Raw genomic sequence first — 1,121,260 nt, forward strand, 5'->3', positions numbered from 1 at the left:
ATTTGGGTGGGGACACAGCCAAACCATATAATTCCACCCCTGGCTCCTTCCAAATCTTATGTCCTCACATTTTAAAACACAATTGTGCCCTTCCAATAGTCCCCCAAATTCTTAACTAATTCCAGCATTAACTCAAAAGTCCAAGTCCAATGTCTCATCTGAGACAATGCAAATCCCTTCTGCCTATGAGCCTGCAAAATCAAAAGCAAGTTAATTACTTCTTAGATACAATGGGGGTGCTTTGGGTAAATACACGCATTCCAATGGGAGAAATCAGCCAAAACAAAGGTCCCATGAAAGCCTGAAATCCAATAGGGCAGTCATTAAACCTTAATGTTCCAAAATGATCTCCATGTCTCACATCCAGGTCACGCTGATGCAAGAGGTGGGCTACCATGGCCTTGGGTAGCTCCATCCCTGCGGCTCTGCAGGGTACAGTCCCTCTTCTGGCTGCTTTCACAGGCTAGAGTTGAGTGTCTGCAGCTTTTCTGAGAGAAGAGAGAAAGAGACCCCCCCCATATTGTTCTATATTGATTTCTACTCAGTACCTGTTTTAAGAAGAAACAAGGAAGCGGAACCAAAGGCAGGCAGCCCGGTGCCAGGCACCAGACCCAAAACCAGACTTGGGCCTGCCTGACCTTAACTAAATTAGTTAAAATTCAACCCATGACCTAGCAACTGATGTTATGCATACATTCCAGGCATTGTATGGGAGGACGTTGTGAAACTTCTCGTTCTGTTCTGTTTCACTCTGACTACCAGTGCATGAAGCCCCTGTCACATACCCCCTAGATTGCTCAATCAATTACGGCCCTTTCATGTAAAATCTTTAGTGTCGTGAGCCCTTGAAAGGGGCAGAAATTGTGCACTTGAGAAGCTCAGATTTTAAGATGCTAGTCTGCCGATGCTTCCAGCTGATTAAAGTTACTTCCTTCACTATCTTGGTGTCTGTGGGGTTTTGTCCATGGCTTGTCCTGCTACATTTCTTGGTTCCTTGACTGGGAAGTGAGGTGACTGATGGACAGTCAAGGGACCCCTTGGGCAACCTGGACCTGCCCTGTGGAGCATCCATGTGGGGGACTCCGGCCCGCCTGAGCAATGTGATCTAAAGAGTGCTCCCGGGTAGGCAATTGCCCCGGTGGAATGCCTCACCAGAACACAGTGTGGCAGGCCTCTGTGGAGGATCAATGCAGTGGCTGAACACTGGGAAGGAACTGGCACTTGGAGTCCACACATCTGAAACTTGGTAAGACTAGTCTTTGAAACTTGCCCACTCCATTTGAGTGGAAGTGTGGCCTGATCACCCACAGTGTGCCTGTATTGGCACTTTTGTTCTGGTTTTGACTTGACTTGAATTGCTTGATACTTTGGTTTTGGTTTTGACTTGTCTTGAATTTCTTGGTACTCTGATTTTGGTTTGGTATCAACGATAAAGATGTGTGTGTGCCCTCTTTACTCGTTCTTTGTTTTGTAATGAGTGTGTGGTGTGAGCGTGATATTTTGTCTTGAGAAAACATGGGCCAGGTGCAAAGTAAGCCCACCACATTGGGAATTATGTTAAAGAATTTCAAGAAAGGATTCAAAGGAGACTATGGAGTCACTATGACTCCAGGAAAACCAAGAAATTTGTGTGAAATAGATTGGCCAGAATTAGAGGTAGATTGGTCATTAGAAGGAAGCCTGGACAGGTCTCTTGTTTCAAAGGTATGGCACAAAGTAACTGGCAAGCCAGGACACCCAGATCAGTTCCCATATATAGATTCCTGGTTACAGCTAGTTTTAGGTCCCCCACAGTGGTTAAGGGGACAGGCAGCAGCAGTACTAGTAGCAAAGGGACAGTTGGTTAAGGAAGAATCTCACTCCACCCGCCAAGGGAAGCCAGCCTCTAAAGTTCTGTCAACCTCGAGCCCACAGACTCATGGCAGGAGATGGCATCAACAGTGCCTCCCCTTTACCAAGCAGAGAGGCCCTCTACTCCTGAGCCCACAGCCCCTAGACCACACAGAGTAGACAAGAAAGGAAGTGAAGCTGCAGGAGAAAGTCCTCCCTTGGCAGCCATTTTATGGCCCAAGACTGGCCTTGGGGAAAATTACCCAGACAATCTCAATTTGGGTAAATGAGAGGTGCCCAGTCAGCTTATTCTCCCCAGTTCACCATTTTTCTCCAGGTGACCGTGTGTAGATCACGGACTGGAACGCAGCTCCTTTGTGGCCGCAGTGGAAAGGACCCCAGACCATTATCCTGACCACTCCCACAGCTGTAAAGGTGGAAGGAATACCGGCCTGGGTTCACCACTGCTGCGTAAAGCCCGCAGCCACTGAAACTTGGGAGGCCAAACCGAACCACAATCCCTGCAAAGTAACCCTGAGGAGGACGACAAGCCCTGCTCCAGTCACACCCAGAAGCTGACTGGTCTATGCACAGCCGAAGCATGAGGAAAATCGTCATGAGACTTATTTTCCTTATAACATGACTTGTGTGGTAAAAGCTTCCACTGCTTCTTCCCACACAGAGGACTGCTTTCAGTGCATTCATCAGGTCACTGAGGTAGGACAAGTTAAGACAAACTTTTTGTTCTATAGTTACTATGAATGCCTAGGAATTCCAAAAGGAACAATGTTTGTATAATAACACTCAGTACAAAGTCTGTAATCCAGGAAGTGACCAGCCCGATGTGTGCTATGACCCCTCTGAACCTCCCGTTTCCACAGTTTTTGAAATAAGTTTAAGGACTGAAGACTGGTGGGGACTCATAAATAATACAAGTAAAGTATTAGTCAGAACAGAAGAAAAAGGGGTGCCCAAACGCATAATCTTAAAATTTGATGCTTGTGCTGTCATTAATAGCAACAAGTTAGGAGCAGGATGTGGCTCTTTTAATTGGGAATAAAGCTACATGACCGAAAATAAGTACATCTGTCATGAATTAAGATTGTGTAGAAAAGAATGTGGCCAGGAGTTTGAGACTGGCCTGGTCAACATGAGAAAGCACCATATCTACTAAAAATACCAAAGTGAGCCGAGTGTGGTGGTGCGTGCTTGCAGTCTCAGCTGCTCGGGAGGCTGAGGCATGAGAATTGCTTGAAATCAGGAGACGGAGGTTGTAGTGAACTGAGATGATGCCACCGCATTCCAGCCTTGGCAACAGAGCAAGACTGTTTCAAAAAAGAAAAAAAACAAAAGTCTAAGATAGGCCTGCACAGCATATTGAAACCCTGTCCTTACAAAAAAAAAAAAAAAAAAAAAAAAAAAAAATCAAATTGCCCTATTTACATTGCATGTAGAATTACTTCTGAGTAAATTAAATAAATATTACTAGGAGCATGTAATTCAAGATTATTCACCTTTTAAGGAGAATAAATCACATTTTTGTTTTTGTTTTTGTTTTGATATTAAGTTTTGCTCTGTCACCCTGGCTGGAGGGCAGTTTCATGATCTCAGCTCACTCCAACCTCTACCTCCTGTCTTCAAGTGATTCTTTTTCCTCAGCCTCTAGAGTAGCTGGGACTGCAGGCACATGCCACCATGCCTGGCTAATTTTTTTATTTTTAGTTGAAACAGAGTTTCACTATCTTGGCAAGGCTGGTCTGAAACTCTGGATCTTAAGTGATCCACTCGCCTCATCTTCCCAAAGTGTTGGGATTACAAGCATGAGCCACCGCGCCCAGCCAACCTCAAGATTTTTAATGAAAATCATTTATTAATAGATTCAGTAAGAAAAAATGTTGCTCCAAAGACAATGGTGAAGTCAATCCATGTATTAGGCTCTTTTTATTTTAGTGGTTAAATGTAAGGCACTTAAACATAGACCAACTTATAGTGAAGCATACACACAATCAGGAGAAGCAAAATCTGGGAAGGAGAAGGGTCAGAGGAACCTGGACTCCTGGATTGGTCAGTGGTAAATGAGAAGATGGTCTGTGGATTTGTGACTGTTAGACCTCACCTGGGATGTGATAGATCCAGAACCACGGTCCAGTGGGAAGAAGGAGGCCAGTGGAACTGGATGGAGCTGGCTGGGAGCAGAGTTGCAGGCCTGGGCCCTGATCTAGTGTAATTAGGTCCAAGTTTGAGGAAAGGAACTGTAGACCAATGTCAGTGGCCAAAACAGACAAATGCAGGCTTCGGAGTCAAAGAGACCTGGGACGAAACCTAGCACTGCAGTTATACAACCAAATTATTTTTTCTTATTTTCAAAACAATAACAACGATCTTTACCTAAGTTCTTATCTCATAAACTTACTATATGATCAAAAGGGATTTGTGCAAAGCAGGTGGCATAGTGCTGGTATGTAGCATGCACTTCATGCATGGCACTTATTAGGTTGATGCAAAAGTAATTGCGGTTTTGCCATTACTTGCAAAAACCGCAATTACTTTTGCACCAACCTAATACTACCACTATTCCTCTGGTGGCCATGGAGATCAGGGAGACCCAGCCTGGCAAAAGTTTCAGGTAGCTGGCCATATCTGGGCAGGTGGCACTATTGTGACCTCAGAGTAATTTAAAGATGGTTAGGGGTTCAGAAAAGAGCTTGGGTCCCAACAGAACTGAAGTGCTGACCAGATATTCATGCAGAAAATAATTGGTATGAAATGGATGTGCACAGAAATTGCTAGGAAAGACTAAGCCCCAGGATTCCTGGGTTCACACAAGGCATAGGTGCTACTGGATGTATTTTGACAAAGCCAGTTTATTTTAGACCTCTGTCTGCTTGAGGGCAGGCTGGGTCTCCTAAAGTCCACATTTCATAATGGCTTCATTACTCAAAATTCAGTTCAACTGAATTTATAAGTAATGGCTCTTATCTGTACATTCGAATGATTGATAAAGTTTTGAAAAATATGTTTATATCTGGAACCCACTCTCTGGGATTTTTATTCAATTAATCTAATGCATAAGAGGGATTGAAGACCCCTGAAGTAAATTCATTAATATCTACAACTAAATGAAGTTAAAATCTTAGGGATGCAAATGAATTCCTCAGTCACATAAAGATGCTACCAACCACATGCTCCTGACTCCAGTTCTAGAAATGATGACTCAATATCAAGTTCTAATTTCACTTAGACACTATGAATGCTTTCCACAGTTTAAAGGCTATGTGATAGCTCTTTAAGTTAGGTAATTCCCTGTAAGACATTCTCTGGATAAAATCTTAAACAAATAGAAAACACCTGTACAAAGCTACTGGGAGAGTCTAGTGTCATGTGAACATGTGAACATGATGTTAAGATCACAGCTATATTTGTCAAGTACTTAAACACGCTTTATGTGTATTTGCATTAAAATAATCCTCTTTCGCAATGGCTTGTCTGTACAAGGCTCTCCAAGAGAAGTCAAGACTGTTCAAGCCTGTTCATGCGTATTCTTGCCTTAGCTCTCAACAAGGACAGATTTTCCCTACTGATGGCACTCCTGGGGCGAATGTTTCTGACATCAGCATATCTCTGTTTGTAGATTTCTTATTATTCCACCCTAACATACATACACTTCTTGACTGATGGATTAATTAATTAATTTACTTACTCATTTAATCCATTTGACTTTCCAGCAAAGACTTAAGACAAGAAGGCTTCTGACCCATAGCCATGACCCCGCTCCCCACACCCTCTTTTGCAGAGTGTGTTCCAGGGCTGCAGTCTAGGTGTGGTGGCTGGGCTGATGAGTGGCATGTTGGTTTGCCTGTTTAAACACCCGGAGTCAGTGTGATGTGGTTGCTTTCTGTTCGTTTACTCACTGCTCCATATGGCCCATTGACAGCCGATAGCAACTTTGCTCATCTTTACAGTTGGGTGTTTGACTGATGACAGATGTCAGTTGGAGATGGCTCTCTTACACATGGCCAACCAATCACCAGGCAATCCCCAAAGGTGGGGACGAGATCCCAGCCAACAGATGGCTTGGCCTGTCTCAAATAAGCAGTAATTAAACATTTTGGCTAGAAATCTCCCTTTTTAGGTTTCCATTAAGAAGTTGTCACTCAATCCCATATGCACTGATTTTTTCCAACTCCAAACATTCTTTCACTGTCATTCAGGCACTTGACAGAAGTTCACATGAGTGCATTTTCAGAGATTCTGATCAAACAAATCCTAGAAAACCAAAAGATGAAGCTACCAGTGTTCAATGCGTGGCAGAGAAATAACTGAATTATAGACAGCAGCTTTGTAAAAGGCAGAGGTGGTTTCAGTAGAAGACGTTGCTTCTGTTTACAAAAAGACGTTCTAAAGGGCAGTTTATTTTTCTTACAGCTCTCTTCATATTATTGCTAACGTTTATGTTTCAAGAATATTTTTCTGTTTCCCAATGGGGGATCTTCATCTGATTATTTGTGTAAAAAAAGTCCTGTGTAGTTTGGACAAAAGCATGACTTTTCAGATTGGGATCTATAAGCTCATTGCAGAATACAGGCCTGGAATTGAAAGTCACGACTTCATTCATGAAGAAAGGAGGCAGCTTTCTCTGGAAAATTCTTCATCTCAACACTTCTTTGATGCTCACTTCTAGGGATTCTCTGCTTTATGCTTTTTTGTTTGTTTGTTTTTTGTTTTTGTTTTTCATTTCACAGCATTTTTCTTGTGGCAGATTTCTCTGTTTCACAAATATAAAAAATATTTTTAAAATCCTACATGTGTACCTAGTGAAGGAACACAATGAATAATTTAGAAGGCTATAAAATGTTTTGATGTAAAAATATGAAAGGTGCTACTAAAGTCATGTTTCTTTTGTTCTTGCCTCTTAGTAAAAGAACTAACTTTCCCCGACACAAACGGTAATACCTCTAAAAAATCATGTTGAGGTTTTCCTAAAGGAAAGGAAAATACCTCTTCAAAAATCTGAGCCCCTTTGTCTTAGCAAGTGTTCTAGAGAAAAAAGTATGTATAATGCAAATAAATTCACATCCGTGATTTGTTGAAGAAAAAAGCTACATAATAAATTATGATTATCAATGTGCTTGCTTTCATCAAACCCTATGTGTTACAGAATTTTCTAAGTATTTTCTTCTTAAACTATTTTTTCTTAAAGAAAAATTAAGCACAAAACACCACAGTCAATAAAAACACAGGTGTGGAATTGAATTGCACTGTATATCTGCAACCTCTTCCTGGTATTGCCACTAGTGACCACACTGCTCACGTATGCAGCTATCCACACTTCATCTATCACTGACTTGTTGGAGCTTCAAACTGAACACAAGTCGTTACCATGTGTGGCAAAGGCATACACTGACGATCTCTCAATCCATGATTCACAGACAGGACAAGGTCACATACAGCTCCAAACATCCACAACACACTAAGCCAGAGCACACTAGTGGGGCCTGTCAATGTGTCATGTGTTATTGGGACCGTTGCTTATCCTGTTCCCTTTGGAGTCACCCTCAAACATAATATTTAAATTTACTCAAGAGTTCTCACCTTTGGGCTAGTATTAGAAGCCTTTTGGAATTTATGCAGCTCACTTTAGTAATGTTTTGTGTAATCCACATATTTGCCATCCACATACTGGAAAACTAAGTCATTAGAGATCATATTGAAGAATAATGTATAATATAATTTATGCTCTGTTTAACTTAATCTTCAAATGTTTTTACTTTACAAGATTCTCACTGGTAAGAGTTCATAGAATTACTTAGCAAAAATGAAGCTAAATATAAATAATTTCTAGATACTGATTCTTCATAGATGCTGTTATCCCTCCCATCCGTGGCCATTGGTTCTTACGCTGTAACTAAGGCCAGGAAACGCAGATCAGAGCTGAGCTTGGTGACCTTTAGGTTGTCCAGCTGGCCTGAGCATGCAAGTGTGCATCCTCTCACCAGCAGTTTCTGAGGCAGGGTTTCCAGTGCAAGATATTTATTAGTTAATTCTCTCAGGAGTCAGGAAGGCAAGACAGAGAAGGGAAAGCTTAGCAAGGATGAGACTGCAGATGGAGTCCCAGGCTCCACCAGTCTCTACGGGGGGCTCTAGAGCCTTGTCCAGCCTCAGAGCATAGTACTGGGTGTACTAGCACTGGCGGTGGTGGTGCTCAGGGTGATATGAACTCCCAGGCCCCCTGGTCCTCTTTACTAGTTGAGCAGCCAACTCATTGCCCAAAAGTAATATCTGAAACTGGCTAGTGTGAGCCATCAGCGAGCAGTTAACAGAAGCTGAGGGCTGGATGCATGGATGCACAGAACTGATAAAAAGCAGAGATTCCATGTTCATTGCAGATGGGGAAGGAGTGGTGGGCACAGATCCTGCCTGCTACCACACCCTTGGGGAAATTACACTCTCAGAAGACCAGGCTTCTTACCTGTAAGTAAAAAGGTCAGGGGCGAGGGGCAGGTAAAACACTTTGCTTTTTGGATGCTGGGAGATTAGACGACATAATACTGCAAGTGCCTGGCGCAGAACCTGAAACATGTTATTCAATTAGCAATTGTTAATCTCTCTCCATTCTTGTGAGTATCCATCCTGTTCCTGCTTAGCAATGTTCACTGTTCCTTGTTTCCTACAGAAAGCATCTCGTTTTGTCATGTACCATTGTGAATGCAAAATTTTTACCAACTGCTCCACAGATCAAAACTATGTAACCTGAAGGTGTTGGAGTCTGGGAAGTCAATAAACCCTCTGAACTTGTATAGGAAACCCAGAAAGCATGTTTTCATGGAAAAAGACCCGATTGCTTGGAGAGGCAGGATTGTGTCTGAGCCCAAATTCCAGCTAACCCATTTCTTGCTGAGTGACCTTGGGCTGGTCTTATTTAAACCATGTGCACTTAACTTTTGTCATCTCTTAAAGGGAGATGGTGACTATACGACCTCATCGACCTCATAGTCTATTAGGATGATTAAATTAATTAATATATGAAAAGCACTTATGTAAAAACACTGCATATCACATTGAAATTGTTTGTGTTACTATTTATATTACTACTATTACTGCTGTTGTTATTATTATTATCATCGCATTCTATGCAGAAAGGGTGTATGACTGAAAGCTGTTTGGGAATTACTGCCCGTGAGGCATTTGCTGCTCTAACAAAGTTGATTCAACTTGCTGTCCTCTAAACATAACCCTGTATCTATGTCTTTGCTCTGCATGAATTTCCCCCTGAAGTTTCCTCTTCTCATAAGCCACTTGTAGCCACCTTTAAGGGCCACGTCTTCCTCCAACTTCTCACAGTCTCTGGCCTCCAGAAACCTGGCTCTCCCTCTGAATCTCCATCTCATTGCCAGTTTATTCAGCCAGTCAACTGTAATCCCACATTGTTAGGGCTACTACCAAAGCTCCCAATTGTGTTTCTTCCCTCTTAAAATAACAGTAAGCAATATGGGAGGCAAGGCCTTGCCTCTATGACTTGATGTTCTACTCACCAACAGTCTTACAGAATAAGCAAATCCTAAGCACACAGAGTAGACACTCATTCAAATGCAGCTCATCCCTGTTGCCAAAGTAACTACCAAACAAGGAGTGAGTCAGTCACATCGTAGGTGCTTAATAAATATAGACAGTGAATAAATAAATCAGTGGTGAAGCTTTACTTAAGTTACTGTGTTTGGAGTTGGCACCAATATTGATGAATTTTAAGGTTAATGTTAAAGTTTTAAAGCAGAACTGCAAGTAAAAGAATAGACTTTTTCGGCTGGGCGTGGTGGCTCAAGCCTGTAATCCCAGCACTCTGGGAGGCCAAGACGGGTGGATCACGAGGTCAGGAGATCGAGACCATCCTGGCTAACACGGTGAAACCCCGTCTCTACTAAAAAATACAAAAAACTAGCCGGGCGAGGTGGTGGGCGCCTGTAGTCCCAGCTACTTGGGAGGCTGAGGCCGGAGAATGGTGTAAACCCGGGAGGCGGAGCTTGCAGTGAGCTGAGATCCGGCCACTGCACTCCAGCCTGGGCGACAGAGCGAGACTCCGTCTCAAAAAAAAAAAAAAAAGAATAGACTTTTTCAAGCACGACCATTTTTGAAGTAGCACAGTGTATCACTAACTACAGCAAGCTATTGCCAGGCACTAAAATAACTGTTGCTCTGGGGCTGGTTAATGATACCTCGTTAGTGACAGAAGATAATGAGATGATAAGGGCAAGATTCATTGACCTTTCAAAGCCTTTTGATTTACTAAATGACACTGTTGGATAAGCTAATTAAATTTGGCTTTTCTCCTGCAGTGATAGCTGGGTTCTGATCTCATTTGATTAGTAAGAAAAATCAGAAGCTGTTTTAAAGCTATCAACCTGATTTATTACTATTCCTATCTGATGGTGCCTTGGGGCTCAATAACCAATTGGTTTTATTTTATTTATTTTAAAATTATCTTTCTGATGCTAGAGATGATCCAGGAATTCACTTATAGAGCAATGATAATGCCACTTCAAATAATGTTTCTCTTAGAGTCCCAGAACTTAATATGCTTTCCTTCTGAGTCACTACATTTGCCAACAAGGAAGATTCTGAAAGATAAGCTTACTGATGATGAAAACATCATTTGGTGGCCAACCTCCTCGTTACACATAAAGACAAACAAATCTGAATCTAAGAAAAACAGAAAAGCAAACAGTTTGGGTACAGTGCCGTTAGTGAGCAAGTTACCTAATTGTCAGTTTCCAGGGAATTTGTTGCCCGTCCACGCACTTCTGTTTCAATGGTAAAAACGTGGCATTTTCCTCCATAAATACTGGTTTGGCTCTGCTAAACCAAGTCCTATGTTGAACTACAGACTTCTCAGTAATGGGAAAAAATTAGCTATATTTACTTTTTAGACAGGCATAGATTTAAAATGTTTCACACCTATAAAAAGTTTTAAATTCTATTTTTGCCAGATTATGAATTTTACTTCTATTCTTCATTGACTAAATGTAGAATGTAAAGAATGTTAAATGTAAACAATATGAAACAATACTCTTTTGAAACTGAAATGGGTTTATCTTTTAGAACTTGAAAGTGTAGATTTATTTCCCCTAGATTTTCCAAGACACACCTGTAAATAGTCATTCAAAAAGTTGAGTTCAACTCTAATAATGAAACAAATCGTAATTCACAGCTAGAATTTGTGAGAATGATAAATTGAGCTTCTGACCTCTCTATTATATAACAGAAAACCACACAGAGTTAAAAGCCCACATTAACAACATACATCTATCATATGACCCCATAGCCATTCCACTTCTAGGCATTTGCCCAAGAGAAATTAAAAGCATGGGTCCATAGAAAAACTTGTACATAAATGTTCAGGGCAAATTTATTTGTAATAGTCCCTAACTGGAAAAAACTTAAATGCTTACCAACAGATGAATAGATTTTTTAAAAACTGTGGTATTGGCCCGGTGTGGTGGCTCACCCCTGTCATCCCAGCACTTTGAGAGGCAGAGGCAGGAAGATCACTTGAGCCCAGGAGTTTGAGAGCCACCTGGGCAACATAGTGAGGCACTATCTCTACAAAAAATAATAATAAAATAGCCAGGCATGGTGGCATATATCTGTGGTCACAACTACTCAGGAGGTGGAGGCAGGAGGGTCGCTTGAGTTTGGGAAGTTGAGGCTGCAGTGAGCTTTGATCGAGCCACTGCACTTCAGCCTGGGTGATAGAACAAAACCTGGTCTCAAAATAAATAAATAAGAAAAAATTGTGATATAAACATACTATGCTACATGATTCATCAGTTAAAAAAAGAATTATTGATACATGCAAAAGCATTCATGAATTTCAACGTTACTGCACTGAATGTAAGAAGCCAGCAAATTAAAAAAACGTGAAATACATACTGCATTATTCCATATGTATAAAGCTCTTAAAGATGCAAAGTCATCATTTGTGACAGAAAGCAGATCAGTTGTTGCCTGGGGAACAGGTGTGGGGAGAGAGCAGGGACAGGGATGGAGAGACAGGGAGTGTATTGGTCAGGGTTTTCCAGGGAAACAGAACCAACAGGGTGTGTGCTTGTGTATATGTGTGTGCGCACGTATGTATACACACAGGAAAGTGTGAATTTATTTTATGGAACTGGCTCATGCGATTGTGGAGGGGCAAGTCCAAAATCCACAGGGTAAGGCCAGCTGACTAGTGGCCCAGGGAGGCATTGCATTCTGAGTCCCAAGGCAGTCTGCTGGCAGAACTTCTTGCTTGGGGAAAGTCAATCTTTGTTCTGTTAAGGCCTTAAACTACTTGCATGATGCCCACTCAAGCTATGGAGGGCAATTTGCTTGACTCAAAGTCTACCAATTTAAATGCTCATCTCATCCAGAAGACACCTTCACAGAAACAACCAGAATAATATTTGACCAAATATATGAGCACAGTGGTCTAGCCAAGTTAACACAGAATTAACCAACACAAAGAGGGACAGGACTAAAGGGTTAAGAAGGGCTATGAGGAAATTTGGGGGGTTCTACATATGCTGATTTTCTTAATTGCAATCGTTTCACAAGTGTATACATGTTAGTTCATCAACCTGTGCAGTTTACATAAGCAGAGTTTATTTTATGTCAACCATATTTCAATAAAGTTGTTTTAAAAATTGCTGAGATAATTGATTTTTAATGTTTTTATCACAAAAAATGAAAATTTGGTGATATGATGAATATGTTAATTAGCTTGATTGAATCTCTCTGCCATGTATACATAGATCCAAACATCATAGTGTGCCCCGTAAATATACACAATTAGTATTTGTCAATTATAATACATTTTAAAAAACACTTATACAAAAAGAAAGCAATGTAAATCTTACCCAAAAGATAATAGCTGAGCCACTGCAGTCAGAGGAGTGGAGAGAAAGACTACCGTGGCCTGACCTATGTGTCTTAAATGACTTCTAAATAAAGATCATTGGCAGAGAAATAAAAACTTTACATATAAAAATAATGTATTGAAACTGCCCACAAGTTCTGCTTTTTGAAAATTGCCTGCTGAAAAAATATGTATGGCATGCATACTTTTGAGTCTTCTGGGCATGATTGAAGACTACATCTTTAATATTTACAACTTTCTTTAAGTTATACTGTTTCGTTAAAGGGTCTGTTCTTTGAGTGTGTGGCTATCTGGTCGTGAGAAATGGACAAGTGTCCTGATGCAGTACATGGCTTCCTGCTGGCAGGGCTTGTGTGCTGATGGAGGTCAGAAACAGAAGAGAAATGGACAAGTGTCCTGATGCAGTACACGGCTTCCTGCTGGCAGGGCTCGTGTGCTGATGGAGGTCGCAAATAGAACACCCTTGTTGGTTTATCCTTTCTCCTCGAGCCCACTCCTGCATCCTCCACTAGCAATTGGTAGATAATGATTTTAGTAGCAAAACAAAACCTTCCAATTATGCACTCTTATGTGAAAAAAAAAATGACTTAAATGTATTTCACAGTTGTCAATGCTAATGAGAACCGGAGATATGTGTTAAATGTAAGTCCAGATGGGAAGTTAATGTCATTTGGGCCCAGTAGGCTCAAGGCTTTCTAAAAGAGTGATGAGTCATTCATGACACTGAGGGGAATCTTTAAAATAATAACTATGTTGAATTTTCTAAAAATCTTGTTTGTAAGAGTTTTCAAATTGTACATGTGGGATTGAAAGCTGACATGACCATCCATGGGGGCAATGAAATATTTCTCTATGGCTGCTTCTCTCATTGATCTTCACCTCCTATAACTGATTCCCTGAGTCGACCCAGGTGAAAATGTCCCCCAGAATTTGCCTGTATCAGCAAAGAGGAGGATCCTGCCAGAGACCATGAGGACTCAGAACCCTACTCCACGCTGAATTCCAGGAGGCTACTACCAACCAATTGTGGGGAACAAGATTTATTCTCATCATGCCAAATGGCACAGTAAACCTACAAAGACCAACTCTGAAGACATTTGGTAGTACCACAGATCTAAACTATAAACAGACCCAAATGCTTCTTTAACCTGCATCTTACAAGCATACCCCTTTCTTAGCCTCCATTTGTATAGAAAGATTCTACTTTAACCATGTCTAGAAAGCTGAGGCTAGAGGAGGGAAGACTGTGTCTGGGAGAAGTTTCTCCTTTTTCTGGGCAGAGAAAAGTAGCACAAGATTATTCAGTCTGTACTTAACGTTCACGGTGTCTGATTCCAGGAAAAACTGTAGTAGGCTGTGATTCCTTATTTGTATTCTCTACGGGATAGTGCAGTCACTCTTATTAATAACCCAAAAGGAATATTCACTTGTGAATCTTAAACACCTTTGTGGTTACTGAATAATTTCTTTTTTTTTTTTTCATAACACTCCTGTAAAGAAGTTACAGAGTGGTCAACACTATTACTTCTACTTTACTTGCCAGGAGGCAGAGCCAGAAGGAAGTTAAATAATTTGGTTAGGTGCAGACTAGTTCAGGCAGAGGGAGAAAAATGCATCGCCATTTATTGTTGCAAATTAGTTTATGTCTCCCCTTACACTCTCCCATCCACCACTCTCTAGTTTCTTAAAATTAGCTAGTGCTTCTCCCATAAATGTGTGTGTTTCCTCTTATAACCCTGTAACTAGGACTTAGTCACTTACTTATTTTTTTCTTGAGGCAGTCCATTTCTTGACTGTTGTTTCCCCAGCAACACTAATAACCACAGAAAGGCTTGGACTATCTTTTAAATACAGGCATAAGTATTCTATGTGTTCTGAGCAATCGGGAGGGGAGGCATTTGCTGGCTGTTCATTTATTGTGCATCACTACAGGGTAAAGGGATACTTTCCAAAATACTTGTCTGATGTCCCCAAATTAAATCCTGTGTCTCTGAGCAGGCTTTTCCACTCTTGCCCTGCCTGTGTCTCCTGTGATCACTTCATACTCAGACAGGAGAAAACGACTTCAGTAATTGCCTGCTTAATTGGTAAGCATGGATCTCCAGACTGCACTGGCCTGTCTCGTCACGTCAGGCTGCTCCACTACTCTCAGTTGTTCCAGCATCATGTTATTCCCCAGATGGGCACGTGACGACTTCCATTTTCAATCACGGTACTAAATCCCACACTTCGTTCCCACTGGTTTCAACTAGCAAGGACAGGGGAGAGAGGAACACACCTGCAGCCGCTTTGGCATGTCACAGGGAGGCTCCCTTGTGCGTGTGTGCATGTCTGTTTGAAAACCCCATCCCTGAAATCAACCCTCTGGTGGTTCTCTGCTAGCGGAGAGGGAGGTGCCCCTCGGGGTGTGCACAGTACACGGGCCCCACAGGGTTGTGGCAGGAGAACACAGGCTGTGAATTTCTCAGCAGGCTGAAGATGAAATTGCTTATTGAAACTGGAAATGAAAATAATGAAACCATAAGATCACACAAATCCAAGGATTTTAGAGTTGAAAGCAACCATAGAGAACATCTAGCTTAATTCCCTCGTCTATGATAAAATGTGAGTCTGAGTCCCAGTGAGGTTAAAAGATTTTAGGAAGGATAATCTCATGTTTTTCTTTGCTTTCTTTCTAAAGGGCTAACAATATTTTTTGTTTATTTTGGTCTGTACCATGCCTTCTTTTAGAACTCTTAATTACACTTGTTATTGGGGTGGGAAAGGCAGATAAAAGGAAAATCACTTCTATCTTTATTTCTGGACTTTACACATGAATGTATGATGTCAGAAAGTTACAGCATTTTTGTGTTAAAGAACAAAGTTATAGCACTACAACCATTCTAATGTCATAATGTAAATTTACTGGAAGAGGTCCAAATTTCTTGTTTTAACTTCTGTTCATATTTAAGTCCTATCTTCTTTCTTCCTATTTTTCTTCATCCCAATTTAGAATATGTCAGATTAAGCCAGGAGGGATCAGAGTCAATTGTTTCTGTGATCTCTCAGAAACAACTATATATTTATGCTAATCTATAAATTAGATGTTTTTACATTGTTACCAAGGCAGGCCACATCTGTCAACACAGCATATAAAAATATCATATATAAGTTCTTTCTCACATTGCTATAAAGAACTACCTAAGACTGGCTAATTTACAAAGAAAAAAGGTTTAGTTGGCTCAAGGTTCCATGGGCTGTATAGGAAACATGACTGGGGAGGCCACAGGAAACTTTCAATCTTGGTGGAAGGCAAAAAGGAAGGGGAAGTGGGCGTGTCTTAATGGTCAGAGCAGGAGGAAGAGAGAGAAGGGGGAGGTGCTACATGCTTTTAAACAGCCCGATCTCATGAGCACTCACTCACCATCATGAGAACAGCAAGGGGGACATCCACACCCACAATCCAATCACGTCCTACTAGGCCTCTTCTCCAACACTGGGAATTACAATTCACCATGAGATTTGGGCAAGGACACAAATCCAAACCATATTGTATCAGTAGAAATTTCAAAAATCTCAGAGCTTTCCTTGCTTCTTTTCCTGGTTCAGTACCTATTTCTAGAATTTTCATTCTTCTTTTGGGGTCAGGAAATTTTTTGAGGATTTGTTAAAGACGCCGTGTACAACTAGAAAAATAACGTATCCACAAACTCAAAATTCTGATTACAGTGTCTAAGGAATATAACAATCCAGGGTCAAGAACCTTGATTATGGCTTTTATAAGTCAGGGTTTTCCAGAGGGACAGAACTAATAGGGTAGATGTACGTATGAAAGGGAGCTTTTTTTTTTTTTTTTTTTTTTAAATTTATTTATTATTATTATACTTTAAGTTGTAGGGTACATGTGCATAACGTGCAGGTTTGTTACATATGTATACTTGTGCCATGTTGGTGTGCTGCACCCATCAACTCGTCATTTACATCAGGTATAACTCCCAATGCAATCCCTCCCGAAAGGGAGCTTTTTAAGGAGAATTGATTCACATGATCACAGGGTGAAGTCCCATTACAGGTCATCTGCAAGCTGGGGAAAGAAGAAGCCAGTAGTGGCTTAGTCCCAGTCAGAAACCCACAAAAAGGAGAGAAGCCAACAGTGCAACTTTCAGCCTTCAGTGCAGTCAAAGGCCTGAAAGCTTTGGCAAACCACTGGTATAAAGTCCCAGAGTCCAAAGGCCGAAGAACCTGAAGTCTGATGTCCAAGAGCAGGAGGAGCAGGAAGAAGCATCCAGCACAGAAAAGGAAGGAAGCCAGAAGACCCAGCAAGCAACCTTGTCCCACCTTCCTTTGCCTGCTTTGTTCTGGCCCCACTAGCAGCCAATTGAATGGCGCTGACCACATTGAAGGTGAGTCTTCCTCTCCTAGTCCACCGACTCAAATGCCCATCTCCTTTGCCAACACCCTCATAGACACACCCAAAACTACTACTTCACCAGCCATCTAGGCGTCATTCAATCTAATCAAGTTGACACCTAGTATTAACCATCACATGATTTATCTATAAGAAACAAATTCTAGGCCAGGCTCGGTGGCTCAGGCCTGTAATCTCAGCACTTTTGGAGGCCAAGGTGGTTGGACCACAAGGTCAGGAGGTCGAGACCAGCTTGACCAACATGGTGAAACCTCGTCTGTACAAAAAATACAAAAATTAGTGGGGCACGGCAGCATGTGCCTGTAATCCCAGCTACTCAGGAAGCTGAGCCAGGAGAATCACTTGAACCCAGGAGGTGGAGGTTGCAGTGAGCTGAGATTGTACCACTGCACTCCAGCCTGGGTGACAGAGCCAAACTCTGTCTCAAAAAAAAAAAAAAAAAAGAAAAAAGGAAAAAATTCTATTGTTTTACAAATGATCTAAGAGCTGTTAAGTTTAGTGTCAAGCTAAACTTAACAGACCAGTCAATACTAAGAACTAAAAGAGATACTGTAGGACTTATACATGGAACTGAGACTGAGCTCAGTGAAGACGCCATTAACCAGACCAAAGACATTTGAAATAACGGAAACTTCTTGCAAATTGACATAATGGAGCATCATCAATAAAGAATTGTGAAACCCTTAATGGGAAATATGCAAAATATACAAACGAGATTAAAAGGTGTTAATAAAATGTTTCAGTAAATTTTTTCAATAGAACCCAAAGTGTGGGGTGCATGTGTGGTTAAAATATAAAAGAAGTTTCTAAAACAACCCTCCCATCAAAGGTGAGCCAAATGTCAAAATAATGTAATCCATGTAGAATGTGTGTATTTCAAGAAAAGCAGAATTATGCGATGAAGTTGCAATGCATAGAGAGTTAAAGAAAATAAATGTAGTGCACTGGACCTTGAAAATTCCTGAGTTTACTCTTTGATGAAATACCAGAAACACTTTAGAGGTGGGATGTTGATGAGGATAATTCATTAGCCAAGATTCAGGAATTCTAGAAAATGGAGCACGTGCATGTTTCATTGAAAGATACACAAGTTTTGGTAATTGCACAGCCTAAGGACAAAGGGCAAGTTATGAATTTAAAGAGTCATAATTTAATGCAATTATTTATTGAATAATAACAATCATTTTTTTTGCCATGAGGCTAGATATCATAGGGAGGGAGGGGAGTGGCCTGAGGTGACTATTAAAATCAATATTTCTACACAGAAGAAAATACCGAGAAGAAATAATGTACATAAAGCTGCTATAAATAATATGAGGCAGCATTCAAGTATTGGTATTAGGAACAATTTTTAAAATAAATAAGAAACATGAAGGAAGAGATCTATGAAGACATATTTGGAGGAAATTTTTCTGGAGGAGGTAAAATTACTTTGGATTTTTATTGTGAAGAAGATTTGGAGAAGGGGACAATGTAGGGATGGAAAACCTGTTGTTCTTAGTCTTACCTAGTGCTGTGTTAAAATAGTTTCTTGCACTTTGAGTTGTAGGCTGCAGGAGGTATTCTAGTTAGTTTACCAGTTACTTTAGCTGGAGACCAGGCTTGCCACACCACCTCCTTCACAGCAGTTTGTGATGCCCCTGCCATTTTGTAAAAGGTACAACCAATTGATTCAGCAAATAGATTAACCAACAGGGTTGTTTAGTGTCATGTAGACAGAGCAACAGGGTGGAGTGCCTAAATCTGTTATTTTTATCAAGCTGTTCTTTGGAAGACAGGCAATCAGATGGTTTCACTTTGTACTGTAGTCTTTGAGGGTATCCAGCTTAATGATAAGGAGTAAGATGTTCTGAGAATGGAGGAAAAAGATATTTTCCTTGACAGGAAAGAATTGTCTTCTGAGTGGAAATTCTTATATGGTCGTTTCCAAGGAAGACATGAAGAAAAGAAAAAATGTATTATTTATTTGGGGGAAAAGAGATGATATGCTTTGGTCTGTGTCTCCACCCAAATCTCATTTCCGACTGTGATCACCATGTGTCAGGGGAGGGACCTGGTGGGAGGTGATTGGATCATGGAGGCAGTTTCCCCCATGCTGTTCTCATGATGGTGAGGGAGTTCTCACAAGATCTGATGGTTTTAAAGTTTGTGGCAATTCCTCCTCTCTCTCACCTGCCACCTTGTGAAGAAGGTGCTTCTTTCCCCTTTCCCCTTTCCCCTTCCACCATGATTGTAAGTTTCCTGAGGCCTCCACAGCCACGTGGAACTGTGAGTCAATTAAACTTCTTTTCTTTATAAATTACCCAGTCTCAGGTAGTATCTTTATAGCAGTGTGAGAGTGGACTTACGCAGGGGTTTTGCAAACAGAGCGGCGTACATCCCAGGTTACACTCTAGATTTACTCAAACAATGTCGAACAAATACATGCCTTTGGTAACTGTGATGATTTATCTGAATTATTTCAAATGTAAAAGTACTTGGTTTTTTGTATGCTTTAGCCTGTAGAAACTGTGCCGTCTTGGTGTGGATTCTCCAAGTGCAGTCAGGTCCCTGTTACCATAGACACCAGACAGGATTTTATGTTTGTTTTTACTTTGAAAAAACTACCATTACTACTACTCTGGTAAACAGAAAATTCTTCTTTAGTGTCCTTTGAAATGTACACATTGAAAATTGCAAAACAAAGAAATTATAATATTGAGTGTGCCTTTCAACTACTCACTCCTTGGAGATTTGGAAATGTCAGACTGGTGAATTTGACTCTCCATACACACCCCCTTTTTAGTATTCCGTAAAGAAAGTGAGAGAGATTTTAGTGTCTACAAAATTGGGAACTTATTTTTCTTCCTTGCCTTTTGTGCCCTTGCTCTTCATTTTCAGATGGGTCTTTGTAAGTTCAAAAATACCACTTTGATACAGCAGTAAGCAAATGAGAAAGGGGAAACTCAACACAAATAGGCAATCACATACTCAAGGAATACATCAACAGTTGAAACCAAGAATTTGGGAAATATGGGTGTTTCCATGGGAGGGAGTCTAAGTTCTGTATGTCATGTGACTCAGACACATCCACATAAGTCTGAAGGGCCAGAACCTACACAGATCTATTTGCATATTGTATGGAAAACCACTCACCAAAGTGGAGAGGGGGTTGATGAGACTCCCTGCACACAACAGCTATGCGTCGTGGTTAGAGTGAAAGAAACAAGTAGAGAGGTGATTTTGAGAAACTCGCTATCATTCAGGTCAATTTTCAGCCCAAGGCTGATGAAGCCACACTAGGCTCCTAGGATGAGAAAAGCTTGGTAGAGAGTGAGTAAAGAGAGAAGAGGTGTATAGATAAAATCTCTCAAATATTCCATAGCATGGAAAAGCAATGCCTGGTGCCCCGTGGACAGAATGAAGCAGAACTGAAGGACAGTATCTCCCCTCCTCTAATCCTCCCATGAGGGGCCAGCAGTGTAGGAGAACAGGAATGGGGGCACTGTGGACAGTGCAGTCAATGCCAGCAGCAGAAAGCTGACCCTGCCTACTTCTGGGGTGCAGTTACAGGAAAGGGACAGCTGCCAGAGAGCCACATGGTTTTCAGGGGAAGTGAAACCTCACCATGGTGCCCCGGATGGCCCTTCATATAACCCTATAGTAAATCCACATCTCAGTCCAACCTGGGAGGGACTTCAGGGATTTGAGAAAATCTCTCAATGCTCCAGCTGGAGCCTGAGCCAGGGATCCTGTTATTGTTACCCCAGGAAAACACGGGACACTCCTATTCTTAGTCTAGTCCAAGATTCTTGGAAAAAAAAAACAAAAAACAAAACTAAAGAGCATTTCTCATGTCTTCAATTTTCACTGAATAATAAACCATTCTGGTTTTGTTCAGTTCTGCCAGGAGTGAGACTCCCCAGGGTTTGAATTCCAGCTCCTGCTGTTCACTAACCATCTGGCTTTGGTCAAGTATTTAATCTCCTGAATGTTAGTTTTATTCATCTGTAAAACCTGGATAAAGTAACTACCTCATCAAATTATTTGCAGATTAAATGAGATGCATGTGAAATGCTTCCACTGTGCAGTTGGTGGGGCTGGAGGCTCCCTTTCTGCCGGGTCCTGTGGCGCTTCTCCAGCTACACCTGCACCCCTGGTTTTTCCTTAGGCCTCTTGGGCTGACTTGCATCTTTATGCTGACAACCACTCTCTGTTCTACACTCATATACCCAACTGTCTCCAAGGCCTTCCGAAGGGTGTCAGCATAACAGAGGGGTTAGAGGTGCCAAAATTACTTGCTATGACTCAGTGTCCTCATTTTTAATTGACACAATAATATTTATCTCTTTTGTGTTAGGAAGATTAAATAAGTTAATACACGTAATACATTTAAAACATGCTTGGTCCATAGTAAGTACTGTGTATTTTAGAGCTTATCATTGCCACTGAATTCCTAAAAGTCATCCGAGATTTAACACATCTAAACACAACTCGAACTTCTGCCATCTCCAATCTCATTCAGTCATTTAACAAACATTTGCAGAGCAACTATTCAATGCTGGACTGGGTTTCTGCCTTCCTAGAGCTAACGTTCCCAGGGCATACTGTCGAAGTGTGAATACAGAGTGCAGTTTTGGTCTTCCCCATGTGCGCCAAGAGCCCCACCAGCTGTGTTTCCAAGCCCTGTGGTCTGGCACGTGGCTGACTCTCCCACCTCATCTCATGCACAACCTTGTCCCCTGAAGCTGCTGCAGCTACACTGGCCTTCTTTCTGGTCCAGAGGATGCTGGGCTGTTTCTAGACTTTCAACTTACTGCTCTCTCTGCCTGGAATGCCCTTTTCCAAGATCTCTTCATGGATGGCCCCATCTTGCCATCCAGAGTTCTGTCCCTATACCTCCATTTCAAGGAGACTGCCCGGCCTATTCAGTGTGCCCAGAACCCACCCTCTGTCCTCTTTGGTTCCTCATCCTGTTTACTCTCTTTATAGGTTTGCCCTGTCTGAAATCACTTATGTTTTGCTTCTCTATCGTCTGTCTGACACCAGAATGAAAGCTCCATGAGGGCAGAGATCTTGTGTGCCTTGTGTATCGCTGTTCCCCTTCAGCTGCAACAGCGCGTAACCTTGGAAAATGCTCCACAGGACTTAAACGTCAATCACTAAATGATTGCCAGGGCTGCAACCATTCCTCCCAAATGAGGCCTCATTATAATTTACTTGGTCCACGTCTCATTGTAAAAGAAGCCTTCAAATTTAGACTTTAAATGAGGTAATACATGCATTAATTGCATGTGTGTTAAAATATCGTTAATGAGTTATAAGAAAGCTTTGACATGTGAAAAGTTGATTAATCCTGTTTAGGCATTTCCTCATTTTTAAATGTAAGTAGCTGCAGGCCTTGCTTAGCATCTCAGATCCTGCCATGGCATCAAATACCAAGTAATCTTCTCAAGTACTTATGAAACCTGACCCTTCTCTTGTTCCTGCAAAGCTTTGCTCTGCTGCCTGCTCTTGAGGAGGTAGAGATGTGCCTCTTGTTTATGGTTACTCCTGAACCCTATGTCCATACAATTATACAACCCAGATAGCACTCAGATAGAAATAGTGAGGTTAGTTACGCACACATGTCTTTAAATTTTTATCATCATACATATTGTCATATAGAAATTACAGATATATACGCAATATTTTGTTATTTTAGTTGTCCAATCATTTATCAAATATTTCCAAAGTTTTTGCTCTGTGATAGGTATCATGCTAATAGTTAGAGATGCAGAGGAAAATGTGAAATGATCTCGGGGAGCTTAAAATTAAATGGGAGAGATAGGTGTGAGAAATACATTAGGGTATAGCATGGTCTTTTCATATGGGTAAATATGTACAGTGCTATTGAAAGCAGAGAGTAACCAAATACTTCTGCCATCAGGTCAGGGAAGGCTCCATGAGGGAGGTAAAATTTGTACTGAGTCTTCATAGGTGTTTCCCCAGTGAGGAAGGGTACGAGAAGGGCAAGAAGGGTCATCTGAATTGCTACAAGCGTTCGTCAGTTGTAAGAGAAGCTGACACGCTAGGGGATGTAGTAGAAATGAGGTTGGACAAAGGTGCCAGAAGGAACTGTAGAAAGGAGCTGAGTTAAAGGTCTTTGTTGCACAGAATTATTTGCATTTTATATTTTGGACAGTCAACAGAATAGAATAGGCATGGGAGTTTCTTGATCAATTATTTTTTAAGGATTTTTTTTTTTGAGATATTTTAGCAAATGTTTTATTCTCAAATCATACTTTAGATTTTGAGTAACACAAACACTAGTACAACTCCAAGAGAAATTCACATTACATTATGTTTCCACTTTTCAGTTTTAACTTATTCAGTATAAATAAGTAGATGCCCCTCTTTATAGAATGGGAGAGAAAAGAGCTTATTCTTCTAGTTAACCTTATCAGTACTTTCAAGTTTCCAAGGATGAAGGTGAAATCACCGAGTATTTGATTCTTTTTTTTTTTAATTTATTTATTATTATTATACTTTAAGTTGTAGGGTACATGTGCATAACGTGCAGGTTTGTTACATATGTATACTTGTGCCATGTTGGTGTGCTGCACCCATCAACTCGTCATTTACATCAGGTATAACTCCCAATGCAATCCCTCCCCCCTCCCCCCTCCCCATGACAGGCCCCTGTGTGTGATGTTCCCCTTCCTGAGTCCAAGTGATCTCATTGTTCAGTTCCCACCTATGAGTGAGAACATGCGGTGTTTGGTTTTCTGTTCTTGTGATAGATTGCTAAGAATGATGGTTTCCAGCTGCATCCATGTCCCTACAAAGGACACAAACTCATCCTTTTTTATGGCTGCATAGTATTCCATGGTGTATATGTGCCACATTTTCTTAATCCAATCTGTCACTGATGGACATTTGGGTTGATTCCAAGTCTTTGCTATTGTGAATAGTGCTGCAATAAACATACGAGTGCATGTGTCTTTATAGCAGCATGATTTATAATCCTTTGGGTATATACCCAGTAATGGGATGGCTGGGTCATATGGTACATCTAGTTCTAGATCCTTGAGGAATCGCCATACTGTTTTCCATAATGGTTGAACTAGTTTACAATCCCACCAACAGTGTAAAAGTGTTCCTATTTCTCCACATCCTCTCCAGCACCTGTTGTTTCCTGACTTTTTAATGATCGCCATTCTAACTGGTGTGAGATGGTATCTCATTGTGGTTTTGATTTGCATTTCTCTGATGGTCAGTGATGATGAGCATTTTTTCATGTGTCTGTTGGCTGTATGAATGTCTTCTTTTGAGAAATGTCTGTTCATATCCTTTGCCCACTTTTTGATGGGGTTGTTTGTTTTTTTCTTGTAAATTTGTTTGAGTTCTTTGTAGGTTCTGGAACAATGATATTGAATAAAAGAGTTGAGTTATGCATGATTGGAAGTCAGGACAAAGTTACTGTCAGAAAAACTTGAAGGAGACTGTTTTAGTAGTTCATGGGAAAAATAACAGGGTCACATCAATATTAAAATAAGTGGGATGGAGTGCTACAATTTGAAAACCCACTGGAGAATCGAGGAAATTTAGTTGTTATAGAAGGTTGCAAATCTTCTAGTTTGGAAGGTTAGATGACAATGAGGTTATCAATTAAGGTCTAGAATATAGAAGGCAGAACATGATTTAAGATGAAAAAAAGTTAATTCTACTCTGATCCTACAAGACTGTAACTGGCTGTATGTGTTGTAGTCAGTGAGACATAATGATCTAGAAAGTGGGACAAGTGATTTGTTATTCATATATATGGCGTTTGGAGCCTGTGCATGGATAATATCCTTTACAAAGTAGAAGTAAAGGCCAATATAGATACAGTAGAGTAGAGTAGAGTAGAGTAGAGTAGAGTAGAGTAGAGTAGAGTAGATAGAGTAGACTCTCCTTCCATGTTATCCAGCAGCTGTCCTGGTAAGTCCAAAAGCTGTCATAAGGCCAAAATCTAAAGAAGTGAAAACCATAAAGGAAGGATAAAGAAACATACAGACACAGTGAAAACACTATGTAACCAGCGGCAGATGAAGTAGAAATGAGCATATCTGAAAAAGTGAATGCAGAGAATAACAGAATCATATTCACAGTGGAGAAACATAATGAAAATCCAAGAATACTTACAAACTTTTGATTTCAACGTTGTGATTGCTGAGAACAGTTTCTTGATGGCCCCATAATTTCTGTTCTGTAACAGTTTGGTTTTCTCCAGGCTCCTGACATAATTTGGGTCTGCGTACCCACCCAAATCTCATGTCAAACTGTAATCCCCAATGTTGAAGGTGGGACCTGGTGGGAGGTGATTGGATCATGGGGGTGGATTTCCCCACTGATGCTGTTCTCATGATAGTGAGTCAGTTCTCACAAGATCTGGTTGTTTAAAAGTGTGTAGCACCTCCCCACCTCTTCCTCTCGCTCTGGCCATGTGAAGTGCTGGCTCTCCCTTCATCTTCTGCTATTATGGTACATTTCCCGAGGCCTCCTCAGCTATGCCTCCTGTACAGCCTGTGTAACTGTGAGTCAATTAAACATTTTTCTTTTTGAAATTACCCAGTCTCAAGTCTTCTTTCCTTCCTTCCTTCCTTCCTTCCTTCCTTCCTTCCTTCCTTCCTTCCTTCCTTCCTTCTTCCCCCACCCCTCCCTCCCTCCTTCTTTCTTTCCTTCTTTCCTTTCTTCCTTCCTTTCTTCCTTCCTTCTCTCTCTCTCTTTCTTCTTCCTTTCCTTTCCTTTCCTTTCCTTTCCTTTCCTTTCCTTTCCTTTCCTTTCCTTTCCTTTCCTTTCCTTTCCTTTCCTTTCCTTTCCTTTCCTTTCCTTTCCCTTTCTTTCTTTCTTTCTTTCTTTCTTTCTTTCTTTCTTTCTTTCTTTCTTTCTTTCTTTCTTTCTTTCTTTCTTTCTTTCTTTCCTTTTGAGATGGAGTCTTGCTCTGTCACACAGGCTTGAGTGCAGTGGCACGATCTCAGCTCACTGCAACCTCTGCCTCCTGGGTTCAAGCGATTCTCCTGACTCAGCCTTCCGAGTAGCTGGAACTATAGGTGTACACCACCATGCTCAGCTAATTTTTGTATTTTTAGTGAAGATGAGGTTTTGCCATGTTGGTCAGGCTAGTTTCAAATGCTTCACCTCACGTAATCTGCCTGCCTTGGCCTCCCAAAGTGCTGGGATTACAGTTGTGAGCCACCATGCCCAGCCTCAAGCATTTCTGTATAGCAATCCAGGAACAACCTAATACAACTCCCTTCCAAATGTGTCTTTATAATACCCTCACTCCATTCCTAGTTCTTAAGACACTTGAATGCGCAACTGTCCCTTTCAATTAAAAGAGGCTAACTTTTCAACTGCTTATGAGAGAATAAATTTCTAAAATTTATTTACATGAATATTTAGCCATATATGTTAGTATATTACAACTTTGTGTACCTATGTACCCACAATGTCTAAAGGAAATAATGTGATGTATTAGATTTGCATACAAAGATAGAAATTCACTAGAGTGTTGATTTCATTAGCACAAATCTGAAAACCACCTAAATAGATAATATCCTCCCAAAATTCATGTCCACCTGGAACCTCAGAATGTGACCTCACTTAGAACTGAGATCTCTGCAGATGTCATTAGTTAAGATGACGTCATATTGGATTAGGTTGGACCCTAAGTTCAATGACTGTGTCCTTATTAGAAAGGAGAGGACACCAGACACACACACACACACACACACACACACACACACACACACACACACACACAGAGGGAAGATACCATGTTAACACAAAGGTAGAAATTGGAGTGGTTCAGCTGTAAGCCAAGGAACACAAAAAGCGATCTCTAATTAAAACAATCTCGTGCTAACAATCAGAAGTTAGCATGAGTCAAGGAAGGGGTTTCCCTAGAAATTTCAGAGACCTCATGCTTTGCAGACACCTTGATTTCAGATATCCGGTCTCCAGAACTGTGAGAAAATGATTTTCTCTTATGTGAAGCCACTATTTTAAGGTGTCTGTGGGGTTGGTTTTTTCTGAAGGCAGTGAGGAAGAATCTGTTCCAGGCCTTTTCCCTAGCTTCTCTGGTGGCTCACTGAGCATCTCTGGCATTTTTTTTGTCTTGCAGAGGCATCACCCCAGTCTCTACCTTTGTCTTTGTATGGCATTCTCCTTGTGTTTGCGTGTCTTTCTCAGTCTCCAAATTTCCCCTTGTTAAATAAGAATACCAGTCATATTGGACGAAGGCCTACCCCAGTGACCCCATTTTAACTTAGTTACTTCAGTAAAAATTCTACTCTAAATAAGGCCACATTCTCATGTATTGGGTTTAAGATTTCAACCTTTCTTTCCTGGGGGACATGATTCAATTTGTACTCAAGTCCTGTAGGTTGCCTCAAGTGTTTCCAAGTTACTCCCAGACTTTCATGAACAGGTTCTAAGAATCAAGGAGACCCTATGACATCCCAGGAAGTAAACCTGGAACCATCCCCTGCTCTGTCTCTAATCAGAGGATTCAGTCACCTGACTCTCATAGTTGGTCATATGAAGCCTTCCCTGACAACACTACTATGTTTGCCCCAGATGAAGTGTCAGTGCAAGGTTTTTCAGATCACCAAAGAAGGAAGAGCTGGGACTTCACAACTCACATAACAGGTTGTTTGTGCAACTTATTTGCCCTCAAATTTGCAAGTGTGACAGAATTTTGCTGAGATCAATTATCCTCATAACTAGGGTGACAATATAATCAAATATGCTCTACATAGTCATGGCTTATTCCTGCTGTCTAAGTGTAATTATGAACAGGTCTCCACTTCCAGTCTCAAACAGGACCTGGTTTGGTAGCAAGGTTGGAAAGAAGTGTCTTACCCCATTTATTTCTAAACCATTGACAGAAGATGATACTTGTGCATCATCAAATTGTCTTAGGTGAGGTCAAAGAAAGGTACCACATGAGTTCCGGTGGACAGGACCCCAAAACAAGTCATATTGGAGCTGAAGGTGAACAATCTCACATCCACATTTGCTATGGAGAGAAAGGATTTGTCTGTAAGTCTTGAAAGGAGACACATGCTTGAGCTATGAGTGACTGGATTTACAATGCCGTCTTGGAGGTCAGAGGTTCTTCTCCAAGTTTCTGAATTCAGCAAGTTCAAACTTCACCTATGGGTTCCTTGTAATGACAGACAGTGGTCAATATCACATGTTAAAGATTCAAGCCAGATCAAATTTAATGGATCTGTTGAATCATCAACATTGGACAATTCTTGTTCCCATATTTGGGGTGCTCTTTTATGTTCATTATGGTAGTTTAGAAGAACATAATTATTTAAACCATCCTAAATAGATGATGTACAGCCATGTAGAATCAAAATGGAAAGACTCAGTTATCTTTCGCCTCCTTTCAGGTTGCCCAAAACAAATAACAGTGTAACCCAATGTAGACTCACTGACTTATGAGACAAGGAAGGTGAAAATGTTCCTACCTACATTGCTTCTCAAGATTTATTTTGACTAAGTTTATACTAAATTAACTATAACAAATAGTTACATTGTTTTTAATACCCCATGGAACCCATGACTATTCCATTTCTTTTTTGGCTACTGAAATTCCAACATTATTTAGTTCACTGATTGACAAGCAGTTGGCATCAAATATTTGCCGTATTGAATTTAAGCCTGAGTTTCTGTTGATTAATGTTTAGGTTAAAATCTTGGCATCGGTTAGTCTATTAACTAATTAACATCTAGTATGGATTGAACATTGGGCTAATACAGATTTCCGTCTGCAAAATCACCTACTATTATGCAGGTTAAAAGCTACTTGATCTATTTCCGATGAACTGTCTCTTTGTATTCATACATAACCTCTGAAATGTTCAGAAGTCTCATATAATAGATATCTACTTCTGCACAACAAATTTTCACAAACTTAGCACTCAAAACAACACACATTTATTTTTCTCACAATTTCCATGGGTCTGAAGTATAGACCAGGATGGTTAGATTCCTTCTCAACTTCTCATCGGGGTGAGAATCGGGGTGTTGGGTTGGCCTGTGCTCTCATCAGTGGCTTGGAGTCCTCCCTGGTTGCTGGCAGGATCCAGGTTGTTGTGGTTGTATGACTGCAGTCCCCAGCTCCTAAAGGCTGCCTGCCATTCCCTACCATGTAGCCTTCTCCACACCAAGGCAGTTTGCTTCTTCAAGGCCAATAGGAGAATGTTTGCTGCTGCTTTGAGTCTCTCTGATACCTTCAGACTCTGATCTCTAGACTTTTGCAGATTAATCTCCCTTTCGTTAGCTTAAATTTGACTAATTAGAAATCTTGATAACATTTGCAAATCCCTTCTCCATTGTCAGATAATACACACTAATAATAAGAATATTTCACTATATTTATGGGACCTGCCCATCCTCAAAGGGAACAGGTTGAATGGGAAATGTATATGAGTGGGGAAGAATCTTGGGTGCCATCTTAAAATATGAAGAACATCTCTTGTTCCATTGAAAAGAGGCAAAACTATTGTACTCATCTGTAAAATGGGCATAATAATGCTTTAACTCATATGAGTGTGGTGAGGATTAAGTGACATAAAGCATGCATTTACCAAAGCACTCAGCAACATGATCATGCTCAGTGTAACTGATTAAAAAGAACACTATTCAACACACCAAGAGACTTAGTGTTGCTTCATATTTCTGCCAGACCAGGATTTAACATACTTCATGGCCATGATTCTATCCTGCCTTTCACCCTTCTTCCCAGGACTGCCCGGTGCACAAAAAATAAAAAGATGCCATGGAACACTTGCAGTCAACAACTGTCATTTGAAACTATCATCAGTTAAACGTAGGCATTTAAAATTTGGCAGTAGGTAAGATGGAAAGGAGCACCAGAACTCATATTACAAATACTTAACAACTAGTAAACTACAGGAAAGTTCCCATAAAAAGAGAGGCCAGACTGATATTTGGAGCTGGACCTAAAGATCACTTGTGGGGCCAGACACTCACTCCAGTTGCTTGTTAGTGGTGAGGTTCCATGATCCTAAGTCGGGGACTTAGTGGCTACAAGCAGCTGCTGTGTACCAAGAAGTATGGAGAAGTTCGGATATTTTTTCAGTTGGTGTGTAACACGTGCACACTGGCTGTCTATTGGCCCTGTTTGTAGTTTAAGAATATTTACTTCTAAAAAATGTTTCCAGGGGAAATAATGTGTTAAGTCCTTGTGAGGGAATGCTGGAGATTAAACCACCAGATCACAGGGAAAAGGCTGTTTTACACAGAGGCATTGATACGGTCCAGGACTTTATGGTGAGGAAGGGAGAAAAGACATTCAGAGAATTAAAGGGGGTTGTTCCCGAGTTCAGCCAGCTCGCCTCCCCTGTGTCTTGTTCTATTTCCATGAATACCTCTAACATCTATTACCTGCATTGGTTACATTGCTACAGAGCCCTGCTATCACTCTTGCATACACAAAGCCATCAAAAGCTGGCTTTATTAATTAGAGTGCTCGCCCAATGGAACTGTTTGCTTCCATTCATAATTCATTGACATCCTTGCTAAATAAATACTGGGGTATTCATTCATCCCAAGCAATTATCTAAAAGAAGCTACATCTATCACAAGGGTTCATAAACGGGGAGACTCAAGGATAAAAAGTTCTAATTAAAAGAATTCTACTTTTAATAGCAAATATCCCCATTGTCATTCATATGTGTTAAGTACTCACCAGTATTGGAAATGAGATGCCAGCTGAGATGATCCGTTAAAATCCAGCAGCAGGCCTCTCTCCTTGTGTATGAACATTACATCAAGCATTCAAAAAGTGTTCTTCACCCATTTGCCAAAGGAATGGCAGAAACTCTGGGCCTCCACAGTGGCACAGCTTTGTTCCCCTGTGTGCATCAGGATCGGAGCAGAATAAACTCAGGGTCTGGCAAGAGTACCTGCGGAACTCAGCCTTCTTTCCTGTGTTCTAGCTGGACTCCAGGATGGCATGACCCGCTCACACCACTTGGACGCCCAGAGCCTTGAGACCTGATTTCTGATGTTTAAAGGAATCAGGGCCAGCATGTGTTTCAGGCATGAATGAGGAGAGATTCTCTGCAGGAGATCTCTGTCTCGCTTCCAGCTTTCAGAGCCTTGAAGGAAATCTTAGCACCAGCACTTGCCTCTCACATCTTTCTGGTTTTGAACAGCACATCATTAGGGCTTCCTCTAGGGCCTGTGCCAGCCTCTAAGTTAAATCAATTATGCATGGAAACAAGCAGTTTCTTGCCATGGTTACCTTCTTTACATGACTGCAGCAGGCTTCTCATGTGAGGCAGGTGCCGTTCTGGGTATTGTAACAAAATTCCCCTGTTGACTTGAATCAGAGGCTTGGGCATTTTTTCAAATGAGTTCTTTCTTTTGTCAAAATTCTTTCCTTTGTTTTATTCCTATAGAAAATTGTCCTCTGTATCATTATCCTCAAACATGTTATTGACATTTGTATTGGATTACATGCAAATATTTACATCACAAAGTCCTAGAAATTATTTTAAAACACTTAACTTCCTACTCAATTGTTGTCACCTCTGGCTTCACATTTATTCATTGATTGATACAACAGGCGTAATTAAGTCCTGATGTTTCAACAGAACCTACCTACAACCTCATGTTTCACCAAACATTAATGGTTATGTGGAAATGCCAAATCAAATGGCCTATTTTCGTAAAGACAGAAGCCAAGTGCCATGGCTCTTACCTGTAATACCAGTGCTTTGGGAGTAGAGGTGGGAGGATCATTCGAGGCCAGGAGTTTAAGACCAGCCTGGGCCACACAGCAAGACTGTTTCTACAAAAAAGATTTAAAAAGTTAGCCGGGTGTGGTGGTGCACCTGCAGTCCTAGCTACTCAGCAGGCTGAGGCAGGAGGATCACTTGAGGCCAGGAGTGTGGGGTTTCAGTGAGTTATGATTAAGCCGCTTGCACTGTAGCCTGGGGGACAGAGCGAGACTCTGGCTCTAAAAAAATAAACAATAGAATAAAATATCAATACAGGATTTTATTTTTAAGTTTTCACAGAATCATATAAAACTAAAAGCATATCAGTTTATGTTTCCGAGACTTAATCCAAAAGCTTTTCGGGCTACTTTGAGCCAAAATCTTTGAGATGCATGAGAAAATGACAACAACTTTAGAAGTTTGTGAAAATAAATATTAATAATAATGATTTTAAAAGGTAGAGCCATTCTAATGAAATTGTGTAATAGATTTTCAAAATAGAGGATGACATGTGAATCCCAAGTGACTATCACTGCTAGTCTAGAACGGACTCCATATCTGCAGGTGCCTTTGTTTCTGTTTCCTCATCTGGAACAGTAAAATAACATTGTCTGCCAGCCATCTGTTACAAAGATTAATAAAAAAATTTCTTGCTTGGCATTTGGAATTTCTTGCATAAGACTCAACCTAGGAGTTAAGCACTTTTACATATTTTATTTGTTTAAAAGAATGTAGAAAGCAAACATTACTTCTTGGAATTTCTTAAATAGTTTCTTCTCTCAGTGCATTGTCAGTCACAATTAATATTAGTTTAGAAATGATTATTGAATGCATTGCTTTGTGTAGACTAGCAGTGTTGCACTTCTAGATGACAAAACTGCAATTCTGTGTTGTGAACATGAAGTATTAATACAATTACTTTGTCCTGAGAGCAGCTGTCTTATTCTCAGAAAACTCTTTCTACAGATAATAGCAAATCAAGCCCATGTAAAGGTCTCTGTGAATTATCAGAATTTCAAATAGCATCTTCCAAAGAAAGAAATAAAATATTCATATTATGGATATTTTTTCAGAAATATGTATTTTTGAGAAAACGTGTCTTTTCGATTTCAAAAGATAGTTTCCTACTTTGTCATGAGTCATTGCAAAGTATCAGTTGTGTGCCTAGCATGATTCAAAGCAATGTAAGCAAAATAAAACAATTATAATGATAGCATTTTGAACTTTTATAACATTTCTTCTGAAGACTACCTACAGACTGTCATGTAATCTTATTTCATTGTAAAATCTTTGAATGGATGTGGTATTCTGAAAGACAGAAGCACAAAGATATACTTATGTAATTCAAAAGTTAGCAATGAGTTGAAGGTAGATTCACACTTCCCATCTCCTATGAAACTATTTTCCATCAATAATTGTCTATAAATTTTTTAAAAAGTGACTCATTTCTATGAGACTGCCTTGTTTAATTCTCATCTTTATTACTTTCATCTTTCTTTGCCTTCTATAAACATTCATTTTATTAATTTGTTCACCTACCCATTTACTCATTAAACAAACATTTTAAGCACCTGCTGCATGTCATACATTGAATGAGGTGCTAGGAAAATAGCAGTAAATCAAAGAGAAGTCCTACAATCATTGATCTGGTATTCCAGTGGGTGTATTTATGGAATAAACTGTCTCTCTCTCATTCTCTCTTCTCTCCTTTCTCTTTTTTTCTCATTCTTCATTTCTTTCTACATACACACATGCACACGTGCACACACATATGGATCATATGTATATATATGTGTGTGTATTTGATATATAGTTATCGTATATTAGATATTAACTACTATTTAAAAAATAAGCAAGACAGGGGAAAGGAAGGGCTAGAGGTAAAAGTAATGAATAATATTGTAACTTTAGAATAGGGTATTTCACTAAAGAACTTATTCATGTAACCAAACACCACCTGTTCTCCAAAACCTTATTAAAATAAAAAATAAATTAAAAAAAAAAACCAGGGTATTCATGGGGGGAAGTGACTAAGACAACATAGCCAGGCACTGGTCTGGGTGCAGGGATAGGGATGAGAAGCTAGGCAGCTCTTCATTGTGCAGGAGGTCACAGTGCAGTGAGGAAGTAGTGCAGCAGAGGATGCTAACAGATGCCTGTGACAGGCACCACAGATTTGCTCTCCAAAAGCCATTTCAACCCTTTTCCCTTTCCTCTTCCTTACTGTAATGACTGGAAAGGAAAAATCCTTAATATTCCAGCTTTCCTCATGGCTTGGGGTAGTCATATGGCCAAGTTCTGGCCAGCAGGGTTCAAGCAGAGGTTCTCAGAGCAACATTCCCTTTCCAAGTAAGAAGGCACATCTTACCGGAGAACGACCATACCTTTCCCCTCCTGTCCCCTGGAAAGTCAACCTGAGATCCCGAATGTAGAAAACTGAGGCACTCAAAGAGAAAAGGAGCTGGGCCATTGATGATATCATTTGCAGCTGCCCAACCCCAGATTCTGTACCCCGTTTATCGTAGAAAAATCGACCTCTATTTGTTTAGACCATTATTAATGAAACTTTCTACTCCTTGAAAGTAATAGCAGGCTGCATAAAGCTCATCATCACTGATCATTAGAGAAATGCAAATCAAAACCACAATGAGAAACCATTTCACACCAGTTAGAATGGCGATTATTAAAAAGTCAGGAAACAACAGATGCTGGCGAGGCTGTGGAGAAATAGGAACGCTTTTACACGGTTGGTGGAAGTGTAAATTAGTTCAACCACTGTGGAAGACAGTGTGGCAATTCCTCAAGGATCTAGAACCAGAAATACTATTTGATTCAGCAATCCCATTGCTGGGTATATACCCAAAGGATTATAAATTGTGCTGCTATAAAGACACACGCACACGTATGTTTACTGCAGCACTATCGACAATAGCAAAGACTTGGAACCAATCCAAATGCCCATCAATGACAGACTGTATAAAGAAACTGTGGCATATATACACCATGGAATACTATGCAGCCATAAAAAAGGATGAGTTCATGTCCTTTACAGGGACATGGATGAAGCTGGAAATCATCATTCTCAGCAAAGTAATACAGGAACAGAGAACCAAACACCACATGTTCTCACTCATAAATGGGAGTTGAACAATGAGAACACATGGACACAGGGAGGGGAACAACACACACTGGGGCCTGTTGGGGATTGGAGGGCAAGGGGAGGGAGAGCATTAGGGCAAATACCTAATGCAAGTGGGGCTTAAAACCTAGATGATGGGTTGATAGATGCAGCAAACCACCATGGTAGATGTATACCTATGTAACAAACCTGCATGTTCTGCAGATATATCACAGACCTTAAAGTAACATTAAAAAAATAATAATAAGAGCATTCTTTACTAATAAAAGGTAAGAACCTAATGCAGAGAAGTCCCAAGAAGGATCAGGGCAACTTGCCTTGGGGAGTTTAAAAGGGAGTCTTCCCAGAGAAGGTGAATGTGTGTCTGGGTTTCCAAAATAGTGCGGGACTCTTCCAGGTGGGAAACAGAGGCTGAGGGTAGGGTGCAGGAAATACCTCCATCCTGTCACTGACAGCCACCGGGATAACTCTGATGGGAGAGCACGTTTAGAAAGATGGTAAAATTTACTGAAGAGCCAGAGAATTCTTGTGTACATGGGTTATAACTATGAATATCTATAATACTAGACTTCAAAATGGAGGAACTGTGAATATATTTATTATATCTCTTAGAAATAATAATAATAACACATTACATATTAACATAAACCACATATATGGATAAAAATTACTTTTCCAACACACACACACACAAAGTGAGAAGCATGACATTGTTCTACACTTTGCAAATCTCCTTAAATGTCTGGCTTCATGGAAGACAGCTGGATTCTTGTATCTGCTTTTGCATTCAATTTATTGTGAAACGTTGTTTTGGCTTATGGAGAGGGGGAAAAAAATCTGGCCACATGCAGATATCAGGTTTACAAAGAGAGGAATACACTAGCCTTATCGGATAATTGTACAGGTTCTTCTTTGATACTTCAGCAAAACCCAAAAAGTGGTTGTTTTTGAAAGGTCAAGTGAAATGTGGAACCTGAAGTCATATCCTGAAACTTTCCATTTACTGTTACATTAAAAGCCATTGGTTTAGCTGGCACTTTGGACATTTTACCTATGCATAACTTGCTAAATTTTGCAGTTGACATGCATCCATGTATGTTTTTTTTAAAAACCACATTTGTCATTATCATCGCTGATCTAATTAGGAAACTCTTTAAGTGCTGGAAGACTATCAGGCTCACAGCAGCAAATATCATGTGTCCAAAATTCTAATTTTTGCTTGAAACTCCACATTTGGCAATGCATACTGTCAATCGTTTTTTTTGCAATGACAGCCTAGCTTTACTTATTTTGAGAAAATGTATGCCAAATGCCCAATTCTGGATAACCATGCACTGTCTGTTAGTTGTCCTTTCAAGTAAAAATATTGTCCCATGAAAAAAACCTACTAGCTCAGCTTGCAGCTCCAACAAAATCATCAGTACCTTTCATTCAGACCATTATCTTACTTTGGTTGGCAACAAAAGCACTTCATGGATATTTCTCATTTTATCACACAAAATAATAGAAAGTACACACTCAAAAGTCAAGTTTCAATAAAATCAATTTTTTTCTGTATAATCAACGACTTACTTAAGTGAAACTGGCATTTCAAAAAGATTTCATGCCAGTGCTAGTGAAAAATATGTTGACTACTAATATAGTTTGGTGCCACTGCCCTTTATCCATGTTAAGGCATCAGCAGTGCCATTCACCCTTGCTTTTATTCCCAGAAGGAACATGCTATTTGCCATATCAAAGGCAAATAGCATCTTAGTATTATTATAAAAGTAGTTGAACCTCATCGTGGAAAGATCTCAGGAATCCCTAGGGGCCTGCAGCCAGACCTTGAGAACTGCTGCAATAGAGCTGTGGCTATCAAACTTCAGTGTGCCTCAAAATCACCCACTCATTAAAATGCAGATTGCTGGATCCATCACCAGAGTTTCTGCCTCAGCAGGTCTGAGGTGGAGACCAAGCACGTGCCATCTAACAGTTCCCAGGTGATGCTTGATGCTGTTGGTCAGAAGGCCATAATTTGAGAGCCACTTCCACAGAAAGTAAATTTAGTTCTTTAATATACAAGCTACCTCTTATTTGTAAGTTACAATCTATATTTGCACAATTGTAAACATGGCCTATATCTTGCTACCATTTAGAATTGCATTTTGCACGAACTTGGCATGAAGTCAATAATTTGGTAATCAAAAAACTGGAGTAGTATTGTTGCCACAGACTGATAACTTGAAAGAAAATAGGATATTATAAATATACTGTGAACATCTTATTAGGTGTGCTGGTTGATTTTACATACCAGAATCATGGGATGCCCAGATATTGGGTTAAACATTAGTTCTGGGTGTATCTGTGAAGACGCTTCTGGATGGAATTAATCTGGATAAATCAGTTGGCGGCAGTTTAACTTACATCATTGCCTCTATGGTTCTCCAGCTTGCAGACCTTGGACTTCTCAGCCTTCATAATTGTGTGGGTCATATATATATATATATATATATATATATATATATATATATACACACACACACACACACACACACATACATACATACACACACACATATACATATACATACAGTCATCCCTTGGTATCCTGAGGGGATTGGTTCTAGGATCTCCCATGGATACAACACCCTGTGGATGTTCAAGTCCCTTATGTAAAATGGTGTAGTATCTGCATAGGATGTACAACATCTTCCCAAATACTTTAAATCATCTCTAGATTACTTATAACACCTAATACAATATAAATGCTTTGTAAATAGTTGCTATGCTGTACTGTTTAAGGAATAATGATAAGGAAAAAAGTCTGTACATGTTTAGTACAGACGCAACCGTCCGTCTTTTTTTTCTGAATATTTTCAATCTGTAGTTGGTATAATCCATGTGTAGAACCCAGGGATACAAAAGGCTGACTTTATATTCATATTGTATTGGTTCCACTTCTTTGGAGAACCCAGAATAATACACAGGGTCCTTGGTATACCACTTTTAATCAAGGCTGTCCGTGAATTATCAGTAAGATCATGTATATTGTTTCAAGAATGATATAGCGTTGTGCTGTTTTTTTGAAACATTTCTGGAATGAAGAATTCTGCAATGGAGAAAATTATTGGTTATATCTAAGCCATCCTCAGAAGCATTGCATTTGCAGAAAGGCTGTTTGTAGTGAAGAGCCCAGATCTCTCTCCATGTCTTCAATATCCAGTTAAAACGAGCAAGCCCATGATCTTACTTTACCTGTTAGGAAAATCTTGCTGAAATAAAGAAAGGCAACCTATCAAAGTTTTCAAATTGGCCTTCAAGGTTACTATGTCTGAGTAACTTTAAGGTCATTTCAAGTTAGAAAAAGAAGTTTGATGGATGAGGAGTGGGAAGGTAGACAAGCTCGCATTTCAAATATCAAAATAACTCAAAATGTCCACACTTTAATTACTTTTGTCAAACCACATATTTTAGATTCATTGAGTTCAGGAAAGGATGGTTAAACGTCATGAAAAATTGAAAATGTACTTTTATTTCTGCAATGATGAAGTGACATTGCAGTTCTCAGGACTCTGGCTGTTAGCTGGTTTTTCAAAATTTATTGGCATGATATCCCAGTCAGCCCCAGTGTCAATCAACTTTATTAAATATTTATTTTTTTGCTAAGAAAAAAACAACATGAAAGGGAGCTATATTAATAATCAAGGGCACAAATGAATATCAAAAGAAGTAATTTTTAAGTGTCTAGTATCAGACGTGTCAATTTTCATTTCACTTATGAACAATATTTCAAGATCTTTAACACATTTTCTTTTCTTATAGATACAATTTATATTAGAATAGTACAAATACATTTTTATTTCTTATGGTTAGGTTTTAAGACATTCATTATACACGTTGAATTACAGAAGGATTTGAGCATAAAACTTAATAGTATGCCGTCAAAAAAGGAGAAGAGAGATGAGATCCTGTACGAGAAGATGCTAAATCACACATTTTAGCTGTAGTGGGTGAATAATTCTTAGGAAAGAATAATGTCCAAGTTCTTAGGACCAATGAAGGTTTTATTTATCTAAAATTATCACCACCAGCATTGACTTTCAGAAAGTCACAGAACTGAAATAGGTCATTCTATGCTACTTTTAAATTTTCAAACAAAAGGATGGATACACTTTAGTTAATACTAACTCATTTTACTGTTACAGCTAATGCACAACTCTCCAACTGGGGCAGTTAACACAATTCATTTGCATTCTGCAGATTTTTGGTTTGTGTTACCTTCCAAATAAAGGTTTGTGATAAACTATAAGCACTCACTCAGTTGTCTTCAGTAGCATGACTGTACCATTTACAAGTAGGTAAAATTCTGGTTTTCTCTGAAGTGTGTCTTTTATATGCAGAGGGTTATCTGAGTATATTGACCTTTCAGTCTCATTTTGACCTGGCTTCCCCATAAGGATCTAGCCTGTTGCTCCTGGGATTTCTACACAGTCTTTGCTCATCTGAAAGGCACGTTATTTAGAGACACATTAGAGTTTTAGTGAAGTTGAAACAATATATTGAAATAATAAATAATTGCTTAATGGCAGCAGCTGTTAACTTGAACAGAATGAATGAAGCTAGATGTGTCTCCTTTCCAGTCTCCCCGTTCTTCATCTCTTCTTTTTCCCTCTAAGATTTGAAGACCTTTGGCAGGAGGCTGAATGCAGCGGGCAATGGATAATTGCTTGGTGGTGGTTGTTTCTTTGGATTAGCTTTGACTGCTCTACCTTTGAAAGATGATTTTCAAAGTGGTTCTGGTGTGCAGCCTTTAGACAAGTCAACCCTAAGGCTCTTTGCTGTCGCCTGCCTAATGGAGGTTGCAGTGAGAGGTAGCCCTGAACTTCCTGGGTCCTGCAGATCCACAGAGTCAGTGGCTGAATGTGTGGCTTCCACTACAAAGGCAGGAAGAGCAGTGGCAGGAAGCCACTGTTTACCACCCACCCACTGGGTGCTCCCGGCATTCCTCTTGGAGTTAACACTGAGTGAGAAAGGGAGTATGTCAGCTTTGTAACCTCACTGCTCAGAGATCATGGAGTTAGGACATGGAAGAACTGCTATGGACTTCAGAGATTATTGTAGGGAATGACAAGTTTCAACACCCAGGCCATTTCCAAATGACCGGTAGTACCCACTAACACTCCAGCTGATGCTCTGCATTAAGAAAAATCTGAAGCTCTGTCTAGACTCTGGTAAGAGTGCCCTGTTGATTAGTCATGCACGTCATGTGTGTAAAAAGAGGCTTCTTGAAATACTTCTCAAAAGGCAGCCATTCCTTATATTGTTCAAGCCCATTCACTTTAACATTTGGAAAATTGAGATTTAAAGGAATGAACTACCTGTATGCTAGTTTACCTCTCCACAGTGAATCATCCTGGGAGGAGAAAAGAGTAACTGATTTTCTAATCTTGGGGATAACGGATCTTTCATTATCCTCTTCACTATGAGGAATAAAACATTCCCCCTTATTGGGAATTATGTTGGATCTGCAAGTCCGATGTCTCGGTTTAGATATGGTGTAGTTATAAAGACCTTCAGCCACAGCTTGGACCTGAGTCTTTATGAATGTTTAGGAGAAGAAAGGCTTTGTGTCTAATACATTGCTATAATGTTTAATTCAAGTCCTATATAGAATTAAAATTGGTAAGGGATAATGTGTAATGAGGAAACCAGAGACAAGTTTGGAGGAACTTTGATGGTACGTGGAAGATGAGCATTTAATGAAGAACTTTGAATGCCGTGGAGGATTCTGGGATCAGTCATGTAGGCCAGGATTTTTCAACCTTGGCACTACTGACTTTGAGTCGGATACTTCTTTACAGTGGGAGGGACTCTTTGGACATTAAAGGGCATTTTGTAGCATCCCTGTCTTCTACTCAATAAATGCAGGGAACACTCCTTAGCCAAGCTGTAAACACCAAAAATGCCACCTTTCCCTTGGGGGACAAAAATCACTGCAGTTGAGAACCACTGATACAACTACATCAGTAGCTAGAAATCTCTTGCGATTATTTTTAAAAAGAATTCTATGATAAAGGCTTTAAGTAAGATTAATTTGTCATCCTCGTTAGTGTGGGTTATTTATTTAAACTTTATAACCTATTTATTTAAACTCCATAACCTATTTTTATGATAATTTAGAGCATTTTAAATGGATGATTTAAAAGGAAGATGGCAGAAGAAGAAATGTCTTTTAGGAAGCCATAATTTGACAAGTTATGTTAATTACTACTGGCAGCTGGCTCCTAACAAATTCTATACTTCCTAAGCAGGGTCATATCTGCCCTAAAAGGGGATTAAAAGAAATTATCTTTTTCCCCCTCTGTGAAGGCATCCCCTATGTGCACTGAGATATGTACATATCATCCCTGGAGAAGACAAATAACAGACTCCATTCTCTGAAATGTCTGTCGTTCTGGGGAGTACTTTAAGGATGGTGGAATTGATATTCTGTTCCTACCTTAGGCGGATAATCTTCATCACCTTCATTCTTGTTAAAACGTAGAGGTTTCTGATAGCTCTCTTAAATCATTCGCTATTCCAAATACGTTATAACTGACTTGCAGTTCTCCAAAAGGTTAATTTTGTAATATTTTGGTTATGAGAACATTCTTTTAAATGATTGCAGCTAAGAGTACCTCAAACTGTCAAGATAATAATAACACTTTGTGCTTATCAAGAGCTTTTCCTCACCAGGGATCACAGCACTTCCCCACGTGCTCTCTGATACCCTCAGAACCTCCCTGCTGTACTAGAATTTTAGCTGGTATGTCTGAAAATGAATCCTTTACTCATTATCAGACCGCATTTTGCTTCTTCACATTCTTAATTTGAAAGCCAAATATTTCTGTTAAATCTATCTTGGCAGTTTTTCCATGTGAATATTAAAATCCAGTGCTTTTGGAAATGGAAAGGTTGCTTTGTAAATATCCAATCACATGTTCTGCTTTTGAGATTCAGTAATCGAAATATTTTCCCTTGCATCTTTGATTATCGTGTTCTCCCAAGTATGATGTGAATTTCCTAAAATGCACTTACTTTAGGTGGATCTTATAAAAATGCTTCATCAGCGTGCTGTAAAACAATGAGATTTTCAATGGTGAAAAAGGCATTGAGAGAACAAAGTCCTTTTCCAGCTCTTTGCTTCATTAAACAGCCTGAAGGGCCCATCTATAGGGCAAGGCCTTGAATGGCGAGGTTATCACAACGAAAACCCCAGCCTTGAGGAGCCTACTTCAGCAAAGAGACCCCTTGGTGTCTGTGTGTAGATGATAAAAAAGAACAAAAGCTCTGGCGCATTCACGGAGGATGCGTTCACCATGCCAGGCTTCACTGGGAAAGCAGAGTTTAGAATGAGCTTAAAACACAAGAGAACCAAGGAACTCATTCACTCCAGTGTTGCTACAAACCTGGAAAAATAATCACCTCCAATTGGAGGGAATGGTTTTGAGAGGAGATGCATGATGGTAATTAGTCAGTGCATATATTACTCACGAAGAGGAGCTGCTTGATCCCGACTACAGATGAAGTACGAATTCAGATGAAGATATGGATCTGGTGCCTTTGAATAAGCAGCCTGTGTTTTATTCCTGGCTGTGCCCTTGTGACTAATAAAATAAATTGTACGATGACTAAATGACAGCATAATGTTCATTAATAATACATCCTCCTCAGCAAACTCATCTTGATAAATATTATGAGCTTTTGGAATTCTACTGTTGTTCCAAGCATGCAGCAAAAGAAAGATAAGAATAAATTATTGTTGTTCACCTTTACAGGTAGACATTTGACTAGTTCTTTTCCAAGGTGACATAAATCACAGTATCTTTTGATCTTCCATCAGAAAGAAAGAAAGTGGATTACAAATATTTATGTAGAGTCTAGTGTCTCAGGCAGAATGGCTGTGAAATATTGAGACCTACATAATAAGTAGCAAAACGTTAGGGATGTTGAGAGACTTGATACCCGTCTCCGCTTTTCCAGTTTCTCCAGCAAACAAAATTGAAGCAGGAAAAGCAATGTAGATGTATAAAAAGTGATTTTCTTACTCATGGGGAAATCATCCCATTCTTGGTTTTTATCATCAACTTAATAATTACAAATTTAAATAATCATTTATAATGATTTCTTTTGTTTATATAATGATGAGAGTAAGGTTGTATGTGTTTCTTTATTAATGGGTCCTTCTAACTATTGTGTAATAAAGGTATACGCAGAGACCAGCCCATCGCTAGGAACCAAATCTTCTCTCAATGACACATGCTCTCCAGGTGCAGAATACTTCATTCGAGGGGGTGGTGGGAGTTGTTTCTGAGTCCTACTGTCATATATAAATGTAAATAAATAAACATATATTATATATAATATTTGTGGTGGGGAAAGGTGTTAGATAATAAGTAATACTCATTGAAATACAAGAGGATATGATATTGTTATTTGTTTGCTTGCTGTTTTTTTTAAAACACAGCAAAACCATCCTACTAGTGCTAAAAACTTCGGTACACCCACCCGAGCACAGCCAATTCTTTTATTTTTAAAGCTCTCCTCATTTCTTTATATTGTTCTCACTTCAGATACTCTATATAGCCGAGAGCAAATTGAACCGAAATGGAATTCTTCGTAGGCATAATTTTCTCCACCTTTCTAAAGAAGAATTCTAGGCCAGAATCTGATGAGCTGATCTCACTGTTCCTGCAATGGTTAGATAAGCTTAGAACTGATTCCTCCATTGCTAGAATAGACAGAGCTCAAGAAAAATCAAGCCTTAGCCTGTATTAAATGCACTTATCCCCTATTTACATATATTTCTGTATTCTTTAAGTCAAAATCCAATTTATTTAAAACACGGTCTTCAGCCTTACATATTTTACTAATTACTAGGAAGTCCTGGCTGCAACATTTGCTTAAAGCCCTGTCATAGGCCCAGCTGTCTGCCACCGGCTTTTTTTGCTCACTTTCCGCTGCATTTATGTGTTTTTACTGAGTCAGAGGACTGAGCCATGCTCATGTGGGTAAGGACACGTCTTCTGGAGTCATCCACTTTGATCACTCACCCACGCAGAGACTGCTTGCATTGACATCCTGGTGTTCTGATGTAGTACACATTCCCGGTGAGCTCAGAAATCCAGCTGGGCTGGGGCTCTGCCAGGTCATATTTCTTTCTCCTGGGATCTATCATGTTGGTCACCTTCCTAATACAGGTCAATTAAAGATTGGGTTAGATTGGATAGAATGGGCTGTGGAAAGGTGGGAATGATGCTAAATGCCTGAGCACAAATCTAATGACCTCACCAGGAGGCTCTTTACCAGCTCAGAGCCTGGCACAGGATTGGAAACAAATAAACACTTGCTTGTTGAATGTTGTTGGCGGTCTGCTACTGTTGTGGAGTTTCAGCTAGCCTGCAATTTGGTTAAATTTCATAGGGCAGGGCTGTACTATTCGACCTGTTTTTTTCTTCTCTGTGTTGTCATGGGATCAATTATAATGTATTTGCTTTGGCTTACTATACCCAGTAAAAAAATCAATCAATCAATCCTGGCTCATAGGAATAGATGACTTATCCCAACACAGATTCCAAGGAAAACTACATTTGAAGTGAGGAAAGGTAGGGTATATCTATTACATTTCTTTTATGGGCTTTTGATCCTTTTCTTTCTTTCTTTCTTTTTTTTTAAATTGGGCTCAGTACCTGATGATCATTAATTCCACCCAGTTTTCTTTGAGGCCCAAGGCATGTGGACTACTCTTTATTTCACAGTTTCATCGCAATACATTTACTTTTTATATTTCATTAACAAAATGGCAATAAAAATGACACCTAATTTATGCAGCCAGGCTGAGTCTATGTCTGAGGTGTTTGATAGCTTTGTGTCAGCCGAATGAAATATGATGTTTGACAAAATCCTCCTTATGATATACAACACTTAGATTTGCTACTGCACATTTTATCATCACTGAAACATGATTTATATTGTATTCTTCATCAGGAAATAAAACCCTGAACAAATCCCTCTCTCTACACATCTAGATCTTTCACCTTATTAATGATCATTCATGACTGAGAGGAGTGACTGCTAATAGCCACTCTATGCAGATTATAATAAGGTAATAAATAATTATCTTTTAAGGTTATGTACATGCTGGTTTCCTCCCCAGTTGAAATTATGTGAGGATTATTATGAGAAATTATTATTATTAGGATTATTATGAGGATTATTATGAGAAATTATGAGAAATTATGTGAGGATTATTATGAGAAATTATGTGAGGATTATTATTATGAGTTGAAATTATTATGAGAATACACAGAGACGGGATTTCCAGGACTTACACATAGACAATCAGAAGAAGCCATCAAATGACACATGCTATTTAAGTACTGTGCAGGCTGCACACCCTCTCACTGCCCACCGGAGACTACCTGTGAGTGTCATACACCCATCTTTCTTCCCCTCCTCCATGTGGCCATATTACATGCTATTTCCAGAATGCTTGCTTTTATCCGTGCTGCTCCTGTGCCTGGGAGGGCTTCCTTGTATTCATCATTGCTTAACGAACTTTTACTCCATTTCAATAAAACATTTCGTCTTCTTGGAAGCCTTTCTTAGCTTGGAAACCTTGAGTACTCCTTCTTGTGGTCTCCTATATAGAGGATGTTTGATGAATGTATGAATGAAGTGGATTGTCATTATTGTAAAAATATTAAAGGAAGCAGTCAATAGTATGGGAATAAATTGTTAGGATTGTTGCTGGGTTTTAACTCCCTTAAATGTGCTGGTTGTTTGCTGAGGGCCAGCTAACGTAGCTGGAGTTGTGAACCGGGGGAGTGCTCTTGTTGTTTCTTGCTTGTTTCCTGTCTTCCCCACTGCATGTTTCTGTTTATTTGCCCATTATGGACATTCTATGTAAGTGGAATCATACAATATGTTGTCTTTTGTAACTGTTTTTTTTTCCCTTAGCACAATATTTTCAAGCTTTCTTGATGTTATATCACATAGTACTTCATTCTTTTATATTGCTGAATAATATTTCGTTCTGTGAGTCTATCACAGCTTTTATTAATCCTTTCATCAGTTGACGGGTATATTGTTTTACTATTTGGCTATTATGTATAATGCTGCTGTAAACATCTGTGTGCAAGTTTTTATGCATGTAAGTTTTTATCAATAAAATTTCAATAGGTGTATCTTTAACATTTTGAGGAACCACCAGGCTGTTTTCCAAAGCAGCTGCACCATTTGGCATCCCCACCAGCAATATGGAGGATTCCATTTCTTCCACATCCTCACCAACCCTTGTTAGCGTATGTTTAACTTGTCTATTTATTTATTTATTTTACTTTTTAAGTTGCCAGATAAAATTGCATATATTTATCAGGTACAACATAATGTTATGAAATACACATACACATAGTGGAATGGCTAAATGTAGTTAGTTAACATATGCATTACCTCACATCATTATCATTTTGTGGTGAGAATGCTTAAAATCTACTCTCTTAGTGTTTTTCAAGAATACAATATAGTCCTACACCACATAACAACCTTTGGGTCGGTGATGGATCACATATACAACAGTGGTCCCATAAAGTTCTAATGAAGCTGAAATATTCCTATCACCTAGCGACCATGTAGCCATTGTAATACTGCAGTGCAACACATCACTCAACAAATTCGTGATTGAGATGGAAAACAATTTTAACTTGGGTGTAAATGAGGATGACATTGAGGAGCTCCTGAGGTCGTTCCTGAGGAATTGATTAATGAGGAATTCTTGAAATCAAACAGGAATGCATAGCTGAAGAAGTATTCAAAAGAAAAGGAAACTACAGAAGAAAACTCCCAAAGAAAATTCAGTGAAGTGTTCAGCAAAAGTTTTTGCAGACCTCAAGCTCTTTACAAAGTTTGAAAACATGGAGCCCAACATGGAAAGATTTTCATTGTAAAGAGAAATGTTCATGGTTCATTACCTGCTTACAAGCAAATCTCTGTTTAAAACAAACAAACAAACAAGCAAACCACCAAGGTCATATTTCTGAAAAGAGTGACACCTCCTCAAGAACTTCAAAAGGCATCAAGGCACTGTTAGCATATGAGAGGGCAGCTCCATGTGTGCTATTACCCCTGAAGACCTTCCAGTAGGATAGGATGTGGAAGGGGAAGTCAGTGATATTAGTCATTAGCCCAGTCAGGCCTAGGCTAATGTGTGTGTGTGTGTCTTCGTTTTTAACAAAAAAGTTTAAAAAGTGAAAAAATTGTAAAAGTTTTAAAAGTAGAAAAAGTATATGGCATACAGATATCAAATAAGAAAATAGTTTCATAGACCTGTACAATGTGTTTGTGTTTTAAGCTAATTATTATAAAAGAGTCAAAAAGTTAAAAATATTTTAAAACTTACAAAATTAAAAAGTTAGAATAAGCTAGGGTTAATTTTTTATTGAAGAAAGAAAATATTTTCATAAATTTAGTGTAGCCTTGGTGTAGTGTTTAAAGTCTGCTGTAGTGGATAGTAATGCCCTAAGTCTTCACATTCGTCCTCCACTCATTCACTCACTTACTCATCCAGAGCAACTTCCAGACCTGCAAACTGCATTCATTGTGAGTGCCTTTTACAGGTGTACCATTTAAAAAGTTTTTATACCATATTTTCACTGTAGCTTTTCTACATTATATTTAGATATACAAATACCATTGTGTTGTAATTGCCTACAGTATCTAATACAGTAACATGTTGTACATGTTTGTAGCCTAGGATCAAAAGATAGTGCCATATAACTTAGATGTGTAGGAGGCTATACCATCTAGGTTTGTGTAAGTAAACTCTATGATGTTCACACGATGATGAAATCACCTAACAATGCATTTCTCAGGATGTATCTTTGTCATTACATGACTTATGACCATTGTTATTAACTATAGTCTTCATCATGTTGTACAGTAAATCCCTTGAACATACTCCTTATATCTAACTGAAATGTTTTACCCTTTCATGAATATCTCCCTGACCATTTCTGCTGCAGATGCACCACTCCAGACCCTAATAGCAACCATTATTCTCGTTACTTCTGTAAGTCCAACTATGTATCTATACTACATTTTCTTTATCCATTCTTCCATTGACTCCATAGGTTGTTTGCATATCTTGGCTGTTGTTAATAATGCTGCAATGAGCATGAAAGTGCAGGAATCTTTTTAACATGCTGATTTCATTTCCTTTGGATATATACACAGTAGTGGAATTACTGGATAATATGGTAGTTCTATTTTTGATCTGAGGGGGAAACCTCTATACTGTTTTACATAATGACTGTACTAACAGTGTACAAAAGATTTCCTTTTCTCTGCATTCTCACCAACACCTGCTCTCTTTTGTCTTTTTGATAATAGCCATTCCTTTATTTATTTATTTGAGACAGGGTCTCATTTTGTTGCCCAGGCTAGAGTGCAGCTGCACAATTCACAGCTTGCTGCAAGCTCAACCTCCCCACTCCCAGGCCCAATTGATCCTCCCACCTCAGCCTCCCGAATAGCTGGGACCACAGGCATGTGCCACTATCCCTGGTTAATTTCCTTTTTAAATTGTTTTTTGTAGAGATAGGGTTCTCTATGTTGCCAAGGCTGGTCTCAAACTCCTGAGCTCAAGTGATCCTCCTGCATCAGTCCCCCAAAGTGCTGGGATTACAGGTGTGAGCCACTATGCCTGGCTGACAAAAGCCATTCTAACTGGGATGAGGTGATATATCATTGTACCTTTGAATTGCACTTGCCCGATAATTAGTGATGTTCGGGATTTTATTATATACCTGTTGGCCACTTGTGTGTCCTCTTTTGATAAACACCTTTTCAGATACTTTGTCCATTTTTAAATTGGATTATTTGGGGTTTGTTTTTGTTGTTGAGTTGTTTGAGTTTCTTATATATTCTGAACATTAGCTACTTGGCAAATGTATAGTTTACTAATATTTTCTCCCATTCTGTATGTTTTCTCTTCCGCCCTGTTGACTGTTTCCTTTGCTGTGCAGAAGCTTCTTAGTTTGATGTAATCCCACTTCTCTACTTTTGTTTTTGTTGCCTGTGCTTTTGAGGTCTGATCCAAAAAAACTTTGCCCACAAGAATGTCATGAAACATTTTTCCCATGTTTTCTTATAGAAGTTTCATAGCTTCAGGTCTTACATTGAAGTATTTAAGTAATTTTGAGTTGCTTTTTGTATGTGGTGAGAGAGGTCTAGTTTCATTCTTCAGCATACGGTATCCAATTTTCTCAGCACCATTTATTGAAAAGACTGTCCTTTTCCCAATGTGTGTTTTTGGCCACTTCGTAAAAAATCAATTGGCTGTAGATACATGGATTTATTTCTGATTTCTCTATTCTGTTCCTTTGGTCTATGTGTTCGTTTTTATGTCAGTGCTATGCTACTGTAGTTACTATAGCTTTGTAGCACATTTTGAAGTTAGGTAGTGTGATGCCTCCAGCTTTGTTCTTTTTGCTCAAGATTGCTTTGGCTACTCAGGGTCTTTTGTAGTTCTATACAAATTTTAGGACTTTTATTTCTAGTTCTGTGAAATATAGAATTTTGATTTTATGCCTACTTCTATGAAGTATAGTATTTTGATAGAGATTACATTGAATCTATAGGTCATTTTGGTTAATATGAACATTTTAACAATTTTAATTATTTCAATCCATTAACACAAGATATAATCAATTTATTTGTGCCCTCTTCAATTTTTTTCATCAGTGTTTTGTAGTTTTCAGTGTAGAGATTTTTCAGCTACCTGGAAAAACTTATCCTAGGTATTTTATCTTTTTGTAACTATTGTAAATGAGATGGTTTTCTCGATTTCTTGTTTAGATAGTATGCTATTAGCATAGCATAAAAATGCTACTCATTTTTGTATTTTGATTTCTGTATGCTGTAGCTTTACTAAATTTATTTATTAGTTTTAACAGTTTTTTGATGGAGTCTTCAGTGTTTGTTATATATAAAACCCTGTCATGTGCAAACAGAGACAGTTCTTTCTTTTCTATTTGTTTATCTTTTATTTCTTTCTCTTGTCTAATTGCTCCTATTAGGATTTCAAGTATTATACGGAATAGAAATGAAGAAAGTAGGCGTCTTTGTCTTATTCCATATCTCAGAGAAAATGGCTCAACTTTTTTCTGTTCATATGGTGTCAGCTGTGAGTTTGCCAAATGCAACTTTTATAGTGTTAAGGTGCATAGCTTCTATGCCTAATTGGTGAAGAGTTTCTTTTTTTTTTTTTTATCATGAAGTGATGTTAAATTTTGTCAAGTGCTTTTTCTGCATCTATTGAAATAATTATATGTTTTTTTCCCTTTATTTTGTTAATGCAGACAGTCACATTTTTTTGATTTGCGTATGTTGAACTGTCTTTGCATCCCTAGGATGAATCCATTTGAGCATGGTGAATGACTTTTTTTAAGGTGCTGCTGAATTGGGTTTGCTAGTATTTTATTGAGGGTTTTTGCATCTGTGTTCATCAGGGTTATTGTCCTGTAGTTTTCTTTTTCAGTTGTGTTAATGTCTGCCTTTGGTATGAGGGTAACGCTAGCCTTGTAGAATGAATTTGGAAGAAATCCCTCCTCCTCAATTTTCTGGAATAGTTTGAGGAGAATAGTTATCAATTTTTCTTTCAATGTTTGGTAGAATTCAGCAATATATCTGACAGGTCCTTGGTTTTTTTTTGATGGGAGACTTTTTATTACTGATTAAATTTCATTATTCATTATTGGTATGTTCAGTTTTAAATTTTTTTAATTATTTAATCATGGTAAGTTGTACTCATCCAGAAATTTATGATTTTATTCTAGGTTTTCCAATTTGTTTTCTAACAATTATTCAGAATAGTCTCATATGATCGTTAGTATTTCTATGGTATTAGTGTAATGTCTCTTTTTTGAATCTCTGGTTTTATTTATTTGAATCTTCTCTTTTTAGTTTAATTAAAAGTTTGTTGTTTCTGCTTATCTTTTCAAAAAGCCAACTTTTAATTTGGTTGAATATTTTGTATATTTTTAGTCTTTATCTCATTTGTTTCTGCTCTGATGTTTATTATTGCTTTTCTTCTACAAATTTTGTTCCTAGCTTGTTCTAATTTTTCTAGTTCCTGGAGGTACAATGTTAGGCTGTTTATTTGAGGTATTTCTAATTTTTTGGCATAGGTGTTTATTGCTATAAAATTCCCTCTGAATACTGCTTTTACTGTATGCCATAGATTTATATATGTTTTGTTTCCATTTTCACTTGTCCCTAGAAATTGATATCACTTTTAATTTCTTTTTATCTTATTGGTTGTTCAGGAGCATGTTGTTTAATTTTCACGTATTAGTATAACTTCTGAAAATTCCTCTTGTTATTTGTTGTTGTTTGTTTTTATTACTTTTAATTTTTTTTTAAATTGACATATAATCGTGCATATTTATTACTGGGAATATAGTGAGGTTTCCATACATATAAGGTACAGTGATAAGATCAGGGTAATTAACCTATTCGTCATCTCAAACATTTATTATTTCTTTGTGTTGGGAAAATTCAATATCCATTTTATAGCTATTTGAAACCATATATTATTGTTAATTAGAGTTATCCTACAGTGGTACAGAGCAATAGAATCAGGGCTGGGCTCTGTGGCACACGCCTGCCATCCCAGCACTTTGGGTGGCCAAGAAGGGAAGAACGCTTGAGGCCAGGAGTTTGAGACCAGCCTAAGTAACATAGTGAGACCTTTGTCTCTAAGACATATTTCTCTCATCTAGCTACAATTTTATATCCTTTATCGAATCTCTCCCTATCTCCCTCTCTTTCCCCTACCCTTCCCAGTCTCTAGTATCCTCTGGTCTACTTTTTATTTCTATGAGATCAACTCTTCTTTAGCATCCATCCATGAGTGAGAACATATGGTATTTAACTTTCTGTTCTTGGCTTATTTAACTTAATATAATGTCTTCCAGTTCCATCCATGTTGCTGTGAATGGCAGGATTTCATTCTTTTTAATGTCTGAATAGTATTCCATTATGTGCAATGTATATCACATTTTCTTTATCCATTTATCTGTTGTTGGACACCTAGGTGATTCCATATCTTGGCAATTGTGAATACTGCTGTAATAAATGTGGGGGTGCAGCTGTCTCTTTGACATAGTGATTTTCTTTTCTTTGGATAAATGCCTGGTAATGGGATTGCTAGATCGTATGATAGTTCTATTTGTAGTTTTTTGAGGAACCTCTCTACTGTTTTCTATAGTGGCTGTACTAGTTGACATTCTCACCAACAGCACCTAAGAGTACCCTTTTGTCCACATCCTTACCAGTGTGCGTTATTTCTTTATTTTTATAATTGCCATCCTAAATGGGGTGAGATGATACCTTATTGTGATTTTGATCCTTCTGTTATTGATTTCCAATGTCACCACTGCAATCAGAAACAATACAGACAGACTTTAGAGATACTGCAGGTTTGGTTCCAGACCAACACAATAAATTGAATATCACAATAAAGTAAGTAACATACATTTTTTTAGTTTCCCAGTACATATGTTCTTAGTATCATCTAGAATGGTGAATCCTTTCCATAAGGTTTTCAAATTACTATGCAAAAATCCATCAGAGGAATGGCAAAAATCCATCAGAGCTATGGCAGCTATAGCCTTAAAAATGTATTTCTTACACAATAAGATTTGAAAGCCAAAATTCTTCCTTGATCCCTGGATTGCTGAATAGATGCTGTGTTAGCAAGCATGAAAAACCCGTAAATCTCTTTTTATATCTCCGTCAGAGGTTTTGTGTTACTAGGTATATTGTCAATGAGCAGGTAATATTTTGAAAGGAATCTTTTTTTTTTTTCCTCTGAGCAGTAGGTCTCAACAATGGACTTAAAATATTCAGTAAACTATATAGTAAATAGATCTGTTATCATCCAGGCATTGTAGTTTCATTTACAGAGTAGATTTAGCATAATTTCTTAAGGGTCCTAGAACTTTCAGCATGGTAAATGAACATTGGCTTCAACTTAAGGTCACCAGCTGTGTTAGCCTCTATAGCATAATTCTTAAGGGTCCTAGAACTTTCAGCATGGTAAATGTACATTGGCTTCAACTTAAGGTCACCAGCTGTGTTAGCCTCTAACAAGGAAGCCAGCCTGTCCTTTGAAGCAAGGCATTGACTTCTCCTTTCTAGCTGTTAAAGTCCTAGATGACATTTTCTTCCAATAAGGCTGTTTCATCTACATTGTGTATCTGTTGTTTAGTGTAGTCATCTTCATTAATTATCTTAGGATAATCTGGATCTTCTGGATAACTTGCTACAGGTTTACATCAGCACTTGTTGCTTCACCTTACACTTTTAGGTTATAGAGACAGCTTTTTTCCTTAAACCTCATGAACCAACATCTGCTAGCATCCAACTTTTCTTCTGCACCTTCCTTACCTCTCTCAACTTTCAGAGAATTGAAGAGAGTAGAACTTTGCTCTTAATTAGGCTTTGGCTTCAGGGAATGTTGTGGTTGGTTTGATCTATGCGGATCACTAAAAATTTCTCCATATCATTGATAAGGCATTTCTACTTTTTTGTTTTTTTATCAGATGTGTGATCACTGGAGTAGCACTTTTAATTTCTTCCAGAACTTTTTCTTTGCCTTCACAACTTAGATAACTGTCATAAGAGGCTTAGCTTTCAGCTGATTTTAGATTTCAATAGGCCTTCCTCATTAAACCCAATCATTTATAGCTTTTGATTAAAAATGAGAGATGTGTGACTCATCCTTCCACTTAAACACTTTGAGGCCACTGTAAGGTTATTAATTGGCCTAATTTCAGTATTGTGTCTCAGGGAATAGAGAGGCCTGAGGAAAGGGAGATAAATGAAATAAAGGCTGGTTAGTGGAACTATCAGGACACACATAATATTTATCTATGAAGTTTACTGTTTTATATGGGCACAGTGTGTGGCACCCCAAACTGTTACAATAGTAATATCAAGGATCACTGATCACAGATCCCTGTAACAAATATAATAATAATAAAGCTTAAAATACTGTGTGAGTTACTAAAATGTGATGCAGAGACACAAACTGAACACATGCTGTTGGAAAAATGGTTTCAATAGACTTGCTCAACTCAGGGTTGCCATAAACCTTAGGCTTGTAAAAAATGCACTGTGTATGAAGCTCAGTAAAAGGAAGCACAATAAAAAAAGGTGTACTTGTACTTGATAAAATTTTATTCTTAAAAATTTGTTAAGACTTGTTTTGTGGCTTGCCAACTGTTCTATCCTGAAGATTGTTCCATGTGCACTGGAGAAGAACATGTATTTTGTTGCCTTTGAATGCAAAGTTCTTTATATATCTGTTAGGTTTATTTTGTCTAAAGTGCAGCTCAGCCTCAGTATTTCCTTATTAACTTTCTATCTGGGTGATCTGGCCCTTGTTAAAAGTGGAGTATTGAAGTCCCTTACTATTATGTATTTCTCCCTTCATCCTCATTAACATTTGTTCTATATATTTAGGTGCTGCAATGTTGCATGTATATATATTTATAATGTTTCTGTCTTATTGATGGATTGTGCCCTTTATCATTAGACAATGTCACTCTTTGTCCCTTGTGACTATTTTTGACATGAAGTCTATTTTATCTGATATAAGTGTAGCCATCTCTGCTCTTTTTGGTTATCATTGGCGTGGATTACCTCCTTCTATCTCATTACTTTCAGCCTATGGGTGTCCTTAAGGCTAAAGTGAGTCTTTTATTGGTTTTTTTAATTGGATAATTTAATCCATTTATATTCAAAGTAATTATTTATAGGTAAGACCTTAACACTGCCATTTGGTTGGTTGTTTTCTCATTGTTTTGTAGATATTTTGAATTTTTCTCCTCCCTTGTTGTTTGTCTTGATTTAGAGGTTTTCTTTAACACTGTTTTAACTTCCTACTCTATTACTCATTCATTGGCTATAGTTTCTTGCTTTGTGGCTTACACATAGACTGTTTTACACTGATAAAAACTTCACTTGCATACAAAAACTCTAGACTTCTACAATGTATATTTTTGATGTCACAATTTACATCCGTTTATATTATGTATTGCTTAACAACCTATTGTAGCTATCATTTTTTTTTTACTGTATTGAATTTTGATCATCCTACTAGAGATATGTATCATTTAAAGAGTACCATAAGGGTGTTAAGGTATTCAGAATTTAGTTATATATTTACCTCTACCTCTACATTTTAACTTTTATATTTCCAGGTTACTACTTAGCAAACTGTTGTTTCTACTTGAAGAACTGCTTAAACATTTCTTACAGGGCAGGTCTAGTAGTCATGAATTCTGTCAACTTCTGTTTGACTGGGAAAGACATTATTTCTTCCTCATTTGTGAAGGACAGCTTTGTTGAGTATAGTACTTTTGGTTGATACATTTTTTCTTTCAGTATACTGAATATATTATTCCCTTCTCGCCTGACCTTCAGGTTTCTGCTGAGAACTCCACTGATAGTCTAATGGAATTTCCTTATATGACTTGACACTTTTCTCTTGCTGCTTTTAATTTTTATCTTTGTCTTTGGACAGTTTAATTATAGAGTTCCTCAGTAAGAACTTCCTTTGATTGAATCTGTTGGGGCAACTTTTAGCTTCATGTATCTGGATGTCCATATCTCTTCCAAGACTTGAGAAGTTTTCAGTAATTGTTTCACTAAACTTTCTATCCCTATTTTTGTCTCTTTTCCTGTAACCCCATAATTTGATAGTTTATTTGTTTAATAGTATCCTATAGATCCTATAGGACGTCTTGACTTCTTTTTATTCCTATTTGTTTTTATTGCCTCTGACTGGGTCATTTCAAATAACCTGTACTCAAGTTCAAAGATTATTTCTTTTTGCTTGATCTAGTTTGGTATTGAAACTCTCTGTTGTATTTTTTTTTTCTTGAGATGGAGTCTCGCTGTGTCGCCCAGGTTGGAGTGCAGTGGCACAATCTTAGCTCACTGCAAGCTCCACCTCCCGGGTTCACGCCATTCTCCTGCCTCGGCATTTCAAGTAGCTGGGACTACAGGTGCCCGCCACCACAACCGGCTATTTGTGTGTGTGTGTGTGTACATTTTTAGTAGAGACGGGGTTTCACCATGTTAGCCAGGATGGTCTCGATCTCCTGACCTCGTCATCTGCCCCCTCGGCCTCCCAAAGCACTGGGATTACAGGCATAAGCCACCACACACAGCCTCTGTTGTATTTTTTTTTTTTTATATATATATCAGTCGTTGAATTCCTTAGATGTGAGATTTCCATTTGGTTATTTTTCATGATAACTCTTCATTAAATTTCTTCTTAATATCATGAATTGTTTGCCTGATTTTATTGAATTGTCCATCTGTATTCTCCTGTATTTCATGGAGTTTCTTTAAGATCATTATACTGAATCTCTTTTCCAGCAATTTTTAGATCTCTTTTTATTTAGGATCTATTACTAGAGAGGTATTATATTCCTTTGGCAGTGTCATATTTTCTTGCCTTTTCATCAATGTGTCCCTGTGTTTATGTCTACATATTTGGTAGAACAATCACTTCTAAATATTACAGCATGGCTTTTGTCGGCAAGATTTTCACTTGTAGAAGGGACTTAGTGTGCCATTTGGAAAGAACATTGTGACTCTGGTTGTGAGTAGGATGGAGTAGCATACTCTCCTTGCAACTGCTTCAGTGGCATTAAATGTCAGTAATAACTGTGGGTGCCTCAGTGGCCTAGGCTATCTGTGGCAGTGGCAGTGTGGGTGGTTAGTGTCCTCAGTAGCAATGGCTTTTGGGATTCTCCTATTCTCGTTTTCCCTACAACGAGAAGACTTGGCTGAAAGGATCCCTCTTGGCAACAGGTCTAATATGGCCCACAAGCAGCTACTGCAGTACTGGATTTCATAGTGCAAGTGCCCAGAGTGGCTGTAGGGGCAGAATCCTAGACTCAGGGTTTCACAAACCTATAATGACACCCGAGGCCTGGGGTGGACGTTCACTCTCTATGCCAGTGTTGGGTATAAATTACCCACAAATCCATGGTCTATGACTCTGAAGCCTAGCAGCCTGGGCCAGGAGCCGGGTTGTAGTGCAGCATTGACCCAAGTCTAGGGAAGAAAAGTGCTCTGGAGGATTGGGCTCAGAGAGCAGGATACAGTTGCAATTGGGAACCATAGCCAATAGTGCTCAGTGACAACTCAGGTTCCAGGGGATGATGAAATGTGTAGTGGTGACTCTGGACTCTGGGACAGTGGGATTCAGCAATATCCCAAACTCTCTGAATCCAGACGCAGTGGCAGCAAGAACCTAAAGCTGGTAGACTGAAGCTGTTGCTTGGACCTGGGAGTAACACAGCAATAATTCCTTTCCCTGGAGGAGGAAATGTCTTGGCAGCCCAGACTCTGGGGGCTAGTCCAGCTCCAGGGAAGCATGAGACTAGAGTTGTTTGGCCTGTAGGGAGGGGTTTCTCAGCCCAACCCCTTCTTTGTTTCCCTGGGATGTGGGGTGCAACATCAACTGGCTCTGGTCTATTTAGTCACTCGGCTCGGCCAAGATACCAGTTCCCTAGAAGGCAATGTGTTACTGCAGCTCAGGCCTGGCATGAAAGGGCATGACTGTTCTGGTCATGGCACCTCTTTCCTGGGATGTAGGGTGATCGTTTGGCTTAGGTATAGTGTGAGGAAATAGTGCCTGGGAGGCAGGCACTGATCAACATAGGCACTGGGGAGGCATGACTGCTCTGGGAGTCCAAGGTACAGTTGCTCCATAGCATTTGTGGGAGACCGGTTCCAGGACACCCACGGATACCAAAATCCACAGGTGCACCAGTGTCTTATATAAAATAGTGTAGTATTTGCATACAGCCAAGGCAGATGCTCCTATATGCTCCAAATCATTCCTAGATTACTCATAATACCTAATACAATCTAAATGCTATGCAAATACTTGTTATACTGTATTGTTTAGGAAACAATGACAAAAATAGTCTGTAAATGGTTACTACAGAAGCAACTATCCTTTTTAAAAATATATTTTTGATTTGAAGTTGATTGAATCCATGGATGGAGGACCAATGGACACAGGAGGCGACTCCTGTTTTCCCAGGAGGCTAGGCACTGCTTTGGCTCTGGCACAGGCAGCAGGGTGCAGCAGCATCAGTTGGGAAGGGTAGACAGAGCAGCTACACCAAGGCATCATTCCTCTGGAAGGGAATGTGCTGCTTCTGTGTGGGTCCCTAGGGGCAGGGCCAGCAGTGACTGGGAAGGACGATGGAGTGGCTTTGCCAAGGCACTCTTTCCCCAGGAGAGAGTAGGCAACGTCAGCTCGGGCACCAAGGGTGCAGGGTGTAGCTGCAACTGGCAAGGGTAGGTGGCATGGCTCTGCAGTGACTCAGCTCCACGGGGTAGGGTGTTAGAGGAGCTCACAGTTTGACTCAAAGGAGCAGGCGAAGGTGATTTGGTAGTGGCTAGGTAAGCCTCAAGGATGGAAGGTTGCCATGGCCACTTGCCCCTGTAGCAGGACACACTCCAAAAGTAGTTCCAGTTCCAGCCATAATGGTGTAGCACAGTAGTTGCAAGGGCCACAGAGGGCAGGACAGTATAGCTCTTTCTGCAGGGAGAGCACAGCTGCATGGACCCCAGGCAGCTACCTCAGCTGAGCCTAGTGCCTGTAGGACAGCAGGAGTCCCCAGGAGTGAGGTCTCTAGGTGTCCAAGGTATTGGTGGGGGCTGCTGTGGTCCCTTTGCTCACCTTTGAGCCAGGTGACTCCTTCATTCTCTATGTGGCTATCTTGAGTTTCTGTGCTCTATAGGATTTGTGCTATAAATATATAATATATATAATATAAAATATAGAAAATTAAAGAAAGAAACAATTCATAAGTTTTAAATTGTGCACCATCCTGAATAGTGTGATGAAATCTCATGCTGTCCAATCTGAGATGTGAATTCTCCCTTTGTCCAGAGCATCCACACTGAAGATACTCCCTGCTGTGAGTCACATAGTCGCCTTGGTTATCAAATCAACTGTCCTGGTATCACAGTGCTGATGTTCAAATAATCCTTATTTTACCCAACAGTGACCCTAAAGTACCAAAGTAGTGATGCTGGCATATTGTTAAAATTTTTCTATTTTATTATTAGATATTATTGTTCATCTCTTACTGTGCCTAATTAAACTTCATCACAATTAAACTTTATTGTTTAATTAAACTTTATCGTCGTACTAATTAATTAAACTGCACTAATTAAACTTTATCATCGGTACGTTTGTATAGGGAAAACCAGTATATATGTAGGGTTCGTCCTATCTGTGGCTTCAGGCATCCACTGGGGGTCTTGGAATGTATCCTCTGAGAATAAAGGGGGACTACTGTGGAATGAAGCTACAGTTCTTGCTGGTACATTTCCTTATTTGAGAAAATACACCACTTCGTGGATTCAACTGGACCCTTTAACTTCAGCCTGTCACACTCCAAATGTTTAGGACTTTTCACAGGAACCAGGACATGCGGTTGGTTTAGACCAAGATACCACAGAGTGCTGACCACCACAGTTTTTAACACTGGAATCTACAATCAAGAGGCCTGCGAGGTCAGGGGAGAAGGGAGTGGGTGCGAGTGGCCGACAGGTGCAGCCAGCGTGCTACGATGCGCATGAACCAGTTTTGCTTCTCTTTTCATCACAATTCCGATGATAGATATTAACGTCTTCCTTTTGTAAAAGACAAAACTGAATCTTGAATATATTACATCACTTTAGCAAGATGACCGACATAGCTAGGAAGTTTGACGTCGAGAAGTGAACCAGGCCTGTCTGCTGCCACGCCCCACATTCTGTCTGCAGTATTGTGCACTGTGGTTTCTTCTCCTGTATCCTTTTCTAAAATACAAAATATTATCTTTAAATCTTTGCAACTGCGGCTTATCTTGTCACTGAACCAGCCCTCTCCAAGGTTATCAATGTCCCTCAAACTCCAGACCAATTGGTCTCACCATAGTCTTTGTTCCCTGTGTTTGCCAAGCAGCAGGGTGCCCGATTGATCTCACTGCCACTTTTTCACACTCTTTTGTTTTCAGCGCTTAAGAAAACATTTCCCCCTTTATTAGGCTCTTGCTTCTTGGGTCACTCCTACTGTGGCTTCCAGATTATTCTATTTCCTAAAGCGGGCGTATTCTAGGACTCAGTGCTGAAATTCATGCTTTTCCCCTTTACTCTCTTATTTGACAATTCAGTGTCACACATTTGTATGCATAATTCCATAATGTCCATTTGTAATCTATTCACTTCCAGATACCTCCACCTGAGTGTCCTCTTCTTGTGTCTGCCGCTTGTTTTGATCAGCTGATACAACTTTATCTTAATATTTTGAAGTTAAATCTCATTACGTGCGTCACACACTCTTCATTTTGTCACGGCCTCCACCACTCTCTACTACTTGTGTTAAATTGATTTACATATTTGTGCCCCTGGTAGACACTGCAGGCATTTAAGTTTGTGATCTCTCAAAAATCAACCTTTGCAAATATCAACACATCTTAATGATTCGTCTAGCTCAAGGGTCAGCAAACTGCTATTCATTGGCCAAATTTGTTCTGCTTCTTGTTTTTATAAATAAAGCTTTATGGGAACACGTGACCATTTGTGTGCATATTGTCTACAGCTAATTTGTATTATAACAGCAGAATTAAATAATGCTAACAGAGACAATATGGCCACAAAAACATTTACTATGTGGCTTTTTACAGAAAAGGTTTGCCACCCCAGGTCTAGATCCTATTCCAAAGTTCTTTATTTTGAAGGATGACACTATCGTTCCTGCAACCACTCAGGTTAGAAACCATATAAGTCATCTTGAGCCTTTTTTATTTACTCTTCTGTTTTCCTAATCACAAGAACATTCTGTAAATTTCTTGCTTTTTTAAAGCCTGTCACATTCCATTCTTCCACATTCTAATACTTACCACACTATTATACAAGTCCTTCAACTAATTTCCCTATTTTTTTACTTTTGCCTTCTTACTCATTGTGCAGTGCATTCCTTATTAACTTTCCTAATTCCACAAAATCATCTTTCCTTCCAAAGTCTTAAGGAGTCATTCATTAGAATAAGCAACAGACTAATCTTATTATATAATTTTATTACATAATATGCATTCTCTAAAAGGTTTAGTGATCTCCAGGCGAACCATAAATGGGCCAGTCTAAATTACTTGTGTAAAAGGGATACATAATTTGTCTAAAATCATATTTCTGGCCATGGCAAAGCTGAAATTATCATCCAAATCTCTAGGCTGTCTGTACAGGACTCTTTTTATTATTTAGCCCTTCATACACATCCTTTCCCTGTCTGACCTCAGTCAAATCTCTAAAGATTTTTCTATTACCACCTAAATGAACTTTATAGTTCTGCAAAACATTTCCACCTCTCACCTCTGCATTTTAATCTTAGTCTTCATTCTGCATACTATCCCTTTTCTTTACCAACTTTTCCTTTATAGGCCGCCTCAAAACCTCTTCCTCTACAAATCTTTTACTACTTTTTCACTTTCCTGTGTTCTCTGCTTCCCTTTTTGTAAGATTTAATGGCTTATAGCAATACTGTTAACATAACTGGCTCATGTTGTAGTTACGTAAGTCTTTCTAGCTATATGATAAGCCTACCCTTTTCTGGGGTGGGAGCTCTGCTGTTCTGATTGCAGTGGGATGTGTTTTAGGGCAGTCTGGGACCTAGGAAGCTACAGCCAGTGGCAGGGTGGGCAGAAGAGAGTGGGGCCTAAAAGAACAGGATGGGAAGAGTGAGCCCAACAGGTAGGGCTTGCCACTGTGGAAGTTGACCAGAGTCTGCTCAAGTTTCCCTCAGTAAGTGTTTCTATGCACATAGTTCCCAACTTGGATGAACATCCTGCTTGTGTTGAATGCTTAGTGTCAGGTGGGACACAGTAGGGTGTTCAGCCCCTCACTTCAGGGTTCAATGCCATTCATAGAAGGTGGAGTGGGTAAGACATAGGTCTGGGTGGAGGGCACCAGCTCGGGAGACTTGGAGTCATGTTAAAACATTCATCCCAACAAGGAAAAAAGAAAGCTGAACTGAAACACAGTGCCAGAAGTCTAGTTATAAAGACAGTGAGTGTGATGAGGGTGAGGAAAATGCTGTGATTTTTGAGAGCAAATGTGTTTCTAGACTCACTGGATCCTCCCGGCCCTGACCTGGTGGGTCTGAGCAGACCGACACACAGGTGGCCTCAGGCAGGTTGGCTCACCAGTCAGTCAGGCAGGACCTCTGGCTGACTTTGAGGATGTCCACAGATCAGAGGGTCTGGGGAAGACACAGACTGACATCCTGACATCCTTCCCTGATGCCTTCTGCCACCCTGAGCACTTATCACCACGCTTGACGCCCCTCAGGCTCTCAACACATTTGTCGCTGCTACTGAAGAGGATCGCAAGTCATCTTGTGTTTACTTAACACACTTACAGAAGAGCGGCTGGGAGGGCAGGGGAGGCGGGCGCAGAGCAGGGAGGCAGCACAGATGGAGGTGAAATGTTGACCTGGAAAGCTGCTTCCTTGAGAGTGAGCAGGGCATGGCAGAGATGCAGCCCCCCATTATTCTGCCATACACAGCAGACACTATTAGCAGGGAAAATACAAGAAAGGAAGCAAGGAAAGGCCCCAAGAAGAGGAATGAATGATTCCCAAGGTCAGAAGCTGTGACTCAGCCCTATCTCCCAGGACAGGTCTGGCCCATGGTGGATGCCTGAGAATGTGGTCATTGAGGGAGGGAAAGAGAAAACAGCTTTTAGAGAGGGAAATGGGATAGTCAGAAGGAAGTGCTGACATATAAACTGGCCATCCGTCTTCTGGATTTGAAGAAATATGCTGAAGAAATGGTTTCTCAATGTGTCTGCCCCGTCAAATTCACAACCAGTTCAAGACAAAACGAGGATACTGTAGGTAGAAAAGGTGCCTAATACCTCTTCCGTGGATGACTCCAGTTTAGGTAAGGAAACGGCTTCACCAAGAGGCTGGAAACCCTGATGGCAGCTGCCCAATGAGCCCGAAGTGGATTCAAGAACATTTCATCTTCTTTTGTCTCCCTGCCTCCTTCCTTAACAACCTTCCTTAGGAGAGAAGCAAATGGGTCATAGGTCAGATGAGAAAGCAGTGTCCTTCAGTTCAAGAAATGGGCAGTTTTCATGGTGGTTTCTGCTTATCTTATAATGGATTAACATTTAAGGTGAAGGAGGAAAAGTCCCGCTTGGTTTAGAATCATATTTTAAGGTAATTTTAAGCACTGCTAGTATTAAAATTTCACTTTTTTTTTTTTTTTTTGCCAAATGGAACCCAAATTTAGCCCCTGTGGAGTCTCCTGCTAGCCCTCCCAGTCTAAAACCCCATTCCAAATAAAACTCACAAGAGTGTTTATTTAAACTATTTTTTTTATAACAAACTGGGATTTATTCTTAGAGCTGCTGATGGAACACTTTAATTTACAAACGGGTTTCCCAAAGCTTCATAAAGCCACCAGATGCAAAGAGAAGAGGCTGCATCACCGTGCTCAGCCTGTTTAATGCAGGCAATATTGTAAACAGCACTCTAGGGGAAGGTTTCAGAAGTACATTTAATTGCATTTTCCACTTCTTGTAACAGCAAGGGATTAAGCTGAGATGGAACGTAATGGAACCTGCTCCATCCTATCACCTTAAAGTAAGAGAGGAAAGGAATGCACAATGGTAGGCTTATCAGGAAAAAAAATGCCATCATCTTTATTTGAGTAAGTTTGTGAATGATCAAGAGCAACCATACTAATTTGTATTTTGTTTTCTGGTGGTCAGTGCGTGCCTAAAAAGATTGCTCATATTTATTAAAAGTAATTTTTATCTCTCTGCATGGAAACTTGATTTCAGAAATAAATAAGTTCTAATCAGTATTTCATAGGCAGCTCAATTTAAATAGCTTATAGCCTAATGATCCATACAATATATAATAAGGAATATCTGGACTGGAGAAGTGGGCAAGTACTAATTACTGAACTTTCAGCTTATTTGGGCTGTTGCAATGTCACAAGGCATGAGAAGAAACAAAGATGAGCTAGGCATTTGTTTCCAACACTCCCATTGAGGTTATTCCCATTGAGATCGTTCCCGTTAGTCATTAGATTCGGCAATAAATGCCAAGTGCCCAGTATAGTGGATGGAAAGTAATAGGAGCTGAATGTGGGTGAATCCCTTGCCTCTCTTAACACTTAGTAAATAATAGTATTTCAAAATTAATCATACTATAGGTTGTTTCATTTTTGTGTCTATATATTGTCTTCTAACTTTTTTCTCTATGGCAGAACATTTGCTGATTTTTACATTTCTAGAGCCTTAGCAAAATCTTCAGTAAAAGTACAGAGATGCAGACTCTGAGCTAAGTATCTACAATCTGCCACTTACTAGCTAAGGTTTAATATATCTTTACTTCAATTCTCAAACCTTTAAACTGAAGAAAATAATTATCCTCACTTTATGAGATTAAGAATTAGAAACACAAATGCTTAGCAGAGTGTCAAATAATAGATAATATATGTTAGTTCCCATAAGTCTTACCTCTGTTATACAGTGGGTGAAAGTTTGATAAAGGAATATGTGAGACAGAAAAGGCTGAAAAACACCAGGGTGGCTCCGTGCAGTCATTCTGTCCACAAAAGTCTCCATTAAATTACATTAAACAAATAATTAGAAAATTTAGAAGTGGGCAGAGGGATATCCCCACATGATATTTTAAATTTTATTGCAAGGTCATGTATGTTCCTAGTAAAACCATACATATTCCCAATTTTTTTAGTGAAAAGATTTGACATAATTTTCTCATATTGCAAAATTTAACTCCCATTTAGGAATCAACAAATCTGAGATCTTTTGTGGTGAAATGAGAGCAGGAATGGTGAAGAGGTTTTCAAAATATTTATAATGAGTCAGCGGTAGACAAAACACATCTAATAAGTTCTCTGGGAAACCATAGTTTTAATTTGCCATTTGGCTGGCTATGTTTGCATTCAAGAACTCAGAAAAAAATATGTAGCACAGTTTTCAACAGATGAATGCACTTCAGTATTAGTAATTATTAATACTTCAAAGTGTATTTGAATTTGCTTAAGTTTAGTTAATAAGAAAACTTTCTTCCTTTTTGCTTTTTAGAAAATTAAACATTAACCAGGCATTTTTCTTAACCATCTGCCGTTATGAGCCATACTATGGACTTTCGTCTTAATACAGGCAACTGTAGCATATCTGTACATGAACAGCCCTGACATAGAGGAAGAATAAGCCAATTGTGCAACTTAATGAAATGTTTTGGAGTTTAGGTTTCGATAACACCTGCTTGCTTCCTCATGTCCCCCAAGTATGACCACAATGGTGAAGAGAAAATGTTAACTTATGCCAGTTAAGAAATTATTGTATTAATTTTAGATTATGAAGAGATCTCAGATAGATGATATTTTAAAAATGTAATGCAGAAAATTCTTCCCTTAAAAAAATCAATGCCTTGGGCCCAGGGAGCTCCTATGTCCTTGCTCTGAAGGAGATAAGAGACTCCCAGGATACAAAGTCCCAAGAAAATGAGAAAAGGGTACCATTTGCCATATCTCCTAAGAATGGGAAAATTGGTCAGATCTAAAATTGTTAGGTCATAAGTCTCAGTTTCTAGTCTTTTGGAAACCAGAATTGCATGGCGGTGGATTGGGCAGAGAAAGATCACAAAGTTTCCTCTCGGCCGAGGAGAAGAAAACAGAAAAGAGAAGGTCTAGTCTAAGAAATAGCACTAGATGAGCTGTCATCAGCTTGCAAGGACAAAAATTATTTCACTTGCCACAGACTGGTAGTCTCATGAGGCTACTGAATTTCCAAGCTGTATCAGTTGGAGATCTATTAGGTTGGTGCAAAAGTAATTGTGGTTTGTGTCTTTAAAAGTAGTGGCAAAAACCGCAACTACTTTTGCACCAACCTAATAGATCTTTCTCTTTCTCATTTTCTGGGTTTCAAACTTGCGCCTGCTTTGGAAACAATGTCTCACGTTAAACACATACACAATAGTGTCCTAGCTTAGTGTCTTCTCCTTTCTGTGTGGCCTACTGGGTAATATTCAGTTGGATTTTGAGGATGGCTCAGCTATCCTGTTGGTCCAAGGATGGCTCAGACCAGTGGGTTGTTCTTGGGCTTGAATTTCACCAAGGTGCCAAATGTCTGCCTCCAAGGTAAAATCATGTTAGAGAATGCTATAGTGTAAATAGATACACATTACATTTTTTTCAGATTAATTCATATCAGCCACCATTTAAATTATTAACCAATCTTGTAAATGAATTGTATACTTTATTTTAAAACAAACCTACAGAGGACCAAGTATAACAGCCCAGAGCTGGAGAATGGGATTCAGCGAGTCAGAAAAACATTGTTTTGAGTCCCGGGGTTGTTACTTAGAGAGCTTTGTGAGTTTCCCTTGGAAAAGTCACATCAATGCCGGAGACTTGATTTTCTGATTTGTAACAGCTCACACAGTAAGTGATTATAAGATAGTCCTGAAAGTATTTAAAAAGAATGACTATTTTATCCTAAATTATTATTTTTCCACACTATAGAGATGATATAATAGTTGTAGCTAATAATTATTTACCTTTTACTATATTTCAAGGGCTTTTCTAAGTATTTTATAAGCATTTTCTCACTTAATCCTCACAATAACCCTGAGATCAGTATTAACATTATCTTCATTTTCACATGAAGAAAGCGTGGTAGAAGGAGGTTGAGTAACTTAGCTCAGGCCGCACACTCGGTGGGAGCACTGCTCTATCCAACAGCTATTTCCTGAGTATATGTTATGTGCCAGGCACTGTTGTAGGCCAAAAGATACCACAGTGAATGAAGAGACACAAATGTCTGTCCTCAGAAATGACATCCCGGTGATCATGTTAATCTTACCAGCAACTGACACTTACTAAACATTTACCAGGAGCTACAATAATCTCATGTATTTTGTAAACTATTTCTATGAGGTAGGTAATTGTTTTTATTCCGCTTTATATATGAGAAAAGTGTTGTTTCTCAGCTGTGTTTTGTGTAACTACAAATTGTTAATAGTAATATTAGCTCTGCTTTGTTGAACCAATCGGGGGGACTGAAATTAATCGAAATACCGATTTGGATCAGTTTTCATTCTGATCATTTTTTATGACTCCTTCAATAGTGCAAGTAAATTAAACAAATTAAGCCTAGACTTATTTACTAGCTACTAAAAATTTTGGTTGATAAACACATTCATGTTTGTTTTTTATTTGTAGTCAACCAAATTGGTGTGGGATGTGGCAGGCTCAGTCCCCAGATCCGTTTTATTGGTTAGCGTTCCTGATATTTGTCACTAATTAATTTTTGTGCATAACTTTTGAGACTTGTGCAGAATATTAAATAACTTATTTAAGGCCTGACCTGGATGCCTGGCTCACGTCAAGTGCTCAGCATGTAAAGCCAATTGCAGATTCACTCTGGGGATATCCCGGACTGCAGGCCGCTTGGAAAGGACTCCAGGACATCTGGCCTGCACCCTGAAGCAATGGACACAGGCACTGAAGGCGAACTGAAGGCCCTCTGTGGCCACGGGGCTGTGTGCAGGAAGACCAGAGATAGGCACTGACAAAGGGAAGTAATTTTGGAAAACAAACCCCGTACAAGGACCAGAAGCAATGAGATGAAGGGAGACTCAATACCTGTGCCTCAAAAAGAGTCATTATGGATAATGAGGGGCTTATGGATAATGAGGATGCAAAATTTCACATTTCAGGGAAAGGGGAACCACACGGGAATACACCAAATATTTGAAAATAGGTTGGCAGTTTAGATGGGGCAGACACTAATTTGTTTTTTACTCCCCTCCTGCTGCCATGGACCCAGTGTGAGTCACCTGAGAAAGCGAAATAAGGATTAATTCATTCTACAATTTTCTTTGTTATCACTTGTACCTATTTATGAAATTCAGAAACCAGAAGGGTTCAGAAATATGAGTCAATTCCAATTTGGAAGACAAAGGAAAACTTGTTGCTTATTTCTTCAAACATAAGCTCTGGGATGGGACCAAATTAGAATTTGGGGCATGATGAAGTTACCAGAGGTCCACAGAGACAGTGCCTTATATCTAGCAGAGGCTCAACAAGTATGTGTTGACTTTACAACTTTCTGGATTTGCAAAATGACTTAAAGACCACCCTAATGACCACTTCATCAGATACCTCAGTCTTTAATCACTGATTGTCCACGCCCTGTCTGAAGTTTAGGTCAGCTTCATTTCCCAGGGAAACTTGCATTCCAGTTATTCTAATTGTTTCAAAGCTCTTGTCTGAGTTGATCTGAAATCTGCCATAATTCCAACCACCCTATGTGGTTCTGCTAAATTGGATTTGAATTGGGGTGTCGGTATACAAATGGATCAGAGGACCCCAAATGCATTGCTTACTTGAGAATTTTGTCTTGGGCTCTGTGCACCTCAGAGTGACAACAGTGTTATTTCTTCCACATCAATACACTTCTCCTCCAAATACATCTTACATTCGAACGAACCGTGCTCCACTTTTAGCATTCTAAGAGAGGCATGATTCAAACACAAGCAAATTCCCCCCCCTCAGCTGAGTGAGTACCTAGGCAGAATGGACAATTTTTAGTTCTTTCTGACATTTTAAACTGTAAAAAAAAAAAAAAAACAAACTGATTTCCAAAACAGCGAATATTGCTTTTTAAAGTCTTATTTCATTCAAGTAAATTTAGATGTCTTCAGTGGAAAATGCAAAAGGTACAAAACACAGTAATTTAATTTGAAGTGATTTTAAATTATGGGAACAATAAATCAGATATTCAAGTTAAACTATGATACAATCCATAGAATTTAATCCATGAAGGATATAGTATCACCTACAATCTTATTCAATTCAGAGATGAAGAGTAAAACCAAAAAGAAATAGGTACTGCCAGAGCATACAATACTAATTTTACATGTAATTAAAACTAACAATTTCTTTTCATTTATAGAACATACTCTGATGACCTTTGAGGTGGGTGGCAGGATAGGACATTAACTTATAATTATGCTTTGATTTGCAATGAAAAATTGAAATGACTATTCCTTTCCTGTTTGAATTAAAGCATGAAACATTACTGCCCTCTCCTGATATATTTTGGTAGAACACCTCCTAGAAGGAATTTTGACCTGAGACCAAATTTTAAAAATCATTTTACCCACTAGAAATGAACGTTTTCCTTTATGAATTTATATCAATTTAATTTTAAAAATAATTATTTCACATGTCTTTTTAAAATTAAAAATGGTGCATTAATCTTTTGAAATCCAGATATAAATTAATGAGCCAGAAAATTTTGGAAAAATAATGATGGCTGTTAATATCATGCATTTATATGACATGTTCAAAGAGTACTTAATTGCATCTTTTTTCATTTAGTCTCACACCAACCCCAGGAGGAAGTAAATCATTATATTTTATTTGTTCAACTTGTTAGGTCTGTTGTTGCAGTTCATAATTGATTTTTCAAGTGCAAGTTATAGGCCTTTAATTTGGATGCTTTCGTGACTCAGTTATGTTTCTTCATTCTGCAATACCAGCATAAGACAGTGCCTAAGTATATGTAAACAGATGATGAAGTCTCCTGCAATGTTACTGATCTCCATCAAGAACCGAAGGGACAACTACACATTTTCCAATGAAACATAATTCATTCAGGGATTTTTACCATTTCATCTTGTCTGTAAAATGAAAAACCAAGATCAAAAGGTGAGATAAGGCACTGTTTGTATTTAATTATGATTTATGATCCACTTAAGCGTTGACACCTGCTCCAAATCAGAGTATACTTTTTTATATTTTTGTATCTAGAAAAGAAAATTGCATTTATTCTTTGCTTAAGGACTTGAGGGATTACAGAATGATTGCTTTTACTCTGGTTTATATCCATGGTTGCACAAAGGGAAATCCAGATGGGGAATATTTGCTTTGAATTGGTGTAAAAAATTTCCAGGGTTATGTTTATGTTTATTTTTTATTCCATCTTCTGAAAATGTTACATTTTGTAGGGTCTGCAATCATCCTTGCAGAAGGATGTTTCCGACTGTACATCTGGGTTATTTCATTTATAAGGATCACCTGGGTGGTGTAGTGACCAACTCTTAAAACCTTGTCCTAATCATACTGCTAAATAAAAACTGATTGGATTTTACATGTCTTTTTTTTTTTTTATAAAGCCCTAGAATCTTCTCATGTTAAGGTATCTTATAGCAAATTTGGTTAATAACCAAATAGCAAGTTTATGCTTAATAACCAAAGTCTAGAGCAAAAATCAGTTGACTGTCATTTACCTCACTGTACCCTACAGCTACGAACACTCTGTTATTAAAACACAGGGACCTCCCCAGAGGAGGTTCTTCGTTTACTTATTCTGTAAACCCATGAATATGCAATGACCCAGTCACTCCATTGGCAGAGTGTATAATGGAGTGAACCAAAGAGATATGGCTTTGCCTTCAAAGACCCCTGTCAAAGAGATAGCTGTGAAACAAATTTATAATGGAGAGAAGCCCCTTGGAGGAGAAATGAAGAGAATTCCTGATGAGAGAGAATCACAGGGAGTTCCTGCTTTGGATTGGCCATCCAGGAAAGCCTGTGTGAGTCTGCGCTCAGGTCTCATTGGCACTGACTATAAGATACCTAGATGACACTGATGAGATACATTCCTCTCAGAAAACAAAGAAACATAGTGCTTTTCTTCAGGTAGAATCTTTCCTTATACTCATTAGAAGAGCTTATTCTAGGCATATTTATATACAGTTTTTAAAAAATCATGTATCACCTGTAGGTGAATGTAAAAAAATGTAAACAAAATAAGTTGATTAAGTAATTCAAAAGCTTTCACATGCTTAGAGTTCAGTGAGGGAGGATGTGGAACAAGAAGCAGCTGAAAGTCCTGGTAGAGGAAAGAATTGAGAAGCCAAGCTTTGGGGAGAGTGGGGAAACAGTGTAGTAGTTGTAGGGACGTGCAAATAGGAATGCTGGGAAGGAATATCAGGAACGTTACTAGAAATCAGCTGGCAGAACACAAAGGCAAAGGAGGCCAGCGTGGCGGTCACTGGAGGGATCCCATCGCTGAGAAGGTGAGTGACTATGCGGCCGTGGTTGGTGTGCAAGAGAAGGGATACTCCCTTCTCTGAAAGGACAAGAGGAAGAAGTGGGAGCTAACTCAATTAGATTTTTGATGGAAGATGAGAAAATCCCAGACTTTCAGTATGAAGTCTTCTAAACTCTCAAACTGAGTAAGAGGCAAAGCCTTCAGCTGAAAATGAGGATGTGTGGGCAGGAGGTTAGAGGAACTTTAGGAATTTAGAAAACTTATTAAATAATCTTTTCAAAAAACAGGACTGTTAGCTGACTGGAGAGGCTGTACTTGTTCTGGACAGTGGTACAGAACCGCTAAAGCTTGGGGCTTATGCAACCAGCCTACTGTGTGCTGTATGGGATAGGCCAGAGACATATATGTTTGTTTTTATGTTTATTTTTTTTTCTGAAGGTTTACCCAGTGAAGAGCGTAGGAGAAACACCAAGAGAGTCAGAGTAATTGCAAGGCAGTTAATGTAATAAAATGTTGGGCAACACTACCGAGCTCTTACGACATGCCCATCCCAGTTTTAAATTCATTGTATAAATTTACCCATTTGGTCCTTAAAATTGTACTGTGAGGTAGGAACAATTTTACTGGCATTCCTATTTTGTGGGTGAAGAAACTAAGGCACAAACAGGTTGAATAACTTATCCAAGGTCATAACCAATAAGTGTTAGAACCTGGGATCAAAACCTGGCAGTCAGGATGCAGAGGCTGTGGTGAAAACACTTGTGTGACAATTCTTCTGACTTTAACGTTTCACCCTGTGGTTTCAATTAAATGTGATGATAAATTTTAAAAAATAGGGGCTGATGGATGGAAAGAAAATGGTAAGATCAACGAATTAGAGGATTTGATAAGGTTCTTATTAACCACATTAGGATTTAGATTGTGAACAATGTATGACCAAAAATATAAAAATAATTTTATGAAAGTGGATAGGATAATCTAATTTGTGTCTGTTTAAAAATCCATACTGCCTATGTGGATAAGAGATCAAGGATGAACAAGACTGGAGCACAAGGACCCATGGATTCACTAGGAAAGCCAGTATCATATTAGGAATTTGACTGTGGCAGTGAAAAGCTATGAACGTGTAGGAGGGCAATTAAAGAGGAAGAATCAGCAGCACTAACTTAGGTTTGATTGAGAGGAAACGGAGGCAGGGAACATTCTCAGCTTTCTGGATAGTTTAACTGACATTGGAAGTGTCATCAAGATAGAAACAGAAGTTTGAGAACCATGAGTGAGAATGTTTCCATATTTATTTGGGGCATTTTGATTTTAAGCAAAAGGCTATAGAGATGGAGAGGTTTAGTTGGTATTAGGTTATGTAAATATTAAGCCCAACAGAGCAATGTGGGCTACACTTCAGTAAGAAGGAAAGTTATCAGCTTCTGGGCTGCAGTAGAAGCCATGGAAGGGAATGGGATCAGCAAGGGCACAGGGAGCTGAGGGAAGGGCAGAAGACAGAGAGCTGAAATGGGCTGAGGAGAGGCAAGAGGCAGGGAAGAAGGAAGAGGAGGGCCAGGATGCAAGGGCAGGACGGACGCAGAGATTAAGTCATGGGAACAGTGAGTGGGAAACATTTCAAGAATCAGGGAGTGACCAAGAGCATCTGAGAGGTCACAAAAGACAGAGTTGTAAAAGTGTCCACTGGATTTATTGATGAGTATGTTAGTCCATTCTCACACAGCTGTAAGGAAACACCCAAGACTGGGTAATTTTGAAAGGAGCGAGGTTTAATTGATTCACAGTTCCACATGGTTGGGGAGGCCTCAGGAAACTTACAGTCATGGCCACAGGCAAAAGAGAAGCAAAGGCACATCTTACATGGCAGCAGGAGAGAGTGAATGTGTGTCACTGCAGAAAAAAACTACCATTTATAAAACCACCAGATCTCGTGAGAATTCACTTACTATCATGAGAACAGCATGGTGGAAACCACCCCCATGATTCAAGCACTTCCCACCAGGTCCGTCTGTAGACACCTGGGGATTAAAATTCAAGGGGAGATTTGAGTGGGGACACAGAACGTAATCATATAAATGAGGAAATCATGAGTGACCTCAACGAAAGACACTATTAAAGCAAAGGGTGGATTGCAGGGGCTGGAGCAGCCACAAGAAGGAGAGGAGGTGGAGAAGGCAAGAAAAGACAACCCTTTGAAAAGGCTTGGTTAAGGTAGTGGAGAGAGAGGGAGCTGTAGCCAGTAGGGTCAAGTGTTTAAGGTGGGAATGTGAAGAATGTTTAAGCTGTGCTTAGAAAAATCCAGTAGAGAAGAAAAAGCAAAAGATACGAGGAAAAACTAACAAGAGAGGTAATATAGTTTTGATATGTTTCCTACTTAAATCTCATGTTAAATTGTATTCCCCAATATTGGCAGTGATGCCTGGTGGGAGGTGATTGGATCATGGGGGTAGAGTTCTTATGAATGGTTTAGCACCATCTCCTTTTCCTCAAGATAGTGAGTGACTTCTCACGAGATCTGGCTGTTTAAGAGTGTGTGACACCTCTCTTTCTCCCTCTTGCTCCTGCTTTTGTGTAACCGACTGTTCCCTCTTTGCCTTCCATCGTGATTGGAAGCTTCCTGAGGCTTCACCAAAAGCTGAGCAGACATTGTCACCATACTTCCTGTAAAGCCTGCAGAACCATGAGCCAATTAAACTTCATATCTTTATAAATACCCAGTCTCAGGTATTCCTTTATAGCAATGCAAGGAGGACCTAATTTGAGAGGAAAGTCCCTGAAAATAGCAGGAGTGGACAGTGTCCTGAGCACAGATGGAGATCATCCTAGGCAGGAACAGACACTTCTTTCCTTGCAACAAGGGGAAGACACTGTGTGTGAGCTTCGGCACAAGAGGGTGGTCATTGCTGGGGACAGAAAGCAAAGATGGTCCCCTGTGATGACGTTCCTCATCTCTGAGAAGAAAGAAGTGAGGTCATTTGCTGAAAAGAAGTGGATGATAGGAAAGTCAATGGTCTGAGAATAGAAAAGAGACTTTTCTGTTTGACTGGCACCATTCTATGAATTTCTATTCTCCTTAATAACATGTAAGGCATCATTACTGTGACAGTGGTGCCATGACTTTGAAGAAGAAAGACTTATGTGACAAGATTATTCTGAAAATAGTACTTAATGGAATCAGTGGATTAACTTAATTTTAGTGTTTCTTGAATATTTGTTAGGAAAGTACCATGTAAATTCTGTTGAGATTGTCTCTTGGAAGGCTTAATTAACTCTGGCTCCAATTTAGGTATCTTGGTAGGTAAAATTGCTTTTCTATGTCCTTAGTGTTTTATTCTTAATGATAATGATGATGATGATAACAAAAACAACTAATTTTGATTGAGCCTTTAAATATACCAAGTCTTTTTATAAATACTTCAATCCCATTTCACTGTCACAAGCACTCATGAAGTAGGTAGTATTATATCACCTACTTTGCAAGCACTCATGAAGTAGGTAGTATTATATCACCTACTTTGCAGATAAAGAAATCAAGGAACATAAGGATTTAGTTATAACTTGCCTTGGGGCACATAACTAAGAAATGCTGCATTCAGGATTCTAACTCAGTAATGTGGTTCTGATGAGGGTGCTTGTAATCTCTAAACAGTATTTTCTCATGAACTATGGTGAATCTTGTCTAATTGATGCCCCTACTTTGTAAGTAAAACCAGCCTGATTATTTTAAACATGTCAAACTTTCTGTAACCCCCAGAACCATAACTCATCCCACTGTCCTCAGGCAGAGAATGTACTCACATTCTGAGAAGCGAGGGAAGAGGATTATTGTCCCCCACTTCACTCAAGTTTATTGTCTTATCGTTCATGGGTTCTCTGTTTTCAGCTACACAGCTACTGACTTTTCTTGCTCCTCTCTATCTCATTGTCTTCTGGTATTTGAAATCCTGCTCCTTTCCCAGGCATCTCCATCTCCATTTATCCAGTTTCAGAAAGCTTAAGCTTAGACTCATCCGTGTTTCTTCTCCTCTCACCTACATGTTCTATAATTAGCCAGGTCTGCTGGCTTGACTTTAGAAACATATCTTCAAGCCATTTTTTTCTCATTCTGTCCTTGACCACGAGCCAAAGTCCTCATCGGCACTCACCTTTTTGGTTTCTGTTGGCACATTAGTTTGCTAGGACTGCCACAATAAAGTAGCACAGCTGGGGTGGCTTACACAACAGAAAGTTATTTTCTCATTTGTGGAGTCTTGAAGTCCAAAATCAAGATTTTAGCAGGGTTGATTCCTCTGAAGTCTTTCTCTTTGGCTTGTAGGAGGCCGTCCTCTCCCCATCTCTGTCTCTGCTCATGGTCTTCCCTGTGTGTGCAACCTAATCTCTTCTCCTTACAGGAACACCAGTCATATTGATTTTAGGCCTACTGTAATGATTTCATTTAAACGTCCTCTTCGAAGGCCCAACTCCAAATACAGTCACATTCTGAAATACAGGGAGTTAGGACTTTAACATATGAATTTGAGGCAGGGGACACAATTGAGCTTGTAACAACTGGCTTTCACTTGTGCCACATTAGTCTTTTCTCAACACTGTAATTCACATCGTCTTATCTCAATGGTTTTGCCTTATGCTTGGAATAAAATCTAGGCTCATTGCTATGGTTTTCATAGCCAAATACACTGCCTTATTTCAGGTGTGAGAAGGCTATGGTGACCAGTTAAGCACTCAGTCTCTGGAGTTTCATTGCCTGGGCTCAGATTCTAACTCCACTTTAGTGACATGACCTTGGGGAAAATTACTTAATTTACTTAAACCTCAGTTTCATCATCTATAAATAAGGATAGTTTGATAGTAGAATGTTTAGGGTTCTGGATAAAATGTGGTAGTCCAGATACAGATTTCATGGAATCCTTGGTCCTTATGAAGATCCTATAAATGTTGGCAATTCATGATTTTCTTATATTCATTCACCTCTTTCCTGAGATTGTGAAAGAACTCCTAGACCACGAGTGTCCAAACTCTTACCATTTTAAACTTTCTTACCCTCTTGCCACACTGTGTTCCTAGATGTATCTTTCTATAACCTGATCTTATCTCACCAAAAACTCCAAAAGAGGTGCAATCTGTTTGAAATAAATGTTATGTCCCTATCCCAAGAATTAAAGAGGTGAAAATTTGCCCAAAAACTACGCATCCATCTTTTTCTCCCAATAACTCTATCAACCTTAGAATCCTTCACTTCCGCTGATGATATTGCCAGTCATGGCACAAACCCTGCACCTTCCAAATGCACAGATTGTCTTAGTCTTTGCTTATGAACCTATCCTTTCTTCAAAACTTTACCTTTCTAGTCATCCTCCATCCAGAGTCTCTCTTCCCTATATTCCTTGAGCACTTTATGCGATCTTCTCCTGATAGTGCTTACCGTCAGTATGCTTCATTTTGTAACAGTGAATGTCAAATGGTCTTAGACCATCTCGGAGGTGATAGGAGTCTTCACTTTCAGCAGTACACCTCAGTAATATTTTGAGTTCTCAGGAATTAAAGTCAACTCAGAATTAGTGTCTAGTAATCTCTCCATCTCTCATTTTTCTCTCTCCAGTATACAGCCATTCTGACAAAAAATAAGTATGATGAAGATTTGTAAAATATAATATTTATTGTGGCTGTGTCAAAGGAAACATTCTCTAGGCTATTGAACCTCACTTTCAACCAAGAAGATCTGCCTCTGTGAACAGACTTAACTCTGTCTGCTAGTTGGGAGGACGTAAAATATTATTGTAGGTATTCATGCCATAATTTAAGAGATTTTGTGGTTAAATAAATCCATGAACATTTTAATATGCCACTGTCTATTTAATTCCTTGGGGCAGCATGACCAATGAATTACCTTTACCGGTGCCTTTGGATCAAAACACTCTGACACTAGGCTCCTGCTGCCATTTCCATAATTGTACCCTCTTCCTTCTTGCATTTAAGCATTGCCAAATGGCCCGTATCACTCAGGTTTTATCATTTCTACTAAAATTAGAGCCCATTTCAATGACTGTATCTCCCATTATTATCCCCAGCTATAAAACAGTTAAGGAACAGTTTCCAAAGAGCTTTCTAAAGATACTAATGCTGTTCTCACCTATACACTTTCTAATATCTTAGTAAACCAAGTGTCTTCTGAACCCTGTCAGGTGACAGAGTAAAAGGAATAGGTGAAAAATGCATTTATAATAATCTACCCCAACATTACCATCCCTCTAAAATGTTACATTCCTTTCTCCACGTTATGTCAGTTCTGGAATTTCAGACACATTAAATTCAGTACACCATTGACTCCATGGTTCAACCACTGAAGCAAACAAACTTTTCATCTACTTCCTACTGCTTGATGTAATGCGTTAATTTCAGATTCTCAGGAAAGTATGCCCAAAACAATACATTTGGTCTGATTCAACATTATATTGGGCTTCCTTGTCTGGCAATCTTAGAATTCATTTCCACACATGTTTTCTAGTTTTCTGCCAATATAAATTGGCCTGATTTAGCAAAGATTTGTGTGTACAAGTTGTCTCTTCTAAGAAAAAACTTTGTAATCCCTCCACATGAAGTATACTGAAGATGATTTATTTATAACTCTGGAGGAAGGATAGTTAGTTAGCGATGACTCCATGCAACAGAACTGCTTCTGGTGATATCTCAAGTGACTTTTAAGCAAGGGGATACCAGTTTCCTCAGGCAAGGGAAGAAAAGGTAACTATGATGGCAAAAGAAGACTCAACAGAGTTTGGTTTTAAGATTCTCATTTTCATCCTGGTCCAAAATCTTAAGGTTCTGCTCATTTCTGATCCCTTTTCTAGACCCACTTAAAGAATTTGACAAGGCTGTGAATTCAATGTGCTTAATACAATATTTGCATGGAATGTGTCATATGCCAAACAGTGTAAATAAGTAATAAGACATTTTTAAAGCCACTGAAAAAATTTTATTCTCTAACTGTAAGTTAAATTGGGGGTGCAAAGCCCTGACCTTATCTTTTTTTTAAAGATCTACATTGCAATCAGCAATAGAAATCCCAAGCCACAGTACTTGTAGCCATCATAAATAAATATATACTATGATAGTCAGATGCAGTACTTACTTTGTATCTCAACGTCTTTCTTTCAATCAGCACTTCCTCTCTTGGTATATTCCGTGTGTTAATATACACTAAGATGCTATGACTAAAATTTGACTAAATAAATTTATAAATAAACACACAAATACACATTAAAGTGCTTTGGATAAATAATAATTTTTCAAATAGTTTGGGCATTAACTTAAATGTTAAGCAGATTTTTTAATACAAAAGTTCTCAGAATGTTCACATACTAAAAGTACAGTGTATATGAAGAACATACATGTTCCCTGAAGTCTGTTCTTCAGGACATATTTAGGAAATGCTACTTTAAGTCTTAGTGTCTCATCTAGGCCCTCACAATGTGCCCAAATTAAATGCTTAGGATTTCTTCCTGTATTAGTTTTCAGCTGCTGTGTAGCAAATTACCACAAACTCAACAGCTTAGAAAACGTCCACATAACCACCGATCCTGTGTTAGAAGCCAGACATAGCTTAGCTGTGCTCACTGCTTAGAGTCTTGCAAGGCTCCCATCAAGTGTTGGCTGGAGCTGCCCTACTGAGCATCAACTGGGAAAAGGTCTACTTTTGTTGGTAGAATTCAGGTCTTGGGAGGACAGAATTGAGGGCTTCTGTTTGGTACTGACTGTTGCTCAGAGGTCACTCTCCCCTCCTAGAGGCTGCCTTGAGTTCTTTACCTATGGGCCTCCCAACACGGGCAACCCACAACAGGCAGCTTGCATTTTCAAAACCAGCATGGGGGTGAGGAACTCAAACAAGATGTTTACCGTCATCATATAGGATGTAACAGTGTAACCACATGTAGGTGAGCACATCTATCCATCCCCCTTTTCCTTATTGTGTATTTAGAAGGACAGCACAAAACTCCTGCCCCCACACATACACACATTCCAGGAAGGGGATTACACAAAATGGTGACTGCCAGGAAGCAGGGATCACAGGTGGCCACCTTAAGAGTCTGTCTGCCACATTTCCCTTTTGTGAACGGCCTTTTTTTCTATCTGGTCTCACCCTATTAACTGCCTCACTTGGGAAAGGGATGATATTTTTCTGTATTACATGGGCTGGATTATTAGGTGTCTCCTTCCTGCTACCTGGTTCCTTCAGAGGAGAGTACAACTAGATGTTACTCCATAATGACCAAGTCAACAGACTACATTTTCTTTCTTTAATTAATTAATTTTTTTTGGATATGTCCTATTACCTATTATCTACTGCCAAAAATGTTCCTGCATCTGCCCTACATGCATAGAGGTACTGGGGAGGAATGAGAATCAGGACATCAGTTTGGAACTGGGACATGGAGATTTCACAGGGAAATTTAGGCTGCAGGAATTTCCGCAGCCTTCAGCAAAAGACACTCGCCAGTGACTCCAGACGGTGTTCTCATGTGGCCTAGCTGGTGCCCTCTGCATGTGGCCAATAGGAGTAGCTATCAATATTCCACTTTTCCCCCAATATTCCAGGCATTGCCCACTCTGACATATGACAGCACACTTTCAATTCAAGGACAGCTTCTCTCAAGCTGTTCTGTTTCTAAGTGACTTTGCCCTGCCATCATTTCTTAGTGCCCAGAAAATATAATCTTTATTATTAAGCTAATATAATTGTTTAGGTGAATGAGATGCCAAAAATACACAAGAGTGCATATCAAAGTCAACGTGCCTGGCTTGGGGTTATTCATGCTTTTGCAATATCTGTACTTCTTTTCTCTCCCACTAGAATAGATAATTAACAGTTGATTGAAATTTCAAAGCAGCATCTGTGTAAAAAACCATCCAACTCATAATATTCAATAGTTGCTGCTTTGAAAATACCCTCTTAACTAATTTGCTTTATTATCTTTCCAAGATGTGTCCCTTCCGATTTGAGTAACCTGGAACAAAGTGGCCCATTTGGCTCAGTCTACTATTTCTTTTGGCTCACAACCTCATAACATAACAGTGCAATTGACTCCACATTCAGAGTAGAAAAATTGCTCTGCCAGCATTTGCTAATAACACTATCTCTCTGTACCACTGGGCAGCTGAGTATTCTCTTGGTAAAACCAGGAAAGGAAAGAGACGTTAGTTACCTTTTATAAACATTTCCTTAACCTAAAACTTTTTTATTTTTTATAAAGGGAATTCTTGAACTTTCAGAAAGAAAACTAGTTTTATAATCCAAAAGTTGATATTGAAGTTGTTTGTTTAGAGTATTTAATGCATTTTTCCATAGATGCAATGCTTCAAGTAGTGGTTAGCCTTCTAGCACAGTAATACTGATCTGCCTCCTGCCTACCTCATCAGTCTTATTGTTCTACTCTGCCCCAAATTTCTGTTTCGTTTATTCTAGGTCTGGCAAGCTTTTTCTGTAAAGTCTCATGAAGTATGTACTTTAGGTTTTGCAGGCCATGTGGTCTCTGCCACAACCACCTAAAGCTGCCATTACAAAGCAGAAACAATCATAGACAATATATAAATGAATGGGGCTGTATTTCATAAAAAATTATTTATAGACACCGAAATTTGAACTTCACATAATTTTCATCTGTCACCAAATATTATTTATTTTTTAACAACTATTTAAAACTGGAAATTATTCTCAGCTTGCCACTTGTCCAACAACAGATAGCAGCAGAATTTGTCAGGCTGTCATTCGTGCATCTAAATCAGCTCTCTTCCAGTTCTTGGATGCTGCCAAACTCTCACATTCAGTCCTATGTCCATATCCTTCCTTCTACCTGGTAGGCTCCATATTTTTCCACTCTCCCTTTCTTTTCCTTCTCTTTTACCAAAGTAATTTATGTTCAGCCCTATCAACTTCAGAACATACCTCTATTGCTATGTTTTCAAGGAAGCCTCCCAAGAACCTAAAAACAGGTCTGACTTTAGCCCCTACCACAGTCTGCTTTCACGGTGCATCCTGTGCTTCTTTAGAAAAGTTTATTGTAATATAATCAATAATCAACTAAAAGTATAGTCACATAATATCTGTTATGCATTACTGTTTATGTCTACAGTCTCCTTGAGAACAGGGATTATATTTGTTTGGTTACAAACATATGCCCCATGCATAACACAGTGCTTTCCATATAGTACAGGATGAATAAATGTTTTTGTATAGCAATCACATAACGCTTAATACAATTCTAAAATGTAAGTATCCCCCCTTTATAGATGAATGAACGCAGGCTTCAATAAGATAAATAAATATCCTACTTGAGGACACAAGGCTAATAAGGTCATTTCTGCCTGCTCCAAAGGTTTTGATATTTCTACTATTGTATTAACAGACATATTAACTTCTTACCACACTGTATTAGTTGGTATTAAAATGTTAGGCATTTTCATTAAAATGGTGAAATCTATCTGTTGCATCTAAAATAGTAGAAAGGATCATGCAAAACATAAAAATGACAATACACAAACTCATTTTTTTCTACCTATGCATACATTGATAAGAATTTTTGTTTATTTTCGCAGTTTGGAGACTTTGAACCTAATCAACACTTAGATGTTTGTCTTTTCTCCTCAATCTTGTCTGGAACTCAGTCATTCCTTTCAATCTTCCAACTCAATCTTTTTTTCTCTAGGGGATTTTTTTTCTTCTGTTATTTGCTTAATTGTCTATCATCTATTCATTAATTTTTCATTAAGTAATAAACCTTGTTATTCATTAAGTCTTGCAGATCTATTCTTAAAGTCTTCTAGCTTTGCCATCATGATTTCTGTCTCTTTACATGACTTGGAATAACTCTCCTATTTGATCTTTTAGGCCACAAATTCATGCCTTCATAACAGTCAATGGAGCACATGCCTTTTTAGTTCAAAAAATCAGATTTAAAAACAAAATTCAAAAAATATGCCTTGTATGTGCTTTAACATCCTTGAGTGCTCATATATATATATATATATATAAAATTATCATTGTTCTGTTTCATCAGTTATAATTCATTAAAGAACAGTTTTGTTTATTTTTCTCTCTCTCTCTGACCCTTAAATCAGCTGTTGTCTGTGCTTGAGGTGGTGGAGTTTCAGTTCCCTCAGCATCCTCCTGGGCAGCCTCTTCAATGTGAAAGAAATAGCATTTTTTGCCCCTGGGCCTCTAGTGCAGCAGAATTGGAATGAAGTTTCCCACTGAGACTCAAGAAAAATGCTTCCTCTGTTCACACCTATCTTTGCTCTTTTCTTGCTCAAATGTTGGCTTCTCCTCATTTTTGGGGGTTCAGGTTGGCAGACATATTCACATAGTCTATGTCCCCCTATTTTTTCCCTGGGGAAATGAAGGATTACTGGAGTCCAAGATGATCCATGGATCCCTCTACCTCCTCACCCTATCCCTCTTACACATGCTGGGATAGGTTCTTCATTTGCTCCCTAGGGGAGAAAATTACCTTCCTCATATGGATGTATTTTCATGAGATTTAGAGGAAGCTTCTTTTTAAAAACTCTTCCTCAAAAGTAGTGCTGTTGGAATCCAGTTCACTAGTGAGTCCTTTATATTATTTGTATGTAATGCATTTTTATCTGATGTTGTAAATTTATCTTGTTATGAAGCTGAATGTCAGATTAAAAATTTTAAAATATATTTTAGTGAACTTTAAAAGAACCAAACTGTTTATTCTTGTATTATTTTTAAAGCAGAACTTTGACCTCAGGCCAGCAGCATAGCCCTGGTTAAAAGGTCCTCGTATGGAGATTGATGGGACAGGACCTGCACACTACCCTTATTAAAACAATTCCAAGCATAATTTCTATCACAGTGCACTGGGAAAAATCATCATATCATCTTTGTATGGAGAGTGGATTCATTATATAAAAGCACATTTTCAAAATTCTCAATACTGTTACTATTTAAAATTACCCTTTAGAAAATATTAATTTTTATTAAAGAAACTAAAAATTAGTTTCTAGCATTTGTGATTTTTTAGGTTAGGTAAAATATTGTTCATATCATGAGGACAATACACTTAATAGCTTGAGTAGATTGCTCACTTCTCAGCTAATAATTTTGTTGTCGTTTTGACCTAGCTTCAGAGTCACAAATAAATTTTTATGATCTGATAATATTCTTGCAGTTATTTTTCTATTCTATTTCCCTGAAATTCTTTTGTGAGTTGCAAATTGCTGTGGTAATGCTTCCATTTTGTATTGTTTTCTGTTTGTTATTTGAAACTGCTGCTAGCACTGCCTCCAGATGCCTGCTAGAACAAAAACTTAATTTTTAAAATAATGCTTTACTATGGAACTTAACTATTTGGTCTGAACTATACCTAAGTATAGTATTATAAGTTAATTGCAACCAAATATGTTTGAAGATGAATATTGATGAAGATAAATATAAATTTTAGAGTATAGTTCTTGAAAATGGACCATGATATTAGGTAAGATTCTAATATCAAGATTAGGTTTGAGATGACAGGATTGATTATTTATGTGTGAAATACTCACCCCATGGCCCAGGATGATCTTATTTTGCTAAAAATGTGAACAGCAATTCCATTGTGCAGCACACCAGTCTTGAAAATTGTTAACAAAACAATAAGTTATTGAATCAACACAACTAGATCAGTTATTTTATTTCTTCCAAATTATTTTCCTCTGCTAAAGGAAAATAAAACAAATAAAAGCAAAGCAAAGCAAAACAATTTTCAGAACATTTCAAAAGCCATCTTTCTGCCTAAAGTTCATCATCATCCCTTTTCTTGCCTATCTAACCTGTCGCTATTGAACAAATGATTTAAATTAGGATACAAATATGGCGTTTTAGACTATATTCCTATCTCTGGCTCCACATGTGAGAGAATGAAGAGTTCAGATTTTAATCACAAAACACTTCCAAACAAAACTCCTTCAAAATGAATCCAAATAAAATGTTTCTCAATAGATAATGCAATTCTGTCAATATCAATATTATTCTATCAATATCAATAAATAATGCCAACATATATATATATGTATATAAAACCTTTCCTGTAAAAATAAACTTTAAAAAAGTCGTTAGGAGTTGTAATATTGTTTCCAACATGTGTGACATTTCTCTGCACGTAAGAGCTGAATGAGTTTCCTTGAATAAGATTATAACCCAGTCAAGAGCGGTAGCCCTCAACCAGAGAGGATTTTACCTTCCAGGAGATATTTGGCAAAGTCTGCATGAATATCAAGAAAGACAATCTTATTTCAAGAGTCAACTTGAGCTGGGAGGAAAGATTTGGGGCCCAAATAATCTTTCTCAGAAAGCCAATGTTTACATGATGGTCTGAACAAGGAATTAAGATTCCAGAGTGAGCTCTTGTTATGTGAAATCCAGTTGGGTAGTTGCTACAATCACTTTGGTTTAATTAACAAGAGTGTCTAAAGCATTTATTATTATTTATTGGAAACAAATCTTACTGATATTGAATATTTGAAAAATTAACTTGTCAAATCAGTACTAAATTACATTGCTAACGAGAGCTAGTTTGTAGATATTGTTTTTATATATGAAAAAAATGGAACTTTTGCATTGTCTGGATTTGAATCCAACAAAGCTATAGATTAGATCTATAGATTAGTGCTTTGAAACCAGACAATACATAAATTTGCACAAGAAAATGACAGGAAAAATAGTGCAAATTCAAACTTTTTAATTAGAAAATTCACACAAAATGTTTGACATACTTATTCATAGTGACCAGTGTTTTTGATACTGCAGGCAAAATACCATTATTTTTATGGGTTGAGTTGTGTCCCCTCAGAAAGATATGTCGAAGTCTTAACTCCTGATACTGTGAATATGACCTTATTTGAAAATCAGGTCTTTGTAGATGTCATCAAGTTAAAATGAGGTCATTAGAGTGGGCCCTCATCCACGGATTGGTATCCCTATAATAAGAGGTGGGAGATCTGAAGAGAACACTGTGTGAAGACATAGAGGAGGATGTCCCCGTAAAGTCAGAGGTCGAGACTGGAGTGACACTACCACAGCTAGGAAAGCCTGTGGCTGCCAGAGCTGGAAGAGGCAAGGAGGGATTCTCCCCAAGAGGCTCAGAAGGAACATGGTCTGGCCAACACCTTGACTTTGCAATTCTAGCCTCTTGAACTCTGGGAGAATAAATGTCTATTGTTCAAAATCATCCGGTTTGTGGTACTTTGTTTTGGCAGCTCTAGGACAAAAGTACAAATTTACCTATGGGAGAAATTATTTGTGTGGGATTGGGGATGGGGATGTTTTTTCTTCCTGAAAAATCAGAATAATCAACATTGTGAAATTAAATCTCCCTTGAAGTATGATTTAAGAACACTCTTTTGGGATCATACAGCACCATCTTCTGGGCAGCTGTCTCAATTACCTAACTTACTGAAAATAATACTTTTCTTCTTGCAATAATAATTTTTAAAAACTTCTTGAGCACCTACTATGTTCAAGGCATTGTTTAGCTTTCTTGGGAAGCGTCTGTGTATCAAAAAAAACTAAAAGACCAGAAAAGGAGGCTTAGATATGCCACACTCTAAGATAAAAAGGAGAGGAACAATTACACTTCTCATTTAAAAATTAGAAATTAATGTAGTGCTTATTATTTCATTTTAAAAAGTAAAATATCAAAGTAAATTAAAATGTCAACGCTCTTATTCAGCAGTCAATAAAGTGTTTAATTCAAAGAGTATTTCACTCAAAGAGTTCTAGGTTAATTTGCATGTCTAGGCACATATTCTAGAAAATGTAGCTAGATCAATAAATTTCTACACACATATTATATATATTTATAAAGAGAGAATGTGAAATATTGGGTCTAAAATTAGTACCACTATATGCTAAAAAAACAACATAAATTAGTGTTTACAACTAAATAGCTTATCTTACTATCTTACGAAATTGCACAGAAAATGAAAAGCAATACATATAAATATTTAAATGGTCCCTACTCATTCTATATACATATAATCAATCTACTTATTGAACATAAAAAGTGTATGTATATCTCTATATTTAATACACATGTATTAATGACTATTCCAAATAATTCTTTTCCATTTGGTCTTTTTTGAGATGCCCATATGAGGAAATATTAACTAATATTGTCCTATTCAGCCATTATTCATCTAAATAAAAAATAATGTTGGAAAGATTGCCCTTTATGTTTAGTGTGTTTGTAGCTTTTTGAGTGAATTTTGTATTCATTAACACTGCATAGTGAAAAGAGCGTTATAATTTTTATTTCATGTAATGCTGTTCCAAACACACAAAATCCTATGGGAATGTAACTAAATTTACAAATTATACACTCATGCATTTACTATGTCAATAGGACTTCAACTTTTAATGAAAAATCAATTCAAACAAATAAAAAAGATCAAACTCCCTCAAATTTGTTGGTGTCCACTTTACAAAGGGAAAAAGCTAGAAACCATATACTGAGCTACTATAGTTTCAACTATTCTGACTGACAGGGCACAGGGAGACCCTCCTAAAAATTGTATTTGGGGCGAGCATAATCTCTCTCGTACACAGTGTTATTTCTCCGCCAGTCGTAAAATATGGCGCCTCTTTGACCTTTTTCTCTTTCGCCCTTCTGTTGCCTGAAATGAGAATAGAATGTCTAGAGTTGTAAAATCCAAGATGAGATGAATGGGGAAAGGAGAGCAGGAGCTGGAGCAGAAGGACAGAGGATCTGCAGCTTCTGGGGACTTCACAGATCTGTCCTACCCGGCACAGGATGGACAATGTACTTCATTTATATATTTAAAAAAAAAATGTTCAAGTCACAAGAATTAAGCACATTTTAATTGCAGCCAACTCAATCCTAATTAACAGTTTATTTTGAGGACATATTTTCACAGAGAGCTGAAATAATTTGTTGATGGACTTGAGTAGGGGAGAGAGGCGGGATCTGTCAAAAATAACAGGTAGAACAAATAGGGAATGGTGGCACCATCTCCAGAATCAGAAATTATGTGAGAAGATTTGAGTTAGGAGGTGGGGGATTAGTATATATTTTTGTTTTTATTTTTTGACTTGTTATGATAGAGATAACTATTGTGATGTTTAATACTGAGTATCAACTTGATTGAAAAACGCAAAGTATTGCTCCCCGCTTGTCTGTGAGGGTGTCGCCAAAGGAGGTTAACATTTGAGTCAGTGGACTGGGAAAGACAGACCCACTCTCAGTCTGGGTGGGCACCATCTAATCAGCTGCCAGCGCAGCCAGAATAAAAGCAGGCAGAAAAAAAATCTGAAAAGTCTAGACTGGCTTAGTTTCCCAGTCTACACCTTTTGTGCTGGATGCTTCCTGAGAAGTTTGATCAACTGAAGCCTTCTTCTCTCAACTCGTCAAAGTCATTCTATACCCAGCTTTGATCCATTGCTGGCGGTGAGCTGCGTTCCTTTGGAGGGGGAGATGCACTCTTATTTTTTGAATTTCCAGCTTTTCTGCCCTGCTTTCCCCCCATCTTTGTGGTTTTATCTGCCTTTGGTCTTTGATGCTGGTGACTTACTGATGGGGTTTTGGTGTGGGTGTCCTTTCTGTTTGTTAGTTTTCCTTCTAACAGTCAGGACCCTCAGCTGTAGGTCTGTTGCAGATTGCTTGAGGTCCACTCCAGACCCTGTTTGCCTGGGTATCAGCAGCAGAGGCTGCAGAAGATAGAATATTGCTGAACAGCGAGTGTACCTGTCTGATTCTTGCTCTGGAAGCTTCATCTCAGGGCTGTACCCCGCCGTGTGAGGTGTGGGGTGTCGGTCTGCACCTAGTGGGGGATGTCTCCCAGTTAGGCTACTCAGGGGTCAGGGACCCACTTGAGCAGGCAGTCTGTCCGTTCTCAGATCTCAACCTCCGTGCTGGGAGATTCACTGCTCTCTTCAAAGCTGTCAGAGAGAGTCATTAACAGAGACAGGCAGGCCTCTTTGAGCTGCGGTGGGCTCTACCCACTTCGAGCTTCCCAGCGGCTTTGTTTAGCCACTTAAGCCTCAGCAATGGCGGTTGCCCCTCCCCCAGTCTCGCTGCCGCTTTGTAGTTAGATCTCAGACTGCTGTGCTAGCAATGAGGGAGGCTCCGTGGGTGTGGTACCCTCCTGGCCAGGTGTGGGATATAATCTCCTGGTGTGCCCTTTGCTAAGACTCTTGGTAAACTGCAGTATTAGGGTGGGAGTTATCCGATTTTCCAGGTGTTGTGTATCTCAGTTTCCCTTGGCTAGGAAAAGGGATTCCCTTCCCCCTTGCGCTTCCCAGGTGAGGTGATTCCTCGCCCTGCTTCAGCTGTCGCTGTTTGGGCTGAAACAGCTGACCAGCACCGATTGTCCGGCACTCCCCAGTGAGATGAACCCGGTACCTCAGTTGAAAATGCAGAAATCACCCATCTTCTGTGTCGCTGGGGCTGGGAGCTGGAAGCTGGAGCTGTTCCTATTTGGCCATCTAGCTCCGAGGCCACCTGGATGCTTCCTATCCTTGAAAATCAGGCTCCAAGTTCTTCAGCTTTGGGACTTGGACTGCCTTTCTTGTTCCTCAGCTTGCAGATGGCCTATTGTGGGACCTCACCTTGTGGTCGTGTGAGTTAATACTCCTTAATAAACTTTCCTTTATGTATACATCTATCCTATTAGTTCTGTCCCTTTAGAGAGCGCTGACTAATACAACTGTTAACTCTCCATAACAGATAGTTGGGTATTAGAGGAGGGCCATGATTACAGGTATAAATTTGCAAACTGTAAGCACAGAGATAATGTTTGAAATCATGGAACAGGATAAAGTCACCTAAGGATCATGTGTGGAAAAAGGAGAGATTCCCAAGGGAACTTAGCCTCACTAACATTTAGAAACAGGAGTAAAAGGAGGAACCAGGAAAGAAGAACCTATCAGAAAGATGGGAGGGAAACCCAGTGTCCTATAAGCTAACAATTTGAATGCTAGAAGAAGAAGGGCTGATCAGCTATAGAACCGCTGCTCAGAGCTCAAGTAAGATGAAGGTTGAGAACAGGACACTGCTGGTGCAAGATGGTGACCTTTTACAGAATATTTTAAAGAAATTGGGAAGTAAGGTCAAATTAATGGCTTGAGGAGGATAATAAAATGGTTGCAGAGAACATAGAAAGGGAATCTCGCTGTGTCACCCAGGCTGGAGTGCAGTGACACCATCTTGGCTCACTGCAAGCTCCGCCTCCCAGGTTCATGGCATTCTCCTGCCTCAGCCTCCTGAGTAGCTGGGACTACATGCGCCCGCCACCTCGCCTGACTAATTTTTCTGTATTTTTAGTAGAGGCGGGATTTCACCGTGTTAGCCACGATGGTCTCAATCTCCTCACCTCGTGATCGGCCCATCTAGGCCTCCCAAAGTGCTGGGATTACAGGCGTGAGCCACCGTGCCCAACCCCATAGAAATATTCTTTTAAGGAGCTTTACAAAGGGGAGATATGCCATATTTTAATTGGTTTTATATTTGAACTATTTCCTAGATTTCAAAAACTTTTTTTTTTTTTTGTAAAATAGCACAATCTTTAATTAGTCTAATCTGTGGTCATAGTAGCTATTGCATGGAATCTACTTTCTTAGAGATAGTGTTTATACCATTTCCTTCCACCTGGAACATTAACACTCAAGGCACACTGAACATCTGATGCTTTGAACATGTAACTTTCTAAAATATTTGATGCTTACACTTTATCAATGTTTTGTCAGATTTTTAAACATTCTTAAAATTTTGAAAGCATTGATAGATTGTCTTCTAACATATTTTGCATGCTGATGTGAATTCTCATGCCAGAGTAATTCTCCTTTTTTACTTTTACAGTCTGTGTATATTTAGGTTCTTCTTATTTCAGTTGTTCTGAAATATCATCAAGAAGTATTTAGCTATACGTCATTTTCATTAAGTTCTTTTCTATTTGATGATCCATATGTTTCTTAAACTTCGAATATTTGCTTTTTTGTTCTCATTTTCTGTAACTCCTTGTGCAAATTTTTATTAACATTTTGATACTCCCCCCCACCCGCCCCAAAGGAATCACATCTGTGTATATTCTTGCATTTGTATCATCTCTCCCACAATGCCCTGATATTTTGGCCATGTGATTTGCTTTGGCCAATGAAACCTTAGCAGGTACAGTGCAAGCAGGGACTTGCTCAACACTTACTGGTGCTTGACCTCTTGGAAGACTTGAGGACCTTCCAAACTTCAAGAGCCTTGGACCACCATGTAGGGAAGTCTAGCTACTCTGCTGAAGGATGACATGAAGAGAAAGAGAAAGTGGGGAAAGAGAGAGGAATAAGAGGAAGAAAAGAAGGGGAAGGAGAGAGAAAGGAGGAGAAAAGGGGAAGGGAAAGGGAAAAAGAGGAAGAAAAGAGAGAAATGCCCACTCAGCCTCCCTCTATTCCAGCCTCATTCCAGCGGAGATAGCAGACGTGCAAGTGGGGACACCATCTCAGGCACTTCAGCCTCCGCAGATACCCCTTAAAACCCGAAAGCTACCCACCTGAGTCAATTCATTCATAGACTAGTGAGAAATCATCAAACATTGTTCTAAACTACTAAGACTTGTGGATTTTTAAACGCAGTAATAAATGACGTATTTTTATTAAATATTAGATTTCCTGAATTCTAATGAATTGCATCTTTTGATTATTATGAATGCATTTTTTGTTTTTTGTTTTTTGTCTGAGTTGTGTCTCACCTCTTTTTTTAACTATATTTTGGGAGATTTTCTCAAGCCCATCTGTGTGTTTTTTTTTCTTCAAAAGAATATATTATTTAATATGAATATTAGTATTCAATGAGTATGAAGGAAAAGTAATTTTAAAATAAAACCTTTCTTTATTAAATGATTAAATATTTTAAATAACAGAACCAGAGAAAAATTAATGCATTACAAATTCTTCAGAGGAATTTTTTTAAGGAGTAGAAAGCAAATTAGAAAAAAAAAAAGATAGTCTTCTACAGTGTTAGAACTAAAACTTTAGTTTTATAACAAATCACAAACCAAGGCTGCTACTAATTCATTTATATCAAAGCAAGATTTTGCCATTCTATTTGGTTTATCATTCCTATGCAAACTGATTTCAAGTAGCAACTGAAAGTCTATAACACTTTTGAAGATTTTCCTGGACTAGTCTTATTATATATTCTATTACAGGGGCAGCAAAGTAGCTTGAATGAAAGCCCTAAGGTAGAAATACCAAGAAACAGCAGGAACTGGCAACAGGAAGCCATTGGTGTTCCATAGATATCACACTGAGCTCGAGTCAGAGGTGTCCAGAGGAAGGTAGGATGGGGCACCAGTTGTCTGTCACATCTCTTGAGACATCTCTGTCCCCCCCCCCCAGATTATATATACCTCTGTGGCACACACTATGCCTTCACATTTTTGGAACATTTGACTCTCCACTCCTAGTCCTAGTCAACTATTGATCACTTTTTTGTCATTATAAATTTTATTTTTTATCAATAGAGCAATAGAGTATATAATCTTTTGTATCTGGTTCACTTTGAGAATAATCATTTTGAGACTTATTCATGTGGTTTTGAGTATGAGTAGTTTTTTGTTTTTAATTGATGAATAGTATTCCATTGTATAGATAAACCACATTTTGTTTACCTCTTCCCCTGTTGATAGATATTTGATTGTTACCAGTTTGTGGCTATTTCAAAAAAATTATTAAAGGTGCTATGTGTATTCATTTCTCTTGGGTGAAAACATAGGATTGGAGTGGCTTGGTTGTATAGTAGTTGTATACTTTTTAAGAAACTGACAATCTGTTTTCAAAATTGATTACACCATTTTACATTTATTCCAGATGTTCATGAGTATTTCAGTTGCTTCACGTTCTCACCAGCATTGGGCATTGTCAGTGTTTTTTTCTTTTTAATGTTAGCCATTCTAAATGGGTAAGTAGTGTATCTCATTGTGGTTTTAATTTGCATTTCCGTGATCTATTAGTTAGTTCTTGCACTGCTATAAAGAAATACCTGAGACTGGGTAGTTTACAAAAAGAAGTGGTTGAATTATGTTATGATTCCACAGGCTGTACAGAAAGCATGATGCTGACCATCTGCTTGGCTTCTGGGGAGGCCTCAGGAAACTTACAATCGTGATGGAAGGAGAAGGGGGAGTCAGCATTTCACATGGTGGGAGCAGGAAGAAGAGAGAGAGGGGAGAGGTGCTACATGCTTTTAAACAACCAGATCTCATGAAAACTCTATCAGAACAGCACTAGAGGGACGGTGTTAAATCATTAAAAACTGCCCCCATGATTCAATCACCTCCCAGGAGGCCCCACCTCCAGCATTGGGGATTACAATTCAACATACAATTTTGGTAGGGGCACAGATCCAAACCGTATCAGCTCATGATTACTGTTTTTGGTCATCTTTTCATGTGCTTCTTGGCCATTTTTATATCATCTTTGGAGAAATGTCTACTTAAGTCCCTTGCCCATTTTTAAAGTGGTTTTTGTTGTTGTTGAGTTAAAAGAGTTCTTTATATATTCTAGATACTAACTCCTTATCAGATACACGGTTTGCAAATACTTTCTCTCATTCCCTAGGTTGCATTTTCATTCTGTTGATTGTTTCCATTGATGTGCAGAAGCTTTTAAGATTATTGCATTTGTTCATTTTTGTTTTCTTTGCCTGTGCTTCTGGTGTTATATTGAAGAAATCATTTCCCACTTGAATGTCATAAAGCTTTTCTCCTAGAAGTTTTATAGTTTTATAATACATTTAGGTTTTATTCCATTTTGAGTTAAGTTTTGTACATGGTATAAAAAAGGGTCTCACTTCATTTTTTCTTTTGTTTTGGCATGTGGATATCCAGTTTTCCCAGCGCCATTTGTGAAAAAGGCTATCCTTTTAAGACTGTATAGTCTTGACGCCCTTGTCAAATGTTATTTGAGGGTTTATTTCTAGGTTCTTTATTCTGTTATGTTGATTTATATGTCTTTCTTTATGCCAGTACCATACTGTATTGACTACTATAGCTTTAAAATATGTTTTGAAATGAGGATACATGAAGCCTCAAGCTTTTTCTCATAGTTGTTTTTACTATTCAGAGAACTTTGAGAGCCCATATAAACTTTAGTTTTTTTCTATTTCTGTAAAAGAATGCCATTGAGGTTTTGATAGAAATACATTGAATTTGTGGATCACTTTGGGCATTATGAACATTTTAACAATATTAAACCTTCCAATCCGTAAACCTGGATGCCTTTTCATTTATCACTGACTTCTTTACTTTTAACAGTGTTTTGTAGATTTCAGTATATGTATTTTTACCTCCTTATGTTTACACTAACATATTTTGTTGTTTTTGATGCTATTGTAAATGGGACTGTCTTCTTAATTTCCTATTTAGACTATTCATTGTTAGTGTATAGAAACAGGACTGATTTTTGTGTATTGATTATTATATTATCTTGCAACTTTGATGAATTTATTAGTTCTAACAGTGTGCGTGTGTGAGTGTGTGCACTGTTTAGGGTTTTCTGCATATAAGATCATGTCATCTGCAGAGATAATTTACCTTCTTTCCAATTTGGATGCTGTTTCTTTCTTTTTCTTGCCTAATTTATGTTGTTAGCACTTCCAGTAGTATGTTGAATAGAAATGTAGAGAATGGGCATCCTTGTCTTGTCTTCGTGATCTTAGAGGAAAAGCTTTTAGCTTTACACCATTGAGTATGATGTTAGCTGTGGGATTCTCATATATGACCTTTATTATGTCAAGATAATTCTTTTTCTATTCTAGTTAGCTTTTATCAGGAAACATGTATTTATCATGAAAGGACATTGAATTGTGTCAAATGTTTCCTCTGCATCAATTGAGGTGATCATATGGTTTCTCTTTCATTCTGTTAATGTGGTGTATTACATTGATTTATTTTCATATATTGAAACACCCTTGCATTCCAGGAATAAATCCCTCTTGGTCCTGATGGCTAATCTTTTTAATATGCTGTTGAATTTGCTTTGCTAGTATTTTCCTGAGGATTTTTGCATTAGTATTCATCAGGGTTATTGATCTATGTTTTCTACTCTTATATTGTCTTTATCAGATTGTACTATCAGGGTAATGCTGGCCTCATAAAATGAGCTTAAAAATAGAGTTTGAGAACCATTGGTGTTATTTCTTTAAATCTGTGGTGAAATTCTTCAGGGACACCATCAGGTCCTGGGATTTATGTTGTTGGAAGCTTTTTGGTGACGAATTCAATCATCTTACTAGTTATAGGTCTCTTCAAGTTTTTAATGTCTTCATGATTCAGTATTGATGGGTGGTATGTTTCTACAAATTAATCCATTTTTTCTAAGTTACCCAATTTGTTGGCATGTAGTTGTCTATGATCATTTTTATTTCTGTGGCATAATCTGTAATGTCTCTTCTTCCACTTCTGATTTTAATTGAGTCTTCTATTTTTTTTCTCTTAGTATAGCTAAAGATTTGACAATTTGTTGATCTTTTCCAAGTACTAAGTGTGAATTTCACTGATTTTTAAATTATTTTTCTATTTTCTGTTTCATTTATTTTTGCTCAAATCTTTATTATTTTCCTTTCCTTCTGCTTACTTTAGATTTAGTTTGTTCTTTCTCTAGATCTTTGAAATGTAAAGTTAGGTTGTTGATTTGTAATCTTTCTTCTTTTCAATGTATGCATTTAACTTCTTTCTTATTACTGCATTTGCTGTATCCTATATGTTTTGGTATGCTACATGTTCATTTTCATTTGCCTCAAAATATTTTCTAATTTCCGTTGTAATTTCCTCTTTGACCCTTTGGTTGTTCAAGAGTGTGTTTAGTTTCAGTATATTTGTGAATTTTTCTTTTATTCTACTGTTGTTGATGTTTAGTTTTATTACATTGTGATCAGAGAAGATACTTGGTGTATTTCAATCTTAAATTTGATAAGATCTGTTTTGTGGCCTAACATGTGATCTGGAAGAATGTACCATGTGTGCCTGAAAAATGTGTATTCTGCTATTGTTGGTGGGCTGTTAAGTTCAATTTGTCTATAGTGTTGTTCTAGTTGTTTGTTTCCTTAGTGATCTTTTGTCTGGTTGTTCTATTTCTTGTTGGAAGCAACATATTGTAATTTCCTACTGCTATTTATATTATTGCCAATTTCTCCCTTCAGTTCTGTCAATGTTTGCTTCATATATTTTTGTGCTCTGATGTTAGGAGTATATGTATTTATAATTATTGTATCTGCCTAGTGAATTCATCCTTTTATTACTACATAATGTTCTTCTGTGTCTCTTATGACATCTTTTGACTTAAAGTCTATTTCGTCTGATACAAGTCTGACCATTTCTGCTCTCTTTTTTGGTAACCATTTACATGGAGTATCTTTTCACTTTCTTTCACTTTCAGCCTATATGTGTCCTTAAATTTAAACTGAATCTCTTGTAGGCAGCAGACAATTGGAACTTTCGGGTTTTTGTTGTTATTAAGTCAGTTTAGCCATTTTATGTCATTTGATCAGGGATCTTAATTCATTTACATTAACTTACTAATTTACATTTAGTTATTAATATTGAGGGACTTACTCTTGCTGTTTTATATTTTGTAATCATAACATAGTTTTATAGTTATAATTATATTTTATGTTTTATCTTTTAAATTCCATGCCAAAATTAAAAGTGATTTATGAAACATCAGTACGGTATTATGAGATTCTGTAATTTTTAATAGATTTATCTTTATCTTTGTATTTTTATAAGCTTTCACTTTCTTTGCATTTTTATATGCTGTCACTCATTTTACTCTTGAGCATCCTTTCGTTTAAACTTCCAAGACTTTAATTACGTTTTTCAAAACAGGTGTAGTAGTGATGAACTCTCAGATTTTCTTTATCTGGGTAGCTTTTGTTTATCCAGGAAAATCTCTATTTCTTCTTTGAGGATCAGTTTTGCTGAACATAGTATTATTGATTTGTTTTAGAAATCTCCCAAAACAGCGTTATACTTTTTGTTTTCAACAGTAGTATTTATTTGAAATAAATTAAGAAAAAATATATTTTACCTATTCCAATGCTCCTCACTAATTTCTGAAGATTCCATTTCCCTCTGGTACCATTTTTCTTCAGTCTAAAAAACTTCCTTTCACATATTTTTGTTGTTGTGCAGGTCTGAATTGTGTAAATTCTCTAGACTTCCACTGAAAATGTTTTTGTTTCACTTTAATTCTTGAATTATATTTTTACTGGTTATAGAATTTTTGAGGGACACTGTTTTTTTAATCAGAATTTTGAAGGTGTTGTTTTAGTGCCCATAGTTTTCAACAAGCTGTTCTCTGTTCTTTGCATGATTGTCCTCAGTATATAATGTGTTGTTTTGCTCTCATCTCTGGCTGTTCTCAAGGCTATTTTCTTCATTTGGTTTTATTTTGGTTTTTCTGTGTGTGTGTGTGTGTGTGTGTGTGTGTGATATCCCCAGGCATGAGGCTACTACTTCATTCATGCAATTAAAGTGAAGGTCGTCATTACTGGGACAGGGTGAAATAATGCTTTACATGATAGGGTAAGCTTTTCTGATATTTTAGCAAAGAGGTATAACCTTAAGCTAATAATATGGAAATATCAGACAAAGCCAAATCAGGAGGCTTTCTAAAATGTAACTGGCCTGTAACCATCCAAAGTTTCAAGGTTATTAAAGTAAAATACACACTGAGGAACTGTTTCAGACCAAAGGAGACAAAAGAGACAAGGCAACTCAATGCAACATGTAATTATAAATTAGGTTCTTTTGCTCTCAAGGTTATTTTTGGGCTAATGAGTGAAAGTTGGATAGGATCTGAGGACTAGATGGTAGTAATATCAATATTAACTTTCTGGTTTTTAATATTGTATCATAGGTATAAAGGATAATGCTTTTATTTTATGAAATGTATACTTAAGATATTTTGAATAATGAGGCTTCAAGTTGACAGTTTATTATAATATGGTTTGGGAATATAGGAAAAAGTCTATTATACTGTTCTTGAAGCTATTCTGTAAGTTAACAATTATTTTGAAATAACATAAAAAATAAAAAGCTTTCCATTATCAATAAATAAATTTCATTAAAATGACTACTACTCTAAATAAAAATGATTTTAATTGGCTAATACTTCTCTCTATATTATTATAGTTAGAAGTATCACACTATATATTTGGGTGAATCCTGATAATTTTGACTAGTAAACAAGTGACCTGATTTTCTCTCCTTTCCATTTTATGACAAATAAGAATTTTAATTCATTTGTTCTGTAGATAACACAGATATACAATTTTCTATTGTTATCTAAAATTAAGCAATGTTTTACTTTCCATAAAAAATGTATTATATATTTACATTATTTTATAGCATATTTTTTACACAGTTTTATTTAGCTGTGGTGCCAGTGTAATTTTTGGATACCTTCTGGGCAGGTACGTGGTAACTGTAAACAATTTTTGCTCATGCTGTTGCATGACTGCCGTGGTAGGTAGCAGTTAGCTACTGATATGGTAGGTAGGTAAGATTGCTTTAAATAATTAATTCTCTAATGCTAAGTGATACTGAAATTCATTTTTATTAATTTCAAAAATGTAAACCTCACTATATAAATTTAAATTACCATCAGCAAAATCCCTGGTCTCTTAAGTGTACATAGAAATAGAGACATTTTATTAAGTGGGAATAGATTAATATTAATCTGGAAATTGAGTTTGACCTTATACAGATAATTCTAGACAATCTAAATACAAGTTTACTAGTTTAACAGTTTCTTACTTTTTTTTTTTTTTTTTTTTTTTTTTTTTTTTTTTTTTGAGACCGAGTCTCCCTCTGTCGCCCAGGCTGGAGTGCAGTGGCGCCATCTCTGCTCACTGCAAGCTCCGCCTCCCGGGTTCACACCATTCTCCTGCCTCAGCCTCCTCAGTAGCTGGGACTACAGGCGCCCGCCACCATGCCCGGCTAATTTTTTTTATTTTTAGTAGATATAGGGTTTCACTGTGTTAGCCAGGATGGTCTCGATCTCCTGATCTCGTGATCCATTCATCTCGGCCTCCCAAAGTGCTGGGATTATAGTGGTGAGCCACCACGCCTAGCGTTGTATTTCAAACTTATTGTCCTCTGAATATTTATATTGAATAACTTCCCTATAATAACAACAATATGTAGATCCTTTAATTTCTAGTGAGTTCTTGCCTGGTATATTAGCTCACACATAAGCTTGGGATCTTCATAGTCTTTCTTTCTTTTCTCTTTCTTTCTTTTCTTTCTCTTTCTTTTCTTTCGTTTCTTTCGTTTCTTTCTTTTCTTTTCTTTTCTTTCTTTCTTTCTTACTTTTCTTTTCTTTTCTTTTTCTTTCTTTCTTCTTTTTTTCTCTTCTTTCCCTCCCTCCCTTCCTTCCTTCCTTCCTTCTTTCTTTCTCCTCCCTCCCTCCCTCCCTCCCTCCCTTCCTCCCTTCCTTCCTTCCTTTTTTGAGGTAGAGTCTCTGTCACCCAGGCTGGAATACAATGACACGATCTCAGCTCACTGCAACCTCCACCTCCCAGATTCAAGCAATTCTCCAGCCTCAGCCTCCCAAGTAGCTGGAACTACAGGTGCCTGCTACCGCATCTGGCTAATTTTTTTTATTTTTTATTTTTAGTAGAGACGGGGTTTTCTGTGTTGGCCAGGCTAGTCTCAAACTCCTGACCTTATGTGATTCACCCGCCTTGGCCTCCCAAAGTGCTGGGATTGCAGGCATGAGCCACTGTGCCCGGCCTCTCCTTACTATAATTCATAATAAAAATTATTTAGAATTTCTGCACACAAAACCTAGCAGACCTTACAAAGATACCTATTTTTGGCTTATTCCCAGGAAGCAGGCCAAGAGCCAGGATAACCCATCATATCCAGAATCCTCTGTATGCTCGCAGGATGCAGTGTTACTCCTTACGGCCATCTGACAGAAAGTGAACACAATGCCTAAAGCCAGCTGGTCATGGCGAGGCCAACTAGCCAGTGTGCCTAAGTTTAAAACAGTTCAAACCAGAATATTATTATTCAAACTACATCTCTTGCTGTATTTGTTTCTAAAAATCAAGTAAAAAACAGACTTTTAAAAAAAGGTTCCTTAAAATAATTAATGTTTTCTTGAGAAATGAGTGTTTATGACATTGTAGGAATTTTCTCCAGCAGGGGTCAAGTCCATGGAGAATCTCTAACCTCCTCTACAAATTACCATTGTTGACACTGAGCTGGATATAATATTATGTTTATAATGAGGCATTCCTTACATTTATAAGTTCTTATTACATCACTGATATTCTCTCTCTTGAAATGTTTTTTTCTGGAGAACAGTAATTTTCTTTATCAAGTTTAAGAGAATGATTTCCCATCACCAAATCATTGGACACAAAGGTAATTTGTTATTTGCCAACCACAGAATGAGAACATGGGATAAAAAAGTGTGTTTGTCAATTGTCTTTAAGCCATGTGCCTGTAGCCTTAACTAATGTATAAACTTGTCAAAATAGGAGCTAGTGTCTATCATTCATCTTCACCATTGTCCTGAACACCCCTTTGCAGTTAACATTGACTAATTTTGTTAGCAATTTAATATAAATGCGATATGATCATCCTTAACCTAACCCTTTATTCTGAGACCAAAGGTTTAAGGAATATAAACCTAAATGATTTTATTGCATTTCTTCCACATTTCTGACAATTAAATGTGAGATTTCTTTTTACTAATTAAGGCTAATCTTGAATTTTAATGATTTTATAGATCCTCGCCTCTTTCCTGATTAGGAGAGCAGGATTGTATCAAGTGTGTTGTTATTGGAAGAACATGGTCCTGGCACCAGAAAAATAGGGGTTTGAGACCAAGAACAGATGTTCCCGACTTGTGTGATTTTGACTCATTTTCATACTCTCTCAGAGATTTGTATCTCCTCCAAAAATTTAGGATTAAAAAACCTTTTATGCAGGTTTGTTGTGAGAGCCAGAAATAATTTATCCAAAGTTCTTGTCTGACAGATGCCTGAAAAATAAGTTGTCTGTCTTTCACCTTCTTTTCCTTCTCAGTAATATATCCCAATATTATTCATTTCTCCCCAGAGATTTTATTTTGTAAAGCTTTAATCATTGTCATGTTCTCATAGCTCATATCTTTTAAAATATGAAGTGTAAAATTGAACGTAAATCTTCAATAATCTGATGTCATTACTGGATTAATGGGAAGCTTATGGTTACTACCATTTTAATGTTTCCACTAAAATGTTAACATAATTGAGGAACTAGTTTTCAACCTTTGGATGATATTTAGATGATATTTGGAGTAGGCAGAAAATGACCTAATTTCTAGGGGTCTACACTATGCAAAATGAAATATATGTTCATATATTGTTAAATATGTGTGGCTACTATGTTGATTCACATTTAAATTCATTTTATACAATTGACATATTATATGATACATAAATATGTAATGTAATATGTCATATTACAGATTAGAGACAGTCCTCGACTATAATGGTTTGATAGATGATGTTTGACTTAATGATTTTAAACTTCTTAATGGTTTAAAAATTACATACACTCAGTAGAAAATCAATAAATTAAATGAGATACTCAATACTTCATTATAAAATAGGTTTTGTCTGACCATCATGGTGAAACCCCGTCTCTACTAAAAATACAAAATTAGCCGGGTTTGATGGTGCATGCCTGTAATCCCAGCTACTTGGGAGGCTGAGGCAGGGGAACCACTTGAACTCAGGAGGCAGAGGTTGCAGTGAGCTGCGATCGCGCCACTTCACTGTAACCTGGGCAGCAAGAGTGAAACTTCATCTCAAAAACAAAAAATAGGGCCGGGTGCGGTGGCTCACGCCGTAATCCCAGCACTTTGGGAGGCCGAGGCGGGCAGATCACGAGGTCAGGAGATCTAGACCATCCTGGCTAACACGGTGAAACCCTGTCTCTACTAAAAAATACAAAAAACAAGCCGGGCATGGTGGCGGGCGCCTGTAGTCCCAGCTACTCGGGAGGCTGAGGCAGGAGAATGGCGTGAACCTGGGAGGCAGAGCTTGCAGTGAGCCGAGATCGAGCCACTGCACTCCAGCCTGGCGACAGAGCGAGACTCTGCCTCAAAATAAAGGTTTTGTGTGAGACGATTTTGCTCAATTGCAGGCTAATGTAAGTGTTCTGAGCACGTTTAAGGGAGGCAGGACTAACCATGATGTTCAGTAGGTTAGGTATACTTGTCCCAAATGCACATTTGACTTGGAATATTTTCAATTTATTATGGGTTTTTCAGAATGGAACCTCATTGTAAGTCGAAGAGCATCTGTATATATATATTTCTTGATCAATAGAAACGAATGCTAACTGGTGTCCTAAGGTGTGAACAAGGCCTTTGGATATTTTAAATCAAGAAGAGATTCTCACAGAAAAGATGACTAAGATCATTCAAGTTGACCACGGGTTTTTTGATTGCTGATAAAGTTATATTAAACTTAAAATATCAGATAATTTAGAAATTACCTGATATTTAAAAAAACAAAACACTTGAAAATGACTGTCCCCTTCCAGTTTAGCTCTATTTGCCAATTCTGTGGTTTGGAGACCTGAAGTTGCCTATTCTTGTTTGTCATCTCTTTCTTCAAGAACCCACTCCCAAATAAAACCAAGAACATATCTACCCACATTTTTACTCTTCTGACATGAAATCCACAGTTCAGAGGAACTGAGCAAAAGGCATGTGTTCATGGTAGAAAGAACTTTCTATGAAAATGCAGCAGGCATGCATGTGTACAGCTGGATTGCTCTGTGCATTTTGTGGAAATGTTGGTAGGGAAAATTGGAAATACATACCAAAAACAATTGAAGCTCTATTAACCCATAAACTTTCCTTAGAAAAATGTATCTCAAGAGGCCCTCAGAAATGCTTATCTGAGAATGGTTATTGCAGCATTAAATACAAAACAAATCATGGAGATCTCTAAATACCTCATGATTGGAGACTGTTGAAAAGCCTGGTCTGCTGACCACAGAATCCTGGGATAAGGATGACGAGGATTCTCAGGTAAATACTGAGTAAATCTTATTTCTCTCTTACTTTGACGTCAGTGGGTTATTAATACAAATACATACATGTCTGGTGAACTCACATACACACGAGTACAAATACCTATATACGTCTATAAAAATGAACTTTTTTTCAAATATCTTCTGCCCATCTCTGCTGAAAGGCAAAATAGAAAGCCTTGAGGCATTCCCCATTGTTACTCCCTCCACTCCTCAATAGATCCTATACCGACATTTCTCCCTCTGTTCAATAGGGGTCATGGCTTTCTTTCAATCTAAATGTAATTGTTTGTTTTATAAAGTGACTTTCCCCCCAACTTTCTATTTCGATGTTACCCATCTTTGCACATGGTAAAGTTTCTATGTTTTTTGCTGGCTGAATTTAGGTCTGATTATTAAATTTAAAATGCCACTATCTTTGTGCATCTAATTTCTGTCAATAGGAGTTAAATTATTCCAGACTACTCTAACTTTGCCATAGTTTTTACAAAACATGCATTGTAATCGTATGCCCTTTTGCCACACTGGTCTAAAATCTCCCGGAAGTCCAAAAATATGTCTTTTGTATCTATTTCTCCAATGCCTAGCCCAGTCCCAGGAATATAGAGGCTGCTCAGTAAGTTTATTCAGATAGATGAATGAAAGCCATGAATGCAGGTAATTTATGTGTCTATTTTATACAAACTAAAACATAGTTGTGCAAGATGTACATACTGTTCTCAAGATGAAAAGCATTAGGTATTAATTTTAAAGCTTCAGGATTTTCCTCCTCCCTGAAACTTTCAATAAGACGAAGAGGAAAAGCTATATAATGCGACTTCAAATAACAAAATACACGTAATTACTATCCCAAAATTTTGTTGGTGTTTATGATATGATTTTAGAAAGAAACATCATTCTGCTTTTCTGCCTCTTGTTCCAATTCAGACCCGGTTCCCAGGACTCTCAATAGAACAGCTTCCCTGATGAAGAAAGGTGCTCATTGGCCAAGATGAGGTGTGCTGGGCACCAGGTGATGAATGACCAGCTCACCTGCATCTTTGTAACTTGGAGACAAATAACGTCGTGCCCAAGCTTCATCAATTTCTCTCTAGTGTCACAAAAATAAGTTTTCCCTTCATACCCACCTTTGAGAAAAGCTTGAGGGAAAAATAGAAGATTAATTAGCCAAGTTCACAGGTAAAAGAAGGGAGAAAACTAGTCTTTTATTTCTATAAATGAAATCACATGCTGATTTGATACATTAAATATTTTGCAGGATTTTAGTTATTTGTAATTAATTGCACAGGGATACACATTCTGAATAGACTATTCTTAAACTTAAAAAAAAACCGCTTAATATGTTTTTGTTAGCCTTAGATCATTTAAACTATATCTGCACATTTATAGGAGAAGTGCTACAATTGTATGCACAGATAGTCCTTGAAAAATCTGGGAGTTAGGGGCTCTGACCTCTGAACAGTTGAAAATTCATGTATAATTTTGACTCCCCCAAAACTTAACCACTAATAACCTACTGTTGACTAGATGCCTTACTAATAACAGAAATAATCAATGAACACATACGGTCCCCCAGGCTGGAGTGCAGTGATGCCATCACTGCAATCTTAGACTCCTGGGCTCAAGGAATCTTCTCACCTCAGCCTCTCAGTTAGCTGGGACCACAGGTGCCCGCTCTTCGGCCAGGCTAATTTAAAAAAAATTTTTATTTTTAGAGATGGGATCTTGCTATACTGCCTTTTAGATGTTTATATATTGTGTTCTCACAATAAAGTAAGCTAGAGAAGAGAAAATATTATGAAAAAAATCATGAGGAAGGAAAAGTAGATTTACTATTTGCGAAAATCATATAAAATCATCATGAAGGTCTTCGTCTTCATCATCTTCACATGTTGAGTAGGCTTTGAAGGAGGAAGATGAGGAGGGGTCGGTTTTACTATCTCAGGGATGGGAGAGGCAAAGAAAATCTGCATAGAAGAGAACTCACGCAGTTCAAACCCATGATATTCAAGGATAAACTGTCTCTTGCAAAGTATTTGGGTAAACACAAACTCAGTGGCATTGTGGGGGATGTTGTGAGTCTTGGAAAAGGAGCTAGACTTGTATTAAGGTGTTAGTTCTCCATAGAAATAGAAAGGTAACAATTTCTTAAGAATTATTTTAAACAATATATGCAACAAAATGGACTTTTGCAGATATTAAATATCCATTTCAGTTGAAACACGATTTTTTTAAAGCCAAATTTTGAAAGTAAATTTTCTATATTTTGTTAAAATACGTGTAAATCCAAACTGCTAATCCTGAAGAACTCAAAGTCATTGTTTGCAACTTTACATTTATTCTTAGGAAAATGTTACATTAGCATTTTCCCACAAACTCTGATAGCTTCCCTAAGTCATTTTGAAAAGAATATTTCTTTTTGGGTTATTGTAATGAATTAGTGCATCAGTTCTTAGTTGAAATTAAAGGGTCTTTGTTGCACAACTAAACTTTTTCTAACAATATATTTAATATATTTCATGTATTTTAAGATATTTTTCTAACATAAGCATTTAAGCTTCTTTTCAATTCTAAGCATCATGAGATGGTTTACATGGTTAAACAACCACACTGGCACCAGTGCAACTCATTTCAAATGAGATCCATTCCTGCAAGCTGAGTTGAAAGGAAAAGAGATCAGAGAGAAAGTGAGAGAACAGAGTGAGAGAGAGGGAGAGAGGGAGAGAGAGAGAGACCCAAATAAATAAAGGGAGATAATCAAATCTACATGTAACAACATGAGGTTTTTTTGGATACATGTTGGGACTAACAAAAGGAATGGGTAGACTTTTAATTGCATGTCTTCCTTAACCTAAATATGACTCTGCATAGTTTCATGTGAAATTTGATGAGATCCAGAAAGCTATAGAAAAACCATATGAACTAAATAAAAAACTATGTTTTCTGAACGGGAAAGGAAAAATGCACACACAAAAAATCTAACAAATATTAGACTCTAAATATGGTGAAAATATGAGAACATTTTACATATATTTTACTTACATAAGTATAATAATCATCCTGATGTGTGTTTTTACATATTCAAAACCTGATTTTACTGTATTGCATTTCAGAAGAAAGATAATTGAATTAAATAAGAATGCTTTAGATCAACTTGACCTTTGCATAGAATTGTAAGAACACTAAGATTTGCATCAAGAATAAATCATGTTTAAAAATTTTGAAAATGATTTTGTTCCTGATAGCTTTTATTTACTGACAGCCTCTGAATGCCTTGTAGATTAAAGAAAGAAAAGAAAAATAATAGATAAAAATGTTAATTCTGCTTTTTCTAAATAATGAAATTCTTGGCAAGTGCTTCAGCAAATGATAATATCATGAACTGATCCTGTGGCATTGTGGAGTTGATGTTCAACTTTCAAGCTAAGATTCCGGCAAGACTAAGCCGTGTCATTTCAGTTGCCTTCAGTTCCCACTGGTCTTTTTGAAAACCTGTTGAATCATCAAGTCAGCAGAAATTATTAGCTTAACTTTCTGCCCTGTAACTTCAAATTGTATAGAGATACAGTCAAGAGCAAGAAATAAAAATGACACAAGAGAAAAAGAAATTCAGTAAAGCAATGAAAAGTGAAACTCAGTGAGCAAAATAATCAGCCCTAATATAAATATGTGCATAGAGCAGTTTAGCCAATTCTGTTTTGGATGAATCAGTTGGGTTAACATAACCACGGTGACAGAAAAAGCACATACACCTACAACGAATAATCTAGGCAACCGAAGAAATAAGGCATAAACAAACTTTAGCAGTGGCCTCTGCATCTTTTTCATATTTGTATTTTAATAATTTTAGAATTTGAAATTTAAGATCTAAGGCATTTGTCTAGCTACTAATACACTCCAGAATGTTCCTTTCCACATCCTTAGTCTCTCATAATTAACTGGTTTTAGTACTTTTTTTCCGTGTTCATATTCACATTAAAAAAGTACTTGAGTATATTCAGAAAAACAATTTAAAGATAATACATGTGTTTATATATTCCTTCCTACTTTTAACATGCCACACATCATCAACAAATCTAAGAAAAATAAAAATAAGGAAAATTAAGTGCAAACATGAGAATGCTTATCATGATATGAAAATAAATGCCATATGGAGAAAAAGGAAGAAAAAATAAGAATCTGAATAAAATTCAGACTTTTAACAACCATATAGAGCTTTAACTTTTGCTGTAGTTTTTAGTTCCTATTGTTTTATCCATTTTGCAGTGAAATGATCAGTAGAAAATGGCCATAAGTTGAAATTTGCGTTTTGGTAAAAATGACCTCATACTTGGCTAGCACTTTGGTAACTGGAATCTTGAAGCAGCAGTGCTGCGGTGAGCTGGGAGTTTTACGAGAAACAGTCACTGAAGAAAGTCTATTCATAGATCAATGCTCATTACCTGGTCTTCAACGGAAGTTGTAAGTTCATTTCACTGATTGTTCTCTCCACTGATTCTATTCACCTCTCACCTAAATAGATACAAGTCAATGAAATAATTTACTCAAGAGCCCTGCTTAATCTATTTCCAAATACTTTATCAAAAAGTGAACAGCTTTTCTAACTTTTTTTCACTGTAATTTCATTCTATAATAATGATAAATTCAATTAAATTGAATATTCAATTTAATTAATTTTCATAATAAATGTTTCAATTTAAACATTTTCTTTCTTTTTTTAATTATTATACTTTAAGTACTAGGGTACATGTGCATAATGTGCAGGTTTGTTACATATGTACACCTGTGCCATGTTGGTGTGCTGCACCCATCAACTCGTCAGCACCCATCAACTCATCATTTACATCAAGTATAACTCCCAATGTAATCCCTCCCCACTCCGCCCTCCCCGTGATAGGCCCAGGTGTGTGATGTTCCCCTTCCCGAGTCCAAGTGATCTCATTATTCAGTTCCCACCTATGAGTGAGAACATGCGGTGTTTGGTTTTGTGTTCTTGCGATAGTTTACTGAGAATGATGGTTTCCAGCTGCATCCATGTCCCTAAAAAGGACACAAACTCATCCTTTTTGATGGCTGCATAGTATTCCATGGTGTATATGTGCCACATTTTCTTAATCCAGTCTGTCACTGATGGACATTTGGGTTGATTCCAAGTCTTTGCTATTGTGAATAGTGCCGCAATAAACATACGTGTGCAAGTGTCTTGATAGCAGCATGATTTATAATCCTTTGGGTATATACCCAGTATTGGGATGGCTGGGTCATATGGTACTTCTAGTTCTAGATCCTTGAGGAATCGCCATACTGTTTTCCATAATAGTTGAACTAGTTTACAATCACACCAACAGTGTAAAAGTGTTCCTATTTCTCCACATCCTCTCCAGCACCTGTTGTTTCCTGACTTTTTAATGATCGCCATTCTAACTGGTGTGAGATGGTATCTCATTGTGGTTTTGATTTGCATTTCTCTGATGGCCAGTGATGATGAGCATTTTTTCATGTGTCTATTGGCTGTACGAATGTCTTCTTTTGAGAAATGTCTGTTCATATCCTTTGCCCACTTTTTGATGGGGTGGTTTTTTTCTTGTAAATTTGTTTGAGTTCTTTGTAGGTTCTGGATATTAGCCCTTTGTCAGATGAGTAGATTGCAAAAATGTTCTCCCATTCTGTAGGTTGCCGGTTCACTCTGATGGTAGTTTCTTTTGCTGTGCAGAAGCTCTTTAGTTTAACTAGATCCCATTTGTCAATTTTGGCTTTTGTTGCCATTGCTTTTGGTGTTTTAGACATGAAGTCCTTGCCCATGCCTATGTCCTGAATGGTATTACCTAGGTTTTCTTCTAGGGTTTTTATTGTATTAGGTCTAACATTTAAGTGTCTAATCCATCTTGAATTAATTTTCGTATAAGGAGTAAGGAAAGGATCCAGTTTCAGCTTGCGACTTATGGCTAGCCAATTTTCCCAGCACCATTTATTAAATAGGGAATCCTTTCCTCATTTCTTGTTTTTGTCAGGTTTGTCAAAGATCAGATGGCTGTAGATGTGTGGTATTATTTCTGAGGACTCTGTTCTGTTCCATTGGTCTATATCTCTGTTTTGGTACCAGTACCATGCTGTTTTGGTTACTGTAGCCTTGTAGTATAGTTTGAAGTCAGGTAGCATGATGCCTCCAGATTTGTTCTTTTGACTTAGGATTGTCTTGGCAATGCGGGCTCTTTTTTGGTTCCATATGCTTTAAAGCAGTTTTTTCCAATTCTGTGAAGAAACTCATTGGTAGCTTGATGGGGATGGCATTGAATGTATAAATTACCTTGGGCAGTATGGCCATTTTCACGATATTGATTCTTCCTATCCATGAGCATGGTATGTTCTTCCATTTGTTTGTGTCCTCTTTTATTTCACTGAGCAGTGATTTGTAATTCTCCTTGAAGAGGTCCTTTACATCCCTTGTAAGTTGGATTCCTAGGTATTTTATTCTCTTTGAAGCAATTGTGAATGGAAATTCATTCATGATTTGGCTCTCTGTTTTTCTGTTACTGGTGTATAAGAATGCTTGTGATTTTTGCACATTAATTTTGTATCCTGAGACTTTGCTGAAGTTGCTTATCAGCTTAAGGAGATTTTGGGCTGAGACAATGGGGTTTTCTAAATATACAATCATGTCATCTGCAAACAGGGACAATTTGACTTCTTCTTTTCCTAACTGAATACCCTTTATTTCTTTCTCTTGCCTGATTGCCCTAGCCAGAACTTCCAACACTATGTTGAATAGGAATGGTGAGAGAGGGCATCCCTGTCTTGTGCCAGTTTTCAAAGGGAATTTTTCCAGTTTTTGCCCATTCAGTATGATATTGGTTGTGGGTTTGTCATAAATAGCTCTTATTATTTTGAGATACGTTCCATCAATGCTGAATTTATTGAGCATCTTTAGCATGAAGGGCTGTTGAATTTTGTCAAAGGACTTTTCTGCATCTATTGAGATAATCATGTGGTTTTTGTCTTTGGTTCTGTTTATATGCTGGATTATGTTTATTGATTTGCGTATGTTGAACCAGCCTTGCATCCCAGGGATGAAGCCCACTTGATCATGGTGGATAAGCTTTTTGATGTGCTGCTGAATCTGGTTTGCCAGTATTTTATTGAGGATTTTTGCATCAATGCTCATCAGGGATATTGGTCTAAAATTCTCTTTTTTTGTTGTGTCTCTGCCAGGCTTTGGTATCAGGATGATGTTGGCCTCATAAATTGAGTTAGGGAGGATTCTCTCTTTTTCTATTGATTGGAATAGTTTCAGAAGGAATGGTACCAGCTCCTTCTTGTACCTCTGGTAGAATTCAGCTGTGAATCCATCTGGTCCTGGACTTTTTTTGGTTGGTAGGCTATTAATTATTGCCTCAATTTCAGAGCCTGCTATTGGTCTATTCAGGGATTCAGCTTCTTCCTAGTTTAGTCTTGGGAGAGTGTAAGTGTCCAGGAAATTATCCATTTCTTCTAGATTTTCTAGTTTATTTGTGTAGAGGTGTTTATAGTATTCTCTGCTGGTAGTTTGTATTTCTGTGGGGTCGGTGGTGATCTCCCCTTTATCATTTTTTATTGCGTCTATTTGATTCTTCTCTCTTTTCTTCTTTATTAGTCTTGCTAGCAGTCTATCAATTTTGTTGATCTTTTCAAAAAACCAACTCCTGGATTCATTGATTTTTTGGAGGGTTTTTTGTGTCTCTATCTCCTTCAGTTCTGCTCTGATCTTAGTTATTTCTTGTCTTCTGCTAGCTTTTGAATGTGTTTGCTCTTGCTTCTCTAGTTCTTTTAATTGTGATGTTAGAGTGTCAATTTTAGATCTTTCCAGCTTTCTCTTGTGGATATTTAGTGCTATAAATTTCCCTCTACACACTGCTTTAAATGTGTCCCAGAGATTTTCTGGTATGTTGTATCTTTGTTCTCATTGGTTTCAAAGAACATCTTGATGTCTGCCTTCATTTCGTTATGTACCCAGTAGTCATTCAGGAGCAGGTTATTCAGTTTCCATGTAGTTGAGCGGTTTTGATTGAGTTTCTTAGTCCTGAGTTCTAGTTTGATTGCACTGTGGTCTGAGAGACAGTTTGTTATAATTTCTGTTCTTGTACATTTGCTGAGGAGTGCTTTACTTCCAATTCTGTCGTCAATTTTGGAATAAGTGTGATGTGGTGCTGAGAAGAATGTATATTCTGTTGATTTGGGGTGGAGAGTTCTGTAGATGTCTATTAGGTCTTCTTGCTGCAGAGATGAGTTCAATTCCTGGATATCCTTGTTAACTTTCTGTCTCATTGATCTGTCTAATGTCGACAGTGGGGTGTCAAAGTCTCCCATTATTATTGTATGGGAGTCTAAGTCTCTTTGTAAGTCTCTAAGGACTTGCTTTATGAATCTGGGTGCTCCTGTATTGGGTGCATATATATTTAGGATCGTTAGCTCTTCCTGTTGAATTGATCCCTTTACCATTATGTAATGGCCTTCTTTGTGTCCTTTGATCTTTGATGATTTAAAGTCTGTTTTATCAGAGACTAGTATTGCAACCCCTGCTTTTTTTGTTCTCCATTTGCTTGGTAGATCTTCCTCCATCCCTTTATTTTGAGCCTATGTATGTCTCTGCATGTGAGATGGGACTCCTGAATACAGCAGACTGATGGGTCTTGACTCTTTATCCAGTTTGCCAGTTTGTGTCTTTTAATTGGAGCATTTAGTCCATTTACATTTAAGGTTAATGTTGTTATGTGTGAACTTGATCCTGCCATTATGATATTAACTGGTTATTTTGCTCGTTAGTTGATGCAGTTTCTTCCTAGCCTCGATGGTCTTTACATTTTGGCATGTTTTTGCAATGGCTGGTACCGGTTTTTCCTTTCCATGTTTAGTGCTTCCTTCAGGGTCTCTTGTAAGGCAGGCCTGGTGGTGACACAATCTCTAAGCATTTGCTTATCTGTAAAGGATTTTATTTCTCCTTCACTTATGAAACTTAGTTTGGCTGGATATGAAATTCTGAGTTGAAAATTCTTTTCTTTAAGAATGTTGAATATTGGCCCCAACTCTCTTCTGACTTGGAGAGTTTCTGCCGAGAGATGTGCTGTTAGTCTGATGGGCTTCCCTTTGTGGGTAACCCGACCTTTCTCTCTGGCTGCCCTTAAGATGTTTTCCTTCATTTCAACTTTGGTGAATCTGGCAATTATGTGTCTTGGAGTTGCTCTTCTCGAGGAGTATCTTTGTGGCATTCTCTGTATTTCCTGAATTTGAATGTTGGCCTGCCATACTAGGTTGGGGAAGTTCTCCTGGATGATATCCTGAAGAGTGTTTTCCAAGTTGGTTCCATTTTCCCCCTCACTTTCAGGCACCCCAATCAGACGTAGATTTGGTCTTGTTACATAATCCCATACTTCGTGCAGGCTTTGTTCATTTCTTTTTCTTCTTTTTTCTTTAGATTTCTCTTCTCGCTTCATTTCATTCATTTGATCCTCAATTGCTGATACTCTTTCTTCCAATTGATCGAGTCGGTTACTGAAGCTTGTGCATTTGTCACATATTTCTCGTGTCATGGTTTTCATCTCTGTCAGTTCGTTTATGGCCTTCTCTGCATTAATTATTCTAGTTATCAATTCTTCCACTCTTTTTTCAAGATTTTTAGTTTCTTTGTGCTGGGTACGTAATTCCTCCTTTAGCTCTGAGAAGTTGGATGGACTGAAGCCTTCTTCTCTCATCTCGTCAAAGTCATTCTCCATCCAGCTTTGATCCGTTGCTGGCAATGAGCTGCGTTCCTTTGCAAGGGGAGATGCACTCTGATTTTTTGAATTTCCAGCTTTTCTGCCCGGCTTTTTCCCCATCTTTGTGATTTTATCTGCCTCTGGTCTTTGATGATGGTGAGGTACTGATGGGATTTTGGTGTGAATGTCCTTCCTGTTTGTTAGTTTTCCTTCTGACAGTCAGGACCCTCAGCTGTAGGTCTGTTGGAGATTGCTTGAGGCCCACTCCAGACCCTGTTTGCGTGGGTATCAGCAGCAGAGGCTGCAGAAGATAGAATATTGCTGAACAGCGAGTGTACCTGTCTGATTCTTGCTTTGGAAGCTTCCTCTCAGGGGCGTACTCCACCGTGTGAGGTGTGGGGTGTCGGTCTGCCCCTAGTGGGGGATGTCTCCCAGTTAGGCTACTCAGGGGTCAGGGTCCCACTTGAGCAGGCAGTCTGTCCGTTCTCAGATCTCAACCTCCATGTTGGGAGATCCACTGCTCTCTTCAAACTGTCAGACAGAGTCGTTTGCGTCTGCAGAGGTTTCTGCTGCTTTTTGTTGTTGTTGTTGTTGTTTAGCTATGCCCTGTCCTCAGAGGTGGAGTCTACAGAGACAGGCAGGCCTCCTTGAGCTGCTGTGAGCTCCACCCCATTTGAGCTTCCCAGCGAGTTTGTTTACCTACTTAAGCCTCAGCAATGGCGGGCGCCCCTCCCCTAGTCTCGCTGCTGCCTTGCTGTTAGATCGCAGACTGCTGTGCTAGCAATGAGGAAGGCTCCGTGGGCGTGGGACCCGCCTGGCCAGGTGTGGGATATAATCTCCTGGTGTGCCCGTTTGCTAAGAACCTTGGTAAAGTGCAGTATTGGGGTGAGAGTTACCCGATTTTCCAGGTGCTGTGTGTCTCAGTTCCCCTGGCTAGGAAAAGGGATTCCCTTCCCCCTTGCGCTTTCCAGGTGAGGAGATGCCTCACCCTGCTTCAGCTCTTGCTGGTCGGGCTGCAGTCCCTGACCATCACTGATTATCCGGCATTCCCTAGTGAGATGAACCCGGTACCTCAGTTGATAATGCAGAAATCACCTGTCTTCTGTGTCGCTTGCACTGGCAGCTGGAGACTGGAGCTGTTCCTATTCGGCCATCTTGCTCCGTCCCCAATTTAAACATTTTCATAAGTTTAAAATTACTATAGTGTTTTTTAAGGAATTCAGAGGCATCAAACATTTATATATATTTTTTGATCTATGAGTGGCTTAACAACCACTTTGAAGTTGCATCAGTAGTTCTAGTACCACTGTAGATCAATTTACACTTTATATAGAACCACCTCTATTTGTGTAGATGCCTCTAACGTTTGCTTGTCAGTAGTAGCCTTTTGGGAGAGGACATCAAAAGAGGCCAATGCTGTTTATATTAAAAGTCATCAGAGCTCACTTTAGTTCTGTAATATATGTTAACACTTTCAAACTGTGTTGAAAAATCCATTGACGGTCAGTCTGCTAGATTAAGGATGTGAGGTGTTGTTAAAAAATACGTAATTAAGAGATAAGCCAAATTCAGAAACTCTGAACAACTTCCAGGAGCAGTCCCTATGAGCAAGCCAATCCAGTTTCACTTTGTGAATGAATAGTCACGATAACTAACTACTACTGAGCACCTGTTGTGTCCAGGCACATTTATATTATTTATCTCTCTTAAGCCTCCAATGTTGCTACGAAGTACACTTCTCGCATGGTGTCATGTACAAATACATCATTGACCTCCCTGTGTCACCTGGAGCCAAAGCTCATACCCAAACCATGGCTTTGCCCTAAGAACCTGTGCCTTTTCTCCACATTAAAAATAAAAATTAAAAATCTATATTTTATTGAAATATTCCCATAGACCCTCTTCTCCTTTACCTCCAAAATATTGAACAACACAGCAAAGTCATGGAACAAAATGTAACATGACAAACAAACTCTGAGACATTCGCTAGATCTTCCTGACGGTTTTGATTTTTTCATTTAAGATTGAGTGATTTTACAAATATCTTGGAGTATGGAGAAAATCCATTCAACTCTTCAAGTGTGTCTGAGACCTATGGATCCCACCTTGCCTCCGAGCCAGCTTGAGTAATTTGTAATCAGAAGATGCTTGAGTTCCATCATTTGCATTACTTACCTGTGTGGCCCGGGACAAAATAACCAAGTGATTTTCTTCTGAGTTTAATCTGAATGTCTTGTGTGCAGTAAACATAACCCTGAAGTACAGTATCTCAAGAATGAAAACCATAGTTCATACTTTGTTTCATGCCTTAACTTTTATTCCAAGGCTAAGAAGATTATCTGTACATTTTCTAATTATTTGGAGAATTTCTAGAATTTGTAGCAGAGTTTCATAGTTTTTATAAATGTCATGAAGACATTGCTTGAAAACTATATTTAGTTTTTTTCCTTCTCCCCACTGAAAGTCTTTTTATTCATCATCACCCAATACCTACCTGCTATATTAGGTTTTTTATAAACATGGCTAAAGCTTGGAAGATGGAGATTCTGGGTGTTTCAAAATTGTGATTTCCTCATTAATGGAGACATTTTGAGAGTCTGTTTCCCATGTCAAAGTAGGTATGGTTTTTAAATGATCATGCTGCTCTAACTTTGACAAACAAGTAGGATCATTCATCATTATGGTATACATGTGTTGTTACGGACTACATAATGTTTTAGTTGAAGTTTTATTTGCAAGCAATGTGTGTATGTGTGTGTGTGTGTGTGTATATATACATACATATATATATATACATACATATATATACACACACACCATGGTATATAACCCTATCTCCTCATATATGCATATGTATACTTATGAAATTAAATACCTGGCTGGGTGCGGTGGCTCACGCCTGTAATCCCAGCACTTTGAAAGGCCTAATTGGCGGATCACCTGAGGTTAGGAGTTCAAGACCAGCCTGGCCAACATGGCAACACCCCGTCTCTACTAAAAATACACAAATTAGCCAGGCATGGTGACACAAGCCTGTAGTCCCAGCTACTCGGAAGGCTTGAGGCAGGAGAATTGCTTGAACCCAGGAAGCGGAGGTTGCAGTGAGCAGAGATCTTGCCACTGCACTCCAGCCTGAGCAACAGAGCAAGTTCCCATCTAAAAAAAAAAAAAAAAAAGAAAAAGAAAAAACAAACAGAAAAGAAATGAAATACCTGACTGCAGTTCTAAATAAGACAAAATGCAGCTTTCAGTTCTCTGTTGATTTAATGCTTTGAGTAGCAAGAACATTGTAAATTTCATTGTTAGTGAGAAATAATGTAAATCATGCTTCAGATTGATTAACGTTTTTGACATTGTTCAGATATCAAATGCCATATGCCAGTTCAGGTATTTGGCACATGGGTCTGGCATCCAATTGCTTATTTCATTTACTTTTTTTCCCCCGGAAAAATTATGTACTTATTCATTCATATAAAACCTCCTTTCCCCCTCATTCCCTGCCTCTATCCCTCCCTTCTTCCCTCCCTCCCTCACTCCTTTCTTTCCTTCCTTCCTTTCCTGTCATTCTTTTGTTTCTGCTATCTGCCTATTTTCTTTTGTTTTAACTACTACAGGTTCTAGTACTTAAGGTACCAAGTTATTAGTAAGAAACCAAATTACTTTTTGTAATGATGCCATTCAAAAGAACAACTTTCACTTACTGTCTTGTGAGAGAGGGGAAAAGTACTATCCTTTTAATGCGAGAAAAGTTCAGTATAATGTATCACCAAATGTAAATGCAATAAAGAATGACATTGAACTCTATGTTATTTGCCATTTAGCTTAGCAGTACCAACATATTCCAGAAACTGAAATTTCTCGATTGCAGATAAAAAGAATAAACACAGGGAAATCTATGCCACACATTTATGAAACAAATATTGTTTTCTTGGTTTTCAATTTGCTTGCAGAAATAATTATTTTAATATTGTAGTTCACTATCCAGTATACGGTAGACATCCTCTACAGGAAAAACTAAACAAGATGATTACAAAGGAGCAGGGGCTGAACTTATTCAAAATGAACATGTGCACAACCTTAAGCATGCTCAAGTGTGTGCCAGGAAAACTACTACGAAGAATGAATGGATGTGGTGAAATCTGCATCATCAGTGATTGTTTCTGAGCTTGGGAAAGGAGTTGTTGCCTATTTGGATCCTCTGGCTGACCCCAGAAGAAGCTGCTCTGCTTCAACATGTCCAATGGAAATATTGTGAGAAAGTGGTTACACACTTACAATAATAGATACTACGCACTGAAATCATTCTCCTGTAATAGAACAGATGAACATGACAAGAAAAAGATTCCGCCAGCATCAGAGACTGTTCCAACGCTGGGTGACTTGATACGGAGAAAGGATTCATTCCCCTTCTCTCCTTACTGTTCCTTCCTCACCTAAATTATCACTTTATATTTACGATGAAGCCTGCAGTGTTTCTCCCAACTTTCAAAACTGTTTTGGGGGGCGTACCTCTTATGGAAAGTAATGGTGGTTTTCGTTTTCCAGCTTTTGGTTGGCACTATCTCCAAACAAACGCTAAAACACGGGTAAGTGGAACCTTCTGATCCTCTTGTATTTGTAAAGAACTTTAGTCAGTTCAAAATATATTGAGAAAATGAAAACCTATCTTTCAAGGAATACTGTTTTTCATCATTTTGCTAAGTGTTTAGAAAGAATACTTTATTGTCATGCCAATAAAAGTGAGTGAATTCGCATTTGCTTTGTCATCTTCCGGCAAGATTGGAAACGCCTGCGGCACAGGGAGAAGCAGCATGAGGAACGCTGAAGACATGGTGAGACGGCATGTGGAGTGGCCTTAGCACAGCAGAGGTAGATAAAGGTCAGAACAGACTCTTTCCTGGCCATTCACCTAGAGGTCATCTGAATAAAATCACCCTGTGAGCTCTTCCTCAGGAATCTCTTGCAGCCTCAATCCCTCTGCTTCTTGTCCGCCCAGCACCACTGGAATCTGCATTCCGCCACTGGTTAGGGATACCAAAGTGCTCATTTCTACAAGTGTTTCATAGTCAACGATTCCATGCAATTAATGTGTCTCCCCCGAGCCATTCACTTCCTCGGCTTGTGTCCCCAGAAAAGCACGATGTTTCCATAAATTAAAATATGCCTATGTGTATGTGTCTGTCCACATGTAATGTTTTTGCATTTGCAGAAAAAAAAAATTTTAAAAGAACAAAAACGGGGAGAATGTTGCATTTTTGGTGTTTTTTTTTTTTTTTGTATTTGCGCAGACCATTTTAGGATTTTCAGTCTCAACAAAACACTATTAAAACAAAGAATCTAGTAAAATATTGTGCATGTACTGCTAAACAATTCTAGCAATTTTATTAAGCAATACCTTTATTATTTTTGAATATTCTTAACAGACTGGAACAAAACATTTTTTTTCAAAACAAAATATGCATACTGTACGCATGTTGCAGGGTTAAGTATGATGCAGAGGTTAAAGTCTGTTTGAACAAAAACAAATGCCCAGGGAAATTTCATAGCTATAAAGTTAATAACTAAATTTTGTTCGCTAAGAGGACCTTTTCTATGGATTTCCTTCATCTCTCAGTCACACTGCAAACTTATCTGAAGTGCACTTCCCAAGTGTAGTTAGAGAATAGGAAGGAATGTAAAATGTTTTTTTTTAATTATTTGTTTTGTTTGTTTGTTTTTTAAAAACAGCCCTTATTAACTCTTCCTTCCACTGATTCTACTGTAAACTCATAAAAGCCTTTTATAGAAAGCAAATTCATATACACTCAGCAGGTGAAATGTTCCCACAAAGAAAAAAAAAATACAGAGTGATCAGACCTCTTTTCCTCAACTACCTAGAGCATGTTAGAGTGATAAAGTTTTTGCACATTAATAAAAATGGCTGAACTATTTATTTTTTTAAAAAGAAGTTGTTCCTCTGTGATAATGCAGAATTGCATACACTGTATACCTGGAATAATTTTAAACCATATGTTAGGGAAATACTGGAATAAAATTGTATATATTCTGTATATTGCAGGTGTTTGAGCATTTCTAGTGTCTCTTCCACAACAATAAGGGAGGAAAAGAAGTCCAGATATGTGTCCGCAATCCCTTTGTTCCCTGTAATTACAATGGCCAAAATGTGCTCGTATATTACTGCAACAGAACTGAAATCACAATGAAAGCCCACCTCCATTGTCAAAGGAAAAAACTTCCTCACTCCCTGCATCCTGATTCTAGATAGCTGCTCCTGTCCAACTGGACCAGCAAGAAAGGGCTGGGCCACTTGGGGATGGGAACTGGAGCAATACAGTTCATGATAGTGTTTTTTTTTAATTTTTTTCCTTTTATTTAGTTTTCAACATAAAAATGTGTTAACTGTCTGATTCCACCTATTATGGAGAGCACTTGTTTGTTCAGCTAAAAAGGAACTCCTGCCAGGCCCCCTTGGCTCCGCTCTGGTTTGGGTTTGTGCAACAGGGGCTCAGAGGCCCACCAAGTGTGCACACCCGTTCACTGTGGTTACACAGACAGAAGCAAGCGGATGTTGTTTGCTTAGGGGACGAGAAGAGGGCGAGGGAAAGGAAAGGCCGGGAAGGGTATTGGTTCTGTGGGTAGAAGGGAGACTTAGGGATTTTTTTTATTTTTATTTTTTGTTGTTTTCTTTTTTTTGTCTTTTTTATTTTTTATTCTTTTTTTGTTGTTGTTTTTTGCTATACCATGAGGTCATAGCAATCATTCCTCTAATAGAAACTGACAGGACATAAAGACAGAACTATCTGATGAACACACACAATGACTAGAAATATAGAGAGATAGAGACAGTGAAAAGACTTAGTTTACCTCTGAGAAACCATCCCCCAAAATAAATCCTGCATTAACAAGTGCAAAAAATAAACAAACAAATAAACCCAAACCAAAACGAAAGCAAATAAAACCTCCAAACATTAAAACACAGTGTATAAAATGGTGTGAGAAATTTAAAGTCACTTTCCAGCCTTTTAGTCAATAAAAAGCTGTGGTTGTGTCCTTGTTTGGATTCAGGCCCATCTGTTTAAATTTTACCCTAAAGGCCTTGCAATAAGTAATTCGAGGGTAAAAGCACCCAGTTTCTGTTACATGAGACAGCAGTTGCCATTTTTCATGGCGGGCCAGCTGCTGCTGTGGTGACACTCGTCCTTCCGTTACTCCTCATTAGTTGAGTTTTCTTCCAGCGTGTTGATGCCTCCAAAGCTCAGTCCGGCTGTATTCTGTGCTGCCGAGGCTGTGAGCACTGTGTGTAAGAGAATCAGTACAAGAACACACAGCTTGAGTCTGCTGTTGCACAGTCTTGTTGCTGATGACACTGTGAGCGATGTCCTGTGACAGGAGTCACTTTTCTCTACGGTCCCTTTGGATGGGTTATTTGATTTTTCTTCTCTCCTGACGTCACAGCATTCTGGTTCATCATTGGTTAGAAAGGTTTCATAAAGCCCTGTAGGAAGAAGGAAGCAGAGTGTCAGCAGGAAGGAAATATATTTGCGACATAGTAGAGTGAAGCTGTTGCTTTAACATTCTAACCCACACAACCTTACAGGCAATTAGACTTTTTTTAAAGGAAAATCAAGTCAATACAATTGGATAAAGAGTCACCCATGTTCTCAAACCAGTATTGTTAGATTCCTCAAGTTGTTCTTTTATATTCCTGCCAGTCATACCATGAAAGTTCTGGGTTGTTGGGAATACAGAATAGAAGATTTCATTAAGTCAAAGTCAGAACTTGAGGTTCTGGATCAACCTGGAGATCAAGTACATGCAACCATCCTTTCTTCTTTAACAGGAATGTGACCAATTTATGCAATGCATAAACTGACATTAGCTAGTTATGCTGAGTGAAATAAGCAACAGATCATCATGTCATAGCTCTAGGAACCATGTTATCATCGTTTCCTCTCAGAAGCCTCATCAAGTCTTCTCTCTCCCTGTCTGGGAGAATGGGCAAAACCATCTATGTGTCCAATGGTGATCGGGTCATTTTGATTTATTTTCTAAACATTTCTCTTATTTTTCTCCATCTTCTCCATTTGCTTTCTATAGAAGTCTGCCTGAATTGAGGCTTCCTTATCTTTTGCTTGGACCATCACGAAGGAGTCTCTCTGCTGTTCGTCTTCTCATTTGATCTGTCCTCCAATTGTGCCTATCAGGAATTGTCTGTCTCTGCTTCTCTTGTTCTCTCTTCACTTTATTCCTCCTTGCTGAAACTCTTCCTTCCCTTTTTCTCTTCTTCCTCTGATAACACACATTGTTATTTTAAAATTGACAGATGCACATTTTAAAACTTTGGAAGTAGTGAAAAGAATAAAACCACGGTGTATCTACAATCTTTCCAATCCTTTACCTTGCTGTATTACATAGAATATTTTTATGCAAGCTGTATAAATCATTGTGTATTTTTTTTTTCTACTTGACTGAACCATTTATTCGTGGGTGTTAGAATGAACTTTCTAGACAAATTTTGTCATATTAATGTCATGCTTGAAAAACAAAAATGGGGATAATAGTAGAGTAGTTGTAAGGATTACATGAGATTTTTCATGTAATATGCTTGGTTCAGTGGCTAGCACATAGAAATAACATGAAAATTTGGGCTACTGTGAATAACAATAGTTATCAATGGTATCTCATTGCTTCAACCTAAACAATAAAATCTAAAGGTCTCTCCTCTCTCTCCAGGCTCACTGCTCAATGTTCCCACATTCCTGAAGCACTGGCTCGTCCCAGAGCACCCAAGCCTGTATCACTAGCCAAGTCACTGTTTTTTTCTAAAATGTCCTCCATCAATTCCTCTACATACTTCTCATTTATCTTCCAAATGTAGTTCAAGTGAAACTCCCTGTATGAAGCTTGTACTCATACCCCTGGGCTATTAGCATTTTGCTTAACCCTTAATTATAGCAATTATTGTTATTTTTCTTTTAATCACAATTGCTCATTTTAATTTCAATTTTCTTATCTGTCAATTTAAAAGCATAAACTATACATTCTTAGTTTTGCATTCTCATGTAGCAGAACGCCTGAACAAAATACTTAATGAGCATTTATTACATGAATAAACTCAGTATACCTATTTATTTAATTAAAAAGAATCTCAAATAATATACATTCAATCTTCGGTTTCTTTTAAAGAAATGAACAAGATATCCTTATAATGATGCTTACAATATTCATTTCTTCTTAGGCATTCAAAGGTAAACTTCACCTTCGCCTAGGTAGAATATAAAAAAAAAAAACTGAATTAATGAGGTCTTCAGCTCTGACATTTTTATTGTATGATATTTTCTTTTTTCATATAAGATATCTCAGTGGTAGACTAATCATTTATTGAAATATACGTTTCCAATACTACATACTATAACAAAAGGAGTTTACAATAAGATTATAAAAATAGAAATCTAGAAGTCCTTTAGATCAACATTTTAGAATGCTAATAATCAGAATATATTTAACAACGTTATGTAAATAAGAAGCTCTTCCAAAGTTGCTCAGAAACTGGTTTGCTGATTTACAACTAAAGTCATCGCAGAAAAAAAATAGAAGCACTTCATTCAGGCCAATAAATGAACCCTTCTTTTTGTCTGGCACAATTAATATTCTTTCTTTTTTCTCTCCTGTCCATCTTTTTAACAAGTTTTTACTCAAACTTATGAATAACACATCTATATTAAGATAAAATAATTCCAGAGTATTTTATAAAATAACAAAAAATCCTCCACCTCCCACATCTCAAATTCTTCTTTCTCAAAGGCAAATATTTCCATATCTTTCAGCTGCTTTGTATTTAGCTCCTTTTCTGAGAATAACATGTTTTATGCTCTTCTTGATTTTTCATTTTTTAGCATTATCTGTAGATTCCCCTCAGGAAATGTGGAGATAAAACATTTATTCTCCTCCTCCTTCCAGCAAATATGCTTCCCACCAAACCCTCACCCATTCCTCCATAAATAGTAACTTTGATACCTGCTGTTGCCTTTACAGTATTAGGATGACATAAATGTAATTCTTAGTTCAACCATGTAGTAAAGTCCAATTTTCTATCCCTGTACCGCTTCATTTTTTTTCTACAGATAATACTTGTCTTGTTATGTTCCCTTTTCTAACTAATTCAACCCAAATGCATTGCCAGTTTTTTCATTTGCATCAGGTGTTCTATCAGTTCTTTTCTGAAGAAATATCTCTTGGAGCCTCCCACCGTCTGGACTGGTTGCCATCATGCCTGATGAGTTTCTACCGCTCTGTGCATTGCAGTGCTGGATCCCCTGTTCCCTGTATCCTGTGCCTCATCCCCTTCTTTCTCCTTTTGGGGGTTTACAACCTCTAATGCCTTCAGTAGGAAAAGCTCATGAGGTGAATTTCCAAGATGCCATATGCCTTAAAATGTGTTTATTCTACCTCACATTTAATTGATTATTTGGCTGGGTATGGAATTCTAATTTAGAAATGATCATTCTTCAGATTTATTCAATCACTGGTCCTACGTTTGGCTGTTGGACCTTCAGAACTTGTCCTTTAATTTTCTTACCTCTGCTGTTAATATTTCATATTACTTCATCCCTTAACTCTAGTTTCAGGAGAATTTGGTGAGTTTTCACGGGACATAATTTCACTGAATTTTGCTTTTTTCCCTGGGACTAAGTTCCAAGAGTTCCTTCGTGTTATCTGAATGTTGCTTTTTGAAGCAACTGTTCTTATTTTGTGGTGACCATGTTGATGTTTTTTTCACTCTGAGATATCTGAGATATTTGGGGTACCCTTATTTGTTGTGTTTCATTCCATCTCTGAATAAATTCCCTCCATTTTCTCTGTGTTGCCACCTTTTGTGTTTGTTTGTCTCTTGTTCTTCTCATGGAAACACCATGCATTTCTAGTTGTCTGCACAAAATGAAAAGGACAGGAAGTCTGGGCACCTAAGGAGGACTGTGGCCGGTGAGCCGCACTGTGAGATGACATGCCTGAACGGTTAGGATGGAGAAACTTTTTTATTTTATTTTATTTTATTTTTTGAGATGGAGTCTCTCTCTGTCGCCACGCTAGAATGCAGTGGCGCCATCTTGGCTCACTGCAACTTCCGCCTCCCGGGTTCAAGTGATTCTCCTGCCTCAGCATCCGGAGTAGGTGGGACCACAGGCTCCCACCAATATGCCTGGCTAATTTTTTTGTATTTTTAGTAGAGATAGGGTTTCACCATGTTGGCCAGGATGGTCTAGATCTCTTGACCTGGTGATCTACCGCCTTGGCCTCCCAAAGTGCTGGGATTACAGGCGGGTGCCACCGTGCCTGGCCAGCATGGAGAAACTTTTAAAATTCTGTCTTTAGGTTGATCAGACTCCCCAGAAAAGTCTATCCAATATCCATCCAGGAAGCAGAAGGCCAGGGAGCAGGAGGGAGCAGCAAGATGGGGCTGGGGGAGTCTCAGCTTCAGGGTGGGGGTGTGCATTGGATCCTGGTGGTCAGGGTGGTCCCCTGCCCTGAACTCCTCCTACTGTTGCTCATACCAACAACCTTTTCTATGTCACCTCAAAAAGAAAAAGTTTCCTCCAGAAAGAAATATGCCCCCAGTCTCTGGGATGGGAATACGGAATGGGATTTGGGGACCTGACTGCCTCTTAAAACTGACTTCCACTCAGTCTTCCTTATTTTGCCTTTTCTTCCATTGTATCTCGTGTTGTCAATCCCTGAGTCTGGATGTAAATCGGACTGACTCTGTTTCCTCTCTGTTGCTTCATATTACTTTTCCTAAGTTTCAGCAAATCTGTTAGTATGCATCGACTTTCTAATTTCTAAGAGGTTTTAATTATTATCTCCTTACCTATTCTTCGATTCTTTTGGATTTAAGCCATAAAACAATCTTTTTGGTTGGGACTGCCTAGAAAATTTTCCAGCTCTTTTTTCTACATCATTCTTCTCTGCCTTGAATTCTGACAGATGCCTTTTTCTCTGTCAAATGCATTTCTGAGTACGCAAGGACATGCAGCCTTCTAAGGCCATTATTTCTTTGACTTACATAGAGTCACTGGGTCACTTAAGCAGATCAATGACCTCCTTGGGACCTGGGGGCACAGACTCCTCCTGTTCGGAGTGCTATCTACAGAGGGTTTCACCCTGCATGCCTCCCAGACACTGCCGTTGGTTGAAGTCAGCAGCCTTGACCTATTTCTCAGGCCCTGGGCAGCCTCCAAACAAGGGAGGGGTCCCAAGGCTGTGCCCACTTGACTGAAGTCAAGACATCTCTCAAGGGCCATCCCAGCTTCAGATTTTTTCCCTCTACCAAATTTCTCCTTCTTCACCCCATCATAGGTAGCATGCCTGAGAGTTCTCCTCCAAAAACCACCTGCACACAGATAACCTGCTGGGGCAAATCTCCTAGGAAATTTTCCACCTACCTACAGAAACGACTTTTTCCTCAGCATTGAAGAAACTATAAAAACATATTTCCAAGTAAAAATAATTTCTCAAACAAGAACCTCCTTGCACAAACAAGTACAATTGCACAAATTAGCATTAGGAAAAAACAAAAGCAAATTTTCTGGGTGGTGAAATGTTCTGATACATTTTGCTTATAAGCTGTTCTATTTGAAATCTCTAGTGAATCAGTTTGACATTACAGTACCAACCTCACAGAGATTTTTTCTTTTTGAGAATTAAATAATACACATAAATTGTTTAGAACAGTGCATGGCAGGTAAGAAAATCTCACATAATATTAATGACTCATGTTGTAAGTAGAGATAAATAGTAAAATCAGAATTTATTATCAGGGGAATTCCTACCTAGAGGAATCAGACAAGAGAAAGAAGGGCATCCAGTTTGACTTATTGGAAAAGAATAAGTCAAATTATTCTTTGTTGCAGATGATATGATTTTGTTTTTAAATTTATTTAAATTTATTTTTATTTTTCTTATATTAATTATCATCCAGCCCCAAATGTCACAATTTTATATATGGGAAAAACTAAAAACTCCACCAAAAAACTGCTAGAACTAATAAACAAATTCAGTAAAGTTACAGGATACAAAATTGACATACAAAATTCAGTAACATTTCTATATGTCATCAGTGAACAATCTGAAAAAGAAATCAAGAAAGCAATGCCATGTATGATAGCTACAAATAAAATACCTACGAATTAACCAAAAAAGTGAAAGATCTCTACAGTAAAAACTATGCAACACTGATGAAAGAAATTAAAGAGGACACAAAAAAATGGAAAGATATTCCATGTTCATGGATTGGAAGAATCAGTATTGTTAAAATGTCCATGCTACCCAAAGCAAGCTACAGATTCAATGCAATCCCTGTAAAAAATATTAGGTTGGTGCAACAGTAATTGCAGTAATACCAATAATGTTCTTCACAGAAATAAAACAAATAATTCTAATATTTATATGGAAACACAAAAGGCCCAGAATAGCCAAAGTTATCTTTAGCAAAAGGAACAAAACTAGAGGAATAACATTATCTGACTTCAAATTGTACTGCAGAGGTACAGTAACCAAAATAGCATGATATTAACATAAAAACAGACACATAGACCAATGGAACAGAATAGAGAACCCAGAAACAAATCCATACATCTACAGTGTAGTCATTTTTGACAAAGGTGGCAAGTACATAAGTTGGGGGAAAGGACAGTCTCTTAAATAAATGGTGCCAGGAAAACTAGATATCCATATGCAGAAGAATGAAACTAGACTCCTATTTCTTGCCATATACGAAAATGAAATCAAAGTGATTTAAAGACTTAAGGGGCCAGGTGCTGTGGCTCACACCTGTAACCCTAGCACTTTGGGAGTCACAGGCAGATGGATCACTTGAGGCCAGGAGTGTCAGACCACCCTGGCCAACATGGTGAAACCTCATCTCTACTAAAAATGCAAAAATTAGCTGGGCATGGTGGCACAAGCTTGTAATCCCAGCTACTGGGGAGGCTGAGGCAGGAGAACCGCTTGAACCCAGGAGGCAGAGGTTGTAGTGAGTCGAGATTGTGCCACTGCACTCCAGCCTGGGCAACAGAGCAAGACTGTCTCAAAAAAAAAAAAAAAAAAATGACTTAAAGACTTAAATCTAAGATCTCAAACTATGAAATTACTAAAAGAAAACACTGGGGAAAGTCTCCAGGATGTTGCTCTAGTCAGCAATTTCTTGAGTAATACCCTGCAAGCACAGGCAACCAAAGCAAAAATGGACAAATGGGATCATACCAAGTTAAAACGTTTCTGCATGGCAAAGAAAATAATCAACAAAATGAAGAGACAGCCCGCAGAATGGAAGAACAGATTTGAAAAATACTCATTTGGAAAGGGCTTAATAAGCAGAATATATAAGGGGCTGAGACAATTCCATAGGAAAAAATCTAATAATTCAATTTAAAAATTGGCAAAAGATCTGAATAGACATTTCTCAAAAGTAGACATACAAAAGGCAAAGAGGTATATAAAAAAGTGCTCAACACAGTTGATCATCAGAGGAATGCAAATCAAAGCTGCAGTGAAATATCATCTCACCACAGTTAAAATGGCTTTTACCCAAAAGACAGGCAATAACAAATGCTGGTGAGGTTGTGGGGAAAAGGGAACACTGTTCATGGGAATGAAAAGTAGTACAGTCCCTATGGAGAAAAGTATGGAGGTTCCTCAGAAAACTAAAAATAGGCCAGGCACTGTGGCTAACGCCTGTAATCCCAGCAGTTTAGGAGGTCAAGGTGGGTGGATCACGAGGTCAGGAGATTGAGACCACCCTGGTTAACACAGAAAAACCCCTTCTCTACTAAAAATACAAAAAAAAAAAAAAAAAAAAAAAAAAGCCGGACGTACTGGCGGGCACCTGTAGTCCCAGCTACTCGGGAGGCTGAGGCAGGAGAATGGCGTGAACCCGGAGCTTGCAGTGAGCCGAGATCGCGCCACAGCACTCCAGCCTGGGCGACAGAGCGAGACTCCGTCTCAAAAAAAAAAAAAAAAGGGAGATCCTGGTCATTTACAACACAGATGGAACTGGAGGTCATTATGTTAAGTGAAATTAGCCAAGCACAGAAAGACAAACTTTGTATGTTCTTGCCTATTTGTGAGAGCTAAAAAATTAAAACGAACTCATGGAGATAAAAAATAGAATAATGGTTACTATAGGCTGGGAAGGGTAGTGGGGGGTTGGTAGTGGGATGGCTAATGGGTGCAAAAATATAGTTAGATAGAATGAATAAGATCTAGTATTTGTTAGTACAACAGGGTAATTACAGTCAACAATGATGTATTGTACAGTTTAATCTGACTAAAAGAGTATAATTGGATTGTTTGTAACATAAAGAATCAATGCTTCAGGGGGCGGGTACCCCATTTACCCTGATGTGATTACACATCGCATGCCTGTATCAAGATATATCAATAATGTTACAACTATTATGTACCCACAAAAATTAAAAATGTTTTGAAAATTAAAAAAATATCACAGCAGAAAAGTATTTTCTAAGTTCCGGAGGCTGGAAGTCTGAGATCCAGGTGTGGGCAGGGCTATGCTCCCTCTGGGGCTCAAGGGGAGGATCCTTCCTGGGCCCTTCCCAGTCACTGTTAGCTGCCAGCCGTCCCTAGAGCTTCTTGGCTGTCAGGCATCACTCTAACTGCTGCTTCTGTCCCCACGTGGCCTTTCCTGTGTGTCTCGGTGTCTTTGCAGTTCTTATAAGACACCAGCATATTGGATCCCAGGCCCACTGCAATCTAGTATGGTCTCATTTCAACTTAATAAATTACATTTACAAAGACCCTATTTTCAAATAAGCTCATATTTTAAGGATACCCCATTTAGCCTGATGAGATTATTATCCATTGTATGCCTGTATCAAAATATCTCCTGTACCCCATAGATATATACACCTACTATGTATACACCAAACTTAAAAATTAAAAATAAAATAAAATATAGAAAAGAATTTATTAGGAGGGGCTTTAAAGATCCTCTATTTTATTATTTTTATTTTCCAACTAGTCAAAGCCACTTACCAAAAAGTCCTTATTTTTCACAGCTCAAAACAATTACTCAAGTATAGTCATTACGAATACTAATTAAGCACAAGAAAGTCAATAAAGTTCCTTTATTCTAAGGAGATCTTAAGGAATCTAAGGAATAAATATTTTCCTTATATCTAAGGAATAAATATTTTCTAAGGAAATCCTTAGAATAAAACATGGCATTATTTAAGTACGATCTTTATCACAGTAATTTACATTTTGACATAGAGTCCAAGAATAATATGAGACAAATTTTTCAAATGTTTAAACTAGTAATGAACTTTAAAAAAAAATATCTGACTGCTGAAGCTTAGAAAACAGTAACATAGTCTTTTTCATCTGAAAGAAGAAACTACTGCAATTTGTTTTCTCAATGTTTTTTATTAATGTGAACATGCAGATATACACACACACACACAACCTGCATGTAATTTGTGAATCTCATATATAAAAATATATTGAAAGTGAAATTGTAGCTACGTTGCTGTACTTTGACTTTCCAGTATTTATTTTACATCTGGCATGTTTATCATCAAGTGAGATTATATAAAAATATATGTAGTTATAGTTTTAGAAAGAGGAATTTTTAAGTATTTTAACCCTCTAAGATAGTTTATATGGTGTGAAATTTATAAAGCATTGTGGATAATGTTTCCTAAAGGTAATTTTCATACCTTTTCAATTTCTTTCATGTTTATTAATCTGTCATGGTTACTTTGCATCAATTTTGATAGTTCATATTTCTCTAAAAATAGCTTGTATATAGGATTAGATTATTATAGACTTGTGTATAATATTGTCTCATTTTATTTATTTTTTAATTTTCTAAAATTTTGTTATTATTATACTTTAAGTTCTAGGGTACATGTGCATAATGTGCAGGTGTGTTACATATGTATACTTGTGCCATGTTGGTGTGCTGCACCCATCAACTCGTCAGCACCCATCAACTCATCATTTACATCAGGTATAACTCCCAATGCAATCCCTCCCCCCTCCCCCCTCCCCATGATAGGCCCTGGTGTGTGATGTTCCCCTTCCCGAGTCCAAGTGATCTCATTGTTCAGTTCCCACCTATGAGTGAGAATATGCAGTGTTTGGTTTTCTGTTCTTGTGATAGTTTGCAGAGAATGATGGTTTCCAGCTGCATCCATGTCCCTACAAAGGACACAAACTCATCCTTTTTTATGGCTGCGTAGTATTCCATGGTGTATATGTGCCACATTTTCTTAATCCAGTCTGTCACTGATGGACATTTGGGTTGATTCCAAGTCTTTGCTATTGTGAATAGTGCTGCAATAAACATATGTGTGCATGTGTCTTGATAGCAGCATGATTTATAATCCTTTGGGTATATCCCCAGTAATGGGATGGCTGGGTCAAATGGCATTTCTAGTTCTAGATCCTTGAGGAATCGCCACACTGTCTTCCACAATGATTGGACTAGTTTACAGTCCCACCAACAGTGTAAAAGTGTTCCTATTTCTCCACATCCTCTCCAGCACCTGTTGTTTCCTGACTTTTTAATGATCACCATTCTAACTGGTGTGAGATGGTGTCTCATTGTGGTTTTGATTTGCATTTCTCTGATGGCCAGTGATGATGAGCATTTTTTCATGTGTCTGTTGGCTGTATGAATGTCTTCTTTTGAGAAATGTCTGTTCATATCCTTTGCCCACTTTTTGATGGGGTGGTTTTTTTCTTGTAAATTTGTTTGAGTTCTTTGTAGGTTCTGGATATTAGCCCTTTGTCAGATGAGTAGATTGCAAAAATGTTCTCCCATTCTGTAGGTTGCCTGTTCACTCTGATGGTAGTTTCTTTTGCTGTGCAGAAGCTCTTCACTTTAATTAGATCCATTTGTCAATTTTGGCTTTTGTTGCCATTGCTTTTGGTGTTTTAGACATGAAGTCCTTACCCATGCCTATGTCCTGAATGGTATTCCCTAGGTTTTCTTCTAGGGTTTTTATGGCATTAGGTCTAACATTTAAGTCTCTAATCCATCTTGAATTAATTTTCGTATAAGGAGTAAGGAAAGGATCCAGTTTCAGCTTTCTACTTATGGCTAGCCAATTTTCCAAGCACCATTTATTAAATAGGGAATCCTTTCCCCATTTCTTGTTTTTGTCAGGTTTGTCAAAGATCAGATGGCTGTAGATGTGTGGTATTATTTCTGAGGACTCTGTTCTGTTCCATTGGTCTATATCTCTGTTTTGGTACCAGTACCATGCTGTTTTGGTTACTGTAGCCTTGTAGTATAGTTTGAAGTCAGGTAGCGTGATGCCTCCAGCTTTGTTCTTTTGACTTAGGATTGTCTTGGCAATGCGGGCTCTTTTTTGGTTCCATATGAACTTTAAAGCAGTTTTTTCCAATTCTGTGAAGAAACTCATTGGTAGCTTGATGGGGATGGCATTGAATGTATAAATTACCTTGGGCATATGGCCATTTTCACGATATTGATTCTTCCTATCCATGAGCATGGTATGTCCTTCCATTTGTTTGTGTCCTCTTTTATTTCACTGAGCAGTGATTTGTAGTTCTCCTTGAAGAGGTCCTTTACATCCCTTGTAAGTTGGATTCCTAGGTATTTTATTCTCTTTGAAGCAATTGTGAATGGAAGTTCATTCATGATTTGGCTCTCTGTTTGTCTGTTACTGGTGTATAAGAATGCTTGTGATTTTTGCACGTTAATTTTGTATCCTGAGACTTTGCTGAAGTTTCTTATCAGCTTAAGGAGATTTTGGGCTGAGACAATGGGGTTTTCTAAATATACAATCATGTCATCTGCAAACAGGGACAATTTGACTTCTTCTTTTCCTAATTGGATACGCTTTATTTCTTTCTCTTGTCTGATTGCCCTAGCCAGAACTTCCAACACTATGTTGAATAGGAATGGTGAGAGAGGGCATCCCTGTCTTGCACCAGTTTTCAAAGGGAATTTTTCCAGTTTTTGCACATTCAGTATGATATTGGCTGTGGGTTTGTCATAAATAGCTCTTATTATTTTGAGATACGTTCCATCAATACTGAATTTATTGAGCGTCTTTAGCATGAAGGGCTGTTGAATTTTGTCACAGGCCTTTTCTGCATCTATTGAGATAATCATGTGGTTTTTGTCTTTGGTTCTGTTTATATGCTGGATTACATTGATTGATTTGCATATGTTGAACCAGCCTTGCATCCCAGGGATGAAGCCCACTTGATCATGGTGGATAAGCTTTTTGATGTGCTGCTGGATCCAGTTTGCCAGTATTTTACTGAGGATTTTTGCATCGATGTTCATCAGGGATATTGGTCTAAAATTCTCTTTTTTTGTTGTGTCTCTGCCAGGCTTTGGTATCAGGATGATGTTGGCCTCATAAAATGAGTTAGGGAGGATTCCCTCTTTTTCTATTGATTGGAATAGTTTCAGAGGGAACGGTACCAGCTCCTCCTTGTACCTCTGGTAGAATTCAGCTGTGAATCCATCTGGTCCTGGACTTTTTTTGGTTGGTAGGCTATTAATTATAGCCTCAATTTCAGAGCCTGCTGTTGGTCTATACAGGGATTCAGCTTCTTCCTGCTTTAGTCTTGGGAGAGTGTAAGTGTCCAGGAAATTATCCATTTCTTCTAGATTTTCTAGTTTATTTGCGTAGAGGTGTTTATAGTATTCTCTGCTGATAGTTTGTTTTTCTGTGGGGTCGGTGGTGATCTCCCCTTTATCATTATTTATTACGTTTATTTGATTCTTCTCTCTTTTCTTCTTCATTAGTCTTGCTAGCGGTCTATCAATTCTGTTGATCTTTTCAAAAAACCAACTCCTGGATTCATTGATTTTTTGGAGGGTTTTTTGTGTCTCTATCTCCTTCAGTTCTGCTCTGATCTTAATTATTTCTTGCCTTCTGCTAGCTTTTGAGTGTGTTTGCTCTTGCTTCTCTAGTTCTTTTAATTGTGATGTTAGAGTGTCAATTTTAGATCTTTCCAGCTTTCTCTTGTGGGCATTTAGTGCTATAAATTTCCCTCTACACACTGCTTTAAATGTGTCCCAGAGATTCTCGTATGTTGTATCTTTGTTCTCATTGGTTTCAAAGAACATCTTGATGTCTGCCTTCATTTCGTTATGTACCCAGTAGTCATTCAGGAGCAGGTTATTCAGTTTCCATGTAGCTGAGCGGTTTTGATTGAGTTTCTTAGTCCTGAGTTCTAGTTTGATTGCACTGTGGTCTGAGAGACAGTTTGTTATAATTTCTGTTCTTGTTCTGTTCTTGTACATTTGCTGAGGAGTGCTTTACTTCCAATTCTGTGGTCAGTTTTGGACTAAGTGTGATGTGGTGCTGAGAAGAATGTATATTCTGTTGATTTGGGGTGGAGAGTTCTGTAGATGTCTATTAGGTCTTCTTGCTGCAGAGATGAGTTCAATTCCTGGATATCCTTGTTAACTTTCTGTCTCATTGATCTGTCTAATGTTGACAGTGGGGTGTTGAAGTCTCCCATTATTATTGTATGGGAGTCTAAGTCTCTTTGTAAGTCTCTAAGGACTTGCTTTATGAATCTGGGTGCTCCTGTATTGGGTGCATATATATTTAGGATCATTAGCTCTTCCTGTTGAATTGATCCCTTTACCATTATGTAATGGCCTTCTTTGTCTCTTTTGATCTTTGATGGTTTAAAGTCTGTTTTATCAGAGACTAGTATTGCAACCCCTGCTTTTTTTTGTTCTCCATTTGTTTGGTAGATCTTCCTCCATCCCTTTATTTTGAGCCTATGTATGTCTCTGCATGTGAGATGGGTCTCCTGAATACAGCAAACTGATGGGTCTTGACTCTTTATCCAGTTTGCCAGTCTGTGTCTTTTAATTGGACCATTTAGTCCATTTACATTTAAGGGTAGTATTGTTATGTGTGAACTTGATCCTGCCATTATGATATTAACTGGTTATTTTGCTCATTAGTTGATGCAGTTTCTTCCTAGCCTCGATGGTCTTTACATTTTGGCATGTTTTTGCAATGGCTGGTACCGGTTTTTCCTTTCCATGTTTAGTGCTTCCTTCAGGGTCTCTTGTAAGGCAGGCCTGGTGGTGAAAAAATCTCTAAGCATTTGCTTATCTGTAAAGGATTTTATTTCTCCTTCACTTATGAAACTTAGTTTGGCTGGATATGAAATTCTGAGTTGAAAATTCTTTTCTTTAAGAATGTTGAATATTGGCCCCCACTCTCTTCTGGCTTGGAGAGTTTCTGCCGAGACATCTGCTGTTAGTCTGATGGGCTTCCCTTTTTGGGTATCCGGACGTTTCTCTCTGGCTGCCCTTAAGATGTTTTCCTTCATTTCAACTTTGGTGAATCTGGCAATTATGTGTCTTGGAGTTGCTCTTCTCGAGGAGTATCTTTGTGGCATTCTCTGTATTTCCTGAATTTGAATGTTGGCCTGCCATACTAGATTGGGGAAAGTTCTCCTGGATGATATCCTGAAGAGTGTTTTCCAACTTGGTTCCATATTCCCCCTCACTTTCAGGCACCCCAATCAGACGTAGATTTGGTCTTTTTACATAATCCCATACTTCTTGCAGGCTTTGTTCATTTCTTTTTCTTCTTTTTTCTTTAGATTTCTCTTCTCACTTCATTTTATTCATTTGATCCTCAATCGCTGATACTCTTTCTTCCAGTTGATCGAGTCTGTTACCGAAGCTTGTGCATTTGTCACGTATTTCTCGTGTCATGGTTTTCATCTCTGTCAGTTCGTTTATGGCCTTCTCTGCATTATATATTCTAGTTATCAATTCTTCCTTTTTTTTTTTTTTTTGAGATGGAGTCTCGCTCTATCGTCCAGGCTGGAGTTCAGTTGCGTGATCTCGGCTCACTGCAAGCTCCTCCTCCTGGGTTCACGCCATTCTCCTGCCTCACCCTCCTGAGCAGCTGGGACTACAGGCGCCCGCCACCTCTCCCGGCTAGTTTTTTGTATTTTTTTTTAGTAAAGATGGGGTTTCACTGTGTTAGCCAGGATGGTCTCGATCTCCTGACCTCCTGACGCCCGTCTCGGCCTCCCAAAGTGCTGGGATTACAGGCTTGAGCCACCGCGCCCGGCCTCTTCCACTCTTTTTTCAAGATTTTTAGTTTCTTTGCGCTGGGTACGTAATTTCTCCTTTAGCTCTGAGAAGTTTGATGGACTGAAGCCTTCTTCTCTCATCTCATCAAAGTCTTTCTCTGTCCAGCTTTGATCCGTTGCTGGTGATGAGCTGTGTTCCTTTGGGAGGGGAGATGCGTGCTTATTTTTTGAATTTCCAGCTTTTCTGCCCTGCTTTTTCCCCATCTCTGTGTTTTTATCTGCCTCTGGTCTTTGATGATGGTGATGTACTGATGGGGTTTTGGTGTAGGTGTCCTTCCTGTTTCTTAGTTTTCCTTCTAACAGTCAGGACCCTCAGCTGTAGGTCTGTTGCAGATTGCTTGAGGTCCACTCCAGACCCTGTTTGCCTGGGTATCAGCAGCAGAGGCTGCAGAAGATAGAATATTGCTGAACAGCAAGTGTACCTGTCTGATTCTTGCTTTGGAAGCTTCCTCTCAGGGGTGTACTCCACCATGTGAGGTGTGGGGTGTCGGTCTGCCCCTAGTGGGGGATGTCTCCCAGTTAGGCTACTCAGGGGTCAGTGACCCACTTGAGCAGGCAGTCTGTCCGTTCTCAGATCTCAGCCTCCATGTTGGGAGATCCACTGCTCTCTTCAAAGCTGTCATACAGAGTCGTTTGCATCTGCAGAGGTTTCTGCTGCTTTTTGTTGTTGTTGAGCTGTGCCCTGTCCCCAGAGGTGGAGTCTACAGAGACAGGCCTCCTTGAGCTGCTGTGAGCTCCACCCAGGTCGAGCTTCCCAGTGGCTTTGTTTACCTACTTAAGCCTCAGCAGTGGTGGGCACCCTTCCCCCAGCCTGGCTGCTGCCTTGCTGTTAGATCTCAGACTGCTGTGCTAGCAATGAGGGAGGCTCCGTGGGCATGGGACCCTCCTGGCCAGGTGTGGGCTATAATCTGCTGGTGTGCCCATTTGCTAAGACCCTTGGTAAAGCACAGTATTGGGGTGGGAGTTACCCGATTTTCCAGGTGTTGTGTGTCTCAGTTCCCCTGGCTAGGAAAATGGATTCTCTTCCCCCTTGCACTTCCCATGTGAGGTGATGCCTCGCCCTGCTTCAGCTCTTGCTGGTCGGGCTGCAGCAGCTGACCAGCACTGATTGTCCGGCACTCCCTAGTGAGATGAACCCAGTACCTCAGTTGAAAATGCAGAAATCACCTGTCTTCTGTGTCGCTCACGCTGGGAGCTAGAGACTGGAGCTGTTCCTATTCGGCCATCTTGCTCTGCTCCTCCGCAAGTCTGTTGTTTCATTTTAAAACCCTTAATTTGTCTAGATTTTCTTCTTCATTGTTAACATTTTGTTTCTATTTTATCTCTATTTTCATCCTTGATTAGACTGGAAAGGTTTCTTAGTTTTATGTGTATTATCAAAGATCCAGCTCTTGAATACATCAGTACTTATTCTGTTTGTTAGTGCATTGGTATATTTATGTTAATTCTTCATATTTTGTTTAATTTGTTTTTACTCTTATCTTTGTAACAATATTGAATTGAATGTCACTTTACTCAGTTAAATTGAGTAAAATATTCTTTAAAATAAAACACTTACTGCTCTAAATTTATTCTTAAAAATAAAACACTGCTCGAAATTCTTAAAAATAAAACACTGCTCTAAATTTCCATATGATAATAACTTTAGTCAATTCTCTTATGTACATATTTTGTAATTGTACTTTATATTATCTTTTGTACTTAAATTACTTGAGTGCTTTTTTGCTGTGTTTTGTTTTAGTTTTATTTGTTTGATACATTTTATAGAGTACTTTTATAACTTATTTTTCATTATATTAAGTTCAACAATGTGACCTTTAGAAAGTTTTTTCAATTGTTTTCCTTGTGTCTTACTATATAGACTTTTTTTTGCAAATGTTAGCATTAATTGCTATTTTAATGTGTTTTCCCTATTTAAAAGTCATCAAATGAGACATATATCTTTTACAAATGTTTCTAATTATTTTGCTTTAAATATTTTGTTATTATGTCTATAGGCACAGAAAGTTCATAAACACATTTCACTAGACATTCATCACTAAACTAAGAAAAATATGACATTCTTTGTCGGTATAAAGTGCAACTTTCTGGTTTATATTTGTTGAGGTTTTTGTTGTTTTATTGTGATTTTGAGTGTATTTTGTTTGACTTTCAAGTAATCTCTATACATATTAGCACGCTTGTCTGATATATCTTTGTCCATTATTTTAATTTTCTTACTTTTTTCCATAATTTTTCTTTATACTTTTCTCTGTATTGCATTCTTCATCTAAGAGTTTCACAGTGATTGAAAAGGAGAACTTAATTCGCTTGCTGTTACTGTCAGCACTGTAGTGCTTGGCCCTGCTTTCATCATCATCTAATAACATTTTTAAATATCTGAAAATGCTTCTTTACCATTCCTTTTGTTTTCTGTCATTTGCAATATGATCACATTTATTTATTTATTTATTTATGCTATGTGCGTTTGTGTGTGTGTGTGTGTGTTGGTTTGTTTTGAGACAGGGTCTGGCTCTGTCACCCAGGCTGGAGTGCAGTGGCATGATCTTGGCTCACACTGGAGCCTTTAGCTTCCAGACTCAAGTGATCCTCCTGCCTCATTCTCTCTCAAGTAGCTGGGCCTACAGCTGAATGCCACCATGCCTGGCTAATTTTGTACTTTTTGTAGAAGTGGGGTCTGTGTTGCCCAGGCTGGTCTCAAACTCCTGGGCACAAGTGATCTGCCCACCTTGGCCTCACAAAGTGCTGGGATTACAGGTATGCGTCACCACACTTGGCCTTATGTGACCGTATTTAAATGCATATTTTTTCATAATTTGTGAAATTCATGCTGTTATTAATTATAACTTATCCTTTAAAACATCATACACACTTGAAACCTATATTTGTCTAATTAATGAAGCTCATTAATGAGAAAATTGACAAAGTTTTACTTTCTTCAACAAATTCCTCACCATTTTTTGGCTACAATCAGATGTTTCAAACCTATTTATTTTCAAATTACTAACATTTCATATATTCCCTCCATCCCATTTTGTTTTATTTCTGTCTTATTTGGAGGTGATTTGGTTGTATTGAACAGAAATTCACTGGAGCTAATTTAGGCAAACAAAATAAAAACAGGTGATGGCAGGAATATTAGAAACATTCAAGTCTATTTTATGAAATCCAAGGGCAGAGTTATTTTTGCTCCAACATGAAGAGCAAAATTAAGGTATTGTATGGCCAGGAGAAGGGAGTGCTCCACCTGGGTGGAGAGGCATGATTCATCCCTGCTTCCTGCCCTTTGCCTCCCTCGCCATCTCCCGCTTGGCAGGCAAGGCCTTGCTGCTTTCCGTCCATATGCGCCATACATCAGGAATGACTGGAATTGCTGGGTCCTGGCGACACACCCCTGGGGAAACAAATCCAGTTGGCTTGTTTCTCTTGTTCATGCCAGTCCAACCTTCCATGCCAGGGAGGGATTCTCACAGCTGGCAGTGCACACGTTGGTCTACTCTCTTTGAAAGAGAAATCTGAACATTAAAAAGTTAGGAAACAACAGATGCTGGAGAGGATGTGGAGAAAGAGAACACTTTTACACTGTTGGTGGGAATGTAAATTAGTTCAACCATTCTGAAAGATAGTGCGGCTATTCCTTAAGGAACTAGAACTAGAAATACCACTGGACTCAGCAATCCCATTACTGGGTGTATACCCAAAGGATCATAAATCATTCTACTATAAAGACACATGCACATGTATGTTTATTGCGGCACTGTTCACAATAGCAAAGATGTGGAACCAACCCAAATGCCCATCAGTGATAGCCTGGATAAAGAAAGGTGGCACATGTACACCATGGAATACTATGCAGCCATAAAGAAGGATGAGCTCATGTCCTTTGCAGGGACATGGATGAAGCTGGAAACCATCATTCTCAGTAAACTAACACAGGAACAGAAAACCAAACACTGCATGTTCTCACTCATAAGTGGAAGTTGAACAATGAGAACACATGGACACAGGGAGGGGAGCATCACACACCAGGGCCTGTCAGGGCGAGGGGGGCTGGAGGAGGGATAGCATTAGGAGAAATACCTAATGTAGTTGATGGGTGCAGCAAGCCATCATGGCTCGTGTATATCTATGTAACAAACCTGCACGTTCTGCACACATACCCCAGAACTTAAAAGTGTAATTAAAAAAAAAAAAGAAATCTGACATCCGCATTTTTCTTCTCAAAGATATTTTTCCCTGTTGTAGCTGGTAGGATATTTTACTTATTTGCAAAATTCAAGAATGTTAGAAGTTGATCTAATTTCCTTTATTTTGCCTGAATGGAGAGAACCATTTTAATGTGCTGATGGAAAGTTTTGTTGCCTATTGTTTTGTTTTCTCCTTCAGTTTTGTTTTGTGTGTTTCAGTTTATTACATTCCCTCCGATCACTTTTATATTCTCAGTCTCTGCCTTGGACTTAGTCTCTGTTTTCTGGAGAGCTCTTTAAGATTGTCCTCCATGTTGCTTTTCTAGGTCTCTATGGTTGAAACTGTATGTGTATAACATATTTGCATGTTTTCCTTTTGCATTTTTTTCCCATTGCATTGCAATATTTTCTTTTTCTATCTAAATTCTTTTTCATGTTTTCCTGAATCCTAGGTAAGTTCCATTTCACTCTTATTCCCTGGTTTAAAGGGCCTATTTGTCCTCAAATTGTATTGAGAGCAGATGCTATCTAAAATTACTCCTGTAGTAATTTGTCTCAAATATATGCTATTATTTTGTTTCTCAATTCCTGTTTTCCTTTTTTATGTCAAGTATATTTTATTAGCATCCATATTTCATTTTCTGGGTTTTATAGGTTACGTTGAATCTCCAAAAAAAGGTATGTTAAAGTCTCAACCCTGAATACCTCAGAATGGGACCTTATTTGGAAATAGGGTCTTTACAGAGATAACCAAGTAAGAATGAGGTCATTTTTGGAAATAGGGTCTTTACAGAGATAACCAAGTAAGAATGAGGTCATTAGGGGTTCCTTAATCCAGTAAGACATATGTCCTAATAAAAAGAAGATGTGGACACAACGACAGGGATACACAGAGGGAAGATGATGTCAAAGCCATAAAGAGAAGGCTGAGTGACAGCAGAGGATTAGAGCAATGCAACTACAGGCCAAGGAGTGCCAAAGATTGCGGACCACCTCCAGAGGCTGAGAGGCCTCCAGAGCAGATGCCCCTCACAGCCTCAGGGGAACCCATCCTGCTGACATCTTGACCTCAGGCTTCTAGACCTCCAGAACTATAAGAAAATACATGTCTACTTGGTTAATCTATCTGGTTTGTGGTACTTTGTTACAGTGGTGCTGGCAAATGAATATACTGCATATTCATCTTAGAACAGAGATGTTTATCTGTTTGCCTCCAGAACACTGTGCATTATTTCCCACTCCCTCCCGCCTCCCTGCATGCCTCTCTCTTTCTATTTTTGACACCTCACTTCCCCAGTGGATACTATTCCGAGTGGTAAGAGATCTAGTGTTCTGGGTTATCCTACTCCACTTAGTTCTCTTCCTCTGACTTTCTGTCTGCGTTACATTTGATATTAGAAATGATGGGGTATTATTTGTGCTACATGACCAATATTGAGGCCCTAGGTTGTCCTCTTTCTCCAATAACGCTTTTTTTTGACTAGCATAAAACTTTAAATACTTTTTCAAATGGGATATATGAAACATAAACTTTCCACCATGTATATATTTAATTTTTTTAAAAAATTAGCTTCTAAAAAATTTAGTTTTCTATTCAAAAGATATTTTGCCTGGATATAGGATTCCAGATTCACAATCTCCTTTTGCATTTCGCTATAAGCAGCAAGAATCAATCAGGTTATACCTTCAACACTTTGCTGAGCAGTCTCCTCAGCTAAGTAGCCAAGTTTATCACTTCCAATCTCTACTTCTTTCTGGAGTTTCATTTACCTGTGGCCAACCACAGTCCAAAAATGTCAGATGAAAAATTCCAGAAATAATCCATAAGTTCTAAATTGCATGCTGTTCTGAGTAGTGTGAAAAAAATCTCATGCCATCCTGCTCCATTTTGGCCAGGAAGTGAATCATTCATTTGTCCAGCATGTCCACACTGTATATGCCACCCTCCTGTTAGTCACTTAGTAGCTGTTTTGGTTATCAGAGTGAAAAAATATTGTATACATAGGGCTTGGTACTAACTATACATAGCGTTTGATGGGGTTTAGTATCCACTGGGGGATACTGTTCAAGGCAATCTGGACTTTTTCTACATGCTCCACCAAATTTTTCCAACTTCACCACTGTCTGGTTTCAACACCACTTGCATATTTTCTACTTTTTATTTTTTATTTTGTTTTTGAGACAGAGTCTCGCTCTGCCGCCAGGCTGGAGTGCAGTGGCATGATAACGACTCATGGCAACCTCTGCCTCCCGGGTTCAGGCAATTCTCTTGCCTCAGCCTCCTGAGTAGCTGGGACTATAGGTGCGTGCCAGCACGCTCAGCTAATTTTTGCATTTTTAGTAGAGATGGGGTTTCACCATGTTGACGAGGATGGTCTCAATCTCCTGACCTTGTGATCTGCCCATCTTGGCCTCCCAAAGTGCTGGGATTACAGGCGTGAGCCACCGCGCCCGGCCCACTTGCATATTTTCTAGCTATTTGTTACATCAGCACTCTGCTTTTAGCATCACAGTCTGTATTCATTTTCCCTTGCTGTTACAAAAAATTGTTACAGACATAGTAGCTTTAAATGATCCATTTGTTATCTCATAGTTCTCTAAGTCAGAAGTCTAGGTTGATTTAACTGGTTTATCTACTCTGGGTTTCATGAGACTGAAAGCAAGGTATGGCATTTGATTTTCCAAGCCCATTCAGGAACGCGGCAGGATTTAATTCTATGTGGTTGCTGTACTGATGTCCCCATTTTCTTGTTGGCCGTTGGTTGGAAATTCTCAGCTTCTAGAGGTCACCTGCATTTTCTGGCTCGTGTCTTCTTCCTCCATCTTAAAATCGAGCAACCTGTGGGCTGAGTCCTTCTTATGCTTCCCATCTCTCTGATCTCTCCTTCTGTCTCATCTGTTTGATTCTTCTGCCCTCTTTCATGATTACATTGGGACCACCCGAATAATCCTGGGTAATCTCTTCATTTTAAAGTCATCTGACAAGCAATCTTACTTCCATGTGCAATGTCCTTTCTGCCACGTAATGTAGCATATTTAGAGGCATATACCAGGGAGAAGGTCACTGGGGTCAAATTCCTTCCACCACTTCAGGCCTTCCACCACTTCCACCTTTGTGTTCTTTCTGTTGTGTCTCATTTTCTTAAAAATGCTTACATAGGATGGATTCTGGCCCTTCTACATAATACTCTTCTCTCATCACCTTTAATTGTCAAGTCTCTCCAACAGGCAGAATTATCTGCAGGGTGAGGGAATGGGAAACAAGTATAGACCCATTGCAGCATCCTTCCCAGTACTACCAAAAGGAAGTAAGATGAAGACTGAACCTGAGGCTCCTGACTTCCATCCCATGCACTCATTCAATGTCTGTTGAAAGAAAAACCCTGGTTTTATGGAGTGAACAGCACCATGCCTGGTGGGAATCGTGATAACCGGGCAGCTCAGATGTCTGTTTATCATTTTAATCTATTAGGTAATTCCTGGCCGTTTTTGTTCTCTTTCTCTCAGTAATTCCCCCAAACAAATCCTGATCACCCATGGGTCCTATTGGAAGAATGGTTCCCATTTCCTCTGCTCTTTTTAGAGCTTGCTCTGAAGATTCTCAATGCTGGCATCTGTCTTTTCTCTTCTATACTTTTTAATTTTTATTTTTTAAAGTATCAGTTCAGTTCTATTAGCTTGGTGCAAAAGTAATTGTGGTTTCTGCCATTAAAAGTTATAATAGTGTCCTGCTTTCCAGGTTTTATGGCTTCTGTGAATATATCTCATTTTATAGTTTTTCCTTCAATCGTAGTAAGATTTACAGAGAGATGGGAGGTAAAATTTTGGCTTCAGAGTGTCAGCTTGAACCAGAATCTGCCACATCCATAACTTAAATGCAATGATTTACTCATCACCAAGACAATTTATTTTTTGCCATCATGTAAATCCAAATTTAGTGTTGTAGAAAATGATCTTTGAAATTAGTATGTTGACTTTAATATCTCTTCATTTTGTATTTGCTATGATAGTGATTTCACATGAATGTTATCTATAATTTATTTAAAAATAACTTACAAAAAATTAAAAATATCAGGATCCAAATTGTGTCTATTAGTTTTCTCAAAGGTAAAAAATTATAAAATAATCTCTAGAGAATTTGTTAATTTCCTAGGGTTATTTTATAATTTGGCAGGTAAAACAATATGAGAGGCCAATCTCAGAAACCTAGAAAGAAAAAGTTCAAATTCTAGTGACCATCTGCAGAAAGAATTCTGCAAATTTTGGATATCTATACATGTATAATTTTTATCATATCTTTTTAAAGTCAGGGCAAATTTTAAGTAATTAAGGAATACATTTATAAACAAGTAGTTTTTGGGAGTAGTGGGGACAGATGTATCAGATGTGTAATGATGAATAAAGGCTAGCATCATTATGTCTAATATTAATAGAATTATATTAGTCTTTTTCTAGTTGACATTAGTGAGAGTAAGGATGACTCCTCCACTCTCTCCTATTCTCAGTACCCAGCCGTATGTGGACAAGAAGCTCTATGAGTGAACCATACATATTTGTTTAATGAGAGAAGGAAGTAAGGAATAATGAATACACTAATACACTGAGTTATTAAAGGATGCTGCAAAGAATTGAATATACTAGATCAAAAAGCACCTAGAGGTAGCCGAAGAGTAAAATGTAATACGAGTACACATAACAGGAAGGGAAGTGATACAAACTCTTAAGAAAAGGCCATACTGACCTGATTATGCAAAAGCCATTCAGAGCCGAAAGCTAACTGCACATTAGATGGAATATGGATTGCTCTAAAAACTGAAAAATGATACTAAATGAAACTAAAATCAAAGGCCAACATTAAAATGGCAGAGAAGTTAAACAGAGAATTTACTCATTGATTAAGATCATAAGCTAAGTTGAGGAATAAATTGGGCATTTGAAATGTCTTGAAGCTAAGCAGACAATTTCCTCAAGCAATGTTCCTAAAATTTTCCAGTATTTCACCAGGAGAACAAAGATTGTCTGCAGCCAGAGAGAATATAGTCTAAACAGAAACCTAACACACACTGCAAAATATCACATTTCACATTGTTATTTTCCCCAAAATGGTTGCACAGTATTTTTTTTAATTATGAAAAATGTATTCTAAGAAAATAGAGAAAAAATGGACAAAGAAAATGTACACTCACCAAATATATCATTTAATTTTCCTCCCCATCTAATGAACCCTTAGAGGATTGTCTTAATGATCGTTGGACTTTACAGGATGGGGTACAGGAAAGCCACATGGATTCCTGGAGAAAAGGTCGGTGCTCTGTAGCTCAGTTGTTTGCATCTGCACCAACCATCCAAGCAAAGCAGGATTCAAAGCAGTGGGCCTTGTCAGGATGGAATGACCTGTGTCTTTCCTTCCTACTCTGATAAGTTACCAAGTACCAGGGACTCCAAGTGGAGACAGGCAGTCACCTGGGAAAGGAATAAAAATTGCAGCTCCTTTCTCTTTTATCACTATGAATCAACCAGTGTTGCAAAATGCTGTTACTTTTCAGGTTAGATTACTCTCATAAATGGGAAGGGTGCCTAAGGAGTTTCATGAAGCGCTCATTTAGGAATTTGAAATAATGTAAGTGTCCCACGTGAATTTACGTTATAGGAGGATGTAAACACGTTGAATCTCTCGTAGATGTGTGTATGTCTTCGTGTTGAGTGCTAGCTAGCTCAGCATTGGTTTTATTCACATCATTGCCCAAGAAGCCACATGAGGGGATTTGTATGTTCCTTGTCGAGAACATTACCTATTATGTTCTCCTTCTATTTATTTTTGTTATTTTCCTCTGTGAAATGGCACTGAGGAGCCCACATTTTGTAAATCAGTGTTACTGTTTATTATATAGCCTACAGTCATTTTTAAATTGGGAATTCTTAGTAACTACAACTCTGCAAAGGAAATATTCTAGAAAACAGGAAACTATAGAAATAATTCTGTGGCTGCAGTATCTCAACCCATAGGTTGTAATTGAAGAGACAGTATTGCTAATGCTTTGATCCATCAATGTATTTAGAGTACAAAGACCATTTCCTGCTTTTCTTTGTAAAAGGAAAACCAGACTTTCTGTGTGATGACAGAATGCATACAAAACTACCCCAGTGTCTGTGTACACTCACGCATACACAGAACAAGCTAATGGCTTCAAGGCACGTAAACACCTCATAAATAGACTTGACTTCAAAAATATGCCTTATTTTCAATACTTAGGGGAAAACTATTTTCCCCAATTTGATCTGCCAGTTTTAAAAATGTTAAACATTAAAATTAAAAGTTGTGATTTTAATCAAAATGTTTTTACTCAAAACAAATGCTAAAACTTAAATTAGTAATCCTCTGGCTCTGAAGAAACACAATGATATTTTAAAGCAAATGTATTAGAAAATGTTATAGAACAGATAAGAAAATTGTTCTCAATATTATAAAGTCAATATTAAAATTTGCAGAAAGAATATTAGAATAATCTGTTACCTTTATTTTTCAGACTTGAATGGACTTCCAGTAGTTTTAATATTTCCAGTAGAAAATCAAATGTAAATAAAGTACTATAGCATTTTTCAAAAAGAAATTACAAAAACTTTGGAAAGTGACGTCTCTGAGAGCAGAAGGGTAGGGTTTGGGGGATGTGGTATAGCTTCATTTGAAAAGGGTACCATTCATTAGAATTGCAGCATTCCATTGAAAAGAAAGCTGTAGTTATGCATATTTTTCACTGATTGATAGAAAATCATTATTTAGTTCAGATTCTGGCATGTCAGTTGCCAAAGAGAATAATGTCTCAGGTAGTATATTGTTTATTCCCTTAGTTACAGGGCCAGGTAGAGTGGCGTTATTATGATTTACTTCATCTGACGGCTCCTTGGATTATTTCTCTGTTTTGATTTCTAATTGTTGACCTCGGAGGTCACTGGTTTCCACCTATTTTTGAAGACACAAGAACCTATAAAGCTTCAACATAATGCAAAGTACTCTGATAATGCTCACTAAAGAGTAAAAAAAATGGGTTTGAAATGATAAAGATACAATAAAATTATTGATTTTTTTTTGAAAAATAACAGAATTTAACACTCAGTTGCAACTCTTACTTGAAAGACCTACAAAATATAATAACAAAAGTAGTCATTCTTGTAATAGTTTAGATATTTCCTGTCTTGATGCAGATTACATTTCATTTCAAAAAATAGATCTGAAAGTCTTGGAAGACCTATTAAACTGAGCAAACTAAAAAAAGAGTAAAAATTAGTTTTTGAAGTACATGTTTCCTAGAGGCGATGATAGAAGCTGATATGTTAGAAGCTGGGGTCCTAGGAGCTTCTCTGTGACTTTCACGGTGTCAGCTGCATCAGTTACTCTACACCATGTGAGTAGAAAATTCTTAATTTTGTTTTTTTTTTTTTGAGATGGCATCTCACTCTGTTGCCCAGGCTGGAGTGTGGTGGTGTGCTCTTGGCTCACTGCTACCTCTGCTTCCCGGATTCAGGCGATTTTCCTGCCTCAGCTTCCAGAGTAGCTGGGATTATAGGCTTGTGCCACTATGCCTGAATTTTTTTTTTTTTTGTATTTTTAGTAGAGACGGGGTTTCACCACATTGGCCAGGCTGGTCTCGAACTCTTGACCTCAGGTGTTCTGCCCACCTTGGCTTCCCAAAGTGCTGAGATTACAGGCATAAACCACTGTGCCCAGTCAATTCTGTGTTCTTATAAGAAATACAGATGCAGGAAAAGGAGAATGTGCATGACCGATGATGAGAAAGGATTATATATTGAATGAACAATTAGACATTAAGAAGCAACATAAAAGAGAAATAAAAAGAACCATGTAAAAAGTTTAAACACAAATATTAAAAGAATTGACAAAATGATGATGTGAAACATTTTACTTATAAAAAGAAAATATTAATTATAATAACCTGTGGTAGCGCTCCTCACACAGGCACCAGCTGTGGGAGTCTGACCCACAGACCCTGACCCAAACGATAGATGAATAACATGCACTGACACACAGATATTCTGCTTTGCCAGTCCAGCTGAGTGTGTCTGGGCCGCTTACAGACTCCCTAGAGAGTACTGTAAACAGTTGGGACCGAGGCCCTGACCAGCTAGTGAGACTCACATTAATTTGGTAAAGATTAATTGACAAAGGCTTGAGTCAACACCACTAGAGGGTAATTGACATTGTGGACTTCCTGAGAAGAAAGCACTTACGCACCAGCGGTACATCAAAGGTTAGTCTTAGGACCACATGAGTAAACAAGCTAGCTAGATACTTCCTCACATTCCTTTGTTACTACTCAAATTTATTTAACTAAAGGTAAAGATCAGGTTGCCTTCAACCATATCTCTTACTGAAGTTATGCAAACTCTCAGGCCTTCCAAGAGGGTTTGTGGCTATCATAACTAATATTTTTCCCACCAGCCTGAATGAACCCCAACAATAACCTATGACCACAAAGTAGTAAGAAAATGAGCCATATAATTCTGGTGAGAATCCATGTAGTTATAAACTTTTTGGAATTTTTGGCAATAAATATCAAAAGGCTTAAGCTTTTGCATACCCTCTGACCTTTACACTCCAATTCAAGTTTGTTTTAAGGAAATAAATAGTAAGTACATGGAAATAAGTATGTTTATATATGTTCTTAGTAACATTTTTTATGTAGCAAAAAATAAAAAAAAGAAAAAATCCTATAATTAGTAAAACATTTGTGCAATTTACATTATGCTCATATGCTGTACTATTAGTCATTAAATTAGGCTGTGAAAGCATATTTAATGGTTTGAAACACTATTTATGGTATAAGATGACATTTTCCTCTTGGTGGTAACTGAAGGTTTTCCTTCTTTTTGCTTATCTGCACTTACTAAATATTTTTAAATGATTAAGCATAGATTTTTTAGTATAAATAATATGACTTTGCAGAAAGAATGCTGTGGCTTTTTAGGATATTTGAACAAAACAGAATTTTCAAAGAGACCATTTTCTACTGTCTAGAATAGGCAGCACACGAATAGTAAGCAGGGTGTTAAAAAATGTGGATGGTTTGCAATGCATCATGATTATTAACAACAACAACAAAGCAAGGATGGTTTGGCTTTACTTAGCCACTTACCAGAGGAGACCTGTAAGAAGATTCATGTAGGCATTGTTGACCTCATTAATGGCAACACATGTAGGGTAGTGGGCAGCTTTTGTTTTACTACCCCTTCTGGGAAAAGCACCCAGATGTGGTTTTGGGGAGCAGTCCTCTCCAGTTCAATGGATGCAGTTCAGGTTGGGCTGATCTAACCCCTCCCACATGCAGGAGGGGCCGATGACTAACCTGACTGACCAGAGAATTCCATTCCTAGGTTACATGATGGCCCAAGTGTGGGCATGCAGCTCAAGATAAGACATGAAACTCCAGCGCTGTGTGTCTATGAAAATTAATGGAAATGAGGTGATAGCTTCCTGCTGCAATTTCTAAACAGAGAAGTTAAGTCCTGTATTCCCTACTGAAATAATCTAACAAACAGAAAAGTAGAGCTCAGAGATAGGGAGAAAGAGAGCTAAAGCTAGAGTTGGAGCTGGCACGAAAGAGAGAGAGAGAGTTGTATTTATAAATCCATATTTTATATCAAATCTCTCCATGTACATCTACCAATACATCTTTCTATATCTTAACTTATATACCTGTCTATCTTATTCTATCTATCTACCTACCTATCATCTATCTATTTAATGAATAATATGCCTTGATGCTTATCTCTGGATGTTTCAGTTCTACAAACCAGTGGAGTCTCTTTTTGTCAAACTCGGTTTTTGTTTGATTTTTGCCACTTGCAAGAGTCCTGACCCACATGCATACTTTCCTCACATAGACATTGTGAAGATATGAGATTCATCTTGAGCACTTGGCTGATTGTCTTGCGCGTAAAAAGCATTCAAAACTGGAGGCATCACATTACCCAACTTCAAATTATACTACAAGGTTATAGTTACCAAAACAGCATGGTATGCATAGAAATAGGCATGGAGATCAGTGAACAGAACAGAGAACCCAGAAATAAAGCCAAATACTTACAGCCAACTGATCTTTGACAAAGCATATGAAAATATAAATTGGGGAAAGGACATCCTATTCAATAATTGGTGGTGAGAAAACTGATGGGCCACATATAGAAGAATGAAACTGGAGCCCCATCTCTCACCTTATACAAAAATCAACTCAAGATGGATCAAAGACTTATATCTAAAGCCTGAAACCACAAAAATTCTAAAAGATAACATCAGAGAAACTCTTCTAGACATTGGCTTAGGCAAAGAATTCATTACTAAGACCGAAAAAGCAAAAAAAAAGCAAATGCAACAAAGATAAATAGACTTAATTAAACTAAAAATCTTCTGCACAGCAAAAGAAACAATCAGCAGAGTTAACAGACAACTCACAGAGTGGGAGAAAATCTTCACAATCTATACATCTGACAAAGGACTAATATTCAGAATCTACAAAGAACTCAAACACATCAGCAAGAAAAAATAAAAAATCCCATTATAAAGTGGGCTAAGGACATGAATAGACAGTTGTCAAAAGAAGATATACAAATGGCCAACAAACATATGAAAACATGCTCAACATCACTAATCATCAGAGAAATGCAAATTAGAACCACATGAGTTAGCATCTTACTCCTGCAAGAATGGCCATATTCAAAAAGTCAAAAAACCAATAGATGTTGGCATAGATGTGTCAAACAGCAAACACTTTTACACACTGTTGGGATGTAAATTAGTACAACCACTATGTAAAAGAGTGTGCAGGTTCCTTAAAGAACTAAAAGTAGAACTCCATTGACGGGTGCAGTAAAATCTCAGGACTCACCACTAAAGAACTTATCCATGTAACCAAAACCCACTTGTACCCTAAAACTATTATGATTAAAATTTAGAAAACTGTCTTTCCAGGACTCTGCTTTCTCTCAAAGAGACAAAAATTAGTGGCTAGTAATAATGCTAGTTACAGTTGTAATAGCAGTGATCAGAACATACACAAGGGAGCCCAGAAGCTTTCATTCTTCCTTTGAAAAATAAGCTGTTTAAACTCAAGGAAATTTCATTTCTCTGTATCGCCTTTTCACATCTGTAAGTTTGTGATAACAACACTCTCTATACTTACTTCCAAAGTTGCTCCCTGCCTCCTCTATACTTTCTTAATACTTATGTATAAAGCCTGCAGGTTAGCATCTGTTTAATTTGCCTACTTCTGCAGATGAATATGCATTTCTTAGCTTATGAACCAAATGAGTTTGTGGCAATTTGTTAAGGCAGTAATAGAAAACTAATACAATCGGTTCTTAGCAAATGTTTGTTGAATGAGTAAATTTCAAGAGAAAATCCTCAGAAGAAAGCAGAATATATTTCTTAGTAGGAAAAATAATATAAAAGAGAAAGAATATAGACTTACACAAATTCACCACATTTATTCTTACAATGTCTCCCTAGAACAGCAAGTCTAGCAAAATATTTTATAATAAAAGCAGGAAATCATCAATGGTGGACTAGATGAAGAAAATGTGGTACATATACACTATGGAATAGTATGCAGCCATAAAAAAGAACAAGATTATATCCTTTGCAGAGGAATCGATGGAGCTGGAGGCCATTATCTTTAGTAAACTAATACAGGAACAGAAAACCACATACTGCGTGTTCACACTTATGAGAACACATGGACACAGAGGGGAACAACACACACTGGTGTCTTGTGGAGGGTGGAGGGTAGAAGAAGGGAGAGGATCAGGAAAAACAACTAATGGGACTAGGCTTAATGCCTGGGTGATGAAATAATCTGTACAACAAACCCCCATGACATAAATGTGCCTATATAACAAACCCACACATGTACCCCTGAACTTAAAATGAAAGTTAAAAAAAAGCAGGGTAATCCTGTACCTGGAATCAAGCTAGTAATGAGAAAGCTACTCCAATTACAAAATAAAGTTCAGGTGAAAAGAAAAAGCATTCTCAACACCCAAAATGTAGAAGCAAAGTGTTCATCAATGGACAAATGGAAAAATAAACTGATATATATGCATAGAACATAGAATATTTTTCAGCCTTAACAAAGATAGAGATCCTGCCACTTGCCACAATGTGGATGAACCTAGAGGACATTATGTTAAGTGAAATAAGCCAGACACAGAAAGAAAAATATTATATGATCGTACTTATATGTGGAATCTAAAAAACCAAAAAAGCTCAAATAGAGATAATAAAACAGTGGTGTCCATGGTGGGGGAGATGGGGAGACGTAGGTCAAAGGATGCAAAGTAGCAAATATACAGGATGAATAGGTTGAAGGATCTAATGTAGAACATGAGGACTAATAATAGCATATTGTATTCAGGATTTTTGCTAAATGAGTAAATTAGAGCTGCTCTTGCCACAGGGGTTGGGGAAGGGTAACCAAGTGAGAGGACAGACATGATAAATATGTTCCACTATTAACCATTTTCCTATATATATGTTTGCTATGGTTTGAATGTGTCCCCCGAATCTCAAGTGTTGGAAACTTAATCCTCAAATTTATATGTTGATCGGAGGTGGGGCCTTTGGAAGGGACTTAGGATCACATAAGGTCATCAGAGTGGGGCCTGATGGTAGAACCTGTAGCTTTATAAGAAGAGAAAGAGATGCCTGAGCCGGCGGGCATGCTCTTGTGCTTTTGCCAAATGATGCCCTCCACCGCACTACAACACAGCTGGAAGGTCCTCATTAGAGCTGTCACTCAACCTTGGACTTCCCAGCCTCCAAAACAGTCAGAAATAAATCTTTTCTTTATACATTACCTAGTCTTGGGTATTCTGTCATAGCAACATAAAATGGACCAAGACAGTGTATCTTATAACATCATATTATATATCTTAAATGTTATTTTGCATATTTAAGGTATATTATTTATTTTTTTAAAAGAGCATAAAAAAGTAATGGACCAAGCTAAGTAGGAAGTCAGATGTGCCGGCTTTTCCTGTGAACTTGGGCAAGCTACTCTATTTCTCTATTCTTCAAATTTATTTACTAAATTTAATTGTTGAGCTACCATATTAGACAAATATGACCAAGAAAGTCCCTGCCTGCTTCTGCACACGTGTCTGATGTTCCTAGCTGTTCACTGCATCCACTCTCGTTTCTGCGTTCTCCCTTCAGGCTGAGGTCAGCAGTCCACAGTAAATAACAGGGCACTCACCTGCTGGAGTGGGACAGCAGCTTGGCCCCTCCCAGCTCTACAGCTCTGTGATTTTACGTGTGGAATTTCTTTAATCGTTTGTCCACACTTGCTTTTGTGTGTGTGCAAATTGATGGAGCTCATGATTTTTTAATAAATTTGAAGTTTCCTCATGGAAATTTTTCTGTCCTTTAAAATGTTATTCATCCCTTTGTGGAAATAATGATGGAAATGAAGGGAGATAGAAACCAATTTTTCTGGTAAGGATTAAGGCTGAGAATTTGAAAGCTGTCCAGAAATTAAACAAAACAGTTATATAAAAGTATTAGTCTATATTTCCTCTCAAAACCTTAAATATGAACCCATAAAATCAGGCTGGGAATGACAGAACAAAATACTTTCAAACGGAAGAAAACTTTTCTAGAGATAGAAAGTTTATCCCGCTAGTGTTGAGATTTTTCTCTTTTTTTTTTTCTTTTTAAATAGGTTTCATTTTTTAGTGCAGTGTTGGATTTTCAGCAATATTGAGCAGAAACTACAGAGAGTGGCTTGATTTTTTCACAGGAAAAATTTCCTAACTGCAGTTTCCTGAGATGATGGGTTTTCAGATTTAGGTCTAAAGTCTTCCAATTATTAAACCATGATTAATGGGACATAGCACACACAGCAGCATTGCAAATTGACTGTGCTTCTGAATGCCTTCAAAAGGAGATTCATAAAATTTACAAAAATAATTTTACTTTACAATTAAAGACTATCTGCAATGTTAATACCCTTTCTTCATTACTACTCCCTCTGCATAATTATCATCCTCTAAATCCTGCTGGCTGAGCTCCCTCGATGCCTTTATAATTCCTTTTTATTGCTTCCTGTCCTCTAATCCTCCAGAACTTCTGAAGCATGCAGAATTTGTCTTCACATAAGAGTTAGAATTTGTTCTTTGCTTGAACAAATAACGTTGAATATATCTGTTTTATTCCAAAACTTCAAGGCATTGCTCAGTGTATTCCTCTGCTCGGGGTGTCATCACAAAGTCCCACATACTACGGGGCTTAAACAACACATTTCAGCTTCTCTCATTTCTGGGGCTACATGTCCAAAATCAATGTGTTGGCAGGTTTGGCTGTGTCTGGGGGTTTTCAGGAACGCTCTGGTATGGGCCTTTCTTCTTGGCTTGTAGATGATCATCATCTTCCTACGTCTATTCCCACTGTTTTCTCTCTCTGTGTCTGTATCCGAATTTCCCCTTTTTATAAGTATGCTGTTACGGGAAGAACTGCATACTCCAGAAATGTACCTGTTGAGCCCCTAACTCCCAGTTCTCTGACGTGTGAATGTATTTCAAGATAGGGCCTTCATAGGGGTGCCATGAGGCTTTTAGGGTGGGTCCTAATTCAGTAGGACAGATGTCTTTATTGGACACAGGAAGTTTGGACACGCAGAGACCTCAAAGATGTGCTGGCATGGAGGTAAGACCGTGTGAAGACACAGCAAGAAGGCAGTGTCTACAGGCCAAGGAGAGAGGCCTCAGAAGAAACAAAACCTTGATCTCAGACTTCGAGTCTTCAGAAGGCCGAGAAAATTCATTTCTGTTGCTGAAGCCCTGTAGCATGTGGTCTTTTGTCAGGGCAGCCCTAGTGGCCTAACACATACACTAATCACATTGGACTAGAGCTTATCCTAATGACCCATTTTAACTTGATGAGCTCCATAACCAAGTTATTTCCATATGTGGTCACATTCTGGGGTGCCGGGGGTTAGGATGTCAATATCTGAATTTGGAGAGCAGGGGACACAATTGAACACATGACACCGAATTTGGGGTAACCATACAAAATGTAGGGCAGAGCAAGATGGCCGAATAAGAACAGCTCCAGTCTCCAGCTCCCAGCGCGAGCGACACAGAAGACAGGTGATTTCTGCATTTTCAACTGAGGTACTGGGATCATCTCACTAGGGAGTGCCGGACAATCAGTGCTGGTCACCTGCTGCAGCCCGACCAGCAAGAGCTGAAGCAGGGTGAGGCATTGCCTCACCTGGGAAGCACAAGGGGGAAGGGAATCCCTTTTCCTAGCCAGGGGAACTGAGATACACAACACGTGGAAAATCGGGTAATCCCACCCTAATACTGTGCTTTACCAAGGGTCTTAGCAAAGGGCACACCAGGAGGTTATATCGTACACCTGGCCAGGAGGGTCCCATGCCCACGGAGCCTCCCTCATTGCTAGCACAGCAGTCTGCAATCTAACGGCAAGGCAGCAGCGAGACTGGGGGAGGGGCGCCTGCCATTGCTGAGGCTTAAGTAGGTAAAGCTGATGGGAAGCTCGAACTGGGTGGAGCTCACAGCAGCTCAAGGAGGCCTGCCTGTCTCTGTAGACTCCACCTCTGGGGACAGGGCACAGCTCAACAACAACAACAAGCAGCAGAAACCTCGGTAGACGCAAACAACTCTGTCTGACAGCTTTGAAGAGAGCAGTGGATCTCCCAACATGGAGGTTGAGATAAGAGAACGGACAGACTGCCTGCTCAAGTGGGTCCCTGATCCCTGAGTAGCCTAACTGGGAGACATCCCCCACTAGGGGCAGACCGACACCCCACACCTCACATGGTGGAGTACACCCCTGAGAGGAAGCTTCCAAAGCAAGAATCAGACAGGTACACTTGCTGTTCAGCAATATTCTATCTTCTGCAGCCTCTGCTGCTGATACCCAGGCAAAAGGGTCTGGAGTGGACCTCAAGCAATCTCCAACAGACCTACAGCTGAGGGTCCTGACTGTTAGAAGGAAAGCTAACAAACAGGAATGACACCCACACCAAAACCCCATCAGTACGTCACCATCATCAAAGACCAGAGGCAGATAAAACCACAAAGATGGGGAAAAAGCAGGGCAGAAAAGCTGGAAATTCAAAAAATCAGAGCGCATCTCCCCCTACAAAGGAACGCAGCTCATTGCCAGCAATGGATCAAAGCTGGACGGAGAATGTCTTTGACGAGATGAGAGAAGAAGGCTTCAGTCCATCAAACTTCTCAGAGCTAAAGGAGGAATTCCATACCCAGCGAAAAGAAACTAAAAATCTTGAAAAAAGAGTGGAAGAATTGATAACTAGAATAATTAATGCAGAGAAGGCCATAAATGAACTGACAGAGATGAAAACCATGACACGAGAAATACGTGACAAATGCACAAGCTTCAGTAACCGACTCGATCAACTGGAAGAAAGAGTAGCAGCGATTGAGGATCAAATGAATGAAGTGAAGTGAGAAGAGAAATCTAAAGAAAAAAGAAGAAAAAGAAATGAACAAAGCCTGCAAGAAGTATGGGATTATGTAACAAGACCAAATCTACGTCTGATTGGGGTGCCTGAAAGTGAGGGGGAAAATGGAACCAAGTTGGAAAACACTCTTCAGGATATCATCCAGGAGAACTTCCCCTACCTAGTAGGGCAGGCCAAAATTCAAATTCAGGAAATACAGACAACGCCACAAAGATACTCCTCGAGAAGAGCAACTCCAAGACACATAATTGCCAGATTCACCAAAGTTGAAATGAAGGAAAACATCTTAAGGGCAGCCACAGAGAAAGGTCGGGTTACCCACAAAGGGAAGCCCATCAGACTAACAGCACATCTCTCGGCAGAAACTCTCCAAGCCAGAAGAGAGTGGGGGCCAATATTCAACATTCTTAAAGAAAAGAATTTTCAACCCAGAATTTCATATCCAGCCAAACTAAGTTTCATAAGTGAAGGAGAAATAAAATCCTTTACAGATAAGCAAATGCTGAGAGATTTTGTCACCACTAGGCCTGCCTTACAAGAGACCCTGAAGGAAGCACTAAACATGGAAAGGAAAACCAGTACCAGCCATTGCAAAAACATGTCAAAATGTAAAGACCATCGAGGCTAGGAAGAAACTGCATCAACTAACGAGCAAAATAACCAGTTAATATCATAATGGCAGGATCAAGTTCACATATAACAATATTAACCTTAAATGTAAATGGACTAAATGGTCCAATTTAAAGACACAGACTGGCAAACTGGATAAAGAGTCAAGACCCATCAGTCTGTTGTATTCAGGAGACCCATATCACATGCAGAGACATACATAGGCTCAAAATAAAGGGATGGAGGAAGATCTACCAAGCAAATGGAGAACAAAAAAAAGCAGGGGTTGCAATACTAGTCTCTGATAAAACAGACTTTCAACCATCAAAGATCAAAAGAGACAAAGAAGGCCATTACATAATGGTAAAGGGATCAATTCAACAGGAAGAGCTAACGATCCTAAATATATATGCACCCAATACAGGAGCACCCAGATTCATAAAGCAAGTCCTTAGAGACTTACAAAGAGACTTAGACTCCCATACAATAATAATGGGAGACTTCAACACCCCACTGTCAACATTAGACAGATCAGTGAGACAGAAAGTTAACAAGGATATCCAGGAATTGAACTCATCTCTGCAGCAAACAGACCTAATAGACATCTACAGAACTCTCCACCCCAAATCAACAGAATATACATTCTTCTCAGCACCACATCACACTTAGTCCAAAATTGACCACAGAATTGGAAGTAAAGCACTCCTCAGCAAATGTATAAGAACAGAAATTATAACAAACTGTCTCTCAGACCACAGTGCAATCAAACTAGAACTCAGGACTAAGAAAATCAATCAAAACTGCTCAACTACATGGAAACTGAATACCTTGCTCCTGAATGACTGCTGGGTACATAACGAAATGAAGGCAGACATAAAGATGTTCTTTGAAACCAATGAGAACAAAGATACAACATACCAGAATCTCTGGGACACATTTAAAGCAGTGTATAGAGGGAAATTTATAGCACTAAATATCCACAAGAGAAAGCTGGAAAGATCTAAAATTGACACCCGAACATCACAATTAAAAGAACTAGAGAAGCAAGAGCAAACACATTCAAAAGCTAGCAGAAGGCAAGAAATAACTAAGATCAGAACAGACCTGAAGGAGATAGAGACACAAAAATCCCTCCAAAAAATCAATGAATCCAGGAGTTGGTTTTTTGAAAAGATCAACAAAATTGACAGACCGCTAGCAAGACTAATAAAGAAGAAAAGAGAGAAGAATCAAATAGACGCAATAAAAAATGATAAAGGGGATATCACCACTGACCCCACAGAAATACAGACTACCAGCAGAGATAGTATAAACACCTCTACGCAAATAAACTAGAAAATCTAGAAGAAATGGATAATTTCCTGGACACTTACACTCTCCCAAGAATAAACCAGGAAGAAGCTGAATCCTTGAATAGACCAATAGCAGGCTCTGAAATTGAGGCAATAATTAATAGCCTACCAACCAAAAAAAGTCCAGGACCAGATGGATTCACAGCTGAATTCTACCAGAGGTACAAGCAGGAGTTGGTGCCATTCCTTCTGAAACTATTCCAATCAATAGAAAAAGAGGGAATCCTCCCTAACTCATTTTATGAGGCCAACATCACCCTGATACCAAAGCCTGGCAGAGACACAACAAAAAAAGAGAATTTTAGACCAATATCCCTGATGAACATCGATGCAAAAATCCACAATAAAACACTGACAAACTGGATCCAGCAGCACATCAAAAAGCTTATCCACCATGATCAAGTGGGCTTCATCCCTGGGATGCAAGGCTGGTTCAACATACACAAATCAATCAATGTAATCCAGCATATAAACAGAACCAAAGACAAAAACCACATGATTATCTCAATAGATGCAGAAAAGGCCTTTGACAAAATTCAATAGCCCTTCATGCTAAAAACGCTCAATAAATTTGGTATTGATGGAACGTATCTCAAAATAATAAGAGCTATTTATGACAAACCCACAGCCAATATCATACTGAATGTGCAAAAACTGGAAAAATTCCCTTTGAAACCTGGCACAAGACAGGGATGCCCTCTCTCACCACTCCTATTCAACATAGTGTTGGAAGTTCTGGCTAGGGCAATCAGACAAGAGAAAGAAATAAAGGGTATTCAGTTAGGAAAAGAAGAAGTCAAATTGTCCCTGGTTGCAGATGACATGATTCGATATTTAGAAAACCCCATTGTCTCAGCCCAAAATCTCCTTAAGCTGATTAGAAACTTCAGCAAAGTCTCAGGATACAAAATTAATGTGCAAAAATCACAAGCATTCTTATACACCAGTAACAGACAAACAGAGAGCCAAATCATGAATGAACTTCCATTCACAATTGCTTCAAAGAGAATAAAATACCTAGGAATCCAACTTACAAGGGATGTAAAGGACCTCTTCAAGGAGAACTACAAACCACTGCTCAGTGAAATAAAAGAGGACACAAACAAATGGAAGAACATACCATGCTCATGGATAGGAAGAATCAATATCGTGAAAATGGCCATACTGCCCAAGGTAATTGATAGATTCAATGCCATCCCCATCAAGCTACCAATGAGTTTCTTCACAGAATTGGAAAAAACTGCTTTAAAGTTCATATGGAACCAAAAAAGAGCCCGCATCTCCAAGACAATCCTAAGTCAAAAGAACAAAGCTGGAGGCATCACACTACCTGACTTCAAACTATACTACAAGGCTATAGTAACCAAAACAGCATGGTACTGGTACCAAAACAGAGATATAGACCAATGGAACAGAACAGAGTCCTCAGAAATAATACCACACATCTACAGCCATCTGATCTTTGACAAACCTGACAAAAACAAGATAATGGAGAAAGGATTCCCTATTTAATAAATGGTGCTGGGAAAATTGGCTAGCCATAAGTAGAAAGCTGAAACTGGATCCTTTCCTTACTCCTTATACGAAAATTAATTCAAGATGGATTAGACACTTAAATGTTAGACCTAATACCATAAAAACCCTAGAAGAAAACCTAGGTAATACCATTCAGGACATAGGCATGGGCAAAGACTTCATGTCTAAAACACCAAAAGCAATGGCAACAAAAGCCAAAATTGACAAATGGGATCTAGTTAAACTAAAGAGCTTCTGCACAGCAAAAGAAACTACCATCAGAGTAAACAGGCAACCTACAGAATGGGAGAACATTTTTGCAATCTACTCATCTGACAAAGGGCTAATATCCAGAACCTACAAAGAACTCAAACAAATTTACAAGAAAAAAACAAACAACCCCATCAAAAAGTGGGCAAAGGATATGAACAGACATTTCCCAAAAGAAGACATTCCTCAGAAGAAGACATTCATACAGCCAACAGACACATGAAAAAATGCTCATCATCACTGGCCATCAGAGAAATGCAAATCAAAACCACAATGAGACACCATCTCACACCAGTTAGAATGGCAATCATTAAAAAGTCAGGAAACAATGGGTGCCGGAGAGGATGTGGAGAAATAGGAACACTTTTACACTGTTGGTGGGATTGTAAACTAGTTCAACCATTATGGAAAACAGTATGGCGATTCCTCAAGGATCTAGAACTAGAAGTACCATATGACCCAGCCATCCCATTACTGGGTATATACCCAAAGGATTGTAAATCATGCTGCTAGCAAGACACATGCACACGTATGTTTATTGCGGCACTATTCACAATAGCAAAGACTTGGAATAAACCCAAATGTCCATCAGTGACAGACTGGATTAAGAAAACGTGGCACATATACACCATGGAATACTACGCAGCCATAAAAAAGGATGAGTTTGTGTCCTTTGTAGGGACATGGATGCAGCTGGAAACCATCATTCTCAGCAAACTATCACAAGAACAGAAAACCAAACACTGCATATTCTCACTCATAGGTGGGAACTGAACAATGAGATGACTTGGACTCGGGAAGGGGAACATCACACACCGGGCCTATCACGGGGAGGGGGGAGGGAGGAGGGATTGCATTGGGAGGTATACCTGATGTAAATGACGAGTTGATGGGTGCTGACAAGTTGATGGGTGCAGCACACCAACATGGCACAAGTATACATATGTAACAAACCTGCACATTATGCACATGTACCCTAGAACTTAAAGTATAAAAAAAAAAAAAAACCATTCAAAATGTAAATTCCATAAGCTTAGACACCACATCACTTTTCAGCCTTTAAGTTCCAGTGTTCCAGGTAATGGAGTTGTGTGGCGGCAGTGTGAACTCCATTCAGCCGGAGCCTCTATACTGCGTTGACAGGAGGGTGGGACACAAGGACAAAAGGCAGCTTTGACATGAAATACTGAGGTGCTTCTGACTCCCAACGGAGGACACTTTGTTACAGTGCATCCAACCATCAGCTCCCTTGCTCTTTCACACACTGCCACAGGTGCCCGTGGGCAGGAGCATTGCAGGCTGTGCAGAGCATGGCTGCCCCTCGCTGCTTGTCCTGAGTGACACCTCTCACCACAGAGGTTCTTCTTGCTCAAAGGACGGAGTTGCCACTCATTAATGAACTCATCCAATGTTTGCTTACTGAACACAAACAATGTGTCTGGCACTTTTTTGGTGTCCTGTGGACACACCAGAGGACATAAGTTCTTACCTTAACCCAACTCACCGAAACGAGGAGTTGGGTTAAGGTAAGTGGCCTGTGACTAAAATGCAGCCCAGTGAGCACCACAGCAGCAGAAGCACAGGGTGCTCTGGGCACACTTACTCCAAACTCCCCCTTGAGGGTCAGCGAGAGCCTCCTCCTGGGAGCCACAGTGGCTTCAGGATTAGTCAGAGGAAGCTTTGACGCATGGGCATCCCAGGCAGTGGGGCTTCACATGCTGGGTGGCTGTATTTGGGGTGTTAGGTCCCAAAGAGGAAGTGATGATGAATGAGGTTGGGCGGCAGTGGGAAACAGGTCAAATCAAGTCAGGTTAAGGAGCTTGGAGACTCCCCTAAGGGAATTAGGACATCGAGTGAGGGACACGATCTGTGCCAATAACAGGTTGCATGGCAAGCATCTCCGACACGATGAATGCGCAGACTCTTTCATCCATCTCTACTTCTTGGTATACAGTTATTTTACAGTAAAATTCACAGGCTGTGGTAAATGATACAGCAACAAAAATATGCCTTGTAGAACTGCATTTAATAACAGATGGCTAGGAATAACCCACATGGCCATTAGTCAGGAACTGAGTAAATAAACGACAATAAATCTGTAACCCACGACATCAGTCACCAGTTGGCTGCGGGAGGTGACTTGATCTTGCCTGTTTTGTGTCTTTTGGATGTCGTGTCATGAGCAGCACTTATCAATTCAAACATAAGTAAACACACCTTATTTAAATATTTCAAAAGTATGTAATATCAACTGCTGTAGTCCCAGTGACTTCAGTGTGACCGCAGGACCTGTTCCTACTCATTGGTGGCATCAGACGTAACTCTGAAGTTGAACCTTAAGGGCCTGGGAGCTGTGAAAATGAACGTTCATCCAGTGAAATTGCCTATTTACACCGGCAGACATGGCACTGCAATGAAGAGACGGCGATCGAGAACTATTTTGGCTTTTATCTCCAGTTCTCGAAAACTGGCCTTTCCACATGATCTCTTCCAAGGTCTATGATATGTGCATATATGTTGATTATCTATCTATCTATCTATCTATCTATCTATCTATCTATCTATCTATCTATAAGTTGATAAGTTGATAGATATCTCTCAACGTATATGCACATATCATAGGCCTTGGAAGAGATTAGAAGGAAGTTTCTCTGGCTCTTCACAGTTCACAGTGGAATGCTACATCTTAAAATTACCTCTGGGGAGGTCGAGGTGGGTGGGTTATGAGGTCAGGAGATCGAGACCAGCCTGGCTAACACGGTGAAACCCTGTCTCTATGAAAAATACCAAAAACCAGCTGGACGTGGTGGCACGCATTTGCAGTCCCAACTACTTGGGAGGCTGAGGCAGGAGAATTGCTTGAACCCGGGAGGCGGAGGTTGCAGTGAGCCGAGACTGCACCACTGCCACTGCACTCCAGCCTGGGAGACAGAGCGAGATGCTGTCTCAAAAAAATAAATAAATAAATAACATAAATAAAAAAATTACCTCTGCAAGAAGAATTTACTCTGCAGTGAGAAACAGATCCTATCTTGGGACAATTATTTCCCTTGTGATTGAAATTATTTTCATTTCCCTTGCAATGTTTGTTCCTGCGTATTTGAAGGTGGACTTCCTTGGGTTTTCTCAGCCCACTTACACACACAAAAAGACTAAAACACAGCAAATGTCCCTAACACAAGCCCAAAAAAGCATCTCCCCGACTTCCTCAGGCAATGACGTATTCCATAAAGGAGGAGATTGTAGTGAAGGTTACCACGAGCCTTACTTTCTGGCAGGAGTGGATTTTGGTGTTGAGGTCGGCATTTTCAGACTCTCTATGCCTGGGTTTGTCACTCTTTTGATCCCATAAATTGGTCAATAAAGGTACAACATACCATATTTAGGACTGATCCAGTAGTGTCAAACAATAACATAATAACCGGAGAACCACCATCTTAAAATAGCATTCTAGAGGTTTTATTCCTAAATGAACTTTTTATTTTCAAGTTTTCTTCTTGGAGAATTTACACATTTACTCCATCAGTGCTGCTATGCCTAAATTAAATTCACTGTCTCTTTTTTGTTTTATTTGGAATTAACTTTAAAGCTAATTTTAAAGTTCTCCTTACAAATCGGTCTTCAATTTTTAAACCTAAGGTATTTTTTATTTTAATTACCTACATTACCTGGAAATTTGGCTATTTTAATTGTATCTATATATAAATTGGATATTTGAATTACGTATAAATTATATAAATATATGTTGATGTGGTATAGATATATTGTAAAATATCTATAACACAAGGATAAGGTGATTTGCATTCATAATATTCACACAGACATTTTAGAAACTTTAGTTCTCTGTTCTTACCCTTTACACTAATTTATTTGTGTGTGTATATGCATCCTAAGAATCTCACTCACCAGTCTGACAAAATGAGCCATCTTAGCAGAAAATTTCCCTGAGAATAATGACCCAGTCTTCTTTTCTTTATTTAACCAGAAGAATGTCTATGTTCCAAAATGCTTGTAATATCCATTTTTAATGTGATGTGTGATGTTGAGAAATCAGGACATGTTTGAACAATGAGATTTGCATTGCAAAGACAGCAGGCTGTGGGCGCGACCACCTTCCTTAACCTACTGACTGACTTTTTCCAGCTGTGCATAGCAAGGAAACAATTGCTTACACAAGAATTTCAGGATGGGCTGGCAGGTCGTTTCCTGTTCCACTACAAATGCTGGACTAAAAGCCAGGAAATGTGGAGCTATTCTTGTTTCTGCAATTGCTTGTTTTGAGGGAGTGGTTAATCCTCAAGGCATCAGACTAGATGACTTCAGTAATTCTGGTTTGTCTAAGATTGACTCAATCTATAATCACGTAGGATAATGTCATTGTTCAAAGTGGTCCAGTATCCAGAACAGCTGCCAAGTGGGCATAAATTCTTCACAAAGATGACTGACTTGTAGACAGAATGGGTAAACACTCTCATTGAATAAGATTTCACCTGTTCTGGGAAATCTCACTTGGCCATATTCTTCCTATACTGACATTCCAGAATTCAGACTTTCCTTTAGCTTCCAGCTTTGACAGCCACTGTGTGGTCAGTAGTTCTAAGTTCACTCACTCACGCTGAATGCAGGGAAAGCTTTGTCACGGGTGTGTGTTATCACCTCCTTGCTGTAGAGGAGATCACTACATGTTTTGATTCAGCTTCCATCTAAGAAGAGACTCAGCTGCTCAGCAGTGCGGGCACTGGCACTGCCTCTCTGAGGGCAGCGCGCATAGTCTGGCTTGAGCAAAGGGTGACTTTCCTTCCAGAGGGTGCAGAGGGCCTGAACGTATTTGCCAGACACAGCATCACTTCCGCGCAAGGTTAACGAGTGAGTATGGGCAGAAGTCACTAAATCTTCCTTGATGGCATCAAAAAGGACAGCCGTCAGGCACTGTGGTCTGTCCCCCACGGTACCCCCTGACGTAGTGATGGGCCCTGACATGGCTCAGCTAGGCCCTCAGTGGTTCCCTGGGGCAGCTGGCTCAGGACCCACCACTGAAGCACAGATGCTTCTCAGGGCTGATTGAACTCCTGTTCCTGCAAGTGCTCCTGGTTTGGTTTTCTCCACTCTCCCTGGTCTGATGCATTTCATGTCTGCTCTTAGACCAGGCAAGGTATAGTGATGAGAAGCAGAAGGATAACTTGAACTACGTTAGAATTTCCCCAAAGGCTGTCGAGGTGAGCAAGCGCATGCAGGGCCTGCCCAGTTGTCAGCATGCCTGGAGGCAGAGGGGGCCACCCACGAGTTCTCCCTGCTCTCTTACAAGCGTCACCCAGGTGAACTGGAGGCAGAGGGGGGTGCCCACAAGTTCTCCCTGCTCTCCAACAAGCGTCACCCAGGTGAACTGGAGTCAGAGGAGGCCGCCCACAAGTTCTCCCTGCTCTCTTACAAGCGTCACCTAGGTGAGCTGGAGTCAGAGGGGGGCGCCCACAAGCTCTCCCTGCTCTTCAACAAGCGTCACGAAGGTGAGCTGGAGGCAGGTGTCTTCCTCTCCCCACACAGACAAGAATAAAACCTCATTCTCCTCTGCAGCTGCACCTGCCACTCCGCAAGCACCACCAGGCTGGACTACAGGGGGTCCCATCTAGCTCGGGACTCTGCTTTCGGCAGCCCTGGGCACTGAGTGTTCTGGCACTGGGCTCAGTACTGTTAGCCACTTGTGGAGGTGAGGCAATGGGACCTTAGAGTGGGGGCAATTTTCCAAAATTCAGAGCTACTGGCAGAATTCATCAGACATCCCAATTTCTCCTCAATTCCCTACATACATTCTCTTGCCAAAGACAAACTTGACCTGCTGGGATCTTTATGAATATAGAATTCAGAAAAAGCAATCTTAAGTAGGAATGATCTGAACTCAAACCTAAAGATATTAACTGAAATAAACCTGAAATAGTACAATGTTTTAATGGAAGAAGATGTCATGAACATATGAAGTTATTACATGTTACTTGGTTTTATAATCTACTCTCATATTTTTAAATTTTTATTCTGGGCATACCATCTCCTGTCACGTTTTTGCCTTAAACTTTGATATATTGATTAAAATATTTCGTATGATATTAAATGATGCTATACTACAGTGGTCTTTTTATTATTCTGTTTTCAAAGAAAAAAACCCCTGATTTTAAAAAATTAAATGAACATATGTATACATAGGGGAAAATAAATAAATTGAAATGGCATAAATGTTCAAATTAAAATCTACAGAAGTAGATTTTTCTTCCTACTGAAATTTTCCTCTCATGAGAACATCTTTTTGTCTTTTAAAAATCTTTCTCAACTCACTGGTCATGTGAGGACTGGATTTTTGCAAATGTTTTTTCTTTCACAGTTGTGAACTCACTCACAAGTAAACCGTGAGATGCCAAACATTAAAAAAAATTCCTTCGAATGTGATCCATATGCAGATCAACGCATTTCCTCCCCTCGGGTCGTTCCCTTCCATTCCCTGCAGGCAGTGAACGTCCTCTCAGACACTCTGCAGGCGCGCAGAGTCGCCACCAGGGGGCGCCCACCTCCCATTGCAGCCTCAACCGCCTGTCAAGTAAGGAAAAACAGCAGCCCACAGTATTTTCCCCAGAGACAGAAACATAACCTTATTCCTGTCACAGCTCAAAAAGAAAGAAAAAGAAAAAAAATGGAATGCAGAATTTACATAGAAGTCTTAAAATATGTTTTATCTCCATTGTCAGTAACCCCCAGCAGACCAACTTTTACTTTCATTCCTTCAGTAATTTCCCTGTGCAAGGGAGCAGCAAATCATGGCTGGTCTATTTTATCTGTCAATCAAATGGTAATTTTCTTAATGTTTGTTACCATAGCACCCTCAGCCTGTGCTCCTCCGCTGCCTCTGTTTTCCGCAGCTTGGTTCACTGTTACAGGTAAGCAATCAAGGATTTCTCCAGGGGACTCTGGAATGAGGCGAGGGAGTGTGGAGAGGGAAGCCCACGTAATTACCACAATGACGGGCTGACATCGTAGAATCCAAAAACGACTTCCACCCCCTCACTTTAAAGATGAAGCAACTGAGTTTCTAAAACAGCAGTGCATTATGCGAACTGAGCTTGCAAACCCAACAGAACCCACCTTGACAAATTTTAGCTCAATAATGCCTAACATTAAATGACATGTTTCACCCGACAGCACCTCAGAATTTTTCCAATTAATTTTTAAAACATTTCTTTAGTCACGTGTCAGTTTTATTCTTTAACAGAAAAAAAAAAAATCAAGAGCAAGCTCAGGCAAAGTGTCTTTCCTTTTATCTCCTAAGACAGAATTGGAATTAAACACATGCACGGGGATGCGCTTGTCATCAAGATCCGTGGTTAGAACATTTGGTCATGACCTTCCGTAACATCCTCAATCAAAAGCATTCTATAGTAATGGACATGCATTCTCAGATATTTCATTTTTTAAAGGAAGTTCCTGGGTTACTGAAGGATCATAGGTACACAAAGTAGCAGATGATCAAAAAAATATACATTTAAAACTTTCTAATTTGGTACATGGTGATGTGAACACCATGAAGAAATGATGCACGAGATACTAAATTTAATACGTGTGACCAAAATGGTAAAAAACCTCCTGATCATTTACAGAAATTGTTCACCATTCCAAGGGCTGATATTCCCTTTTTTGTGAATAATAGGAATCCTAGGTATCAGTATATAGCCAATAAGACAATGACAGGAAGAACTCGAGGTCCTCTAAGATTCTGGGTGCAGAGGACTCCAAGAAAAGGAATCACCACGCCACTGGTTTGCCACTAAGGAGAAGCACCTAGAAAAAAACTGATGCTCACATGGATAGTGTCTGTCATCAGACCATATGCAGTTATGTGCTTACAGAATACTTTTTTTGAGGTCAATAAGAAAATTAAGTGAAGAATCCTCAACATCCTAGAGGGAATTCTCTATCCTTCTGGAAGCTGTGAATTGGATGCAGTTCAAATAGGAAAACCATTATAATTAAATTTGTTGAATTTGAAGGAAACTCCACCTATTCCTTTAATTCTTAGTGAGAAATGATTGCACTTTTAACATCTAGAGTGGAAATCAAATGCTTTATGATTTTTTTCAAAAAGAAAAGTTGCTGGAGGCAAGATGAAGGTCAAGTTACTTGGTGAATTCTTTTTGACGGAACTGTGTTTAGCGATCATCACTGTGCCTAACTCAATGAGGAGGACATCCAACAGAACTACCTGTGAACATGTGAAGTTGCTATGAGCTCACCATCCAACCTAAGGCCATCCAGGTGGCCTTAGGTTATCAGCAGCCAACTGGGAAACTAGAAAAAAGACTCCCAGTTCTCTTCTGTGTTTACTCTGGTCCTTCCTGGGTACAGAAGACATTTCATGCAAAATGCATAAAGGTACCTGAGATGGCTCACATTTAATTGCAAACTTATTTATAATGTAAACTATTTAAAAATCCATGTACATTTGTAGAAGATGGACATCCAAAAATGTGCAACTTAAAATCTGGGAACAAATTATATGCATGCATGTATTACTAGGCTCCTTAGAAGCATGACAAGCCACTCCACAGTTTAGCCAGTGGTCCTCTGAGAGCTGTCCTCTATTCTAACATCATCCAAGATAAAAACCATTCTGGGGCCCATGTCTGGGACTCTTATAAGCAATGGGCAGCCAGCTGTGATGGACAGGAGTAGAAATCTCCTTGCTTAGGTCCAGGAGTGTACTTTTTCATTTCTTTTTCCTTTTGAGGTAGGGTCTCGCTATGTTGCCCAGGCTGGAGCACAGTGGCAGGATCACAGCTCACTGCAACCTCCAGCACCTGAGCTCAAGCAATCCTGTATCTGCCTTCCAAATAGCTGGGACTACAAGTGCACACAACTGTGTCTGGGGACTTTTAATTTTTTGTAGAGGAAAAGTCTTGCTATATTGTCCAATCTGGCCTCAAACTCCTGGCTACAAGCAATCCTCCCACCTCAGCCTCCCCAAATTGTGGGGATTACAGGCATGAGCCGCTGCATCTGGCCTCAGCAGTGCACTCTTAAGGGACACCTGTAACGGATGGTGAGAAATGATGGCTGCTAGTTATCAACATGGATGAGAATTCTTCAAAGAGGCATAGGTCACACCTTAGAAAAGACGATCAATATGAAAATTACTGTCTTTTTCTGTCAGATTGTTTTACAGAACTTCAGGGCAAAATGACTTCAGAATTTATCCTGTATATTTTCAAGCAATTTAAACATAAAATGAACATTAACCCAACTGAAAGTGACATAAGAACCACTGTTCTTAGGTTTCCAAATGTTCAGTGATGAGATTATCCTAGGGGGCCTCTAACAGAGATGCCATTTTTCTCTGGATCTGATGAAAAATCTCTTTTTTCCTGCCACTTTTCCGTAATGATGTAGTTATGGCTATGAAGAAGCTGTCTTTACCAAACTCGAAAACAATTAAAACTGCAGACTGGATTCTCTGCCTGTGTTGTGAAGTGAGGGATTTCATTCTACCCTGGCATTCTGAATGTGTATGGAGGAAGGGGGTGAACATTCAAACATGTATTTCAGATTCACAAATACAGGTATGTGTAGGAAAAAGATATAAGATAAACACAAACACCTCACTCTTCATTTGGTTTTTTTCTCTACTTTGAGAACTTGGTTCGAAAACTATTGTTCTTCTCTAGGACAAAAGCCAATGTGAGTGTAACTGCATAAATACAACCTGTACATAAAAATCCAATAGCTTCTCTGAAGTCCTAATGTCACAGACACCTCACTGTCCCACAATAAAACAAGGCCTTATCTTCATGGTTATTTGTGGAATGTTCTATGCAAAATTCAATATGAATTAATAGCCTGTGTCTGGTGAATTCTGTCTCAAACTCAAAGCAAGAAAATATTGATTTCCTCCTTCCCTCCTTCCCTGATTCCTTCCTTCCCTCTTCCCTCCTTTCTACCCCTCCTCCCCCTCCAGCAAAGAGGAGCTACATAAAAAATGACTTGAGCATCAATTCAGTAGAATAACATGTAGGCCTGTGAAATCATTCTACATTTCACTTTCCTGTGTGCAATGGCTATGGCTGGTTAAAGACATAACTTGCCCTTCTCCCTTATCTGTAATCCTTGCAGCAAATCCACACGGGGGCGGGTTTGACCACTGCACTTTCTAATTTACTCATGAAGGGGTGGTATCTCCAAGAGAATGTACAATAGAAACAGGATGAAGGCCAAGGCGCCTGACCTTCAGTCACGTGTTCTTCCCACAAGCTTGGGCAGCATAAGAAATACTAAAATGACGAGTTAATGGGTGCAGCACACCAACATGGCACATGTATACATATGTAACAAACCTGCACGTTGTGCACATGTACCCTAGAACTTAAAGTGCAATTAAAAAAAAAAGAAAGAAAGAAATACTAATCCAGGCCGGGCATGGTGGCTCGCACCTATAATTCCAACACTTTTGGGAGGCCAAAGTGGGCGGATCATTTGAGGTCAGGAGTTGGAGACCAGCCTGGCCAACATGGTGAAACCCCGTCTCTACTAAAAATACAAAAATTAGCCAGGTGTGGTGGTGCATGCCTGTAACCTCAGCTATTCAGGAGGCTGAGGCACAAGAATCGCTTGGACCCAGGAGGCGGAGGTTAAAGTGAGCCAAGATCACACCATTGCACTCCAGCCTGGGTGACAGAGCAAGACTCCATCTCAAAAAAAGAAAAAGAAAAAGAAATACTCATCCAGTTCAGTTCTTATGGGGAGCTTTGGTGGACGATCTCTCGATAGCTTATCACTTAGAACAGTGTGGCTAATGAATACATATGTAAATAAGTGATGCACAAATAATTTGATAAATTCTCATTCGAGCATCTTATATGTTACTCTGTTTTAGAGGAGTTTGGTAAGTCTAATGTCAGAAGAGAATTTTCATGTACGCATACGATAGTGTTTTATCCTTGCACTTGAAAACGAAACATGCTACAACTCGAGCCACATAGTGCCAGGGACATCGTATAGCATTATCATTTCAAAAAGAGAATGCAGAGCTACAACTCGGATTATCACACCACCCTGGCAAAGGATCTTGTTCTCGCCATCTAATTATCATTTTATTAAAAAAAAAAGGCTCTTGCTCTTTATATCTTATTCTGTCTAAATTATGTAATGCTTATAAGTGTCCAGAAAAGGATGCTGATATTGGTGTTTTGTCCAGTCTGACTCATTTGCTGAAAGAAGTAAATATTGTTTAATGGATAGGCTTGTTGTGTGGCTCTAATAGACACACACACACGTACAATTTAGGCAGATATTTTTAAAGCTCTTAATACTTTTTACAGATAAAATCACATAAAAATTCTCAGAAAATTAAAAAAAAAAAGAAAATAGGTAAGAGAACATCAACTTCTGACTAATTTGAAAAGCATAATTTCACTGGTCTTAGCACGTCTTCTGTTCTTACGGAATTCAAAGGCAATGCAGGCAGAATCTAACCTACGCTAGGTCACATGTAAGTATATCTAATGATTGCTAATATTTTGCCATCAGATTTCTTCTTTTACACAGTGAATAACTGTGGTCTCCCTTACAGACAGACCACGTGGCACAGAAGCTGAATCATTTCCAGAGCAGTTGAGGGGAGCGTTGGCTACTTCTATTAGTGAAAGTGCGGAAAACTACCATGTTCAAGGTTATATCAGTGAAAGGAAACGGCAAAGCAAACAAACATGACACAAGAAAGCAAACCCACGGGAGGCTGGTGCACAGACTCCCACCCGGCACCTACCTGTACAGATGAAACTGGAGAGGCCTCCGTAGATGACTTCATCATTGTCGGGCAATATAAATGGACACCTCGTCTGAACCTCCAAACAGTATTGCTTGCAAGGAATTGTCTTTCTGCAGTTAAACTGTGTGACTTCAAAGTACTGGGAACAGAGCCAGGCTTTGTAGACAATCTGAAAAAAAGAGAAGAATGAAAAATATAGAGGCGTGACAACAGAATGACAGAGGCACTGTGAGACGCGTGCAAGCGTGCTGTGGTTTCAAGTGGATCCTAGGAAAGCCCTCATTGCGAGAAAGCGTATTTACACAACGACAGCTGCAAGTGATAAAAACACAGCAACGAAAGTCTCCGCAATAAAAGCAAAACAGCACTTGATTGAGTCCCTAATTGAATGTAAAAGGTATTTTGGCCTTTAATTTTATGCGGCTTATTTGAAAATCAGTGGATTTAAACAAGAAGTTAAATTTTCAAAATCCAGGGATATCTAAAGTAAAATAAATAATTGACCCTGTTGCTTGTGCTGTGGTTACTTGCTGCAGTGTGGCTGGTCAGCCAGTTCCCTCCGCATGAGTCCCACGTCTATGCCTCCATCGGACACTAGATGGCGCGAAGCACTTTACAAAGAGGGCCCAGCAGGGGTTGGGAAACTGCTGTTTAGATCTTGGACTTTCAGAGGCACAGAACAGGCAGAAATGGACATTTACATGCATGACTCACGCCAAATGCATTAAAAATCTCACTGTCTGAAAGCCCGGAAACACCCAACATAGATCAGACATCATATGCTGTGGTGTGGTTGGGAGTAGGAGGGAAGCCTCATCAGAGCCACAGCTTCAACCTTCTAGATGAGGTGCCAGCCTCATGAATGTTTGCTACGTATTTACATACTTTCATCAAATGTGAAAGGACTGGGACTTCATTCATCTCTTTGTTTTGGTGGCTATTTGGGAAAACAAACATTGAAAAAATTGCCTTTTTCTGACACGTAGGAATAAGCTGATCTTAAATTCAAACAAAACAATGGCAGATGTACCCATTTGCAGTACAGGTCACTGAAATTCAGTTATTCTCCAGGTCCTTGGCACTAATGGCTTTTATTTATCTATTTCTAGGGTTAATATTATCCAAGTAACATTTTGCTGGTTATATTTTACCTAGAAGAATGGAGGTGCTGCACTTAAGAGATTATAAATACTTAATAGTAACAAGAATAATAGTATTTACTTTAGATATCACTGGATTTTGAAAACTTAACTTCCTGATTAAATCTACTGATTTTCAACTAAGAGATTATAAATACTTAACAATAACAAGAATAATACCTACTATTTATCAACTTTATACTCTTTTCTAAGTAAGTTGTAAACTTTTTTTTTTCCATTTAATTCTCAGCATGCAGTTTTGAACATAACTATTAGTCACATTTTGCACAGGAATAATATTAAGCAATAATAATATTAGGTAATGGAAGTGGAAAATCCAGACTTTAAATTCATGTTCTGTAAGACTCCAAAGACTGTGTTCCTAATAGTTATCCTATATTTAATCTGAAAACTACTTTTAAAGCACTTATGAAATCACAAGGGAGTTTGCAGATGAACCTAAAATCAGCATGGCCTTCCATGCCCCTGGTCAATATCCATTTGGTAGAAGGAGGATTGTATTTTCTTATTCGTGACTTTTTATTAGGTTGATCAAGATGATGCTTTATTCTGTGATCAAGGTGCCTGGGTAGAGGTAAAATGAGATAAATATCAAAGTGAGATACACTTTTAAATGGCCAAAAGTAAGTTTTCTTTGCCAGTCATCAATGGTTCACAATTACCATGTAACTTGTTAGTAAAACATACAAATAATTAGAATTCTTATAGGTCTTTTGAATGAGTCTTCTCGTAACAGTGTACACTGAAAAATTGCACTAGAAGAAAATGTTACGATAGCTGAAGAAACCTCTAAGAATTCTTATGCCAACTGGAAAACGGAGGTGGGCTGTGGCTGTGTGCCTCAGAGGGACAGCAAGAGGTTGCCTCAGGGGGACAGGTGAAGGTGGGGGTGGTGCTGGCAGCAAGAGGCTGGAAGCACCAGCTTCAGAAGAAAAAATGAAATGCTTTCTTAACCAAACCATGGGGAAGTTGAAAATGTTTGTCAAAATGCCATGGACATTGACGTTTGTGTAATATGACATGATATGTAATACGACATGACATTTTGTAAACTAAGCTGTAACATAAGAATGAGCCACGTATACTCTGATTCCTGGGCTTAACAACCTTTCTCAGGTACTAGAGGAAGCAGGAGAGGCTTATACCTGCAGTTCAAACAATAACATTCCATTATGAGGACAGCTTGCTTTCCGCACACTTCTGGGATTACCTGTTTTTCTTTAATGAATGCCCTATGTAATTCCAGAAAGTGGCTCATGTTTTCGTTGGCCAAATTCTGGTCCCCATGCCCACCGCTCCCCTACAGCTTGCCTTTCCACAGTTATTCCAGTTAAAATGGGTTCTGAATAGGGAATGGTGTCCTGTAGCCATAAACTTAAGAAACAATGTCTCATCTCTCGCAGACGGTGGGGCATCCAGTATTGGAGTCTCTTCAGACCTACACATCCTCTTTGCAACCACTTTCCTCAGCACTGCCCAATGGGAACAGATCCATTTTTTTTTTTCTGGTTCCTTAAATTCTATTTCCACTATATTTCCTTTGCAGATTTTTTTAAAACTCCAAAATAAAGAAAGAAAAGAAAAAGAAGAAAGAAACTAGTAAGAGATCACAGCATTTTTTTTTTTTAAGTATCAGGTAGTAGTAGTTATGAAGAAAAGTGATCGATCGTCATTTGCAAAGCCACCGGCAGAATCCCAGACCTTATACTCTGAGCTTTAACGACCTCTCCAGCCAGGCTCCATTGTGGCATCCATTATGAGCTACCTCCTGGGCTTTGAGTGTGCAATGAAGATTCCTCATTTGAGTATTAAATATTTTCTAAAATTTTAGCTCTAGGGATAAGATACATTAGAAAACAAGTCGGGGAAACCATGTGAGCTGAGTCGAAATCCGAAGGATGGAGGAGAAATATTTTATTGCTACTTAAGAGATTAAGGCTGAGAAGCAGATGCTATATAACCAAAGGATTTATCTTCTCCGTGTAGATGTGTTTACGATAAAAGAGGCAAAGCATACAGCACATTTGCTAAAATATTTCAGAATACACTGGAAAAAGCGTGCATGGGAAGCAAAAAAAAAAAAAAATTCTTCTAGAATGTTGAAAAGTGACATAGCATGTTAGTAAAAACCTGAAAACTGTGTTATGTGAAGAACAGAGAATACCTGAGAATTTACTGTGGCTAAGAGCAAATGAGGGGTGAGGATCTTACAGTTATCTCCAGTGTCTGAGAACCGGCTATGTGCTGATGATAATGGCTTTAAACAGTAAATTGTGGAATCAGAAGATAAAAACAAGAGGAAAAACAAACAGGTAGCTATCAGCATGATATAAAGATGAGTTTTCCTGCCAAAAGAGATGCACAGAAATAAAACGAGCTATCCTCAAAGGCGCCGAGTTCTCTAGAACTAGAAAAATTCCAGTAGACTTTCAATAACTCTTGTCAAAACATGGTGAGGAGGATTCCTATGTTAGGAAGGTGAGCGAAGGCCATGGCTCCAAGACAACTCCCAATGTCTTTCTAGAAGGTTTTGCAGGAAGGGGTTGAAAAGGATGTTTTGTGGTGGCACTGGGCTAAAATAACAAATTGACTAAATCTTAAAAGTAATAAAGAACTTTCAAACGAAAGCACATCGTGAAAAATGAGTATACTTGTCTTATTTCATAAGAACTATGGAGTATAAAGAAGGTTAGAAATCTTTTTTATAATGGCTTGGCCTTCTCCTATAGAGAGAAATATTAGGTAAATTGCTTTTCTATGTGTCACTGCAGAGTATAAATAATTATATGAAATGAAAGAATAATTGTGGGAAGGAATAAAAATGTGTGCGAGGTCTCTGGTGACAGAGTAATGGCTCACCAACGTCCACCCCCTCCCCCCCCTTGATGACCGGTGCCTCCTTCTATCCAAGAAGCAGCTTGATTTGTCAGGAAATTATGCTTTGAAAGGGTATTTCAAATGGCCCACAGCCCCCACCCTCCTCCACCCTGTCCTCTGGAAATGACTATTGACCGTCACAATCTTTGCTGGACAGCTGCCCACCATACAGTGTTCTCAAGGTGCCGCCTGGAAGAGGAGCAGACTACGCTAGAAAAATAGCCCAAATGACAGCATCATTTTCACTTAATACTTGAATCGATTTTTCTCTTTTTCCCCTGAAGCATTTTCTCTCTTGCTATCTTTCCTCATAAAACCCTTGAGACTTGTTTGGGAAATGTTTTACAAATAAGGAAACGTATACAGGGAAATCAGGCAGCAAATAAGTGCAATTCAACTGTCTCCACAGCCCAGTCCATAGTTTTTTTCAGCGGAAATTCTTGTAACAGGAACTCTTCTGAGAGGACAGAAAGCGAAGGGAGCCTTGGATACGTCGGGGTCTCTGGAGTCACTAAGGTGAGACGTTCCGGGGTGGAAAGCCTCAGAGACCACCTAGCTGAGCCTCTGTTAATGCTGGAAGTGGGGCCCAGAAAGATGCAGATGGCAGCTGAGCAAGGTGAGGCCTGGACGCCAGATGCCCAGGGCCCCAGGGCACTGTGGAAATTGCACTCTGTGTTATTCGGAAGGCATCACCTGAGTATTATTCATTCTGAACATATCCTTTTTTCTTTTTCCCAAGTCACTTCATTTTGAAACTCACTTGCAGTTCTGCAGAGCGGGCTGTATGAGCCCCCACCTCTCCCTCCAGACTGATGTCCACGTCTTCCCTGCATTCGCTTCAGCTGAGAATCCCTCGGTCACCCAGGCCTGTTTGAAGAGGTGATCGGGCAGCCTTTGCTGAAGAGGCCAAGGAGAACCCAAGAGAGCTCATCTAGAAAACTCATTTTCACACTCTTAATGAAGTTTTTTTTTTTTTTTTTAATTTTAAAGCTTTGATTATAACAGCATAGCCTCGGGAGACAGACCGAGCAGAAGTACTTTGCTTCCCGATTACAGGGAGTGATGTGAAGCCACGAACTCTAGAAAGAAATGCTTTACATGCAAGTCAGGATGATCCTGAAGTAGCGCATGCATTTGTGAATAGAAATCCTACACGGGCCCAGGATCAGCATGGTTAACAATGGTGGCATATAGACGGCTGGCAGGTGTGCCTGTGTGAGTGTCCTCATGTCCTCTCTTGGTTCTGGGCATCCCAGTTGAAGATAGCTAATCTGTGCAGAACCTTTCAAAAAATGCCTGCGATTAATATTTTTCCAGCGGAAGGTCAGGTTCTCGTTGCTTTTTAAACATATATTATCCCCATCTCCAAAATCCATCTCTATATTTTAGAGCAAGGTAGAAGATTTATAATGTAAATATATGTTAGCCTGCTGAAAAAATATCTGTTGGCTATGTATTTTATCACAAAGAAAAATGTCAGATATTAAAAATGGTTGTCAGCTTCAAATCAAGAGGCTAAGCAGCTGCCCTCCCTTTTCCCCCACTTATTAGTAAGGACTAACTTCCCTTTCACATTTGTAGCATTTGTTGATAACATTTTATTAGATCCATTTCTGCCAGCTCTAACCCCGCTAGCGGCCTGAGTTTTGGGTATGTGTGGGTGAAATAATTGGTTATGTAAGCATTAGTCTGCGATAGCAACCGCCTCAGGCTAATGCACTTTGATGCATAACGCATGTTGCTACAGTTTTAAGTGGGGGTGAAACTCAAAATAAATGTTCACGTTCCTATGTCTGAATGTCTGCTTTCTGCTACGTCTGTATCAGTGTCTGGTGAAAGCACATTACACCCAGAAATTGGAAATCGTGATATATTCTGAAAGGGAAACAAGAAAGGCCCCACTGCCTGAGGCTGAGTTGAGTCTGTGGAGTAAGCTAAGGATGGGCGGTGAGCAGGGGTCTGAGCTTCTTGATCCCTTGTGGGGGGTCTTGTGACATCAGCACCCCTTGCCTTCCAGGGTTTTGTCTTGGCTCCATTTCCTGAAATAAAATGCAAATGTCTTCCTCTTTTCTGGTGGTGACCCAGTTTTTGGATCCTATCATCACACTTAAGTCTATTCCCTTGTATTTCAGGGCCTCTTGAGCTTGTGGGCTCTGTCCCACATTTCGCAGTCCACCCAAACCATTCTCAACACCAAAATGAGGCTCCTGCAGTGCCCATCCACGCCAGCATCCCCGACTCCATTTATACAGCAGAGGGAATCAGTCTGAAAATCACAGGGCCAACCCAAGCCCAGGTGGCCCATCAGGGTATGGCATCATGGAGGGGCCCAGACATATGATTGTACGGAAGGTGAAAAGCAGATCAACTCGGCTGCGCTTTCGCAAATAGAGAATGTGCCCATCCAGAGATCATCTGCACAGGGCTTAGGAAAAAAGGGAAAGCTAAGAAGCATTTGTCAGTGTGTCTCCAGCACTATGCGAGGGACACGTGCCCTATGATACAGAGGCAACTTTCTCTTTTTCTCTCTTCGTCATTAATAAACGTCTCACGTAACACTCCATATCTTCCTTGTTTTATCTTTCACTTCATCTCACTGTGATTGGGCCTCAGCTCGAACCACTCCACTGAGACTGTTCTTTCCAAGCTCCTTGGCCCCTCTGCTGACAAATCCAGCTGGAAAATCAGTTGTTGTCTTGTTTGACCTCTTGCCAGCCCTCATCATGGTTGATTGAACACCTTCCGGAAATGCCACCAGGACTTGTTTTATCCTGGTGTCCCTCTTAGTCCTCTGCCCCTCCTTCTCCATCTTCATTTGTTTGCTGTTGCTGTTGTTTGTTTGTTTTCCCTGCCATTCCCCAAAATGTTAGTATCCCTCAGGCTTCTGTTCCAAGCTTGTTTCTACACATTCTTTCTGGGCAACCGTCCATCCTCGTGATTCAATTGTAGTCTTTAAAATAGTGAAGCCTAAATCTTCATTACCAATGCTGATCTCCTCTCTCCCTCTCCCTCTCCCTCTCCCTCTCTCTCTCTCTCTCTCTCGCACTCTGTTTCAATACCTCAAGCACTACAAACTCTAAAGTGGCATCTGGCCTCTTCTTTTCAGAGGGAAGCAGGTGAGAAACCTGAGAGTCATCCGGGTACCTCTTCCACACTCCACAGTTCTTTAATCACCACGCCCTGGGAGCCTGCTTCCTCAATAGCTCTATGTCTGCCCAAATCTCTTGATTGCTACTGACACCAGTGCTGCTCGCGCCATCGCCGTCTCTCACTTAGATTTCTGCCTTGGACATACCCCGGGGAGCCTACCCTTGTGCCTTCGGTTGTGAACTCCTGCTTCATGCTGCAGTTAGAGCCATCCATAGAAAATTAATAAAATTAATTTGATTATTCCACTACTTCATTTTTCATAATTCAGTGCCCCACCCCACCCCACAGCAACACCCAGGAGAAAGTTCAAAGCCCTTAACAGACTCACGGCTCTGTGACCTTGCCCTGCTGAGCACTCAAGCCTCATCTCTGCCCACTCCCACCCGGCACTCTGCTCTCTGGCTGCAGGAGTGACAAGCAGGTCACTCAATGTGCAGCGTGCCCTTGGTGGCCCTGCACCAGGCTCTTCCTTCCACCTCCCTCATGAGTCACTCCGCCTGTTAATTCTTGTCCATCCTGTGTGACCTCACCTGGAAGCCTTCTCTGCATTCCCTCTAGACCCTGCAATGAGCTCTTCCTCGGCAGTTCAGTAAATGCGATGCTGTCTTCTCATCTGCCTCCTTCCCAGACCCTATGCTCTTGGAACGAAGGCCAAGCCTTGTGCCTTCTTGTATGCCCAGTGCCCTGGATGTATCTGGCAGAAATTTGCCGTCCGTGGAAAGCCCATTGCAAATTAGTAACGTGGCCTTTGGGCTTGCATAGTGATGCCCCACGGTTGGTTAGTGCGAGAGCCAGTCCACCTGGTCTGAGATCCTGCCCAGAGCAGAGACTCAAACCAGGAAACTTGATGAACCCCCAACATATTAAATCCTAGGAATCCCTTTTCATATGACCACCCAGTGGCCTTTATTGAAGGCCAAAAACAAAAACAAACAAACAAAAAACTAAAGAAATACATTTTTAAAAGTCCACTTCATGAAGTGAACCTCTCCTTCCGAAAAGACCTCGTGGTTCAGGTCCTAAAGCACAATATGGAGGTGTGTTGCAAGCTGAGGAAGATTGTCATACAAAGATGATGAATGGTGTGGTTTATTGTTTTGAGTTCATGGAAGACCCACAGAGCTTCAGAGGGCAAAGTATATTTTATAGCTGTTATTTAAATGGACACACTACTTTGGCTGGGATTGTGGCAAAAAATGTTCAGCAGACAAGTTATACTAATTCATACCTTTCCAGAATGGTTCTATAATATATCCAGAAATGAATATTAATGATGATAATAACCAGTCAATTAACTTCACAGTAAATAAAGAAGCATTTCCTTTGGTGTGAAGGAAGATCTCTTTTAACAAGCTACCTTCACCAGATTGCCACGTTAGTGACAAAAATGGCGGGAGCTCTGCTGTGGTCATCAAAAAAAGAAAGTCACTCCATAAGACTACTTCTGAGTGTTGGCCATGGATGGATATAACTCAGTAGCCTTATCTAGAGTCGGAATGGGACGTTCGTAAATGAAAGCACTTTTGTAGACTCTCAGCCAAGCAACACCTTAGAAATGCAGCAGTATTATGTGCCTATGGTTGTCTAAATACACCACTTAACTGGCCTGTATTGACTCTCACAAAAGTGCCAGTGATCCTATTAAAATTGATATCTGTAAAAAAGGCAGCAAGTGAACACTTCAATATAAATTCAGTTTTGGGCTCCACATCTTGAGTGAGTTGAGAATGTTGAAAAGGGTTTAAAAAGTGGGAAATCAGTCTTCTAAAGGGAAATGGAATTGAGTCTTAAATAAGAAATCTGAAACTAGTCTAAGGATATAAAGGGATAATATATTCACCAAGGATAGAAGAGTGAATGTGTTAGGCTTTCCTTAGTTTCCAGAACTCCTCTAGGAACTCATGGAACACGTGATGATTAATAAATGAATGTTATCTTCCATAATCTACAATCTATTTAGAAAATAATACCAGTGCATTGAGTAGAGCTATAATAAGTAATCAGTAAATTCACTATAAAATGCAGATGTATTCATTTCTTCATAAAACCAAAGAGAATGGAACTTATTATACCAGCCTCACTTAGTAGAAATGGGAAAAAAAAAGAGTCTAAAGAAAGTTAATGCACAACTCTGTCATATAATCCAAAGTAAAGGATGGAAAATGCGACATAATAACCTATAGTTAGTTATCTAAGAATCTGATACTTTTACATAGCTGTGCACATTATAGAACTAGAATATATTAATGCTTTCGGTATATATCTAACAGTTCTACTTATTGGCCATATTGTCAGATCATTTCTGTACCAAGAGTGCATGATTGCCACCCTACTTTACCAGTGTCAGATTCACAAAAATTACTAATTGAAACAAGAAGAATCTGCCTTTGCTCAAAGAAAATCTGCTGTTCAGTGAAGCAGGCTCTTTGCATTCTTTGTTTATCCCACAGATGCCAGCATTTCTGATTTTGTCATCAAATTTGCTCCTCAAGAAACAGCAGCTAACATCACACTATCTTTGTTGTTTTCTGCATTTTCTTAATGTGTCCTGCTAGTGAGAAGCTGGGAAAGGTATGAATGCAAACCCCCTTTGGAAACCAAGAGCCAACCAGCACCCTGGGAATGGAGTAGGATTGCGTCACGTGGCTCTTTAAACATGTTGCCTATTTAAACCTGGTCTGCATTACTTCAGAAAAACGCCAGTGATTCTATTAGAATTTACATATTTAAAAAGTCAGAGTGAACACTTCAGTATTCTAATTGAAATGCAGACTTGAAATTGAAATACCATGAAACAGAGGACTGGCTGCCTAGCTACCAATCCAATCTGTCTGTTGATCCCACATTTTTCACTGAGAGCCAGCTTTGGGGTCTGACAGTAGACAGGTGCCTTGGGGAGCAGAGGTGGAGGGCAGGTTAAAAATTTCATCGTAAGACATTTTCCCTGGCATCAGAAATGGTACTGTAAAATTCAAGGAGCCCGGGTAAGATGAACCTGGCTGTGAGTGTTCCCATCAGTGCACCTCAGTGTGGAGGGAGCAGAAGTCAGTGGGGACTGAGGGTTTCTGGATGAGAGAAGGGGACACCACGTGAGGGAGCGAGATGGGCATGTCAGAGAGAGGAGTGGGGTGGAGGTTAGCATGCTTCTGATATGAGAAACAAAGGGAGTAAGGGCAGAGCACGGGAGGAAGATGGCAAGGGAAGGAAGGAGATAATGAATTATCAACACTATAGAATACTACTCAGCCACACAAAAAAAAGAACAAAATTTCTTTTGCAGCAAGTTTGCAATGAAGTAACTCAGGAATGAAAATACAAAACAAACAAAAAAGAAAAACCAAATACCGCCTATTCTCGTTTATAAGTGGGAGCTAACCTATGGGGTATGCAAGGGTACACAGTTTGATATAACAGACAGTGGAAACTCAGAATGGGGGAGTTTGTGAAGGGGGTGAGAAACAGAAAACTACCTGTAGGGTACAATGTACACTACTCAGGTGACTGCTGCACTAAAATCACAGACTTCACCATTATACAACTCATCCATGTGATCAAAAACCACCTGTACCACTAAAGCTACTGAAATTTCAAAAATTCAAGTCCAGGCGTGGTGGCTCATGCCTGTAATCCCGGCACTTTGGGAGGCCAAGGTGGGCGGATCACCTGAGGTCTGGAGTTCAAGACCAGCCTGGCCAACCTGGCAAAACTCTGTCTCTACTAAAAAATTACAAAAATTAGCTAGGTGTGGCGGCGCATGCCTGTAATCCCAGCTACTCAGGAGGCTGAGGCAGGAGAATCGCTTGAACTCAGGAGGCAGAGACTGCAGGGAGCCAAGATTGCACCACTGCACTCTAGCATGGGTGAGAGAGTGAGACTCTGTCTCAAAAAATAAGAAACAGAAAAATAAAAAAGAACTATTTTCTATCAGTTATTTTGCCAGGTGTTTTCAATGCACGGTGGCTGTGATGTGAGTGATATTATTCTAATTTATGAATATGAAAACCAAGACTCAGAGAATGTAAGCAATTTGGACAAAGTCCCATAGCAAAATGTAAGAGAGCCCCGGTGGGCTTTTAAGTCATTTTACCCTACATCCCGACACCCCACATCAAAATGGGTTTTATTCTACACCAGTGATGCAGAGGTAAATATTAACTCACGATACTTTAAGTGTAGAGTTGTTTGTAGCTTGCAAGAAACATCTTTTCTGGGGTTAAGCTTTGGAGATTCAAACATGTTCTATGCTGCACTCCACAGCTCAAAGAAAATGCGGCTGTTTTCCAAGAAGCTCAAAGAAGGCACTTTGGTAACGGGTATGTACATTTTGCTTTAGAGTGAAAGATTTTAAAGATGGCAAAGGCTCACAATGTTTGTGATCTTATTAACACAAGCTTGAAACCCTGCAAATTGGTGACATGAGTAATACTAATGTTAATTAGGAAGGAGCCAGAATTATATCTGGAAAAAACAATCGCCTATCACTAGAAGTAACCGCCGCCTCCAATTAAGAAGCCAATTTTTCTGGTCCCGGTCTTAAGTCCTCCTTTCTCTCTGTGGCTTACTATTCCCCACAGAAACACTTATTTAACTATTAAATTATACAGAAGTGACACTAACTTGTGTATGTTTTAAATGTACTTGCTAACATTTTTAGTAGTTACTCCACCCATTTAAGATTTTTAGCATATTTCCCTTACATAAATATTCATTTATATACACATGAACTGTTATATAATGTGTACATTATACAACACACACAGAGCACAAGTGATTGCAAAGGTTAGGATAAAACTGTAACTGCAAGTAGAATTTAATATTTTCTTGTCATACTTGAACAGATTATCTTGTGTATGTCCTGTGTGTGTTTGCCCCACTAAGGAGAAGCCCGACTTAAGTTAAATAGCAATTGTCAACTTCTTTAGCCCTGAAATAAATTATGTAAATTGTCAAATTGTGTGGCACAGACATTTAAACCTGAGCACTTGCTTGAATTATATAAGCAAATTTTAATGAACTTTATATAACTGACTAGGCAAAACCCAAATATTAACATGAGGGCAAGAACCTTGTCTGTCTTTAGGTAGCAATGAACTCTCCACAGGAGGGGCCTAGCCTCTGGCATTACTCAGCCATTAGTGCCTGAATGAATGAATGAATGAATGCCTTTAGACACAAGCTCAGGGTGAATCCAAATGGCCATGGTCTTAGCAAATCATTCCTGTTCTATTTAGTGGGATTTGTTTACTTGATCAAGGTTTTGCCATTATTATTATTACTTTAATCTACAAACTAAACTAATGGCATCCATTTTCTCTGATACATTTTTTTAAGGCAAGCAATAGAAATTGGGCTAATAAGTACAATTTTGCATAAGCCGTAATGATGCTGAATTTTATTAGCAGTGACAGTAGTGAAGCTACTGTTCTTTGTTCTGGTTGGCATAGCATCAGTTTCTAGAGCCAAAGTGAGATTTAGATATGTAAATGCTCATACTAAATTTATTGGCATCTTGTGAAAGTGCTGTTACATATAAATATTTATAGTTGTTAAATATATATATATGTATACATACACACACATATGTAAGAAAATCAGAGCATCTGTTGAATTCAATGAAGACAGTGTTAATAACTCATTTTTTTGCAGTCATAAATATTCCACTGACTTTTGTGGACAGCAGAAAAAGGAAACATTTTTCTTCCTGACTTTTGCCATGTTTCTGTATTTCCTCAGTAAATACTGAGATTCAGCAGAACGTATTATTTTGACATTTTAGATCACGTTATTGTCTAAAAAATGGGAAAACGTGTCTTTGAATGAGAAGATTCAGAACATAAAAGTAGATTTCACTCATGAACAACGGTTCCAAATTCAAAAGAAGAGACACAGGTTGAGAGGCAAGACTTTAGAATTCCTCCCTAAAACACTTTCAAGGACAGTTTCTAGTTGGGTGCTCCCTGTGTTCCATTGACTTGCTGCAGTCTAATCCCTGTGAACTTAGTATAACATAATGCGTTTTCTGTTCTCTACGTGTGTGGCGTGTATCTTAGAGAAAAATGAGCATCCTCCTATTTATAGAGTTATGAATATAAGTACACACTCTACCGGTCTTTGAACCCATCGCTGCAAATGTGCTTGCGGCACAAAACTCCAGGAAAGAAGGCTTTTCTCTGCTACTTCTGCAGAAACAGAGGGCCTGTCTCTCTTAGCCCGTGTCTTCTTTATCCTGAGCTAAACATACCATCAGAAATATATTCTTAGTGTAAAATAATGGGTTATGAATAATCATAATATTATTCATTACTATTGAAAGCTATAATTAATGGAATTAATAATCCTTAATAATAAAATTGGTGATAACATGGGAAGATGCAGCTTTGGAGCAGAGAGTTGATCATTATATATTTGGAATTAAATGGTAGTACGCAGTTTTATGCTCAGAGTAAAGCTTGGCAAAAAATGTAGAATAATACTGAAATATGCAAAAATCAAATTAAGAAAGCATGTATATCATTATGCAAAACATATGATACTATCTGGACATTTAATTTTAATAATTTTCTGTCTTGAGACTGCATATTTATATTCATCAATAAGATATGTCATTGCATATACAAATGATACCTCCATTTTTGAATGATATAGATAATATAAATATGATACAAATTATATACATTCATATTTGCAGCCCAAAACAATGTTAATTGGTTAAAAAGCTGATAAATTTTATGTCCATAGCAATGTCTTAAAATTTAAAACTAACCATTTACTTTCCCAGCATGTGTTTTTCTGTGCTGACTGCCATGGGTCCTGAAATAAGCACTTTAACAAATTATTTTCATTCAATTGCAAATATATCATGGTTCAAAGATAATTTTAAATCAATAGCAATGATAAAGATTTATGGCTTAGTATTGATTGTCATACAAATTGCACTTTTTAATACACAAATCTCATATTGAACTTTGGTTTAAAAATTAGACAAGAAATTAGTTATTAGATTATTCTTATGTAAATGAGAGCATCCATAGCTAATAATTTGATATTTTTAATGATTCCTCACTGAAAAACAATAATAACAACAGAAAGAACAAATTGAAAGAAAACAAAGTAAGCACATCAATTTCATACCTAAATGGGAGTATTCAGGTAACAATTATTTTTATTGTATTGTATTGTATTGTACTTTTTTATTTTATTTTATTTTATTTTATTTTATTTTATTTTATTATTTGAGATGGAGTCTCGCTCTTGTCACCCAGGATGGAGTGCAGTGGCGCAATCTCGGCTCACTCAACCTCTGCCTCCAGGCTCAAGCGATTCTCCTGCCTCAGCACCATGCCTGGCTAATTTTTGTATTTTTACTAGAGACCAGGTTTCACCACATTGGCCAGGATGGTCTTGAACTTCTGACCTCAGGTGATCTACTAGCTTCGGCCTCCAAAAGTGCTGGGATTACAGGCATGAGCCACTGCACCTGGCCTTATTTTTTATTTTTTCTGTTTTTGTTATTGTTTTTATTTTTGAAACAAGGTCTCACTCTGTCACCCAGGTGTGAACAGAACTAATTGTAGCCTCAGCCTCCCTGGCTCAAGATCTTCCTGCCTCAGCCTCCTGAGTAACTGGGACAACAGGTGCATGCCACCATGCCCAGCTAATTTTTAAATTTTTAATAGATAGGATCTTACTATGTTGCCCAGGATGGTCTTGAATTCCTGGCCTCAGGCAGTCCTCCTGCATCAGCCTCCCAAAGTACCGGCATTACAGGCACGAACCACAGAACCTGGCCTCAGGTAACATTTAAACTTAAATTTCAACCAATGAAATTGTGGGGGGTGAGGACGGGGTGGGACCCGGACAATCACCAGTGTGTATGTGATAGATCTTTCAATATTCATTCTGAAAGCTCAAATAACAAAGTAAACTTAGCGATCAACCTGCTCTTTCCTTGTGCTCTTTCCTTGGAGATACTGAAAACACACATCAAAGGACCATCACTTCCCCTGAATTCTGATTGCCATACTCTCACCATATGCACACACACTCAGGGACACACATGCACATACACACACGCATGCACACACACACACACTTTCTATACATTAGGTCAGATGTCGTTAGCTTATCAAGGAACGAAATGCCTTCTGTTTGCTTCCCTTACATTGGAACTGGACCTGAACTATTCCTTACACATGAAAACAAACAAAAACTTTCTACTTGCCACATACATGGGCATTTCTAACTTTTTTAGAACTATGGCTTCAAGAGTCTTTACAGAATTTAGTCCCCTTGCATAAAGGTTGTTTTCTTAAAAGTCAGTGAGCTGGAACGAAAACTATTGCCCTTAGTAAGTTCCTGGGGTTTAAACACACACCACTACCCAAGTGGCAGAGCCTCCAGAGAGCAGGTTGCATTGGATGAAGACCCTGGGTAAGGCAGACAGAAAGGGAAGCCAATTGTATGTTACGGAAGGAGGCGGTCAGAAAACCCTGGCAAAAATAGTTTTATTTTATTCCTTAGAATTTAAGATACTCACTATTATTGAAAATCAGGTCAAGCCAGAAAGTATCTTTTACATTTTTCTGCTGTAAGCACAAAATAACATTAACTATACATTTATTAGAAAGTGTAAATGCTTAGATGGAAATTGTTTCTTTTACAATGAAAAATTATACAATACTATGTTTCTTTCACATGGTATAAATGCAAAAGTTCATTTGAAACAGATTCTTATTCACTGTGGAATAAAATGAGTGCACAACAAAACATAAAATCCTGTTGCTCGAATTTCATAGACTATAATGTAAAACACATTTAGCATCGGGGTTCTGTCTTTTTATAACCACTATCAACGTGAAACAATATAAATGATCATAGCGAATTTGAAATGGTGATTTCAAATCTCACAAATGCAACATGTTTAGCAAAAGCAGAAGAGAACTACTGATGCTGGCATAGCACTCACTGCATGCCAGAAACTAGATAAAGGTTTTACATAAAGCAACTCATTTAATTCTTATACAAACCTCTGAGGTAGATAGTCATAGTTTTCCTTTATTCCCTGGGTATGAAAATATGAGGCCAAGAAAGTTTAAGTCCCTGACTGAAGTGAAGCCAGAGTTCATATCCCAGAACTGATATGCCCAGACACTGGACCACATGACTTCTATAATGACTGCTAGATATTCGTATTAACAAAAGTACGCACTTCATTTGTCACTATACATATTCTATCCAGACATTCTTGTACTATCTTATTTCAAGAATTTCTTTTGACAAAATAGAAGAAAAGTATAAAGTGAGCAATTCAACACACCAATCAGAATAGCACAGAAAATTCTCCTAGAATCCTCAGCCTAATGCAAGCATTACCCGATGCCTCTAAAACCTGTCGTTCTGTTTGTGCATCACGCAGCATTTCATGATACCTGCATTTTGGCTGCCTTGATTTCTCTTTTGAAACTGATAGAGTTAAGGCTGTTTTTTACCTACAAGATTCTTCCTTAGAACAACCCTCAATACTTCCAGAGAGCCCTCTGTGTCTAGCATTGAGTGTGCCTTGATCTACACTAGCAGTGAGTAAGTTTGATGACTGCAAGCTGCCAAAAATGTTTAAGACACAAAGTGTGCACAACTCCTTCTTAAAAAAATGTGTGGTAAACACCAGGTCTATAGAAGGGCTTGTGAAGCATCCAGATAGTGATTAAGAACGAATTTGAACTTTCTGATCAAATATTCTTGATAACTGCATAAGGTTAAGTTTAGCAAACTGCTTTTCTGAAACATCTTTGTTGCACAAGTCAAGACCGTGTAGTGCTGGTGATTTTCATGGCTTGATAGACAAGAAAGTAGTTGTGGTTAAGCAGTCAACATCCCTCCCCAGTACATGCCAGTTTTACATGGTGAGATTGACAGTTAAGTGGAAAAGAACATATCCTGAAGAGGTAAGAGTCCTTCAAGTGAGAAAGACTTGAGCATTTATTATTTGTGATGTGTTGGAGAAGAGAATGTATTTGCACTTAGCTTATTTATTTGAGCTTCAGTTAGTAACCGAATCTCATAGGATTTTAGGAAGGATGAAGTAACTGTGTACATATCAGAAAAAGTAAAATATAATCAAGTCTAACAAGACTTTGCTAATAACATAGTTGGCAAAGAGCAACATTTCAAAATATGAGCTCTTCGTATGTAACATAAAGAACTAAAGAAATTGCTTTTTAATTAACTTATTCATTCCACCAACACTTACTAAATATATGTTATGTAAAGAGCATACACCAGATATATTGCAAGGAGTGGTGCCATTATTGATCATTTACATTCATTGGTTAATGTAGATCAACCGTTGTATCAATGGAGGTTAATCTCAAAGAAGGTTAATGGCAGCTACTATCTCTTATAACCTATTTGGAAAAACATACAATGAAAGGTAATGAAACAGCATGGAATTATGACCATAGTTCCTGTCATTCTACTGACATAGTCATCTTATCGCCAAATTGACAGTCTCATTCAGTGAAATCAAGCCATCAAACATCTTTTTTAATAATGTTAGACAATCCTGCATATCAAAGAAGTACAGGGTGGAAAGAACTCAGTTCTAGGAAAGTAGTGAAATTTGAAAAACCAGGCAAGCAAAGGTAATCCCGTTATCAAAGAGAAAACGTGCCTAGAAGTTCAATGTAAACCTCTGCTTGCAGGGTAGGGAGGGGTGAATCGATGACATCAACCATTCAACACTCTCCGTTGTCACATTTATCTCAAACATACGCCAAAAAATAATTCAGTCCCTTTGCATTATTGATATTACTATTCAAAACAACATTAAACCCATAGATAAGTCTAGGGGTGCTGGTAAATGTTTTTTGTGTTTTTTTGGACATAGAGTCTCACTCTGTCCCCCTGGGTGGATGGGAGTACAAAGGTGTGATCTCGGCTTACTGCGACTTCCAACTCCTAGGCTCAAGCGATTCTCCTGCCTCAGCCTCCTGAGTAGCTGGGATTAACAGGCATGCGCAACCACGCCTGGCTAATTTTTGTATTTTTAGTAAAGACGGGATTTCTCCATGTTGGCCAGCCTGGTCTTGAACCCCTGACCTCAGGTAATCCACCTGCCTCGGCTTCCCAAAGTGCTGGGATTACAGGCTTGAGCCACCGCGTCCGCCCAGGTGCTGTTAACTATTGATTGATGCTGCTTCTGCTTGTCTGGATGAAAAACCCTCCATTTCAGTCATTAGGGTTCTCTTCCTAAAATGGATCATCCTCTGTCGTTTAAGCCAACCAGCTTCTTAGAAGCTATGTCGTCTGAATGTTTTATAGTATTTACTAATATTGTTGTGCTTATAGCTTCTAGCATAATAATACTTGAACTAGAGGTATCTCAGATAAAATATAAACCACATTTTAGACACACAAATATTTTGAAGTAATAATACATTTAGATGAGCATATTCATTCTGGATTTCATTTAAAAATTTTTAATGAGGGAATCTATTATGAGAAATACATGTTCATCCATAATCAGTACCAATCATGACAGTGGGGCTACATGGGGCTGGAGAAAGGCACTCTTAGGCAGGCATTCGTTCTCTGAGCATAAGGAAATTTCATTATGTCAGTCTTGTGATAAAGAGAGTGTCGGGATCCTTTCTCATGCTGGGGGAAGCGCAACACCTGCAGCATAATTAGGTACTCAAAATCTGTTTGTATTTTAAAAGTGCTTTATATAACTGTTATTATGCATCAGGGGACGCCTTCGGCTCAGCTGCTAACCTTTTCATAGCAGAGTTCAAGAGAGCAGGGTAAGGAGTCCACAGGAGATGCAAAGTGGGTGAGGAATTTGGAGGAAGGCTGGTTTAGCGACAGAAAGCAGCACCTCACATCCATGAACATTTATATTTTTACCCCTGGTGTTAAATCAATTCCCCTCTCTCCACCCTGACTCAGGGAGCAGAGATCATTAAGAACACATTTAAGTGCTTAATTGGGTTTTGAAGGAGGTTTCTCCATTAACATTAATTAAAGTCTCCCTGGGCTCACGAAAGCTCATTTGCCAGGTAGGGGTATTCCAGGTTCACTCTTCTTTCCATTGCTGCCTCAGCAGAACTATTTTTCTTCCTGGATTCCATGGGAAGCTTCCAGTGCAAGAAGTAAGAAAAAGAGGGTAAAGTGAAGGGACACCATTGTATTCTACGATGGAAGATTGGGCAAAGTAGAGAGAAGTCCTGTTGCATACGATTTTTCCCTTGAGGGGAAAGATAATTAGTATTATGGTGAAATCACGTGTCAGTCACTGCCAGGTGACTATGGGAAAGGCACCTGGAGATGCATCATGGCGATGCGGCCTCCTCTCTCTATGGATAGAAACACTTTTGAATGAAAATTAATATTATGTCATGAGTACATTAACTTTATTAAGTTGAACCATATGAAATTTCTGATATGCAACCATTTTTGGTCTATAAAAATCACAGTTTCATACTGTCTCATCTAGTAAACTCTAGAAATTCTAGATTTTAAACAGGAAGAAAAAAATGTATTTACTCATAAAATGTAAGGCATCTTTATTTTTCTCTCCCTCATCTCTATACTCCCTTAAATTTCAAAAGTAACTCTACATCTATGCATAGGAGCTAGAAGCATAGAATAAGGTCAACATTATCTGTGGTTGCCTGTTGAAGTGACAAAGCCTATATTGAGTGTGAATACATTTACGTTGTTGTATTTATCTCCATCCATCCTCATTCTTTTTTTTTTTTTTTTTTTTGCCTTTCAAGATGTAAGAAATAGAATTATGGGGGAAAATTACAAACTTTAAGATAATAAATAAAGATAATAAAGATTTATTTCTTGCCTAGTAGGTATTGTGAGGAATACAAAGAAGATGTGCCAAGACAAAACAGAAGCACAGAAAGCACTAGAGAAAGAGGAAAAGAGAGAAGAGAAGATAGCTGGGCCAGGAAGAGATAATATGAATGACTGGGGACGCTTCGATAGACATTGAAAAAAGCAGTGTTAAGCCAGGGTTAGTGGCTCATGCCTGTCATCCCAGCACATTGGGAGGCCAAGGTGGGAGGGTCACTTGAGGCCAGGAATTCAAGACCAGCTTGGGCAATATAGTGAGACCCTATCTCCACAAAGAATTCAAAAATCAGCCAGACATTGGGATGTATGCCTATAATCCCAGCTACTCAGGAGGTTGAGGTGGGAGTATTGCTTGAGCTTGGGAGGTTGAGGTTTCAGTGAGCCCATGGTTGTGCCTCTGCACTCCAGTCTGAGCAACAGAGCAAGACCCTGTCAAAAAAAAAAAAAAAAAAAAAGAGAATAAAGAACAAACGAAAAAAAGAAAGGAAAGGAAAGGAAAGAAAAGGAAGGAAGGAAGGAAGCAGGCAGGCAGCTATAGGGTTCTAGATATAAGTGCTTACAATTTAACAAAGGAAAGTTAAGTAGAATTTGCTTTTAAATGAAAAATTGACAAATATAGGTTTCATAAAAATATTTACCCCACTGGAGTAAAGATGGGAATAGAAGAAAGATGTTCATGTGAGACAAAAACTTTTAAATAAAAAAACTACTTCATATTTCCTCAGTTATTTGCATATTTTTGCCTGTTTTATCTCAAATATCTTTTACAATATTAATGATTTTAAACTACATAGGTATAATTTGTTGGAAGTGGAGCCTTCAGATTATGGTTCTCTTCATGGTTTATAATATTGGTATATTTTCGCCAACCCGTGCTGTGAATAATTGTAACTATTTGAAGTTGCATTACCTTCAGACTAGGAAAAAAATGGCTTTACATGGAAGAGTTCCACACAACAAATCTATGTCCCATATTTTTCACCTCTTGCATTTCAGCATCTCTATGAACCAACTACATTTTGGTTTTACTAGCAGCTCTTCTTCAAGGTCTTCTGACTGTAATATGCAAAAAAGCTATTTTTGAGCTACGCAAAAATGTATCTTTTTCCTTGATGAACTATTAATTGTTTTGTGATTTGGAATACCAAAACTGATTTGTGCGTTTGAAATTAGCAACCCTGGCAGGGTCACAGAACATGGCATGAAGTTAAGGGGGAAGGAGAACTGAAAATGCTAGTTGCCCTTCAGAAACCTTTTCAATCTTCTGCTGGTCGGACGACTGCAGACAGCTTCCCTAGGAGCAGAAAAGTTTTGATGTTTCATCTCAAATGAAAGTAGTCCAGCATTTTTAAGCACTTCTAATCTATTTCTTTTTATTTTCTAAAAATAGAGTTGAAAATGGCTGAGTGTCAAAGAAATGGAATTACTATGAAAGTTAGGGCACTTATAATAAGCAAGCCTTGATCAAGCACTTGGATCTAAATTTAAACATTCACAAATCAGGTCTGGGAAGAATGGAGAGACGATATGTACGTCAATCCTGCAAATCACAGCAATTTCCTCCTTTGCAGTCACCATTACGTAAGCACTTTGAAACAAAGCCAAGGTAATTAGGTAGGTAAGGGCATGCCCTGTTATTCCTCCCCTGGATGCCTGGCATCTACATTAGAGGATGTACAAATGGGAAGTTCAAAATCAGGGGAACAACAGAGCGAATTGGTAAGACTGTCTGATAAAGGGGAGTCTCTTCCAGGATGGAGAGGGTCGCGGTCACTAGAAATCATCTTGGAGGTTATAGAAAACACTAGAGATTTCCAATATGAGAGCACTGAGAAAAGATGATGCAGTATTAACAGATTCCTTCTATCTCTAAGATCCTATGTTGATTCTCCTTAAACAGCCAACTGACTTAGAAATCAATTAAATACATTATCCTAATCACAAATCATCTTAGCCAATCCTTCGAGAACTGTCACAAAGGAGCTCTTCTTCACAATAGCTACCAAGAAGCCCAATGCTAAATATGTACCTAGAATTTCAGATATCACATTATTTTCATAATGTTTCTTGCTTCATCAGTGATCTAGGCTGAAATGATGAGGCACTTGCTTGGGCTGGATGCAGAAGACTCGGAGACAGGGAGCTAAAGTTCCATGCTAAGAGATTCTGTGCACAGTTCCTGGAAAATTAATCAAGCAAATGATAAAAAGAGCCTGCAATTATTTTGAGCACTCACTCTTTTTCAGTGATTGTTCCAGAAGCTTCATATGTTTTGCTCCTACCACACTCCAAATAATTTCATGCAGTAGGCAGTGTTGCTTTCCCCATCTTTATGGATAGAGGAACTGAGACTCAGAGAAGTCAAAACACTTGCCTACGGTTTCACAGGTAGCTAGCGTCAGTTGCTAGTTGCAAGATTGGGTCCAAACGGACCACCTTCAGTCCCCAGATTCTTCTCTGACAGGCTGTACTGTTTCTCTTTCTGGAAAGTGTTTTAGGTTGAAGGGGAAGCTTTTAATTCTATGCATTTAAGAAACTGACATAAAACAACTAAAACAGTTCAGTTGAAAAGGCATCTGCTTTAATTATGAATTTTAAGAAAGTACAAAAATAAACACAGAGATATCTCCCCAAGTCATAATTTGAACACTCGTATCAGAAAAATTCCATATACCGGCAAGAAATTTGGAAATACATGTATAGGAGAAGGTGAGACACATGATAAGACAACCAAAGGACCGTAGCAAGAGAGTTTTCTCAGTCATCTGTTGGTAGTGGTATCATCTGTTTCTCATGAGAAAAGATTACAAGTTAAAACAAGAAGCGTTTATACCGCACTGTGTATGAAAACATAAACTAGCCATTTAGTAGACGGTATGAAGGTATCACGCTCCATAGTGTGGACCCACTAATTATCCATCTTAATCTTCAAAAAATCTTGAGTTAAAGGACCTCTTTGGGTATTGAAGTAAACATTTAAGTGGAAAACACCCCAACAGGCAATTTCGGCCAAGATTTTGGGGGGAAAAGGAAAAAAAATATATGTAAGTGATTTCCTTACTGAGTTGCAAAGGCTGCTTTCTATCTGACTCTGCTACATGTTACATAAGCAGATCCCAGGCAGGAAGAGCAGAGCAACAATCAATACTGGACTAGCTAAACTGAATTCAGTGCCTGAAGAACTGCATTTACCACACGATGCTACAGCGAGAGTGCCAGGGAAAGAGAGAGGAAAAACTTAAAATACATACATACAGAGTGCTTTTCAGTTCCATCACTGATCAAATAATGAAGTCAGCAGTTATAGATGATATGAGATGATTATCTATTACACCATGTGAGCTTATTCTATTACTGCATTGTTTTTATGACATTGTTATTTGAATTATTACATTACTGTACAATTTATAGGAGAAACAGAACAGCAATAGAACTACAGAAGTATCTTGCTGAAAAACCTCGGCTTTTCCAGTAGTTCATATTAACTGTGGTTTCCATATTCAGAGTTTCGAATGAGAAATTAAATATTAGGGCCAGTGTTATATTCTAAACTCCAGCACAATTAAATAGATGTTTCTGTATGCTCTGTTTTTAAAGAGTGATGAATTGGCATGCCCTTTCAAACGTTCTCTATCTTTCCTTTCTGTATTTTTAAATAAGGCAAAGGTGCACCTTGTTGGAATCGAGTGGAAAGGACAACTTTCCCTGGGGCTTAGGTGAGCCCCTCTTTCACCAGGGAGACGCTCGGTGACTTTGCCTGCGTTCCCCAGGTACAAGACAACAACCTGCACAGCAGATTCTGTGACAAACAGTGACCCGATTATCCTTTCACGAAGGGATACGTGTCCTTGAGGTGGCAGGATTTTGTGTTCTCTGCTTTAATGAGGATGCCAATTTTATAAACATCAAAGACAGGTGGGACAGCTAGCTCTGGCAGGGCTGTGAGGGTCCGCCCAGCACTGCCTGTCAGCCGGCCCTGAGCTCAGCAGTTACTGGGTCATGTGGAAAAGAAACAGAAGAAGCTCCGAGATCATCTGCTCTCCCTCACCAAAGGTGATCTGGCTTTGCTAAGCCAGGGATGGCAAGTGATGTCCCCCAAGTCCTCGCTACTGTATCCAGCATGAGCGTAGAAAAAAAACAAAACAAACAAAACAAAAAACCAAGAGCATTTTCAGCTCTTCTCCTTTGCTTTAAGAATTTTAAATGCCTTCCAATATGGTTATGCTGAAGAACTGGCCTATGACATCTCTATTTTTGGTAATGACAGTTTGACTGATTGACACAGAATCCCTTCCTTACATTTCAGGCAGACTTGATGACACGAAAATCCTCATGTTCTGCTTTCTGGAATGCTAACGAGCTGCAGTACAGCTCCCATGCCCCCCTGCCTCTCCATTTCCTTTATCTTAATGATTCTCATATCAAATTCATCCCCATTTAGCCTTCCTTTGGATAGGGAAGCCTGAAAATATCCATCATGCCCACTTTTTAGCTTTTACATTCTTTTTCTGTATAATTCTGTTTTTAACTACTTCATTGACAAATGCATCACAATACCATTCATCATTGTATAACTTATTAGAAATCTTAGTGGAAATCCATAAAACAAGTAATATTCATGAGAATGCACTGTCTTCCTATTATTCAAGTTATCCCTGAAAGGAAATAGTTAATTATTATATATGTGCTAATAATTGCCTCTGTTGAACATTTTTGCTGGCCAAACAGCAACATAAAAATCATCCAAGTTTGTCAACACCTACTTTTCTTTTTTTGAAGAAAAGCCATTGCATCCAATGCAATGTACAGTTATCCCTCGATATACACAGGGGATCAGTTTCAGGACACTGTAAGGATACCAAAATCCATGAATACTCAATTCCTTTCCATGAAATTGGGGTAGTATTTGCATATAACCCATGCACATCCTTCCATAGACTTTAAATCACCTCTGAGTTACTCATAATACTAAATACAAAGTAAGTTCTATGCAAATAGTTTACTGTGTTGTTTAGAGAAGAATGACAAGAAAAAACTCTGTATATGTTCAGTATGAATGCAGTCATCCATTTTAAAAAATATTTTCAATCTGTAGTCCATTGAATCCACAGATTTGGAACCCATTGATACAGAGGGCTGTCTGTAATTTGTTTGCCTGTGTGATTCAAAGAAACACCATTTTCAGGAACACTTTCCATCAAGCATTTTCTAAAGAATTATGACAAAATTACATGAAATCACAAATGGTGGTGATTGATATGATTCTATTCGTTCCATTAGTGTTAAGTATGGGTTTATTAGATGAAAGGCATTGTGTCTCTACTATCGCCTCCCATGTTTGGGGGACATGATAAGGCATTTTCTTCACTTGTAAACACTATTGTAGAACGTGAAGTCATTTTACAAAGACAAAATACTCCAAAAGAATTGCACAAATGTCATAGATGAGTTCAGTCCCTCACTGTCTCCTAACAGTGCCTAGGAGCCATCTGCAGCAGGTATGCACCCACTTCCGACTTCTGTCCCAGTTCCACCTGCTTGAGAAAGCAGGAGAGGCTGGCGTAGGCAGACGGCGGTCCCTATGGCCTGCTATTGTTGGTTGCTCTCTAGTTTGTGCTGGAGCTTGTAGGTCACAACATTCTGTCTCAGACATGCTGTCTGCAAAAAGGACACAGAGGATGCTTACTGGATGGGGATAAAGGACCAGTGAAGTACCAAAATTTCTCAGGGTTTCAAAGCAGGGAGCCTCAACTTTCTCTATAGAATAGGAGTAACTTTCAAATGTTCCAGGGTAGCTGCATTCGGCTGGAAATCTCTCTCTTTGGACACTGTGCAAGGCTCCTTTTGGAATAAAAAATAGGAGCATGGTTTCTTTCCCTGGAACAGTCCAGAGACGGCAGATCTCTAAACTCCCAAATTATAAGAGTCCCCAGAGCGCATAATAATTCCAATTTGAAAACTAGAAAACAAATGTAAAGAGATGTGTTTCTTAATGCTAGACATCAAATTAGTATCAAAGCCGTGGAATAGAAACTGTAAATCTCATCTCCCTGTTTCGTAGCCTAATTATGGCACTATCTATCTATCTATCTATCTATCTATCTATCTATCTGTCTGTCTGTCTGTCTGTCTATCAATCATCTATCTACAGTCATCCCTCATATTGGTGAATTCTGCATCCATGGATTCAACCAACCTTGATTTAAAAATATTTGGAAAAAAAAGATGTTTTTGTCTGTAATGAACATGTAGACTTTTTTCCTTGTCATTATTCCCTAAACAGCACAACATAATAACTATTTTACATAGCACTTACATCATATTAACTATTATAAGTAACCTGGAGGTGATTTAAAGTATACAGGAGGATGTGTGTAGGTTATATGGAAATATCACACCATTTATATAAGGGAACTGAGCATCTTTGGATTTTGGTATCCTTGAGGGGTCCTGAATCAATCCCACACAGTTACCAAGGGACAACTGTATGCATCTTTTTTTCTGTTTTTGATTATCTTCATATGGCATTATTATAAACACAGATAAAATATGTAATTTATATATCATAAATAATTTACACTAGCAACTTAATTATTTTGAAATTACTGAACTAGAAATATATAATGAGAAAGGCTGGAGAAAGTATGAAGAAAGTTAAACTATGTCAATAGTTCTAAAACATATTTAGAATATAGTAATGTAGAAAATTAAAGAACTAAGTATGAAGAAAATTTAAAAAATCAGAAGTATGCAGTTTTACCTCCTAATTTTATTGTAATTATCTCACTTATAACCCAAAAACATATATAGTTGTCCCTTGGTATCCCCAAGGGATTGATTCCAGGCCATCCCTTGGAAACCCAGATCCACAGATGCTCAAGCCTCTCATATAAAATGGGGTAATATTTGCATATGACCTAAGTACATCTTTCTGTATACATTAAATCATTTCTAGATTATTTATAATTCCTAACCAATGTAAATGCTATGTCAATAGATGTTACACTGTATTGTTTAAGGAATAATGACAAGAAAAATGTCTGTACATGTTCAGTACAAACGCAACCATCATACGCCTGACTACGTAGTACACGTCAGCAACAATATTTTCCATCCACAGTTGAATTCAACAATGTGGAGCCTGTGGATACAGAGGGCCAACTGTGTATCATTCATAGATAATAACTCGCAGTATTAATATTATATGCATATATGTATATTGGGTGAAAAGGCCAGTGGGTCAATTGGACACATTAGTTTATTAAACACCAATCTCTCTCACTCAGGAGAGATATGTTATCTATCTCAGCAGAGAGATTGGTGTTTAATATACACATTCTGGAGCCATTAACACAGACACTAGAAGATAGAGTGCATGTGTATACCTGTGTGCACGTAAAATCTCCCGTAAGAGACATAAACCATGATGATGAACACATTTGTTATCTCGAATCCAAAGGTCTATAAAATGGACAGGCTAACAGTTTAAAATAAGGCTCAGTTTTTAGAATGGAGCTAAACTACCTACAAGAAAGGCTCTGCCTGTTAAGCAGAAATTATTTGTTGCAGGGGTCAAAACCCTGTAACACAGAGCCAGCACGGTGCAGCACAACCTGTGCAGGATATGAAATCACTGCTCACCCACCATGCGGTCTTAGACAAATCATTGAAATTCTGAGGCCTCATCTTCCTCTCAGAATTAGAGGAAGGGCACTTTGAACAGCATCCAATCAGTAAATGCCATCTGCAAGGTGAGAAGGACATGAGTAGCACAGCTTTTTGTTAAGATGGGTGGATGGAGTATTTGTCAGGCAAGGAGTCAGGTCAGGTAAATGCAGCTCTGCCGGGCCCTCTGCTGACTGGGGATGGCTCCTGCCATCAAGGAGCTCTCAGTCCACTGGGGGAGTGTGACAAAGACAGTAACCATTTAATCTAAGGCAAAAATCTGTGGGAGCACATGTGGCCAGGACAGGGTAAGTTCAGGATGCCTCATGAAAAGGACATCTGAGCTGAATCAAGGATAATGAGTAGGTGTTAGCCTAGGAAATTAAGAAGAAAAGGGCTTTCCAGACAGATAGTACAAGAGCAACAAGGAAGAGTCACAGGAAAATGTGCTTTTGGGTAGGTTGATAATATCAAATAACTAACTGTTCTTGTAAATTGCAGGGCAGGCAGCAGGTTCGACGAAACCCAACAGCGAGGTCATGGAAAAAGGGCCTTTGAAGTCATTCCAAGAAACTTGGACTTAACTTGACTTTGAAGAGGAGTCACAGAAGAATACAGGATTTTTAAAAAGGGGGACTGTTATTCAGAGATATTTTTGTTAGATCATTTTAACAGCTGTATGGGGGATGGATTTTAATGGTGCAAGATTATAGAAAGAGAAATAACATGGCAGTATTCAAAAAGAGAAATATGAAAGCTCAAACTAGGGCAGAAACTTTAAGGATGAAAAGGAGAAGACAGGTGGAACAATTTACAGAAGGTCAAATTAACACAGGACAAAGTGATTGATCGAATGTGAAAGATGAAAAAAAAAAAAGGAAATTTTAGATTGAATAATGTATCAGTTTCTGAGGGCTGCTGTACTCCAACCGAGTGACTTAAACCGACAGGAATTTATTCTCTCACAGTTATGGATGCTAGAAGCCCAAAACTGAGGTGCTGACAAGGCCATGCTCTCTCCAAGGCTCCTGGAGAAGCGAATGTTCTGCACTGCTCTCCTGCCTGTGGTGTCGCCGGTCACCCTCAATGCTCCCTGGTTTGCAGCTGCCTCACTCCAGTCTCTGCCTCTCTGGTCACATGGCCTTCTCCTATATGTTTGTGTCCTCACATGGCACTTCCCTTTTCTATAAGGACAACAGTCGTATTGGATTAGGGCCCATCCTAAAGACATCCTTTTAACTTGATTACATCTACAAAGATCCTATTTCCAAACACGGTCACATTCACAGGGACCAAGGGTTAAGACTTCTACCTCTCTTTTCGGGAGAAGACAATTCAACCTCCAACAAGTATCAGAATTTTAATTTGGATCAGTTAGTGTCATTTATTGTAAGAAAGTATTAAAACATGGTTTCAAGAGGAAGCCAGTTAATGTAGTGGTCTTATTGGGTGAAAATAGCTTATTGGGTGAAAAGACACGGTGGTTTAGAGCTCAGAAGAGAGAGAGGGGACTAAGATAAAAATAGAAACACCACCAACACATCCCAAAATACGTATTTTCCCAGTAGGTATGAAGGGAAGGAAGAACAGCAGCACAGCCTTTGGGAAACAAGCACCGATGAAGCAGGAAGTAAAGCCACCTGCTGGCCAGGGACCATGAGAAGGAATCCACCGCAAAGGCATCATGGTGGTCAAAGACACCTGGAGATTTCTAAATTTCTGAATTTTAAAGCTGCATTAAAACAAATCTGGTAAGAAAGTTAATTTCTGTTGGTAGGAATGCCACTTAGAAGTCACTCTAAGTCAAAATGAGGGGTGAATGTAATAATTGTGTCATGGGCTTGATTGTATGCCTACAAAATTGATATGCTGAAGCCTTAACCCCCAGTAACTCAGAATGTGCCTGTGTTTGGAGATGGGATTTTTAAAGAGGTAGTTAAGTTAAAATTCTGCCATATGAGGACACAGAGAGAAGATGGCTATTTATGGACCAGTCCAAGGCCTCATCAGACACCAAATCTATCCATTCTTTGAATGAGGACTTCCCAGCCTCCAAAACTCTGAGAAATAAGTTTCTGTTGATTATAAGCAACCCAGTTTCTGGTAGATTTTTATAGTAGTCCAAACACACTAAAACAGAAAGTTCACTTCGTCTCTATCTCAGTTTCCTAACCTTTAAAATGAGTATAACAATAACAATGGGACTTTTGTTAGATTTAAAGAAGTTCATGGCTTTGAAATATGTATTTAGTAAGTGCTTACCTGTTATCATTTGTATAATAACTGAGAAAACTGAGATGTAGAAAGATAAGGGCACTTTACTCAGACTACACCTTGGCTCTTAACTATAAAATATGTGCTTTAGAAAATACACATGGAGAACCAACCTGATCTAAGGTGAAACTCTGCAGTACATTGTATCAGGACACATATTTAAGAATTCCATTACAATATAAATTAGATTTTTGGTCAGTATGTTTGAGTGTGGTTTCAAATTTTTAAGTGTTTACATTATTATTCAAAGAGGAAACGGTCAAACTAAAGCTATTTCACCTTTTTTTAAAGACTGAATTCTAGTGGAATGGGAGAGTGTGCAAGTAAAGGTATTTAAGTATAAGAACAATGTCTTAGAATGGTGTGTTAGTTCGTTTTTTGCCGCTATAACAGAATACCTGAGACTGGGAAATTTAAAAAGAATTGATATTTCACTTTGGGAGGCCGAAGTGGGCAGATCACCTGAGGTTAGGAGTTCAAGACCAGGCTGGCCAACATGGTGAAACCCCATCTCTACTAGCAAATAATAATAATAATAATAAACAATAGCCCAACTACTTGGGAGGCTGAGGCAGGAGAATTGCTTCAACTTGGAGACAGAGGTTGCAGTGAGCCGAGACTGCACCACTGCACTTCAACTTGGGCAACAGAGTAAGACTTTGTCTCAAAAAAAAAAAAAAAATATATACACACACACACACACACACACACACACACACACACACACACACTTCCAGCATAGCCAAAAGTCTCATTATCATCTCAGTCTTTCTCATATCAGATATGAAGACCAGCTGAACTGAAAAGGGCCGTGGATGTCCGTGCCAAGCACCACACAGTGACGTGATCTCTAACATCGGAGTGGGGTCATAGAGGAAGCTGCGATAATAACAGCAGGAAGCTGCTAATAATTCTCTGCAATTTTAATAAAGTTAATGGCGCCTACTCAATGAGAGCATGAATTCCCTTCAGCTCCTGGCTCGGTAGCTCATTAGCTGTGTAACCACGAGCACGTCCTTAAACCCACTGTGCCTCAGCTTCTGCCCATGGGTAAAAACAGGCTCATCATGACACTTAGCACTTTAGTTGCTGTGAGGATTTAAGGATCAATACAGGCAAAGCCCTTACAGCAGTGTCTGGTGTACACTGCGTGCCTGTACTGTAGTTGCTTACAAAGCATGGCACAGATGTTTGCAGTTTCTTACTATCTGTAGGATCTTGTTACCGTCATTTATTCTAACACTGGGTTCCTTTACCTGCAAAGTGGGAATGCCTGTATCCCAGGCTTATTGAAATTGGTTTTATGAAACTCATGAATGTGAAGTGCTGTGCAGAGCAGTTAGCAGAGGGTTGGTGGAGATAGCAGTTCCCTTCCTCCTGGAAGACATACCCCACGGAATGGCTCCCCAGGCCCTGGCAGCAAAGCATCTCATAAAAAAGTGCCTTGGCTGGGACCCTTGGGAGGGCCTGCTGACTCTAGAAGGTATTGGGAAACATTATTTTCCTATTGGCACTGCTTCTGCTATTGAAAATAAAAACAAATTCTTTAGCTCTCAGATGCACAGAACATTTATTCACTGCCCCCTACTTTTTAAATTGGTTTAAATTGGTCTGGATAACCTGTTTCCTATCCAGCACTCCCAGCTCAGAAGTCTGTAAATATATCTTCAAAGAGGGTCTTCTACAATCCTTGATCAAAGACCTTGTGGTTCTAAGCACAGAGTTGGCCTTCCTCCTCCTCTCCTATTTCCACCCTCTCCTGCAAGCAGCCGAGTGTCCTCACAGTGGGGGCCATAGAAGCTAGGTGGGAGGAGGAGGCCCCATGCTGGGAAGGCCCTTCCCTTCTCCTCCTCAATGTCCTGCTCCAGGTGAGTGCCCAGCAGGCGCTGTCAGGCTGTGACCTCCAGGAGGAATTAAAGGGAAAGGTGGAAGAACAGCTAGACACGTCTGGGACAAGGGGGTTTCTTTGGCTTATTTTACAGAATTAAGTAGCATGTTGGTTTTTTCCACTGGTAAATTACAGTCTTTACATAATATTTGAATAAGTTATGAATGATATGTTTTGAATTAATTTACATTTATTTTTAATTAATTGATTAACATTAATTAACACAGAATTCATAAATAATTCAAAGTGATAGCTGTCTGCTCATTACTTATGCTTTTTTGTTTATCTAAATGATCCATTTTGCAGTATGCCATTGTGGAAACAAGGCTCAGTTTATAGTCTCCGTCTCTCTTTAGGTGAGAGACAAGTAGGTTATATAAGTTCTCTGGGTTTTCTAAGTGAACTCAATTTGTTGGACAGGTAATCTCTCAACTACCTTCCAACTTGTACTCTATTATGAAACAGACTAATATTCTTCCCTGTCAACCATACCCTCCAAAGAACATTTAGGAAATCTCCAACGTGTCTCTTTCCTTTACCACCATGACGGTTTTAGGCCAAGCTACCCTTCCTCTCAGTCACCCACTTTTATTCTGGCCCCAATGCCATTCATCTCCACAGAGCAGGAAACCAGGATGACCCAAATGCCATCGTTCCTTCTTTCAAGCCCTCCCTGTCCACTCATTGCACTTGGAATTGCACCCAGATGTCTCCCCTGTCAGGCCTCGTCCTGACCTGACCGCTGCCTGGGGCTCCACCATTTTCTAGGATCTCTCTCCCTAAAGTCTGCTGCTGCGTCTATTTCCTTTCTTTGAACAGGCTGAGCTCTTTATGCATCTTACATATTTTATGTGTTGAAATGCCACCTCCCTTGTCCTCTACCCCTTCCTTCTTCTTCTTAAGATCTCAACTTAAATGTCATCTCCTCAGAGTGAGCCCCTGCCCTGGGCCATGCAGGTGATTTCAGTGCATCCCCAGCCCTGACTCCCATTGTTCCCTGGCACAGCTGCCACCAGTTCTTCCAGGGCACGTATCACAATGCATGCCATTGATGTATTTGTCTACTTGATTCCTCCCTGTCCCCATCCAAACCCTATCTCTAAATGACCTAGGACTAAGTCAAGACCGTATCTGTCTTTGTTGATACAGAATTCTTGCAACATGGTAGGCACTCCGTAAATATTTTTGGAAGCAATGAATGGATAAATAAATGAGTTGTGCATCTGTATGTAGAGGAAGAACCAGAGACATTTAATGCTACCTCCTCTTCCAGTCTCCTTATTTGTTTTAAAGCTTTACTGTTTGTTTATTTTATCTATCATGTTAGATGAGCAGGTCATGTTGCACATGTGAGCAGGGCTGATGGGGATCATAAACAGAAGCGTAGCCTCTGCTGTGGCTACAGGAGGCGGCGGCAAGCAGGATACAGAGAAGTGATATCCACATTGGATTCCATGCTGTGAGTTCTGTGATTCACCCAATTTAGCCATAGAAATGTAGGGCTTCCTCCTCCTACCCTAATTAATTGGCTGGACAAAGCAATACCAAAAGCTTCTGAAGTCACAAGAATCAGGTTAGCCTCCTGGACTCCTAAGTTTGCCTTTTGTAGTGAACTCATCAATTAAAGGGCATATCACGGACTTCATAACAATCTGTGCCATTATTTTGTATCAAAATTAGCTATATAATTTTCCCTCCACTGGAAGTCATTTCACATTCCGCAATAAATTATTCCACTGTTCATATTGACTCTGTGCAATGACAGTGCAAAAAACGGGGAGAGAGCAAAGTTTGGAGTTTTATAAATAAATAGGAACAGCTATAGCAATTTTTCAGGGAAAAGATGTTTCTTGTCATTTTCTGATGGTCTTATATTCAATTCAAAGAGGCACACCATTGATAGAGTATGTGCTGTCACTTTCAAGAGTTGGGCATTAATGCCGAATCCCCTATTTATTTCTTATGTAAAAGCTATATGAGCTTTATCATAGTGACCAAGCATGTTATGAGTTGATTCATTTGTTTTTGTCTGAAAGACAAGATGAATATGACCTTTAGTCTTAAGATGACTAATGAGTTTTCTCCCTGGGTAGATGGGTCTATTTTTCTGACATGAATCCTCCATGTCAACGGTCAAATACAGCTAGTTTTTTTTTGGAGCTTCTGTGATCTGCTTTTTGTACATCTTTTGAAGCTTATCTCTCATTTCCCCCTTTCCTTTAGTCTGAGTAGTCCCATTTCTGTAGCTGACGCAAACAAATTCCTCATCGATGAAAATAGTATCTCTCTACCTTTCACACCATGTTTTTGAAAAGAAAACAAAGAAAGGCAGTGTATGCTTGGTATATGAGAAACCATTTTACACATTGTAAAACTATTTCCAAGTATAAGTTATAAAGTTAAAAGAAAGACATGTTGAATATTTGCCTACTAATTTTTTTAGCTTCAGTATCCACTGAGTTACCTCTGATCCTAATATATCATCAGTAATTAGTGGAGATAAATATGTGTTGCCTATTATTTATTTAACTAAGACCCAATGAACTCACTAAGAGCCATTCATACTGTATAATATATTGGCTGAGCAAGAATATTGTCATTTTTCAATTTAACATTAACTTTAATTTATAGAGTAGCTATTACAGTAGCTGGAGATAGCAATTTAGTTTTGAGGTACCAGAATCAGAAAGATGCATCCACGGTCCAGTGTGGGAAAATCATTATGGCTTTGTAATATTAAGTCTGTTTCTAAAACTGGCAATGTATTTACAATGCAACTAAGTGAACAATAACTACTTTTTTGCTTTATATAATGATAATATAATGATACCTACTTTTATATAATGAAAAGCATGGTTTTCATGTGGATCAGTGGCAAGTCAAAAAATTGTCAAAATTTTAAAATTTACTTTTCACTATGTCTCTAGTATAGAGTGAAGTGTGTTTTTTTTTTATTATGTTTCATAATTACATGCAAGAAATGCCTGTTCCCTGGATCATAAATTTTTGTCTACATTTACGCCTCCAACATATCTGGCTCGGCCTCTTATCTCACCAAGGAATAACTCTGATTTCCAAGTCAATTCATTTTCAAAATAGTTTCATCTAATGATAAATCCTTACTGTAAAATAAGTCCTAAGAAGACCATTTTATGCACTGATAGCTCACATATTCTTTTTGCTGTTTTTCTCCTTTGTGTCTTTCTTCCCAGAAACGTTTGCCGTTAAGAGGCTGAAAAACATCATATCAATTAAAAGAGCCTATCACCCAGGCAGGAAGAAGTCATATTGTTCAATTTTTTTTTTCCAAAATAACTTTTTTCAAAAATATTAAAACAAGGGATTTTTTTTTAATATATTCAGCCCAAATTAAGCATCCAGTCACTATTGAAAGAGATTTGTCACTTCACTGTAGATGACTCCCAAATTCCCACATCTGTTTCTAATACTGTGATTCTACTGGGATCTGGCCCCACATCCTGAATGGAGTGTGCACGGTTCCTCCTGAATGAGCACCCCACCCCTACCCCCAACTTACACTCAGCACCTCTAAGATAAGAGTGACCACCTTTCTCCCCAAACCAACTCATCTTGTCATCTCCGCTGCCTTCGCAGGTACCCAAGCTGTCCTCCTCTCTCTCCACCTACCCTCCTCTATCTCATTCTGCACAATGAGGTTCCTGAAACCCAGAGCATTTTGCATATTCTTCATCTGTGTACTTTTGATTTAATTCTAAGACAAGCATCAGGGGATATAAAATATTTTCTTACAAATTTTCAGGGGTAAGTTTTCCTTACAACAACAAGAACAACAAATCATTTTCTTCACCCTTCAAGGTTCAGCTCCTTTCTGTCTTATCTTCAGTTCACATCATACAGCCATTTTTAAACTTTATCTCAATAGTTATTAAGTTGTGATTTTATTATATTTAACAATTCTTTCTCATGAAGAGAACAAAACAGGTAGACTTAGACTCCTGCTAGAATATTATAAGCTAAAGCTTGAAACCCTGTTAAGGAACGTAGAGTAATTTTATTATTTCATCCTCTTCACTCCCTCTTCTAAGAAGATCGATTTTTTTTTTTTTTTTTTTTTTTTGAGACGGAGTCTCGCTCTGTCACCCAGGCTGGAGTGCAGTGGCCGGATCTCAGCTCACTGCAAGCTCCGCCTCCCGGGTTCCCGCCATTCTCCTGCCTCAGCCTCCCGAGTAGCTGGGACTACAGGCGCCCGCCACCGCGCCCGGCTAGTTTTTTGTATTTTTTAGTAGAGACGGGGTTTCACCGTGTTAGCCAGGATGGTCTCGATCTCCTGGCCTCGTGATCCGCCCGTCTCGGCCTCCCAAAGTGCTGGGATTACAGGCTTGAGCCACCGCGCCCGGCCCGATTTTTTTAAAAATCTTTTTTTTGTTGTTGTTTTTCAAGCAGAGTGAGAGGCTACATAGCATTCTCATTATATATCCTCAAATATGCAGTTCAATCCTCTTTAAATACTTTGATTAGTATTAGCTGAAGATTATGATTATTTGTTCAAAAACATTTTTCTATTCAGAATGATTTTGCCAGAGTTTTTTGCCACTGAAAATATGAAAACTGAACAAGACTATTTAAACAAAAGAAAATTATAGTTTATATTCGCTCTCAAATAAATATGCCACACTGAGGATTGTTTTTTATGATAAATTGCCAAACATCATGCTTATGTTTGGACATAGAAAAGAGGAAAGGGGAGAATTTCATCTTTCAATGATACTTTTCAAAATTATAATAAACAACTAATTAAGTGGTAATTTTCTGGATTAAAAATGCATCTCTATCACAGTTGGGTCACACATTAACAATGGTTTCCATTGGAGTACTTTTATTTGAGAAATGCTAGTGTTTCCATTATAAGACCTATTTGTAAGGATTTATTTCTCATCCGTAAAAATTTACTCAGTGTTGCAACTGAACATTTACTAGCCAGGGAATAAATTCTTCTCACCCAATTTATATTTTAATTAGCTTGGCCTTTTTAACACTTTGGATTAACATAAAGGAGAAAAAAATAGTTGGAAATGCAACAGTGAAAAATAATCTATTTGTTGACATACATATTGGCAAAATATTACATGAGTTACCCTACGCATGGATTGCTTTATCTTCCTTAACATTGACAAGGGCAAATTTTAAGAGTCAAGAGTAAGAATCTATTTATTTTAAAAATGTATCTAGTATCATCTATTAGAACAAAATGCCTGGAAAGATGACAGACAAAATCTGTGTGCTTGCATTATCTTGACAGATATGAATAATCAATGTTTTTGATGATATACCCCAAATGGGTTTGATTTGTATATGTGACCAAAGCACATGAGAAAGAACAATACAATTTATTCTGTAGAAATTCTAACATAAAGGCAACTTCTAAAAATCCTTAGCAAAAAGATGTTTAGTGGGAAAAAATAAGCACTTTTTCAAATAGGAGGGAAAAATATTATACACTAAGGTTACAAGTTAAATGTACAGTTGAATCACACATACTTGAAAGAACTTTCTACATCTCTTAAGGGACACATGGGGATATCTGTTATTTGGACTGAAAGGAAATTTAATTAATTCAATGTAGAAAACAGAAAGTAATGATGATAAAATGAGATTAGGATAGTAGAAAGGAAAGCATGGATATTAAAAAATGACTTTGGGATTTTGAATTCACAGAAGCAGAAACAAATAACAACAACAAAACCCCTCTATTGGTTCAATCTGTCTGACTTCCATAACAGAGAAACGAGCTGAATATAAATCAGTTTTCATTATGCAGTGTCTGGAGAGGTCACATCTGGGGCATTTTGCTCAAGTTTAGTGCATTATGGCGGCTTAGCAAAGAAGCGAAAAGCAAAGCCAAGAGCACCAACAATGATCAAGCGTCCTGGAAGATACTCACATTGGCAGGAAAGTTGTATGCACCTCGGAAAGAAAGGTGTCCTACCCCAGGTGCATGATCATTATCACAATGCTATCACCACTTTGCTGTAGCAGCAATGAATGGGTGAGAAACATTATTTAGAAAGGCAAAGAAAAAAGAGGACAAGAAGACAGTAGAATGTGAGTTCTTTAGAGGGAACAGCAAAGGAGATCATCACAGGGCCCCCCCCAAAAAAAAAAAAAAAAGAGAAAAGGCCCAGGTAATCACTGAAATTTGGAAGGAAATTTTATGCAAAACTTTCACTGTGCAACATCCAGGTGTTCTCTGTAGCAAAAATTCCAGGCACAGAATTCAGGTTACAACCTATCATTCCTGCTGAAGTCTTGCTGGTTTAGTTATCCAACTGATTATGGCTTACTGTTGGTATTGCAGACAACACCTGAAAGTAATCCATTCATAAACCTAAATTCTTGCAAAAAGGTACCAAGTCAAAACTTCCAAAATTTCCTGTGGCCTAAAGAAAGGTTAAGAGTAAAGCTTAAGTTAATAGCCATTTTTTTCTTGGAACTGTATTATCTGGTATGGTAGCCACTAGCCACATGTGGGTTTTAAAATTTAAATTCAGATTAATTAAAATGTAAAATTCAGTTCCTCAGTTGTACCAGCCACATTTCAAGTTTTTGATAGCCACATGTGTTAATATTGGACAGCACAGACACAGAACATTTTTATCCCCACAGAAACTTCTAATGGATAGTATTTTCTAGAATTTAATGGAACATTCTGAAAATATAGGAATTTTGAGTATATGGATTAAGGTACAGCCTTTTATTCTCACAATATAGAGTTCAGAAATAGGCAATTTCTAAGTGAATAATGATGGATATGAATAAACAGTGCAATATAGACAATTCAAAAAAATTTCTGGAGAGTTAAGATAACAAATATATATATATATACACGTTGTTTAGACTCTAAAACATGTACAAAAAAACAGCAATGACATGGGGCAAGTTGAAATGTCAGAACATTTCCTGATTCCAGAATCTGCATTCTTCCCCTTTATCTCCAGCCTACTCAGAAGAAGATTTCTACTATATTTAAAAGCATTTGGAAAAATGGCAGAAAATTATTCAGATTGCTATGAAAACAAAATTTATCCTTCGAGATTTTAATACTGTTAATAACGAAGATATAATAGGGAGATAATTTTGCATTCAGTCAGTTTTATACTTAGATTATTGTGATGATTCATAGCAAGGAAATCTACATTAAGTAGTTTCTTGAAAATCTTATTTTCTCATTGTTGAATGGATCTAGAAGAATACAAAAACAGCATTATCTCAAAAACTTACATCCCAAATGGTCTCCAAAGTTGAGACAAATAAAATTGCACAAGAAAATGCCAGGAAATTGTCTACACTAACTCATGTTTTTATTCTAATGAAAATGCCAACTTTATGAATCCAAAAATATTTAGTGAGTGGCCGTAGGTTGGGTATCTTTATATAAAATGAACTCAGGTAATCAAGATCCACCGTGAAGCGTGGCAAACTCTTATTAATTTTGAACGTAGATGTAGAGAGATGGCCAAAACTATCATTTTCACTATGACATAGATAATTGAACTTTTATTTTGTACCCTCCCTCCCTCCCTCCCTCCTTTCCTTCCTTCCTTCTTTCCTTCCTTCCAGCATCTCCCTTTCATAAAACACATCATTAGTAAATCAAAATGTCCTGTAGGCGTTGTTGAAATATTTTTGTTCTATAAGATTTTCTTTTGGAATGGTGTTTGCTAATTAACCTAACAGTTTGGATTTTTATATTGACTATCAATTAATCACTTTGTAAAAACATGTACCAGGCTTTAAGGGACACTCAGTCAATTAGTATACAATTAGTATAAATCACTCATTCTCAACTATGGTTCTCAACCTTCCTTAGTATCACTTGATGAGTTTTAAAATAAAATAATGCATTGTCTCCTAATCAGGGCAATTAAAACAGATTCTCTAGGGGTTGAGCCGCTGGTGTTTTTTTTTTTTTTTCTTTTCCAAGTTCCCTAGTTAATATTAATATGCAGCTAGGGTTCAGAAGTACAGACAACATAAGTTCTTCACTACTACTGGGATTCCAAATTAGAATTACATGCAATGCTAGTTATACACCAGAAACAACGTTATCTGTTTATTTGAGAGAAATTTTCACTGAAAGAAAAATACCATAGGAAAAATATACCTACATAATTGAAATTAGCTAGAAACCATTTTCTGTTATTAACCAAAAGGTTACTTACTATGCTTGTATTCAGAAAAGAAGTATTCAAAATATTGCCCTCAGCTATAGCAACATGAATTATTAAAGAACATTTTCTTTAAAAAACAAAGGAATTAGAGAAGAGCCTGCCAAAAGAAAGTTGACGACCATTATCTTATTTCTCACACAGGACTTCAATGGTGGTTTGAATTGCAGTAACACTGGATGGTAGAGATATGTGATAGAAATATTCTGCATATATTTTATTTTCATTAACTTCTTTGCTGTAATTTTCAGAGAGGATAGGAAAATGCAAAATATATTCTTCATCAGTTAGGGCGCATTGGTAGAGCTGAGTCTTCTCTAATAAATAGTATGGCATTAAACTAGCTCTAACTATAACCTACTGATGTGGTTTGGATTTGTGTCCCTGCCCAAATCTCATGTCCATTTGTAATTTCCAGTGTTGGAGGAGAGGCCTAGTGGGACGTGATTGGATCATGGGGTCAGACTTCCTCCTTGCTATTCTTGGGACAGGGAGTAAATTCTCACTGGTTGTTTGAAAATGTGTAGTACCCCCACTTTCACTCTCTTCCTCCTGCTCCCAGCCATGTAGTGTGTACCTGCTTCTCCTTCATCTTCTGTCACGATTGTAAATTTCCAGAGGCCTCCACAGCCATAGCTACTATACACTCTGCAGAACCGTGAGCCAATTAAACCTCTTTTCTTTATGAACTACCCAGTCTCAGGTCGTTCTTTATAGCAGTGTGAGAACAGACTAATATACCTGCATATGTTAATATAGGCATGCCTACGTTTTTACTGCTTTGTAGATTGTGTAGTGTGACCATTCAAAAACAAAACAGAAACTGCTGTGTATTTAGCTACGTTAAGCAGAAAAAAATAAAACAGGCAAGATTTTCCTCCCAAAGTCAGTTAAGAGCAGTTGTTAAGACCAAACGCCTCTATTTCCCCATCATTAGATGGCTTGAATTCTGAAAGCACAAACCCAGAAAGTCCACAAAAGTCACATTTCTGGCAGATTAGAAAAGAAGCCACAGACTTAGCAGAATTTTACAAGATGAAAATTTTCATTTTGGTCTCAGTTTTAAAAGACACGAATTTGGTAAAAGGTGAAGAGAAGATTGTGTTTTTTTTTTTTTTTTTTTTTTTTTTTTTTTTTTTTTTTTTTACAGTTGCTGTGGACGTGCTGCCTTCACCAGTGATGATTCAGTGTCTCATTAAAGAGAGAAGCCCCTGCCTACAGCTACATTCCACAGGCTGAAGCCTCGGAGTTGGGTGGAAGGAGAGGTTATAAACTTTGATGTAACTTCAAAGAGAACTCTTAGCTGAAGTTAGGGGAGTGCAGAATTCTACTATGGAAAAGTCAAAGAAGATGGAGTAATGGACACCGTGCAGGTTAAGCTATGTCAGGAGGATAAATGGATTGATTTGTATTCTGCTACCAAGAGGGCCTTTTCCTAGCCATGTTTAAGTGGGTACTACACAGTTGGATTTTGAAAGAAAAGTGAGGTCGTATATGCCTATTAAAGAATGGTGCTTGGAATGTGGAGACTTATTTCTTAGTAGTATCTTTATTTATTATTTTAGAGTCTGATTTTTCAAAACTCATATTTAAAGTGGTAATGATACATGCTACGGAGAAAAGCAGAGAAAGATGTCTGGGTCTGCCTAGAGAGTGTCCCCTGACCCCAAGCCCTCCTTCCTAAAATCAAAAAGCCCTGGGTCTGCCTAGAGAGTGTCCCCTGACCCCAAGCCCTCCTTCCTAAAATCAAAAAGCCCTGGAGAAAGCCCAGCATGCAGAGGTGGACTCTGGCAGTGGGAGAGGGCAGGAGGCCCTGGTGGAAGTGGAGCCTCTGTCACCCCCACTGGGCATGGGAGGCCTGGCGAGGTAGTGGGAGGTGGGCTTGCTGTCACTCCTGGAGAAACACCCAGCTCCAAGCCCAGTCACGTGGTGTGATTGCTGGAAGGTGTCAGTTTGTCAGTTTACCGGATGATGAGGCTTCAATTCCTAGAAGCTGCTGGCAGAGTCATGGTTCCCGGCCACAGCACACCGGCCTCTTCATGGAGAGGCTCACAACATGGAGGGTTGGTTCTCCTGGCACAGTTGTTGGGAAAGAGGAGGTGGAGAGAAAAAAAGGAGAGAGAGGGAAAGAGAAAGATAGAGAGGGGAGAAAAAAGAGAGGAGAGAGGAAAGGAGAAAGAGAGGGACAGACACAGAGAGGAGAAAGAGAGAGAGACAGGAGAAGGAGGGAGCGGGGGAGGAGAAAGGACAGAGAAGGAAGGAGAGAGTGAGCCCACTCTGGAAGCTGCTTGCATAGCCTCACCTCCACAGGTGGATGCCATCACTTCTACTGTATTCTAATTCCTTGCAAGTGAATCATTAAGGCCAGTCCACACTCGGGGTGGGGGAAGGAGATTAGACAAGGGCAGGAATGCCAGGTGGGACCATGGTTAGGTTTGTTGTTACTGTTACTATTTTCATCCCATTTTAAACAATATAAACAACATTCTTTTCTAAATATATCTCAAATTTACTGCAGACATCTGTTCTTAAAGCCCAAAAGGCATGTGTATAGGCAGTTAAAAACATAAAGACAGTGAGCATAAGGGAAGGTATAGTAGAAAATGCTATCTTTGAGCATTATACATATTTTAATATCATTTAAAATAATATTATAATGTACAATTTCATACTTTGTTGTCCTTATCAAACTCAATAGATTACCTCAAAATAACACATTTTCTTTTTACATTTCTATTTGTTAATGATATAATTATGAAAAGAAGTATTCTGTAAAATATTAAGTATGAAATGTAAATTTAAATAATATTCAACCTTTTATTTTACAAAAAGCAAATTTGAATCAATTCATATTTGTGAAGCTCTTTGAAATACCGGGTCTTCTTTTTTTTTTTTTTTTTTTTTGCAATAATCCCTTCTTTCCTTGCTCCTTCTTATATAATTTCAGAACTATTTCTTATTTCCATTCATCAAGTGGTAACTCTGTTTTTGGAGCACCAAAGCACATCTACAAAGCAACAAGCTAGACGACCAGGAGGTCTTTTCTAACTGCATTGCCCACAAACTCAGAAACACTCAGTGATTGATTCCCTGTCCTCTTGGCAGCAGGCAACACTGGGACTGCTTTTCAGATGCTCTCGTCTCCTGGGGAGACCTCTCACCCCCAGCAGAAGCCACCTCGCTCCCTCTAGTGAGTACCTATGTGCCACATTGAGGTGGGGAAAGTCCTCTCGTGTCCTCAGCATCTCTAACACTTGTTTACATGATGGAATTCAGGTCACATCCTTCTGAAAGATTAATTCTATAGCAAGGCCTATAACAAGCTGTGCTTATTCAGCACCAACTCCTCAGCACAACTCCCACCTATTTATCTAACTTAACCTCCCATTCCTCTTGACCTTGTCTTTGTCTCTCCAGCCACACGGGTCTTCTTGCATCTCTGTGAATACCCTAAGCTTATTCCTGACTCAGTATCTTTGTGCATGCAACCCTTCACCTCATCTCTTCCTCTCCCGGATCCTCGTGTCATTAACTTCTGCTCAAACGGCACCTCTTCAGAGGGCCTGTCCTCTCAACGCCCCACAATGTCACTCTGCACCCTTCATAGCTTAGAGCATTACCAGTTGTTGCATGATGTCGTCATGCGCTTACTTGTGTGTTGTATCTGTCCCATTAGAATATGAGCTTTATGATGGCAAACACTTTGGTCGCTGTGACACCCCCAGTGCCAAGGTAGTTCCCTTTTATAACAGATGTTTAAGGGAGCAAGTACTAAATGTATTCATATTAACTTATAAGCACACAGGAGCGTTCCATGAATAAAATGAGCTAACAATCATTGCATGCCAATTACACACAGGCAAGGCAATGGACTTTTTATGTGCTCCAACTCATTGAATCTTCACAGTTGTCCTATGAGCAAGAAGTTGCTGTCATCTTCACTTTACAGAACAGAGATCAACAGCATTAACTTGCCAAGGTAACAGCTAGGAGTTAATAGTCAGAATTTCAACTCTGGTTGTTGGGTGGAAAGCACGTATATTCAGCCTTATGCCATACTGAACAGCGTTGTGTGAGAAATGAGACTTAAATTGGGCATTGGACATTACCTGGAGATGGCACAGCCTGTAGGGCTGGAGGAGCTTTGTCCATGTTCCACAGTGGGGAACAGCAGAAAGAAGGCAGTGGCAAAGGGGTAGTGAATGTTTCTGATACCATAGTCCACAAAGCACTATTGGAGTGGGGAATGGTGATTTCTATAGCCCCTGCCACAGCTGTCCAGGCTCACTGATGCTTTTTAGAGAGGTGTCCTCAGAATCACCAAACACTTGGTATCTCCCTACTTGTAAGCCTTGCCCTGAGTAAATAAACCACCTAAAATATGTGGTATGACATAACCTGCACAACAAGACTTTTCCTTCAGACGCTTGTCATCACTGACAGAACCTCTTTTTCCTTACTACTGATGTCAACATCCCCAGTACAACTAGAATTTGGGGAAATCATATTTGTCTTGAATAATTCAGTCAGGCAAATGCTATAACTACAGCTATTGTTATTAGCCTATTGACTTACAGCCCTAAAACACCCAGCTTAATTATACTAACTCAAGGAAAACATACAGTAGTAGTAAGTAAATATCACTGAACCTATGGAAGGCCACATTTACTTCATCTTTCCTTTAAAAGATGTTTATTTTTAAAACAATGTAAGATTGTTAAACTCAGGATGTATTCAAAATATCTTAATTTTCTCATTTGCAAGGACTTCACAAATACCCCTTACAAGTTCCTACCCCATAGAAAAAAAGGATCATCAGTGGTACGTGGGAAACTTCTGTCCATTTCACTTACAGAACTGCCATTCCCATTTTAAATAGGACAGATAGCTCTCTCACGGATTGCATATCCTCGGCCTGAGTGGCGGTGTGCTGGCAGAAAACACAGTCGACTGCTTCCTCCTTTGCTACCTCTTTGCTCCTTTATTGGCTGAAGGTTTTTGTCTTTCTTCATTTTCCATGAGAAAGTTCCTTTGTGTTTTTCTTTCTATTCATCTCTTTATGTTTTAGTATCTTCTAGTACTGAAATAACCCCTTTTAGAGTGTGGATTTGTATTTAATGTCTCTGTGGTTGCTGAGCATTTGACATTAAATAAGTTCCAAATTCATGGCTGGACCCTGCCCTCTCCAAGTTACAGAGTAATATTCACAACCTTATTGAGTCCTTGGCTGACATCCTTACCGGGTTTGGAAGCAGCAAGGATAATCAATCTGTTTTATAGATAAAGAAAGTCCATTTTGATATAAACGGAGAGGACTAATCCAAAGTGTACAATAATGAACATTTATCACGTTCTCAACATAGGCCAAGCATATATATTATATACAGCATCTAGTGCTCATGAATGCTCATAACAGCCTTTAATGTTGTTATTATAATTTAATAATTTGAGGCAACTTGAGCACTTTTTAAAGTTCTGTGTGTCTCATAAGTGACACAGCCAAAAATCTGAACTCAGTTTTGTCTGTTCTGAAGCCAACCCTTTAATTGCATTTCTTTATTGTCTCTAAATAAAGGAAGGTAGAATCTTATCAATGGATGAACACATTTATTGGTTATCTAACATAGGAAGGTATTATTAACATGTTAAGAACTTGGAGAAACTGGATGTTAGCAAAGGCAATGATAATGAACATTATTTGATAATATATGTTCAGTATCAAAATATGCTTACTCTCAACAGGGATATTCAGAGTTTACTCATCCTGGCTCAGAAAGCCCATTTTAAATTTTAATGAATTTTTCAAACTAGTTGTTGAAAACAGACATTATTAAAAGCTAAATTATATAAATTTAAATTATATTAAAAACAAAGATAAGTATGTAAAACACATTGCTTCTTAATTATTGTACTTTGTTGTACTGTTATCTGTGCTCTTGAGATGATTCCACTAAGCATTGCTGTATGGTGAAAGTATTACATAATAGTATGCTGCTGTGCCTCTCTTCCTAACCCTGTGTTCTGTGATGCCACATAAGGAGCTTGAAGTCAGCCATAATGGGAGTATTTACATCACAGAAACTGGCAAAAAATATAGATCAGGGCTTGACTTATGATTTTGTTGATTGTCTAATCTTTAAGTGATGGAGAAAATGTTAATAAATCACATTAAATTAAAAAGTTCTTCGTATATGTGGTTGTTACAATTTGAGTAGCATGATAAATGAGGAAATCTTCCTCCAGTATTCAAAAGCCATCATCCAATTTGGGAAAGAATTTGCTGATATCACTGACTTGACAAATGAGTAAAGTTTTAATATATATCTTCAATGCTTCATTTTCTTCTTACTTGTTAATGTAACTGAAAATAACAACCAATAAAAGTTGGGACTACCCTTGTTTGTCAGTTGCAACTATGGTTTGACTACAGACAAAGGAGTCTGCAAAAATCAGCATCCATGAAAATCAATTGACTATGTGGAATTAACCATTGAGATTATTGTATATTTCTATTTTTGTAAAGTGCATATTACACATCCTTTATATCAGTAAAGTGTATACTAAGCTTACGGATGCATCTAAGTCTGTTGTTGTGTTAGTCTGTTTTCACGCTGTTACAAAAAACTTCCCTGAGACTAGGGAATTTATCAAGGAAAGAGGTTTAATTGACTCACAGTTCTACATGGCTGGGAAGGCCTCAGAAAACTTAAAATTATGGCAGAAGGGGAGACAGTCGCCTTCTTCACAAGGCCACAAGAGAGACAGAGAGACAGAAGGGGGAAGAACCCCTTATAAAACCATCAGATTTCATGAGAACTTACTCCCTGTCATAAGAACAGCATGGGGGGGAACCACCTCCATGAGCCAGTCACCTCCCTCCCTTGACATGTGAGGATTACAATTTGAGAAGAGATTTGGGTGGGGACACAGAGCCGAACCATATTAGTTGTTAACTATTTATGTATTTAAATCCACAGGATTTGGTAGGAATAAGACCGTTGTGACTACTGCGATCTCTCCTCCCACGGAGCATAAAGTCATTTAACTAATAACAGGGAATTTAGAATACTTGATCCATCTAACATATTCTTAATATTTGGAGAAAATATGAGTGTGTAAAAGAGCTATCCTGAGCACTAATGAGATTTGAAAATTGTTTCTTCTGGTTTTTTTTTTTTTTTTTCTGCTTTGAATTTGATATCATCTAGGCTCTAGAAAAAACCTCTGGGATAGTTTTAAGGGCCCTCAGAGAATCATTGAAATGCGTTTCTCTCCTTGATCTTGAGAAACTGTGGTAGGGAAGTCTCCTATCTGTGAAGAGGTCAGCGACCCATTTCCCAGCACTGGAGGCCCTGAGGTGGCCAGGCATGTGCAGGTGTTTCTGCAGAGCAAACCATTCCCTGTGAGTCATGTGACCACAGAAAGGCTGGCTCTGGGGGACTGTGGGGACTGTGATGGTGGTGGGAGGTAGGGGATGGGGGTGGTGACGCAGCACTCTGGAGAGCTTCAGAGCTTTCCTGTGGCCTCTGCAAGTCTTTCTCCTACCGGGACTAGAATACAAGGGAGAATTCAGCTCTCAGCAACTCATGCTTGGCTAGAAGCATTTAGCAAGTTGCAGAGCTCCTTTACATAGTGAAATAGGCTTCTGTTGCAATTAATAAATAGAGAAAGGTCACACTTTATACAAACAGTAAACAAATATATAAGTGAGTCCAGTCTAGTTCATATTGAATGGGAGTAGTTTTGGGAAAAGATAATTTGCTTCACATAGAATATACTTTTGAGAAACAACGTACCCTCTCATTTGGTAATGGCAAAAGACCTCAAAGAAAATTTGATTTGGACCTTATTGGTTATCTCCATACATTGCCATGTATCTGATTATAGGTAAAATCAACAGAAATTAGATAAATTTTAATAACTTCTAATGAAATAAATATGGGCATTATTTTTATATTTTATTTTTAATTTTAGATTGCTAAATCAGTATTTCAAGCAAAATGAACATCGTTTTGTTTTTACAATGAAGGATCTCACTCCTATTGCCTCCAAACACGTTTGAAATCTAAGATAAAACACAATGTTTACATTGCCCTATCTCATTCCTGCAGCTAGAGAGAGGTAATGGCCTCTGAGTCAAAAGTTCATAATTAGCTGGTAAGATTGGTCAAATCTCCAATCACAAAGTTTAATTAGGCTAAGCAAAAAGTCCCTTCCCAGCCCACAACCTATCTGTGTAAATACATGAAACGTTATTTATTTACCCACAGCTAACCAGATAAGCTTGAGAGAATCCATCAGGGTGATGCAGAAGCCAATATGCTGCAGTGATCTTGGCACTAATGACACTGCATGAAGAGTACTGAGTTCCATTCTTATCCTATATTGACAAAATGAAAAGCTTCCAGAAGCAAGAAGACTAGAATGATGAGTGGCCTACAAAAGGAAACATGTTTATGAAAGGCTTAAGGGATTGAAGATGTTTAGGTGGCACAGACACAGAAAGAACTCTAAGCTGCCTTTCAATACTTGAAGTATGCTCATGATGAAACAGGATATGTGGCTCCATATGACAGGAGTGGGCCACTGGGCCCTGCCCAGGTATTTCTTTATAGCAATGTGAGAACGGACTCATATACCATGTATATGACCCTGTGATTGTCACATGTTTAAGGAAATCTTTCCTTCATTACATTTCCTCGATTACATCTACCCTGAACTTCCATAACCCCAAGATTTCCTTTCTGCATCAGGGGAAAGTGTGCCGTATGCTTCTGTGCTGCTCCTGGCCACGTGTGCCCTTTCCCCTTTTCCTCCACGTGCTGATAAACTTTTTGATGTAAAGTCTTTTGCTTTATTCATCTTTGCCAAGCAGAGTGTCTTACAAGTAATGGGTCTTCGATAACTATTTTCTATAACTTTACCTGATATCAGGAGTCCCAGGGATCTATCACTGAATTCATTGAATTTCTGCTCTGGATCCTCTGGCTTTTGTAGGTCAGAGATCAGGAAAAACGGCAAATGTTGTGTACAATGTACTCAAGATCTGTCACTGAGCCTCTGGGGTCTTGCAGACTTGTCTGTTCCCTGAGTCTGCTATCATGCTCACAGGACACTGAGAGGCATGAGGACATTGCTGGAGTGAGTGAGTACATGAGTTTCTTTTGTCTGACATTAGTCTAGCCCTAGACTTGTCACAGACAAAGGAATGAACAAATCAGTAGAAGAGTCAAAAATGACAAGTCAATTCACAATAGTTACTACCAGAAGTAAAATTAGTTGCAGAGTTACCTGCTTTCAAATGGTTTCCAATGTTTTTATTAAGGTAGACGAGGCATATATAGTTATCTGAACATATATACTTATCTGAACCAATTGACCAGTTTCTCACTTAGCACCTATGAGTAGTAGAGAGTCCACGCAGACAATATAGCAGCTACTTGAAAGCTAACAATATTCCTCATCTTCAAGATGTTTCAAAGTATCGTTTACATATAAAATCACATATTTAAGAATAAAATCCACAGCTCTAAACTCCATGAGAGCAAGCACTACATCTATTTCACTCACTGCTTTACTGTCATTACTTGGTACTTGATAACAACTCAATAAAGATTTTCTTCACAAATGAATTAGTGGTATTTGAAAAGAGGCATAGCTCTGAAACATGGAAGAGACATGGAAAGTTTCATTAAGAAGATAGAACTTAATTGGGTCTTTGAATTGCATCATATACGTAAGCTAAGACGGAGTAGAAGTTAAAATGAGGTTGGGTTGTCATGTTTATGACTAAACCTAGATCTAACTGTCCCACAATCTCCAGTTAAGGTAGGCATAATTAGGTAAGATAACATGGATGAAGTCGTCGTTAAAATTATTGCATGTAGCCAATAACTAGTTCTGTGAAACAGTCTGCTGCAAACGGTTGCAAATGCATTCCAGAAGACTGAGGTTTAAAAATGGTTGTCTTCTCTTGATGAGCTGCCATCATTTGTGACACAGATCCTGCATGTTGGAAAAAGAGTACTGTAACACTTTGAAAGTCAGGTAAGATTATTTGATATGGGTAACGTTCTGGTAAAACATGAACTTTTTCAACTTCAGTGCAACTTGCTTGCAGAGTTTTGGTTTTCAGAGCACTCATCAATTTACATTATAATAAAAATCCCCCACTCTGATTTTCCAGCTCTGTTTCTTCCATTCCTTAATTTAAACATAGAAGCAGTGATGGTTTGTAAACAGACTGATGTATTGGCTTATTTCAGGATAACTTAGCAGGTCATGAAAATGTTCCTCCTCTCCTCATTGTCCTTACATTTTAAAAATCTTGATTCTGAAGTCAGATGACCTGGACAACCATGATTTTCTGAAATTACACATGATAGCTATCTGTGGCTGACAGCAGTGTGTAGCTAGCTCTGTTTTCTCCTTTCTTCCTGGGTTCTAATTTAACCACATTACCCAGGGTTAGGGAGTTAAGGAGTTCTAAACAAGCCTGGGTTCTAGCCAATGGAATGCAAATGACATTAACATTCTTCTCTTCCAAGTCTGGGCTGTAAAATTCTCCCATGCAGGATCCTCTCTTCTTTTCTTTTCTGTCACATTTCAAAGATGGTTATCTCCATGGGCTTATTGGAGCCTGGGTTCCTGAATCACTTCTTAGGAGAAGGTCACCTGCTCTGTACTGAATGGAAGAGTTTAATTTGTGAAACCACTAAAATTTTGGACTTGTTTGTTAGAGTAGTTAACGTATCTGAGCTAATTGGTGGGTAAAACTAAAAAGTAAATAAATACAAATGTTTTAAACATACAGTCCTGTTGTCTGGGGTTCCCAGAGGAAGGAGGCAGGTGACATCAGGGTGGAATTAGATAGAAATCTCTCTCTCATTTTACCTTCCCTCTGCTCTGACTCCACACCTTGTACTTTCCCTCCACCACGTCTCCACACCCATGCACCTTCCAACCTCCAGGCCCATCCCTGGATGCTGCCATGTCACATGTGACCTCAGTTCCCTTGATGAATGCTGTTGGCTGCATGGCCATTCTTCTCCTCCCCATCCCATCAGCAATGATTTTAATTTTGCTGTACACTCTGACTCATATACTTTGGGAGAAGCTGCCGCCATCCTCAAATCCTGACAACAGTCAAGTTCAAGGGTACTCATAGGACCAAAATGGTACAATCAGGTAAATCTCAGAACTACTGCTGGGGAGTCTGGAACAGTGGGTTTCTCTCTGTATTTTTCTGGACATCATGATGTGTAGGACCTGCTGTGAGTGTTTTACCACCTGGGGGTAGGCAGCCTGTGAATGAAACTAACACATATTGAGGTCACACTAAGAAAATGGCAGAAGATACAGAGAACAGGGGCGGTAGCCACTGATTAAGGTCACCCTAGAGATGAACTTGCCTCTGGATTTCCAGTTACTTGAGCAAATAAATCACTAATTTCTTTATCAAACTAATAAAATAAATACATTAGAAGGAATCTTTACTATTGCAGTTTCAATTTGAAAATTTCAAGGCACAGGTTTATAGGCCTAAGGACTTGTCTCTGCCCGCCTCTCCTGTGCCCTCCATTTCAACAGAGTATCCAGGTATGGAAATAGATCAGGGGCAGCAAATCACATTAATTATTTGCTATTTCTGTAGTTGTGTACAAGCTTAGGATCCAAATAAATAAATAAACAAATAAAATTGAGCACACTTCTACATATTATAACAAGTAAAACAAGCTACCATGAACAGCATATGGAAGGCCAGGCATGGTGGCTCACGCCTGTAATCCCAGCACTTTGGGACGTCGAGGTGGGTGGATCACCTGAAGTCAAGAGTTGTAAACCAGCCTGGCCAACATGACGAAACCCCATCTTTACCAAAAATACAAATATTAGCCAGGTGTGGTGGCATGTGCCTGTTGTCCCAGCTACTCAGGAGGCTGAGGCAGGAGGATCACTTGAACCCAGGAGGCGGAGGTTTCAGTGAGCTGAGATCGCACCCCTGCACTCCAGCCTGGGTGACAGAGTAAAACTCTGTCTCAAAAAAAAAAAAGAAAGAAAGAAAAGAAAAGCATATGGAAGCTGCAGCATTTCTTCTGGACAATGCTTATACTATACATCAAACCAAAACAGTAGTCACCTCCATGTATCTGTTTCTCTGGACGAGTTAATTCACTTCCAAAATGTATGTGTTATAGGCACAAAAAACAATCATTTCCCTCAGAAAACATGATTTCTTCACACATATGCAGAAATGCACCTTATGACAAGAATAAGCACTGTTTATTCAAGTACATCAATTAGGCTACCTGATGGGGTAGATGCTCCATTTTTCCCAACAGTATCAGGGCGAAAGATAGCCCATGGAACCATATTAAGTTGCAGAGCCCACAGGCTCTCTCTTTCTCTCTCATTCTTGAGCAAGATCACTTCATTGTACATGGGGACCAAAATAGATCATGGAAATCAAGGTAACAAGTCACTTTACAATGTTTGCCATCATTGTGATGTATGCACATGGTTCCCAATGTGTGAGTATCTGATTAATAAAGAGAATCACAGACTTGTTGCTTGTAAAGGGATGATGCAGGGCTCTACCTTTAAATGTTTAATAGTAGGAGCAAGGCCCTTCAATGGGGAGCAAAGGTGAGGAAAGGTTGAGGGGTTGAGGGGTTGAGGGGTTGGGGTGACCATCCGTCCTGGCTTGCCAGGGACTTCCCAGAGACTTCGGGAAAGTCCAGCATCCCTTGAAACCCTTCAGTCTGTTCCTGACCAAGATCATTGGTCACCCTAGGGGAACTCCTTTTTAACCCAGCGGAAGGGCTCAATTCTTTGTGTATAAATGTGTAGGCTCCCAACACCCCACAAAATGCTAACAGACACACACACACATGCATGCACACACACACACATCTCAGTGGACTCACAGCTGATGTGTCTATGAAATGAATCTTTGCTTGATTATTACAGAAACCGTTTTGATTCATTTAAGTTTCTGAGCATGCAAGTGACCACATATCTTTATGGCCACTGTAACCAACTTATTTGTTAATGCTTGATATGGTTTGGCTGTGTCCCCACCGAAATCTCATCTTGAATTGTAGCTCCCATAATTCCCACGCGTTGTGGAAGAGACCCAGTGGGAAATAACTGAATCATGGGGGCAGTTTCTCCATACTTTTCTCATGGTAGTGAGTAAGTCTCATGAGGGCTGATGGTTTTATAAGGGGAAACCCCTTTCGTTTGGTTCTCATTCTCTCTTTGCCTGCCACCATGTCAAACGTGCCTTTTACCTTCTGCCATGATTGTGATGCCTCCCCAGCCATGTGGAACTGTGAGTCCATTATATCTCTTTTCCTTTATAAATTACCCAGTCTCAGCTATGTCTTCATCAGCAGACATGGACTGATCAGCAGAAAATGGACTAATACAATGGTCCATACAACCCATCCAATTATATCTCTTTCCTAGGAAAATTATGGTAGGCCCTTTTCCTAGATTAAAAACATGTTGGGTAAACTAAAATTTTCCCTCTGCCTCATTGATACACACAGGTACCTCACAGTAATAGCTGATGCCCATCTTTTAGTTACGTTAGGAACATGGTTCACCAGGCCTTATGGAATTGTGGCCAACTTTAATTTGATTAATGCAAAGAGTACATTTGGTAGATTCAGATATAAATATTTTAAAAAGAAGAATGAGTCTTTAAATCTTTTTCTGTATTCATGATATTCAAATTCCCCAATGTGAGAATGATGCCATTATTTTTGTGTTATAATCTTTATTTTCCATAATGACTTAATAGAATCTTTTCAATTGTGGCAAATTAAATTTTTTAATCAATTATATTGCCAACTTAATAATTATTGTGGCCATTTTATGTAAGCAATTAATTAAAAAACTGGTTTACAATCATTGGTTTATATACATAAATGATTTGTTTCTCATCATGTTTGTTTTAAAGATGAAATTAACTAACTTCTATCAGAAAGTCATTGGGAAAAGCATACGAGGTGGGGAAATACGGGTTATTTTGTTTTGCTCTCCTTCGTAGCTAGTGCTAGCGTAAACTTTATACAATTTACCATTAAGGGAGGCATGGGTCTTTCTTTTATTTGTTAATTACACAAAGAGTACATAATTTCATCTTCACTAAAAATTGTTTGCTCAGAAATATAGAGGTATATGTGAGAAAAAAAAGAACAAAGTGCCCTTTGTAGCAACCTCCACCCCAACCCAGCATCAGTTTCTACCCCTTGCCCTGGAAGGAACAACTATTGATAGTTCGATGTTTATCTTTCCAGGTGCTTTTCTGTGCATTTCTGTTTATATGCATCTGTGCAGCTATTTATGTTTTTGCATTTGTCATGTCTAATGTATGCATTGAATCACATTAGTGTTATTCTATTAATTTGCTTTCTGGATTGATGATGTTTTAGACATTGATGGGATTATATGTTGCTCATTTTAAATAGCTGCATGCATGCTTCATAACCTAATTAACCATTCCATGATCACTGGATATTCAGGGAGTTCCTAATTTTTCACTCTTTCACTGTTGCACTAAATAGGCTTGCATAAGAGTTTTTGTGAGCTTACAGAAATATTACTGTAGGAGAAATTTTCTAAACATTGTCCATCATGTGAGAAGGCTATTGCCTTTTGAAAAACGTAGTTAAACACACCTTTATGAAAGCTAGATGTTATCCATCTTTTTTATTTTGCCAATCACTTGATTACAAAAGTGTTTTGATTCTGGCTATTTATCTGATTACGAGATTAAGTAACTTTTTAATAAATTTTTCACCAATTACTCTTCTTCCATGAATTGCCCATGCATAACTTTTTCTAACTTTCTATTGAGTTGCTTGTCTTTTTTGCATTGATTTGTTAAATTTCTCTATTATTCTTTAGCCACATTACAGAATTTGGTTATTATTAATATTAACATAGCACTTAATTACCTTTGTTCACTGTACTTTTTTAAAACATTAATTTAACTGCCAACTTTCATTTTAAGAAACAATTTTAAGGCACGCTGTATACTTTATTTTTTATTTATTTATTTTTTTAAGACAGAGTTTCACTTTTGTCACCCAGGCTGGAGTGCAGTGGCTCAATCTTGGCTCACTGTAACCTCATCCTCCCAGGTTCAGGCAATTTTCCTGCCTCAGCCTCCCTACAGGCAAGCGTCACCACACTTGGCTAATTTTGTATTTTTAGTAGAGACAGGATTTCACTATGTTGGCCAGGCTGGTCACAAACTCCTGACCTCAGATGATCCACCCGCCTTGGCCTCCCAAAGTGCTGGGATCCCAGGCATGAGCCGCCATGCCTGGCCTACTTTTTTTTTTTTTTAATGGAAACATATTTAAAGACATTTTTACATTACTTTGTTCTATGAATATGAGGTAATTTTACTCATGTAATTAATATATTGAAACTTTGTTGTCATCTTTTCCATAAGTAAATTATATAAACATAGACTAAATAAAAACTACCTCTTAAAGATATCAGTATCATAGTATCTGTGTGGCAAAGTCTAGAACTATAGAAAGGATATGATTTGTGTTTTCTCTAGGTGCTGGGAAGTAGTTATTTCAGATAACCATTAGAGAAGAAACTATTGTTTCTTCTCTCAAGCTTCCTGAAAATAGTATAAAGTGTTCTAATCTCTATTCCTAAGATCAGAAAAGAAGACATAAAGGTTAAATGCTCTCGCAAAGCAATCTAACAAAAGGCAAGGTTCAGCAACCAGGGCGATGTAACATACAAATTGCATAAGCGAGCTGAAAAGGTGGTGAGAATCTCCTTTCCATTCAAAGAGCTTCCTTCTATCACACTGACGGTTGTACTTACCTGGCTAGTCCCAGGTTTACTTTGGCACAGGTAAGACATACATGTGTTTTGTGGGTTTGTTTACATAAAAACCCATCCCTATTAGGTTATCCTTTAAAATTAATTAAATTACATTTTTATTCTACAAAAGGATATAAGGTTGTTCATCACAGGTTAACAGAGTGCTCTGTGTACACCCATCCTGGAAAATAGATGGCTGCCTGTAGTGCTGACAAGGTTTCACACTGTCACACAAACATTCATTTTCTTTTTGGCATCATTTCTTCTTATTTAGGTTATTTTCCCATTACTCTAAGTTTCCCACCCTCTCGTTTTTGGACTTCATTCTGTAGAAGAATCAGATTCCTATAACTACGTGTGTGTATGTAGATAAATAAATATACACATACATGGATACACGTATTTGGACCTAACAATATTTATTGACTGCCTGCTGGATTTGGAGAGAAAACAAAATGCACAAAGCATGGTGGAGGGGAGTCTTGGCCAAGAGCCAAGTGCTTATGGGGAAACCTGAATTCTAGGCCTAGCCCTACAGTGGAACACTGTGACTTGTGGACCTCAGTTAACCCAGGTGTAAAATGAAACAGATGAGAAAATGAAGTAACACATGCTTAGTAAACATCCTGGTGTAGAAAGTTGGGTGGGTTGAGTTCTAGAGACACTGAAAGCCAGGCTCCACTGTGCATCCCATATCAGAAATGAAGACATTGCCAGACAGCCCAGCCCATGCTACAGTCATGCATATCTCTGGGAAATATTTAGACCAGAACAACTAAGATTGTCCTTTTCCCCCCACTATATTGTATTCTACACAGGTAATGACAGCAAGTCACTCAAAAATGTAAAGGCAAGAGTATCGTTGGTCTATGTCAGGCAGTAATTCCAAGAGAAAAGAGACCTCCACAGAGGGAGGAGATGTGGAGAACACTTGTGATGTTACCAGCAATTCTATTTTATTACATAAGGAAGAAATGTGTTTCTTATAACATCACTTTCAATTGTGAATGATGTCGGATTATTTGAAACTGACCGCCTATATGAGGCCATCAAACTGTAAAAGTTTCTGTTCCAGGAATAATCAAGCCTTTTTCAGAATATTGACAATTTAATTTCTTTCTATGTCAAACTTTTGATCATTCCTTCAACTGAATCATTAATGGTTTCCAAGAACAAATCCCAAAGACCAATTTTACTGCAATTTCATTTCTCAAGGCAACACATGCAGTACATACTATGTTAATTTTTAAGTGGGGCTCAAAATAGGAAAAACTATAAATTTTAATACATAAAACTATTGCATATATTTTGGTAAATGTACCATCTGTACTTAGTAAAGTGCTAATATGAAGTTAATAAAAATTATGTATTTAGCAGAAGAGTGAACGAAGGATTAAGTTAAAGTTATTTCAAGATGTTATGTGTGATTTTCAGTATAGAAATTCATATTTAAGTATAACTTTAAATATAAAATTAAATTATTTTGATTCCATGAATTTTCTGTGAGGTTTCAGTCAAGGATAAAAATAAGGAAAACTGGAAACTTTGTTGATAGTTATATTTTTAAAGAACTGTTAAAGGCAGTATCAGCTGTGCCAAATTTAAGTAGTATGTTCTTAGGTACGTTGTGAAGCATCTGTCTCAGATTTCTTATGTATGAAATAATAATATTCTTCTTCATTTGGTAGTGTGTATTAGACAGAATTCTAAGATATCTCCAAGACCTCTACCACTGATGTTACCCTCAAGGTTATGTAACATTACATGACAAAAGAGATTGTGTAGCTGTAGTTAAAGTTACTAACCATTTGACCTTAATATAGAGACGTTATCTGGGTGGGCGTAACTTAATCGCACTAGAGTTTCAACTGGCTGGCAGTAGAAGAGGAAGTTAGAAAGAGTTGAACCCTGCAGGGGTGGTATTTGATGTATAAGAAGTTCTGGCCTTTGAAGATGGACGAGTCAAAGGCAGGAAATGTGGGAGGCCTCTGCAAACTGAGGGCAGCCCTCCACTGGCAGCCTGTGGGACACAGCCAGGGACAATGGAATTGGTCCAATAGCCTGAATGAGGCTAGATGACTTGGGCTGCAGAGGAGGACACAGCCTGGCTGAGACCCTGAGCTGAGAAGCCAGCCAGGCTGTGCTCAGGCCCTAATCTACATTGCAAGACAGCAAGTAGGAGTCATTTTAAGCAGCTAAGTTTGTAATAATTTGTTAGTCAGCAGCTGAAAATGAATATATAGCTTTCAAGATGGTCTGATACAAATAAAGTAAACCCTCAGAGCCCTGTGTCTGTATAAGTGTGTGTTTAATAAATGTAGTTCCTTCTTTTCCGCTACTGGACTCTATATATATACACACACACACATATATATATGTATATGTATTCATATATATATATATATATGAATATCTCACACTCTAATTTCAAACCTAAGCTTTCATGGCAAGCTATGCTTTGTTGATGAACTTTCTGACAAATGAATTACTATGAGCACATAACTCTATACATTATAAGTAAAAATAATCATGAGACCTCAGAACTCACATTCAGGCAGGTCTCCAACTTCCTAACCCAGTGCTTGGGTTTTAGAGAGAAAGTGTACTTCATTTGAAGGCTAATAAAATAAGCATAAAGTACATGCAAAGACATGAATGTCTCAATATCATATTTATGCATATATATACCATATGCACATAAATGTATACACACAGGTACATATATAAACTTAACATGTTTGTTAACAAAATAAGCAGACCTTGGACTTTTTTTTAAAAGGGAAATTCATTGTCAGTATTTTTTGGAGCTATCTCTTCTCTTACATTTATATGATTCCTTAAAAAATTCTGTTCATTTCACAACTGTAATGAAGTGAGTTTGCTTAATAGTTCCTGTTTTGTGTGATACAGTTCATGCAATGACTTTGTAGGATCATCAAGAAAGTATAAATTAGTATTAAAATATATTCTCAGCCATCCAAAGGTTGTATTCATTTCATAGACTATCAAAATCAAATCAAAAGCCTTGAGGAAAGTTTCAGGCAAGAAAACAAATGGTGTAAATCATGAGTCGCTTCAAAATGTCAACACATCTGTTAAAACTAAGGAAAGCTGGAGTCATATATACGTATACGTGTATAAGCTACAATATAAAAATGAGAATAAAAAAGGCATTTGCATGTTTTCATCAGTGAGAAAGTATATCGCATTGGCATGCCTTTGATGGGGTTCAGGACATGCTACCCAAAATATGACATCTTGGCATTTGAGAAAACAGCAGAAGCAGAAAGGTCACTCACATCTTCCCCCTGTCTCTTTCCTTTGAGGCTGGTTATAAAACCTAGGAAGAATGTTCAGAGCTTACCCCGAAGCAGGTCATAATATTCTTATGCACTCCCCCATACCCAGAAGAAAGGAGCAAAAGACACAGGGAATCCAAGAAGAACCTGAACAAACAGACCTTGTTATGTTTCCCCAAGTCCATACCAATAGGTCATACTGTTTTGTCCTCCTATTTCTTCACATTGTGTACTCTTAACATTAAACCTGACATAAAAATACTCAGGTTTACCTGCTCTTTTGGGGGGATGCCTTCATTTTTGTGTGAAGGCTCCAGTGTCACATAAAACTTATATTAAATAGATTTGCATGCTTTTACTCTTGTCATTTGTTATAGGCGCCTCAGCCATGAACCTAGTATAGAGGAGGAAAAATATATTCCATCTACATTATAGACATTTTATTAATAACGTTCTCAAATTTACTTCCTTTTAAACAGTGGCCCAGGATTATTGGAAACTGCATCAAGAATTAAACTATCACAAAAGCCTGTCCTAGAAGAGCTGCTAAGAACAGGATGTTTTTGTTCCTAATGATTGAATAGTCATTTTTAAGAGACTCTTCTATAGCACATATATCAGGAGAAGAAGAATGATGAAAGGCACATTATGTGCTAGACACTACACATAATGTTTGACTATTTCTGGTGAAATAAGGCTCTTTTTGCTGGGATCCATAGAACAGAACAGGGTTGGCCTTTCTGAGAGAGAAGAGGGCACTTCTTAGAGCGGTGGTGCTGAGCATGGCATCTTCCAACCTCCCAGGGTCCCAGGGCAGGCATGGATACCCTCAACCATTTGCCAGTTTTGGTGGGTAGTTCCCTGCAGTTTGCTGGGGGGAGAGGAATTGTCATGCTCATGAGCTTCTGTAATACCAAAAAAGTTAATAGTCACCACCCTGGAGACATCTGAGAAGAACCTACATTCACTGAGGTCCAGTGATCTGTTTTGATTTTTTTTCTAAATTTTGATAGTCCATACTTCCCTTTCCTACATAATTTTGTACTGGTGAAATTGCAGTCTTTAAACAGAACCCCACCAGTGAAGATGCAAATGGGAGACAATGTGTGCATTTCACACACCTGTGTAACAACAGAGTCATTTTCTTTTCGGAACTATAGCACCAAATGCACCAGTGAATGACTTTGGTGATGCAACGGTATAACAGGATAAGACAATCTTGCAAAGCAAGATGGTGGCTTACACCAGTAATGTCATTGCTTTGGGAGGCAGAGGCAGGAGGCTCACTTGAGGCTAGGAGTTTAAGATCAATCTGGGAAATGAAATGAGACCCCATCTCTACCAAAAAAAATAATTTTTAATTACTTGGGCATGGTAGTGCCAACTCCATGGGAGGCTGAGGCAGGGGGATTGCTTGAGCCCAGGAGTTCAAGGCTGCAGTGAGCTATGTTCATACCACTGCACTCCAGCCTGGGTGAAAAGACGAGACCTTGTCTCTAAAATAAATTAATTAATTAATTTAAAAAATAGTAGGCAAAGCAAAAGAAACAAAAGGTTAAAGCCATATGATCAGTAGTTATTGCTTACAGGCCAATTATTTTTCTGCCCTTTCTTTGGGTTATGGAAAGCAACAAAAGCTTTTAGAGTTGGGAGTGGTATGATAATTATACTATTTTAGAAAGATGGATCCTTTGGTATTATATTGGCACACTGGGAATGTAAGAGAATATTGACAGGGAGATCAGTAAGTAGACCGTGGTCATGGAGCAGGCAGAATTTGTAGAGGTCTTATCTGCTTGGAAGCCAAAAAAATAAGAAGAGAAACAGAGAAAAGAATGGAGAGAAAAGAGAAGACTGAAAGATGCTGCTCCTCTGCTGAACCTGGATAACTGATGGATTAGTGTAAGGTGCCTTACATGCAGTATAAAATCTTTGATTTCAACAACAGCTGATATGTATAAGACATGCATACGATTACAAAAGTTATACAAAGTTACTATTTTTGTCTTCAAAACAGCCAGTGTTGACCTTCTTTAAGTGTTACTCTATTAACTTTTATGATCTCCTTTTTTAAAGTAAATTATTTTAAAAATTAAAATTTCAAAAGAATCTATATTTTTTCACCAAACATCTCTCTAATGGGGCAATGAATGTATCAATTAAGAGTGTTTAAATGCAAATTATGTATCTCATCTCCAAGGTAATAAACTGTCATCTATCCTGGTGAGACAGGCAAAGTAACAGTATAATCATTGGTTCTGCACTTGAGAGACCAATTAAAACACAGTCAATCAATTTTGTCAAACTTGAGAGCCTGTGTGGACCCTCACACAATTATTAGGTAATATATTAGTTGTCTATTATTGCACAACAAATTACTCTAAAACTTCACAGCTTGAACAGTGGTTTTTTTTCTTTATCTCACAATTTCTGTGGGTCAGGAATCTGAGTGTGACTTAGCTTTGCCTCCAGCTCAAAGCATCTGATCTCCAGGTCTTCCAGGTAAAACATAGACTAAATTCGAATGTCAGATACACAGCAAATAATTTCTTGATCTAAGTGTGTTTACAACATTGCATGAGACATACTCAAACTTTTAAAAATTATATTTATCTGAAATTCAAAGTTGTCAGGGTGTTCTGCATTTTTATTCACTAACCTTGTCCACCTTACTTATGATGTTGCATGAAAATGCTGGCTGAGCCTGCAGTGTTTAGACCTGACTGGGGCTGAAGGAGCCTCTTCAAGCTCACGCATGTGGCTGTTAGTGGGCTTCTCATAGGACATTGAGGTAAGGTCCTCAGGTCCCTGAGAGCTGCTCAACTGTGTCTCGGTTCTTTGTTTTACCACTTTGGCCTTTCCATAGGGCTGATCCCAACTCCCCAGCATGACGGATCCAAGAGAAAGTCCAACTGGGAGCCACTACCTGTTACTATCCTAAGCTCACCAGTGGCATCCCACCCCTTCTGCCATATTCTATTCTCTAGAAATGAGTCAGTAAGCCCAGCCCACACTCAGTGGGAAGAGATTACATAAGGAGATCAATACCACAAGGCAGAAATCGTGAGGGAACATCTCCAGGCAACCTACCACAGGCGTATTCCCAATCAATTACATTTTCTGATGTCCAGAATAGCTATTAAACACATAACCTCATCTCTTTAATCAGAAAATTAAATTTTCTGATGTCCAGAATAGCATTAAACATATAACCTCATCTCTTCCTGGGGTTGTTCCTCCCTTCCCACAGAACATGTCCCAACAGGAAATAACAGACTACATAAGTAGATGCCAATGTATCTAGCATACACTCAGCTATTTGTATTTTTAGAATTGAACAATTAAAAAAAAACGTGGTTTCACATTGAAATACATAAACATAAATTCAGGGTCTAATTTATTTAAAGCCTACCTTTCACGTAGGCTTAGTTCAAAAGAAGAAGATATTTATATGCCTGCTGTTTTGATGATTATAAGAAAAACTTCAACATATTGCATCTCATCTTTGTATAAAATATAACAGGAAATTAAACTCTTTAGAGGAAATATTTGCAGACTTCCCATCTGACAAGGGATTAATAATCAAATTGTATCAAGAGATAAACACATCATTTATAAAAAAAGAAAAGTAAAAAAATTGTGCATTTATATTTAAAATTTAAAAACATTCTATAGTCGGAAAGCCATATTTTTAACTTAGCTAATATAAGAATTTTAACTATTAGTTATTTTTTTACTGAAGAGGTCTGATTTGTTGACCCTAACAAGTCTATTTTCATTAAAAACAAAAAAAGAGAAATACATTGTTTCAATCCTCCCCCAAAATTTCCAAATTAACAAAAATTACCTTTCTTCTAAATATTATGTAAGATACAGAAGATTGTATTCACATTCTAGTTTTTCCCTGGGTTCCAGGAAATTATTTGAGCTTTCTGGTAATTTGAAATAATTGTTTTCTTCAACTGTGACTCACAAATAAGGAATACTGAGTATCTGCCCGGAAACTGCCAATTTAATACTTAAAAATTACAAAGTCACTTTTTTTCCTTCATAGCTGAGAATTATTTCGAGCACTATACTTTAAAATATCTTAATTACTGTGTCTCCTTGTCTATATAAATAATTATCCTAATTATTAATGCAGCTATAATGTTAGTAAACAGTATACAACTTTAAGAGTTAGAGAATAGGCTATTATTCTCAATGTTGCCTCAATTTTCTTCTCTCAGGAAAGAAAGCATGACATACTGAATTTCTACTTTAGGCAATTTCCTCTAAAAACTCAACTACCCAGAAGGAAAGCTTTCTATCCTTTTCCTTGGTCAAAATTTAGCTGTTTTAGGATATCTACAGGCCATGAAGAGCTATTATCAGTATCTAAATTTGGATCTTGACTGTCAGTTTCTCATTGGCATTGCTTCGGAAAATGGTTAAGTGAAGTCACTCATTCTACTAATGAAAGTGTTTTCTAAGGCCAGTGACTAGAAGATGAACCATGTAAACTATTTCGGCTTCTCTCCTCCATGTTCCCTGCTTCTATCTGGTCCCCACCCACCTACCATCAACCAATTTCTAGCTTTTTAATTACTCATCTGTTATTTTACAAAGTATCAGTGAGAGAGTTTATGGAAATGATTCTAACCTATAAGCATCAAATCAACATGACTTTAAAATAATAAGCAAGCTGTAGGAGTTTAGCGGATGTGCTAGGCACTGGGTAAGTGCTTCACTTGTTCTGTCCTGTGTTCTCCCACAAATCCTTTTAGGTGAACGTTCATCCCACGTGTTATTATCTCTGTGCCTCTGACCTTGCTGCTTTAATAACTGAGAGAGAAAAAAACTGGTCAGAAGCCACCATGTGTTTCTGTCTTATACCATGATTTATGAATAAGAGCAGTAGTTTCTACAGGATGTTCAGACATGGATCTAAAGTATCCATTGCCTTGCTAATCATAATCACATTGATGATCAGGTCACCAGTCAGGCATATTTGTGGTTTTAAGGATATTTCACAGAAGGTAGAGCCTACCATTGGCTGGATTGTTTTATAGTTTTCTAGCTCCATTCGTACTCAAAATAGGTCTTGATCGAATGTCAATTTTTGCCATTCCTAAACATGTGATCTAATGCTCTTCCATTTATCATCTGCCAAATTAGACTTTTTAAAAAATTGGAATCACTCTCGACAAGCCCGTATTATTTGCTTTTTGTTTACGGAGTGTATATGTAAAGAAGATAATGTAAGGCATCAGACTGTAAGCTCCCTGGAATTAAGGATTATATGGGGTTTTGTTTTTCCTCCTTTTGCTCTCTGACTGTAATAGCACCACCCATGTGATGGATGAAGAAATGAGTGAATGAATGAATCTACCATATTTTTTCATAATCTAGGAGCCTAGAGCAAAAATGAATGCCATATTTTCTGAATATATTAGTTAATTTTAGATGCCCAATAAAGTAGCTTGTTTATATAAAATGAAACTGCTTACCAGCTAATTAAGAGACATGCATTTTCAAAAAAAAATCTGATGACAGTATTTTTGCCTGATCCTATTAAGCTACAAACATGTAAAATGACTACCTATGAAGCATAAAAGCTTAAAGAATATGCTAGAAGAAGACCATTAGCTTTTAAAAATATTTTAAATATTTTTAACAATACATTGGAATTTATCTTTTTAAAATATTCTACCAAACTTCCCCTTTTGCTCTACAAAATTATCCTTTCCATATTGCAGTGAGGTTACTAAAGAAAGTCAGAAATAATGATGATTGGCTTCAAAGAAAATGAATGCCATCTGTCCTTAACTGGTTACCTGCCTGTTCATTTATTCAGGCCTTTTCTTTTCTTTTCTTGTTTTTTTCATGAATTATCTGCAGTACCTCAAACTCTCAATTTCTACATCAGTTTCTAACTAAACTGAGATTAAGGCCATCTTAATTTGAGCTCTAATTTTCTTCTCCTTTCCTCAAAACATTCATCTACTCTGTACTTCCCCTGGACATGGAGGAGGAAATGGCTGCTTCATGCCTCAACCATTTCTCTGTTTTTTTTTTTTTTTTTGAGACGGAGTTTCACTCTTGTTGCCCGGGCTGCAGGGCAATGGTGCCATATTGGCTTACTGTGACCTCTGCCTCCCGGGTTCAAGCAATTCTTCTGTCTCAGCCTCCTGAGTAGCTGGAATTACAGGTGCATGCCACCATGCCTGGCTAATTTTTATATTTTTAGTAGAGACAGGGTTTCATTATATTGGTCAGGCTGGTCTCAAACTCCTAACCTCAGATGATCTGCTCGCCTTGGCCTCCCAAAGTTCTGGGATTACAGGCGTGAGCCACCGCACCTGGCGATGCCTCAACCATTTCTAAAGTAAAATTCTCCAGAGATATTCTTGATCCTTCTTCTCGTCATACTTACATCAATCATGTCCTATCTGTCTGTCTTTAATCCCTCTATCTCTAGGCACTCAACTTTGCCTACAAATGCTTCCTAGTCTTAAACACATGCTGCCCTCAATCTTGCTTTTTTGCAACATGCAGTTTTATCTCTTTCTCCTTTTCTATCATCAAACCCTATAATCTCCCTTTGCTACCTTCATTTCCTTTCCACCTGCTAAATAATATCTTGGAATCTACTCCCACAATTTAATAGAAATTACTCTTCCCAACATCTTCAGTTACCTTATAAATGCGAATTAGAATTGCGTTTGCTCAAGTCTTATTCTGCTGCCTTCTATAGCACCTAACCTACTTTGTTTTCTTTTATAGAGATGGGGTCTTGCTATGTTTCCCAGGCTGGTCTCGAACTCGTGAGCTCCAGTGATCCTCCTGCCTTGGCCTCCCAGAGTGCTGGGATTACAGGTGTGAGCCATCATGGGTGGACACCTAAGCTAGTTTATTCTTCTATATATTCTCCATCCTGCAGATAGACTGAACTATCACATGATCAATACTGTACTTTTTGTGTCTGAACATTAGAATTCTTTCATGTGCAGTCTCCAACTGTTAAACTTCCCTCTTGACTTCATAGGGTCCAACTCAAATGCTTTCTTTCCATGAAAATAATTTCTGACTACTCTGAAATTTCAAGGCTTGTAGTTTTTTATCTTTTTAAAAACTCGAATTATGCTATTAGTTACTGGCACAAATGTTATATCTTACTTAGTTATATACTAAACCACATGAGGTTTGTTAAACTTTAGATATCATTTTTATCTTTTCACCAATACTGTGATAATCAGGTTTTCATCAAACGCTCAAGAGTGCCCCATGTTTAACCATTATGTAGTTCCTGACTGACTGAATGATACATGCAAACATTTTTTTATTAACTTCCAAAACATAATCACAGAAGGTCCCACCACAGTATAATCTAGAGGCTTAATGCCTTTATGTTTGATGGCAAACTATTCTTAGCATAAAATTTTTTCCAACTAGCTCATTTACCTTTATTTTTATGAAACCTCAAGAAACTTAAGGGTCTTTCTATTCCGAATTACCACCTTTAGGCAAACTGTGACCAGTCAGCTCTAATTAAAGGGCAAATCGTCTCAAAAAAGTAGTTTGTATCCCTTTATTTGTACTCTTTCCCTGTGAACACTATGCGGGTATACACTTTTGTGTCAAACCTGAAAGTCCCACAACTCAAAATTGCATCCCTAATTTTTCTAATGGGCTAAAGGAAGGCACATGATCAAAAAGAGAATGTTGTATCCCTTTGTACTACAGTTTGGCATAATGGAGCATTATCTTTGTTTAATTAATTTAATATTTTCTATGAAATAAACTATGATGCATGTCCGTCTTTTTATATGTCTACAGCACATGCAAATATAAATATCTATATCTATTCAGAGACTGCATTCCTATAAATATTCATTGGTGAATATTTAAATTTATTCCAAAAATATCTATTGAGTGCTTGACACATGCAAGGTACTGCTAAGTGCTTTGGGGGACATAAAAATGAATTAGACAAAAACCATGCTCTTACGGGACTCACAATATATTAGGGAATATAAGAAATACACACAAATAACTCTAGTACATGGATGACGATGATAAGTCCCATAAGAGCATTACTGATGAAATACCATGGGGATTCTTGAAATAATGAGGTACTTTGCACAGCAGGAAGGAGCAGAAAAACTATTACAGAAAATGTGGAACTTGAGCTGATCCTTTAGCAATTGGCATAATTTGAGCATGAGGGAAAAATATTTCAAGGAGAGGAATTGAAATGAGAAAAGTCAGAGAGGACATTCCAGAGTGTGACGGTCCTGCTATAGGCCTCATAATGCCGAAAGAAATAGAACCCTGGGGCACAGAAAGGGCTGCCCAAAGTGACAGTAATTAGACTCTTGAGAAGGGATGAGTTATGTCTCCAGGCCTAAGTATATGAAGGTGGTGCATCCATTGTCCTGACTTCTTCGAACCTGACTGTATTTGTCCATTTTCACAATGCTATAAAGAACTGTCTGAGACTGGGTAATTTATAAAGGAAAGAGATTTAATTGACTCACAGTTCAGAACGGCTGTGGAGGCCTCAGGAAACTTACAATCATGGTGGAAGGGGAAGGGGAAGCAAGGCACCTTCTTTACAAGCTGGCGGGAAGGACAATGAATGCAGGAGGAACTACCAAACACTTATAAAACCATCAGATCTCATGAGAATTCCCTCACTGTCACGAAACAGCATGGGGGAACCACCCCCATAATTCACTTACGTCCACCTGTTCTCTCCCTTAAAACATGGGGATTATGGAGATCATAATTCAAGATGAGATTTTGGATGGGGACACAGCCAAACCATATCCTTGACTCAGAAAGCTTTTCGTTCTGCGTTGATGGTGTTTACCACTGAGCTGGTGTGTCTGCATGAGCAACAAGGGGAAGAAGCAGAGAAGGACGTACGCTTTCTGGGTTGTAAACTTACGTGGTATAATGCGTACCTAACTCTGCTGATTTGAGCAACCTCGTCCAAAGTCCAAGTTGTCATATGTACACCAATACTCCATCCCGGACTTTGAAGTCAGGTCTAACACATATGACAAATAATAGAGTGAATAATAGCAGCGATAAGTGAATACTTGTTATGAATGTTATCCGGAGAGCAAGGTCCTATAAATAAAACATGAAATTTTACTTAAGTAGTACCTGAATTAGGGTCATAACAAAGAGGATGGACTTTGGAGGAAGCAATGAATAGGAGAGGGAGAGTTGGTGAACCTGTTGACTAAGAGGATATTGGCATCGTAGCCAGCTCCCAAGCTTGCTGCTAGTGAATCTGGCTTCATCATATCCCTATGTGGTTCCCTTCCACACTAGCAGGGTTAGACTGTTTAACCAGTGGAGTAGTTCAGTAATGACAGAGTGTGACTTCTTAGGTCAGGTCATCCTGTCCTCTTTGGGATCACTCACTCTGAGGGAAGCCAGCTGTAAGGACACTCAGGCCAACTTTTGGGGAGGCCCATGTGATGAGGTCCTGCGGCCTCTTGCCAACAGCCAGCACCAACTTGCCAGTCATGTGAGTGATCGATCTCAGAAGTGAATCCTTTGGCCCCTGCCAGATCTTGAGATGATTGAACCTCATGAGAGACCCTGTCCCTGTAGAAGCCATCTAATCTACTTCCCAAGTCCTCTTATGGAAGTTGGGTAAGATAACAGATATTTATTCTTATTTATGCCACTAAGTTTTGGGGGTAATTTTTAATGCAAAATAGCTAGATAATTCTTCCATTAAAGGGAAATAATTAAAAGTTATACTCGTCAGATTACACATTGTAGAAAAACTTGAGTATTAATCGGAAACATACTTCCAATTTTAGACAGAAACTGTCAGTACAGAGGAACTGACAGGTGCCCTAAGGAGTTGACTAGGAGTCCCTCAGTGGTGGGAGAACCTTGTTAGAACCACATTTGACACATTGAGATTATGATCATGCCCTAAAAGTGAGTTGTCTGGCTGGCTGTATTGACTAACTAATATAATTATGCTGTATTCCTTGGGAATAGGGAGAGGGTTGTAAACCACTGGTGACATATTTATAAACAAGATCACCTTACATATGTGCCAACAAACATATACACAAGTGACATCAGCACAATGGTGGAGAACAGCAGCTCCAGATTCCTGTCTCTCCTCAGAGGCATCAAAAACAAGGAGAAACTGCCAGAGCAAACTTTATCATAACTCTTGAAAATAGGCCAAAGTTGATAGCAACCCAACGAATGCTGAATTTACAAAAAATTGGCAACACAAATGGGTTAAAAAAAATGTTAGTGGCACTTCAGGTTGCCCTTGCCTCAGCAGCTCCCTGGCTTGGGGGCAGTTTTGAAGACGGCATCCCGTGTTCCCAGTTTGCAACTCTGGTGTCTGGTTCTGGAGGAAGAAGAGCAGATCTTCTTTACAAATGATGATGTTCTAACCTGTCTAGGAGTTCCCTAAAAGACTGAAGGAAGACACTCATCTTTGTCTTGCCTGACAGATAAATCGCTCAAGATGAAAAAGTGGTGGGCATTGCTCAAAAACATTATAAGACAAATGAAAAACCTACAGCTATGCAGGGCAAAGGATTATGGTTGATAGACAATCACAGCCTAATGTCTGGGAGAAAAACGGGGAAGCATTTCTTTGGGAAATCAGGCATTTGAAAACATTCAGATATACAGGGTGAATTTAGAAAGCTGCACATATGCCCAGGGAAGGGCATCTGCTTACAAAGACCCTGGAGAAGGGGGAGAATAGGATTTCCAGTTAGTACATTTAATACTTAAATGTCCAGTTTTCAACCAAAAAACATCACAAAGTATACGAGTAAGCAGGAAAGCATGATTCATTCAAAGGAAAACAAAACAAATTGACAGAAACCATCCATGAGGAAGAAAGGAACTTACTAGCCAAAGACTTTAATTAACGGGCTTAAATATGCTCAAAGAGCTAAAGGAAGCCAGGAACAAAGAACTAAAAGGAACCAGGAAACAATGTATGAACAAAACTAAAATATCAGTAAGAGATGGAAACCATACAACGTAACTGCTATGGACTGAACTGTGTCCCACTCTCCCCCTCAAATTCATACATTGAAGTCCTAATTCCAATGTGATGGCATTCGGTGTGTCCCGCCCTTCTCCTCAAATTCAAATGTTGAAGCCCTCACTCCAATGTGATGGCATTTGGAGATGGGGCTTGGGAGGTAATTAGGTTTAGATGCAGTCATAAAGGTGGGCCTCCATGACAAGATTAGTGTCATAAAGAGTCACCAGAGAGCTTACTTCCTCTCTGCTCCAACACAGAGAAGACGTCGTGTGGGCACGAAGCATGACGGCAGCTGCCTACAGGCCAGGGGAAGGGGCCACAGAATGAAACCTGCCATGCTGGAGCCTTCATCTTGGACCTCCTAGCTTCCAGAACTGCGAGAAATTAATTTCTATTGTTTAAGCCACCCATCCTATTTTTAAAAAAATGATAGATTGACTTGACTAATACAATAACCAAATAGAAATTCTGGAGATGAAAAGTGTAATAACTAAAAAATTCACTAGGAAAGTTCAACAACAGATTTGAGCAGAGAGAAAAAATAATCAGCAAATTTGAAGATTGAACATTTGAAAGTGTCCAACCTGAATAACAGAAAAAAAAATAAAGATAAGTGCGCAGAGCCTAAGGGATGGATGGAATACATTCAAATGGACCAATATATACATTTTGGGAGTCCAAAATGGAGAAGAGAGGGAGTAAAGGGCATGAAGAATATTTGAAGAAATACTGGACAAAAACTTCCCAAATTTGTTGAAATAAATAAATCTACACATCCAAGAAACTGTATGAATCCAAGTAGGAGAAACACAAAGAAGTCCACGCAGATATTTTATAGTCAAACTGTTGAAAGTCAAAGAGAAAAAGAAAATCTTGTTGGTGGGAATATAAAATTGTTGGTGGGAATATAAAATGGTTCAGCTGCTGTAAAGAAGTTTGACAATTCCTGGAAAGTTACATAAAGAATTACCACATGACCCTGTAATTCCACTCTTATGTATATACTCCTCCAAAATTGGGAACAGATACTCAAACAAATACAGGTACACACGTGTTCACAAAAGCATTATTCACAATAGAAAATGGTGGAAATAGACCTGGTACAGAGACTCGTGCCTGTAGTCTCGGCACTTTGGGAGACTGAGGGGAGCAGATCCTTTATGCTGGGGAGTTTGAGACCAGTCTGGGCAACACAACGAAACCCCATCTCTATAAAAAAAAAAAAGTACAAAAATTATCCAGGTGTGGGTGGCATGCACTTGTGGTCCCAGCTACTCAGGAGTCTGAGGTGGGAGGATGGCTTGAGCCTGGGTGACAGAGTAAGACCCTATCTCAGAAAAGAAAGAGAAAGAAAGAGAAAGAAAGAAAGGCAGGGGGAGGGAGGGAGAGAGAGAGAGAGAGAGAGAGAGAGAGAGAGAGAGAGAGAGAGAGGAAAAGAAAAGAAAAGAAAAGAAAAGAAAAAAAGAAAAGAAACAAAAAAGCTAGAAATAGCCCAAGTATCCATAAATTGATATACAAATTGTGATATATACATACAATGGGATACTACTCAGTCTGGAAAATGAATGACATATTGATACATGGATGAAACTCTGATGAACATGATTGAACCTTGAAAACATTATTCTAAGTAAAAGAAGACAGATACAAATATCCCACGTTGAATTAGTCTGTTTATATAAAACATCTGGAAAGATAAATCCATAGCGATAGAGAATGCAGATTGGTGATTGCTGAAAGGAGGAGAGTGAATAGGGAAAAACAAATCAATGTGTAAGGGGTGTAATTTTAAAGAGATGTTTGGACTAAACAGAGCTTGTGGTTGCACAGCAGTATGAATGTTCTCAATGCCACTGACATAACTGCTCACTGTAAAGTGGTTAACTTTATGGTAGGAGAATTTCACCTAAATAATTTTAAAAATCGACATGCACACATAAACCATATTCCGAGGAAGGTGTGCAATAATTTCCTTGCTGCAGAATTGAAAGTGCTGTTAGTGACTAAAAACATATGGTAACCAGAGCCTTCACACCATCTCCCCAACCACCCATCAGCATTAACAGTTCGGAAAACTGATGAGGTACAAACATATCTAGACTTTGTAATTATCCGTGGAACATCACAAGCATATACAACGCCACACAGTAATCAATCTGGCCCCCTCTGTTTACGAGTGTGCTTTACAAATACTTTCTAGTTCAGGTATTTGGCATTCAGCAGTGACACACACAAGTGCACATCACAAGCTGGTGCTCTCCTGTACCTCTTCATTACCCTCTCAGGAGCCTGGGTGCTTTTATTTTCTTAGGGCTTCTCTAATACTTTGAAAACGTCAAATAAGAAGTAAGTGACTCAAATTTCTGCCACAATTTTCACAGCATTTCTGAAGACAGGTTTATTACCCTATATGGAATTCTGATTACCTGATAAGAAATGTATCACCATGCCTAGATGATCCAAAATTTGTTTAAATTGTACAAGATCATGACAAGTATATTTAAAATCCTGTATGTTTTTCTTTTCTTTTTTTCTTTTTTTTTTTTGAGACAGTCTTGCTTTGTCGCCCAGGCTGGAGTGCAGTGGCACAATCTCAGCTCCCCGCAACCTCCGCCTTCCAGGTTCAAACGTTTCTCCTGCCTCAGCCTCCCGAGTAGCTGGAATTACAAGCGTCTGCCTGCTAATTTTTTGTATTTTTAGTACAGATGGAGTTTCATCATCTTGGCCAGTCCAGTATTGAACTCCTGACATCAAGGTGATCCACCCGCCTTGGCCTCCCAAAGTGCTGTGATTACAGGCATGAGCCATCCCACCTGGCCGTGTTTCTGATTCTGTGTCTTCACTGTGATATACAGATAATTCAAAAGACTTCATTCTTCCCATATAGGTCCTTATTTTAGTTATTAAAAATTTCCTGCTATATTAAAATTCATGGCTATTTAAAATATTTGAAGTCACATCTCAACTGACGAAATTATATTTAATAGAAGATTAGTTTTATCTCTCATTAAGAAATATACATGATCTGAAAACTTTTTTTTTTTGAGACAGAGTCTTGCTCTGTCACCCAGACTGGAGTGCAGTGGTGCGATCTCGGCTCACTGCAAGCTCCACCTCCCGGGTTCAATCGATTCTCCTGCCTCAGCCTCCCGAGTAGCTGAGATTACAGGCACCCGCCACCACACCCAGCTAATTTTTGTATTTTTAGGAGACACGGGGTTTCACCATGTTGGTCAGGGTGGTCTTGCACTCCTGACCTCAGGTGATTCACCCGCCTCGGCCTCCCAAAGTGTTGGGATTACAGGCGTGAGCCACCGTCCCCGGCCCGAAAACTTGTTTTGGTTTTTGAGATGGTGTCTCGCTCTCGTTGCCCAGGCTGGAGTGCAATGGCGCCATCTCTGCTCACTGCAACCTCCGCCTCCTGGGTTCAAGCGATTCTCCTGCTTCAGCGTCCCAAATAGCTGGAATCACAGGCGCCCGCCACCACGCCCGGCTAATTTTTTCTAGTTGTAGTAGAGACGGGGTTTCGCCATGTTGGTCAGGCTGGTCTTGAAGTCCTGACCTCAGGTGATCCACTCGCCTTGGCCTCCCAAAGTGCTGGGATTACAGGCGTGAGCCACAGCGCCCAGCCTGGAAAACATTTTTTATGTGTGGATAGAAGCAAGCAATGGTGCAGCTAACACTCTCTCTTATTCCTGGGACATGTTCTTTATGTTCTTTATTTGCTACATTTTGAAGTTAAAACAGTAAGTCCATCAGATAAGACAAGCAGACACATAAAAAACCTGTCAAAGTATGAAAATAACTATGTGAAATATAGACAGCTACCCATTCTCCTTAACAGTGTTTCATTAGCTGTTCATAAATACATTATTTGTTTCATCTTTATCCAATCCACCACGGTCATAGGATATTGCATTTTTTATTTCTTTTGCTTCAGATCATTTTCTCCATTCTCCGCCCTTATCAAGGTCTTCACTCCAGCGTCCCCGACACCCTATGTAAAATCATAACCCTTCAGTTCCCATCACATGAACACATTCTTCCCTTTCCTCATAATACTTATCACTGATACTATGTCATATATTTACACATCCTTGTCTATTTAGCCACTAAAATATGCGCTCTCTGAAGCATCAGAGTTTGTCCTGAACACTGTTCAATCCCCACGACTTAGAACAGTACCTGGCACAAAATAGGTACTCAATAAATACTCATTGAAAGAGTTAATAAATGACTTCTCCTAAATATTCTGGATTTTTTTTGGCATTTTTTGTTTTATAATGTAAGTAATATAGAGGTATGCCATGTCTGTTAGGGTATGATATACATTATACATGTCTACACACACATACATACAGTACATATATTGAGAAGTGTTCACTATTTACTGATGGTTTAGAAACCAATGAATGAGAGGATAATCAGATTCAAATGTGTTGATCTTTTCAGGGAGTAGGCATTCGAGTGTACACATGAAATCCGTGAGTCTCCATCTGCAGTCATCCAGCTGAGAGCCATTTGGGGATAAAACAAGCTATTTCCTGGATGAATTCATCACCAACACTCCACCAGAATAGCTTGGAATATAGATGTTTCAATGACTAAAAGAACATTAAAGAAATATGGTCATTCCTCTGAGTCACACAGAATAAATGAATGGATATGGAGGAATAAATGGATGTAAAAGACAAGCTATTTTCTAGGAGCAGCAACCCCAGTAGTGAACCTGTTCAACTGTGAGAATGTGTTGAGTCTCATCAAGGAACTTTCAGGAGAACAAGGGTGGCAGGTAACAGGATGTTTCCACTTTTGGTTCTGATAGGATAATGGCAAAATCATACTGTATTCAGTGGGTGCTTGGACTTAGTAGACTTTATTGGTAGATTCTCTTTGTTAAGCTTTTGAATTTGCTAAATATCCCCCTCATAGTACCCTCTGCCCATGACCCCTACTTCCCCACAAACCAGCAAAAAAGAAAAAAAAACAGAAATACATTTTGCCACAAATTATGTTCAATGAGTTGAATGATTTAATATCATGAAATTCATGACAGTGATTTTAGTAACCTGTATAATTCCCTCTTCCCTTCTAAAATAGGAATACAGAGTGGGGAAAAAAGATGTTGATATGGTTTGGCTGCATCCCCACCCAAATCTCATCTTGATTTGTAGTTGCCATAATTACCACGTGTTGTGGGAGGGACCTGGTGGAAGATAATTGAATCATGGGGGCAGTTTCCCCCATACTGTTTTCATGGTAGTCTCACAAGATCTGATGATTTTATAAGGGGTTCCCCGTTTCCTTGGCTCTCATTTCTCTCTTGCCTGCCACCACATAGGACGCGCCTTTCACTTTCTGCCATAATCGTGAGGCCTCCCCAGCCACGTAGAACTCTGAGTCATTAAACCCCTTTTTCTTTATAAATTACCCAGTCTCTGGATTGTCTTTATCAGCAGCATGAAAACAGACTAATGTATGAAAACGGACTAATACGGATGTATTTCTTGTATCAATATTTTATTTTGAAATAAACCTATTGAATTAAACTTGTTGCATAAAGTGCCTTTATGTGCTACTTATACACATTAGTGGACATACTGTCTATAGTTTTTTATAGAGAGGAATACATTTCTGGGTTTATCTTCAATTTGCATGTCATTGAATAAAAGGAAAAATAGTGCCATCCTTAACTGACAGATTTGGAAAACAGTGATTAATTGAAGATTTAGAGTATCCTGAAGTCCTCACTTGAGACTGTGAGGCAAATTCAGAAAACAAAGGCTTTTGATTGCTCTTAGTTGGCTAAAGCCTACTCTTAATTAACAACATTGTACCTCTATCATTTCTTTCTCCTTAGGCAGATTATCTAGTTTGCTATATTTCGTAGTTTGATTATACTTAATACCTAGTTCAAATATGCAATCAAATATGTAAAATCCTCTTCCCAAATGTATTTCTTTATTCTGGAATAAAGAATAAATGAGCAGGATATTTCATTCTTTTCCCATTAACTATATTGATATGAAAAATAATTGACAAATTATGCTGATTTAGTGTTTTCTGGTTCATGTGTTTAGGTGCTAAGCACGACATAGGTTGAACATCCCTAATCCAAAAATCTGAAATCTGAAAAGCTCCAAAATCCTAAACTTTTTGAGCACCAACATGACACAAGCGGAAAATGCCGCACCTGACCTCACGTGGTGGGTCACAGTAAAAACGTAGGTGCACAAGACAAACAGTTTATTCAGCATCCCCAAGGGAAAAGCAAAATTACTTTCAAGCTATGTGTAAGGTGTATATAAAATTTAAATGAATTTCATGTTTAGACTTGGGTCCCATCCCTGAACTATATCTCATTATATATATGCAAATATTTGAAAATCTGAAAAAAAAGTTAATTGGAAGCATTTCTTGTTCCAAATGCTTTGGATAAGGGATATTCAACCTTGAATAATAAATACTCCCCTCGGATATGGTTTATATTGATGAAAGATAACCTAAAGCTGCCTATAAAATCAAAGACTTAACATTACTTATGTCTTGAATAAAAATTAAGAAAAACATTTTTACGCTTTGAATAAAAAGGAAAACCTTTTTAAAACGAAATGTTTCGTTTATCTCAACTAAATATTATAGATATTTTACTCTAACTGTACATATTCCAAGTGGATTTAATTTCCAAATAGAAGAGAGTCATAAAACATTTTAGCTTCTTACATAATTCAGTAAGAACACTGAAATGTATAAGTGACACAAAATATCCTGCTCCTATTGATACACAGTCATGCATTGCCTAACAATGGGGATACGTCCTGAAAAGCACATCCCTGGGAATTTTGTCACTGTGCAAACATCATCCCTGCTACATTCCCAGGTGATATGGTACACAGCCCATTGCTCTTGGGCTACAAACCTGTACAGCATGCCACTGTACTGAATACTATAGGCAAATGCAAAACAACATTAAGTATTTGTGCATGTAAACATAGAAAGGTAGTGTAAAAATCAGTATAAAAGATAGGAAAAAACCTGGTACACCTGTATAGGGCACATACCGCGAATGGAGCTTGCAGAACTGAAAGTTTCTCTGGGTGCGTCAGTGAGTGAGAAGTCAATGTAAAAGCCTAGGATGTTACTGTGCACTAATTTTTTTTTTTAACTTTTTTCTCTTTTGTAATAGCACTTGGCTGAAAACACAAACACATTGCACAGCTGTACAAAATGTTTTCTGTCTTTATATCCTTATTTATAGCTTTTATCTGTATTCCATTTTTAATTTTGAAACTTTTTGTTAAAAGCTAAAGACGTGTGTGTATTTATATGCACTAACCTAGGCCTACACAAGGTCTGGATATCAACATCACTCTCTTCCACCTCCACATCTGGTCCCACTGGAAGGTCTTCAGGGTCAATAACAGGCACGGAGCTGTCCTCTCCTGTAACAATGCCAAGGCCTTCTTCTATATAATACCTATTGATGAACCTGCCTGAGGCTGCTTTACAGTTAACACGTTTTTAAATAAGTAGAAAAAGTATACTCTAAAATGATGAAAAAATGTAGCAAATACATAAACCAGTAACAATTATAACCATTATCAAAGACTACATACTGTATATAATTAGAGGCACTAGACTTTTATATGACAGACAGTGCAGTAGGTTTGTTTACCCCAGCATCACCATAAACACAAGAGTGATGCCTTGTGCTATGACATTACAATGGCTAAGACGTCACTAGGCAATAGGCATATTTCATGTCCGTTACAGTTTTTTTTTTGTTTTTTTTTTTTTTTTTTTTTTTTGAGCTCTGTCACCCAGGCTGGAGTGCAGTGGTGCAATCTCAGCCCACTGCAAGCTCTGCCTCCTGGATTCATGCTATTCTCCTAACTCAGCCTCCTGAGCAGCTGGGTCTACAGGTGCCCACCACCACGCCTGGCTAATTTTTTGTATTTTTAGTAGAGATGGGGTTTCACCTTGTTAGTCAGGATGCTCTCGATCTCCTGACCTCGTGATCCACCCGCCTCAGCCTCCCTAGGTGCTGGGATCACAGGCGCGAGCCACTGAGCCCGGCCAGCTCCATTACACTTTTATGGAGCCACCATCGTACATGTGGTCCATTGCTGACTGAAATGTTGTTAGGCAGAGCGTGACTGTATGAATCCCAAAGTAAGCATTCATTTTATTTTTTAGACCTTTTCCTGGAAATAGAAAATGTTATGCTATTATACCATAAACCAAGGGCTATGGAAAACCTTCCTGGGAATCTCTAGGCCTCACTTCCCTACTCCTTTCTCACTAGGATTTGCCTGATCTCCATCATAGCCACTAACAAAAGGCTTCCCAGAAGAAACAACTCCACTTTATGTGTCTAGTGATAATTAATACCGAGTCATCCTCATTGTCATGGTCACTTGGACTGGTCATTTAGGCAAGCTTTAGGCAGTGGCTCTAAAACATTAGTATTCTCTTACATCCTTGTGAAAAATGGGGAATTTTCTGGGAACCAACCCCCGGAACGTCAGGAATGGAGCCCAGGAATGTGCATTTGCAAGAAGTACCTTTCGTTGTTTTGAGCAACAAGGCTCCGGGGGAAATGAAAACCAAAACCAAACCAGAAATATAAGTCCTTCAAGAAAGACAGTTTTATTTAAAGACTTGGAGAAAACAATCTCGTTGTTTTATATTAAAATCAGCACAGGTATTTTATGGCATAGAAGGCAAGAGTAGCACATGATTGGAAGATAAAACAAGGGAGCATTTAAGCTTGTCTTAGACCCTGTTAGCTACGTCTCTAGATGGGGAGAGCACTTGTTTTGCTTTCCTTAACTGTGAGATAAACTTAGCGTTGGAGAAGGACTCTGCCTGCAGATGGCTACTGCTTGTATGTGCTGTCTAGCTATCTCGAAGAACTACTGCCAATCTCACCCCCATCGGGCACCAGTCCAGTCAAGGAACACAGGGAAGGGAGGGACAAAGGAGAAGGAGAAGGATGCTGCTTCAGATGCTGCAGATATCCAGAACGAGTTGAATCCCAGGCACTGTTTTTTTTTGCTTTCAACCTTTGTAATTTTCTCTAATCCTTAAAATAAAGGTTATAAGGATTGGTAGTGTTTTCTCTCCATTTATTATAGCCAAACTGAATCTTAGGTTAGACAACTCGTCCATGGTTGCATATTTACTAAACGTCAGATTCAAAATTCCAATCCAGATCTTTATCACATATGAGGTGTAGGACTTTGAAGAAGCTACCTAACGATAACTATAACAACACTGCCAAAAACAAGAGCTAAAGTGTATTGAAAAAGTCATTCATTTCACAAATAATTATTTAGCGTCCTAATATGTGCAAGATTCTCTTCTAAGCACTTTCCAGATTTTCAATCATATAATGCTTAACAATGCTAAGGAGTTCATACTCATATCGTCCCCATATTCATGTGGAAACGGAGGCAAAGAGAGCTCAAAAAACTTGTCTAAGCTCAGAAAGTGACCTAGTTGAGAATGCAAACCTCAGACTATCTATTAATATCTCTCTGTGCTGCCCAAGCTTCTCATTGTTTCTTTAGACTGTATCTCAGTAAACCTAACTTCCTTAAGGATATGAGTGCGGCACACCAACATGGCACATGTATACATATGTAACAAATCTGCACATTGTGCATAGGTACCTAGAACATAAAGTACAATAAAAAAATAAATAAGAACACTAAAAAAAGAGACATATCTACCTCAGATGGTTATTGTAAGAATGAAAATGAGACCATGTACAATGTTCAATAACGTTTCACTGAAGAAAGAGTATTGGAAACAAGACTTCTGAGCTTCTGATGGATTGGAATCTCGATTGTTGCTACCCATGTACTAAATGTCTTTGTTCTTCTTTTAACTTTTGTTTTAGATTCAGGGTGTGCGTGTGCAAGTGTGTTACAAAGGTAGATTGTGTGATGCTGAAGTCTGGAGTGTGACTGAACCCATCACCCAGGTAGTGAGCATAGAACCCAGTAGGTAGTTTCTCAACCCTTGCCCCCTTCCCCACTCTTGTAGTCCCTGGTGTGTGTTGGGCCCATCTTTGTGTCCAGGTGTACTCAATGTTTAGAGAACATGTAGTATTTGCTTTTCTGTTCCTGCATTAATTCACTTAAGAAAATGGCCTACAGCTGCATCCATGTTGCTGCAAAGGACATGATTCCATTCTTTTTTATGGCTGTGTAGTATTCCATGGTATATATGTAATACATTTGCTTTATCTAACCCACCACTGGCGGGCACCCAGGTTGATTCCATGTCTTTGCTATTGTGTATAGCATGCATTGCATTTCTTTCAGTGACATCTTCTCAGATTCTCCACCTCTTGGTGGTATCTCTCAGGCGCCTCCCCCTGCTCAGTGTCTTCCTTCCCAATAACATCCACTGCCTTCTTCACACTCAGTGAAATGACAAGCTCCTTCCCAGTGCTGGCATGGCTCTCATGCTCTCTGTTGCTTAAGGCTTCCCCCAAACATTAAAATGGAAGGAGTGGGAGGAGGGTGGAGGAGGTGGGAGAGAAGCAGGAGGAAGCAAACAAGAGATGCTTGGTTTCAAAATGGAAGCATTGGATGACTTGGGTTTTTGAACTAAAGTAATGATATTTTTAAAGTCAAATGTTATTTTATTTTAAATCAAAACCCTATGGGCATAAAATTCATGCTCATCTGTCAAAATCTGATTATTTTTTTAAAAACACTACTTTAACAGTTTCTCAAAGCTACCCACAGAACCTACTGGTTATTTCAGCTCTTTTGCAAGTTGGTATTGTGAACTGTCAGTGTAAATTCTGAAACAAGCTTTGACTGAATTCCTGTAAAATGCAAGAACTTAAATAATTGAAGAAAAATGCTGGCCAGAATACATTGTGAAAATTGTTCAGCAAGATGTGGGCAACATTGAAAACACTTTTAAAAGCAAATCATTGCCAAGTTGGCACTACTTCCAACTTCACACAAATTTCCCTAAGTTAATAATACATAAATTAATGAAAAATATAGAAAAATTACACAATATCATCACACTAATAGCAGTTCCCCAAACTGTATTTTCTCTGCCAAACATACATTGCCAAGAGTATCTGTAATACATCCAACTACATTTTCAGATTAAATCCGTGATAGTGTTTATTTTTAAAACTTTTTTTTCAAATGGATCAGAATTATAACTAGAAGAAGATACAGTAGCCTAGTGGTATTTAAAATAGTTATAGTCAAATTTGTTCACAGCTTATTTTTGTGGGACTAAATTTTTAAGGGATATCTGCTGAATATTCCTCAGTAAAATTAACAATCTAGGAAGGTGTAATATGCTACCTGAAAGATGACTGGGGTGAGGGCAGAGAGCAAAGATGCAGGAGGCTTTAGCTGTCAACTTCAAAACTAGCATTGTCCTAGAAAAAATTATTTTATTCAAGCTCTTATTTCAAATTGTTGGTTTCAGCTACACTGAAGAAAATTTCAAGATAAAGTACTTCCCTTTAAATTGATGAACAATGAGCATCAACTGACACATAGATTTCACTCTCTCAACATTTATTAAGGAAAGACTCAGCAGGAAATATTCCTAGTTGCAATGCACAAAGGTGATGGTCTCAGTAGCGGGAGAGAGAAAATTAACAGGTAAAAAAGAAAAAAATATATATATTTTTCAGAGTGGCAATAGCTGATAAAAACAGGATGGTATGATTGAAAGTGTTTGCAAATTAAATTCAAAGGTAGGTAGGAGTGAATTTCAAGGCAGAATCAACCACACAGTGACTGGCAGCAGTTGTCATCTTAAGTTACACTCGGGCACAAGGTATTCAGAAAAAAGTTTGAAAATTAATGTATCATTATGAGTTGCCACCCAGACCTACATAGTTTTTTTTTTTTTTCATATTCTACTGGAGCTGTGGTAGAAAAGGCAGATGATTTATATTCACGTTGAGTACCCCTGAGCCTCTCAGTCTATGTAATGGGCTTCTCCTCCATAATTTTTATTACAATATTCTTCTGGGCTCCATTATAACTTGATTATCTCCTTCTCTCACTAAATGGTAGGCTCTGTGGGAAAAGGATAGTGTCTTTTTCATTGTTTTTTTACCTCCAGTGTTGAGGACGTAGTAAGCACAAAATGAATGTTTGCTAGAATGCTTTAATGACTAATTTAATAATGAAAAGAAACAGTATTTTTCTCAATTTGCCAGTAAAATCATTGAGATCTTGCACAATTAATTTATGTCTGAGTCTCAGTTTTCACTCTCTAAAATGAGCTAGAAGACTAAAGTTACTTCTATTTCTACAAATTAAAGGGAAGGATATCTGATCTCAGAATATTAAAAGGAGGGGGCCAAACTTTAGCTTTCATTTTAACCATGAAGGCAGCCAGTTCCCCAAAGGCTAGATTTCAGAAAATGTAATTAAAACAAAGAAATAAAACAAAATCAAGGTTCCAAGAATTTTTGGAGAAAGACAATGACTGTCAGAGTGACTGATCAGAAATTTGAAAGGAGGCCCAGCCCGACAGATATAATTCAAACTGAAGTTAAACCCACTTACTGCTTAATTTTCTACCTTAATAATCAGGCTTATTTTTATATTTTAATAATGACTTCTTAAGTTATTTAACAGAAGGCAATATGGAGCAGACTAAATGAATTACTGTTGAATAGATTATAGCCATGTGGATGTTGACTGTACATACTTTAGGAGTAAAATGAGCAACAAGATATATTTATAAATATTTTCATAGATTCACACAGGTCAAATACTGTTACCTAATTCTGTGAAGAGCTCCTGAACCATCAAAGGGAGCACATCTTACAGTAATAGTCATCTGTTGTCCACCCAAATATCTCCCATAGTGTATTCAAAACCACTTCTATATTTTTGCGTTGAAGTTTGGGCAAATTTAATAGATCAGGCTTTTATTGTAATGAGTCAAGAAATACACACACACTTGGGAGGCTGAGATGGGTGGATCACGAGGTCAGGCGATCGAGACCATCCTGGCTAACATGGTAAAATCCCATCTTTACTAAAAAATACAAAAAATTAGCCAGGCATGGTGGCGGGCGCCTGTAGTCCCAGCTACTAGGGAGGCTGAGGCAGTAGAATGGCGTGAACCTGGGAGGCAGAGCTTGCAGTGAGCAGAGATCAGGCCACTGCACTCCAGCCTGGGCGACAGAGAGACACTCCATCTCAAAAAAAAAAAAAAAAATATATATATATATATATATATATATATATATATATATATATATATATATATATATATATATATATATAACAAAGACACACACACACACACACGCAGACATATACATGTTTTTTATTTATTTATTTATTTATTTATTTATTTATTATTGAGACAGAGTCTTACTCTGTTGCCCAGGCTGAAGTCCAGTGATGCAATCTTGGCTCACTGTAACTTCCACCTCCCGTGTTCAAGCAATTCTCCCACCTCAGCCTCCTTAGTAGCTGGGATTACAGGCACACACCAACTCACCTGGCTAGTTTTTGTATTTTTAGTAGAGATGGGGTTTCACCATCATGGTGAGGCTGGTCTCGAACTCCTGACCTCGAGATCCACCTGCCTCGGCCTCCTAAAGTGTTGGGATTACAGGCATGAGCCACTGCACCTGGCCACACATATGTTTCTTTATTTCACTGTTTCTTTTGAAATAATTTTAGATTTATAGAAATTTACAAAAATAGTCCAGAATTTTTTAATATACTGTTTGCCCAGCTTTCCCTAATGATAACAACTTACATAACTACAGTGCAATTCTCAAAAATGAGTAATTAAAATTTGTGTAACACTCTTAAATATGAGAGTCTATCCAAATTTTACCTTATTTCCCCCCCTAATGTTCTTTTTCTGCTCTGGGATCCAACCTAGGATCCTATACTCTATTTAGTTTTTATGTATGTCTTATTCTCAATCAGCAGCAATTTTCATTCTTTCTTTATCTTTCATGATCTTGACACTTTTGATGAGCACTGGTCAGTTACTTTGTAGAATAGCTCTCATTTGGGTTTTGACTGATACTTTTTCATGCTTTGACTGACATTTGGCAAGACTCCCATAGCAGTGACAGGTTGTCATTCTCAGCATATCGGATTGGAAGGTCATGAGGTGATGTTTTATTATTGGTGATATTAACTTTGATCATGTGGTTAATGGGTGCACGCTGGGATCCTCCACAGTAAAGTTATTATTTTTTATAATCACCAGGCCCGGTGGCTCATGCCTGTAATCCCAGCACTTTAGGAGGCCAAGGCGGGTGGATCACGAGGTCAGGAGTTCACGACCAGCCTGGCCAACATGGCGAAACCCCATCTCTACTAAAAATACAAAAATTAGCTGGGCATGGTGGGGCATGCCTGTAATCCCAGCTATTTGGGAGGCTGAGGCAGGAGAATTGCTTGAACCAACCCAGGAGGCGGAGGTAGCAGTGAGTGAGATCGTGCCACTGCACTCCAGCCTGGGTGACAGAGCAAGACTCTGTCTCAAAAACATAATAAATAATTAAATAAATAAGAAGGATATACTTTGAGGCTACACTAACATCCTATTTTTCCTTAAACTTTCACTGACCGATTTTTCAATTCATAAGTGGATCTTTCCTGCAACAATTATTACTGTCACATTGACAAAGAGCAATTTTAAATTTCACCTATTTCTTCTACACATATTAGTTGAACCCATAGGTAAGGAAGAACTGTTCCTTATTTATTGGTTTATTTATTCAATTATGTATTTGAATAACATTGTTGTCTTGGATTTTTCTTGTTGTTCCATGAATTATAATCCAATTCTGTCATTGTTCGATTGCTTAATTGTCCTACTTTGTCCCTGGGAACTTCTCCGGTTCATCTGGCTTTCTTTGAACACACCCCTTCCTGTTTGAACACCTCGTTTTCTGCAACCACAAGAAACTTCAGGCTTACCCTGCATTTTCCTTGCCCCACCCTGAGCATCAGTCATTTCTATAAAGTGTCCTTGTTCCTGTTCTCGGAGACTGATATTTACGGAAAGAAGGTATTGTTTCCTAGTCCACAGAAGATACTCCCTGGGAATTCCCTTAAGATATGCAGGGGACTGAAGGTCCCCTTGGGACAGTATGTGGTCATAAGTTCCCAAAATTTGGACATAAATACCAACTGAATCCATTCTTAACCACTGTCTGGCAAGGTTTCAGGAACTTGAGGTTATAGGATTAAAGGCTATGGTGCTAAAAAATTAAAAATACAATATCCAAAGTTCCTGTTCTGATCATTATTCCAGCTACAGTCCTGTTCTCTCATCTCTACTCAGTGAGAGAGCCAGGTTTTAAACTGATCTAGAAAATTTCCAAACCAGGATAAACACATGATACGAATATATTCCCTGCATTTGCAGCCTCAGGGCCAAGATTTAATTAGATGTGCTAGTTTCATTAAACAAGGTGAGTTATCATTCACAGTGTTGCTTTAATTAAGTTCATTTGGATAATTAGAATGATTCATGTTAATATTTGCATTATTTATAAACGACAGAAAATGAGCATACGTTACAAGTATACTTGTGTATGTACTGCCATTTCCAAAGTATCCACACTTGGTTGTAATAAAAACTAGAAAAATAATATTTTCATCTTAAATTTTAACTGTAAGCTAAAATTTCACTCTATTTGAACATTTTAGAAATTGCCATTTCCTTATTGATGGGTCATGGAATGAAATATAAAAGTACTGCATCTAAATGACACTGAAAAACAGTGCAATTGACTTAATAAATAGCTTGTTGAAATGTCTAATATTCATGAAGGTTTACCTACCTCTGGCAGGTTTAAAATGTATTAGCTGAACGAGAGGAACAGATTAACTGTTCAAATGCTAATTTATTTTAATAAATCCCTCAAAGCTGGAAGAATAAATATTTAGAACAATCAAAATTCAGGTGCTGTTAAATACATTCAGTTCACATTACGTAACAAATGTTTCTTAAGCATTCTTAAATCTATCAGGTTACAACAGAAAATGGAATGCTGGAATTCAGAGTTTGCAAAATACCCAACCAATCTTGCAATATTTCCTTGTTTCTCTATATTCCTCTTTTTTATTATGTATGTTGTACTGTAAATTATGTTTTTCATTTTATGTACAAATTATCCCTAAAATATTTAACCAAGGCTACTGAAGTCTAGTTCCCCACCATAAATCCTCAATTTACTTTTGTGGTTACTCACTGTGCCGCTGTATTCCAGATACAGCCTGTTCAACATCCATCCAGGGATTTAGTCATTTGTGTATTCATTAATTCATAAACCAAAACAAAGGGCCACTCAGCAATCTGATATTAAGAATTAAAAAGTGAAAAAGAGAAAGCAATGGCTTTCAATGTAGTACAAAATATAGGCAGCTGTTAAAATTATTGAAATATAATCAGTAACACAAAGTAGTACCCTCCAAAACGTGGACAACAAAAGTGCTATAAAGAGAAACCAAAAAATAACAAAAGCAAAACCTGTTTTGGATTTTCCTCTGAGATTACTTACTATGCAAACCTGAAAGGGATTATCGTCTCATCTGCATTTTTCCTCATCTGAAAATGAGAATATTTTGTGGGATTATATGTCCTGAACTAATTTTATTACCTACTTCTACATAATTATTTATTAGAATGTACTTATTTCCTTTATTTTATAGCATTTTTTTCTATAGTTCCTTCTTGAATTAACATGTTTTGACCACTGTTATAATGGTCTATATTTGATATGCGTTATTCTCACATATTTTGGACAGTAAAAATAAGCAAACAAACAAAAACAGTAAGAAAAACCCTGGTATTTCACATCCTAACAGCTGTGGTGGATTGGCCTTTAAGAGATCAACCCTACAGCCAAGAACAACTAGAAAAGCTGAAAAAACAACCTACTTACACAATCCGAGGGTGCTATGGTTTGAATGTTTGTCCCTTTCAAACTCACGTTGAAACTCAATCCTTAATGAGGCAGTATTAGAGGTGGGGCCTTCAAGAGGTGACTGGGTCATGAGAGCTCTTCTCTCATAAATGGATTAATCTATTCATGAACTAATGGACTGACAGGTTAATGGATTAATGCATTATCACGGGAGTGGGACTGGTGGCTTTATAAGAAGAGAGACTTGAGCTGGCAAGCTCAGCCCCTGCACCATGTGATGCCCTGTGTCCCTGGGGACTCTGCAGAGTCCACACCAGAAGGAGACTTCCCACCAGACGCTGTCCCTGAACCCTGGACTTCCCAGCCTCCATAACTCTAAGAAATCAATTCCTTTTCTTTATAAGTTACCCAGTTTCAAGTCTTCTGTTACGAGCGACAGAAAACAGACTAAGACAGAGGGCTACTAAGGAAGTGAGGATTTGAAGGCCCCAAATCTTAAAGAGAGTCAAGGCCTAGCAGTGAGCCCTTCATTTCAAAGTGTTTTTGTCTTTTTTTCCTTCCATGTTTGCCTGAAGAATTTGCTGAATTATACGCTGTGATGTAGTGGTGGATAAAATGAGCAATAACTGGTATCCAAGAGGGTGATAAATGACAACACTGGGGGCTCCAATGGAAATGGGAGGGGAAAATATCAGTTTAGGATCTAGCAAAGAGAATGACATCTGGTGAAGACCTCAAAGCTAACCCAAAATAGATCCAATTAAAAATAAAATAAACCTACAAACCTATGTTCAAAATAATTGAATCTTCATTGGATCAAGGTGATCCTCCCCCAACTAATGTGCCTGCCAGGGCAAAACTAAGTACCAAATAGTAAATCTTTTAGGGACTGCAGGCCACATAAGATTTCTTGCCACATATGATTGCTCTCTCTTTCTCTCTCTGTCACACACACACACATACCTTTTTTTTTTTTTTTTTGAGATGGAGTCTTGCTCTGTCGCCCAGGCTGGAGTGCAGTGGCCGGATCTCGGCTCACTGCAAGCTCCACCTCCCGGGTTCCCGCCAGTCTCCTGACTCAGCCTCCTGAGTAGCTGGGACTACAGGAGCCCGCCACCACGCCCGGGTAATTTTTTGTATTTTTAGTAGGGACGGGATTTCACCGTGCTAGCCAGGATGGTCTCGATCTCCTGACCTCGTGATTCACCCGCCTCGGCCTCCCAAAGTGCTGGGATTACAGGCTTCAGCCACCGCACCTGACTACACATTTTAAACATGTAAAAAACATTCTTAGCTTGAAGACTGTGCAAAAACCAAGTTGTGCGCTAGATTTCGTTTTCAGGCTGTAGTTTGCCAACTTGTGACCTAGGCCTTGAGTTGAACTTGCATGACGTGCTCCATGTCCTCATCCATGCTGGTCACCATCTATTTTATTTTGTTGTTGTTGTTTGATTTTGTTATAGCTATACTGGTGGGTATGAAGTGGTGCCTCACTGTCATTTTTATTTGACTTCCTTAATGCCTGATGGTTTTAAGCTTTTTTTTCATGTGTTTGTTGGCCATTTGTGTATCTTCTTTGGAGAAATGTCTATGTAAGTTCTTTGCCCATCTTTGGTATTTTTTTGTTGTTGAGCTGTAGGATTTCTTTATATATTGTGGATATTAAATCCACATCACAAAAGTATAAAATAAAATAATTTACAAGATCAAATGATGGAAGAGCAAGAGAAAAAACACATCAAGCTATATACAATGTATGTTTTATTCACTTTTCTATAGGTATATTATACTTCAGCGTAAATTGTATAAGTTAATCAATAAAAACATCAGAATATTTGTGCCATATATAGTGTTATTTTAATTTCCTCTTCATGTTTTAGATGTTTGTTATTATAGCTAAAAAGTAAAACAAATCTGAAATGTTTCAATCAGATTTTTCAAGTTCCTAAAAGCTGTAAGACTCGTGAACTCAACACCATCCCATTTTCATTATTGCAAACTCCAAAACCAATGTAGATTTTTTTTTTCCACAGTCCCATTCCTGTGACACAATTACATAGCCTATGGCCACATTAAGGGACAAAACTCATGAAGGATTAAGTATTCTCTTTAAGAATTTTTTTTATTTGTTTTTTTAACGTCCTGAACAATTTAATTTAGAAAAAGGCCACTCAAAAATATAGCAGATACTATCTTTTAGCAGACTGAGTTTTTTTTTTTCTAGGAGATATTCAAATAGTTGAGCAGTCTAAATACTACTGTATTTTTAGTAACTATGTCTGAAAGTATTTCCTTAATTTATTATTCAATGTCAGAGTACTTTTGCAAAATCAATCCAAATATAATCTCTTTCTCTGTGTTCAGTTTCTCATTCATGATGTAGAAATAATTAGAGACCGAATTATAATTTCTTCTCAGCATATCATTTGAACCATATCATTTAGCCTATATGATTCAGGAGTGATACAAGTGGATAACTGTGAGTTTAAAAATCCAATTTGGTTTCATTAATATTCTTAATATTGTAGATCTACATTCAGGGAGTATCACTCTTCTTAAATTAGGCAGCTTCTGTTTCCATCTGACCACCTTCATGTGCTCTGACTGTCACAACTGGTTGTTTGGTATTGAATTTGAGGTAATAATGAATATAGACATGTAAGTTCTGAAAGTAAAGATTGGAATTTGGGCCAAAAGTTTTAAAATATTTAGTTTTGAATTTAGGAGTCATCAACAAATAAATGAGAGATGGAATTGTAAAAGTAGACAAATTCACTGAATTCAGCATAGTAAGTGCAGTGTCTCGAGCTTGCATTTTACTTTAAAGAACTTGCATGTGTTATCTCAACTGATAACGACAGCAATCTGTGGAATTAACAAAGAAAATATGAACATGCTCATTGTATAACTGCAGAAACAGCTTGAGAGGTTTAATGACATCCACCATAAATGTTTAAAATGTGGATCCAAGACCTGAAATTTTATTTTCTCATTCCTAGTCTACTGCTTCTTAAAATATGTGGATAATAATTACACTTAAGAGCAGGAGAAAAAAAATCCAATTAAAGGAGACAGTTAAGTGAGAAAGTACATCCACAAGATCTTGGTCAGCCAAAGGAGCAGTGTCAATGAGACGGCAACGATAAGAATGTCAATTGCTAGACAGAGTTCAGGGCCTCGCCACCTTGGTAGCTCTATGCAAATGTTACGTATTATTTACCACTGTTGTTATTATTCTGTGAACACACTAAAGACCATTAAGTAATTATGAACACAGGCTAACTCCTGGAAAATAAATGCAAAAGTCTTAGGAGGTCTTGTTGGAGTCTTTTTTCTAATATAAAATGACAATAACCAAATGAAGTTTTTCAGTATGTGTGGTGATAATAAGCTCTTAAAATGAATGTGACCAATAGTTTTCAGAATAACAGTTGCTTGAACAAAATCAACATTTCCATTCAAACTTCTGCTTACTCCTTATAGTCATAGCCTCACACTCCCCAATTAGCTGGTGTAAGTTAGTAAATAACAACTCCTTGCAGAGTGAGAGACACTCACAACATCTGTACAATGTGTCCAGCACTTTGCTTTAGAGACCCCAAAAAAGCATATTTTTTTCTTCACTCTCTTTAGGCTGATTGCATTAAAGAAAACAACATAATAAGTCATAAAATCTCATATTTATCAGTTCCTTCTTGAGAAACTTCAGAGTAAAGGTTGTTTTGGTAATTAAAATGCTGAAGTTAAAAATGCTGATTGCTTATGCAATAATGGCATTTCTAAAACAAATGGCATCATTATATCCACAACCTTTTTTTTATTTATTCAAGTGCTAATTGTATTTACTCATATGAAGTTAAAAATCTCAAAGTCTTTAAACTCATCTGCTTATGCTTTAGATGTTGTCATGAGAGGATAATGCTTGTACTCCATGAAATTCTAACTCTGACACAGTGAGGGTGGCAGAAAAGAGCCTGAGTCCTGTACAATGTCATGGCACTGCCAGACTAACCCACATGGTCTCACTGAATACTGTACAGCCATAAAAAGGAATGAAGTAGTGACACTTAAAACAACATGAATGAATCTTACAGACTTTACACTGAGCAAAAGTCCGACACACAAATATATATATACTGCATATTTCTTTACATCTAAAATTCTAGAAAAGGAGAAATAATCCAAGGTAGAAACCTAAGAAAGGTAGAAAACTGACTCTGGAGTTTGAGGACTGAGTGGGAAGTAATAAGAGGGAGACCCTTTGGAAGATAAAGTGCTTTATGTTGTGGAAATGTGTAGGTTACACCAGAACATCCATTTGTCAAAATGGTAAGATGTACGCATTTTGATGGATGTAATTTTTACCTTAAACACTGTAAAATAATAAGAAATCAACTAGGGGTGAGGGGAGTGGGTGGAGGTACAAACTAAATAAGAATGGCAGAATGTTGATAACTACTGAAGATTGGTGATATGTGAATAAAAACGCATTAGTTCCATTCTTACTTCTTTATATGTGTTTGAAAATTTCTAGAATTATAAATTTAAAATTATCCCATAATTATTTATTATAACTCAAAGAGTTCTTTCTTCTTCGAAACCAAAGAAAAGCCACAAGGCAGACAAAAGTGACAACCACAAAAACAACATGATATGACTTCTGACAATGACATGATTGCTATTGGACCGTGGTAATGGAACCAAATCACAAAGATGTTCCCACCTCCCATCTGCGGCTGATGTAACAGACTTGAGGATTGTATAGCAACAGTCAAAGCCCACCGTCGGGTTCCACTGTAATTTTTATGTCTGAATTCTGGCAATGATTTTGTTATTATTTGGTATCAGTGATTTGGTATTAATAATGAAATCTGATAGTTCAGTGATTTGCAAACACTTAGGGTTGAATAAACTGTCATTTACCATTTTGAGGATCAAAGGAAGTGGCTCCGATCATGTTCTGTTAACAGCAACTGTGGCCACAATAAAAAAGAATGATATTTTATTTTCAATAAAAAACTGGTAGAAAAAAAATGTTACCTGATATTTTTACCATAAGAATTTAGAGTAACTTGTTTGCCAAAGTACCATGTTAGCCAGGCAAGATGGCTCACGCCTGTAATCTCAGCACTTTGGAGGCTGAGGGGAGCGGACTGCTTGAGCCCAGAAGTTTGAAACCCATCTGGGCAATGTGGTGAGACCCTGTCTCTACAAAAAATAAACGAAATTAGCTGAGTATGATGGTGCCTGCCTGTAGTCTCAGTTACTTTGGAGGCTGAGGTGGCAGAATGGCTTGAGCCCGGGAGGTTGGGTTTGCAGTAGCGCACCACTGCCCTTCAGCCGCAGTGACAAAGTGAGAGCTTTTCTCAAAAAAACAAAACAAAACAACAACAACAACAAAAATTCAAAACACGTTTTTGCTACAGGAAGTCTCAACTGAAATGCCTGACTCTACATGTTTCTTTTAATAAAATAACATGTTTTCATATTTCTAAGTCCATTTACTTCTAAGGCAGATGTGCCCATTCTTCTAATCAAAGCCATGCTATTTCCGGGACTCTTAATCATTTTAATGGAAAGCGTGCCCACAGGTGAATGAAGCGTAAAACCTTAGACCAGTTATTCACAACCTTTACTGCCATTAGACTCACCTAGGGAGGATGGAAATCCCAGTGTCCACACTGCATACCCTTAAACAAGAACCAGTTAAATAAGAAGCCTGTGGGGGTGGTACCAGCATCCACAATTTTTAAGCTCAATATGCAGCCACACTGGAGAACCAGTGGCCCTGGGCTTCTGTTGTGCGTAGTGATCCCCCTTTCCCCTTACTAATGAGGAAGAATGTTTTGTTTTCTGTTCAGTTTGCCATGACAACAGTATTATCTACATTATAGATCCCAAGATGTCTATTACTTGGCACAGATATGAGAGAATAGAGAGGGAAAGAAGAAAGTTATAGTTTAATTGACTACCAGGCACTATCATCAGGATGGCATCCCTGAATTAGGCAGGAAAAACTAACTTAAAGTGAGGATCATATTTTCTGATTCATTTGTTCATTTAATTGATTCATTTGGATGATTCCCTTTTTATTTATTTATTTATTTATTTATTTATTTATTTATTTATTTATTTTTTGAGACTGAGCCTCGCTCTGTCACCCAGGCTGGAGTGCAGTGGTGTGGTGTGATCTCGGCTCACTGCAATCTCCGCCTCCCGGGTTCAAGCGATTCTCCTGCCTCAGCTTCCTGAGTAGCTGGATGATTCCTTTTTTATTTAAAAAAAAAAAAGTTGTTAGTGCTATAATGGCATTGAAATGGATAACAGAAAATTGAACAAGGAAATGGAATCAGTCTTAAGCCTTTACTGTTCTTTATCATTCTTTGTGGCACTAAGGACAATTCACCCTTTAACAATTAAGAGGATTAAGTCATCTTTAACACAAATAAAATGGTTTTGTGACTAACTGCTAAAGAGTACTTACAATACACTTAAAGAAAATCTGTGTTCACTTAATACAAATATTGTAAGTGGATATATAATCTTGCTATGATTCATGATCATGGGCAGTTAATTACCTCAAAGTGATATATTAGACCGTAACTTGTGATGTAATTTACAACTAGCATTAATGCTGTCATGATTATCTTCCATAGAGCCATTAATATTATAAAATACGTCATGTGACACCCTTAGTATAATACCAGTGTATTGGGTGTGTGTGTGGGGGAATAAATACAAGTACTAATGGCATTGCATTCCTCCATTATTTTGTACCCAGGAAATCACTGGAAATCTCATTAAATTTCTGTATCACTTTTTTGTATTTTGTATCTATGCTTTTCTACACTTTAGTTCTTGAATGTCCGTAGCAATCATAGCCAAAATTTTAAAAAGACATTGAGAAATATTGGTAACCCTATGCAAAATTACCAGTAGTTTTCAATGAATTATAAATATACTGTCTATGTTTGTAAAAATTAGTGGATAAAGGGCACGAAACAATAATTTGGCACAAAAGAAATACAAGTGCTCAAATAGTGATTGAAAATATATTCAACCTCAATTGCAATGAAATCAAGCCAATGTCTCTCCTGAAAAATCAATCCTGAATATGAAAACTATTAACCACAGATGAATTGCAACATGACTGACATTAGCAAAAGGATGGCCTGCTAGAGCAGAGATAACCTATAGGTTGTTTTTCTCAAGACAATGCCTGCAAATGGGCAGCCAGACATTCCTTTTTCCTGCCTTAGGAGGCTCTTCAGGCTTCAACTCTGTCTTATCTGCTCATTATTTTAATTCCTGAAAAACATTATTTGAGGTGTTCAGTTTCTTTGATTTCTAATTCAATGGAAGGCATTTGAGCTGTAGATCAAATAAGTTTTGTCTGCTTGTGTATCTGTCTTCCACAACGGCACTATTACAATATAAATATACATGTCTATTTATCTATTTAACTCTTCTTTTAACGAAGCAGGCAGCTCATTAATGGTGAGTACATCATCTTACTCGTTTTTCTGTCTGTTTGAAACCTGGTAGTCCCTCAAAAAATGATGAATGAATAAGCAATACAACAATGAGCAAAAGGAACACTTGTCTTTGGTGACATACTTTCTCTGTACACAGAAGAGGTTAGAAACAGAAGACTTGGACAAAGTGGATTTCAGTGTGATGTCATTCATCTCTTCTGATTTCTCTGTCACATTCACTGGCATACAGAGTTCTTGACCACTTGAGTTATGACCAAAACTATTCCTACTTCTGAATGCCCGAGTGTGACTACTACCATTTTACTTCTCTTAAAATTCTGAGAAAAGTCCTGAGGCAAATAAGAATCATACACAGGCAAGAAAAGTCAGAGTTCCCATACACATTGGGAAAATGTGAGCTCACATTTAATGAACTAGCATTATCCTCGTAAGAGGTCTACATGAAGGTTCACGGGAGGAACAGGTGCAAGGAAGGTTGAGCTGAAGAACACATTCAAATACGAGGCAGTGCGGCTTAAACTTAATGTAGAGACTGGTGGTTAGCAGATAGAATCAGCCCCATTTTGTGTGATTATTCTCAATTCTGAGTCTCAATTAACATTTTGCTCACCAGAGAACAGACTATAATATAGTTGGAACACATGGTAAATTCTCTAAAAGCACATTGCTTATTTAATGGATTTGGTTAGTATGTAGCTTAAATTTCAACTTCATGTTGGTGGTAGTACAGAGTATTTTCTTTTAAATAATTTTAAAATTCTAATATTTGTCCTCAAAGTTTTACAGTAGCGAAAATTCCTTTCAAGCAGTTCTTTATAGCTATTTTATTTCTTCATTTTAAAAGCAGAATACTCTGATGTATTAGCTCAAACACCCCAGATGCCAGTTCCACATGGTGCTACCAATAAGGTGGTATGCAAATGTTGTGTTAGGTTTTGTTTTGTGTGTGTGTGTGTGTGTGTGTGTGTGTGTGTGTGTGTGTTTAGTTTTTAATGTCTGGATACTTGAGGTAATAAGATGTAACTTCTGGGCTGGATGCGGTGGCTCATGTCTGTAATTTCAGCAATTTGGGAGGCCGAGGCAGGTGGATCACTTTAGGTCAGGAGTTCAAGACCAGCCTCGCCAACATGGTGAAACCCCGTCTCTACTAAAAATGCAAAAATTAGCCAGGCATGGTGGTGGGCACCTAGCTACTTGGGAGGCTGAGGCAGGAGAATCGCTTGAACTCGGTAGGAGGAGGTTGCAGTGAGCCAAGATCATGCCAGTATACTCCAGCCAGGGAGATGGAGCGAGATGCCATCAAAAAAAAAAAAAAAAAAAAAAAAGTGATTTCTCCTAAAACATTGAAAAAAATAAGTAGTTTTCTTTACACCAATAATGTCTTTACATCAAAGTATCACCAAAGTATTACCATAAATTTCATTACATGAAATATAAAGTAGAAAGGTGATACTCTTGACATGAAAATAATGCTAAAAATAACTAGAAGAGGAACAACAATAAAATCTTGGTTTTCTTTGTATATTGAGTTATGGACACATATCAACCACTTTATCACAAAACATAATAAAATCATTTATTATTATTATTATTATTTTAGATGGAGTCTCAGTCTGTTGCCCAGGCTGGAGTGCAACAGCGTGATCTTGGCTCACTGCAACGTCTTCCTCCTGCATTCAAGTGACTCTCCTGTCTCAGCCTCCCAAGTAACTGGGACTACAGGTGCCCGCCACCATGCCTGGCTAATTTTTGTATTTTTAGTAGAGACGGAGTTTCACCATGTTGGTCAGGCTGGTCTCAACCTCCTGACATCAGATGATCCACCCGCCTTGGCCTCCCAAAGTGCTGGGATTATAGACGGGAGTCATAGTGCCAAGCCATCTGGGTTATTTAAGACCACACATGAGTGAAAAGACTAGTGAGACATTAGAAAATATGGCTAGGAAAAAAAGGTATCAACTTGTTAAGAAAAGAAACTCAGAGCTGGCCAAATATCCTGAATGACGTTATAACACATTTTTTTTTCCCAAGAAATGAGATAGCTCCTCAGCTGTTCCCGTCTCCACTATCAGTACTGTTTGTAATTTTTTTTTTTTTTTTGCTTGAAGGTACTTCATCTACAGTCTACATTATAAAAGGAACAGTAAAGGATGTCTTGTACAGAAAGATAATTCCTGTTTCATCCCAGCATGCTTCTTTTAAAGATAAACATGTTTACCATCAAGTTTAACTACCATTAAAACTGTATGTCAGTTCTAGGGCTATCTAAAAATTAAAAGGATTGATATTGTTTCTTCAATTTGAAAACTGTCAGCTCTTAAAACACCTAGTATCTCAGAACTTTTAAACTTTCTAATTAATAAAGTATTCATTTTTGTACACAGAGTTTTACTGGCTTAGATGTAAAGACTGTAGTCCATTAGACAAAAGGATTTTCTTAACACTAAACTGTATTTAATCATGTATTAAATTACATTATATTTCATGATATGATAAAAATAATTAATGAGCTAAATCATCACAATAGAGTCTCCCAAAAAGCGTTCAATAAAAGCCTAAAAATTATTGAACAGCAGACATTTGGTTTAAGACTGCAAAATTAGACATTTCCAAAACTGTTTTCTGTACTTAGAAATCATAGTAATAACGTCAAGGAAAATTAGAGTAGAACCCTACATCTTTTGTGAAATTAAGAGAGATCTAAAACCTGGAATCACAACACATGAAGAAATAAAAGGAAATGGAGAAGGGGTAACTGACCTAGCAGAGTAAGAAAGCTTAACTCAAGTTAGTAGCCACTCTGGGGAATTTGCACAGAGAACTCTGGAAAGATGTGAAAATTCTCATCTACCAATATAAAATTATCCAATCCGCTATTTAAGTGCCTTACTCTTAACTAAGTAATAATAAGTATCACAAGATATTTGAGGAAAGCTCCCTACATAAAGAGACTGAAAGCAAAATAAACCAAGAAAGGAAATCTTGGAGAAATTGTCAACATAACATAAACACTAAGTATTGTGAATAAACTAGAGAAGAAGATCTCTTGGAAATTTAAAATGTAATTGTTGGAATTTTTAAAAAATAGAATACTTGGAAGATAAAATGGAGAAATCTCTAGAAGGCAACAAAGAAAAAAAAAAAAGCAAAAGAAATGACCAAGAACAGGATCAAGAATAGGAGATAACCAACTCATGAAACTCCCAAAAATACAGAACACAGGGAAAAAGAAAGAGGATTTTTTTTTTTTAAACAACAATGTATTTTCCAGGACTCAAGGCATGAGTTTTCAGATTGAAAAGACACTAATCATAATGTGATAGGAAAATAAATTTCTGGACCTCAAAATCACTACACCAAAGGGAAATGTCAAGCAGGGAACTATGTCAGGCAAACCCACCTCCAATTTATTCCTCAATAAGATAGCTACAAAGATTAAAAACAAACAGACAACAACAATGAAAAATAACCACATACCTCCCTCACAATTTGTCCACAAGAAAATTCCTTGTGGACCTCAAGATCTTTACCCTAAAACAATTCTGTTGGATTTCACCCTGGCAATGTAAACTGGTAGCCTGTCTTCACAGATGCAGGACAAAGGACAGAACTCAAAGTCATCCCTCTGCTCACCTGAGACAAATGTATATCTGATTGTTTTCTCTACCCTATTGCTTATGTAGAAATGTAGATTCACTGAGCCTGTCTAAGGCAAAAGTGAGTATTCCTCTAGCCTCCTCTCACATGTAAATTGTGTATTTAGTGAAAGGCTGACCAATGATTCAAAAGAATGCAACCTTTTGTCTATTATCTACCTATGACCTGCAGGCCTCCACTTCAAGCTGTCTGCCTTTCCAGACTAAACCAATGTACATCTTACACATATTGATGGATGTTTCATGTCTCCCTAAAATGTATAAAACCAAGCTATGTCTCCCAAACCTTGGACACATGTTGTCAGGATATCCTGAGGATGTGTCAGGGGTGCGTCCTTAATTTTGGCAAGATAAACATTGTAAATTGGTGGAGACCTGTCTCAGATACTTTTGGTTCACAGTAACTACAACTTAAAATAACTTTAAAGCAAAATTAGAACAAGGAAACAAACAAGTACAACAGCAAGTCACTGACTGTGATTTACCACCTGACCATTTTCTAAACATCTCTCAAGTCTACTCCGTTTCTCTCCAGCCCCACGATCTCTACCCCTGCAAAGGCCATAGGCATCTCGTCCTAGAACTCTAGGATCACTTTCTAATGAGGCTTTAGGCTCCCAGCTGGCCTTCTGGAATGCGCTTTCCACCTAATGGTCTGAATAATCTGCTACAAATGCGAGTTCTTCCATTTTTTTCCTTGCCTTAGGATAATGTGCTAATTTCTTAATGAGACTCTGGGAGTGCCCCTACTTAGACCTTCTTAGTTTTATTTTGCACCACTGTCTATACTCCTTGTTCTCTTCTCCCTAGTTCCATCCTCATCTTGATTCTTCAGAAAGATTCACTTTCCTTTAGATCCTACATTGAACAATTTTACCCCATCTGTCTCCTACTCCCTCATACATGACCCTCCCTTGAGTAGAATATACTCTTGACTCTTCCTCTGCAAGAGTCCTATTCCAATTATCTCAGCATTAACATAATTTTCTCTTGAAAACTTCCTCCTGCCCTAGTCTTGTTTAGGTGGACACTTTGTTGGCCACTGAGCTCATCCCACAGGGTTTCATTGTCTTTCATCCATTTATGTTTCCCATTAGACTCTCTGCCCTGGAAGGAATCCTGTTTATTAACTGCTAGCATCTTCAATGCATAGCACAATGCAAAACACTTAATAGGCACTTGAGAAGATTAGCTGAATTGAGAAATGAATCGATGAATGAAAGCTCACACAGTTCAAATAGTGGAATCAAAGCCATAAAGTTGTCATCTGGTGGTGGTGGAATAAGGTAATGAATCTGAAAGCATTTTCACTGTGCTCCTTCATTTTTCTATGGATATACCAACCCGAATACTCCTAAAGGGGTTGTTACCCTGTGGATTCTCACAACATGCTCCAACAGTTAACTACTCTAAGAATTCTCAGTTCTCACTTTAAATTCGACTTGAACAAAATTCAAAATATGACCTTTTCTTTCATATTGGCTACTTTCTGAATGCCCTTTCTTTGTATCAAAATTTAAAAAGTGAAAGAATTAAAGAATTCCACTACTCTTCATTTGTATACAGTAATGCATTCTTTATGTTTTCTTATAAATATAAATTTCCTATAAAAATATAAAGATGTACTCAGCTTTACCCTTATCCCTCTGAGCTGGACTCTCTGCACTAAATATTACCTTCTAATACTCATCCCATACCCATGTGATGGATGCAGCCAAACTCACTTTGTTAAAACACTGCTTTTCACTGGATATTTAAACAATAATATTTTCTTGTTGCATGTGTAGCTTTCTCTTACTGACTTGGAAAGTCTTTTATAATCTACCTTCAGTGCTTTCTCTTGGATACTTACTTTGTCATAAAATGTAAAATACATAAAAACTACAGGCAATTTCATATTGGCACTGAGCAAATGCAATTTCCAAGGTACCTTTTTGAGTTTTCCTTTTCTTTTCCTTTTCTTTTTAGATTTTCTTTTGAATAAGTGTTTTCTATATGAGAAATTGAAACGTAATCCTTTTAGGTCTTTCACCCTTACCAAGAGTGAGCCACGAACATTTTTGCAGTTCTTTTCTATGCTCAGCTTGCCTCTCTATTTTTACTGAGCAGGGTTTTTTTAAGTGTTTAGCATCTCTCTTTGCTTAAAATTATTTTTGTTTTTGGCTTCTTTCTTCCAAAGTAGTAAAAATGAGCATATCTCTTTCCAATAAAAATGATAAATGAATTGAAGCCCAAAATATCTTAAGTCTTAGGACTTAAAGCTGTAGTTTTCTGTTTTTAAGAATCCACTTCTTCTGCTTATTGCTGACTTACTTGCAACCGGCTGTCTAATTTTACATATACTCTGGTCAAAGAATAACACCTAAATCTTCAATTAAGTCATCATTGCAATGATCACAATAAGCAATACATGGGAACTACTGAAAACCAAACACTTAAACATATTTTTAGAAATGTAAATGAAAGATCTTTTCTAGGAAATGAGAAAAACTATTGATTGCTATTTAGTAGATATACAACTTGCCTAACACTATTGTGGAAACATTAGTAACCAAGACTGTAATTCTGATTTTGCAAGAACTCAAATAATACTTAGTTTTACACTTACTCTTTTATCATCTGTGACAAAACTTAGCAAAATGAAAGATTATCTAGAAGCAGAATCAAGATTGTAAAAAACTATTTTCAAGAGTTAGACAACCCAAGCATAAAATCATTTATTGAGACACGCATATGTGTCTAACAATACATTTTCATACATCTTTAATAAACTATCACTAAAGCACATCTGTACTGGGGTGCCAATCACCGATTTTTAATAAAACCATTCTATGATCCCATTGAGAGAGGTATTGACTTTTATCCATTTTGTCTATAACAACTTTACATATGGGAGGTTTAAACAAATTAGAGGTTTAAAGACATGTAAAATTCCTGGGAATAATCTTTAGATGCAAGTTTTAAAACCAATCTATCCCCAAATTCTGATTCTAAAACACAATGTTCAATCTTAATTTGGAAGGAGTAAGAAATGTGCAGAACAGATTACATTTCTAGTTTGATTTAGACCTTTAATTCTTAACTTAATATTAAGAGCATATACTAGACTATTATAAGAAATAGTAGCATGTAACATATGAATGTTTATAATATGTAAACAATAACTTATTAAAAATAATTAAATTATAATATCCACACCATAAAGACATCTGGGAATTATCTAGAAAAACTGAGATAAAACAATGAGATAAAATTGAGATAAAATAAAGCATTAAAACATAAGATATAGAATTTTCTGAAAAATAAAACGTCAGCAAATTTCCAAGGTAATTAAAGAAAAGAAACAAAACCAACTAACAAACAAGTTGAGTAGAGCATTAAAATGTTAAATTTTTGGAATAAAAATGCTTAGAAAGCAAGCATTCAAAATCCAATAGCATCAGTGAAGATTCTCATGCTTTTCTATCACTGCTTTCCATAAGAGGCATGCAAGTATGATAATAAGATACGACTGAGCATAAGAACTCTGTCAGAAAAAAGCAAAGGAAGCAAATAATCTTTTTTCTATTAATTTTGTTTCATTTTATTAAAAAAGCTCTAAGGAATTATTTACAAATGAAAGTTTTCTGAAAAAATATGTGAATATCATTCAAAAAAATATGTCAATATCATTCAAAACATAACAAAGCTTTCTGAAAATTTTCACCTGTTATCAATTGTACAATTTCTGCTTTAAATAAAATGGTAAGCTAGAATTTGTATTCATATCTTTTTGCACGCAATGTATCACTGCCTTAACATGGCTCTGTAAGTTACTGAGTTATTAAATGCTTGCAAATTGCAAAAACCTGTAATTCATTCTATGGTGAGCCATGTTATGAGTACCGCTTTTTTCAAACCTTAAAAATATATTAGGAGAGAGACAGCATTCATAAAGTATGACTTTCAGAAGGGAATTTAGATTTCTACACATTAAATTAAAAAGCCTATATACTTTATACTTTGAGCAGAAGGAGAGGAATAATGGAAACTTTCATGTATTGTGACAGGACTAGAAACTGGGGCCGCCTCTTGATAGTGCAACTTGGAAATACTCATCAACATTTTGAACATTTACACCCTTTGCCACAATGATTCTACTTTTACTATTTTTCCCACAAATGTTCTTGCACATGTAGGCAGGACTATGCATAAGAATGTTCATGGTGACATTGATCATACAGCAAAAATATAGGGCCAAACTAAAGGTTCATTAACAGAGAATGGTTTAAGTAAAATCCATAAAACAACAATAAAGATTCAATCGACATGGTCCACCTATGGCATAAAGCAAGCACAATGCATACAGTATAATTGTTGCCCTTTGTATGTCAATTTTTAAGTAAGTGAATTTATTTTTCCAAGACTCATCTTACATACATGTTTCTACATAGACTTATGATTGTCCGGAAAATTTTGGTTAAGCAGCAGAGTTCAGGGAATTCAGTTTGCTAAGTCACTGTCCTAATATTTTAAAAAGGTGCTCAAAGATGGAGACAGGTGTCTCTCAGCATTGTTTGATTGAAAGATGTGAGGGAGAATGTGCCAAGAGTTAGAGCTGGGCCAACTGGTCCTCTGGCCATCATAAACATCCCATCAAAACCATCAGGGTTGGGGTGGAGGGCGTTAGTGATAAAATCATGAGTCACAAAAGAATGTTGAACTGGTGAATGTGGGGCAGAAGAATGCTGTGATTAGATGTATATTAATATATTGGAAGATCACTCAGCTAGGAGCATAAAGGATGTATTCAGGGAAGGACCAAAAGTGCATAAAATGACAATTGCAATATTTGATGGAGATATGACAAGAGCCTGAATTCAAGCACTGACAGCCAGGAACACCACTGAATAAACAGGATGGAACAGATAAAGACTCAATATAAGGAGTATATTTGTTAAAAACTGGTGATTAATTAGATATGAGAAGAAAGTGCGTATGCTCTTTTCTGCCTTGTTCTTAGAGGTTCATAAATATAAAAAGAAACACATGTAAATATTTAAGATAGTCATTAATTCATTAAATATGCATAACTATATAAGGTAGGTTCTAATATTATCAGCTTATACAGATGAATAAATAGGAATATTGTAAGGTTTAAATTACTTGTCCAAGTTCATGCAGTCAGTAAATGGTGAGCTCAGAGGCAGTTGAACACCACTGCCTGTACATTTAGCCACTACATTCTACCTCCCCTCAGACTCCCCTGATCCCTTTCAGACTTTCTATGATGCTTGGATTCCAACTTAGGTGAATGGGTGAAAAGAGCCATTACTAATCCAATGAGGAGAAGCTGGAGTTAATGGAATGACCACAAGGTCAATTTAAAGGGCTGAAATTTGAAGTATTTGAGACACACCAAAGTTGAGGTATTTAGCAGGAGCTTAAAGAACAGAACAAGGCACCAGATATAAACTTCATTCCTCTTAGTAAAACCATGGTATACTGAGGTATAGACATGGAAGGGATGTTCTAGGAAAGGTAACCTCCAGTCTTTTGACTTGCTAATTATATGCTATATATACACTTCTCTAGGGGGTCTTTTAAATATGTTCATATAAAATAAACAGACATTGACTGGTGGTAAGAAAATATGGCCATTTTAATCCTTTAAAATAAATCTGAAAACTATACAATTCAGGAGAAAAACACCCCATCAAAATACTTTCCTTTGGAATTATTTCCTTAGTTTCTCCCACCCCAACACACAAAAAACCAAAACCAACCAAACAAACAAAAAAAAACGTAACCAACAAAATAATCTTCTTTTGACCCATTCCACTGTTAATCAGGAAAACCCTCAACTTCAAATGGACTTCTTCCAAATCTTTGACTCATTTTCTTACTTCCTTGCATCAACTCCTTAGTTTCAGAGAATGAGGTCAAGGGACCTAAATGATCTTAAATAGTTAATCACGATGAACCTAGAATGGGTAATAAAAAGCAAATCTTGAGATAATCAGGAGTGATTCCTATAATCCCTCCATCATTACTGTTGAAAGAACAGGGCTCCTTTGAGTAGAGAATGTCAGTTTATGGACATTCACCAAGTACGCTATCCCAGGCCCTGTGAAAACAATCTACGACAGGACAAACTCACTCATTGCATTGTTATCGATTGCAGGATTTCCTCAGATAACAAAAGCATAAGATGACCTTAATAACCTTATGATCTCCCATGCTCCTTTTGGCTGTGAATATCTCTGAATTTATATTAATAAGATTTTCTCAACAAATAGGAGCTATTATATCTTTTAAAAATTATTTTTATTTTTCAAGCTCACAGCTCAGAAAACATCTTTCACGCATATTGATCAGAAAGGGGCAGTATTCATCTCATCACTAGTGATATCATTAAGAATGGTATTTCCTATCAACATTTATAAAAAAGAATTTATGTGAATAGAAATAAGCTAAGGAAGTCCAAAATGTGGAGAAAGTGAAAATATTATTGCACACTGAATTTTAAGATATGTAGAAAAAGTTAAAGTGGGCGAAGCAAATCTAGAAGACCTTTATCAAAAAAGGATAGCAAATGTTTTTATTTTTGTGGGTAAAGTAGTCATTTTACTTTTTCCCATCAATATTCACCATCCTAATGAGGGGCCTTTAAATTTGAAAAGTGGAGTTTCCAAGATAAATTAATGAGTTGAAGAGAACAGCCTGGCTAAAGGAACAGAACAGAAGCAATTTTATTTTTCTGAATATTGAGAAAAAATATGAGAACATTGCAAGAGATTGATATTGAGTATTAATCATTTCCTTGTAGTTTGTGCAATTTTCCCTGCTAGAAGAACATCCTGATCTCCACTGGAAACATTAAATTTGCTTTGTGAGTTGAAGGAAAAGCTAAGCTTAGCAAGTTTGTTCTAGGTATTTAAAACAGATTTCAGGAATAATTAGTGAGATGGCTTTCTGAGGATTGAGATGTTTTGCCATTTTTATTTCTATAAAAAAGCAGCCATTTTCAGATCTCTACATGGTTAACAAGTTGCACTCAACTTGAACTGAACTTTGGTTTCCACTAATTGCCATGGGTTGTTCCTGGCCCCATGTCTAGAACTACACAGATTCTGCCTGTAATGTCTTTTGTAACGCATCCTCTCAAGTGTCTAAAAAGCTCTGGGTCCTCCTAAATGGCATCTTATCAAAAATAATCATTTCAAATGTGGTATCATTTTGAGACACTGGACCTGTTAATGCTGTTTCCATCACAGTTCTATCCATATCCATGTTTAAAATAAGAATTCCCAAACTAAAAAAAGGTATATGTTTCATTTCTGTCGCATTACAGCAACTAAGGCAGAGTGAGATTATTCCTCTCTTCTCTATTAATGGAGCCTTACCCCCTAGTTTCTTTGTTTTTTATAGCCATACCACCTACCCTAATAGCTTATCATGGATATAGAGTGTTTGCTAAACTAGGACTCCTTGTCTTGTATTTGTGAAGATTTTACTTAAACCTGGGTGAGATCTCTGTATTTTTCCAGGGATAACAGTTATTTCCATTGGCTGGTCACGCGAATCCAACCTTCTTTTGTATATGCTCTGCAATTCCTTATCCCTTCAAGTTGGTATTTTTCCTTTTCAACATTTTCTAGGATAAACTTTAAACAGCTCTATGCTCACCTACATGTAACATGGGTAAATCTACATACATATCTATCTCTTATCCAAAAGACTGGATAATACACCTTGTCGGATGCCTCATTACAAACCATAAAGAAGTCTTAGAACATAAATAATCCATGGCATCAGACCGCAAACACTAATTTTGGATTCTTGTGATGACTTATTATTAAGTAAACACAAAGCAATCATCCAGTGCTAGAAATTAACTACGGGTCATCATTATGCTATCTGTTCTCTAACTCCTTTTGTTTTCCTTTTTGAATTAAAAAAAAAAATACCCCATTTGTGATTTTTCTGGCACCTCCACCCTAATCCCTGGTTTGTGAATGAACACCAAGCATGACTGAAGACCAGACTAAGAAGAGATTTCTTCCAGCAGCCTCCTGGATGTGCTCCTCTGGTCCTAGGAACATCAGATTTTGATGGGCTCAGTATACACTTTCTCTCCTCACACAATTTATGCTTCAAATTTCATAACCATTCTTTGTCCACTCTTTCAAGTCCACAACTCTCCTGTAAGGAAGGAGACAGGCAAAGTGGAGGCTGAGTTGCTTTACCATTCATAAACTACCTCTTTTCAGAATGATCCCCAATACGATGTCATTTCTGCTCCAACAGTAACATTTGCTCCACCAGATTCCATAGAGTCAAGGGTATTCCTGTCCCCTTGGAAGTCTGCACATCTTTGAATGCCACAGGCCACACTTGGATATACCAAGAGCTGTTATTTTTTGAGATCCACCACAGACTTCACTTTCTCTCTTGAACTAATATAAAGCTTAGCTGTTTGTTTGCAGAACGCTTATCTTTTCATGAATGAAGTTTTCTGATTTTATTAATAGACCATTGGAGTATTGACAAGCAAGGACCTGTTAAGAGACCACTACTGGACTGTGACCTTCCAGATTTTCGGCAGCAGGATTCAAGTCTCTATCTCCACAAAATAGCAAATGCTTCTGTGCTATAGAACTTCTGATTAGTGTGAACATAGTTCCATTAAAGAACATCGTATCCATAATTCCTCAGCGTCTGTTGAATAGCTGTAACAGCTCCACTCAGATTTTAAGACACTTCGCCAACCTTTCTTCATTTTAGGTTTGCATCTTCAAATCACTATTTTAAAAGTATTGAGAAAATTCAACTGCACTGCTCAGTTTCAGTCTTATATGACTGTTGTTTATTTTTGGAGATTCAGGGATGATTATTTGATCTGCCTCTGAGTTTATTTCTGATGTTGCCACCTCCAATTATTTTCTCTATCTTTTTCTCATATAGCGCTTTTTAAAACACAAATCTGATCAACTTCCTGTGCTTAAAGTCTTCCAGTGACTCCTAATTACTCACTTACCCCCAATCAGATTGTGAGAGATGAAATGAAAGCTTGCCTGTTTTCACAGCCCAGAACAGACTCTATTACCTGTACTACAGTCGACCTGCAATAAACATTTCTCAAACAGAAGGAATGTGCAACAACTAAATTATGAAAACATTCCATTGTGCTTGTCCCTGGTCTTATGTTTATCCTTCCTTTTGTGCCTAATTTTTTGTTTTAAATTGTAACTTATCCAAGAGACTGTTTAAATATACCTGCCTTTATTTTCTCTAGGAATCCGGGACTTTGGGAGGCTGAGGCAGGAGGATTGCTTGACCCCAGGTGTTGACCAGCCTGGGCAACATAGCAAGACCCTATCTCTATGAATAACTGAAAAATTAGCTGGCTTGGTGATGTGTGCCTGTAGTCCCAGCTATTTAGGAGGCTGAGGCAGGAAGATCCCTTGAGTCCAAGAATTCGAGGTTACAGTAGGCTATGATTGTGCCACTGCACTCCAGCCCAGGCGACAGGCAAACAAAAACAAAAAATATTTTCTCTAGAAATTTTTTCACCAGTAGGAAATAAAAAAGTGGCTTTAGAGTGTTTTCATTTGTACTATTGTCCCAGCACTTTGACAGTATTTTTCAGTCCTTCCTATTATTTTTCTGAATCATGGTATCTCATACTTCTAATCAAAGACATGTTTCAAAAGGTCTATCATTTTAAAATATTTTGCTTTTTACCCATGAAAATCCTTTAAGAACTTATTGTAATGTTTCTTTCCTCTGGATTGAATATGCTTACCTAAACTCACCAGAGACAACCTCAATTTGCATTTCTGAGGTCTCTTTTAAGATACTTGACCTTGTACTTAACTTTCTGGTTAGCAGATTAAAGTACTACATTTCTGGGAGTGGAGGGAAGAAAATCTGTTTAAAACAGTATCTAGGGCACTTGTGCACATTCACAGGCAAAATTCTAGAAGAAAATCCCTAAATTCCAAGAAAATATCCACCTGCTAGATAATATCATTGCATAGAGGAGTTACTGTGGGTTAATCAAAACATTCTATTTCTTCACCATGCATCGACTCACAGAATGTTGTGCATCAGTTGTGTTTGTGTGCATAAACATGTAATCTCATGAAACAGTGGCCAAACTTTCCTGAAATATTTCTAACTTTTCAATAGTTTTTATTACTTCTACAGAAATTATAATTCATTACAAAAGAGCTGAAGTTAAATTGATTGATATGTGACAGTTATGTCAAAGTATCTACTGTCCAATAACTCAAGGTATATTATTCAATGCCATGTAGATCATTTCTATACTATGATATTAACAAAACCTGGATGAGTCAATTTGTTCACTTTAGCCATCTGAAATGATTTATGTCTATTGCCACAAATTTGATTTGCTGAAGAAATTGAATCAATTGTAAAGATGACTATTTCAATCCACTCCCTCCTGCCAAAGGCAGTCTCTTCAATCAAGAGCTATCTTGAAATCATCAGTGGCTTCTCTAAAAATATGGAAGTACTCAGTTAACATATGATTTATTTTTCATGTTCTAAATATTATTAGGACACAACCATTGACTGTATTTTTGAGAAGCATAGTGTGCATATAAGACAAAATGGCATAATCCAGTATCATATGCATAAAAAATACAAAGAAAATAATACAAATAATATAAAATTGTATAATGGCCTGAAATCAGAATGCATGATGATGAGCTAATTTTTCCAAGTATTTATTTTTTTCTAAGTTCTTTCACATCTATTTTAAAGGTAAAACTCAAGGCAATCTTATCAGACATTTTATAACCCCTTTCTGACTAAAGGCATATAATTCATGGAATATGATGGTTTGCCCAAAATTAGTATGTTTCAGAGCTGAGGAAAAGCAAATGGAAGACTTGATTTTTTTCCTTGACTTCCAACATTTTATTATACAGTCACTTATCTTTTAAAGAATATAATCCGGCTGGGCACAGTGGCTCATGCCTGTAATCCCAGCACGTTGGGAGGCTGAGGCAGGTAGATCACCTAAGATCAGGAGTTCAAGACCAGCCTGGCCAACATGGAAAAACCTTATCTCTACTAAAAATGTAAAAATGAGCTCGGCATGGTGGCACGTGCCTGTAATCCCAGCTACTGGGGGCGCTGAAGTAGGAGGATTGCTTGAGCCTAGTAGGCGGAAATTGTAGTGAAGCAAGAGTGTGCCCCTGCACTCCAGCCTGGGCAATGAAAGAGAAACCCTGTCTACACACACGCATATGTGTGTGTATATATAAATGTATATGTATATGTGTCTCTGTGTGTGTAATCCTATTTTTTCATTAAATCGTTTCACTAGCCTTGAGTCATCCAAAAAGGAAAATATACAAATTTTCAAACAATTGTTTTAAAAAATCTGTGGTAGTGAAAACAATTTTGAAGTAAGAAATGCTAGGAGGCAGGAATCAAGAGGCTGGGATTTGAGTCCCACCTACATGATATAAAATCTGGAAAAATTAGCATCAGTCACATCTTAGTGCACCTGAAGCAAAGTTCAATGGAGATGAGACCTGCTTACACTTTCTTCTATTCTCCTTCTGATACATGAGAATGTTGAAGCATAGCTGGTCTGAACAGAGCTTCTCGGGCCTTCCTGGTGCATGAAAATCTGGCCAATCTGGCCAATCACAGGTGTTAGAGCAATGTCATGTAAATTACCAACTTTATTAATGATTAACCTTTCCTACATGCAAGACATTGTAATAAGTGATTATATGCATCATTTTAATTAATTCTTAGAACAATTCTCATTTCCCCCATTTTATAGCAATGAAAACTGAGACGAGGTTAAGGAACTGGCCTATTCATAGCCAGAAGATTGGTCCAGATTCGGACTCAGGGTCGTTATGGAAGATAACACTGAGAGGACTGAGAAACCTAATGGGTGTTGTATTAATTTTCCAATTAAAATGAGTGTTGAAGGTTTGCGAATTGTCTACAGAATACTTTAAGCTGGCTTTAGACCCTGCAGGGACAGAATATAAGAAACGAGCAAGCAAAGAATGCGGCTCTTCAGCATGGTGCCCAGGGATAGTGTCTCCACTGGGCCCTGAAGGTGATCTCAATTAGAGGATTCCTTCACTTGATCCAGCCAGGGTAGCCAGATCCTGTCACAAGAACACCTACCCCTCAAATCACACATTGAAGGTTTTTTTTTTATCATCAACAAAGGTCGGAACAGAGAACTGGGACTTTCACTAAATTTTTAGATGTTATGACTTTCTTTATGTCCAGTTGCTAATTTTAAAAAGTTGTAGTTCTTGTCCGCAACTTTGCTATCAGGCAAGGAGAATTATAGCTTTTACCTGTCTCTAAATACTAGCAGCCACCAAGACCTACAGAAAGGCTAGCCTGGCCTCTTGTCCTCACTCAGATGGGGCTTGGCTTGCTGACTTGCAAGAGGGAAAGTGTTGGGTGCTGCAGTCTTCCACCTTGAAGCTCTGTTGAACTACATTCATTTCAAGAGAGATCATTTTATAAAACCAATTCAGTATGAATGAGGTCCCTGTGGCTGAACCATTCTATAATGGGTAATATCCTAATAGACAGTCATTCACATTATTTTAATACATTCTTTTCTATTATCAGGCTTTTGGTATAATTACCACTTAATCAAATGTCACTGAGTGTCCTAGATATGGTAATTTATCTGACTTGTGAATAATTTCAGGTTGATGAAACATGATAGCAATACTTTTAAAACTTTTTACTGACTTGAGCTACTGGACCTCAAGTACATCTTACTGAGTGATCATTTCCGTTTTTCTTCTTTTTACCTATTTGTGGTTGCAATACCAGCATTCAAATGGCTAATGGTTTGCTCTTCTGTACTTGGTAATTAGCCTGAACAGCCATCAGATATTAAAAGTATCCTGGTGACTGTTTATGGGTGACTCTGTAAGCCTCTGTCCTTGCCATCCCTCTTTATAGAGTGGCACTCCAGCTGCCAAAATCCTAGTCATCCTTCAGATCTCAGTTTAAAAGTGCTTTCCTTTTTCCTTTTTTTTTTTTTTTTTTAAGACAGGATCTCACTGTGCCACCCAGGCTGGAGTTCAGTGGCACGATCACGACTCACCACAGCCTCAACCTCCAAGGCTCAGGTGATCCTCCCACCTCTGCCTGCTGAGTAGCTGGGGCTACAAGCATGTGCCACCATGCCAGACTAATTTTCATAAAGATGGGTCTCACTACATTGCCCAGTGCCCAGGCTGATCTTGAGCTCCTGAGCTCAAGGGATCTGCCCACCTCGACCTCCCAAAGTGCTGGGATTACAGCTGTGAGCCACAGTGCCTGTCCGCTTTTCCTAAACACCCTTTGATTTCTTCCAACTTTTCATCTGCAAAACACACACACACACACACACACTTTTGTTTAACTGTCACTATTATTTTCTGTAATTTCCCTTTCCAAATTCATCACACTCATATTCTCTGTGCGTAGTGTATTGTAGGTGCTTACAACAAACTTTTCTAGTGGTTTGTTCAAAATATTTTTAAAAATAATTTCTAATTTATCACACGTTAAACTCCAAAGTGCAACTGGTATGAGAAGTTCTCCCATAAAGCATTTTCCTTCTGTTACATAAAGACACTTTAAGAAATGGCCTTGACAAACCTTTGGTTTCTCTGCTCTCCTCTCTCTCTTCTATTGAGATACAGTGTTTTGAAGAAACAGAATGCATTTCTAAATGAATAGTACAATGCCTCGATCAATCCTTTTATCCATGTCCTGGCAAAACAATTTTCTAATCTCAGTTTTTAAAGTAAGAAATAGAGGAATAATCTTGCAATCCATAGTCTAAGCCTCTAGGTTTACAGCAGAAAATTAGGGTGACAGCACTTACGGTTTCCAGGCTCAACCATAGAGTGGTGGCCAACACTATCAAAAATTTACCCCTTTTGCAGAATCTTGAGCCATCACATCTCCAATGCAAACGAAAAGGGGTTTCAGGAAAGAGACTAACCCAATAGGTCTACCAAAAATGTTGTAGCTAGGCTTTAAATTAGAGGTACAGTGTTTCACCAGTGTGACACTGCAACATCTTAGATAATATCATAAGAGCATCCCAACGAGTTATCAAAATGAGGTACAGTGTTTCCCCAGTGTGACACTGTAACATCTTAGATAATGTCATGAGGAAGAGCATCTCAATGGGTTATCAAAATCAAGACATGTGCAACATTCCAGAACAAACGTGTACCAGAAATATAAAATAAGTATAATTCCTTAACACATGGCTTTAAACATAAAATTTGTTAGGAACTGAAAATACGTCTTCTGGAATTTAGAAGAGCACAGTTTAAGAACGAAGGCTTAATGAGCAGTAGAGTTTGATTTAATAAAAAAGATTAAAATCTCAATGTAAAAATTTTCTAGAAATTCATATAGCAATTTAATAACAAATGGTGTGAAAGGAGCACTCTACCTAAGTCATGGCAATCTGATCTCAACTATCCAGGGACCACCAGGTTCTGACACAGATAAGGGTTTTCCAACAAGCCTCATTTTCACCGTCCAGCAGCTTCGCTCCTGGGAATACCTGGCGTGACTCTTTAATTTACTTTTCGAGAGAAAGAAATTGTCCTTACAGATTTTATTGCCTAACTTTACCTTTTAAAACTTTAGACGGTTTCTGTCCTCCCTGCTTCATTTCAGATCATAGGATTTGGGGAAGTAAGGTTTGGGAATGAAACATTTGATTTTTGCTTCAGAGTCTCCTTTGGTTCTGGAGAACTCAGGAGGGATTACTCAGGGAAAATCACTTAGATCTCCCTGCCCAGAACGGACCCTAGGCTCAGGCCTCCTAGAGAAGACTGCATTGAAGAGCTACACAAGGCACTTCAAGGCTGTAGCCTTTGTTAAAACCACAGTCTGACTGGAAGGCTTGTGGTATAAATTGAGGCTGGTTGCTGCCCCCAGAAATGAGAGGAGCCAATGTGTTTATTTTGGTTGTAATGATGAGGAATTTGAAACGTCATCTACTTGATGTCCAAAGAGAAAAGATGTTGAGAAATATATGAACACATTATCTCCATCATATTTAATATTCAATATTCATAAATATCATAACTGAATATTTAAATTTCTATCTATATATCTGGTCTTATGAAATCGATGAAATTGTGGGGAGTCACACTCTGAATCAAACTAATTCTCATTTGGTTCTCAATTTGGGTAAAAAACACAACAAGATAGCTATTAGTTTATATTTATAACCCAATATTAGTACACACAACATAAGGGACACTGGATATTTTGGGGTTTCACCCTCTTCCTAAAATGATGTTTCAAATACGGAATTATCACATAAGGTCTTTTTTCACAGACTCTAGTCCTGTATGTTTTTGCAAGCTGTGGGGCTGTGTCACCATAGTTACAGAGGGATACTGGAATAAATGTGCTTCCAGGAATAATTGTTTCATATTTGTGTACAAACAGCTGAACTGCATATTTCCATTTCAAGTGCGATCAGTCCAAATTCAAACCCTGTCATGAGGAACACCATAGAATGCTCAAACAAGAATAAAAATGAAGATTTATGCTAACAAAATTCTTTCGAATACATGAAAATGTTTCTATTATCTTATCTTCTTGTGCCATAGTCTTTTTCTGTGTCTGCATTTATCTTTTCTCTATTTTTGAATGACTTTTTAAAATAGTTGACTATAACCTGTTTCATGAATTATAGGAATGCAAGATGGCCCAGAACATTTACAAAATAGGTAATAATTGCAGTGAATATAGATTAGGATGGTAAAAGAGGATTAAAAACTACTAATAGTAACAGTTTTAAATATTTACTTTTTCTAAAATTGTTTATGGAAAGATAGTAAATACATATTTGGAAACTTCAACTTTATAATATTGAATGAAAATGACTGTTTCAAAAAACATTTTTTAGCAGTTAAATTTCAAATTTAACATTTTTTTTCTGGTATTGTATCACTCTTAGTAATGTAATATTTTGAAGACTGTAGTACAATCGTTCAATTGCTTGTCAAGACTGAGAATCAATTTGTTAATAAATAATAGAAATATTTTAAGAGATAAAGGCAATGTTCTCATAGCACTGTAATGTTTACCATGTTCTTATGATCCTATGCTTCCTCAGAGGACATGAACCATAGAGGAAACCCAGTCTCACCACAGTGTTTCACAACTGGAGAAACAGAGGCCCACAAAAATTAAGTATTAGGTGGATGTAAAAGGAATTGTGGTTTTTGCCATAAAAGGGATGGCAAAAACCGCAATTACTTTTGCACCAATCTAATACATTGTAGACGTTTACATGGTTAACTAGTAGCTGAGCCAGTGTTAGAATTTTGTTCTCCTGACAGTCATTCTAATCTGTTTTCTCTATTCTTTATCATGAAATAACAATAGGATTTAGATAATTGTTCATTAGAACATGAAGCAATTTTTACATAATAGATATAATTTTCTTTCAAATAAATTAGAGAAAAATGTTATGCATATTTGTAAAGACTCAGAAGGGATCAGACATTTAGAAAAGAGAATAAAAATGTTTATAAATGTTTTTGTAAGACACTATAATTTTATATACCCTAAAATATTAACTCTTAGATCCTGAAGAGCACATATTTCAAAGGACATCAAAATAGTCTATGAAAAACCAAGAGCGAAATTCACTCAACATCCTATGTATACTGTTTACTTTTGAAAATAGAATTATTCATAAAATATTTTCTTTAAAAATAATTGCCAGTAAATTTAAATTACATTTCAGTGAAAGAACAATTCCTGGATATGAACATTAAGGCGTAGTGTCTGATATTAGGTCTTTGCAAACAAACCCATTTTGTTTATAAAACAACTAGCTTTTGAAAGCATAGATTATGTTAAAGTAGCAATCAAGACCCCACTTTCAAAAACATTCATTTATGAGTTCCATAACAACATTGGAATGACCCTTCTCTCCCCACTCAAATCACCCAGCTTGCAGAAGGGGGCAGAAACACATTCAGTGGTGTGCCACCTGCCATACAAATAGAGAATTTAAGCATAAAAGGGAATTACATCAACACTGCTTAGACAGTGAGAAAAAAAAATCTGCAAAGGAGCAGCAGGAGTAGAAAAATACAACTAGAGGGTGTCCTTTTTACTTAACTGTGATAGCTGACAGAGCTACAGCCGGAGCAAAGCCCTTTCCAGTGCTGGAGGCGGACCTGGGTCAGTGGAATACAGACCCAGTCTCTACTCACAGCCCTTTAGGAGCAGCTGTGGGGCCAACATATTTCTACAGAAACAACTGCTTAGATTGAATTCCAATTTGCTTTCCAAAATGATTTAAAAACAATATTAATGGGATTCTATTTCTGATCAACAATTTAAATAAAAAAGTAAATTTAAGAAGGTACTGCCTCTTTCTCATGGTAGTTATGCTCTACAAAGTTACTGTGAACACCTAGTAGTGGATACAGAGCCATTGCTCCTAGTAAATTACATGGATAAGGTCCCACGAACCTTTGTTCACATCTAACTCAACCCATCAGCCATCAGTACATCCTTTTTTTTTTTTTTTTTTTTTTTTTTTTTTTTTTTTTTGAGACAGTCTTGCTCTATGGCCCAGGCTGGAGTTTAATGGCATGATCTCGGCTCACTGCAACCTCCACCCCACGGGTTCAAGCGATACTCCTGCCTCAGCCTCCAGAGTAGCTGGGATTACAGGTGCGTGCCACCCACACCAGCTAATTTTTGTATTTTTAGTAGAGATGGGGTTTCACTATGTTGGCCAGGCTGGTCTCAAACTCTTGACCTCAAGTGATCTGCCTGCCTCAGCCTCCCAAAGTGCTGGGATTACAGGCATAAGCCACTGCACCTGGCCTACATCCTTGTTTTATGACTGTTTCTGATTAAAGACACCTGATTCAACATATAATGTTGATTCACGAACACTGAACGCACGGCCAACGAACTATAACCCATGCCTAAATGAAGCTTCTCTAACACACACTCTGTAAGCCACATCACAGAATTCTTGGGCTTAGGAACACCAGACAGTGGTTCAGCACTCCACTTGGGAGTCATTTAGACTATAAAATCACCAACAAAAAGCACAAGAAATTAGAAAAACATGGCACTCATAGGCTTCAAAAAGGATGCATGCTTACAATATGAGAGCTGGACCCAGCCAGCAGGGAGGGTATGGTTCTGTGCAACCTCAGATGGAGACAGACCTGTGGAGGGACCCACCTTTTTTCACTGCTCTGGGCATGTCCATGAATGACAGTGGAAGTTCCGTGAGTATTGATGTGGGGGGCAGGTACAAGTAAATTTTAGCAAGTCGGTGAATTCACAACTACAAAATCAGCGAATAATGAGAATTGGCTGGATCTGGTAAAAGACCAAATACTCATATACTTGAGCTATTTTAAGGAGGTTGATCCATAAAAAACACATACTAATGTATAGTGTCTTCAATCCCAAAGCAAGTGAAAGTCAAAGTGAAAGCAATCAGCTGTTACTTTCTCCTTTTACCTGAGGGGATAGAGAATGTTTTCAATTTGTAGACGGGATCATTTCTGTTCATTGACATGGGTGGTATTTTCCTTGCTATTCACAAACTGTGATTTGCAAGTTTCAGAATTTCTCACTGATGAATAATTCAGAGAAAAGGATGTATCTTTATTTTTGTATATTTTCCTTCCAGTTTCCCTTAAATAAAGGGAATGTATTATGTTCATTCATGCCACTGTTTCATTCATGAAGTTATGTTTAGAAGTAAAAAAAAAAAGTCTCAGAAAATTTAGAAACACACATTTTAAAGGAAACTAAACATAAATTAACTATTCTTATTATATTTCAATTGCTGTGATGGCAGATCAAATTCAAGGAATTCAGACATTTTGACAAAACTTTATTAAGTATGGTAATAATAGTCTAAGATTTGCATAGAGGGACATCATTTTCACGTGGCGCGCTCTTCCTAAACAGAAACCCCAGAATAGGAGTATTACAAAAAATGCTTTATTGGTGAATCTGATCACCTGATTTGCTCTTTCAGTTGAGAATATCCTGCCCAAAGGACCAAGGCTGAGGCCCAGCTTAGCTCCTCAGCTCAACCCTCCCTTTTGTATTCTGAGCCTTTTCCAACCCCTCCTTTCCAAGCACTCTGCCCAATGAGCTCTGGCTCTCTAGAAGGTTCCTTCTCATCTCTTTGATATGCACATTCTTCCAGATCTTTCACCCTCTTAATGAGAGAGAACCTTTAGGAGTTCACCAGTAGTAAGGTTATTTTTTCCACAATGAAAAGTGAAAGGTGGGGGTAAAGGTTGTATTTAGAATGTACACACAGTTTTTTCTTAGTAGAAGTGGAGTCCCTATTTACATTGACAGCAAAGATTTTTTTTTTTAAACTTTTTAACTGGCTCTTCACACTAATTAGCAGCAGTTACTCTCGTATATGGGGGGAAATGTAGTGACTCCTTCAACACACGACTGAGGAACACAGTGTAGGATTGCTCTCTAAGTTCTTGTCGAGCCTGTCAACTTGATGGGTGCTTTGTCTTGCTGGGTGAAATGAAAAGCAATATTCTCAGGCTCAGGAAGAATTTGGGATAGAGGCTCACGTTACTGCTTGTTATTGGTAGTGGTGGTTTTTTTTGTGGTTTTGGCTTTGAGATTTTGAGAGTTGCCATCAAACATGAAGAGAAGATGAGAACACCTAAAGACTTCTGAAGTCTTTGTGATCTCCTCAGTACCATGGTCAGGATGAAGTGCAGAGGATGGATTTGGAGAGAATGCTATTCCCTCCTCATCTGCCCCACACCCAGCATCAATATGCTTGCACACAAGCTCTAGACGAAGTCCTCTGCTAAAGGAAGGGAGGATAAGAAGGAACTAGGCACCACTTTCCATGGTCTCATCTTAAATCTGCTGGAAGTTAAAATTAGTGGTTTTGGCTCTATGAGAACATCAGATTCCTCAGGCCTTTGTATTAAGTGGTACTTGACACTTCTATTGGGCACTGCCATTAAAACAGCAACTCCTGAATCCCTCATATTATCTGTACTGCAAATAAAACTGATCAAGTGTTTTGAAGCTATAACTAAGCTTCACCAGTCTTCACAGGTGCCAGAGAAAGCACGTATAAGACTTCCTCTTAAAATCCACAGAGAAATGACCTTTTCCATTCTTACATCTAAAATTGAACATTTTCTTTTAATTTTTCACCACTTTAAAAGTAACTTGAAAATCCCAATTGTGAGGCATGTTTGTGACTTTTTCTTGGCTGTCTCAAAAACTGTAGCCATTTAGAAATATAATTGATTGTACTTCTTTTAACCTCAAGCAAGGCACACTCATTTTTCCCCTTTCTGGTAAGTGATAATGTACTGTTTCTATTCATGGGTAAAATCACGATGGGCAGCTGGAAAAGGAAAGGCAGATGGCCTTGGCCTCATTTGCCTCTACCTACCTTTTCAGTCGATTCTATCCCATGATACAACTCTAGAATACGCTTTACCCTAAGTGGGATATTGGGATACATTCACTTCACTCAGAAATGTAACTTCTAAATCTTATCTGGATCCTTTTATTAGTTTTATAAATTTCATCTTTCCAAATTCTAACTAATTTTTTTTTCAGTTTTAGGAAATGCATTTTTTTTAAGTAAATCATCAAGCTAGTACGTCAGGGAACTGTGAAGTGATGGTGAATTTCTTGTACTTTTTCTCTCTTGCAAAATTAATCTCTTACTAGTATTTCAAATCTAATATCAGCCAGTCATGGTGGCTCACACCTGCAATAACAGCACTTTGGGAGGCTGAGGCAGGCAGATCACTTGAGGCTAGGAATTCAAGACCAGCCTGGCCAACATGATGAAATCCTGTCCTCAAAAATACAAAATTTAGCCAGACATGGTGGTGCATACCTGTAATCCCAGTTACTCTGGAGGCTGAGGCATGAGAATCACTTGAACCCGGGAGGTGGAGGTTGCAGTGAGCTGAGATCGTGCCACTGCACTCCAGCCTGGGTGATAGAGCAAGACTGTCTCGATGATGATGATGATAATAATAATAAAATCTAATATCTTCACGAGTAGAAAAATCAGGAGATTCACAGTACACATTTTAAAATAACTGAATTCTTATCTATATTTATTTGTTGATTGCTAGCAATGCAATAGCCACTGGAGTTCTAAAGGAATATGCTTCCATTCTACAGAGGAGAGAACAATCTTTGTTTCTAACATTATCAAGAAGACAAGTTGGGCAAACTCACACACTCTCAACCAACCCCATCTTCCATTTCCTCTGTGGTATTAATGGGATCTGAATGTTAATTTCACGTGGTATAAAATTGTGAGTAAAGCCCATTTTCAGTAGTAGTTTCTTTTTCTTATTAGGAAATGATCCTGAAAATAATCTACAGTCTAATTATAAATTTATGTTTATAAATGAATCGATTTGAAGTGTCCCCAAGTCATTTTATTTCCTTCTTACTGTATTATACAGTTACAGCAGGATCAAGGCAGAAAATGAGAAACATCTTTTGAAGTGGCTGTTTCTAATAAATATTAATCCATTCATGAATAATGATCAATTGAATGAAAAGAAATTCCCCCCAAAAAGACAGAAATCTCTTAGAAACCAGCATTGTCCTTCTTTTATCCCAAATAATAGGTTTTCCTAAAAATAAAAAAGATATATATTCTTTCATTCACCAAAAAAGAAAAAAAAGAAGAAAAGAGACTCTTTTGGCCACATGATGGCATGGCTTGTACCCTGGAAAATGTAAGTATCTGGGTGGTCAGATATTTGTTCTGTTGGATCAGAAAGCCTCTAACTGGTTTTTTAGAATGTCTGCTATGGATTTCCAGTGCTCAGACCCAAGTGCAATATGAAAATGCATAATTCTGTTATGTCTTTAAATACAAAGTTTGATTACTTTGCAAGAGGATAAAATTTACTGTGTAAATTCTTAAAACCCAGTGTTATATCTGTATTGCTTTCAAATATAACCTTTTTAAACATATATGTTTAAATTCTCTTCTTTCTTTTAAATGTATCGTCTATCTTTGCAATTCTTTAGGGAGTTGAGATGTATTTTGGGGCTTATTGATTGCTGAGGCTTGTTGAAATGTAATGTGTCTCCTAAGTGCCATTAATGCTGATAAATAAGAACAGATGAATACTTTGCCTTCACATCATGCCTGATATTTCACCACTCAACACTCATGTCCCTTCGTGCCCTTAATCCTATGAAAGCTATTTGAGGCCATTATTGTATAATTTCCTCTGTGAAAAAGTCAAGAGCTGGGAACTGACCAACTTGCACACAGAAAAGAGTTAAGGAAAGTATTGAGGGATTAGGGATCATGGGTGTATCATAGCACATGTCAAGATTTTGGGGTCAGACAGATATGAACATCAGTCTTGACTCTACCACTTACTAGGTTGGTTGTTGCTTAACGTCTCTAAGCCTCTATTGTCTTATCTATGCAATGTAATAATAATCTTTGCAGATTGCTAAGAAAAGTAAAAATAAATATACATCCGTACCACTCTGTCATGCAAATAATAGCAATATAAAAAATTGTAGTGTCTGTGGTTATGCTGGGAAAATCTGGCATTCATCACTGACTAAAAAGCTGTTACATAGAAAGTGTCATATTTCATCCACTATATGATGTGTGCATTTGCATATTTTAACGTCTCCAAAATTAGGATGTTTCTTAGTGATGACATCTTGTTAAATTTAATGAAATGCAGTATAATCCTTGTCTACTTCACTTGAAATAATAATGAAAAACCTTTGCTAAATTTGAGCTCTTACTATGTGCTAAGCACTGAGCATTTTACATAGATTGTTTGAACTAATTCTTAAAATCCACATGGGGTAGAACCCCTTTATGTAAGAGGTTAAGTACCTTTTACATGGTTGGTGCCTGGGTATAGGGAGCTGGAGTAGGGGACTGAGTACAAGTATGGGAAATGTGGTATAACTGGGTTGCCTCTTAACAACAATGTGATTTTAGGAAAGCATTTATCCTTTCACCCTTCTCAACAATAAAATAGTGTAAATATATTTACAATAAAGTCACTGGACTTAGTGACTAAGACATGTTCTCTAGAGCTAGGCTGCCTGCCTTTGAATAGTTAATTGCCACATATATGACCTTGACCATTGATTGACATAACCCCTCCAAGTAATTGTTTTCCCATCTGTAAAATAAAGACAATAATTGACCAACCTCATGGGTATGCTGTGAAGATTAGACACATTAGTATTTGCAAGCTCTTAGGAAAGTCCTTGTTACCTATTAAGAGCCATTCGAGATTAACTTCTATTATTATTACATAATAGAGTTGTGAGGTGTAAGAGGAATTGTTTGGAAAGTATCTGATGCTATGTAATGTTGGACCTGTTTGCCCCACGTGTTTCCTGAAGATGTGGGTACAAAACAATTGTAAAAATGTTACAGCTTGAACTCAAGACATCTAGTAACTGCAATGAAATAACCTGAAATTTATTTTATATTTTAAAAATCTTTATCTTATTCTCATTTTATTGTTGTTGTTGTTGTTGTTAGCTTTGAGACTTATGTGTTGGGTTTATTTTTAAATGTGGTTAACTTTCCCTAGGCACTGAGGGAGAAAGCAAAGGTGCTGGGTTGGTCAGACCCTACTCATCTCTTTGGCAATGTTTCTCATGTTTTAATGCACGTGTGAGTCATCTAGTAGGTTTGTGAAAATATAGCTCCTCCCACCCACCACCTCTGATTTTGTTGGTCTGAGATAGGGGCCTGCAAATTTGCATTTGAACAAGGCACAAGGGATAGTGATGCTGCTGGTCCATAGACCACTCTCAGAGGAGTCCAGGACTCCCCAGAGCTGTCATACAAAAACCATACCCCAAAAGGAGCAGAGGAGTATGTGATTTCTAGGAGCACTGGCACAGCGTCCCACATGTACATTTTGGAGAACTAAGGTTACCGGCAGTGGATAATTGCATCACTTATTTTCTCAAAGTGAAATTCCACATTTTACTTCCCAGTAATGACAGGTCATTTCTCCATTAAGGCAAACACCAATTTTCAAAAATAAGCCATTTACTTTCTCCTTTAACTCTAAATAGATTTGTACTGTTCTCAGAAAATATTGTGCTTCTGACCTTTACAAGTTGTGCGATCAATAGAAATGTTATTCTATAGATCACAAACATACACACAAATATACATATATTTCCTAATTGCGTTCCACTATAAATTTTATTAATTAAAAAATTCCTTTTTCAATTCTTTCATTATATGTCCTATTCCCAAGTAATTGTTTGTCATTTGAGGCTAGACAACATGAAAACAGACTTGCCATGTAAAAACTGCTAAAATAAAGGTGCTGCTGACCTGCCTATTTCAAAGATGTGGGACTTATCTGTGTCTCATTCCCGATCTGTTACTCCTCCTCTGTTTGCCTCTGGTTATATACATTCCATTAAATGTGTCACTTACATTCGTTTCTTTCCTTTTTTTTTTTTTTGAGACAGTGGCACAATCTCAGCTCACTGCAACCTCTGCCTCCCAGGTTCAAGTGATCAACCTCTGCCTCCCAGGTTCAAGTGATTCTCCTGCCTCAGCCTCCCAAGTAGCTTGAGATCACAGGTGCCCACCAGCATGCCCGGCTAATTTTTGTATTTTTAGTAGAGACACATTAGGCTTGCTGGTCACCAACTCCTGACCTCAAGTGATCCATTCGCCTTGGCCTCCCAAAGTGCTGGAATTACAGACATGAGCCACAGCGCCTGGGCTTTCTTTCCTTTAAAAAAAAAATATATATATATATATACACACACACATATACATACACATACATACATACATACATACATATAAAGCTAGAAAATAAAATGTGAAAGGAAGAAAAGATTTACAGGAAGAGAGGAACAATTGTGTATATCTGTGGCAGTCATTATGTTTGTGGGTGTTCAGGACCATGAGACTGCATTCAACTCCACTGTCTCCTTTTCATTTCCACTGTGGCCATCCGAAGTCTTCATTTTGTCCATTTTCAGTTTCAGTGTTTTAATATTTTCTTTACATTCCTGATCTATTTTTCCTCATAAATTCAATTTTAATAAACAACGTTATCTTAAATAAGCTACTCTACTTTATCACAGACTGCAATGGGACAGCCTTTCAACAACCACCTCTGTGAAGCTTGTACAAGTCATATGATCACAGCTCTGTAGCCCAGAGAAGAAATTTAGGTGAGATATTTGGATCTGCAGAATGCCAGCCAATTTGTAGAATCAAAGGTAGTCAGAAAGATTCAAGAAAAGTATTGTTACTGCCCAATTTTTTCGTCTCCTAATATCAGCCCCCGACCCTAGAACACTTGCATATATCTTTCTTTGATCAACATGCTGGATAATGGCAGCGATTTCTAACAGACATTTGGTGCTAAGGACAGAAGGCCTAGACTCTATCAATTGACAAACACAGGAGATGTCTTTTGACTGGATGAAGATAATACTTCCCATCAGCCTACTTTGATATAAGTAAGACAGTGAGGGGACTGTCTAGGTGGTGGAGTGGTCTTTCATTTTTGGTATGCTTGAAAACATAGGATGCAATGGAGAGGCACAATAAGCACAGTTAGCTTATGCAAAGCAACCGAAACACCCTGTGTGTGTGTGCATATGATCAAGCCAGCCTCTTCAGTGTCTTGCATTGCTGTTAAGAGGGGAGGTTCCAGGGTAAGACTTTCTGAGTTTGGATTCCTACTATGCTACATGACCTTGGGCAACTTATTTAACTTCTCTGCCTTGTTTTACTTATCTGCAAAATGGCAAAAATAATATTACTCGTGGAGGTGGTATTAAAATTATATGTATATCTAAATTGTGCAGTATATAATACCTATATATATATACACACACACTTGGGTACATATATATGATTTGTTGTATATATGGGATATACATATATATATCATACATTATCTATAGTATATACAGATAGAGTATATATTACTTACACATTATATATTATCCATCTATAATGTGTGTGTGTGTATATATATATATTTATAGGCTTTTTAATCTTCACCACTACCCAGGGTAGTATTATTTCATATATATACATACACATACAGAGATAAACTATATGTGCAGATATAAACTACACACACACACATACATACACTCACACATATATACAGTTTAGAATGTTTCTCACAGAGAGTAAATGCTCACTAAGTGTTTGATAGCTGGGAAATATCAAGGGTTCGATACGTAGCTAATGATATAACTCTATTACCAAAACAACTAGACATTGCCATCGCCAGCCAAGCAACACAATTAGCTTATCAAATACTATAGATTGTGCCATAATTGGTCCACATGCCAATATCTGCCAAAGTAGTTCATTCATTAGCCATAAGCAATCCAAACCAAGAGAATAAAGACTAATGGAACAAACAAATCATTTGTATTTTCTATAAGCTTTTTTAAAAGTGGTAATGGCAAGAGCTAATGGAGACAATTCAAATATAATATAGTTTATTAAAAAAGTAATTCTACACAGTTGAGTGAAATTATTTTTGGCAAAAACAAATTGACAAAGGGACCAGATAGTAATAACCATGTTCTTAAGTATATTTTCATTGAAATAATTTTGTATTAAAATGTTACGAAACATGAAAAATGCCTCAGGATGTCAATAAGACACTGGAAGAGTAAGTCCCAGTCCTTATTTCCACAACAATATACAGCCAAAAAACTTTTATGAGAACTCCAGAAAGCAGAGAAGCAGCAGCAGAACCCTGGATGAGTATGACGGTGAACAGCCTTATTGAAACAAATATACAGCATATGCAGATGCCATTTGTGACATCAATAACATAAAACAAGGGTGGAGAGATACAAAAGAGTAGAGTTTTTGTGTACAATTGAAGTTAAGTTGATAATGGCTTAAAATCAATTATTATAACCATAAAATGTTTTATGTTAACCCCCTGGTAACTATAAATAAAATACCTATAGAAGAGATATAAAAGGAAATGTAAAAGGAGTCAGAGCATGTCCATACAAAAACAACAACAAAACCAATGATTCAAAAAGGAAAGCAATAAAAGTGGGGGAAATACATGTATCTAACATCAAAGCTCTCAAATGTATGAAGGACAGAAGTGAAGGGAGAATTCAGCATTAACACAGTAACAGGAGGAGATCTTAACACCTCACTTTCAACAATGGATAGAACAATCAGACAGATGGTAAGTAAGGAAACAGAGACTATAACGACATTATAACGAATTGAACTTAACAGACATGGATAAAACACTCTACCCTACAAAAGCAAAATACACGTTTTTCTTAAGTTCACAGAGAACGTCTTCCAGGATAGATCACACATTAGCCCACAAAACAAATCTTAACACATTTAAGAAGACTGAAATCATACCAATTATCTTTCTGATCACAATGAAATAAGAAATCGATAGCAGTGGGAAAAATGGAAATTTCACAACAATGTTAAAATTAAACAGCACACACTTGAACAATGGAGTTAATAAAGAAATTGAAAGGGAAATTGATGTGGTTTGACTTGGTCCCCACCAAATCTCATCTTGAATTTTCACATGTTGTGGGAGGGACCCGGTGGGAGGTGATTGAATCATGGCAGCAGGTCTTTTCCATGCAGTTCTCATGATAGTGAATAAGTCTCGCAAGATCTGACGGTTTTAAAAAGAGGAGTTCCCCTGCACAAATTCTCTCTCTTTTCTTGCTGCCATCTATGTAAGACGTGACTTGCTCCTCCTTGCCTTCTGCCATGATTGTGAGGCTTCTCCAGCCAAGCGGAACTTTAAGTCCATAAACCTCTTTCTTTTGTAAATTGCCCAGCCTCAGGTATGTCTTTTTCAGCAGCATGAAAATGGAGTAATAAAGAAATTTAAAAGTATCTTGGGACAAATGAAGAGGAAAACAACCTAACGAAGCTTATGGGATGCAGCCAAAAGCAGCACCAAGAGCAAAGTTTATAGTGGTAAAAACCTGCATTCAAAGGAAAGATCTCAAATGAATAAACTTTATACTTCAAGGAATTAGAAAAAGAACAAAGTAATCACATAGTTAACAGAAGAAAGGAATAAACATTAGAGCATAAATCAACAAAAGAGAATAGAAAATCAAGAAGAAAAAAATTAAAAACAGAGTTGTTTTTTTGAAAAGATTAACAAAATTGACAAACCCTTATCTAGACTAAGAAAACAAAGGAAGACTTGAGTAACTAAAATCAGAAATGAAAGATGAGACATCACAATTGATGCCAAAAAAAATGAGATAATCAGAGACTACAGGAACAACTATATGCCAGCAAATTGAATAGCCTAAAAAAAATGGATATGTTTCCAGAAATATAAAGTCTACCAAGACTGAACTATGAAGAATTAGAAAATCTCAACAGATCTATAACTGTTAAGAAAATTGAATCAGTAATCAGAAATCTCCCAACAAATAAAAGCCCAGGACCAGATGGCTTCACTGGAGAATTTTATGAAACATTTAAAGAATAATTGCCAATCCTTCTCAAACTCTTCCAAAAAACTGAAGAGGAGGGAAGACTTCCAAATTCATTTTATGAGTCCATCATTACTCTGATACAAAAACCAGACAACGATACTAACAGAAAAGAAAATTACAGGACAATATCACTGATGCATATTGATGCAAAAATCCTTAACAAAATACTAGCAAATCGATTTCAAAAGTACATTAAAAAGATTAGACACTGTGACTAAGTTGGATTTATTTCTTATATACATGATGGCTCATATACAAGAATCAATCAATGTAATACACCACATTAACCAAACAAAGCACAAAAATCACACACTCCTCTCTATTGATGCAGAAAAAGCATTTGACAAAATTCAACATGCTTTCATGATAAAAACAATCAACTAACTAGGTGTAGAAGAAAATTACTGTAACATAATAAAGGTCATATATGAAAAGGCCACAGATATCATTATACTCAATGGTTAAAAACCAAAAGCTTTTCCTCTAATATCAGGAGCAAGACAAGAATGCCCACTTTTACCACTTCTATTCAAAATGGCATTGGAAGGCCTACCAAGATAAAATAGTAGAAAAATATATAAATAAAATCATCCAAGTTGGAAAGGAAGAAGTAAAATTATCTCTTTTCACAGATGAGATAAACTTACACATAAAAATCCCTAAAGATTCTACCAAAAAATTGTTAGAACTAATAAAAACAAATTCGGCAAAGTTGAAGAATACAAAATCAACTCTCAGAAATCAGTTGTCTCTCTATATGCTAACAATGAACAACCTAAAACTAAAGAACAATCTCAGTTACAATAGCATCTACATACACACACGCACAAGACTTGTACACTGACAACTTCAAAAACATTGCTGAAAGAAGTTAAAGACATCAGTAAATGAAAACCCTTTGTTCATGCATTGGAAGACTTATATATTAAAATGTTTATACTCTTCAAAGCAATCTATAGATTCAATGCAATTTCTATCAAAATCTCAACTGCATTTTTTACAGAAACAGAAAACAATTATAAAACTCATATGGAATCTGAAAGGACCCTGAATGGCCAGAACAATCTTGACAAAGAAGAGCAAAGCTGGAGGCCTCAGATTTTCTGATTTTGAAACACATTGCAAATTAAGAGTAATTAACAGAGTATGGTATTGGCATGAAGACAAAGACATAGACCAGAAGAACACAACCAAGAGCCCAGAAATAAACTCTTGTATATATGGCCAAGTGATCTTTGACAAGCATGCAAAGCCTATACAATATGGAAAGAAGAGTCTCTTCAAAAAATTGTACTAGGAAAACTGGATGATCATGAACCCTTATCTTACACCAGATACAAAACTAAGTCAAAGTGGATTAAATACCTACATTTAATACCTGAAACTATAAAACTCTTAGAAGAAAACGTAGTAAAAGAGCCTCATGATATTAGACTGGACAATGACTTATTAGCTGTAACTCTGAAAGCACAGACAGCAAAATATAAAAATAGACAATGGGACTACACCAATCTTAAAACTTAAACCTATGATTGAGAAAAAATAGTTCCCAAATCTTTATTGGATGGAGGGTTAATATCTAGAACTTACAAAAAAAATCTTGCAACTCAACGACACAAACAGTAACAATAAAAATCAACCCAAGGAGCATATAAATTAAGAATCTGAATAGACATTTCTCCAGAGAATACAAACAGATGGCCAACACGCATATGAAAAGATGCTCAACATCACTAATCACCATGGAAATGCAAGTCAAAACCACAATGAGCTATCACCCCATACCTACCAGGATGGGCAGCGTAACACAAAACAGAACAGAAAATAACGCACGTTGATGCAGATGAGGAGAAACGGGAAACACATTGCGTACTTTGTTGGGGGCGGGGGGGGGGTAGATTGCAAATTGGCACAGCTATTATGGAAAGCAGCAAGAAAGGCCCTCAAAAATTCAAAATAGAATGCCCATATGATCCAGCAATCCCACTTCTGGGTATATATCCAAAAGAATTAAAAAAAGGATCTCGAAGAGATATGTGCATACCTATGTTCACTACGGCATTATACGCAATCTCCAAGAGGTGGAAGCCACCTAAATGTACATCCACAGACAAATGGATAAAGAAAATATGGTGCATATGCACGCAATGCAACATATTCTGCCTTTAAAAAAGGAAGTCCTGTCATGTTCTACAACATGGATAAACCTTGAGGAGATCATGCTAAGTGAAATAAACCAATTAGAAAAATATTGCATGAATCCACTTATATATGACAGATGGTTATGAAGTAATCAAACTTATAGAAAGTAGAGTGATGATTGCCAGGGTCTGGGGGAGGGTCAAATAAGGAGTTGCTCTTTAATAGAGGTAGCATGTAGTCATGAAAGATGAAAAATTCCTAAAGACATTTTGCTCAATGATATGCATATAATTAATACTGTACTGTACTATTAAAAACTGCTAAAACAGTAAATTTATGATATTTGTTTTTTACCACAGTTTAAAAAATCCTTATTTGATGGATCTGTTACCCACAGTCATATGAGAACAATCTAAATTATTATCTTATAGTTAAACCATAAACAGATGATTTTTAATATTAGAGTATGTAATCTGAGACAATTGCATATTTTTTCTTCATTCTGGAAAATTGGGAAGAAGGCTCATGATTTTACCAATGGCCTTTAAAGGAATATTTATATTCAGAATTAGGTTTGTAAATTCTGATTTAAATTTAAATTTTCTTATTTTTTTTAAATTAGGGGTCCACTTTTTAAAATTAGAGCAATGGTAGATTATATTTACCTTCATGTCAATGAAGTTATAAAATAAAAGTGTTCATATTTTTTAATGGAGAAAGGTACCCACAGGAGCCATAATGAGGCCCTGGGACTGGGCACATTTCTTTACTTTTGTCAGACTCTTTTCCAAAGATCCTCAAGTTGATGGCTTTCTGAGGCATTCTGCCCCATCTGCCCTGGGGTCCTGTCATCACTCTGTGCTAGACATCAGGTGTTCCTCACTTGCCCAGGACACCGCCAATCATGTAGCACTCTTGCCTTTTTATTCTTCCTCAGCCCTGCTGAAACAAGCACCCTGGGGCATCTTACTCAGAAATTTCAAGGTCTAAACTCTCTGCTTTCCTAGCACAGCAAACACAACCAGCCATGCTTTGAGTTTTGAAAAAAGGTATGCAGAATAGTCCATGTAATCATCACAAGCCTCAGACAGGCTCTCTTTATTCAACTACAGTACAGTCTATTTTAAAATTCCATCATCTTCTCTTTCACGGGCAGTCTATCCAGCCATGTCAAGTAACAATGAGCAAGAAATGCCCAACTGTGAATCAATGATCCTATCCGCATTTCTGCGATCAAAATAATACATTATGCAAAAGAAAAAGTCTGTGTTAGGTCAAATGAAAAGAAAAACACACTTTCTAATTACCAACCATACCTCTGTGAGGGCCTGCAAATATTGTACTTGTGCTAATAACAAGTGTAAACTCAGGCTTCAACAATGTCCACTGAGCATGTGATGACGATAAGAGTTCATTATTGGTTGTCCGTGAAATGTTCCAAGCTTTTAAGATGCGTGGGTATTATGACGCAAATGCTGCCACAAGAACGGTCCTGACCCAGCAGCGATTCTATGCTAGCCTGGTCTTGGGTCCCGCTCGTCACACCTCTCCGCAGAAAGCAGAAAAACATAACCATCCCTTTGGATTCTAAGGGTCAGAGCCATGGACGTTTTCCCCAAGACATCTATTTCAGAATATTCTGGTTAGTTTTTTAGTTGCCCTTAGTTATCTAAAAACATTTCTCAATTGTTTTGAGATTGCTTGAAACTAGTTTTAAATGTTATTTTATTTTAGTTCTGTGGAAAATACAAAAGAGCTTCTGAATGTTTGATACGTAATCAGAGGCATTTTCAGAAGAAAATTAATAATATAGTTACTGTGTACTTTACGGATCAAATAATTTAATTTAGCTCTTTTCTAAATTATTGGATTTTTTTAAAGAAACTTCATTTGCCTTGAAAGTGTTACATTCACTCAAAAGCAAATGTAACACTTTAACAAATAGCAATAATTGTGTCAAATTATTTGGAAAATTTAAAATGCATATAATAAAAATCTTAATTTTTTTAAATTTTACTTTAACTTCTGGGATACACGTGCAGAGCATGCAGGTTTGTTATATAGGTATACATGCACCATGGTGGCTTGCTGTACCTATCAACCCATCGTCTAGGTTTTAAGTCCCATATGCATTAGGTTTTCGTCTGAATGCTCTCCCTCCCTTTACCCCCTACCCCCTGGCAGGCCCCTGGGTGTGACGTTCCCTTCCCTGTGACCGTGTGTTCTCATTGTTCAACTCCCACTTATGAGTCAGAACATCTTAACCATTAATAGAGTGTTTATCTCATTTAGTGACAAGTCATATATTTTCAGACAAAGCAGGCATTTAATATTTTAATGGTTTTTGTAAATATGTAGTATATTTTTATATCATTTAAAAATATAAGAATAAGAATCATTGAAAGCTGCCACAATTCAACCGTAACATCTTGCTCATTACCGTTTGCTTCATGTTAAACCTCTCTTCCATTTCAGATGCCAGCAGCTCCTCCTTTGTAAGATGCAAAGATGCCAATAGTGGATCCTGCTCATTCTTCAAGAGCATGTTTTTACTATCCTTTGGCAAATGAGAAATCAAGCTGAGTGTTATAAATGACACAGTCGCTCCAGTACCGCACACTGTGTGTGGTGGACACCAGTCATATACAGAACATTTGGCATTCAGAGACATCTGTGAATCACAATTGTGAAATAGGATTTCCTGGGGACATTCTTATTAGCTTGATTCTATCTTACATTTTGTAGCCTGTGCATTTTCAGATATTTCAAAAGAGAAAAATCGCTTCTTTCTTCATTCCCCTCCTTCCCCACCTAGTGTCCTCTGAATGCCCAACTCACGGCTCCTGGCCTTGTGGCTTATCTCTGTGGCTCTTAAATAAAAGTGACATCTGCCCCTTGTTGACATCAAAGGGTCCTCAGTTCCTAGTGTGTCCCCTTGGAGAGTAAAGGTTTTGTGGAAGGCACAATTACTTGTGCCTTGAGACGAGATAAGAAACTGAGGGCCGGGTGCAGTGGCTCACTCCTGTAATCCCAGCACTTTGGGAGGGTGAGGCAGGTGGATCACGAGGTCAGGAGATTGAGACCATCCTGGCCAACATGGTGAAACCCTGTCTCTACTAAAATACAAAAAATTATCGGTGCACAGCTGTAGTCCCAGCTACTCGGAAGGCTGAGGCAGAGGAATTGCTTGAACCTGGGAGGCGGAGATTTCAGTGAGCTGAGATGGGGCCACTGCCCTCCAGCCTGGTGACAGAGCGAGATTCCATCAAAAAAAAAAAAAAAAAAGAAGAAGAAGAAGAAAAGAAAGGAAGAAAAAGAAACTGAGGTAGCTGGTTTATCTCCTCTCTGGAAGAGAGCCATAAGTAGACCCTCCGACCTATTCAAGATTTAGGTGTTATGTGTATCCCTTGTTTATGTTCTCTATTGTGGCGGTCCCCAACCTGTTTGGCACCAGGAACTGACTTCGTGGAAGACAATTTTTCATGGACCAGAGGGGATGATTGTTTTGGGATGAAACTGTTTCACCTCAGATCATCAGGCATTAGAATCTCATAAGGACCCCACAACCTAGATCCCTCATATGTGCAGTTCGCAATGGGGTTCATGCTCCTGTGATAATCCAATGTCGGCACGGATCTGACAGGAGGCCGAGCTCAGGCGGTAATGCTCCACAGCCTGCTGCTCACCTCCTGCTATGCAGCCCAGTTCCTAACATGCCATGGACCAGTACTGGTCCTTGGAACTGAGGGTTGGGGACCCCTGCTCTATTGTATGATAAAACAGTTCTGTGCAATCAAGACAAATTCAGTTACTAAGATTCAAATGTATTTTCATAAACTTAAATGTGCAATAATATTTCAACTGAGTTCCTGTAAAAAAATTAAAAAGCTTTACTACTGAGCCTCATGGGAGCACCCATAGCAGGTGTATTTTAAGTGCTTCACATAAAAGCAATATTCTTTTTAAGAGTTTAAAAAAATAGCTCCTCACACAGCAATAAACCTGTTGCTAGTCCTCTTTTCAATTGCAAAAGAGAGACTTAAAACAATCAGTGAAGCTGAGGGGACAGCTAGTAATATTAGCTTTGAAATCTCATGCTAATCCTACTACAAGATAGAGAAAAACAAATAGATGTTTATTTGATTATGCATTATTGCATATGTTAGATGATTTGTCTTATATATGTCTTCATTGAGGCAGAATGATTCTAATATGTGTCTATTTTTCCCTTTTCCTGAGTGTTTCCTTACTAGAGGTATTATTTTGATTGGGGATTTTTAGGCTATTACAGTGGTTCTCAAAATGCATCAGAATCACTCAGAGGGCTTGACGATGCATAGATTGCCAGCCCCAACTCCAGATTTGCTGAATGTGTGGGTCTTGGGTAGAGACTCCAGAAACTGCATTTCTAACAAGACCAAGTGACATCAGGTGACACTGATTCTGTAGTTTGACAATCACACTAGGAGACTACTGTGATATGACAACTACCGAAGAGTAACTGACTTCAGCTCAATTCTGCACATCTGGAGTCCGTTAAGTGATCCCATGCTAAATGGAGACATCGTTGAACTCTAAATTATCAGTAACTATCAAGCTTTCCTTTGTTGCTGAAGCAGCTATCAGTGGCCGGTAAACCTTCCTATATGCTGATTTAGCTTGCATAACAAAGTCTGGTGATAAATGCAAGATAAATAAGTCCTAGAGATCTCTTATGCAATACGTGTCTCTGGTTAACAATACTGTGCTGTATACTTAAAAACTTGTTCAGAGGGTAGATCTCACGTTAAGTGTTCTTATTGCAATAGAAATAAATTGTGAAGGAGATTGTAGTGATGGTGTGAGAGTTGCAGATACCAAGATGAAATCACTCTTTTCAAACCCAAATAAAATAGGGCCAGAAATGCGTGAAGGAGAGGAGGTTCACGCTTACATGTCTGAGATAAGACCGGTTTCCCAGGACTTTCTCCCCTTTCTCATCCTTCACGCATCTCCTGCTTTGATAAGGCTTATCACAGACATTCTTTAGGACTGCAGTAATGCAGATAAGATGCTCCCGGAAGAACACTTGCCCAGTAACAGCATCTCCACCAATGAACCGACAACAACTCTGGCTTTGAGCCTCTGGAACCAATGAACTCTGTTTCTAAGCAGCTTATGCAAATCTCTCCCTTTCTGCTAATAAAAGCTTCCCTCTATCCTTTCCTCACCGGATGCACTGGTGGCATGCCATTCTATCCATTTCAGATTATAATCCTTATTTCTTATTCCCGAATACACTCAACATATTTAGAGACAATTTTCTCTAGTGTCTTTTTTTAGGTTGACATTGTCAACTGAGGAATTGCAAGGTTCATACATTGGGAGAGGAGAGCTTCATTTCTTAGAAAGGGTTGCAGCCTGCAGGCTGGCCATCCTGACAGACTGGGAAGCCACAGGCAGAAACCAGAAGCAGGCACTTCAAAGGAGGGAAGAGTAAGATAAGCATTGATGCTAAACAGATTGGCTAAGTACGCGTATTCAACAGGTTATTAGAAGGGCTATGAATATTTACGGAGGGGGTCTGCACCTCATAGTGAGCAAACATGCTTGTTACATATGTCCTATATTCACTTTAGGGTGAAGGCCTTACATTTACATGTATAAAAATTCGGCTGTGTATGTCAGAAGCTGAAATGGATGACACAGAGAAACCCTGTGTGCAGCCTCTGCAAACCAGCTAGCATCACTCCAGAGTCAGGAATGCTCGTAAGTTGTGTTTCATGGGAAGGAAAGTCTAATGGTAGTTAGCGAGGGAAGGAGTATAATGAGGTGTGTCTGACCTGCTGTTCCATCATGGTCGGGAACTATGTTTTTCAGGTTTCTCTGGGGTCCCCTTGGCCAGGAGGGGTTCATGTAGTCAATTGGGAAGCTTAGGATTTTATTGTTATTTCTAAACAGTGTCGTAGTCAGTTTGGGCTGTTGTAACAAATTATCATAGGCTCAGTGGCTTAAACCACAAACATCATTTCTCACGGTTCTGGAGGTTGAAGTCCAAGATCATGCTGCCAACGTGGCTGAGGGCTGGTGAGGGCTCTCTTCCAGGTTGCAGGGTGCCAACTTCTCCTTGTGTCCTCACAAGGAGGAAAGACGGCAAGGGAGCTCTCAAGTCTCTTACTGAAAGGAACTAATCCCATTCACAAGAGCTTTACCCTCATGACATAATCATGTCTCAAAGCCCCACCTTCTAAAGCCATTATTAGGGCTCAGAAAGCAGTAACTCGAAGACTGGCACTTTGAAATAATAACACTAAGACTGACGGGCCTTAGCTTCCTCACAATGAAGGTTCCTCTAATTTTTGTCTTGTCCCAGCCACCCCAAATACAAGAAGAGACCCTTTCTTTGAGATTTCCTTATTTGACCAAGAAAGCCTCTTTCCCAAAGGCATGAAATTGTCTTAAGACTTCTTCCCTAGGAATCTCATCAAATAACCAGGAAAGATTAATCTCCAGAGAAAAGACTGGGTCACAGTGCTTAGATTTTTTTAATCTATTTTCTGAGAGCAACCACAAGAGATTTCCTGGGGAACTTACCCGCATAATGAGACAACCTTTGTACCCATGCAGCTTCTCCCCTCACCTTCCTTCTGCCTCCTGACCGTTCCCTCTCCCTCCTGATTTACCACTTCTCAGAAGAATTGTCTGCAGTCCTCATCCCCCCACTTTCCTATGGGAAAGGATACATAAGCTTCTCTAACACACTGGATGACTAGGTAGTCACTCTGTCACCTTCCCTCCTGCACACTAATAAAATTGTATTAATAAATTTGTATCCCTTTCCTTCTATGCATCTGCCTTATGTCAGTTTTTCAGTGAACCTTCAGAGAGCAAAGGGGAAAGTTTTCCTTCAACCCTAAACCATTGCATTGGGGGTTTTCTAAATATAAATTTGGGGGAAAACAAGCATTTTAGTCCACTGCAGATGGAAATTTTCTTCTGAGACTTGATGCACCATGATAAGCCATATTGCCACCTGGCAAAGTTCTCTAATCAATAGCTGTCTGTTTGTCTTGTGAAAAGAATCACCAACAATCTCTTTTTAGAAGTACATGTGCTTCATAATAATGTGGACGTTCATAAGAAGTTCATAATTGAGAATTCAGAAGTTCATACTAATGTGGAAAGGGTCAGAAGAAAAACAAGATCTGCCTGCTACAAGACCCAGCCAGTGAGGACTTGTGACTGACAGAACTGTGAGATCATAAATTTGTGTTGTTTTAAGTCACAAACTTTGTGGTATTTTGGCAGCAACAGAGAATCAGTCCAAGTGTTGAGTGCTCCTGTACACAAACCAGCAACTATGCTAGATTTAACCAGGGTGGCCTAATCTCTAACACAGGAATAATCCATTAATTTGTTAATAAATGCACAGATATTTATTCCTATACTTAAAAAGAGGAAGACTGGAAATAGCATTGATTGAGCACCTAGTACATGCCAGGAATAATTCTAAATGCTGAACATTTATTGGTAGTTTTACTTCTCATAACAACCTCAAACTAGATGAGACAGCCAAGGTTCTGAAAATATAAATAACTGCTCCAATTCACACAAAAATCAGAAGCTGATTCATCTCAATATCAAATCCCTAATTCTTCAACTACAACTTAAATTAAAAGAAGAGCTTCAAACTATAAAATAACAGAAACAGCATTTTATTTGGTATACTTACTGCCCTAGCTGTGTGTCACTGTAACTTGTGGACAGGGCAGTGCTGAAGGAAAGGCATTATGAGCCAGCTGGACTTTAGCAGGGGTGGAGGTGAGAACCAGAGACAGTAGATTCGCACTGCACGACATGTGAGAAGTGGTACTGGGGACCCTGGGCCATGCAGGAGGAAAGCGTAAAGAATCAAAAAGGTGTGGTGGAGAGAGAGGAGAAAAAAACTCAGAAACCTGGGGAACTGTGTGATGGTCAGCGAGACAGGCGTCTACTCTTGGAGATGAGGTGGCTCACGAGAATTTTGGAGGCTCCCAGTTTGGACTTCAGTTGCTGTAGTACCTTCCTAAGACCTTTGGTTCCTCAGTAAAATCCCTTATATTTATAAGCTATTGTGGGAGAGGGTTTTGTTTGTGTAAAAGCCCCTGATAAGTTTGGGCTTCCCACCTGCAATGGCATGAGGTCCAACAGCAACTGCTAGAGAAAGAAGATTCCAGAAAGTAGAAGACATGAGAACGAGAACATGATCACCCACCCCAGCTGAGGTCCCCAACCCCAGGACGTCACTGAAGGTTTGGAGAGGACTAAGGATTTCAGCAGGGCATGAATTTGAGACCTTCAAGTCTGGGAGGGAGGCTGCAGGGGGCATCTGGGCACTGCCAATCTTTGTTCTCAGTGATCTTTGCTTGTGGGCAGCCTAGTCTTTGGGCCGGTTGCCCTCATCCATCTGGGGGAGGCAAGTTACAGCAAAGTGACAGGTCTTACAGCAAAGTGACAGGTCTCACAGCAAATAGTCTCTGCACAATGAGGTTTGCAAACCCCAGTGTTACAATTTGTCATCTTAGGGGACAAAATGTAGCCACACACAGTAATAGAGTTTTTAAAGCAAAAGGGAAAAAAAGGAGGAGGGCAATGAATTAAGTTACAAGGTATTCTGTGGAACATTATGCATGAGACTGGGTCTCTAACTCTAGTTTGATAAATCTTGGTCTTGTAATCCATTAATTGTGGCAAAATGATGACAGGTTCTACAAAGTATTTATTCTTGAAATTTCCAAAGAAGATGCCTATTGATAAGGTTTGGCTCTGTGCTGCCACCTGAATCTCATGCAGAATTGTAATTCCTATTGTTCAGGGAGGGACCTGGTTGGGGGTGATTGGATCAGATTTCCCCCTTGCTGCCCTCATGAGTGTGAGTTCTCATGAGATCTAGTTGTTTAAAAGCATGTGGCACTTCCCCCTTCTCTTTTTCTCCTGCTGCCATGTGAAGACTTGCTTGCTTTCCTTTCACCCTTCTACCATGACTGTAAGTTTCTTAAGGCCTCCCCAGTCATGCTTTCTGTACTGTCCGTGGAACTATGACCAAATTAAACCTTTTCTTCATAAATTACCCAGTCTCAGGTAGTTTTTCATAACAGTGTGAGAATGCACTAATACATCTGTGCAGAAAATGTTGACTGGAAATTGAGGAAAAAGAGAAGATGAAAGATTTTAATATGGTAGGACATCTGTTCTTAAGCAGGGTATGTTAGTGCATTTAATCATTGTTAGAGTTTCTGGCCCCTAAAAAAATCAAAAGAAATCTAGGATTGTTGGCTGCCTAACTTCTGTCTGAAAGCTGTCTTTACTATGTCAAGTTATTGCTTTTCTTAAAGCTTGTGAGTTGGGGCCCTGGGTACCCAACCCACTCCTTAACAAACACAGGGGCTGATGTCATGCTGCTAATACAGGTACAGTCAGCAGAGTTTAAAACCTCAGAAACGTCATAGATTTTCTGTGAAGCTCTATAGGTGTGACCGCTGCTCTGAAAGTAACTGTATTTCAACACTGATTCATATTTATAATTTAGTTCTTAAAGATGATTTTCACTAGATATTTCAGGATATCTGAATCTATATCAGATTTAACAAAAATATAAATCTACAACAGCACAAGGATAATCAATAAACTAATATTTAAATATATTAAGTGTATACAACAAAAGAGAAACTTAAATCTCGAATGAACTCAGTAACAAAGTGATTTACTAAAGCTTAGATGCTTTTTGAGTACCGTATAACACCCAAGAAAACGTAAATTGCTTAGAAAGCAAAATGACACTTTGGGTAATCTTAACTACAAATTAAGACATTCTATCTATATGATTTTTCTAGTACTTGTTCCATAGTCTGCTGTTTTCCTCAATTCATCCCCTATCCCTCACTTAGAACTCATTCTTAAGAAAGGTGATATTAAGTACACCGACCATGCAGTTCCCCTTCACCAGAGCAAAGTTTTAGACATTAAGGGACTTCAAATAGTAACTGGCGTTAGTAGTTTTTTGAAGTTTATGATTCAACAGAAAACAAAAGTAGCTAAAACTCAAATGAATAATTCTCTTGTTAACAAGCATGAATAGGGAAATGTTCTGTTGTGGAATCAACCAGGGCCAACACATTTCAATACAATTGCCTAACTCACTATGAGAAATGTAGTTGGCCTTTGAACAACAATTTGGAAAACAAATGTCAACCATACACAACTTACTGTTTCTGCTTTATCTGGGCCTTTACAGTGTTACCATTCTACTGTTTCAACAAACATTTAGGGAATAATATGATAGTGGCCTGGTCATAGTACACATCATGAGGGAAAGGAGGATAAATCAAACACAAAGGGTCCTGAAATCCAATGGAGAACACAGGAGATATAATACAACTGCATTAGTCCATTTTCACAGTGCTACAAACAAATACCCGGGACTGGGTAATTTACAAAGGAAAGAGGTTTAATTGAGTCACAGTTCCACACGGCTGGGGAGGCCTCAGGAAACTCAAAATCACGGCAGAAGGCAAAGGGGAAGCAAGCATGAACCTTCTCACATGGCAGTAGGAGAGAGAAGAGAGCAAAGGGGGAAGAGCCCTTTCTATAATCATCGGGTTTAGTGAGAACTCATTCAGTGTCATGAGCACAGCGTGAGGGAAACCGCCCCCAGGATCCACTCACCCCCACTTGGTCCCTCCCCGACATATGGGGTTTATGAGGAATACAATTCAAGATGAGATTTGGGTGGGGACACAGAGACATACCATGTCAACCATGTAGACAGCAATAGCTGCCTTAGGAGATACGTGTGTTAACAACAGCAGCAACAACAAACAGACCTTACAGCAGGTCCTCAGAGAGAGAGAAGTTACTTCTGGTTGAGGGACCAGGGCATGCCTTATAAACAGAGTAGCTTTGAAGCATTTGAACAGATAAATGAAGAGGAAGGGCATGTCAAGAGAAGGATCCCTTTTCTTTTTTCCAGCACTTCATTCACTCTTATAAAAAAAAAAATGTTGCTACTAAAGAGCTGACACATAATCTGGAGATAATAATGGCAAATATTTCCATAAATTCCCTGCAGAAAGCAATGCAATATCATATGGACATAAATTAGAGACGTTAGTTTAATGAATCATTTCTTGAGGGGTTTTCAAACAAACAGCACAGCAGGGCTCACTGATACTTCAGGGGTCACTGTGAGGCTCTCCAGGGCTCATCTTGTATCAAGTTTAGATTGATAATGATTTCAGCATCCCATTTGGGCCATGCATAAAATATGCATTTGCAATAAATAAATGACTATATATAATGAATATATGCACACACGTGCATATACATATTTATATACACATACATATATGTGTGCATATAGACATGTGTCTGTGGATATATGTGTATGTAAAGACATATACACATGCATGTTTCTACCTATTTTATATACATAACATATATACATATATATTTATGTGTGCGTGTGTTTAAAATAAAGCCAACTGTTGTTACAAGTGCAAACTCTGGAAAAGACAACTTGGACTGATTCTTGGCTTTATCACTTTCTTGCTGTGTTACCTTTAGAAAATTACCAACCTCTCTGAGCCTTAGGCTTTGCAGTTGCCAAGAGAAGAGTAACATGATAACTGCTACAAAAAGTACTTGAGCTTCAGTGAGATCCAGGTGAAAAACACCTTGCAGTGCATAATACTTAGTAAGTGCTCAGAAATAGACCCCATCAAAATATATTGTTAACCTCATTTATTGGCTATGTAGTCATGTCTACCATATTATAAGAGATATGGAAGAGATTTGGGAAGCAAATTGAACTGTTTGGAACACTTGGCCTCATTGTATAAGAAGGTTTGAAGAAGAATCCCCGAGAAGCATATTTTTTAAAGACATCCAATAAAACACAGTGTTGGAAATTAAAAATGCAATACCTTCTGCCATCATCAGAAGAGTAAACCCTATGGATGAACCCTGAATCACTGAACTCAATATATTCTGCAAGTGGATCTTATCAACATTCTCCATGTGACATCTTGACATCCATCACAATATGCATGAGTGAAATGTTGATTTTGGTAAGTCCCATGTATTTTTCCTATTTACACACAGGTTTCTTTGGGATTGGGTGCCAAGCAATGGGGGAACGTTTCCTGTTGGCAGTTACTCTTTATGAACATTTCAACCACAAAAGCGTACTCTGAAAATGCCACTGTTTTTTGTTAGTTTTCAGTTTAAAAGCAGCTAAAACTTCTGGACATTTTTGGAGATCCTGAACTATTTTTCCAAGTCTTCCTTTAATCTTATATTCACTACTCTCATGGAAGCCTTCACTCCAGGTCGGCTGGTCCAGAAACTCCTCAAAACATGCTTTGAACATTCCCCTCCCTGAAATTCTGTTCATTCCTCTGTCACTCTTATAACTGATTCTTCTCTTTTTCCCAGATCAAATCATTCTCATCCTTTTTTCTCAGTTCTGTTTCTCTTGCTGCAATTTCTCTTTGGACACTCAAACCTACAGTGAATATCTCTCATGTCAACATTCATATATGGTACCACAGATTTGCTGTGTATTGTTAACTGATTTATTTTTTGTCGGTCATGTCTCTTTTATCAGACTCTTGAGGTCTGAGATACTATGGTCTTTGCCTTCCCTTCCCTCAATGTCTAAAATAGAAAGATGCATTATCTAGCTATATTTATAAGTGGTGTTACTGAATATGCCTTTAAAAGTGGCCAGTTAATAGATATTAAAGAAATATTAATATTCTGTCATATTCATTACAAAAATTAGAGTTTTGCTCTCTAAAAGTTTTGTTTCACTTTCCGCCTTCCTTCATTTCCTCCCTCCCTCCCTCTCTCCCTCTCTTCCTTCCTTCCTTTTGATTTCTCAGTGTCATTTTCTCTCTAGTTGAGGAACCAAATAAAAAATGTTGCTGCCTCTAGGGGGTGGCATTTTAATAACTTTTTAAGTGGGGTCTAAATCAAAGAGCCCTTAAGGGCTTCAAAGATTCTGTCTTTGTTAGTCTGCCTTCAGAACAGAGTGTGTGTTCCCAGACAACAGTGGCAGAAGGAAACTATGCAACCACCTTCAATTGTAATTTGTTCATTTGCACCTTAATGAATGAATTAGTGTGCCACATCAGTTCTGCTCCACTGTCATGATAAGACTTGCATTTATATAACCTGTAGTCATTTTTACTATGGGCACAAGGGAGAAATTGATTTCTGAAGTTGATGAAAATAAATAAGTTATGCTATTGCATAGAGATGAGAATTTGCAAATGACTTGTGGCAACATGCAAGAGACAAGTTGCAATTAAATACATGCCAATAGAAATAATTGCTTTGATGATGGCTGCTATGGCACTAATAAAGAGACAATAAATGTAGGCACTTGTATGCTTTTACAAGTAGATAAATTGCAGTGGAAATAAAATGAATCAGAGTCAAAGGAAGTGTGTATAGTCGCTAGTCATTTCTGACTCAATAGCAAATTAGAGCCTAAAATTCATTTAAACTGCAGCACAATTTCCCCTAAACCACAACACTCAGATCCCCAAAGAATTCAGACCCCAACTTGTATTACTCTTCACTTCAAGATCAAAAACCCATTGGAATCATCAAATTCATTTGAGGAAAAACTACTAATGAAACATCTCACCCTGTCGCATCATGAAAATTGGTGGTCTTAGTTATTTGCCAAGTTCAGCCAATATTTTTTTAATTACGAAAAAATTCAAACATATAAAAAGAAAGTAGAATAACAAATGAACCCTCACTTATCATCACTCAACTTCAACTCATACCAAATCCTATTTAATCTATATTCCTACCGCTTTTTCACACTCTGGATTAATTTGAAGTAAATAACAGACATTAATACACTTCATTTGGAAATCATATTTTAAGCATAATTCTCACCTGAGTATCACTGTCACAAACATAAATTAAATACTTTAATGTAATCAAATTGCCCTGATCACATCATAATTTTAAATAGCTTGTTCAAACTAGAATGCAACAATTGTAATAGGCTGATTTTTAAGTCTTTTCTAATCTATAGCTGCCTATCTCTTTCTTTCCTTCTCTTTCTCTTATTCTCTTTTTCTCTGTATCTTTTTCTCTTGCCATATTTTTGACTAATAAAGCCTACTATTTTTCTTGCAGAGTTTCCTAGAATCTTAATGCACTGCTTGCGTATCAGTGATGTTTAATATGTCCTTTCTCCCATATTTCCGGTAGGTTTGTAGTTAAATGTAAAGGTTTGATCAGTTTCAGGTTCCATTTTTCTCAGGCAAGTGTTACACATATAAAGATATTATTTTGTAGATCACCAATGGATCAGCAACCCAGAGCTTGCATTCTTCACTTCCCAATTCATTGTCCAGCAGTCTATTACCATAAATACATGCTTAGACAGATAAACAGAAAGCTACTAACTGCTTAAGTATCTAAAGCTACTAACATGCCTAAGTATACAAGTAGGCTGGAGGAATTGAGGGAATGACTATGGAAGGAAGTGATCTTTCCAAGTCTTGAAGCCTATTGGTGGAGGCTGCTGCAGGAAGTTCACTGAATGAACAAGACACTTGACTGGCTCAGGAAATAGTAACAGGTAATTGGAAATTTGACTCTGTTGCTGGTGGGTAGTGAAGGAACAGAAGCATCTACATATATGTAGACAGTACATGTGGTAAAATACGCGGAGAAGACATTCAAGGCAAAAGCACGGTAGGGGAACAAAAAGATCTTAGAAAGAATCCAGATTTATGGATCTGGAAAAGAAAAATGAGCCATGGAAAAAAAGTAAGGGAGTAAAAGAACCAGAAAAGCTAGAGAAGAAATAGTGCTGGAGGAAAAATTTCCCATCAGAAGATGATGTAGCACAGCTGGTTTTGCAAAGATGTAAGAATAAGGTGAAAAGGGAAGGAATTAATATTTGTTGTGAGTCTACAACTTTTTATTTAAATCACACAGTAACCAAATATATATTAAGATCTCCATTTATAAGTAAGAAATCTAATTAAGGCTTTATCAAATACAGTCAGCTTGGCTCGTGATCCCCAACATGGTCAGCTGTTCTCTGGTCTGGGCACTTTCTCATCTCGTTGAAGTTAGGCAAGGCCAGATGATTCACTTTAGGCAATGGATGGTGAGTAAAAGAGCAGGCTCAAAGCATTTAGAACCCAGTGTATGATTTTCTATGCCTTCTTCTCCTGTCTATGAAAAGAAGAATCCTTGTTTTGAGATGTTCTGAGGTGGCACCATCATAAACTGTGTCCCTGAGAGACTAATAAACAGAAGTCGCACTGCCAGCCTGCACTGCACATGTAGAGATGGGGGGATTCAACTCTTATTTTCTTAAGCTACTGAAATTTGGGAGCTGGTTGTTACTTGAGCGTAATCTACCTCATATTGACTGATTCTCCAAATGATAAGGTTACCTGATGGAAGGGAAAAACGGGGTCAGGTGGCAGCTCTGATAATGATATTCATGTAAACAGGAAGGAATAGTTGCATTCATTTTCTAGGGTCTGCTGTAATAAACTATGACCAACTGAGTAGCTGAAAACAAGAGAAATGTATTGTCCAACAGTGCTGGAGGCTAACAGTCTGAAATCAAGGTGCTGTCAGGACTACGCTTCCTCTGAAACCTGTAGAGTAGCATCTTCGCTTGCCTCTTCCTGACTTTGGAGGTATCAGGCAATCGGTGGCATCTCTTTAGTCGCAGCTGCATGACTCCAATCTCTGCCACTGTTGTCACTTGGCATTCTCCTGTGTGTCCTCTTCATGGGGCATTTTCCTCTCCTTATATCAGACACCAGTCTAATCAGACTGGATTAGAGCCCACCTTAATGACCTCATCTTAACTCGATCATCTGCAAAGACCTTATTTCCAAATAAGGTCACATTAACAGATTCTGGGGGTTAGGACCTCAACATATTTTGTCAGGGGGACACAATTCAACCACAAACAAGAGTCTGGAGGGATGTGGAGTTCCTATGATCCAGCAAAGTGCCGTGTCCCCTTTGAAAACTTCCCCATAGGTGAGTATGTACCTGTCTGAGTGGGCACACACATGGAGCAACCATGTTGAATGTGAGTTTTTGGCATGTCTATAGTAGGTGGAGGGATTGGGTTATCTATACATACCTTTAGGCACATTATAAAGGTAGAAACTCTATCTTATATCCCTTTTCATAGAACTATGATGTCTCCAAGACTCAAAATATTACCATATAATAATTGGGATTATAAAGTGAAAAAACAGATCTTAACCAGGAAACAATAGAACCCATAAACAATGCCTGAAATTCTACTAGAATAATTAAGTCGTCCAATACTAGGCATGTTTGAAATTGCATATAACCTTATTCAGAACACTGTGTTGATTCTGGATGAGGTTGCTAAACTTGGTTTATCTGATTTGTTCAGAATAATACATGGTTTTGGCTGGGTGTGATGGTTCATTCCTATAATCAAAGTGCTTTGGGAGGCTGAGGTAGAAGGATCACTTGAGCCTAGGAGTTTGAGATCAGCCTGGACAAGAGAGTGAGACCACGTTTCTACAAAAATAAAAGTAAAAAAAGATTATTGGGGCATGGTGGCACACGCCTATAGTCCCAGTTACTCCAGAGGCTGAAGTGGGAGGATTGCTTGAACCCAAGAGGTTGAGGCTGAAGTGAGTTGTGAACATACTACTGCAGTCCAGCCTGGGTGATGAAACAGTGAATGGACTGTTTAAATCAAAGCAGTGAATTAATTTAATATTAATTTTTAAAAGAAGAATATATGATTTTGTTTTTGGCTTGCTTATGTTTAAGGTCCACAATACATGAGAAAATTTTTTGTCAATTGAAAAACCGGCTTCAAAATTTGTACTAAAGATTTCTTGGATCAGAATTTCCTCAATGGTCTTGATAAATAAAAGCATAAAACGTTCTGTTTTGTTTCAGAGGGAGGCTGCAGTAAAATCCAGTTCATGTTGTGTTTTCTAAGCTTCTCAAGAGATGGCGAGAGGTAACTTTGGGTTCTGAGTGATTGACAGGTAGCTGCTTTTACTGAGAATGTGTAGTTGAGTAAGAGTAGGAATAGGCATAAATAAAAATGAAGTAGCATGGTTTTTTGCTCACTGCATTTTCTGAACATTCTCATCAGTCTGTGCGTAATAAGAAGCTAGAAAATTACTTATGTTTTTAGTACCATTCATAAGATCATATTTGGAATATTTTTCTTTTTACTGAGAAACAAAAGCTGTTCAGTATTGTTTTAAAGTATCTTCTTTTTATTAAACAATTGATAGAGCTTCCAATGCTTAAAACATTTGCATAGCATGTCCATTCATGCATTCAAAAGAATTTTGATAAAGGGATCTAATTTTGATCTAATCATCTTATATATGAGCATTTATTGATCTTGAACAACAAGATGAAAATTAATTAATTTTTTCGATGATTATAAAAGCAGGGAAGACACAGTGCCATAGCTGTGTGGATGTGAAATGCAAGGCATGGAGTGTACATTCAGGCTAAGCCCATCTACATGTGTAACATATTAAAGGGGTGAAAACACTGGTAGTGACATCGTCAGCATTGCTGAAACACGTTTCCTGCCAACTGCCCCATCTTCACTTTGGTGTTCAAGGCTGTCCAGACATGGAGGAGTGGGGTCTGCTCCTACGCTCTTTGAGAACAGAAAAGCCAGGCTGCTGTGTTCTCAGCACCCAGCGCAGTGACTGCCAGAGAGTGCAGACCCAATACACCGTATGTTATAGAACAAATAAATAAGTGATTTAACAGTAAAATGTGGTTTTTAAGTAAAGGAGTTAACATTTCCCTTCGGCTTCATCTTAAAGGTAAAGGATCTTCACTGTAACACAGAAATGGGGTCAGACACAAGCATCTGCCCCAAGCTCATAAGAGCCTGACAACCTGAGCTAGGATAAGGTGATTTTGACATTGAGGGGAAAAAAAGGCACATTTCACCAATATCTGATTCTGTGAACAACTTCTTTTTCTTCCTTCTTTCTTCTCCTCTCCCTCTCTCCCTCTCACCCTCCTTCTCCCCCTCCCCCTCCTCCTCTCCCTCCCACTCCCTCTCCTCCTCCCCCTCCTCCTTCTCTCTCTCCCTCTTCCTCTTCCTTTTATTCTTCCTCTTCTTATTCCTCCTCTTCCTCCTTCCCTCCTCCTTCTTCCTCATCTTTGCCTCAAACAATTACTAATTGCAAGATCACTTGAAAATATTTACCAACGTATATGATGATTAACATAATTTTATTGTGAAGCTGGTCAGGCCACATTTGAAAAGGCACAGAAAAAGCCACAACAGCAGAATACTGCTTTATAACCTACTAATAATTTATCAGCTGTTAGGGAAAATGTGAATGGGTGGTCTCCTGCTTAATTAATTTGGAGAGGAACCTGAATTTCTCTCCAAAGTTCAGTCCTGAGCTCTCTCCTATACACTTTTCCTCTGACAGTCCTACCGAGAAACTTCAAGCGACAAATACACATCTCTCAGTTCAGTGTCCTTCCTTCACTTTAGGGCTTTGTCTCTAAACTTTCCAACCCAAAGAAACATGGAAAAACTTGGAGAAGCAGAAAAGAACAACACATGTATGGATGTCGCAGTTGTGGTCTTTTGTTGTTTTGATGGTCCTTATCAAAACTTACATTTCAACAGTCCCAGGGAATGGTTACTGGGGAATGGTTGACCTATTGCACAGACATTTTGACTACTAAAGAGATTGTAGTATCCCTGCAGTCTCATTCCATTCCTGGGCTGAGTCAGACGGTGAATGGACTGTTTACATCAAAGCAGAGAGATCCTCTTTTAGAAATATCACTAATTAAATATATCCTCTGAGCTACAACATCATCGGCTTAGCAAATACCCTCAAACTGCACTAAAATATATTTTGCCTACTCCTGTTCACTATGCAGCATTACTAGCTCCCACAGACTGCTTGCCTACATGTCAAGCACCTTGCTATTTTAGGTTAGAATCTGATGAAATTGAAAGTTCAATTAGCAAGCAACAGTTAGATGACAAAGCCTCTTGTGGGCTCTGTTTAGAATTTCCCTGTGTGCTAAAAGCAACAAATTAAGTTATGCCACCAACATAGAAATCATCCTAATGCACACAAAGACTCACACAGAGTGATGATAAATCAGAATTTACTTTGATAGAAACAATAAAGTCATTCTTAGTATATGCAGAGACTCAATGCCAGTGAGAGACAGTGTAGCACCCTTATTCATGAAGTGTTTCTCTGGGACTGATGGTTTCTGTGAAATCTAGATTTAAATATACAGAAACTGTGTACTGTGCCATAATCTTAATACAAAAAAATAGGTTATGCTTTCAGATTCATCTATCCTTGTGATGATGAACATTTTTAAATATCTAACGTTGAAGAGGGCATTATAATAACTTTGGCTTCATTCTACATTTTGCTTTCCCTTTTTAGTCTCTGCTGTCTATGAAATTCTCCAGTGCAAAGCCTGCTGTAAAACTGCAATCAAATAAAAGGCCTGCCTATGTGGATGAGTAAGTTCATGATGCATTTACCAACAAAAGGGCTCAGCCCAATTTTGGAGGCAAGAGATTCTCATGATAGCCATCATTTTCCATTTATTTTATTCCTTCCATGACACACTGTTTATCAATACGACTAATTTGGACCACACTTTCAACTCTGCCGACTGATTTTTGCTTTGGAAAACAATTTTTGCTTTGGAAAATAAATTAAATTGTGGTTTACAGAAAATCCAAAATGACAGTGGCTAAGCAATATAGAAGTTTCAATAGTTCTCATTTAGTCGTAAGCAATTTAGGGTTGGTCCAACACCCCATATTGTGAGGGACCTCCACTCTTTCTCTAACATTGTTGATCTGTTGCCTTCAATATACAGTTTCCACATTATTTTCCAAGGCAGTTGTTCACATTCATGCTCACAAAGGGGAAGGAATGGCAGAAACACGTACATACTTTTAAGATACGAACTGGGTATCCTACAAGGCCTTCTAGTCATATGCCATCGGCCAGAACTTTCTGATGTGGGAAATGAAGCCTTCACTCTGAATGCCTCTGGGTACAGCTAAACTCCAGGGGTTATTTTAGAGGGAAAAGAGAAGAAGGACTATTGGGGAGAACTAGTCCCTTGCTCAAGCATGAAAGCAAAAGGGTAAAAGCAGAAAAGCGAAAAGTAAGGCAAGGAAAGAAATACTGCAGGTAAGCTGTATGTGCTTACACTTGGAAAATTAATTAAACAAATACAAACTGAAGGATAACTCTTCTTACCACATACTTCACCTCCTTCATAAAAACACAATTCAAGCATTAATTATCATGATAAAAGACTGGGTTGTAAAGCAAACCTCTTAGAGAGAGAAACTGATCACTCTCATACAACCTAGGCCTGGGAACCACCAGCAGACAATTACTGAGTATGGCAGGTTCTGGGGCCTCAGTTAGACTGACCTGAATGTGGTCATTCTCATGATTTCTTGTTTCCAGCTGAAGAGGTGGAGGACAAAGTCTTGTCCTCATTTCCTGCTTGGAAGTATGAATCAATCATGAGTTTCCCATTTGATTCCCGTCTCTCCCGGCTGAGAGAGAACTTGGAGAGGAATTAATTACAGAAGTGGCCTGAGTATTGCTCCACGTGGAAGCAGGACACACACAAGGCCTGTGGCTTCACCGGGAGCCCCATGGGCCTCTAAGGCAGGCTGTCCAGCAGATTTCCCTGACACTGTATCATGCTTGGAGGGCTACATGGGCAGGAGCAGACTGACAGCAAGACCCATTCTCACATTCAGTTTCACGCCCCTTGGGCAAAATAATACAACATTTCATTTTGATATCATGGCTATCGTGAGAGGCAAAAAAGATAAAGATCATTATCCGTTGACCATCTACTAGGCAAACATTCAGACAAGCTAAAAATTGCTCACATCTGGATGGAGTCTAGGGAACTCAGGCAGACTAGTTTACTGTACTAAAAAGAACCATGCATTTATGTAAAGCATTCTTCTTGTAAAAGGGACATCTTTCATGAAGATGCTATCTTTTATTTCAGTGCAAACATACTGAGCATTGTGGTTCTTTATGATAATAAAAGGTGGATGATGAGAATACTTTCATGTGAATAATTTGAGCATTTTAATCCTATGTATATAAAATATGTGGTTCTGTGTACTTATTTTTAGGTACATTCATAAGCAGGATAATTTGGCTCTTTATACCTTATTATAATTCTCAGAAAAATTCACGAGTCTTTGCATCTAAGGGTTATGGCCCCATACTAAAAGTTATAACAACAATATGGTTGCATGACTCTAAACTGAAGTCCATAGAAAGCTCTCCACTATGTGGCATATAATGGCCTTGGTATTCGTTTTCTGGTCTGCTGTAATTAGCACAAACTTGCAAAGATAAACAACAGAAATACTTTTTTTTTTTTTTGAGATGGAGTCTTACTCTGTTGCCCAGGCTGGAGTGCAATGGCCCTAATCTCGGCTCACTACAACCTCCTGCCTCAGCCTCCTGAGTAGCTGGGATTACAGATGTGCACCACCATGCCTGGCTAATTTTCTTACAGCTCTGGGGGTAAAAAGCTCAAAGTACCATCAGCAGGGCCATGCTCGCTCCAGAGACTTTGGGGGCAATTCCACTCTTTGTCTCTTTTGGTATCTGGTGGTTGCAGGCACTTCTTGGCATTCCTCAGCTTGCAGCCCCTTCACTGGAATCTCTGCCTGTCTTCACAAGGCCCTCCTCTCTGTGTCTTCTCTTCCATCTGTGTCTGAGGACATTTGTGATTACATTCAGGGCTCACCCTGACCATCCAGAATCATCTACTCATGTCAAAATCCTTAACTTCACCACACTCCAAAGACCCCTTTTCCAAACAGGCAACATTAGCAGGTTCTCGGAATTGGCATGTGGACATATCTTTTGGGGGTCACTATTCACGTCTCTGCTCCCTTTATGGTATGGATCTCCGTGTACATTTTAACTTCACCTCCTGCAATGCTCACCCCCTCAGTGCGTCATATTCTACCTATTAACTCACCGTTATCAAATAGGTCAGGTTGTCAGTTTTGTGCATTTGCACTTTCTATTCCCTTTACATGAAATGCAGTTCCCTTCCCGCCTAACTTGCCAGCTTCTGCTCATTGTGCGTAAAAAATTCCCAATTATTGCCTTCATGTCCCTTTCTTCCAAGCAAGTAGAGCACTCTTCTTCTGAATTTCCATAGCCCCTTACGTTCTGCTCTATCCAAGTACGTAGCAGATGAACTCCAGTATGCATCACACATGTCCTCATCCGATTGTGCTTCCCCTCCCACAGAAGCTCATGATCCAGCTCTACATTTATGTTTCAATATATGAAGTATAATAGTTTTTAGTATGTGTACTATAAAAAATCTCAATACCTTTTCTTATTACAAGGAAATTTAGGTGATTTAAATATGCATAAATGAAAAAATCAAATTGCCTATGTCAAGTGGTAAAAACAGGACATGTTTAACCAGTGTATATCTTTCCAATATTTATATATTTTTCATTATGTATACATCTGTGTATATATAAAAGTCACTAAAATCAAAATTATCTGTACATTCTTTGTTCTCCTGAAACCTAGTATATGCTTAATAAAAGTTTAATAAATTAATGAAATAATGAATTAAAGATTTAAAACCTACCACCTAAACAGAGCTAATATGATCACAGAATAAATGATGCTATTACTTTGGCATAAATATGGGTCTCTGCTTGGATTTCTAAGCAGTTATTCCTAAGATTCTATCAAAAAGGGCTTTATTACTATCCAAATTTTATATACAGTTTTTAAGAACAGAAATAGAAGAATCCCTCTGGACAGTGATATTATGAAATAATTTATTCTTGAAATCATATAATATAATGATAGTTCGTATTTTTTCTTCACATTCTTAACTTCAATGTCTTTCCAAAGATGGCCTTGAGGCAAATGTAAGATGAGAGTAATTGGGGCTTTGTTGTAAATGTCTAATTCGTTCATTTCCTAAACCAAAGGAGAAATAGAAAATATAAGAACTATAATGAATTTTTATTTCTTATGAATTCAGATTAACAAAGATCGCCCTGCAGGAGAAAAACTCGTCATGGAAACTTGTAGCTAGAATGCAATTCTTCTGAATCATGCAAATGTTACTTCGGGAAAGCTAAATGCCTATTAACCTGAGGCACAGAAAGTGCAAATCTGTGAACTTGGTTTAAGGAAAAAAATACCTCTACTTTCATTTTCTGCATTCCAAATTGTAGCTTGGGGGAAGTTAGCTTTCCTGCAAACACTTGTCTGGAAGGAATCAGAGGGCTTCCCATCCGGTGAACAGCACAGGCAATGGATGAATCAGCCCTAGCTGTGAGGCATACATCCTTCTCACCCCAAAACAGGCTGCTTTCTTCACTTGGAAAGATACTCGAGTTTCCAGAGTTTGCTTGGAGAGTGCAAACAGGCTCTTGCAAAGTTCTATCATCCTGTGTTCTAAAACTGAGGAGTCTCGAAACTTACAAAGCCTAAATCAGTAAATCCTGGACCACCCCAGAGACAAAATCTGTCCTGAGTGGTGACAGTGAACTGAAATCAACATAGCCTACAGTTAATGAGGCTTCAACTCTTCTGCAGGTAGATCCAAAAGTAACTTAATAGTTTTAAAACTTTTAATTTATCATCTATTAAATGACTGACATCCTCCCACCACCCCATGCTGAGCTTCTTCTTTAAACAAAAGAGTCAGAGGGTATATTGGAAAGCAAAACAGTTGTATTAGTCTGTTCTCATGCTGCTAATAAAGACATACCTGAGACTGGATAATTTATTTTATAAAGAGAGGTTTCACTGACTCCCAGTTCCGTCATGGCTGGGGAGGCCTAATCATGGTGAAAGGGGATGCAAACAAGTCCTTCTTCACATGTCGGCAGCAACAAGAAGTGCAGAGTGAAGTGGGCAGGGAAAACCCCTTATAAAATGATCAGATCTCCTGAGAACTTGTTCATTCTCAAGAGGACACCACAGAGGTAACTGCTCCCATGGTTTAATTACCTCCCACCGCATCCCTCCCACAACACGTGAGGATTATGGGAACTACAATTCAAGATGAGATTTGAGTGGGGACATAGCCAAACCATATCAATAGTTAACTTGGAATTCAGAGATACGCATTTCAGTCTTATTATCTGGGTCAGAATTTCAACTGTCAACCTAGGAGGAAGTTCTGAAATCAGAGTTTTGAGATATTGACCAGGCACAGTGGCTCATGCTTATAATCCCAGCACTTTGGAAAGTCAAGGAGAGAGAATCACTTGAGCCCAAGAGTTTGAGACCAATCTGGGCCACACAGGGAAACCCTGTCTCTACAGAAAACTGAAAAATTAGCCAGGCATGATGGTGCATGCCTGTAGTCCCAGCTACTTGGGAGACGGGGGTAGAAGGATTGCCTGAGCCCAGGAGGTGGAGGTTGCAGTGACTGTGGCTGAGACACTGCACTTCAGCCTGGGCGAGAGAGTGAGATCCTGTCTAAAAAAATAAAATAAAATAAAACAAATAGCTTCAAGATACCATCACAGTAAAAATCCCAAATATAAAACAGCAAAAGTGGTACTTCATGAGACTAAACAGTTTTTTTAGAAGAGTATTCTTCAACCTTTTATTATGATAAAGTCAACCAATCACAACAAAGAGACTCTTTTGACAAAGATGTCTTTTTAAAAATTAGTCAATTAGTAGTTATTATTGAGGGTTGCTATTTTACATAGGTCTTAACATCTAGCTTATTTTCTGGTGGCCATGCAGACCTTGAGAAGTCCAGATCAAAAGGATTAGTAATTAACCCTCCAAAATCAGGTATTATTTATTCAGGTAGAAATGGCAAAAGTTAAACTTGCAGCATCGGTCAAGGGAAAAGTCATAACTGATGTGTTAACATTTCATTACAGTTTTAGAAATGTATCTTCTGAAATAAAAATTTAATCAAGCTTTTCCAGACTTCCTCGTCCCAGAATCCTACACACATTGGCAATAAGATAATAAGAAGGCTGCTCAGATCTCTCCCACCCCGAAGAGGCCATGATTCTGTGTGTTTGTTTTTTTGAGCTGAATAGGGTACTGTTTTGTGAACTCCTGCCTTGGAGCGCAGCAAAATGCAGAAAGGTCTCCTTATTGCCTGCACAGCCACAGAACAGGCAAGGTGTTGAAGGAAAAAAATAATTACAAGAGGAACTAAAGTCCCTGTTTCTTTCATCTTTCAGACTCACACAATCTCTTCCAATATTAATATTTAAACCATGTACATGGAATTAAAAAAACATTAAAATCTCTTTTGGATCAAGTCCTTCTGAAAATACTGTGATGTCTGTGATTTCTATTTTACATAACCTTCAAGGTTAGACATGCCATGCCTCTATTGCAACAATTAAAACTTCTATGGGACAAACGACACATCAACCATGAATATTGCAGGCACACGGAAATATAAATTATAATTTGCACGTAACCACATCATTTTACTCTCATAGTCCACAATTATTTACAGTATGCCTATTCATTGAAAGGCACTATACTCATTTTCAAATTAAGTTCTGCCCTGTAGGCATTTGAAATATAGCAGAGAATATTTAATGAAATTTCAACAACAAAATAAATAGTATGATATCATAAAAGATAGTCATACAAACTTGATTTCAAACAATAGCTCTTAGAGATGGAGTAAATCAATGAAGATCTTCAATTAGATAAGATATTAGAAAACAACATTTGGTGATAGAGCAATGCTTTAAAAATGTGTTCTACAGAATACCAATCTGTTATCAAACATGCTTGAAAAGTTGCAATAATGTATCATCATGAAGGTTTAGTTATCAAAGGTCCCAAGAAACTCTTAAGAAAATCTTTAAACACTCATTTAGCTCAGCATTTCTCAAATACATGTAACTATTAATCTAACTCTCTCTGTCCTAGTAATGTCAATTACTAGGATAGCAAATATAACTGAATTGGACCCTCACTTCCACTGCCAGCATCTGTTAACTTAATGAAGTCATTTAATCTCTCTGAACCTTTCTTTCTCTGTCTGTAAACTGGGGATGATAATAATACATGCTCTGATCCCTTTGGGATTAGTTCATATAATTATGTCAGTTACATAATCATGACATGAGTACTTATGCATATAAGGACAGAGCATCTAACAGAGAACGAGGTTCTTCCTAGCACCTCACTAAATGTTGGATCCCCGTTCTCTCTTCCTTTCATTCTTCGTTAAGGAAGAATGACACTTAACAGGAACATCATATTTTAAAAATCACAAACAAAAAAGTAGATGTGAGACTAGCACCCGGATCTCTTGAAAACCAGCTCAAAATTCTCAGGAGATCGAAGATTGTGAATACCAGATGTTGAGACCTGGAGAAGGAGAGTAGAGCCAAGACAGGAGGAGGACCTAACATGGAATGGATCGGAGTAAATGAACTGAGAGAGCTTCCAATGTTTTAGCATCTCAGCGACTTACTCAACATTACACTGAGAGCTGGGATTCCGATCCCAAGCCCTGGAATCACTTTGCCTTGCTCTGTCCCTCCTACAGCAGATGCAAGGTGGAGCCCGAAAGGGGTCACAGCCAACTGGTCCAGCTGCATTCCTAAACAGACTGAATAAAAGGTGTTCTACACATTTCCAGGGCTGCTCCATCTGATTGCAAAGGATACTCAGCACTCACGCCTTTCTAAGCATCAACCTGGTCTCTGAAATAGCCACAAGAGGGCAACAGTATCATCTCTTTCTTTTTTTTTTTTTTTCTTTCCTTTTTGTTTTTGTTTTTTGGGACCATGAGATTTAGTCTCACCACACAAAGAGCACATGGTTTCAATGGATAAAGGCCAAATAAATCTGGCTGAGCATGGAAGAAGGTCAAGATTATCCATCAAAAGAATCTACCTTCTTTAGAGCAAGTCACATTAATTGAAAAAATTATGAAAGACCACACGTGGTGATCAACAGGTTTAACATACTTAATATCCCTTAAAATGGAACATAGCTTTTCCTATTGCCAAAGCAAAAATAAAAACGTTTGGGATGTTTTCTTTTTAATGAAAATTACTGATTAAAATACTCACTTTTCTGAATTTTCCAATGTTTCCTTCATTAGTATGTTTTCCATGTTATTTTATAACTATAAAGGATGCATACTGTAACATCCATCAATGTCGTTCTCTGTCTGCTTTCCTGTGCAAGTACTTCGCTGCTGTAGTCAACCTGGACCAGTCACCATCCCACAAACACATCATCCTCCCCAGCATAGCTTGCTTACATCATCCCTCTAAGGTATGTGAGGAAATTCTATGTAAAACGATTCACCATCTGGAGCAGGGAACTATTTTCGGAGAAAAATTTATCTGCTCTCATTCAGTACATGACCTCAGTGGACCGTTTTTATTGAGTTAGCTTCCCATCCAATAGGAGATCAATAAGTAGATCCTCTATCAAATTCTAAAATATAATTTATTTCTTGTTTATTTCTTAATGTTAATCTTAATTTATTTCTTAATGTTTCAGATTTCATATTACAAGCTAAGCTGTGATGGATGTTACAGTATGCATCCTTTAACGATAAAATAACATGGAAAACATGCTAATGAAGGAAACATTGGAAAATTCAGAAAAGTGAATATTTTAATAAATCAATAATTTTCATTAAAAAGAAAACATCCCAGATGTTTTTCTTTTTGCTTTGGCAATATGAAAAACTATGTTCCATCTTAAGGGATATTAAGTACGTTAAAACTGATTAGGGCATAAAAATGATAACTTATTATTGATATGAAGCAGCTTTCCCTTGAAAAGACTCATTTTACAATCATGGTATTCCTCACAGAAGTTCTGAATGAGACGCTAAGACTTACCCCTGTCTTTTGGACCTAGAGGCTGAGACTCTGCCCTTGTTTCACTAGCAATACCACGATGATTATAATCCCCAGAGCAACAGTGTTGGGAGGTGGGGTGTAATGGCAGGTGTTTAGCTCTGCCCTCATGAATGGATTAGTGGCATTACCATGGAAGCGGGTTTGTTAAGAAGGTGAGTTTGGGCCCCTCTTGAGCTTTCTCACTGTCTCTCCCATGTTATGATTTCCACCATGTTAAGATGCAGCAAGAAGGCTCTCACCAGATGTGGGTTTCTCCATCGTGGACTTCCTAGCCTCCAGGACTGTGAGTCAAATAAATTTCTGCTCGTTATAAATTACCCAGTCTGTGCTATTCTCTTAGAGCAGCACAAAACAGACAAAGAGAATATCCTCTACTGGTTTGAAAATTCACCTTAATATAGCTTCTAACTGCATAAATGGCTCAATTATATTTTCCTTAGTTTTACAGAAAAATAAGTATTACGTAAATTCAGTTGCATTAATTTGAATAGGATAGCAACCATTATCCAAAGAATAAAAATAAGTAAAAGCAAATAAATGTCTTAGGCTGTGATACCATGTGTGTAAGTGCATATATATCATGTGTTTAGCTTTCAAGTATGTAGTTTCAAAACCAACAATCCTTTCCTGCCTAATCATATTCAATAAACATATGAAAGCTTCATTTGACATTTTCTATTTGAACACTAATGAAGACAAATTGAAAGCTATTTTAATATTTTTTCATATTCTCGAAGAGACTCTGGAAAATACTTGGTCGCATTCTACATAAATATTTTTATTAAAAAATGTATATTAAACAAGCAAAATCATTCCAGAAAATATCTGTCATGTAAATAATTATGAAATGTCTCATTTTTGTGCTTTGCTCAATTTCAGTTACTATTAACTGCTGCTCCATGTAATAATATGTTGCATATTTGCCATCATCAATTGAAAAAAAAGGAATAATAGGTATATAAGGAAATTGATTTAAGCTTTGATTTTGAATTATCTGTTTAATATTTAATAATATGAGAATGCTATAAAGAAAAGAGCCAATAGAACGGAAAAGTAACTCTAAGTTTGAAGAAAGTATCAACACAGGATATTATCCTCTCATCCTGATAAACGATCACAGTAAAAAGAAAAGAATGTTCTAGAGAGGATTCAGAGAGAATTTACCCAACTTGGGTAGGGAGGAGTATTGGGAAACAAGGAAACAACTGTGAAAGCCAGCCTCCAAAGTGACCTGATGCCCCCTCCTGACAGTCATGCTTTTATAAAGCAACCCGCTACACACACACACACACACACACACACACACACAAAATGATGAATGAGTCCACCAATGGGATACTACAGAATGGTGTTTTGAGACTCTGAGGCTAGATCATGAAGAATTTTGTGGCTTTATTCTTGCTCTCTCTGAATTGCTCATTTGGAAGCCAGACCTCATCATTTGGACAATCAAGCAACCCTTGGAGAGGCCCAGATGGGAAGGAAATAAGACCTCCTGCCAACAACATCAGAACTTTGCGTGTCCTGTCCTGCGATCCAACCCCACAGCTCCAATCAATCATTCGAGTGACTGCAGTCCAACATCTTGCCCTAATCAGGCCCCTGACCAGAATCATCTAGTTAAACTGTTTTTTTAAGGTACTAAGTTTGGGGGCAATTTATTGTGAGGCGATAGATAGGTAGGTATGTGTGATTAAGAAGAACTTTCACTTTTCCTCCTTCACAGTCTTCAACTGTATTTTAGGCAATTAGCATGTATTCATGGGCAGCAAACTTGCCTATGTTGCTTCCCTCTGGACTTCCATCCTTGGAGCAAGCTCTGGTACATAATTGGCTCTCAACAAATGCTGAATAAACTCAATGAGTAACTGCTTTCAATTAAAATTATGCCACAGGCCACCTAGGAAAATGGCCAGAAGACTCTCTGCAAATGTAATCCGCCACCATCTCTCCCCAAGGAGCTGCTGAAGACTGTAATGTAACAGAGTCCACGAATTATGTCCAGTATTTCCAAAGTACCTTAGCTCTGATTTGCAATGAACTGAGCTATAAATTCATCAGGTGTTTCAACAACCTAAAAAAGAGTTCATTTACTAATGATAAGGCTGTAACCCACACATATACTAGTGAAAAGAAGGATAAACATTTAGCTCTTTTGTCATATATGTTTTAGACAAAAATGGAGAGAATTGCACAGCCCAGAAGACTGACCACACTGCAAATTTGTGCACTGACATCAGCCAGGCCCAGTAAACTGTCCAACAATTGTTCTGTGATTCCTTGTCAACTTGCTCCTGTTCAGCACAATGATGGCTATAAAACTGCCTTCATTCTCTGGCCGCATTTAATGCCAACCAATTTCTCTGTCCCTTCCCTCCCAGCAGATTATGTTACCTTGCCTCCTATTGTGTAGAGAAGACAAAAACCACCAGAAAGCAGCTCAAACCTCCTGCAGCTAAGTCTACACGTCATCTGCTCCCACCCCACCCCCCAGTGAAGAAGCAGTCATTGTCTGGTGCCATGTCCACTCACCACCCTTCTCCTTAGGACCCGGTGCTGATCAGAAACAAGGGTTTGTGTGTTCATCTGCTCTAAAGTGTGTTCTTTCTTTTGAGGAAAGGGGTGGGACTGGGAAGGTGGGGACTTGCAGAGAGCTAGAGAGGAAGAATCTGGAGGCAGCTCTGTGTCTGGCACTTGGTTGAGGCTCAGCAGATGGGTTTCCTGCTGTTTCTACACTAGTTACTCAAGCAAGGACCTGTGTCAAAGCAGGAGGATCATGGAGAATCTAAAATAATATGTTTTGCATTCTGCATCTTCCCTTGGCAAGGGCCTTATCAGGAGGTCATAGAAATAAAGTATCTTGGCAGGCACGGTGGCTCACACCTGTAATCCTAGCACTCTGGAAGGATCACTTGAGCCCAAGAGTTCGAAATCAGCCTGGGCAACATAAGGAAATACTGTCTCTATGAAAAAATAAAAATAAAAAATAATAATAGTAATGAAAGGAATCTAAGATGTTCACAGAGATAAGAAAGGAAGAGGTCAAAGGGACTGGAGAATGCCAGGGCCTTCTCCCTGATTCATGTTCCTGGATCCTGCCCTGATTCTCAAGTTTTTCTTTTCAAAGTTTCATGGAAATGCACAGAATAGAGATAGGCATCTATTTATTTTCAAAATGATCTAGCAGTTTGTACTACCTTTCTTAATAATAAAGGTTTGGATGAGCTCTAAATTATTTCTGACTTTAAATATGAATGAGAAATGAAACTAGCCATTGTTCACAAAGTATGTATGTTATTATAATATTCCTTTCTCAAAACATCCTTTGTTTTCCTCCTAGTTTTCTCCCTTTGAGCTCTTATCAGATATGATTTCTTTGCTAAAATGCCATCTCTCCTCCTACTTTCTGATTTTCTTTTGTGGCCCCCTCAGATTTTAAACAAAGTTAGAACTTACAGTGTAACAGGAAATAGATCCTGGACTTGCTGTGAGCCCGAGTTGCCTGAAATCTCAGAGTTACAATAGTCTTTATTTTACATTCTGTATGATGCTAGAAGGAATGATGAAATCTTTATCCCCAAAACAATCCAAGAGGTTCTTACAAATATGAATAGTATATTTCCCTGAAGTTCAGTTCTTCAAGAAATATCACTAATGCCAAGGGGTATTGGCTTGTTATACTTGAGTTATATATGAATAGTGAATAATGGTTATTACAATGTAATTGATTTTTAGTAGGTAAATAATTTGGAGAGATATATATATGTATGCATGTCTATATATAAATGATATTGGAAATACAGTCAATTTTGATGAAAAACTACACATTCAGATTAAACATACATGTACATACTTTACCAAGAGCTTTTGGGTATTCTGAAATAAAAGTCAACTTCTAAACTTACTCTGAGAGTGAGCTTTCTGAGGATTGTTTCTCTTTTTATAGCCATAAATACTACAAGATTTTGTCACAAATTCTGGTTTCAAGTGACAAAACATTTAGCTGAGTATTTAAAAATCTGAAATATTGAACATTTGAAATACTTTGAAATATTGAATATGAAATATTGTCAAATGTATTTCTGTTGAACAATATAGGTTAGAAAGGAAATGAAAATATACAGTTAGCACTGCAAGAAACAGTGGGTATTACAGCATACTTTTTCCAAATTTTAAAATATTATTGTTGAAAAATAAGACATAGAGGCATTTACTGTTTTTTAATGAGGTTTTACGAACAGAAAAACAAATAATATACTGATTATCCTGAAACACAGAACAATCAGGGTTTGATATTTTCAATAAAACATATAATTAAGATCTCATTAATCTGGATGCTTTTATTCTTCGCAGCATTTTGAACAAAGTAATGATCCCCACTGTGGGTTGATAAATCACTAACACTATTTGTTGTGTTTTGAAGAAATAATGGCTTTGCTGGTAACTTACAGGGCCCCTTTAAAAGGAATCATTTTATCTTTATAGACCACCTTGCAAGTTACAGATGCTTCTAAATAGGGCTGGCAGATTCCATTTCTTATGTAGCTTAAAAAAATCACTTTATGTTCTGTTGAGTGATAATCCAGAAATAACCATAGTTGTAGGCTGTTAATTAATTATAGCTTGTGTTATCACCAAGGAAACGGCCGGAAACCAGTAACAATGACTTTAAATGTCCTAATCCCAAACCAAGCCTGGGACAATTTTGTTATTGCTATAGTAACTCTCCATTAGTTTCTCAAAATGCTTGGGAACTTCTATGTTTCTACAAAGCCAAAATGCTAATTGACTAATAGGATGTTTCCGACTCTTTACATTTTTCTGAGAGTTCACAGCAAGCTCTAGGAAATTTAGGTCTGAAACGCAAGTTGGGACAATCCCAAAGGAATACAACGCAGAGGGAGTCCAACTCTATACCTGCACCATGTTTATCAGGAAACCTGCGCCCTTCTCAGGGAATGTTGCTAATGACAGCACAGCCTCTGTGCTCAAGACTCCAGTAATCCTGCTGCTCAGCTGTAAGACACCTAGGGAATTCTCTTTCTCGTCTGCTTCACTCCTCATCCAAAAATTTTGTTTGATTAACTCTACTCCAGCCTGATCACTTCTTATTCCACACCTGCTCAGAACTAATTAAACTTCAGAAAAATGGCACGTCTTAAGACAACTTATCACAGAATACACTTCCATTCAGAGGGAAATGATGGAGTGGGCAGATCACATGGGATTTACACTTAAGGTTGAGATTGAAAAGTCTCACTGTTAAATCTCTATGACATGGAGACACCAGACATGTCGAGACACAGTGAGTAAATGCTCTCTTCCACAGGCACAGACTTAACTGGTAATTTATTAACTCTTACTGAGTTTGAAGGAAAGAAAGTTCTACACACGCCAAGAAGTTTTCCTTAATGGGCTGATACGGCTCTTTTTGTTTTTGTTTTTTTTTTTTTTTTTGCCTATGATACTGGAAAAGTAATAGCATTAGTATTAATTTGTTATTTCATTATTTGTGGCATTTCTGAGTCCTTACCTAAATATACGTACTAAAACAACAATGTTTAAAAAGCACTGGTATTTTTAATGTTCGTAGTTCAGAAATAATGTTCTTAATTTTTGCAGACTTGAAATAGTGTTTCCTTTATATTGCATATTTTTCAAGATCTTATTGTTTATGTCATAGTGATTACAAGAACAAGAAATCATAAGGCTTTATATGCAAATTGTCTTGAGAAAAGCTTGTATGAGGACAGAGAAAGAAGTATGACTTGAACGCTTTAACCAATGAAATATAAACACGGGTCTATATTTGTGTGGCAGAGAGTCACGCAAGTACTAAGGTAAGGCAGTTCTGAGACATCAGAGTGATCTCCTTCCCTGAAATTCTCCCTGGCCCCCACACTCTTTTCAGTACAAAGGACATGGGGTTGTTTCTTTCCTGAGAGGGTATATTCCAGAAATAAACAACAACAAAAAATATTCCATTTTGAAGGAAAAGATAAAAGATTTTGTTAAAAGATGGGGATTTAAGAATACATACATTTTAGTAGAACTGGTTTATTTTCATTTCACATATATGTAAAATAAAAAATATGTGTTCATATATACATGACATAAAATATATATTCATGTATATGAAATAAAATATATATTCATATATATATGTATTTAAAAGTTAGAATAGAGGGGAAGAGGATTTAAAGAAAAAATAGATTTTTTTTTTCAGACAAATTATTGCTCTGTTGCCCAGGCTGGAGTGCAGTGGCATGGTCATAGCTCACTGCAGCCTCAACCTCCTGGGCTCAAGCGATTCTGCAGCCTCAACCTCCCAAGTAGCTCGGACCACTGGCATGCACCACTACACCCAACTATTTTATTTTTCTGTAGAGATGGGGGTCTCACTCCGTTGCCCAGGGTGGTCTTGAACTCCTGGGCTCAAACAATCCTCTCACCTTAGTCCCCCAAAGTGGAAATTATAGACGTGAGCCACCACACCTGGTAGAAAACAGATTTCTAAAAAGGGTATTATAGCCCTTTCTGCCACCTGCCTCCCTACGGACCCCACCACCCCCGGCTCCCACTCTTCCTAAAGAGACCAAGTTCCTAATAAAAGGGCTGGGAATGACAGATGTTGGGGACTCCTGAATAATTGATGGAATATCTGAGAGTAAGGGAGTTTCATAGACGGTGTCAAGTCAAATTCCTCTGATGATGCCTGGGGGCACCAGGAGAAAGGTGACTCTCTTCTTCCCTGTGCTTAGCACTTTTTAGTAGCTGTGCTCAATACTGTGGGGATGAGTGCTGCTTAGCTCTCCATCCTGACTTCTTCCTCTATCTCCCACTGCCTCTCTTGAAGATGCATTCCCAGCTTTACTTCCACCCGCCACTACTGGCTGCTCCTCCCCCCAAGCATTTTTCTCTGGGGAGAGAGTACGACCACTCACCCTATTGCTCAGGCAGAAATAACAGGAATCATTTGCACATTCTCTTTTTCTTCTACCTCTCACCTGACCCATCAATATCAACTTTCTGCTTTTCACAATGGTACTGCTATGCCACTATCATCTCTTGCGGGGCTTCTGAAAGTGCCCCCTCATTCCATTTCCTGTGTTCATTCTATTCTATTTTCTTCAAATTTATAACATCTGCTGCACACAAGTGTGAATCCACTGTAACACCATGACTCAGTTGCTATATAAATGATATGTACATGATACATACATGGTACATGTATGACAGCATATATTGGCATATAAACTACGGTTTAAAAGCAAAAATCGTGTTTGAATAGTTATATAAACAACTCAATGCAAAAGAGGGATTTGGCTAAATATTCTCATTAACATTCTGTAATCATACAGATACAATCCTATCACCTTTAATGAGTTTTACTTAATTTTTTCTACTTTATATATTGAAATATATTTAGACTTACAGAGGAGTTGCAAAAATTGTACCCCTTTACTCAGCTTCTCCTAATGTTAACATTTTACATAATCACAGTTTATTAGAACTAAGAGAAATAAATACTATTATAATGCTGTTAACTGCAATCCTTACTTTTCCCCTTAATGCCTCTGTGATGTCAGGAACTGATCTGAGATCCCACACATTTTTCCTTGTCCTGCCTTAGTCTCCTCCAATCTGGGACAGTCCCTCTGTCCTTCCTTGTCCTCAGAACCTTGCCATATTTAGAGTGCTGATTGGTCGTATAGTAATATGTCCCCCACTTTATCAATGGACACTAGGAGTGGTGTTGTCTGATGTTGAGTTCAATCTTTTTTCCCCCTGAACGCTTCTGCCCTTGTGTGATCCATCACCTTTTGGCTAAGTGGCTGGTGTTAGCTCTGCTTTAGGGAATAAACAAGGGTGTGAAACAGACAACAGAAAGCTACAACAGCATGAAGAATTGATTGCAAGATATCCAAAGACAGCAGCTCTGGAGCTCCAAGCTGCAACCACCAGTGAGAACTGAAAGACAAACCCCAGATCGAAACCTGGGACATACAAGCCCTTCTCGGATTTCCTAGGGGTTTAAATACTGCAAGTTAGTAGTTGGGTACAGTTTGAATATTTTGTGACCTTATTAAATTCTAAGAATTCTTTTTAGCACATGCTTGCAAGATGCCTGCAGCTTCATAAAAGTGAATTTACCTCAGTTATAATCAACAATAGCTGAGGGTATTATGTGATTGATTACTGTTATCTAATACACAACTTTCAGAATAAAATGGCAAGATAATTTTGTGACAATTTTCTTCCAAAATATAGTCATGACTTTTATAACCTGAAAATAAGCTAGTCAAATTTAGCTTATTTATAGTATCTATTATGTTATTTCACCTCATTTGCAAGCTACAACTTTGGTGGTGTTCTACTGACCTGATTAGAATTTAACACAGTTATTCAATTCACATATCTATCTGTCAACTGTGTATATGGACTCTGTACACCTAAGGTGCAAGATTAATTCACTTCTGATCTTTTCACATTACTTTTCCTGAAACTATCAACCACTGAAGTTTGTTATGCTTACAAGGTCTACATGCTTAAAAAAAAAAAAAAAAAGTGATCTGTTTTTTTCTTGGGAAGTAATTGATACCTTTGTCACGCTTAAAAATATTTTGGGAAACAACTAAAAGATTTTGGGAATAATATTCCCATTCCTTGCACCAGAAGAGCAATTTGCCTGAAAAAATTCGCACTTTTTTCCTTTATCAAGAACAAACTCATGGCATGTAATTATAGCCCAGTATAAGAAGAAAAAGCCTTTGAAAAATTAGTAACAAAATTAGGAAGCAATTCTAAAAAAACAAAGAGATTATTTACCTAAAAGATAAATTGGCTAGTCCATTTTTAATGCACATTCTTAATGCAAGTATGTATTACTTGCCTTACAAATTCAAGTTAAATGCAATTTAAAATTGGATGGATTAAGCCAGGTTTAGTGGTTCACACCTGTAACCCCAGCACTTTGGGAGGCTGAGGTGGGAGCATCACTTGAGCTCAGGAGTTCAAGGCCAGCCTGGACAACAATGCAAGGCCCCATCTCTATAAAAATTTAAGGAATTAGCCAGGCATGGTGGCTCACGCCTGTGGTCCCAGCTATGTGGGAGGTTGACGTGGGAGGATCACTTGCGCTCAGGAGGTTGAGGCTGCAGTGAGCTGTCACTGTACCACTGGACTCCAGAATGGGCGACTGAGTGAGATCCTGTCTCAAAACAAAATAAAACAAAAACAAAAACAAACAAAAGAACCCTGCATGCTCTGTATTAAAACAAATGCATCTAAACCTGTAGTGTCCACGTACCTTTACAGAAATCTAGATTTGGCCTTTAGTTTTGCTTTTCATACAGTCTGCAAATTTAGCACCAAAGCTATTAAATAACTACTAAATTTCAAAAAAGCAAATTACTCCTTCAAAATTTTATCTGGAGTGTGAAAATTTGTTTTTGTTTTTTAATTTTTTTTTGCTTTTATCCTTATAATTTATATCCCTTTATCGTGACTAAAATAAAATCATATTTCTTATTGAATCAGAAGTGAATAAATTATGATTTAAGTAAAACCAGGCAAGGCATCTTTTTCTTCTAATCAGACACAACATATGAACCTTTGTGTGTCTTATATTGATTTTTAAATTAACTTTCCTCACTTTGAATGTAAGTACATTTAAAACAAGAGAAGCTAAACCACAGTGGTGAACGAAAAGCTGAAGAAAGATCTGTCTCTATCCATCTGATACAAAAAGAAAACTAAACCAAACACATGTATTAAAGACTTTGCTTTCTCAGGCAGGGCGTAACAGGGAGTGTGGTTCCCACCGGCTATGCCATTAGGACTGGGAGTCAGGCTGCCTGAGTTGAAAGCTCAGTTCCACTGCTTAGCTCTGGGACTTCAAGCAAGCAAATTTTTCCCTGTAAATCTGTTTCTCCATCTACAGAAAGTGGGTGATAATATCCATACCCACTTTATGTGGTTGTAAAACTGAATTATATACTCAACATACGGTGGTGACCAATGGCTTTGGCACATATTAAGGAGTAATCAATGTCAGCTATTATTCCTATCATTATGATTTCAAAAATCTCTAAAGCTGACAATAACAATATCTCATTTTATAGAGTTCAGTTAAACAATAAGTATTTCCTCCTCCTTTGGTTCTTTTTATCTTTCCTTGCTAAATAAAAATGTCTTCAATTGTCTTAAAAGCGTATCTGGCAGGGGGCAGTGGCTCACGCCTGTAATCCCAGCACTTTGGGAGGCCGAGGAGGGCAGATCACTTGAGGTCAGGAGTTTGAGACCAGCCAGGCCAACATGGCGAAACTATGCCTCTACTAAATTAGCTGGATATGGTGACACGTGCCTGTAATCCCAGGTGCTTAGAAGGCTGGGGCAGGAGAATCTCTTGAAGCCAGAAGGCGGAAGTTGCAGTAAGCCAAAATCCCACCACTGCACTCCAGCCTGGGTGCCAGAGTGAGACTCCATCTCAAAAAAAAAAAAAAAAAAAAAAAGAAAAGAAAGAAAGAAAAGAAAAAATGCATATCTATGACAAGGAAAGGAGGTAAAGGCAATTTGAGTTTTTAGAAACTAATTACACTGAAAGTTTCTTAAAATAACAAGTTATCAGGCTATTTGAAGAACAAGATTCTGTTTTGTTCAATAGCTTGCAATCTGTATATGCCAATTCTTTAAAAATAGTATTCAAAGGAACAAATTTGATGTTTCTACATTTTTGTCCCATTTATAGAAAGTGCTATTTCATAGCATATTTTAAAACATTTTTTCTCACTCAGTAATAATACTGAAAGTTAACAGAATGGCCCTTGCTTTGTTAAATCCAAACAATGAATTAGAAAAAAATAATACCTCTTGGAAGATAAGCAGTCTGTTACTTCACATCTGCAAAATTAAAAGTGATGTGTTCGACAAGAAATCTTGAAATGGGTGAGGATACCTAAAGGTCTATAAAAATCGGATACTTTCCAATTTTAGTTTTAAAATAGAGCTTCCACCTTTAAATGACTTAAATTTTTTTTGAATGCTATAGAATACAAGATTATCATTCCTTTACATGTTTTGTTTTTTTAGCGAGAACTTGTTTAGTAAACTTGGCATTCAGGCTGACAGAAAAATCACAATTCAAAGATAGATATCTTCATTCAACATGTCTTTTCCTAGAAGTTACATTAACATAATTTCTAGATTATTCACAAAATAAAGTGTCTAAAGGCAACCCCGCCCCCTTTTGGTTGACTATAAGTCAAATTGCTTAGTATCTTCTTCAGTTGTAAGAAATGATTGTGGAAATTACATTTCATCTTAAGTGAACATGCAATTTAATGTCTCTGGAAACTGGGCTTTTACACAACTGTTTCCAGGACTTGGAAAGTCCTTCCATAGCTCTTCTCCTAACTATTCATTCTCTAGAATGCCACTGAGCTGCCACCTGCTCTGGGAAGAGTCGTTGAAATCCCTAAGCCTGATAAATTCTTGCTTTTGTGATAAGCACTCCAGTGCTTGCCGTGGTTTTGCAGTAGCTAACTGTGTGACCCTTGACAATCAACTGCCTCTGCCAAACCAGGGAGATGGCCTGGTGACCTCAAAGCTTTAATATTCTGATGCTGATGCAGTTCTGATGATGCTGTCACAAATATGGCCACATAGCTTTCACTGGCCATTTCCTTAAGTTTTCTGAGCTATTTCATTCTAGCATGTCTACCTGTACCTCGAAAAACACTTACGTTTCCATGCCAAGAGCTTAGAGGCCAAAGGAAAGTTATATAAGATGATGGATATTCCAGGAAAAGGATGAGAACAAAGTTGTCTTTTAAGAAAAAGTGACGTGTTGGAAAGAAACTACAAGCAGCTCTCATCTAGCAGTTGGCATGCCAGACTAAAGAACGATATATTTTCTGAGACTGGAAAGATTGCAGTGCATGTATTAGCTATGCACAAAAAAAGGAAAAGCAACAACATCAACAAATAAAACCACAAACCTTTACCAAAAGCTTCAGTAGCTGCTTCAAATAAAGAGGACTATGATGGATAGATGCATCCCTGAGTAGAGAAAAGGAAAATGCCCAGTAAAAGGCATTTCAGCCATTTTAAATGTCTTAGAGATTTTAACAGTCCTGATAGAAATTGAATTATTTTTTGGACGGTATCCAACTGTGAACCTTTGAAAACTCAGAGATGTTTCGCAAATCTATATTACTCCTTGTATGAATTGATTTCTCTAGTTCCATGACCACAGGTGGGATAACATCTGACACAGAGCTTCTGTCCCAAGTTCAACCCCCATTACACAGCACCAAGCAGCAGGTTCCTTCATTCCTTCACAAAGCCGAAGCCTCCCGAATAAGACATGACTTACCTTCATGCGTTTAATAAGCTACTGTCAACCCCCACTGATTAGGGTTTGTGGCTGCCGGTCTACTGCTGTCTTGTTCAATTGAAAGCATGCTGCTAGATTAAAAAGGAGTTTTCTAGGATGGTACAGAGGATCTGTTCAGTGTCACAAAAATGAACCCCCCACCTCCCAAAAACGACACCATTTCAATGATCACTTCTGATTCAAGACAAGATTTATATAACCACAATGTCCTAAAAGGCCAAGCCTTCTCAAAAGCTTACAGCAGAATTAGAGAGTCAGACTGCACGCAAGAGAAAAGTGCTGACTGCGCAAGCCCAGAAACATACCAATTAGTGCAGCAACTGCCCTCATTCTGCATAAAACTGCTGAAATTCATAGGTACTTGTACTTTTTAAAAAAGCTAAGTCATTCTTCAATATGATTAAAATGCTAGCCTTGAGTAATTCACAGCGGTGGTATTTTCAATGACTTTCTTAGCATAGCCGGTCTCCCTTTTGCTTTTCTTTCTTGTCTCTTCATTCTCATGCATTAAAGTGCACCAGTTGCCTGTCTATTGTACACCCTTGCTGTATACCTGTCTAGCTGAACCCTCCCTGAGTGAATGCTTGTAGAATGTCAGTAGCACCAGCCTCTGTCCATTGCCTTTTTCCCCTTGCAAAGTGGCTTTTAGCAATAAACAGGTTGCTAATCTCTGGTCTAGTTATTAAAAGATCAGAGGCATAACAGAATGTTCCCAGAATTTCCCTTATAGCACTTAATCATTTATAATGTACATCATTTGAAATACACTCAAAGAGATTTTTTCCAACTCTGATCTCATGCAAGAGAAAAGCTATCATGTATTTATTACACAGAATACTTTATGTCTATTGACCAGGGTACTAGACCAAAATATAAAAGCTGAGATATCTCTCTTTTTCAAAAGCCCTATGCTAAAAGCTCCATTCTCAATTACTTTGGAAATTGTAAAACTAGTGTGCCCTGGGGAGCTATGCTGGTGCATAAATCTGTGTTAGATTCTTATCTATATATTTGTCCCAACACTGCCTCTTTTCGAATGCTTAAAAAATTAGGAAAATGCCACCATATATTTGAGAAAGCACACATTTCATGGGAAACAAGACCTCAGTGCCATACAAGACACATCAGGTGTTGTTTAACACAAGAGTTTACAACCTAAAGAAAAAAAAAATTTCCCTAGATAGAGACACTGCAGGTTTTCCAATGAATGTTCTTTAAGCAAGTAAGTGTACTCCATCAAGAAAAAGTAAAATGTGTTTAAAGGGAATTGAGCCTGCATAGCCACAGCTTCATCGTGGTATGTAGAATTTGGGAGAGCCTGGAAAGGGCATCATTCCAGGAAACAACTGTTCTCTAACCTGCCCTCTATGGCAGAGATAGCAACATCTTTCCAGTCAATTAAAAAAAAAATCTCAATAATTGTTGTAGAGCAAAAACAGATGTAAGGATATACTGATATTACGTTACACATTCATGTAAACTATTTCTAAACCTGCTATAACTTGTAAATATCTTTAAAATGACACCTCCCATGATAGAAGGAAGTGTCAGGAGAATGCAATTCTCAGGCTTCAGGGGATGCAATAGTCGCTGCACTGAGACAGCCACCAGTCCATCTTCTGGTGGTACCTGTGCTTTTCCTGATACCTGACATTCAGAGACAGGCCAGAGCGACCAGGAGGAGTGAGAATGCCACATTATTTACTAGGTTAGGCTGCTTCAGCAGTAGCCACTGGCTCACTTCTACACTCCGGGAACCTGTCAAAAGTACTTATCACATTGCAACACACTGTTATGAGTTGAACTGTGTCCCACAAAAAGATATGTTGGTGTCCTAACCCCCAGTACCTCACAATGTGACCTCACTTAGAGACAGGGTCTTTACCGAGGGAATCAAGATGAGGGCATTAGAGTGGACCCTAATCCAATACAGTTGGTGTCTTTATAAAAAAGAGGAAATGTGGACACATGTGTAGAAGAAAGATGACATAGATACAGGGAGAAAACAGACATCCATAAGCCAAGGAGAGGGGCCGGGAAGCTCTCAGGAATCGATTCTGCCAATACTTTCACTCATTTTGTTGATTAAGTTATCAAGGTTGTGATACTTTACTATGGCAGCTGTAGCAAACTCGCACAAATGCCACCTAATTTACTTAGCTATTTATTACTTCATGGTTTGTTGTATGTCTACCCACACAAACACACATACACACTGGCATGAGAGCTCATGAAGGCAAGATCATGTCTGTTTTGTTCGCTGAGGATCCATTCTAACTGCATAGAAGAGTGCCTGGCATTTAGCACTGTTCAATGAACACTTATTGAAAGAATAAATTGTTTCAAGGAAGTAAATTTATAATATATATGTAATGTGATATGACAGTTACTGCAAAAAGTTAAATCAAAGAACTTAGATTTAATAGCCCAGTTATTTCTTAATTACTGCCTGTAAAACACGCCTGGTCAGATGTTTAAACATAAGAGTAAAACTTCCAGGTTTGATTTCTCTTTCTCAATATATCTCTATCTACCTCACAATTTCTAGGGGAAGTTAATGGTTGGCCCATTTGGTAGTAAAATATATTCACTAGTACAAGATTATTGGCCGGGCAACATGGCTCACACCTGTAATCTCAACACCTTGGGAGGCCGACAGGGGCAGATCGCTTGAGGCCAACCTGGTAAAATCCCATCTCTACTAAAAATATAAAAATTAGCCCGGCATAGTGGCACATGCTACTCAGGAGGCTGAGACATGAAGATTGCTTGAGCCTGGGAGGTGGAGGTTATAGTGGGCCAAGATCACACCACTGCACTCCAGCCTGGGTGACAGAGTGAGACTCTGTCTCAAAAGAGAAAAAAAAAAGGAAAAATTATTGAAAGGTTGTTAACAATACTTTTCCTTTTTGACCAGAAACATAAATTGACATAAGGAAGCTTATAATCTTTTGAATTCTTGAATCAATAAAGTATCTTAAAATATAAATAAGAGGCAAAAGCCAAAAACATTAGAACAGTAACAGATAAGCAACGATATGTAAAAACTAGTGGTATTAGAATTTACTTGAGGGAAGGTTGATTAGTAGACATGATTAGTTACTATCCAGGGCCAACCTTGGATAATGCTGTCATTTTGCAGATAAGAGACGGATGGCACAGAGAGAGAGAGTAAATTGTCAGATTTCACATAAAAAGGGCAGCCAGAAGTTGCATGAAGCTTCAGATACAATAGGGTATTTGTAAAACAATCCTTTTTGTACACTACACGACCAGAAGCCAAGACCTGCAGCCAGAAGATTAATAATAATTAATAATAGAGGCTCTTTTAGAGAATGAAATGAAAGACAGACACTGATCACTACATTCAGCGTTTCTTTTTAAAAGTTACTGAGCATCAACCGTGTGCCAGGCATCACAACGAACTCTGGGAATAAAGTGTGGAGGAAGGAGCATGCGTACAGATGTCACTACTACCCAGGACATAGGATATTTGGGGATGTCATTGGAAAGCAATCCTTTTTCTTCACTTCCTTATTTAAATCTCTTCCGTGTAAGGAGGTTTTCCCAGCTCTGGGGATAAAGTCCAGGATGGGTCCCTGGAAGCACCTCCTCCTTCTCAGATGATAGAAACTGCTGAGGACTAAGCTCTGATTTTTTATCTTGCCCAAATTCCTACCTAAGAGTTCTAGGGAGTAATGCCCTGCAAACCACAAATTCTCTTCAGATGAGTTTTATTTGACCCTATATATCGTGACTTACTTTTCAATCTGACTCTGGCATAACGTTACGAGAAAAGGAAAAAATATTTAACCCCCAAATATGTTTCCTTGCCATACCTTGAAATTGTCCTGCAGTCTATTGTCGGAAAAATCCACATTCTATAGAGAATCCTGTTGCCTCTTTGTTTTCCTTCCTTTCTTTCCAGATCCAGAAGATAATCAACTAAGAGCCAGGCACCCTTTTAGGTTTGATAAGAAACATTTACAACCTGCTCTCTCTCTGAAGTCGGCTATCTGAGAGATTCCTCTGCACAATAAAACTTGGTGTCCATAATCCTAACCTGAACATTCCTTCTCACTGATCTTGTCTTCAGATAAATTTAACAAATTGTCAACCAGAAAATGTTTAAATTTACCTATAGCCTGGAAGCACCCTCACTGCCCCCGCTTTCAGTTGTCCACCTTTCTGAATCAAACCAATGTCTGTCTGTCCTTGTTTTTTTTTTTGGTTTTTTGTTTTTTGTTTTTTGTTTTTGTTTTTTTGACAGTTTCCCTCTTGTTGCCCAGGCTGGAGTGCAATGGCGCAATCTCGGCTTACTGCAACCTCCACCTCCCAAGTTGCCTCAGCCTCCTGAGTAGCTGGGATTATAGGCATGTGCCACCATGCCTGGCTTATTTTATATTTTTAGTAGACACAGGGTTTCTCCTGGGTCAGGCTGGTCTCGAACTCCTGACCTCAGCTGATCCACCTGTCTCGGCTTCACAAACTGCTGGGATTACAGGTGGGAGCCACTGCGCCCGGCCAAACCAATGTATTTCTTAAATATATTTGATTGATGTCTCATGCCTCCTAAAAATACATAAAACCAAGCTGTACCCCGACCACCTTGGGCACATGTTCTCAGGACCTCCTGAGGGCTGCATCACAGGCCATGGTCACTCATATTTGGCTCAGAATAAATCTCTTAAAATATCTTACAGTTTGACTCCTTTTGTCAACACCGTTGTAGCTCCTTTGTGGCTCAAAATCATGGTTGCAGTTTAGGAATTAAAATCTCTAGTCCACAAAATTATAAAGTGGTCGAACTTGATTTGAAACCGTGACTGCTCCCTGCCTTTTATCCTCAAATTGTCTTCCCTTGTTTCTGCTTGTCTCCCTTTGTTGCCAACCTCTAGCATTGGACCCTTAAGAAGGACAAGTGAGCTGGGAGGGGATCTTTCTTTCATGGGGTGCTTTTGTGAAAACTTCAGAGATTCTTTCCCTCCTAGTCCCTGAAGATCCACCCTTGCAGGGGCTCTCACCCTGGAAAGTGCATCACCAGCACAACTGCTTGGTTCTGAGTCCTTGCTCAGTCCCAGGAAACAGGAAGCTCCTCCAGCTCTTTACCCAGCACCCTCAATCTCTTCAGCTGCTCCAGTTCACAGGATCTGCTAAACACTCATGCATCCTTTTTCCTAACACACTCTGATAGCAGAGATAGCCCTCTCATGCAGCAGCTTTTCTTGGTTCTGTTTTCAAAAGTGGCCAGACAGGTTCTCCCTCTAAACATTTCCAAGGGCAAGGGAGACACCAAGGTCTCTATCTGTCTTTATGTTATCTGGCTGAAGTGTCCTTTTCCAAGATTTGTGGTGATGGGCAGGGGTTTTTAGGGGTGAGGGTGAGACTTAAAGTATGTCAAAGATTCTGTCTCCAAGCGTGCGTGTGTGTGTGTGCACGCGCGCACATGCATGTGTGTGTAATCTCAAGTAATACATTGGTCTTTCCACCCTCTTATATAGACTGGAGGTGATTGGTCAACTAGCATCATGAAAACTGTTTGGTGCTGTCCCCTTGCAAATTCTCTCAGTGTGACCTACAATCTTAGTTTGGAAAGTACCATCTACCATCTTGGATGCTTGGCAGATTTCCTGGTGGAACAGCTCCATTTTAACAACCTGTTATTCTGAGATTGCAAGAAGGGTCTCACCACAGTGGACATGGAGGAGTCAGTGGTCTCAGGTGGGGCATGGGGTATGGACAATGTTAAGGGGACAAATAATGTCTCATTTTAGGAACTAAAGGAACACCAGTGCGCAGCACAGCATCAAGTCTAGAGGAGGAAAGAAAGCGAGAAATGGAGGTGGAGGAGGAAAAATAAGCACATACTAAAATTCTGTTATCCACACTAACTAAATAATCTATTAACCAGATTTTAGGTTTGCTTTGATATTTTAGTTACTATAAAGAGTTACAGGAGAAAGAAGAAGGTTCCTTAACTTCAATTTATAGCTTATTCAGCTTTCCAAAATTTTAGATTTAAAATCTGAAATCTAAATGTGAGTATTTTTGTTAAGGAGAAGGAGGAGAAAGCTAACTTCTCACTATTCTAGGTCATCCAGTTTAGTCATTTGGCTTCATGGAAATTTATCCAGATTCTATACAATGTTTTCAAACTTATCAATATTTGGTGCAAGCAGTGGGGAAATAAAGGTCTTTGCTCTGAGACACGAACAAATTAACTTGCTATTTAACCTGAAGCAAAATGTCTAGCCTCTCTAGGAGTCCATTTCCTCATGGGGAAGGAGATGTTATTTAATTTTCAAACACTTCATGGCTCAGTGGGCCCATAGGTTTCTCCCTTCAATAGAAATGAAAAGACAGAGACAATTAAAAAGAAATAGCTCAATTAAAAGAAAAGGGTAGGGATTATGTTAGTGTTTATGTCTGCCAGCAATCATTATTGATAATTAAATCAACCACAATAAAGAATATGACTCTTTGAGAGTTATCTAAAATAAATTAACAATGGGATTCAGTCAAGGTGACTTGGGAGGACTTATTTTCACTATAAAACTGTATCTCTATATAACTCTAGGCAGTTTACATCAAGATTGATAAAAATGAAAAAATAACATATATTTCTGCATTTAGAATGTTGAGTATCACAAATGAGAAAGAAATGAAGAGGTACTTTCTAAGACATTTAGCTAAAACAATAAAAAGTAAATTGCTATATAATACCTGTAGACATCAGTAGCTGAGGAAGTAGTGTTAAAATGGATAGGAAATAAGGAATCAACTGGAGGGTTCTTGTGAGAATGTAACACACGCATGATGTCAACACCAAATCCACTTTTGGATTTATATGCAGCACTTTAGCATATTGTATCATCCTTTTCCTTATTAGCATTCAATCTAATAAGTTACTATTTTAGTGGAGGCTCAAGGGAAGGCATTAATTAAAAACTGTAATCTCCATTTCACTAGAAGTCACTAGTTCAGTAACTTATTAAAATGATACTGGGAAATATTTCCACAGGTTTCAGACGAACTGTGGCGGTATATAGCTAATGCACTTGAGAAAATCTCAACAGCTTAAAATAAATAAGGTCTGCAAATAATAGGGTTATTTTTGGTGTCAAAACTCTCTTCTAAATGTATAGAGTATATGTGCTGTGACCATATAATTTATCCTTCAGACTGGGACACTTTTGAGAGTGAAAGAAGGAACTGTTACTAGGTAAGCTAAGACAAAGTTGTAAACTGGGGCCATCACAGGCCTGTGTATAGACATATGTCATTATTTTTACGAAAAAAAGTCTAATAATGGAATTTACCCCAAATTTCAATAATATTAAGAATATATTATATCTCGGTACCTTTTTATTTGAAAACCAGATTTTTAAAGAAATGTTTTTGTGATGAAATTGGACTATGCAGTATCATCAACCTTACTATCCTACTCATTGGACTCTGGAATGGCAACTTCTGGAATAGTCCTTGTAGCTTCCCTGCTGGGATGGCTGGCTCAGTGCTCAGTGCAGTAGCAAGGCTGGCGATACTGCATAGTCCAATTTCATCACAGAAACGTTTCTTTAAAAATCTGGTTTTCAAATAAAAACGTACCAAGATATAATATATTCTTAACATTATTGAAATTTGGGGTAAATTCCATTATTACAATTTTTCTCATAAAAAATGCTTACACTAAGGCAAACTTTTCATAGGAGAAAAATACAATGAGAAAATTATGGACAATCAGGCATTGTCAACAAATACATGGATCGTGTTGAGTGGATGCTAGCAGCCAAAAGATGGCCTGGAAGGAACAATAAGAGAAAAAACAAACGCAAGGAACAGGGAAGGAAGAAGAAGAACAAAACAGTCTCTGCCAATATTTTGCTTATGGCTACCAGAAACGGCAGGAGATGTGACCAGTGGCACCCTCCAATGATATCTTGCTTCATTAAATCAAACATCATCATTTTGACTTTGCATTATGTGCTAGATGCTAGGAGAGAGATGCCAACATAAGGCTTAGTCCCCTTCTTAAAGAAATTAAGGGTCTTTTGAGGCGCTACATGAGAAATGAGAATGTTAATATTCTCAGAGAAGTCCAGTTTATAAATGACAATAACAACTCATCTAAATAGTAAATGTTGGTTGCCATTTCATGACCGCAGTCTGTTGACAGCTGATTTTTTAAAAACAAGATCATCTTATTGATCACACTAAACGAATTGATTCCATTCATTACACTTACACCTTCTGTGGTGGCTGCTGAATTGATTACGTTCACTTGGTCATCCCTGGAGGTGGTTCTAGGAAAAGCCAAGATCTTCCCAACACTAAAGGCAGTAATAGCCTCATTTCAAGGCCATAGACATGGGAAAAAGACAAATGGCAAGCCTCCTAGTACCTCTTCAGAGCTTGCCAGGAAGACACAGTGAAATCAGCACCTTCTTAGATTCACCTTTAAGGTTCCTCGGACTATACAGCTGGGTCTCCGGGAAGTATCACCATGGACTTCACAGGTGTGTCTGCTGGGGGTTTATCTCCCTATGTCATTAGGACTTTGGTTGGACAGCAAGTTTGCAATTCTCTCTGAAGCTGCATTAGCTTGCTAGGGCTGCCATAACAAAGGACGACAGACTGAGTGACTTCAAAAATGGAATTAACTTTCTCACAGTTCTTGCGGCTGGAAATCAGAGATCAAGTGTCAGCAGAGCTGGTTTCTTCTTGGGCTTCTCTCATTGACTTGTAGACGGCCATCTTCTCTCCATGTTTTCACATAATTTTCCCTCTGTACGTGTCTGCACCCCAACCTCCTTTTTGTAAATAAGGATGCCGATCATATTGGATTAGAGACCACCCTAATGATCTCGTTTTATCTTAATAACCTCTTTAGAGACTCTGTCTTCACATATAGTTACATTCTGAGGGGCTGAGGTTTAGGACTTTGTCTTAGCTCAGGCTACCATAAAAAATCTCTTAGACTAAGTAGCTGAAACAACCAATATTTATTTTCTCACAGTTCTGAAGACTGGAAGTCCAGGTTCAAGGTGCCAGCAAGGTCCATGTCCGGTAGAGCTTTTTCCTTGGGTTGCAGAGAGGCACTTTCTCACTGTGTCCTCCCGTGGCAGAAAGAGACATTTTGTTTCTTTTTCTCCTTGTAAGGGCTGTAGTCCAATCAGATTAGGTGGCCTATGTCCTCATCTAACCTCCTCACAGTCTCTATTTCCAAATATAGTCAGATTGGAGGTAAGGCCATCAACATAAAAATGTGGGAGAACACAGTACAGCTCTTAACGGAAGCATTCTGTGTTAGCAAAAGATCTCTCCTAAGGCCGGCGTCACATCCAGTTCTTCAGAAGTGCGAGAGAGAACATTCAGGGAAGTGCCCCTGTATTCGTGCTCTAATAGGCACAGCTGTGCTACCAAGAACATGTACAGTGAAAGCTCTTTACAATCAGGAAAGCATCTCAACGTCCCGTTCTGATGTTTAAAGCACTCCAGGGGACTGAGCTGCTACTGACTGATCATCAGGACAGCCATGACAGCAAATGATCATTCTGCCCGAGTAGACTATACCTTGTCATGGAAACAAGCCTTTGAGGCAAGGCCAAGTAAGAGTTAAGTAATAATAACACACAGTACTCATGGAAAATATTCTGAAAAAGCACATTATTAGCACTTACAGAAAGAACTGTAGGGCTGTAGTGCTAGTCTCATTAAGTTGTAGCTTATCAGGAGAATAAGCACGGTCTTCTCTCACCCCGCAGTAGAGAAGGAGTTCTCAGCAGTCTATGCTGCTCAAACTCTCACATCAGGAGCTCTGTGGACTTTGTGACTTCTGAATGAAGATTACAAAGTTGAAGAGCATCAATATTACTTGACTGATTAATATTAATCAGACTATATGTGTATGTTTTTGTGTTTATATGTTTGCATGTATAATACACATTTAAATATGTACAAAATTACGTAAGACCATGGCAGAGGCCAAAGGAAGCAAGGTGGCCTGGAGGCATATTTGGAGGATACAGCACTACCCTTGGTGGAAGGTCTAACACCTGGGACTAGGGATCCAAGGTCTGGTTGGAACTCTGGCATGCACATCAGATGACTGGCACTGAGCACTGAGCCAGTCATCCCAGCAGGGAAGCTGCAAGGACTATTCCAGAAGTTGCCATTCCAGAGTCCAAGAGAGCCTACTTCTCTCGCTTATCCTCTGCAGCAATGGGAGCTGATTGATTGCCTTCTTCCTGCCCATTATCTTTCCCTTCTTTCCAGGTCTGAGAAATGATGAGAGGAGGAAAAATAATTACTTAGAGATGCTCCAGGACTCAACCTTTGTTCTGTGTGTTCCTGATGTTAAGGTAAAACTGCATGCACAAAATGCCAAAGAATCTTGACAAGGACCTTGAAACGCTTTTCAAACTCATTGCACCCACATGGCGCTGCTAAGTTAGGCTGACATGTCCATGAATTACATGTACTATCAACCGACAAAAATGGTTCGCGGGCACATCTTGTCCTGAGCAGCAATCACTTAGGATTCTAATCTTATTGTGTCTACTGTGCTCCACAGTCTGCCCTGGTTTCTGTCCATATTTGAAAATTACTCAGTGTTAAAATGTGACTTCCTATATTTTGGTTTCTTTTTTTTTGTCTTCCAAGAGACACAGCCTTGAGTTCATCTCTTTGTTCCACATTTGTCAAGTAGAATAACCTATTACAGTTTCCAGTGTTATGCCCTAGGTATCTAAGCCCTGGTGCTAGCCTCGTTAACCAGTGGTCATAAAAAGGAGGGGAATAAAAAAATTACTTTAAAGTTGAATATTAATCTATCTTCCTATATATAGAAAATTCTTACATCCTAAAAATAACCTGGGGATTGGCATATAAACTCATGATATAAATGATGGCCATTGTGAAAACTGGTTAAAATTGGAGTAGTTAATATGCTGTTACATAATTAATCATGGTACAGATGAACTTATCTGATATTTATTCATTCTCCCTCCACCAGCCTGACAAGGTTCCAGAAGCAGACTAATAATAAGCATTTCATACTTCATCCTCATTGTCCTTTTCGAAAAACAGAATTGGGCATTTTTTCCTCCACATTTCATTATAAAGGGCACAATCTCCACCTTTAAAAACCCATTTTGAAGGAATAAGTTTAGAATCTTACTCCTTGCAAAACGATCATTGCTTACATATTTTCTTACTATTTTAGCTATCTGGATCAGCAACCACAAAAGCTTAACATTGGTAAAGTTCATGTTTCTCCCAGTTTTACAATGGATTAAGAGAAAAAGATCTTCCCTTAACCAAATAAAGGCGATATAGAATTTTAGATGCTGGCAGCTGTGACTATTTCACCTGTAAACAAACATTAAAAAAAAAAAACCAGTATAGACTAACTGAACAATGTGAACTTTAATGGTCAAGGATATATACGTGCTGTCTCATGGATACTTCTGGAAACTGAATGAAAACATGTTAAAATGATGGTTCTTGTTATTATTCTCAGAGAGAATGAGCAAATAAATACTACAGTAGGTTTTGCTAGGTTGGAAATTGATTTTTTTTCATGTGTGGTTGTTCCCAATGCAAATTATGTCCATATGTTACTGTTAATAAGCAAACTTGATCTTAATTCAGAGTAACTAATTTTATAACCTCACGTGCTTTGATCATTGATGTGTCTCTCAACACACAGCACAATTACTGGTAGATAGCTGATACTGAACAGATATTTGTCATATGAATGAAAGAATGGATTGATGGTTAGGAAAACACAAGCAATACATTTATCCAACTGTATGAGATGGGAATATCAAAGTCATTATCTTCAAATAGTTTACCAATTAGAAACCAGTTTCTTCACTGATGGCCAGGAACATTTCTACATACGAGGAAGGCTGAATTCAAAGGATTATAAGGAGCTTCTATGTTTGGAGCAGAAAGCTATGCTGGTACTTAAAAATGCCTGATGACCATCTTCACGAAGTGACATGGTCATAGGTTAGAGCAAGCACAGCTTTCTCAATTATCCTGGTAAAACCAATGCTGTTATAGACTGCATGCACCATATTTACTGTAGAAGCTGCAGACTCAGTGAGATGGCAGACAACGAAAGAGCAGAATAAAAATTTCAGAGACTACTCTCTTACCTTTGAACTCTCTTACCTAGTGAACAAAAGTTCACTAGGAAACAAATGGAGGTAGGGGGTTGTATACAAATTATATAACCTTAGAATGTATTATGCTCTGGAAAGGATATGTTGTTGAACGTTTTACATAAACATAGATAATTGTGTGTGTGTGTGTGTTTCATAAAAATGAACAGCTTGTTACAAAAAACAGAATACTCATAATACAGTAAAATGATCAACATTCATAACACATCTAACCTATACTGTACTTTCCTAAAATAAATATCTGAAATAAAGTACACACAGCCTAGAGGGAAGAAATCAATCCAGTTAACGAAAGAGAAAGGTCCCCATTCTGCCAGCTCTGCCCCTGTCCTCCTCAAAGCTCTGTGACTCCTGCCATGTCACTGTCATGAAACATTCATCCTACTCCTTTTACCTACAAAACCTTTGTTGGTTCAAATTTCTTGGTTTCCCATTTCCTAAATAGTGCAGCAATTCATACCCCACCAACACCCTCAGAATTTAAAGTAATGGTATGCATTACCAAGAGGAAAATGAGTAGCCCAACACTCTAATTCCTAGCATGGATTTCTGTTAAAATATCTGTTTAACAGTTCTGGTTCTTCCTTTACAAACATGTGACATAAAAGCCCAAACTAAAATGAAAGCAGAAAAGAATAATGAGGTACACATAATTATAGCATTCTGTGTACCATATTGTTGCAAAAACGAATTTTTTACATAAAATTATCTATCAAATAAAATCATTTCATAATAATGCTCTTTTAAAAGACCATGTTTCATTACAAATAATCTGGCAAGATCATGGTGTATAATAAAAAATGACAATAGAATTACAATTTTTCTAATTGTCTTCCATGACATTAACTTAATACTATGTTCACTGTATAACTCAACCTCAGAATTGTACAATATGTCTCATGCAGATAATTGTTAACTAAAGGATTCACCAATCATCTGATTTTTAGCATTTAGAGTGCAATCAGGCATATTAACATATATGAATTTGGTCTATTATCAATTATTTATGCACATTTAGGTATGGATTATTAAATAATCACTTTTTAAAATAGTAGGTGATTAACTTGGTGGTATTTTCTATGAAATTATGCTTATCTTAGGCAAATTTTAAGAATAATTTGAATTAGAGAATAAATATCAACAAAGAGGAGATGGCCTTTAACCTTGCTTTTTGGTAGTGGTTCTCAAACCTGAGCATCAGAAGCATGTTGTAAGGCCAGTCACGATGGCTCACACCTGTAATCCCAGCACTTTTGGGAGGCCGAGGCGGGTAGATCACAAGGTCAGGAGATCAAGACCATCCTGGCCAACATGGTGAACCCCATCTCTACTAAAAATACAAAAATTAGCTGGGAGTTGTGGCATGTGTCTGTAATCCCACCTATTCAGGAGGCTGAGGCAGGAGAATCGCTTGAACCAGGGAGTCAGAGGTTGCAGTGAGCTGAGATCGTGCCACTGCACTCCAGCCTGGGTGACAGAGTGAGACTCTGTCTCAAAAAATAAATAAATAAAATACAATAATAAAAAAATGCAGACAAATTAAAATTTACCTCATGTTTAACCCGAATAAACAGTTAGAAAACTTCACTTGTGAATCTTGAAGAATATCCTAAAGTCTTTTGTAATGACAGTTTATGCAACAAACCTTCGTATATCACTGGGCTCAAAAGCAATTCACTGGGCCACTTTAGATGAGATCCCACATACAAAGTTTTCCCCAGTGAAATTATTTAGATACCTGATTAACTCAATGCCACAGAGATGGGCTCCAATAACTTTGAAGCATAAATGCAATCTCAATTATGTGGATACAGTAGTGACCCCTTATCCATAGTTTGGCTTTTTGTGTTCCAGTGACCTACTGACAACCATGCTCTTAAAATATTAAATAAAAAGTTCTAGAAATAAACAATTCTAAAAGCTTAAGTGTTACTGCATTCTGAGTGGCATGATGAAATCCTGTGCCATCCCACTCAGTTTCATCTGGTAGGTAAGTCCTCCCTTTGTCTAACGTGTTCTCACTGTACATGCTACCTGCCCATCAGTCACTTAGTAGCTGCATCAGTGATCTGACTGAAAAATGCTAATATATCTAGGGTTTGCTACTATCCCTGGTTTCAGGCATCCCTAGTAGCCTTGGAGTATATCCTCCCCTCAAAAGGGGGCACTACCATATTCTGATTTGGCCAACATGGAAATCTTTGTGGAACATGGAGAAACTAAGCTCAGACTTGGGATACTGAAAGGATTTAATTTTCTTGCCCACTAGTAATGATGCTGTCTCTTTAAAAATCAAATCTGAAGTGTCTTTATCACAACAAATACTGGAGATAAATTAAAACAAATTATTATTTTGTCAAATGGTTTTTGTATGACAGGATTTTCTGTGGAGTTGTTCATTTCCATGTCAAAGAAAAAACAATATTGTGCATTTCTAAAATAAACAAACCCATTTATAAATTATTCTCACCCAACAGAAATAGTTGTTACTTTGAAAAAAAAAATGTTGAATTTCTTTTCCTGCTGTAATAATTGCCAGTTAGCTGAAATGGCATGTGGCTGCAGATATGTGATTACATAATACATTTAGGATAGCAACAAAGTCACAATCAAACTCCTGTTGGATGACTTGCAGTTAAGAAAGACTTTTTATACAATTTGATTTTTTAATTGTTTGCTAATTATTTAATTATTTATTTTAGCATCATGCTGAACAGTCATTACAGTCATATCATTTCTTTTTTTTTTTTTTTTTTTTGAGACAGAGTCTCGCTCTGTTGCCCAGGCTGGGGGGCAGTGGCGCGATCTCGGCTCACTGCAAGCTCCGCCTCCCAAGTTCACGCCATTCTCCCGCCTCAGCCTCCTGAGTAGCTGGGACTACAGGCGCCCGCCGCCACGCCCGGCTAATTTTTTGTATTTTTAGTAGAGACGGGGTTTCACTGTGTTAGCCAGGATGGTCTCGATCTCCTGACCTCGTGATCCGCCCGCCTCGGCCTCCCAAAGTGCTGGGATTACAGGTGTGAGCCACCACGCCCAGCCAAAAACTCTTTTAAGCCAATTTTTGGTTGCCTGGTATGCAGCTCTCCTGCGGAATGAATGTGCTTGCTCTGACAGAGCAAATATTCAGTGGGTAAGAATCCCACCAATTCTGGAGCTGTTCTGCACACTGATCATGCCCGAGAAAAAAAGTAGCATGCCTGAAGTGATTAGATTTTCAGACTATTCCATTACTCTGTTTATTTGGTCTTTAAAATACATAATTCAACATTTCAGATTTGCTCTGAAAATGAAAAAGTATGCATTTTTCATAGCTTACATGACATGTTCAATATGATACTTAAGCAAGTTGTTAAATCAATTCTGCAAAGCAGCAGTAAAAAGTGGTCCACAGTTTTAATAAATGCTAACCACTGAAGGCAAGTTCTTCCACAAGGAAATACAAGGCCTTCTTTTGCCACAAAATTTAAAAAAAAAGACTCATCTTTTTTAGAAACATTATATTTATGAATGAAATTATATACCATTTTAGCTTTAGTTTTTTACCTGAATGAACAGAAACTTCTTCTTTCTTCACATAACCATAATCTCACAGTATTGAAAAAGTGGTCACAGGATTGTTTTTGTCCATGGAAAGGAAGAAAAGGGAGGAGTTACTATTATGTTTTCATCTCTTGAATTCTATGACATAAAACAAAGTCTGATAATTCATCAGTGTTAACAGATATTTTTAACCTGTATTTTCATGCATCAGGGTGCAATTAGTAAACAATTAAAAATAAAGATTTAAAGATATTTCTATAAGGCACAGATATGAAAGTATAAACATTGTCATGAGAAAGGTAAGCTTAAAAAGTGACTTCACTCTAATTGTCACCTTTTGAAAGAGATGTGGGATCAAAATAGTCACTTTACCCAAGGGTAGGTTTTCTTCTTGACTAAAATTTATTCTTAAAGATGATTTCAATCATTTCATCGTTGTGTAACCACAACTTAGAGGCCAAAAGGCCTGCTGAAACCTGCATTAACCATTTCAAATGGGGATAATTATAAAGTAAATGGTCACTCTAGTGCTCTCAGTGACACCGTGAGAACTTCCCAGAATTAATGATAGCTTCAAAGATTTGTACCATAAGAGAATATGGTTTATATTTGAAAAAAAGAGAAAAATATCTTGACAATTATAGTAATGGTCACACAAACCACTGAAAACATTTTAAAATTAAAATTGACCTACAGAAAGGAAATTCAAAAGATCAAAATAAAAATTCAGTTCCTAAGAAGGTAATTATTTTAAAAGCATGCAATAAATGCTCATGAAAAGTACAGGGAACAAATTTGGTACTGAATAATATACAGAGATGTCAGAGATGATGTTAGAAGGTCAAAAAATATTCCATTATTATCTATCATGCATATTTCAGTACGAACTATAAGTTTGCTACAAAATGAGTTTTATGAGTCCTATTATTTATTTATTATGCATTTTCCAGAACTACATTCAGGACCTTTTCTCATTTTTCAACACTATTGGGTGAACAGTCCAGTTACATGGCTAGTAAAACAGTCTTTCACAAAGAGAGTATAATTATGTAGACTGCAGCAAGGAATGTAACCTGTGACCTCAGTGTCTACTGTGTGACAGTCACTCAATAGAGTTTCATCTATGTGTGCCTATGACAGCATAACTGCAATAACTATTTTAAAATAAAGCACCCTGTGTATGCAGGGTAACTTCTTTTGGATCTGGGCATATTCTATGTAGTTTTCGCAATGATCCTTTCAAACCTGAAAAACATATAGGATCTATGCACTTCATAATATGTTAATATCCATCGTTGATTCCATTTGTTTATATTTTGCTAATATGTATAAAATCAGGTCTGCTATATGGCAGCCATTCAATTTCCCCTCCCCCAAAATTGAGGCACCATGTCTGAGCTCTCAGAGCATCTTATAATGAAAGTAGAAACATAAATGAAAATATCCAGGTTTCATTAAATACCTTCCGAAAGGTCCTCTTAGCTTTGTTAAATATCATGTATAGATTTCTGCAAACCCATGCAGAATATGAAAAAGGTCAAAAAATGATCTAATATCTATCCATCGCACTATACCCATTATTGGCTGATGGATGCCTTCTTGCCACATGTCTCTAGTGCCACCCCAAATCTAGTGCCTTGAAGTGGCCTTTTTGTTGATTTACCCACATGTAGCTGCAGCACCAGACTTCAAGATTACTCATTTCTCCTCCTTTCAAGTTGGCCAAAATTCCCTTTTCTTTTGAGCAGTTAATCTTGGGCAGTCAGGAGTTCAGTGTCTAATGAACAATTGTGATTTACATTAGAACTCCAGAACCCTTGGGAAGTGCTATTTGTATTTTAAAAGATCATCTTACAAATAAAATTCTTCCTCATAGGTCATACTGTGACCACATTGATGGGAGAGGGAGGAATGAGGTCCACAAACACCTCAACTATGCCATTGAGAGGATCGTAAAGCACTAGTCTTACATTAAAAAAAACTCCAGAATGGAGGTTTCTGTGCTGGCAAAGATAGTTATTTAGAATAGAGAAAAGACTACACCAGTAGATTAAAGCCAGGGACCACACAGTAAATCAGGAGACCTGTGGTTCATGTTAGAGTGGCACTTAGCAAATTCAGCCAATATAATTACCTCAATACTTGTCCCATTTCACACATAAAATGTGTACATCTCTCTGGAGATGTACAGAATGAGTTAATTCCAAAGCAAACTTTTCCATGGTGACTATCTCTCAGAGGATCACCACTACTACTTAGAATCACTTCTTGTGTTCTAACTGACATGGCTATCCAGCCAACAAATTTATCATTTAGGATAGAACAAACACATCTAGGAAAGAACAGCACACACTTCCTTTGTGAAGTCACTTGATTATTTAAAAAAACAAACATTTTTATGGCTATCTTTAAAATTATGTTGCCTTAGGAATAAGTTCTTACTTAACAATAATAACATTTAATGTAAATAGATTAAACTTTCCAATCAAAAGATATCAAGTGGATAAATGGATAAAAAAAGACCCAATGATCTGTTCCCACATAGAAATGGTAGTGATTTGCCATATAGAAACACTGATAGTGAGCAACCTGAAAACAAAATCAAGAAAGTTATCCTATTTAAAATAGTTACACACGAAGTTAAATACCTGGGAATTAACCAAAGAAGTGACTCTACAATGAAAACTATAAAACATTGATGCAATAAATTAAAGACGACATACAAAAAAATGAAAGGATATTCCATGTTCATGGATTAGAAGAATCAACATTGTCAAAATGTCTATACTACCCAAAGCAATCTACAAATTTAAGACAATCTCTCTCTCTATTTTGGTAGAGATTAATAGACTGCTATTCTTTACAGACATAGAAAAAACAATCCTAAAATTTATATGGAACTATCTCTACTCATTTCTATTTTGATAGAGATTAATAGAATGCCATTTCTCACTGATATAGAAAAAAAATCCAAAAATTTATATGAAATCACAAAAGACCCAGAATAAACAAAGCTATCCTAAGCAAAAAGAACAGAATGGGAGAGATTGTACTACCTCACTTCAAATTATACCACAGAGCTATAGTAACCAAAACAGCAGGGGACTGGTACGAAAACAGACATATATATCAGTGAAATAGAATAGTGAACACAGAGATAAATCCACGCACCTATAGTGAACTTATTTTTGACAAAGATGTCAAGAACATACAATCTGGAAAAGACAGTCTTTTCAATAAACAGTGGTAGGAAAACTGGATAGCCATATACAGAAGAACGAAACTCAGACCTCCAGTGCTCACCATATAAAAAAATATAAAAATGGATTAAAGACTTAAATCTAAGACCTCAAACTATGAAATTTCTAAACAAGAACATTGAGAAAACTCTTCAAGATACTGAGCAAAGATATCTTGTGTCATACTCCACAAGTGCAAGCAACAAAAGCAAAAATGAACAAATGGGATCACATCAAGTTAAAAAGCTGCACAGCAAAGGAAATAATAAACATAGTGAAGAGACAATACACAGAATGGAAGGAAATATTTGCAAACTACCCATCTGACAAGAAATTAATCACCAGAATATATAAGGAGCTGAAACAACTCTATAGGGAAAAAAATCTAATAATCGGATTTTAAAATGGGCAAAAGATCTGAATAGACATTACTCAAAAGAAGACATACAAATGGCAAACAGTTATATGAAAAGGTGCTCAACTTCAATGATCATCAGAGAAATGCCAAATCAAAACTACTGAGATACTATCTTACCCCAGTTAAAGTGACTTATATCCAAAAGACAGGCAATAACAGATGCTGGCGAGGATGTGGAGAAAAGGGAACCCTCATAAACTGTTGGTGTAAATGTAACCTATCTGGAGAATAGTTTGGAAGTTCTTCAAAAAACTAAAACTAAAGAGCTACCATATGATCCAGCAATCCCACTCCTAGGTATATATACACAAAAGAAATAAACTTAGTATGTTGAGGAGATATCTGCAAGTCCATGTTTATTGCAGCACTATTCACAATAGCTAAGATTTGGAAGCAACCTAAGTGTCCATCAACAGACAAAAGGATAAAGAAAATGTGATACTCAGTATACTCAATGGAGTACTATTACTCAATAGTACAACATACTCAATGGAGTACTATTCCTCCATTAAAAAAAGAATGAGATCCTGTCATTTGCAACAACATGCATGGGAACTGGATGACATTGTTAAGCGAAATAAGCCAGACACTAAAAGACAAATTTCACGTTTTCTCACTTATTTTGGGGAGCTAAAAATTAAAATGAAATAATTGAACTCATGGAGATAGACAGTAGAAAGATGGTTACCAGGGGCTGGGAATGATAGTGTGGGAGTGCATAGGTGACAAGTAGGAATGGTAAATGAGTACAAAAAATAGTTAGAAATAATGAATAAGAACCAGTATTTGCTAGCATAACAGGGTGATTATAGTGAAAAATAATTTAATTGTAGATTTTAAAATAGATTTTAAAATAATTAAAAGTATATAATTGGATTATTTGTAACCCAAAGGACAAATGCTTATGGTTATGTATACCCCATTTACCCTGATGTGATTATTACACATTGCATGCTTGCATCAAAGTATCTCATGTAACCCATAAATATATACACCTACTATGTACCCACAATTTCTTAAAATTATTCTGCCTTTAGCTCTTGGGTTATCCATGTGTTTTGCCATTAGAAGATATTTAAGAACTTCACTGTTAGGCTACAGTTGATTATTATCGCTGCTAGAGAAGCAGGGCACACAGAACAGTGGACAATTCTGAGAGCTAGTTCTGTATGGACACAATGGGTAACAGAATTGCAACAAGTGACATTCTTTATGCCTCCTGGGTTCCATTCCGTGACAGATGACAATCATCAGCTTAATGGAAAGTCATGATCAGATTGGCTTCCCAATCCATGATCCTTCTATGTGCATTCACAAAGCCTTATTCTACTGAGAGAGAAAGGTATATGGTAAAATACTACACAGTGAATAAATGATATAGGGGGAGATTTTTATGGAGAGGTTTTGCTTAATCACATGAAAATAAAATACAGAAGAAAACTGGGATGTCAGTCATGATGTAAAATATAAAAATCGGAACAAACCTTAAATATCTTTTTTTACTAGTTTTTCTCAATCCTATTCATATTAAAATGTACCAACTATTTATAGAAAACCAAGAAAATTCTGTTTTCCTGAAACAAATCGCAAAATAAATTTGAACAGTGTTATAAAGAGGAGCTTAAAAGATAAACATACAAAGCCCAATATGAATAGACTATCAGTTTTATGCTGAAAGACGTTCTCACAGACAGGAGGCATGGCTACTGACTAGGCCCCAAGTGGTAGAGGTCAGATCTCTCAGCTCAGTTTAATGGGTTCTCAAGAAAGATCATCTACCCAACCACCACTGCAGTAAAATAATGAAAAATCAATTAAACATCATTTATTTATTTATTTATTCAACAAATAGAGATGTAAGAATACCAAGTTCTATGCTAGATGTTGGAGATACAATGATGAACCAAACAGAACTGAACCCTCATTGAGTTTGTGCTCTTGAGAAGAAATTAATCAGATCACCACAATCAATAATGCAGAATTGCAAACTGTGAGAAGTGAAGGAAAGATAGAGGGAAATATGGGAAAGAATAATGAAAAGATCTGGTCTGTCAGAGAGAATTCTTGGAGGACTGATGCTTGAGCCAAACTATGGGAGATGACTGGGTGTGAATCAGTGAGGAATATTGGGGCTCAAAAATCAGTGTGGGACAAGATCTCAGAGTGAGAGACAATGTGGGTACATTCAAAGAAGTAAAAGGACATCAGTCGTGGTAAATCGGATTTGGGAACTGAACCTACACTAGAGCTTTGTGCATGTTATTTCATTTAACAATCACAAGAACCAATCAAATTGGTGTTAATATGATTTTCATTATGCATATATAGGCACCAACACTTACAGAAAGTGTAAGCAACTTATCCACAGCTACCCAGAAAGTAAATTATAGATCTGGATCTGATAATCTCGATTCATCTGAAATACATAAAGACACCATACAGCTAGAGTAGGGAACTTCTACCCTTGCCCTCATCTCTTGAATACTACTGCCTCTTTTAGTGCCCCAGCCTATAGCTGCATAGTTCAGAGCAAACTCAATCATTGCCAGCAAAGCATTTTTTCCTATCTGCTGATTAAGCATATGCGGTAATGCAAGACACCCATTGATTTTTATAAATTCCCAAATGCTATAACAGGATGATGAACCATCAGCTCTCAAGGATGGAGTTTTATGAAATTTTATGAAAATATTATCTTTCTATATTCGTAAGCAACAATGCTTGGTGCTTGTCCAAGAAGTGGTAAATATTTAAAATAGAAGTGGGCTCAGGAAAGATTTTTTTCTTTTAAGTTAGGTTGATGCAGTCATAAATGCTCATTGTTCAACTTATTTAAATTCTCTGTGGCAGCTGATTTCTCTTCATTCCACACCTTTTCCCCTGGGCTTTCAGAAGGCCACCCCCCCTGCTGGTTTTTCCTTGTTCCTCAGGCTTCCTATGTGTCTCCTCCTCTTCCCTGTTGGTGTGTCCCATGTCTCTGAACATTGACACACCCATGTTCTACCAAGGATTGGCCTATCAAACAAAAAATCCGTAGCTTCCACTGTAAAGACACTGGCAATATCCAACATCTCTATGTGGTTATTTAAGTAGGCATAAATGGTTATTTAGGACTTGGAACAATTATACAGACCCTTGAAAAGAATCAAGCAAGTAAAAATACACACACGTGTGCATGCACACACATACACACATACGACAATGCTGCTAAAACACTTGACAATTTTCCCAGAAAAACTAGGGAGAAACTTTAAATGTATCAGGAAGAACAATAAACCAGATTCTGTGAGGTAGTTAGGTGCAGACAATCTGGATTTTGTCAACAAGTGTCAGAAGACTTACCTCAGCTGTATACCCTATATCTCTTATTTAAAATTATAAACCTTGGGGGCCATAAAAGACAAGGGCAATAATGATTAATATTTCACAAACTCTGCAAAATACTTACACAGAGCTACGACCTCTGTTTGAATTTTATTTCTAAATTAGAATTAAAGACTTTTGGTATGAAAGAAATTTTAAAATGCCCAGTCCACGGGAGTTCCACAGTCCTCAGATTTTCAATAATAGTAAGATTGGGGATTGGAGATGGCACAATACATTCAGAGTCAACGAAATAGCAATGGAAATGCTTGCAACTGGTCCTCCAATTTGTTAAGGCTGCATATTTAGAATGTGGAAATAATATGTTTCCTTTAGCAGCAAGGTCACATGTCAGCTTTCAAGACCTTAGCGGTGGTTTGAGCTGTCTTATAAGCCAAGGACTGTTGGAAAAGAATGCAAATTCAAGAACATGTAAGGATATTTAAGAAAGGTTGTAAATTTTTCTTCGTTGCAGTGCTCAGAACACATTTCTTCTCCTGGGAATGCCTTGTTGTAATCCTGCCCACAGGCTGAAGGTGAAATGTAGAATCTTGTTTTTTTTTCTTTTTTTTCTTTTTAATCGAGACAGGGTCTTGCGTCTTGCTCTGTTGCCCAGGCAGGAGTGCAGTGGGGAGATCATGGCTCACTGCACCCTTGACCCCCTATGCTCAAGTGATACTCCCACCTTGACCCCACAAAGTATTGGGATTACAGGCATGAGCTTCCATGCCCAGCTGAAATGTGCAGTCTTCAACTGACTTGAAATCATGGGTTTATTCCTCATTCAGTCGTTCAGCTCTCACTGAGCCAGGTGTAGGGCTGGGCACTACAGATAAAGCACTGAGAAGTCATCATTGGCCTACTCTTCGCCACGCTTCACTATATCAAGCAAGGCAGATATTGACAAATGACTGCCAGTCTGATGTGTGTCACTAAGAATGGCAGGACATTGGAAAGAAAGAACTGTTATGCCAACCCACTCCCCCACAACGGTCTCACTACTGAACTGGATTAAGTGGGGTCTGGACAGACCTCCCTGAAGAAGTTACATTTGAAAGGGTGAGACCAGGATCCGGTAAATGGAAGTGGAAAAGAGGGGGCTATTCCAGGCAGAGAGGACAGCTTGGATGGATGTCGAAGCAGAACACACCGAAGGCTGGCTAGGAGTTCGAGGATGGGAGGTGGTGTCAAGGGGTGGCAGTGGGGAGGCTAACGTGGAGGCCACAATGTTGACCTCTCTTTTTCTGTTAGACGAGGACAAATGAAACCCGCTGGCAGGGTCCGATTTACACTTTAAAAACTGCACAATCCTCAGCTTATGAGTGTATGTTAAACTCACAACCTCACAGTGAAATGAGCTGTGACTTCAAGTGACAGAGACACCAAATTTCCACACACTTAAAAAATAGTTTCCCACATGAACCTCAGTTTTCTCCGAAAAAGCAATAATCATAGCTGACACTTACTGAAAATTTTCTTATACCAAGCACCAGTCTAAGCATGTCACAAAAATTGTGTCATTTAATCTGTGAGTTAGATACTATTATCACTTTCATTTAGTGAATAAAAAAGGTAATAATAGTATTATTTAAAAAAAAAATTTTGCCCAAATTGAAAAACAACGGAAGTAGTCCTCCTGTTTTGGTGTCCACTAAAACCTTCAGGGCTCCAGGGCAGTGATTTCATAGATAATTTCACATCACTGACTTGTTGCTGTCACCGCAGTATTCACGCTGAACTCATAGACTGCTGGATATACTATCTTCACCAGTACCATATGTTTTCACAAAGAATGATAGTAGTAAATTGCTTGCTCTATTTGTGCCCCTGCAGCAAGTCACAATTGCTGAGTTCATATTGCATTTAATATGTTCTGCATGTGACTGTCACATTACATTATGGCTGTAACACAGCATAAGATAATTTGTTAGTCAGTTGTTGCAAGAATATTTACAATACTATCATATCATATCAAATGCATATCTACCCATTCACACATTAACCAATATTGTGAGGGCACTGGTTTCAGCCCTATTCCAAGAGAGACACTTGGCATAATAAAGTTGTCTTAAAAGGGAAGTAATGAATTTTAGGCTACTTGAACTTACACAATCTTCCTTTTAAATAGCAAAATAAATGTGATTTTGTGGAGGTAGAGTATCACCTTGTTTATAGCAAAAGTACCATTTTTTATTAGGAAAGTATGATAAGAAGAATTTCACATTGAGGATGATCTATGAAAACCACATGAAAAATTTTAAAATGTAACCTGAATTGTTGACTATGTTCATATTAGTCTTCTTGCCAAAAGCAGGAACATCTTTTCCAGAACTGGGTAGAAGGGAACACAGTGTAATCAAGTAATAATCCAATGTCTATCTTCTGACAAATTGAAAAGTTGCCTTTGATTTTTCCATGAAATAGTTAGCATTCATTATTGCACAATATGTTTATGTACTACAATATTTCAGAAAATGGTTCTGAATAAATAACCTGTACAGAATAATAACCACACAATTCTAAGTGCATGGTATTTGCTATAATAAAAATGTTCACTGCTACATCTTAAGTTAAACTTGGAGTAAAGAAAAAACATCGTACATTAAAACCTCATCTATTAACAAGACCTATGTGCACATTATAAGAAAATCATAAAAATGCTGAAAACTCATCAATCTTAAATAATATCTAAAAATGTTTAGATCATATATGTTTAACAAATGGGAGTGACACAATTGAATTGTGGATGCTGGTTAATTAAGTAAAATTACATGATGTGTAACAGGTGACTATCTGGTTTTTGGTCACTTATTTTTCTTCTTTTGTAAATTAATCCTTCATGTATTTTAATAATGTTTCCATTTGAGCCTTTTTTTCTCCACTACATGGATCACATACCGAGACTACACATTAGGAATACAAAGACTACTGTACAGGTTGCTAAAACATCTTTCAATCTTTCATTCAACTTTCAATCATTTCAATGAAACAGTATTATATGGAAATGTTCTTAATATTTTATTTTTTGAGATGGAATCTCTCTCTGTTGCCCAGTCGGGAGTGCAGTGTTGTAATCTCAGCTCACTGTAACCTTTTCCTCCTGAATTCAGTCGATTCTCCTGCCTCAGACAACTGAGTAGCTGGGATCACAGGCATGCATCACCACACCCAGGTAATTTTTATATTTTTAGTAGAGTCAGGGTTTCACCATGTTGGCCAGGCTGGACTGGAACTCCTGATCTCAGGTGCTCAGCTCACCTTGGCCTCTGGCCTCCCAAAGTGTTGGGATTAGAGGCATGAGCTACCACACCAGGCCAATATTTTATTTTTAAAATGCCATGTAATCAAATGAGCTATTAAAAATAATTATTATAAGCATATAATCATTAAACTTCCTTTATTGAAAATTATTTGAAAAAAATATATATAGAACTTTTACGAGGCTAATTTTTAATAAATATTGGCTCCACCTGGAATTAATTTGGTAAAATGTCTGAAGTAGTAATCTAGTTTTCTTTCTTTTCCTTCTTTCCCTAACTCTCTCTCTTCCTCCCTTCCTCCCTCCTCTTTGTACATTTTTCAAATGTATATCTAGGTATTTTATGAGGAATTCTTACTGTTTTTAAATGGAATTTGTAGGCTATTTTCTCTTCTATGATATTCAGTAACTAATTACCACATATACATAGGGAATTTATTAATTTCATTAAATACAATTAAAGTATAATTAAATATGTTAATTATATAGGCAGCCTCATCATTGCTTACTCTATTATTTTCCCGATTAGATTTTCATTAAATTACCTTGAGTTTTCTGGGGATAAAATTACATCATCTCTAAATAATAGTATTTTCCATCTTCCTAATTAAAAGGAATAGTGCTAACTTCATTAAATGCATTTCTCCCATGATCTAAGTTGTCATTTATTTTTTACCATACAGATTATTTCCATAAAATTTACTTCTAAATCTTGATCAGGAGGTTTCTGTAAAATTACAGTTGTGTGTAAGTGAGTGTGTGTGTGTGTGTGTGTGTATGTGTATTTAATCAATTCTTAAAAGTGGGAATCATAAATATTCAGGCTATAATATTTTAAAATAGTCTAATTCTTAATTAGTATTTGTAAATGTGTTTACCCTTGCACAATGTTCTAGAAGCAAGTGTTTCAAAACTTCAGCATATATAAAGATAAAGTCAAAATTGTCATTGCCTGATAAAAAATCTAAAGATAAATTATAATGTTTACCTTTAAAATCAACATAAGGAAAATAATAGCCTAGCAATATTGGCATTGTCAAAATAAACTGTAGGACATTTTACTAAGTATAACTTGACATAATTTTTAAAGTTAGTTTTAAAACTCATATTTTAAATACACACCGATGAAATTCTCTGCCTAACATACATCCTATCTTCATAAACAACTGCTTTAATTTCTTTTATTATGATGTTGAGGAACTAAAAGACTAATGTAGTTAATCAAAGAATATATACACTTTCAGTTTGTGAAGGAGATACTGGATTTTATGTCCACTTCAAAATGCCTAACATCTTAAGGACAAACCGAGGGCCATAAGGAAAGAGTTTTTTTTTCTTTTTCTGTGTGAAACAGACTTCTCTGCTTGAAAGCAACAGTACATACTGTACTACCTAGACTGAAACAGATTTAGGATTAGTAGTGGGCGAAAACTGGCAAGTTTTCCTTCATATAAATCTTGCTAACAACATAACAGATTTCATTATACTGAAAAAAAAATCTTAAAACTTTCTAAAGCAAAACCAAAACAAACTATGTGTGACTTTTTGCCCAAAATAATTACTGCTGCCACAACAGTCACTTCACTCTGAATATGTGGAGAATTGTATAATCTCATCAGGTGGCCTCATAGTTTATCTGTCCTCTAGTTGTAAATAAATAAGAAATTAAGATAACCAATTTCGAATTTTACTTTCCATCTAAAGTTATCTATAACGTTCTTGGAAAGAGGTACCCAAATCAGGTGATCCAATGTGATCTGGTACTTTAATAGGTTTTCCATTTCCTAACTACAACATTGAGAAATTTTACTTGGACACATCAACTCTGAGTTTATATCTGACATGTAAGACCTCCTGCTCGATGTTGACGATCTACTTCCCAGTGTTTTCCACAACTGTATTTGTCCCTTGAACAACACAGGTTTGAACTACAGACCACCTATATGCAGATTTCTTTTTGGGGAGACAGAATCTCGCTCTGTTGCCCAGGCTGGAGTGCAGCAGTGCGATCTGGGCTCCCTGCAAGCTCCACCTCCCAGGTTCAAGTCATTCTCCTGCCTCAGCCTCCCGAGTAGCTGGGACTACAGGTGCCCACCACCGCACAAGGCTAATTTTTCTATATTTTGTATTTTTAGTACAAAGGGTATCTCAGGCCTTCATAAAAGTAAATGTCTATTATCTTCATCTAACAACCCCAAATTTGTCTAGTGTAAAAATGATCAAGTGTGGCTTAATATTTCATTATATCAAAATTCCTCCGATATTTGTTTGTGGAATACATTCTTAACATTTAATTGCCTCAGTATGCTGAACTTTGTGTCTTCCTGGCCTAGATGTAGACTGTAACATCTACTGGGTGTGTAAGGTGCTTATTTCTCTATAAAGCAATGGGATCCATGTATGGCAGTAACAACTCCACTCCAGTCCTCGTCTTCCTTCCTGCCTCCTGTTTAGTAATATCAGCAACATATTAAATGGCAGGATTTTCAGGAATTCGAATATGGCCTTCTGGCTCTTTTCCTTCTTTATTATATTCAAAAATACATGGGCTAGCCAGGCGCAGTCTCTCACACCTGTAATCCCAGCACTTTGGGAGGCTGAGGCCAGCAGATCTCCTGAGGTCAGAAGTTCAAGAACAGCCTGGCCAATACGATGAAACCCTGTCTCTACTAAACACACAAGAAATAGCCAGGTAGGGTGGCACATGCCTGTAATTCCATCTACTCGGGAGGCTAAGGCAGGAGAATCGCTTGAACCAGGGAGGTGGAGGTTGCAGTAAGCCGAGATCACATCATTGCACTCAGGCTGGGTGGACAGAGTAACACTCTGTCTCAAAATAAATAAATAAATTAATTAAATACATGGACTTAAATAAATAGAAGAAAGTTTTCCATTCATAGTGGTACTATTTGTTCTGAGTTTGGCCCAGTAAAGGTAAATTACTGTCTCTAGTCATGTCACTGTGGTGTCCTCTTTGGAGACGATCCCTATGCAGGAAGTCTCTACAAGGCTTCCCAGCAGTTCCTGCCTCCAGTTTCCTTGCCCTAGTGTAATCCCCTCCCCTCTAGTGTGAGCAGGAATCACTTACTGCCTTATCTGTAATGAAAAGGTTTGGCAGAAATGACAGGATGCAACTCCCAATATTAGGTTGTAAAAAGATTGCACTTGTAGCTTGGAGATTGGGTTCACTCTTTTTGTCTCTGTCTTCCTGGATTCTTAACACACAGAAACTATGAGATAATAAAGATTTGTTTCTCTCAGCAGTTGCTAAGTTTTGAGATTATTTGTATGCAACAGTAGATAATACAGTCATTTCTTTTTTTCCCCCCAACTTTTATTTTAGGCTCTGGGGTACATGTGCAGGTGTGTTATATGGGTAAATTGCATGTCAGTGAGGATTGGGGTACAAATGATCTCATTGCCCAGGTAATTAACTTAGTACCTGCTAGGAAGTTTTTCAGCCCTCACCTCTCTCTCACCCTCCCCACTCTAACAGTCCCCAGTGTCTATTGTTTCCGTCTTTGTGTCCATGTGTACTCAGTGTTTAGTTCCCATGTATAATTACAATTCATTTCATACACACATACATGTAATACCACTGAAACACAAATGACTTATACATACCCAAAATCTAAAATAAGTAATCCCACTTAAAAATTCTTAACTGTATTCCAAAAAAATTGTTGACTAACATTGAATTTTACCTTTTATTACCTGAGACGGAGAAGAAAAGTAGATGGCAAGAATATCATTTTAAATAAAGCTGAGTATATAAAATTATAATTCTACCCAATGCAAATATAAATAAATATAAATAAATAATATGATAGCATTAGTGAAGTTTCTTGTGCTTCAGAGGTTAACCGGCCTCACAAAGTGCAGATTCACTAAACTGCATATGTGTTGACTAGATTTATTTTCGTCACGGGAGTTTATAGTTCTTTCTTAGTTTGGAGATTTGTATAATTTCGTTAAAAGTAATTTCTCAATTAAAATTTGATCAGATTAAAACAAAGGTCGATTATCCTCCAAATCTATAGAAGTGTAAAGATCTTGTAAAGCTATATTTGTTAAGAAAGATAATATTTATTGTTGGGTGTACCATATGTGCCTATCTCTAAACTCAGGCAGTTTTCTGCATATAGACCATGATTCATGCAATATCACTATAAAGCTAATCCTGTCATGAACAGAAAATGAGATATAAGTTTTGTACAGGAAAGTTTTGTACAAGGTAGCTATGCTGTTTTTTATAATGATGTCTCCTTACCTTGACAGTTATCACAACCTAAACATAGAAAATCAGAAAGATAAACGAGAGGGTAGTTGCGCTCTGATTTTATAATGATGCCTCCTTACCATGACAGCGATCACAAATGCAGCAAGGTGAGGTCAGTGATGTCCCCTTGGTAGACTTGGTGATGGCTGGGAAACTGTGTCAGCAAGTGTCACAGAAAGCTTGCCCTGTCAACTTTTGACCTTTCTTCTTTTTCTGTAGTCATTGAAAACATGCTCCAGGATGACATAAAAGGTCAGTATGTTGCTGGTTTTCAGCCCAATCTTCAGCAAAGTGCTAGTACATAATTTTGGAACAGGTAAAATGACAACACTGGGGATTGAGAAGCAGAGCACCATGAATTGTGTTTTCTGAAGGTGACAGTCAATAAGGCTTCAAATCCTCTTTTGGCACTCTATTCCTTGTGAAGTAACAGTTCTCTTCATGTCACCAGTCAACCCTCACCATAAGATGTATTCCAGGTACTTTATAGACAGCTCCTTGGGGTGGAACCACTGTTCTCATTCATCATGGGAACAATGACTCTTATGAAAAGCATTCATCAAATTCCTCTTTAAACATGACTGTGCTGGGCATCGTAGCAAAAATTGAAACTTGTATTATTCTCCCTGTTAGGCGTCTACTATTTACTGCTGCTAAGATTGATATAGAAATACTCTTTATTGTTTATAAGCCTTAAAAACTCAACTGCTTTCCTGCTGTTACCTCAGTACATGGATATGATGAAGAAAAGCTTAAATCAACAACTGACTACTGACCATACTTTATTTTAAACTAGCCAGAGAGAAATTCCATGACACATTAGTCTCACAAAATAGAGTTTAAAAACTACTGCATGAATAATAATAATCATAACAGTCGTCATCATCATCATCATCAGTAGCAGCAGCAGCAGCAGCATCACATTCAGGACATTGATGGGCCCAAGTAGGGTTGGTTGTTTTTACATCTTCAACTTCCTGCTTCATGTTGTCTTTTCTGCATAATGATGGCAAGTTGAGCATAGCAGGTAGAGTAATGGCTCCCCGCAAAAGCCACTTCCTTATCTCTAGAAGCTGTGAAATGATATCTTACATGGCAAATGGGACTTCGCAGATGTGACTCAGTTAGGATTTTGAGATGGCGAAATTATCCTGTATGATCTTGGTGGGTTTAATGTAATTACAAGGTTCCTTAGAAGGGAAAAGGAGAAGTCAGGGTGTTGGAGGAGAAGACGTGACTAACAAACCGAGGTCTGAGACACAGACTGTTGCTGGCTGGGACCACAAGCCAAGGAACACAGGTGGTTTCTAGAAGCTGGGAAGGCAAGGAAATGAAAGCTTTCCTAGAGTCTCCAACAGGATTGCAATCCTGCTGACAACTACATTTTAGTTTAGGGAAACCTATTGTGACCTTCTGGCCTCTAGAACTGTAAGATAATAAAGTTGCGGTGTTTCTCACCCCTACATTTGTGTTCATTTGTTATGGCAGCCATGAGAACCTAATGCAGTGATGTTGTACTGACTCTGAAATACATCAGTTTTGTTCACATTGGGGATATGAAAACATTAATCCCTGTGGTGGGAGGCTACAGCGTGCTAATGCATTTCTTTCTACTATTGACTTAATGAAGGAAACTCAATTGAAAACGAGCGACAGTTATCAGAGAGCACAGTCTGACGAGCAGAGGTCAGGAATGCTGGGAAAAATAAGAAGGAAAGATAATGTGGAGCAAAAGGTCCTAAATTCAGGAAGTCTAAGACACAGTGCGCAGAATGATGAGCAAGAGACAGGAAAGAAAGCTCTCGTCGGTGGAGGTGTCCATCTTGCCCTGTCCTGCAGCCCAGGCTACTGTCACTGGCAGTATTTTATAGAATTTTCCATCTTCTCTGGTGGGGAAATCTAGTGCTCCCAAAAGAAGCCTCCCTTACAAACAGCAAATATTATTTCAAAAAGAGGAAAAATAATCGAATTTCTGAAAACAGAATTTTCTTTATTTTCTTCTCAAATGATAGGAGAGAAAAATGAGGAGAGAGAGAAAATGTGTGAACAAACCCTGCCTTAAGCTTTACTGGTATACCTCATTATAGTTTCTTCTGATGAGAATACAATATTGTCATATTGAATATTTTCAGCTTATATGAAAAATAAAATCAATCTTAGAGCCCTAAAAGCATTTTGAGTTTTGGAACTGCCCTGGAAAGGCAATAAATTATGAGTTTACATAAGGCATATGTATGATCATGTATATCTTCCAAAAGCTTTATAATAATTTGCCATGCTGATTATTAACCTTCAAATTATGTACTTGCAAGATGTATTTTGCTGCAAAGTAAGATTGTATTATGTGCTTGGGATGATTTGTTTCAGTAGTCCTCTACTGTAGGCTACTAGATTTAGCATCCATTGATGGGAATGGTCTGAAGCAATTACTACTGGGATGTTTGCTAAGTGTGACTTTCTGTTTCAATAATTTCTCCTGTACTTAATAACTGTAATTCTGCTGTAATGAGGAAGATACAGCTATTAATTTTATTTATTTATTTATTTGAGACAGGGTCTGGCTCTGTTGCCCAGGCCAAAGTGCAGTGGCACGATCTCAGCTCACTGCAATCTGTACCTCCCAGGCTTAAGCCTTCCTTCCACCTCAGCCTCCCAAGTAGCTGAGACTACAGGTGCAAACCACCATGCCTGGCTAATGTGTCTATTTTTTCTAGAGATGGAGTTTTGCCACATTGACCAGGCTAGTTTTGAACTCCTGAGTACAAGCAATCCACCCCACTCAGCCTACCAAAGGGTTGAGATTAACAGGCAGGAGCCAGCGTCCCTGGTGTCAATATTCCTTATAATCAATGTAAAGGTAATGGAGGAGGTGACAGGGATACTGGCATTTCCATTTCCAAACATAGTAGCCAGCTGCATACCTACCTTTGCTGCTACAAATCATGACAATCATGTACTTGAGAATAAAATATGAAGAGTTACGAAGCAAAAGGAAAGAAAGGGAAGGAGAAGAAAAAGAGAAGGCAGAAGAACAATGACATTCACTTGTAAAATGGACACATTCTGATTTACTAATGGAGAATACTGGCTAGCTTCAAACCAAAAGCATGGGAGAGATATTTGATATTTATCATCTACTACTCATTTAAATGTAGCATTGTTGGTTCTATTTATCTACCTTCTTTCAAACAATCTATCCATCTCCTTCCTTGCAACCTCTTATGATTCCTATGTAACAGTCATTTACATGCAACTTTGGTATTCTAGGTAAATAAATAAACCTTTGCTTGGTATACTTGTCTCTGTTCCTTAGTATTTCCATATAAATGGAACACATCAAATATATCGTCCTTTCACTTGTCAGTCACAAAGCTCCTCAATCTTCCTCATTCAGTGAGAAAGAAGTATTTCCTTTTAGATTGTTGCTCTCTGTTAGGCAAGCCACTTCTTCTCTAGCAAATGAAAGTTGTATTTTGCTCCTAATTTTTCCTACTTACAACATTGAGAAAGAAAGTTGATTTGAACAAAGTCTAAGCTGCTAGTAAACTTTGAGGAAAGAATCCTTTCTCGCCAAAGGTGAAGTTTGGAGCTATGGGTTGAAGCAATATGCACAACCACAACTCAGTTGTGGGTGAAAATTTAGATATGCTCTTCCTGTTAGTAATTCATCGTAACCTAAGTGCGTTTCTAAAGAGAAAAGCCTCGCCAGTGAATCTAGCCTAAAATACTATAAAAGTGTTTTCCTAAATAGCATAAAGAGAGCACATATTTAATATAAATGTATGAAAGGAGAAGAAAAGCAAAAGCCCAACTTAGAAATAAGTTATTCAGAAAATATTGACTCATTTATTATTTCTTAAAGAACATATTAAGTATCAATGTACTATGATGTTGACTAGGTACTATATTTAATATCTGTGTACAAATGATGATGTTGAATATTTACGTACTATGATATTAGATATCCATGTACTATGGTATCGGATATCTCTATACTATGATGTTGGATATCTGTATATTATGATATTGAATATATATGTACTAGGTATCGGATATCTCTCTGCTATGATTTGGAAATCTATATACTATGATATTGAATATCTATTTACTATAATATTGAATATCTGGGTACTATGATATTGAATGTCTATGTACTAAAATATTGGATACCTCTGTAGTATGGTGTTGAGTATGTACTATGATATTGGATATCTATGTACTAAGATATTAGATATCTCTGTATTGTGATACTGGATATCTCTGTACTATGATGTTGGATGTCTATATACTATGATATTGAATATCTGTGTACTATGATATTAAATGTCTCCATACTATGATATTAGATATCTCTGCACTATAGTATTGAATACCTCCTTTCTGTGAAACTATGTTAGACATCTTTTTCCTCAGGACCTTACTTGCTGCTGTGCACTTTGTGGCTTCCTCTTGCTTCTGGAAGATTGCAGGCTCACCCCTCCACCAGGGCGAGGTGCTTTCTCTCTCCTCTGCAGAAATGCTCCCTGACAGTTTGTATCCATCCCTTACCTCTAACTTTACTTCTATTTGCTCCTCAGATTTCAAAATTACTTCCTCATGAAGGCCTTCTTTGACTTTTGAATCAAGATCAAGTTTTTGTTAGGTGAGGTTGTAGAACGAGGTTTTTTCCCTGTGTGTTCCTTCCTGTATTTACTTGATTAATATCTGCCACCTGTGCTTGAAAGCGCCAAGAGAACAGGAATTGTTGAACAAATGAATAAATATGGTGTAATAAAGTTTAGAAAGTTTAAGAAACTGATAGACAGGACAAATATTTGAATCTTCACATGACTGTTGTTAGAGGCCATGAGATTTTCCCCATATCTGAATGCCCAGGCCCCTCCACCATCTTTGAAATTTAGAAGTGTGTTTGGGTTAATTATTTTTTACCATATTTTCATAAGCAATGAACCATAAAAAAAGAAAAGAGCTTGTGAAGGGTCAAATCACATGTGCTTTTGAGATGAACTAAAGAGTGTGGCCTCCATAAATGCTTGTGTATAACTAGGTCCTAGTCTAGAAATGTAATGTAGCTTCAACATTTCTCAATTTTTTTCAACAAAATAAGCACTATCTTAAAATACACAAATCAAAGGGTTTAATTAGACTGCTTCTAGATTTTTTTCCCTAATCTTTCTTTTTTTTATTCATAGTAGCGTACTGCTTGGAAAAACTCAATTGACGGTATCATGTTATCTTGAGTCATAAAATAATTTAAATTTCAGACTCTTGATAAAACAGAATAAAATATAATACAGTTACTAAAATGAATAATTGTAAACATCAAAAAACTAAAATAATATTGGTCATCTTATATTAAGTGAAACAAGTACCTAGAACATTATATAACCAAAACAATGAAACAATCTTAGCCAATTACCCCAATTATTATTATATATTTTAACTTTGCATGTAGAAGAAATTAATACACAAAACTAAAATTGTATGATGATATCAACATGATGTGTTAATGTTCTTATAATTAAAAAAATAAGCATATTGACATTTCAGGTAGATAAATACACAGAAATTAAGTAGTTGAAATTTTCATTAAGTAATTTTTAAATTCCATCTCACATACATAATTACAGTATATTTCCATTGTTTCTTAGAATAATCTTGGCTCTAAAATACTGTGCATTTTGTATACTTTATACTCTTATTGTATTTCTTCAAAAATGCTTTTTAGCTCTAGAGTGTAATAACAGAACTTCAATTTTTTAAAAAGTAGTCCAACAAAATATGGCAATGATCTATTACAGTCATTTTGACTCTTTGGAAGAATTTTATTTTATTTTCCAAGAGACAAACTTTCTAAATAACAAAAATGTACATTTCTTTGAATTTCACTTCTTAAAAGAAGAACTTCTTAAGAAACAGAATATTTACGAAACTAGAACATGGGTGTCAGATTTAGATAAAAAATTATTTGATCATTTTTCAAGTGAGTTAACTTTTGATGAGAAGGAAAAAAGAAATTAAGGTAGCAAAAAGAAAAGAAATACAAAAATGTGAACAAAAGTTTGTGATGATACATTTGCTTTTTAAAATTTGAAACCGAAAGCTTGCCTGTGCTTTCTCTTCAAGTTTGTTCAGGGCTACGGCTATTTGGCACAGAGAATTGGATTTCCTTTTCAGACCCAATGTCCAAGCTTCCTCTCTTGAGGAGCTGAACAAGAGTTGTTCATCAGCTGGCTGAGCGCTTCCTTCAAGAAATATGAAGCCTCCGTCTAAATACTACTGAGGATGGAAAAAAGATAAAAGCTCTCTCTAAAGTTCAATATCCTAAAGAACAATGCAATTCAATTCCACAAGCATGTATTTAACTTGAAATATTCTCCGGGGCCTATTGGACAAACAACCTTACTTAGGGAGAAAGACATCTAGTTATTTAAAGCAGAATGAAGTAATTGGCAAGACAGAATTTTGGGGGAAGCAGCAACTAAAATTGGTTTGAAAGATCTTTTCGAAAACAGGGAGCATGAGCTCATCCTTGGAGGAGTGTAGTGGAGCAATGTTAATAAAACAGAGCTGCCTCTGGCTAATAAGTGGTGTTTCCCATGAGCAGGGCCCTAGTTCAAGCCTTTCATGCCTATTAACCCAAGTGAAGCCCTGCAACAGCTCTATGAGGTCAGGGATATTATTGTCCCATTTTGGAGATAATAAAACTGAGATTTAGAAGTGATAAGCCTCATGCCTGAGGTTGCACTGCTGCTATAAAAAACTTAACCAGGACTGGAAGACTGGCAATCTAGATCCAGCATTTGGGAGCTTTGACATGATCTATGCTGCCTTCTGTATGGGAAATCAGGAAATGTGGATTTATTAACATACATGTAAAAAGTTGTTCTCTGGATTTCAGTTTTATCTATAATTTGAGCAGTGTATGTGACCGTATTATTTTTAGGTTCTCCTCTAACCCTAAAATCCTGAGGACAGGGCCTCCCAGAATCAGGAAACAGTCCTAGAAAAGGCGCCAAGCAACAGAACAATAGGAAATGTTAGGATGGAGAGACGGTGGTGTACTGTTAAATTCTGGATTCTCAGATCTCTAAGCAATTATTTTGAAAACAAAACTAAACTAAAAAACAGCTTTACCTCTAGCTCCTCTAACTTCACTGCTTTTGTCTATGGTGGCTTCTTGGTCTTTTAACGAACTATGTATGTTTTGCTTCAAATTAATACAATTTCAGCTAGTAACAATCCTCTATCTTTTTACACTATTTGAAGAACCCTCCATATAATGGCTTAAGTGAATCATCAGACAGTCAAAGGTCAATTCTTCAGTCTTGTTATTAGGTGCTTAATATGAACACATTATTTTTGTGTCCTAATAATACAACCATATTTTTTGAAAAGCTTGCAGTCTGGATTATTCAGATCTTTAAAAGAAAAGAGATTAGGCCAGGTGCGGTGGCTCACACCTGTAATCCCAGAACTTTGGGAGGCTGAGGTGGGTGGATTACCTGAGGTCAGGAGTTTGAGATCAGCTTGGTCAACAAGGTGAAACTCCCTCTCTACTGAAATACAAAATTAGCTGGGCGTGGTGCTACTCAGGAGGCTGAGGCAGGAGAATCACTTGAACCCAGGAGATGGAAGTTGCAGTGAGCCACGATTGTGCCACTGCACTCCAGGCTGGGCAACAAGAGTGAAACTCAATATTTAAAGAAAAGAAAAAAGATTATAAAGCAGTCAAAATATTTCCAAGTGTGTATTATGCTGACCTGACAAATATAAGTTAATATTATTTGTAGGTAAAGCACCAATCGCTAAAATAATGGAGGGAGAATGGAAAGGACACCTATCCCTGCTGTCTAAGATACTGTTTAGATAAGGCAATAAAATTGGAGCATGGTGACAGCACTGTTGAGCCGACATGTTACTCACTGGAGAACCAGTCTCACTAGTGTTTGATAAACTAAATAATATTAAAGGAGACAAGAGACTCTAGTGGTGGGCACTGAACTCTTGCCTTCACTCCCTCTTACTCAACAGTGTTATCAATGACTTAAGACTACGTACAGTGCTTTGAAACTAGTAAGAAACAAGATGATAAAGACAGAATCAAAATCCAAAGTAATCAAATGTAGGAGAAACACAGAACTAAAGTACATGAGATTAATTTAACAAGGATAAATGCAAAGATCTGAAATTCAATCTATAAATACACATGTACAGTTTTTGAGACAGTATTGTTTCACAAAGACCTGGAGTTTTTCTATGCCTTAGCTTATTAAGAGCAAAATTCAATAAAGCTGTTATACAAACACATAACCTGTGAGACCGCTTAACTTCCCTATACAAGGGTTGATAAATCATACTTGAATTTGGGTGTTGAGTTCTGAGCCCTGATTTTAAGAGAGATATCAATTTCTGCAGAATATATTCACAGCAGGGAAAATCAACTGAAGAAAAATTCTAGAGCTTATGTATTCATTCATGTATCCAAACATCCGAATATATTTATTGAAAAGCTATTTCATAGCAAGCAGTTGGAATATCATAGTGAATAAGGCAGAAAATTCAGATAACCAGCACTGACCACAACGAAGCTGCAGAGCTGAGAGATACCGAGCTTTCTATCAAACGCAGTTCTGTCCGACTCCAGAGCACATACTCTAGTTACTCTACTGCTTTGCTTTTCATAATTTGGTGCTCTTCATGTTGTCCTAGTAAATTATCTTATTAAAAAAACAGTGTCCTTCCTAATGACACACCTCCCTGTATGGCACTAAGATGAGTGGACCTCTTCGTTTGCTTGAGGAGGTCTCACTTGATGATTGATGTTTCAGCGTAGCTATTGATGGTCTCTCCTAAACACACACACACAATGTCAGTTTGGACAACAAATAACTTGCTCTCCTTGCCTAATGCCATGATGCCATTTCATTTCAATGCATAGCATAACTTGAATTGAATGGCTATTCACTGCTAAAAGAAAGAAGTGTTAAGTAAAAGTGCCATCACCACTTAGCTATGTTCTTCCTGAGCACAGGAGTGAGGGATGCTAGCCCGTCACGGTCTGGGCACCCAGGACTTTGCACTATTTCAGGACTAAGTAATGTCTCCCAAATATCAGTCATTCTGTACTTGCTGTTTGTACTCTCTGTAATGCCCCTCTTCTGTCTACCAGACTTTCTTAACAGGGGTTCTGTGAGGAAAATTAAATCCTAACGCTCTAAAAAGGCCACTGTATGCAGTGAATTAACTTCTCTGAACTACATCTAGAATCGCAGTGATTATATCAATCCTTGGAGAAACCAAAAAAAGTTGCTAAAATTAGTTTTGATGTCCTGCGGTGAACATGAGGGAGCATTTCGTTGCATCTTTTCATCAATGTATTTTCTGTCTGTGTTAGACACTTTTCTGCATTGCTATAAAGGAGTACCTGAAACTGGGCCATTTACAAAGAAAAGAGGCTTATTAGGCTCACAGTTCTGCAGGCTGTCCAGGAAGCGTGGAGGCGGCATCTGCTTCTGGGGAAGCCTCAGAAAGCTTTCAAACATGGCGGAAGGTGAAGGGGGAGCAGGCGTCTCACTTGGCAGGAGCAGAAGCAACAGCATGAGGAGGCGCCAGGCTTTTAAGCAACCAGGTCTCCGGAGAACTCACTCATCTCCAAACTCACTCATCACCAAACCATTCAGGAGGGATCTGCCCTGTGATCCAAACACCTCCCACCAGGCCCCACCTCCAACACTGGGGATGACATCTGAGATGTGGAGGGAACAAACATTCAAGCTATATTACTGGCATCAAAACTTCTTGGCAAAATAAGCTCTAGGTCAGTGCTTTTCAACCTTGGCTATGTGCTACAATTATGTGGAAGCTTTAAAATAGTAATGATGTTCAGGTTCTATCTAAAAAAACTGTCAGAGTCTCCAGGGCAGGACCTAAGCATTAGAAAGTGTCAGCTGCTTCCCCAGGTGATTGAAATACGCATTCAAGAAGGAGAATGTCTGCTACGAATGAGTGACTGTGAGAAAGCCAGGTGTCCACTACACCCCAGCCTTCAACCTCTGGATGTGGGCGAGGGGTGGCTCCAAAATTTTACGCCAATGTAAATTTAAAGCCCTCAACAAGATACGTCAATTTCCCTGGGGGTCTCATGTTCTCATGGTCATGTCTAGCCCCAGCCTGTTACTTATACTATCTTCATTTTTCTTTGGAATTTCAATAATTTGCCCATTCATAACTTCAGATTATGATTGGTTTCATTTATAATTTTGTGGCAATGGTTAAGGTAAAAAATAAACTTACATTCATGGTGGCAAATAACTTATGGTAAATTAGACATTCATCTCCTAAAGTCTTCTTAATCTACTCCCTGCACATCAGCCCAGGGAGTCCCTCAAATCCACACCTTCTGATTCTTTTTCCTCAACCCTCTCATTTACCCCTTGACCTTTTCTTTCTTTCTCATCTCAAGATAAACTTTAATGTTTGACCGTATCCAGAAATTTGACTATTATCTTGTTGTTTTTGCCACAACTAGACTACCTTTACTTTTAAGGAAGTTATAGAGGCATCTTATCAAAAACAGCCTGACCTTAGGTAGAATTCTGGAACCAGTAGTTAATATAACCAAAGGTCCATTTTGGTAATTCTGTGAAGTAAACATTGATTAAATTAATTTTTATTGCACATTATAATAACTTTATGCTGGAAGAGAGACTAGTTGCTATACATCAATGACTAATAACTGATAACTGTCTATGGTTAGAATAAATGTGTCTTCTAAAATAAATCATTTAAAATTGTATAAGCTGCATCTTAACTAGTCACACATTTGGTTTCTAGGGTGATTGCCCATTGTATATCAAATTAATCTAGAGTTACAGATTATGGAAAGGAGATTAAAGAGATAATTAGTTATTTTTTACCTGGAAATACACTTCCCATTTCTTCAATTTAAAACTTCTAATTTTGTGTCATGATAGAAGCACCATCATCACAGATTATATACTATCAGAAATTCTCAGAGAAACAATAGATTTCCCTAGAGATCATTTTTCACCTAGCTTTCAAGGTTAAATGAACTCCCAGATGCTCTGCTGGAACACAGACCCATCTCAAGAAACATACAAGCAGCAAATTTGCTGGTGATATTGAGATGAACACTTAGGAGCTGGTTAGACTGCTGTGTGTTTGAAGAGCACACAGGATCTCACAGACAAGCAAGGCTTGTCCACTTGTGACTATATTACTAGAAAATGTGAATGAATCAATTTTCCATTGAACTAGGAGGATGTAATAGAAGATCAAAGAAAGTCAAGTGAGAACCGAGAAGTTGCATATTTCTGCTCCACTAAAAGATGAAGTAAATTGACTAAGTGCATAGCCAATTTGAGAATTCTACAACTGTCATATTCTGAATAAGAGGTCTAGTTTCAGTGGTGTAAAATCTCTCTCATTTTATATTGAGTTGAACATTATTGTGTTAAAATGCAAAGGAATCTTAGTGGACTCTCATTTTTCAATTTCTGTATTTGTGAAAGTAGGAATTTTATACCAGTTGACTGTAGCCTGATTATCATTGACACATAAGAAGTTAATGCTCACTTTTACTTATTTCTCAGTGAGTGAAGTGGTATCTTTTCTCTATCTAACCATAAAGATGGTGAATAGGTGTAGTTTACACTAACCAGAAATTTATGTTAACTGGCATTGTAGAAGGAGACCATACGATTTGGATGAGGTTATTTGTTGAGATTTTACACTCAGTTTATTTTGCCAGCCTACATCTCCTGAATCACTAAGTGACTTCCCCTTTTCCAAAATAAACAGCAATAAATGTTCACAGATAGAGTACAACTTGCATCACTGGACCTAAGTCATGGGAGTAGAGCTATGCAGAGGCAGTATCATAGCGGAAGAAAACATGGAGTTGAAAATCAGCAAATCTTTCTTTAAATTCTAGCTCTGCCACTTACTAGCAAGGCCCTTAAAGACTGAAATATCCTCTCAATAATATATTTGCCCCATTTTGCAAATGCAGAGAATATTTTATCTCAAAGAATCCCAGTTAAGATTTCAATATGGCATTGAATCTAAAGAGCTTAGCTGAAGGCCCAAAATGTAAACAGTGCTCAGTAAACATAGTTATCGTTATCTTCACATGAGAGTGGGATACGCACACCCTGAGGTGGCATATTGAATCACCTGGCCATATTCTTTCTTCTGTGACATCGATCTTCCCAGCTTCATTGGCCTCAAAATGGTCATATTCACCAAATAACAGGTGGATTTCTGGAGGCAACATGTATGTTTAAAAGATGCTTTTTGCCATAAGTGCCCTGCTTTGGTTTTATGATGGGCTTAGTAAGATTTGGTGGTGGGGGTAGGGTGGGGCATAGCCTTAGCAATTTAGCACCATTTATAATTTGGCCTCTATAAGAAATATACAGACAAAAAGCCCAAAGTGTCAAAAAGAGTCCCATCTCTTTAGGAACAAAATAGGCATGTTCCTATAGTTCTGGCCCTAAAACAAATCATTGAGATGTTCCATAGGTTCTAAAAATCTTTTCCAGCTGTGGAGCTGAGAAGATAGTAAAATAATAGCACTTAGAGGTTGATGAGAAAAAACCTCAAAAGTCTAGTTAGCCCCAAATGATGTCAGCAGACCCGCTTGAGGTGTTTTCCTTCATTAAATTAATACACACAGACAGCTGTTTTGGCTGTTTCGTTTCTCTCAGCGGTGAATCTGTTTCTTAAACGGCTACTCCATGATTATTTTGGGACGTAAAAGTTTATCTTCCACTTGTGAAATAATTACATTTTGTTCTAACTTGCTCACAAACCTATCCATTTCAATGCAGTTATTCACCCAGCCAATTCCTACCTGAAGAAAATTATTACAATAGTACTTGAGCTTTTTTACTTCATTCAAACAGGCTGATGGTTCAGTGTTCTTAAAGATGACTTGCAATAAGTAACAATTTGATGCCTGAGATGTGGGAACCTTTGATAAGTATTTACATCTTTCATAACAAAAGAGTGTAACAAAGAATTAAGGGGGAAGGAAAGCAGGGGTCAGGGGGATGATACTGTGTAAACAGAACAACCATCTGACAAGAGAACAGCCACTTCTCCATGTTCATAGGAAGCCCTTTTTGCAACCTACTTAACCTGGGGCTGAGTTTCCTTATTGCTACGAACACCATGGTGGCAGTTCCACAGAGCTACAAAGCTGCAGCCCAACACTGTTGTAAAACTGAGCTATCTGTCACATACAAAGCTGGGTAAGGACTTCACCCCATTAGGGGAGCCATCTTTCTAAAATCACTAGGTCAAAACTTCTGCTCCGAGGGCAAGACACACCAATGGCAACAGTAAGCTATTAGCCAATGAATTTTGTGCATGGATTAATATATTTTTTCTGTAAGTCATTTCTTCCTAAAACATTTTAAAATAACTGTCTAAACCTGTTCTCAGAAATAAGATTTGCAGTTACAATTAATAGCTCAGAAAATTTTCCAAAGAGAAAATTCACTTTGCCGAGAAAGTAAAGGAAGTAAACAATTTACAAAACATCTCCTTGAATCTAGATATTTTTAAAGGTAGAATCCATTGATGTATTAAAAGGGTAACCATTATGATTAAGTGGGGATCATCCCAGACAACGTGACTGGTTTAATATTTGAAAACAAATCTGTCATTCACAGTATTAGCACAAAAACGAGAAAATAAAGCATAACAATTTTTTAAACCTATGATCATTTTAGTCAATGCAGTAAAAGCATTGACAAAATTCAATATCCATTCATGACGTAAAAGCATTTGACAAAATTCAATATCCATTCATGACAATAACTGTCAAAGCAAACGAGTAAAAATAAATTTCCTCTATTTTATAATAAGCATCTACCAAAAAATTAACAACTAGCATCATAGTTAACAGTGAAATATTGAACATTTTCACCCTACAATTAAGAATGAGATAAGGATGTCTGCTTTCATCACTTTTATTTATCATTCTACTCGAGTTTCTAAATAGTACTCTAAGGCAAGAAAATTTCAAAAAAGCATAAAGTTTAGAAAGAAGAAGTAAAACTGTATTTGCTGATGACATGATTGTTTATACAGAAAATCTAATTAATCTATAAAACAATTACTAGAATTAATGCAGAATACAAGTCCAGTAAGCAAAAATCAATTTTGTTTTTACCTACTAACAATATATTTTTGTTTATCAAGAGACTATATTAAGAATATAAATAGCCAAGACATGACTTGTCAAAATATTTTAAAGACATATAACTGAAAAATAAGTGGTATTCAGGACATACAAAGGACTTCTACAACCCAGTTATATAAACATAAGCAACCCAATTAAACAAATAGGCCTAAGATTCAACCAGACACTTCACCAATGAAGAGATGTATAAGAAAGCACATGAAAAAATGTTCAGCATCATTACTCATTAAAGAAATGCCAATTAAAAGCACAATGAAACACCATCACCCACTCAACAAAAGGGCAATATTTAAAAAACAAAAATGAATACCACTAAAACCTGCGCCACATGCAGGGGTACACTGACTACCCTGTATTGTTGGTACTGGTAAAATAGTCCAATCACTTTGAAAAATGACCTAGCGACTTCTTATAAAACTAAACATATGCATGTCCTGTGACTCAGTTTCTCCATACTTAAGTATTTCCTTTAAAATAAAAAAAGGACCACAGAAAAACTTGTAACAGAATGCTTATTGCAGATTATTCATATGGTTCATAATTGTCAAACACTAGAAATCATCTAGGTGTGCCTCAAGAGGACACTGTCTGAACAAATCAGGGTAAAGGTATACAAAAAGATGTCTTGACATAAAAAGGAAGAAGCTACAGACATACACCATGGGAATATCTCAAAAATGTGACTGGAAGAGACTTTACAGAAGAATGCATCCTCTATAATTCAACTTAGAAAAGGTGTCAGAACAGCCAAAGTGAACACATGGCAGACTATGTGAGAGAAGGAATGGCTATTGCTAAAAAGGGGCATGAGAACATTCTTGGGAGCAATGGTAATATCCTAAAAATTGATGTTTGTATTATACTGGTTTACACATTTGTCAAAATACAGTGCACCACTTCATTTAATGTACATTCTACCTCAAAAGGAAAAGGGAGAGAGAGCAAAACAAAAGCAAATATTGACCTTTGAAGCATTTATTGGTGAAGTGTACTGATGTCAGTTTGAAATACATCAAAAGTGATAGAAGAACAAATTAATGTATGTATATAAAACAAATATAGTAAAATGTTAATTATATAATATAGATGATGGGTATGTGGACATCCAATGTATTTTTCAGTTTTTCTACATGTTTGTAAATTATTCTGAGTGATCTGAATATATTTTAAAAATTAAAAAACTTGAAATGTACCTTATATTGCATGGTTTAATTATAGACAGAGGATTCTAGAAATTCTCACCAAGGTTAGTGCAAGTCAAATGTTTCTTAAGAAAGAAAATTCATCTTTGAGAAAGAACGAAATCCCAATATTTTTTTCGGATGTCCTAGATATTGTAGTTTGAATAGGAAAATGTATAATATTTATTTTGGACAAGAACATTTACAAGTTTATCTGATCTGCTTAAAGTTGAGAATTGCTGGTTTTGTAAAGTGATAAAGGGATTAGAAACATTATTGAAAAATAACTTTTATAATGCTTGCCAAGATTGCTCTAGAAACAGAAAACTATGTTTTAAGTTGCAATCTGACATGGGTTGTTTCAAATTTGCAGAGCTGAAGTTAATAATAATATAGGCCGGGTGCAGTGGCTCACGCCTGTAATCCCAACACTTTGGCAGGTTGAGGAGGGAGGATCACGAGGTCAGGAGATTGAGACCATTCTGGCTAACACAATGAAACCCCATCTCTACTAAAAATATGAACAAACAAACAAATAAACACTAGCTGGGCGTGGTGACAGGCACCTCTAGTCGCAGCTGCTTAGGAGGCTGAGGCAGGAGAATGGTGTGAACCCTGGAGACGGAGCTTGCAGTGAGCCGAGATCGCACCACGGCACTCCAGCCCGGGCGACAGAGTGAGACTCCGTGTCAAAAAAAAAGAAAAAAAGGAAAAAGAATAATATAAAGAGTGTTGATGTTTGATTTGAAAAAAGACTACTTGACAAGGTATGCCAGCAATAAAATCTTAGATATGTCACAATCATTCATTTTAAGGTATATTTTTTATGTTTTTGGTATTTTTGTTTGAATTCAGAGATGTCATGTATTAGAAATAAAAGTTGAGAGAAAGAAACTTCACACAACCCATTAGCTAAAACATACGCATATTTTAAAGAATTCACAAATAGTTATACTTTTATATTTGTATATTTAATGCTTAGCAGTCACAGTTCTGGGTAATTGGTTATCTCATTATAATCGACCTATGTGTTAATTTAGTATCCAGAACCTAAAAACAGAGAAAATATTTTTACCATACTCTGAGAACCTCAATCCTCATACTTAGTGCGAGATCACATCCACCTGGCTGATGCTGGCGTTATAACATCTAAAGAAAAAGACAAATCAACTTCCTGGAAGGAAAATGGTGAGAACATTCCCTACCAACAGGACCAGCACTAACAAACCTTTCTCTGTCTTCTCCTTTAAACCTGATTTTGCACCAATATTCAGTTCTTGCCACTGCTCTGGTTCTGCTGTTGTGGACACTGATATGTGGGACTAGGTCTTCACAGTGATGAATGACATTTCCCAGCTATCTTAAAAATACTTCACTTGCCCTTGGGCTGTGGTTTTAAGAAAAAAAGCCTTATCTACAGGAAGAAGGGCTCCTCTCCAAATGCAGTGTTGTCCTATCCGCTTTCCACATTCTTTCTCTCATGAATTATCTTTCTCTAATTAGATAGATCTCATTGATCTCAAAAACTCTCAAATGTATTGTTAGGTAACTTTTCTTTCGTGGAGATAAACCAGAGTCACTCCACTTTCAGAGTAGTGTCATGATTTCAGCACTTCTTTGTCTTCTGACAATAAACCACCTTCACAGTGACACCGGGCTTTTGTTGCCAAAGTAAAAAAATTTACCTGGAATATTGTGAGCTGTTTCTGAGTAGAGGAAAGAAAGGGTCAGAGCAGAAAGCAAAGTATCTCACCCTTGGCTGTATTATTCTTTAACTGTTGGCAAAATCACAAAGCGAATTAAAGATCATTGACCATTTAAGAGAACAAAAGCCCACCTGCTTTAATTTTATGCATGTTTCAATATTTGGACTTAAGAATATTCTCACTTAATATTTTGGAATATCTGATTTTGTCCATTATAACTGCAGTTTGGTTTATGTAGAAATAGAGAATAATAGAAACAAGACATCCAAGGGATTTTCTAGTTCAACACCCTTAGGTTATTAATGAGGGGCTTGTGGTATATACTTTGAAACTTTGAAATATTGACTCATTTCTCTATGTATTTTTGTAATAAAATTAAACACTTTGTCGACAAGAGTGGAGTACTGTACTTATCTGAGTTGAGGAAAGGGTTTTAGGGAAAACATGGTGGGGGTTGGAGTAGTTGTGGAAGATGAGAGAAACCTATTAACTGATGCATAGAAATATCAATTCAATACATTCCCTTTGACTGAGATGTGTTAAAGTTTCATACAGGTGGCATGACTAAGCCAGCTTGCAAGAATATGCCACGTTCCTTCATTTATTCAACAAATAGTTATTTAGCATCACTCCGTGTACCGTTCCAAGTATCAGAGCAGCAGCAGAAGACATTTTTTAAAGCTAGTCCTAATGTTTGGACTGAGTCTTGAGAGAAAGAGAAGAGGACGCCGTGTTCTCTGACTGAGTAGTAGGCCGATTGTTGAAGCCTAAGGTGTGAAGGAGGAGTAATTGAATACTAGAAAACTGAGAACTTGATGATTCTGCACGTGTTTTTGTAGTTTATTCGTATTTGTGAGGATCGTAATACAGAATCTTGCTTGAAATTGGATTTTTGTGAACTCACCGAATTCTCCAAGTTAAAATCTAGGTGTTTTCGTCAATTTCTGTCATCAGGCTGAACCTGTCTCACAGTTCCTACGCTGTGTTGTTGTCCAAGGAGCTCCTTCAGAGATGGTCTTAATCTAAGTTTACGGCAAGTTTTTCAGTTATAATTTTTAGCAACTTTGGTATAAATAAGACTGCCCCTCTCTTTAACCAAGGCAAGCTGGTCACCAGATTGCAGTATGTCATCTAGCCACAGGTAGATGCTACCTAAAAGATCTCTCTCCAACCTCCAAATTAATGTTTTCAAAAATTACGTTGCAGGGTCTGTTAGGATTCCCTTCAAGTATCCACTTTTGTATAATTTGCCATATTGGCCAAATCCTAGAAAATTCAGTGTATTAAAAAATATCAGACTGACTGTATCTCTTGCCCCCAACACCATCTCTGTCAGAGACAGAAAACTGTGACAATATTTGATACCTGACAAGATTGATATATTTCACTGTTGGTCCAACCAACAGAAGATGAGAGCAAGTCAGACCAGACATGACTCACCTGAAGTATGTAAGTCAATAATTATGAAGTTCTTTATTTCTATGACTAGACTGGATCTATTGAGGAATTTAACTTGAGGTAAATTAAGGCAACTTGAGGATCATTACAGTATAAAATGAGCAAATGGCCTATTCTAGGCTTTTGGATCAGGTGATGGAGAAGCAGAGTCTGCTGTGAGTAATACTGAAGAAGTGTGAATAATGGGACTTAGTCATGAAAGGAAAATGAAGCAAAGGAAAGAAGTCAAAGATTCACTCTTTGTGTGGGTGAATGGAACATGATACTGCTAAATACGGAAGTGGAAGGCTAGAAATTCCAGGGAAAGGGAGGAGAAGAAATGTTATGAATTTAGAATTTATTGAATGTGAGACGTCAACAGGGCACTCAGGAGGGAATGGTTAACAGGAAGTTACACATTTGGGACTAGAGAATTGTAGAGGGCCACGGAAGGGGGTGATTTCAGCTGGTGCCCTTGGGAGGCAGAGACAGGTGCAAGGAGACCAGTTACTTCTTAGTGGGCAATCTGCCCCTCCAGGGGTATCAATATGCAATGGCTCCTTTTGGTGGAGCACCAAATCAGTAGGTTTGATCATATAAGTGAATGTGCAATAGGAAATACTCAAAAGAATAAAAGCATGTTAGGAGGAGGCTGAGAGAGAAAAGAGTATAAATAAAATGAAAAAAAATAGCAATGTCAAATACAGTAAGAACTCAAAGTTAAAGTATTAGAGACCAACTTTTTTTTTTTTTTTATAAAGAGAGCCAAAATAGGATGGATTGCCCCTAAGAGTGCTATTTGGGGAATATTTCTGGAGTGTGAGATTTGAAATACAGCTTTAACTGCCTGGTGAGCATGGCAGGCCGACTATAGGCAGGAATAATAAAGCGTTACCTGAAAACCTAGTTAGGAGAAAGAGGGAGAGAGAGGGAGAGCAAGAGTCTATGAGCCTTGCTCTCTTGGGGGCCCGGAGACCCTAGCAAGATTTAGGTCTGGGTAAGAACAATTTAGAATTCAGACAGGAATTTTGTCCATTTTGTTCACTGCTATAGAAAAGCACCTAAATACAGAGTTGTTCCAGAGATTATTTTTTACGTAAATAAACTATGAAAAGCAAAGCAAGAGAAAGACCAGCTTTGCCAATTCACTTGACTCTCTTATTGTCTGTGTACCCCTGGTTTACAAGTCTGCTGGCCTGGGAATATCTTTGAATTTTTCACATAATAAAAATAGGCTTTTGTTCACTGCACAGTTAACGGCGTTTAATGAAGTCGATGCTTGAGAGGAATGGAAGAATTTTTAAGGACAAAGATACCTGTCATTGGATGTGATCAGGGTCAAACTAATGATGTCTCTTGGTATTTACCCGCAATTATCCTCATGCAAACCTTTTGAATTATCATTTTCTTAACTTTTTAAAGGAGAGATATTAAGAAAATCAACATTTTACTCACTTCAAATAAAACTTTGGTTAATATTTAAAAGGTTTTAAGTCACAATTTTAAAAATGCTGGTGTAAAAAAGTGAATCAATGTGACAAGTCAAAAGAAAATGGCAAATTGGTATTGATACAATGGTTAAAGTTTTAACTGAAAAACCAAGTGAAGAATGTAGACTCATATAACACAAGAGAATATTTTAAAATGGTGTCTAAAAATAGGCATAAAAGTAGTTGATTGGAGTAGTCCATAAATAACATAAACAAAATAGTCAAATAAAAAAGTCTTAAAAGTTACTGGGTGTATTATAATAATTCATATTAAAAAGGCAGCATTTGTGGTGGGTTCAAGTGTTCAAATTTACCTCAGAAAAGAAAAATTCATTGCAATAGTATCAGAAACATTACAATATAAATTCATTATCTATCAATCTATCTATTTATCAATATATAATTTTGAGATGGAGTCTTGATCTGTCACCCAGGCCAGAGTGCAGTAGTGCAATCTGGGCTCACTGCAACCTCTGACTCCCGGGTTCAAGTGATTCTCCTGCCTCAGCCTCCCTAGTAGTAGGGATTACAGGTGTCCGCCACCACACTCAGCTAATTTTTTGTATTTTTAGTAGACACAGTTTTTTTGCCATGTTGGCCAGGCTGGTCTCAAACTCCTGACGTCAAATGATCTGCCCACCTCAGCCTCCCAAAGTGCTGGGATTACAGGCGTGAGCCACTGTGCCCAGCCTACAATATCTATTTAAATGTTAATGTTTATTTGTGAGAAAAGTTCCCACTTAAAAATAAGTCCAAATATACAGAAAACTTTCTCTTTAAACTAATTTTTATTGATTTGCAATTATGCTTAGCTATTGGTAAAAGTTTTGGAGTCATCTATTTGCAAATGGGTGTGTTTAGAAAAGGTAATCCCAGTCTAGTTGTGATTAAACGATGACAGAACATAATAGATACTGAGTGACCATGATTTAAATAAATACTTGCTAGGTTGGTGTTATTAAATTTATGAGACGGGATCCTAGAGAAATATTTAAACAATAATATTTAATTCATTTGCAAATGTGCATATTTTAATGTGCTTAGCATAATTCAAGCAGTCCTTCTGGTAATATATTTAAATTAGCAGCTTCCAATTTTATTAGCAACGTGAGGCATTTCATTTTCAGTATTCATATTAGTCATACAAAATGATTTTCTTTTTAGTTTTGGTTCTCCTGTAATTATCTTTTCCCAGTTTTTCTTGCATATACCTGAGTACTTTGATATGTCTAAGATAAAAATTGATTACAAAATTAGGATTATTTTACTGACAGAATAACCACAAAAATCTGACTGATTATATAATGAAAACTTTCAGCTTATTATGCTAAGATAAAGAAAAAGACATTTATACTTGGCACATTACTTTAACTGGGCATTTTTGCCTAGTAATAATTACTTTATGAAATGCAAACATAAATTTTCACAATTTTTCTTATTATCTAGAAAGAAGAAAAGCTATGTAGAGCAGTCTTTGACTTGGTCTCTTCACCCTGTAGCAGATTTACGTTGATTGATGGGTTTGAGCTTGTAATTTAATGTGGCAAATTTTTGTTGCCTACAAATATCAGGAGATTGTATGAGCTTTTCTACAGGGAAGAGGAGTGGCAACTATGAACCCAGCAAACCGGAGTGAAACTTAATTTTCCCATATCTTAATATACTTATTCTATAAATAAGAGAGTTGGAGTAATGCAAAAAATCTGTTGATAACAAAATAAAACATAATTTGGGGCCTAGAATAAACCTTGAATGGACCACATGATCCCACAATCTCTTACTTGTTTGGGCGGGCTGTAATAGAGCTATGTCCTGATTGCAGAGTATTTTTATATAGCTTTTTCCCACTTCTCACAAGAAGTTGTTATTTCCTTAATTATTCTCTAAAACAAGGAGAACACCATATTTATACAAGTTGTATGCAAAACAAATAATTTTAGAAATTTTATTTTGAGTACTTTACCTTTTTAGTGCTTTATTTTGGATTTCCACATATGTATAATAGTATAATTATCCTGCAGCTCCTTTTAGGTAGTTTCAACAATATCAGTATTTTCCCAATCTTACTTCATCTATTCTTGCAAACACAGTTGCAGAATTTTTTTTTATTTTGAAATAATTATAGATTTACTGGAAGTTGAAAAAAAATAAATATACAAGGAGATTCCATAAGGCTTTCTTTCAGCTCCCTGCAATGTGGTGCTATATTGCATATTTATAGTAAGCTATCCAAATCAAAAATTTGACACTGGTGCAATCCACAGCATTTTCAGATTTCCACCAGTTTCACAAGCACTTGTGTGTGTGTGCGTGCTTGTATGTGTGTGTATGTTCCATGCAATTCCGTCAGTTGTGTAGCTTCAAGGAGCCACCACCACAATGAAGGTACAGAATGACTCTGTTGTTCCTTGTAGTAGCTCTTTACAGTCACCCTCTGTCTCCTCTCCGAAGTCCATAACCTAATCTAGTCTTCATTTCTCTAATTTTATTGTTTAATGAATTTTACACAAATGGCATCATGTCATATGTAAACTTTTGAGACTAGTTATTTTCCATTCAGTATAATTCCCCTGACCTCAATCCATTTGTATCAATAATTTGTTGCTTTCTATTGCCTAGTCCTATTTCATGGTATGGATGCATCACAGCTTGTTGAACCATTCATTCATTGAAGGACATTTGGGTTGTTCCAGTTTCGGGCTACTACAAATAGAGTTGTTGAAACCATGAGTGGACAGGTATTTGTGTAAATACAAATTTATCTCTTTGAGACAAACGCCCAAGATTGCAATTACTGGTTCACATGGTAAGTATGTGTTTAGTTTTAAAAGAAACTTCCAAAGTATTTTGCAGAATGTCAGTGACATTCTGCATTCCTACCAGCAATATGTGAGTGATCATTTCTCTGCATTCTCATTAGCATTTAGTATTATTTTTTTCACTGTAGCCATTTTGATAGGTGCGTAGTGATGTATCATTGGGTGTTATCTGTCTCTCCACAGTTTGCATTCCCAAATGGCTATTGGTGATGAGCAGAAAAAAATTAGTTTTAATTGGTATAATGCCACCAATTCACCTGTGATTTATTTTTGTAATTGAACTCTTTATTATAACGCTTTAAACATACTGGTCATATTTATAATTGAGACAGATTTTTTTTTTTGATGGAGTCTCGCTTTGTCTGGAGCTTTGTCTTTGACAGGCTGGAGTGCAGTGTCACAATCTCAGCACACTGCAACCTCTGCTTCCCGGGCTCAAGCTATTCTCCTGCCTCAGTCTCCCAAGTAGTTGGGACCACAGGCGCATGCCACCATGGCCAGCTAATTTTTGTGTTTTTAGTAGAGACGAGGGTTCACCATGTTGGCCAGGATGGTCTCGATCTCTTGACCTTGTGATCTGCACGCCTCAGGCTCCCAAGGTGCTGGGATTATAGGAGTGAACCACCGCACCTGGCGCAGATTGCTTTTTATAGTTAAAATAAAGTTCTGATAATTCTTTTGTCTAATTCTGTTCATCTTTTATGTTCTATTTCCTAAACATTTTTTGTGTTTACACAACAAGGAAGAGAAGTAGCAACAAAAACACATCTGAAATCTCTACTAGTAACTTAAGTAATGCCATACTTAAATTCACGCACACACACACGCATTTTTACTAAAGTGGAATTACACCCTTTATGATACTGTACTCAATGCTTTCTAGAATTTAATATACTATGTATCATCTTTTTATCCACCATTATTATTCTACATTATTAAATTTCATGGCAGTATAGATTATTTTTGTGATATTGCTTGTTTATTTTTAAGGTTAATTTTCTGAAAATGGTATTGTTTTCTCAAAATTTACATAGTATTTATAGTGATGACTCCTCACACTTTCTGCTTCTTAGTTTTTGCTCATTCGCCCTTTGATATAAAGAAATCTCTGAGAGGATACACAGGATCGATGTCAAAATTCTCATCTTCCACATTGTTCTACAATCTTATTATTTATGTCCTATATAAGAAAAAAATAGAGCACTGCTAAATAAGTGCAGAGTAAATCATTTGTGCTGAAGCATCAATGCATTAAAAACTCTGGCATGTCTGAAACAATCACATGAATATTAAGCCAATAGAGATATGTTTGACTCCTTGAGAATAAAAACAGTGGTCTTTCTCTCACCATCCTATGCTTAGCACCTAGCAGAGTACTTGACAAATTGTAGATGTCAAGTAAATATTTGTCTGATGAACAAATGAAGTGCTGTATTGGGATTTTCATTTGAAAGTGTGTGTTCAGCACTCGCTGGGAGCAAGAATGCTGTCTATTCCCTCTTCCTAGTTTGCTAAGCTGGTTAAAGCCAGAGGGACCAGCAGCTCCTTACTCCTTCCTCTTCTCCTTAGCCTCCTCCTCCTCCTCCTCCTCCTCCTCCTTCTCTTGTTCTTTTCCCTTCTCCCTTCTTCTTTCTTCTCCTCCTTCTTCTTTTTCTTTATTTGTATTTATCTCAGCAAGATTGCTTAATAATCTGGCTGATTTTATCCTGCCTTGGCCCTTCCCGTGCAGGGCTCACCTGAAAGTCCAGACCACCTACAGGTGTTGTCACACTCTTAATTCCATCTCCCCTTTCTTCAGCAAAACCTATCACTCTGAGTCCAGTCACCACAAGATGCTCATTTCTTTTACTGGGTGATAGAATCTGCTGGATACCCGCAGGTTTCTGCATAACATATGGGAATCCTGGGAGCTAGCTTCGACTGAGCTTTACCAGTATGCTAGGCACCATTCTGAGCTCTTTACATTTTAGCTTCTTTATTCCTTTTTTACAGCTCTTTCAGGGGACTGTCATTATTATTCCCATTTCAGAGTGAGGAAGCAGACGCAGAAAGTAGAAGGAAGTGGCAATGGATCACTGATCCAAGGAACAGGATCTACACTGTATCTTCTGTCCGGCTCAATTCCGTGGCAGCAGCTGCAGTCAATTCTACTCTCCTGCACCTGACACCAGACATCCAGCATCAAAGCTCAGAGTCATTGCATTCTTCCAAGCAGCCACGGAGCCTGCATCATCAGAACCTGCCAATGATTTACCAGTGGGGAAATCACTGTGGGCTCTCTGCATTTGGCTTTGGCTGGTCTATATCTTTGGAGGTACTTGTAGAGTCCTGCTGATGTCAGAAACATTTAAAAGTCTTCTTCTCTAGTTCTTGGTTCTGAGGAATTGATGCCTGCTCTTTCAAATCCAGGGTAACTTTGACCTCTCTGCCTTGTGCCTACATTCTGACCGTTTCTGTAGACTTAAATCTGCTCCTTCCCTCTCTTATATAGTGTGTTCATTAGCCTGAATCCCTGCCTCTCAGTCAGGCTTTCTGCTCTTTCTTGAGTTCTACATTCAGCATGTGTCTTGGCCCCATGTTCCACATCACTGGCTCATACCTTTGATTCCTGGCTGAGGGTCTGTATCAGGCCACGTTTCTGTCCACCTGTGCCCATCCACTGTGTGACAACTGGAGCTAATTTAACCAGAAAAATAAATCATGCAGATATATTAAAGATATAATTTGAATTTTTAGCAATGGCCATCTGTTTCCAATACCTTAACCTAAGGAGAAATCCCAGTATTAGGAATTTTAGTCTCATAGAAGTAGGAGACATGACTTTTGACATGCTGGCACCTTGGACCACATCACTGTACTTTAGCATAGAGTTGGTCTTGTCTCTGCAAGTGAAGAAGTAGAATATTTATATAATATGTACACGGAAGTTTTGGGAAGAATAACATCCAGGAGGGGTCATGTCCAGATTCATGTCACAAACATTCACATTTTCGTCATGTATTTTTATGCATTACTGATCATTCACTCACTTAAGAAACATACAATGAGCAACTACTGTCTCCAAGGAGCTGTTTTAGGTGACAAGCCATTTAGTGCTACACCATGGACCCATATTTGTATATAGAAGTAGCCTTGGAATTGCCTTTGAAAGCGTCTGAAAGTGGCACAATAGGATGTACAAATTCGAGTCCCAAGGGCACAGAATATTATCATATCCTTCCTTACGGTTCATGTAGGTACCACTTTTCTCAAGCTAATGTGAGAGGAGCTGATGGGACTTTTGCTGGCAGTTCTCCCTCTGCCAAATGCCACACAACTCTCCAGCAGAGCAGAGCTGTGCTGTCAGAACATCACACGACTGCCAGGTGCAGTGGCTCACTCCTGTAATCCTAGCGCTTCGGGGGCCGAGGCAGGTGGATCACGAGGTCAGGAGTTTGAGACCAGCCTGGCCAACCTGGTGAAACCCCGTCTCAACTAAAAATACAAAAATCAGCCAGGCATGCTGGCAGGCACCTGTAATCCCAGCTACACAGGAGGATGAGGCAGGATCATTTGAACCTGAGAGGCAGAGGTTGCAGTGAGCCGAGATCACACTATTGCGCTCCAGCCTGGGCAACAGGATGAGACTCTGTCTCAAAAAATAATAAATTAAAAATAAAAAAAGAACATCACGCAGGTGCAATGCACAAGACCCAGGGGATGTCTCGGGTGGAGTGTGAAACTGGAACAAGAAGAACTGGTTGAGAGACTTCCTGAAAATCAAAAGTAGGAAGGATGACTGACCTAGATTATTGACAATGGAAACATAAAGAAAGAAATGGATGAAAAAGGAAGAGGTAGAATTGCAAAGGGTGTATTTGGAGGACAAAAGAGATTAAAAAGAATAAAAGCGAGGAGTTTCAAGCAGGAAGTCTGGTAAAATATAACAATGCCTTTATAAAAAGAAGTCTAGGAAGATAATGCACAAGCAGATTTGTAGAAGTCGGTAAAGAGAAATTTTATTTTGAATCTATTGTGAAGATCTTGGGGAACCTGGAGGTCAAGACATAAATCTGGCCTTGGAGTTCAGAAGAGAAATTGGTCTAGAAATGTAGGCTAGGCAGCAAAGTTGCATTTAATAATAATAGCCAATTTTCACATGGCACTTATTATGCGTTGGAGGCTATTCTCGGTCCTTTAAATATAGTACATAATTTGATTGGCACAATAACCTGAAGTAGATCTTATCAACATTCCAAATTTACAGTTAAGGAAACAGAGTCACACAGAGCTGTGTACTATAACTAGAATTCCACAGCTAGCAACTAGGCAGAGGCGGCTGTCTCCATGAACACACTCTCATTTGCTAGGGTACTCTGGCCAGTGTTGGCATCAGCAATTTTCTTCAAAGAATTTGTACAGGAAGATGTGGGGGTGGATACACGGGTGATATATATATAAGGCCAAGAGATTAAATGATGACATAAATCATGGCAGGCCTTCTATCATCTGTCCCCTCTGGAAGCCAAGCTCGGTGACTCCTTCCAGTTAGTGCTTTGTGTAGAAGACAGGGCTAAGGGCTGGCCTAAGAGACAGATGAAAACACAGGCGAAGAGTGGCTGGAAGCTAGACTAAGAACACCCATATTTGAAGGACTAGGGAAAACAAAAGGGAGGAATTGAGAAAGATAGAAAAGGAGTCATCAAGCAGAATGTGGGAAAACAATAACGTGCCCATCACAGAGCTATGGGGACTGGGGGCCTGGAGGAGAAGGTGGCTCTTGTGGCCAGCATGGGAGGGAGTGGTCATGACTGAAAAGACAAGGCATTTCAAGCCTTTGGACGATCTGGTGAATGTGAAGGCTGAGATGTGAATAGAGCTGTTTTTGCAATGGGATTCAAGAAAACCAACTGCAGGAGGATGAAGCGCAGGAGTAAAATGTGAAAAGGCAAGCATTAGGTTTAGGCTGCTTCCTGGAGTACTTCCGAGTGTGGCAACGCTTAGGAGACAGAAGAGTTTTTGATGCAGGGAGAGGGGAAGAGAGGGCGAGAAAGGCTGCAATGTGCAAGGCTTCTTGGGGATGCCATGGGTGAATCCCCAGCGTCTGTGGTCGGAACTGGTTTAAAATGGAGAAATGAAGTGGGGCTGGGCGTTGGAGAGGAGCCCTAATTATTGCCAACCTCATTAGACAACACTAATAGTTATAAACAGATAATTTGCAAGAAGACGAAAGAATCCAAATTCATGTTGCCAATACTAAATATTTAACTAATGGAAAATATAGGCTTTGAATTGGCTGTGAAAACCTCAAATGACGAGTTAAATTTTAAATACTTTGTGCCCTGGAGATGATGTTTCCATCTCTGATTTTGCCAGATGGGGTGTGAGTCACAGCACAGGAAATAACACTGGATTTCACATTATTTTGCTTATACAAAGGATGTGAACCTTCTGAAACCAGCCGCCCTGCAGATGAAATAAAAACCCAAAGGGAGGCAATTAGGATGACTGTGCTCCACTGAGCCGACCTCACGTGTCCAGCAAAAGCCGGGTCAGAGCTCTGTGGCAGGAAACCAGGGATGGTGAGATTCTGCCAGCGTGGCCACAAGCGGAAATGTTTGCTTCTCCCCACGCCAGGAGGCAGATGCCAGAAAGACCCGCCAGTAAGATTCGTAACTGTGGAGACTTCAGCGTGGTGAGAGGATCATCTGGCATGGCTGTGAAGCAGTCAGATTTTCCTGATTCCCCCTCCTACTTATTTCATCTTCTTTTGAAGCACGTGTGCTAAATTAGACGGATTTAAACCCTTATAATAAAACATTGTGTCCTGGTCATTTGTGGGTTACAGTTCTCAGAACAAACAGCCATTATAGACTCATGAGTGTGTGGATAAAGAGTGTTAGCTATACAAGCTTATGAAATAACAGGGACAGTGCAATGTTAAAGATAGCTGGGATGAGCAGCACATCTGAATACATGCTCCAGGTATTTCAGCCCCTTTCTTTCCCATCAGCATTTTTATTCTCTTTCCTCTTCACTGGTTCTCTCACTTCTGCTGTACACTCGAACAGATTTCCCTTTCCCAGAAAAACATTATGCTTCTGTTCACTTTTCAGCTCAGTTTCTTTAACTCTCAAACTTCTTAACACATTGCCATCACTCTATCCAATTTTGCACCCTTTTTGTCTATCCCTCCTCTCTAAATGACATCTATGATACCTCTGCTCTACTAAGACCAGACCATCTAAGGTCAATAGTAATGTTACTGGCCAAACCTAGTGGATTCTCTTCTTTCTTATTGTGGAGACGCAAATCCCAGAAATAGAGTATGTGTTTCCCAAAGGAATTTACCCCATCTGCAGTACCTCCCTTACTGGTGTCCCTGGTTTCATACTGATTTTTTTTCTCTCCCTCTCTTATCCATCTATCCATATCCAGCTCTCTGTCCTTCCTATCATGTGCCTATTCATACAGTGTATTTCTTTGACCTCACTGATGCTTCTTCCTCCTCTGCTCCCTCCTTCCACTTTTATTGGTGGGTGTTCCCTGGCTCAGCTCTTTGTGCTTAGCCCAGGATGCCTCAGCAATCTCTTCCTCCTGCCCATATCTTAGTCTAAAAGGTAAAACCCTGGTGATCCATAGGCACATGGTCTTACATGTGTTATTAGTCCATTTTCGTATGCTATAAAGAATGCCCAAGACTAGGTAACTTATAAAGGAAGAGGTTTAATTAACTCACAGTTTGGCATGACTGGGGAAGCCTCAGGAAACTTACAATCATGGTGGAAGGTGAAAAGAAAGCAAGGCACCTTCTTCACAAGGTGGCAGGAAGGAGAAGGGCCAAGTGAATGGCAAAATCACCTTATAAAACCATCAGATCTCATGAGAACTCACTATCATGAGAACAGCATGAAGGTAACCACTTCCATGATTAAATTACTTCCACCTAGTCTCTACCTAGACATGTGGGGATTATGGGGATTACAATTCAAGATGAGACTTGGGCACAGACACAAAGTCTAACCATATAATTACACCCCTGGCCCCTCCCAAATCCCCTCCCACCTTTCACATTTCAAAACCAATCATGCCTTCCCAACTGTCCTCCAAAGTCTTAATTCATTCTAGCATTAATCCAAAAGTTCAACTTTAAAGTCTCATCTGAGACCATGAGCCTTCTGCCTATGAGCCTGTAAAATTAAAAGCAAGTTAGTTACTTCCTAGATACAGTGGGGGTACAGGCCTTAGATAAATACACCCATTCCAAATGAGAGACATTGGCCAAAGCAAAGAAGCTACAGACCCCATGCAAGTCTGAAATCCAATAGGGCAGTAATTAAATCTTAAAGCTCCAAAATAATCTCCTTTGACTCCAGGTCTCATATCCAGGTCATGCTGATGCAAGAGGTGGGCTGCCACAATCTTGGGCAGCTCCACCCCTTTGGCTTTGAATGGTACAACCCCCTCCTGGCCGCTTTCATGGCTAGCATTGAGGGTCTGTGGCTTTTCCAGGCACACAGTCCAAGCTGTCAGTAAATCTACCATTCTAGGGTCTGCAGCATGGTGGCCCTCTTCTCACAGTTCTACTAGGTCCCCAGCGGGGACTCTGTGTGGGAACTACAACCCCCCATATCCCTTCTTTACTTCCATAACAGAGCTTCTCCATGAGAGCTCTGCCCCTTCAATACATCTCTGCCTGGACATCCAAGCATTTCCCTATATCCTCAGAAATCTAGGCAGATGTTCCCAAACCTCAATTATTGTCTTCTGCACATCCACAAGACTAACACCACATGGAAGCCATCAAGGTATGAAGTTTACAACCTCTGAAGCCATGGCCTGAGTTGTATCTTGGTCCCTTTTAGCCACAGCTGGATCACCTAGGACACAGGGCATCAAGTCCCTGGGATGCACATAGCATGGGGCCCCTAGGCCTGGCCCACAGAACCATTTTTTCTTCCTAGACCTCCAGGCCTATGATGGAAGAGGCTACCATGAAGACTTCTGACATGCCCTGGAGACATTTTCCCCTTTGTCTTGGTGATTAACATTTGGCTCTCTGTTACTTATGCAAATTTCTGCAGCCAGCTTGAATTTCTCCTCAGGAAATAAGTTTTTCTTTTCTGCCACACCATCAGGCTGCAAATTTACCAAAATTTCGTGTTCTGCTTCCCTGTTAAACATAAGTTGACACTCCAAACCCTCTCTTTGTGAATGCATAAAACTTAATGCTTTTAAGAGCACCCAAGTCAACTCTTGAATGCTTTGCTGCTTACGAATTTCTTTTACAAGATATCCTAAATAATGTTTCTCAAGTTCAAATTTCCTCAGATCTCTAGAGGAGGGACAAAACACCACCAGTTTCCTTGCTATAGCATAGCAAGAGTCACCTTTATTCCAGTTCCTAACAAGTTCCTTACCTCCATCTGAGACCACCTCAGCCTGAAATTCATTGTCCATTTTGCTGTCAGCTTTTTGGTTGAAGCCATTCAACAAGTCTCTAGAAAGTTCCAAACTTCCCCACATTTTCCTGTTTTCTTCTGAGCTCTCCAACTATTCCAGGGCCTGCCTTTTACAGTTCCACATTTTCAGGTATCTTTATAGTAGCACCCCACTCCTGGTACCTATTTACCAAATTAGTCCATTTTCATATTACTATAAAGAACTGCCCCAAATTGGGTAATTTATAAAAGAAAGAGGTTTAATTGACTCACAGTTCAGCATGTCTGGGGAGGCCTCAGGAAAATTACAATTATGGCAGAAGACAAAGGGAAAGCAAGGCACCTTCTTCACTAGGTGGCAAGAAGGAGACTTGCCCCATCAAAGTGGGGTAGAGTCCCTTATAAAACCACCAGATCTGGTTTGAACTCACTATCATGAGAACAGCATGGGGGAAACCATCCCCATGATTCAGTTATCTCCACTTGCTCTCTCCCTTGACACGTGGGGATTATAGGGATTACAATGCAAGATGATATTTGGGTGGAGACACAAAGTCTAACCATATCACAGATGTATATGTTTTGGCCTGTAGGGTTTTTCTTAACAGTGAGACACGGTTTTAAAATTGAGAGGTTTTCACGCTTCTCTTGGAAACTTTGTAAACCCAGAAATATTGAGCATCTTTTTTGTTTCTACCTGAAACCAGCTGCATAGCACCCTTCTGGATAGAACATGGTCTCTATGACTCATCCTAGAGTTCTCTGCTAGGATTGTCAGCCATTTAGGCTATTTAACTGGGCTCTATAGACTCTTTTCATTACTACTGTTGTTGCTGTTACTATTGTTTGCTAAGAGTTAAATCTTTAAGTATGAAAATGATAATGTTTCTGAAGAGTTGATATGGTTTGACTTTGTGTCCCCACCCACACTTCATCTCAACCATTAATCCCCATGTGTCAAGAGAGTGGAGTGACTGTATCATGGGGGCAATTTCCTCCATGCTATTTTCATGATAGTGAGTGAGTTCTTACGAGACCTGATGATTTGATAAGAAGCTCTTCACCCTTTACTCACATATACTCTCTCACCTGCTGCCATATAAGATGGTACCTGCTTCCCTATCCACTATGATTGCAAGTTTTCTGAGGCCTCCCAAGCCATGCAGAACTGGGGGTGAATTAAACCTGTTTTCTTTATAAATTACTGAGCCTCTGGTGGTTTTCTTTATAGCAGTGAGAAAACAGACCAACACAATAATCATAACTAATATCAGACATCTCAACAATTCTATGTTTAAGAAAAACTTTCACCTTTTTTAAAAAAAATATTTTTACAGCAAGTTTAGGTTCACAGCAACATTCAGTAGAAAGTATAGAGTTCCCATATATCCTGTGACCACACCCACGTACAACCACCCTGCCTCTATCTGCTATGAACATCCCACACCAGAGCGATCTGTTGGTTACAACTGATGAACCTGCATTGAGACATCACCATTACCCAGAGTTCATAGTTTACATTATTGTTCACTCTTGATGGTGTACATTATATGGGTTTTGACAAATATTTAATGACATGAACCCACCATTATAGCATCATACAGAGTAGTTTCACTGCCATAAATATCCCCTGTTCTCCACCTGTTTATCCTCCTCTCCCCACTAATCTCTGGCGAGCACTGATCCCTTTGTCTCCATAGATTTGCCTTTCCCAGAATATCATATAGTTGGAATCAGACATAGCTTTCAGATTGTCTTCTTTAACTTTGCAATATGCACTCAAGCTTCCCCTGTGTCTTTTCATAGCTTGATAACTTTTTTTTTTAGTGCTGAATAAGAGTTCATTGCTAGGATGTGCCACAGTTTACTCATTGAAAGGTATTTGGCTTGTTTAATGGCTTGGGTAATTATGAATAAAGTTGCTATAAACATTTGTTTACAGGTTTTCTTGTGGGCAAAAGTTTTCAACCCATTTGTGTACATACCCAGAAGAATAACTGCAAGATTGTATGAAATTTTTTTTTATTGCTCTCTTTTTGACTGAAGCCTTATTGAAAGGTAGGATACTGGGATAGAGGAGATTTTTTCACTAGAAAGTTCATCTCAGACGGTAGAAGGCAGCCTGAGTGGGAATTTGACAAATTCAGCCTTTCTCTCACCTGACACTAGAGTGTCTGTTTAATTCAGAGCTAGAACACAACTTATTTTTCTTTCTGTGAAATTACAAGGCGTGAAACTAAAAGCAATGGCAAACTTTCAGAGCACAATGCTACCCAGATTTATGTGACCCATGACATTTATCATTAATTTTTCAAAATTTATTTCTTATTTGAATCACTGCCTGTGTGACAACTTAAGAAGTCATTGCTAGGGACCAGTAGGAATCAGCTAAATAAATTATATCATATCTCAATGAAACTCTCCAGTTGGCCAATGTTAGCTTAATGAAATACTTATGTATTCTAAGCTGTGTTTACTGGCTTTGTGTCAGGTTATACTACTTAGTATACTAATGGGGAAAACTTCCCCACTCTTTGTGGTTTCACACCAGTTTCATTTTCAGGGATGGTATCTAATGTGTTGCCAACACTTTGACCTCCCGTTATAGCTTGAAATTTCTTATCAGTTTTATTTTAGAAAAATAAATTGCAGAGAACACTTCCTAGACTTCAATGCTAGGAAACATGCTGGCACATGGTAAGCTTATTCTGATATTTACATTTTTAAAAACATATTTGAAATTACCATAAACTCTACAAAACGGTAGTGTCTCCTTAAGAGGTGAGAATTGATAGAGGTGAATCTTCACCCACAGTTCCCATAAAAAGAGGGATTAGACAAGTTATCTACCACCTTCAAGAAGTTGTATAAATTACCTTGTTTTTATTTAGCTCATGAACTTTAAATGATGACATTCATATGGCATCTGTTGATGTGAGAATATAAGGCCACAGTTAGAACACTGGTAACATGGAGAAAAAATTCTGAGGTTTAGATAAAATCATTGGAAAGAGTGTTTCTTACTTAGCTTTTCCATTCAAGATGAATAAATGCTGCCTTAACACTGAAGAACTTTATTTTCGAAAAGTTTATGGTATAATTGAAAGTAAAACTTTAAATCACAAATGGTAACACCATTGTCAGGAGACAACGACACATTAGATATATCCAGAGACTAGTATTGGGAGGGAATTTTGAGGCATTTGATCTAAGTACCTCTGTTTACTGGTGAGAAATCCGAAGCCCACAATGGTGAGATGACTTATTTATGATTACCCTTTAACCATGGATGATCCAGAGCGGTACCAAATTGTCACTGGTCCTGGTTGCAAAAATCAGGCAACTATGAAAGAACATTACTTAATATTTGCCGACATTCATAGGTAATATTGGCCTCAATCCGATTCATGAGATAATTGGTTAAGTGAATGTGTATCTACAAACAGTGCAGAAACCCAAGAAAGGGTAGCAAGCACAGAAGAAGCAGGAAGGCATTCTATTCCCTGACTTAGGACATTTACTACAATACAACCTTATCATTCAGAGTTTTCAGGTGATGCTTAAGGTGTCATTTGCTAAACTGGTAGCTATATCTTCACAGGCTAAGATAAATCAAAGAATATATATGTTTTGTGAACCCACTGCTATTTATTGATGAAGGCTAAATGGCCAATTGAAGACAACACATGGAAATTAAAATCTCAGATAATTTTGAAAACCAATGTTGAGACATTTGTTTTGGTGACTCAAGCCCAATAAACAAACACTTTCCAAGGAAGCTTCCCTGTTCCATTTATTTATTTTTGGCAATTTCTGTTCACGTTTATTTTTCCACTTGTGCAACTACACAAAAGTTGGTCTTAAAAGACATTTCCCAGTGCAAACAGAGCTGTTGCTTCCACCTTTTGTATTAATTTCTATGTTGCTAATTCTTTTTTTAAAGTGGTTTAGACCACATTGATTAACTGACAAACACTCCACAGCCTGATCTTAATCTCTCATACTCTATCCCCTTGTTCTCCCACTGCCCTCAAAACCCAAAGCAGTGAGAAGGAAACAATACACAGGAAAACATTCTTCATTTATTCATTTGTTCTCTCTTCCAAAAAACATCTCCTTAATGCTAATTTCCTGCTGCATGCAGTATTTGAAAATAAAGGAACGGTATATTCTATGTCAGAAAAAAACAGCATTGAAGAAAAAAAAAATAGACACCTAAGTGACCAGCCCTCATATGTGGCATAAGAAGCATTTTAGAACCGCTTTGACAGGAGACCTAAAGGACATTTTATTCAGAGAGGGAACTAGGAAAGCTCTGGCAGAGATAATGGGTTACCTCTTACCAAGAGTGCTAAAAATAGCAATGAGAACAGGGACCCCACACAGGAGGAACAGTGTGTGCCAAGGCGCAGAGACAGGGGCTGCCTGACAGCACAACCACTGTCGTTGGCAACACAGGGATGCCCAGTAATGGCCATGGGAAGGAGGCAAGTATTCCTCACGTGCAGGAAGTGCACACCTGGGTACATCCAAGTGCAGCGGGTCCTCAGGGAGTGATGGGAAACCAGAAAGAAGAAGGCAGGCACAAGGTGAAGTTAAACAGGAAGACACACAACATTTAACAAGCCCTTGGACTTCAACACCACTGGGAAAATCACCAAGAAGAGCTGCTTTGATTTACTCACTCTTAAACATTTCTAAAGAGTATACCAACAATGCAGAAACATATATATGGAGACAATAGCAAGTCTGGGAGTAATTTTGGGCGTATGACAAAAGCGGTATTTTAATGTAAAGAGATATTATTTGTTTTGTTGGCTCAGTAAATTATTTTTATTAATACTGTTTTTTGGATCAGTGCTTGGTTTTCAGAAAACTGAGCAGAAAGTGCAGTGTTTCTATACACACCTTCGTGCCCCATTCCCATTAGTAATATCTTGCCTTAGTGTGGTCCATGTGTTATAATTAATGACCTTGAGTTTGGTGATGGCTTTTTACATACTCCAAAAACACAATTCAGGAATTTTTTTTTTAAAGGTAAGCTGCACATCATTAAAATTAAAACCTTCTGCTCTGTGAAGACCATTAAAAGAACAAGAAGACAAGCCACAGACGAAAAGAAACTGTTTGAAAATATATCTTTCTTATAAAGGGCTGGTATCCAGATCCAAAATATACAAAGAACTCATAAAACCCAGGAAAAGAAAACAAAGAACCCAATAAAAATGGGGTTTTTAAAGATCAGGACACCTCACCAAAGAAGATATGCAAAAGGAAATTAAGTGTGTTATTTTTAAAAGAGGTGTCTTCACTTTGCCCCCTAGAGCCAGCAAATTGTAAACTGATAAAAGCTTTTAAGGTGAAACATATAAATATATACACAAAAGGCCTGTTTTGTTAGCATACAATAAAGCCTTTCTCAGCCTTAGAAGACACAATAGAGCCAAAGACTGCTAAGTCTTACTGCATAAAAACATGAGAAAAATATTTTTTCATCAGAGACCACAATAATATTGTCCTGCAGTATTTTTATAGTACATTGCACATATTTTCTCTGACAGAGTTCAAGAAATATTTGCATTCCAAGACTTCAAGACAGAAAAGCCACATGGGCCCTAAAGCAGAGCTTATGTCTCCTGGAGCAAAAGCGAATAAAAGTCCTCTGTAAGAAAATCCTATCTAAGCCATTCTTGTCATGTTTCATATTTTTTATTTTTTAGAGTCAGGGTCTTGCTCTGTCTCCCAGGCTGGAGTGCAGTGGTGTGATCTCCACTCACTGCAGCCTCTACCTCCCAGGCTCAAGCGATCCTCCCACCTCAGCTTCCCGAGTAGCTGGGACCATCTGCGCGTGCCACCACACCCAGTTAATTTTTGTATTCTTTGTAGAGACGGGGTTTTATTATGTTGCCCAGACTGGTCACAAACTCCTGGGTTCAAGGGATCCGCCATCCTCGGCCTTCCAAAGTGCTGGGATTACAGGCATGAGCCACCTCGCCTGGCCCTTCTTGCCGTATTTCTGACATTCTTTCTGTGCGTGTGAACTGAAGTCTTGTATTTTGGAACCAAACCTAATGTTCAATTAAAAAGTGCAATGAGTATTTCTTTATATCTCACTTCTTTCATCTCAACCCCAAAGAGGCGGGAGTAGGAGGGTGACAAGATGATAAATTAAAAAGCAAGAAGCCCAGACACCTCAAGAGATTCACAGCCTCCACATCTGTCCCCAAGCAGTACAGCTGTGTGATCCTCAAACAAGACGACCCACGGAGGTCCTGCAGAGGGGAGCTCGGCAACCAGGATTATCGACTCTTTACATGACATCCAATTATTTTTCTAATTTAACACATATCTCAAAAATTCTGAGACTTGGCACCTTCCTCCAACATTATGAACTAACAACTGACATTCCAAGTATTATTCTGTGCTAGGAGTAGGTGTGCTCAGTCCCAATGTGCTGACTTCTTTCTAAGCCTTTTGTTCTATAAAAGATGTTTCTGGGCATCAAATTCAATTTTGCAAAAGGTACACAGGATTCTGTGGTTAAGCGAAGCATAGATATGTTTTGCACCCAGCAAATCTCAACATAGATTTTGACCTAGTGCTGTCTTCCACAAGGTGGTGCATATTATAGGTCTAGAAATTTACAGATATTGTAATTGTATATAGTATGATGTACACTAAATTGTCTATATTGATAATACAAGGTCACTATATATTTTTAATGATTTTGCTTTTCTCTCAATTCATATTTATCAAAACAAAATTATTCTTAAAATATATTTCTTCTAAGAATTATTGCAGACTATATCAAATTTTGCCTTTAAATGTAAGAACATCTCTGACTAACGGCAATGTAATCTAATGATGGGTATTAGAGGTGAATAAAGGACATTAAGATTGTCTTTAACATCATATTTTTGGAAAATAAATCCATTTGTACACGAGGAGACACCTTTTAATACTTCACTGTGGGACCTAAAGCCACCTTTAAAATATAGAGTAAAAATCAGAGTATTCATCCTTGATTTTAATTGTCCTTCTAAAAGACCAAAATTTAGAGAATTATTTTGTTAAAAGAACCCACAAAACAAAATCCTGAAGAATAAAGACCCAAGCTATGGATTAAACCCAAGGCCTCAAATTTATCATTAACAATTATAAAAGGATAAATAATTTGTATCTCTTCTTTTAAAATGAGATCTTGTCCATTTTTTTTTTACTATTGTCTTTTCCTTGGTAGAAAAAAAATAATTAAATATGATTTAGAAATATCCTTGTATTAATCAAAACTACTTATTAACATGAATTAAATGAGTGAAATCGTGCTGATTTGCATAAATATTCACATCCAATGTCATTTATGAACTAAACAATTGAGAAGAATATTAGACACATTTTCCATTTGCAGAAAATGAGTGTTAAGAAAATGCTATGAGAAACATTCCTTTTCCTCTGTATCAAACTTCCAAAACTCTACTCTATATCTAAATTCTTGAAACTCTCCCTACTACCATGATGTAGAATGAAAAATCATATTCTTTTCTTACATGCATATTTTGTTTTCAATTAGGTCAAAAATATTTTCAAGTTTTCAAAACATTTTTTTGAATTATGCTAGCAAATCTCAACACAGATTTTCAAATAGTGCTGTCTTCTGCAAGGTGGCACATATTGTAGGTCTAGAAGTTTACAGATATTGTAATTGTATATGGTATAGTATACACTAAATTGTGCATATTAGTAATACAAAGTCACTGTGGATTTTTTAGTGTGATTTTCCTTTTCTCTCAACTCATATTTCTCCAGGCAAAAAGAGCCAATGGAATGCTAAATTGAACTGAGAAAACAGACACTGGCGTTTGTCCCAGGTTTTGCCCTGGTCTCAGCTCCCAGCCTTTCTCAATCATCTCAAAGACTGAGTTAAAAAGGCAGTCCCTTATTTACCCATTACATATTTTCCTTGGCTTTTCAAACATTGGTTTTGACCCTCATCTTCCAAGTATTTCCTGGAGGGCTGAACCCTACTAAGGAAAGTTTTCTCTATTTACCCATAAATGTGTGAATTCTGCCATTTTGTGTACTCCAAGTTAAAGATCAATTTTTTGTGTGTCCTACAGTAACTATATATCACCAGCAACCTTCAAAAAACTCTCTGATATTCCAAAGAAATGCAAATACAAAATCTGAAGTTCGAGCAAATACAAAATTCATATTTTGCTTGGTTCTCTAAAACGAAAGAAAAAAAAAAACTTGTCTCTGAATTAATGAAATAACCTAATTATCAACTAATATATAATGCATATTACATATATTTGAAGAAATGTTAGATTATATCACAAGTTTCAGAAATGCATTTATTTATACAACCATTCAACAAAGATAGATTGAATATGAAATAAGTAGTGAGGAAGATCAAAGAAATGGGTATGTGAAATGGATGTAATTACACATGGCAGGTGGTGAAGGGTCAACTCAGCAGGCCCAGGCTGCCCAAGCCCTGCACATTCAAAAGAAAGGTCTGTTCCATGAGGATTGGCCCCTGCCTGGCTCCTGGGACATGCCCTCTCAGTCACTGGAATACTCTGCCCTATGAGAAGAGCACTATGCCTACTCAAGTGGTTCCCAGTGAAATCCTAGACACGAAGGCTTGGGTGAGCTTCCTTGGCAGCTAAACTCTGTGGGTGTTATCTCACTGCACTGCTGAGAGAATCAGATGCTGTCTATAGAATTTCACTGCAAGATGGTAACTGGAAGCTTGCACCTGGTTTCTCCTGGGCTTGCCCCAAGCACCTTTTCCCTTTGCTGATTTTAATCTGGATGTTTTAACTGTTGTAAACCGTAATCATCAGCATATAGCTTTTCCAAGTCCTGTGAGTCCTTCTAGGAAATCATGGAGCCCAAGGGTGGTCTTGGGCTATCCGGACACACATGGATGTGCACAGGATGGGCAGAGACACAAAAGCAGAGATGGTTCTGGTGGATTGAGGGAAGATGTCCAAAGATGTATGGTCTTAGTAGTACTTTAGTAGTACTTTACGTTTTGAAGCAAAGGCTTCTCAGATCATGGTTAGGGTTAATCTAACAAGAATCACACATAGATTGAAGAAATGGATTCAAGGTTCCAAGCTATGTCTGTTAGACTCCAAGGTTTCTGTTTCTTCACAATTCTATGGGCCCAGGGGGCATTATTCTATGTAATCTGTTGAGGAAATTGCAAATATCTGGGAGAGGGTACAGAATAGAGAGGAAGGAAAGGATGTTGCTGGACCAAAAAAAAAAAGCATGCATATCAAATTTTGAAATTTACTACGTAGGCGATATAGGTATACTGAGTAAGAGAAAGTCTTGTTGCTGTTTCATTTAGTTTTTGCCTCTAAGAAGCCTCTAAACTGAGAAGCATGAGAGTGAAAGATAAAACAGATGTACAGGTATTATAATATTATGTATTTGAGGATAAGATACTTATGATATATGGCAAAAGCAATGTTACAGAGGTTCAAAAATGAGGACAGGTGTTGTGGAAAGCAGACAGTTTCCATAGATTAAAGAGTATTCAGTAGAGAACAGAAGATGTATGAATCAGATTTCCACTAGCAAGTAAAAAGAAGAGGAAAAGGCATTCCAAAAAAGCAGACACAGTTGTTAATGCCTTACATCAAACCAGAAACTGTGCTTATTGCTTGATATGATGATATGGAAGGCTCAGTTTCTTGCCCTTGGGAAGTTCGTAATCTAGTTTTGAAAAAATGATGTGTAAACAAATCGTTTCAGTAATAGATCATTGTAAGAAAAGAGCTATAAGTGAAGGGCTATACATTTTGGAACAGAAAATGTACAATTAGTTGTAGAAGAATAAGAATGTCTTTCCACGTTCCAATCCACCGGCCTGACCCCAAAACTCATGCTCACAACCAGGCAGGTGGGTGAGATTTCCAGCTCTACCATTTCCCAAGCTATGTTACCGTAGGCAACTTATCGAAGTTCTGTGAAATGTCTATTTTTCTCATATGTAAAACAGAAATGCTTTTATTTGCCAACTTACATTTAAAAAAACTGTCATAGTACAGTCAGTGATATGCAACAAATACTCAATAGAAGTTTGCTGTTACTATTAATACACATGAAGATGAAGGAAATTTAAATGAGAAATATTTAAGTGTGGAATAGATGGTATGGATTGCAGAAGGGGGCAGCACCAAAGTCGAACTGAAGTGTTAAAACTAGGGAGCTGGAAGAATGTATTAGATTGTGAACTCTCAATTATTGTATGACTTTTATTTGGAATTTTTGTGTTTTCAGAAATCATGCCATTGTTTAAATAAATGCAACACAATTTTGTTTTTCTTTTTTTTTTTCTCTCTCTTTTTTTTTGAGATGGAGTTTCGCTCTTGTTGCCCAGGCTGGAGTGCAATGGCATGATCTCGACTCACTGCAACCTCGGCCTCCTCGGTTCAAGTGATTCTCCTGCCTCAGCCTCCCAAGTAGCTGGGATTACAGGCTTGCACTGTCATGCCCATCTAATTTTGTATTTTTAGTAGAGATGGGTTTTCTCCATGTTGGTCAGGATGGTCTCGAACTCCTGCACCTCAGGTGATCTGCCCGCCTCGGCCTCCCAAAGTGCTGGAATTACAGGCGTGAGCCACCCACACCCAGACGCAATACGGATTTTTAGACCATTTTGTTGAGGTATGCTCAACATACAAAAAGCAGTATATATTTAATGTATACAACTTGAAGAAATTTCAAGTAAATAAAATAATACAAGTATTATCTAATCTGATCTCTCTTCTGTAGTCATTATTAGATAGGCTTTATTTATTCATTTTTTTTTCACTATTGATTGATCCTACAGGTCACACTTTGTATTTTTTATTAACTTTACATTTTGGTATATAAACTTTACTTTTAACATTTATATGTTTAATTATGGCATAAAAAATCAACAAGTCTGCTTCATGATTTTTTAATTATTTCTAGCTTCTATTAAAATTATGTGAAACTTTGGTACGGTCACACAAGCTTTCTATTTAGATTTTTTTAATATAACAGGAAATGCCATGTGGCCCCTTGGTTTATTAAATATCTCACTTTTTGGTTTATTAAATATTTTCATGTTTTTAATATATACTATGAATCAAATTGCATAATTTTATATATATGTCTCTGTTATTTTTTTTTGCCTAGGCTTCTTTATAAATCTTAAAGTTTATACATTTTTTTAACTCTTTCTTTACCCTCCTAATTTAAGCACTTGTTTTACATATCTTAGCACCTGCCTGGGTCTCTGTGCTCTGGGAAAACCTCTATCACACAAGATTCTGATGAGCAAAGTAGTTCGGAGGAGATCTATCAGACTGCTGTCTTCACTGGTATATCCAATGAGCTAATGCATTCCTTATGTAATGAGCCTCATTTTCACCAACCAGAACTTGGAATGGAATCCTATTCCACATTGGCAATGATGCTATGACAGTTGATGAGACGGAGCACTGGGGAGTGTCTTTGTCTGGTGAGGCTGTCATAACAGAATACCTAACACTAGGTCATTTATAAACAACAGAAATGTCTTGCTCACAATTCTGAAATCTGGGAAGTCAAAAATTAAGGTTCCAGCAGATTTTGTATCTGGTGAGAGCCTGTTCCTCATAGATGGCATCTTTTAGTTGTGTCCTCAAATGGTGAAATGGGTAAGCAAGTTTCCTGAAGCCTGTTTTAATAGGGGCACAGTTCCCATTCATAAGGGCTGCACCTTCATGACTGTATTAGTCTGTTTTCACACTGCTGATAAAGACATAAGTGAGACTGGGAAATTTACAAAAGAAGGTAGTTTATCGGACTTATAGTTCCATGTGGCTGGGGAGGTCTCACAATCATGGCAGAAGGTGAAAGGCATGTCTCACATGGCAGCAGACAAGAGAAGAGCTTGTGCAGGGAAATTTCCCTTTTAAAACCATCAGATCTCATGAGACTCATTCACTATCATGAGAACAGTGCAGGAAAAGGGCTGCCCCCATAATTCAATCGCCTCCCACCAGGTCCCTCCCACGACATGTGGAGATTGTGGGCGTTACAATTCAAGATGAGATTTGGGTGGGACACCACCAAACCATATCAATGACCCAGTCACCTCTCAAAAGTCCTCACCACTTAATACTATTGCATATCAGTGATTGGATTTCAAGATAGGAATTTTGGAGGGCCACATACATGCAAAGTCTATTGCAGGGAGCAAGTTCAATAATGACCTGGATAAGGTAATAAGGGCAAGAATGGTTGAGGTGGAAATCAGGGTTATGGGAAATGGAAGATCCACTCAAATGCAGGTCTCAGGAGTGACTAATCTGGGGAGAATGTCTGCCAAGCATCTCAGAAAGACTCTGGAGCAAATGAGTCAAGGCTCTGCCTGCTTCCAGGTAGGCCAACAAATGCCTCATCCCTGTGGCCTAGAGCATATGGAAATCTTATAAAATCTTCAGATTTTTAGTTGTTTCATCCATTCAACTTCAGGCAGAAGCAGAGATTGAGAGAGTTTATTTGATTATTTGATTATATGAGAGTTTATTGAGAGAGTTTATTTGATTGAGAGAGCACATTTCTTGAAATAAGAAAAAGAAATTAGGCTAATCTGGAAAGGAGATCTGACCTGTAGAAAATGTCTTTGTATTATAAGATCCTGGAGAATTTCTTGTAAAGTGCTGTTTCTGGTTTTGTTTTCTTTCAGGGTGTTGTCTCGGTTTTCCTCCCTATTTTGGGACATGGTCAATGTGCAACTGGGGTATGGGTGTGGAAATCTGCTTCTTGCTTCTTTCAAATTTCTCTATCAACTTTATTCCGGCTTTTTCATTGATGTATGTCCATTTTACACTGCACTTAACTGACAATGATGCATAGTAATTTCTTAGAGATTTTACTTCCCCACCAACTTAACTTGAAATATTTGACCACTTTTTCTAAGGATTTTTTTTCATCTGTTAATTCAATATATTCTTTAAATGCATATATGAATTCTTGATAGATATTTTAATGTATGTTGGTAGCCTTTGAATTTTCAGAGCAGATTACATAATTTCATTGAAATAGAAGTAACTGAATCCTGATGACATTTCTATTACAAATAGAAATGATAAATATCAAATTAAAATCTGTCCAATTTTGGCACCTAAAATAGATATATACGTTCATTACTAAGAGACTAACGTTAAAAACATTTTACCTTAATTTGAATTAACCTTAATTTCATGGTTAAAAAAACTGTTCCCCAGAATAACTTCTACTAGTCCACATTCTTCCATTTCTGTAATATATTAAAATTTTCATAGTCTTCCCCCAAAGGGATAGCAGCATATTCAATCCCACTTGCTCTTCTTGAGTGTTGCTGTAAAATCAAGCTACTTAAATCCATAATAAAAATTTCATTACCTTCTCCTAATGTTTTATGATTAATAAAAATAAAGTAGCAATTAAGAAATTTATTTTGTTAATATTGCATTTAGTAGGGGAAATAGCCATATGATAGGCAAATAAAAACATTGAAAAGTCAAATACTTTAAACCATCAGTAAAATTCTTATATGATTTAGCAATCAATATTCAAGAAGTATTAAAATCAACTGTCTGGTAGAAACAGTCAGAGGCCGGTTCTGTGCCTCTGTTTTTCTGCCAGGGAAAGGTACTTGTTTATCACAAATAACAAACAAATTTCTGATGTATTTTACAATTCACAGAAAAAAACTGTAGCAGTTATTGGTTTGATTTAATTCAACCCTAACTCATTAAAATTTACATGTCATTACCTAAGGGAAAATGGAGGCCACTATGCCAAAAAGTTTGATTCCATTAAGCAAACATTAACAGATAAAAAGATGTATACATGACCATTTTTCCACTCTCATAGACCTTGAAAGCTGGAGGAAAAAGAGACAGCAACGCTCACCTGTGTACGTGGAAGAATGAAAGGAAGGCTGACCACGCACTGCTGTCAATCTTTATAGCCACAACTGGTTAAGAGGGGTTGATCCACTTCAATTGTGTGCATGTTCCCCCTTTTTAAAACTAGCCATTATAAAAAGTATGAGACTACAAAAAAAAAAAGTAAATCGATTTCTATTTTCAACAGTATAGCTGACCAGACATATTTTTAAAGCTCCAGATACAATATACATAGTTTCTGATTAAAATTATTATGTAACAAACACCATCAAATGTTTTAATGAATAACTGAACTTCTGGAAGAGTAAGAGGGGAATCGAATATGCAAACAAATAGTCATAATGATGGGTAATTTTAAGATTGGGAGTATGGAAAAAAAACACTTTGTCAACAAAGAGAGAAAATCCTAGTATTTAAAGAAGATAATTATTTTATAGGTGTGTTTGCATGGTATGGAGTCAAAGTACACACAGTAACACAGGCACAATTACCTATTAAAATGAATATATTTTATGATTATCTAATAAAGATACAACAGCATGACTATAGTTGGTGTGTCTTGCTGAATTTTGAGAAAACTTTCTCAATAAATTTTTTGCCATAAAATAGGAACCTTAATATCTTCCAAGGTCCCTGAGGTTTTACTTTTACAGATAATACTCAGTTTTCTAAAATGAGCTTTATAATTCTACTCTCTATTTTTATACTCAGTTTTAAAATTCTACTCTATATTTAAAAATCACAGTCATAAAAAAGGTGTCATAAATTTCTCCTATTCAACAAGGTATTCTGTTTTAGAGCACATTTATTATTTTTCAACCTAAGCTACATATAAAGTCTTTAAATATGACCTTTGAGAGAGAGATCAAAGATGTTATCATTTCCAGATGATCCTTCTCATACATGATTCTTCTTATAGATGATGCCTTGTCTTATTTATTTTAACAGTTATAGATGAGATGATTTTTATATGCCCAATTATGACAGCAGAAAAAAAAAAATGGAAGTATCCACTATGTGGTTGTAAAGTACACTTGGCCCTATGTGTCCATAGGGGTTGATTCCAGAGCCTCCCTTGGTACCAACATCTGTGGATCCTCAACTACCTTACATAAAATAGTGTTGTATTTGCACACAATCTAGGCACATCCTCCTGTACACTTTAAATCATCTCTGGATTACTTTTAATACCAAATACAATGCAAATATTATGTAAATAGCTGACACACTGTATGTTTTTAAGTTTTTATGTTTTAATATTTTCCATCTGTAGTTGGCTGAATCTGTGGATGCAGAACCTGTAAATATGACAAGTCAACTGTGTATCTTTTTAATCAAGAGAAGTTTATGACAACCTCTTAGGGAATAAATCAATATTGATAATTGAATCTCACAGTAATTGTCAAAAAATAATTTTAAAAATGCTAGAATAATAAAATCTTGTCTGGAAAGGTCTAACGATCCCTAACTTTCTTTATTTGCATATGATTGTTCTTAAACTATTCATTTTAAATTTACTTCCTTATTTGACACCTTAGTTAGGTAACATAGAAAGGTTCCAAACATTCAATGCTTTAGGAGACCTATCCTCAAAAGTTCATGGTTGAACATTCTTTTATCTTTCAGGCAGAACATACGTCTCATTTATGCTTGCAGATAGTAGAGCAAAAGTCTACTTGGCTACGGACAGTCAGACACATTTGTTCATATGATACGCTGTAAATCCAGGGACGTCAGGAGGTTTTCTTTGCATTGCTCACTTTTGATCCACTATGAATAAAGTCAAAGGTTAACTGAGGTCAACGTTTCACTTCTAGAAAGCTGTCCTTCAGAAACATTCACACAAATGCACATATGTACATGTACACAAATGTTTGTTGGAACATTATTTGTAAAACTGACGGAGCTGGAAAAACCAATGTGCCCCTTAATGGCCAATGTTTAAATGAATTGTTTTATATGCATCCCATGATATATGATGAAGACATGAAAAACTATTAACATAATTAAAAAATATTAACATAATTCTGTTTGAACTGATATGGGGGGGTACCCATGAAATGTTTTGAAGTCAGAAAATGATTATATATAATCATATTATTATAATACACATATACATGTATACTTATGTATACACACAAAAGTATAATAAAGATTGTTAATAACTACTATTGTTAATAATTTAATGGGTGACCTTCACAAATTTTACATGCTTTCATATTGTGTAAGTTTTGGCTGGCAATCAATCTAGTTTGCTTTTACAGGTTGAAAATGAAGGCAAAAGCTGGTTTATGATTAAGAAAAAATCATTCCCACAGCTGGAAAATGTTCTTCAAGAACTATTTGCAGCATGGTATATTATGATATTTTGATATGAAGTCACTCTTATCCAAACACATTGATAACGCTGGCCATTCTACTGGAGAGGCTGAAAGAGAAATCCATGCATCTCTAGACTGTATAACTTATGGCATGTGTGTGTGCATGACACCATTTATTGCTATAACCAAATTACCATGTGGGACACAAGTTTCATTGTGATCATCAAATTGGCAATTTTTAAAAATGTGGATTATATTCCTTCTAAAATGCTAATTTATCTACCATATTTCATTAAAAAATAAGACACACACATATAACAAAGAGCATTTTGGTCATGTAATTTTAGAACTGTCTAGGGCAGAAGCAGGTGCAAAAGACGGGAGGGATGGGGTTTGCAGTCGGTCAGGGGATGGTGAAATGAGGTGAAGGGCAGGCAGGGGCAGCTGGTCAGGAGGCAATTACAGCACAGTTTCAGCTGTACATACTCTAATATTGGGGGCTTATTTAGAAAGTGCCAGAGCATGGATATTATGCAAGTTTCCAGTATGACTTTTAATTACTAAGGAAATTATTTATAATTTATGTTGGCTTCTTTGATGTCTTATTTTGATTTTTTGTATCCACTATAGAAACCTCAAAAATAAGGTATCTAATCAATGTGCCATTTGGGAAGAAATGTTTCTGTTTTGCTATCTGAAGAATTAGATATCTTCATCCATAGAGGAGTAGGGGATAAAATGAAAATATAACACAAGCACCCTTCTTTAAAAATGGGGTATCCCTGTGGCACTTAGAATTATTTAAGTCATTTATGCATTTATGACAGCTCATCCCAACGTATTAGTTTCTTTGAAAATGGCAGAGAAGAAAAAAGAGGAATCCGTTTTTGTCTCTCCAATTATTAAGATAGTAGTCAAGAAAAAAATGTATTAATCTATTCTGTATATCGCTGTGAACTTACCAACGGTACTTGTTTTGTGATCCATCTAGTGCTAAAATACAGGCTCGAAAGTAATCATAAATACTTCAGATAGAGCCGGGCATTGGCTCACACCTGTAATCTCAGCACTTTGGGAGGCTGAGGCCGGTGGATCACTGGTCAGGAGTTCGAGACCAGCCTGACTAACATGTGAAAGCCCGTCTCTACTAAAAATACAAAAATCAGCCGGGAGTAGTGGTGGGCGCCTGTAATCCCAGTAGGTTGAGGCAGGAGAATCGCTTGAACTTGGGAGGTGGAGATTGTAGTGAGCCGAGATCGTGCCATTGCACTCCAGCATGGGCCACAGAGCAAGACTCCCTCTCAAAACAAACTTCAGATAACACTGGGGCTGTGATGGTTAATACTGAGTATCAACTTGATTGGATTGAAGGATGTGAAGTATTGTTCCTGGGTGTGTCACCAAAGAAGATTAACATTTATGTCCGAGGACTGGGAGAGGCCGACCCACCCTCAACCTGGGTTGAGGGTGGGTACCATCTAATCAGCTGCCAGTGTGGCTAGGATAAAAGCAGGCAGAGGAACACGGAAAGACTAGACTGGCTAAGTGTTCTGGCCTCCATCCTTCTCCCATGCTGGATGCTTCCTGCCCTTGAACATTGGCCTTCAAGTTACTCAGCTATTGGACTCTTGGACCTACACCTGTGGTTTGCCAGGGGCTCTCGCGCCATTGACCACAGTCTCAAGGCTACACTACTTCCTGACTTTTGAGGTTTTGGGACTCGAACTGGCTTCCTGGCTCCTCAGCTTGCACAGGCCTATTGTGGGATTTCACCTTGTGATCATGTGGGTCAATACTCCTTAATAAACTCCCTTTGGTATATACATCTATCCTATTAGTCCTGTCCCTCTAGAGAACCCTGACTAACACTGGGGGGAAACAGAAGCATGCTCCTCTTTTGCTGCTTTTTTCCTTTGCAACCTGAAATTTGTCTTTTCTATTCCCAAACACTGCTCACTTTCCCACTTCTCCTGAAACGCCTTCATCCGTTCTCTCCTCTTGAATGAGCATACTTTCCTCAAGGATCAGTTCACACACAGCATCCTCTATGAAGCTTTCTTTTGTTTTCACTTTCACCTTGTATAGATTCTCCCTCTGGAATACCAGAGTATTCATTATTTGCTTCCCTCGTGTACCACAGGCTTTTCTGTTTTTACACTAACTGACATTTTTCATAAGCGTAGGTCTAGTTTCTTCAGCGCCAGGCTCCTGGAAGGTAAGAACCATTTATTTATTTATTTATTTATTTAGAGACGGAGTCTCGCTCTGTCCCCCAGGCTGGAAGTGCAGTGGCCTGATCTCGGCTCACTGCAAGCTCCGCCTCCCGGGTTCACGCCATTCTCCTGCCTCAGCCTCCCGAGTAGCTGGGACTACAGGCACCTGCCACAACACCGGGCTAATTTTTTGTATTTTTAGTACAGATGGGGGTTTCACCATGTTAGCCAGGATGGTCTCGATCTCCTGACCTCGTGATCCGCCCGCCTCGGCCTCCCAAAGTGCTGCTCACGCCACCGCGGCCGGCGGGTAAGAACCATTTTACTCATCATCTCTAACATTGGGGTTTTGGACACACCTGGAACTTGATAACAAATTCATGTGTTTGCTTTGTTGACTTAGAATACAGGAATGTTAATTCCAGTAAGCTCCTGAGAAGTCTCACACTGACTGTATTTCATGTATGACAAGAGTTCTCCGCATTCTCCACCAAAATTAAAATAAAACACAAGGTCAGCATTTTAATTACTCTCTAAGTCACCCAAGATCCATTTATATTGTAATATAATTTCAACAAATGGTGGTTGTTTCTCAGAAACAACCAAGAAACAACAAGAAAACAGGATATATGTCTCATACAATACCATGGCACTGCCTAAGAGAAGGTAGAGGGAAGGACCACTGAAACAACAATTTGGTTACGGAAAAGAGAGTCCAAAAGAAAGTAGCAGAATCACAGAAGTAGACCATCTCAGATTTAGATTCTCATAGTCTTCATTTTAACTCCATTCAGCAGACACCCTTCTGCACTGCTCCCTCCCCCAATGGTTTGTACTGAATTACATACCAAATTCTACCCAAATAGTTCTTCTCACTCTCCCCATATCCAAGGGGAAAAAAAAGTGTGACTTCTCCCAGCCATCTGGTTTCATTGGCTGTTGGCTCCAGTGATGACAGCAGGGCCCTACACTGTCCCTGCACCTGCTTCCTGTGCCTTGTATGTGTTTTTCCCTGTATATGAACAAGGAGTGTTAGGAATAAGGGATAAAGACATGGTCTCCCCACACTAGTCCACTGGGACCATTGCAGCTCCATCCCTACCCTTTATGAGAGACAATTTCTACCCCCTTCTTCTCTCAAGTGTTGCTCCTTTGGGCACACTCTATTGACTACTTTTCTCAATACGAACATTCAGAACTGAACAAAATATTTTTTTCTGAAATTAAGGGACAGTACAGGATAACAACAGGCATATATAAGTTATTATACTAATTCAAATCCCTAACATTGTCAATGGAACAAGGACTAAATTTCCCTTTTCAAGGGTGCAACTGGAATGTTACATAAAAATACTAAACAAAATACTTCTGGTGTGGTCCAAACACAAGACAGAAAGTTAACTATATTTCACACTATCATCCAGAAACTGTACTTTTAATTGTGTTAGATTTTAGCGCCTGCCCCACATTACTCTTGGAATCAACTGGATTTCTATGTCATTTGTCCACAAATTGCTGCCAAGTTCTGATCTTTCTCATATTGATACTTGTACTGTTTACTAGAACTAATACTTAACAAAAATATGCTAGATTATTTGAGAAATGTAATGTCTTCAACATACTTTAAAATGGATTAGAAAAAATATACATACATACAGAGAGAGAGAAAATGTAGCAGAATGTTAAATGTAGGTGTTTATTGTGTTATTCAGTCAATGCATCTGTAGCCTTGAGATTTTTCATAGCACACAGTCGGGAACAGAGATTTAATAGGGATGGGAGGCACTATGTAAGTATGTATATGGGTAGAGACAGATCCTACCATGGAAGATTTTCGGTAACAGAAGGTAGAAGTTTTTGAAATGAAGTGTATAATGTCTGTGCCTGTGTTCTTTTGTATACTCACAAGTATAAGACATATTCTCTAAGAAGTTATTAGGCAAATATTGATCATATGCTTTCCTTCTTTCAGGGTCTCTAATTTCATACCACTTTGAAAGCTTTCTGGTTTATTTAATGAGGTTGTCACATTTTCCTGAAACACAAATCAGAGCACATCATCTGCTAAGTGTCAAGTGGCCAGCAGGGTACAATATCTAAACTTGCTAGCTACCACCCAGGAAAATAGAACAAGAGGTTCTCATTAGAGAACCAAGAGGGGTACTCACATTTGAGAAAAGAGGCCGGAAGAGCTGAAATGTGAAAGGGAAACAACACTACAGGCCCCATCATTTGAAGGTTTGTCATCTGAACATTATATTTGAACTCAGCCATCATTCATTGAACACGTGTTGAAAGCACTCTTCAATTCTGCATATGGCATTTTGTATTCATACAGCCAGGTACTGAACAAAACACTTTTGATAGGGTCCAAATACAAGACAGAACATTACTCTATTTTATACTATCATACAGAAACTGTACTTTGAAGGCTTATGTTAGTTTCTAGTGCCTGCCCTACTACTCTTGAAATCAGCTGAACTTAGACGTCCTTTGTCCAGAAATTGCTGCCAAGTCTGAGCTTACTCAGATTGATACTTGTTTTGCTTACTACAACTAATGATGAACAAAAATGTACTGGATTATTTGAGGGAGAAATGTATTAAATGAATTAAATGAGGGAGGATGTTAATTACTATAAAGTGATGAAGTACCCAGTGTTTTCAAGTTCTTAACCAAGTTGGAGATTTCTTGGGGTAATAAGAATTTACATTTCAAATCAATGATTTAAAGATACTCAAAGAGCCAAGGAATGAACTAAAAAAACTAAGCATAATTACAGCCTAATTTTATGGTAGAAGCTACTAAAGAAATTCTCAGGGAATTCTTGTCTCTTTTAGTCAATAAGATGAACACAATTAAATCAATAAAGATTATTTCCTCATATAAACTATTTATTGAGAGTTGTTCAACCAATACTACGTAGGAAACCAAAGACAGAAACACACATACCTAAAGCCTTCATCCACTGCTGCTCAACTACCATTTCCCTCTTTTTTTCTTCTATTGACCCAGGAGAGTTATAAACAGTAAAAAAAAAGAATGTGAAAAAAGCAATCCCAAATCCTATAAATCACTGGACATAATGCTTCTGAAGATAGTTTCACTGATGTTGGGAACGGGCCCCCCAAAATCTGGCCATAAACTGGCCCCAAAACTGGCCATAAAGAAAATCTCTGCAGCACTGTGACATGTACGTGATGGCCATGGCTCCCAGGCTGGAATGTTGTGGGTTTACCAGAATGAGGGCAAGAACACCTGGCCCACCCAGGGTGGGAAAACCGCTTAGAGGTGTTCTTAAACCACAAACAATAGCATGAGGGATCTGTGCCTTAAGTACATGCAAACCCATCCCTTTATTTTGGCCCATCCCTTTGTTTCCCATAAGGAATACTTTTAGTTAATCTATAATCTATATAATCTATAATCTATAGAAACAATGTTTATTACTGGCTTGCTGTTAATAAATACAGGGGTAAAGCTCTGTTCGAGCCTCTCAGCTCTGAAGGCTGTGAGACCCCTGATTTCCCGTAACTCCACACCTCTATATTTCTGTGTGTGTGTCTTTAATTCCTCTAGCACTGCTGGGTTAGGGTCTCCCCAACTGAGTTGGTCTGGGCACATTGAGAAGAAGAGATTTAAGGTATGTAGACATCTATATTCTTTTGAAAAATGTATCAGTACTTGGGTGACAGATTTAGATCTTGAAAAAATAGACATTTGAAAAGTATAGTATTTTAGAATTCATGCAGTTCCTTTTGAGGACAGCACCTTTGGATTACAAAGAGTGTCCTGCCCTTGCAGGCAGCCGACTTCTTAAGTCTAATTTGATGTCTCATGCACACAAATAACCTGTCTCATCAAATCCACTCATCAAAGGCGGTGATTATAAAATAAAATATTCCAAACTAGCATGCAATGTGCTATAAAGAGTTATGATACAAAGGTTTAGAATTTCTGATTTCCCTTACCAAATGTCTGACTATATCCTTAACCATCTGAGCATATTTTTTTTCTCATGTGTAATGTAAAATAAAATTAAATTACATTAAGAGCTATGTTGGCTGCAAATGTATATAATCCTGCCTTTAAAACAGTTGTATTATTAATCTAATTATTTTAATATATTGTAAGCAAGTTTTTCATTCTAAGAGTAAGAACTCTATTATTTCGATATCTGAACAGTATCAAACCATCCAAAACAGCATAATCTTTCTTAGAGGAGTGAATAAAGTTCAGATACTTTTTGACAATTTTAATAGTTCTGTTTATAAATACCCCTCACTTGCAACATGTGGAGCTGCGAATTTTTGCATTCAGTATCATTAGGTGGTGATTATAGATTTATATGGGAATCCTTAATGGACTCACCTAGTAGAAATTCTCTGGCAGCAGAGACAACCACAGAGACCCTCTGCTGGGTCAATTAATACAAGTGTTCTTCTAATGAGCCAAGAGGTATTTAGAAGCTCAGGGATCAATTAATTTGTAAGTCAATAAACAATTCAGGAAAGTAAAGAATTAAAATGGACAATAATTTTTTTAGAATACTAGTCATATTAATATGACCTTAAAAAATATTTTCATGCAATGCTTGAAACTCACTAATGGCATTTGCAGTCAGGGAAACTGAGTTGATAAGAAGTCTAGTGAAATAAAAGCCATATTTGTCTTCTATTTCAATTTCTGAAAAACAAAAATATGTACACTTGAACTTTCAATAACATACTGTAAACTAAGACCTCAAGGAGTCCCATAGTTTAATTCCCAGGACCAAGAATTAGGGTCTTCTGCATCAACCTGACTTTACTACCTGTTTCACAAATATTTGCTCAGGAAGATAAAGCTGTAAGCCAGTAAATAACTTCATGGTTGGCTGCAGGAGCTTTCCCCAAACCAACAGACTGCTCAGACAGCACTCCTCTCAGCAAATTGCTCTTTTATAGAACAAATGTTTATTTATCAATATTTGCTTCAAGACCCTCACCTCTACGAGTCCGCTAATCCTAAATCACAAAATCAGGAACTTGGGCCAATCCTACTAAGGTCCCTATAGGGAAAGATTTATCTTAAATAACTTGAGTCCAGACCTCAGAAAGCCCACAAATACCCATTCCTAGGCTCTCCTTTCTGAAATTTACTGACAGTCATCTTCTTGTGATCTTCCTTACTGGAAGCAATAAACTGAACTTTGCTTGATCAATAGGTTACTCTTGGTAGTTGCTCAAGATGACCTTCATATCTCCTCCATGTGATGAAACTTTAGACAAGTTTCTTGATTCCTGGACTCTTTTCTGTTTTAAAAATAATTTTTAAGAGCATTTATTTTAGGATTGATGTAGGGCAGGAAGCTTTAGAAAACTTGTAACTTTTTTTCCTGCCCCTTGAAGGTGTATGTCTTCTTCCAACCTGCTGCCAGGTTTTCAACTCAGGAATGTCTTTCTCAAGGACCTACAAGCCATTCGTTCGAAAGGTAATTGTCAAAGAAAATAGAACTTCTATCTTCCAGTCCTTATAGGAGGGTAGAAGCCTAACTTCAGCAGGCACCTTGCTTCAAAGTATAAATGCCTCCTGTCACAGAAAGTGTATGTTTCCTCTGGAGAAGGTCAGTTAGCACACTCAGACAACCTACCATCCTGCTCCCTGCTTTCTGTGCTTAAAACTCTGTGGCTCTTTGTCTTAGCAGAGTTGAGCTCCTGTTGGGTTTAGTCTCTCTCTCTCTTATTGCAGTAGCCTTAAATGAAGCCATTCTTGCTGCATAACTTTTCTGGTGCAATTTTTGCTTCATCATGATCCTTCAGGGAGTTGGCAGTCAACACTCATTTTCTCACATAAGAAATGTGCATTTTTGATGTGCACAGAGTATTTGCAAAACTCAAAATACTTGTTGAAATGAATGTTGAGATTCCTAAATGTAATTTTTATTTCTGGTTGGACCTTATCTTTTTCTTAGAGAATTCAGCAAAATCTAATTATGCAATTTGGTAGTTAACATTTTAAAATGATTCAAAACAAAAATACCAAAAAAATAAAATTTATAAATAAAATATATCAAACAAGAAAAAAAAAAAAAACAGTGTGAGACTATAGGTAATAATGTTTGATATTAGGTGTTGAATATTTTTAAATAACATTGTTCTTTGTATTAATTTACTATTCACAAAAACACTATGAGGTTGGTGAAATAACTATTTTCATAGTACAGATATTTCTGAAAGTCAAAATAAAAACAAAGGGGACATAGAACTTACCCAGTGTCACCTAAAAGAGTTCAACAAAGCAAGTCTGGTTTTCCATTCTGTGTTTAAACCACTATGCTGTACTTACTCTCTGTTATGGATAAATGCTTATATTTGTTTTTATTTTTTTTGTATAATTAGGAAAATTAAAGAAACTCAGCCTTTTTTGATTTTCACTAAAACCTCAGATTTGTGCCATTTCAACATAAAAAGTCACCATTATATAATGTATTATAGAGTTGTATTGTGTTAAAAATACATATTTGAGAAATATGTGGAATGTTTAGAAAGAAATGTGCTTGTTCCAGATCCTAAAATAAAATAATTTCTGACTTTCCATGAAAGTAACAGTTCAAAAGTATCTTCAGGGTTTCATCATGCAGAGCACCTGGCAAACCAGGAGAATTAAAAATTCTTCATATCAAAGTTGCTTTTTAATTCAAATGAATGCAGAGTGCCAAAGGAATGACTTACACTGTCAGTACCAACCTTCCTTAGAAGATGCCCTTAAAGTCAGTCCATTAAACCAGATGAGAGGCAGCTGCTGCATGTTCTGATCCCGCTGTCCTCTCTCCCTGCCCAGACACTCCAGTTTTTCAAAGATTTTCCTGAATATTGGAAACATCTGCATTGGCAGTGCAAAGCCCTCAAGAGAGCTCTCAGGCTCTGACTTCTGGGAATTTTGAAACTCCTGGCATCATAACTATTACCCTCTTATGATCATTTTGCTCCACAGTATCTCTTTGTTTTACTTTTACAATCATGTTAAAAATGCCAATATTATATTCATCTCCTATATTTTAAAATATTTTTATTTCTTTTACATATCTGTCAAAGAAGACTGATTGTCATTCTCCTCTAACTCCTCCACAATAACTTTTTAAATAGATATACTTGTTGCTGGCACATAACTGATACGTATCCACCTTCGTAACTGTGACTTTTGTCCTTTGGCAATTAGAATGGTTAAACAGTTAATTTCTAAACAATTAAAGTACTAGATGAATTTTTAAGTGAGATTTGCTCTTGGAAAAAACATGTAGGGAGGAGGAGCTAATGTCTTTTGTCTAATTACATGCACCTCTAATTAATATCCAGACTTTCAAGGAAGATAATATGCTCCTATAGTTTTAGCCTATTGTATAACAATATTTGAGACCCATGTAATGTATGACAGACATATATTAAAAACTTGCCTGTAACTTTTTAAAAATTGAAGTAGATTGTGTTTCAAGAACTCAAGAGGAAATTAATGTAGAAGAAATGGCTTTTTTTTTTTTTGAAAGTCACACCCAGTTATTTCCATTCAGTTTCTCTCTCTGCAATTTTTACCTTCATGAAAAGTGGTTGCAATACCAAGAATGAGATTGACACTAGGAAGACGGGTCATTTAAGTAATTTCTGGCTTGATGAAGGAAACGGAAAAATATGTTTCAAAGGATCCAATTTCAAAACACAACCTAAAACACTCATCAGTAGAGGGAATCACTCACTCATGATTTGGAGACAAAAGCTTTAAAGCCAAATTTAATGATTAAAACCGAACATTTTGAAGCACCATTTCTGCTAATATTAAACTCGTTTTATAGTTGAGGCCCAGTGAGGTCAAGTAAATGCACCAAGAGCACACAGCTAAGGAGCAGAGGAGCTGAATTTTGAAACTTGGCACAGTGACTTCAGAGACCCCTTTTAATAGCAAAACAAGTAGTGCCTTTCAGGTGGTGAAAGTTACCCATTAGCTTACTCACTGCCTTATTCATTTATTAAGTCATTCATTATCTCAGTAATTCTAGCATATCTGCCTTGCAATATTTTGACTCAAATTGATGCTTCAGTAAAATTCCAAATTGCTACATACATGTCTTGGATGTTTCAAGTCTCTAACAGGGGTGTCCAATCTTCCCTGAGCCACAGTAAAAAAAGAAGAATTGTCTTGGGCCACACATAAAAGACACTAACACTAACGACAGCTGATGACTTAAAAACAAAATAACACACAAAAATCTCATAATGTTTTAGAAAGTTTACAAATTTGTGTTGGGCCTCATTCAAATCTGTCCTGGGATACATACAGCCCACGGGCCGTGGGTTGGACAAGCTTACTATAGAACATTTAAATCTGTTTATACTAAAGATCTGTTTTATTTTTTATTCTAGTCTAAAATGAAACATTATAGAACAGGGAGAGAGATTGTATGAGATAAAGTCTAAAGCTCCAATGAAGCCATAATATTTGCTAAAAATAGCATTTCTACTGAATCTCTAATTTATACAAAATATACCGATGAAGGCTTTCTCATATCGTTTGGATAATACTTCTATGAAACCCACTATAATCTTTAAAAATATTCCAAAGTAAAACAAACCGGGTTGAAAGAAAAAACTTTGATCGTTTGATACTGAAATAACCAGGGACTTTATTGAACAAGATAAAGATTTGAATATGTTAGTCCTTTTGACCATCTGAAGAGGTTTTGAGGCAGCCCTGGCTTTTTAAGGCTGAAGATTTTCTCTCTTATTAATTACTTTTAAACTGCTTAGGCAAACATATTACCACTGGATTGATTGCTAAGAGCTTAATCAATGCAAGAGTAGTTCTATCATAATGTCATTGAGATCAAGATGATGATGCTGAAAGATTCCATATCATGAAGTATCTCCCTGAGACTGAAAACTGCCCATCCCTTAAATGCCTAATAAATGACATACTACCTTGAAACAGTTTGCTAACAATACATCTTGTCACAATAGTATATCTCAAGTGACTTAATAGTCTAAAATTCTTTCCTATAGCCCTTTCAAACTCAAATGAAAAAAAAGTTATTTTCTTTACTACTAAAAATAAGTTATTATTATAAAAGCACTTAAACTAAAATCAATTTTTTACCACCCTCTGAGGCATGTAAACAGGTACTGAACTTGACTTCTTATAGCTGAGTTTGTAAGTTAGTTTAAAGCTATCTATTAAGCACCTACCAGATGAAAGGTACTGCTCTCAGAGGACAAAGGATGAAAAGACATGGTGCCTTCTGCCCAGGAATCTCCCGGTGAGGCAGGATAAGTGAAAATCCAAGGGGGGGGAGTGTGTGAAGTGTTATGAGGGCTTCAAGGGTGAACTGGGTGCATCTAATTAACAGCATAAGCAACACTTCTTGGAAAAGGTGATATTTGAAGGGCCCCTAGAGGATAGGAAGTTTTTGAGAGAAGTCCTCTGCTCCAATATACTGTGGTCTTTAAGTGTTTTTACATGGTCAAGGCATAGAAATATCATAAGCTTTAGCAGAAGTAGAAGAAGTTGACTTAACTCATGAGGAAAATACACTTTGATCCTTAATTCTGCCATTTGCATGACACTGATTATCTTAGTGTGATGGTTAAGTTTATGTGTCAGCTTGGCTAAGCCGTGGTACCCAGATGGTTAGTCAAACACCTATCTAGATGTCACTGTGAAAGTATTTTTTCATGAGATTAACATTTAAATCATGGACCTTGGGTAAAGCAGATCACTCTCCATAATACGAATGGGCCTCATCCATTCAGACAAAAGCCTTAAGAGAAAAGACTTTTCTCTCCCGAGAAGAAGGAGCTCTGCCTCCAGATGCCCTTTGGATTTGAGCTGCAGCATCACCTCTTCCCTGGGTCTCCTGCCTCTGCCTCCCCTGCAGATCGAGGACTTGCCAGCCCTCACAGTGGCATGAGCCAATTCTTTACAACAAGTCTGTCTCTCTCTGTCTATGCACACACACACACGTCCTATTGGTTATGTTTCTCTAGAGAACCTCGACTAATACACTAGGGGCCTCGTGGAGGATGTTACTCCTCAATGAAAAGCAATTTATAATATGCTTCCATATCGACAGCATAGGAGAAAACTCAGATATCATTTGGTGAGCACTGGAATTAAAAACAAGGGAAGAAAGGGAGAAACTAATAACTGCTATTTTAAGAAATGTAGAAAGGCACATTCTGCAGAACATATGAGAAATAAACAGAGCTTTTAGCAATATAATAAAAATAGCCCATAAAATTAATTTTCAGCAATAGCATGGGAAGTGGCCTGGAATAGTTGTCCTGGGTAAACAGAAATATATTTTGGCCTGGCTCAGGATGAGAAATGGATCGAGGTCAAACACAGAAGGGAAACTGTGAGGCTTTGACAGTCAAGGAGAAGAATATGAGAAAATGCAGTCCCAAAGCAGGTCCCAAGCCATACTGGCAACGTGCACTATGAATAATAAATTTTAATATGTAAATCACAAGCCACTTCTTCCCCTTCTCAATTAACACTCTGTCATCCTCCTGGCCTCAGCCCCATGTAACTCTCCCAGAGAGGCCTTCCCCAACTCCATGCCAAATGTAAGCTGTCTAAATGCCCTCCCAGAAGGGTGTTGCAGTTTTACGTTTATTGGTGGGATTATCTGATTGACGTCTACCTCCCAAATAGCATGTGAGCTCCCATATGTAAACATAATGCACTGATTATGTCTGTTTTATTCATCTAGCATTATGCCTGCACACAGGAATCACTATCCATAAGTTAAATGAACAGATGAATTAATATTGTATGACCAGCAAAATGAATGCTTTAAGCTAAGTTAGGTAAAATGCATATAAATCTCATTCAAAGTCCCAAATTTCCGTGATTCAAAGACAACTTTATTCCTCATGTCTTATATCTGAAATCTAGATATATAACAAAGTCAATGGCTTGTCACATTTTAATTGTGTTTTTCTCTTTTGTAGTCTTAAAATTGATAGCACATTCGATTTGGTAAAATGAAATGTATATTTGGTTTTCATATAATCAGATGTCCATCTATAATAAATCTGGTTTTAATAAATCTGATTTCTATATGTCATAGAAATCTATAAAGAGGCCGGGCGCAGTGGCTCAAGCCTGTAATCCCAGCACTTTGGGAGGCCGAGACGGGCGGATCACGAGGTCAGGAGATCGAGACCATCCTGGCTAACACAATGAAACCCCGTCTCCACTAAAAATACAAAAAAATTAGCCGGCCATGGTGGCGGCGCCTGTAGTCCCAGCTACTCGGGAGGCTGAGGCAGGAGAATGGCGGGAACCCGGGAGGCGGAGCTTGCAGTGAGCCGAGATCGCGCCACTGCACTCCAGCCTGGGCGACAGAGCGAGACTCCGCCTCAAAAAAAAAAAAAAAAAAAAAAAAAAAAAAAAAAAGAAATCTATAGAGAGTATTTTTTATTTTTTAACCTGCATACAAAACTGTAGGCCTTTTGAGGAAGAAATCACTGGACAGAATAGACTTCAGATAATCTTAGAATAGGAATAATTTCTTAAGCTGTACAATTTTGGTTCTAAGAGTTTTGAACCACTGACTTTTATTAGATGTGAATAAGATTTACATAGAAAGGAATCAGTTTCAAGTTGGAATTTCATATTTAATCTCTTACACTTGTGACATTACTATATCATTAAAACTAGTATGCAAAAGGTCAGCAATCTTCATTAAATACAAATTAATATATTAAATTTTAAATTAATAGCATTAAATATAAATGCTACATAAATATAATAGTTAAAAAAGCTTTAGAGATAAAAATACTATTTTAAAGCAAAAATATAAATTCTTGTAAGATTCACATAAAAATTCTAAGGAATAGGTACTATTGGTATTATCATAATTTTCACAATTTTGAAGATTAAATGTTTTATTTACCATTAAACAGCAAGTAAATGGAAAACTCAGCATTAAATGTAAATTTTCTAAATGTAAAGTCTTGTTCTTTATCCACCAGATCACTATAGCACAGTATAGAAGGCCAGAAAAGAATGAGAAAGTCATCATTCACTATAGCTTGTTAACCGTAGGATAGTAACTGAAATTTAAAAAGTGTGCCCAATATTCTAATATATTGCAGTAATTCTAAAAAAAGTGAATTGTCTATTTTTCCCGCATATTCTGTATTCAATATGGAATTGAACTAGTTTTGTGTCCATTTGTGACTCTTTTGCTTTATAAACACTTTCTGGCAAATTACTTTGGGGAATGGTCATATTTTCAATCATGAGAACATATTAGATATCTGAAACTGAAATTATTCTTTCATATTATGAAATCCCCATGAGGCCTTGACAAGGAGAACTAGTTTGGCAGGGGAAGAGTATATGCTCTGAAGTGAGAGGGACTTTCTTCTGTTTTTTCTTCTCCCTCCTCCAGCTTAAGTAAAGAACAAACAAGACCTTAACAGGGCTTTTTACCACCCATTTTTGGATTTCCAGTGCCATCCAACACATATTGTTGGATGAATGACCGTATGAATACATGTCCCCAATTCCTTGGTAGCTCTCATTCTGAGTGCAATATAGGACACTTGGTATTATGCAAAGCAGAGAGAGATAAGCAGGAATAAAATCCAGAAGATATTCTGATATTTGTACAGAGTTCTACATGGTAGCATAAGGGTACAATGAATTTCCTGAGAACATCTCCTTTATGGACAACAGCAGGCAATATTTATTGTTTGAATCAGAACTCCAAGAACATATAAAACATAAGCAGGGAAAGTCAGCAGAGAAACTCTACTTCATAGACACAGTAATCTATTTTTAGTTGGAAAGCCTCTCAGAGAAATCATTTTTGCAGAGTATTTGTCTTTAGGGTATTTCCAGTGATCAAAGTACTTGACCAGTGGAACACAATGGGATATCAAATTCTGCTTATGTTTATAACTTCACGGGACATGATAGCCTCATAAATGCTAGGTAACTCACATAAGGCTTGAAAAGACCTGAGTTTTCAGCAAACTTCCTAAATGTACAGCTATGATCTAAGTGTTATGAAGTAGGGCTGCATGTGTAACTCCTATCTTCTCCATGATGAAGGCTCCAGAGCTGCTGTGCATGTCTGTGATCATTTTGGAGATGAAGATAGTGCCTTTCACGGTTGCCTCTCTTAGTGATTGCCAATTAGATTCTTCAGTGTCACTCACTTTAATGATTGCTAATTAGTCACTTTACTGGCACTTCTTCTAGAGCCTCAGTAACCTCAATACTTGGATCCCATCAGTTCCTTTCCTGTTTCCCAGCATTCTAAAGTTTCAGACTTATGCAACGACATCAGTCCTCATGTTTTGTGAGGTGCTAAGCAATTTTGCAGGGCAAACAACTCAACAGACAGCAACATATTTTAAACAAGGACTTTACCTTCCACCACATTAATTATATCCATTCCCCACATCTCATTTACCATCAGATATTCAACAATATAATTGTAAGTAGGTTGGGAACTGAACTGCTTGGGAACAGGCAGAGGTCATGCATCATTTATTTCTATATTTCTTGTACTCAGTAGAGAATGAAGTTTGCAGAACATTTTCAATAACTATTCATTGAAGGCAAAAATGAACATCTGTACACAACTTCTTTAAGCAATTTTGCACTAATATTGCTACCTAAAATTTAACCAAAATCAAAAACCTTTTATGTACACTTAGGGTCTTTGTTTAGGTGGCTTTTCTCCGTTCCCTCAACTCTTTTGCAGGATGTAGTGGATGGCTTTGCACATGCAAATGATCTCGGGCTTCCTGTCCATCACTTCTGTTTTTTTTTTTTTTTATTAGACTTTATGCTCTAGGGTACATGTGCACAACGTGCAGGTTTGTTACATATGTATACATGTGCCATGCTGGTGTGCTGCACCCATTAACTCATCATTTACATTAGGTATATCTCCTAATGCTATCCCTCCTCCCTCCCCCCTTCCCCCACCCCATAACAGGCCCTGGTGTGTGATGTTCCCCTTCCTGTGTCCAACTGTTCTCATTGTTCATTTCCCACCTATGAGTGAGAACATGCGGTGTTTGGTTTCTGTTCTTATGATAGTTTGCTGAGAATGATGGTTTCCAGCTGCATCCATGTCCCTACAAAGGACGTGAACTCATCATTTTTTATGGCTGCATAGTATTCCATGGTGTATATGTGCCACATTTTCTTAATCCAGTCTGTCATTGATGGACATTTCGGTTGGTTCCAAGTCTTTGCTATTGTGAATAGTGCCACAATCAACATATGTGTGCATATGTCTTTATAGCAGCATGATTTATAATCCTTTGGGTATATACCCAGTAATGGGATGGCTGGGTCAAATGGCATTTCTAGTTCTAGATCCTTGAGGAATCGCCACACTGTCTTCCACAATGGTTGGACTAGTTTACAGTCCCACCGACAGTGTAAAAGCGTTCCTATTTCTCCACATCCTCTCCAGCACCTGTTGTTTCCTGACTTTTTAATGATCGCCATTCTAACTGGTGTGAGATGGTATCTCATTGTGATTTTGATTTGCCTTTCTCTGATGGCCAGTGATGATGAGCATTTTTTCATGTGTCTGTTGGCTGTATGAATGTCTTCTTTTGAGAAGTGTCTGTTCATATCCTTTGCCCACTTTTTGATGGGGTTGATTTTTTCTTATAAATTTGTTTGAGTTCTTTGTAGGTTTTGGATATCAGCCCTCTGTCAGATGAGTACATTGCAAAAAATTTCTCCCATTCTATAGGTTGTCTGTTCACTCTGATGGTAGTTTCTTTTGCTGTGCAGAAGTTCTTTAGTTTAATTAGATCCCATTTGTCAATTTTGGCTTTTGTTGCCGTTGCTTTTGGTGTTTTAGACATGAAGTCCTTGCCCATGCCTATGTTCTCAATGGTATTGCCTAGGTTTTCTTCTAGGGTCTTTATGGCTTTAGGTCTAACATTTAAGTCTCTAATCCATCTCGAATTAATTTTTGTATAAGGAGTAAGGAAGGGATCCAGTTTCAGCTTTCTACTTAGGGCTAGCCAGTTTTTCCAGCACCATTTATTAAATAGGGAATCCTTTCCCCATTTCTTGTTTTTGTCAGGTTTGTCAAAGATCAGATGGTTGTAGATGTGTGGTATTATTTCTGAGGACTCTGTTCTGTTCCATTGGTCTATATCTCTGTTTTGGTACCAGTACTATGCTGTTTTCATTACTGTAGCCTTGTGGTTCAACATACGCAAACCAATAAATGTAATCCAGCATATTAACAGAACCAAAGACAAAAACCACATGATTATCTCAATAGATGCAGAAAAGGCCTTTGACAAAATTCAACAGCCCTTCCTACTAAAAACTCTCAATAAATTTGGTATTGATGGAATGTATCTCAAAATAATAAGAGCTATTTATGACAAACCCACAGCCAATACCATACTGAACGGGCAAAAACTGGAAGCATTCCCCTTGAAAAATTGGCACAAGACAGGGATGCCCTCTCTCACCACTCTGATTCAATACAGTGTTGGAAGTTCTGGCTAGGGCAATTAGGCAAGACAAAGAAATAAAGGGTATTCAATTAGGAAAAGAGGAAGTCAAATTATCCCTGTTTGCGGATGACATGATTGTCTATTTGGAAAACTCCATCGTCTCAGCTCAAAATCTCCTTAAGCTGATAAGCAACTTCAACAAAGTCTCAGGATACAAAATCAATGTGCAAAAATCACAAGCATTCTTATACACCAATAACAAAGAGAGCCAAATAATGAATGAACTCCCATTTACAACTGCTTCAAAGAGAATAAAATACCTAGGAATTCAACTTACAAGGGATCCAAAGGACCTCTTCAAGGAGAATTACAAACCATTGCTCAATGAAATAAAAGAGGATACAAACAAATGGAAGAACATTCCGTGCTCATGGATAGGAAGAATCAATATTGTGAAAACGGCCATACTGCCCAAGGTAATTTATAGATTCAATGCCATCCCCATTAAGCTACCAATGACTTTCTCCAGAGAATTGGAAAAAAACTACTTTAAAGTTCATATGGAACCAAAAAAGGGTCCGCATTGCCAAGACAATCCTAAGCCAAAAGAACAGAGCTGGAGGCATCATGCTACCTGACTTCAAACTATACCTCCCCATCACTTCTTATTGTTAATTCTAAGATAATTACATCCTTGAGGAAACTTGTCCAGATCTCTAGATGACGACAAGTTTTTCTGTTATATGTGCTCATGGCACTTAAAAGTCGTATTTTTCCATACATTTGTGAAATTGTTTTATGTATATCTTCCTCCACCTCCCACCCTTCTAAATCCTACAAGCCTACACATTTTTACAACCCATTTTATCTCTAGAATCTAGTTCGGTTACAGGCATAAAATTGAGTGCTCAAAATATTTATCAAGTTAACAAGGGTTGGTTTCCTCTATGGCCAAGATTGCAAACACCCAGGATACTCATCTGTCCTCATGGATCAGAACAGAGCTAAACTGATTGGACCCAGTGGGCTTTTTCTCCAGGACCTGGGTTGATATGTACCAGACTCATCTCATAATTACTAACTGGTGAAGAAAAAAGACCTCACTTTTTAGCTGAAAGGAATTCTTAGGGGAAAGATCATAGAAAGAGTTGTCAGTAAGCGAACAGGGAAAGCAAGATCCAAAAAATCTAGGAAGAAACAGCTTTTGTATTAAACCGTGGCCCAAATCTCCCCTTTTCTGGATGCCCACATCTCTGAGGCTACAGAGCAGGTCTGGATCTCAGGCAATAGAGATGCCAGACGCCCTCTTACATTGGTGATGTGTCCCGGGCTGCAATCAGTGAACCTTGCTGCTCTCACATGGGATGTGGAAAGAGCCAGCCAAAGCCTGGCGGAAAATAGAGGCACACAAGGTGACATAAGGAGGTTTTAGTTTTAATTTCTCACATCTTCTTTCAAATCTGATTTTTCCTGAGAAAAAAGCACAAAAATGAGTGTGGCCTTTCTTTGCTTCTCCTCATTCTCTTCTTTTCATGTAGTATTTCAACTCCCTGCTTTTGGATATTCAAAGGAGTTCATTTTTTATCATGTTTCATGGAGGTAAACTTTTTTTGAGAAAAAGTACAATTATTTTCTTAGTGAAGTCTTTGTGTAATATATTCCATACAAAGACTTCACTAAGAGTCTACGAAGAGTTATCTGTCCATGAAGACTCTGAAACCTAATTTTAGTGAAGCCTCTAGCAACTTGTAAACAGAGAGACCTCATTATACATAAAGTAGAACATGATCTACTTATAAACATGAATTCCTCAGTGCAGCTTCTGTGTGTCCCCAGATGATTGCCATTATCTGATGAGTTCCAGACCACCCGTGGGTGAGGAGCATCATCTACCGCCTACTCTCACACACATCAGGACATGTTTGCCACAACATATAAAATGTCTTATTTTTAAGCACATGAACATTCATTTCTAGATGGATAATAATATTTGAAAATTATCTGGAGTAACTAAGAATGGGCAAAGTACTGGTAATTTTCACTCGCAATCCTACACGGAAATCACTTGGCAAACAACTTTCCAGGTGTCAGGGCATTTCTTATTCTTCTGGATGATGAATATATTGTTGATAAGGCACTTACAAATAAATGGAAGACTTCTGTTTTAAAAAATGGGGATTTATAACCAACAGTATGAAAACTTTGATTACTTAAAATATGTTAGGGTAAGCACCACACAGTTATGCCATGCACAAGACCTATGGGGTGGACATGTGTATCCACTGGGTGATAAACACCGTGCGAGATTTTGTTATTTACCTACAAGCAACAAATTTTTAAAAGAGTGTTGAACCAACCTTGGATTCTGCAGATGAAGCCTACTTGATGATGATGCATAAGCTTTTGGATATGCTGCTGGATTCAGTTTGCTAGTATTTTTTTGAGGATTTTTGCATTAATGTTCATCAGGGATATTGGCCTGAAGTTTTCTTTTTTTGTTGTGCCCCTGCCAGGTTTTGGTATCAGGATGATGTTGGCCTTATAGAATGGGTTAGGGTGGACTCCCCTTTTTTTTTCTCCCATTTTTTGGAATAGTTTCAGCAGAAATTGTACTGGCTCTTTGTACATCTGGCAGAATTCAGCTGTGAATTTGTCTGGTCCTGGGCTTTTCTTAGTGGTAGGCTATTACTGCCTCCATTTCAGAACTCGTTATTGGTCTGTTCAGGATTCTAATTTCTTTGTGGTCCAGTCTTGAGAGTGTATATACCTAAGAATCTATCAAATTCTTATATATTTTCTAGTTTATGGATATAGAGATGTTTATAATATTCTCTGATGGTTGTTTGTATTTCTGTGGGATAAGTTGTAATATCCCCCTTATCATTTCTGATGGTGTTTATTTTAATCTTCTTTCTTTTCTTCTTTATTAGTCTAGCTACTGGTCTATTTATTTTATTAATTTTTTCAAAACAAACACCTCTTGAATGCATTGATCTTTTGAATGTTTTTTTTTTCCTGTCTCTATCTCCTTCAGTTCAGCTCTGATTTTGGTTATTTCTTATCTTCTGCTAGCTATGGGATTTGTCTGCTCTTGGTTCTCTAGTTCTTTTAGTTGTGATGTTAGGTTATCAACTTGAGATCTTCCTTTTTTTTTTTTTCTTTTGAGACGAACTCTCACTCTGTCGCCCCGGCTGGAGTGCAGTGGCCGGATCTCGGCTCACTGCAAGCTCCGCCTCCCGGATTCAGCCATTCTCCTGACTCAGCCTCCCCAGTAGCTGGGACTACAGGCGGCCGCCACTTCGCCCGGCTAACTTTTTGTATTTTTAGTAGAGACGGGGTTTCACTGTGTTAGCCAGGATGGTCTGGATCTCCTGACCTCGTGATCCGCCTGCCTTGGCCTCCCAAAGTGCTGGGATTACAAGCATGAACCACCGCGCCTGGCCGAGATCTTCCTAATTTTTTGATGTGGGCATTTAGTGTTATACATTTCCCCCTTAATACTGTCTTAGCTGTGTCCTAGGGATTCTGGTATGTATACACAAATCAATAAATGTGATTCCTTCCATAAACAGAAATGAAGACAGAAAAAAAAAAAAACCACATGATTATCTCAATAGATGCTGAAAAGTCTTTCCAATAATATTCAACATTCCTTTATGTTAAAAACTCTCAGTAAGCTACATATTGAAGGAACATATCTCAAAATAATAAGAGCCATACGTGACAAACCTACAGAAAATATTGTACTAAATGGACAAAAACTGGAATCATTCCTCTTGAAAACTTGCACAAGAGAAGAATCCCCTCTCTCAACACTCTTATTCAACATATTACTGGAAGTTCTGGCCAGGGCAAATAGACAAAATAAAGAAATAAGGAGCATTCAAAATAGAAAGAGAGGAAGTCAAATTATCCCTGTTTGCAGATGACAGAATTCTATATCCAGAAAACCCCATTGTCTCAGCCCAAAAATCTTCTTAAGCTGAAAAACAATTTTAGCAGTCTCCGGATACAAAATTAATGTGCAAAAATTGCTAGCATTCCTATAAACCAGTAACAGTCAAGCTGAGAGTCAAATCATGAATGGATTCCCGTTTACAGTTGCAACAAAAATAATAAAATACATAGGAATACAGTTAACTAGGAAGGTGAAAGATCTCTCCAAGGAGAACTACAAACAACTGTTCAAAGTAATCTGAGATGACACAAGCAAATGGGAAAAAACATTCCATTCTCATGTATAGAAGAATCAATATCATTAAAATAGTCATACTGCCTAAAGCAATTTATAAATTCAATGCTATTCCCATTAAACTACCATTGACATTCTTCACAGAACTAGAGAAAACTGTTTTAAAATTTATATGGAATCAAAAGAGTCCCTGAATAGTCAAGGCAATCCTAAACAAGAATAAAGCCGGAGGTATCAAACTACCCAACTTCAAACTACACTAAAGAGCTACAGTAATCAAAACAGCATAGTACTGGTACAAAAACAGACACCCGGACCAATGGAACAGAATAGAGAACCCAGAAATAAGACCTCACACTTAAAACTATCTGGTCTTTGACAAACTTGACAAAAAGAAGCAATAGGGAAAAGATCCCGTATTCAATAAATGGTGCTGGAATAACTGACTAGTCATATGCAGAAAACTGAAACCAGACCACTTCCTTACACCATATATGAAAATTAAGTCAAGATGGATTAAAAGTTTACATGTAAAACACAAAGCTGTAAGACCCTGGAAGAAGATAACCTAGGCAATACCATTCAGAACACAGGCATGGGTAAAGATTTAATGATGAAGGTGCCAGATGGGATCTAATTAAACTAAAGAGCTTCTGCATAGCAAAAGAAACCATCAATAGAGTAAACACAACCTATGGAATGGGAGAAAATGTTTGCAAACTATGCATCTGACAAAGGTCTAACATCCAGCATCTATAAGGAGCTTAAACAAATTTACAAGAAATAAACAGACAACTCCATAAAATAAGCCGGCAAAGAACATGAACATTTCTCAAAAGAAGACATACATACAGCTAACAATCATCTGAAAGAAATCTCAACATCACTGATCATTAGAGAAATGCAAATCAAAACCACAATCAGAAACCATCTCACACCAGTCAGAATGGCTATTATTAAAAAATAACAAATTCTGGCAAGGTTGTGGAGAAAAAGGAATGCTTACACACAGTTGATGGGAGTGTAAAATAGGTCAACCATTGTGGAAGATAGTGTGGTGCTTCCTCAACTAAAGACAGAAACTATCATTCAATCCAGCAATTCAATTACTGAATATATACCCAAACAAATGTAAGTCATTCTACTACAAAGACACACACACACTTGTGCTCATTGCAGTACTGTTCACAATAGCAAAAACACAGAATCAACCTAAATGCCCATCAGTAATAGATGGGATAAAGAAAATATACCATGGAATACTATGCAGCCATAAAAAGAGTAAGATGATGTTTTTTGCAGGGATATGGATGGAACTGCAGGCCATTATCCTAGCAAACTAATGCAGGAACAGAAAATGAAATACCGCATGTACTCACTTACAAATCAGAACTCAATGATGAGATCACATGGACACATAGAGGGGAATAACACACACTGAGGCCTATCAGAGGGTGATGGGTGGGAAAAGGGAGAGGATCAGGAAAAATAACTAATGGGTACTAGGCTTAATACCTGGGTGATAAAATAATTTGTAAAACAAACCTCCATGACACATGTTTACCTATGTAACAAACCTACACATGTACCCCTGAACTTAAGGTTTTTTTTTTTTAAAGGTTAATATCTATATAGTCGTCACACACTTGGGGTTTACTCTTCAAGTTTATTATGTAGAAACACAATGTAATATAAGAAATAATGAATAACAACATAATGTACTTGAGAGGCTAATAGAAATATTTAAGCAATTTCACTCAACTCCTACATATTCTGTAAAGACAAGACACTAAAGCTTCCAGCAACAAGGACACCTGTGCCCTTAACCCAGCTTGCTGTATTATCTCAGCAAAATCAAGCCATGTATCTTCCACACTCAACTCAAAAAGCTACAGAGTTCTCGATGTTAAAGGTATCTGATGAACTCCTTATGAGTCTAACAAGCCAGTGGATTATAGCTGGAGGCGTTTGTTTCAAGAAGACAGAAAACATGAAATTGTGGCAGACAAAACATCCTAAGTTGATTCCTGGAACAATGGAACACCTAGTTGAGATGGAACCAACTGAGAGGATGGTTGTACAGGTGTGGTGGCAGACTAGGTTCAGAACATTTATAAAGGCGTACAGAGTTTGTCTATTTTCCCCTCTAGGGTCACATAGAAATGACTGTCAGTTACAAGGAGTGACAGACATTGAAAGAAATCCCTCCAGGTGATTGACTACAGGTTTGAGAACGAAAAGGAAAAAGTGAATGATATCTGTGGAGATGACACGGTTTTCAGAAGCAGATAGGATGCTGACTTTTTAATTGCATGGTGTTTGGAGAGTTCAGGCCTCACTCAGGGAGCTGAAGTCCAGTGACTCAGAGACTGAGCCTACTAGAAGAGCATCTCTGATCCAGTTCCCCAGAGGTACTCTGTGAGTGAGGGCAGCCCTCTCATTCTATACCTGCAAAGATTAACGATACAACTACGGAAGCAGAAGTAATAATTGGAATGTGAATGTCATCAGACCAACCACATCACAAACTACTGCTAAGAAATCTCATCTGTCTCTACCTTCCCCCATATTTAATGTCTTGTTTGTGCCACATTCTCAGTACCTTTGCGCTCCACCAACACACTCTGTCTTTGCAACATGCCATAAGTCGTCAGTAAATATAAGATGGTATAAATTATAATGTACATTTAATTCTTAGAAGGTTATTGTAAAACTTAAAAGAAATAATTTGAAGACAGACAATAGGAGTAAAAGAGAAGAAATAATAGGATCAATAATTTTAAATGTTAATGATAATATCATTTAAATTACAATAATATTATGATTATCCTGCTGATAGACATCTGGGCACCTGCATCTTTTAAGGCACTCTGATAGGCTCCAAATATACGCGTGTTTTGTTTTTACAAACTTGTCTGTTTGTTGTTGTTGTTGTTGTTTGAGACAGAGTCTAACTCTATCATCCAGGCTGGAGTACATTGGCACAATCTTGGCTCACTGCAACCTCCACCTCCCAGGTTCAAGCAATTATCCTGCCTCAGCCTTTCGAGCAGCTGGGATTACAGTTAATTTTTGTATTTTTAGTAGAGATGGGTTTCACCATGTTGGCCAGGCTGGTCTCGAACTCCTGACCTCAAGTGATCTGCCCACCTCGGCCTCCCAAAGTGCTGGGGTTACAGGCATGAACCACTGTGCCCAGCCACAAGCCTGTGTTAAACTTACCCTGACATGAAGAATTAATGGCTCCAGAAATGGTACCAAATTGATGGTCTACAAACCCTACAGTAATGTCCTCTTGTTGCCACACATATTCTTCCCTGCACCGCGGCTTCCTTACGTTCCTTACATTTCTCATTCTATATCCTCACTCAGTTCATCTGTCACCTCCTTAAAGAAGCCTTCCTCGCCTTGCTCAGCAGCCTGGTATGATATCTTATCCATACTCTGGAATTGCAATTCTACAATATTTTTCTAATTGGCTATTTAATTTTCTCTCTTCCTACTTTTCTATCCGTTTTGTGCTGTCTGTTAATAGGATGTTTTTTTAAATACCAAAAGGAATAAACTATGATAAAAAAGATTAACTTATAAGACTATGATAATGGCTGTACATTATGGATAGGCAAGAATATATATTTCTGTAGTTCTTTGGATATAAAACTGGTTCAATCAGAACTCCAAGGGAAAAAAAGTCCACAATTTTGTTTTCTTTGAAAATAAAACATCTGTGACCAAAAAGAGACAGCTGTTGTAATGACTTCACAGTGATATTAATATGTAGAATAATTATGAAAAACGGAGCAATCTGTTATTAAGAACAAGTGTGGTTGAATTAGAATTTGTCACTAGAATTTTGCGCAACAGTGGGTCATCCACTGTTTTATCATCTTTAGAATTGTTGGAAGTGCTTTCATAACCAATATTATAGTTTGATGGCTTTATCTTCCCATGATAGCCCTGATATGCCCAAAAAGATATTACAATTTCCATTTTATGTGTGAGGAAAATAAAAATCACTCTGGTCAAGAGATTTTTCAAAGCTGAGGCTCCATGCTGCTGGATAAAGCAGAAATGGCAATGAATGAAATGGCAAAGCAGTTGTCTGGAAATCTTTGTACAACAAGAAATAACTCCAGAAAAAAAAATAATGGAAAGTTAAATTTACTTTGAGCCTTTTCTTGTACATTGTGGGGACTCCTGGAAGCAGGTAGACCAGGCTCTCTTGGGTGTGCTGCAGTGTGGTGGCATTTGACTTGGAGTCTTATTGGATGAAAGTACATGAGGTTAACTCTATCACCTTCTGTCTACAGAAGGAAATGCTATGTTTATTCCACCTGTAAAAATATTGACTGCAGTAAAATTAGCAGTTAGGAATGTATAGAAATAAAGAAGTTTACAGTTCTGAGGGGGTTGGAACAAATTGCTGGTAAAAATAAAACAAAAATATTATGGCCAGGTGCAATGTGTCGCACCTGCAATCCCAGTAATTTGGGAGACTAAGGCAGGAGGGTCACTTCAGTCCAGCAGTTCCAGACCAGCCTGGGCAACATGGTGAAACCCTGTATGTAAAATAAATAAAAGCAAGCAAACAAAACGTAGCGATGCGTGGTGGTGCATGCCTGTAGTTCCAGCTACACAGGAGGCCAAGGTGAGAGGATGGCTTGAGCCCCAAGTATTCGAACTATGATTGCATCACTGGACTCCAGGCTGGGAGAAAGAGTGGGACTCCGTCTCTCAAAGTTATATATATATATATATACACACACACATACACATGCACACACACAGGCACGCTATTGAAAACTATTGTCTGTGCAGAAGACATATTGTTTTCATTATTTAACAATGGGGTTGTCTAACATAGGTCTAATGATTTGATTTCAATACACTAAAATTTATTTCTACTTTATAAATGTGGTTCTGAAAATTGATATGATTTGAGACTCAATTGTTAGAACTACTGATACAAACAGGTGATTGTGACATATAATAAAAATATTCATACAGGACCAACACTTGTCTTCTTGCCATGCTTAAACTGGTAGATGAAAATTACCAAAATAATCACTTTTCGATAGTCATAAGAGGACAAATTAATTCAATACTTTGGGTAGCGAACACCAAAAGGCAGGTAGACAGAAGGGTTAGTTGTATAATTATTCACATTAATAGCTCCAAATAGAGATGGCTTGGAGGGAACCAGGCACTTGCCGACTTTGTTGATAAAGAGAAAAAAGCAACAGAACAAATGGGCAAAACCCAAATGGAAGATGAAAAGACGAGACCTGAAATCAACACTGCTTTTCATTTCAAGTGGATATGGCATAGAATGGTCTACTTTCCATGGTTACCTTTGCTGTTTGTCCCCCAGGCCCTGATGTTCACGACCATGATTTGTGGTCCAAAGTGATGGATCATTCATTGCTGCATAACTGAGCAATAAGATTCAAGTGCATTGTAACCATGCATCTTGCAGTCTATTTGCTTTACTTACAGGTTAACTACTGTGCTTTGCATCAAGGTGTTATTAGTTTAATTTCTGACATTATAAATAGTATGGCAGTGTTTCCTAAAAGTTCAAATAGTGCAAATGAGAATGACCCAGATATCTCTGTACAAGGCTAAACGACCGTGTGATTTTGACAGATAGAAGAACACATACAACCAATTGGATCGGAGGACAAGTAACCAAAACAGAGCATACTGAACAATATATGGAAATAATTGGGGTTTCGGCATCGTGAAGAACAGAATGTAAAAACACATATGGAAACTAAGTCTCACAAGTAGAGCATAAGACAATCAAGTGCTTCTAACCCAAGCAAAATAGTTTGTCTTCCAAAAAGACACCAAACCCAGACGGACATAGAGGCGTTACTGTTTGAGCACACCACACAAATGGATACATCATATCATTCTCTTGATTGCTCAATGAAACTGAGTCGTCACATTTCCTGCATCAGAAGTTGCAAGTAAGATGTTTCTAGTTTGAACAAAAGGGAAAATTTTGACAACAGATGTGTTGGCCTATATAGTGTAGAGCTGATTTTGCCAGATACCACAAACAATTGTGCTTTTTGTGGTATATAAAGAGATGCACCAAATTACAGCAACAACAATGTCAACAAAAATGTGAAAAATGTTCTTCTTAGCTCTTAGGTACTTTGATTTAGAAATGGAGTTTTAAGTCATCATCTTGATTTCTATGAAGATTTTAATGAAACCACAGAAAGCATAAAATGAAAATTGTTGATTCTTGATATGTTGTCCAATGCCAAATAGACTCTGCTAGTTTATCTGCATGCTTGACAGAAAGCACACATATGAATGTTCACAAATTCCATACAGACTATAAATTCTATACGCCAAACCCCTCCCCAGAAAAATCTTCTAAGTGTCCTGTATACCCTGTAGAAAATATTACTTTATTTATTTATTTATTTTTATTTTTATTTTTTGAGACGGAGTCTCGCTGTGTCACCCAGGCTGGAGTGCAGTGGCCCGATCTCAGCTCACTGCAAGCTCCGCCTCCCGGGTTTACGCCATTCTCCTGCCTTAGCCTCCTGAGTAGCTGAGACTACAGGCGCCCACCACCGCGCCCGGCTAGTTTTTTGTATTTTTTAGTAGAGACGGGGTTTCACCGGGTTAGCCAGGATGGTCTCGATCTCCTGACCTTGTGATCCACCCGTCTCGGCCTCCCAAAGTGCTGGGATTACAGGCTTGAGCCACCGCGCCCGGCAGAAAATACTACTAAAACAGGGTGTGATTTGATTTTCTGTGGTGTTGAGGTTTTCATAATTAAAGTTGTGGCCACTGTTCAGTTTCCTCGAAACATAAAGCATCATTTTTTTTGAAATCACAGGTAGGAAGAAGATAGTCTTTGTAGACAAGATGGTTATCGTTGTTGCCAGCCATAGAAAATGTGTTAAAATGCTGATCTGCCATAAAATCATACTTTCAGAGTTTGAGACAAGAAGCATGTCCCTCACTAATCTGATGTTCATTGAGGATGAGAATAAAGAAAACACTAGATTAAAAACCAGAAACCTACATGCTGCTTCTCCAAAAGTGTTTGATGACCTTTGAAGAGGTGAGGAGACTTGAGAAGAATGAATTGTCTACCCCTTTGTTCAATGTTATGTGTAGGTTATGAAAAAAACTCCTAAAATCACATGTATTTTTGAAACATGACTGCTTTAGAATGGAAATATATGTATATTTTAATTTGGGTAATATATCCTACTAGAAATGGGCCAACAAGCTAAATTGTTCTTTCTCAATTTCTTTACTAGAATTGTAAACTACCTTTGATTTAACAAGTTCAAATTATCTTTGGGTTTTAAAAGTATTTTCCCTGAGAAAGAGCAATTTAAGTTGAGATACCATCCAATGTGTTTTGAAATGTTAAAAATATCAGACATTGTAGGCACAAATAGTAAGATCAGTTTATAGATGCAAAGGACCTGACTAACAGCTGGTCTACCAAAACAACCCTGTAGATACAAAGTAAATGGAAATTTTTGGAGAGCAGACAACTGATTCCTACAGGTCTAAAACTTGCTGTTGCTAGTAAATGAAATCATCAGGATCCCAGGCTCCAATGCTATTGCTGAGAGGGTGTTTAGCTTGATGTCATCACACTGGACTGACACCTGGAAGCAGTGCCATGAGTGTCTGGTAGGAGTAGAGCTGCCGGTCAGAGTGAAATTTCTGTTTAATCATGTTCAGTTTTACCACAACATGTAAAATGATGTGCTAAAGGCTACAGAAGCATTATTGGAAAAGGAAATGTATTAGTCCATTTTCATGCTGCTGAAAAAGGCATATGTGAGACTGGGCAATTTATAAAAGAAAGAGATTTATTGGACTTACAGTTCCACATGGCTGGGGAAGCCTCAAAATCATGGTAGAAGGCAAGGAGGAGCAAGTCACATCTTACATGGATGGCAGCAGGCAAAAAAGAAAGAGCTTGTGCAGGGAAACACCATGTTATAAAGTCATTAGATCTTGTGAGACTTACTCACTATCATGAGAACAGCATGGGAAAAACCTGCCTCCAGGATTCAATTACCTCCTACCAGTCCCTTCTTCCACAACATGTAGGAATTCAAGATGAGATTTGGGTGGGGACACAGAGACAAACCATATTAGGAAATAAAGATTTAAAATATTCTACTGGAGCGTGGACAGAATGCAATATATAAGTTTTTAAAATACAAGCACTATCTACTTAAGCAGTCCTATTTTTAAATTTTCCTTTTAAAATTCTTAGATTTATCAATATTATCATTCCATAATATATACAGTCTAATAAATGTAAACATCCAATAAAAGGTTTAACAAGAAGTTAAAATAAATTGCTATATCTCAGAACACGAATAAGTATAAAAATACTCTTTTATTTTTGACATATATAATTTTAGTTATACTCATAATTACTATTAATCAACACTGATATGAGTTTTACTGTTTTATCTAAACATAATTTATGTAACAGAAAAGTCATATAGAACAATATATAATTTCAAATAATGACCTAAATTTATATTTTTATTAAAGCTATAACACCTAAGTATATAATTATTCATTATATAATATTGCTGTGTTTTCATTTATCTTACATGGCTATATGGTCATCTCTACAAATGTGGTCCTGCTGATCACCAGGTTTATCTGCCATGCTCAGGAACGTTACTCCATTCCTCTGATGTACACTTTCTTCAAGTACATCCTTCAGGATCATTTAAGATCCACATCCAATGCTATTCTATCAATAAAGCCTTTTTAAATAAGAGCAAACAAAATTAATAATCCCGAGTGTCCCTATAGCACTTTGGATACAGCTATCTTATAATTGGATTGACATTATAGATATTTGTGTGTATACAGGTTTTTCTCATCTATTACAGACAGTCCAAGGTCAGAAGCCCTGCCTTGTGTAACTTCATATGCTTATAGCTCCTCTGGTAGACGGAGGCATTTAATTAATAACTAAATATGTTTTTCCTGCATCTGATAATTAAATACAAAACAACTAAATCACAAATTAGCAAATCTGCCATATGCGTGGAGATAAAGTCAATAACTGTAAGCTTTATTGTTTCCAGATGATCAGAATTTTTGCCCTTGTTAGAATATGAAACACGACAATATTGTTTAAGTGCCTTACAAGTACTGGTTTTCATGCCAAAAAATCAGATGAAGCTGATAACATGTGATATTTTATTTTATTAGTTTGATGTTAGACTAGATGAAATATTGATTATCTAATTTAAGAGCTATCACAGAAAGCAAATCATGTACACATAATCTATGTGTAAACAAGAAAAAATAATGCCTAAAGCTACATCTGGTGATGAATGTATCCCATATCAAAGTGAGGCAACCGGGAAAATATTAATCACATGGCAAAAAAAATTCAGGCAGATATGTCAAACTGTAGAAAGTTCAGACATAAAGTCTTCCCACTGATGGATCCATGACAGGCTAACTACCGGTAAAGAATTGAAGAGCTTGGGAGAGGACTGTGGCAGATTAAGAACAATTTATGTTGGGGAAAATAAGAAAGCCCTGGAGATGCCTACTTTCCTGTCATTGTTAAAAAATGGCTTTGGATTCCTAAGTCAATTGAATTTTAGTGTGATTTTGGAGGTTAAGCAAGTTTTGGGCAGAAAGAGATATGGAAATATGATGATTAATGATCGAAGGGAAAGATATCTGTTGCTGCAATTTGAAAAGAGAAAATGGTGGAAAGAACACAGGAGGAGAACAATGTGGAATCAAGAAGTAATTTAAGAACTTAGGAATTCCTGGAAAATGAGACAATCTCAATCAGGAAGGGAAGTAAAATGAAAGAATATACTTATGAAAGTATTAAGTAGGAGTTTGAAAAAAAAGATCTTTGAGAGAACAGTTAGAAGTGCAGTTTTCATTCAGAACCATTAAAAAATGCATACATGTAGGAAGAGTAATAGATTAGCAGTGATAAAATTTTAAATGTCATTAGGGCTTCATCAAATGTGTATTCACATTCTCAAAGATTATTTAGGATTAACCTGAAAAAATCCCTTTCAGCCTCTAACTTGATGGCCGCTGTCAGAATTACTGTTTCCATTTCCCTTGTCAAAGAACATTTAACTCATTGTCAAAACAATAAAAGTAACAAGGATAAAATTCTTTTATTCAAACTCCTACATATATAAGTATATATGTCTGTATGGGTGTTCAGTACATATCTAACACACACACATAACCATGACACAGCTTAATGACAATGATACTTCAACAATGAAAAAAACCATCAACACACTCAGACACAAAACTGAGATGTCTGATTTTTAAGTGCTTTAATTATTTTTGTAAATGAATTAACTCCAGAAGTTAAAAAACACATATATATGGTCACCTTATAAAATGTATTAATATAGGGCCTAAAGGACAATTAAAAAATACTGGAAGTATTTATTTTCTCAAACATTTTGAGAATTATAGAGCCCTGGAGTTGATAAACTATTAGAGCTAAATCCCTGTCTTCTGTTTAACAGTTATATATACAATAAATATTTTTTTCCTTTTCTGAGAAAGGGTCTCACTCTGTCACCCAGACTGGAGTGCAGTTGTGCAATCATAGCTCAATGCAGCTGCGAACTCCTGGGCTGGGGGATCCTCGTGCTTGACCTCCCAAACTGCTGGGATTGCAGGTGTGAGCCACCGAGCCAGGCCATATTGAAGTCTTTTGAAGATACTTTGTCTCAGAATAGCAGAAATTCAACTTTTTGGTTCAAAATCCTAGGTTATATACCACATGCATGATCTTAAATCACTATTATACTATTTCAATAATGTATAATTTTCACAGTATCATTCTGAAAATTAAGGACACTGTAAAGAAGGCAAAATTTGAAGACCCAAGGGAAAAAAATTATCAGTTATTTCCTTATGGCTTGCTTTGTTTCTTGTTATTCTTAATTTAACATATTCCTGTCTAATTATTCTAAATTTCTTTTATGAGTATGTATTGTCTCTTTTCCTTCAGTTTATAGGTAACTTTGAGATTTGTCCTTACCTTATGTCTATTATCTAGTACAATTTTTATTTGTTATTTTAAAATAATATGCGGATAGATAACTCTATTGTTTCTCTGAGGGAACTCATTCTATTTAAAACTCATTCTAATATTCCATTTAAAAGGTCGGATATCAAAGTAGCAACAAAATTATCATTCCCATCAAAATAGATCACACACAGTTCACAGGTCAACTGAATCAATTATTATGTCTAAGACTAGAAGTTTACAATTGGGCTTGTCAGCAGAAGCACACTGGAAGGCTTGACAATCTTACATATATTAATTGTAAAGTGGACAGGGATGCAAAAATTACTCCACTATTTTATTTTTGTTGTAAAAAATAATGTCCTAACACATCATTTTATATCTTAGTCCATTTTGTGCTGCTATAATGGAATACTTGAGACTGGGTAACAAATAAAGAACAGAAATTTATTTTTTTATACTTCTGGAGGTCACAAAGGCCAAGATCAAGGTGCTGGCAGGTTAGAGTTTGGTCTCTGCTTTTAAGATAGTGCCTTGGACACTGTATCTTCTGGAGGAAGAGAAAGGTCACGTCCTCACATGGCAGAATAGCAAAAGAAGGAGAACTCACTCCAGTAGTGCCTTTAATCGGGGCATTAATCTATTCCTGAGGCTCCACCCTCATGACCCAAACACCCCCTGAAAGTCCCCACCTCCAACACCACAGGCAGGGATATTTCCAACACAGGCATTTGGCAAATGCATTCAGAATATAGCAATGCTTAACATTACTTTGCTGCAACTCTCATTTCTTTTCACTTTGTTTAATTTTTTTTTTGTTTCCATTATGTCACATCATGAAGATGTCTGCTGAGAACTAAGCTGCTGGAGCAGCAAATATTTTGAACAATGACTCAATAAACAGAAGGATTTAAGGAGAAGCTCTGCTTTCACAGTGTCAAACATATCAGGTAAATGGGATTTTATGCATTTACCAAGTCAATGTCCTCATACAATTTTAAGCATGGAGTATGCATTATTTAAGGTGTCACTGATGGGATCAGAATTTTACTTTCTGTTGAATGTGTATGGTTTAAGGAGGATAAATAAAATGGTGATTTATTAGAAAATAAGAGAGATGAAATGCTGGGGGTTTTGCATTCTTCTATTCTGTAAAATATATGATTTCAGGCACTTATTTTAATGTGAATATGTCTTTTTAGTGTATTATAGCAACAACTAGCAATTTATTTATCCAACTGAAAGGATGGAACTCCTGAAGCTCATTTCATTGTTTTTCAAGTAAACACATGAAAAAGATTTTTGTCTGGGGCTCTGTTTTAGTGAAGGCAGAAAAAATATCCTGTCGTTTAAAAGGACTGAATAAACCTTTTGTCATTTGCAGGCAATATTTGAGAACAACAATGCAGATTGGTTTTAGACCCCAACTTTTAGCAGAACAATCTATATTTACTGCTAAGCACCTGCTTCATTAAGGTCAAGAACACAAAGAATGTATTATCCCGAATGAAAAAAGAGATTATATCCTTTGTCTTAATCATTTGGAAATTTTCATGAAAATGCAAATATGAGAAAAAAACACTTTGATAAGTCTTCCTATTAGTAGTGTAAAATTTAGAAAAATACAGTTCATATTGTGTTTTTTTTCTAAAAGGGACTTTTAAGAGATGTTTGAGATTTCCGGGCCCCCTTCCATCCCTCAAGCACCGCACCTTGCAGCAAATGTAGACAGTCTTTCTCCTGTAATCCTCTGAGTTCAATTTCTGGTAGACTTTTATTATGTAAAGAGATCATTATCATTTAGCTGAATTGTGATTAATTTAGATAGGTAAGCTACATTGAAGGATTTCAACGACGTTCATAAAACAAATGAGAGCTATGATGGCCTTGTTGAGAATATGCCTCCATGGAAACCACCTGTTCCATGTGGTTACCATCATCTCAGGTTACCTGGAACGTTCCAAACTCCTTCACCCATCCACTTGGGGCTTTGGACGCATTCCTACCTTTGAAAACTTCTGTCAGATATTATGCTTCTTCTAACCATTTAAACAACACATTCTAGATGTTACAGATTCTTTCAGACCATGAGAGAAAAGTGAAAACAGGCACTTGATTAACTCTAGATGTTTCCCCCAATAGTTGTGTTTTTCTGTAAAATTTAACCTCCTAAAAGTTTTCAGGAAATATAGCTGAATTAATTTTGGTACTGTTAAGTAATGAGTATTTATTTTTTCTTTTCAAAAAAATTCAAATGGAAGTGCAGATTGTCCATTTCTGTATTTATGCAAATGGCCATCAAAGAGCAACAGTTGTCCAGAAGGCAGCCCCACATCCCACAGTGTATCCGGCCCAAGAGGCAGTCCAGTGAGTTCACTTGAGCTTTGAGAGCACTCTTGCGGGCTCAGAGCCCACAGGCTCAATGCTACCAGCAGACGGGTTATGTTTACCACCAAGCTCAAAAAATAAAATTGAATGTGAATGGGGTTTGGCGGGGCAAGCCATCTCCAGGCTTACTTTCACAGGAACTTCAGCCAGGCCAGCTCATTCATTCAGTTTTCCTGCCCAGTGCATTCTTTAAGGCATTTGAAACTGTAGCCTTTGCAGAAGACAGAAATGGTAAGACAAAATAGACCAACACTTTAACAGACCCTTCAGTAACTAGTACTGCTTAATGTAAGTTTTCAAAAAAAAAAAATCCAAAAAGTAACAAATGATTTTTAAATTCCAACAGGTAGATGAAAAGGCACTCAACTTCACTAATCATGAGGGAAATGCAAATTGAAACCACTATGAGACATCCCCTCACACTTGGAAACATGGCTCTTATAAAAAATATAGGAGATAACAGATGTTTGCACTGTGTGGCAGAAAGGGAGCCTTAATACACTATTGGGAACGTCAACTGGTACAGTGAGTATTAAAAAGAATATGGAGGTTCCTAAAGAAATAAAACTAGGGCTACCATATCACCCCGTAATCCCTCTTCTGGGCATATACCTAAAGGAGATGAAATTACCACCTTGTAAAGATATCTTCATTCCTATGTTCATTGCAGCATTATTTACAAAAGCCGAGATATGGAAACAACCTAAATGTCCATCCGTGGGCAAATGAATAAAGAAAATGTGTGTCTGGGTGTGTGTGTGTGTGTGTGTGTGTGTGTGTGTGTGTGTAATGAAGTATTATTCAACCTTAAAAAAGAAGACCCTGCCATTTGCCACAACATCAGTACACCTAGAGGACATTTTCCTAAGTGAAAAAAGCCAGACACAGAAAGAAAAATATTGCATCATCTCACTTACATGTGAAATATTAAAAAAAAAAAAAAAACAGCTCAAACACACAGAGATCAAGAATCAAGGCAGGGCACAGTGGCTCTTGCCTGTAATCCCAGCACTTTGGGAGGCTGAGGCGGGTGGATCACTTGAGGCCAGGAGTTTAAACTAGCTGGCCAACACAGTCAAACCCTGTCTCTACTAAAAATACAAAAATTAGCTGGGGGTAGTGGCATGAGCCTGTAGTCCCAGCTACTTGGGAGGCTAAGGCTGGAGGATCCTTAAGCCTGGGAGGCAGAGGTTTCAGTGAGCTGAAATTGCACCACTGCACTCCAGCCTGGACTACAGAGTGGTGCCCTATCTCAAAAAGAAAAAAAAAAAAACACTGTTACCCATGGACAGGGAGTAGGGGAGGAAATGGGAAGATGTAGGTCCAAGGATGCAAAACAGCAGATTTGTGGGAGGAACAAGTCTAGAGCTCTGACGTACAGTGAGGATTAAAGCTCATAAAAGTTTATTGTGTAGGGATTTTTGTTAAGTAAATAGATTTAAACTTTTCTTGTCACAAAAAAATACGTAGCTATGTGAGATGACAGATATGTTAATCTGATTCACTACAGTATCCATTTTACTATCTACATATCCCATAACTTCACGTGATAAACCACATATGTACACAATAAAATTTATTAAAAACTCAATTTCTTCATTCGTTTCCATGTTGTTTGTAACATAAAGTTCAAAGTTCTTAATACTGATGTTGAAGGTTCCCCTAAATATGACGTCAACTTTTCAATTTTATTCTACGCACTAACCTTACCCCCAAAACTCCTATTTCTATTGAATATAACATATCCTTTCACTCAGATCTTTCTCCCTATTCTGTCTCCAGTTGCCATCATGGCATCTGGTGCCATTCTAACTTATTCCATTCATTCTAGGTGAAAAAGATCATCCTTTCGAAAAAGATCACCCATCCATGGGTGAAGCTGCTATGAGCCCTTATGTCTCCTTAATTTCTCCAGACACATCTGTCTACTCAACAAACATTTAGTGAAAACCTGCTGTATACCAAGCCCTGTTTCAGGTCTGGGAGACCCAGAGTCAAACAACACCAAGGGCCTTGACTTCAGGGAGGTTTTGTTCTAGCAGGGGAAACAGACAGTGCGTAGATAGAACAATATGTATTTGCTGTAATTGCAAGAAGCAGTAAAGGCTATGGAGAAAATTCCAGGGGCAGGGATTAGAGATGACTTTGAGGACTTCAAGGATGACTTTGAGTAGGTAACAGTGGAGGAGAGGAGAACTGGCTGGGGTGAGGGCAGCATCATGGAAATATATGGAAGGACATAACTAGCAGACAGTACAGAAAGTTGGAAATTATTGCAGAGAGCACAGCATTGGAGAGGAATGCTGACGACCTGAGAGAGGTAAAGTGCAGGGACAAGAGGAGGGAGCAGCAGGTGCAGGCCTGGAGGGTGTGGCAAAGAAGAGTGGGTTTTATTCCAAGTGTCAAGGGCAGCTGTCAGAGGGTTTGAATCAGAGAATGGCACATAGTCTATTTAGTGGTCATGAAGGGTCCTTCCAGCTGCTGTGTCAGAAGCTCACAGACAACACTGCAGTGGTCCTGGTGAGAGCCACTAGAGGCTGATTTATGTGGAAGGAAGGATGGCAGGATCTGCTGGTAGACTAGATTGGAGGTGGGGAGTGAAAGAAAAAGTCATGGATGACTACAATCTGTGGCCTGACAACCGGGAATGAGGAAGAATTAAGTACCACGGAGAGAAGAGCAAGTGTGGTGGGCAATGGAGATTAGAAGTCCCATCAGGCGTGTGTAAAGCTTGAAGTGCCTCTTAGGCAAATAAACAGAGATGGTCAAGAGAGCTTCATAATAGGTCACTCACTGGATGCTGGTCTTGAATTTCCAGAGCGGAGCATAACTTTGGAAGTTACAAGTTTTGATTATTTCCATATTACTGTGAGAATTATTTTAGTCTTACTATCTCAATTGTATGTGGACAAATCTGTTTTTCTACCATATTGAAAACTCAGTGGAGAGAGAACATCATCAGTAGAGTGGTTTGCCTAGTGACAGATAAATGCAAGTAGATAGTATATAATGAAGGCTCAAGAAATACTGATTGAACTTATGATAATAAATTTTCTTTATAGGTAATTTACTTGATATAATACTTTTTGTTATAAAAATGGTTTTAAAGACTTTTAAACATGTTTAATGTTGCTCCACTGGCATTATTTATTAAGAATTATGATGTAAAATATCTCATCACTCAAAATGTCACACTTCAAGAATATTTTTGTTGCTATCATTGTTAATTTATGACATGAGAATGCTGTATATGAGAAATTAAAGATTTGACTTAGTCCAGAAAGGCCTTTAAGTAGTATTAATTTAAGAAAATCTTGTAATATTTATCTTTCCGTGAAGTAAAGCTACCTGTACGTATATTTTCTATTCCTTCACTAACAAGATTTTTAAAAATATACTAGATTTCAAAACAAAACAGTATATTTTAAAATAAATAGCATAATTGAGATATAACTTACATATAACACAGTTCACCTGTTTAAAGTGTACAATCAAAGGTTTTTAGTGCAATCACAGAGCTGTACAACCATACCACATTCTAATTTTAGAACATTCTTGTCATCCTTAAAATAAAACATGTACTTATTAGCAGTCACCCACCCCAGCTCAAGGCAACCACTGTTCTGCATTTTTCTCTATTTCAGAAACTTCATATGAATAAAATGACAAATTATGGGTCTCTAGTGAATTACTTCTTTCATTTTGCATCATATTTTCAAGTTCATCCATACTGTAACAGGTATCAGAATTCATTCATTTTTTTCTCTGAATAATATTCATATACATATTTTTGTTTATCCATTTATCTTTATTTATCCACTTATCACTTGCTGGACATGTGGACCATCTCTACTTTTTGGTAATTGTAAGTAAATCTGCCATGGACATTCATTTAGACATTTTTTGAATTGACTTTTTTTTTTTAAATTTCTCCTGGCTATATACATAGGAGTGGAATTGTTGACTAATAGTAACTTTTTAAAGAAAAATCTATTTTAAAAACTATTATGTAATTCAGAACATATTTTTAATTATCAGGAAAAATCATCTTTTACTGATAAAATATAAAAGATAAAGACTGCTGAATTTCTTGTGTATGGCCAACTTTTAATTGAATAGTTGATTCTTTCATGGAACATGTAAAAAATACAGGTACTCTTCATTCAACATAAATGGAGATACTAAGTTGTTTCCCAGGGAGAAAATAATTATTCAGATCTGTAATAGAATTTCATGTTAAGCTGACCTAGGTTAGGCATTTTATTAGGGATTTTCTAGTTAGCAGGTTTTAGGTAACTATAGGTTTGTAGGTAACTGCAGGTTTTTAACTATAAAGAATGGCAGTGGTATCTAGCAGGAAGATAGGAATTCTTCAAATTTCCTTTCCTTCATTTACTTAGAATAGAGGACATTTGTTTCTAACTAGCCCAGAGGAGAATCATGTATTTTATATGGTAGCTTTTTTTTTTTTTTTTTTTTTTTTAACGGAATGAAAGTTAAATGAGAAGCAATCGAGGAAAATTAGGGTTAGGAAACCTGTTGATGTATGTTTAAAAGCCCATAGCACATCCTTTTTTTCTGCTTTTTAAACATCTCCCATTATGTCCTAGATGCCTAGATGTTTATTCTTCATTTAAAAAAAAAAAAAAAAAAAGGGGGGGCAAACACACCCAAGACAGTAGGGAATTGCAGAGCCACTTTTTCTAGAGTGCCCAAATCAGGACTTTTGGTTCTTACATTGTCTCAGCCTCTTAATATTGAAATTCCTTCAAACCATAGCCTGCTCTATTTATTGAAATCCTAGGAAATAACTAGACCTGATCGTCAAATTGATAATTGAAGAGCCAAGTGGAAAAATGAGTTTAAAAATGGCTAACTGCATTAGCCAGAAGACTAAATGTTGCTCAAAGTAACCGAATGCTTCTCCAGTGGAACGCAGTGTGGCTCCACCCTATGTCTGCATCATCTCCCAAGCCACACACTCTTGCTAGCCCTTTCCGCTCTGAAATCCCACTTTCTGCATAAAAATGAATTAGCCTCAGCAATTAGAAAAAAAAATAGTAATAAGCTATTCTGTTCTGTCCTATATAAACACACAACATGACTTTTGACAACTGGAAATATTCACAGGAATATTTGGCCATTAATAAAAGCATGAAATATATTATGTATTATTATTGTTTTATGACACTTGAGATGGTAAACATTAGAGGATATTGTGCTTTTTAAAGAAACTTTTAAAAGCAATGTTTCAGCTCCTTACCTTATCTTGTATAAGAACAGTATTTGGATATCTGAGACTAGTCATAAGTGCTCTCAAGTAATGCATAATCTAAGAAACTTATTAATATTTGATATACTCATGTATATTAATGTACTTATATATCATATAGTGGTATATTAATGGCATTAGTATAATGTATTACTATATATTATATATAACAATATATAATCATTGTAAGCACTGATGAATACTACTAACAATAAAAGGAAGTTTAATAATTAAAAACAAGCTGAATTGCTTGCCTGGTAGAAGCCAAGTCACTAACCAGGTGTGAATCTTGAGCAAGTCATTTAATCTCTCTTAAACTTTTCATTTTCATCCAGGAAATTAACTTTCACACATTGACAATAAAATGCAGTTCTAGTATTCTGACTTCAGCATAACCTTTCAAATTCACATTGTTTTTTCTTGAGCAGTTTGCTAAAAAAGCAGCATCACAGATGAGGGAAAGACAAGTACAGCTGTGCACGATTACAGGCTTGCAACTACACACAGACCCCCAATCTCACAACTGATGCAAAATCAGAAAGAAAACACCAACCAAACCAGCCTCATCACCTGAGAGCAGAGCCAAACCAATCTTTCACTTATTAAAAAACAAACCAACAAAAGCTGGAAAATGCTACGCTTTCCCTGCTAAATTTAAAACTTGGATTTAGGAAGCTCATTTGCCTTTTGTTAGAGAACACTGTGATTATTCATTGTGAAAATAAGCCCAACATCAAAATAAATGTTTATTTGTGAATTGTATTTTAACAAATTATATTTAACAGCTAGTAAATTCAATTATAAATTTGAGATGTATATATGTCTGTTTAAAAAACGATTTTCTATTTCAAACAGAAATTGGCTCAAATATACAAATTCAGCCTGCTGTTTATGCAAAAGTGATCTATTGAGATTCTACTGTTAGCTTATATATTATCTTTTTCTAGGATATTTACATATTACATATTGTTTTATAATATTATATACAAACACATACATATGTACTCAAACACACCAGTCTCGGAAATCTTATTCCATATTCATCAAATTGAATTGATTGCTCTATTTCTCACTATTTTAAGGCTTTAACTCCAGGAAATTTAAATATTAATTCTAAAGCATATTAATAACTATGAAACTGTTGTCTAGGTTTCCTGGAGCCAAACTCTCACAACAGTGATTTCTGTAGCAAAAGATTTACAAGAAATAGATTTAAAATAGAAATCCAGGTGTTAGAAAAATGGATTTAAAATAGAAGTCCAGGTGACTTGAACATTCAGTTTTCAAAGACCAAACACTTGTCAGTCTGTCCTTGAGCTGTAGGCACTTCACATGTCTCTTTTACAATGTTATTTCCAGTTTTCTTTTCAAAATTTCAGCATATCTTATTATACTCAGATTCAGCTCCTCACTTTAGCCACCATAAATGGAGAAAGGATTAATACAATCAGAAGTAAGTCCGCAACAAGTTATTACTAGCCATTTCAAAAGATTTCCTTATAACTGTCAGATTATAAGGCTTTCAAATAGACTCTCCTTTGAAATTCCTGAAAGAACAACTGGTTTCAATTGGTTTAACTACAATTAATCTTTTTTTCTTTTTTTTTTTTTTTTTTTTTGAGTTAGGGTTTCAGTCTTTCACCCAGGCTTGAGTGCAGTGGTGCAATCTCAGCTCACTGCATCCTCCACTTCCCAGGCTCAAAAGATCCTCCCACATCAGCTTCCCAAATTAGCTGGGACCACAGGTGTGCGCCACCATGCCCAGCTAATTTTTTATAAACTTTGTAGAGATGGATCGGTTGCTATGCTGCCCAGGTTTGTCTTGAACTTCTGAGCTCAAGTGATCTGCCCACTTGGGCCTCCAAAAGGGCTGGGATTACAGGTGTGAGCCACAGCATTTGGCCTGCAATTAATCTTATATTTTCCTTTAATAAAATCCATATCCCAGTAGAACACCTAATTAAAGCTCAAATATGTTTGTGATGATCACGTTGCTGAGTGATAACATTCATTTTCACTGATGTTTTCACACCCAATTCCTCCTCTTCCCCTCTGTAACTTTGGGTAAAACCAACAATTAAGCTCAGTTCATGTCATGATTCTGAAGAACTGCTGCCCAAACACACTGTAAGGAGAACAGAAGAGGAATGCTATCTCATTTGAGCCTACAACAGAGGGTCTGATTTCATTACTTTTAAATGGAAAAATCAAGGAAAATCAGGGCCAGAATCACAACAGAGGTCGAAAGAATTTTATATTCTACAGATTTCTAAGGCAGCACCAAAATACAACTAAGTTTAAGTACTGAATATTTTTCAGATACCACATTACATACTTTAAAACCTGTCTAATGTAGTCCTTACTATAATCCTGCAACATTATACTTTATGCCCAGTGTATTGATATCAAAATAGTTGAGAAAGTAAAAAGCTGCCTCTGCCACCATCGAGTTTGCCTTGTGAGGCCTTGATACTGTGCGGCTGAACGCGATTTCACAGAACAGCAACACCAGACAAGGACATTCTGTGACCATGATGGACCAGGAGCTCTGCATTCACGCCTGAGCACAGACAAAAACACAAACATTGTTCACACCACAGAAATGCTCAAAATTCTCTCCATCCTGGCCCATGGGAAAGACCGTTGCTTCCCCATAACAGCTTTAGTTTCACTCAAGTCCTCCCTCCTTCTAAATAAGATTTATTAAGATTCTCCAATTATAGAAATTCCCACGCTCATCCTATGTTCTGCTTCCTGACAGCATCTAGCCCAAAGCAAAGCACCACTCTTAAGCCCTATCCAAATCACCTGACCTGCTCTAAACCGTCTAAGTCCTCCTAATACCTTCTTCCTGAGATGTCCCATGCTTTCCCACGCTGGAGGGCATCCACAGTAAAACTCAAGAAGTTTGAAGTGACTTCTTCACGTGACAGATATTTTAATGAGCAGAAGCAAGTCTCAAATCCGACTCTTCTGTTGTCTGTACATAGTGTGACGAGATCGTATTGTCGCCCAGTGCTTATTCTATATGGCCTTAAAATCTATGACATGTGATTGGGGTCACTAGAAACTCAAACATTGGATTTCCAGGCATTCAGAGGAGAGAGAAATTACAGAAGTTTGGTGGAAGGGGTTGGCAAGCGAAATCTATACAGGAGGAGAAAACATATGCAAATGTGTAGAAGAGAAAAATAATAAACAATGTTACAATACTTCATAAATTCCCAAATACCAGCCAATATCAACAAGATGATAATAATTAACAAGTCTGTTACAGTAAACTCAGTCCTAAGTGCCTTACATAAATTAACACACTTTCTCATAACAACATTATGAGTCAGATAACTATTTCTATTAATACATTACAAATGGAGACATTGAGGCAGGCAGCCTTTATCTTTGCTAAGGTCTGATGTAGCTGCTAAATGGCCATGCCAGGAGTCAATCTTTTATAATAGAAATAGTAACTGCATGTCTACTCAGAATATTGATATTTCATTTCATATGTTAAAATTAGCTACAATCATATTGTGATTTTACAAGTATGGCTGTTTCAACACTTTACGAAAACAAAGTTATTCCTCTCTTCACCTGCATCTAATGCCTTTATTGTTGAAAAACATTTTGAATACCTGAAAGTAGTTACCCCATGCACATCACCTTCACTTCCCAGTCGTCTGAGTAGCAATGTTTCTGGCTGTCTTTGATGGCTTTGCTGAAAGTCACATGCCAAATATGTGTAATGTTAGTACATTTGGTTGTTTCTTTCAGTTCTCTCTAGAGTTTATCTGAAGCACACATTGCATTGACAAAGTGATCTTTAAAAAACCTGGTTTACTTTGGCCAGGCGTCGGGGCTCACGCTTGTAATCCCAGCACTTTGGAAAGCTGAGGCGGGTGGATCACATGGTCAGGAGACAGAGACCATCTTGGCTAACACAGTGAAACTCTGTCTCTACTAAAAATACAAAAATTAGCCAGGCGTGGTAGCACACACCTGTAGTCCCAGTTACTCGGGAGGCTGAGGCAGGAGAATCGCTTTAACCTGGGAGGCAGAGGTTGCAGTGAGCTGAGATCACACCACTGCATTCCAGCCTGGCCACAAAGCGAGACTCCATCTTAAAAAAAAGAAAGAAAAGAAAAAGAAAAAGAAAAACCTGGTTTAGTTCAATATCTAGACCTTGACGTTGGAAAGTCACACTGAGGCAGGACAGGTGAGCCCCAGCTTGAGACTCAGCTCATGAGGGTTCTTGGCTTTGCCCAGGAAAGAATTCAAGGGCCAGTAATGGAGTAGAAGAAAACAGCTGTACTGAAGCAGCTGTGGTACAGCTCCGTGACTGTCCTACAGAGCAGGGCTACCCCACAGGCAGGGAGGGGCAGCCCAGAGCAATTCTGCAGTCATAGTTAGTTCTGCGGATTGAGGGGCAGTTTATGCCGAGATTTCTAGGGAAAGGGGCAGTCATCAAGGGTCCTTCTGGTTCATCAGGTCATTGTCATGGAAAGGGGTGGTAACTAACTCCAGGGTGTTGCCATGGCAATGGGAAACTGACATAGGACACTGGTGGGCGTTTCTTATGGAGAGCTGCTTCCACCCCCTCCCTTTTTTAGCTAGTCCTCAATGTGATCCAGTATCCAAGCCCTGCCTTCAGAGTCAGGCCCCTCTTCCTACCTCAATACCCCAAAAGACTAAATATTATAATGCATCTGTATTATATTGTGTTGATTTAAACATTCTTTTGGCCACCTATTATAATAAACATCAAAACAGCGCCTCTTGAATTCACTTCAAGCCAGTATGTCTTCCAAAATAATATTTTCAAAATAAATATTCAAAAGAACATATCCTAGTATGAAGGACTGCATAAGGACTCAAAAATAAGACAACACTATTTTTTGAGGGGTATTTTTGGAAAATAAACCTATCTTTGATATTGGGGTCTATATTTGGGGAATTATTAATTACTACAAGCTTACCATTCATCACTGTCCTAGATGATGCTTTCTGGCAAAATAATTTCTCAAACTGTGAATCTGAAGTTATTTTTTCAACTTTTTCTCCTGCACAAAGATTCAAAACTATAGAGAAGTTGCCTGAGTGATCTATTTTTGTGTTGTTCTTATGCTACACATTCTTCTCCCTCTCCCATCTCAAGCACTCAGCAACGCTTCTGTATTTCCTTGCCTCAGAGGAGGTTTGTACTGTGGGAAACAAGCCATTGTTTAAGACTGAAGCATCCTGTCTTTTTTTTTCCTGGTATCTGAGCTAACTAAGGTTTATTACTATTGCAATAGAGGAAGGAAGTGTCTTTGAAGGATGACGGTAAACGTAATAATAGAAAGCACAAATATTGCCTCAAGCCTAGATCAATGGTGGGGTGCCATGAATAGAAGAGATCACAGATTCTCTTTTTCACATTGTCCCAGCACTAGCCCTGGCAGGTCTTCCAGAAGAATGGCTGAAAGCACATGAAGGGATGCAAAACCAGAAAGAGGCTTGGGCCTGCAGGAGAACAGGATATGCCACCCCAAAATAGAAAGAATTTTGAGCTGAAGACAATTAAGGAGAAATGGATGCAAGAAAGGCCTCTGCCCGCTATTTACCTAAAAGCAGGGCATAGTTTTATAAAGACAAAAGGTATCCATCCCTCCTCCTTACCAGGGATAACGAAGATTAACTACTGAAGACAACTTTAGACCTTTATTTTCTGGAGAGGGCACCAGAGGAATGTACATGGACAAGCTTTGCTAAGGAGCCTTTATCTACCATTGTCTCTCTTCCCACAAGCACCTGCTCCTAGAGACTCAGAGTCCTTTTCCTTTGTCTTATCATTGTCGTAAGAATTTACTATTCTCTTTTGCAAATGATATGTAAGCTGGAATTCAAAGACACCGTTTTGAAAACATTCATTTCTGATTGTTTCCCATGTATAGGTGAAATGTACATGTTAATAAACCTTTATTTTCCTCTCCTTAATCTGTCTTTTGTTACAGGGGTCCATTCCAACTAAGAACCTGTGGAAGCTGAGGAAAAAATTACAATTACTTTCCTACAGGTCCAAGGCAGTATGGTAGATTAGGGACATTAGACTTAAGGGATACATGTTAATGAACAAATGGGTGTTTGGGTGGTTATCAGGTCTATGATTAGAGAAGCTTCTCCTCTATCTATCTATCTGTCTGTCTATCTATCTTATCTATCTATCTAAATTTTTTTGCTTCATCACAAGAAGCTTCAGATCTTTGAATGAGCCCAGCTTTGAAGGCCAGCTGAGCCATAGATAAAACTGAATACAAAATACATGGCTCAAACATGATTAAAATAAATGTAAGGTAAATTTTCCTGAACATCTGAATTGTTTGAAGAAGAATTATACCTTTCACATGGAAGTATAGAATAAATTCATATATGTTACTTTGATTAACTGAATCCTGCCTTTCTTTGCTCAGAGATGTCAAAAAATGTGCTCAAGGTCACTCAGCAAGTAAATGGTTGAGCCTGGTCTGTACGATTTAAAGCCTATACTCTCCCCCACTTATCTGCTGACTGTAGCCTGAATCATTGCATTGATGACAGGATATTATGGCAAAACAGCAGTCAAGCTAGTAAAGTATAGTTTGTTGGTAGGCAATGGAGAATAGAGCAGATCTGACCTTTGTTTACTTAACAAGTATTTATCCTACAATTCCTATGCACAGAGGAGACATAGACTCTAACCTCAAAGAGGTCCAGAAAGATGAAGCTGGTTATGTGACCTGCTAGCTGTGTGGCCATATGCAGGTTATTTAACTTCTCTGAGCAACATTTTATTCACTTATAAAATACAAGAAATAGGTGTACCTCTCTAAATGGAAGCTTTGAGGGTCAAATGCAGTCCTTTTGCAAAAGTGCAGTGTAATCACTATAGAAACTACTGAGACTAAGAAAGTACTACCCTCACAAAAAACTGGGTGGCATCTATTTGAATGATGACAGTGATGACAGTAAGATTGGAAAGGTTAGGTGTGGGAAATGGTTTGAGAGTAAAAGAAAACAATTAAGACCACCAGAAATTTTATCTTTGGAAAACCAGACTGATAGTATATTGGGTATTAAATATCAGTATACTGAATGCTTACTATGTGTTAGATACAATGAAAAGTTCTTTAACGCATTTACTCCTTATAACAACCTGTTATAAGGTTGTATAGCTATGATCCATACATAACAGGAAAGGAAACAGACTTAGCTAACCAGAGACCTTCTCCAGACTAGATAGCTTCATGAGAAACAAACACTGGGTTTGAAACCAACTCCATACAGCTGCAAAGCTCATATTCTTATCTGTTCTCCTTACTAATAATAACCAGGTATTCTTACGCATGCGTTCTGTAACACAACCATCTGAACTGTGAGTTTGAGGAATTTACTCCATGCTCTCCTTGTCAGCATCTTCACAACCCTGTACGTTCCATGTTTCTCATACCCCAGGAGCTGAGACAGCTCCTCTGTCGGTCTCATTTGTGGATTGGTTAGAGTAGAAATTGCCCTGTTATACTGACTGTTTTAGCACAGATTTCAGGAAGAAGGAATAATTTCAGGTCTTGCAGGATGGAAGCGTAGGTAGCTTCATTGTTTTAGAAGAAAGTTGTATGTCAGGCATTGACTATGGCACGAAAGGAACTGAAAAAAATCTCACAAAGAGGACAATGAGTTGACGATTCTGGGCTAAGTAAAATATAGACTGAAAGTAGCATGTGATAACAGAGTGAAGCATTTCCAGGATGGACTAACTCAGTGGTTCTGATAACAAAAGGAACATATTCATTGGGGGGTTTGAATATTTGGGGTTTCAATATTAATTGGAAAGGCTGAAGCTATTAGGTATGAACTGCAGGGTTTTAAGGAGAAAATGGCTGACATGTCATCCACATGCAATAAAGAGTTTCCATCCAGCTTGCTAAAGAAAACAAAGATGACGATGAGCAGAGTCAGGGTCTGAGAACTCAGATGTGGAGAAAGAAAAAGCAGAATCCAGAATAAAGTCCACATAAACTAACTCATCAGTGGGGCAGAAAGCACTGTTTGAAGGCAAAGAGCACATGGTATTTACTTGCTGTTCTGTGCCCATTAAGTGTGCCATATTAACAACCAACCAACATTCCACCGTGTGAGGAGGTTGTCTTTAAATATAAGCACCTACCATGAAATGAGCAAAGGAATTTCATTTAATTTGACGATTAAATTTAAAATGTTTTTCAGCTTTATTAATGTATACTGCTTTCACGACATATTGCCAGTCTTCACATTGTTTTATTGAAATAATAAACAAAACAATTTAAGCAATCTTGTAGCAGTTAGCAAATGCATTAAAGAAAAAAAAAATCCAGAGTGGTGACTACTCTTTTGAGATCTCTGCTATAAACAGACAAATTGAATACAGCATGCAGGGAGTCTGAGTGCAATCACGTTCCAGCTTTCTAAATTGAGCACTACAGGGAAACTCTGAAGCCCCGCCCACCATGATTTCTGAATGTCTCATGACGGATTTACTAATATGGAGGCATTCACTGATATTTTCCCAAATAAACATTAAAGTTTGTGGTTTGTCAATTTGCAAAAGTGGACATGAATTCTTTAATAAACACCAGACTTCAAAGCTTCTAAATATCAACATGTTGGAAAATCTCATGTTGGATAAACAGGTTTATCCATTTACTAGGCTGACATTGATGAAGAGGTAGGATGACTGACATGGATGAAGAGGTAGGATGGTGCCAGGCTATAGTTGGAAATGCATTCATTTATGGGAGCTAGGAAGATGGTCCTTACTATTTGTATATTCCTTCCTCATTATTTATTTTATTTTTAAGTAAAGTTGCATATGTATATGTGTATATCTGGGCTTCAATTCTGACTGATATTTTATGATATTTAGCAAAAGATTCTATCTTATTTAGCACAAAACCTATTGAAAATAGAGTTGAAAATATCAGAACATTTTATAAAATAGAGAAAATAGACTTGAAAAACTAAAAAAAAAAGGTAAAAATGAAGTAAAATATTGGCAAACAACATCCGTGCTTAATTTACCCCCTCATGTTACTGGGAATTTTTAAAAATTAAAACTTAAGGCCAGGCACAGTGGCTCACGCCTATAATCCCAGCACTTCGGGAGGCCGAGGAGGGTGGATCACAAGGTCAAGAGAGAGAGACCATCCTGGCTAACATGGTGAAAACCCGTCTCTGCTAAAAATACAAAAAATTAGCTGGGCATGGTGGTGGATGCCTGTAGTCCCAGCTACTCAGGAGGCTGAGGCAGGAGAATTTCTTGAACCCAGGAGGCGGAGGTTGCAGTGAGCTGAGATCACGCCACTGCACTCCAGCCTGGGCGACAGAGTGAATCTGTTTCAAACAACAAACAAACAAACAAACAAACAGATAAAAAACACTTAAGGCCAGGCGCAGTGGCTCACGTCTGTAATCCCAGCACTCTGGGAGTCTGAGGCAGGTGGATTATCTGAGGTCAGGTGTTTGAGACCAGCCTGACCGATGTGGCAAAACCCCATCTCTACTAAAAATACAAGAGTTAGCCAGGCCTGGTGATGCATGATTGTAATCCCAGCTACTCAGGGCTGAGGTAGGAGAATCTTTTCAACCCGGGAGGTGGAGGTTGCAGTGAGCTGATGTTGTGCCATGTTGCACTCCAGCCTGGACGACACAGCGAGACACCATCTCAAAAACAAACAAATGAAAACTTAACGTAAGCTCAAAAATGTAGTTTGGAGTACAGCAGAACATAACCTAGGCAAAAAGAACCCAGGAGTCCTGCAGAGAATAGAGAATGAAAGAGACAAAATTGAGAAGACTCGATGCATTGAAATAAGTGAGAGATAAAATGACATCATCAAATACGGGAAGATGGTAGTTTAATTTCTTTTTCCTGTGAAAATACATTAATTTTCATTGTCTGCTTTCAAGTTAAAGAATTCAAGACTGGCATAGAAAGAGGAGGAAAGAAGACAGAATAGATAAGATGAAACGTTGTATTCAAATGGCTAAGGAAGACCATTCCTTGGGGAGCTACACACGGCTCTGGTTTCTTGACTGTTCACATTTACTCTACTAAACAGACTCAACTGTTGGAATTTTGGGGCATCTAGGAGTTTGAGGCGTGAGAGGAGCTTTTTTGAAATGAGTGAAATGAAATTTGACTAATACATGTACTTAAAAAGGAAGGAGCTCTCCAAGGTACTTGGAAATATTTTTTTCATGTGTGCATTTGTCCACCTACTCGACTGTTATTTCTTGGTTGTGTTGTGTGTCAGTCAATTTTCTAAGTGCTTGGGATACTTCAAGCTACAAACCAAAGGCCCCTGTTCTCCTTGAGCTCCCATTCTAGGGTGAGGGACAGTAGATACACATAAACATGATGGATGAGTAAATGTAGAGTATTTTAGAGAATGATCATTGCTTTAGAAGAACAAATAAAAAAGCCGACTTAGCCAGAAATTGCCCATTTACTTATTTGGGCATTCAGGAAGCATGCTGATTTTCAGATGGAACATTCTAAACAAATTTGAGAACATCATGGTCATATATTTGGAAAAGTGAATTTGAAGTAGAACTGTACAAGATAACAAGGCCAGAGTGATTCACAGGGGAAATGAAAGTGGGATTGAAATGCCAAGTGAACCATGAGGCCACAGTGATCCTGTGGGAAAGCAAATTGGAATAAGGTTGAAGTAAACCAGCAAAGCAAATGCATAGGGAAGTGGCCCCACACTCAGAGGATGTGCATCCGAGTCGGCCTTCAGGTGGGAATGTGCATAAGGGCATAATTTAGCGTTTGCCTTCAGGAGAGCTCTGCTAATAGCTGGTAAAAATCACTAAGTAATGGCTTGTGATGTATGTTTACAATTAGTTACAATTTACAGAATTAAACATATATGTGTGTGTGTATGTGTGTGTGTGTATACATATATATATTATTTACAGGGGTCTCCAACCAGAACCACAATTTTTGAAATTCTCAAAGAAAAAAAAAATTCTCTGGGCACTCAATTCCCATTCATTTGATTGCAGGTTATTAACAATAAAGGTGCATTATACAAAGGATACTGAATGAAGAAGAGAATTCTCATGTGATACTGTATCAGAGGATCCGGGAGGAAGAAAAAAAAAAACTTTTCAAAGAAAACTCATTACAGGATATAACCACTGAAGCAGTAAAACTGCTAAGTAATGGTTTACAAAGAACCTAAAGTTATAAGAATGGTGTTGGTGTCCTGATGGTTGTCCCAGGGGACTGTTTCAGGAGGACACCACTCAGTGCATGGTTTATCCAGGGGTTTCCATCTGCCCATTATTATGAAGGCAATAGAAGCTGTTAAACAATAGCTGCTTTGGGCTGGGAGAAGAGTTGCTGAGGAACCCCATTAACTCCTTCCCAGCCAGACACAGGTTTCAACATATAATATATAATATCAAAACATTAAATGAAATTAAATCTACCTGACCTAAAATAATGAACACATTTTCTGGCCAAAGAAATGGTTTTCTCCTATTATAGCCAACTCTCTTGATATTACCAAGATTAGTGAGTAGAGAGAAAAGAAGTAGCTTGAGAAACAGTTTTCGGGTATTATTCAGTCAGAATTAACTATCAGTTAATTCTTTTTAAATTAATTAATTTATTATTATTATTATACTTTAAGTTCTAGGGTACACGTGCATAACATGCAGGTTTGTTACATATGTATACTTGTGCCATGTTTCTGTGCTGCACCCATCAACTCATCAGCACCCCTCAACTCGTCATTTACATCAGGTATAACTCCCAATGCAATCCCTCCCCCCTCCCCATGATAGGCCCCGGTGTGTGATGTTCCCCTTCCTGAGTCCAAGTGATCTCATTGTTCAGTTCCCACCTATGAGTGAGAACATGCGGTGTTTGGTTTTCTGTTCTTGTGATAGTTTGCTAAGAATGATGGTTTCCAGCTGCATCCATGTCCCTACAAAGGACACAAACTCATCCTTTTTTATGGCTGCATAGTATTCCATGGTGTATATGTACCACACTTTCTTAATCCAACTATCAGTTAATTCTAGAGATAGTAACTATCTCAAACTATAGAGAATGGACATTTTAACAAGTGTAGTACTCTGGTTAAAGTTGCCAGTAATATCCTGCATTAACTTACATGAAATATGCTTTAAAAATCAGAATGGCAGAAGTAAAATGAATACTGTAAGGATTAGACTTTTTTATGCTTTATGATGTTCTTCAGTGTCTTCTGTCAACATTATAAATATTAATTGTAATTTTTACATGAGAAAATTATAGCACATAGAAGTTCATTTGTACTAGCTTAAGTTATACTTTCAATATTGGTTTTGGGGAGTTCAGAGAAATATAATTGTTTTCTATATGTGTAAGAAAAAATGTACATGAGAGCAAAAATGAGCAGTTGCTAAAGGGGTCAGCCACAATGGTTCTCACTTAGATGAAGATTTTCTGTTCTAAGGGTTTGTATTGTATTTCATAATTGAAACAGTACAAACGAATTTCAGACCTCCCTATGCAACTTACATTCCTTCATTCAGTGTATCTTCACAGTAAATGCCTAGAAATCAATTGTTAAAGAAGAGCCATGAATATTACAACAGAAAGGAAGGAGGAGATTGAAGCTATACCCGAAGAAATGAGCGCAGAGATTATGAGATGTCTTCTGACGTAAATCAGAAAGCAGGGAAACATCTCATAAGGTAGGATTAATTGTGACCACAGTAGTTAATGCTTACTAAAGAGTCACACAGTGCCTGACACCCAGGTAAGTTTTCTTTTCAATTCGTCATGCATGCAGTTTATTCACCCAATCATTAATTTCTCCAGCCCTTATGATATCAGTGTGGGCTCTATGAACAGTGATTCTCAACAGGGTTGCTTCTGTCATGTGGTGGACAAACGCTTCCCTGTGTACGACTGCCTGCCCATGCATTATAGAATGTCTGCATCACCACCCACTAAATGCTGGCAGGGTGCCCCAGTCTTCCTGAATGCCTCCCCACATATTTTCCAACACACGAGGTAAGGCGATGCCAAGCCCAGGGGAGATCCCTGCCTGTTAGAGCTGAAAGAATATGACCTCTGACCTTGAGAGTCCACATAGCACCGGGATCCTCTCCAAATCTCCATGGCATAAGGCTAAGAAAGACATACCCAGTGATCTATGCTTTACATTGTATATTTTAAGATACATTTATGTACTTTCTCTAAGGTGTGAGGTCATACCATCTAAACATTAAAAAATAGGAATACATAAAGTAAGCTTTATAAGGAGTGATTTTGCATTAGCACAGCATGACTGGAAGGCCCCAAACTCACTTGATAAAATGTCTGCATCCTTAAATTGCAATGTGATACTGACTCTAATATAAAGCAACACATCCATGAGGACAAAATATGTGCCATTTCAAGTAATCACAATTTATGCAATTGGAATTTCATTTGCAACAGAAAACTCATCTAGAGAAAATCTGACTTATAGTTCATCCTACTACATTAAAACAAGTAATAAATCCCAATAACTTTATACAGATTCAAAGAAAAAACACTATTTACTATTTTACAATTTATTTCTTAGTATAATAGAAAACCTATATAACTTTTCCCATGATCTCTACTTAAACTTATTAACATAAAATAAAACTAACTTTCCAAGTCCTGAAAAAAATGTTTTCTTTCATTATAGTTTCATACAAAATGGTATATTAAGTTGAATATTATATCCCCCCTTATAAAGCACTAGTTAGAATAACAAATTCAAAGGTATTATTATATCTTATATGTTTTGGTTTTAGTAGCTTCACTATTAATAATTAAATTATGCTTTGTTTTTGTCTTTTAGTAGGGCTATATACAGGTATACGGTGTGTGCTTCAAGAGGAGTTGCTCTCAACAGCTGGTTAGTAGATGGTTAGCTCAGTGTCCAACAGTTTAAAGTAGCCCATTGCCAAAATAAACTATATATACCTAGGAGTACAAGAAAGACTTTTGAAAAATACATAGGCATAGACTACTTTCAATTCTGTACTCTCCTGAAATTGGTCTGTCCAGGATCTTGGTGGAGATAGAAGAACTGGTTCTCCTTTTCTACCTCCACTTTCACAAGCACCTTTTTTCTTCAACTTACACACACACACACACACACACACACACACACACAGCATCTCTCTCACATGTCATGAATCTTACTAGGTCCCTATCTCAAGGGATACAGTTTTCCAGGTTGCATATAAAAAGAGGAGACAATTAGAGATACTGGTATAGGTAATAAATAAATCCTCTTTTCCTTGCATCAAAAATGCTTTTGCAATTGAAGGAGAAAATAATGGATTTATCTGTTGTCCACAAAGAAAACTTCATTTCCCAGAGCTGGCCCTTATTTTCCTTCTTACTGCAATTGGACATTTTTCTCCTATTATGCATCTTCTCCCCTACACCACTGAAACAAACACAAATACTTATTTTTCCTGTAATTTCTTGGACTCTTTCTCAACTTCTCAATATAGACACCTTATCCTATACCACTTCTTACAGTGTTTCTCTCCAATATAGTTTTAGGTCTCTAATCTTTTTGTGCATCCTTTAAAGAATTTCATCCATCCCTAAAGTTTCACTGATAAATATTTGTTTTCTATCTTTTCCAGAATTTATCTGTATATATGTGATTTCTTCTCTACAGGCAACCTACTGGATTTAGTTTAAGATAAACTTTCTTTCAGTTCACATTTTTCTGGTGAATGATATTAAATAATTTTCATTTCCCTAGGAGATTTGAAATATCCAGATTTTTTTTTTTTTTTTGAGACAGAGTCTTGTTCTGTAGCCCAGGCTGTAGGGCAGTGGTACAATCTCGGCTCACTTGCAACCTCTACCTCCTGAGTTCAAGAGATTCTCCTGCCTTAGCCTCCGGAGTAGCTGAGATTACAGGTGTGTGCCACCATGCTCTGCTAATTTTTGGGTTTTTTTTTTTTGTATTTTTAGTAGAGACAGGGTTTCTCCATCTTCAACAGGCTGGTCTCCAACTCCTGACCTCAGGTAATCCATCTGCCTCGGCCTCCCCAAGTTCTGGGATTACACGTGTGAGCCACTGTGCCTGGCCCCTCCAGATTCTTTAAAAGGAAATTCTGCAAAAATGACATGTTGAAGAAATTTAGGAGTGTGACCTCCTAAGCTCAGTATGTCTAACTGGATCCATCATTGGTTTCTCATCTGAAACTATCATTTGGTAATTGTTACTATGTAAGAGTGGATAAACCAGTTGGTAGTTACAAAGGGAGACGGATGTCAGAGGATTAAGGAGAAGAACTAATGAGGTCATTCTGAAAATTATCCAGGAAATAGTACTGGATATCCTAAGGAGGGAGGAATTCAGAGCCATTGTTCTCCACATTTGCTATTGCCCTTGGTCATTCAAAGATGGCAAAACATTGCCATCAAACATTGCCTTCAATATGCACTGTCATTCTCCAGATGGCATAATTTAATGTTCACAGATATTTTAAAATCTCAGTAGCAAAAGTGCCCTTGTACACCACTGCACAATAAGATTTTTATATGTATATCCAACTCCAACCTTTCTTGGGAATCACTGATACAGAGTTCTAGGTGTCAAATCTAGCCAATGAGGTGAAGGCTGGAGCAGGAGAGGTTGCCTTCTCAAGGGTAGCTGCTCTTAGCTTTCAAGTATTGGTGTCTGGAAGGTTGGCAGTACCTATCTATGGGAATAAGGCAAATCAGAATGATGGGTACATTTAAGATAAAAACAACAATTTATTTCGGTTCAAATTTTATCCCTAAAATAAGTAAGGATCGATTTCTTTTCTGATTATGAAAATACGTGATGAAGCCAAAGACAACCAATACTAAAAAAGAAGTAATTACATGTTATATTATAACCTCTTATTTTCATTTTAAGATATAATAAGGATGTATTTTATGTCAATAAATGTAAATCTATAATGGCTGTATAAAATTTCATTATATGGAGTTATCTTTAGTTTGTGTAGACAATTCCCCACTGCTGAATATGGAAGAGTTTTCAATGCTTTGGCTCTAAAATAATGATGAACCTTGATTATACCTCTCTATACATATTTTTAAAAATTCTAAACAGTGCTATTATGGGGTCAAAGGGCAGGCCATAGAAACTTTGTGTACTTCTTAACTTGCACTCAAAAATTTCTTCCAGTTTAAACTTCCACAAATAATGCATGAAAATTTCTATTCCAACATTCAGAAGTAATATGATTTTTTCAAATGCAAAAAGTTGAAGATGTCAGAAGTCAAGTGGAAATGAGCCAGTTGATTGAAAATGACTGTCTGCAGATCAATAAAGAGGCCAGAGCAGAAAGTAGAGGTTTGAGAGCTACTTCTTTGAGTATTTGAGAAGTCATCACAATTAATGTAATTTTCCAAATAAAAAAGTATGTGAAGGAAGATGACATTTCTAGGTTTCTATGTTAACACAGTGTCAACATTTAAAGGATGGTATGAAAGGGGGATCCACAGAACAAGAGCAGGATGATCAACCAAGTAGCAGGAAGAGGATAAGGGGAAGTATAACAGAAAGCAAGGTAGATGGGATGATTTTTAAAGCAGAATTAGAATACCACATAATAATAGTAATTAGCACTTGAAACATTTTGTCTCCCAAAACCTCAAAGCACTTTGCAGCCTAATCATTTCTACCCTTGGTACAGAGATAGTAATTCAATAGGAAAAGTTAGAGAAAATGAATAAGATGGATGGCTCAAAAGTTTACTCGACCTTGGCAATTTCAGGAACTCAAAACCTCGGGTTAAGAAAGGAGATGTTGACTCTCAGCTAAATTACTGTATATATAATATTTACGCATTCTCAGTTTCAGATGATTTCTAGAGCCATAGTTCAGCAGCTGCAGCTTAAAAGCTGTGAATTTAAACATCTCAGTATAACAGCTGAGAAACTTGTTCTCAGAGAGAGAGAGAAAAAAAAAATAATATCCCAGGAAACACAGAGAGCTTCCAAGCTTCCAAGTTTAGCCCACCAGTTCTGTCTTTGTTTTCCACATGGGTTTTGGCAAGATTAACCTGTAGAAAAACGGTCAAATTTCAAACATTTCAAGAAACTATATGAACCCTATTTTTTTATTGCATTTTAAATTAACATACAGTAAATTTGACTTTCTTCGTGTGTATAGTTTTATGAATTTTAACACATGGAGATTTCTGTAATCACCACCACTATCAGGATAAAGAAGAGTCCCGCCACCCCAAAAACTCCCTCATACAATCCACTGTCACACAATCTCCTCACCCCTGAACTTGATGGCCAATAATCTGTTCTCATCTTCATAGTTTTGTCTTCTCTCAAATGTAACAGAAGTGGAGTCATGCAGTTTGTAACCTTTTGAGAATGACTTCTTTCACTCAGGACACTCCTTCGAGATTCATCTATGTTGCTGCTGCACGTATCAATATTTCATTTCTTTTTATTGTTGAGTAGAATTTCATAGCACAGTTGCACCATAGTTTGTTCATCCTTTCACCCCATGGAAGATGTTTGGGTTGGTCTCAGTTGGGGGCATTATGAGTATAACTTCTAAAAACATCTATGTACAAACTTTGGTATAAACATATAGTTTTATGTTTGTCTGGGTAAATACTTGAGAGTGGGATTTCTTAGATGATAAATATTGAATTTTATAAGAAATTGACAAATTGTTTTCCCAATGTGGCTCTACTATTCTGTGCTGTTTACTATTTTGCTTTAACAATGCAGGAGGGATCCAATGCTCTGCACATTTACCAGCACTTGGTATTGTCTATATTTAAGTGTCTGTATTATAAACCCTTAATTTTAAAGCATTCTAATGAGTGGTGGTATTCTATAGTGATTTTAAATTGCATTTTTGTAATGGCTAATGATGTTACATCTTATGGTTATTTACTATCCCTATATCCTATTTCATAAAGTGTTTGTACATGCTTTCTTCTCATTTTTTAATTGGGTTGTTTTTGTTTTCTAAAGCAGTGAGTTTTAAGTGATTTAATAATATTATACACACACATACGTATTCTGGATACAAGTTATTTGTCAGATATATACTTTGCAAATAATCCCTGTATATATAATATTTACACATTCTCAGTTTCAGATGATTTCTAGAGCCATAGTTCAGCAGCTGCAGCTTCAAAGCTGTGAATTTAAACATCTCAGTATAACAGCTGAGAAACTTGTTCTCAGAGAAAGAGAGAGAAAAAAATAATATCCCAGGAAACAGAAATATCCCCCTAAGTTCATGGTTTGTCACTTTTAACTGTCTTTTTTTATCATCTCAATTTTCATGTTTTTTTTTAATTGTAATAGCTGCTTATTCTCCATCTCTATTTTCTTTTCATGAGCATCTATGTGTTCAGATAAACTGGAGTATGATAAGTTGAATTTTAAGATACACCTACCATGGTGCCTCTGAACTCACCTCTTCTGTGAGGATTCATCTACTGAAAGCTTTTCCTGGCAGCAATATATGTACCTCTTTCTGGTGCCTTTATCTCTTAATTCTGTTTCAATTGATTGTTTTATGTTATCTGTGTATCCCTAGCAGAGAAACTGAGGAGTCCTTGTACAGGGTAGTTATTTGTGTAGATAATTTAATATGTATTATTCATCTCATGCATTATTTTCCAAGGGAATACAGCAAGCCTGACAATCTTTGAGGATTGAGTTGCATTCTAATGACAAATAAGATTACCATAGAAGGAGGAACACTGGCAAATTATTGTTTAGCAAGGGGATCCTAACAGAGTATTAGGAATTGCTGTGTTATCCATATAACTGATATGATTTAAAGATCAAAACAACAGAAGATAAGCTGAAACTACAGGCAGGAATTAACCATGGATAGAGATATAGCTCATGCACGCGGTTAGAGAGCATTAAACTTAAGATACTCAAAATCAATGAAAATCTATCCAACTTTTGAAGATCCTTTATGATTAAGCAACAGCACCTGCTGTTCAGAAAAGAAATGAGTCCAGAAAAACACTTTCAGACATGAGACAGCTTGGAAAGTGTTTGTCTACTAAATGACAGGATGAAATTAAATTGAGAGCAAGCATAGTCTAACCTAGTTTTGACACAATTGATCTTAGGGTGAAGAACCACTAAGATTCTTGAATAAGAGCACTAAGAAATTAGGACAAGCATGATTCATACAAGCCCCAACGTTTGCAATGTCTCTTTCTGAGTTTTCTAATTAACCCCAGTGAAATTTCAAACACCATTTTTTCTATTGCCTTAAGTGGTAAGGAAAAAAATAAATGTCAGATAGGACTATGATGTGCTCGTTTTTACTTGGGGAATTACAGCTGCTGACCTGCTGTCATTAGATCACTTTGATGTGTGGAAGCATCAGTGGATTTCTGCTGATCTCTCTCTAGGCTTACCTTGGCTCCTTTGTGATAAATTAACATCAGCAAAAGTGTTCAGGGGACATCTTTGGGAACATGAACAGAGAAACTCTGATAGGCCAGAATAAGACAAAAAGCTCTGAGAGTGGCATAGATATGTTCGATTTTGGAAGTTTAAATCTTTAGTTTTCAAACAGTTAATTAAAATAGTGAAACTTTTTAACTACACATATGCATGGGTGCATGCAGCATGTATGCACACACAAACACACAAACATACACATGTGTTCCATGGCTGATAATTAAATACAGGTTTCTTTGCCTCAATTTAAAATGCTCTGGGCACTTACAGTCTGATATGGTTCGGCTGTGCCCCACCCAAAGCACATATCGAATTGTAGCTCCCACAATTCCGTGTTGTTGGAGCCACCCAGTGGGAGATAACTGAATCATAGGGGTGGTTTCTCCATACTGTTCTCCTGGGAGTGAATAAGTCTCATGAGATCTGACGACTTCATAAGGAGAAGCCTCTTTCGCTTGGGTGTCATTCTGTCTTGTCTGCTGCCATGTAAGACGTACCTTTCTGTTTCTGCCATGATTGTGAGGCCTCCCCAGCCATGTGGAACTGTGAGTCCCTTAAACCTCTTTTTCCTTTGAAATTAGCCAGTCTCAGGTATGCCTTTATCAGCAGTGTGAAAACAAACTAACAGAAGGTCTAACTGAATTTTCTTATTTAAAAAATAAGAATTCTTGCCTTTCAAAAGAAGCTAGTTTACTACAAAGAAAAATAAACGTATCTGATAAAATGAATTGTCATTACAAATATAACTGAAAGAACATCCACTGCTATAAAAATGTAAGTACATATAAACATAAACATGCTTAAATAGTTATTTGGTAAAGATAACTCAAAATGGTCCCTGCAATTAATCTAGACAGTAATACCATAATCTGCATGTTGGTAATAGCAATTTTTAAAATTAACATGTTAGACCTATTAGAAAAAATATAGTTTCACAATGGGGCCAATAGGTTCATGTAAATAATAGACACTTTGTCATAATAAGCTTTAAGTCATAATAAATAAGTTAAAACTATATACTTTAGTTAAAACAAAAGCCTATATATGTAAATATAGTCTAACAAGTAACTGTGTGACCTATCAGTTACTTATAACCTTTAATGGACACACATGCTTTTTTAGATTAAAACATGTCCCTTTAAAGAGGAATTCACTCACTGATTCACACAAACTTGTGTTTCTTTTTTACATTATGAAATTATTCGAATTATCCCTGGCTCCAAAACCCTCTCTCCAAAACAAGCCTCGAGGGGAATTGCCTAGTTTCAAAGGTGTCAAGCATCCTGCAGGCATTCAAGGGATAAAGTCCTGTTCTCCAGGTGTGCAAGCCAGAATTGAGAATAAATTTGGGTCAACATGTATAACATAGCAGGTCCTGAGGAATTACCTCATCAGAGAAGGACAGCAGATGAGGCAGCCTCCTGACACAAGGTGGTGTCCTCCTGACACAGGAGTCTCTGATGTAGGTAGAAGAGTCATTTATAACACTGCTTATCATCACGATGATTCATTAGTGTGTGCTGTAAAGGACCCAGTACAACCAGTTAAATAACCAAAGAAACAAAAGCACAAGGAACTATTTTAATAAACAGAAAAGGACACAATTCTTTGTATCATGAACTGTTAGGTACATGGCCTCTGCCCACAAAAACATGCTCCTCTTCCTGGCTAACCCTGCTTATTTTCCAATAAAAGTATGAATTCTATGACCTTTTCTACGGTGTTACTCAGCCTCACCTCTGTTTTCCCCACGGCACCTGATCAGAGCTTTATCCATTCATTTATGTTCTATTTCATTTGCTTAACAAGATCTTCCCACCAGAGAGAGAGAAGTCTAATGTTGGAGACTTTGTCTTAACCATGTTAGTTCTCTCAGTGCTTAGCATGTGGCTGGCAGACTCTCAGCAAGTGAAGAAATGGGTGAATACCTGCATAGCGAATAAATATTCAAGAGCAGAGAAATGAGACCATAGTTCTGGTATTAACAAGTTGTGTAACTTTGGGAATCACATAACCGATCCAGGCCTTCAGATAAAAAGACGAGTAGTAATTGGGTAGGCAGTCAGGAAAGAGAATGCTCCAGATGGCAGAAAGGGAATTTGAAAACTGGGAGATTTAAGTGAGCAAAGTACATTCATGAAACAGGAAATTATTTGGTAATTTTAGGTGTTCCTCAAACTTTCTGCTTTTTACTTTTCATACAACTCTCAACATTCACACTACATGTCCTAGATGTGTGCGATTCAGTGGTCTAATCTGGACTTCCAGATAAAAGACCAGCAAGGCTGACTTCCAGCTCTTCCAAGACGGCCCCGCAGGACAGTAGCCAACCATTCACCAGCTTGGCTCACACTGCAATGTGTGTGCGATGATTGGAAGATGTGATGAATTAATTACATCTTATTCCTTTTTTTAGATCTTCAATCAAGCTCTGATTGCCATGTGAGAGAGGAACGGGCATCACCTGAAGGAAAGGATGATGTCTCAGTACTTTTTTTTTTTTTTTTTTTTGAGACGGAGTCTCGCTCTGTCGCCCAGGCTGGAGTGCAGTGGCGCGATCTCGGCTCACTGCAAGCTCCGCCTCCCGGGTTCACGCCATTCTCCTGCCTCAGCCTCCCGAGTAGCTGGGACTACAGGCGCCCGCCACCGCGCCCGGCTAATTTTTTGTATTTTTAGTAGAGACGGGGTTTCACCGTGGTCTCGATCTCCTAACCTTGTGATCCGCCCGCCTCGGCCTCCCAAAGCGCTGGGATTACAGGCGTGAGCCACCGCGCCCGGCCGTCTCAGTACTTTCTAAGAGCAACAGAATGTTGGAAACTATCCATGGTGGGGGTGCAGTTGGCTAGTTACAATGCTTGACATCCCTTCGTCTAGTGGCCACGGGACTCCAAGGTATCTTTCCATAAAGAACGAAAGCCAAATTCACAATTTGCCTAAACTGCTATTCTCAGCTTTCAAGAGGAATATGACTGTTAATACCCAAGAGTAGGAATAAGAAGCAAGGGTTCTATAGCTAACTCATGCCTTCTTCCCACAGCTCACTCTTACTCAGCCATATGGGCTCCCTTAGCTCCAACCCTTGAATCCCCACCTGGGCACCTTCACCTTGTTCTTTCTCCACCCTGGGCCACTCTCTCCTGCCTATTTACGAGGCAGGCTCAATCTTATGCTTTAGAGCTCAGTCATCCACTTAAGGAGGTCTAAAAACTCTGTCCAAAGACAAAACCTCCATCCTAGCAAGATTGTCTGCCTTTGTTTACTTCATAGCATATATCCCGATCCATAATTATTTTTATATTTGTTTCTTATTTACTATTTTTATCCCTCACTAGCATGGATACATTTAAGCTACTTGATCATCTACTATATCCCCAGAGCCATGAAAATATCATACATAGTAAGTACTCAGCAAATTACTTGCTAAATGAAGTATATCCATATAGAGTAAAGTAAAATCCAAGACATTCCTCTAAATTTAATATTTGCAACTTTTTTTAAATGACAAGATTTTTATGTACGACCTGTGATCATTTTAGTATATTCATAACACATGCATGTATGCAGAAGATAGACTCATTCCACACAAAAATGCCATGGTACAAATATTACCTGTTGAGGCAGCCCAGCAGCTACTACATGATAAACAGGAGGCAAAAATAATATTGCAAATCACCACAGCTACAGAGAAAACATAATATCACTTACATCATATTGATGTAAGCTGAAATCTGTCAGTAACTGAGGCTAATCATTTATGAAAAGCAGCTGACAATATAGAAAGAAAAGCAAGCTTCTAAGTCACATATGAACTATTTTCACCATTCTTCTTATAAAGTTTTAAAAATATGAAAACCAGCATGATTGCCTGAAATGTGAAAGGAACACTGACAATTTTTATTGTGATTTTTAGTGGAAAATTTTTAGTTATATAAAAATGGTTAAAGAGAGAGTCTTTGTACTGTAATATATATTAAAAAAACTCTGCTGAACATTGTAATTCATATATACATACATATATCTACATCTGAGATATTTTATTAGGATGCATTCCTATAATAGGAATTACAGAACTAAAGAGGATGGACTTTTAATATATATCTTAACATAGCTCTCCAGAAATAAAAAGTTCTTGATCACTGATGGAGTTTGGATATTTGTCCTCATCCAAATCTCATGTTAAAATGTAATACCCCAATGCTGGAGGTGGGGATCACATTTCAACAGGAGATTTGGGAGGCATTAGAATCACGGAGGCAGATTCCTCATGAATGGCTTGGGCCATCCTCTTGGTGATAAGTGAGCTCTTCCTCTGGGTGTATGGCACCATACCCCCAACTCTCTCTTTTGTTCTGGCTCCGGTCATGTGACAGACCTGTTCCTTCTTCACCTTTCACCATGATTGTAAGCTCCTGAGGACTCCCCAGAAGCAGATGCCAGAACCATGGTTCCTGTAAAGCCTGAAGAACCATGAGCCAATTAAAGCTCTTTTTTCTATAAATTATGCAATTACAGGTATTCCTTTATAGTAATGCAAGAATGGCCTAATATAATCAGTAACACTCATCACCAACATTCTCTTATTAATTTTCCTGGTTTATTCAATTCAACATCAAAACCAGTAAATTTTAGTTAACTCATATTAAATATTTGTATTTTTTTCATTTTATGAGTTGTCTGTCCATATTTTTTTCCACTTTTATCTCAGTATGCTTATCTTCTTTTGCTGCTGTTTGACTGGAATATGTGTTATAAGTAATTTTTCCAGCTTCTCATTTGCATCTTAATTTTATGATGGTGTTAGATATGCCAAAGTTTTGCATCATGAAGTCTTATCTACTGACACTCCCTTTAGAATTTTTAAAAATTAACTTTATGCTTATGAACTTCTCTGCCATTTTGCAATCTGATATTTATGTATTTGTTTTCTAGATGACTAACATGTCTTTTTCACAGTCAAGTTCATAATACAGCTGAATTCGTATACTGACCTAACTTGAAAATTTTCTCTCAAACAGTGAGTTATCCAAGAAGCATTTATTGGAAAATGCTTTATTTCTTAATGGACTTACAAGCTACCCTTTTGTATACTAAATCCTTTGAAGTGCTAGGTTCTGCTCCAAGTTTCTTATAGTCAGCCAAGAACAAAATGAAAGAGAAAGAAAGTGAACAAAAGTAGAGTTTTAAAATCTATGGCCTTTCAAGGTCAACATTTTTAAAGTAAAACAGCATCATTTTCTTTGAAATCTTATGGATTCCCACAATGTAAACCATGCTTCTATTTAATAATCGGTATTAAAGAATCTATTAGGAAATTTCAATGATTTTTGCTTCCCGTGGCCGAGCTCTCATTATGGACTGTTTTGCTGCTTCCTTTCTCTATGAAGAAAAATCATTCGCTGCTAGTGTTTTCTCAGTGTCACAATGTTCCAATAAGTGTTCGTTTTAGTGGTATGTGCTTCCTTGTCAACAAACATGAAATTTATCTTCTTAAATATCAAGAGTTCAGGTTATTACAAAACCTAAGGCTTACAGTGTGCTATAGTCCAAAATCATGCTCCATAAACTACTGGAAAATTAATCAAATTATATTACATGAAGTTTTTATATACTCATATCTTTTGATTTGAGATATTCCAAATATTTGATAATCTCTTATAGACCTCATTTCAACTTTAATTTTTCTGTCTTGTGTGTTTGGTCCATTTATTTGACTTGCTTGGGATATTAATGAAATTCTCAAGAACGTTCATTTTCAGAAAATATAAATCCCTGAAAAGTTAGCAATTTAGAAATTATTTAGGAATATAATATAGTTTTGTGCTAGTTTCTAACATAATATTGCAATAATATTAACTGAAGACAAAATGTTGCTGCCTAGACTTCAATAAAACATATTAAAGGTAATTGCAGAACTTTTAAGAAAACCACCTAAAAACAGTAGCCATTAACATATTAAAAATGATATGAAAATTAAGAATAAATGCTAAGCTGACAAGTTAAAATATCATTTAGAAGCCAGATGCTTTGACTGGAGCCAGCTGTTGCCTCTCTTTTTGATTTAAACTTTCATTTTAATGGATGATTTAAATTCATCTTCCATTTAACTCATTCTGCTAAAATTCATATCCCCACTAAAAGAGACAGTTATAACCATAACTTTTAATGAGGTTCAGTTTTGCCCCTTTCTTTTTTCTCTGTTTTACATATTTTGTTTGTAAAGTGACTGTTAGAAACACTTATAGAAATTTACACATTTGAAATGCATAGTGCTATAATTACATGAGTGTAGGTTCTTTGCTGTGGTTTGAATGTCAGATCCTCCAAAATTCATGTTAAAACCAAATCACCACAGTGATAGCATTGAAAGATAGGGCCCCTGAAAGGTGATTAGGTCATGAGGCTCCTTCCTCATAAATGGATAAGGCCCTTCTGAAAAGGGCTTTCAGGTCTCTGCCATGTGAGGACCCAGCCTTCCTCCCCTACAGAGGAGGCAGCCCTCCTCCAACAACCAAACACGCCTGCACTTGATCTTGGACTTCCTTGCATTTTGAATGGTAAGAAAATAAATTTCTGTTCCTTTTAATTACACAGTGTATGGTATTTTGCTAGAGCAGCACCAACAAACGAAGATATTTTTTAATAACTATTCAAATTAGAGATTCTGTGAATCACATAATTACCAGGAAAGGACTTGAGGAAGTATTCAAAAGGCCGTCTTTCAGAAAACAAACCAAAACAAACTCTCCAACAAAGCAACATCCCTAAATCTGTCTTCTGTTGAGGGTCTGCGATGCCTAACATGACACCATCCAGGATCATGTCTTCGGTTAAGGTCTCAGGAACAGTTCAATACTTCTAAGGGAGTGTCTTTGTCATTGAACATAGGTAAAATCAGTTCTACAAATTGTTTGAAAAGATAAGAGTTAACATTAATGGGCAATGGGGAGAGGGCGAGACAAAAAGATCTATTATGACTTGGGGAGAACCAGGGGACCAAATGTCCTGCAAAGAGGAAAATTATCTGCAAAATGGAGAGGGAGACTGAAGAGAGCAGAGAGAAACGGAACGTAAGGGGAAAATCCAGGGTAATGGTATAAAAATGTGGTCATTGGCCCAGTGGCATCAGCATCACTTGGAAATGTGTGTGAGATACATAGGTTCTGGGCCCTCCCCAGACCTATGAAATCAGAAATTCTGCCGTGGTGCCCAGACGAGTATTTTCACAAGCCCTTCAGATGACTCTGGAAAGCGCGATCTTTTTAGAGCCACAAACGTGTTTACTTACAAATTTTTGCCTCATCTTCCAATTAAAAACAATATTAAAATTGCTAAAATATGTTTATATTTATTTTTATGCATATTAACATTTTCCTCTAAGAAAAACTATTTGTAATTCAGTTGAAAAAAAGAAAAAAAAGAGAGCGGGAGATGGGGAAAAGAGGAGCAATAAGGACAAAAGTTAATATGAAATGCTAATGTTCTTTCTTGTTTTCTTCCACCTTTTATTAAGTTCAGGTGTACATATGCAGAATGTGCAGGTTTGTTACATAGGTATATGTGTGGCATGGTGGTTTGCTGCACAGATCGACATATTACTTAGGCATTAAGCCTAGAATGCTAATTTTATAATATACAAATAAGCCAGTATTTCCCACATTTTAGCTGAGGAATTTGTTAAAACATGCAGACCTCAGGCATTTCTCTCAGGGATCTGGGTTAAGCAGGTACAGCACTGATGCTGACTGTATTTCAGACAAAACACTAACAGTGGCTCTGAAGCAGGAGACCCCTGAACTACTCCATGACAACCACTGACCTGAAGCTTCTCCTCTGGATGGAAAGATAATTATTCTTTTGATTGTATGGTAAAGTACAGAGTATCCAGTGTGAAGTATTTTTTTCTTCTGACTCAAACACATCCACATACTAAGATTTCTGCAGGTTGTTGGTGTATAATTATTTGCCTCATAGCTTTTAAGCAGCCAGGTCAGCCATTTTTAAAGGAGTGTTTCATACGTACTTTCTTAGCCCAATTTGGAAACTAACTTAAACATGTATTCCCCTTATACATGCCACTAGTTTTATAACTGAGATCTAACATTTGAGTAATATTTAGCTTCACTAATATAACTTTTTGTTTAGTGAATGGAATCAATTTTTCATGCCACTTATGGATCTGAAAGGAACTGAGATTCGTCGAACATTTGATTTCTACAGTAACAGAAGATTGTTTTTCACTTTGTCATTCCCGCAGGATTTTTACAGATTCATGCTAAAAATGATATAGTTGTCATCTTATATCGGAATGTGAAACTCAAAAGCCTTCAGGGACCATCCAGGCAATAAGAATGAGAAGCAAACTAGGAACACACAGAGACCCTGAGGACATAGTCCAGCCTCCAGGCAGTGGCACAGAGTGTGGCAGTGCACAGCATACAGTAAGTGGGGCCAAATTCTTCAAACTTCCAGCTGGGCATGGTGGCTCATGTCTGTAATCCCAGCACTTCGGGAGGCTGAGGCAGGCGGATCTCTTGAGGTCAGGAGTTCAAGACCAGCCTGGCCAAAAATGGTGAAATCTTGTCTCTACTAAAAATACAAAAATTAGCTGGGCATGGTTGCAGATGCCTGTAACCCCAGCTACTCGAGAGGCTGAGGCAGGAGAACTGCTTTAACTGGCAGGTGGAAGCTGCAGTGAGCCGAGATGGAGTCACTGCACTCCAGCCTGGGCAGCAGAGTGACACCTCATCTCAAACAACAATAACAACAAATTCTTCAAACTTTCCAGAGCAACAGTAATCTTAATTACTGCAGTAAAATTGTCTGATTTTTAAAGACCTTCCAGATCCAATAAAATATGATTGAAGACGGCAACTGACTTCTAATTCTTCTGTTTTCTACATCTGACCAACGTGTGCCATATATTCCAATCAAGCCATGTAATAAATGCATTTCTTTCTATTTGTACAATCTATATCCTTTATTTGGAAAACTTCTTTCCATTCTTCATGCTATCTTCTCTGTAAGTCTTTCATGGATCAGTAATCCTTGAATCATTTTCCTTTGAATCCTCATAGGTGTACCCACTAAGTATATTTTATAAAACATTTCCATATGCAAAGATTTAATCAGCATAATCCTACAACATAGAAAACATTACTTTTCTTATGTTATAGGTAAAGCCATTGGAGCTCAGGTTAAATTACCTTCCAACGAACCAAGTAAATGAAGGATCTACATGGAGTTCTAATCATATCATCTCATAGATCTTGTTTCTCATTGGACAACATATCTCAAGAATCACACCTCAGTTCAAACACTGATTCTTACCTGAAAACTTGAAAAAAATGGCTTAATTTCTCTAAGCTACAGTTTACTTCTCACCAACATGGGGATCCTATCTGTTCCACAAGATTGTTGTAAGAATTATAATAAATATTTATAAAGGGTCCAGCATAGCACTTTGAATATAGTTAATGGTCAATATAGCTTAGCTTTCATAAAAATAACTTAGAAATTACTTAATAGTACCCATTTTTATTATAATTGTGATCATTCATTCATTCATCCATTCATTCATTTTGCTCTCAAATATGTATTTAGTATGTATCTCACTCAATAAATTTTGTGAAACCCTTGGTATGTATACATTAGCAAACAACACACATGTGAACTTCTTTTTAATACATCACTGGAATTTGGGTACTAGGCTGTGGTAAGCTATCTTCTTAGACCATTTTCCATTGCTATAACAATGGAATATCACAGACTGGGCAATTTATAAAGAAAATAAGCTTATTCATCTTATGATTCTGGAGACTGGGAAGTCCAAAATCATGGCATCAGCCTCTGGTGAGGGTCATCCCATGACAGAAGGATGGAAGGGAGAAGCAAATGTGCAAGACAGAGCCAGAAGGAGAAGCATACTCACTTTTACAACAACCCATTCTCACAACAGCAAACCAACTCCCACGATAGTGAAACATGAATCCATTGAAGAGGGCTCTGCCCCTGTGAGTCCATCACCTCTTATTAGCCCCGCTTCCCAACACTGTTGCATTTGAGATTAGATTTCCAACACACGAATTTGGGGAACACATTCAAACACCTTCAGCATAGGGTTGACAAACAAAGAACGTTTGCTCAATTCAACTTAATTTTCTTAAACTTATTTTTCATCTATAAAACAGGGAGAAATAAGAGATGTTTTATGAGATGACTATTAAAAAACAATACATTAGTATTCTGAAATAGTATAAAATACACAAAATATTGTATATAGAGTTAATTGAATAACAGGGTTAACATTATTTGGATATTTACTGGCTTACAATGGCTCTCTGAAATGTTATAAATCATCTGACTTATATGTTTATACCTGTTATAACTTCGTGTCTAAATTGTAATTGGTAAAGCTAAGACTCAAACTCAGTTCTATGACTCCAATTCACATATTCTTGGCTAGTATGAAGTACTGGTTTTACTATACATTACTGAGATGTATAAGCTTACGGTCTTATTTCTAAAGTTCCTAAAGATAACATAATTGTAATAGTTGATGAATAGCTCTAATTAATAATTTCTGAAAATATCATTAAAAAACAAAACAAGAGGAAAACAACAATAGATATCCATCAGCTTTTGTTAGCCCAGTGATCTTGTATATAAAGTTCTGTGATATACATATATATTTCTATCTGGAGTTCTAATCACATGATCTAAGATATATATATATATATGTATATGTGTGTATATATGTATATATATGTATATATAAGTATGTGTATGTATATACATATATAAGTATGTATATGTATATACATATATATGTATGTATATGTATATATGTATGTGTATATGTATGTATGTATATGTATGCAGATATATATATATGTATGTATATATGTATGTACACACACACATTAGACAATTTATAAAGCATTATGATTCTGCAGGCAATTCCCAGCAGAATAACACAGCTAAGTCATTGCTTGTTATGATTCAAGGAATGCTCTTTATACCTTTGACGGTTGTGAATGGCATTCTCTAAGTATAGTAGGAATAGGATTTTACATGGAATGTTTGTCAAGCTCTAGTCCACTGAGAGGAAATGGAATTCCAGGTTCTTCAACCTCTGCTAAAGCTGAAATATCTAACATATAAAAAATAGTTTAATAAACTTGAATAAACTGCCTCAGGGTTTGATTTCAGCAGCTTTTAAATATACTTATACTACATAAACAACATTTACATTTCTAACTTCTCTATCATGACAAAAAGGTTGTATCACATATCCTAAAGTTGCATTCTTGACTTCCTAAAGTAAATATTTTATATGTATGTATACATGCTCACTGGAGGCAGAAAATACAGACCTTTTAGAAAAGGGAACAATTTGCTTTTGAAATGCTGGATTAATTGAAAACTCTGGTGTTAATTTCCACAGTGACTGCTGGTACTGGTGTTGCCTGAATTTTAAAATGTTTCATTAGGGGTAAAAATCATTTCATCTTCTCCTGCACTCTAAACATTTTATACAAACTAAAGTCATCCAATTTCCAAACTCCTGCCAACAAAGCAAGCATTAAAGTCTGGGATCTATATGTACGTGGTGATGTATACACTGGCCAAAAAAAGTTTTTGGATATTCCTAAACAAGAAACCTTTAAAAACATACAAACTTGAATATATAAACTTATTTAGAAAATAGTAGATTCTAAGAATCCATGAAAGACTATGGCACCCTTTTTAAAAAGACAATTCCAATAACATCTCATTAGGACATACCCCTGTTAAATTAAATTTACAGACTTCTAATGGATTTCTTAATTAGACTTGTTATTAACAAGAATATTAAATGAATTAAAAACAGCTCTGACAGCCTCTTGTAATAAACAAAAACTGAAAAGCAAGATTTATGCTCTTTACTTTTCCCTACTCAATCCAAAGCTTTTAATAACCTTACAAATGTACTGCAATTAATTATTCAACTGTCAAAAAATAAAAAGCTTGGATCGTTATATGTCTGTTTGAAAAGGCATTTTTGTTATTTCAAAGATGAGGCTGGTTACTGGAGCTGCTCTTCTAGTCTTGCTCTTGAAGAGGCTGTTCTAGCTAGGATTGTACACTGTCCTAAACACTATTGTTGTTTAAGGACATTAATTCAGTATGTCTCTATCTGCAGAAGTACCCCTTCTTTTCCTTCATTTGATATATAAAAGGAAGGGCATTTAATCAAAAGAGAAGAATCGTTGAGTTCATAACTCAGAACTATTGAATGACCAATCTCTTTTGAGTTTAAAAAGAGACAGAGAAGGAGGGAGGAAGAAAGGGAGGGATGGAAAGACAGAGAGGGCACAAGATTTTCCCTGTGGACCACACCAAAGACCTTATGATCTGATGCTGACTTTCAATGTATATAGCTTTATATATGCACTGTGCCCTTCAGTTTTATTTTTATTTTGGTGATGTGTGTGTGCGTGCAGGTGTGTGCACATGCCTTTACTGGTAATGACATGATAGTCTTCTAATATAAACGGGGGACAACAGATATACAAAAGAAAAAATACTGTTTCCTCAGAATAAAGAAGAGCAGCAGATTCTACTATACTCATAGACTGAACCTCTATTCCTCAATGATGATGGCTTTGTTCCAGTAAGATTTTAAGTATAGCTCCAAGAACTAAGGGTGGCCACCCTGCAGAGTTCTGTACACTTTGCCAAAAAGTCCAAAGGATTCCTTGATAACTATGAATAGAGAAGTTTCAGAAAACAAGCCCTGTTGAGCTGACCACACCCTCAAGGTCTCTATGGAGCCCTGGCTTGCTTCTCTCATTCTTATTGCCCAGATGGTCCCTGAAGTCTTTTGAGTTTCATATCCCAATGTAGGAAGTGAAAACCATGCAAATGCCTGTCAAAGGATGACTGGAAAACCAAAATGTAGTTTATCAATACAATGGAATATTATTCAGTCATAAAAAAGAATGAAGTACTAATACATGCTACCACTTGGATGAACTTGGGAAACATTATGCTAAGTGAAAGAAACAAGACACAATAAACCACCTATTATATGATTCCATTTATATGAAATATTCCAAATAGGCAAATCTATAGGACAGAAAGTAGATGAGTGGTTGCTTCAGACTGGTGGGGGAGGGGGCAATTACATTGTAGAAAGGTAGTAAAGGAAACAGTTTCTCTTTGTAATGAGAAAATGTTCAGAAACTGACTGTGGTGATAGTTTGACACATCTGTGAATATATTAAAACCCACTGAATTGTATACTTCAAATGTGTGAATTGTATGGTATGTCAGTTATAAGTCAATAATGTTGTTTTTAAAAAATTAGTTGAATCAGATATGATCCAAATGTACTTTTTCACTTAAAAGAACCAGATATCAATATCTCCACTCAATCAAGCATATTTGACATGTGATTAGTATAAAGTCTGAGCCCATAAGTTTCCACTAATAAACCATATTAATTAAATGTAAAATTAAAACAATACACTAGTAGTTCTATATGTATTGCTGTTGGAATATATGCTGATAATTCCATATGGCTACTCAGCAAGTAAAGTTGAATTCTTAGCTTCAAATTTTTCTTAGAATATCTCTTAACATATTGTAAGTTTAGTCAACTAAAAAGACACTATCATTTACCATTTTAAGTCATGTTTCCAAAACATTAGAAACCATGGCAAAAATAGTTTATATTTCTTGATATTTATATAAATGTTCTTTAGTCCATTTGTCACAACTTCTCACAATTTATAATAATCACTGTTCTATCACCTTGGCAAACATTATTGTCATGTTTCTTATATCTTTTTACTAAAGAGCCTTAATTCATTCAGATATATTAGTTGAAATCACTCTACTTGCATTCTGAACAAAAGCTACTTAACAGACTACCTGAATATTAACTTAAGAGCCAAATGATTATCTTTTGAAAAAGTGAATTTCACAGTATTTACATTTAAAAGGGCTATCACTAAAACTAAACTTAAATGTAAATTAAGGTATAAGGAAAAAATATAAATTAGGGTATGTTTAGCATGGAAACTTAAAACTAATGCTACATAATATGTTATGATTTCATTTAGCCCACTTTATATAAAATTATAAAAATCATAAAACAAAACAAAACAAAATAAACACATGTCATGAATTCAATTGTAATTAACTTTAGATACTATTCAGACTCACTCACACAGAAAAGGATCCATGTCTGTCCCGTTCTTCTTATATAAAGAGGCAGTTATAATTCAGCCATAATAGGTATTTACTTATTAGATATCTTCCTAGAAAAAAATCTGCCATATATACACATATGCTCCTTGACTTATGGTAGAGTTGCATCCCAATAAACCCATCGAAAGTAAGAAGTATTCTGTCAATAAAGCATTCAATACTTTGATAAACTCATCGTGCAGTTGAAACAGTGTAAGTTGAACCGTACATTGAGAACGGTCTGCATATATAAATATATATGGCGAATTTTAGAGTTCTCAAACTAAAGAGCAATTCAGAGGTGCAGAGAAAACTAGAAAAGAAACGGTGGAAATATAGTGGCAATTTAGTGTTAAAGTATCTATGGTTAATAAAGTATTTTTTATCATCAATTCTATATAACCAATTTTTTAAAAATCTAACTGTAGGGTAGGGGTGATGTTTACAGTCGGAACAACAATCTAAAAGTCAAAACATAATATATTTTGATACTCAAACATATCAGAATGCACTCTTCTGCTAGAATTAGATAATTGAAGTGTACAAACATGATAATAGCATGCCATATGCAGAGCAATCTAAATTATGAAATTCATTCTAAATAAGCGATCTCTTTCACTCACATCAAGAGGTGGGCTGACACATGCTTTTAGTTAAGTGGCCTCAAATACAGACACTCTCTGGGATACCCAAAGAAAATACCATTTTGACTTTGCAATATCATTGAGTTAGGAAAGCTTGGCATTTGTAATATTTTAATATGGCATATATTCCCAGTTCAGAGACTACTTTATTTCAAATGACTCAAACCATAATCGAAAATAGATGTGTTAACTATTAAAAATAAAGAAAAACTGCAATTTTGCCCAAATCTTTCACTAGAATAAACAAAATTATATCTCAGAGACAAAATAGAAGCATGAGCAATTTCTGAAGTCAGAATTCTGGTTCCTTCTAAACCATGTTTGCTGCTAAACTTAGACAAGTTTAGAACCTCACAGTCCATATCCTGATTTAACTGGTCAAAATGCCACCATGGGCACTCGGTCGCCATGACCCTTCAACAGGACCCTTGGTTCTATCGTCATCTCAGTGTAGCAGCTTTTTAAATTTCTTTTCAGATCCAGGGAGGAGCCTATTATTGACATCAACCAATGCATTGTGGCAGGACTTTTATCCCTGCCTTGAAGGAGGAAAAAAAGCGGGGAGCATTCAGCACATGACTAGAGAAACAGAAAACAGATTCATTCATAAAATATTTGGCACATCAGTTGTGTGTCAATCACCATGTGAGGAGCTGGAGCAAGAGGTGAATGGAACGGAGATCACTACCCTCTGCAGAACACAGGCTCATGACTGTGTGACAACACGGTCACAAACACAAACGTACAGTGGCACACTATGCTGAATTCCCTAAGGAACACGCACCGTTCGTTCTGTGTTATGGGTTAAGTTGCCCCCTCAAAAGACATGCCGATGTCCTAACCCCTAGTATCTATAAAGGTGATCTTATTTGGCAATACGTGTCTGTAAGATGCAGTCAAGTTAAAATGCAGTTCCTAGGGTGGATCCTAATCCCATATAAATAGCATCCATATAAGACGAAGAAACATTGAGACAGACACACGCAGAGGGAGACGATGTGAAGAGACACAAGGGGAGTGCTGTGTGCTAACAGAGGCGGGGATTGCAGCAATGCACCCACAAGCCAAGGATAGCCTGCCATCTGGAAGCTGATAGGGGGGCAGGAAACAAATTCTCCTCTGGAGCCTTCAAAGGGAACGCAGACCCTCCAACACCATGATTGCAGAATTCCAGCCTCCAGAAGCAGGAAATAATACATGTCTGTTGTTTTCAGCCACCTGAATTCAGGTGTTTCATGATGGTAGCTCAAGGAAGCCAACAGACTACAGCAGAGCACACCAGAGATGCCTGTGTTTATCTCAGGAAGGACGGACTAGGTCAGGCAAGAACTCCCTGAAGGACCGTTGGAGCCTGAGATCTGAAGGATGCATGGGGTCAGAGCAGATATGGAGCTGGAGGTCAAGTGCCATTTCCAGGCAGGAACCAGCATGGTCTGAAAAGCTGAGGAAGCAAAATGTATGATGCATCCTAATGGGAAGAGGTGGCTGTGAACGATGCTCGGAGAATGTGGGCAGTGTGGGGCGGAAACAGGCAAGAGAGGCAGCACGAGATGGTATGGACTGAAAAAGAAAGCCATTGGGTGGATTCCATCTCTGACTCTCTTTCTGTACCTCCTAACACCCTGGAATAGCATGAGTAAATGCTAACCTCCCTAATAACTAATATCCCTGCTAACTAGTTTGCCTCTGTACTGGCTTCTTCCTCATAGCAAATATCTTAAATGATGTTGCGTTTTTCCAGGCTTGTCTTTGTTAGATAAAAACAGGAGATTTCTTTATATTGGAGTGTTCAGAGCTCTGGGTCAAGCACTGGAGAACATTTTTCAGCTTTCCCCAGGGTCCTCCGCAGATCACCTGAAACCGCTGGGCCTTCATTCTTGCCGGCAGTCATAGCCAACAACCCGATAACACCTGCCAACACCCACTTGGCCTCTTGCACCCTGGGGCCACTGTGCCAACAAAGCCCATTGCGATTTATTCCATCCTGCTGCTCTGCAGACAGGCCTCATATAAAGAGGGAAAAGCTGCCACTTGAACTTAGTGCTCTTATAATAACACACACCTACTGCGTTTGTCCTCAAGGCAGGAGGAATCAATAGTAAGCACAAACACGCCCTGCTAAGGATTTCCAGGCTAGGCTTCCCCAGCACAGGTTTACCCAGAAAACCTCTCACATGTTTCCTCTTAATTGACCTCATGGGTGATGTGTCCAGAATATAATGGCCTGAGTTATTTCATTTTAAACTAGGATCAGCTCTCCTAAATACTGCATTCATTTGTAGATTCAAGTTCTACATTGGCCTTTTTATTTGCACTTCCAGGGGGCAAAAGAGCTCGAGCTAAAACCTGAACCACTGCTAATACAAATCAATATTTCTCTATAAGGCAAGTTTAATTATTTTGTGGTTTTTCTCTCTCTCTCCCTCTGTCTCAGCTAGCTTTCCATCTATGCTTAAATTTAAAAAGTAAACAAATTCCATTGATGTCGTATATTAGTAAAATTACCTTTTAGTAAAGAACACAAATAGTGATATACGGCTCCGAAGCTGCATGTGTGTATTGCATTATGCATCTAAGTAGCACTTCCTGCAGCACTCAGTATACTTGAGTGCCTAATATAATAAATGCCATTTTATGGTATTGGAGGAAATACGGGAGAATAATTTACAGACAAACATTGGCAGGCCTAGTTTTCTAAACCCAACTCAAATATTATCTGTGTGACCATCATGGAGTCACCTGACTTCTCTTATCTTAGGCTGCTCATTTGCAAGTGGAGATAATACCTGTATCATAGTTTTGTTATGAAAATTAAATAACGTATTTGTAAATGTCTCTGTTCAATGCCTGACACTTCGAGAGTGTCCAATAAATGATGAGCATTGATAATCATCACAATATATAAACAAAGTACAAATAACATTCATTCTTTGACTTCAACCACATCAGAACAGTGTCTCATATGTATAATAACATGATTTCTAATATTTCTGTGACGGAGGGTGAAAAAGTTGTTTCGGTATTTTTCTGAAAGAAACGGTTCTATTGAAACCGAAATCCAGAAAAGTTGAATTTTATTATAAAGTCCCAGATTGTTTAACAATACTTACGAGAATAATGTTAAATTTCAATTACTTTGGAACTTAAGAGCCTATAATAAATATCATCTGTTGGTTACCAAATTTTTAAACAATTGTTGAATAAAAACATGCTTAATAATTATTGGATGTTTCTCATTGGCTGAGGACTATGTAAAGTACTTTTCATGGATTGGTTTAATTCATCCTCACTATAGCTCTATGAGGTGGCAACTGTCATTCTCCCCATTTTACAGAGGAGGTTACCAAGGCACAATTTGCCGTTACGATACACACCGCACATGGTGAAGCCATTTTAGAATACAGGCCTATGCTCCTGACTCACATACTCTGTCCCTGCATCTATAACCTCCTCAGCACTTGGGGCCACATTAGAGCAACTTCACCCAGAGCAACACAGCATTTAACAGAGTAGTAAAGACACACTTCTCTTAAGTTGAAATGTATTGATATAGTCAGTAATCTCTGATGAGATTATTGGTGGAACAAAACAGTGTTTAAAAAAATTAAAGAGAAGGTTTGTGACTGCAAGACCAGCAGTAGTAGCCCAAGTAATTAAGGAATAGTGAAAACTCTATTAGGGAAAAATAAATAGGAGATGATCCATACTTGTCTAGAAAGCCCTTCCCTATTTTTTTTAATTTTGGGTTCTGGGGTACATGTGCAGGTTTGTTATATGGGTGAACTCGTGTCACAGGGGTTTATTGTACAGATTATTACCCAGGTATGAAGCCCAGTATCCAATTGTTATTTTTTCTGCTCCTCTCCCTCCTCCCACCCTCCATCCTCGAGTAGCCCCCAGTGTCTGTTGTTTCCTTGTGTTCATGAGTTCTCATCATTTAGCTCTCACTTATAAGTGAGAATATGTGGTATTTGGTTTTGTCTTCCTGTGTCAGTTTGCTAAGGACAATCCACACTCCCACAAAAGGCAGAATCTCATGCTTTTTTATGGCTGCACAGTATTCCATGGTGTACATGCACCACATTTTCTTTATCCAATCTGTCATTGATGGGCATTGACAATGATTCCATGTCTCTGTTATTGTGAATAGTGCTGAAAAAACATCTGCATGCATGTGTCTTTATGGTAGAATGATTTATATTCCTCTGGGTATATACCCAGTAATGGGATTGCTGGGTTGAATAGTTCTGTTTTTAGCACTTTGAGGAATCACCACACTAATTTCCACAATAACTGAACGAATTTACACTCTCCCACCCACAATGCATGAGTGTCGTTCCTCCCCTTCCACAATCTATCAAGTGCCACACTCTGCTGGAGACGCTTCCTTAAGCTTTCCAGTCTGTTCTGGGCCCTGACCTGCGCCCCTCTTAGTTCCATAGCAACCCACAGGTAGCACTAAGCTCGTTCTGTTGGACCCATTGATGTCCTTCTTGACTATCGACTTGTAGTCTATGAACTTGTAGAGGAATATCTAGACACACACACACACACACACGTGTGTGGTCTGTATTATACATAGAAATTAAACAATCTTATTATAAAGACAGCTTTTGGGTGAGAAATGTAATGTGAAACGTGCATCTTGGTCAAGAAATACCATAATTGCGCATCAGCCAAGTAATTTATTAACATATTGACTATAGATGTCTAATATGAGCTTTTACCTCCAGAATCCAGGATCAAAGATGATTTGTACATTCTATGACCTCAGATAATAAAAGTTACCTTACAAACATGTTCTTTTGTCAATAACATTGATGTGGAATTACTAAATGCAAAGAAGCTTAATTACCTTTGAGCAAAATCAGAAGTTAATATCCCTGTTGCACTAATCAAGTATCAATTGAGGGTGACGGTGGGACTGGCAGTGATTATGGTAAAGAGAATATGAAGGATTTATATACTTTTAAGTGGAGAATATAGAGTTACTTGCTGTATTCGTATTTGTATATTGAATACTACTGAATTTTTTAAGAGATTGACGTTAACAGTCTCTAAGAACATAAACTAAACATTAGGTTTCACAGCAGGTGAGAATAATCAATACGAAGGCATCACATTCAGCTCTGAAGAACTACATACAAATTTCAGTCTTTAACTTTGAAAAGATACATCTTCCAGAAAAGTTGCAGAAATAGTACAAAGAAATGTAATATATCTTTCCACTCGATTCCCCAAATGTTAACATGTTAGTGCATTTACTTTATTATTCAGTGTGTATATATGGTTGTGTATACTATACATATTTTTTGTAAACGAATTGAGAGCAAGTTCCAGATATAATGCCTCTTTACCACTACATACTTAAATGTTTATCTAAACAAGAGCCATCTGCTCATAACCACACTACAATGATCAAAATCAGGAAATTAATATTGTTAAATTTTATTATCTAACCCATGGAGCTTATGGAATTTTCCCTAATTGTCCTGCTAATATTCTTTATGCAACTTTTCTTTTTTTTTTTTCTGATACAGGATCCAGCGCAGCTTCCAATAGGAATTGTATTTCCTGTCAACTATTCTGTTCATTTGGTCTGGAACAGTTACTGTGTCTTTCTTTGCTATCCATGACCTTGGCATTTTTTAAAGAAGGATAGACCATTACTTTTTAGAAACTATCTTTTTGCATTTGTCTGATGTTTCTTCATCAGACGAATGATGATCCATTAGCATTTAAGTAAAATGACCACTTTAGGGAGCATTGAAACCATCACATCCTCAAAGCCATTGCAGATATTGCTACATTTGAGAGACTTTATTGTACATTTTTACAACATTCTTAGATAATGATTCCTCTCTTTGTCTTCAATGTTCTTCCTTCTGTGTTGTCCTGGTTAATTTCCACTTCATTTAAATTCAGCTTCAGAGCTCACCCTCCCGCCCCGCCCCAAGCCTCACTGTCTCTGAATCTGTACCTTGGGCTAAGGACTTCTCTGTGCTACTAATAAAGCTCCGATTGTTTCCTTCATTATGAATTCATCCATCCTTATTGTTAAAATAAATATAAATGAAGCACTGAGTGAAGCTTTGAGTTTTCTTTTTAATACATAGAATAATTTATCATTTTGTTAACACTTTAACACACTGAGATAACATCTGATCCTGTGCCCCTTTCACAATTATAGTCTAGGTCACCAGAATATCACAACCTTGTCTGCCAGCATCTCTCTCATTGATCTTTTCCTCATTATTCAAAATTTACTACCTCAGTTCAGACCCTTCATTGTAGCACTTCTTGAATACTAAAAGGGGTTTCTGAATTTTCAGTTATTCTTGTTTCAGACAATTTTGTAAATAAGTCATTAGTCTTCCTTAGACATTTCTTTAAGAATGTGAAGAGCTGAAAAGGAAAGAAGGGTGGGTTTTGCTATACCAGAGAGGATAACTAGACCAATGAACTGTAATGTTAGTTTAGGTCCTGGCTCAAGTGGCCTGAGATGAAATTCAAATATTCTGATCTGGAATTGAAGTTTTTCTATAACTTTGAGGTTATTTCAGTATCTATTGACATTCAGAAAGAAAAACAAAAACTGCTATTGTTTGTGCTGTTGTTTTCCCCTTTAGTCTCTCTTTTTATCCTTGTATGTTCTTCTTCCTGTATAGAGTACACATACCTGTGGATAGTAGCACATATACCTGTGGATATTAATATGCCCTGCATCTTACTGGCCCTGTACATGGTACCTGTAACTTGATTTTTTCCTGGAATCACTGTTATGTCCTTTATCACTTCTACCTTTCTGCTTTCACTGTCACCAGAACCTTACTGTATTCTTATCTCTAGTCGCATTGCATCTGAAGTACATGTGCAGAATCAAGTTTATGTACTTCTTGTGATGTCTCCTCTATGAATAAAGAGATCTCAGTTACCTGAATCTCATATTTAAGTAACATTCTATTTCTTAGTCATTTGAATCCTGTATTTATATACCATTCCATTTATGTCTTATATTTATGCAAATTCCCATTTATTTGCGTTTTAGCATCTCAGCTGTGTGTACTTTCTGAAGTCAATAATCATATCTTTATCATCATTATGTGAATCCACAGTAATTTTAAAACAATAACGACAACACAACAAAACCTACCTCTCCACCCCTCCCTAACATTGAGCTAGGGACAGAAATGAATGAGATACGATATCTGTAATTCATAAATGTGAAGACAATTATACAAATATGTAAAACTTCATTTTATCTTATTAAATAGAATATTACATTGAGTCAAGTTGTTTCTTATGCCCCTACAATTATTTTCTCAACTGTCAGGATTGGGGGTTGTGAAGCTGCCATCTTTATAAACGTAATCTGAGGACTGATTCATATAATTTCTGGATTTGCAAAATCATGAAATGTATAACTCTTGTCCTTGATGTTGAAATTAACAGTAATCTCTTTCCTTAAACCTCTCTCCATAATCCTTGCAGTATTTCTTCTGTTCTACTAACTTCTGTTAAAGTATGAGTATGTTTCTAACAAGGTTATTTATTACACTAATCAGGTCTACTCTGTACCTCTTAGAGTTATTCTTCAGTCATTACATTTTCTTTCCAGAGAGCAAGTAGCTAATAAAATGATCAGGATCTATTTGTTTTGTTTTAAATATAAGAAAATAGCCTCTAATTATGCTGTTAAAGGTTAATAAACATCTTCTTCAAAGTGTTAAGAAGTAAAAATTATGAAAGTAAACAGACATTTCCCAACAAGAATATGTCCCCTCCAGAGGTATACTAAAAGAAAATGCGTGGGAAATCTAAGATAAATAGACCAATATCTTCAAGCTGCATTATATGAGTTAGAAATTAAATTCTGAGATAGACATATTCCCTTATTACATTTTATGCAGAATGTAAATTTTTGGAAAGTGAGACTCTATCTATTCTTTTTAGTATATTCTCAGCACCCAGGCCATTGCCTGCTACAGTCAACAAATGTTTCCTGAACAAATAAATAGAAATGAAATATGTGTCAATAAATATAACCCATGGTTATTATTCAGTTTCAAAATAGGATATCGTTATTTAACTAGATTAATGCATTGGGCAAATTATGCATTAGCAAATTAGATAATATTAGAAAAATGCACAGCTCATTTAATAGAATTCCCTTCTTTACAGGGGAGAATTCGGTGATTTTAAATGTTACTCTAAAAGGTAACAAAATCATGAGTCCATCAGTCTATAAACACACACTGGACTCATTTATGTGTATTACGTTCTCATAAGCTGAGTATCCAGGAATATCACTCACAGGCACCCCGGAGTCCCCACCTCAATCTTTCTAAAGGTCAGCCCCATTTCACTGTTGGACATTTCAAGGGACTATAACACATGTATTCATAATGATTCTGCCTTTATTATAAAAGGAAAAAGCATGAATAATTATATTCTAGTTTTGCATAGAGTGGTGCAAGTTTTTTATTGTTCTTTAATCTTATGGTACTTAGAATATGGTTGACAGAATTACATCACATTTTTAGGAAGGAAAAGATGTGTGTTTTACCAGTGATTTACTTTTGTTTATATAATATTAAAATATTGTGCACAATATTAAATAGAGCTTACATGTATAAACCCATTAATTTTCTCTTACTCTGAATTGTTATCTACTAAATCAGCAGTTAAAATTAAATAACTAAAATTTAAAATGAAAGGCTTTCCTTCAGTTTATAAGATTTACAGGCTCAGTTCTCATAAATACAAATAGATGAATCTTTATCAATATACAGTAAATGAAAAGCAACACAGGCAAGATAAAAAAGCTGAAATGGTTTGCAGAGGAAATTCTACCTAAAGTTTAAAGACAAGTGGTGTTTCCTGGCTTATAAAATTTAGAAATGCATTACTAAATCTTTTTATAAAACTAGTTTATAACATGTAAGAAATCCCCTTGTAATGAATGTACTTCACATTTCAAAAAAATCACATTTTTGTTACGTCTTGAGCAACCATCAATAATCCACCCCATGACAGAGTTTAGTAGACTTACATACATGTTACCCGCCTCTTTTGGTATTAGACTCATTAGAATTGCACTGTGCTAAGAATATAGCTCCATTTTTAGGTGAATGTTTATATAGTATATAATATGTTCCAGGAATTGTAAGAGTATTCATATTTGTAATTTTATCTTTGGAAAAAAACCCTTTCAACTGCTTCTGAAGTTAGCATTATGATTTACTATAGATTATTATGATCTAAAGTGTGTTTATAAATTAATGTAATTTGCTTCTCTTAATGTCCTAGTTGAATTCTCATATGAATAAAATCTCACCAATCAAATATTCATTTGGCATTTAAATTAATGTAAGTTAATTAAGCTTCATTAATTTATAGATACCTTATGGATATATTACAGCAAATAATTAGTTAAGTCACTAAAGTTATGCCAAACAGAGGCTCTTCTATGTCTGCTTCAACTTTAAGAATCCAAGACACGAGTATCTGAGAATTCCGAGGAGCAATCACGCTTCCTCCATCCCTGCTTTGCCTCTCAGGGTTCATGTTAGTACTAATCCTATCACCAATTCTACTTTAGTTAAGTAAGTGCCTGGCAAAGTCCACGTCTTCTTTAAAAGAGCATATCCATGCACTGACACAGCCAGAGAGTCATCAATCAGATTCTCATTGTCCCCGCTTACTTCATGGCTACATGCCATGGAGCTATCCAGCCCTGAGAGCCTTAGTTTCCTCACCTGCAAATGCAGATAAACCTGTGAGCTCAGGCAGCGGTATGGGTAAGTGGGTGACATGACAGCAAGCTCCTGACACTACGTAGGGTTCCTGATGTATGGCAGACACACTCTGAACTGAGCCCGGAGCCGAACTCGAGGCTGTGCCACAAGAGGCATCTGATGGAGCCCCAGGCTTCTCTTTGCAGGAAGCTCCATTTTCAGATTTCTGTAGAGAAATTGAGAGTATAGAACTATGTCTTTCCTTCTGTCCCGTTCCACAGTCAAAGTCCAGGGGGAAAAGCTAGAAGGAAAATACTCCTTTAGTGAGAGAGTTTGTGAGGCCTGAGTCAGAGGATCTGCCACTTCAAAAAGAGGGTGAAGAAGGTTAATGCAGAGTTGGTCAGTTCTACACAAAACACAGGGTGCCGCTGGCCAAGGAAAGACCCAGGCCAGGCAGTGCAAGCACTCCTCAAGAACCTGTGCAGCTGGGGGACCCAGGGAGCCTTCCCTTTATCAAAGGCCCAGAGAGGCTGAGAGAGAATGGAAGCCCAGACCCAAGAACTGGCAGGGAGTTGCCCTGGCCCCCATCAGATTGGATATATTATTTACAAACAGGTTTTAATGCCAGAGTTTGCAACGTAATCCCTCTTTGTAATTGCTTCTGACGGTGGCTCACCATTCACATTTGCTACCCGCAGTTTTATGTTGTGTCTGTGCAAGTTTCTTGACCTCTCCAGCCACCACTGAAGCATGATAAATATTGCCCTCCCTCCCGTGGAGGGAAGGTTTTGGTCTCTGCAGAATACACAAGCAGGCTGGCTTGCAGGGTAGAACTCCAGAGTGCGAAAGGAGGAGTATGGAGAATGCCTAAGTAGAAGAGGAACTAACGCGTCCAGGCAGGAGAATGCCGAGCACCTCCAGCCTCTGCAGTGAGCATGACAAGTACCAGGCACAGATGACTGCACAGAATAGCTTTGAGCCTAAAGTGTCCAGGGAGGCCTCTGCTGAATAACATTTTTCTCTCTTCTAAATATCACAGGTAAAAAAGGCAAGGTTGCTCCGTAAAGCAATCACTTTAATTGGAGTGATCACTGCAACTCTCTAATTACTTAAATTGGCAGCAAACAAAATAATCCAATTGATCATTAAGCAGGCTGCTTAATTATATTGTAATTCACCACCCCAACCATGAGAATAGGGCTCCAAACAGGATATTACACATTTCTTCGTGCAAATCATCACTCAAAACTTGCGTTGTGAGGGTAGAAGATGTTTGATTTTATTATATTATTATTATTATTATTATATTTTATTTAGTTTTGAGACAAAGTTTCATTTTTGTTGTCCAGGCTGGAACACAATGGCACGGTCTCAGCTCACTGTAACCTCCGCTTCCTGGGTTCGAGCAATTCTCCTGCCTCAGCCTCCCAAGTAGCTGGGATTACAGGTGCCTGCCACCACGTCCGGCTAATTTTTTTTGTATTTTTAGTAGAGACTGGGTTTCACCATGATGGCCAGGCTGGTCTCGAACTCCTGACCTCAGGTGATCTGCCTGTCTTGGCCTCCCAAAGTGATGGGATTACAGGCATGAGCTACCACACCGGCCAGATGTTTGATTTCAGTAACAAATTTAAAAAACAAATTTGGAAAACTCTTTAGGAACCCTAATTCACTTTGGGTAACAATCATTAACTTTTTCGGCTTATTCAAATTTCTTTATTGTTAATCAGCGCATCATTTATCAGGTGTCATCATCTCTATGTATAATGAAAAAAATGTCACTATATTGGGGAAAGCCTCTTTCAAGTAAAAAACAAAATACGCTTATTGGAAAATTTTAGAAGAAACTCTACTACCTGCAAGCTTATATGGTTATATAAAAATCAATACCTAGCGGGGCGTGGTGGCTCATGCCTGTAATTCCAGTACTTTGAGAGGCCAAGGCGGGTGGATCACGAGGTCAGGAGATCGAGACCATCCTGGCTAACACAGTGAAACCCCGTGTCTACTAAAAATACAAAAAATTAGCTGGGCGTGGTGGCCAGCGCCTGTAGTCCCAGCTACTCAGGAGGCTGAGGCAGGAGAATGGCGTGAACCCCGGAGGCAGAGCTTGCAGTGAGCCAAGACCACGCCACTGCACTCCAGCCTGGGCGACAGAACGAGACTCCATCTCAAAAAAAAAAAAAAAAAAAAAAAAAAAAAAAAAAAAAAAATCAATACCTAGCAAAAAAAGGTTGTTTTTAGAATATTGTTGAAATCAAACTAAGTGCCTTAATCTTAACTAAGTAAAATAACTTCCTTGATAGTTTAAATGTTAGTATCAAATTATTTTTGGATATTCTCATATTCTAAATCAATAAATTTTATTTAAGTCTATGAATGTATTCTCTCTTCAAAAAGGAGATATATTCTTCACTTGAAAGTTATTCTGGTTTTATATTTAAGCTAAACTTGTTTCAACTGAAGAAAACTTGATCAACCAGTTTTATATGTATAAGATCTCTTATGAAAGAGGGGCATGGAAAGATGGGGTATTGGGCACAGATGTGGGACTGGCAGTCATTCCTTTTGCTTATCTTCAAAGATGTGCCTCTCTCTCTCTAAACATACACATATATGTGTGTGTATATATATATAGTCTTAGAAAATGATATTTGGATCAGAACTTTTTTACTAGTTTCCTTTAACATTAAAACTCAAGAACTTGATGCTTTACAGAGCTGCACTGAATTCATTATTTGTTTACTCTATTTTTATTTATTTTTTTATTTTGAGATGGAGTTTCACTCTTGTTGTCCAGGCTGGAGTGCAATGGTGCGATCTCTGCTCACTGCTACATCTGCCTCCCGGGTACAAGTGATTCTCCTGTCTCAGCCTCCCAAGTAGCTCGGATCACAGGCATGTGTTGCCATGCTCGGCTTTTTTGTCTTTATCAGAGACGGGGTTTCACCACGTTTGTCAGGCGGGTGGCAAACTCCTGACCTCAGGTGATCCGCCCGACTCAGCCTCCCAAAGTGCTGGGATTACATCATTACCTGTTTTATTGTTCAATAGTTTCTTCGGAATAGGCTCTGCTTATCTGTCAGTGTTTGGTGGAAGATGAAGAAGACAAAGAGGAGGGAGAGAAAGAGGAGAAGAGGGAGAACTAGGAGGACTAGGAGGAAGAAGAGGAGATGAGAAAGAGAAAAACTAACCTCCTAAGAGATGAAAGAGAAGCAAGTGTGCTCAATACTACACAAATTGTATAATGTGATTTTTCCACCTCTGAAATATCACGTGTTGGGTTATGATTTAGTGTACAACAGTACACCTTCCCCAAAATAGTGGAGCAGTTTAATCAGATTTTCACATACTTCAAAAAGGTAATATCTGTTCTTTAGTCATTTTTGAATGGCCAGAGCCTAGTTTCTTAAAAAAAAAAAAAAAATATATATATATATATATATATATATATATATATATTGTTAGGTTTTTGTTTGAAGAACATTCATTCACCGAAATTTAGGGCTTACTAAGCATTGTAACCCTTGTAAGCACAGAAGCTACAGCAGCAAACACAAATAAACAAGCACAGTCCATGTTGAATTCTTAAACGTGACTCTTGTAGAGGCAATTTGGATGGGATAAAGCTAGTTTCACATAGTCCCCCCCTCACATTTGGGGAAAAGATGGAAACTTTGGAAAGGGAATGGGGTGACGGTTTGCATACAGCTGGGTGGGGAAGGCAGAACCTGCTCTTTGCTGGTTATACACCTCATCTTAATCTTCTCTCTGGGATGTGCAATTAAAAGCCCCTAGTTCACACATCCCCATTTTAGGACGGGGAATATTTTATTTTTCTTTAGTCTTGTGACCTTTAATATTAGTTGTTAGTGTTTGTGTTACCAATTATTTTATTTGACATATTTTCATTACTTCTAATAGTACATTATTATTTGTTCATTTTTATCAGTCTTTTTAAAAGTAAGCTATTCTTTGTTCTTTTCAATAGCACAAAAATTGTCATTGAAATTGGGCTAGTCTGACAGCTCCTGTTTTCACTCAGAAGTGAGCCTGAATGCCTTTCCTCCCAGTGGGTAAATCCTCAAAGATCATCCTGGTGTGCTGAATCCAAGCTCCTGTCCTCGTTCAAAATGGTTCCTTTGGTCTAAACATGAACCAGCTCGTAGATATTAACAACTAACAACTAAAATCAATAGAACTGAAAAATTGGAGGTTTTGCCAAGGGACAGACCACTAAATTGAGATTAATTCCAAGAGACTAGATTATCCCTATAATCAATGGGTACTTTAAATCCTGTCTCTCTTAATAAAAGTAAAGGGGCTTTAACTGTTTGTTTGGGATTATTGCCAATAGAGTCAATAGGAATAGGAGTACTTCAGACTCCATAATATATGGCCTTTATGATTCTCCTAACCCCAGACAGCACTGTGACCATGATGCTGATCATATCATCTTCATCATGCACTAATTTATAAGCCATCGATTTCACTAGATTCAAATTCCTGTATCATCTGAATTATAGGAAATAATGTGTATAAAGTCTCAATACAGATCTTAAGATTGAGTGCTTAATAAGCTTAATAAGCACTCAAAGATATTTTTATGAGTGGTAGCAATGTTAGTGTTATTATCTGCAAACCCTAGGATGTGCCACAGCTTCAAACATTAAATGCCCAGTGCATCCCTGGTCTAATTTTCTTCTAAATTTCCGTAGATTGTTGACCACAAAAACTATCAGGTAGAGTTCTGTCTTTCAGGGAATGGAAATAGATTTTGGCTGATTATACCAGAAAATAAATATCTTGAAATTGCCCAAAGACCTGGAGAACTAGACTTGGGACATGGATATAATATGACCTAAATCAGTGCCAAACCTGCTAAGAACACTGCTACGAGCAGAAGGGACACTGGAAGCCCCCTCTGTACTGGCACCAGACCACTGGACCGCTCCTGGCTCTGTCTCTGCTGCTCTGGACAACTAATAATGGTCATTTCTCTTTGGATTATTTTGGTTTCTCAGAAGCACACCCTTTTTGATATGGAAGAAAACACATTTCGTGGAACGGAACACTCAGACCCAGAAAGATTCAGTGGTTTACCTAAGACACAAAATCCAAGGGTCCCAAATCCCATCTCCATATGCATTCTTAATGCCACACTGTTTTAAAAATACAAGTGAAAAAGCCAGCCCGGACACCCATGCAGCTGAGGAACTGAGAAGAGGCTCTACGGCGACTCTAATTTTTCTTTATTCTGAAAATAATATATTTCAAATTGTATCAAAAATGTCTACTCTGGGTACTGTGTCTGTGCACTAACGTTGTGCGTTGGTATTCTTGTGGGATGTGTCACCATTGTGGTGACTGTTCATACTGGAAAGGTGGCGGCATTCAGAGAGACTGAGCACTGAAAGTACAACCCAACCAACCCAAGCTGTGTCCCTGTTGACTACACGTAGGTCACTGGCCTAAAGATTCTGAGATTTTTCCCTGAGAATCTTCCAAGAAAACCAAAAAAAACATTCAAATGTTGATGAAGATAAGTTCAGAAGGGAGAAATTAATTGCTCCAAAATATCACAGAAAATTAGTGGTAAATCTGTGAATATTCCTAGAGTCCCTTTTTCACTAGTATATAGTATTCCAATTTGCTAAAATTTATCCCTAAATATGGTATTCCACATTTCTTAAAAGAAAATACTAATGATCACACAACAAATAAAATACTAAGAGCAACTGTGGTAGCCTATGCTTGTTTTCACAGAGTATAACAAAACCACCCCTGACTCTTGCCTTTAGTTTAAGGTATGGCTTGAACTGGAATTTGGTTCGAAGAGGTAGAGGTGGTGGAAGACATCTGGTGGGAGTAAATTTTATGTGTCCATTTGACTGAGCTAATGCCCAGATCATGGGTAAACCATGATTTCTGGGGTGTTTCAGGGCATTTCGCAGAGAGATCAGCATTTGACTCTGTAGACTGAGTAAAGATGACCTGCCCCACCCCTGTCTGTGGGCATCAACCTATCTGTGGAGATCCTGGATTGAACACAGGCAGAGGAAGAGCGAGCTTTCTTTCCTCTTGAGCTGGGACATCCATCTTCTCCTGTCCTCAGATATCACTGCTCCCAGTTCTTGGACTTCTGGACTCAGACTGGGACCACACCCTTGGCTCAGTGCTGTGGGGTCAGTGGGCCTGGGCTGGAAGGAAACTGTGGGCTTTCCTGGGCCCCCAATCTGCAGAGACCAGATCACGGGACTTCTCCGCCTCCATGATGGCAGGAGCTGCACCTGCATAACAAATCTCTTTCTGTACACGTATGTACCCTACTGGCTCTCTTCTTCTGTAGAGCTCTGACTAATACACACCCCATGTGGAGGAGACAGCAGCAGAGAGGAGAGGCCATGCTAAAACCTCAGCCAGTGTTATTAAAGAAGGGGCAGTAGAGAAAACTCTCCCAAAGTTTGCATGGTGTAAAAGACACAGAAAACAGCCCGGATAAGAAATGAATCTTTCATTGCTCACTTACGTATTTTGCCTCATGACAACAACAACAACAAAACAAAACAACTTAAGGCAGCTAGCAAAAATAAAAAGAGTAGACTACAATGTGAGAATAAAGGAAGAAATAATCAGAAAAGGAATACATGCAAGAGAAATAAGATTAAATCAAGAGAAAAGTAAAAAACCAAGAATATGTCATTTGTTTCTACTATCTGAGCTTCCTAGATTCAAAGGAAGGAAGGAAACCAGCTCAGGTTGAGGAGGCATGCGGTCTGCAGAGGTTGTATACGGTGTCCCTGTGCAACCTTAGGTGTTTTGGGGAGGAATAACTACTTATCACGATAGACATTTCTCCTCTGTGTCCTTATAAGGGCTGTCAAGGCCATATAATGAACTATCTATTCAGCATCAGCATCAAACCTTTGCAACAACAGCAAAAGCTTTAGGGTTGCTATTTGAATGTACACTCACACACACTCACTCCCAGTCCAAGTCCAAAAGTCCATTATTCTTTGATGATCATTAATGGTAAACACAAATTAAAAACTAAAATTAACATAGAATTTTTATTCTAGGAAAAAGATAACAATGTGAAATATATCGCTATTGGTGAGAGGTAAAGGAGAGACATGATAGAGATGGAACCAGCTTGGACTAAGAGGGGATCCACCAGCCAAGGAAGGCAGGCAGCCCAAGGAAGGAGGCGGAGATCTTCCCAAGGCTTCCCTCCATAAAACTGAAGGAAGGAGAAATCATTAAGCAAGAGAAGGGCCATTTAACCAGGAAAATCACCAAGTTTTTTGGGATTAGGGCTAAGACGACAGTCAGGGAAGACAAGTTGGTTTGGAAACATTGACTTTGAAAAGCCAGTAGAATTTTGAAACAGAGATAATCAAATTCACAGGTTTCCAGGGATGTGCATTTGGAATTGGCAAAGGAATCTGCTGAAGGAGCTAAAGTCAACAGTGGATTCCAGAGAAAGAGGAAAATGAGGAGGGGTCTTCTGCAGTGTAGACTGGGTGCGACTAGGGGGGAGTGTTTGGGATCCAGAGAAAAATGAGAAACCGTTGAATTGAGTAAACTACCCAAGGACTTGTCTGGTGATTTCTTCCAAGAATTCTACAAATAAAAAAGCAAACTAGATACTGAAATTATGTACTTAGAAATGCCTTTCTGACTCCAAAGTAAATATATTTTATGGTTTCTTTCAGTACTTTAAAATTTTATTTTTCACACTTTTTTAAACATTCTGAATTGTATGTTTAATATAGTATGAAGTACTATATTGTCATTTTAAATAGAGAGCAGTTCACCAAAACTATGTCTTTATTAGTATTATTTCTGCTCATGTCTTCATCATGTAAATTCACATACAAGCACACATGTACACTTGCACACACTCACACAGAGGTATGTGTAATCTATACTCCCCCACTGGTCTACTGGTGTTCTGCCAAGGCCATTTATTTTTACATTTTAACATATTTATATTTGTTAAGGCACAGAAAACAACCTTCTTAAAAAAGACTGGTTGAAACTCTTTACTGTCAACTTTGTGTGTACAGGATAATCTCTTCACCACGGTTGCAAAGAATATGCTAAAATTCTTTTCAACATTCCTTTTTCTAGCTTTGTTTCCTAATACCACCACCATTAACCCCATATTTTCCAAAAAGCAATTTTTAAAAATATTCTGTCAGTTCAGTATTTTGTGCCATTATACACGTGTTCTAAGTGTTAAATGTTGAATGCCCTTGTATTTGTTTCTCTGAAGTATTTATGCCTTAATATCCACTTAAGGTCTTATTTCCCAAGAACAAGGATATTCGCCTACAACAATGCAGTTATCAAAGTCAGCAGATGTAACATTCACATGATATTTTCATCTAAGAAACATTTCATATTGCAATTTTGACAAATATCCCAATGATTTCCCCTGTTCTGATGGAGAATCGAGTCCAGGCTCACATGTTGTACTTAGGTGCCATGTCACCTTTGTCTCATTTTAGTCTGAAATGGCTCCTCAACTTTACTTGGTTTTTCATGACACTGACATTTTGAAGGCCAAAAGTAAGTTATTTTATAGAACATCCTTCACTTTGGGTTTTTATGTTACCTTGTGATTAAATGCAAGTGTTATGTTCCCCACCAGAATAACAGGTAACTATTATTTGTCAGACTATCATAGTGGAAGGACTTAATGTCTGTCTCCTCCCATCAGCAATGGTAATTCTGAATTACTCAGCCAAGGTGTCGTGTGAGATTTCCACTACAGTCACTACTTCGCCCTTTAACTAATAAGGAATCTTTGAGGAAAAACTTTGAGAACACGCAGATTGCCTGTTCCCTGCCAATCTTTTTAGTTTGTAGATTCCTACCTATTACTTTTTAAGATTACCATCTCCTCTGTATGAAAGCTTCACCAGTCACAGATAATGATTATTTCACCTTCCCACTTCCCGTGAAGCCTGTCCATGTCCCTGTCGTAGGACTCATGCTAAACCTGTGTTTGCAATAACTGTCTTCTCATATCAACTTTTCAAAGGCAGAAACAACATATTGCTAGCTGTTAATGTGGTCAGTGTTAAGAACTACTTGCATTATTAATGGACTTAGATTTTATCAAAAGAAACCTTCCTAGGTTTGTCATTTTAGATTAGCAAGATAATATGCAAAATGGAGCCTGCTTTGTCATCCCTTTAATTTAAGAATATTTAGTAAAACTGTATTCCTAACATATAACAATGGTTGCCTAATAGTCTATCTGAACTTCTTTCTAAATACGATTTTGCTGTTTTGACCTGGACTTGACATCCTGGAAATGCAAATATTATATTTTACTTCAGGATCCACCGCTCTGTAGGGACACATTTTCTCCCATCTCATTTCAAAGGTATACAACTCATGAAATTCATGCATGCTGGCATGGATGTGATCTTCATTGTCATTCTGTAACACATGCCATTTTGAATGAGTCTTATGCTAGCATCTGTGAAGTTTTATTTCTAAGAGAAATGATAGTCAAAGGCGTGCTTGTAATTTGTATATTGTATCCTTATCTGCCACTCATGTCTGGTCGTGGGACTGTTCTGGAAGATAGGTGATTGTAAGCTCTGCAGTCCCTGGACTCCTGCTGGCTCCAACCCTGCTGTGCCTCCTCTCCTGCTTTGTATGCCTCCCATAGTAGTTGCAGCACAGGGGTTTGTGAAGATACCTGATATCAATACAAAAGTTTCCATTTTACTTTGCTCTGAAAAAATCAGTTGATAAATGCTGTGGATGGATGTGTATCTTTAAGCCATCATCCCCTTCTGTAAAATCTCCAGGTGTCAGCCTACAAATGTGAACTTCAAAATGACAAACAGAATGCCATTTGTTTCCAAGACCATATGAACTTATTCTTTGGACATCTTTTAACTATGCCCTGTGCTCCTGGCTAAAGGAGCGACAAGAATAAATTAAATGTGGTTCTTGCCGTGAAGGAGTACCATGCAATAATCTGATGAAACGGGAGTGAGTGCTAGGAGTCCTCTTTTTCATTTCACAGAAAAAATTCCCTCCCAGGCATTTCCCGGTTCCCATGACGAGTTTCCTCTCTGTTCCACTTGCTAACTGCCAAAGTCGACTTTTGAAATGTTGGAGCCGAGTCCTTCTTGGAACTTACATGGGTAGGTGTTTTGAACTCAGAGGTTGGAAGGTTTCTTCAGATGAACGGGTTAATATAAGTAAACTAGGTTTAATGAGTTTTAACAATTGTTTACTCACATTAGATTAATAACAACAACAACAAACCATTTACTGAGCACAAAGTTTAAGCACATTCCTTGCTATTTGAGGAGTGGAAAAAAAACGAAGGAGAAAACACTTTTGCCTCAAGGAGATTCCAGCCTGCTGGGGAAAATGGCAACTTCACAGGGAAGCTCAGCTGCTGTGGATGACAGTCACAGCCCCCAGGTCAAAGATCATCTCTCACAGACTGTGGCCTTAAAAACAGGCCAGAGCACATTGATCCATTGTGACGAACAATCACCACCGCATTCCTGCTGCCGAAAGTGTGATACAAGAAACACCAGCATCAACATCCTTAGAGAGTTCCTGAGAAAGGCAGCATCTCAGCCCCCAGCTGAGAACTCAAGATCATTTTAACATGTTTTTCAGGCGATTTGGGTGCAAAATCGTATTTCAGAAGCCCTGACGCAGCAATTTTATTCTTTTATTTACACTTCAAATAGTGACAGATATTTGCAAAGTTGATTTTGTAGGAGAAAAGATTGTGCCGTATCCTGCAGAAATATCATTTACGTATTCCCACAAAGCCCTAGTGTCCTTTACTTCTTGTCCTCCTTTACTGAAAGTCTTTGAAGATATTGCAGCTAAATAGCCCGGTGCAGTTACAAGGAAATCAGAAGAAAACATTACCATTCTGGTCACCGGCACCAGCACCAGCTGTTACGTAATTTTGTTATAAAGCTATTTCCTGCTACTGGAGGGTTTGAAATAACATTTACTTGTATAATTTTAATTCCATTTAGTTGGTCCATCCGGGGCCAAATAAAAAGCATAAATTAATCCACTATGAATATGTCAGGCAGATAACCATTTTAGAATACGAGAGAATTAAATGTTGTTTACAAATAATTTATAGCCTTATAAAAGTACCTTTCCAAAGATCTCTAAACATTCACTGTAAGTCCCATATTTGGCCCCTTATTGTTCAGGAGAGCAGCATTTTCCAAACTTTCACAGTTCTCAGCACTTTGGAATATACGAGATGTACTGGGAAAGATGCTTGGAAAGAAGAAACAACTGAAAGAATGGAGATAATGCACCACCCTGATGGCGCCTGGAGTAATGAGGCTTTCTCTATCTCTGCAATCTAAAAGTTCATCCCTCAAATTTAAATATGCAACTAATCAATTTTAAGGACTTTGTAGCTATATAATCCAATGATTCTAACTTTATTTTTCTGTGTGTATATGTGTGCATGAAAGTGAGAGACAGAGACTGATTTACCAAAAGTCTTATTCCCTTATATTGGGAAACTGGACAACAGAGCAGCAGTTGCCAGTCATCTTTCAAGGTCTCCCTGCCTTCCAGCCTGTCCTGGAGTAAAGCAAACATCAATCCACAGCCTTTCAACACGTAGGTCGTTATAAGTGGGAGGACCTTTCCTAGTTCACCCTGGTTGTTCTTCCACATCCCCAGTGTAATAAAGACTAAACCTAGAGTCCAGGTTCCTAGTTCTTGGAGCTTTATTCTCGGAGGCTGGACGCTGATAGTCTGAGTATCTCAGATAAATGCTCCGCATATGAGGTATGGATGCCACTAGAACACTACAAACTGCTGCAGTGAAAGCCTCCATACACCTTCCTCCCTCTGTCCAAGAAAGGCCCACTGGCTCTCAATCAGCTGAAAGTTTCTTCTTCTCTCAGGTTGGAAGATTGTTGGGGGCAATAGGACAGGGCTTCTCTTTGGGTCACTTTTCCAATCTACAGTTCAGCTAGCAGCAACAGTCTCTTCACCCTCGGGTCTAAGAGCTACCAGGGACCTGAGCCCAGACTCTCCAATACAGGTGAGGCTGACAAAAAGCTTGAAAGGCAAAGAATTAAGGTTGCCTGTATCGGGACCGCACACAGCCACTCAGCACAAACATTTCCCCACTTGAAACATGGGCAGGAAGGAGGTAAAAGCCAGAACCAAAGCTGCTGTCTAAACACAAAGAACTAGGAAACAAGGGGCAATATCTGGGGGAAAAAAAAAAAAAAGCCAATAACAAAAACCTAGCGTAAGTAAAAGAGTAAAAAAAGAAAACAGACATAAACAACCATTACAAAATAACAGTGTCATACAACGAAAGATATAGGAATTCAAAAGTTCCTGGGAGAAAAGACAAAAATGAGCCCAAATAAGAAATTATTAAAAGTAAGGGACATGGCCAGGAGCAGTGGCCCACACTTGTAATCCCAGCACTTTGGGAGACTGACGCCAGAGGGTCCCTTGAGCCCCTGAGCCCGGGAAGTCAAGGTTCCAGTAAGCTGTGATCGCACCACTGCACTCCAGCCTGGGTGACAGAGCGAGACCTTATCTCAAAAAATAAAATAATAAAATAAATTAAATAAAATAAAAAAGATTAAGGACTATAATAGGATAAGAACTCTGGGAAGGTGATAAGGTATGCCCCAAAGAAAGCAATGCTCTAATCAAACGAAATAAAACAAAAACCCTACTTTCCATCAACCAGAGAAGAAACACAAAGCTATTTGGAAAAGAATGCATTCCCGAGAGTTGAATAACCTCTTTTCTAGGCCTGACACAAATTCATTCTCTGATTCCAGCAAGTGGTGATTCTCAGTGGGTTTCAATTTCCCCATCTGCAAAATGAGACCGTGCCCATGAGTCTAAATCATGTATGTGTGTGTGCATGTGTGTACACACATGTGTGTATGTGTGTACACACATGTGTGTATTGTGTATCAGTCTCTGGTTATGGCCTGTTTTCTTTTTCTGTAACTTACAACAATTAGAGCTTTCTCCTTATCCAATTGTTCTTGAATGTTATGAACCTATAATACTTTGTCCAGGCCAATTTCTGAATTTTCCTATGAAATTTAAAATGATTTAACTTGGAACTCCTAGCAGCCTCTTGCAGGAAAACATCTCCATCATCGAAATTTCTGTTTAAAACAGAAACAAAATGTTCCCAGTCCCCAAAGTAGTGTAACATATCACTGGCTAGAACCTAGATTTTCAGTTAAGAGATAATTATATTTTTCCAGATGGGGTAAAATAATGATATTTATTGCCCAACATCAAAGTTATAATTTATTTCAGTGTAGGTCAAGATATTCTTTCCTGTTGAAAGGCATTTCTTACCTGAAGGCAAGAATGGCTACAAAAATATTCATCCACAACGATAGGGAGGATTTTGTAATAGGCATTTCACAAAAGATATTCACAATTTTAAAGGCAAGGAGGGGTTTTATGGGAAGCTTCAGCAAAGTACGTTCTACGGGAAATGAGGTAACCTGCCAGCATCTTTTGCATGCTGCAGATTTATACAATAACTAATATAAACATAAATAGCTACCATAACAGAAATAGAGGCGCGGAAGTCTCCGTAGTCACAGAAGAATCTCTCTGAAATGTAATGACTGTACTGGGAGCAACTGTCATCGTGCAACGGCCCTGGAGTATTAGCTAAGTCAGCCAGAAGCACCCAGTGCTGCCTAGGTCCATAGGCTGGATACCCTTTCAGAACACTAAGCAGACAACGTGATCCAACAAGGAGCAGGTGGGAGGGCACTAGGCAGTCCACCCTAACCAGAGCCTCACCAACCTCTCTGAAAGGGGTTTGCGCAGTAACACCAGATTCACGTCATGGTTCTGTTTCAGACATCTTCAGAATGTGCTTTAAATATGTATTTTATTTGCATACCATTGATTCATGGGTGCTTTTAATCCTTTCTAACAAATGATTTTGTCATATTTTTTTCCGATTTCCAATTTAATAGATCACCATTAGGTAATCCTAAAGAGAGCTGTGTGAACAGGGTGGATTTGACATTTGAGGGCATGATCCACTTTTTAAGGCCAGAGAACCCTGAGGCAGTGCCCTGAGCGGCTTCTGTCCAGGCCAGCTGCCCAACACGGATATATTTGTACATTTTGAATCAATGTATTCAAAAGACTGCTGTATTTTGCTCTATAAGTTGATGCCAAGCTTAATTTTATTATTTTTTTCCTATTTTTTTTCTGATTAAAAGAAAAAATTACTAAGGCATAAAAATGCCAAATATTAAAGATAAATATAATGAAAGAAAGGAAAAAATGCTACGCTTCTGACATAACTGTCTTCAACAGTTTAATGTACATTCTTCCAATTTTGTCCTTATGTGATAACATAGTTAAAATTATTGTTTTAAAAACTCAGTTACATATATATTTGTTTTAAAATTAAAATGAGCTATATGTACAGTATTTATATATATACACACTAAATATAGATTCTTCCTCACACTTGCCAAATGTATTAGACATATTAATAGCAAATTTTGATAATTTATGACAATCCCAGCTAATGTTAATATTTTATTTAGCCTTTTTAAAAAAATAAAAATAAGACTTACTAGGACCTCAAGTCAGGAATTAGACATTAAGCAACACACATATATTGGCCTCACTGTCAACTTGACATGACACCCAACTTCACATTTTCTATTAACTTTTCACTTTGAAATACAGATTCATAGAAGGTTACAGATGACTACTCAGAGAATCTTGCACATATTTTCTACAACTAAGGTAAAATTCAAAACCAAGAATTTGACATGTCTACCACCCCTAAAACTTAAGATCTCACCATTATACAAGTACTCTTCTGTGTGTACTTGTGGTTGCATGAGTGTGTCTGTAGCTCTGTGCAGTTACATGTGTAGCTTTGAGTAACCACCACCAAAATCAAAATACTCTATCATAGCATTAATAGCAATCTCCCTAAAATTACCCCTTTAGAGCCAAACCCACCCTGTCTCCCATCTCTAACACCTGCCAAACCCTAATCTGTTCTTCATCTCTGTGATTATGTTAGTTCAGAAACGTTACATAAATGAAACTATTCAATTTGTATCCTTTTGAGAAGGGCTATATTACTCATATAATTTCCTTGATGGTGATCCAAGTTATTTTGTATACCAATGTTTTGTTCTCTTTTCATTGTTTATTTTTGAGACAGGGTCTGTCTCCTGGGGCCCAGGTGGGAGTGCAGTGGTGTGAACAGGGCTCACTGTAGCCTTCACCTCATGGGCTCAAGCAATCCTCCTGCTTCAGCCTCCGGAGTAGCTGGCACATCACACATGCACCACCATGCCTGGCTAACTTAATTTTTTCGTAGAGATGGTATCTCACCATGTTGCCCAGGCTCGTCTCTAGCTTCTGGGCTCAAGCAATCCTCCTACCTTGGCCTCCCTAAGTATTGGGATTATAGGTGTGAGCCACCACACGCAGCCTTATTCCCTTTTTATTGCTGAACAGTTTTTCATGCTGTGGATATACCACATGATGCTCAACCATTTTCTCACTGAAAGACTTTCGAATCATTTCCTGTTAGGGGCTATTACAAATACAGCTGCTGTGAACATTCAGGTTTAAGTGAAAATCAGTCTTTATTATCTGGAGTGCAATTATTGGGTTGCATGGTAAGTCCATTTTTAGTTTTGAAAGGCACTACCAAACTATTTTTGGAATAGCTGTACCATCTTACATATTCACCAGCACTATATAAGAGATCCATTTTTTATATCTTCACCAGCATTTAATGTTATTCCTATTTATTATTTTAGTCACTCTAATAGATGTGTACTAATTTCTCATTGTAGTTCTAATAGGCATTTCTCTACTGGTTAATGACGAAGATCTTTGTATATGCTTATTTTCCAACTATATATCCTATTTAGTGAAATGTCTGTGCATGTTTTTTGAGTATTTTTAATTGGATTTTTTGTATGTTGAATTTTGAGAGTTCTTTATATATTCTAAATACAAGATCATTGTCACATATGCAATTTGTAAATATTTCCTTCTAGTCTGTAATTTTCTTTTTATCTCTATAACAGTCTTTTGCAGAACATTTTTAAAAATATCGATTAAACACAATTTATCAAGTTTTCCTCTATGGATTATGCTTGTGGCGTCCAATCTAAGAACTATTTTCCTAGTTTTAGGTAGCAAAGATTTTCTCTTATGTCCTTTCTAAAAGTTTTATATTTTTATGTTTTAAATTTACAATCTATTTTGAGAAAGGCGTGGGATTCATATAAGGTGTGAGATTATAGGTCAAAGTTTATCTTTCCTGTTTTGAATATCTAATTGCTCCAGAACCATTTATTAAAAGTGCTACCCCTCGGCCGGGTGCGGTAGCTCACGCCTGTAATCCCAGCACTTTGGGAGGCTGAGGTGGGCGGATCACGAGGTCAGGAGATCGAGACCATCCTGGCTAACACAGTGAAACCCCGTCTCTACTAAAAATACCAAAAAAAAAAAAAAAAGTCAGGTGTGGTGGCGGGTGCCTGTAGTCCCAGCTACTCTGTAGTCCCAGCTACTCGGGAGGCTGAGGCAGGAGAATGGCGGGGACCCGGGAGGCAGAGCTTGCAGTGAGCTGCGATCACCCCATTGCACTCCAGCCTGGGCAACAGAGTGAGGCTCCGTCTCAAAAAAGAAAAAAAAAAAAAAAAAAAAAAAAGTGCTGCCCCTGATCCACTGAATTACTTTTGTTCTTCACCAAAAATCAGTTTGGCATATTTCTGTAGATCTGTTTCTGGATTCTTTATTCTGTTCCATTTACCTATGAGTCTATCGTTCTGTTGGGGGTACACTGTATTGATTACTGCAGCTACAGAGTAAGACCTCACACCAGGAAGAGTGATTCTTCCCATTTTATTCTTCCTTTTCAAAACTGTCTTGAATATTCTAGAGTCTATCTTTTCATGTACATTTTAGAATTTTAGGATAAGTTATCTGTTTATAAAGAAACATGCTGAGATTTTAATAGCAATTGCCTTAAACCTGTCTATCAATTAGTTAAGAATTGACATCATTAGTATATTAGTCTTCCAATACATGAATGTGATATATCTAATTATTTAGGTCTTCCTTGATTACATCATATAGATCCTGTACATGTTTTATTTTCCTTGGAAAAATTGCAAAGACATTGTATTTTTTTTTTTTTAAATCTGTTTCAATTTGTTCCTTGATAGTATAAAGAAATTCAATTGACTTTTTGGGATAACTTTTGGTTCTATGACCTTATTGAACTCATTTATTAATTTTAAAAAGTTGTTTTAATTGCTGTACACCTTGGTGTTTTCTATGCAGATAATCATGTCATCTATAAACAGAAACTTTTACTTCTTCCTTTCCAATGTATACGCATTTTTTTCTTGCATTACAGCAGAGACTAGAACTGCCAGTGCTATATTAAATAGTAGTGAGAAAAAAGAAATTCTCATGTTAATTCTGATCTTAGAAGTAAATCAATCATTCTTTCACCATAAAGTATATTAGATACAGACTTTATATTGATGCTTTTAATAAAGCTGAGGCAGCTCTCTCTATTCCTAGTATAATGACAATTTTTATCACAAACAAGCATTGAATTTTGTCAAATGTCTTTTCTGTGTAAATTGATATGATCCCATAATTTTTTCCTTTAATCTTTTGATATGATGGATTACATAGATTTTCAAATATTGAACCAACCTAGCATTCCTGAAATAAATCCCACTTGCTCCATATTTATTTTTGAAAGCAAAGAAAGCATATCAGTACATAAGATTTTTAAAAATTATTACCTGATATATTTCACAGAGGAAATATTGTGTAACTTTAATATTAATAGACACTTGCAGTAAAATCAGAATTTATATTTTAGTATATATATTTAAAGTGAATATAAACAGCTATATCCTTTGCACTAGATTTTTATAGGAATTTTAAAAGAGAATTAGAGGCTCCTTCCATTGCATGTTAGAAATTTTAAAAAGATAAAGAATCTTAGGATTCCTACATGAGATTTGTATATTTTAGTTCTTATGAATTGCTATGGCAACACAACCCTAAAATTAGAGCTGAAATAGATGGGAAAACATTATTTGAAATGAAAATACTTTTTACAAACATCATGTATAAGACAAGAAATAATACTGTTGCAGCATAATAAGAAATATATGTTTGGTTTCTGCCCCCAGTTCCTGACACTTAAATCATATAATCCTTGGAATTTCCTGAATGGTCCAGGTGAGAGAACTCCTTTTAATTAATAACTTTTTTAAATTAATAATAACTCCATACCTGAGTTTATGCTAATGCGGTGACCCTTAGATAGTTGGAACTCATCACTGGAAAGACCAAAGTATGATTAGAGTAGCTGGACATTTTGGTCCCAATCCTGGACCTCTGGGGAGAGGACAGGGGCTGGAGATTGACTTGATCACCAATGCCCAGTGATTTAATCAATCATAACTAGGAAATGAAACCTCCACACAAACCCTAAATAATGGGGTTTGGAGAGTTTTTGGCTTGGTGTACACATGGAGGAGCTGGGAGAGTGATATACCTGGGTACGTGAGAGCTCTGTGCCCCTTCCCCATACCTTGCCTCTTTCATGTGTTTTTTTCAAGTTGTGTCCTTTGTAACAAACTAGTAAGTAAAGTGTTTCCCTGAGTTCTTTGGGCCATTATAGCAATTTATGGAACTGAAGAAGGGGTTCATGCTAGCCAGTTAGAAGTTACAGGTGACAACTTTGGACCTGAGACTGGTGTCTGAAATGGGGAAAGTATTGTAGAAATGAGCCATTAATGTATGGGGGATCTGTGTTAACTCCAGGTAGCTACTGTTAGAATGGAACTGTATTGCAGGGCACCCAGTTGGTGGGTAAAGAGAATTAGAGAATTGCTTGGTGTGCAAAGAACTTACACATTTGGTTTCTATATGAGTAGAAGAAGTGTTATGTATGAGTAGAAAAGTAGCTTTTTCTTTAATTGCCTTTTAAAATCCAAGGTGTTCCAAATCATCGATTCGTAGAAATCATATTAAGAAACGTGTGTGTAGCAGATCACAAAGAATTCTCAATGCTTCTAAGGTACCTTAGCACATCAACTATCACTATAAATAGCATTTCATATTCACATCCTAAAACGATACATAAAAATCTATAATTCACATTAACATAATTTATAAATAATATGATTGGTATATCTTGCACAAATGCATTCATATTAATATCCTAAAATGATACTAGTAAAATTGCATTTATGGGAAATAATTCTCCAGAAGCTCTGGCCTTTCTGCCTATCTTGTGAGGAGGTCCTGACTCTCCTGTTCTGGTCTATTTGTTTTCAAGGACCTTCTAGTAAAGACAGACCCTGGAAGACAGAGAAAGTTTGTCTCCATGGAACAAACAAAGGGCAGGGGGATACTTAATGCCCATTATAAATGATTTGATTTCCTAATCTCAAGCTGCCTCTCCTGCAATGCAATACGCTGGGTGGGCAGGGGGATCACCTGGCTCTCTTGATGTTACCCCTGTGGGCACCGGGGCTCAAAAACCTGTTGCAAAAATGATGGCGGTCTGTTGCTATTCTGTGAGTAACAAAATTCCCTTTGTGCCGATCCAGGATTCTCGTGACTTCTACCAGCATCCATTAAACTGTGGCAGGTGAACTTGTCACATTGCAAGGAGGGTAAAATCTTAGGCCTTTCATTGTTTTTTACAGATATATTATTTCCTTAGCCCTACTTTGAGTGAACTAATTAGCAAATTCTTCATTTATGGGAGACAAATTAACTTTTGAAGTTCCGAGAACATGGTAATTTATAAAATGGCATATCTAGGTCTGAAAATCAAATTCATCATTCATTTTTATGTTAATTTATCTCTTTTTAAAAATAATTCATACAAGAGATACTTTTCTTTTAAAACATATGTCAAATCATGTCACTCCCTTCTTCAAAACATGCCAGTGACTTCCTCATCCCGCTCAGGGTAAAATCTAAAGTGCTACCCGCAGCCTACAGGGCTCTTCCAGACCCCATCTCCTGGTGCTTCTCTGAAACTGTCATGAGCCTTGCTCCCCTGTGTCCACCCTGCAACCACACAGGACTCCTTGCTTGCTCTTCTTCAAACACACAATACACACTTTCTTCTGAGGGCCTTTGTGTCTGCTTCCTCTCTCTGAAACGCCCTCCCTGTTTATCTTCCTGTGCTTTGTTGCTCTAGACCTCTGACCACAGCAGCCAAGAGCCCAAAGAACTAGTACTGGAACAGAATTGCTTCCAATGGTAGTAAGTACACCAAATTGTTTTAACACTTTCCTAACATACTCCTGCTCTTATCTAATTTTTTTCTTCTTGTACATTTTGGTGTAGATCTCTCTTAAAATTTGGCTTTCCTTATAATTCTTATTTTGCTAAGGTATAGAGCAGTAAAAACAGCTGACCTGGGGAAAAAGAACACCCACAGTACTTGGCACATAATTGATAATTGGGACAAATACCTACTGCACCAAATATACCTCTTTTTTTTTTTTTTTTTTAACCAATGTTTTCAGCTAAAAGACTGCAGTTCTGCCTCACTCTTGCATCAGATATGGAAATGTAGCTAATTTCTGAATAGTGATTTATAGCAGAACTTGTAGGTGACATCCAGGAATGTTACTCAGAGGTTTAGCTACTCTTTCCTTGATATGGAGTTGGTTGTGTCCCTACCCAAAACTCATCTTGAATTATAGCTCCCATAATTCTTACATGTCATGGGGGGGACCTGGTGGGAGGTAATTGAATCATGGCATCTGGTCTTTCCTATGCTGTCATCATGATAGTAAGTCTCATGAGATCTGATGCTTTTATAAAGGGGAGTTCCTCTGCATACGCTTTCTTGCCTGCCACCATGGGAGATGTGACTTTGCTCCTCACTCACCTTCCACCATGATTGTGAGTCTTCCCCAGCCATGTGGCACTGTGAGTCAATTAAACCTCTTTCTTTTATAAATTACCCAGTCTTGGATATGTCTTTATTAGCAGTGTGAGAACAGACTAATACACTCCCCAATCTCTCTTTCTTGCTACAGTAAAATGATTTGGGACACAGGATAGTAGAACATAAAGAAAATGATAAAGGTATAAGGTATTTAGGTCCCCACTGTAAGAGTTCTGTCTACTTCTACAAACATATGACATGAAAATATATGACATGCCTACTTCTGCAAATATATGACATGAAAGAGAAACAAATTTTCGTCCTGCTTCACCCAGTATTGTTTTGGAGTTTCTGTTTTATGCATCAAAATAAAATCTTGAATGAAAAACTATTCAAAGAGATTTGAGTAGGCTAATGTCATAGCCCCATCATTCTCTGTTACTCCATCCTATACCATTTTTATACTATCATTTATCATCACCTGACAATGATGCCTTTATGATTAATTGTTCATTTGTTTGTTGCCTATTTCTTCTCTCCAAACCCCAACTAGACTACAAGTTTCACAAGAGCAGAAGCTCTTTCTTGATGGCTGGTATATTCTTAGCACCTGCAAAAACAAGCACTCAATAAATGTTAAATACGGTCATTGAATCTTTACAAGTAATCTTGTGCAATGAATATATAAATGAGAACTCTTATTTGGAGGTAAGACCATTACTTCTGCATGAAAAGCACTTACTGGAGATCTCGCTCCACTTTTTCACATTAAGGGAGGCTCACAGACAAAATTGAGTGACTTGTTGGTAGCAGATCAAAGTCTTACAATCATAAAAGGCTCAAGGGTCCTATTATTCTGCAGACCTTTGGTTGATTCCACAGCTTGAAATCCCTAAAGGACAGGCTGATTTCTCAATCTGCATATCAATGAACAGTCTTTCTTCAGCTAAGATGTTACCTTTAAATTACAAATGAAAACTTGCACTCCATGTAAAACAGAGATTTGGAAAAGAGAGTGTATACAATCTAGGGTAGGTACATGAGAAGTTTTTGACAACTTAGGGATAGCAAAGTGACCAATAATTATTCTATAGTTGAAATATGTTGCACTTCTACTTTATGGCTACTATCCTCAGCCAACAAAACTCCCGGACGCATGCCATAAAACATTTCTTGAGGCTTAGAAAGAGTCTTAATTTTTCACTGTACGAGGAGCAAGGGCATAGTCAAGACCTAAGTGCACAAGGCCCACCGTGAAATTCCATTTTCCACTAACAATGGAAAATTAGGATGATAATACAGACTTAGATAATATGTATCATTTGGTAACAGAAGAGAGCCTTAAAACTTTGGTGAATTTTTCACCTTATCAGAACTGTTAGAGTTCAGGGGGAAAAAAAAGAACAAAATCTTAGACAAAGGCACATCAAGACGATTTGGTAGAATCCACTCAATTTGCATTTAAAAAGATTTAGGTGCAAAGCTATGGAGTGAGTTGCCCAAAGTCAGTCAAGTCAAAGAGGAATTAGAACCAGAGCCCATTCCAGGAAGGCTCTTGTCTCTCCAGGGCACCATCCCATTAGTTCCTTTCTACAATTTTAGCATAGAGTCCCTGACCTGGTTCCTCTATACATCCTGAAGAGCAAAAATTACCAAAAAATACTAAGGCTGGCAGCACACTGCCTAGGAAATTGAAAGCCAAGAAGGCTCCATATAAACAACTTGCCCTCCTCACCCATGCTATGCTACTCCCTCCTGGATGTGGCCCATTTCCTCCATTCCCTTTGCATTCCTCAGGATCCCTTCTCTCCCATTTTTTCCATTTGGTTAAAGATGGATGCCTGGCTGTCACTTTCAGCCATCAGTCTGTAGTGGAAGAGGGTGTGTGAAAAAATCAGATTTTGTAATATTAACAAAATTGTAGCATCTAAGGTGATTTTATTTTTCATCTGTAACATAAGGCTTAGAGTCGGGATTTCAGTTTGAGATTGACACAGAACATAGCCTAGGTATAAAACAAAGTGTATAGATGTATGTTTGGGAAGAGGTGTGTGTGTGGGCGTGTATGTGTATGTGCATTTGTGTGTTTATGCGTGTGTATGTCTGTATATGTCTATTTGTGTGTAGGGTGTGTGTATATGTGTGTATCTGTGTATATGTGTGTGTGTGCATATGTATGTGTCTATGAGTATATGTGTATGTGTGCGTCCATGTGTCTGTGTGTGTATCTTTGTGCAGGTTTAAAACATTTTGTGTCTCAGTCCTGATCCAGAGCAGAGGAATAAATAAAACAGTGACAGGATCAAACCTCATTATGTTCTCTGCCCTACTTGAGTCAGGAAATGCGCTCTACCATCATCTTTAGCTTTACTATTTAATGATGAAAGAAAATTTCTCTGACAGGTCTTATCATTGCAGATTATGATTGGCTCTTGTTATAGAGAATAACCATTGAATTGCTCATTTATACATGTTCGCTAACATCCTTCCTTCCTGGCTTTAAAATTCCCAACAGTGAAACAATCTTTACCTGAAAAAATGAGAAAGTGTTTTTTGTTTGTTTTCTATTATCTTAAGAAGTCTTTGCTTGGACTAAATTTATAGCCTACTACATGTCAGGAACTCTAAAGGGTGAGGGCGGGAAACCTAAGATAATCATGCTATCTTCTCAACAAGGAGTCCATTCTGTAGAGAAAACCAACATCAGAAAACAGTTCCCATACTTGTGATAGGCTATAGTAAGACTACATACAGAGTCTTGCATGTGGGTCACATACATATGGGTCAAGGAAGGAAATAATATTTTCTAGGAGACTCAGGGAAGACTTCATGATCTGGACTTTATGAAATTGAGTAGAATAAGCCAAAGAATTGGAAGGGCCATTCTAGGAAGAAAGAACAACCAGCGCAACAGAGGCAGGTGTGAAATGCGGTGCCATGTATTAAAAATGACAAGTGACAAGGAGTTTGGAAAAACAAAAGTGTAGAAATATTTTGTAGTCTCAATGTAGGATTGACCTACCAATTGTTCCTAATCTGTCAAAATCTTCTGCAAACAAGCCTCATGGGAGTGAGAAAATAGGAGCCAGCATTACAATGAAGGGAGTTAAATAAACTCGGGGTCAAATCCCTTAAATAAATTAGAGAATAGGCACATTTTTATAACAAAAAGGGCCTATTATTCTATGACCTAAGTAACAAACTTTGTTTCTTTTTCATACAATAAACTGGGAGTGGGTAAACCAGGCTGGCATGAAGGCTTGGCTCCACAAAGATATTCTGGAGTCCAGGTTAGTTCCATCTTCTGCCACTGACATCATCCAGTTCCAGAGGTAGAAGACGAAACTAACCTGGACTTCGAAATTTCATCATTGTCATCTGCATGTTGGAAGGCGGTTCACCATCAAATCTGAGCTCCAATTTTAAGATTTGGGGAGAGGTGAAAAACAAGGAAAGCAATTTCAAGCAAGGTATATGCAAATCTCACAGATCTGCCTGTTCCTCTAAAGTTGGTTGGAACCTGGTCATGTGACCACGCCTAGGAGCAAGGAGGGGCTGATGTATGTTCTTGGAGACTAGCATGCAAAACCAGGAAGAAAGGAACACAGGTTTGGGAGAGAAAGCTAGATGTCTGCAATACCCCAAATTATCAAAGTTAGTAGAAAACCCCAAAACTAGGTAATCTGTGATCCAGGAAAGGTATGTTCATAATTCTTTTGCAAAAGGATCTACATATTAGCCCTTATTGAATTTATTAGCTCGGTGATTTAAAGGATGATCCTAAGTGTCCTTGCTTCTACTGGGAAGATCTCCTTATTAGCTGATTTGGGAGATCTATTTTTTTGTCACATTTTCTCTCCCTCAAGTTTTCTGTGACCTGTATGTTGTAAAGATCACCCCATTCTTGAAACTCTCCCACCCAAGTCCATGAGCTTCTTAAATGCTGCTTCATTCCGGATCTCTTCAAGTTCCATTTTTACCTCCCTGTGTGCTTTCTGGTTCTTCCTCTTCCTTCATTGCTCGAGTGGGCTCCTATCCTTGCCCACCTTCTTAGGAGACACTCACCCTTTCATTGGTAGCCTCCATCCTTTCATCATCAAGTAGAACTTCTAATACTTTCCCTTTAGATGCAAATTTCCAGTTTAAAACTCGTTGAGACTCCATTCATCTAAAAGTATTTCCTGTGGGGTTTCACCAAGACCTGAAATTCTACAGGTCTAAAATTGATCGGTGCTATCTCCTCTTCCCAATTCTTGCCTCCTCCTTTTACTCATCGTGTATTCAATCTCCAGTCACTGGAACTTGACATTTGAATCTCTGATAGTCTCCACTTATTTGCTGTTGTCATCCCATTTGTTGAAATATTCTTCCACCTTTTCTTTACAAATAAGTCCTAAATCCATCAGTTTTTATTTTTTTCCAGTTGTTTCTACCCTAGCACAGTGCTCTGTTCTCCCTTACGGACAATTTTTCTAACTGGTTTGACATTAGTCTTGCCTTGTTGAAATAAATTTACTCATTTTGGACTAGTCCTTTTGATGCGTGTCAAATTTCAATTCATTCAACATTCTAATGGAGTAATTTTTCATCCTTTCTTGTGATGTTTTCATTGACCCAGGATGCTTTCCTCTCTTATACTTACTTGAATGGAACAAATGTTTTGAATTCTGTCTCAAAACTTCTTTTATGTCCTCTACCACAACAACCTCAGCCCAGGTAATCATTCTGGCATTTAATTCATCCTCATTATATATTGCCTTGATGCTTTCCATAAATGAAAATCCTATATATTACCTATCAAACTAGATTGTTATATCATTGTGACATGACTCATTTATTTTTACCTGTGTTCCATAGTACACATTGAGTTATCCTTAATATAAAAATAATAAATAATGCTAATCATCTAAGTAGCATCTGAATTTTGGAAGACGGAACCATTTGTATGAATATGTAGAACTATACTGTGTGTTGAAAATCACAGATTTTTAACTGATTTGTATTTCATTTCTTAAATATGCTGCTATGTTTGTACCCTTTAGAGCCCCAAGCCAAAGATTATTCTTATTGTGGATTTTGCACTTCTCCCATCTTCCATATATAAGCCATCAGCAAGTCCGTTTATTTCTACCATATTCCTTCTCAATTACTGTCACTCTGCTCCAAGCCATCATTGTACCTTGCCTGAATTACTACAAACCCTAATTTTTCTCCAAGTTTTCATGCTAACACCCCCATAATCACCTCTCTATTTGAATATTCACTTTTTTCTTTTTTTTTTTTTTTTTTTTGAGGCAGAGTCTTACTTTGTTGCCCAGGCTGGAGTGCAGTGGCACAATCTCAGCTCACTGCAACGTCCACCTCCTGTGTTCAAGTGATTCTCCTGCCTCAGCCTCTGGAGTAGCTGGGATTACAGGTGCACCCCACCATGCCCAGCTCATTTTGCGTTTTTAGTAGAAACAGGGTTTCACCATGTTGGCAAGACTGGTCTTGAACTCCTGACCACAGGTGATCTGCCTGTCTAGGCTTCCCAAAGTACTGGGATTACAGGCATGATCCACCGCACTTGGCCATAATATTCACTTTCATAATCAATATCCATTCAGGTCTACCTGAGTGCACTGTGCCGCTCCTTGTGTAGTCACTGGAGACAGAGCAATGAGAAAAGCAAAGTCTCTGTTGTGATAATCCAGGCCACTCTCTCCCATTGGCCACGTGGCCCCTTGCGTCTCCTTCCTGCCTTCCCTTCACCTCATGGTCTGATGCCTTTCTTTTCAAACACCAAACTCTAGTAATGTCTTCCTTTTGCTCCCTAATACTTTTATCTATTTCCCACCCCAGGGCTTTAGCATCTGCCTTTTTCAAGCCTGGAAAGTTCTGCCTGAATTGTGTGCATGGCCCTATCCTCTTCATCATTCATGTGCCAGGCCCAGTGGCACCTCTCCCACAGGTCTGCTCTAGCTGACCATTGAAAAGTAGCACTTCCCACCCCACATGCATGACATCAGCACCCACTTTAATTTTCTTCCTAGTCCTCTTCACTCTCTCAAATCATGTTATTTTTGGTACGCCTGATTTTTGAGTCTTTCCTTAAGACTCTCAGTTTTATGAAAGAAAGAACATTTTCTTGCTTGTGGCTTTATTTCTTGGGCCTGGCACAGCAAAGACAATTATTTGCCTAATCGATCAAATTAATCATATTTTCTTTCAGGTTTTGAGGACAAAGCTTAAAACTTTGGAGAATCATGTTTAATACACAGACTGTTTTGCTCTTTCTGAATTATAACTACACATTTTAACAACAGTGGAAAAGAGAGCCAGGTTTTTGACCAGCAAGGACTAGAGACTTGGTTATGATTCAAGAGTCAAAGAGAAAGAGCTGAGGAACAAAAAGAGTCACCTTCACAATGAGAGAAACACTGCCCTTGTTGGTGCCAATCTGAACGGGGGCCAAGAAAGGCTTTAAGTGAGTTGGAGACCAGAGAAAAATAGTCAAAATACGGTAAACCCAGATAAGAGCAAAGCAAAAGGCTCTGCCTGTGAAAACTAAGATTAGGAAATGATTTTTTTCAAGAAAAAAAAAATTTGACAATAGAGTTACGTCTCCTGTTTTGTTCGTGTTGTTTGTTCCTTGGACGCATTTTGATTCAGCTAAGGCAAGCTGACCAATGTTTCAAGACAGCATTTGTCAAAGGCTGGGCAATTGCTGTGTTATTGTCTCTTCTTTATTGCACAAATGTGACCATGTGATATGTTTTCTTATAAGCAAAAAAGTAACACCATTAAGGGCCAGAACAGGCGGAACAGAATCAACAAAGGAAAGCTCTGTAACTTAGTGCGCTATCACTCCATATCTGATTCATACCTTTGAGCTTCCTACTCAGCATTTATCTTATTATATATGTCTTGAAAGCATAATATAGTGTTTATCTGTGCTGTCTAGAGGGAAGCAATCACAGCATATCAAATAAACTTCCAAAATCAATGGTCTTGCTAATTTAATTAAAAACTGACACATAAAACCTTGTGTACTACAAGAAAATTGTGTAAAGAGAGAAGGATCCAAATTATGAAAAAGGAAACATCAATCTAGTTCTGGTTGGAAACAAGTTTTAATAAAACAAAATGAGTGTATATTCCAATACACGTCTGGATAACGGATATATCTTTGCAAGCAGGTCCCTGAGCCCTGTACAGCTCATAAGCAAATAGCATCTATTACAACTAGCAAATTGCATATATTTTTCTTCATAAGCAAATTGTATCTATTTTTCTATTCTGACACCAAATCAGACCCTCATCAATTCACATACAGTTCATTAAAATAGTCTCCCATTTTTGATGACTGTTCTCACCTATTGTCTTATACAAATCCATAATAATAATTGTTCTAGTTCCTAGCAATTTCAGCCTGTGGTGATCACTCCCCACAAAAGATGCCTTTGGACATTTACTTCTCATGTGACTCATTTACTATAGAATTATAGGCTTTCTTCTAGGAATTCTGTCTTTCATTCTACGTTCTTGCTGAACTCTCCAATGCTGTAGGTTGCTTAGCCAAAAGCTCTGGATATGGAACACATTATCTACATTACATATAAAATTTAAAAAATAATATAATTTTGTTGACTCATGGTGCCTAAAATTACCATACATGACATGAATCCTTTAAAATAAATTCATTTTTCAAAGTCCTTAATGACTTTGAAGTAGACATTAAGAAAGGTGTGGGATAGAAGCCTGGAAAAGGCATGGGCTCTGCTTTGTCCATCATCTAACACTACTGTGGAAACACACAAATGCCACAGACAGTAAAAACATGACAGTGACGCCAGAAATACATGTGTTCCAGAAGTGCCACTGCATTGTCAGAGAAGCAGGAAGGGATTCACAGGCAGGTAACACTTGCATCTGGTCCCAAAGGCTGAGAACATTCCAGGTCCCAAAAGATAACCTTTGCCAAACCATCAAGGAACAAGAGAAAATCATGAAATGTCAAAAATCAAGCATGGCGCAGTGCCAGTTGAATCTGGGGCAGGAAGCATGACTGGCTATTGGGTCAGAATTTAAAGAAGATTGTTTCAACCTTAACCTATGGTTACAAATTGTTTTCTTAAATTTTAATGTAAGGAAAAATTCAAAGTAACTTTGAAAATATATACATGAAATATTTCTTGCACATTTAAGCAAATGTGTATACTTGAAATGTGGAGTTCATATTTAAGAGCAAAGAATTCTAAGACTAATACTTTCATTATGACTCCCTTAAATAAAAAGAAAATACTGTATAATTCAGACACTTTGAATTTGAATTACACTTTCATGTGTAATCAATGTGTAGCCTAAAATGAGTCTACACGTGCACATCCACGCACTGCTCCATACACTGCGTTCTCACCTGGGCTTGCTGTTGAGAAATCTGAAGCCATTCTGACTCCTGATTCCTGGTATATCCCTTATTTCCCCCTCTCTGGAAGCTTCTGGAATCATCCTTTCATAATTAATGGCTTGAAATAGCTCAGTAATGCTTGTAGGAGTAGGACTAGTTTCATCATTTCCAGGAACACTTCTTGAAATATTTTATTACAATTTCCTTCCTCTTTTCTCTGTGTCTCTTTTAGAGAGTCAGAAGGATATAAAAATTCTGAATTTGATAGATAAGACATATAGACATAACATTATACTATTTATGAAACATGTTTATGTAAATATATAATTTATAAACGTTAAGATTTACAATGCATATGCATTTTTGCAAGAATGAGTTTAACGATACGCTTCTAAGCTTCAGGGTCTAAATAAATGTTCAAATAATTTTATCAACATTTTTACATTGTCAAAAAAGTTAAACTTTTATTCTAAGTTATTTTTGTTCAGATCACTTGTTAGGTATGAAATATAATTTGGTAAAACAGGCATGACCTCTGTTTTCATATTTCAAATATTTTATGTCTTTTGGATGTGTGGCCAGTGATAAAATGTAGCAGGAGTGATCCATCAGAACAATACTATTAAAATGGCTATTGTGGTTTTAAGACCAGTTTCAAGACGTACACTTTCAGAAATAAACAAATTGTTTGAGCTCTCAATGTAACTGATATTAAAAATGCACTGTGAGCACATATAACTATCAGCATTCTCTTATGTAAAGAGATCCGGGATTCTTTACCCGGCATCAGTAAATAGATGTTTTTGGAAGTACTTAACCTCCAAGGACTATTACACAGAGTTTGTGTTTATAAGTTTAACAGGGGTACACATTTCCAAAGCTATATGTGTCCCCAAGAGTTACTGTCTAACAAAATACCCTGTAACCTTTCTTTCCTCTGTTACAGAATGCAGCTTTTTCCCTGGCCCTGTTTCTCTCTTCTCCTCATTAACTTTCTTCTTTGACTCCCAGGTAAAGAGAGGTTTTCTACACCCCTATCCTAAGGACAAAAAAATTATCTTAAATTCTCTTTATCTTTCATAAGGGAGTGTATAGCACTGAGGCCTAATTGCCATCCAGGATTTTAGGTAAAATTCTGAAGGATATCTGGTACCTGAACATACAGAATCTATAGTTTTAATTTATAGAAAATTATTTTTAAAATGTGCTATAACCTAGGGACTCTCAATAAATAGTCTCTCTGTGAAATGAATGCATTTTCTGAAATGAAGGACACAGAGGAAAGGAAGTTAGTCAAATAATCATCTGTGAATATAAGATTAATATGTACCTGATACACATGAAAATTAGACATATCTCACAGTTATTTAAGAGATTGAACAGAAACTGTGATTTGGAAAGTTGGAGAGTCTAAAGCTGCCACTAATAAGGAAGGTACTTGCAGGCTGAAATCACTGAAAATATTTTAATGCATGCCTGTTTAAGAATATGAGCTTTTTTCCTTCTAAATTTTGGACTTGAAAAATCCATGTTTCTGTATTCATTCATCAATTTACACTTGCAGTTTGACATCATAAATTAAACCTAAAGGAAGCAGTGATTAATATGTTAAAGATGGACAACAGTTAGAAGAGGCTTTACATGATTGCTTCTTGTGGGAATGTCAAGTATCAGATTATTCTCCTCCCTTATTACTGCATGAAATAATGTTAAAATACACTGTAATGTTGACTAAACTGCCCTCATACTTTTTATTACTCGTCTTTTTCACTTGTGATATATGGAGCAGTTCACTTCTGACAGCAAGTAGATCTCACTATCATTTCCGTAGCCACTCACTCGGGAGGTCTCTATGCCATGCCTCACTTCACGTGAAGCCCACAGACTGGGTGGCTGTATCTGCTCACACTTTCCTCCCAATACAGTCCTTCAGATTATTTTGCAGCCTGCTTCTTCCACTGCCTGGTATTGCCATTATTAATTATTATTATTATTATTATTATTATTATCATCACATCACTGTTACCGTCACTACTTCTTCCTATTAGGCTACCACTTCCTAATTGCCCATTACCTGCTATAAATGCTGGTTTCTAAAAGGCACAGGAAGATAAAGTAATTGCCCGTAGACACACAGATAAAATGTGATATAACTGCAATTCTAACATATTCTGACTTTATAGTAGAAACTTGCCTACCATGTTAAGGCATCAATCTCCTTTGAGTAAAAGATATGTTTTATCTATCTTTGAATCCAACCCAATCATTTTGTCCAAAAATATACTCCTAATAATCAGTTTAAATAAATCAAGAATATATTTTTTTTACCTGAAAATAGAAATAAATTTGAGAAATTACTAGATCAAATTTTTAGCCAACCAAACAAACAAACTCAAGGCTAGCATGGCAAAAGTGAGGAAAGAAAAAAAATACTCGATAAACTCAACTGCTTTCTGAGGGGAAAAAAATAGAATAGAAAAAAGAAATCCAACGTATCTTGGAAGAAATATGAGGTTTATTAGAAGAGGCCAATAATTTTGTTTTAAGGAACCAACAAATTATTGTCAGTTTTCTGAAGGTTTCATAGAGGCAAAGGAGAAGGCTTCTGTGCTTTTCCTTTCTTAAGGAAAACATATGAAACATTGGACAAAATTCCAAAGATGATGTTATAGCCTAGCACCAATTCATTTCAACAGCACCTTCTGGATGGCGGCTCCACTATGGGAAATTACTAGCCATTTATCATCACCTACTTCCTGCTTGCTGAGGCCTCATAACCCAGCTGACAGTCTCTGCCATCTGTTCTTGGATAATAGTCAAGGACAATAAATACCTCAGAACAACAAAACATCACTCTTTGTGTTTATTTTTTCTGCCATTACCACATACCAATCTCATAAACACACTCTATGGTATTTCATTAATTTAATCACTTATTTCACAAAATCCTTTCTATTGAGGAAAAATATCAATTCTCTGAAATATCAAGCAAAGCATGTATTTAATTACTTTTGACCATATGTTTAGCAGCGGAACATTTGCTTCTGATAAAGGTAGGATTCAAAATTAGTATTCTGCACCATCTAATGTAAAAAGTTAAGATCTGGAAGAATGCCTGTCACCTCAGCAGGTGACAAAAATGGAGACAAGCAATGGTATTGATATTACATATATTGAATATAGAAGGCTATGTGTGAAAGGAAAAATATGAAAAGAAAGGGAATTCATGGCCCAGGTACCTGATAGAATTGTGGCACTCTTAGAAAAATGCTATCTATAGGGAAAGCTGGTTTGAATCTGCAGCTTCATCACATACTACTAGCGAATCTTAATCCCACTTTTCTCATTTACAAAGTGGGGCAATACCATCTTACCAACTTCACAGGATGGTTAGTAAAAGACCAAAACACTGTAAAATGCAGTCTTACACCCCTTTACTAATAAAGATCCTGGCAGCCAATGTGGCTTGAAGACATATGAGTCTACAGTTTGCATGGGACTCCAAACACTAAATTCAATAGCTCCAGCATGCTTTTAGAAAACCATTATGAGTCCATTTCTAATTTGTAACAGCTATTTAAATAAATCATTGTATTTATTTATGGGAAGTAGGTTACCCAACTTGTATTTTAGGAATATATTTTCAAAAAGTAATCACTCCAAGATCCCTTGCCTATATTTAAAGCTCCCCTATGGAAATTTTTTGTTTTTTTGCTAGAAATGAGTCCACAAAATGCAGAAGAGCAAACCGAATAGACAAATGTAAAGAATATTGTCCAAGGAACTACCAGATCTCCAAAATGCCACTACTTTTTGTATCCTACTATTCTCAACATTCTGCGTCAGTTACCTGTGGGCTCTGAGATTCATGTACAGAGAAAAAAAAAAAACTGGATGAGCATTAAAGACAAAAAATGAAGATGTCATAGTAGAAGGAGAAATAGTAAGTTATAAGGAATAGATTAGAAATAGATTTACCATGGCTAAACTATTATGCTAGCAAACTATAGAGTCACGCATTAGTAGATGGATTAGATAAAATCTTATAAATCTCTTTATTTGAAAAACAAAAGTATTACATTGCCACTCAGTTTTGGACCTTTGCTCATGAGTATCTGATTCTTGCTCCTGGTTTTGAATGATACTGCTACTTAGAACTGTGCTTCGGATGTCACACAGCTCCCAGATAAACGAGCGTAATGGAAGCTCTTGAACATCAGTGTTTCCGATGTTCGAGAGAGTAGGTATAGGGTAGTCATGAAGGGAGAACAGACATCTCACAAGGCTTTTAAGAGTTTCTATATATGAATTGCAGAGATTGAGGTACTTTTCCCAACCACATATGGACTCCTTAAAGAGAAAGACCTAAAAAATTAGGCACTGTCAAAATTATAAACAGTCTCTTTGGAAGATCAATTTATCAGTGTATAAATATACTTACTGCTAAGCTATATCTTTCAGGGTATTCTTTCCCTGTTTCAATTGTGAGTTGAATTTTAACCCATTTCTCTGTAAAGAAAATACAATTCCAAATATAAATGTCATTTTAGGAATAATAATTGTGGACAAAATCACAATCCAATTTGTTATAGCTGGGCAGAGGGAGAATAAAAGGAAAAGCAAGAGTAAGAATGGATAAGAACACAGTCTTATAAGTGAATCTGAGAAAGTGCTGTGTTTGCATTTGATACGAGGAAAAAGAGATTACCAGGTGATTTATAAAAGTAAATAACATGGCAGTCTGAGATGCAGGATTCTTCACAACTTTGTCCAGAGATGAACAATGAGAGGCATGTGATCTGAATCAACACTTGACTAACTTATTTTTTATTAGCATGAACTGTTGTCCTTAATTTTGTTTTCAACTGGGTTAGGGGTGAGCAAAACTGAACAGGTGCACAGCTCTCGCACATGGATGCAACCCTGCTAGACTGTAAACCACACATGGAGATGGAGTGTCTAACTCCTCTCTTCTGTATCTCCAGGACCTAGCACAATAAAATGTACTGAACAAACGTATGCATGGAAGAATGAATGACCGAACAGCTTATGAATATTCTCTTGCTTACTCTACCAAGAGACTTTATTCCCAGAGTGCTTTTTAATGAAGCTACCATTGTCCACCTATCAAGAACTGTTCTCACAATTCTTGCATGAAGTGGGTATATTCCTAAATATCTTTCTCTACTCTTTCATGGTGATACCACCAAGCTTCCAAAAGTGGAGTGTCCATGGGAGGCCCCTATTGCCATACACACATTTCAGCTGAGAAGGAAAGAACAAAGAGCCTTAACAGAAATTAGTTTATCAAATAAGTTGGTGACTCAAACTGCTTTAGGCAATGTTGAGTCCCTGTCTTGATGCCATGTGATGCAGAATTGAACATGGGTATGTTGGAGAGTCTGGAAAGACTAAGCTGAGAAATGAGACCGTGACAACTTGGATATCTAGAGGCCCTAAAGGAAGCCCTGGGAAACCAGAATGACCTAAGCATGCCTGGGAATAACACAGAGACCCCAAATAATTGGGGACAGAAAAAGCACCTACAAATATGAGGGTTTGGGCATATATGAAAGACAGAATGAAGTCATCAAAGAACCACATTGGCCATTTCATTGTTTTGATGAAGAATGTTTGGTGCCTGTAAATCTGCTGCCTGTGAGTATAAAAGGAAACACGGCGTAAGTAAATTTTACTTGTGTCATTTTTGATGTGTAGTCTTTTAAATCTACATCTGCATAATTTTGACTGTGCAGAAAAATAATATCCTTTTAATTTTTATTTTTTCTAAATAGGGCATATTTGGCATCACATCAGTGGCATTCTGCATGGGTACAAAACTGAATCAAATCATGTTTTCACTGAATAAACGGGAAAAAAAAGAAAGCCAAATCCTTATGCATCGAGAGCATGTAAACCTCCATAAATGGCAATGCCACAACTTGTGTCATTTTAAGAAATAGTTCAAGCATTTAAAAATGCTGAAATGATCAACTTCAAAGGTTAAGACACATTTCTGCTGAAAATAATTTAATTGCAATCCATTTTAACTGAAAATTAGCCTAACGTATTCAGGACAGGGGAGAGCAAACACATTACTGCCAAGATATTTTACACCAGAATTTTTGTTTATGGTTTTCCTTATTTTTGAGGGGTAGTATAAACAATGGATTCTCAAGAAGTCAACAATGAAATACCAATTTATGAATTATCCAAATTACTGTTTATCTTGTGTCTTTTCTTCTGCTTTTTAACATTTTTTATGAATATTGGCTCACTAGGAGTGCTTAGAAAAATCAAGAAGATAAATTTGAATATACTACCTTCATCACCGTTAAAATCTTGGATGTTCTTCAGGGTCACAAGTGAAGCCAAAAACAAATTCCAAGTGTCTAAATTTTGGTAGCTTTTTACTAAATGGCAACGGCAATCTTTCTACTAGGATAAGTTGGTGTATAAAAATAATTACTGAAACACCATGATTTTACAAGTGCATTGAATCAACCGCAAATTTAATTAAGTTTTGGGAAGTTTTAAAACTTTGTTTTAGGAATTTTTTATATATTCACAAACAGTTAAATGTGACTTGAGGGTAAATGATCTATCCAGGATATTTTTTTCCCTATGCATCAAAGAATAGCTGGTATTTGCAATTAAATATTAATTCTATTAGACCACACCTGTTTAGTCTTCATAAAAGTTAACATGAGTTTCTCTCAATTATGAGTAATTAGATGGCAGTTGTGATACAAAACATTAAATTATAATATTTCCAAAATACATACATAATTGAATATTGATTAAAGTGGTAAGTCGTCTAGTAAACTTGTATTTTCTTTGTTTCCCTAATTTTTGGAAATTCCCTTGAGGCAGGGCTTATATGACATGATGGGACCTGAAATATTTGCTAATAACATATCAGGCAGGATAACCAAACAGATTGTATAGCTAGTACAGCTGACGTCTCAGCTGAAAGATGGTACTGGTAGCTACTGGCACTTCCACCACTTCTATTACTGAATAGATTAATATTTCTTGCTTTTTTATTTGGATGGTATTAAATTTTCTTTGTGTACCTGTTCTTGGTTGGCAGGAGAGGCACTAGAGATACAGAAAGACTAATTATAATAGTCATGAGTACTATTTTGACAAATATCCTTATTGTGAGAAGTACCACCATCATAAATTTAGAAAATGTTTAATCTTTATTTGGCATATAAAGATAAATGAAATGATAAAAAATTCTAAATTAGTAAGTAAACCACAAAAATTACAATATTCAACATCTGGCTTTGAAATATCAATTTTATTTATTTATCAATTTATCAATTTTATTTCGTTAACTTTTAAATTTCAAAGCAGTTTATAGTCACTAAGAAGAAAATGCAATTTATGACCTTGAGGATGACTATTGTATTGTGAGATACTGTAGTGCCTTAAGTATCGTGTGCTCTACAAGTTTGTCCAATGGTGGAAAGAAAATAGTTTGAATTTTAGACTGTTAAATATATAATAATAAACCATCTCCATTTCTATCAGTAAGAAAAACCAAAAAGTCTTCCTAGTTCGCACTGTACAGTATAATAATATTTTGTATATTTGGTGACATCAAGAAACATTTAGAACAGAGTTTGCTATTTAAAATGGAGTTATTCTCAGAGGTCAGAAACAAGTCTCATCCTTTTCTATCTCCTTCCTTTATCCATTTATACATCTATCATGTGTGAATTTCTCTAAACTGACTTCCATTGCAGTAAGTGACTATCAGTTTACATTGCCTTCTGAGGAAGAAGTTGAGCCTGTGTGTGTCATGCCGCAGTGGTAACTGAGAATAAGCCAAGCACCTTTCCTGTGTACAGTTTTGATGACTCTCCTGCTCAATCATTATCCCCCACCCTCCACACTTCCCTCTGAGATATGCCTTTATCTTACTGACAGCTGAAATCCCCCTACATTAGCTGTAGTTGATGGATTAAACACAGAAGTCACAGGAAATGTGGGATCGTTTGTATGCATTCTATTAGAAACTCTAGCATAGAGTTTATGAACAGTTATAAAATTTATTGATAGAAATAATATGTAAATGTAAAATTGAGAAACAGTAAAGAGAAAAGAGACCGACCAGTGATCCAAATGCCTAATGGAAGTAATAAAGATGTGAGTAACAATATAATTCCCATTAGGATAAATCAATAGTTTTGTGGTGCCAAGTAATAAAAAGAAACAGTCAAATGAGCATAAAATGGAAATGAGTATAAGATCGAGTATGGATGGAAATATTCCAGAGACCTCTTCCCTCCCGCAGCTTTAGTAAATGAAGTGACATATGAGTAACAGTCTTCATTTGAGTGACCAAGTTGCATATATTTATTCTGCAACATAATAGGCTTCCATCATTCAGCATTGAGACTTCTTCAAAGACTGAAAGATTTCAGTACATCCAAACCTATCTTTTAGGTAAAATGACAGTATGCAAATGTAAAATTTGATTAGAAAATTTTTACTTACTTTATTATACATGTCAATTAAATGCCAGATGCAACATAAGGAGTAATTCAGAGTCATTTTCTTTTAATTTTTATTATGGAGTTGACTTTGCCTCCAACTGAGTGAAGTGTTACCGGATTTAGCTCTGTTTGATTGTATAGCCCTTCCCACTACTTTCATAAAAAGAAGAAAGTCATTTAAATTTTCTTCAGTCACTTAGAGTTTTAGAATTGCTTCATGTTGAGAGAAACAAAGTATGAAAGAAAACTTTGTGATTGATTCTCAGTATTTGCCTTTCAAATATGAAGATATATTTAATCAAATTAAAATATTTGGTAAAATGATTTCTAAAAATTAACATTGTCTGAACATTTTCTCTCAACAACTTATACGAAGGACTCTTATTTCTAATAATACTGAAGATGGGTGACTGTATGGTCCTTGGGACACCCAAGTAAATAACTGACAATGTTTGACCTCCAATTTCAAATATTTACCTAACCACATGCAGAAATTTTACTCAGAGGATACTTTCTAATTATTTTATTCAGTGTTTCTTAGAAATCTGCTATACTAGGATCTCATTTTATCTGGCAAAGAAAATGTATGTGTGTGGCCGGGTGCGGTGGCTCACGCCTGTAATCCCAGCACTTTGGGAGGCCGAGGTGGGCGGACCATGAAGTCATGAGATAGAGACCATCCTGGCTAACATGGTGAAACCCCATCTATTTACACCACTGCTATGAAAAAACATTACTTAGTTCTAAGAAGAAGGAAAGTACTGGGATAAAACTGGCATGTCATAAAAAATTAATAAATTATACTAGCAGAATAAAAAATAGATAACTTTATTTCATGGCAAAATAACAGAATGCCTTGATTCAGCTTAACCTAGGCTCATCTTGATGTATACGAAATTGAAATTCTATAGAAAACATTTACTCATTTGTTTTTGGTTGTTATCATGAACTTCTAAAATTCAGTAATTATCAAGGTCCAAACAGATCATTCATACATTTTAGAAAAACCTTCTTTGCATGACTTTTAACAGCATTTGTAGTTACCGATAAATTCTTAATAAAGATACATAAAAATGAAATCCTCTCTGGATGCAAATCATCTGTCCTTTCTGCCATCTATACGTATCCTTTATTTCTTTTCCCTTAATTCAAAAGTTTTCCATGTTTTAGCATTTGCGTAGCAGTCTAAAGAAATATAAGCAAGTATAAATCTTTTGGAGATATGCAAAGATATACTGTTGAACTAAGGTGGTCCTGTATCTCCTTGATGAAGTACATACTGTGTTCATTTTTAAATTAATTAAGCGATAGATTTCAAATAAACACTTTCAATACACTTAGGACCATAAATTTAATCTAGGAATTTAAACCTTAAGAACATTTAATGCTGTACATTGTTCTAAAAGATCTTATTTTATGCATTTAAGTCAACTTCTAATACTAAAGTTATTTACCTGATGAAAATAATATTAGTATTTTAACCAAATATTTGTCCATGGTTGTATTATTTAATTCTTATGGCTACTTTTTAACCCCAGAATTTTATTATAATTCTTGAGAAAGAGCATGCATTGACAAATGTTGATTGAGTTAAATTTTATAAAATATTTGTCCACGGTTGTATTATTTAATTCTTATGGCTACTTTTTAACCCCAGAATTTTATTATAATTCTTGAGAAAGAGCATGCATTGACAAATGTTGATTGAGTTAAATTTTACATGGTACTAGGTCATTATCCTCTAGTCACTATAATTTCCCAAAAGAAATAAGCAAGTTTTTAATAACTTCAATTAGCAGATTATACCCCTAAATGAACAGTTACAAACACAAAGGACTTTAAAACTGTGAGAGACCTAAGTCTCTCCCCCAAAATTTTGTCCTTCATACCATTCAATAAATTCCAACACTGGAATCCTAGGAGTCAAATGATGTGTTTGGGGCACATACATCATTTGCTTGACATCATCCAGATCATGATACCGTGAAGCCTTGAGTAATAATAAAACAACTGCTTAATGCTATCACTGCATATCTGGAAAAAATATCAATTGTAATCAATTACCAACTCGGGACTGCTTCTGGTATGTTCTCACCAGGAAAGGAAAAAAAAAAAAAAAAAAGCAGAAATGGGAACTTGTATTTGTTTAGAGATTGTCTTGGATCAGGTACCACAGAAGGTCTTTTCAAATATATTTAATCTTTCTAACAATATTTAGGGAGTCCATGGCAGGAAATAGAAACTCTAGAATACTGAGCTTTAGGTCGCAGATAACATGACCAATTTACAGCTAAATAAAACTTCCTTTATCGAAAACGTGACGTTATGTCAGCCTTCTAGATAACGATCCATTCATTCATCTCCTTTTCTTCACATCCAAACCCCTCAAAACTGACACTCTAACAAGCCCTTCTGTCCACTCTTCAATTCATGGAAAGTGAGCAGAAAGCGGGCTATAGTCTACCTAATCTCCAAATTCCAAGTCTGCGTTGTCGTCCATAGCTTCTGGCATGACAGCAACAGTGCAAAATTTTACCTGATTCCCCTATAAACACTCTCTTCTTTACCTTATTATGTGGAAAATTAGGCACTCAACAAAGATGAATTAATTTATGAGTAATAAATAAATGCTGTACCTCCGTTTGAACAGTGAACTATGTATTCAATCACTTTGCACAATCAATATTACCAATCTCTCCGTGTCCCTCTCCTTCCCTCTTATCTTCTCTCTTTTGTCTCTCTCCCCCAATCCCCTGTGTCCCCGTGTGCAGGTTTGCATGTGTGTATGTATTTTTTCTGCTAAAGTAATCAGTGTGGCATATTATGAAGGCATTATACATTTACTGTCCCTGAAAGAAACCTAAAAAAAAAAAAATACTCCACCCAATAGTGTTTATGAAAACAGGAAATGATAAGAATAGTGATGGCCAAAACAATTATTATTATATTCATACAAGTTTGTTTTTAAAACATAAAACCTCTTACAATAGTATTTGAGTGACCCAAAATCAACTGTGACAATTTTCTTTGTAAGTGGGAAAATTGAAGTAAATTAATATTGTGTTTCCTTTTAGAAAGCTAGTTGAAATGGTGCTGTCACATTGACAGCAACGTTAAGCCCGGCATTCACAATGTACCCATGTCGCAAATCTATACATGTACTTCTGAATCAAAAATTAAAAATTTAAAAAATAGAAGAGGGAAAGAGAAAATGTTGGCAAAATATTCGTGTCCACTGAATTGCCTGTACACTTTCAGATCCACAGTTTATCTTTTATGACTACATAATTTCAAATTTTAAATGTCCCAATAATTAATTTAGCATATTATTTTAGCATGCATACAGATACACACACAGTTAGAAAGCGTTCAAGGAACATGAACAGACAAGACAGCGACCAGGGTCCCTGAGGGGTTTTAATATCATAGTAAGGGAAAACGTAATTTTTCAGTCTCTTTAAGTCGACACTTTCAACCTGTTCATTTTGAAATTGTCAAACCATCCATAATCATGGAAGTTTATCTTCTAATTAATTGGAATCTATCTAATCTAGCACATAATGAGAACATTATTCTAATGATAAGAAACATAATTTTTTCACATAACAATTTAAATAATAAGAATGGGTTCAGGCATCTCTCTTGTCCATAAATTTTAGTATATTAAAATTGTTAAAAGAGGGTATTTCATGTGTTCTCATATGGCACTAAAAGCGCAGTGTTATAGACTGCTGAGGAACATTTTTCTAATATTGCCTGGTTGCTTATGCTTTTCATCGCCCACCACCTACACATGCCTCATTTCATAACAAGGCAACATAGTACTAAATAATTGCAGTTCCAAAGCTGATTTCATTTTTATATAAGCCAGAACGGGCTTATTTCTAATGCATACTTTCTAATTGCCATATTTTCCAGATAATCACTTAAGAAGATAAATGCAAAGATTGTATTAACATGCCCTGCCTAATATAGCTGTCACATGCATCATCTGGGACCATGAGTGATGGAAAAGAGAAAACTCAGAACAATTCCAAGTAAATGCAAAATCAAGGCTCAAATAATGCAGCCTATTTTAACAGAAAGAGTTGAAGGGTCCTGCTCAATAGAGGATCATGTGATCCATCTGCCACCATTTTCTGAAACTTGCCGCATGTTGGCATAGTGTGCCCTCTGGCTTTTCTGTTTAGGTTGTGGATATTGCCGGGGATCCAGTGGATATATTTAGCCACTGGTCACTGACACACCAAAACAAAAAAAGAGTAATATTAAAGGCTGTGGGGTGGAAACTGCCAAACCCCAGCTGTGTTATGTGGAAGGCGAGGGTATCAGTCTTTGAGGGCGATAGAGAGAAAATTATCTTCAGTGGAGGAGGAATGATCTGTGAGAGAAGGCACCTCAGCAAATACAAGGTAGTGGGAATCTTGCAATATTAAGGTCTCTGTCAGTCTCAGGAGGCTAACCATGATATGCTAATACCTCTAAAGAAACTCAAGTGCCTCCTCATAAGAAAAGGGAATTTTCTAGTTCAACCATTGTAAAAGACAGTGTGGTAATTCCTCAAGGATCTAGAATCAGAACTACTGTTTGGACCAGCAATCCCATTACTGGGTATATACCCAAAGGATTTTAAATAATTCCACTATAAAGACACATGCACAGATACGTGTATTGCAGCACTGTTCACAATAGCAAAGAATTGGAAACAACCCAAATGCCCATCAATGATAGACTGGATAAAGAAAATGTGGCACATATACACCATGGAATGCCACGTAGTCACAAAAAAGTATGAGTTCATGTCCTTTGCAGAAACATGGATGAAGCTGGAAACCATCATTCTCAGCAAACTAACACAGGAACAGAAAACCAAACACTGCATGTTCTCACTCATAAGTGGGAGGTGAACAATGAGAACACATGGACACAGGAAGAGGAACATCACACACTGGGGCCCTGTCGAGAGGGGGATGGTGGGGTACTAGTGGAAGGATAGCATTAGGAGAAATACCTAATGCAGATGACGGGTTGATGAGTACAGCAAACCACACGGCACATGTACACATATATAACAAACCTGCTCATTCTGCACATGTATCCCAGAACTTAAAGTATAATATATTAAAAAAAGAAAAGAATTTTCATTTGTGTTCATTTCTATTATTTTTTTCCATTTTGGCAGTATGCTCAATGTTATACTTAGAGAAAGATATCATGCCTGTTATTTCAAGGAACTGAACTTTTTGAAGTCATTTCAAGTCACTTAAAAACACAATGATGATTGGATCTTCCAGGTATGAACTCTATTTCCCCTGCTTCAGTTTTGTATTTGCTTGAGATATTTTGATATATTCAAATTGAGATAGATCTTAAATGATATTTTGCATAAATAGAGGGTTCTACATTTTATATATATGCCCTCTGAAAATCTCAGCAGTGCTTTTGTAGATAAGGTGAACAAACAGATTTTTCAGTCAATCCTCGAAGAAGTCTATGTTATCAAAGGCACTAGCATAAAGCGGCATGTGTATCACCTTAATGCTTTATGACTTCTACAACTAATGCACATACACACACACACACGTGCACTCACACAGGTACACACATGGCCCTCCTGCATAGGTATAGGAGGTAAATTAAGAAAAGTAATTCAAATTATGCTTTTTGTACAAGATTTAGAGAATGTCTATAGTAGTTTCTCCTATGTAGTATTTCATCTCCCACATAATTACTTTGAAGCCTCTCCTTTTATATAATAAGGACAGTGAAAATGCATGAATTTTTGTGTGTGCATTAAGGTCTAACCGAGACTATCAATCTCACACACATCAAATTCTTTCTTCCCAGGGCTTTTGTTCATATAAATAATAGAGGTAACATAAAGGGTATTGAATTGTGTAAATGACTTCCTTCCAGCAAAATATAAAAGCTTACAAAAGAAAAATAGTCAATATTAGGTAGTATAATACAATTGTAAACAACAGTAGTTCTAAGGCCAAACCTATGAATATCTAAATTTTAAATGAAAATCACTTTTGCTGCTAATTGTAAGAATACATAATTATCCTAAAAATCAATCAATAAGAATAAAAGAAAAAGTAAAATGTATCCACAGCATTATGTAGAAAAATATCTCAGTTGCTTTTCATCTGGTAGTTAATTACTACTTAAACCAAATTTTCATCTCTGTTAAGAAGCTGTAGGAAACTAATCTCTTCAGGAAATATAGATAAGAAAATCACTATGACATTCAAAATTCAATGTTGAAGATTATATGCTACAGTGACAATGACAAGCCTATAACTTGGCAATCAAATTAAACTAAAATTTTCTAGGTAATGTGATAGCATCCTCTATAAGACTTAGGGATACGCCTAGATGGTAAAACCTAGGTTAATATCTTGCTGTCTGTCCAGAATTTGCTCTATGGACACACACAACATGCACACACAATACAATACACACACAGGCTTACACACAACCCTAATTTGTCATAAATGTGTGATTTCCTATTTAACTTCATGTTTTGAACACCAATCTCTTGGTTTTCCACCTTTATCTTTGGTAACAATTCCTCTTTTCTTTGCTGAATCCTCACATGTTCCAATCTCTTAATGCACAAGTAGCCCAAGGTTCAGAACTGAAATGCCTATGCTCACGTTTTTAAGTAATCACGGTCAGTCCCATGGTTTTAAAACAATTTATAGACTAATGCTTCCCAAATATATACCTCCAGTCCTGGATTTTCTTGCTTGAACACCAACCTCATAGACCCAGTTGCTAAGGCAAAATCATTAATGGGATGTCTAATGTGCATATCAAATTTAATGTGTCTAAAACGAAACTTATAATTCTTCTTATCTCTAGAATGCTTTCTCCGACTTATTTATAAGCAGAATAGAAATTCCATTATTCTAATTTATCTGACTAAAAATTGCTGTCTGCAATCCTCTGACGCCATGCTTTGGAACTGGTTCTTCTGCACAGGATCATCATTGTGTCATTGCATGGTTGCACTCTAACTTACTCAGGTCTCTGATCAGTAGCATTTTATAAGAGAAGTCTTAAAAGGCCACCTTCCCTGAGGTAGTGGCCTTCTCCCTCCATTATCATGATTTCTTTACTCTAGCTTATTTTTCTTCTCACTTATCATGATCTGACATAATTTTCTTCCAAGCCAAATTACATTTGGTACTTTGTGTTGTTGTTTTCTTGCTTTTTGCTGCCCTTCCCACCAAGACTAGAAAAGTACATAATGCTCAAGAAACATTTATCAAACTAAGGAATCAAATCATTTTATGTGCCATAGTATGAGTTTGCCCTAAGTTATTTTACTGAACATTTGTGTTTTTTCCAAATCTTCACAACAAAGATGCTTCAAGGAATATCTTTAGACATGATTCTGAGCATGTGTAAGAAACCATCTCTAGGGATGTGGCTGAAAGTAACATTATTAGGGTGTGGTGTATCCAATCTCCTCTTTGAAAAATACAGCCAAATTGCTCTCCAAAATTTTGCACCCACTCCAGCAGTTTCTGATGTCCCATTTTTCTACATCTCAGCCAATACTTGTTATTGCTAGATATTTAAGTTTTTGTAAATCTAATGAGTGTAAAATAACATTGTATAACTTATTTTTACCTTAAATTCATTTCCAAATCACTAGTGAAGTTGAACACTATTCTATGTGCTCTTGTTTTTGTTTTGCCTATCCAGTCTTCTGTGAATTTTCACTAGTATAATAGGATAAGAAGCTAAAAACGTTAATTATCATAAATACAATAAAAATATGACTTGGTTTCTTTAAATAGGTTGTATAGGGTATGTTAGGGTAATTATACCTGCATTCCTGTAGGAATTTGGTAAATCCCAGGCTAATTCCATGGCTCGTAAAATATATCCAGTTGTGTACGAGTCACATTTAAATAATTTTGATCATTTCCCCACTATACGGCCTAACTCTGATATGTTATTACTCGAATGATACCATCATAGCTTCTTAAACAAAATCACAAAAACTAGATAAATATCTCAGTTGCTTTTCATCTGGTGGTTAATTATAACTTCAATTCTCATCTCTGGTTAAAAAGCTGTAAGAAAGTAGCCTCTTCAGGAAATACTGTAGTTAAAAAAACCACCATGGCATTCAGAATTCAAGGTTGAAGACTGTGTGTTACAGTGACGATTAGAAGACAGCGACGCGGCAATAAAATTTCGTTATGTTTATCTAAGTAATGTGATAGTATCCTCTATAAGACTCAGGGATGCACAATAAGTAAGTAGCAAACAAGAACAGGGCAATGTTAGCTTTCCAATGTCTTCCTCTTATTACCAATATTTTAGAGTTAGAATGACTTAAGATTTTCATCCCACAAGGAAAGATGCCAATTGTACAGAAAGTTAATAAAAACAGGCCTCCCCAAACTTTTCAAAGAACAAAGGCAGTATCTCATTATTATTAGCTTATGTAGGTTAATGTCTTTTAAAAAATGGCCAGATATTCTATTACAAATATGTTATTTTAATAAGGTTTTAATTCAATATTCATAAAAGTAACATATTTCAATTTTTTTTGAATAACTAACTTACTCCATAAACTGAGATACTGGTGAAGCCACATGTTTACTGTGTATCAGTTACTTATAGTAGTCGGTGCCTGTTGGATGCTTACATAGGCACTAAGCCTGGCTCTAGAAAGAGAGGTAAGTAATATCAACTAACATAGACCCTCATTCAGGTGCATACAGGTGAATAAGAGACAAAAACAATAAAGGTAGCTTCAGATTTAAAGGAGCACAATGATTGATTGGTATATCATTAGTACCTTGAAATATTCCTGACGTTTAACTTGACCTCGATAGTATTTGTTGAATGAATGCAGAAAATTACATGTCTGCAGGGACCTGAAGGGATGATTAGAAGCTATTTTAGGCAAGTGCCTAGTAAGGAACGTGTTTGTGCTATTGAGTGGGTCAGGGCAGTCCAGGACGAAGTCCTGACAGACGGAGAGCTGATAAAGGAAAACAGATATAAAGAGGGGTGTAAGTCACACAGGCCTTCCTAATCATGTGAAGGATTTCTCTCTTTACCTTAGAAAAATATAGAGCCCTGAAAGCAATGTCAGCTGGGGACTGGCATGTGTGACTGCCCTTTAGAATGATGGCTGCAGTATGCATTAGGCACTGGGCCGGATTGGGCAATGCTCCCCAACCCCAGATTGAAGAAGCCCACAAGGAGGCTAAAGCCCCCCTAGAACAGCTAAGTGCAAATTTGGGAACTTTAAACAATCTTGTAGATTATTTTACTCTCTTTCTAAAGGAGAATTGTGGACATTGGGCCGAGAGAGGGAGCGACTTTTCTTGAGCGATGTATCCCACTTTCCTACCAACACTACTTTCCTGGGCTCTTCCACAAGACTGGATTCAGCTCACCTCTAGGCGCTCACTACAGACCAACCCAAATGCAGTTCGAATTCACAGTTTTTATCAGGAGGCTTTGTATGTATTTTGTAAACTAAATTATTAGATTATCTCCTCACTACAATTTCTCAGGATGTAGGAATATCCTAATAAAGCTGATGTCTTCACCACACTTTTCAAAGAACTAAGGCCGTGTCTCATTCACAACAGTTTTAGGCGATTCTCTTTTTTCGTAAGCAGTGTTTTGGGGATTCAGAGATGAATACAAAACAAAACAGACACACACACACCACACACACATACAATAAAAAGAAAAAAGATCACTTTTGTTTGGAAAAAGGTGGAACTAGAGTATGTTTCTTCATATAGGCATATTCTTAGCTAAAAAAACAATACTGTGACTTAAACCCATTATCAGTTTTACCCAATCGGAGAGATATTACTGAGGCTCCCCCCTCTTCCTCCTATTTCTCTCTCCCTCCTCTCTATCTTTTTTCTGTTTGAATGGGACAAATTTCCCATTGTTTCCTTGAACATTTTTTCTTCAAATTCAACATGACTTGGACAATTTCCTAAAATTAAAGTTCATGATTTAATTGTTTAGAAAGGTCTCTGAACTGCATCTAATACACCTGTGTTCTAACTTCAGCTTTTCAATCAGAAGATCTATGTTTGAGTAAGTTTTAAACTCCTAGGGCTTTAATGTAACAAATGTAATGAATGACAGGGTGGGCCAAGAAGATCTACAGATTATTCAGTTCTAACCACCTATGAAACCAGGAAAATTGAATCTCAAAATCTATATACTCAAATCATAAGAGGGAAGGCTTTGTAAGCACTGTGGTTAGAAAGGGGCTGAGAATAAGCTACTTAGAAAACAGTGCCTGTTATAATGTAAGGCACACTAGACTAAAGTAACATCTGAGATCTCTCCAGTGTCTCCGCCACTCCTACTTTGGGGTCCTTGGCCCAGTCACTCAACCTCCCTAAGGTAGTTTTATCATCTTTTAAAGGGATAATATAAAGTTGTGTCTCTGTCTCAAATACTTCAGGCAGATCAAATAAAAATGATAATCAATAATGCAGGTATTTATATCATGGTGACATGGCTTATTAATATTTTCTTATTTTCCTTAAATGTTACACAACAAATTTCCAATTGTATTTGAATTTGCCTTTAAATAATTAAGGAGTGCTTAAAAAATTTAACATTGAGTTTGATTCTATTAAAGGTTTAATTCATTAAATTATTCCTTCGCATCTAACCCTGGAATCCACATGCTTATATTTGCTAGTTTTCATATGGATCCATCCATCTCACCAACGCCATCCATAGCCTCGCAGAACAAATAAGCGTAAACAAAGACACAGAATTCTCTATACTCATATGTCATTATAAATATATGAATATATGTACATTTAAAATTTTATCTTGAGTAATTTTGTGGCAAATCTTTCTCTTCTGCATGAATGACTTGGTGTTTAGGCCTAGTTAGTGGAAAAATGGACAGGGAAATTTTGCAGCTGTCTTAATATAGACAGACGCTCTGGCCCCAGTCATGTCTATAAAAGGAAATTTTGGCTGGGTGCGGTGGCTCATGCCTGTAATCCAGCACTTTGGGAGGCCGAGGCAGGCGGATCACAAGGTCAGGAGTTCGAGACGAGCCTGGCCAATATGGTGAAATCCCGTCTCTACTACAAATACAAAAATTAGCCGGGCGTGGTGGTGAGCGCCTGTAGTCCCAGCTACTCAGGAGGTTGAGGCAGGAGAATTGCCTAAACCCGGGAGGCAGAGGTTGCAGTGAGCCAAGATTGTGCCACTGCACTCCAGCCTGGGTGACAGAGCGAGACTGTCTCAAAAAAAATAAAAATAAATAAATAAATAAATAAATGGAAATTTTATTAAATCCAGAATTGTTTAAAATTTCTTTTTATGAAAATCCTACTGTTTATTGTTTTATAAAGCAATGCTAAAAATGATCATTTTTATTTTTCATTGCACTGATATGCAATTTAATAATTAGTTTTACAATGTAGACACTACTGAAATTTTATTGCAAAAAAAATTTCTAGTTAAAACACACTTTCTCTTTTAATTGTCCAAGTGACTTATAGAATCATGACTCCATTTTCTGTTTGCTGAAAATCTATACAGGTAACAGTCCATTTGCGAAGAAGAAAGATTGCCATGTGCTAGCCAAAATTGCTCAAACGTAAGAACTTACTCTCAGATTAATTCGAAAAGTTGGCCAATTATGAGAGGTTCTTTTAATAAATTTGAAGCAATAATGAGTTATTGTTTTTAGAGATAAAAGTCATCAACATGCAAATATTACAGTCTAAAATTAGTGATACAGGCTTATTTTTAATATCCCAAAGTGTATCAAAAAGAAAAGATAAAAATGGATTAGCCAATATCATAAAATGTACACTCCTCTCTTTTAATAACAGATGAGTAATGAACCCATTAACAGAGAGGCAATTTAAAATCTGACTATAAAAACTAAATTGAAGAAGATAGTGAAGATTAAACCCGAAACCCTTGGACAATCATGTGGGGGACCAGTGAACCATGGTGTCTGTGTCTGCTGCTCCATTTTCTATATTTCCATCTGTGACTCCAAATGCCAACAGGATTCTGGCGAATACAGTTATCTATTTTAAAAAATGACTTGCTTTTTGCACGTTTAGACACTCTCATGACATACATTTCTTAAGCTGTGCATGAGGAGAGTGTTCTACTTTGTTGCCCTGGAGTAGGAGGAACGTAGCAAGAGGTGACACATACCAGCCACGTGCAGGAGGCTGTGTTTTAACTCAAAGAATTTATTTTTAATTGAGGTAAAAGTCATTCTCAATTTCAGATCTTCCAGAAATAATTGGTTCTCTAACCACACTCAAAGACAGAAATGATTCATGTATCTAAAATATGTCTAAGCCATCACAAAAAGGATTCAAGCACACAAAAGTTAAAATACTAATACCGCTCCTCCCCTATTTTCTAAGTCAGTGACCTTTAGATCAGAAATGATGTATTCCTTATAATTGCATTCTTGCCAATAATAATTGTAATTTCCCAAATGCAAGCATACTAAAATTGCTTTTTTGCTGTTCAGAGGACTAACGGGCTACACTTAAAATTGGTGGCTTTTAATCCAGATAATTTTCTCGTTTTTTTTTTAATCTACATTTAGAATTCAGTCATTTTTTTTCCCCTCTCTTTCCAAGGAATTTAGAAACTATTTTCTCATTTGTATAATTAGGCATTTTAGAAGAACCAAAATGAAAATACTCAAAGCAGTGTAATTCCAACCTGAATGAGTGGATTTTTCATTTCTTGGGAAACGTATCTGAACAAAACATTGCTGATTTCAGAAAAGTATAGGATGCATTTTAGTTAACATGTCTGATATTCTTTTGGAAGACTCAGTTGAAAAGGCAAGTAAGAAAGTTATTCTCCATAATTAAGGCTGGAGAATAAAACATGACATGAAAGAAGAGGCAAAATATGGCATGTTCCCTCATTAATATTCCATAATGTCTTTATGTTAGAAATTTAAGCTCACAGTATGAAATTTATCTCAGAATAATTTCTGTGCTATTTCCAAGTTACCTGGTGGCGGTGGCCAGTGGGTGACATCATGAAGCTGTGCCACAGCCTCAAGACCATAGCTGAATTCTTGTAGGAACAGATGTCAGCAAGTCCCCCTTTCAATCTCCCCGTTAGCCATGAGATCGTGAAAATACTACAGGTAAAAATTGTGAGAGCTTTCATTTTTCTGAGTGCTTTCTGTGTGCCAGACCCTATGGCAAGCGTTTTACATGCATCTTCTCATTACAAGAAAGTATACTCTAAAGTTGGTACAGTATTTTTGCAGTTTACAGGTAAGAAAACTGATGATTAGAAATTTCATCATTTGTCCCAGGTCATAGGACAATTGACTTATGGAGTTTATCACAGATTGGCTCTAGAGACGAACTCTTAGCTGCTGCAATACCCAGAAGGATGATGAAAGAAAATGTTTGTCAAGGCATGGCTTTCATTTGTGACAAAGACATCATTTAATGCAATCACATTAATAATATTCTGTGTTTTCCTTAAGTCAGAATTCCAAGAACTGGATGTGCTTCCCTTCCAGTGAAATAGTTGAAGCTATTACTGTTCATGGCATTAAATATGTAATACATCCTCTTGCTCTCTTTCCAGCTTCACTGGGCGTCATAACCAACTGTTCCTAAAAGAAGTGGAGACATTCTCCTACCTTCCGGTTAACTGATTCGAGACTTGGCTTTGCAGATTTATAACAGAGAAAATGACATTCATTCTAAGGCCTATTTACTTAATTGTATATTATGTTTTTGTTTTTATTATTACTATTATCTATGAGTTCTTGTTATGAGTATCATTTATGGGTTTCACAGGAAAAAAAATTAAAGAAGGCAGAACTCTATTCCTAGGAAGGAAAAAATTCTAACTTGATCCTTCTTGGAAATTTCCATCTATGTACATATGACACTAAAATGTTCTACAGCCTAAAAATGTGGCTTATCTTTCCATATGGTGCTTTTCCAGAGAGCTAGACAAGGGTGTTGCAGATTAAACAAAGTGGGCTCCAGTCCCTGCTGCTGGGAAACATCCTCTCTGTACAGTGAAACATATTAGTTGAAGAAAACATTTGTTGAAACATTTTGTAGCAGACAACCTGTTCCCATGCTGAGAAGCTAATGTCTTGCCCCTTATGCACCAGTTAATTCATTCCAAAAACACATGTAGACCCAGCCAGGTTGTATCATTGAAATCATTATCCATCAAGGGATGCAAACCTGGGAGTGTTTCAATTTTAGGATTCAATAGCCAGATCTCCAAATAATTTCCCGAAATACCGTACAGCACATAATTCTTCATTTATATATACAGTGCAGGCAAAATGTGTTTTCCATTGCCTAAGTTCACATGTACATTCAAAAGTCCCAAAATGAGCATTTTACAACCCTTGCTACAATAATTATTATGACAATGGTACTAGTGATCACATGGATCAAATCAAGTAGTAGAAGCGGATCTGCTACTCCCTAAGGAAACATTCTCCATCTTACCAACCTTGTGTTCTTTAACATCTCATATATATATGTGTGTGTGCATGCGCGCATACATATATAGACGTGTGTGTTTATATATGTATATATACACATATATCTTATATATTTATATATTTGTTTGTTTTGTTTTGCTTTTTTTGAGATGGAGTCTTGCTCTGTCACTGAGAGTGGAGCGCAGTGGTACAATCTCTGCTCACTGCAACCTCAGCCTCCCGGGTTCAAGTGATTCTCCTGCCTCAGCCTCCTAAGTAGCTGAGATTACAGGTGCCAGCCACTGTGCCCAGCTAATTTTTGTATTTTCAGTAGAGTCAGGGTTTCACCATGAGGTCGAACTACTGACCTCAGGTAATCCACCTGCCTCGGCCTTCCAAAGTGCTAAGATTACAGGTATGAGCCACTGCGCCTGGCACATTAACATCTCTTGAGAGGAAACATTTCAAATATATTTGTTGACAAATTTAAAAAACAAATTACATTGTAAACTTATCAATGCAAAATTTGCTTTCAGGCTGAATATTTAGTGAGTTGGTTGGTTGGTTGACTCCGTATTTTCTGTGCTATGATATTACTGAGGCACCAGTGATTTGGAGTGCTTGAAAACAAAGTCTATATGTCCTGAAAAGTGAAATAATTGATTAGTCTTGATTTGTCTCTATTCCACAGCAATCTAACATTGCTACATTATCACAGGTATTATTTGCACTTTGCTCTGCTCTAGCCTGCTTATAATTGCAGGTAATTCATTTTCTATTATTCTGAAGGTGGATTCTTATATTTATACATTGGTGCAAAAGTAATTGTGGTTTTTGTCATCACTTAATGGCAAAATCGCGATTACCTTTTGCACTCAACATAATAGATTATGTTGATATAAATAATATAAATGATATAAATAAATAATAGATTACAGTCATCGAGTTTCTAGAAAATACTAAGAGGGCCCAAAATGTGTGAAACCTAAATCCAATCTCAAGGTTTTTGAGATGTTTCAACTAAAAAACAGATCAAAGAAAAATCCTATTGAACTTAGAAAGTGATTCTAATTGAACAAAAATAAGAGTACTGCATAGTAAAACATTAGGAATTTAAGTACGTGGGTCTTAGAAGATTATAGGCTAAAACCGAACAAAAGAAAGGTTACAAATAAACAAGCCAACATTTAATTCACAAGCCTGAAAAATAAACATATGGATAACACAGAGAAGGAAGAAATAAGTAATGAAAATAATATAGACTTAATGAATTAGAAGGTAAAGTAAAAGATATTTTCAAAATACCAGAGGAAAGTTCTTCGAAACTAGTAGTAAATTAGAAGATCTTCAAGCCAACATACAGTTTTTGTTTTGTTTTGTTTTGTTTTTAAAGAGAAGCCAAAATATACACTAAACAGAGGGTTACTATTTCTTTGGCTTACTTAAAGACACCCATTTACCAAGCCCTCACTCCTCCCTCCTGCTTTGTGATATCGGGGTGTCTCCATCTCAGAGGCAAAATAATTCCTCAGAATGAGAACCCTGGGTTGGAGTCCTGGTTCTCTCACTTACTAGCTGTGTGACCCTGGGCAACTCAACTACCCTTGCCTTCCTTATCATTTCTTTTTTTTTTTTAATTAATTTATTATTATTATACTTTAAGTTGTAGGGTACATGTGCATAACGTGCAGGTTTGTTACATATGTATACTTGTGCCATGTTGGTGTGCTGCACCCATCAACTCGTCATTTACATCAGGTATAACTCCCAATGCAATCCCTCCCCCCTCCCCATGATAGGCCCCTGTGTGTGATGTTTCCCTTCCTGAGTCCAAGTGATCTCATTGTTCAGTTCCCACCTATGAGTGAGAACATGCGGTGTTTGATTTTCTGTTCTTGTGATAGTTTGCTAAGAATGATGGTTTCCAGCTGCATCCATGTCCCTTAAAATGAGAAAAATACTGGAAACCACCACACAAGGCTTCATGAGAATTGGATGAGCAGCCATTTGTAAAGCAGTGAGAACCACACCTGTAACAAGGAAAACATAATTTATCTATAAATCCTTTCCCCTAATCTTCCTCTAGAGAAGGGTGAGCGTTCTGCCATGGACTTCACTGTCTACACTGAAATGCTGGACTACAAGTACCTCTATGTGAAACTCTGCCATTTTCTTAATTTCCATCTCATTATTTTAAAACATTTCCGCTAATTATTGACATTTCTCCCATTAAAAGGTAAAGTGTAATTTCTCTCCCTCCAAGTATGAAACAAACTTAATGTCTTATTTTGAACAGAATGTGTTGGAAGTAACGTTACGTGGCACCTGAGATTAGGTCATTAGAGGTAAAACAGCTTCTTCTGACTCTCATGGGAATCATGCCCTTGGGATCCTGATATAATATTGTGAGAAACCCAGGACACGTGCAGAAGCCACATGATAATGTTAAGCCAAAAGCATGCACTAAAGCTCCAGCCAACAGCCAGGGTCAATGATCAAATACATGAGTGAATATACAGGTAATTCCAGGCCCCCTATTCCAAGTTGGAGCAGAGATGAACTGAGCCTACAGTTATCTGCCCAATATGCAGACTTATTAAAGGATAAATATTGTTAACCCGTTAGGTCCTGGGGTGGCTTGCTACACAGCAGTATATTACCAGCACAGACTTTGTTACTTAAAGGGGAGTTTTGCCATGTCCAAAACCCTAAAATACATATGAGTAGCTTCATGATTGGGTGTTAAGAGGAAGCCACATTTGGTGATATACAGCTAATTCTAGAAGTGTAAGCAACGGTTGCAGGGCACTTACTACATGCCAAATGTAATTAAGCAACTTGAAAATTGAAGAGAAAAATATCGTATGATTGTGTTAATTGACTCAGAAAAAAAAATAGAATTCAATACAATTTCCCTCCTTAAAGGAAAACCTTAGCAAACTGTTGTCAAGGAATATTATAGATTTAAAAGACAAATAATATACTTGGAGAAAATATATGCATATACATCACAGACAAATAAGAATTACCAAGGATACATCTACATTTACATGAATTAACAGGCATATACATATGTGTGTGTGTTTCTCAAAATCAAAATTTTAAAAGGGGAAAAACAGACAAAATAAATGACAGGAGAAAACAGAAGAGAACATCCAAATAGCAAAAAGGATATAGATAAATAATGATGACTGATAGATAATCAACTTTAGAAGTGATGACAGGAATATAAATGAAAACTACAATGAAATGCTTCCTGTCTGCTCTCAGATTTACACAAATGTAAATGGTCTAAAAAATTAAATGAGGATAAAGATATGGGGAAAAATAAACTCAAAGATGTTCCTAAGGGAGAGTAAACTGGTACAGCTACTTTGACAAGCACCTGGGCAGTACCTAATGTAACTGAAGATGTATATATTACATATGACCTATCTGTTCTCCTTGCAAAAGTATACACTAGGCAATCACTCATATTGTACAAGAAGATTGGAGAGTTAAACAAGAGATACACCAATACACCAAAGTTTATTAAGGAAATTCCAAAATATCTATTTACCTTAGTGGATGAATAGGTTATTTGAACACTTAAAAGAAATATTGTATATATTAATGAAAAGATCTCTAAAACATAATTTCAAGTAAAAAAAATAGTATGATACTGCCAGCATTTTGTCATTTATAAACTTCAAATAGACATGAAACCATGATATATGTTGTTTTTAAATACAATATGTGTGCAGATGTTTGAAAATTGTACTAGAACAATTCATGTCAATTTATGATAACACCAGCCTCTGGGTTCTCAATAATGGTTTAAGAGAACTTGAGCATTATTTGTATTAGTAAAAGTTAAGTTATACGAAAATACTTGAAAACCAATACTGTTTCTTTTAAGTGGAAATGAAACAGAATGATCTCTGGAAAGTAGAAAATGGGTTCACGAGCCTACATACAGAGAATGTTAAACCTTATGTCTGTTGTGAAAAAATCCTTAATTCTAAGAATATTATTTGAGGATGGGCAGAGTCACTGTGGAGGTTTCCTTTGCATCAGTGGGGGACACCAGGGACTGGACGAGCTGACACTAGTTTTGAGAATGACATTGGCACTGTGTGGAGGAGGTAGGTGTCAAGTAAACCCAACCATGTTTTGAAAATGATGCTGCAGGCCACGTATAGAAGAGTAGGAAGGTGGAAGGAGAAAAAGAAGTAGGGGACAGGGAAAACTGAGAACTCTCCGTGCTACAGTCTACATGTTGCAAGAGCAGAAACTGTCCTGTAAGTGTAACTATTTTTGTCTGATACTTTGTGTAATTACTTCATTTTGTTCCGCTCCTGGTATTTAGCAGTCCTTTAAAGAAATGTCAGTCTGTCTCAGCTGTGCTACGGTAGCAAAACAAGGAAAGGTGTTTCAGTCAGAGCTTGAAACGGAGTCCTCTGTCGGAAGGATGGTAAAATGGTGCAGCTGCTGAGGAAAACAGTTACTCAAAACTAAAGGAACTATGTTTAGGTTTGAGGAAAACTAAAGTTCCCCAAAAATTAAAAATAGAATTATATGATCCAGCACTCACACTTCTGTACATATAGCCAAACAAACTGAAAACAGGATCTGGAAGAGAGATGTGCACATTCATAGTCACAGCAGCCAAAAGGCAAAAACAATTAGAGTGTCCATTGATGGATGAATCGGTAAAGCAAATGTGGCATATAAATAACATGGAATATTATGCAGCATTTAAAAAGGAGGAAATCTTGTCATATACTACAAAAAAGATGAACCTTGATAATTTTATATTAAGTAAAATAGGCCAGTCACTAAAGAAAAATAATGGGCTGAGTGCAGTGGCTCACACCTGTAATCTTAGCCACTTGGAGAGGCAGAAGTGGGAGGACTGCTTGAAGCCAGGAGTTCAAGGCCAGCCTGGACAACAAAGCAAGAACAAATTTCTACAAAAAGTATATATATATAAAAAGGAAGAGAGGAAAAAAAAGAAAAGAAAAAATTAGCAGGGCATGGTGGCATACACTTATAAACTCAGTTACTTGGAAGGCTGGGTTTGGAGGATTGCCTGAGCCTAGAAATTCGAGGTTACAGTGAGCTAAGACTGCACCACTGCACTCCAGTCTGGATGACACAGCTAGACTCTGTCTTAGAAGAAAGGAAAGACAAAAAAGGAAGGCAGGCAGGAAGAAGAAGAGAAGAGAAGAGAAAAGAGAGACAAGGAAAGAGAGAGACAGGGAAAGAGAGAAAGAGGAGGCAGCGAGGGAAGGAGGCAGCGAGGGAAGGAGGCAGCGAGGGAAGGAGGCAGCGAGGGAAGGAGGCAGCGAGGGAAGGAGGCAGCGAGGGAAGGAGGCAGCGAGGGAAGGAGGCAGCGAGGGAAGGAGGCAGCGAGGGAAGGAGGCAGCGAGGGAAGGAGGCAGCGAGGGAAGGAGGCAGCGAGGGAAGGAGGCAGCGAGGGAAGGAGGCAGCGAGGGAAGGAGGCAGCGAGGGAAGGAGGCAGCGAGGGAAGGAGGCAGCGAGGGAAGGAGGCAGCGAGGGAAGGAGGCAGCGAGGGAAGGAGGCAGCGAGGGAAGGAGGCAGCGAGGGAAGGAGGCAGCGAGGGAAGGAGGGAGCGAGGGAAGGAGGGAGCGAGGGAAGGAGGGAGCGAGGGAAGGAGGGAGCGAGGGAAGGAGGGAGCGAGGGAAGGAGGGAGCGAGGGAAGGAGGGAGCGAGGGAAGGAGGGAGCGAGGGAAGGAGGGAGCGAGGGAAGGAGGGAGCGAGGGAAGGAGGGAGCGAGGGAAGGAGGGAAGGAAGGGAGGGAGGGAGGGAAGGAAGGGAGGGAGGGAGGGAAGGAAGGGAGGGAAGGGAGGGAGGGAAGGAAGGGAGGGAGGGAGGGAAGGAAGGGAGGGAAGGAAGGGAGGGAAGGGAGGGAGGGAAGGAAGGGAGGGAAGGAAAAATAATAATGCATGATTCCAATTATATGAGGAATCAGAAGTTACTAAACTCAAAGAAAACAAATTTGCCAGGGGATGGGAAGAGGAACAAAGTAGGGTTGCTGTTCAGTGGGTATGAAGCTTCAGTCACACAAGACAAAAGTGTTCTAGAGATCTGTTATATAACTATGTGCGTGTAGTTACCAATAGTGCAGTATACACTTAAACATAGTTGAGGGTGTAATTGTTCATTTTACAGGTCAGCTTTCCTGGGCCATGGATTGCCCAGACTCTTGGTCCCACACTGTTCTGGGTGTGTCTGTGTTCGTGTTTCTGGATGAGACTAGCACTGGTATCGGGAGAATGAGTAGAACAGGTGGCCCTCCCTGCTGTGGGTGAGCCTTGTGCAATCAGTTGAAGATCTCAACAGAACAGAAAGGCAGAGTCAGAGAGACCTCCTCCTCCCTGAATGAGGTAGGACATTTCTCCTTCCCGACTTTTAAACACAGGTGGGTATACTGGCGCTTCATGGACTTCAAGCCTGCCAGCATTTGGACTGGCACTGGCCCTCCTGGCTCTTACGCCTTGAGACTCCACTGGAAATACTCATTGACTTTTTTGCCCGCTGCAGCTTTTGGGACTTCTCTTCCATAATCACATGAGATATTTTAAAAATAAATTTCCCTTTCTCTCATAGGATAACTATTTGTCTATCTATCAAATAGGATATACACCTCTATTCACAGCCTAATAGCTCCGTTTCTTTGGAGAACCCTGATCAACAGAGAGGGCAAATTTATGGGTTTTTTCCCACAATGAAAAAAAAAAAAGCAAGCAAGAAAAGAAAAGAAAGAAATGAGTCCCGCCTCCCCTGGAGGAAGCGGGCAGTCCACAGGGATGGGCATCAAAGGTGAGGACTCAGATCACAGGGAAACGTGAAACTCCTGGGGAAAGTTTCCAAACTTGCAGTTATGTTTTGTTTCCTGCTTGTTTCACCCACAGATACTAGCTTTGGAACTTTTTTCCTGATGAAATTTCAAATATTTTGTTATGTGCAATCTTGAATGAAGAGGCAGAGTGTTATATTAAGAGGCAACCAATGTCATTCCATCTTTTCTTACTATTGGAGACATTACAAAAAAGAAAGCTGAAAATTGGCAGGTAGGCAGCCTCCGCAATACCCCTGGATTGGCTAAATTCTTTCTCTCTCCAGGCCCCAGCTGGGGAATGCCTTTTTTGAGGGTGCTGCAGACTCTGGTCAACAGTGGGATATTCAACTCAGCATTTCTCCTCCAAAGTCAATGGAATATGACAACCAATTTACTGTCAAAATGGAGTGACTGAAGTTAAAGTGTAAGTTTTACAAAACAGCTCTGTACTTTTAGATTTCAGTCCATGTTTTATTTGAACTACCTTGTTTTTCTTATTTCTGTGTCCTAACGCCATCCAGCCACTTCACAAAAACAAATCACTACTTTATCTGTATGCCTGTAATTATTTGCAAGGATTTAATACAGTTAATGCATCAAGTTATTTCAGTTAAGGCCGGGCGCGGTGGCTCAAGCCTGTAATCCCAGCACTTTGGGAGGCCGAGACGGGCGGATCACGAGGTCAGGAGATCGAGACCATCCTGGCTAACATGGTGAAACGCCGTCTCTACTAAAACATACAAAAAACTAGCCGGGCGAGGTGGCGGGCACCTGTAGTCCCAGCTACGCGGGAGGCTGAGCCAGGAGAATGGCGTGAACCTGGGAGGCGGAGCTTGCAGTGAGCTGAGATCCGGCCACTGCACTCTAGCCTGGGTGACAAAGCAAGACTCCGTCTCAAAAAAAAAAAAAAAAAAAAAAAAAAAAAAAAAAAAGTTATTTCAGTTAACGGAGTATATAGTTAGTATAGTGTTTAGCACAAAGTAGCTATTCAATAAACAGTTTTCAAGTCAAACTGGAATAGGTTTTCTTGGAAACAACATGGAATGTGGAAATAAAAATTTTAATACTATTTCTTATTGGGCAGAAAATGGAGAACAAGAAATCAACATTCATAGAGTGACTATTATATGCAGGTGCTATGTTCATTCCTTTCTGTTGGCATGTCACTTAGTTCTCATAGCAACCCTGAACAGTAGACACTATTAATATTTCTGTTTTAAAGATAAGAAAATTGATACTCAGAAAGGGTAAGTATGGACCTTGCTTTTTCAAGATGTTTTCAACTGTGTTCATCTATACTATTTCTTGTTTGTGCACTTTGCTCATTAGATTTGAGGAGGAGGAGCTTAACGTCAGATGTTAGATGACTTTGAGTATGGGCATAGGGAGGAGACCTTTCATCAGAGAAAATTCCAAATCTCTCATATCATAGCAAGATCAAAAAAATCTTGAAACACATACTCACTTACCTAAAAGTGATCATTTTAAGCAACCTAATAATGCCACCTTCTCTAACATCATCAAGGATTGGAGGAACGCTTCTCCACCGCTAGACTTTTTGTAAGTACGTGTGTTCTGGTTAAATAGGCCAGGTGTTGGCTGCATCTGTCTCCCTATATCCTGAGATCCTACTATGAAAACAGAAGACACAGTTTGCCTCTCAGGTCTTTTACTTACTCCTTGTGTGATCTTATGCAAGTTACCTAAACCCCATACCCTCATTTCCACATCTATAACATCAGAATAATAATACAATACAACACATAAGGCTGATATGAAGATTTGATGAGTTAATGTTTATAAAGCGCTTAGAACATTATAAGTGCTGGGAAGATAGAAAACTGCTGTTTAAATTTTCATTAAGTAAACAAATATACCAACGATTCTCCGGATAAAGATAGGAGTTTGTCCTTGGATCACATATATTCTCATTTCTACTCTGAAATACTGAAATGCAGGCACCTCTTCTTGAAACTTTACCCTTTCCCCAATTTCAATACTGCATCACTTTTTTCCTTTTTTTTTTTTTTTTTTTTTTTTTTTTGAAGACAGAGGCTTGCTCTGTCACCCGGGCTGGACTGCAATGATGCAATCTTTGCTCACTGCAAATTCTGCCTCCTGGTTCAAGTGATTCTCCTGCCTCAGCCTCCTGAGTAGCTGGGATTACAGGTGTATGCCACCACACCTGGCTAATTTTTGTATTTTTAGTAGGGACGGGGTTTCACCATGTTGGCCAGGCTGGTCTCGAACTCCTGAGCTCAGGTGACCCACCTGCCTCGGCCTCCCAAAGTGCTGGTATTATAGGCATGAGCCACTGCACCTTGCGCATACTGCATCTCTTTGTTTCTGACCATAGACACCTGAATATGAAGCCAACATTACAAAAGTTAACATAAACTTGACCTATTCATCGTCCTCTTTCACTTCAACTAACACTTCATGCATTTATATATTTTTCCTAAGAAGGGACAAAAAGTGACATCTCTGAAGATGTCTGTCCTCTCTATGTCACAGTCCTTTGTCTACAGCAGGTACTCAATACCAATTAGCCTCTGTTTTCCATTCTTTTGCCCCCAGTACAACGTTGATGGGACTCTTCCCTTATGCTTGCTCTTACCCTTCCTTTTGCATAATTATTTTCCCCATGACTATCCCCCTGTGAAAGTCTCATGATTGTTTCACAAACCCTGCATGCATTCACAAGGTCACCTCTGTTTCTTATAATTCTCTCCCCTTCAACTCCGGTGGTACCTATGGCCTATAAGATGATGGTGCCAAGATACCGATCCCCTTTGCCTTCAGGACAAGGTCATAACCCGGAGTGTGTGGATCCCATAGGCCAGTGAACCAGCTTCATTGTGTACACACAAACTCACTCTCTGTGTGCCCTGATACAAAAAGGGTGGGATGCACTGGTCCATACTACTCTTCTGATGCTGAGAAATTATCTTGAATATCTTTTATTTTAAACTAGGTGGCCATTCTTCTAGGTTAAATTATAAACCCTCCTAAGAGTGATAAATATTATCACTTATATCTTCATCGAGCAGAAATATGGTATCTGCTTGGTGAAATGTGTTTCTTAAAGCAAGTCTCCATGGCATAAGTGTAAATCTTCTTTGCTAGTTAAAAGCCTTATGGTAAGTTAGACATCCATAATGCCCAATCCGTAAAGTCCTAATCTTCCAAGTGTATAAACTGATGTCTTCTACACAGGACTGTTTTGAGAATTAAATGAGCATGTGTATCTGAAGGTCCTGTCACACACAAAAAAATGTGCAATAAGTGACATCACCTCTCTTAAGTAACTTCAAAACTATTGCTGAAGATAAAGAAGATGTGAAATTAATACTCGCATAAACAAGATGGAAACTTCCTGGAAAAGAAACATCTATTTAAAAGTCAAAAATAAAAGTCTGTCATCATAGAAAATCAAAATGTAAATATTAAGATTAAAATTCCAACACACTCACACAGTATTTACGTTTAAAGCGGGCACCATTATCTAACTGATTTCTGTCAACATACTTTCCTAATGAATAGCCTATTTTTTGTGAGAACTTTATCCTCATACAGAGATCCCATCACAAAATAATCCAAGGACATTTGCCAATTTTAATAAAGTCTAAGTGTTTGGGGTTTTCTTTTGCCATATATGTTGTAAGCAGAATTTATTTTTAATGTCTATTTCAAACCCATTTATGTATTCCTTTTTATGGAAATGTGTTAAAACTGAAAACAAAATACAGATTTGGTTTTGAAACAGAAACCAGGAAAGCCTCCTGCAAACATACTGGCTACAAGATTGAATTCAGATAACAAGATCCTTACTCTTCCTTCTTTTAGTCCAAAGCAAATGTCAGTAGCTGCTATTTCATCCCTCCTTTGTAGAACAAATGCCAGACAAGCTGACATATGGAAGACACACAGTGCTTTGAGGTCATCCGAATATTGATAAAAGTAAAAGGACAAGTCAGTCTCCATGCAGCCCAGGACTCCCCGCCCCACAGTGCATTGAGCATGGCCAGCACAACCAATTCCAAGATGCCTTGCTGCATCCACCTGCTCCCGGATGACACTAAAACTCTACTTGCTGTCAGATGTTGTCTGTGGATTGAAATGCAGAAATAACCCATAGGTAAGGAAAAATAAAAATCTCATATATGGAAAAATTTGCTCTATAACATGAAACGTAATGACTACAAAGAATTATTTTCAATACAAAAATACCAGGGTTTACATAAAATGGTGTTTTTCCAGTACTATAAATAGATGTACATTTAACAAGCTAACTTCATGACAGATACCTTCAATTTGTCTGGAATTTAATAATCCAAATAAAAGAAATTAGGCATTTTATATCTTAAATCTTGCATCTTTAAATTGGAACATACTCATATCCTTCAGAATTGAACCATAAAAACGTTTTAAAATACGAATCTGGTATCCATCTTAGGAGGCAAGCGGGACATTCTTTAGGACAGGGGGCCCTGTTTTGTGAAGAGGGAGAGGGAGAGGTCTGATTAAAGGGATCATTTAATTTATGATCTATAGATTACATTCAACTGTCTTACCAGAGAATCATTAGTGACAATCAATCTACCAAAGGATTCTATGTTTGGCTTTTTTCTTTTTGCATCAATAAAGAAGAACATCCTTCCTATGCACGTTATTTACTTAAAGAAGCTTATTGAAGATTTTGATCCCATATACCTTTATGTAAGAAAAATTCATTCTCAAAAATAAAAAATGTCTGATCATTGCCGCAGTGAATGGTGAGGGACCCATCAGAAAGAACTCAGTGGGCTGAGAAGACACCAAGTCCAAAGCCACCAGCTGAGTGAAAAAAATAGGCCAATGCAGGAAAGCCTGGTAGATAAAGCAGCATAGGCACGACAAGTGCAAAGAAGGTAGCTGGAGAGGAAAACAATAAACAAGTCACTTGTTTCAGGGGTGCTGACAATTTTTCCATTTTTTTCCTCCTTCATGTTTCTCTTTAGCATTTCTACAGGCACCCAAGTTATCAGTATTTCCATGCTGACCCCATTGACCATAATTTATCTCTCTGCATAATTGACACACTCCAGATGTTTGTGATCACTTCCCCTTGAAATTTTGCTTTATCTCATTCTTAGAAGTGCTTGATAACTAAACTGACAAATGCATTTTGTTCATTTATTTATTCATTCATTCAACATGTATTTATTGAGATATTCCACAATGAATAAAATAAGCATGCGCCCTGCTCTCATGTAGCTAATCATTAGAAAAAGAACACAAATGCATTCAGAGCTATTGACAGATCAGGCTAAGCGCTGTGGAGCATATAAACAGGACGCTGAGATAGAAAATAAAAGAAGGTCGAAAGTAAGACTGTCAGGATAAAACCCTGTTGAAGAAAAAAGATTTCAGTTGAGATAAAAAGAAGCCAGAAGAAACCAGCTATTCACAGTGTAGGCAAAACACTCCTAGAGAAAGGAAAGGCAATTGCAAATAGGAATTGTTCAAGGCAGGAAAGAAATTGCTATAAACTGGACCTGGCAGAAGGTCACTGTGGCTGCAGTGCTGTGAGCAAAGGGATGAGGTTGCAGAGGGAGATGGCGCTGGAGTATGGTGTGCATTTGGGTTTTGCTTTATAAGTGTAAAGGAAAGACCCTTGAGTTTTCAATAGAAGACTTATCCTAATTTTTGCCTTAAAAAGATGATTTGGCCATTGTGTGGAAAATGAATTAGAGTCAAAAAAGAGTGAAAGACAGGAGCCCACTTTGAAAGCTTTTGCAGCTGTCAGATTAGAGAGATGGCAGTGGCCGGACCGGGATGCTAGCCAGGAGTGAAGACGACAGGTGGCTGAATTTGAGATGCATTTTGGAGGACTTGCTGGAAGACTTCATGTGTGTGTCAGTGATAGGTGGGAGAAGACTGTGAAAGAAATGAAGGAGTGAAGCACTCTGACCACTCGTTAGGTGGCAGTGTCATTTAGGGATATGAGGGATACTGGGGATAGACTGAAGGTCAGGGGAGTATTGAGGCTTAATCTGTAGGAGTGGAAAGGAAACCAGACTGACAGTTTGGAGATGGGCTAAGATGCAGCAACAGCAGCAAAAGCTAAACAACGTATTGCTTCATATTCTTATGTCTGCCCAAACCTCTATATTCCTAATATTGCTACCCTATGGGATCCTCATTATCCAATATTAGGATGTTGCACAGAACTTACTGTGATGATGGAAATGTTCCCTATTTGTGCTGTTCACTAAGGCAGCCACTAGCCACGTGTGGCTGCCAAGCACTTGCACTGTGATTACTGTGATGGAGGAATTGAACTTTTTACTTTCATTTATTTAAATGGCAATAGCTCTGGTGTCTGCTGAGCATCTTACTAGGGAGGTACATGTCTAGAATATCACGAATGTCTTCTATTCCAGAGACATGAGGACATTACATTTATGTGCTCAGTTAGGTTAAGATGCGATATTCCTCTTTTCTGTACCCTGTTATAGTGAAAGCAATCAGGTAATGAGATAGTCAAGATGTGTACAGAGAGGATGGAAGAGAACTGACCTGGGGTTGTGATAACCAGCCTGTAATAAATCAAGAACTTGTATTGATTTGGAGAGAGATCCCATCACGAAGTATCTCATTGCCTTGCAGCATAGCCATGACCCCATGGAACCCTGGTAATCAGTGGGAATTTCGGAAGGAACAGTTTGATGTCAGAAAACTCACAGGGCTGCCTGAGAATGTAAAACGAATTTTAACACACTGCATTTTTCTTTATTAGATTATGGTAAAATGTGCAATCTATTACAAACCTCAAATTTGTAAAGACTGTAAAAAGCATCAATCATCTAACAAACTGAATTTTTAGAGTAGAATCACAGACTATTCAAATGGGAGGTACTTAGAAATCATCAAACCTATGACTTGAAAGAAGCTGAGTGACTCCCTCAAGTTGCACAACTAGCTAATAGCACAACTAGCTAATAGCAGAACTACGACAAGAATGTAGGTCTCCTTATTCTTGGTGTGTACAATTTAGACCCTAAGGTAACCATCAGATTTAGACAAACAACAGAAACTGAATCTTTTTATTTTTCCAAAAAAGGCCAATATAAATATTTTAGAAACTTGAATGTGTGGGCATCCTGTCTTTCTGTCAAATTTCTCTTATGAATAGATTAGGGGCAGCAAGAAACAGGTGTCCTCTTTTTTGTGTGTTCATTATTATGTAATCTGTCACATACTAATTGAACTTTTTTTCTGTTGTTTTCCAATTGGCTTTTATCAGGCCTTTTAAACTGAATAATCCTAATTGTGATGTTTGAAACCTGTTCCAAAAAATTTTTCCTCTAGGAGAAGAAAAAATAATGCCAATGCTTAGCCAGGAAGCTTCTCATTGAAGTCTAAACATCCACATCAGAACCACAATTTGATGGTGAGCCAGAGAAGAGATTTCAAAAGAATGGTGATGATTTGGACAAAGGGGAAATGCCCCTGGTATTTAAAGCTGTCAACACCTGAGCCACAAAGAGACCCATCAAACACTAATAGAGAATCTATGCAGAGAATAACATGCTATCATTGGAATCATACAGGATAATCTTCAATGGTGTGTATCATTTGAAAATTCTAAGAGGAACAGAAAAGGCCTTGCAATTCTATAATGAGATGTTCACAAATCTTTAACAGGATTCCTAACCAGCTAGACTCTTTCTCACCTTTATCCACCATGGGATGTGTTCCCCATGCCTGGATTCCTTGGTATTGGGCAGAGGTTTCTGATACTGTTGCACCAAAATAACTTGATCCCAGCAGTGAGCACTGTGGCACCTGTGTTCTCTATTCCACCCCTCTTTGGCCAGTTAGGATAGAAATGGTAATCACTGTGCATATTTAGTACACAAAAACAGTCAACCTACACTTGCCAGATATATGGGCCTAAATATTAAGTGTGTTTCCACCTCCACCATATTTGTCTTTGATATTCCATTCCCACTGGACTATGTGACAGAGAAGTCTGGAATTGTCTGTGCAGGGAGGCCATAAGGGAGGTGTCCGCTCATTCAAACTCAAGGCTTCTCCACATGAAGTCCCTGTCCATGCCTATGTCCTGAATGGTATTGCCTAGGTTTTCTTCTAGAGTTTTTATGGTTTTAGGTCTAATATTTAAGTCTTTAATCCATCTTGAATTAATTTTTGTATAAGGTGTAAGGAAGTGATCCAGTTTCAGCTTTCCACATATGGCTAGCCAGTTTTCCCAGCACCATTTCTTAAATAGGGAATCCTTTCCCCATTTCTTGTTTTTGTCAGGTTTGTCAAAGATCAGCTGGTTGATGTGTGGTATTATTTCTGAGGGCTCTGTTCTGTTCCATTGGTGTATATCTCTGCTTTGGTACCAGTACCATGCTGTTTTGGTTACTGTAGCCTTGTAGTATAGTTTGAAGTCAGGTAGCATGATGCCTCCAGCTTTGCTCTTTTGGTTTAGCATTGTCTTGGCAATGTGGGCTCTATCTCCCTCTTTGCTCATGGATAGGAAGAATCAATATCATGAAAATGGCCATACTGCCCAAGGTAATTTATAGATTCTATGCCATCCCCATCAAGCTACCAATGACTTTCTTCACAGAATTGGAAAAAAAACTACTTTAAAGTTCATATGGAACCAAAAAAGGGTCCGCATTGCCAAGACAATCCTAAGTCAAAAGAACAAACCTGGAGGCATCATGCTACCTGACTTCAAACTATACCACAAGGCTATAATAACCAAAACAGCATGGTACTGGTATCAAAACAGAGATATAGGCCATTGGTGAACTCTTTAGCTAGGCTGGATGGACATAAAATTACAGAGAACTATGGAGTCATCAGAATAACAGTCCTAGCAAGTAGAGAATCATGTTTCACATGTCTGCTACACCAACTTAACATGCTACTGCTGAGAAGTTCTAGCTTTCAAATGAATGTGTGATTTTTCCCTCTACTATAGTTGTTAAGTCATTACTTTCTACATCTAGGTATTCTCGTTCCTTAGGGACAATGCACATTTCTCCCAGTTGTGCCTGATTGTAATGTCTGGCTCTCTGCCCTGTCACTCTACCTAAATAATCCATGAGAAAAATTGAGGCACTCTGCTCCACTGAAGCCACGATGAAGACCAAGAGGAAGCTGTGGCCTCCTGATCACAGCTCATGGTGGAATTCAATCCCTGGGCTTCTGATGCAAACTTACATCTAGATAACTGAGTCAGGCACGGCTCTATCTCCCTCTTTGCTCCAAGGTTGGTTCCACCATGGATAACTGGGAATGAGATCCTTCTTTAAATGGAGAAATGTTTTTGATTCATGGCATGACATCTGGAAAATGCCCACACAGTTTTCTTCTTCTTTGAAACTGAGTCTCACTCTGTCAACCAAGCTGGAGTGCAGTGGCACAATCTCAGCTCACGGTAACCTCTGCCCCCAGGTTCAAGCAATTATCCCACCTCAGCCTTCCAGGCACAGAACAGTTATTTCTAAGAATCGTGGCTGGGTATGGCAGCTCACGCCTGTAATCCCAGCACTTTGGGAGGCTGAAGCAGGCAGATCACCTAAGATCAGGAGTTCAAGACCAGCCTGAACAACATGGAGAAACTCCATCTCTACTAAAAAAATACAAAATTAGCCAAGCACAGAGGCGCATGGCTGTAATCCCAGCTACTCAAGAGACTGAGGCAGGAGAAGAATCGCTTGAACCTGGGAGTCGGAGGTCGTGGTGAGCCGAGATCGCACCATTGCGCTCCAGCCAGGGCAACAAGAGCGAAACTCTGTCTCAAAAAAAAAAAAAAAAAAAAAAAGAAGCATTACTCTGTTCCGTTGATAATCTGTCTCTGCTGAATTTTGCCTGCCTAACAGAGAGGTAAGCTACTGGAAAGAGAAAAATATACTGTATAGTACCACAATGTTGATTTCACCCCAGGGGCTTGCAAATCATTCTGCTCAGGTGAGAAATTTAATAATTAGTCAATGAACACATTGCTTTTAACCAATAAAAACCACTCCATTTCAGATCAGATCCAGCTCAGATTATTTTAATTAATTAATTTATTTATTTATTTCACTTTCTGTAGACAACGCACCCTCTAAGGAATGGTTCTCAGGAACTATTAAGGTAACTGGGCACAACAGTGGAAATAAAGGTATTTAATCCCATCTATGGGGTTTTCTATCAAAGTGAGAAAAATACATTTATGTATTTATGTCCATCTGGAACAGACATTTACAGCACCATATAAAATTAGGGAGCTATTAAACAAACCTGCTTTAACCAACAATATCTACAGTACTCCAGTATATCAAGAACTTCTGTGAGAGGTTACCACTGTTTCCGATGACATGCTCTTAAGAATGTCATGAGTGCTCATCCAAACTTTATTATAAAGATGTGAGTCACCTAGATCTATAACGCCCTCATAATTTTGCACGGCGAACATAAATAATAAGACACAGTCAACTCTATATTACCTGTTAAAAAATTTCAAGTTCTTATTAATATAATTTTGTTGGGGAGTTTATAAATCTTCTACTGTTTTAATGTCTCCTATCATGACTCCTCTGTATAGCCTGAATTCTGAGTAAAGAAACAAGCAAACAGCAATTTTCCTGACATGAATTTTCTTCATGGGAATATTGTTTTTCTTGCAAGATTAGGTTATTTAAGGTGACAGTTACATGCCTAGAAAAAAAACAAATCATTTCCAGGCTTGGAAACAGAGTAAAGAAATTAGAAACAAAAAATATTACGCACCCTGAGCCATCTTTGAAGTTCCTCTTGAAAATGTTTAGGATGCCTAAGAATTTTAAAGTCAGAAATATCCCAAAGTGTTATATGAAATATAAGTAAACGTGCCACAAGCACTATTGTTTCTTTCTGTTGTATGCATAGTTGAAGGGCATCGTCCAAATCATATGTAGAAACAAAGATTTGGCTGGTTTGCTGTGAACGAAGGGGAGTGAAGTGGGATTGACCCTCTGTGCTCCCTCAACATCTCTCAAGAAACCTAAACTGGTCAGTTCATGTATAATAACTAAGCCAATGAAATTGGCACAAATAGAAAATAATGAGGAAAACCTTCATGAACTAGATAATACTTAGTCATGGGCTCAAGAAAGGAAACTGCTTTGGCCCAAAAGATAATGAATTATTTTCTAGATGGAGAGAAAATGACATGCAAAAGCGTTTTGCAGCAAGACAGTGGATGAAAATGTATATGGAGATATGTATAATACGTATAGCATAACCTGACTGAAGCATCAGTGCTTTCCAGTTGTCTGACGAAATAATATCCTCACCTCCCATTTGCACTGTACTTTAACATTGCCAAAAATGTCTTGGAATATTATGGCACTAGCTTCCTGATGGAGAATAACTATGATAGAGGAAAAATCATCATTATTTTACAAACAAGGCAACTGAGGCTCAGAAATGTTTATGAATTTTCCAAAGCTACCTACATACAAGAAAATGGTAGAGGGAGTATTCGCCGTTCTTCTGACTTTGTATCTAATGGTCTTCTACTAAGCCACTGTGTGGTTTACAAAATGGTAAGTACATGTTACATGTGGATAGTGGGGAGTAGGATGGGAAAAACATAAGAGACAAATGTTTAAGAGCTCTTAAAATTCAATTTATTTTTCATAACGCTTCCCTTCCACGGTATATTGAAGTTCTGGTAAAAGTTCTTAAGAAATCAGAAACTCCATCTGTAGTTCTGGAAAAAACCACAGGATGTCATCCTGTATAATAGTCTTTAGGCAAATTATTATGAGTTTTGAGATGGAGAGTACGGATTTTTAAAGGACAGCATAAAGCTTCACTTTTTAAAGTAAAACTTATTTTGATTAGTAATTCAGTCATATGGCTTAGAAATCAAAATGATTTAATAAATTATAGATTTAAAAGACTTGCTTCTACTATAAAATTTCTGTTGATATCAGTATTCCCACCAACCCACCCTCACCTCCCATAGCTGTACTGTGTACCCTCCTGTCTGTCTTACACACACACACCCTCCCCACACAGACTTTTACCTCTTCATTACATAAAAGACAGCATACTGCACACATCACTCTGCATGTTTTTAAATTTAATGTATCCTGAGATCTTCCATAGTTAATACATAGAGAATTTCCCATGATTTTTAATAGCTGCAGAGCACATTAATATACAGATGTTTATAGAAGGATGCTTGGGTTCTTTCAAATTTTTGCTGTGAAACTTTTGAATAGTAAATTATTAACAAACATAACTAAAATGTAGTTTGATTTATCCATAATGATGGCCTTTGACATGTAGCTACCAGTACCACTCAATTCCTCATTGCATTAAGCTGTTCCACCGCTTTCTCAACAGGGAATAATGGTTGTTTATCTTCCTAATAAAGGAAGGAGGTGAAGAAAGAGATATGAGACTATGAAAAAGATGCTCATGCTCAAAATATTGGAGGAAAACACTAGGTTTTATTTTTCAGACCAGAAGAAAAAGTAAATCCCTCAAATGTTTTAACCCGTAGACATTTCCAAATCTCTATTCTTATGCACAGTTTTATTCCCAATAACCCAAGGCTTTTGCAGCACACATTCATCTAACTATGAATATATTCCAACTGTCTACTGTGGCCCCTAATTGGGCTGAAGAATTGGCATCCCTTGTGGGCAAACACAGAACTCACAGAGTACCACTTTCTTGCCTTTAAAGATTACATTTCCATTAGCACCTTATAATTTGATCTTAGCCTATCTCTACTTGCAGCTTTATGTAGACACAGCACTAGATTCATCTCTACCTGCAGGCAATGTACTTGAAAAACAATGAAATGTGGTTCAATGTTTTTGATAAAAGGGGCTAAATGAAAAGCACCTTAATGATTAAGAAAGATGTTGACTTTCTTGTACTTAGCAGAAAACAGTGCAAAGCGATAAGCTACCTACTACAAATTGTTAGCTATGTCTTAAGTGATGAAACTACTTAATGTAGATGTTATTAAGGTGTCATTTACCAGAGCATGTCAAAAAGTATCTTGGGGACATTGCAAAACTGATTTCCCATCTTTCATGTCTACATATGTTAGTGCTGCATTTTATGTGAGGCACCAACCATCTAAACAAAATGTTTCTGGAAGATCAAAATTTATAAATTACATGCTTGAAAAATAAGTTATAAGGTCTTATTTACTCCAATACCCATTTGATCCTAATGTTCATTTGCTCTTCACCATTTCCTCATATAGCCACCAGGCATCTATCTTCCAGGCCAGGAGAATTTTATAGTTTCCCCAAAAGGATAATATTTCTAAAATAAATAAGCTTTCTAGACTGGAGCTACACGACACCAACAAAACCTGTTGAAAAGTAAAAATTCATTTCTACCTGACACTAAATAACTGTTTTGACTGATTATTTTCTCCGAACTGACAGGTTGTTTTGGCAATGTAGACACAAGCTTAGTCAATTTAGCGCATGAATGATACATGAGGGGTTCCATATTCAAAGCAGAAAAATTTTATAGTTATTCACTGAATATTGAAGGCATTTGCTTGGCTCAATGATGCTTATTTTAAAAGAAACATTCATGATGTAGATTATGAAGGTCATTTCTTTTTAACTTGTTAATCTTATGAACAACATAAGATTGGAAAATATTTGCAATGGTTAATAGATTTCATTAATAACTGATGAGGTGACATCTATGTCAAAGACTTCCAAAACTATACTGAGTTACCACTTCTATAAGTCTATCATAATCACATACGCTCTATAAGAGTTATATGCAAAACTGTTCCTTGCATTATTATGTATAACTGAAAAAGTAGAAACAAGCAGAAAGATCTACAATGAGATACTGGCTAAGGGAAACCCTCATATGCAGTTGGTGGAAATGCAAATTAGTATAGCCACTATAGAGAAGAGTATGAAAGTTCCTCAAGAAACTAGAAATAGAACTACCATATGATCCAGCAATTCCACTACTGGGTATATACCCAAAAGAAGAAAGGAAATCAATAGATAAAAGAGATACCTGCACTCCTATGTTTTTCTGGAGCACTATTCACAATAGCCAAAATATGGAATCAACCTAAGGGGCCATCAATGGATGAATGGATGATGAGAACGTGTAAATATATACAATGGAATATTACTTAGCAATTTAAAAAGAATAAAATCCATCATTTGCAGCAATAACCTCTATTTCCTTGGATGAAACTGGATATCATTATGTTAAGTGAAATAAGCCAGGCACAGAAAGACAAATATCACATGTTCCCACTCATATACGGAAGCTAAAAAAGTGGATCTCATGGAGGCTGAGAGTGGATTGGTGGTTCCCAGAGGATGGGAAGGGGTGGGAGGAGGAGACATGAAGGGCGAAAATGACAGAAATGTATTCATTAACACTGAACTATACATTTAAAAATGGTAAAGATGGTAGACTATATATGCATATTCTACCACAATAAAAATACCTAAATTAAGAAACATCTTTATATCTTATTCTTCTCTGCCACATACTTCTATGATGAATTTGAAAAGCTGAACTCAATTTCAAAGTGGCACATTGTTCCTCATTCTTCTCTATGACATTATACAAAAGCAGCAATTCTCAAAGTTGAGTCAATTTCAAAATGGCATAGTACACTAAAAATTGAATCACATCCTGTAGACTTAGGTGATTTTTGTCCCTTGTGGAAATACATCTAATCCAATTGATTTAGATGTCACTCTATGTTCCAGTGAACTCAGGAAAGTTTTAATTACATAGAAAATATGTTACGATTTCTCACAGGAAATAATATATGGGAATTACAGTGTGATTTTGAAAAAAAAAAGTATGAAAGAAAATGACTACCTTGTGAGATTAAGCACTACACCAGCTTGATTCTATCATACTAATTTATCAGACCCTGTGTTATTGAAGAGAACAGATTTCTTGAGGCTTTGTTCTCCTTACAATTATTATTAGAAAAGCCTATAATGGAGTCCATGATTTAATAGAAAGTCGTATTCTTTTCAGTGTTATTTACCATGGGCGAGGGGAAGGCTCTCTTATTGGGTGCTAGTGAAACCTTAATGAGGAACCCCTTCTGTACCTGTATTTTCTCTTCATAAAAGCAGCATGGGTGTCAGCCACTGGGGCATATTCTTTGCTATAAGCCTAGAAGTGCAATTTCCTATAAAACGTATATTTTAAAGCCCACACATAAGGCTTTAAAAATGTCATTTAAAAGGTTACATGCAACAAAAAGTCAAATGGAGAAAGAATTGCAATGGTGGACATGGTGGACTCTATTTTCCACCCTGTCGTCCCATACTTTATTATTAGAAATATCAGCAGTCTGCTTTCCAGAGAGAAAGTAAAAATTTGACTGCATTCAATATAAATACTTCTGTAGGTTTGCTTAATTTGCCTTAATTTGCTCTCACCTCTGAGTCCCTCTGAAACCAAACTCACTAGACAATAGGAACGCATTGTAAAGGTTTCTGCCTTGAATGTAAAAATAAAATAAAATAAAATAAAATAAATATTTAATGACCAAAGTAATTCTACTTTCATTTACTGGTAAAGTTATGTGGAATTTATAAGTCATATGATAACACAATTATGCACTCATAAATCTGAAAATTGACAAGTGATCACATAGATCAGACTTCTCTATCTTCAATGACAAAGTTCTTTCTATCCCATATGACTGCTCAATTAGCACATGTGCAATGTATGTTTTTAATGGGCCACCATGAAGACCAGTAGACCTTGTAATGGACAGTTGACATTTTCCCAAAGCAAGATGTTTCCTTTAAAAAGACAGTCAAGATGCATGATCTGGTCATTCAGTGTTATAAATTAAATGGCACTTCCAACTGCCTCACTTTGCATCCATACAGTGCATTTTAGCTGATTTAAGGTCAAATACAAAGGCCTTCTAGCATAATGGACACTATATATCCCAATTCCCACTTTTTCTCTCACTAGGGTACCCCTTTATCTCATTATTTCCTTCAAGGAGAATGCCAAGTGATACACTCATGGATCTCTTGCTGTTAGCGCCTCAGTTGGAAACTGAGGCCACTGGCAAAATTATTAGTTAATAGGTTTCTACTCAAGATAGCGTACCCATTACTTCTCCTTTCGTGTCACAGATAAGTGTGAGAAATGCTTTACTGTTTTTACATTTCATGAAATATGTTTCACATTAAAGAAACCATTGTCTTAAGCAATACCACCAATTCCCAAATCTTACTAAAAATAAAAAATCTAAAAAGAAAACAAACAAAACCCCGGTTAACTTTCACATGGAATGCCAAATAGCATAACTTTTTACAAATTTTATTCATGTTTATACCTCAAAATAATTTATTTTAAAAACCTGGGCAATTTTTAATAATCATGGCATGTAGACATCAAAGTGGTTCTGTGCCAAACATATTTAACCAGGAATTAAGGAGTTATGTTAATGTGCTTCTTTGTGAATCTTTTTCTTACCTACCTGCTCCCCAATTAAATTTCATCTCTTAGGAAATGACTTTCTGTCTGTTATTATAATAAACAGTGTACTTCCAGTCTGTTCTCCAGTACATAAAACTTTACTTAGAAGAAGTTGTATTTCCCACTTTCTCATCCATGTCTTGTACTCTTATAGTCACACAGTGCCATGCCTAGAGCTAAATTAAATTTCATAGGAGTAATGTGCACTAAAGAAGGAAAATTCCTGGACATATAATTAAAGGCCAAGTCGACACTATGAAATGTGCATATTTATACTAATAGTTAAAACACATCTTCATTTATTTGACAATTAACTCCAAGATGCTATTTGTAAAAGTAATACTAACATAGCAGTAATCACTAATACATCATTCTGTTCTCACCCACTATACACATATTTATTCAGGCAGACATGACTAAACAAAATACTTGAGATCTACTTTTATATATCTATAAAGAATGTACAATATTGTTCTCTATGGCACGGAATCATCTCTCTGAAAACTGAGGATGAGATTTTTGGCAATTTTCTAATTCCAACTAAACTATGCTCTTGATGCATTAGGCTTCAAAAGTCTGATAATTCGTCTTAAGATACAATTCTGTGTTTTCTGATTGTCTATTGAATATCACTTATTGGGCAATGACTTGCTTTTTTCGAAAACCATCTAAAACTCAGTATCTCCCCTCACCCTCCCAGTTGCTCTCTCTTCTCATTTTGATAAGCAATGTCACTTTTTATCTTGTCACAGAGCTACAAAGTTTGGAGTCCTTCTCAATAACTCCTTTTTCTTTACTGTATTTCAATTAATCACCAACTCATATAAATTCTACTTTAGATAGACAGATATAGACAGAAATGTTTTACAGTTTTTACATTTCATGAAAGATGTTCTCTTAAATATATTACTTGAGATATATATGAACGAACTATTATATGTGTGTGTATGTATTCATTTCCATCTTATTTTCTCTGTTTTCAATGAAACTCACATTATTACTTTCTGGATTTGTGTTACAGCTTCTGAACTAGTATCTTCGCTTTCAAGATCTTCTCACTGTAATCAGTCAAGATATCTTTTCTAAAACATCAATCATTCATCTGTCTATCTGTCTATCTAATCTATCACCTATCTATCTCTCTTCTATGACTTGGATAGACTCTTCCCTTGTTAGATTAACCCATTTATGCCTAGTGTTCCATTATTGGAACACTAAGCTTGTGAGAGTTATTGATATCATACTGCTCAAGGTCATCACCAAGGTCTGATTTTTTTCACAAAAATTTGCAACCTCTGGCATAAATGGGTTAAGTCCATTCTCTTACCATGACACAGGAGTTACTTGAAAGTTTGCTATCTGTCCACTCTTACCTTTGTCCAACTCTTTGAATCCACTGCACGATTCCAGGCAGCATTCTTGTTCACTCATTATTCTCTCAAAACACCATGGGGTCTGTGACTTTAGGGCCCCTTATGAGCTATTTTTTCTCCCTGAAATGCTTCAGCATCCCCATCTGACTGGGAAAACGCTCAAATATCACCCCCTGTCCAGCAAATTGCATTATACTGGAGGCATTTCTTATAGTACTCAAAAGTCATCATTGTACAAATATGTAATTTTTAACCACTAGAGCCCCTAAAAGTAGAGATACTGTTTTTACCATCTTTTTACCTGCTGTCCCTGCCATATGGTAAGCTCTCAACAATATCTTTTGAATGAATAATAGGGGAAAATACATTTTTCTTATATTTAATAGGTGGTTTAAATATTTTGCATATACAGCTTTGATCTAAATCTGGCATAAAAAGGCAGCTGTTTGAAGACAAAAAGGAGTTCTGAGATATAGTTTGTAAAAAAAAATAAATAAATATATACATATTTATGCTAGGACATAATTCAACATTCTCATATCTTAGATGATTAAAGATCAGTTGTTAAGCAGAAATGTTGAGGATTTATGCTCACTTGACTGGCAGCTGGGGACAGCTACCTAGGTAACTGAACTCAAATTTTCTAGCCTTTTTAATCTATCGTCCTAAATATGTACATATGATAGTCTTTTGGAAATATTCTCTTATGTTGGAAAAAAAGCATTTTTTTCTTATTCTTTTGTTGTACTTTCAAATATTATTTTATTTATTTAGAGACAGGGTTTCCCTCTTTTGCCCAGGCTGCAGTGCAGTGGCACAATCATGGCTCACTATCTCATGGGCTCAAGCAATCCTCCCACCTCAGCCTCCAAGTAGCTGGGACTAGACTCATGCCACCACACCTGGCTAATATTTTTCGTTTTTAATAGAGAAGAGGTCCCACTTTGTTACCCCGACTTCAAATATTTTCAATGCATAAATAATAATAAGACCTGCCAAGATTGTGCCTGCTATACTGGAGACCTGGGTTGAAGACTTACGCGCATGCTTCCCATCGTCTGTGTAGGGGTGACTCCCATTATTTTACAAATGAGGACCAGACTCTGAGAATATCAAACTATCACAATGAGTCATACATTTTAAATGGGGAAAATTATCTTTTATGACAGCAGCTAAATGATCTTACTTTTGATTTTTAGTTTATTAAATTATGAGAAAATGACTTCCAAAATTTGGTAAACATAGCAGAAACAATGCCACTGAGTTTATCAAATATCCAGAATCCAGAGAATAAATCCCTCTTGAGAGCTTTTTATTACAGAGGGAGGCATGAACAACTGGGATGCACAGCAGGACTCGCTCCTGAAAATCACCTGGCTGGACAATTGCACTGACTAGTCATGCATAGGCTTGCCAATACCTCAAAGCAGCAAGACAATTGGTTTTCTTTATGGTAAGCCTCTATATATCCTTGCTGAAATCAAATCAAGAGAGAATTCATCTCACTTGATGCAGATTATATATATAGCCAGAAATATCAAAAGTATTTCATGAGTTCCATTTTATTTTTCAAAGCCAACCAGAAAAACATCAGTTTAGCCACCTAATTCTCTCTCATGCCACAGCCTCTCTCTGACTGTCTTCTTCAGTCTCCCCTTCAAAGACTTAAAAAAGATGAAACTCCTACAGGTTCCAGAAATTACAATGATGCATGTTTTCATCCTCCACATCTCATAGTCTACGAAGTATAAATTTATATGTTAATAAAAGTAAATTATACCTATTGTATTATCAGATGTTTGGTTGACAAAACATCTTTGCATATGCTATTTAATTTAAAATGAGTTTAATGTGCCACATCAAGGTGTTGTGTCTGTAATAGGATATCAACATTTTAAATGCTCTGGTGGCAAATACTATATCTCTGTATCCATTCCCATATCTGTCTATCCTTCCATCCATCCATACACACATATATTTGACTGATTCGTCTCTGCCTTCACATCCTTGGGTAATTCAACTCCTGTGTGATGCTTCTGGATTCTGGTTTCTGAGGAAGGAAATATAAAAGAATTTGGGCATGAAGGTCCTGCCCTTGGCTGATATCCGTAGAGAGGCCTTTATAATTTTTTTCCTACTCTCTTCTGTCTTCCCTTCTCTCCCCTTCCTAGGGAACCCACCGCCCTAATAACACTCCCAACCTCTGTATTTTCCCCATATGGACATTCTCCGGAACTGCTGATCCTCTCTCTCGTACTTTCTCTTTCATTCTCTTCCACCTTTTAATGGCCTCCCTCATCCTGCCTCCAACTATCTCTGTAGACTAATGTCACTTGCTCCTACTCCCTCAACAAACCCAAAAATAGAGTAAAAAAATCCAAATTTTAGCTAAATTTCATTCATTAGGCTTAAACACTACTAAATTTGGTATCACTTATGTTGAACCAGATGATAATGAAAGCACACATATTTATATATAAGTAAGAAAAATCTGAAAGTAAACATTGCATTTTGAAATGAGGGAATAAATGGAATCTGATTATTGTATCATGAGTTCTCTAGGGAAAAAAAAAAAAAAAAAGCCCAGAAAAAGATGGAAATGAAAGCAGAAACTTTTATAACAAGCCTCATGGAAAAAACAAAGGGGGAATGGCCAGGTGCGTGGATTTGACTTAATGCAGCTCCTTTAGAAACTAGCATCTGTCTTCAGGTAGGATTAGCATGCAAAGTAAGACATGATGCATTCTTAGAAAGGAGAGTAGATGGGTCTGGTGATCTTACATTCATGCCCCTCTTTTTTATGTTTTATTTTTGGAAACAGCCTTTGATTATAAGTGAAAGAATGTCTGAAGAACATATTCAGATGAAAGAAATATGCTTTTATATTTTCATATAAAGGAAGAAAATTTTGGTAGTGACTTTTAAAATAAGTGTTTAAAGCTCTTCATGTATATGAAACACATATATAAAACACAAATATAAGACGTTCTGAAAATAACGTAAAATATAAAAAAAAAATTGTGTCAGAGTACTCAAGAACTCATAGGTAATTGCTGACCCTGAGAAAATCACACATCTCTTCACTCCACAGTCACCTCACCAAGACAAGGAATAACTAGAATCGATCATTTCTGAGGTCATTTCAAGCTCCATTTTTTCTATCATAATGCATCATTTTATAGATGATCTTTGTGAATGACCATTCTGTTTTTGATGCTAAAACATTAGCCTATCACTTTTTTATTCCTGTCCAATTTATTCACCTCCTACTCTGGTCTTTGTGATATCGTATGTCCTGGTCCTCATAAATACCACATTAAACCCTTATAAACTTTTCTCTTTTATTTCCTCCTTATTAAGAAGTGTAAGAACAAATCCACTTTTCTAACTTTATCATACATTTGTCCAATATTTTATTTTTCATATATGTGTGTGTGTATATATATATGAAACATATATGGAAAAAATATGTATTTATGTATGGATATATATATACACTGTATATAGAGATATACATACATATATCCTGTTTTACCAAATTGATCTATTTGTTCTAGATACTATTATGTGCAGAGAGTTATTTGAATTTTCATATTTTAAAATAATCAAGATACATGTGTTTTGACTACTTTAGTCCTTTATGAAATTGTGTACAATTACCAGGCTGATACCAGGTAGAGAACATCAACTGATTAATCAACAAGCATTTATTCACCATAAAAAATGTATTTAGTGACAGACCTCTAGAAAGGGAGGCAAAGATGGCAGGGAGGCAGTGACTAACTGCCTAGTTTACTCTCCTCCCCCTTCTACATATTTATAGGTCACCTAGAAAAGGGTCAGGGGTGATGAGAAATTACTTAATGGGTACAATGTATGTTACGCTGGTGATGGATACCCTAAAGCCCACATTTCACCACTACACAAGCTATGCATGTAACAGAATTGCACTTGTACTCCCATCAATTTATTAAAACAATAAAAGGCAAATGTAAGCATGAGTTCTTAAAAAAATTAACGTATATGAACATGTCAGAAAATAACTCTTTTCCAAATTGTAGTATTGCAGCAGAAGTTTAGGAGAAGGGGAAAAGATCTTGGAGTAACATAAAATACTTAAGTGGGACTTCAGCTAACGTGCAAAGGATTCAGAAAACCAGACAAAAGGAAGAACACAAATGGGAAATGAGATGAAAACAGATGGAAAGGTAGTGAATTTTTTCCACATTTCAGGGAGAGCAGGCTTAAGAAGGAGCAGCAGCAGAACTGTGGTGAAAAATGTTGGGAGAATCAACAAAAGTCAGCAAATCTCTCGAGAAGGAAGAAAAACAGACCTAAAGGGAAAAATGCAGTGTTGATGTCACATGCTACAGCACTCTACAGAGAGCAAATGGTTTACAATGGGAATTGGCTATAACAAGGGAATTACAATCAACTTTAAGTAGAACTGTTTTACGAAAGTGCTAGGAATAAGTCCTACAAGTAGGAGTATAAGATTATAGTAACACAAGCTGAAGGGTGACAAGGTCTCTTTGTAAATTATCTTTTCTACTTCATATTAATCTACATCACAATCATTAGTACACACAAGCAATAATTAATATGTTTTCACCAAATACGAATATGTGAATGTCTTTACAACTGGTGTTGCCTCTATAAACTGGTGGGCTTTTGACTTTCACACACCTGCAAATTCAAATTCCTTTAGGTATTGATATTTACTGTATTAGTTCATCCTCGTGCTGCTATGAAGACATAGCTGAGACTGGGTAATTTATAAAGGAAAGGGGTTTAATTTACTCACAGTTCCTCATGGCTCGGGAAGCCTCAGGAAACTTAGTCATGGTGGAAGGGGCAGAAACATGTCCTTCACATGATGGCAGGAGAGAGAAGTGCCAAGCAAAGGGGAAATCACCCCTTAAAAAAATCACGTATCTTGAAAACTCATTATCACGAGAACAGCAACATGGGGGTAACCGCCTCCATGATTCAATTACCTCTCACCGAGCCCCTCCCATGACACAGGGATTATGGGAACTACAATTCAGGATCAGATTTTGGTGGGGACACAGCAAAACCGTATCATTTACCCTTTAAGGCTAGCATAAGTTTCTAATGTTTCCCCTGTACGCAAGCCACTATTTACTAGCTGATTATCCTTGGACAATTCTCTTAGCCTTTCTAAACTTCAATTCCTCCATCCATAAAATGGGAATGGTAATAATTGTAATGAACCTGTAGGTTTGTTTGAAAAATCAAAAATAGCCATGCATGAATGACACTTAGCCCCATAAGCTGCACATGACTGTTACTTAATGTTAGTTGCAGTTATTAGCAATAGTTCCTATCAAAGCACAACCTACTAGTTGCACAGTTCATTGACTGAAGCAGAAGCCTATCCCAAATTTGCAGGTATAATTTGGTCTTCTGTAGTTTATTCAGTTATTAAATTCTAAACCTCAATAAAATTGAGGGATGTTTAGTAAGAAAAATCACATAAGTGAGTTGTAAAGAAAACCATTTTATGGAAGTGAAAAAAGTATTTTATGGAAGGGAAAATAAGTAGAGGAAGCTACCTATTATGGTGGTGCAAAAGTAATTGCTGCTTTTGCCAACAGAAGTAATGGCAAAAACCATGATTACTTTTGCACCAACCTGCCCTCATCAGTGCAGCTGGAATCTGTGCCAAAGGAAGCATAAAGCAGGTGAATCACATCCCTCCTGCACAGCGAAGCAGCAGAAACTGTCGCTCTGTCACATGGTTGAATTACTGAATCCATTACCCAGAATAACTTGATCCAAAACCAAAGCTGCCAAACAAGATACAAACTGAAATAAAATATGGATGAGTTTGCTCAAGCATCCATTCATTGAAAGCTTTAAAACAAACACAAACTATTTGGAATTGTCTCACACCGATACTATAGAACTCACAGTATGAAACATACATTTCTTAATTGTATGGTTGTAAAAGATTGATTTCTGGGTGCCCCCGCTAGACACTGATCGAGAAGACTAACATTTAACCATTTACTTTCAAGGAAAAAATGCTAAAAGATAAATCCTTTTCACTATTTCTAATTCTAGCTTATTCTATATCATACTTCATTTCTTTAGCTTTTGAAGCAACAGATGCTTCTTTTTAATTCTTGTACAATTTTGCATGGTAAAGGGAAATAGATTTTAAAGTACAAATTTATAGTATTCTTTAAATCAGTCTTAATTTTATAATATACTTGGTAGCCTCTATATGACATTTTTTTCCAGTATAGCAAAGTTATTTTCTATTTTTCTTAGTACTGCCCAGTGTTTAAATCTCCTTTTCTCACACTTAAAAGTCCATAATATATGAAGTAAACCTGATCCATTGATTTAATTTTGTTGTCTTCTTATGAGACTATGTTAATCTATATTATATATTAGTCATGATCCACATGAAGACATTTTAGTCAATAATTAGTCACATTAAGAACAGTGCTCCCATAAGATTATAATGTAGCAGAAAAATTCCTATCATGTAAATATTATCACTGTGTTACAACTGCCCATGGTGTCAACACAGTAACATGCTATACAGACTTGCAGCCTAGGATCATTAGGCTATACCAAATAGCCTAGGTGTACAGTAGATTATACCACCTCATTTTGCTTAAGCACGCTCTGTGATGCTCGCATGACAAAATCAGCTAAGGATGTATTTCTCAGAACATATCTTTGTTGTTAAGCAATGTATATTATATTTATTGTGTATATATATATAATTTATTAAGGAAAACTATTTAAGTTGTTGGGGAATTCTATTCATGATGTAATTATTCTATTTAGGGAATTTTTATTATGTTTCTCCTATACTCAAAACTCAAACCACAACACAAACCTACTACTATTTCAAGGTACTTCCTTTCAACAAGAAATCCTTCTCTAATTGTGTTATATTCTAACCCCTTTAAAATGCTGCTACCTGATGATCTCTGTGTAAACAGGCTTTAAAATTTTATTTTCTTCCTTTAATGAACAATTAAGCTCTCAGTCAATGAATGCTGCTGTGGCAGATTCATTTTCTTTTTTGCCAAAAAGTACTGTACCTGACTGCCACATGCTGGTGTGTCCAGTGCAGGCTGTACATTCGACTGAAACCCCTCTTTCTAAAGATCATTTTATCTTCCAGCCCATGTTGGAACCAAAATATGCAAATGGGAGGGCTGAACTAGCCACAAATAATCCAATGAAGAGTCGCACATGGGATGTTAAAATGCAAGTTTTTGAGAACAGAGTAATGATCTAGAACTCTTATATACCTACATGTTACATGGGATCCAAAGGACTATCCCATTCTCTACCTCATCTATTTTCCTTGTCTAATGTTCACTGGCATTTCAGCTTGTAATTCTTGACTTAGAGAGTCAAATTAGCCTTTAAAAAGTCAGCATGGTGAGTGCAAAGACTAAAACTCAACAGATTTCATTTTAACTACTCTGTACCATATAGTGCCTTAATGACCGTAAGTCATCTTTCTGAGTTCAACTTTCCTCATAAGTGACATCTAAAAACAACATCATCTGTTCCTGCTAGAATGTTTATGGAAATCAAACATAGCAATGAACCTATATATATGAAAGCACTGGGAGTATATATCTATATAAAGATTGTATATATACATAATTTAACATGAACATTGGGAGAAAATACATTATTTAAGATGAACATTGGCAGACTGCTTCTACCTCCCATGAAAGTGGTATCATTTATTTCCAGGAGTAGATTATTCTTTTATTTAGCAAAACATATTACTAGACCTGTTTGTTTATGGGAGTGGAGAACTCTCACTGAGTAACCTAGGTGGGGAAAGTGTGATTCATGCATTCATTCATTCATTCATTCAACATGTATTTATTGCATGCTGACTATATGCTGGACGCCACTCAAGGTGCTGGAGGATAGCAGTGAATGAGGGAGAGGATGTCCCCACTTGAATGAGTCTCATCACTTGGGATAGGACAGAGGGAGAAGAGGATAAGGGACAATCAAAAAATGAACTTATTGCTGAATAAGACAGTTTCAGAGAGTGATGCAAGCTTTGAAGGAAACACTAGTAACAGTACAAACAGCAATGAGACAAGAGAGTAGCTGAGAGACCTCTGAAGAGCTGGTACCTGAATCATTCAGAAGACAGCTATTGGAAGATTTTGGAGAAAAGCTCTCTGGGCAGAGGAACCGGGCTAGACAAGAGCTATGCGGCAGGATCGAGATCAATTCAAGGCAATGAGTGGTGACTTCACACATGTAAGTGGGGTCAGATCTCGCAAAGATGGAAGAATCAGAGACACTGATGGCTGACATCTGGCTTCCCTATACGCACGTAACACATAAATGCTTTTCATCAACAGGAGCTCAATAAAGAATTGCTGATTGATTATTGTTACAACAGTTGATGGATTACAGCACATTCCCAGTGAAAGCAAATTATTCTCTCAAGAGAAATAACGGGAAAAAAAAAAGCTGTTCCTATGAAGAGATAATTTACTTAATGTAAGATATTTATTTTGTTGGAAGCCAAATGGAATCCTTCTAATCCACCCTCCATGGCAGCTCAACTGACTTGCAAGGCAAAGTCTAATGCTACTCCCCTCTGGTCTTTCACAGAATACGGCCTGTAAGCTGCAGCCTGGAACACAAGACCCTGCAGTGATCCGATCCCTGCCAACTGTTTCAAACGCATCTCTTAAACTCACCTTCCTTCCTCCCCGATGACTCAGCCAAATAAAACGTTATAGTTCTGTAGACACTCCATGCCATGCAAGCATTTGCTCATAGTATTTACTCGTCCTGGAGTGTCCTTGGCCTCTACCTCCAACTTACACTTTTTAAAAAAATCAGCTACATTTGTGCTTTAAATTTTTATCTAAGAAACTTCCCTAACTACCCTGTCTGTACTAGCTGTTCCACTCCATACCCTGTGCCCTGATTGCAGCCTGTGCATACCCCATACCACTGTGTGTTTAGGAATGTATGCTCTCCTCAGATCCCAGGCTTCTTCAGGACACAGGTTTGGCGTGTATCAATCCTGGTATCACTAGTACTAAACACTGACAAAGAGCAAGTCTTAACTCAGCCATAATGCCATGCCTGAAACCTCAAGTAAAGATGGTCATGCCCAGCCCAGGTCCTTGCTGTGCTCATTGCATTCTTTTATTATTATTTCTGTGACAATCTACAAGTGTTATTATGAGTGAGATTGTGCTCTCCTCATGATGGTATTCCTAATACCTGAGAAAGGTAGTTGGCGCCTAATAAATATTTCTTGAATATACAGATATTTGAGAATTATCATTTAACACATTTTATATTATAGCTGTTTTGAATTAGTCTTTACAATCAAACGTCATCTAGGCAAATGCTTGATAAGGGCAAATCTTATATTCAAAAGAATTGGAATCATTGAATGTTTTAAAATATTTATTATTTAACTTGCCTTCTTGTTTCTATAGCATTGCTTTGGTGAGTGAAAAGGAAATCATTTAACATTCTAATTAGAAGAAACTTCTGCCAAAAAAAGAAGAAAACAACTTTACACAGTGAGGAAGGTTATAAACAAATTCTATGTCTCAACTACTAAGTACTACGGCATTAGTCAGAGGAAGAAAATAAAAATTATAACCTGCCCTATATGACAGAGTACAGCTAAATCGATGAGAACATGCCTTGTTTATCCTGTAGTGCAAATATTTTTAGCATTATAAAGTCAAGGCAGGGAATTTTAGAATTTAAAATGAAACGTTCCTAAATTTATAAGCTTATTTGGTTTTATTTTAACATAACATTTTTATGATACAGTAACATGGCATCCAAACTATTTTAGTCAACTTTCTCAGCAGCATTCCCATGATCTTTAATTTCACATCAGTTTTACTATATAAGATTTGGGATTAATAAATATGAAACAAATAATCTGTAGATCAAGCATTCTTCAGAGATGACTTTCATCCATCACTCCGTGGAAATATATCAGCCAGGGGACAGTATTTGTGTAAATAATTTTATAAGATTACTTTTATCTCAAGACATCATTTGCAGGAATATTTTTCTAATAATAATAATCCAAGAAATACATTTGGTATTTGTGTTATGTCACTCTGCGTGAGACCTGGGAACAATAATGATAAAAGAGAAAATAGCAACAGTCATTGTGTTTCTCTTAGATCTCGAGACCAGTATGAGGCCCTGTGGCAAGATACAAAAGATTACAAGGCATACGACTTATCTTTAAAAAGTCAGCATCCAGCAGTCTCACTGTTTGGTATATATGCAAAATAAAGGAAATCAGTATGTCAGAGATGTCTGCACTCTCATGTTTATTGCAGCACTATTCATAATAGCCAAAATATGCAATCAACCTATGTCCATCAATGGATAAATGGGTAAGTCAAATGTAGTATTTATACACAAGGAAATATCTACTTGGCTATAAATAAATGAAATCCTCTTATTTACAGCAACACGGATGGAACTGGAGGTGATTATGCTAAGTGAACTATTTTAAGAACAGAAAGATAAAAATCTCATGTTCTCACTCACATGTGGGAGCTAAAAAAGTAGATCTCATGGAGGAAGAGGATAGAGTGGTGGCTCCCAGAGGCTGGGAAGGGTCAGATGAAGGGGGATGAAGACAAATCGTTAATGGGTATGAAAATACAGTTGGGTTAAATGGAGGTGGATGAAGACAAATGGTTAATGGGTATGAAAATGTAGTTTGAAATAAGGAATAAGTTCTAGTATTCAACAGCAGAGTAGAGAGACAACAGTTTGCAGTAATTTGTTGTTATTTCAAAATAGCTAAAGGTTAAGAATTTGAAAGTTCCCAACACAAACAAGATAATTGAGGTGATGGATAAGTCCATTACCATTATTTAATCATTACACATTGAACACATTTATCAAAATATCACTTGTGCCACTATTATACATTCATTTAAGAAATAAACATGAGTCATCATTTTAGTTGGAAAAAAACAGATTTGGAGATAAAAATAATAGTAACATCAAAAATAGAAACAAAGGGTAAAAATGATGGCTTAGTTACCACCATAGGCAAGATATTACTATTGCAAGGCCTTGAACTGAAATAATTTAATCCTCTCAACATCCACATAACGTGGACCCCTTTGTGATTCCCATTTCACAGATACAGAAATGGAAGCTCAGACAATGTGAGTAACTTGCCCAAGATCACACATCAGAAAGTGGTAAAACCAAAACTTGAATGCCGACAACGAGATTCTACATCCTGACTTCTCATTCATTACATCAGCACTTATACAATGATGCACAAATAAAAAGAAGTTGTATTGAAATCTCCTCAAAGATAGAAATCACATCAGTATAACATGTTTATCTATGCAAATTATGTACCATAGAGCTAAGAACATAGAAAGCACATTAAAGATTTGTCCATACCACCAAATCGCGAGCACCACAGTTTTATTTACCTTCCATAGGTCTCAGATTCTGAATGTAAACATCACAGTTATAATTTTCCAAGTATTTCCAGTAGTTGGGCATCAGCAGCCCTTCTTAGGGAAGTCTTCCCATGCAGTTCCTCCTTCTAGCATGAGAAGAAAACTAAATACATTTCTCCCTGTGCTTCCCATGCCTTTTCTTTACACCTGTGGCCTCTGGTGAGGCTCCAACAATCCTACATTTTACTGCAGGAGCAACGAGGTTGGTGTCCTAAGGAAAGATGTGACTGCCCCTTTTCTTAGCATCCTTCCACCTACATGCATTCTGATTTTTTTTTTTGAAAAGATGTATTTGTAGTGTATTTTTATGAAAAAATGTAAACACATTATTTATAATTTAATAAATCAGGGGGACTGTCAAACCCTGATGCTGAAGTAGATCAGTTATTATTATCAAAAATCATTTGATAGTAGCTAAGAAAAAAATCTAGCCAACCCCCAAGCAGGTGTTTCCTTCAAAGGTGCGGAGATATTTCATGGAGACTAAGGGAAGTTAGGGGTAGCTGGATCTCAGAAGAGAAGAACCAAAACCCAGAGCCCCATGTTTCTCTCAATTATAGTATGTTTCATTATATTCCAGTGTCTCTGCAGACCAACGCTTCTGTCTCTCCAGTGTCAGGAAGCAGCCAGCAGTCCAGATTTTCCAGACTCTGTGTTAGGGAACAGTTGGAGTCTCTAAGTCTCTGTTTGACAGGTTCCTGGATGGCAGATCTTGTATCAGGCCTCACAACCTGAACCGTGGCTGGGGGCCAACTCGGCGGGAGCAAGGGAGATCATGAATCTAGGGGGATTTATGAACCAGGTTTCGACACCACATGGTACTTCTCAAGTGTTTCTTTATATTACAACCTCCAAACTTCAGCAAACCCAAACCCAAATCTCATTCCACACACATTAAATCCAGATATCTCTTTGGCATCGGTAGCTTCTATATATAGCTTTCCAGGTGACTGCAATGTGCATGAAGGATGACAAACCCAGTGCTGAGACCAAGTAAGGTCCTCAGACCAGCAGCATCAACTGGCCTGGGAGCATGTTGGAAAGGCAGCATCTCCCTGACTCACTGGATTAGAATCTATATAATTCAATCCCCAGGCAATTTTTATGCACAGTAAAAGCTGAGACGCTTTGCTTCCAACACCTATGAAAGGTGGGAGGAAGTAATTGCCATAATTCACGGAACTATATTTTCACTAAAAGTGAAGGCAGAGATTCACTTATTTCTCTATTATTCAGTTAACTGAGCTAAAATATTGCCTATGCCTACACAATAAGAATATTTCTGAATTGAAGTCAGCATGTATCCATGCACCCAACACACGTTTAAGTCAATGCCATGCATCTGGCACTGTATCAGGCATTACAGAATTTTGGTTTCCAATGAATAGACATCGTATGCCTAATGTATAAGATGTTAATCACACATTGCATGTTGCTGAGCTGAAATGGTCTCTTGTTTATTCACAACAATCTATTCTTGATATTTAGCTATGTCAACATATAGCTCCTGAAAATATCACTAGGATTCATCTTCGTCAAATTTCTATCTATCTATTTCAGAAATGTGTACAGTTTTTGTGAAAGGAGAGATACCAGCACATCACAGAGGGATACATACGTAGGTAAAAAGATCATAGAGATCCACATTAGATGATAATGGGGAAAGGGAAGAGAGTTGAGCACACAGTGGGTGCCTAATAATTAACATAGCTACAGCACATTGCTTATTGTGAACAAATGCCTTAATCATTCACATTATGTTGTATGCGCTCATGTCAGAACCCCTTTTAACTTCACTTAAAGATCTGGCTATTGTGCTCTGCTCTTAAATTGGCTGTTTCAGGAAAGAGCTGATGCAGAAGCCTCACATTGGAGTTTCTGCCTTGCCCTAATTTCCACATGGATGAGGGGTCACAGCACATGCAGGCAGATGGCACATATCATGGAATAAGACAGCATCCAACACAGCTGACGGCTGGCTGAAGAGCAGGCGTATGTTATCAGGTTTCGCAGTTCATTTTCCGTTAGGGGCACCCAGCCAAAGCACACTGGGGAATGCATTCACCCATCCAGACATGAGCCCACCATGGGGTATGGTCTTCACCCAATTCCCATGAAGATGTTTATGGCCTGGTGATGATTGTACTCAAGAACACAGTGATGTTATACTTAAGTTACAAACACAAATGCGTTCGCTAAAATGATTACTTCCATTGATGAGGCAGCTAACTGAATGAAGTTAGAGATAAGAAATTAATAGACTTAAGGTATTAGTCTAACCAAAGAAGAATGTGTCAGTAAGGAGGGCTAGCAACCATAGTTTAATAAACTCTTCCCATTCAAAAATGGAATATGTTATTTATAATTATGGTTTCAAAGATGTGTAAGTTATAGGAAGGGATTTCAAATAGAGGTAAGAAAAACTCAGGATATAGAAATGTAAATACAGAATAATTTCCATATACAGTGTATTTGGTGGGGGGTGAAAGGAAATGACCACAATTTAAAATATGAAATTGTTTTATTTGGGGCAAAGGGAACCAATAAAGGGGGAGGATTATTAGAAGAATAAGCAAGTTTATTCTCTTAATTATTTTTAAGTTTTGAGTCTTTATATGTTACATTTTATGATGAGAAAAAATGTTTTCAATTTTGAAAGTGGAGAAGGTTTGCTGAACCACAGAGAAAGTAGTACCATGCCTAATGCCAAAAAACGTTTGACTCCGGAACTAAATCCCTTTGTGCATCCCCCTTCTGATAATACACTTCCTGTGCAGCCTCAAGGGTGATCCAGGCGGATCAGAGCCTGGCCTGCTCAGCAGCTGGATTTTGCATTGAAAGATAGAAGTTCAGAGTCAGGAGACTGAAACTCCTTCTGCCACTGAGTTTCAGGATGAATTTTTAATGACAGGTTTACACAGTTGTGAGATAGCTTCTGTTGGCACAGGCAACACTGCTACATACTCAGAAACATACTTCTATTACTTCCCATTTTCACAATAGCAACCAGGTTTAATACTATTTCCCCTGTTTACATACACAGAAACCCAGGTTAAAAAAAAAATTCATCCAGTGCTAAGTAGCCAATAAATGGCAAAGACTGAACTTGAACCCATATCTAACTTTACATCACGTGCATTTTCTACTCAACCACCCTCCACTTAGCTACTTAATGCATTCTTCTAGTTAATTTTAGCATCACAGGACAAAAAAAAATACCTTTAAAAAAGACATTTAGAGCTATACGCTTTCACTTAAGTTGCAAATCATAGCATGTTCCAGTAGTCTAAGGAAACTGTTCATAGGTCTAAAATATAGTCTTAAACGTATTTTTAAGTGTTAATTTTTAAAGCAACTTTTTTAACCACAGAAATAAAGTGAACACACCTCTGGAACCACTACCCAGATCAGTCATGATCCTTGCCTCATACTGCTGTCCAGCAAAATTAATCACTGTCATAGATGTGTTTTGGCTGTCTTTTGATCTTTATACACACAGAATCATATTTTGCATTCTACTGTGTCTATCTTCTTGCTATTTTGTGTATTAAGAGGTCATCCAATTGCTTTGCTTTATCGCATTGTATAAATGTACTACAATTTATTTGGCATTGCCACCACTGAACATTTAGAGTTTCCAGTTTTAGACTATTATAGTGCTGCTATAAATATATGTAAGCATTTTTGTTAATGTACCTAGGAGTTGAGTTGCTGAGTCTTAAGGATGTACATATTTAGTTTTAATAGGTTCAAAGTGATTGTTGACAACACCACAAGCAGTTACAGTTGCTCCACATCCTCACCAACACTTAGTATTGTTGTCCTTTTCATTTTAACCAATGTGAAGGATATAGAAGTACCAAAGCGTTTTCAGTGTGCATGTTCTTGATGACCCTGGTAGCCAGAATAATGTCCCCACCCTCAAAGATGTTCACCTTTTCATCCCTAGAATATGTGAAGATTTTATCCAATTTGGTAGTAATTGTCAAATGGAATGTTGTTACTATTTATATGTTTTACTGCTTTTAATCAGTTTAACTGACCCAGTTGGTTTGGGTTTAGGTATGCTATATTAGTATTTATAACCTGTTTATCCTATCCACTTAATGCAATTTTTTTTATCTTTTCTTATCTTGTTTAAACGACAGAGCCTGGGTAGTTTTTATTTTCTTTTTTTTTCTGGGTATTTTTCTCCTCTGCAAGTTATGAATTCTAATTTCTGTCTATCACCATGAAAACGCTGGGAGACCAAAAAAAAAAAAAAATTCCTTGTTTTACTCCTCTCCAGCTGTTCTGTGCCTGGTTTCTTAAACTTCTGCCCTGAGCAGCTTAATGAGCAAATAACTGAAGGCAAAATCGGCACCATGTATTGAACTTACTTCCTTGTGCTTTTCTCCTCTGTGATTTTGATTTCTCATTCCTGAGTATCATAGCAAAATTCAATTCCAGGTTTTTACTCCCAAACTCCAAGAAGTTCCAGTAAGTTCAGATGCTCTCTCTGACTCTTGGTAGCCACGCTCAACCTGAGTTCTGGGAGTTCTTGGTTTCTTACCCTGCATCAGCAATCAGCAAATGACACTATGTCCCCATAGGGACAGGATGCAGCAAGCTTGCCTCAAAAGACGGGCTTCCCTGCTCTTGGTAACAGCCCTTCTAGTACTGACGTCAGCACGGTCTGATAGTTGTATACATCTTTTAAAATTTCATCTAACTTCTCTAGATGTTCTCAGTCGGAACACTGGTCAACAAGCTATTCCTTTATAACTAAAATAGTAATTTTACTTTTTAGATGAAGAACACTTCCTATCCTGTACTCTTTCACATACACCCCCTGGAAACTGCCAACTTCTTAAAAAAAAAAAAAAAGCAACAAAAAGGTGTAGACAGGTAAAAACCTTTCACATTCACATTCTAACAGAATAACAGTATCTTCCTAATGATGTAGTGAAATAAAATGTCATTACATGGGATTCTCATCTTTTCCAAAATTGAGAAGCCATTGCCTTAAAATAAATTGCCTGAAGACATGCTGATCCCTTCTTTCCTTTTCTTGAGACAGAGTCTCGCTCTGTCCCCCAGGCTGGAGTGCAGTGGCCGGATCTGGGCTCACTGCAAGCTCCACCTCCCAGGTTCTCACCATTCTCCTGCCTCAGCCTCCTGAGTAGCTGGGCTAATCACCACACCTGGCTAATTTTTTTTTTTTGCATTTTTAGTAGAGACGGGGTTTCACCGTGTTAGCCAGGATGGTCTCGACCTCCTGACCTCGTGATCCACCCGCCTCGGCCTCCCAAAGTGCTGGGATTACAGGCGTGAGCCACCACGCCCAGCGGATACCTTCTTTTCTATTGTTTTTCCTCTTATCCTATATTCTCCCAGTTAAAACAACCAGCGACTTATGAATTGTTGATTAGACGACCTAGATTATTTCCTTATTCTTAATTACTGAGTAAAATATTTCCACATGCATTTTTTCTCTATTAATGTAATCTGTATAATAATGTGTTTGATTTCTAATATAAAATAAGTAACACTCTACATCAATCAATTTGATGAGACTCCCGAATTTAGCTGTATTTAATCATGGCATAGGTATAATATAAATCTTTTTACATTGACAGCTATCTTTAAGAGCTTGTCAGTAAAATTTATGAGGTTAGTTTATGAATATATGAATTCATTAGTTTAACTCAGTGTTCTCATTAGGAAAGAAATTCATATGGTGATTCTTTGTTATTTTCTAAAGGACAATGATTTGTATCTACATAATATTTTAGTAAAGATTTGACATCACATCAAAAATTAAAATGCACTCACCTGTTGACCATGCAATTCTAGTAATACGAATTTACAGATATTACCACTCATCGGATAAAGACTTACATACTAGAATGCTTATTGTAGTTTTACTTATAAATCCAAAGTTTGGAAATATCCTAAAGAGACTAGTTAAATACGTGATATTATATGTAATCAGTGAATCACTGTGCAGATTGAGCTAATTTATATATAATAATATGAGCAATCACCAAAACATTGGTAAAGAAAACAAAACAAAAATGTAATTAAATGCAAAGGAAGCGTAAGATTAGGATGTTCCCTGGAAAAGTACAAGAACATGAATAAATCCTGTCTCTTCCCTCACCCTATGCCGTCAGTAAATATTTTTAAAATTTTGTCCTTTTTTACCATTCAGATAAGTTGCATTTTCACTAAAAATATTCTACTTAATCAAGAAAGTACCTCGTCATGTTGATACTTGCAGCTCCAGTTCATTCCTTTTAAATTGTTGCATGGTGTACTATGTTTTATCAAAAAAAAAAAAAACCTTAACCATTCTCCTACTGATGGACATATAGATTGCTTGTACAAAGGCAGAATTGCAAACGTAACACGTCCCATGAAAGCCTTAAGATATTGCTTAAACTTAATACAATTTCATATTAAAAATGTACTTTAGAATTAGTAATGTCCACTGGTGAAAACTTGTAATGCCTGAACCAGTTACTAATATCCAGGTTCAATTTGTCATAAATAAATAGGAGAAAAATGTAAAATGGAATTACTTTAAATATAATTAAGGAATATTTATATTATGGGTGTATAGTAAATGTTATATAATGCAAACAACCAAGTTAAATATTACATTTTCCAAATTTTAAGTCAGTGAGCTTCTTCACATATTTGAAATGGAGGAATATATGTTATTTCAAAACTGATCTACCTAGGCATTTATTTTTTGAAACTGAGCTTAACAAATTTTAAAAAGCTACCCTAATTTTTACCTGAAGAGTATAGAATAATTTGTTTCAAAATTATGTGTATTACAAAAAGCTACAAATGATAAAAACAAGTAGTATTGTTTTTTAATCAATGAGTTACATTTTAAGGATTTCGGTATACAGAAAAATTGGGCAGAGTATACAGACAGTCCCATATGTCACGCCCCATACACATCTCCCCTATTATCTCACTGCATTTGTTACAACCAATGAATCAATATTGACACATTACGATTAACTGAAGTCCCTCATTCACAGTAGGGTTCACTCTTTGCATTGTGCAGTTCTATGGGTTTCGACAAATGCCTAATGTCATGGGTCCACCATTACAGTATCATACAGAATAATTTCACTGTCATAAATGTCCTTTGTGCTCCACCTGTCAATTCCTCTTCTCCCTCCAAACCCACGATAACCACTGATTTGTTTACTCTGTACTGCTGCCTTCTCCAGAAAGTCAGGTAGTTGTAATCATGCAGTATATGTAGCCATTTCCAACTGGCTTCTTTTATTTAGCAAAATGCATTTAATGTTTATCTGTGTCTTTCCGCAGCTTGATAACTAATTTCTTTCGAGTCCTAAATAATATTCCATTGTATAGATATACGAAAGTTTGTTTATTCATTCACCTATTGTAGAACATCTCGGTTGCTTCCAAGTTTTGGCAAATGTAAATAAGCCTGCTATAACACTCACATGCAGGTTTTTGTGTGAGTATAAATTTTTAATTTGTTTGAGAAAATACCAAGACAACTGATTGCTAGTTAATATGATAAAAATATGTTTAGTTTTATATGAAACTCTCAAATCATATTCCAAAGTAGCTGAACCATTTTGCATTCTCCCTAGCAATGAAGAAGAGTTCCTGTTTATTCACATCCTTGCCAGCATTTGCTGTTGTCATTGTTTCCAATCTTAGGCATTCTAATAGGTGTGTGGTGGTAGCTCATTATCGTTTTAATTTGTGTTTCCCTACAACATGCGATGTTGAGTAACTTTTCATCTGCTTATTTGTCATCTTAATATTTTCTTTGGTGAGTAGTCTTTTCAGATCTTTTGCTCATTTTTAAATTTGTACTGTTTGTTTTTGTTGTTGAGTTTTAAGAGCTCTTTTTACATTTTGGATAAAAGTCCTTTATCAGATATATGTTTTGTAAATATTTCTCCCAACCGATGTTTTATTTCTTCATTCTCTTAACAGCACAATTTTTAAATGTTAAGTAGTATACCACCAGTTATACTATTAACTAACTTTGTTTCTTTCCTTTTCATCCCACCATGTGGGAACTGTCAATCTTCACTGTTTATGCAGATATTCAGATTCTCATACAGAGATTTTTATATCTTGAGTTATGTATCTGTAGATGAAGACAACGAGAAGCATATGAATACGGAATAGAGCAAGAGCTGTATTCTGTTTCCACTGCAAATGCTGTTAAAGAACATTATTTGGTTTTCAATGCTATGTGATAAATTTTACATGGTCTTTTTTAAGATGTACTGGCTATGCAGTTGTGTTTTTTTCCAGTTATATTTTATTTTGTTTAAAATGATTGAATCAGAGATTTTCTTTGCCACACATGTACATTTAAGTCCTGGGTTGTAGAGTTAATTATTTCCTATAAATTGCCTTTCATGAGAGGCATATTTACTGAATGCTACATATACTTACCTTTATTCAATCCTCTTTATGTACAAATAAGGCTTTTCACCTAAGTAGTAAGTTGAACAGTCACAAGAAATAAAAACAGTGTATCCTAGAAAATTATTTTTTAAATGTCATGGCCACCTTGAATGATAACTAAAAGGAAAGCTACAAAAGCTACAGTATAACTGAGACAGTACAGGGTATTCAACTTTTCACATAAGAGACTTTGTCTTTTAGGAAACTATTTTGTGTTATGCTGTGTTCTGGGGTCTATACCAAAAGAAGTGACCCTAACTAAGCATAGTGATTCAAATATAGGTTAGGCCGTGGCCCCTACATGTCAGCTTGCCATCCAAAATGATAATGCTACGTGGACTGTTATCAATGCTTGTAAGTTACTTTGGCCAATAAATTATAGAACTTAAAGGAGAAGAACTACAGATTTTAAAAAATACTTGAAAAGGCACTCTAGATTTTAAGCAGATTAAATTTGCCCTGCTGATTCTCCCATTTTCAAAATGAGTATGTTTAAAGTTGCCTGTTAAGTAAAAGATTGGAGTTTTCGTCCCTGGTGGCATATCCTCCACTGTCATTAATGATATAGTCTCTATTTATCTGATAAGGTAAAGTCATTACAGATGCCCCCCAAGTCAATAGTGCCTGTCAAGGAAGGTCACCTGTCAGAACTAGGGTCTCCCTGGCCACCCAGACCTGGCCTGATGGGGGCGTGCAATGAGGCTGCGCCACCTAGTGGCTGCGACTTCGAGTCTCCTCTAGCAAAAATCAGATGTTCTTGGCCATTGCTGTCATTTGAACGGTAATCTCTGCAACCATAAAAAAAATAAATAAAAGAACAAATTAACAGCATTTGCAGTTTCCAGTCTCATCCAGGTCACTATTATTCTAAGTGAAGTAACTCGGCAAGGGAAAACCAAACATCGTATGTTCTCACTGACAGGTGGGAGCTAAGCTATGAGGACGCAAAGGCATAAAAATGATACAATGGACTTTAGTGCCTTGGGGGGAAGAATGTAACAGGGGAAAGGGAAAAAAGGCTGCAAATACGGTGCAGCGTATACTGCCCGGGTGATGGGTACACCAAAATCTCACAAATCACTACTAAAGAACTTACTTGTGTAACCAAATGCTACCTGTACCGCAATAACTTATGAAAAAATAAAAATAAAATAAAGAGATCATGTCTTTCACCAGAACATAAATGGAGCTGGATTCTATTTCACACTTGGCAAACTAACACAGGAACAGAAAACCAAATACATCATGCCTCACTTATAAGTGGGAGCTAAATGATAACAGCTTATGAATACAGAGAAGGAAATAAGAGACACTGGGGTCTGCTTGAGGTGGGAGAGTGGGAGGAGGGAGAGGAACAGAAAAGATAACTGCTGGATACTGGGCTTAGTACCTGGGTGATAAAATAATCTGTACAACAAACCCCGTGACTTGTGTTTACCTATGTAACAAACGTGCACATGTACCCTCAAACCTTAAAAGTTTTAAAAAAAAAGAATTATAAATCCATTACTTGATTTGTTTAATGTATGAGATAAAAGGAAAATGAGTTACTGTGCCTGCTTCATATGTGGAGAGAGAGTAAGGCCTTGCTGAGAGCCACATGGTACATAACCTCTGGCCTTTGACATTTAATCCCGGCTGTTTCTGTTCTGCATTCTTTACTTGCACAGAGCAATAGTCAGGAAGCAATGGCCATAGGTCATGCCAGGGATGCTTTAAAACTCTGTGCTTTTCTAATTATACAACGTCAAAATGTCAGGTCACAAAACTCAATTTTGTATTACCTTATTTGAATACATATCTGAGATTTTCATCGGTATTTTGACGTCCTAGAGACTTGAGTTGCCTCTTTTTGTGAGGGTTGAGAATTCTCTGAAATAAGCAAAACTACATTTGAAAGTATTAAGATTATTATGCTGCTGCAATAATGAAAAACTCTACAGATACAAGTATTAAATGAATATTTTAAAACTAGCCTGTTCCACAGGATGGAGTATTAATTAGTTTTGAAATGGAGCAGACATTTCAGCTTACTTAACTCTTCTCAGCAAATAAAACTGATGTCCCGTCCCACCCACACCTTCACCTTCCGGGACTTCCCACTGTCTCTGAACTCAGCTTGTTATGTGAGGTTCCTAAAGAACCATTCCACAGAACTGTTTGCAATAATATACAATTGAGGATTACTGCATTTCAAGTACTGAGATCTAGTCTAATTAAAATAAGACATCAGAATAGAGGGAAGGATGGAAAGAAGGAAGGAGGCATCTTACTCTCTGATTTTCAGTTATTTAACCAGGACTCTAGAGACCGCTCTTTGCGAATATATCAAAGCTAATTTTAAACTTGAAAGTTTTCCATTTTAATGAATGTGAGATCATAAACTAGAAGACATAATGTGATTTTAAAAATCTTTATAGATATAAATATGTTTAACTCTATAAATAACTATTATGCTTTGCTGAAAAAAATACTTATGATGCAGAACTGATTTCAATTTCTAGCTTTAGCACTTAAAGAGTAGTCATCTGTGACTTGGTCTGGGACTCTAGACAAGTCACTCAAACTTCTGGTCCACAGTTTCATCAATGCAATGAGGAGATTGGATTACCTAAGGATTTAACTCTGTCCCATTTAAATTTCTGTGATTCTGAGTTGTGTGTAATTACATAGATCTATTTGTCATTCTGGCCTTTCTTATTAGAGAAATAGTTATGGTTCTTCAAAGTTGAAGGTAACTAAATATAATACTGTTTTAAATTTTAAATTTTCTCAAAGATATACATAACACATGGCCAAACTCCCTTCTCCTATGAAATTCAACATATTTTCAATTTTTGAAAATTCATGATTAGACATCTTTGAGTGCCATCACTTTGCACACAGTAGTCTGCCTCCCTAGCCCGAAAGGATCGTGCCCATCCCACACGTAAAATGAATCCAATCCCATCCAAATATCCCCCAAATCTCAACACATTACAGCATGAACTCAAAATCCTAAAACTCATCAGCTCAGAACTCCCAAATTTCACCATCTAACTCATTAGGCATGGTTCAGATATAGGCATGGGCTGCGTCTACTGCAACATTCTAGGAGTGAGATTTTACTTCCATTCTTCTGCCTGCCCCTATGCCAAACTGATCATCCTTATGTTATCAGTAAAGGCCTTTCTCCTTAGAATTACTTTTACATTATCCCTTTTCACAATATGGAAACATCAATGATTAGAAGCATTGTGCCATTTGGTGCCTCAAATTGTTGCAATCTGAATTTTATCCACAGTCTCTTCTATGTCCACAAAGTTGCTGTTATTTTTCATGACTTCTGCCAACAATGTCTCAACAAAGACACATGGGGGTTGAAGGACACTTCATTCATAAACAATGGCAGAAAAAATGATAAAATACTCCTGGTATCTTTATGTGTTGCTTTTAGTTTTAGGAGTACCACGAACAAAAAATGAACATTTTTAAGTATTTTTAAGAACATGACATTCCAAGGAAAAACAATCTTTATTTTACCACATTAAATTAAACACATAAAATTTGTATATTATGTATTTTGATGTTAGTCCAATAACAAATTTTCTCATATTCTGTTTATTTTATCATAGGGGGAGACAGTAATTGGGAATTAACCTATGGGGACCAAATTTACTGAAAGTTTCCTGACTGTTGAAAGAGAAAATTAGGTGATAGAATTATCCACCTACTTTTACACCTAGGTATCATTTATTTCAGTCCCTAGTCATGTAACACCAATAAATACAATCAAGTCTTTGCGTTCTTAGCAAAGAGGTACATTTTCTTTTTTTTTTTTAAATTATAAAATAGTGTGGAGAAATGTTGGCATCTATCAGCAATGTCACTAGCTCTAGTTTTTTGTTTTTCATTTCAATGCATTTGTCCTCTTCATATAGACAGGTCATCCCTGAATAGATTGTATTCTCTCTACTTTTACCCACAGTGCACAAAAATAACAAATCTATGAGAGATGACCTTTATGACTCTAGATCCTCAGCTGCCCAATTAGAAACAACTCCAGAGCTATTTTCAAGGTCAAAATTACTTGACTCTCATAGGGCTCCCCACCCCACACCACACACACAATAACAAAGAAATGGTAAATAAAAATAAAAAGTTTAAGCAAGTAAATTCCTATGTAACAAAGGTAAGGAAAAATACAATAAAGTCCTCAAACATCTCTTCTTTCATTTGCAACTCAGAAAGCAGCATTAAAGAAAAATTCATGCAATTATTTGATTTTCCAAATTATTTTGTTTCAAAAACTTAGTGATTAATAAATCCAAACCCAAATCCAGCAGAAGGAGGGAAATAATGAAGATCAGAGCAGAACTAAATGAAATTGAAAAAAAAAATACAAAAGATAAATGACACAAAAAGCTGGTTCTTCAGAAAGATAAATAAAATTGACAGACCATTAGTGAGATTAACCAAGAAAAAGAGAGAAATCCAAATAAGCTAAATTAGGAATGAAATGGGAGATATTACAACTGATACCACAGAAATACAAGATTATTCAAGGCTACTGTTAACATCTTTATGTGCATAAGCTATTAGATTGGTGCAAAAGTAACTGCAGTTTTTAAATTACTTTTAATGGCAAAAGTAGGCACTTTGCAATGCCATTACTTTTAATGGCGAAAACTGCAATTACTTTTGTACAATAGAAAACCTAGGGGAGATGGATAAATTCCTGGAAATGTACAACCCTCCTAGATTAAAGCAGGAATATATAGAATCTCTGAACAGACCAATAACAAGCAGCAAAATCGAAATGGTAAAAAAAAAAGTGTTTCAACAAAACAAAGCCCAGGCCAGACGGAGTCACAGCTGAGTTCTATCAGACATTCAAAGAGTTAGTACTAATCCTATTGACACTATTCCAAAAGATAGAGAAACAGGAAATCCTCCCTAACTCATTCTATGAAGCCAGTATCACCCTAATACCCAAATCAGGGAAGGAAATACAAAAAAAAAGAAAACTACAGACCAATATCCCTGAAAAACAGAGGCAGAAATACTCAACAAAATACTAGCAATATGAATTTAACAGCATAAGAAAAAGATAATCTAACAAGATCAAATGGGCTTTATACCAGGGATGCAGGAATTGTTTAACATACGCAAGTCAATAAATATGATACACCACATAAATGGAATTAAAAACAAAAATCACATGATCATCTCAAGAGACGTAGAAAAAGCATTTGACAAAATCCAGCATCCCTTAATGATTAAAACCCTCAGCAAAATCAGTATAGAAGGGACACACCTTAAGGTAATAAAAACCATCTACGACAAACCCACAGCCAACATTATACTGAATGGGGAAAAGTTGAAAGCATTCCCCCTAAGAACTGGAACAAGACAAGGATGCCCACTTTCACCACTTCTACTCAACAGAGTACTGGACATCCTAGCCAGAGCAATCAGACAACAGATAAAAACAAAGGGTATCCAAGTTCGTAAAGAGGAAGTCAAACTGTCGCTGTTTGCTGATAATATGATTGTACACCTAGAAAACCCTAAAGACTCATCCAAAAAGTTCCCAGAACTGGTAAATGAATTCAGCAAAGTGTCAGGATACAAAATTAATGTACACAAATCAGTAGCACTGTTAATCACCAACAGTGACCTAACTGAGAATCAAATCAATAATTCAACCCCTTTCCAAATCGCTGCAAAAAATAAAGTACTTAGGAATATACCTAACCAAGGATGTAAAAGACCTCTACAAGGAAAACTACAAAACACTGCTGAAAGAAATCACAGAAAACAGAAACAAATGGAAACACATCCCATGCTCATGGATGGCTAGAAATTAATATTGTGAAAATGACCATACTGCCAAAAGAAATCTACAAATTCAATGAAATTCCCATCAAAATATCACCATGACTCTTCACAGAACTAGAAATAATAATCCTAAAATTCACATGGAACCAGAAAAACAGCCTACATAGCCAAAGCAATACTAAGAAAAAGAAAAAAAAAAATCTGGAGGCATCACACTACCTGATTTCAAACTATACTATAAGGCCATAGTCAACAAAACAGCATGGTACTGGCATAAAAATGTTACATAGACCAACGAAACAGAATAGAGAACCCAGAAATAAAGCCAAATACTTACAGCCAACCAACCTTCCACAGAGCAAACAAAAACAAAGTGGAGAAAGACACCCTATTCAACAAATGGTGCTGAGATAATTGGCTAGCCACATGCAAAAGAATGAAACTGGATCCTCATCTCTCACCTTATACAAAAATCAACTCAAGATGGATGAAGGTCTTAAACCTAAGACCTGAAATCATAAAGATTCTAGAAGATAACATCAGAAAATCCCTTCTAGACATTGGCTTAGGCAAAGACTTCATGACCAAGAATCTAAAAGCAAATGCAACAAAAACAAAGATAAATAGATGGGACTTAAAACTAAAAAGCTTCTACATAGCAAAAGAAATAGCCAGCAGAGTTAACAGACAACCCACAGAGTGGGAAAAAATCTTCACAATCTATACATCTGACAAAGAATATCTAGAATCTACAAAGAACTCAAACTAATCAGCGAGAAAACCACAAACAATCCCATCAAAAAGTGAGCTAAGAACATGAATAATTCCCCAAGACAGACATACAAATCATCAACAAACACATGGAAAAATGTTCAACATCACTAAAGATCAAAATCAAAGTCACAATGTGATAACAGCTCACTTCTGCCAGAATGGCCATAATCAAAAAAATAATAGATGTTGGCATGGATGCAGTAAAAAGGGAACATTTTTACAATGCTGATGGGAATCTAAACTGGTACAATCACTATGGAAAACAATAGGGAGATTCCTTAAAGAACTAAAAGTAGATCTACCGTTTGATCCAGCAATCCCACTACAGGGTATCTACCAAAAGGAAAAGAAGTCATTACACGAAAAAGATACTTGCACAAGCATGTTTATAGCAGCACAATTTGCAATTGCAAAAATACAGAACAAGCCCAAACGTCCATCAATCAATGAGTGGATAAAGAAAATGTTATATACACTATATAATACTACTCAGCCATAAAAAGGAACAAAATAATGGCATTTGCAGCAACCTAGATGGAATTAGAGACTGTTATTCTAAGCGAAGTAACTCAGGAATGGAAAACCAAACATCGCATTTTCTCACTCATATGTGGGAGCTAAGCTATGAGAATATAAAGGCATAAGAATGATACATTGGACTTTGGGGACTCGGGGGAAAGAGTGGGGGTTGGCGAGGGATAAAAGACTACACACTGGGTACAGTGTATACTGCTCAGGTGATGGGTGCACCAAAATCTCAGATATCAAAACTAAAGAACTTATTCATGTAACCAAACACTACCTGTTCCCCAAAAACCTATTGAAACAAAATTTTTAAATTTGTTATTTTCAATTTCAAACTTTTGACCAGACCCATGTATCCAGTTTATGTGTGCGTGTGTGTATGTGTATATAGAGAGTGAAATTATACAGGTACTACAAATATTTCTTAAAACTAATTACTTATTTTCCCCTAACTAGGTATACTATCATCAAATAGCAGCTATTTAGAAAGTAAACTGTTCAACTATTTTCTTGTTGGTATTCTAAGTATTTCTGCATATGTGTGGGGTGTGTTTGTGTGTGTGGATGCATTCATTCATATGTATGTGGATTTGAGGAACAAACAGCCTGATCAATAATCATAATGAGAAAAGAAAGTTTGCAGTGGAAGTTTTGGGGAGAGTATCACATGTATTGGGTATGACTTTAATGCTGTGGGTAGAAAGTATTTACCAGTCTTTGTGGGGATACTGCCTTGATATTGTAGACCAGTGACGATGAATACTCAGGAGACAAAAACCTATTGCCCACTCCTGATTCCACCTAAGAGAGGCTATTGATTTTTGTTATTTCGAAGTATAGCTTCGGCTTAAACTGATCATATGCTTAAAACTGATCATAGGCTAACAACTGAAATATCAATGCCAGGCATACTTTGTTGAGATTTCTCATTTATTTACCATTTTCCTGGTGCACAGTTCCATTTGACACTTCAGACCTGCATGAATGTCATGTTTTAGAATTCCTTTACTTCAGTGCAGAGTTTTGGTCGTAAACTGTTTCTGTTGAACTAAAAAGATATTCTTGCCCTCCTTTTTGAACCAAAATTTTACTGGGTGTACATCTTCGAGACATTAGTTATTTTTGGAGGCACTTTGTCTCCTGGTTCCCAGGGACCCTGTAAAATGCTGACTGTTGGTCTGACAGTGGTCTTATAGGCTACTTGCAAGACAGTACTCTTTATTGGTTTGCAGATTTATGATGTCTCTGGATGTGAATTTATTTCCTTTTGTTGAGATTTGGTAAGCCTCCTAAGTAGAAAGATTGGTAGATTTATCTTAGTCTTCAAAATTCTTATCTTTAATTTTTTCCTTCTGCTAATTATCTCTCCTCTCTCTTGCAACATTCATTTGCTTATGTAAGAGTCTCATCTGTCTATTTTCCATGCCTCTGGATCTCTTTTTCATATTCTTCATATCCGTCCCTGCTTTTTAATACTTATAGCTCTTATCACCTTCCATAATATCTACAATTCTCAGGTCATTTCGTATCAATTATCAACACTCTGTACCTCAAACTGTACTTCAGGTTGAACAATGAATTTGTGCTTTACCTCTAAGCCAAATGAATTGGTCTGGTTTAGACTGCTCCCTTTTTCTCAATCTCTGATTTTCTAACAGTCTAGTAGCATTTTCAAACTCTTTCTTTTCACTTTAAATTATTATATTTCTGAAAACTCAAATCCCAAATTTTCATTCTCGTAACCTTGTATTGCTCTAAACTCATTCCCTCACTCCCGCTCCACTCTTCTTTAACCTCATTGAAGCCTTCTTACCCTTGACCCATTCATTTCTTATCAGTGCTATTAAAATAATCGCACTGCCTTGAATCATTTCCCAATTCGAGTTCCTCTACCTTAACACCACGAAAATGGTATTTCTAAAACAAAAATTGATTATGCCCTTCCCCTGCTCAGATAGTTTGTTCAGTAAGTCCCCAGTCAAGAAAGATAATGACCTGAAATGTGAGTGCTTCTCCAGATCATTATTCCACCTCCTCCATAAAGCCCCATGTTAGTGGAAACAAAACTACTTGTAGCTACCCATGTGCACCATTATTTCTCCACTTCTCTGTGCATTTTCTTATTAAGTATTTTATTTGGAATACCCTCCTCAACTAGCCAGCACTGACACACACACACACACACACACACACGCTCAAACTTGTCTTCCTAATGGACCCTGTTCATTGTTTAAGAATCCACTGAAGGCCGGGCACAGTGGCTCACACCTGTAATCCCAGCACTTTGGGAGGCCAAGGCAGGCGGATCACGAGGTCAGCAGATCAAGACCATCCTGGCTAACACGGTGAAACCCCATCTCTACTAAAAAGACAAAAAATTAGCCGGGTGTGGTGGTGGACGCCTGTAGTCCCAGCTACTCGGGAGGCTGAGGCAGGAGAATGGCGTGAACCTGGGAGGTGGAGCTTGCAGTGAGTCAAGATCACACCACTGCACTCCAGCCTGGGCAACAGAGCGAGACTCTGTCTCAAAAAAAAAAAAAAATATTCCACTGAAGTGTCACATTCCCCTGGGAAGCCACCTACCAGGGTGAATCAAGAACCATTTCTTTGCTCCATACCATCCATTTGTACTTCTCGCTTATAATTTGCATGTAATCTATTGCATTTATCTTTTTTTTCCCCACTAGATTGCTGCCTTATCAGTGGAGTGTCTTCTGTCTTTGTCTTTGGTCTCAAGTGGCGTGTCTTCCACATTTTTGTCATTAAAAGAACAAAGTTAAGATCTAAAAAGACCAGGCTTCTAATCCCTCAAACTAACATTTACTTATTTCTAGAGACCTATCCTCCCTCCTTCCCTTACAGCATTTACTTGGCATCTTTTTTTGAAATAAACAATAGTCTAACTTGTGTTATAGTAGAATTGCCTATCTCTCATACAAAATAAGAACCTCCATGGAAGTGAATGTGTTTTTTTCTTTTGATATGGTGCTTAGAGTGGTGCTTTCTAAAATATAAAATATAAAATCAATAATATATACTTTTAAATGTATAAATGACATTGATTTGGCTGCCACTGAATTCTAAGTAATGTATTCTTTTCTAAACATTTGGCTATAAACCAATTACAGGTGGTCCCTCACTTTTAAAAAAGTATAAATTGCCAAATATTTTCAATAAAGTAGAAGAAATTCTGAATCTAATGAAGGCTTGAAGTAGTACCTGCCTTTACAAATTAAAATGTTTCTGATAATGCAAACCATAGTCTCGGCATGTGATTTATTAAAATCTTAGGCTGGGTGTGGTGGCTCATGCTTATAATCCCAGCACTTTGGGAGGTCGAGGCAGGTGGATCGCGAGGTCAAGAGATCAAGACCCACCTGGCCAACATGGTGAAACTCTGTCTCTACCAAAAATACAAAAATTAGCTGGGCATGGTGCGACCCTGTAATCCCAGCTATCCAGGAAGCTTAGGCAGGAAAATTGCTTGAACCTGGGGGGCAGAGGTTGCAGTGAGCCAAGGATCGCACCACTGCACTCCAGCCTGGTGACAGGGCGAGACTGTCTCAAAAAAAGAAAAAACAAAAAACAACTTACTGTTCATATGCATGGTTTAATTTCCTAATTTTCTATTTGTAGACACAGACTTGGCTATGATCTGAGAAATTAATCAAATCAACAGTTAAAAAGTATGATTTTTAGGGCACATGATTTTTAGGCCATTGAAAAATACTCTGTGAGATACACTATAATGGTGAATTCATGTTATTATACATTTGTCTAAACCCATGGAATGTGAGCCAAGAGTGAGCCCTAATGTAAACTATGGACCCTGGATGATGATGATGTGTTGATGTAGGTTCATCCACTGTAACAAATGGACCACTCTGGTGAGGGATATTGACCCTAGGGGAGGATGTGCCTTGGTAAGAGATGTGGTGTGTAGGAAATCTCTATCTTCTGCTCAACTGAGCTGCAAACCTAGAGGCGATCTAAAAATTTGTCTAAAAAAAAAAGTAAGGTTGCAAATATCAAAGGATTATTTTCTTCATTGCATAATTTTACTTGGAAAAAAATCCATAAGTTGAGCTCAAAGTTATAAAAAACTAGCTCTAGGCATTTTATCAGGAGCGGGATTGGGGCACCTCTCAAACAAGAGGTTTTCAGTGCTATGAGCTTCTAAATTCTAGGAACTTTCAAAAAACATTGCATTCATCATCAGAGAAAATTTTTTGAGCAACTTTGTGTGGCTTTGGGTTTCAGGATTTCTGACCAAATTCCAGCCACTCCACACTTGCCTTCCTCCGAATCTTACTAGCATTAAATGAAAACCTTTTCATCGCTAGAAATAGGTGCTGGCAAGTACATTAAACTAGGCTGCATCAAATATTTCCAATGTAATCTGTAAAGCATACACCTTATTGTTAGCTTGGGAAAGCACTTACATAGCTTGCTTTTACTTTCACATCTTGCTGTTTATGACATATTCAAGGAAGTAGAGAAGATGTTATATAATGTCCAACAACCAAACTAGAGTCACGTCTTTTGCAAGTGGCCAGCTGAACTAGTAGTACAGGTAAACTAGATATGAAAGGCATAACAGAGAAGCTTCCTAACAAATAAAAGCACTCGGTATAATACCTTAACCAAGACATGCCACATAACCCGAGGATTAATTTAATTAGCATTACATAATGTTCTCTGAAAACTGAATTACCTCCCATCTCACAGTTTGAGATAACATCCTGTCATCCATCATCACTGGGAAAATCATGGGTTCTCCAGCCCAATTCACATTGAGGCAATTATGCCTAGCTAATAAGAAATGTCAGGGAATAAATAAATAGTCTACAACACTAATTTTATATATATTTTAAGTCTGATACTTAACACCTGTTATAGCCCTACTCAGAAGAAAGTTAATAAATAAATCTACATAAATTTTATTTTTTTCAACTCTTCAACCCAATCTATAATTTTATAATTCCTGTAAATTTCTGTGGCTAATACCTTTTAAAAAATTGAGGACATTACTAATGCTTACTTCTGCTCCAAGAAAGACAGACTAAATTTATGAATTCTCCCTAGAATATAAAAGAAGTCAGGGTTGGGGGAGGACAGCAGGAAAAGCTCTGTTTTCCCATTAAAATTAAATCCTTTCTCTTGACATTTTTGGATGTGGAAGTCTTCTGATACACATTGTTCCCTCTCCTCCCATTTTGGCAACCACTCTTCTCCTTCCCTTGGTGTCCCCTGGCCTGGACATCACAGCCTGGCTGGGTGGCCACGAATGTGCTGGGGGTCCCGGAGTCACAGGGTGCTCCAGAAAGCGTCTACATGGAGTCCTGGGCACTGTATTCAACCACGTGGCAGTAGAACTCATTTCCAGGACATGTTGCTAAGACAGAATAGAGCAGCCAATGAAGTATATCATTACCAGCTTCCACATTTAGCAGACTTTTAAAAGTTTGAAAGCATGAACAGTGTTGCCTGTTCATGCTTTCTGTTAACAGAAAATTAACCTTGATAACTAGCAGATCCACAAATGCCTAGGAAAAGCATGGGAATCATTTTTCTTTAAAGTTGGAGTTGTGTTGTTTTTAGCCATTTTGATATTACCTGCTGGTGTGTTTCATGCAGTTCTGAAGAACCATGTCCATTAAAAATAACTTGATAACAGAATTAATGTCACATAATTCACCTTTTATTATGTATTATAATTTTAAAGATTAAAAAATGAAAAATGTTAGCAAATTAACAGTAAAGAAATTTTAAAAGGGAACTGCATTTATCTACATATTCTAATGAAGAGATAATGATACCACTATTAGTTGTATAAACACATTCTCATTTTACAGAGGCTCAATGAACATGTTTACAATGGAAAGACTATTAGCTCAACTAAATTAAGACTATGCTTTTTTCGGCTAAGTGTTTTAGAGATTTTGGAAACAAAATTAACTTACATAAATCATTAAATATTTAGAATTTTGACTTGAATTTTAAGTTTGATATTTACATATTATTTAATGTATCTACTATCTGAACTTAAATGAATTAACTCATCCAAATTAACAAAATATATAACCCCTCCACACTGTGATACTAAATATTTGGTTGAGTAATTTCTTTTCATTGAAAAATTGATTATGTTGGTACTATATAACTATCATCTCATAGTCTTACAGTAATAAGACTTTACAAATAAAATATACTAAGGTATTTCCTTCTTGAAGAATGTTCAACTGTGTTTGAAGGTGAAGATAAATTCTAGTGATTCTTTTCATAACAGCACATACAATTCATTCATCAGTTCCTTAGGGGACAAATGTTTCCTTTTTGTGTCCAAGGGTAATAGCTCTGAATAGAAAACTAATGAAATAGAAATTGCTTTGTCCTACAGCCAAAAAAGACCTTCAGAAGGAATGTAGCAGATACCACCTGTGCTGGAAAAACACACAATTAAGGCCTCTTCAGCATTTGAGTCTCCGGTTAAAGGTTAAACAGACCTTTAAAGATCTTCAAAGCAGAAAACCCTGAAGAAGCCTGTCAAGATAATGGTATTTTTATGTGTTTCGTTTTGTTGTATTGTTGGTTTTTGTATGTGGATTTTAATATCTCATACCACAGTTAAACCATAATTACTCATGCTACATTCTCCACATCACCTGCTCAAGAAATACATCATAATCTGTTTCAGAACTTAGAAAATACAAAGTATAATACCAACTGATCTTGACAATGTCATCACCTCATCACCAAATTGAGTAGTGAAGTCTCAGTTATCTTACTAGATATCTTACTAAATAACTGTTATCTTACTAGATAACTGAGAATATGATTTTCACAACTGATCCCTTCTTATTTCACGCACTTTCTACATTTGGCCTCCTGGATACCGCAGTGTCCTTTCCTTTCTCCCACCCCTTCAGGTACTTTTGCTCATTCTCTGTTACTTATTCTCTTCAACTCCTTAACTTTCAATGTTGGTGTAGCCATAGCGCTAACCTCGTCTCTCTTCACTCCCTCCTTTGTGACTGCACCCAATACCATAGTCATCTGTGTGTTGACGACTACCGAATGTGTACCTCTAGCTCAGAAATCTCCACGATAGTCCAATAGTCCGAGCCCGTATGTGTACCTTCTGCTTGGCACCTCTGGTTAATATTTAATAGACATCTCAGAAAACCACCTGATATTTTCCCCACCAAACCTGCCTCCCACTCTCCCATTCCCGAAGTCTTCTCCATTTCAATTACTGACAACTCTATTCTTCCAGTTTGCAGGACAAACCAAAAAAACAGCCTCTATACTTCTTTCTTTCACATATACGCAATCTGTCCACATATCAACTGTGTTGGTTCTACTTTCCAGTGAGACTTACAACCCAATGGCTTCTCATCACCTTCCATCACCTTGTACAACCCCCTCTCCAGACTCACCTGGATCATATTAGCTCCTAACTGATCTCTACTGACACTCTTGCTATGCTTTTCTCAGTCTATTTTCAATACAGTGTCAAGTAAGTCAGGTCATGTCCCTCTTCTAAGCATAACCCTCCACTGTTGCCTATTCAATGCAAAGGAAAAGCCAACACCTATCATGATGCCTTCTAAGGCCTTATCTGATCTGCCTTCCTCACCACCACTCCCCAACTTCATTCTATGAACCACTGTCCCATCATTCAGAGAAAAGGACTTCTCTCCTATTCCACTCATCTCCAAGTTTTCCCAGTTTTTCATACTTTTACACAAATATAAACACAAGGAAATATTTCTCTTCAATGCATTCTGTGGAGTTTTAATACTCACATAGCTTGTTTTTCTTTTTCTACACTGTATCCTTTTAATCCAGTGAGATATTATACATTCATCCTTTTTTAATTGGACCTAAGCATGTTTTTCCGTAAATACTACCAGTTTTCCCAGGGTACCTTGAATTTGGTGTGTCTCTGCCCAGGGGTTTTTGTCCTCTTTTCACACCCTACTCCAGCTCTTTGGTTTCAACTGTTGACCATACAAACCACTCAGAACAACATGTAATAATGGTGGGAAAGTGTAACAAAAAATAAACGTCAAAATTTCCAACAGACAATATGGTGCTTAAAAGCAAGCATATAGTGGTTACTACAAGATGATAAAAAATTTAGCTTTGAACTCCCTAATATCATTGTAAAGGAAACATTTGACTAGTTAGGTCATTCTAATTTTCTTACTGTAGAAGAAACATCTGTACTCAAGATTAATTTTTTTCTTATATTTAGCACTGTTATTCTATAGAAGACACATCTATACTCAAGGTTTACTTTTTCCTTATACTTAGCACTGATACTCTACATGTAATATAAAGGGAGCTTTAACAAGCAGCCAATGAGATTTATCATTGTGTTTGTTTCAGAAGTGTTGAGAATGTCTCTAAAGGCATTAGACAACAGAAGACTTATATTAGTGTCATGATAGTTCTTACTCTTAGGCAATAGTTTTGCCTTTGTTTTGTTTTTGTTTACAATATGGGCACTGTAAATATTGTACCTAACAGGTTTCCATATTAGCTTTTGCTGCAATGAAGCTTAAAGACAAATTTGTCAATCCTGTCTAATAAATATATAGTATTTCATGGCAATAGTAATTCTACAGAAAATATATTTCCCCTTCTCCATTTCATCTCTAAATTCTGAGTAAACTATAACTGGATGCTTTACTATGAAATATCTTGTTCTTTTGTATTATTTTTCATATTTTATTTCATCTTGACATGTTTGTGTCTTGTAAGTTGTCTTAAATGCTTTCAAAAATATCGGAAATAAAAATATATAAAGAGGCACTGAATAATATGAGGGGACTTCAAAAAGTTTGTGAAAAATGAAAAAGATAAACTTTATTTTTCAACATAAGCTCCATCAAGGTCAAGACACTTTTGTAAGTGATGATACCAGCCATTTAGTCCATATCTAAAGAACTGAGGGGCCTGGGAATTTAAACATATCAATGCAGTCTTTGACATATTAACTGAATACAAATTGATGTTCTTTAAATACTTTTTAAAATTAGGAAAAAGAAAGAAGTCACAAAATGCCAAATTAGATCTGTAAAGTAGATGTCTAATAATCTCCCATGAAAACTCTTGCAAAACCGCCCTTGTTGGATGAGAGGAATGAGTAAAAGCATTGCCATAGTGAAGAAGGACTCCCTGGTGAAGTTTTCCTGGGCATATTTCTGCTAAAGCTTTGGCTAACCTTCTCGAAACACTCTCATAATAAGCAGATATTATTGTTCTTTGGCCCTCTAGAAAGTCATCAGGCAAAATGTCTTGAGTGTACCAAAAAACTGTTGCCATGACCTTTGTTGTTATTGGTGGTCCAATTTTGCTTTGACTGAAACATTGTCACCTCTTGGTAGCCACTGCTTTGAGTGTGCATTGTCTTCAGGTTCATACTGGTAAAGCCATGTTTCATCTCCTGTGACAATTCTTCAAAGAAATATTTGGGGATCTTTATAACACTTCTTTAAAATTTCCCTTCAAAGTTCTATTTTTGTCTGCAGCTAATGTAGGTGCCACAGTTTTGGCACCCATGGGGTGGAAAGTTTGCTCAACTTTAATTTTTCAGCCAGAACTGTAAGCTGAACCCACTGAGATGGCTATGGCCTTGCCTATTGTTTTGAATGTTAATTGTGATCCTCTTCAATTAGGACAAACAAGATTAATTTTATCTTCACAAATTGATATGGATGATCTGCCACTGCAGGCTCATCTTCCACATCATCTCATTCCTTCTTAAAATGAGTTATCCACTGTTAAACTGCTGATTCATTTGAAGCATTGCCCCCATAATTTTTTGTAAAATATCAATAATTTCATGTTTTGATCCAAGATTCACCATAAATTTGCTATTAGTTTATGGTTCAATTTTAGTAGTCATGTGGCTCTTTTCAAACTGATACCTTATCGTTCTCAGTGCCTCAGACTAGATCCTGGTCAGACATGTTATGGCAAGTTAATATGAGTTTTAGTGCAAAATAGTTTTGAACCATGCATAGCTTTTTATGTAATATGCATTTTCCATGAACTTTTTGAAGACTTCTCGTAGAAACTATTACACCATTTCAAACAGGCAATTATACTCATGCATTTTTTAGATTTTTATAGTTTCATCTTGATCCCAATTCTTCCACCTAATTTAATTGCTCAATAAATGTACCCTAAATTAATAAACAGATACCCAACAATTTGTGTTGAACCTTGTATGTAATTACCATAAAGGACATTTTAAAATTTGAGAGTAAATACAAATTTTATGAGAACCCCAATACCCATACACACACTAAAAATTAAATGCTGCTATGCCCTGAAAATATTTGTATTCTTCAGTTCACAAAATCGTCATATAAGAGATCCTATCACCACCACCCTCACTAAAAAGTTTCACTTCATATAATTTTAAAATACAAGTCAAAAGGAAAAGAGGCCCCAGTATCAATGTTCTTTTTGGTTATTTAAAATAAAAAAGATAAATATTTGATTTTCATTTATTTATGTCACTTAATGGTTTAGGCCTCATTTGCCTCACTAATTATGTGAGCATTCAAACTAAATGATTTCTAAGATTCTTAAAGCATATTTGAAGGTAGAGAAATAATATAAAGGAAAATGCAGTGTTAATATTCTTGTTCCAACAGATATGTTTTCAGAGTTTAAAGTCACATTTTAAATTCAATTCTTCTAATTTCCTTTTAGAAAAAAAAGAATGCCATCCATTAGAAACAGTTAATTTGTGTAAACTTCTACAGAGATCAGAAATTAAGTCCCTACAAAACATTTGGTCTGCTATAATAGTTTCACAGCAAAAGAGGCATCTAATCAAACCACTACACAATCATAGAAGAGCATTCAAATTTTTGAAAAATCTTCTATATAATGGAAAATACTTTATTTCTTAAAATGGCAAGAAGTGCGTGAACTACTTTTTTGTTATATATTTATCTCTACAAATATCTACATACCCAATTTAACATATTTACAATGGAAAAATATGTGACCATATGGAAATTTATATCAATTATTTTTTAAGTAGAAATGATGTGTCTCAAACTTCACTGAAAACATATATTGGTAGTTCAACTAGTTTCCAGTCTATTTTGAAATAAGCTCTTTCAAAAGTCACTAGACTATGGTAAGGCATATATCGCCTAACAATCCACCAAATAAAATATAAACAGATATTCCATTTTTTGCCTACCCAAAGAATAAACATGCAGGGTTTAAAGATGGGAAAATAGTATGTAATTCTCTGTTCTGTACTTTCCATCTCAACTACTAACTCGCCTTTGAGATCTGGAAAGTCCCTGATCCTTTCTCCCTTCCTGTGTCTTGGTGAGGCCCAACACCCAGGTAGTTTTGCTCCTGTTGTCCTGCTTGTGGGTGGGTACAGGGATCAGAAGAGCTGATGGTGCCTTGTATCTTCCTATCCTGAGAGTCACTCAGCTTCAACTTCTCTAGGGAGCCCACTACTGAGATTTTGCAAGCAGAAGCTGGCTGGTTCTTCTGTTTGTCTGATACCCAGAGAAGTAAATCTTCCTTTGTTTCAGTATTTGCAATATTCATGATGAACAATTATATTTCTTAGGGGTTTCTGAGTTAACGATGGCAACTGCTTCTCTTTCACACCCTAGAACTTACACAACAGCATACACTACACTTAGGAGCAACTCTGTCCTATGATATCTGAGACGTGCTCATGTAGAGTCCAGGCCTCTCTGCCCTATGAGACTCCATCCATGAAATACTCTATTATAAATCTAACAGCTTTTCATTTATAATTTAGTTATGGTTCATAACCTACCTCAGAGAAACAGCATGAAATTTAATGAGATCAGACCTAGGGGACGCTATGAGCTTCAAAGAAGATGGACAGCCCATAAATACTGTACCAAGTATTACAATGACATTCTGAGTTTTCAACACATCTTTAAAAAAATGGTAGCTTTGAAATCAGAAATCAGTCAACCATCCTCAAGAATTCTTGCTTTTAGACTTTGCTATTAATCCTTATATATACTTTTGCAAAACTTAATTACATAATACTGATATTAAACTTTTTTGTATATTTTTACTTATATTTATATAATCAACATTTTGCTGATAATCTATTATATGTTAAACATTACCCTAGGCCGAATACACAGAAGAAAAGAAAGGAAAATGATGTGATTCTAGTTTTCAGGAGAGACTCAATGTAATTGAGAAATGCTAGTTATAGCTTTAAGACATAATTTTTACATATGAAAACACTTTATCCAGTTATAACCAGTAATCAGAATTTCCTCTTAGTAGTAATTGCTTAAATGGTTGTGCAGAATTGTAGCACACGCTTGAAAACTAGAATATGTGAAACTCAGAAAGCTGCTATAAAACTGCTAAGTGCCATCTTTAATCCAAATAAATAAAAAAACAGGAACACGTGACTAAGCACATGCCATTAACAGAGCAAACCAATTCAATACAACATAAATGAGTCATGGGAACCTGCTAAAAATACTGGATTCTCTGAAGAAGCACGGAGCCACTGCGAGAACAATCAAACATCTGTTATTTACAACAGGTTTACAAGCAGAGCCTGTGTGAGCTCATCACAAAGGTTTACCAACACAACCACATTTTTCAGAGATGAAGAGCATAAGAGCATATTTTTCTTCCTTATTTCAATAGTGTTTTCTGTTGATGTTCATGTGCTCATTGTAGTAACTAAATAAGAAAGCAATCCCTTGGCTCTTTTTTGAAGAAAAGCTAAGTGGAAGTGCTTTGGAATATACTGCAAGTCAGAACAAATGCAACTGCAGACAGTCCTATTTCAGCATCCACCCTCCCACTTTCCAGCACTGCACTGTTTTAATATTCTCTCTGGGTCACAGAATTATATGGATAATGATGCTGCAAATCCTTACTTATGAAAGCTCAACTCAACTGAAATGATGTTTGGAATTATTTGGCTTCACCCTATAATTTTTAATGAGTCACAGAAAATGCAAAATAGTCACTCTTAAATACTTTTAGAAAAATGCATCCTTTCAACTTCACCATCTACCATTGCACAGTGATAAGTTTATGCTTTTAGTTGAGTCACATTAAAATTACTGAAAAGGTTAGTAAGATCATCTCCAGAGAATTTGCTGGTGTGCATATAAAGGTGAATTCATTATACAGAAGAATGTACTAAAACAGGCATCTACTAGGTGAATTTAAATGTGGTCTTACTGACTAGTAAAAGTCCTACTGGTAAAACTATTCTTTTATATACACTGCACAAACATGACACACAAGCACACACACACACACAGGCACACACATACAAGAACTTAGGAAGGGCCATAGTATCTCAATGATCTTATATTCAAGAAGAGGGAACGTAAGGTAAGGGACTTAAGACCTCTCATAAAGATGGACTAGAGTTGAGTCCCCTTTTCTCATGGAAATCAGTGATGAGACCATCTTTTTTCGAGGCTATATAGTAAATGAAGTATGTAAATGCCCAACATCTCTCCTGAGACATGGAAGGTGTTACACCCACAGCTGCCAGATATAGCCGGCTTGTTTTTGTTCTGAGAATCTTTACTATCATTGTCATATCCCATGGGCCACCTATAATCTCTTACCAGCTCTTCCGATTACAGAGCCCAGATCTGTTCAATGTTCTTCACAACCACTGACGGTATTCGTTGTTACAGTCTGAGGAGCATTTATGGCACGGCGCTGCTCACATTGAGATTACAGCCTAAAAACCCTAAGACATTTTCTGGAAACTATTGTTAAGCAAGGTCTCCTATACTTGCTTAAGAGTAATACCCTGTGCTGGCAGAGTTAAAATTTGGAACTGAGGTTTTCATCTACACAGTCAGTCAAGACATTTTTGGGTCTTGATTCCATTATCTAGCGTCTTCTCCATCCTTTCAGGTACTCTTGTGGACAGTACACCTGGTATCATTTCCCAGCTCTGTTGATTTTTAATTCTGTTACTTTGAAACAGTCATTGAATCTCTCAGATGTGCAACTTCCTTATCGAGAAAGTTGTGTATATTCAATTCAATTTTAATAGAGTAGAACAAGAGTAAATATAATTTTCACTGAAATTTTATAAAATTATTTAAAACAATGAATAAGTACTTAAAATAGTAAAGAAAATTTGAGGAATATAGAAGTGGTACTTCCTTAAGATGCTATCTTGTGAACTCATGATAATTAAAATATTGGCACCAGTAAATAAGCAGAAATATCCATGATAAAGAAAACAGATGATAAAAACAAAGAATTAAACAGGGGAGTTTTTCATACAATAAAAACATTTAAAAGCAGAAGGAAAAAATTGATTGGGGGCTGGGACAACTGGATAATCATTTGAGAATGAAAGAATTAGATCTATAGCTCACAAGCATATAGTCTTTTATGCTGCATTAAATTTGCAATGTAAAAATGATTAGAAGAAAGTCAAGGTACACAGTTTTATATAAGCTGTATGGGAAAGGCCTTTGGAATCTAATACCAAAGGTAGAAACAATTACACAAAAGACTGATCAATGTTACATAAAGTTTAAAACTTACATAAAAAATGCTTTAAAAGTTAAAAAGTCAATACAATATTTGCCACATATAGGTGAAAAAAGACTTTTTGAAAATAAATTAAATATGGTAATACACAAGACCAGAAAATCCACAAAAATCAAACAACTCTGACAATTATATGAAAAATGTGCACACACAGTACAGTAGTGAAACAGGACAGGTTGAGACATTTCTTGTCCAGAAGGTTGTCATATGCCTGGAAGAATACACATCAAAATGTGAGTAGGTTCCTGTTCATAGAAAAGACTTTTTCACTATAGTTTTCTAAGCTATTTTCTAAGCTATATTTTCTAAGGTAGCATGGGCTTGTTTGTGCTTGCTATGCCTGGCTGTTAGGTATCGGTGAGGTTTTCGATCCGATTTGGGCTTATGCAGTGGAGAAAATATTCATGTTACTTATACTAGCATTATTGCTTCTATATGGTGATAGATTAATCCAATGTGATGTGAGGAGTTCAGTTATGTGTTTGGTATTTTTTGGGGTGGTTAGTGTTGAGCTTGAACGCTTTCTTAGTTGATGGCTGCTTTTAAGCCAACTATGGTAATTGAGGGTTTTACTCTCTCTATAAGGTTTTTTCCTAGTGTCTAAAGAGCTGTCCCTCTTTAGACTAGCAATTAAGCTTACAGGAGGATTAGGTGGTTCTATAGGTAAGCTTAAGGTTGAACTAAGATTCTGTCTTGGATAACCAGCTATCACCAGGCTCGATAGGCTTGTCACCTCTACCCAGAAATCTTCCCACTATTTTGCCACATAGACGGGTGCGTCTATGTGACAGCCCTAACACGACGCCTGCAAAGTAGGCATTCGGAGAACGTGAGCTCCGTTTTCCTGGACACGCCGGGGTCCCCATGAGCAGGTATTCATCAATGAATACTGTTGAGGCCACCAACCAGCTATGAAGCATCGTTAAGCCTGTTATCCAATCTACTTCTCTCCAATCCTTCCATAAATGTGTCATGAGACTTTCTCAAATAGCTTGCCATAATAGAGGAAGATTGACTATTATAGCTATTATACTTTCAGTCTAATAATATCTCACACATATTCGTCAAGCCGTTTACCTTTGAAAAAATTGATGCAACATGTATTATCTTAGGATGCTGCAGTTCAGGTCTTATCCATAGAGTCTAACATAGGGTAGCACATGGGGGAGGTACTCGCTATAGACAGGGAGGTGAAAACACAGTCCTAGTATCAAGTATAGTCAGGCCTGCCTCATCCTCAGCACCACTGTGTAGAAAGAAAACTGATAGCAGAGAAGATACTGGGCGAGAAGACAGTCGAGGCTGACCGGCTGGGAAACTTGGTTATAGCTGACATAACCCTTAACTGAACAGGCATCTATTGTCTTTTTAAAATCTGCGATTCTTTCACATTATTCTTTTTCTCATTACTTCAACAATTTCTTCTCTTTACTATAACCATCACCAGTATCAGCAAACAATTCTGTCAATACTTTGACTCCTTCACAAACTCCCTACTTAAACTCCAGTGACCTAAGGTGATTTAAAATTACCTGAGGCAAAAAATTCTCCAATGTCACCCGTGACCTGAGAACTGTGGACTTTGTTGTCCCCAACATGATGCTCATCAATGTTTGGCATCAGTTACTACCTCGTCTTCACCTTCCCCCCCACCCCCATACTTGCCTTTTCCTTCATTGGTTCTTCCTTTGTTCCTTCACATGGAGATATATTTATTCCCCCAAATCTAGATGCTCACTTCTAACTCAAGAGTGTCAACAGCACATGCACACCCATATCCAACAAAGGCACCTATAGCATCTACACCAAAAACACCTATTCTGTTTCCTCTCCTTTCTGTACGGGTGCAGCTGCATGTTTGGGCTTTTATCTTGTGTTCTAAAGACCTTCCAATAGCTTATTACTAAGCCTCCTTTTCCTTCCCCTTCTCTTTCCTCCTGTCTTCTCTGCTGCTAAAGGATTAATGTAATGAGCTTTAGTTCTCAGGGGAAATGCTTTAATGAAATTAGTAGAGGAAAATAAACCACCAAAATATCCTGATGCACCTCACCCCTCTTGTAGCCAGGGACTGGAACTTGTCCCAGGGAAGCAATCCAGTTGCTGCCTTCTGGAAGGTGGAGGGGGTGTTGTGTTTACCACAGGAGAATGTTAGTGATTATGCCCAATTTGACGATATGGTGCTAGTCCTATTCTCTCAGGATCAAGCTCTGAACAGGAATCCATGAGCTCAGATCATAGCGTTTTCCAACTAAAATAAATAAATAAAAATAATCAGGGATGGGAAGTGCTTTGTTAAAGGATATGCAATTGCAGCTAGATAGAAGGAATCAGTTCTATGTTCTACAGCACTGTAGATTACTACAGCTAGCCACAATATATAGGATCAAACAGAATAGTGAAAGTTCTTGACACAAAGAAATGATACATGTGAGATGACGAAGATGCTAATTGCTCTGATGTGATCACTATACATTATATGTATCAAAACATCACTAGGTACTCCATATTTATAATTATTATGTGTCAAAAATAAAAAAATAGTAATAATGAAAAAGAAAATGAGGTGAGGGTCACAGAAGATGTCATTCAGTTGTACTTGTTGGAGCTGATCCACTTGAAGAAGCAGAAGGCACAGAGATGACTTGAGCATTCTCCCAATACCAGGGGCCGGCTCCACATGAGCTGGGCAGCAGCTATTAGGTGTCCTCTAAAACACATTTACAGTTCTCTTTATTACTGGCCCAAAGACAAGAGCAACACCAAACCATCACTTAATTTTCACTTTCAAGTGCCAGCATAGATTTTAATATCTAATCTGATTTCCTGGCCTTGCTTGCTCTTTTGCCCTAGTGTGACCAGTGGAAAGGTTAAAAAAGAAGTCTGAACAAAATCCCTGCCTCCAGGTTCTCTGCTAGCCTACTGTCCTGCATTGCAGTCCAGATATAACTCACAAACAAAATAGGGTTCACACATAACTTTTTCAAAATCTGCATTACCGTAAATTCTATTATCCAAAACACAAGCATGCTATCAAGCATCTTAAGCAAACCAAACACCCCAGCTTCTTTTGCATTTCATCCTGAGTGCATTCTATTACTTAGCCCTCACTGTGGGTCTCTGAATATGACCTGTGCTTTCATGACTACAAGGTTTTTTTCATGCTGTCCCCGCTGAAACTTACGCCCTTTTTCTCAATTTATTTCTATTGGGAGATTGGCATTTATTCATTTTTTTCTTCTTAAATAGCATTTATTGAGTCCATTCTACTTGTCATGCAATGTGGTAGGCCCTGTGCCTGTCCTCAAGGGGCTGAGACTCCAGACTGGGGAGAGGCTCATTAAGGAAACAATCACACATCTATAATATACATTACAATGCATACACAAACCAAGGCAGAGACCTGAAGGGACAATGCAAAACTTCTTGTTAAATATATGCAAGACCATAAAACACCGTTTCAAAAGCAGAGAAGAGGAAGGGCTTCTCAATTCAGAGACCAGGGAAAAGTCCAGGGTGGCAGAAGTAAAGGTCAAGTTGGGGAGAAGTGTGTTGTCGAAATGTTTCTTTCTCGAACTCTCACTCCCTCCCCAGTGACTCAAAGGTCAGATCCTGTTGGAAGCTTGGAGCTCAATGATGTGGACTATTCTTAGTTTCAGTGATGAGGCTAAGAGGTAGGTAGATGAGGATGTTGTGATAAGATTTGTTACAAAGTGAGGACGACACCTTGAGAGAGGCAGGCTAGAGGTCCCCTGCGGTACTGTAGTCAACAGATAAAGAGGCCAAGGAATTGGGGCTGGAGATATATTTCTGTGCTTTTTTAAAGGCTCAATTCAAATATCACCTTTCATTTTAGATTTTCCCTTCCCAAAGGAAACTGATATTCTGTGTACCATTTCCATGGCAACTTGCTCATCCTTCTGCTCTTACATCCCTGGTATTTGTCCCTGGATGTTATCAGCAGGTTCGAGCTTGCCGCCCACTGGGCTATCGGCTATGGGGCTGCAGGCTTATATCTGGATCCCAAAATTCTCTGTACCTACGCATAGACGGCATCATCGCCCAGGAGATGCTTGTTGAAGAAATGCGATTAGAATTGTTCTAGAGGCTTTTCTGGGAATGGGGGTGGGGAGGAAATCTTTATGTATCTGTTAAAAATGTTAAACCATCTTTATCATGTTGCATTGTAACTCCTTTACCTCTTGTTTCTTTCTCTGGAATCTCTAGAATTTGAAACTGTATCTTTAATCATATTGAAGTCCTCAAATAAGTGTTTTTGTTTCATTAACTGGTTTGATATCACGTTGGCATTAAATAGGCTGAGTATACTGTGACCAACAGAAAAGTGTACCTAAGGTCCTTTGCCTGGGGCTTCCATCTCCCTAGCTACTGCTGCCTAGTTCTCTCACCAACAGTTTAAATACTGGTATTAGCACATGTCAATTCTTGTCCTTGTACACTTTTGAATTACTTTGACAAGGAATACCAGTCACTATTGTAGAGCCAATCCAGATGTGGCAAAGAATGTCACTCATACACAGGGATCTAAAAAATGCATTTTCCACACCTTCTCCTTGGCTCCATTGAAGGTATGGAGGAAGGTAAGACTCCCCTATTCGGAGTGAGGAGCCACTACCTACCAGATTTCTAGACAGTCTTATCGGAAACTGTCAGCCACAAGCAGAATTCCAAGGCTTGTGAAATTACAGATCAACTGCCTCCCAGGCCAATTGTCCTTCCTTCCCCAGAGGTACAAAGGTCTTCATGAACTTTCACCTGCTTAAACAAGAGCCCTAGAAAAACACTCAAGCCTGCTCCGAGGAGTCAATACTACTTCTTCCTTCGCTCCCTTGAAAGAGGATAATCAAATTAAACAAATGCACACTATGACCAAATGACCACTCCAGACCTTATAACCTTTCCAGTATATTTGCTTTAAAAATAGTACTCATTCAACCAACAGAGTCATATAGACTTAGATCCGGTGCCTAAATATCTCAATGGGGCAGTCAGCATTCTGAGAATTCTAGTGTGAAGATTTGACCTTTGGAGAGTCTAGGTATTCCAGTGAAGGAATAGTGGGAAGAAAAAAATCCACAGCATGCTTCCTTTAGGCATAGGACATAGTATAAAAATATGTGACATACTTGGAATATGTAAAATTACCTGTCAAGGCTAGAGGAATGGGGCTAGATTAGGAGGGCTGCCAGGCCCCATTACAGACATAGCGCTTTGTCATACAGACAAAATGTTATCACAGCATTTTATGAGAGTTCTGTGTGTATCTTTACTTTAGAAATGCAATTCTAGCTACAATTTACAGAAAAGATGAAAGGGGAAAATATTTATCTTTGAAATATATTTGTACATGTATATACCTCACATTTGACATTTGAATGCACAAATACATACACATACATTTTAAAACTGGTATTAAAATAGTACTTATACTTATTTTTGTTGTTAGCCTATAAAATTATTTGACTTTAAAAATCATATAAATCATCTCAATAAAGCCGAAAAAACCCAAGGAGAAGAGAATAATAAAATACCAAAAGAATTTTGAAATTCATCAGGATACAAAATATCTACCTGCTAAACACCCTACAGATTTATGGCTTTGAGGAGACACCGTCTCCACTTTGGAGGTCAGAATCATATATATGACCAGATAGAATAAATAGTCCTAGCTTTTGTTGTTGTTTTTAATGAGACAGAGTCTCGCTCCTTCGCCCAGGCTGCAGTGGTGCGACCTTGGCTTACTGCTACCTCCGCCTTCCCAGTTCAAGTGATTCCCGTGCTTCAGCCTCCTGAGTAGCTGGGACTACAGTCACATATCACCACGCTCGGCTAACTTGTGTATTTTTAGTAGAAATAGGGTTTTTCATGTTGGCCAGGCTGATCCCGAACTCCTTACCTCAAGTGATCTGCCTCAGCCTCCCAAAGTGCTAGGATTACAGGCGTGAGCCACCGCGCCTGGCCAATAGTACTTCTGAAGCCACAGATGTGTAAATGTATATAAACGCAATTGAGAAAAACAAATATTTATCAGGAGCCTTAACAAGGTTAGACACTCAGTTTTGTAACTCTCCTTCTAAAATTCTGTCACAGGAATAATTAGAATTGGGCACAGAATGTATAATCAATTATGCTGAGCACATTTTTATAATTCCTAAAAAATCAAAACTAAATTTAATGTGCAGAAACAGGAGAATATGTCATGATAAATTCACATAATGGAATATCAGACATTAAAATCATTTCTTATGAGAACACGTAGAAATATAATAAACTGTCAAGTGAGAAAAGACAAAAAAAACAAAATGTGACCAAAATATTGCTTTAAAATTTTTTATCATCCACAATTGTTTTTTCAATCATATTATTCTGTCAAAGTATCCATAGTCTGTGATTATACTGTAAATAATTTAAAAGTAAATTGTGAGATAATTGAAGCAACCACAAGCAAACAAAATAGTAGAGACCTGTAATTCAGATGGTTGAAGGAAGTTTGAGCTGAATTTTCTAGAATATACATACTTGGGTTTAGAAAGGCAGCTTTTTATTTTGAAACCTTTAATTGTACATACCATATTTCTGCCATGGTAGTTTGAAAAACGTCTACACAAAGCCATGGCCTAAAATGTTTTCAGTTAAATTATTTATTTTTGGATTTCTTAATAACCAGGCCATAAACAAGTACAGAAATCTTAAAGTCTATCCCTTTTGTGTGTCAAAATGAAAAATAATCCTGGCTAGACTATCTGCGAAGTCAGTGACCTTCTTTGAAGCATTTACTTTTAGCTTGCACTTTACGAGCTTTCTCTTTCCTTCCAATGAACTCCACAGACAGGAGGACATTGGGAACAGGAGGGATGAACTGTGTGCTCAGCCTATGGGCGGCAGGAGGTGTGTGAGGGCTACGAGGGGGAGGGGAGGTGGGTAGGAATCTCAAGGTTTCAGTTACACACAAAAAAATTCTAGAATGACCTACTTATCTACATAAATGTTAACAGGGCTTCTGTTTTTGCAAAATGCCATCGTTATCCAGACACATGGTGCCTGAGAAGTGATTAGGAGTGTCCAATAAAACAGAGCTGTGTCCTACACTGTCCTAGAGGCAAATCCGAATCTCTGTGACCTCAAGCAAGTCACCAGCTTCCCTGAACACTGCTTTCGTCTGCGTTTTGTATTAGTTCACTTTCACACTGTTATAAAGAACTGCCCCAGACTGGGTAATTAATTCATAAAGGAAAGAGGTTTCATTGACTCACAGTTCAGCGTGGCTCGGGAGAACTCAGGAAACTTACAATCACGGTGGAAGGTGAAGGAGAAGCAAGGCAACCTCTTCCAAGCGGGCAGGAAGGAGAAATGCTGAGCGAATGGGGAAGAGCCCCTTATAAAACCATCAGATCTCGTGGAACTCACTATCACAAGCACAGCACAGGGGAAACCAGCCCCATGATTCAATTACCTCCACCTGGTCTCTCCCAACACGTGGGGATTACAGGGATAAGGGGAATTACTATACAAGATGAGATTTAGGTGGAGACACAAACCCTAACCATATCAGGGGCTTCAGGTGGCTACAGATAAAGTGTTTGGCAAACAGCTGGTGGTTTGAGACGCATTTGTTTCTCTTTCCGTAAAAGGTCTTTCAGGCCGCTTAAATGATTGTCAGCTGTACTTTTCACTCACCTTCCATTGTTCTGACTTTTCTCTCTAGCCCCATATAGTTTGTATAATCTGGGATAGCCTCAGTTTCCTATAGTTTAAATATGTTAAAATATGATAACTGCATCTAAAATTTAACGTTTAATTTCTCATAACCTTGTAAATCTTCACATCAAAAAAATTATGGCAGGAAAATATGCATTTTTCAAAAAACATTTTAAGTTTGTTTTGAAAATGTGAAAACCTTTAACTATAAATGTACCTACGATAGGATACAAAGTGTTTTTCTCCTTATTAATCCCCGCTAGATACATCTAGTGCTTAGCATATTATAATTGCTCAATAAATATTTGTCAAAGAAGCGAATGTTATATCCCGCGGGCTGGGTGACGGAGGGGTAGTTACAGAGCCAGATTTCACTGTGCAAGTGACTTTTATGCAGGAGAAAGCAGGTTAGAATCATGACAAACATTATAAGGTGTAACTCCGATTCCTTTGGGTGGAAGTGGGCTCTGCACCCTGACGGAGGGCATGCACCTTCCTCAGGACCTCCTCAGTGGCCCCCACGGGGTCAGGGAGGTGTCATTGCTCGGTGCAGAGTGTCCCTCATCCAGGCGGTCCTCAGCTCCCGCTGTGCCGCTCCACCGTGGGCAACCTGGCCTTCCCTGGCTTCTCTCCATTTTCACAACACCAAGCAACCTCTGCGGGGAAAAGATGGATCTTTCCATGGAAGCTCCACCGAGCCCACGGTCACTCCATTCCCAGGTGTCTCCACTTATTTACTGAAGCATTAGGTTTCTTAAAGCGTCAGAGCTCTGCACCTGGGCGTATTTGAGTCCATTGGCTCCATGCAGCTGTTTCTAAGAAGCAAAAACACGTGTTCACGGCTCTTCTTTTGCTCCCATTCTTTTACTGAAGAGACATGCTTCCCTCCCTCGACATCCCCAGGACATCTGAGTGTGTGTCCCCTCGGCGGCCATCAGAAGGGGTGGGATATCTCCCAAGCATGGATGCTTCAGAGTCCCTGCCTGAGTGCCCAGATGCCCAGGTGCCCAGCTGCAGGCACCCAGCTGCCCAGAAGCTGTGCCCACACAGGCTCTGCATTTCAAGAGGAGCCAGTGTTACCCAGCTCATCTCTTCCCACAATTTGCCATTTTACTTCCACAGCGAGGAACTGTTCTCTCCGTACAGATGCCAACCATGACTGTGATGACACCAGGCTGACAGGTTGCTCCTGAGGAAGCTTCAGCACCACCCCGTGCACAGGAACGACCATTTCCTGGATCCCTGAAAGCTGAATTATTTTTGCTCTGATGCCGGCTCTTATGTTCCCCTGTGTATGAGTGTGTGTGTGTCTGTGTGTGAACATGTGAGTGTGAGAACTCAAGGGTATGAGTGCGTATGAGAGTGTGTGTATAACGATGGGCATGTGTCTGCACGAGTGAGGGTGTGTGAGTAGTGTGTGTGTATGTGATGGTGTGTGGTGTGTGAGAATGTGTGTGAATGAGGGTGTGTGACTGTGTGTGAGGATGTATGTGTGCACGAGTGAGGTTGTGAGACTGTGACAGTGTGTATATGAGAGTGTGTGTGTATGTGTGAGATTCCAAGTGTAAGAATGTATGTGTGTGCATGAAAGGGTGAGTGGTGTGTGAATGTGTGTATAAGAGCATGAGTGTGCATGACAGTGTAAGAGTATGTGAGTGTGCAAATGTAAGAATGTGTGTGTGTCCATGAGAGAGGGTGAGTGGTGTGAGAGTGAGTGTGCATGAGAGTGTAAGAGTATGTGAGTGTGCAAATGTAAGGGGGTGTGTGTCCATGAGAGAGGGTGAGTGGTGTGAGAATGTATGAGTGTGAGTGTGCAAATGTAAGGGGGTGTGTGTGTCCATGAGAGAGGGTGAGTGGTGCGAGAATGTATGAGTGTGAGTGTTCATGAGTGTAAGAGTTTGTGAATGTGCAAATGTAAGGGGGTGTGTGTATCCATGAGAGAGGGTGAGTGGTGTGAGGGTGTATGAGAGTACGAGTGTGCATGAGTGTAAGAGTACGTGTGAGTGTGTGAGTGTATGTGTGACTGTGTGTACATGTCATGTCAGTTAATTTTTCAGTTTTTCGCCTGTTTTTTTCTAAGTACACATTTCGCATTTTGCTAAAGCTGAGTGAATGCTTGAAGGCTTGTTTTCAGCAGTCACTGACAATAACACCATTCCCTACTGACGGTCTTTCCCCCTACTGGTGCCTGACCCTATGTTACAGAGCAAAGTACCCGGGAGTACATGTGTGACATTCAAGAGACGACTGGCGCTAACATCGGAAATGTGTTTTTGAAGCCATGTGTCTTTATCAGCAAAATAAAGAATTTGACAGAATCAGGAGCCCAAAATAGTTATTTATTTGATCGTTGGTCTGTGTATTTTAATAAAGATTGGCCACACTGACTTCAAATGAAATTAGTGGACCAAGTTCAACACGTGAATGAGATGAAAGGGTCGCTGGTCTGGTGGAGCTGGGGCTGGAGGGCGGGCTGCCTGATTCACCCCCTCTCACTCCCTCATTGCCCTGGGGTGCATCAGCGAACTGTACGGTTTCAGGGAGAAAAGTTTGAAAAAAAAAAAAAAACCCACTATTTTACATAATCCCTATGCCCAGTTAACCTCTACATTTTTAAATTCAAATACCAACCTGAAGACATCAGGGGAGGCAGGACTGTCCATGAGGTGAGCTGGGGAGACCGAGTCAGATGAAATGATCGGAGCGGGCTGTCCATGTCCCCAAGGCTGGTCCAATCTTGTGACACTTAATGCTGTCATCTGGATCCTGCTCTCATCCAACGGCTGTAGGTGCCTAAGGGAGGCCATCCTCTCAAGGGAACCCAAAGGACGGCAAATTCCCCTCCTTCCTCCTGTCACCAGCCCTGACACTGTGCTTGTTCCAGAAGCCTCAACTATTTATAGATGCAGAGGCTGAGAAGCAGCAAAAGAGAGCGAGCTGAAATGACAGAGTGGCCTCGTTATTCCTCCTCCTCTCCACTACCCCTAAACAAGCTTCCCAGTCGGCTCTTCTGTCTGTCCCAGGAGCATGTGCACGCTGGACTCCCATGGAAATCCTACAACCACAGTGCACCCAGATGACCTCCTGGCCTTTTATTTCACGAACAGACATGAATAAATCATGCATTGGAAACACACTGAAACACAATTGCTGGACAAGTTACAAGGTTGAAATACACTGGTCCTAACCAGACCCTGCTTTCTCCTAGGTCGTACAAACTCCTCTTCAGGCCCACATTGAGTCCTCTAATCCTCTAACAACTCTGTGAAAAATAAAAAGTATTATTGCCTTCATTTTGAGAAGAGGAGGAAAGACAAGTACTGTAATGTGCTTTAAGAAGCCAAAAACTGCCAGCAACTGTGATGGCGATGTCATCTGGAAGGAGGGATCTGCCCTGCTTGCTCTCCAGCCTGGCTGGGGACTCAGGGCCCACCCTCCCTGCACTCATCCTGAGGCTCTTCTAGTTCTTCAGACAGACAGCACTCTCCCCTCCTTCCTCAGCCCCTTGCACAGGCTGTTCCCGCTGCCAGCATTGTGCGGTTCCCAACACGCTGCCTATTTATCTGCCTATGCCCCGTCCACATTCAACTCAAATATTTCATCCCTAGCAAGGCCCCCAGGGCCTCCCACTCAAGATGAGGCTACACTTTCATGCTGTCTCGTGATTCCACTTTTTTCTTACATTTTCTTTCTCAACACTTTTTAAAATGGGTACTCTTTAGAGTGAAGATGCATTCATTATCTATCCGCCTCTCAGGCTGAACTACAATCTCCGCGAGGGCCAGCCCACCTTTGCCTCGCCTATGCTACACGGGTTCCTCCACAAGGTGGGCTGCACTGGGGCATGAATCAGGACGTCTGAGATTCACACTGAAAGCCAGCCCAGTCCAGGGGCAGTAGACTTTCCAATGGCCTCTGCCATAGGATGACCCCAAACTATTTCAAAAGCCTGTTTGTTTTCATTATAAATGCAAAATTGAATACTGTTTAGGGCCAATTTTAGTAACAAATTGTTCTTTATTCAAATATTTAAAATGGGAGGTAGGCATGGTAGTTCATACCTATAATCCCAGCACTTTTGGAGGCTGAGGAAGGAGGACTGTCAGAGCCAGGAGTTCAAGACCAGCCTGGGAAGCAAAGTGAGACCCTGTCTCTACAAAAAAAATAAAATAAAAATTAGCCAGGTGCGGCAGAGTGCACCTGTGGTCCTAGCAGTGTGAGGACTGCTTGAGTTGGGGAGGTCGAGGCTGCAGCGAGCTGTGATTGTGCCCCTGCACTCCAGCCTGGGTGACAGGGTAAGAGCCTGACCCAAATATAAATACATAAATACAATCAGTTGAATAGACACAACTGCAGACATAAGAAAGCATAATTTTATTGTTTTCCTACCACCTTTAAAAAAATATCGGATTCAGTAACCTTTCTCAGACACTGAACAAATCTTCTGAGAGAGTTCCCACACCACACCTGCCTATATGTAGTCAAGAGACAGACTTGGGGTCACTTTATACTGTGAAATAATCTTAATTCTATGATTAGAATCTACATGTAAAGATGCTCTTCCAAACTCCAGAATTAACCGAGCATTCAGTATTTCTGTTTCCCACAGCTCATGGCTGGAAGGCTGCAGTGGGGATGGAGAATGCAGTTCTTTCACTCCCTACGCTTTGCTCCAGGTGGCTGCTTGGTTTTGTCCTTTCTTAGCTGGAAAGTTGAATGCTGGGGTCCCCAGAGAGGCCTTGGTATGACTGAAGCTGACTCTAACTCAATGCAGGTCCTCTTCAGAGCTCTCCTGTCGGGCTCCTCTCTCCTGGGATTCCCTCATCCTGCACAGATGCATTTCTGTTCTGGGAGGGTTACTTGCAATTTTGTCCTCTGTCACTGGACTCCCAGTGGAACACACCCTGTGAAGGTCTCCTGGACACCTGCTAAGGAGACCCACATCAACCCAATACTGATTTTGCCTGTATGGCCCACATCTCTTGCAGGAAAAGCACTCAAATGTCCTTGCTCCAAACTCTGGCAATAGGCCAGCCCTGGAGCCACCTCCAAAGCATCCTTTCATCCATTTGTTCCCCATCTCAGCTGCCCAGGGCACTCCGGATTCAGGGCACTTGCACCTCAGGCCACAGCCCTCCTGACGTTCCAGGCAAGGGCGAGCCACCAGCGATCTGTGGCTCCCAAATGCAGAATCCCCACCTGACAGCACTTTGTTTTACCAACCTCCAGCACCTGCAGGAAGTATTAACCCCCAGCTCATCACTTCACAAAGGGTGCAGGGGAGCACCTCGCTCCTTTCTGAATCTTTCTAATCCTTGACCTTGCTAAGGGGTCTCAGAAGAGCTTCTTCATACCACTCCCTGTGCAAATGTGAAAGGTGAGGAAGAGGAAACAAGTGTCATATAGAAATAGGAAGTTGAAAGGATCTCAGTCTTACATTTTCCTACAATCATTTAAAGTCAGCTACTGTAATATTAACATGATAGTCCTCAGTAATCCTAGATAAATACGATTTGCTGCATGGGATGAGTCCCAAGTGGAATCAGAGAGTATCCAGGACGACTCCAGGGATAGAGTGGGCCAGGAAAGAATTCTCTGCCCAGTGTTCCTTTCATCCCAAATTTAACTTGGGAACACACGTTTCCAAATAGAATACTGTCAATAGACTCTCTGGCTGGTGGAACCCTTTTAATTGGAAAGACATGGGGAAAAAACCTATCATTTCAGTTCAGTTGTCTCTAATGAATTACTTAGCTAACAACAATGAGGAATTTTGGGAAACTCAGTACTTATCAACACGCACAGATGTTGACAAATATCTTCAATTTGGTGTAAAGTTCCTAATTAAAATAACACCTATCCCTCTCTTTGAGTAGCTGGCAATATTAATCCTGAAGGTTCCTTAACACCCACAGATGCCTTTGCCACCTAGTTACACCCTTTTCTTCCCATTGCTAATCAGGGCTTCATTTCCCCAGGACTCCTCTGAGTCTGGGGACCAGGTCATCTACCATAGTTACTGGTGACCATCTCATCTTCCTTCCTAGTTAAAAACAAACAAGAAGGCTGGGCGCGGTGGCTCACGCCTATAATCTCAGCACTTTGGGAGTCCCAGGCAGGCAGATCAGGGGGTCAAGAGTTCAAGACTAGCCTGGGTAACATGGTGAAACCCCATGTCTACTAAAAATACAAAAATTAGCCAGGCGTGATTGCACACACCTGTAACCCGGCTACTCAGGAGGCCGAGGCAGGAAAATTACTTGAACCCAGGGAGCCAAGGGTGCAGTGAGCCGAGACTGTGCCACTGCACTCCAGCCTGGGTGACAGGGTGAGATGCCGTCTCAGGACAAAAAAAAAAAAAAAAAAAAAAAAAAAAAAAAAAAGAAGGCTTTTTAAGGATACAAACTCCGACTTTAGCATTTTTGTTTCCATAATACTACCAAAGGTAGGGTAGGGGAATGATGAGTCTTACTGAATTGGTTTTAACAAGATTATTGTTAAATAATTATTTTTAAATAATTAAAAATTATACAGTAATGACTACAAGATAAAATCATTGTTTTTTTAAAAAAATGATTAAAAGATTATATAGAAAAACATATGTTGGAATTCAAGCACAGAATGCTAGTATGAAGAATAGTCTTTTATGACATGGAATATATTGATTTTAAAGAGAAAATTTAATCGTGACCAAAGTTGAATTTTGTTTCAGCAGTAGCTCTTGAGTGGATCCATGGATCTCTAAATGTGCTAAATTCATATGTAATAAAAAGCAGCAACATGGAAGAAAAAGGAAGGTGATTGATACGTGAATGCAAAGTGCAGAAATGCAAATGATTAAATTCCCCTGTGGATTCATGTTTTGAGCAGGATATTTTGAGCACTGAGTCTCTACCGACTCTGTTCTGAGTCCTTGGTGTTCCGTGGTGCATATGTTGATAGGGTTCCTCTCGCACAAGACTTACTTTTTAGATAGGAGAAGGGCAGAATATAACAAACAGATAAGCTACAAATATCATTCACGATGGTGCCGTGAAGAACATAAAACAGGCTGATGTGAAGAAGTGGCAGGGCAAGGGTGGAGCAGCTGGGCCTGGAGGGGAGGATGGCAGGGGCGGGAGCCAGCCTCTGAAATGCTGAGGGTTGAATGAAGACCACAGGAAAAGCCGGAGAAATGTCTGGGGAAGAACTTTCCAGAATGGTTTCTCCTGTAGTTGTACGGTAGAAGCAAGCTGGGAGTATAAGGGAGACAGCAAGTGGGCGACAGGTTTCAGGTAAAGGCAGAGGGTAGGGGAGCACCCACCTGGTAGGAAGTTCAATTTCACATGATTGAAAGTCTCTGAATCTTCCCACAGTATAATTAAGCAACTGTATGTTTTTGTTTCAGAAAATAGGTCACATAATTGTGATTTATTTATTATTATTATTATATTATTATTATCATTTGGAGACTGAGTCTCGCTCTGTCGCCAGGCTAGAGTGCAGTAGTGCAATCTCTGCTCACTGCAACCTCCGCCTCCCCGTTTCAAGTGATTCTCTTGCCTCAGCCTCCCAAGTAGCTGGGACTACAGGCACCTGCCACCACGCCCAGTTAATTTTTGTACTTTTAATAGAGACGGGGTTTCACCATGTTGGCCAAGATGGTCTTGATCTCTTGGAAAATAGGTCACATTATTAATATTAACACGTACTTCTCCAAAGAAGACATATAACAGCCCACGATCATGACAAAATGTTCAATATCACTATCACCAACGACATGCAAGTTACAACCACAATGAGATATCATCTCATACCAGTCAGAATGGTTATTAATAAAAAGTCAAACTAATAACAGATGTTGGTGAGGGTATGGAGAAAAAGATACACTTATATGCTACTGGAAGGGATGTAAATTAGTTCAACCCTAGTGGAAAATAGTATGGAGATTTTTCAAAGAACTAAAAATAGATATACCATTTGACCCAGCAATTCCACTACTGGGTATCTACTCAAAAGAAAAAAAATAGTTTTGTTCAAAAAGACACCTGCACTCCTATGTTTATTGCAGCCCTATTCACAATAACAAGATCATGGAATCAACTTAAGTGTCCATCAGTGGATTATTGGATAAAGAAAATATGGTACATATACACCATGGAATACTATGTAGCCATAAAAAATGAAATTATGTCCTTTGCAGGAACATGGATGCAGCTAGAGGACATTTTCCTAAGTGAATTAATGCAAAAACAGAAAATTAGATGCGGACTGTTCTCAGCTATAAGTGGGAGCTAAACAGTGGGCACACGTGGACATAAAGATGGAAATGACAGACACTGAGGACTCCAAGAGGGGAGGGAGCAGGGAGGGAGGGAGGGAGAGAGAGAGGGGGCAAGGGCTGCAAATCTACTTCTTGGGTGCTATGTTCACTATTTGGGTGATGAGTTCAACTGACGCCCAAACTCCAGAATCACTCAATATGCCCACGTAGCAGACCTGCATATGTACCGCCTGAATTGAAAAGGAAAAAAAAAAGAAGAAATTGATCCAGCACACACCCCCACACACACACATCACCCAGGAGTCAAAAAAGAAAAGAAAAGAAAATGGGTCACAAACTGAAGTGTGGGGAAATTAATTACAGTGATTTGTCTTATGTCTTATATACTCTTATAGAATTGGGATAATAATTTTACCTATTTTAACAAAACAGTTGCCTAGAGCAACACTGTTCAATACTGCGGGCACTAGTGACATGTAGCTATTTCAGTTTCTCAGATGAAATACTTTGTGTAAGTATCACCCACACAATATTTATACTAAAAAGTGAAATAAAATTAGAAATTCAGATTGTCAATTGCACTAGCCATATGTCAAGTGCTCAGTAGCCACATGGAGCACATGGCTGCCATAGACACAGAGCATCTCCATCAGTGTGGACATGTCTTTGGAACAGCACTGGGAAAAATGCCTGAAATCCCAAAACCAAAAATTAGGCAAAAATATATTTAATTTTCAAAACGCTAACATTCCTCAACAGGATACTGGCATAGAACTTTAACATTTTAAAAACAAAGTATAACAATAATAACTTAAAAATTCTAAACACTAGTACTGCTATTAATTACAATAGTGACTAACAATTATGCATTGCCTTACATATGGCAAATGCGTGCTAAACGTCTTAACCATATTCTCTTATCATTTTCACTTAAATCTAATGACACAGGCACTGTTATTATGTGCATTTTATGGCTACGATGGTGGAGGCTCAGAATAGTTCATTAATTTCCCCAAGGCCCCAAGTGTCAAATCCAGGCAGCAGAATCCAGAGTTTGGGTTCCCAACAATTTTCCCCACCTGACGTTACTGTAAGTTTAAAAACCTTTTGCACAGGCATATGGTAGGATTTTACTCTGAGTACTGACAAGCTTACCATTACTAAATTCAAATTATATGCCATTTCTGTTAAATTGGACGAGCATTAAATAATCACCGAAATACCGGCTATAGAAAAATATATAACTATGTTTTGAACAGTATAAAATGCCTTAGATGTGCATGGCAAAGCACTTTTCAATTGTTTTTAGAGCTTAACAAGAAAAAGAAAAAAAAAGGATGAGGAAAGACAATTCTAAAGAAGTTTTCCAATAAAATAAAACCAGACTTCTTTTTTAACGTATAAGAAAGATTTTTCAGAGGAAAACCCACAGGAGGTATCAAAAACAGTGTATCTCCGTGCCATTCCAGAGTTCATGTCAAGGTAGCCCTACTTCTGAAGGCCACGGACCTGTTGCCAGAGAACTGAATCAGAAATTTCAATGCATGGGCGAAATCCCTCTCTGAATACATAGAGGTCAGAGGCAGAGGTTGGCAGAAATGTGGCTCCTGGGTCAGGCGACAGAAATGCATTACCTAATGAAAATGACACCGAAGTGCTGCAGACAAGAGTCTCGAAACGGAGGTCGTTGGCGAGGATGATGGTGATGAGAAGCAGCAGGAGGACACATTTTAAACGGAGTCGAAGGACAAATGGCACAGAACAAAGAGACCCAGCTCCAGGAGCTTAGGATTCTGCTCTGTCATGGACTGGACAGGAAGGCTGATCAGACAGCTGGCTTCCCTGGGGAGACATTTTTTGTATTCCCCTTGACAACATCCAGGGAGAAGTCACCCTGCCAGGAGTCACAGCGGTGCAAGAACCAGCATCTGCGCGCTAGGAGGCAGATTCTCAACTCAACCCAGCCAGCACTTCTCACCTTCTCCTCTGACTCTGTCCTTCATCTGTTCTCCCTCTTCCAACTTCCTTGTCTCCTTCTTCTTTTTTCTCTTCTCTTCTCTCCTTTCCTGTACTCAGGTGCTACTGACTACATTTTATGATGACAGTTTTTAAACAATTGATATGATATAATCCATAATCTTTGACTACTTTTGTTTTAGGATCCTAGTAAATCAAGAATCACACTGGAGTTGAATTTTTGTAGTTGCTTTCTAATAAATGAAATCAAAACAGTTTTGATAATAAACTGACACTATAAAGAACTATACCTTGGTTACATGGACCCTGGCCAAATGGAGTTTCAAGAGACTGTTATGTGAGCCTAAATTTGAACTCTAAAAACAATAATCTTGAAATACCTAATTTTTAAAAGCCAGACATCAGAGTCATGGCAGATATTTTTGGAAAAAATATAATTGGGGGATTTTCAAATTCTCCATGTGATCCTGGGAATGGGACAGTGATGCCAATAAAAATACTTTTTTCTTCTAGAAAAAGTCTTAAGATTCTAGGTATGTGTAAGTGAATGAGTTATGGCAACTTTGAAAACATTCCAGGCTCTGCATCTTAACTTAGTTTTATTTATTTGTCTTCATTCTCTTTGGCAAATTGAAGACATAATCAAAAGTAACATCTCATAAAGACTTTAAGTTACAAACAATATAGCTCGCTGCAGATATAAGTAGAGCTTAACTTGCACCTTTTTTTATGTAATTACCATTTAACTTTAGCATTTAAGTAAGTGAAAGTGAACAAATTATGCAAGAAAGTTTAGGAAAGGAGGTAAATGTATATTAATTGCCTTTCACTGTTAAATTTAGCTGATTTAATACTCAAAGCAATCCTTACAAGTAAGTCTTACTGTCCCTATATTTTTTACATAGGAAGAAAATGAAAGAAAAGAAGATTAGAGAATTGTTTGACAGGTAGAATAAAAAAGAAACTGCATTGAGATTCTTATCCAGTTCAGCTGTGTTCCTAACTCCATACTTGGCCATGATATTATGCTTTAAGGGTTAATGCACTGGAAGCTTCAAATGAGAATGTTTACAATTCAAAAAGAAAAGAAAAAGAGTTACAAGGTTTTGTTGGCAGAGAAAGGATGCAAATTAGGGAACATCACATTCTTAGTGTGCAATTCACAAGTTCAGTAGCATCTAAAAGTTTCCAGGACTTGACTTCCCCAGGGAGAATTCAATGTAGGACATCTGGAATGATAGATTTTACGTGTATTTGTTCAGAGAGTTAGAGTGGTTTTTGCATTGTCTCCTGGGGAATTAGTGAGTAATTTGAACTACAGAATGCATTCCAACTTAAAGATACTTTGTTTAAGTGGAACAGATCAACTAAGAATGCTCATCTTAAAATTTAGGAAATGAAAACTAGAGAGGAATGATACTATCTCAAGGTAGGATAGAGTGTTAATGGAAATAAAAATATCTTTCAGACTAGTTTACTAAATACGGTCAGAAAAAATACTTGGAAGGAGATGGGAGGGGAGTGATTGATGAGTCTCTGAATGATGTCTTAACCAAAGGACCGAATGGTGCACTGGGGAGGATGAAGAAAGAATGAGAGAAATTTAGTTATTCGTGCTACAAACACTCGGGCAGAGTGTCTAACAGTCATGGAGAAGGTACATTCAAAACATGATGGCAATAATAGAGTTCACCCATGCATTCTGACAGTGATGTGGAAAACCTATTTAGCTTTACATAAATCTGAGCCAATATAATTCACGATCTGTTATGGATTGGATTGTGTCCCTCCCCTAAAATGAATATGTTGAAGTACCTCAGAACTTTAACTTACTTTGTAAATTCAGCTAGTCAAGTTATGATAAGGTCACACTGGAACAGGGTGGGCTTCTATTCCTTTATAACCAATATCACTCATAAAAGGGGAAATGTGGACTCAGATGCATACACAGTGAGAATGTCAAATGAAGATGGAGGCAGAGATTGGGGTGATACTTCTGCAAGCCAAGGAATACCAAATATGGCCATCAAATGGCCAGAAGCCTGGAGAGGGGAGTAGCATAGATTCCCCTCACGGCCTCAGAAGGAGCCAACCCTGTCCACGCTTTGACTTTGGACTTCCCAGTCTCCAGAGCCATGAGGCAATACATTTCTGTCATTCAAGCTACTCAGTTTGTGACACTTCTCTACAGCGGCCCTAGGAAACTGATAAAGTATCCAAGGACATACTTCCCTCTGATGAGCAATATGGACTGAATAAGATTGTAAAGATATGGCCCACACACCCTTTGCCTTTGAGATCAGAATCAAAGTAAAAACAGGTCATCTTCCTTCTCACGTGCACAGAATTCAGTTTTTTCTTAACACCATATGTTCAAAGTCAAAGAGGACAGCAACAAATTAACAACTGAATATTGACAGGAGCAAGTATCTAAAATCCATGTATACTGTGATATTTATTCTCAAGTATTATATATGAATATTGTGCTTTGATGATTTTTGTGATATATTACACTAATGTGAAAATAATAAAAAAGTTATATGAATAAAAAGAATAGGCAAGAAGAGTCTATAGATTCGGTAAAAACAAAGAATAATGTACAAAAATAAGAAAAAGGGTATGTGAGTAAAACAAACAAATGCAAGGCAGGTTTAAACAAGATTTGGAAAAGATGTATGTCTCCTTAAAAACTGTTTAAGCCACAACACTAAACTCTCCATTATTTTGTGGAACAACTGAAGACATGACATATATCATGTCTATTCTTTTTATCTTAATCTCTGAGAACAATCATTAGTATATTGTTCTTGTTCAATAAACGTTTCTTAAATCTCTGAATGAATGAACAAATGAAGCAAATAAAATCTTATGGACAAATGAGCATACGACTCACCACATCAACCATAATTACTTACATTAAGAAGAGATGAGCAGATGAGGCATATTAAGATTTATGGAACATTATTATTACTTAAAATAATTAATTATTGATTTTGAATATGAAAAGTTCAAAAACAAATTAAATGTCTAATTCATCTCTTTTTAAATTAGACTCTAGTGAGAATGGGTTGCAATTGTTGCCAATTTTCCTACCTTCCTTTGATCAACATTGAATACCTGAATTTAGCACATCTAAAATAGAAAGGGAAGTTTTTGAAATATTACTACTGTGTGAAAAAATGAATTTATTTAAGCAATCTATGGGGAATTATATTTTGATACAGATACACAATGTAGACAAACACAAACTTTTTCTTTCATTTAAAACCTCAATTTTCTTGAGAAATCAAATCTAAATTGACTTTATATTATGGCAATCTGGCCCAGCTTGAAGCAATCTAGAAATTACTTTAATTCTGGCTATTTATGGATTAAAGTCTTATACTTGCTGCTAAAGAAACCCAGACGATGTGATTCTTAATTGTTTCTTCTGGGGTCTCAATCATAATCAAATAAAAATGTGAATCTGAAGCCAAAACTATCCATTATAAGTAAAAATGTTCTCACAAACCTTGAAAAAGAACTGTGCAGCTGACATATTTAAAAATAATCTCCTTAATTTGGTATATATTTATGTCTATGCCAAACTAACAATGTCTACTCACTATGGTTGTATGGTTAGAAATCTCCCCATTCACTGTTGGCCAGAATAACTAGAAAAGCAGAAGCAGTTATTAAATGAACTTTAATTAAACTTCTAAATTTAGATTTAAAAATAACAGTATACTTGGGTTGGTTCCAAGTCTTTGCTATTGTGAATAGTGCCACAATAAACATACGTGTGCATGGGTCTTGATAGCAGCATGATTTATAATCCTCTGGGTATATACCCAGTATTGAGATCGCTGGGTCAAATGGTATTTCTAGTTCTAGATCCTTGAGGAATTGCCACACTGTCTTCCACAATGGTTGGACTAGTTTACACTCCCACGAACAGTGTAAAAGCATTCCTGTTTCTCCGTATCGTCTCCAGCATCTGCTGTTTCTTGCAGGGACATGGATGAAGGTGGAAACCATCATTCTGAGCAAACTATCACAAGGACAGAAAACCGAACACCGCTTGTTCTCACTCATAGGTGGGAGGTGAAGAATGAGAACACTTGGACACATGGTGGGGAACATTACACACCGGGGCCTGTTTTGGGGTCGGGGGTTGGGGGAGGGATAGCAATAGGAGAAATACCTAATGTAAATGACGAGTTAATGGGTGCAGCACACCATCATGGCACATGTATACTTATGTAACAAACCTGCACGTTGTGCACACGTACCCTAGAACTTAAAGTATAATAAAAAATAAAAATAAAAATAAAACAGTATACTTCTAGAATAAACAAGAGGTGGGAAACACTTTTCAGTCACAGTTGCATGGAATTCCTGTCGTGCTTATTAGGGGAGGCAAGATTATTTTAGAGAGGCATTTTTCTTTTTTTTCTTTTTTCTTTTTTTCTTTATAATGGTGGTAGGGGAAGTATTCATTGCACCTAGTTCATTACTGTTGCTTATTTAGTACTTTCTACTATATCGCCATTCTAATTGCCACAGAACTTTGACCATACAAATGGAATATAAAATGTTTCCCCCTCAAAAAAAGAGGTCGTAAATGTACACACTGAACAGAGACAGGCTCAGAAATGCTAAGACATGATTCAGTTTCAGAGGCCACGGTCCCTTCTAAGTGCAGGGCTACTTGTTTCACACACTTACTTTGTGGGTTGCTTGCAAGATCTTATTAGGTAAAAATTATCACCTTCATTTTGCAGAGGAGGAAACTGAAGAGAGGGAGCCATTAAATTGCACACGTAATGGCACAGTATTGGGGATAGTGCCAGCCACCCATTGATCATAACACCTGATTTTGTACTTTACCATCAGAAAGACAGAACTCCCCAGAGGAAGGCTTTTGGCTGCAGGTAGAATTACTGCATGTAGCAACCTGTAGCAGGGAGCAATACTTGTTAGAAACATGGATGAGGGGTTTTACAAACAGCTGTTGAAGCTAGAAAAGATTAGGAGAAGTCGTCTCAAATCCTACTCAAGTAAGGAGCTTCTCAGCCTCAATCCATCTTTTCAAATCGATTGGCAAGTTATCTTTCACTTTCTGCTTCTTCCATAAGCTCAATACTATTCTACCTGCTTTATACATACTTTTTCTCTGCCTCTCTCCATCGTTTTGATTTGACAATTTAGTAAGCGAAGGAAAGGCAGACTGCATTTTCTTCTGCTCTCTCTCTCTCTCTCTCTGTTTAGATATATTAAATTGTTGAAGTCAAAATCAATTGTCAAGCCAATGACTGGTTTGCATGGGAATGAATTCTTGAAAAATCTGATATATTTTGTTTTCTTTGGGGTGAAAGGTGAAGCTCTGCATATAACAGAGACTGGGATCCAACAACAAAATATTTAGGTACTGTTAAATTACTGACAACTTACTGACCTTTGAAATACAGTCATTTTGTCCGTTTTTGAAATTTTGTTGCTCAAGTCTCAGATCAAATTTTAATTGTATCAAAATAGTCCTGATTTCTTAAGCAAAAAATACTAATACTGCATATATCAAACTTCACTTAGAAAATAGATTTATTTTGCCTCCTTCCTTCCTCTGCAGCTTCTCTGTATCTATGACATTATTTTGAAGTCAGTTCTTTTTTTTTTTTTTTTTGAGACAGAGTCTTGCTGTATTGCCCAGGCTAGAATGCAGTAGCACAATCGTGGCTCACTGTAACCTCTGCCTTCCAGGTTCAAGCAACTCTCCTGCCTCAGCCTCCTGAGTAGCTGAGACGACAGGCATGCTTCACCATGCCCGGTTAATTTTTGTATTTTTGGTAGAGACGCGGTTTCGCCATGTTGACCAGGCTGGTCTCAAACTCCTGGCCTCAAGTGATCTGTCCACCTTGGCCTCCCAACACACTGGGATGATAGGTGTGAGCCACCGTGCCTGGCCTGATGTCAGTTCTGATTATAGGTTCTACTCCTCAACTAACTTGAACGTTGAGGAAGCTCCTTATCCTCCAAGCCTCAGTTTTCTCACATATGATATAGAACCGATAACTACATTTAAAATAGAAGGAAATAAAATAGGAAAAGCACCTATCCTATGTCTTAAAGTCAGAGAAAAACTAGTGCTCCAGACAGTTGAGAGACAGTGATCATTACGTTAGATGTGTAAAGTAGGATAATTTTTATAACATAAATTTATCTTTGTAGAAACCGATATGCATTAAAACAAACAAACATAAGTCGACCATAAGGTTATGGTCACTGTGACACAAGAAAACATTCAGCGACTCCCGTTTCATGTATTTTTCTCAACAGGTTAATAATATATCCCTTTAAAGGCAGATTCATGGTTTTATACCCAAATAATTTTGCTTATTCCTTCCTACTTAGACACCTGCCTAATTTAATTTTTGTGCTTGTTCAAAGCCCAAAATGAGCTCTTAATTTAAATACAGAAATTTTAACTGGGGCTTTTGGAGAATAAAAATAACACAGGTAGAGAGAATGAGCAAATAATATCATTCTCCTTAGTTCTAGATGAGTACTCTTCCTATTACAGCATGTATCCTTCCTTTATTATATCAGTGCTCCTCTGACATACTCTTGTTACAAGGCTTACACAATTAAACACACCTTTATCAAAAGCATAAATAAGATGCAGTTTTCAGCACACTGGCTGGTTCAATAAATTTTGTTCAATGAATTAGTACAAAATAATGGAGAATATGAGTTATGTTTGTTCATTGATAAATTCTTCTCTTTTTTTCTCGCAGTCTTAAATACCAACTCCACTGCCTACAATTACGAGTATGTGGGTGAAGTACTTCACATCTCCAAGTTGAACGTGTGCCTGTGTGTGTGTGTGTGAGCGCGTGTTTATTTCTCTTATATACGTGTGTGTATATAACACAAAATATCAGAATTAATAATGTTTTACAAAAATATTGGGGATTTAAATTAGGTAGTGCACATGTAAAAGAACCAGTAGTGTTTGGCATACAAAATGCTCAATAAATAGCAGCTATTATTTGAGTTTTCTAATTTAGATGGCGTTTCAGTTTAGAAACATTTGCATATCTTGCGTGATTTTTACTTTTCTGGCCTGGGTTTTGTATTTTGCAGATTGCATCCTTGCCTGTACCCTACACTACATGTGTACTTTTACATTCAGATACATTCTTATATGTATAATTCGTTAGAATTATTAGAATGTATTATTAGAATTAGAATATTTATAATTGCTTAGAATGTTTCTCTTCTATAACCTGCTTTCTTTTTTATTTTCTTTTATTCATATGGTCAGGTAGGTATTATGTTCAATGATCAATTATAAGGCACGAAAAAGAAAGAATTTGGTATGTTAAGATAATTTGGGGGAGTTTTAGAGAAAGTCTAAATAATGATTACACAGAAGTTAAGTTACTGCCTAAGGCCACATATCAAGGCTGTGGAAACTGAAATAAGAAATAAAACAACCTAATGCCTCATTTCTAAGTATCTAACACCTCAAAAGAATGGCTATTCCACAGGACGCATATTTATAAAAGAGTTCTGTATGTTTTATATGACTCTGCTTAAAGATTCTTAATAGCATTGGATTGTGAAGAATACCTCACATGAAGATTCTAATTCACAAAGTATCTAATTTAAGTGAAAAAAAAAATCAATTCTAACTGTTAGAATTAGCCAAAAACATTAATTTGTCATCTTATCACAATAATTTTATTTTGAACATTATACCTTAATGTTCTAAAACTTTATTTGTATTGTACAATATTCAACTGTGTTTTTCACTTATAATTAGTTTCCTATGTTAAGCATTTTTATTTTTTAGGCATATATAAAATTTTATAATTAAAAGTTGTATCTTTCATTTGGTCCTGAACATTTTATTAGTTTGAAATACCTTTTATTTATCAAATAAGCTCTCTACCAAAATGCTTATAAAGAAAGAAGAAAAAAATTCGTTTTTCCCACAATGTCCATATACCACTATGAAAGTCAAAAGAATCAAAATTATTAACACTGAAGAAGCACATAAATTAAAAAACTGTTTTCCTTTGCATTTTATTCTTGACTCAGTCAAGAATAAAAGTCAACGCTTTGTACTTAAACCATTTCAACCTTTGCTGAGCAAACAGCCAACTTCTCTCTAAACTATCTTTAACATAGCGGCAAATTTAAAATCTCAAACTAAAGTACATATGGGGAAAAGTTCTTTTCACCTCTAATCCCCTTGCAGCTACTTTTGTAGTTTCCAATGTGTAATACACATGCAACTGAATTATGTACATTCCCATTTTTATACAAATGGTAGCAACACCATACACACTGCTATACATTTTGTTCTTGCTTTTTTTTTTTCTTTCTTTTGGAAATCTATTCACGCCTATTGATAAAGACCATGATCATTCTTTTCACTGATAGCAATTACTTGCTATCCCTTTCTATAAATTTATCTTAATTTGTTTAACCAGTCTCCTGGTGATAGAAATTTAAGTTGTTTCCCATTTTTTGTTACTAAATAAAGGTAATATAGTCAATATCTTTGGGCATATGTAGTTCTCAAATGTGCCAGTATGTCCAAATTGTTGGTCAAATGGATATATGCTATCTAAATTCAGGAGGTACTGCTAATTATTCTGAAAGTAATTGTGCCAATTTACACATCCAACAGCAATTCTAATCTAAGCTTTATTCTGGTGCTTCTGGTTCAGCCAGGGAAATTCCTCAAACCGTTCACGATAGTACTAACTAGTGTCACTTTTCTGTTTACAGAAGCTTTGTCCTTTAACTATGGCTGCCTCCCACCTACTCCTATACCCCAAATAAACCATTGCATTATATATAGATTTACATGTATATAGAATATATATTTCTAGTATATGCTCTTTACTGATTACTTCTTTGTTTCATAACTAAAGTGTTCCCCAAAACATTTTTGAATACAAAATATAATTCTCTGAGATCAAGACTACAAATTGACTCCAAACTGTTCATAGTGATTGGAATTTTCAGATGGGCACAACAGTATGCAGAATAAGAACTACATTTTCCTGATCACTTTATAGCTAAGTGTGGCCGTGACTCTAATGAGATATGAGCCAAACTGTATTCACTTCTAGGTCTTGCCTTCAAAGAGGGCAGTGTGCCTCTCCTTTTTCTTCCTGTCAGACATAATGCTGATAGAGTGATGACAGACATCTAGGGTCATGAGCATTGGGAATATCAGAGCAATAAGATTCAAGAAGTCTGGGATCTTGATGACTTCATGAAGTGCAGTTGCCTTAACCACCTGAATTTTTACAAGTGGGAGGAAAAAATAAATAATCCTGTCTTACTAGAGCCTGTCATTGTAAGTCTTTGCCACTCATAGCTGAGCTTGTATCACAACAAATATCCTTTCCTTAGCATTTGCAGAGAAAATGCATTGTCAGTCAAATTAGAAAGTCAAGAATTATGGTTAATATTTTATGAAAGTAATGTTAATGTGAACTTTTTGGTTTGGGGTAACACTAATTTTTGTCCTCCCAACCCAATATTTATGGAATCCTTCTCAAATAAATATGTCATTAAGCTCAATATAAAAAGGAGAGACACTACTTGGAAAGATACATTACTGAGAATTGGGCTCTGTTTTGATAGCGAGAAGTAGAGAAAAGAAAAAAAGTATTATAGAGGACCAAGTCTTAAATAGAGAATGGGTATTCCATGATATAAAACTCAATTATTCTGAATTACCTTGAAAAATGTATTCATAGACATCCTTTCTAAAACATGCAACCGAAAGGACTTTCTCTGTCCAGCAACATTTATGCTAAGTAAGAACCCCCACAGACAGTGCAAAAATATATTGTCCCAGTATGCAGGGTATGAGGGGTATGAGGGACAGAAAAAAGGGGAAGAAATATTCAGAAAATCTTCATTTGTTTTTATGTCCAATTGAAACTGGCACTCATTACTATTCAACATAGTCCCAGAAGTACTAGAAAAAGCAATCAGACAAGAAAAAGAAATAAAAGGTATACAAATCAGAAAGGAACAAGTAAAATTATCTGTATTTACAGATGAGATAATTCCATATGTAGAAAACTCCAAATGTTCCACACACACACACACACACACAAAACGGTTAGAAGTAATAAATGAATTCAGTGAAGGTTCAGGATAAAAAATCAACATAAAATATCAGTAGCATTTCCACACATCACAGCCTAACTGAAAAAGAAATAATCTCATTTATAATAGCATCAAAGCAAAAAATATTAATTTTGAATAAATTTACTCAAGTAGGTAAAAGATTTGCACACTGAAAACTATAAAATATTAATGAAAAAACTAAAGATGCAAAGAAATAGGAAGATATCCCATGTTCATGGATCAAAAGAATTAATATTGTTAAAATGTCCATACTACACAAAGTAATATATAGATTTAATACAGTCCCTATCAGACTACCATACACAAAAACCAACTCTAAATGAATAAAGGACCTATATGTATGACCATAAAACTCCAAGAACAGATAAGAGGAAAAGCTCCTTGACATTGGCCTTGGCAATGATTTCTAAGATATTACACCAAAAGTTCAGTCCACAAAAGCAAAAATACATGAATAGGACTACAGCAAACTAAAAAGCTCCTGTGAAACAGAGAAAATAATCTACAAAAGGAAAAGTCAACCTACAAACTGGGAAAAATGTTTGCAAACCCCGTATCTGATAAGGGGTTAATATCGAAAATTTATAAAGAACTCTTATAACTCAAAAGCAGAAAAACAAAAACAACCCAATTTAAACATGGGCAAACGATCTGAATGTTTTTCCAAAGAAGACATAAAAATGTCCAACAGATACATGAAAAGTTGTTTAACATCACTAATCAAGGGAAATACAAATTAAAACTCCTATATCACCCCAAGCCCATTTGAATGGCTGTTATCAAAAAGACAAGTGATAATAAAAGTTGGCGAGTGTGTGGAGAAAAGAGAACCCTAGGACACTGTTAATGGGAATGTAGGTTGATACAGCCATTGTGAAAAACAGTATAGAGCTTCCTAAATAAAAGAAAAATAGAACTACCATATGACTCAGCAATCCTTCTTTGGGGTGCGTACTCAAAGGAGATGAAATCACCAACTCATAAAGACATCCTGCACTCCCATGAGCATTGCAGCATTATTCCCAAGAGCCAAAATATGGAAACAACGTCAGGATCCATTGAAAGACAAATAGATAAAGCGAATGTGGTACATACAATATAATGAAATACTATTCATCTTTTAAAAATGAGATCCTGTCATTTGCCACACATGACTGGACCTAGAAGATGTTATGCTAAGCAGACAGCCAAAGAAAATATTGCATAATCTCACTTCAATTTGGAATTATTAAAAGAAAGGTTAAATATACAGAAATAGAGAATAAACTGTGGTTGCCAGGTATGAGGGCAGGAGGAGGAAATGAGACAGATGTGGGTCAAAAGATACAAACTAGCAGATACATACTGGGGTGGGTCAGGGGGAGGAAATCTGGAGATAGATGTGGGCCAAAAAACACAAAGTAGCAGATATGTACGTTTACCTATGTAACCTGCACATCCTGACATGTACCGCTGAACTTGAAGTTGGAGACCAAAAAAAAAAATCATAAAAGTATAAAACTTCTTAAAAAATAAAATAACTAGTAGAAAATTTCTAAAACATAGAATTCAAGAACTATATAAGAACTCTTTTTTATATGTAAATATAAATTTAAATACAAGAGAAACAACTAAAACAGGTTGCTTCTGAGAAATGTGACTGGTTATTCAGAAGAGGTGTATGGGGGCATTTTCATAAAAAGCTTTAGAATAGAAGTTGATATTTTAAACTTTCCATTGCTTGTGTTAATTACAGTAATTGCTACTCAGAACAGTTTTTTTACAGAGTGAAACCAAAAGTCCTGAAACTTTAATAATTTGCTAATGTCACTCAAATAATAAGTGAAAGGACCATAATTTGCATCAGATCTATCTGACACCAAAGTAAACAAATCTAGAGATCTAGGGTACAACATGAGGACTATAGTTAATCAAACTGCATTGCATTTGGTATTTTTGTTAAGTAAGTAGATTTTAGCTGTCTTCTCATAAAAAAAGTAACTATGTGAGATGATAGCTATATCAATTTGCTTCACTATAGTAACCATTTAACTATATATATTTATCATATAACATCATTTTGTAAACCTCAAATATACACAATAACATTTGCTTTAAGAAAATAAAAAATAAAATAGGCTTTAAAGTGAGCTCACTTTAATGCACTCATCATATTGGTTGGAAAGGGGAGGGCTTCTGAAATTACACAGCCATCTGGAGAAAATACACTGAAAACTATAAAATATTAATGAAAAAACTAAAGATGCAAAGAAATAGGAAGATATCCCATGTTCATGGATCAAAAGAATATTGTTAAAATATCCATACTACACAAAGTAATACATAGATTTAATGCAGTCCCTGCATTATTATGAATTATACTATGTGATTAAAAATCACAACTGGCTACAAAGTATAATAAATGCATTGACCAATTTAAATGGTCAAATGTATCTTTGAAAGCAAATAATGCTACATTATGTACTAAAACAGAGAAAGAGTAAACGTAGCTATACATATGTGGAATTGTTGACAACCCTGTGTAATGCTGAGAGTATGGAACTTTGGTGTCAGATAGATCTGATGCAAATTATGGTCCTTTCACTTATTATTTGGGTGCCATTAGAAATTTATTAACTCTTCAGGACTTTTGGTTTCACTCTGTAAAAAAGATGTTCTGAGTAGCAATTACTGTAATTAACATAAGCAATGGAAAGTTTAAAATATCAACTTCTATTCTAAAGCTTTTTATGAAAATGCCCCCATACACCTCTTCTGAATAACCAGTCACATTTCTCAGAAGCAACCTGTTTTGTTTCTCTTGTATTTAAATTTATATTTACATATAAAAAGAGCTCTTATATAATTCATGAATTCTATGTTTTAGAAATTTTCTACTATTTTATTTTTTAAGAAGTTCTATACTTTTACGATTTTTTTTTTTTTTTTTGGTCTCCAATTTCAAGTTCAGCGGTACATGTCAGGATGTGCAGGTTACATAGGAAAACGTGTGCCATGGTGTTTGCTGCGCAGATCATCCCATCACATAGGTATTCAGCCCAGCATCCATTAGCTGTTCTTCCTGATGCTCTCCCTCCTTCCTTCCTCACAATCCAACAGGCCCCACTGTGTGTTGTCCCCTCAATGTGTCCCTGTGTTCTCATCATTCAGCTCCCACTTACAAGTGAGAACACGCAGTATTTGATTTTCTGTGCCTCTGTTAGTTTGCTAAGGATAATATCATCCAGCTCCATCCATGTCCCTGCAAAGGACATAATCTCCTTCCTTTCTATGACTGTCTAGTATCCCATGGTGTATATGTACCACCTTTTCTTTATCCAGTCTGCCACTGATGGGCATTTAGGTTGGTTTCATGTCTTTGCTGTTGTGAATAGTGCTGCAATGAACATATGCGTGTATGTATCTTTATAATAGAATGATTTATATTCCTTTTGGTATATACCCAGTAATAGGATTGCTGAATCAAATGGTGTTTCTGCCTCAGAAATGTTCTACTAGTTTCCTATTATGGTGTATGGGTGGATATTCAGCCCTGTCACTCTTCTTATTCACCTACTTACCCATTTATTATCTTCCTCTAAATAAATATACAAATATCTTAAATTAATAATTAGCTCATACATTTTTCTAACTATTTAATACTTTTCCCTGCTGTATCCAAATAATACGTTTCTTCCTTGAACAAATTTTGTTTTTCTTAGATTTGACAAATGCCTTGTATTTCTTCATTTGCTTAATTTTTTTTTTTTTTTTTTTGACAAAGTCTCACAGTGTCACCCAGCTGGAGTGTAATGGCATGACCTCCACCTCCCAGGTTCACGTGATTCTCCTGCCTCAGCCTCCTGAGTAGCTGGGATTATAGGATTACAGGTGCACATCACCATATATGGCTAATTTATTGTGTTTTCAGTAGATACGGGGTTTCACTATGTTGGCCAGACTGGTCTCGAACTCCTGACCTCATGATCCGCCCATCTCGGCCTCCCAAAGTGCATTTGCTTAATTTTTTAACATGCACAGTGAAGTTATCTCAAATCTGTAAAAGCCCTATCAATTCTAATCCATTTATTTTCAAACGCATCTGAAAATCTACTTTTCTTTTCTTTTTCCCCCGGAGTCCTTCAGTCTGGAACTTTACTAAACCTGCAGCATAGGGAACCTCTTTCCTGCCCTCTCTGTGAAACCCCCTGTTCCCTACATCTCTTGCTTTTTCTTTCATGGTTTACGCCATAATTTTGGTATCACGTAGCATCTATAGCTTCATAACAAACATTGAAATGGAGGTAAACATTTATTTGATATTTTACATGGCCAAAATGTCTTGGTTCTTTTTTTCCTCTTACTCTTATTAACAGTTTGGCTATCTATCGAATGCCAGGAAACATGTCCATTTTCCCAACTTTGGAAATTAAAAACGCACTGCTCTCTGTCTTCTAGAGTCCAGTGCTGTTCTCAGTGCATGTAAACCAATCTGATTAATTTGCACACAGCTTTTTAAAGAAATTTTTGGTCCTTGATGTTATGTTTTGTCATGTAACATTTTATTTTAGTGTACATTTGTGCAAGTTCCCCACTACCCTCTATTCATTGTTCTGGTTGCTTCATGGTCCTTTTCATTCAAAGATTTGTGTTTTCTTTTTTTTTTTTTATTTTTTAAATTTATTTATTATTATTATACTTTAAGTTGTAGGGTACATGTGCATAACGTGCAGGTTTGTTACATATGTATACTTGTGCCATGTTGGTGTGCTGCACCCATCAACTCGTCATTTACCTCAGGTATAACTCCCAATGCAATCCCTCCCCCCTCCCCCCTCCCCATGATAGGCCCCGGTGTGTGATGTTCCCCTTCCTGAGTCCGAGTGATCTCATTATTCAGTTCCCACCTATGAGTGAGAACATGCGGTGTTTGGTTTTCTGTTCTTGTGATAGTTTGCTAAGAATGATGGATTCCAGCTGCATCCAAGTCCCTACAAAGGACACAAACTCATCCTTTTTGATGGCTGCATAGTATTCCATGGTGTATATGTGCCACATTTTCTTAATCCAATCTGTCACTGATGGACATTTGGGTTGATTCCAAGTCTTTGCTATTGTGAATAGTGCTGAAATGTATTATTGAATTATGTATTTATTTTATAATATTCCATTTGTTTTCTTTTGTTCTTTCTTTTTGAATTCTGAATCGTTAGATCTAAGACTTCCTGATTTCTCTCATTCACCAATCTTTTCGGTACCAATGTCTATCTCTTGGAATTCACTATATTTTAGAAAAATTTCCTCAAATTTAAATTAACATCATTTTTCTGTTAATTTTTTTCAGCTATTGTGTACTTAACTTCCCAAAGTTCCCAAAGATTCCTGGCAGTTGATATCGGTACCTCATAATGCAATAGTGTTTATTTTGAGCCAGTTTTATACATTGTGGATTCTAACACTCCAGTGTCATTATCTTTTTGGGGGGTTATTGGGTTTATCCCAAAAAGAATCCTATAATCTGCAGCCTTTGGAACTGTCTGCATGGCTACAGTCATTCTCAGGTAAAATAAGAGGACAGGGAACCCCACCTTTCAGTGTGTAGAATATTATATATTCATCGTGTTTTCACTTCTAAACTTTACCTTAGAATTGAGATGCCCTGAGTCTCAATTTCTCTAGCTCATTATTCCACAGGTTACACTGGGAGACAGTGTGCGAAAGGGAAAAGAATGCTCCTTTTTCTGTTTTCTTCATTACCTGTTTGTCTAACTATTATGCAAACAGAATTTCAATCAGTTTTTCTATTATTAGCCTCATGCCTGGCCTATATAACTTATGGAAATATGTTCTTCCAAATTCTGGGCCTCCTTGTCCACACAATGTGCCAGCCTTTAAATACATTCTCTCATTTCAACTTTATATCAAGGCATATTAAAAAGTACACATATTACTCCCTTTGATACACAAGAAAATAGAAGTATTCTTAAGTACAGAGGTACTTCCCAAGACACACAGATGTAATCTCAAGACACTGTAAATTGGTGGGGACAAAACCCAAATCCAGCTTTGTCCAACTAAGAAATTGATACTGTTAACTTCTACCTGTCCGACCTCCCTCAGAAATGTGTAGTACGGATGTGCTTTGCCACAATGCACTACCAGCACAGGATGCAGTCATTACTGAGAGTTTTAAAAAGAAACCTGAGTTGAAATAAATGAAAATGACTTACTGCAGTTAGTACCAGCAAAGTACTTGTGAGACAGCATGCACACAGATGTATGCACTTGCTTGTTAAATATTGGCAAATTATATAGTCTAATACAATGATCCGCAGAAGGTTCATATGCTAAGTCTAAAGATTTTATATATATATAATATATATAATATATATATAATGTGTGTATATATATAAAATAGTCCAAGTTGTACCATGCTTACACAGTGATGCATCAGTAGAAAACAATACAGATTTGTCATTGATCACAAGATTATTATTAGACGTAAACAAAATACTGGCTTAGAAAGAAGCACAGTGAGAAAGTAGTAAAATTATCCCTATGATCTGTTCCAAAGCCAGGATTATAACATAAAAAACAGGGTGAATTAGCTACCAACCTCTGCTGAGGACAAAACAAAAACAGTTATGCCTTTCAGCATAGAAAAAATAAACAGATGCTTTAGTGAACAAAGTGTGCAAACTTGGGAGGCTTTGCTTTTATTATTTTTTTCCATTGACAGCTTATATTTTGTCACATATTTATACGCATAAGAGAGGAGTTAACTAGTATTTTTCCAGCTAATACATACTGCAGATATTTAAGACAGAGAGAGAGGGAGAGAGAGATGCTCTGCTTAGTGGTGCAGTGCTTTAAAACACTGGAGGACCTGTCAAAAGCTTAACTCAATAAAGAATCAGTTTTATCTCTAGTAACACCAATGACTATAACCTAGACATCTGGATAAAAGGCACATCATTCAGCTTAAGTACACATGTTCTGCATTCTGCTAAACTGCAGGGAAAGGCAAAGCTGGATGGCTGCAGTATTCTGAAACAATAGGAGTCAATCTTTGGTGGCAATAAAATGTCAAAAATGCTTTTCTGCAACTCCCCACACAAAGGGGAAAGTCAATTATTAGTCAAAAATGCAGTCAGAACTCTGCTCCCTTCTGGACACTACGAATTTCATCTTTTATCTTCTACTTCTGTTTCTTAGGAATACATATTATGTAGAATATGTGGACACACAGCTCTGCAAGACAGATTCTATCAGCAGTTACTTCACTAAGCTAATAAGACACCATAGTATATTGATTTCTCACATGCATTCTTTTTAAGAAGATGAGTTTTATTCTAAAATAGATTTTATTATCATATTTATTTCTTCATGTCTAATCTGCCTGTTCTTCACCCCCTAGAACTGTTCTCAATGCAAATTTAAATTTGGCATTAAATGCAGTCTATTTCATTTGGTAACTTAAAAGCAGGATCAGTCTTGAATAAAGCATTGCTACCCAGAAAAATAAAAGATTGGATTTTTTAAATAGATTGTAGCCAAATCCCCACTCCCATAAAGTAGGATGTACTAGAATGAATGGATATACACAGACTGGCTCAATGATTGGCTAGACTGATTCAATTCTTCAACTGTAAACATCCTGCTTTCTAACTTAAAACACCAGTAAGAAAACATTTTGTCTTAATAATTCTAACTTCATTCATAGTAGAATACAACTGCTTAATTGTTGAAAACATATGGGGAGAGGGTTATGCCCGCCAGTTTTTAGATCAAGGGCATTCTTATGATATATGTCACTAGACCCTTCAGGTAGGCTGAAATAAATCCAACAATCTGGAAGACTTTAATTTCTTTCTTGAGTCACAAAAACGATGCATCCAATATAAGTGGTAAAGGGATTTAAGTAGATTTTATGTGTAATAGGCCTTTTAAAATTGTTTTTGGCCACCTCACTTTGGAATCCCTTTTCATGTTGATGATGTCTCCTATCTCTAGCAGACCCCAACCCTCGGAACTGAAATGGAAATTCTAGATACTTCCTTTTCCATCCCATCCCACAGCTAGGGCACAGGCATGTGACTTAGTCTCTGCCAACCACAAGCACCGACTCCCTACTTTAAATAGACGATTATTGAGCCAAGCGGGCAGGAATGCACAGACCAGTTGTGGTCACTATGTGCAGTGTCAGGATATCAACTGTCCCTGAGGTGGAGATAGTAGTCTCCTATCTGGCTAGATATTTGGGGGTAGACTTCATTGCTCACAGCTATATAGCCTTCACGCTGGGTTAGCTAGCTGTCTGAGAGTTTCTATTAGCTACCCAAGACTTTAAATGCCTTTCACTGTTTCTGCTTAAATTAGCCACACAATTAGCCAATGTCTTTTGCTCACAAATAATAAGCCTTACTGAGAGTCTATATTTTCTGTTTACTCTAATTTTTCATCTTTGGGACTTCCAGATCAAAAAGATACACAGTGATCTCTGGTTTTTAAAATGCATGCTTTTCTCATATAAATAATTACAATCCACCCCACTCCCACCTCACTCCAATTGTCTGCATGAATAGGTGTATGTGTTTTCTGGATAGCACCAAAGAAAGAATAAATACAGTCAATTTTCTATCTAGAAAACGCTCATATAATTTTTTATATCAAGGTAAAAGCAGGGACCTTTGAAAATCATAAAATTTGCTTCTAGGGAAGAGTCAACTCTTAGGTAAAAATCTATTGCTCACATTTTCTCTCCATTATGTCTGAAATTAGGAAACTCTTACAAGGGAAGAAGAATGATCCTTATTTAGAAACTACAACTGTCCCTTTAAGTCACCAACTTTCTTTCAGCCATAATTCTACTTATAGATGCTCCCTCAGTTACTGATGCCTTACCGCTACTGGATCTCCTGAAATGATCTCGATTCCTAACAAATGCAGTCATGAATGTTAGGTGTCGCAGGTGCCACGTAAGCTGCTAAAGGGAAGGGGACAGCTAGGTCACGGTCTTTGCCTTCAAGGATCTTAAATATCTAGGGTAGGACTAGTATATAAATAATATTGATAAAAGACAAGCTGTAATTATTTTAAGAGAGACATAGGTAAAGTCTCACTGTGGTTTAAAGAAAGTTCTCACCATTTTTGAAAATCACAGAAGGAATCATGGATATCACTCTAGACAGAGTTTACAAATATGCTATTGTTGAAAGAATTTCAACCACCAATTTGACATAACCATTTTAACACCAACCAACTACTTTATACCTTTTCTCTTGTTTTTCTTTCTTTTTTTCCTTCAACTTTTAAGTTCCGGGGTACATGTGCAGGATGTGCATGTTTGTTACACAGGTAAACGTGTGCCATGGTGGTTTGCTGCACAGATCATCCTATCACCTAGGTATTAAGCTCAACATCCATTAGCTATTCTTCCTGATGCTCTCCCTTGTTTTTCATTTTAGACAAGTTTTCTAAGTAAAATGTGTTTATCAATAACTAGCTCATTTTTCCATTTATGTTTACCAGAAATACATGATCAGCAGAGCTTTGGGGATAACATAAAATAAGTGTCATACTAATACCAAATAACCACAACAATAACAACAGCAATGGTATTCTAAAGTAAAAAATAAACAAAAATTCAAAAAGTGATGTCATACTTGAGAGTATTTGTTTCAGTTGTGTTAAAAGAGGATGCATTTGCATTATAAAATGTTAAAAATAAAGTAGTGCAGAGTCCATAAATATCGCTTCCAAGGGCTCAGTGTCACTTATACCTAGATTCACAGGTCAACTCAATTTCATGAAAAAATATATTTGTGTGTATTATAACAAAAACCAGGTTGGTACAGTTAAATTTTCTATGGCAGAAGAGGAGACAGGGCATGGGCATTTGTTCATGCGTGTCAGCACGGTCTGAGGAGCTGAGCTGACTTTCTGGTTACCAGGCAAGGTGTGCTCTGCAGTGAGAACATGGATAATTCGTGACACCCTCTGTCAGGCCTCCAGATCAAACTCATCTAAAAGCTTTCAACTCATTGCATGCGAACCAACCATCTATCTGACCACAAATGTGCTTCACAAGGAAACTAGTTCTGGAAAGGAGATAGTCTAGATTGCAATCATATCAATGTAGCTGCCAACAAGATGCCACCTTTAAAGTAAAATCCTTTTTAAAATGCTGTTTATCAATCAGTATCTTGTGTAATTGATTTCCATCAGTCAGCAACAGAGTTGTATCAATAGTCTCAACATGCAATTTATCTCACTTTTCAGGAAGCCTAGACTAAATATTCAACAAACCTTTTCCCACACAATTTGATGTAATTACAACAAACAATTACAATGCTAAGGTGACAACCTCAAACAGTTGTTGGCAATATACCATGGCACATTTTCCCACATTTACGGTCTATTCCATAGCTCTCAGTCTTAAATATAGAATATTTCTAAAAGTTTTAGCCAAACCTCAGATTTAATTGCAAAGAGCTCAACATAAGTTTATGCACTTGAGCCAGGAGTAGCAGTATGCAACTCTATTCCCAGCTACTGGGGAGGATGAGGTGGGAGAACTGCCTGAGCCTGGAAGTTCAAGGTTCCAGTGAGCTATGATGGTGCCACTGCATCCAGCCCAGGCAAAACAGTGAGACCCAGTCTCTTAAAAGAAAATACAATAAAAGAAAAGAGAAAAAAAGAGAAAAGAAGAGAAAGGAGAAAAGAAAAGAAACAAGAAAAAAAAAAAGAAAGAAAAGAAAAAAGAAGCACCAGTATCTACATTGCAGACATACCAAACCTCTCAGTACCTACTCCCTGATTTGAAGAGCTGGCAACAATTGCCCATTACATAACAAGAAACCACAACCAGGTTGGCTCATTCTTGCTAAGAAATTCATATTCCATCACCACAAGTCCTATTGTCATTATCTTCATATCTTAGTGGTTATCATATCTTAGCTTATTGTCATCATAGCTTAGTGGTTACATTTAACCAAAGAAAGGGGTTTCCAAACCCCATAAAGAATCCCCAGGAGACCAGATGTTCTGGATTAGGGCTTCTATTAGCTCATTTTCACATTGCTATAAAGAAACACCTGAGACTGGGTAATTTATGAAGAAAAGAGGTTTAATTGACTCACAATTATGCATGGCTGGGGAGGCCTCAGAAAACTCGGAAAATCATGGCAGAAGGCAAACGGGATGCAAGGCACCTTCTTCAGATGGCATCAGGAGAGAAAGCGAGAGGAAGTGCTACACTTTTAAACCCTCAGATTTCATGAGAACGCATTTACTATCACAAGAACAGCATGGGGCAAACCACCTGCAGAATCCAATCACCTCCCACCAGGTCCCTCCCTTGACACGTGGGGATTACAATTTGATGTGAGATTTGAGTGGGGACACACAGCCAAACCATACTCTGTTTCACTTAAATTATTCAAAAAACATGTGTTTAATCTCCTTAACAGTGAAAAACGATGGCTCTTCTCCCAAATGAACTGAAGTGCAACGCCATCCAATAGAACTTTCTGTAACTATAGAAATGTTCTCTAACTGCACTGTCCAGTGTGGGAGCACTTACGGTTACGGCAACTGACAAAATGAATTTTAAATTTTATTTAATTTTAATTAATTTAGAATGAAATTAAAGGGACCAGACCAATGGCTACTGTATTGAATGATGTAGGTTTAGTGGACTATTGCCAAGGCAGTTATTTCTGAGAGGGTCACAAAATATTTCTCATTTTATCATTTCCCACTCTTTCAATAATGGTTGTTTAGGATATGAGGAAAATTGTTATTTTATAAACTCCATGAAAATCATGATGAAACATTGCAGTGTTACCGTCAGAAAATGAACAATGTTTTCTTCATCAATTCATTCTATTTGTTTAAATATAATGCTATAAAAAGGAAATCTATAAATGTGTAGGGAATCTTTATTACTAACTTGATGTCTGTTTGGTCATGATAACTTCACTGAGATGCAGTACATTGGTCAAATCTTGTAGGCATCGACAACTAAGGGAGGGGAGAGGGCTGGGATATTAGTTATTCCAAGTTACCCTGTAGACAACCGAAGTGTGATTTATTTTTTTTAGTATAAAGTTAAGCTGTTTCCACATGTTTCACAGATGTGATTCTATATAAATCATTATGAATACTTGCCTCTGGCATATATCTTGTATGGACTAGTGGTACATATATAGGAATTTATGTGTGTGTGTATATATGTGTGTATATATATACATATAAATATACACAGATATGTGTATATGTATATATACACATAATACATACATACACATATAAATATGCACAGATATGTATATAGGTATATATGCACATATACACACACACACATATATTAATATATACACACACACAAAGATATATATACACACATACATTCCTAGTAGTTACGTATCAGTGAGTCTTATTTGCTTGGGAATGACTGAATCTAGGTGTTAGTAATCATTTTATGAAAGACTACTTCAAATAACATCGATTTATCCTACAGTTTCTTTATCCCTCCAAATAATGTGATTTCTCCTTCTGAAATGCTCAGTAACTGACCACTCACAGATCTGTTTTAGAATTACTCTTTATTTACCTCATCTCCTCACTACCTTTTTGGCAAACTGAGGGAAGAGCATGCATCTTGCATGTCACAGTGTTACCTACACGCGCTAAAAGAGTGCCCTTTTTCCAGAGATTCCAGAAATGCTTATGAAATTGAATTATCATATTGTGATACTAAACCAAACTCATGATCCTTGTTTGTTTATTTATTTTTGAGATGAAGTCTTGCCATGTCGCCCAGGTGGGAGTGCAGTGACGTAATCTCAGCTCACAGCAACCTCCACCTCCCAGGTTCAAGCAATTCTCCTGTCTCAGCCTCTGGAGTAGCTGGGGCTACAAGCACGCACTACCACACCTGGCTAATTTTTGTATTTTTAGTAGAGACAGGGTTTCACCATGTTGGCCAGGCTGGTCTTTATAGTGTTCTCTTTAACCTAGTGTAAAGTAGATGCATTTGCAAAGGAAGAACCAGTCAGTTATATAAAGCACCCAAGAAAAGCACCTAAGCACCTGCCTTCCTTAGCACATTGGGCATGTCCATGTTCCATAAGGGTTTGTGTGGTAGCTTGTCTAAGAGGAAATATCTTACTAATCTGTGACAACCATAGGGTATTCGGCAGAAATTTCAAACAGCATTCTCAAGACTACTTCTAAAAACTGCTACTTCCAGAAATAGAAAGGGAGACAGGCTAAAAATGTATGTTTTTACTGTAGCTATTGATCTTGTTTTTTATCTTCAATTAATAGGAAACATGCTTGATAACAACAGACTATTTCTAATGAAAACTGTACTTGAAGGCTGCTGCTGCAATATAACTACATAGACATCAGGCCAGTTTAGATTGTTTTCTCGGCCCAGAGAAACAGGTTTTTATATGGATTAGTTAAAATCACACAAAGTCCCAGCAAGAATATACAAATAAAATCATGACTATATCAAATCCTTCCACAACAACAAAAAAAACCTTTGAACTTTTCACTTTAAATGTAACTACTTAAAAATTAAGTAGTTACATTTTAATCCTACAATAGACACGCACATTATAAATGTTGCCTCAAACTGGAAATTAGGATCTAAAAACATTGTCCTAATTGACCAGTGACTCCATTAAACTCAGATGTTTACATTTGAATTTGGAGAAACCTCATTGCCTGTGTTCTTCCTTTTTCTGCTGTGTCTTAAAAGAGGTATTAATAAACAACGGCATTCCCAGAAAGGATTAAAAAACCGGAAGGAATGAGCCCAAAACAAACAGGCAGTAATCACCACAATAAAACAGAGGACAAGGCAACCCCCAGTCTGGAAAAGCACGTTAGATGTGAACAATAAACACAAACTGAATTTTGAGAAACTGAATTATACTGAAGCCCAGGATGGCGCATGGAGGCCTTACGAGCCACAGAAATTAATGTTGAAGGTTCTCTTTTCAAGATTTGATTAAAAAGCCGAAGAGACAGCACGGGGTCACGCAGATGCAGGGAAGCAGACCCCTGAACCACAAAGCCCAGCTTCGTTTCGGGGAGAATGAGAGTCTCGCCAGACAGCGGACTGCTATACTCATAATTTTACTGTAGCATGTGCTGGAAGGACAAAATAAAAGAAAGCAGTGAAATGTCACGCAGTGTGAAAGGCATGTATGAAAAGGTACAGAGCTGTCTTTCAGCAGACAGTCTACAAAAGCTTTTCAAATTGTTGCCTCATAACAGCTGCAGCAGTTTGATTCCCTAAATTCAAAAGACTTTCTCTTGTGTGTTATCAAAGACAGAAGCTGACTTCGCTAACCCACAAGGAAAATAGACTCTGAGTCTGAGGGTCCACCAGGTTTCCTTTCCACCTGTCTGGAGGTGGACTGTGTCCAGCACGTTAACCTGACACTGGGGAGCCAGCCCTTCTCCTCGGCTCCAGAACAGGACATTCAGAGCTGAGGTGTCCCTCCCTGCAGCTCCAGAGAACGCCTTCCTGACCCACATCCGCAAGTCAGAGCCACCTCCACACATCAGCGGCTAAGGCAAAGCAGCGGCACATTTTCTTCGGAAGCAGCTCTCTTAAATGGATCTTTTAGTTTAATTATGTTCTTCTAAGCCCCCTCTCCCTTCAGTAAGCAGAACATTTCACATACGGATTATCCTCTGCAGGAAATGAACACAAACAAATGGTTTTTACTCCTTCAGAACACAATCATATAATTGGGCATTGTTCCACTCTGAATTCATTACACTTTCCCTCTATCCTGTTTTAAGGGCTCTGATATTTTTTACTGAAAAAATGATATCAACATGTAATGACATGGCTCATATTTATGGCTTGTGTACTACATGTTAGGCGCTGTGCCAAGCGCCTTACATGAATGATTTCCTACAATCCTCACAATAGCGTTGTATGGTAGTCACTGTCATTATCTACATTCCATAGATGAGGTAACTGAGGGATAAAGAGATTATATCATCATCTGAGGTCACATCAGTAAAGGGTGGATTTTACAAACTGGTGTCCTTAACATTGTGTTATTATACTCTTACCTCAATCTGACAACTCACTCTCTGTTTTACTTAGTAAACCATGTAGTATGAAGGCAAAAGAATGACAAAATGGAGCTGAAAGTAACCAACACATTCACATGTGCTATGTATTTATCAGTATTTTTTTCTGTATCTGTTTTATTTAAAAAGAGGGCAATTCACAGCATCACCCAATATCCCAATCCTTCCTAACGTGGAAGTACAGCTCTGCATGATTAGACACAAAATCTTGAATTAAAAAAAATGCATTATAGGTAGTATGCTTTATAGACCGAAGGAGAGAAGTGTTATTAAATGACTACATAAGAAGAATGAAAATAGACGAAGGAAAAGAAAGAATAGAGAAGAAAGGGGTTCATGAGAAGCCTTGGATGTGAGTCCTGCTTTTAGCTTTCACCACCAGTGAGGCCTGTCACAAGCTACTTCAACTCTCTGATTTCAGTTGACTTCACCATATAATGAACAGAAAATCAAAATTCAAAAACGTTCACTTGTATGTTATCAAAGAAAGAAGCTCTTTTGTGATGACATATGTTGATATAAAGAATCTTTTTCATGACAAAGATTCCATTTATGGTTGAACGTGAGACATAAGTGCATTTGTACAAAGCTTAGAATTCACAAGCTGCAGTGCTGTCCTTCAGATCACTTGTTGGCCTCTGCTTCCTGGCTTCATACTGTGAGACTTGACACTATGAAATCCCCCTAAGGCACCCCTTTCTCAAAACATTAGGAAACTAGGCCAGGCACCGTGGCTCACGCCTATAATCGCAGCACTTTGGGAGGACGAGGTAAGCAGATGGCTTTGAGCTCCGGAGTTCGAGACAAGCCTGGGCAACATGGCAAAACCTTATCTCTATAAAAATATAAACACTAGCCACATATGGTGGTGCATGCCTGTAGTCCCAGCTACTTGGGAGGTTGCAGTGAGCTGAGATCACACCGCTGCACTCTCGCCTGGGTTACAGAGTGAGACTCTGTCTCAAAAAGAAAAAAAAAGGAAAGAAAGATAAAATTGGGAAACTTTTGAATCTGAACAGAGCATTTCCTCTTTTGTTTGTGCTCTGCTTTGACACTTAGAGTTTATTTCCTATGAGTTTGATATAGATGTGTCTGTGTCATTGTTTTTCCTACATAGAAATTCTAAAAAGTTAGGTGCTGTATCCATGACATCAGGCTCCACCTATGTTTTCTGTGCCTGAGTTTTATATTATGCATTATTTCAAAAATTAACCAGGTTATACCATAAACAGTAGTGCTATTCCAAATGTGGATATTAACAATTAGTTACTATTCAGAGCAAGGGAAGAAACAAAATTGAAAGTGTTTAGAAGTTTTTTGTTTTTTATTTTGCATTTTCTCTCATTTTTTAATTTTTTAAATTTTGTGCTTATATAGTAGGTGTGTATATTTATGGGATGAACGTGAGGTTCTGATACAGCCATACTGTGTAGTAATCACATCAGGGTAATCGGCATTTAGCATTTAGCATTTCTTTGTGTTGGAACCCTTCCAATTCCACTCTTTCAGTTATTGTAAAATATTTTTATAACAATTTCTTTCTCTCTCTCTTTCTTTCTTTTTAATTTTTATTTATTTATTTAGAGATGGAGTTTCACACTTGTAGCCCAGGCTGGAGTGCAGTGGCACAAACTTGGCTCACCGCAACCTCCACCTCCTGGGTTCAAGCGATTCTCCTGCCTCAACTTCCTGAGTAGCTGGGATTACAGGCAGCACCACCCATACAAACTAATTTTGAATTTTTAGTAGAGACGGGGGTTTCTCCACGTTGATCAGGCTGGTCTCGAACTCCTGACCTCAGGTGATCTGCTCACCTCGGCCTCCCAAAGTGCTGGGATTAGAGGCATGAGCCACTGTACACAGCCTTTTATAACCATTTAGTAAGGCTATGGAGTTCCTGTGCCTGATCAGGGAGTCACTTTTTTTGAAGAGGCTATGGCAGAGTTGGAGAGGTTTCAGACTCATGTGATGAGCCGCCTGTGGTGTGAGCTTTGTACAGTCACGTACAGTCGGACCTTGACAGGTTGCAATGCAAGGGGAAAAGTGAGCCCTTCAGCGGGACGGCTGCGAAGCCTGACACCACAGTGTGCGCTTCTGGCACGGAGGCCTCTCGCGTCTTTACGCTTGCCAATGTGTTCAGCCCCATATGAGCACAAATAATTATGCTGCATTAGCAATAAGTAACCTTTTTAGAAATGTTTTTCAAATGAAAACAAAAGTGCAAAAGATTGGGATGCAGGGTTTCCTAAAGGGGGATAGAATCCTTTCCTTATAGTTACATGTATCGCTCCAGAGAGAGGGAAGTAAAATGGAGCAGTTTAAGAGGATGCTATGCTTGCTGTTTTTTCTGAGTTTGCTAAGTCCGTTGCATGGAACAACTTTGGGAAGCTAAAAAGGAAACTTAGGGTGTAAAACTTAGGGTGTCCATCTCAGGCAGTAATTCAAACCCATTTAGATCACCTTGCAAGGGAACATTAATACCTTAGATCCCCCATCAATGCTTCCATCAAGACCATTCAGATGTTCTCAAAGGCGTCAGACTCATTTACACTTTCTAGCTGGAGTTATTACCAAAGATAAGGGAGTGCTGAAAGGTTCAAAATGCAGAGTCTTTGCATTTGGAAAAGAGAACTTTCAACCATTCAAGAGCAGTGCTCCCTGCTTTCAGACAGGTGTAACATTCACCCAGGGGGAAAACGTCTGAGCATGTTTTGTTTCCCTGTGCCATATATTCGTCTTTAACCCTCCCTGCAAAGGCTTCATCAGTGCTTAATGCTGAATACAAGAGAGAGGACAGCCTGATTAGCTTTCCCTCCCAAGCTCATTTTCAGTTCATCCAGGGTTACAGCTTGATGTGGGAGAGAATGTCTGCACTTACATTTACAGACAAATTGGTTGGGCCACCTGCTTCCTCTTCGCTGTCCATGTAGGCAGGTGACACATTTACAAATCTTTACAGGGCATTATGCTGAAAATACTTCCTTCCCCAAAGTGGATACGCAGTGTCCAGCTTAGCTGGAGACAGGAGAGGTGACTATATTTAAATACAGGTTTTTTCATTACATGAAGTGTCTTTAACGTTGGATAAGGTTATCACACAGCTGTTGCATGCCTCCCTGGAGAGTGTCATAAATGTTGAATTTGGTAGGAAAAGCGCTCAGACACCAACTCTTGTTACTGACAGCAGTGGTAGAGGAGTGGAAATATGAAGAGAAACACATCTTTACACCTTTTTTGGTTGTTATTTTGATGGGGGGAGATTCTGTAAGGAGAAGACAGCCCAGGATACTTTGAATAAAAATACTGAACTTGGGAAAAACAAAATCATTGACTCTCAGAGTTGGGAGTAAACATAAAGATCAAATCTTCCAACTGCATACCCATGCTAACACCTGCTACAGTGTGCTTAGCAGGTAGATATTTCAACTGTCCTCAAAGCTCACCCACATCACTTGCATATCCCATGTCAATTCTTCCTCTCTTTGACCTAGGTTCTTTACCTTGTGCCATTAAGATTTTCATTTACCCTTCACTCATTAATTCTATTTATATCCAATGAGAATAAACATGAGTAAAATGTCTTCTCGTTGACAAACATTTCGATATTTGAAGCAGTCTGTCTGGCATCAATCCAACAGGTTTTTAATCTACAAGTTCCCCAAGTGTAGTGCCCCAACCAGCAGCATGAATGTCACATATGGATGTATCAGAAATGCAAATTCTCAAGTCCCAGCACATACCCACGGAATCAGAAATTCTCGGGGTGGAACGCAGCAAGCTCTGGTTTAACCCATCCTCCAGGTGATCCTGATGCACACTGAGGGCCAGTGAGCTGGAAAGTCATTAAAAGCGAAAGAGGAGAAGTCAAGAAACCTGTGGGATGCGGAAGCAGAATGTGTTCATTAAGGTGTCTCGGAGATGTTATGTAAAAAACTATGTCCAGTGCTCAGGGAACTGCAGTTCTATAATCAAGAGGTGGAAAAAAAAAAAAAAAAGATGCATCAGCCTTAATCTACACAGAAAAAGACTAATTTTCAAAAAGAAAAGAAAAAAAAGAAAGGTTTTTACCTTCTGAAAGCCAGGAGTGGGGAAAGTAATGCAGCGCCTTCTATGCCTTCCTTCTCTTTCTCCCCATCCCAAATCCCCAATCTTAGCCTCTGTTTATCCTTTCCTGACCTTAGTTACTGAAGCAGCCACAATCAGGGCACAGCAATGACTGGGATATAATGTGTCTAGATCTGCTTCAACCTTTCTTTCTTCCCCAAGTAATTTTTAGCTCTTTCTTTTTTCAGATCCCCAATTTGCTAGTCCACAGTGCTGCTAACTAAGCTTACTCACTCTCAATTAGACCCAGCCCTCCACCTGCTGTTGTTCCAACTTATAAAACTGGCTTTGGCTTTTGGTTCCTAAATTCTGGCAAGGAACCAGATTGGAAACCAGGTGTCTCTTCAGCAAATGTGTATCCCTCATCCTGAGGCAAGAGCCCTGCTGCTGTATAACACGTGTCCTGGATGGCACTGTCTCCCTGCCTGACCCCTTCTAGAGTCTTTCCCACTCTAGATTTCTGACCTTCATGTTCTTTCTCTCTGTTATGACCCTATTACTCTGTCTCCAAAGCTCAGTTGCAATGCTTTATGCAATTCCGGATAAGATTGTCGTGGACGTACGGGCAGTAGTCCCTAAAGGTCAGAATCCTCGTCATATCATCACAGTCAGCAACTGCACCAAATCAGTTCCCACAGGACCCGCCTCATTAAAGGAAGAAGACTCTCATCCCACTTCCTCCCCACCTACCTAGTGGCTACCACACCTGTGATTATCCTAGTGAACTGTGTCCCCAGATATTTTTTCCTAGGGAGAAAAATCTGCTCAGTTTGATTTGAGCAAAGACAAAAAATAATAGGTAGATTTTGTGGACTAGATGAGGAAAAGGCAGTTCTTGAGAGGAGTATTTAGAGTTTTAAATGAGCACCAAACAAAGAGTTGTGTGAAACTGGTGAACAGCTGCCCCATGTAGTTGAAAGAACACAGTCTTTGAAGCCAGTGTGATGTAGAGCCAGCTCTGGGTTTCAGTGGACTTACTCAACAAATACGTATTTCACCCCTACTCTGAACCAGGCCCTGCACTTTCTAATATGGTAGTCAATAGCTACTTGTAGCTATTCAAGCTTGAACAAGTTGAAATTAAATAACATTAAAAATTAATTTCCTTGGTCACCTTAGCCACATTTCAAGCACTTAATAGCCACATATGTCCAGGGGCTACTGCATTGGACCAGACAGATACAGAACATGCCCTTCATCTCAGAATATTATTTTGCACAATGCTAGGTGCTAAACCTTTGGTGGTTTTGCATAAGCATTTGATCTTAAATTCTTCATCTAAATAGAAGCATAGTTTCAACTGCTTGTATTTGAATTAAATGAGATAATTTACATAGAGTGTCTGAGTCCCTAGTAGATACTCTGTAAATGATCATTACCATAATTATTTATATTCTGTTCATCAAAAAGATTCTTCAATCACCATTTTATTTCCATGTGATGGTCACTCTGTAACTAATTAAAATCTGCTGAATATCACAGAGGTTACCAATTACCTCGTTGTTTTCTAGTTAGCAAGGTTTCTGAATTTTCTAGTATTTAATCTTGTAGACCACTAGCAGTTCTTTGAAATATTCTCTTAGCTGTCTCAACAAGGCCTTTCCTGTTTGCCCCCATGTAATCTCTCTAAAGTCTCCTGTTTTTACTAATCTCTCATAAATGTTCACCATGCTTCCTTCTACAGTTGTCCTTTTTTTTCCAGTGACACAATAGTCACTGGAACATCTACAGTAGATGTCCAAGCAGAACTCAAAGTAAACAACTACAATGAAACCATGGATCTTCTCTCACTTCCAGCTCTTAATCACTGTGCCTGTCCTCTGAATATCCCATTGCTCATAATGGTATGCTACCTTGGGATCCAGGCTGAGAGTCTGTATTCCACTCTCAAAGTCATATTCTATTCTTTCCCTTTCTTCCCCAACATTGATTCCCGTGCTTCTGTTTCATTTAACCCTTCATTGCCTCTAACCCAAATAATACCATAAGTCTCATGGGGTGCTCCTGGGCTCCCTTTGCCGAAATTCATTGCAAATATGACTGCATGGCTGATTTTCCTGAAGACAATGTCAATCATGTTTCTCTCTTCTTCCTCAACAATCACCGGTCCCTTTGCTCATGTTTCTCTCTTTGCTTGGAATGCCCTCCCCATCTCCACTCACTATGTCACCACCCCAATATACTTCCATCTTTCTGGCTTCTCTTATTTGTCACCAACTCCATAGAGCCTCTCCTGCCCACCTGCAACTAGACAATACTTTATTCCATAGCATTTTGGTGGTTTCCTCTCTATGAACTTGCCACTCATTAAATGTGTCATTAAATGTGTACGTGACTTATCTGCCTTATTTAATCTGTTTAAAGACAATAATGTGCTCTATTCAATTTTATAATAGGCATAGTTGGCTGGGCACGGTGGCTCATGACTGTAATCCCAGCGCTGTGGGAGGCTAAGGTGAGCGGATCTCGAGGTCAGGTGTTCGAGACCAGCCTGGCTATATGGTGAAACCCCGTCTCTACTGAAAAAATACAAAAATCAGCCAGGCGTGGTGGTGCACACCTGTAGTCCCAGCTACCTGGGAGGCTGAGGTAAGAGAATCGCTTGAACCCAAGAGGCAGAGGTCGCAGCGAGCCAAGATCATGCCACTGCACTGCAGCCTGGGTGACAGAGTGAGACTGTGTCTCCAAAAAAAAAAAAAAAGCATATTTCCCAGAATAATACACAGTGAGTATTGTCTGGAATCCAGTAACATGTGCAGAATTAAGCTTTTAAGTTCTGCATTTGACCACCTAAACTACTGAAGCAGCCAATTAGCCAAATCAAATAAATAAAATAAAAGGAACTTAGCTAGGGGACCAGATAGAATTTGTTATTTTCATGAGCATTACCCAGCTGCCTGCATTGTAGTTCTAATCCACGTCCTTTAATGACAGATCACTTTAGAGCAAAATCAAGCTGAGCTGAAGGTAGTGATTACTCTTTCCTTCTGGATAAACACAGGTTGAAACACATCTGTTTACGCCAAAGGTTGCATATATGCATGTTTATCCATGCTGGCAAGATGATCCAGCACATTCTATTTGTGTACGGCCGCATCTGATCTGAAGGCTGGGCTAACAAAAACATTATTGCTAAATCCATTTGTATCCATGTGGATGTCAAGGATCTCTGTGGGCATCATGGATATCACACAAATGGTATATTGGAACCTGAGAACTGAGTTATTTACTCCAAAACAGACAGTAGTTTAAAACTGGTTGTCATCAGATCTCAATACAGACACACACACACACGTAATGAAATAATCACGACTCTCATTTATGGACTAGACATGAAGAACAGGATTGTGAGTGCTCTGTGTATCATGCACCGAATTATATGAAATTAAGTTAATACATGTGAAAATGATACCAGTTCCTAGGGGACACTGTACAAAAACAACAGTGAGCTGGTCCCGCATCATCTTCCGCCAGCACCCAGCAACAAGGAAAATCCAGTCCTCACGGTCCAGCCCCTCCACTGTGACAGTCCTTCCAGAACACAACTGTTGCTCATTTTGACATGTAAGCTGTGCAGGGAGGCAGAGTCAATACCTACAGATGAATTTTCAATGCTAAGCTACATTTTTGAATGGAGCAGGTAAAATTATTTCAAGTTCTCTATGTTTCTGAAACAATATGCAGACTACAGCTCTCTCCACGGTGTAATGCAAATCTGGCTTTCTCTCTCTCTCTCCGCGTGACCCCGTGCTGCAGTAAATTGCAGGCAGCCTCATCAATCCCCTTTGACGGGATTTCCCTCTTTCAGGGGACCTGCCCAGAATGAACACTGACTGTTTTTCCAGTAGAATCCAAACACCTAATTCCCAGGGAGGGATGGACGCTGGGGAGATCCCCCATTTGCATTTCTGCTTCTCATTATAATGATCGTACTGCCTAGCGATGTCAGGCAGAATATATAAAATCCTCTCTGTTCTCTCCTGGAGGAGAGGGAACTGCAGCGTGGTGAAGAGATCTGGTGATTTCTGATGTCTGATCATCACAACACATCCATACCGCAGATTCAGGAATATTTTAAAACTTTTCTGAACGAGGCTTTTGGCATGCTCTGTTTATTCACACACGCTCACTAGTGATAAATAAGAAACATCATTGAGGGTTCTCCTCCCTTGCCTTTGAGTTTAAGACGATTATAAACTTAAGACAAATCAGCAAGTCAGGAAACAGAGACATCGTGGTAGAACTCTATGCAGAAAATGACCTAAATCCAGAGAGGAGGAGGGAGGGAGAGAAAGGGGAGCATGTTAAAAGTTCAGTAAATCTACCTTAGAACACATGGTCTTATCATAAAGCAAAAAGCAGTATGCGTCGCTCATATCCTTTCTGTATTCAGAATCCAACTTAAAGAAAACAAGGAGAAACCTAAGTTTCTCCCTTCTTCAAGGGAGAAAACCTGAGAACCTAGATCATTTTCACATGTGTTAACTTCATTTCATATAATTTGGTGCATGATACACAGAGCAGTCGCAATCCTTGATATCTATTCCAGAAATGAATGTTATAATTATTTTATCACCAAGAAAATAGGATGATCTGATGGTTCATGTCACTGAAAATGAGGAGCCTCAGGTACCTCTTTCACTGCTCTGGCCACCCTGTCTTGGGTGTTCTGGGCACAGGAACGGAAGCAGTGCCATCCTGACTGGGAGTGGCACAGGAGTGCAGCCTCTCCTGCCAGTGCCTCTCTGGCGGGGCCCTAGCAACACTATCATGCTCCTTCTGAAAACGGTTGCCTACATCTCTCCTAGGACAGTGTGGGAGAAAGGCTTTGGATCCAGAGGCACCTTAAGTCAAACCTGGGCCTATCTCCCATGTCCACTCAGGTAGGTTGGGGTACCCTCCACCCCTCATTTCCATCTGTAAAACAGAAGTAATCAAATGTGACTTCAGAGTTGCCGTAAGAATCACAGATGCTGCAGAGAAAGCACTCAGCCCGGTCAGGTCAGACTGTCACCACATGGATGGGTGTCAGTGTGCACCCTCCTCCTCACCTGGGGCCCATGTGTAAGGCATTACTGTACATGGCGGCTCTGAGCACAACGCCCGGTGCAGACCCTAAACAGAAGCTATCATGATTATTCCACAATTTAGAATTAGAAAATGTAGAATTTTCCCTGTATTATCAGAATTTTTCGAAACTGAAAAAGTATCTTAAAAGCCATCTAGTTAGAATTCACACCCAAATCTTGAATTCCTTGGGATATATCCTGATTTATTATTGCCTTCATTCATCACATTTAGTCAGCAGCTTGGACTCCAAGAAGATGGTAAACTGAGCATGCGATTCCTGGGTTACATGTTTATGATCACCCAGTACCAGAATCCCTTGCTGCTTTTGTGGTTCCTGACTTTTCCAGGTATCTTTTGCCCTGAGATTCACATTTCTAGATGTGTTGGTGTGGTCTACACTCTAAAAACTCTGAGTTCTATTTTTAGACGTTTGACCTGGCTTGCATTGTACATTTAAGACTTGGCAAGCTCAAAGACTGAGTTCCCAGTCTAAATTGTGTTCCTGTAATTTTCTTATGTAACTTAATAGTCTTATCGCCCAATTCATACACACATGCACATACAGTGTACACACACATTTTTATTCAATAATTATGTGCTGAATGAATGAGAGCATGTGACATTTAAAGAGAGTTTTAAACCAAGTACAAAAGATTATCATACTGAACTTGGGGGGCTAAAAACAATAAAAATAAGAAAAATTGATCAGGAGAGAATATTGTGGGCCAATGCATACTATATACTGAAACAAGAAGTGTTTGTGTCAACATATGACTTAGGGCAATAGGGCCCAATAAACTTTTTTAAGGACCTCTTAAGGCTCATATGCAAACGAAGTAGACTTGCGGAGCAGGAAGAAAATAAAAGGTCCAACTCAGGTTTAAGAAGGTTGGATAAATCATGGAGTGAAATTGTTGTCTCGCTTACAACTTTTATCTAATTTTTTCTATTTAGACAAATCATTTCATCCTGTTTATCTAATTTTAACATGAGAAACTGTACAAAGAGCCCAAATATTCTTATATATTGTTACATTTAACAATATTCTTTAATTTTTCATGCAAATATTTGATTTTTACATTGATAAAGATATGTTCAAAGTTAAATTTTAAGCTAAATAATTTAAGTTAAAATAAGGGATTCATCTTTTCATAGGAGAAAGATGGTTGCAAATTAATTTGCAAAGACATAATGCTGCTTACAAAGAACACAATCACAGAAAATTAAAGATGAAAATAGGAAGCTTGTTCCTTTTCTTAATGAATAAACTGAAGACTATTTTTTTTACCCCCAATTTCCAAACACTTCTGCATCAGTTGCTTTTCCCTTTTAAGATCTGTTTTTGTCAAGGTTTCAAATTTTGCTCTTTATTAATTCTTCAATTTTATTGTTCCTGGTTTGAAATTCTGCCTGCTTCACAATGTTAACTATACATTGCTAAAGTTTTACCAAACACAAAAAAAAGATTAAAAAGAAATCACAATCTAGAAGAAAAATACATAATCCTGATTTTCATCTTATTTCTTTTTAATGTTGTAACATATCTTGATAAAACCCAGAATATAATCGTTCACTTACGAAATGATTTTTCTCCTCAGTTTGTCACCTTCAAGATTTTGACTGAAATGAAAAACAATGTACACAACACTCATATCCTATCCCTCCCTCCCTTGATTTTACTTTGTTTTCGAGACAGGGTCTCACTCTGTAGCCCAGGCTTGAGTACAGTGGCATGATCTCGGGTCACTGCAGCCTTGACCTCCCAGGCTCAAGCAATCTTCCCGCCTCAGCCTCCTGAGTAGCTGGGACTACAGACACGCACTACCAAGCCCATTGAATTTTTGCAGTTTTTGCTTTTTTTTTTTTTTTTTTTTTTGTAGAGATGGAGTGTCACCATGTTGCCCAGGTTGGTCTCAAACTCCTGAGCCCAAATGATCCACCCACCTTGGCATCCCAAAGCTCTGGAATTACAGGCATGAACCACCATGCCCAGCCTAAACCTGTATCTTCTAGGAAGTCAATTTCTAGCTCTATAAACAATGAATATAACTCAGAAGTTCGTTTCACTGATACTTCTCATTCTATTTTTTTTTAGCTTCCAATAACTCACTCTTAAGAAGTTAACCAGAGATGGAAGTTGATAGATAATTTATTGATAAATATTTTGTATTTGTCTTACTTCTGGATGAAAATAAGAATAAATGCAATTGACTGTTGTTTCACATTTTTAAATTTTTAAAAGAAACATTTCCTCAACCTCATGATAATCAGATTTATTTTTGTATAAAATACAACTCAATAACTTAAGACAAATCCTTCAAATTGTTTCCTCTGTATTTCTCTCTTTAGAGAAACTTTTGTGTTTGGGATCAGTTTTATAAACACACTGGTTTTGTGGACTACATTTTAACCTACTAAACTTTTTTTAAAATTTCTAATTGCCCAGCAATTATAAGAATATCTATGATGTGCTATGAATTATGAGGAAAAAATGTAATTTTTATTCTTGCCAAGATGGACAATTGCTAAGAGTAGAAAAAGTGAAGTAGGGCTGGGCGCAGTGGCTCACGCCTGTAATCCCAACACTTTGGGAGACCAAAGCGGGCACATCACCGGAGGTCAGGAGTTCGAGACCAGCCTGGCAGCATATAGTGAAACCCTGTTTCTACTAAAAAATACAAAAATTAGTTGGGTGCGATGGTGCACATCTGTAGTCCCAGCTACTTGGGAAGATGAGGCAGGAGAGTTGCTTGAACCAGGGAAGTGGAGGTTGCAGTGAGTCAAGATCACGCTACTGCACTCTAGCCTAGGTGACAGAGCAAGACTCCGTCTCTCAAAAAAGAAAAAAAAAAAAAAAGTGAACTGAACTTCCTTAGTTCAACTCACTGACACATTGCAGGCCTAGAACTATGATTGTGTTCGGCAGACAAAAAATAAAGCAGTGGGTACACTTTTTGTTTAGCCTGCTAGTAATGGCCATAAAGTTCCAGATTACAAGGAAATTCAACCGTTTTGGTTTTGTAATTTTTTTTTCATATTGCTGAGTATCCCAAGAAAAACCCATTCAGCCGGGTGTTTCCTTGATCATAAAGACTTTGGTGTTGAAGAAAGAGCAGTGACAATCGAGTAGACATTTTTCCCTTTCTGCGACCACCTGGTGGATCCATGCACCTACTAAGTGGGGTGGATGGGTGTGCTTGCATGTGGCCGCATCTCTGTCTCTCTCTCCCTATGACCTATTTCTTTGTCATCTAGGGCTTACTGCCAGTTATTCAGTCTTAGTGATAATTAATACAAAGACACAAAGATTGACAATTTTCATTTCATTCTATTAGTTTTTCTTCATCTTTATCTTTTTGATGTGCAAAAATGCAACTCTCTTATGTTTTTCATTTTACCAATAATGACAAGAGAAACGGGTCCTTTCATATTTCCTGAATAAGTCAGCCAGAAACAAGGTGATGTGGGACTCACATTTCAGCATCTTTTCTCATCTTTCTTCTTAATCTGTGATGGAATATTTATGTCCTTGGAGCCAAGTAAATTATATTATGCTGCCTCACAAAACCAAATAAAAATTCCTCTTATTTGAATAAACCAAGTTCACACCAGATACATGATACTAAGGTGTTCAAATTCAACATGAAGCTATGTGATGTAAAGAAAGGCTCTTGCCCTCATGTATGTACAGACAATTTTAAAGTTTTGTGAAAGTACTGCCTCTTATATGTATCTGGATCCTATGCTATGTAAAGGCAATTTTTTTTTTTTTGAGACAGAGTCTCACGCTGTCACCCAGACTAGAGTGCAGTGGCGCTATCACTGCTCACTGCAACCTCCACCTCCCAGGTTCAAGTGATTCTCCTACCTCAGCCCCCTAAGTAGCCCTACAAGGCACATGCCACCACTCGCGGCTAACTTTTGTATTTTCAATAGAGATGAAGTTTTACCATATTGGCCAGGATGGTCTCGAACCCCTGATCTCATAATCTGCCCTCCTTGGTCTCCCAAAGTGCTGGGATTACAGACATGAGCCACCATGCCCAGCCCCTGGCAAATTCTTATGAATGTATCCTGTGTGACCGTGGCTCCCTCAAAAAATAGATTAAAAATCCAAAGGTTTAGACTTTAGTCAAAACAGACACCCAGGCATAGCCCCATTTCTTCCTCAGATTCTCTAGAACTATCAAACATAGCAGGCGGAGCATAACATTGACAAGAAAAGAAAAGAAAAAAAAAAGATCCCTCAATGATACAAGAGACTGCCTGTGGGTAGTAAAGGATATGGCATATTTAAGGCACATACTTGAGACCAATGTGTCTTTTGCTAAAAGAGAAGCCCAAGGCACAGCTTGCCATGAAAAAAAAATGTGATAACACACATAAAGAAACAAACTAAAATAATCTTGTAAGAATGTCATCTGAAAACATTAAAATGAGTAAGATGCATTATTTCCCTATATCTGTGTGACACTCTTTGAGTTATTTCCAAAAAGTCTCCAGGAAGGAATTCTGATTGTGGTGGCACTTCTCATGAGAGTTCCATAGGCTGAGGATTTTCAGAACTTAGGAGCTGCTGTACACCCCTCTAGGACCTGCCTTGCATTCTACCGCATACTCTGTGGACAATAGGGAAAGATAAAAGGCTTCCTTGAGTCCAGCAGTGAATCTCTACTACAGTCCTTGCTTTTGGCACCAGTTCCTGTAATTTCATCAACTTCTATATCTGAAGAAAACATAGGCAATACCATTCAAGACACAGGCATGGGCAAAGACTTCATGACTAAAACACCAAAAGCAATTGCAAAAAAAGCCAAAATTGACAAATGGAATCTAATTAAACTAAAGAGCTTCTGCACAGCAAAAGAAACTATCATCAGAGTGAACACGCAACCCACAAAATGGGAGAAAATTCTTGCAATCTATCCATCTGACAAAGGTCTAATATCCAGAATCTATGAGTAACTTAAACATGTTTACAAGAAAAAAACAAACAACCCCATCCAAAAGTGGGCAAAGGATATGAACAGACACTTCTCAAAAGAAGACATTTATGTGGCCAACAAATGTATGAAAGGAAAGAAGTTCAACATCACTGGTCATTAGAGAAATGAGAATCAAAACCACAATGAGATACCATTTCACGCCAGTTAGAATGGTGATCATTAAAAAGTCAAGAAACAACAGATGCTGGAGAGGATGTGGAGGAATATAAATGCTTTTACACTGTTGGTGGGAGTGTAAATTAGTTCAACTATTGTGGACGACAGTGTAGCAATTCCTTAGGAATCTAAAACCAGAAATACCATTTGACCCAGCAATCCCATTACTGGGTATATAACCAACAGATTATAAATCATCCTATAAAGACACATGCCCACGTATGTTTATTACAGCACTATTTACAATAGCAAAGACTTGGAACCAACACAAATGCCCATCAATAATAGACTGGATAAAGAAACTATGGCACATATACACCATGGAATACTATGCAGCCATAAAAAAGAATGAGTTCATGTCCATTGCAGGGACATGGATGAAGCTGGAAACCATCATTCTCAGCAAATTAACACCAGAACGGAAAACCAAACACCACATGTTCTCACTCATATGTGGGAGTTGAACAATCAGAACACATGGACACAGGGAGGGGAACATCACACACCGGGGCCTGTCAGGGGGTTGGGGGCAAGGGGAAGGAGAGCATTAGGAGAAATACCTAATGCATGTGGGGCTTAAAACCTAGATGACAGGTTGATGGGTGCAGCAAATCACCATGGCGCATGTATACCTATGTAACAAACCCACACGTTCTGCATATGTATCCCAGAACTTAAAGTAAAATTAAAAAATAAGTAAAAAAGAAAAATAATGTAGCCTTGAGGAGACAGCAGAAGAGACTTCCCTCTTTGAACTGTACAACCTGGTTTGAAATGGAGAAAACGTTCTCTTCTTCAGAGGCCAGCATAGCTGAGATGTCAAGTTCGAGGGTAAGATAAAGGCTCATGGCCAATAGGTCAAAAAGACATCTGCTGAACAAGCTACAACAAGAGAGAAAGATAAAGCCATGCAATTCTTGGAAGATATTTTGACTTTCTTGAGACTAAGATGTTGCCCATACTTGATGTATTTGTTCATCACAGCAGAGAATGGCAATTTAAATAACGTTTTGGGGGATGCAGCAAATAACCTTTGAGGAGAAAGCGTTCACTCTTTGGACCGCCAGCTAAATACTGAATTTGATCAAGTTGGCAAACTACAGCCCCATGTCTGAATGCATCTGATTTTGTACAGCAATAATCTAGGAATATTTTTTATTTAAAAAAATTGTGTAAAAATATACTTATAAACAAGCATAAAGAAGAATATGTGAAACAAGCAAAACCATGTCTGCAAAACCTAAAACATTTACCATCTGACAATTTACAGAAAATGTTCCAATTGCTGACCTAATATAAAATTTGGCCTATTAAAAGTCTCCTTTTCTGCTTCCTCCTTTAGCTCTAAATTCTGTAATGGGATGCTGTTCTTTGTTGTGACATTTTAGGGTGCCACTGAAAAAAAAATAGTAAATGTGAAAATGTAATGTATAAGTTGCCATTAAAATCTTAGGTATAGATGCCTTTTTGTTGTTGTTGTTGTTGTTGTTGTTGTTGTTGTTGAGATGGAGTCTTGCTCTGTCACCCAGGCTGGAGGGCAGCGGTGCGAACTCAGCTCACCGCAACCTCCGCCTCCCGGGTTCAAGCGATTCTCCTGCTTCAGCCTCCTGAGTAGCTGAGATTACAGGTGCCCATCACTATGCCCAGCTAATTTTTTGTATTTTTAGTAGATATGGGATTTCACCATCTTGGTCAGGCTGATTTCGAACTGCTGACCTCAGGTAATCCACCTGCCTCAGCCTCCCAAAGTGTTGCGATTACAGGCATGAGCCACGGCGCCTGACCCTTTGATGCATTTTTAATTTAAAAAATAGTCTGAAATGAATGCTAACTCGGAAGGTGTAGCTGCCGTGACTACATACAGTTAGTTATTTACTAGATGGACCTTGATAGACATATGCCTGGAAGAAATGACTTGGTCTACCAAAAATATCTACCATTGCATTGAGCGTCTCCTCTATGCAATGCAGTAAAAAATATTACATATTCTAGATATACAGAACTCTTGGCCAATATAATAAAAGTCACTTCTGTTGATTGTCAATAACATAATCTATCTCTATAACATCTCTTCTCTAAGTCTGCTACGAAATTTGCTACAAGGAAGATCAAAGATCTGTCTGTACCAAGGAAAATGAAAGAGCATATCTACAAAATAGACTTCTAAATACAGAACTCCTGTCAAGAATTATTGCATTATTTTTAGTATTGTTACTTTGCTCTAAATAAAGTGATTTCTTTTCCCAGGATTATTGAAAATATTTCAGAGACATGAATGCATTTCCCACACTTTGCAGATCACAGTGGGATTCAGGCTCAGTCAATACTCTGCTGTCTAACAACCTAGTCATATCCTCTGTAACACAAAAATTATGCAGGACTCTGCTTCCCAAATTGGTTTCCATTTTTCTGGTGACTGGCATGAGTGGCTTCATTAAAAAAAATCTAAGCACAATGTAAATTAAACTTGAGACTTTAATTTAATGCTTTCTCTGTAGTTCTGTGTTCATCGATTTAATTTATTGGCTGGAATTGAAATGACTCTCTAACAATTCCTAATGTTCCAACTTAATACTTGCTTTTCTAAGAAGACATTCAGTATTGCATTGTATTCAGCTATGATAGCTCAGAAACCATTTTTGCTTCACATGGAAGTCATTTTTTATGTACTTTTCAATAAAAAAAGGTCACACTTCTTTAATATCTTTGGGGTACCTGCTATGACTGCATGAACTCAGGCAACCATCTCCAAATGAATCCCACCATTTACCTTTTATTATCATTAAATAAGTGAGTACCACTGTCTCAAATAAGTGCTAGTGATACTTCAGGAACAATGTGACGTACTTCTGTCTGACAGCATATGCCGAAATCCCTAGCTTGAGTCTGTACCCCATTAAAGACAACAGAGCATATAAGCACTGAAAATTACCCCTAGGTTTTCAGCTCAGACAAGGGATGAAGTGCTCAGCATTACACTCCATCTGGGTGCTACGGGAATGTCGATCTCTGAGAAAGATTTGCCTGCAGAAGATGTTGAGTGAGCATGAAAGCTGTTCAGACAGTATAAATTACAGGAATGAGGACTGTTAGAGCATTAGAGCATTATGCAATGTTGTTTTTGCTGTGGTCTTTCTTAGGCAGCTAGTATGCTGATTAGCTTTCCAGAAAACAAGATGTGGAAGGAATCTTTGCACAAAAGCGTGGAAAGCATCTCGTATCTTCACAAAGAGATGATTGAAATGTTATCTTTGTGTTCTAAAAGGAAATTTGACTTCAAGTTAACGGCAAAAATATCACTTTTTACTCTCAACAGTAGCCTTTGTATATATGTTCATTCACAATAAAACATTATACTTTGGGGTAATAACTGAGGAAAACGTACTTGAGAATCACAATTAATTATTTTTTAACTTTTATTTTAGGTTCAGGAGTATATGTGCAGGTTTTTTATATAGGTAAACTTGTATCACAGGGGTTTGTTGTACAGATTATTTTGTCACCCAGTATTAAGCCTAGTATCCAATAGTTATTATTTTCTGTTCCTCTCCCTCCCATCCACTCCTGACCTTCAAGTAGGTCCCACTGTGTGTTATTCCCCTCTACGTGTCCATGTGTTCTCATCACTTATCTCCTACTTATAAGTGAGAACAGGCAGTATTTGGTTTTCTGTTCCTGTGTTAGTTTGCTATGGTTGGTGGCCTCCAGCTCCATCCATGTTCCTGCAAAGGACATGATCTCATTCTTTTTTATGACTGCGTAGTATCCCATGGTGTATATGTACCACATTTTCTTTGTCCAGCCTGCCATTGATGGTCATTTAGGTTGATCCCATGTCTTTGCTATTGGAGAATCCACACACTAATTCATGCTACAGTAAATTTTAAATATTCTTAAAAATCTTTCTCTGCTTCTTCCTTTGTCCTACAGAATTCTCCATAGAGCTATCCTAGATTTAGAACTATAGGAATTTGTATGATGAAGAACAAGCAAACAAAAGTGGAATTAAGAATTGTTGGGGCCCTGCTGTTGTAAACTGACTTAGTCCACATAAGTTATTAACTTCTCACATATTATCACCCTCATTTCTAGGAATCCTTGACTCCCTCTCAACCCCCTGGGCAGCAACTTTGCTTTTTCTTTTTCATGAAGTTTCTCTGGATTTCATTCACTTGAAATCTTAATAATAACTATATATACTATGTATAATATATGCTATATACTACATGCATCATCTATATCCTATATACCATGTATATGCTATACTCTATAATATGAATACATATATATATATATAAAATATACCCATGGTACCTATTACCTATACATACACATATATGGTTTGCACGCATTTCAGTTCCATTTGACTTGATGTCTACATAGTATGCAAGTGTACACAGTGGTTTTTCATTTGCTGGAAGTGCAACATGAGAACATGAAAAAATGCATTAGCTACTTAAAGCCAAACTGTCTAGTCTAAGAACAGTCATGTTGTGCTGGACTTAGAGGTGGCAGTACCTGTGTCCTTCTCTCTATGCAAGCACTAGGGCAGTCTTCCAATGGCTGCTGAATATTTCTCATTACTTCAGAAGTTGTACGGGAATAACCACATGGTTATTCACCCACATATCTAGGGCATATGTGTCATGAAAGTGCAAGCAACTTCTCTTAGGTATTATACAGGATTAGAGAAGATAGGTCAATCTGCGAATCTCAGTAGTGAGATTTGTAGGTTTCTCTTATATTTTACCTACTTTCATTGTTATGATAAATAAGCATGCAGAGGAACATAAATCTATTTCAAAGTATACAAAGACATATAATATATGCAACAGGTCCTAATCATTGAATCTATGCTTCATTTTTCACTCTTCGTCCATAAAGACACATAGGGACAAACTTGTGTGTAGCTCACCCATCTGGTAAAAAGAAACTTGACTTTTTTAAATTAATGATTTTAAGAAAGTTCAGAAAAAAGGTAAGGGGTTTGGGATGAGGGCACCACTGTGGGTAAACATATTGTGCTAATTTCATGGATTAATATAAAGAATGTATGAAATAAATCGGCACCCTGGAAAAGAAGGGACACTTGGATTAAAAGAATCTTCACTAAAATCCTGTAAATATATTGGAAATTTCTTTAGATTAATAAGTTCTTCTATTAGGATAAAACAATGCCAGTAGCACTGATCCATTATTAGCATTTTAGTATTTATGCCTTATGCCAACTTAAACTGTCTAGTCTCAGCCTAGCAACCTAGAGAGAAGTGAGACGCTCCAGCAGTGACAGCAGCACATTGTAAAACTGCTTTCTTTTTCTTGTCCTAAACAGACCCCACCTATGTCTTCTCCGGACACTCCAGGATCACCATCAACAAGAGAGTAAATTCACACTGTAACAATTGTGAGGGCCCCTGTGTTATTCAGAATGGCTTAAATCTTGTTTTTCTTCTTTTTGAATTTCTACAGGCAGTGACAGAATTTTGGCCATATGGAAGATTTCAACAGCTTACAACAGTAGTTTTTAATCTAGATGTATCTTTAAAAAACAAAATTATACAAATAGTCACAGAGAGTAATGCCTCATATATCTATTACAGTTCTCTAAAAAATTGGAGGCATTTATTAGTATTAGTGTAAAATAAGGAAGTTATTTTTATTCATTTCTAATCTACATAATGAAAATAAACCAACGACAGAAATAACTAGTAAGAATATCTCATGGCATTAAAAGCCACTAGGGTCATTAGTGAATCTTAATTTATTTAGATATCTTTAGATATTATGTGATAGCAGAAGTTGTTGCTAGGACAAAATTTATATCTATTTCCTGGAAGAGGAAAGCATAAGAACAGAAGAGATACGCATTGCTTAAGAAGGAGGATATGAACTGGGAAATGGGACATTTTGTCATTGTGTAAACATCATAATTTAGTTACACGAACCTAGATGGTACAGCCTACTACATACCTAGGTGGTGTAGTATAGCCTGTTGCAAACCTGTACCGTATGCTACTGTACTGAATATGGTAGGCAACTGTAAAACAGTGGTAAGTATTTGTATATAGAGACTTATCTAAACATAGAAAAAGTAACGTGTTGCACTATGGTGTTACGAAGGCTATGATGTCACCAAGAACAGGAATTTTTAGCTCAGCTCCATTATAATCTTATGGGAGCACCATTGTATATGCAGTCTGTCCCTGACCAAAATGTCATGGCGGGGCACATGACCGTCTATGATAATGAATCTGGTCTTGCCACCACATCACTTAATTATGCACCTCATGCAGCGGTGTCAGCCAATGAATTCTACAATGTAACTTTGGGAAAGGTCATCACTAGGGGTCATCTGCAATGCTGCACTGAGGCAAGAGAAAATCTATGGGTATTTTTCCTTTCAAAAAAAAAAAAAACCCACAATGGAATTAAGGAAAGAACCCAGAGTTAGATGCAGAGTCATGAAAACATACTTACTTTCCTCCTGCAATACCAGGAGTCTTTTTGTAAATAAGTCCTCCGAAGAGCTATTATTTTTACAGCCGTGGTACATAGTAAAATCTGTGGCATAATGGAAACAAGTTTTGTCTCTAGGAAGATGTATTTTCCAATCCCCGTTCTTTCTGATAAAAGATGGGTGACTTGAATAAGATGTTTATGTCTTTGAGCCTCAGTTTTCTTATTCATAAACTATGGATAATGCTTATTTCATGTGAATATTGTGAAGATGAAATAAGATAGCATACATAATAGGTTCCCATTAAGAAGGATGATGATGAGACAGTATACGCACCATATACTAAGAATTTGTATAAGTAATATTGTATTAGATCCCCCAAATGAGTTCTCCTTTGCTCTCCTTTCTCCACTGTACTCCAGGCCAATGTTTAGACATTGCTATGAATCCCCTTCTATATGTGGAAGTAAATTGGTGGCTAACTAGTGAACTAAACTCCACTGAGGAATGTATGGGATCAAAGACTACTGCTCTTGGGAGGGAAAAATAGAGCTGCAGATTGGAGAGCCTGCCTTCCCACCAAGAATACAATATTCCACCAGGAAACCTCGTGGGCTGAGAGCCCAGAAACACTAGATAAAGACTTGATCTAAATCCAATTGCATGGGCCTGTGGTGAAAAATAGTAACCCAGACCACACAGGCACTTCAGAGTCCCAGGGAAGAGGATAGTGATAATAAATTTCTGTTTTGTTAAGTCGTACTCCACATATGACAACTAAACCTGGGTAGCAAAGGCATACTGAAGCCAATAGCCTTTGTAACAGACTAAATGACGAGTATTTCCAAATTCCAAGTGATCAGGAATATAACATGGTTGGATGAATAAAATAATTAATTTGCAGAGAATGGCCAAATGTTTTCAGCCAGGATTTGAGTTTTGGCAGCTTGCCTGTTTTGGCTGGCTTTAGAATGCTGACTAGCTCCCTTTATCCAGGAAGGTACTACAACATCAGAAAAAACTCACCTGTAAATTCCCCCATCTGCGCACACATATGTTTAATTTCCCTTTTCTCTTAGATTAAGTAGGAAGAGGTGTAAGTGGCAAGAAGTAAACAGAAATATGATATCTGTCCTAATTCAAAACAGACCCCTTAAGGAACCATGATCAGAAAAGAAGTTTTTTGACTGAAATACCTAATCACTTTAGTAAAAACAGCAAATATTGTACAAATAGCTGCTGTCTTATAGATTTGAATTTACATTATTAACAGATAAAGATAGTTGCCTCTGTTTTGGCATCCCTTTACCCACCAACTCTTCTTGGTGTAGGAGTAAGGGGGAAATACCGCAAGCCTTGGCCTGCAAATTACATCATCACAGCTAATAAGACACTTAGGGCAGTGTTACCAAAGAATGAGAATCGTGCATTCTTGAGCTTCTAACTCTTTTTTTTGGTAACTTTTCTCTGCTCTGAGTTATATGCTTCTCTTATGGCATTTGCCTCATTTTATCTTGTCTGACGTTATTTTATGCTAATTTCATATTCCTTGCTAGACTATAAAGACTTCGAGGGCTTAAACAATAGACATGTGCTGACTGGATCAAAGTTACCATGATGTGACTTACAGCCCAATAAAATGTAACAAAACCAAGATGGAATTTTCAAGGCTTCTCTGACAATTTCACCAAGATGCATATGCGTGCACACACACAGACACACACAAACACACACACACACACACACACACACACACACACGCACACCTAATAAGCTGTATCTAAAGAGCCACACTGTGTTTGTTAGAAATGTGGTCACTTCTGTAACAGAATGCAGTGGCGGCGGCATTTCTTAGGTTGCATAATGCTTCCTTGTTGGAGTTTGCTTGTGGAATTGTTCGTGCAGGTTGATTACGCCCTTGTTGCTGCTGCTGTCAGTAGGTTTCCCTGAAAATAAGATGCTGCAACTCAGTAGGTGGGAATAAATCAGCACAAATAAGCAGCACACGTACTCATTCCTTTGTGCTTAAAATACTTAGTTATGAATCTCTGTGAAACCTACATACTGTTAGTTCTCTAAAGAACTCCAAACTATAGAGCACAGCACCAAATTCTGTTTTACACTCCCACTGTTCAATTTGGGTGTTATATTAGCATTCAAATGTTGGGGGGTTTAAATGGTCTCTTCTTTTCAGCTCAATCCTGCTGCCTACAAATTCTAGTCATTTAAGCTAGTGCTTTTAGTTAACAAGTTACGGAAAAAGCCAGAGTGAATCAAAGACTCATAGCTAATTTGGGGTGTACAGAGGCACTGATAGAGGAGGAAAGGACAGGCTAAGACAGAAGTGCCAAAGTAGAGAGCAGCAGCCTCCTTCTCCAACATTTGAAGCAAAAACAAAACGAATGCAGTGCCACCATATTAACATTGTTTTTCCTAGACTAACTTGGCAGGGGATTCCCACACAGCGAGGAAACCTTAATGGCCTGCCAACCATTGGAGCAGTGCTGCCTTTCTAATTACACATATTTCCATGAATTATAACTGGGTGTTTTATCTGTTCAACCAATTTGGAAGACAGCTGAGAACCACATCAACTTTTCCATGTTCTTCTTTGATTCTGAATATTAAAACAACATTATTAAACCTTTGTAAATGGCATTATTAATTGCTGCATGAGTACAGGATACAGAAATGCCAGTGTCTTCTTAGTAGCCATTATATAATTTCCAGTTTTTTTTCTGGTTATTATTAATGATCTCAGGAGACCACTTCACAGCAGTTGGTGGTTGCTCTTTCTACAGTCTAGCTAACAATAAACAAAATTCCTAGGTTAAAAGTGATGAATATTTATAAGGTTCCTAAGCCAAATTATTTTAAATAGTTTTATTAACATTCCAATGTGATGTGGAATTCCTATTCACTGAATCCTAATTGGCATCAGATATTCTCTTTTAAAAACTAATTGATTTTTAAAACCAATTGATGGGAAAATTGGAAGATCACTCATCAGTAGAATGTATATTACTTTGGAAATGATAGGTGATTATTTCCCATGTTTATTAGCCATTTATATTTTCTACATTACAATCATTTTTTCTTAATCCAAAAAAATGGCTTGGGTTCCTGGAAAAAGGAGTCAAAATTGAATGTAAATTGTATGTAGTTTCACTGCATACTTTGGCATAACTAACTTTCTGAGAAGCTCAAGGGATGAGAATAGAAACAAATTTCCTAATTATTTGTACATTTACTTCTGCATTTTGTTTGAGCACATCAGTTAGCTATAAACTGTTGAAAAATGACCCATTGTATTGCAGAGTACCCTGCTGTCTGGGGTTCTGTATGCTTAATAAAAACAATTTCCTTCTTCCACTTTAATATAGAGTCAGAATCATCTTTCCTAAGAATAGAAAATTCATCCACGTACAATTCGGGCAGAAGGGTATTAAAACATGTGAAATCGCTTGGAAAATGCATAATTTCTCAGAGTCACAACTACAAGCATAAAAAAAAGCAGCAAAGATGGGTCTAATTCAGTCAGTTTGATACTAAGACACAACACTAAACACGGCTCTTTGCAGTCAGCAGTATTTTACTAGAGAAGGACAGTGAAATGAAACGTAAGTCACCATTGGTCACTTATCATCCGTCTCATTTAAGTGTTTGTTTCTAAGAATAACTGTGACATTTTGGGGAGTGCCCATTACAATTATTATTAGCATATCCAGTTCATTTATGTCTTGCCAGAAAAGGAGATGACTGAAAACACTTTCTAGAACGTTCCTCAATTGATATTGATTCATGCCTATGAGAAGTTTCTTCTGGATAAGAGGTCACCACTTCCTGTTCTAAGTGGCATTTACACATTCTGTGGACTCATGATCTTAAATCCATTAGTCCAACTGAATAATAACTATGTTAGTCTCATAAGGTTCTAATCTTAAGCCTGAACTTCACCAAATAACCCATTTTCTCCCTGTTCCCTTGTCCCCAAACACTTTCTCATTCTTCTGTCAATGTGGGTCAAATGATTAATAACCTGAGAATAAACAAAGAAATAACTAAAATATCACTTTGTGTAATAAAAGTAGATTATATAAAAACTTTCCCCCTACATTCTTAGAATGGGTCAATAAAAGAACAGTTAGAAATGAAATCAACACATTCTCAAAAGAGTTCAGTAAAATTTTCTTGAAATGGAGTCTAGCTCTGTTGCCCAGGCTGGAATGCAGTGGGGTGATCTCGGCTCACTGCAACCTCTGCCTCCTGGAGTCAAGTGATTCTGCCTCAGCCTCCCGAGTAGCTGGGACTACAGGTGCCCGCCACCACGACTGGCTCATTTTCGGATTTTCAGTAGAGACGGGATTTTAACATGCTGGCCAGGCTGGTCTCAAACTCCTGACCTCGTGATCCACCCACCTCAGCCTCCCAAAGTGCTGTGATTACAGGTGTGAGCCACCGCGCCCTGTCGAGTTCAGTATAATTTTCAAATAGAAAACTGAAATTCAGTTTTTTAATCAAAGAGCATGTTTGCTGGAAGCCATCATTCTCAGCAAACTAATACAGGGACAGAAAACCAAACACCGCATCATTCCACTCATAAGTGGGGGTCGAACAATGAAAACACATGTATACAGTGAGGGAAACATCACACACCAGGGCCTGCCAGGTGGTCGGGGGTAAGGGGAGGGAGAGCATCAAGACAAATAACTAAGGCATGTGGGACTTAAAACTTAGATGACGGGTTGATGGGTGCAGCAAACCACCATGGCACATGTATACCTATGTAACAAACCTGCACATTCTTCACATGTATCCTACAACTTAAAGTATAATAATATATATAGATTTTTATATATTCATATGTAATATATAAATATAAATATATAATAAATAAGATAAACTATTACATATTATATATGTATAAATTCATATATAATATATAACATATATAATATATATTATACATATGTATATATAAAATCTGGCTGTGGAGTTTTTGATCTACACAGTGAAAAAAATTGTCTCACCTACTGATACTGACCCTCATTGATTCATCAGGAACATATAGTAACAAATACACAGACAATGACTAATGCCATGGACAAATACACGGACTAATGCCATCCCAAACATACAAAGTATAACGTGCTATTTATTAGGACCTCGAGAAACTGAACTCTATAGTGGAGGAGTCCCCAACCCCCAGGTCCATCAGGAAAGGGGCCACACAGCAGGAGGTGAGCAGTGGGTGAGCAAGCGAAACTTCATCTGTATTTCCAGCTGCTTCCCAGTGCTCACATTACTGCCTGAGCTCTGCATCCTGTCGCATCAGTGGCAGCATTAGGTGCTTATAGGAGCGCAAACCCTATTGTAAACTGCGCATGTGAGGGTTCTAGGTTGTGTGCTACCTATGAAAATCTAATGCCTGATGATCTATCTCTGTCTTCCATGCCCCCTAGATGGGACCATCTAGTTACAGAAAAACAAGCTCAGGGCTTGCACTGATTCTACATTATGGTGAGATATATATTATGGTGTAATAATAATAGAAATAAAGTGCACAATAAATGTAATGCACTTGAATCATCCTGAAACCATCCCTCTCCCCCAGTCTGTGGAAAAACTGTCCACAAAACTGGTCCCTGGTGCCAAAGGTTGGAAATTGCTGCTATAGTGCATTGAAATCAGTATAATTCAATATGTACATTGCACAATTTATATTTGAGAAATGTTTTTATTAATCTCAAGTAAAAAATTATATTTATAGGAATATATAGAAAACTAGGTATTTTCCTATTGGAAATTACAAATACAGAATGGGGCCACCTTATTACGAACAGAAATAAAACCACAGAAAATGTAATAGAATCAGAAGAGATACAGCCTGTGAGGCATCTGTTGATAATATTTTATCTGTCCTCTTTAACTTTGGAGATTAGAAGATAAAAATTGCAAATTATTATTTTTGCTTTGGGGGATTTAGTATGGAAATACTTAAAAATCAACTAAATATAATTTACACCGAATTTCTTGAAATTACACAGCACCTATTATTAGATTATTCATCACAATCTTTCAGACTCACAGGCAAAGGATAATAAAATAAACACATGTAATAGAAAACTAAAAGTGTTTACCTATTAATTTCAGCCATTTTTCCATAAATCAAATTATTAGTAAGCTAGGCCACTTCTAGATATTACTGAACGTGCTCACTTTGTTTCTATGATCATTTTATAAATGGGCATCACTTTGCATGCTTCACTGGCTCGAGAATGGTTTGCCAAATTGGTGGACTACTTTGCCAATCCTTGCTAGCTTTTTTAGAGATCAGAACATGAAAATCCTGCTGGAATCTCCATTGGAAGGAGTAAAATATATGCTTTGGAATATGTACAAGAGAAGGGTAAGCTATTTCTGTTGGTTAAAGGAGGAGAGCAATGAAGGCAGTGAAGAACATCTTTAAATATCATCAAATTCAACACCTAGGGGTCAGTGATCATGATGTTTATTCATTCATGTATTCATTTATTCAATATACATCACTGTGGTCCTACAACATACCAGGCATCACATTGATTCCCTTGTTTGGTATTAGTAGCATTTTGTGAATTATAATACAACAAAATAAAATCAGCATTAAAACAACTTATTTGTGAGAATGTCTGGGCTCATCAAGAGCACATTCGACATAATATTCTGAGACCTATTGTTGAAATTTCATTCTGGTGCTAATTGGATTCTGGAATTCCACTAACTATGGAGACCTTCTCTGAGTGTTGTTTCCCCAAATAGCAAAAAGTATTTTTCCACCCTAATTCAGCTTCCCCTAGGATAAATATTTGCCAAAGCAAACAATGATCAATGAAACCATCAATTTATTGTTAATTTATGTATTGTCTTGTGGATAAAGATACAAAAAGGATAAATGCTTTCATTATTAATAAGAAATACCTATTAAGTACTTACCTTACCCCATTTACTATCTTTTGTAGGAGCAATTAGGTGAGAAAGCTTGAATGATAACAGGTATTTAATGAATGATGACAGGTATTTAATGAATGATGACAGGGTCACTGAGATAATGATGGTCCTATAAACAGGAGTAGAAATATCTTGCAATAATACAAGGGAACTTTTAGCACTTCTGAAACACTGCATTTAGGAATTGGCATACTGTCCAGTTGGAACTGACAGGTGCAGGACCAATAAGCAACTCAGGAGCCAGGTCCAGGAGCCAGCTCCGGGACCCAGATGGTACAATTAAGAGGGACTGAATGAGAAACTGGCTGAGATAATTTGGCTCATAAGACCTCTGAAGGAGAGAAGTTAAAGCCAAATGTAACCCAAGACCTGAAAATGGGTTATTCTCTAGTTTATCAATGAGCAAGGAAAAACAGAGCAAGTTTCCAGAAAGACAGGGACGTGGATAGCTGTGACTACCAGCTTGAGGTAAGGAACAGTTCTCAACCTCATCACTACCGAACTTTGGTCTTATGTGGTGAATAATAACAATAACAATAGTAAATTTAAAATTGATACCAGAGATATCTGTTACGTATGTTTACAATGTGGTTTCTTTAAGTCAACAGCACAAGAAGTGGATGGGAAGTCAGTCTCCCCTCACTCAGTGGGATCCAGTGCCTTAACCTTTGGAAAATGTGCAGGTCACATGGCTAGCTCCTGCAATTGCCTTTGGCTTTGATGGATCGCTTCCACCCTGGCTGTTCATGTGCTGGCTCTTTCTTATTCCAGAGGTCTCACCTTAAGCATCATTTCCTGTAGACCAACCAACCTACTGAGAGTGAACATCTCTCTGTTCAAGTTTCTTATGGTTTGGCTGTGTCCCCACTCAAATGTCATCTTGAATTGCAGTTCTCATAATCCTCATATATCCTGGGAAGGACCCAGTAGGAGGCAATTGAATCATGGGGGTGGTTACCCCCATATTGTTCTAGTAATCCTGAGTGAGTTCTCACGAGATCTGATTGCTTTATAAGGGGCTTCCCCCGCTTTTATGCAGCACTTCACATTCCTGCCGCCATGAGAAGAAGGATGGGTTTACTTCCCCTTCCACCGTGATTGTAAGTTTCCTGAGGCTTCCCCATCCCTACAGAAATGTGAGTCAATTAAACCTCTTTACTTTATAAATTACCCAGTCTCAGATAAGTCTTTATTAGCAGTGTGAGAATGGACTAACATAAGGTTATTCCCCTGATTATTTCCTTCAATGATTGCAGACCTTTTCTCACTAGAGTGTGGTAAGCTCTATGTGAGCAGATGCCAAGTCCATTTTGTTCATGGGTTATACTCACAAGCCCCAGCAGAGGGTCTGGCACCCAATAGCCACTAGTGTTAAATGAACAAATAAAGGAATAAATGACACCATGCTAAGAATTGTGGATGCTATGGAGAATGTAGAGATAAATCCTCAAGTCTTCGGCCTGGAGGCATATGGCAGTCTTATCCCACACCAATTTCCTCAGCACACAAATTTCTCAAGCACACCAAGTGGCTCTCTGCCTGAGCATGTCTGGTGACTGCTGGACATGTTCAGTCTGTGCTGGCTAGACTGGGAGGCCTGGGAGTACTTTGACAGGGAGTGCCCCTCAAATAGTACCAGAGGGAATTTAGCATGTCGATATCCCAACTTCTTCCCTAGCTAGGAGGCTAGGAGGTCTTACAGAGATTCCCAAAGGGATTGAGTCTCAAGTTTCCGGAGCATTAACCTGCCCCTTAACACACATCCTTTCCTTCCCTGTCTCCTTCCCTTCCCGCAGTCCTGTATAAGTGTATAAGTGATTCATAAGCTCAGTTCCCAAACAGAAACCATGTTTCAGTCTCAACTTTCAGATGAATCAGCCTGTGACAAGAAACTTACTTTCTGGTAAGAAATGGCATGCTTATATCGCTCCAGCATAATGTTAAAGGTATTAAGGGCCATAGCAGAGAATAGTGTTAAAAGCAATAAAAGGAATAAGAATGGAAGCACAGAGCAAGGGCTGTGGAAGCTCAAGAGAAGAACTGTACCTACAAGAATCTGTTAGAGATGATTTTTAAAGAAGAACAGAAACATGCATTATATATACAACACCTTCCCAAGTCAGTTGCTACAGTTTACACCTCACTTGGGTTAAGTTGAGAGAGAAGATTTGGAGATAGCCATGAAGCAATTCCTAACAGGAGGGTATTCCTCACAGAGTAAACAGTACAGCAGATTTGTATCCAGAACACAGTGAGTGCTTCTGTTTGCCTTTGCCGTATGCCTTGCAAAGAGGCTTAGTAAGAGGATGGGTTATACAGGAACTGTGAAGCTAGACACAGGGTATGCTGTTTGTCCAACCAGGAACTGTGATTATTTTGCATAGGCAATAGGGAGTCTCAATGATTCCTTTAAAGGTAAACAGCATAATCAGAAAGTGCCTTAGAAAAATTGATCCTTTAATTATGTAAAATAGATTAGAATTGGGAAAGGGGGTTGTGAAATCCTTGTAGAAGACTAGTCCAGTGGTCTAGGTAACAAATCATGACACCCAGACAGACTTAAGAGTACAGCAGTCGGGATGAAAAAGAAAAGACAGAGGTATATATTAGATTCAGCCTGGCTGACTGTGAGGCAAGAAAGAGACTATAAAAATCCAGCACAGAAAGTACAGCAGACAGAGAGACCTTTGAGTCAGACAGACTTGGGCTTAATCCAGTGTGAGATCTTGCAAGCTGTTTAAGCCCTCTGAGACGCAAGAATTTTCATTTGCAAGAAAGGGAAGAAGACATAGCCCACAGGCTTGTGATGCTTGAAACAGATAATGCATTTAAAGTCCAGCAGAGTGCCTCGAGAATTTTAAGTGTACAAATAATTGATGGTGGTTACTGTCATTGTTGTTAAATGATAAATAAGTAAGCAAAGTCTTTTTTAAAAATGTTATCCCTAAGCCCAAAACTTAGCCAAAGGTATTAATATATTAAAATAAAGAATTGACCAGTTGGAAGATGTATGCGGTTTCTCAGTCTGGAATTAACCATTATAGAAAGACGACAAAAGACAGATAGGTGCCGCCCTATAGCGGAGTCCAGCACCTGAGTCTATGGAAATCATGTGATTTATGCTCCTTCCTCTTCTTTGACATGACCTCAAAACAACCTTGAATTATATAATTTGATTTCCCATGAAGGTCTGTCTACAAGGACGCAAGATGCTGGCCTTGCCAGTGTAAGAAATGTGCTTTCTATGAAAGTGATGTTTTTATCGAAACATAAAAAATTCTTATTTTAAATTTATACGGGTTTTTTGACATGGTATAACATAATTATACTCTCAATATTAAGATAAATTCAAGTGTCTAACAGTGAAAACCTTAACATTAAAAAGAACCAAAAATTCCTGTTTATTTATATATTTCATTCATCTCGCTGTGACTGTCACACAGTGGTCTTTGACAGTCCTGAATATGTGATTCTACCACACAGGTTTTTCATTCTACTCCATTGATATTCATAATCAATATCAACATGAAAGTTAGAACTATTATCAGCTTGAATAAAAGGTCCTTAGCAAACACGATAGAATAGATATTCCAGTCCACCGTGAGGAAGGTCTGTAGCACTAATACCTAGAAGGGACATAAACAAGTTTTAACTGCAACTAAACTTAAAGAAAATGGAAACAAAATAGCCCAGATATTTTTATTTTTTTAAATAACTTTGAAGCACCCGTAGAAAGTGACACAAAACAAGACTGAAGGTGAATCTCGTTACAGAAGAAAAGCACTGGATCAAGAGTTAAGAACCAAGAAGGGGGGACTGGTCTCTTGTCTTTCCAGTACTAGCTGTGAGATATGAGTCAAATTATAGACACCCCCTAGCTCAGTTTCAAAAAATGTTCTTAAGATTGTTGGATTAAATGATTACAAATGTCTTTAGCAGTTCTAGTATGCTGCCTGAAACTGCTGTTATTCCTTAGTCAACACAAATTTGATCCCATCACTCACTCTTTTTATTTCATAATAGGGTTTACACAGATAAATGATAAAAAATAAAACATTTACAGTGACCTAAGTTTATTTTTCTGTTGTAAAGATTTGAATCAAGGAGTTCTTCTTCTTGCACGTGGTAGCAATATTTATTTATTGTTTATTACTGCTGGCAAGGCAGAGCAATACCATAGATCCAGGGTGATATGGGTTGGCGGTGCCCCCACCCAAATGTCATCTTGAACTGTAGTTCCCTTAATCCCCGCATGTTGCAGAAGGGACCTTCTGGGACCTCATCATGCTGTTCTCACGATAGTGAGTGAGTTCTCATGAGATCTGATCATCTTATAAGGGGCCTTTCCCGCTTTGCTCAACAATTACAATACAACAAAATAAAATCAGCATTAAGATAACTTATTTGTGACAATATGTCCGGGCTCGTCAAGAGCACATTTGACATAAAATTCTGAGACCTATTACTGACATTTCATTCTGGTGCTAATTGGATTCTGGAATTCCACTAACTATGGAGACTTTCTCTGAGTGTTGTTTCTCCAAATAGCAAAAAGTATTTTCCACCCTAATTCAGCTTCCCCTGGGAGAAATATTTGCCAAAGCAAACAATGATCAATGAAACAATCAACTTATTGTTCATTTGTGTATTGTTTTGTGGATAAAATGAAGATATAAAAATATCTTCTGTCACCTTGTGAAGAAGGACACATTGGCTTCCTCTTCAACAACCATGACTGTAAGTTTCCTGAGGCCTCCCCAGCCATGTAGAACTGTGTGTCAATTAAACTTCTTTAGAAATTACCTAGTCTCAGGTATTTCTTCATAGCAATGTGAGAATAAATTAATACACAAGGTTTAACCCAAGATGCTTAATAAACATCAATAACTGAACCTATATATATATTCTGTTAGAGAAAAATAAAATCAGGCTTCTTTTCAATACATTGTGGAAAACATTCCATTGCCAAACATGATTTTTCACCGTTTAGTACTCTGTTTTAGCATAGGCACTTTTGAGATCAATTGTCCTTTAATTAATTCACAACTTTATATTAGCATATAATCTGTAACATTTATATTAAATAGGAATTTTACTATCAAGAAACATCTGTATTCTTCAGCAGTTATTTTCTGCATCTTTGCTGGAGATGCACAAAATGTAGAAGCTTGTTTTCAGTGTTAACAGGAAAGGAACACTTGGTTTGACAACACTTTTAAAAGGGCCTTCAGCTGACTATAAATCAGTGCACGTATTTCTGGGCCCTCTTTTCTATTCCAAGAACATATAACAGAGAAAGGACAGTCTTTTCAATAGATGGTGTTGGAAAAACTGAATATCTACACGCAGAAGAATGAAATTAGGTCTGTATCTCACTCCATATACAAAAAGGTACTCAAAATGGAATCGAGACATACACGTAAGACCTGAAGCTGTAAAACTCTTAGAGAAAAAGACACAGGGAGAAAGCTTCCTGGCACTGGTGTGGCCAGTGATTTTTTTAGACATCACCGTAAAAGCACTGGCAAAAAAAGCAAAAATAGACAAATAAGATTGCATCAAACAATGAGACACTGAATAGAATACCAGTGATGGAGCCCAATATGCATGTATGTTATTGAACATAGCCTGGCATTGTACATTCTTGAGCAATTTTAATTTCACTGCCATTTTTCTGAGAAGGCCAAACATGGTGGCTTTAAGATAGGATCTTGGTATATGTCCACAGACTTTTGGATCAAATGTAGTAATCATGATAGCCGTTTAGCTACATTTATTAGAATAAAATTTTTTTCTATCTCAGAAGTATACCCAAATCAAGGACAGCCATGAAGAATGAAAATTTAATTCTCCATTCAAGCTGATTATTATGAAATATATGAATGCTTGCAGAAAAAGCTGCATTTCTCTCTCCAGCTTCATTAAAGTATAATTGACTAATAAAAATTGTACATATTTACAGTGTACCATGTGATATTTTGATATATATACATTACAAAATAATTAAAACAAGTTAATTAACTTATATGTCACCTAAAGTAGATATAATTTTTGTGGTAAGAATATTTATGATCTATTCCCTTAAAAATTTTAAAGTAGGCCGGGCACAGTGGCTCACGCCTGTAATCCCAGCACTTTGGGAGGCTGAGGCGGGTGGATCACTTGGGGTCAGGAGTTCAAGACCAGCCTGGCCAACATGGTGAAACCCCGTGTCTACTAAAATACAAAACAAAAATTAGCTGAGCGTGGTGGTGCACGCCTGTAATCCCAGCTACTCGGGAGGCTTAGGAGGGAGAATCCATTGAACTCTGGAGGCAGAGGTTGCAGTGAGCCGAGATCATGCCACTGTACTCCAGTCTGGGAGTGAGACTCCCTCTCAAAAAAAAAATTTTTTAAGTATATGCTATATTATCATTAACCATCATCAATCACCATGCTGTACAATAGATCACCAGAACTTACTCATTCCATCTAAATTGAAATATTTTCTCCCATTGCCTAGAGTGTCTCTTCACTCTGTTGATTGTTTCCTTTGCCATGCAGAAGGTTTTTGGTTTGAAAATTGGATTCAGGCTGGCAAAACTTGCATCTAACCAAATCAATATATCTCTAAATATTATTCTCCTAAAAGATTAATATTCCTAAGTCAAATTATTAAATTTTATTGTTTACTGAATAAGTGTCATGAGATTCAGAGACTACAACATAAATAGACAATCAGATCGCATCAAACAATAAGACAACGGAATAGAATGCCAGTGCCGGAGCCCATGTGCCAGTATGTTATTGAACACAGCCTGGCATTGTGCATTTTTGGGCAACTTTAATTTCACTGCCAATTTACAACATGGCTATAATTTCCATCTTGAGCCCTGTTTCCTTGCATTTCTTCACAGCATTATTTGCTATTCCCTGATGGAGATTTACATTTTCTCCCTTATCCCCATGTGTTCGCAAGTTTTCTTCTCCATCTCTATCTATAAAAGCCTGCCATCTTGTAGGACTAACTTCAAATGGCACTTCCTTTGGGATGCTCAAACTTTGCACCAGCAGGGATCCTACTTCCGCTAGGGTTCTCATCCAGTAGTTAAGAAATGTACATCCATCCTTTAGTTTTACTTAATTTTAAACATGATGGTCTTACCTCCCTCTGTCTCCGACTGTCTCAAATACCTACCTCAGTAAAGATTTTTACAACCGACTCATACTTTTGCAAAATGGTCAAACTCTGGTGTAAATCTAATGTTTGAAAGGGAGTCTTGGGAACTAGTGGAGAACCACATGGCCACACTCAATAGTCTATGTGTATTACATCTTTCACTTTTGTTAGATATAGATAACTAAATTCTGTCATGTAATAGTCCTCTTTTCTAGAAAATAAGTCTTTGATAAAGAATTGTATTTACTCAAGAAAGAATCTGGGTTTTTTTTTTTTTTTTAATCAAAGGACTCACAATTAAAATGCATAAGACTCCCTGAGATTGTAAACACACACACACGCACATCTACACATGCACAACTTAAGGTAAAATATTTCATACTAAATTTAATTATTTCTGATTTGTCTCCTGTATGCAATCAAGAATATATAGGATAATCTTATGTCTCACCAAATATTTTCCCCATTCTGATTACTAATGAGGAACATCTTAAGTAAACTATTTATAACTGAAAAAGCCTATGTTATTTCTGTAACTAAGGTTTTTCATTCTAATATAATGACAAAATTCAATCCCAACTACAATAATCTAGCTACCCTTCCTCAGCACAGTGAAAAGAATCCTCAGTTTCCCTCTTTCTCATCCGGAATCAAATGGCATGTTATATGCTAAATCACTCCAACAAGAGTAAAAAGAACAAGAAAATGAAAAGCATGGAACTCCTACTAATTAATAGTCAATCTGCTTTCTCAGTAGGCAATTTTATATTCTTTATTAATTTGAGTTTTATAAAAATAACTCAATTGCAGTTTGTAGCTTATAAGACAGAAAATTCACTTTTCTTGAATGTTTCTTATGAGCAAATTGTTGCCTTGCAGTTCCACACAAATCACCTTTCTTAATATAAGGAGAAAACAAATCTCAAAATAATAATAAATGAACTAGTACCACACTGGTATTGACCTGTTTTGCTACATGTATGGTATTTATTAATGAACACGATTATTCTCCATGAGGTCAGATTATTAAATTCCATGCTTGCCTATTACTGATGAGTCTCCAGTGTCCAAACCACAACTGCTTGAACAAGGTAAACTCTCAATAAATATTTATTAACGTACCTGACAATTAATTAGTACCCATTAGTCAACAATAAATTTTGAATCAGTAGCACTGAGCATCCTCTGGTATTTAATGTAATGTCTTGAATATTTAATTGAAGCTAGTGATAAAAATTAAATATGTTTAGCATATGGAAATGCAGGTACTACACTGGGATAGGGATTTCACACACGCTATTTGATTAATTATATTATTTGGTTTTACCCTCAAAGGATGAGTCTGAAAATGGGAGAAAGAATGACAGAAGGAATTGTAGGAAGCAAAAGCTGGAAAAGGCCACTTAGCCGTGGGGAATGGGCACCAGATAGCCTGAGAACACACACAATACACGTGAGGAATGCTGAGAGGTCCTGACGCTGGTAATGTTGGAATAAAAATGATCAAAATAATGAGTCACATAACTATCATTATGCTTCCCCAGTTATGATCCATAGAATGCTATTCCTGAAAGACGTTCCCTGGGAAATGGGTGATGAGCTAAAATCAATTTAGGAAATGACTCAGAGTATAATGTCTATAATTGTGTGTGTGTGTATGTGTGTGTGTGTGTGTGTGTGTGTGTCTGTGTGTCACATATTAAAACACTGAGAAACCTTTCTAACTTTAACTTTGTGAAACACATATTTTTGAAACTTCTGCATTTCAAGGTGGTTTTTTCTTAGTAAAATGCAAAGGAGCTAGAGAAAAATTTAAATGTTGTGAAAATGCGCTGTCAAGTTCGCTTTTATGAAGAGAACCGTAACTGTCTCCTTCATGTGAATCACCACAGCAGCCCTGCCTAACAAATGCAGTGCAAACCATATAGACAAGTTTAAATGTTCCAGGGGCCACATTAGAAAAGTAAAAACAAAACAGGTGAACTTAATTTTAATACTGTATTTTATTTAAACCAGACGATCCAAAATCTATCATTTAGCATATAACCAATATAAAAACTATCCTTGAGATATTTTATATACTATAATATACTATGCTATGTAGTATATATAATATGCTATATACTATTTTACATACTACAATATACTGTAGTTTTTCATAGTATATATTCAAAATCTTGTTTTTTACATTTACAGATGATCTTAATCCGATGCTAAAGTTTCAAGGTCTAAGGCTGTTGTGGGAAGTCAGGGACCCCGAATGGAAGGACCGACTGAAGCCACAGCAGAACAACATAAATTGTGAAGATTTCATGGACATTTATTAGTTCCCCAAATTAATACTTTTATAATTTCTTACACCTGTCTTTACTGTAATCTCTGAACATAAATTGTGAAGATTTCGTGGACACTTATCACTTCCCCAGTGAATATCTTTGTGTTTTCCTATGCCTGTCTTTAATCTCTTAATCCCCTCATCTTTGTAAGCTGAGGAGGATGAATGTCGCCTCAGGACCCTGTGATTGTATCAACTGCACAAATTGTTTGTAGAGCATGTGTGTTTGAACAATATGAAATCTGGGCATCTTAAAAAAAAAGAACAGGCTAACAGCGATGTTCAGGGAACAAAAGAGGTAACTTTGAACTGGCTGCCGGTGAGCCGGACGGAACAGAGCTATATTCCTCCTCTTTCATAAGCAAATAGGAGAAATATCGCTGAATTCTTTTTCTCAGCAAGGAACATCCCTGAGAAAAAGAATGCGCCCTGAGGGTAGGCCTATAGATGGCCCCTTTTTAAAGCGTCCCGTCTTTTATGGTTGAAGCCTGAGGGATGAAATAAGGCCCGTCCTCCTGTAGCGCTCCCAGGCTTATTAGGTGGAGGAAAAATCCTGCCTAATAAATTGTGGTCAGACAGGTTATCTGCTCTCAACCCTGCTTCCTGATAAGATGTTACCAATGACAATGCGGGCCTGAAACGTCATTAGCAATTTTAATTTCTCCTCTACCAGTGGTCCTGTGATTTCGCTCTACCTCCATTTGCTTTGTGATATTTTATTACCTTGTGAAGCATGTGATCTCTGTGACCCACACCCTATTTGTGCACTCCCTCTGCTTTTGAAAATTGCTAATAAAAACTTGCTGGTTTTATAGCTTGTGGAACGTCACGGATCCTGCCCACATGTGATGTCTCCCCCGGACACCCAGCTTTAAATTTCTCTCTCTTTTGCTTTTTCCCTTTATTTCTCAACCCAGCCAAGACACTTAGGAAATAGAAAAGAACCCGCGTTAAACATCGGGAGCGGGTTCTCTCGATAAAGGTAAATATAGTCCCAGCAAATCAATAAAGTAAACTTGATATGAAATTATTTTTTATTGTATCAGCTTGGTTTTTTTTTTTTGCAGTGTTTTTTGTTGTTTTGTTTTGTTTGTTTGTTTTTGACGATGTCTCACTCTATTTGTTTGTTTGTTTGTTTTTAACGATGTCTCACTCTGTCTCCCAGGCTGCACTGCAGTGGCGAGATCTGGGCTCACTGCAACCTCCACCTCCCAGGTTCAAGTGATTCTCCTGCCTCAGCCTCCCACGTAGCTGGGGACTACAGGTGTACCCAACAGTGCCCGGCTAATTTTTGTATTTTTAGTAGAGACAGGTTTCACCAGGCTGGTCTCAATCTCCTTGTCTGGGTGAAAGGGAAAAGGACAAGATGGAGGGAGGTGAACAGAAAAGACGCAGCCCCTACTACTTCTGGGTTCTTCATCATCCAACATACCCACGCACGGGAAAATGCAGCCCGCACCCGGGAAAAAAGCAGACCAACTGAGCAGGCGCAACGTGACGTCAATTTGAGGAAACCAAAACTTACTACGGAGACACCCCTGGCACGCCCTTATCCCACCCACTGCCCTCCCATTTCCAAGCTCAGGACATAAAAGTCGCGGCCGGCAGGCGCCAGCGCAAACTTCCCTGGCCCCATTGCTTGTGGACCGAGGAACCTCGCCCGAGAGCGCCGGCCCTACTACCCTGGCCCCACTTAGAGGACCGGTGAACCTCGCCCAAGAGCCCTGACCTGTTGGTCAATAAAGTTTTTTCTTTCCTACCACTTGCCTCCAGTGCCTAACTCTTTCCTGGCCAAAAGGAATTAGATAAATCAGGTGGTGCCGAAACCCGGGAGAAGACCCCTCCTCAGGGCCCCTCAAGGTCCAAGGAGCCTCCTCCTTTCAGGCCGCGGACAGACCAGGACCCAAAGAACCGCTTTCTACCAATCCATTCCTCCAGAATCTCCTGGGGTAAGTGCCCTTTGTCTTTCTTTCCCACTCCTTAGCCAAGAAGTCCTGCGCAGGCCCAAGGCCACTTTTGAGGTCACCAGGTGACCCATAGGAAGCCTTCTGTGACAGAGACGTCTGCTCGGAAGTCTCTCCATCCACTTACGGCTCCACGAGCCACCAGTCTCTAGTGATTCCAAAGGACGCTTTGGAGTCAGCCAGAGCCCGGTTTCCATTAGCCAAAGAAAGGCAATGGGTAATCCCCAGTCCAAAATTCCGCGAGACACCCCTTTAGGGTGTTTATTAGGCAACCTAAAAAACGTACAATTAGAGCAGGATCTAAAGCAAAAGTGACTAATTTTCCTCTCCACTGTGGCGTGGCTGCAATATAAACTAGACAATCAGTCCCAATGGCCGCCTGAAGGCACCCTAGATCGTAATATTTTAATCGACTTCGGCAATTTTTGCCAGTGCCTAGGCAAGTGGTCTGAAATAAATTATATACAAGGATATTGGGATTTACGCTCTCAACCAGACTTATGTAGTCAATGCTCCTTGGCCCAAGTTATGTTGGCCAGGGCTGGGGTCCCCGTAGAGTCGACAAAGAGGAGTCATCCTTCCTGTCTGACCTGCCTGAGGATCTCGGAAACTCCCATTTCAGACCTCCAGCAGCCGCCTCCCCTCCCCTATACTCTGCCCCCTTCCACTTCCACCTCTACCTTGGCTCCACCTGCCGCCCCTTCCCCCACCCCCTTGGCACCTCCCTCTCGCCACCTTGATTCACCCATATCCTCTCACACCTGTTCCAAAGATTGTTCAGGCCCTGCTCCTACCCCTACTCCTACCCCTCAACCCCCTACGGTTCTGGCCCCCCTACGCGAGGTGGCCAGTGCAGAAGGTGTAGTCAGGGTCCATGTCCCTTTCTCACTATCAGATCTTTCCAAGATTGAAAAATGCTTAGGAGACTTCTCTGCCAACCCTACAGTTTATACCAAAGAATTCAGGTACCTGTGCCAGGCCTACGATCTAACCTGGCACGACCTCCATGTCATTCTTACCTCTACTCTAAACCCTGAGGAGCGAGAGCGCATCCTAGCGGCAGCCAGGCAGCATGCAGATCAGTTACACTTAACGGATGCTGCTGTTCCAGTAGGGGAACAAGCAGTCCCATCTATTGACCCAGAATGGGACTACCAAGTAGACCAGCCGGGTCGCCGAAGGCAAGACATCATGACCCAATGCCTCCTGGCAGGTATGCAGGCAGCCTCAAACAAAATAGTTAATTTTAATAAATTAAAAGAAATTATTCAAGGTCCAGATGAAAATCCGGCCACATTCTTAAATAGGCTAACAGAGGCTTTAACCCAGTATACCTGATTAGACCCAGCCTCCACAGCTGGGGCCACTATCTTGGCATCTTATTTTATTTCACAATCGGTCCCAGATAATAGGAAAAAACTCCAAAAAGCCGAAGATGGTCCTCAGACCCCCATCCAAGATTTAGTCAAGCTAGCTTTTAAAGTTTTTAATTCGCGAGAAGAGACAGCTGAGGCCCAGAGACAAAATAGGGCCAAACAGAAGGCAGCCCTCAATGCCCAAGCACTAGTGGCAGTCCTGCAACCTAATCTCAATCCCAGGCTGGGAGGTAAGCCTACTAAGGCAACAAAGGGGGCCTGTTATAAGCGCGGCATCCCAGGTCATTGGGCTGACAAATGCCCACAGGCCCAACCTTCAGGTCCAACACAACCATGTTTTAAGTGTGGCAAACGCAGACATTGGTCAAGTCACTGTCCCAATCCTCATCCACTGTCCACACCCTGCCTGGCTTGCCAAGAAGAAGGGCATTGGAAGTCAGATTGTCCCATCCTGAAAACAGGCATAGCGTCTCAACGTGATGTCCCTTCTCAGGACCCTGGGAGCTCCTTCTGGCTCTTACACCTAGACGACGACTGAAGTCGCCTGGACTCGGGGACCCCCATCACCCTCGCCAAGCCTCGGGTAACTCTTCAGGTAGCGGGTAAGCCAGTTTCTTTTCTTTTCGATATGGGGGCTACCTACTCTGTTTTGCCATCATTTAGTGGACCTAGTCACCCATCTCATATTTCAGTTATAGGAGTTGGAGGCACTCCGTCTAGTCCTCTTAGAACACCACCTCTTAATTGCTGCCTGGCCAATAACTATTTTGCACACTCGTTCCTCATCATCCCCTCATGCCCCACTCCTCTACTAGGCCGAGATATCCTAAGTCAACTGAAAGCCTGTATCTCCCTTCCTACTAGCTCCCCCCACGCCGCCTGCCATCTACTTCTAGTATTAACTAACTCAAATGACTCCAACAACCCTAACCCTTTCCCTAATTTCCCCATTCCTATAGACCCCCAAGTGTGGGACACCTCCACTCCTGTCGTGGTGGACCATCATCCACCAATACTCATAAAACTTAAAAACCCATCTCAGTTTCCAACCTGCCCACAGTTCTCTCTCTCTCCACAACACTTACGAGGACTAAAACCAATCATTACTAGGTTACTCAGCCAACACATCCTCATCCCCACTCATTCTCCCTGTAACACCCCAATCCTACCTGTAAAGAAGGCACATGGGACTTTTCGGTTAGTGTAAGATCTTCGTCTTATCAGTGAGGCTGTTTGCCCCACCCATCCAGTAGTTCCCAATCCCTATACCCTTCTCTCTCTTATCCCATCTAACACAACACACTTTACTGTGCTAGATCTAAAAGATGCATTTTTTCTCTATTCCCTTACACCCAGATTGTCAGTTTCTCTTTGCCTTTACATGGGAAGACCCAGACACCCACGCCTCCACCCAACCGACATGGACAGTGCTTCCCCAAGGGTTCCGAGATAGCCCCCATTTCTTTGGGCAAGCCCCTGCAAAAGACTTGGCCTCCTGCCCTCTTACAAATAGTAAAATTCTCCAATATGTAGATGACCTTTTACTCTGTAGTCCCAAGAGACAGGACTCTCTTTTAGACACTGCAATCCTCCTTAATCATCTAGGATCCAAAGGTTACCGAGTATCCAAACACAAAGCTCAACTCTCACAACGTGTCATATATTTAGGCATTGAAATCACTCCCACGACACGCTCGCTCACCACAGACCGTTTAACTCTAATACAAAATCTTTCTCCTCCCTAAGACGCTAAAGAAATCCAATCCTTTCTAGGCCTAGTAGGGTTTTTCAGACACTGGATTCCTAATTTCGGAATCTTGGCTAAACCTCTATACGCAGCTGTCAAGGAGACTCCCCAAGGACCTTTGTCTAACCCAAAGTTAATCTATAAACATTTCACTCACCTAAAAAACTGCCTTCTCTCACATCCTACTCTCTCACTCCCAGACTTCCAATGCCCCTTCCAGCTTTTCACAGATGAAAGACAAAAAGTTGCTATTGGCCTTTTAGCCCAACCTGTAGGCACCACATACCGTCCTGTGGCATATCTATCCAAACAATTAGATCCCACTGTACAAGGGTGGCAGCCATGTCTTCGGGCCCTAGCAGCAGCAGCCTGTCTAACCCAGGAAGCGAAGAAACTCATCAGAGGCTGCAGCCTGACAGTCTTCTCTACCCACTGCCCTCAAGACCTTATTGCCCACAAAAGTATCAGCCACCTAACCCCGTCCAGGCTCCAACTTTTCCACCTCTTGTTCATAGAAGACTCTACCATTGCCCTAGGAGTCTGCTCCTCTCTAAATCCAGCAACCTTACTCCCCAACCCTCTCAAACAACCCCATACTGAACACTCCTGTCCAGAACTTTTAGAGGCCCAACCACCTAGTCACTTGCATTTACATGACCAACCCTTGGAGAGCCCACAGTTAACCTTATTTGTGGATGGCAGTTCCTTTATAAATTCTCAAGGAAACAGACAGGCAGGATACATGGTAGTTACATCATCCACTGTCTTAGGAGCTAAGCCTTTACCACAAGGAACAACATCACAACAGGTGGAGCTTATCGCACTAACTAGGGCTCTCCTCCTATCTAGAGGAAAAACAGTAAACATATACATAGATTCTAAGTATGCCTTCTTAATTGCACACACCCATTCTGTCATCTGGAAAAAAAGAGGGTTCCTAACCACCTGTGGTACCCCCATAATCAACAAAAAGCAAATACTTAAACTGCTAGATGCTTTATCAGCACCTTCCAAAGCAGTCATCATACACTGTAAAGGTCATCAGATTCCATCTAACCCGGTGGCAGCTGGCAACAATTTTGCTGACACCACTGCCAAATCGGCTGCCGGATTCTCCACCCCTACACTTCCTTCTGTCTGTTTTCTTTCTCCCCAATATACCCCTAATTACACCCAGGAAGAAAAAACCAAACTATTACAAGACTCAACAGCCAGACTAGCCAGACAACTGGATTTACATCAATAATAAATTAGTTATTTCTAAAACACAACTCCACACTGTCTTAAGATACGTACATAATTCCTTACACATAGGACCCAGAGCTCTATATAACCTTCTAAGCCCCCTTATCCACTGCCCTACACTCATGAAACACCTAACTATAATCAACCAACAGTGCTCCTCATGCCTCAAGTCAAATCCTCAAGGCGCATTACGCAACTCCCACCCAAGTCACCAACTCAGAGGACACCAACCAGGTGAAGATTGGCAAATTGATTTTACCCACATGCCAAAACATAAAAAATTCAAATATCTCTTAACCCTCGTTGATACCTTTTCAGCATGGATAGAGGCCTATCCTACCACAGGAGAGACTGCCAATATAGTGGCCTCCATACTCACTGAACACATTATTCCTAGGTTCAGCCTCCCACTCACCCTCCAGTCTGACAACGGCCCAGCCTTCGTCTCCAAGGTAGTCCAACAGGTGGCAGCCCTCCTACACATCACCTGGAAACTCCACATCCCTTATAGACCCCAGTCCTCAGGTAAAGTAGAAAAAGCCAATGGACTAATCAAACAACAACTCACCAAACTCTCACTCGAGTCTCGACAGTCCTGGGTAACCCTCCTGCCTCTAGCCTTAACCCAGCTGCGGGCCACCCCGTGAAGTCCAACAGGCCTCCGTCCATTCGAACTAGTTTACGGCCGACCCCTCACCTTACAACAGCTGCCTACCCTTTCTTCTCCACTGGCAAATTACCTTCCATACTTAACTCTTTTGAGACAACTACTAAGACAGCATGCAGCACTTATAATCCACACACCTTTCTCAGCCCAAGTGATCAAGTATACTGAAAGAACATCCAGGCCAAAGACCTCCAGCCCAGGTGGAAAGGTCCATATACTGTCCTTCTATCCACACACACAGCAGCCAAGCTATTAGGCCTCACACACTGGGTCCACATATCACAACTAAAGAGGGCCCCCGCAGAAGGCGACAAGTGGGAATCAACTAAACTCACCCCCACCCGCCTCAAGCTCACCAAACTTCCCTAATTAACACGTTTCCAGGCCTTTTACGACTATCCCGATTCCTCACCATACTGTACACAAATCTGGCAGAGTTTCAACACATCACCCCAGATCTCTATTTGCCCCCAGACCCCAGCCCAACACAGTGGTTCTCTCGCCTACTCACCTTTGTGGAACAACTCCAGTGGCAAGGTGCGTTCTACGCTTACTCAGTAGATGAAGTCTTCTTATTCACTTTTATTACTATCCTTCTTCTACATTCCAACAGCAATTACTAACCCAACCTTTATATGGAGATTCTCCATAACTGAAACTTGGTCCTCCAACGACAAGCAACATACAGTTCTGCAAGGCACTGCAGACTGCTCACCTCAAGGCTGTCAATCTGCTCTTTCCATAAATTTCTCCCTAACTTCCATCGCTGATAGATGGGCTCGACCATCCATCTGTTTCCTACATGACCAGACAGAATACAATTGTAAGAACTATTGACAACAAACCAATCTGGGTTGCCCATACAAATATTGTAAAATACACTATTCAATGCTAGATAATACACATGACAGAAAGTTAAGCAGCAAATATCTCTTCACTTACGATGGAAGAAGTGACCCCCTTAAATATCATCTAAACATAAAAGACCCCTGGGACTCCCGATGGGCGGACGGAGTAAAAGGAGGACTTTATGGAAACAGCATTTGGGACTCATATCCCACTGCCACCCTCCTAATAAAAAGGACACTTGTCCAGCAAAAATCCCTCCCCAAAAATATACAAGTCTTACAAAATTTAACCTCAGTCATAATATCACAGGAACAAAACCTACAAGAGCAGTTAAATCCCCCTAATAAAAAAGACCCATTCTCATGGTTAAAACTTGTCCGTCAAGGACTAAACCTAACACAAACAGCTAACATAACAAATCTTTCCCACTGCTTCCTCTGTGCGGCTCTTGAAAGAGCCCCCTTAGTGGCAGTTCCCTTACCCGCTGCTTTCAAGGCTACAACGGACTCTACCAGCACCCCCCAAAAACTGTCCCTACTCCAAGTCTCACTATACCAAAACCCAGAAAATCCAATCCTTCCTTTCTGCTACTCTGCCCCAAACTCCTCCTGGTGTAATTACACCCAATCGCCCAATAGAACCCAGACAGCTCCCGTTGGAGGTTACTTTTGGTGTAATCAAACCCTCTCTAAAATTCTTAACCATACATCCATCAGCCAATTCCTTTGCATCCCGGTGTCTTTAGTTCCTAGCCTAACCCTATATACCAAAGGAGAAGTATTCGAACTGACTTCACAACTTACCACCTCCAACAATAAAATCCAAAAGCGGGCTACTTTTCTTCCCATGGTCATTGGGGTTTCTTTAGCATCCTCCTTAATAGCCTCCGGACTAGGGACACGGGTGCTTGCCCACTCAGTCCAGTCCACGCGGACCCTCTTTACCCAGGTCCAGGAAGCCATAGAGGCTTCAGCCGAAAGCCTGGCCTCCTTGCAGTGCCAAATTACATCAATAGCTCAAGTGTCAGCACAAAATAGGCGGGCATTAGATCTTCTTACAGCTGAAAAAGGAGGAACATGCCTCTTCCTAGGGGAGGAGTGTTGCTACTACATAAATGAATCAGGCCTAGTTGACACCAATGTCCAAACATTAAACAAAATCAAAAAGGAGCTTCAGAATTTAACGCCCCCTTAACCCCCGGACCACCAGTATGGCTGCTACCTGTACTACAGCAGATGCTTCCATTCCTAATCCCTATACTAATCCTCTGTCTTATGTCTTGCTCCTATTCTAATAAAATTTCTCCGAGCCAGGATCCAAGAAATCACCCGAGTCACCTTCAGTCAAATGCTCCTGCATCCCTACACCCAGCTGCCAACCTCAGACCCTAACTACGCCCCTTAACCGCAGGAAGCAGCCAGACAGACAACGGCGCCCCAAATTCTTTTTTTTTTTTTTTGAGTTTGTAATTTGGTTTTCTTTTTATTATTATTATTATTATTATTATTATACTTTAAGTTCTAGGGTACATGTGCATAACGTGCAGGTTTGTTACATATGTATACTTGTGCCATGTTGCTGTGCTGCACCCATCAACTCGTCAGCACCCATCGACTCGTCATTTACATCAGGTATAACTCCCAATGCAATCCCTCCCCCCTCCCCCCTCCCCATGATAGGCCCCAGTGTGTGATGTTCCCCTTTCCGAGTCCAAGTGATCTCATTGTTCAGTTCCCACCTATGAGTGAGAACATGTGGTGTTTGGTTTTCTGTTCTTGTGATAGTTTGCTAAGAATGATGGTTTCCAGCTGCATCCATGTCCCTACAAAGGACACAAACTAATCAATAAGAGGTTGGACTGTCTGGGTGAAAGGGAAAAGGACAAGATGGAGGGAGGTGAACAGAAAAGACGCAGCCCCTACTACCTCCGGGTCCTTCATCATCCAACTTACCTGCGTGCGGGAAAATGCAGCCCGCGCCCAGGAAAAAAGCAGACCAACTGAGCAGGCGCGACGTGATGGCAATTTGAGGAAACCGAAACTTGCTACCGAGACGCCCCTGGCATGCCCTTATCCCACCCACTGCCCTCCCATTTCCAAGCCTAGGACATAAAAGTAGCCGCTGGCAGGCGCCAGCACGAACTTCCCCAGCCCCATTGCTTGTGGACCCAGGAACCTCGCCCGAGAGCACCAGCGCAACTTCCCTGGCCCCACTTAGAGGACCGGTGAACCTTGCCCAAGAGCCCTGACACACAGCAGCCAAGCTATTATCCATCAGCCAATCCCTTTGCGTCCCGGTGTCTTTAGTTCCTAGACTAACCCCATATACCAAAGGAGAAGTATTCGAACTGACTTCACAACTTACCACCTCCAAAAATAAAATTCAAAAGCGGGCTATTTTTCTTCCCATGGTCATTGGGGTCAATTTTCTCACTTTTAACTGGTTTCTGATGAGAGGTTCTCTCATTAATTTTGCAATAAGGCTTCAATCCACACAGGTTTTCTGAGACTACAATGAATTTTTTCCCTGGCTCTTTCTGACTCTAAATTACTTGTTAAATTTCTTGGCAGTAAAAGAACAAATCTTCTTGGCTTTAGTTGTTGTTGTAATAATGTAAATAGTGTGTTTGGTCATAGCAAAACCAAGGTGGCCTTTTTTTTTTTTTTTTTTTTTAATCTTCAAGGATGATGACAAAATACAAAGCAATGTTTGCAAAACCTCAACCTGGGAGAACTTTCTTAAAGTACATAAAACTCATTTGGTTTTTATTCATGTCAAGGCAAAAAGAAATGAAATATTTTAGATTAACAGAATACTTTCTGCATGGGATTTTATGCAATTTTCCTCATTTTTTTTGACAGGCTAAAGACCTTGATAGTAAACTTTGCAGGTATACGTCATTATTTTTAAAGTTCTCAATGGAATGCAATACTGGGCCAAAACTGAAAAGATGAAGTTGAACAAGGATCTGTATAAAGTGTAGCTTTTAGGTGCAAAAAGCTGCAGATGGGAAGAGAGTGATAACACAGACAAACAGCAGAGACTGCACTGGAGGGTGCTGAGCTCAATTCTTATCCCACATGCTAAAAAGAGGAACTGAAAAAACAGAGGTCACACAGAAGAATGCTTCCAAATGTTGGGCAGCTGAAAATAAAGAGATGTTTTCTAATCCATGGGGAATAAAAGAGAAAAATAAGGACTATATTCTGCTTAGGTTTGCTAGGTGTGATACAAATAAGTTGTCAGAGAGGAACTCTTTTATTCTGAGAACATTTTCTTCCTACTTTTAAGTAAAATTTATATTTGTACTTATTCAGTAAAGATGAGATTAGTTGAATGGTAGTGATGTCTTTAATGCAACTCGACAAATCTTTCATTTGATTTGATTTTAGTGGTCCATTAAATTCAAAAGCCAAAAGGGGCATACCAGGTTACCTAGAAATTGTATATTTGTACATTGTAAACACACACACCCACACACACACCCCATATATGGAACATCTGAACAATCTGAGCACATTTAGCATAGAAAAATTCCAAAGAGAAGCATGATAATTATCTGCAAAGATCTCAGTGGAAGGAACGAATGTGTTTTTGCTGTGGGGCAAAGTGGGCAAACACGTAGATCACTAGGTGCTTTTTTTGTTTTCTTTAAAAATAACTTTCCAAAATCTGCCTTGAAGAGTTGAATAAAACTGTCAGTACATGAGTATAAAGAAAACCTGAATGAAAACCCGAAAGGAAGTAGACAGCATTCCTGTCCTTCATATGGTAATCCTTCAATGATTACCCACGATGTTTTCACTGTAAGACCACATGATTTTGTAGTTAACAAGTTTAAAAAGTGTCTTTCCACATTTGTCTTCTAAATTCACTTAAATATTTTCATCCACTAACATTGACAAGAACAAAGCCTTCACATACCCACACTGTTAGAAAGGAGAGGAGAAACTGTAAATCCTGTGGATGGGGTAAGTACAGTTTTATTCTGCAATGTTTAAAACTTTTTTCATGTTTTCCTGGAATTTATTTTTTTAAGCATTTCAGTTGTCATAGTTAAGGTTTTCTGGTAAATCGTATGTGGTAGTCAGCATGTGCCCCCTTCAGTAACTATGTAATAAAATTGCAAACCTCAGCTCTAAAATTGTTGATAAATTGAGAAAAACTGCAAAGGCATAAGGAGTTAAAACCTTCAAAAGTACAAAAACAATTGTTTTTGTTGTTGTTGTTGTTTTTTTTGCTTGTTGCCAGATTACTTTGCTATGGGCTCAGTTTAGAGTCCATGTTGCTCCTCACACAGCCCTGTCTATGGCTCCCTTTTATCTTCTAAATGAAATTTAAAGTTTTAGTTTAGCATTTGACATGTAGAAGGCCCATCTTCAAATTATCTCCACTCGCCCACCACTTCACTCTAGCTGCACTTCTCCTCTATTTCTTCTTCATGCCTCATAGTTTTTGGTGTTCTTACCTTTGCTCACATAGCTTCTTCCATTTCAAATGCTTTTGCTTGTCTCTACTTGGTGGAGTGGCATGCATCTTCAAGGTTCAGTTACATATGAGTTTATCCAAAATGTCTTTCTCATGAGTCCATCTAAAACTAATCAGAAGCTCTCTGGTTGCATTTTCAAGCCAAAATTATTTCTGTTCAATTTATTTTACATACTAGGTTCTAAAGGCCCAGAAGGCAGGAACTGTTATTTATTTATCTTTGCAACTGTCACAACTCCTGTAATGAACATATGTTGATAGACAAAACAATCAGAGCTGCTCAGAATTAATTCTACATATGTTTGATTGCACATGCTTCAAACACATATGTACATACATGCAGAGGAAAAGCTACAATCTACCGCAGACTTGGAGACAACCCAAAATTTCAACTGGCATCGTTTGTCTCATAACAGAAAATCTTGAACACTATAACCGGGAGTCCTGTTACTTCAGGAGTGAAGAAAAGTAGACTCAGCAAGCTCATTTGCTCTCATATTTTATTTCCATACAATCTTATGACAGTCCTTTAGATTTCTACATGAAATACAGATGTGATAACTAATGACCCAGAGGTCACTAAAGAGAAAGAACCAACTTCAACTGATATCTCTAAGCTTGGTATATTCACAGTATCTAATGAGGTCTCGCTTCCTAGGTTACTAAAGACGTTGTGTCTAATATTTGTTATATTTTGTTTGTGTGACTCCTACATGCAGTCTCCATCTGGTAAGGAAGAGAAGCTAGAAGATAGAATCTTTTAAGAAAATTACTAAATTATTATTTCTAAGGGGCTCTCACATCCCAAAGATAACGGCAATGTTTCAAAACCAAATGCTAATTCACATCTACAGGGGAAGGTGTCTTTTCAAAATTCAGACCTTGACTCAGTAGTTCAGAGTGATATCTGAATTCTGGATTTTTAACAGGCTCCCCTGGTGATGCCAATGTAGCTGACGCACAAACAACACCTCGAAGAGCAAGGATGTAGGGTAGAGACTAGTACTTGAATCAATCACAACTAAATATTAAATAAGTTTAATAGCTATATATACACATAAAGCATAAATACACAAATGCATGTAAAACATAAATACATAAATCTTGGCAGAGACTTTACATTTTAACATAAACATTAGTCTGGGTAGCGCTGACACAGCTTTTGTATTGTTACAACTGTCATTTTAAAATTTTTATCCTTTATTAAACATACATGCTAAATACCTCCATGGATTTGTCACCACTTAAATGATCCCTTATGGCCCCCAAACCATGAATACCAACTTTCCTAAGCATGTCACAGGTCGGAGGCCGTCCTCTTATGGAGGTGCGAAAAAGAGGGTGTGTGCTCAATGAAGGCAACAATTAACCCTCAGAACCAGGACCTATGCTTTCCCTTTCACACAATAAACAAGGACAGAAGACATATTGCATTGAAAAATTAATTGTTTGGTCACATAGAAAGGTTTAACGATATGATTTTGTTGTAATGACATTAGATACACTCATGGATTCATGGGTGCATTATTGTTATAAGTCCATATTAAAGGCTACAAATTAACATGTGTACTGACTCCCAGTGTTCTTCATTGTAAATATGAGCTCAAAGATACTCTGTGAAAGAAAAAAAATTATATGCAGGTGTGACTCTGGACTAAAGACTTGTGTTAACACATACAAACCTTGCTCATACAAGCTTCTGATGAGATGCAAGAAATGGCCCATGCCTTTAAACAAGGAACAAAGCAGTGATTGAAGTAGTATGTACTGATGTGCAGCAAATAAACACAGGAAGGTGTGAAAACTGTATGATAAATCTGGCAAAGTGAGGTCAACTCTATACTAACATAAGGAAGGAAGACATCCCATAAATGTTACTGGGCTGGGATGGAGAGGGGGAGATTTGTGGAAAGAATGGACATTATTTTGGAGAAACAGCAATTTTGGAGAGACAAAGAGTAACATTATGGAGAATTTCACATTCCAGTTAACAACACTGGCCCTTTTTTTTTTTTTTTTTTTTTTCAGTCAACAGGTACTATCGAAAGTCTATGTGAATGATAAGGGGCTAGAAATCTATACAAATTCAGGACCCAACTAAGAAAAAGTAAACAGTTTGATAGACAGTAAGGAGCCTTGTGAATATAAACAGTGGTACAGATAATGAATCCCAAAATATCTATTTCAATTATTTTGAAAAACTTAGGTGAATATCTGGTTATGTGTATACACACACATACACACATACTTTCTCCTTGTGTAACTGATTAAATTCTTGGTTTTTGTCACTGAAGCACAGATCTGCCCTAAGACCTCAAGAAAAACTCTTAGAGTTTTATTGGCTAATCAGTAATATAAAGCATCTATCAAATGAATCCACTTAACTAATTTGAAGTTTATTCAGTCTGGATATTTAGATTTAAATAATTTGAAAATTTCTGTCAAATCATCTTGAGGTTTGTAATTATATCATCCTTGATGTTATTGATAACAAATAATCAATAAGCTTTTATTTTGAACATTATAAATTGTATTACATTATTTTCCACTATCACTTGTTCAGGGGCTGATGGGAAAGACAGATTATCTCTCTATTTGGCTATTTTTTTATATAATCCAACTGATGGTGGCATCTCTCCAACACCACCCCGCAAAAATGACAAGAGAAAAGTAACATCAAAATATATCTCCTCTATTCTGTTAGTGAGACAATGCACGTAAAATGTCCAATGGAGAAACTAATTAGAAACATCAAAAAAACTGTGATTGCATTTTGACTTCAAGTGTACCTGCTTATCTCTATTATTCCTCCATACACAACTCTTTCTATATAAGTGTGGGTGTTACGCTAACTAAACTGAAAATTTCTGGAATAAATGTTTATCCATGTATGTATTCCCGCTTACTCATAAATCTCAAATCAGCAAAGTTATAAAATAATTCATTTTTAATTTTTATATATTAATAAAACCACATGCATTATCATATTACAGCTCACTTGCTGAGTCCATAATAGGCATGTATAGGTTAGGCGTGGTGGCTCCTGCCTGTAACCCCCGCACTTTGGGAGGCCGAGGCGGGCGGATCACAAGGTCAGGAGATCAAGATCATCCTGACTAATACGGTGAAACCCCATCTCTACTAAAAATACAAAAAATTAGCTGGGCGCGGTGGTGAGCGCCTGTAGTCCCAGCTACTCGGGAGGCTGAGGCAGGAGAATGGTGTGAACGCAGGAGGCAGAGCTGGCAGTGAGCCGAGATCTTGCCACCACACTCCAGCCTGGGGGACAGAGCGAGACTCCATCTCAAAAAGAAAAACAAGAAAAGCACGTATAGTTGTCATACTTTTGGCTTTTCCACAAAATACAAATCTGAAATAAGTTCTTATGCACGATGGATAAAATGTTTAGGTATAGAATTGTTTTATTCAGAATCTCAATACAGGTTTTATGAGAATGCACCAACCTAAAGAACAAGACCACTGAAATCCCGTCTCCAAATTGTAAGACTTTGTGAAGCCAAGCTAGATGATCTAAGCTGAAAGAGTATGAGGATGACTCTACAATCAATTCTAGTTGCCTGGCCAGGAACCACCAAGGTCTCAGGGTAGTGGTGTATAAGGTGCTTGCAGATTTTGTAACAGACTTCTGTCCTCATGTATCCAAGAGTCAACGGGTTAAGAAGAAATGGCAAACAGTAGGGTCAGGAGAAATACCGCCCACTGTGTTTTAAGGATATTTCCTGTATCTTAGTAGAAATGGGTTCATTTGTGTCTCTGATTTTTTTTTTTTTTGAATAGACATTTCTTTTTTTTTTCTTTTTTTTATTATACTTTAAGTTCTAGGGTACATGTGCACAATGTGCGGGTTTGTTACCTATGTATACATGTGCAATGTTGGTGTGCTGCACCCATTAACTTATCATTTACATTAGGTATATCTCCTAATGCTATCCCTCTCCCCACAACAGGCCCCAGTGTGTGATGTTCCCCTTCCTGTGTCCAAGTGATCTCATTGTTCAATTCCCACTATGAGTGAGAACATGCGGTGTTTGGTTTTCTGTTCTTGCGATAGTTTGCTGAGAATGATGGTTTCCAGCTGCATCCATGTCCCTACAAAGGACACAAACTCATCCTTTTTTATGACTGCATAGTATTCCATGGTGTATATGTGCCACATTTTCTTAATCCAGTCTGTCATTGATGGACATTTGGGTTGATTCCAAGTCTTTGCTATTGTGAATGGTGCCACAATAAACATACATGTGCATGTGTCTTTACAGCAGCATGATTTATAATCCTTTGGGTATATACCCAGTAATGGGATGGCTGGGTCAAATGATATTTCTAGTTCTAGATCCTTGAGGAATTGCCACACTGTCTTCCACAATGGTTGAACTAGTTTACAGTCCCACCAACAGTGTAAAAGTGTTCCTATTTCTCTACATCCTCTCCAGCACCTGTTGTTTCCTGACTTTTTAATGATCGGCATTCTAACTGGTGTGAGATGGTATCTCATTGTGGTTTTGATTTGTATTTCTCTGATGGCTAGTGATGATGAGCATTTTTTCATGTGTCTGTTGGCTGCATAAATGTCTTCTTTTGAGAAGTATCTGTTCATATCCTTTGCCCACTTTTTGATGGGGTTGCTTTTTTCTTATAAATTTGTTTGAGTTCTTTGTAGGTTCTGGATGTTTGCCCTTTGTCAGATGAGCAGATTGTAAAAATTTTCTCCCATTCTGTAGGTGGCCTGTTCACTCTGATGGTAGTTTCTTTTGCTGTTTTTGTTTTTTGAGGCAGAGTCTCGCTCTGTCACCCAGGCTGGAGTGCAGTGGTGCAATTTCAGCTCACTGCAACTTTCACCTCCCAGGTTCGAGCGATTATTCAGCCTCCTGAGTAGCTGGGACTACAGGCACATGCCACCACCCCTGGATAATTTTTTGTATTTTTAATAGAGGTGCGGTTTCACCACGTTAGCCAGGATGGTCTCCATCTCCTGACTTCATGATCCACCACCTCAGCTTCCCAAAGTGCTGGGATTACAGGCGTGAGCCACCACGCCCTGCCTTGTGTCTCTGATTTCTCGCACATGCATCTGGTTATCCTTAGGGTACGTGAAACCAGAGCAGATTATGAGAATAACTTTGTTGTCACATTCAACATTCAACAGTGTGAAATATCTATCTAGTAATAATTTGTAATTCTACCAAAATACCAAATCATTTTTCATTCCCATATACAGCCATTCATGGCTAAGGTAGGAATATAAAGTGAATTCAATCAACATAAAATTCAAGCAAACCTTAGCAAGTTATGCCAGCCTTTGCTGCCAAGCTCAGGACATTTTGTGAAATATATATAGAGTTATTTCATCAGGGTAGATTTCTCCTTTTTTTCAGAGGAATATGTTTCATTTTCACAGGTATATATGCACATAGCAAATGGAACTCTGGACACCTATGGAGGAGAAATAATTCATCCTCCATGGATCAAAGAAGGGGAAGATTTTAAAATCAACATGATGCTTATTGTGAGAGAGAAAAGAAAGGACAGACAACACAAGGAGGAACATCAGTAGAAGGAAAGCAACATCCCTCCTGATGAGCCCTGGAAAGTCTCGATTGATGTCTGCTATTCTAACTCAGCTGAACTTCCCCCTTCCACTCTCAAAAAGGTCTTGGTTAGATGACGAATTATATTTTCACAGAACAAGTAATCTGGAAATCTAATTGCTAGTTCTTAAGTGGGTCCTAACTACTCTTCCCTTCAGCAAGTCACTGAAGCTCTTTATAAAATCGGAATTGTAGTATCTTATGGTTTCTCTCAAGATCGGTTATGAAACAGAAATGATATCAATGATATGACCATGCTATTAAAGTTTTAAATATTACTCAAATACCATGCACGTTGTCATCATTCTAGCAAGGTGTTAGCATTCGCTAACAAGTTGTGTTTTCCTCTGAAATTTGTGCTCTTCTTCTATAGCTCGTATCAATTATACCCCATTTCCTTGGCAGCCATTATAACACGTCTTTGACCTAATTTTTTGCAGTAGTAGTTGAGTCTGACTTGCTCTAATTAAGGGAGCCGAAAGAGAAGAAAGGAGCTAATGGTTACTGAAGATCTTCTTCGTTCGCAGCATGAAGTACCACACCAGGCACAGATGATGACAGTAATGGCTGTCATTTGTTGAGTTTTCACTAATAGACTTCTGTCCTCTTGTAGCCAAGAGTTAATGGATTAAGAAAAATGGCAAACACTGGCAGGGTGCAGTAGCTCATGCTTGTAATCCCAGTACTTTGGGAGGCCAAGGAGGGTGGATCACCAGGTCAGAGATCAAGACCATCCTGCCCAACACAGTGAAACCCCGTCTCTACTAAAAATGCAAAAAAATTAGCCGGGCGTGGTGGCAGGCGCCTGTAGTCCCAGCTACTTGGGAGGCTGAGACACGAGAACCCGGGAGGCGGAGCTTGCAGTGAGCCAAGATCGAGCCACTGCACTCCAGCCTGGGCAACACAGCGAGAATCTGTCTCCAAAAAAAGAAAAGAAAAAAGAAAAAAATAGCAAACAGCAGTGTTGGGAAAAATACCTGCACCTGTCTTTTAAGGATATTCCTGTATCTTAGAAAAAATGGGTCCACTTGTGTCTCTGATTTCTTGCACATGAGTCTGGTTTTCATGAGTCCAGATGGGTATTCCACCTAGTCCAAGAGGACTGACTGGCTTTGTTAGTGCCTGTCAGATTAGGTGCTAATCCTAGCCTTAATTGCAATTAGGAATTAGCCTAATTCCAATTAGGCATTGTGCTAAGCAGCTTGCGGTAGACTGAAACATTGAATGCTGATCAGCCATCTTTGAAATAAAATCACTTATTATAAGTAAGGAAGTGGGGTTCCAACACATCAAACAACATTTCATAACAGGACTTCAAATTCAAAGCGCCTGGTTCCAACAATAGTTCTGTTCCTTATGAACTGTGTCACCTTTGACAAATCACTTAATATCCCTGTCCTCCTTACACATCTGACAATGGACATAATCATAGTACCTACTGCAAAGAGTTATTACGAGGATTAAATGAATTAATATAATGATTTAAATATGCCTACTACATAACAAGTGCTAAGTAAATGTCAGTGATGGCTGCTACTAGCACTGCTATTATTGCTGCAATAAATATTTTTATTGTCATCATCATTATTATGATCTTTGTGTACCCAAGGGCACACCACTTATAAGTGACAAAATAAGATTCAAATCTAGGTATTTTGAGCACTGACCCAGTTATTCAGGCAGTAAGTACTTATTTGGTGTGTGCTATGGTGCCAGGAATGAAATGATGAGCAAGACTGGGAGTCCTTTACATATAGCTATTAGTTTGGGTTTCAAAGGCTCACATTCTATCAGAAAAAAAGAAGTAATAGTTAATTTTTGTGATGGTTGGAAATAATAGGGTGTTGTGTAAGAGCACATATTGGGTGTACATCTCTCATTCTAGGAACGCCTTTTAAGTCTATATCTGAAAGGTGAGTTATACCTATGCAACAAACCTACACATTGTGCATATGTACCCTAGAACTTAAAGTATAATTTAAAAAAATAAAATTTAAAAAAAGAAAGAAAATAATCACATAAGGGGTCATGGGAGAGCATCCCAGGCAATGGGAAAGAGGTGAGTGAAGATCTATGATGGGAACTAGGAAGACATCGTGTATGGAGGTAAGGCGTAAGGCAGGTTTTGAAATGAGTTAGAGAAAATCAAACAGGAAAGCAGGAGTCAGATCAAGGAAGTTTAGGGAATGGAATGGTGGTTGCACGGGCTGGAGGGCAGAAACAGAGAGTCATTGTTCAAGGGGTACAGGGTCTCAGTTTTGCAAGATGAAAAAGTTATAGAGATCTGTTGCACAACAGCGTGAATACACTGAACACTAAGAACAGCACATTTAATAACGGATAAGATGGTAACTTTTATGTTTTGTCTTCCTTACCATTATTTTTAATACATTAAAAAAGAAAGAGAGTCTTATAAATTGTGTTAAGAAGTTTTGATTTTATCTGGCAAGTGATGAGAAATAATTAGAAGCATTTTAGAGAAGGAACTGACACAACCAAAATAGTCACAGAATTTCTACCCTCTGGACACCAGCTTTTGTGGAGGCTGCAAAGAATAGCAATGTACACATCTGTTTGATACCTTTTTTTTTTTCTAGTGGGCCACAAATTTAAGCTGAAAGAAAAATAAATTCATCATTTTTCTGGCATTAAACAAACTTTTTGAAACCATTTTATATAGTTTGTAAAATCTTTTAAAGTAAACATAATACACTAGAAATCACAAAAATGAGAAAATCAGTATCCCCACAAGTAAAGGATATGCGGTTAAAGTGCTCTTCAACCTCCCCCTCCCCAAGAATTAGTCACCAAGCAAACCTTAATGGATTAAAATAGCGACTCCAGTAAATTAAATGTCACTAGATGCTATTCTCCATATAATGTCCACTTACAGCCTTAAAATGGTTGTTTAGGTGTCCTGTTATTATTTTCTTCAGACTAAATCACTAGTTTTCAAATTCTGTACTTTCAGAACATCTGGGATCTATACTGATGTGTTTCATATTAAAATTCAAAAAAAAAAAAAAAAAGGCAAGCCTTTCCAGTTCACGGGAGATAAATATAGTAGATAAGACTATTTCCACAATAAATGCCCTTCAAAAATTTTTCTTGAAATTTTGGGGCCTGCTTTTGCTTGTCTTATGCAAACAACATTAATGAAAAAGCAGCATATAGATATTACTAGTAAACCTGAAAATAGCTGATGACTTGTCATTGACTTGTGTACCCATGGTCACAGGGATACACAATGCAAATATATGATATATCTATTAGTAAAATGTTTACTGTTTTGTAACACTGAATTAATACATCAATATTATACAAAGTTATACGGAGACAGGACTACCAGGTATACAATGATCTGGATGAGATTTCCAACCATTGGCCTAGGGATCTACCGTACCTAATCACAAGCTGTCCTATGCTATGTCACCCTAACCTAAGTGTGTCACCTCCTGTTTTCTTCCTGTTACTTTGCATTATATGTCTAAATTGATTTAATACTCTTGATCATTTGATCTACTTATTTTGGTCTGAGAGCCTTTCTATTCAATGGCCTCTGGGAAAGTCGACCAGCCATAGAGGTATCAAAATACCAAGAAAATTTATCACTGGTCACTCTTTTATTTTCTCCTACTTCTTACAACTAGGGTGAAAACATTATGGAAACTGGGCATGCTTGAAGAGGAAATGGAAAGGCAACATGTTTAGATACTGCGATATATTTAGGCCAAAACTTATTACTTATTTCAAAATTAAGTAGGTGATGTTTGTATATGTGATGTTGCATAATGTTATAACATTAGATACTGCAACACATTTAGGCCAAATTTTATTACTTACTTCAAAATTAAGTAGGTGATATGTTTGTATACATGATATTGCATAATATAACATAATACATATGTTGTGTGTGTATATATTATATATGTGTGTATATATAACGTGTGTATATGTAACATGCATACATTTGTGTATGTGTGTGTGTGTGTGTAGACAGAGAGAGAGAAAGGAAGACTTTGGCATCAATACATCAATATCTGGTAAGTATTCTAATGAAGGGACTTTGTCTTATCCAGGTGACACTATGGTAAGAAAAAATCATCCAAAGGAATACTGAAAATATCTGCCTTTGTAAAACCAGCACAAACAAATTCCTGGGACTACATCAAAATGACCGTTCTGTGTTGTCAAGCGTGGAAAACATAACGGTTAATATTGAGAAGTGTCTCCTGTCATAAAACCATTCATCAGATGACCATGATCTGTATGATTGGTGCAAACACTGCCAGATGTCCAGCGATGGATTGGGATTCACTTTGCTGGAGTTTACATTTTTTCAGCAAGACACTCTTTGTGCTTAAGTCAACTATGTGATCTCAAGTCAAGCTCTGCAGATGGCCGCATTCAATTAATAAGTTTCCAGACATTGAGCTGAAAGAATCAACTCAGATTTTAAAGTAATTTATCTCACTACGTGGGTTACTTTATGCATGGAGGACATCCAGTCCCTGCTTTTCAAGTCACTGCAATTACAGCATCCTTGCTAAGTCCTCTCTAAAACAAGAGCTGCTCCTCACCCACGGAAAGAGATGTCTAGTAGATATATTTGTCACTTCTCTGAATGATCGTTACAACTGAATGGAAAGAAAATATGTTGCTAGGATTAGAATATCCCAGGAATCCCCCCCACCACACACACAGCAGCTCAGCCACAGAGATACTGAAATCTCACCACTTTCTTCATTTTTCAGCTTTGTTGTGTTAATTGCAATTTACAGATTTTTCATTGCACCACAAATGTTCAACAAGCCATAAATACCCAATTCAAAGAGCTGGGTCTCATCAGAATCTGTTCTGAATGAATCCAGTCCAACAGGGTTTCTAATTTTCTCTTTAAAATATTTATCCAACAAGAAAACTCCAAGGCTCAGTAAGAGGTTAATGTACACGGGAAAATATTATAGAGTTATATAAGTAACAGCATATGGAAGTGCCATTTTATCTTGATTATCATATTATATAGCTCAGCACATAATCCTGCAAGCCTACTTACATAGTATTTGCTTAGTTCATTCTGATTAAGTGTGGATGCACATAATTGTATATGTATACATTTATCTATTCAATGATAGATTTAAAAGTGAAATTGCTTTCATCTTTAATGAAACCATTTAGTAAACAGGATACCTGCCCACTCATCCTTTATATTTATAATAAATAGAAATAGATAACTTGTTTGTATCATTTACGAAACGTGGTCTCACTGAATAGTTCTGAAATATTGCCTTAGTTTATTTAGCTACTAAATAAATAAATATTTAAAGTAATAAAGGTTACCTAGATTTTGAAGATTCTGAAGGGAATAAAGTATTTAGAAAACACCTACTATTAAACCTTAATAAATATTTGAAGAACATGTCTATGACAAATCACATCCTTTAGGGTGTAATCAACTAGCTTTTTAAAATTCCTCCTTATCTAGGTCACATTGCTGTCTTTTTTAAAAAATAGCTATGTTTTAGCTGTTTCTGTTCCTTTGTTCACTGTAAAAATAATAAGCATAAAGAACAGAAATCATCTATAACAGTTCCATCGACGGCAACCACTGTTTACATTTGATGATTGCCTTTCATATCGAGTTAGGAGGTGAATGTAATTACAGATATACGTGCAGTAATAATGAGGCCTTGCTAGAGCCCCATTAGCCTGAGAAGCTTAGCAGGTCTCTCTGAGGACAGTTCTTGTAAGATAAATCTGTACCATCCCTAGTGATCAAGTAAATACAATAGATATAATTCATTTTAGACAGCAATCTAAAGTCAACAGGGACTTAGCAGCTGTGTGAGAAATGCTGCTTTGCAAAAGAATAAATAGCCGATAACCATGTGCTCAGAGAAACATTTTTTTAATCAAATGAATATCAGACAAAAAAAAACACAGGATTAGGTCACTAGAAATTAATTTCCTTTCAAGGGAAATTTTACTACAAGATTGATTGAAATGCAGAGCTGTTCATAATCATGGTGATGGGGGAGAACTTATTGAAGTCTGTAGTGAATTTATTGTCTCAACTATCTGCTGGGTTAATGATCAATACATATTTAAGGCAATGGGCTAAGTGTCAAATAGGATATTTTAGAATGGGTTTCAACCTATGAGAGAATTTATATCTATGTATGTAAAACATTTTTTAAAATCATTAAAGCAACATCCAGACAGCAAATTCAATTTAAAATACAAGACAAATTTTATTAAAACAAATTCAATGCAAGAAAATTTCTAACTTTGAGATCATCATAGTGGATTTACACTAGTTCACAGAAAGGCAGAGACTGTGGACTCCTGCTTCAGTCTTTGTTTTAATGGCATCTGACCCACAAGAAGAAAGCTACAGAAGTAAAACCAATTGTATTCATATTTTCATGTTAAAAACAAAGCCTAAAAACTATTCAAAGTGATTTGTCTATAATTTTATGTTATATTATGGCTAAAGGAAGCAAGCAACTGACAACAGAGAGACTTAGACATGTGGAAGAAAAACAACCAAACAAGGGTAAGACAGAGTCAGAGAGAAAAACCTAATAGAAGAGGAAAAAAAATATAGAAAAGGAAAGATGGATTTACGTGCAGAAAAAGACAAGGACACACCTCATGGCGTGTTTCCCTCACAAAGAAACAAATAAATGTTTCATATGCCGAAAAACCGGTAAATCATTAACAACATTGAAATCCACAACATGTGACCTTCTATGAGTTTTTTCTAAAGTTAAAGTCACATTGTGCTTTGTGACTGGATGTATAATTGGCTTGTCACTTCCTGTCACTTGCCTCCAGGGCCAGATGAAATTAAGTCAAGGACTCAGGATTCCCTCCTGCTGCTGAATGTCCAAGTGTAATTGGCAGCAAAGACCGACTGTCCCCTGCATTCACGTTCTACTGCAGTAACTGGTTAATCAACGCAATCCCACTGTCCTCAAATGCTCTAGAATGTCTTACAAGGATTTCAGCTGTTGGCTCACATCAGAATATTCTAGGTCACAGGTGTACATGTAAATTAGAAGATGACTGTATGCCTTATGAGAAGAATCTTAGAATTGCAATTGTATCCTAAAGTTAGGGGAAAGGTTTCAAATGTATCATGTGTTTTCATGTGACAGTATAAAAGTTACAGGTATGCTGCTAAAGGTCATTTTCCCCCAATATATTTCATTAAAGTATCACAATTAAGAAACTCTGGGAAAATTATGATGACACTCTGGTTTGACTTTATGGTCCATTATATTTTATAAACTTGCCCTTTTTATAATAGAATTTTTCTCTATTTATATATGATAGCATACCCTGCTCTAGTATATACTTCAGGCCGTTGCTAAATCTTTAAAGAGCGTTTTTCTCATTTTCATGTTTTATATGATAAGAGACACAATTAAAGAGTGGGGAGATATGGATGAAGTAGAGACATGTTGAGGAAGTAAGGACTACCTGGAATGTTCCCTGGGCAGTCAATCCACAGATTCCTCCTCAGAACCCATTTATGATGAAGGGGGAGAACAAAGCTGGGGTTAGATTGATGATGTGAATGCAAATCTCAGCGCCCTCACTTAAGAGTCTTGTGTCCTTTAGCCTGTTACTTCAATTGTCTGAGCCTCAGCTTCCTTAATTAAAAATGGAATCCATGATACTCCACTGATCCAATGCCTCATAGGATTATTATGAGAATGAAAGGAGACAATACATGTACAAGGCTTTGAGCAGTATCTGGCATATAATAAGCACCCAATAAATGGATAGTAATTTGTTTCTAAAATTATGGCTCTGACATGCTAAATACTGTCTAATTGTGGCAAATTATTTCAATACTGTAATCCTTCAATTTTCTTTTACAAAATAAAAATAAACATATTTCCTAGAAGTGAGACTCATTTTAAGGATTAAAAATAATATTTGAAAATATTCTAATATGATGGGACACAATAAATTGGTTAATAATCCATAATAGCTTTTATAAAAATTTAGAATGTGAACAACATCTTGAGACTCTTTTTTTCTACTAATTGAGATTTCCCAAAAGCATTTATAAGGAACAGGATGAACAATTGGAATCATTCTCGGAATAACTTTCCCTTCATCTTTAACATCTGATAAGCAAATGGAAGAAAATGGACTAAAACCTTTTTTGCAAGTAAGGGCACACAAAGTAATACTACCGATAACATTAATGAACGGCAGCAATTGACTGGCAGATATGGCAATTTCTTCAGAGTTTAGAAATAAATACAGGTTTTCGTCCTAAAAAACTGTTCCATTAACCCTTATATAATCCACCATTCCCTGACTAAATCACCAGCTGTGGAAAGTTTTGCTGGCTGAGCCTAAAGTATAACGGGTTACCATCACCACCTAGAGAATTCCATCAATATAGATCCTCCCAATACCTCAAACTCAAAATTCACTTTTGTTTTTTATAATAATGATAATCTCCAACATTAGCCAAAGTTATCTAAGATGTTCTTTTGATTACTTGTGCTGTTTGGAGCTACCTAAAATTCAGAGGTAGTTTAGTTCTCCTGGAAAGTGTAGATGAGGGGCAAGAGGTCAACTCTAAATTGTCAACTCTTTTGCATGCCTAAAACTTTTAAATGTCAAAAACATTATTTAATATTATTTATGCATAGCAAATTATTCATAGAATATAGAAATGTAACTCTAGTTCATTATTAAATAAGAGCTCTATGTTTTAAGGAAAAATACAGTTCATAAGTATCTACAACCGGGCTTTCACTTCTGAAATAGACTTCAAGTACCATGGTTTCAAAAGTAAGTAATATGAACTTTCTTATCCAGTGATCCTTCTAATCACTCTCAAGTCATTGTCCAAATATGTTTCTCCAAAATACAGGGTTTACTAACAGCCTTTTGAGAGTTGCCTATTGTGATTAGGAAGACATGTTAATGGCCTAGGTGAATTCCCAACTGGCTCACTGTAAATGTTCATTTGATGGCTTTGTTCTCATTGACTTTATACTAGTCAATTAAATCTTTAATGACCTGACTTACATTTTTCTCTTCCCTTTTGAAATAACTTGCTGATTTCCTTTTTCTCTGTGTTTTCTTTGATTCTGGCAATCTTTTGGTTGCATTATTCCTTTTGGCCTAAATAGTCTTTGGCCTTTAGCAGACCTTGTGAGCTTCTTGTCTTTTTCTTTCCCAGGAATGAGGGAGTGTGGGTGTAGCTCCTTAAATAAAATCACTGACATGTTTCCTCAAAGGGGCATAAAACAATTTCAAATTGTACGTCAAATATCTATCTATCTATCTATCTATCTATCTATCTATCTATCTATGTATTCTATCTTGCAAATTAAATTTGCATTATGTTAAGGACTAAATTAAAAAAAAAAAATCTTACCAAAATGTAAAATTAGCAGAACTTTTAAATTTTACTTTCTGGATGTTTCCATATCCTAAACTTATATATTGGTTGAGATGTTATTTTAACATCGTGTGTGTGTGTGTGTGTGTGTGTGTGTGAGTATATGATAATTACCTGAAATCTGATTTTTAAAATATGTTTTACAATTGAAAACATATATAAATTGTAGAAGGTCTATAATGATGATCATAATCAATACATAACATACTTAATGGCGATCAACTGGATTGCATGTCATTTTATACATACACATATATAAAATATTTGTTTTGTTTTCCTTAACAGCATAAATGTATATATATGTGCATATTATACACATATATAATACAATATATAAAATCTATAATATGTAATATAGTATAATATATAATACAGATCAGTGTCAGAGGCGTTCGAACCACAGCGTTCCCTTTTTGAGTGAGGGCTGGGAAAATGAGGCTAGGAGTTGCTGGACTGCATTTCCAGAAAGGCATTCCTAGCCTGTAGATGTTTACTGTTGAGGGAACAAATTAAAAATGTTTACTAAATAGACCCAGACTTGGGAGTGTCCAGATATCCTGATATCTGGAGAACAAAAGCTTTTTTTTTTTTTTTTTTTTTTTTTTTGAGACAGAGTCTCACTCTGCTCTGTCTCCAGGCTGGAGTACAGTGGCGCAATCTCGGCTCACTGCAACCGCCTTCCAGGTTCAAGTGATTCTCCTGCCTCAGCCCCTGGAGTAGCTGGGACTACAGGCACGTGCCACCACTCCCAGCTAATTTTTGTATTTTTAGTAGAGACAGGATTTCACCACATTGGCCAGGATGGTCTCAATCTCCTGACCTCGTGATCCTCCCACCCCAGCCTCCCGAAGTGCTGGGATTACAGGCATGAGAACAAAGACATTTCTAATTTTGCTTTAAAAATAATAATACTGATTCTTGCAAAATATAGTAATTAAGAAAATTAATCCTTTATCACAAACCCTTGAAGCAGAGCACATTTCCCCATATATACAAGTATTGTATCTAGGGTGGACGTGTTCCCCCTCTTACTTTCAGGAATTCCTACTCTGTCTATGGAGTAGCTACACTTTTGCTACTTTACTTTCTTAATAAATTTGTTTTTACTTTGCACTGCGGACTTACCCTGAATTCCTTCTTGCACGAGATCCAAGAACCTTCTCTTGGGGTCTGCATAGGTACCCCTTTCCTATACCACTAGTAGTGAACATTTTTTAAAATATTGAGGTAAGTGGACCATTTGTCTGATCTGTTTTGCATTATTACAGAGTTTCCATATTTAATGTGAAAAAAACAAAATCCTGTCCTGGCACAAGCAATACAGTATGTCTCTATTTGTTTGAGATAAGTTAAATGTAAAACATAAATTCAGGGAGGTGTTTCAGGAGTTATATAAATGCTATGTGAAAAAAAAAAGTCCCTAATTAACAATGTATGCAATATGTCAGTAAAAGCTAAATTAGCCACTTTGAGATTTGCAGCGTCATTTACTGCAGGCTTTTCTAAAATGTGTTCAATGAGAAAAGAAATTCTGGGGTGAAATATTTGTGGAAAACACTGTGAACTATATCCCTTCTTGGGTCATGGCCTTGACTATTAGCCTGTTAGAAGCCTATTAAAAGCTCTGAGAAGCTTAGGTTCCTATGTGAGAAAAACACTAAAAATCTCTGAAAGCAGTTTTCCATGGAACAATTCTTTTTAATGCCACATTTTAAAATTCTGTATAAAATCTCTACCATATGTGATGGTTTCCCATTAAAAAATAATGTTTAAATTGTATGCAATATAAAATGTCAGGATAGATCTTTATTATCTATCACATTTTAAAAGAGGGTTTTTTTTACATTTCATATTTGTTTAATATGAAGATTAAATGAGTACAGTGTACCTGGGTATGCACAAGCAAGGTAACATGAATAATTTACAGCTCCTTTAAGAAGCTCAATGTCATTAAGAAGATGAAACAAAGTACTAGTAAGGTAAGCAGTATATTGGCCATGTGTTTGTAGAAGCTATTTGACTATACTGTGGTTTTCTTTTTTTTTTTTTTTTTTTTTTTTTTTTTTTTTTTTTTTTTTTTTTTTTTTTTTTTGAGACGGAGTCTCGCTCTGTCACCCGAGCTGGAGTACAGTGGCCGGATCTCAGCTCACTGCAAGCTCCGCCTCCCGGGTTTACGCCATTCTCCTGCCTCAGCCTCCGGAGTAGCTGGGACTACAGGCGCCCGCCACCTCGCCCGGCTAGTTTTTTGTATTTTTTAGTAGAGATGGGGTTTCACCGTGTTAGCCAGGATGGTCTCGATCTCCTGACCTCGTGATCCGCCCGTCTCGGCCTCCCAAAGTGCTGGGATTACAGGCTTGAGCCACCGCGCCCGGCCTATACTGTGGTTTTCATTCACAGAGTTTGACATATTCTACCTTGACCATATTCCAGTTTGATGGATTACTTTCAATTTTCTCATCAGAAACATGAACTGAAGCAAAGACAGCACTAGCAAATGTGAAACTATCTTGATATACATGATAAATCATATTTCAGGGTTATAAATCACACTCAGAATAAGCAAACTCAAAAATAGTGCCAAAAAGACTAATGTCTTCGTTTAAAGCTAATATCTGGCTAGACCTCAATTTATTACAGGACAATCTTGTAATTACTTTGCCATGGGTTAAATAAGCTAAAAATCTGATAAAATAATTTCAAGGATTTTCTTATTATTGTCCTAATTATATTCCTGTATTTTGAATAATTTTTCTAAAACCAAGTATTATTCTACGAAGATCTCTTATTTTTAACAAGCCTGTGAGTGTTTAGGCTTTGATTTCCTCATCATTTAAAAATGATGAGTGTCACTCTTTTGTATAAGTGTACAATCAACTATATTGTAACGATCATGTTGTGTTTTCGATCCTGCTAAAGATAGATTCCCCCCTTAAATTATCAACTTCAAGTATTTTAAACTATTAGTTAGTTAATTAAGTCAGCCTGTTATGCTTCTATTCATCAAACATTAAGTGTCTACTGTGCTCCAGAAACTGAGCTAGAAATTTTACTTTTTCATGAAGATGAGAAGAACAGTTACTTCTATCATTTCTCTCAATATTTCCAATGGATTTAAGAAGACTGATATATGGCAGCAGTAATCCTGTGTCAATTTAAATATGTGTATTTGTATTTATGTGCACAGGTGTGCTACAGAGCTCTATTTCTGCATATCATGCTATACATTTTCCTCAATGGTTTAGTGTCTGCTCTAACAGATTCAAGGAATTTATAAATCAACTACGGAAATGAAGCCACAGGCAACACCACTGGATTCCAAAATCAACTTGAATATCATTTTGTTACGGCATTGCTTTCCAATTTAGGACAAAATCCTAAGAAACTACATTCAGCAATTTTACAGTTAGATAGTATATGTTCCTTTATCTTTTCCTGGCTACATTAACTATGTTGGCCAAATTAAAACCTCTCTGAGACTAAATTGTTCATTAGTGAAATGGAGGTCAATGTATTTCTTACCTAACGCCAGCATATAACTTTGGTTACTACATTCTCTGTAGTTCCATAATTCCTCCAGCAGCCATTTATCCAATTCCTATAATATGCAAGGCTTCAGTGCTAGGTAGTGGGGACGGAGAACTGGAGAAAATAGCCCTTTTTTGTTCTTATGGAGTCTCTGGGAATGGATCACTATTAAATTAGCCATGTTATGAAGGAGATGAAACCCTTCTTTAAAAAGCAGCCTTAAATCTCAGCTCTTGTGGTTCTTCCTTCCTCTCTTCCGAGTCAGGAGGGCTCTTTCTTCCCTGATATCTCTATATTATGCACGTGTCTTAGAGACCACATCACGCCACAGTTATAGATGTAAGTGCCTATCCTTCCCAACGAACTGTGAATTTCACTGAGATCAGAAACACAAAGCCAGACTCTAAGCTACACAACATTTTAGATGCTTTCACATTTTATTTCATTTATTCTTTACAACAATATGGAAAAGTATTATGTTCCCCACTCAAAGATAAGGCAACTGAGGTTTGCGTATGCTGAATAATATCTCTGAGGTTAGTTAGGAAATGACCAAGCCAGGCTGTCAGAGCAGGTTAACTTTTATGGACCTGGCCTAACAGGTGATATTATCGTCCTAAAGTGTCCTCAAATCACCCTAAAGTGAAAGTTGACCTTGTTTTTCTCTCATGTCAACTGTACAAATTGCTGGCTTCAGCAGCAAGAGGGAAAGAGGACGTGGCATGGCCATCAGCTGTAGCTTTTGAAAGCAGTCAGGAGAGAACAAAACAAATGTACAAACTGAGCTAAATCTGGAACATTTTTAAAATCATTACTATCATTAGACACATTGATTTGGCAGAGGCAGAGGCAATAGAGGGCAGTGATGAATTGTCTCAGCTCTGCAGTCAGACAGGCTAGGTTCTAGTCCTGCTCCATCTCTCATCAGCTGGGTAAGTTTCCTTGGGTATATTTTTTTAATGTCTAGGTACCTTGGTTTCCTCATCTGTGAAAAGCGATTAGTCGTTGAACCTATCTCAAAGGGTGGCAATGAGAAGTAAAGGAAAAAATATACGCAAACTGTTTCTGGCATATGGGATGCTCTCAGTAATAATATCATTCTTAACACGTAAAGAACAGGTCACGGATTTATTCCAGCATGACAACGCGATGAACACTATCACTAAACAAGAGGATAGCCTGACTGATGAACTCTTAAACTGCACCATATCCACACTTATTAATTCATCTATTACATTAATTTCACAAGCATGTATTGAATACCTGCTGTGTGCTAGGAATCATGATAGATCTTATGAACACAAAGTTGAGTAGGAAACAATTTCCTTAAGAACATGACAGATTTTAGGATGTACAAAAATGTAAATGCATACTTAAAATACACATGACGTGCTTTGATACAAATGCTGCAATATAAATTAATATCAGTTTTAGTGGTGGCTTAATAAAAATACTGAACATTGGCCGAACATGTTGGCTCATGCTTGCAATCCCAAGACTTTGGGAGGCCCAGGCAGGAGGATCGCTTGAGGCCAGGAATTGAAGACCAGCCTGGGCAATGTAAGAGGACCCTATCTGTATAAAAAAAAAAAATCTAAACAATTAGCCAGGCATGGTGGCTCATGCCTGTAGTCCCAGCTGCTTGGAGACTGAGGCGAGAAGATCACTTGTGCTCAGGAGGTTGAAGCTTCAGTTACCTGTGATCCTGCCCCTGCACTCCAGTCTGGGTGATGGAGCAAGAACCTGTCTCAAACAAACAAATGAACAAAAAACTGCTAACATTTACTGATATTTCTATATCTGGCCATTTTCCCAAAACTTCACATAAAGTATCTTGCATGGCTGTCACAGCATCCTTATGAGGAAGATTTTATTATTGTATCCATTTTATAGGTAAGAAAATTATGTTTAGAAAAAGTTTAAGATTTGCCCCAGACAGACCACCAGGAGGTGGTACAGTCAGAAGTTTGCCTCTTGAGCTTTATCAGCCGATAGCTAAGAAGTATAAAGAAAGGGAGATACACCCATTGATATAATCTGAATATTTGTCCCCACCCAAATCTCACATTGAATTGTAATCTGCAATGCTGGAGGGCCAGCCTGGTGGGAGGTGTTTGGATCATGGGGGCAGATCTCTCATGCCTTGCTTCTCTCATTATGATAGTGAGTGAGTTCTCGCAAGATCTGCTCGTTTAGAAGTGTGTGACACCTTGCCCGCAACTCTCTCTCTTGCTCCTGCATGTAAAGTGCCTGCTCCAGCTTCTGCCATAATTGTAAGCTTACTGAGGCCTCCCCACAAGCTGATGCTGGAGCTATGCTGCTCTTCAGCCTGCAGAACAGTGAGCCAATTAAACCCTTTTTCTTTACCCAGCCTCAGGTATTTCTTTGTAGCAATGCAAGAATGGCCTAATACATGCATCAATGCCTTTAAGAACAGAAATTTAATTTTATGTAAATTATAGGAAAGGAAGACAGTGGCAGTTATTGAAACCTGAGGGAAAAAAACTTTAAAAGGCTCCTTTATGTATGTTTACGGAATATATATGTTTAACAAAAGGTAAACATATTTTTACATCATATTCCCAGAAATGTTCTTCCTTTGACTTTGTGACATTGTTCTTACTTTCTGTCTTGTTCAAATTCTCTGCTGATTCATTTGCTGATGAATTAAAAACATAATTTAATGAGAGAGATTCAAATTACACATTTTACTTTTTAAATAATTGCTTCAAATCCTGAGATGAGGGAGACCTGGGTAAATGAAATAACGTGTGAAAACACCTAGGATTTCTGGGGTGACTGTTTATTTAACAGGAGTGAACAGAGAGACTTGGCTGCCAAAACTCCTCTGCAAACTGAGGCTGCATGAATGGAATCACAGAATTCAGAACAAAGGAAACATCTGTCTTCCTCTATCCCTTGGTGTAAAGGAATGTATTTGGAGCATCATGCTTAAATCTGGTCACCATGTTTTAAGAAGGAACTTAATTACAGTGTGCCCAGAGGAGCAAAACCAGAAGAGTGGAACGTCTAATGTGATACTGTGTGAGGAGTGGTTAAAGAAACTGGGAATATTGAACTTGAACTGAATTCTTAAAGGGGGTATGATCACTGAATTCACATTTTAAAGACCTGTATGTTGAACCGGAATTGGAACAGACATGACTCTTGATGGCAGAACTAAAGTCAATGGCTGGCAGTTTGCTGAAGGCAGATTGCAGGCTAGGATTAAAACAGGAGTGTTTTCTTTTCTGTTTTTTTGTTTGTTTGTTTTTGTGTTTGTTTTGTTTTGTCTTGTTTGAGTAAACTGCCTATGTTTAGAAGGGCCTAAGCACAAGTTTTCAGAGTGGACAGGAGATGGAGGCCATAAAACTTAGGGTTTCTCCCTATTGAAAGGCCCCATGACTCAGTTTCCATGCTGAACCCTCTTTCTCCTCTCCCCTCTTAATTTCCATATTTCACCTTCCACCCAACTAAACACTTTACCTTTCACTTGGGTTCTCCACGTTTTCACAGTTTTTGCTTGCGTTCAACACTGACATCGGGCACAATTTTTCTGTGCCTTAGAAGAAAAAAGTCCTGTCTTTGCTCAATTTTAACTTTCTGATGTTTAATATAGGAATGATTAAAATTATGATTATTTCTCACAGGTGTTGAAAGTATCCAAAGAGATAACATATTTGAAAAGAGTTTTAACTTTTTTTGTTTTTTTAAGACGCAGTCTCACCATCACCCAGGCTGGAGTGCAATGGTGTGATCTCGGCTCACTGCAGCCTCCTCCTCCCGGGTTCAAGCAATTCTCCTGCCTCAGCCTCCTGAGTAACGGGGATTACAGGCGCCCGCCAACACTGGCAGTGGCTCACGTCTGTAATCCCAACACTTTGGGGGGCCGAGGCAGGTGGATCATCTGAGGACAGGAGTTCGAGACCAGCCTGACTAACATGGTAAAACCCCGTCTCTACTAAAAATACAAGAGTTTTAATTTCTGTAAAGTGCTACGCAATGATGATTATTACTCTGTAACCATTTTACATAGGCCCCCAACTGACTTCATAATCTTTTGTAGTGCCTTTAGTGATAAAAATCTGAGCTCTTGAAAAATGGAGACCAAGTTTTTATTCATCTTTATATTCTTAGCATTTAGTATATTGCTGATAACATTTTAGATGCTGTTTTATTGAATTAGATAATCAATACATGCTAAGTGTTTTAACAGTTGCACAAACTAGAACATAGGAGAAATGTCAAATACTTATCAAATTTATAGTGGATTTGCATCACTTTTTACTGGTGATAACACTAAAAATTTCTTCTTGTGCCAGGAGAAAACTAATCAGTATTGTCTATGCTAATATTATTATCTGATTATTATATGAAAAATTTCATTTTGTTTCTGTTTCTTGAAACCACAGATGCCTCTGCAAAAAAAAGAATGTTCATTTTTAATTTAATAAATCTTTAACATACTAATCATTTAAAGGCAACACAGGGTGCCCTATGAGAGAGTATCCACTTGTAGCAAAGGCTGTATTACATAAACCTTAGAGATTTAAAAATCAACATTCAATTGAAGAAACAGCCTGAGTATAATTTATCGATTTTTTAAATCTGATCTACGTTTTGGATGTATACAAAATATTACTTCAGTTTGCTCCCACCCCTATATACAAACTCTGTCTCCTTTCTGACTCTAGAGTCTATTTCACTCTATCCACATCCATTCTTCCCTTACTAATAGCATTACATATTTGAATTGTGTTTTGAGAGCATGATGTTTGTTCTAATCACTTAAAAATTTATCAGCAGCTCTCACTAATTGGCAGAATCAAAGATGTGCCAGCTTACTAGATCATATTAGAAGCATACCCCATCTTCAGGATCTCTTCTTTGCAGCACTTTATTTGGTGCATAATCTCATTTTGAGTTAGATGTCACTGCTATCCGCCTCTAAAAGCTCTATTCTTTGACTGTAATTGTTTATTTAATTGCATGTTGCTGTAGCCTGCACTGACTGTAATCATTATGTGGACAACTAATACAAATTTTAATAATTATCAAACCCACACTGCCTAGCTCAGTAAAGTTTTTTGAATGAATAAATGAACCAAACACTGTTTTGTTATTGTTTTGTTTTATTTTTTGCATTAGTGCTTGGTTGGTGATAAAAATTGTAAGGAAAGGCTAAGTTACACTTCCGAGGAATGGTTTTATAAGAAAATCTTATAAAAACCATTTACTGTGAGAGATTCCTCACTTCCTCTTCTACCCAGTACACTTTCAGAGCTGAGCACCCGGGAGGCAGTAGGATTACTATGTGCTGATTCCACACAACCGCTCCCCTCAGTGACTGACTGAGAGAAGACGTCTCCTTCCAACAGCCATAAAGAGGTGCCAGCTGTACATAGTATTTTAGACGCCAAGCTGCATGGGATTTCAGGAAAACTTGTACACAATAGGATCTACATATACTTGTTTATTTTAGAAAACGAGATTTCCCCAGACATGCAAAGAGTAGCGAAATAACTACTGCCCGGCTGACTTTCAGTGATGGGTCTCAAGTAGAAATTGTGTTTTTAAACAACCGCAACAGGAGGTGAAAGCATGGAAACTGCATGCTGCAGGTAACTAATGAAACAAGCAATTATCCTGTGCTATCATATAAAGGCATCCACAAATACCAGCATAGCTGTTCCTAGTTGTCAGTTCACGAAAATTTTTTCTAGTAAATTATTCACTCATTTTCTTCTTTATATGGAATAGAAAGCTCCTCGGATTATCTTAAAGTGCCACAGATGAAACATGATAAGGTCTGTTCTGATCAATATTTAAAGTCAAATTAAAAAGAGGTTGCTCCAGTAAGAAAAAAAAATATTCCCTCAAAAAGTGGGCTAAGGATACAACCAGACATTTGTCAAAAGAAGATATACGAATGGCCAACAAACATATGAAAACATGCTCAACATCACTATGATCAGGGAAATGTGATACCACCTTACTCCTGCAAGAAAGGCCATAATCAAAAAATCAAAAACCAGTATATGTTGGTGTGGATGTGGTAATTAGGGAGTGCTTCTACACTGCTCGTGGGAATGTAAAGTAGTACAGCCACTATGGAAAATTGTGTAGAGATTCCTTAAAGAACTAAAAGTAGAACTACCATTTGATCCAGCAATCCCACTACTGGTTATCTACCCAGAGGAAAAGATATCATAATATGGAAAAGATACTTGTACATGTATGTTTATAGCAGCACAATTTGCAATTGCAAAATCGTGGAACCAACCCAAATGCCCCATCAATCAACGAGTGGATAAAGAAACTGTGGTGTGTGTGTGTGTGTGTGTGTGTGTGTGTGTGTGTGTGTGTGTATGTGTGATGGAATACTACTCAGCCATAAAAAGAAATGAATTAACAGCATTTGCAGTGACCTGGATGAGATTGGAGACTATAATGCTAAGTGAAGTAACTCAGGTATGGAAAACCAAACATCATATGTTTTCACTAGGTGGGAGCTAAGCTATGAGGATGCAAAGTCATAAGAATAATACAATGGACTTTGGGGACTTGGGGGGAAGGGTGAGAGAGGGGTAACAGATAAAAGATTACAAATAGCATTCAGTGTGCACAACCCGGGCAATGGATGCACCAAAACTTCACAAACCACCAGTAAATAACTTACTCATTTAACTAAATACCACTTGTACCCAAATAACTTGAGGAATAAAAAAGAGATTGCTCCAGTGAGATGCAAAGAAATACCTATAATAATTGTTCCCCCTTACAGACTTTTTGAAGGCTGTACTTTGATACAGTGGTTCTCAAACCTACAGAAACAAAGAATAATTTTCTGTCATCCTGGTGAACGTGTTATCAATCAGGATCTGACAGGCCACAGAGGACACTCAAATTGGGACAATGTGAGGAGGTTTTATTTACAGAGAGAGAATTGTGGGCAAGAGGTAGAGGTACCATGAGGTTTGGTGTAAAAGCCAGGCAGAGTGTTCCCACAGCCAAGACTCAAAAGACAAGAGTATGGAGAGGGCTCAGAAAGAGAGAAATTCACAGAGTCCCAGAGATAGTCTCTTTTGGAAGAGCAAAGGTTTTGTTGAGGAGTTAGCCAGTACAAGGAATCCTCACAGGAAGGAACTTAAGAGAATAAATGGGCCGGGCATGGTGGCTCACACCTGTAATCCCAGCACTTTGGGAGGCCAAGGCGGGTGGATCACCTGAGGTCAAGAGTTCGAGACCAGTCTGACCAACATGGTGAAACCCCATCTCTACTAAAAATACAAAATTAGCTGAGCGTGGTGGTGCATGCCTGTAATCCCAACTACTCAGGAGGCTGAGACAGGAGAATCATTTGAATCTGGGAGGCAGAGGTTGCAGTAAGCTGAAATCGTGCCATTGCACTTCAGCCCGGGCAACAACAGCGAAACTCCTTCTGAAAAAAAAAAAAAATTAAAAAAAAAAGCCGGGCGCAGTGGTGGCTCACTCCACTCCTGTAATCCCAACACCTTGGGAGGCTGAGGCAGGCGGATCACCTGAGGTCAGGAGTTTGAGACCAGCCTGCCCAACGTGGCGAAATCCCATCCCTACTAAAAATACAAAAAAGTAGCCGGGCGTGGTGGTGGTGGATGCCTGTAATCCCTGCTACTTGGGAGGCTGAGGCAGGAGAACCACTTGAGGTAGGCGGAGGTTGCAGTGAGCCAAGATTGTGCCACTGCACTCCAGCCTGGGCGACAAGCGAGAAACTCCATCTCAAAAAAAAAAAAAAAAAAAAAAGAGAGAGAGAGAGAGAATATATGCCTGACCTCAGGCTCTTTTCTCCCTCTCAACTCTTTCCAAGGCAACCACTTGTCTCACCAAAATGACTAGGAAACTCACTGAAATCTAACTCACTGAAGCTTAGAGTAGATGCTACACGTCCACTCCCAGGAGCTGAGAACGGAGCAAAGAATGTTGGAAAGTAAACCTAGTGGGGACAATGGACGCCTGTGGTATGTTCATTTCTGAGGTAAGGGCGCTGAAGTTCAGAGAGATTCATACCCTGAGTGGTAGACATACCTAAGAATGTTTACATAATCATTTCACGCTATTATTTCATTTGGTCTCCTATGCTTACTCCTGACCTACAAAGAAAATATTAGATTTATTATGTACATCTAATATTACTCTTTTAGGATAACATTAAAGTACCATCACTATTCATTACTGAAGATGTAAGAAAATACCTTTAACCAGTTCTTTGTACACCCATAACAGAATATATTCTTAGGTTGATAAGAAATCCATATATACGCATAAACATCAATTTTTTTCAATAATCTAAAACTCTGGCCTTAAATTTTTCCAATAATATATGCTTAAAGCTGAAAATATTATCATTACAGTTATATGATAAGAATGTCTATGTAATTGGTTTATTTAAAGATATAAACTTTATTAGAAGCTCTAAGGTAATGCAAAGTCAGACACATGGGTTGAGTCCCAAATATGCCTTCTGTTCTCTTTATGATTCACAGTTTATGTGTCTATAGTTTCACACCCAACGACACCAAACCTATTGCTACATGGGTCACGGTAAAGCAATTAATTAGCTAACACCAATATTTCCATATCTTTTTCTGACTTTCAGAGAATGGAACTGAGAGCTACCTGACTCTTGCTACATTCCCATAACTAGTATATCATTTATTCTAGTAAACAAATAAGTACAATTAAGTATTTCTGAAGTTATGTTTTTAGAAAAAAATACTACCAGTCTAAAACCTCTTGCAAACTAATACATTGGTCTCACAGAAAATACTTAAAACCATTCTTTCCTGAACACTGCAGTGTATGTGCTTGAATAATAAGTGCACCTACCTATAAATAATAAGTGCATCTACCAATCAAATCTTCCTAGGTAATATAATTCTTTTTTTTTTTTTTTTTTTTTTTTTGAGACAGAGTCTCTCTCTGTCGCCCAGGCTGGAGTGCAGTGGCCGGATCTCAGCTCACTACAAGCTCCGCCTCCCGGGTTCACGCCATTCTCAGCCTCCCGAGTAGCTGGGACTACAGGCGCCCGCCACCTCGCCCGGCTAGTTTTTCGTATTTTTTAGTAGAGACGGGGTTTCACCATGTTAGCCAGGATGGTCTCGATCTCCTGACCTCGTGATCCGCCCGTCTCAGCCTCCCAAAGTGCTGGGATTACAGGCTTGAGCCACCGTGCCCGGCTAATTCTTTTTTTAGACCTTGATAATTTCATTCATTGTTATGAATTGTGAAGCTTTATCTTATGTTACATCCTTATCCCCAGGTTAGATGTGCACTTGCCAACCCACGGTTTGCATGAATTGTCCCTTGAATCTCTCAGAGTCAGCATGTCCTGAGTTGACTTCACCATTTCTTTAGCTTGCCCAGCAGAGCCACCATCAAGACATTTGGGTCAGTCTGTACTTTGGATGTCATCCTTAGCATTTAAATCTTCTTCATCCTCCTTGTTGGAATCCTGTCTATTGTAAATTTTTTTTTTTTTATTTTCTTCATCCCATCATCCCAAAATTAGTTTATCCTCCTTGTTTTTCAACTGGATCACTGTAACAGCCTCCCACTTATTATCTGGGTGTCTCATTTTGCCCTTACTGATCTAGTCTCCATATTTGGAACCAAGTGTTATGTTTTTTTTTTTAAGTCAATCTAGCTGATAACAAAGTTTCCCTTTTTAATTTTTCTATTTGGGACATTCATGGTCTGACATCATCTCTCTCTCCCTCTTCTTCCTGCACTGGTGGATCTTGTTGAATAAATGCACTTTTCCAAATGTGTTCAAGTCACTACCTTTCTTCCTGCAATATCTTCTTCCTCTCTCTTCCCATGGCCTATCTCCAGTTAAAATTTTGGTTTCACTCTAGCCCTTTCCTCTTCCGGTAATGGTTCCATGAATGTCCTGTTGTTCCTCACGAGTGATAACGCAGCACTTGGAATCTACCGGCACATGGCCACAGTCATTACACAGTTCTGCCGAACGTGTCCCTGTCACCCACTGCGGGGCAAGCTCCAGAATGCAGGGGCTTATCTGGAGGACCCCAGCAGCTAATTTAGCAGCTAGAACGTATCTGCCAATCAATGGATGCAGTTTGATTGTATCCTTTTTTATTTTTTATTTTTTGTCACACAGATGGAAGACTTGCCCAATTGCTGAAGGACAGTGGCAACAGGAAAGCATTCGTGAAAAAAACGTTAACAATATATGATAATTACTGAAATTCTGGCCTGGAGGTTGGTCATAATAGAAAACAAATATGGTTAACCTAGTTAAGTTAATGGAACCTTAATTAGATTGAAGAGAAACTCCAGTGTCTGTCACAAGTGCCATTCTGACTGTGGTGAGGAAACTGTCAGGGGGTGACACAGAGTTCTGTGTGACTTGACCACTCCCTTGGGTTGCCATGGAGTGGATCACAGGCTTATCTGAACTGGACCAAGAGAAGAAATAAGAATTAGGAAACACGGTGAAATAACAGAAGGAAATTTTGTGTGTGTATACAAGTAAAGGAAAAGAGAGATCATGATATTAAAATTTAATATTTTAGTGGCTTGGCATGAATTTACTAAAATTAAATTTTGATAAGACTGTAATTTCTACTCCACAATTTAATTACAACAATAAGTACAGAGTGAATTTCACAATTTTTGAAAATCTCTTTTGCTTTAAAAAGTACTTCATTACTTCAGTTACAATTGGGTACGAATGTCGTCAGGCAATTCCTGTCTTAAAATCATACAAAGTTCCACCTTACAGGATAAAATCTTTATAAACAGAGAGTTTATGGTTTGGAAACTCTGCTTACTTCATCTTTATTTCATCATTTCTTTGTCAGTATAGATCATGGGGTATATAGGCTAGAAAAAGCAAGAGTGAAAAAGAACAGAGACAGTGAGCAGTGGCTACACGCGAAACACTATCACTTCTTTGTTCTTTTTTAAGCATCAAAATCATTCTAAAATAGAAGCAAACATAATTTTTCCATTTTACAGATAATAAAACTGAGACTCAGACAGATTCTTTTTCAGGGTGATATAGCTACAAAGTGGCAAAATCAGAACTGGCACCCAGGTCTCTGAGCCGAATGCCCGTGCTCTCTGCACCGCACTATGCTGCCAGGCAGTTGGTTATATTCACCTAAATTCCTGGTAAATTGTAATAATCTGGACAGAAACTTGTCAACCAACTACTATGTCTTGAGTTACATATACAGGCAAAGAAGGATAAAAGAAACTAAACTTTTGTTTAGGAAAATTAAAATGGCAAATTTTGCTGTTCAGGACTCATTCACTCCCTTGTACACTGTACACAATATTTGAAAATGTTCAGTAGTACAGGTTTACAGTGCTGCCTCTATAAAATTACTGCTATCTTACAATGAAAAACCACCAAGACTCATAAACCACAGACTAATTTAGGAAACTAGAGTGATTCAGACATAATTAAGAATTTTCCTGAAGCATTTACAGCAATGGCAACCATCAATGTTTATTAAGTACTTTATACCAAGCACTGCTCAAAGTCTTTCATGTGTATTTACACATACAACTTGGCTAAAATAAAATAAAAAGTATTAAACATAGCTTATGGCAAAAAACATTTACAGAAAAAAGTAGAATAGTACAGTACATACAATATGCCAAAATTAACCCTTAAATAGGCAACAAATTGAAGAAAGCATAAAGGGTGGATATTAAAATATTAAAAAGACATTTTATTTTGGAAGCTTAGATGAAAGCATTTATAGAATAAACTATACATCATATAATTAGTTTAAATCTGTTCCATAAGTAATCATTTATCGATCATCTCCTATATGATGAAGTTTTACTGATGATGATGAAGATAAATTGAATAAAACAGGGCTGAAATCTTTATGTCAGATCACATCCACATAATTCACTAACAGCAACATGAAATGAGTCATGGCAAGATGTGTCTATTGCATAGTTATTAAAATAGCATAGCAATTCTGCATACATTTATGTGAATAAAAGAAGCAGCTGTTTCACCATGTTCATAGTTAACCAAGGAGTGTTAATTTTTAGCCATATATGGGTACCATATTAAATGGATTTGGGAAAAACATGCATAGAAAATGGGTGCAGGTTAAGGCCTTATTTTAGAAGTCTTTTAGTTATATAATACACAGGGCTAAATAAAAATCTATAAACATAGATTTATAACAATGTTACATCATATTAAACATATAGGATTCCTATTCTCTAAAGAGCTTACAGCATCATTAGGAAAAATCATAAGACAGTAGAGCAAAAACAGCATCTGATCCTAAGATCATACTGGAAGGAGATGGTGAAAACTACCTACAAACCTAAAAATGTTATCAGTCTTATATACCTTTTAAAAAGGTTGTAAAGGTGGCAAATGGAGAAATAAAATCCACCTTTTTCTATTTATTTTACTTATTTAATGTAGAAAAAATGTAAAGTTATTAATATTCAAGTTTGTTGCAGCTCCAGTAAGATTGCTGAGAATATAAATGGTAAAAATGTTTTTGCCAAAAGTTTGGCAATATTTATCAAATATTCCCTAAAATTTGTAATAGTTTAAAATGGTTATGCTGTTAATGGAAACAGTAAGATTAAAAGTATCATCTACATCACAATCCTGATTTTTTAAAAAAGACAAAAACTATGTACCTGTCTATCATATCAATCTAGCTAGCTAGCTATCAATCCTCTATGCCTTCAGTCTATAGTGATTACTCCTGGGGCATGGGTGATTATTGTTTTAGACTTTATACTTTTGTCAAGTTTTCCATAAGGGCATGTAATACTTGTATAATTAGATATATTTTTAATGCAGAACCCCAAAAAATACTAGCTTAGTGTATATGATGATCCTTTGGTTCTTCTAATGGATATTTTATTTTTAAAATTCCTTTTGCAGTAAGTCATAAAAAGAAGTACATTTGTACTCAGAATTCACAAAAATATAAGGTTGTGAAAAAATAATAATGAGTTTACGAAGAATCCTTACATTTGAAGCACATAAAACACAGACTTATACTTTGGGAGGGTGAGGTGGGTGGATCACTTGAGGTCAGGAGTTCCAGACCAGCCTGGCCAACATGGTGAACCCTGTCCCCCCAGTCTCTACTAATAATACAGAAATTAGCTGGGTGTGGTAGGAGGCACCTATAATCCCAGCGACTCAGGAGGCTGAGGCAGGAGAATTGCTTCAACCTGGGAGGTGAAAGTTGCAGTGAGCTGAGATCACGCCATTGTGCTCCAGCCTGGTCAACAAGAGCTAAACTCCATCTCAAAAAAAAAAAAAAAAAAAAAAAAAGAACAGACTACAAATTTGCTATGTTTTTTTTTAAGTTACAAAAAGAGCTGAAGTCGGTTTCAAATTAATTTTTTATCAATATGCAAATGAGGCATATAAGTGGAATTTTAAAATGTGCAGTACATCTGAAAACCTATAAACACATTTTTATTTCATTAAGTCACACTTGTGTTTAGAAAGTTTGTCATTGAGATACTAGCTTAGCAATTTAATGCCAGAGTACGTGGACACTGCACTTACAATGTTGTCCCACCCTGGCTCTGAGGAAGCTTAGGTTGAGTCACAAGAAAGCAGGTCTTACTATGCTCAAAGACCAAGAAGCTATCTCAGAATTTCGTCTTTCTTATCAAGTACACTACTAATCCTATTTGATCCATACTAAAACTTTGTAACCAATCATGACGCATATTTTTAAAATCTTTTCAAACGTAATGCTGGACATGGATTATTTTAATACCATACATACAACATTTAGTAAAATTATAATAGATTTTTCCTCAAGTCCATGACACTTTTCAGGAAAAATAAAGACAGAATGTGAAAGTGTCGAAGTGTCACTTAGCAATACTCACAAGATTCACTTCTCCCCCACAAACAGATCTTTATAAAACACAAATTTATAGAAATTTATAAAATTTACATCTTGGTATATGAGCCTAGTAAGATCTGCTTTCCTGTGGCTTATCCCAAACTTCCTCAGGGCCAAAATGGGACATTGTAAGTGTAGAGTCCACATACTCTGACATTAAATTGCCAAACTACTATCACAATGACAATCTTTCTAGACACAAGTTTGACTTAATGAAATAAAAATGTGTTTACAGGTTTCCAGATGTATGTTAGTTAAAGTTCATAAAAGAGTGAAACACTTATGTCACAATCACAGTAACTAAAGGCTTTGGTGATATCATTTCGTGTTTTATAATATACACAAAATTATACTTTTTAAGCTTAATTCTTTTTAATCGTTTTGCTTATTTGTTTGTTTAGACACAGGGTCTCACTCTGTCACCCAGGCTGGAGTGCAGTGGCAAAATCATAGCTCACTGCAGCCGTGTATACTGGCCTCAAGGAATCCCCCGCCTTGGCCTCCCAAAGCACTAGGATTACAGGTGTGAACCACTGAGCCTGGCCTTTTTTTAATTCTGTAGCTCCAACATCCTTAATTTGTAAACAATATTTATGGACATCAGTGAGACTTGTAAATATAATCACAAATAAAACCTTTTATTTGGTAAGATCAAAAGTATCATGTTTTTGGTAATAACTTATGTAGTTTGACATTAATAAGAGACAGTTGAAGGAATACAGAAAATAATGATAAAGTTTGCTCTGTGCCCTTTTAACTCAAAGTGATCCAGTTTATTTCAACAGGAGAGCGGGGCTGTTGATTTTTCATACGTTCCATATCATGCCGCGATGCCAATAGAAGAAATACTTATCTGTGAATATCTTATGTGTCGATAAGCACTCTCTACAACAACAGTGAAAAATTCACACTGTCAACACTAGAGCTGATTATGATGCAAGAATTGTCCCACCATATAGCCAGGCTATGCATTTAGGGTTAGGCAATGCCATCTTAGTGTATTTATCAAATAAAATTATTCCACCCACCCAATACAATGCAAAATGCTATTCTGAACATTTTACTTAATCTATTTTAAAGACACCAGCTGATGCCAGGTACAGATGAAGTCTCTCCTGCTTCTATTAAAAAGTAATGCTACTTCAATTAAGAAATAGGTTTATGTCAAAGTTTTAATATTAGTATTTCTTTTTAAACCTCAGCTTCAAACTTTCTGTCATTAACATGTCATAAGTTTGAGTCAGACCTAGTTATTCTGAATCAATTTCTACTCTGATTTTGGGTTATAAAGTCTCTTCCACCCACATAGCCTATTATAAATTCTGGTATCCAGACACAAATAAACCCACTTCAACTTAACTACTTTCTTTAGTCTCTAAATTGACAGTGAATCACTAAAAGTTTTTATTTTATTTTAGTCTTTGAAAGTTGCTTGAAATTGAAGAATAAAGTGCATGTGAATATGAATTTCACTAACTCATTTATTTACTCTTATTTCAAATGAGATCAAGTACCCTCCGGGTGGTATGTCCATAGACCTATTAATTTTCTTATTTCACAGCAAGGTAAAATGTAAACCATTCCAAACAGGAGAGAGAATTTCACTGTTTGAAAATATGTTCAGGAAAAGAGTTAAATGTCTTATTTATGTAAATTATTCCCACAGCCAATTTATATGTAACCTACAGCCAATTCATACTTCACCTAGATCCACAGGACTGCAACTTACACCTCATTTCCTGTTACATGCCCTCGGAAATGCAGAACAAGAACAGCTGCCCGCCACTTTTACATTCAACACGAAAGCCCCAGTTACGTCTCTAACTTGACTTTTCCTTTCCAATCTAAACCAGGGTTATTTTCCTGTAGGCTTTTTGACTTGTCCCTCTTGAATAATTGTTGAGTCCTTTTTTCCCAGTACTATTAGAATTGCTCAACCCTTGAACTGGAAAGAGGGACACAAGGTATGATAATGTTAATGATGATAGGGTAAATCTATTGTTCTCTGACTAGCATGCAGTGTTTTTTTCTTTATTGCAAGAATGATAATGCTTTAACACTATGTCAAAATATTATGTTATTGAAAAACAAAAACAACTTTTTCACCCATCAAAAAAAGAAAAAAAAAGAATCCTATTAAAACCTGATATGTAATGCCAGTTTCTACAAGTATTCTTAAAATCCACATAATTGAGTTAAAAAAAAAAAAAACCCTACTATCCCCATTTCCTACCTATAGGACATTAGAAATAATGGCAACTCTATCACAGCATCATTGTAAGAATTTCAGATACTGTAAAGCAAAGTTCTACCACATAGGAAGCACTGAATAATTATTTTTTTCTGTGCTCTTTGAGCTACAACGTGAATGTCTGGACAATGTAGTCATGTCTAAAGCTATGTTTAAATTGCACAAAATAATTAGTTTATGTTAATAAAAAGCAAATATTTTTCTGAACAAGTTCTTCTAACATTGAAGAGATGAAAATCTTTTGATGTACTGATTACCTTTTGACAGAGTATAATAATGAGGATAAAAAGAAAAAAAATTTAAGAGGCACATTAATCTATATACATATTAATTTCATAAGATGTTTATTTGCATACACAAGTAACTGTAAAAAGAATAGACATTAAGTAAAATGGGTAAAAATTAGCAAAGATAATGTTAGACACATGCATTTGCGGTTTCTATTCAGAATGCAAGCATAACTACAAATCATGCCTGTGTTTCTGGATAAAATAAAATATAGCCAAGCTAAATTTAGGTCAATCTCATTTTCTCATTCTCAGGCAACAACAACCAAAAACAAACAAACAAAAAACATCAATACACATCTTGCAGAGAAAGAGGGGGAAAGCCACTGATCTGGGGAGGGAAAAAACTACAAAGGCTCATCACTCACATGTAACTTACTGAGTTAGGCGGTTTTTTTTTTTTTTTTTTACACCTTAACACAGAGAATGGAAAGTGTCGTTAAACAAACCAGTCCATCCCTCTCTAGTTTAAAGTTGTCCTTTCTCCTAGAACCTCACCGTCCTACCATTTTAACAAGTTAGGTCCAAATTGCTGGAAGAAAAGTCGTTTATGCTTTTCTGTAAAAAGCTACTCTCTTCAAATCAGCTCCAAATTCAGAAGGCAGAAGGCTTTGTTCTTCCAGGATCTCCAGGTATTCCATTTATCTTAGCACAATGCTGTATACAATAATTACCATTGTTATTATCCTTAACAATTAATACTATAGTTTATATAGCATTTCAATTTTACAATTTGTAAGCAAACTTATCACACGTTAGCTATGAATGGAAGGTTTTTTTTGTGTGTTTTTTTTTTTGTTTTTTTTTTTGAGACGGAGTCTCGCTCTGTCACCCAGGCTGGAGTGCGGTGGCCGGATCTCAGCTCACTGCAAGCTCCGCCTCCCGGGTTCCCGCCATTCTCCTGCCTCAGCCTCCCGAGTAGCTGGGACTATAGGCGCCCGCCACCTCGCCCGGCTAGTTTTTTGTATTTTTTAGTAGAGACAGGGTTTCACCGTGTTAGCCAGGATGGTGTCGATCTCCTGACCTCGTGATCCGCCCGTCTCGGCCTCCCAAAGTGCTGGGATTACAGGCGTGAGCCACCGCGCCCGGCCTATGAATGGAAGTTTAACATACATTTCCATTATTTCACTATCATGCCCCTTGAACATAAAAGAAATTATTCTCTAGTTTCATCTCAGTAGCATTGTGTTATGTCAATAGCAGTGAGGAATAATCCCCAAACACCATTCTCTTGCCTTGTTAAACATACATTTTTTTTCTTTCTTTTCTCATCATCTGTTTGAAAATGGAGAAAAATCACCTATCACAGCAGATTGAATACTGCTAGGCTTAAGGTATATCAATGTTGATATTGGTGTCTTATTGTAGTCCTAAGCCACTATTTTTTTAAGGAATCAAATATTGATGGTTAAGGCATTTTTTAACAATCCAACAGGTTTAATGCTAATATAAGGTAATCTTTGTGTGTGGTAATGTATAGATTAATAATCCCCCTTAAATATATCTCCCTCTTCAAATTTAAAGCCATAATTATAGGATTTCATTTCATGCGTTTTATGTCGTTTGGATCTTCTAACTTCTTGAGCCCTGTAATAAATTCACAATAGTTTTTGTTCACATCAAATAACATCCAATTCATCAACATTTATCTTTTATTTTTCTGGGACTGCTCACCTACATTCATTAAGTTGAATTTTGGAGGCCTTGATGTAATACTTTTGTATAACGTTTTGTTTTAAGATAATTTTTTTGCCTTCATTATTTTCTAGGCATTTTTATTTTCTCTTATTCGATGTGAACAAATGATTGAGAGGTATTTAATATCACTTTTCACTGGTCAAGATTTAATTATATTGTGCATTTTCCAAGATTTATATTTTGCGATTTCAACTCCATCTAAAATTTCTGTGGTATTTGTTTTTCTTCCAACAGCTATTAATAAGTCTGAATGTATTACTCTCGCTGCTTTATTGATCCTTTGTGTCATTCCCCTTCCCTGCATGCCAGTGTTACTTCTCCATGCTGTTAGTGCAGTCCTTCCTCCTTCACCAATCATAAAATACCTCCCTGCTATCTTCCCAACAGTCCCCATCCCAACTTATTCTCCATGATGTTATCAGAGTACTTTTCTACAATATCGTTCTGAATTACCAGTTAGGCTTACCTGAATGCAAAACGTAAACGACACCCCTCTAATTACAGAATGAAGAAAAGCTCCTTAACAGAGAATACTAACCTCTGGCACATTCATACTCTTCCATCATCTTATCCTACCATATTTTACACGCCCAATACTTCTGTTATACTTATACCCTTATTCTCCACAAAACACCAAACTTCCTCAGCCATTTCCACAAATGCATGCGCTTCACAACCTGAAATGTATTCGAGCTGCTCACGAACCCCATGTTTGTTTCAAACATCATGGCCACCAAAAAGCTTTCTGAGCCAGGAGGTGATCGGGTTTCCTTCCACCAGATCCCCTTGCTCCCTTGACTCTGACAGGTAAGCACGGCGTTTTGTTTTTTTAGTTTTACATTTCTATTCCTCATCACCTCCCATTTTTCTTCTTCGTCTTCTTTTTTTTTTGTTTGTTTGTTTTTTTTTTGAGACGGAGTCTCGCTCTGTCGCCCAGGCTGGAGTACAGTGGCTCGATCTCGGCTCACTGACAGCTCCGCCTCCCGGGTTCCCGCCATTCTCCTGCCTCAGCCTCCCGAGTAGCTGGGACTACAGGCGCCGCCACCTCGTCCGGCTAATTTTTTTGTATTTTTAGTAGAGACGGGGTTTCACCGTGTTAGCCAGGATGGTCTCGATCTCCTGACCTCGTGATTCGCCTGCCTCGGCCTCCCAAAGTGCTGGGATTACAGGCGTGAGCCACTGCGCCCGGCCCACCTCCCATTTTTCAATCCCAATCTGTATAAACATTTGCTTAGTAAATAATCCACAAATACTTATTAAGTATGTAAGATACATGGGTCAGTGTTCTGGGCACTGGGGCTTTATCAATGAACAAAACACATCATGGACGTTCCAGTCTGGTTGAAGAATGAATGAAACTCACAAGCTAAAATATTGTTGATTTTCAGATTTTATATTCGAAGATAAATTTCACTTCTTTTCAAATATCTAATTTCAGGGAAGATAAAAACAATAAAGGTAAAAAAATAATATCTTATTAATCCAAAGAGTCAACCCTATATTTGAATGATAAATGTGGACCATACTGCTTATTTTTCTATACTTGACCTAAGAATACTTTCAATGGAACTAATGAAATTCATTTTAATATAAATGGCCCAAAATGGCTTTTCTTTTCTACATTTAAAACATTTGAAAGCAATTTGCACCAATTTAAATAGCATATTCCATTTTCCCCAACTTGGGATCAGCAGATTGTATTCAGGTATATTGCTATGCTATGAAAACCAATATTTTTGGCCACAGAGACATGATGATGTGTAATAAAGGATTCCTAATTTTCCCTATGATTTAGGCTTTCTGGTTTCATTCTTTGGAATATGGGGCGCTATGGCATCTGTCCATTCAATAACAGTGAGTAGAGATTATCAATGGTTGAATGCAGCCAATTTTAGTTTTGTGTATTTTCTTGTCCTTTGCATGCAAAATTACTTTTCAGAGGACACAATTAGTAAAATGTACATTAAATATATGTTGTCAGTTTAGTATGCTAACTTCTTCTCTCTAGAGGTTAATATATTTTCCATTCAGAATTGAGACACTATTTATAAAACTAATAACAAAAATTATCTAATATATTAACAGAATTTTCTAAAACTAGAATTGCAAAATGTTATAATATTATTTTGAGGTAGCACAATTATTATCAATCTCTTGTTTCCTTCCCTTATCAATCTCTTCCTTCTTTCCCTATCATCTTATATATCCTTCCTTTACTTCAATTCTTTTATGTATGTTCCTCACCTTTTCTTCTGAATTTTGAAATATATTTAAGAAGCAGATTAACAAGTGATATTACAATTTTAATTTATTAGGGAAAAAAAAACCAGGGACTTCAGACTGAAAATTCTATCAGTTTGGAATGTATTTACAGTTTTGTCTTAAGCATTTCTAAATAGAGTTTGCCACTGTGAGATAGGACAATACTTTATTTGCAGGCTAAGTCTTTCTGGCTAAGTCCTACTTTGAATACAGTCAGTAGTCCATGAAGCCCTGGCAATAAGGAAAAACAAACTGCTCCCAAATATTGTAGAACAAAACTCAACTTTTTCAAAATAGAAATAATAGTAAACACATGCATTGTAGCCTTTTGAGCACCTATATATGTCAGGAATATTATATTTTCTCTTTTAAGCTCACAAGTGCCTTATAGTCTCATTTTAGAGAAAAACCGAGCCTTAGAGAGCCCTATATAATACAAGTCCTGTGACCTGGAAATTGCAGAGTTAGTAGTCCACATCGGCTTGCTCATTCCCCAAAGCCTCTGTCCTTAAACACTGTATATCCACTGTCTTCTACTTAGTACCTAATCCACACACAGCAAATCAAGGGAAGCCGTGCAAAAAAGACTGTGGCGTCAGACATTTGCTGTAGTGATTTTAACACCTCTGTAGGGATATGAAAGCATGCATCACAAAATCTTAAAATATTATATTGGTTTAGCCACAGACTCCTCTCATTGTGCCCTATTTACAGCTCTTTTATGAGACTGGCTCCGCGGAAGATACCTTGTAGGTACAGATAAGAATGTGACATGCCTGTAAATGAGGTGGTATGTGGGAAAGTGCTCACTGAGCTCAATGCCACGTACACGGTATACACTCAGTAAACACCAGTTTCCTTGAATCTTTCTTTTCTTCGTATATTTGAACATGGGAATGATGAAGTCAGCTTTTCTACATCCCATCCCCCAAACACCACTGACATTGCCTCGAAGCTAGAAGTTTGCACTCACAATTCACTTTTACAAATAATTCTTACATTTTAAAAGGCTTGTTTTGCTTATAACAGATCTAAGGGTAGAAGGATCTATGGGCAGATTATTAGATGCTTTAAGAACAGAAACTGCAGATGTTAAAATGTTTAAAGCCAAAGAGCAATCAAAAGAATACTGATAATTTGAAAAGTGTATTATGATTAGGTCAGTGGATGAAAGTAAAAGAGCAACCTTGGGGTTCCAGACGTTTTTCAGATTCCCTTTACTTTGTAGGGGAAGGTAAACACAACAGCGATAACAATGAAAAAAAAATCAGGTGAAAAATCTCTAGAATTTCAGTTACATATTTTGTGACTACTGCAAAGAAATAGGAATGTATGAGAAAGCAAAATGGATTGAAGAAAGCTGGAAAAAAAACATTGAGAGAGGAAGAAAACAAGGATGAAGAAAGAAAAGGAAGAAAGGGCGAAGAGGGAGGTGCTAATGTTTATTCTGAAGAACCAAACTATGTCTAATTCTTCTTTTGCAATCTCCGCACTTAAGGAGCATACAGTTGATATTTGTTGGTGGGTCGAAATACAGAACAAAAGAGGAAAAAAAAGAGAAAGATACAAAGAAAAGGGAAGCAGAGTGTGGTCTGAAGTTTTGTCTCAGGTGTCATTTACAATTGCCTTTGCCTGGCTTTCGTGAACATGAAAATTAAAGATTGAGCAGATTGTTCAAGATACTTTACTTTCAAATTTGACACTGTGTAGAAAACCAATTTTTGTATTTTTACTGTGATTATTATCATATCACTTTTTCAGGAGCTCTGTCATGATATACTCTCATGGAATTAAATAAAATGAGTTTAAATATAGTAAACTACACTGTTTAAATAGAAATAAAAATGAGTCCCTAAACAACAAATTTAATAAACTTTAATGTGTACCATGATAAACCAGGCCTTTGCATCTGAATTAACTAATTTAACTCTCATAGTAACAAGTATAATTTACTGTTTTTAATATAATATATAATATATCTAACTTACATAATATATAATACATCATATAGTTATATAATACATATAAGATATTATATAATATATAATACATCATATTGTATTTTATTTGTAATAAAATACATATTATATATCATATACTACATATAAGATATTATAATTATATATGATATAATGTATAATACAGTTTATAACATAGTTTACTGTATTTAAATATAGTACAGGTAATTTCGAAGTTGCTAATGAAATATCCCCTAAACCAAGCATTAGTTGGTTTACGTTACAGTATGATGTCTCTTGCTCAAATAATAAGCTATAGATAATTGAGACCAAGCCTTTTATTTGACAGATGACATCCAGAACTTCTTCTATCAATGAACTATCTTATACTAATTCAATTACCTCAATCGCATTTCAAGGAAATTAGTTTGTATAATTTATCTCACTACAAGTCCTACACAATCTGTCAGTTAAACTATTTAAATGTCCTTAAATAACACTTGCCTTCATTTGCTTTGCTTAGTTCAACAGATTTTTCTACAGATCAATACAAAACACAAAGGTACATCACATAGCATAGCATTAAGATGTTTGTTAGGGAAGTATTGAGAAACATAGAGTGCCATTTGCTGTCACAGAATTCTAGACATTCTAGGTGATTGGATATAATTATATCATTAAAACACTGTCTCATAGCTAATTTTCCTTTTGAGGTACCCATGCATAGAAAGCATAGCAATAAGACATTTCCCACGTATTTCAGAACAGTAGATTAACTGGTGTACAGGATAATGTCAATTTGTTTTAAAATATTTATAAGAAAGGTTTTGAATAGTTGAGCAATTACCAAAGGAGGCTGGCATCATTGTAATACAGTCAGAGGCAATGCTTGGGTAGTGTTCTTATATATGAGAAATTTCAAAGAAATTCAGTAAAAGGCAATAATAATAAGACAGATGGTTTTGGTAGAGCCTTGGCAGCTGTCAATGGAAAAATATAGATCGGTGCATCCATTCCTTACAAAGTTTTCCTAGAAACTGACTGCAGAAAATTAAAATCCTGTCAGGGCCAACTAAATATATGCCCTATATTGCTGACATAATATTCAGTTGGATATGAGCAGATTTTAATTTCATATCCTAATTAACATTGATAGGGAGCAATTTCAAAAGTGTTTCACAAGGATGAACTAAGTCTACTCAGTCGTTCTCTAAAATTGGCCATGAACATTTGCATAAACAGCCTTCCGAGTCGCCTTCTTCCTTCCCCTTTCCTCTTCACACAGCCAGCACTGCACCGGTTGAATGAAATGATTCCGAATTACCCTCTGCCTTTCACACATTTCACGGTCTAAATTCTATGACTGTGTATCAGCAGTTTAAGGAACCATCTCTTTTGCCTATGATTTTAGGTAAGAGTATATATTTTAGATATTTTTTAAAAAGAAAGAACCATGTGAAATGTGTCCTATGCAAACGCCTCAATATGAAAGTCTCTTTGCTATAAAAATCCTATTAACAAAAAGTTGCTAAATGTCTCTTCTCTGATAAAGATATTTGTATCAAATATAAAGGTAAACCATCATTTGTTTATGTAATAATTTTGTAATTGCTTTATTTCAATTTGTAAGACTCTTCCTATATTTTTCATCAATTATTTATTTCACATATTTAAGTTACTTTGCTGTGTAGATACCCCTAGAAAAATATTTTATTGCCACAAGTAGAAATGACAAAATTAGTCTTTCCTAAACATAACTTTGAGATAGTTTTATTTTTCTGTTTACAGCCTTTAATTTACTTGTATATATTTCAGATTGTTAAAAATATCACTAAAATACCAAAATCATATTGTTTATAAATTATATCCTTCTAAGCACTGTGCATGTATATTTTCTTCTTATAATTTGCAATTTTATAGATCTTAGAAAAATTATTTTATGCTTATTTTTTCTTGTAACCCTTTTTAAATTTTCATTTTTCTATCAATCATTTAAAATTTACTGAAGCACAAAACTGCTATAGACATACAGTTCCCAGAACGGAAACGAGATGCACAGAACAACTTCCTTGACGACAAGAGCCATGTTTTTTTAGATATCAGTGTGCAATACCCAGCACGATGCTTAGTAGAGAGTATATATAAAATAAATGTTAAGGTGTAGAAGGATAACTGAATGAATAAATAAAAATTGCTGAATGTGCTAGACAGAACTAAAAAGAAAAAGCCATTTTTATGCCATTGCCATTACTAAATTTTATTAGTTTGAATGTTTGCCTTTAAGATTGAGGAGGATCATTTACTTAATAGGACTAAAGAAAAAAATCTCAGTGGAAAGTTGGGTTCACATGAATGGTTATTCAATGGTCAGTAAATTCAGTTGTGCTGGTCAAGCCTTGGTCAGCACCCTTTGAGTAGAAATGCAAAAATCTCTTGCACACAACTGCCTGAAAAATCTCAACTTCAGTGTCATTCATTTATGTACTCAATTATCCAAAAATACTTCCTAAGCACTTTCTAAATTCTAGCATCGTGCTACTAGGGAATGACCATCACAGACATGAAAGAAATGGCCCTGCCCTCTCTGGAGGAAGGTAGCTGAGCTGTGCCTCTTATTTCAAAGAAGCAAACAAATGGCCTAGAAAACCATAGGAGACTGGAAAAAATACGTACGCAATATTGATATGAATTCTAGGGGCAATGACAAAACTTTAATCACATTATATTTCTATATTAAATACAACGTGGTCAATTTTTTTCTTAGGATTCTAGTTGGTTTCCAGAAAATAGTAGTAAGAGCCAACTGGCATCTTGCTCAAAAGTAGTAACTTCATACAGTCCAATTCTTATTTTGTGACCTAACATGCATTAAGAACTCTTAAAAAGAAAAGGGATCATAATATTCAGCGCAAAAATCATTAAGAAATATTTGATGAAAACTTTTCATCTTTAAAATATCACATTTTTATTTTGCCGTTCTTCTTTTGTACATAATTGTATCATGTTTTCCAGTGCAGAGCGACTACCTTCCCCAGGCAAATGCTGAACTCTTTGAGCTAAAAAGTCCCCTTAGAAAAGTTACCTCAGAAGTATGGGGAGTTGCTGCATTTATGGTTTTGATTTGTAAAACTAAGTACAAATAAACTGAGTCCCTAAACAACAAATTTAATAAATGTTAATGAGCACCACTCTAAACCAGGCAATTGCATCTGAATTAATTAATTTAACTCTAATAACGCGATGGTTTCAGAAGGGGCAGCGCCTTGCCCAAAGACACACAGGTAAAATGGTAGTGTCTGATTTAAATGCTGGCCCTGAGAGTCAGTCCATGCACCATGGAGCTGTTTCTATTATTTGGGCCCAATCTCAGTGAATTGCCTAAGACAGAAAATGTAGTTCCATTGACTTCTCCTTCCCTATACCCAGCATCACAATCAATTGCCACATCCGGCCCATTCCCCCACCCCAGTGTCACAATTGTGTCCTCTTCTCTACTTTCCTGGGATTATCTTTCCTAAACACGGGTATAAGTGTCCTTTCTAAAATCCCACCTACAAGTGCCTAACCCACAGCCCGGGCTCTTCTCTCGCCTGTCCACCTTGATCCAAGCAAATGTCCCTCCTGAAAGGCACAGTTTGTTGTCTTCAAGACCTTGTTCACGCCCCTCTTCTGTCTGGTATGCTCTTCATTCATTCATTTAAAAATACCGTTAGCGTCAGTCATACTCCAGCACTTCCCCAGTGCTGGGGAGACAGAGAAAAAGACGGACACGGTCCAGTTCTCATTCCTTCCCACTTGCCTTTCCTTGAGACTGGAGCCCAGAGGCCATTTTTTGTCTCTGAGAACTTTCTCTGGTCTCTGGCACTATAAACATGTATCCTATCCTTCTCATACCCTCACTTATCTCCCTGCAGGGGAAAGTCCTGCACTAGTTCCCAGGCTCCCTGAAGACAGGGACAGCATCCCTCTACCCTGTGGCACTTCTCACCTCACCAAGACCCAGTATGCAGTTGGGTGGTGCTCAGCAGGTACTTGCACTGAATGTGTTCTTTTTCCCCATAGGAGAATATCGGCGCACTGTCACACTCTTCTCAGTAGGAGGGCATTCGGAATGTTGGGACATATCAGCCATTTTGAAAGATAATATGTGGATATTATAATCTTTAGAATTCAATCCACACCGAAACATTGTGGTGTAATGAACAATACCAGAGTAACTCAAATTTGTTCATTTATCTATAAAAGTGTATATATATGTGTATACGTGTGTGTGTGTGTGTGTGCAGGAATTTTTGCTTTGAACAAGAAATAAATAGAAAACAAAATACTTCTTTGTTAATGTAAGCAGATAAATTGTGCCTCATATATTTAATCATAATTATTTTGCTTCAAATTACATTTCATGGGACTTAATTGAAGACAATAACATGCATCATAATTTACACCCCATAAATATACCATAATTTAAGTCATTGAATATATATCACTGACTTGGAGGGTGACCTAGACACCTGACATGCTAAAAATAGTAATTGAAATATGTTTACAGACATGTAGTTATCCTAGGTTTATGTTTTATGAGTCTAATTATGTAACATTAAAAATGGCATTAAGTACATTATTCCGTAAGTAAATTTCATGGGTCACTTCACTATTTTTTAAAGATTTCTCAGGGTTTACTCTTACAGATGCTATGCAGCCTCCTTAAATTTCATATATATCATCAATAATTGCCCCTCAAGTGAGCAAAAACCTATCAATGCTATCAGTATTTGTTATTTCAAACGCGTTTGTCTATGCATTTTGTCACTTCTATGATTACAGAAGAAGCATAGATGGTATTTTAGGATGTCCAAGATAATTTTACTCCTTAATAATTGTAAAATAAACACATGTATTCCCCACTCTCCCAGGAGCTCTTTTGTTCTTACAGAAGGATAGAAATGGAGGGAATACAATACACAGCAGAGTTTATCTGCCTTCTTCTGACCCTTGCTTTATTCCATCAGAAAAAAAAAAAAGCATAATTTCAAAATGTCTCACTTACATGAGTAAATAAATATTAAATTGAGCATTTCTCAATTTATTTAATCCTATGTGCTTTATTTAATCCTATGTGCAGTTACCTTCAATTAGTGACCACAGGAGCAAATGTATACAGAAATAAAGTATTGTCTACAATCTTTGAAGTTTTGAATATACGTTTTGCAAGTCTCTTCTTAATGAACTGGTAACAATTCTCACTACTGTTGGTGCTGGACTTCACCTGTGGCTTCTTCCACCCAGATCCCTAAAGCCTGTGGGCTGCTAATCATGAAATCATGGAAAAAATATCATGCACCAAATTAAAAGGTCAATCCCAACATCTGTAGGTTAAAAAAAGTGAAAACATTGTTGCCTTAAATATTTTCTTACTGTTATTTACACTTCTAAATAAAATTTTGTAGAATTATATAGAAAGAAATGAAGAAAGATTCAGAAACCTCATCCCTTTTGTAATGGTTTCAGATTGCAAGCATTTGAACTAAGCATATAAACCTCAAAGTGACCTAGAGAGAAAAAGCAATGGTTGGGAAGGCACATGCGTTTTAGAGGGCTGACCTAGATTCCGATACCAAAGACTCTGCTGTGTTCCTGGGTTCTGTTGCCTACAGTTTTAAAACACTCTGTGCCTTCAGGTAATTTAATGTAGTCACTGCTGATGTGGCTTAAATATTGACCTTTTCAATTGTGAGGAAGATGAAATACTTGCAGTATTTATAAAAACATTAAAAGACTGAAATGTTAAAACCTTCTAGATCAAATTAAAGAAATTACATCAGAAAAGAACCATAGGGAAAAAAAATGAACATTCAGATACACCCATTTTTTTAAAAAAGCCGACGACATATTTTGTCCATTTCTTAATATCTTATGTAACTTAGAAATGATAAGAAAATATCATGAGTTTTGAACACCAAGGGACTGACTGTTAATTTATCTTTAAATATGGTGTCAAAATGTGACATCTGGTCAGAAAAGCAAAAAATATCTATACATGAGGTTGAGTCAATACACTAAGTTGATGAGAAAAGTTGAAATGCACTTTCAGAATAATTCTTATAAAAGTCACTCCATAATCCCTGACCTACCATTATGATAGTTTCGAATGAAACTTAAATCTCTGCATTTTATTTACCAAATGTTTCTACAATCAACTAAAATAAATGGAAAACAGACTTTTTAATAGCTCTGTTGTTTAAACCCCAAGAGTTTCAATGTAATAAATCAATAACATATACTTAAAAACCCCTGACTCATGGGCGTCATGCTTTATTTCTTTTCTTTCTAAATCATTCTTATAAGTTAAATTACATTTGCTAGTAGACATTCTATAATTCTTCTTCAAAGTTAAAACAATTTTTGGCTGGTTCATCTTATTTTCTATTTTGGTGAATTCTGATGTGTTTGAAACTCTAAGTATCATGCCAGTAGACACTTATTAAAATACCAAATACTGACATGTACTTCTAAAAGAACATAATAGTATATTCACATTCTTTCATTGTTAATCCCTTCATGTCTTATCCTTTTTAAATTCAACTATAAGATATTCAGTATGTAAGTATGATTATATTGATACGAAAATCTGTTTATTCAGTTTCATAAAAGTTTGTATCATTGCACAATATTATTTTCAATATCTAAGATATAATATGCACAACTAAATACAAACTATCACCATGCATAAAAATATACTGTGATGCATTTTTGTATAATATCACCACACTTGGGTGATGCTGCAAGAACTGACAAAATCAAACCAGTAAAAACAAAAGGCTTAACACTTCAAATAAACTATTTGCAAATGTATAAAATGACACACCAATATATGAAAATTTTCAATACTGATGAGCATTAGTTTTCACCAACAGGAAAAGTCATTGAGCCAGTAGATGGCTGCCAGCCAAGAAGCACTTGTAGATTTTTTATTATTCTTTCCACACTGCATTACCTAGCTATTGTGATAAAAGGGAAAATGTACCAATGATAAATGAACTCAAAATGTTTCAATGTGGTTCCTTCTACAAATAATAATTTGTGCCAGAAGCAAATGTTATCTAGTGAGTTCTAGGTCTCTCTCATTAACAGGCTGTCTGATTTAGGAAAATTACTTTTTTCTCTTCAGGCCTCATTTAGTTTATTTATCAAAGGGGACCACAATGATTGCTAATTTGCAGGGGTACTGTAGAACCCAAATGCTATTGCAGTCTAGATATATACCCCGCAGGGAACAGCTTATGCAGACTACCATATAAATGACTGTACCAAACAATGTTTACAATAAAATCCTTATGATATTTATTTAGATTGCCAAGCCTAAGTAACAGACAGAGAAGAAGACTATAAAAGAAAATTATATTTATTTGGAAATAGGCATTGCAATGGGAATATATGTGGGCATGTTCCAGGAGGTAAAGGGGGACAAGAATTTAAGAGAAAAATGAGGAGGGTTACATAAGTTGTTGCTGAGACAATTAGACTTGGCTACAAGAATCGATATCAAGGGTGGCATCAGTCCAAGGTTGGACAGGCAGTTGCCGGGCTGATGCACTCACAGTATACATATTTTTGTAAGGCTGCAGCGGCCTTTGTGGGTTATGGGTTTTGCAGAATCTTTTGTGGCAGCCTTGTTATCAGGCATACATGAGTGAGAATCCGCTCTTCATAATCATTCTCGGCTCCATTTGTCAGGCTTGAAGCACAAGTTGACTCCATTCTAATTCTGACAACTTTTAAAAGATTCTTCCACACAAAATGGATATCTGTCTATCTTTTTCCCCTAGAGAATATAAATTTCACTTAGTTTTTTAACACATTTTTTCCAAGGTTTATCCTACTTTTGGCTTATTACAATCTGTCTTTCCTTCTCCTGACTTCCTGCACAACATGGTAATCTTAATGTCAATAGCTCTTCTTGCTATGAACATCAACTATGAACAGAGGCCTTTACGGAAACACAGATGACTCGAGAAGAGAAACTGTAGCTAGCTGAAAGAGGGAGTGATCTTTCTTATCTGATTTTCCTATCTGCACAACTTTTAGTTGTGAACAAATTTTCACCATATAGACTAATAAATAAATAAATAAGATAAAATAAAATAAAAGGCAATTTGGAAGTTTACTTCCCAATATCTCACAAAATGTATCTCCCTGCCTCAGATCATAATATCATGCATAACTGGGAGGGAGGTCAGGAAACTTTGCAGTACACGTCCAAATCGAAATGCCTTTTCACTAGATGGTCCTATACAGGACCCACTTTCACTCCTGGAAATAAGTTACTAATAGGCCTGTGAATATGTAAATCTGCTTATATAACTTTGAGAATAGGGCTAAGAAACCTTGTTTTCTGAAATCATAAACTACAAAATTTTCAGTGAAAACCTACGACTAAAGAAGAAACGACTTACTCCAGGAAGCTGAGCCACCTGAGTCACTTTGACTCAGGGAGGCAGATTCAATTTTAAAATAAGGTGCAGAGCTTCAGATAGGGAGTTTTGGGATTCAGCATTTCACATTTCTCAGCATTATCTAGTTTGCAAAGAAACAGAACCCCAGTCCTATGTTCATTTCTCATACTGTGGTTAATCAGGCCATGACCTAAATATGTTTTTACCTAGACGTGGACAAGGTTGCTTTAACCATTTGTCTTCTCAAGCCACACCATCCCTCCTCTTGTGCAATCATAGCTTTCTTTCCAATGATGTTCCTACCCCTCTTAGCGCCTCCCACCTCTTGAACGATTACTGAGATAAGCAGTTACTGAAAAGACTCTGTCTCAGGACAAGGCATTTGCCACTTCATTTACACTGTATGTACCATAATCCAGCAAAATTTCAAACTCTAGAAAAGCCCTTTTTCTCCTCCCTCTAACTGAGACACCCACTGTTCACATGGGGTATGCTTCCTTTCTGCACAGCAAATTTAAAATGCAAACGTTGCCCTTGGCAGCTTTTGGCTAGTGGCCTTTATCACCTTGGAGAATCATGAAATGTGCCCTCAATTTTTGGAAGACTTATTTTTGCTATAATTAACTGTCTTGTATGAGATCTTAATATCACACCCACTTTATATCCTCATCATGTCTTTCCCAGACAGAACTTTCACTATAGTCCACCCATACACGTGTCTAAGAAAACAGAATCCATACTCATGGAAATGTCCTCCAAATTTCTCTATCACACCTCACCTTTTCCCTTTATCCTCATTTATCAACTTTATTCTGTCTCAAGGAAGAAATAGTTCTACCCCCCTTAAGGCAAATCATAGTTTTAATCTTATCATGTCTCTCATTTCCATTCTATCTCTCTCCTTTCTTCTTCTCTCCTAATTTACCACTTTTCCCCCTTGATTTATGCATATGCTAAGACCGCATCATACTACTATTTCATCTAGGTTTCTTCTCTCAAATTTTTCCTAGAAAGAAATTTACATTTTCTACATCCACTTCCTTACCAATCCTCTTTCCTAAATATCATCAAATTGGTTTCTTTGTCATTTCTCCATCTCTGTAGAAATTATTTTCTCCAAGGCCAACAAACTCTTCCCAATGGCAAACCCATACTCTACATACAACTCAATATCTCCTCAAATGTGACACTTTTAAACAGTCATGGAATTGCCTTTTTCCTACCCTTTTACAATGATTCACTACTGCTTTTCCTTCTCTGTCACTAACAATTCATCTCAGAGTCTCTTCATTCCTCATTTAATGACTGGCCATCCTGAAGTCTGTCTCTCCCAGATTTGGGCACCATTCCTCTTTTCTTCTTGCTCTCTAGGTTCTTTCCCATAACGACCTGTCATCACCTCTATACAGATAAGCCCTAAGTCTACACATTTCCATTGATCTCCTTAATTAATTTGATATCCATGTTTCCAATAGCTTCTTTTATATTTATACACAAATGTCCTGAAAACATCTTAAACTGGGTAGATATAAAGCAAACATTATTTTTCAAAAAATCTTCTTCCATCCTTGTCTTGGTTATTGGCATGATCATTATTTTTATAACCCAAGATAAGCCATCATGAGTCTCTAAGATCACTTTCTCTCTCACATTTCATTCAATCCATTGGTCACAGACTCCTGTCAATATGCAGTTCAAAGTCTGTCCCATCCTGTTCTTCTTTTGCATGCAAAAAAACGTCATTCTGTGAACTATATCTTCAAAGTCTCTCCACAGAGATGTTGCTTTCACATATCGGTCAATCTCCCCATCAATCTCCTGCCTCTCCATTCTATCTTCTTCTCTAGAACCAGATTAACTTCTGTACAATTCTCCATTTATATGTGCAAACATATGTTATTCATACATTATGTATATATTATTCATAAATTATGTATATACTATAATATATAAATAATGCACAATTATATCCTGTGATGTACGGTGATACACTACACCTTTATTTGGAAATATTTATCTGTAGAGTCCAAAATCCTCCTTATGAAACTCAAGAGCTTCTGTTAACAGACCTTTTTAAGCATCGCATTATTCTTTAAGCAGCATCCATCTCCCTACAGAACACTATCTAAGCTGCAGGCACACCAGATAATTAATTGCTACTGAAACATAGTGTACAATTTCATACTTGTTTTTACTTGTGCTGTTTCCTCAGGGAGATGTTATTTCTCTTTTGTCCACTTAAGAAATTCTACCTCAAACCATCAAACCTCAAATTAAATGCCATTGTCTATAAATGTCCCTGATTCCTGAAACAAATAATTGTTTCTTTGACTCTGATTATGTGCTTTTTAATCTCGATGTTACATTTCTGTATCTTATGTTGATTGACATTTTATGTGTATGTGGCATGTGTATCCTCTTTATTAAATTATGAGCTCACAGAGGACAGGAAATGCATATTATTAATTGTTATAGACCCCTAAAGTATGTGTTTGACTTTGGCAAACAGATACTTTAAAGGCTTTTGTGTTTTTGTATATTTATACCTGTTTCAGTTCATTTTCTGCTGCTACAGCCGAATGCTATGGCCTGGGTAATTCATAAAGAGACGTTTATTTGGTTCATGGTTCTGAAAGCTGGTAAGTCCAAGAACATGGCCCTGACATCTGGTGAGGGCCTCATCACCAACTAAACTAAACTAAAAATTTCCTTAGTTACGGCAAGGCCATAACTAACCTACTCCCATGATAATGACATTAATCCGTTTATGAGGGCAGAGCCCTCATGACCTAATAAGTTCCTGAAGACCTCATCTCCTAATACAATGGGAATTAAGTTTCCAGCACATTAACATTAGGGGACACATTCAAGCCATAGCAACACCTCTCATTGTCTTTATTGATGTGCAGGGAAATTTATCATAACAGTTAAAATTTTTCCTTATTTGGTATTTTCATAAGACCTAAGAACTAATGGAATCTAAGAAATAGAAAATATTTTAATGGTGGTTGGTATTTAGTGTTTAATCCTTAAACATAATTATTAATAGTAGCATTTTAAAATTGATCAAATCTTAGTAAAGTTCCATGAAAAACTAAAGCTTCATTCATTTCAACCAGATGTATGTTAAATGAATGAAAAGTCTATAGGCAGCATAAATGCTGTAATATACAAATATTACAGTCTCATTTTCATGAAGAAACTATAACTACCAAGTAAATTTTGCATTATAAATACTATTGGCCTTAAATGAATTAAATGTTTTTATTATAATAGTATTTGTTAACTATTCAAAATAATACCACTATAATATTCTAAAACAGTTTGATCTTAGACTAGTGAAAAAGACCACTTGAAATGGGTTCTTTTGATTTATATGCAAAAAATATACAACATTGACATATGTTACCTTAGGTCTACTTATCAATGTGATTTTTAGTCATGTCAACGAAAAAAGATTTCTAAAAACAGATACAAAGTTTTTATCATAATATTAACATTCAAACTTCTCTGTATTGATGTATATTTTTTAACCCATAGACATATACAGAACTTTATACAATTAATTTCGTATTTAGCATGTAAAACTTCTTATGGTTGTAGGTAGTTAGTATTTATTTTTATTTTTATCAAGCCATGGAGTCTGTTTTCAAACAGTGTAACTTCCTGAAAATTTCTAAATAATGCTACAATTTCTATCCATGTTCTTATGAGGGGTTTTTTTTGTTGTTGTTTTTCAGTTCTTTTGTTTGTTGGTTGGTTGGTTGGTTTGACACAGGGTCTCACTCTGTAACCTAGGTTGGAGTGCAGTGGTGTCATCTCGGCTCACTGCAACTTTCGCCTTCCTACCGGCATGCATCACCACACCTGGCTAATTTTTGTATTTTTTTAGAGACAGGGTTTTGCCATGTTGCCAAGGCCAGTCTTGAGCTCTTGGATTCGAGAGATCTACCCGCCTCAACCTCTCAAAGTGCTGGGATTACAGGCGTGAGCACCATGCCTGGACACCATGTTATTATGATATGTTTTGTCAAGCTTATTCTCTTTTGCCCTTATTGCAAGAAGATTAGCAAGTTTCTTATTAGATATTCACTATGAAACAGGCTTGGTAAAATTTTCATAAATTGTGAGTTACTGAGCTTTGAATAAATATGCCTATTTATATGTGTCACTTCCCCATAGCAAATTATCACAGTGAACAATGAAACCAAAGCTATAATTAAGTTGATAGAAAATGACTATCATATTCTGCAATAGCATTATAGGTCTTGAAGGTGACTGGTTTATAAACACAAGCTTAAAACATAAGGAAACAACACATGTAACATATGAACCAGCCTGAGGAAAGTCAAAGTATTTAATTCCTCCTATAACATTAAGTACATGTTGTAAAGCTCAAAAATAAGCTGTGGATAGCTCAAGCTTGTTTTAATGTTTGTTTATTTGTGTGTTTTCCCATTTTCTCATAAGGTTGGCTATATATTAGGTACCATTTATTACAAATTATTATTATATTACACATGTACTAGGTGTTACATATTTCATACAGGGTAGATACTTACTGAATTCAACTGGCTTTTAATAATAGAAGCATTCTGTTGAAAATTCTAGCAAAGTGCATAAGGAAGACCAGCAAAAAAAAATTTTATATTCTGACGTCGGGATGGGGCTTGTGGGTTCAAACAACAAGAAGAAGAAAGTATTAAATCAATATAAGTCCATCAGATCTTCCATATATATGAGTAAGATAGACACTGAATGGACATTGGAGATGCAGGTGGTTCTGTGCTGCTGAGATTCAAGATCATGAGTCAAATTAAGACAACCAATGTAACTGCTCTTGTTATTGTTGTTGCTGCTATCATTGTTTAACTATCCTAGTTGGATTTTAGATATAAAGAAATAATCAATGTAAGTATCCAAAATACATAGGTTTTTGAGCTTATGGCATGAGAAGATAAGATAAAAGGTGAAGTGCAAAGAAGGAAACTAGAGGAGTTTTATATTATACTCTGCAAGCTGTGGAAAAGAAACATAAAAGGGAAATTCACACAGCAGACCACCGATTCCTACTTCAGGGGAATATCTTGTTGTTGGACAAGAGTTGTAACTAAGGAACAGGGATGGATTTTCTGATGTTTATATTAAAAGCCACTAGAAGACAGGACTTTCTGATAGAATTCACCTTGCCATGATATTGCCAACTCCCAGTCAAAGGTGAGGAGAGGTATTTTTGGACCATACCCCTATCCATTATCCTCAATCTGTCTACACCACCAGCAAAACCAGTTGGACGTTGAGGCTGTAGGTCCTTCCTTTTACTGGTCATCCAGGTCCTGGAAGAGAAGGAGTACTAATACGCATTTTAGATTTTTCAAACTTTTAATGCACTATCTGCAGGAGACACTTCAGATGGAAAATTACAAATAGTCTAAAAGTAAAAGGCTGGAGAAAGGTATATTATGCAAACAGCAACTACAGGAAAGCTGGAGTTGCTATATGAATATCAGAAAAAATAGACATGAAAACAACGACAGAAGAAGTTACTAGAGATAAAGAGGGATATTTTATAACGATAAAAGGGTCATCTGATCAGGAGGCTGTAACAAGCGGAAAATATACTTGCCTAACAGAGCCTTCAAATACATGAATCAAAAATGGAAAGAACTGAAAAAAGGAAAAGATAATTCAAAAACAATAATTGGACATGGCAATACTCTATTTTTAATAATTGATAGAACTGAGAAGAAGATGAACAGGGGCATAGGGGACCTGAACAAACCTATAAACCAACTAGACTTAGCAGACATCTACTGAACACTTCACCCAACATAGCAGAATAAAAATTCTTCTCAGGTGCATATGGAAATTCTCCAGGATATATCATGTCTTGTGGCATAAAACTGGATCCAATAAATTTAAAATGTTTGAAATCATACAAGTATGCTATCTGATCATACACAAAAATTAACTCCAAATGGATCACAGACCTAAAAGAGAAAAGCCAACAATCTAAAGCTCTTAGAAGAAAACATAGATGTAAATTTTTGCAATCTTGGATGAAGCAATGGTTTCTCAGATATGACTCAAAAGTCCAAGTAATAAAAGAGAAAAAAGGATACATCTGATTTCATCAAAATTAAAAACTTCTGTGCTTCAAAGGGCACTATCAATAAATCTAAAGGACAACCCAAAAAACGGAAGAAAACATTTGCAAATCATGTAACTGATTTTTTTAAAAACTTTTATCTAGGATCCAAAAAGAACTCTTACAACTCAGTAATACAAGATAAATAACCCGACAAAATTAATCAAATGATCTGAATAGAAATGTTTTTCAGAGAAGATATACAAATGGTCAACAAACTCATAAAGAGCAATTCAACATCGCCAGCAATCACTTAGATAAAAATCAAAACCTAAATAAGATACCACTTCACACCAATTAGGATGCCTATAACCAAAAAGACAGATAATAACAAGTATCAAGGAGAACATGAAGAGATTGGAACCCTTGCACATTGCTAGTGGAAGTGTAAATGGTGCAGCTACTTTAGAATACAGTTCTGCAGTTCCTGAAATAGTCAAACACAGAGTTTCCATTTGACTCAGCAATTCCACTCCTAGGTATACACCTAAGAGAAATTAAAACATATGTTCACACAAAAACTTATTCTTGGATATTCATAGAAGCATTATCCATAGTAGCCCAAAATGGTAAACAACCCCAATGTCCATCAACTGGTGAATGGATAAAAAAATATGTGGCATAGTCATACCATGCAATATTATTTGGCAATAAAAATGACTGTAACACTGATATATACTATAACATGGATGGACCTTGAAAACATTATGCTAAGTGAAAGGAGTCAGTCACAAAGGACCACACATACTGTATCATCCAATTTATGTAAATTGTTCAAGATAGGCAAGTCTCTAGAAACAGAAAGTAGATTAGCAGGTGCCTAGGACTGGGGGTATTAAAAGGAAATGGAAAGTGGCTGCTAATAGATATCAGGCTTTCTTATGGAGTGAGAAAAATGTTCTAAAATTGTTTATGGTGATGGTTGCCTAACTTTGCGAATAGAACAACTGAACAAAACATTAACAGGGAAAGAGGAAACCTGAACAAACCTATAAACTAACTAAACTTAGCAGAGATCTTCAGAACACTTCACCCAACACAGCAGAATGAAAATTCTTCTCAAGTGCAGGAGACATTCTCCATTCTCCATGGAACATTAGAACTTACTTTTTAAAAGAGTGAATTGAAAGACAGGTGTATTAGTCCGTTTTCATGCTGCTCATAAAGACATACATGAGGCTGCGAAGAAAAACAGGTTTAATGGACCCACAGGTCCACGTGGCTGGTGAGGCCTCACAGTCATGGTGGAAGGCGAAAGGCACTCATACATGGAGTATGAGGAATGAGAGAGAATGAGGAAAAAGTAAAAACAGAAACCCCTTATAAAACCATAAGATCTCGTGAGACTTATTCACTACCACGAGAACAGTAGGGGAGAAACCAGCCCTATGATTCAATTATCTCCCACGGGGTCTCCCACACAACACGTGGGACTTATGGGAGTACAATTCAAGATGAGATTTGGGTGAGGACACGGAGCCAAACCATATCAATAGGTGAATGACATAACAGTAAAGATGGTATACAAAAGTTTTTATTGACAACAAAACATAGATTATTGACAAGCATATGACAAAGCTTGCTGACCTATTGAGTATTGCATAAAAAAAAGACCCTTACATTCAATGTACAACAGAGTTCTGTTGAATTTTCTTTCCATGCAGAGTGTGTTCACCTGATTCGTAGATCTCTCTCTCTCTTTCAGTCTAGGAACAGACAGGGATATTTAAAACAAAAAGCAGGTCTGCCAATCAAGCAAATACATTCATGAGTAGCACTTCCAACTCCATTTTATCATTTCACCTTTTCCTTTTTATACATATGGATTTTGGAGAATTTAATATAAATGTAGGGTTTTTGTATTTTTAATCTCTTCCGAACTTAACTATACTTGGGAAAAAAGACTGAGCAAAAGCGATTTATATGAACTATAAATACCCATATCAATAAATGAGGAGGAAAATATGTGATGAAAATGGAAGTAGGTGAGGACACAAATAAATAATGTGATCCTCATTACAAGGTTATCTAAAATGTATCTCACTGCTAAAGACAAAAAGCATTCACATTAATAACAATGTTGTGAAATGCAGTGTATTTGAAATTGTGGTTTGCACAAAATCACACATTTTGGGTATGAAAACAACAATGCATATAGGTGTGGTGTCCTTGTGCTACTTAGAATGATGATTCTGCAACTTTTGGTAGACTTAAGCAGAGATCTGTAATGTAAGAAGCATAAGCAGGTGAGGACACACAGCCAGAGCTATATAAAGAAACATACTGTGATATCTTCAGAATGTTCTTATCTTTAAATCATTCACTCTAGGGAGTGCAGGGATTTTAATCCCTGTAAATATCTTCTGTTTTCTCTCCCAATTCCCTCCTCTTAAAGAAATCCTTGTTTTCCTTTTTAGGGTAAACCATCCATCTGTGCCTTTTCACTTCTTTTTAAAATTTGTTTTCAGTTTATCACCAAATATAAAGGACATCCCATCCATCTGCTAAAGGACTCCTGCTCAAATATGCTCAATTCTAAATGGCTTATTTCACCCTTTCCATTCCAGGGTGCTTCCATGGTACGCTGCACTTCTCTGTATCACTGCATACTCCCTCAAAGGGCCCTCTCTTTGTGAGTCCTAAACTTCCTCAGCATACCATCCCTTGCAATCTGGCTTCCATTTGCTTTATTTGCATCATAGTGGCACAGCCCAAAGGCTTTTGTTTTTATATCCATCCATCCATCCATCCATCTGAAAAATATTTATTGTCAGGTGCTTGTTAAGATTTCTGAATATACCAAGGAATAAGGCAAGCTCTTTGCTTTCAAGGGGATATTTTTTGGTAGAAATAGACATGAAATAAAAGATAAATCCCTATCCTTCTTGAATTCTCCCTTCAGGTCATATGGTAACCAATGCTGATTTTCTTGTATGCTGTCTTCTCTGGTATATGATGGCATCAGAGGGACATCAACAAGCATTTTCTGACCAGGTCAAGTGCATTAATGTGCGGGGAACATCTTGAGGAAAGGTAAGCTTGCTTCCGTTCAGTTAGACACATGGAGGGGCTATGATCCAGAATAACTCTGCCCACCTGCTGTTCTTCCTTTTTAAGGGATTGGGGGACATCAAAGTGGAAAAAGAGAGCAAAGCACTCTTGGTCTGAGTGCCAAGTCACATTTGCTCAGGGCCATGTGTTTACAGAAGTTTCTGGGGACAGCACCTGGCCAGGAATTGGAGACACTGGAGGAAGTAGGGTCTGCACATAGCTGCTCCTACTGGAATGGGGTTTGTGGAGGTTGAGTCCCAGTCCCAAAGACCTCCCAACCAGGGAGCATGGACTACTTGGTGTTGAGTGGCAGACTGTAGAGTTGGAGTTTCCTGTGTCTTACACATGAAATCAGAATTAGTCTTAGAAATCCAGATGAGCAAATGTGAGACTTGCAGTGTGAGGGTGAAAAGATCCAACAACGTTCTTGCCGTGTGAGAATGCTGAGGACTTATAAAATATGAGAGCCTGACTACTGAAAGTCACACTGGATTATTTTCTTTCTGTTTCCCAAAAAGTAGGCAAGCTCTTATAGATGCATACTCCCATGACAACCTGTAACTTTTGTAACATTGACCATGAGTAAATAGTTTATAGCTCTAATTCCTCAGCTCAACTTGATGTCTTGAAGATAGTAGGTTCTCAAATATCTATCAAATAAACAAGTAAATGATTTGTAATCACTTCATTGATAAGCCTCTCTTTTTCATTAGAGCATAAGTAATATGAAGCAGGGTGTAATATTTACCCTGGATTTCCAATGTTAACACAATGTCTGGCACATAAAGAACAGGCACTCAGTAAATACCTTCAAGCAAATTAATGATTACACGACTAGTTCTAATTCATCAGATTCTGCCTCAGCAGCATTTCTGGCAACTGTGTCAACCTTTTTTCCAAACTTAGGACATCATCATCTTTTGCTCATACTTCTTATGTGGGACTCCCCATGCTCTACACACCTGAAAGCTATTTTATAAACTTTGGCCAAATGAACCTTCCGCAAGTACAATTCCATTCATGTTCCTTTACTACTCACAAATATTAGTCACTTCCCATTGGCCACTGAGCAAGGTCTAGATTTAAATGACTTAAAGAATATACTAATTGTGCTCTGCCACAACATTCCTATAAAATGAATCTGCTGTCTCCAGCTGGAAATCCTCTCTCTCTCAGAAATTATCTCTCTCTCTCTCTCTCTGTCTCACAGACACACACACACGGAGCACACAACTTCTTTCTTTCTCTTCCTTCCTCTATTTCTCCTCTTTCTTCACTCATATTTTATAATCTGTACCTTCTAGTAGCCCTTGCCACTATCTATTTTTTAGGCTTTCTGATGTGCAGTTATTTGCTCATAGAGTTGTCTAAATTGGGTCTAGCATCTTATTAGTTTCTTCCCCAACAATGGATTCATCCACAAGGAATCTGGAAGCCAAATCCTCAAGACACGGATTACAGACTTCTTGCTTCAGACACTGCTTTTGTTTTTCATTACCCAGCCCCGTTTCTTCTGACCCAGTAGGTAGAACCCCATGTACCCTTCTTTCTGCAGGAAGAAGTTCTACTCCTATGCTCTTATTCATAAGCTCACTGACAGTTGACTGTTTATTGTCTATATCGTTTGCATACTCTACAGTGCCACAGATAGTATTCTGCATAAGGTAAGAGATCAATAAATAGATGTTTCATGGATGATGCATTCTGTGATGTTTTGTGAATGCAAAAATTTCCTGTTCTTCCAAAGAAATTTTATAGTCAGCTGGACTCATTGCTAACCATATATTTTCACGAGCATGACTGTCTCCAATTGCCTGAATTGCACTCATATTTTTAAAATTGAATGCACACACAAATCTGACATTATCTTAGGATGGATTATCCCAAACTCTTTTTGTACATCACACAAGCAGACTGAAATTGCCCTCAGCCTTGCTACCTGCAGCTCCTAATCTACCTTGTCAAGGTACTGACATGCAAACTTATTTTTTCAAAACCTTCCAGGCTGAAGCTTATGGTGTTTAGGGAGTCCAAAAGCCTAAATGACAATTTCCAAATGAATATTGGGAGAGTTAATCTATTTCCTCTTATCTGCTGTATAAATCTTTCCTTTGTGCTTAAATGCTTCACATTTTGATGAAAAATACATGTTTCCGAGTCCTCACTATATTGATATTTCTGTCACAGTGCCTGCTGCTTACAGTGATTTTCCAGTGCTAGTCTGTGGCTTAATAACCATAGGAGACACTGATTTGGCAAAATGTGATGTTATTTCATGATCTAGTCCATAATCCACATTAGAAACCCGGCAGCAAAATGCCGCTGCCGTGTATTTATTCCAGGTATTGGCAAACATCATTTGGTGCTACCTGCATTCTCATACATGCGGACAAAATGCATAGCAATTAATTCTGCATACTCCCTCCCTTAGCATTTTATCAAACTAGAAACACAAGCACGAATTCGTCATAATATGCGCATGTGCATCCATCACTGCCTATGCCCTTCAGGAAAAATTGGTCTCTAGAGCTGAAAACAAATGTTTTCTTAAGTACTAAAAGTATTTCAGTGCCTAAGTATTGTTGTTTACTTGTTTATTTGTAGTTTTCTTGACATAGTTTACCATATTTTCCTTTACTACAGCAATGTTTACAAGAAAGAGAATTGTCTACCTGATTTGCTGAGGACTTATACCCCAATACCTTTCAACAACTGAAAATACCAATGTGCTCAAATGTTTACAATTATGCATGTACAGCGACTTAGCATCAGTAATGATTCCTGCAGTTAAAAGTCCTGCTACTGTAACGCCATGTTGAGATTGCGCACCCTTTGAGATGACGCACGAGGGTTGTAACGCCATGTTGAGATTATGCACCCTTTGAGATGATGCATGAGGAGGACATTTCTTCTCTGCAGAATTCTTTCCAAAACCCCATCACCCTAGTCTAATATGGAGAAAAATACAGACAAATAGAGTCAGAGACATTTTACAGGATGGCTGGGAGCATTGTTCAAACTGTCAAGTCATGAAAAGTAAAGAAATACTGAGAAACTGTCACAGACCAGAGGAGACTGGGGAGATGTGACAACTAAATGCAATGTGGTACTCTGGATGAGATCCGACAACACAAAGAGTACATAATAGGGTGACTAGTGTAATCCAAATGATGTCATACCATTAATTATGTTAACAACAAAGTAAAATTTTAAGGTAATCACTGAATTTATTTGTAAAATACTGTCATTGTTCTTCTTCCTTAAACCTTTAAACAATTTATCTGTATTATATAATAAGGTTTACATTCAAACGTATTTTAGAAAGACTATGTGAATTAATTGGCCATGGCACAATATAATCCCCAAAATAACTTTAAAATTACAACGGATATGGACAATGGTAATATATAAATGTATTTCCTTTTGTCATACCTTCTATGCTGTCCTGTGAACATAAAATTAATTACAACCATGTCTCTCTCTCAGAAAATGTACATGGGTATCATTGAGAAGCATGCATCCTTAGAAAGCTAGCTTACTTTTTACTTAATAAAAAGCCTCTTGTTATAAAAGTGCCAGAGTAGCTAGGAAATAAGGTCATCATGCTGACCTTCTGCAGCAAAAACAACAAAGCCCAGTTTGACTTCCATTCCTTTTCATGAAAATGCACTTGTGTAGTGGAGTTCTGCCATCCCTCCAACCCAAGCTGTTGCCTGATGTCATGCAAAAGTTTTTTTTTTTTTTTTTTTGAGATGGAGTCTGGCCCTGTCACCCAGGCTGGAGAAGACCACCTTTTCCACTCCTGCTTCTCAAAGCCTGGCCTCTATACTAGCAGCAGCAGCAGGACCTGAGAACTTTTTAGAAATAGAGATGTAAGACTTACTGAATCGGAAATCCTAGAGAGTGAGGTACAGGAATCTATGGTCTAACAAGCCTATAGAGGATTCCACTACACACCCAGAAATGAGAACTACTGCTTTATCATATAGGCAGTTTAATGTATTACAGCATAGAAGTAGTCAGCCACGAACAATCTCAGCATTGCAGTTGATAAATCGTGAATACTGTGAAAGTGCTGAGATCCTTCTTTTTACAACCTGCTTCATGTTTCTTTTTATTCCAGCACTAATATGATTGAAAATCTTCCAAATTTTGGCACTCGAATTAAATGGATAAGTTGAATTAGCATTCTGGAAAGATATGAAGATTTAGGAAAATTGTTAAATATAAAAAGAACAATGAAAAACTTAGCTTAAAAGATGAACCCAAAGATTGAAATTGTCACTTAAGCTGCTATAGTTACACCAAAATTTTTGGGGTGTGAATATTAATTCATTTTTCTGAGAAAGCCTGCTCTCCCTTCAGTTGGGTTTTAATAATGTGTTTGCCAGTGGCCATAACAAATAATCAGGTACTGCTGAGGTCTGCTGAGAACGAGAATCTCTGTAAATGTGCTTGGACATGGCTGACCATGGGAAATGCTGTTGTCAAGAGCATTTGTTTAGTTTTACTGCAACAGTTCAATTTACCCAAATTTCCTCATCAGTATCTACCTCGTTCCACTATTTAGAATGGTCAGTTACCTTCCTTGTTTGTCAGGCAAACCCCTGCCTTTCAGGCCTAGTGTGGCTGCTACTTCTCTGCTGAGTTCTTCTGCAACAGAGAACTCTAATTCAATTAAAAGCTCCATCTTTTTGTGGTCACCAAACTGTTGACTTCGCCATCCTCACCCTTGCTCACATTACCATCCTCTCTCACCTGGGTGAGTCCAATAATCCCCCAGTTTATCTGTCAGGAGCCCCTCTGCCCCTAGCTGGCATTTGTTCTCCATGCAAAATCATGCCAACTCCACAGTTTCCCAATGTTCTTAGGTTGAAGGCACATCTCTTCACCATGGCCAAGTATCCATGCCTGGATTTGCCTCTGCGTACCCCTCCAGGCTCACCTCTGCCAAGGTCCTCTGTGCTCTGGTCTCACTGGCTTTGGTCAGTATCCCCTATGGCTTCTGCTCCCTCTCCCGAAGACCTTGGTGCTCTCTCTCCCTTCTCCAACTTATGCCCTATGTATCCTTCAAAGGTTAATTCTTCAAAGAAGTCTTCCGTGACCTTCCAGAGAGCTTTCATGCTCCTCTCTTGACACAGTTTTATATACGTTTGTGTGACAAGTATATACAGATTTTGGAGCCTGACAGCCTGAGTTTGAGTATCGGTTATTGCTACTTGCTAGCTGTGTGATAGTGGGCAAGTGATTTAACCTGCTTGCTTTCAGTGCTCTCATCTATAGAATGGGGATAATAGTAATGCTTACTTCATAAGGCTGTTGGGAGAAATCAATGATTTAATATATGTAAAGTGTTTCTTGTAGAGCTGGCATCTAGAAAATGTTCAATATTACCATTGCTGTTATTATTATTATTAGTCCCCATCATTCCTTAAAGGCAAAGGCTGTTCCTGTTTTTCTTATCCTGTGTACCAGCTCATGGTATATGGCTGGCTTTCAATAAATGTTTGTTGAATAAACAAATGAATATTTCCGCATTATATTGACCACATATTAAAATAACTGTGGTAAGCACATAATTCCATCCATCTGCTTTCCACTAAATTGTCTCACTGTTAATATAGGGACCATATCAAAGTGGCCCCTACATATATTTGTTTTGACTCTAGTGCCTAACATTGCACCTGCCATAAGTACTTGTGGAAGGAGGAAAGTAATGAGGAAAAAAACTATGAATAACTGAATTTCCCTAAGCTATTTTCTCCCTTAATTTTCTTAACTACCTGTATTTTGGATGATGCGTGGTTGGATTGTTAAGGCTGTAATGGAATTCATTCTTCATCAGTACAAAGCGTGGGGAAACAGTCCTCAGATTGGAGAACCCAAAATCAAGGAAAGAACAGAAATCATGAGTCTGATATTCTAGACAGGAAATTCTGGCCTGTAGTAATCCAGATTGAAGAATTAGAATAACTGATTCAGACAGAAAATCATTTGTCTCTCAGCTCCATTATGCATGTGTAGGAGATTCCCCCATTCTGTCTATATGAATACAGGTAATCACAAAATTCCAGGTAAAGAAGCCAAAACTGCAAGTGCAGCTCATTTTTGATGAGAATCCTGATGAGCATGTGGGTGCACGTGGTGTTCAGTGAGTATGGACTGGACTCTTCCGTAGCGGTGTAGTCATAAATCATGTTTGCTTTGCACCACTGCTCTTACCAGTTTCATTTTGCCACTTCAGTGGCCAATGCCAGATGTGTGAAAGTAGAAGATAAAGTAATAAAATGCTTTCCACCTTTCCTGAATACTAGGACATGATCCCAAACCACAAATCTAGTAGCTAAAATGCTTTTGTTGTTGTTTAGTTACTTGTTAGTTTATATTCCAATAGTATTTTGGATATTTACAAAGGAAAGGCAATACTACTAATAATAAATCAGCTTTATAAAAATAAAACACAATTATCAGTTCTTAAAGCAATATAAAGTAAACAATATTTGGAATGAGTTATAGTTAGGAGTTCTGGACTATGTTACTAACTAGCTTTGGCTTTGTTTTTTTTATGTGATAGGTGGTGTGAAATCTACCTTCCAAAATTCCCTCAGCTATAAAGTGAGAATGTTGGTCTGCTTTGGATGTCTGAGTAAAGGGCATTTTAACTAAAACATCTTGTGTCTCTACATAATTTTTCTTCTCTAACCTAACCTAAATGAATAATGCTATTTGATTGGTGAAATGACATTTTTCATGTCAAATGTCATATGACATCAGAAAAAAATGTTGATGCTCATTCATTTTTAAAGAATGGATACATAATCTGTCATCAGAATCTTTTGTCCTTAATCTGATCTGTTGCCTCAATCCATAATTAGGCCTCAATTCTTATGCATCATGATAGAAAAAGCACTTCACAGAGAGCATTCGCTCAATAACTGCTGGAAATATTACTTCATAATAAAAGTGGGGAAGATAATGGAAAATAAATTCCTGTACTTGTAGAACATAATCAACTCCACATATCACTAATATAAAGTTCTTCACCCACGAAAATCTGTGAAGAGAAGAGAAACTTCATACATTTTTAATAAGTACTTATCACAAAGGCCAATAATGTATCCATATTTTGACTATAACTAGTACTCTTTATTGTTGGTTTGTTTGTTTTTGTGATGCAGTCTCGCTCTGTTGCCCAGGCTGGAGTGCAATGGCGCCATCTTGGCTCTCTGCAACCTCCACCTCCCGGGTTCAAGCGATTCTCCTGCCTTCAGCCTCTGGGAGGCTGGGATTACAGGCACCCGCCACCATGCACAGCTAATTTCTGTATTTTTAGTAGAGATGGGGTTTCACCATGTTGGTCAGACTGGCCTTAATCTCTTGACCTCGTGATCTGCCTGCCTCTGCCTCCCGAAGTGCTGGGATTACAGGTGTGAGCCACCATGCCCTGCCTTATAGTGACTACTATTTCTTAAAGAGTAAAACTATCCAGCTGATGATCTTTTAAAGGGAGCCACATTACTGAAGCCTAGAGAAGAATATCTTAGATTGAGGAAAAGCAGAGAAAGAAAGCGGGAACATTCATTTGAGATCTCTGAAAAGTGGTCTTTCTGACTTAGTCCATTTCTGTGTAGGTGCCAGAACATAGGTGCATGTATGTGTGTGTGAGTGCGTGTGCGCATGTGTGTGTGTCTGTGTGTGTGTGTGGTTCCCACCAGAGTTCAAAGTCACTCCACCAACAACACAAGCTGACAGGTGTTCCTCAGGAATGCCTGCAGTTCCAGAGCTGCCAAGGCCGCCCAATAGCGTGTGCATGCTTAAAACAGAAGAGAGGGGCATGAAAGAGCAGGAAAGAGGCATCATGTATAACAGTCCAGTATGACGAGAAAGATGCCTACGGGGCTCCAGGCTGAATGGTGAAGCAGAATAAAAAGTTATTTTTTAGAAAAAGAGGATGCGGCTTATAAACACTTTTCAGTAAGTTTAGCAGACTCCTTTTAGCATTACAATGGGTGATGTCAGAGTGAAATCTGTCTGCATAAAACATATACAAGACCAGTGGAGACCACAGTCAACTCACAACAAGAACTTTTCCTTCTGAAGAGCAGGCAGGATTTGGATTCAGAAACATTTCAATTAAATATTCTGCTTCACTTCCTTGTTTACATGACCTTGGGGAAACACATCGAACTCTCTTAGCCTCAGTTTTCTCATTGGAACAAGAGGCATCACTGGCCTCAAAGAACTGCTGGGAAAAGATATGGAGTGAATTATGCACCCTGCCTGACACAGGGTAGGTGCTCCATCCTCTTAGTTTATGAGAAAAGCAAGTCCTTACACAAGTGGTAGAAAATTATGAGAGAGAAAGCAAGTTAGCATGTTGAGTGAAATCAGCATGCCTTCGACTACTGGTCCATGTACATTCATTTATCTACAACATTTAGCACCTACTATGTTTAGGTTTTCAAGCTATATGCTGAACACAATCTCTTGTGTTAGGATTTATGACTACAGGCTCCTAAAACCACAAATATTGTAATAATATACTTGTTTTAACCAATCAAATCAATATTATTTGAGTTATCTTAGAAACGCAAAAATAAATATTTGTGGAGTATCTGTTAAACATTAAGGCATTTTCTTAAACTGACACTCAACTAAACTTGCAGATTTACTTAGCGTGTTTCTTTGCTCTTTTTCTTCTAGCTAGCTTATGGTTCATCCGACCTGAAGGATCTGAAGGATTCCCTGTTAATTCATTATGTCTTTCCTTCAGATCATTCCACGCAGGTATGCAGGAAAAGCATCTGTCAGAGTCAGAGGGCTCGTTGCAGGATTGCTGCAGACAGACCCGCTCCTAGGAGCTAAATCCAGTGCTTCCCACAAACACCCCAACACGGGTCTGGCCATCGGGTAGCGTTAGAGTCCAGGCAACCAAACCCACCTTCCTGGGCCAGCAAGCACCAGCCACCAACTGAATGGGATCAGTTCATTCCATCTGCTTTGAAAAAATGACTGTTCATTTTTGTTTGCTTTTATATTTCTTAATATAGATATAATCTTTGCCCCACAAATCAATAATCTAGTTTTATTCCACGAACACTTTATTAAACACACTGTGCTTTATTTTCCACAGACAGCTAAAAATGACATACATCCAATGTTTGTCAGTGCAGTACTGAATTGAAAAACAGCAGTATTATAATTACTGGTTACAATATTACGGAAATTTAAGTTGGGTAAGTTTTGGAAAGGGCAGTTAAAAACATGTCTTCTAGCACAAAAATGAGAAGAAGAACTCTTCTGGGAATATTATACTCTTGTATTTTTATTTGTACAAAACTGCAGCCGTCGGCGGTAGGAAGCGTTTTGTCCCTCAGTCAGAACCTACTTCTACCCTGAAGCTGGGTGTGCCAATGTATACTCACAGGTGACAGGGATCTCACCGTTAGAGTAAACCAAAGGGACTTGTGAGTTTGATTTCACATTATTTCTCATTTGGGCAGTTTTCAGCTTAAAGTGCTGGTAGCACTTTTATTAAGCCACGCAATCTTATCTTTCTTTTTGAAATATTTTTTTATGAGTAATTTGAGTGAAGGCCCCCTTTAGTAGCACTAACATTCCAAATTTTTTTATTGTTATCTGGCCCATATCCACATCACTGCGTGCGGTTCTAATCTGCAGTGACTACGGTAAAGTGCATAAACCACGTCACCGAAGCACAGAAAAGGCTTCAGGTCAGGCACTGCACAGCAGCTGCAACCGCATTCATACATCAATGTGTGCTTCTATAACTCGTCTCATTTAATTTGATTAAATGAAAACACCACAAAATAGAGTGCTTTTTATAGTTGAGCCACTGACTTTTTTTTTCCAAAGAGAACACTGTGAGGAAATTCAGAATAGGTAGTGAGTCATATTAAATTCTATCAAAATAAAAATATACACACACACACACACACACACACACACACAAATCTCCCACAGCAACAAACATGATTTTTATTTTAACTATATTCCAATCCAATATCTCTTTTCAGAGAAGATATATTTCTGCTTGGAGAAGCAGATAAAACAATAATGGCTGTAAAACAGCCTTTATTTATCAAAACCTGTAAAAAACAGATGTGGATTTGTACTTTCACTTGATAACTAATACCTCGATCTATATGAATAAAAACATGGTTTCAGATCAGTCTTGGGGGACAGTATCGATTTCATCATTTTGGTTATACATGAATCATTACCTGCACAAGGACATTTCTTTAAGCAATTAGGTTTTGTTTTTGTTTTTTGTTTATTGGTTTGTTTGTTTCTGGCCCAAAGTTCAACAAAACCTGTATCCATTGTCTCACCTTAGAAGAAATCCAAAAACAGCCGGGTCGTGAACATGCCCTCTTTTCTCTGCACTTCATGTAACAGCTAGCCAAATGAGCAAAAGTAGACAAGCAAATGTCAGAGTGAAAGGCATTTGGAAATACCAGAGAGATCACCCATTATTTTTACAAAGCAAAGTAAAGAAAGCACTTTGGAGGATGTGAGAATGACATGGATGTGAAACAAGTATACCCCTACATCCAGCTTCCATATTTGTTCTACACTATACCTATGAAACACCAATATTGAGCAGTGACCAATAAAGTTTCTAATTGCATTGGTCAGTCAAAGCCTGTAACTCTGATCAAGCATACCACAGACACCATAATAACTATTTGCATGCTTCCGAAATTTTCTAGACTAAAAATACCGTGGAGAACCTGACATTTAAATGTTGACATAATATATTCTCACAATAGAAACGAAATAACTTTTGGATCTCATGAATTTTTTTTTCCAGTGGTGAAATAAAATCAGATCTTCAAATTCTTTCAGACAAAAGCACTGATATTTAAGGGCCATGTTATGAAGAGAACCTCCTTTTTGTATTTTAATATTATTATAATTGATAATAATTAAATTTAATATAACTGTATTAACTGAAAATCTAAGTATTATTGTTGCTTCAATAATTTATGTTTCCAGAACAATTTATGGAAAAAAGACCATGAGTTTACTCATGTCTGAAAATTCTGCTGGACCATAAGCACGGATGATAGGTTTACATGGTTTTCCTCATCAGTGAAGTTGGCATTTCTATACATTTTACAATTACTTATTCACAGCAGTCTAAGTTTTGTATTGTAATAGGAGGCTACATTCGATTTTTAAAATTTCTCTTTATGCACTATCATCTGTACCAAAGACATATACCACTTCCAGTTCATTCGTACTGTCACTATGTTGAAAGGATATTGATGTCACATTCGGGCTTAGCAGGAAGTCACAACAAGAAACTCTGGCAACAGATGCCCAACCCTAACTCACAATCCTAACTTACAGAAGATTACCTTTTTATAACCCAAGAGTGCCATTATTACCCTCGGAACCCTCACCAAGTAAGTAGGGAAACTACACTGAGAACAATTCGGCCCAGCTGTCTCTGGCCCATTTCCCTTTCTACCGCCTTTTGTGCATTCAAGCAATCTAACTTGATGAATGATCTTCCAATTGGAAAGAGATGGGGACTTCACACTGTGCAGACCCAAAGATCTGTCTTCCAAAGGCTAACCACCACTGTATCCTTCATTCCTTTAAATGTCGTGTTTATTTGAATATATTAAGAATAATATCAAGGTAATTTTCTACATATAAAATTTATGTTTAATTTTTTAGGAACCATCATACTGCTTTCCACAGTGGCTGTACATTTTACGTTCCCACCAACAACGCACAAGGGTTCCAATCATTCCATATCCCTGCCGACGCTTGCTATTTTTTGATTCCGGGACAGCGAACCTAATGGCTGGGAAATGGTATCTCACTGTGGTTTGGATTTGGGTTTCCCTCATGATTAGAAATGTTTCGCATCTTTTCATGTCTTTTGGCCACTTGTGCATCTTCACTGGAGAAATATCTATTCAAGCCCTTTGGCTATGTTTTAATCAATTTCGGGGAAGTAAAGTATTCTTGTTGTTGAGTGTTTCCATCCCTCCTCTTTTTCCCTCCAAACACCCTCTCCGTGTGATCTCACCCCTTCCCATATATTTAAGCTCCTTCTGCTCCACAGGCCTCCACAGGGAGGCTGAAGAACGCGGTGTGCCACTGACGCATGTGTGCATGCAGAGATGTTTCCCTTTTCCTTTTGTATTAAGCTATGAATGGAATTAAACCTTACTCATATTTAATATTTGGATTAAAATGGGATCCTTCACAGCATCCTTATCTCAGATAATCCTACGTCCTACATGAAAAATGGGAGTCCTGAGGGAAACAGGATGTTCCACACAGAGCATGGGCTGACAGTGCTGACCTCACTCTGGCTGTGTGGATTAAAGGATCTCCTCATAACCAGAGTTGTAAAAGATTCCTGCAAAGAAACTGGGACTGAAGAGTGTCCTCAAAATAGAAACACATAAATCAAGAAGAAATTGCAATGCTGACACTTTTCCTACTCTGAATAAGAAACTTTCATTATCCACATTTCAAGGTAAAAACCAAGATAGTTCATCCAGATCTGAACAACAGACAGTTTAAAACTTCAAATGATCAAGAACACTATTTGACCCCTGGATAAACACTGACTACTGCTAACAATAAACTTTACCATACATGTACACTGTGGCCTGAGAAACTAAAGAAACCAATAAGATTCAAACACTTAAAAAGTAAGCCTCAGCACTTAATAAGATTGGCAATTATTTATAACTTAAAGAAAGAACATATTAAAATATAGCAGCACTGTATAATAATTTGCAGAGATGGAATGTAGTCATGGCAACATCTTGGGCCCTGCAGAGTTTTGCTGGTTTGGCTTAGGTCAAAGTACAAACAATTATTTTTCTTAAAAAAAAAATACAAAACAAACAAACAAAAAGAAAACACGTCCTAAAGTTTCTGACTAGTACTATAATTCAACAGAAAAAAGAGTAGAAAATCTGGGACCAAGCTCGAAATGTAAACATACTCGATTGCACTTCTGAGAAAGGTGATTATATAATGATGAGGTAGAAATTATAGTACTGATTTCAGGGAAGACATTTAAGCTTTGGAAAGAGTGTTTTGTAACACGATGTTTGTGCATATTTGCAGCCTCTGGGATTTTGTTGTTGAAAACAATGTATGTCACCTCTCATCTCTGCCCAGATGCAGGCGGAGAACTTTCTAACACATTTCAAAATATTCCAGAGTTTAGCCTCGGTTTAAATTCATTTGATAATGAGGCAAAAATTCAACTTTCTTTTAGTTTGTAAAGATAGTTAATTTTAAGGAAGATGGGAATTCAAAAATGGCATTTCAACTGTTTGAGGTAAAAAATTTTTCATAGTTTGTGGACATCATTAAAATAAAGTCTAATGATTTAATAAAGTTCATATTGTCCTTCCATTTAGAACCACACATTTTTTGATAGTCTTTTAAACTATTATATCCAGTACTGAAACCAAACTGTGACATGAACTGAACATAGAAGTAAATTTTCCAAGCATTTTATCCTAAATATTAAGCCAAGATTTTAGAAATAATGATGGATATTCAATCCTATTATTCTAACTTCAAGCTGATCATTAACATGTTATTAATATAATATTTATTATATTTAATCCATTCTATTTAAGTAAAAACAAAGATATTCTGTATCATTCATAGGCAAAAATGTTTTAAAATATTGTTTACTTCAGCTTTATCTCATCTTATGTAAATATTTTGTATATATACTGAATGTGCATAAATATATATACATACACACTTGCACATTAGTGCTAATATATTTATATATAGATCATATATAAATAAAATATTCATATTTGGGGTATATACTGAAGACTTTCTGACCCCACTTGGATCCCACAAGCACCTCAAATCTAATACGTACAAAACTGAACGCCACACGATCGCCTTTCAAAGCCGTTTGTCTGCCTCTCCTGTCTTATGGAAGGATACCACCTGCTGCTCACTTGCCTACATTGGAAGGGTCACGGTCCTTCGCAGCTCCTCGTTCTTCCTTTCATTAACATCCATACAGTCCTGTGCATTGTGGCAGCCAGAACCCTTTGTCCTCTTCTTTCAACCCTTACAGGCCCCATCTGGCGTGACTTCTGCTCTCCTCTGTCTCACTAATTACAAGAATCTCCTACCTGACCTTCCTTCCTACAGTGCTGCTGTCTCCCGACCCCCAGTTCAAGCCACAGAAAAGTGATCTTTCAAAAGCAACAAATCATAGGCTGCATCTTCTTAAGAGCACTCAGTAGTTTCCCATTGCCCTTGGATACACTCCAATCTCTTCTTCTTTAGCAGCACAGTGCCTGCTGCCATCTGTAGTCCCCCCTCCCTCACACTCTACCATGGAGCTAGTCAGCACTTTTTCCATTCTTCACGTGGCCCCTGGCCTCTCTGGTGCTCCACACACATGCCCAGTCTCCTAGCAAATGGTACCCGTCCAGAAGTTCTCTGTGCAGAGGGCCCCTGCTAGGCGAAGCCCTCTCAGAGGGTCCCTGCGCCTCCTTTAACATACCACTTTGAACACACGAAGACACGTCTGATGAATAATTTGAACTGCTTCCAGAACAAGAACAAGGTCTACATTGCTCACCAGGGTAGACTTGGTGACTTGCACAGTGTCTTACCCATACCACACCTTTCTTTAATTGATGTGTATTGAATACGCATATGAATACTACTGGTATAATTTTACACTCGGTTCAAAATAAGCTCTCTGTTGTCCAGTGTGCATTTGTGGGATAAAACTCATGTCCTCTTTTCTTTTTCCACCTATAGGATTATTTTTGGAAAACTATTCCTGCTAGCTGTCTTACACTGTTACTTCTATCTCTTTAAACAGATCTTCTACATTCAAATCTCCCTATCATGAAGTACCAAATATATTTACTTTCTTGTGTGCCATGTTTAAATGTATGTTTTACTCATGCTCAATGGTCATCATCCCCCTTCTCAATCCTTTCCATTAGAAAGGTGTTAAAAACAAGATACTTGATGTACTAAAGCAATGGGGAAACAGATTAAGTCAGGAGTCAAAAACTTCTCAACCAATTAGTTAAAATGTTGAGAGAAAGGACAAGTTTTCTGACCACCTGTTACCCAAAGCCATGATAATGCTTCCCATGTAATGGTATTGTTCCATAACATCCTTTTACTTTTTTCTCATAATAGTATTTAAACTTCCAGTATTTTGCATACTATCTTAAATATATTAAAGTATCTTAAAGGTGTTTTCTTAATTTTTAATAATGCCATTCACTAATATATAAATTTGTAAAACCATGGAAACTTTGAGGAAGAAATTTCAAACTTAATATGGTTGGCCCTCCATATCTATAGGTTCTGTACCCATGGATTCAACTGAGGATCGAAAATATAAAAATAATAATGATAGTAATCATAATAATAAATAACAATGACAACAAAAATTAAACACAAATTTTAAAAATACAGCCTAATAACTGGTTATATAGCATTTGCTTTGTATTCGGTATTATGAGTAATCCAGAGATGGATTGAATCTAGATGGGAGAATATGCATAGGTTAGATGCAAATACTATGCCATGTTAAATAAGGGAAGTGAGCAGCTACAGATTTTGGTGTCCATGGAGATCCTGGAACCAAATCCCTCTCAAATACCAAGGGACAACTGTAGTCAATTAGACCACTTTTGCATTATATTTGAGCCAAAGAGCAAGAGACTGAATTTTTAACATATTTTTAATAACTGCACAGCTCTTACCATAAATGTCAAGAGTATGGGGAAAAAATGAATGAATCATGCCTTTATTTATCAGCCAAGCTGTGAGAAAGTAGTCTTCAGAGTACTGGTCCAACAAGGTTGGCAATTAATGATGCAATAAAGGGTAAACAATTAACTAGTGTAATTAAAAAGATTCTGAATCTCATGTCTAAATGTTACCCCAGACAGCTGGATCATTTGCCTGAAGAAAAGTTTACTCTCTGATTTTATTATAAGAAAAATAGAATCAATTTTCATTCTCATATTCCCTGTTTAGATGGTAAAGAACGTTCTCCGGAAAATATACATTAAGCTATTTCAACTCTGCTAAGGTATGGTATGCAATTTAATTTTGAAAATTCTGTCAAAACATTGTTCACCTGTAGCACTGCTTTCTTAACTGTGGGATGATAATTTCCTGTGTAACAAATTCCTCAGAAAGGTTCCTAAGGAAACGAGGCAAGAACACCAAACTAATTCCAGGTTTAACATGACAGCAAACGGCACAGAGGAAGGAAGGGAAAGCTCACTCACGGGAGACATGTCATAAATGATAGCCTCTAAAGACTGACTGTGGAAGAAGGCAGCCGTCACATATACACTAGCATTAATACTTGCCTTTCTCTTCTGTTTCATCCTCTTGAGAAAATATGTGATCACGTATTGTCTATGATGCTCTAATATGGGGTTAGTTATATTTTTCTTTTGATGTAGCACAATATTTATTTACAAGCTGGTTGTAAGGATATAGTGTTTGAAGGGTTAAAAACAGAGGCACCAGAAGCCTAGAAGAGCATGGGTTCAAACAAAAAATGGAACAACAGATTTTTCCCTTCTTTTCTTAGATACCAGAAGATTAAAAAGCCTTATAATGTATGTATTGTCCTCAGTATCTCCCCTTCCCCAAATGATGGAAGGATTGGTTTGCCTCCCTCTTGGCTCCTAACTCTCACAGCGAAGACTCTTACAAGACAGCATGACTTACCTTCACTAATAAAAGAGCCATCAGTCTACCAGCCACTCCTCTGAAAGCAGGAGGAATGAACCTCCTTTTAGGGACTGTCCCTTTCCTCATTGGTCCTGTCCTGAGAATGAGGGAGTCAGTGCTTTTTTCACTTGAGGCTTTTTTGTCACCTATTATGAAGCAAAATAGAAAACACAAAACTACACAGTGAGGTATTCAAGTGAGCTTAGGGGCAGGCACAAGACCCCACACACACGCCGGTGACTCAGGGCTTAGAGAGTTAATAACAATATTTCTGAAGTATATTAATAATAATATTTGAGCAATCGTGACAGGAAATGTGTGAAGTGACAGTATTAATTCAAAGAGCTAGCACTCCCTGAAGCTTACTCTGTGCCCGGCTGTGGGCTTCACATTCTTATTTTACTCATCACAGAAGCCCTCTGAGAACATGCGCTCTGCAGTTACCATCTTATAGATGAGGATCAGGGGTGAGAGAAGATTATGACCTTCCCCACAGTCTAGATCAACAAGAGGAACTAACAAATCCCAGGCAAGGGTTTAAACCCAGGAAGCAGAAGCAGCATAGAGCCAGTTTTCCTTTTTTTTTTTTTTTTTTTTTTACGAGACAGGGTCTTGCTCTGTTGCCCACGTTGGAGTGCAATGATGCAATCATACCTCAGTGCAACCTCCACCTCCTGGCTTAAGCAATCCTCCCACCTCATCCTCCTGAGTAGCTGAGACTACAGGTGCACATCACCATGCTTGACTAATTTTTGTAATTTTTGTGGAGATGGGGTTTCACCATGTTTCCCAGGCTGGTCTCAAACCCCTGGACTCAACCAATCTGCCCCCCTCTGCATCTCAAAGTTCAGGGATTACAGGTATGAGCCACCATGCCTGGCCCAGTCTCACTTTAAACATAATACGTAGGTGATTTTATGGAAATTTTAGGAAGCACTTTGCTTTCAAAGCTGTCTTAAATAATTTTTGTGTTTGATACAAAAGGGGCTTAGAAGAGAACAGAAAGCCTTGAAATTAAAATCATTGAACATTAACATTTTGTAGTAGTATTTTGCTAAATATGTCAATATCATTAAAAATGAGGACTTTCTCACTGAAAAAAAGGATGCGATTTTTTTAATTTAAAAAAAATTAAAGTTTAGTTAGGAAAATAGTAGAAATATTTTGTAACATAAGGAAGAAAATCAGAATCCAATAATATTCTGAGTTAAGTATTACTCTGTATTTGAAGGGTACGTAACGGTATTTTTCTAGCAAGGGAAGTCCTGGCCTGGTTTCAAAATATCCTTGAAAATATTAACTAGCCAAGTGACCTCAGGTGAGCCTCTCTAATTTGTTGCTGAAATGTATGTGAAAATCTTTGAAATGGCAAAGCTCTTTATGAATGTTACTAACATTAGATGATGTTATTCACAGCCCTCATCAATCTCAACTTAGCATGTAGCGTGACGAACAATGGGAGGCAGAGAGGATGGCACTAAGGGGAAGAACTCTCCCAAGTTCAAGTTCTGATTTACTGAATGAAAAATATATCAGGGCATGGACAACTCTTAATCACAGTAAAGGGCCTTTTCTTGCTTTAGAATGAAAATAATGTAGTCTTTTTCTGCTACGATCTCTTTAATCCGTGTTAGAGCCTGGAAGCATGTTCATATGAGCATGCTTTCCACCAGCTACCTGTTACATGCAACACAAATTGAAATGTGTTAGAAATGTGTCCCCTAGCCCCCTTTAAATAGGAAGAGCAAACTGATTTCCAAATGCAGGATGCTCTATACAGTGTAAGCAATTACAGGAAAAATAAAATATTGTAGTTGAAAAGGAAAAATAAAAACATTCAATTTGACTTTAAAATATTGTTAAGGAAAAGGAATGCACCACGGTGTATGTCAGATTTTATTGTTTCTGGGCATCCCCTCAGGAGGCTATTGAACTGTACATTCTGATTCATAGGCTGGCGTTGGGTCTGAGTGAAAAAGACAATTCCATTTCTTGACATCAGTGGTCCTTTTCATTCGTACCACCTTCCACTACCAGATGAACTGTAAGAATTTTCCTTAGGCATCTACCTGTTAGATGGATTCGGGGTGAGTTCTGTAAGTACAGAGGAAATAATGCACAATGGTCCTGAAAAGAGTGGGGAGATGCTGAGAACACAGGGAAATATCAAAGCTTGAGTGACACAAATAACCTGAAATCATCTGGGGAGGGTTTGGGGACCCCGGATGCCCCACCAGCTGCGCAGACTCCCGGGCGCCAGCATGACATCTGCTTTCTCTCCTCCCCTGCAGCACTTCACAGAGCCACCCGGGTGTGAGAAAAGACATTTGACGAGGATGATGAATGAAAATGATACTTTACCAGTTCTTTCTGCAAAAGAGCCTAAAATACTCTAAGATCATTTAACAGAGGTTTCCCTGTGAGAAGGCAATCATAACTGACTTACAAGGGAGCCTCCATCAATACAGTATACAGATTAAAAAAACAGTAAAAGAAACTCATCATCGAGTCATAAGGCTTCAGAAATGTGCTATGGTTTTATATTTTTCTTAATTAGGTGCTCAAAATGTGAGTAGGAGCAACTATGACTTCTGTTCAGACTGAACTTCCAAATGCTGGAAGCACGGTAAACTCGGCACAAGAAGCACTTGTGAAGGAATGGGGTTCTAAAGAGCCTGCTATGGCTCTTTCCACATGTACTAAGAAGTTTTGGCATTATACCATAGGCCCTCTGAGTATAGCCAGAAACAAACAGATAAACAAAAAGCCAGCATCATCGGCACCTGGGGGATTGTCAGAAAAGCACTCTCAGACCCAACTCCATCCTACGAATCAGAACCTACAGTTCAGCAGGCTTCCAAGGGGATTCCCCAAAACCATATCTGAGATGCATGGCTATGCATTCCTTTTCCTTAACAATACATTAAAATGAAATTGAATGTTTTGATTTTTCCTTTTCAGTTGCAGTATTCTTTTTCCTGTAATTGCTTACACCTTCTAGAACACCATGCATTTGGAAATCAGTTTGCTTTACCTACTTAAAGGGGACTGGCGGTCACATTTTAAGGCATTTCAAATTGTGTTGTATGTAATAGGTAACAGGTGGGAGGCATGCATGTATGAAGATGCATCCAGGCTATATCAGAGATTAAAGAGATCTTAGCAGAAACAATGGCGATGGCAACAGTTGAAAAGTGCTTTAGAGATGTTTTATTCAAGCTATCATTTAAATTCATGCCAAACACACCTCCACCCTAGTCTTTCCCTCCAGTGATCTCACTTGGTTTTAAAAAAAATACATGCTGTTAGAGGTTCCAGTTACTCCCTGAGCAGGTGGGAGGATGGCACAGAGCTCTTCAATCACTCATCTGCAGAGTTCGGGGATGTTTTGAGTAAGAAAGTCATTATACAACAACAAATCCTCTTCTATCACATTTCACTTGTGAGTAATTATTGTGTTCTAGCAAGTGAAGGATTAACAGACCTTCCTCGCAGTAAGAGAGAGCACAGCAGGTGCTTCCCCCTCACCTTCAGGGGCCTCTATTTGGTTGCAAAATTCTGCCTGTGTTTGAGTCCACATCTTGCCCTCTCAGACAGTGAGGATACACAGTGACCTCCTCCATTCGAATTAAACTAATAATTTCTATCTTCCTAGAAAAAAAATATATTTGCTATGTAACAAGACTGGGGTAAGGGGCTGATACTTAGTTGGCCTACCGAGTTTAGTGCTTAGTTTAATTCTAACTAATGCCATGCAGATGAAGCATCTTCCTGCTTTTTTCCTGGTCACATCATGTAAAATCATAGGTGTTATTTAAGCAGTGTCCTGACATCTTCACTTTATCCATCTTCATCACATTGAAATGCCTTAAAATGTGACCGCCAGTCCCCTTTAAGTAGGTAAAGCAAACTGATTTCAAAAAAAAAAAAAAACTCTTAAGTATTATTTATTTTTTAAATAAAGAGATATTTATGACCCATAAAACATTGGGGAGACAAGGAATAAAGTGGAAAAAGTAAATTAAAATAGTGAAATACCTTTTTTTTGTCTTGTATGGAACTTAGACTACTCTGTGAATAATTTAAAGTGGTGAAATAGCATAGTATACTATATTCCAGTCTATCTTTCAGACTCTAATCTTTTATCACCTACCTAAAATCCCAGTTTCCTCATCTAGTATGCTTCTGCTTCCAATTTAAATCACTTATTGTTTTATATACAGATAAAGTTTAAGCTCTATAGCTTATCATGAGAGGATCCCCTTTATAAGAAATGCTGTTATTTCATATTGTTTGCTGTTGCCAGGCATTGTACAAGCACATTCCATATATTAATGCAATCCACTGTCTGCTGTAAGTTCAATTATTCCCCAACTGAGAGGAAATTAAAGGAGAGAAAGTTCAAGAAACTAGCCCAATGACGCACAGTTAGAAAGCAGCAGAGTATGACCCCAATCCTGGGTTCAGAGTGGGGAAAATGTGGTCCTGCGTAAGAAAAAAAAAAAAAACTCTTAAGTATTATTTAATGTTTAAATAAATAGATATTTATGACCCATAAAACATTTGGGAGACAAGGAATAAAGTGGAAAAAGTAAATTAAAATAGTGAAATACCATTTTTTTTATGTCTTGTATGGAACTTAGACTACTCTGTGAATAATTTAAAGTGGTGAAATAGCATAGCATACTATATTCGGTTTGCACTTAAACTTGTATCTCCTTCCCTTTAATATATAAAAACAAGTCACAAACACAAATATTCTACAAATGCATATATACCATGAACTTGGCAATGCTCTTATGTAGCCAAAGGGAGATCCATAAGTTGATCCTATACATACCCTAAGATCTAAATATAAAAGAAACTAAAAGAATTCAACACAGTTGACAAAGCCCTTTACCAATGCCACTGCGATACATATTTCCAGTCATTTCTTCATGCATTCAATCATTCATTCTTTAGTCAGTTAAATGCAGTCGGCTGTGTACCTAACTCTATACATGCAACTATATGAATAGGAAAGAAACAGAGGATTGAGTCTTTGGGATTGGAAACTGCAGAAGGATTGTGATCTATTTGAAGAGTATGTAGGTCAAGGTTATTGTTAGCTACATATAACAACATAATCCCAAATAATACTGGCTGCAAGCAAATAGTTTACTTCTTAAATTTTAAAAGTGGCAGCAGGTGGTCCATATTGGTTTAGGAGACGCAGATATTCATCAGGTCCCATGGAAATTGTACCAATCTTAGAACATGACCTTCCTGGCCAAGGTTCAAGGTGTCTGCCAGAGCTCCTGAACATTATACTTGCATTTCAGGTGGCAAAATGAAGTGACAAAAGGAAAAGGAATGTGCCTTCCTTTAAGATGATCCCCCTAAAGGATTACACCAAATGCACACAGACATTCAGTGCACTTGGTCTCACTGACACATGCAGCTGCAAATTAGTTTGGGATACCCGGGTTCTATTCCTCAAGAGTGAAGAGCGAATGTCTATTGGGAAGCAAATGTCAGTTTCTCATACATGGAGACAAAAGAACCGGACCAAAATCAACTACTTTCAACGTTTTCAGTACATCAAACCCGTCAGACACAGTAAGGTCCTTCCACAACACACCCTGGCCTTTAGTCTCTGCGTTTGTGTTCTCGGTATTCTGTTTACCCAGAATGCCCTTTTTTCCTTCAAATGTTAAGATCCTACTCATCTTTATTATTTGATTTAAAAGCTACTTCCTAACTGAAATCTTTCCTAATCCTTCCTTGCTAAACTTGACCTTTCCTAGTGATCCATACCATCCTGGTTTGGAAAACAAATCACTTTAAACAACTCTGTTTCTCTCATTATATTACATACTCTCGAGGGGCAGGGGTCATCATCCATGTATTCATTCATTTACTCAACAAACATGAATTGAGCAACTATTACGGTCACCTCCATTCCATGTTTTGTATGTACAAGATATTTTTTAAAATTTGTTAAATCATGCAATTACACTTACGCAGATTTGAAATAAAATTTTAATAGCATTCTAGGTTTCACAATCTGGTGAGGAGTCAAGGCAATCAGCGATCATCTGGGCTTCCATCTATCACTGCTCAAACTACTGGCTAAAGAGTTTGCATGAAGAGAGCGCCCTCACTATGTGTGCCATTTAGGTGCAATCCTAAAAGGGACAGAGTTGGTCAAAGACAAAGATGATTATTTGGCACATTTGATGACATGAAGAAGTGCTCTTAGAGGGCATTTTCCTTTAAGTAGAAAAAATTCATATTAAAATGTTTGAGGAGAGAAAAGGGGAAATACCCACCACTGGAATAATGTAAATAAATATTATAAGTCATGGATGTTTACTCCTGCTTAGTAGGTCTTGGTTCTTCCCAGTGATAGTTACTCTGGGCTTTTATTGCCCATACAAAAGAGAAATGCAAAAAAAAATGCATAAAAAGTTTTCAATTGTTTGCTTGACTTTGTTTTGTTTTATTTTGTTTTAACAAATCACATTTCACAAAGACTGTTTTTACACTGCCATAGGGAAAGCATATTGTTTAAATAAATTATGAAAAAGAAGTCAAAATGTATGCCTTTTTTTATATTTCCTGCATACTTGAAGTATCACTGAAATCCCAAATATTCTTGCAAAAGAATGCTTTCTAAAAATCATATGGAGAAATATGCATCTATATGTAATTACTATTATTTTAGAAAGACACAATATGTAGATAAAATATTCATGAGTAGCCACATATTAAAAATAAAAATATGCTCATATCTGCTTATATTTATGAACTCAAATTTATTACTTGAAATATCATATTCTTTTGATTTATATATAATAAATTTTTAAAATTTGATTCCATTTAGAATATTTTAGCAAATTTAACCTCGATGTGTATAATAAGGTAAAACAAGCAATAGATTATTTTATTTCTTTAAAATACCTGACATATCATTGATATAAACATGGCCCAAAATCCATATACTCATAGATATCAGAATTGAAAAAATTTTTTTGAATGTTTCATCATTTATTTGTATGAAAATGAAGTATGCCTATTTTATAGATGAAACAATCAAAACTCAGAGAAATCAAATTATTTGTGCAGGATAACAAAAAAATAGTGTGTCTATTACAGAAATTTAGTAATTGCCTTTAAGAATTCCTTCAGTAATGGCTATGATTATAATACAAAATTACAATTGCTTTCAAAATCAAATGTAAAGATTAAAAGTAAAAGGTTTAAGGGTATAAAAGTTTTTTAAAGGGTATAAAAGGGAATAAAAAGGGTATAAAAGGGAATAAAAGTAAAAAGTTTAAGGGTATAAATTTATGCATTAACCAACAAATATCAGTTTTTGTGGTAAAGTATCTTTAGAGTTATTTTTATTTATTTTAGTATCTCAAATTGTAGTGGACTTAAGTCCCTCACAATGCCTTATAGAGTTTCATATTTAAATAAATTTGGAGATTCAAAAGCACATGATATACAAAAGACTGGCCTTTGTAGTCTTTTGTAGGCCTGCCATAAAGAAAGTAATTAACTTTTTTTAAAAGCTAATAATTTTCTGACAAACATGAGCAAAAATTCCTTTATCTTTCAACAGCTCTCAACTTCCTAGGTAATTAGTCATTCCTCAGCACACTCTTTGGAAAAACTTGAGAGTGATTTAATCCATCTTGGCAAATCTCTGGGAAGAAGACATCTGCCGGTGTGATATTTCTGTCTGGCTTCTTATTTAGGTAACACTAGGATATGGCCCCCTTCCCCGAGAAACTGATGTGTTCTCCTCAATAAAGGGATCATCCAGATGTTCCCCAAGCCATAGAAGCACTCAGGCTCCATGGGTCATGTGCATATTATCCAGGCCACTGATACTTGCCTAGGTAGTAGAAATACATTTAACATTTAGATAATAATGGCCAGCAGACCATTAATGAAGACTCATGGTGGGCTGTTGTGTTTTACATGCAAAGCATGTTTTTTTTATCTAACAAATACTTCTATGATACTTAAAATGCTCCACATAGTATTCCAAGTGCTTTATTTATCTGAATTTATTTCATCTATACAACAATGCCAAGAGGTAGACTCTATTATTCTCATAACAGAATGAAGCAACTGAGTATCAGAAAAGTTAAGGAAATAGCTTGAAGTCACACAGCTTGTAAATTGCAGGGCTGAAGTTTGAGGCTAGACAGTCTGACTGCATATAGTTCATGCTCCACTTACAGAATCAACCACATTCTCTGCTGCTGTAGAAAGGAAATGCTAACAGGACTTCCTCAAATCTCACCCTGTCAATGGTCAAGTCTTCCTACTATCACCTGTAACACATCATGACCTGGAAACTCATCTGAAATGCAGATGCTCAGCCCCACCCAGACCTGAAGAATCACGCTTAGCATTTTAGCAAGATCCCCAAGGGGTTCCCCTGGTAAAAGTAAATGAAATTTACTGGGAGATGAACCTAATTACTCCAATTTCTTATTTCAGTTTTGTTTTCCAGCAGATACATCCTAAAAGTTATGATGTGCACATGGATGACCTCTTTACTGCCTTCCCTGGGATGGAGGCCAGACTGACCAAAAATCAGTGAAAGAAAGAAGAGCCAGTAGAAACATAAGCCATCTGCAAATGGAATCAGTCCAAAAAATAAATTGAGAATAAACTTAACAGCATTTTAAAGATGTTTGGAGAGAAAGTAAACATTAACTAATGATCAAAAATTATATTTTGTAAAATAGACATTGCCCCTAACAGCAAATGTTACTGCTTCTAAAAAGATACAGTGTTGCAAAAGCAGGTTTCATTGAATTATTTTCCACTCAGTACTGAAGCATCAAAAAATGGTTGGTCTTTACTTTCTGCATAATTAATCTGTTATGAATTAGTTAATAATGGACATTAATACTCACTCTTCTCTTACCCAATCTCTAAAGAAATCTTTTTTTTGAAGGGTTCTAAAAATAGTTAAGGTAATTAAAATAACTTATCATTCCCTTTCCTAATGTTTATTACTAGAAATAAAGACAGTCTGTTGAGTAGCAAGTTGTATATAGCCACAAATAAATATGGATGTTAAGAAAATCTAAAAAAATCACAAACTATACAAGAGAATCTTACGAAACAACCAGAAGAAAACTAATAACAAAAAAACACAAATTTAAACTGAAAAGCTGTCATTATGTCAGGGTTATTTTATATTTTTGCAAAATATTAATAAGAATTTGAAAATTCATTATTATATAGGTCCTTCTTAAAATATACTTCAATGAAGTTTTAAGGAACAAAATCCCTTACCTTTGGATTCAGTCTTATTAAAAGAATATTCAACAATAAGTATAACTGAATTCAATATTCAGTAGTTCTTGCTACAGACTAGCTCTTCACAGTTAATCATCCTTTTATTCATCACACACCATTAAAATAACTTCAGTCCCTTAATAAAGCTAATCATAATATAGTAATTATATGAATCATCCTTTGATTTGAAGAAATCCAACAACTGATAGTTTGACAATGGAATGAATACATTTTCAAATGAAGAGATGGATTTTTTCCCTAGTTCAAACAAGATTTTGACATTGTGATGCAGCATGACTTTATCTAAGAACCACACAGAAAAAGACCATAGCTAAACCGTGCCTAATTTCCTCCAGAGCATAGCATAGGGATAGTCATTTCTGAGAGTCAAGGCAGGCCTGGATACCCAACAGTTGGGTCTTCCCTTTTTTGTGTTTATGATAAACTAAATTTCTCCAAGTCAAATATATCAATTTAACAAACATTTAATGAATACTTAGGTATCAGATATAATGCAAGAACAAATAAGATTTAGACTTTTGGAAATTTACAACAGCACATTAATTCTAAGTCAACAATTATGCATAGGTAAAAGGAACACTATACACATGTGTTAATAGTGTATAGTCACTTCAGAATATCTGGGAACATGGTGATTTCATTTATGACACAAAGGATTTTCCAGAAAGATTTTTTAAATTCTTAATTTTGGTGGAATGCGCTCATTTCTTTTGTCATTTTGGCGTGACCCAAGTCCAGATGAGAGATTGCTAATTCCATTGTCTCCGTCAAACATCAATGTAATGCTATCAGGTGGCATACGCTTGCAATCCTTTTCCAAGTGGTGATGATGTATTTGCAGTGATCCACTTCCACTTCCTGAAACAATCAGAATGTCGAGTGTGTGCTGTGGAATGGAGCTACCTGATGATAAGGAAGAGGTGGATGTTGAGGTGGACAGGGTAATGGTGAACCTTAGCCTTAGTCCGCTTGCCCAATGGCCCAACACGATTCACTCCTTCTCCACAAAGGTCCATACCAGTCACTCAATGAGCATGAATCTAGAATCCGAAACACTATCCCCACACTGTGTCTTCCATTTTCAGTACAAAGCATTCTATTTTTCTCCACTTATTTGGATAACTTTAGCTCATGAAACCATAGTCATATAGAAATAATGCAATGGAGAATAATCTCTCAGATCTCGGGATCCTTTAACCCCTATGCTTTTTGGGAGAAGACTCTAAACTATTGCTAAACACATACCCCCATGCTATCTTCCCCACTCTCTTTTAAACTACGGGCATTTTAAAATTACAAGTGAACAAAATCTCATCCATCAGCTCTATCAATTTTAGCACCATAATACTACCCAAAAGAATGCCACTGCTAAAGAATTCTTTGTAACACTATCCTGAGAAAGGGCAGCTTGAAACCTGGAAGATAATGGTAGAGTTGAATATAATTCAAATTCATGTATATAAATATAATTCAAATGCATATGAATATATATATATATATATATATATATATATATATATATATATATATTAGAGTATACAGGAAAAAAATAGTACCAATCATAAGGAAAGCCCTGGAATTTACAAATCTATCTTCGTTGAGCTCAGGTTCTCTGCATTTTGTGCTTATCCGCTGGTAGACTGTATCACTGCTTGTCACGCATTCCAGGTCCCTCCCTGCTCCATTGAACACAGGAGTGGTGACATGACTTGCTTCAGTCAGTGAAAGGTAGCTGCAAGCGTCCTGTATCTCTTTTGAGCTAGATTTTTCAAAGCCAGAGTATAGCCCTGTCTCTTTTTCTTCCGCCATGAAACCCACCATGTTCTAGATAGAGACTGTTCTGTCAGACGGGAGTCTGGAATGAAAAGGTATACAGAGGCACTGCTGAACCACAAAAGGCATAGAATGTTAGTAAGAAAGAAACCTGTAGCAGAAATTGTCCTAAGCCAGGAAGACTTGGGGAATGTTCATTAGTTCAGGGGAACTTGGTCTATCCTGATTGATACACATATCTGCCTTTCCAGCCTGCCTCAGTACTCTCATTCCTACCCCTGGGATATTTTTTCAGCTCTCCCTAACAAAGCCATACAGTAAGCAAAATGTGGGAAAATCTTACTTTAAAGCAAATGTGTAATGAGGATAGGCATGTAGAATCTGTGCTTTAGTGAGGATCAAGGACTGAAGACACAAGATGCATCTCCTAAAAGAATTAGAAGAATATCTAGAATTCCAGACATCGTGAAAAGAAAGAAATCTGCTAGTAGGGTCAGCATAGCTGACAAGGAGTTTCCAGACCTCTATTCATAAAAGGCAGTTGTCCTCAAGTGCCTTCATGTTTATCTCAAATCCCATTGCTGAAACCTTTAATCTGGATTTAGCCTTATGGGCAGCATTCCAGACAAATGAGATTTAGATAGAGGACTAAATAGGCGTATATGATTACTGCAATGGCCTGAGTAAGTCAATCTAATTATGAGAGTTCTAAGTCACCACTTAGAAACTACAGGTTCCAAAGATTTATTAATTTGCTCCAAAATACATTTTTAGGAAACAGACTTCTAAAGCAATTATATGACATTTATTATTCCAAAATAACAGCAAATTTCTTAAATTAAAATAATTAAAGACAAACTTTAGAACTGATTTTATACATTAACAGTTTTGGGGAAAAAAAAGAAAACTTGAACATGACCATGTTTTTATTTCATTAATTAAAACTAAATTTTCCTTATATAGAATAATGCCTAATAAAATTTTACTTACCTATTTGCATTTAATAATGGGTGATGGCCTTCTATGTTTACAAATATTTATCAAATATTTCTCTTTGATTTCATTGACAACATCGAACAAAAATAAACATGTATTTTTCCTGAGCTGATTTTACAATATGTGAAATTATCTCTGATTATCTAAAAAATAATGTAATGGATGTGCAAAACAGTCTTTTAGGTGGGCCTCTGATTTTTCCTCTTGAAATTCATGACCTTGTGTCATCACCTGTCCTTGAATGTGGTCAGAACCAGTGTGTTGCTTCTAACAAACAGAATACAGCAAAGGTGAAGAATGTCAGTCTCGTGATGACATTACATAAGACTGAAACATCTGTCTGACTGAGAAACATTCCCCCTTGCTGGCTTTAAAGAAGCCAGCTGCCAGATTGTAAGCGACACTGGAGAGGGTCACAGGCAAAGAAGTCAGAGACAGCGCACAGACAGCAAACAGCTGAGATCCTCAGCTGAACAGCCCTCAGGGAGCAGGATTCAACAACCACGTGAGCTTGGAAGCTGATCTACCCCTAGCAGAGCCTCAGATAAGACCCCAGCCCTGGCTGACACCTTGACTGTAGCTTTGCTGAGGCCACAGCTAAGCTGTGTCCATGTTTCTGACCCACAGAAAGTGTGAGATAATAAACATGACTTGTTCTAAGTCTCTAAATTTGTGAAAATTTGTTACACAGCAATAGATAGCTAATACAATGAAATTCTCTACCTTTTATGCAAAGCAAGAAAAATAAACTCAACCTGCTTCACTTTGATCTAAACTTTAAGAAGAAATCAAATATAATATTAATCCACTTTTGAAATTATCTGTGAAAAATGGCAACCAGTCTGTTGAATCAAAAGTCTACTAAATCAGTCAGAAAAGTAATTCGTGCTTTCCTTCAGGACAACTCATTGTTTGCCACTTTCACCTGTTAGATAATGCTTTCTGTTGCTGATTATAACGTAACAAAGTCTTCTTTGGTGGTTTCTGTAATTGTTAACCTTTAACTGTTCCCAAAATATTTCAAACAAATCAAATGAGCAAATTTGCACTAATACTCTTTACAGTGTTCAAAAGTATGGCTAGTAAGCGCATGATCAAAGAGGGGAAGATTTTAATATAGGCATGAAAATGTAACTTCTTTCTCCTAAAGAACAAGAGAAACTCCAACTAAGAAGGAATGTTTGATGTTATAAATTCTGAGTAAATGATTCAATTTCAAGAGGAATAGTTTACTATGGTTTATTAATTTGAAAACAGCAACAAAACATGATTTCAAGTAAATTTCCCAAATAATGCAGCCTTAAAATTACTTTTGCCTTCAAAATGCAAGCAGCTATATTTTGATGTTTTAATTATTTGCACAGTTAATTTCCTTTTTACTTGCTGCATGTGGACACACAGTAACACATATGAGTATAATTCAGTGAAAAAAGCAAAAAGTGATCTATCCTAAATTGCCTAAGCATCCCCTGTGTCTCTCGGTGGTACTTCATGTTCAGCCTCACACTGCATCTACAACCTGTCCATAAGGCAATTACCTTTTGGAAACATAATATTTCTCATAACTCTTCCAATGAAAAATTGTGCAAAATGTCTATCCTGTCATATTTGATACTAAATGATTTAAATGAACAGGCAGGGGCAATTTCTGAAATAGTGTCAAGAATCTACTTACCAGCATCACCAACCTGACAGGAAAAGAATTCAGTCAAATACATGAGGCCACATAGGTTTCTTTTGTTTCAATTTTCATTAATTTTACTCAGTGGAACCTCTCACATAATGGAGAATAATTCATCAAAAAATTATGGAACACCGTTCCCTTATCTATTGCTGCGTAACAAACACCCCGAAATGTAGTTTACAACAACACCCATTTTATTGCATTCTAGAATTTTGGTGGCTCAGGAATTAAGATATTGCATAATTAGAGCATAATGATGACCATTAGGGATTTAGCGTCTTCCTCATTTTACTGGTAATACTCTATCTCATTTCACAATGTGAAATAAATACAGAACAATGTTTGGAGAGTGATATTTAAAACACTTGCTGTGAGTGATTTGAATTTTTGGAACTTTATGACCTGCCTAGGTGATTTGTCAGAGGCTATAACAACCTTGCTTCTCTGCACATCCTAGGGAAGTTACCTGAATAAGATTGTGTAGTAAAGAAAAATATGGATAGTTCTCTCCTTTGAAGCTTGTAAGACGTTGGGAAGATTTGAAGGGGTCAGTGTGATCTAAATGGCTGGGTGGTAAGTTCATCTGCAAGCTTCACCCACATGTCTGGTGCATGGCCTTGGAAGACACAAGCTGGACTCAAGCGACACTGTATGAAGAAGCCTGCCCAAGGCCTCTCTTTGAGGCTTGGAGTTCCTAGCAGTATGCTGGTCTTGGGCTAATTGAACACCTTACAGCAGAGCTCAAAGCTTCAAGAATACTTGTCCCAGTAAACAGCATGAAAACTGCATGGCCTTTTATCACCTACTTTGGAAGTCCCAGAACATTATTTCTGCCCTACTCACTCTCAGTTGGAGGAGTGTCAAAGAACCTGCCACTTTGTTTCATTACCACCCACCCACAAGCTCTTCTTTTCCTTTTTTCTTTCCTTTCTTCTTTGCAAGTCATTAAACAAAAATAATTAAGAAACAACACCTATCTTTAAGAGTACTCTCAAAATCTAATAGGAGAAACAAAGGCAGTGGTATAGAAGTATATAATTCATTCTATAGCTTTATCATGTAAATTATTTATGTGCTGCTAGAAATTGTCTTCAGGCTAATACTTTTAGTAATCTATTATTTTCTTCCTTTTCAACAATTTGTATGCAACCTTTGAAAATCAGGACTGTTTTTATACCAAGTAATACGACAAAAAATAAATGTAAAATTGTGTTTAAAAGCCTTAGTTAAGAATCCTGTGCCCTAGGTCTTAGTTTTCTTATCTGCAAAATGGGATAATTATCAGGCCTACTTCACAGAATGAAATAAATTGACCTGGCATTATCACTAAGTACTGATTGTTCACTACCACTACCTACCAGAGGAAGAAATCTTGCTTCCAGCTTAGGCATAATTTTGCTGCCTCTCCATTTATCAAATTAAAATAAAAAGACAAAATTTGATTAAATCACTTACATTTAAAAAGACAGGAAAATGTTTTACATCACATATTTTCCCTGTACTTGGGTTGTTGACTGACGATATTAAACTGTTTTCAAATCAGATGACAAAAGCAGTCACAGTACTATACTTGTTTATATTGGTTTCTATTATAAGTAATAGACTTTACACACATACATACACACAGAAAGCTGAATGATGACCATTAGGGATTCAGTTTCTTCCAGTAATAGCTTCTTCCTTGTTTTACTGGTGATACTCTAACTCATTTCATAATGTGAAATAATACAGAACAATATTTGGAAAGCGATATTTAAAACATTTGCTGGCCAGGCACATTGGCTCATGCCTGTAATCCTAGCACTTTGGGAGGCCGAGGCAGGCGGATTACCTGAGGTCCGGAATTCAATACCAGCCTGGCCAACATGGTAAAATCCCGTCTCCACTAAAAATACAAAAATTAGCCAAAAGTGGTGGCATGTGCCTGTAATCCCAGCTACTTGGGAGGCTGAGGCAAGAGAATCACTTGAACCCAGGAGGCAGATGTTGCAGTAAGCCAAGTTTGCACTATTGCACTCCAGCCTGGGTGACAGAGCAAGACTCTGTCTCCAAAAAAACAAAAGTAAAAGAAAAAGAAAAATAAATTGCTCTGAGTGATTTAAATTTTTGAAACTCTATGACCTGCTAGGTGATTTGTCAGAGGTTATAACAATCTTTCTTCTCCGAGGCACATCCTATGGAAGTTATCTGAATAAGATCATGTAGTGTGTAGTAAAGAAAAATATTGACAGTTTACCCCCATGGTTGAATTAATCTTTCAATTGTGTTGTCAAATAGTCGCTTTTTTCTGTTAAGTGAAATCTTCTCTCTTTCAATGTCATCTGAATTTTTTACCCGACATGGTAACTTTATAGTATCTTTTCAGTGTCTTCAAATTCATAAACTAGGCAGCAGAACAAAATAGTGACCTATTTTGCTAACAGCTTCTAATTTGGAAAACAAGTGACATTAGCTTTAAAAATTGCTTATCTGGAAAAGTCCACAGATGAACAGTTTTTTTTCTTTAAGCGGCCAGATTAAGGAGACACATCCCCACTGCAAGCTATGGAGTGGTCACATCCCTGTTTATTACTTTTCAAACCCATAATTAGCCATAAAGAAGCATGCACAGATACTGTATTGATATTTCCCATATAAAAGGCTCTGCTGTTCAGCTACAAAGATATCAAACACTCTATTTTATAAAATTAGTATTTTGTAATTATCTGACTTAGAGCTTACTACATTTTAGAAGAGAAACAATGACCCCTTTAATAAGCAAGGAGAAGGAACAACTGTCAGGTTGAAATTGCAGCACTATCTTAATTTCAAAGATCTGAGTAAAATCTAATTTTCAGTTACGGGTGGGAAGTGAGACCATTTGAAAAGGAAAATGAGTTAACTAGAATTTTTATGTAACAGATTATGAGCACAATGCTTTTGGATTAAGGGCTTTACAGTCCCTTTAATTTTTTTTTTTTTTTTTTTTTTTTGAGACAAATTCTTATTCTGTCATGCAGGCTTGAGGACAATCACAGCTCACCGCAGCCTCTACCTCCTGAGACCAAGTAACCCTCCTACCTCAGCCCCCCAAGTAGCTATTTGCCCAGCTATTTATTTTTAATTTTGGGGGGTGTCACTATGTTGCCCAGGATGGACTTGAACTCCTGGCCTCAAATGATCCTCCTGCCTCAGCCTCCCAAAGTGCTGGGATTACAGGTGTGAGCCACCTCACCTGACCCATGCCCTTTCATCTTGCTCTTATTAATGTGCACCTAGAAAAAGAAAAGCAAGTTTTCTTCTAGGTTTTCCATTATATTCTTTTCTTCCTTTCCTTTAACAAGCATCGTGTTTATATGTAAATGGCTTACATTTTTCCATGTCCATATATGAATCACACATGATGAAATACTTATTCATTGTTAAACTAGGTGCACTGTGGGACACCTTTTATCTCAGTGCCTAAATTACCATTGCCATATAATAACAGCACTCAAATTAAGAACCGTTTCCACTAAAATTCTATTTTTAAGAAGCAATATTCATTTGTTGGTCTACTATGTTTCTTTTTCCACGTAGTACACAAAACTTGTGTGACAAAATGCATTCCCAAAGAAAATGATCACACATTGAGACATTAAAATGTTCTTTATGTAGCATCCTTTAATGACTCTGGACAACAATGATCATATCCTTTGCACAAAGTCACTGTGATCATTTCAAAGCAATGCATGTGACCTCTTCAGAACTGACAGATCTGGGTCTGTCTGATTCATGTGCTCATTCCACAAGCATGGGCAACCAAGAAAATGGTCCTTCACCATTACTTGAAAAAATCAGAAGAACCAGGTTGAAAAGCCCCTTGGAAAATTATTTTTCGTAAGTTTCCACATTAAGTACATTATCTGTTGTCATGCCATCAAAAAAACACAGCAGAAAAAGTACAGGTTCAGGGCCATACAAAATAACCCACAATGGAGCTAGCATTCCACTGATAAAAAAAAATTATTATAATTGGTCAGAGGTAGGAAATGCGAACTCTCAAACATCATTTTGTGGTTTCCCTGGCTTATCGGCAGCATCCATTCAGACACTTCATCTTATCCCATGCATTTCACATGTCAGGCTATTAAGATGAATTAATTAAAAGTCATATTTGAGTGAATATGATTTTTCCCTAAACCAGCTCTATCGTAAATTAATTTTTCTACAGTTCGTCTACTCTAGTCATCACATGGAGAAAAAGGAAATTGTTGAGTGCTGTATAGTGTCTTTAGCTATATTGTTTTAATATTATTAATGTTCTCCAGTTGTAAAAGGAATGCAAATTTGCACTGCTCAGATTTGGCGTTTAATCTGACTAAAGTTGACATTGTGAGAAAATTTAACATCCATCTAAGTAGGGTGTAATATTGAAAACCTGAACTTCATTTCCTAATCAGTGATTTACCATATTTCTGAGAAAGATTATTAGCCCCAGAAAATTAATTACAAAACAATGTTTTAAATCTTTGCATATTTTTATTTGTCTCAATTGTAGTTGTTTATGGGTCTTACTTTGCTTTTCTTGTGGACACAGTCAAAAAGGGAGCTAGGAAAAACTGATAAGCATTGGAACCACTCCTGCAATTACGGCCTTTTGTAAAGTCGCTACTTAACAATTGAGGAACATCAAAGATGATCCCCACAGCTTTAAGAAAACTGAAATTTTCAGTATGAAAAAATTGGAGTTCTTAGTATCACAATACTGCAATACCACAAATTAAATTTTAAACTAATATATTTAATTCTAAATGTACAATTAAAGATTTAAGACATAAATATCAATAGACTTTCCTAATGTTCCACAGATTTTGCAGTTATTTAGATATGAGAAATGTATTCATCAAAGACTAAATAAAACACGCAAAAATAGATTGGGCCCTGTTTTTTAAAAAAGTTTGATTTTGTCAAAACATAGCCCCTTTGACTCATTGTAGATGAATATAGCATATAGATAGTTGGATTGTTTCACCCACTAAGTTGTAAGGACAACAAAATACTAAAAAATACTTAAAGATTGGATCAATTATTTTAATCATCTTAAAGAGTTAATTCATTTAATGGAGAAATCAAATTTAGTTGACAGCAAATACTCCCTTTTATTGTCAATGAAGCAAAACTATACAGACAGGATTTTATTCACTCAGAGCTGAATTCTCTCCTCTTTACTAGAATTTGCAGGCACACTGAATAAAAATGAACATTCAGTGTAAAAACAGTCAAAGCTGAAATGATATAAAAGGATTCATCTTTTCATAAGTGACTTTTAATATTCAATATACATATTTAGAAACTTCCCAGGACCCACAGAATGTGTCTGAAACCTGCCATACTTGGCCAAACCTCCAGAAAGCAGGTCACTTGCATTTTCATGCATGTGGTCTTTTTTTTTTTTTTTTTTTTTTTTTTTTTTTTTTTTGCTATTTGCTATTTCATCTGGACTTTGGCATGAGCCCATTGCCTGAGAAGGCATACCTGCCCAACAACTTGTTGCCTAGTGGTCCAACACCACCAGTGTGCCGTTCCCTACGGGCAGGAGATACCGATTTTAAATGATTTAAGATTCAGATTGAACTTTTTAAAAACATTTGCTTCTCTCCAAACTCCGCAGCTATCTAGGGTCACTGTGATTCCTGAGGTTTAATTTATTACCCATGGGGTCGGGGGCGGTGGCTCATGCCTGTAATCCCAGCACTTTGGGAGGTTGAGGCGGGCAGATCACGAGGTCAAGAGATTGAGACCATCCTGGCCAACATGGTGAAACACCGTCTCTACTAAAAGTACAAAAAAGTTAGCCAGGCGTGGTGGTGTGCACCTGTAATCCCAGCTACTCGGGAGGCTGACCCAGGAGAATGGCTTGAACCCTGGAGGAGGAGGTTGCAGTGAGCCAAGATCGCGCCACTACTCTTCAGTCTGGCGACAGAGCAAGACTGCGTCTCAAAAAAAAAAAAAAAAAGAGAGAGAGAGAGAGAGAGCCCTATATGGAAACCTACTTCAAACCGTCTGTGAGGCAGTACATTTGGACCAGGAAAAGGCCAACTTTTGGTAAAAAACCAATCACTGAGATTAGGCAGCGAGCCTCGTGGATCTTTTCTACCAGTTCAGCATCTAGCCAGCAGGCACCGTGCAGTGCTGGCGAAGCGCAGCAGGGAGTGGCCACCTCTTTGCAGAGGCGTTTCGCTGACGCAAAGGAAGCTCTAACCACATTTCACCACACACTTGCTCCATTGCTTCTCTGGGTGCTGCCTTCAACTGGATGGACCAATCCCCATTTCACAGGAACTGGTGAAAGCACCCTGGGAATCAAGGCCTCTCTGACTCTTAAGCCCATGCTCATTCCTTACACCAAGAATGTCCAATCCCCGGCCTGTGGGCCGCTGGCAGCCCAGGCGAGCTTTGAATGTGGCCCAACACAAATTCATAAACTTTCTTAAAACATTTTTGTGATTTTCTTTTTAGCTCATCAGCTATCATTAGTGTTAGTGTATTTTATGTGGGTCCAAGACAATTCTTCTTCCAATGTGGCCCCCAGAAGCCAAAAGATTGGACACTCCTGTTTTACACCAAGCTGCCACAACAGCACACATTCTGGGTAAAGCAAGTTACATTATCTTTTATGTACCAAATAATTGGATACTTTATCAACTCCTGCTGTTCTCCTCCACCTCCTTCCCTCTAAAACAAAAACAAAAGAAACAACAAGGCAACCAGACATGGGCAAAGACTTGTGGCACAGTGAGCAGTATAAAGTAATAGTGAAGGTAAACCCAAGAGATTAAGAGCCATGTATTCCTGAGTTTGAATTCTGGATGTGCCATACTTACCTATGAGAATGTTCACACATTGTTAACCTCTTTAAGTCTTAGTTACCCCTTTGTTAAAGAAAACTGATTTTGCCCATGCTGTTGAATTTTTGGGGGGAATGAATAACATACGGATGATAACATCATTGTGACAGAACTTGTTTATTGAATAAGTGGAATTGCCTGAGAACAAGAATTTTTTTCTTTTTTTTTTTAGACAGGCTCTTGCTCTATTGTCCAGGCTGGAGTACAGTTGCAAGAATACTGCTCATTGTAGCCTCAACCTCATGGTTTCAAGTGACTTCCTATGTAGCTGGGACCACAGGTATGCACCACCATGCCTGGCTAATTTTTTAAAAATTTCTTGTAGAGACAGAGTCTTACTATCTTGCCCAAGCTGATTTCAAACTCCTGAACTCAAGCGATCCTCCTGCCTTAGCCTCCCAAAGTGCTGAGATTACAGGCATGAGCCACTGCACCTGGGCAAGAGAAAGAATTTGTATACAGTGACTTCAGTCCTTTCGATAACGTCCCCAAAGAATTGGATGTGGACATGAATTACTATGTGCAAAGAAGTGCTGTGAACCCAATGGAGAAAGGTCATACGAAACTTGTCCTTCCCAGCACCGCCATAATGTTTAGTCCTGCTTTGCTCAAAAGGGTTCTTTGAGAGTTTATAATGCTTGATATGTTTGTGATCAGAAGAGATGAGACAGTATATATTCTTGACATTAGCAAGAGCAAAAAAGTACTTAGAAATTAGTTGACTTCATAACTCTAGGGTAAGTATATATACTTTATTCATTATTTTTTAAATTATTCTCACTGATAACATGAATAGGAATCAGAGAAATAATTTAAAGTTGAAATTGGCAAGCTTTCCTTTTTAAAAGCAAGGTACTATTACTGTGAGCAAGGTGTTAGGCTAAAAAAAAATAGGGTTTTTTTTTATGTGACGGAATTTTACTGGCAATAAGTACCATCTCACCATGCAAAGTCACTTCCAGGTGCCTCATCTTATGCCAAAGGATGTTGGATGGAATGTTCAAAATTATGTAGTCCAACCTGCAACCCATAGGAAAGATGCCCTCTAGGGTGGTGGCCGACAGCTCCCATCCCATTTGTACATCTTCTGTGGAAATGTGCTCTTGAGTTCCTCAGACAGCCCTTCCTTTTGTAGGAGAGCAATTCCTTTAATAGAACACTCTTCCTTATTTAGAGCAGAGATCTTTTTGCCAAAACACCTGCACCCAGAGCCTCACTCTCACCCCTAAAGCAACACAAAGCATTGGATAGTAAGACTTTCTTCCAAAGGATGATTTTCATCAAGTTAAAGAGCATTGCTGTGTCTCCCTATGTCTTCTCTTCCTCAGGGTAATCCTGTTTCCATTCATGCAACACAACTTCCAACCTTTTCTTCAACCTGCTCCATCTTCTCTATCTTGGCTACCAGGTTTGCCTTGTCTGGTAGCTCTAGTTCGACATCAAGGGTATCTGCTACCCACTTCATCTCACTCCTCAATCAATAAAAACACTAACTATGGCTGAGTGGATAAATGCTGAGTGAAGTAGAGAACAACAGAGACAACCAAACATAACAGAATACAAAGCTGAAAATCTAGGGTGCAGGACAAAGTTCACACCTTCTATAGTGGAATCTGGAGACACATGGCTTTCCAATGCCTGAAAGATGACATAACACAAAACGTTTCCCAAGACTCATTTCTACCCACAGGTTTACAGGAGATGGAAGATCACTACAATGGTTCCTCACTTGCCCTCTCAAAAAGGCTGTGAACCAAAGTGCTCAAGGTCTTTGGTTACACACCTACCAGGATCCGGTCAATCTAAAATGTAGCACGTGTTAATCTCTAAATTAAAATAGAGAAAAAGATTCCAGCCTTAGGAATGAAACATTTTTACTCCAACTGAACTTGTGTTTTCCATTTTACTCTAGAGTTGTTCAATAATTTAGAGTCACCTTCTAGAGAAGCACAATAAATGTAGATGCAATAAATCAGAGGATTTTACCATACAATATGCAAAGTCTGTTTATAAAAGTCTTGTAAATGAGTCTTCTTTACACAAAATTTATATGAGATCTCAAGTGAGGACTATATTAATTTTACTGATGTTTCCCATGGGTTTTAATTAATTGCTACCATTTATTGGGCATCATCAAGCGCTAGGCCAGGTATTTTCATATGCTCAGGAGTCTCTTAATTTCTTCCCCCTGACCATTGGTATAGGAGAGGTATTCACATCCTTATTTTAAGTAACTTGAGCAATGTCATATGACTAATAAATGGTGAAACTGGAAGTTGAACCAGTCTATCCTCAATCATTCTTTAAACTATTTTACTATGCTTTCCTATTAGGGTTAAAACTAATTTCTATCTTTATAATTTTCTATTACACATACTAATATTTCTCAGGAAACCAAGAAAGAGCTAGCCATATTTAATTCAGTTGGTTATAGAAATTTGCCATTATATCTCAGGGCAACACCTTCTGATGGAAAATAATTTATAGTAATACATACTATATAATTGTTGCTGATTCCATATTTAAAGTGAATAATTATTTTATATCATTTGAAAATGAGTTTTCTACTGCATTTAAACATATTCAAGTTCACTATGTGTTTATTTTCAGAAATTCAGAAAGTAAATCATTGTTCCTGTTTAAAACATAAACAAGAAAATAAAGGTTCTTAGATGTACAGCAGCATGTACAAGACACAACCTCTCCTCTTCCCCAAGGCAGAGAAAAAAGCAAAAAAAGAACCCATCACCTCTTCTTTTCCATCTGTTGCCATCATTAATTCGTCCTTAATATTCCTTCAATCACATACCCCCATCTGGATCTTAGATCAAAGGTTACACATATTCTAAAGTTTATTCCATCATACATCATTTATTTCTGTAAACTCACATCCATCTTCCCACTTATTCTGTTCTCTTTCTGTTTCAGTGCCAAACTTAGTGAAGAGAGGTTTGGACTAGTCTTTATTTCCTATCTCCAGTTCATTCCTTAATCCATCACATTTTGACATCTCTTCCTACCATTCTGTTAAAACTACTCTTGTAAAGTGACCAACACTTACTTGTCAAATTCAGTGACCTATTTCTAGGCTTCATCCCACATGTCCTCTCTGCAATGTTGGACACTGATTCTGTATCTGGCTTAAAATCCTTACCTAGGCTTTCAGATCATCACAGTCTCATGATTCCATCCTTCTCCTTCTCCCTGCTCTCTTTTTCTCTCTCTCAATCCCACCCTTCCCACTCCTATGTCTTGTTCTCATTCTCACCGTCATTCCTTTTTCCTTCTTTGTCTCTTTCCCTGGTCCATTTTCTGCCAAACCCTTCCCTTAACTGTTGCTTTTCCTCAGGATTTATCTTTGGCGTTCTCTTCACATTGCGTGTTTTGGTTAAGTCATCTAATCTCTGCCCACAGCTTCCAGATCAAACCAACAAGTAGAGAGTGGACTTCGCACTCAAGCTCCCTGCCCAAGTGGCATACCATCTACTGGACAGCTCCTGCTATCATTATCTTCAAAAATGAACTCCCTTTTTTCACCAGTCTCAACTTGTTCTTCCTCCTTTATTTCCTATTAAATGGGGCTTAATACCTAGGTGATGGGTTGATGGATGCAGCAGACCACCATGGCACATGTCTACCAATGTAACAAACCTGTATGTTCTATATATGTATCCCAGAAGATACAATTGAGTTAAAATTAATATAATTTTTTAAATGTCACAAACATATCTCCAGTTTCACACTTTACAAAACTTACTTCATATTCTCCCTCTAAATAAAATTGGTTACTACATACTGTAAATGTGAACTCAGAAAAGCTTCCTGCATGTGGCCTTTCTTCTCCACTTCCACGGCCACTGTAGTCATTTAGAATTTTCTGTCCAACATCATAGTCACTAGCCCCATGGAGCTATTTAAACTTGGACTAATTACAATTAAATAAAATTAAATTTTTAGCTCTTCATTTACCCCAGCCACATTTCAAGTGCTCAATAACCACATGTGGCCAGTGGCTACCACATTGGACAGGGCAGAAAATAAAGCACTTCCATCATCACACGAAGTTCTTCTGAAGAGTACTGATTTAGAAGACCATCCTATTACTCCTAAGAAAGGCAGCAACTTTTGAATTGATCTCTGTTTCATCCTATCCCAACCTATTGCTTCTCCTATCCCAACTTCATCCTATCCCAACCTATTGCTCTCTCACTACACATGCACAGAGGAAACCCCACATGAGGACTTGGTAAGAAGGTGGCCATCTGAAAGCCAGGAAGAGAGCCCTCCCTAGACACCAAATTTGTCTGCACTTTGGTCATGAACTTGAAGCCTCTGGATCTGTGAGAAAATATGTATCTATGGTTTAAGCCATGCAGTATGTGGTATTTTGTCACAACCCAACCAGACTAAGAGACTCTGCCATACTGAAATTTATGAATTTGTAGAAATTATCATTGATCTCCAAAGTTTACTTCCCTCCCACCTTTCTCTACTCAGCTCTAAACGTGAAATCAGAAACCTAAGTGTTCTTCTGATCTTCACACTATTCATTCATATTCAGGTTACCTAAGACTTTGACAATGATAAACCTGGCCATCCATCCTAGTTGCCCAGAATTTTCACATTTCTCTCTTCTTTTTTCTATATCATCTGACAAATGTTTTTGATGATAAATTAAAACTAAATAGAATGAGCAAATATGGCAAAATTCTTAATAATTGTTAATTTATGAGACAGTTATATGTAGGTTTATTATAATAATCTCTTAATTCTTTGGGATGTTTGTAAATATTTCTAATCAAAAGGAAAAAGAAAACACTTACAGTGATGAAATGAACCTAATATTTAAATTACCCATCTTGACTGGGTGCAGTGGCTCAGGCCTGCAATCCCAGCACTTTGGAAAGCCGAGGTGGGAGCATCACCTGAGGTGGAGAGTTCAAGACCTGGCCAACATTTGGAAACTCCATCTCTATCAAAAATACAAAAATTAGCCATTTGTGGTGAGGCACATCTGCAATCCCAGCTACTCAGTGGGCTGAGGCATAAAAATCACTTGAACTGGGAGACGGAGGTTGCAGTGAGCTGAGATTGTGCCAATGCACTCCAGCCTGGGCAATAGAGAGAGACTCTGTCTCAAAATAAATAAATAAATAAATAAATAAACAAACAAACAAACAAATAACTCGTCTGTTTGACCTTGGTATAGTTAACTTTATGTCCTCACATTCCCCATCTGTAAAATTTGTAATAATACTTACCTCATAAAGTTGATGTGAGGATTAAACAAATTAGAATAGTTTCTGACATCTAATAAATTCTGAAGCTTGTTCCCTGCTATTAAAGATTGTTCTAGGGCTTAAATTTCTGGGTGATTTAAGTCATTTTCTGTAGGAGCTAATACTTTGTCATGATCATCTATTTAACATCTTAGTTCAGTTTTCTATTCAAATAAACAAAGTCAGTGACAGCTCAATAAGAAAGAGATCAATCTTCTTTGATGAAGGCGAAGGTACAGAGAAGAAAAGAAAGAATTCTGAATTTCGAGTTTCCCATGGTACACAGGCTCTGGAAATGCAGCTAACAAATGGCAGGAGAGGACCCAGCCATGGAAAGAAGGCACATTAACAAGGTGGAAAGGAAAACTGAGAGGTGAAGAGGCTAAGTCATCTATTTCACAATGTTGACGGAACTCATTTTCCTTCTTGTGCAAAGTGAAGCGGCTGACATACAAAATCCCCATGTATTTCCAAAGAAATGATTATTGCATTCACCCATCACACATGTTCTACTGCTAAGATCAATAATGGTAATTAAACAGGTATTAAACATCTATCTTTTGCAGGATCTTTAACCATCTGAGATAGCTTCTATAAATTTTGTTTGTAAATGACTCAATGTAAAAAGAAAACCTCAAGTGGGGAAAATCAACTACCATATTTTAACACCTTAAAAGCCCAAGAATTTTTTAAAAAACTACCCAAGAATTAAATATTTTCATGCATTCCAGTATAATATGTCTGTAAGTCATTAACAATTTGTTGACAAGAAAGGACTCATGTTAACCATCTCTCATTTCCAGTATTAAAGAATCAGAGTGGGCCGGGTGCAGTGGCTCACGCCTGTAATCCCAGCAGTTTAGAAGGCCGAGGCAGGTGGATCATTGGAGGTCAGGAGTTCGAGACCAGCCCGGCCAACATGGTGAACACCATCTCAACAAAAATACAAAAATTAGCTAGGCATGGTGGAAGGCTATAATCGCAGCTACTGTAATCCCACCTACTTGGGAGACTGAGGCAGGAGAATCGCTTGAACTCAGGAGGCGGAGGTTGCAGTGAGCTGAGATTATGCCACTGCACTCCAGCCTAGATGACAGAACAAAACTCCATCTCAAAAAAAAAAAGAAAAAAACATTCAGAGTAAATTAAAGCATTACATTGACGAAATTCAACTATGCAGATTGTAATGATGCTTGATTTCTTATTAGATAAAATTTAAATTTAACTTTATATAGTATCTCATGAATTAAACTTAAAAAAATAAAAAAGATGACTGATATTACAACCTTGGCTAAAATATAGAAAATCCACAGTCGCCTGACACAACCTTAAGTAGTCAAAACTCTGGCCCTCCACACACATCCACCTGCTTCTCTCCATGATCCCTTCTGGCACATTCCCTAACCCTGAAACCCAGTTAGTTCACTTCTCATGCACTTCCTCAGTCTCATCAATAGAAATTTGTTCCCTGCCCTTGGGCTATGTCTTATTGCCATTACCACTTTTTAAAAATACCTGAGTTCTACTTTCATCAGTTGAGCAAATGGGATTATTATGTACTACTGAGACATAGGAGCTGAAAGTCATTCCATATCAATTGTCACTGTGAACCAGAATGGTGGTTCCCAACCTTGGCTGCACATCAGAATCACCAGGGAAAATTTGACAGAGCCCAGACCCATGACACCAGCAGGACGATAAAATCAGAATCTCTTAGGATTGGGGATGCCCTGGCCTTAGTGCCCTCAAAGCTTTCCAGGATATTCCACTGTGACCCCAAAGACCACTAATCTAGAGTATATGTTCACTGAAAAAAATATATTTGCAATGTAAATCAATAGAAACAACAAAATATTTGCTGCTTAGTCATTGTGAGATCAACACAGGGATAAATATTTTAAAAGAAAATTGAGAAATAAAATTAAAACAACAGTTCACATCTTTCAAATCAAAATAGTCTTTTGTTTGAAACAGTTATCCATAAATTTGTTCTTGTACATTAAATCTGGTAAAAATACATGTTAATGAATTATGATTTACATGTGGAGGAGAGTGAGAATGAGAGCATTGCTTGATTTCCTTTGTTAATACTTTAATTCACCGTGTATATGCAGACACTAACTTCATCTAAAAAAAGAGGTTAAAAACAATATATAACAGCAATTATTTAAACTTTGTGATCATACCTATGTAGCCACTAGTTTGACCCAGTTACAAGTTCAAACTAAAAATATGTATTCCACAGTCTGTGAGAAAACAAATATTTAATAATAAGATATAATTTGGAATATCTTTCTACAAAAATAAAATGCAAATCATAAATTAATAGTTGTACATGGAGATAAACCATAAACTAAAATGATTGTGATATTCTCAACCTTATAAATAGCTTTACTAATGGTTAAAGAAATAAAAATGTGTGTAACCATTAGGTATCAATAAAAAAAAATTTTAAGTAGTCATCTGCATGGTCAGACTGATCTTGTAGAGAAGCAATTCCACTATAAAAATTATTTGTAAATAAAGTGATAGAATATTAAAAGGTTCTATTTATAGATGTGTACTCCACACTTCTGAAGAGTGACATGATACTACAATAGCACTTAGTCAAGAGAAAAATATTTTTGGTTCAAAATTTAAGTGAAAAAATTTGTAAGATATTTGATTTCTTCTTAAAAAACTTTCTTGGCCAGGCGCTGTGGCTCACACCTGTAATCCCAGCACTTTGGGAGGCCAAGGCAGGCAGATCACGAGGTCAGGAGATCGAGAACATCCTGGTTGATACGATGAAACAGTGTCTCTGTGAAAAATACAAAAAATTATCCAAAGTGTGGTGGTGTGCAACTGTAGTCCCAGCTACTCGGAAAGCTGAAGCAGGAGAATCGCTTGCACCTGGGAGGTGGAGGTTACAGTGAGCCAAGATTGCGCCACTGCACTCCAGCCTGGGTGACAGAGTGAGAACTATTTCTTTATGAATCTTCAGTGTGCAGCACTAAAGCACTAAAATACATAAGAATTTAAGAAATACATTTTTTTCTTTTCAAATTGTACGTTATGTAAACCAAACTCTATGTTCTCAAATTAGTTGGGTAATGTTGGAGGGTGATACAAATGAGAGAGCTCTGCTATACATGCCTAATACTTGCAAGGTATCCTTTCGGTCAGTGTGTGTTAAATAAAAATAAGCAATATAATCCGCTTTAATATAAGATTGTAAAATAAAAATGTGAGCATTCATACATTCTTGAGAGAACAAAAATTACAATTTATACTGAGAGAACTAAAGTATAGACGGTACAATGATTTATTTTGCAATCTAATCTCAAACCCACTTACATTGACCAATGGTTTGAGGGAATAGTAACTAAATAAAGCTATCAATAACTATAGAAATTTGTCTGTAAAATAAAAGTTTATGTTATATTTATTTGCAAGAATTATCAGGAACTAAAGAATGGCATGTATAAGAGAAAATCTGTATTTAAGTAAAAATCAAGCATGTTTATAATAAATATTTGTACTTTTGTAACTTAGAATATTTCATTTTTTAATATCGTCAAACTTAAAAATTTTGGTAGCTTTGTCAGTTTTTTATTACATATCGAAAACATTGTTTTAAATAATACTGTAAACTACAAGGGAAAATTACTACTGTAATATTTGCTAATCTATGTAATGCAGCAAAATGCTATAGTAGTAATGATATAGTCAATATCTTGTGTTCCTTATTTATCCATAAATAATTTCCCAGATAAATGCATATATTTACATTTATCAGAATATTTAGAAATATTACTGAGTGCACATTTTTTCAATGATACGTTGCAATATAGAAGTACATCCAATCTATGCTTGAGCAGCAATTACTATAAATTTGAGACACTATAATTCTATTAGATCTATTCTAAGGGGTTTCTTCAGAATAATTGGTCAAAAAGCCTTTTAAATAATTTAAATCAAAATGAAATTTAATTTATTCTTATTTTATATGAAATGTAGCAATTCTGAATGAGGGGAGAATATATAACTGGAAAGTAATAATTCATCCTAACTCTAAAATTTAGAAATCACTGCATTACTCATTTAATTGTAAATGAGGATAATAAAGTTAATATAGTTTTTCTAAAATATGAATCCCAATAATTTGTGGTGCCCACATGATTTTATGTATTCTTTTCTCTACAATCTTAATAAATATATTTATAAGTTATACATTAAAATTAATTTTTAATGACAATATTACCAATTATATAAATATAATACATTTACTTTTAATGTAGCCTATGACTTTGCAGATGCCTTCAGAAAGGAAATATTTTGCATAGAACTTCCATCTTGAAGAAGGCTCCTAATGATAGTCATTTCATAGGCATAAGTCCATCTGAAATAAGCAAAAGTATTCAGAAAGAAACTCAGGCACGTCTTTCGAGGACAAAAACATTTTAAGTCATGTATTACAGTTTATATGTGAATGTGTTTGTAGCTGTTTCCGAATCAAAGAGAAATTACATGTTAAACAAGAAACTATGCTTCTACTACCTTTCTACATATAATCAATTGATTTGTGAGTCTTAAACCAAGAACACCACACTTTAAATCTACACCTGTAATTTTGACAACAGCTATTATGGAATAAATATTTCAAGTTCACAAGAAACCACAACAAAAAAACACCGCACAACCAATAAATGTCTGCAAGACGTAACATGTAATTAATTCTCCGGTGTGGTGACAAGAAATCAAGTGTCTGCATTTACTTATCAATGTGAAGAATAAGTTTTTAAAGAAATTAAGGTTTTTATAATGTGCTTTTTTGTGCATACAGTTAATTTCTACTTTACACAAAAACATAATCCAGAAGTAGGCAATAGCGTTATAAATGAGTTAACTTACACTATACTTTATCGCTATGATGATGTCAATGATGTAAATATACAGTTGAGATGTAATTTAGGTTAAGGGGAAAGAAAACTTTTCAATACATTTACTTGAACATTTAAACTAAGATGTATTTGGCATGCTTATTTGAAAATATGCTGCAGTCCATTGTCAATACAGACTATCTTTTAAATACTGAGTTGAGTTGTACAAATGAAAATTATCAGAAATTAGGGTTTACGTGCAGGAAAGGAGGGAAATATGATTATTACAGGGTACCACTCTGGAACGCAACTATACTGAAACCTCTGCAATATTTTTATTAGTAGTAGAATTAGCAGACATAGAGTTTCCCTTTTTTTTACAATTTCAGTGCAACATATCTTGTCAAAATAAATAACTATGCAATAATTGCAGTAGTTATTCATTATTAATTTCTACCATTAAAGTTTTATTCCCAGGCATAAGTTAAACTGATATGGTTAAAAAGCTAGATAGAAAAGTTTAAGATACACTTGTCTAGTGAAGTACCACTCTAAATTAATGTTGTAAATTCAGACTTACTATTTTCAGAGAGCTGCGTTTCTGGTCTTAAAGAATGATAATAAGGCAAGGTCAGTTTGAGTTTAATTGTCAAAAGCACAACTAATCCACCCAAAGTAAAATATGGCCCTTCAACTGTATTCATTTAAAATAAGCATCCCTTAGTCCAGTTCTTTTATCAAAAAGTCACAGAATTATTTGATCTATACCATCCTTGACTTCATTTTCCCAGCAGAACGCAAGTGAGACAGAGGGACAGTTGTTCTGTTTGTATATAGGATTGGGAAAGTAGGAGAGAGAAAGAAAGAGAGAGAATGTGGTGTATTATTTCCTTTGAAAAGCAGTACCAGTTTATTGTGCTGTGTAAGAAATTGCCCTTGGAACAAAACACTACGGCTTATAGAGATTCTGTCATTACATCTTCCCTACTAAAGGTCACTGCAGTATCTTCATCTTCAATACAGCTCTTGGTTAAATATCGTTTCAGCACCACGGACAGAGACACTCCTATTAAAACCTGCACCTATGGTTACATTTCCATAGACCAATTCTTAAGAAACTTGCGCAGGCTTCCCATTTGCCCATCAGCAAGGCTTATATTCTTTATTACATTGAACAGGGAGAGCTTAAATATAACACAGACTATTAAATATTTCAGTAAATTTTAACTATAGCATCAACGTTTTGCCATTTAATACTTCTGGAAAGCATACTGAAAATCAAGCTAATTACATAGGGTGTCTGATAAATAGCCTATTGCTAATCAATCACTAGACACCTAATTGCAACTTTTCATTCATAGTGAGTCCCAGATCAATAATTATACAAATGTCCAAGAGGAAACAGGAAACTTAAAAAAAGTAAATATCCTCAGGTAGGCCCCCAGACTTTCTGACCAGAACTACCCCTGTAAAAACAGGGTTTTTTTTTTTTAACTACTGAAGCAACTACAACCACTTTCTCTTGTTCAACCAACTTAATGATGTCACTATGAGAGCGTTCCTGTGCGCAGATCTATATTGCAAACCACACATGCCTGTCTCTAACTCTTCTGACTTTACCTGTGAGCATCAGTGTGCAGTCTCATTGCTATCTTCCTGACAAGACTTTTTCAACTTCCATTTTTTAAAAGATGTAACAGAGTTTGAGCCAACTGCATGGATGTAAGAAACAGTTAAAGTGCCAGCTTTATTATCTCAGATAACCGGGGACTTCCCTGATCTTCCAAGGACTCCCAGAAGAAGGCATTAGTCAGTCCACCAGCAATCCACCAGGTATTCTCAACTCAAACAGCAAGCCAAGCTCTCAATATCGGCAGAAAACACAAAGTAACAAAACCAGAGCTCAAAAAAATAATAATAATAAACTCGAGAAAACACCCCAACCGAGCAAACGAGATAGGAAAGTGCAGGAAAGGGGGAAACCCCGAGGGTCCCTACCTTACAGTCTTCAGGACAGGATTTCACCGAGTACTCCTCCGACTGTAAATATTTGTGGAGCACGCTTTCAAACTCTTCGTATTTCTCCTGAGCATGGTGGTCATAGTCCTGGTAAGCCTCGACGCACTGCCTGCAGGTGGTCATCTCGCCGCCTTCCTTGAGCACCACATCCAGACTGCAGTTCAAAGTGTTGGGACTGGACAACCCCGAGAACAACTCCCAAAGTGTGTAGGAATTACAAAACGAAAGGTAAAAATCCGACAAGTTCCAGAGCGGAGTGGGATGCTTGCTCCTCACCTCCTGCCCGTCCCCCCCGGCCGCCCCCCGACTCCAGTTCCTGGCGCACACCGCGTCCGCATTCTCCACCGTGAAGCACTGGCCCGAGGACGCGCCCTGGGGGTAACAAGTCTCCAGGCGCCACACGGGCTTGGCAGAGTTTCCTAGAAAAAGAGCCTTGCCCCGGTCGTCTTTGCCTCGATTGCCCTTGCCGCCGCCACCGCCGCCGTCTCCCGGGGAGGGGGGCAGGGTGGGGGACGAGGAGGCGGAGAGGAGTCTGTGTGCCTGGGCGGCAGGCGAGGACTCCCCCATGCTCGCTAGGAGCGCGGGCCAGGAGGGCTCCTGCTGCCGCCGCTGCTGCTGCTGCTGCTGCCGCTGCCTCTGCTGCTGCTGCTGCTGCTGCTGCCGCTGCTGCTGCTGGTGCTCCTTGTCCCGGGCCCGGGTCAGCTTGGCCTCGGCGCAGAACCACAAGTGATCAGAGAGCAGGACTGTGAAAAACAAGAGAGATGCCAGAGACAGTCGCCATTTCTGAGCCCTCTCGGAATCGATGAACGGTTTCTCGTTCTCTCGGGGTGCTGCCAACCAGATTTTTAAGCCGTCGTCATACTGCCGACACATCCAAGCACCCCTGGTCATATTTTGGGAACGCACAGCCCTGGCCGACTCCACCGTGAGGGCGCCTGTGCCGGTGTCACCACAATATGCATTGACTTAAAGGGTTTAATTTCCTTATCCCCTCCTCCCGTTTCTTCTCTCTCCTCTCTCTCTCTTTCTCTCTCTCCCCCTCTCCCTCTCTCCTCTCTCTCTCTCTCCCTCTCTCTCTCCCTCTCTTTTATCTCTCTGTCTCTTTTGCCTACATAAATATTACCAGGTTTGAAGGAAGGTCTGACTTGCTTCCGACCTAATCATCAGCCGACCCCATCCTCTGTAGAGTGGGAAACAATAATGGAGAGAGAGAGAGAGAGAGAGAGAGAGAGAGAGAGAGAGAGAGAGAGAGAGAGAGAGACGGAGGAGGCTGTGCTGGTGGCCGGTGGCGAGGCTGGGTGCAGGGGGCGATGGTAGAGGTGACGGGGTGGCTAGCGCGGCTCCGGTCACCCAGGCATTGTCAGCGCGCGGGTCCCCATGGCCCCGCGGAGCCCAGCCCGCTCTCCCCTGCCAGGGGCATGCCGCGCCTCCGCTGCCCACTGACGGCGCCCGGAGCGCCTCCCTTCCTCCTCCTCCTCCTCCTCCTCTTCTCCTCCTCCTCTTCCTCCTCCTTCCTTTCCTTCTCCTTCTTCTTCTCCTCCGCCTCCCGCTCCTGCTCCGCGCTGGCTCTCCCAGAGTCCGGAGCCTGGGCTGCCTCCGGCGGGGCGCTCCCTCCCCCCCACCCCCCACCCCGCGCTCTAAGTGCTGCCGCCGCCGCCGCTGCCGCAGGGCCGCCCGCGGGCGCCGCCGCCGGGGCTCCGACTGCTGACGCCGCCTCCCGCGGAGCTCCGGGCCGAATCGCCTGGGCTGGGCCTCCCGAGAGCCACAGTCATCTTCAGTCCCCGGGCTAAGTTGCCGCCATCTTCGTCCTGGAGAAACACTTTTTTGGGGGGAGCGCTGCCTTTTGCGTCATCTCCTCCCGCGCCGAGCTCGCTCCATCCTGGCGCAGTGGCGCCGGCTCGGCCCGGGAGGAGGGCGAAGGCGCGCGGGGGCGGGCGGCGGCGGGGCCGCGGCGCCCAGGGTTCCCCGCCCGGCTCCCCGGGCTCAGGCGCCTGCTCTTTCCTTTCCGTCCCCCCGTCCACGATATTTTGTTTTAATCACTGGAGAGAAAAATAAAAGTCAGACTGCGGGCGGCGTGGCCGGGGAGGCTCCTCGCGGCCGCGCCGCCCGCACGCTCTAGCTCCGGAAAGCGTCCGAGTTGCAGGCGCCCGGGCAGAGGTCTCTACTGGGGCGAGGGTCTGGGAAGAGTCCTCTCAACTAAGGACCGAGCCACTTCGGATGGAAGGTGGGGGTCCGCGGAGGAAGCTCGAATTGGCTAGAGGAGGGATGAGGTGACATTTGGTCTCTGAATACGTCTCGGATCCCGGACCCCGAGATCCATCGCTCCCAGTGCGTGCAGTTATTCCGTCCTGCTGTGTGACACGGGAGAATGGCGCGCGCGCGCCTGTGCACCTGCATCGACGGTGTAGCTGCCTGAGTGACAGCCACCTATTTGTCCATGTTTTCCTATTCTAAAGTAAACGATTAGAAGTGGCCTCATAGAGTCTTAGGAAGAAACAGTAAGCCCTGCGCCACCCGGGGTCACTGCCTAGCCCTGCCCTCCGCGTGCACCGTCCGCGTCTCCGAGGGCTCCTCCTCGGATCTGGACCCCCTGGAACGACTCCGACCCTCCCCTGCCCCGCTGCCTGCGCCCAGCCCCCTTCCCGGGTGGGCTTCTCCGAGGTCCTCCGCAGCCGCGGGCGAGCTGGGTGCCTGCGAGTCGCCGCCGCAGTCTGAGCCTCTGGTGCCCCTTAGCGTTGGCTCTCGGAGTTCTGAGAAGGGAAGGCAACAGACACTCTGGGAAAATCCGGGGTCACCTCGATTCCGGCTCCTACGCTGGATGCCCTGGGCAAGCATCGGTCTCCTTTGATCTGAAGATCCTGCCCACTCCGCCCCTCGCCCTGCCAGACCCGTGGAAGCAGGAGGTTGCGTGGGTGCCAGACGCTGCCCGTGCTCGCCGAGGGCAGCGCTGCCCGGGCTCTCCCCGGGGGTCGCGTGGGAAGCGGTTTGCGGTGTCGCCCTCCCTGCGGTGCTTTCCAAGGACCCTCATGCTCCGCCCGGGTGCACATTCATCACATGGGTCTTACTAGGTGACCTCGTTCTAAGTAAAATGCATTGAGAAACCAAAGGGATGGGGCATCCATATCCATTTTCCTTTAAGGAGCGCTGTGGGTGTTGGGGATGCGGGAGAAGTAGGTGTTCTTTAAAAAGAAAATTGCAAAACCTCTTGGGCAGGATTCGACCTACTAGCCTCTTCTGCTGCGTAATAAGGTACGGTATACACTAAATTTTACCCCTAAAAATTTTCAGTTCTTACAAACTATAGGTAATGATCATCAAAAAGCTGCGTCCAGTTTGATTGCTGGTTTACTCAAGTATCATGTAGTGTTTTAAAAGACCATTTGTGTAAGTAGATCATTCTAGTACTTTCAATTTCAATGTGTTGAATTTCTGAGTAATGTCAGTTTTTTCCTCATGCTACAGACAAAATTATTATTTATTAACCAGATTGTTTATTAATCAGGTCTGTACTGTACATGCCACAATATCTCTTAACTAAATGTAAATGAGTGCATACATTCACACTGACATAATTATTATACATGTACACTATGTGCATTGCAGAAAAGTTATAAAAATCAAAAGAGCAATTTAAAAAGTCATGGTGGTGTCAACACCCAGATATAATCAGTATTTTCCTTTTACAGCATCTTCCTAACATTTTTATTTTGTATTACTAATTTATTGTTTTGTGATATTCACTAGTCCAGCATTTTTGAAGGACTGAAATAGGGAATATAATAGAATACACATCCACACTTATTAGATAATATTTCCCTTCAATAATGCATTAATTTTAATCAGACACAAACATTTTAATGGTGACTCAGATGATTAGCATCCACTGTCTTACTCTGCATGTGTGATTAAATCAGAAAGAGAATGAAAACTGGGAAATAAAATAAATAAATAATATAAGTTTAAAGGTTCATAATTATCAAACAAGGAACTGAAGCAAAGGAGGGCTCTGTGACTTATTACTATGCAGATCTAGTAAAATCATGTCTCAGAAGGTAGCTTAGTGATACTTAGTAAAAGTCTTAAATACTGCATTGAAATAATAGTGTTTAATCTATTTTTACTTCATGTAATAGACTATAGTTAGTTCTTTATTTTTAAGTAAGCTGGGGCTTGCCTTCCTCTAATGTTTCTCATGAATTAGGATGTTTTTGTAAAAGACAATTTTAAGGACGGAGGCCCATTGAAAGTAAACTGTCAAGAACCAATTTGACTTTTGTTTGTTGTGTGTTGGTTCTAGAATAAATTGTTGGAAGACAGATAAAAGACCATGTCTGGCCTCTTGAAGCTTAGTCAAGGGGCAGATAATACTAACTAAGCCAACAATTACAATACAAGATAATCTGTGAAGATTAGCATGTTTTGAGATTTCAGAGTGGAGCGGATTTTAAGAGGGACTAAGGATAGATAGAAATTGCGGACATTTAACTGGAGCAGAAAGAAGTCTTCTAGAGAGGGGAAAAGGACAATTCAGAAGAACAGCAAGGACTCAGGAGCTTGAAGGGGCCCAGGGCACTGGTAGGACTACTGACAGATAAGTGGGCTGTGTTGTGTGTGACCTGTATATTGGGAAGGGGCAAGGGAAGAGGCTGGAGAGAAAGGTTAGGACTCTGTTATGAATGATACTGTATAATACTCAAAGGAAACTGGCTTTTCTCCTGCAAGAGATGGATTCATTAAGGAAATTTAGATTGTGACTTGAATGTTCGTTTTCATGAACATCACTGTTCAATAAAATGAAAATGAGAAATATGTTTAGAGAATGTGTTAACTAGATTAGTAAATGTTGATTCTTGTTAGCTTATCAGCTAAAATATTGCATAGTGGCAAAGAAGAGCAAATAGCTTGGCTGGAATGTAGGTTTCATTTATATCAGGAAAATCAGGCTGTGGAGTCTAGAAACTCCTACGTAGGTTTTACCTAGGAGTGTGACTAATGGAATAGAGAAGTTTAATAGCACCAGCACATTTCAGAAGGCTGCTGAATAGTAGACAGTTGCAAATACATTGTATTGAGGGATCTGCTGACAGGGTATACTCTGAACAAGAGAGCATTGCAGAAACAATCTACATATATGTCATAGCTCCTGGATTACTGTTCGGGGGTCATTTATGTTTATAACCTTCAAAAATTCAAAGCTCTTACTTTATTTCATCATGCTTATTTTCATGGGAATCAGTGCTTTTATTCCTATTTAAATGGCTAAAGTTGTTATGCATTGGGAGATGGGTTTCTTATTCTGCCTTTGTATTATAAAAACAACAAAATGATACATTTGTTGTCTTCTCAAGTATTTATTCTTACCCGTTAAAATTAACATCTGCCAAATAATTTTACCAAAGAAAAGCAGGCAAATCCAGAATATCTTCTTAGCTAGTGAAGGCCATTACTTAAACATGTCCACTCCATAAATCAAGTAAATAACAACCCCAGGATATTTTCTTTTTTCATACTGAGTGCATCCTGAAAACACAAAAATAGGTACACCCTTTGTTGTTCTCATTTACTGTTTATGTGACACATATAAGTGAAAATGGATTATGCTCTTATATACACATTAATCTCAAAAAAGACTTTTGTGCTTTTAGAATTCACAGGTAATGTGAAAATTCTTGATGAGCGTGACTACATTTTTTATTTATTTTTGTGGTAGTGGTTTTTGAGATGAAGTCTAGCTGTGTCCCCTGGGCTGGAGTGTAGTGGTACGATCATAGCTCACCACAGTCTCAAAATCCTGGGCTCAAGAGATCCTCCCACCTCAGCCTACTGAGTAGCTAGAACTACAGGTGCATGTCACCACGTTCAGTTAATTTTTATTTTTACTTTTATTTTTTGTAGTGATGTGGTCTCCCTGTGTTGCCCAGTCTGGCCTAGAACTCCTGGCCTCAAGTGATCCTCTTGCCTTAGTCTCTCAAAGTGCTGGGATTACAGGCATGAGCCACTGCACTAGCAAATGTCTACGTTTTTTAAAACAAATTAAACATAAAGAACTCATAAAGAATAGTCAAAGTTTATTTGTGGAAAAATGTAAGACCAATCTATGCCTGTAATCCCAGCACTTTGGGAGGCTGAGGTGGGCGTATCACAAGGTCAGGAGATCCAGACCATCCTGTGAATGGTGAAACCCCGTCTCTACTAAAAATACAAAAAATTAGTTGGGTGTGGTGGCAGGCGCCTATAGTCCCAGCTACTCGGGAGGCTGAGGCAGGAGGAGCTTGCAGTGAGCCGAGATTGCGTCACTGCACTCCAGCCTGGGCAACAGAGCGAGACTCCGTCTGAAAAAAAAGACTAATCTATAAGCTTTTAATTCCACTATAATTTGCGAATGTAAACCTCTTTTTAAGATAAAAGCAGATTCTAGCATCATGATATACCTGAGGGCTCTAGTTAGTTACCAAGATGGGAAATGTGCCTGGGGCTTTCTGTAACTGCACTTCCACCTTGATTTGATAGGGTCGATTTGGCAAGCTAGCATTTTCCCTCTATCTGTGTACTTCCACCATGCTCCAGCTCAGTGATTTTCTAATGTTGGTGGGCAGAGAATCAAGTAGGGACTTAGTCAACTGGGGACCCTCTCCAGAGACCTGCCTCAGTAGAACTAGACTGGGATCCAAGGAAACTATATTTTTAACAAGACGCTCCTAGTAACTTTTTATAACCTCAGAATGCTTCTATCCACAGTATTGGCACTGCTGGGTAGAGTGGCTGGTGTGAGTCAAATGAAGGTACATGCTCTAAGTTCTAAACCAGTATCAAGATTCATCTGTGGAGAATATGGTGTTAAATAATGTTCTTTGTGATTAAGCATTAGCATGTATAGAATTAAGTCATGAACACTTTTCATAGAATGCAAATAAAGTATACTCCACATGACATTAAAAATCTACATCATCGTCATCATCAAAATTACTATTTGACAAACTGTTTTAAGAACATGTGTACATACACACCGTTTTGCAAGCAAAAAAAGTGACAGAGGGAAAACACTTCATTCAAGATACACAGAACGAGGCCCATATGGAGAAATGAACAGAAGTTACTGAGAAATAAAATAAAAGATTTGAACAGTAGGAAAAATCTGCCTGTGTCTAAACAGAAAGATGGCTATTGTAAAGATGAAAATTCTCCCCAAATCAAGTTACATATTCCTGAAAACAAGATGTGATTATTTTTCCTGAAAGAAATTATCTTCCAGAAAAGAGGCAGCCATTCTATATTTGAGTTCTTACAGAATCTCTCAGTGTGGGGGCTTGTCTCTATTTCATTTCAAACTTCATTTTGGGAACACACAAAGGCTCTTAAAATAAGAGCCACCAATGTTTGTTTTAGATGCTTATAAAGGTTACCTCATGGAGCTGTTAACACAGCAAAATAAATTTTTTCACAAAGGAAAATTTGGTAATTATTTCTGGGGGAAAGATTTTGCAATAGCAAGTGTTATCACTAGACATTACTTTAAATGTGGATTTTTTTAAGATCATGGTAGAAAACAACATAGAAAGTGTTCATGTGGCAGTTGTTAATAATACTCATCTTCAGGGATTTTTAAGATAAAAGGGGAAAGAACAGTCTCATTATATGCATGGTTTCTCCAATTTGGTACAAAATTTTCCAGGGAGGTCATCATTGAATGATCCAAGTGTTGCCTGTCAGCAGAGATAGGAGTGAAGTTGATGATGACGGTTAGTTGACCTCACAAGGGACTCTAGTGATAGTAAAGGTTCCAGTGGCAAACACAAGTGAAAAGTTTGAATATAGTTTCATAATGTTTGAGAGTGTAAAAATGCATTTTTAAATTAATACATTAATGTACATTAATACATTACTTTCTGTACTATTTTAAATAAGCGTGTATCTAAATAAACACATAAAATGTTATGAGTAAACATTAGGCTATTTAATTTCATTTCATCCTTAAATTTGGGAAGTACAAACTGACCGGGCATGGTGGCTCAAGCCTGTCCTCCCAACATTTAGGGAAGCCAAGGCACGTGGGTGGATCACATGAGGCAAGGAGTTCAAGACTAGCCTCGCCAACATGGTGAAACCCTGTCTCTCCTAAAAATACAAAAGTTACCCAGGTATGGTGGCACACACCTGTAATCCCAGCTACTCGGGAGGCTGAAGCAGGAAAATCTCTTGAACCCTGGAGGCAGAGGTTGCAGTGAGCAGAGATGGCACCACTGCACTCCAGCCTGGGTGACAGAGCGAGACCCTTTCTGAAAGAAAAAAAAAAAAAAAAACTGATAGAAACCTTTTTGAAGTTAGCTTCTGATTCATCAAAAAGTATGATGGGCTTTAGACCTATTATATTTGGGCTTGCTTTATATGTGTACATAAATATGATTTGTTCAGTACAGTTTCAATTAAAAGATTTTTTATAGAACCTGACAAATTATAACATTTATCTGAAATTATAAATAGAAACTAGAATGGAGCCTCCCTAACCATGGTCCTCCAGCAGCTTGCCGCTGTTGTGGGAAACGTCTGGCTCCATCTTCAGACAGCCTTCCTGGTGCTCTGGCGCTAACTTCAGTATGCTCACAGGGAAAGCAGAGTGGACAGGGTAGATAAATGGTGACTCCCTCATTCCATTAATATTTGATGCAGGGTCCAGCCTCTGCCCTCCAGCTCTAAGAGAATCTCCAGCCAGAGCAGGGATGAGGCCAGGAAGCAGATCTCAGAGCCTTTCTTGGACATTACTATGTAGTTGGCACTGGTTCGCACAACACAGCAGAGAAAATAGCTTTGTGACACTAGCTATGAATTTGATCATAATTTGAGATCAGATCCATCTGCGAAAGAGTGGACTCTGATATATTTCTCTCCCTACTTCTCAGACTTCAAAATCCACAAGGATGGTAAGAGCAGAGGTCAGAAGAAAATTAACAGCCAACAGAGAGGAAGGAAAACACACCTAAGATATCTACATCCAAGAGGACAGGCCACCCATTTGGGGAGCATTTCAATGCAGGTGGATTTTAAAGTGAATAAATAAAAGTAATGAGGTGATAACCCTACCAGGTGCTAAAACGTATGTTAATGATATAATAATTAATAAATGTTTAGGCAAATAGCAGTAAAAATTAGGAATTACAGAAAAAAGGCCTAGTATATGAAAGAATTTAGTATATGATAAAGGATAAAGAAAAGATTACACAATATATGGTTCTGGGACAATAGTTTACATAGTGGGATATGCGTTCACTTAGATATTTACTTTCTGAATAGTTTCTAGGCATGTTAAATAATTAAATATTAAAATAACTGAAAAAATAAGACTTTTTTAAATGGAAAAGCACATAATAAATTAGAAAATTAAAGTTTATAAATTCATACATCTTTTGTTTGTTAAAAATTTATACTCTGGAGGACAGCCAATATGGCTGACTTGATGCAGCCAGGAAGAGCTTCTCCCATAGAGAGAGACCAGACCATCAAGTAGACTGGCACACTCCAAACAGATCTTCGGAAATAAGGCATTGAGAGTGGACAGAGGAAGGATGCAGACCCTGGGCTGAAACAGAAGGAAACTGAGAACTCTTCACAGGGTTGCCGCGTAGCTGGACTCATTCCTGGCCTTGAGCAGCTCCTGGGGGTGGGTGAGTGAGATAGGCATGGAGTGGCCTACTCTTGTCATGGACCCCTGGGATCCCAGCTGTGGGAGACCCCACAACCCTCAGGGACATCTGAGCTGGCAGGGAGAACTGTCCAGAGAGTTGAGAGAAACAGAACTCCAGCCTGTGTGGAGCCCAGAGTGGCATGGGAACGGCTGCAGTGGAGCAACGCCATAGTCACCCATCCTCCAAGGCTCACCATAGTCCTCTAGGTGTTTGTACCCTTTGTTGACTACCAGACTTGGACAGAGTAGAGCTGTCTTGCCCGTGGGACAGGGCCAGTCTGATCTGAGTGATCCCCCTCTCTGCAGACCCCTGGCCAGCACACACATGTGCAAGGATCCTCACTGTTTTACCAGGATGCATGTGTGGGGGGACCCATAGCCGCCTTACTGGAGTGCTTTTGCCAGCAGCCCCCATCAGAATGTTGCCAGCAGACAGGACACACCTCAGCCAGTCTAGCAGAGCAAGTGCTTAACCTTGAGGGGCCAGAGAACAAAGCCACAGGCCTAGTCCCAGCCCCCTAGAGTTAAGGCATTTAGCCTACGAGTGCTAAGCTGAGCCTCGACCCTCTGAAATCATCCAGAAATGAAGCCAACCCACTAAATCCAACTTATACGATGGTCAAATCCTCAAGGGCATCAAATAGTGTGAATGCAAAAAGCCCCATCCAAAAGATAACAACTTCAAAGACTAAAGGAACATCAGCCCACATAGATGAGAAGGAAACTGTGCAAGAACTCTGGCAGTTCTAAAGGTCAAAGTGTCTTGTTACCTCCAAATGACTGTACTAGCTACCTGCAGTGGTTCTTAAACAAACCACAATGGCTGAAGTGACAGATAATTCAGGTTCTGGATGACAAGGAAACTCATCTACATATAGAAGGTTGAAACCCAATCCAAGGAATAGAATAAAATGATCCAAAAATTGAAAGATGACATAAATATTTTAAGAAAGAACCAAACTGAACTTCTGGAAATAAAAAATTCACTACAGGAATTTCAGAATGCAATTGGAAGTGTTAATAACAGAAAAGGCCAAGCTGAGGAAAGAATCTCAGAGCCTAAAACCACTCCTTTCAGTCAATAGAGGCAGACAAAAATAAAGATAAAATAATTTTTTAAATCAATGAAACCTCCAAGAAAAATGAGATCATGTAAAGAGATCAAACCTACAATTCATTGGCATGCCTGAAAGAGATGGAGAAAGAGCAAGCATCTTGGGAAACATATTTGAGGACATTGTCCACAAAAATTTCCCCAACCTTGCTAGAGAGGTTGAAATGCAAATTCAGGAAGTTCAGAGAACCCCTGGAAGATACTACCCAAGATGACCATCCCCCAGACACATAGTCATCAGATTCTCCAAAGTCAATAAAAAAGAAAAAATATTAAAGTCAGCCAGAGAGAAGGTGCTGGTCAGATTCAAAGGGAACTCCACTAGGCTAATGGCAGACCTTTCAGTAGAAACTTTACAAGCCAAAAGAGATCAGAGCCCTATATTCAGCATCCTTAAAGAAAAGAAATTCCATCCAAGAATTTTATATCCAGTCAAATTAAGCCTCAGAAGCAAAGGAAAAATAAAATCCTCTTCAGACAAGCAAATGCTAAGGGAATTCATAACCAGCATATCTGCCTTACAAGAGGTCATCAAGGGAGCGCTAAACATGGAAGGGAAATATCAGTACCTTCCACCACAAAAACACATTTCAGTACATAGCCTACTGATCCTATAAAGCAACTGTACAATCAAGACTACATAACAACTAGCTGACAATACGATGACAGGATCAAATCCTCACATATCTATGTTAACCTTGAATCTAAATGGACTAAATCCTTCATTTAAAAGACACGGACGGTGTCTGGGCATGGTCGTTTACACCTGTAATCTCAGCAACTTGGGAGGGCAAGGCAGGAAGATTGCTGAGCCCAGCCTAGGCAACATAGCAAGATCCCATCTCTACAAAAAAAATAAAATGAAATGAAATTAGCTGGGCATGGTGTCACATGCTTGTAGTCTCAGCTACTTGGGAGGCTGAGGTGGGATGATCATTTGAGCTTGGGAGGTCAAGGCTGCAGTGAGCCAAGATTTTGCCACTGCACTCCAGCCTGAATGGCAGAGACCTCATCTCAAAAAAAAAAAAAAAAAAAGACACAAAGTGGCAAGTTGGACAAAGAAGCAAGACTTAACAATATGTTGCCATCAAGAGAATCATCTCACATGCAATGACAGCCATAGGCTCAAAGCAAAGGGAGGGAGAAAGATATATCAAGCAAATGGAAAACAAAAAAAATAGCAGTAGTTGCTATTCTTATTTCAGACAAAACAGGCTTTAAACTAACCATGATTTTAAAAAAAGAAGAAGAAAAGAAAAAAGGACAAAGGCATTACATAGTGATAAAATGTTCAATTCAACCAAAAGACTTAACTCTTCTAAATACACATGCAACCAACACTGGAGCACCTGGAGTCATAAAACAAGCTCTTAGAAACATATGAAGAATCTTGGATAACCACAGAATAATAGTGGGAGACTTCAACACTCCACTGAGAGTGTCAGACAGATCACTGAGGCAGAAAACTAACAAAGATATTCAGGACATAAACTCGACACTTGAACAAATGGACCTACCAGACATCTACAGAATATTCCACTTAGCAACAACAGAATATACATTCTTCTCATCTGCACATGGCACATACTCTAAGAACGACCACACACTTGGCCATAAAACAATTCTCAACAAATTTTAAAAACTCAAAATCATACCAACCCCACTCTCAGACCACAGCACTATAAAAACAGAAGTCAATACCAAGAAAATCTCTCAAAACCATACAATTACATGAAAATTAAACAACGTGCTCCTGAATGACTTTGGGTAAAGAATAAAATTAGGGCAGAAATCAAAAACTTCTTTGAAACTAATCAAAATAAAGATACAACATACTAGATATAATACAGCATTAAGAGGAAAGTTTATGGCACTAAATGCCTAAATCAAGAAGTTAGATCTCAAATTAACAACCTAACATCACACCTAGAGAAGCTAGAAAAATAAGAGCAAACCAACCCTAAAGCTAGCAGAAAATAAATTAAGCAGAATCAGAGCTGAACTGAAGGAAATTGAGACGTGAGAATGCCTATCAAACAATAACAAAACCAAAAATTTGTTATTTGAAAGAATAAATAAGATTTGGTAGCTAGATAGATTTTTAAAACAAGAGAGATCCGAATAAACACAATCAGAAATGCAAAGGTGACATTACCACTGACCCCATAGAAAAACAAAAAGTCAGAGACCATTCAAACACCTTGCACACAAACTAGAACACCTACAAGAGATGGATAAATTCCTATAAACATACAACCTAAGATTGAACCATGAAAAATGTGAAATCATGAATAGATCAATAACAGTTCCAAAACTGAATCAGTTATGAAAAAGAAAAGAAAAAACCTACCAACCAGAGAGGGCCCTGAACCAGACGAATTCACAGATAAATTCTACCAGGTGTATAAAGAAGAGCTGGTACCAGCCCTGCTGAAAATATTCCTAAAAATGAAGGAGGGAGGAGTCTTCCCCAACTCATTCTATGAGACTACTATCATTCGGATACCGAAAGCTGATAGAGAGACAACAAAAAACAAGCTTCAGGCTAACATCCCTGATGAACATAGATACAAAAATACTAAACAAAATACTAGCAAATTAAATCCAGCAGCACATCATAAAGCTCATTTACCAAAATCAAGTAAGCTTTTTCCTGGGATGCAAGGTTGGTTCAATAGATGCAAACCAATAAATGTGATTCATCACATTAACAAAACTAAAACAAAACCCACATGATCATCTCAATAGACCCAGACAATGCTTTCAATAAAATTCTACATCTCTTCATGTTAAAAACCCTCAACAAACTAGGCGTTGAAGGAACATACCTCAAAATAATAAAAGCCGTCTATGACAAACCCATAGCCAACATCATACTGAATGAGCAAAAGTTGGAAGCACTCCTGCTGAGAACCAGAACAAGACAAGGATGCCCACTCTCACCACACATATTTAACATAGTACTAGAAGTCCTAGCTAGAGCAATCAGGCAAGAGAAAGGGGGAAAAAAAGGCTTCCAAATAGGAAGAGAGAAAGTCAAACTATCTTTGTTTGCAGGCAATATGATTCTAGACTTAGAAAACCCCATAATCTCTGCCCAAGGTTCTCCTAGAACTGATAATCAACTTTGGTAAAGTTTCAGGATACAAAATAAATGTACAAAAATCAGTAGCATTTCCATACACCAAAAACCGTCCAAGCTGAGAGCCAAATCAAGAACACAATCTCATTCACAATAGCCACAAAATAATAAAATTCATAGGAATGCAGCTAACCAGGGAGGTAAAAGATCTGTATGACAAGAGTTACAAAACACTGCTGAAAGAAATCATAGGGAAAACAGAAGAAAAATCATTCCATACGCATAGAGAGGAAGATTCAGTGTTATTCCTATCAAATTACCAATGTCATTTTTTTTCACAGAATTAGAGAAAACTATTGTAAAATATATGTGGAACCAAAAAAGCCCATATAGACAAAGCAATCCTAAACAAAAAGAATACAGCCGGAGACATCACACTGCTTAACTTCAAACCATATACAAGGCTACAGTAAGCAAAACAGAATGGTACTGGAACAAAAATAGACATCATTAGACACCTAGATGAAAGGAACTGATTAGAGAACCCAGAAATAAAGCTTCATACCTACAGCCATCTGATCTTCAACAAAGTTGACCATAACAGACAATAAGGAAAGAGTTCCCTATTCCATAAATGGTCGTTGGATAACAGGCTAGTCGTATGCAGAATATTGAAACTGGACCCCTTCCTTTTACCATATATGAAAATCAACTCAGGATGGATTAAAGACTTAAATCTAAGAATGAAACAAAAAAAAAAAAAAAGAAGAAGAAGAGGAAAACCAAGTATATACCATTCTGGACACAGACCGTGGCAAATATTTCATGATAAAGTCTCCAAAAGCAATTCCAAAACAGTCAAAAATAGACAAGTAGAGTCTAATTAAACTAAAGAGCCTCTGCACAGTAAAGAAACTATCAACAGAGAAAGCAGACAGCTATGCATCTGACAAATAATCCATAAGAAAAATTAAATCAACAATCAAAAAGCAGACAACTCCATTAAAAATGGGCAAAGGACATGAACAAACACTTCTGAAAAGAATACATATATGCAGCCAACAAGCATGTACAAAATGCTCAACATCACGAATCATTAGAGAAATACAAGTCAAAACTACAGTGAGATACCACACCCGTCAGAGTGACTGTTATTAAAAAGTCAGAAAGTAGCAGATGTTGATGGGGTTGTGGAGAAAAAGAAATGCTTATACACTGCTGGTGGGGATGTAAATTAGTTCAGCTACTGAAGAGTGAAGTTTGGAGATTTCCAAAAGAACTTAGAACCACCATTCAACACAGTAATCTCATTACTGAGTATATACCCAAAAGAATATAAACCATTTTACCAAAAAGATGTATGCACTCGTATGCACATCAGAGCACTATTCACAACAGCAAAGACATGGAATCAACCTAGATGCTCATTAATAGTGGACCAGATAAAGACAATGTGGTACATATATACCATGGAATACTACTTAGCCATTTAAAAAGAACAAAATCATGTGCTTTGCAACAACATGGATGCAGCTGGAGGCCATTATCCTAAGCAAATCAACACAGGATCAGAAAACCAAAAAGTGCATGTTTTCACTTACAAGTTGGAGCTAAACATTCAGTACATGTGGACACAAAGAGAGGAATAATAGACACCAGAGGCTACTTGAGGGTAGAGTAGGGGGAGAAGAAAGATGAAAAAACTACCCATCAGGTACTATGCTCACTACCTGGGTGATGAAATCATTCGTGCATCAAACTCCAGTGACACACAATTTACCCATATAACAACTTTGCACATGTACCCCATGAACCTAAAATAAAAGATGAAAAAGAAAAAAATACATATAGCTAAACTGAAAGGAAAATAAACTCTTACCTGTTCAAGTATTTTATGAGTATGGCAGATTAATTTCCTGATACTGATACACATATCCTTCCCAAACTTACAAACATAAAGGGTTAGAATTCCAAATTATTGTATAATGTGTATTCATTCATCAGTTTATTATGAAACTTTACTTATTCTACAACCACTAAGTATTAAGTAGATACCTTGTTCTCTTTGACTCAAGGGTGAACAGTGTAAATATGCACTTTGACCACATGGTACTGACAGTCCAGAAATATGGGCAGATATTTTTATACTTTACTTTTAAGGGCTTAAAAATTAAATTTTAGATTATGTAAACTTATCATCACAAAAGAACAATTGGTAACAAATACATTACCAAGCCAGGTTGCCTTGTAAATTCTGATTCAATCATTGAATTTCAACTTACACATTAATTTTTCCCTGATGTTTTCCTTGACTATTCCAGATCCAGCTCGTCAGGCTTTTGTTAATTCATTTCACCAGTGTATATTGAATAGCAACTATGTATCTTTCTAGGAACAGAGATATGACCATTTCCTTAACATGTTGTCAATGTAGTTACAATTTTACTATTGACTCTTTAAATTTTGGTGTTTCTACAATAATATATTCAGTAATTCTTAACCATTTCTTAAAGTATCTCTTTGCTTTTCTGATGACAGCTCTTCACACTCTCTCTGAAATCAGTTTACAGGCTCATACACTCAATATTTTGCACATAATTTTGCAGGGTTCATGGACTTCCTGAAATTCCATCATGGATCATTTATATCAGGTCAGCCATACGTGCAACAGAACCTTCCATCTTGGCAGATGCCCATAATTATTGCCTATGTTTGTTTATACATCTTCCCTTTTTCTTCTTTTTTACCTTCTTGTGGGCTCTTCTTGGGCAGTGTGTCTTTTTGTATTTACAGCAGCTAACAGAGTGACAGCACATATCAATATTTATTGAGTGAAAGTGGATATGTGTAAAGACAGAATTCAGTAGGATCTCACACAGCTTTTATTCTAAAACATGCTGCATGAAAGTTGCTTATGCCTACATAATTTAATCTCCCCCAGGAACAACTAATCACATAGAGCATCAGTTAGGATTCTTCTGTTGAAAGCAATAGAAAAAAAATCCTAAATAGACTTAAGTAAAGATCAATGTATTGACTCATGTAACTGACGAGTCCCATGGTAAGCTTTCTTTCAGACATAGCTGGATATGCAGGATTAAACAATGTCTTTTTTTGCCAGTGTTATTTTCCAACTCTCTGCTCTGACTCCTGATGTGTTGGCTCTGCTTACACGTGGGTGCTTCATTCACATGGCAGGGTTGTGTCAGCCACCACCATCCCACATGCTCCAAAATTTAAGACCATTAGAAATGACAGATTCTCTTCCAGGAGCTCCCACAAAAGTCCAGAGTTTCACTGTGGTTGGAAAGGCTTATGCCAAGTGCTTACTCTTGAACCAATCACTGTGGCTTAGGCTGCCTCATGTGATCCACACCTGGAGCTGGGTTTGATCCACATCCTGGCTGGGTGTGCTGAATGCAAGAGTGATTGACCTGCATGTGAAAATCTGAGGCCATCACCAGAATTGGGGGAATGGATGCAGAGCTCTCAATGAATGGCAAGCATCCATGTATCCTCCTTTTCATCTAAACCCCTTCAAAAGACACAGGTTTACATAAGCTGCGCTCTCCCCTCTACAAATACAGAAAATCTCTGCAAAGTAGGTCTATTTATTGGCAAGTAACAGAAAACTTACTGAAAACTAATTTCAGAAAAGAGAAATGATTATTTTGTGTTCAATTACCAAAACGTCCAGGAATAGAGCAGAGCTGACTTCGTGTGTATTTATATTCAACTCAGCCTCTCTAATTCCCTCAGCACTGTCTTCCACTGTGCTGGCTTCATTTTTAAGGTCCATGTTGTGGCTTCAGGAGATACAAGGTTGAACATAAGTCTCTGTAATTGAGGTATCTTACTCCTATGGACTGTCTTGGTCCTAGAGTCCATCCTTGAACTAATCACCATGACCAAGAGGATGGAACATGTTGAAGAAGTTAGTCTGGAGCATGTGTTTTATTCAGAAATCCAGCAGTGAAGTTAGCTTTGCAGAAACTACATGGGTTGAGGAGACACCCCCGAATAAAAAGATGGGGTACTATAATCACAAGGAGAAGGGGGATAGTGAGAAGGAAAAAAAAAGAGTATTTATTAAAATAATATAACCTACTTTTTCATCCTGGAGTCCCAACGTTTGCCTCCATGTCCAGGATCTCTGAATGATATACCATAACACTGGGTACAGACACGGCTTCTCACGATCTGGCAACCGTGGATAAATAACAAACCTGACCACTCCCAAACATACCCAGCACAGCGTTGTGCAACATGAATGACCATTTATCAAAAGAGGAGAAACTTCCACTTCCATTGTTGGAAGACTGGCTTCTTCCAGCTAGGAAAGCTGAATAAAATATAAAATATGTATCTGTGGCAGCTGTGACACACCACGGTAAGTCCCACATTCCACACTGCTCTTCAGAAGCTTGTCAATTCAGAGCAACAGTGAAGAGGCTTTCTAGCTAAACTGAAAGAAGCAACTGTGGGAGTGAGGGGAAGGGAAGTGACTCAGGTCCACCAAAAGGGAGAGACCACAGTAAATATCTCAGGCATGTAGTCAGGAGCCTCAAACACTTACAGAGTAGAAGAAGGAAAGAGAACCAGAAAAATGGCTAGGCCTTATAAGGTCTGAAGCCTAAATTTGATGCAGATTGATCCCTGATAAGATTGTGGTGATCTGTGTCTACTCTAACTTGCTACCTGGTCCAAACAAAAACCTCCCCTGAGAAATATAACATCACTCAGATTTCAAAATTATCTCTATAGTGTTTCACATCATCATTTGGAATGTAATAAGCAAATGATCAAGTCTATCAAAAGATAGCATAACAGAATTTTTGGAGAAAAAATAAAAATAAAAACAAATCTGTAGAAGATCCAGAAATTGGGCATAAGATTTCAGATACTTTTTAATGGGTGTGTTCAAGAAAATGGAAAATATGACGAACAATCATATCAGAGAAACCCTAAAATTGAATCAACCATAAATTCTAGAACTAAAATGACAAAAGTAGAAGTAATAGATGCATTTGTAAACATCTAGAGAAACTACCAAACAATAGTAAATAAATGTATTACCAAACTAGTGTTTTTTCTGGTCATTTTCATAAGATATTGACCAAAGCCAAAACTCTTGCTCAATTGTAATCTCTGAATTTGAAATCTGGCTGGAGAATGTCCATTTCTTTGCTCATAAGTATCTATGCTCAGGCCCATGAAATGAGGGCACTTAATTGCGCCCATACAACAGGGCAATTTGAATCAATGTCATGAAGTAAAGAGGTATGGGTCTTCCTCTGACCCCAGGCTCCATGCCAGCAGCATCCCGACAATGAAGGCAACTGATTCCTCATCTGGCAGAGATGGACAACAGGAGGTGCTGAGTATTGGCCTTGAGAAACAGGATTCTCAGGTTCTAAAATATTAGGTTGGTGCAAAAGTAATTCCGGTTTTTACCACTACTTTCAATGGCTGGCTTTTCTTCTAGCCTTTTTCTTCTGCCTTTCCTTCTAGCCTGTGTTTTCTCTACATTGAGCTTAGGACTGGGGGTTTGCTTTTTCTAACCATGCAAATGTTCCAACTATTAGATGTCAAATTCTTTTCCATCACAGGCTGAAAGCAGAAGTATCACTGTTGTCAGATGGGCTAGTTTCAACATCAACTAGGCAAGTGTTTCTTTCTGTTGACTGTAAAATCCTGACTTTTTTCTGCTATGTTTTTAATGCTTACCCTCCCAGGTGTATACCCTCCCAGGTGTATATTCCTGGGACTCAATATTCACAAGGTTGTGCTCAAGTGTCTACTGTACCTCCAAATCACAAGAATTCCCAACTTTCCATCTTAGGATGTTGCCGACCGTGAGAGGTGGCCCAACTAATTTCATGACTTAGGCAATCACTCTCATATTTTACAATGTCACTACTCTCACTTCAAAACCCTGTTCTCAATTTAAAATTCGATATCAATTGGGATTCTTTCTCTCATGTAACTAAAATTATTGGCTTCAGATTTGTTGGATTCAGGCCGCTTGCTTCTTTTTACTCTTATCACTTGGCTCTGCATTCTATTCCACTGACTCTGTCCTCAGACTGACTCCTGATAATGGGCTTGCGCCTCATACTCTCTCAACTTCAGCCTCAGCCGAAGTTCCACTGTATTTCCTTGATTCTGATAGATGAAGTGCCCATCTTTAAACCATTTCTCTAATGGAGTAAAATTTGGAGAAAGAGTAAAATTTTCTCATTTACCAGGGCTGTCAAAAAGGTATAATCATTGTGCTATAGCTAAAGAATAAGAAATTAAAGAGCATGGCTCTGAAAAATTAAAGTTGTGTGGTTGAGAATGAAGGCTAGATTGTACAAACAAGCATATGCCTGTTTCACCATATTTGGACTTTACTCTGCACAAAAGAGAATGTCACTAAAGTAGTTGGTAAAATTCTGAGATAATCAGATTTTGTGTTTTAGACATTTGATCTCAGTGGCAGTGTGAGAGATGCTAGTTTGATAATGTCACAGTCAGGGATATTTGTAGGAGGATGTTCTAGAAATCTATTCCACAAACTCTTAGAATTATGCACACAGAAATGTCATTTCAGAGTCTAGCTTTCAGTGTGTTATTAAAATATACTCTCTTAATGATTGAGGCACTAATTCTTCAGACTGCAGGGAGCACTGGATACTTTCAGTATTTAGCTAAATTCCTACTTAGAAATTGCCGTAAGTCAAGGGGAACTTCCTTGCCCAAGGTTATACCCCATTAAATCACTAGTCAGTGTGAAGGAATGAAGGATCAGCCCCATTTCCTCAATTAGGGCAATTCTGATGGACTCGCCCAAGTCAAGAGCTCCCCATTGGATTGTCTGAGGCTTCTAACTACAGCACAATCCAGCTCCTTCCTCTGCCCAACCCTGTTTCTCTCATTTCCTGGAGGTTTTGTTTCAAGGTACATTCCTCAATAAAGCTTCTTCACACAAACTTCTCCCTTTGAGTCTATCTCCAGGGACTCTATGTAAGATAAGCGGCACCAAAAGTAGTCCAAGAAAAACAACTCAAAGTGGGATTAGGATTTCTGATAAGATGGCTGGCAATGAGGACCCCATCACTGGTGGTAAGTATTAAACCCTGCAGCAGTGCAGTTTTAAAAATATTTACTGATGCAAAGTCTGAAGCTGTGGAAATAAATGCACTAACTGATGAAATAGCTCAGGAATTTGAGAAGTATGGGTGAAGCAGTAGCTATAAAGACCAGGAAATTAGATGGCCAATGGAGCCAAAAACCAAGGATATTCTGAAACAGTGTGGAAGTCAGAGGCTCCCCAAGGCAGCCATAAAGAAACTTTATCCCCAGCAACCGAAAGGTGAAAAGACCTGCTGATGACACCACTATTTGTCCATTCTTGCATTGCTATAAAGAACTACCTGAGACTGGGTAATTTTGTTTTTTTGAGATGGAGTCTTGCACTGTTGCCCAGGCTGGATTGCAGTGGAGTGATCTCAGCTCACTGCAAGCTCTGCCTCCTGGGTTCATGCAATTCTTCTGCCTCAGCCTCCCGAGTAGCTGGGACTACAGGTACCTACCACCACGCCCAGCCAATTTTTTTGCATTTTTAGTAGAGATAGGGTTTCACTGTGTTAACCAGGATGGTCTCAATCTCCTGACCTCATGATCTGCCCGCCTTGGACTCCCAAAGTGCTGGGATTACAGTTGCGAGCCACCGCACCTGGCTGACTGGGCAAGTTATAAAGAAAAAGGCTTAGTTGACACACAGTTCCATGGGCTGTACAGGAAGCATGACTCGGAAAGCCTTAGGAAACTTACAATCATGGTAGAAGGTGAAGATTAAGCAGGCACATCTTACATGGCTGGAGAAAGAAGAATAGAGAGAAGGGGGAGGTGCTGCAGACTTTTAAACAACCAGATCTCGTGAGAACTCACTATTATGAGAACAGCAAGGGGGAAATCTGCTCCCATGATCCAATCACTTCTCACCAGGACTCTCCTCCAACACTGGGGTTTACAATTCAACATGAGATTTGGGACACAAATTTAAACCATACCATTCTGTCCCTCCCAAATCTCATGTCCTTCTCACATTGCAAAATATAATGCTCCTCCCTTCTCAACAGTCCCCCAAGTCTTAATTCATTTCAGCATTAACTCAAAAGTCCATAGTCCAAAGTCTCATCTGAAACAAGGCAAGTCCCTTCCACCTATAAACCTGTAAAATCAAAAGCAATTTAGTTATTTCCAAGATACAGTGGAGGTACAGGCATTGGGTAAATACACCGATTTGAAGAGGGAAAAATCAGGCAAAACAAAGGGGCTACTGGCCCTATGCAAATCTGAAACACAGCAGGGCAGTCATTAAATCTAAAAGCTCCAAAATAATCTCCCTTGACTCCATGTCTCACATCCACACTGATGTGAGGAGTGGAATTCCAAGGCCTTAAACATCTCTGTCCCTGTGGCTCCACAGGGTATAGCTGCTTTCATGGGCTGGCATTGAGTTCCTGTGGCTTTTCGAAATACACAGTGCATGCTTTCAGAGGCTCTACTCTTGTGGGGTCTGGATGATCTATGATTGTGGGGGCTGGAGCTTTTCACAGCTCCACTAAGCAGTGCCCCAGTGGGGAATTTGTGTGGAGGCTCCAACCCCACATTTCCCCTCTGCACTGCCCTAATAGAAGTTCTGAATGAGGGCTCTGCCCCTGCAGAAGACTTCTGCCTAGACATCCAGGTGTTTCCATACATCCTTTGAAATCTAGGCAGAGGCTCCCAAGCCTAACTCTTGCTCTCTGCACACCACAGGCTTAACACCACATGGAAGCCAAAAGGCTTGCACCTTCTGGAGAAGTGGCCTGAGAAGTATCTGGGGCCCTTTTGCCACAACTGGAGATGGAGTGGCTGGGACACAAAGAGCAGTGTCTTGAAATTGCACAGGGCAGCAGGGCCATGGGCCCAGCCCATAAAACCATTCTTTTCCCCTAGGCTTCCAGAACTGCTGCAAAGTTCTCTGAAATGCCTTCAAGTCATTTTTTTCCCTTTGTCTTGGCTATTACCATTCATGTCCTCTTTGCTTATGCAAATTTTTGCAGCCAGCTTGAATTCCTCCCTGGAAAATGGGTTATTCAGACCCATTTTTCAAACCTTTACACTGCCTCTCTCTTTGAATATAAGTTCCACTTTCAGGTCATTTCTTTGCTGATGAATATAAGCATAGGGTGCTAGAAGCAGCCAGGCCACATCCTGAATGTTTTGCCGATTAGAAATTTCTTCTACCAGATACCCTAAATCATCATTCTTAAGTTTAAAGTTCCACAGATCTCTAGGGCAGGGGCACAATGCTTCCACCCTCTTTTCTAATGCATAACAAAAGTGGCATTTCTCTAGTTCCCAATAAGTTGCTCATTTCTCCTGGACTTTATTGTTCATATCACTATCAGCATTTTGGTCACAACAATTGAACAAGTCTCTAGAAAGTTCCAAGCTCCCTCATCTTCCTGTCTTCCTCTGAGCCCTTCAAACTGTTCCAACCTCTGCCCGTTATTAAGTTCCAAAGTCACTTCCTCATTTTCAGGTATCTTTACAGCAATGCCCATTCCTGATACGAATTTTGTGTACTAGGCTGTTCTCAAATTGCTATAAAGAACTACCTGAGGGGAGCGAGTCCAAGATGGCCAAATAGGAACAGCTCCAGTCTACAGCTCCCAGCATGAGCAATGCAGAAGACGGGTGATTTCTGCATCTCCAACTAAGGTACCGGGTTCATCTCAGGGGCTTGTTGGACAGTGGGGGCAGGACAGTGGGTGAAGCCCACCAAGCATGAGCTGAAGCAGGGCAAGGCATCACCTCACCAGGGAAGCACCAGGGGTCAGGGAATTCCCGTTCCTAGCCAAGGGAAGCGGTGATGGATGGCACCCGAAAAATCGGGTCACTCTCACCCTAATACTGCACTTTTCCAATGGTCTTAGCAAACAGCATACCAGGAGATTACATCCCACACCTGGCTCAGAGGGTCCAATGCCCACAGAGCTTCACTCATTGCTAGCACAGCAGTCTGAGACCGAACTCCAAGGTGGCAGCAAGGCTGGTGGAGGGGCGCCCACCATTGCTGAGGCTTTAGTAGGTAAACAAAGTGGCCAGGAAGCTTGAAATGGGCGGAGCCCACCACAGCTCAAGGAGGCCTGCCTGCCTCTATAGATTCCACCCCTGCGGACAGGGCATAGCCAAACAAAAGGCAGCAGAAACCTCTACAGACTTAAATGTCCCTGTCTGACAGCTATGAAGAGAGTAGTGGTTCTCCCAGTACGGAGTTTGAGATCTGAGAACAGACAGACTGCCTCCTCAAGTGGGTCCCTGACTCCTGAGTAGCCTAACTTGGAGTCACCCTCCAATAGGGCCAGACTGACACCTCACACAGCTGGGAACTCCTCTGAGTTGAAGGTTCCAGAAGAACAATCAGGTGCAACATTTACTGTTCAGCAATATTCACTGTTCTGCAGCCTCCACTGCTGAAACCCAGGCAAACAGGGTCTGCAATGGACCTCCAGCAAAATGCAACAGACCTGCAGCTGAGGGTCCTGACTGTTAGAAGGAAAACTAACAAATGGAAAGGACATCCACACCAAAACCCCATCTGCATGTCATCATCATCAAAGACCACAGAAAGATAAAACCACAACAATGAGGAAAAAACAGAGCAGAAAAGCTGAAAATTCTAAAAATCAGAGTGCCTCTCCCCTTCCAAAGGAACACAGCTCCTCACCAGCAATGGAACAAAGCTGGATGGAGAATGACTTTGACGAATTGAGAGAAGAAGGCTTCAGATGATCAAACTTCTCCGAGCTAAAGGAAGAAGTTCGAACCCATCGCAAAGAAGCAAAAACCCTTGAAAAAAGATTAGATGAATGGCTAACTAGAATAACCAGTGTAGAGAAGTACTTAAATGACCTGATGGAACTGAAAACCATGGCACAAGAACTACGTGGTGAATGCACAAGCTTCAGTAACCGATTTGATCAACTGGAAGAAGGAGTATCAGTGATTGAAGATCAAATGAATGAAATGAAGCAAGAAGAGAAGTTTAAAGAAAAAAGAGTAAAAAGAATTGAACAAAGCCTCCAAGAAATATGGCAGTATGTGAAAGGATCAAATCTATGTCTGATTGGTATACCTGAAAGTGATGGAGAGAATGGAACCAAGTTGGAAAACACTCTGCAGGATATTATCCAGGAGAACTTCCCCTACCTAGCAAGGCAGGCCAACATTCAAATTCAGGAAATACAGAGAACTCCACAAAGATACTCCTCGAAAAGAGCAACTCCAAGACACATATTGGTCAGATTCACCAAAGTTGGAATGAAGGGAAAAATGTTAAGGGCAGCCAGAGATAAAGGTCGGGTTACCCACAAAGGGAAGCCCTTCAGACTAACAGTGGATCTCTCAGCAGAAACTCTCTAAGCCAGAAGAGAGTGGGGGCCAGTATTTAACGTTTTAAAGAAAAGAATTTTCAACCCAGAATTTCATATCCAGCCAAACTAAGCTTCATAAGTGAAGGAGAAATAAAATCCTTTACAGACAAGCAAACGTTGAGAGATTTTGTCACCACCAGGCCTGCCCTACAAGAGATCCCGAAGGAAGCACTAAACATACAAAGGAATAACCGGTACCAGCTACTGCAAAAATATGCCAAATTGTAAAGACAATTGATGGTAGGAAGAAACTGCATTAACTAATGAACAAAATAACCAGCTAACATCATAATGACAGAATAGATTTCACACATAACAATATTAACCTAAAATGTAAATGGGCTAAATGCTCCAATTAAAAGACACAGACTGGCAAACTGGATAAAGAGTCAAGACCCATCAGTGTGCTGTATTCAGGAGACCCATCTCACGTACAGAGACACACACAGGCTCAAAATAAAGGGATGGAGGAAGATCTACCAAGCAAATGGAAAACAAAAAAAGGCGGCAGTTGCAATCCTAGTCTCTGATAAAACAGACTTTCAACCAACAAAGATCAAAAGAGACAAAGAAGGCCATTACATAATGGTAAAGGGATCAATTCCACAAGAAGAGCTAACTATCCTAAATATATATGCACCCAATACAGGAGCACCCAGATTCATAATGCAAGTTCTTAGAGACCTACAAAGAGACTTACACTCCCACACAATAATAACGGGAGACTTTAACACCCCACTATCAACATTACACAGATCAACAAGACAGAAAGTTAACTAGGATATCCAGGAATTGAACTCAGCTCTGCACCAAGCAGACCTCATAGACATCTACAGAACTCTCCACTCCAAATCAACAGAATATACATTCTTCTCAGAACTACATCACACTTATTCCAAAATTGACCATATAGTTGGAAGTAAAGCACTCCTCAGCCAATGTAAAAGAACAGAAATTATAACAAACGGTCTCTCAGACCACAGTGCAATCAAACAAATCAAAACTATAAAACTCCTAGAGGATAACATAGGAGAAAATCTAGATCCTGGGTTTGGTGATGACTTTTTAGATACGGCAACAAAGGTACCAACCGTGAAAAAAAGAATTGATAAGCTAGACTTCATTAAAATTGTCTACTTGTTTCTTAAAAAAACAACAACAACAAAAACAAAAACAAAACAAAACAAAAAAAAACTCAGGATTAAGAAACTCCCTCAAAATTGCTCAACTACATGGAAACTGAACAACCCTTCTCCTAAATGACTACTGGGTAAATAACAAAATGAAGGCAGAAATAAAGATGTTCTTTGAAACCAATGAGAACAAAGACAAAACATACCAGAATCTCTGGGACACATTTAAAGCAGTGTGTAGAGGGAAATTTATAGCACTAAATGCCCACAAGAGAAAGCTGGAAATATCTAAAATTAATACCCTAACATCACAATTAAAAGAATTAGAGAAGCAAGAGCAAACACATTCAAAAGCCAGCAGAAGGCAAGAAATGATGAAGATCAGAGCAGAACTGAGGGAGATAGAGACATTAAAAAACCCTTAAAAAAATCAATGAATCCAGGAGCTGATTTTTTGAAAAGGTCAACAAAATTGATAGATGGCTAGCAAGGCTAATAAAGAAGAAAAGGGAGAAGAATCAAATAGATGCAATAAAAAATGATAAAGGGGATATCACCACTGAACCCACAGAAATACAAACTGCCATCAGGGAATACTATAAACACCTCTATGCAAATAAACTAGAAAATCTAGAAGAAATGGATAAATTCTTGGACACACACACCCTCCCAAGACAACCAGGAAGAAGTTGAATCCCTGAATAGACCAATAGCAGGCTCTGAAATTGAGGCAATAATTAATAGCCTACCAATCAAAAAAAGTCCAGGACCAGAGGGATTCACAGCTGAATTCTACCAGAGGTATAAGGAGGAGCTGGTACTATTCCTTCTGAAACTATTCCAGTCAATAGAAAAAGAGGGAATGATCCCTAACTCATTTTATGAGGCCAGCATCATTCTGATACTAAAGACTGGCAGAGACACAACAACAACAGAAAAAGAGAATTTAAGACCAGTATTCCTGATGAACTTTGATGCAAAAATCCTCAATAAAATACTGGCAAACCGAATCCAGCAGCACATCAAAAAGCTTATCCACCATGATCAAGTGGGCTTCATCCCTGGGATGCAAGGCTGGTTCAACATACACGAATCAATGCGAAGGACCTCTTCAAGGAGAACTACAAACCACTGCTCAATGAAATAAAAGAGGACACAAACAACTGGAAGAACATTCCATGCTCATGGATAGGAAGAATCAATATCGTGAAAATGGCCATACTACTCAAAGTAATTTATAGATTCAATGCCATCCCCATCATGTTACCAATGACTTTCTTCACAGAATTGGAAAAAACTACTTTAAAGTTCATATGGAGCCAAAATGAGCCTGCATTGCCAAGACAATCCTAAGCAAAAAGAACAAAGCTGGAGGCATCATGCTACCTGACTTCAAACTATACTACAAGGCTGCAGTAACCAAAACAGCATGTTACTGGTACCAAAACAGAGATATAGACCAAAGGAACAGAACAGAGCCCTCAGAAGTAATACCCCACATTTACAACCATCTGATCTTTGACAAACTTGACAAAAACAAGAAGATTTGCCTAAAGAAGGTAACAGAGTCCTGGAGTTTTTACTAGAAATCATTCTTATAGAAGAAACTAAAATAATCAGAGACAGGGAGTGGTTTTTAGAAGTGGGAGAAGCCTCGGAGAAGAGAGGTGAGAGGTAGTTTGTCTGACAGACTTTCAACCCAGGAAGCAAGGGTCAGGATAGAGAGGATAGATGGGCGAGTCTCGCTTGGGCAACATGACTTTGAGAGTTCCACTCATGGTCGCAGGGTCAACCAACTTGCTGTCAGGACCCCGGAGCTGAATGGCTTTCCTCTCTGTCAGCCTCAGCTCAGCCCAGAAGTACAGAAAAAGTGGAAGCTGGTTCCAGGCAAACAAACACTCCCAACTCCAAAGAGTCAGGGGTTGTTAGGAAGCCCTTTCCCAGAAAACCTGACACTAGTGTCTTTAGTCCAGAGGCCACACTATTCGCTTTTAACTGGCAGACAGGTGCCTAGTATTTAGCCCCCAAATTCTAAGGAAAAATAGGAGAGAATAGCAAGTGAAAGGGGTCTGATGGTACTCACCGTTTGGTGATTGTCCTTTCATGGTCACCAAAACGTGTCTGGAATTGGTTCCTTCCGGTGGGTTCTTGGTCTCGCTGACTTCGAGAATGAAGCCACGGACCCTCGCGGTGAATGTTACAGTTCTTAAAGATGGTGTGTCCGGAGTTTCTTCCTTCAGATGTGCAGATGTGTCTGGAGTTTCTTCCTTCCAGTGGGTTCGTGGTCTCCCTTGACTTCAGGAGTGAAGCTGCAGACCTTCACAGTGAGTGTTACAGCTCTTAAAGGTAGTGTGGACCCAAAGAGTGAGCAGCAGCAAAATTTATTGTGAAGTGTGAAAGAACAAAGCTTCCACAGCATGGAAGGGGATCTGAGTGGGTCACTGCTGCCCCCTTGGGTGACCAGCTTTTATTCCTTATTTGGCCCCACCCACGTCCTGCTGATTGGTCCATTTTACAGAGCACTGATTGGTCCATTTTACAGAGTGCTGATTGGTGCATTTACAAACCTTTAGCTAGACGCAGAGCGCTGATTGGTGCGTTTTTACAGAGTGCTGATTGACATGTTTACAAAGCTTTAGCTAGACACAGAGCACTGACTGGTGTGTTTTTACAGAGCGCTGATTGGTGTGTTTTCAAACCTTTAGCTAGACACAGAGCGCTGATTGGTGTGTTTTTACAGAGTGCTGATTGGTGTATTTACAAACCTTTAGCTAGACACAGAGTGCTGGTTGGTGCATTTACAATCCTTTAGCTAGAGAGAAAAGTTTTCAAAGTCCCCACCCCACCCCGGAAGTCCAGCTGGCTTCACCTCTCAGGAGGACTAAGAACCACAGGCAAAAGTGGAAAATTCTCATCGTCTACAAGTTGCTGGCAAGCACAAAAAAGCTCCAATAACACCTGACTCGAATAAGATGCTGAGAGTCTCAGAAATATTAGCAGACCCTCTTCTTCAGAAGAGAGTCTCATTCCAACAGGAGAGTAGAGAGACAGTTCAAAGTCAGCAGAGAAAAAAACAGTGAAAGCAAGAGTGAGAGAAGGCTCAAAGGGCCCAACAAGGAGAAGCAGATCCGAGAAGTGTGGGGAAGTAATGGGGTGTCTAAGGCTGGGAGCCCGCAGACCAGGAGAAGCAGATGCAAGAAGTTTGAGGAAGCAAAGGTGTGCCTGAGGCTGGGAGGCCATGGACACTGCAATGCCCGTGGGCCTGGAGCTGGGGCTGGGGCAGAAGGGAAAAAATGATGCAGAGTGTATCAGTTGAGGTTCTGCACAGAAACAGAACCAACAGGCTGCATAGAGATCGATAAGAGATTTCTTATGAAAATTTGCTCGCACAATCTTGGAGATATGGAAGTCCCACAGTATGTCATCTGCAAGCGGGCAAATCAGGAAAGCTGGTGATGGAATTCTGTCTGAGTCCAAGGCCTGAGAACTGGGTCAGTGATGGTGTAATTCCCAGGGTGAGAAAGCCCCTAGAACCAGGAGCTTTATGTCAGAGGGCAGGAGAAGCAGGATTTCCAGTTCAAGGAGAGAGGGAGAGAATGAGAATGTACCCTTCCTCCATCTTTTTGTTCTACTTGCACCCCTCAGAGGATTGCCTGGTGCCCACCCACACTGGGGAGGGTGAGGTGATCTGCTTTACCCAGTCACTGATTTAAACACCAATCTCTTCTGGAAACACCCTTGCAGACACACCCAGAAATCGTGTTTTTTAACAGCTATCTGAACATCCCTTAGCTCAGCCAATATGATATATAAAATTAACTGCCACACTGGTCAAAGCTTCCTTTAGAGAGACCAGCGTGGCCTCTCAGAGGGGGTGAGGTTATATTGTGAATCCTTCAGGAAAACAACAGATAAGGGAACTCATGAACCAGAAAACCAAGAAAGCTGCTGTAGCCCTTCTGTTTCCTGTCACCTCATGCAATGGGATGACAAAAATGAAATATACTCTAATCCATAAAAATCTACTCTGAGGAGAAAAATTAAAGTAACCCTACTCACGTGTTAACAGATAATGAAAAAACACCAGAAATACAAGGTCACAAAGTGAATGAACTGTAATCCAATATTTTATAATGATCTGGAAAAATTAAGAAAATAATCACAGCTCTGAAATAACCAATCAAAAATCTCAAAGTTCAGAGATGATGTGGCTAAATCATATGTATAATAATCTTACTGAATTATTTTATAAACATGTTCTCTAAAAATTGACTCCATTTTGTTTAAAATTGATTGGAAATCTTTAATTCAAGTAGTTGGTGAAGAGTGCTAAGAAACATCAGATTCTGAATAACTGGGTGAACTGCAATTGTTGGAAATAGACCTTGCACGCAAAAAGACATTGAAAATTACCCTGACAAAAGCAAGGGAGGAACTGAACAAATCGCAGAATGAGAGCTCAGATGGTGCACGGAATTTAATTCTCAAGTTCTATGAGTGTGATTTGGAATATCTTGGATTGTGAGAAGAATTTCTGATGAACTTCCTATTTTAATTGGATAAATTTATGTTCTGACTGGAACAGAATGAAACGGAGAAGGTCTATGATTTTCCAGCATATAAATGTAAAACATCCAAAAGAATCATAAATAGAATCAACTGATTTTCCATGTAAAAATTCTATTCAAAGAAAGATGATTGGAATAGAGACTGAAAAACAGTACCTAAAAAATATTTTGGCAAAATATTTACACATTTCATATTGTTTAAAATGACAAGGAAATCTTCCCTGAAGCAGAATTTTCTGTGGGTCTACCAGGTGAATCAAACCCTGAAAAGAGTATCTTCTCAAAAATACTTGTGTATTCAGGGAACATGGAATCAAGTTTTCAACAAGCATAAATAAGTTATTAATTATAAATTAAAAATCTGAAGATTACAGTAAAGTTTATAACAAATTATACATGATCATAGTGAAGAAAAATCCCTTATTTCTGAGAAATTCCAGTGACAGACTCATACAAATAGATGTAGGTAAAAAAATAATTTTGTGAATGTTACAAAGATGAATTATTCTGCTTTTTCATCTTTTGAGACTGAGTCCATTTTTAACAATTAAAAATTTGCTTTGCTATACACAATGTATACATTGTATTACTGTTACTTCATTTTTTGGGATACAGTTTCATTTTTAAAAACAGATTTGAGTAGAATTCTCTTCAGGTTCACCAATAGCATAAAATCCAATTACTCATGAATAAATAAATATTTCTAAAACTCAGATAGTTTGATTTATTGGGCACCTTCTCAAAATAATCCTAGTTTGGAAAATAAATTATATACTCACCTTGATTATTAATTGATGATAATTATTACAATGGAGAATTGAATAATTGAGTTTCATAAAGACCCAAGTACAGGATGAAAGGTCTGGAAACAGGAAGAGACCCCTGGTACATGGGTATATGGTTTATGAAAGACACAGCCATGCAGGGCAGTAGAAAATCTTCAATAAATGTTTTGACAATTGATTTCAACAAATGTTTTGGGGTAATTATAATAATATATGATAAAATTGATGTTTGAGCCTAACCTTACCAAAAACCAATTTCAAGTTGATTAAAACCAACTGTAAAAGTGAAAATTATAAAACCAAGAACATAGGAAAATAATTTCCTCACTTCAAAATAGGCAGTAATTGTTCAGCAAGATACAGTGAAAACACCACCCCTAATTTACGTTATTTAGGCAGCAATGGATTCGTGTTATAATAAATAAAATCTTACTAAATCTGTGAAAAAAGAGAGAGAGCACGTATGTGAGAAAGACATAAAAGTCAATAAAAATAAATGTGCAAACCAATAAAAATGTGCAAAAAGAAAAAAGTATTTTAGAAAAGAGAATATTCACATGGTCAATAAGCATGAGATAAACTATTTAACTTCATTACAAATCAGAGAAATACAAGAAATGCCAAAAAATACATTTCTAACAATTATATGTAAACATGTTGACAAAATTATTTTTAAAATCTGACAGTATATGGAGTAAAGATGTAAAGCAACAGGACTTCTCACACATTTCTGGTAGGAATGTACCTCATCACAAATACTTTGAATAACGGTTTGGCCTTAGCTTCTCAATTTAAAAGCACGCACATCCTGTGACTCAGCAGCTCAGTTCTAGGCATACATCCTAGAGAAATGTGTGCTCTTCATGGAAGATATACGTATGTGATTGCCACATTTGTTTTTGCACTAACCTCAGAGTGAAAACAAAACAAAACAAAATGGTCTATCCTTACTACAGTGAATAAGTATGGTCTATTCAGAAGAGAGAATTTAATACATCACCAACAACAATGACTAAACCACAAATACAATCAGTGCTTTGCATAAATCTCACAAATATAATATTGAGCTGAAGAAGCCAGTCGGAACATAATGTGTGTTATTCAATTCCATTTATATAAAATCCCCAAACAGCCAATGCCACAGTGTTTAAGGATTCACAGAAGCAGTAACACTATAAAGAAATATAAAAATCTAGAAAGCAATTGTTGCCAGTGGGAAGAAAGGGAATGGACCCCACTACTCCTTCACAGTCCAACATGAACTCCCATATCATCCAGAGGTGAACACAGGACCCAGGCTTTCTCAGTCAGTAGCATATCTGATTAGTGAGAGTGATTGTGTAGCTCAAAAAGAACTAGGGAGGCTCAATCTTAGAATGTTTAGAACTTCTAGAATGAGAGAACGGTATGTAAGCCCTGAGCTAGCCGTGTTGTCATAAGAAGAAGAAAGACAGTCTGACAACAGACCCCTGAAAAGTAACGCAGAGCTCGGGCATGGAGGAGATGGAACTGTGTCCTCAGGAGAGCTTCTCAAGGTTTGAATCTATAATAGACAAAATAAAACCTGTCCCCGGTACAGAATGTTTTCTGAGTCAGTAAGTTGACCTTCTTATCACAACTTTGATTGTCTCTTAAGGCTAAGAGATCTAATATTCCATAAGTCATCAAAATGTCACAGCCCACAATTTCATTTTCTAGTATATACAGCTCCAGGATACTGCCTCTCACACTTGTATGTGATACAAAATTACTGAATCAAATAGAACCCAAACCATTTCTGCTTGAAATGCAGGGAAGCAAAGTGAGCCTTGAACTCAGAAGTTTTCCTCTAAGTCTCACCTACCTCTTTGACAATTGTTACTGACAATCGTGACTAGTTACATTCACCACAGATGCTAGTCTCATCACACACTACAATTACCTTCCCTTACATTACTAATTTGAAGCATAATTAACACAAGCCTCACCGACTTAGTACTAAGTTTGCCATGTTACAGTTAAAGTCTGTCTTCACAGATTACTACATTTGTGACTCATTGCAAGTTCAATAATCAAAGTTCATGAACTCGAGGTGATTGATACACAGTGTCCTCATCAGTGAACCTGGTGTTAATATAGTATTTGCTCATAAAGTTATTGTAAGGACTGTATAAAACACTTGCAGAAGCTCATACTGAAGCGGTTACTGGTACCTATTCTGAAGCCAGTCAGTGCGTGTTCAGACCCTAGTTCTTTCACTACTACCAGTGAGACCTTGAGCAGGTTAGTGCCTCAGGGTTCTGACCTGTAAAATTGGATGATAACAGTAGCAAACTCCCAGTATTGCTGTGAGATAATAAGAGTACTTAGAACCGTGCTTAACACTTAGTGATTGCATAGTCATGATTTGCTGTTATTAAAGAATAATGTTTTGGAAAGGGTCTGGCACATAAAAAAGCTAACTATTAACTTTAAATACTATTATTTGTATCAAGAATAAAAGATTGATATCACTACTGGTTCTACAGTCATTAAAGAATAACATGATAATTTACAAATAATGTTATGATAATAAGCCTGACAACTGCCTTGGAAAACACAATTTACCCAAACTAACACGGTAAGAAATAGAAAGTCTCTATCAAAGACCTTTAACTTATAATGAGAAACTTTTCCCCAAAAAAATTCTGGTGCCATATGGATTCACTCTTTTTGTTTTTGTTTTGGGATGGAGTCTCGCTCTGTCGCCCAGGCTGGAGCACAGTGGTGCGATCTGGGCTCTCTACAACTTCAGCCTCCTGGGTTCAAGTGATTCTCCTGCCTCAACCCGTTGAGTAGCTGGAATTACAGGTGCCCACCACCATGCCCGGCTAATTTTTGTATTTTTAGTAGAGGCAGGGTTTCACCATGTTGGCCAGGCTGGTCTCGAACTCCTGATCTCACGTAATCCTCCCACCTCAGCCTCCCAAAGTGCTGGGATTACAGGCGGGAGCCACCGAGCCCAGCCTACACTCAGTTTTTGAGGGTTTTTTTTTTTTTGAGGGTTTTATAACTATTATTAAAACCTGCCAAAGATATTGCAAATAAAAATAAAAGAAAGCTGCAGATCAAGAGCTCTCCTGAATGTAACAAAACACTGAAGAAATCAAATCCAATAATTTAACTGTATAATCCATGATCAAACAGATTTATCCCTGAAATACAAAGTTCATTTAACAACTGAAAACTAATAAATGAAGTTCAACATAGGAACAAAATCAAAAATTTAAAATCATAGATATCTATCAATACATTCAGAAAAATGTATTTGACAAAATTCAATACTCATTCATAATAAAGACTCTCAGCAAATTAGGACATAAGGAAACTTCATCAACCTGACTAAGGGTATATGGTAGATTGAATGGCAGACTCATAAAAGAGATTTCCAATTGTTAATCCTGAAAACCTGTGATTATCATCTTATCTGAAAAATTGGTTTTTGCAGATATAATTAAGTTAATATGAGATCATTCTAGATTATCTGGTTTGGCCCAAAAATCTAACGAGAAGTATCATCTTAAGATACACACGAAACACGACACACAGAAGAGGTGGAGTCATTGTCATCATGGAGATAGGAACTGGAATGATAGAGCTGCAAGCCAAGGAATGTCTGGAACCACCAGAAAAGGGAAGAGGCAAAAAACAGGTTCCTCTTGGAGTCTCCAGAGGGACCATGGCCCTGCCTGTAACTTCATGTCAGAGTTCTGGAAGCCCAATTGTGAGATCTCTGGCTTAAACTGAGTTGTTTAAGCCACTCCGTCTGTGTTAATACATTAATGCAGCTGTAGAAAACTAATATTGAGCATTTATGAAAATTCTATAGCTAACATCATACTTAAGAATTATTGAATAATGCAAAGTTATCTGAAATGCCCACTGCTACTCATCATTTTAGCCGAAGGCTGTAGCTAGTGCAATAATGCACAAAAATAAAGGCAGAGAAAGGAGGAATTACATCATTTTTATTTGCATAAAATATGATTATCTATGCAGAGACTCGATAATACATACAAACGTTTCTAGAACCAAAAAAGGAATTTAGCAACTTTTGCAGAATACAGGTAAATATAGAATTATCATATTGTTTCTGTTATACATAAATGCAGAATATTTTCTCTGTTTATGTATAACAGAAACAATATGATAATTACTGTTATATGTTATATATAAATATTGAATTTTTTGTGTTAATATAGAACAGAAACAATGTGATACTTATTGTTATCTGTTATATAGAAATACAGATATATAGTTGTGTGGGAGGAAGACCTGCCCCCATGATTCAATTACCTCCCATATCAGCAAAACCATATCAGATGGTAAGTTTCAATATTTATAAATACTTGAAATATTTATAAATATTCAAAATATTTATAATATATAAATATTCGAAATATTTATAATATATAAATATTCGAAATATTTATAATATATAAATATTCCATATTTATATGTAATATAAGAAAATAACTTTAAAATAAAATTTAAAATTTTTATTTACAATAACATACAAATATACACAAAAATAAATTTAACAAAAGACATGTAAGTTTTTTACACTGAAAAAATATAAAAATTACAGAGATTAAAGAAGAACTAAACAAATTGATGTATGTAACATGTTCATAGATTGGAAAACTCAAAATTGTTAATATGTCAAATACCTTCAAATGTACCAATAGATTCAAAGCAATCCTAATCAAAATCCCCATGGGCTTTGCAAAAGATATTGACTAATTCTAAAATAAAAAAGGAAGTAAAAAGGATCTAAAGCAGCCAAAGCTAGATGATAAAAGAAATTTGAGGGATGTTAAGACTTCATGTAAAGCTAGAATAATCAAGGATGACATGGTATGAGTGAAAAGATAAAGCCATTGAACGGAACGGAACAGAGGATTCAAAGCGTAAAAGAAAATGCTTTCAACAAGTAGCACTGAAACAACAGAATGGAGAATGGCTAAAGAAAAGAACGAATAAGCAAAATGTGGTATATTCACACAAAACAATACTTCCTGGCAATAAGATGAAACTATTGATATATACATGAACATAGATGAACCTGAAAAACATACTGACCCATACACAAGACAGTACATACTGAATGATCCCACTTCATTGAAGTTCAGGAAAACAATGAAAAAAGCCTAGTCCATGGTGATAGAAGTAAGAACAGTGGTTTCCTATGATGGGCAAAGTTGTACTAAAAAGGAGAAAATAAAACTTCCTAGGATGGCGGAAATGATTTATATTTTGAATAAAGATAGAAAGATGTACTATATGTCAAACATCAAATTTTACAATACTTAAAAATCCATATAAAAAGAGTGAGATGGGAAAAAATATTTAAAAGACAAACACTCAAGGGTAAATACTCAAGAGGGAAATAGACGCATAAAATAATGGGACACAGCAGTTGGCTTCTTGCAAAATTCGGTGGATTGTTTTAGAAAAGTCCTCACATTAAATATATCTCAAAATATTTTTACAAAAGAAAATCCAGGAAAGTGAGATTGATATTTGGCATGATTTTTCCTGTCAGAATATAGATAATTTAGAATCTGCAGCTAAGAGACTTCGTTTTGTCAAAAGTACACAAACACCTAAGAGGCTAAGCAGTCGAGCAGAGCTTTAGGAAGTTGCTCAGGATTTAAGAGATAAAAATTAGACATGGTGTAGGACAAATGTATGCTTCATAAGACCTTGTGCAGAGTTCTTTTTTCAGTTCTAGGACTTCCCTACAGTTACTGAAGTCTTGTAGGAACCAGGTGGTGTTATGGCCTGAATGTTTGTGTCCCACTCAAATTCAAATGTTGAAGTCCTAATTGAATGTGATAGTATTAGGAGGCGGGGCCTTTGGAAGATTCGTCATGAGGGTGGAACCCTCACCAATGGGATTAGTGCTTATAGACAAGGGACCCCAGAGAGCTCTCTCCCTCTCTTTCCACCATGTGAGAGGACAGAGAGAATTTACCAGTCTGCATCCAGGAGGAGGTTCCTCACCAGAACCTGACCAGGCTGGCACTCTGATCTTAGATCTCCAGCCTCCAGAACTGTGAGAAATAAATTTCTGTTGTTTATCAGCCACCCAGTCCGTGGGATTTTTTTATAGCAGCCTGAAAAGGTAGACGGTGTATTAGTCTGTTCTCATGCTGCTAATAAAGACACACCGGAGACTGGGTACTTTGTAAAGGAAAGAGGTTTAATGGACTCACAGTTCCACATGTCTGCAGAGACCCCACAATCATGGCAGAAGGTAAAAGAGAGGCAAATCACATCTTACATGGTGGCAGACAAGAGGGCTTGTGCAGGGGAACTCCCACTTATAAAACCATCAGCTCTGGTGAGACTTACTCACAATCACAAGAATAGCACAGGAAAGACCGGCCCCCATGATTCCGTTACCTCCCATATCAGCCAAACCATATCAGCCAAACCATATCAGATGGTAAGTTTCAATGAGGTCAAGCCTGCCTTTTTTTGACCAGGTCCCCAAATCAGAAAAAAATCATTGGTTTAAGACCAGAGTCCTGGGCAGGAGAACCAGCAATGGGGCGGGGAGAGGGGCGTGCCATTATCTCCTTGCGACTGAGTCAAGCTTGTGTGAACCTCAGCTTCCAGATCCAGGTTGTTGCTTCTGATGCGGACACACTGTGAACTCTTGCTTTTTTTCCATTCAGCGCTACCTTGCACTCTTATTCCTTCTGAATTAGTTTCAATAATTTGAAAAAGTTAGGGATATTCTTGAGTCTTTCATGGAAGACTTTTTTTGTGTGTGTGTGTGTGTGTGTGTGTGAGTAAGACTTTATTCAATATATGGAGTTTGCTTTCACAGCAGCTTTCTCTAGCCAGGGATGATTTTCCAAACACCTTGCTACAGCAGTTTGTGTGAGGGTTGAAACATTTTCTGCTTTCTTTGCTATGTGGAAGAAAATTGACATCACATTTCTGTCAGCTCTTCCTATCGCATTATACTAGTTCAAGTACACTGTGCAGCAGTTCAGAAACGAAGGGAATTTGAGGGTATGTGACCAGATATAATTCCTAATGCCAGGCCCTGAAAACGTTCCATTTATATCTGTCACTTCTGTCTGAGGCCTGTCATTTCTCTGAAAGTTCAGAGGCATATTGTAACGCCAACTCAAAATTCTCCACTTCTGTTTCTGGCAGCATAGTTCCTGCATATGTTTCTAGGCTCTGGTTACACCAGGAGTTCAGAACTGTGCGTGACAGACGACCCACCTGCAGCTCCCCAGTCGAGAGGTTCTCTGAGTCAGAGGAAAGGGTTGCAGCCTGCCACTCACGGCGGCCACGGACATCCTTTCCCACGGCTGCACGGCTCCAATTTCATGATACAATTTTCACTCACCGAGGTAGATTGTACCCCATTTTTCACTTTTCCCGGTTACCCAATGTGACAGAATTTGGATATTTTCCCTGCCCGAATCTTGTGTTGAAATGTAATCCCCGATGCTGGAGGTAGAGCCTGGTGGGAGGTATTTGGGCCGTGGGGCAGATCATTCCCTTGCTGATAAGTGAGTTCTCACTCTGAGTTCATGTGAGATCTGGTCATTTAAAAGTGTGGGCACCTCCCTCCCCAGTCTCACTTGCTCCTGCCCTGGCCATCTGATGCACCTGCTCCCCCTTCACCTTCTGCCACTAGTGTAAGCCCCTGAGGCCTGCCCAGAAGCAGAACAGATGCTAACATCATGCTTCCTGTAAAGTCTGCACACCCATGAGCCCATTATACCTCTTTTCTTTATCAATTACCCAGTCTTGGATATTGCTTGATAGCAATTCAAGAAAGGCTTAATATACCATGGTTTCTTAGCCTTTTCCTGGTAAATTCACACAGTGATTTAGGGCCTGGGTCTGTACCTCTCACATCCATCTTAAAACGTGCAGTTCACAAAAGTTCCAACTAAGATATCAGAGAAGTTTTCAACATGTCCCTGACTTGGAGGTAGGGTGTGGAGAACTTTCACAGATCCTGCCTGATCTGTCTCAACTTCTAGTCACCTCACATCCAATTATTATTATTACTATTATTATTATTATTATTGACAGAATCTTGCTCCTGTTGCCCAGCCTGGAGTGCACTGGTGTGATCCTGGCTCACTGCAACTTCCACCTCCTGAGTTCAAGTGATCCTCCTGCCTCAGCCTCCCAAATACCTGGGATTACAGGCATGTGCCACCACATCTGGCTAATTATTATATTTTTAGTAGAGATGGGGTTTCACCACTTTGGCCAGGCTGGTCTGGAACTCCTGACCTCAGGTGATTTGCCCTCCTTGGCTTCCCAAAGTGCTGGGATTACAGATGTGAGCCACTGCGCCTGGCACATCCCAAGATTTAACGTGTGGTAAGAGGCCATTCTTAAATTCAATGATAAAGCATGGTTTAATCTAACACATATTTAGGTATAGCATTTTAATACGAAAACCCTATGTGAAAAAAAATATGCAACACTTAAGATTCCCAGCTACTTCAAGATTTGGAAACAGTTAGCACTAAGTATCTCTTCCATAGCTTTGAAAATTTAAGCTACCTCCAGAGTTTCTCTGAACCCTTTAATCTTAGTTTTGTATGCACTCTGCTTCTGTGTGTGCCCAGGTTGCATTTCTGCTCTGCCTAAGCGGGTCTCAATCATTGTGCCCTTTCCCCAGCCATACTTTGGATATTGTACATCCCTGAGGAGGTGAAAGTTTGCAGGAGGGTCCAATAGAGCAGTGCACAGCCTTCCAGAATCTCCCTGGCCCCCTCCTGCTGCACCACCATCTCCAAAGCCTCTAGCTGCCTTCTTTCTGTGTTCAAAACCCCAGGAAGGGAGTGTGATCTAATCTCTTGTTTCCCTGCTCTCTTTCGAGTGGCTGCCTCTCCTTGTTGGTCATCCTTCTACAATTTTGTTAAAGAAACTATTGTTCCCTGACACTTATTGAGCACCAAATTATAAGAAGTTTTGCATAATGAGCACTTAGGAATTTTGTTGTTTTAGTTGTTATTTATTTATTTTTTTGAGACAGACTCTCCCTCTGTTGCCCACACTGGAGTGCAGTGGTGCAATCTCGGCTCACTACAACCTCCGCCTCCCGGGTTCAAGCAATTCTTCTGCCTCAGCCTCCGAGTAGCTTGGATTACAGGTGCATGCCACCATGCCCGGCTAATTCTTTTTATATTTTTAGTAGAGATGGGGTTTCACCATGTTGGCCAGGATGGTCTTGAACTCCTCACCTTGTGATCTGCCCGCCTTGGCCTCCCAAAGTCCTGAGATTACAGGTGTGAGCCACCGTGCCCGGCCCCACTTTGGAATTTTTTATTCTAGTAAGGAAAATGTGCTCATTTCTTCATGTTCCCCTTATTTTCCCAATCCAATTGCTACATTGCTGATGGGGCTGTTGACAATTGTAAGTGCTCTTACCCGTTATTTTAATGTCACCTTCTCCATTATCCTAGATTTCTAAATTATCTCCACCACTCCCCACCCAGCTCAGTCAAGAAGCTCAGAACACAGTGATCAAATGGGGATCTCACCCTCTTCCTCTGCCTGCAATTCATTTGTATGTTGTTGTCTGCAGTTCACAGAGGAAGAGATACAATCAAATTGGTTTGTTCTATTACAGATCTATGCTTTTTAAATTTGATTTTGTCTTTTCTATTATTTTAACCATTTTATTCACCCCGTTTATTCCCAATCACAATGCTCACAGCAACTGATCTATATATTAAATGTTTATATTTATTCTTCTAATCCTTTTTAGCAGAGGAACCTACATAGCACTCTACATAGAACCCAAAAATAAGCAGTAATAATCACAGCCACAAATCAGCTTCTTCTCTGGAATTTTCAATGCTCTTAGACTATCTTCAAATATTACCCTCTCTTACTGCAGTGTCCTCAGTGGTGAGTACAAACAATCTCTCTCAAATATAATATCCAGTAGTATAAATTAAAAGAAGCTTCCTGGAGCCCAGTTTGATCATATATGTCAAAATATAAAATGAGCACAACATGTGATTCAGCAGTGGTGATTTCCGTGAAATACTGTAAAGGAAATAATCCTAGAAGAAAAATTTTGTAAATAATAGTAACAAGTAGAGAAAAAAAACATGGTCTAAATAGTAAAAAAAAAAAAAAAAAAAGAGCATGGCTAAGTAAATTGCAATTTATTTATCTGTGGTAGAACTAATTTTGATCAATTTATTGATGTCAAGTGTTACATTTCTTGTGGCCTTGTGTAATATACATTTTTCATAATTTGGATGAGCAGCATCCAGTCTTAGTTCTGTTTGTTATGATGTTGGTTACTTCGGGGAGATAGTGACTGCCTTCCTCTACAGAAACCAAAGATGCTTAGTCCTTATTTCTGCACATGGCATAATCAAGAGGTATATAGGATAAGACTTAGTCCTAACCAGTTGGGCTCTCTCTCAAGGGATTTTGAAACTGAGCTACTAACAATGGATGGCTTAGAAAGCGATTTCATTATGATATAGTGCAGAATCTGTTTCCTGTACTTCACTGTAGCTGCCTTATATTCACAGAGTCCTTGATTCCCAGGCCTGGGCAGTTAGCTCCTGAGAAAACAAGGAAAACAATCCTTACCCAGGGTTTGAAACTCTTTCAGGTATTGGATATGTATAAACCTATGTACTCTGTACAAAATCCCATAAGTAAGTTCAATTATTAACCCATTTTGCAGGTAAGAAAACAATCTCAGAAAGATTGTATGACTCGCTCAAAGATACAAAGATTAAAAGCAAGAACTCTGGCTGCAGAGTCTGTGACCATTCACTTTTTTTATTGCCCTTACTCTTACACTATTGCCTAATTTTGTAGTCCCTTGAGAGCAAAAATTTTGCCTGAAATGTCTTACAACCCTTTCCAGTTAAAGCAATAATTAGGCCATTCTATGCTCTTGGCCTTAGTAAATGGATGGCACAACAGCAGGTATCATGTTTTGTTTTGTTTGTTTGTTTTGCTTTTTACAGAGACAGGGTTTCACCATGTTGCCCAGGGTGGTCTCCAACTCCTGAGCTCAGGCCATCTACCCACCTACACCTCCCACTGTGCTGGGATTACAGGCGTGAGGCACCACACCTGAGGATGGCACAACAGAACGCAGATTATAAAGAATCAAGTTTTTGAATGCCAGTTCAGCATGGGTGAAAGGCAAAAGGCACATGGCATACATGAAAGGTGTGGAGAGTGCAGGTGCCCTTCACTCAAACTCAATATAGGTTTTCTCATGGAGGGGATGTCAGGGTAACAAAAAACTTTTATTAAAAAGGTTTGTGCCTTGACACAATCCAGTCAAAAATCCAGGTAAACAATGGCAAGGGAAACCACGGAAATCCCAGAAAGTGTGAACTCAGAAAAATCACAGTCTAGGAGTAACAGATACCCTTTGAATAAGATGAAGCTGAAATAGACCCTCCCACCCCCGATAAAGCTAACAACCAAGACCCAAGATTATTAGGGTGAACTGCTGTTATTAAATTCCCATAAACAATTGAATGAATGGAAACCTTTTTGAGAAGAGACCACAATTGATAGATTCTATAGGGAACCATCTAGAATGTCATTTGAAGTGTCATAGTGTTACATACCATTAGAAATTATTAATTGTACAAAAAAGGAAAGAGAAAGAGTATTAATTGATAGAGAAGATAATGAATAGAAGCAGATGCAGAGATAATTAAGATATTGGAGTTAGCACGCAGAAATTTGACAATAAAGATAAAAATATAAAAAAATAGATAAAAACATGCACCCAAAATAGATGAAAAGATGGATAATTTCAACTGAGAATGGGATGTATTAAAAGATGGATATCATAGGATGGGTAAGTGAAATAAATGAAATTAAGAGCTCATTGATGATTTTAACAGCATATTGAAAACAGCAGAATAAAAGATGAGTGACCCTGAAGTCCAAGTAATATAAAAAGTCTAAACTAGGGAAAAGAGGAAGAGAAGAAAAAATATAACAAAGCTTAAAAATATGTAGAACATGGCCCAAAGGTCAAAATGTGAACCTGGAGTCTCAGAAGGAGAGCAGAGACAGAATGAGGCATGGCGAATTTTTCAAATCTGATAAAAAATTACTAAAGTTTGAAAATTCAATAGCACACTTCTACAAAATCCATAGCTTAAAAGGAAACCAGAAAAACTTGAAAATATTTTGAGCTGAATGATTAAATATATATAAAATCTGTTGTGGTTTGGCTCTGTGCTCTCATCCAAATCTCACCTTGAATTGTAATAATCCTAAGGTGTCAAGGGTGGGACCAGGTGGAGGTAATTGAATCATGGGGGCGGTTTCCACCAAGCTGTTTTCATGATAGTGAATGAGTTCTCACGAGATCTGATGGTTGTATATGCATCTCGCATTTCCCTTGCTGCCTCTCCTTCTCTCCCCTGCCCCGTGAAGAGGTGCCTTCCACCATGATTGTAAGTTTTCTGAGGTCTCCCTAGCCATGCGGAACTGCGAGTCAATAAAACCTTTTTCCTTTGTAAATTACCCAATCTTGGGTATGTCTTTATTAGCAGTGTGAGAATGGACTAATACCATATTAACTCATGGAATTCTCCTTAAGGGAAATTTTTAGCTTTAAAGCATATATTTGAAAAAAGGAAAGTTTTGTAGTAATCAATCATTTAAACTTCCAATGCAATTAGATTTTTTTAAAAAGTTGAATGAAAAATAGAAAAAAAGTAATTAAAAATAAATTTAAAAATCAATGCAATACAAAAAATATAATACATTAATAAAACTAAATTTGGTACTTTGAAAAATTATTAATACTGGTGCTGAAAAACAAGTTTTCCATACAGAGATTAAAAAGAAGGCATTATCATAAATACAACAGATATTAGCAAGAAAATAAGATGTTATACACAGCTTCGTGTAGGTAAATTTGAAAATTTGGGAAAATGGATAAATTCCTTAAAAGTAAAACCTACCAAACCTGGTAGCAGAAGAAATAAAAAGCCAGGTGCAGTGGATCATGCCAGTAATCCCAGCACTTTGGAAGGCAAATCAACTGAGGTCAGGAGTTCGAGACTAGCCTGCCCAACGTGGTGAAACCCTGTCTCTACTAAAAATACAAAAATTAGCTGAGCATGGTGGTGGGCCCCTGTTATCCCAGCTACTCAGGAGGCTGGGGCAGGAGAATCACTTGAACCCAGGAGGCAGAGGTTGCAGTGAGCTGAGAGCATACCACTGTACTCCAGCCTGGGCAACAAGAGCAAAACTTCATCTCAAACCAAACAAACAAACAAAAGATATAAAAATGTCTACATAATTCAACATTTACTAAAGTTGAATTTATAATTAAAATCCTTCTCATTAAGAAAATTCCAGATCCAGGTGCCTTTATCTGTGAGTTCTTTCAAGCATTTAGGAGTAAATACCACCAAATTTTACATAAAATTTTCCAAAGAATAGTAAAAGGATTCCAATTCATTTTATGGAGCTGGCATGATCTTGATACAAATACCTAAAAAGAATATTACAAGAAAAAAACACTTGTTTATACGTCTCATATATGAAGATATAAAAATTTCTAAATGTGTTTTTAATATACAATTAATACAACACATAAAAAATATAATCATGACATAGCAGGGCTTCAGGAATTCCTGCATTATTTTAGGAATGCAAGGCTGGTATAACGTTTGAAATGAACACAAATCTTTGCATTAAAAGAATAAAAGAGAAAAACATTTGATCACCTCAATCATTGCAGAAAATAATATTTATGAATGCATTACTCAGCAATACAGTAATATGAAACCTCAGGGACAAAATAATAATAAGAGTAGTAACAACATCAACAAGAAAGCACCAATCCAGTGACAAATCCTGTGTAGCTATTATCTAGGGTTAATGTCTCACCCCTGGTAATTTACAGCTTTGATTTGAGTAGGCTATGAAATTTGATCTGAGATAAAGTCCAGTGCTCCAGCAAGCTGGATATTTGGATCAGGCTACAGAGGAAAATCAGAACCCCAGAGGTTGCTAATTACTTTGGAAGTGTGAGTTGAGGTGGGAGAAGCAATTGTTCTCCTAATAGAAGTAAACGGAGTCAGAAGCTACAGTACCTACTCACCTTCCCACTTTCTTTTCAAATGGAAGTAGATGGAGAGGAATGTCATACCTGGTACCTGGAGATTGGGTATTCCTTTACATCTGCTGAAACTTCTTTTGTCCCTTCACATTTGCTGAGATAATTATTTTAATCCTAAGGTGAAGAAATAGGTTTTCTAAAATAAATATTTTACTTTTTTTTTTTTTTCACCTGAATTTGTAGACATTTGTCTGGGTAAGTCACATGCCAGCAGGGATGGCTAAATTAGATTTTACAGAAGGAAAAAAACATCTAAATACGATTATTATGTCTGCAGAACTTGCAATACCTTATGTTAATTCAGAAGGAGACTAACTAGATTATCTGGTCACAGCCAAATCTGTGTAGTTTTCATGGGCTGCAGTTTGTGAACTTAGCTTCTTCTGAATCTCATTCTGGGCTCACAATCTCATAATGCCTCCTTGTATAAAATAAGAATTCCATTAGACATGAGCTTGACAGATATCCCTGGGCCCTCTCCATATTCTTCTGTTGTCAGGCTTTAGACAAAAATTTTATGTGTGCTCTAGTAGGTTTGGTGCTTACCCAGATGATCCTTACCGGTTTTTTAAAGATGATCTCCATCCTGCAGACCTCACAAAACTCTTGAATAATAGCTGGTTTTTTGTATCCTTTAATTTGCTAATCTAACTAATTCTAGTAGTTTTTGGTAGGATCTTGTATATTTTCAACGTAGACAGTAGTTCATATATCTATCATGATGGATAATAATACTAAATCCTAAAAACAACTCATCTTGGTAGACTCTATTTTCTTTACTTCATAAAAAGAGAAAATGAGGATCAAAAGTGTTACGTGACTTTCTTGAAGCCTCCTCACTCACAGGTGCTAGAGCTGGGATTCACATTGGTTACACCTGACCCCACAGCCAGAGCTTCTTGGGCGAGGCTGAGCTGCACTGCCTCTGCCTGCTCCATCCCCTGGACATCTCCATATGACAACTGAGAGGAGAATGTTGCCTCACCTTGTTCAGCCCCAGCTGGGGGTAGTGTGGCAACTCAGATTAGTTGCTCTGTGCATGTTGCTCTGTGCATGTCTGCCAGTGACCACAAAGACACTGCTTGAATATTGATTCTGTGGTCACAAATAAATTTTAGTGGAACTTTAAAATGTAGAATCTATGAATAATGGGCATGGACTGTATCTAGCACCCTAAATCCAGATGAGACCACTTACAAATAAGCGAAGGTAGAGCTAAGAAGAAATACAAATATTGAGTCTTGAGGTATTTAACACATAGCCACGCCCACCAGCAGAGAGCACAGGAGACGGACAGGGAATATAGCCTTCACAGTGATCTGGGAAAACCCAATACGTAATGAGGAAAACCGGAAGAGTGTCTTAGAAATTAAACAAGGAGTTTCAGGAAATGGCAAAAGAGAGGAAATTAGAGAAAAACAGAATTTTTTCATGTGTGGAGGTTGCTGGTAATCTTGGCAAAAGTAGGTTTAGTGGATTTGTTGAGATACAATTAAATAAATATTCCAGCTATCTATTGCTGCCTAACAAACCACTCCAAATTAGTGGCAGAAAACAACTTTTTTAATGCTTGTGATCCTACGAGTCAGAAATTTGGTTTGGAAACAGCAGAGACCATTTGACACCCCTCCATGTGTCCTGCCTAGTTGGCATGGCTCAAATGGTGGGCAATGGTTAGGAGGTTGGCTGGCTCTGCATCTGGGACTTTGGTTCAATCTCGTGGCATCTTCTGGAGTTGGGTTTTCCAACGTGTCTCCTGCACTACACTGGCTGGCACTGCTCCTGCTTTCTATACACCCTGATTGGGCTTCCTTGCAGCATGGCAGGCTCAGGACAGTTGAACTTTTTGCATCCCAGCTGCATTTCTCCGATCTAGCATTCAAGAAGACAAAGAAGGAAACTAAACGGCTTCTTATGACTCAGCCTCAGAAGACACATATATAGCCTGGAAATTAGGGATACAATTCAACTGGAAAAACAAAAACACTGTGGGCAAGAGTAGATGAGATTTATTGCACAAATGGAGAGGTTATAATTAGCTTTCAGCTTAGTAGGTCTATTTATGATCACAGCAGGGAAGGTAGAACACGTGGGCATGGAGGCATAAACGTGGGGATTTAGTAATAAGAGAACAGAAGTTTCTCTTCTATTTGACTCAATTTTCTCAGTTAAATAAGAAGAAAAGTCAACAGTTGAAAACAGGGTGTCAGTGGGATTTAGTTAGAAGAAGATGGTAAATGTTGTTTGAGGAGTATAATAGGTGAACCACCTAACAACATGAAATAGCAAGACTTCAATAAAGGATGTTATCTAATTCACTTCTCTTTATTGCTAGTATTACCTCTGTTTTCTTCTCCAAGTGTATTTTCCAAACAGAGGTAAGACACTTTTGGATATACACATCCCCCATCTCCAGATCTGTTTCTAAATAATATAATGTTAATTAATTTTCAAAGATTAAATCAATTCAGCAGAATGACTGGATTTTATTTTAAAATTCTTTTGCATCTCATTAAGTTCTGAGACCTCATATCATTGCACTGGTGGGTGATTCAATTTCTATCACTAGGAAAACCTGACTGTAGCCTAAGGTTTCCTGGCCTGAGTTACTTAGAGTAGTAGCTATTAAGGGGTATCTCCCAGCTGCTGTTAGTCCCTCATTTTACCTTCTGGCATCTTTATTACTCAGGGAGTCCTAATAAGACAGACAGTTCTGCTACTTCTTGCATCATGGGAATCTACCGAAACCTGGTGATCTAAGGCTCTGCACACTGTGTTCTGTCCTCACCTTCTTTGGGGTCCTGCTTCTTACTGACATGAAGCCATAAGGCAACGTGAGTTTTCTCTACCTACCAGCCTACCGAGAGCATCCTGTTGAAAAGTCTGCACCTTGTCCCATAGCTACATCTAACTCTGTCCTGGATAACTGCCCCTTCTAGCTCCTTCCCCACTAGAGGGTCCTAGATGATGGTCCTCCTATTACATCACTTTTCTGGATTAAACATCATTCTATTTATTGTATTTCTTTGCTCATTCCTTTTTTTTTTTTTTTTTGGCTAGATCTCATACTAGAACAACAGCACCATTATCTGAAGTACCAGTCCATCCCACCTCATTTACTAGTAGAACAATATTTTAACTATAGCTGTAAAGACCCATGAAAGAACCACCCCATCGCACAAACTGTGTAAAAAAAAGGCACAGTATGGGTTGTCTGAAATGGACAAAGATTATTTCTTTTCCCTTTTTTCTTTTCTTTTTACCTTTTAGTAGGTGAAAAAAAATGAGTTCCTGCAAATTCGTGACATATGCTGGATCACATAGGAGGTAATAATTTCTGAAGGGCTGACTCAAACCTAGTTCCTCTGTCCCCAGAAAAAAAAAAATTATCTTTCCACAGTAATCACATTTAAGCCCATTCTTGAAATAAAATACAATTTATAACTTCAGATGTTTTCAAAACTGAATTTGCAAAGAGGAGAAAATGGGCAATCCTTGTCCCCAGCCTTTAGGCACCATCACATACTTCTCTGCATTGTGGAAGAAGGCAATGACACTAACATTTAAACTACTGCATTAGAGGATGGCAACTGTAAGTTTATTTCCTATTAGCATTCATTTTATAGATTTTCCTCTCTGACTAGAAATATCGCTTGAACTCCACTCACCATGGCAACAAAACAGCTGAAGATTCTTACAGCTTGCCTAGTGAAGAAAAATACTTGAAAATATCCTTTGATGCTAAAATTGGTTTTGTTTTCACAGTAACACATGAAGCAACTGAGGGACAAGGGATATCACTGTGTATTTCAAAAGATGGATTCGCCCAGAAGGAGCATGGAGGGTATATCAGAAAGAGAGGAAAAGAATGAAGGAACAAAAGGAAGTGAAGAAGAGCAAAAAGAAGGAAGGAAGGAAGGAAGGAAGGAAGGAAGGAAGGAAGGAAGGAAGGAAGGAAGGAAGAGAAGGGAAGGAAGGGAAGGAAGGAAGGAAATTAAGGCAGACCACAGCATGTTTATATCCTTGAAGGCACATTTATCCACACACGTGCTCTCCAAAATCATTCCTCATCCATATCATTGCATACACTTTGTTGTTGGATATCTTCACTTTGTTGTGTATCTGGCTGTTTCCTACAATTGGATTGTTATTTCCTTGAGGGCAAAGACCATGCTTTATACATCTTTGAACTCCTATTGTTCTTTTTAAGTGTGTGCTGGGTAAACAACTAAATTAAGATTTTTATCAAATAATCAAAAAAATATGGAAACTAAAAAACAGTTAATTTCAAACAACATTAGAATTTTTGGCATGAAAGGAATGGTCAGAGTAGAAATTTTCTTGAGTTTATTATTTCTGGCAAAATGTATTAACCAGTCTATTTTCCTTTTTCTCCCAGGATTGGTTGCAGAGTCCTTCTGTCAAAGGGTATTTGTGGAGGAAGTTAATAAATACCTGATTAACTGAATTAGACTGAGCACGTTTAGAAAGATAAATGCATTGCCAAATAGGTAAAGAATTACAAAGTCATATTGAATGACTGTTCATTTTTATCATGAGGAGTCCTTGTTTGTATATAACTGAGATCTGATTACATATCTTAAATAATGGATAAGGGGCAGATTACCATGTTTTCTTTGACAGAGAAAGTTTTTCCCAGGAACTTCATTTTCAGAGTCTAATGACCATGTTGATATTACTCTGTTCTTGGCTGCTTGACATCAATAAATAATGGTCTCCATTTTGGGGGAGGTATGTCAGTGATGTGCTATCAAATGCTTAGCAATCAACTTTCCAAGAGAAAGAAAAAACAAAGTCCATGCTTTTAGTATTTGCCAATTTCCATGGCGTAAATACTCCTACCATGACCAAATTCAGGATATAAACACAAGGCCATTGAATTCAGAGTTGGGAAGAAATGTGCGGTAGTGCAATATGGTGTCACAGTTCCATCATACATACACAGTAGATGTAAATACTCTCAAAAGCACAGATAGTACCAAAATAATTAGGAAGTCATGAGTCTTGAGTATTTTTTTAATATAATTCATTTAATTGTAAGTTTATATAATGTAATTTTTAATAAAGGTTGCATTTAAAAACCTTTAACAGTCATCTCTCCCCTGTAGAGGAAACAGCTCCAGCACACCACGGGATACTGTCTCTGTAGTTCTGCCTTAGATTATAGTGAGCTACGGGTAAGATGTGATATTATTTAACATGGCACCTCCTGGCCTGAGTAAGGAGGTGTGCAGTCTTTGCCTTATTGTACAATGTTGGCACGGACACACAGCAACAGGTGTGCTGTGCACTGTAACTGTGAAACAAGGGTGAGTGGGGAAACAGAGGCAGAGAACTAGCAGAGTACGATGTTCCCATGTTTTTGCCATTCTGCAGGGAGGCAGCTTCTTTGGTTTACCACACCAAAGAAGTACACCATTAGAGAGACCAAACCCTTCACATTACTCTGCATATTACGGAGAAAGGAGGGCAGAGACCATGCAGTCTACTGGGTAACGATGGGTGCTTCCTGCTACAAATATAACTTTATTTAAAAATAAGAGTTTCTGGAGATGTTCTTCCATTGAATCAATTGGAACTGGTTGAGCTAGATTCTCACCAGAAAAGGAGGAGGAAATGAGGATTTAGAGCATTCAGGATGTGCTTTTCTTCACCCCACATCAACTTAGAAGGTTGTCAAAATAAAGTAAATGTGGTTCCACAATGTAATTGATCTTTTCTCTTACTAGATTGTAGTTTTCCCAAGTCATCCAATTTTTCTGTATGGTATAGTCAGAGCCCAGAAGTTATTGGATATCCTTATGAGGTAAGTAGGAGGGTTCAGGTCTTCTTGCGAATTCTGAATGGTCTAAGGAAAGAGTGACTTCACAGTCAAAGCCGTGCCACTGATGGCCTGGCCAGAAGATAAAAAGAGAGAGTAGAGGTAACTGAGAGAGGGTTAGGGAAACCAGCATGAACCCACGTGTGTAATGTCAGCTTTGGGAGATGATCAGCCTTCCATCAAGCTAAAAGGAAATGGACTACCTGGCTTACCAACCAGAGTCTTTAGCAGAATTTCCAGTAGAATGACCAGAAAGGAATTTTAATCAAGTACTCTACAGAGATCAGTTGGAAAGCACAGAACAGAGTGGTGAGTGGAAGGCCCTTACTCTTGTACTATCAAGTGATAGAGCAAGCCCCTCACAGTGGGAAGAGAAGCTATAAAGTAATAGGATCACTTATAAAAAGTTAAAGAAGAAAGAAAGAAAGAAAGAAAGAAAGAAAGAAAGAAAGAAAGAAAGAAAGAAAGAGAGAGAGAGAGAAAGAAAGAAAGAAAGAAAAAAGAAAGAAAGAAAGAAAGAAAGAAAGAAAGAAAGAGAGAGAGAGAAAGAAAGAAAACAGCGAAATCTCCTTTGCACATCTGAGTATGGTATTGATAAATCCATGACTCTCTATAAAATATTCTTAGCAATCCATCACAAGTTTTCACATGTGGGTAGTACTGATATTATTCTACCCACTGTGGTGTGCAAGACACTACGTTTTCCATATCATTATTTCAATTTATAGTTATTTAAGCATTCTTGAAATAGTGTTGGAAACCAATTAATATATGAAAATGTTCCTCCCCCCAGTTATCTTCCAACTGTACAATTGAAGAAGATGAAATACACACACACACACACACACACACACACACACACAAAGAAACAGTAAATGATTGCTCAAGGACAAAAATGGTCATTGGGTAATGAAACTAGTACATAGCTCAAGTTTCCCAATGCCTACTGTAATGTCATTTCCGTTTAAGTGTGTTACTCCCATTTACTAAAAACAGCTACTGGGCTGCTACCCATTTGTTCAAAGCCTAGGAACCCAGTTCTTTTAGAGAATTTTCAACCAAAGTTCACAGGAGGCTCCCTGCCTCTCCAGCTCTTCATTGATTTAATTGGTGTTTTTTTATAACACTTTAAATGCAAGATTTAGAAGGACCAGAATCAGATGTTAGAGGGGGAAAAAAAGCTTGTTCATCAAAGTTCCTTTCATTTCTACAAAGAAAAGTATTAATAACTTAGATATTTCACCTGAGCTGATTTGGTAGCTTCCTGCTAGTGAAAGCATCTGGCACTAAAACATCTTTCAGGTGACTACTGGCTGACAACTTTCCCCAATTCTTCTAAAGTAATCTTCTCAAGTAATTCTTCTAAGGTAATGTATGTTTAGAATTCCTGTATCTTCTTTGATTAGTTTTGGTGGATTGTTAGATTTCTAAAAAATTATGCATGTCACCCATGTATTCAAAATTATTTGCTTAGCGTTGGATCAGAAGTCTCATGAATCAAAACCCCTCTGTGTCTGTGGTTAGTTTGTCCTGATCATGTCTTGTTTTGAGTAGTTGCGTTTTGCTTCCCACCACTTGTTTTCTTTGAAAAAGTTAGCTAATAATTTCTGTACTTTATTGTATATTTTTACTTCAAAAATCAAGCTTTTAGATATATTTATTTTGACAATTTTATTAATGTCTGCCTTTATCTTTACTAATATTTACCTTTTACTCTCACTTTTTTGTCTTTTAGGGTTTTTTTTTTGTTATATTTATAATTCCTTGAGATGGATTTTTGGGAAATTATGTCTTCTCAACTGATAATGCAATTATTTATTGCTATATTTATTTCTGGAGTGTGGGTTTGGCTCTATCTAATTTAATGTAGTATTTTATTATAATTACTTTGGAGATATTGAGCAACAATCCTTTCTGCCACTAACTCTCCCTCCTCATTCTTAGCCAAAAGTCATTTAAAGAGAATGTTCAAATTTTAAATAGTAGGATATTTTATTTTCTAGTTTTTCTTCATTTATTGTTGTAGTATTTTGATAAGAAAATAATGTCTTTGTCATAATGTATTTTCTTCTTGTTTAAATGGTTTGGAGTTTTCTTTGTTAATTTTTGTAGCTATTTTAGCTATTTTAGGATGAATGGTCATTTCATTGACAAGAGTCAACAGTAGGTAAAAACTGTTGAAAATAACAGAGATTCTACAAGGTATGATTCAAACATCATTTAATTATCTAAAAGATACGGATATAGCAACTCAATACTGGCAGGTAGCAAAATGATCAGTAATATTTTCACAAACACGGTGGACATCTGGCACTAAAATTCCTCACTACAGAAAGCAAAGCTACAGATGACATGTAAATGAACAAAGGTTGTGCTAGAATTCCTTAAAGTATAAACATTTCTCTCTGATTCCAGTTTGCTATAGATGAGGCTTTAGAAATCCTGCTAGTAGTCACATCTGAATCCATGCCAGAGAATAGCTCATCTGGGCCAGGTGTGGTTCATCAATCTCTGAGACATCCTGTGCAATTTATCACTGCAGGAAAACAGCACCCTCAGACATGAAGTCCTCATCCATCACTCATGGAGTTGGGTTGTACAATCTGGCCTGAGACAATTCCTGATTTTATTGTCTGAGTACGAGGATGGGGGCAATTTTCCAAACAACTTTTACAAGTCATGGTTAAAATGTCTTAGACCAGTTGTAGTACTCCTTGAACTCGTGGTTGGGCATATAGTTACTTAACAAAAAGGCACATCCTCTGTTTTCAGGGCACAGAATTCACTGTATTGAGTAGATATTTTTATTCATCACATTACCTAGGTCTTGTTTATCATTATTTTGTTCACATGCTACGCTGCAAGAAAGATATGAATCAAATTGCCTACTACATTGCTTCAATTTCTCTTTATATTGTTTGTGGTTTGGTTTGTAAATGTTTATGATATTTTATTACATGCATAGATATTCACAACTATTAGATTTTAGTTGCAGACTGCATACTTAATCAATACGAATTGCCCTTCTTTGTGTCCTGTAGTGTTTAGTAACTCTAAATTTAATGCTGACTGGTATCATGACTCTTGATCTCAATTTGTGCCTGGCAGTCTATGTCCATCTGACTATTATGAGTCACTTTGCTTTCCCGACTTATATACAATAATATACAGTTGCATTTTATTCTGTAATTCCAACTGGGAGCGCTGGTATAATAAATGTGGTGGTTCTTGGAATAATAAATGTGATGGCTCTTGGTTTTGAATTCATATTTTGTTATTATATTACTGTTTTATTGTTGTTTAAATTTATTTTTTAACTTAATGCCTGTGTTGTTCACGTGTGTTAGTGTGTGTGTGTGCTTCTTCTGATTATTTGGAAGATTTGAAATTTTGTTCTCCTGGTCAAATTTACAACTAAAATTTTATGTTACATATGTCCTCTAATTTTACTTTTCTCAAACAAATCAATGAATTATGTAAAGTTAAAAACAAATGCAAGAAATATCTTGTAAAATAAATGCAGAATTAATAAATGATGACACTGAATAGTAGTTATGTAGTGATATTGTCATTTTAATTATAAAGATTTCTTCCTACAAGATAATTCTTTCTACATTACAAATTTTGCTGGCACTCCACATAAATGTGTGGTTGTGTTTATGTTTCTTTAGTCAATTCACAGGAGACTAAGGGAACTGGAAGTCATAAGTGGGGCTTCATTTAATTTTGATGCCAAGAAACATGGTAGATCTGAATGAAAAGAAGTCACAGGATGGTTGGCATAATTTGACTTTGCTTCTTTTGCTGGCTGAAGTCTTCTCCTACAACCATTTCCCCTCCATTCCCAGCTCCCCACTCTCCCTCACATTCTCTAAGACAACTCTATAGTTTGTGTAGCTTGTTTTCCCTTTCATTCTTGCCTCTCCCCATGCCCTGACTTTCTGTTAATTTATTAAATCATGCTACTCATCACACTCCAACTCAATTTTATAAAGAGAATGCAGTGAAAACTGTAATAACAGAAGAGGAAGTAGAGCATTATAAAATCTCAGAAAATGCTCTGGATCAAAATCTGATTCGCATGCAAACAACTATTACTGCTGAGACATTTAATCTTATGAAGCACCAGAAGAGCATCACAAGCTTTTAAAATTTTGTGCATATAAATGCAAGGAGAAAGAGCTGAGTGCAAGCACAAATGATATATATTTTTAAAATATCTAAGCAAAGAACTAAAGATGACTACTAAGCTCTTAAAATGATTACTTTAGAATACTTGGTATAATGTTGTTTAATTAGAAGAAATAGAATGTATTTATCTGAGAAATAATTTTTCAGAATACTAAATTGTTATTCATTTATTCATTCTTTGATTAAGTGTAAATCGAATGCCAACAATATTCTAAGGGACATGTCATCAATATGAATATGACATAGCCTCTTGAATACTTATGTAATTTTTAATAACAAAAGGAATCCATGTGCTTACAGAAAATGTAGAAAAATGGCATAGATTAAGAAAGCAAAAAAAACACAGCATAGTGGATAGATAGATGGTTAGACAGGCAGACATACAGAATTAATGTTGTCTTCATTGTATTATATAGCTTTCCATTTTTTACTCAGGTGAAAAATAAACCTATATTAAGCATTTACATCATATTGATATATTTTATAGGCTTTTCCCCCTTACTATGAAATACAATAATTTTCCATGTCATTAAATGGCTAATTTAGTGCCTAATACTAATGTATTAAATAGAAACATCTAATTTCCTTAAACAACCCACAGTCTTTGAACCTCTACACCGAATCCCACTCCACTGCATTGTGAACAATTCGTTCACGAATTTTTCCAGCTCTCCTTCCTGCAAAATGTTTTAGCATAAATTTAGCATATAAATATGTATATATAAATTAGTCACAAATTTGTACACTTGTGTTTAATTTGTGAAAGTAATTTTTATTATTTTTCTCAAAATTGTATAAAGAACTGGATAAATTTTTTAAAAAAATCTTATAGGGAAAAATTTTTACTGAAAAACTTCTGTGTCCCCTTTGCAGACTAACTGCACATTTCACTCGTGTGGGCATGAAGTGGCTCTCACTCCAGAGACAGTTGTGCTCTTCTACAAGGTGTGACTATTCTGGGGTTCTGCTAAAAGCCTCAGTGAATGAGAATTAAGGATTCTCCAATGGGTCTGATCATGGTTTGGACATCCTTTTACCTTGTGTGAACTCTGAGTAGTGTTCCACTTACCATCCCTTGGTCGTTACTTGCCCAGTCTTTTAAAAATCTACCTACTGTATGTAGGGTGGGCTAGTATTCAGCAATGCCTCAAGGGTATTTCTGTACTCATCTGTAGTGCTGTTTCACCATGAGACTCCTTCCTCGGAACTCTGTCCCACAACGTCCAGCCCTCTCAACCCCTTTAATTTCCTCTCCCCATCTTGTCAATCCAGTGAGAATGCTGGGCTCAGTCTGTGCTCTCCCTCCTTATGCTCATGATCCAAAAACTCTCTCAGGCAAACATCTGAATTATGATCACAGGACTCACTTCATTTGTGTGCTTCCCCACGGTCCCCACAATCACCGTTCCAGGCTGCTTGTCATCTTTTACCTGAAACAGTTGTTTCATGTATTTTCTCTATTCTTTTAATTTTTTATGACAGTAGGTTAAGTTCAGTCCTGTCACTCCATCATGGCTGGGAGCAACATTCTATGCATTCAGATTTAAGTAAGAGCATAAAATTTGAAGGATACAAGAAAATAGCCTCCCAAGGATGGCTGGCTAGATGTAGCTGAGACGTACCTTTTCTGTGGGGAGGAACCCAAATGTCAAGTGAGCCTTCGCACATTGAATTTATCTTTTGAGAAAAAAACACTGAAATTCAATAGAGAAGCGATGGAAGACACCATGATTGAAGCAGGGAGCAAGGCTTCCTGCTTACATCACCCTGCTCCAGGACCAGCCCCTAGCCAAGACTAGACCCAAAATGGGGGTGAGTGAAGGACCCTGGTGTACCTCATTCCCATGGTGGACCTCTGAGATCCTAGCTACAGGAGTTCCCATGATCGCTCCAGACATTTAGCATGGGAAGTTTCCTGGGGAACACTCAGAGTCACTGCTTGAACCTACATGGAGCCTAAAAGACATCAATCAGTGTGCTGGGCAGATGGAGCAAAATGTGAACCTGGACCCCACCTCCCACGGCTCTGTCTCCTGCCCTGAAACCTGAAAAGCTGCAGGTCTTGCTATCTGTCGGGTTGGGAGAGAGTGTGGCCAGGGCATGCCCACATGCCAAAGACAGCCCTCACTGCCATTGTCATGGGAATGAGAGGCATCTGATCACATGCCCCCATACCCGCTGGTCCTTCCTGACTGCCTGCTTGGCCTTTCCCACCATGAGGGGAGTGGGTAGAAAGCATGGCTTCCATTGCCTGACTCAGTGGTTTGTTCACTGCCTGAGAGTAGTTCAACACCCCATCACCACTGGTACTTGACCCTGTGGGAGCAGAGGACAAATCTGCTAGCCTGGTCTCAGTTCCCCAGGACTTGAGCACACCACCCACGAATTAAAAAAAATGTGGGGGGATGAGATGTGTGGCCTGATCTCCAGCAGGGGAGGAGCCTCACTGTTAAAACACAGAAGAGTGGGGCTGGTTTCTGCAGCAGGTCTGGAATGTCCAGAATGGCACAGCAATCTGGGTGTGGGAGGCTTGCAACTAACCTGAGCAGTCAGGCTTGTTGCCATGCGGACACCAGGGGAAACCCTCTCCCCCCAGGGTCTGGAGTGTGGAAGCTTGGGGAGACCCACAGCTATCTGTTTGCCTGGAAACCTGGGCTGCCCCTTTTCCCCTGAGCAGACCCCATGGCACAGAAGAGGCACCTTTGCTCCTCCTTGCAGGGTGGCCGGCATACTGAGAGCTACCCCTAGACCCTGACACGGTCAGTGCTTGCACCTGCCTCAGAGAGCCTGGTGGTGATGCTCACCAGGCCCATCCATGCCCAGCTTTATCCCCTCCAGCCACCTTGACAGCACAGCCTGGTGTAGAACCCCTAAGAACCCCATACCTTGCTCATTACCAGGGACACCTAGGTACTTCTCCCACCAAGAAACGCCAAGTAAGAATTCTACTGTTAGCACTGCACCCGTCTCTCACTTGCAAGGACCACTTACTGGCCAGGAGGTCAAACTTCCCAGCCCATCACAACTGCTGACATCTTTATACAGTGTTCAGCTTCTTGCTCACAAGTATCACCCACTGAACCAGTTGAGCACTGTAAAACGATGTCAGCAGTTGTGATGCGCTGGGCACAACCCAATGCAATTCCTGCTGACAGAAGTGCACAAGGCTGGTAATGAGATAAGCCCCCTGAGACTTCCACCTCCTTATCTCTATAGGAGACAGTGAGCCTGACCACATGCACAGCACAACAACGTTACAACCTGCAAACAACTAGCAATTGAGAAAACTGCTACAAGGAGGCTATGTCCAAGAAACGCATACAGAGCCTTGGTCTTCTAAAGGCACAAAGACACAAATCAAAGGGTCCTACCCAACATACACAACAGTTGCACCCTTGAGGGAGGAAGACAAAATCCCAAAACAAATGAAAGAAAATCCAAAAATAAGAAGTGACATATTCTACAGATGAGAAGGAACCAGCACAAGGACTCCAGCACCAAGAAGAAATAGAATGTTGTGACAACCCCAAAGGACCCCACTTGTTCTCTAATGACGGATCTTAACCAAAATAAAAACTTTGAAAGGACAGATAAAAAAAATCAAAATGTGGATTGTAAGTAAGCTCAATGAGAGCCAACAGAAAATTGAAAGCCAACAAAAAGAAACTAGGAAAACAATCCAGAAGATGAAAGACAATTATACGTATATAAAACAGAATTTTGAGAAATGAAATAATTCAGTGAATGAACTTCAAAACAGAGTTCAAAGCTTCAGGAATAGACTAGACCAAGCAGAAGATGGAATTTCAGAGCTAAAAGACTAGCCTTTTGAACTATCCCAGACCAAAAAAAAAAAAAAAAAGATTTTTGAAAAATGAACAAAACCTTCAAGAAATACGGGATAATGTAAAGCCAACCAAACTTAAGACTTATCAGCTTCCTGATGGAGAAGAAGAAAAAGTAAAATGTTTAGAAATATATTTGAGTGAATAATTAGGGGAAATTTTTTTCAGACTTACTAGAGATGTAGACAAGCATTACAATACAATAAATTCAGTGAATACATGTAAGATATTATACAAGACTAACACCACCAAAGCATACAGCCAGCAGACTATCCAAGTCCAAAGCGAAAGAACAAATCTTAAAGTCAGCTAGAGTGAAGCATAAAATTACCTATACAGAAAATAACTTCAAAGTAACAACAGACATCTCAAAAGAAATCTTCCAAGCCAGAAGAGATTGGGGACCTATTTTTAGCCCCCTTAAAGAAAAAATAAATGCCATCCAAGAAATGCTTATCCTGCCAAGCTAAGCTTCATAAATGGAGAAATAGATCCTTTGCCAGATAAACAGATACTAAAGGAATTTATCAATACTACACTGGCCCTACAAGAAATGCACAAAGGAGTTCTAAACATGGAAACAAAGGATGATACTTGCCATAATTAAAGCACATATAAGGAGAAAGTTCACAGATCCTATAAATTCCTATAATTCACAGATCCTCTAATTCCACAATTGAGACTCCAAGGCAACTAGCTAATAAAATTATGACATGAATAAAACTCACATATCAATATTAACCTTGAAATTAAAATACCTAAATGCTATACATTAAAGATATGGAAGGCAAATTGGATTTTAAGACATTATTATTATGCTGCCTACAAGAGATTCATCCAATGGTTAAAGACATCCACACGATCAAAGTAAAGAGGTGGAAAAAGACATATTATGCAAATGGAAGATAATAGTGAGCAGAAGTAGCTATTCTTATATCAGCTAAAACAGACTTTAAACAACAACAGTAAAAAAAATACAAAAAAGCATTATATAATGATAAAGTTTTCAATACAACAGGAAGATTTAACTATCCTGATTATACATGTACTCAACACTGGAGCACCCAGATTTAAAAAACAAATCTACTAGACATAGGAAATAGACTACAAGCAATACAATAAGAGTACAGAACTTCAAAATCATACTGACAACATTAGACAGGTCATCAAGTTAGAAAGTCAACAAAGAAACCCTTGACTTAAACTGGACTCTAGACCAAATGGACCAAATAGACATTTACAGAACATTCCACCTGACAATTGCAGAATATACATTTTTCTTACCCACACCTGGAACATTCTCCAAAATTGACCATGTGCTTGGTCATAAAGTAAGTCGTAATGAATTTAAAACATAAACTGAAATCACATCAAGTATCTGTCTGGACCACAGTGAAATAAAACTAGAAATCAATACTAAGAGAAACTCTCAAAACTATCCAAGGACATATAAATGAAACAACTTTCTACTGAATGGCTTTTGGGTAAACAACAACATGATGGCAAAAATCAAAAAAGTGTTTGAAATAAATGAAAATAGGCACAAAGCATATTAAAACCTGTGGGATACAGCAAAAGCAATGGTAAGAGGAAATTTATAGCATTAAAGGCCCAAATCAAAAAGATGAAACTTTCAAATTAACCAACCAATGTTGCAACACAAAGAACTAGGAATGCAAGAACAAACCAAATTGAAAGCTAGGTAATAAAATAAATAACAACGATGTAAAGACGATTGAATAAATTAAGACTGAGTCTAAAAAGTACATACCAACAAAATGAAAAATGTTTTCTTTGAAAGCATAAATGAAATCAATAAACCATTATCTAGGTTAACCAAGAAAAAGGGAGAGAACATTCAAATAAGCACAATCAGAAATAATAAATGTGACATTATAACTGATACCACAAAAAGGCAAAATATTATTTGAGATTCATCTCTATGTGCACAAACTAGAAAACCTAGCGGAAATGGATATATTTCTAGAAACATACAACATCCCAAGATTGAAATAGGAAAAAAGAGCAATTCTAAACAGACCAATAACGAGTAATGAAATTGAATCAATAATAAAAATATTAAAACAAAAAAGCCCCAAATCAGATGGATTCACAGGTGATTTTTACCAAGTTTACAAAGAAGTGCCAGTGCCAATCTTACTGAAACTATTTCAAAAAATTAAGGAGAAAGTATTTCTCCCTAACTCATTCTATAAAATTAGCATCAGCAGCCTGACACCAAAATCAGGTGAGGATACAACAAAAACAAAAAACTACAGGCCAATATCCCTGATGAACATAAAAGCAAAAATCCTCAATGAAATACTAGCAAACCAAATCCAACAGCATATCAAAATGATAATTCATCTCAACCAAGTAGGTTTTATTCTAGGGATGAAAAGATGATTCAACATTCACAAATCAATAAATGTGATTCACCAAGTAAACAGAATTAAGAACAAAAACAATATGATCATTTCAATAGATGTAGGAAAAGCATTTGATAAAACACAACAACCTTTATGATAAAAACCTACAACAAACTAGGTGTTGAAGGAACATACCTCAATACAAGAGCCATATTGACAAAGCTACAGTATAGCATCATACTGACTGGAAAAAAGTTGAAAACATTCCCCCTTAGAAAGAATAAAACAAGGATGTCCTCTCTCACCATTCCTATTCAACGAAGTCATGGAAATGCTAGCCAGAGAAATCAGGCAAGACAAAAAAATAAGAAAAGGGGAAGTAAAATTGTCTCTCTTGATGAGACAATCTTATGCCTAGAAAACCCTAAAGACATCTCCAAAAGACTCCTAGACTCGATACTCAACTTCAGTAATGCTTCAGAGTACAAAATCAATGTACAGACATCAGTTGCACTTTTATACACTGATAACATGCAAGCTGAGAACCAAATCAAGAATTCAATTCCATTTAAAATAGCCACAAACGTGGAAATGAAATACCTAGGAATACATTTAACTAAGAGGACAAAATATCTTTACAAGAACTACAAAACACTGGTAAAAGAAATCATAGATGACTCAACAGTGACACAAACAGAAAAACATTCCAAACTCATTTCATGATTTTGATGTAAAGAATCAAAATCATTAAAATGATTACCCTGCCTAAAGCAATATATATAAATACACACACACGTGTGTATATATATACACATATATATTTATTATTTTATATGTATATATTTATTTATTTTGAGATGGAGTCTTGCTCTGTTGCCCAGGCTGGAGTGCAGTGGTGCGATTTCGGCTCAATGAAACCTCCGCCTCCCGAGTTCAAGCAGTTCTCCTGCCTCAGCATCCTGAGTAGCTGGGATTACAGGTGTGCATCACCAGGCCCAGCTAATTTTTGTGTGTGTGTATATATATATATATATATATATATATATATATATATATACACACACACATATATATACATATATACACACACATTTTTTTTTAGTAGAGAAGGGGTTTCACCATGTTGGGCAGGCTGCTCTCAGACTCCTGACCTTGTGATCCACCCACCTTGGCCTCCGAAAGTGCTGGGATTACAGGCGTGAGCCACCACACCCGGCCCCAAAGCAATTTATAGATTCAATGCAATCCCTATCAAATTACCAATGTAATTCTTCACAAAATTAGAAAATGTCAACCCAAATAAGCCTATTTAATATTAAGACATTTAATAATCAAAATCCCAAAGGTCAAAAATAATGCCCGGATTCTAAAAGCAGCAAGAGAAAAGAAACAAGTAACATACAAAGGAGCTCCAATATGTCTGGCAGCAGGCTTCTCAGTGGAAACCTTACAGGACAGGAGAGAGTGGCATACCATATTTAAAGTGCTGGAGGAAACATACTTATATCCTGAAATAGTATACTCAGTGAAAATATCTGTCAAACATGAAGGAGAATGAAATACTTTCCCAGACAAACAAAAGTTGAGAGATTTCATCAACACCAGACATGTCCTACAAGAAATGCTAAAGGCAATTCTTTAACCTGAAAAGAAAGGACTTTATTAAACAATAAGAAATTATTTGAAGGTACAAAACTCACTGGTAATAATAAGTTCATAGATAAACACACACTATTAAAACACTGTAATTGTAGTGTGTAAAGTATTCATATTTTGAGTAGAAAGACTAAAAAATGAACCTACCAAAAATAATAACTACGACAACTTTTCAAGACAGAGAGAGTGTAATAATACATAAATAGAAACAACTAAAAGTTAAAACTTGGGGGAATGAAGTTAAAGTGTAGAGTTTTTATTAGTTTTCTCTTTGCTTGTTTGTTAGGGTGGTTTCACAATCACTGTTAAGTTATAATCAGTTTAAAATAATGGATTATAAGATACTGTTTGCACACCTCATGGTTACTGCAAATAAAAAACAACAGATACACAAAAATAAAAGCAAGAACTAAAACATGCCACCAGAGCAAATCACTTTCACTAATAAGAAAGCAAGAAGGAAAGAAGACAAGACCGACCACAAATCAACCAGAAAACAAACAATAATATGGCAGGAGTAAGTACTTACTTATCAGTAATAACACTGTAAGTAAGTAGTATAGAGTGGCTGAATGGATTAAAAAACAAGACCCAATGATCTTGAAATTCACTTCACCTACAAAGATACATAGAGACTGAAAATAAAAGGATGGGAAAAGATGTTCCATGCAAATGGAGAGCAAAAAAGAACAGGAGTAGCTATACTTATATCAGACGAAATAAATTTCAAGGCAAGCACTGTAAAAAAGAGATAAAGAAGTTTATTATGTAAAGATAATGGGGTCAATTCAGCAAGAGAATATGACAATTGTAAATACATATGCACCCAACACTGAAGCACCTAGACATACAGATCAAATATTACTAGAGCCAAAGAAAGAGATAGACCCCAATACAATATGAGCTGGAGACTTCAAGACCTCATTTTTGCCACTGGACAGATAACACAGATAGAAAGTCAATCAGGAAACATCAGACTTAATCCTCATGAACGGACTTATTAGCTGTTTATGGAACATTTCATCCAACAGTTGTAGAATGCATATTCTTCTCCTCAGCACATAGATCATTCTCAAGGATAGGCAATATATTACACCAAAAACCAAATCTTAAAACATTCAAAAAAGTTGAAATTATATCAAGTATATCCTATGACCTCAATGCTATACCTCTAGAAATCACTAACAAGAAGAGCTTTGGAAACTACATAAACACATGGAAATTAAACAATATGCTCCTGAATGATCAGTGGGTCAATGAAGAAATTATGTAGGAAATTAAACAATTTCTTAAAACCACACAAAAAAGTGAAAATATGGAAACACAATATATCATAACCTATGGGACACAGCAAAAGCAGTACTAAGAAGAAAGTTTAAGCCATAAGTGCCTATATCAAAAAAGTAGAAAAGTTTCAAATAAACAACCTAATAATGCATCTTAAATAACTGTGAAAGAAGAGCAAACCAAACCCAGAATTAGTAGAAGAAAAGAAATAATAAAGATAAGTCAAGAAATAAATGAGATTGAAACAAATAAAAAATACAAAAGATCAATGAAAGAAAAAATCAGTTTTTTGAAAAGATAAAGCAAATGACAAACTTTTAGCTAAGGTAAGAAAAATAAAGAGAATCCACAAATAAATAAAATCATTCATAAAAAAGCAGACATTACAACTGATACCACAGAAATTAAAAGTATAATTGGAAGCTACTTTGAGAAACCATATACCAATAAAATGGAAAACCTAGAAAGAAATGAATAAATTCCTAGACATATACAACCTACCAAGACTGAACTATGATGAAATCCAAAACCTGAGCAGACCAGTAACAAGTGATGAGACTGAAGTCATAATAAGGTCTTCCAGCAATGAAAAGCCTGGGACCTGATGGATTCACTGCTGAATTTTGCCAAACATTTAAAGAGGAACAAATACCATCCTACTTGAACTACTCTAAAAAATAGAGGAGAGAATAATTGAAAACTCTTTCTATGAGGCTAGTATTACCCTGAAACGAAAACCAGACAAAGACATTTTAAAAAAAAGAAAAGAAAAAAGAAAAAAAACTACAGGCCAATATTTTTAATGAATATTGATGCATAAATTCTCAACAAAACACTAGCAAATCAAAACACATCATAACAATCATTGATCATGACCAAGTGGGATTTTACTTAGGGAGATTCAACATGCACAAAAATAATCATTGTGACATAGCCTATCAACAGAATGAAGGACAAAAACCATATTATCATTTCAATTGATGCTGAAAAATTGATTGGTAGTGTTCAAAATCCCTTTGTGATTTAAAAACCATCAAACAACTGGGTGTAGAAGAAACACACCTCAACACAATAAAAACAATATATGCATACTCACAGCTAGTATCTGTGATAAAATGGGATAAAACTGAAAGCCTTTCCTCTAAGACCTGGAACATGACAAAGATGCCCACTTTCACCACTGTTATTCAACATAGTCCTAGAAGTCTGAGCTACAGTAATCAGACAACAGGAAAAATAAATAAATAAAGAGCATACAATTGGAAAGGAAGAAATCAAATTATCTTTGTTTGCAGAGGATATAATCTTATACATGGAGAAACTAAAGACTCCACCTAAAAACCATTAGAATTAATAAAGAAGTTCAGTAAAGTTTCAGGACATAAAATCAATATACAAAAATCAGTAGCATTTCTACACACCAACAGTAAACAATCTGAAAAAAGAGATCAGGAAAATAATCGCTATTTACAACAGCTACAAATAAAATAAAATATCTAAAAATAAACTTAACCAAGAAGTAAATGCTCTCTAAAATAAAAACTATAAAATTTGATGCTACAAGTTGAAGAGAACACAAAGAAAGGAAAGATATTCGATGTTCATGCATTAGAAGAATCAATATTGTTAAAATGTGATACTATCCAAAGCAATCTATGGATTCAATGCAATCCCTATCAAAATACCAATGGCATTCACAGAAGTAGAAAAAACAATCCTAAAATTTATATGGAACCTCAAAAGACACAGCATAGCCAAAGCTAACCTGAGCAAAAAGAACAAAACTGGAGGAATTGCATTACCTGATGTCAGATTATACTACAGAGCTATAGTAACTAAGACTGCATGGTACTGGCATGAAAACAGATATATAGACCAATGAAACAGAATACAGAACCCATAAACAAATTCATACATTTACAATGAACTTATTTCTGGCAAAGTGGACAAGATCATGCATTGGGAAGAGGATGGTCTCTTCAATAAATGGTGCTGGAAAAATTGGATATTCATATGCAGAAGAATGAAACTCCTGTCTCTCACCATACGCAAAAACCTAAACAAAATAGATTAAACACTTAAATCTAAGACTCCAAACTATAAAACTACTGAAAGAAGACATTGAAGAAATTCTCTAGGACATTGGACTAGGCAAAGATTTCTTGAATAATACTCCTAAAACACAGGCAACCAAAGAAAAAGTGGACAAATTGGATCACATCAAGTTTAAAAGCTTCTATAGAAGCAAAGAACAAAGTCAAGAGACAACCCAGAGAATGGGAGAAGATATTTTTAAACTACCCATGTCACAAGAGATTCAAAATCAAAATATATAAGGAGCTCAAACAACTGAATAGGATAAAAAGCTAATAATCCAATTTTAAAATGGGCAAAAAGTCTGAATAGATATTTCTCAAAAGAAGACATACAGATGGTAGATAGGCATATGAAAAAGTGCTCCACATCATTGATTATCAGACAAATGGAAATCAAACCTACAGTGAGACATCATTTCACCCAGTTAAAATGGCTTTTATCCAAAAGACAGGCAGTGACAAATGCTGGCAAGGATGTGGGGAAAAGGGAACACTCATACACTGTTGGTGGGAATGTAAATTAGCACAACCCCTATGGTGAACAGTTTGGAGGTTCCTCAAGAAAACTAAAAATAAAACTGCCTTATGATCTAGCTACCCAACAGCTAGGTATTTACCTAGAAGGAAATCAGGATATCAAAGAGATATCTGCATTCCTATGTTTATTGCAACACTATTCACAAGAGCCAAGATTTTGAAGCAACCATAGTGTGTTCAGAATTGGTTCCTTCCAGTGGGTTCCTGGTCTTACTGACTTCAAGAATGAAGACGTGGACACTAGTGGTGAGCCTTACAGTTCTTAAAGATGGTGTGTCCGGAGTTTGTTCCTTCAGATGTTCAGATGTGTCTAGAGTTTCTTCCTTCTGGTGGGTTCTTGGTCTTACTGACTTCAGGAGTGAAGCCACAGACCTTTGCAGTGAGTGTTACCACTCAAAAAGGTAGCGCAGACCCAAAGAGCAAGCAGCAGCAAGATCTATTATGAAAAGCAAAAGAACAAAGCTTCCACAGCACGGAAGTGGACCCAAGTGGGTTGTCACTGCTGGCTCAGGTGGCCAGGTTTTATTCCCTTATTTGGCCCAGCCCACATCCTGCTGATTGGTCCATTTTACAGAGCACTGATTGGTGCATTTTACAGAGTGCTGATTGGTCCATTTTTACAGAGTGCTGATTGGTGCATTTACAAACCTTTAGCTAGACACAGAGCGCTGATTGGTGCGTTTACAATCTTTTACCTAGACAGAAAAGTTCTCCAAGTCCCCACCTGACCTAGAAACCCAGGAAAATAGACATACACCACAATATTGCACAGCAACTATCTTTTGGGTAATAGTTCATTGGGGATTTTATTCGTTCAATTTATTTTTTTTCAAAGTTAAAAAATAAACACATATTTGGCTGGGCACTGTGGTTCACACCTGTAATCCAAGCACTTTGGGAGGCCAAGGCAAGTGGATCACTTGAGGTCAGGAGTTCGAGACTAGCCTGGTCAACATGGTGAACCTGTGTCTCTACAAAAAATACAAAAATTAGCCGGATGTGGTGGCATATGCCTGTAGACCCAGCTACTTGGGTGACTGAGGTAGGAGAATCACTTGAACCCAGGAAGTGGCAGTTGCAGTGGGCCAAGATCACACCACTGCATTCCAGGCTAGGTGACAGAGCAAGACTCCGACTCAATAAATAAATAAATATTTATTTATTTTAATTTATTTAATTAAATTATTAATTTTAAATTCAGAGAAAAAGTTATTTGGGCCAAGCATTACTAATTCTAGGAAGTTGTTATTTATTATTTTTCTATGCTTTTGGCTCCATTAATCCTATGGATGTTTTAGATGTATTCTCAGTTTTAGGTACAGAATCAAACAGCATTTTTGCTATTTCTTACTCAACAATGTACATATACACACTCATATATGTTTGTGTATGTGTGTATATACATATGTATATATGTATATTTATGTTATTTTTATTCTCTTACATAATCCTGCCATGTGGTTTCTAAGTGGCATTGCTCTTTCTAATGCTCTCTTCTCTCTCTTTTTGTGAGCCTTTGGGAACAGCTCAAGGAAGAAGTAGAGGAGATAACTTGTTTTTATTATGTGAAAAATACTGACAAATGAAATAAGACAACTTAGAAACGATCTCCTCTTTTGCAATTCTTTAAACATGATACATTTCATAAACAAAGACCAATTTTGTTTTCAAAGAAAGAACAGAATTCCCCTGGTGATGACTCCTTAAATTCAGATGATCCATTTGATGCAGGGCCAAAATGTCTTCAAAATGTTTCTTGTTGCCAGAGTCACCAAATTTCCCCATACTTCTCAAAATTTATTTTGAGGCCTGAGTTTGGCATCACTTCAGATCATCCAACTCCATATACTGCAATGTTTAACCAAAAATTTTCCATGATTAGGAAATAAGTTAAAATACATAACACATCAAATATTTTAATCCATCAATTATAAAATTATCGTGTTTTCTCCATTTTAGTAATTATTTTCAGTGAAAAAAAAGGTTTCAGAATGTTTTGTCATAACTGACCATTTGTTTCAACTCATCATTTCCTATTGGGAGTAAAATCATGGATATAGGTTACTTAAGTGTTCTATTATTCTCCTGTTTATCCTCATAACTAATGCTCTACTCTTAGACTACAATAATTGATAGAACCTTAGATGACTGACAGACATAGACAGGAATAAATAGTAATTATTGGGAATGTACATTCAGATACTTTCCAAACTTTAATGAACACTCTGTGTAGTAGATATTCTGCTCCTTTTTATAGACATAAGAAAACTAAGATTTGTACTAGCTGAGAAATCCTACTGGGGTCACATAATTTACAAGTTAGGAGTCATCTTGCAGCTTCATGTTCATTCTAATGCTCGTTCTGAGGTAGAAGGTGGGAACTGACTCCAAAGGTAGGGCTCAGACACTGGACCAAATTGAGGACTAACTAAAGTAGAGGTGAGGTGGAAGCAGCTTTCCATAAGACACGCCCACTGCTAAGCCATGGCAACACCTGGGAATTACCACCCCTTACCACAGCAATGACCCAATGACTCAGAAGATACTACATCTTCCCTAGAAATTTCTGCATAAACTATCCGTTAATCTATATGGAATTAAATGTAGGTGTAAATATGACTGCAAACAGCCCTGGCCCTGCCCTACAGGAGCAGTCATGGAGTTATGACACCATGGAGTTGTAACACTGCCACTTCAATAAAGCTGTTTCCTTCTATCCTACCCTCGAATTCCTTCCCGGGCAAAGCCAAGAACCCTCACATGCTAAGCCCACTTTGGGGCTCATCTGCACTGCATCAATTCTATCTTTCCTCACAGTTCAGTGAATATCTAGAACCACTTAAATTCACTACACATCTTAATTCTAGATTAATGTTTCTAAAGCATAGTTCTTAAATACTAGTCCCTGGCTCAAAGTCATCATGAATACCTTTGCTTTCAAACTAGACTTGCAGACTCACTTATCACTCTTTAAGAACATACACATATATTTTAACAGAATAAGGCTGCATGTGCTCTGGTGCCTTATATTTCATGAATGCGTTGGCGCTTACAACTAAGCCATTCTGCTCTCCACAGTTCTCGAGATAATTTCATTCATTAAACATTGTCACACGTGTCTTGACAGTGTAGCTTATCTGATCACCTCTCATGTCCCACTAAACTCATGGAACTTTTAACTCCACATTACATGATAAATATTTGTACACTCTTTTTGTTGTTAATTTATACCCCACCTTGTATTAAAAAATTAACATGCATGGTTTTCTTCAATGATACCCTTAAATAACAGTATTAAAGATAAAATAATAATGTCACCCAGCTCTGAAGCCATGAAATATTCTCTTTCCTTCCTATCTTCTTCTCCTTGTGTTTTTAAACAGTATCTTATTAGACATGTGGATTCAGGAAATGCCTGTTAACTTCATTTCAACTTAAAAAAAAGCACTCCCATAAAAATGAAAATGGGATGAAAACACAATTAATTGTGTTTTAAATATTTTATGCTTTTTTATTCCATTTTTTTCTTCTAGTGTTTAATGCCATCCTCAGAAGACCTGCCCATTTCAAAATAGGGAAGAATTTGATACTTAAATTTACTATATTTGCTTAAATTATTTTTACTTATATGTGAAATTCCATTTTTAATGATTTTACTTCTATATTTACTTTTATAATGAGAGAAGAAAATGTTCACTACATGGAGGTGGACGCAATCACTCTGTTATGAAGACAAGTCTCTTCATCCCTAAAGTCAACTAGTAAACATGTTAGCAAGTCATTCTGTGATTGGGTCAGGCTGGCATTATGAGGCTGGGCAGCACTTTCCTTGTACTTCCTTCCTCTCCTCCATGTACATAACCCAGAGGGTTTCTTCATGGTTCCAGAGACACTCAGGATTGTCCTTTAACCAAACCTTCCACTCATCTTGCTGTGCATTCACCTATTTCCCTCCTGCAGCAACCCCACACACCAGGTTTCAATCTTACACCCACCAGTTCCCAGGAAGAAAGAGGAGGAAAGAAACAAGAGCCACTGGTGAACATTGGCTGAGATTGTGGGCTGGACCCAGAAAGTAGCACCCCATTGGCTACAGCTGCCATTCATCTTGCCAGAGGCCACGCCCCTTCTTGGGTGCCCAGATGCACAGACAGATTGATACAAGATTGCAAAGACCTGGTCATCTTGATTCAATGTCAAATAATTACAAAGGGATAATCTGTATCCATGACCTAATTCCCTGTGTGTTGCAGCTTAGGTTTTTTAGCAGGGTGTATGTGCCCATGAGATGAATAATTTCTGGAAATCTGATGTACAATATGGTGACTACAGCTAATGGTATTGTATTATATACTTGAAATTTGCTAACAGAATAGATCTCAGCTGTGCTCACCACACATACACACACACACACACACACAAATGGAAACTGCGAGATAACGGATGTGTTAACTCACTTGATTGTGATCATTTCATAATATATATGTATATGTAATCATCATTTTGTTCACCTTAAATATATACAATGCTATTTGTCAATTGTACCTCAAAAAAGCTGGGAAAAAAAGATGTGCCCTTGGGACCAAACTCTGTGGAAAGGAGGGGAAGAACAGAACAAAAAGAATCTCAGTCCCCTAATATGTGCTGCTGTATGTGTGTGTGTATACGTGCCTGGTGATTAAATGGTTTCTGCTCCATTGTGGCAGAAAAAAAGATAAAATCAAAATGAGGGTTGATTACACTCTAAGTTATTTTCAAGCATCATGCTTGAAGGTATGAATACCCCATTCCTCATGATGTACTTATTTCATACTGCATGCCTGTATCAAAATATACACCTACTATGTACCCACAAAATAAAAAAATTAAAATAAATAAAAAGTATAAAACAAAAAATGAGGCTTGATTATATCAAAGTGATAATATTTCCATGTCTCCATAATATTCTGGGGTTGCTGACTATTGAGATTATCTTATTCTTCTCATGATGCTCTTAGGAGATAGAAGTCGTGTCTCAAGGCATCATTTGTGTAATTATGATTGAGTGTCCCTATTTGTACACTTGCTTATTATCATCTTCTATCACTAAGGTGATGGTTGTGAAAAGTCAAAGACTCTGTCTGACTGTCCATTAACCAGAGAAGTTTGTCACCTAAAATTATCGGTAATTATTAACAACTGTTGACCAAATTAATATTTTCTTATATGATTGTGTGAATAAGTGATATGCCTGTATACCCAGTTTTTACTATCTGGGGTTCTTTTTTTGTGGTTGTCTCCTTACAGTTTAAGCAAATCTGGCAGTACTTTGCCCCAAGACACTTTTGTTAGATGATTATTTCCAGAATGGTGAGTGCTTAAAATGTAGAATCATGTCTTCAGCAGAAGAAAACAAATTGGATACAGAGAATGTCAAAATCCAGTTTCTTCACAGAATAGACCAAAATCGGGCTATGCTGAACATGTACCAGAGATTGCCTGGTGTCGTGTTCTTCCTGGCATGTGACCATTTCATTGTAGTATATCTCTCCTCTGCCCTTCTTTATTGTAAATTAACATCCACATTATCAATATAGATTATTTTGAACATTAGTCTTAATACGAGAAAGAATATTAACTTCAGAAGAAATTATGGCAGGCTTTTTCTGACAGCTTCTAGGAAAACAAAGAACTATTATGGGTCAATTTATATTCTTACTGTTATAAATATTTTTCCAATAACAAATATAACAACTCCTAATTGTAGAAAATATAGGAAAATATGAAGAAAACGATCATTTCATTCACTCCCACTTAGAGAATTTTTTCACATTTTCTTATTTTTGGTATTTTTTTCTAATGGTGTTTTGTGTGTAGGTACATGTATATATGTGTGTGTGTGCAGGTATATGCCTGGTCTGAATTTATCTATCATACTTAAAGAATGAGTAATGCTACCTTTTAATTTATGTAATGAACATTTCTACCTTGCAAGCCTTCTCCTCAGTATTGGAGAGAAATGTAGTTTTCACAGATGCCAATCAAGTCCTTTCATCAAAGACACCTCAGAGTTTATATCAGTTCAAGCCTGGAAGCCCCCAGTTTCCTGTCACTGTGCTGGCCTCATTGCTGGGCTTCTGAAGAAAACATGCAAATCTACTTGGTGGGGACAGTTTCACAACAAATGCAACATCCATTGTGCCAAACTTCGAGCCAAACTCAACATTTTTTGAGTCACCTGAGAGTTTTACCTCAGTTCCTAGGCCTTCTTTAGTCAGTTCCCATTCTCACTCTTAATTACATTTCATATTTACACCTCATTTTCTAGCAAATTTACAATCCCTAAAAAAACAATTTTGAACTATTTATTTGAGAGCTAATGCTATCTTCCCCTTCTTCAAAAGTCTGCTTTAACTCTCCCGTTGGAATTATTTATCCATTATCTATGGAAATAAAAACCTTACTTTACCAAATGTAAGCCTATGGTTTGCCCATGGCTGAGATTTCTGGCCACATTCTCTTAAACCTCCGGTTGGATGGCACAGTGTTGTGGAATCTTCCCAAATGATTTCTCTGTGTCTGGAGGGTTTTATCTGGTGCTGCTTTCTCACTTGAGATAGAATCATCTCCTACCTCAAATGTTTGAGTGTGTAATGCACTGAGTGAATGGCATGTAGGTATCTTATTACTATTGTCATAAGATAAAAAATAGGTACTGAAAAAGAGAGCATGCAAGTATTACCAACGTAACTCCCCTCTTCATCCACCGAGAAAGGGAATATAAAAAGATAAAAAGTCCACTGATCTAAAGCTTATCAAGCAATGGGCTTAGTATTTCTCAGATTGTTGAGACAAAAGGGAGGTCCACCCCCATGCTGAACAGCTTGAGGCAGATGGATGTGTTTGGCGACTAGCAAAAGGCCTGTAGGAAGTATTAATATATATATTAGAAGACAGAAGCATATATATACACACACACACACACACGCACATATATGTGTGCTTCTGTATATATATGCATATATATATGAATATTTCATATATATGTGTGTATATACATGTGTATATGTGTATATATACACTAATGTATATATTATATATACATTATATATAGTATATATAGTGTGTATATATGTATATATAGTGTATATATGTATATAGTGTATATATTAGTGAATATATACATTAGTGTATATATACATTATATATGCACTAATATACACATATATACACACATATATATACACGTATATACACATATATATATGAAAAGATTGGGTTTATAGTGTGGGGAAAAGCACAGACCAAAATGAAAGAGGGCTAGATCTAGGGAAGGAGCACCATTATCTGTGAATCAAGTAGTTAAAGAAGTTTTTAGCCCGTCAAGGCATGAGATGGTTTGCCATACCAAGACCTAATTTATAAGCACTCTTGGGGATAGTAGTTTAGTAAGAAGAGAGCACGTAAGAGGAGTCCAGGGAAATAAGGGTTTCATATAACTTAGTAAATTTAATGTTCTCGCACAAACAAGGAGCATAACAAAACAAGCAAAGCAAGCAGCAGACACATACCCGTAAGAAATCAGATCTGCAGTTCTAGATGTTGTTACTCTGCATTGCCTCAAAAGGGGTGGAATGTGTGGGGATGGAGGAAGAAACCTGAATGCCAGAACTGGCAAGCATACTCGTTTTTGCAGGGGGCTGGGGGATGGTGGGATGGCATGGGCATGATAAACTCAGATTGATGGGAAAATAATTTTAGTATGCATTAAGAAAACAATAAAAAGGGGGCTGAAATCAAAAGGTTCAAGAGTCACTGCTTGTGAGCAATGAAAATGATTGAAGTAGGGCTACACAAATCCTCATTGCTAAATCTGAAATCAACTCTGAGGGATAAACAGAAGGTCAGAGAAGAATCAACCCAATGTCAGCCTATTATTATAAAGCTCACAAAAAAGCAAAACTAAAATACGTACATAATATTTAGGGATATCTATTACTGTGATAAATCTACAAAGATTTAGGAAAAAATGGTTATTACCAAATTAAGAAAAGTGTTACCTGTTGTGAGGGAATGATGGAAATGAGATCAAGGAGTGTCCCGTGAGGCTCTGCAAAGTACTAACTACTTCTTTCTTTAGCAAAGTATTGATTCATGAGGTTCATTCTATTACTCTTTAACTTTATATGTGTATTACAAACACATTGTAATGCATTTTGCCCTTTTAATGCTAAATATAATTACTGAAATTTCTCTGCTTAATGTATGTCAGCAATTATAAATTTTCATAAATAAGAAATTCCATGCTAAAGAAACATTTTCATTATTGCTAATAATAGCAAATGGCATTCATGGAGTTGAATTGTTATTTTATTCTGACATGTTGTGTGCATTTGTAACTTATAATGGGTTTGACCAGTTTGTGCAATGCTTTTTTGATTTTTTGTATATACGAACAAAAAAATTATTGTATAAGACTGCCAAACTGTGATAATACCATAGTACTTGCAAGGTGAAGCATACGAATACTTTGGAAACCAAAGTAGACTTAATTAAAATATTGTGAGTGGTAAAGAAATAATAATTATGACTTGTTTGGTTCTTCTTTGAACTTTGAAACAGCCCTGTGCAATTTAATGTGTTCATAGCTAAACAGACCATCTTGAATACTTAGGAAGATGTCCTTTTATTTTAGAATGATCTTCATGAGGTTTGGTGGATGTTATTCAATCCATGTATTCATTCCACTAATATGTATTGAGTACCCTTCCTCTACAATGTGTGAGGCATTGTGCTAAGCCCTTCACATGTCATTTTAAATACAAGGTTGAAAACAAAGCTATGGGATAGGTATAATCACATGAAATTGAGGTAGATGAGATTCCTGATACACTATAGGTTGTATTAAGTATTAATTTAAAAAAATGATTTGTGATTGAAAAATAAAAGAATACATTAGAAATTGACCAATATTCCTCCAATGAATAAGCATTAAAGCTGCAATTGAACCCTCTGTTCTCTGAAGCTTTTATATATGTGCTTTCTTCAAATGAATTGTATCTGAATCCCTAGATCTGACTGCTGTTTTCAAAACATGCCTTTGCTATTTGTTTGTTTGTTTCCTCTGTTTGCATTAAGACTGTCCTACACATTAGAAGATTAGTTGAAATGAATCAACCTATTATTAGCCTACTCTAAGATTCCAAGTGATGTCACTCCTCAATGTTAGAAATAGATATTTGAGTCAGTGCAAAGTCTGTATCAACAAATGCATAAAATGGTTGGGGGTGGTTGATGGGATGTCTGAGGAAAGAGTGCATGACTAAATCTCATAACAGTATTTTTAAAAATCACATTTGAGATGCAGATTTAACTAAGAGTCTAAACTTTTCACTGATATTTGAAGTTTGCCTCAATAATATTCTGACTCATTCTGCACACCATGTTAATAAATCAGTAGGGAGATATTTTCATGATAAGAAATGTATTGAGGGACTATGAGAGCAAACTGCCTACCTTCGTTTATGCCAAAAACACTGAATGTTAAAAATGCAAATAGACACACTCTTTTCTCTGCATGCCTAACACTATGCAAATACAAACTTAGGACAAGGGCCAATACAATGTAACAGAAATAAATAAGCAAGCACAATCTCTTGACATATTTTGTGCTTCAGTGATACTAGTCTTCTGTTTACAAAAGAATTTCAAAGTTCTGATCTTCATGTTTATCCCCTGCTGCAAGATGTCTGGTTTGGAAGTATTTTTTTTCCAGTATGTTTTTACACAAAGCACACAGAAGATTACTGATCTAAAATAAATATAAACATTTGTGAGAGCCTACATGAATATGGGTGACCTTTATTATGTAAAGAGCCTTAGCCAGCACTGCAGGCTAATGTTTAATACACACTAAAGGAAGGCAAAATCGTCAAGAATTTAAATTTAATAAGTGATATGTGATATTAGCATACGTTGAATTGTGATGAATATTCAGTTAGTCTGGTTGATTTTACTATTTTCTAAATGATATTATTTCATTATTTGACTATTCAAAATATCTTCTTTAGAATTTATAATGCTTATATAAAGAGCATGTATACCAGAATAGTACAGTTGTCATTATGTATGCATAAACACATGAATGTGTACAGGAAATAAAAATATTCTAGAGAAAGACATATTTAATTCAGAAGAAAGTTGTTAGCATTTTTCTAAAATGTAGTATTTGAAAAGTACAAGCCAGTATTATATAATACTATATATATAATTTATATTTTACAATGGAATCATATTTGCATAACCGGCTTAAACAAAGCACACTATTTTTGTGTCGTGTCCCAAGGTCTCTGAAGAGTATGAAAAATATTAGAAAAATGCATCCAGATAAGGAAAAAGCTTTGTACTTGAGATACATTATTTGTCAGTGGCCTTAGACTCACCCATCTCTGATAGATCTTCTACACAATCCTCAGAGTCCTCTTTCTAATATGCAAACATATTCATGTCATTGTTTGTTTTTACCAAATGTGCTCAATGTCTCTTTCCTACAGGACAAACCACATTTCATTTCTTGTATATCATGATCTGGTTCTGTCCACTTACCATACTCAAGTTTTTATTTCCTCAGGTGTAAACAATTGTTTGGGTTCTGGTTTTCTTTTGTTTCTGTCCTTTTTACTGCTCATAATCCATTTTGAAGGTTATTCTTATGTAATTTTAAAATAATCTGAATTTGAATAATTCATTTTATTTGCTGAGAGGATTTTGGCACTGCCCCTTCCATGCCTAGAGGTAAGCATGTAAAATCAAACTCAGATAGTCAGAGCGCCCCAGGAAATATAAAATGACCAAATATGAGCCAATCAATCACCTACCCAGAACTTTTCACAGGGTGTTAGGAAAAAACAATGACAATAACAATAGCAACAAAATTCTCATCCTCTAGGGTAACTAAGTTGATGGATGTGAGTCACCAGATTTGGCTACCATCTTTGTCAACTCTACTGAGAATGACGCCAACACACAAGAAAGAAGAGGCAAGGGGTGGAGACAAAAAGAGAGTCCAGATGGTGTGATTTGAATCCCTGGATATTGCTATGCCAGAAACCATAATATTTTAAGTTATATGAGTACAAGTCTTCCTCTATTTCTTCTTAAATCTAGTTGAAGCAAGTTTTCACAATTGTAACTTAGAGTCATTATTAGTACATCCTTTCATTCTCATCTCAAATAATAATATCCAGTAATATGGAAATTCTTATGTTTTCCAAAACAACTCGTGTTATTTTGAACTTTCATGACTTGGCACAAGAGCCCTCATCTACAACTCTTTTCTGTTGTTTCTCAGCCTAATTCAGCACTTTTCAACATTTTACTCACAACTAAAATGGTTTATCCACAGTCAAAATTTCCCTGACTCCATTAGAAACTTAGTTTATCCTTCTACTAATCTCCTCCTACACGCAAGGCATAATCTGGGTCCAGGAAAAGATGTCCTTTTGCTATAGTAATCGCTACATAGGTTGAGAGCAGGAATTGTGAAATGTAATGCAAATCTTTACAGTGCCTGTAAAGATACATATATAAACTGAATAAATAAATTTATTGTCTCACAGTTCTGGAGGCTTAAAGTCTGAAATAAAGTGTCACCAGAGCTCTTTCCTCTGAAACCCCTAGAAGGGAATCATTTGTTGCCTCTTCCCAGCCTCTGGTAGTTTGCCAGCAATCCCTGATGTTCCTTGGCTTGCAGCTGTCAGAATTTCAATCTCTGTCTCTGACATCACAAGATAGTTTCCCTGTGTGTCCATGTCTTTACATAGCTATTTTCCCCTTTTATAGGAACACCAGTCAAATTGGATGAGGGCCAACCTTAATGACCTTGTTGTAACTTGATTATATCTGCAAAAAAATCTGTTTTCAAATAAAGCTATGTTCACAACTACTTGAGATGGAGATTTCAACATATCTTTGGTGGAGACACAACTCATCTGAGAGAATGTTTTAAATGCATGCAATAATAATTATAAATTACATTAAATGTAATATATGAAGATTTAACTTGTGACAATAACCACAATAAAGAGAAAGATAGAACTGTAAAGGGGCAGGAGTTTTGTATATTATCATAACTAAGTTGGTATTAATTCAAACTAATTTGTTATAAATTTAAGATTTTAATATGTTAATTGTAATCCTCAGGATAAATGCTGAGAAAATTACAAAAAAAAAAAATAAAGAAAATGAGAAAGAAATCAGAATAGTACATTGAAAACAATCAATTAAGCACAAAAGAAGAAAGTAATGGAGGAAATGAGAAACAAAAAATGAGAAATATAAAGAACAAATGGGAAAATAAGTTACTATAAATGAATTTATCTTTTCAATTAAAAGGTGGAAATAGGCAGAATGGATGCATAAATTTATCCAAATATGTGCTATCTGAAGAGACTCACTTCATATTTCAAAACACAAGTCAATTAAAAGTAAAATAATAAAAATGATATTCAAATCAAATTGTAGCCAAAAAGGAAGGGATGTGGCTATATTAATATTTGAAAAAAAAGTAAAAAATTGTTACAAGAGACAAAGGTGGACATTATATATTGATACAAGTGTCAGTTTTTCAGGAAATTATAACAATTGTAAACAAATGTGCACCAAATGAGAGGGTCCCAAAATATATGAAACAAATATTGGTAGAATTAAAGGGAGAAATAGTTCAACAATAATAGTTGGATACATCAAGTTCCCATTTTTATTAGTGGATAACCAACTGGACAAAGATCAACAAGGAACAAGAGGACTTGATCACACTATAAATTAATTAAATTTAAAAGAGATACACAGAACACTTAACCCAGCAGAATACACATTTTTCTTAAGTACACATGAAATGTTTTCCAGGATAGATCATATCTTTGACCACAAAATAAGTTTCAATATATTTAAAAACATTGATATCCCCAAAAGTATCTTCACGAAATACAATGGAATAAAATTAGAAATTAACAACATAAGAAAACATAGAAAATTTATGAATAGTTGGAAATTAAACAACCTGTCCTTAAAACACCAAAGAGTTAAATAAGAAATCACAAAGGAATTGGAAAGGGCTGTGAAATAAATGAGAATGAAAATATAATAAAATTTTGGGGATGCATCAAAAGCAGTGCTCAGAAAAGAATTTAGAGCTGTAAACACCTACATTCAGATGGAAAAAAAAAAATCACAAATCAATTACCTAAACTTCTACCATAAGGAACTGGAATAAGTAAAGCAAACTAAACCCAAAGCAAGTAGTAGGATGGAAATATAAGAAATAGACTGGAGATAAGTAAAATAGAGAATAAAAAATCGATAGTGAGAAATCAACATTAACAAAAGCTGGTTCTTCAAAAGATCAACAAAATTGACAAACCTTCAAGTAGACTAACCTGGGAAGGAAGAGAAAAAGACTCAATTATTAAAATCAAAATGAAGGAGCTGGGCATTTATTTTAATAAACTATACAAAAATAAAAAGAAATAAAAATTAAAATGCCAAGACCATTTAATGGGAAAACAACAATCATTTGAACAAATAGTGCTAGGAAAACTTAATAGCTAAATGAAAATGAATAAATTTGGAGCCCTACCTCACACCATAAAAATTACCTTAAAATGGATCAAAGTTCTAAATGTAAGAGCTAAAATATCAAACGCTTAGAAGAAAATATAGGTATCAATATTTGTTACCTTTTATTAAGCAACACTTTCTTAAATATGACACCAAATGCACAAGCAACAAAAGAAAAATAGATACATTGGGATTCATCAGAACTAAAAATGTTTGTACTCCAAAGATTATTATTAAAAAAGTTAAAAAGTCATCCACAGAATGAGAGAACATATTTGCAAATAATATATCTGATAAGTTCCAAGTACCTAGATTATATAAATAATTGTGCAACTCAACAACAAAAAGACAAAAAAGCAATTTAAAAATGCACATATAATTTGAACATAGAGATTTTTCTAAAGAAGATATGCACATATCAAATATACACATTTAATAGTCTCACCACGGAAAAACAAATCAAAACCACAATGAGATACTCTTCACACTCACTAGGATGGCAATGGTTAAAACAAAAATAAAAGGCAAATTGGTGTTGGCAAAGATGTGAAGACATTGGAACTTCTCGCCCTGCCATACATTTCTGGTAGGAATGTAAAACAGGGAGTTCACTTTGGAAAACCGTTTTGTTGTTTCTGAAAATGTTAAACAAAATAACCATAGGATAAGCATTTTACTCTTAGATATGTACCCAACAGAATTGGAAACAAGTACAAAAACTTGTGGGGCCAGGTGAGGTGGCTCACACCTGTAATCCCAGCACTTTGGGAGGCCGAGGCGGGCAGATCACAAGGTCAGGAGATCGTGACCATCCTGGCTAACACGGTGAAACCCCGTCTCTACTAAAAAAATACAAAAAATTAGCCAGGCGAGGTGGCGGGCGCCTGTAGTTGCAGCTACTTAGGAGGCTGAGGCAGGAGAATGGAGTGAACCCAGGGCAGAGCCTGCAATAAGCCAAGATCTCGCCACTGCACTCCAGCCTGGGTGACAGAGCGAGACTCTATCTCAAAAAAAAAAAAAAAAAAAAACAAAAAACTTGTACACAAATGTTCTTAGCAGAATTATTCATAATAGCTAAAAAGTGGAATCAACTCAAATATTTATCATGTGATGAACTGATATACAAAAAGTGATATATCAATATAATGGAAATTATTTGGCCATAAAACACGTGAAGTACTGGTGAATACTACAACATGGATAAACATTTAAGACAATATGCCCAGCAAAAAGGTTAGACATACTGATTATTATTCCATTTATATGAAACTCCCAGAATAGGAAAATCCATAAAATGAGAAAGCAGATTAATGGTAGCCAGGGATTAAGGGTGGGGCAAAGAATGGTGATCCCTGCTCAATGAGAACAAGGTTCCTCTTTGAAATGGCAAAAATGGTATGAAATTAGGCAGTGGTGGTAGTTGCACAACATTGTGCAAGTACTAAAAGCACTGAGATATACACTTTAAAGTGTTTTCAGTGGTGAATTTTATGTTAGGTAAGTTTTAGCTCAATTAAAAAGAAACAGTTCAAAAGACAATGGGAGTGCAGTACAGAGGTGCTGACAAATTATGTTAATGACTTCTTATTTACCTAATTAAATACTGATTTGAGGTGACTTCCTATATTATCTACATCTTTTATTCCATCTACTTACCACAATAACTTACCTTTGGATATTTACATAAATGTAGCATAAATTAGTACTAAACTGTATAATTACTTTGTCTTTTCTTGCCTACTTGAAGTATCACTTTAATATTGACAAATTACTTCAGTTTTCAGGCTTTGCAAATACATTTGTTAAGCTATAACATCTATAGTAAATAATTTTTGAAAATGAGTTTAGTTGACCTTTTATTACAGAAACCTACTAAGCAGACATACTTTTCAAAGAATACGTGGCAAGAATTTTACACCTTGAAAACTGTGTTTTTTCTTTCTATATCATCTAGATGAATGGATGAATTTTGAATATTTAGAGGATGCTAAAGAGAGACCCTGGAAAATCACTATGGGTCACAGAAATGTGTGGAAGAAAAACGACATGAGAAGATTCATTGATTTTCCAAAACAATTGACAATAATGTAACCGGAATATGTCAGGGGCACATAACAAGTAGCACAGTAGGAAGGGCAGGTTCTGGGCTTCAGAGGGATACATAGGCTTCCAATCACGCAGGAGTTCTTTTGTTTTTCTCTTTGTTTGAGCTTTAAACATATATAAAAACAAATGTTTGATTTATTTTGTGATTTTAAAGTGTCCTGACAGAGATTTTTGGAGTGAAAAGTGTTCTGGAAGCATGTGGTGGTTTGTTTCATGGATTTCTCATACCCATTCAATCCTCAGATCTGGTAGCAGGTGCCATGGGAGAAGGAGAAGTGGAATAAAACCAGCGCAAAAGACTCTAAAACCTCTGAAAGAATGTAGCTTTTATTTTTCCAGCATCAAGGTCATTTAACTAGAATGCAGTTTCGTCTTACACAGCTGACAGTCCAGGTATGGCTGTATTTAACCACTTGTGATTCTTCCACGATCAGGCAAGTGCCAGCATGAACAATGACAAGCACAGCATTCTGTCTGTACTTAACATTCTTTAAAATACTGCTCAATTATTAGTCAAAGCCCTATGGGAAAAATACATCACCCAAGAAAATAAATAGTTTGAAGACTTAGAAAGAAACATACCTATTCAATAGACGGCAGTAAGATGAAATAGCACTACTCTTTTAACTTCCATTCATTGTGCAGGGAAAGTGTTTAGGGTGCTGTTTGAGCTCTTCTCATAGTGAGTATATTGGCAGGTAAACAAAAGTAAATGTGGCTGGTTATAGTCTTCTGTTTAATACATGATTATCTATGAAATAAACTTCACAAATGCACCTTGAGATGAAGGAGCTCTTCCCCTACATACAAATATTAACCTCCATTGGAAAATGAGGCAAATAAAACAAAGATTTTCCTCAAATAATATCCTACTTTGAATGACAACCCCTCCCTTTTTAGCTCCTTTAAATATGTTATTTCCATTGTGTAACATTCAGCTAAAAAGGGAGTGTTGATGTTGTGAAAAGCAAGCTGAGTGTAGCATTGTAATATTTAGAGGACTAATGACAACAAAAGTCCTGTCTATTTTGAAATATGTGAAAACTAGGTTTTGCATCTGGTCATCAATCAGATCCACAGTACCTCACTGGAAGAACAAGACATACTACTACTTAACATTCTCAGATATGGTTTATATATATTAATTATTAGAAGCATTCTTCATGGTTTATGACCCCAAATGTAATATGTGTTACTAGTAAGTTCTAATTGCATCTAACACTGTTTATGTAAGAGAAGAAAAAACACCTATTTTGTAGCTAATATTAAAGCAGTTGACAGAGTAAATCTAAAGGATAATCCAAGTTAGGTATATAGAGTTTGCATTGTAAATTAAGGTAAATCAATTCTTAGCACTCACAGATAGCTAGGTTACATCTTAAAAGATATTTGTCTTATAAGAGATATTTCTCTCTTTCTCTAAAAGTTGTCTGTTTACTGGCAAGTTAACTCAAAGGGCCAGATGGCCAAAGCCATGTGAGATCATTAGACAGTTCCTGTTCAAATTTTGGACAACAATTAACAGAAGCCCAGCAGGAGTTCCCCACTGTTGACCCCTAAAGGGTGGCTAATCAGCAGCATATGTGTTTATTTATACCAGCAGGCCCTTTTAATTAACAGCTCTGAGGTGTGTACTTTTTGGAATTTTATACAGTGTATTAGGAAACAGTTCTGAAAAGGCCCAGTTATAAAGCTTAAGTTATATTAAAATTGAAGTCAGAATATAACAAAATGTCAAGATGTCTAGGCATCATACAGGTGGACCAAATATTAATAAGATCCCAACCAAAAAATCTCTTTGGCTGGTTCCAAGGGTTGCCAAGAGTTGATGCTGTTTTCACTTTCCCACCCCAATCTCCATGAATTTACGTAATCTGTAACCATAGCCCTGCCCTGAAACTTGGAATGTTACTGATGGTTCTGAATCCAGACTCTTCTCCTTGCTGCTTGATATGGTTTGGCTGTTTCCCAGTCAAATCTCATGACTGGTTTTGAAATGTGAGGACATGAGATTTGGAGGGGCCAGGGACAGAATGATATGGTTTGGACCCAGTGGGAGGTAATTGAATCATGGGCACAGGTCTTTCCCATGCTATTCTCGTGATAGTGAATAAGTGTCATGAGATATGATGGGTTTATCAGGGGTTCTGCTTTTTCTTCTTGCTCATTTTCTCTGGCCACCACCATGTAGGAAGTGCCTTTTGCCTCCTGCCATGATTCTGAGGCCTCTTCAGCCATGTGGAACTGTAAGTCCAATTAAACCTTTTCTGTTCCCAGTTTCAGGTATGTCTTTATCAGCAGCGTGAAAATGAACTAATACACTGCTCTTTGCAATTAGGCTTTTTATTTACACTGATGCAGGTATGAGCTGATCTCAGGTGGGCCTCACACTCTATGCAAAGTAAATGCTAGGCAGTGTCATACTGAAGATCTGACAGCAATACTCCTTTTTTTTCCCCCAAAAGACAGACTTAGTGTAGGTAATTTCCTTACCATCATTGGGAAAACTATAAATATTCAACAGTAAAAGATTATATAAATTTCCCTTATTGGTCCTAACCTAATATTTAATATTTATGCACACGGGTTGTTACAGTTGAAAACTGATACATAAAGAAGCAGAAACACCAACAACATCGAATCTACTCCTGTGTAAGTCATTGAGATGATGATGATGTCACAATGTGGCCTCATGACAAGACCTCCATAAAGTCTTGATTCATATAAGCTCCTGCAAAATCATTGACTTACTTTTGAGCTCTCCATAGGCAAAAATAACCAGCAATATTAATAATACAAATACATTAATATAAATCAGTGTTCTAATTATTCATTTTACTTTAATTTGGAATATTTAATTTCATCCTTAATGAAGTAATTTTTATTCTGAAAGTACCTCTGAAATACTGGGATCGGATCTTTCTTTGGTAAGCCTTTCTTTGATCTTGGAACATGCATTTCATTTCCAAACTTTCAAAATTGATTTGACAACTAATATTTCATTTGATTTTAGGAGTAGCTGTAGGAAATTGTCAAAGCAGATGTTATTGTTCTTCTTTTATAGGAAAGAAAGAAGTAGTCTTACAAAGCTCCCAGCATGTGAAAGGATTCCATCCAGCGTCCCCTGGTTCCATAAGAAATGTTTTCCTCTCTTTACCGTTCTATCTCCAGAGCATCTTCTGATGTCCCAAGCCTCCTCCGGAAACTGCAGAGTATCTCTAACTTCTAGGATAAGGAAACACATTATCTTTGAGTACTAATTATTCCCACATCCTTAAATCCTGAGGAAGTTATTCACAATACTTGTTTTAAAAATGATTTAATAATATTGTTAAAGATGCAAAAGGCATTCTGTAGGTATATTTAGTTACTGTTGTTATGTGAGATAAGAAGTTCTGCATGATGCAGCCTAAATATAGATAGATAATTCTCATGTTGTAACTACAATGTGTAATTAATGTAATTACTACTTGTAAGTGATTTAGTGAGGTTGCTGAAGAGAACTAACTCCAATGTGAATCCTCAAATTGAGTAAGGCCCATATGTTTTTGGCTTTGCTTGAGATTAAATAACTGTTAATGAGTTCAGAAAATAAGGCAAAAGATGATTGTATCATATTAGATAAATGGGATTTCAGTATTTTTAACACAATAATAGTGAATTTTACTTGATATTATAGTTGGCAAAGATGAAGTTTCAATTAACCATTACTATAAAACAAAATAGTATTGCTCAATTTGAATGCTGAAGACTATAATTCTCAGTGGGTTTATTTTAAAAGAATACTGTATTTATTTAAAAATAAAACAATTTTACTTCTTTGTAACCTCACCAAATCACTTATAAGCAGTAATTACATTAATCATTTGTAAAATGTTTCATTTGAGAAAGAGTACAAGCATTGGGAGGAGAGCAATTATCTACCATAATGGTGAGATATACATAAAGAAAATGACTGGGTGGTTCCAAGATGGCCAAAAGGGAACAGCTCCAGCCTCCAGCTCCCAGTGTGAGTGACACAGAAGATGGGTGATTTCTGCATTTCCCACTGAGGTACCAGGTTCATCTCACTGGGGCGTGTCAGAGAGTGGGTGCAGGACAGTGGGCGCAGCCCACCTAGCAAGAGCTGAAGCAGGGTGAAGCATCGGAAGTGCAAGGGGGAAGGGAATTCCCTTTCCTAGACAAAGGAAACAGTGACACATAACACCTGGAAAATTGGGTCACTTCAACCCTAATACTGCACTTTACCAAGGGGCTTAGCAAACAGCACACCAGGAGATTATATCCCATGCCTGGCTCAGAGGGTCCCACACCCACAGAGACTCTCTCATTGCTAGCACAGCAGCCTGAGATCTAACTGCAAGGCAGCAGCAAGACTGGGGGAGGGGCGCCTGCCATTGCTGAGGCTTTAGTAGGTAAACAAAGTGGCCAGGAAGCTCGAGCTGGGAGGAGCCCACCACAGCTCAAAGAGGCCTGCCTGCCTCTGTAGACTCCAACTCTGGGGACAGGGCATAGCCAAACAAAAGGTAGCAGAAACCTCTGCAGATTTAAATATCCCTGTCTGACAGCTTTGAAGAGAGTAGTGGTTCTCCCAGCACGGAGTTTGGGATCTGAGAACAGACAGACTACCTGCTCAAGTGGGTCCCTAACCCCCGAGTAGCAGAACTGGGAGACACCCCAACTAGAGGCAGATTGACACCTCACGTCTCACACGGTTGGGTACCCCTCTGAGACGAAGCTTCCAGAGGAATGATCAGGCAGCAACAATTGCTACTCAGCAATATTCACTCTTCTGCAGCCTCCGCTGCTGATACCCAGGCAAACAGGGTCTGGAATGGACCTCGAGCAAACTCCAACAGACCTGCAGCTAAGGGTCCTGACTGTTAGAAGGAAAACTAACAAACAGAAAGGACATCCCACCAAAACCCCATCTGTACATCACCATCATCAAAGATCAAAGTGTAGATAAAACCACAAAGATGGGGAAAAAGCAGTGCAGAAAAGCTGAAAATTCTAAAAATCAGAGCGCCTCTCCCCCACAAAGGAACGCAGCTCCTCGCCAGCAACAGAACAAAGCTGAACAGAGAATGACTTTGACGAGTTGAGAGAAGAAGGCTTCAGACGATCAAATTTCTTCGAGTTAAAGGAGGAAGTTCAAACCCATCGCAAAGAAGCTAAAAACGTTGAAGAAAGATTTGACAAATGGCTAACTAGAATAACCAATGTAGAGAAGTCCTTAAATGACCTGACAGAGCTGAAAACCATGACACAAGGACTACGTAACAAATGTATAAGCTTCAGTAACCAACTCGATCAGCTGGAAGAAAGGGTATCAAGGATTGAAGATCAAATGAATGAAATGAAGCAAGAAGAGAAGTTTAGAGAAAAAAGAGTAAAAAGAAAGGAAAAAAGCCTCCAAGAAATATGGCACTATGTGAAAAGACCAAATCTACATCTGATTGGTGTACCTGAAAGTGACAGGGAGAATGGAAGCAAATTGGAAAACACTCTGCAGGAAATTATCCAGGAGAACTTCCCCAACCTAGCAAGGCAGGCCAACATTCAAATTCAGGAAATACAGAGAACGCCACAAAGATGCTCCTTGAGAAGAGCAACTCCAAGACACATAATTGTCAGATTCACCAAAGTTGAAATGAAGGAAAAGATATTAAGGGCAGCCAGAGAGAAAGATCGGGTTACCCACAAAGGGAAGCCCATCAGACTAACAGCAGATCTCTCGGCAGAAACTCTACAAGCCAGAAGAGAGTGGGGGCCAATATTCAACATTCTTAAAGAAAAGAATTTTCAACCCAGAATTTCATATCCAGCCAAACTAAGTTTCATAAGTGAAGGAGAAATAAAATCCTTTACAGACAAGCAAATGCTGAGAGATTTTGTCACCACCAGGCCCACCCTATAAGAGCTCCTGAAGGCAGCACTAAACATGGAAAGGAGCAACTGGTACCAGAGACTGCAAAAACATGCCAAAATGCAAAGACCATTGATGCTAGGAAGAAACTGCATCAACTAATGAGCAAAATAATCAGCTAACATCATAAGGACAGGATCAAGTTCACACATAACAATATTAACCTAAAATGTAAATGGGCTAACTGCTCCAATTAAAAGACATAGACTGGCAAATTGGATAAAGAGTCAAGACCCATCAGTGTGCTGTATTCAGGAGACCCATCTCACGTGCAGAGACACACATAGGCTCAAAATAAAGGGATGGAGGAAGATCTACCAAGCAAATGGAAAACAAAAAAGAGGTGGCAGTTGCAATCCTAGTCTCTGATAAAACAGACTTTCAACCAACAAAGGTCAAAAGAGACAAAGAAGGCCATTACATAATGGTAAAGGGATCAATTCAACAAGAAGAGCTAACTATCCTAAATATATGTGCACCCGATACAAGAGCACCCAGATTCATAAAGCAAGTTCTTAGAGACCTACAAAGAGACTTACACTCCCACACAATAATAATGGAAGACATTAACACCCCACTATCAATATTATACAGATCAACAAGACAGACAGTTAACAAAGATATCCAGGAATTGAACTCAGCTCTGCACCAAGCAGACCTAACAGACATCTACAGAGCTCTCCAACCCAAATCAACATAATATACATTCTTCTTAGCACCACATCACACTTATTCTTAAATTGACCATACAATTGAAAGTAAAGCACTCCTTAGCAAATGTAAAAGAACAGAAATTTTAAGAAAACTGTCTCTCAGACCATAGTGCAATCAAACAAGAACTCAGGATTAAGAAACACCCTCAAAATCGCTCAACTACATGGAAACTGAACAACCTGCTCCTGAATGACTACTGGGTAAATAACAAAATGAAGGCAGAAATAAAGATGTTCTTTGAAACCAATGAGGACAAAGACAAAACATACCAGAATCTCTGGGACACATTTAAAGCAGTGTGTAGAGGGAAATTTATAGCACTAATGCCCACAAGAGGAAGCTGGAAATATCTAAAACTGACACCCTAACATCACAATTAAAAGAACTAGAGAAGCAAGAGCAAACACATTCAAAAACTAGCAGAAGGCAAGAAATGTTGAAGATCAGAGCAGAGCTGAGGGAGATAGAGACATAAAAATCCCTTCAAAAAATCAATGAATCCTGGAGTTGGTTTTTTGAAAAGTTCAACAAAATTGATAGATGGCTAGCAAGACTAATAAAGAAGAATAGAGAGAAGAATCAAATAGCTGCAATAAAAAATGATAAAGGGAATATCACCACTAGGCCTACAGAAATACAAACTCCATCAGAGAATACTATGAACACCTCTACGCAAATAAATGAGAAAATCTAGAAGAAATGGATAAATTCCTGGACACACAAACCTTCCCAAGACTAAACCAGGAAGAAGTTGAATCCCTGAATAGACCAATAACAGGCTCTGAAATTGAGGCAATAATTAATAGCCTACCAACCAAAAAAAGTTCAGGACCAGAGGGATTCACAGCTGAATTCTACCAGAGGTATAAGGAGGAGCTGGTACTATTCCTTCTGAAACTATTCCAGTCAATAGAAAAAGAGGGAATGATCCCTAACTCATTTTATGAGGCCAGCATCATTCTGATACTAAAGACTGGCAGAGACACAACAACAACAAAAAAAGAGAATTTAAGACCAGTATTCCTGATGAACTTTGATGCAAAAATCCTCAATAAAATACTGGCAAGCTGAATCCAGCAGCACATCAAAAAGCTTATCCACCATGATCAAGTGGGCTTCATCCCTGGGATGCAAGGCTGGTTCAACATACACAAATCAATAAATGTAATCCATCATATAAACAGAACCAAAGACAAAAACCACATGATTATCTCAATAGATGCAGAGAAGGCCTGTGACAAAATTCAGCAGCCCTTCGTGTTAAAAACTCTCAATAAATTTGGTATTGATGGGATGTATCTCAAAATAATAAGGGCTATTTATGACAAACCCACAGCCAATATCATACTGAATGGGCAAAAACTGGAAGCATTTCCTTTGAAAACTGGCACAGGACAGGGATGCCCTCTCTCACCACTCCTATTCAACATAGTGTTGGAAGTTCTGGCCAGGGAAATCAGGCAGGAGAAAGAAATAAAGGGTATTCGATTAGGAAAAGAGGAAGACAAATTGTCCCTGTTTGCAGATGACATGATTGTATATTTAGAAAATCCCATCATCTCAGCCCAAAATCTCCTTAAGCTGATAAGCAACTTCAGCAAAGTCTCAGGATACAAAATCAGTGTGCAAAAATCACAAGCATTTTTATACACCAATAACAGACAAACAGAGAGCCAAATCATAAATGGACTCCCATTCACAATTGCTTCAAAGAGAATAAAATACCTAGGAATCCTACTTACAAGGGATGCGAAGGACCTCTTCAAGGAGAACTACAAACAACTGCCCAACGAAATAAGAGAGGACACAAACAAATGGAAGAACATACCATGCTCATGGATAGGAAGAATTAATATCATGAAAATGGCCATACTGCCCAAGGTAATTTATAGATTCAATGCCATCCCCATCAGGTTACCAATGACTTTCTTCACAGAATTGGAAAAAACCACTTTAAAGTTCATATGGAACCAAAATGAGCCCGCATTGCCAAGACAATCCTAAGCAAAAGGAAGAAAGCTGGAGGCATCATGCTACCTGACTTCAAACTATACTACAAGTCTACAGTAACCAATACAGCATGGTACTGGTACCAAAACAGAGATATAGACCAAAGGAACAGAACAGAGCCCTCAGCAGTAACACCACGCATCTACAACCATCTGATCTTCGACAAACCTGACAAAAACAAGAAATAGGGAAAGGATTCGCTATTTAATAAATTCTGCTGGGAAAACTGGCTAGCCATATGTAGAAAGTTTAAACTGGATCCCTTCCTTACACCTTACACAAAAATTAATTCAAGATGGATTAAAGACTTAAATGTTAGACCTAAAACTATAAAAACCCTAGAAGAAAACCTAGGCAATACCATTCAGGACATAGGCATGGGCAAGGACTTCATGTCTAAAACACCAAAAGCAATGGCAACAAAAGCCAAAATTCACAAATGGGATCTAGTTAATCTAAAGAGCTTCTCCACAGCAAAAGAAACTACCATCAGAGTGAACAGGCAACCTACAGAATGGGAGAAAATTTTAGCAATCTACTCATCCAACAAAGGGCTAATATCCAGAATCTACAAAGAACTCAAACAAATTTACAATAAAAAAAAACAACTCCATCAAAAAGTCGGCAAAGAGTATGAACAGACACTTCTAAAAAGAAGACATTTATGCTGCCAACAGACACATGAAAAAATGCTCATCATCACTTGCCATCAGAGAAATGCAGATCAAAACCACAATGAGATACCATCTCACACCAGTTAGAATGGCGATCATTAAAAAGTCAGGAAACAACAGGTGCTAGAGAGGATGTGGAGAAACAGGAATACTTTTACACTGTTGGTGGGACTGTAAACTAGTTCGACCATTGTGGAAGACAGTGTGGCGATTCCTCAGGTATCTAGAACTAGAAATACCATTTGACCCAGCCATTCCATTACTGGATATATACCCAAAGGATTATAAATCATGCTGCTATAAAGACACATGGACACATATGTTTATTGCGGCACTGTTCACAAAAGCAAAGACTTGGAACCAACCCAAACGTCCATCAATGACAGACTGGATTAAGAAAATGTGGCACATATACACCATGGAATACTATGCAGTCATAAAAAAGGATGAGTTCATGTAATTTGTAGGAACATGGATGCAGCTGGAAACCATCATTCTCAGAAAACTATCACAAGGACAAAAAACCAAACACCACATGTTCTCACTCATAGGTGGGAATTGAACAATGAGAACACTCGGACACAGGAAGGGGAACATCACACACTGGGGCCTGTTGTGGGGTGTGGGGAGGGGGTACGATAGCATTAGGAGATATACCTACTGTAAATGATGAGTTAATGGGTGCAGCACACCAACATGGCACATGTATACATATGTAACAAATCTGCACGTTGTGCACATTTGCCCTATAACTTAAAGAACAATAATAAAAAAAAGAACTGCCTGAGACTGGGTAATTTCTAAAAAAAGGTTTAACTGACTTACAGTTCTGCAGGCTGTGCAGGAAGCATGGCTGGGAGGCCTCTGGAAACTTTCAGACACTGGTGTTAAATTACCAACACTGGCACCCACAAAATATTAGCTGTCGTGATAGTCACCATAATGATAAATGTGATGATGTTGCTACATACATGCTTTTTCAATTCAAATCTCTAAGAACTCTAAGACATGCTAACATACTAATAATTAAAACACCCTTTTTGCAAACTTTTTTCACTGTTTATAAAATAGATTCACACTTAAATTTGGAGCTTGGTCCTCCAAATCCATGCTTAAATTTGGAGCTTGGTTTACTCTTTTCATTTTGTTTCCTTAGAAATGAATGTGCTAGCCCAAAGGATGCACCCAGGTAAAGGAAGTTATCAGCTGTCACACCTACTTCCATTGTTAGAGTTGGTTCCTCTCATCTTAAATTTCAGATCACACATTTTCCCTATATTAAGCTAGCATGGTGGTATAGGGGCTATACCATATGGGGCAGAGTGACTGTCATATTTTTCATTCTTGTCTTGGTCACAGAATGAATGGCACATTATCATCAGCCCTCCTGTTGATTTTCGTCTGAGTATCCAGGCTTCAGTGATTGCCAGCATGGCTATTAGCCACAGAATCATTCAAATAATATGATACAGCTATTTTGCTGATAACTGCTCTTTGAATTTTAGCATTTCTTATGCTCAAGAGTCTTTCAAAAATAAAAAAATGTAATGCTCTCTACTAGAATTTTGTTAAAGAAAATGTAATAAATATGCAAAATACAAAATAGAAACCAAGGTAATTACTTAAATAATAAAGGCAAAGCAATGCAATATCCAATATCTGAAATAATATTCATGAGTGTATTTTAAATTATTCAAAATATTCATTTTTATTTTATTAATTTCCTGTGGCATATTTTGTGGTTTTCTTAATAACATGACGCATGAATGTTGCCCAAATGTTTAATGTTACTACTAGTAACATGAGCAAACCTGGATTTATTTTTTAAAGGGACTTTACTCAGAAAGAATTTATAACAAAACATAACACTGAAAATGTACACTAAATTATTCTGACTCGCAAGCATGCCTGATAGATTTGTTGAATTTTAGTAAAGTCCAGCTGTGTTTTTAAAGTCAGAAAAAAATAAAATAAGGTAATTTTCTCTAATAAACTCATATGATCAAGTTAGAGGTTTTGATTAATATTAAGTCCTCCATTCAGAATTTAAGGCATGTTCTTTGCTGAAACTAGGAATTATTTTAGAAATACTATATATAGATTAATGTAAATAAAATTACTAAAAAAAAATGAATTAAACAATCTTCTCCAAAAAGATATATTGAAGTCTTAAAACCTGCTCAGATTGTGGCCTTATTAGGAAACAGGGTCTTGCTGACATGAATCACATTAAGATGAGGTCTTATTAGAGTGGGATGGGTCTCTAACTTAACATGACCCTGTCCTTATAAAACAGTGGCCATGTGGAGACAGGGAGATCACTATATGAAGAGAGAGAATTGGAGGGATGCGTCCGTGGATGCAAAGAGTGCCAAAGAGTGCCACCGAACCACCAGAAGGTGGAAAAGACAAGAAAGTATATTCTCTTGTAGGTTTCAGAGGGAGCACGCCCTTGACAGTACCTGAATTTCACACTTCCCACCTACAGAACTGTGAGATAATACATTTCTGTTATTCTAAGTCACCCAGTTTGTGGTACTTTGTTATAATAATACTAGCAAACTACTATAAAGTCATTCATAAATAATCAGTAAACATCTACCAAATTGAAACATCATGTGTTATATTCAAGAAGATTAATCTAGAGTATATCGGTATATCGAAGTATCTTTCTGAATCTCACCAACATACTACTAATGTTTTAATACTTCTTATTAGTGCCCTGTTATCTATAATAAAGTCATATTGATAACTTAGTATCAAAGGTTTTTGGGATTCATGTTGAGAGGTCAAATTAGACCCTTCTCTAATAGTCTTTTGATAAATGCATTTTCCTGAACCTTGTTATAGGTCTTATTCAGTGAGCCTCACATTGAGAATGGAAGTCAGTCTTTCATTCTGTTTCCTTAGATATGAATGTGCTAGCCCAAAGGATGCACCCAGGTAAAGGAAGTTATCAGCTGTCACACCTGCTCCCATTGTTAGAGTTGGTTCCTCTCATCTTAAATTGTAGATCACACATTTTTCCCATATTAAACAAGCACATTCTTATTGACAGTAAAAAGAGCAAAAATAAAAGCATATGGGAGGTGAATTTAGCAAAGGTAAGAGTAACGACCTGATTTGGAAAAGGCAGTAATAGCTTACTTAAGATGATTTCTGAGATAAATTTTAAGAATGAATGAAATCGGCCGGGCGCGGTGGCTCACGCCTGTAATCCCAGCACTTTGGGAGGCCGAGGCGGGCGGATCACAAGGTCAGGAGATCGAGACCACGGTGAAACCCCGTCTCTACTAAAAAAATACAAAAAATTAGCCGGGCGCGGTTGTGGGTGCCTGTAGTCCCAGCTACTCGGGAGGCTGAGGCAGGAGAATGGCGTGAACCCGGGAGGCGGAGCTTGCAGTGAGCCGAGATCGCGCCACTGCACTCCAGCCTGGGCGACAGAGTGAGACTCCATCTCAAAAAAAAAAAAAAAAAAAAAAAGAATGAATGAAATCATTCCATGAACAAGAGTATTTCAGAGGAAGAAAACACGTGAAAAACATTTGGAGGCCTAAATATTCCTGCAATTGGCTTTTGGTTCATCATGCTATGCACTGCCCAAGGTTTCAGTGTGGGTTATAGTTTTATTTCCAGGTTTCACTTTTGGAACATCAAAAGCGTTTGTTAGTGGCTATAAAATAGCAACATGTTGTTTGAATGAGTGTTTCTCAAATGAAAACTTCTGCAAGAAATAAAAAGAATTGTGAACATGAGGGCATTTGACTGGTTGGTAGCAGCAAAACAGATCCTCCTTTAAGATCAGCAAATGCATGAAATACCTCCTCTGAACTCCCTCCCTGTATCCCTATATCCCACCAATCGCAACAGGCTCCATCTGTGGGAAGACATCACTAACGAATCACAACTTGCTTTCCTGCTAAGAAGTGAATAAGAGTTCTCATCTCAGCACTGATGCAGTTAATCAGGGGTGGCCTGCATTTGTGTGTGTGTGTGTGTGTGTATGTTTATGTTAGTAAAAAGGGGATGTGCATGTCTTACAACTAGATTCCTTCAGAAGGGGCAAAATAGAAGGACTGGGTAAAGATTTCAAGCATGTGAAAAGATGGAGAAGGAGCATTGTTTCAAATGAAGCTGAGAGAAAATAAATGTTTTACCTTTTAGAAAATACATGCTCTCTGAAATACAGTTTATTCATGTACAAGGAGCTTTTGATAGCCTTCATGCAATTCTACAGCAGCTAAGCCATCATTAGCCGATGATGCCAGCTTGCTTTCACAAGTGTGTTTAATATAGTATAATTTATGGATTTTAGTTTCAAAATAAGTACCACTTATCCTGTCTGGCACCTCTTCCTCCTTCTTCTCTGTCACAAAGTGTTGACTGTGAGCTGAGTAGCCTCCAGCCAGGAGAACTATGGACGGCTGTTCTTCCCTTTCCTACTCAGCAAAGCCACCTGCTGTTGTGTCGCTCCTGGCTGCTCTCAGCAAAGCGGATGCAGCGCTGGGTGAATGCCATGGTCAAACATTTGCTATGACAATAAATGTTTTAATAAGAAATTGATTAGTATCCTCCAATATCTGCAAAATATTCAATAAAATGAACATAATGGCAATTCTGAGCTAGAGGGCTGCACGGATTCTTTCAGCCATTTGAGTACAGCCATAGAAAGGCAAACATTTTTACCTATAGTCATCTAACTCTAAGCAGAGAGAGAAACATTTCAATACAGAACAATTAAAGCAGAACTAACCTGGTAAAGGGCCACCTTACTTTAGGTGCCTACGTTCTTCATGTAGTACTGGCTACCTAATTTGAGGGCCCACTGCAAACATGAAAATGTGGGGTTCCTGTTCAAAAGCTATTAAGAATATCAAGATGGCAAGAGCACAGCATTAAACCAAGTAGGAGCCCTTTTGAGTATAGGCCTTCTGTGTCTGCACAAGTCCTGTGCCCAAAAAGCCAGCACTGCCTTCACGGTTTGATTCTGCCATGTTACGTGTTTATTTCATCATAATTAGATCTAACATTTTCCTTTACCAGTTATCTATTCTCTTTATTATCTTATGAGGGAAGAACTTCTCTTCTATTTTTTCAGTCTTACTTGAAAGTGACAAAATAAATGTTATACAGTTTTGATTTTATCTACAATTGAAAGATCATCAAATTCTTTCTAGGCATAAAATTCAGAATTCTGTGAGTTAGAAAAACATCATGAAGTACTTGATTATCTGGGTGTGGTGGCACACTCTTGTAGTTCCAGCAGTTACTAAAGAGGCTAAGGGCAGAGGATCGCTGGAGCTCAGGAGGCCCAGGTTGCAGTGAGCTGAGAACATGCCAGTGTACTTAGCCTGGGTGAAATCACAAGACCTTGTCTCCAATAATTAAATAAATAATTTAATTTAATTTAAAATTACTTGAAAATTAATATCGATAACTCTTCAGTAACAGTACATTAAACAATAATTCCAAAGTTATCTTGTATTAAACACCATTTTTCATTGATTTATCATTCTGAGCTCAGCATTGCTAAGTAGAGAAATAATCACCCCAGTTATTAAAATATTAAAAGTGTTAAGAGCACAGGAAGTAAAATTTTCCAAACCAAATGTGTTTCAATATATCAGCTTTGTGTTCATTGATATGCAGATTTGGGTTTCTGCAGATCTAATAACACTGATCATTTGTGGCATAAAAAATTCTGATTCTTTATTGTGAAAGAGACATCAATTAATATCAAAATTAATTAATCTACCATGCATATACCATTTTCCTTAACAATTTCACTGAGATATGTTTTTATATATCAAAACATTTTGTGTACACAATTAAATGAACTTTAATAAACTTCACCAAATGGTGAAATCATCATCAAAAGTCAGCTTTAGAATGTTTACCTAACAACACCCCTCATGCCTATTTATAATAATTCTCCATTCCCGCCTTCAGCCCAGAAAACCTCTCATCTATTTCCTGTTTCTATAAAGTTATCTATTCTGGACATTTCATGTAAATGGAATCATATACTTTGTGGTCTCTTGTCTATTTTTTTTTTTAACTTGGCATAACATTTTTGAGGTTCATCTACAATGCAGCATATGTGAGTAGATTGTTGTTCTTTTCCTGTTGAATAGTATTCTACTACGTATATATGTCACATCTGTCTATCCACTCCCAGATGATAAGCATATAGGTTATTTTCGCTGTGTGGGTATTAAAAATAATGCTGATATGAATATTCACATGCAAGTTCTTAACGTGGACACACGTTTTCATTTCTCTTGTGTAGATACCTAGCAGTGGAATTGCTGGGCCATATGGTAGCTTTATGTTTAACTTGTTAAGAAATTGCTAAACTGTTTTCTAAAGTGGCTACACCATTTTACATTCCCAGAAAAATATATATGAGGACATTTGTTTCTCCACATTCTTGCCAATATTTATTTTAGTCTGTCTCACTTATTATAACCGCTCTTTCTTTGGTTTCTATGTTTTTATTTGTACAAATTTATGGTGTACATGAGAAGTTATTTATGTATAATTAATGCATACTGATCAAGTCAGGATATCCATTATTGTAGCTGTGAAATTGTATCTTATTGTGGTTTTGATTTGCATTTTCCTAGTGGGTAATAACGTTGAACATCATTTCATATACTTATTAGACATTTATATACCTTCTTCTGTATGTCAGTTCACATTTTCTGCCCATTTTATTTTCGTTTATTTTTCTTCTTGATTTGTAAGTGTTCTTTGCAAATTCTCACTGCAGATCCTTTATTGGATAAATGTTTTGCAAACATTTTCCCCCAATCTGTTACTCTTGTTCTTATTTTCTTCATGGTCATTTTTAAAATGTAAAATTTGAACTTTGAAGTTTGGTGAGGTTATTTTTTTCTTTTATGAACTATGTGTTTAGTGTCATATCTAAGAAATTATTGCCTAACCCAAGCTCTCAACATTTTTTTCCTATGTTTTTTCCTACAAGTTTCACTGTTTTAGCTACTTCATTTAAGTTCATGATTCATTTGGAGTTAATTTGTGGGTGTTGTGAGGAGTAGGTCTAAGTTCATCTTTTTGGATATGGATATCCAATTGTCCCTGCACCATCTGTCAAACAGACTGTCCTTTCCCCAGCAAATATTTTTGGCAACTTGGTCAAAAATAAATTGACTACAAATATAAATATGTATTTCTGGATTTTCAACTCTTTTCCATTTTTGATATGTCTATCCTTACCATCTTGATAATTGGAGATTTATATTAAGTTGTGAAATTGTTACATAAAGCCCTCTAACTTTTTCATTTTCCAAATACTTTGGCTATTCTATGTTTTTCATCTGCATATAAATTTTTAGATTTGTTTGTGCATAGCTGGTGGGGGAAGCCTGTTGGAATTTTGAAAGTGATTGAATTGAAACTTCAGGTGAATTTGGGAAGAATTGCCACTTAACAATATTGAATCTTTCAAGTCATGAGCATGAAATATATCTTCACTTATTTATATCTTCTTTGATTTCTCACAGCAAAGTTTTGTGATTTTTAATGTAGAAGTCTTCACTTCCTTCTGTTAGACTTAATTATTAGCATTTGTTTTGATGCTATTATGAATGGAATTTTATTCTAAATTTCTTTGGATTGTTCATTGCTTGTATGCATATATCACTTTTTTAATGTACAGTTGTGCAATGCATAATGACTTTTTGGTCAATGATGGACTGCGTATACAACAGTGGTCCCATAAGTTTATAATGTAGCAGAAAAATTCCTATCTCCTAGTGATGTCTTGGCCATCCTAACATCCTAGTGCAATGCATTACTCTTGTGTTTGCGGTGATGCTGGTGTAAACAAACCTACTGCACCGCCAGTCATGTGAAAATGTACCGTGATGTCCTACGCCTTCACATTTACTCATCAGTCACTCACTGACTCAACTAGAGCAATTTCCAGTCTTGCACGCTCCATTTGTGCTAAGTGCCTGATACAGGTGTATCATTTCTAAATCTTTTATACTGTATTTTTATTGCACCTTTTCAATGTGTAGATAGGTTTACATACACAAATACTTATCATTGTATTGCAATTGCCTACAGTATTTGTTACAGTAGCATGCTGCATAGGTTCATGTCCTAGGAACAATAGGCTACACCAGGTGTGTACCCTACATGTGTAGTAGGCAATACCATCTAGGCTTGTGTAGGTACATTCTGTGATACTCACATGATGACGATATCACCTAATGATGCATTTCTCAGAATGTATCTCCATCAAGAAGCAATGCATGACTGTATTTCAACAGGAGCAGAAATTTCTTTTAAACCCTGTATTTCTCTTTTGTACTTTTTTGAGCAACAAATATTCACTGTGGAAAACATGGTTAAAATACAAAAGTCACTGGAAGCTACCATATCAGGCAGTTGAGTCATGTCTGCATCCACTGTAGTTCTCTGGTTCCATCTCGCAATACACATGCAAGTCAGCCAAGGCTGTGATGCTCAACTATTACACAGTTTTACTTTTTGCCATCTTTTCTACAAATGTTTTCTGGGTAGGCTAAAGAGCTTAGTGGTTAAGCGCATGGGTTCTAGATTCCAATCCTAGTTCATCACACACTATTTGTGAGACCATGAGTAGGTTGCTTACTCTCTAATTACTCTCATTTCTTCACTTGTAAAGGGCATGATGTTACATTTCTTTCCTGGTTCCTTTTTTCTTTCCTTGACTTCATCCTTCCTTCTTTTTCTTTACTCCCTTTCCAACTCAATTTCATCACCCTGGTAAGTTCACATCAGGCTCTCTGTCTAAACTAACTGCTCTTGAACAGAACATCCTCTCAAAAACTGGGACGCCAACCTCATATTTCACATCTTCCCTCTGATTTGGGAACAGTATTCCAAGGATCAATACTACCTCCTCTGAGTCCGTCTCTAGTCATCCCAATATGCCTTCTAGTGTTCCTCTCCTCTGACCTCCAGATATCACCAAGATGCAATTTGGGGCACCCTAACTCCTTGGAGTGAAAGGTTAAAGCTCAATTTCCCAGCTTTTGTGACTTCAGCATCTTCCCCCAATGTTTTCTCTGAGTACTTGGTCTTGGTCTCCACTTCTGCATCTGTGTACAATGATTTAATTCCGCTTCGTGCTGATTGATACGCGGATCTGGGCTCTGTTAGTATTCTACTATGTTAAAAATCCAATCACACTCATGTTTTCATGAATTTAATAACTTCCATGAAGATTCAGAGAAAGCTTGACTCACAGATCACAAAAACATCTGCAGTTTTGCTGTCTCCTTGCCTTGGGGAGCCCACATTTCCCAATGTGAGCAACACAGAGAGGCAGCCCATCTCCCCCAACACCCCTCTTGTGGGGAGAAGCTCTGGCAAACACACTGGCCTTCCCAAGCTCTTATGATTTTCTGAAAGATGACAGCTAGGTATGTAAAAGTCCAGAAAAGAACCAAAAAGAAAAGAAAAGCACCTGCATTTTTATTATTCAGAATTCAACACCATTTTAAAAATATTGTACATGCTTTTCCTTTTATATAGCTTTTGAACTTTTCAGTTATAACCCAGTGTTTTAAGATAATTGAGGCTCTACCTATATTTTGCCTAAAGCAATCAGATGATTAAATCACATTATTGTAACTCCCAATAAATCAGTCAATACATTGAACAAGTGACTTCAACGTATTATTACTATCATTATTTTGCATGATATCAAGATGGCACTACATTATAGTAATTACTTAAAGTCCGAAATCCTAATACTTTGCCAGGTACCAATTGCATGCTCTTGAGTAGGTTTCTTCAATTTGGGAGCTTCACTTTCTCTCATCATAAAAAGAGGAGGTATTTCTAGTTAGACTTAAAGACATAAAGCCATCAGTCTAATAATTGACAGATATATGAAATATGTGTGCTTGTACTAATTTCATATGAACCTAAGCTGAAAATGATGTCTTCGTTTTGAAAAAGAATAGACGCATTTGCGTTACTCAGTCTGAGTTGAAATGTGGAACCATGGATAAAGAAAATTTTATCACAGTATTTTATCATTCTATGACATTTATATCATAGTATTTATCATTGTATTATCCTAATATACACAAAAAGTTTAGACAACGTCATTATAAAAGTAAACTCAAAACTAAACTTGCAAATTTTTAAAATATCATAGATAATTTCTATTGCAGATATTGAGGAGGCCTATGTGGCACTTAGAACACTGGTACTTGATTTTGGATGTAGAGAGAGGATTTAATGGGTTTATACCACGATTTCTCTATCTTTATCAATGGAAGAGTAATTGCTAGTTATTTCCATAAGCAGTTCCATATGTTTATTGATTTAAAATGATTTTAGGCCGGGCGCGGTGGCTCACGCCCGTAATCCCAGCACTTTGGGAGGCCCAGGTGGGCGGATCACGAGGTCAGGAGATCGAGACCAGCCTGGCTAACATGGTGAAACCCCGTCTCTACTAAAAATACAAAAAATTAGCCGGGCGTGGTGACGGGCGCCTGAAGTCCCAGCTACTCGGGAGGCTGAGTCAGGAGAATGGCGGGAACCTGGGAGGCGGAGCTTGCAGTGAGCTGAGATTGCGCCACTGCACTCCAGCCTGGGCGACAAAGCGAGACTCCGTCTCAAAAAATTAAATAAATAAATAAATAAAATAAAATAAAATAAAATGATTTTAGAGTCCAAATGACAATTATTTATCAAGGACAACCTGTTGTAACACGACTCAAAGTAAAAACGAGGCTTAATTGGTTCAGAGGGCTTAGAATTGTTAAATGAAAGTATTTAAAGTCAGTGTTTTTCAGTGACACCAATCTTGATGTACAGTCTTTAGATACTGCATGGTGGACATTTATGCAATGGTTCTGCATAATAAATAAGAACCTAGTCGGCAAAAATTTGCTAACTAGTAATAAACCACGACCCTCCTTGTAAAATGCCATTCGAAGCCAGCCATTTTTGCAGAAACAAACAATATAATTTTGCCATTTTTGTAGTAGCTCCCATTCTGTAGCCCATGGGTTAAGTGCTGTTCTTAAGCTTGCCCCTAAAACACACCTGCCCTTTTCTACTTACTGGTTTTAAACTATTAATGTGCCTGGAAATCTTTGTTCTTACTTTGTAAGAACATCTATGTGGTAATTTTTTGAATGATAGCTAGTGCCAAAACTGAGATCCATATGGTATGAAAACAACTTAATTGTAGAGATTGTATAAACAACTCAAGTGGGGAAGAGAACATAAGCATCTTTGGAGTTCATGCAGCATGAAGAACAGAGCGGCTGCTGAACAGTCTTCCCCAAATGTACAAGCAAGCCAATCAGGGATGTGTGGCAAACTGAGAGTGAGGCAAAAACAAAATTAGACACAGCAGGCCCAAGATTATAATGTGAATCTAGAACGTTTAGGACTATTGTCAATTGCCCTGGTCACCCACCCCCATCTCCCACCCCACCTAATGTACCAAAACAAGACATTTTGAAAGTATAACCTAAGATAACTTATTTATTTCAAACTTCTATGAAGTCAAGGTTAATCTCTGAGGCCCCTTTGGCCTGTCACATCTTGTGATTTTATAACAGAGATGTGTAGGGTGGCCAGTGATGGCTTCACAGGTGTATAACCTGAGAAATCACACAAGGCCCTCCACTTAGAAGAGCCCCATGCTTAGTATAATGCTCTGGTGTTGTCGTTTCAAAATTTCTAATAATGTTCAAACAACGCTCCTTCCATACACATATTTTCATTTTGCACTGGATCTTAACAAATTTTGTAGCCAATCCTGGGTACAGTATTTTTGTTGCAAGTTTTAGAACAAATTCTGTGACTGTGTACTTGGAGAAGAAACTAACTTTTCTTGCGTATAATATTAGATGAGGGTGAACCAGTTATAATCAAAGGGTCTTCACAAAACTTGATCTTCAATATTGAATTTCCTTTAATATTTGTAATGTGAAAATTATGGTCTGTTTTTAATTGATTTCAGTGAGACATTATGTGTCTTACAGCAGAATAGCAAGTTTCTAGAAACAATAATATTCAGAAATTAATAGCCCTCATTAACACAAAAAAAAACTTTTTGAAGACAAAAGTCAAGATAAGGTCTTTTTTAAAATAGCAAACAACAACAAAAACAAGGAATGAACTTAAAAATAATGAAGACAATTTAAAAATATAAAGAAAAATTTTAATGTTTTGAACAGATACAACAGGGTTAATGTTCCTAACACAAAAAAAGTGCTGATAAATCAATAAAAATACCAACATCCTCATAGAAACATGGGAAAGGGCTGAAAATCTAGAGAGAGTTTTTGAAAAAGGGAGACACATTATTCTTTAACATAGGAAGACTTCAATTTTCCTTGTTATATAAGAAATGTGAAATGAAACCAGAGTGAGATACTGGTTTTCTTTTTTTTTTAACATTCAAATTAGTAAGTTTTTGAAGTTTGATGTATTTTTCCCAAATTTGGAAGTACTGTTTATAAAATGATACTCACTTAAACTATTGTTTTTAATAGCAAAAACCCAGGAACTTGCCCATTAGAGTCTAAAGAACTTTCTTGTTTGTCTTACTGCTATATAATAAATCATTGTATGAATTTCAAAACATTTAATTTAAAGTATCTTGTCATGTTGAAAGAAACTAGTCATTGATTCTTATTTCATTGAGTTTTTCTTTAATCAAAAATTGTTGGAAAATTGGTGAAATGCTTGTATATTTGATTTCTTTCTATTTTTTTAATATCCTGTATTGAAATCATCTTGCTTTGAAAGAGATGTTGATAGAAATCTTTTTTTTTTTTTTTTTTTTTTTGAGATGGAGTCTCGCTCTGTCGCCCAGGCTGGGGTGCAGTGGCCGGATCTCAGCTCACTGCAAGCTCCGCCTCCCGGGTTTATGCCATTATCCTGCCTTTTCTTGTCTTGGCCAGGTGCTTTGTATTAAGGTAAAACATTGACATTTTCTCATATAAAATGAAGTTGGTTAGATTTTCTATCATTACCAGGATCATTTTAGAAACTTAAATTTTTCTAATAATGTATTAAATATTTATTTCATCCATTATAAACATATATTAGTAACATATTAAGAAAGTTATTCTACTATGATTTTTAAAACTCATTCTAGGGTTTTTCCTGCTATCCTAATTTTTTCTTCAGTACTTAATAGTTTAAACCTGATTTTTTCAAATTAAATTAGGTAGAAATGCTATGTTTTGTGGATTAATTTTTCAAAAATTCAGCTTTTGGATTTATTTATTCTTCCCATTTATTCTCCATTAGAATAGAGATAATTCACTAGATAACTCTATAAATTTTATCAATATCTATTCTTGCATTCTGATCTCCTTTCCTTTATTTTATTGCTCATTCTCCAAAATTTTGAGTCAAATATAGAATTTGTTAAGGTCACATATGTTTGTGTTATATAAAATGTTATGTAAAATATATGCATATTACAATTGTGTGTGATTATATATTATATATAGGCATTTTCATACAAACTTTTCAAAGAATACTTGTGCTATTTCACTAAGGTCTCCATATATAATGGTAATTTTATTATTAAGGTAAACAACTCTCATACCACAATAGTTTTTTCTTTTTAAAATTTTCTCATAGAATGATTTTCTTATTTTATTGCTACTTTTTCACACTAGAGAATATTGTCAGTACAACTTCTATTTTACAAGAGTTTGTGGTTTTCTTTTAGTTAAGTTTATGGTGAATGTTGTTTTGGCTAAAGAAAATCACAAGAACAGTCTAGATTTAAGCTGTGAAAATCATATATTTCAAACATTTTGTCCACTTTTTGGCTGTGTCAATTAGGAGGATAAATCTTGTTTTCATTACTCTGTTATTGCCAGAAGTGGAAACCTCATCAGAATACTTCAATTTAAGAGAATTAGCTAATTGATTACAGTATCTCCAGCAAGAAAAAAATAAATCAACATGCTTCTAAAATTAAGTTGATAAATATAACAGCAAAATGTTTAAATCTGGAGACCAAAAACCTGGATCTTGATGTAAGTTACAATTTTGGAGAGTCATAGCTTCTAATCGTTACCAGATTGATTCTCAGAACAGAGCTCCTGATTGAAATGTAGGCCACATCCCCTTGTGAAAGAATCATGTGACACAGCCGAAGTATACTTTATAAATATTCTTTTAAGCATTGCTCAAAAGAGGTGTGGATTCACTTAGTCAGCTTACTGTGCTGTGGGGAAGGGAACTATCTGGGCATTCCAGAGACATACAGCACTGGCTGTAGGTGCACTGGCTCCAGGTAAATAAAGGCACCCCTGTGGTGGGACAGTCACAGTGGAGCACAAAGGTGGTGTGTTACTCCATTTTCATACTGCTGTAAAAACTGCCTGAGACTGGGCAATTTATAAAGGAAAAAGGCTTCATTGCCTCACAGTTCAGCATTGCTGGGGAGGCCTCAGGAAACTTAAAATCATGGCAGAAGACGAAGGGCAAGCAAGGCACCTTCCTCACAAGGTGGCGGGGGAAATGCCGAGCGAAGGGAGAAGAGCCTCTAATAAACCATCAGATCTCATGAGCACTCACTCACTATCATGAGAACAGTATGGGGAAACCACCCCCATGATTCAATTACCTCCACCTGGTCTCTCCCTTGACACCTGGGAATTATGGGGATTACAAATCAAGATAAGATTTGGGTGGGGACACAAAGCCTAACCATACCAGGTGGTCAGGTGATGAGTGGAGTTTTGGCAGAGGTTTGGATCACGGTGGTTATTTCCTCAGTTCCTAAATATAATTTGAGCAGCTGTACTTGGTGATTGACAGAACCCCCATATTGACTCTCTGAACCAAGGAGTGAGGACTGTCACAGTAGGGAGAGAAAAGTCAATGCCATGAAATAACTCTGCTCTAAGGATTGTACACAGAGAGCGGTACTGTGTCTCTGGACAAACCACAGAGATTGTGACCACAATCAAGGGTTAAAAATGCAAGAATGGTGATTCATCTCAGACTTCTACTTAACTTTCCTGCTTTCCTTTGCAGTAAATAATGATTTTAGAGATTCTAACTACACATATAATTAAAGTAACCAGAGATTATTCCAATATTAGTTGTTGTTTCAGATGTGGTAGCTTAATGGAGAAACTCAGTATAGGTCCTTAACCCTGCACTTAATCTGGAAAATATTCATTTTTCCCCCGACCAATTTACAAGAATCCATAGAAACAGCCCTAGGCTAGGCTGTAAAAGTTTTCACCACAGAGCTTTTCACTGCTCTACTTCATTAATGATGCCACGTTAATTGAACCCGATGAGCAGGAAGTAAAGAAGGCTTAAAATGCCTTAGTAGAAAACATAAATGCCAATGTGGTGGTGGGGATAAACCCTGTGAAAATTCAAAAGCCCAGCAGCTTGTAGAAATGTGAGTTTCCAGGCATCTGAAGTATGTTTAATCTACCCCTCTGTCTTACTCCATTTGGACTGCTATAACAAAGTACTGTAAACTGAGAAGCTTACCAACAATAGAAATTTATTTCTCCAAGTTCTGGAGGCTGGGAAGTCCAAGATAAAGACACTGGCAGCATCAGCACCTGATTAGGGCTTGGTTTCTGATTCATAGGTGGCATTGTCTGGCTATGTTTTTACATACCAAAAAGACAACAGCATGCTCCCTAGGCCTCTTTTTTAAGGACGCTAATTCCATTTATGAGGGTTATGCCCACATGACCTAATCAATTCCCAAAGACTCATCTCCCAGTACATCACACTGGGGGTTAATATTTCAACATATACATTTTGGGGGTGAAGGGCACAAACATTCAGATCATAGCACCCTCCAAAGTGGAAGATAAGGTACTGCATGTTGCATCTCCTGTTACTAAAATGTGGCACATTACAGGTTTAAAAAAATTTGTAGGTACCATATAACATGTTCTTGAAGCCCACCCAATCAATTTACCATTTATCTCCTTAGGCCACAATTTTGAGTGAGACATAGAACAAGAAAAGGCTCTGCATGAGGCCCAGGTTGGTAAAGCTTCTTTTATATCTGGGCCTTGAAATCCAGAATATCCCATGGTAACCGAAGCACTTATGGCAATTGGGATTCTCTTCAGAGCCTCCAGAAAACTCCAACAGGATAGGATCATACCAGTACAGGCCCCTAGATGTTTGGCAAAACAGTCATCTGCTTTTGTGCATATACCCATGTTCCTGAGTTCCACTAGAGATTCAATGTATGTCCTATAGGACTTTAAGTAACTCTTGCCTATCATGAGAGGATGATACCATGAGACTGGGTGTACTCAACAGCAATCCATCATGGTGTGGAAATAATATCAAGGAGACCAGGCTTGAGCAGATCTGGGAGTTCCAAATAAGTGTGCATGAACTTCTGGCTTGAATGTATTTCTCCTCCCTTTCAATCTATACACGTGGCCTTGTGTGGATTTCCATATGAGCATCTGACTGAGGAATAAAAACGTGGGCCTCTGCAGAATAGTGAACACTCAATGTGATGTAGACTGCTGCACGTTATAGCCCTCTCAATAATGTGCCTGAAAAGTAATGGCAAGGGCAAATCTTCCCAGGAGGCAGAATTTCTAGTTGCAAAGTTAATTGTTCATTTTACTTGGATTGAAAAGTGGCAAGAGTTATGACTCCATATTGATTCATGGTCAACGGCTATAGGCTGAATAGTTAGGAATTTAGGAAGAACAAAATTTCATGATTGTCATGAGGAAATATGAGAAAGGTGTATGTCAATGGACCTGCCAGATGAAGTACAGAGTGGGAAGACTGTTTGTCAAAGGGCATTTGTCTACTCAGGTGTAAAAAAAAAAAAATGCCCAGGAGTTCTCACCAGCTTCTGTCCCCAGCCACCCAATATGTAATCAATGGGCCAAAGTACAAAATGTCTTTGATGGCAGAAATGGGTACTATTTATAGACTCCATACATTGACTCACCCTTACTGAGGCTGCTCTGAAGACCGCCACTGTTCTGTTCAATAGTTAATAGCCAAGAGCAGAGACAAATTTTCTTGGTCCCCAATATAACATCATGCCTAGAAGGGCTAGCCACTCATTTTTCAGCAGGTTGATTATTTTGGACTTTCCATTAGTGAGAAGGTAGCATTTTGTCCTCATTGGAATAAACTTGTATTGTGGAGATGGGTTAACTTTCCCTATGTTTAATGCTTATGCCAAGACCAACATCCAGTGGATATACAAAAGGCCTTATTAATTGCCCTGGTATAGCATCAACTGTTGCTTCTGATGAAGGAACACATTTTATAGCAAAGAAGTATGGCAATAGGTTCAGGCCCTAAAATTATCCAGTCTTACCTTGTATCCCATTATTAGGAGGAGCTATCGTGATGGGTTTATTTAATTGCCCACTGAGAAATCTGTTTTAACACGAGTTGAGAAATCACATCTGAAAAGTTTGAATTACTGTCTTACAAAATGTGATACATGATTTAATAAGAGATTAATATATGGTGTCATACTCTCTTTCTTGTTTAATCACAAAAAACTATGTAATTATTTCCCTCTATTACATTTCCATTCACTAAATAACTGTGCATTCCATTCCATTATTGAAATATCTATGCATTTTAGGCTTTTCTGACTATACTCTGAGTAAGACAATATTTCCCCCTGTAATTTTGATTTTCATTTCTCATAATCAATAATGTTGACCAATTTTTATATACCTGTTTGTCATTTGTATATCTTCTTTTGATAAATGTCTAGTCAGATCTCTTGCCCATTTTTAAACAGAATTATTAGATTTATTCCTTTAGAGTTGTTTGTGCTTCATATATATTTCAATTTCTAATCTCTTGTCAGATGAGTAGCTTGAAAATATTTTCTCCCATTCTGTGAGTTATCTCTTCACTTCATTGATTGTTTTCTTTGCTGTGCAGGTTTTTTGTTGTTGTTTGTTTTGTTTTGTTTTTGAGACAGCGTCTCACTCTTTTTGCCCAGACTGGAGTGCAATGGCACAATATTGGCTCCCTGAAACCTTTGCCTCTCAGGTTCAAGCAATGCTCCCGCATCAGCCTCCCAAGTAGCTGGAATTACAGGTGCCCGCCACCACCTGGACTAATTTTTGTGTTTTTAGTAGACACTGGGTTTCACCATATAGGCCAGGCTAGTCTCAAACTCTTGACCTCAGGTGATCTGCCCATATCAGCCTCCCAAACTGCTGGGATTACAGGTGTGAGCCACCGCACCTGGCCTGCTGTGCAGAAGCTTTTTAACTTGATGTGACTTCATTTTTTCATTTGTCATTTTTTGCTTTGGTTGCCTGTGCTTGTGGGGTATTACTCAAGAACTCTTTGCCTGCTCCAGTGTTCTAGAAAGTTTTCTCAATATTTTCTTGTGTAAGTTTTATACTGTCAGGTCTTAGATCTTAGTCCTTAATCCATTTTAATTTGATTTTTGTGTATGGTGACAGGTAGGGGTCTAGTTTCATTCTTCTGCCTATGGAAATCCAGGTTTTCCAGTACCATTTATTGAAGAGACTGTCCTCCTCCCAATGCATGTTCTTGGCACCTTTGTCTAAAATAAGATCACTCTAGATGTATGGACTTGTTTCTGGGTTCTCTGGGCTATTCCACTGGTCTCTGTGTCTGATTTTATGCCAGTACTCTGCTATTTTGGTTACTATAGCTTTGTAGTATAATTTGAAGTCAAGTAATATAATTTCTCCAATTTTGTTCCTTTTGCTCAGGGTGGCTTTGACTATTCTGTATTTTTTGTGGTTCCGTATAAATTTTAGGAATTTTTTTTCTATTTCTTTGAAGAATGTCAATGGTATTTTTACAGGGATTGCATTAAATCTGTACATTTCTTTGGGTAGTAAGGATATTTTAACAATATTAATTATTCTAATTTATGAACATAGAATATCTTTCCATTTTTTGTATCCTCTTCAGTTTGTTGCATCAAGGTTTTATAGTAGAGATCTTTCACCTCTTTTCCTTGCAGAGGTCTTTCACTTCTTTGGTTAAGATTATTAATAGATGTTTTATTTTATTTATAGCAGTTGTAAACAAATATTATTTTTATTTCTTTCTCAAATTGTTCGCTGTTGGCATATAAAAATTTACTAATTTTTGTATGTCAATTTGGTATCCTGCAACTTTACTGATTTTTTTTCTCAGTTCCTATAGTTTTTTAATTGAGTCCTTAGGTTTATGCAAATATAAAATCCTATCATTTGGAAGCAAGGATAATTTGACTACTTCCTATCCAATCTGGATGCCCTTTGTCTGATTGCTCTAGCCTCTTATCTTATTGCTCTACTAGGGACTTTCAGTACTTTGTAGAGTAACAGAGGTAACTGTAGGCATCACTGTCATGTTTTAGATCCTAGAAGAAAGGCTTTCAGATTTCAACTATTCAGTATGATACTCACTGTGGGTCTGTCATACAAAGCTTTTATTACGTTGAGGTGTGTTTCTTCTATATCCAGTTTTTTAAGGATATTTTATCATGAAGGGATGTTGAATTTTATCCAATGCTTTTTCAGCATCAATTGAAAAGATCAGTTTTTGCCCTTCATTCTGTTGATATAATGTATCACATCGATTGATTTGCATATGTTGAGCCATACTTGCATACGTGAGATAAATTCCACTTGATGAAGGGTCTTTCTAATGTATTGTTGAATTCAGTTTGCTATTATTTTGTTGAGAATTTTTGCATCAATGTTTATTATAGATATTGGCATGTAGTTTTCTTTTGTTTTTGATGTGTCTTTGTCTGGTTTTGTTATCAGGGTAATACTGGCCTCAGAGAATGAGTTTGGAAATACGCTCTCCTCTTCTACTTTTCAGAACAGTTGCAGTAGGATTGGTATTAGTGCTTCTTCAAATGTGTGCTAGGATTCAGCAGTAAAACCATAAGGTTCTTGGATTTTCTTTACTGGGAGCCTTTTTATTACAGCTTTGATCATGTTAATTGTTATTGGTCTGTTTAGGTTTTAAATTTCTTCATGTTCCATTGTGGTAGGTTGTATGCATCTAGCAATTTATCCATTTCTTCTAGATTTTCTAATTTATTGGCATATGGTTACTCATATTAGCCACTAACGATCTCTTGAACTTCTGTGGTATCAGTTGTGATGTCTCTTTTTCATCTCTGATTTTGTTTATTTGGGCCTTATCTCTTTTCTTCATAGTTTCTCTAGGTAGAAGCTGTCAATATTGTTTAACTTTTCAAAACACAAACTTTTCATTTTGTTGATCTTTAGTATTATTTATTTGTTTCACTTTTATTTATTTTTGCCCTAATCTTTATTATTTCTTTTCTTCTACTAACTTTGGGTTTGGTTTGTTCTTGCTTTTCTAGTTTTTTAAGATGCATCATTAGGTTGTTTATATGAAGTTTTTCTTCTTTTTTGATGTAGGCTCTTACCATAATACATTTCCCTTTTAGTACTTCTTTTGCTGTTTCCCTCCCTTAGGTTTTGTTATGTTGTGTTTCCATATTAATTTGTTTCAAGAAATTTTTCAATTTTCTTCTTATTTTTTTCATTGACCCACTGGTCATTCAAGAGCATATTGTTTAATTTCCATGTGTTTGTATAGTTTCCAAACTTCCTCTTCTTATTGATTTCAAGTTTTATCCCATGTGGTCAGAAAAAATGCTTGATATTATTTCAAATGTTTTAAATGTTTTAAAACTTGTTTTGCGACCTAACATATGGTCTATCCTTGAGAATGACTATGTTCTGAGGAAAATAATGTGTGTTCTGCAGTGGTTGGATGAAATTATTCTGTAAACATCTGCTAGATCCATTTGGTCTATAGTGCAGATTAAGTCTGATGTTTCTTTGTTGATTTTCTGTCTGGATGATCTATCCAATGCTAAAAGTGTGATGTTAAAGTCTCCAGATATTATTGTACTGAGGTCTATCTCTCTCTTTAGCTTTAGTGTTGGGTGCATATATATTTATAATTGTTATATCATTTTGCTGAATTGACTCCATTAATATACAGTGACCTACTTCATCTCTAATGATTTTTGTCTTGAGATCTATTCTGTCTGATATACGTGTACCCACTCCTGGCCTTTTAGGGTTTCATTGGAATAGAATACCTTTTTTCATCCCTTTATTTTCAGCCCGTTTGTCTTTATAGGTGAAGTGTATTTCTTATAGGCAATGGATTATTGGATTACTGCATCTTTTGATTGAGGAATTTAGCTCATTTACTTTCAATGCTATTTTTAAGTAAGGACTTACTTCTGTCATTTTGTTATTTGTTTTCTGGTTGTTTGTGGTCTTCTCTTACTTTTTTCTTCCTTCCTGTCTTCCTGTAAGTGAAGCTGCTGTTCTCTGGTGGTACGATTCAATTTCTAACTTTAGTTTTTGTGTGTAAATGTTTTTGGATTTGACCTTACTGTGAAACTTGCAAATACTGTCTCACAACCCATTATCTTAAGCTGATAACAACTTAACACTGTTTGTATAAAGATATAAACAAGCAAAAAGAAAACTAATAAAAACTATGCACTTGACTTCTTCTGCTTTTTAACCTTTTGTTGTTTCTATTTATATCTTATTACACTGTCTATGTCTTGAACAGTTGTTGTAGTTGTTAATTTTTATTGGATCATCTTTTAATTTTTCTGTGTGAGATAAGTTATAACAATCTGTGATTTTCTGTGTACTTAATATTATCAGTGAGTTTTGTACCTTCAGATGATTTCTCATTGCTCATTAACATTCTTTTCTTTATTAAAATACTCCCTTTAGCATTTCTTGTATGACAGGTCTGCTGTTGACAAAATCCCTCAGCTTTTGTTTGTCTGGGAAACTATTTCCTCATGTTTGAAAGACATTTTTCATTAAATATACTATTCTAGGTAAAAGTTACTTTCCTTCCACACGTTAAATATGTCATGCCATTCTCTCCTGGCTTATAAGGTTTCCACTAGGAAGTGTGCTGCCAGACATATTGGAGCTTCTTTGTTTATTATTTGTTTCTCTTCTCTTGCTGCTTTTAGGATCTTTTATCTTTGACCTTTAGGGGTTGGATTATTAAATGTCTTAAGATAGTCTTATTGGGGTTAAATCTGCTTGGGGTTCTATAACGTTCTTATACTTGAAATTTGATATATTTCTCTAGATATGGAAAGTTCTCGGTTACTATCTTTTTGAATAAATTTCCTACCCCACACTCTTTCTCTACCTCCTCTATAAGACCAACAACTTAGATATGCCCTTTTGAGGCTATTTTCTAGATCTTGTAGATGTGTTTCATTCTTTTTTATTCTTTTTTCTTTTGTCTCCTCTGACTGTATACTTTCAAATAGCCTGTCTTCAAGCTCACTAATTCTTTCTTCTGCTTGATCAATTTTGCAATTAACAGATGGATTCCTTCTTTAGTATGTCAATCGTATGTTTCAACTCCAGAATTTTTGCTTGACTCTTTTTAATAATTCCTGTCTTCAATTTATCTGATAGAATTCTGAATTTATTCTCTGTTTTATCTTGAAATTCTTTGAGTTTCCTCAAAACAGTTATTTTGAATTTACTGTCTGAAAGCTTACACATTTCTGTTTCTGAAGGATTGGCCCCTGATATATTTAGTTTGCTTGGTGAGGTCATGCTTTTCTGGATGGTCTTGACGCTTGTGAATGTTCATTGGTGTCTAGGCATTGGAAGGTTAGGGTTTTATTTTATTTTATTTTTAGACCAGGTCCATTCTTTCACCTAGGCTGGAATGCAATGGTGTGATCATGGCTCACTGTACCCTCGGTGTCCTGGGCTTTAGCAATCCTCTCACCTCAGCCTCCTGAGTAGCTGACACTGCAGGCATACACCAACATGCCCAGCTAACTTTTGTATTTTTTGTAAAGCAGGGTTTTGCCATTTTGTCCAGCCTGGTCTCAAATTCCTGAGCTCAAGCAATCTGCCCTTCCTCAGCCTCCCAAACTGCTGGGATTATAGGCATGAGTCACCACACCTTATTTTATTCTTTGCATTCTGGACTTATTTGTACCTATCATTCTTCAGATGGCTTCTTAGGTATTTCAAAGAATGTGTGTGTTATGATCTAATCAATATCTGCATTAGGGAACATCCCAAGACCAGTAACACTGGTTCTTGCCGATCCATAGAGACACCACCTTGGTGGTATATCGTTTTGCTGTGTCTCCACCCAAATCTCATCTTGAATTGTAGCTCCCACGATTCCCACATGTTGTGGGAGGGACCTGGTGGGAGATAATTGAATCATGGGAACTGGTCTTTCCCTTGCTATTCTTGTGATAGCGAATAAGTGTCAGAAAATCTGATGGTTTTATAAAGGCGAGTTTCCCCGCACAACTTCTCTTCTCTTGTCTGTCACCCTGTAAGACGTCCTTTGGTCTTCCATCATGACTGTAAGGCCTCCCCAGCCACGTGGAACTGTGAGTCCATTAAACCTCTTTCTTTTGTAAATTGCCCAATCTTGGGTATGTCTTTATTAGCTGGATGAAAATGGACTAATAAAGTAAATTGGTATGGTAGAGTGGGGTGCAGCTGTAAAGATATCCAAGCAACTTTGGAACTTGGTAACATGTAGAAGTTGGAACAGTTTGAAGGGCTCAGAAGAAGACAAGAGAATGTGGGAAAGTTTGGAACTTCCTAGGGATATGTTGAATGGCTTTGAACAAAATGCTGTTAGTGACATGAACAATAAGATCCAGGCTGAGGTGGTCTCAGATGTAGATGAAGAACATGGAAAATTGAGCAAAGATGACTCTTATTATGTTTTAACAAAGGGACTGGCAGCATTTTGCTCCTGCCCTAGAGATTTGTGGAACTTTAAAATTGAGAGATGATTTAGGGTATCTGGCAGAAGAAATTTCTCAGCAGCAAAGCATTCAAGAGATGATTTGGGTGCTGTTAAAGGCATTCTGTTTTAAAAGAGAAACAGCATAAAAATTTGGAAAATTTGCAACCTGGCAATGTGAAGAAAAGAAAATACCATTTTCTGAGGAGAAATTCCAGCCAACTACAGGAATTCGCATACATAAACAAGGAGCCAAATGTTAATTTCCAAGAAAATAGGGCAAATGTCTCCAGGCATGTCAGAGACCTTTGTGAAAGCCCCTCCCATCACAGGAAAAAAATGGTTTCATGGGCCAGGCCCAGGGTCCCTCTACTGTATGCAGTCTAGAGACTTGGTGCCCTGTGTTCCAGTTGAGCTAACCATGACTAAAAGAGACCAACGTACAGCTCTAGCCATGGCTTCAGAATGTACAAGCTCCAAGTCCACGTAGTGTTGGGTCTGCAGGTGCACAGAAGTCAAGAATTGAGGTTTGGGGCTGGGCACAGTGGCTCACACCTGTAATCCCAACAGTTTGGGATGCTGAAGCAGGCAGATCACCTGAGGTTAGGAGTTTGAGACCAGCCTGGCCAACATGGTGAAACCCCATCTCTACTAAAAATATAAAAATCAACTGGGCATGGTGACAGTACCCTGTAATCCCAGCTACTCAGGAGGCTAGGGCAGGAGAATCACTTGAACATGGGAGGTGGAGGTTGCAGTGAGCTGAGATTGTACCACTGCACTCCAGCCTGGACAACAGAATGAGACTTCGTTCCAAAAAAAAAAAAAACTTGAGGTTTGTGAACTTCTGCCTAGATTTCAGAGAATGAATGGAAATGCCTGGATGTCCAACCAGAAGTTTGCTGAAGGGGTGGGGCACTCATGGGGAACCTCTGTTAGGGAAGTGAGGAAGGGAAACGTGGGAATGGCAACCCCACGGAGAGTCCCCACTTGGGTGCTGTCTAGTATGAGAACAGGGCCACCATCCTCCAGACTCCAGAATGGTAGATCCACTGACAGCTTGCACCATGTGCCTGGAAAAGCCACAAACACCCAAGGCCAGCTTGTGAAAGCAGCCAGGAGGGAGGCCATACCCTGCAAAGCCACAGGGGTGGAGCTGACCAAGACATGGGAACCCACCTTTTGCATCAGTGTGACCTGGATGTGAGACATGGAGTCAAAGAAATCATTTTGAAGCTTTCATATTTGACTGTCCCATTGGATTTCAGACTTGCATGGGGCCTTTAGGCCCTTCTTTTTGGCCAACTTTTCTCCATTTGGAATGGGTGTATTTATCTAATGCCTGTACCCCTGTTGTATCTAGGAAGTAACTAACTTGCTTTTGATTTTACAGGCTCATAGGTGGAAGGCACTTGACTTGTCTCAGATGAGACTTTGGATTGTGGACTTTTGAGTTAATGCTGAAATGACTTAAGACTTTAGGGGTCTGTTGCGAAGGCATGGTTGGTTTTAAAATATGAGAACATGAGATTTGGGAGGGGCCAGGAGTGGAATGATATGGTTTGGCTCTGTCCCCACCCAAATATCATCTTGAATTGTAGCTCCCATAATTCCCATGTGTTGTGGGAGTGACCTAGTAAGAAGTGATTGAATCTTGGGGGTGGGTCTTTCCTGTGCTATTCTCGTGACAGTGAATAAGTCCCACAAGAGCTGATGGCTTTATAAAGGGAGTTTCCCTGCACAAGTTGTCTTCTCTTGTCTGCTGCCATGTGACATGTGCCTTTCACCTTTGGCCATAATTTTGAGTCTTCCCTAGGCAGGTGGAATTGCCAGTCCACAAAACTTCTTTCTTTTGTAAATTGCCCAGTCTCAGGTGTGTCTTTATCAGCAGTGTGAAAATGGACTAAAACAGTGGTCTTGGTTAAGAAACAAAAGAATTTTCTAGATTACCAGACAGAGACTTTTATTCTCTTCCTCCACTTTCTCCCAAACAGAGTCTACCTGTCTGTGCTAAACTACCTGGAGCTAGGGGTAGAGCAACATAAGCACCCCTGTGGCCACCAATAGTGGGAGTTTACTGGGTCAGAACCAAAACCAGGAAAGTCCTGGTTCTCATCCTCAGCCTGCAGTGACTACTGGCTGACTACCACCTATGTTCACTGAAAGCTCAAGGGCTTTACAATCTGCAGGTGGCAAGGCCAGCCATACACGTGTCCTTCCCTTCAGGTAACAAGTTGGTCCAGGTAAGGCTGGTTCAGAGATGTCAGCCAGGAGCTAAATACTAGAGTCAAAAGCCTTAGAAATCTGCCTGTTGTTCCGCTCTACTGAGGCTGAGCTGGCACTCACACCATGAGACAAAGTCCTTCCCGCTCTTTCCTTCCCTTTCCACAGCCAGAGGATCCTCACCCCATGGCCACTGCCACCACAGACCCACAGGGAGTACTACCAGGCTACCACTGATGTTGCAAGCTCTCTTCAGTTAGCTTGTGGAGACTATTGCCTGGTCTGGGATTCACCCTTCAGTGCAGTGGGGCTCCCTTTTGGCCCAGGGAAGGTTCAGAAATGCTATCTAAGAGCCGAAACCTAGAATTGGGGACACCGGAAGCCCACTCAGTGCTCTAAACCACCGTGGCCAAACTGGTGCCTAAAGTGCAATACAAAGTCTACTTTACTTTTCCCTTCACTCTTCTCAGACAGAAGTCTCTCCCCATAGCCAGCACAGCTCAGTATGTCAGAGTTACACCCTTCTCTTCAAGGCAGCAGGTTCCCTTCTGGCCCAGGGTATGTATAGAAATTTTATCTGGTAGCTGGAACCTGGAATGGGGCCCTCACAACTTTGACTGGTATCTTCTTTCACTGTGGATGAGCTAGTATCCAAGATGTAAGACAAAGTCTTCTTTAATCTTTCCTTTCTTCTCAAGTGGATGCAAGGGGTCTCTTTTGAAGCCATGAGCTGTGCTGCCTGGAGCTGTGGAAGCGGGTGTGCAAGCACTCCCTTAGCCCGCAGGCTAGTGTCTCAGTAGGTCATGTGCCCTCCAAGTTCACTGGCTCTGAGCCCTGCTCAGCACAAGGATTTGTCTGGGAATTGCAGTCCTTGTGTCCCAGATTGCCTTTCAGGTTTATTTATGGCCCCAGGGCACGTTAGCACACAGCGGCAAGGCTTGCCAGAACTCAAGTTCCCACTGCTGGGATCAGCAATTTCCTTCTAGTTAGGGCTGCTCTACATGCTCCCTCTGTGGACAGGTGTCTGCTGAGTTCAACCTAGTTTTGCTTTTTGCTGTGACAGGGCAGCCCTGAGCTCAATGTAAAGTCTCACAATCACCGCAATCTTCCTCTCCCAAGTGTACAGATTCTCTCTTTGTGCCATGCAGCTGCTGCTGTGGATTGAGGGAGGGGTGGCATCAGTAACCAAAGACTATCTTTCCTAGCCCTCAATGCCTCTTTCCATGATATGAAGTTAAAACAAGGTACGGTGAGTGCCCACTTCAGTTTTGGTTCTTCTGAAGGTGCTTGTTTGGGTGTAGATTGTTGTTAAATCTGGTGTTCCTGCCTGCGGGATGATCAGCAGAGCCTTCTATTCAGCCATCTTGCTCCACCTTCTCTGCTCCGAATTCCCAATCCAGGATTTATCAGCAACCATATGACCATAGGTTATTGACTATATACTCAAATTATCTCCTATTGTTGCCACTATGCTTTTGGTGTTAAGCTAAATAGTTTTTTCCTGCTTTCTTAGTGATATATTTTCAACTAATTTATTGTTAGTCTTAGAGTTTTTTTCCAATTATTAGCTTTCATACAGCAGAGTCACCGCAAAATAGAATTTTATAAATAAAACTGTGTCTATCATCTAAAGTGTGCTTATATCATGGAAGGGCAAGGTTGTTGCTTACTGGTTTCTGCACTTTAGCACACATGCAAATACTTGTTAGTATATCGTTTGAGTAAAAAGGACAATATTATAGAATAACCTATAATTTTGAAGGTAAATAAGGAGGACATAGCCTGTTAAGTGTACTGAAATTTGTAAATTGGTTAATTATTCACAATGGGCAGGGACACATTTAAACACTAGTGCAGGCTTATTAGTCTGAAGGGCAAGGCAAAGTAATATCACCTGCTGTTAGTTTACAAAAAACAGAGAGCTTTGAGAAGTTGAAATATTTGCATCATGAATAGTTGAAGTCAAGTACTGTAGAAGACAAAAAGAGAAAAGTGAAAAGTCACAGAAATTAGGAAAAAAATTATATTATTGTATAAGAATAACTATTTAATATCTAGCGACCCAGAAAGTTTAAAGTGTTTGTCCCCTTATATGACAATGTATTAAGAAATATTATCTTTACCTTCTGTAAGTGAACAGAATCTAATTTTTATATTTTGCTTTGGCAAAGCCTATGCATCTATTTAATTTTATTTCAAGCATTTAAAGGACAGATTGCTATAGATATGTGGTAGAAATATTAAGAAAGGCAGTTCGGACTTTAAAAGACTGCTTCTAAGGTCTTAATTTAGGGGCCAGTGTAAGGCAAATTGCCCAAAAGACTAAATTTCCATCTAAATTAAATTCCTTTCAAAATAACAAGAACAACAAAGCTTAAATTACTGCAAAGGGAACAATAGTTTGATTACAAAGTCTTTGAGAGTACTATTTTGGAAGTGGTGTCTAGAGCCAATATCTGCCATGCAGCACCCACCTCCGCCTCAGCTGTTCAGTACTGTTCATAAAACCCAGGCACTAGGAAGGAAGTTAACCCTTCAGGATTTTTCATCAGTGTGCTGCCAAGCCTGATTTCTTTATGTTAAATTTTTTAACAAAATAGGATTATTAGAAAACAAAAGGTTTTAGTTGACTATTTCCTACTCACTGAACCTCCTCCCAGGAATTACTGGCAGAATGAATGAAAGTGGAAAAAATTAACATTTCTCTAGGGACTATAGATTTTTTTTCAGTAATTCTTTACATATTGAATTAAATATACTTTTCATTAAGAAATTTGGCAGAACACCAACATGGCACAGGTATACATATGTAACAAACCTGCACGTTATGCACATGTACCCTAGAACTTAAAGTATAATAATAATAAAAAATAAATAAATAAATAAATAAAAAGAAATTTGGAAAAAAGAACTCACAATGATTAATAAAGGCCCAAGATCACGTACCTGAAATGTAACAGAGTTGAAATTCAGATCTGTAATAATTTGAAGTCTGTAATCTTTATGTTAATATTTTTTGATGTTATAAAGTATATATGTATTTACAAAATATCATACATGTGTTATATTTGTATGACATGTCCATAACATGTATATACATATACTTAAAGAATAATATTAAATGATACATTTGTACCTACCACTCGGTTTAAGAAATTAAAATTATCAGTGTTTTTGAAGACTCCTGAATATTGAAATTGCATTCACTCTTTCTTCATTCAGTGTAACAAATAGCTTCAGTTTTGTTTTAGTCATTTTTTCCTATTTTATATTTCACCAAATGTTTAATCCTTAAACTGCATATTCTACACCTAGATCTGTTTTTAAGTGATATAAGTGCTTTATCTATTTTCATTGTCATATTGTACTCCATTTTCTGAACATATAATTTTTGCATTCTTGAACATTTGGACTGTTTACTTTTTTCTTTCCATTTTTACTGTAAACCATGCTGCCAAGAACATTCTAGTAGATGTCACTTTGTACACATCTGTAACAGTGCTTTGGTGAATATACATATTATTGGAATTGCAAGGTCAGAGAATATGTACAACTTTAACCACACATCAATGCAAAACTGAAAATTTGGAAGAAGCAGTATACAATCTCAGAAACAGAAAAATAGTTTTATTTATTTCGTACCCTCACAAACACTTGGCTTTAAAGGACTTTTTATAATTTAGTAATTTGGTAGGTGTGAAAAAAATGTGTCACTGTTTTTCATTTTTATATTATTGGAATTAAATATTTTAAAAAATCTTTTCATATAATTTTCTTCTTTTTTTTTCTTTTACATTTGAGGATAGCCAAATGCTTATTTACATTTTTACCCATTTTTCTATTGAGTTGTTAACTTTTTCCTCAATGATTATCATAATTCTCTCTCTTTTTTTTTTTTTTCTGAAACAGAGCCTAGCTCTGTCACCCAGGCTGGAGTACAGTGGCGTGATCTCAGCTCACTGCAAGCTCCTCCTCCTGGGTTCACACCATTCTCCTGCCTCAGCCTCCTGAATAGCTGGGACTAGAGGTGCCCGCCACCACGCCCGGCTAATTTTTTGTATTTTTAGTAGAGACATGGTTTCACTGTGTTAGCTAGGATGGTCTCAGTCTCCTGACCTCGTGATCCTGGCCTTGGCCTCCCAAAGTGCTCGGCTTAGAGGTGTGAGCCACTGCGCCTGGCTGATTATTATAATTCTTTATATCATAGATATTAAACTTTCTGCAGTCCCATATGCAGCAGGCTCTTCTCAGGCGTGAGTAGTGTTTTGTCTTGTTTTCTTAATTAAATTTTAATTTCAACTCAGTGTGGATTGACCTTCACCTGAGGGAAATAATACAGAGAGATCTTGCATACCCTTTACCTAATTTCCCTCTGTGGTAACATCTTGCAAAAATATACTACAATATTGTAACCAAGATATTGACATTGATACAGCCAAGATACAGAACATTTCCATAAAGGCATGGATTCTTCATGGTGTTCTTTTGTAACCACATCCAATTCCTACTTGCCCCATCCCCTTTTTAAGCCCTGGCAACTGGTGGTCTTTTCCCAGTTCCTATCATTTTGTCATTTCAAGAATGTTATATGAAGAGGACAGTGCTGCATGTTGCCTTTTGAATTGGCTTTTGTCACTCAGCATAATTACCTGTAGGTTCATTAAGTTTTTGTGTGTATCAGGAGCTCCTTCTGTCTTATTACTGAGTAGTGTTCTGTCGAATGGATGTATCTTATTTGTTTAATCATTTATCCATTGAATGTCCTCTGGGTTTTTTTCCTAGTTTTTGATTAATATAAATAAACCTACTATTAACATTTGAGTACAGGTTATTGTGTGAACCTGAGAACCTGTGTTTTTACTGCTCTGGGATAAACGATAAATGTCCAAGAATGTGATAACTGGGTTTTATGATAGCAGCATATTTAATTTTTTTTTTTTTTTGAGATGGAGTTTTGTTCATCACTCAGGCTGGAGTGCAGTGGCACAGTGTAAGATGTGTCTTTCACCTTCCACCATGATTGTGAGGTCTCCCCAGCCAAGTGGAACTGTGAGTCCATTAAGCCTCTTTCCTTGATAAATTACCCAGTCTCAGGTATGCATTTCTCAGCAGCGTGCAAATGGACTAATACAACATGACGTGTAGATCATTTGAAATGTTTAAGACATAATTTGTGTCATAGCATGTGGTCATTTTTTTATACTTGTTTCTTTTTGTAATTCTCATAAGTGTTCTGAAGAGAAAGTTTACTCATTTTTTTGTGAACTGATTTACTGTAGTCTATCGTCTCAACTACTGTGAGAAATGAATTTAAAATATACCAATATAAGGATGGATTTGATCATTCCTCTATTTTGTTTTATACAGCCAATTTTATTTGACTGAATCACAGTTTGCTTCTTTCTTGGTTTGTGTTGTGCTTTCTTGCATGTCAGACCTTGTTTCTTGCACCTTTTCCTCTTTTTGAAACTATTTTTTTGGTGTTCCTTTAATGACAGCCTTATGGCAATTAAGGTTTTATTTTTCTGATTATTTCGCTGTTTTCTCCACATTCTGGAAATAAGAGTTTCCTTGGTATAAAATTCTAGGACAACAGTTGTTTTATATTGAAGTAGTAATTTCACTGGTTTTGAACTGGCTTCCAATATTGCTTTGAAAATCCTGTGTCTACTTGCAGCCTGTTATTCTCCGTATGATTTGTTAGGGTATCTGAATTACAAGTTTGGTATCTTCAGTAGGCAGAATAATGGTCTCCAAAAGATGCCCCTGTCTTAATTTCCAGAAACTGTAAATGTTTTATACGGCATGACAAAAGAAAACTGAAGTTCCAGATGGAATTAAGGTTGCTAATCCTTGAAATGTTAAGGTTATCCTGGGTTAATTGTGTGGGCCCAAGGTAAAGGCCAGGATCTTTTAAATGGAAAGATGAAGGCAGGAGAGTCCATGTCAGGGTGGAAGAGAACTATGCTGCTGGTGTTGAAGATGGAAAAGGAAACAGTGAGTCAAGGAACGTGGGCAATCTCTGAAAGCTGGGAGAAGGAAGGAAACGTTCTTTCCTACAGCCTCCAGAAAGAACGCAGCCCTGCAGACAGCTCAGTTTCAGCCCCATGAAGCCCCGTGAAGCCCTGTGAAGCCTCGTGAAGCCCCGTGAAATCTTGTGAAGCCCCGTGAAACCCCCTTGAAGCCCCGTGAAATCCCGTGAAGTCCCGAGAAACCTCGTGAAGCCCCGTGAAACCCCTTTTTGGCTTCTAACCTCCAGAACTCAAAGATAATAAATGCCTGTTAAGTTTCTAAGTTTGTGGTAATTTGGAAATGGAAATAGTCATTCAGAAACAAAGAAAATCAATACAGTATACTTCATCAGTTCTGGAAAATCTCAACTATTTTCTCTGCAAAGTTTTCCTACCTGATTCTCTCCATGCTTTATTCTTGAAATTGGTTTAATAAATTTTATGTCTTCAGCTTTGTCCTATATTTTGCTAAAATCTGTTATTTAATGTTTTTGTATCTTTGTTATGAGTTCTGTATAGTTTATTCAGATACGTTTTTACTAATGTTCTCTTTATAGGTATCTAATGTGCTCTTTAAAATATTCACCCAATTTTTTGTATGCTTACGTTTTCTGGAGTTCTAATCTCTTTTATTTTATCTCTATAGAATCCATTATATGTGTGTGGATAGATAGATTAGATATACATATCTACATAGGTAAAGATAGATAGATTAGATATACATATCTACATAGGTAAAGATAGATAGATTAGATATACATATCTACATAGGTAAAGATAGATAGATTAGATATACATATCTACATAGGTAAAGATAGATAGATTAGATATACATATCTACATAGGTATAGATAGATAGATAGATAGATAGATAGATAGATAGATAGATAGAGATGTGGAGAGAGAGAGAGAGAGAGTATTACTCTGTTGTCCAGACTGGAGGAGCATAGCTCATTGCACCCCTGACCTTCTGCACTTAAGCAAGCCTCCCACCTCAGTTTGCTGAGTAGCAGGGACTACAGGCACAAGCCACCATATCTGGTTAATTTCTGTATTTATTGTTGAGACAGCGGTTTCGCTATGTTGCCTAGGGTAGTCTCAAACCCCTAGGCATAAGAAATTCTGCTGCCTTGGCCTCCCAAAGTGCTAGGATTACAGGCATGAGCCACCACAGCTGGCCTACATGGTCATTTTCATAATCTCTTCCTCTCTCTCTCTCTTTTTTTGAAATACTACTGACAATTTTATTTTTTGGTTCTTCAAACATACTAAGTAAATGAATTTTCATTTAATTCAATGTTAATTCTAACACTGTAGCCTGAAAATCTGGTTATCCAGTTTGTGTTTTAAAACAGTCCCACTTATGATTTCCCATTTATTCTAGCATTTTGCTATTTTGTTATTTTCTTGAAGCCTCTGATTTTTGGAACCTTATCTGTGTCAATGTTTTGAAACCTGGGCTTGAATTTAGCTATGCGTCACAGGAATTATATTTGCTTCTTTTCAATATTTATGAGTACAAATCAATCTAGCATTAGCTTATATTTTAGTTTGGGTTTGTCTAGAGCGGAATCCACGAAGATTTTTTTTTGATTGACATTTCAAACCTTCACAAAAGTGGGCTTGGACTGTAGTTAGAAACTTTGAGAAAGACATTTTCCTTCAGAACTCTGATTGAGAAAGGTAGCTATCTCCACCATCTACAAAGACGGTGTTTTGGTTGTGGTGGTTTTGTTGTTTTCATGTTGCTGTTGTTAACAGTGTTGACTGTGTCTTTTCTCATGTGGCTCAGCTTTCTGTGAGAATGTGTGATCAAGCTGCCCGCTTTGTGCTTCCACTAGGTTCTACATCACACGTGTTTCATGGAATCCTATGAAGACAAAAGTTCTGGGTCATTAGGTTGGGAGATGCCATCACAAGCAAACAGCAGTTTTAGTGTCTGTTTTTCTTACTAAATTCTCACTTTTATGTTGTTTATGACCCCAGAATATTTCTTTATTTTCTTGACACATCTATGCTTATAAAAGGACATTCTTCAATATTTCGCCCTGATGTTTTATTATTCTAAACAGGAATATTTTATGGAATGTAGTCCACTGAGCTGCTAGAAATATCTCCAAGTTTATGTGTTTCAAGCCAAAGTAGAATGAGAAACATTCTGAACTAGTTTCTGAAGTCTTTCTCTTCTAATTATAAAACTTAACAATTGTGATTGTGGATGCTGAGTCCTCTGTATTTAGTTTTTTCCCCCTACATCAAAAATTTTATTGGATGAAATTATGTAACCTCTGAGATTTGTCTCAAAATTATTTGAGTGTGGAGAGAGTGGGTGAAGTGTGGATGAAACCAGAGTGGACAGAGTGAATGGGTCAATGTCGAAGGTGGGTGATGGGTACATGGGCATTCGTTGCATTTTTCTTTCTCCTTCATGAAATAAATTCAAAACTTCCATAATAAATGGTTACAAATAAATGACACTTCTGAAATCCTACTATGAGTTCATGCTTTGGAATATACAGAATGGAATTCCTTTTCAATTTAGTAAATAGAATGAATCATCTTCAGTCTATTCATCATCTAATATAGTATCTGACAGAGTGCTTAGTGATTATTGATGAAAATGAACATTCTAAATAGCTAAAAACATTTGACAAACATGACCTTTTACAGACAAATATGAAAAAAGCTTGAATATAAAACACATTAAAAACTGTAATTATCCAAGATTAAGCCCTGAAAAGTAGAGCTGGACTGTTCCTTAACTTTTTAATCTTTTGATCTTAGACTTTATTGAGGACAAGGTGAAGTCATTACCAATTAGATAGAGGATTTTAGTGAAAATATCACTTAGGCAACTTATAAAAATGACTAGACATCAATTTTTCTATGGCAATAATTATCCTTAAACTTAGTAGAAAATGAGTAGGTTATCAAACATAACGAACATTGAGTAGATTATGTTCTGGTCTAAGTAGGTATTCTGTATTACTGGATGTAGATTGAGCTGCTCAGGAATGAAATGTATCTCAACGAAGCCTCAGTAATTGGTCCTATATTACATTATTCCCTTGGTACACATTGACTAGTAACAGTGTTCTATAGGAATTATCATACTTTATTTCCTATAATTATATTTTACTTTATATCTTGCTATTTAATTATAGTTCATAAGTGCTTTTCTGCCTGTTTGTTAAAACTTACAGAATAGGGCATTTTACACTTAAAAAATAGCCAAACATTTGTAGCTCATACCTTTTCTTCAGCACATTTCACATTATATGATTATTGTTTCAACAAATCATTCATATCTTTTACTATTTGTTCAAGTACAAAATTAACTCTCATTACAAAAGTAATAGACAGAAGAACTACCTTGAATTTTTATTTCACTAACCTGGCTTTCCTTCTGAGCAGGCAAAACATAATTAAAGGTCAAACCTGGTTTAAAGTATGTTCTTACCTGATTGTTAGGCAGATCGTCTCCAGTGGATGAACATTCTTGCACTCTGAATATTTCCTGTAGGTGGTAGCTGGTTGCAAGAAAGGAGGTGGGTGGCTGATATGACTGGTGGATTTGGATTTTATGACACTTCCTCATTTCCAGGTAGCATTCTTTTCTTACATGTTGTTAACTGAGTATAATCCTCCTCCTGCCTCATGGGTGTGGCTTGTGCAGGAGTCATTGGTGACAGTTATCTATGTTTGGTGCCACTTGTGAGCTGCCTCCTTTCAATTTGGAGAATGCTCCAGGTGTGCTCCTTGGCTTCCCTGGTGTTGTGAGAATTCAGGGACCCCGAATGGAGGGACCAACTGGAGCTGCAGCAGAGGAACATAAATTGTGAAGATTTCATGGACATTTACCAGTTCTGAAATAATACATTTATAATTTCTTATGCCTGTCTTACTTTAATCTCTGAATCCTGTTATCTTCGTAAGCTGAGGATATACGTCACCTCAGGATGACTGTGATAATCGTGTTAACTGTACACATTGATTGTAAAACGTGCGTTTGAACAATATGAAATGAGTTCACCTTGAAAAACAGAAAAACGGCGATTTTTAGGGAACAAGGGAAGACAACCATAAGGTCTGACTGCCTGCAGGGTTGGGCAAAAAGAGCCATAATTTTCTTCTTGCAGAGAGCCTATAAACGAACGTGCAAGTAGGGAAGATATCACTAAATTCTTTTCCTAGCAAGGAATATTAATACCCTGGGAAAGGAATGCACTTCTCGGGGGAGGTCTATAAACAGCTGCTCTGGGAATGTCTGTCTTATGCAGTTGAGATAAAGACTGAGATATGCCCTGGTCTCCTGCAGTACCCTCAGCCTTACTAGGGTGGGAAAAAATTCATCCTGGTAAAGTTGTGGTCAGACCGGTTCTCTGCTCTCGAACCCTGTTTTCTGTTATTTAAGATATTTATCAAGACAATACGTGCACCACTGAACATAGAGCCTTATCAGTAGTTCTGCTTCTGCCCTTTGCCTAGTGATCTTTGTTGGACCCTTATCAGTAGTTCTGCTTTTGCCCTTTGTCCCGTTCCCTCAGAAGCATGTGATCTTTGTTAGACGCTTATTAGTAGCTCTGCTTTTTGCCCTTTGAAGCTGTGATCTTTGTAACTACTCTGTTCTTTCAGCCCCTCCCCTTTTGAAACCCTTAATAAAAACTTGCTGGTTTTGAGGCTCAGGTGGGTATCATGGTCCTACTGATATGTGATGTCACCCCCTGGTGGCCCAGCTGTAAAATTCCTCTCTTTGTACTGTCTCTCTTTATTTCTCAGCTGGCTGACACCTATGGAAAATAGAAATAACCTACTTTGAAATACTGGGGGTAGATTCCCCCAATACCCTGCCTCACACCTGACTTCACAAAGGTGTTGTGCCTTCCTCTGAATTCTGGCTGTGGCTGTGGCTCCCATTCTGTCCTTGTCCAAGCAGCACAGTTCTCATGCCTAACTACAGTCACCTTACTGCAGTTAGTAAAGTGTAACCCCAGTACGTTACACATAGGAACTCAGGGCAATATGGAAAGATATACCCCAAATCTCCCTCTCCTTGTCCATTTTACAGTGCCTCATGTACTTTGCAGAGATTGCTCCCCAGCTTGGTATATGATTGCCATTGAAGAAGCCACTAACCCAAGGTCTAAAATGTAAACCTCAGTTGTACAACATATTTCCCGCTCTCTGGGCATCAGGAAATTGAACTTCCTCCATCTCCTCCCTTTCTTATTCTCTTTCATGGCCTCTCAGTTTTTAAAAAAATTCTATCCATGTTATATCCTTACTTCTATGCTGTCTCTCTACACTATGGGAGTATTCTAAGGGCATGTATCATTTAGCATGGTTATTGATTCCCAAAGTTGATGAATAGGCAAAGAAAAATGCCAGTCTTTATCCACATGATACATGAGCTTGCACAGCTAATTGTTTTGCTGCAAAATCCATTTTGCACAGCAGAAACTTTTTATTTGTATTCCTTCTATAACGTTACTAATCTTCTCTTCAGGCAGATGAACTGCCTGGGGCAACTAGGCTTAAAGTGATGCATTAGTAAAGACATTTCGCAAAGGCACATTAATACTTCTCAATCTTTTTCTTTGTTGAATAACACGTGTTGCAAATCTGTTGTGGATCAGTTTTTGTTAAGAAAGTTCATACTCAAGAAGAGAAAATAAGAATGGAATAAAAAATGTAGAATAAGATAAACACTAAAATGCAGCAGAAATTTTTGTGTAACTTAGGCATTGTTATGCTCTCAGACCAAAAATGGAAGCAAGAGCTCTAAAGCTTCTGTAAAGACATCTGCCCAGCAACTGTCTATCCAACCTTGGACTCACATCTCCCTTATTATTGATCCTTGTGGCCAAGGATAATTGTTTCACTTAAAAACCTTTCTCTTGCTTTACTTCCCTGAATACATTCAGCATATTTCATTGCAATGTTCAATACCGAATAAACATTATTTTCTTTTCAAGAGCCTTTCTGTTCATTATTTAGGTTTGACACATATATGCAGTGTGTCACTGAACAGAAAACAAGTCTCTATTACTCTATATTTCATGAACCATTCACTTTACTACAGTAACTTTTTAAAATCAGCTGAAATTTTTTTCAATTTTCTAGTGCTACTCTGTCCAATACAGTAGCAACTGAACACTATTATGTGGCCAATAAAACTGAGAAGTGCTGAAGATGTGAAATATGCACTGGTTTTCAAAGGCTTAGTATAAAAAAGTCATGTGGAATATTTCAATACTTTTTATAGTATCTATTTGTTGGCATAATAATGTTTTAGATATTTGGGGCTAAATGAAGTATGGTACTAAAATTATTTTTATCTTTTTCTTTTACTGTCTTAAATATAGCTATCAAAAAATTTCAAATTACATATATAGCACTCATTTACAACTTGCATTATTATTCTACTAGATAGTTCTGTTCTAATGTATTAATTATTCCAACCATGTTACCTAAATAAAACCATGACTTTGCTGGGATGTGTTGGATAATCCTTTATGCAAACAAGACAAAGCATAACTGACACTTAAATAAAGCAATTAAGCAAAATCCTAAAAGAATAATCTTATTTGGGTGTTTTAAAGGAGAAATGGAATTAAACTTTTGATTAGTTTTTTTCCCCAGATGGCAGATTAGAGGCTTTTAGCATGCTTCATCCACTTGGCTGTAGCAAGATAATGCATAAAGATCAACTCTGTGAGGTTCAATTCAAGAAGAAAAATGGGAATAAAGAGGAACACACCCAGATGCTATGGAGGAGAACACTGGCAAACAACCCCCATGATGGTGCCTGGCTGATAAAAGCAGAAATCCGGGTATATGAATTTGCTTTCCTGGGCCAGCAGCCTGAGCCACCCTAGATCACGGAGCCACCACATAGATCATTGTGCAGCAGGGCTATCTCTGCTCCACATCCAGGCAGCTCTCAAAGGATTTGGAAGACCCATTCACCTGGTTCAGCAGCCTGAGGCATCCCACCTTTCCTGGACATAAATCATGGTGCAGCGAGACCTGCTCTGCTCCACACCCAGGCTGATCTCCAGGCATTCAGAGTACTTGCTTGGCTGGTTCAGCAGCCTGAGTTTCCCCATACCTCCTGTGCAGGGATCTTGGTGCAGGGGAGCCCTTTCTGCTCCGAGAGTTATCCAGCTATTGTTTTCAAGAAATCCATCTCACACATAATGGCACCCATAGGCTCAAAGTAAAGAGTTGTAGAAAGATCTATCACACAAACAGAAAACAGAAGAGAGCAGGGGTCACTATTCTTGTATCAGATAAAACAGACTTCAAACCAACAACAGAAAAAAACAGACAAAGAAGGGCATTATATAATGATAAAGGGTTCAATTCAGCAAGAAGACATAACTATTTTAAATATATATGCACTCAACATTGGAGAACCCAGATTCATAAAACAAGTGCTTCTGGAACTACAGAAGACTTAGACAGTCACAAAATCAGAGTGGAAAATGTTAATATCGCACTGTCAGCATTAGACAGATCATTGAGGCATAAAACTAACAAATTCTGGACTTAAACTTGACTCTTGACCAACTGCACCTAATATACGTATACAAATAGTCCACCCATCAACCACAGAATATACATTCTTCTCATCTGCCCATAGAACATACTCCAAGATTGACCACTTACTTGCACATAACGCAAGGATCAGTAAATTTTTTAAAAATCAAAATTATATCAACCATACGCTTGGACCACGATGGAATAAAATAGAAATCAATATCATGATCTCTCAAAACCACACAATTACATGGAAATTAAACAACTTCCTCCTGAATGACTTTTGGAAAAATAAAAAAATTAAGGCAGAAATCAAAAAATTATTTGAAATAAAAACAGAGATAAAACATTCCATTATCTCTGGGATTCAGCAAAAGCAATGTTAAGAGAAAAGGTTATAGTGCTAAACACCTACCTCAAAAAATCAGGAAGTTCTCAGATTAACAATCTAACATCACATATGGAAGAACTGGAAAAACAAGAAAAAGCTAACTCCAAAGCTACCAGAAACAAAGAAATAACAAAATTAGAAAACAAATGAATGAAATCTAGACCCCAAACTTTACAGAAAAATAAATAAGACCAAAAGTTTGTTCTTTGAAAGCTTAAATAAGATTGATAGACCACTAGCTAGATTAAGAAAAAGATAAAATCCAAATAAACACAATCAGAAATGACAAAAATAACATTAGATCCCACAGAAATACTAGAGATTTTCAGAGACTGTTATGATATCTCTACACACACAAATTAGAAAATCTAGAGGAAATGGATAAATTCCTGGAAACACACAATTTCCCAAGATTCAGTCAGGAAAAAATTGAAACTCTGAGCCAACTAATATTGAGTTCAAAATTGAATCAGCAATAAAAATCTACCAATCAAAACAAACCTTGGACCAGATGGATTTATAGCCAAATGCTACCAGATGTACAAAGAGGAACTGGTACCATTTCTACTGAGACTGTATCAAAAAAATAAGGAGAGACTGCTCCCTAATTCATTCTATAAAGCCAGCAGCATTTTGACTCCAAAACCTAGCTAAGACACAATGAAAACAAAAAACTATAGGCCAATATTTGTAATGAACAAAGATACAAAAATCCTCAACAAAATACTAGCAAACTGAATTCAATGGCACATCAAAAAGCTAATTCGCCACAATGAAGTAGGCTTAATTCCTGGGATTCAAGCTTGTTTCACCACACGTAAGTCAATAAATGTGCTTCACCACATAAACAGAATGAAAAACAAAAACCATGTGCATGTGGTCATCTCAATAGATGAGGAAAAATCTTTTGATAAAAGTAACAGAAAGGTACAGTGCTTCTACAACCTTACTGGGTTTATGAATCACTTGGGGGTCTTGTAAAAATGTAGACTCTTATTCAACGCAGTTTGTCTTGAGTGGGGCCTGAGAGTCTTTATTTCTAGCAAGCTGTAGATGATGCCAACAGTGCTGGTGCTCAGTGTTTATGGATGATACTGTATGGGTCACATGGCTTGAGAAATAAGTCACTTGAGAGCATTTTGTACACATTGTTGTAGTGACATTAAGCCATGACTACTGTACTTAATCTGCAAAAACAACCGTAAACTATTCCCCTCCCATCAAGACATGGAGCCTGTTTTTCCATTCCTTGAGACGAGTTCACCATGTGATTAGTTTTAATAGAAAACAACAGCAATTTGCCAAATGATGAGATTTGAAAGGTTGTTTGTGCACTGGGACTTCTTCTCTCTTTGTGCTCTTACCTTCCATCACCCGCTAATTGCACCCGAGCTAGCCTGTTGGAAGATGAGAGGCCATGGGGAAGAGAACCCAGGTACCCCAACCTAAAGTTAGTCAGTCAAGTCCCAGTCAACAGGCTGCTAGCTGCCATCATCGTGAGTGAAGATATCCTGGCTTCACTCCAGCTAATTTTCCAGTTGACTGTAGATACCTGAGCAAGCACAGCAGCTCTCAGTCAACCTGATTCATACAGAAGATTTCCTCCACCAACACACAGAACCATGAACTAAATAAAATAATTGTTGTTTTAAAAATAAATAATAAATTTTTGATTAGAGAAAATTAAATCTGAAAATTTAAATTCAATTTTCTTTTAAATTATTTTAATGTCATTATACATATTTGTCTTTAAACAGGTATATATAATTGTACATAATTGCATGAATAATCAAATTATTTATCTTTTAAGTGCTTTTATGCTTCACTCTTCCTATCTTCATCAGCCTATCTTTAACTTCATCTTCACAGCGTGTCAGCAAAATGGACAATCTAATACGCAATTAGATTGTATTTTCATGCTCAACTAATTATATATGTATATGCATATATTTTCATATAATGTATGTATATATTTGTTTATATATGTGCATATAACTTGCCATTTTGCTTTGCAATAAATGGGTTTTTATCATGCATACTTTTCTTAATCTTTCACTTTCCACTCATACTTTCTTGTTGACATCATTCCAAGTCAACTTGAAATACTATAATTTATTGTTTTTAATGGTTGCAGAGTATTCCAAGGTGTGAGTACAATGTAATGGTAATATATTCAAGTGTCCCTCTGTTGATAGGTAATTATATTGTTTCTGGAGGTTTGTTGGGGGGGATCCATTTTTTCTTTTCTTTCATCTTTATTTTATTTTTTGCTATTACAACCTTTTGTACTTCGACTTTTATTCCTATGGGAGATGTTTCCAGGAATGATATCACTGTCAGCAGATTTATATCTAAGGCATACATGCAGACATGTTGTAAAATGGTATTAAATAAAGAGTGTTGTTTTGCATTTAAAAATAGTACGATGATTTGTAGTTCTGTGGTAAGGCTGAGGATACAGTAATCTGATACATATATGTGAATAAATGTGAAAAGAAAATAATACTGTTTTCAAGTTTCTTATTTGCCCACTTTAGTAGTTTTCATCTGGTTACATTTACTAAAAATATAAGCATTAATAACTTGTTAGGATTTTAGATGAAGCAATATAACTATGATATAAAGAGTCAATGTTTATTTTCTCCTTCAAATGTTTTCTTGGCAGTTATATTCCTTATTAGGATACATAAGGATATAAAAAACAACTTGTGGCCTGGCACGGTGGCTCATACCTATAATACCAGGACTTTGGGAGGCCAAGGCAGGTGGATCATCTGAGGTCAAGAGACCAGCCTGGCCAACATGGTGAAACCCCGTCTCCACTAAAAATACAAAAATTAGCTGGGTGTGGTGGCAGGCATCTGCAATCCCAGCTACTCAGGAGGCAGAGGCAGGAGAATCACTTGAACCTGGGAGGCGGAGGTTGCGGTGAGCGGAGACTGCGCCATTGCACTCCAGCCTGGGCGACAAGAATGAAACTCCGTGTCAAAACAAAAAACAAAAAACAAAAACCTGTGATTGTATTTCTTGACAAATCAAACCACCATATAAACTAGAAACTCATGTAACAGATTGCTAGTACTAAGTTGAGGTTATATAGTGTAAAAAATATATTTTCAAATTTATACAACTGATTGGAAATCTTTTCTGTGGCATCATGTAACTGGAAGTTTATGCAATGAAGGCAGAATGGATTCTGATTTACTCTCTTCTAACATGCAGTGAATTAACATGATGTAGTCAGTTACAGAGAAGTCATATGTTTATTACAAAGAAGAAGCAATAAAAATAGGGCAGTTGTAATTTTGTTCACATCAAGAATGGGAAATGGGTTCACATATATAAATTCTTTCACATATGCTATCAAGATTTTATGTGTGCAGAAGACACGATATCACATTCTTTCGAGGTTGTAATTCACTGTTGATTTGACCATATAGTCTAGTTATATCATTTCACCAAAATAATTGTTCTTCACTTATTTTGAGTTAATGGATTTGAACATTTATCTCACATTTCACTGTTGTTTCTATAACAAGATAAACTTCCTACTTATAAAATTAATGCTTGCTTATGGTAGAACATTTGGAAAATGTTAAAAAAAAAAAGTAAAAATTAAATACTAGAAAGTAAAAAATGTGGAAAAAAACACAATGAAATAAGCCTCAACTGTTATCATCAAATAAATATGGAGACACATTTTTTATTTATAGAAATTACATAGCATAAACTATTTTAAAATGTTTAATAAATTGTCACGTAACTCATACCTTTGGCAACATAGTTTTGTTTTGCTACATTGTATTTCATACACTGACAAGCCAAGAATGCCAAATCACCATTCCATTGGTACTGTCATGCACAGGTGACAAACGTGATTCTATCCATGTCAGCAGATTGGAGATTGCAGTTCTTCAAACCTAAGTGTTAGGTATCTCAGAGCAATATGGATTGCAGACAAAGGTAGATTAAAGTGCTATTTGCCTAGAAACAAAAGATTTTGTTGGAATAAAGCATAGTCTTTAAATTGTCTGAGTCAAAGGTTAATGTGTGCAAGTTTCTGGGCCACACACTTATTCAGATTCCTTTCAAGTCCCTTTACCCAGGCTGGAGTGCAATGGCGCGGTCTCCGCTCACCGCAACCTCCGCCTCCTGGGTTCAAGTGATTCTCCTGCCTCTGCCTCCTGAGTAGCTGGGATTGCAGATGCCTGCCACCACACCCAGCTAATTTTTGTATTTTTAGTGGAGACGGGGTTTCACCATGTTGGCCAGGCTGTGTTATTACTATTACTTTTTTTTTTCTTAAAGTTGGTTATATAAATTAATTAAGCTGCAGGCCCCATAAAACCAGAATCTACCTCTGGTATCAGTTAAATATTTCTATTTTTCCAACATTTTAGCCTTAGAAAAAAATGCTGTCAATCAAAAGTATCTTGCAAACTATGAAAATATTAGTCTTCTCTGATACAAGCTGCATAAAGCATCATAAAATGCATAAATAAATTTTGTAGGAGATCTTCTATTATATAAAACCAATAATTCATTTAAACATACTATTTATATTTTATCTACTTTGTTCCTTTTTGCTTAAAATTTTCCTTGAAAAGAGGACATTTAAAAATTAAATAGGTAAAGCATTTGCGTTTAATATGCAAGCCCCACTTTTGTATTCATTTTCTCATTCATGTGTTAATTATGGACATCTATGCTATGTGAAACAAAATGTTAGACACAGTGCTTGTCAGTTGACCTATTACATTACATCCCCCACTTGAGGGATCAGGAAATACTATTTTTCTAGCTCTATTTCTCCTATGTAGATTCCCTGAACTGTCTACTTGAGTTTCATTTTTATTTTAGTGATTCTTACATGCCCTCACTCAGTTTTTTTAAATTTCCTTCCTAACCCTGAGTTCATTCTCTGGAATGAAAAAATTATATTAAACTCCTCCATAGTTTACAACTACCGCTTTACAAAATCATGAGAGAAATCTGAAAAAGAATGTGAAGTAAAAGTTGATTTGTGGCAACTAGAATGGCTGCTTTACCCATGCAGTCATTCACTAACCAATAAATAAGCAAGGCATTGTAATCTTTAGGAACGTGAGCTTTCAAGTTACATGGGAGGCAAAATCCTGGCTTTATTGATAACTAAAAATTTGATCCTGGACAAGTTAAGTCCTTTAAATTAAGTTGCCACATCTGTAAAATAACATTTTGCGTGTGTGTGTGTGTGTGTGTAAAGTCGTAGAGAAAATATTTCTATGTTTTGGCACAACTATGCCTTTCTACACAGGTTTTACTGAAACTTGAGGTCTGAATTAAAAACCAGCCTTAGAAGTTAATCCACGACTCTAAAGATAATGAGAACTCCCAAGAGGCTCACCCACCTCCCGAGTTAATGCATGGACATTTTGAGGGAGGTGGCAGGGGGTGCAGTGCTGAGACACAGGACCGTGGAGGCATCTCTTAATTGTGAAACTGAAGACATAGGACTTACCATGTTTGCAAAACAGACTTTCTCAGAAGGGAGAAGAGAGGTTGCCTCAGTCCCCACTATAAGCAGACACAATTCCTTTTTTCCATTCCTTAATTACCAGATAGACTTGGTGTGTTTAAGATATTTGACCTGGCTTTCATCACAATGTCCCTGGGAGAAGAACAAAAGCACAGGGGAATCACATGCTTGTTTTTTGCTGCAAGTCATAAAAAAAAATTGTCACTGGTCCAAATACCTTGTGGGTGCATTTAGGAGAGAATCAATAAAGATGAATATGAAAAACCTAACAGTGGGTTGTGATGATTAAATATTTTGATACAGGACAATGTTATCACACTGGTACACACTAAGTTCTCAGTTATGGTTTTCTACTCTTACAACTGGCTTCTTTTAAGCTCCTGTGAGTGAAAGGCCATCTTCCGGTGCTATGTCACAGTACAACTGATAGAAAATTGAAAAAAATGACAGGATTATTAATAGTTGTCCACATTCTTTATATCATTTCATAATGCATTCATGAGGATTTATAGAAAAATGGCTATCAGTCTGTCATTGATCGAGACAGTAATTTTTATCTACTTATTTTCACAAACCTGGGTGTTTCTCTGTGAGACTGTAACACGGGTCATTTAATTGCCGGTTTTAATATTTACAGGTATAGAGATATCGAAAGCAAGTTAACTTAATTTCAGACCTTCATGTTACAATTGTTTATATCAATAACATATGCCAGCAAGAATAGTAGCAACCTTTTCTTAAGATGTAACTCAAATCATTAAAGTACAAAGGGAAAATATGGGACAGTCATGCACAGCTGTTGTTTAAACACAGAAAGAAATCACATTAGCAATCAGAACATTTTAACATCTAAAAATGGTTCCACGATAAATTTAAACACTTCTTTAAATACCCCATGCCTTTCAAAGTGATAAAAGATAACTTAAACAAATGAACAGTTAAAAGAACTTTGGTTCTGAATATAGATAATCACAGCTACACCAAGAAAAAAAATCCTCAATTTTTATTTGTAAATAAAATAATCAGTACAGTTCTAACTTAGGCATATGAAGTAAAATAAAACTCAATCTTCAATTCGACAACTGAGTGTCTAAATGTAATCTCAGTCCTACAGGGAATACCATGTTTTTCTCCTCGAAGATTCAATCTCGGCTGGTGGAGAGGTCAAACCTGATGCTAGCACAACACAGGTAGAAGTGGGAGGGTTTCTTGTCCTTGATGTCACAGGGCCCAGCTGGCCTCCACTGAGACAGTCATTGGCTTCTTTTAGGTTTTGGCCATTTATCATTCGGAGTGGACTTAGGATCTCTTGAGGATCTGTGACCCTTTCTGCCTCTGAGGAAAGAGTGTTGTTTCATAATTCCATGCCACACTGCAACCAGGAAATTCTGTCCATCTTTCTGACTCTTACTTAATTGCACTCTAAGCTATGAAAACTATTTTGTTGCTCTTGTACACTGCTGGGTTAAGGTGGAATATTTCAGGCCTGCTTTTGGTCCATCTTTCTGAATATAAGCCCATGCCATTCCTCTGTAAGCTGTTCACCTCCCCAGGACTCCATCTAAGGCGTTACACACATAAACACCCTCCATTCTCAGACCCCACAAACCTTTTTGTCCATTTCAGCTCTCCTTCCTCCCCACCTCCATTTCAGGGCTCTGTTTTTTACGACTCCACCCAGTCTACACAATTCCCATTGGCTGCTGATTCTCTCCCTTCCATCAGTTTGGATTTTAAATCAAAATTAAAGTTGTTGACACGGTCAGAAGGGATCCCTTTCAAGAGTTTGTAGGTGTGTTATTCCTTTTTCACATTGCTGATAAAGACCTACCCAAGACAGGGAAATTTACAAAAGAAAGAGGTTTCATGGACTTACAGGTGCACAGGGCTGGGGAGGCCTGGAAATCATGGTAGAAGGCAAGGAGGAGCATGTCACATCTTAAATGGATGGTAGCAGGCGAAAAGAGAAAGACTTTGTGCAGGGGAACTCCTCTTTTTAAAACCATCAGATCTCATGAGACTTACTCACTATCACAAGAACAGCACGGGAAACACCTATCCCCATGATTCAGTTATTTCCCACCTGGTCCCTCCCACAACGCGTAGGAATTCAATATGAGATTTGGGTGGGGACACAGCCAAACCATATCAGTAAGCATCTTTTTCTATTTTATTTCTCTCATATTAAAGGAAAAATTCCATTGTCCTATTTTGTTTATATTAGTCTATACAATCCTTTTCTTTTTCCCATGCATTATAATATACGGGCTTTTAAATATGAACAGCAGTTGAGAGAAATCGTCCTCAGGTGAACCCTGAGCCTCCCAAATGACGTGTCAAGTATCAGATGCCTGCTGTAAACCCTAGACTCAGGGGACCCTTCCCTTGAAGTCTCTTCTGGTTTTTCTGTGATACCTTCCCAGAAAGCATTCATTTATTTCTCCTGTCAGCTAGAATCACTAGAGTTTTAAATCTGTGAATTAAACATGACTGATGCTTCTTTTCAGAAAAGATAAAAACTATGCTAAATAACTCTGCCATATTTCATCTCTGAGACTTTAACAGGATCAAGTCCTGGGGAGGGAAGTGAATTATAAGTTTGGTAAAATGCCATTTGTTTTAGAATCTCTAATTTACTTCATTTGATTGTGGAGTTTCTTTCCTCCCTTAATTAAGAAAATGAATAGAAAACTACACATTTTAAAATGTATTTTTCAGAGTTTTGTCCTTTAGGAGAAACTGGAAATAAAATAGTTGTCCACAACCTCTAGTTTTACTAATGAAAATGAATCAATTTTCTGGTTTCTGGTAGTTTTTTTCTACCAGAAAAATTGTTGAAAATTGTTGTTTGATTATCCATTAATTTTTGATGAATAAAATAATTAAGAAGTTTCACTTTGCTTTAACCAGAAATGTTCACATCTACCTTACTCGAGTGGTGAATTGACGTGGTACACAGAAAACTTTACACTGCAATTTTCTATTAGTAGCTTCACAGTATTTGTGCTTTCCAGACAGTTATTTTCAGGGGAACTTTTGTAACGGCAGGATCTTGACTTGTTTCAAAATAGTTGGTTTGACCAACATTGACTGATACTAACTAAAGAAAGAAAAGAAGGAAGAAAGGTGGAGAGAAGAGAGAGAGTATGAATAAATAAACAAAGAAACAAGATAATACACTTTAAGAAACAGCAGCTGGAGATTTGGTAGTTCTTCTGCTACATATTCAATAATTTATAAAGAATTTATCAAGACCTGCATTTCAGGTCAGAATACAGTTACTGTTTTCAACACATCAGACAGCAGGTGAAAAGGACATTAACTCTGAGAGAAAAGAAACAGACAAAAGAAATCTTATGAGTCCTTCAGATTTGTGTTTTGAGAAAGCTTCCAGGCAGAGGTATAGGAAGCAGAAGCCCAGCGGACACATTGAGTTGAGGAGAGAGAACTGAGAGACCAAGGAGACCACAGTGTCTAGGTGTTACAGAAAACAAGGTGGAGGAAGAAAGAGCCAGAGGGGCGAATTCCAGAGGGCTGCAGAGGATTCCGCTGAGTATTCATCTGACCAGCAAATGCGTGTGGGGAAAGGACTTGTGGCCAGGGAAGGAAGCCACTAGGAAGAGAATTAGCAAGGGTGATAGAGCCCTGCACTTACACAGCGCCGTCAATAGTGCCTGTTCCTGCCAGCCAGAACGGAAATCCCATGATTCATGGGACACTGCATTGAGTTTGCAGAAAGGTCTTGCCTCACTAATGGAAAAAAGTTGGCTTTAGACTCAGCACTGTCCTGTTCCTGCCTAACAGGTATTAAAACCAATATCTGAAAGGATCAAACTGTTTATAAGCAACTTACGTCCCAGAACACAGGTCAATAATAGTAGTTTAAAATCCTCCAGCCCTGAATAAGGTAAAACTCACAACTTCTGGGACCCAGTAAAAAATTACTAAACATGTAAAGAAGCAGAAAATTAACAGCCATTAAAACAGTTATTATAACTGAATTCTATGTGTTACGAAAGTTAAGTGCAGACAGAAAAGATGTGAAAAAAGCCAAAGTAATATTTGTACAAACTGCAATGTCTAAGATACAAAATGCATTGCATTATAACAGATTAGACACTGTAAACAAAAAGATTAAAGAACTTAACAGCTAGTGACAGAAATTAACTGAAATGAAACACAGAGAGAAAAGACAACTATTTTTCCCATTTTAATCCTTTTTAAGTATACAGTGGGGTGCCATCATTTACACATTGTTGTGCAACTGTGACCTCTGTTTGTCTCCATAACTTTTTCAGCATCCCAAACTGAAGCTCTGTATCTGTTAAACAGGAATAGTTCATTCTTCTGATCTCCCTACCCCCTGTTAACCACTATTCTACTTTCTGTCTCTGTGAATTTGACTATTATAGGCATCTCAGGTAAGTGTAATCATGTAATATCTATCCTTTTGTTTCTGGCTTATTTTACTTGGCAGAGTGTCTTCAAGGTTCACACATATTGTAACCTGCATCAGAATGTCATTCATTTTTTAGGACTGAATATCATTCCAGTGTTTGTACATAGCACATTTGGGTTCTCTATTCATCTGTTCGTGGACATGTGGGTTGTTTCTACCTTTTGGTTTTGGTGCACAATGCTGCTATGAACATGAGTATACAAATGTTTGTTTGAGTCCCTGCTTTCAACTTTTTGGTGGCATATGCCCCACAGTGAAATTGCAGGGTTATGTGGTAATTCTATGTTTAAATTTTTTAGGACCTGCCATATTGTTTTCTATAGAGGCTACACCATTTTACATTCCCACCATATATACACAAGAATTTCAGTTTCTCCACACCTTCATCAAGACTTGGTGTTTCACATCTATTTGATTTCTTTTCAATGAATGGCGCTGGAACAATTCAATATCCACCTAAATAATAATTTCAATCAATACTTCAGACCAGGAGCAAAATTAACTAAAATTAATCATAGATCAAAACATAAAATCTAAAGCTATAATACTGTAGCTGGTATAATAATTCCCTCACAAGCCAGGAAATGCTTCTAGAAGCTGGGAATGACCCTCAGTTGTCAGCCAGAAAGAACTTGGGGATCTCAGTCACATAATTGCAAGGAATTGAGTTCTGCCCACAAATCAATAAACAAGGAAACAGATTCTCCCCTACAGTCTCCAGAAAGAAACACAGTCCTGCTGACTCCTTGACTTAGCTCAGCAAGATCCATGTTGGACTTCTAACTTAGAGAACTGTAAGATGCTTAAACTACCAAATTTGTGTTCATGTGTTATGGCAACAGAAGAAAACTAACACACCATACTAGTCAGCACTCTTACTCCTGTATATTTATTTACCCAAGAAAGATGAAACATGATTTTCACAAACAGCCTATACATGATTGTCTATAGTGGCTTCATTCATAATTGCCAACAACTGGAAACAAATGTCCTTGAGCTGGTGAATGGGTAATAACTGGGGCATAGCCAAACAATAGAATACCATTCAGCAATGGAAAGCAGCAAAGAAACAGAAGGTGTGATTGTAAGATACCTTAGTTCATTTAAAAGACAGAAAGCTAATTAGTTTTTTTTTCCTTTTAATAATTGGTGACACAAAAAAGTCAACGCTAAACAGATTAAATATTCTGGTGAGATATGAAATCTCTGCTACCTATTACATGAAAGGTAATTAATAACCTTTATTACTCATTGTTAAGAACTCTGAGCTCAGTTTACAGTTTTAACAACGCAAAACAAAAAAGCTAAATTCTGGTTTTGAATTAGTCACATATTTGGTAACAAAGTTTCACAAACATTTTAATTCTTATGAATAACTGAGCCAACTTTGGCAGCATTTAACGTGTCATTTCTTTTCAGTTTCATTATTTAAAGTTGTTATAAAGGAAAGCAAATAAACATATCCTGTCTGTGTACCTTCTGCAACTTCTTTATCAATTTGGTCCTTGTCACCACCCTGCTTTATTCTGGGAACACCAAACCTTATGACAAAAGTACTTTTTCTCTTTTGAAGAACAAAACCCATCTTAATAGACTGCATACATGGCCATATGTCTCTGTCACTATAGCTTCTAATATAGTCTCAACCATCAATAATAATTATAACTTTTACCCAAAACAAGTCTTTTACAGTTTACAATATAAAACTAGTACTTAGATACTTGAGCACTTTCTGTAATATACTGTTACCAACAAAGCTGGTCCCCCAAAAGTTGGGGGCACCTGTTTTGTGTCACAAAACCAATACACAAAACCAGAAGTGAGTGTCAAGAAGTATAGGCTTTATTTGATGGCCATGGAAATGAGAAGGGAGCCATGACTCACAAATTAGCGTCTCGACTAGTGAGGAGTTCGGGGTTTCACTAATGAAGGAGCTGGATATTAAAAGCAAGAGAAAGCATATTCATGTCTTTTCTGGAAATGGGTGGGGAGCTTCTCAGAACTGCAGTGCTGCCTTCCTTTTTGCCCTTTTATGGCTTCTTCCAGTCATTGTCATGGTGATTGCCAACTGTGATGGCACCAGTGGGGGGGCTATTAAGCATGGAAATGAGATTACCATGAATCCTGAGGTCTTCTTGAAGTTGTCTGGGTGACTATCATGATTCTAGTGTGTCTCAGCTAGTTTGGTTACAAAGGGAACTTTTTATCACAGATGTCCTGTTTCTTAAAGACAGGCAGGGTAGAAATTCAACTATGTCACATAGGCATGACATCGGGCAACAAGGCTATCATTTTACAGACTAGCAAAACTTCTGACACTGATTATGCAACCCTCTACACCTAGGGATATCACATTTACACCACGTTTAGTTACAGGACCCAAAGATAGAGTCACTTTTTAGTGGGTGTAAGAAAAAATGTGCGTGAGCTTCATGAGAAGCATTTTCTAAGAAATGTGATTTACTTAGTTCCATCAGATGAGTCCAATGGGCTTCTTCGTTAAAATTCTAAAATTATTAATGTGTAATTTTAAAATATGCTTTAAAAATGACATTTATAAAAATAAGATGATCCAATAGAACATGATGTGAGAAAAAAAAAGAGATAAATATATGTCGAAAATGTATTAAACTCATTAATTAAGGGCACTAGTAAGATATTATGACCAGTTCAAAAAGTAGTTGAGAAACTAGGTATAAATAGGCAATGATAGGATAAAATTATTGGGTCAGATACAGAACTGATTAATGCCCCTAAAAGGCCATATATATAACCTTCAAAGTTATCTCCAGAGAGAAATCATTATCTCTACCAGACAAAACTCTACAAGTTGAGATGTAACTTAGTGCAAGACCTTTAGTCAATAAACAACAGGGAATTTAACTGTGCACATTCCCCTGGCCTTCAGCTTTCATGTGACGTTAAACGAATGTACGACACACATTTTTTTTTTTTTTTTTTTGCTGTATTTCCACATTTTGGACAACACTTATGCATATTCATACCACTACTCCAGCAGCTGCTGAAAATTTACTTTCTTTGGAACCCTAATGGAATTTCTAAATATTTAAATAGCACAATCAAAAGATGCCTGAACCTGTGAATCACCACAGCTCCTTCCCGTACCTTTCCCCATTCCATACCCACACACAAGTCTAGATCTTCCTATCAGCATCAATGTTTCCTCTCTTCCAGGAAAACACATCCTAGTACAGTGATAGACACTGAACTAGATCAGCTCAAGTCCTAGATTCACTACCAAATAACCTCATAATCCTTGGCAAATTATTTTATTCTCTAAATTTCAATGAAGTTCTTTTCAATATAAACATGATAATTCCTATCATATAGAGACTGTGAGGATAAATAAAGTTCACATCTGCTGTTCTTTCTGCAGGGAAAGCTTTTCCCCAGTTTTTGCATTGCTGACCTCTCATTACTCTGTCTTTAGCCAAGTCATTTCTTGGTGAAATTAAATAAGTCTTGTCCAGTAGAATTTGCTGAAATGACAAAAGCATTATATATCTCTGCTGCCTAATACTGTAGCCACCAAACTGATTTTTACATGTTACTGCATTTTAATTTACTTCAGTACCACACATGGTTAGTGGATAACACACTGTACAGTGTGCATTTTGAAAAGGGGCGGCAACTAAGAAGAACAAGAAAGCACAATGGTTTAGATACCAGGCTATCAAATGAATAGTTAATTTGTAAAGTTCAGAGTTAAATAATTGAGGTAGAAAAAAAGACAGCAATCAGGTCACCTGATATACATAGTTGAATCTATAGAGTGTAAGATCACATTTACTTATTGAGTAGAAACTTTTAAAAAATCTGAAGTCAAGTTCCACAGTTGGGGAGGGGGCACTCCTGGTTCCTGGGAATTTGGTGAATTCAGTCTTCCAAAACACTTGACTTGTCTATATTTATGATTTCCCCTCTCTATCTCCTTGTTTCTTTCTCTCTCTCTCTTTTTCAGTTCCTTTGCCTGACTGCTTTTTAAAAAAAATGTTTAGTCCCAAAATAACTTAAATGAATTCTTTGGACTTTGTTTTGTCATTCTCATTTTGCAGCTGCTAAGTATTAAATTGTCTCAGCCAGCTGAGGATGTCTAAGCTGAAGGTTATATACAGTATTATTTAACTTGAATGTGTTAACAGTTCAGCTAAAATACTAAATTTACATTAGGGATAATTAGCACAAACACAAAAAATAAGTCTCTTAAGAGTATGACAAATAGGTTTGGCACAGTGGTTCATTCCTGTAGCACTTTGGAAGGCCGAGACGGGAGGATGACTTGAGCCTAGATGTTCAGGATCAGCCTAGGCAACACAGGGAGACCTCATCTCTACAAAAAATAAAATTATTAGCCAGGCTTGGTGGTGCACACTTGTAGTCCCAGCTATTCAGCTGGCTGAGGTGGAAAGATTGTTTGGGCCTAGGAGGTTGAGGGTGTAGTGAGCTATGATTGTACCACTTCATTCCAGCTTGAGTAACAGACTGAGATCCTGTTTCAATTTTTAAAAAAAATAAAATAAAAGACATATAAAAATCTTGGTTTTCAGAAGAAACCTTTATTTCAAACATTTTGTTTGTTTTCCTCCATAAAACATTCAAATGTGGGATCAAATATTTTAATTGTTGATTTTTGGTTTGGAAAAATGCAGACCCCTTATCCGTAGGTGTGGTGTGGTTATATGTCAGTTTGCACAGTTAGTAAAGTATAAGATTTATAATTCATTTTATTTTAGACATTTACATACAGAAGTAGATTATGAAGATTGGTATTATCAGAATTCAAAAATTTCAGGGAAACACACTTAACCAGTATTTACAATTTAAGAGCATTGATAAAAACAGGAAAATTCAGCTGCCTGTCATTTGAGAAAATGTAGCATCATGTAGATACAGCTTAAAATGTGTTTAAAGTAGTGCCACAGTCATTTCTTTACTCACCATCTACTGATTGGGAGATCACCAGGCATCGGGGACCTGTTACATGTTAGGGATGCTGCAAATGACAAAATATTATTTATTTCAACTCCCATTTAATTCATTTTATTATTTTAAAAAATCACCTGAAATTCATTAGATGAATCATCTTCCTTAGAAACTACCTCTAGAGCCTATTGCAAACTCTAGCTGTTGAAGTATTTGCTAATTTCAGTTATTCTTTAACTTAACAACTAAATTATAAAATTACCTATTAATAAGTTACCTGTAACCCTTATGTAAATTGATAAGGGGAAAGAAGTAGAAAAACTTAATGTATAGATGACAAGTAGATAGATGATAGATTAGATAGATAGATGATAGGTAGATAGATTGATATAGAGATAAATGACAGATATGCACACATGTACTCAGGCACATACATAAAGAGAAAACAAGCAAGAAAATGGTACACACAAAACATGCATGTATCGAGCAAGAAATGATTCATAGTAGGTGCTTCACTCCTAGTCTCTGTAACTGCACTTATAACTTCATTCTTCCTCTACCCATTCCATGTGTCCTCTGCCCCCTCCTGGCACCTCAGATCATGGGTTTCTATACCCAGTGCAATGACTGGAGAGTCTGAATCCTAAGAGGCTCTGCCTTGCTTTGCCTGCTGTAGCTTTCCATGAACTTTTCCTACATGACATGGTAGTTTGAGAGGTGTTCCAGAGAGTCCCTGAATCTTAGACACATTCCTCCTTCTTGTGCACATTGTGTAGCAGCAACCTGTGTTGTTGTTTTTTTCTACCCACCCCCCACTTTTCTTTTCTTTTCTTTTTTTTTTTTTTTTGAGAGAGGGGAAGAAAATGTTTATTTGTACAAAAGAATGCAATTGTTTTAATTGTTGCATGGAGTTGAAAATACATATGGAAAGTTAAATATGGATGCTGAGTGTGCAAAATGGTGGATTGCACTGGGTATTTGGATATTATGCTATTACCCTTGAAACCACGTTTGCAAAATCACAAGAGAAACCTGACATAGTTGGCTTCATCTTGCTTCTAACCTCCACACTTTCCTTGGTCATTCCTGGGCATGGGCCAAGCAAACTTTGAAAGAAATTTAGTCTGTAGTTTAAATAGTAACAGCCCTTCCCCAAAACTAAACCATTCTTTTAAAACTAATGAAAGGCCACTAGGTAGGAAGATGAGGGGGAAACAACTGCTGCCGTTGTTCCAGAGGTCACAAGATTTGCAACTTCCCCAGTTACGCCTGTCAAAAACATCACTATTGTAGACTGGCCATTTGAGATGTCTTTTCAGGCCTTTGCATTTCTGCCTATCAGATGGCCCCACTGGGACCAGCAATTCTTCTGGTGGTTCCTACTTAGGAGCTCACTCACAAGGACTGCTTTTCACATCCCTACTATTGCATCCCCAACCAATCAGCATTCTCCCTTCCCTAGTCTCCTGCCCATCAAACTATCCTTGAAAAACCTTAGCCTCTGAATTTTCAATGGGATTAAAGTTAATACTTCACATTCCAGGTAACGTGGCAGGCCGTGCATCAATTAAACTCTTCCTTTACTGCAATGCCATAGTCTCAGTGAATTGACTTTGTGTAGCAGGCACGAAGGACCTGACGGGTAATTACAACCTCCCCCTCAAACGACCTCGCTGTTCTCCACTCTGCTGGGGGTGAACTGCAGACTACACTTGGTTGCCAGCAAGTTTTCTGTCGATTTATGCCGATAGGGGGTGCTAGGTAGAGAGTGGAAGGCAGGAGGCATAGGAGGGCTTGTTACGTCCTAGGTCTTATTTGTCCTACCAGGTTTGCCCCAGTAAGGACCCTTCCCTTTGGAAGGATTTTTGGGTTTTAATAGCAGCTCGTTCTATTTCCAGATATCTTCCTTAATACCAGGATTGGTTCCTACATGATTTTGAGAAATACCAGCACCAGCCTAGAGACACCTCTCTTTCCTCAGAATTCTGGGTCCCAATTCTGTGATCCCTTGTCTGAGAGACTGAGGCTCCAAAAGCTGCTCAGAAGCACTTTTCCTCAGAGGTCTAGGTCCCAGCTCAGCAAAGCCTTCTCCAGGCTCAAAACGTTCCAGCCCCAGCCAGGCAGTATCTCACCTAGGACATCTCAGACTCAGTTCATAGGACTCCTCAGCCAATGCTGTAGGTTCTAATTCCAACCTCACCCCTCTTTTCCCAGCTCTTGGATTAATGTCTCTGTGGCACCTCACCAGTGCCTTTAAGTCTTCTGGTCCTTTCTGACCTGTTTAACCAATATCCTGTATTAAATTCTCTCTGGTTAAAAATGAAAACAAACCGTATTTTGCTTTCTGTGGAAAACAGAAATTTGATCTTGAATCCAAGCTCCCTGTTTGAAAGTTCATTTGTTAAAGCAATATTCAATCAGAAACATAGCTCAGTTATACTAAATTATCCTTACTGACACTAAAATGCATCATAATTTTTTCCAGTATTCTCTTTGGAAATTAAACTGAGCCCTGTGATACTCCCTATTCCGTGGGCAATTATGTCAGTAGAAATTATGGGTCAGCAGATGAACTTTTTCTTGGATTGTGAACAGCAGATGGACGATTAACTTTTTTTCTTAGAACCAAATAGATTTCTAAAAACAATGCAAGCTTGATATTATATTGAGTTTTTAAAAAGGAAAAACAGTGAGACGTTACCTAAATTCAGTTCCATCTGAATTTACTTTTTTTTTTTTTCATCAACTTTTATTTTAAGTTCCAGGATATATGTGCAAGATGTGCTGATTTGCTACATAGGTAAATGTGTGTCATGGTGATTTGCTGCACAGATCAACCCATCACCTAGGTGTTAAGCCCAGCAGCATCCATTAGCTATTATTCCTGAGGCTCTCCCTCCCCACACACCCCCAACAGGCCCAAGTGTGTTGTTTCCACCACTCCCGATGTGTCCATGTGTTCTTATCATTCTGCTCCTACTTATAAGTGAGAACATGCAGTGTTTGGTTTTCTGTTCCTGTATTAGTTTGCTGAGGATAATGGCTTCCAGCATCATCCATGTCCCTGCAAAAGACATGAATCTCATTCAATTTTATGGCTGCATAGTATTCCATGTTGTATATGTACCACATTTTCTTTATTCCAACTTTCATTGATGGTTATTTGAGTTGATTCCATGTCTTTGATATTATGGATAGAGCTGCATTGAACATGTGTACATGTATCTTTATAATAGAATGATTTATATTTTTTGGGGGATATATACTCAGTATGGGATTGTTGGGTCAAATGGTATTTCTGCTTCTAAATCTTTGAGGAATTGTCAAAGATTTATTGTCAACTGTCTCCCACAATGGTTTAACTAATTTACATTCCCACCAACAATGTAAAAGTGTTCCTTTTTCTGCACAACCTTGCCAGCATCTGTTGTTTCCTGACTTTTAAATAACCACCATTTTGGCTGGTGTGAAATGTCATAGCATTGTGGTTTCGATTTGCATTTCTCTAATGATCAGTGATGTTGCGCTTTTTTTCATGTTTGTTGGCTGCATGAATGTCTTCTTTTGAGAAGTGTCTATTCATTACACCATTACTTTAAAGAATAATGAAAGCTAGGAGTGCTGAACTCAGGGATCTACAAGAATAGAATCATGAGATGACCAAGTTGAGTTTCCTGGAAATAAATGAGCATGCTCTAAGTTAATGACTCGCTGAAATGAATCTATGTTACTGTGAAAGGAAACTAAATTTTGGGACCCCAAACTCATTTAGCCAAAGGGAAAAGTCAAGCTGGAAACTGGGTCACGCAAACCTGCCTCCCGCTTTTAGTTCCTAAATAAGATGACTACAAGATGAAAAGCTACATGCCTCCCCCATACTTTGCCCACAAAGAAATGCCTATTGAGTTGTTAAAATTTCACCATGGCAATGCAAACTGACAGCTCATCTTTACAGGTGCAGTCACCCCTGGACCACTAGACACAAATGCATATCTGATTATTCCCCTACCCCATTTTGTCTATGTTATCTTATGTAAAAATGCAGATTGACTGAGCCAGACAAAGGCATGAATGACTATTTTCTCTACCCCCATCCCACATAAAACTTCTGTACTTTTCAATATCCCACCCTTTCCTCTTTAAATTTGGAGCCCTCAAAATCATCTTAGGAGAAAGGCATAGACCTGTCTCCCAGCTGCATCCTTAACTTTGTCAAATAAATCTCCCAACATGATTGAGAATTGTCTTACCATTTTTCTTGATTGACATTACTGTACTGGTTGTCCCATCCCTCCAAGTTCCTTTATATTCTGAGGAGAATATTTAGACAGCTTTGTATTGATGATATTTGTTGCAGGAAGTCAGGGACCCCGAATGGAGCGAACAGCTGGAGCTGTGGCAGAGGAGCATAAATTGTGAAGATTTTATTTTAATGTGGACATTTATCAGTTCCCAAATAATACTTTTATAATTTCTTACACCTGTTTTACTTTAATCTCTTAATCCTATTATCTTCATAAGCTGAGGATGTATGCCACCTCAGGACCGCTGTGATGATTGTGTTAACTGTACAAATTGATTGTAAAACATGTGTGTTTGAACAATATGAAATCAGTGCACCTTGAAAAAGAACAGAATAACAGCGATTTTTAGGGAACAAGGGAAGACAAGCATAAGGTCTGTCTGCCTGCAGGGTCAGGCGAAAAGAGCCATATTTTTCTTCTTGTAGAGAGAATATACATGGACGTGCAAGTAGGGAAGATACTGCTAAATTCTTTTCCTAGCAAGGAATATTAATACCCTGGGTAAGGAATGCATTCCTAGTGGGGAGGTCTATAAACGGCTGCTCTGGGAATGTCTGCCTTATGTGGTTGAGATAAGGACTGAGATATGCCCTGGTCTCCTGCAGTACCTTCAGGCTTACTAGGGTGAAGAAAAACTCTGCTCTGGTAAATTTGTGGTCAGACTAGTTCTCTGCTCTCGAACCCTGTTTTCTGTTGTTTAAGATGTTTATCAAGACAATGCAGGCACTGCTGAACATAGACCCTTATCAATAGTTCTGCTTTTGCCCTTTGCCTTGTGATCTTTGTTGGACCCTTATCAGTGGTTCTGCTTTTGCCCTTTGTCCTGTTCCTTCAGAAGCATGTGATCTTTGTTCTGCTTTTTGCCCTTTGAAGCACGTGATCTTTGTATCTACTCTCTGTTATTACAGGCCCTCCCCTTTTGAAACCCTTAATAAAAAACTTGCTGGTTTGAGGCTCAGGTGGGCATCACAGTCCTACCGATATGCAATGTCACCCCTGGCAGTCCAGCTGTAACATTCCTCTCTTTATTTCTCAGCTGGCTGACACTTATGGAAAATAGAAAGAACCTACATTGAAATATTGGGGCAGGTTCCCCCAATAAATATTATGTCTACAGCACACAGAGCTTTATTTTCTATCATTCAACTTGATTTCTATCTCTACCTTCAGTTGTTCCTGTTTCTTACCCCCTAAGATTGTGACACATTCCAAATAACTTATGTTAATGCCAAGCGTCTTAGTCCATTTTGTGTTGCTATAGAGGACGGCCTGAAGCTGGATAACTTATAAAGAAAATGTTTATTTGGCTCACAATTCTGATGTCTGGATAAGTTCAATACTGGTCATCTCATGAGGGCCTGAGGCTACTTCCACTCATGGTGAAAAGCAAAAGGGCGTTAGTGTGTAGAGAAAGAGAGAAAGAGCGAGTGAGAAAAAGTGGGGGAGGAACAATGGAGATGCCAAGCTCTTTATAACAAGAAGCTCTCTCGTGAGAACTCATAGAGTGAGAATTAACTCACTTTGCCCCAGGGAGGGCATTAATCTATTCATGAGAAATCCAGTCCCAGGACCCAAACACCTCCCATAAGGCACCACCTTCAACAATGAAGATCCAATTTCAACATGAGGTTTGCAGAGGACAAACATCCAAACTCTCGCACCAAAACACGAGTCAGAAAATGTGCTCAATCATTGGTCCACAGATTACCAAAGAGGTCTGTAGTGCCTGGTGGTGTGGCCCATTCAAGCTCCCTGCAGTGCTCTTGGGCCACAGAAGTCTCTAATGAGGCAGCCAGGGAGGGCCATGGACCTACCACTGGGGCACTTCTCTCAGGGCTGGCTCTCCATGGCTCTGCAGGACACACAGAGATACCGTTCATGTCTCCTCCCTAGACTCAGAGAATGACTTTATGTTGTGTGTGTGCAGTCTTTAAACTTTTCTTTTTTGTGTGAAGAGTCCTCAAAAATTTATCAGTTCTCTCTATCCTAGATTATCAGAGTTATAAGAGCCAGTAAAGTTGAATCCCATCCTTCATTACGTTCTTCAATTGTATGCATTATACTAATACAAACATTGAAAAATAAATCTCTGATGTGAGAACCTTGTGACACCTTTGAGGTGTTTCTCTAACTGGAGTGATTCAACATCAGTGATTTAGGATTTTTTTTTTTAACTATTACTTAAATGAACACTAAAAATGTTAATCTGAATTTCAAATGTGTTTCTGAGAACCACATGAGACTTCAGGGTCCGAGTTTGCATTTGTTTTTATTAATCATATTTGCCACCATTGCTTTTTTTTATTTTTAATACACGTGATTTTGTTAGTTAATGTTGCTTAATTTTGGAGCGTTTAAGAGGGAGAATATTTCATAAAGCGAGTTTATAAAGAAAGATAAATTTTGTTTCTAATATTTAAATGATTAGAAAATGAGTTTAAGATGTCTTATCTAACAATGCATAATATTTTAACCAAGTAATCTCCACTCTCTGCCAACTGAAACAAGTTTTACAATGTTTATAGTAACAGATCACTGGTCTTCTTGAAAACCCCAAAACTGATTTCTATCACATCTTTAGGGGCTTGGTTTTAAAACCATGACTCATATAACAATTTATAATTACAAAAATAATTATGAGAAATCTACAAGAATTTTACAAAATTTTTTGTATTTTGCAATACACCCGTCACCAACAACAAGCATTAAGGTGAGACTTTCTACATTCTCTGAGACTTATGTAGTCATACAGGGTTGCAGCCAGTGTGAAACTAAAACCAACAACTTAAGGAATCCATTCTCAGCATTTATCTGACTTTCTACTTCGGATTTTGCAGTTGTCTGAAGCAGCACTGCATCTTGTGGATATGGAGAAGCGGGGAACACAGAAGAGAAGGTCACAGTGCTCCCTCATGTTTTGTTTATCACTGCAGCTCTGAGCTGTTAACAGCTGTCAGCCCAGGGAGGGGCCTGGCGGCAGCCAGGACACCTCTCAGATTCACTGCAAGGTGCAGTAAATTGGTGGTGAAGTAGCGTCTTCAGCAGAGACTGGGTCATCTGAACTGGAATAATTGGTACAAATAGGCTTTTGGTGAAAAGCTAGTCCACTTTGAGGAATAAACTACCTGCCTTTCACACTGGATTAAGTTATTTTTCTCTCTGGCTGACACATCTCTAATCCCATTTCCAGACTCTGCCAATCTAATTATTTTTAGCGTAAATACATACAAGTGTATCAGAACTCTGGTTAGGTTCTGATACTAAATTTTTGTGGTATTTCATTCCTAAATCTTGTATCAGAGGGTTTCTTGGATCAGCTGTTCCAATATAATCTATGAATCAATGTTTTCTCTTAACTTTTATTAACATTTTAATGATTTTATTCTTGTATAAGAATGTGCTTCAATTTCCTCCTTCCACTCTTTTTTCTTCTGTTAATGACAAATTTCCAATTCTTTACGTGAAAAATATAGGTAGTTGGATTAAATACTAATGCATTTTATGACCTCGTCAATAACAAAAAATCATTCAACAGGAATTTGGTTTTCTAGTATCTTAAAGTGATTTACTTTAAGAATCAGTTTAAGACACCAGATTTAAACTTAATGAAAATAATCCTTGGGAAAATATTCTTATATGTTTACTATACAAAAAGTTCTAAAGCTTGAGTTGTCGTAGCTGTGTTCTCTTGCCTGCTAATTCATATGCAATTTAGGCCTCAGAAAATATATAATTAATTTTACTTCCCAAAATACAATTTTGAATAGTTTTGAATTAGTGTCTTGATACATGATATAGGTACTTTTTATTATATAGGATAAGTTACATCAATAGGGTAGAAAATTAGGAGCCATGTACCTATGTAAGGGGAAAATCAAAGCAAGTTGAAAATATATACATTAACAAGATTTGAAACTGATCTCAAATTTCCAGGCCATTTAATTTATTTTTCTTCTTCCAGGGCAATTTTTTTAGCAATTCCCTCTTACCATGACAATATAAGTTCGTCTCGGGTAAAGCTCAGGGCCATCCTAAGTGTGTTTGCTGCTTTAGTAAGCAACTAGGGATAATGCAGGGCCAGCTTGCTTGTGTTCACATCTTCCTTGCATGCTGCCTGGGTCCTGGCTGCGTGGACTGTGTGGCCTAACATGTGTTTCCCATTGCACGCAGGTTGCCCCTGGGTTGCTAACCTGTGAGCAGATGGTGGGCAGCTGGATGGCTCCCGATGTCCGTTCTCTTTTATTGGATTTGACATTATTTAACGTTTTCCTTTTTCCCTCCTAAACATTTCCCACCTGCTGTAAGCAGATACCTCTCTCCATTCTACATCACCCCTGCCAGAAGCTGTCATAAAGATTTAGAGAAAGATGGAATTTCAATGTTGTGAGACCACAAGCACCCTGCTGCACCTTCTTCCGTGGGAACGCTCCTGCCCAGTGATTTCACAGACCTGCTTTGACACAGTGCAAGCCTAACAAGGGGATGCTATTGCTTTCTGAAAAGCTGGTGATTTTCTCCTAGACAGATCTCAGCAGTCCTATACAAATTAAAAGACAAACACCTTCTTCTTTAGAACCTTACAGAGTGATTACTATACATTTATATGCAAACACAAAAGTCATTTTAATTTTTAACATAACATCTCAGCCCCAGTGTTTGGGAAATGACCCATGCTTTACTAAATAACAAGTGTCAGTGCGTTTAGGTAAAGGATAATTACGTTTAATTTTACAGTGTCCACATTTTGAACTAAGTTTTAATAATATAACCAAAATTGAGATAGGGCTTCTTAATATCAACCAGTTTGCGAGTTAAAGGTTAATTTTCAATATGATCTGAGCTAAAACATTTCCATTCTAAATGCCATGTAAATACAACATATTTTGATCTTCATTCTATAACCACCTTATAATATGCTACAGGAATTATTAGTGCTATTTCTAGGCACATTACTAAATCAATCACAGCAGTACACACAGTGAGAGACAACAACCCCGAACCTTAACATACACAACAGAAAATAAATATTTTAATATTCATAAAAATATGAGGGCATGTATCAAGCAATATTTCTGAATATTTTATGTTAATGAAATGCCTGCTTCTAACTTACTATGACATCGTAATTTTAAATGTTTAATTTCATATCAGATAAATAAAATATTTATTTGTGATATACAGAAATAAAGCATACAATAAAAGTGCTAGTATCTGCTTTCATTTTGAATTTAACATAATCATTTTTCTGAAATGGTCAAGTCAGCTTCAAAGTCATTTTCATAGGTTTCAAATACTTAATAATCATAATTATCCTGCTTAAAATATATATCGTATTGTCTGTATGGAAAATGCTCAAATAAAATTTTTCCTTATGTGTTTTCATTTGAATGGACAGCCAATAAAGCCAAAACCATAAAAATGTCATGTCCCTAATATGAGGTTTTCTAATACAGAGATGTATCTTCAAAAATATATGAAAATGGCATTCATGGTCTTAATGACAATCGTTTACATAACAAGTATCCTGGAAGCTGAGTCTTGGTATAGCTTTTCCCTGACACACAACAAGTGACACACATCAATCAAAATGATATTAGAAGCACTTTGATCTTTTATTCATTTTCTCTACGTAAGACGACCAAGGAGGGAGGGGTATGTGCTTGTTGCTGAAAGTGTTTAAATCTCTTCTTTTGCAGCCCAGCTCACCATCTTTCCACAGGCGACAGCTGCTTCAGGTGCTCCTACTGCCACCCTCATCTCAAACCTCACTACGCTTTGCTACTTCTTATAATCACTCCCTAAGCCTCCCTGTAGCCTGTCTATCTTCCTTGGATTCTATCTGTAGACTCCTGCATGGCTCCTTCACATCAGCCTACAGTTCCAGATCCAAAATGTCATTCAGAATTTGAATCTCTTAGCTTGAAATGAGGAAGGGATATGAGAATGCTTTATATCATATATGTATGTTTTCTATAATACAAATAGTTTGCTTTTGACCGTGTGTCACACAAACATGTATTCCTTCCCTGAAGCCCTTCCTTTCCCCCAAAATAGATCACCTGTTCCTCAGCTCCCAGACTGGTAAACACACATGACAGCCACCCCTTACATTGGGCAATGATGCTCCCCAATGTAAGGTAATTGTAATACATTTTACCCGAGTAATTCTCCACTCGTGATGGTATTAACCTCAAAGAGCATTTGGCAATCTTTGTGTCTGGTTTGTCCGTTGGTAGGTTTTTATCCACAAAAGTTAAAAATTTAAAAAATATATATTTAAAAAGATATAAGCAAAATAAAATACTGTCACTCTGGGTTTTCTTTCCAGTAGTCTAAACATGGTCATCTTTGAACAGAAAATTCTGCCCACCTCATTGAAGGTAATATAACACATAAAACCAACCCAATGAAATACTACACAGAGAATTTCCAAACAGGGCTGGGAATGAGGGAATCTAAATCACTAAATGTATTAGTTCCTCAGGGCTGCTGGAGCAGAGTATCAAACACCAGGTGGCTTAAAAGAGTAACTGTATTTTCTCATAGTTCTGGAGACCAGGTGTCTGAATTCAAAGTGTCAACAAGGCCATGCTCTCTCTGAAGCCTCAAAAAGAGAATCCTACCTCACCTCCCCTAACTCCCGGTGGTGGCCATCAACCTTGGCTTATAGATGCAGCTCTCTAGTCGCATAGCCACCTTTTCCTTCTGTGTCTTACTTTGTCTTCCCTGTGTGTGTCCGTGTGTCCGTCTCTGTGTCTAAATTTTCCCTCTTCGTTGGACATCAGTTATAGTGGATTAGGGCCCAACCTAATGACCTCATTTTAATGTGATGGCCTCTGGAAAGACCCCATTTCCAAATAAGGTTGCATTGTGAGATACTGAGGGTCAGAAATTCAATATATCATTTTTGGATACTTTTTAATCTTAAAAAAAAAACAGGTTTCTATTTTTAAATGGAAAATCTTATATATTTTTCAATCACATTTTAAATTATTTTACTTATTATTGGAAGGTCAATAATTTTTAACTGATCTCAGAAGACAAAACGTATGAAATATTCTTTTGTCCTATCTGACTTCATTGTGTACAGTGATTGAGGGAATCCCTGTAAAGTAAAAACCAAAAATTAAAAAAATAAATAAATAAAGTCACATTCCAACTGTGAGATTTAATCTTCTGTTTCAACTTGTCTAGGCTAAGGGTGTCTGATTGCTGGTAAAACATGATTTCCGGGTGTGTCTGTGAGAGTGCTTCTGGAAGAGATTTAGAAACCGTCACGAATGTGGGTGGAACTGTCCAGTCCACTGAGGGGCCAGACAGAACAAAAAGGGAGAAGAAAGGTAAATTTTCTCTCTTCTTGAGCTGAGACATCATCTTCTCCTGCCCTGGGATATTGTCTCCTCTGGTTCTCAGGCTTTTAAACTTGAACTAAATTATACTACCAGCTTTCCAAGGTTTCTAGCTTGCAGACAGCATATTATGAGATTTAGCCTCCATTATTGCATGAGCTAATTCCTATAAAGCCATCCTCTCAAATCTCTCTTTCTATCTCTCACTTTCTGTGTTTCTCTCTCACTCTCAATTATATTTTAGTTATGTAAATATAATTAACATATATATTGTCATACATAATTAATTCTATAATTTTATATATATAAAATTGAGAGTTTTCCAGATCTTTGCAATAAACAAATCCACAGGTTCAAAAAGCCCAATGAATTACAGAGAGAATAGTAAAAATTATGACATATTTTTAATACAACACAAAGGAGGAACTCACATATATTTTCTTGTTTTATCCATCTGTTTAATATTTTTTGCTCTTTAGCTCATTGATTTTCTCCTTAAAGATAATGTATTTAGTTTGCTAATTGAATGTCTTCATTTCAGCATTCTGAAGAATTATTGAATCAAAAATTTTATGCGGTCAATTTGGATATTTACCTGTACCTCAATTCTTCCTTCTCTTGTAGCGCAAAATCACAAAAACATACAATTCATTCATTTCAATTATTGCATCATTTTCACATGTAAAAGTATCTTGTTAAGTGAGTCTTTTCCACCATATCTAATGATTCAGGTATTCTATTTTTACAAACAAAATGTACTATGCACTTATATCCCTAAATATTCATAGAAAATGAATGGTTTATCTTACTCTACCTTCATTTTCTAAACCTACATCTAAGATGACATTGTTGATTTTATCTAGAATTGTAAACTATACAATTGTGATAACAACATGAATGATTTTGTTAAGATTGTTGCCTTTTGCCATCCTATTTTGTCATTATAATTGATGAGAAAAACTATGATATTTATGATTTACACAGCCATGACTGATCTGTTTTCTTGTATTACATTAGTAATTTTGACACCTTTCAAATGGCTCAGACTTCAAGAACTATTTTCAGGAGCTACCCCTAGAAGCTAAGTTTTATGAATCCTAAATATCTGTGATGGGCATGGACATTTGGGGTCAAATATTTTCCACTCAGCGATTGTGGATGCTATCATTCTGGTCTGTTACATAACTATGAAGAAACCTAGAGTCACTTTAAATCTGTACTACTCTATTGGTTCTATTTTTTAAATGTGAATGTCAGTAAAATGATCCAATTACAACCAGGTGCAAATAATTTATGTATTTTGTCTTCAACCTTGATAAGCCCCCCTGCTTCTGAAAAGTCAGAAGGTAATGTTTTTCTCATCATAAAATCCTTTGGTTCCTCTATATACTTGATTGTATCTTTTCCTTCAGTTGCTTCATTTTTTCCTTATATATCATAGAAGGATAAATTATACATCAATATCTTTTCTCCTATCTTACAACTTTCATCTACTTATTCTTCTCTCTCCTCTTTGTGATTGGTTCACAAATATGTTTTTTTGTTTTTTTTTTTTTTTGAGACGGAGTCTCGCTCTGTCGCCCAGGCTGGAGTGCAGTGGCCGGATCTCAGCTCACTGCAAGCTCCGCCTCCCGGGTTCGGGCCATTCTCCTGTCTCAGCCTCCTGAGTAGCTGGGACTACAGGCGCCCGCCACCTCGCCCGGCTAGTTTTTTGTATTTTTTAGTAGAGACGGGGTTTCACCGTGTTAGCCAGGATGGTCTCGATCTCCTGACCTAGTGATCCGCCCGTCTCGGCCTCCCAAAGTGCTGGGATTACAGGCTTGAGCCACCGCGCCCGGCCACAAATATGTTCTTTAGATAACTAATTCAATTTTTGATACGTCAGACCTGTTCTTTAAAGCTTTCCACTTTTTTTTTTTTTGGCTTTGTTTTTTACCATTGCCCACATTTTTCATGCCAGCTATTCTCAGTTTTGCTTTTACAGTCTTTATAATGGCCTACACTTTTATCACAGATAATTTTCCTTACTGCGAACATGAAGAAACTACATTAAAGTCAGTTTCAGAAATATGCATTTCTCCTCTGTTCTTGACATATGCTCTTACTTCTTTTTGTGGCCAATTAGATTTTTCTGTTTACTCAACAAGATATAAAGATACGTAATTTGATGGTTAACTCTCTTGTCCTTCTCCCACAGCATCTTTCCAGACAACAGCAGCATGCTATACAGAGAACAGCAGAGTCAAGGTGATGCATAAGTATTTTGATTCTTTACAATGATCTCTTTGCTGGGACCATGAAGCAAGAAAAAAAAAATGACCAGCAAAAGCAGGGCCCAAGATAATCTTAAGAAATATCTAAGTTTAATACATTTCTGTTTATCTGTCTTACAGACCATTTCCTCATTAGTTCAGGTATTATTCTCTACATGAATCCTCCAGAATCTCAACTCTTACTTCTCTTGTGACTGCAAAATCATGAAAACTTACAATTCATTCCTTTCAATCACTGCATCATTTTCATGTGTAAAAGTATAATTGTTGAGTGAGTCTTTTCCACCATATCTAATGATTCAGGTATTCTATTTTTACAAACACAATGTAGTATGCACTTATATCCTCAAATATGCAAGACCAAATGGTGTGCCTCTCACATCTATATGGCTTGACATAACAATATTTTTTACCTGATATTACAATAAGATTTCTAATGTGACCAGGATGACCCAGCAACGGTTTTGTCCTCAGAATTGTTAGGATGCCTGGATTACTGTAGGCATTGGAAAAGTTGAAAAAACATTGAGTAGTGCAAATCTCTTTGAGATAACTGAAATGAATTTATTAGTTTGAAAGATAGGCAAGATGTTTGAAAGACAAAAATAAATTAGGTTTTAATTTCAGAAATAAATTATGAGACCTGAAAATAAGAAAGATTAATTTCTTAAATTAAAATAGAACATGTATTATGTGCCTACATCATAATAAGTGCAACTTTTGGATGTTGATGTAGCTGTGGTTATTGTTCTCTTGTCTACTGAGAGGGTATGCTGACCTTAAGACAAATGGGATTTTGAGAAAAGGTTTTCTCCAATAATTTATAAATAAAAATGTTATTCAAGCCAAACATTTTACTATTTTCCTTAACCTACATTCAATATGGCTGGCTATAGATTAAAAAACAAAATGACCCTAGAAATTGACTCACAAGCATTTGATAACTTTCTCATCAAGGAAAATGTAAGCATCTATAGTGAGGCACCTAAAAATCCCCAGTTTCGAATCTCTTTCTGTTCTTTCCATTAGATCTTTTGGTTTCACTCTAATAACTGAAACCACAGGAGGGTTTTGAGGAGAGGTGTGGTGTGAATAGGTCTGTTCTGAAGACAGGCAATGGAATTTGCTGCTGAACAGTTCAGAGGCTGTTGCAATAACAGAGCTGCAAAATGATCATGGCTTTGACTAGGATGGTGGCAGTGAATATAGAATTAAATAGACAGGTTTTGTATGTACGTTGAAGGTTGTTTACTGATAGCATTACATGGAAGAGGTGAGAGAAATAGATTTGTCAGGGATGAGTCTAATAACTTTTCTTGAGCAACAGAAAGAACATAGTTATCATTTACTGAGATGAAGAAGGCCATGTGAAGGACGCGTTGGGAAGAAAAATCAGGATTTTAGTTTTGAGTTGTTTAGGTTCAAGATGTCCATTTAATATCAAGGGGAAATGTTGAACAGTCAGTTAGATATAATGTTTGGAGTTTAGAGGAAAGCTCTGGACCAGAGATACACATTTGGGTATCAATAATATATAGACAGAATTCGAAGTTCAAAGATTGGATGAGATGAGCCAGGATATGAGTCTAGTGAGAGAAAAGAAGTCTGAAAATTGAGCCCTTAGATTCTACAACTTTAAGATGTTAGATAATGAGAAAGAAATCCAAGGGAGACTGATCATCTGAAAGTCCAGTGAGAAGAGGTTTGCAAGAAGTGATTCATGGTCATATGCTGTTGATTGCTTAAATAATAAAAATAAAAACAGACCAAGAATTGATCATTGGCTTTGGCACAATTGATAATATCTGTAACAACTATTTGGGTGAAGCTATGGAAGTGAAAGCATCACTAACGAGATGGAATAGTAAGACAAAGTTATAGATGTAGATGGACCGAGGAGTTAATTATAGTTACTAAAGTGTACAAATGAAAGGCTGTCCTTAGAGGGGCGCCAACAGTCAGTCCTTGGAATGTGCAGTGTATTTGCCTACCTGCAGAGATATTGGTATAGATGGTGGTGAGAATGAATGGAGGATTTATTCTGATATTTTCTATTTTCTGCAGCAGCTGAGAATAAAGATTGGGAAGGATGTATGAGAGATTTGACTAAAACTGGAATAAGTATGAAATAGTGTGCAGTGCATCAGTCATCTATTGTCACCTAAAAAACCACCTTAAAATCCAATGGCTTTAAAAAGATGATGAATTCCACTTTAGTTAACAAGCTCATTGTCTCTGTTTCACATGCTATGAGCTGGGGATGCTAGAATGGAGACTGGAGGACCCACTGTCAAGGTGGCTTGCTTGCATGGTGCATAAGTGGGTATCAGAGCTGTCAATGCATCAGGTGCCCAGCTAAGATGTGTGCCCCAGGCCTTAGCTCTGATGCACATGAGCCTCTCCATAAGCTGCTTGGGCTTCTCTGAGTCATAACAGCTAGATGCTAAGAGCAAGCATCCCAAGAAGAGCAGGCAGAACCTGAATCACCTTTAATGGCTTAGTCTGGGATGTCACATGACATAAATTTGTCCACAGTCTATTGATTAAGGCAGTCATAAAGTTTCACTTAGGTTCAAAGGAAGGAGATATATCCCTCCACCCCCAATCCTATTGGAAGGGTATAAAGTTCACATTTCAAGAAGAAAATATGATGGGATATATTGTTGCTGCCATCTTTGAATAAAATGATCTGTCACCAAAAAGTCATCTAGAAGAGTAGGAGAATAAATAGACCTGGGAAATGAGATATGACTGCTAGATGGTTCTAAGAATCCACCTAAGATTGTCACAAATTGAAAGAATTTAAATGTAGGCATGTGTTTGGCTATCCACAGTCAGGTATGAGAATACTCATTTGTAGTAGATAAAGATGCAAAATTTAAGTAGGCTTTAGATTTTCATAGGCAAAGTAATGAAAGATGGTCATACAAGAAAGTAGAACATCCAAGCTCAAAAAAAAGAGAGAAGTAAGAACGTAAAGAAGATGAGGAACAAGGAATTGTGAACAATGGATGATAGATCTCACAGAGACAAAAAGTTGTGTTTGAGATATTAGAATTAGCTGGCAGTGCTGATTTGAGAGTAAGATGCTTAAAATTGAAATTAAAAAGGGACAAATAGTAATGATAATGACAGTATGTATGTAAGCTATGACTATGATAGTGAGTAATTTAAACTGAGAGGAAGTCAAAAGAATAAGAGGCTGGGATTTTACTGGGATAATATACATGAGTATAAAAAACACCAAAAATAATACAGGATAGAATAACCATGAGTCAAGTGTTAGAATCTTTATGTAATAAGGAGTAAACCAGAAGTCTGTAGGTGACTCTTATTAACCTCAACTTGCACGAAGAGTGATGGAAGCACGGAGACATTAGTAACTTGCCCTAAAAGAAGTAGAGCCTAAATTGGAGTCCAGTAAGTAGCTCAGCTCCAGCACCTGCACTCTTAGCTTTCAGCTCGCCAAGAACAAGAGAACAAAGTGTGATATAAACCCAATCACCACTTTCTTTCAAGAGTAGCTTTTATCAAATGAAAAAGGGAGGATACTATTGGCGATGACAACCTATAAGCTATGACCACGATTGTGAGTAGTTTCATAGGGAACTCTATAATATGGTTTTTACACCTGAGTCTATACAAACTGACTTTTTAAAACACATTAGTTTGATGCTGTGGCACAATATTTACATTCTAAAATATTAAATGACTTAAGAGATTATTTTAATCTTTTAACAGAACTATTCCACAAGGTCAGTAAATTTACTCATAACCATATTAGTCAATTGTGTTGTAGAGGGTACCATATAAATGATTGCACATGTCCACCTGTGTTGTTGTGAAGGAATGTCTGAGACTGGGAAATTTATAAAGCAAAACATTTATTTGGCTCACAACTCTGCTGTTTGGAAGATTAGGCCTCTGGTGAAGGCCCCAGGCTGCTTCCATTTATGGTGCAAGGAGAAGAGGGTCTGGCACACGCGGAGATCACATGATGAGAGAGGAAGCTAAACAGACAGGGAAGCTGCCACACTCAATAACCAGCTCTGGGGGGAATTAACATAGCGAGAACTTGCTCACTTGTGCTTCCCAGAGAGGGGATTAATTTATTCATGAGGGATCCTTCCACATGACCCAGACACCTCCCATTAGACTCCATCTCCAACACTGGGGATCCAATTTCAACATGAGATTTGAAGAAGTCAAACCAACCATGTCCACAGTATAGCCAAACCCATTTGTATATAGAAATGGCTGTGTTTACATTTATAGGGGTGTTTATGTGCCTGAAACTTATGTATCCCTGCAAACAGTGAAAATGTTGGGTTTCCTCAAGTAATGATAGGGTCAACAAAGGGCACGTGGCCCTAGCTGGGGGCCTGGACATGCTCCTGTGGCAGTAAGACCCAGGTTTCCGACTGCCCATTATGTGGTTCTGTGTTTTCTTACCACAAGCCAGACTCTTCTCACATTTATTTGACTCAAAGTGCTGTGTAGATCTGGAAAAACAGAAATATGAAGGTAGTAAAGTAAAGACTGCAGGTATAATTTTTAAAAATCTCTCTGCGTATAAAGTTCTGAGTATTTAATTGATTTAATCCAAATAGCAAAGACCTTTTTCCTTATAATAGTTAACCTTTCAAAGCCCTGCACATTTCTAAGAATAAGAAGTGTTTGGTGAATGCTATAAGTAGCTCAAAAATAGATGGAAACACAGAAACCAGCTCACCTGGCAGAATATTACATTTTTTTCCCCAAAAAACTTTATAGAAATACCATGTGTTTTTTGCCTTGTGTTTTTCTGTTGAAACCAAAGATTTCAAGATGTCATGTTTGCACCCAATTTTAGAGCACTATAATGTCAAGTAGACTCCATTTTACATGAGATTCCAAAACTGTGCTGTTTTTTATATTCATCTTTCTTCTAACACAATTAAAAGCATCCTGCTTTCTTCACAGTAATCAGAACATGAAATATTACCTTGTGCTCCAAATGCAACCCCTGGGGGTGCTTAGCATGTCTGTACAAGACTCTCGGGAATTCTGCACAAATGTTGGAAAAATGCATGCTGGCAATGTCATTAAAAAGGAAGAAAACAGATGGTTCTTTGGCTTGAATTTATGCAGGCAATTTTATGTGTTCAGGACAAGTTTGATTAAACAATAATTTCAATAGGATTTTAGCTAACAAGTAACTGACCATTTTCTGTTTCAGAAAGAGTCATTCTGGCTTTTTTCTACATCCCCCTTTTCCCCTAGCCTGGTGAAAAGCATTGACATTTTCAATCCTAAGATAGCAAAACTTGAGGAGTTTGCTTTTCTCTGTCATAATGTCATAAATTCTAATCATCTTTGACATAGGAAAGCAGTATAGCACGGTGGTTAGAAGTGTGTGCTTTGGGATAGGCAGGGTGAGTTTAAATCCTTGGACAATTAACCCTTCTGTTGCCTCAGTTGCCTTATTGTTTAGCATGAGGCATAATAACAGTATCTACTCCAAAAACCTTTTGTGAGAAGACAATGTTTGAAAAATAGCACCCAGTACCTAGGAAGTACTCAACCAAATATCAATGTCTTTACAAATATTTATGTGTTTGGAGATACAGGCACAGAGCAATGCTATATTTTCCCTAGATTTTCTGTTTCTCTAATAATGTGGTTTAGAGTAAAGAGATGTAAAGAGATGACTAGTTTAATGTCATCTATCGGAATTTTACTCTGAATGGTTCTCCACTCTGAGACCCAGTGTCTTGTCTATAACTAAAAGCAAATGTGTCCAATGAAAACATGAGATGATAGTGCATTGAACTTTCTCATCAGAAATGAGCTTTTTAAGCTCTCCTGGTGCTTTCTTGGCCCATCTTTTGTCTCACCAGAGTATCACTATTTGAGAGGGAGAACTATAATAGAGTTAATAATTTGCTAATTATGAGTAAGGTGACGTTTTGTGCAGCTGCATGTTTGTCTATACCCATGTAGTGTTATCAATGACCAGCTTTGTGAGTGCATGTTAGAGTTTACAGTTTCAATGGCTTGCCTTATCAAAACATGCTAATAAAATATGAGTAGCACCAAAAAGGGCTGTTTTCCCCTCCTTTTCCTACAACAAATAAAGGGTCATCCTGAAAATCTGTATATCCTTCATACGAAGTGACTGTCCCTGCCATATTTCTAATGGAGTCTGATTAGGAGGATGAAGGAGATTATCTGCATTGTAGTCAAAAAAATTGATTTTCCTGGGTCTTTCCCAATTTGGGTTTAGGGAAAAATCTATGTTTTTAGCTGAGTAAAATAACAGGCCAGTTTTTTCCACTTTATTTTTCCATTTTCTAAAAACTGAGGAGGATTAGGGGCTGGTGCTAGGTGAAAAGCATAATGATTTTATACAGCGCCTCAAGGCCACTAAACATGAACCCTGTTTCGAGAGCTCGAGTTCATCTTTTGTACTTACTTCTGTTGAAAGGAAATATACAACCATAAATTCGGTTCTTACCATACCAAAATAAGAGTTACACTGAAAGATTTTATATTTGCAATGCTTCCCAGTTTTCAAAATGTTCTCAGCCATAATGCAATAGAAAAGCACATTTCTTGGAATAGTTTATGTCTGGGTGTTAGAGTAAGCCATTGCATTAAGCTATTATATTTAAAATGATGTAAAACTGACATCTTCAGAAATATAGCTAGAAATGTAGTAACGAAAACCAATATAATGGTGCAACAGGCCAGACGTAGTGGCTGATGCCTGTAATCTCAACACTTTGGGATGTCAAGGCGGGTGGATCACCTGAGGTCAGGAGTTCAAGACCAGCCTGACAAACATGGTGAAACCCCGTCTCTATTAAAAATACAAAAATTAGCCCTGCATGTTGGAGGGTGCCTGTAATCTCAGCTACGTGGGAGGCTGAGGCAGGAGAATGGCTTGAACCCGGAAGGCGGAGGTTGCATTGAGCCAAGATCATGGCATTGCACTCCAGTCTGGGTGACAGAGCAAGACTCCATCTCAAAAAATAAATAAAATAAAATAAAATAAAATAAAATAAAATAAAAATAGTGCAATTATTGATGCCAGAACTTGGATTTAACAGTAAGATATTTAGTATTAGCCTAAGGACAGACACCAGTGGAAAAGAGTTGAAAGTCTAGAAATATACCTAAAAATATATTGCTTTTTTTTTTTTGACAAAGGCTCTAAATTCAATGCCAGAAAGGATAGTCTTTTCAACAAATGGTGCTATAAGAAAAGTTGAGAAGAAAAGATAAAGGAAGGAAGGGAGAAAGAAAGGGAGGCAGGGAGGAAAGAAGGAAGGAAACAAAGAAGGAATGAAGTCAATCAAGGCTCAAACTAGAAAATAAAAAATAAAAGATAATCCACACAAATAGTTCTGAAAACAGTCCTGAGAGAACATTTTTGTGGCCTCGTGATAGGCAAAGATTTCTCAGGATTCAAGTAGCACTATAAAATGAAGGAAAAAATAAATAAATAAATTGGACTTCATCAAAATGGAAAATTCTTCAGGAAAGACAATTAATAAAATCAAAAGACAAGCCAAAGCAAAGAGAAAATATTTATAACATATGTGTCTAACAAAGCACAGTGTCCAGATCGTATTTTATAAAGTCTTACAACTCAATAATAAAAAGACAAATAACCAAACTGAAGACTGGGCATGAAGGAACTTAACTGGAATGATAGTCATATAGGTGTATATTTTTGTCAAAACTCACCAAACTACACAGTTAAAAGCTTTGTCTTTTATTGTATGTAAATTATATATGCATAAAATATAAAATATATAAATCTCACTAATATTCTTCAGTTTACTAACCTCTATTTCTAATGTGAAATTGAAGTTCTAGGAGTGAATTGGGTTAAATATTTTAACAAAAACACATTTCAAAAATTAATTTTTTGTTTTTTGTTTTTTATATTTAAATTTGACTATACTTGAATAGACATTCTACTGGCTTTATTTTTTTTTCACCCTTCATCATTCTCAAGTCAAAATATTTTTAGTAACACTCACTACACCATATTTCCTGGGAAAGATCTCTGATCACTAGAGCATATCATTATATGCCTCCCAGTTCTTCTGTCATTTGAATTGATATTTGGAAGGCTGACCTCATGATATAGAATTTTTCTAAGCTTCTCTCTTTTTGTTTACTTTCACTTTACTATTCCATAATCCACAATAACAAACTCTGAGTAAAGAATCTATCAAATTAAGGAAACATGTGCTGCATAAAATCTATATTGCAGTGAGAAAGAGTGAATTAATCCAATGAATGATTGGACTTACATTAAGGGATATATAATTTGTAATAAGTTATGTACATATTAATAGAGCACCTTTTTTTTCTTGAAACATTTTTGTTTCAATTTTCACTTACTCATGTCAAAGCCTGAAAATATTCCCTAATAGAATTAAAATATATCTGTTGAAATGTTCATGGATTTTAATTAAAGGCTGCTGTTGTTTCTTTAGGTAAAGAAAATATAATGATGACTTAGACAAAATGACTAAACATTCTTAAATTAATTTAAAATATTTACTTTTTGGAATTCATATTTAAAACATTGTTTTATCAGTCAAAATACGAGTGTTACCATTTTTAAATTTAAAAAAATAAAACTGAAAGCATATTAGACAGAAGTTTGAAAATAGAAATGCAGATTACATTCCTACCAATTCACTAAGAAACACTTTAAAAAATTAGATACTGAGAGTGCAGCGATTGTAGGACTTTACACTGGAACTCAGTGCTGCCTATCACAGTGGAAGCAACACAGGGCAGAATTCAGCCAGCGCCCACAGAGGGAGCATTTAGACCAGCCCCCGGCACAGGAAAAACATTTAAACCAGCCTTAACCACAGGGAATTCATCCATTCCAGTAGTGAGAACCTGAGTTCTGGGAAGGCTCACCACTCTGAGCTAAAGTGCTCTGGGGTCCTAAATAAACTTAAAAGGCAGTCTAGGCTAGGCCACAAGGATTGTGATTCCCAGGCAAGTCCTGGTGCTGTGCTGGGCTTGGAGCCAGTGGACTTGAGGTGCACGAGACCCAATGAAACATCAGCTGGGGCAGCCAAGCAAGGGTTCACATCACCCCTCCTCCAACACCAGGCAACAGAGCTTGCAGCTCCTGCAGAGACTCCTTCCTTCTGCTCAGGGAGAGAGGAGAGTAAAGAAGATTTTCTTGCAACTTGGATACCAGCCTTGCCTCAGAAAATGGAGCACCAGACAGGGTTCTGATGCCCTCCCTCCAGGTCCTAGGTCCCAGACAATACCTCTGGACACACCCTGGACAGAAGGAAACCTACTACCTTGAATAGAAGGGCCCAGCTGTGGCAGGATTCGTCACCTGCTGACCAGAGAGCCCTTGGACCTTGAAAAAACAATAGCAGCCAGAGAGTACACACCATCGACCTTGGGTGAGAGTTGGTGCTGTGCTGGCTTCAGGTGTAATCTAGCACCTTCCCAGTTATGGTGGCTAGAAGAGACTCCTCCTACTTGAGGAAAGGATAGGAAAGAGTAAAAGGGACTTTGTTTTGCAGCTTAGGTCCATGCTCAGGCACAGTAGTGGAGAGCAGCAACCAGGCTCCTAGGGTCTTTAATTCCAGGCTTTGGATGCTTGAATGCATTTTTGGACCCACGATGGGCCAGAGGGGAGTCCCTGCCCTGAAGGAAGAGATTCAGGCCTTGTAGCATTTACCACAAGCTGATTGAACAGCCCTTGAGCCTTGAGTGAACATTGGTGGTAGAAAGGCAGTACTCACCATGTGCCTGGGGTGGCAGTGGCCATGGGGGGAGACTCTTTCTGCTTTGGGAAAAGAGGAAATCGTGGAAAGGACTTTATTTTGTGAATCAGTGCCAGCTCAGCTGCAGTAGAATAGAGTACCAGATAGATTCCTAAGGCTCTAGCTCCAAGTCTTGGCTCCCAGATGGCATTTCTGAACCTATCCTGGGTTGTAGCAGGAGCTCATCACTCTGAAGGGAAGGACATCAGCCTGGTGGACTCACCACCTGCTGACTGAAGAGCACTTGTGCCTTGACTGATGTTCAGTGGTGGCCAGGCAGTGGGTTGCTGCAGGTTTTGGGCTTCGAGTGGGACCCAGTGCTGTGCTGGCTTCTGGTTTGACCCAGTACAGTCCCAATGGTGGTGACCACAGAGCTGCTTATGTCACTCATCCCCCAGGCTTGGGAGCTCAGTACAGAGAGAGAGAAACTGTGTTTGGGGGTAAAGTAAGGGGAGATAACAAGAGTCTCTGCCTGGAAATCCTGGTAATTCTCTAAGGTCTTACACAAAACTACCAAGGCAGTACCTTCATAAGTCTGCAAGAGTCACAGTGTTACTGGACTTGGAGCAGATATGGCCGCCATGACCAAAGAATTAGATCACGACATTCAATTTACTTTGAATACTTGCAAAGTCTTCCTGAATAGGACAGGTACAAACAAGCCCAGACTGCAAAGACTACAATAAATACCTAACTCTTCAATGTCCAAACAACAACGAGCATTTGCAAGCATCAAGACCATAGAGGAAAACATGACCTCACCAAACAAACTAAATAAGGCACCCATGACCAATCCTGAAGTGACAAAGGTATGTGACAGTTCAGACAGAGAATTCAAAATACCTGTTTTGAGGAAGCTCAGTGAAATCCAAGATAACACAGAGAAAGAATTCAGAATCCTGTAAGATACATGTAACAAATAAATTGAAATAATTCTTAAAAACCAAGCAGAAATTTTGGAGCTGAAAAATTTAATTGACATGCTGAAGAATGCATCAGAGTCTCTCAACAGCAGAATTGATCACGCAGAAGAATTAGCGAGCTTGAAAATACACAGCCAGAGGTCACAAAAGAAAAAATAATTTTAAAAAATGAAGCATATCTAAGGATCTAGAAAATATCCTCAAAAGGGCAAGTCTAAGAATTATTGACCTTAAAGAGGATGTAGAGAGAGACAGAGTGGTAGAAAGTTTATTCAAATGGATAATAATGGAGAACTTTCCAAATCTAGAGAACGATATCGATATTCAAGGACAAGGAATTTATGTTAGTAGAACACCAAGAAAATTTACCTCAAGTAAGGCTACTTCGGGACATTTATAATCAAACTCCAAAAGGTCAGGACTAAAGGGAATTCATCAATCTAAAAGAAAAGGACATTAAGGAACAATAGGAAATCACGTGAAGGTATAAAACTCACTGGTAAATACTAAGTACACAGACAAGCACTGAATATTAAAACACTGTAATTGTGGTGTGCAAACTATGCATATCTTGAGTAGAAAGACTAAAAGATGAATCTATCAAAAATAATTACAAAAACTTTTCAGGATTTAGACAACATAATAAGATATAAATAGAACCCCAAAAGGTTAAAAAGCAGGGGAGATGAAGCTAAAGTGTAGAATTTGTATTAGTTTTCTCTTTGCTTGTTTGATAGTTTGTGTTTCTTCTTGCAATTAGTGTTAAGTTGTCATCAGTTTAAAATATGGGTTATAATATGTTATTTGCAACCCTCATGGTAACTTAAAATCAAAAAACATACAACAGATACACAAAAAATGAAATGCAAAAGAATTAAAACATAGTACTGTTGCAGGACTTTTCCCTAGTTCAGCTAAAAACAGGGTTCTTTGTCCCATTGCCATGAAAACTCAGACTTGCAGACAATTTGAATGGTGAGTAAGACAGAGTTTTATCGGGTGAAAAGGAAGAAAAAGGTGAAACGGGGACTCTTGCTAGGGCAGAGTCCCTGCTAGACTGTTTCCCACCTGCCATTCAAATCCCAGATACCACACAGGAAGAGGAGGGGCCAGGTTCCTCCCTGCTGCAAAGGGCAGGAACCTCTGTGGCTTCACCCCAGTGCATAGGCCGGACGGGGTTTTTTCCAGGAAGCCCCTCCCACCTGGCTGTCTCAGTACCAGAGAAAATTACCTTCACAGGAAACAAAGAATTAAGGAAGAAAAGGCCACAAAACAACCGGTAAATAAATAACAGAATGGTGGGAGTAAGCACTTACTTGACAATGATAACATTGACGAAATGGACTAAACTATCCTATCAAAACACATAAAATGCCCAAATGGATAACAAAACAAAACAGAACCTAATGACCTGTTGCCTAGAAGAAACACACATAGACGAGTGGAACAGCAAAGAGAACCCAAAAACATATCCATACATTTACAGTGAACTCATTTTTGACAAAGGTGCCAAGAACATAAGCTGGGGGAAAGGAGAGTCTCTTCAATAAATAGTGTTGGGAAAGCTAAATATCTATATGTAGAAGAATGAAACTAGACCACTGACTCTCACCATATACAAAAATCAAATCCAAGTGGAACATATAATTAACCCTAAGATCTCAAACTGTGAAGACACTGGAGAAACCATCCAGGACATTTGACTGGGCTAAAAGTTTTTGAGTAATACCCCACAAGCACAAGCAACCAAAGCAAAAATTGACAAATGGGATCATATCAAGTTAAGAAGCTTCTGCACAACAAGGGAAACAATCAACAAAGTGAAGTGACAACACACAGAATGGGAGAAACTATTTGCAAATTATCCATCTGACAAAGGATTAACAAACAGAATATATGAGGAGTTCAAACAGCTCTATAGGAAAAAATCTAATAATCTACTTATAAAATGAACAGAAGATCTGAATAGATTTTTCTCAAAAGAAGGCAACAGTAAATGGCAAACAGATATGGGAAAGTGTGGTCAACATCATTGCTCATCAGAGAAATACAAATCAAAGCTACAATGAGATATCATTTCACTCCAGTTAAAATGGCTTTTATCCAAATGTTGGCAAGGATGTGGAGAAAAGGGAACTCTCATATAGTGTTAGGAAGAAAGTAAATTAGTACAAACACTATGGAGAATAGTATGGAGGTTCATCAAAAATCTAAAAATAGAACTACCATATGATCTTATGTTATACCACTGCATATACCACTGCTAGGAATATTCCCCAAAAGAAAATCAGTATATTGAAGAGATATCTGCACTCCCATGTTTACTGCAGCATTATTAAAGACAGTCAAGATTTGGAAGCAACCTAGTGTCTATCAACAGATGAATGGATAAAGAAAATGTGGTACATATACACAATGGAGTACTATTCAGCCATAAAAAAGAATAAGATTCTATCATTTGCAACATGGATGAAACTGTAGGGCATTACGTTAAGTGAAATAACCCAGGCACAAAAAGACTAAAATCACATGTTCTCACTCATTTGTAGAGCTAAAAATTGAACTTATAGAGACAGAAAGCAGAATCATTGTTACCAGAAGCTGGGAAGGGTGGTGAGTTGGCAGATGTGGGGACAGTTAATAGACACAAAAATAAAGTTAGTTGGAATGAATAATGTTCAATGTTTCATAGCACAACTGAATGAATACAGTCAATAATAGTTTATTGTACATTTTAAAATAACTAAAAGTATTGGATTGTTTTTAATACAAAGAAAGGATGAATGTTTGAGGTGATGAAAATCTCATTTACTCTGATGTGATTGTTACTTATTGTATGTCTGTATGAAAATACCTCATGTAACCCATAAATATATACACCTAATATGTACCTATAAAAATAAAAAGTAAAAACTTTTTTTTAATTTAGTTGCTACAGAAGAGACCTCTATGGGAGAAAGGAGACAATCTTAATATATCACATTTTTGAAATGTTTACACATCAAGCAGGTATATATAACCCTAGTAAAAAGGAAAACACTATGAAGAAAATATGAATGTCACAAATATAAATGAAGTTTAAGTACATAGGGAGATGTTTTTAATGGATGAGAAATGCTAATATAGTTTCAAAAGATTAATTCATAAAGTGTGTGATGATACAATTTATATCAAAGGAAAAATAATACGCAAACCTACTTATGGGAAAATTCTCAAATGCCTTAAAAAAGACAAATGTGAATTATAATTTAATTGAAGTAAACTTTTGACATATTGGCAAGGCATTTATAAAAATTTAAATGCCTACTGTTTGCAGATCTGTGGTGATCCTCATTGTCTCAAACTTTGCTAAATAATGTTATAAAATCGTAATCATAATTTTAAATGCTAAGACCACATGCATTAAGAGTCATCATAATGTTCATGCTATTTGATTAGTAATCTCGTATCTTGTCATTAATTCAAAATAAGGACTATTAAATATGGAAAATAAACACATGCAGAAAGACAGTTTTTCAACATTTTTAACATAATTAAAACCAGAAACAAAATGATTGTTCAATAATATGAAACATAGAAAGAAATTATCCCTATTCAGTAGGACGTAATGATGACATTTGAAATGATATGTTAAGAAGCTCAGACGGTTAAGAAGATATGATATATTAAAGCAATAGGCAAAATGTCCACCTAAGACCAAATCAGTGAAAGGAGCATATTTGTTCCTATAATTAAAAACATATTAATGAAGCTTACGTTTAGGTTATACATGTCTTTTTTTAAACTTTGTCTCATCAAAATCATATTAAAATCATAATAAAAATTATATATAAGAGCAAAACAAAACTAACTGTTATTAATACATTTATTAGTTTAAGAAGATAATTTATTCAAGAGTCACATTATAGGTACCAGAAATCATCTGTGTTTAATAAAACTTTAATTAAAACTATTCAGCAATGGAACTAGATAAAATGAGAAAAACAATCTAATTACCAAGACCTTTAAAGGCAGAGAGTTTTTTTTAATCTTCCTTCTCTTCCTGTAAACTCGTGAATTTTATTCCTAATGTTTCCATGTGAACTTATTTTTGTAAATGTGCTAAATAAATGCAGAGTTAAAATAAGCCATCTAAGTCTTTGCTTAAAAAAAATAGAATTAAACACCACTGATCTCTCTAGTAGTACATGCATCTACTAACATCTACTCAAAGAACCCAAACAACAGAGAAAGAAAGAGAAGGGAGGGATGGAGAGAGGGACAGAGGGAGAGAATATTGATCTATCAGTTTATTACATTTTTAAGCATTTACTGGGATTATATCCTTTATTCTATGTTCATTCATAAGTATTTATATGATTAAAGAGCATAAATATAAAGCCAAAGCATTACTACTAAATATCTAGAGTAATGGTGATAAAATCTTTGATATTTAATAATCAGTTGTGTCTATATAACATTAATATTTATAGCATTGCCAAGCCATTAAGGTTATTTCCAGAGGCAGTAATGGACCCAAAGCATGATTAGGAAGAAACCAATGCAGATATTGTTGGATGCATACCTGATGCTTGACCCTGTTACATGTATTTCATTGTATTCTCACACAAATCCTTTGATGTAGATAGTATTACGTGCATTTTACAGATGATGCAATCGGTCTCTATAGAGTTAATTATTTGTCCAAGGTTATAATGAGAGAAAAACACCTAAGTATTCATATCTCAAGACTAGCAAACTTTTTGCTATATTGGAGTTACATTGGAAGTTTCATTGTTGAGATAGTTTACAACTTTCAAAATTCAAAATTATTATTTACTGTTTTACTGAAAACATAAATGTGAAAGGATATTATATATTGAAAATAATGCATATCCTTTCCACCTAATTAGCTCATAAACTCAATGAACAAGTGGGTGGATAAAGATATCTAGAAGAGTTATTCCTTCTTTCTCATGTGAATGAGTGTGAAAATAAGATAATATCACAAATATTGTCTTTGGAAATAATTCTTAAATGCATTATATGGTAGTTTAAAATAAGGCTCTTCCATGAGAGCAGGATAATACTACATGTCATATGTAAGGAAAGAAAATAAATAGTTATATAAAATAGTGTAGGAAATTCAGTGTTGTAGTAAATGGAAGATAAGACTGGTGTCAGAGGAGTGGAAGTCAATTATAACAGAATGCCATCAGTTTCATAATTCACTTCATGTGCTCCAATAAACAAATAGCAAATATTTGTTATTTCCTTAGCAATGAAAAGCAAATAATAATGTTTTAAATAAATCACACTTGAATTTTTAAAATTCAAATCATGATAATAAGAAATGTGAAAATATGAATCATATTACACATAATGAAGTGCTATCACAATTCTAAATTAATTTCTTTAAATAACAATACCAAGATATACACAAATACCTCTGAGGACTAATCTCTGATTTTTTTCTTGCCCAGATTCCTATCTAAGTGATCTGGGAAGTCATGCCCTACAAACCATAAGTTCTCATCAGATGCGTTCTATTTAACCTTATATATTGTGACTTGCTTTCCAATCTGACTCTGCCATAACATTATGAGACAGGAAGAAAATCAAAATACTGGGCCAGGCGTGGTGGTTCATGCCTGTAATCTTAGCACTTTGAGAGGCCAAGGCAGGTAGATTGCTGGAGCTCAGAAGTTTGAGACCAGCCTGGGCAACACAGTGAAACCCTGTCTCTACTAAGAGAAAAAAAATTAGCCAGGTGTGGTGGTGCATTCCTGTAGTCATAGCTACTCAGACAGGAGAATCGCTTGAACCCAGAAGAGGGAGGTTGCAGTGAGCCAAGATTGCGCCACTGCACTCCAATCTGGGCAACAGAATGAGACACCATCTCAAAAACCAAAAAACAAACAACAACGACAGCAAAACAAAATCAAAATAGTTTACCCCAAAACATGCTTCTCTGCTATATCTTGAAATGGCCCTGCAAAGCCATTCTTTGTGGAGGAAAATCTGCATCTGTAAAGAATCTCTATTAACATAGACCATTGCCAGGTCTGTCCCACCAACCCTGGCAGAGAGACGGATGAAAGGAGTGCGCAGACACAGGTGTTCTGCCTGAGAGCGCAGCTAGTGGACTGTACGGCATAGCACCATCAACAAGAGTGCAGCCCCGATAAGCCATCGCCATTTGTATTTATTTAGTACAGATTTAATGACAAAGGCCCGGAGCAAACACAATTTGTGGGTAGTTAACACTGTCAATCCCCCAAGTAGAGAGCAGTCCTGAGTGCAAATGATCAAAGGCTGGTTTCCAGAGACATAAGTAAACCAATTTATCTAGATAAGTTCCTTTACATTCCCTTGTTATCTACCCTTTGCCCTTAAGAGAATTTAGCTGAAGGCAGAATTTAGCTGAAAGCTTTTGTAAAACCTCCTGGCCTTCCAAGAAGATTTGCGTCTTTCCCTATAATTTTTTCTTATAACTTTTCCCACCACCCTGACTGATGTCCTACAGATCTTTTAGTTCCAGGCCTTTGAAATTCTGAAGAGATTAACCAAAAGTCTAGCACCTTTTAAAGATCTGAATAGGAAACACTTGTCATCTATTGTCTCTAAGGGCAGTCACTATAAGACTTCAAAAGAACCTTGGACTCCACAATCTTTTATCTTAACCTGAACATTTCCTTTCTATGGACCCCAGGTCTTTAGACAAATTCAACCAATTGTCAACCAGAAAATGTTTAAATTTACCTATAGACTGGAAGCCCCTCCCCCTCCAACCCTCTCACCCCCCGCCCACTTTGAGTTGTCTTGCCTTTCTGAACCAAACCACTGTACTTCTTTTTTTTACCTTTTTTTTTTTTTTTATTTTGAGACAGAGTCTCACTCCATCACCCAGGCTGGAGTGCAGTGGTGCGATCTTGCTCACTGCAAGCTCTGCCTCCTAAGTTCATGCCATTCTCCTGCCTCAGCCTCCCAAGTAGCTGGGACTACAGGCACCCACCACCATGTCTGGCTAATTTTTTTGTATTTTTTTTAGTAGAGATGGGATTTCACCATGTTGGCCAGGATGGTCTCAATCTCCTGACCTCATGATATGCCAACCTCGTCCTCCCAAAGTGCTGGGATTACAGGTGTGAGCTATTGCACTCGGCCCAAACCGATATATTTCTTAAATGTATTTGATTATGTCTCATGCCTTCCTAAAATATGTAAAACCAGGCTGTACCCCAACCACCTTGGACATATGTTTCTTGGGACCTCCTAAGTTCTGTGTCATGGGCCAAGGTCACTCATATTTGGCTCAGAATAAATCTCCTCAAATATTTTACAGAGTTTGACTCTTTTTGTCGACATCTTAAACTCTCCTTGTCCTTTAAAATTAAACAGAATTTGTGTAAATGCTCAGCTTATTCTGAACAAACATGTTTGTAAGTTTTAGTATACATGTGTTTTATGGGGCCTGTGTTTGTGTGTGTGTGTGTGTGTGTGTGTGTGTGTGTGTCTTTAGCATATAAACTCCTAAAGGAGAGGCAAACTTTTTACAGTGGCTTCTTAAAATAGCTTTGTGTGTATACCTTTGATGAATAAAAATATGCAAATTTTAAAAACCTCAAATCAATTTCAGTTGAGCTCAAGATTACAGAGAAGAGCTGAAGGAAACTCACGTCCACTGCTAAAAAATAAAAAAGGAAATTCAATTTTAACCTAACAGAGACCTAAGGTGTTAGAAACAAATGCTCGGTGCTGCAAAGAAGAATCAGTCCTCTGGCAAAAAGCTTTCTCAGCAAGGCTATTTACTTCTGCAGAAGGGTGCCACTTGTGCCTGGCATGGTTGCAAGAGCACACTAAGTGGGGTGGGACAGGGGTTTTAGCCCTAACATAGCAGCTCCGGTAGCTGTGTCCTTTCTCCATTGGCTGGAGTTGGACCGCAAAATCTAAGCTAACTCAATTGGCTAATGTTTAAAATTGAACAGGGCTAAGTAGGTGGGAAGTTTTAGGGTGCAGTAAAGGCAGGAAGGATAGTTCCAAAGGGAAGGTCAGTTACAGAGTGGGTAACCAAGGGAGTAGATGTGAGTTTTCATTAGGACTGGCGGGAAAGTTGTTTACCATAACTAGGGGCAAGTAAGCACAAAGAATGAGGAAGTTACATTTTGAAAATGGAGATCAAAGAACAAGGAAGCTGAACTAGCTGGCGCTTTGAAGAGAAACTCACTGTGCCTCACAAAGGTCATAAGGCAATCAACAGGCTCAAAATCTAAGGAGATGTGGGTACGCACAGGGAAAGAAAAGACAGAAGCACTTCCTTCTGTGGGATAGATAATCAGATATTAGAAGAAAAGAGTTCGGCTGGACGCAGACTCTACTAAAGTATCACCCATGTAGTGAGAATTCAGTTACCACCGTATTAAGTCCTACACTGAAGGCTGCTGTCGTAGGCCCAGTCTCTAGAAGTTGATCCTTGAAGAGAAGTCCCTGTTTAGGAGACATGGAACAAGGGAAGCAGTTTAGGTCAGGGGGAAGCTAAGCCAGGATTCAGTCTCACCTGTAAACTGGCTTCCCTGTGTTCCCAGGGAAGTGCTGGGGCCTGGCTTCTTCTGGAGATGATTCTAAAGCCGTCTGGCTTCAGCACTCCTGTCTTTTATCTATTGACAAACTGCTTGCCTCAGGGAGGCCTTAAGGGCATAATCTTCTGGCAAGGTGACTGCCATTTTACTGCATAATGTTCTACCTGGCAATTAGCAGGCTCTAAACAAATATTTGTTAAATGTTATTCGTGTTATTTATTATCCGCTTAAATGCTCCTCCCCCGCCACTTTGCCCACCTCCAGTGACTCATGTTCAACATAGTCTGAACTGAGTTCAGCATTTCTACACCCACGTATCCTATCTTAATCTTATTATTACCTTCCCCGACATAGAAGCAAGAGATTTCTAAGTCAAATTTACTTCTTACTTGCCTGTATTCACTCATAAATAATTCATTAATTCTACAAATATTGCTGCTGAAAACTAAAATAAGTGTTGGTGACACAGAGTCAAATAAAACACAGCCTCTGCTTTCAAAGATAATTGTACCTAGTGGGAAAGGGAGACAAGTAAATCAGGATTTACAGGACAATGTGAAAAGTGCAATGGCAGGACAAAGAAGAGGCATCAGGAGAGAGGCCTGGAGAGGAGGGGAAGTCCTCAGGAAGAAGCGAAGCTTAATCAGAATTAGAAAGAATGAAGGGGAGAGAACCAAGATGAATCAGGGAGAGGGACAGAGGAAATGGTATATGCACAAGCGCAGAGGGCTCCATGGTGAGTGGCTCCAGCCAGGATCCCAGTGGTTCACAGTGGCTGCTTGGAAGCTGAACATCAGGAGAAGCCAGCGAAGTCTCCCAAATGCAGATGTCCTATGGGGACAGGGAACAGGCACTGCTCTGATCCTACAGAATTCACAGAAAGGTATTTGTCTTACTTCAGAAAGCTCTGGAGAGTGGTTGAGGGATTTTATTCAGGGTTTAATATTGTGTGGGAGGTTGAGGGGAGCAGGTGTGCATGCTATAAAGAATATATTTTCTCATTATGCCATGGGGATCTAGTGAGAAACCTTTTCAAAATTTTATACGATTTATATAAAATCATATAAGAAAAAGGATACAAGAAAAACATATATACTATGTTTATAGCAATTCTCTTTTGTTTTGAACTAGCTCAAAACGGAAATATCGGATTTGTTCTAGGCACTGAGGATCCAGAGGCACATAACAACCAGCGCCTACCCTGGGAACACACCATCCATCAATAATAAAAGCACATGCCAGTGTAATGTGGCAAGTATCAGCACAAAGATGTGACAGGTGGCTGAACTAGGACAGCAAGGAAAGGCCGACTGCCTGAAGCTGACTCTCCTCTGGGCCCATGATGGGTCCTAGTGACCAACTGCTTCCTTCTGTAACTACTCGCCACTTTTGTAACCCATCCAAGAATCCAGCAGGATAGATCCATTTGTCTGTGGATAGTGAATTCTCTTTGACATTTCTGTTCAAATGAAAACTTTTAAAAATTAAAAGTTGAGAAGTTAACATTTTGTTAACTTGTTGGTGTGAACATTCAAATGGTGTGAATACTCCTTGACTAAATAAAAAGAATAAAATGGACTTTGATTACAAATTCACTCCTGGTAGACCTGAACTACAGTTATTAGGTACTTTTACTGATTGTGGTGAGATCAAGCTAAAAATTGTATATAATAAATGTCATTTGGGTCAAACTCCTCATGACAGTTTCATGTAAGGTCAGGCATTCTATAGTATTTGTGCATTTATTATGCACTTGATTTTTATTTGTTTTTTAAATAGAAAAACAGGCAGAACTCATGTGCATGTTATTATCATTCTTTAAGCTATTACAATAAAATTTTCAACAAAATAAATCCTTATACTACTCTGTAATACTTTGGAAGATTTAATTATTCATGTTTCTTAAATAGACTCCACAAACTCCTATTATACATTTGACACATTGATAATTGTGAGGTCAAAATAAATTTGCATTTTTGCATTTAATTGTTAATTCAAAACTAAAGCAGTTCCTAAAGAAAAAATACAAATGGCCAATAGGCACATGAAAAGATGCTAAACATCATCAGTCATTAGTTAAGTGTAAATCAAAACCATAAGACATCACTTCATAACTTCTAGGGTGGCTATTATCATATAATGTAATATAACAATACAATAAGGGTTGGCGAGGATGTGGAGAAATTGAACCTATCACAGAAGAGCAGATCCTGATAGTAAACCCAAAAACTGCTCAAAATAAGTGTTTCAGGATTCTCTAGAGGGACAGAACTAATAGGATAGATGTATACATGAAAGAGAGTTTATTAAGGAGAATTGACTCACATGACCACAAGGTGAAGTCCCACAACAGACTGTCTGCAAGTTGAGAAGCAAGGAAGCCAGTAGTGGCTTAGTCTCTGAGTCCCAAAACCTCAAAAGTAGGGAAGTTGACAGTGCAGGTTTTGGTCTGTGGCCGAAGGCCTGAGAGCCACTGATGTAAGTCCAAGAGTCCAAAAGCTGAAGAACTTTTGATATTCTGATATTCCAGGGCAGATAGGAAGCAGCACGAGAGAAAGATGAAGGCTGGAAGACTCAGCAAGTTGGCTTCTCCCACCTTCTTCTGCCTGCTTTAGTCTAGCCATGCTGGCAGTTGACTGGATGGTGGCAACCCACATTGAGGGTGGGTCTGCCTCTCCCAGTCCACTGACTCCAATGTTAATCTCCTTTGGCGACACTCTCACAGATACACTCAGGAACAATACTTTGCATCCTTCAGTTCAATCAAGTCGACACTTAACATTAACCATAGCAATAGTCTTTTAGATTCATTTCTATCTTTGTCAGTATAAGAACATTATTTCTTATTGTTATGAAAAATAATTTCAGACTTCAGTGATAGAAGTTATGTTTTAATGCCTGTTAGCTGAAAAGACATGTAATGATAACATTGTACTATAAATTCAGTAATACTTTCAAACATTTATAACTATAGTTACAATATATTTTATGTCAGAAAAGCACGTGTGTGTGTGTGTGTCTATGTGTGTGCATACACATGTCTGTGTCTCTAGGTTTGTGTCTATGTGTATTATGGCTATGTATAGAAGAGATATTTGTAAGAATTATTTTAAAGTAGTCTATGTGTTTAGGGAAAATGAAAAGTTGACAAGGACTTCTAAACTTAAAGGAGGAATAAAATTCAATGAGAAAATTTAAAAAGCAGTAAAATGGATAAGCACTTTTGAAATGCTCTTGACAACTGTAGATGATGCATGCTCTTATAGACACCGCTGAGTAAGTGCTAGGTGGTAGGTAAAGTGTTTTTTTCATTCATTATCTCATTTACCAGGATGAAAAGGGTAGAAAAAGAATACAAGAAAAATAAGTTCTTTACTTTCAAATAGGTACAAGGTCTATCACATGGTAGGAGTAAACTAATAGTAGGGGTTACAGGGAGTCAGATTTTGGTTTCCAAAAAGAAAGTTTTCTAACAATGTGACAGACAAAAATAATTTAGTCATTTCAAAAAATAAGACAAAAAGGCCTCTGCATTAGTCAAGGTTCTCCAGAGGGACTGAACCAATCGGATAAGTGTATATTGGAAAGAGAGTTTATTTGGAAGAATTAGCCCACACGACTACAAAGCAAAATCCCAGGATAGGTTGTCTGCAAACTGCAAACTGGGGAAAGAAGTCAGTAGCATGACTCCCTAAAGTCTGAAAGCCTCAAAACCAGCAAGCGCCCTCAGTCCACGGTCAGAGGTCCAAAAGCACCTGGGAAGCTTCTGGTGCAAGTCCCAGAGTCCAAAGGCCGAAGAACCTGGAATCTAATGTCCAAGGGCAAGAGGAGTAGAAGAAAACATTAGGCACGAGAAACATTAAGCACGAGAAGAAGAAAGAGAGCCAGAAGCCTCAGCGAGCAAACTTATCCCACATTCTTCTGCCTGCTTTGGTCTAGCCATGCTGGCAGCTGATTGGATGGTGCCCACCACATAGAGGGTGGGTCTTCCTCTCCCAGTCCACCTTCAAGTGTCAATCTCTTCTGGCAACACCCTCACAGACACGCTCAGAAACAATGCTTCACCAGCTATGTCGGCATCTGTATTAGTCCATTCTCACACTGCTAATAGATATACCCAAGACTAGGTAATTTATAAAGGAAAGAGGTTTGATTGACTCACAGTTCAGCATGGCTGGGGAGGCCTCCAGAAACTTACAATCATGGTGGAAGGGGAAGCAAACACACCCTTCTTCACATGGTGGCCACAAGGAGACCTGCTGAGCAAAAAGGTAAAAAGTCCCTTATAAAATCTTTAGATCTCGTGAGAACTCACTCATTATCACAAGAACAGCATGAGGGTATCCGCTCCCATGATTCAATTGCCTTCCACTGGGTCCCTCCCACAACATGTGGGGATTATGGGAACTACAGTTCAAGATGAGATTTGGGTGGGAACACAGACAAATCATATCAGCATTCTTCAATGCAATCAAATTGATACGTAATACTAATCATCACAATCTCTAGGTACAATTGTGAAGACTATTTTCAGAAAAGGTAGTGAGTTTTACATCTGATTTATAAATACAGATAAACATACTTTTTATTGAGGAACAGTTTAGATATATAGGTTATAATAATCCCAACATTTCATAAACAAAATGTTCCAAGAATATCATGTTAAGAGATTTAGCAAGTCTACAGTAGCATCTACCACCTATATTTTTATAAAACTCCATGGATAAGTTTGACGTGCATCAGCAGTTGAGAATATATGGCCTAGATGCTAGATTCAAATTAAATAAGTAAGGCTGTGGCCAAAGAGAATTTTAAATAACAACTAAATTTGTGACTGAAATAATACTACTGTTGTCCCTTAATACGTGGCAAAGTACCAACAGGACTCTTAATAAGTGGAAATATATAACAGACAGTGAGAATACTGATAAATATCCAGGAACTTGCTATAAAACATACCATTTCTGAAATATTTATAGTAATAACATTTTTCTCCCATAAGGCTGAGTATCTCTTCTGATTTGACAAGTTTTCCCTTGCAACCATAATAGTAACAGATCAAATCAAATGAATCTAATTATTCCCAGCACTTCTCCTTTTATAAGATGAATTAGCAAGTCTTGGTGATTAAGAACCCTCCAGGAAAACCTAAAGCTACTTTTAGATTTAAAATATACCCTGAACATTATATTAAAATGTTTCTATGTTTAGGATTCCATTTGGGAATGAAAAATGAAAAAGGTTGTCAGAAAAAATTTGGACTTTTGATTAAGACAGAACTGTGGATGCCTTAGAGGCACCCCTATTTGCCTATGTAATCAAAAGGACAACAAAACATTTAAAAATAAATCCCGCCATGTCATCAATAACTAAAAGACATCTTAGAAATGTCGAGCTCTAAAAAGAATGTCACATTCTACAACAGGGAAAATGGCAAGACAAACTGAAAATTAATGACTTTCATTGAACCTACCAGAGAATTGAAGACACGGGACATTCAATTCTCCTGAATTCTGAAGAGACACATAGCTTGCAGAAAGAAAGAAAACCCAAGCATTTGCTTAGGGGCAGACATCACTGGATGAGATATAATCTGGAAGGAAATTTAAACTAGTAACTTTTAACCAATTTCTAAAGGCTGAACATGAACTAATGTCAGAGTGTGAAGCTGAGAGGGGCGCTGACATAGAGGTCTCATGCTACTACAAGCCTTTCTGCTGGGACACTTACTCTGACAAATCAGGGAGAAGCCAGAGGAAGAGGCCCTACTGAAACTCATTAGCTTCTATTTCCCCTAAGCATGAAAAGGCTGATCTGCAGAAGAGGAATGATAGAAGCATTGCTTGAGGACACTGCAGCTGGCTGAAGACAAAGGGGTGGGGTAAGAGGTACTACACTTACTGGAGCCATGGAAGATCTTAAGAAGACCACACACCCAAGGGCTTCCCTAAGTCCAAAACCTAATGAGAATATCATAATGAACCCACTCGCTCCTTCCACCCCACCTCATAACCATGCTAACAAGCTTCAAGTAAACAATAACAGGGGAAACATCTACAGAACTACAAAAGGAAAACTCTCTCCAGGGAGAAACACAAATTAAAGATGCAAAGCCAATCAGAAAGAAAAAGTCCAAAATATCACTAGAGAAATCGCAAGTCTCCTGTGCCCATAACAACAACTAATTCCAACTCTGGTAACTAGAGCAACAACACACTTCAAAGTCAGCCCAAATCCTGACAAAATTAAAACAGATGCCATACTAAATGCATAGCAGAAGGCGTATAATAAATACTTGCCTTGACATCTCTTGTCACATATAATACATCCACCTTTCAATACAAAAGTATAAGGCATACCAGAAAGCAAAATAAATAAATAAATAAACAAATACAGTCTTGAAGAGTCAAAGTAATCATTATAACAAAAATCAGTCATGACACAGATGTTGGATATATCAGAGAGGGAATACAAAATAATAATAATTAGTATGTTAAAGGTTCTAATAGAAAAAGTAGATAACATGCAAGAATAGAAGCTAATTTGCAGCAGAGAAGGCTACTACAAAAATAGTAAAATGAAAATATTAGAAGCAAATTAAAAAAACCACAGCAACAGAAACTGTACAAGTCTCATTAGCAGATTTGACACAGCTGAGGAAATAAGTACACTTGAAAACAGGTCAACATAAGTTACCCAAACTAAAATACAAAAGAAAAAAGTATATTGATAAGAACACAACACATCATTCAAGGGCTGTGGCACAATATCAGACCTTCTAACATACATATAATTTGAATACCAGCAGGAGATGCAGGGAAAACAGAGTGGAAGAAATATTCAAAGAAACAGTGGCTGAGAATTTAGAATATTTTATTATTACTAACAGAAACCAAACCACAGATTTCAGAAGCTCAGAAATTTCCAAACATGATAAACAACAACAATAACAATAACAATACACACACACCCCTCTAAGCACATCATATTCAAATCCCTGAACCAAAGATAAAGAGAGAATCTTGAAGGCAGCGAAGAGAAAACAACACTTTTCCTACAGAGAAACCAGGATAAGAATTATGACATACTTCTCACCAGAAACTGTGCAAGCAGGAAGACAATGGAATGACATATTTAAAGAGCTGAAAGAATAGATCTGTCAACCTAAATTTCCATATCTACTAATAATATTTTCCCAAAATAAAGAGAAATAAAAACTTTCTTAGGCAGAAAAAAACTGAGGGGATTCATTGTCAGCATACTTCTACAAGAAATGTTAAAGAAGTCCTTCAAGCTGAAAGATGATGATACAGGTTATGAGAAATCCAGATCTACATAAAGCAATGAAGAGTATTTGAAATGGAAAAAATGAAGGAAAATAAAATATTTTATCATGTTATAATTGCTCTCAAAGAAAAATAATATTTTAAAGGTATAATATTAACAATGTATTGTGTGATTGTAGCATAAGTAAAAGTGAAATATATGACAAAATTGGCATAGACAATGGGGGGAGGAATGAGGAATATGCAGATGCTGCTGGACTTGCTATGGGGGCACTTCTATCAAGATGTAAGCTCACCATAAGTTATATCTGGACAAAAGTAACTCCATCAACTTAAGTCAAGGAACTTACTAAATTCATTTTGCCTTTGCAGCGTTGTAAAGTTGAAAAATTATCAGTCAAACCATTGCAAGTTGGAGACTGCCTGTACTGTTATAGGGTCCTTACACTACACTTGATGAGGTATATTTCTAGGTGAACTTAGATTATTTGAAAGTGTGCTTTGTAAACTCCAGGGCAATCTCCTCTTCAGATGAAGCAGTTTAGTCACATATTTTTCTCCATTCTAGCTACAATTGCATCATTTGCACACTATCTTTCTCACAATAAAACCATTATGATGAAGAGAAAAGTCATGCTTAGTTGACAGGTAAGCCCTAAGTCCGTCTAATTAAACTATATCCTACAATGTATTACTCCTAATCTGTTTCTCTACATTGCTTTGTTGACCAGTATACCTTTCTTCAATATGCTGACTTAATACATTATGAAACTACTAACCAACTCTATAAAATTTTCCTTGAAAAATCCAACATTTTCTTCCTGATTAATATTACCTTACAATATGAGTTATTTTTTGTTGTGTTTCCTGACCACTGATGGCCAGAGACCTGACCACTGATGGCCAGAGAAGTTCACTGCTCAAATCTCCATCAAGAGAGCCCGCTGCGAGGAGCATCACTGACCAGCCTCAGCCATTGACGCTTCAGTCCATGCTGCATTTCCACTGATGTCACGGCTCTTCTGGGTTACTACCAGGCAATGACCATGGTTGTGGCACTGGTGTTGCCCATATCTACCTGACATGGGATTCTTTCGACAGGCAGCCTTTGCTTGGAAACTCCTCATTTGCCTGTGAAATTTCCTCAGGACTCCACCGTGACCACACATTCTTCTTTCTAATTTGCTCTCCCTCTCCTTTCACAGTTGTCTGCATCATCATCTGAAGACTTCTCCTGCCTGTTCCCAACTGAGTCCTCCCCTTTTATCTCTCACAGACATTTCTCCTAATAAACTTTTTCCATATCCAATCCCATCATGGCGTATACTTCTTGGAGAACCCAGAGTGACACACTATCAGATGTTACATTCTTGGCATTGGTTAAAGCTAATTTTCACAAGTTAGTATTACTCTTCCACAGTTTTCAGTGATAAAACTACCAACCTCGAAATATGGAGCCAGAATATGAACTTGATTCTGCTTCCTCATTTGCTTGTTCCCAAATTTCATGCTTTCTCTACTATACAACACTGCCCCCAAAGACAAGCACGGTCCCTTTCAAATAAATAAAATGATGCATGAAGACTGAATCATATCCTTAGGCAAACAAACATCATATATATTTGTTTATCTCCCCAAAAGTCCTATAGCAATTCAGATATGATCAGTTATATATGTATGATCTGTCCCAATCTTACCTTCAATCTTTTTTTCTTCTGAGAATTTTCTGGAATTGACTGTCTCAATCTTGACTAACTGCTTAATGACATTGATGAAACTTTTCAGAAGCCTAGAAATCTGAACAATTCCATAAAGTACAAATATCTCCTAGGAATACTTAAAGCATATTTTTGAAATCCCTGCTCCACCACTGCTTAGAGATTTTCAATTTTATCTAATAGGTCCCATAAAAAATACTACAATATTTCAGCACCTCAGTATGATGGAGAGACTTACAATGACAACCCTAAGGCCTATAATTAAATCCTGAATCAAAAGTGGCTTGTAATCCAAAAAGATGAGATTCCAGCATTAAGGAGCAAAGAAACTCTCTAAATGTAAGTGATGATTAAGAAGTGACTTTTTTTTTTTTTTTTTTTTGAGATGGATTCCCGCACTGTTGCCCTGGCTAGAGTGCAGTGGCGCAATCTCGGTTCACTGCAACCTCCGCCTCCCGGGTTCAAGTGATTGTCCCGCCTCAGCCTCCCGGGTAGCTGTGATTACAGGCACCTGCCACCATGCCTGGCTAATTTTTTTTGTATTTTTAGTAGAGATGGGGTTTCACTGTGTTGGCCAGTCTGGTCTCCAACTCTTGACCTCGTGATCTGCCTGCCTCGGCCTACCAAAGTGCTGGGAATACAGGCGTGAGCCACTGTGCCCGGCCAAGAATTGACATTTTTATACCTGGATTCACTGTGTAAGAATAGAGCAAATTTTCCATCCTTCAAAATCTGGCAAATTTCTTTAAAAATGAAGAGCAGCACCCATGTCTCCAAATTTGTCAGGGCCCAAAATGCCAAACCACCCACCACTAACTACTCTCAACCAATGGACAGGCTGAGTTTCCTCAAGTGTCAGGCCTGGGATGTGCGCTTAGTTTGCTGTTTTATAAATGAGACACTGTTCTCTCTTTGACATTAAAAAAAAGTATAAGCCATGATTAATATGTACCCTGTTTAAGAATGCTAATGCCTTCTAGAAAAAAAAGAGAGTTTTGAGCTGCTAGCACACTCCAAATTCATATGTTAGCATCCTAGTTTGCAAAAGAAAATGTGTCACTATATCAGCAACAGTTACATAAGATTTTTATTATGTCAAGCAAAAATGTTAAGACTCTAGCTAAAATGCAAAGGAGGAATTGAGGCAGGATTTTAAAATATGATGGCTCAGGAAAAATACTAATGAAGTGTGGAAGTCGCATTTAAAGAAACACTTGGTATTTAATTTGTATATAAAACAAACATTATCATTATTTCAGCATTATCAAAACAGTAAGCTCTTCTTTACAAAAAGATTATTGATTCACTATTAACTACAGATATTAACTAGTACTGTTTTGTCCTCATCGTAATTTGTATGGCTCTTTTTATGATATTACTGACCAACTATTAATATTTTGTAACATTGCTTTTTTTTATTATCATCACTATCATGATCACCATCATTATCATTAATATCTTAGTCCTGAAAGAAGACTTAGTAATCATCTTTATCTACTTTATTTTACCTATGAGAGGTAATGTAATTTTCCCAAGACGATAGTCACAGCCATTTTAGTTATCCACTCAGCCAGTTTTTCTGTCTCTGAAGTTAATGTTATTTCTCATACAAAAAAGAAAAAAAATAGAACAGGACAAAGTATGCTGGATTGTCCATTATTAGGAATATTCACTGGAGTATTTACAAACAAAGAAACATTCCTGCTTCTAAAATAATTGAGAAAATTTTTTAAATGCAATAAAATATTAATATTTGAGTTTTCTGTAAAGGATATCCAGCAATTCTTTGAACCATTCTTGTATATTGCCTATAAGTCTTTAAATATTTTTTTTAAAAAACACCATTGGGAAATATTGTGCAAGAAATAACTTTCATTAAGTCTATATAAATATGACAATTTTTTCTGATGATTAACAAAGTCACCCACATCTTGTAGGACCTTGCCTTTCATATAAATATGAATAGTACTGATTATTACTATATAGAAATATAAGAAACATTAGGCAAGAAATGGAGATATATTTAGTAAAGATTTCCAAATTAAAAGAATTTTTGGTTATTGCAATGTTTATTTTAATTAAAAATGGTATGTGTAATAAGAAAGATATTACTTTACTATGCCTTAGTATTCCAAAAATTGTAAGTAGAGTAAAACATGCATTAAATATCTGCCAAACTTTGTGCTATATATTTTAGATAACTTTATAGATTATTCTATCAGTTTTTAAGATAAATTTGATACTAAGCCCATTTCATAGATGAAGACGTTGCGTGTTGGAGAAGTTAAATAACTTTCCCAAGGTCACAGGCATTAAACAGTGGACCATGTATCAAGCACAATTATATATTCCCCCTATTTCTAAGCACCAAATAGTAGTACTATTGCAATGTGTTTGGCAAAGGAATTGGATGCTATGCCCTATAAGTTACATTTAAAAGAACTAGACGCATTAAGTCCTGAGAAGAGATGACTTGATGGTTATGATCTCTGTCATACGCCAGTCTCTGGGATAATTGGCAGAATTTGCATAAACATAAGTTTTATTCTTTCAAACTATTGCAAAGATCCATTAAGTTTCTATTGGTTAAAAAATACTAATAATGAGATTCAACTTTTTTTTTTTAACTGTCGGAGAAACTATAGTAAAGCAAGGAGGAGAAGGCTATGTTAAACAGTGTGGCACAAGATCAGATTCAGAGACATCAATATGAACTCACGTTTACTTTTATATGTATATATGATAAATGCAGAAATAATTATGGGTGTGTGTGTATGCATAGGTTAGAAAGCATGCATCTATTTCCTAGCTCTGTCCACTGAGAGATCCTAGAGGCAGCGATACTCAGTATAGTGAATACACTGAGCAACCAATTCTTGGTTTCTAAATATCATTCTCTACAAAAAATGAACCAAGACACCTTCAAGAAATGGTTGATGGAGGGGTGGGGCAGGGAAAGTATGAGATGAGTATTTTGGAATCCCATAAAGTAAAGGCTGAAAACCAACCAAACAAACAAAAAGACAGGGCTGCGTCAAAAGAACACAAGAGCCAATCTGAAATAGCTCCCAATGGACAAAGCTGAAACAATGTAAACAAAAGCAACAATGTAAAATGGGTTTATACACAAAAGTATATATATTTAAAAAAAAAAAAACACACATCGTTTATACTAATACAAGTAAATGGGTAACCTGGGGCAAAACTTCATTACAGAGGAATTTCAAATAGCATATGTAGTTACTCTTCATTCCAGAAGTGGAACTTATTTCTCCTAAAGTATAGGGTTTATTTCCTGCCAATACCGCCCCCCAAAACCCTGCAAAAAAAAAAAAGAAAAAAAAAAAAAAAGAAAGAAGCAAAGAAAGAAAGCAAAAATGATGCAAGCAAATGAGCAAGCAAGAAAGAACAAGGAAATATGGAACAAAATGTAAAAAGCCATTTATTTGCATTGTTGTTTTCTCTATATTAAAACTTTTGTTTTTTATTTTAATGTCAGTATACCTCATCAGTCAACAGTATGGCACAAAAGGCCCTCAAACTAAGGACTACTTTCTCTACTACATTTCAATTTATTGTCACCATTCTAACTGAATCCTTAAGCCACCTAGAAAATTTTAAAGGAAATACAGATACTGTGATGTAAAGTAAAAAGCAAGAGGAAGATGTTCAGCTGGTCAGCTCTGAAAACTTGTTTATTTTAAGAGCAAAATGCCATTGTTCTTTCCCAGAGCCGGGTTTAAACACAGGCAGGTAAATCACAGCAGAACAGAACCTCAATATTGAGTCATTTGAATGTGAATAGAAGCATTCTTCATTCACAGTGGCAATTTATGCTTGGCAGCACTTTTGGTCTATCATTACTTGAGTTTCAAAAGATCCCAAGAATGTGAGTTGCCAGACTAGCATGGCATATATTGCATTTTTCAACCCATAGACCATTTCCCCAGGGCTGGTTAGTAGGCATAAAAAGAACATCTAATAAAAGGGTATTTTTCATTGGTTCACTAATTTCCTTAATTTGAAAGAAAATTAAGCTTGAAACTTAACTTTAAAATAGTTGGTCATTTGCAAATGCTTTTTGAAATGTCCCATAAGAGCTAAGTACTTAAGATGCAAAAGAAGAAAAAAGACTGATGTTCAGATGTCATGAAGACACTGGCATTCTGAGTCAAAGTAATTTGGAAAAAAGAATTAGTCAAAGGTTCTTGTCAAAGTTCCTGTGTGATGGGAAGTTGTCAAAATGATTGAGAACTAAAGAGGTTATGACAGTTTAGTATCTCCAATTAATTTCATTATTTTATTGAACTTAGAAATAAGGTTGCAAGTATGCACTTATACATATTCCTACTCTCTAATTTTGAGCAATAATGTCACCTGCCAAAAATAACCTGTTGTTTCAATCCTAGACATTATTTCTGTGCTAGGGCTGTCAATTAAGATCACATGAGTACTTTAAAACAAATACTTATAACTACTATAGCTTTCTGCTTTATAGTCACCACTAGGCTTACATAAAGTAACTTATAGTTCTAGCAATCTATTTTAAGCTGATGACACCTTAACTTTTATCATACAAAATAATTCTGTGCTGTTTGCTCCACAGTTCCCAACATCTTGTATTTATGATGTCATAATTTATACAGATGTTAAATAGCTTGATTAAGCCATTCCACAACTTATTCATATATCAAAACATCCTGTTGTACACCATAAATATATACAATTTTTTACCTGTCAAATAAAAAATGTTTGTATAATTTGCCATGTGTAATTAGCTATGCCCAAGATGATATATATAATCCCATATATTTTTTAATTGTAGTTAAAAAAAAAAAAACCCACATCCACATAACATAAACTTACCCTCTTAACAACTCTGAGGTGATACCTTCAACTCCTATATTTTTACATTTGTTCTTTGTGCCTAATACTGTGAAAACAAGTTGAAACAAATCAAAGCATCAGAAAGAGTGTTAGAGTTCTAAATTTCTCTTCAAAGAATCAATTTGTCAGTGTGTTCAATTCTTTGCCTTCTACTTTTAAACTTAATTTCCTCGTAAAGCAACCATTTTCGATTACCTGCTCCACCCTGACTCATTCCAATTACCTGCTCTGTCATAACCATTTTTCCTGCCAAACCACTCACCCTGTCACTCTCTTTAAATTAGCCAATTGGAATTAGTATAGCCTGTGTGGTCTAACCCTAACCAATAGGGAAAGACACTACAGCAGAGGCCACGTGTGTCAGGGATAAGAACCCCTCGCCCTCCCTCATCCAAGTGTGCAGTCACCATTGCTCCATCTGTATAGAAGTACATTGCCTTGCTGAGAATTAAAAATAAAATTTTATATTCAAGTGCTATTTCTTTTGCAGCACCAAAACTTTATTTATAACAAGAAGTTCCATATGCTCTTGTCCCATGATCTTGAATTGGAGAAACTCATTTGAACCTCTTAAATGATTGTCATAAGCTCTACAATCTTGTCACAGGAACACAACGCAGCCTGGAGCATGCCCTCTGGGGACTACAAAACTGCCAGTGAGAGGCCTTGCATCTGGAATATTCAGGATTTTGAAAGGAGTTAGCCAGCTTGCTTCAGGCAGACTGTAAAGGGAGGGCCCCTGGAGAGCCTCCACCCTGCCTGGCAAGTGCTTGCACCAGAAGTTTTGTTCACATAGGGGAACTTGCAAAGGGGGTTTGCCTCTACATGCCCACAGCAGACTAAGGGCCCACAGGCACACTGGGGGAATGGGGTGGAGCCACCAGGAATTCACACCTTATACAAATAGGGAACCCAGCCCCATCAGCTTATATGTAAAAACGCCCTGGTATTCTACTGTAAAGGGGGCAACCGGGAGCCTGCTTTCAGGACCCCTCTCTTTGCTGAGAACTTTCTTTTTCGCTTAATAAATTGTACTCCAGTCACTCTTTGGTGTCCACGTGCCCATTTCTTCCTGGCAATGAAACAAGAACCCAGTCCTAGCTGAGCTAAGGAGAAAAAAATCTTGCATCAATTTCTCCACTGACACTGAGGGTTGCTTACAATGGGAGTCAACAGAAGTTGCAAACCCAGATTTATATGGAAACTCTCACAGTATTGAAATGTCAGTGCAGGGTGTTCCTTAAACAGTATGTGGAATATATGTGTGTGGATAACAGTTTGCATTATACTGTATATCTCCTCTCAATCAAATCACAGACTTCTTGTGAGCAGAGGCTATTTTTGTTCAGGTTTGTTTGACGCAGCCAATGCAATGCCTTGTGCAAAGTGACCATTTGTGTTTGTTACTTGAGTTTGGCAAAGACAAAAAGAAACATCCAAAAAAAACACCATTTTGTAACTTTTCCTTCAAAGCCCTGAAGGTCTCACATGGTCTCACCATAAATATTTTACAAAATGAAGTGAGCTATAAATTCTGTCCATTGATGGTCCTGATTTGGGACTAGGGATAGGGACTAGGAATAATTATGGCAAAGGACATTATGATTGACAAGTGATTTGTTGCAAATCAACAGTGGAATAATCCCAAAGAAATCATTGCATTTAGCTAATCAACTGGGCTTTATCAATTGGCTTTGGTTATTCAGTTTTGTGACATCTGGTTCTTTCAAGAGGTTATTTTTGACATTGTGTGGCCTTGCTCTACACGACATCACATTTCCAACAAGTCTGTGTTATTATTTTGTATTTAATGGTTCTAAAATGAGAAAACACTTAACCTCTCCAGAAGTAAAAAATAAACTTGCATTCTTCAAGTCTGTTTGTATAGCATTCTTGCAACTCATTGTGCTTTTATGAAATGGTGTTTGGGTGTTCCTTTGATTTTCCTTGTTGTTTATGTTATTAATGAGACACTTATAAATTCTTGCACAAGAGAGCTAAGAAGTAGGGATGTTATGTGGGTGATATGTAATCAGGATATATATGAATGACCACTTTTAAGAGTAGGAATAATCAGATTGATTTCTCCATGTTATTATGTTAATTAATCCATATCATAAAGTTTTAGTCCATTTCCTTTTATTAAGAAAACTTAAGACACTGGGCATATAGATTTAGATGTAAAATATAGGACAGGTCTATGGTCAAATCATAACCAGACAATAGAAGCAAAGCAGAAATCCTTCCTCAAAACTAGTAGCAACCTAGTTAAAGAAGAGGAAGTTGCATGAAACATAGAAAGTAAAGTGAATATCAAGGTTATGTCGCCGTTGTGAATAAAGCCATTTTAATTTTCTGTGTTAGGGCTCCTTTAGTTTCAGATGACATATTCACAAAGTAAAGCAAATTTCATGACATGTAGCTGGCAGTCCAAGAGCTCTGTGGGACCCAGAAGTTGAAACAGTCTTGTTCTCCAGAAGGCTGCCCTCAAGTGGTGGCCAAGATGGAGACAAGAAGTTCCTGCTCTCATCCTTCTTCTGGCTAACAAGCCCAAGGAATCAAAATCCCATTCCTCCTGATGGTTCCAGCAATGACCTTGGAGCATTTTGATTGGCCCTGCTTGGGTCAATGCTAATCCACTGGCTACTTACTGTACACCAGGCATACTTTTGTGAGCTTTTCCCAGTTTTTCCCAACTCTGGTGCAAGAGAGAGAAAAGAGTCAGAACTTTCTAAGCCATGGGAAAATAGTTCTACACAAAGGTTTGTTTGTTACCAGAAGGGGTAGGGGGTCTCCGTAAGGCACAACCTGTGGTCTACCTGAGTGTAGCCACCACCGACCACTACATCGTTATTACCTCTGGGGAGGCTGCTGGAGCTCATAGCCTTTGACACAGACTCCTGAAGAACAGGGACAATCAAGAGAAGGCATATATGTTATGTTTAAGCCCATTGCTTCAGCAACTTGATCCTGGTCTCCACTGCTCCCATCCTCAATTTATATCGGCTGTGTCTGTTTCCTTTTACCAGTCTTGCCATTCTGTTGCCAGTCCACAATCTGATCTCAATTTACCCATTCCAGGATCTCAGCAAAAATGGCCCGAGACCCTTGTGCGTATATATATATAAAATAATATGTATATAAATACATATATATATATATAGACTACTTCCTGCATTGCTTATTGTTTTCAATTTTCTCATCTGTAAATAGTCATTTAAGTGTTTTAGAGACAGGTGCAATATTTTATGTTAGCTTCAGTTCCCTGTAGCATCCCCTGTAGTCTACTGAATGGTTCAGTGTTCTTTCCTGTAAAAACAGACAAGATGGATTTTAACTGAAGAAATCAGAGAGCTTTCAGATTAGTTCCCCTGGTAGACAAAGTCTAACTCAGCATTCAAGGTTCAGATTTTTCATCTGATTTCAAAACCCCCACGGATTATTCTATCCAAGACTCCTGCGGGTTAGTGTTTGTATATAAAAGCCCTTCTGCTGAATGCTTCAAATCTGCCCTACAGAGTTTAATATCCCCCTTGATTTGAAGAGAAAAACATTCTTAGAGTTTTATATTTCTGGATCCTAACTCTGGGGCCAGGGCTGGCACTCTGGCAGAAGGGTTTGAAACATGGGCTGAAAATAGCTGACTTCCACAGGCTTGCCAGGGATATCAGATGAGCTCAGAGGACTCTCAAGAATTCTCTCAACAGCGTTTCTGCTATTCTGGGAGGACGAGATAACCAACAGTGGCTAGTTTTAAGGTTTATAGCTTTTCTGATTACTATTGGTATTACAAAATACTGTGAATGCCTCCCAGCGTAGCATTTGAAAGGGACCCTCTCAGGCAAGATGGCAAGATGGCATCTTGGAAATTTGTCTTTGCTTCAGCACATAAACAGTCTGGCTCAAGGCCAGCGTCGTATTTTATACGATGAGCAGAATGGTGAACACTGCCCTTTTGTGAACATGCAGGGTGTCTGAACTAGAGCTAGATCATCTTTAGGATATTTTCTGGATATAAAATTCTATTATATATCTATTCTGTATTCTATTCTATATATTTTTCCCCAAATTAGGCACAAAGGCAACTTTTTAGTATATTTATTGGTAAGATATGAAACTACTGAAGGAAGGCCTAAATCACTTTTATAAATGGGCACATACATTTAAACAATCTAGACACTTGAAAGTCCCTTGAGGGGCTACCAAATAGAGGGGCCACATGCCATAATGTCTTCAGAAGGGAACTACACTCAGGGGGAAAGTCCACTCAGTTATTTGCTTAAAATGTAGCCATATAGTCTTTGAATCAACTCTCTGAACCTAACACATTCTGTTCATAAGATAGCCTAGACCTACTGTACATGTCATACAAATGAATTAGTTAAGAATCTTTCGAGTTCTGTATATGAATTTTATAAGTGGTTTCGTTGGCATTAAAAAAAGGATAATTTTCTTGGAGCTCAAGCAGTTAGCCCCTTTATAAGTAAAATCAATTGTCAGAAAAAAAAAAAAAGAGAATCTGATGCTCTCTATACAGACAAGTGAATTAAAAATAACAAAACAAAATAAAACATGGTCTTCCCTACATCAGCAACTTTCACAAGCATTAAATTCACTTTAATGGTTTTAACTCTGGACATGTCCAGTGGCATGCTGACTGTGACAAAATCACATGAAACCTACATATTCTTCCATAATTGTTTCAACTCTGTAAAATGGAGATGACAGTTTAAGGATGACTCCACTCTGCTGAGAAATGATAGAAGAGAGAAGGTTGACAACACATACTTCCCAGACTGCATTCACCAAAATTCCTTCTAATAGAAGGAGATCCAAAGAGTTGGAAAAAGTTTGACTCCAGCATCTTTCAAAACTCTATTTCATTGTATTCTCCCATAGTGTTCTCTATAGGAAACGGAATCTTTGGAACTGTATTTCACATAACTTCTCTAGAAAGTACAACAATTTCTTAATGGGTTCAAGTATCCTTGCAAGTTATAGATCTAGTATGGAGATCTGTACACCAGCCAAATCAGGCAACGCCTAACAGATGTAATTATCACACAAAATGTAACGATGGGCTCATGTCATCCTGAGTGCTGACTCCAGAAGCCACATAGATGAGAGAACAGCAAAGTCTTATCAGCTGAGTACCCATGAGCTAGTGCAATGTATCAGTTATTTCAACGTTTCATTGACAATATTAAGAAATTTATTAAAAAGCTAGAGAACCCTAAATCCTAGTTAAAAGTCTAGTTTTTCTACTGCCACATTTTAGAATTTTACTCTAAAATTCTAAAATTGTATGTATTCTCAAGCACTGTTTTTCTGTGAAGTTTTCTTCAAATGCGGAGGCATCTTGTGGTGGCTTGAAGTGTGAAGGTCTATCTGCTCGGGACCTCAGAATGTGACCCTATTTGGAATGACAGCCTTTATAGGTGTAATTAAGGTAAGGATCTTAAGATGAGGTCATCCTGGATTAGCATGGGCCTTTATAAGAGACAGGAAGGGAGAGATGCTGAGACATAAGAAGAAGGTCGTGTGAAGTAGAAACTGAAGGCATGCAGTCCCAAATGAAGGAAGACTTGGAGCCACAAGAAGCCAGAAGAGGCAAGGAAGGACACTTTCCTGGAGCCTTCGGGGCACTGAGGCTCTACTCGTGCTTTGGTTTCTTTTGTACTTCTAGCCTCCAGAACTGAGAGATAATAAATTTCTATTGTTTGAAGCTACCCTGCTTGTAGTAATTTATTACCACAGCCCTAGGAAACTAATACACATCTTTAAGTAGTTGATGCATTTTTAAGAGAAAAACTATATAAAATTATGAAATCACTTTTCTCAGAGTCTGGTATTTGCAGGAGTCAAAAATTATGGCAAAAGAGATTCACGGAGTACAATTATCTAAGTGCATAATCTTGCAATTTCTTTTCAAATATTTTACCTACATCTGAGGAAGATGTTTTTAAAAGGCCATTCTGTAAGGGTCTCCTGAAATGAACAAGGCTGAGATCATAGATGCGTGATGGACAGTCAGTGCTAAGAATATTCTAAGCCAAACTGAACATCTGAAGTGTGGACAAAAATCACTAAATTCTAAACTGTGTGAAAATGTCTTTCAAGGGCAAGGGTAAAATAAAGACCAATAACTATGAAATTTACTACCAATCTTTCCTAAAAGAAATCCTAGAAGGTAAAATTCAGAGAGAAGGGAAATTATGCTAGGGAGCAAATCTGAGATACAGAAATGAATAGAAAGCAAAAATGCTAGAAAATGGGTGAGTAAATCTAAGAATTTATGGACTCACTAAAACAATCATAATAATTTCTAATTTGTGATTTAAAAAATAGGCAATACAGAACCAAGATATTGGACAAAATTAACAAGAATGAGAGAAAAGGTGAAATGAGTTAGTGTTATCTGTTATTTCTAGGGAGGTTAATTTTAACAATTTTAATTAAATAGGCATGTTAAACCACCTATGGTAACCAGTTAAAAACTAACAAGGAGAGTATAACCTTCATACTAATAGAAGGAAAAATGAAATGTGAAAACTAAACAAATAAACAACAAGCCCTCAATATTTCAAATTAGAAAGAAGAAATGGGGTAAAAAGGGGGAATAAAACAGAATAAATCACAAGAAAAAAATGTGAAAATATATCAATATATCAGTAATCACAATACATCAAAATTACTACAAGTTTACCTTTCTCATAAATATGGATTAAATGCACATTTTCAAAAATGGCCATAAGTAGTGATACATTTTTTCAGGATGTGAATATCTGGGGACTTATTAAACTTCTCCAGAGGACGTATCTTTCACTTGAGCCTGAAATTAAGATGTGGAAGGCTTTGGACAAAAGACTTGGATTGACTGATGTTCTGGGTAGATTCATATTTTACATCCATTTTCTTCCTTTAAGTCTTTGTTTCCTTTTCTTCTATAGGTTCCGTCTTCCTTCTTTTCCCCTGATAGCACTATTGTCTATTGCCAATAATACGTTTCAAATTTAGGACACCTAACAGATTCTGAGAAAACAGATATACCCTAAGGGTTCATATCAAAAGTAGTCAGGTTTTAATGCATAAGCATGATAATTATTGAGTGTTCCAACAGTTCCCTTTGCATTTGGAAAGGGTCATACATTAAAAATTTTTCTCCACTGATATTTTAACTTTCTCTGAGGAATCTCCTTGCTTTTCTGCCACTGTGGTAGAGCCAAAGACACATGGAACCTTGAATGGCACTGTTGGGTGTGTGGCCTGCCCTCCATCCCCCTCCTACTCATATAGGTAGAGGAAGCAGAATGTTACCAAGTTGATGGGAATAATGTAGGAAAAAAAGAAAAAAATTTAAAAAGAGTTAGCAGTGTAATTGAGACAAACCCCATTTTACAAAATTTATGCTAGATAAAATCCAGCTCTTTGAGAACAGGGTTCTGTTGACATATGGATGGAGGAAAATAGATAGATAGATAGATAAATAGATAGATAGATAGACAGACAGACAAGAAGTAGGAGTTGTATGTTATTTTAAAGTGCTACCACCTGGAATAACCCTTAGTTTCTTTAAACAGCCTGCTTTATAAAATGTTAGTGTCCTTTAAAAATATCCATGGAAGCAAGGTTATCTTAAAGGAAAGACTATTTTATAATGATGATATATTCTACGTATTAGGGCCTGAATTTATTAAACCTAATACACCTTAACAGCAAATAATGGTAAATTAAGTTTATTTAAATATAATTCTAAATCCCACAGATAGTTAAAACTCTCTTTCTGTGATTCTTTTTAGAGAGGTGATGTCAGATGAAGAAGAAAGTGATTAAAAATTCTTGTTCCTCAGAATTTAATTTATGACTATTATCATGAAAACCTACACGGTTTTCTTTAAACACTGCATTCTCCCAACCATGAGATAAGCATAAATGCTCTTTAAAAGAAAAAGGCAGGGTTTTGGGGTGATATCAATTGCAAAATGGAATAGATATTTAATGTTAGAACAAAAAACTCAAGAGTAATTCACTAATTATTTTCCTATTTTATGAGATAATTCATAGAGAATTTAATACATTATGTAAATGGAAACTCCTGATTTTCCTCAGTAGACGTCTCTTGCCTATATCATGAAAATTTGAGAAAAATAGATTCGTTCTCATGCCCTAAATATACATTCTGGTAGTTGCTATTTTAACAAAGATCCTGATTGTTGACTCAAGCGTAAGTGTTTTATTGATTATTTTTGGAAAGCTATAAGTGAAAATACATCAAGTTAACTTAGCAAACAAAAAGAAACTTAATAGTAAGTGATTGAGTCAAGAGTCAAGAACCACAAATTTTCAAAATACATTGGTTGACAGTGAGAATTTAGCTTTAAGCACCCTTCCATATCTGGAAGTGTGTAATTGATAAAAGACAATTATATGTTTACCTTTTATTTCATTCTTATCATACACAAACAAAAATGACACAACCCCTTTGAAGTGTTAACCAAAATTGAGTCACATTAGATATTAGCAACCAGCAATAAACTATTCTTTGAGGGGTTATTATTAAAAGGTTAGACTGAATCACATCATTCTTACAAATCAAATTTAACTCAAATCCAATCATTTGTCACATTTATAAAATTGTGGAATTTATTTTTCAAGTTTTAATTTTCTCTTAGCTTAAACATATCAAATTTTCGTCAATTCTAATCCTTGTTTTTACATTTTAGCATCTGTGATAGACGCATCGTAGCATTTAATATCACTGATATTTAGGTGCTTTCTATCGTGGACATGCAAACTCTCCATATCACAGTTTAACTGGCAGCGCATTTTCTTTCTTGGTGGTATATAACATAATAGTGTAATTTTTAAATAATGTCATCTTAGTCTTCATTAAATATTATGTTATTAAGACTTTCCTTACCTTCACTCATTCACACTGTTTAGAAGGAAACAATTAAGTATGGTTAATAAAGCATTTCAGTAGCAGAAGCCACAGATTCAATACTTGCATTAGCATTGATTAGAATTTTTATAAGTAAAACTTGCTTATACATTTTTATCATAATATAGATGAATTTGAATGAAAATTAAATGAAACATATGAAAGTATTTTAACTATTATGTTTTCAAAATACAATAGTTCCCTTTTCCTCATGATTTAAGAAAAACATATACGTAGATAATTTTAATAGCAATAAAGTAGCATAGTAAAATAAAACTAATGATATTTATTATAGGGGTTGAGAATTTCCCACTGGTTTGGTTTTCAAGACAAAAATCTTTCCCCTAATCCTTCCAGGCCTCTTGTCAAGGAAGTTGAGTGAGGTATCTGATTTGTGGATGAGAGTCACTGTTCATTGTTCAATTAGTAATAACTTCCTAACAGACATTTCAGCCCCACCTTCTCCTTGGGCCCTCCTAAGTATTACTGGGGAAAAAGCATCAGGTGAGAGAACAGGTGTAATGGTGCTGAAATAGCTCTGCCAAAATAGATGCCTCCAGCCACTATGGTTTATCTCGGTGAGTTAGTACGGCCCATCTCTGCAGTACCATGGAACTAAACAAGGCGTAGGAGAACATTTTCTCCTAGCTCTGCTCATTTTAGGTTTGATTTCCATTGGCATAAGGAAGAAGCATAGCATGCGAACTTCAGGTGAGTCCTTCATCTTCAGGAAATGTGCTTTTGCTTAGGCTTTCTGAGCTCTTCTCTATTCTGGTTTCAATCCCTTCTCTGCGGCTTCTGCCCAATCTTAGCTGCTTTTAGCAGCTCTTAAAAATGTTTTGAGATCTGTGGTTTTGACAGGAGTAGAGGTCTGTTTTTCTCATTCTCCTTTTTGCTTTTATGTTGTTTTCAGCAGAAAAGGCAGTATCTAACCTCTGCAGCCACATTTCTTCCAGAAGTCACCTATTCATATATAAAAATGCCAAGTGCCATGTTCACAGTGAATCTGCCATGGCCATCCTCTGAGAGATTTTCTAATTATTACAATCTGCTTTCAGTCCTCAAAAAATTTAGATTAAGGATGTATATAAAACAATACCAAAGAAATTACATGCAGGATTCTGTCATTTGGACCACACATGAAAAAGAATTCAGAAAGGAAGAACTCAGTGTGGCCTAGAGAAGCAAGGAAGTACTCTGAGAGGACGCTGGCATTGAGAGTTTCTTGAATAAAAAAAATTAAAAGGTATAGAAAAGAAGGTTTAACAGGAGGATGATACTACTTTAAAATTGCACATTACAATGAAAACTGGAAAAAGAGTTTTCTTTACTGTAGTTATAGAAACAACTATTTACATTGATGCCCTGCTTTAGAAGTTTCAGATCACTTGCCCATATAATATTTGAGCAATCCTATTAGATTCCCTCTGGATTTATGTCCAAAAATTGGAGATACACTTTGGGAGCAACATGTTAGTAAATATGGCCGAAACCTAATTTGTATTTAAAAGCAAACGCGGGGCACGTGGAGCAAGATGGCCAAATAGGAACAGCTCCAGTCTCCAACTCCCAGCGCGAGCGACACACAAGACCGGTGATTTCTGCATTTTCAACTGAGGTACTGGGTTCATCTCACTGGGGAGTGCCGGACAATCAGTGCTGGTCAGCTGCTGCAGCCCGACCAGCGAGAGCTGAAGCAGGGCGAGGCATTGCCTCACCTGGGAAGCGCAAGGGGGAAGGGAATCCCTTTTCCTAGCCAGGGGAACTGAGACACACAACACCTGGAAAATCGGGTAACTCCCACCCCAATACTGCGCTTTAAGCAAACAGGCACACCAGGAGATCATATCTCACACCTGGCCGGGAGGGTCCCACACCCGCGGAGCTTCCCTCATTGCTAGCACAGCAGTCTGTGATCTACCAGCAAGGCAGCAGCGAGGCTGGGGGAGGGGCACCCGCCATTGCTGAGGCTTAAGAAGGTAAACAAAGCCGCTGGGAAGCTCCAACTGGGTGGAGCTCACAGCAGCTCAAGGAAACCTGCCTGTCTCTGTAGACTCCACCTCTGGGGACAGGGCACAGTAAACAATAACAAACACAGCAGAAAACTCTGCAGACGCAAACGACTCTGTCTGACAGCTTTGAAGAGAGCAGTGGATCTCCCAACACAGAGGCTGAGATCTGAGAAGGGACAGACTCCCTGCTCAAGTGGGTCCCTGACCCCTGAGCAGCCTAACTGGGAGACATCCCCCACTAGGGGCAGTCTGACACCCCACACCTCACAGGGTGGAGTACACCCCTGAGAGGAAGCTTCCAAAGCAAGAATCAGACAGGTACACTCGCTGTTCAGAAATATTCTATCTTCTGCAGCCTCTGCTGCTGATACCCAGGCAAACAGGGTCTGGAGTGGACCTCAAGCAATCTCCAACAGACCTACAGCTGAGGGTCCTGACTATTAGAAGGAAAACTATCAAACAGGAAGGACACCTACACCAAAACCCCATCAGTACATCACCATCATCAAAGACCAGAGGCAGATAAAACCACAAAGATGGGGAAAAAGCAGGGCAGAAAAGCTGGAAATTCAAAAAATAAGAGCGCATCTCCCCCGGCAAAGGAGCGCAGCTCATCGCCAGCAACGGATCAAAGCTGGACGGAGAATGACGTTGACGAGATGAGAGAAGAAGGCTTCAGTCCATCAAATTTCTCAGAGCTAAAGGAGGAATTACGTACCCAGCGCAAAGAAACTAAAAATCTTGAAAAAAAAGTGGAAGAATTGATGGCTAGAGTAATTAATGCAGAGAAGGTCATAAACGAAATGAAAGAGATGAAAACCATGACATGAGAAATACGTGACAAATGCACAAGCTTCAGTAACCGACTCGATCAACTGGAAGAAAGAGTATCAGCGATTGAGGATCAAATGAATGAAATGAAGCGAGAAGAGAAACCAAAAGAAAAAAGAAGAAAAAGAAATGAACAAAGCCTGCAAGAAGTATGGGATTATGTAAAAAGACCAAATCTACGTCTGATTGGGGTGCCTGAAAGTGAGGGGGAAAATGGAACCAAGTTGGAAAACACTCTTCAGGATATCCAGGAGAACTTCCCCAACCTAGTAGGGCAGGCCAACATTCAAATCCAGGAAATACAGAGAACGCCACAAAGATACTCCTCGAGAAGAGCAACTCCAAGACACATAATTGCCAGATTCACCAAAGTTGAAATGAAGGAAAAAATCTTAAGGGCAGCCAGAGAGAAAGGTCGGGTTACCCACAAAGGGAAGCCCATCAGACTAACAGCAGATCTCTCGGCAGAAACTCTACAAGCCAGAAGAGAGTGGGGGCCAATATTCAACATTCTTAAAGAAAAGAATTTTAAACCCAGAATTTCATATCCAGCCAAACTAAGTTTCATAAGTGAAGGAGAAATAAAATCCTTTACAGATAAGCAAATGCTTAGAGATTTTGTCACCACTAGGCCTGCCTCACAAGAGACCCTGAAGGAAGCACTAAACATGGAAAGGAACAACCGGTACCAGCCATTGCAAAAACATGCCAAAATGTAAAGACCATCGAGGCAAGGAAGAAACTGCATCAACTAACGAGCAAAATAACCAGTTAATATCATAATGGCAGGATCAAGTTCACACATAACAATCTTAACCTTAAATGGAAATGGACTAAATGCTCCAATTAAAAGGCACAGACTGGCAAACTGGATAAAGAGTCAAGACCCATCAGTCTGCTGTATTCAGGAGACCCATCTCACACGCAGGGACATACATAGGCTCAAAATAAAGGGATGGAGGAAGATTTACCAAGCAAATGGAGAACAAAAAAAAGCGGGGGTTGCAATACTAGTCTCTGATAAAACAGACTTTAAACCATCAAAGATCAAAAGAGACAAAGAAGGCCATTACATAATGGTAAAGGGATCAATTCAACAGGAAGAGCTAACTATCCTAAATATATATGCACCCAATACAGGAGCACCCAGATTCATCAAGCAAGTCCTTAGAGACTTACAAAGAGACTTAGACTCCCATACAATAATAATGGGAGACTTCAACACTCCACTGTCAACATTAGACAGATCAACGAGACAGAAAGTTAACAAGGATATCCAGGAATTGAACTCATCTCTGCAGCAAGCAGACCTAATAGACATCTATAGAACTCTCCACCCCAAATCAACAGAATATACATTCTTCTCAGCACCACATCGTACTTACTCCAAAATTGATCACGTAATTGGAAGTAAAGCACTCCTCAGCAAATGTACAAGAACAGAAATTATAACAAACTGTCTCTCAGACCACAGTGCAATCAAACTAGAACTCAGGACTAAGAAACTCAATCAAAACCGCTCAACTACATGGAAACTGAACAACCTGCTCCTGAATGACTACTGGGTACGTAACGAAATGAAGGCAGAAATAAAGATGTTCTTTGAAACCAATGAGAACAAAGATACAACATACCAGAATCTCTGGGACACATTTAAAGCAGTGTGTAGAGGGAAATTTATAGCACTAAATGCCCACAAGAGAAAGCAGGAAAGATCTAAAATTGACACTCTAACATCACAATTAAAAGAACTAGAGAAGCAAGAGCAAACACATTCGAAAGCTATCAGAAGGCAAGAAATAACTAAGATCAGAGCAGAACTGAAGGAGATAGAAACACAAAAAACCCTCCAAAAAATCAATGAATCCAGGAGTTGGTTTTTTGAAAAGATCAACAAAATTGACAGACCACTAGCAAGACTAATAAAGAAGAAAAGAGAGAAGAATCAAATCGACGCAATTAAAAATGATAAAGGGGATATCACCACCGACCCCACAGAAATACAAACTACCATCAGAGAATACTATAAACACCTCTACGCAAATAAACTGGAAAATCTAGAAGAAATGGATAATTTCCTGGACACTTACACTCTTCCAAGACTAAACCAGGAAGAAGTTGAATCCCTGAATAGACCAATAGCAGGCTCTGAAATTGAGGCAATAATTAATAGCCTACCAAAAAGTCCAGGACCAGATGGATTCACAGCTGAATTCTACCAGAGGTACAAGGAGGAGTACCTTCTGAAACTATTCCAATCAATAGAAAAAGAGGGAATCCTCCCTAACTCATTTTATGAGGCTAACATCATCCTGATACCAAAGCCTGGCAGAGACACAACAAAAAAAGAGAATTTTAGACCAATATCCCTGATGAACATCGATGCAAAAATCCTCAATAAAGTACTGGCAAACCGGATTCAGCAACACATCAAGAAGCTTATCCACCATGATCAAGTGGGCTTCATCCCTGGGATGCAAGGCTGGTTCAACATTCGCAAATCAATAAACATAATCCAGCATATAAACAGAACCAAAGACAAGAACCACATGATTATCTCAATAGATGCAGAAAAGGCTTTTGACAAAATTCAACAGCCCTTCATGCTAAAAACGCTCAATAAATTTGGTATTGATGGAACATACCTCAAAATAATAAGAGCTATCTATGACAAACCCACAGCCAATATCATACTGAATGGGCAAAAACTGGAAAAATTCCCTTTGAAAACTGGCACAAGACAGGGATGCCCTCTCTCACCACTCCTATTCAACATAGTGTTGGAAGTTCTGGCTAGGGCAATCAGGAAAGAGAAAGAAATCAAGGGTATTCAGTTAGGAAAAGAAGAAGTCAAATTGTCCCTGTTTGCAGATGACATGATTGTATATTTAGAAAACCCCATTGTCTCAGCCCAAAATCTCCTTAAGCTGATAAGCAACTTCAGCAAAGTCTCAGGATACAAAATTAATGTGCAAAAATCACAAGCATTCTTATACACCAGTAACAGACAAACAGAGAGCCAAATCAGGAATGAACTTCCATTCACAATTGCTTCAAAGAAAATAAAATACCTAGGAATCCAACTTACAAGGGATGTAAAGGACCTCTTCAAGGAGAACTACAAACCACTGCTCAGTGAAATCAAAGAGGACACAAACAAATGGAAGAACATACCATGCTCATGGATAGGAAGAATCAATATCGTGAAAATGGCCATACTGCCCAAGGTAATTTATAGATTCAATGCCATCCCCATCAAGCTACCAACGAGTTTCTTCACAGAATTGGAAAAAACTGCTTTAAAGTTCATATGGAACCAAAAAAGAGCCCGCATCTCCAAGACAATCCTAAGTCAAAAGAACAAAGTTGGAGGCATCATGCTACCTGACTTCAAACTATACTACAAGGCTACAGTAACCAAAACAGCATGGTACTGGTACCAAAACAGAGATATAGACCAATGGAACAGAACAGAGTCCTCAGAAATAATACCACACATCTACAGCCATCTGATCTTTGACAAACCTGAGAGAAACAAGAAATGGGGAAAGGATTCCCTATTTAATAAATGGTGCTGGGAAAATTGGCTAGCCGTAAGTAGAAAGCTGAAACTGGATCCTTTCCTTACTCCTTATACGAAAATTAATTCAAGATGGATTAGAGACTTAAATGTTAGACCTAATACCATAAAAATCCTAGAGGAAAACCTAGGTAGTACCATTCAGGACATAGGCATGGGCAAAGACTTCATGTCTAAAACACCAAAAGCAACGGCAGCAAAAGCCAAAATTGACAAATGGGATCTCATTAAACTAAAGAGCTTCTGCACAGCAAAAGAAACTACCATCAGAGTGAACAGGCAACCTACAGAATGGGAGAAAATTTTTGCAGTCTACTCATCTGACAAAGGGCTAATATCCAGAACCTACAAAGAACTCAAACAAATTTACAAGAAAAAAACAAACAACCCCATCAAAAAGTGGGCAAAGGATATGAACAGACATTTCTCAAAAGAAGACATTCATACAGCCAACAGACACATGAAAAAAGGCTCATCATCACTGGCCATCAGAGAAATGCAAATCAAAACCACAATGAGATACCATCTCACACCAGTTAGAATGGCGATCATTAAAAAGTCAGGAAACAACAGGTGCTGGAGAGGATGTGGAGAAATAGGAACACTTTTACACTGTTGGTGGGATTGTAAACTAGTTCAACCATTATGGAAAACAGTATGGCGATTCCTCAAGGATCTAGAACTAGATGTACCATATGACCCAGCCATCCCATTACTGGGTATATACCCAAAGGATTATAAATTATGCTGCTATAAAGACACATGCACACGTATGTTTATTGCGGCACTATTCACAATAGCAAAGACTTGGAATCAACCCAAATGTCCATCAGTGACAGATTGGATTAAGAAAATGTGGCACATACACACCATGGAATACTATGCAGCCATAAAAAAGGATGAGTTTGTGTCCTTTGTAGGGACATGGATGCAGCTGGAAACCATCATTCTTAGCAAACTATCACAAGAACAGAAAACCAAACACCGCATGTTCTCACTCATAGGTGGGAACTGAACAATGAGATCACTTGGACTCAGGAAGGGGAACATCACACACCGGGGCCTATATTGGGGAGGGGGGAGGGATTGCACTGGGAGTTATACCTGATGTAAATGACGAGTTGATGGGTGCAGCACACCAACATGGCACAAGTATACATATGTAACAAACCTGCACGTTATGCACATGTACCCTACAACTTAAAGTATAATAATAATAAATAAATTAAAAAAAAAAAAAGCAAACGCAGTGTGCCAACACAGTGTTTTGATTATATGCTTAGAAAATTGAGTGAAGACAATGAATTTTTTTTTTTTTTTTTTGACACAGTCTCCTTCTGTCACCCAGGCTGGAGTGCAGTGGCACGATTTCAGCTCACTGCAACTTCTGCCTCCCGGGTTAAAATGATTCTCCTGTCTCAGCCTTCCCAGTAGTTGGGACTACAGGTGTGTGTTTTTTATTTTTTTATTTTTTTGTATTTTTAGTAGTGACGGGGTTTCACCATGTGAGCCAGGAAGGTCTCGAACTCCTGACCTCAGGAAATCCTCCCATCTTGGCCTCCCAAAGTGCTGGGATTATAGGCGTGAGCCACCGCGCCCAGCCGAAGACAATGTTTTCATGGGGTGGGAAAGGTTGGTTATAACCGGATTCATGCAACTTCTTCTCATAGCTAGTATTTACTTTCGTGATTAAACATAGTTTTCTTCAATGTAAAAACCTATAGGTGTTATCAATCCAAATCAAATTACAGTGTGACTGATGCTAAAACGAATTTTCTGTCTCTTATGCAAAAATCAGTTGCTCAAACTAAGATGCAGTCCCTTTCTGTGCATAAAAAGTGAGACCTTGTGAAGGTGACTCTCACTGTTGACTTAAGCCCAGTGGCTTCCTGCTCCATCTCTTCATTTCTTAACCGAACCTTGCTCCGAGCTTGGCTTCCCTTGGTGAGTCTTTGTAAAACATATCCCTGACTCCACTCTGTGGAATCTAGCCACCTCTAGCAATGGGCAACTCTTCCAGCTCTTAGGCTCTGGCTCTGTTACTTGGCTGCAAGTCTTGGCTCTTCTTTTAGCAAAGCTTTTCATCCACAAATGGTCAATTGATGGCAATGTTCTGGACATAACAGAAGTGCACAAAAGCCATGCCTTGCTGGAAGCTTTTCTGCAGAGTGACCTTATTCTATCACCCTTATGATAGGACCACATTTTTAGGACCACAAATTCTTAATTATGAAGAATTTGAAATCCTCTGATCCAGAGTTTTCACTGGTCATAGAGATTTGGATATTTAGAGAGCAAAATTGAAGAACATTTTTTTTTTTTTTTGCATTCTTGGTTTACATTGTCTACCGTTTTATAGACATTTATGCCCTTTTATATTTTCAATAAGCAACCCTGAGATCCTTCACGGTGGTAACTACTATTAGACAGTCACCAATTTAGATTCAGGAGCCTCAAAATAGTTTGTTCCTGAGTAACTTCAGTATACACCAGCGCTATCTTATTCTCTTCTATTGCCATTATACACCCAAGGCCTACAAAAAAGTGTTTAAAGACATAAAAATTATCACATTTTTAATGTCCAACTGTGCTTTTTAAATGAAAATATTTCAACTCATGACATGATTGGTTTTCTTAGTGCCAAAGATCTTCACCTAACAGAGGAAGTGTAATATATCACTATTTTCCTGCAGATAGAAAACTGCAGGGATCACTGATACAAATGAATATATTCTTTGTCCACAAAATTCATAGAAATTTAATTATGACACAGGAAAACATAAACCCAAGTCAATTCTTTTAAATCAGTTACAATTGTACAAAATGAATTTATCATAAAATCAGAGTTTAAATGTATTGTTTTATTTTAATTTTAGAGAAAACGTCACCAGTGAGTCTTATTTCTACTGGCTTATGTCAGACTGTATGTTTTAGTCTCACAAACAGCATTAGTACAAAAGTGATGGGTTCAATCTGATTTACTTCCTTACAATATGCAAATCATTTGAAATTTAAGCATGTAATAAATTTCTCATTACTTTCATTGTGATGTTTGTTTCTTTTTCATAGTTTATTTCATGACATGCTTAACCTTTAACCTTTATAAAGACTTAAAAGTGTGATAAAGGTCAAGTGTAAAATGGGTTATTTTGGCTGTTGGGGCTCAAAAACTGAGCCCCGACAATATGGTGCTTTGACGTGCTGAACTACAGAAGCAGCTTCAAGGTCTCTCTGACCTCCCAATTTTCTCTCTCAATCCTCTTCCTCTCCCAAGCCACAGGATGAGGCTGTTCTCTGAAATTCCCTTATGCACCTAAAACCAGGCCCCCAAAAAGAAACACAATTGCCTTCAATCCCTTCCCTGACGTTTCATTATCCAGAGATTAGAACTCATATCAAAGAGGAGGAGATTGAAAATTGAACACCACACCTAGAGCCCAGAAGAACTTCATCCCAAACTACTGTCTGTTCTCTGGTCCCATTTAATTCCCAGGGAGAATTATTTATTAACCATGATCTAAACATTGGCTCTGTTTATCTCTCCTAAAGTCGTAAAGTTCTACTCCTACTCTCCCTCATCTTTCCTTCCCTCATGAAAAAGGGTGTATAAGCACGTAACCTCCTTGCGTTGTTGGACAATCACTGTCTGAGACTCCCCCGTGCTATGCATGTTCACTAATATATATGGCCATTTCTCCTACGAATCTGCCTTTTATTGGTTCATTTTCTGCAAGCCTTCAGAGGGAGAAGGGGAAGCTTTCTCTCAGTGTCCCCACGATGCCCTCCTTTAATTGCCATCTTCCGTTGTCATTATATCCTTCAAATATTTGCCTGGTTTTCATGCTGCTAATGTCAGGCTAGTTTTATCAGGGAAAAAATATCTGTCCCACATTGGTCATCAGTTATGTGGACTTTGAGCTAAAATCAAACTGACACCTATGTACTAAAATATTTAAGTTAGCTAGCATGTGGAACATTGTTTTGTATGAACTCCCAAGAAAGAGCATGGAGATTGATAGACTGGACCAAAAGTGAAAATGGGATCATTATTTAGTTACCAAAATACAAATTATTAAGAAAAAATACAGCATGACTTGTAAGATTTGATGTGAATAGGATTGGCCTAGAATAAAGGGTAGATTTTGATGGAAAATTCTACTCATGAGGAATGATTATTGCATTAAAATGGAGAAACATCATAGGTTTATCTGTGGAAAATCTTGTAAATTTTGTAAGAGAAAAATATTCTGTGAGTGTTAATGCACAATGGGCAATATTTTACTAGAATTATTTTGGAGAAATTATATGAATCAGTAGAATAACAAAAATGAACCCTTTAAGAAAATGTATCTTGGTTAATGCAATTTTCAGAATTGGAATATGGAAACCAAATAAAAATGACAAAGAGGCAATGACTGTAATTTTGGCAATTTCCCACCCCCAAGCATGATGAATTACAGACTGGGTTTCGGGAGCCATGTGTGCAGGAACCTGGGGTTGAGATGGATGGCTTGGGGCCTGGGCTGTGAGTAGAGGCGTGTGCACTAGGCCAGTATGTTGGCTCTGAAAGCCCTCCACAAGGAACCAAATCAAGGCTGCATCATCCCTGGAGATGTTTCATACCTTGTAGTCCACCATCCTTGCTGGGGAGGAAATACTAGAAATAGCAGTGTGGGACACTTACTTTTCCTCAACACTGACTTGCAAGGTATAAGTCTAAACTTAGTTTTCTAAGTTTCATAAACTTGAACTCACAAAACACACAATGTATACACACACACACACACATCTCTCCTAGGGGTTGTGAGTAATAGAAAGAGATTGATATTTAGATGTAGCTTGCACAGAAAAATGCCTGACACAAAATCAATTCTTTCTTGCTGTTGTTGTTATGAATATTATAATTGACATTAAGACTAATGTGGCAAATTAGAGATATTTATATGTGGGAATTAAACATAGTGGCCTACATTTGTATTAAATAAAGCATTATGCCATGACGCATTCTCTTATTAGGAGCAGCCGTTTTTAGGGGGCTATATTTACAAATCTAAAGCCTTAAAAAAATCCAAGTTTTCACTTATGTTAACAAAATGTGTTTTTTAAATAATACTTTTATTCTCTGTATAATTAGATGTAATTCAATCTTTTTATAAGAGAAAAACTGTTATTTTAGTTTGTTTGTCTCTCCATCAAGATGAAGTAAGAATGGTTGGAGTAAACCTCACATTGTCATGTAAACCAATTGTAACATATGAGTGGCAGTACCTCTAAGTCATTTAGAGCATGAGATTTGGATTTAAACAGAACTAAGTTCAAGCCTGTTTCCACCCACCAGTGGGTAAACGATGAGTTTGAGTAAGTTACTTACCACCCTTAAGACTCAATTTTCTTATATGTTAAATAGAGATAACAATATTAATATTTACGTAATATGGTACTTGTGAAGGGAAAAATGTATTTAAATTGCTTGACACAGTGCAAGGAACATTTTTAAAATTTTTATAAATGATATTTATTGTGCTAGTATTGTTTCCCTTCCCTTTCCCCTTCTAGTAAGCCAGAGTCTGAGTATTTTTTCCCTTGAGAAAATTGCTCAGAAATGAAATAGCAAAGAGCCTGAGGTCTATAAGCCTGAGTATGAAGGAAGGGGCATTGGTCTGTCTTGATAGCTCCGGGCGAGTCTAATGAGAAGCCAGGGGTGAGAACAACCACTTTCTGGCATTGCCATTAGATGAATATATCCCACAGTATTAACTTTTTTCTAGGTCTTCACACAAGACTCTGATTCTTATGTGAGAGAAGGTTTTTTTGTTAGTATGAATAATGGTTAATCACCACGCTAAGATTAGAATTCCACTGACCGTGTTAGGGGACAGAGGAATCGTTTCCCAAAGAAAGGAAAGCTTGTCAGACCAAAATCCAGATGGGCACTACAGTACCCAATACTAAATAGGGTGAAGCATTTTGGGGTTCTGTAAGTGAATTTCAGAGGATGATGGAAATGTTCTAAATCTTACTTTGTATGATGATTACTCAGATCAAAACTCATTGGTTGGAATGCACTTTATTATTTATTCCATGTAAATCCTAAATAAATCACTTCATTTGAATACCTCAATGACTCAATTAAATTATCTTCAGTAGTTAAGATGCAATTCATTATTAGTCTTTCAGTAGTCTGCTATATCACAGTCTACCAATCAACATAAGGATAGAAGAAATTCAAAAGGAAGAGACACATGCACAGTGGTTTCTCATTATATCTTTTTTTTTTGGTAAATTCAAGTTCAGAAATACAAGATTAAGTATTCCATACACACATTAATTTATAATTCAAATAATTCATATGCAATATTTAGGTAATAGCTTCTATTTTCTTTTTTCATTTTAAGTAGGTTCTCTGTTGCTAGGTGCTTTCTAAAAGTGATTTGAATAGTAATACAGTAAAAGTGTTACATAGCTCCTCTTCTAAAATTTCAGTCTCATTTACATCATTTTTAAAAATTGTTTCTGAGAACAGTATTGTTATACTTATTCCTCTTTGAGAAAATGAAGTGAGTAACATTTAAGTCATTTAAGATAGACTAGAACTCAAAGAGTTGTGTTCTGATATTACTTGAGGCATGCAAGAAACATATTTCTATAAGCACAATGTTCAAGAAATGTATGGATACCATTGTTTCCTGATTTGAATTTTTAAAAAGGAAATTGGAGATGAAGTGCATAGAAAAACCTGCATTTGTCTTGCACATTATCCCATGATTTCCTTTATGCAGAAAATTCCTAGTTTATATATTCTGTAGTAACTCTTAGAAATGCAAATGTTTGTTTGTAGCATTATTTTTGTATTTAAACAATCATTCACATACATACCCATATCTGTATATATCTATAGTATTGTCCATATATTTAATAATCTGTAAACTGAAAATAGTTATGATTGACTAGTTTATATACTCTTATTCAACACACCTTTATTAAGCATCTGCTGTTAGTTAAGCACTGTGTTTGAATATATGAAGAAACCATAGCCTCATAAATAATCTTAGTTCCGAAACTCTATTACTTGTTTTGGAAAACAGGTGGAAAAAATTCAAACGCGAAACATAGTAAAGGAAATTGTGAGGGAAATTATTGGAAGAGAGCAGCTTGGAAGACAGAGAGTGAAGAGATAAGACGTGACTAATGAAAACTGGAGCAGAAGAAAGTCTCAAATAATATAGAAAACTAGCCAGAGGTAAAAGAACACCTGAATCTGTCATTTGGAAGGCATGCTAACATCCCAGGATAATTTTGAAATCTATCTGGTAAAATTTCTGAATTCCAAGAATAAAGAAAATTGTAATGGGAAAAATAAAATGAGACAGTAAAAACGAAATCCAATTATTTATGGAAAATCCCAGTAGCTAGATGGTAGCAGAGCAATGTTACAGACTTTAGGGAGACCAGGACTAGAACCAAGAATTCTGGGCCAGACCAATATAGATTCGTGTATTAGTGCAAAATAAAGATACTCTTGGAATTGCAAAGCTCAGAAAGTATTCTGCCTGTGCTGTTTGTGGCCTGTGGACTCAAAAGCCATGCCCTGCCCTTCCCCAGGGTCTATATTCTGCAAACTAAGTTTCCCAGGCTTCCTCTCTAGCTGACTTCTCACTAGATTCCAATAAAAGGAGGCCCTGGCAGGAGAATGGAAAGTGGCAGGAAGTGAGAAACCAGAAGCTTTTTTCCTGCCTGTCACTGCATCAGGTTGCACCCTTGGCTGTCACTATCTCTTCTGTGGTTCAACTTCATCGTGGCTCTTATAAGACCACCTGTTCCCTTATCCCTCCAACTCTTGTGGAAATGCTGCTTAGAGGAAAAGAGGAAGAGGAGGCAGCGTAACAGAGACTTTATAATGCTTTTGTTGCAAACCTGACTCTTTGTCAAAGAATCAGCAGCGGTGTCCTCAGACGTGTGGAATGAAGCAGCTGCTGTACTGATAAAGGATTTGGCTTTCCGGGCCGAGGGATGAGAGTAATAAAGCAGATTTCCGTCCGTCTCTGCAAACTTATTAAATGAACATAGAATTCTTGCCAAAGTAACAAGGCTCCTGTGAGTCACTGACTGAGTGTGGGTACTAGCAGTCCTTCAAGTTCATATCCGGTAGCTGAAGAGTTCTTTCAGGTGTGCACCTTTGCCTGAAATGGTGGTGGTTAATCAGTGCCAATCAAAGAAAAAAGCTGACCCCTGCCCATGAAGATAAAGTCCAAATGGTTTCCAAAGATTTGTTACAAGTACAGCAAATTTATAGCAAAATATCTACAAAACCACATCTACACATTTGAAAATTCAAAAATATTTTCCAGATCACAGAAAAGCTGGTTATACTTCCAGCCTAGTCCAAAAGACTGTAACCATAACAAAACATGCAAAACTTTCTTGTGTACCAGTGATCACAATCAAAATTCTTTTCAGTGGTACGCCCACGTAGCTCTCTTAACCTACCAATCCCCTCTTAGGTTAACACTATGAATTTACTTCCTGATTTATTTTACATATTAGGAAGAAGGACAGCAAAGAAGGAATCAGAGTATTTGGTGACTGAATGGATATAAGAAGTAAAAAGTGCAAGATTTTACTTTTAAAGCTTTTTAATCCGTTAAAATTATTTTAAGTTCTTAGACCTGTATGGCTAAAGAAATGTCATAGCATTGCTAGTGTGAGAAACAGACTTACCCATCGAAACCCAAAGAGTGGACTCAGAGATTCAGAACAGCAAAAGTGAGACTTTTAATAATGGTCTTGCAAGATCGGGTGTTTGATGAGCAGGCACACCCAGCACAGTTTTAACAAGCAAACTATCCCTTAGTGCGCAGGTCCCTCCCCCAGTTCCTCATAGGCTGAGTATTATGGGGTCACAGTCTTCCAGAACATCGCCTATTGATTGTTGGGTAGGGACTGTAGGTGTTTTTGTTTGTTTGTTTGTTTGTTGGCAGGGGGTGGTTATCTTGCTGCATTTTGTTGCAGCCCACAATGCATTGCAATCGTAGTTAGCTTAGGGGCTCTTCAAGTATTTGACTTATGACGTAAGTACCTGGGCAGGCTGATAAGAACAGACAAAATGAGCTATCTTGCAGGCTAGTAAACTTTCATTTTAGACCAAACTTTTCTGGTTCGGGTGAGAGCACCTAAGTGGTGGGGGAAGGTAGGGGAAGGGGGAGACCAACAAGCAGGCATCGGCTATCCAAGCGGGGGTCTAGTATATCCTGTTTCTTCTGTAGTTTGCTGACCTAAGCAGACTCAAGGCACTTTCTCTTGGAAATGGACCGCTGTGTATATTATTTTCTTCAATAGTAACAAAGACAGGGCAGTTAACTTTCAAGAAAACTAATATATTGCTGTGCAAAAGCCGGGCAGAAATGTCCCTTGCCTCTGGACAATAACACTCATGCTCAGAAAAAGTCTCCAGATTTAGGATGTGGAAGTGGGATTTATTTGCATAAAAAGCTGGTTGGAGTCGTGAGGATGTGATAGTTCAAGGCAGAATGCAGCACAGATTTCAGGACAACTTGGGGAGAAGTCAAGTGAGAAAACTCACCTAAGCAATCAGTTTCCCTGTGTGCAAAGTGTAATGTGTACTAAAGAACATATTATAATCAGAAAGCTGTATTTTGCCAAACCTTTCTGTGTTTACCCACAAAACACTCACACATTTAGAAAAGATTAGAAAATATTTTCATATGAAAAACTGAAAAGATAAAAACTCATAAAATACAAAGCTAGTAAAGTCAGTTGGTAAAAATGCTCTACATTAAAGTGAGAAATATTGAAATGGAAAAAAGACAACTCTCCTCATACTCATCACGATCCTTTTCAGTGGTTGAAAAGTATTCAGGTGAAAAATTCATGTAAGTACACTCAAACAAATATAATTTCCTTCAACTTTCTGAGACCTTTACAGAACAAACATATAATTTATTTTTTCCGTTTCTCACTTCCCATTTCTTCCTTCAATCACACACACACACACACTCACAAGTATGAGCACAAAACACTTCTGCTCAATGCCATCAAGTTCTGATGCTTATTTGCTTTGTCTGTTTGCTTGTTTTTTTACAGAAATATTCTTCCCTGAACTGTAACTCCTTGAGGACATGAGTTATATCTGTTTCTTTCATCTTCCCTATGTCTAGAAAAGTTCCTTGGATATTGAAGGTTCTGTATATAGATGTATGTTATATATGTGTGTATATATTTATGTATGTATGTGTATATACATCTTACATGTATATACACATGTGAATATATTTAACATATACATGTTATGTAACATATATACACATATATACACAAACATAGATGTGACTATATATGTATAAAAAATTGGAACCAATGGATTTAATGACTCAATAGTACTATATTATTTATGATTGAAAACATTGGATCATTTGGAACATCAAATTTTAAACAACTAAGCTCTAAAAATACAGTGAGAGCACCATACCATTTGTTGCACAGTCATCAAGATTCTAGACCACTATATATCATCTACTATTAATGCACAGAAAGACATCATCCACTAGGGAAGAAAAATCTGGAAAGAATCCATAGATTGTTCTAACACCAGACTAAAAGCCAGAAGATGCCATGAGATCCTAGCTCTCACACCTTCTAGCTACAGTGACTTCAATTCTCTACACCTAAATTTTTGTTTTTTTATATAAAATAAAAAGTGTGGATATTACAAATCCAGGATCATTTACAAATCTAAAGATTTTTCTATTGCTGGAACATATGTACAATAATTAAAATGGAGCTTTGCACAAAGCCATGATCAATAAATTGTTGTTTGGGTAGGTGACAGAGAAGGACGTGTAGACCCGAGTCCTTTCCAATATTGGAAATTCAAGACCATAGTCAGGAAAGCTTAGAGCAAATGTTGGGGGATTTGCCTAAAATCCCTGTCCAAATCATTCCCATTAAGAAACACTATCTGTTTTTCCTAATATTTTAAAAAATCAAACAAAGATCTTATTTTTAGACAATTTGTAGCAAACAAAGAAAGATTCATCTAACTTGGAGTTTCTTACACAAGATCCAAAATACATTCCTTTTTGTCCTCTGCACTGAGTGTAGTACAAGGTAAACACTCAATGCTACTCAATTACAGTATTTCTTTAAATGAAATAAATTGAATTATGTATTTACAAGGATTAATTGTCAATGTACTAATTAATCTTTATTATTATAAAATCAAAGACCTCATCTTAAATATCTTTGAATGCCATATATGAAAGTTAACTTAAAATGGATTAAAGACTTAAATATAAGATCTGAAATGGTGAAACTACTAGAAGAAAACACAGGGGAAAAACTCCATAACATTGGCACAGGCAAAGATTTTTTGAACAAAACCTTAAACGCATGGAAAACAGAAACAAACTGTAGAAACTAATGGGATTGCATTGAACTAATTAGCACCACAAAGGAAACAATCAGCAGAGCAGAGTGACAACATCTATTTTAGAGGATGGGAGAATATACTTGCAAACTGGATATCTGATAAGGGATTAATATCCAACATTTTAAAGAAACTCAGACAACTTAACAATAAAAACCCCAAATAACCTGATTTGAAAATGGGCAAAAGACCTGAAAAGACATTTCTCAAAAAATGACATGTAAATGGCCAACAAATATATGAAAAAATGCTCAGCATCACCAGTCATCAGGAAAATGCAAATCAAAACAACACTGAGATACCACTTCACTCCGATCAGAATGGCTACAATCAAAACATCAAAAGACAGGTGTTGGTGAGGATGGGAAGAAAAGGGAAACCTTACACACTGCTGGTGGGAACGTAAATGAGAACAGCAATGATGGGAGACAATACGGAGGTTCATAAAAAATGTGAAAAAGAGCTACCATATGATCCAGCAATCCCACTTCTGGGTATATAGCCAAAGGAAATGAAGTCAGTGTGTCTGCATTCCTATTCGTACATATGTTAATTGCAGCACTATTCACAATAGCCAGAATATGAAATCAATCTAAATGTCCATCAAGAATGCATAAAGAAAATGTGTTGTATGTACAAAAAAGAATGCTATTTAGCCATTAAAAAAGAATGAAATCTTGTCATTTGTGGCAACATGACTGAACCTGGAGGACATTATGGTAAGTGAAATAAGTCAGGCACAGAAAGACAAATACTACATGATCTCAATTACATGTGGAATCTGAAGAATTATTCTCATAGAAGAGTAGAATGGTGGTTACCAGAGGACGGGGAGAGTTGGCGGGGACAGGAGGATGGTGAGAGATTGGTCAATGAGTACAAAGCTACAGTTAGATGAGAGGAATAAATGCTGGTGCTCCATTACATAATATAGGACTAGAGTTAGCAATAATATATGGATTGTGGTAAATACGCTATATTGTTTCTTTCTTCACTAAGTAAATGCTTTTAAGATCTATGTATGTTGCTATGTATGCGTATCCAACCCATTGTTTCTCACTGCTGCACAATACCTCTTAGTGTATATCCACCAAATTTGACTGTCCTTTCTCACATGGATGGACAACCAATTTGAAATCAACTCACTGTAACACAAATATCTCTGCAATGAATACTCTTTTTTTGTTTTGTTTTGCTTTGTTTTGAGACAGTCTCACTCTGTTGCCCAGGTTGGAGTGCGGTGGCATGATCTCGGCTTACTGCAACCTCTGCCTCCAGGTTCAAGTGGTTCTCCTGCTTCCGCCTCCTGAGTAGCTGGGATTACAGATGTGTGCCACCACGCCTGGCTAATTTTTGTATTTTTAGTAGAAACCGGGTTTTGCCATGTTGGCCAGGCTGGTCTCGAACTCCTGACCTCAGGTGATCCATCCGCCTCAGCCTCCCAAAGTGCTGGGACAGGTGTGAGCCACAATGAATGTTCTTAAACATGTTCCCTTAGGAACCTATATGAGAATGTCTTTGGAGTATATGACTAAGAAAGGAATTACTGTGCTATGTGAATAATTTGGCTAAATAACGACAGATTGCTCTTCCACGTGGCTATACCAATTCACACACCCAATAACAAGGCATGAAGTTTTATAAATGCTCACATCCTCACTGACCCTTGGTAATACACAACTTGATAGTTAATTTTGTCATTCTAAAATTGTAAAAGGGATAATTTCATTTAAGTCTTCATCTCCATGTTTATCAGTTATTGCAAAGATGTTTTTATGTTTGTTAATTTTAGCTTTTTTTTGTTGTTGTTACGGAGATTACTCCTTTATATCCTTTCTTTTTTTAAATATAAGGGTTGCCTTTGATTTAGTGTTAATTTCCAGCAACTCTTGGCACATTCTAGTTATGAGGTGCCAGATTTATACTTGAAAATACTTTCCTTGTATTTGTTGTTCATTTAATCCACGTAATACTTTATTTGATGCCTCAAGTCTTCCTTATTTTCTGCAGTAGTGCTATTGAAAAGTTCTGCAGATGATTCATGGTATAGCCAGGTTTGATTCATAGCTCAGAACGAATAACCAAGATAGACGTTCAGGAGTTTTGCTGCTCATATCTGAGCTGTTTTGTTCTCATCCTCCCCAAGGCCTGGTTGTCTATAAGAACAGAGCTTAGAAAGAGCTGATGGTAAATGCAGTATGACATTTATGCCAAGAGCCCTGTGGCATGCCAAGCTCGCCTTGTAATTGTTTTTCCTGTGACTGAGCCTATAGTGGATATCTGCAATAATGTACAAATATTCCACATTAATTTCTGTCATTTGCCATTATTTGGAAAGGCAGAGGGAAGAAGTTAAAGCTTTGCCTTCCCCATCAAAATAGTAAAACATGGTCTTTGATTAAGAAAAAACTACAGTTCATTTTATATGCTAGCCCAAGGTCAATATAAATTACTGTGACTTATTCTTTTGCTTCTCCTTCTCTATAGGTAAGACTAAAATCTCAGCCTCCTCAACTTGCTACAAAATCAATTGTGATACCAATGAAATTAGATCCCCAAATGGAAGCAGCTACTATGATCTGTTTAATTCCTGCATAAGGGATGGAGATTCATCCTGGCTAGTGCATAGGCTTAGAAAGTCACCATGGTGAAATAAAAATACCCTAGACTTGCTCATAGAAAGAAGTTTCTAGGTAAGGCTCTGCCAGTTAACTACGTGTTTGTGTACATAATATTCTTAGCACATAGGAGTATGTGCAGAGAAATATTTGTTGCTTGAATGACCGAATTTGCTATATGATCTTGGTTAACTACCTGAGTCCACATTTTACCTAAACAAGGGAATTAGTCCAGATGATATCTAAAGTCTCTTCCAGTTCTGTGATCTCAATATATTGAAAAATTTCTACCAAGCTGTTACCATTTATATAGCATGGAGCAGTATATTCTCAAAGTTTTACAATATATAGTTTCCTTTTATAGGAAATAAAAATTATCTGGTGTTTTAATCTTATAGTGATGTAAATCTGCACAACCCAGTATACACTTCTGACTCTTAACAGCTCAACACACCCATGAAATTGAAAAGATACATAAAATAAGTGGAAAAAACTAGAAAAGTAAGTTAATTTCAAGTCCATAACATTTACTCAACTAGATTGTTTTGTTGAAATTAAATTACAAATGGTGGCTCTAATAATAAAGTATATGTGTTTGATCATAGGGAATATTTAGCCCAGCACCTATTTCTATTTTAACATTTTCTCCTATGTTGAATTAAATATGCTATATTTATAGAAAAATGTCTATATTCATTGGTATGTGCTATAAAATAGTAATAATTTTAAGACTTGATTCGGTGAGCTAATTAATGAAACTCTGGCATAGGAAGTTCTCTAATGCCAATTTAAATTAGAAATCACTTATTCTGTACTGTTGTCTCGTCTACTTACATATAAAGTTTGCTTTACTGAATACTGCATTGCGTGAGTGTATGGTACAATTGCTGCCACTATCTGGAGCAGAAAACGTCTTTATTGGCAATGAACAGTTGCAAATTAATATCTACAAGCAAAGGAACTAGGTGACATGCCTGCTGTCAGTATGAACATGGTAATATCTGCTGTGGCAAAGGTTGTTTTCAGCTTACCTACCCTTACCAGTGAGAGACACGTTATGGTTCAATTCCTCCACTACTTTTCTCAAATTATTGCAAAACCTTCACTCCTACAATGTACCACAAATATTTACATTTGGTCTTCACATGGAATGAAGTTAAATGGAAAGGTAATTATTGGAGCAGAAATAGAACCAAGATTCAGTAACAAGCGGCAATGTAGATAACCCACAATATATTTACTTTGAATGTTTAATTAAAGACAAAGTCAAAACACTTCATGTAAAACTATGGAAACACCTGAAGGCCTCCGAGAATGTTTTCTGGGCTGGCAGGGGATTGTAGACCACAGTTTGAGAAATACTGAATTCTGAGCATAATAGGCAATAAAAATATTAAGTCTTTTTATAAGTGAGCACTCAAAATACATTTCTTCTGAGAAACTTAAAATTAGAAAACCAGTGGAAGAAGCATCAAGATTCTAAATAATCCTATTATCTATTGCTAGCTACACTCTGATTTTCTGATGGAAAATATAGCCTGCAGAAGATACGGCTAAATATTCAGCTGGGGATTTTCAAAATTGATGTAGATGAGAAACAGTGTAAATAGATAGGAACATCAGACACTTCCTCAGATTCTTGTTTGACTTATTTGCCCACTCAGTTGCTTTGGAATCAGCAGGAGAAAATACCATCTCTCCATTTTGCCTTTCTTCAGTGTGCAATGGTGATTCTAATGAGCACAACACGTTCAACAAGAAGAGAACAAGAAGGAGATACAGAAACCCCAGGGCACTGAAAATGAACTAGCTGGTTGCCCTATTCCCCTGCAAAGAGAGCTGACTATCCCACTAAAATAATAAGGCAGAATATTTTCAAAAGTTATACATTTATGACATTTTGGAAAAGGTCACTGTTTGTCGGCATGATACTTGAACAATATAAAAGGAAAATTGTTAAGTGTACAATCCTTTCAATTATAAACAGGTAAAAATGTTAATGGGCAAACGATCAGGGCTCAACCAGCAGGCCACCCCCATTGCAGCATGTCCCTGGTCTCTGTATGACAACTGAAAAGTTCCATTTAATATCAAGGAGTGGTTTTTTTTGTTTTGTTTTGTTTTCTTTTGAGACAGTCTTACCCTGTTGCCCAGGCTGGAGCACAGTGACGTGATCTCGGCTCACTGCAAGCTCCACCTCCTGGGTTCAAGTAATTCTCCTGCCTCAGCCTCCCGAGCAGCTGGGATTACAGGCACCCCCCACTACGCCTGGCTAATTTTTGTATTTTTATTAGAGATGGAGTTTCTCCATGTTGGCGAGGCTGGTCTCGAACTCCTGACCTCAGATGATCTGCCTGCTTCAGCCACCCAAAGTGCTAGGATTACAGGCATGAGCCACCACGCTGACCCCAAGGAGATTTCTAAAATGGCATGCAAAGCTTTGAGACCAGTTCTCTGTAGTTTTCTCACGGGAAAAAAGTAAAACTTTCAAGAAAACTGGATTGTCAGTATCTTAAACTTAGAGTTAGGTCATGATTCTTTTTAAGATACAAACTTAGAATCAAATCATTGATTATTGTGGTTGGGAGGAACCTTAGACATGGAATGGTCATATCAAGTTATTTCAAAGCTAAGCCCGACTGCAGAGTGTAGCTTAGTTGTTAAAGCGTGGAACTTTTCATCCAATAAAATTTGGGTTAGGATTTTAATGCTATGATTAATTGTAGGATGGCCAGGGTTAAAGGGACTAACTTTCCATTGCCTTTATCTATAAAATATGGTTGATAGTATCTATCATATGAATGTGCCATGAAGATTAGGCCAGATACTAACATAAAGCATCTGCATATGAAAAGTACCTAAAGAATGGCTGTTAGAATTATTAATGCTTGAAGTCATGTGATGAATTACTACTCTGATAGTAGATGCCACAGAAAACATATGCTCTGCATGTTATAATGCTTATTTAACACTAACCTTTACAAACAATTGCAGAAAGACCACACCAGTGTTCTTACCCTAACTTTGATATCTCTGGTTGCAGTATGTCACTGTAAGTTCTCTCAATCTGTTTCTCATAATTAAAATGTCAGAGAAGCCTACATATCCTTTTCAGTGCTTTTCTAGTGATACATTTGTCTGAGTTCCTAAGCTGTGTATGACATGCAGCCGCTTCACTCCTTTTGTACGAGGTGAGTGGAGAGACTGCACTTGAGTTGACACAGTGCTATAACTACAATGGAAAGAATGAATTCAAGCTTAATTTTTCCATTCCCTACACGTTTTCTTTTGCTCTATAGCAGATCAGCCAATAAAAAATACTGTGTAACAATTATGATGAGCTAAGTTGATGGGTCCTGTGGGAGATCCACATTTGAAGAAGTAAAACATATGCATAAGAAGAAAATGAACTTAATTCAACCCCAGGCATAGCTTATGGCAAATACAAGCTGCTAAATTCATGTTGAGTCCTGCATATGAACAAAAGAGGAAGAGATGAAACATTAAGTGTTTTAAAGATGGATATGACTCACAAAAAAAGTAGACATCCAGCAACAGGTAAATACGTCTGTCTTTCTGCGCTGTGCTATGCCCATGTACATGGACTATGTAGATGAACTGTACAATTCATTTACAGTCACATTATATTTTCATTTTATAGCCTCAGTCACTGCAGATGTTTATGCATTCCATTATTCAAGGAGATCGAGAAGATATATGTTTGTACACAAATGAAAAATATCCAAGAATAAAGGAGATAAAAAACACAAGTAGAAAGTTGCTTTTTATTAAAAAGTTTTAAATCTTTAAACATGTGTTTCATCTTTAAATTGGTTTATATATTTAGAGAAATTCTCTACCTGAAATGCAGATTCCTTTTGTTTCTGACAATACATGCAAGAAAGATGAGCTGCATGTCTCAAGATCAGGTGCTGAGTATGACTCGGGCCTCCACCACATGCCAACTTGACACAATCTTATTCGAATCTTATATTGGTTTTACAATTCCATATCTGACCTCTCACCAACTCCCTGCCAAGGATGTAGCATGGTTCAATTAGACTGCTTGTTGTTGTTATTGTTGTTTGTTCCATTCATTTAGTAAATATTATTGAATGTCTACTCGGTTCTAGGCCCATGAAAGCTCTTTGTGGTACAATCATGAACAAATGAGCCCCTGACTTCAAATCTTACAAACAACATATCTTGTGTAGGATATAAGGAACACAGAAAATTATGCTGCGATAATTTAGGAACTTCTTAGAAAGTTGAGAAAATGTTCAACCTTATTTCTCCCCATGGTTTCAAAATAAGTTGTAAAATGCAATTTCACTTGCTGTCCATCAAAATGCTACTCAAGGCTAAACCTGGAATGTAACTATGGAAATGGGAAATATTCAAGAAGAGGTAGGAAATCATAAGTGCCTAGAACTCATTGACTATGTAAACTGTGATACTCAACATACATGAACATATGTGAACCTGACAACCTCTTCCATGAGTTTAAGTTCTTACCTAAAAGAGTTGGGTCAATCCTACAGAAGTTGATATAGTTTGGCTCTGTGACCCCACTCACATCTCATCTCAAATTGTAATCCCCATAATCCCCACATGTCGAGGGAGGGACCAGGTGAGAGGTGAGTGAATCATAGGGGCAGTTTCTCCCATGCTGTTGTCGTGATAGTGAGTGAGTTCTCATGAGATCTGATGGTCTTCTAAGTAAGTGTTTGACAGTTCCTCCTTCAGTGGCTCCCTCTTGCCTGCTGCCATGTAAGATGTGCCTGCTTCCCCTTCCACCATGACTATAAATTCTCCGAAGCCTTCCCAGCCATGCAGAACTGTAAGTCAATTAAATCTCTTTTCTTTATAAATTATAGTGTCTTTATAAATTGCAGTTCTTTATGGCAGTGTAGAAAAGACTAATATAGAAGTGAAAATTTGCATTAACCAAACTAATATTAATATTTTAGAGTTATTTTGAAGAACATAAATTTTAGCATTTCTTTGTGGAATCATCTTATGTGAATACTTCTTAAAACATGACGAGATTCATATTCTAGTAGGAAACCTGACTGATATTCTTCATAATCTTACTCCTGCTGTTTCCATCTAATCACTCCCCTGTCATACACCATCATTCAGCCATAGCGATGTCTCTCCTGCTCTCTGGACACATATGCTGTTTCACACAACAGTGCCTGTACATATGCTGCTACCATTTGTCAGAAATGCTCTATCATTTTCACGTACTGGGAAAATCCCTACTCGTATTTCAGAACTTCTGCAGATCGTTCTAGTCTCTCCTCTGTGCCCTTAAATATTTGCTAAGACCATCTATTAGAGCCTTTACCAATTTATCTTGTAAAACATTACCTAACCTAACTGGGTCATGAGTTTTCAAAGGATAATGTATTGTTCATTTTCGTGTCAACAGTAACTTTGTTTGAATCAAATGGAATGAAAACATTTAAAGTCTCTCTAAACTTCAAAGAACAAATGTAGGTATATTCCAACAGCAGGAGACTTTAAAAGGGAAAATGATTCAAGAATGATGGGAGGCTCTCAAAATGAAATTCTGAAGATAGCCTAGCATATGACCTTACTAAGGAAAAAAAAAATGCCTCTATTTGAAGAGGCTTATGTAGTCGTACAGGCTATTGTCCAATGAGTTAAGATATTAATGAGCAAGTACACAAAATGAAAAAATAACCAGAAGCAGAGATAAGATGGGAACTCAGGAGTTAGGTGATTCATTCTGGGGCACTAAATTACTCATAAAGATTTGCAATATCCACTAGGCCACAGAAGATGTGTCCTGTGGTGACACTGTCACTATCCAAGGGGGCTGATTAAGTTGATGAGATGGATTATTCAGGCAGGAACAAGATTTTTTGTTTATCGACTCCCAGTGGTATGAACTAGGATCCTATTAGGGTCTTCCGTAAAGTTCATACTCCTGCCCACATGGAGAAAGAGATTAGCAAGGATAGACAGGATGTTAGAGCCCCAGCTGAAGGAGTTAGTGGGAGTCCCATTTCCTGTAAGGTACAAGAGTGCAAATCAGGGCCTACAGAGGTGAGTTACCGGGCCAGGAAATTATAGAGTGGGATAATTGAGAATAAGTTGTTATTGGGTACTTGCGGAGTACCCGGAGTAAACAGAGGGAAAAATACCCACTAGGAATAAGAGATACCAAGCTTAAAAGGTGAGATCAATTCTCCTCTCATAGCTGGAAGTGGTGACTCTAATATATCATTGGCTCTTTTAGCTGTGTCTTGTAGCAGGGTGAGGTTATTAAGACAAAAATGCATTATAGCACTGACAATGTAACATGTCTACTATAGGCTATTCAGACCTAATATTCATTAGTAAGGGTATGTTTATAGAAATGTATTATCTAGAGCAAAATATGTGATTGACACTCCCTACTTGTGAAGCCTTAGGTGCACACTTAAAATATCATGTTATGTTCTCAGCATGATCTTTAAGGTGGAAAAGGACACTAGAACATATTGAATGAAATCAATAGCTGAAATTCAATATAACATCAAACTCTGTATATAAGTACAGGGTTACTTTTTGCCAGAATTGTTATAGAACAATTTAAATGTTGACAAGGAATTAAACCTAGAATATGTGAAGTTGGAGGAATTAGTACTAATAAATTGAAGTTGGAGAAAGCTTATACTAAACCTAAAGACCTCTGCAGAGATACAGCTGCTGAAACAAAAATAGAATGGTTTGCCTTGTACAAAATATACACTGATATAAATCATGCTCATTGGTCAAATACTTTGTTTAATACATTAATAGATGAGAAAGAAATTGTAATTCTTAACTCAGAGAAATCTATGATTTTTAGGAATAACTTCCACCAGTACAGTTGTTTAAATTGAGCCACATCAACTTTGACGGTTCAGTCACTGCAATCACATTTGCCTCATTATTGTCCCTTGCTTTTGGTAACATATTATTTAGTATTGAATATATCTTCTAACACTTAGACGACAAAAGAGAGTTGCTATTCTTTTTCTTCACACCATGGTGTGTCAAATATTCTGCCGGAGCCTAATAACATTGAACACTTTTTGAAGAAGTAAAAGATAAAATGGATGTATTTAATGCCATGTTGATCCAGGAGTTAAGAAGAGATCACTTAGGCAGAGAGTAAGGGTGTGGGGGTCCTCTGTAAGGCTTTTCTCTTTAATGAAAAGCAGTCCCAAATCATCGTCTAACAAAGAGCAGCCTGTAAAGTTGAGCTGAAGACATAGTCAAGCAAGATGGGAGCTTGCATGGTGAATGCCGGCAGGAACAGAGGACTAGACATGTTCAAGATGGTGGCTCCATCTTCCCTTCCCTTTGTCAGCTACCTGTACAGTAAGGAGCAGACAAGATGGCACCAATCAACCAGAAAGCCCATTTGCAAAATAAGATTAGAGCGGGGCCACCAGTCTTCCCCTCACACTATGTAAACGTCATACCTGATCCAACTAATCTGTGAGCCCTACGTGAATCGGACACTGCCTCCTCAAACCGGGCTATAAAATCCAGCCCATTCACTCCCAGCCAGTCTTTTCCTCTTTGAGGCCCCCCTCTCTCTATTGAAAGAGCTGTTTCTCTTCTGCCTATTAAACTTCCACTCCTAAGCTCCTCCCGTGTGTCCATCACAAACTTCAGGGTATATACCCCAGACAGTGTAGCCACTTCAATATAATTAACACTTCTTTTGATCTATGTTTTTATGAAGAAACATTGAAAATGCTGTAAACCAGTAACAACCATCCTGGAAAGCTATAAGAAAAGAAATTTTATGTAATGAATTATAGTAATTTAGAGATGGAAAGAAGAAAATAGATCTTAAAGAAAGTTATTAGGAAATTTATCTAGTATTAAGACAGTGTGTAAAAAAATCATCTCTGAATTTCTAAAAGCACTTCTTAATTCTCATTCCATTAGCATTTATCTCAAATTTATTTCTATCATTAGATTTATCCTGAAGTATTATAGTTATCAGAGTACATTTGAAAGAAGTTTATTTTAAGTACTCAATCCATATATGTTCTTTCAATTGTTATTAGTTATTACAGTTTTTGAAGCACTATTTGATGTGTAGTGTGGAAGTCAAAAATAAAATGTCAGGTTTCTAACATCAAGAAGCTTACAGCTAATTAGACTAGGGTGTCAGGTGATTGTATGAAGCTGGGCCTCACTTTAGCTCCCCATGGAACTTGGTCCTGGGCAAAGCACTGGTTTCTTGCTCAGTGGTTTCATCATCTGTCAAGAGGGGCTTGCACTTTGCCTCAGAGTCGTGAAAATGGCATAGCTCAAACATATGTGATGTACTGAGAACTTTCATGACCATCAACAAACATCAGATTCCATCTGCTCCTTTCTGAAAACACAAGAATTGCTTGTTTTGCAACCATTTATACATTCTGTGCCAGTCAATGACATGAATGCATTCTGAATATCAATTCAGTCTTCACAATTACGCTACGAAGAAAGCCCTCTCATCACCCCATTTTACAGATAAGGATAGTGAGGCCCAGAGGTGTTAAGTATCCTTCTCAGATTCATATAAGTTGCAGAGCTGGTACTTAAAGTCAGTCAGTTTGACTTCAGAATCTATATTCTTAAACACTAAGGTATACGACTTTGGTTTACAAAGCCACGTGTTTATGAGAAGATATTCTCCCAATGTAGTCTGACTTCTGATTTTTAAGAAAAAATTTTAAGTTGCTGATTTCCTTCATTTTTAGTTTATTGTGAGAGTGATTTTGTTGTTGTTGTTAATGATGATGTTGTTGTTGTTGTTTGAAATGGAGTTTCACTCTGGTTGCCCAGGCTGGAGTGCAATGGCGTGATCTCGGCTCACAGCAACCTCCACCTCCTGGGTTCAAGCGATTCTCCCGCCTCAGACTACCGAGTAGCTGAGATTATAGGCACACGTCACCATGCCTGGCTAACTTTTGTATTTTTAGTAGACACGGGGTTTCACCGTGTTGGCCAGGCTGGTCTTGAACTCCTGACCTCAGATGATCCTCCTGCCTTAGCTGTCCAAAGTGCTGGGGTTACAGGCGGGAGTCACTGCACTTGGCCAAAAGTGAATTTTTTTTACATTTACATTTTACCATGCTTCCTTTGAAAATTTCTAAATTTTATTTTCCTATAAAACTAATTATCTATTGTTGCTATGCTATACATATATATTCTCTACTGATTAAAAGTAGTAAATTTTGGCTGTCATAGTCTGCAAATATGTATTTCCATTCAATTATTCAACAAATACTTATCAAGAGTTTATTATGTGCAAAGTCTTGTGCCAAGCACTTAAGACCTAAGGAAGAGGCATTCCTTTTACCCGCTAAGGGATTAAAGTCCACCTGCAAGCACAGATATTTAAACACAGCGATGTGTTAAAGGGACTCTCTGGATTCATCCTTTGCATCTTCCTTTCCTCAGTTACCATCTGAGTGACATTGACAACATACTTAACATCTATTAGCTCCACTTCCCTTCCGTACGAAACAGAGGTGGTGGTGCTGTCTTCCTCCGGGGGTCACACAGAGGATTCGATGGGGAATCCATGTAAAGTGCTTAATGAGAATGCAAACTGTGGTAAATTTTGCCTATGGACGAGGAGGCAGTGTTTCTAAGCATAAGACACGGGTAAACAAGAAAAGTGCTGTAAGTAAAGGTATAAATAAGCACCTGAGAATAAACAGACACGCAGAGTCATTATGATTACCCACACCAGAGGAAGCTTAGTGAAGGAAGTTCGTGAGTGTTGGGGCTTGTATGTTGAGCAGCTTTCATCCTCCAGAAAACCATGTGAGAAAGGGAATTCTGGCTCAAAAAGCAGTGCAATGACGATAAATGGCACATTCAGAAGTTATCTGAACCATGGGACATTTAAAATGAGAAGAAGACAGGGCTAAACACCAAAGATATTGCAGTTTTACGTTGAGAAATAGAAATATGTGTATTCAAAGTTATGCTTATATTTGTATTAATTTCACACACTGAAGAATTAATCTCTGAGAAATAAAAATTTTTCCATTGGTAATTCTGTGAATGAATTCAAAACTGGCACATTTTCAATAATCTTTCATAATGCTGATTGTTCTTCAGTAAAGGACAGGACTGATAGAGCGATAACTTCATGGAGATTCACCGGAAGTCATAACAGACATTATTGAAATGTGTCACTGCCTGTGAGAACAACACCAATGTCACCGCAGTGGTGTAACCCCACATTTGTTCTAATGAGTGCTGGGAGTCAATACGCACCCAAAGGTTCCCACAGCTTATTCTGTGCCAAGGCCATAAACACTCAGAGGACTTGGTGCACTTCCTGACTACTTTTGATCCTAAAAGTAACAATATTACTTGAACCTCCCACAAATATTGGGTATAAGGATTTTAAAAATAATTGTATTATACTCATTTTCAGAAGAGGCACAGGGATATTAAGTGATTTGTCCAAAGTCACATAGCTAGTAAGTGATGGAATTGGCACTCTAGTTTTGATGTTTTTTCTACTACACCACAATGCTTAAGCAGATACATACACACACACACACACACACACACACACACACACACACACACACACACACAAACACACAACATGATTGAACAAAAATGAATTAATCAATGCAATAAGCAAAGCTTTGAAAGTCAGTAACCCCCGAGGGAAATTCACTAATAATGCCATAAATTCTTATTCCACTGCTCTCAGTTACTGAATCTATAAAATGTGGTTTATTTTAGCCAAATCGTAGCCCATAATATTGTCTGTGAGTGAGAGACATTTCAATTTTCTACATTTCTTCAGAACATACTCTGAAATATAAGAAAAGTTCAGTGATAATTTAGAGGAATACTAGTTTATAATGCACACAACTTGGTAAGTTCATTTTCTCAGCTTCACTGAGGTATAATTGACCAATAATGAGAGCTCCCAATTTCAATGTGCAATCTGATGAATTTTACAAAGGTTCATAGCCATTAAACCAGTACTGAAATCATGACATTGAGCTTTTCCATTACCCCACAGTCCCCGTGATGGTTCATATTGAGTGTCACGATTGGATTGAAGGATGCAAAGTACTGTTCCTGGGTATGTCTGTGAGGGTGTCGCCAAAAGAGACTATCATTTGAGTGAGTGGACTGGGAGAGGCAGACCCACCCTCCATCTGGGTGAGCACCACCCAATCAGCTGCCAGCGTAAAAGCAGATTTGGAAAGAGCAGACTTGCTGAGTCTTGTGGCCTCCATCTTTCTCCAGTGCTGGGTGCTTCCTGCCCTCGAACATCAGACTCCAAGTTCTTCAGCTTCTGGACTCTTGGACTTACACCAGTGGTTTGCCAGGGGCTCTCCTGTCTTTGGCCACAGACTGAAGGCTGCACTGTCAGTTTCCCTACTTTTGAGGTTTTGAAACTCGGGACTGGCTTCCTTGCTCCTCAGCTTACAGACGGCCTATTGTGGGACTTCACCTTGTAATCCCATGAGTCAATTCTCCTACTAAACTTCCCTTCATATATTCATCCATCCTCTTAGTTCCATCCCTTTAGAGAACCCTGGCTAATACAGTCCCTTCTTGTCACTTTGCAGTCAATCCTTTCCCCCACTCCTTGCCCTTTGGGGACCACTGTTTTGCTTTCTCTGTCTGCAGTTTTGCCTTTCCTAGAACAACATGTAAATAGAACCATAGAGTGAATAGTCTTTTTTGTCTAGACAATTAATAATATTTGAATATTTATTAAATTTAGGACCCAAAAAGGAGCAAATTCTCAGGGTCCTATTTAACAGAATCGGTAACTTCACTACTGTACCGCCAACCAAGAAGCAGTACACCCAGTGATTATATCGTTTGAGTACATTTTCAATGTTTTCTAAAAACATAACCTTAAAAAGTCATTTTCCTATAGCTCTGGAAGTTCATGATGAAGGAACACTGAGAATAGAAAACACTGTGGATTTTGGCAAAACCTCATCTAACTGTTGAGATGATACAAGCATTTGTTATACACTTTAATGCAGAAGAAGCCAAAGGTGGTTGATGTGTATGAATAAAGAACATTTTGCTCTTGTTTGAGAAATCATAGGAACATTGTATTATATAAATACCTATTAGGTCATCCAATTCTTCCACATACTGACATGTAATTAATTTTTATTTAAAATTTGTTCCATCTGTGCCTCAAAAACCTTTGTTTTACCAAGTATTTGGTTTTATTTGCTATCATGTGTTTCATTTGTGGCTTGAGTTGTCTATTCATAATTGAACCCACATCAATTTTATGACATTCTGCCTTGGGCTGTGAGCATAAACATGAAGGGGGTCCTTAAGGTGGGGGCCAGATGAACCAGAAAAGGTTATGTTGAGAAAAGGGACTCACGAGAGAACAGATTCAGAAAAAAGGGTGGATTTTCTCTGTGCCTAAGTCCACCCCTCTCCTCAGCAAAGGACAACCCAAAATATCTGTATTCACTGCCCTCGTCATAAATCTAGAGTTTCTGATTGCAAACTTCAGTTTCCTTTCAGACCCTAGGAATTCGGGGAAAGAAGAGGCTGAGGGAGGGGAAATCACAACTTCAGGATTTACTGGGCTACTCAGTGGACAACGGAGTCGCTAAAATGAAGCTGTTCCTCTAGTGGATCTGAGTTTTATGAGTCCTCTTTGTGTTTGAGACCTTGCCCTTCTTGCTCTTGTTTTGGGCATATTTCTTAAACTCTTAGTTAATTTATGCACTCACACTAACCTCTGGGAAGTTTGAACAAGCAATATGTGATTCCTGCCCTACTGGGCCTCCCATGGAAAGAAAACACAAAAATAACTCCAACTCTAGTGCTGTTTTATAAAGATCATAACAGAGACATGTACAATCATACGAATAAGAAGAGTGGGCTCCTCAACATTCTCTGTGTGGACTAAAAGGTCATCCAGGCTAGATATGGCATTTGAACTGAGATTCAGAAGAAAGACATGGCAGGCAGGAGACATGACCTTATGCGAGCAGAGAGAAAAAGTTTTATCCTGCGTTTAGAGGGGAAAGTGAGTAATTCACTTCACCATTCTAACCTTCCCGAACATTAACAAATTACACTTTCATTACATTCCAAAGCTTAAAGATAGGAGATGGTTAAAAATGATTCTGCCCATGCACCTAGAAAAAGAAACAAATTCTCAACCTATTTAATATTATTACCAACCCCTTTATTATCTCTAGTTAAATGTTCTTTAATTGACATTGACCTCTATTTCGTGAAACCCGGAGAATATTAAGTCCATCAACACACTTGGGAGGCAGCAGAAATCAAGGCGCCTTCTCCATTTTGCTAGTGCTGGCCCTGCTGAGGGACTTCTCTTGGGTGCCCTTTTCCTCAACATTTCCCTCTGCTTCATTTTCATTCACCCTCTCATCCCACATCCCACAGTCTGCCACTGACATCAGTTCCTCTTGCTTTTGTTCCCTAATGAGGTCCAGGTCTGTCTGTCTTTGAGTTTTCTGTTCCATCTACCTAATATTAACATGCTGTGGGAGGTAGGATTCTGACTAAGGACCATTCATGATTAGGCTAAAAATTGCCTTCTGACATTTTCCCTAACCATCTTTTTAACATAAAATGTCATTAAAATATAGCTGAACTCTGCCTCGCTCTCTTATAGCTTGGAATGGAAGCTAAGCTCACACATGTCCCCAGATATTTTTAATTTCAAGGATAAATTCTGGTTAAAATAATTGAAAACTAAGTGTAAGATGAACAGAAAAAGAATTATAGCACCTAGAATGGTAATAAGGCAAAACAAGCTCCTTGGGGACACACCATCAGCATCATCCATGGAGATTTGTGGAGTACTATCTGCATCTTTACATTGTGGCAAAGATACGGATATAAAATTAGGCTCCTGGACTTGAAGAAATTGCAACCAAAGCTAGAAACAAGATACGATAATATGAACCTTAATCATGAAGTATGTAAAAACAATTAACATCAATGGTGTACATATGAGTCATTGCTTAATTAAAATTGTTGTAGTTCTCTGTAAAAGAAAAAAAGTCACTTTAGGCTGACATGAAAATGCATTAAATTATTACACCCTTCCCTAAAATCTACATTATCAAATGCACAACTTGCTTGTTCCTTGAAGTCACTGTCATTTTAGTTTTTCAGTTCATAATGTTATTTTCTCCAGCCATGGTTGTGTAGGAGATGAGAGGGAAGCTAACATTTATTAAGACCTTCCTTTATGTCTGGTATTGTGTTCATAGTAACCAGATGTCTTTTAAAATTCAAGTTATTTCTTTGTATTTATTTATTTTTTAATTGACAGATAAAATCGCATGTATTTATGTTGTACAAGACATCTTCAACTGTATACACATTGTGGAATAGTTAAATCTAGCTAATTAATGAATGCATTTGTTCACATAGTTATTATTTTTGCAGTGAGAAGACAATATCCACAGGATGGGGAGATGTCAGTTAAACGATATATAATTGAAGTTAGACAGGAGGAATAAGTTCAAGAGATCTATTCTACAGCATGGTGACTAGAGTTAATGATGATACGTCATATTATTAAAAAATAAAACTCAAGTTAAATTGACTTCAAACCCATCTCAATTCCTAAAAAGTTCTATTCACAATCCCACTAGAAATTGACAAATATCACTTGAATTATATGGAGAACTAAATAAAGCATTCTGTAATGTTTGATTATGACATAAGGTAGCTATTCCATTTCAATTCCCATTGTTTATTCCAGTGAAAATAAAGCCAACAAGCAAACAAAACTCGTCAAAGAAAGCTAAACTGACAAACTATCCAGCAAAAAAACCCCTAAAAGAGCAAATCAAACCATGTCAAAAGTTGTTTAAAAAAAAAAAAAAAAAAAGAGGGGAAGAGGGGAAGGGAGATATATGTATGACAATTTTTTATCTCTGTCTATTCCTGCACGTTATTAGGGGCTTTCACTCAGAGATCTGCAAAGTTGAGTGGACATTAATTTAGTGAAACAAAATTCTAGTAATACAAACCATTTAAAATTTCCATGAATTTTACTGTAATGAGATTTTTGCTACTTTTTTGAAGCTATGCTTTTTTAGTTAGAACAAGTAAATGTCTAACATTTGAATATTAGAGAAATTACAGTTTTTATTTGAAAATTGTCATACAATGTACAAACACATACATATACTCTTATACAGATAAGGATTTGCATGCAGAGTCACAGTCCCCTAAAATAATGACTTTTTAAACAGCAGGATTCTGCTACTGTTCAAAACCTCCCGACTGAGTTTAATTATTTATGTAAATATATTCTAATAAAATGTTGATAATATTTCAATGCATAATAAAATATACATACATATATATCCTATCAAATTTCCTTTTTGTGTCCTCATTTTGCAAAATCTCTAATTACATGGTTATGATGAAAATGTTCACATAATTTGCATTTTATTGACAGTGATGCCAACTTGATAATTTTTCTTAAGTCTTAAGAAAGACTTAAGTCTTAAGTTCTTTTATATTTTCTTAATTTTAGTTGGTAGAATGCTTATTCTGTTGAAATAATAGCAACTTGAATTTTCAATCCCTTAAAGCAATGCTAGATTTGTAACTGTCTTATAAATTTTGTTTTATGCTCATTGTAATAGAAATATATATAACAAATTATTATTATTGCAGAAGTTATTTCAAGATTTTTTAAATCATTTAAGTGGTTTTTATCATTGAATGGTGGTTTTTACCATCTCTTAAAGCAAGACATAAACCCATACAGTATCTTAAAACATTCTGCTTTTGGCTTTTTTAGTGTTAACACCATTATTATAGGCTTGCCATCAGCAATTTCTGAAAATTACTCTTGAAAATTAAAAATCATATTTTTCAGTTTTTCACTTAAGTCAAAACCTGTACATTTTTCAAGTATAAAAAGTATGACCATGAAGATGGTTCCACTCTCCTGGGTGTAAATGAGGTACTAACAAAATGTTCAATGAAATCAGAGAAGCCGGAGAGGGTTCTGGTATCACATTCTGGCATTTTTCCTATTAATGAAATGATACACGGTCTTGGGGATCTGGTTTTAACCTAGAAAGTTCAATAATCCAACTTTCTCTCCTCTTGGGGAAAAATATCAGACTAACACACTTTTTAAATTTCTGAATTATATTTTTATTATTATGTAATGATGTGATTTTGTTTTTACCAAATAAACCAAACAAAAATAAATTATAAAATGGATTATTGTCAATAACCTTTCCGTATTCCCCCCACCCCCACCCCTACCTCTCTCTTCTCTTTCTTGCTCTCTCATCTGTACATTTTTGTCTTGTGTTACTAGAATTTGGCTTGGGAACCTGCCTCTCTTTTGGCTCCGCAGGGAGTTCAGTCTGTACGTCCTGGCCAGGTGCTCTCCCATGCGGACTAGTCTGGGATAGAAAGTCTATTTTCTTCTCCAAGGTCCTCCATTCTGGTCACAAATGGTCTCTGCTTTTGTGTTCTAAACCAGGAATGGCAGGGTCATGTTTTGCATCCTATGTATCCTGCCGAGGGCTCTGTCTACTGTCTCTGAGCAACGCCCTTTCATTCTAAACCATCGAAGTTCTCTTAGATGACTGTGTGGTCCAAGGGGTCGGGGTCTTTTTGACAATGTCTGGAACAGCTAATGGGACATTTTAAAGCCCTTTTGATAGGAAAAATCATCTCATGTTCACAGAAAAGCCAAAAGTGGGCCAGCTATTTGCAGGACAGCATTGCCACTCCTTGTGTCATGGCAGTAACTCTGGGGTAAGTCAGAGTCAGAATGCTATTCACACCTAGCACTGTGTAGGTCACATACATGCAGTGCACTGGGCTTGTCACTGCTAATAACCATTGTGGCAACACAATTGTTGTTAATATATGAATATTCCACTATTGTTCTCTTTACTTGTCCAACGAGGGCTTGACTGGCCTTGCCGGCTGAGTGTGTTTCTTTCCTTACGCTGCCTGGTCAGAGCTCTGCCACTTGGGTTTTGCATTGAAGGAGGAAAGGTGGGTTTGGGAAAGAACTTCAGAGATTTTGAATTGAGAAACAGCAGAAAAGTAGCAGAAGGAGAGAAAAACAAGTAAGAAAATAAGAAGGATTTTTAGAAATATTGCTTGAGCCATATTTGGTTATGAGCCATAACCTAGTACATCCATGGTTTTTGGAAACTATTTTGAAATTACTCTTTGATGCTGTATGGTTCTCCTTTGTTCATATTTGAGGCTAAGCCATAAATTCAAACATATAGTTCAACAGAAAAACATGGATAATAGTAATACAAATAGTTTACATTTATGCTGTGCTAGGAAATCTTTTAAATGTTTTGGAAAAGAGGAGTGAATTTAAATCTTATGGCAACCTTAGGGTAAGTTTTATTTTATTCTCACTAACAGATTCAGAAACAGGCTCTGGAACTTATTTTCCTTAAGGTCACTCAATAAATACACATCCTTGCAAGCCTCAACACCAGTTGGTCTGACCCCAGACTTGAGGCTCCTGAAAAATAGACTCACACTGCCTGGTGACCTTTGACATTCAGCCAGGTTCCATATTGCTTTCTCACTCTGGAAGAAAATGCCAAATAATGTAACCAGATTCTTTTGGGTTTTCTGTCAAATGAAGAATAAACCTTTGTGAAAATTAATTCATCCAAAAGGATGATTGGTACCCTTGAATATATTGTATTTTTATTCTAGGAATAGACTGTTTTTACATCAAAACCCACTATTTTAAGCTGAAATGTTGTCACCTTAAAAAAAAAATGATATATTGGAGTCTTAACCCTCAGTACTTCAAAATGTGACCTTATTTGGAAATAAGGTATTTATTGAGGTGATCAAATTAAGATGAGGTCAGTAGGGTGGGCCCTAGTACAATATTATATAAAAAAGGGAAATTTGGACACAGACACAAATGCAGGGAGATGACCTAAAGACATTGAGGGAGAAGATGGCCATCTACAAGCTAAGGAAATATCCCTTCCTCACGGCCCTTGCCAATACCTTGGTTGTAGATGTCCAGCCTCCAGAACTGTGAGACAATAACTTTCTGTGGTATAAGCCACCCAGTTTGTGGTACTTTGTTACAGTAGCCCTAACCGACTAAGACGTCTACCTTATTCTCCCCTTTTACTGTCCTCTCTTTCTCTTGTTCAAGACTTCAATACCCTGTCTGCAACTCACACTCCTATGAAAGGAGCAAGATCATCCTAGAATTTTATCTACCCCAAGGCTTTTGATATGCTTGTGTCCCAACCTGGGGTTTTACTTTATGAAATAAAGACAGCTCATTATTTGTGTCAAGAAGCAAATTTCAAATGTTGTGATTAGAAATAAAAACATTTTAAACAGAGAGATTAGTAAGCCTAATCAAGTCATACCATCATTTAGCTGCTTGCCTTTCTTACATTCCATATGTAGGCTACATAAATTACTAAATATAAAGAAACCTAGATAAGGTTGTATAGTCAGAGAAATATATTAAAGATGCAGCATTGTCTGATTCTCCAGTTTCCTTCGTCTATCACTATGGCAACCAAGAAGGTGTTGGGTTGAGATGGCGCAAGCACACTACCAAAGCATCCTAGATTGTGGTGTCATTTAATGGAAGATAATCATGCTGGTGATTTGCCTTGGTATCGAGCAGATTTTATGTAATCAAGAAATCAACTTGTGTTAGGTTAAGTAACTGATATTGGGAAGTTTTACCCCAGCAAAGCCTAGTTCATCTTCTCTCTCATTGATAGTCTAAATTCGATGAATACAAGTAATTCGCAGCTTCTATCTTCATCTACAACCATTTTACCCTCCTCCTATATCAAACAATTAGGGTTCTGCATCCTCACATATCTATATCCATTTTGTTCCCATTATCTTGTTCTCGGAAACTCTTCTAAAACTTCATTTACGCAGACTCTCTCCCAAGCCTCAGATGTGGCCTCACACGGCCAGCAATGTGTTCCTGAAACCTAAAATCAGCCAAGTGCTGTTTGTCTGATATTCATGTCACATGAACAGGTCACCAGTTGAGAAAAAAGAATTCAATATTAAATTATCTCCTCCATTAGACAACAAGCTTTACATGTCGTTTCAGATTTTTGCAATATGTGATTATAATATGTGAAGGGGGAATCTTTGGGCTACCATGTATCTAGATGCATTAAAAAAATCCCCCAAATTGTGACTTTTTTGTCTTCTACTTTTAATTTGTGTCCTCAGAGCACCTTGCATAGTTCCAGTGGAAAATGAGCACTTTATATATATTAGTAGACTTGACTTGAATAATGAACTTTGTTATAATAGGGTTGTATTATATAAATTATTAAATTTTTAGTCAAATCCTGGGATAGAGAAAAAGGCTTAATTCACCTTAGAAAGGGCACACAGCCCTTGATAATGACAAGATTAAAGGCCTATTAATATTGCAGGAAAAGTATGACCCTTAACACTTATCTATTATGCCTCCTATTGTTAATGCTGTGTCACTTTAGGATTCAATGTGTTGGCTCTATGAAATCCAGTTTTCACTTATTGTATGTTTCTTGGTTTGATGTCTATTGGAAATTAATAAAAACAAATTTGGAGCTTTGGGGTACACAAAAGTGGAAGAAATGGTTTCTTCTCTGAAACAGTATCAACTCATAGAGAAAGAACGAGGATAAACTAGTGAGCACCCTTAAAAGTGTGCTTGAGGGACAAAACCTGAGACAAAGAATGAAACACAAATTTCACTTACGAGAAATAGTCCAATAGAGAAAAAATGTCTCTTAAAAAGAGATATCTAAAATAATAATAATCATGAGTAAAATAATACCTGACATCCTAAAAGTAGTAGATGTTAGAAAACAAAATCACTAAAGCAGACGACCTACATGGAAGCATATGTGATTCTTGTGTTGTCTAGTATTTCATGTAACAGAATACTATCTGCTTTCTTGTAAGTAAATAAAATATAATTTCTAGGGCTGAAAATTCATGTGCAGAGAATCCAGTATGAGAATATAACTTTATCTAGAATAGAGTGATAATTAGATTATTAACCAGGCACAGGAATTTTTTCACTATGGACGTCTCCCTCTCTATAATTTCTGCTCACCTTGTACTTCAAAAACACATCTTTCTTAAAGCTGACAATTAGTAAACTCCATACTTTAATGTACACTTCAAATTAGGTCTCACATAAGCTTGGAAAAATCTGGACCCATATTTTGACACTTGCATATATTACAGTGGGTTAGTTTGAAATATTACCACAATCAAGAGAAAAGAGCAGTGCCCAGCATGCTGGCTATAAATTGCTAATTTAGTAAAAGCCATTATCATTCTTTCTCAAAGAGTTCTCTGTGTGTGGCCCTGAACTAAGTGCTCTATATGTGTGATCCCAGACAGACTTCTTATATGACTTCTGTAGTAGCCCCATAGTCAGGTCTCCATATGGTTAAAGAGAATCAGCAAATTAGCCAGGCCAGGATAGAACAACTCTTTGAAGAATCACAGAGAGAACTATATGGGAATAAACACTAAACTAACTCAAATCTTAACATATAAATAACCAATGCATATTATATACAATCATGAATAAAATTAACATTTTGAAGTAGTATCTAAACTATATAAATATTTCAGATGCATTATTGCTAATTTAATTTCACTCTAATACTTCAATAAAGTACATTCACTAAAAATAACTACCCCACAATGTTTTGTTGACCAGTTTTCCCAGGCATGACTCCAGTCTTTGTTCAGATAGTCTCTGATTGACCTGTTATGGAAACATAACAGGTCTGTGGAAAAATGGTCTTCCACGAAACCAGTCTCTGGTGCCAAAAAGGTTGGGGACAGCTGTATTAAAAGCATGAATGTTCACTGCAGCATTGTATATTAGCAATAATTTTTAAAATGTGCATTAAAAGAGTGCCAGTTAAATAATCTAGAGCACATCCATAAAGTCATACACTCTGTAACTACTATAAAGAATAAAGTAGATTTTTACCTGCTACTATAGAAATAACTTCCATATGTTGTTACTGTAAGGATTGTGATTTAGAACAGTATACAAGGTAAATTCCTCCTTGTGTATTTTTATGCATATGTGTGAATGAATGAATTGAAAATTTCTGGAAAGAAATATAACAAATTATTATCTCTGGGAAATGGCATTGGAGTTTTCAGGCATAGAAAGGAGATTTTAATCTTGTTTATCCTTGATTTAGAAACCACTATGTAAATATTCTGAATTTATGCCAAAACACAAGCAAGTTAAATTTTTAAAAAATTGATTAACAGTCAAACAAAAGTTATAGTAGGAGAATAGTCAGTAACTAAGTAAAGCAAAACAAATACCAAAATGACATATATACATGTTAAGAAAAATAGCACAAGAAGAACAGTTTTTCAATAAAGAATGATGAGAACTTAGAAAAAGTGGAAAAACATAAAGCCTTCTTGGATCCTCATTTCACATTATACCAAAATAGATTCTAGACAAATTCCAGACACAACTAAGCAAAACACTAACCTATTAATTAAACCAAAAATAATTTGAAGAAAATATAAATGAGTCCATGATAAAATTCTTGGTGATGGATCCAATAAACTTCAAAGTAGTTCAAAAAGAAATGCCAAAGGAAATTGATCTATTTGAGAACAAACTGCTGAGTTTATGTTTGGATATTTCTGATAGAACCCACTAAGCTAATCACAAAGGTAATTTACAATGAGAGTTGCCGGGAATGTCTTCTCTTTGCTTCCTAGCATAGCTAGCTACCTGTCCTTCAAGAAACCGCTATACGCAGGTGGTTGGGGCAGAGCTGAGCCAGCTCAGCTGCAGGGGTGGAATAAAGGAGAGCTGATTGCCTTATAGCAGCCAATGAAGCCCATTTTCTGGTCACATTGATTGGTTTAGGGAATATCCAGTAACCAAAGGAGGACAATGAGGTATGAGATGTTTGCTGAGGTTTTCTAAGAAAAAGAAGTTTCCTCCATTTTTCAAAGAAGATCCTGAGAGAGAACTCCACTCTTCTTTTGAACTATGTGATGTAAGAATTGAGGTCTGGGACTGTTAAAGCCATTTTTCTGTGATATCAGGAAGGGCTGGAAGGAAGAGTGGTAGGAGCCGGTGTCACACCCACAGGGCTAGAATGAAACCACTAGAGCGTGTAGCAGAGGGAAGAGTCAGAATGCAATGTGGCCCCAGATACACTGTTTGAGTTGGGACCTAAAGGGCCAGGATACACTGAGTTGGGATGTAAAGGCTCCTCTAATGTCAGACTTTTAGTTACAAAACACATTAAATTAACTTTGTTGTTTAAAACAACTTAAATGTGTTTTCCATAATTTGCAACACAAAACATTTCAAATGATGCATATTTAAATAGATGTTTTCTCAAGGCAATGTTTTGGATTTCAAAGAGGGTTTTGCAGTCATCCACAGACAGCCCAAAAAATATGAAACCCCACAGTTATACAACAGGAAGAAATTCCTCACTTTATAAATAATTCACGATGGGACTCCACTGAATATAATCCACCCTAATGCACTGAAAATGGAAACTGACTTATAAACAATTTATATTCTTCTAATGTGGAAGCAATAGCCTTCATCTCTTAGGATTTTGCAGTTTGTAAAGCTGTTTTATATGCATTATCTCATTCGACCTAGGAAACCAAAAGAAGCTCACATTGGCCAGGACCCCAGGAGTATGCTGGTAGAAAGAGTTGACATCCATTTAATCCATTTGACATTGATATTGATTTACTTTGCAGTCTTCCATACTTGTGCCAGTGCCATACTTACCAAATAACTGTACCTCACCATTCACATGTTGCCTCCTGTCTTACAAAGCAAACCCACAACGTGTTTGTTCGATGGTCACTGGTTCAGTAGCCCCACTGCCAAGTGAGAAACTCTTGGGCTTGTTGGGAGACAGACGGAGCTTGAAACTGCCCACAGTTACTAAGTATATAACATTTGGAAAAGATATTAAAATACTCTGAGTCTCTGATTTATCATATGAGAGTGGGAATAATACACACCCACCTCACAGATTTTTAAGTACCAAGTAGGATAATTCCCTTCACACTTTTTATTCTTCCTTTGACTGATTTTATCTTTCAATTCTTCTTTCATAAAAATATGCAAATATTTCTACTTTTTAAATTTATAAATTTAATGGTTTCATTCCCATGCTTAAAATCTTTCAATGATTCCTTATTCCTCAAGCATGCAGTCTGATCCCCATATCAGGACTTTCATGATTACCCATGATCTGGCCAGGACACCTTCTCAATTGTCACTTGGCCACCTCTTCCCACCAGACTCATGTGCCCCAGGTGTGTGGATCCTACCTAAGACGGCCTTAATGATCCCCTCAGCATGATCAAACTTTAGTCCTGACCCTTTTTTTGGAGGAATTACTTTAGAAAATCTGTAAATTATTTCTCTTTTCTTCTGTGATGTATGTAAACTTTTTAAAATGCCTCTTGCAAATTATTACCATCCAGAGCTATCTTTTTCAAGGATCTAGGAGGCCCCTTTTAGAAACATAAACATCAAGGAAGATGATGGCCCTGTCTCCCAGTGCCTCCCTAGGGTAGCAGCCCAACTTAGGGGGTGCCTTGCTCCAAGTTGTAAAACAACCTCCTTTCACCAAGATATGAGAAAGTTTGCTTTTCCTTTGGGTGAAGCTAATTAGCCAACCCAAACAGCCTGTATTCTCTCTCACCCAGTTCTTAAAAATTCTTATGTTCTTCCTTTCAGTGGAGCTAAATTCAGACTGAGTCTGGTCTCTTTCCCCTAAGAGAGCTTTGAATAAAATCTTCCTTGCCTGTTCACCCTTGTCTGATGCAATTCTTGTTTTGACAATCCTCAGTGCAACATGTGATTATGCCCATGCCTGGCTTAACCATTTGTTTTTTCAACTTGGAACAATTTTCTCTCTCTTATCCACAACAATTTATGCATTCTTACATCAAAGGATTAACATCTTGTTAAGTGTGTTCCTTGCTTGGACTAGGGACTTCTTGAAGGCAGGAAATATTTTATTCAAATTTTCGTTCTAGGGATTAACCCAATGTTAGGTACTTAGTGTACTAAGTGTACTCCCCACAAATGCTTGGTGTCTGTCAACCAGAACAAGCAACATTGCATTTAGCTCCCCATTCAACTGAGCGTGAGCAAATAAATTAGAGCAAAAATAAAGAAATAAATAAGCTGGAGGTCAGAAGGAAAATCCCATAAGCAAACCAGGAACAAAATGTTAGCACTGCTGCTCAGCAAAGATGATAAGAAAATTTGAACATTATGCTTTCTTCTAGAAAATAAACTCCCCTGTGCAAGATAAGTGGTGGCAAAAAACAAGAAGTTATCTCTAAATCTCCAAAAAGGTAGTTCTTTTCAAATAAACTGAAAATATCTCTTTGATATTTCCAGGTAGGTTAAAACTGAAACTCTTTTTCTAAGTGTAGTTTAAATATTAATAAGACAGAAGTTGGGGCTGGGCATAGTGTCTCACACCTGTAATCCCAGCATTTGGGGAGGCCAAGGTGGGAGGATCACTTGAGCCCAGGAGTTTGAGAACAGCCTGGGCAACATGGTGAAACCCTGTCTCTACAAAAAATACAAAAATTAGCTGGGCATGGTGGCACATACCTGTGGTCCCAGCTACTCGGGAGGTTGAGGTGGGAGAATTGTTTGAGCCAGGGAGGTCAAGGCTGCAGTGAGCCATGGTTGCACCCCTGTACTTCAGCCTGGGCAACAGAGCAAGATGCTGCCTCTTTTTTTATAAGTGTTGAAACATCACACTTATAAAATCAATAAGATGAAGAAAAAAAGAGGAACAAGGGAAAAGAAAGAATACCAAACATATCAGGCACTTAAATTTTCTAGAAACTGTTCTAAACAATCCTAATGTAGTCCTAAAGTGGATGCTTTTTACACCGAGGGAGGAGGCGAAGTAACTTGCTCCAGTTTGGTCAGCTAGTAAGCAGCACAGCCAGGATTCAAAACTAGATGGTCTGACTAAAAGCCTACGATCTTGCACATTACATGATAATGAAACAACAGTTACTTGCGAATGAATTCAGAAATTGTAATGCAAATGATATGGCTAGTGTTAAAGACCAATTGACCAGCTGGATGTACATTTATATATTGTAATGAGCTTCATAGAAAATAATCACTGATTTTGACCACACACAACCCAAGATTTTGGGTACAGCATTGTGTAAAACTTTTTCACCAATATTTGGGAAACATAGATGCTCAAAGTAAAACAAAAGCTGAGCACATGTAAAATAATCCAAAATTGTCACACTTCATTTTCATGAGCCCTAAAAAAACTCTCAGAGCAGAATAAAGTAAATATGGATGCCCATTATTTTTCTGCACAAACTACTTGTAATTTGTAGCAAAAGCATTTTCAGATTAAGCAAACCAGAATTTTTTCTTCCAGTTGGATATAAGTACCTAGAATGTTATATTAACAGCAAAGAAAAATCAAATTTTTACAAGAAAAGGGCAGTCTGCTTGGATAGACTCTATCCTGTTTGGAGAATGATAAAATCCTCAGAGGAAATAATTGCATTGCTGCAAGGAGCTCCAGCAACTAAAATTGTGTGGCGCCTTGATATTAAATTACTAAGAGGTCCTGCTGGTCACTGTTTGTTAACTTACATTGAGCCAGAAAGGAACTGGCAGTCAAAAAGTGTTTTCAGAGGAAAATCAAAGATACTCATTTAGAATTTTAATTTAAAAAAATGCAGAAATAGCTTTAAAGGAAAATTATTAAATTAACTTTGATTTATTTCATTTATGTTATTTTACTTTACTTTTTAAAAAAGGAAGATGGGAAAGCAGCTTAGATGGGAAATAAATTAATTTTATCCTGTATTAGAGACTTCACATGGATATTAACTATGACCTTTTGAATGCACATGAGCTATATATATTTTGGAATGAGAAGTAGCTAAGAAATTAAAAGCCAAAAGTAATAGTGGGAAAAGATAAGCTGAACCACATCCAAGCACTTAAAAATGTTGGCTTGAGGCATGTACCAGTAAGTCTAAGATCACATAACCAACCTCTTTCTATGACCTGTAATTACTCTTTCTGCACAGAGAGAAGTCTGCTGACTTTTCAGTAAAGTATTCCCTAGATAATACACTTCTTGATAAATATATTGAACTTCTATGACAAGGTGTTAAAAATGTTTTACAATGTCCTTAACATTGGCAAAAAACTTGTGTATTCCAATTTATTGTACTATGCATTTGCTAAATTAAGTCCTTAAGGTTTTGTCTTTATATTAGCTGGCTTTTCTCTGGAATTTGATACTATCTAATGCTCTCCTTAAAATCTCCGCCTTCCGCATTCAAATATATGTATATGCAAATCCCTATGCAACAAATTGGAATGAAAGTTCCTCATTCCTGTGACAGAATTTTCTTCTTTTGTTCTTATTTTTCTTTCCAGGTTGAGGTGGCAGTCTACCATCCATTCAGAAATCCAAGGATGGAGTCATTGTCCACCACTCAGCTCCATGTATTCAATCATCCAGGATTGGAGTCACTGTCCACCCTCCATCCTCCATCTATTCAGCCATCCAGGATTGGAATCACTGCCCGTCCCCCAGCTTCCATCTATTCAGTCATCCAGGATTGGAGTTACTGTCCATCCTCTAGTACCTATCTATTCAACCATCCAGGATTGGAATCACTGTTCATCCTCCATCCCCCATCTATTCAGTCATCCAGGATGGGAGTCACTGCTCATCTTCAAGCTCCCATCTATTCAACCATCCAGGATTGGAATCACTGTCCATTCTCCATCCTCCATCTATTCAGTCATCCAGGATTGGATTCACTGTCCACCCTCCATCCTCCATCCATTCAGCCATCCAGGAGGGGGTCATTGTACATCCCCCAACCTCCGTCTATTCAGCCAACCAGGATTGGGGTCATTGTCCACCCTCCATCCTCCATCTATTCAGTCATCCAGGATTGGGGTCATTGTCCACCCTCCATCCTCCATCTATTCAGTCGTCCAGGATTGGGGTCATTGTGCATCCCCCATCCTCCATATATTCAGTCATCTAGGACTGAGGTCATTGTCCATCCTCCATCCTCAATCTATTTAGCCATCCAGAACTGGGTCATGGTTCACTCTCCATCCTCCGTCCTCCATCTATTCAGTCATCTGAGATTGGCATCACTGTCCGTCCTCCACCTTTTTATATCTAAAGTTTCCTCCAAGTCTTGCAAATTTTGCTCTCACAACTGTTCTCTCCTTTCTATTTCCACTGCCAAACATGGCCTTGGTTTAGGCTCCCTTCATATATTTTTCAATGGTCTCCCTCACACTAATTTTTTATCACCCATTCATGTACAATATTACTACTTGAATAAATCTAAAATATTCTGATGATGCTACTATTCCATGTAAAAGTCTTCAGCTGTTCCCCCATAACTTACACGATGAAATTTGTGTTCTTTGGTAAGAATTTTCAAGGGCTAGTTTTCCCCAATATTTCATCTTCATCTTCTTGCCTCTCCATCTTCATTTTATGCAATAGTAATTCTGAGCTACTTACCATTTAGCAAACATGCCATGCTTCCTCTTCCTCCCTCCTATGCTTGGCCACGTGCAGGTCCTTCTGATTTGAAAGATAAACATGCATTCCGATAGTTTTTCCATTAGTGTTTTCTGACAAATCTGTGTTTATCCAAACTATATGCCACCTCCTCTGTGAAGGTTTCCTTATCTACCCACTCCACTACTCCCAAATTAGTCATGTCAGCTTCTCAGCAACTCCAGTAAGTCACAGGCTCTTTCAAGATTACTCTGACTACTCCACGTAAGTATTACATATTTAAATGTGTGAGGTCAAAGTTGATGACTTATTGATTCTACTCATCTTGGCTTACCTAGAGAACTGCATGGTGTTTGCTATAAAATGGACACTTAATAAATATTTCTTAAATTAAACCAAATATAGAGATTAGGTTTTCTTAAAAATGTCATATTTTCCATGTCAATTCACTTTTAATTTAATGTGCTTTTAAAAGCATCATGAAATGTTCATTGAAAATCCATAATTAACATTTTAAAATTCCAGTTGAAAATTCAGTATCAAGGACATGTGATAGCACCACTCTATTGCCTTAAGCATTAGCTGGATTGGAAAGGTATATGTAAATGTATAATAACTACATTAGAACAATGGAACTTGGTGAAATAAAAATTAAGAACTTCCTGAAAAATCAAAAGTATATGAGATTGTCTTGTAGAGTGAATCACCAACCAAAATGTGTCCAAGAGACTATTGTTGGAAAGGTGGGTTGACGCTCAGAAGTGAGGAAAGTAAGAAGGCAACTGTTTCCAACGTTAGCTGATGATACGATTAATGGATGCATTGCCGCTCAAATAGCTGGATGAATTCAGACTTTCATCCACACAGCCCCCTTTTCCGGCACAAACATTTCCCTGGGGCCAGGAAGCAATGGTGAGGAGTCAGCCTCCAGGTAAAAGTGGTGGACATGAGACCTTAGGTAAGAGAGATTAATGCCCTGGATTTCTACTGATGTACAGACAGAATAGGAAATATTCTTGTAGCAAATGAGATGCCTTGTCCATTAGGGAATCCTAAATTTGTCTAATTCTAAGTAAATATAGGTGAGAGTATAATCTTCTGCACAGGTAGTCCACTCTTTAAGTAGGCTGTGCAATCAGATAGCAGGTTGCTTAACCAGAAACCTCAACCACAATCATCAAGACAGAACAAGGACCACAAAGCACTTCAGGAAAATTTGCATTATGAAAGACATAATACATTTTAAAACAAAAGAATTACTGGCTGAGTGAGAGTTTAGTAGATATTTCATGCTCACAAAGAGATGCAAGGACATATTGCGTACATAAAATATAAACCATAAAACAGCCTAAATTTTTTTTAAAAGATTGCTAAAATGCATACTTCAGTCGGTGGTCTGAAATGTTTATATCCAAAAGATAATTCAGTGAGTTGAGAGAATGAGCTCAGGAATATTTCAGAAAGCCACAATATGACAATGAGATGCAAAGCATAAAAGTAAAATTGCAGAGTGAGGAATGGATGATAGATTCCATGTCCCAGCAATCTTCTGATATAATAGGTGTCATCCTTAACTATATGTTGGGATTATTTCCAGATTTTTAAAATAATTGTGATGCTTAAAAGACAGACACTTAACAAAAGAAGATACCCAAATGGCCAATAAACACACACAAAAAATGTTCAACATCATTACTCATCAGAAAATATGAGTTAAACCACAAAAACATACTACTATACATCCATTAGAATGTTTAAAATGTAAAAGACTGGAAATATCAAGTGTTGGTGAGGATGTGGAGAAACCAGAAACCTCCTAAGTTACTGAAGGGAGAATGAGATGAGTGAGTTACTTTGGAAAGCTTTGGCAGTCCTCTAAAGAGTTAAGTCACAATACATACCAGCAATTTTACTCCAATAAATATACCCAAGATAAATTAGCACATGTATTCACCAAAAGACATGCACATGAATGCTTATAGTTGTTTTATTAATATACTCCCCAACTGAAAACAATTCAAATGCCAATGTAAATAAACGGTGGTACATTTATTCAATGGAACACTATACAAGAACAACAAACACAATAAAAAAGCACTGGTGTGTGCAGAAACACTCATAAATCTCATTGATATTGAGCCGAGTAAATAAAGCCAGAAATCAAAGAGTATCTTTGTAAGAAGTTCAAGAAAATAAATGAATGTTAATAAAATTCCATATATTCATTTATATAGTTAGGTTAAGGATAGACTGAGAAAGGGCCAGATAAAATTGTGGGATTAGTGGAAATGTTTTCTATTATGATATAGGTGATAGTTATATGATTGTGTATATACACAAGTCTAGGTGTGTGTGTTTAAAAATCATTGAACACCACACCTTATATTAGTGTAGTTTATCCACTTTGCTCTATGTATTATATACATTAATTTAAAATGGTAAAAAACCTGACAGCAGATCCCTCCCCTAGATATTCTGAATAAATTGTTTTAGGCTGTGACTTGTGCATCAGTGTTTTTAACACCTCATGGGACTCTGAAAGTGTGCCACTTGCAAATTAGCTCTGAATTAATATTTTAAAAATATACTTCAAAAGGGGGAAAATAAATCCAGAAGAGAGTAATGTAATGCAAAAAGCAAATTTGAAAACAGAAACTTTCTACAGTGAATTTCCAGAAAATGGATTGACAAGTTGTTTCTACAAGATCGAAATCAATGAAAATAGACTGAAAAAGAATGCACAGATGTGTACGTTCAAAAGATAATTACAAAACACCTTGTCACAGGTACTTAGACTCTTCTTTGGCTACGCCTATTGCTCAGACTTCTTTTTATTTTAATGATCTTGACAGCGTTGAGGATTGCTGGCCAGGTGCTTAGTAGGACAACCTTCTACTGAAATTTCTCTGATGATTATCTCATTAGTAGGGTGGAGTTCTGGCCTTTGGGGAGGAAGATCTCAGAAGTGCCATTCCCATCATGTCGTCTCAAGGGTCCATACTGTCAATATGGTTTATCACTGTTGATGTTCACCTTGACCACCTGGCTAAGAGGTGCTCCTTGTTAGATTTGTTCACCATAATGTTAATCTTTTCCTCTTTCCATACTGTAGCACTAGAAGGAAGTCACTATAGGCATCTAACACTTAAGGAGTGGAGAGATGTGCTCCACTTCTTGAGGATAGAATATCTATATAAACTATTGGGAATTCTGTACCGAAAATTCTCTCTTTTCGCCTGTTATTTATTTATTTGTTATAAGCAGGGTCTTGCTGTGTCACCCAGGCTCAAGTGCAGTGGCACAACCATGGCTCACTGCAACCTCTAACTCCTGGGCTCTAGTGATCCTTCCACCTCAGCCTCCTAGGTAGCTAGGATTAAAGGGGCACACCACCACACCCAGCTAATTTGTAAAAAAAAAAAAAAAAAATTGTAGATTCAGGGTCTCTCTGTATTGCCCAGGTTGCTCTCAAACTCCTAGTCTCAAGTAATCCTCCTGCCTTAGCCTCCTGAAGTGCTGGTATTATAGTCATGAGTCACCGCACCCAGCCATCTTCACCTATTTTTAAAAAAATTTTATTTTAGGTTCAAGGATACACGTGAAGGTTTATTACATAGATAAACACGTTATGGGGATTTGTCATACATACTATTACATCACCCAGGTAATAAGCTCAATACCCAACAATTACCTTTTCTGCTCCTTTCCCTCCTTGCACCCTCTCCCACTCAAGTAGACTCCAGTGTCTGTTGTTTCCTTCTTTGTATTCATAAGTTCTTATCATTTAACTTCCACTTATAAGTGAGAACATGCAGTATTTGGTTTTCTGTTTCTGTATTAGTTTGCTAAGGGTGATAGCCTCCAGCTCCATCCATGTTCCCACAAAAGACATGATCTTGTTCTTTTTTATGGCTGTATAATATTCTATGGTGTATATGTATCACATTTGCCTTATCCAGCCTGTCACTGATGGACATTTAAGTTGATTCCATGTCTTTGCTATTGTGAACAGTGCTGCGATGAACATTTGCATGCACATGCCTTTATGGTGGAATAATTTCTATTCCTTTGGGTATACACCCAGTAATGGGATTGCTATGTCAAATGGTAATTCTGCTTTTGGCTCTTTAAGGAGCTGCCATACTGCTTTCCGCAATGGTTGAACTAATTTACACTCCCTTCAACAGTATTTAAGTGTTCATTTTTCTCCACAACTTCACCAGCATCTGTTGTTTTTTGACTTTTTAATATTAGCCATTCTGACTGGTGTGAGATGGTATCTCCTTATGGTTTTGATTTGCATTTATCTAATGATCCATGATATTGAACTTTTTTTCATATGTTTGTTGGTTGCATGTATGTCTTCTTTTGAGAAGTCTCTGTTCATGTCCTTTGCCAGCTTTTTTTAATGGGGTTGTTTTTCTCTTGTAAATTTGTTTAAGTTCCTTATAGATGTTGGATATTAGACCTTTGTCAGATGCATAATTTGCAAATATTTTCTCCTAGTCTGTAGGTTGTCTGTTTATGCTGTTGATAGTTTCCTTTGCTGTGCAGAAGCTCTTAAGTGTAATTAGATTCCATTTGTCAAAGACATGAAAAGCAACCACAATAAGAGCAAAAATTGACATCTTTACCGATTTATTTATTAATCATTTATTTATATCAGCCTAACTCATGGATATTTATTTTCTATCTTGTTTTATAATGCAATACTACTTTATATATTTTGTTGCTCAAATTGTACCAGCTTTGATTATTGGGAGCTTTTTGGGGTGTCTCCTGTGTGCTTTGGCTAGCTCACCACTGTGGGGTTTCAATGGTTGTTTACTGTTTGTTTGCTTGTTTGTTTGCTTCAAGCACTTCCATACTTTCTGGTACTACAAAATGCTCCAGGCTCATCTTATGTATTCCCTGCCCCAGTCCTAGAATCAGTCATTTCTCCAAGGGGCCCTGCTTTATTTGATTAAAGAAATTTTTTAGAAACCAATGTCTGAGACTAGCGAGGTTCATTGCTATCAGGGGTGTCATTTCTTTTAGGCTCTCTCAGCTGACAGAGCAAAGAAATATATGTGTATATACTAGTTATGCATACACATATATCTATAAATACTTCTAAATGTAAACACCTGTATTTATATTAAATCAAACTGAGTTCTTTCTGATATCTCTAACTCTTGCAACATGGATCATTCTAGCCTCCTCTCCCTGCTTATCTGCAAATTCCCACTCTATTCATGAAAGATTCCCACCACCCACTCTCTATATACTTAACTGTTCCTGTACACATGTACAGCAGTATGAGAATTGTTAACCTGTATCTCCTTGGGAAACAATTTTATCAACTAGAATACTAAACTTATGTGCAGCTTCTTATGCCTTTAGAATTACAGCTTTGACTCACATCCATCTTTCTTCCACCTTACGCCTATAATGAGGCTGGCTATACATTCATTTGTTTGTAATACACCTAGAATTTCTTGTTGCAATCTATAATCTTTCCTAGGATCCCCTTGCTTCCTAAATGACTTTCTAAATTTACATACAGTAAAGTTTACTTCTTATGACATACATGTCTAAGGATTCTCACAATACATAATGCTATGTATCTACATTATAGTATCATTATCCAGAATCATTTCGTCACCCTAAAAGTGCCTTGGGTTCCACCTATTCAGCCCCCTTGCCTCCTGCTGAAGCCATGGAAACCACTGATCTTTCTACTATCTCTACAGTTTTCCCTTGTGTGTACATTTCCCTAGAGTATGTAGCTTTTCCTGACTTTTTTTTTCACTTAGCAATAGGCACTTAAGATTCCACCATGTCTTTCTGTGGACTGATAGCCCATTTCCTTTTATCATGGAATAATATTCCATTGTATAGATGTAGCACAGCTTGTTTACCCATTCCTGTATTGAATAAAAACATCTTGATTGCTTCCAGTTCTGGTAATTATGAATAAAGCTATTATAAACTTTTGTACAATGTTTTAGATGGACATAAATTTTCAACTCAGGTAAATACCTAGGAGTGCAATTGTTAGATTGCATAGTAAGACTATGTTTAGCTGAAAGAGACTGTCAAACAGTCTTCCAAAGTGACTGTACCATTTTGCATTCCTACCAGCAACGAATGAGTTTCTATTGTTCCACATTGTTTCCAGCATTTGGTATGAAATATCATCTGCAATAAAGCAAATTATTCCACTTACCATATTTTTGCAGTAGAAGATTTTCTTTGAATTTGTTTTAATACACTCTAATTCTTCAGTGAAATTCTCTTTGCTGTCACCAATTTTCTTGAACTTTATAGTCACTGTTATTTTAAAGACTGAGCCTAACTAGTCTAATATCCAGATCACCTGTAGTTTGACTTCTATGGTTTGTTTGCTTCTCTGGTTCTTGACATATCTGGAAATTAATGATTAAATATTGGATTGTGAGTATAAATAATTGTAAAATATCTGGGTGAGCACTTTGTTTTCAACAAGAAGTTAGAATAGAGAGTTGAGTTCTGCAACATGGATCTACATCTCCATCTGGGCATGATTTTCTTTTCTCTCTAGTCTATGGGTACAAGAGTATACCTCCAGATCTGAAACTGATTTTGAACTGGAAAAGTCATAGTCAATTTCTGGTTTACACATTTCTTACGATGTAGTCCTTTGGGCATTCAGACATCCCAAATGAGTGTCCAGGATGTTGAGTAGGGCATCCAAGTTTATTTCCCTAGCCTTGTGAGGCTTACAAAAGCCCTGCTTCCCTTCAACCTCTAAGCTGAGTTTTCTTTCTTTCACTCTCTAGACAGTGAAGAAACCCTCAAGCGGAAAAGTGACTCAGATTTTCAAATTCAACTTATCTAAAACTTCTTTCTCTTTTGGAATTGGCCTCTCAAATCCTCACTGCTTTGATAGCCTGAATTTCAATTTTAGTCTCCCGGTGCTGTGAGATAGCCAAAATCTCTGCTTAGTCACTTGCTTCCTGCTCAGATTTTGCCTTGGTTTCTCAGCCTCTTGTCCAGCTTCATTTAAAAATCACTAAAGTGTTTCAAGGGATTTTGAAGGAGTATGAGATGGCAGGCTCAGCTCAATAATTTTACTTTCAGCAATCTTTGCCCTCCAAGATTTGGCTACCATGGGTGCCTTCCGATGCCTCTGGATAGGGTGGTAGCTTAGAGAATGTTGTTTCACATGTAGCTTAGAGAATGTTATAATAAAAAGTGGTTTGTTTTCCATATAGAATTTCCTATGTTCTCAATTTGCTGATTGTGTCCTTTCATTGCCATTTAACTTGCTCCTCTAATCCCCATGTAACCAAGAAATTAGAAGTTAGATATAGAAGTTTGATTATATTTAAGCTTTTGACAAGAATAATTCAGAGTATTCAGATGATTTTTGATTATTCTTCTCTTAGTGATGTTTTATATTGATCAGCAGGCCCAGGTGTTGTCATTGCAACATATTTTTGAGTGAAAAAAGACATTGTCAAAGACATATCCTATATTATCCATACTGTGACTTGCATATAATAACTGACTCTCCTTAGGTGATTATCACTGAATGCTTCTGAAGTCTTTTTGTTCTTATTATATTTTACTTTTAGTCATAATTCTGTTTTTATTCAGAGAGTTTTAAAGCAAATATAAATTTATCTGATAATATTCAATTACTGTTAGAGAAACAGTGCTTGCTTTCAAAAAACTATCATATAAAGAAAGAAAAGAATGACACCATTTAACAAGATGACATAGAAGTGGCCACAAGAACTCTAACCTTGACATTAAATTTAAAAGAGTGGCTCTTGAAGGGATGGTACTACCGTTGGTGTCATCAACTGAAGAATGACAAGGTTGATAGATTTGGAAAGGAGGGCTTTATTTCCCATAAAAGGTTGCAGCCTGGGCCAGGTGTGGTGGCTCATGTCTCTAATCTCGGTGCTTTGGGAGGCTGAGGTAGGAGCGTCCCTTTAGCTCAACAGTTCAATGTTACAATGTGCTTTTATTGTGCAACTGTACTCCAGCTTGGGCAGCAGAGTGAGACCCTGTCTGGATATGAAAAAAACAAGTTTGCAGCCTGCAGGGTGGCCATTTTCACAGGCTGGGAAGCATAGCCTCTGGTCAGAAGCCAAAAACAGGTATTTTGAGGGAGGGGAAAAGGAAACAGGAATTTATGCTGAGCAGGGTGTCTGAGTACACATAGTTAATAAGCTATAGGAAGAGGGATGAAGTTTATGAGAGGAGAAACGTGCATAGGCACAACTGAGCTTCATGCCCCATGAGCTGCATGTACAAAAAATGGCAACCTTAACATGATCTGAGCATGAAGTTTTCGACCCTCTGACATCAAAAGGTGAAGCAGAGGACACAAAAACCCTCACCGTGCATCCTCCATAGACTGGCCAGTGCCACTTTGTGGTCTGTGATCTCTTATCAGAAAAAACGCTGGTCAGTTGTGAAAAACTGAAATAAAAGAGGGGTGCCATCAGGTGGTTGGTTTAAATCAGTGGTGGAATCTTTTGAAAGGGCTGTTTGCTGTTTAGACCTTAGGGAAGAAAGCCTAATGGCAAGTAACAGGGGATTGGGCATTAATACAGTGTGGATTTGTGTCCCTACTCAAACCTCATGTTGAATTGGAAGAGGGGCCTGGTGGGAGGCAATTGGATCATGGGGGTGGATTTTCCCCTTGCCATTCTCATGATAGTGAATGAGTTCTCACAAGATCTTACGTTTTAAAAGTGTCTGGCATTTCCCACTTCACACTCTCTCTCCCCTAATACCATGTGAACAAGATACTTGCTTCTCATTCACCTTCTATCATGACTGTAAGTTTCCTGAGGGCTCCAAGTCATGCTTCCTGTTAAGCCTGCAGAACTGTGAGTCCATTAAACCTCTTTTCTTTATAAATTACCCAGTCTCAGGTAGTTCTTTATGGCAGTGCAAGAACGGATTAATACAGGTACAATGTATGTTCAATGTTCCATCAAGTCATGGCAGGAAAGTCAGTCTTTAACTTTCTCTGGGGTCCCCTTGGCCAAAAAGAGATACAATCAGTCAGTTGGGGGGCTTACAATTTCATTTTCATTTCTCAGTGGGTATTTTTCAAATTTGTGGAATTGTTTCTGTCAAAATAAATGGAGGTGCTACTGACATTTTGTGGACAGGCATTAAGACTTCTAGAAGTCCTGCAACACACACCAAAGGCTGCCAATGCCTGCTTTGCAAAATTATGATGGTAAGATAAATATGAGGTAGTTGACTTCATCTGGCTTCTAACCTCCAAAGTTGTCCTTGGTCATTCTTAGGTGTAGGCCAAGCTAACTTTGGGAGAAATTTAGTTGATAGTTTAACCTTAAAGCAAGGATAATAATTAAAAATGCACAAAGTTAGGGTTATGAGAGGGGCCTGAATTCTGCTACATAGTAGCAGAATGTATGTAGATATAGTTAAATGATAACCAGCCATTGTTGTAGAGATTGCAAGATTTGTAACACCCCCACTTACGTCTGCAGATAACATCACTATCGTAAAACCTAAGATTAGCTTTTTGAGGTGCCTTTTCAGGTGCTGGCATTCCTGACAACCAGCTAACCCCACCTGGACTCATGGCTCATGACTCAACTGGTCATGAATCCCCTCCTGGGACTCTACCCGGAGGTGGACTCAGGGCACAAGGACCATTCTCCACAACCCCATGATTGCATCCTCAACCAATCAGCAGCACTCATTCCCTAGTCCCCTGTCCACCAAACTATCCTTGGAAAACCTTAACCTCTGAGCCTTCAGGGAGATTACTATGAGTAATAACTCTGTCTCCTGCGAGTCCTGGCTGGACTTGCACAAATTAAACTTTTTCTTTACTGCAATGCTATGGCCTCAGTGATTTGGCTTTGCCTCTGCAGTGTGCAGGAAGAACTTGCAGACAATTACAACAACAAGACATTTTTGTATCTCTTCAAGTGTAGCTGCTCTGAGCACTAGCATGTTGAAATGGATGGTACCTTATTATATATTACTTTCCCACTTTTCCTTCGATATATGGTTAAGGCACTCATATTGATTTTTAAAAGTTATATATATAGGCAGTTCATGTTATCTTTAAATTTCCTTCCACAAATGACAGAAAGCATGTTTTATTATTGGCCGGGCGTGGTGGCTCATGCCTGTAATCCCAACACTTTGGGAGGCTGGAGTGGGTGGATCACGAGGTCAAGAGATCGAGACCATCGAGGCCAACATAGTGAAGCCCCATCTTTACTAGAAATACAAAAACTAGCCAGGCGTGGTGGCAGGCGCCTGTAATCCCAGCTACTTGGGAGGCTGGGGCAGGAGAATTGCTTGAACCCAGGAGGCAGAGGTTGCAGTGAGCCGAGATCATGCCACTGCACTCCGGCCTGGAGACAGAGCAAGACTTCATCTCAAAAATAAAATAAAATATTTATTATTAACAGGGGGCATTGAGTCTGCCAAGGTTAAGAGCCAGTGTTCTGGGTGAAAGGATTTGGGCCTTATCTCTATTATTTACTGTTCCTACTTTCCTCCCGAAGCTCACTTAATAGGTAGTTTCTTCTGAGCTCACTGATCTTCCTACCTGGGCTACATATGGACAGATCTCCTATGCTTGAGTATGCTTTAATTTTTCTTCTAGCCTATGGGTAAGAAAGGGGACTACCTCTTGGTCTTCAGAGTGGCCTGCAGAGCATATCTGAGCTTATTCTTTATTTTGTAAACTGTGAATTTTATCACCTTGCTATTCTTTTCATATGTTGTGTAGCTGTTTATTCTCTCTCCAAAGTTAGGAAAAGAATCTCTGCTTGATTTCCACTTATCCAGCCTCCCTGTTGGCCCACAGCTGCTAAAAACACAAGGTGAGTAGTGCTTAAGTTCAACCTTGATAAACCACATTTGAGCTGGACTTTGCACCACTCCACCCTCTACAGCAGTCATTGAATACCTGCTGGGAGGAAAGTACTATTTGAGGTATTAGTAGATAAGGCTGGGAGGCACAGGAAGTTAACTCATATGTGGCCTCACCTCTCAAAGGAATTTACAATCTAGCTGGGAAAATAATGTACACCAGAGAGTTAACAATGCAAGAGAAGGCTCTTCGTTGCACTTCATTTTAAAACCTATGCTGTTATTTATACAAGACCCTTGGACACTCTCCTGCCCCTATGTCCCTGCCCTTACATGCTGCTTTTCCTTTGGTCAATAATGACATTAGTCCAGTAACCAATCTTGAAAGGGGACAGGGAGAGATGAGCTGCCTCCAGGTTTAGAAAACAAGATAAACAAAGACACAGAAGGAACTGAAGTGAGAACTGTATTCAGAGAATAGCAAGTACTTCAGGGTGAGAGTAAAGTTGCAGGGAGAGAGGACACTGGGAGATTTGTCAATAAATAAATTTTAAAAATAGAAGAAAAGGCAATCTTTAAATGTCTTTACTCCTCCTAATGTTCTCACAAAGAAAAAAGTTTGAGTACGAATATTCCGTAAACTCTATCATCTTCCCCAGTAGTGGGGTTCTGTCATTTAGTCACAGTGCGGATCCAGCTAAGAGGAGGCAATCAGTTTGAAGTCAGATAGAGCCAGTGGAACTCAGGGACATAATAAAGATAGTTTTGAATTAAGTATAATATTCAGGTCTCTTTTCTAAAAACCAGTATTTTTCCTAATACTTTTAATTTTAATCCCTTACTACATTCCCAACAGTTAAGCAACACTAGAACCAGGTTTAAATTCCCACCAACTTCACCTAGTAGCTGTGAAAACCTGGGCAAAGTCCCTGCCTCAATTTTCTTGTCTGTAAAATGGGCACAGTCATAATATCAACAGAAAGGTTGCTGTGAGCAATGATACATATTAGGTACTTAGAATGGAAGCATGGAATTAGTTCTCAGTAAAAGTCCTATCATTATGACCTAGTGCCATATATTACCTCCATTCTGGAAAGTTATTGTATCCTTAACATAGATATACATTTCCTTTTACATCAAAGAGTGGAAAAACTCAGTCATATGAAAAAAAGATAAGAGCAGCCTTGGCCCAGATTTTTTTTTTTTTTTAGTGGCAATTCTATGCTTTCATGATATATGCTGCCATCTGCTGGACCCATCAGGAATTGTTCCATCGCAGGATGTGATTAACATTGCTGTGTTGTTTGACATAATTTCCTATTCACGCAAAATAAATAAAGCTAAATATATTATTCAAATCATTCAAAGAATAGCCATCTGAGCAATTTCTCTCACTAGGTGGCATTATTAATAACTACATGTGATCTTAAAACCCTTGGAAAAGCTACATAGTCAACTGCAAGACACCAGTGTGATGAGGAGCTTCACGGCTTTTAGGATAATGACCATAGAGACTCTCTTAGTTACAAATCCACGCTTCAGGGCGCATCTTACTGAAACCAGAATGTGAGATAAACGCAGCATTTATAATATTTTTTTTTAAATTAAAAGGAATTTAAGTTATTGATATCATAAACCATTTATCTTCTTATTTAGAAAGGCTTTAGTATAAAAATTTTAAAAATGAATAAAAGAGTAGCTGACACTGACATTTTAAAAATTAATAATCTCCTTTCAGAATACTAAGGAAAAATATAAAATATATTTTAAAAATCTTTCATTAGTTTCCCCTAGTTACCAGCTTTTTGTTCCAGAGTATGGAGTTCTATAGTGGGAGCCATGTTTTTGTTATATAATATTTCTAAGCTTGGATCCAAAATCAGAGATAAAACAACTCTGCATGATTTAGGAGTACTTAACTCCAAATAGAATCTTAGGACATACGAGATCTCTCATAAAATGAGTACTTAAAGACAATGAAGTACGCATTGCCCGAAGGGGGAAAATCACCAGTGGTGGGGGTTAGAAGACATTTCTAAGAGTCATTTATGACAGTGATTAGCTCAAATCTCTTAATAACACCAGATTACTAAATGCTGGACTCTCTGTCTGGAAGGAACACTAGGCCAAGAACTCCAGATGGGAAAATAGGGGAGTTCCCTCTAGTTGTAGTGTTAAAGCATTGTGTATCTGAGCACATTCAGCCCCACCGAGGGACTATGCTGCATCAGGCTCATGTGCTGAGTGTCAAGGACCCCACTGAGAGTCATATGAAAGCTACGAAGCTCTTTCCGGAAGAATCCTGATATCCATCACACACGCACACACTCACACTCACACACACAGTCACATACACACAGAGACCCACTCACACATACAGACACATACACATATACACACACATTCACATACACACACAGGCACAGTCACCCACAAACACACTGACACACCCACACACAGAGACCTGCTCTCACACACACACACACACACACACACACACACACACACTATTACCAGAGCCCTGTATCTCTTTCTTGGGTCGCTTTAAGGTAAAGAATCCATGAACCATATCATATCTACACAGCTTTCAAATGCTGAAGTTCAAGTGGTAAATTCAGTCTTAAGAAAAAAAAAAACCATGACAAAATTTGGGAATCAATTAATTACACATTATTTCTAAAATGTTAAGAAAATGAACCCGGGTCATAGTTAATACATGCTTATTAATGCAGTTAAGAGTCTCAAGATATGACTTCTGGTTAACTATTTGAATTTATTCTTCTTTAAGCTAGGGAATGAATTCTTCAAAAGCAGTTTTAAAATTTCTGTCTTATGTATTACAGAATGTTCTAACCTAAGACTAGTCCAAAGTACCCTTACTCATGAAAAAGAGAATTTATTTGTATTTTCTACATGCAATTATGCAATATAATCACTATAGAAAACTACTTTAACATTTGCTTTTTAAACTATTGTCAGTTTTCTGTATACAATATAATGTTCATTTTTGGATATAAGTAAAAATCTAAATCAATTCAATAATCAATCATTTTGGCTACTTATCAAGTCTTGAAATCTAAGCAGAAAAGTATAGAGTTTATTTTATAAGTGTTAGGAAAGTACAGAGAAATATCATGAAAAAATAAATATTTAGGATGATTTATCTGGTAGTGATATGCAAACTGCCAACTGCCCACGAGGCACTTTTAAAACCCTGGCTTTACTAACACAGGAACAGAAAACTGAATACTGCATGTTCTTACTTATAAGTGAAAGTTAAATAATGCAAACTCATGGACACATAGAGGGAAACAACACACAGTGGGGTCTATTGGAGGGTGGAGGGTAGAGGTGGAGAGGAGGGAGAGGATCAAGACAAATAACTAATGGATACTAGGCTTAATACCTGGGTGATGAAATAATCTGCATGACAAAGCCCCATGACATAAGTTTATGTATGTAACAAACCTACACTTGTACCCCTGAACTTAAAATAAAAGTGTAAAATAAATAAATAAATAGATAGATAAATAAATAAATACCTGGTGTATTAGTTTTCACCGTACTATGAAGAAATGTCCCAGTCTGCGTAATTTCTAGAAGAAAGAGGTTTGATTGACTCACAGTTCCACATGGCTGGGAGGCCTCAGGAAACTTACAATCATGGCAGAAGGGGAAGCAAACATATCCTTCTTCACATGATGGCAGAAAGGAGAAGTGCCGAGTGAAGGCTAGGGAAAGCCCCTTATAAAACCATCAGATCTTGTGGGAACTCACTCATTATCATGAGAACAGATGCATGGGGGTAACGGCCTTCATGATTAAATTACCTCCCACCAAATCCCTCCCACAACACGTGGGGATTATGGGAACTACAATTCAAGATGAGATTGGGGTGGAGACACACCCAAACCATATCACCTGGGTCTGAGGTGAGTCCACAGCAGGGATGGAGGTTTCCGGGGAAGCAGGAAAGAAAGAAACAAGGAGGAGGAAACAGAAGGGGAGAATATACATGGTCTTGGAATTGAGAAGCTGGATGACAAATTAAACTAGCTGCATGTATTCCCCACAACAAGGGATAGGGGTCCCACTGGAACACAGGACACTTCGTGTTTGAAGGTGTCCTCAAAAGATCAAGTTGATCAAGTTTTCCCATAATCTGCCTTTAAAAACAGGCAGACTTGAATGCCCAGAACATGGAAAATCACAATAAAATGCATGTGAAAAGTAAATAAAGGCGACTGGGGCTGTCCCACCTTTTAGAGAGTAATGGTGCTTCCTTTAGTTTCTATACACCTGGTCCCGCCTCCTCGGAGCACAGCACACTGTCTGTCTTACAGTGTGGGTCTCTGTGAGAGGCTTATCACATGCTCCCTTGTCATCTATTTAAGGAAGGACTGGTTAAACAGCATGGAACCCAGAGCTGGGCCACCAAGAAGCTTGCTTTCTCCTTCACAGCCATTCTCATATAATGGTCCAGATTCGGTGTTTGACCCTTGTCCCCACATTTGTCTGGATTCCTTACCTAATACCTGAAAGCTTCAGCTTCCTTGCATCCATGAAAATGGGCATAGAAAACCTGGATGGCTGTTGTAAGGATCAGGTGTCACAATAATACAAAGCACTTAGCCCTTAGCTGCTGGAGAAACCAGGCTCAGACACACGACCTTACCTATAGCCACACGTGGACACTCAGGTTTCCAGCTGAGAAAAGAGGAGGAAGGAAAGATGGAAACCTAGCAAGTGCACAGTCACAGAACCTTAGAGCTAGTGGGAGAGTCCAGAAATTAAACAATACACAAAGAAGTGCACCATTTTGCTTTCGAGGTGAGGGAATCGGCCTGAGGAAGCCAAGAAATGTTCCCAGAATTTCAACACACATCTGAATTCTTCCAACCCAAGGCTCTTCCCACTGAAAAGGGGAGAAGAAAGTGGCATGAGGGAAAGTTAAAAAAGAGGAGATGGCACAGGGCAGAATAACCCCAAACAGCTTTGATTACGATTCCATTTACCGCTTTTAAATTCCAGCATTGAGACTCGAGCTAAAATACTTTATTGGAGCTTTTCCCTAAATAGATAGCAGAATAGAGGTTAAGATTTGGTGGCAAACTTTTCCTTTTAATTCAACCATTGGATATTTTACCCACTCTTCAGCTTACTTTTACGTGCCTTCAGGTTTGTTTTTTACAATGGGAGGGGATCAGAATCCAGTTTTCTGGAGCGAAAAATGAGGAAACACAGGAATGCAGCTGTAATCTCCCTTTTTTTTCTGTGCAGATGCGGATGGCAATGGCAGGCACCCACACAGAAGGACATTTCCTTATACTGTCATATACAGCCTCGGGACTTCTGCCCAGGCCTCAGTAGACACAACTGCAGTGGTTGAAATGGAGAGAACACACGTTTGTCAGAAGTAGGTCTGGTCTGATTTTGCCTGAGTCATTGAGTGACGGTTTGCACTTCGCATCCTTCACAAACATCCTAGAAACAATGGCCCTGGTTTACTCTGAACATCCTGGGAGTGCTCCATGGTAAATACACAATGCCTTTGTATATTTACGATTCTTTCTTGGTCTATTTCGAGGCTATAACAGTGAGGGCCTGAATTCCAAATTCTGCCATACAAGCAAGCATTTTGCCTTAACAGTTGGCTATGCTTGAGTCCAGAGTTACATCTATTCTCAAGCAACTTGTCTCACCATGAAGAAGTATGAACTTAAGAGTCAGGAAGGGATAGGCATGGCAGCAGCTGCTACTCCAGTGGTCATGGCCTGGAGCATTCAAGAGGCAGAGCTCAAAAAGGAGTGCAAAATATGACCAATGTATTTTTAAATAATTGGATCACCTTCAACGTGTCAGGCACGTGTGTAAGAGATCTTTGTGAACAGAGTGTATGCAAACCCTACAGTGGGTGAAATCCTACAGAATAGGTTTGAGCTTTTCCTTTTTAATTCATTAATATTTTAACTTTGCTGAAGAACAGAACCTAATATTATTAGCCAACTAATTTGAATTTGTCAGAAGGAAGATGTTACCCAAATATCAAATCAAGACCAGATCTACTTCTGACAAACACATGTTCTCTACATTTCAACCACTGCAGTTATGCCTTCTGAGGCCTGGGCAGACGTTCCAGGGCTGCTCAGCAGTATAAGGAAAGGTCTTTCCATACATATTAATTTTAACTCTGACAACAACTCTGCAAGGGAAGTATTACAGTTGAGCAAACCCAGGCTCAGATACTTTAATACTCTATTGGAAGTCAGATAATTTGCCAACTGCTGAGTCAGGCCAGTAATCTAGGTATGTCTGGTACCAATAGATCACAACTTAATATATCAAAACAAGTTTTCTGAATCTGAATATTGAATGAATATTCAATAATATTAGGAAATAATAGTTCATTTATTGGAGATGACAGTATTGTGATTTTAAAAATATTTCCTAGAATATAAATGATAAAAATAAATCATTCAAAGTCTGAGATTTGCTTAACGAGCCCCATGGTGGTGGTGCTGGTGTGGAAGATAGAGGAAGGAGAATCCAATTAAAGCACAGATGAAACAAGGATCTCAGGGACTTGATGGTTACTATTTCTGGGTGATGACTTTGTGGAAATTTTTTGTACTATTCTTTCTAATTTTGCTTATGTTTAAATTTTTCCCTAATTAAAAAAATAAACAACCCCCTCCCCTTCTGAATAAAGGCATCATCATTAACTCAGCTGCTGTGAATCAAAATCCTGGAATCACTGTTGCCTGATCTTTTCTCTCACAGGTGCACAGGATCTGAGTTGAGAGTGTGCTGGGCGTGTTTGAGTAACAGTGAAAAGGCTGCCAAGTGCCGGAGCCATTGGAAGTGGGGTCAGAGAGATGTCCAAATGATTTCTACACAGGGCCTAAGAGGCCACGGTAAGCATTTGTGTTTTATTTTGTATTCTACTCTGTGTATGATACAAAAATTATTGTACAATTTTGATGAGAAATGAAAAACCCTGAGATTTACGTTTGACTAACATTGCCATGAACGGTGTTTGAATAATAGACGATAAGGGGCCAAGAATGGGAGAGAAAAGGCAACCAGAAGTGATTTCACTAGTACAGGTTGGTGGTGGCCATTCAAAACAGTGCTTCAGTGGAAGTAAGGGGGACCTGATTTCAAAGGTATGACTGACATGATTTTCTAATGTATGACTAAGTGTAAAATGACACTATTGGATTAAAAATTGTCCTTTAGCCCTAAAATGCCATGGATGTCCCCAGTCCTGTAAGATGCGGGGGTTGTATGCACCGTTGCTTTGGTGCCTTCCAGGAGTTATCTCCTTGCAGTGTACATGGCAGAAAGAGCACAGCCTTCAGAGTCAGAGAAGATAGGCTAGAATTGGTGTGGTTCATGCAGTGTGCCCCACAGAGCCACATGAAAATTAAAGGAAACAGCATGAAAATCTGTGTATGATGCAACATAGCAAGGGACTCAACAAAAACCTCCCTTTCCTCTCCAAAATGCCTGCCCCTTACAAGGGGCAGTCTCATGTGTCACTGCCCTGCCATGAGATGTCAGCCTTCCTTCCTCACATGTTCTTTGACTCCATGTCTAAGATTTCCACAATGGAACCTCCCTTTCTTGCCCTCTAGGCTGCATGTTTTTGCAGAGGGGTGACCCTTACGTGGGGACTAAATTGATAATGTCTTTAGTTTAAAATTTTATGCCTTTATTACCTGATTTCATCATATCTAGGTCAGGTTTTCTCATATAGTATCAGTCTTGCCTTGACATTTTGATAAAACTTCTAAATTCAGAATCAATAACATACAATAAAGCTTTTATCTGTGCATATGTAAATAATTTATATTTCTTTGTAGTTTTCTCTCATTTCTTCCTTCTTGGTAAGCATTAATTACTGTTCTGCATTCTCTTGTATATCTAGATAAGCAAAAAAAAGGGATACGCGAAATTCAGTTAACAATTCACGTTTTCATAAAATATTGACTGATTGCTACCTTCATCTTACTAATATTGGGTACATATCAATGGGTGGTGAGCAAGACAGAATTTTTCTTGGGAAATTTCAGTCTTTTTTTAGCTTATCACTCAGTATCTCATCGAGGAAATATTTAGGTAGAATTAGATAACAATCCTTAAGCTATTAATGTAATGTCAGCGAAGTTTTGGAAATTACGCAAGTTGGACAGCTGAATTCCACCCATGCATAATGACATCTAGCTAGATCCTCAAAATCTAGCACGAAAAAGGACAAACGGATGTTTACACAGGATAGTGACAAAGATAATAGAATGAGCACGCCAATAAAATCCACCACACCAAATGTCAAGAATTTTGTTTTTGGACCGGGTGCGATGGCTCATGCCTGTAATCCCAGCACTTTGGGAGGCCGAGGCAGGTAGATCACGAGGTCAGGAGATCGAGACCATCTTGGCTAATACAGTGAAACTCCGTCTCTACTAAAAATACAAAAAACTAACCGGGCGTGGTGGCGGGCACCTGTAATCCCAGCTACTCAGGAGGCTGAGGCGCGAGAATGGCGTGAACCCGGGAGGTGGAGCTTGCAGTGAGCCGAGATCACGCCACCGCACTCCAGCCTAGGGGACAGAGCGAGACTCCATCTCAAGGAAAAAAAAAAAAGAGAGAGAGAATTTTGTTTCTGTGCATTCCTATTATTTACTAGTCTTGCTTCTATTGGCCTTGTGGGAAAGAAACTCCTTCTTCAAGGTTCTATTTAAAGTTGAATTGTCAATCGCTATGCAATAATTGCCACCTTCTTCTGCACCATCCCTTCACTAATTTCCAGTTGTAAAATACTTTCAAGTATTTAATCCTAAGTATTCTAATTTTATCCACTTGTTGCAATTATTATTTTATTTTTATTGCTAAGTAACCCTCAATCACAAAACTATCAATTTATGCATCTTAAGCACTAAAATTTGGCAGCTGGTGAATCATTCTCCACTACTTTCAAGCAGAATCTCAAGCTTCCGAAGTTTTCTGGTCTTATTCCTAGTATAGCACTTATCATATCTTATTGTGATAAATTGCTTTACCCAAACTCACTACCTTTCTTCAACTCCATTGGCCCAAAACTTGGCCAGAGAGCCTGGTGGGCATATATCAATGTGGTCCATAGTCAGTACTCAGTAAACATTTTATTACTGAATACATGGCATAATAAGTAACTTTATTTTTTAATTTTATTTTAAGTTCTGGGATATACATGCAGGAAGTGCAGGTATGTTACATAGGTAAACGCGTGTTATTATGGTCTGCTGCACCCACCAAGTGTATGTTCATTGCAGCACTGTTCACAATAGCAAAGGCATGGAATGAATCAACCCAAACGCCCATCAATTATAGACTGGATAAAGAAAATGGGGGCTGGGTATGGGCTCACACCTGTAATGCCAGCACTTTGGGAGGCTGAGGCAGGTGGATCACCTGAGGTCAGGAGTTGCAAGACCAGACTGGCCAACATGGCGAAACCCCATCTTTACTAAAAATACAAAAATTAGCCAGGCGTGGTGGTGGGCGCCTGGAATCCCAGATACTGGGGAGGCTGAGGCAGGAGACCCATGCCCTAGGTATTAAGCCCCATCCCCATCTCCTAGGTATTAAGCCCCACATTCATTAGCTATCAATCCTGATGTTCTCCCTCCCCCTGCCCCTGACAGGCACCAGTGGGTGTTGTTCCCCTCCCTGCATCCATGTGTTCTCATTTCAGCTCCCACTCATAAGTGAGAACATGTGGTGTTTCGTTTTATGTTTCTGCATTAGTTTGCTGAGGATAATGGCTTCCAGTTCCATCTATGTCCCTGCAAAGGGCATGTTCTCATTCCTTTTTATGGCTGCATAGCATTCAATGGTGTATATGTATCACATTTTCTTTTCTTTCTTTTTTTTTTTTTCTTTTCTTTTTTCTTTGAGAAAGAGTTTCACTCTTGTTGCCCAGGATGGAGTGCAATGGCACAATCTCGGCTCACTACAACCTCTGCCTCCTGGGTTCAAGCAATTCTCCTGCCTCAGCCTCCCCAGTATCTGGGATTACAGGTGTTCACCACCACACCCGGCTAATTTTTGTATTTTTAGTAAAGACGGGGTTTCACCATGTTGGCCAGTCCGGTCTTGAACTCCTGACCTCAGGTGATCCACCTGCCTCAGCCTCCCAAAGTGCTGGCATTACAAGCATGAGCCCATACCCAATCCACATTTTCTTTATCTAGTCTCTAATTGATGGGCATTTGGGTTGATTCCATGTTCCATGTCTTTGCTATTGTGAATAGCACTGCAATCAACATACTTGGCATGTATCCTTATAATAGAATGCTTTATATTCCTTTGGGTATATGCTCAGTAATGGGATTGCTGGTCCAAATGGAATTTCTGGTTCCAGGTATTTGAGGAATCACTACGCTGTCTTCCACAATGGTTGAAATAATTTGCATTCCCATCAACATTGTGAAAGTGCTCCTATTTCCCCACAGCCTCACCAGTGTCTGTTGTTTCTTGAATTTTTAATAATCACCCTTCTGACTGGTATGAGATGGTATCTCATTGTGGTTTTGATTTGCATTTCTCTAATGACCAATGATGTTGAGCTTTTTTGTCATATGTTTGTTGACTGCAAAAACGTATTCTTTTGAGAAGTGTCTGTTCATTTCCTTTGCCCACTTTTTAATGGGGTTGTTTTTTTCCTGTAAATTTACAGTCCTTGTAGAGTCTGGATACTAGACCTTTGCCAAATGGATAGCTTGTAATAAATGTTCTCCCATTGTGTAGGTTGTCTGTTCACTCTGAAGATAGTTTCTTTCACTGTGCAGAAGTTCTTTAGTTTAATTAGATCCCATTTGTCAACTGTTGCTTTTGTGGCAATTGCTTTTGATGTTTTAGTCATGAAATCTTTGTCTAAGTCCTTAATGGTATTGCCTATATTTTCTCCTAGGGTTTTCATAGTTTTGGGTTTTACATTTAAGTCTTTAGTCCATCTTAAGTTAATTTTTGTGTGAGGTGTAAAGAAGGGGTCCACTTTCAATTTTATGCATATGACTAGCCAGTTTTCCCAGCACCATTTATTAAATAGGGAATCCTTTCCCCATTGCTTGTTTTTGTCAGGTTTGTTGAAGATCAGATGGTTGTAGATGTGTGGTCTTATTTCTGAAATCTGTATTCTGTTCCATTGGTCTATGTGTCTGTTTTTGTACCAGTACCATGCTGTTTTGGTTACTATAGCCTTGTAGTATAGTCTGAAGAAAGGTAGCATGTTGCCTTCAGCTTTGTTCTTTTTGCTTATGACTGTCTTTGCTAAATGGGCTCTTTTTTGGTTCCATATGAATTTTAAAAGTCTTTTTTTCTAATTCTGTGAAGAATGTTACTGGCAATTTAATGGGAATAGCATTGAATCTATAAATTACTTTGGGAAGTATGGCCATTTTCACAATATTGATTCTTCCTATCCATGAGCATAGAATGCTTTTCCATTTGTTTGTGTCCTCTCTGATTTCCTTGAGCAGTGGTTTGTAGTTCTCCTTGAGGAAGTTCTCCATTTCCCTTGTTAGCTGTATCCCTAAGTATTTTATTCTCTTTGTAGCAATTGTGAATGGGAATTCATTCATGATTTTGCTCTCTGCTTGTCTATTGTTAGTGTATAGGAATGCTTGTGATTTTCACACAATGATTTTGTACTCTGTGACTTTGCTGAAGTTGCTTATCAGCTTAAGAAACTTTTGGGCTGAGACAATGGAGTCCTCTAGATATAGGATCATGTCATCTGCAAACAGAGACAATTTGGACTTCCTGTCTTCCTATTTGAATATGCTTTATTTCTTTCTCTTGCCTGATTGCCCTGGACAGAACTTCCACTACTATGTTGACTAGAAGTAGTGAGGGAGGGCATCCTTGTTTTATGCCAGATTTCAAGAAGAATGCTTCCAGCTTTTGCCCATTTAGTATGGTATTGATTGTGGGTTTGTCATATATGACTCTTACTATTTTGAGTATGTTCCATTAATACCTAGTTTATTGAGAGTTTTTAATATAAGCTATATTGAATTTTATCAAAAGCTTTTTCTGCATCTATTGAGATAATCGTGTGGTTTTCATCCTTAGTTATGTTTATGTGATGAATTACATTTATTGATTTGTGTATGAACCAGCCTTGCATCTTGTGGATGAAGCTGACTTGATCGTGGTGGATAGTTTTTTTGATGTGCTGCTGGATTCAGTTTGCCAATATTTTATTGAGAATTTTGACATCAATGTTCATCAGGAATATTGGCCTGACGTTTTCTTTATTTGTTGTATTTCTGCCAGGTTTTGGTATCAGGATGATGGTGGCCTCATAAAATGAATTAGGAAGGAGTCCCTCCTTTTCAATTGTTTGGAATACTTTCAGAAGAAATGGTACCAGCTCCTGTTTGTATCTCTGGTATAATTCAGCTGTAAATCTATCTGGTCCTGGGCTTTTTTTTTTTTTTTTTTTTTGGTTGGTAGGCTATTTATTACTGCCTCAATTTCACAACTTGTTATTGGTCTATTGAAGGACTGAACTTCTTCCTGGTTCAGTCTTCAGAGGGTGTATGTGTTCAGGAATTTATGCATTTATGTCAGATTTTCCAGTTTATTTGCATACAGGTGTTTATAGTATTCTCTGATGGTTGTTTGTATTTCTGTGGGGTTAATGGTGATAACTATGTTTTCAGTTTTTATTGTGTTTGATTATTCTCTCTTTTCTTCTTCATTAGTTTAGCTAGTAGTCTATTTTATTATTATTATTTTTTTTTTTTTCAAAAAAACAGCTCCTGGATTCAATAATTTTTGAAGGGCTTTTTGTATCTCTATCTCCTTCAGTTCTGCTGTGATCTTGGTTATTTCTTGTCTTCTGCTAGCTTTAGAGTTTGTTTCCTCTTGGTTCTCTAGTTCTTTTAGTCGTGATGTTAGGGTGTTGATTTGAGATCTTCTGAGCTTTTCAATCTGGGCATTTAGTGCTGTAAATTTCTCCCTTAATACTGCTTTAGCTGTGTCTCAGAGATTCTGGTATGTTGTCTCTTTGTTCTCGTTTATTTCAAATAACTTCTTGATTTTTGCCTTAATTTCATTATTTACCCAGGCATCATTCAGGAGCAGATTGTTTAATTTCCACATAGTTGTGTGATTTTGAGTAGGTTTCTTAATCTTGAGTTCTAATTAGATTGCACTGTGGTCTGACAGGCTGTTATAATTTCAGTTCTTTTCCATTTGCTGAGGAGTGTTTTACTTTCACTAACGTGATCAATTTTAGAGTAAGTGCCATGTGCGCCAAGAAGAACATATATTCTGTTGTTTTGGGGTGGAGAGTTCCGTAGATATCTATCAAGCCCATTAGATCCAGAGCTGAGTTTGAGTCCTGAATATCTTTGTTAATTTTCTGTCTAGATGATCTGTCTAATATTGACATGGGGGTGTTAAAGTCTCCCACTATTATTGTGTAGGAGTCTGAATCTCTTTGTAGGTCTCTAAGAACTTGTTCTATGAATCTGGGTGCTCCTGTACTTGGTGCATATATATTTAGGATAGTTAACTCTTCTTGTCGGATTGAACTCTTTATATGTAATACCCTTCTTTGTCTTTTTTGATCTTTGTTGGTTTAAAGTCTGTTTTGTTGGAAACTAGAATTGCAACCCCTGCTTTATTCTGCTTTCCATTTACTTGCTAAAGTTTCCTCCACTCCTTTGAGCCTTTGCACGTGAGATGGGTCTCTTGAATACACCACACTGATGGGTCTTGACTCTTTATCTAGCTTGCCATTCTGTGTTTTTTAATTGAGGCATTTAGCCCATTTACAGTTAAGGTTAATATTGTTATGTGTGAATTTGATCCTGTCATCATGATGCTAGCTAGTTGTTTTGCATACTTGCTGATGTAGCTGCTTCATTGTGCCACTGGTTTTTGTACTTCAGTGTGTTTTTGCAGTGGCCAGTAATTGTTTTTCGTTTCTGTATTTAGTGCTTCCTTCAGGAGCTCTTGCAAGGTAGACCTGGTGGTAATGAATTCCCTTAGCCTTTGCTTGTCTGAAAAGGATTTTATTTATCCTTCGTTTATGAAGCTTAGTTTGACCAGATATGAAATTCTGGGTTGGAAATTCTTTTCTTTAAGAATATTGACTATTGGCCCCCAATCTCTTCTGGCTTGTAGGGTTTCTGCTGTTAGTTTGATGGACTTCCCTTTGTAAGTGACCTGATCTTTCTCTCTGGCTTCCCTTAACATTTTTTCCTTCATTTCCACCTTGGAGAATCTGATCATTAAGTGTCTTGGGGTTGATCTTCTTGTGGAGTATCTTACTGGAGTTCTCTGGATTTCCTGAATTTGAATGTTGGCCTGTTGGGGAAGTTTCCTTGAATGATACCCTGAAGTATATTTTTCAACTTGCTTCCATTCTCCCTGTCTCTTTGAGGTACCACAATAAGTCGTAGACTCAGTCTTTTTACATAATCCCACAGTTCTTGGAGGTTTTGTTTGTTCCTTTTCATTCTTTCTTCCTTAATCTTGTCTGCCTGTCTTATTTCAGCAAGATAGTCTTTAAGCTCTGAGATTTTTGTCTCAATTTGGTCCATTTGGCTACTGACATTTGTGGTTGCATTGCGAAGCTCTTGTTTTTCTTGGCTCCATCGGGTCATTTATGTTCCTCTCTAAACTGGTTATTCTGGTTAACAGCTCCTGTAATGTTTTATCATGGTTCTTAGCTTCTTTGCATGGGCTAGAACATTCTCCTTTAGCTCAGCAAAGTTTGTTCTGAAGCCCACTTCTGTCAATTCATCCATCTCAACCTCCTCCCAATTCTGTGCCCCTGCTGGAGAGGTGTTGCAATCATTTAAAGAAGAAGAGGTACTCTGACTTTTTGAGTTTTCAGCATTTTTTTGTTGATTCTTTCTCATCTTTGTGAGTTTACTTAACTTCAATCTTTGAGGCTGCTGACCTTTGGGTGGAGTTTTTCTGTGGGGACTTTTTTTGTAGCTGCTGTTGCTGCTTTCTGTTGTTTGTTTTTCTTTTAACAGTCAGGGTCCCTTTTCCAACAGTCTGAAGTGCTGGGGGTGCACTTCAGACCCTGTTCTCCTGGGTCCCTCTCACTCCTGGTGGTATCACCAGTGAAGACTGCAGAACAGCAAAGTTGGCCACCTGCTACTTTCTCTGGGATCTCTATCCCAGCGGAGCCCCAAACTGATGCCAGCAGGAACACTCCTATATAAGGCATCTGGTGACTCTGTTGGGGGATCTCACCCAGTCAGGAAGCACAGGATCAGGGACCTACTTAATGAGGCACTCTGGCAGCCCCTTGGTGGAGGGGGTGCACTGCTCCGGAATCCTACTTGGATGGACTGCCCAGATTCCTCAGATCCAGCAGGGGGAAAGACTAAATCTGCTGATCCAAGAAGACCACAGCTGCCCCTCTCCTCAGGGGCTCAGTCCCAGGGAGATCAGAGTTCGGCCCCCAAGTCCCTGTCTTGAGTTGCTAAAATTCCTGCAGGGAGGCTCCGCCCTGTGAGGAGGGATAGGTCAAGATTTGGCCTAAAGAGGCAGCCTGGCCACGATCTGCCACGGCTGCTGTGCTGCACTGTGGGTAATTCCTCATGGGTCCAAACTGTCCAGTTTCCCTGGCACCAGCAGGGGAAAAACAGCAGACTAGGGCTGCAGTGATGGCTGCTACCCTTGCCCACAGGAACTTGATAGTCTTAGGCAGTCTCCAGCCTAGTGGCCACGGAGAGTCTGCACAGCTCTGTGCTTGGGACCCAAGGCCCTGGTGGCGTGGGCTCATGAGGGGGATCTCCTGATCCACAGGTTGCAAAGATCCATACAGAAAGCATGATTTCCCAGGTGGGATAGCAAGATCTCTAACTGCCTTCCTTGGCTGGAGGTGGGAGCTCCCCTTGCCCTGGTGGCTCCCGGGTGGGCTGTCACACCACCCTGCTTTTCCTTCACCCAAGTGGACCGTCACACCACCCTACTTTTCCTTACTCTCTGCGGGTCGCACCAATCTTCTAGTCAGTCCCAGTGAGAGAACCTGGATGCCTCAGTTGCCAGTGCAGGATTCACTCACCATTTTCGTTCTGGGTGGGAGCCTCCAACCACAGCTTTTTCTAGCCAACCATCTTGGCCCCTCCCAGTAACTGTATTTACTATTTACATTGTGACACGCACAAAATGCACGTAACATCGAACTCCACCCTATAGCACTTTCTGGAGGTGAGGACCAGCCTCGGATATATGTGAACTAGGGAAGGCCACCCCTGCTTCTTCACTCTCACTTTGCCCTCTAAGTTGTGTTTTTATTCCACTCCAACTCATTCTCCCCACTTCGATAAAGAGAGGCTCAGCTGTGATAATGAAGAATCCCAAAAGGTTAATGGTGCCACACAACAAAAGCTTATTTATCAGTTTAAAAAAATGGCCTAAAATTGATATTCCCAGGCACCAGACATCTTTCCCTGATGTTAACTTAGGGTCCGGTTTCCTTGCATCTGTGGCTCCTCTAGGGAGCAGGAAAGAAAAGGAATCGAAAGTGAAGTCCGCTTCTAAAAGTCTTGGTTTGGAAATGCTACACACTCCCTCTGTTCACATTCTACTGGAAAGCTAGTGACATGGCCAAACCTGCAGGCTGAGGGGCTGGGAAGTGTGGACCATGGAGGGCAGCTGCCCCCAGCTACAACACTAAATGATGAATGGGTCATGAATGGCAGTGCAGCCAGCCATTCCTGCCACACCATCTGTTCATGCATCAAATCATCATAACGAAATATTAGAAGCTCAAAACTGTATATGATGGATTCCAAACTGGTAGTCACACTCTAAGTGTGAAATAAAAGTGTGAACATGCTAATAAAACCATAAAACCTTACAGTAGTTCACATTTAGTAATTGTATACAATAGAATTGCTTCGGTTTCCTATGTCAACAACTAGCTTATTCATCCTGTAATACTAAAGCTTAGAATATTAACACAGACACTTCAGGTTCCAAAGAAAATACCCCTTTCATCACAGTTATAGCCCAATTCTAATGAGCATGTAATTTTCTGTGATACAAGTGGGAGGAGAGTGCTATTGTGAGCCCTGAATGGGAAGCAAAGGTGGCCTTCAGATAATGCTGTTGCTCAGAACCACGTGCAAACATCCCAGCTCAGGGAGTCAAAACATCTTGGCCTACATTATACAAAAGGCAACAGAATGATAATCTCATATTGAACTACTCAGCTTTGAAGCTCATAACAAACAAGAACAAATTTCATTTGCTTTTGTGTCTTTCTTATTTTCATTCGTTGATATGAAAAACCTCACCTCAAATATGATTATTTAAAAGAAATGGAAAATTTTTAAAACACTAATTCCCCACAATGTGAATTTACAATCTGCACCTTATAAAACTCCATGATTAAATACCTTAAAAAGTCAGGCACACTGTGAATTTCAGTGGGCATCAGAGCTTTGTCTGATTTTTATTTGAATAACTGCAAGTTCTAAAGTCCAAGTAGTCTCAAGACTGCAATATTTATTATACAAAAGAACTTGTACAATATATTTTCCTTGAGTCATTTTTAAAAGTTTTAAAATACTTGCAAAATGTCTTTAACATCATATTTTAATGGCACTTTAAATATTTTCAGCAATAAAACAGGATCTAACTATGTGACATTTTCACTCTAAATATTCTGTGAGAAAGAACATTTTACTGGTACATGGTAATGTAAAACTGGAGTTTTCTCTTTCCTTATATCAGGGGTTAAAATTGTACAGAATTGTACAGAGAACGTTTAAAAATACATAACTCTAAGTCCTATCTCCAGAGTTTCTCATTTAGTAGGAGTTTTTGGTTTTGGTTTTGGTTTTGCAGGGCCTAAGAATTTGCATTTTATTTACTCACACATCAGGAAATTCTGATGTAACCAGGCCACATGTTTGTGAATCACTGATAAGGAATTTGAAAGATTTAGAACAGTGCTTCTAAAACTTTATTGTGCATACAGATATCAATGATCTTGTGGCAAAGATGATTCTATTCAGAAGGCCTGGAGGGGGCCTGAGGTTCTGTATTTTTAACAAGCTCCCAGGTAACCTCATGCAGCTGGTCCATGAATCACACCCAGAGTGGCAAAGATGGAGCCTCCCTAAAAGACAGGGTGAGCTTAGGTGGCTATGGATGTTAATATAATGGTTTTCAAACAGGAATGACTGTCCTTGAGTGCATTAGGACTCCAGCAAAGAAGTCACACACTCTAAATCACCCTTCGCCAAAAAGAAATATTTATAGAAGGAGGAACAGTAAGTGCTCCCTTAGCAAAAAGTTTTATCATCAAGTCTAGTTCTTTTCCCTATATAAGAAATCTTTAAGAATTCTGAGGGTGGACCAGGGAAGAAGCATATGCTCACTGTTCAGTAAAATCAAGAGAAAATTCTGACCCTGCATCCCATGGCACTGACTTTACCCCACCCAACACAGCACCATCTCACTCCATTAGCATGCTTCCAGGTAGTCCTAAGAGGCTCATTTAGATCACTGGATGAGAGCATGGACGATGAGGCTGGGTGTGTATTTCCAGCACCAGCATTTACTGAGTGAGTTTGTTCAAGTTATATACCTTTTCAAGGCCTCAGATTTCCCATCTGAAACATGGAGACAGCACCTACTTCAAAGGATTTTTGTGAACATCACAGGAGAATCCATAGTATCTTGCACAAAGTGGTGCTCCAAAAATGCTAGATATGATTATTTTCACTAAAGACCAATGAAGAGCAAAAAAACAAAACAAAACAAAACAAAAAAACAGAAAAAAAAAATTCAACTATTGGGATAAAACAGAAAGAAAACTAAGTATAAATATCTAAAGCAAGTAGATACGAATTAAAAGGTAGGTAGGTGATGCCATATATCAAGGCTTTACTCTCCTGGGGTGTACTCATTTTAATTCCTGAAGGACAGAAAACAAAAGTCACCAAACAAGAAACCCTGTCTCCATCTTGTTCTTTCTCTAATGTATTTGCCACACTGGAGCCAGATAGAATTTTCTAGCATGCCAAACCGAATGCATCATTCCCCTTTAGAAAGCCCTCTTTGACTTACTGCCTTTAGGATAAAAGTAAAAACCTTCCACAATGCCTGTTGATGCTGTTCCCTTGGTCTAGGAACCTCTTTCTCCACCCTTCCTCACCAATCAATAGTCCCAATCTAAATATACTTCCTCTAGGAAGTCTTTTTCAAGCTCTATGTTTCTCTAATCCAAATATTTTCACACTTTATTGCAATTTATATGAAAATATCTTGTATTTTCGTCTAAGTCCATAAGAACAATGAAGGCAAACATTTTTATTGTCCTGATGATTATTTACTACACAGCAGCTATGTCGTGCCTGGCACACAGTTGGTGCTTAACAAATATTTGTTGGGGGTAGTGGCCCAGATGGCCAACTAGAAGAATCTAGTGCACACAGCTCTCACAGACAGGAACAGAAGGGGCAGGTAAGCCCAGCACCTTCAACTGAAACACCCAGGTACACTCACTGAGACTAATCAAGGAAATAACTGGACCCATGGAAAATGGAGAAAATCAAGGCAGATCAATAGCCCACCCAGAAGTGACACAGAGCCAGGGGAACCTCCTTCACCCGGGGAAGCAGTGAGTGAATGAGTGACCCCAGGAACCTACACTGCTCCCACAGATATTTGCAACTCTCAGGTCAGGAGAGTCCCCCATGAACCCACTCCACCAGGGCCTTCAGTCTGACACACAGAGCTAAGTGGGGTCTCAGCAGGGCAGCCACACAGGCACACACATGGAGACCCAGAAGCCTTAGAGACCTGGGCTTTCTGGGCTTCCCAGGAAAAGTAGTTGCAATTCAGGCAAGGTGGGAGGTTAGACTGCCATACATACCCCTAGGAAAGCGGCTGAATCTAGACTGAGCAGCGACAGTCTGCAGACCCCACTTCCGTGGTACCTCACAGGATAAGGCCCACTGGCTTAGAATTCCAGCCAGACAAGGATAGCAGTGTTGCACCCGCCTGAGACAGAACTGCCAGAGGGAGCGGCAGGCCACCATCTTTGTAGTTTGGGCAACTTACAGAACTCCCAGAGGGAGCGGCGGGCCACCATCTTTGTAGTTTGGGCAACTTAGCCATCCAGCCTTCAGGCTTTGGAGAGTCCAAGCCAACCAAGGGTGGAAGTGGTCCCCCAGCACAGCACAGCTGTTCTATGAAAACATGGCCAGGCTGCTTTTTAAAAAGGATCCCTGATCCCATTCCTCCTCGCTGGGCAGAACCTCCCAACCAGGATCTCCAGCCACCCCCGTTGGTGTTCTCTGGCCAACAGAGACTTGAAACCTCTCTGGGACGAAGCACCTAGAGGGAGGGGTGGGCTACCATCTTTGCTGTTGAGGTGACTTAGCCATCCAGATTTCCAGCTTTAGACAGTCCAAACCGACTGAGGCTGAAAGCAGTTTTCCAGCTCTGCACAGCTGCTCTATGAAAACATGGCTAGTTTGCTTATATAAATGTGTCCCTGATCCCATTCCTCCTCACTGGGTGGGACCTCCCAACCAGGGTCTCCAGACACCTCCTACAGATGTATTTGAGCCGGCAATAGGCCCATAACTTTCTGGGAAGGAGATCTCAAAGAGAGAGGCAGGCTGTCTTTCTTGTTGTTTCATAGCCTTTATTATTGATACCTCCAGGAACTGGAAAATCCAAGGTGACCAGGAACTGGAGTGGGCCCCAGCATACCATAGCAGCACTGCAGAAAAGTGACCAGACTGTTACGTGAGTGCTCATTTTTATATGTCCTCACTGGGCAGGTCCTCCAGGCCTAGGCCTCTAGCCACCCCCACCAGAACTACTGAGCCAGTAGGAGCTCTGCAACTCCCTGGACAGAGTCCCCAGAGACTCAAAGCCTCTCTGCCACTGCCTCTGCAGTGGAACTGCCCTTGCTACCCTCAGATTAACAAAGGAGCAAAGACCTTATGTGTCTTAGCCACACCTCCAACAACCTGTAGTTGATCCAAGGAGAGGAGGCCAGTCTGTCTTCCTTGGGTTCCAGCCACTGCCCCCACTGCTCATCACTAGACAGAGAACCCCCTGCTTGGGCCCACAGCACAGACCCTCCATCCTGGGATGATTGCACTGAGCAATTTCTGACCTCCATTTCTCTGGAGTGGACCCCCAGAAAACAAGCAGAAGACCTTTGGACACAACCACTACTAAGGTCCCTTCCTCTGCTGCCTCCAAGTTGGGGAAGGAGAATAACACCGAGATCACACCAGAGCGGCAATGGGCAGCCGAGGAATGCCAAGCCGTGATCTACAGCCAGCACTCAATGGGGAGAGGAACCCACACTTTCCGAACATTGAGAGGGACCACGGCTGTAACTGTGAGGAAACAGAGGGAAGCCATGCAACTGAGCGAGAGTCTACCAACTGACCAGAACATCTAAGTGCCACCTACTGAATCACACCCGAAAGCTTCAACACCAAAAATAAACTAAGCATACACTACTCTGAAATCAAAGACAAGAAGTCAGCTTCAAATAAAGACTCTGTACATAGCCTCAGTCCTGTGAAAACATCTAGAAAACAAGTCTGTTGACTGCACTCAATCTACACTGCAGGTAAAGGAATGCCAATATGCAGAGATGAGAAAGAACCAACACAAGGACTACAGTAGCTCAAATGGCCAGAGTGCCACATGTCCTCCAAAGAACAAAACCAAGTCTCCAACAAGAGTTCTTACCCAGGCTGAGTGGGCTGGAATGACAGAAATAGAATTCATAACATGGATAGGGATGAAGCCCATTGAGATTACAGAGGATGGCAAAACTCAATCCAAGGAAAGTAAGAATCACAATTAAATGATAAAGGAGCTGAAGGATGAAATAGCTGGTATAATAAAGAACCTAATGGATTTGATAGAGCTGAATAACACAATACAAGAATTTCACAATACAATCACAAGTATTAACAGCAGAATAAACCAAGATGAGAAAAAAAAAAAAAACTCAGAACTTGAAGATTGGCTCTCTGAAATAAGACTGTCAGACAAAAATAAAGAAAAAATAATATAAAAGAATGAACAGAACCTCTGAGAAGTATGGGATAATGTAAAGAGGCCAAATTTATGAATCACTGGTATCCCTGAAAGGGAAGGGGAGAAAGCAAACAACTTGGAAAACATATTTCAGGATACCATCCAAAACTTCCTGAATTTTGCTAGGAGATCAACAGTCAAGTTTAGAAATAAAGAGAAATCCTGAAAGAGTCTATGCAAGATCATCCCTAAGACACGTATTGTCAGATATTTCAAGGTTAAAATGAAAGAATGTTAAAGGCAGCTACAGAGAGAGGGACAGTAACCTCCAAAGAGAATCCCTTTCATTTGAGAGGCTAACAGTGGACCTCTCAAATGAAACTCTATAAGCCAGAAGAAATTGGGGGCCATGTTCAATATTCTAAAACAAAAAAATCTTCAAGAATTTTATATTCAGCCAAACCAAGTTTCCTAAGTGAGGGATAAATAATAAGATTTTTTTCAGATAAGCAAATGTTGAGGAAGTTTGTTACCACAACACCTGCCCTACAAGAGTTCTTGAAAGGAGCACTAAACATAGAAAGGAAAAACTACTACCAGATACTACAAAAATGCACTTAAACACACAAACCAGTGTCACTAAACCACACAAACAAGCCAACATAATAACCAGGTCACAGCTCAATGACAGGAACAAATGCACACATATTAATACTAACCTTGAATATAAATGGGCTAAATGCCCTCACTTAAAAGGCACAGAGTGGCAAGCTAGATAAAAAAGCAAGCCCCAACAGTATGCTGTCTTCAAAAGACCCATCTCACATGTAATGATATTCACAGGCCCAAAATAAAGGGATGGAGGAAAATCTTCCAACAAAATGGAAGAGAGAAAAAAGCAGGAATTGAAATCCTTATTTCAGACAAAACAGACTTTACATTAATAAAAATTAGAAAAGACAAACAAGAGCATTACATAATGGTAAAGGGTTCAATGCAACAAGAAGACCTAACTATTCTAAATATATATGCACCCAACACAGGAGCATCCAGAAATAAAGCAAGTTCTTAGAGACCTACAAAAAGATATAGACTCACACACAATAATAGTGAGAGACTTCAACACTCCACTGATAGTATTAGACAGATCATCAAGGTAGAAAATAAACTGAGATATTCAGAACTTGAACTCAACATTGGAGTAAATGAATTTGATAGACCTCTGCAGATCTCTTCACCCAAAAACAACAGAATATACATTCTTTTCATCACCACATGAGATATACTCCAAAATCAACCACATAATTGGACCTAAAACAATCCTCAGCAAATGCAAAAACTCAAATCACATCAAACACGCTCTCAGACCACAGTGCAATAAAAATGGAAGTCAAGACTAAAAAAATTGCTCAAAACTATTCAATTACATGGAAATTAAACAACATACTCCTGCATGACTTTTGGGTAAATAATGAAACTAAGGAAGAAATCAAGATTTTTTAAAAAATGAATGAGAACAAAGATGCAACATACCAGAATCTCTGGGATACAGCTAAGACAATGTTAAGAGGGAAATTCATAGCAGTAAATACCCACATCAAAAAGGTAGAAAGATCTCAAATTAACAAGCTAACTCTACAACTTAAGAAATTAGAGAAGTACAAGCAAATCAACCCTAAAGCTAGCAGAAGACAAGAAATAACCAAAATCAGAGCTGAATTGAAGGAAATCAAGACATACAAAAACCATCAGAAAGATCAATGAATCCCGGAGTTGTTTTTTTTAATTAATAAGATAGATAGACTAGACTGCTAGTTACACTCATAAAGTAGAAAAGAGAGAAGATCCAAATAAACACAATTAGAAATGATGAAGGATACGTTTCCACTGACCGCACAGAATTAAAAATAACCATCAGAGACTACCACAAACACTTCTATGCACACAAACTAGAAAACCTAGAAGAAATGGATAAACTCCTGGACACATACACCCTCCCAAGAGTGAACAAAAAAGAAATTGATTCTCTGAACAGACCAATAATGAGCTTCAAACTCGAATCAGTAATATATAGCCTACCAAATGGTGCTGGGATAACTGGCTCTCCATAAGCAGATGATTGAATCTGGACCCCTTCCTTACATCATCTACAAAAATCAACTCAAGATGAAATAAACACTTAAATGTAAAGCCCAAAACTATGAAAACCCAGAAAGACAACTAGTCAATACCATCCTGGACGTAGGAACAGGCCAAGATTTCATGACAAAGACACCAAAAACAATCACAACACAATAAAAAATTAACAAGTAGGATATAATTAAACTTAAGAGCTTCTGCACAGCAAAAGAAGCTATCAACAGAGTAAACAGACAACCTACAGAATGGGAGAAAATATTTGCAAATTATGCATCTGACAAAGGTCTAATATCCAGCATCTATAAAGAACTTAAACACATTTACAAGAGAAAAACAAATAATCCCATTAAAAAGTGGGCAAAGGACATGAACAGACACTTTTCAAAAGAAAACGTACATGCAACCAACAAGCATATGAAAAAAAAGCTCAATATCACTGATCATTAGAGAATTGCAAATCAAAACCACAATGAAATACCATCTCACCACAGTCAGAATGGCTATCACTTAAAAGTCAAGAAACAATGATGCTGGTGAGGTTGCAGAAAAAAGGGAACTCTTATACACTGCTGATGGGAGTGTAAATTAGTTCAACCATTGTGGAAAGCAGGATGATGATTCCTCAAAGAGCTAAAAGCAGAACTACCATTTGATCCGGCAATCCTATTACTGCGTATACAGCCAGGAGAATATAAATTATTCTACCATAAAGACACATGCGTGTGAATGTTCATTGCAGCACTATTCACAATGGCAAAGACATGGAATCTACCTAAATGCCCATCAATGACAGATTGGATAAAGAAAATGAGGTACATATACATCATGGCATACTACATAGCCATAAAAAAGAATGAGATCATGTCATTTGGGGGAACGTGGATGGAGTTGGAGGCTATTATCCTTAGCAAACTAAGGCAGGAACAGAAAACCAAATATTGCAAGTTCCCAGTTATAAGTGGCAGCTAAAGGATGAGACCTAATGAACACAAAGAAGGGAACAACTGACACTGGGGTCTACTTGAGGGTGGAGGGCAGAAGAATGGAGAGGAGCAGAAAAGATAACTATTGGGTACTTGACTTAATAATGGGTGATGAAATAATCTGCGCAACAAACCCCCACGACACGAGTTCACCTATGTGATAAATTTGCATATGTACCCCGAACCTAAAAGATTTTAAAGATGAAATAAATAAATAAATATTTTTGAAAAATATATATATATCGCTCACTTTTAATTAACTGTTGTGAAGAAAAATCTCTTTGATGTTTTTAAAAATCTCTTCTGTGATTCACACTGAAACCACCGCCTTTGTGTTTCCTATAAACCTTATTACTTGATATCTTTATACCTCAATTTATGCAACTTATATAAGCCATACTTTCACAGATTATAATTATTTTTCCTGCTTGTTACTTTTCACTTACAAATGAGAACTGAATATTTAGTTCTCAGCACATGGAAATGTAACAAAAGTAAAACCTTTTTCTTGTAAATTACTGTGTTTTCATAGGAAAAGGGGCATTTCAGTGCAGCTTAGAGAAAGGAATAAAATACAAGGTTCATTTTGGGTGAATGGTGAATACAGATGTTGCTAGAAACAATAATATATCCAATGATATGGCAAAAATATAAGTTGAATTGTAACTTGGGCTTTCCCAGGCTATATGGAAGAACAACCCAAGACAGCAGGGCAAATACTCCTCTTTTCTGCCCCACAACCCTCATAGCCCTCAGAAAACAAGCCAAGATGGCTAGGGCATCCCTTTCCTTGGGGGAAGCCCATCTCCACTTAGCCTTGGGGAGCCTTCCTCACCCTGTGTTGTCAGTGGTGATGCTGTTGCTCCTACCTTCCAGTATGACCCTACTGCTAGTCTGTGATCTCACTCCAGCTTTCAATTTTCTCATTATTTGGTGAGTTCCACTCTTCCTGTCAGTCAGTGAACAACCAAACATCGACTGAGCTCTATGCCAATCACCAGGCTGTGGAAATGCAATGTGAGGGAAATAAGGTGTGCCCGTTCTCACACACCTGTTCTCATTGGAGTAGGGAGCACCTTGTCTCCAACAGTTACAAATACATCATTGATGCCAATCATTCAGGTGGCCTGAATTCTTCTCTTCCCTACAGTCCCCTCTCATAAAGACTCTGAATGGCCTGAAGCTGGATCACCTCCCAGGAGGTCACCAGATAATCTCCCTGCCATAGCTGAAGACCAACCTGTACCCCAGGGTCCATGCCACGCTCTCTACTCCTTTGTTCAGGGTGAGCTCTCCTCCCCCAGGAACCCATCGGGGAAACTGAGTTGCTTTGATCCTCGGTCCCATCCATGAGATTTAGCTTTGCTGAGTTATTGAGAGACAAACATATAACATCAATATTGAGGCCAGGTGCAGTGACTCAAGCCTGTAATGCCAGCACTTTGGGAGGCCGAGGCAGGTGGATAGCCTGAGGTCAGGAGCTCAAGACCAGCCTGGTCAACATGGTGAAACCTCGTCTCTACTAAAAATACAAAAATTAGCTGGGCATGGTGGTTCCCACCTGTAACCCCAGCTACTCAGGGTTACAAGTGATTCTCAGGCAGGAGAATCACTTGAACCCGGGAGGTGGAGGTTGCAGTGAGCTGAGATCATGCCATTGTACTCCAGCCTGGGCTACAGAACGAGACTCCATCTCCAAAACAAACAAAAAAAGAAAAAGAAAAACAATATTGAAACAGCAAGACCAGAAGAAGGAATTTCATCCTCAGCCACGAGGTGACGACAGTGAGAAACTGTCAAAGAGAAGGCCTCTGCGCTTCCCCCACACCCCCACCGCCCTCCCATCTGTCACCAAAGTCACTTTCTTATGTTAATAAATTTAGGTATTCTTCTCTAGATGCCTTTTTCCACCACCAGAAACCAAAACTGGGTTAATTACTCCATATGTAATAATATTTATTTTGTATCTATTTCCCCACCAGCCTAAATTGTAAAAAACTGTATTTTCTAAGAACTGAAAAAATGGCTTTATATATTTTACTGACCTAATTAAGTCTAATGTAAATACATTTGTAATACATGCTGCAGTTTGAAAGTATGCTTTAGAATTCTTGAATGTTTGGGACTTGAAGAAACTCTGCCTGTAACGACTTAATATTGAAGGAAAACAAATTTATCTAAAAGTAGAAACTTTTATTGCCAAACAAGGAAGAGGAAAATGAATGTGAAGACTGTTCCTCCCACATTTGTTTATCAGCCTCCCACTGCTTCTAATAAAACTACCTAGACCAGGACTTCTCAAGGTCCACAGTGCTTAGGAATCACCAGAGGTCTTGTTAAAAGGAAGTTTCTGATGCACTGGGCCTGGAGCAGAGCCAGAGATCCTGTATTACTAACTAGCTCCCAGGTGAGGATAAGGGCACTGGACCACACACCACAACTTTAGCAGTAAGGACCTAGAGTACAATTATTTCCAGAATGTTAAGGACAAGAATAATCTGTGCCTATAAATTACTAGATGTCTGTTGGGCCCTGGTTGAATCTTAAGTAATTCTGAATTATACTTTGACCTAATATACTTAGCTGAGTTAGTATGTTAATTTTTGTAAAAGCAGTCATTTCCTGAAATTAATGTTAGTTCTCTTCCTAAATTGATCCAAAGTATAATATTCTGATTATCTATTGTTGCATAACAAATGCTCCTAAAACTTAGTGGCTTCAAGCAACAATGCTTTTACTCTATCACATTGTTCCATGGGCCAGAAATTCAGGCAGGCATTGACTGAGGTCACCCAGTGGTATGCAGCTGGCATCTCATCTGGTCTAGTGGGTCCCAGAGGGCTCATGTACCTGTCTGAAGAGTAGTGACTGGAAGATTGCACTCATCTGGGCCTCTCTTCATCCCACAATTATGGGGACTCACAAGATGGCCTCTCCATCAGGGCACTTGGATATCTTACACAATGGTTCGGATCCTAATGAGATGTGAAGCCAGCTGGGCTTCTGGATCAGATGCGGACTTGGAGACCTTTTGTGTCTAGCTAAATGATTGTAAACACACCAATCAGCACTCTGTAAAATGGACCAACAAGCACTCTGTAAAATGGACCACTCACCGGAATGTGGACCGGGCCAAATAAGGGCATAAAAGCTGGCCACCCGAGCCAGCACTGGCAACCCGTTAGGGTACCCTTCCACGCTATGGCAGCTTTGTTCTTCCACTGTGGAAGCTTTGTTCTTTTGTTCTTCACAATAAATCTTGCCACTACTCATCTTTGGGTCTCCACTTCCTTTATGAGTTGTAACACTCACCACCAGGGTCTGCAGCTTCATTCCTTAAGTCAGCCAGACCACAAACCCACTGGGAGGAACAAACAACTACAGAGGCGCCATTTTTAAGAGCTGTAACACTCACTGTGAAGGTCTGCGGCTTCACTGCTGAAGTCAGGGAGATCACGAACCCACCAGAAGGAAGAAACTCCAGACACATCTGAAGGAACAAACTCTGGACACACCAGCTTTAAGAGCTGTAACACTCATCTCTACTTAAAAAACAAAAAAATACAAAAAACTAGCAGGGCGAGGTGGCATCTGTAGTCCCCAGCTACCCGGGAGGCTGAGGCAGGAGAATGGCGGGAACCCGGGAGGCGGGAACCCCGGAGGCGGAGCTTGCAGTGAGCCAAGACTGCGCCAGGGCACTCCAGCCCAGGCGACAGAGCCAGACTCCCTCTCAAAAAAAAAAAAAAAAAAAAAAAAAAAAAAAAAACTAGCTGGGCGAGGTGGCGGGCATCTGTAGTCCCACCTACTCGGGAGGCTGAGGCAGGAGAATGGCGGCAACCTGGGAGGCGGGAACCCGGGAGGCGGGAACCGGGAGGCGGGAACCCGGGAGGCGGAGCTTGCAGTGAGCCAAGACCGCGCCACTGCACTCTAGCCCGGGCGACAGAGCCAGACTCCCTCTCAAAAAAAAAAAAAACGAACAAACAAAAATACAAAAAACCAGCTGGGCGAGGTGGCGGGCATCTGTAGTCCCAGCTACTCGGGAGGCTGAGGCCCAAGAATGGCGGGAACCCGGGAGGCGGGAACCCAGGAGGCGGAGCTTGCAGTGAGCAAAGACCGCGCCAGGGCACTCCAGCCCGGGCGACAGAGCCAGACTCCGTCTCAAAACAAAACAAAACAAAACAAAATACAAAAAACTAGCTGGGCGAGGTGGCGGGCATCTGTAGTCCCACCTACTCGGGAGGCTGAGGCAGGAGAATGGCGGGAACCCGGGAGGCGGAGCTTGCAGTGAGGTGAGACCGCGCCAGGGCACTCCAGCCCGGGCGACAGAGCCAGACTCCGTCTCAAAAAAAAAACAAAAAAAAAAATACAAAAAACTAGCTGGACGAGGTGGCGGGCATCTGTAGTCCCACCTACTCAGGAGGCTGAGGCAGGAGAATGGCGGGAACCCGGGAGGCGGAGCTTGCAGTGAGCCAAGACCGCGCCAGGGCACTCCAGCCGCGGCGACCCAGCCAGACTCCGTCTCAAAAAAAAAAAAAAAAAAAGCTGTAACACTCACCACGAGGGTCCACCGCTTCATTCTTGAAGTCAGCGAGACCAGGAACCCACCAGAAGGAATAAATTGCGGACACACTATGACCAAGCTGCTAGCCTTCTCACAGGTGAGCATAGAACTGAAATCATGTCCTTTGCAACATATTCTTAGTCAAAGCTATCATAGTCCAGCCAAGGTCCAGGGAAGGAGAGATGGACTTGGACTCTTCTCAACCGCAATGCCAAGGATGTGCAGCCGTCCTGAATCACCCACAGTGGTGGTAGGACAGCAAATCCGCTTCCCAGAAGCTGCGCACATCTGGATACCTCTCGAGAAGAGAAGTAGCAAGGACTGGAATATTTATATTGATTGTTTTCCTTTAAAAATCTTCAAGTTGAATTTATTTCAATCTCTCTTCCTTTCACTTAGCTATTGTACTAATACTCTGAAACACGTTTGAGTTTGTAAATATGCTTGTTACTATTGAGAAATGTACGTAATCTCTCAGGGTCTCAGGTTTCCTAGGTCTCTAGATTTTTTAATTTATTAAATTAAAAGTAAGAATATACCTGATTGCTAAGCCTCCCTAAAACTCCATGATTCCACCCAGGCGAAGTGGCTCATGCCTGTAATCCCAGCACTTTGGGAGGCCAAGGCGGGTGGATCATGAGGTCAGTAGATCAAGACCATCCTGGCTAACATGGTGAAACCCAGTCTCTACTAAAAATACAAAAAATTAGCTGGGAGTGGTGACACACGCCTGTAGTCCCAGCTACTTGGGAGGCTGATGCAGGATAATTGCTTGAACCAGGGAGGTGGAGGTTGCAGTGAACCCAGATTGTGCCACTGCACTCCAGTCTGGGCAACAGAACCAGACTCCATCTCAAAAAAAAAAAATCCATGATTCCAAGATGTTTAATCTATTCTATTATCTCTTGAGTAATAAATTTATAATTTTTAATATTAATATAGTTAATGTCTCAAAACTATACCAAAGAGTGTATATATATATACACATACAAATATATGTGTGCATGTATATGCTTATATATACATATATAATTAGCAATTTATACCCTAACTTCCTGCCTCATCTTTATTTCCAGCAAGTTCCTCAAGAGATTCTGCATAATTTAATTGCTACTTATTTAAAGATTTACCACGATAATTATAGACATCCTTGCTCTTTCAAAATCCTTTAGATGTTTACAGAAACCTTATAGCTCATGGAAGCCCATGTAATTTATTTATATAACATAATTTTAAAGCTTATCTAAAACATTCCCAGTTCAAATTATTATTATTTTAAATCCTTTGACATTTTTGTATTTCCTGATAACATTCTCTTGCAGCTATAATTTCCAAGAAGTTAGAATCTCAGGACACAGCACCCACCTGAATCTTTGGATTCACCTGAGACCTAGGATTAGCAAGGAAAGGAAAAGTTTAGATTATCATAAAAATGTCATCAACATTTATAGGAGTGTTTTTAAAACTGCTAGTACATACTAACTTTTAAAAGAGGGTAAAATAACAAAAATCTGGTAGTAACTAAATGGTAACAGTCTCAAAAAGAAGAGGGCTAGGGTAAGGAAAGAACATTGTTAAGACACGTGCAGGGAAGGGCTGAGAATCCCAATGACAATAAAATACGATGAGAGAGAAAAGCCTGTGTGCAGAAGGAAAGGAGAAAACACAGGGGTCTGAAGACGAGGGCTGAGCAGCCAGTGCCAGGCAGAGGCCCCAGGCGCCTTACAGGAAATGAAAAACAGGGCCTGAAACTTCAGTTAGGATTCCCACACAATTAGAGCTGCCAAAGTATCATCCATCCCTTTGAAAATGTAACATGGAATCATTCTTACATAAACATGGTTTTATTCCCAAATTTGGAAAGTACCTTTTGTGGGCTGAGTTGTGTATCTCCAAAATTCATATGTTGAACTTGACCCCCCTTCATACCTCAGAATGCATTTGAAGATAGAGTTTTTAAAGAGAGAGTGATGAGGTTAATATGAGTTAGTTAGGTTGGGCCCAACCCACTTGTAAGGACTTGTGTCCTTACAAGAAGGGGAAATGTGGACACAGAGACACCAGGATGCACGTGTAGAGGAAAGATCATGTGAGGACATGGTTAGAAGGCAGCCATCGGCAAGCCAAGGAGAGGTTTCAGGAGAAACCCAACCAGCCTATACCTAGGTCTCTGGCTGCTCTCCAGCCCCCAGAACTGTGAGAAAAGTTTCTGTGGTTAAGCCACTCAGTCTAGCATTTTTTTAGGGCACTAATACAGTAGCTTTGTATAATGCAAACACTATGAGTCTGAATGTCAATTCCCCCACATACTAACTAGGTTCTCTGGGGACAGATTTTCAAAAATAAACTTTTTAAAATTTTAGAAGTTTTTTTTTTTTTGAGACGGAGTCTCGCTCTGTCACCAGGCTGGAGTGCAGTGGTGCGATCTCGACTCTCTGCAACCTCTGCCTCCCAGGTTCAAGTGATTCTCCTGCCTCAGCCTCTCAAGTAGCTGGGACTACAGGTGCGCACCACCACGCTAATTTTTTGTATTTTAGTAGAGACAGGGTTTCACTGTGTTCACCAAGCTGGTCTTGCTCGCCTGGCCTCGTGATCTGCCCACCTCGGCCTCCCAAAGTGCTGGGATTACAGGGGTGAGCCACCGCACCTGGCCTAGAATAGTTTTATACTTACAGAAAAGGTGCAAAGACAGTAGAGTTCCCATAGCCCCATTCCCAGTATCCCCTACTATTAATGTTTTATATTAATATGGTACTATTAAAAATAGTATTGTCACAATTAACAAGCCAATATTGATGCATTGCTATCAACTAAAATTCATACTTCATTTGAATTTTCTTAGTTTTTCACCTAGGTAAATTTTCTGTTCTGGATCCCACCCAGAATATCACATTACAGCTGTTCCTCGTGTCTCCTTACGCTCCTCTTGGCTATGACAGTTTCTCAGACTTCTCTTATTTTATGATGACCTTGACAGTTTTGAGACGTATTGGTCAGGTGTTTTGTAGAATGTCCCTCTATTTGGATTTGTCTCATGGTTTTTTCAAGATTACGCTTGGATTATGAATTTTGGGGGAGAAAAAAAACAGGAGTAGAGTGTTATTCTCACATATCATATCAAGGGTCCGTGCTATGAACACGGTTCATCACTGTTGAACTACTGTTGACCTTGACCATCGACCAAGGCAGAGTCTGCCAAATTTCTCTACCATAACATTAGTTATTTCCCACTTTCTTTTCTTTCTTTCTTTCTTTTTTTTGTTTTTGAGATGGAGTTTCCCTCTGTCGCCCAGGCTGGAGTGCAATGGCACGATCTCGGATCACTGCAACCTCCACGTCCTGGGTTGAAGCAATTCTCTCACTTCAGCCTCCCGAGTAGCTGGGACTATACACCCGGCTAATTTTTGTATTTTTAGTAGAGATGGGATTTCACTATGTTGGCCAGACTGCTCTCGAACTCCTGATCTCAAGTGATCTGCCCGTCTCGGCCTCCCAAAGTGCTGGGGTTATAGGCATGAGCCACCACACCTGGCCTGTTTCCCATTTTCAATACAGTAAGGCAAGATTTTAACCTCCCCAAACTGCAATTCCTTCTTTTTGTAAAATAAAGATAAAACTACCTCAAAAAGTTTTGGGAGCAAAAATAAAGATAAAACTACCTCAAAAAGTTTTGGGAGCAATTCTACAAGCTGTTGTTCTTAAATAACTCTTCCCTGGATTGCTGAAGCCTTTAGTTAATTAACGGCATGCCAAAAAGGTTGATGTTGACAAGTTACCAGTGTTTACGTAGCTTTGGGAGGGGAGGATGTTTGAGGTCTTTACTCAGCCTTTCTCAGTGATGTCACCTGATCTCATATCTAATTTTACATTCTTAATTTTTGAAAATTTTGTTATAGAAAGGCTGGGAAGTTGTATAAGTTTCAGGACTCACAAAAGTTTAACAGTCTGTGGTATCAAGCGGTTATTTTAAGTTCTTGACAGGTGTTAACACATTTAATCTTGACAACAGTCCCTTGAGGAAGATCCCATATTGTCACAATTTCACCTACTTGTACACCTAACCTCGGAGTTACTAACAGCCCCAAATCACACAGCTTTTTCTTAGTAAACTAATATCCCATTGTCACTCAGCCAGCAATATTACTCAGGCACGCTGGCTCCAGAGTCCAAGCATATAAACAACACTGCAACAACTTAAAATTGGTAGCAGGTGCATCCAGCTATTGCCAATACCCAGGCCCCACCCTAAACATGTTAAATCATTTAGTTTCTACAGTTTGTTTTTGGATATTTTCTAAAGTTAACTTTATTTCCTCCTCCACTTCTCCTTGTTAGCCCAGATATTTTTTTCCTTTGAAGTTAGACATTATTGACCTACCATGGAGCTTCTTTTTATCTAAATATTTATTAAAAATCAGCAGTCTCATAGAATATTTACTTACCAACCTGTTTTTGTGGAAACATTACTAAAACAAAAATACAAGCATAAAAGTTTAACGGAACAATAATATCTAGGCAATTTATTAATAGATATTTAATGTATACTATTATACTATAAGTTACAATTAAGGGAGAAAGCTAAAAATGTAGACAAAAGACTGAATTTCCCCCAAGAACTATTAAGACTATCTAGATAAAACAGAGAGTACCAAATTAAGTACCAAATTATATGTGTTATGCTAGACTCACAATAGGAGTTCCAAGAGGGGAAAGATTAGAGGAGTGAATGGAGCAGGTGAGACTAGGAATGAGCCATGCAAAATATTATGGACATTTGTAGGCAGAGAGGTGGGTCGGGGTGCTCCGGAATCTCTGTGAACATAGGCATTGATAAAAATGGTAATACATGTATATTTCCTGTATTTTTCCAGGAATGATTTATTGTAGACTGGTGAGAGACCTGGGCCAATGGAGAGCCTGATGATTAGAACAAGGATATCACGTTGAGAAATGGAAGCATAATTTGAGTGTTGAAGAGGAAGCAATGATGAATAGATAATGGGGATCATTAATGAGCATGAGGTGTCTTTCATTGCCAGGAAATGAGGTTCTCTGGTTTCTCAGCCCTAAGCCAGTTTTTAAAATTGTTCTGTCTCTTCTGATTTTTGTTTGTTGTTGTTAATAGGCACGGTCTTCAAGCAAGATTTATGATCTACATGGGGGTCAGGAATGCTAAACTGCACCAAATCATCAGGCTCATCCTAAAGGTTCCCTAGAGGAGACGGAAAACAGGTATCATATGATTTGGTTACAATGCATCTGATGTATGTTGCTACCTTCATAACTCATAGTTTCTATCATTTTCACAAGGAGCACCTGGTGAATGTTTACTTTTTGTCTCACTGTGTTCTGATATGTGGTGCTGCGAAATCAGTTATTTGTTTAAAGAAAGTAGGAAAAAGTATGTATTGTCTCATTCTCATGGAGTTCTTCTTTGTCGACCGGATCGCACCATCATTTTTATATTAGATTTTACAGCAGAGAAGAATAAGTGAAGCTCTGTGATATTCCAATTTCTGTTTGGTGTCAGCCATACTATCAATAAATTACTAGATTATGCCTGACCACATACAATTAGAGAAAACATAACTCCTACTTTCTGGTTAATAAAAACATGAACTACATAAAGGAATTGTTAAAAAATTAAATCGCTAAAATTAAACTTAATTTTTTAGTAAATTAACTTACTGAACCATTAAAATGAGCTAAGAGGAAAAAAGGATATATCTTAAGAATTCTACCTGGAGAACAAAATAAGATTTCTGATTTTGGTGTTTAGTTTCAGTACCCAGCATCATCTTTGAAGTTCATATCAGTTCCATTTATTTAGAACTTTTGCCTCTCTACAAAATTACTTGAAAAACTCAGAAAAACACAAAACAAAGAAAGCGCCCATAATTACATCACTTATATATAGTGTTCACATTTTGACACGATTACAGTTCTATTTTTCTATGCATTTAAAATATACTTTTAAATTACATACTATATCAGCTGCATTACATATATATATGTGACTACATCTTCCTCAATAGTTTCACAGGTATGTATCATATGAAGTGTTCTATTTTAATTAATTTGTTTAGATGGCCCCAGATTTTTTCCTAATGCAAATAATACTGTGATAAACATCCTTGCATATACTTCTTTCCGTATCTGTGGGATTTCATTTTAAAGAGTGGTGCTAACCAAGAACTAGATCACGAAAACTGCAATTCTCTCCCTCTTACTCGGTTCAAATAAATGAGTATAGTTAAAATGATGCATATCATCTCCACCTCTCCCATCAGGTATTCAGTAGTAACTGATAATTAGCAACTGCCTCTACAGTGACCTCATTTACATAATTAACAAAATCCAATAAGGCTGAAATTTATTGTCCTGTTCAGTGAATCATAATCTGGCAGCTGTTACTACCAAGGCAGGCATTTGTGCCTGGCTGTTCACAGATTGTCTGAAAAAGCATTTTGCTTGTGATATCCTCATGAACTTATTCTTAGGAGGCAATATGATAAGAAACACCTCACTAGA

At 37.8% G+C, this 1,121,260-nt stretch overlaps 1 protein-coding gene, 1 long non-coding RNA gene and 1 other non-coding gene across 3 annotated transcripts; all 3 read right to left on the bottom strand.

Annotated features, from left to right (window-relative positions):
* Window positions 1-117,466: 117,466 nt before the first annotated feature.
* Window positions 117,467-823,943, bottom strand: NALF1 (NALCN channel auxiliary factor 1). Its single transcript, XM_015121429.3, has 3 exons — window positions 822,250-823,943; window positions 170,469-170,640; window positions 117,467-119,582 (listed from the first exon to the last, which is right to left on the bottom strand). The coding sequence occupies exons 1-3, from the start codon at window positions 823,159-823,161 to the stop codon at window positions 119,293-119,295; spliced, it is 1,374 nt and encodes a 457-aa protein (XP_014976915.1). The 5' UTR covers window positions 823,162-823,943; the 3' UTR covers window positions 117,467-119,292.
* LOC114673608 (small nucleolar RNA SNORD31) lies at window positions 275,142-275,210 on the bottom strand. Its single transcript, XR_003724385.2, has one exon. It is a non-coding gene; the product is annotated as a small nucleolar RNA SNORD31 (small nucleolar RNA).
* On the bottom strand, window positions 627,600-634,341 carry LOC114673472 (uncharacterized). Its single transcript, XR_013408011.1, has 2 exons — window positions 631,613-634,341; window positions 627,600-629,796 (listed from the first exon to the last, which is right to left on the bottom strand). It is a non-coding gene; the product is annotated as an uncharacterized LOC114673472 (long non-coding RNA).
* Window positions 823,944-1,121,260: the final 297,317 nt, after the last annotated feature.

This window comes from Macaca mulatta, chromosome 17, assembly GCF_049350105.2.
Source record: "Macaca mulatta isolate MMU2019108-1 chromosome 17, T2T-MMU8v2.0, whole genome shotgun sequence".
Lineage (NCBI taxonomy): Eukaryota > Metazoa > Chordata > Mammalia > Primates > Cercopithecidae > Macaca > Macaca mulatta.

Bases quoted from the DNA above. Each gene is read 5' to 3' on its own strand.
- NALF1 (XM_015121429.3), bottom strand. From the start codon at position 823,161: ATGACCAGGGGTGCTTGGATGTGTCGGCAGTATGACGACGGCTTAAAA. The intron at 170,641-822,249 runs GTAGGGACCCTC...TCTTTTTTTCAG, and splicing joins CCTGTCCTGAAGACTGTAAG to ATTGTCTACAAAGCCTGGCT. The intron at 119,583-170,468 runs GTAGGTGCCGGG...TTCTTCCTACAG, and splicing joins CTCCAGTTTCATCTGTACAG to GGCTTTATGAAACCTTTCTA.